Raw genomic sequence first — 1,135,077 nt, forward strand, 5'->3', positions numbered from 1 at the left:
GGCCGAATATCGAATTGGACCAATTAAAAGGTGTACCCTGATATTATTGTGTAAATATATCAGATACATTTTTTTTTTTTTACATTGGAGCAATGCCGCTACTTTTGGACTGTCTACGATTCTAAAGGAAGTTCCCTCGAAAAATCTTAAAATTACGTTGAAAATAGTTGCCGAATCGCAGATTTATTTCTCATGTAATATCCATGGATAATAGCAACATAGAAAGTATTTAAAATATCTTATCCTTTGCCGTAAAAATATTACGATCATTACGATTAGAGATTAGAACATTAACAGAGATATTTAATTTAGCATTCGCTTAAAATTGATCTCGATCGAATCGTGTTCGGCGTTGTAGTTTCCGGCAAATGGCAAATAGTAAATGGAAGAAGACTTAGCCTCGATGTGTACAAACTATGGTAAGTTCATCGTAGAAATGTACAGATAGGAAAATCGAAGATGATGAATTTTGTATTCGAATCGAACTATCCTATCAACCTATAGAACAACCAGATGTCCGGTCCCCACAACTTATCTTGGTACGGATATACTTTCATGTATTTACATGGATTGTGTGTATCGTTGTTTTTCATGCTATTAGAAATTTTTTAAAGAAAATACAAATAATAACAATTCATAATTTCATTAAGGATCAAAAATAATAAAAAGCATTTTTCGTTTAAATTGATTCTACTAAAAGAAAATAGTTTCGAAAATTTCTGTAAAAAAAATTATTCTAAACGAATGATGAGATTCTTAAGAAAGTGCTAAATGATTTACATTGGATTTTTTAGAATTGTCTAATAAATATATATAAGAAAAAAAATAGATCATTGTTATACGATAAAAGATAATAGACAAGTTGTATTTTACTGTATTTGTACATTTTTTACTACTTCGTATCCCACTTTTTTAACTTTACTATTAGCTATGAAAGAATAGTAAGAATAAATAATTAAGTAACGATTAAATAATAGTAACAAGAATAATAAAAAAGTAATAATCAAACTCTATATTATGAAAGGAATTAAAAAAAATCATTTCCAAACGAAATTAAATTAGAATCTATTAAATAATATATTACTATGCATACTAGATAAAACTCATTTCCTATTTTTTCTTTTATTTTAGTACGCTGTTTCTCTGTTACAAATGTTGCTCTACGTCTTTTACAGCTATTCAAACGGTGTAATTTTGGAAAAAAAAATATTCTAGTGTAAATTATCCGCATAAAGAGAAGAAATGAAAAATAATGGACCCTAATGCAGCTGCTGGCCACTGCACAAGATTAGACATAAGACTCTTGTGCGTGTGACAGCGGCTATGATGGGGTTTCCACGAAACAACGATGACAACGAAACTTTTTACGAAGTGTAACTAGAGAGATATTATCACGCAAATTTAGTACGTATATAAAAAATATCAATCTCTCAATCAAGTTTTTCTTCACAAAATATAATAAAATAATTGTAATTCCTATATAACCCAAAATCTTGCAAAAATTAGTTACTTATAAAATCTGTAAATTTTATATAATAATTATTAAATCTATAATGTTTTAATTAAAATATGTTTATCTTTATTAAAAATAAAATATTCATAATTATAATGATTTATTTTTAAAAAATAATAAAAAAAAATATATTATAATTAAGATATAATAAAAATATCTATATTATACATTATTATAATTTAAACATGAGAATAAAATACAGATTGTACTTTTCTATTTCTTTTATTTCATTCAAATAATTTCTTTCTTTTTCTAATTTTATTATAATACGTAAACCTAGAATATTTCCTTTTATTCTACTTTATTTAGTCCCAAACAATCTTAAACGAAATAAAAATTTTAAAAACAAATGTTATATTTATTTTTGTTCGTCATTAGTTATATTATAGCATATAGAAACGAATACCATGATTCGTGTATGAGTCCATGAGTCCTAATCTTAATAAGAATTTAAAATATGCCCATTGTAATTATAATTTGCAATTATAATTTGTTTGAATAAAATTATTCAATAGAAAAACTTTGTATTATGTACAAAATTCTTTTAAAAAATTAAAAAATTGATGCGTTACACTGTAAGAGATAGAGTTGTATCAATTATTATTTAAATATATATATATACAACTATTAAACAATAACCTATCATCTATTGAATCTGTGAATTTAATTTAAAGTAAAAGATCATTATGTTGTTACAATAAATTGTAATATAAATTTTAAAATTAAAAATATAATTGTATATAATTAAACAAAGAATAATATTATAAAATAATATTAAAATAAAATACCAATTTTATATTAAAATAAATTCTCAATGAACATATATGAAAATTGTATTTAAATTAAATTTAACTATGATTGTATTCGTAAAAAGTAGATTTAAAAAATGCTTCAATATTTAAATTAAAATCAAATTATAAAATTTATTACAATACATATATACTTGCTCGGTTTCGCGTGTTTTAAAACTTATCTTAAGTAAGTCACTCGTTTATAGTACCACTAAGGATTGTTTTTTGAACACATTATTTGTGCGTTTGAACACCGAAGAAGACATAACCAAAAATATTTTTTAATTCAAAAGCATAATATTAATAAAATTAAGAAATGCTTGTATAAATATTTCTTTTGTAAGTAATAATTAAAAAATAATAGATAGAATAATAACTTTTTTAATTGAAAATGCAAAAAGAAATAAGTAAGTAAGTAAATATCATATTCGTATTTATTTTAGTATCATTTTTTCAATTTCCAAAATTCATGTATTTTCGATAAAAATTTAAGAAATAAATTTATATTAATTTAATAACCAATGATTTCTGCAACTTCTACTTTACTAATATTTAAATATGATACCATGTGTTACCATAAAAATTGTATATAACATGTAACAAGGGATATTTCATATATATAACTTTTTTTCTATAGATAACCTTTTTTTTGAATATATAATAATAAATTAATAACACAAATTTTAATTTTTTTATGACATAAAAATTATATTGTTAGAAAGTTGTGAAATGAGTACGAAGTTAAAAGTCTTTCATGAAAATCAGACATCGTGTTGCATCAACCAATCATTTTTCCAGTATTCATAATGGTCGATATAGAAGTTTTCTTCTATGAATATTTAGCTATATCAAATATGTCACAGTGGCTCCATAAAAAAATTTAATAAATTAAAACGATGAATCAAATTATATTAGATTTCTTATTTATTCATTTGTTATATTTATACTTGAAGTCATAATTTTTAACATAAAATCGATAAAATCCGCGCTTGCGTATGTCACAATTACGTATTTTATACTTAGTGTTTTGTGAACCTTTGTGAACTACAAAAGTAGTGTCATTTATCAGACTTATTATTTTATCAAAATAAATTCATAATGAAATCAGACGTCATCAATCTAGTTAGACAAAATTTCCACGAAGAATGTGAAAAAGCTATTAATGATCAAATAAATTTTGAATTACATGCTAGTTACATCTATCTGTCTATGGTTAGTCGACGTATTGATTGAATAACTATTTCTAACATTAATGTATTTTAGTAGTTTTACATTAATATAAGCAATATTATTTAAATAAAAGAAAAAAGAAAATTTTATTTTATTTTCTATATTGTTATTTTTCCCATAAATGTTTTCTGTGTTTTATTACGTTACATTATTGTTATTTCTTTTCTTAGGCATATTATTTCGATAGAAGCGACGTAGCTTTACCAGGTCTTTATACATATTTTAAGAAAGCTTCAGACGAGGAAAGAGAACATGCCATGAAGTTTATGACATATCAAAACAAAAGAGGTGGCAGAATTACTTTGAAACCTATTCAAGAACCGCCAAGAGATGATTGGGATAGCGCTCTTGTCGCTATGACGGAAGCATTGAAGCTAGAGAGACTAGTTAATCAGGTATGTACATATAAAAATAAATTTTAATTTCAAAAATTATAAAAATCAATTTCGAATAAAATAATGTAAAATACTAATAATACTATACTTTTTATTTATGTTTAACTTTTATGGAATATTTTCAATTATAATTAATTCTTTTTTTTTTTATATTTTAATTTATAATTATAATTATAATTCAATTAATGTGTATTTGATATATATATTTTTTTAAATTGTTACATTCTTTATAGATTTTTAATAATTGTTTTATTAATTGGGGGTGTAACTCAGTGGTAGAGTGTCCGCTTCGCATGCGGAAAGTCCTGGGTTCAAATCCCAGCTCCTCCAAAAGAAGATCTTTTCAATTTTTTTTTTCATTATTTTTTTTCAATGATTATTTATTACTATAAATATTTCAAAATGGCAACTTTAGTATATAAATATTTTCATATATGTTTTAATGTTTTCAGAGTCTTCTCGATATGCACGCAATAGCATCAGAACACAATGATTCAAATTTTGTAGATTTTCTTGAAACTGAATATTTAAAAGAGCAAGTAGATTCTATAAGTGAACTTGCTCATCACGTTACAAAATTAGAAAGAGTTGGCGAAGGTCTAGGAGTATATATTTTCGATCAGGAACTTAGAGAATAAAATATTTTAAAAAGTAGCAAAAAAAAAAAAAAATAAATAAATAAAAAATAAAAAAATTAAATGTATGTAAACAAGATCGTAACAAAATAAATTATTAAATCTATAGTAACGAATAAAGCGTTATATAAAGATTAAAATATAATAAAAAAGATAAAAAATATTTAATTTATAACAATTAAATAGATGTATAAAATTGAAAAAATTGTTAATTTCTGCATTAAAGTAATAAATATATTTATTACTTTAATAAGAAATATTGGAAAATATTAATTTCAATTCATGAATTGAAAAATGTAAAAACATGTGATAAATATTGTAATGTATTGCACAGCATAATGCTAATCTGCTAATAAAGCTTAATAATTCTGATCGTATATCGTTTTGATTTTTGTTATCAAATTTAACATTTGATAATATTTGATAATATTTCAATAAAGCATTTATTATATGATATTGAAAATAAATTATGAATCGATTATTATGACACAAAATGAATATTGAAAAAATGAAAATTTTTTAAAGAATAATTTTTATTATTAGCAATATTATTTATCAAAAATATGTTAAAATTGTACAGTGATAGAAAAATTTTTAATAAAGCTCTTAATTTTAATTCATGTATTCAACAATTATTTAAAAAAGAATAAGTATCTAATTTATGGATGAAAAATGTAATATCGAATGTAGCTCGAAAAAATACGTTTTTAAAATATTTAAAATATTTTTTTGAAAAAGAAAGAAAATTTGTAAGGAAATATGTAATCCAATAATAAATGTAATCCAAAAATATTTTTTACAAAATTTTTAATTATATCTTGCATGGATGAAATGTCCATGTTTTTTGTATTAATAAACCAAGTTAAAAGCTAGCTAATTTAAATTTATAAAGAATAATTTAAATTTATATAAATAATTAATATTAATTTATAAATAATTAATATTTTATAAAAAACTGAAGTTATATTAAATAATCAAATAAATATCGAACTAAAAGCTTTCTATTATTATTTGTCCATAGTAAAATTAATTAATATATAATAACGATTAATTAATTAATATATATAAATTAAATAATATATAGTTAATAATATATTAATAATATAATTTTTTTACTAGTTTTTTTTTATGTAGATTACTTATTTTTTATAAAACTGCATATTTTGAACGTGCAGACGTAATTGTACTCAGCTATGAATCATTTTTTATGCAAATGTATTATGAAAAACATGAACATGTTCTTGTAAATTAAAAGTTTATAAATTATATCAAATTACACGGAAGACATGTAAATTTATTTCCAATATAACTTTCTAATGATTAAGATTGGAAATGCTCATTACATGCTTCTAAAATAAATTATTTTTAAAAAAAATTATTTTTTATAATATATAATATTATATAATTTTCAAAATATTTTTATTGAATTTATTTAGACAGAATTTATTTATTAGATTTGAAAATAGAAGTAAGTGAAAAATTCCTACCCGCAAATATTATAGCAGAAAAATATCGTGATTTAAATGCAAGCGATTTTATTATTATTAGTTTTATGGAAAATCAAATGAAAAATATGAATGAAATAGGAAATAAGAAGATTTATAACTAACTGTTTCTGATATTGATAATCAAGAATTGGCGCGTTTTTTGTTTGACCATTATATATATTGCGCCAAAATGTAATATTCTTCATTTAAAATTACGACCAAAGAAAGAATAATAATATTTCTTTTTTTTATATTGTTGTATTGAAATTATAATTATTTTGTTAATGTATATTATAATAATTAATATATATCTATCTATATTTGTTTAAATTAAATATATATATATATCAATTAAATTATTATAAAAAAAAAGTAAAAAAGACTAATAAATAAAATAAATAAATAAATAAATTGATAATACATTTTTTTAATATTATATTTAAAGAATTTGATTAATAAAAAATAATATCACAGAGATAGTAACAAACATTAATAAAAAATGATATTATCTTAAGCTTTTTTTTTCTTGCAAAAATTTAAATTCTGTTTTCAACAATCTTCAAAAAAATAAAGCTGCATTTCTATTTAGATAAAAACATTATCAATAGCAAACTAATGAAATTCTTGAAAATGATATTAAAATAACAATTATATGGATTTATTACAGATTCAAAATATTAATGTTTAATGTTTAAACATGTTATATGAGGTTTTTGAATTAATTAATAAAAGACATAAAAGTATAAGTACGATCAAAAATTAATTACCTCATTTTCCAAGAGAGCAATCATTTATCTAGTTTAGGAACACATCAAATCATTGAATACCAGTCGTCTCATGTCATGTGTTGAAAACGACTTAGCATGGCGGAAGTATTACATGCATATAGTCGTGAGAATAAAACTGCAATAAAAACGAAAGTTGTGGTGTATAAATTTTTTTTTCATTTAAATTTGAAATAATATTTGAATTTATTTAAATTTTTAATTTGTTATATAAAAGAATTTCAAACGTGGAATTATCTACAATAAAGTGCTGTGCGTGTGATTAGTAAAAATTACAATTATTGGTAATACGTAATTAACCCTATTTTTCATAAAATAGTATTCGTTTTTTATCATTACGAATGAACGTGATTAATTATTCATGGTTCAAGAATGGCTAGCGATTTGTCAAGTGAGTGTACAGAAGCAATTGGTGTGTTAGACGAGAAAGAAGAAGGTGAAATATCTTTGGAAGATGTAAGTTCTTCCGAAGAAGGACATGTAAATTATGGATATGGTTCTAAAACATCTCAATGTTCGAACTGTTTGTCAACTCAACACAATGCAACGTGGTGTACTGTTCCGGCCAAGTTCTACCCTCCTAAAGGCACTAATAGAAGAGGTAAATTAAATAATACAGCTTTTTATATTGTTTTTAAATGTTAAAATGATGAAAAATACTATTTATGATGTTTTGATTATTATACATTCAATATGATATAAATAAATATCTTAAATTTAATTTATAAAAAATAATGGACGATATAAAAGCTGCATAAAATTCTTATATTATCTTTTTATTTTATAACAGTAAACAACATTTTATAAAAAAAAACTTTCTTTTTATTTATATACTTTATTTATTTTTTTTAAATATATTTTTTTTATATTTATATTATGTATTTATATTATATATTTATATGAATATAAAAATATACCTCTATTTGATAATATATTAAACCTTTTGACTCCTAATGTATTATCATTCTCGACATATCATGTTCTAATCAAGTAGAAGTTGACCTTATTCCACAAGATGCAGTCCAGGGAAAAGAAAATCGTCATCAAATAAAAGAATCAGGATGTATTGGAACAAAACATACAACTTCTACACTTCAAGAAAAAAATGATGATCTTGTGCCTATTTCAAGCGATAGTGATATGGAAATTGTTGGTCTTGCCGATAATTCTAAACAAATTACAATACATTCCTCTGCAAAAAGTAGAATGAAGAAGAAAAGGAAAAAGAAAAGAAATCATGTATCTTCAACATCATTAGATGATTTAGTTTCTTCATCTACCATGGATATATCTACGAAAGAGTGTATTAATACAATAAAACATGATGTGACCAAAAATAATTCTAGATCGCATCACAGAGAAATGAGTCCTATTCATAGAAGTAATAGATCTAAAGTAATTCCAAGATCACCTCCAAAAAGACATAGATCTCTTATAAAACCAAGATCTCCTTTTAGAAGATCAAAATCTCCAATTATTCGTACTAGATCACCAACACTAAGGAGATCTCCAAGGAGACTTAAATCTCCTAAAAGATCACCATACAAATCCTCAACAAAAACAATACCTAGAAAAACATCACATATTGAATTAATGTCATCTCGTAATTATGTTGATACACATAAATTACTGAAAAAAGTCAGACAATTAGGTTCAATAGGAACTCATTCATTAGAAGAAACTTTGAACAAAAATAAAGAACATGCATCTTCATTGAAAGAAAAATTAACAAATATGATGAAAGGTGTTTCTGACAATAATATTGATTTAACAAATTCTTCAAAAGAAAAAACTATTGTAAATGTGAATAAGAAAGAATCTAATGATATCGATGATGAAGAAGATTTAGCATTATTAAGACAGAAAGCCCTTGAGACAAAACAAAATAAATCAAACAAACAGAATGATGTATCAAAGACTGAAACTTCAAAACATGTGAGTGCAAATATAAATGATGATCAAGATGAAGAAGATTTAGAATTAAGAATGATTGCACTTCGTTCTGCTGTATTAAAGAAACATCAAAATAGAATCCAAAAAGGTATAAAATCAGGAAAATATAAGAAATCTGATACATTTCGCAGTGAAAGCCCATTTACTCAAAGCTTTTTAGATAGTATTCCTATACCTGGAGAAGAATTATTAAATTTTGCATCACCACCGCATAGTCCTCTTCCTATAAATGAAAATAATCATACAGAAGATATGGAATTAGATACAGATGTTGAAAGAGAAAAAGAAAAATTACCATATTCTCCAACAGATAAAATTACTGCCAATATACCTATGGATACAGAATTGCTAGGTATTCAACCATCTGATGTATCTTTCATTACTGTTAATGAAGCAAATAATAGTCCAAATTTTAATACATCTGTGACTTCTAGTCAAGATGATCAAAAATCTTATCAAGGAAAAATCATTGAAAATCAAAGTTATTTACCAAATATTGTATATTATACACCATCACAAAATTCATTGTGCGTTACAAATACAAATGTGCAATATTTACCAACTGATTTATCAGAAACTTCTAAATCAAATTTTATGAAAATACATAATTCTCATTTAAATATACCTCCTTATGAAAATATATGTATTGCTAAAAATAATAATAATACTTCTGAAGCTTTAGATATTAATTCAAGTCAAGAAATGCCTTATTCTCCAACTGATACTCCTATATATGATCCTGATTTATCACATGCTCTTCCACAAACTCTTGGTGCATTGACTATCTCAAATTCTTCCTTAGTTTCTTTAGAATCATATATTTCTAATACACATGGAAATAATGAACAACATAATCATATATCAACAGATCAACATATACAACCCACAAAAGACATAAGTAATGAAAATGAACATTTAAATAAAGCTGAAGTACTTTCGTTAGAACCAGTTACTAATTTTACTACAACTTCTCTTATGGAAACTTTATCACCAAGTAGTTCAATGATAACAATTGATGATCTTCCTGAAATTGAAGCAGATATACATATAACAGATACTGTTAGAAACTTAAAAACAGAATACATTCCAAATGATTTATCAAACAATATTAATGAAAAAATAGTAGAACCACTTTATATGAAGGGCTTACCAGATGTGACTAAAGATACAAATAAAATACCAACATTAATTAATAGAACACTTGTTCCAGCACCAATTTTGAAAACAAATAAACAGTTGCAATTACCTTTACCTACTAAAAAGAATATAATTCAACAGGAACCAACATTCAAAAGTGCAGAAATGCAACCAGTTGTCCTTCATGAAGAAACTAGTATAAAGACGAATGCTTCTTTTAAACCAATAAAATTAACATCTTTTCTACAAAAATCTCATTCTGTTTTAGCAATACCAACTGCATTTCATGATTCTTTACATGAAGATTTAATTAATGAAACATCTGCAGATAAATCATCTCACACTTCATTGATAGAAAGTAATCCCAATGTAACTTTGGTACAAAATAATACAATTATAACAAATTCAGAAAAAACTAGTGATATTAAAAGCCCAATACCAAAAAAAAAGAAACTCTCAAAAAAAGGATTAAAAAAAAGAAGTATAGGTCCAGCCTTGATTGCGAAAAATCATACAACATGTATAAAAAGTGATAATGTAAATACTGTAGATAAATATGAATCACAGCAAGTTCTTTATACAGATGATAAACAACATCAAAAAGGAATTCAAATAGAAATGGATCAAACAGATAATATTGACGTATCTATGTCAGAAACATCCAAAAATATTATTACAGAAAAAAATAATATTTCTTCAGAAAGTAATGAAAAAGAAATACAAAATAATGATAATTCAGTGAATGATATATCAGAACAAATAAAAGGTACAGAAGATAGAAGACAAAGTCTTGATGAAGATGAAGAGGCATTAAGAGCAATTTTATTAGCTTCTTTGCCAAAACGAACAAAAATTACTAACAATTGTTCCAATTCAGATGCAATATCTACTGCATCTACTACATTAAATCAAGTACTTATAAATCAAACTGTATCAAATATTGTATTACCCACAACTAACTTAACAACTTCGCATGTAAATTTATATGGTTCTGAAAACGATAAAAATCAATCAAATTCTGGAGAAAAAATTAATAATATCGCACAAAAAGATTTATCTGTTGATAATAATAAAACTTTAAATATAACAACTTTGGGAAGGAAAAGATCAATCAATATGACAAAAGGTCCACAGAGAAAACTTATAAAAAGAATTTCAATTCCTGCAAGTACAAAAGTTGTAAATAATGCAAAAAAATACCAAAATACAATGATTCAAAAGAGATTAAATTTACAGAAATCTACTCTTTATAACAAACAAAAAGTGACAGAAAATAAAATTTTACCTAAAGTACAATCTAATGATAGCAAATGGTCTGCTAATTCAAAGGCATTGTCTGATACACAACGAATTGTTATAAATTTAGAGTCTGATACAGAAAGTGATTCTGAATCTGAACGACAAAAAAATATAACTGTTTCTTCAGTTCATTCTGTTATAACAGAAAAACATCAACCAACAATAAACTCTACAGCAGAATTTGAAAAAAATTTAGATCAATTTTTACGTGCAGTACGAAGGAAACAAGAATCTATGGCAGCTGCAAGACCAACTTCAATATCACAAACACCTAAAAAAGATACAGTATTAACAACAAAATCAGAAAAATTAAATTCATCCAACAATCTTCATACACCATTGGTAAGAATACTATAATAAAATATTTTATCATATATAAAATATTTACTTTTATATTTTTGCAGGCTGTTCGTCATTTGCCCGTATCCCAGCAAGAAGAATATCGTCGCTTAAAACAACAAATTTTAGAACGTGAAAAATTAAAATTGCATAGAACTATGGAAAATAATAGCTTAATAAAAAATAAAAATATGGAAATATTTTCAAAATCTACACTATCCAATAGTCAAAATAAAGAATTATGTATAAAAATAAATCAAATATCTACGAAAAGTCAAAATATAAATACACAACAATTAAATAAAGAAAATTGTTCTAAAAATTTAATAGATTCGATAAAAAATACAGCTATATCAACAAATAATAAAACGTGTAATATTGATAAACGAGAAAATACAAATCTAAATCAAACAAAATTGTTATCAAGATCAACAACAAATAGTGATGTTTGTGTATCTATTGAGAATAATCCAAATAATATTAGAAACAAAGTAGTTGAAAATTCTGTGCAATCGACAAGTACATCGCGAAAAATTTTTGAAATGCCTACGCAGAAAATTGAAATGAAAACGAGGATTTCACCTGGTCTAAAAATTTTATCTATAGATGAAGTAAATCAGAAATATGTACAAATACAAGTAAAAAATGATACAAATGAACGAGTAGTAACAATAAATGACAAAGTGTCCTTAAATAATAAAACAGTAATTAATCGAAATGAAAATATTTCTGGATATAAAGATAATAATAATAAAAATACATGTGATTATGATATAAATAACATGCTTTCTACAAATAATATTATATCTAATGATAATAATGCAGTGGACTCAGATGCATCAACAATTATTATGTCAGAAAGACATGAAGATAGGAAAGAAAATCTTGATACATCTGAATCTACAATCTCACTTTCACAACATCAAGAGGATTTATCATCGATTTCAAATGCGGAAAATAGTCATTTTCTATTTATTCAAAATAATATATCATCAAAGGATACAAAAAGTATAGAAGAAAATTGGGACGAAATTAAAAAAGATGTTAAATCAGAATTAAATACTCTTATTAACTTATCACGCGCAGAACAAGAACAACGTTTGATAGATACTGAAGAAAAATTAGTTATGAAACGGTAAATAATTTTTCAATTATAATTTATATCTCTATAATATATATATAATATATAATATCTATTGGCTTTTAATAATTTGTTTATCTTGATAAAATAGCTATACAATCTTAGATGATTTAGCGGAAATGTCGAGTAATCTTCGTCAATGGCACATGGAACGAGATTTGCAAACAAATTTAGTTGCTGAAGTGAAAAAACTTAGAGAACAGTTAAAAGTTGCTGAAGAAAGATTACAAGTACAACGTAATCGTATTAATAATATAGGTCCAAGAGTAGTAGCAGCACATGAAAAAGTTAATGCAGGCCGACAAGAATGCTTTAAACTTGCAACTATTTGTTCAACTTTAGGAAATAGGATTATGGGAAAGGAGTACAAGTAATATTCATATAATTATTTTCATCAATTGTTAAATTATTAATTATAAATATATTTAAATTATTAATATTTTCTTTAGAGTACCTGAAGCTGGAGCACAACTTTTAGATAATAGATTAAAAGAAGTAGCTAATCATACGCGGCAACTTTCTCGAAAAAAAGTACCATCTATTGATATTTCCGATATGTACGAATTATCAAGATTAGAAGAAGAAACTGTATCTACTACATGTACAGAAATTTCGCAAAATAAATCTCTGTTGTTAGAAGAATGCAATATTGATACAAATATCTTAAACGAAGATCAATCAAGAATAAAATCAAGCGATATTGAAAAAAATATACAAATAGAAGACATTACAATAAATAAAAATAAAACAGATAAGGAAACAGATATAATATTAAATATTTCCACTCTAAGTTTTGATGAAAGATGTATATCTAAACAAAATGATATTGAGCAAGAAGTATTTGAAGAAACAAATTTAAGTAATAATAATACAACTACTACTAATATTCTTAAGCCAGAAGATATTCAAAAATTGGATAATATGTCAGAAAATAATATAATAAGGCCTATAATTTTAAAACCTGGTACTAAGAAAAGGAATTCTACAAAATTCGAAGGAGAGCTTCAGAGAAAAAAAACACTTTTATCTTATGAATCAATATTAACACATTTTAAAATACCAAGGTGGGTTTTGCTCTCTAAATATTTTAATAATTTTAGTATATCTGTTTGTAAATAATATAAACTTTTTTTAATTTATATTACAAAAATTTTGAGCATTTTTTTGTTGTTTTTATCATTCTTCACCAGGAACACGAATCCCAATGGTGTCCTTTGTCCATACGAATTGATGGGAACATGCAGTGATGGAGATTGTCAATTTATTCATCAAACAGAGAGTCAAACCAAGTAGCATTTAGCTACCAAAGTGGCATTATTAAGTTATACGTAAGGTGGTTTTAATCTTTAAACATAAGATTCACACAGGACATTATGAAATAAAAATCAAGATTTTTAAAGTGATCATACTTTTTTATAATAAATATTAATTTTTAAATTAGAAAATTTTTATTGCGAATAAATGTTATCACTTTTATAATTGCAGGTACTACTATTTCTGAGGAAGCAATATCCGATATAGATGGAAGAATCCTGTTAACAAGCAGAAGTAACACCTGAAGATGGTAAGTTATCTTCATCACGGCAGGAGTTTGTGCACAAATTAAAGTAGCCATTTTATTACATAAAAATTATAAATTTTAAAAAAAAGCAAAATTTTTAATACTGTGCTATTTCAAGCTTCTATTCTAATGAAAGTTTAAAGAAGATTTGCTGCAAGTGTTTATTTTTTACATATGTAAAAAGTGTCATATAAACTGCAAATAATTAGTGTGATTAATGTAAAAAAAAAAAAAAAAAAAGAAAAAAAAGAAGAAATTGTTGACCGATTGTTGAAGACAGCTCTATGAACGGCCAACGTCGGACATTGCAACAAATATTCATTTCTTACTTCTATATAAGTTACCTCATAAAAGTCTTGTACCTGTATAATAAAAGATTAATATTTTTTTCTAATTGTGAGTTTATTTATTTTTAAAATTAAGTTTATCAATAGATATAACAAAAAATTACTATTTTTTATTTAAATTATATATTTGTTTACAAAAAATTTTTTTTATATTTGTTAAAATTTTAAGCCCTGAGCTTTAAGTTCATCCCATCGACGAATCCAATCGTTTGGACAAATAGATTGAAAAACTTGTTTGAACCATGTGCATGTAGCTGTTCCTTTTCCTAAAATCTCTTCACAACGATCGAAATCAGTGTACATTACAAAACAACGTATTGTTTGATTCTGTTGTTGAAATCTGAATAAGAATATTGAAAATTATCTTTATTCAGAACATCAGAAAAGTTAATTATAATTATATAATTATATAAATATGAATAATAAATATTATCAAATTTACCTTGGATCTTCACCGAAAGTAACGTCTGTAACTTCTTCTTTTTCTTCTTCTATTAAATCTCTCTCTTTAAGACATGGATCATCTTCATCTACTACTATAGTTATTTTTTTCTTTGGCTTTTTTTCATCAGTAATTTGATTATCTTCCAAATTATTCGTGTTATTCATATTCATATTTATATTTTTTTCCCGAAAAATAGTTTTCATTTTATCCATTTTAATATTTTCATCAGAATTCATATTTTAAATTCATATTTTGATTCTTATAAAATATGTTATTTATAATAAATTATTTAATAAGACGATACGTACAATAAATCGAATTAAAGAAATGTGATATAAAAAATTAATATAGATGTAAATATTAATTAAGATATATTTTATTGTATTTTGACAATTTAATTTTTAAACGTAATAAATATATATATATTTATATATGTATTATATATAAATATATGTAAGTATATATAAAACGCCCTCTAGTATGCAAATATTTATTATCAATTCCTTATCATTTTCTCTATAAAATATTAAAAGTCTAATTCGTAAAATAAAAAATTATCAAATTTTAAACTATTTTAATTTTAATTGTTTTTATTAAAAATTTCACATTTTTTATGATTATTTTTTTTTTAAATATACAATTCATCTGTCAATGAAAAGATAAACAATAAATGTTTTTACTTAGTGTAGCCAACTATTCATAAACTTATATAAATTAACTATGAGTTCAACGGCATGAGTGGCGGTAGAAGAAACGAAGCTATGAAACAAGTCATATATGTGTTGTAAAGTATTTTTTGCTAATATTTAAAAATATTATAATATTAAAATGATACCATTGGAATATTTACTTCTTTACATTATTTTATTTCTAATAATATGTATAATTATGGTACGTTTTTAGGTTAAATCATATTTATATGTTATTTAAATTTATTTAAACGTGGCAATGTATTAATATTCGTTTCGCTAAAATTTTATTAAAAAATATATTATGCATAAATAATTGTTATTATTATATATTACATATAAATAATTGTAACTATTTTCCTGATATATTAATAAAATTAATTATTTAATTTTTCAGTTTTCTTTAACATTATTTATAATAACACAACCATATCCAGAAATATGGCGAGATGAAAAAGAAAAATATTTTTTAAATCTAAAAACAAAAAATATAGAAGCTTTTCCATCTTTATATGAAAAATGGAGTGTACATTTAAGTGTTGTTATACCAGCATATAATGAAGAAGAAAGATGTAAATATTTATTTATTAACAATATTAATTATAAAAACATTAAATATATGTATTCATTTATTTAATTTATAGTGCCCTTAATGTTAGATGAATGTTTGGAATATTTGGAAAACCGATTAAAAAATGGATGTACTTATGAAGTAATTATAGTTAATGATGGAAGTTCAGATAAAACTATGGATATTGCTCATAAGTATGCAATAAAATATGAAAATATTAGAGTACTAAATCTTGTTAAAAATAGAGGAAAAGGTGGAGCAGTAAGATTGGTTTGTAATGAAATGTTATAAATTTTAAATTCTATAATTACTATTCATTTTTTATCATAATTATTTTTATTTAAGGGTATATTAAGTGCAAGAGGAAGTGTAATACTTTTTGCAGATGCAGATGGTGCTACAAAGTTTAAAGATTTAGAAAAATTAGATAATAGTTTGAAAAATATTTTAGGATGTAAGTTATTTTTTAAATTACACATTATAATATAACATATATTAATTATATATATATATAAAATGTAAAAAATTTTTTTTTTTTCTTAGTTGATTATATAACTAAACCAAATGAAATTAGTTATTCTCATGCAATAGTATGTGGATCAAGAGCCCATTTAGAAAAAGAAGAAACTGCCAAAAGAACTTTTTTCCGATTGTTATTAATGCATGGATTCCATTTCCTAGTATGGTTTTGGGGTGTAAGAGGTATTAAAGATACACAATGTGGTTTTAAACTTATAACACGCGAATCTGCAAGAGCTGTATTTCAAGCTTTACATATTGAACGTTGGGCATTTGATGTAGAAATGTTATATATTGCAAAAATGTTAAATATTCCTATTACGGAGATTCCTGTGAACTGGACAGAAATTGAAGGGTCTAAAATTGTACCCTTCTGGAGTTGGTTACAGATGGGGAAAGATTTATTTTTTATTTGGTATAAATATAGAATTGGAGCATGGAAAATAAAAAGATTTAAACAGATGTAAAAACAAATGCAACTGAAAATATTTATAAAAATTTTTATTTAATATATGTACTTTTATTTGATTCATATTTTTCCATTAAAATTAAAAAGATATCATATTTGATATATAAAAATATTTTTCCTTTGTAAGGAAAATTTATGAACGATTAAACAATTTTTATTTTACACAATCATAGAGGAAACTATAATGAATTATTATTAATATTTTTAAAATTACTTAATATTGTAGATTAATTTAATTAATAAGGTATATTACCTCTATTTTATATTTATTCTTTTAATGTGTTTTAATATGTTATAACATGTATCATAATTTTGTAAACAAATATTTTCGATTCAATTAATAAATTCATTAAAATTTTAAAAGAAGTTTCTAGTAACTTTTCTTCTATCTCTGATTAACTAGTAACTATACATATATATAGATGAATAGATGATTATCATAAATACTATATATATAATATAGTATAGTCGTGTATTTAATACTATACAATTTCTTAGTAGTATGACGTGTTCGTGACGTTTTATTTCTACGAAATTTTTTGCGAATCCAATTTATATTAACATTAGTTACTATAATCAGTTGTAAAGTGACATTAAGTAAAATAACTATTGAATATAATTATTTCGAATTTTATACTTTATAAAAATAGACATTAATTTAAAGATGTCATTTGTATCGCCTATGCCTAGTCGAGAATTCCTCTGGGATGTTTTTCAAAGGTATTTTAAAACTTATTTATTTATTAATAGTTTTAATATTGAAATATAATTTATAGTATAATATGAATATATATTAACTATTATTTAACTATAAATGAAGTTTTCAAAAAGCAACTACATATTTTATTACATATTATATTTATAAAACAACATATATCTTTTAAATATTTTATTATGATTTGTATAAAATGAGAAAATAAGAAAGAATATCTCAATAATATTAAAAAATAAAATATTTTATTAAAAATCTTTCATATAGATTTGAAAGATTTTTATGATTCTATTATGATGTATAAAAAAGGGGAAAAAACTAATAAAAAACTTTGTTACATCTTAATGATTTCGAATAAGTTGGGATAATAATAAGTTAGAAGTTTTTAATTCATAGTCAATATAAGATTGCAAATTGTAGACACACAATAATTTTTTTTCGATTTTTTTTTAAAGGTTATAAAGATTCAATTATCCTTTCACTTTTTTATACTATTGAATTGAAATCTATCCAAAAATTTAAATTAATTATTCATAAAATTATAATATGAATATTTATTTCATAAATAATTATAAATAATTATAAATAGCAAATAAAATTTTATTACTAATTATTAATTAAATATCACACATACAGAAGTTTAATATTCTTTAATTGTATATTGTAGAGTTGATAGAGACAGATCTGGTGCAATTACTGCAGATGAATTACAACAAGCTCTTTCAAATGGAACATGGACACCATTTAATCCAGAAACAGTGCGTTTAATGATTGGTAATTATTGTGGTTTTATTGTTTACAATTGCAGACAAAATTGTAATATTAATTTTTTAAAAATCTTATATTAATTTTTAAGATTTTAATATGCTAATATATAAAAAAATATTTAACAGAACTTCTTGAGTAGATTTGCATGGTCTTATAATTACATTTTTAATATATTTTTAGTTCATTTTATTGATACAGGTATGTTTGACATTGACAAAACTGATCCTGATTCTTCAGGTATGTTCGATAAAAATCAAAAGGGTACAGTTAGTTTTGAAGAATTTGGAGCTCTATGGAAATATGTAACAGATTGGCAAAATTGTTTTCGATCATTTGACCGGGACAATAGTGGAAATATTGACAGAAATGAATTAAAAACAGCTCTTACAAATTTTGGATATAGATTATCAGATCAAATTATAGATACTCTTATACGCAAATATGATAGAGCTGGTCGTGGAACTATATACTTTGATGACTTTATTCAGTGCTGTATAGTTTTATATGTAAGTATACATTTGAATAGCATTTTGATATAGATCTACATTAATTGATATAATGATATTCTACATTTAAATTACTACAAAATAAATTATTTTTTTTTAATTATTTCTTTTAGACTTTGACTGCTGCCTTCAGACAATTGGATACAGATCTAGATGGTGTTATTACAATTCACTATGAACAATTTCTAGGCATGGTATTCAATCTTAAAATATAAGTCATTTTTGTGCTTCAATGTTATTCTTGCCTAATTTGGCATTATATTATTATACAAATACAAATTATTTCATGCCAGATTTAAAAATATGAATTTATTCATAAAAAAACTTTTCATATTAAAATTAAAATCTCATATGTTTAATATGCTTGTATATGTAAATCTTAATTAAGAAATCACAAATAATCAGTTGTATGTATATATAAACATTCCTAAGAAATATATACGTATATTTAAATTTGATTATAAACATAAACATTTAATTTTTATTCTCTGTTTGTTATAGAAAAATAAAAATAATAAATATTTAATTATTCATTAGATTATTGAAAGAAAACAAATATTTAAAAAAATAAATAATAGATTTTAAAAATAGAAAATATTTCAGTTAAAAAAAAAAATATGCAAGATCGTCTATAATATATATTTTTAAACAATAATTTTCATTAAAATGTATAAAGAAAAACAAATGTCAATTATAACACAATTATAACACAATTAAAAATTATTTATCATATTGTCTTTAGATACATTTCAATGTTTTAATACGTTTTAATATGTATTATATTTTCTTATTGCAGCATTTCAAATGATATATAAGTCTTATCTAAGTAAATAATTAAGAATTTGAAATTATTTAAACTATATATTCTTAAAATATCATCATAAATAATTATTGTGTACTACTACTTCAAATTATGTATAAAATCTACATTTCTGTAATTTTCTATCATTATTAAATTAATTATAAACATATATTTTAATTGAATGTATTTTTATTTTTTTTTATTCCATTTATTCATTTTTTTTCTGCTTATAAAAAATGTAAAAAATAAGGATGAATAAATCATTTCATGAATTCGCTCGATTATCAGTTCATATTATATAATAATAATAATAATAATTTAAAACGGACGATACATTAAAGTTATAAAAGAAAATATTTACGCATATATAAAAAAGTGATTTATAATTTACAATGAATTTAGAAAAATTCTGCCATTATTTACCAAAATTGGTATGTAATCTAATTAATCTGCAATATAGAGGTTAATGTTTGTAATTAAAAAATATTTTTTCTATATTTATAGGAACTTCATGCTCATTTGAATGGATCTTTAAGCACGGATACTTTAAAACAATTATACAAAATGCAAAATTCTGAATTAGGAAATTATGAAGATGTATTTATGGACACGAAAGATTTTTCATCGTTAGACGAGTATGAATAACAATATAAATTTTAAATTTTTAATTTTAAAATGTGTTATATTATTATTATATAAAAAATAATACTTCCTCTATAATTGTTTATAGATGCTTCAAAGTATTTGATATAGTACATTCATTGACAGTAACACCAGAGGCAATTTTTCATGCTACTTATAACACAATTAAAGAATTCCAAGATGATAATGTAATATATTTGGAACTTAGAAGCACACCTCGTGCTATTCCTGAGAAAATGTCAAAACAAGAATATATAGAAGCAATCATAAAAGCATTTGAGTAAATATAATTTAACTTAAAATATTTATCACTTTTTAAAAGTCAAAATATTAAGAAATTTTTAATTTAGATTATTTTGTAACTACAGAGTTTGCAAAATTGATTTTCCAAATATATTATTGAAGTTATTAATATCTGTTAATCGTAAACAAGGATATAAAGCAGCACAAGAAAACATAGAATTAGCAATAAATTTTATGAAGAAATATCCACAATATATTGTTGGACTTGATCTCAGTGGAGATCCAATGACGGGAAATATTTTTTTGAAGTTATTAAGAAAAGCTAGAATGGCTGGACTTAAAATAGCAGCTCATTGTGCAGAGGTGAAACTAAGTGAATATTTAAATTAAAATTAATTTGACTTTCTGATTAAATTAAATGTTTTTTCATTTATCTTATATAGATTTCGAATGAAACAGAAATAATAGATATTCTTGAATTTAAACCAGATAGATTAGGACATTGTACTTGTATTCATCCTACATTGCGAGGAACGAATAAATTATTTAATTTGCTTATTAATTCAAAAATTCCTGTAGGTAAGAATGAAAAAATTATATTAATTTAAAGTTTGCTACTTAATTTACACAGAAACATATTGAATATTTTGTGTTATTTATTTATTTTTTTATCTAGAATTGTGTTTAACTTCAAATGTTCAATGTAAAACTGTACCTACTTATGAATCTCATCAATTTAAATATTTGTTTGAAGTTGGTCATCCTATTTGTCTTAGTGTGAGTAAAATTGTTAACATTTATCGAATAATCAAATTTTAAAAAGTATATTTTATTTTTTAGACTGATGACAAAGGTATCTTTCATACATCTTTATCTCAAGAATATAAAATAGCTAGTTCAACATTTAATTTAAGCCGAGAACAACTAATAAAACTTTGTTTATCATCCGTACAATATGCTTTTGTTACATCAGAAGAAAAAGAAGTATTATTATCTAAGATCAAAAATTTTTATCGTAAAGAGTATAATATTAAAGATTGAAATTGTAACGAATATAATAATCTAATAAAATTAATAAAATCAAGATTTTATCAAAAAATACGAATGTTCTAAAACTATGAAATGCATTCGTAAATGCAGATATTATATTATAAGTATAACAAATTCAATCATAAAAGTAAGTAATAATAAAGTCAACAAATTTTAAAAATAATTTCTTTTTATACATATATATAAATATATATATATATATATATATATATATATAAATATATATAAATATTAGAATTTTATATAAATGTTAGAATTAAGAATTTTAATCGGTATAGTTATAAAAAAAAAAAATGGTAAAATAATTCAAATATCGGAGTAATTTCTTGAACGCATAAATTTTGCAGAGAAATATAAACAAAAAATACAAGAAGAAATAATAAAGGAAGGACATAGATAGATTAAAAATTGTGAAATTAGCATCATCTTTAGAATGGCGTAGATAAAACATAAATATAGATAAGAAGAATAAATAATAGAAGAATAGAGATAGGAGAAGAATAAGAATTAACAATCAACGCCATCTTAAGTATTCTATTTTATTTTTTATCTTTAACGACATGTCAATATTTCTATCCTTCTCTTATTATTTGTTCTTTTTTTCTTCTATACTTGCTTTGCAAAATTTATGCTCGAAATTTATGTTCGAAAGATAATCCAATATCTGATAACTTTTATTGTCTTCTTTTTTTTTTTTTTTTTTAACTTATTGAATAAAAATCTTAATCAGAATTTTTTCCAACTAATTTTATAGCTTGTTTCACTTCGATGTAACAAACAAAATTCTTATAAAGATTAACGATGTAAAAAAATACAGATGTTAAAAAAATATTATAATAGTATAAAGGTGAAATGAGATTATAGAACTATTGATATAAAAGTAACATCGATTTTATTCGTTATGATATTAATGGATTTACATGGATTTACAGATAGTTAAGTTGCTACTTACGGAGATTAAAATAGTTAAATGTCATCAGGAGTTCCATGTTTATTTTGTCAAGATTGAATGTAGTATATACAACATTTATAATAGTTATTACAATGTTATGCCTGTAAATGTGTATTCTTTTTTTATTTCGATATTGAAGAAAAAATTAGTAATACTTACAAGCCGGCATCGAACAGATAGTTCGATAAACGCTAACGATTATCTCCCTATCAAAATTACAATCGATCGATGAAACTATATATAATGTTGCACGTAATTTTTTTTGTTGCTCATTTTATGATCGATCTAATGATTTCATGTTCTCCATAATCAATTAAAAAAAATATGAAAATCGAATTTATTATCATATGAAAAAAAAAGATCGAAAAGTTAAAACGTATTGCCAAGTTTGCTTAAAGTTGCGATGAGAATATTTTCTTTTTTAATCTAGATCAAGCGTTTCAAATAAAAATGGGTCAATTTTTTACGATTACATAAAAAAATAGGGAGCAACAAGGATTCCTTTTTTATAATTTTGATGCGAACGTTCTGTTTTTTTTTTCTCTCCTTTTTTTTTTGTTCTTTTATTAGAACCGTTATTCGCTATCACGCCATAACAAGGTGATAATAGTAAATATGTAGTTGGATAATATACTAATAGTAGTAATAGGAATAATAGCAATATAGTCGTAATATTAATATTGACGATGATAATAATATCATTCTTAATAACCATAATAAGAAATTATTTCTACCATATATAATATTCGTCCTATATAACAGTCTTTTTGGCTAACCTTCGAACTATAAACAATAAAACAGTTTCTTCCTTCTCGATACCGCATCGTTATCAATATGAAAGTCCATCGAATAAGCCAACAACATCGTATTCACTTTCCAATATCCGTCTGACAAAAAGTGACAAAAAATTGTCCGCAAAATTCTTTCCTCTTACCTATCTTATGTACTTTGTATTACTGTCGCGCGTATTATTCTCTAATATCTTACCTCCGCTAAGTTTGTATCCTAACAACTATGACTAAGGATGCTTTTATTTTCATTCTGAACGCTTTGTGAATGCGCTTACCTTCTAAGGGGATAAGTTTTTTTTTTTTTAATTCTGTATGATTCTTCTGCGCGTTACATACTAAGCATTAATATAAAGTAAACGTTGTTATATTATACATTTATAATACGTGGGTGTTCAGCGTTTTCACAGTCCCGTTGGCTGCGGTATCGTTATTGAACTGGCCCTAGTCATCGAAACAACATGATTCTATCTATCGTTAGAAAAAAAAAAAAAAGAAAAAGAAGAACTTAAAGATCGACGATGCGTACGATAATAATAAAAATGCGAAATACGTAGTGCGAGCGAAACATTTGAATGCTACTCGGTTAAATGCTTTTATGATAATCGCTCGTACCTCTCGCGCATTTAATATAAAAAGAAAGAAAACAACGCGAAAACGTAAATAAAAAGTAAAAAAGGAAGAAACGAGTTGTAACGATCCGTCTTTTGCGTTCGTTCGTAATTTTCGTTTGATTTCGTGGAGTTAATCCACACGTATATCTTGTAAAAAGAGGAAGCAAACCATCACGTGTCGATACCGCCTGATTTTTTTTTTCTTTTTTTTTTACAAATCTGCCTACAACGAAAAGAAAGTAAAAGAAAATAAAAATTACTCGTGCGTATAATATAAAAATCACGATACATAATATCTTTTTCTCTCTAATGTCTAACAGTAATAATCAATAATTAATAATAATTATAATTATAATAATGGCGTATCTTCTTGTAAACTGTCGCACTGAGCTCTGTCCCTTTTGCGAAAGAAAAATGTATTCGAATGACTATGTACATATACTTAACGAACGAGCAACAAGATGGACATTTGTCTATGTATATAAGAAGATGTGTGCATATACGTATGTGTATGAATGTGTATGTGTATATATATATATATATACAGAATTAAACACTCGACATTATTACTTTGATTTGACATAGATATTATTATCTGATTATCTAATTAAAAATATTTCGAACAACGAGATGAATTTATTTTTCTTACGGAGAAGGAAAGTTGAAAATTAAATTATCTTTTTTAAATGAAATTATATATTTTTTATATTAAAAGAGAAAAAAAAATAATAATAATTAATAAAATCGATCAATATAATAAAAAAATATGATTCCATTAAATGCAAGAATAAGGCGGTTTTTTATATTTTCACGTACAAAAGTCTCAATACCATAAAAATTTATTTCGAAATTTATATTCGAAATTTTTATCCGAAATATTTTTTTCTTATAAATAATAATAATATTAATGTAAACCATCGATTATATCATCAATCGCTCAATCCTGTATACCGTGATACGATTGGTGAACTCATGTGCGCGTGTGTGAGTGCGTTGAAGAATGATAGAAGTGTGAATTTTGTGTGCACAAATACATATGTACACACACCTGCTTTTTTACATTCGCGGTGATATCGAGTTAATATCGTGGTAAAAAGTTATAACAAATATACACACACGCATGCTGATTTAAAACGCTATAATAAAATAACGAAAGAAGACTGATTTCCCGAACAGAGGGACAAGAGAAAAAAAGAAAAGAAAAGAAAAGAAAAGAAAAGAAAAGAAAAGAAAAGAAAAGAAAAGAAAAGAAAAGAGAAGAGAAGAGAAGAAAAGAAAAAAGAAAAGAAAAGAAAAGTAAGGAAGAAAAGAAAAAAAACTAAAAAAAAAATAATCAAACGCCGCTCAAATCTCGAGAAATCAGCATCAATAAATAAGTTAAGATGTTTTGATTCGATGATTGACGAAAGAAAGAAAGAAAGGAAGAAAGAAAAAAGGAAAGAAAAAAAAAAGAAAAAAGACAAATGATCGATCCGGTTCGGAAGTTCGTTACTCAAAAAACGGTTAATCTATTTGGCCGAGTGCTTCCAGTCAAGATTCTTCGAAGAAAATTCTTTCCGCTCTAGTTCAACCGTACAAGTATCGTTATTTTCACGTGTATCCCCCCTCCCCCCTTTCCTAATCATATCATCGGGTTGAACGAAAGGAAAGACAATGCGAGATTGAGAGGTCCTCCGACCGATAAACCAAGTCTTTACACCCTTCATACCGCTATCCTCGATTCTTTGTTTAATATTGCTCCTACTTATAACCGACGCGAGGGAGTGTGTCCTATAGAGCTATATTCGCGGTTGACGATTCGTTGAGCGTTCACGAGACTACACTCCGCGACGGTTTCGCGTTGTTGTTGGTGGACGCTGTACTGCTCGTGGACCTACTGTCACTTTGAGCGAACAGAACACCTTGATACATCACTCCGTTCAGCTCCATACTGACTACTAAGGAATTGTCACCGTTTCTACCATCACCTGGAAAAGAAAAGGAATCTCGTCATTGCGCTGAGGGAGAGAGAGAGAGAGAGAGAGAAAAAGAGACGTTGGACGTTTCTTACCTCGATTTGAAATTTTAATGTGCGTGCCCAGAGTAGCCGGGGCGTTCTTCTCGGGCGGACTGTCCTCATCCGAGAGTAACCTTTTAGCGGGAGGAGGTCCAGGTGCGACGGTCAGTTCCGTATCCCTTTTGACTTGCATACTGCCACCCGAAGATGGTGAACTTTGCCTGGCTGGTGAGGATACAGGCGATGACCTGCAAAAGAAGGAACTTGTTTTGGGAAGGTTAAGAAAAAGAAAGAAAGAAAACGGAAAGGGACGAAAAGCGAATTAATATAATTTAAACTTACCTAAGCCCAAGATCAAGAGCTTCCCTCTGAGGTTCGGGGCTGGAGGCCGGAGGTAGCGGGGAATGAGACGTTTGAGGCGATATAGGGGGTTGGTGGCCAACCCCTGGATACAAGGTGTTGTTGTTGTACATGTTCCACAAGGTCAATCGTGACATTTCGAGGGCGCTGAACGCCCCGTCTCTCGACGGCGTCGAGGACGGGGGAGATGCGCTACCCGGCCGGTGTCCCATCGGTGGCGGTGTGCCGCTTCTCAATTCCTTATTCAACAGTTTTACGTATTCCACCATGCGTGCTTCGAATTCGGATGGCGCCATTCCGGGTATAGGGCCTAGGGCAACGGACAATACGGTTCAGAGTCCACGTTCACGGGCGAACGCGAGATATTGGAAGATGGTCGATCTCGAAAGCGGCTGAATGTTCGAAGGTGCAGTGGAATTAAAAGGGCGGCGGAGAAGGAGGGAACAGGAGTCCGTGGGAGAGCAGCCGGTAATCGAGAAATTGGCGCAGCGTCGACAAATCGTGTCTCGAGAGCCCGCTCGTTTCGACGTCTCGACAAATGACTTATCCAAATTGCGGTTTTGCTACTTGTCCGTCCGCGCTGCGTATATACCACGTCTCTCCCCTCCCCTCGGCCTCGCCTCAACCTTCGACTATTGTTCTCGCCCGACGAGGGAGACGTTTATCGAGGCGGAGAGCGGCGAGAGTACAGTCGGTGGTACGTGGAAATGGAAATCGGAGGGGCGGCGCGAATGCGAGCGAGAAGGGTGATGGCGATGGTGGTGGTGGTGGTAGGAGAGCGAAATTGGTGCGATGTCGGGTGAAAGGGTGGCGAAACGATGGTGGTAGTAGGGGCGAGAAGGAGGAAGAAAGGGGTAGGGAAGTAGGAATGCTCGTTAGCGAGAGTCATCCGTTAACGCCTGTCTCCCGGAGGATCGTATAATCAATTACGGCTCCTTCGCTCTCGCATCATCATCTCCGGGGAGGCCTGGAACCCTAACTACCGATTTAAAATAAACCCACTCCCCTCCCTATCATCTCTTTTCCCGCCTGTCTCGCTCCCTCCACGCTCCATTTCCTCCATTTCCGGCAGGCTTCGTTTCGCCACGGAACAGAAGGGAAGAGGAAGGGGAGAGAGAGCACTCCCTCGCCCGTTCTTTTCGCGATTTTCGCAAATTTGATGGCGGAGGGAAGAAGATAGGGGCGCGCGCGCAGTTGCTGCACTGACCTGCATTCGGTGGTTGTCCCGGTAGTCCCTGCGAGTGTTGAGGATGGTGTGGGTGATGTGGCAATGGAGTGTGCGCAGCGCTGCCATTTACCAAAGACTGTGATCCGTGGTGCTGGCCACCAGCCGCAACTGCTGTGACCAAAGATAACGGAGACATTTGCGCGTGCAACGCCAACGAGTTGGGCGTGTGGGGGTTCCTTTGAACGAGGCTCTCGTTCGTCGTGCTGCCGCTTGCCGCGTATGTCCCGTAGCTGCTTCGTCGTCCCTCGCGTCGATTTCCATCGATTGCCGCTTGCAACTCTGCGGGTGTCGACAGTCGTCTCTTCTCGCATTCGTACGGGTATAAGTATTTCATGTACCTGCAAAGGGGGAGAGGAAGAAAAGAAGAAAAATGAAACGAGAAAAGAAAAAGGAAAAAAGCCACGTCGCGTCGAGAAAGCGGACGTGTTTGATTTTCCGCTCGCGGACCGTTATCGCTCGCTTTCTAAAACAATATTGCTTTCTTCAAGGTGGACAGAGTCGAGTTCGAGTCGAGTCGTTGCGTCGTCGAACGAGACGATTCGTCGGCTTTTTTTTCCCTAAGCGGAATAAAAACGCGTAATTAACGCATTGTCCTCGCGGAGGAGGCGGAGGAGGACGGTTCGCTGAACGCGAAATTGGCAAGGCACGACTCGATGTACGTGTGCACGTCGCGCGATGCGCCGCTTAATTTAATCCCGCGTCTAGAGCGTGCCTCGCTCGGTCGAGTTTAATGCTCGACCAGGCCCCGCTAATTGCACCTGAACGATGTCGTCGTACGCGACAGATGAATCGTTGTTGGAAACGGTTCATAAACAACGCGCTAACTTTGTTGTTTACCGGTCTCTCGTCGAAATTATATATATATATATATACAAGAGTGAGACATGAAAAATTTACTTGGAATTTCTATCTCGGGACAGGATCGGAAAAAGAAGAAAGAAAGGTATCGCGACGCTTCTAAACGAGCGTGAGGGAACGAATTGGCAAAGGGGTGGCAACAGAACCGAGAGATTCGTAAATATTTTTATTTTATCGAAGGTAGACGAAAGAAAGAAAGGTTGGGCCGTTGCGAAAGGTGGCAGCAGATCGACTGACGCTCGCACACACTTTCGTGGATAGACATATTGCGAGAACCGCGGCCTATAATTCGCGCAGGGATCGTTCGATTTTTACGATTGTCTGCCAGACTGCGGCCGAACTAACCCTTCGGCCCGGCTCTTTCCTCCTCCTCCTCCTTCGTTTCTTCGTCTTCTTGTTCTCCTTCTTTCCACGCCCGTTCTCCCTCGACGACGAACCTCGAAAACTCGGTGTCTCGTGCGTGCAGACCACTCCGCTATAACCCCGTAATAGTTCCCCAGGTGTGCGCGTGCTTCCACTATAAATCTCTCTTTCCGGGTGATTCGATTCGATTCAAAATTTTAACCCCCCCTCTCTCTCTCTCGTTCATTTCCACGGAAAACGAAACCTGGTTTCGACCGAGAATTTCCCGTCCACGAAGAAGAAGAAGAAGGATCGACGACAAGGGTTAATTTCAAAGACGCGAGAAACGAGTACTTCGCTTCGTTGTTGGCACGAGTTTCCACGAGTTTCACGAGCTTGTCGACTCTCCCGAGATTCTAACAACTTGTAACACGCGGTCGTCGAAGCGTTTCGCGAAAATATCGGATCGTCCACTCTCTGGGCCCGGTTATATTGCCGTTCGTTTGGCCCGTTGCTTCCGTCAAATTTGTCGGAGATGAAACGCGGCGCGTTGAAATGGGCACAATGGAAGAGGAGTGCGGTCGATCCCTGTGGCGCGCGCGCGCCTCCCTCGCGGTATAAATAATTACACGTTGAAGGCGCGTGGCTCGATATAGTCGTGTATAGGCACCGCGATACACTCTCTCTGGTAGCCGCCGTCTCCCTTTACAATTTCGTTTCCTCCGTCTGTCCCTGTCCCTCCGCCTGGGGATAACCGGTTGCCGGAATGATGGATGCGCCGGCGTCCCGACGTTCCGTCGCGCGTCACGCACCGCCCGTTCCAGGGTTATTTTCACGTGTGTGATTCGAGAGAGAGAGAGCATCGCGCAAGTGTAATTCACAGTTTTGGGCCCCCAACGCGCGTCGCGCTCCGCTTCGCGGACATCTTCTCCATCTGTTTCCCGCCGCGCATCAATTTTCCCTCCATTTTTCCCTACGAGATTACTCTGCGGTTCCTCCGATATTTGGGTAAATCTCTACGCATTACGTAAGCGCGATTAACCTCGCGAGAGATGAACCAGCTGTTCAATCCCAGATGCGAGATATAATTCGTCGCCGCGATGAAAAATTCATCCAATAACACGAATCGGCCGTCAAATTTATATCAACGCATGAAAGCTGGCGTGTAAATGTCGAACGTTTTGGATTCGAGGAGAAAAACGCATTGAGAGAGGAAGAGAGAGATTTTTATTTCGATCAGGTTCGAAGGGAGGAAGAGCGAGGAGGAAAGCCGTGTCGACTTCCTTCCTTCCTTCCTTTCTTTCTTCCTCCGGCAGGTGACGAATGGGGTTAACCGGCACGAGCCGGTCGCCTTCTCTCTCTTCCCCTCTCTCTTTCTCTCTCCCTCGTCCGGCAGATCTCCGCCTCGTTTCCACGGTTTTGAGCGCTCGCGAGCGTCCATGTATTGTGATCCCCCCGGCCGAGGCCTCTTCTTTTGTGGACCGCGTTCCGTATATTTTTGTTTCGCGGAGAACACGCCGTTCCTGATACAAGCCGCCATCTTAAGCACACAAACAGTTTGCCCGCTCGCGTTTGCCAGCGGTAATGATGATAGTACCGTTTCCCAAACAACGGAAGGCGTACGTATCGCCCTTTGATGTCTCCCTTCTCCACTTACTTTCCTCCCGATTTTCATTCTCTATCCACGTCTCGATCGATCTCCTTCTTCCAAAAAATCTTCTTACGAAAGAAAAAGAGAGAAAGAGGGAAACGATCGATCCGTGGAGAAAGGAGGAGGAGGAGGAAGAAGAAAAGAAACGAAAAAACGATCCCGGAAGGGACTCGGTGTTCCACTCATCCGTCATCCCGGTGCGGAGATTTGACGAGGTTTGGTCGACGATGAAATTCGTGTATGCCGAATCAGCGACAACGGTGCGACGGTAGAGCGCGGTGTAGCGCAGGGTCCCGGATGAGAAACTTCAACGATCTACTTACTGGGTACGCAGAGTAAATGCGGCGGAAGTGATACTAGATGGTAAATGTAGGCCTTTGATGATTTCTTGCCAGAGTTTCTTGTTGATCACGTCAACGAGGCCACCTCTCGCTATCACCAAATTGTACAATTCATACAGATCCAGTACTGATTTCGCCATGATCGGCAGTCGATTGATGGGCGTTCCTGAAATCAAGATAATTAAGCAAGTGGGGGGAAGATAAATAAGACGAGAGAGAGAGAAGAGACGGAGGGATAAGGGGAAAAAAAGAGAAGGTATCCATCAAGTTCGAGGCGAGCTCGGGAATTCCAAGTTTATCCGTCACGTGACCGCTTTCGGCCGCATTTTCGACGATGGTTCTCGCGGGAATGTTGCACCGCGCTCCAACTTTACGAGGTTTGTCCAAGGCTTGCAGCGAGGGGGGGCGTTAACAAGAGCAGTAACGAATTCGTAACGATCACGCGAACGCGGCTGCTTTTACGATCTCCTTACTCGTCGTGTATCGTAGAGCTAGTGTATATATATATATATGTACGTATATAAAGAAAGAAAATGGAAGAAAAATGGATTTTAAAGAAGAGAGGAAGGGGAAGGGGGGTGAGAAATGAGGGTCGTTCAAACGGAACGGGTGAAATGGATCGATCGGCGTGGATAATCCGGTGAATATTTTTTCACGCGACCCGACCGCGTGCAAAATCGCAATTATATCGAAATTATCGCAAACTCGCTCGCGCGCCAACAACGAACGAGCCTTTTACGAGCTTTTACGCGAGTTTTAATCGGTACTTAAGATAACGCGGTGGAATCGCGCCGGACGCCAAGGAAAACTATAACTACCGCTTTCATAAATCGAGGAAATTAATTTAAAATAGTTGAAAGTTGTCACAATCAATACCGATAACGCGACGAAAATTTCGTCGTACGAAACGAGCGCCGTCAATGGCCACTCGACAATTCCGTCGTCGAGCGTTACGAGGCTGTTCGATCCGTGTTAACGGGGTGTTAACAAGTTTTGCGACTATCTCAACGCGGTCCGACAACGCGTATGTAAACGTCAAGTTTACGAGTATTGCTGGTGCGGTTGATCCGTTCGTTGTTCCCGTAAATACGGGTTCATGGGCGAGAATAATCGAATACGTCCAACGAATCCTTTGATCGAATTTTCAATTTCACGAGACCTACGATCTCGTTCCTCTTTTTTTTTTTCTTTTCTTTCCCTCGTCGATTCGAAAAGGAAAAACGCGAAGCAGAGAGAACGGGAAGGAAGAAAAAAGGAAGAGAGAGAGAGAGAGAAGAATATTCTCGCGATGCCTCGGCCGACGTTCGCACTAAACACATAATTCCAGCTCGATTTAAAGTCACGCGAAAATTCACCGGCAACCGTTGTACATCGCGTGGTGGTAGTCTTACCGGCTCGAAGCCGGTAAATTTTACGAGTTTGTCCAGAGGTTCGAGTTAACGGGGCGTTAACAAGGGCAATACTCGTGACTATCGCGCGTGCGAGCTCTCCTTTGCGGCTCTTTACGAGCTCGCCAACGATTCTTCGTACGAAACACCTTGCTGCAAAACAGCGGAATCGGCAACAACGACGGCGACCACGCGGATGACGACGATGAAGACGAAGACGAAGAGGACGAGGATGACCAACATACCCCGAGGAGAGACATGGCAAAAAGAATAATAACGAGAGCGGGCAACAACGTCCCGGTATCTCTAATAATAACAGCGAACTCGCGCTACTCGAGCCGAGTTTTCCCTTTGACAGGAGCTAAGCTACCAGCGACGAAAAAAGAAAGAAGAGAGCTCTTTAATATATATAACTCTCTCCTTTGATCCCTCCCTAATCGCAACGATAGTAATTTCATTATTCGTTATTCGTTCGAGGTAGAAAATTTCTCCCGATTACACGCGAATTGAATTATATTGCTCTGCATTGCTCTGCATTCCCCTCCTCCCCCATTTCACGGTTAAAGTCGAAGAGACGGAGGATCGATCGGGCGGCTATCGCTAGCGGTGGCATCGTATCGGTGGATCGTTTATCCGCCATCGAGAAGGACGAAGGGGGCTGCCGCCATTCCCGGCCTCGAGAGTGGAGGCAATAAAACGTTGCAGGCCGGGGTAGGGGAACCGGCAATTTCGGGCTATCGAGCGTGGTCCCTCCAGCTTTATTATTGGCCCTGCAATTATTGTTGATATACGCGCAACCCGGCAACCCAGGCATAATGTTCCTATATAGGGCGCGGCGATAAAACCTGGCCTCGCAAAATGGCGCCCGATTCTTCCCTGCCTCCTATCCTCCTCGCGTCCGCTGCAACGAACGGAGCCTCGCGGACTCCGAACCCCCTTTCGTCGCCCCATCCGCGTGCATCCACGTATCTCGTGCTTTTTCTTCGCTCCCTGTGCTCCTCCACAAATCATTCCCCGCGCGCGCGCGTTGTTCCCCTTCGAGGAAAATGGCCGGTTCGCTGCTCCTCGCCGCTCTCTCGCTCGCTCCATATAGCCGGGGAATAAATTCGAGAGCTCGCCTTAAACTTTGAGCAGGCGGCGGGAGAGATCCTTGCCCTCCCTCTCGTTCCTCCGAAAAAGGAAAAGGAAAAAGGAGAGAGAGAGAGAGAGAGAAAAAGCGAGGAACGGAATCGAGAGATGGATAATCGAGCGTAGTATGGATACGTTCGAGTATACCTCTCCTTCCAGAGGAGACGATACCAGAAGAGAAGAAGGTGTGGAAGTCGACGGGAGGAATGGGTCTCATTGTTCGACAGGAATCTAGCGGCGAAGGGGGAAGACGAAGAAGAAGATACGAAGATAAGTAGAAAGAAATGGCGAGGGGAAAAGAAAACGGGGGGGGAGGAGAGCGAGAGAGCGCGCGCGCGAGAGAGAGAGCGGGAGGAGAAGGAGGGAAGGAGTGAAAGGAAGAGAGAGAAGAAGCATTTCAGGATGCGATTACGACTTTTCTTGGTAGGGCGTCCAATCAGCAGTTATTTTTATAATGGCCGCCGCCACCGCCGCCACTGCGGCCGCGTCCCGCCGTTGTATTCGAGCCGTAGCGAGCCGCAATGGTGGCCATTGCATGCTCGCTCCGACCAGTCAAAGTAGCCATTCGACGTGGCGTACAGGCGTTATGTACCTATCGGTGTAATACATAATTCTCGCCGCGCTTCGTTGGGAACCGAGGGTACCGAGCGTGTACAACACCACCACCATACGAGCCATCCGACTGTCTCCGTCCACTGCTCGCGTATCTGCCTCTTATTACCTGTCCGCCGCTATTTCCTAACGAAACTCTCGTTTCGGGAGCGTTCTTCCCGAGGAAGAAACCTCTAATTTTTCCTCCGTCCACGGCTATCAGTCTTCTCTTTCCTAATCCATATTCACCAGAGATAACGCGCCGAGTATACCTCCTCCTCCACTTTCCTAACTCGTTCATTTTTCTTTCCCCCCTCAACGATTGGGTCAGTTCTACGCATCCCCACGAAACTCGGAGGACTAACATTCGTCGACTAACGAAAGCGAGCTTCTTCTTCTCTCCTTCCCCTCCGTTTCCATCGGAACGCGATCGTGCGGAATGGTCGACGCGGCGCACACCTCCGGGCCCCTCTCGATACCCTCGCCCACCACGGTGGGGGTAATTGGTATAGGAAACAAAATGTTGCGTTTTACGAGTTATCGCGAAGTATATTGGGCGGGCAAGATTGGCGGGCCGAAGAAGGAGTGCCCGATCTAATAACGATCGGACTATGTCGGAGGCCTTTATTAACCGACGCAGAAACTGCGACCCGGCTACGCGCCCGCTTTAAAACCCCCTTTCGGGACAAGCGCGAAACGACTTTTCCCGGAATCTCGCGTGACCACGGCCCTCCAATCTATCCAATATCCAATGCTGCGATATAACCCCTCCCCAATATATGTGTGTATATATATATGTATATACATAGGTCGATTTGTTATCGATGCCGATTGCACCCGCCGAACCGTGTTATTTGCCGGCATAAAGGAAAAATGGAAAAGCGGTGGACGATTCGAACAGCGTAATTGGCTTGGTTCGGTAATCGTTCCCATTGGGGGACGAAACGCGGCGCGAACAAGCCGATATCGATTTTAGATAGACGGATGGACAGTTTTTTCCTCCCCCTCCCTGAAAAGATCCCGAACGTTATTTCGATCGCTTGTAAATACCGACGAACGAAACGAAACCGCTACTTTCAACGCACGGTTTACGAGCTAATTTGTGGCGTTGCGGCGCGCAGCAATGGTATCCGAAGAGAATCGAAACGTCTCCCTTCGAAACTATTCGTTCGGGAACATTTGGGGAGAGCTTAAAATAGCGTCACACTCCAATTACGCGTCCAATATTGCACTCACCGAAAATGAGAAACCCTTTTTCTTTTCTTTCTTTTTTTTTTTTTTAATTAACACGACTTCTCGTATCGAGCGCGTGATACACGCTCGCCGATAATCCCGTCCCTCCTCGTCCGACGCGGACGAAGGAGAGAGAGGGGCAGGGGTGGAAACGGAGCCGGGAAGGAGAGTGGAAGGACTTTGTTCGTGGGTGAACGGTTTAACTTTGTTAGCGGCCGGTATTATCGGACGGACGAAAAAGACCGGGATTGGCATTGCGAAGAATAGCCGGGAGGGGGTGGAGTTTCATATGAAATACACGCGACATTTACTGCCTCCACCGGCTGGGGCCCCTGCAAAGACGCAAACGCATTATAAATAGAACTTTCTCTCTTTCTCGCTCTCGCCCACCCCCGACCCCGGAGAGGTGCCGTGCCCTCTCTCCTCCCCGAACCCTCTCTCTCCCTTCCCCACGCTCCGAGGCTCCAGCCCTTCCAGCCCTTCCGCCGGGCCACCAACAGATCGAGAAAGGGCTCGAGGGAAGGAGGGAGGGAGAGGGAGAGAGAGAGAGAAAGAAAGAGAGAAACCAGCCGCTACAATCCGCTTTATAATCTTGTTAGGATTTCGCGGAAATATTGGCATAATTTACGATCCGTCTTAGCCAAGTTAACTGTCAAGGGAGTCGCGATGGAGCGTGGAGAGGCGAGGGGGGAGGGGAGGTTGCGACGTGTTTCTCGCTTTTGCCACGCCAAACGCGAGTCGCGCACACGTTTGTGCCTCTTCCATCCGATTATATATACTTTTTTTCCTTTCCTCCTTCTCTTTATTTCTCTCCCTGCAAATTCTCCACATGTGGATCCATCCATCTTTGGAAAAAAAAAAAACCGATCCTCGTTACAAATCGTCAATTGCCAAGATTTAAGGGAAAGATCTCGATCTCTGTGGAACAATCGGCCGACCGATTTTTAGATGGAAAAAGAAGAAAGAAAAAAGAAAAGGAGAATTTCGTTGGTTCGAAGAGGAGGAAGTGGGAGGAAAAGATTGAAATTCTAATCGAATTGGCATTGTCTCATTGGAATCGGAATCGGTCCGGAAACGGAGGTGGCTTGGCTATGGCGCGCATTGATCTCGATGTAACACGAGCTCGAGTGGGATTATCGCCCTATGGGGGCAATTCTGTCGTTGGTAAGAGCCTCTCTATCGAGGCATCGAAATCTCCCCGACTAAAATAGAAGCAACCGTAGGCCACTTGTTGCTCGGTCGATCAAATAATTGTATCTCCTCCGGTGGCATGGCAACCCCCCTCACTGCCGGGTGTGGCTTATAATTCGTGCGTGGCAGCGCCCTTCTTCTCTCTCTTTCTCTCTCTCTCTCTATGCTCTATAATCCAAGGGAAACAAATCTTTTATATCGGCGCGGTGCGAGCGAAGGGGCTTCCTAATTTCCTCCCCCTCTCGCCAAATATCTCCCCCTTCTTCGAAAAGCTCGTTCGATATCTAACTCTAACTTCCTCCTCGAATCGATCACATCTTCGTGCTCTTCTCGAAATATCCATTTAAAATGATCGTTACAATAATTCGTAATAGTTTCACGAGTTGGAAGAAGAAATTCCTCGAGAAGCTTTCTTAATTCCAAAGGCGTAATAATAAGATTGCTCGCGAATGGCGCTTGGAGGAGGATAGAAAAAAAGAAAGAAAAAGAAAAAGAAAGAAAGTCGTTGCAGGAATTTTCGAAAAATCAACGATATTGGTGGGATTGCGATCGATATTGTCGGAAAAGAAATCGTGCGATCTTATATAATTCAACGTTGGCGTTCTCGACATTCGTTTCGGCGAGGCGGCTGTCGACCGGGCGAAATTAATATCCGCGCCGAATCCTATTCGTTCTAGTTCGCGTTTCCTCGCGAGGATGATGCGAACGCGGATCAAGAGGATCACGGAGGACAGACGAAACAAGATTCGAGGGCGTGGCGCGCGAGCGCGCGCCAACGAATAATTCCACCTCGTCCGTCTTCGTCCATTCGTCTCCTCGCTTCGCCCATTCGTCGCCCTTTCGACTCTTCTTTCTCTTCGTCGTACGCGGTGGAGGACGACCTGGGTGGGCCCGAACGATGACTCGCGACCTATATCGCGCCCGTTTTTTCTCGCCCGGCCGACGATCGAATCTTCCAACACGAACATTTCGCTCGAGCACATTGGATTCGGCTCCTCGACCGCTTTTCGATAGAAATTTTTCCACGGGATCAGCGGCCTTCGTCGCGTCTGCGAAGAGACGGACGAAAAGACGGAGAAAAGGAGGAAGAAGAATAAGAGGAGGAGGAGGAGAAGCACGTCGACGACGACGAAGGCGAGGATGGGCGGCTGTCCGGAGACGAATGACGGTCGTCTCGGCCGCGATCGCGACCACGGAGGATCGACGAAGGGTGGGGGAGGAGTTGGGTAGCAACGGTTGCCAACAATGTGGCCGAGGTTGGACGCGACGTAAAACGTGGTACGTAACGGTTGAGGGGGAAAAGTGGAGATTTGGAGGGAAAAGGTGAAAGAAAAATGTATGGAAAGTAAAAAGCGTGTGAAGCGTGTTGAATCCTGGACGGAGGGGGATCGGCGAGGAATCGGTAATTGGAAAGGAGCGACAACGAATCGGGCGAGAGGATTCGTAGCGAGTTCTCGAGAATCGAAGAGTTCCGAGAAGCTGCGTCGTCTTCGCGGCTATTTACAGGGTTATAAAATACCAACGCGAACCGTGATATTGCGGTTGGTCGCGTTATTGTCCGATGCCAGGCGTAAATCAACCTATATATCGACCTCGCAGAAATAACTTTCGATTCGTGCTTGTCATTCTGCCAGAATAAGGGTTTAAGTCCGTCGTTGCGACGGCCACCGTCACGACCCAAATAATCCCCGACTCGTTGTGGCCATGCGCGGCCCCGGCTCCTCCTCTCCTCTGTATTGCGACGCGAATTCGTCAGGGATCGTAAACGCGCCGATACGGCTCCGAGACTCGAACCACGTTGTTAATCGCGGCGAGCCAGCTCGTCGCGCGGTAATTATCTCCGTCGAACAACCTCCTCGCGACGCGGCCGTCGTTCCTCCGTCTTTGGACAAAAGCTCGTTAAACAAAGTTCGTCGAGCTTTGACCCGCGATATTCGTTGATTGCATGCCGATCCCTCGATCGGCTCGATGGATCGTAAAACCTCGAAGCGGAGGATAAGTACCATTTAGAGAAAGGTGGCGCCAGTCAGGGATAAGTCTCGGTAAAACAATCGGCGAGAGCGTCGATTCGTAACTAAGAAGGTTTCGTCGAAGGTACCGGTTGTTGTGTGTACCATTCGAATGGGAAGAAGGAATGAAAGGCAGGCGTAGAAACGAGGTAAGAGGCGAGGCGAGGCGAGACGAGGCGAAGTGAGACGAGGCGAGGTGAGGCGAGGCGAGGCGAGGCGAGGCGAGGTGAGACGAGACGAGACGAGACGAGGCGAGGAGGAGAGGCGAGGAGAGGAGAGGAGAGAGGAGAGTAGAGGAGAGGAGAGGAGAGAGGAGAGTAGAGGAGAGTAGAGGCGGGCGGGGGGAGGGAGGGCGAGAGAGGGTTCTCGGTAGTCCCGGTGGTGGGGGAGACGATATATCAAGAACCCCCAGAGCGATCGGCGCTGTTGTGAAATATTAATAAGCAAATTAGTTCAGACTTAGTGGCCCGCCAATACTAAACCGGCAGGATGGAAATGGCCGTTGGCCGTCTACAACGCTCGTATTTCACTTCCCACGCCCGGGCACCGCGTCGTCCGCGTCGTCCAGCCTGCACACACAACGCGGAACCCGTTCTCCCATTTCTTCCATCTTCCCTCTTCGTTCCGCCACCGTCGCCGCTTCTTCTTCTTCTTCTTCTTCTTCTTCTTTTCATCTTTTCTCTCAGAGACGAAAAAGGGGGGGGAGGGGGGGGGGGCTCGATCGCGAAAAACTCCACGGTCCGCCCATTAATCAATCGTCCCCGGTGCAAACGATCATTCTTGTCACCCGTTTCGCGTCTAAGCGAATTGGAGGAGCGGGGAGGGGGGAGAGCGCGCGCGAGAGAGAGAGAGAGAGAGAGAGAGGAGAAAGGAAGAGAAGGGAGAGGAGGCGAGGAACGAAGGAGGAGTGTCGGGGCAAGAATTCGACAATTACGTCACGGGAACGTAACGGATGATCGGTCGGAGAACGGTCGGCGTCGAGACGTCTAGAATGTGCGAACGTCATCCTGCTAAATGCTTTTCGCTCGGCTCGCGTGCGCGAGCTATCTATAGCACTGGAACGTGCCGGAGAACCGTGCCGCTTCTCTTTCCCTCTCCCTCCCCTCCCCTCCCTCGCATCCTCACTCTCTCTCTCTCTCTCTCGTTTCTTCCCTCGCGAACACCGATGCTGGAAGCTACCCGGTCACTTGTCCGCGCCGCCATGGAAAATGTAGGTCGAATTCGAGCACGAGCGCACGACTAATTGGACAGGTGTGCCGCCACGACGTCCGTATCCCCTTCCCTTCCCTTCCCTCCCCTTCCTTTCCGCGACTCGCGTCCAAATTTCACGGCACACGTGCGATTCGAGCACCGCCACCGTTCGACTCATCTTCCACAGTTGCTCGCCCTTACCCTCGCTCTCGTTCCTTCGTCGGGGGTTGTTGGTCCATCCTCCTCTTTCTCCAAACTTCCAAACGACGATCGCGAATTCGTTACGAAAACGAGAGTGGAAGAACGATTTCGGGTATACACGGGCGAACAAGTATCTTCTCTAAATTCCTGGATAATAATTCGGGATGAGAAATGACACGATTCGGGGGATCTCCTCTCCGTTTGCGTGGACGGATGGACAGAGTCGGTCCGTGGCAGAGGACTACCGGTGTTGGAACGACGGCGGCGCGGTCGGATCGGCATTATAATAATAATTAATGTGGAAGTGGAATTTTCGGAGAGGTTTCTCCGCACGAAAACGCGATTCTCCTCTTATTCACCGGCCGGGTATCGGCCGGGGGGCATCAATCAAGCGGGTGCACGTCGTTACATCCTCCGGGATTCCGAATAATTGCCGATGATTGCTCATCCCTTTTCTTCCTTTTTTCTTTCTCTCGAGAGAGGCCCGAGATCGGGCCGCCACCGCTTCTCTGGAACCGCAAATCGTCCGAAACTTATCACGAAACTTCTCGGAAACGCGAGTGCGATCGACCGCCGTTTCTCTGATTTGCAAACAGCCTAGAGGGGGACGGACAGGTAGATAGATACATAGACGGAGAGAAAGGGAATGATCGAGAAAAACGAGTCAAATGTGGGGACCGATCGAACGAAGTCGTGAAGTAGGGTGCGCCCTTTTCAATTTACGAATTCTTCGCGAAACGATCCAACCGGTACGTACCAGCCGAGACCTCTCTACCTTTGTCGTCTCGTGACAACAGCAGGAGACAACCCTCCCGAAAATGCACGACACTCGTCGTGACTCGACTCGTCGCGCTTACTCACTTACCCCCCTAAGAAAAACAGGAGGAGAAGAAAACAAAAAAAAAAAAAGAAGGACCTCGTCTCGTCCCTAAATTACCCAATCGAGGAACCAACGAGTCCCTGAAAAATATTGTTCTTTACGTAACCGAACGAAAAGAAGAGAAAGGGAAAAAAGGAAAGAAAAAAGGGATTGGACAGCGAAACTCCTTTGCCAAGGATGTAAGAAGCAAAAGAAGAAGAAGAAGTAGTAGTAGTAGAAGGATCGTTTTTTCGGCGTAAGCTCGGTGCAATGGCTCGCCCGCTACTAGAAGAGAGACGAGCGTACGCAGGATCCTGTAATCCCGACATAATCCCGATTTAAGACCCACTAAAACCAGCGGGTGGCCCTAAGCAGCCCGATCGTCCAACAAGGACGACAAGGGTGGAGACGGGAGAGAGAGAGAGAGAGAGAGGGAGAGAGTGGCCGCGTGCTGGAAATCCGTATTGGCTCTCTCCTCGCCGTTTCCGAGAAAACATTTAGAGGAGGTTTACGAGCGATCCGTCAAAGAGGAAATCCATCACTCGCGGGAACGGGGAGAGTCCGCCCATCGTCGGGACTCTCTCGGCGCGGCGATGCGCCGCGCATAGGACTTTATTTCGTTTTATGGAGGTAAACGTGGATGGGTGTTTATGGACAAGCTGAATTGACTCTGTCTGTCGTCGTCCAACGTCCACGCTCGGCCCGTACATTTGCTCGACAAGGTCGTAAACGCGATAAAACGACATCGGAGCGAGAGATATTATGAATAAAAGTGGGAACCGAACTGTCCCCCCGAGGGAAGGAGGAGCCAGGAGTCCTCTCCGGAGAGAAGTGTCGAGCAGAGAAATCAATCCCCCTGTCTCTCTCGATTCCGTCTTCTAATTCGGTCCTCTAACACCGCCCCGACACGCCGTCCCTAACGGTACCGGCCCGCTATGTTTGCCGATTTCATTCTCGGCCAGGCGAATCAGAGACCGCGGAGAGCCCGCTCCTTTCGTTCGACCGCAACTCCTTGTTCCCCGTTCCGTTGCTCGAGGAGAAACGACGAGAACTTTGAGGAAGAAAACTGAAAAAAGGCGAGATTATTCGAGTCGAGGGGAGGGGGGAGAAGCCGAGTTCGAGTTGCTCCTCCGTATGCAGGATCGCATAAGGACAAATCGGAGGTCGAATCACCGCTTCCTCGAAGCGATCGCTCTGTTGCCGCGGCGCGATACGGACGATACGTGATCGAGAGTCGGTTTTGGAATCGGCGCGCGACAGATTACGGCGATATTCCCTCCTTTTCCGAGCGATTCGTCTGGTGAAAAATGCGATAAATGGACCGCCGCTGCTCGTCGCCGACGCACGTTTCTCGAAACGAGAACGCGTTAACGCGAAACACGGCCGGCCCGCGTCCTCTCCTCTCCCGACGTCATTCTTTCTCTCCCTTCCCTCCCATCCCCTCCCCGCCCATTTTTCGCCTTTTTCTTATTATTCCCGGTATTTGGTGCCGGGAGCACGTTCGTTAGCCGTTTACTCGATAACAGCGCCTCGTCACGGCACACTGCGCCTAGTTTGAACCGTTGACTTCACCTCGGAACCACGCAAAATACGAGCTACAAAATCACCTCGCGAAAATAGTCTCCCCTCCCCTCGATTGTGCAACCCTGAAGCGAGGGGGATGAATGTGGGTCGTCGGTTTCGTTGTCGATCAAGGTTTCGCGTTAACGCGTCCGAGCGCGGGATTAAAGGCCGAAAACGAAACGGCCGACGAAAACGTGGAACAGGCCGGGTGGAGGCTTTATTACGTAATAAATATTAAAATTCATACGGGTTGCACCTCTACCGAGAATCGATCTTCGACCGGTCCAAAGGGACGGCTATAAAAGTTTGGAGGAGGAGGAGAGAGAGAGAGAGAGAGAGAGAGGCGCGCTCCTCTGTGCCGAAAGGCAAGCTCCTCTCTCTTCGCCTCGTACGACGCTATTTTACTTTTATTCGAGCAGATCCATTCTCGGCTCTCCGCTTTACGATCCGCTGCTGCTATGCCCTCTCTCTCTCTCTCTTTCTTTCTCGCGCGCGTCTTCGCCGGGGAGAGGAGGGGGATAGTCGGGATGATCGAGAGACGAAGAACATTCCTTGTCCCCTCGCGATTAATTAAAACAATTTATAAGGGAATCATCCACAATTTTCGTGGAATCGTGGACGGGTTTATCTTCCTTAATTTGTCCTTTCGACAAATTTAATAAAAACGTTTCAATTTTTCCGTAACACAATTTTTACATAACGAGAATGGAACGACGCCAATTACTCGGATTAAACTTGCCTATCTATCTATCCGTTTCGTATATGAAATGAGTTTTGGCTTCCGTCTAAATCGCCGGGATTTTAAGACTATCGTAGCGGTCGAGTTGTTTCAATCTTAATATAGAATCATTGTTACATTGCCATTTCATTGCCGTTGCCCGCACGTACGATTGATTAAAATATAAGAATGATAAGATTTTTGAAATTAAGATTGCCGGACGAGGAGCAAATTAATAAAGGTATAATTAATTTTATAACTTTCAGTTTAGTTATATCACGATTTATGACGATTTATGTTAATCGAATATCGAATCTCGTCTCCCGTCGAAGAAAAATAGAAAAAGAAACATCTAATTACCGACTTTTCTCGAGGAATCCTCACTTTGCTCTTTCTTTCGGAGTTAAACTTACGAACAAATATATATATATATATATATATATTTTATAAAACGCGCACCTTAACTCGTTAACGAAAATGAAATTAAATTATCCTTCTCTGGAGAAATATCCATTAAGAAGAAGAAGAAAAAGAAGAAGAAGAAGGCGAAGAAGAAGAAGAAGAAGAAGGCGAAGGAGAAGGAGAAGAAGAGGAGGAGGAGGAGGAGGAGGAAGAGACGGGGAGCGCGACTGGTAACAGAGTTTTAACCAAATTCCAACTAGAATGTTCGCGTGAGAAGAGGCGCCATTCAGGTTCTATACATAGAATACCGTGTGGCAAAGAAAAGGGAAACGGTGGAGGCTTTTTCTAAGTATTCCTCTTTCTTCGCAGGGCGAGAGAACGAGAAGGAAAAACAGAGAGACAGAGAGAGGACGCGATAATCCGCGAACGGGTACAAAGTATCGGCCGGTGAAAAGAGCGAACGTGCGACCGTATGCGCGGAGACGCGTTGTGTACGCAGACGGCACGCACGGCGTGCTCGTTCACAAGTGTGTAGCGAAAAGTGTTCGTGCCGAACACGTGTTCCTCGCCGCTAATGCGTTACCCGCGCCGCGTAAAAAGGTATTTTTCTCGAGGCGGTCGTAACGCGACTCGCGACCCTGCCCGGTGCAATGCACTTATACAACCAAACCCAACCCGAGTATTATTGCCCCGCCGAGTATTATTATCGTTCACACTCTTGCTTTCGCGCCACCATCATAGATAGCCACGGATCATCGATCGACAATTCCTTCTTCCTCCTTTCGAGCACACGGAGAGAGAGAGAGAGAGAGAGAGAGGAACATTGTCGTTGCTCGGCCGCGTGGAAAGATTGTCGGAACACGGGGATTATCACCTGTTCGATAATGGGATGGCAAAGATGATACGAATACGAGTCGAAATGAAATCGCAAAGAGGTGAAAGTGTTCGGATGCGCGGGTCGTTGGATCCTTTCGAAGGGAGTGACGATCGATTACTGGTATTGCTCGCTTCGAGCAGGACGAGATTATCGCCTATTCGATAATGGACAGGGTAAATTGTAGATATTTATTATAAATTGGTGGAAAAAAAGGTGAAAGTGTACGGAAGAATGGCAAGTTTCTTCGATTGCGATGTATACGAAGAAAATTGGAAGAAAATTGTCGCTTCTCTCGTGGTTGCGAACGAATCGATCGGCCGCCAAATAGTCGGATTCCCGACTCGAAAAAGTAAAACTGGTTAAAAATGGAATTAACCAGCAATTATTTATTAAAACGCTTATGATCCGTTTCTTGAATAATATCGGCCATTTCGCGTTATCGCGTTATTACGTTTCCAACAATAAATTATCCGAGTGAACTTTATAACTATTAAATTTTACCCATCGCTGGAATCGGCATGAAATATAAAATTGGCGAAGAAGAACGAGTAGCTTTTTTTTTTAATTTTTTACGACACTTCCATTACATCCGCTAACAACATCTATATAACCGTGTTAGAAGCGTCGTTACGGGGGCAAAATCAGTTAATAATCGAAAAAATGACAGAGAACAAGAAGTGGAAAAAAAAAAGAAGAAGAAGAATAGTTTTACATCCGCTAACGATCTATAACCTGATATTGAAAGCGTTACGAAAGCAAAATTAATTAATAATCGGAAAAATGACAGAGAAAAAGAAGTGAAAAAAAAACCAGAAGAATAGTTTCACATCCGCTAACGATCTATAACCTAATGTTGAAAGCGTTACGAGGGCAAAATTAATTAATAATCGAAAATGACAAAAAGAAGTGAAAAAAAAAAAAGAATTTTACATCCTAACAATCTATAACCTAATATTGAAAAGACAAAATTAATTAATAATCGAAAAAATGATAAAAAGAAGTGAAAAAAAAAAAAAGAAAAATTTTCAGCTAACAATCTGTAACGTCTAATGTCGTTAGGAGAGCAAAATCAATTAATAATCGAAGAATAACAGAGAAAAAATGAAAAAAAGAAGAAGAAGAATAGTTTCACATCCGCACGATCTATAACCTAATGTTGAAAGCGTTACGAGGGCAAAATTAATTAATAATCGAAAAATGACAAAAAGAAGTGAAAAAAAGAAGAAGAAGAATAGTTTCACATCCGCTAATCTATAACCTAATGTTGAAAGCGTTACGAGAGGAAAATTAATAATCGAAAAAATGACAAAAAGAAGTGAAAAAAAGAAGAATTTTCAGCTAACAATCTGTAACGTCTAATGTCGTTACGAGAGCAAAATCAGTTAATAATCGAAGAATAATAGAGAAGAAGAAAAAAAAAGAAGAAGGACAATATTGGAGCGGAAAAGATATGGTGGTTATCAAGAAAGGCTTATAAAATCGAGCGGACATCATTAAGCGGTCCTCGTGGGAGTTGTTGGCGCGTAACCGGCCGTCCCGCGAGCATCGAGGGCTGAGCGGGGCGTGGAGGGGAAGGGGCCCAGAGGAGTAAGATAATAACGTATTCGACGAGAGAATGGCATTTGCTCTCGCGCGGTCGCAGTATGAATTACATCGGCGATTGAAACTCGTTCGCGATGGTAAAGAAAATAAAAAAAAGTAAAGGAGAGGAGAGAGAGAGAGAGAGTCCTCGGGCTGTCGAGGAGGTGGCGGGATTTGCATATTAAATGGCTTGAGATTTATAACGGTCGGGGCCCCGAAGAGGTGCCAGCAATACGCGCGATAAATAAAGAACCTTCCCTCCGCGATAAACGCTGCAACCTTCTTGCTCCACCAAACGTTCTTTCCCTATCCCCTACCCCCCCCCGACGCGATGTGAAAACAACGACGAATGTAATCTACTACGTATCCTCGATCCTCGATCGATCGTTCACTCTTTTTTCTCTCCTTCTTTTTCTTTTTCTTTCCTTTTTCAAAACAGGTGTAACGTTCGCGGGATATTGGGCGGGGAAGAAAATGTTTTCTTCGGTTTTTATCACGAGGAGAGGGGGGGGGGGGGTTGGTCGTAAAACGGAGGGTGGAAGTTAACTAAGTTCCAATTATATCTCCAAGGGGAGAGGAAGGTTTGTCCCCTTTGATCGGGATGAACCGGTTCCCGAAAGGGCGGTGGAAGTCTCGCGGGCTTATCCCCGCCAATTACGTTCCGCTTATGCGAATTTGCGCGTTCCGGTTGCTCGGCTCGTCGGCTCGTTTGATATACGGACGAGACGAAACACTTTGTTGCGAAACGACCTCGTAATATCTATTACCGCGCCGAATTTAGAGAGGGAGAGAGAGATGGAAGTGGCATCCCGTCCGGTTGAAATCTCTATCGATGATCAACTTTACGACCTTTCAATTAAGATAATCCCGACGTTACTGCCGGCCGGGGAGAAGAGGCTCGAGCTCCGTCCAACGCGCGAGAAATCGAAGGTATTCCGTAAAATCGGAAATTTCATTGGAAAAAGTGAAACTGGTCGAAGCATTAATTTCTCGTTAATACTTTTCCCTTCGCAAATTATTATTACGTTTCGAACGAGGAATTATCGAAGTAAAAATCGAGCGTTTTCGCAATTTTCGTAACGAGGATCGCGGATCGAGGGTTAACGGGGTTCGATGGGTGGCTCGCCGCGAAGAGTTGGGGGGAGGGAATCGATAACAAACAGAGAATCGTGGATGGATCGACTAATGTGGAGGGATGTGATGGATGGTGTTTTATATCTGTGAACGTGGCCGAGGTGTTATGAATCGCGTTAGCGTCGAATCATTGTTCACGTCGACACAATAACAGGCCCCGCGGGGGGCGGTACCCCCGGCTTTTCGTTCCAGCTTCTTCCCCACCCCCGATACGCTCCTTTATATTCCCTCGTCGCAACCCCTTCTCCCCCTTCCTTCCTTTCTTTTCGAGCCACGATTTTAATCGACCTCGTAAAGATCGCATCAACCGGCCATCGATCCTCGCTCTGATTGCAAATTTATATTATACCAGCTACGATAACCCTTTTCTCCTCCTCTCCAACCTACTAGCTTCGATTGATCTTGCCAAGGAGCGAAGATTTCTAATTATTTCTCGAGGGGGTGCTCGAAAAAGGAGAAACGTGTAAATCGATTTGGAATTACACCTTTTCCGAGGGACTAAAATTAGAATTTTCTACTATATTTCCTAAATTCCAGCTCGTAGTTTCATTTTTTCTTCACCTTTCTCAACGATACGGTCCAAGTAGTGGAAAGCGCGAAAGGGATAGCGTTTCGCTGTTTCCAGCGGCTGGTCAAGATCTAATTCCGTCCGTTCTGACGGACGCAGATGCAACGTATTATCGAACCTTTTAACCACGTGGACGTTTACGAGGCGTTGGGATGCGCGGATCCACGTGTGCAGGAAACGAGATGCGGGTGCGCACGTGCGCCTCGTTTTCCTCCAACGGCCGAGCGAATATAATACGCCTCGTAATTTTCGCAACTCACCGAACTTTCCCCGCGACGGTGACACGCGGTCGCCTGCCCTCTCCCCTCGACAACCCTCAGCCCCGCTCGATCGAAATGGAAGAAAGCGAGAGGGCGAGATAAAAAAGAGACTGCTCGAGACTCGGCTCGAGTTCGTTGCGCTCGGAAGCGAGGAGGCCCGAATGCGATTCACCGAATTCTGAAATCACCTTGGCACGATTTCTCCAAGTTGCTCGGGACAATGGGCCGGTTTATAAATACGAGCCAATCCCGAAATTCGAGACGATAACGCGTTGACGGGAAGGAATATCGCGAGGGGGAAATTGGGGAATGGAGAGGGAGGAGGGTACGCGTAGGTGGTCTAAGGTTAAATTGGTTTGGAGATTGGGGGAGGCGCCCCCTCCCCCTCCCATCGTGGACATGCACGCGGGATTACGAGGGGGATCGCGAAGGCCCGCGCGGAACGCGACCGACCGCTTGCCAAGAGATCGCAATAAGTCTTCGCCTGTTGGATGGAGACAAATGCCGGCCGAGTCCGCGCGGATGAAAACTCGGGCTCGTTCCAACATTCGTCCCGATCCAACCGAGGAATCGGCCTTGGACGTCGATCGGGACGATCAATATTTGCGAAATTAATTCCCGCTCGAACGATTGAACGGGTCGGACGATAATGAAGCGCGGCGTGGGGGAGGCGCGCGGGTGAAGGGGAGCTTCTTTTTTTTTTTAATGAGCGCGGCGCCATTTCGCGTTTGTTTGACGTCGATACCTTTTCTTATTTACTCTACGCGGATATATCGTTTATTATCGGCGTCACAATTGCCCGACGACGTTATCCTTATTGTAATCGCGTATTATTATTGTTGTTGTTATTATTATTAATATTATTGTTATTGTTATTGTCACACGGCGTCTCTAAGAGGATAAAAAAAAAAAAAAAAAAAAAAAAAAGAAAAAAGGAAAAAAAGAAAAAGAACATTGGAACGAAACACTTGTGTGGGGAAACACTTACCTCGTTTTTGCATGTAACTGAAGAGATCGTCCAGGAATTCCTTCCTTTTCGGATCGTCGTTGATCTCGTATAGCTGAAAGAACGAAACCAAAGGCAAAGATAAACGTGTTTGCGTCGATTTTTCATGTTCGATCGGAATCGAACGATCGATTTCCGCGAGGACGGATTTTTCCTTTCCTCCTTGCCCTTCTTCTCCCCTCCCGTAAACGCAACGCGTCCCGGAATAAAACGTTACGTCGTTCGAGGGCCGAGGGCCCGAATAAAAACAGGAGTGAAACAAGTGTGCTCATAGCGACAGGCAGATTAGTTAGCTCCGATTATTAATGATTCCGTTTAACCTGCCCCATAACCCGAAACCCCCTCGACCGAGGCAAAGCCGAACTCCCTTCGGGGCTAGCTGGCCCCGTATTATCATATTTGTTATGTACGATGTGCTATATCTAATCCGAGATCCTCTAATTGCTTTTATAATACAACATCTCCCTCCCTTTCCCTCTATCGTCCCTTCTCTCCCTCCCCCCTCTCTCTCTCTCTCCCGAGGAGACTCGTCAAACCGAGAGCCGAGAGGCAACGATTATTGGAACTAATTGCCGTTTCTCGACCCGTCCCCCTCCACCCCCTCTCCCCTCCCACCCATCCCGATTCCCGGATCGGACTCGGAACTGTTTCGAACGATCTCCGCGCTCCTTTATCTCTTTCAAGCGACAGCTGTCGCCACGCTGTACGATATACGATAAACCCGCGCGAAACGTGACGGTCCAACGATCACCGCTTTTAGAAATTACGTGCAAACGTGCCAACCGCGTTTCCCAACCGCGTTCGAAAATGAGGGGAGGAGAGACGTTAAGCTCGGATCATCCTCCGGGATGTGTAATAACGCGATGCCAATTTATCAACTGGTTCGAACGAGTTCGAATTCCAACTTCTTCTCGTTGTCGTTGCTGTTGTCGTTGTTGTTGTTGTTGTTGTCGCCGCTGTTGGCTCGTATGCCAACGACGCTCGTTTGAAACGAGCGTTCAAGCCGCTCGTGCGTGTGCCGTCCGGACGATAAATTTGATCGAAACGAGGGGCGAGTAATTTGCCAAATTCCACCGGTTTATCCCCGCGGAACTGTGGCAACGAAAAGCGCGGTTCGAAAGGGGGAGTGAATCGAGACGAGAGTTTGGGAGGTGCGGAAAGAACGAAGAATCCATCCGTGTTCGTCTCGATCGTTCAAAGGTAAAGTCGCGGTACGTGGTAAATTAATTTTACGTGTTTTTACGCTCGATCGACGCGTTTCCACGATTGTTACATCACGCTTGGTCATCATGCGCATTACGAATCGCAATTAATAAGCGTGTGTTTCGCCGGAGAATATTAGAAGAGGATCGCGTCTTACATCTTTTCTTTCTTCCTTCCTTCCTTCCTTCGTTCGTTCGTTCGTTCGATGCCAAATTTCCACGCCACGATTATTATAATTCGATACGTGTCAACGCGTGTTGGATAACGGAAACTTTGAATCGTGCGCTGATCAATCATTTTCATTTTTTTCTTTTTTTTTTTTTTTTTTTTTCCTTCGTTCCTTATTATTCAAAAATGACCGATAACGACTATGCGAAATGTGCGCATCGCGTTATCCAAGGCCACGAGACAGGTGCCTTTACAATTGGTAACGCCTACGATCGCGAGATCTACTCGTAAGCGTTATAAGATACTCGTCGTATCTGCGGAATTCTTAATGATAGACCGGCGGAATAATTAACGAGCAGACTTTGATACGACGGGTGGGACGGAAAGAGGAGAGAGAAAGAGAGAGAAGGGGGAGAGGGGAGTGGATCGAAAGGAGGAAAGGAGAACGGAAGAAACGGCCGCGTTTTTTTCTCCTTCCTTCGTTCACCGAAATGGCCGACTGTATCACGACCCCTCCCCCCTCCCCCTCTTTATTCGTACGCGCATTCCGCCCGCGCGTTTCGTGGCAACGCCCCAGCTTCGATCTCGTCCACCCTTGCAACGAACCTGGCGAAACGAACCTACGAACCAACGACTGTACAAACGAACCAACGAACGAACGGATGGATGGACGGATGGACGGACGGCATTTCTCAAGGGCCATTTTGTACCACTTTCTCGTGTTTTTTCTTTGGCTGGACGAGCGATGAGCTCGTTAGGGGCAGCCGGAGGGGGAGGACGGAGGGTAAAAGGTCGGAGAAAGAGGAACGAACCGAGGCAAGGCCGTGGAGGAAGGGGAGGAGAGAGAGAGAGAGAGGGAGAGAAAGAGATCCAGAGGGGTTCTTCAACCAGCGTATATTGATTGATCTACAGTTAAGCGGAGTGACGGCAGCCACGTGAAGATCCACGAGAGAACCGGCCTCTGTTGCTCCATCCCTCCCTTCCCCCCTATCCTTCACCACCACTGAAAATAAAGAGGGGCGAGCGGAATTTGCTCTCGATGATGCATGCTCCGCGGCCCCGCCCTCTCCTTCTCATCCACTGACGGCCGGTGAATAATAATTCCTGATACAGCCGACGGTCGATCGGGTTACTTTAGCGGTCCTCTTCGAGGCAAGAGGGAGGGACGCGTCCTCCGATGATCGATGTACCCGCGCGCACCGCGCTCTCTCTAGCGCCACCTTCTCCCTCCTCCCCGCGAGGAACGATCCGTCCAACCGCGGGACACGCTTGCGTCCTTTTATCGTCCCTCGCGATTAACTATCGTTGGGGATCGAGGAGGAACCACCTACGCCTCGATTCATCGTCCCGATCTCGAGATAATAAGGATCGAAATAATCCTCTTCCTCGACCCCTTCCGGGATCGCGACTACGTGTTTACGTATTATTTATTTGTTTATTCACTTCTTCTCCCCCTCCTGTTCCTCTCCTTTTGACCACGAGTTTTTAACTGGGAGGAAAGTTGAGTTTGATCGGTGCGCCGCGTTTAGGAGGAAGGAACGCGTGGAGGCAGGGAGGGGTTTACGAGCTCGAACACTCGATTCGGAAACGAGAGGTGAGCGTAAAATTCGCCGAAGAGAACGAAAGCGTGTGGCGAGAGTGTGTCGTTTCAACGCCACGTTACTTTTACGACGAGTAATTATCGATGCACGGCGACGACGCTCCTTTTTTTTCTTCTTCTTTCACTTCTTCTTCTTCTTCTTCTTCTTCTTCTTCTTCTTCTTCTTCCTTGCCGCCTCCGAGATTCAGATAACTCGCTCCCTTCCGGCTGATAAGGAACGGCGATAACGGTGAAACCGGCGGTACCGTTGTCGCCACGTTTATGCCACGGTGTCTTTGACAGATTGCGATCGGAACGCTCAAAAACGCGCGCGATAAAATCGAAGGGAAATTAGCGTGCCTTCTCGGTTGGCGAAAAAAGGAGGAAGATCCGAGGAGAGTGGAGTCGAGGGAGGGAAGAATTTTACGAGGAGGCACTCGTTCGTGTTTAATTAGGTGTCTAGTCTCGGTTTCGCAACAAGGACGGAGAAGGTGCCCGTATTGCGCCCCCGCGGGGTCAACTTCCGGTCGTAAAAGCTTTTATAAGGGTGCGTCTCGGAGCGAAACGGAAACGGGTGCAGCCTTAAATAATGCGTGGAGGTTGTTCGGTTGTCGTTGTCGAGGTCGAGGAGGAGTCGTTGCGCTTCTTCTGGGAACGCTTCGTCCACCAGAAATCCACTTGCTCGAGAATAATACACGCGTTCCTTGTGTTGTAATCGGGAAATATATCACGGAAAGGAAGGGATGCGTCGAGAAGGCGAGCTAGAGAATTTTATTAGCGCCATCGTCGGGATGATTAAAGAATGTTGGAAGAAAGAGGCGAGTATCGAGTGGAGGAAAATCGGTGGTGAATAATAAGCCCCGCAGCGAAGGCAAACAACGCCTCTTCCCGTTTCGATTGATTTACGAGTAGCGGCTTGCCGCACTTGGCCCCCGCGCATTTTACGTCTCCCAGTTGCCCCCGCCTCGGCAACAGCCAACTGCAAAGAATCGATCCTGCCCAAGTTTCCAAGGAGAGACGGAACAAACCGATTGCTCCTTTCCAATTAATTTTTCGAACGGGAAAAATTTTTCGTTTAAAATTTACGATTCAATCTTCGGAGAAGCGGAATTAAATTTAAAAGAGGGACGACGTTGACATTCTTATTCTATTCTGGAAACGAGCGGGGGATATCAAGATCGCGGTTTATACGAGCGGCCGTAATAACCGACGCCGCTCCCATTATCCTCTTCCAGCGCATTAAAGATAGCGGTGGTAATTATTATGATTACGACGAGAATGGCGCATGTAAAGCGCGCCACGCTTTTATGGAATCTTCTTAACGTCAGAGGAACCGCGTCAGAGATCGTAGATCCCTGCTACACCTATTTGCTTCGCTATCTCACGATCGCACTATTTGCCAAAAATATATATAAATCGAATAATTTTGTAAAATTCGATGAAAATTGAGGAAGAATGAGAGAAAAGAGAGAGAGAGAGAAAAGAAAACTTTCGTCGAAATTCGACATTCGCTTTCTCCTTTGATCGCGAATGGAATGGATCGTAAAATGATTACAGAATGGCCAGATACGGGGAAAAATAAAAGAGAGAGAGAGAGAGAGAAAGGGGTGGGGATAGGTGGATTCGCGGAAACTCGAGCTGGTTGAAATATCGAGGAAACGCGGATTGTTTGTACTACCGGCAAAGAAGCAATAAGCGTGACGTGGACCAGCCCCCTTGTATATATCCGAGGGAAAGGTTTATATCGAGCCGGTTTTGTCTCCGGTTTCCTTCTCGCGTCAACCATCATCGCGATAATAACTATGCGATTCTACACGTGGGCACGTCGATAATTATAGTTAAAAGGAAGCAAATCGATCGAGGATATCGAATTGGATTATTCTTCCGATTCTCTAAATTTTATCGGATCACTCGACACCTAACCTCAATAATTATATACTGCGCGGAAAACGATTCACTCGACATTCCAAATTTTGTCGAATCATTCGATATCTAAAGTCTAATCTCGATAATTATATACTGTGCGGAAAAAGATTCACTCGACATTCCAAATTTTATCGAATCATTATCGACCTAAAGTCTAACCTCGATAATTATATACTGTGCGGAAAACGAAGCAAATCGATCGAGACTATCGAATTAGATGTTCCTTCGATTCTTGACACTTCGAATTTTATCGGATCATTCGACAACTAAATCTAACCTCAATAATTTTTTACTGTGCGGAAAACGAAGCAAATTCATCGAGAATATCGAATTAGATATTCTTTCGATTCTAAAAATATTTTATCGGATTATTCGATATCTAACCTCAATAATTATATACTGTGCGGAAAACGATTCTCTCGACATTCCAAATTTTATCGAATCATTATCGAATCACATCTAAAGTCTAACCTCGGTAATTATATACTGTGCGGAAAACGAAGCAAATCGATCGAGACTATCGAATTAGATGTTCCTTCGATTCTTGACACTTCGAATTTTATCGGATCATTCGACAACTAAATCTAACCTCAATAATTTTTTACTGTGCGGAAAACGAAGCAAATTCATCGAGAATATCGAATTAGATATTCTTTCGATTCTAAAAATATTTTATCGGATTATTCGATATCTAACCTCAATAATTATATACTGTGCGGAAAACGATTCTCTCGACATTCCAAATTTTATCGAATCACATCTAAAGTCTAACCTCGGTAATTATATACTGTGCGGAAAACGAAGCAAATCGATCGAGAATATAGAATTAAATATTCTTTCGATTCTCGACTCCAATTTTTATCGAATCACTCGATAGCTAAATCTAACCTCGATAATTACATACAGCGTACAAAAAATCGGAAGACGTTGACGTATTTTTTTTTTTGTCTTAACTTATTTTATCGGATCATTCGATGTCTAAAGTCTAATCTCAATCATTATATACTATACGGAGAACGAAGCGAAATTGGACGACGTATTTTTTTTTTTCATAATTAAATCGATAATTCCATACATACGGAAAACGGAAGACGGAGAAAAATCGGAAAACGTGGACGTATTCTTTTTTTTTTTTAATTTGTTTGAAATTTTATCGTAAGTTCGTTACGTCGATAATTGCAATTTCAATAATATCGGGAAAAGAGACATCGAATTGTCACTTTGATCTTCTGCCGGGTCGGGCAGAACCCGCAATACAAGGTGTATCGGGGCAGATGAGCGGAAAAGAGAAGGACGCAAGATGATTCCGTTCGACACCTATTATCGGGAGCAAATCAATCGGCTTTATTCGAACGATATCGATTCGCGGAAAGAGAAGAGGCTTCCCTGGGTCAGCCTCTAATCCGAATGAGGTTTTCCTCGCGTTTATTCGGTTTCCTTTGACCAAAGCTACCGCTTCGAGCTTCGAGGAGGAATCATTGACGTTTTTCAAGCGATCCGCCCTTGTCCGCTCCGAAAGCTTCTTCCACCTTCTTCTTTCTTCATCCCCTCGCGGTGATTGCCCGATGATTGCCCGCAACGAAATCTTCTCGCCACCTTCCACGGAGGAAATCTCTCTCGAGAAAGAGACTCGCGTTCGATTTATCCTCCGTGAAGATAATCGACAAATTTCTTGGAACCGTTTCTCGCAAAATTTCCATCTTTGCTTCGTTCCGAATCGATCTTTTCGTCGTTCGAAAATATTCGCTTTTTCTCCCCTCCGCGAGAAATGACTCGGATTTCATTTAGATCTTTCTAAAAAATGTAACATCGTGTTATGATCGATCCGATCGTTCCGGAGAAATCTCACATTCGACCTAGAAGAGATTTGGACTTCATACTCGATTCCTGAGAAAAAAGATCGGGGAATTATTCGCGATCGACTCGAATTTCGATCCTTTCGAAAAAATTCCTAACACCCCCTCATATCGAGATATTAAACGGGTGAAAACGATCATCTGGAACGTGTCGCGAACGGGGTCAGCCCGCGATCCCCCGAAACCGGGTTGAAAACACAAACAAAGAGGCTGGCCTAGCTTAAGCGACCAAGGAGGTCGGGAGACTTTTCTCCTTCTTTTCTTTTTTCTCTCCTCTCCTCTCTCTCTTTCTCTCTCTCTCTCCCCCTCCCCTCTCTCTTTACGAGGCGAAGGGTATAAAATACAAGGAACGAGAAGAAGGTTGACGTTCGATGACGCCAGATGTCGGCGTCACAAAGAAGGAACGGCATAAAGAGGCGAGTTCGTGGTCCCTTCGCGTCCTTCCACTCTCACGGAGAGTCACCGATACGCCGGGGATTTTATGCCCGTAGCTGGAAATATTAAATCGCACCTAAGCACGTTTTATGTCGACCGCCTAATAATCTCCACGGGCTGTTTCTTCCTTTCTCCAGCCGCGGAACCAGTCAGTCAGTCAGTCAGTTTTCGTCACCCCGACCCCCAACGGGAGGAGGAGGGCTCCGCCGCCACGATCTCGAAACACCGCCCGCAACACGGTCACGTCTCCTCACGTTTCACGCCACGAAAAAATGATCGTTGGTGGTCACGCCGTTGGTGCCCCCTCCCCGCCCAATTTATAACCACCGTCATCCGTAAAACTGTCTCTATCCTCCCCCCTTTTCCGCCCCCTTCTCTTAATCTCCGCGGCCTTCCGATCCTCGAAAAACGGAGCGTACGGTTTTTTAAAGGTCGAAGAGCGGACTCGTGCCGCCGTTTCCATCCGCTGGAAGGGGGCGAAAGGAGGAGGCGAGGTTTGGCTTGTTAAAAAAATCGAGCCGGCTTTCCTTATCTTCTCCCGTACGCTCCTCGTCACGTCACTCCCCGAGCCGAGCGCAAACATCTCTATCAACAGTTCAAATATTTGATCGATCGAGATCTCGCAGAGGAAATGGCGCGATTGCAATTACGATTCGCTCGTCGAATCAAGAAACTTTTCCATGTTCGATGCGACAAATCCGTTCGGATCAATTCTCGAATTTTCGACGATATATAGACATATGTGTATGTATCCGAGAAATACAGAAATTTGCGAGCAGAGTCGCAGGAGTGAAGCGGCTGGAGTTTCCGATTCAATTTGGAGGAATAGCTGGCTGCGTGGCACGGCGAGGGGTCAGAGACCCGGTGCAAATACGTGTTAACCAGCGCGTTAATCTTTCCTCCTTCCACGTTGCTGCTCCTTTATCAACCGGTGGCGCGCGGCCAATAACTTTTTTCCGAGGCGAGGCGAGACTTCGAATCGGCCGCTTCCAATTCTTCTTTTTTTCTGCCTGGCGGGTAACGAGATAACCGGGGCAAGGAGAGGATTTACGATCGTGAAATTTAATTCGGTAGCTCGTCCAATTTGATCGCGATATCGCGATAAAGCTCGCGTGGCTCGCAGGGAATCCTTTCGTTGCCTTCATTATATCTCGAAGCCGAGGAAGGGATGTATTTCGGATATCTAAAGATATTTTAGAAGAGGAGGGAGATGCTACGCCACTGGAGTGGGCAGAGGAGCGGATCCAGGGATCGATTAACGCTCGGATTAACGCACGCTCCGAGATACGTGCGACCTTCTTCGCGCTCTCTCCCCCTCCGTTCGCGCGGCGAGGTGAGGAAAAGGGGAGAGGGGAGGGCCACCTCGGTGCCGGATCAAACGGAGCTGAGCTTCGATTATAATAAATCAAGACGTAAATAATGAAGGGACGGATGGGCCCGCGCGGATCTGCAATCGAATCTTCCAACATGATTCCCTCTCCTCCTCGTTGCAGCAACACCGATTAATGTTCCGGACCGACCCGAGGGGGGATCGAGGTCTCTCTCTTTCATGCTCGCCACTTTCGTTCGCCACGAGCCACGCTTTTTCGTTACAACATTTCTCAACGGACGCGATTAAAGGGATCGATACATAGTTTTACTTTCGAGAGGTGTTGGAGAGGAATTTGGATTTTCGCGGTCTACGGCCGAAGGAAGTCGCGGTCCCACGCGAAAACACAGGGAGGGCATTGTGTTCTATCGCGGGGAGGGGAAACGGAATCAGCCTGGACTTAGGACTCCATGGGAAGATCGGCCGCCTCGAATTATCGCGCATTGGTACACGGATAGGTCGGAGGAAGAGAGGAAGAGAGGAGAGAGAGATAAAGCGAGAGGGTTGGAGGGAAGAAGAGAAACACGGAGGGGAGGCTCTCTTATTAACGAGGAAGCGAAACAACTCGCACCGACGTGCTAATCGAACGAGCACACAGAACGCTCGGTCGTTCCTGGCCGCGCTATCAACGGCCATCTTTGTTCCACCGTGCCTCCGCGATTCTTCACCGCGATGGGAATTTATCGAACCGTGAAACGATCCTCGCCTCGATATAAAAACTTTCGAAAAAAAAAAAAAAAAATGAGAGAAAGAAAGAAAGGAAAAAAAGACACGAGACGGTTATCGAGATCTAACGAGGCTACGTTTGATCTACGAATTAGACAGTGGCTCGGAATAATCTCGAAACTAATAAAAATTCCAAGCGTTTACAGTTACGTTCGTTACTCCCTGTTTAATATCGCGTGTACGAAGGAAACGAAGGAAGGAAGGAAGGAAGGAAACGAAATGGAACGAATTCGATCGAAGGAAGGAGAAAAAGAAAAATCGAAGAGCGAATCGACGGAGATCGATGGAGCGAGAGATGAGCGAGAGGAGCAGAGTGGCGACAGTTAATCGAGGTCCGCGAACGCGACAGAGGCAGCAGGGTCGAAGAAGCGAGAAAAGGAGGAGGCGGGTGGAGGCGACGACCGGCGTCGGCAAGAGGAGGCAGTTAGCGCGTGTTTACACGACAGCGCTATGTAGCCGGCGACCTCACAGAACAGTCTCTCTCTCTCTCTCTCTATCTCTCTCTCGAGTCGAGCAAAGTGAACGTTTCTATTTGTCCGAACACCTCTCTCCCTCTCTCTCTCTCTCTCTCCTATCCTCTCCGTCCCTCTTCCTCCGTATTTCCAACTACCTCTACCGCTACGCTCGACCACCACTCGACCCCTGAACGCGGCATAATCACGACGCTGTGGGCGAAGTGGGTTAACGCACCGTGGGGAGGTCTGCGCGGTTGAAAATCGATATTTAAACGCGACCAATTATCCAGGAGCCTGTACCTCCTCCTCCCGTTTCTCGATATCTCGTCTCGAGATTCGTGGCTCGTTAACGAGGGTCGATCGAGGTTTGGATTGGAAGGGATCCACGAGGACGATATTACTTTATTCTCCCGTTCGACCGGTTGTCGACAAAGTGTGACAAATCGGTTGGAGGATGAAGAACTCCGTATTAAATAAGGAGAGGCGGTTGGTGGTTGCGAAACGCGAAACACGGGTTAAGGGACATTGTCCCCGTTGGCCGACGGGCTCGTAAACGGGCAAAGTCGATTCGATCTGGTCGAACGGCGTTTCGAGATCCCGAAAACGTGGCCCATCGTAGCCCTTTTTCTTTTTCTTTTTCCTTCCTTCTTTCTCTCTTTTTTTTACGATTTCGGATACGACATCTAAAATGCGATGTTTACAGGGGCGACGCGGATGAAAACGTTTTTATTAATAATTTTTAGTGCGGCCCGCCGCCGCCGCCGCCGCCGCCCCTCGTAAAAGCCACCGGCTGCCAGTTTGGTAAAAGTTGGGCTTCCTCACCGCTTCTTTCTCCCGACGATATTCCCCTCGACGTTTGTTGACCATATCCATCGAAATTAGGAGGCCTACCGAGCACGTTTATGGGATTCTAGACGAGTTTTACAGCGGCGAACGTTCGAGTCGCGCTCGGATACTACGCCGTGATTAAACGATTACCGTAACGAGGAACGTTTTAGAAGGGGTCGTTTCGGTTTTTATCTCTTCCCTTTCTCCTCGCCCACCTGGCTTCGTCGGAGCGAGCGAGAGAAACGGTCGAAAATCTTTTTCCAATCGATTTTTACTGCGGATTCGATTCGATCACTCGTTCCTTTTTCGGACCAAGATCGAAATACCAGGATAGGATTCGTCGCTGCTTCGAGTTTTTTGGTAGCCATTTAAGCCACCGACGATTCACCGTAACCTTTTGATTTCAATAGGTACGTGCAACCTCACCCACTTCCTTTCAACCTCGCCTCGACGCCTCTCATTTATACGTCCGTACACCTATTAGTTTATATTTTTCAGGGATAAGTGGCGCGTAATGTATTCCGCCGCCTCCATTTGTCACGCGGCTCTCCTCCGAGCAGCCGACGCTGTCTCCTCGTCAAAGGATCATGGACGATTTCGAGACGTTACATTGTGTCGAGCTCGAGGTGAAAAGGCTCGAGAGAGAGAGAGAGAGAGAGAGAGGAAGAGTTGCACGTGGAGGAAAGACTATACGCGGCTCTCTCTACGAGGAGCGTGACCCTTTCCTCCCCATCCTCGTCCCCTCGACGTGCCCCGTTCCGGGGGTGGAACAGCGTCGCGTGAACCGTGAACCGTGGCGGCGATACGAATCGACACCGGGATACAACGCGCCCTTTATCGACCAGAATTACCTCGCGACGAGAGATCGGTCGAATTCCAACCGGATGAGAAACGAACCGGCTCCGACTGACGCGGCTCGGTGAATATTAATCGGACGTCTCCTCCGGCCGAGGCGCGCGAGACCTCGGCGGAACGAAATCCGAAAAAAAAGAAGAAAGCCGGCCAAATATTTCAATAAACTTCAAAGTAGGGGAGCGAGGTGAATCGTATCTGTCAGCTCGAGGTTTACTATGTATCTCCTCTCTCTCCCCTTCGTTACACGTACGATATTTTACCAGCCATAAAAAGACGATTAATCAGGTGTCGCTCCCCCTCCCCCTCTCTTTATTCGGCTTTCTCCACCGATCTTTTTATATTATATCGTCATACCTGCCGCTCATTTGTTAGAAATAAAAAAAAAAGTCCCCGCGTGCCTGCCTGCCTGCCTGCCTGCCTGCCTGCCGGATCCCTTACCTGCCATCCGCACACCTGCACACGAGAAACGAACCAACACGCGTCCACTTGCGCGTGCACACACGCTCGATACTCCACCTCCCCCTCCCCTCTTCCTTCCTTCCTCCCCGGTTACGACGCGTTTAACATATAAATGAAAATCGGGCCTATAAAAGTTTAACGCCCGCGATTATCCGACCTCCCCCTCCAGGAAAGCCAGCTTTCTTTTCTTCTCTCACCCCTTGCCAAGCCGCGATCATTTACGGTCGTTCGCCCCCCCGGACCGAGAATTCTATTTCGGCCGCTTCTTTTCTCTCGAGGCCGGTTTACACGAGACGAAACGAGAGCAAACGCGACCGAACGCTCGTTACTCTCGATCGATTCGTGCAGGGGAAATTGGAGGGGGATAGATCCCTCCTTTCGAAATCTTTCCTATCGGAGTTTCCAAGCGGAAGTCGAAAAGGGAAAATCGAAAGATGCGGGGGAAAATTTTCTCTTTCTGGCGTTGGCCGGAGATAATGGAGGCGTAGGAAGGGACGATTGGAAGGAAAAGGGGCACTTGTGCGTTGTCCCCGTCTACCTGACGATTTCTAATCCCTGGCCCGATCCTGCCTCTCCGCTCCGGCTCGAATTATCTTACCTGGGAGCCGTTTCCACATAATTTATTGCTTCTGAATCTCGGACATTGTTCTAAAAATCGGCGATACGGAGGAAGAAAAGAGGCAGGTGAGGCTCTCCAAGGAGAGGCGGATTAAAGGGACGACGTCTCTGACGGAAACGTAATTAATCAAGTTGAAACGTCGGACGAGCTCGTACCTACCGATGGACGGGTCGTTCCACGAAATCGTCGGAACAGCGCCACGTGACGGGAGCCCGAGAAACTGGCCGATCTCGGGGAGATATCGGGTGATTCGGGAGGTTTCGCGTCACCCGGCGGAGTGGACGGATCGGGACGATTTTACGAGCCTTCATCGTTCGAGCCGGCCGGGGCTTTGAACGATCCTCGGGGGAAGACAGGTGTACAGGTGTCGATGAAGATTTACAACGAGGCTGCAATAAATTAATGGACGGCGGACGCCGGATGGAGGGTTGACAGCGAAAGTTATGCGGCGCGAACAACAATGCCAATTGCCATTAGCAAGGATCCTAAGCTATATTTCCTCGTCCTCGTCTCGTCACGTCACGTCACGCCACGCCACGTCGAGAAGGAAGGGTGCGCTAGGAGAGGTTATGCGCGCGCGATTTCCCTTCCTTTTTTCCCGACGAATGAAAAGCCCGAGGCCCTCGTAGCCCCGGTCACCGCAGGATCCCCGGGACGCAATAAAGGGAAGAGCGGTGGTTTGCCGGGGACGGTAAAGTGATTCTCGGTAGATGCGTGTCACGCGCGTTCGTCTTCTCGTGCTTAATTTTAGAATACCGGTATATACGGCTCTTTCTTCCTTCTCGTCCCGAGCGCGACTCTCCTCCCAGCACGCTGGTAGAAGCGTGAACGAAAAATCGAGCGCACGAACGATCCAGATTATCATTATTTCCCCCCTTCTTTTTCTTTACAAAAGGATTTATCGGGCGGCGAAAAGTTCGCGCGATAAGATCGAGCGTGATTTATCACTCGCCGCGAATTCGACGTTGACGATTATTACGGAGAGAGGGAGAGAGAGAGAGAAGGGCCCCCTTTTATCGGCGGAGCGAATAACATCCACAGCAACATCGCCACGGTGGTTGGTGCGCGGTGGACCAGCCGGCCAACTTTCATCATTCGCGCCCACGCCGCATCGTTCGCGGCTTATTGGATTATTCCCGGTGAATCGTAAATCTCGCCTCGAGATGTCGATTCGCGGCCCGTAAACACCTTCCCCTCCCGTCGATCCAACCTTCCTCTTCCTCTTCCTTTTTTCCACAGATAGTTGCACCGTTTCTTTCCGTTTGCTCGCCATCCGCGAACATCGGCCGAGTGAATGGAGGCGAAAAGAAGGAAGGAAGGAGGGAGAAAAGGACGGAGAAGATCGGTCGAAGGGGCGAAGAATAATAATTACTCGTCGTCGGTTCGCGGGGGTGAAACGTGGCCTGGAAGGCGCTAAGGCAGGAATGGAAAGAGGGGAGAGGAGGAGGAGGAGGAGGTTCGAAGCTACTCCGCGGTGGAATGGTCGGCCGACGAATGTCAGAGGGCCAGAGGGAAAGAGGGAAAGAGGCAGGGTGGAGAAGCGATGGCGTGATAAATGATCGAGTATTTAACACTCTTTACGGATTAGCATATAAACTACGGCCAGTCCATAGATCTTCGTGGCAACGCATTAACGGACTGGAGGAGCAAACCACGGGGATGATCTCTCTCTCTCTCTCTCTCTTCGCTCTCCCAGCCCTCCTCGAGCCTTCCTTCGGCGTAAGCGATCTCTCGCCGCGCCGCTTATTGTTTTGCGGTTCTTCTCTTCCTTCCTTCCTTCCTTCCTTCCTTCTCCTCGCGTTTTCCTTCGTCGCGCTTTCCAATTCGAGAGACAGAGTTGATCCACCAATCGGGTAATCATTATTCATCCCGATCGATATTCGTGCCGATTAAGATCTCGCGACGGTTGCTTCCTTCCCTCCCTCGTTTCGCATCGCCACTCCAGCGTTCAACGAACCCTCCTCGCCTCCGATTAACGTAATTGACGACAAACGTGCGTTTAATATCGTTTTGTATCTCGCGCACGGCTCGTCGACAACAGATCATCGAGCCAGATATAAAAGGAAGGAGCGAGCGTCGGCGATCGATAAAGCGATAAGCACCCCGCCCCTTCGTGTTTCGAAACGAGCAACTTCCTCCTTTCTCCCTCTCTCTCTCTCTCTCTCTCTCTCGAGGGAACTCGGTATTGTTCGCAATTAAGTTCCGTGTCGGATCTTTATTCCTTCGGGGTGGGAACGGCCCCTCTTTCCCTTCTCCCTCCTTTTCGAGAGGCCCTTAATCGGCTGCTAATAAACCGAGAAGGAAATAGAGAGAGCGAGCGAGGTTACACGGCGCGGATAAAAGCGAGATTCGCTGATTAATTGATTAGGGAGGCGCCAAAGCCCGCCCCGCGCGTTACGGCCGAGCGTATATCCCGGTCATTAAGGGGGCGCTCACCCAGCTCACGAGTATACCCCGCAACGCTTTCGTGAAAACGAGAACGCGGGTCGATCTATCTACCTTAATGACTTCATGAGCCAGCTCCCCCTCCCCTCCGAGCCTGACTTGTCAACCCTCCCCTCCCCGCCGAGAACTCGTTCCCGAGAGTAACAGCGTTTCGACTTCCGATCTCCACGATCCGCGGCCATTTCCACACGGAGAGACGGCTGGAGGAACGTTTTCCAGCCGAGCATTTCCTCTCCTTTCCTTTTTTCCGCCGCGTCGCAGCAGGAGAGAGAGGGCGCTAAGGGGGAAATTGAATCGCGGTATTTGGACGGGTTTCGGATGGCGGCACGCCACGAGAATAGCACGGCGGCCGTCGACGGAATGAAATGAACGGATACGGCGATCAAACACGGCGGCGAGATTTGTTTCCACGTTGGAGAAAGCAACGCGTGCGGCGCGATCGAAACGAGCGGGCCGTGCGAGAGAGAGAGAGAGAGAGAGGGAGAGAGGGGGGTCTCTCGAGCCCGGCTTGAGGACCCTACTAAATCGCTGAATGGTACCAAAGTCCGAATGTTTACCCGGCGATGGAGGGGCCGCGAATTCTCGGTAGGCATAAAACCCGACTGATGTACGCCAACCGGGCCCAGATCAAAGACGCGGCTTTCAAACAATGTTAACGCGCGCCACCAACCTCCCCGCCCCTCCCCTCGCTCGCTCTCGCGATGACCTCAAGCCTTTTAATACGATCCAACAAAAGGTGGGACCCAGGTGCGCGGAACGAGGAAGGAGAGACGGGGAGAGAGAGAGAGAGAGAGAGAGAGGGAGGGAGGGACCATTGTGTTTGTTTTTTCGAAAGGGATATTCGAACGATTCCCGCGAAGAGAACGGGAGAAACACGTGCGTGGCGATATTCTCGATCGACTTTATAGCCGAGCGAATCGGCCGCGAGGAGAGAAGAACGCGAGTGAGGCATTCTCGCGCACGGCCAATTCCTCTCAATGCGGCGCACTGTTTAGAGAGGCTTGAAATGGGCCGCGAAGATTCGTGCTCGGAACAATGGCCGCCGTGTGGCATTAACGAGTGGAGCGTTGAGCGTCGCTGTGTGCCGGTGACAATATTGTTTTGTCCGAAGGCTGACGGTGGTCACGAACCGGCGCAGTTTCACCACCCGGATATTTATCGCTTCCACTCCGCTCTTTCTCTGTACCGTTCTGTTTCACGCCTATACATAGTAGCTCCGAGTTTTACAACCGGCTAATTGTAATACGGTTACAGTCCAACACTCTCTCTCTCTCTCTCTCTCGCTTCCATCCCGAATAATAATTTTCGTAGAAATAGTCCCGCGATCATCATCGCTCCAGGAGGAGTTTCATCATCCTCCCCTTCCGATTCTTCTCGATCTCTCTTTTTCTTCTCGTTCCTTTTCTTCCTTCTCTTCTGTTTCGTTTGAACGTTCAGGGAGAAAAGTTCAGTTTTTCCGGGCGCGTCGGAGGCGAGAGGGCAGGGATGGTTGCAGAGAGGCTGGCGATAAAGGCGGGTAACACGCGAGCGCAGGTGTGGCACGCGACGCATGCAACGGCGCAGGATGCACGCGCGCTCACGAAGCGAGGCGAGGAGAGCAACATAGTGATCGGTGCGCGGCCGCTCGTGTCGCCGTTGTAACGCGATATCGCGTTAAACCGTGCCCTTTCGCCTCTCCAGCCATTTCCTGGCCACTTTTTCTTCCCTCTCTCTCTCCTCCACGTATCGCGTATCTCGCGCGCCGTTCCTTCTCCCCTCCTCCCCTCCAGGTAAACCGCGTTAAATGGACCGCGAGGAGACCAAGTATTTGGCGAGGCGATTCGAGGATAACAATTTGGTTTAATAAGATTATTAAGAGAGGGGAGAGGGGGGATTGGTGGCGTGCTCGACTCGGCAAATTGGACGGAATTACGGAGAGGAAGAGGCGTAATGCCGATTTCGAGGGCCTAATGAAGCCCTCGCGAGGGATGCGCGCGACTCGTTTGATTGAAAGCGAATCAACCGTCGTGGGAAAGCACGACTCGGCCCGACTCTCCTTAATTGCGCTCGAAATTGAGCTCGAGGGTGCCTCGGCCCGACAATTTTGTCGCAAACTCGTATCCAATTTATCGCGTCCATCGATCACGCGATCTCTCTCCCCGAGGAGAATGAAAGAGAGTGTGTAAGGATCGTTCGACCTCGAAGCGAAGATAAGCGAAGGATCTTGGAATCGATCCGCGTTTTCGAAAGGGGCCGTTGGAGAAACGACGGACATTTGTCAAGGCGGAAGCGAAGAATCGAAGAAGGCGACAGGACAGGTGAGATTTCGTTCCACGTCCGCGGCGGAGATTCATTGGCCGTCACGTAGGTATAGAGGGTTCGTTGAAAGCAAGCCCGACAGTGGCATTCTTCCGCGCCGATGACGGACGCACGGAACGAATTCATGCAGATGCAGAGAGAGAGAGAGAGAGGAGGCGCTTTTTCTTGGTCGACCCGAGCGAAGAAAAGGGGTCCCGCGGAACCGTATTACGGATTCACCGGACGATCTCGGACTCGGCGCCATTATCGCCTCGCTAATAATATGCGCCACGGACGTTAAATCACGGCACAAAAGGCCGAGATAGCGCGGATATTCATATCGCTGAATGGGGCCCCCGGGATTTCAATTTGTTTCGATTCCCGCGACGCGAATATTAATAGCCTCGATCGGTGGACGACCACGTCCGTCCGAGCCGATCTATCCATCCATCCATCCATCCATCCATCCATCCGTCTCCTCTCTCGAGAATAACGCGTCGAGGGAGGCGAAAACGTTTCGAAAATTTCCGCTCGCGCGGAACGGAGAGAGAGAGACGGATCCTTTCTCGATCTCGGATCTCGATCGAGGGTGAATTCGACTCGTTTGAAGGTAGATGAGATGTCGCTCAGCCCGTTCGATAAAATCGCGGAGAGGAGAGGAAAGAGGGGAGGAGCGCAAAGGCCTCGATCATTTTTCATCGCCGATCGCATTAATTACCGGTTGGAGATAGTTCGATCGTTCTCCTCGGTCATTAAAACGATCGATTAAAGAGGGGGGGAGAGGTCACACTCGGCGACTCGTTAATAGCATACCGTGCGCGCGCGCGTTTTTCGTACGCGATCGATTAAAGATACCCTAATGATTCTTCCCTCCCCGATATCGCCTCCTCCCGATCCCATTTATCATTTTGCATCGCAAATGCGCCCGCGGTTTCACTCCCGCCGAAACGCAAAAGGAGGAGTGCGGATCCCGCGTAACGCGCCTTTTCTTCCCCAGGAAAGCGGCCAGGCTTGTTCTTCTCGAAACAAAGTTTGCGCCCCTGCGTATTCCCCCGACGATATCGCGTCCGTGTATCTCAACGGTGCTCGCTCGTCTTAATCGGCCGAGCTCACGCACCGAACGCGTCCCGATCGACTTCTCGGAAGAGGGGCGCAGGTGCGATACTCCGCAAGGCCATCCCTCTCCCCGATTCGAGAGCAGATAATTCCCCATATTTTCTCTCCTCTCCTTCGATGATCGGACGAGGGAAGGAAGAGGAGAGGAATCCACGGATGGCCCGAACAGGGTTGCGCCGAGGCCGAGTTATGACCGCTACATCCGCTTCCGTCCCACGCTCCTCACTCCGTGTATTTCAGACGTCCTCGCTCCTTACTCGCCGCCCGACACTTAACGGTTTACGACGCGCGATCTTATCAACCCTCGTTGCTCTCTCTCTCCAATCTCCCTTTTGTTTCGACCCGAGTGACGTCACCTACCCTACGACCACCACCTCGGCCGCTCTTCCCCCTTCCCCCTCGGTCGAAGAAACGAGGAAATTCTTGGAACGAGATATTTTCACCAACCACCGGGTTGCGCCACGAAAAGGAAAACGAGCATTCCTGCTGCGGACGAGCCACTTAAGGCGTTGCCTCGACGATAAAAACCGCGTAAAGAGCGAGCCATCGTTTCGATAAGATTCTCCGTCCATCGGTCTCCTCCCGTTTCTTCCCCCGAACCGAACAAGACGGACGGATATCCATCGGGGGATGCCGCGACGCTTTCTCGGCGGCGCGTGTCCAACGGTGTTGAAACGAAAAAATTGCTCACAGCGCGGCACGTGCCCCTCCGGCCGAGCCACCCCCGTACGCTCGATCGAACGCGCCGATACCGCCGATCCGATGCCTCGTCGACCGTATGCGCGTAAAAAGGGTTAGTAGTCCACCGACTCCCTCCCTCGTTTCCAGATCTCGAAGCGGCTCGAGTGCACGAAAGGGTGCGCGATATGCACGCGATAGATCGCTCGCCAATTATCTCGACCTTGCGATCGAATACATAATTAAAAGCGGGCGGGTTGCGTGCGGGTCGAGAGAGAGGCGATCGATCGCGAAAACGGCAGGGAGAGATGATCCCGGGAAAAGCCGCCGATTTCGTCCCCGCGGTTACGCTTCGTTTATTTACTACCCCGGGGCGGAGGTAAGGAGCGCGGTTTTCTCGAAAACCGAGCGACTGGAACGTTCGGACGAGAGCCGCTACGACGGAGTCCTTTCGGGAAGAAACGTATATAAATATAAATATATATATACGCGCATATGGCCTTGCCTCGGCTAATGTCGAACAGGGCGCGTTTCCCTCGTTTTCCCGTTTCTAAATTTACCGAGAGAGTGGCACAATGGATCCATACTTGCCCCCTTCCCTTTTCACCCCCCCCTCGTTGAAAAACGTGGAAACGGCTCGAAATCTCTCGGGAGACGCTGACGGTGTTCCGTTTTTGATGCAACCCGCCCTCCCCCGCGATGCACATCGGCGACGGTTTCATTTAGAGTCTAGACGTCCCCGTGGCCCCGGGTTCCCGGTATCTCTGATATTTATAATCGCGAATACTCGCCTCGCATTAAAAGGCCCGATTCTCGGATTAGCGGAAGCCGGTCCAGTCTTAGATCTCTCGCGCGAGAGACGACCGACACATGTCGTGTCAAAAGGCGCGAGCAACGGCCCCACCCCTCCTCCGCGCCCGCCCTATTCGTCTTCTCACCCCCTCCCGTCCTTCTTCCATCGGCCGCGACACATCCCGTTTCTCGCGCCACTCGATCTCTGCTTCCCATTTTCCGTTCTCCGCTTTCAAACGTTCCGTAAATATCCCCCCGGGACGGGCGACATTTCGCCTCGCCTCGTTCCACTCGCGCCCACCTTCCAATCCTCCCTTCCTAGTCGCGACAAGTTTTTCCATCGGGGGATGGAAAAATCGTCGCGGCGCTCGGTTACCGGCGGTTAGTGGTCTCGAGTTCCGGTTAAGTGGCGCGTGCGTGGCCGCCACGCGTGGTCGAGTAACGCGAGCGAGCGCCTCTTGTAATGGCGCAATTAAGCAAATGACGCGTCCCACGCGTGCGAACGTTCCTCCTCTTTCTTCCTCGGGGAGAAGAAAAGGGAGAGGAAGGGGAGGAGCCGTCCATCTACCCGCGAAATTAATCCGCGGAATAATTCTGCAGACTCGTTCTCTCCGTTCGAAGAGAGGACTCGATACGCGCGAACAACGACTCGAGTATTAACCGTCGCTTTTAGGCGACAGCTGCCGTCCCAGTCACGCTGTCGGCAAATTATGTGTAATTTTCGGGACGAGCGATATCGAACGGGCCATCGCCACGAAAATTCCGCGCGGAAAAAGGGAGCGGAATTGCGCGGCGACAATTTCGACGCCGGCTGATCCTTCCCGGTCAAGGAGAAAATAAGAGAAAACAACGTCCCTCTTGTTTTTCCCGAACAAAGGAGCGACACCTGGAATCACGGAAGTAGCCGATAACGATCGCGAATCGTGGACGAAGGGGTTGGGTCACGCCGCTCGTAACGACTCGGCACAGTTTCGAAAAAATTACGGCGTGACGGGATGAAATTCGTGGACGGGTCGCCCGTCACGATTCCGAATCGAATTCTTCGGGCCGTGGATAATTGGGCGCGAGGCGCTGATGAGCCGAGACGAAGCGGCAGAATCCGTATAAATCGTTCCCCGCCGTCGAATCACCGCTGCTCCCCGGAATGGGACAATTCCTTCGAAACGAGCCCAATTTGCATAAAGAGAGAAAAATGCCCTCTCGTCGAGCCAAGAAAATGGAAGAAACGAAATTAGGCGCGATAGGTCTATTTTCGATTTCAACGAAAAATCGACTCGAGACGAGGCGGAAAAGATCGAGGTTCGGATTATATTATATTAAAAAAAGTAGAGGGAAACGAAATCCGTTCCCATCGGGGATCCATTCAAGTCGGTTCGCGGTTTGAAAAATTACGAGGTTTGATACGGCTAGCGTAGCGTCGTAGGAGGAAGAGGGGGGGGGGGGGCAGAAGTATCCGTAATAGTGGCGCACCAACGACACGGGAAAATCGGTGGGACAAAGAACGATCGGAGATAATCTCCTTTTGTGAGGAGAGGCGGCGTGAATCGCAACGGGCACCTTTGTGCGCCAGCTTCGAACGAACGCGAGGCCGTGAATAAGAGGCCGTGGAAAAAAGAACGGAGGAGGAGGAGGAGGAGGAAGACGATACCGACGACATTTGTCTCCTCTTTCCACGCGGACCGGACCAGGGGGAGAGAGGGGGAAGTGATATTTTACATGCATACGGAACATACATACGAGAAGAGAAGAGGCGCGAGAACGGGACGTCTCGTGTGTGTACGCACACGAGTAGAGACGTACGCACGAATGTAAACCGTGAATGAATACGGGCGACACTTGCACCCACATGATTCATTGAAATTCAAATGATATCTTCGCGGCTCGACAACAACGACGACGACAAACACGAAGAAGAAGAAGAAGAAGAAGAAGACGAAGAAGAAGAAGAAGAAGAGGAGGAGGAGGAGGTGGAGGACGATCCTCCTGGATCAGTCAGTGTCCGAAGGAAGAGAACGGTGTGCGCGTATGCGTGCGTGTTACGTGTCGGTGAGATCGGCTGGCGACACCCCATGGAAACGCTGGTGCTTTACATATATGCTTATAGGCCGGCAAAGATATTCATTATAATAGCGAGCACACAGCCTCGTGTAATATAATGCACAGCTTTGGTATGCTAACCGGGGTCAAAATACAACAACTCCTCTCCGACGCCGAGAAGAGATTCGTGTCGGTCGTTTGTCGTAACCGCGGAGGATGGAGACATCCCTGAATTCCTACGCGACCCTTTGCCTCCGACTGCCACTCTTCCAACCCGAGCACAGCCAAACCGCACCAGAGATATCTGCCACCGAGATTAAAAATCACGTTTTCGTAATTTTCCACGTAATTCTCCTATTTCCAACGTGTTTGCTCGAACAAACCCGTCCCGTTTCCCTGGAACTCTATCGCTTAACACCCGATCGAAACCGGAAATGGAAAATTGCAAGGTTGGGGGAAACGGAAGGGTAACTAACGCCTCGTCCCTTAAATCTGATTTTCTGATCACGTTGGCGTAACGATGCCAATTTGAGTCTAAAAAAAAAAAGAAAAAAAAAGAGAAAAAGAAAATAAAAACAGAGAAAACGTTTCCATCGACGCGCTCCCGCCACCGGATTCCGTATCTCGATGGAATCGATGGTCACGACAGACCAGGTCGTTTCGCCTGCTGCCGCACGCGATCCAATGTGTCGAGGATAATAATCGACCGACTGCCTTTCTTTTTTTCCCCAAAAGAATAGACAGAGACACGCCTCGGAGAGGAGAGGAGAGGAGAGAGGAATCGCTTCGCCACTTTCCATCCTCGTTTTTCCAAACGGTCCAACTGTTGCGAAAAAAAGCTGGATCGTTTCTCTCCGTCTTCTTCTTCGAGAAAGAAGCAGAGAGAGAGAGAGAGAGACGATCGCTTCCGACGAGCTCGCGCGGAAAGCTAGGTAGTTTAATGATCATATTTACAGCCTCGTCCAATTATTGGGTAAACACGAGGAATCCGCGGGGTCGATACGTCGTTCCCTTCCTCCCCTCCCCCTCCCCCTGCCCGTTTTTACGAAGGGAAAATCTGACGCCATCGGACGCCGCCGTTTTAACCGCGTAAAACGGCGCAGGTGTTACGCGCAAAGTAAGTAAGGAGATTAGTCGGGTGCTCACGGTGCTCGAGCGCAACACGATCGTCCGCGTAATTTCGCGGCTCGTTCCACGGTAAGCTTTCCGCTTACCCGGTTACGAGATTCGTTACGATCTCTACGCTCCTCCCTCCTTCCCCAACAACTCCCTCTCCCTCTCTCTCTCTCTCTCCGCCCGAACACAAGTTCCATTTCACCCGGACGCGGGAGAATTAACAAACGGTGGTTGCACCACCGTTAAGGGTGGAACACCACAATGGGACCACCGAGCACAATTCCCTTTTTCTGCGAAACGAGCGAGCGTTCCAATAATCATCTCGTTGCACCGTGCCGTAATTGCGCTTCTGCATGCATGGGCCCGCTAATTGATCGATAACCGGCAATAACGGAGGATAATGACCGTGAGTGGAGGGGAATAGCGGCACGGAAAAGAGGCGAATCCTTCACGTACAAAAAAAAAGAAAAAAAGAAAAAGGGATATTAATTGACGAGCGAATCCCACGTACACCGTGTATATATTAATACATCGTGACTCGTCGACCGATACGGGCAGAGAGAGAGAGAGAGAGAGATTCGCGAATCGTTACACGTTTCGTTCGCTTTTTGAATATATATATATATATGCTCCTAATCGAATAACCGCAATTCATTACCGATAAAGTTTAATCAATTCGTCCCGACCGGACGGTTTTTTGATAATTATAAAAACGTCGATATGGATGCACGTGTCGACCTAGTGTCGGTATCTATACAATAACGTACAACAACGCGTTTTTCGGTCGCGCGGCCGAGTTCCCGACTTTCGTCCGGCCGCAAGAAAGGCTAGGTCGAAGAAAAACGACGTTGGATATCGCGTTACATTTCTCTCGGTCCCCGATCTCTCTCTGTCTCTACCTCTTTCTCTCTCGCTCGCTCTTCAACGCCGATGATTAACGATGCCACGATATTTGCGCGCGACACGGGAAAATACGTGTATAAATGATCGATTAATTCGTCCCGATCCGAGTTCCATATCTCGATACGTCTATTCCATCCCCTCCCCTGCTCCTCTTCCCGTTCAACGAGCAACGCGTCGAGGTGTCGCATTACATTTTCGCACCCGAGAAACTCGTCTCGTCAACAGCCGGGACGACAGCAGCGACGACAAACGGCCAACAGCCGAAGAGGGAATCGTGGGCCGCGTTTGCATAATGATAAACCATTTGCATAATCACAATGATAACGCGAAGAAGATCCGACCGACCGTTGGTCGGATGCATAGGATACGTGATTGTATCTTCGACTCGTATACACATATACGTATATATATATGACACACACGCGTCTATACCGAGTCTAGGCTGCGAGAATCGCGCGTAACGAGCGAGAAGGAACGAGCGCTAGTGGGTGTGTGTATTAGACGCACGTGGAATACGTGCACCGAGCAACATTGGTCGCGGCACGCTGTGTAAAGAGGCGAAGGTGCACACGTATATGGCAGCGAAATACCCGGCAATTTGCAGGTTTACGAGTTATTTCACAATGGCTGCAAAGTATAGTGCTACAGTATTATACAGGCCGATGGTAGCTCGGCCATCGAGAGTGCACGGTCAGTGAACGATGATGGTGATGGTGGCGGTGGTGCAGGGATGATGCACCGAGCAACCAGATGCAACAGCGCGATGCATTAAAAACTTGGGACGGAACAACTCGGGTCTCCCTTTGGTTCCCGGACGGGCTTCGCTCCTTTTCGTTCATTTTCGAAACGGGAGGATTTCGAGGTCTCTACGAGGGGAACACCTCGTAAACTCGTCCAAGCTCGCGGATACTTTTCTCTCTCTTTCTAGGCGGCTCGTTAACGCCTCGTCCGCCGAAGGTCGAAAGGTTAAGTTTCTTAGCGCGGCAAATTTGAACGGGACGATGATCGATGAAAAAAAGTAGCGTCGCTATTTTTTTTTTTCTTTTGCTTCTCCTTTTTTCTTTTTGGCGAAAAGGAGAGAGGAAGAGAGGGAAGGAGGAGGAGGGGAGAGGGACAACGGACAATGGAGCCAGTTTTTTTTATACGCTGCGAGATTTGCCAATCGTACGAACGTTGGGTCGATGATTTCGTAATAAAGTTATCGCCGGTTGAAATAAAATGACCAAGCGAGAAGCGCGTTTACAGATTTCCTAACAATTGCGATACATACTGCGTTTTATTGGTTTACGCGATCGTTAAACCAATTGTTGCGCAATCTCGAGAGTACTGTAAAAAAAAAGAAAAAAAGGAAAAAAAAAGGAAAAAAAAGAAGAGGGGGGAAAAAGGAGAGAAGAGAGGAAAAAAGGAAAAATAAAAAATAGGAAAAATAAAAAAAAAAGGAATAGAAAAAAAAAATCATAGGAATCATAAATTTCGTCGTTAAATATCAATACGGAATCGTATAATTCGCGAGTCGAATTTTAATATGCAACATTATCGGTCGGCGGCTCACGTAAGCGTACGCTTCTGCGGAACGATTACGTGGCGATATTGAAATTAAAGCGCTGCAATGCACACAAATCGCGATAAAACGAGTCGCGAAAATAACCGTCCGTCCTTATATTCGAATAATCGTGGACGATAAAAAAAAAAAAAAGAAGGAAAAAGAATCGACGAACGGCCATCGCTTCTTTCCTCCTCCGAGCCCCTCTCTCTCTCTCTCTCTCTCTCTCTCGAACCGATGATCATCGATCGCGAGGGGAGCGCGAGATCGGTTAAATTTGGAGATGGAGAACGGGCGTGAGCGTGGAAAAAGGGGGCGAAGATTCTCCGTCTCGAGAACGAAGGAGAGAAGGGAAGGAATCCTCTCGCTAAGAGTTAAAGATTAAAGACCGGGCAAGTACGCCCCCACCGGAATGATGGATGCGATCCCGTGGAGGAGACGAGGGCGCCGCTGCTCCTCGAGTAGGTGGAGACTTCCATTTTCATTCCTAACGCTTGTTCCTTGTCTCCCTACCGTACCTATTTCGCGTTCGCTCGCGTCTCCGCGCTTTAATCGGCGATACGCAGGCTCGGGCCTCCTCTCTCTCTCTGTCTCGAGGCGGAACAACCCCTGTGCGGAATCCTCCGTGCTTCGAGGAGGATCCGTGTCGCAACGAAGAACAACCGGTGACTCGATTTCCTTCCTCTTCGTTTTCCTCTCCTCGAGAGGAGGAAACGAACGAGGAGAGAAATGAAAAATGTTGGAGAGAAGAAAAGAGGAGAGAGAGAAAGAGAAGAAGGGAGAGGTTTCCGAGTTTTCGGAGGGGGACGATCGAAATGATGATTCGACGCCACACCCTCTTTGCGAAAACCGAAAGATCGATCGATCGATGCGCTTCTTCGCTTTCCCTCTTTCCCTTTCCTCCGCTTTTTCGACCACCTATTCCGCTCTATTCCACGATCAATCGTCGCCTTCCGTTCCTTGGACGACGGGAAAGATCGACTGTCAACCGAGGCGGTCACTCGAGAACGGTCGGTAATTATATCCCGCGCGTGTAAAAATAGTAATTAACTCCTATTGCCGCGTCAATTAACCTCCCTCCCCGCGATAAATGCCTTCTTCCAATCCCTTCTTACTTTTTCCTTTTTTTTTATCCTCCGCGCGAATGTTTGCCGTTTGTAATTACACGTTCCTTATTCGATTAATTCCTCGCAATTCCACCCATAAAGATAAAGATCAATTTACACGGCCGGAACATTCAATTACGATCGATCGAAGGAAAAGAAGGGGGGGAAAAGAGAGAGAGAGAATCGTTATTATCGCGACAAATGTTAACCGATGCAGATTCTTCCTCGCCACGCGATATCTCCGCTCGAAAGAGATAAAGAATCCCGTCCAAAGATCGGGCGCGATAACGATACCCCTCCTCGCACTTATCGATCGTATTTAACCGATTATCATTGTACTTTCCTTCTCGCCGATCGATAACGAAAGGGCAAAGAGGAGACTAAACGGTGAAACGATAAATACACACACACACACACACACACACATATATATATATACACATAAGTACTTGCCTGACGCACCTGTTTGAACTGCTCTTCGAAACTCCAACTGGTCTGCTGCTGGTGATTCGCTCCCGTCGTATTACTCTGCGATTGATTGTTGGTCTCGCGAGGCTCACCACCGTTTCTAGCACTCCCCTGTGAAGACTCGCTAGAATGTGAGCTAGCCGACGATGTGACTTGATTTCCAACCCCGCTCCCGATACTACCACCAGATTGTGCGTGACTGTTTTGCGAGTGATGCTGGGGCGTCAGAAACGCGGGTGGTGGAAACGAGAATGGTAGATTGAAACCACTTCCGCCCATTGCCGCCTGCAACGCTTCTAAACCACTCTTGTTGTTCAAAGCGTCCATATCGGTGGGCTGTGGGAAATCGATTCGACAAATTTAGCGACATTCTCCTCTCCCCGTCTCTCCTCGGCTCCTCTAACGCTACGCGGGAGGGGGGCGGAGGGAGGGTGCAAGAAATTTCGATAAAGAAGTGGAGAAGAGAAAAAGGTGATCGAAGGTTTTCTCTTTTTATCGCGAAAGGGTATCTTCGACAAGGAGGGGGAAGGGGAAGGAAAGAAACACGGCAATCTCTCTGGTTGCCGATTCTCGTTCTCGATTATCTCTCCACCGCGATCGAGGACACGTTGGTCGGAAAAAGATTCGCTCGAGAGACTCGGCTTTTTCTTTCGGGGAGCATGCGTTCGAGGGAAAGAAAGAAAAAAAAAAAGAAAAAACGTCAAACTTTTCAACTGACCTCCATCTTCAATTTTGCCAGAAAGTGCGGATGATGTGCACCCATCAGACTGTTCAAGTGTGTTAATGGAGTAGGTGTACCAGCCTGCGCGGATGCACTATCCGTCGAGGAGTGCGTGTTACCTTGAAGTGGCTGCTGAGGTAATTCCTCGCCGCTCTCTTCATCCTGAAGATCGGGATCGGACAGATCCTCTTCCTGATGAGACTGAAAACAGACACGACAGATACGTTGAGCCAGGCTTCGCTTAAATCCCCGAATTACGAAAGGGACAATGGAAAATTCCGTTGCGATCGAGTTTTCGAAAAAAGGGAAAGAGGAAGAAGAAGAGGAAGAAGAAGAAGAAGAGGAAGAAGAGAGGGGAAAAAGGGAAAAATAAGGAAGGAGCTCGAGGCTCGATCGTGACGGTTCGACTCGTGGGTGAAGAGTGACTCGGGTAAGGGGAAACGGAAAGCTCATTAAGATTAAGAACTGGTAATGTCTTTAATTTCTGTTTTTTTTATCTGGCGAGTAACAGCTACGCAAATTTTAACCTGATTCCGGCCGACGATCGTGTTAAAGATGGGTGACGTTGGCGCGGCATAGGCCTAACGCGGTATGAATGGTCGAACGGTTTGTGTAGCGGCGGAGGTAAGGAGGGCAAGATATCGAGTGCATTAAACATTAATTAGGAAAATGGCGAACGCGCCGCCTTCTATACCGGCCAGATACCCGCTATCGGCCATTATTATGCTACGGGTGTCATAAGTGTTTTACGACTGTGCCCGTTGCACCGGTGTGCCGAGATAAAACTATACAAAGTGACATTACCGTGAACGGAAATGAGCATCGTAAAACGCGTGGAAAAAGAGAGAGAGAGAGAGAGAGAGAGAGAAGGATGTTCCCGCGTAGTCGTTGGCCGCGGTTGGATCGGTTTTCCGTCCTATCCGATCGTTGGCCCATCTATCGTCGCGCCAATAACCAAGAAACACACCACGCCACGAATATAATCGTCCTGCGAACGACTCGTTCGTTCTTCCTTCCTTCTTCCACCTTTTCGAAAAGGAAACGACCGCGATTTCTTTCCGAGTATCGTCCCTCGAATCGTCTCCCGTCTTCCGACACTTATCGCCACTGACAATTCCTTTCTCACGATCGTATCGCGTTGTTCAGTCGTTGCCACTTTCCAGGGTAAAAGCGCAATCGGAGATTATATTATACATGTGTCACACGATATTCTGACGTATAATTCGATCGCAATATCTGGGGTGGTAACCAAAGTGAAAAATTATCTCGGGCGATATGGAAATTTCGTGCGTTACCTCTCGAAACTCTCGGGTACTTTTCCACGAGGATCGGAAGGGAGGAAAAATGGTGGAGAGGATGGTGGAGGGGGGCGTGCGCCATGATCGAGGCGTGCCCCCTTTATCTACGAGGCGGACATGCAAATAGATTCATCGAATCTTGGAGTGTATATTCAAATAGGTTTGCCGGCCGTTCTCTACCTGAAAAGGGCGGACTTGGATAAATATATACTTATCGAGTGCAGGTGGCGAGCCGGATATACGCGATCACCGATCTGAAACGAAATTGTGCGATCGTGGGGGAGGAGGAGGAGGAACGGTTCTTCTGTCGGTGATTTTGAGCACGTGTGATAATATTGACCCTTTCGAGGTGGTCACCAAGACGAGGTGGTCCACGCCACGAGATGGAATCCTAATCAAATACGAAACGATCTCCGAGCGAGCGATCGTTCGAATTTTTTCCCTCTTCTCCCGCCCCCCCCCCCTCTCTCGACGTAGAATCGTTTATCGGTCGCGAACGAGGTAGAAAAAGAAAAAAAGGAGAAGGAGAAAGAGAAAAAAGACTCGTAGAAAAATTACGCGTCTCGAATGGAAGACAATGCGACTCGTCGATAAACGCGAGGGGGGAAAGAAGGCATATTCGTGCGCTTCTGACACATTGTGTTTAACGTATGCAGAAAACCTGTCACTGCCAGGAGGTCTCTTTACGATAAAACTCTGTGAAAGTTTCACGGATATCGTAGGATATCGGTAGCGCGAAATAAGTAGGTACGTAATAGAAAGTCGAGTCGGGGAAAAGTGGGAAGCGTGAAAACGAGACGGAGCTGGCCGCGCATCGGTATTCGCCTGGTCGACACCTCGCAAATTATATCATTGAAAGGGGACACCAGAGGTGGCGGCATCATTACGTTAATCACGGTAGAGGCGTTTAGGACGCTCTATTGTTCTAACCCGAACCGGTTGTGCCGCGCGTAGGTGTCCGATCCTCGAATTCTCGAAGCGAGACAGGCCCCTTCTGCGAGATCGAACGAGGAGGAGGAAGAATACGACGAGATTTGGATTTTCCGCAGTTTGTCAAACTTGCTATAAATAAGTTTCTTCATCTTCTTCCTTTTTTTTAAGGAGGACGAGGCGAATACTTGGAACGGGAAGTCGTTTCGCGCTGGTTTCGCCAGAAAGCCATCTTTAAGAGGAACAAACAAAGTGTATTCGAGTATATTTTTCCTCTCCTCCACTCGGCCTCTCCCTTCCTCGCCGCGATAATAACTCAAGATGAACCGAATAAATCAATAGAGAGCGCGGCGAGAGTGGGTCCTGCGGCTTAAGCCGGGCAAACCTTTGGGTAAAACTGTTACCCCGAGCAAACAAGTGGGCGCGGCCTGCGCTCGTAGCCGGTGCTCATCTCCAGGGAAGGGAATCGCTCCCACGTCCCTGTCACCTTGTGCGCGTCTCTTACCTGCATAATTCGTAGCTGTCGCCTACCGAAAACGCGCAAACAACGATTCTCCGTTTCGTTCGCGATATCGCGGAAACATGGGCGTGAATTAATCTTTTCCTCCTCGAGGGAGGAAAAAGGAGGAAAATATCCTTTAGGTTAGAAAGGAATAAGAATACAGAATGCTCGGAAGAAACGTTGGTTATTTCGAAGCGATTTTGACGAAAAACTCGCGGCAACAGAGTTCTCGAGCCTCGCAGCTTCATGAAGACGTTTTAACGAGATTTAATATATCCTAGCCACGACAATAGCTAAATTTACCGGAGGCCAGGCAGCGACGCGTTATCCCTTACGAGCCACGGCAGATAACCGAGTCCGCGCCGTGATTTATCGCCGCGCCGCCGTTCTCTCTCCACCATTGTTTTATTGTTTATACCTCACAGTTTGCACGCTTCGCGGGTGTACCCGCGTGGTAACAAAGGACGCGTTCATGCGCGCGCATGGACACACGCGTAACCCACTCATCCTTGCCGTAAATCATCGCCTAAACGCGCCACGAGCCCCTTCTCTCCAATATTCTAATTATCGTCCCCCAACGATTACGCTCGATTCACGTCATGGAGCTCCTTCTTCTTCTTTCGAAATCGACGCACCACCAGTCTTTTCGAAAGACACCATACTGTACTACCGATAATTTCGATGAGATATCTCGATTCTGACCGAGTCCATTTTTGATCGAGCAAAGCGACCTTATTCTCGATCATCGATAATACCGACAAGCTTTTAATCGGCCAAGTTTTCCCCCGCGATAATTCAATTCCCAATGTAATCAGTTTCGCAAGATGGCGGAAAAGGGAACTCCCGTTCACGGTCCGACAACTATCCATTCCTTTCTCCTCGTTAACATCGATCGATAAAACTCGAATCGAAACAGTGTAATCAGTTTCGACTTCGAAAGGTGGCGAAGAAGAAGAAGTTGCTCTCGTTTCGTCTCGATAAAATTTCTACCGTTCCGAATGGAGAGACGAATAAAAGGCGGATAAAATCGAAAGAGAAAACTGCTCTCCTCCTTGCTCGTTTTCGCTCGTAGGAAACGGCGTAGCCGAGCGCGAGCTGCCGGCTCGGTGGGAGACGAAAAACGAAGAAACAATATTCCAAGCATATTATACGGACGATTAATTCGAGGTTACCCCGTGCGCGAGCCGAGATACATCGGCCGCCACGCTCGATTCGTCGATCATTCAAAAGAACCGCCAGCTCGCCGCGATTTCGGTAACACGTCGTAAAACGGCCATACGTTTGTTTCCTCCGAGTAACACTCTGTTGCATCGATTAAGCACGTTTCCCCCCTTTTTTTTCCTCTCTCCCTCTCTCTCTCTCTCTCCTCCTTCAAACCGTACCGTCTGTAAATCGTGGGTATATACGGGTATATTCGGTTTTTACGACTTTGGAAATTGCGCTCAACTCGTCCAAGGCCTGCCTGTATCTGGACGTAGTAATATATACGCGTATGTATATATATATGTATATATATATATATATATATATATAGAGCGGAAGGAAATAAGGTGGAAACGAGAGATTCGATAAAATAAATAACCCGTTATCGGGATGCGAATAGGTGGCGCTAATTGGAAACGGTGTAATCAGCTCGAAATTGGCTCGAGTTTGCTCGCCCCTAGGGAACGAAATCTTTATTGCCGCGGGAAAGAGAAACGGGAAACGGCGCGGTCGTTTCGACGTCGACGTTTTCGTTCGCAAATTGAAACGCAAATTAAAAATCGGGAGGGGGGGAGGGGAAGAGCTCGAGAACGGACACGAAACGGGACGCTGCCGATTATCGCGGCCAACGTTATCGAACTAATTTCCTAAGCTGCAATTGCACCGGATTTTCCAATCGTTTTCGATCGAACGTTGCCCCCTTTCCCCTGATACGCGCACGTATCTTCTTCAAACAGTTCCACGATATATATATAACTGCACGTAGAAAGAAACAGAGATACGATTGCAATAGCGGAAATTAAATATCTCGCATAAAGTATAAATGCATAGACCTTGACTCATCTCGATCGTCGTCGTATTTATATCGTTTCGCGAAGACAAATAAGCGCGTATAAATAAGATGAGAGAGAAGAGAGAGAGAGAGAGAAAAAAAGAAAAGAAAAAGGTGGCGATCGATAGTCCAAGGCAAGTTGGATAGATTCGATATGCGATCCCATCGAGCGGTTTTTACGCGAAACGGCCAACGTTTATTCGCGCGTCACACTCTCTCCCTCTCTCTCTATGGACGGTGCAACGATCCAGCCGAATGACCCGGCGTTCATCGCGAGGCGCAATAAAAACGAAAGTCTTTAAGCGTTCTATGCACGGAGTTCCGTTCGGGCCCCCTGCGGTGCTCCCACGTAGAGATCACGGCTTCATCACCGGAGATCTCCGGTGTACGCTCCGTGGCCTCGTAGCACGGGGAGAGCCGGGAGAGCGGGCGAACTCGGGGAAATAAATTCGTAAGCGGTATACCGATGATAAACAGCACCGAATCGTGGCTCCGTTTTGGCAGATCGATCGATTAAGATTGAGAGATTCCCCCCGCCGGTCACCGTCGCCGTGTCGCGGCGGGGCGGGGAGGAAGGGAGGGAGCTGATTTATCGGCCGAGGCAGGGCTTTTGTCAGGTATATAAATTCATTGACCATCGGAATCGTCATCGCTGTAATCGCCTTTATTTATCAATATCGCCGGGAAGGCGCATCCATCAAACCTGTCTATTTAACCTTACGCTTCCTTAGGGACGCGTCTCCCCTCTCTCTCGGACTCTCGCGTCCTTGAAGAGGACTCCGTACCTACCTAAAGGGAAGGAAAGGCCTTTTTCGGTAATTCGAGCGCAATTTAACGATCGGTCCACGCTTTCTCTTCCCTCCCTTTTTCTCTCTCTCTCTGCTAGCTGTGTAACTAGAATCGATCGTAAAGGCCGGAGCGAGTATGCGGCCTTCCACGAGCGTCTCCACGTGTTTGCCAGATTCGAGATCCCGAACCCTCGGAACCGGCAGCCCAGGAAGGAATTATTTTTATCGATCCGAGCTTATGCAACATCGCCTAACCCTTGGCAGGGGGTGTCTCCGCGAGGAGCGACACCCGTGGAACTCCACGGTTCGATCGGGAGGGAAAAGCACGAAAGGAAGGACGTTACACGTTTATGGAGGAAAGCTGGCGGTCCTCGATCCGGTGGAGGGGCAACGCGAGGGGAGAGGTTGCGTGGCACCGAGGGCGGTCCGCAAGATCAAGTTCGGGGAAAAGGGTCCCCATCGCGAGTGCCATATATTTATAACCGTGGCGCATTTCGTGTAAAGTAAATCGGAGACGCGGCGGAAAGACGGACGGGCGATGGCTGCTCCGCCGGATTTAATTAATGACCCGCCGAGTTTGATCTGCCGCTACAAAGACCGAACTCAAGACCCGATCTCTTTTTCTCTTCCCTCCTCTTGTTCCTCGCCCTTCTCCTTCGCCGCCCGCCACGCACGGCCACCAAGGAGAGAGAGATCGAGAGCAAACGTTTATTTCGGTCTTGGAGCGAGCAAACGCGAGAAAGGGCGGCCTCCGCCGCTCGACCTCCCCCCCTCGCTCTCTCTTTCTTTCCTTCTTCCTTCTTTCTTTCTTTCTTCCCGTTGTTGTTCGTCAAAGCGCCACGACCTGTGCTCTCCTCTCGTCTCTCTCTTCGTCTGTCGCTCCCTAGCCCCGCCGTTGTTTCTCGACCCTTCTCGCCGTTTTATTACACCGAGAACCCCGCGTGGAGAACCCCGCCATTCGACAAATTGTGCGCCAAAACTCTTCTGAAATTCGATCCCTCCAACCCTTTAGAATCCATCCCACAATGTTCGAGCGGAGCATCGTTTCGAACCAAGGCCGCACCAAGGCTCTTCCAGGACCACGAATGTCCAGGGTTTTTCCGATCGATTCGAAGCAAGGGGGCAAGATTACCGGCGGTACTCGGTCGAAGTAAACACGAAAAGCAACGAGCACGGAGGCACACGCACGGAGAGAGAGAGAGAGAGATTCGGTGCGGTACCGTATAGTTATTTCGAACTTGACCCACATCCCCGGCTTCCGGCGAACTGCGCTTTGACGAATAGCGGAGTCGCGGCCGACTCGGCGAACTTTCGTCTTTTTATTCTCCTCTTATTTTCTTCCTCTTTCCTCTCTCTCTCTCTTCCTCCTTCCCCTTCTTTTCTCTCTTTTCTTCTTTTCTCGGTGAACGGAGGTGGCGAAAGAAGCAGATTGATCGATCAGGGGGTCGTCGAACGAGACGCGTTCTTCTTCTTCTTCTTCTTCCTCTTCTTCTTCGTTCTCGCGCTGAATTTCTCCATCGAGACGATACAGCGTAAGATTTATTTTCGTATCACGGCCGTACGTGTACATATATATATATATATATACACATATGTAAATGCAGGGAAACGATTTAAGAGAGGAGACGACAAGACGATTTTTAAATCGATCGAATCGGTAGCGCTATCGGCCGATTTATTTTTCTCGTGGCGAATTAACGACAATGATAATCTCGCGCGCGAAGAGGAAAAAGAGAAAGGAAGGAGGAAGGGAGGGGAGCAATAATTGTCATCCGAAGCCGGGCGGAGAGCGAATTCCAAGGAGGAATAGGGGCGGGTGCGCGTTGGCCGAGCGAGAGGGAGGCGTATAGAGCAATATTAATAGCGTGGGTGGTGGCGGCGGAGCGTCGTGGAAGATATTGTTAGAACTCGGGAGGGGGAGGACTGCGTTACGTGGTCCAGGGGGGAGCCTCTCGCTAATGGGGTTTTAATGACGGCCAGCTGTCTGTCCGTCACACACTTTTAGACAACTATTCGGTATTTCTGTATCGCCATCTCTCGATCTCGATTCGCCTCCTCGGCCAGACAACAAGGGGAGAGAGCCTCCTCCCACGCGTCGTCGGTCCTCTCTCGAGCCTCGATGAATATCGGGCGGCGGATATTTAGCATCGTTCCGCGTCAAACGTTCGCCCGCCTCGACAATGACGAATTCGAATTTCCGATTAATTTATACGATCGCTCGTTCCCGTGTCTCTCTGCAGCGGGCGGCCGAGCGGCGAGCGAACGCTGGCAGAGGCGTTTATTTATAAACGAGGTCCGGCCTCTGCGGATTCGAATCTTTCGCGAATTGTCATCGATCGGGATTCGCGGCCGGACCACGTGCGCGCGGACCGAAGGGTGGAAGCGGCAGACCGCGATGCGATTTTGCACGGTCCATTCGCTCGTCCAACAGGGCGACCCGAGCCGACGCGACGCGGAAAACGTTTTCCATTTTCAGTAATAAGATTCCAGCTGTTTTCTTTCTCCTTCTTTCTCGTACGTAGGAATTGAAAAAGAGGGTAGCTGTTCGAACTTTTCCTTTTGCAAATCTTTCCATTATCGCGTATAAATTACGTTATATTCGATGAAGAAAGAAACTCGTAGGCGCCAGTATTTCGTTTGCAGTCCGATTCGAGACGTTTCGCTCCGCAGACCTTGAAATTTTTCAAGAATCTTCCAGACCCTTGGCCTTAGCTACCTGAACGACTAATTGCACTCAGGCCAACGGTTCGAAATATCCCTGAACGATGACTCAAAACCGATTGACTCTCTCTCTCCCTCTCTCTCTCTCTCTCCGTCTCTATCTCCGTCCATCGTAACGACGATGTTTCCTTTCGATATCCGCTTCGGATTACGAAGAAATCGCACGATCGCATCGTTGTTTGCTTTACCGATCAACCTTCTCGTCGGGGATAAGCTGGGAATAAGTGGCGGGGAAAATATTATGGAAGATTTCGAGCACGCACGGAATGTCCATTAGAAAACGAAACGTTGGCCTGCTTTTCCCTTTCCTTGTCTTATCTGGCCCGAACTCGTTCGCATATATCACGGAATCGCCGATTACCAGGAGGACGCGATAGGAGGAGCGGGATCGGATTTATAGGATATTCAGAGGATAAGAGAGGAGGAAAGAGGGGGGGGAAAAGAGAAACTCGGATAATTCCTGGAGACGAAGGTTGGGGGTCGATAATTAAGAAGGATTCGTCGAAGGTTGGAAAGGAGCCGTTAGGGAACTCTGTCCTTCGGCTCGAATAAACGGGAAATCCCGAAAAATCTATTGTCAACGAACCGGGAGGCCACACCATCTGTCGGCCACATGATCGCCCCTCTCGCTCATCGTCTCTTCCCTCCCCCTGTCCCTCCCCCTCCGTCCTAATCCCCGATTTTCCTTCCGCGAAAGCGTCTGTCTTAGTTAGGACCATAACCTAGAATAACCGAGATGCTTGTGGGACTCCTCGGCCGCCGCCTATAAGAATAGAACAAATTTATGGTAAAACTATTTTCGAGGAACTTAACGAGCTTACACACCGCCTAGAGCGTGTTGAATTTGACCATTGTTTTCCTCGTTGCCCCTCGTTGCCGAATCGTGTGCACGGATTCGATTCTCACCCACGCGACCTAACCTAAACCTTTCCTTCTCTCTCTCTCTCTCCCTTTCTCTCTTCCCAGCCCTCTTCAGCCGACGTTTCTCCCTGCCCCTCTCTCTCTCTCTCTCGACAAATATTTAATATCGACTACGCCGTACGCTGGCATCGGATGGTTTTACAACGCTCGTTCCTAGTCGAAAACAGCGTGTAAATACGCGTGTAATATCATGGACGGGTAACAACTGTGTATAGCGGATAATAAGAAGAGAATAAAACAAGAGGCCGGAGAGCTTATTTAACGGTGATACACCACCGTGGGGCGAGGTTGTAATCTGCGCGTTTATCATCGCCACGAAAATAAAATAAGGGGGGAAGAGGGAAGAGGGAAGAGGAGGAGGAAAAACGCTGTCGAGCGAAAAGTAAGATCGATTGCCGTGGCGGCCGGGCGTTCTGAAATAATGCCAACGACATCGGATATCGGAGGAATTTTTAACGGACACCCACGAGGCCTATTGCCGACCGAGTCCAACGTCCCGTTCGACGAGCTTCGTTGAAAAAACTGCTCGCTTCCCGACAGAAATTCTTCTCTTCCGATCCAATCTTCTTCGATGATCCAGGCCTCGGATCGCTTTCGATCTCACTTTCCAACAGAAGAAGTAAAAAATCGAAAGTCGACGATTGGTGTAAAGGAAGAGAGGGAGATATATATATATATATATATACACGTAAGACCGGCTGTCCGGGTCCTTAAGTGTTCCCACTGTAATTTTTCCCGTTTTATCTGAGACACATTCTCCAGATAAGGAGAACATGGTCGACAAGCAACATTTTCCACTCCGCTCACCGGAAAACATTTCGGAGGCGGTCAGAGATTACCTACCCCGACGTTTGACCAAATTCTACGAGTAATACAATTCGTGAAAATTTATTCCAAACCACCCGGAACGTGGTTTCGAAGCACGAGGTTGTTCGAGAGAGAAGCCAAGATGCTCTTTTTCCTTGTGTTCGTCCTTTTATTCGATTCGATCCGACTCTCGACAGTTCAGACCCAGTTATCTGCGTCTCGAGACGCAGCCGTTCGACCAGAGTTTTTCGAGGAGCGCGCGCGCTGGAGAGAGAGAGAGAGATCGTACCAGATGCCGTTGGGAGGAAACAGCCTTGACCTTGGAACGTGGCAGCGTTAGAACAGAAGCGCGTGCCCGCTCATTTGCTTATCTACTACCAACGCTCCCCGAATACGTTCAACTCTCCTCCGTCCCTTTCAACCTTCCCGCGAACGCAGCGTCCCACGATCGATCCACGAGGAGGAAGCCTCTCTCTCACTCTCTCGTGCGCAAAGAAAAGGTAGAAAGGAAGGAAGAGAAAAAGGAGAGGAACGATGCGCGGTTTCGATACGAACACAATATAGCTGCGGAGGAAAGGGGCGGTCCTCGCGGTTCTCGATGTTATTTTTCCACGGTCACGGATCGCACGGACGGATGGCCGTCGCCTTCTATCTCTCGCGAAAAGGAGAAAAGGCCGGCGAGTAATTTACGGCCGATGGAAACGCGTATCTCGTGCTCGATCACGGAAGAGGACCCGTGTCGGCGATAAATACAATTTAACGAGTGTATCGCTTCTTCCGTCGTCGGCTGATCACCCGATGTCGCTCTTGCGCGCTTTCGTGCGATCGAGATTTCCGCGAGAGAAACGAAGGGGAGAAAGAGAAATGAAAAGAACGGCTGAATGAACTTGGACTAACTCGTTGGAGAAGAATCGTGGAGGAGAGGCAGAGGAGAGGGGACGAAGAGGGTACGGTTGGCGTGATCCAAGGTCACGGGGTACGCGAAAGGAAGAGGAGGAGGAGGAGGATGACGACGACGACGAGGACGACGATGACGATACAGGATCGCGTGTCCGCTCGAGAAAGAACGGGAGCCGACAGTGGCTCTTTTGGCTCCTTGAATGAATAATCGGCCCCCTTCGATACACACGGAATGGAGAGAGGGAGAAAGAGGAGAAAGAGAGAGTTATTCGAAATTACGCCTCCGCGTAACCGTTTATTTAAAACGTTAATTTAATGATACACGACCAGCCTCGACAAAACGATTATTTCGCACGGGGCCCTGCCGCCCTCCCCCTCTGTTCGCGGAACACGGGCCACGATACCGAGGAATTTTTTACCAGAACCGCCTCGAGTAGCTTTCTTTTTCCTCTCCTTTTTAGCTCTACCTAGCTGCTAGGCGCGCGATTTCGTGACATCGATTCGCGAGAAGAAGAGAAAAAAAAAGAGGAAAAGTGGCGCGAAATGGAAGGATGTCGTGAGAAGTGGTCGATGGGTTGGCGCCTCCTCGACAAAGGAGGTTGGAGGGTTGGATAAAAGATACGAGAGTTTGGAGAGAGAGAGAGAGAGACGGTGGTCGAAGAGGCGATCGCGGTTGTCGAGAGGGAACCGCGAACGGCGGAGGGACGGGAAGGAAAAAGGGAGGAGAAAAAGAACGGGCGAGGGAGCCCCGTGTAAGCTGGATGGCAAACCTGGCCGTTCGAGGCTTTTCGACTAACGCAATAAAGGCGCGCGCGATAATATTGCGAATAATAAATATCAGGATGTAAATCCGTTGGCAAAGGTAACGTCGAGCATAAATCAAGAATGGCGGAGCGGGAAGAGGGGCTGTTGGTCGCGAACCGTCCGTCCATCCGTTTTGTACCCTCGTAGAATCGCGTCGTAAACTCGTCAAACTCGCCTCGCGAAACAGCATTAACTACCGGGATAATACAATCGTCGCTCGCGTATATGGAATTGCGTACGAAGCTGGAAGAAGAGGAGGAGGAGGAGGAGGAGGAATAAGAGGAAGGAGAAGAAGAAGAAGAAGGAGAAGAAGATCGTGCGCTTCGGTGGTGGAGGGGGAGAAAATTGGCCACAAAATTCGAGCGCCTTGCGATGTCTCACTCTCCCTCTTTACGTAATACGCATACACGCGTAGATTCGATCGAAAAGGGGAAGGAGGAAAATACGAGCGAAAATTGGGGCAAGAACCGCTGGTTGCGCGATTACCGAGAACGATCTTTTTCTGGACGGATCACGGGGATCGGTTGTTGTAGGGGAGGGGAAAGCGCTAATTAATCCAATTATCGGGGACGGTATAATCTAAACGGAAGATCAAGGATGACCCTCGTACCCCGGTTATATATTATACACTCCGCCTCTTACCTTTTCAAAAATAATATCCGCAGTCACGCAATGTCCCGATCAAATTCGTGGAATAACTTTATATACGCTTGTATACGCTCCTTAACCTTCCGCTTGTTCCCGTGAGAGCGGTTTCATCGCGGCGTGTTTGAATATCAAACATGCCTTCGAGAAATGATTGGCATTTATTATTGGCGCGCGGTAACATCGATTCGTTTCCTTTCCCTCCCTCCCCCACCGATCACCATGCGATACGATATTCCCAGTATTTCCACCACGGACTTTTCGATCCTTCTCGAGATCGAGATCGATCGAGTCGGGTCGGCGGATGGACTCGAGGCGATCTCGATACACACATGTACATATATATATATATATATATACGCGCAACGATCTTAAAGAAGTTTAAAGAAGCGAAATGGATCGAATGAAACGCGAGACCGTGCATAAATCGGCAACGTAACCTTCCGTTGTATCGGTGTTACCGGGGCCCCGCAACCGAGGTGGTCCTTCCACTCTCGAAGCTTAAAAGCCGGCCTCGAGAAGTGTGGTGGCCGTGTAAAGGTGTGTTTATAATAAAGTGCGCGGTCGCCGCTTCGAGTCCGTAAACTCTGTTACGTTGAGCGGCGAGCGCGGTACACGCGAGAAAGCGGGAGGGAGGGTGACATATTGGTCTGTAAAAGCTTCCAGGGCGCTGTTGACGTTCCCATGTCAAACAGCGTACTCACATTTACGCGGACAGATGCGCACGTTTCTCGCTGTTCCTGCTTTAACGATCAAAGTATTTCGAGTATGCGCGATAGGGGGGATCGTAAATCGAAGATTTAAACGACAAATTCGCGTGGATGAGACCGTTTCTTAAAAAATATTCTTCGTTCTTACGAAACTCGCGGTTGGGTGCCTACGAATTGGCCCGATCCCGATTTTTTCACCGTGTACAATTTTCCTCGTCGACGATTTCCGCGCGTTTCGAATTTCTTTCTTTCTTTCTTTCTTTCTTCTTTACCAAAGGCCGGGCAAAACTAGGTTTTATATATATTAAAAGGGTTGATTTCACCCTCCCTAATAAATTGCCCCACGTGTAATCCATTATACCGTGTACAACGTGTATAAAACGGAATTATCGTCAGTTATAAATAGTACCACTACTACTAGTTCCAACGCGCTACTAGCACGAAAAAAGCGATTTGGATCGATGAATAATACGTAATTTTCACGTGTATTATTACTATTACTATTATTACTATTATTATTATTATTATTATTTTAATATATGGTAAATGGAAAATTACGTATGCAAATTATACTCTGTACAACGGTGTTTTATTTATTTGAATCGAAGTTAATTTAAAGCGAATCGCGTTTGCTCGATGACGTACCGGCAACGATCATCCGCGTATATTATTATCATTTCGAGAAAATTCTTTTTCCTCCTATCCCCTCCACCTCCGGCCGCCGTTCTGCAGATAGCGGATTCGGAGTGGAGGTACAAAAAACGCTGGTTATTTCACGTGTCCGTGCTAATTGCGTATCGATGAGGTTGGCGAGCGGGAACCAAATAAAACCAGATAAATCCGCGGTCATCGTCGAGAAGATTTGCGTCGAGAAGATCCCGAGAAGATTCTCTCTCTCTTCCTCTTTTTTCCCCCCCTCTTTTTTTCGATAAGAGAAATCGCGAGGGAATTACGATCACGAGGCGTGTTATACTGGAAGAAATTTACGAAATGATTCGAGCCCATTCTCGGCCGACTCGTGCCAAGAGCGTGCACGCAGGTGCGTGCCTGCGACTACGCGGTTCTCTTTGAAAATTGGTCGTCGAGCCAGCGAGACAAATTTGTAGTTAAACAAGCTCGAACCTCAAGCGGACCGCTCAGTTTCCACGCTCTTTTCGATTGTGCGTCGCTCTGCCATAAAATCACGAGGTAGCGTAAAAGGAGCAATTAGCCATCGTTCGTAAACCCAACACCCTTTCCTCGAGCTTGATTCAACGCAAAGAAACCGATCCGGACAACCTCGCGGCAACCTCGAGGCACACCGGATAAGTAAGAAAAATCCACCTTTCGACCCTCCCCCTTCGACTCGAGCCGAAGATTCGCTCGGTGGATAATTCAGTGGGAAGCGAAAGGTTGTCCTTTTTGCCATTTTTTCGGATGGGGCGATGACGAATTGGCGCGATACGTATGGGGGGCGCGCAAAGAAAGGGGATACCGTAAACACGGGGCTTCTCGCCACAGACTTAAGGTCTGGGAGAAGGTGGAGGAGGAGGTTGTCGGTGTCAGCACGTGACCTCACGTACACGCATCCGCGCGCGCGCCCTTTTCCCTCGGATGACAACGCAGCTCTCTCCTCCTCCTCGGCGCGCCCACCGATTCGATCGAACGCGCCCTTCTGGAATTTCCATCCTGGATGGGGACGAGTTTGAAGAAGTCTCCCGAGGTAGACGAGTCTGCCCTTGCCCTCCCCTCTCCCACACATCCGCCGGAAATAAACCATTTCGAAGTTGATCCTGTCCCCCCCGCGCACGGGTGCAGCCGCACGTGGTGTTTCGTCTTGTTCGATCATCTCGAGGAAAGATTCTATTTTTAAAGGGGAAGAGTCGCCCCGGCTTCTGCTTCTCCGCCCTCGAAACCTGGATATCTGTCGAAAACTCGAGTCCTCCGATCGGGAGGAATAGGGGGAAGGGAGGGGGCGGCGGATGAAAGGAGAAGAGAGTAATTTGCGTGTACGTGAGCGTTGTACAGAATATAACGTCGCGGCGGTCGATCGTTTACACTCCGCCAAGAAAATGCAACACCCGGCTCGCTCGCGGTGAGGTAGGTAATATCAAACGAGGCAGCGTTGTACGGATTCTGTTACTAATATGCCCCCGTAGCACAGGAACCCCTGCGTTGCATATTATCCGATACCAATAATGCGACTAATCGAGTTAGCCTTACCCCTTAAGCTGATATACAGCTTTATACGAGCTCAGCCTGTAACGATTGCAACGCGATGCGCGCCGTTCAACGCGATAGCTCGACAAATTTTCTTCGATTCCGGGATCCATTCCCTTCGCCCGGTATGGTTGCCGGATGGGGAGGAGCACCGGGAAAGGTAAAAACGTTTGCGAAATAGTAGCGAATCGAAGTGGAAGAGAGCAGCCGAGAGCGTCTCCTTCTCCTTCTCCTTTTTCTTCTCCTTCTTCTTCTTCTTCTTCTTCTTCTTCGGTTTACGATCGAACGTAAAAAATGATCAGGATCCCGAAGAGAGAGCAGCTGGCCGAATTACCTACCCTTCCAGGCGCATGGTAATTCTTATTGAACGCGTAATTATATTAATTGTCGGGCTTCGTTTGGACGGAATTGCCGTTTTAAAGCTATTCCCTTAATCTCTTTTTCTCTATATCTCGAGTGGAGAGAGAGAGAGGGAGAAAAGCGAGGATTTCCTATACTTTTATTCCGCTTCGTTCGATCGCAGACGACTTCTCGAATTTTATTTGCTCGAGGCGTGACTGGTGGGATCACGTGAGATCACGGCACGAAAAACTGCACGGGAGGAAACAATAGAGGTGTAACTCTCTCTCTCTCTTTCTCTCGAGCGCTTATAATTTCCGTTGCAGGGCCGGTGTTCGTGTGTGCACGTGGAATTCGGCTATTAAGCCGAAACCCTGAACAGCCTATAAAATTCGTCTGGTCTCGCGTTGTCTGCGAGCGTGCATTAAACGCTTGCGGTTATATAGTCTTATATACTTTCTGCACAGGTGTCCCGGGGAGAGAAAGGAGCGTGGGCCCCGGACGAAAAGCTGTTTCGAAGCCTCCAACCCCTCCTCCTCCTCCCTCTCCCTGCCTCGCCCCTCTCTAAAAATCCTCCACGATTCGCGATTCGACTTTGGGACGAAATTTTCGTATCGAAATTACAGCTACGTAGTCGAGCCAAGTTTCTGACGTTGCTCCTCTTCTTCTCCTCCTCCTCCTTATTATTCCTCTTCCTCCTGCTGCTCCTCCTCCCTCATCGAGCCGGCCCTCTTCGACGCTTTACGATCCCTAATTATAACGATTACGCCCATCTTTTACGGGGGTTAACTTTCGAACCCCCTCCCCCTTTCGCTGCTCGCTCGATGTCCCGCTTCTGGGAAAGAAACTCGGGAGGCAACTCGAGGGGGGACAAGAAGCAGAGCAACAACAACAACACGAAGCGGAGGAGAGGCGAGAAGCGGCGTGGAGAATCAGAGAGTGGCTCGAGATCCCTACCAATCCGCGTATCCTCGTATCCTGGATCCTGGCGGCGAGCAACCGATTCGAGGCCCTGGCCTCGCAGGGCGGCGCGATTCGACAGCCCCCGAGCGATATATATTCAAAACGATCCCCCCCGAGCTCCATCTTGGATCATCTCTCGCTGCCTCTCTCTTTCTCTCCCTCTGCTTCTCGGCCAGCCTCGTGAGTCACGGAACTCCCGTATCGCGGAGATGCCACGTTCGAGGAGGATGAACGCCCTCCGGGTTCAAATATATTACGGAGAGGTGATTTCCAAGATTGCACTTTACTTACTTCCGAGAACGATGAGAAAGAGAGAGAGAGGAGCAGATTTATATTTACGTATTTGCAACGCACACCGGTATCGATATTTTCGAATCAAGTTCGAATAATTCTCCATGGTCCAAGCTGATTCCTTTCTTCCTCCTCGATCCCTCCTTTCTCCGGATCGAAACGATTCTGCTTTTTCTCGCCGATCCGAACGATTTCGCGAAAGAAGAGGGAAGGGAACGATCCCACCCCGAAGGAAAAAATCGCGTTAAGAATGGGAAATTACGTATAGGTTTCCCGTAAAAATTAGGAAGGGAGCAGGCACGCGAGGCATCGTCGAAACGCGCATCGCTGCCTTCTCCATCCGTCCGTCCGTGCAACATCGATATCCGTAACAACGACGAATAAAAGGAGCCGTGGCGATCCTCCCGCCGATAATATTCGTACGATTCCGGGCGATGTTGCGGTCGGGGCATCGCGTGGCTGCCGAAGACGCATCGCGGCGTGTAATCCCCCGGCCAATTTACGCGCCGCGCGCCATTACCGGCCGCCTCGTTGTTTCCAAGCTCTCGATACACACAACGCACGGATATGTGTATACAGCCGTAACGTTTTTCGCCGCTGCACAGCTGCATTCCATAATGCGACGTTTCGAGCGCGTAAGAAACGGTGGACGTGTCCGCTGATAATGTCGATACGGTGTATACGTGAGTGGCACGCCAATACAAAGAAGCGTCTTCCGAGTTATGTGCCCGTTATGTGCATTCTGCGGATGCCGCGTCCCCGTATTCAACGCGAGGACGTGGCCCAGAGCTCCGTGCGTGTGCGCCTACACGCGCGCATGTACGTACGTACGTACATAGGTGCGCGCATGTGGCGGCGTGCGTGCACGTGTGTATCGACGGGCGAGGTACATAGGCGCATGCACCGGTCGGTCGCGGAGAGGAGAGAACGAGCGAGGAGGATGGAACGACCGGTAAGTACATAGGATGAGACGTTTATATACCCCCGACGATGTCTATAACGCCTCGAGTTACGAGACGCCTTTACGAGCGAATGCAACTCGCGCCAGACGTCAAGAGGCGAACCTCCGTTCCGAAGTTTGATGGCGCGACACCGGGGCCAGACCCGAGCGGAGCACAACCTCCGAAATATCCCCCCTCCCTTCCCTCGCTCGCTCCGCGCCCTCTTCCTCCCTTCCTCCTCTCCCCAGACACCATTTTTATCCCATCCTCCCTTCCCACGAGTTTGCTTCCCGTATTTCGGCAAACTTTCCCCGACCTAACCCCGATAATCGGCGAGGAAGTCGACGAGTTTCTAACTATGGAATATTTATATTGGAATATCGACGTTATCTCTACAACGGGAGAGGATACAACAGGTGTGTCTTTGAGACGAGAAACCTCGCCTATATATATATATATCTCTCTCTCTGTCTCTCCGGCCTATCCGTCTTCTATGCAAATGTCCAGAAACGCGTGCGAAAGAAGAACCGGTCGAGCGAAGATTGCAGCGCAATTGTTACAATGTTAAAGTTGTCACGCGGACGCTTGGTTTTTTTTCTTCTTCTCCTTCTTCATCCTTTTCTTTCCCACTTTTTGTCTTTTCCCTCTTTATCTTTCGCCGTGGCGCACGGGAGAATTTCCATGAGGGACGTCGCCGGTTTCCCGAGTCGTAATTCCCTCACTCCCGTGTTCGAGTAGCACCGGCCGACTCTCGGTCATTAAATTAATAATTTGTGGTCGACAACGGCATTGTGAGATCCGATGCAATCGTTATAATATGCAGGATTTTATTATCGGCCCCGATGGCGTATGCTAATTTACTGCTAATTGTATTCCGCGGGCGACAATGATGCCTCGGCTGGCAGAATGCAATCGGTGCCGCAAACGAACAAACGGCGACTACCCGTACAATAAGGCCGCGGTGTGTACCGTTCTACGATTGTTGGAATTGTTGCTCGTCCCAACGGTCGAGGCGACGACGGCCGGGAGGGGGGGAAAAAAGGAGAGAGAGAGAGAGAGAGAGAGAGAGGAGAGAAAAAAGGAAGAAAGAAGGAGAGAAAGAAAGAAAGAAAGAAAGAGAAGGAAATAAAAAAGAAAAAGGAAAAAAGAGGAAGGAGAAAAAAGGAAAAAAAAAAGAAGAAAAAGAAAAAAAAAAATAGTCATCTACGTGATTTTCACTGACGCGCGTGAAAAATTACCAAGTAAAATCCAGCCGTCTTATCGGCGGGGACAGCTTTCAAGGATCTTCTATAAATACGGTAGGGAATTAACGCGAAAACATTATATTTCGCTCCGTTAGATGCGTTGAAAACATTTTTTTCTCCTTTTTTTCTTCTTTTTTTTTCTTTTTTTTTTCTTTTTTTTTTTTTTTTTCCTCCGATGTTTATTCGTATGGATTCGTAGGAACAACGAATCGGAATTAAAGAAGACGAAATTAGCTTTAGAACCGTGCGATCACGTTCGAGGAAAAAAATATTTAACGAAAAGAAATTGCGTTACGCTTGTTATACGATGCAAGGGCTGCAGGCGCATAAATTGTCGGGCTATGCGAGACGATCTAAACAACACGGTAGCATTGGAATTTCATGCATTAATGGCAAGCCAAGATCTACGGGAACGGAAATTGAAAGGTTCTCTTTTCTAAAACCTCATCTCGAAACATACGGTCGGCACGTGCGGCCTTACCCTCCAATGTCCCTTTTGCTAGATACAACTCGAGCTCCAGTGATTCTCATCTTTTCCTCGGATATCTTATGTAAATACACCGACCAACTCTCTCTCTCTCTCTCTCTCTCTCGATTACCATCGAGACACTACGTGAATCGTGTTTTCCTTTCCATATACCTACTTTCTTCTTCTTCTTCTTCTTCTTCTTTTTTTTTTACTTTCGTACGATTAAGATAATACGTTTATCGACAACTGGACAAATTCGATCGATGACATAATGTAATTGCGATCGAATCGAAAATATCGTCGGGGGCGACAAAGAGGGAAAAGCAAGACAATGATTCGAGGAAAATAACGAAATAGAAATTTTCTACGCGTAGGAGAGGCAAATAAGGAAGAGCGGGGAGGGGAGGATCGTCTTAAGACCCCCCAACGAGAGGGTCTCTCTCTCTCGATCGATAATCCCAAAAAGATACGAAGGCTCTCGATACACAATGACTATCGATATCGTCCTCGTCCATCTCCGGGTCCGGGCTTCACGATCCTTCACGAGAAGCCACTCCGCTCGCTCGTGGTTCGCCTTCCTGGCTCCGCCAGTTTTTAAAACATCCCTTCTCCTTTTTCTCCCCCAAATCCTCCACGCCTCTAACGGATCTCCCTCGACTAACGGACGGTTCTCCATCCCGATTCTCTTAACCGGATATTTTCATGTCCCATTTTCGTTCACTATCGCGACCGATATTTCATATTTCCTTCCTTTTTTCTTTCCTTTTAATTAAAAAAAAAACGATCTCTTTTCCCCCATCCTTTCCAACTCGTGTTTCCCTCGATTTTAATTGCCGGCAATCAAATCGTAAATAATATCGCGAGTTGTGCAAGAAAATTGCACGGAGCTCGCGGAATCGTAAAACGCGATTTCTTTTCGACGATCGCAGACGAAGGAGAACAAAGTATCGGCGATAATTAACGAAGAGAAGAAGGCGCGAGAGATCGAAGTGGTCGTCGTCGTCGTCGTCGTCGTCGTCGTCTCTGGTTGTCCTCGTTCGAAACGGAAAGAAACGGAGAGATACACTTGTACGTAATCGTCGAAGCTAGAAACGCTATCCCATTACGGAAGACATCAAAGCCAACGTTAGCAGCGATCGACGGATTTATTAAAACGAAAGTAGGGCGTGCATAAAAGTGCATAAGGTATGCACAAGTTCGAAATGGCGGAAAATCGTGCCGGCGATTCGTCCGGCAGGCGGTAATTTCGCGAAACACCCGATTATTACATCTCTGCTTAGCAAAATCAATTGGGGATAATAAATATCGGGATAATAACACGGCTTTGGTCGCCCAGATATCCCAGATATCCGTGTGCTCGCGGTTGCACACGGACAATTATTGCAAAAGCGTCGGCGCGTAACTAAGATGCTGCGCCATGTTATTTAAACGTTTTCTCAGCGAGGAAAATTCATATCGAAAAATATAAATTTTTCCCCGATCAAACTTGCACTTCTCGAATCATACACGTACAAATTTAAGAAATAAATTTTCACCAATCTAAAGAAGCTCTAAAGAACGGAAAGCTCGTTGTGGAAGTTGTTGCCCAGGCGAGCATTTATGGATCCCTACCTGTTAAATCGTGGGAATGAAAATGTAGGGGGGAAAGGGAAGAAAAGAGAGAAAGAACGTTCCAAACGGAACGTCCTTGCCAAAGTTATAAAGTCATCAGTCTGACCTGGCCGGCGACAGATAGACTTTCTACGAAATTATTTCTATTGTTTGAACAGGGCGGAGAAGAAAAGGAAGCAACCCTGGAATACGCGACGACTCTTGTCTCGCCGATGGTTTCGAAGAAAACCGATCGTCCAAGATAATGTTAAAAGCTATTTTTCTTAGGCCCTTAATCCTTCCTTCGTGGAATATTCCACGAACAACTTGAAACAACTCGTTGCTTGCCTCGATAATCGCGCGACGAACGAAATTTAATGGATCCCGTCTCGAGCGGAAAGAGCGGAAGAGGCGCAGTGTACGAACTGGTAGCCGAGAGCTACCGTTAGTAAAATCATTTCGCGACCGCTCCTTTTTCGCCGCCATTTCCCGACCGGGGCGATCGACCTCGATCAAAAACGGGCCGGGGGGAGGAGGGAGGAACAATCGGGGTATTCGGGTTAGGAACGGCTGATTCCTGATCGCGGAACATCGAGGTGGCCGGCCGGGACCATTAATAGTCCACGGAATAGAAGCCTTGGCTAGGATCGTAAAAATATAATTGCACCGATTGCAACGATCCAGGCACCGGTGCGGATAATGATACGTGAATGGGCGAGTTACGGCACACTACGCTCGGTCGGGCATCACTTTCGTGGCAACGTGTATCCGCGCGCATGTACACGCGTACACGCACACGCGCGACGCACGCTCCCGTGTGCGTGCATTAAGGCACAAAGTGCACTCGTTGCGCAAACCACCATTACGATGCATACGTACGGTTGCATACCGCTGCCAAACCGCTTCCAACCGGCGTTCAACCTCCGTGGAACCGATTATTCCAGACTATTAAATATATTAACTAAAACTTACTCCCCGATAAATCATTGCATTCCAACGATTTCCATCGAAATCGGGATCTCTCTCGCGAAATCCTCTTAACATGCAAGCACGCCGATCCCTCGCACGCGAGTCGCGAGAGCGGACGATAATTCGATTGGTTGGAGGGAACGGCGAATCAAGAAAACATCCGAAGCAGAGAGAGAGAGAGAGAGAGAGAGGTTTCTCGAGATTTCTCCGGCGTGCAAAGTCAACGACTTTCGGCCGATCGAAACGCGATCCATCGAGTTGGAACGGCATGAAATCGTCTCCTGACATTGGCTTCATCAAACACGCGTACAAAATTAAATTAAACTCGTCTCTCTTTCCGTTTCTTTCGCGTGGTTCCACGAACCGGCAGGTAAGAAGTCGACGACCCGACCGACCTGGAGGAGGCCGGTGTACCGAGGAGCCGGAGGATCTCGGACCACGGGGAATGGAGAAGAAGCGTCAGCGGCATCGGAGGAAGAGAGAGCAAAAGGCGCGAGTAAAGTTGAAGAGTCAACAAGAGGGTTCGTGGTCGGTCGTGGCACGTCTCTGGCTCTCGATGTTTGCACGAGTTCGACGGAGAGAAACCCGTTTCGCCTTTTTCCTCCGCGCCTTCTTCGTCGTCGAGCATGCACGAGCAATCCACGAGAGTCCATCGAGTTGCCGTTTACTTAGGATCCCGCGCGATACACAAGGTGGCTCAAATTAAATATCCCAACCCAGAGTAGGGGATACACATATATGTGCCCAAAAATACCGGACCATCTCCCTTTTTTCAACTTGCCGGCGACGCGCCACGATCTTTAGAACCGAGCGAGCAACCGTGGAAATCCGATCGATATTCCATTCCTCGCTGAACGGAAGGGAGGGAGGGACGATGAAGTGGAAACGAAGTAACCAACTATCGATTAAATCCTTTTAACGACCTTCTTCCCCTTCTTCCGAAATAAACGAATTCCACGAAGGAGAGGAATATTTATATGTATATATATATAAAGAGAAGGAAGGCGGGGAGTCGTGGCAAGGAGCGCGAGGTTTTTGCGAAAACTTATCCGCGTGAAATCGGCTTAACCTTAGAGACGGTGCGCGTTTATAGAGGCGGTACATACGGGTGTCCGGACGGACAGGGGAATCGGTAGGCTCGTGCCAGGCCCATTACCTGCATGGGGTCTTTTCCAGCTAAGAGGATCCTACGACCACCTTGGTGGCAGTAGCCACCTTATAAGTCTTGCCTAATGGTCGCCTCGTATACCTTTCCCCCGGGCGGGGTGTGGAGGGGTGTAGATAGCCAATTGGGCGCTAACCTTAAGAAAGAGTCCCACTTGACTCGTCCGAGACAACAAACAAACCCGCTTCCTCCCCCCAGCCCCTCAAAATCTGATCGTCTCCACTATTTTTCCTTTTTTTCCTTTTTCATACACCCTGTTCCGCTTTCCCTTTCTTCCCTTCCACTTTCTTCTCCCCTCCTGTTAAACCTCGTTTCGCGCTTGAAACGAGAATCCCAACGAGAGGGGATATATATATATATATATATCGGAGCAATTTCACGGGAGGGGTAACGGGTGATGCCCCCTCGATGTTAATTCGAAGGGACGAGACAACGGGACAAACGGTGACGAAAAAGTTAATGGAATATTCAATATCCGCAGGCGGTTACGCGACCATCGCGGTTGGGATCATAAAGAGTAGGATAATTTATGAAGCGCAGTTCATCGACCAAGAAACGAAGGAGAGGCTGTCGGGAATTTTATTCGTTTGCTCGTAATTTGTGGCAAAGAGAAAAAAAAAAGAAGAAGAAGAAGAAGAAGAAAAGAAAGGGAAAGAGGAGAAAAAAAGGATTGCACTGTTAAGGATACGTGGAGCGCACGAGTCCGGATAGGGAAGGCATGCAGTTAAAGAACTCGTCAAGACGTCGGATAATTGATAGTTTCGTATCCGCGGAACAAGAGGATATTATATCTGTGCCGTTGCTTGCCAATTCCGATCAACCGATGCGACTGATCCCTGTTACGACTCGGATCCGCGTTATGTGTAACACTGCTCTCCGATCGGCAATTCGACAATTACAATCGACACGTAAGATAATTCGAGTTGCATTAAGCGACGTTATCTTTGGTAGAATTGCCGTGAGATTACTCGTAAATTTTTTTTTTTTTTTCGTCATAGATATTCGAAACACGTGAGCGGAAAAAAAAAAGGAAAAAACTGCAATTATTCATCGATTATTTCTTCAATAATAAGTTGGGTAATTATCACTTTAATAGATGTTGATAAAATTGACCTGAAAAATTATATGTAATTTCGTCATGGTCAATGCGAAATATTACGGACAAATATAATCATCATTACGAGACAATATATTATACACATTTTACATACATTTTACGGAACAATGCGAAAGAGTCGTCGGAATTATATTCACATGTCGATATTCGTTCCCGCGGCCAACAAATATCTTCAAATAGCACAATTACATAAATACCGGTTATTAAAATAAATTCGAAATATAATATTCCGTGACGGTTCGCGCGATTTAGTATTTTTGATTTTTGAAGAAAAAGAAAAAAAAGGAAAAAAGAAATCGAACACCGAAAATACAACAGCGAGCAAGCGCGTACGTGATAAAACCGGTAGCGGTCGTCACGGCGTATTGCGGCCTGCTATTAAACGGTGCACGCGAGGCTAGGGAATCGAAATCGAAAACAGGAGATATCGAGGCATCGGGTATGCATCGAAACGGAGTTCGAGAACGGGAGAAAGAACGCGGCGCGGCGCGTACATAAAGGCAGGCGTGACCGCGGCACGGGCTTGGACCAATCGCGAGTCAGTCTGGTCCTCCGCTTTTTTTTTTTCTTTATTTCATTCACTCTTTCCCCCCCTCCCTCCGCGCGGCCACACTGATTCCCCACTATCGGGACACACTCTGTGCTCACACGGGCTCGCGGCCCGTTGGATCGCGATCACGCGCATTGCGGCTGCAACGAGGAATGCATGCGCGAATCGCGTCTTCAACGATGCGCCCCGATCAACGCTTTGACGCCATCGCGGCCAGGCCACCGCGATAAAATCGCCTCCAACGATCTCGAGATATCACGTGGAATCATCGCTCGGATCATTTCGGTTTATCGACGCTGCTCGCCGTTTTATACCGTTTCGATATTTCGTCGATCGTTATTCGAGAAACGAAGCGATTCGGCGATGCAGAAAAAAAAAGAAGGAAAGAACGAGGAATGCGCGTTCGATCATTTCGATGTTCTCTCGAGCATCGAGTATTTATTTATGAGAGAAAGTTCGATCGTGCAGGCACGTGACGTAGTGGAAGAATGCGAAACAGGAGTATGCGTAAAATGCGCGCGAAATTCGATCTTGGTGTTAACCGTCCTTCGATTCCAGTGTTAACTTATCAGTTAACCAGTGGTAACGAGTTTTCGAATATCTTTTCAACGTGTACGGTACGCGTATCGATGTACTGGTAGGATATTATGACTCACTTAAATCGATAAAACGTTTTTCCTATTTCAACATGCGTCGCAATTACATTATCGAAGTAGCTACACATTAACGAGCAAAAAGAGTCGAGGAATCCTTTTGTCTTTCTTCTCGGTCTGACATACTTCAGATACGTTTACGAGATAAAAAAAAAAAGAAATAAAGAGAAAGAGAGAGAGAGAGAGAGAAAAAAAAAGGAAGTGGCAAAGAAGAGATTGGTATTTGCAATTTTGGGCCCGGCCTTCCCGGGGACTGGCCGTCTTCCGAGGGTCCCTCTCTCTCTCTCTTTCCACCAGGATGTTACCTTCAAAATCTAATTATGAGATTTTTATAGGGCTATCGTAAAACGGCCGAATAATAGTTGGCAATTCTTCGACGGAGAATGCTAAGGCCGTGCTCGGTCGCAATCTTCCGACAAGATAATAAAGAGCAACAAAAGCAACTTCTCTAAAAAAAGAAACAGTGGAAGACGTTCTCAAACTAATATTGGTTCATAATCAAATCCTCTCCGTCCAATTCCGTAATTCAACGTTTCTCTATCGAAAACCGTTCGTTAATCGTAAAAATTTTATATACGCGTACAAAGTTTTTGCTCGAGAAAAAAGTATTTGCGAATATTCGATATCAAAAATCAGGAAATAGGAAATCCTGGGATTCCTCCCTGCGGCACGCGTTACGAAAAGAAATGACCATTTGGACGAGCAATTGGGAAATGTGTTGGAAAGAGTGGACCAATCGATAGAACCTTGGAACGGTACCCTTGTTCCAGGGTGGTACCCGCGACACTGCGACGACAATGGTACCGCACATGTCTTACCTGGTCCCGTCGTAACGAGACATGACGTCACGACATGGCGTCTGCAGGTGAAACAGTGAGGTTAGCCGTGTAAGTGAGCGCATTCGCTAGTCGATCCGATTGGCCGAAAGGGGAATCCCCGCCCTTGTGCCGCGCTCTGCACACCGTTTACCTGACGACGGGATCCAGCTAACCTAACTCCCCTTCGACACACGCGCGCACACACACCCCTCCCCCTCTCCGCTCCCTCTCCCCCTTCCATGCCCCCTGCACTCCTATCTTCACCCGATTATAGCCCTTTCCTCCCTTCCCCCCCCCCGCCCCGCATCGTTTTTTCGCATCCTTTCCCCCTTTTCACGCGCGCGATTTGCATCACGCTACGTTTCACGGGAACGCATCCCTTAACGCGTGTATACGTACGTACTTTTATACGTACGTACGTACGTACGTACGTGCAAATACTCGACGTATAAAGTGGCGATGCGACACGAACTCACGCACACAGTCGAGTTAAGACCGGATCAACTTGGACCCCGCGTGTTTACATCTCTCTCGTGGCGCAACGACAACGCGACGCGTCATTTGCGCCGCATCCACCAAGCCCGTGTCCAGGGAGGAAGAGGATACGGATTCCTTTTTTTTTTTTTTCCTTTTTTTTCTATGCGAGAGTGCGACACTCTCGTTAACCCGTTCCTATTTCTCATTGTTTACCGTGCTATTATCGTTGACCGGCGACGAGCGACTTTTCCCCTCGTTCCGCGACCGACATGCTGCATCCGCGCGAACAACGTTACGTAAAATTCGTTAAATATACGCAGCTTGGGTTAGGGGGCGTGCGTATCGATGGATGATATTTTTAGAACGGACTTATCGAGGCAAAGATCGAGAAACCGATGCTTCCTGAATCTCTGTGGATCGATCTAGTGATTGGGGGGAGAGGAGCGAGGGGGGAAGAGAGGGGGAGAGGGAGAGAGAGGAGGAGGAGAGACGATACTTTGGATACTTGGCTACGGGTTATTATTATTCCGTAGCATTGTAACGTACACGGCCGACATTGGGAGCGTGTAAAAGGCGAACGATAAAAAAAGAGGAACGATATAAATTTCATTCGGCGTAGGCCGATGTTTCTTTATTGCAGGAAAGAACGCAGAAGATCGAGCCCGATATTATCTATTAAAATTCGTGGGGCGGGCGATAATGTAGGTGTAACGTGTAATTTCTATCGCAATGTATATAACGTTTCTATACAGGATCATAATTTATCGGACAATTTATCGGTATTGTTGAAAGATCGAGCGCAATAAAACTAATCCAATCGAAAATAGAAAATTTTCACGAAGACGAGAAATTCAACGGTGTGTTTGTATATTGGTGAAAATTTTTACTCAAAGGATATTTGAAATACTTCATGGATGACATCATTGAACGGTTCGTATATAAGAACATGGTCATTAAAAATTAGTTTCTGTTTACTGTGCAACCATGACGTCATGATGTTTTACGAATTTTAATAACGTCATTAAGTAATATCAATCAGACGTAAAACTTTTTTCGTTGCAAATACATGCATCTACAGATATATGATAAAGTTGAATCTAGTTTTCAACATTTAAAATGGCGACGAAACAAATATCTACATATGAAAGTAATTAATCTCGATCCAAGATAAATTTCCAAGATATCTCTTCCAAAATGCTGTTATTATTCGAACGATAATCTAAGAAGATATTATCCATAAAAAAGGACATATATATATTCTTTTTTTATGGATTTCAATGATTTATATACATAAACATCGCGAAATCCATTATACGAATAAAATAAAAAGTACACGTTTTGAGAATTAATGTCAACGGTAGGAAAGGAAAAAGAAAAGATCAAAACTAAAGGGTTGTCGTTGAAGATTAAGACGACTATGGATAAACGTGCCAACAATAACAGTGCTAATTCTAGTGAGAAAACGACTAATGTATCTTTTTATTCAACATAACTTTATCTCGAGACATCGTCTACGAAAGACATTATTATTACTTCTTAAGATATTCGCGAATACAGTTGCATAAAAATCTTCGTATCGTATCGTAATATCGATAATTTATTGCAAAGTTTGAATTACATATAACGTATGTAATACGTTACAATTATTTAAAAAGATTTTAAAATATTAGGATTTACAGCGCATTAAATTTATCAAGGTTTCTGGAACGATCATGATATAAATAAGTCGAATGTGACTTTTATAACAAGAACGATAGACATATGTATAAAACTCGTAGCTAAGATACATAAAAAACGCGTTCCAAGCGGCAAAGGCAACCAATTCGGCATTGTTTGTAAACCATGCCGCCCTTCTGGCACGTTGTAGCATTTCGGTGTATTTCTAGTGATGTATGCCGTAAATACATAAATACACGGTCGTTCTCTATTGTCAGCCAATTTTATCGATCGACCAACGACTGATCAAAAACATGTGTAAACACGATACGACGCAATTTTATCCGTCTCAAGTTACATCCTCGCGTTAAAATTCGCGAATTCTTCGCTCTATTTGTAATCAATGTTGCCTTTTCGTTTCGTATCGCTTGTTGCATTTCGTACACGTTGTTGCACATCGTGTAATAAATATCGAGATACGAGTGAAATGCAAATATCGAAATACGAGTCTATTGGTCAAATATCGAAATATCATCGAGAAAATGGTCACGTGATCATCGTCTCGTGTCGATAATTAAAACAACACAAATTTGTGTAAGAACGAGGAAAATGTCGATTATAAATTAAAAAAAAAAATGAAAACACTCACCAGCGGACTATCGGGCGAATGTTGATGATGGGCCATCGGTATATTGACCACCGCGACCCCTCCCCCAGGGTTTCCCATGTCCTGATATTCGTCGCTCATTTCCATCGCGTAGGATGGTAACGGTTCTCTGTTCTTCACCCGAATTTTGATTGTTTTACCGCAAAGCGGTTGCCCACGACACAAGAGACACCCCCGCAGGGAACCACACGCTGCCAAAATACAATTAGGAAAGAGGAAAGGACGGTTCGCTCTCGACGTTTATCACCGTCCAATATTCCACGCTAGGCTTTGCCCGCGTTCAGAGAAAAAATTCACACCGTGAAACGTACCCGAACGAACGCACGCGCACGACCGTACGCTTTTTTACTCTCGGTATACACCAGCCTATTGTCGCACCCGCGTGAATCGCACGTGACGTGAAACAAACGAATTAATATCTACTCCGTCGGTAAGTGTCACGTTACCGGTGAGAAGTTGCAGAATTCCAAGTACGAATCATCGACGCCACGAATAAACACTGTTACCGCAATAACGCAAATACGTCCATTTCTCTGGTTAATCCTTCTGAATAAAAGACGGTTGATCTTCCTACTATGACGGCCGTCGAACTGCACTCCTCCCGGAACGTGACAAAACTGGTGACAGCAGTGGAATATCGCCGGGGGGACGTCCTGAGATGTAGGATCGCGGGAGGGGAGGTGTGACGACCGTCAGACTCCGCCCCAACGCCGATTGCTCCTTCGACCACTTGCTCCTTCTCCCAAATCCCCTTCTCTAGTTCTCTTCTAATTCCATACATCAGAGTGGTTTACAGGACGGCCACCAGATGTCTCGAACGATGTTTATCTCGCAAGTGCTCGAAGGGGCGATCGTTTCTTCATATTCGAGTTACATGAATTATCTATGTCAGAGACTATCAATGGAAAGGTAACACATTACACAAAACAACTTTTGTAAAATCTACGTTTCTTCATTATCATATATATATATATATATATATATATGTGTATGTATATATATATATATATATGTATGTACATATATATACATATATATATATAAAATATGAGATATATATATATATATATATATATGATATATACACACATACACACACACACATATATATATATATATATATATTCACGAACAGGTAGGTATAGAAAGAAGGGGATGTTTTATTGTCGTTAATTGTCACTAGCTTTTTTTTCTCGTGATTTTCACGGATCGCAAAGTTTTCAAAACGAATATTTTTAACAAAAAAAATACACGTGGCACGTTGATTGACATGCATGCAGCGATTTTTTTTTATCGTAAAAATTTACATACGAAGAGTGCGTCCGCGTCGTATCCAATGCTGTATACGAGAAATAATGCGCACAGACCGCGATGCCGAAAGAGACTGGCACTCCACGGAGGAAGGAAGGAAGAAAGGACGGGGATAGGAGAAGGGAAAGAGAGGAAAAGAGGGGAGGAGACTTGCAGTCTAAAAGGAGGGGAGTGTGAAGTCAGGGTAAAGAAACAGGAACACAAGGTAAGCAATGGAGGGGAGTATTCGCGGGAATGCAAACGAACGAAGCAAGGGCAACTTTTCTATCTCTGCGATTTCGTGACATTACGCGTATAAAATTTTGATATAAATATATTTATTATCGGAATATTATCGAGAAGCGTACAATCAGAAGAGAGAGAGAGAGAGAGAGAGAAAAAAATATCGATCAAAATTGAAAGAAATACAATAGTAGAATAGTACAATATATCTTTTATCCAATTTTCATTCGCAAATTCGTATTTCTAATTTCTTTAATATCTTCATACTTTTTTTATATTTCGATACTTTTAACGAAAGAGCGAATATCATTGATTATATCTCTTAAACAACGCATTATAGATTTCACCTTATTAGATGCGTAGCAAAATATGCTTGCACTTCACTTATCCAATTTTTTTTTCTTTCTTTTTTTTTTTCCTAGCACAAAGAAATAAAAATTGCAACAGAAGAATTAATAATTTTTATTGGAATTGAAATTATGAATTTCTATTCCGATATTATCGATATTTATCCATAACGATGAAACTGACATGTTCGCACTCGCGTCCCCTTGCGATCTGACACTTGGGTATTCGGTCGGGTTCGCGATCCCCTCTACCTTTCCCGCGCTTTAGGTAGAAGGTTTAAACGTTCGCTGGCGGATGGAACGAAATAGCATCCAGTGGGCGGAGGCCTAGGACGCCAACGCCGTCGCCTGGCAGCGCATACCGAGTTGCGGTAGGCGGTAGACCGATGGTAACGCCCGGCATCGACACCTCCCTCTTTTCCTCCGCTCTTCTTTCCATCCGTGTCTCTTTCTTTCTCTCTTGTCCTTCCCGTTTCCTTTTCATCTTTCGATACTCTCCTTCGAGCGCCCTGTCGGATAACGACCCCTAACGTTGCAAACTCGAGCGTGGACGCCGGAAATTTTCGATACGGCAGGAGCTCTCCTCGACTTCCGTTTCATCCCAGGAATCATCTTCGAGGCGGGGTCTGCGTCGCAATCACGTGCAAAATTTTTTAATAATTATTTTTCCCTGACAATTGTAACCCATTCGATCGAATCCTTTCCCCAGGATTTATTCGATCGCTCGATCCTAAAGAGAATTTTCGTCGAACGATAGGAATCGTTCACGATGCGTATAATTCGGTTAATATTTGTATATTTATATCCTCTATTTTCTGCACGCTCGGAGAATCCGTTCGCGATTCCCCGTGCATTTTCATATTTTGTATATCACGTTCCATCGAAAATATGCGCGTTAAGTCTACTGTAATTGGCCATGATTGCAACGATCATATTCGCGATACCGCGGTTACGAAAAATACCGGTCACGACATCCCCCTTTATTAGAAGCTAGATCATTTTTTTGCGATAAGAAACGTGTTTCCAGGAAAGAGATTGAATTATTATCTAGCGATGAAACGGTTCAAATTTTCGCGCATCCGTAAACGAGAGAGGCGAAATATAATAATCTCGAAAAACATGATCGCTGAACCGTATACCTGCGTATTTTGTCCACGAAATCGGCCGTAAAAATGGTAACATCGGTACGGATCTGGTTATTCACTCGTGAACAATCCCTTGTGTTTGCTCACGCGCGGACGCTCGTTTACACTCGAAAACCTAAATGAAAATAATCGAGCGATATATACGAACGAACACCTCCGTTTTCGTTTGTCGGAGGATATACAGATTAACTTTCTTCGTCTATCTTTCCCCTTCGAGTTGCAAATGTTCTGCATTGTAAAATGAAATATTCAATCTACTCCGTTACAGAGCCCGTAATCTCGTCACCGATTAATGTCAGCCGATGTCGGTAAAACGACATTAGGAAACTTGGGACAAAACTTAACAACTTAGAAACTTTCGAGAAAAAAGGTTCCCACGAGGGATAAACGGGCTTCAATGTCTCTCGATTGCCGGACAACGTTGTTAACCAGTGGAAAGAAATCGTGTCTTCCTTTACGCTACACGATGCATCACGGTGAAACACGATGCAGAGCCCGCGGTGATCGCGCAGGAGGAGGAAAGGCGCAGAAGCGATATGGCAACGTTTGATCTCATTTATCGCGCGCTTTCGTTACTTATCCCTTCTTTTTCTCCCTTACCGCTCGTAAATAATCCGGTATTTCGAATTCATCCGTTGGCACGCTTCAATTTGAAGTAAGCTTAGTTTTACGCTGTGAAAGGGATAAAAAGAGGGAAGAAAAAGGGAAAATACAACGACAGAAAAAAACAACAGAGGTAGCAGAGGTGGAATCGTGGAAAAACGTTGCGGGAGCTACAATATCGGAGGAGCGATATGTGGCGGACAGGATATCCACCCTCTTTAACTCTTCCCCGTGCCATTCGCTCTCGTTTCCTCTCCCTTCCACCAGGGTCGTTCGTCCTCCTTTTTTCCCTCTTTTTTCGCCGTGTGCAGCTTCGAGTCCTGCATCCTCTCCTCTCCTCGTCCCCCCACGGCCTGTTCTCCCGCGCGTTCGTACGCGCATCTGCATGCACCGCGCGTCACATATACAGACAAGATGGCGCACACTGTGCCCGTGGTACAAATTGCAGGTAATTGCAGCCCGCGGAGAGGGCTCTCCTCCTCCGCGTTCGTCGAGGGGCGAAAGGGAGAAGGGCCGGGCCGAAGTCTCGTCGAGAGCGTGTGAAACTGCGAATTTTATGATTTACAAACGCGATCCTTTATAAGGGTATATGGATCTACGGGAAGGAACGAGGCGAGTTGAGATCCGCCCCTGTGACCTCCGCGGACCAACCGCGAGATAATTGCACGCCACGGACGTACGATTTACTCCCGCGATTTACGATTTCGTCCGGTTCCACGAGCCGGAGACGGGGAAAAATTCACTACTATTTCGATCCAATCGCGTCTAATAAATGGCTGGATATGGATATGTACATTTACCACCTGGAGTCCCCGGATTTTAAATTTTAGAAATTTTAAGAAAGAATTCTTTTATACCTAATATTTTTGAACTTTAACAGAGGTATTTTTAATTTTAAGGTTTCTTTCAGCCTAATGGTTGGAAATATTCGTTTTTAATTTTGAACTTTGACAGAGGTATTTCGATTTTAAGGAAGGATATTTTGCCCGTAATGGTTGGAAATATTCATTTTTAATTTTGAATTTGGACAGAGGTATTTCGATTTTAAGGAAGGATATTTTGCCCGTAATGGTTGGAAATATTCGTTTTTAACTAGAAATTTTGAAAGAGATCGGAGAGAAAATGGTCAAGAGGAAGCGGTGAAAAGCGTTGGTCGATTCGTTCTGCCGCTTTGCACCGCAAGTGGAAACCGATCGTCCATCGAATTTCCGAGTCGGTAAGTAGTCATTGTTCGTCACGGTCTTTCTTGGAAGGTCATCAGACCTGCCCTGCCAAGGACGTAGTTCGGCTCGTACCTCGACCTCGCTCCTTTTAATTCGAAACGTTAAAATTTGGAAAAATTTCATTAAGAAAGCGATTCCATTCGAAACATCTTCCTCAAAATGGCTTCAAAAAAAACTTGATCGCGTAAACTTCGTTCCGATTAATTGCTGCATACGTTACTTGTGCCTCGCCGGAACTATATATATATATGTTATCAATTTCGCGGAAGTTGAGCGTAATTTATTCGTGGTACGTTGTGCGCGCACGTGTTTCCACCACGTCCGCCCGTATGCTCGAATCGTATAATCGAAAAATTATGGCAGGAAAAGCAACGAAGTGGCCGTGAGGGTAACGACTTCCATCGTATTAAAGAATTCCCGGGCAAGTAGGCGAGCAAATAAGTAAGTACATTAGCCGAAGAGTTCACAGATTAGGAATTAAATCCTGACAGCGGTCGGTCCTGTTTTAATCCTTGGTTAAACACAATTCCACTTGGAGATAACGATCGTATCTCGAGCTTAAGAATTTTCTTTCCGAAAAAGGAAGAAAAGAAGAAGAAGAAGAAATTAATTAGCCCGTAAAGATTAAAAAACCCGGGACAGGATTATGTCGATTATCCATTAAGTAAACGAGGGGATTTCTCCCTTCGTTCCTAGTTTTCGTAGATAGCATAACGGGAAAAGGATGGTGAATAGAGTTTCGTTCGCTATAACTCCAGACTTCTAGGGAATATTCGCGGCTTATGGGACAGGAAGGATGTTTGAGAAGCCGCGCCTCGGGACGTTCTCTCGTTTCTTGGCACCTTCGATTGACAATTCTCAGGCCTGCGCCCAGCTACGAGGTTCCAACTATTTGTTCTTTCTTTCTTTCTCTCTCTCCTCCTTCCTTTTCCTTTAAAATCGTCTCTTTTTTTCGCTCCTCTCTCTCTCTGTCTTCTCTCCGTCGCTCTCACGTTTCGTCAACTTTCCCTCTCTTTCCTTCTCTCCCTCCATCTCTCTTTCCGGTATACACGCGTTGCATGCGACGCGCAGGCACACGCGCACACAAGAGTGGCAACACACAAGGATGTACCGAGAACGCGAGTTAACTATTACGGGGCCTCCTCGCGCTTTTATAGCCCATCTGGGTGGCGTGCATACCACCGCCATCTTGTTAGCCACGATTAAATATTGATGCAAGAACAAGATATCCAGAGTGAGAATGTATTCGCGGAATCGGATCGGGGAATCTGGGACGGCGTTACAACGTTCAATCGCGCAAAAAGTTTCGTTCCCCGATTTTTCTTTCTCGAATGAATCACAGGATTGGAAGATCGCTGTCGCCCTTCTTTCCACGATAATAAAAATTTTATTATTCATCGAGATTGGACGCGTGAAGGAAAAAGGAAAGAGAAAGGGAGAGAGAGAGAACGCAACCGGCCATTAAAAAATAATGCAAATTATCCGACTCCGTTATATCCCTCCTCCCCCTGGCCGATCTCGTTCCTTCTCAGAACTTAGATCGATTTCTGACCGCCTCCACTCCGCCTCACGCTCCGAGATATCCGAAAATATCTTGACGAAGCGCACGAGGGATGGATGGATCGAGGGACGAATCGTGGAGAAAGAGGATCTCGTCTAGCGAAAGAGGAAGGAATGGGTTCGATGCGCGATGAACGCGAAAACGCAATTCAAACGGCTTCTCCCCGCTAATTTGCTGTTCGCCGGTGCGTGTCCATTATTGTGCAAATCGACGAGCAGATTGCGGCAAGCGGTTGACAATGGGGGGGTCGTCGTGTAAGTCGTTCGTGGCCCCTACGGGGTGGCGAGCCACCCCATCGTTAGCGTGCCGAATCAACCGGAAATTCCAGCTTTCGTCGCTTCCGTATTCACTAGCCGGGAAGAAAGGACAAGACGCGCGTGCGGCAGGGGAAGCAAGAAGGAGGAGAGAGAGGAGAGAGCGAGAGGCTCTCGAAGGAATTAGCTCCGAGGTGAGATAATGCGATTCTCATGAAAATATTCGTTTATTATCGGGCGAAGAAGGGAGGAAGAGAGAGAGAGAGAGAGAGAAGGAAGAAGAGAAGGACTTCTCTGGGACTGCTCTCCCTGTTTCCAGATAATTAGAGATCGACGGCTGTCGAAGACGCCACCTGGTCCTTTCCATGCTAATTTCTTCGCGTTCCCCTTTCCGTTTTTAACCGAACTCCTTGGGCGCTAATCCTTCGCCGTTGAACGAGATTTGTCCGGAGGAAAGTGGAACAAGTTTGAGCGTAGCAAAATTTGAAAAAGAACAGCACCGCGATATCGTATCAAGTCGCCGAGCGATTGATCTGCCCGTTGAGAAGAAGAAGATCCGATGATAATAAGAAATTTCCAAGAAATAAATGTTATTAATATAATAACTCGGCGTTTCCAATGAATTGAATGGGTGAAAGGAGTTCCAATCCAGGCGTTTGTCAATCATCGAGGAACCTCCTCGCGAGAAAGACATTGAATGACACCATTATAATCGGTTGCATTTGTAGTAAACCGCGACACGGACGCTTAATACCGTTAAACCGTTCTTTTACGAGGCATGCACGATTAAGAAAGGCAAATATTAATCCGTGCGCGTACCGGGCGTGTAGCGTGCGAGAGAAGAAGGCCGGGCGAAGGGAGGCGGGGGGCGGTTGCTCGGAGGACGGAGAAAGATTACCCCAAAACGAGACAACCGTGAGTAGATCGCTTTTGGGATCATTAATTATCCTAGGAAGCGCGAGAACGAGCGGGATACCCGTGCACCGCGACCAGGAGGAAGGACGGAGTTAGGGACGAAAGGGATGCCGAAGATGACGAGGAGGGAGCGGAGCGGAGAGCGGGAGGGAGACGGCGAATGTCGCCACTGCAAACCGAAATTACCGTCAAAGATTAATGATCGCGGCCTTTATTACAGGTATTTATAGCCGTGTTCTAAAATCCAAAGCGCGGTTAACCTTTCGGTAATAAGAGCGATACCGACGAGCCGTTCGAATTTCACAAAAAAAATTCCAACACTTGGTAAATTGTCTCCTATTCCGTATGATGATATGATCGTTCTCGAATATCTGTATAGTTATTCTGTCTTTCTTCATTAAAGTGTTCCATCTCTCGATATTCTTGTTGGGAAAAATATGTTAAATCTGAAGATTGTAAATTAAGTTATATTAGGTCTGATAAAGTTAAAAGCATTTTATAACGAATTTATAACTCTTCGGTTTAGAAATTTTTTAAAATAAAGAAAAAGACGTCAGGGCGATAAAGTGAACGAGAATATTTCGTTCGTCGATTTGTTAACTAATATCGATGTACCTCGCATTAATTAAGTTTAGCCGGTTGCGATTGCTTTTACGCGAGGCGAAAAGAAGTCTAATAAAGAAGGGAAGAAGAAAAAAAGGAAGGGAAGAGAGACAACGCGTATATGTACATGCGTATAGGGAACATTCGTTCCTTAAATAAATCGCTTCGAGTGACGGATTGGGGAAGAAGATTAACGAGCGTCGGTGTGTCGTTCGATTCGATACGTCGAATTAACGCGGGACAGCAACGAAGTTCTCTCGGTATCGGTTATTAATGACTCGAGCCTCTGCCAATGTAAACCTTGCCGAGCGTTTTGCATTCGTGACTGAGAAAAGCTTAGATTAATCGCGACTGATAAATGCTCGCGATACCTGGCGATGGATCGTATTATAAGTGCATGAATTGTGGTTAATTATCCCCGATCGTTTAACAAGCATAAACGTTGTTGGAAGCATTACTCTCTTTCTACACGATTTCGTATTATTAATGTTACTTTCTTCATCGATTATTAAAATAAGAATAAGATATTGTCGCTTTTATCGATAATTGTAAAAATTTCAAAACGGTGAAAACGATTAGGGAGAAAATGAGATAGGAAATGAAATATCGATCGTTGAATATTTTGGAATAATACTGTTAATCTTACTGTTGGTAGATCGGAAGAAAGATATTTGACGTTCATCGAACGCCTATAAGTATGCTTATACATAGATATGCAACCAACTATGCCACACCCCTACACGATTCGGTGGTTGCGATCCTCCTTCTCTGGCTGTACAAATATTTACTATGATTATCCGCACAAATCAATAATACACAAATACTTAACGTGGAATTACGATGGAAAGACGGTTAACAGCATTGTATCTTCGATAATTTTTTTATTTATTCAGACATAATTACGGTTTACGTAAAATTTCATTGATAAAATCTTTGTTTTATTTTTGAATATGTAGATTATGACAAATAATGTTTGAAAAAACTAATAAAAAGTTATTTAAAAATACAAAGTAACGCGATATAAAATAACAATTTATAAGAATTTACAACCAATTATTAACGGATGATAATAGCTACGTACAAAAATAAATATTTCTGTTACTTCAGTTTTACTACTGCTGCCATCTAGTAGAATATATTCATATTCTAGTTTAGCAGTTGTGATTATTTTAAATTAAAAAATAATATAAAGAAAACGTTGCTATATTGTATATAACGTAATAAATAATCATTTATATCATATGTTTATACAAATATTATCACAAGTGAACAAAATAATATTATCATATAATGAAATTTTTTTATTACAAGCTTTGGAAACCTTTTATCATTTCATTGTCATTATCAATGTTATCAATTTATTTAATTTCGAATCCCTTGTTTCTTTAAGATAATGAGATAATTAAACAAATAGAAAGATTCAACAATAAAATTTAATATTGAAAAAAATTGTAGATTATAGACATTGAAGTACCATCTAGCGGTGAATCAATGGAACTATTCGATAGGAGAAATAAAATAAAAAAAATATGAATTTTTTAATTATTGACTTAAAATTTTTAATTTTTAATAACTTATATTAAAATATTTACATTTTAGAGTATAATTTGATATAAATTTTATTTGAATATATTTTCAAATTTCAATGGCACATGAAAATGATACGATATTAACCATGATATGATAAAATGAAATATGATAATACCAACGTGATATAATAACGTATACGTATGCGATGCTTATGCGCATGCGCATTGATACTTTCGGTAGTGACAATGTAACGAATCTTATGCAAAGAATGAGAGAGACAAAAGACGACGATGCTCGGAAGGGGGTGTAAACTTAACAGAACTGTCGGGATATTCTCACAAACAAGTGCTATTAAAGTAATTTGACCTTTGAAGTTACTGGATAACTCGGTTATTTTCCTATAATAACCTTTACGTATTCAGGATGTCTACTAGAAGTAACAATATAAAAAGAACCGTCCGACACGTAACCTGCTCTTGAGGTAGATTTAATCTAATATTGAATATATAATTGCAAGTATTACATATTTTTACTCGTTATTTAAATTTTAAATAAACCTTAATTTATATTTTAATTATTCAAAAATAATCTCCCATACATAATTTTTAATAATCGTATATTAAAATTTGGATAATCGTGGATAATTTTATTCTTTTCTTTCTTTGTCTTTTTTATAGATACTGGTATTTCGAACATAAGCAACGACAAACATTAGATATAATCGACAACAATAAAAAAAATGTCGTGTACGAGCGAGCTTTCTCGATCACAGGAATATCTCAGCTTTCGTAGTTCCGTCCCGCTTAGAAAAATCGTCGTTGACGCCGATGGTACTAAGGTAATTGTTAAGCTTAATTTTATATCGAAGATATTTTGAAGATTTTGTTTAACGAGATTATGTTTAAAATTGATATGATATCCGATGACCTCACGACTAAAACTATCGTAAACAAATCTTATATCCGAAGATATAATCGAATCTGCGATGATCAAAGTCAATAACTATTGAATGTTTTTTTGATGAATAACAATATTTATTTTATATTATATTGTGCTCGATTTCTGTTTTAAAATCGAAATATTGTTATCAATATTATCGTTAATCACATAAATTAAACGGAACATGAATTTCTTTTATCTTTATTTGAAATGTTTAACGGTAGTATTGAAACATCGAAACTGTTTTTATATCCGATAAGAATAATAATCTTTTAGGGATGGAAAGTATACGATTCTAGTCCAAAAACCATTAAATGTCCACTTATATGTCTTCCACCGGTTAGTGGGACAGCCGATATTTTTTTTAAACAAGTACTGGGCTTAGCAGCAAAAGGATACAGAATCATATCGGTAAGTTTTACAAAAATCTTTGAGATTATGTATAAATTTTGTCTAATAAAATTGATTGATGTAAAATAATATTTCAGGCTGAACCGCCCGTATACTGGAACGTTAAAGAATGGTGTGATGGATTCAGAAAACTTCTGGATTACATGGAATTAGATAAGGTGCATCTTTTCGGCGCTTCATTAGGTTAGAACGTACGAACGAAATATACTTTGTTATATAACTTTCATATCCGATAATGACAAAAGATGTATCTTCGATATCATAACTGAATTACTTATTTTTAGGTGGGTTTCTGGCGCAAAAATTCACCGAGGTGAATGCTCATTGTCCTAGAGTAGTATCGTTGGTTTTATGTAACTCGTTCACGGACACGTCGGTGTTCAGTTACAATGATTCCGCGACAATGTAAGTATATACTAATTACGTTATTTCTATTACTAATACGTATAATTATACGTTTTTTTTTTAACGACTATAAAGTCAAACCTATTCGTCGTATTTCATCGTTTGATTCTCACTTGTTTCGAGATAAGTAGAAGAGAACGCGATATGTTATCTCGAATATTTTTGCGTGTAACTATTCCTAATCAATTCAAATCGTAGCTTTTGGATTTTGCCATCATTGGTATTAAAAAAGATGTTAATGGGAAACTTTGTAACGGATAAAGTGGACGGAGAGATTGTTGAGGCGATTGATTTTATGGTAGAAAGAGTATGTATCTTCGTGAATGTTTTTTTCTTTATCATTTGTTATTCTTAAAAATCATTACATGAATATTACATCTGTTTCCAGTTGGAAAGTTTAACGCAACCGGAGTTAGCGTCTCGATTAACGATGAATTGTGTCAATTGTTACGTACAACCGCAAAAAATATGTCACTTACCTATCACCATTATAGATGTTTTTGACGAGTACGCGTTATCGAACTCGGTGAGAGAAGAAGTGTATAAATGTTATCCAAATGCTAAATTGGCCCATTTAAAAAGTGGCGGGAATTTTCCATATTTAAGTCGAGCGGCAGAAGTAAATTTGCATTTACAGGTAAACTATAACTTACTTTAAATTAAACTTGCGGTATCGACGCAATCGATGATACTTATATTATTAAGTGAAAGTGAAAAATATATTTACAGATACACTTAAGGCAGTTTGAAGGCACTGAATATGCTGCTTCTGAAAGAAAAAAATTATAACGTCATTAATATATGGAATTGAAACAGAATAATTTATAGTTATCATACCTATATGCATTTCACATGTAATTGATATTGCATATGATTCTCTATTTATTCTATAATCAGCAATCTGTCTGATTTACAATTGTCAGTAACGCATACTAGGATGTATGATTGTTATAACAATATTTGAAACGATTTTAAATATATTCGCCATATCAAATATGCCTAAGTAATTTATGTACATAGATTACATTAGTATTGTAAAACATTTACGCTATTTTTATCACGATATTTGAACATACTTTTTATCGTGTATTTTCTTAGGCGAATATTTATCAATCGTAAGTTTCCTTATTTCGAAAATGAATTCGAAATATAAAATAATTCTATATTGTTTTCAATCAAACACATAACATATTCTATGAAATATAATGATTTTTATGAAAAAGAAAAAAAAATTTTTAAAAAGTGTTTGTTATAGATAAGAAAAAAACTCAATCAAGTATACAACTAAATGTAAGTTAGTTAAGAAGAAACGAATTGAAAATATATATAAATTAAGGCATACATCGCGATTAAATAAATATTAATTTGATTCCCAATTGTATACCTAAGCTCGTTCGAAATAAACATATAATTTTGTAAAAAAAAAAAAATGGTCTAGAAACGTTAAGAAACAATCATGAAAGATATGAAGTTGATACGTTTCATTCAATAAAATATTAACTGAATTAAGATAATTTGCTTTGAGATAGTTTACTCTGCCGGTGAATGAACTCTGAAGACGATATAGTCTCCAAGACCGTCTAACAGAGAGACCGTACAAGAACTTGTTCGGTATCGATTTCTCAACATGCGCTCTCTCTCCCGTTTCTTTTAAACGAGATTGGATTACAGAGTCTCTCTTGTCTATCTATGGGACACCTTTACATTCACCTACATACGCATTAATTACATACTATACACCGCAAAATTCTGAACCACTTCCCAACTTTCGAACACGAAAGTTTTTTTGTACATATATATATATCTAATGATATATAAAAAATTCGTATTATAATTCTAATTATAAGAAGTTTCTCCGGAACGTTATTTATATACGAAAATACTTTTTTCAAAATAAGAAATCGTTTTTTATCTTGCACAATATTTTCAGTTATCGCTCTTCTTCTATATTTTTATATTCTCAAGAAATCTAGAATCTTTTTCACTGATTCTTATTAATTCCTCTTTTTTTTTTACAATATTCAAGTATCATCTATTCGCAAAGTTTGTGGCATTTGAAAGTCGATACAAGCTCGAGTCTCTGGATTGGCAATTTTAATCTCGAACCAATAAAGGATTTTTTACGATCGATAAGATTACGATTATCAAACAGCAATATCAAATAATCGGTTAAATCTCTAATCGATAATCTTTGATGCCGTAAAGCGGGAAACAAGGCGCATTTGAAAGTTCAGTCGTTCGTGTGGTCACGTCGTGGATAGTCGACGCGTGTTTCGCTCACGAACGGAATGCGTACACCTGATGATTATCGATGATACATCGAAAATTAATCCATTCCGTTTCGTATCCGTAACGATATACAACGCGTGAATTTCTCGTAAACATCACTTTTGACGTAGGTCGTTCGTGACCCTCTCGAGATTCGCTCGAATTCTTCTCGGCGAAGTGGATCGTGGTGCGAGGAGTTTGGTCGCACGTTCGACGCTGTTAAAAACGATCGATACCTCGATAGAAAAAGCGGAAGAGCGAATAATCGCGAAAAACAAATATACCCGGTACCCGATCTCATCCGGTAGGCGTGTGGAATTCGATACCACGGCATATAATCGTGAAACGTTTTGTGAATATTGAAAGCACACTTTGCCAACGATTCCTCGACTGTAGATAACGTATCCTAGTTTCTTGTGGTCGATCGATCGGCTAACAAGCTTCCCGCGACGCGGATTTCTTCGACGCGAATAGCCTTAAGCGGAAATCGTATCCAGAAACTGATTCGCCGGGTGAAAGGAAGGCGAGCCAATTTTCCTTAAAAATATTACCTTCTACAGTGTGTCAACAAATTGGTATTGGGACAGATGTGTGATTTTTTGAAATATTATTGATATTCGATATTCATGAACGATTTGATCGGCGCTTCCGGTGTTATCGCGATCTATCGCAACTAAGTAAACAGACGCTTCAGATGAAAGTACCAATAAATGAATGTAAGTTGGCTCGACACGTAAAAAAAAAAGGATACTTGCAAAAAATTTTTAAGTATTCACAATACTTTCGAGATAAAGATTTACATGATTTATATAACGGTCCTTTCACAAACAAAAAAATATATTTATACTCGTAATTAATTGAAAATTACACAACATGTTTGCACGTGCTTCACGCGTCTTCGAACAATAATTAAGCGATGTTAATAATAATATTTCTATGATTACAACAAACAGCAAATAAATTCGTATTATTTATTTCGTGTTATTCGATAAAATAATTTAATAATTTTTTTAATTGTAATAACGCAATTAAAATGTTATATCCGTATGTGTGAAAATACTTTCTGGAAAATGTTTAAATAAATAAAATTACGATTTAATTTACAGAAAGAAACGCTAAAAAATGGACAATTCTTTGAATGATCGCAACGAATTCACTTGAAACGAGTGAGCGGATCGAAAATTTTTTTTTTTTTTTCGAGAAACATTTTTCGAATCGTATCAAGATCGAAAATTTGGAATGGAATCTTCGAAAATGGAAAACGCGGAGGAACAATCTCCTCTATTGGAGAGGAAAATAAGTACGTCGACGAAAATCGCTTATGCCTTGGGACATATTTTCAATGACCTCACTGCAGCCATGTGGTTCTCCTACACCCTGATTTATTTTCAAAGGGTGGTCTTGTTGGAGCCGATCGTTGCCGGTGCTCTTCTACTTTTGGGTAAAAAAAAAAAAAAAAAAAAGAGAGAGAAAATCAAATTTTTTAAAATTAAAATAAGAAAGTCGTCGAAGTCGAAAGATAAAATTTGGAAAAGAAAAATTTGGAAATATCTAAAGTATCTTTATTCTTTAAGGTCAAATCATCGACGCCTTCATGACTCCTGTTTTCGGCGTATTGGTCGATCGATACCTGAAGAAAAAGATTTGGCATATTATCGGATCTGTGATGGTCACGCTATCGTTCCCAGTGATCTTTGGTGGGTTTAGCAAATCGTCACACGTAAATATCATGCTTCTTTACGTGGCCAGCATCGCCGTATTTCAAACTGGATGGGCAGCTGTGCAGATATCGCATTTATCCATGATCCCTGCGTTAACGAATTCATTGCTGGCACGGGCGGACTTAACTGCGATAAGGTGATTTTCAAGGTTTTAATATTTACCGTTCTTTCCTCCCGATATTTATTATATTTTATCACCATTATAAAAGGATCTCGTGAAAATACAGGTATTCCGCTCAGGTTGGATCAGCCGTTGCTGTATTCGTCGTTACGTGGATAGTTTTACCCACGGATGAGGAGGCAATGGGGCGATTAGTTGAAGAGGACAGTTATAAATTTAGAGTATGTAATTGAAATCTAACTGTTGGTCGCATAGTACACGTATTGACCGGGGAAAAAGGCGTTCCTCCTTATATTGCGTCGTAAAAAAAACATTTTTTGAATACTTAAATTTTTATTAGAGAAATTCCTAATGGACGATCAATAAAAATTTCTCGTTGCAGAATATCGTTTTGACTTTAACGTCCATCGGTTTGATGGCCACCATACTCTTCCACGTGTTTTTAAAAGAAAATTTATTGGAGGATTTCGAATCGCAGAAAGGAAATATCGAAGAAGCTAGAAGATTGTTCGACAGCTCCCAAAGTAGTCGAACCTCTTTGGTCGGCACGACAATTTTACTCAGAGTGGCTATGCTGTACGTAGCAAGCAGACTTTTCATTACCTTGGCCACGGTGTATTTACCATTATACATAGAAGAAACGGATATCGATGGAAAAGAAGCCCTCGCCACTGTCCCACTGGTCTCCTACATATCTTCCTTTGTTGCCGCTTTGTTACTCAAGTACATAAACAAATCATGCGGAACAAAGGTGTGTATATTAAATAAAAGTGCATTTGCGGTTGATATAGAAGTGTACTATCGTCACGTCAATGTTTTATCGTTCCTCAGGTATGTTACTTTTTGGGCACGTTAATTGGCATAATTTCCGCCGCGGTCACGGAATATGGAGGGACTTCGAAGGCGATTTTATACATCGTGGCGATTTTAATCGGGAGTGCAAGCTCAATCACAATGGTCACAGCCTTGAGCGTGACGGCAGAAATAATTGGTCCGCGAACAGAGCGGAGCGCCATTGTTTACTCGATCGTGACATTTTTCGACAAAGTCGTTACGGGGCTCGTTGTCATCTTTATCGAGAAATTGTGAGAAAATTGATATTCCTCGAATTTATTTCTTAAGTATTATTAAAAGATGTAAGGATAAAAGTATTCTGTTCTTTTAAATTTTTTTTTCAGGCGATGCACGCAATCAACGTACTGTCCAAATTATAACAGAGATACTTTGGCCCTTGTGTGCGTCCTTTCCATGCTTCTCGGACTTGTCACGCTATTTTCAGTTTCGCGATGTTTAAATTAAGAATAAGTACAAGAATTTTTCTATAACAAGAAAAAAAAAAAAACAAGAATCATTGAATGCTCCCTACATCCTCATATATATTTCATCTTTCTAACCAAGGATCGCTTCATACTCTCGTATATTTTTCCATTTTTACGTAAAGAGATATACGAATAAACTTTTACAATAAAATTAATCATATTAAACGGTTTCTAAAATGTTCTGAATCTAATTATTACGACTTTGGAATCAAATTACATTTTCCCGCCAATTATACGTTGTTGCGGTAATATATGTAATAAGGGAGAAATCGTTTTTATCGACGCGATTGAAATTTTTGCAGATAGATGTCGTTGTAGGGCTGCGGTATACCCTTGGAAATTTCCAACAAACGGCGTGGTGGCAACGCTAAGGTACGATGACCTGCTCGATTTACACGTTACGTGGCGCATCGTGGTTGCGTTGTAGAACGTAAGACGAGATCCGTTGAATTCTACTTGGCCGTTATGTCTCGTCGGAGCATATAGCAGTTATCGTATGGATCTAACGATAGATACGAGCAAGATTGGAGAAAAGGGAGGGGAACGCAGACGAGCGAGTCAATCTCGAAAAGAAAGACGGAGAGGTTGAGGAAAACGAGAACGGAATAAGGAGGGAGAAAGAAGGAATGAACGTGAAGGCGCGCGCGCGCGCACGAGTTTGCTCAGACCGGTAGAGAGGGAAGGATAGGAAAAGAAAGAGGGAGCGAGAAAGGAAGAGAGAAAGAGAGAGGGAGAAAAGCAGGCGAACGAAGGCGCTTTGGTGGACCACGAGGCAACGACAAACGGCGCATACATCGCCTCGTGCGAACATGGCCCGGAAGGTGCGCGTGAGGCTACTGCGCAGAGTCTTGTTTTGCTCGGCGGGACGAGGGGAATACGGAGGCGGACGCATGTTCACGGGGCATGGCGTGGTGCGCGTTCTAGTAAACAACTTGTGTGCGACTCATGCGGGGAATCTGCGTCCCGAGTAATCGTGATTTTTCTGCCGAACAAGCGCGATACGTCGGTTCAGAATGAATTGTACCGTACACGAATAAATCATTTGCCGTGTGACTCGTGAACACGGCCTCATACGTGGAATATTAGTGCGGTTTAACCAAGTTTGTCGGTTTCTCTCTTTGAGAACTCGACCGCGGACCACCGCGTGTGTTCCTCTCTACGCGTATGTGTTTACGTGTGTAGTGACTGATACGCGTGTTTACATAGAACAAGTGTCGCCGGTGTTGACCGATTTCCAGTGTCATCAATCGACTTTGAATCGGCTTCGAGTTTCGTCGGAGTCATTCTTCGTTTTCTCCGTTCCACGTTGACACGGTAGGTGAATCTCGTGGAATTCGTTTGATAGAATAGCCACCGAATTCGAACTCGGTCACGGCGTCGTATCCATCGAACACCGTGGCTGTGATGTATTTTCGGAGTAGCGCCATGCTTGGCCACGACTATGTTCTGCGAACCGCGAAATCGAAAGACGCGTGCGAGTTAACAACGACACGAGTGTCTCGCGATCGAATTTTCGCTAGATAGTTATCCGTTTCTATCTAACAAATACGCGCCAATATTGCAAGACAATCGATTCGAGCATTCACTTTGAACGCCGCTTTCGATTCTCATTGATCGTCTGTTTAGCCGCTGTCAGTACCCTAGTCGGTCAGGCTCGCGCGCGCGTTTCTCTTTCACGTATTCGAATGCTTGGTAAACGGTCGTATGGAAAACGAAGGCGTAGAACGAAGGCGTAAAGGAAGTGCGCGATCGTTTACCTCTGACGTATGACATACGATCGATTATGGATATATCACGCGTCTCAAGTTTCCTCTAGACCGGATAAAGATCGATTCGGCGAAGTGGATTGTCGTAATGGATGGTTTCGCGGAGAACGCGTTAAGCCGATATCAATGGTCTCGCAGCTATTGCTACGACATGTGAAAATCGTGTACATAGTAGTTGAAGCGTGTTGCGTTCTCTCGTGGGGTGGTGAGTAGGGGAATCGGGGTGTAAAAATGGTTGGAACAGGGAGGGAGAAAAAAAGATAGAGATGCGTTGGCGAAATAGGTTGGGGAAAAAGACAAGGAAAGAAATAAAACAGTGGCGTGCGAATTGGTGGAAGAAATCGGGAGCGGTGGAGCACGCGATCGATGTCGGTGTCGATCGCCGTAGCCAGTTCCTCGGTAAAAGGTCCTCGGAACGTCAATAGGCAGAGCGGCGCAGCTATATCGCATTCCACGTTATTTCTCTCTTTAGTCACTGACCTCGCGACTGTTCGGCCAACCTCGTTTCGTCGCCACTCTCGCCTCCTTGTTTACCACTCTCGACCGATTCCGAGTCGACCTCCGCTCCGAAGCTTCCTCTCGACTTCTGTCTGTCTCTCCTTCTGCTCCTATTTCTCTCGTAAATCGAACTTTTTAAAGGAGTTGGCCCCGACTACGATCTACAGAGGTGACAAAATACATCGAAGATAAATATACGTAAAGTTGATCGTACAATATTTTTTGATATTTGTTAAACCGGTGCGATTGCCATTAATGAGGTTTTTAGAACGCATGTCTAGTTTGCGCCAGCTGTTTGTTGCACGCTCGTAAAACTGATTTAGATTCTCCTCTACAAAATGTACGAGGTCTAGCCAATGGGAAACGAAAAGCCAGTGTACGTGTGTATAAATTTGATAGCGTGAAGTGGGAATATTAACAAAGTCGGTCTTCTCGTTTTCACCGTTCATTTATAAGAGGATAAAGTAATCATTGATTGACACGGTCTCGCAATTGTTGTTCATCGATCAACAAATATTTCAACAAATTTTGACCATACGTGTTTTTTTCTTTTTTCTCTTCTTCTTCACGAAAAACAATTTACTTCCTAAGGATCGAATCAGAGAACTCGATCGACTCGACGACAAAGAACGACGGATCGTTTTACGCACGATCGAAATGCCCTGAAAAACTAACTTGGTCCGAAAGAAACGAAGACGAAGACTATGTTTACATCTGGACGACCTTGGATGTACACAGGGTGATTGTGATCGAATAAACAGGCTTCTCGAACGCGGGAAAATATTCCCACTGTTGGACGATTAGCAGGATTCTACAGTCGGTTCACGAGACAGTTGGTTGTGACATTTAAGGAAAGGGTCAGACACGTGGCGCGCGTTTTTCGAAACTATTCTCCGGACGTGTGTGTTCGTTCCCCTCGATTCGAACGAATTAAACGAACCGTAAAGTATAAACGCAGGAATTTTCGGCGCGACGACAAAATAGCCCGTGCTCGGTAAGTAAAATTTGTATCGTCGTCAACGACTCGATCGGTTGCGTAACGTTGTTCACGTATCACGAGTTGTATTCGCGTACGCGTCGCAAACAAAATTTTTATTGCGTTAGTCGCTACCACCTCGTTCTTAACATTCTGCGCCGCAATCTCGCCTCCGACTCCATTTTCCCGGGCTTGCGTAAGAAAACGCAAACTCGACACGGGCTCCGCTCCATCTTACGTCGTAAATAACGATCCACCGATGCCTCTGATTGCTTCGTCACCGCGAGAGCGTCACGACGTGATCGTCAGCGACGTTCTATTCACGTTACCCCGCTATAACCACTCCTTCTCTACCTATTCCGTTTTCGGTTTCCGCGATCGACATAGACCCACGTAAATATCTTATCGCGAGCACGCGCCTCGAATCTAGCTTCGTCACTATTTTGTTACTATGTGTCGTACCTAGCGCCGGCGTCACGCGCATGTATTGGTGAATCTAATATAACAGATATAGCGACCAACGAATAATATTCTTAAAAAAACTGCACTAAAATAAACTTTAAATCGCAAATTCACATTCGCGCGCGCCTAATAATCGCGTTCAAATTTTCGTACTTTCGATTTTTTAACGTAGTCTTGCATGGTATTTCGATCATTTTGAAACTCGCTTCGAAAGTTTTTTAAGAGCCGATCGATTCTCGCTTTTTCGCTGAAGCCGTCCATGATTTTTTACGCGCTTATATACATTTGCGTTAGAAGATATAATGGTCGTAGCAACTGTCGACATTCGTTGCGCAAGGAGTTCACATGGATAAAGATCGCCTTTTGTGACCAGTGTTTTCTCCTTGCTTGCGAACTTAGCACGTTTGTATATCCCTATCCTTGCTTTTAGATCGCGTAGATTGATCTCCCGCTTGTTTCTCACGTTTACATTTCCGTTTATTTAGAGATTGTCGATTAATCGACGATAAGTTAACGGTCAACGATAGAAAAGGGGGAAAAAATCATTACGGTTTGTCGTACTTTACATCGATTCGTCTCGCGCAAGGAGAAAGAGAAAAGGTATAAACTTTTATCGAAATTCTCCGCTTTAAAAGATTCATCATCGTTGGAAAATCCGGACACAGTGTCTGACTTCCGCCGTCACGTCCGGCATCACCTTCGACGGTGCGAATTGATCGGTATTAATTAACCGAGAAGCGGTGCTGGCCGAGTTAAGGAGATCGAGCGACTGCCCCCCTATCCGGCCTTCATTATCACGCGTGCAAGGGGCGTTAATTAATGCGAATACGTCGAATACGACCACGTATCAGCCGATACGTCGATTGTTCTTTTCTTGCCCGGGGGTCGTTTCGGAGAGTTTTTCAGTGGCGTTCCAGCACGATCTCTCGATCGAATCGTGGCATGATCCACGGATGGGATCGTATTCAGAGATCCGCCAATGCATATTGAATGGACGATGAGGAAAACTGGGACGATCCTGGGATCGGAGATTCGTGGAATGCGGAGGAGGACGAGGGATGATCGCGTGAAACAAAGAATAAGCGGAAAGGAAATGGAAAAGGAGAAGAAGAAGGAGAAGAGGCGAACGGATTCGAAGAAGGAGACGATAAAGTACGAAGCGGAGAGAGAGAGAGAGAGGAGGAGGACGCCCTTCCTTCCATCAATGCCGCTGCTCGACCACGTTAAGTATGCAAACTGTGGCTATGCAGAGGCGCTGCTAGTGCTGGTTTTACCTTCCACGAACTATATTTCATTCGGGCGTATGTGTGTAGCCCGCGCGATGGGAACACATCGCATTCCACGCGTGTACGCGCCTTGTCCCAAAACCGTTCACACGGTCAAATACACAAGGGCACCCACGTTCCTCTCTCGCTCGTGGACATCGTCTTTTCCTCCCTCGACACCCGACCCTCCGCCTTTTGTTGCACTTGTTGCGATTTTGCCGCGGTTAACGCGAGACGCACGCCCCAACCTTTCTCCACGTATCTATACACGCGTTGAATGGCACGCAATCGGGAATTTTTGTCCCCCCTTCTTGTTTTTTTCCCTCCTCCGATCCGAGAACTCTGGAATAGGTCTGGCGATCGGTTGGCCCAAAAACCCGTCTCGACCTATTTCCCCCATTCATCGAGCGCCTCTGCGCGTCCCCCGTTCGACCAGGCTGTTCCGTTGTCCAAAATTTCCTGGCTTCCCGTCAATGGATAATTATTCGATCGAGCGGATATCGGATTCAATCGAGCGCAAAACCGTGGCTATCGGGTTGCGAGGACGGGGAGGCGGAGCAGGAAGAGAGGAAAAAAGTTGATCATTTCTCCGATGACGTTTCACCGACGCGTGCACGTCGATGACGAGGTTTCTCTGTTTATGCTCGGGCAGGCATCCTCGACGCGCATCTACGTATACGCGCTCTCGACTCTTCAGCCTTGGCACATATACTCGGCCGTGTAGTGGTGCGGTCGCGTGCACGACCTATTGCCACCTATGGCCGTGCGCTCGTACACACACTGTACATGTAGTAGCCGGGGGAGATTGGAAGGGCGACGAATGGAGACAAATTCAGGCGAAGGGCATCGTCCTCCTCCTCCTCCTCCTCCTCGAACGGATTCCCGCGGCGTACCGCAGCTTTTTTCCCCTCCCCTCCGCACGCATCCCGTAAATTACGCAACGGGCAAAAGCGGCCGTTTTCATTATTATTTGTCGGCGATTCGTCGCGCTGAATGTAGGCCGGTCGTTCTCTCGCGTACTACGTCGGACCGGTGGCCGTGGGTTTTTAAAGGAAATTATCACGGGCCGACGCGGTCCTCCACGCGAAATTGCAAAATAGCCAAGGCGAATGTTCACGGTCGGAGAAATCCGAATTCCACGAACGTTCTCGTCGTGGTTAAAAGGAAAAAACCTTGGGCGCAAAATGTACGTATCGGAGAAAAAACAGAGAGAGAGAGAGAGAAAGTGAGATAAGTCTGGTTTCCTCGCGCGTTACATATTCGTTGGCGGAGAAACGAATGAAAAGGCGTGAGAGCGTGGTGGTGATGGTCGTGGCCGAAGGCACGCGTATTTCTACATGGTTACATACGTCTATTATTGCGCAGTAGAGTACGCGCTCGTGGTAACGCGAGTCCACTCGATTTGGCCGAGGCGACGATTGTAGCACGGTTTCTAGCCGGGACGCGGTAGAAAAAGAAGGGGAGGGAGACGCGTGCTAGTATCGCAGCCTCCTCCTCCGTCGTGCACGACGACGCGACGCGCCGAGCATCCGCCGCGTTTCTTCGCACGCTCGCCGCGAGAGCGAGCGTTCGCTTCCACCCACACGCCTCTCGATAGAAATCTAGATCGTCGCTCGTGGAAAACGCCAGATGTTCCACATTTCTAGCGAGCGCGCGTGTTTATCGGCCGAGTGATCGGGTCTCTAGGTATACGCCGATTCTCCTTTCCTACGCCCCCACTCCCTCCCTTCTTAGCCCTTACTGCACACGCTTCCGCCACGAATCGACCGTCCACTGCTCGCCAATCTATCAGCCCGCTCCTCCTCGAGTTATCGATTATCGATGCCTGCACGGTGCGTGTGTCGTTTTCTTCGTTGTATTAATATCGGTCGGGAGGATCGCGAACGGAGACAGCGCGTTGCGCTTCTCGATATACAATTTTGCCGAGCCAGTTCTGTATCAGCATCTCTCAGGATGGTTATTTGATTCCGCGGTGTTTTTATCGCCAGTCCCACAGCCGTGGCGTCGTCCACGTTGAACGCGCGCGAAATATCCCGCGGGAAGGTATCTCGCGCGGAGGGGAGGGGCATCGATTTCTCGAATGCTCGAATGCTCGCCGCCACCTCGTCTCGAGTAACGAGTAACGAGGCTTGGTTATCGGTATCGATCGAGGGGGATGATCGTAGATGAAAGGATGGGCGATAGTCGTTGGCCGGGATCTGTTCCACGGCTGGAGGAGAACGAGTCGGGAACGGTATTCCTCGCTCGTGGCAAACGAGTTAGGCGCAAAGTTGATACGTAGTTGCTTTCGCTAGAGCCGGGAGGTTGCAGAGTCTCGGTAATCTGGGACACGATGAGCGGAGCCTCGATTTGTCTCGCGTAACACCGAGCCGCGATACGACCCGTCAGCCTGGGCCGCTCTCTCTCTCTTCCTCTCTCTCCTCTCGAGAGAGGAATGTCGCGCTCTCGCCTTCCGAGATAATTAACGGTCGCTCGAACGAAATCGATAAACAACCGTGCGATTTAGAGTTGAAAACTTTGCGTCCACCGGTTGTTGGTTAGTTGGGGATTACGCGGGCGAGAGGAGTGCGAAACAGCGTGCGACAAATCGATCCGAGGAATCGGGAATACATGGTAGCAGCGCGTAAACGGAAATCGTATAATCGGGGAACGCGCAGGTTCCCTTACGCGGTATTCGAGGGGAACCCGAACCGAAAAGGACACGAGGAGGAGAAACGACGTAATAAGCGTTCCGCGGTTTGTTCTGAACGTTCTCTCGGAGGGAGGGAAGGTGGGAGAGAGAGAGAGAGAGAGAGGGAAAGGGGGAGGAAGAGAGAAACAAAGCGAAGGAAGAGGAAGGGAAAAAAGCACCGACAATAGTCCAACGGCCACGGGCAAAACGACCAAAACAAATGTCTCACTAGTATATAACAACCACATTCCACTGCTGCCTCACGCCATATTTGAATCCTTCTCGCTACCCCCTCCGCCCCCTTAAGTTTGTTTGTCTGTCCCCTCCCTGTCCCATGTCTCGTTTCCTTTTCGTTCCCGGACGAGCCTAACGCGTTCGTCTTCTTTGCTCATCTCTCCCTTCTCCGAGCCACTTTGCCTTTTTCCTTTTTCTTCTCTCCCTCTCCTTCTCTCCTCCTCTCTTTCTCTCTCTTCCTTCCACGCCTCTCTTTCTCTCTTCTTTTTGTCGTTCTACATTACCCCTGCGACTCATTTTCCCTCTGCTTCCTCCTTGGTAGTCGATGAACGGAGAAGGGGAAGGAGAGAGAGACCACCACGACCGCGTTCCATGCTCTCTCGCTGTCCTTTGGGCGTGGGTAAATACTTAAACGAGCGCCCCAAGTGTCTTACCTATCGTTGCTAATAAACCCGCGCCTTATTGCGCCTTACGATTCGTTTCTCTCTTCGTGCGTCCTTTTTTGTATCCTGTACATCCTTTCCATTCCTCGACTTCGTGAAATCGAGTTTTCTCCAATTTTAAAAGAAAAACGCGAAACTCTCTCTCTCTCTCTCTCTCTGATATAAATCACCTCGAGACAAGTGAAAATAACGCGTTTCTTTCGTAAGTTTACTATGATCGTAACTTAAGAGGGCGATTGAATTGACATCTTTGATCAACGCGAATCGCCACGAAAGCCTCGAACAACCAAGTTGAAAACGATCGGGGCGATTTCGCGAAGTTAAGTACTTAGTTTTCGAAATCGATCGATTGGAGAAAATTGTGACTTCTATGAATAGAAACGTAAGAAATTTATCGATTTTCCCGCGAAATATTTTCTTCCCCTACCTTCGTGACGGCGCACTCGCATTTCGCATTCGGATGGCAAGGAACGTTCTCGAATACGTTTCTCGGTAAAAGGATCCCGACGAATAGGCGTTGGTGAGAGGAGAGACGTCGGCGGCGCGCGAAAGTGTCGCCGCGAAGATTGGCGAAAGATGAAAAGGGGCGAGTTTCCTTCGCAGTCGAAATCGTCGTTTATCACGCTAGAACAGAGAATTACGTTCAGTTTTCGTGGTTGCCGTCGGATGGCGTCCCTTCTATCGTCTCGCATCACCGACAGAAATTGGCATCGCGACTTCTCTCCTCCTTCCTCTCGGCTCCGACACTAAATCAACGCCTAACTCGATCCAATAATTCTTCTCCGCTCGATACGCCAGAGATGCCCGTTTAAATCGTAATAACTCGAATCGGGGGAATTTCACGCTCGATCCTTCCCTTCCCTTTCCCCTCCACTCGGATCATCGATCACGTATTTACGCGGAACAGAAGGAACGGAAGCGCAACGCGAATCGAGCAACGATTCGATCGATTCGGAGTAGAGTCGAGCAGATTATCGCGCATCTCGTCCCCGAAAGCGCGCGTCGCGGAGGGTCTCCGTTTTCCCACGGTACGCCGGACTCTGGCGAACGCGCCGCCACGGAATTCCAGGTCGAGACCAACCAGGAACTGCGCCGCATACTGGAGAACGTGGCTGGACGAAGCAAGAAGACGCGCTCTCCGACTCCGCTTATTTCTCACGTCTTAATTCTTTGCGCGAGTACGAATAACCCGATTCCCTCCGACTACCTTTTTCATCTTTCTTTTCTTTCTTTCTTTCTCTCTCTCTCTCTCTCTCTCTCCCCCAATCGTTCCTTTTACTGGTCGTCGTTTATCGTTCGTTAATATCTCGGAGGCGAAAAATGATCGGTCTCTCTTGGAAGTTCGCTCGGGATGAGTAAAATTAAAAGGGTGGTGGATGGGACCTGTTGAAACGCGGCGCGGCCAAGCTAAACCGGTTTGCGATTCGATTAACGCGCTAATTACTCCGGCTAGGTACCCGGAGTGACGTTCCATTTCGGGCTTTCCTCCTCCTGATTTTCCGATTTCCACGTAATTCCAAGACTCCGAGGCTTCGTTTCTATCGATCAAGGGCGCACCGCCCAGATTTTTCAACGCGGGGCGGGAAAAAATACCTTCGAGGAAACTGGATCGATCCCCCAACTCGAAACGAACGTTCGTCGTTCATCGAAACAGTTTCATCCCTTTTCTGCCGGATCCTTTCCATCCTTAATCCTTAACCGGATTTAATTAAAAAAAAAAGAAGAAGAGATGGGAGGAGGAGCGAGTGGAGCGGAGTCGATGGTTGGAAGGAAAACACCTACGGTCGGTGGTAATATTACGTTGTAAACGAGGGAAGCCACGGGGGTGAGTGGAGGGGGTTTCCAGATGGTAGCGTAAGTCTCTGTTCTGGAGGAGAGGTAATAGGTGAGCGTAGACGAGGAGCGGAAGGTGGGGATGGGTGCGAGGGTGGACGCCGCGGAGGGCGGAGCCCATCCTTTCCTTACTGCGCACTTTCTTACCCCTCCGCCGGTGTTCGTATTCAACCCTCGGCACAGTCGGCGTCCGTGGGTACACAGTTTGCTCGTACAAAAAGGTGGTGGCGCGTGCTGCTTTCCTTCAGTGTCTCGTTCGCTCTCCGTTGCAACGCGGACCATCTCCAACATCCTCGATCCTTTCCCGTCAAGGGGGGAGGCGGTTGTCGTCGCCGTGTATTCGACAGTGCTTCCCTCCCTCCTCCCCTGTGCGCAACTGTGTGTCGCCAACGCAGCGCCACGAGGCAGCGTGACTTTGACGTGCGTGCACGCGATCATCCCGCGATCATCCGCGCAAGGTGCGTCGACCCTTTCGTTCACGCCGCCACCAACAACCGGATATCGTTCTACCGCCTCCTATCAATCTGCACGAGCATCAGTAAGAAACGATTCTCCTTCTTTATCAAAAGTGAATCGGGAAAGCGGTGATTATCGTCCATCTCGAAGTGAAAACGAAACGGAGAGGGAGTTTCGAAGGCGGCGTGGCAGTGTTATGATTCGCGTGGAGCGCCAGCCAGCGGTGTTGCTCGCATCCACTCTGCCCCGCCTAAACTTGGCGAAAACTAACTCGCCTGCCGTTTATTTATCGATCGATACGATTGGAAAATCGCGCGGATCGAGGATCCGTCCTTGCGTTTTCCCCTCGATCGGTTTAAACATCCCAACCCTCCCCGATTATTATCCGATAATTCTCTCGATCCGAGCGAAATCCAACGTTGACCGCACGCGTGCCGACCTCGGAGCCGCGTCCAATCCCTCGATCCATTTATTAATGCGTATTGTTTGGAGGGTGGTTGCGATAGAGAGAGAGAGAAAGACACGAGGTCTCTCTCTCGGGCGGAGGGATGACGGTGGAACGGGGAACTGTGGGATCGGGACGAGAATGTCGTCGGCGGGTGAGGACAAGGGTGAAGGGGGTCAATGCACGCGCGTCGAGGAGTCACTCGCTCTCGAAACTCGAACCAGAACGAGAACAGGACTGAGAGGACAGCGGTAAACCGCTACGCTTCGTCTAGCGATTCTCATCGTGTCTCGAGTCGTGATGCACCAGACTCAGCTTCCAGATAATTGGATATTTGCCCTTTCCACCTGTCCAACCTCTCTTCTTCCTCGCGTTATCGTTTCTTCTTTTCTTTTTCTTTGACCACCGCTTTTCTTTCTTCTTCTTCTTTTTCATTATCGCGACAACGATACACCGCGTTACCATCGTTGCTCCTCGAGCGGAATAACCGGCATGATTGCGTAATTATCTTTATGCACCGTGGTTGTCGTCGCTCCACTCCCGTCCATCCTCGGGCCACGATAAACTGCGTCAATCGTTTCGAGCGAATTTAGTTGGCGCCTGCTCGAGTCTGGACAAGTGGAATCAGAGGTCCGCTCGGTAATTGCGACTTCGATTAATCGCGATGCCTCGTTTCATCGAGTTTATTTTCGTTCGACGAGTGGCCGCTGCACGGTTCTCACGATCGCCACACTGCCGATTCTTCTGCCACCGTCGCCCCGATAGATCCGACGAGGCGGTAGATCGCCGGGGACATTCGACCGGAAGGTATTTGCCCGCATAAACCACCCAATCCGTCCACCCAATCTTCGCCCCTCGTATCGCCCATCGATTTTCGATCGGTCTAATTACTGCGTTTGACCTTTCGCCGTTATTTCTGCCATTCCCTCCTCGTCTCTTGCTCCCTCCTCGCACGAATATCGACGAATATCCCCCAAACAGGGGTCACTGTGGGATAGGGCAAGGATCGAAGCGTAGATCGGTACAAAAGAAAATCACCGAAATCGTTTTGAATTTCTACACTCGATTTCCAAGGCGGATTAAATCCATTGTTCCCTGAAACGATGTATCCGATTACGTACGATCGAAAGTAAGGAAGGAAGGAAGTGTAATTTGTAGACGACGAGTCTCGTTCTTTATTTCGACCACGAATCTCCGTTATTAAGAAGGAAAGAAAAAAAGGAAAAGGAAAAAAGAAGGCAAGAGTGGTTGGATACACGGTGTTGAACACGACACGGAGGGAAATATATCGGAAGCGTGTAACGAGCGTACGAAGCATATCGGTAGTGCGCACTAAATCACCGCTGATTTCTCGAACGAACCGTAGATTATGCGCGGCCGGTGCTCCATTTAGACGCGCGTATATCGCTTCTGCTTCTTCGAAACGCGCGGCGAGTCTAGCGCGGTACGTGCACCAAGTACCGAAGTACGAGCGTTGCACGCTATGCTTCCTTGTATCGCGACAAAACACGGCCGAGGAAAACAGGGAGGTCTATTAATACACCGTCCCTGTGTGCATAAGGAAAGGAATAGAAACCCCCCCTTGGACGAAATTCTTCTCGCGTTTTACCCGCGGAGGCTATGGGAACTCTTGTTTCCAACTTCGCGTACGAGGATTACATTCGAACACCGAGAAGAGTAAGAGAGAGAGGGAGAGAAAAATAGAAAGGTAACGCGGATGCTAGCGGCCGGAGACTGTTTTAGAAATCGATGGAAATAACTGTGGGTCAATTAAACGCGCATTACCGTAAATGAAAGTCGTCGTTGTTTTTCTTTCTTTCTTCTTCCTTTCTTTTTTCCTCTCGATTTAAAAAGTGGCGCTCCCCCCGCTTCTCCCCGAGTAGCAGTAATAGCGCTGCCTCTAGGTATTTTCGACGTCCATTTGTGAGCGCGATGTTAAACGAGAACAAGATTTCGAGGAGATGTTTCGTACGCGAAACGTCCATTCCAATTATCCGTGCGCGTGCCTCTGTCGTGTCCGCGTGTATACCACTCGGTAATAGGTTTCGCGATCTCGCATGCTTGTCCCCCGAGATTCGTCTCCCGAGTACGATTCATCTCGAGATTTCGTATGCACGACAATCCTGAATATTAATCTTACGAATAATCTCTCGTTTCAAGAGATATATCTTTGATCGTATCCTCGATTCTCCCCTCGGTATTCGTCGCGAATATCTTCTCAATCGGATTACCTTCTCTCTCTCTCTCTATCTCTTTCTCTTTGAAAAACAGCCCATTAAACGCACATGGATATGATTAAAACAGATCGATCGTTTCCCCCGTTGTTTTTTTTTTTTCTCTCTACGTTGGCCGAAGTTGAGCGTGTCCGATAAGGAGGAACGATTCTCGCAAAGCGGTGGACCGAGAGTTACGTCCGAACAACATTCGAAACGGCTTATCGCTTTTCATGGGAAATCTATCGCGCGGCTGTTGCGAAAATATCCACCGTGACACTGGCGCGATAACGTTACGCGATAACCTTGTACTTCGCCACTGTTATACCTTGAATGGGAACGGACCCAGTTTTCGATCGAACGTGGCAACGATTCGCCATAAGCTCCCCCCGCCGATATATATGTATACCGAGCGGAAATTCCATTCGATTTCGACACCGATCGTTCGCTCGGTCGCGTTTCGAGCCATTGTGTACACACACGTTCTCTGTTGTCGCTCTATCTTAAGAACGGCCTATTATCCGGATATTGTTTCGTATTGCGCCGCTTTGACACGCGTCGATACAAGAACGCGATCCAGTCGATACCGCCGGGTTACGTAAGGCCCGACGTTGCGATTCCTTAATCCTCCCTTATTGGCATAAGCACGTGGCAAATGTCGAAACGCGTGGAATTCCTTTACGCTCGGTCATCGTGATCATTAGTACATATACGGAGTCGGCGCGCCATCCTATTCGCATTCGAGTCGTTCCATTAACGAATCAACGATCGAGGAAAATGGGACGCGGCGAGGGAAGGGGGATGTTTGTATCAGGTGCGCTCTTTCCAGACCAATATTTTTTCTCTCTTCTTCTTCTCTCTCCCTCCCTTTTTTTCCTTACCTCGCCAGCGATTACTATTAAACAATCGGCGCGGTCGAACGAATCGTCGGATAATGGGACGAAATGACGCTCGTTAAAATACTTGGATCGTTTCTTTTCGCGATATCTCGATACGCGGCAATGAAAAAGTTGTTTGATAAACGTGCTCTTAATTCTTTCGGTTAATCGTCCGACGTTGCTCCGTCTCGAGGCCTCCGAACGACGAGGAAGGAGGGATGTTTAAAATACGCGAATTCGAGGGGAGCGAAACCTCTTCGGCGTTAAACGGCTTTTTTCCATTCCAAACATCGTTTATCGGGGTCTGTACAGGTGCGACGAGTTCACCGCTAACACGCTGCGCGTAATCGCGTTTGGAAAACGTATTCTAGGCGAACAATTGGGTTACAGAACGCGTTGGAGAGCGTTCGCGCTGGTTAGGCATGTGGCAATGTTTTGGTCGGCATCGATCGTCCACCCCCTACACTGCGGCGTAGTATCATACTTCCTCGCTTCTCCCGCCCGATGCTTTCCCCCACCACGCGCATAATCCACCCACGCCCTGGTTCACTCAGCCACCCTTACACGCCAGTGACTCTCAATATCCTCGCTCTTGCGCGCCGGTCTCTTGTGGCAAAATCTATTACGTCTTACCTACGTGTCTGTAACGACCACTTTCTCTCTCTCTCTCTCTCCTACGCTCCTAATCGTTCGCTTAAAATTCCGCGAAACCCTCGAAGAGAAGAAGGGAATGCGCGAACGGATCGAATGTATAAAATAATATCGGGTAAACATCGATTCCTTCTTCTAGGATTTCTAGGATAGGATAGTTGCCTTCGTAGTCGCGTTAAATGCGGCGGAGAGCCTCGGCCAGGCTGGAATTTGCATCGCGGTCGCCGGTACCGGAGCCGTATAAATTGCAATTAATTTATTCGTCTGTCTCGTCCGTGCGCGCGCCACGCGCTCGAGAAACGCGATGCGACGTTCGAATTCTTCCCGCAACGGAACACTGTTGTCAGCGGGCCGAAATTCGCCGAAGCGAGGCGAACGTGGCCGAAGGCGGCCGACCGCCGCCGAACCGCCTTCGAGTCGGCCACGACTTTGCACGATTTCAGTGGTTCTCACGTGGCTCGCGACGCGCCATTCCGCGCTACGGTGCCGCCACCGGCGCGGCATGGAAGTTCATTGAACGAGCGTGGACGCGGAATGGCGCGTTCACGGTCCGCGCGGATCCTCGAATCGACCAACGAACGCACCCGGGATATCGTGTGTCGCCTACGAGCCATCTCGAAATTTCGAAACGCGACCGCGGCTCTCCTCCGACGATATCGAAAATTACTCGACCTCGTTACGCTTCTTTCCCTCCCCCTCCCCCTCTCGCAAGGACATGCCGTCGTACTAGGTATCGATCCTTCGACCGGGCTAGCCACATTCGAAGGATTTCTTCTTTCGTTTTACCTCGTGGATCGTTGATCTTATCTCTTGTATGAGCCCTTGTGTCGCGACCTTAATTTCCCACGATTTTCAACTCTCTAGCGATATTTCTCTCGAGCCAAAAGGGCAAAGGAGATCCGTCACGGGACGCCGCAACGCCGTGTCGGATCTTTTATCTAGGAACTTGATTCTTGAAAAGGAAAAAAAAAAAAAAAGAAAAAGGAAGAAAAAAAATTGCTTTATGAAACAACTTATACACGCTGTATATAAATGTAAAAAAGGCAAGGGAGGTAGAGGTCGAGCGTAGATTTTCGGTCGTGGTACATTGTTGATGCGGGCTCGCTTTGAAGGGAATTGGATAGGAGATTGGACGAGATAATGGAAGCTGGGCGGGCGAGGAATTCGTCGAAGGGAGCCGTTCGACGCGTGCATTCCTCTTCGCACGCGCACCTTCGTAGAGCGCGTAATTTTATTTGCACAATGATAGAGGTACCGGTTGTGTTTGTCGCCACTCGAGGCTAGCATTATATCTCATTACGCTCGCCTTTATCGCCCGTGGCTCTCTAGCTTTCAAAACAACCGCCACTATAACCGACTCGTAATAAAAGTAGTATCTTTGCCGCGTAAGTTTCGAGAGAAGAAAAAGCGTCGTTGTCCGGTCGCGTAACCGTTCCCCTCCCTCCTCGCCCCCTCCCCTCCTCCCCCCTCCCCCCGCCCGGAAAACAACGATAACGACCACGAACACGGTTCAAACGAATTGGACAAGGTCCTTGCTTTCCCTCGAGTTCGTTAAATGTACTTTGTAGTCTGACCTACAAAATAAATGAAAAAAATTCGCTTTGTACGACGCACACCACGAGCGTAAAGCACACACGCGGCCTATTTTCTCTATGTAAATTTATTCAAGCGAGATAAAAAAGAAATCGGAAAACGGGCAGGGCTCTCGACGTTTCGGGAACTTTTCGATCGCGTTTCGCCCTCATTTTTGATACGCGCTACCTACGAACCCGTTGAACCGTATCTACCGTATTTTTCCATACGAAAAAAAAAAAAAAAAAAAAGAAGAAGAAGAAGAAAAAAATAAAAAAATATACGCCAGGAAGGAGGAGAACGAGCTCGAGGATCGGGAAAGATCGGCAGGAACGAAACAAATAGACAAGGAGGAACATGATCCGAGCGCGGCGGCTGCGTTCCAAGATAGAAGCGAGTGGCGTGCACGAACATCGAGTGTCTAGAAGGAAAGCGGAACCAGACGAAACGAGACAAGTCTCGAAAAAAGGCATAGGCTATCGACACGCGACCAGAACGTGCCATTATGAATCAAGGAACGACGGCGTGATCGTCTTTGTCGTGGCGATATAGTGTGTAACTTCTCGAAAGTGCATTTACTACGACTGTCGTTCGCGACTGTCCTCACCGGCGATTGGTCAAAGGTTCGGCTCGTTAAATCGAGGAAGGGGCTGTGCGAGTCGATACACGAAAGAAGAATTTCGTGGAATGGAAGGAAGGATCGAGGAAGAGAGTTGAACAGAGTTGAACGTCATCCGGGACGAGGAAAGAGTATCGACCATCTTTCCTCTCTCATTCAGTTGGTCCGTGACGTGATCGCCGTGCGCGAATAGCCAACAAGCCAACCACGCACCGAGCGTTCGAAAAAGACGCCATAGGAGCCGATACGGCGCAGTAGCGCTCGAAAGAAAGAGCCACTGTGGCCCGAGACTAATTCCATGGTGACCCTTTCCTTCTCTTCTACGCATCATTCTTCCTCCTCTTTCTCTTTCTTCTTCTTCGTCTCCTCCTCCTCCTCCTCCTCCTCCCCCTCCTCCTCCTCTTTCTCGTCTCCCTTCCTTTCGTTTCCTTTTGCGTCTACGATTCGGTACGAGCCATCGTGTTTTCGGTACGTTGAACCGATACCCTAGGTGACTTCTATTTTTACGAAATACCGACCGTTGAAGTTTACGACTTTAAATTCACGCGATGCAGTGGCGCGCAAATTACATTCTAAACCCGGTATAAATTCTGACTTTCCGACGAGTTGTAAATTTCGAAACGTAATACAAAGGGAAAAACAGGTCTGAAAATTCGCGAGTAAACCTGATCTTTCGTGGCAGCATAAGCGCAAGCCTGGTCTTTGGTTTGCGAAGCGGCTGACAGGTGATATGCGCGAAAGCGAGTGACAAAGCGAGAGAGAGCTAGGGCGAACGGCGGGTGCAAGAGAGGGAGCGATAAACGGGAGGTCGGACGGTCGGTCGGTGTCGACGGACCGGCAAACGCGAACACAAACACTTCATAGTAGAACGTAGCCGCGTAGTGAATGAAGCCTGCGGCCTACTGCCTCCCCCTTTCAGTTCGTGCATCCCTCGTGCCCTCGCCTCGACCCTCTTCCCTCTCCCTTCTCCCACCACTCCATTCCCCGCCGTTTCGTCGCTCAGTCGATCGCCTTCCCTTTCCCCTTTAACCACGCTTTCCCCCACCACTCGACTCGGCGTCTACGCGACGTGTGCATGTGTGCGCGCTCTTCCCCCCATCCCACTGCATCGCCGCGGCCAACAATGTAGCAATGTACGTGTATCCATCTTCCTTCGTTTCACTGGATGCACCGACTACACGCGGCGCGCAGCCACCGGTATATATACCGGTATTATACGCGAGACAGCTGCTACGTCGCGACACACGGATCGGCCGGACGACGAATCAAAAGCACAGGCAGATCGTCCGTTTCCGGCACGGCTAATCCGATCGAAACGGTTTTCCAACCGACGACGAGTAACGTAATCGCTACCCAAGGGTGGTCCGTCTCTGTTCCAAATTAGGAAACAGCGGCGAATCTATATTTTTTTTTTCTCTCTCTCTCCTTTCTCTCTCCTTTCCTTCGATAATTTTCCAAGACAAATTTCTCGGGACAATTGTTGCTTCGTGACGCTCGAGTTTGATCATTTCTGCGGCTCGAATTTCGAAACCGTTTCACCGATCAAATATATTACTTCGATTAACGCGATACGGATTGGCGGGTGTGGACAAATAGCGGTAGGCGGACGCGTCGAAGCGACGGATCGACGCGTATGACGGATGACGTCAACTGTTGTATTTCTCATCTATTTGCATCTCGTGCGAATATTTCAACTTCTGTCGCGCTCTCCCCTCTCCCTCCCTCCCTCCCTGTCAACGGAAAATGCAATTGCGAACGAGCGCCGTTTCGGTTGAATTTCAATCGTGCACATAGTAGCACATTCTACCCTTTCGTACCCTTTTTTCCCGAGGGGTAGAACCACTATCGTCTTAGGCTAATCCGGCGGGATTATATAGGCCGCGTTTCCACGCCGTGACGGGTTTCGTAATTATGCGTACACCTTGCGATCACCGACCCCTTTCGCAGCCCATAGAGACACGAGTTTGCTCGAGTTGCGCCGTTCGTTTCCCAAAAGGCTCCAGCCCTCTACATTTTCCCACGCGGTCGGATGTCGTAGAACGATCGATAGTAGAACAAGGTAGAAACGCGTTTGAAAACACAATTGAGTTGTTTCTAGGTCTTTGCGCTTCGGGTCGAAGCACCCGTAGAACGTTGTCGGTTGCTTTCTTTTTCTTTCCTTTTCTTTTCTTTTTTTCTTCTTTCTCTCTCTTCTTCTTTTGCTGCCCTGCGCTTCGACGCAAACTCGTCGAAGTATCTCGAACTCTTCGTCAAACCGCTCGTGTTCTCAACGTCTCTTTACCGCGTGTGCTTGCCCATTTTTTCCAATTTTCAATTTCGAGAAATCGTTCTTGCAAATTCGTTCGTGGCTCGCCTCGGTGTTTTACGTAAACGGGGTTGCGAGCGATCCCTGTTTACTCGAACGGTAAGTGGCGGATAGTCGGGTGTTTTAAATGCCAATCGGGTTTTCAACTCGGTCATAGCTCGTGACTAATTGCCAACTTCTCCGCCCGATGCGGCTTTCTCAGGAGCCATCATCGATGCCCGCATTATCCCTCCTCCTCCTCCTGCTCCTCCTCCTCCTCCTCTCCCCCTTTCGCCGCGAATCGAGACGACCTTTCGAAATAAACGATCCTTCCCATCGGATAGCGATGGCCGCCTGTGTATTTCCAACGTTGTGGTCACACTCTGTGTAATTTTGTTGCCGCGCGGAGAGAAATACGAATCTCATAAAGATGGTGCAAAGACGGGAGACGACGACTGCTGGGATCGAAACGATCGGTATAAACTTGCGTCGAAATGCATTAACGTCCGGCCAGAAATGGGCTTTGGCGCGGCTTTTGCCGGTGACCTTACGTTCCCGAGCTTATGATTCCCTCCATCCGCTCCACCGTTTCGACGCCATGCTCGATCAACGGCCGAGCAGGGGAATCAATTTTCGAACGATCGTTGGAGGATCGATCGAGGCGAAAGATCGCGATCGTGGAGGGAAGGCGCGTTGGCGCAGGGGCGGAGGAGGGAGGAGAGATTCAATCGAGCGGATCGCTCGGTACCAGGGCGCGTGCTACCGCGTATACGGCCCGGCTGACCCCTTCGTACACAATAAATCAATTATCGCTCGTTAGCGAGAAAAATGTACCTTCAATCGAATCACGTTACTTAACCCGAGTGTCATGGTAACCAGAACGGTGTTTTGCAACCACGCGCCCGTAACGCGCAATCCTCTTGTTTTTCGATGCGTGTTCGACGCGTGAATTCTTTCCCCAGCCCAGCCACATCATTGCCGGGGATCCTGGACGTGGCTGCGGTTGGCGCCCCGCGAGAAACGGAGAAAGATCCCATCCTGTCCACGGCCTAAACTACTTGGAACGTGTGTGTATATATATATATATATATATACGATTCGGTTGCGAAAACGATTAACCGCGTCTAATTTACGCGGATAGAGAAATATCGCTACCGTTCGTTCCGCGCGATCGGCCGTAAACGGGATTATCCGGGATCGTGAGAAGCATCGCGGTCGGTGAACGGACATTCCATCCGGATCAAGGCACGATATTAGAAAATGTTGCCGATGACGACGATCGGCCACGGTATGCGCGCGCACGAGGGGAGGGAATCGTCGTCAAATCCCCCCGTCGACGATCGTTCGTTGTTCGTATTCCTTTCGTTTGATCGGGGGAGGGGAGGGGTGAACGAAGGTGGATGAACCCCGCCGCCCCGATTATTAATTTACCAGGCTGTTTGGAAGGAGGAAAGCAGTCAAAGAGCGGACGATACGCGCGAGATAGACGAGGTCGCGAAAACAGAGCGACGATTTCACGGTCCAATGGAATTAATATTAGATACTGTCTCGTCTAGTTATAAAGCGCGGAACGAACGAACGAACGAACGAACAAACGAACGAACTCGAGGGAGTTTGCGCCGCCCGTCCGTATAATCCAGATATCGTATGCGAATAACGCTTCCCCCTCCTTCGCCCCATTCCTCTCTCCTGTCGACTTAATGCGCGCGGAGATGGCGAAACGTCGTAATGGGCAGCCGGTCGAGCGTACAAAGGATCGCGGAAACGAGTTTTATCAAAACCCGATGGCCTGGATTCGTCCCGATGAATGACGATGACGATGATGACGCGATTATCGAAGTATGCCCCTCTATTCTTAGAAACCGGGTACGTGGCTAGCACGCTAGCCAACTCGTTAAGTATTCCGCTTCGAGCATGCGTGTGCCTCTCTCGTTTCTGTGCTAACGATGCCCGTTTCGAGCTATCCGAGTAATTGAATTTCAAACAACCGACAACACCGTTGTTGCAAAAGTAAAAGTAAAGTAGGTTTTTCCGCCGAGTCCATTTTATTTATTTTTCCCCTCCCGCCCCGCCCAGTCGACAGATTTTCCAGCAGGGGAAGGAGGGCCGAGAAAGGGGATCAAAAGCGACCGCCTCGAGAATTTCGCAAACAAACGTATTCCTGGATCCTCTCTCCTCCTCTCTCCCCTCCTCCCTGGCGAATATTACTGGTCACGGCGCGGCCAGCCTTTGCGAGCCCTCCGTCTCCAACCGCACTTTTCCAATTTTAACCGGATTCGCAGCCCCCGGGATCCTTCAATCTCGACGCATCCTCCGTGACTCATCGTGCGAGGTTTACGGCGAGAGAGAGGCTGCGACTAGATCTTACTACTTTCCTCCCGCTAAATTATTCCCAAACACCGAGCTGCTCGAAGCCCTTTGAGCTTCGTTCCATCTTCCCTTCCCACCCGCGGTCCAAGGTTACGCAGAAACGGTTTAGTTTCGGAATTCCTCCCGACGAGGTACAATTCGCGGATGCGTCCTCTCCGGAGAACGATTCTCTTCGAAACGATCGATCGTCGGAGGAGTCGTTGGACGACCCGTTGGATGGATAAGAATCGAGGAGGAGCGTTGTTGTTGTTGTTCACGTTGCGGTCGCGAAGAGCATGCGTTAACGAGGCCGATTAAATCGCGCGCAGTCTCCGGGTTAAATATTGACGCTATTCCCCGTAAAATTCATGGCAACATTTGTTCCCTCCTATTTGCTTTGCGCGCCAAGCACACCGCGCTTTTTGGCCTGACACGATCGCCTCCCCGTGTGGAACGCGAGAAAAACGATATTAGCCGAAAAGTCAAAAGCTGGACGATTCTCTGATTTCAGGATTATCGTTCATCGATGGTGGGAAGATCGAGGAGAGGAGGAAAGTGTTCTGGGACGCCTCGTGTGCAAGGACGAGAATAACCGAGAAGCGAGGGAGAATAATCACAGAGAGAGAGAGAGGGAGGGAGAGGATACGTGGTCAGGACAGGTAGCGAGGATTCACGGTTCGGCTGTCATCGAGTTCGACTCGAAAGACGCGATCGATGGCGGCATACGAGCCACGCAGCCATCGGTGTTGTCATTTCTTCGCCAGGAGAGACTGATATTTGGCTCATTCTCGACACGGGATTGGGCTCGAGCAATAGTACAACACCGCGAGAAGAGATGTCTCTTCTACCGACGTTCCAACGTTGCTGGGTCTCCGACTGGTCCTGAGTCTAGTCGATCTTCCTCGAATCTTCGTCCACCGCCTCTTTCGAGTCTTCTTCTTCCTCTTGTTTTTCCTCTTCCTCTTCCTCTTCCGCCTCTTCCTCCCCCTCCTCCTCCTCCTCCTCCTCGTCCTCCTCCTCTTCTTCCGTTCGAGGAGAGAAAGGAAAAGGGGGACGGTCGGTCGAACGAGAAGACGGTGACGAGGAACCGGAAGACTGGATCGAGTTCGAGGAAGATGCACGACGAGACGACGACGACGAGCGGGACGACGAGCACGACGACGAGCACGACGCCCAGCGCGAGGACGAGAGACGTTCGGATGTGAGGAGAAGGGAGATATCCGGATTATCAAGATCTTGGGATAAAGGCGGCGAGAAATTGGCGGTGTATCATCGGCTGCGAGGCAAAGGCAGGCATGGAGTCGTCAACGTGGTGCACGCGCAGGCTCGGCGGTAGCGTAGCGACGTCCGCGGAGCCGACGATCGCCGTGACTCTCGCGAAACCTCGCACGACGACCTCCTCCCGTCTCTCGAGCGACGCTCGATTCGCCAGCGATCGTCCTTCCACCGCTGCGATCCCCCAAATCGACCCCTGCCCTTCCTCGCCACCCGCCGCCGTCACACCCGCGCAGCACCACGACCACGGACCCTTCCCGTCGCTCTGCGACCTCTGCGAGCGGCTTCGCGGCGGACGGATCGTCCCGGATCGACGGTCGCGCGAAAAGGAAACGGCGGAGGGGCGCCACGATCGGATGACGAGATGCGGGCAGCGATCGGTGCCGGATCCTTCCTCCGCGAGGACCTCGGCGGACCCGCAGCGTCGGCCCGAGCCCGACGACCCCTCCTCGACCAGCTACGTGTCCAGCGTGGTGCGGTGGAGCTCGACGAGGGCGGCCAGATCGTCCACCAGCCGCGAGCAGCAGACGTTAACCTGGACCATTTTGTTCCTATTCCTGGTACTCGTGTTCTCCGCTTCCGCGGACCTGCAAAAGCCAACGTCCAGAGAACGTTCCTCCAAAGAAGAGGGAGGTGAGTCGATCGATTGCTACTCCACGTGTATATATATATATATGTATGTAATATCTACTTTCGTTTCGATCGTTTCCCTCGCTCGATCAGGCACTGGTTCCACGTGTTTTCAACTGTTTCTTCTCTCCTCCGCGAAATTGTGGGAAATTTCGTCGAATCGTACGATGCGTTCCAACGATCCCGCGCAACGAGTGTAAACTTGCATGCGTGTCGCTGCCCATCAACGATCTCCTTTACCTACCGAGCTCCACGAATCCTTCGTCGAATTTCTTCATCCCGTGACGACATCGCCCGTAGAGTGCTTTAGCCGCTTTCGAGGCATCAATCGGGAGCAAGCTCCCCTCCTTTCCCTTCTCCTACTTTCTTTTTCTTTTTAGGAATTCCTCTCCAGAGTAACGTTTGGCAAGGTCGTATGACGAGCGCATCGCTAAGCACGACCGTGTTTGCCGTTTGTGGATCCGCTTGAAAATATTGACCGCATCTATCCGTTTCCACTCGACGGCCGCGCATCAATCGAACGTCCGCGCGAATGCAAATATTAATTAATTGCCGGCTAAATTGCAGCTCGGATATCGGATATTCGTTGATTTTTCCGCGTCATCGATGATACCCCCCCTTCCGTCTGTTATCCGTATCGAGTTATCGAAAGGCAATTTCGCATTTTTGACCCCGGCTCGATACACCTCGCCCCTGTTGCTCGCTGAAAAATTATTCGTTCCGCCTTTTTTCCTCCCCCCTCCTCTCCCTCCCTCCCATCTCTCGCGATCGTTACTACGAATCGAGCAAGCGGCTCGCCGAGTGGAAAGCGGCGGGGTGGGGAATGGCCATTAAACTCATTACGCCGTAGTGGATGAATCTTTGACTAACTTTTGCATTTTCATCATTCGTAGATGAAGGGGAGAGGGGATGCAACGCGTAATCGACGCGATCGAACGAATATTTCCGTCGGAGAGGAGGGCTTTGCCATCATTTTTTCCTCTCCTTTCCCGGCGAATTTCGCCAATTTCCAATCTCTCCCCCCACCCCGCCCCCGCGTATAATCACGCGGCCGCTTAAACCAGTGCAAATTACTTTCGTGCTTGGAAAGCGTGATGCTCGTAAAGGGAAAATGATGCCCCTCGGTGGTTTGGTTCGAACAAAGGACTCGTCCTTTTAAAATAATACGCGTTATTTCCCGGGAGTGTGTACCCCTTTAATATCTTTAATTTATACGACAGGCTTGCGCTACGTTGTACCACGTTCCACGTCCGGATTATCGACTTTTATCGCGGGGAGTGCGCGTTTATTACAGATGCGCCGTCACCCTCGCGTCCCAACACGATCCGTATTTTTATTCCTTTCGCGTAAATTTCCCCCAATTTTTCAAACGCGCGCGTCTCCATCGTGACGAGATTATTAATTCGGAATGATGAATAATAAAAAATAAAACGACGCGTCGAGGATAATCCGAACCGGGGATGGGTGTTTCGCCTTGGTGGATCCTCGTTTGGACGACGGTTTGGACGTTTAAATGGGATAGTTGGCGTTAAGTTGGGGGAAAAGTTTGGAGAATTGGGGGCAGAGAGAGAGGGCCCGCGTAATTCGGGCAGCGGGCGAATCACGCGCAACGTTGAGTGGCGGAGACAGAGGAGCGAATCGAGTGTCGGGTGGAGGTAAATGGGCTGGAAATATTTAACTCGACGCCTCCACGCCTCTTTCCGTCTCGTTGAATTAGCGGGTGAAGTGGAGAGAGGAATAGAGAGAGAGAGAGAGAGAGAGCAGGTGAAAAGGAAGCTGCTGCTGCGGTTTTCGACCCCCTCGAACCGTGAACAACGACGCAAAATTTTTCGTCCCCGAGGGAGGGGGAGGAGGAATTTATCGTGCGAATTTTTCCTCCGCCTGTTGCGAAGAAACGAGCGCGCGCAAACTCTTTTCCCAGAGATCGTCCTCGAACGTTGGTTGGCGGCCGGGCTGCGGTTGACCTTCGACGCAAGCAAAACTTGAAACGCAACGATCGTAAAACTTTGTCTCCCTCTCCCTTTCCACTCGCTCGATTCGGTCGAAATGACGACTCGGCTCGACTCGGTCCGCAGCTTCGTCCACTCGTTCGTAATCGCTACCCTCGTTCGTTCGCCCGTTTTATCGCGAGACGTGGTTCACATCGAACGCGTCGAGCGAAGAAACGGCGACTATCGGTTGAGCAGGATGTCATCTCTGCCGAGTATCCGATCGGAGAGATGCAAATTGCATTTCGTCGATGCTACTCCCAGCCGTGTATTTTATCTGTATATACACATATATCGACGCGCTATGCGATTTGCACCGGTTCGGAAGTCCTGTTTATCCTCGTCAATCGTGGATACGGATACAATGGAGGGGAAACGGAAGAAGCCGATTTCGGGCTTCGATCGCTGTCAGCCTGAACGAGTCGACGAGAACAATTAGCCGATGAAAATTCGATGGAGAGCGGCAGGCGTGTAACGGAGAGGTGATTCGAAAGCTGGTCATTTCTCTCGAAACGAATGTTTCGAGATAAGATCTCGAGGCGGATAAAATAGCCTTGAATTGGCAGGGAGCCCCGATCGGTGAAATTCTAGGCTTGCAGCGCGCGAAATTCGTCACGCGATAGTTGGACGGAAAAGGAGGGAGAGGAGGGGGGCGGAGCGAGGGGGGGAAGGCGAGGCGAGGCGAAGCGAGAAGGAGAAAACCGCGTCGAAGCGCGGAAAGTCGTAAAGGCCGAGCCCTCGCACGACGCCGGTAAACCGTATTTCACAGGGCCGGGGCCAACTTTGTTTCGAGCGGTGCTAAAACGAAACGAACGATCGGCCGGTTCTTTCGCCGCCGCCCGTCTCTCATACGGCGGAATTATGCAAATAACCAAGCCTCGTATCCACGATGCCATTCCGGAATCCCGAACGCGATCCCGCCGCACAGATAATATCGGACCACTCTTTGTATTTCTGACCCCCCCCTCCCCTTCCCTCCTTCTCTATCCGTTAACGAGGGATTGCGTGCGAGTAGCGGAGCAACTCGATCGTCGGTCGCGATAAAATTATCAATTTGATTTAACGCGAGAGTAAGAAGAATAAGAAAGGAAGAGGGGAGAGAATAAAAATAATTAGAGAAATATTATTTTAATTCGATTCTTATCCGCCCGATGCCGTATTCCTTCTTTTTTTTCCTTAACCGCGTAGGGTAATAAAGCTCGACAACCGTGAAAAACGAATCTCTCTCTCTCTCTCTCTCTCTTCCCCCTCTCCTCCCGCCGAGGACCTCGATCGAAACTTCTTCTTTTTCTTCTTCTTCGAGGAGAACAGGTGGCTGGCGATTCGATTCGCACGTCCTCCTCCCTCCTCCCCTAATTCTTTACTCTCTCCCGCTGTCTCTGGACGAAGCATCGCGTCCGTTCCTTCCCAGTGGATCGTTTAATCGGTCACAGGTCGGTAATCCGATCGCTCGTTCGCGATCCCTCGTTACTACGGTATCGCGGCGCTGCGATCGCGCGTGCCCCACTCGCGTAATTCATCAACGAGGAGTTATTCGGGAAAGATTACACGGAGCGTTTTTGCGCGGGCGATCATCGGCGAGGACACACATCGAAAGGACAGAGAGAGGGAGGGAGAGAGAGAGGGAGAGGGAGAGATTACTAATTGGCAACCGCACGCGCAGGAAGCACGCGGTACGCCCCGAGAAAATCAAATTAAAACGCGATTATACAAAACTCGGCACGCCGCGTTAATTCCCCCGACGCTTCCGCCGGAAATTGAGTATTCGAGCGCGGCGATACGGACACGGAACAGGATGCCATTTACGGCGAATTCATCGTCGCCTCGCCGAGCCGTACAACCCCTTCTCGCAACTTTGCGTCTTCCCTACCCTGCCATAACCATTCCCATCCATTTATCTCCTCCCCTCCCCCTTTATCGCTCTCCCTCTCCCTCTCTTCCAATCACTTAATCCGATCGAACGAATCTTTATCTTCGCGTACGAGCGAGGCCGTTAACTGCGACGGTCGGTGATATCGGTCCAATCTGAGAGGAGAGCCTCTCCTTTTCGGCCGCCGAGTTCCGTTCCTCGCGAGAAACGCGTCCCTCCGATTCTTCTCTTCTTCCCCCGCCATTGATTAATCATCAACCTTCGATTCGAACGTGCTGCGTCGAGGATTATAAAAAGGGGATCGTTTCGAGAATTGTCGAGATAATTCCACACAAAGTCGCAAACTCTTGGCCCTCCCCTCTTTTGTCAACGAGGATGATAATTTCCACCTGTCCCCGCTAATTCCCCGACCTCTGTTAATCCCTCCGCGGGTATCATCGCAGGAATGAAAATTAACGTTCTGCTCGGGGTACAAAGGCGGGGCGATGAAATTGATGGAAAAAATGGAGGGGAGAGTGCGCAGAAACGGAGAAGAGGGAGGGGGAGGATTATCTGGACACACGTATGCGGAACGATGGACCGTATCCGGTTTATCCGCGAGAGCAGCCGCGTGAAAAGCGCTTTAAAAAGCGATAGGCCGAACGACGTACGATCACTTTCTACCCCCCTGAAATCGAATTAAAACGAGTTATCCTCCCCAACCGGATATCTGCGCCTGAAAAATCGACCGCCTGGATCAATTAGCCGATAGGAAGGAGGAGGAAGGGAACTTTGCGAAAGTTCGTTCACCTTTGGAATCGAAGTCTCCCCGAGAAGGGGAGAGGGATCGAGAAAAAAAGTTTGGATGGGTGGTTCGCAAAAGTTGTGGCGTCACGATTGTTCCAACGCCCGATAATGCGCCGGCCAAAGGAATAAAGCGGAAGAAACAAAAGAAGAAGAAGAAGAAGAAGAAGACGCGTCATCGTTACGTTTCGGATTCCTCGGCGATGTTTCCTCGCGTTAAACCGGCCATGCCGAGGCCAACCGGGACACGAGGCTGAACCGACCCGACCGGAGTCGGCTCGCCAATTAACAGTATCGTGCTCGCTTCGAGACGAGTTTAATACGTCAATCGACCGCGAGGTCGTCGAGTCCGATTGATTAAAAGTCACGAAATTACCGCGGGAAATCGGGAGAGAAATGCAATTCAGCGGCCTGTGATCGGGAAATTTCCAAAACGCCTTGCCCTTCCTTTTTTCTAGGCAAGCTGAACGCGAGGGAATCGACTCGAACATCCTCGAATCCTCGAGATCGAGATTATATCATAAAATTTTCAAATCGATTTATCCCTTTTCTTCGTTTTTCCACGAGAATACATATTTATCTCTCACGGAATCGAATTATCGAACGGAAGAAAGGATAAGGAGAATCTAACGAACGTCAATCGCCTTCTCCTTATTTGCGTCCCCTCTCTCTCTCACGTTCGCCGAAAGGAGAAATATCGAATTTTTCTCCCCGTGCACGAATCTCCCGCGTCGGATCTCCGACTCGGATCAAACGAGGAGGATTATTCCGATTCGCAATTTCTCGAGCGGCGCGCGTATCCATCGGCCGACGAGATAGCCCCGCGTTCTATTTCTCGCGGATCGCGCCGCCTCTAAATGGATGCACGCGCGAACCGTCTCGGGTGAACGAATTTATGCCCCCGTTTACCGCGTTGCAGTTCACGAGACACGCCGTCGCCGAAGCCAAAATATTTTGGACGACGGCGCGCAGCCGAGACGAAGCAGACTACTCGTAGCGGTAAAAGTTCGTTCGAACGGCGACGAGTTTGGCTTGGGAAATTTCATTGGAACGCGGTCGACTCGAAAACCGATTCGAATTGCGCGCCACAATTGGACAGAGAGAGAGAGAGAGAGGACGTTGACTCCGAGGACGCTTGCTTAGCCAGGAGTAAAGGAAAAATCGAAGCTCGAATCTAGCATTTATCCGCGAAATAATCAAAGGAGTACAACTACCATATTCATACATTTCGCCCGTTGACTTTTCGTCCCTCGTTAATTTTCGGACTCGCTAATTACGGGTCCTACGTCTGTCTGCATCTCCTCTTCGCCGCTTTTCCTTTCGAGGGGAGAAACGGGAAAAGGTTATCCTGGAAGAATTAAGCGCGACCGGGTCGCTCGATCGATAAAGACACTCGGCCGTCGGAGGGTTCGTCGCAGAATCGAGTCGTCGTGACCGAATTTCGTCGCGGTCACCGTTTAACCCGGTTAACGCGGACCGTGGAAATGGCGCGATCGAGAGGAGAATTTAAAAAAAGGGGGAGAGAAAGAAAGGAAAAAAGGTGTGAGGTGTTTCGAGGAGGATATCGACGTTTTTCCCGCGACGAGCGTACGTTCATTAACGTCCCGTTATTACTCCGGACGCGCGACACGGAAAGAGAAAAGATCCAAATTCGCGGAACAATTTAAATCATCTTCGTCGACGAACAAAAGATTAATCGTAGCCGACGCGTGCAGAGGGCACACGCTGTTACGCATTGTCGTAACACAACGGCGCGGTAAATTCGGCCTTTTTCCCGCATTGTTTCCCGCCGTGCGTCATTATTAACGAAATGCGATTAGGCGACGGAAGCCCGTGGACTGTGCATATTTTTAATATCGTTCCTCGTTCCCGTGGATGCGCGTAATTAACGAACGTTGCCAACCCTGTTTTTCGACCATGAGGATTTACGGTACGCGCGGCAAATTTAGGTTCTTTTCTACACTGTTGCCACGCCTCGTTATTTGCCATCACGCAACAATGTGTATATCCGCAGCGTTGTTATAATCGTAATCGTTGCGTCGTTAATATCGTTCCGGCGCGATCCATTTAAATCTCGTGCCGGCAAATTCGGATCTTTTTCGCGGTGTTCCGCGTCGTTGAAGAAATGAATCGCGTTAAACCGTTCGTTGGCGGCCACGCGAGTGGAAACGCGAATGAAACGATAGAGGTCGCTCGTCGCGTAGCCGCGTCTCGTGAATAACGCACGGAACAATGTAGAGCTAAATTCGAGGTTGAATCGCGATTGTAAGAGAGGAAGGCCGTTAATCGTATGCGACGACGCTTAAGAACGAGGTCCACGGACGTTTCTCGGCACCTCGAGCGGCAATAGGCATGACTAATTATTCGGTCGTTCGCAACTTTCGCCTCTCTCGAGTACGAGAAACTCGAAATGCGCGACGTCTCGTTTCGACCGGGACAGTTAACCGGCCGATACACCAATTAGTCTAGTTTACGACTAGTTGTGTACAAAGCTTAGCAAGGATCGTTTCCGTTCCGAAACGCATTTTGCTACTCGTGACATGCCCTCCCCTCTCCTCCTCCTCCCTCCCTCCGCGTCATCGTCGTAAATTTACGGCCCGGTTCTACCAATGTTCCGCATTTATTTACGATCGAGCATCAAATTTGTAAACAATGTTACGACCTTACCTCTCTCACCGAGCAGAAGGCGTAAGAGCGCTTTTCCACCTTATTCCTTCCCTCCCTCGAGATCGTTATCGTACCCGCGGCTCCCCCTTTATTACCGACCGGGATTATCAATTATCGGGAAGCGGCCCGATTCGAGAGATCGCCCGCCTATTAACGCCCCGCTATTATCCCAACGATTAAAATCGAAGAGATGTTCCGATCGTTGGAAGATTAAACGTTCGTTCGCGAAAAAGGGAAGCGTCGCGAATACAGAAGAATCGAGAGATGCGGTGTAAGGTTAGATGGGAAAAGCTCGTCTCGGAGGGGGACGCGTGGGTGTAGTGGCGAGCGAGAGAGGCAGGGAGAGCGATGTAATTAAGGCGTGTCGGCTGCATATTAAGCGGCGCGGCCGTTTACGGTAAGTGGCAACGGAAGTCGTTCGGTGACATTATTTAATGATTTCCGCTCGGGCGGAGAGACGCGGCGAAAAGGATCCGAGTCCTAACGTGTACGTACGTGTTCGGGTCGAGCGTCGATCAAAGGGGTATCGCCGTGGCCCGGCCCGGGCTGATATCCCTGTTTCGGACCCGTTTCGGTACACTGGCATCGGAGGAAGGGGGAGGAGGGGTCGGCCCCGTTATTAAGGAGGCCGGCCGTTCCATTTCCTGCGGGATACTTCGCGTAGCTGTCCTCCTCTCTCAAATTAATAGCCTTATATTCCCCTTAAAATTCCACCCCAAACGCTCTCCCCGTTTCGACAATCGGACCTACACAAAACTAGACAGCGGTGTTCGTTTTACGTAGAGGATAGTTAAGGAAACGGAGAAAGGAAAGGGAGAGAGGGAGAAAAAGGAGGAACGAAGATTTCTATTGAAATCACGGCCCTATTGTTTGGTGGCGCGGTGGAACGATATTCGATATCGTTCGGACGAAAAGTATCGATAGCTCGGTCTCTCTGTCGCAGTTTTTCCCTCCTCGTTACGAATGGCGGAAACGCGTATTTCGCGTTATCGTGGAAGGGCCGGCAACGAATTTTAATCGCTGGGAGAATCGAGAAGGAGAGATTGAAGCCCCGAAAATTGAATACATTGATACACAGTGGTGGTTTGGAAAACCGCGTTGAAGGATCTAGCACGAGTGAAACGACAAAAGGACGAGATGTCGACTGGATCGAAGCCAACCGCGATTGTGCGAGGCTCGCGAAAATTTCAGTCACGGAAGACGGGGAGAGAGAGAGAGAGAGAGACGGAGAAAGGGAAAAAGAGAAGGGGGAAGCGGAACCAGCGGAGGAAAGGAAAAAAAGCATCGTCTAGACAGGAGCTTCCGGTATCGCTCCAACACACGACGTTAAAGAGATACTCGGCCAGCGGATCCCCGTCGACTCGTTCCACCTGGCCCTACGGTCATCGACTAACCAAGGTGGATGACCCCATTTGTGGCGTCGCTAGCTGTCCTTCCCTCTTACCCACTCCCCCCAACCAGAAATCCGATTAATATGTGTCCCGTGCACACGCCGACCAATCGATTTCGGTTCCTCCTCCCCTCCCCTCCCGTAATTTACTCCGGATTTATCCGGGGTAACCGGATAAAAGGAAGCTCTTTGTTTTCCGTCTCGTACCTCTCTTGTACTATTTCGTTTCGCGGGACACACCCTGTATATATGCATATATGAATATATATATATACATATACACGCTCGTCGTTTAACTCGACCGTCGCGGTTATTAGCCCTGGGACATACTATTTAAAGCGAGTAGTTACCGAGCCACCGCTGTTAACGCGTCCCCAAGGAGTCGCGCGTCCAAGTATGCCGACATAGCTTACCTTTGGTAAACAAAGGGGAGACGGATCTCCACGCTCGCGCCAAGTTACATACATTCGGAATGTCTCTCCTCCGTCTATCTCGTGAACTCACAGACGAGACGCTCGAGACCACTCTCGGGGATTTTTAACCTGCCTGGTGGGAGAGACGGTTTCCTCCGTTTCCGGAATTTATTATTCGTAATCGCCGATCTCTCCTCCTCCGCCTTTTCCCTCGCGCCGCTTCCAGCCTCCCCATCGTCCACCTCGGCAAATTCTCGAAACTGGAACAATCCTGCGTCCGGGTATCGCGTTCACCCTTTTCCGTATCGCGTTTCCAAATTCTAATCCCCGCTGAGCCCGAGTAAGCCGACACCGGGAGTCGCGGGTGGAAACGCGATCGCGAGCAAATTGGAACGATTCGGGGGGAGGGGGGATTAGGCGGAAACGCGATCGCCAACGACGGCGGAGGCCTCGTCGTCGTCGTGTTCCGCCTTTCGTGCGGCGCCCCGACGCTCCTTTCCGCTCCCTGTCGCCACTTTAACGAGGCGAGGGCACGAGAGTGACAAACGTTACGCGGCTAATTTATATGCGATCGTCCTGGTCGTCGTCTCGCGTTCGAATCGGCGCACGCAACCGATTTCGCCCGACCGTGTCCTCGCCTCCTTGCCAGATGATCGGCAACGGAATTCTTTTTATTCCCGAGGCCAGCCTCGACCCGGTGGTCGTCGTCCAAGGGATCGATTAGAGAATTAACGGGGATATATGTTCGGAATATATATATGTATTGCTTGGCCCGTTTAAACACCGGTTCCGACTCTCGATCGATTTCAACTCCTGTTCCCCTCCATTATAACGGAGCGTCGTGCGATAAATCGACGTTTTCGCTCCCAGAGGGGGCGACGTTTATAACTCGCCTCGATATTTTCCACGTGAAACGTCCCCCGTGTATCGTGTTCGAGGATAGTCCTCGAAAGCGGCTCGTTTTCCCTTCTTACGCGCTCGAGGATTCGGCGCGACTCGAAAATTCGCATAAATCGTAATCAAGAGCGGCTGGACGAGTTTCGGCAAAATCCTTTTCTCTCTCTCTCTGTCCTTCTTTTCAAACGGGAATAAATTTACGCGGGAAAATAACGCGAGTCGAAACACTTCCAAGGGACGTGTAAATTTGATCGGCGCGATAATAGGGTGGGGATTTAATCGTTGGACGATTACAGAGAAGCTTGGAAAGAAGAAAGCTGTGGTGGCGGGAAAGTTGGGAGATTTGTGGAAAAAATTTTATATTGACGGATCCACGGATTTTTATTTTATTTATCGTCAGGACGGGGGGAACGCCTCTCATTTCCCGTTCGGGCGAAGAACCCGTTCACGATCGATCGGAGCAACGAAGCGGAACCATTATCCGAGCCGCTCGAATCATCGATGGCAACCGGTTCCGTCGGTATGCAAAAAGTGGCAATTAGTCGGAACGATGCGAGCCGGTGAGAATATACGATCATTCGCAATCTTGTGTAGTTATAGCGTTAACATTGTTGCGAGTTTGTAACAACTGGTCGCCGCCGTTGTTCGCGTATACGTTACGCCCGGCTAAACGTTCCCTGCCGGCTGGACGGGGACGGGGGCACGGCGGCGTGTACGACGCGCGCCACGACGAGAATCTTCGATGCCCGATCGTTTCTCTCTCCTCCCAGCATCACCTCCCAGCCGCCAACTTTCTTCGTGTCTTTCAACGTAGGAATTTTCCATCGCGGATCCCGCTGGGTCTAGAGGTGGCTCCTCGTCCCAAGGTACCGGTTTGCCAATCATTTAACTTCTTCGAGGCCTGCGCGAATCCTGCGAGAAGATTCCAAGGAACGCGAGTGAAAAAATTACCTACTAAATTCCAACCACGCCGACTTCCAATCTCTCTCTCGCTCGCTCGCTCGCTCGCTCTCTCTTACTCTTCCTCGATAAGACTCGGAGAAGAGAGAGATTCGCGAAAAGGAAGGAAGGATCGTTCTGGAAGGAGCTCGAAAACGTAGGAAAAGCCGCGAGGAAGGGGAGGGGAAGGGTACAACACTCCTCCGAGTACCCTGGCCTTTGGGTGAATGGCTAATAACCTTGAGGAGAGCGTCTGGAATGCGGTGTCCGTTGAAATTTTTTTTCAAACGAGCGAGCGAGCGAGCGAGCGAGCGCGCGCGCGCGCCCGCCATCCCCTCCAGTTTCCCTGCGCGGCTCGGTGGCAATCGAAACGGCGGCCGGTTGCGATTTTGCCGCGTTCGCGTGGCAAAAGCGAGTTGGCCGATCGGTAGCCGGCCCGATGCAGTTGTCCGAGAGACCACGATTCACACCTGCTAACGACTCCGTTAATAGAACCGGCTCGCTCTCTCTCTCTCTCTCGCTCTCGTCCCGTTCTTAACCTCTCGCCGCGGCCAACCTCGCGCCCGTAAACCGTAACCGCATGTGTGTACTTTCCTCGTCGCGATACGCCCTTCCTTCCTTCCTTCGTTCCACCTCGACCACCGTCGTGCAAAAAAAGGAGAGGGAGAAAAAGAAAGAAATAGGAATAGAGGGAGAGAGAAGAGCGCGCTCGCTCGAGAAATTGTATCCTTCCAAGTCTATTTATAAACTCACCGTTTACAACGGATAGACGGATAGACGGCGTTGTACGTACCTTGCCGTACTGTACGTAGCGTAAACGTCGAAATTTCGCTCCTCCTTCCTTCCTTCCTTCATTCATTCCTTCGCGTCGCCGATCCGATTCGATCTTTCTCGGTTACCGATAATAGCTGTGTGTCTATGTACACGCGGAAAGTGGATACAGATCGAGGGATCATATATATATATATATATATATATACGATGGTATTTTCGAGGCGAGTTATACCGAGTGTGCGGCTCGTGTCGCGGACCGCGTAGGCGGCCGGCCATTTTCCACGAGCGATAGGCTCGAGAGGGAGGTATAATCTGGGGGGAGGTACTCGATCGGAGCCGTCTTCGTTTCTATCCTTAGTCGTAACGTAAGCGTGTACAGGTGGTTTATTTATAAACTCGTACGCGACGCAAAAAGCAGTGGTTGATCGGTGTGCACGTACGGTTGACGCGGCTCGCCGGTTGATCGAAAACAGCGGGAAGAGGGAGAGAGAAAAAGAGAGAGAGAGAGAGAGACGCTTTTAATAGACTCCAGAAGGTACCGCGATCAACGCCCGATACCGCAACTTTTATTTTCAGTGGATCGCGTCAACTATTCGAGCGTCAACCCTCTCGATACTCGCCGCCCTCTCTCTCTCTCTCTCTCTCTCTCTTCCCGTTTCACATCTTATTTTTAACTTTCCGACCAACCGACCGTATTATCGTCGTTGTCGACGTCGTCGTTATCATCATAGGTGGCCGCCGTCGAAATTTTCCTCTTCGATTTCTTTTGGACGAGGGTGGAGCTACGTTTCCCCCACGATTCGAGATTGCCAACACTGAGAGATAGACTAGACTCTCGATTACTTTCGATTAGGGAAGTTGAGGGTAATTGTAGATGGAAGGATCGTTGGCGCGTAATTAACTCGATTACTTTACTGCGCGGAGAGGAGGCAGATCGATGGAACTCGGCGAGTTTCGCGGAATCGATCGTCTCCTCTCTAGGGACGAAACTACGAACTACGCTCTTTCTTTCTTCCTTTCTTCCTTTCTTTCTTTTTTCGTGGAAAGGTTTTTTTTAATTGCCCGACCACTTTTGTCCTCCCCTCCCCGTCCCACTTTCCCCTTCGTTCGAGTCCAGTTACCGAGATGCTCGATAATTTTTATTTCCCTTAATAACAGACGGCGCCTCGTACCCGTTGTCAATAGCGGCCTTGATCCACGCCCCGATACGCATAATCAAGAATTCCCCGACGTTGCCCCGGCCGATGTGTGTTGGTTAATTTCATAGCTCGAGGTCATCGGGCGATACGCATGCAAGATTTCTTTTTTTTTGCCGCGGCAACCCCGAGAGAAAAAGGGATCTCTTCTTCCGCGATCGAAATATCCCAACGCCTCCCTTCCCTCATTTCGTTATCGATATCTTATTAAGCGACATCGTCTATCAGGAATTCCAACCCGTTCCCCTTTTTTCGTCGAATTTCGCCAAATGCTCTCTCCGTCGGAGAGGGGGACGAGTTTCGATTCCGAGCGATCAGAAACGCTCGGTTCTCGCAATTTTATTATTATTGTTGTTACTATTATTATTGTTATTGTTATTATTGCTCGGGACCGGTGGACAGCAAGAGATTAAAGGGAGTAAATCTCGTTGCTTTCTTCTGGGTCGTTTTACAGTTACACCGCGGTAAGTCGGCTTGTTCTGGCGGCAGATCTCAGAGGCCGGTTCTGCATAAATTTTCGACAGTCTCTCGCTTCTTCTACCGAGTTGCCGCATACCTTTTTTTCTTTCTTTTACTTGCTTCACCCTGCCCCTCCCCTCCTCCACATTATACCGGGTTATACGAATTATCGGGATTTCGAGGAACGCGTTGGTCAACGCACGGATTTTTTCCTCGTCTTCGTGCTTCCACGGCGGCCAAGCGACTAGAGGCAACTCTCCCCGCCCCGAAGGGCGAAAGAAATCTCGTCCCGTTTCGGGGGAAGAGGAGTAATGGTTCGAAAAGAATTATTTTCTTTCCTCGATTCGGTACGTGTTCTCCTCGCTCTCGTGGCCATATAGTGGCGAACGTTCAATGATTTCTAATGGGCTCGCCTCTCTTGTGGATTATCACTTTCTTGCCTGTGGACGTGCCCCCGTTTTGATATTCCCGATAACCGGTCGCCCGGTGCTACTTTGCGTCTATAATGCACGGTAAACATGCGCGATTTGCATACGTAGCCCGCCTTTTCACTCAGCCTCTACGAATAATCCACGCATTCGTTACGAAAACGTGAGGGAGAAAAAGGAGAGGAAAGAAGCGGATTACGTATGTGGCGAGGAAAAAAAAAAAAAAGAAAGAGAGAAAAAGAGAAAGAGAAAAAATGGCACGGAACACGATGTTCGCGTTTAAGAATCTTTCATCGGCGAGCACGCAACTAAGCGAAACTAGGCTAGACGATATCGCCGCTTCGTGCCAGACGAAAATTCTAAATTCGCGTTATCTGCTCGGGTAGAAAGTCAAATTTGACACGATTCGCGAGTCCCCCTCTCTCTGTCTCGCGCACGCACATTCTACGCGACACGATTTCACGGTATTTGCGTAGAATCAATATCGGTTGGATGGAGACGATAAGATATCCGACGTTTCGAGCGGTCTGCAACACTTTGCAACTCCGCGAGAAGGTGAATTTCGAAAGCGCAACGCGAAAGAAAAGTTTTCTCGATCATCCAAATTTCAACCGATTCTCCGAATCCCGATTTAAACCGGGCCGAATCGGGCGAGCATTGCCTCTCCCCGGTGAATACGATCCTCGATATTCGAATCGCAAGTTTTCGAGACAGATTTTCGCGATTCCAGATTTCCGGGTGTAAGCCGTGTCCGCGAGGATTACATTATACCGACGTTTCACCAACATCGCAGATAGCTACTACGGATCGAATGACACGTTGTGTATATATATATATATATACTCGAACGAATTCGATTCTCAAACTTTTTCGAAAAACGGTATAAAAAAATGCCACCGATTCTATCCTCTTCGACGTGAAATAATGCTAGAATCGAGAGATAAATATGACTAGAAAACTTGGGATCGAAGGAGAAATAAAAAAAATTGGTGTACGAATTTGATTCTCAAACTTTTTCGAAAAATGGTATAAAAAAAATGCCACCGATTCTCTTTTACATCGATGTAAAATAATGCTCGAATCGACGATAGAATCGAGAGACGAATATGACTAGAAAACTTGCCAAGGAGAAATAAGAAAAATTGGTATACGAATTCGATTCTCAAACTTTTTCGAAAAACGGTATAAAAAAATGCCACCGATTCTCTTTTACATCGATGTAAAATAATGCTCGAATCGACGATAGAATCGAGAGACGAATATGACTAGAAAACTTGCCAAGGAGAAATAAGAAAAATTGGTGTACGAATTTGATTCTCAAACTTTTTCGAAAAATGGTATAAAAAAAAATGCCACCGATTCTCTTTTACGTCGACGCGAAATAATGCTCGAATCCATGACGAATAGAATCGAGAGACGAATATGACTAGAAAACTTGCCAAGGAGAAATAAGAAAAATTGGTATACGAATTCGATTCTCAAACTTTTTCAGAAAACGGTATAAAAAAATGTCACCGATTCTATCCTCTTCTATGTCGACGCGAAATAATACTCGAATCGAGAGACGAATATGACTAGAAAACTTGCGAAGGAGAAATAAGAAGAATTGGTGTACGAATTCGATTCTCAAACTTTTTCGAAAAACGGTATAAAAAAAATGCCACCGATCCTCTTTTACGTCGATGCGAAATAACGCTGCGAATCGATGACGAATATGATTTGAAAAGTTGGGATCGAAGGAGAAATAAGAAAAAATTGGTAAAAGTATAAGCGGTATCGACGGTGCGATCGATGCACGGAAACGTGGCGCGATTCAGCGTTACGCGGTTGCTTGGCGAACGCGTTGGAAATTAACGCGGCGCGAGCTTTTTCTTTCTCTCGTTTTGTTCCCGAGAAATGGAATTCTCGCCGAGTTGCGTGGTAGACGGCGAGTATCGGCGATAAATCGGCGGTTTCCTTAGGAGAGAAAGCGAACGTTTCACGATGACGGATTTCGCGATAGATATACGATGCGTAAATACGAGGAAAACCCGTTTCGGTAGACGGAAAAACGCGTTGATAAGTGCGGTAGTTGGCCGGCAGAAGAACCGTTTGCCGCGTTATCGGTGGATCGTTGAGGACTTATCGTTGGCTGATACGCGCTTCGTCCAATCGTTGAACGGTGTGAACGATGCTTTACGAGCGGTAGTTTCGCCTTTTGTTTTTTTTTTCTCCTTCCTCTTCTTCTTCCTCTTCTTTTTTTTTTCTTTTTTGTTTTTGTTTTCGGGCAAAACCGACAGATGGTGACACCGTCGTCGAGTCGTGACGAGTGGTTTTTCGGCAACGAGACAAAACGGCGCGCGTTCGCTTCTTTTTTTCTCTCTCTTTTTTTTTCCTTTTATCCGTTTCCGCGTCGCATCGTACGAGTCATTGCATCGTTATTGCTACTCTCTCTTTTTTCCTTTTCTTTTTTTTATATTTTTAACTTAAAATTAAACAATATAATCGAATTAATTCACCACCACGAGGATCACGAGATTGCTAGCTAGCGAGTTACTCGAACGATTGGCTGGCGTCTATTTTAAAAACGTCAAGGTTCACGATTGATCGGCAAATGAACGGTCGGCGATAATCCGTGGTTATTGCTACTCGGTTCGACAATGTTCTATACGGCGACGATATTTTTTTTTTCTTCTTTTTTCTTTTCCTCAATTTTAATTGCAAAGCGCAAAATTATAGCCGGGAAAAATAATGGAGAGTAATAAATGTCGGTGATAAATACGGCCTGGAGGGCGTTACGATGCTATCCGATTCAATTTTCGTTCAAGGAAAACGACTGCGATCCAACGCGCGATGCACTCGATTTCCACCGCGCGCTTTCGACTGTTTCGCCTCGCGGCGAGCGAGTGCTTGAAAATCGCTCGATATCGAGGAAAATAGCAGATTTTCTCCCTTCCTTACCTCCGCGATTCTCTCCATCCGACCTACTTATTATTCCCCTTCGGGAAGACGGCCGAGCCGAATTTCTCCAACCTTTACCCGCGCGATATATTTAAAAGCAAATCCATTCCGCTCGATTCGAATTTCGTTCGCAAATTTCCCCTTTCCTTCTCTTCGAGCGGCAGCAACAATAACAACAATACCAACGGATATAATAGCAATAATAATAAGAATGGAACAGAGGTATCGGTCGAGAGCCCGGCCGTTACTCCGTTTTACCAATGCCACGAGCGGCGTACGCGAGGAACGTATCCAGGAACAATGGGCTATAATTAACCTTAGGGTTAGAAAGCGAGGACTATCTACAGGCGTCACGACATATGGCGATAAAACGAGGCGACGCGTGGCTCGTAGATCGTGGCCGGAGGAGGCTCGCGCCCTCGTGTTTATCCCAATGCCACAGCCGCCGGCCTGTATTTTTAGCGCGACCCGTTACAGTCGACCGTCCACTCTCGTCACCGACTCGACGATACGCACGAATCTACGGATCGTACCCCTCTCTCTCTCTCTCTCGAGCCTTTTCGGTCCCTCCCTCCCCGAGGATAATTACGCGTGGTCGGAGGGAGAGGGTTCCGTTCGTTATCGCCGAATTATACCTGGGACGGTGGCTAATAAGAACGATTGGAACGGCTGTGCGTGGATCCGGTTCGGCGGAGGAGCGCGGGGGAGGGGACGGATATCAACGATCTGGTCTAGGTCTTGCCTCTCGACCTTGCCTCTCAGTCGCTCCGTCGAGCTTTAAACGAATCGTAATGGACGGTGCCGCTCGATCCAACGCGCCGTCCAACCACCCCCTTTCTCGAGACGAGGGGAGAGAGAAAGAGACTTCTTCCTCTTCTTCTCTTCTTCTTCTCGAGAATCGTCTCTTCTCTTGTTCTTCCCTCCCCCTCCACTCTCTCTCTCTCTCTTCTGTTCCAGTGTGCCAAAGCATAGACATAAGAAACACCGTGCGTCAGTTCTCAAGACTGAAGGGATGCCGACTAGTCGAAGGATTCGTACAAATTTTGCTGATCGACAACGCCGAGCCATCCGAGTACACCAACATCTCTTTCCCGGAGCTGAGAGAGATCACCGGTTACCTGCTTCTCTATAGGTATCCTTTCCCCCGACGAATAAATAACACCGCTCGATTCATCCGTTCGAACATTCGAATCGCGCGGATGAATCGAAGAGGAGGAGGAGGAGGAGGAAGCTGGCAAGATTCGGGAACGACCGTCCCCTTTTCAAACTAGGGAGACCCCTTCTCGCTATTACCAAGGGAATTTAGAGACGGTTTTACGACGGTTCGTCAAACTTTTCCGTCGATTACGTCTCGCCGGCCGGCTCCTTCCTCGACACGGCCATTTTACGAGCGCGTAAGGCGGCGAAACGAGATGCCGGATTACTCCCGTTCGCGCGCTCCTCCCTCCCTCGCCGCCCCCCTCTCTTTCTCTCTCTTTCTCTCTTTCTCCCTCTCTCTTTTTAGGGTAAAAGGGTTGCGCAGCATCGGTCGCCTGTTCCCCAACCTGACCGTGATTCGTGGCCACTCGCTGTTCATCAACTACGCCCTCGTTGCCTTCGAGATGATGAACCTGCAGGAGATCGGGCTGCACAGCTTAACGACCATCGTGAGGGGCTCCGTCCGTTTCGAGAAGAACCCCGCGCTCTGCTACGTGGACACGATCGACTGGGACCTGATCGCCAAGGCTGGCAAAGGGGAGCACGTGATCGCGGTAAGTTGATCCGAAAATAACGAGGCGGGGGGGCGAGGAAGGGCGTATCGTTCGCCGAAGAGGGAAAAGAACGGAATGGGGGGAGTTGCAACCTTTGGGGGGAAGTATCGTCCCGATATCTATCCATTTATTCTTCCGTTGGCACGGGAGAACCGCGGCGCGGGGAGGGGACAGAGAGGCTAATGGCGGCGCCTTGCGGCTGGCCGACTCGACACGCCGCCGTCTTCTTGCCAGAAATTCGAGCATATCGGGACACGGGGGAGGGGGCGCAGAGAGGATACAACAAGGGTCATTATTCCACGACGGAGCAACGAACGAACGAGGAGTCCCTCCCCCCAGTTTGGCATCCATCCCCGCATATTCGCGGTAAACAATCGCGCCCTAATAAATAATCGGGAGGAATATATATCCGGCCACTCGGACGTACATTCGCTCTCTCGTCCTCTCCTCCTCCTCCTCCCCGAGTTCGAAACTCCTTTTCCCGGGGGAAAGGAGCGCCCTCCGTCGAAATGCGGATTCGATTCGAGGAGTGGAGGGGGAGGGCGGCGGCAGTAATATCAGTCGGTTTCGGTATAAATCGGAGAGAATCAGTGGCTGCTGGCTCGCAGCTCGCGACGCGCCACTATTTCTGGCCGGCAGACTGTCCTCGCACCGCGGGGATAATAATATCGTCATCCCGTTCGCGGAGAGGTGAACCGAGGGAGGGGGGAGTCGTTTTCGTGGTACAACCGAGATTTTCGCCGCAGGACCGGCCGCGATTTCGCGCGCCTGATTATCTTGAAATAAATCGGAAGGGACTTGGAGTTTCGTGCTCGCTGTCTCGGATAAAAAATCTCGCTCGCCTGCTCGAATAATTAAGAGATATCGGAGCGCGAATTATTTCGTTCGAATAAATTCAATATTGGAGAGAGATGAACGCCAGATCTGTTCTTATTTTCTCCTCTTTTTCTCCCTCCACGGAAAGGAGATCGTTATCCATGTTCGCTTTCACGTCGGCGTTTTATCCGTTATTCGAAATAGGAATTCGCTTTAAACGTTTAACCGGGCGTGCACGGCCGCGAAAACGTCGGCTGTCGGTCGCCAGGCGCGGAAGACAAAACACCGGCTGGCAAACGCGACACAATGTTTGGTTCGAGTGCACAACGAGTGACGAGTGAAAATAAAGCGACAATAATTCCTGAATGCAATCGCGTAACGCGGAGCGTGTACAAAATGCTCATCCCCGTCTTCTCTTCGAAAGCTCGATGCGTAACACGAGCGCAGTACGTACAATGCGTACGCGTATATTATTCCTGCTCTTATTGTTCGCGAGCGATGCCTGCAAACGGTCGCCAATCAACGAACAAATCTATCGCGGTGGCTATTCTACGTGGATAGGGAATTCGAATGGTTGACTCGCTCGATAAAACAGGAATCGTATGGATCGATTATACCGAAGGAAGAAAAATATCTTTCGTCGTTTCTTGTTTCGTTTGTTGAAACGTTTCGAAGAAACAGAAGAGGAGGGGGGAAAAAAACAAGTAAAAACAAAAAAAATTTGAAATAGTAGAGTAAAACCGAAAGTTAACCGAGACCATCGAGTCGAAAGGCAAAACGCGAGCGTGACGTACAAGCGCTCGTAACGCGAATTGCAACCGATAACGAGGCAGAACGACGCACTCGAGGATCACGTGTTTCACATTTTGGAAACGAACGAGTGCTCGCTCTCAACTCCAAACTCTGCAAATTCGCGGACGTAAAACGTGGGTTGCGTTGTTGCACGCTTTCAACTGCATTTTTTTCCCTACTTCGAATTTCGATCCTCGACCGCTACTTTCCGACTGGTATCGCTGCTCGAATCTTGCAGCGCACGAACGTTGCCCTTACTTTCTTAATCTCGAGAAATTCGAACGCTCCATTTAAAAAGATATAACGATTATTACCTTCGACTCGATTTCGACGAAGAGGTAAAACGAACGATATTTTCCACGCTCCGTTTCGCTTCGATACTCTCTCTCTCTCTCTTTCCCTCTCTCTATTTTTCTCTCTTTGCCCCCTTACAAACATTCTCGAGAGTGGTTGAAAAGTCGATGGTGGTCGAGACTTGTTGGAGGAGACTACTCCATGTCAGAAAAAAAAAAAAAAAGAAGGATTCGCCTCGATCGGATCTCTCGAAAGAATCGCGCGTGAAAATGTGTGCGCGCGCGTGTGTGTGTGTGTGGTGCAAAGGCCGACTTGGGACAAATCCCCGGTCTACTAGGATTCCGAGCAATCGGTTTCCGGCCAAAAGAGATTCGAATCTCGGGTAAACAGGAAAGAGAGAGAGAGAGGGAGAGAGAAACCCTCTTCGAATTCTCTTCTCGAGATTTTCGATCGATCGACCGAGCATTTCCTTCGAAAATGGAACGATTTCGCGCGTTGGCCGTGCGAATTAGACGAGAGGCAGGATACAACGCGATACAATGGATCACGAAGGAGAAACGGCGTAGGAGAAGGGTGGGTGGACATACGCGCGCCGTTCCACTTTCGAAACGCGGCCGTGCGCGCCATTCTCGGAAATTTCGATTCTCTCGTGCGACGAGAGGTTTACGAGTTTGGCGGATTAAAGAGAAAAAAGGGCGTGGAACGGAGATCCGCTAATTCGATACTACGCCCTGAATTATTCCTCTCGCGAGCGATGGGGGGACGAAAGAGAGGGAGTCGATTTAATAAAAACAAAAAATATATATATATATATATATGGAAAAAAATGAAGAGGGAGTGGACGACGACCCCTTTGAATCGATAACTTTTTATTTAAATTTTCATTGTTCGTTAATGGAAACGCAACGCGCGGCACAGCCGCGACAGTGGTGTTTCGCCCGTGTGGAAAGGGGGAGAGGGGGGACTCTTTATCGATTTCCTCGTAGCTCACGCCTCGTATATTACGCGTCGCGTGCTCTGCCTCTTCCGCGAGATAAATCTGCCCGTTGCTCGCGCCGTCAATCTCTCTCCCCTCCTCGCCTCTTCGCCTCCCGCCGCTCTTTTCACCGGCCGTTCCGCAATTTCGGCGGCTAATTATCTGTAATTTCGCGATCGGGAAGAGGAGATACGTGTCACCTGGCCTCCGATGAATATCGAAAGGAACGTAAGGGGAGGAGGGAAGGAGGGAGGGTGAAAAAAGTGCCGTTTCATGATTTTCTTCTTCTCTCTCTCTCCCTTTCGAGCAGAGAGAAAAAGTTGCATCTGCTACTTTGTAAGCTCAATGTCGATGATATCGACAATTTTTACTTTTTACTCTTCTTCTTTTCCCTCTCGATATCGAAATTTATCTCCTTCGATCAATTTTTTACATTATACATCCTTGACGCGAAATGACGTGCAATTTTCTCCCTTCCCTCCCGACCAACGTATATAATTACTTTTTTTCTTCGCGAAATTTAAAATCCACATATCACGGCGCGCGCACGTTACTTACTTGAAACAACACATTTGCGCGAGGTGGATGATATTGGGGGGGAAAAAAAAAAAAAAATGGAAAAAGAACGGGCAAAATTTAATTGAAGTCGAAGTTGCTAAGAATAAAGTTGCCTCGACAATTTTTTTTTTTTTTTTTTTTTATTCAAAGCATCGAGTAACCGTAAATAACTTTATACAGTGGCGAGCTTATATGACGAAGAAGATATACATATCGATTATAACGAAGCTAGGAATAAAAACGCTTATTCAAACGCTTTGCCTGTGTAATTATTTAAAGTAACTTTGTCATTATTTTTAACTGGTTATTTTTTTCTTTTCTTTTTTTTTTTTTCTTTATTATTAATCAATCCGTGCCCAACCCACAACGCGAGAAACACGGGGTATAAAACCGCAAATACGAACGGTACATCACAATGTGTAAAGAGAAGACGAGAACGAATAGAGGAGAGGGCACGATCGTGACCTGTTGATCGCGTATATAATAGACGAGAAAGATCTCTCATTATATTCCCTGTTCGAATCGAGTTGAACTCGCTCGGCTCGGAACCGATTCGATTTAAAACGATTCTAGAGAGAGAGAGAGAGAGAGAGAGAGAGAAGGGAGACGCGGTCGTCGAGCGCGTTACAAAATCATAGCTCGAGTTTCTCCGTCTGTTGGGGCTCTGTCTCCTCTGTAACCTCCGGAGCCATGGGAATCCTGATAAATATCTCATTTCTCCGAGGCGAGTCGATAGGACGGCGGGAGGCTTGTCGCGGGAGCGGGTCGCGAGGGTGATCGATGGAACGTGACCGGGTCAGAGGGTTAATTAGTTTCCGGCTGGCGTGCTAAAAAATTCGAGCGTGTCGAGGGTCGAGGATCGAGGGTTCGTCGCCAAGTTTCGAGCTTTCAACCAGAGATCGTCCAGAGTTATCGTGCTCTGCCACTCCACCACACCGATCCCATTGTGGCTTTCGGAAATTCGTTATTCCTGTTTTTTTTTATCCCAATTTTGGATTTTTTCCCCGTTTTTTCCATCTCTGTTTCGGTATCTTCGTCGAGGGAGTTTTTTTTTTTTCTCTCTATATTTCAAATTTTCAACGAAAAATGCCATCCAACTTTTTCCGTTGGGTTGGAACGTTTTTTTTTTTAAATTGGAAATGTTTCCCGTGTATGCGAGAGACATGTGATAAAAAAATACGTATGAAAAAATACATCGTTTTTCCCTTTTCCCCCCCGCTCCTTTTAATAAAAAAAAAATAAAATTCGAATCGACGCGTTTCTTTGACATTTAAAATTTTTTTTTGGGAATATTCGAAAACGAATGTTTCTTTCCTCTTTCCTCCCCCCGAAAAAATTAATCGATAGCCTTTCGCGTTTGTGAATCGAAAGGGAAGAAAAAGATAACTCCGTTGACACGTATTTGACTCGGCCGTGGAAATACAATGGGAACGAAGGCAAAGGCGTTTCACGGCTTCAAGAATCGGGCTTCGAGAGAAAAAGGCGGCGCGGGCGCAGAACGGGAGAGGAAAGAAATCGTGTGATCCCGGTTTGCCTAGGTGTGTATGAAAACAAAAGTTTGGGCCAAGGCGAAAAGACGCGTACGTGTACGGCGATAAAAATAAATAATACAAGGCGCCAGACGTATCGATCCGGCCTTTTGCGCTCTACCAGCCTCCGCGGAACTTGAGGAATTCCCTTGGCTCGCGTATAAGCTAACAAGGGGGCGGCAAACTGCTCGGCCCTTTGTTGTTCGCCAGTTTTTGGTCATCGGCGTGCCACGTGCTCGTAAAGCGAACGCCTTCGAACGAAATGAAATCCATACACACACACATATATATATAAATATATATACGTATCCTGATTTTCCTCGCTTTCTGTTTACAGGGGAACAATCCAAAAAACGGGTGCCCGGTGTGCGAGAAGCACTGTCCGCAAAGACTGACCAAGCAGGATGAATACCTCTGTTGGAACCAGCAACACTGCCAACGAAGTAATTCCCCTCTCTTTTCTTTGCCTCTTTCTTTCTCTCCCGCGAAACGACGAGAGCGATAAAAATTTCCTTCTCCCGCGAGGGGGCAAAAATTTGGCGACGCCTCCAACCAACCAACTTGGGACGAAACTTCCCAGCGTTTATTCAACGTTTATTGGGGAGGAATCTCCGAGCGAGATAAAAGTTGGCGGTCCCACGCGCTCGCCGATTTCACCCGAAATTATCCGATTATTCGTTGGCCTTGCGGAAGACGGAGGGAAAGGGGCGACGAGGGATCGACGCGACACGTCGGCCACCGTAGGCGGCGGCTACGCCCGTGGGCGCTACGCCTGCTAAATTACGCCGCAAGGCGGACACGAATCGACAACTCGAATTCAACCGAAATTTAACCCTCCCTCTCTCTCTCTCTCCCTCCGAAAGATAGGTAAAATAGGTGTCCCTTCTTGCTCGATGCGCGTTCTATCGATCGTGACGTTAAGGAGCGTTTCCCCCTTGGGGAAAAATTACGGGGAAAGTTGGAGACGTCGCCACGTGTCCCCCGCGGAGAACGTGACGGGACTGTCGGATCCGAGAAGGAAACGAAAGACGCGTCGTCGCCGGGGTAAGAGTTGTTTACCGACGTTATTTCGCGCGCTCGACTCGATCGCGTCGGAGAGAAGGTTCGGGCGAATATTCGAGGATGACGGTTCGGTTGCAGTCTGCGACAGGAAGTGCGAGAACAACGCGTGCGACGAGGCTGGGAACTGCTGCCACTCGTCGTGTCTGGGCACGTGCAGCGGGCCGACGAATCGCGACTGCACGGTATGCAAGGACGTGGTGACGGGCGAGTCCGAGTGCAGGGAACGGTGCCCGAACGGGAGCCTGGAATTCATGAATCACCGGTGCATCGACGAGGAGAGGTGCCTGCGGATGGAGAAGCCGAAGGAGGTGTTGAAGAACGTGAAGAACTTCCCCTACAAGCCTTTCAACGGGAGCTGCGTGATGGAGTGCCCGCCCGGTTACATGGACGACGAGTGGAACGGGAGGGTCTCGTGCAAGAAGTGCGAGGGCTCGTGCCAGAAGGAGTGCGCGGGCGCGAACGTGGACAGCATCGCCTCGGCCCAGAAGCTGCGCGGCTGCACCCACATAACCGGCAGCCTGGAGATCCAGATACGGGGCGGGAAGAACATCGTGAAGGAGCTGGAGGACGGGCTGAGCACGATAGAGGAGATCGACGGCTACCTCAAGATCGTGCGCAGCTTCCCCCTCATATCCCTCAACTTCCTCAAGAACCTGCGGGTGATACGGGGCAACGACATCGACAACTCCAAGTACACCCTGCTCGTGATGGACAACCAGAACCTGCAGGAGTTGTGGGACTGGAGCCTGCACAAGGAGATGAGGATACTGTCGAAGGACGGGCCGGGCAAGATATTCTTCCACCTGAACCCGAAGCTGTGCCTGTACAAGATCGAGATGCTGCGGGAGAAGGCGGGCCTGGGCCCGTTCACGGACTACGAGGTGGCGCCGAACAGCAACGGGGACAAGGTGGCGTGCAACGTGACCGAGTTGAAGACGAGGGTGGGGAAGAAGTCGCCGTGGGGGGCGGTGATCGAGTGGGAGCCGTTCGTCCACCACGACGCGAGGTCCCTGCTCGGCTACGTGGTCTACTTCATCGAGGCGCCCAACAGGAACGTGACCATGTACGACGGCAGGGACGCGTGCGGGGGCGACGGCTGGAAGGTGGACGACGTTTCCGCGAGCACCAACTCGACCCTGATGGACAGCAGGCAGGAGAAGAGCGTGCACACCCACTACCTGTCCCAGCTGAAGCCGTACACCCAGTACGCCTATTACGTCAAGACTTACACGATCGCGACCGAGAGATCCGGGGCGCAGAGCAATCTCACGTACTTCAGAACCATGCCCGAGGCGCCCAGCTCGCCGAGATCCCTCATCACGTGGAGCAACTCGAGCAGCGAGTTGATCATGTCCTGGCTACCGCCCCTCCACAACAACGGAAACCTCACCCACTATCGCATCGTGGGCAGGTGGGAGCCGGACGATCCCAATTTCATCGACCAGCGAAACTATTGCGAGGAACGTGAGTAAAATTTCCCTCCCCGAGCCTTGAACCGATCCTCCCCTTTCACCACCTTCTTCTCCGCCTTTTTCCAGCCATGATGCTGTCCGACAAGAAGCCGATCACGCTCGCCGAGGAGGAGAGGAAACGGATGGAGGAGGAGAAGGAGCAGATGGTGCCCGAAACGGGGACCTGCGAGTGCGCCGATCGGGAGACCGATCAATCTCTGAGGGAGAAGGAGGCGTCGAGCGCGATCGACTTCGAGGACGCGTTGCACAACCAAGTGTACGTGAAGCGCAAGCCGAGGAGGAAACGGGACGTCTCGGATATATTGTTCAGGAAGACCAAGTCGTTGGATCAGGTAATACCCATCTCTCTCTCTCTCTCTCCTTCGCTTTTCTCCTCTCGCTCTCGTCGCGTAATTGTCTGTCGCGTGTACCGGCAGCCCGTGATGAACAAGAAGGTGAACGGGACGTACGTAATATTCGAGGAGAACGTGGCCAGCACGAATCGTTCCTTCGTGATGAAAGATCTCCGCCACTTCGCCGCGTACAACATCGAGGTGCAGGCGTGCAGGGCCCAGGAGATGAACGACACTTACAAGAAATGCTCGACCAAGAGCATGAGGACGTATCGCACGCTGCCGTTGGAGAGCGCCGACAACATTCCCCCGAATACCTTCAAGATGAGCATATCCGGCGAGAACAACAGTCTCACCATGGTCACGCTTCAATGGGACGAGCCACCGCAGCCCAACGGTCTGATCATCACCTATCAGATCGAGTACAAGAGGGTCGACATACAGAACGTGAGTCCTCTCTCTCTCTCTCTCTCGCTCTCTCTGCCTCAATCGACTCGGTTGAAAAGGGGACGGTTTCGGTTTTCAGTACAAACCGACGGTGGTGTGCATCACGAGGCGGGACTTCACCAAGGCTGGCAACTCGTACGTCCTCAAGGAGCTTCCCGCGGGCAACTACTCCGTGAAAGTTCGAGCGACAAGCCTGGCGGGGAACGGGGCGTACACCCACGTGAAGTACTTCTACATCGAGGAACGGAACACTATGAACACGTTCTGGATAGTGTTCTGGCTGCTGTTCTGCGCGGTCCTCGCCATTTTCAGCTTGGCCGCCTTCTACGCGTGCAAACGGAAATTTTTGAGGAACGTGCCCAACGTGACGCTGATCGCAACCGTGAATCCCGAGTACGTGAGCACGCCGTACGTGCTGGACGAGTGGGAGGTGCCCAGGGAGAAGATCGAGATGCTGAGGTCGCTGGGGACCGGCACGTTCGGCATGGTGTACGAGGGAATCGCGAAAGACATCGTGAAGGGGAAGTCGGAGGTTCGTTGCGCCGTGAAGACGGTGAACAAGGACGCGACCGATCGAGAGCGAATCGAGTTCCTCAACGAGGCGTCCGTGATGAAGTGAGTGACCACTCCGCCGGGAAGAGATCCGATCTTCCGGACAGTTGTCTTCCATTACTCGCGAATATCTCTCTTTCTCGCAGAGGTTTCGACGCTCATCACGTGGTGAAGCTTCTCGGCGTGGTGACCCGCGGCCAGCCAACCTTGGTCATCATGGAGTTGATGGTGAACGGGGACCTGAAGCGGTATCTGAGGAGCCACAGGCCGTGCGAGAACATGTCGAACGCGCCCCCCAAATTGGACAGGATACTGCAGATGGCGATCGAAATCGCGGACGGGATGGCCTATCTGTCCACGAAGAAGTTCGTGCATCGAGACTTGGCGGCCCGAAATTGCATGGTGGCCGAGGATTTGACGGTGAAGGTGGGCGACTTTGGAATGACCAGGGACATCTACGAGAGGGATTATTACAGGAAGGGGAGCAAGGGTTTGTTGCCGGTCAGGTGGATGGCGCCCGAGAGCCTCAAGGACGGTGTGTTCAGCAGCTATTCCGACGTGTGGAGTTACGGTGTCGTGCTCTGGGAAATGGTCACCTTCGCGTCCCAGCCTTATCAAGGCTTGTCGAACGAGCAGGTATTGCGATTCAAATCTTCCTTCTCTCCCTCTCGTCGAGATTCGAGAATCGTTGTACCGTACCGTGATCGATCTCTCCAGGTGCTGAGATACGTGATCGAGGGAGGTGTGATGGAACGGCCGGAGAACTGCCCCGAGCTGTTGTACGAGTTGATGAAGAGGACCTGGAGGCACAAGGCGACGAGGAGGCCCACGTTCATGGACATAGCGAGCATGTTGCTGAAGCACATCGATTCGGACAGTTTTCAAGAGGTTAGCTTCTATCACAGCCCGGAGGGAGTGGAGGCGAGGAATCAGAACAGGTCCAACTCGCCCCAGACGAATCAGTGAGCGTGCAATATGTTCTCTCTTCTTTCTCTCTCTTCTTTCTTTCTGCCATCGACCGACGACGAGCAACCGAGCTCCTCCTTTCCTCTCCTTTAACCCCAGTGCGATCTCCCCCCAGGCACCTGGAACTGGCCACCCTGCAGGACCTGCAGGAAGAGGAGGCGGAAGGGGAGGAGGACTCGCCGCTACGGCAGGACTTCGGCGACTTTGCCAGCTTCGAGCCGGCCAGCATCAAGAACAGCTTCGGCTCCCGGTTCAGGATGGACTCGTACGGCGAGAACTCCAAGACGACCCCCAACTGCCACGACATGAACTCGTCCAACGTCCCGCTGAAGGCCGGCTTCGACGACTTCGACGGGGTCTCCGCGGATTCGATCGCCTCGGTCGCCAAGGACGCGCTCAACCTTCCGTTCGTCGAGGAGAGCCTCAAGTCCGTGAAGAGCTCGCCGTTCATAAACGCGTCCCGCGGCAACCTGAGCCAACTGTCGACGAGCAACAGATCCGCGACCAGCCCCAAGAATCCCAGCGGGAAGAGAAGTTTCCTCGGCAGCCCGAACTCGTCCAAGATCGCCGCGAACCCGGATTACGAGAACGGTAGCCCGGAGATCTTGTCGGCGGCCGAGAAGAGGGAGACGGTGCCGCTTCGCCTCGACTTCCCGTCCATCGACGCGATCGACATCGACAACGGGATGGAGAAGAAGGAGGCGTTGTCGCCCGTCGAATACGTGAACAAACCCGAGACGTTGAACAACGGGTACATAGGTGGCACGGCCACGTAGTGTTAACCCCCGAGACAACGCCGCGACGTCGAGGGTGCGTTTCTTTTTATCGCATCGAACCGATCGAACGAGGAAGCCGCGCGGTGTTTCGATCGGTGTTTGAACGTTTGAGCGAGCGGAGAAGCGAGCGGGTACCAATTGTCATGTTCCAAGTCTGACACCACTCAGCTGGATATATATGTATATGCATCTATGTATGTATATATATATATATATATGTACGTATATACACATGGTGGATAATATCGCGTGGAACGGAAGGAACAACGAATAAAAAAAAAAAAAGGGGGCAGTGTCTGTAGGACACGACCGAGTTAGAGGTTCAAACGTTCAAACGTTCGCACGAAAGTAATTGGGAAATTGGAAAATTCGCGAGTGATGATATTTCGAATCGTTCGAGGCGGTGTATCCCCTCCCCTCCCCTCCTCGTCTTGTCACAGACGTTTACGAAAATTTTTTTTTTTCCTTTTTTTTTTTCGTAACAAAATCGTGAACGTCTCACGATTTCGTCTCTCTAACTATCCTATATTATTATTATTATTATTACTATTACTATTATTATTATTATTAATATTATTATTATTATTACTATTACTATTATTATTATTATTATTATTATCATTATTATTATCATTATTATTAGTAAAGTAAGATATATCGGTTTTTTATTGTCGCGCGCGCATCTGCTTGTTAACAGCAGACACTGCCTTCTCACCTGTGAAAGAAAAAGGCGCGTCGAAACGCGTGGAAACGTGGAATTTCGGCCGTGTATTTCCAATCCAATCTCCCGAAGAAAAGCGACGATGAACGAAGGAGTTAACGTCGCTTCAACCGGCCTCATCCTTTGTCAAAGATATTCGCGTTCTGTGCATAAGTACATGTATAAGTACACACACATACACATACATATATATATATTATACGCGCCTGTGTATATATATTTGATTAGCGCGCTTTTCTTCGTTCGAATTAATCGTGCGTAATTAAGGATGAAGGGAAACATCGGCTCCCTTTCCGCGTTATATATATATACGAATCAAAGTGGCAACTGGGTCGAGTCAGTTAACTCGGCGATTTTATATTTTATGTAGAGAGAGAGAGAGAGAGAGAGAGAAAATATGGAAGGAACTGGCCTTCCAATTGCCACTTTGCGACCACGACACTAGGCTTTTTTTTCGAATGCCATCGTTAGGTTAGGTCGTTGGACGATCGGTCGAGGAAGGAATATACGTCTCGTTTATTCGATTTGGAAAATTGTGGATACGATTGATTGCAACGTACGTTTCGTCCTCGACGGATCGACCCCTCCCCCTCTCAAAAAGAACTGTCGGCGCGAGAAGCCAGAGTTTCAGTTTTCCCACTCGTCGTCGTCATTCGTCGAATTTCGGGGGACGAAAGTTTTTCGAGGATTTTCACGCGGCGGGAATCCTCTCGAAATCGTGCAATAGAAGAATCCACGTTCATCCGCGTATGCGTCCGCTTCGTGCTCCCTCGATCATTGGTGCTAACGCGAGCGTGTCGGAAAAAGAAATCACTCGGAGAGAGTTTCTCGCGCCGGCAAAGGGTCAAGAGAGATAAGGATCGAGCGGAAATTCGTTCGGGAGCACGAAATCCCCCCCTCCTCCTCCCGTGCTTTCGAGAGTGCAGACGAGAGAAACGTAGACTGTTTAGCAGCTCTGTGTATGCGTGCGCGCGTGTACGTGTGTTTATGTTTACGCGAGAGTGAAAAAGATCGATCGACGGACGAAGGAAAGGACGATCGACCCCCTCCTCCCGCCCTTTTCCCCTTCCCCCGTGTGAATCGTCGAATATACGTCGTCGGAGTTGGTTAACGTCGAGCGACACCGGAGAGAAAAGGAAAGAAATCCAATCGCGAGCAAAGCGACACGCAACTGAAATAATACATAGATGTTAAAAGAGCCTCTAACATAAGACTGATTAGCTAATCCCTTTTATTATATATATATATATATATATATATGTATGTATGTATGTATGTATGTATGTATATATATATATATATGTATATATATCCGTATTTCGCCGATTAAGTTTAACATTATCGAGTCGAAAATGGTAGAAGTTCCATACATACATACATACATACATACACACGCATGTATATAGACATACACATATATCCTCATCTCCGTAAAACTTGTCCTCCTTCTTTTAGTCTTATCTCCCCTCCCCAGCCCCGTCCATCCATCACCAGACGCATCGTCCTTCTCGAAACTACTCGAAACTATCGCTCGTACTTCTGTGTTCCTTTCTCGCGTCCTTCGCGCAGGTAGTTGCAATCGAGCGGGCAGTGTTTCCGGGGAGACGCGAAGGCGGAAAATCGAATTCCGTGGGATTCTGGAAATTGCGCAGGTATTCGAGAAAGAAAGAAAGAAAGGTGGAATGCGTTTTACGACGTTCGCGTCTAGGAAAGAAAAAGGGAGAAGAACGTGGAATTCGATCGATCGACGTTGAATCGGCGCGCGCCGTTTCCACTCGGTCACTCTCGCGGAACGGATGTTTCCGCGTTCGCGGCCGAAACGCACCGCCACACACACACACACACACACACACACTCGCCGGCCAGAAGCTAACTGGTGTAACGAGATTCGCGAGCACTAGTGACCTAATACCAAGTACCTATACTACCTATACGTAACGCTTTACGCATTATCCGTGCGTGCCGAAGCAACGAGGAAAGCGCGCGGGTCCCGCTCGATCGAGTCGATTCTTTCTTCGCGCCCTCCTCTTTCTCTCGCCGACGTGGCGAGTGGCAACAAGTTGTACGCGCGTCGAGAACGATCGTGATCGGAAATCGGTCGACCGGTCGAGGACGCTGCGTTGCGCGAGCTTTTCTCGAAAAAACCTTGACCCCCTTTTTCGGTTTTCGGACTGCTCCCTTGGAACGAGCGGAGACCCGCGGGACGGAATAGCCCCTACTCGTTCGTCTCGTTGAAAAGAAAAGAGGAAGAACGGGGACACGCGCGGCTCGGCTCGCCGCACAGTGGATCGACGCTTCGCGTTTTCGTCGATCGTTTCTACGTGTACGTTGAACGATAATGAAGCCTCGCTCGTATTTTCTAAAAAAAAAAAAGTATTTAGTGTGTAACTAAACGGATAAACAGTTTAACGCTTAGATCGTATGCGTGAACTGGCGCGCCTTCTTTCCCTTGGCGCGTCACCGATCTGCAGCATACGGCATCGTAAGATTAACCGGGAATGTTTCCTACCTAAGTGACGAGTTCTCTCTAATATCGTGCAAAAGTGGCTCGTGGCTCTAAAAAAAAAAAGAAAAAAAAAGAAATTTCTTAGGCCTATATATATATATATAAAACTATATATATATATAAATATATATATATATATATAGTTTCGAAACCGTGTAATATATAAATATGTATATTAAGAAGGAATATTAAGAATCTGGTATCGCAGATTACGAGAATGAGTGGAATACGAGAGCGATTATTACGTGTTGTGTGTACGTATTCGAAGAATTAATTAGAGTATAATCGCGCGCGCGTCGTGAGTTTGCGTGTACGAGTGTGAGTGCCTGCGAGAGATGTCCGCCGAGAGCGTAGCTTTGCGTGTAGAGGCGCAAAAGCGCGAAATCGATGCTAGCGATCGCAGCGGGAGACGGGAATTTGAACGGGTGTTGATGAGCTCGTCCGGCCTGCATCGATACGACCTGTGCGTGTGTGCGTCGTATCGATCGATCCGACCGAGAGGCGGACCGAGCCTAACCCGAAGAGACGCGATAATTTTTTTTCTTCGTCACCGGCGCGAAAACATTTATTTTTGGGGGAAGAAAATGTCCCATAGAAAAATCGCGCTCCGCGAATTTGTTGTAGAGAAAGAAAAGAAATCCACCATCCGTTCCTTCGAGTTATTCGAACGAACGAAGTGAAACGAGTCATTCCTCGATTCCTTCTCGGCGTAGATCCAATTTTCCAACGTTTCGTTTGTCGCGTCTATTCCCTCGCCGCGATGTAATCATCCTCTTTCTCCGGACGAAGAACACACGACGAATCATTGGCCATTTTCTTTCTTTCTTTTTTTTTTTTTTTTTTTTTTATATACATTTATATTGAAAAACGGATCCACGAATTAATTTCGGATTCGACGATTCGACGATGTTTCTTTCTCCCTCCTCCCTCTCTCTCTTTTCTCTCGTTTATTCCACCAACGGTTGTATTTGCTCCGATCAACTTTTTGTATACCTTGTATTTTTTTCCCCCTCCTCCCCCTCTTTTCCTCCCCATTTTTACATATCTCGCGGAGAACGCGAATAATGCGCGAATAATTTAAGTTAAACAGCACCAGATGTCGAGGACTGCCCTTTTGTTCCTACTATTCCGTGTCCTTTCTTCTTCTATTTTTTTTTTTTTTTTATTCCTAACTATGCAATTTACGATTAGTCATATACATAACACGAGTAACCTAAGATTTTTTTTTTTTTCTTACGATATTTTACGTTTAGATTTTAGGTAAGACACGTAACACGTTCGATAGACGTGGATTTCGACAACTTTCTTCCGGTTTACCTTCGAGTATCACGTACCCTTTTTTTCTTTTTTCTTTTTTCTTTTTTTTTTTAAAGATCGCTTCTCTCTCTCTCTCTCTCTCTCTCTCTCTCTCTCTCTCGTCTCCTACGTTACCTTATTTTTCGCGTTCGTTCGCGTACGAAAACTGCCTCTTAGCTCTGTCCAAAAGACAATGTTTCCTTGCACACACACATACACACACACACACACACACACACACACATACACACACACACACACACACATGCACGAGACTGCTCAATAAGACTAGATTGCTCAAGTTCCGTGTCTGTTCCGTGTAGTTAGCGCGAAATCAATCAGGGAAACATGGACGCAAGTTCTCTCGCGTTGCACTCGCGATGCACAAAAGAAAAGAAAAGAAAAGAAAAGAAAAAGGAGAAAGTAGAAAAAGAAAAAAACGATTTTTCAAAGTCTCCCACGGTAACTCATCTTCCTCGTATATTTCCCTTTTCCTATTTTCACCTTTCTCTCCGCTCCGTTGTTTTCTATCTCTTCCCTTTCCACAGATCAGCACCTCTCACAAACTTTTACGTATATATGTACATACACACACACACACACACACATATATATAATTCTACCTACATACCTACGCGCTCTCCTAGACGAGAAACTAAGAAAAAGAAGAAGAAAATCACTTTGACCGACTTCCTGAGGAGAAACGACTAATTTTTTTATACAAGGATCGATTGTAAGCGAAGTTTTTTTCTACGCTGAACACGTATTTTGCATAAGAACAAGAAGAAAAAAGAAGAAGAAGAAAATAAAAAGAGTCGAGAAGATATTTTAAAATATCACGTAATTGTTAATCCGACTGTTAGAATTACCGTGTATAATTATATATGTATATATATATTAATATATATATACATATATATATATATATATTAAGTATTGTTACGTCAAGCCCACGAGAGGAAGGAAAAGGAAAAAAAAAAAAAAGAAAAAAAAGGAAACTCGATCGACAATGGAAACGCAAGCAAAGTTTCGTTCAGACTCTCCTTTCACACCCCTCCTCCTCCACCCCGTTGATCGAACGAGCACGACCTCGTCGAACGATCCTCAATGTGTTGCGGGATCGATGCTCTCGGTTCGACGATCGTGCGACTCGTTCGATCCTTCGATCTTCGCGTCAGACGACGGGTGAACGTTTTTTTTTTTCCTATTATTTATTTTTTTTGTACATATACATTATTGTCGTATTTATTTGTCAATAAAGAGCTTGCGACACGCGACACGATTTTTAAGGATGCTTTCATGATCATCGGCCTCTTTTACCCGTTCGAACGCCGTTACCCCGTTCGTATTCGATTGTGCCTTTCTTCTTTTTTTTCCACATTTTTTTCACGCAAATCGAATACGACGGTGTATCATCTCCGATGATAATGTATCGCTCGATCGTTCCTATCATTGTTGTATCTCCTATCGTTAATCTTTCGAGAAATCGGTGTAAGATAGAAAATGATAAAAGACTATGAAATCAAGGAAAAAGAAAGAAAAGAAAAGAGAAAAATGGATCGATGCCTACGGTCACGATGGAAATCGTAATCGGAGAAAAATAATCGTTAGTAATCTCTTACAAATACAAGGTTCTTTCTTTCTTTCTTTTTCTTTTTTTTTCTTTTTTTCTTTTTTAACCTTTATCGGCGAGAATCGAATCGAAAGAGTGACGAAATCGCGTTACGGATCGTAATCGAAGAAAGATAATCATTGTAATCTCTCGGAAAATGGAACGGCGCAAGGTCGTCCTTCGAGGTCGCCTTTTCTCTTTAACGTTTATCGAGTCGAGAGAGAGAGAGAGAGCGACGAAATTACGAATCGTACGCGGCAATCGGCACGCACGCCGCGGGCATCGATTGTAATTATATCGGGGCAACGGCGACGTAGTACGACGCCATTATTTTCAACCCAGCCAGTCATGGCCTACTCACCGAGAAAATTCCTTTTTCGGGGCGGCGTGAAGACGTACAATTGAGCACCGTTGAATTACGATCACGAGACACGTGAGGTACGCGCCTCGTTTCGCAATCTCGTCGATTTTGCGCCGTTGCCAGACGTTGCCTCTTCGTCTCTTCCCTCCCCATTTTTGGTAACGCCATATCAAAAAATATGATGCGCGAATATACGCGTCTATATTCGAAACCGTCAAGAGTCGTTTGTATTTCGGCTACTTTTTTCGCGAATATCTTTTCTCTCTCTCTCTCTCTCTCTCTCATAGTCGAAACCGCAACGACGCGCTTTCGCTATCGTTCTCGCTGCGACGAAAAGAAAGTGCTGTAACCCCGTCCCCGTTAAGAGGATCACCCTGTGCGCACCCGACGGTGCTCGATGAATCCGAATCACGTGTCCGGGGAAACGAAAACGCACGATGATCGTTTCCTTCCGGCGAGTCGAGACGGGGAGGGGGAGGAAAAAGAAAAGAAAAGAAAAGAAAAAAAAACGGAAAAAGAAGAAAGAAGAAAAAAAAGGAAGAAATGTTACTAATCGTAAATAATTGTAATTGTAACGCTCGACGTTGTAAGAAAAAAAAAAAAAAAAGAAAGAAACGGAGACGGCAAACGGAAGCTTCCCCCGTTCGTCGATAGCACGCTGCTGCCAGCGATCGATCTATTCCGCTCGCAATCCCCCTCGCCTCGTACCCCCGTTTTAACCGTAATTCACTACTACTACTACCGTAATTATACGCTGTACGCAAAAGGAAAAGAAGAAAAGGCAAAAAAAAAGAAAAAAAAAAAAAGAAAAAACGGAGACAGAATTTTATTTACCAAATACGAGTTTTTTAATAAAACACTTTTTTGCGAAAGAAATGAAACCGGCTTCCGCTTCTTTCCGTCTACGGAAATATTGCCCCTCCCCCAGAATTAAGGTACATTCTTTTTATATTTTTTATTTCCGAAGGAAAGAGAAAAAAGAAAGAAACTGTTGTTTTTACTCGTTTCGACAAAAGAGAGCGTTCCAATACTTTTTGCCGGAGATTGTATCTCTGCGTTCCCCCTCCCCACTCTCCTTCCCCTCCGTTTCCTCCAAAGAGATGAATGAGTTTTCAAGGGACAAGTTAGAAAGCAGTCACGACCAAATATGGCCGCATCTTCGACGCCAGGATTCTTGGGAATCGCGTTTGGTCCGCGAGCCGGCAACATCCACCACGGATTTCGTTCCACCGCTTTGCATCTCCGCGCGTCTCTGTTCAGTGCTCGAGGAGGCAGCGTGCAACGCCAACTCTCGTTATAACTGCAGGCCCGTTCACCGCGAGGCTGACCTCGATTCCTCGGTTTCAAGAACGTGCCAACTCGCCGTCACGACTCCGGGAATCGTCGCGACCTTTGCGTTATTCCACCATTTTTATGACGATTTTCCCATAAGGGCCAAGGAGATATCGGCCCAACTCAATCCGCGTAAACCTATTTTAAAGATGAGTTTGTATTTATTCATAAATATCGTAATAAGGATCGTTTTTTCTCCGATATGACAAATCGTAGAAGATCGTAGAAGAGTCGTAAGAAGTGTGGCCACGATCTGTGACACCGACGGTTGATTATAGGTCGTAGGAGGTAGCTTAAATCGAGCGTGTACAGTTTCTGGCCACTTGCCGGACTTCGGGAACGCTGAGAAGTGCATCCGAGTGCGCCAAGGTGAGCACGACGATCGACCATTAACTCGTTCCTAGGTGAAAAGCTTCCGTTTCTCCTTCGAGAACGTGTAAATATATATATATATTTAACTAAAGCGCGTTCAAGGAGACGCGGCTAACCTCTTTGTCCGCGTTCAACAACCGTGGCGGATTACACGTAGGATCGCTCCATTTTTCCATTTTATCGAATCGAGTACAACTGTTTTTAACCCTCTTAACGCGCCCGAGACGACTCCTTTCAACGATTCCGTGGAAAACTGTCGGCCAAACGCGAGAAATTGAACAGCCTCCTTCTTTTCGCGCGCGATTCGATGACGAACGGGATAAAATTCGACCGAAATAAATGGAAGAAGTTTGATGTTTCGAGAGTTAGATCGAGATGGACTGGTCGAGCGGGTACCGTTATTACCTGTTCTTCCCAGAACAGTCTCCAATTTTATCTCTCCGTTCCTGCACACGGTCAGGAAGAGGAGGAAGAAGACTCCTTTCCACTCTCCCTCCGTCTCTCTCGCTCTCTGCCTTCTCCTCTCGCGAAATTTCAGGGTCGTTAACCCCTGAAAACGAGTCGTTTCCAGGGAAATATTTCTTTTTTTCTTTGACACCTCTCCTCGGGAGAGGCCCTGTCCGCGAGAGATTCGAGATACAAGGGGAAAAAGGGCAGGACGGTTCTTAGTAGGAATATCAGTTGGAACGAAAGTCGAAAGGCAGCGTTAACGAGGGGCTTAGTCGTTCGAAGGATACATCTCGTCGTGAAATCACGGACGCGGTTATCAAGGTCACGCTCCATTCGAGACGCGGTTGAATTAATTTCGATCGAGTGGAACGATGGCAATGAGAATACTGAGAGAGAGAGAGAGAGAGGAGGGCGTACACCGATTCGATTCCAAAACGTGCGCGCCAGAGATCGTTGTCCTCGTTCGAAGGTGCACGGATGCGCGCGCGCTCATCCGACTCCTACCAGCGGAGAGCCACCTGCCGCATACCTTTAGCTTCGTGGCCGGAGGCGGCCGCCTCTCTCTCGGAGGAGAGAGAGAGGAGGAGGAAAGGAGAGGGGCGAGAACAGAGGCTGATTCGCGAAAAAAAGATTCGCTTTCGCGAAAGTACGAACGAGGCCTTTTCGTTTCGTCGTCGTCGTCTTATGAAAACGTGAGCGCTTAGCTTAGCGGGAATGAAGAACGAGAGATAACGAGACGCGGTACGAAGCTCCAAGGTAAAGGAAGAAGTGAAATCGTAATTTGAGTCGCGCGCGTATATCGCTTTATTAGAAATATTTACCGTTACGCACAGATTCCTGACAAGTGAGTAATTTCTAGCAACATTTTCCCGCGAATGTTTCAACCACTCTGTCGTTTATTATATTTTTGTCATTCTTAAAAATTTTCCCCCTCATAAAAAACTGAAAAACTTTTCTCGATCGACGTACAAACGATCGTACATAGCTGATCATTAGGATTAATCCTGTAAATCCTTTTCCCGATTGAGAGGAATTGGGAGGAGAAAAATGAGAATTAAAAGGAAGCGGATAGGGCAAGAAACGTAACGCCACGGAGGAATTCTTGGCACGCGACGCCTATGCACCGTTGCTCGAGGAGCGGTTCGCAGCCCGTTCCACGCGACTCCAGCCTGGGCTCCGGAATCGGTAATTGCTAAGCGAGCTGTCGATCGGCCTGGTTACGCGCCCGATTTCGGCACGAAAACCGTTTTTCCTCGGCCTCGTCCACTTTCGACCTCCGCGAATAATGGCTCGCTCGCTCGGTAAACGGCCCCTCTGTAAACGCTCCATTATTACGTAAAACTTAACCGCACACGCGATGACGACTACGCGGCGAGAATAACGTCGCGATTTCATCGTTCACCGTCACCCGATGCAACGAAACATTGGCAATCGATTATTCTCGAACCTCTTAACGAAGATGTACGATAATGCAATAACAACGTATAATAATTTTAGGAAAAATGACAAGAGCATTTTAATCTATTGATCCGAAAAACGTTTAAAAATTACGTAATTGCAATAATCCGAGAGTAATCTCCGTTCTTAAAGAATCAACGATTCATAAATGAAACGCAAATAAAAAAACTTGTAGCTTTATTGTAAGACTGTGTTGTAATGGTCCATGAAGTTGGAGAAACGTTGAATCGACTAGGAAACGAGTATCGTAATGATCGGCCTCGCGGCAAGCGAAATCACAAGCGCGCGCGCGCGCGCGTCGCGCCAGCAACCCAGATCTTCGCGCGCGATGGAGATATACCGTTAAAACGAACCAGAGGCCCGTAACTCCCGTTCGACGAATCGTTTTGCCAGCAATTCCCCTCCCTTTCCTCCTCCCGATCGCGAGAAGAAATCGCGAGAGGAAGTGCGGATCGAGGAATCGATTCTCGAAAAGGATAACGAAGGATAAACGAACGAGGATCAAATCGGAAGACGACCGATCGCTCGCGGTGAAAGCTACGTGCTTTTTCCACCGTTTCTTTCGATAATAATCGCTCCTCTTCGCGTGCTTCAAATTGCTTCGCGGACAAACGCGTGTGAAACGCGTAAGGGAATGAGATGAGGAAAAATGGGCGACGTTGAATCGATGAAAAAGGATATTCGGTCATTCGTGGCACACGGTGATACCGTTCATTAAACTCGGCTGTAAACAATTTCCCGCGTGTTTCTTGCCTTGTGCGTACATAGAACGCGAACGGTTCCACGAGCGAAAGTAATTTTAGCGGGAAGCTATCGCGAGTAATAGAGTGGCAGGAGAAGCGGTTTTTTGTCATATTACGTCTTTCCTCGTTTTTCGAATCGAGAGCAACGAGGATGGACGCAGCGCGCCTCGACGAAATCGTTACGTGCCGCGTTTGCACTAAAACCGCAGAATTGTCCGCAATAAAGATAAAGTTGAAAACGAGTTTGTACGTATGACGTATCAACTCTCGAACGAAGACTATTCGTTGCTCGGAAGATGGGCAAAATTTTAATCGAGATTGAATTACAAAATAAAGAAAGTAACTTCAACTATCCGAAATTTCATCGATTTTGCCTCACCGTGTGTACGATCCAGTGGCACGCAGTTGGGCTGAGAGTTCAAGCTCGCTTGAGCTCGAAAGAATCGAACAGAGAAGCGAATAATTTCCCTTTCGACGCGTTTTGAAACGCGAGCGAAAAAAAGGAACGGTTCTCGCCTCTGAATCAGCGATCCTGATAAACGGCGACGGCGCAACATTCTCACGGCCGTCGAGCCGCTTTCGAGCCTTCTCCATCCTCGTGCATCGTCTCGGCGCGCATTGTTCCGCCGCGGCTTTTTGCATAATTCCACTTCCGACATTCCGCGGCGTTGCAGGCCGCGTGGCCACCGAGCGGCACGGTTCCACCGGCGAAAGTGGCTTCGATGGCGAATAATCGACAACTACGAGCGCAAGGTGGTTGAGGATAGGCGAGGGAGAAGAGACGACGGATGGCCGTGTTTGCGGTTTTGCAAAACGGGCCAGTGGTATGTCGGACACGTCTGACAGGATTACCCGCAATATCGGTGAGAATGGAATCGACGTAACTCGAGTGTCGCCGCGATAATCCCGCCGCTTCTGGGATACGAGGGAAGTAGGAGCGTTTCTCCATTCTCCCAACTCGTCTCTCGTACTTCTCTGTTCCTCTCTGCGACGCTCCGAGCGAGACTAGACCGGGGAGAGGAAGAGGAGAGCGAGCTTCTGCGCGCTTGCTTTTCTCTCCACTCGTTCCTTATGGGAAAACTCCATACGGGGATAATATGGAACGTCGTACAGTACGTCTCGAGTAAAACAGAATTTGTCTCCTAGTTCGAACAGGTGAGACGATTGGGAGTGCGACAGGTTAGATCGACCTGGCCAGAATACCGCGGGCAAGAATCTCGTTGGCTCGATCTCGAGCATTCGGTAGAGGGCGTGCGGTGGAAACGGGAGCCGAATTTATCCGCTCGAATCTTTTTCGAAAAATCTTTTGAAAAATTCATCCCATTTATCCCGTGTGACTCTCGAAACAACGTCGATGCAACGTGACAAACTTCTGAAACCTCTTTAAGAACGCGAGGCGGAGGGGACAAGTGATTGAATCGGAGGAGCGCGATGGACAGGTCCGACGAAATCGGCGGAGAAGCGATGGGAGGGGGGAGTGGAACGGGCGCTCTCCGCTCGCGGGTAAAGGAGGTTGAGCGAGCGGGGGACGGAGAGGGAGGGGGAGAAGGAGGAAGGGAGGGAGACGGAGAGAGGCGGAGAGAAAGGTGGACAGAGACAGGAGACGGTGTTTGTAATCAAAGGGGCGATTCGCGGTGCGGCGTGGAAGAAAGTCAGCCTACCGAACAGCCAGTCCGGCACGGCGCGTTGTCCCGAATGCACGTCGAACCATCGATTTCCGCGTGTGCTGCCCACGTGATCGAGCTCCATCTCGCAACACGACACCTCTCCCCGACTCGGCCGTGCCTCGGCCGGTGGTGGAGCTGGGTTCACGGATTCGAGCCGCGCCATCCATCCACGACCAACGAGTTTCGTCGTTCCAGCCGTCGATCCACGAATCGATCCCTGGATCTCGGTCGTTTAACCGGGATATTGGATTTGGAAGAAATTTGGCGAGAAAGAAGGCGGATTGGACGTTGGCCTGGCATCCAGAAGAGAGAAAGAGAGAAAGGAGATCACGTGGTCGGGGAATATTACGGCGGTTAGACCGTGGAGGCCGGTTTTTCACCGCGTTATCTCTCCTCCAGGGATGAAAACGAGCGACGAATGAATGGTAAGCACAAGGCGGATCGGGCGTGAGAATAAGTCCGCGTATGGGTGTTTTGGTTGGACATTGGAAATATCTTTGGAAGATCGTTTCGCGATTACCGCGCAAGGTCGAGTGGATGAGCGAGTGACGTGGTCGGTTTATTATAAACGTTATCCGTAATGGAGAAGAGCATCTCGACGAGCCAGTAGCATATCGAACGCGACGCTTTTCTATCTATCGAGAACCGCGAATGCTTTTAATCCCTTTAACGAGACGACACTTGGGCGGCTTCGAATGCGAACGTCACTCTGATATGAAATCGAGGCAAGTTATCGCGAGATACCGCATTTTTCGCGTTCTCGAGCATAACGGCAAACAGTCCTTGACGATCTTTCAGAGGTCGCGATTAAAAGCGAGAGAAAAATATAACGCGTGTTTCTGATTTCTCTCTCTCTCTCTCGATGATCGATTCATCGACTCCCCCCCCCCACGACTGGAGTAAAAGGCTACCATAGATATTACCAGACGACGTTTCCTCCGTTCGACAAGAAATCTCTCCTTCGAAACCAGTTTTCAGATAGCGGGGCCTTTGAAAGCTTGATGGCATTTGACATTTTTTTCTTCCTTTTTCCTTTTCCTTTTTTTTTTCTCCTGCGGATTTTCTTCTTCGCCGCCAGGCGTATTATTCGAGTATTGGACGATCGTTGTTCCTCTGAATGCTCGTGAAAGTTTTTCGAAGCCACGCGCCACGATCCCTTTACTTGCCGCTTCTTGCCCCGATTTTTATATTCCATTTCGTGGTTACGCAACGCTTCCGTGTTTCTAGAACCCAAGGATCGTGTCGCTTTTCCACCGGCCGTTATTTATTTCGCTCGTTCGAGCCTTTTAAAGCGTCGTGGATGGAATCCAGCCTCTCTCGAAGTCGATGCGTAGGCCACGCGTATTTCGAAGGTGATGCGGCTGCATCGTAAAGGTCGCGATTTGAATTCGCAACGACTCTCCGATTTGAAAGTTCAAACGATGGGGGAAAATGGTCGATGGCTCGATTGGAAACTAGATATAAAAGGCACCGTGGAGGACGACCAGTTTAAAAAAAGCATATAAATTCCAATCTTTGAAAAAAGGACGAACGAAAAACACTTTCGATTTTTAAAAGTCGATATTTCCAAGTCGAACATTCTTGTCCGTCGATTTGCGAAAGAAAAGAAAAGGCGATTGTTAACGATAAAAAGAAAGATTAAGAAGAAAAAAAAAAAAAGAAACAAATGTAAAAGGTGGTTCCTTTCCCCTCGGCGAAATGAATGCAGATGGATTTAAGTAATGAATGGAACACGCTGTCAAAATCCGCCAAGCGTGACGGAGAACGTGATTGCGTAATTCTGCCGCATTGTAGCATCGTTCACGGCTGGGAAAATGAAGAGTTCCAAAGGGTTACGAGCCACCATTTACTCCATTTAGCTCGAGCGTAAACATTTCCGCTCGGAACGACCCGATACTTCCGAATAACATCTCTTGCGAGAATCACTCGTTAATACGATCACTTTTTCCCCTATATCTAATCGCAACTTTTGATCGCGTCGTACATTTCCGTCCGTATCTCACATAATTCTTAAATAATCGTCGCGTAATTATTCTCGGTCGTAAAAAGTTTTCTACGCGCGATTTTATCGTGCAAATTCGTTCAACTTTGAATTTTCTGATTTTCTGACCAAACATTTTCTTCTTCTTCTTCTTCTTTTTCCCTTTGAAAAACGTTTCTCCTAATCGAAGAAAATTGCTCCGTTATGCTGGAAATTATCTTCGGTAATTAACAAGTGCATCGTATCATATAACATCAAGAATAATGTAATATATTTTATACGTAACAGGCGAGGTGTAATCGCAATCGTTCTTTTCGTTACAGTTTCTATAAAACGAATGCGTATATATATCGTATAACTATAACCATAAATTTAAAAGTTACAAATTTAGGATGTTTTGCATAGCGATATCATATATACATATAAAACAAATGATAAAACCTTTTATTCGTAGAAAAAAAAACGTGTATATTCCGTTACATTATGAATTATTGAAACGAAAAAAATTATAATTGGTTTCGAAGAATTTTTTCTTTTCTTTTTCTATCATTATTCCGTTATTTGATTCGGATCCGAGCGATAACAGAATTTAACGGCCTGGAATTTACGCGCGGAAGGATCGATCGCGGTGAAAGATAAGGTAAAAGACACGGAGCAGCGGGCGACACAAGTATTAAGTAGAATGTGGGCTGTTGTGAGTGGAAACGGAGAGGAGTAAGTTGTAGGTCAGTTTCGAGCGGTTTATTAATTCGGAGCAGGTTTAACTGTCCCGGTTGTTTGACAAACCGATTACTCGCTCGTAATCGAGCCGCGCATTTATTAGGATGCGGTACAGTTTCGGGTGTCGAGGCGGACGAGCAGTTAGAGGGTTCCTCGCTGGGGAAGGGGTGGGGGAAGGCGACCGCCATTACGTGCCAATTTCCTCTGGCAGCCAAAGCCTTTTGCCTCGCTCGTAAACGTTTCTACGCTTTCGATTCGCTGGCCGAGAGTAAATTGATTCAGAGAGGAGCAAGAAACAAGGAGATATTGCTAATTGGCTGGATCCAAGTGTACTTTCCAAAGTGGATTCCACGGATAGGAAAATACGTTTATGGTAACGAGCGTGAACGTCGCCCCGAGAGCTACGTTCGGCTGCCCGAGCGAATGTATGTTTTTCTCGCGAGCAACTGCGATGTCGCGTTGCACAAAAGAAATATGAAACGCGCGGAAGATTTGGCAAGGAAAAAAAGAACGATCCTTTGGATATTCTGATATAAAAATTCATTAGTTTAAGAGTTGTTTCAACGTACGTGGAATTTGTGAGAGAGTTGAGCGTATCGCGTAAGAATGGGAAGGAAACGTGAAATTCGATAGGGAAAGGATCCTTTGGAAATTTCTACTCGCTCCGGGGTAATTTAATTCGTTAATTTATTGGAGCTCAAATTTTCACTGTTATAATTGAAATTAAGAATTGAAATTAAATATATCGCGTATAATATCGTAAGAACGAAACGTGGAACTCGAGAAGAAAATAATCGTTTCAGAAATTTCGCCCTATCGATTAAACTCCTTTATTATCGCTCGTTCCGTTTCCAGCACCCGCGCAATTCGAGAAAATTAAACATGTCGCGCGTAATATTGTAAAAACGAAACGTTAAATTCGAAAGAGAACGATCCTCTCGAAATTTAGGCGAAAATTAAACATGTTTCATTAAAGATCGTAAAAAAGGAAACGTAGAATCGGACAAGAAAATGGTTCTTTGGAAATTTCTAGTCATTGTATTAGTCATTATCGCGCGTATTCGTGGCACATACAGGTATCGTGCGAGATATATTACCACCTCGATTTTCATTCCCGTTATCATACACGGTGCACGGTAGAGTTGAATGAACATTTCAGTCGAACATTTCCAATGTTACTAATTGCTTCTTTTTTTTTTTTTCTTGTAATTTTTAACAGACACGTAGAAATAAATTTCAACTTGAAATATCCCTTGAACGGATAATTTTTAAATCGACAAGCGCGATAAAAGGAACATAACCCCATTTAAAGGAACATTAACGATTTTCTCTTGACGCGTAAAAGAAAACTAGCAACGACTCTCTCTGAAAAATTTTTTTGCCACCGATAATAGCACCGGCACCAAAACGAGATTGTAGCGTCCAAGACGACCTTATATACATATACATATATATACGTATAAATATTATATAGCTTTCTCTACTATCCGCGAACGGAAAGACCTTGGAAACTTATCCCCTCCCCCAAGGGAATACGAGGTTTTACCATATCTCGTGAGAATCCACGGATGAAATTGAACGGAATCTCGCGATATTCGCCGCAATATTCTCGATCGCGATTCGATCCGTTAACTCTTGGTATATTTGAAATTCCCTTAATTCCCTTGTTATTTTCGTGGCGGTGAATCCCGGCGATTTCTGTGTCAAGTTCGAAACGAAACTTGTAAGGGGATTTGTCGAGGGCAAGTGGCGATCGATCGGGCTCGTCCGCGGGAACAGAGTTTCGTAATATTTTCACGATGCTCGGTACGCCGTGAGCCGTTGCGAGCAACAGAGCCGGCACATCTCGAGAATGTGCCGCTCGGCCCTGCGGCTACGAATTCCGTTACGCGCACTTGTATGGCTCTTCGCCTCCTCACCCCTCCTCCCCGCTCTGCCCGCCGATAAGTTTTTTTCGCCGGCCGCCATTCTTTCTCTCCTCGATTCTCGACGAAATTACCCACAAAAAATGTATACATATATATATACATTTCCACTATATTTTCGTCCAGAGCGTTTCTTTCTCTGGACGAAGAGGGGGAAAAAAGTTTCGCAAAGTGTAGAAAGTCGCGTAGAAATTCGTCTAGGATAATCGATCGTTGGACGAAGCGAGGAAAGCGTGCGAGGAAAGTCCGATCAATGACGTAGAACCAAATCGATCGAGAGAAGAATCCGTGCGATCCGAACCGTTGAACCTCTCCTTCTCCTCTTTATTGCCCGATCCTTCTCGATATCTTTCTCCCCTCCCGTACGAAGCTTGCGTGCCGTTTTCGTCCAGTTTGAGGGAGCAGAAGGGGCTTTCGGATCGCGCGAGACCAGGAGGACCAGGCCGCGAAAAAATAACGACCGTGACGCTCTCGCTCGAGGTAGGGGGCGGCTGGCGATCAGCTGATCGACCCGGGGTCAATCTACTTTCTACTCGAAGCTACGGAGATGTGTAGAGAGAATAGGATGGGATGGAAGTATACTTTCTCGCGATTCGTGACGAGAGAAAACTCGGGACAGTCTTGGGACTTATCGAAAATACTCTTCTCCAGGTTCGTGAAAAATAGAGAAATCTCGAGATCTGAATTTAAGAAGGGAAGGGAAGGTAGAACGATCGGCGATTCACGAGAGATTTACGAGGAGGTAAGGCAGAACAGGTAACAGTAGAACGAAGAGGAGTCGGGAAAACGGACAGTTACAGCGGGAACTACATGAAAGTTGCGCGTTAAGTTGGTCACGCGAGCGCGTACGTAGTTAAGATCGCTTAATGACCGTCCGCGAGGATGTTCGCGCTACGTGACACAGTTTGCATCTATTCCCCGGCTCGATGACAATCCCCGTGATTTCTGCTTGGCAACCGTGCGTGCGATTCCAATTTCCCTCGAGACATCGGATCCGTGCCGCGAAATCGTCCTCCCTCTCTCTCTCTCTCTCTCCTTCACCGTTCGGAAAAGATTCGATCGAAACGCGTCACTCGTTCCCCGATCGCCGTCGTCGACTCGCGTCGACTCCCTTCGGCCACTCGGACCGACAGCGGGGAGGAAAACACCGGATTGGCGTACAATGGAACGGGCCTGATTTCAGGGAGTGGCCAGCATTCCGGACTGTAAGGATCAGCGGGCCTGCTACGGATGGAACTGTTCGTCGACGACGATCCGGAAAATGGATGTCGCCAAGAGTGGAACGGAGGACTTCGTGACGGTGGTGAGCGTGGAGGGCGTCCATCCCCAGGAGAATTTCGTCACCGTGCTCTCGATCGGGAGCAGGAGGGAGGAGGGCGAGGCGAGCAGCAGGTTGGCCGAGCAGGGGCCCCTCGAGGAGGAGGTGGAGGTGTACAGGTTGCCCGGGGAGCGGCTGGGCTTCGGGTTGAAGTTCGAAGGCGGGAACAAGACGTCGGAGAGGGTGAGACGGTTGTTCGTCCAGAGCTGCGCGGAGCAAAGCCCGGCGAGCAGGGCGAGATGCTCGTGGGGCACGCTGGGGGAGGGCGACGAGGTAACCGACTCGTGCAATAATAGAATAATCGAAAGCTGACCGACGACTTCTTCACACGTTCCCCTGTTCCCCAGGTGCTCTCGATAGACGGCGTCCCGGTGACGCACATGACCCGGCTCGACTGCGTGAGACGGCTGAAGGAGTCGCAGCTGGTGATCAAGCTGGTGGTGCGGTGCAGAGGGGCGCTGAGGCCGGAGGTGGTGAGCGCGGAGAAGAAGAGCTGCCCGGAGAGGGACAAGGTGCCGCCCGAGCTGCCCTCGGCGCCCCCGCCGGTGCCCCCGCGGAAGCTGAGGCTGGCCCGAGGGCTGGCCGACGGGGAGGCGAATCCGAACCCGGCCAAGAGGTCGTGGAGCGGCGGCGGCAGCGCGGCGAGGGCGCAGCCGGGCGAGGCCCGATCCTCGCCGACCGCCGCGGCCGAGGCGAGCAGGTCGACCTCGTACGAGAGCTGCGAGTCGTCGCCGAGAAGCGCGAGCGGGTCGAGCCCGAGGGGACCACGGTCCCCGGAGCTGGCGAAGCAGGGGGTGAAACAGGTGAGCTTGCCCGTTTTCTCGGTCGATTGCGGATTGCGGCAACGCTCGTGTTTCCAGGAACCCCCGCCGGAGGCGATGGTGTACGTGGACGCGAGGTCGCAGTGCGGCTCGACGCACGGCAGCACCTCGGACGACACGGGTAGCTCCATGTCGACGGTGATCGACCGGTTCTCCACCTCGGACCGGGTTTCCACCGTCTCGAGCGCCTCCACGGCGTCGACGGCGTCCGAGCAGCCGGGCGAACTGTGCCGCATCGAGCAGGACTTCGAGAGATCCTCGGACCCTCGTTTCGAGCCCCGACCCTCCAAGCCCTCCGCTGTCTGCCCGTTCGAGGACGACGCGTATTACGCGTCGAATCCGCCCGATTACCTGCTCCGCCGCCTGGCCAGCTCCGAGGCTGTGACCCACGTGGAGTCGCGGGGCGAGGTGGAGAAGATCACGGCCGTGGTGGCGCCCAACACGGTGCTGATCGAGGAAACGATCACGTTCCAACCGCCGCTCAGCTTCCAGGACGCGCCGTTGAGCTACGGGCACGAGGCGAGGCCCGATCTCTTCTACACCGCCGACCTGGCCGCCGACTCGACCACCCACTTCAGGCCGATCAGGGACGACGTGGAGCTGGTCGAGCGCGTCAACAGCGTCCGCGAGGCGCCCGACCCGGACAGGACGCCGCCTCCTCTCCCCGCGAGGAACCACGTGAACAGGGTCACGGTCAATCGGCCGCCGAGCAACGCCGACTCGTCCACCCGTTACGAGCCCCCCAACGACGCGCCTCTCCTACCCCCCAAGCCCTTGCCGCGGAGGGACGTGAAGGTCAGGAGGAAGAGGCCGCCCCCGCCGCCGCCGCCGCCGCCCGCCATCCTCCCGAGAACCGAGTCCAAGCCCTCCTCCTCGTCCTCCGCCTCCTCGCTGCCCGAGTCCCGGCAAACGAGCTTCGAGAACGAGAACGAGGACGAGCTGTGCCTCGAAACGATCGCTGCCGACCAGCTGGACGAGGCCACCCTCGCGAGAGCGTGCCTCGAGAGCAGGGCGCAGCTGGAGCAGGAGAAGGAGGAGGAGGAGGAGGGGTCGAAACGGGGGTCGAGCCTCGACGAGAGGAGGAACGAGGAGACGGACGACACCGAGTCTATGGAGAACTTCGAGGTTGGGGAGGGGTACAGGACGAACAAGGTGTTGGAGATAATCGAGATAAGGAAGGCCAGAGCGTTCCCTCCCCGAAGGGGGGCCAACGTGCCCTTCTCGACCGAGGACGAGGACAAGAGGGGGAGGCCTCTTGACGGGGGAGAGGAGCTGGGTAACGGAGCGAAGGAGGCGGAGGCGGGTGATCCTTGCCAGGAGTCGGGAGGAATCGGGGGGGCGATGGACGAGTCGGACGAGGAGCAGGTGACGAAGTTCAACGAGCCCGTGGACGGGTCGGAGAAGGGGGAGGCCGATCTAACCTCGGCTAATCGCGGCGAGGAAGCGATTATGGAGGATGACACGACGAGCGAGGAGAGCGACGAGGGGGATTACTATTGGCAGAGCAACTTGGCCACGATCGGGGAGGAGGAGGAGACCAATTCTCTGGAATACGCGAACCCGTGAGTTCCACTCGAATATACGATCGTATTCTCGACGACACGGTTTCAATTTTGGGAAAAATCGAATTTTGGGAAAGGATAGACGCTTCTCTCGTCCATCTTCTTATTCTTGGCCAATTTGATTTCGATTCAGAGCAGAAGGAATGAATTAAACACCGTTTACGATTCGAAATTACGACCCAGGCGCGGTTCCCCTAATTGTAAGCAAATTACACATTGTTTCCACCTGACATTTCTCCGAGCATTGCATCGAGATTGAGATACCAGCGGCGAAATGCTACTCGTATTTATTATTTATTGTAACGCGCCTCGAGCCACACCCCGCTCGACTAGATTGACGAGGTATTCCAATTTTTTTCGCGTTATTATTCGAAAAACGAATCGAGTGTTTAATCTCCAACTGCGTGATTGTCGCGTGTATAAGGAAGAAACGTTATCCGCAGATATTCCGTTTAACCGTTTGTGCTTTTTGTTGCGAAGGAACAAAGAGGCGGCCGAGAGCGAGGCGATCGAGGCGCAGGGGAAAACGGAATCGGCGGGCAAGGAAGACGCGTTCGATGCAAATGGTGAGTACGATCGTGTCTTCGTTATTCATCTGCCGTAAACGATATAACACGCTCGGCGAATTATAACTCGATGGTTCGAGGTCGATGCAAACGATCGCTACTTACCTGGCCCCCAGGAATTTAACCTTCTGTTACACTCGAACGTTTCCTCCCATTTCTATTCGCTCATCGAGCCACGTAATTAATATTCGATATATACGAAACATATTGACGTTAAAAAACAAAGTGATTAACGCGACGATTGATCAGATCGAGCTTTTCTCCATACCGATTAATTTTCGGTAATCTATCAGTAGGTTCGTCGCTTCGACCGATTCATTATCGAACGAGCCGTAATTATTATAGCCAAAATAATTTTATTCCATCGATTCCTCCTCGATTCCTTGTTCGGATTTTGGTATCCTCGAGAATCGAAACCGGCTCGGGCCGTGGATCGGAGAGAGCAAGAGCACGGAGAGAGAAGAGGAAACGAAGGAATTCGGAGCGTGGAGAGAGCGCGCGCACGCCCACGCGCCGCAACCCTTCCCCGGTCGCGCTTCATAAAGGTTACCCGCTAAATCTCTCGGTGCGTTACGCGCCGCTAAGGTTCTCCGGTTTCGCCGAGAACCGAGCGCTGGAAACGGAGGCGGCGGCTCGAACGGAGACAAAGGCGTGTTCGTTGGTTCGTTCGCCTCTCGAGGCGCACCCTCGACGCGAGGAATTCGCGCCGTGCGGATCCGCGCTACCGCTCATTGTCCGCCAAAGATGGATAGCGGGCCTACGTGGGAAATCAAACATCTCTTTCTCTCTCTCTCCGTCTCTCCCCACTCGATCCGGAATTCATTTCGAATCCCTTTCGAAGTCGATACCACAATCCATTTGTTTCACTTTATTACGAAGAACAGTTTTATTTATTCGTTTATTTGTCTTACGCGAATTATTTATAATCACGTTCGGAGCGCGTGCTGCTCCGCTACGAGCCTGCTACGGTGCTTTCAATCCAACGCCCCCTATCGTGGAAAAGCCGCGCACGCGCGGTAATTGCCAGGCTCTGTGCAGCCGGATGTCGATTACCGTGGGCGTACGCGCGATCATTTGCACTCGCCGCGTTTATTGCTCGTACGCGTCCACGGTTTTCGTCCAATGTCTCGAAGAATGTCGCTCGTCCAAGTACTTATTTTAGTAGTTGGATTAGATGGATTGGGATGCTTCTAAGTGTCTTTCGTAGTTGGAGGAGAAGACCGAAATCTATCGTTTTCATAACATTCGTTGAATAAAATTTCGAAACGGAGGAGGGAAAAGAAAAGAGGAAAACTCGTTTCGATCACCACTCCCCGAAAGTTGTGTTGTCCGGTGGGTGTGAGAAACGGAACCGTTAAAGAATGACTCGAGAAGCAGTCGGGCAAAGCAAAGGCGAGGCGAAGGTATGCCGGGGAGGGGGGAGGGGGGGATGTAGCCAGGAGGTAGCTAGTTTGCTTAACAGCTAACTAAGAGCCCGGCCTTTTAGAATCCTATTAAATTCGAGATTTTACGACTTTAACGTCGGGGATAAAACCTACGTACAAACTCGGCCGAGCTGCATTACTCTCGACTCGAGGCCTTTTCGCCTTTCGTATTTACAGAAACAGGACTCGAGATCCGCATTGACGTTCCACCTCCGTTCCTTCCTTCCTTCCTTGCCGCTCCTTAAACACTTTCCGTCCAAACGCATCCTCCAAATCCCCCCGAAATCTCTTTCGCCCGCCGATTTCTCGAACGAAATCGTTAATCGATCGAGAGAGATGAAGAAATAACCGGTCGAGGATGGAAGAAGAGACATCAGGTGGACCTTTAAGGGGGAGGGATCGTCGTCGTTGTTGTTGTAGTTGCGGGTGGTTGGTCCGCAGCACGGTAGTCACAACAATATGGCGGTCGCGCATACCGGCGGCCCCGTCTCGTTTCTCTCGAGCAGTGGCTGACCGCGCTCAAGGTCCCCCATTCCCCCCTAATCGCCTTCCTTTTCGAGATCTTTCACTTCAGCCTCGCTCCCGATCGAACGCATCGCGATCCCCCACGATCGACCCGAGTTTCGATAAACGCGTCCACACGAACGAGAGAATTCTTTCTCGAGTTTACTCTCACTCTTGCGCGTTGATAACATCTCGATGCGGTGGTTGAGAACGAAGGTTGAAAGGTTAGAGCGTATCGATTTAAAACTACCTCGTAGGGGGAATCAGGAATTAGTCGAGTCGACGATTCGAGGAAAGCGCGACGGAGAGTTATTAAAGTGAGATAGGATGATCGATGTCCAAGTCCAGCCGATTCCCTTCTTTCCACGGAACTCAAATTAGATCGTTCGCTTTTATTTATCGCGCCCCTCGCTGCCGATAAATCACGTTACCCGCGATGGACGAGCTCCTCGAGCAGGATGTCTCTCTCTCTCTCTTTCTCCCTCGATCCGAGGAAACCGGTTCGTCGTCTCCATCGGCTTCAAAAACCGTTTAGTCGAAGCGATCGTTGTTCGTAACCGCATAATCCCGAGAGACGGGATTACGTCCAAAATATCCCCCCTATTTTTATTTTTCTCCCGACCGAACACGCTTTTACGACGACCTTTTATCTCGATATTTCGCGAGAGCGTCCACATAAATCGGAAAAGAAAAACCAAGCTCGTTTCGAAGAAGCCGCGGATCCATCCCGGAAATACGGCGTGCACGACAGATAAGCGAGGAATTCAGCGTGGCGAGGGGGGGGGAATGGCACTCGTCACTGCGTTGGAAAGGATCCGTGCGTCGACATGAGCGACGACATTCCAACGGATCGGGGGTCCAACCCGGAAGGTCGAGCGCCGACATCGATTCGATTCGATCACCTTCGATAACTCGTACGTACTCGCGCAAACACGCGGCCTGGAAGAACGCGACTATTAACTTGATCGATCGACGGGAATAACAGGTATAATATACCGCGGTCGTCTCTATTTTCATCCATCGTGCGAGCGAACGGGACGCTTCCAAACACCGTGCACGATCCAATTAGTATGGGCGACGGAGTGGGACACGGGCCTCTCTTTGAAACTGAATGCACGATCGACGCGTGGCGGCCTCGTACAGTCATCGGCAACACCTCGTGCGCCACAGGTGTTCACCGCACACTTCCCGCGCGCATACTGATCCGACGCCACGCGCGCGTCGAAGCGACGCGCGTGAAAATTCGTAGTTAAATTTTCGGAGGGAAGGGAAGGGGGGCGAGTTTCTTGGAAAACGCGCGGTTTCGATTTGGAATCCGGAACAACCGCGATTATTTCTCGGAATGTCCTCCGCAGCGGCGACGAGTCGGGGAAAGATCGGTCTCTTTTGCTCGCGAGGACGACGAGTTATCGCCGATAACCTTCGCCCGAACGCTTTATCGGCGTGGAAAAATGATTGGTTGGCCGATCGAAGCGATACACACGCGATCGCGGGCTCGTTCGCGCCTTCGATCTGACCTCGGATAAACGTAACGATATTTATTTCGCGTCTGTAACAGCTTTGTTTGTTATCTCGGATAAACGGAGGTTTTATATATATATATATATACGATGGGATCTCGTTCGCGGAGATCCCGTTCGACTGGACGTGGTGGCTCTAATTGGAAGAGGGCTCCTTCTCTGGGAGAAGAGGAGGGGGAGGAGGAGGAATTGGTGCAGAGGCCGCGCAGATTCTCGCATTCCGCCAAGATAGCAGAGGTCCGGCTTCTCCTCTCTTCCCTTTCCCTGCTGCATTTATAGAGCTGCTCGCGCCAAGTTTCAACTCCTACCGTGCTCCCCATGTTCGCGAAACGGAAGAAGCTCGACCGGTTTCTTTTTTGTCGCGAGCGTCCTCCAGAGCGCGACCACCGTGTCGGGATCCTAGGAGCAGCGGTTCCTAGCTCCGCCTGCATATTCGAGCGGAACGGGCGAATTATCGGCCGGACTTTCCTTTTCAACCGTTTCCTCGCTCGAGCGTGTCTCGAACGCAACGCGACGAGATTTTTCCGTTTCGAGGCGCTTCTCCGCTTTCCCACGCGCCACTCTGCGCGCTCGACATTCTTTCGCCCCGACTAATCAACCGCGCGTCTCTCCCCTTTGAGCCGCCGCCACTCGCCTGTTTTCCACCTCCCCCTCCTCCAACTCGAGTTCGAATTTGAACGGCGATTCGCGGCAGAGATTCTCCCAGGTATTTCTCCTTGCCACGAGAGGATTTGAATTTGTAAAGGATCGCCGATCGAATTTACGATCGACACCGAACACCGATTTCAAAACGGATAATTCGAATCCGTTAACCAACACGTTTCCGATTGTTCGGCCCCGTCGAACCGCTCGACAACTGCAAAACTCTGGATACGATTTAAACCGCTGTACACGTTGCGTGACAATGAGCAGGCTTTTACAAGTATGCATCTGTCATTTGCGTCACGTTCGTCATTGTCAGGGATATCGGAGCAAGCCCCGTGTCGTGCATGCAAATGCATCCCGGCTAGCGGTAATTCGTACACGTTACGTGTTACCGCATAACGTGAAAACTCAATCGCGCTCGCCTTCTCTCGCGTAACCTTGCGCGAAATCCGTTCGTGAACAAAGGAGAGGAATACACGAATAAGCACTTTGCGTTTCCTTTACAAACGTCGTGCCGTATATCACGTACGATGCGTGCGGGTATTCGCGAATAAAGTAGCATCGGAACTGAGGAAAAAAAAATAAAGGCCAGAAGGGATTCCAAATGTCTCGTAATGCGGACCGTAAAATCTAAAGAGAAGCGAAACGCGCGGTAAAACGATATAACGACGCTCGTAATCAGCTTCGCTTTCAAGCGCAACACGGAGCCCAAATAGCACGCTCGAACTCGAAGGAAATTCGAGCCCTCAAAGGCCGACTAACTTCTTTTTTACCGGCTACTCGACTCCGGTCGCCTTATGGCGAAACACTCGTCAGTGACGCTCAAATCCACCCGAGGGCGCTTCTTGCCCCTACCTACCTCGTCGCTGCTCGCTTCCCAAATCGAGAGGATTTGTTTTTAACCGGGGATCCCGTGATGGGAATGAAGAATCCGCGCAAACGAGGAAAGCAACGCGACGCAAGAAATCGAGACGTTCGCCCTCCTCCTCGTGGCCCCGTGGGGACGATCGATGGACGATCGTGAATGCGGACGACATCTTGCCTGGACAAGGTCGCTGCTCATTCCCGATCCCTAATTACATCCGAGATGTTTCGACGAAAGTTACGCGGCGAACGATCCTTGCTCCACGGTCGACGGAAACGAGACGGTTTTTCTATATCTTCGGGATTCTTCGACCTTCTCTTTCTTCGAGCGACGGTCGTGGAACGTAAAATTGAAGGAAAACCGTTTACCGACCGAGTCAAAATTTAACGAATTTGTCGACGAGTGAATATCGCGAGATCAGAATTTCCCGAGTTTTATTCGCATCGATACGCGTAAGAAGAAAATTTACGTTTCCCCGAGACGAGAAACGAGAATAATAAATCGATACAGCGAGAACAAAGATCGGAGATATTCGCGTATCTCTTTGTCATTCCAGTTCAAACAATCTCATGCTAATCGAGATCCGCGAATATATCCATGACTTTCCGAAACGTAGTTGTAAGACGATTCTATTCAATCCTAGCGTCATGAAACATTTATGAACCATGTGCATCGACAACGCGAAATTATAACTCGAGACGCATACAAGGTTAAAGTATTACACGTACATACCTGTGAAACATTCCGCGTCACGATGTCAACTCGGTAACGTCGTTGCGTATATCGGTAGGTCCTCAAAATTCCTCGTTCACGTGGCCAAGAATCGCACTGGTTGAATAATACATTATTGTAAGTATGTTGCCTTGTAAGTTTCTCGCCATCGTAGAAAAAGCCCGAGTAAAATCACTGTTTTCGAAGTTTCGATATTTCGATATTTTTAAATCAACCTCCGGCATCTCTCTTCGAAACGTTCTTTGCTAATCGCAACACGATACACACTTGCACGTCGCGGAAAGATTCGCAGAAAATAACCGAACCGAAACGTCGATTCGAATGTTGACATAGGAGCGCTACTTGTTCTCGGACTCGGTAAGTAAGGTTAAGCGACCAAAACTTTCCGAAAGTGAGACTTTGCGGATAAAACGTACGACAAGAGACGTAAGTAGCGTTTCATCGAGAAAATCTGCAAACGAGAATGTACTTACTCTGAAACTTTAACCGGTACGTCAACGTGAACGTTACGTAACGACAGTTTGGTTCCCCGAGTTTAGTAAGGTTAAATTGTCGGTTCTCTCGAAAATCGCGACACGGTGAAGATGAAACTTGCGATAAGGAGAGTCGCGTTTCATCGCGAAAAGGAAGAAAGCACGGGTCACGCACGATCAACGAACGACGAGGCAGACGAGGTCGGAAAGATCACGTAACTCGAATTAGCTTTTTTTCGACGAGCGCGCGAGCTACGGCATTGTGCGCGCGCGATGCCTCTCGGCTATCGAAATGAATTATCGACCTTCGATCTCGCGCTCGATCGTGGACAATAACGCATCCCAATGAAAAGAATCGATCGCTTTTCTCCGTAGTTATTCGTACGTGAAGATAGTACGTTTACTTCAAATCGGTCCGATGCACTCTTGACCCGCGTCTAGATATCGCACGTCCGTCTCGACTGACAATAATAATTGTTTCGGGGCATCGATCTATCGCGGTAGATCGATATCATCTGCGCGCATCTGTCTCTCGTCTCTTGCGGTCTGGCATCTTATTGGTCATCCGATACGCTCATCGAACATCGTTTACCGTGTTATTTGAATTTTAATCAAATTCGATACCTGTTTTTTTTTTTCCTACGTTTCATTTCGATCGAAGGAATACACTTTTCCTGCCTTTTCTAAGATTTGAACAACGGAAGGGATCGCGAACAATTTGCTTCTCCAACGCGTATTTTTAACATGACGAGAACGCGCGTCATTTAATATGCGTAATCACACAGCACGAAGATTCACGTTTCGAAGAAATAACGCGTTACTTCCGGGATTCTGGAAGAGATGTTCGGTTCGACTCCGTTACCGAGATTCGTCCAAAAATCTTTGCGACTTTCAAAGATCGAAAGAGTGATTTATATGCAAGCCCACGTTTACGATCCTATCGAGTTAACTCGAAGGTAACCTATCAAGAGTAAAGGTACCTCGGTCTCTCCGTGAGACCAGTAAGGAAGCCTCGTCATTGGTGGAAAGGGATGCCCAACGATGTCCCAGGCAGAGAGGCAGAAAGGCGTTCGCCAGTCTCTTCTCGACGCTCCGAGTCAAAACGTTCCGAGGGCCCTCGTCCGGTCGGTCTCTGCCTTCTCTCCTCTACACTTGTCAAAATATTTTTCCAATTTCCCCTTTGTTTCCTTGGTTCCTCTCTCTCTCTCTCTCTCCCTCCTTGCTTTATGTTACATCACTCTCTCGTTCGACCGTGTGATAAATTTTCAATTCAATCGCGATCGTTCGCGGGTTCTCGGAAAAGATCGACTTATCCCGTCGGGCTTACAAACATCTACAAATCTCGTGGTGAAATTTTCATTATTTCCTCGGATTGTAAACAAAACTCGTATTGTATTCCGAGCTCGAGTTGAAAATATTGACACCGACGACAGTTGTGGCGAATAATTTGACGAAACGCGAGAATTATGAATCGTGTGATCGCGTAACGAAAAGTTGAGTTGAATCCGGCGAGGAATTTTCTCGGAAACTTGGAAAGAAAGAAGCGGAGAGAAGAGATATTAAAAGCTTGCGAGGGATCCAAGGGGATCGTGTTACTCTGGCCGAGCAACCAGCCAATGTTCCACGGAAACCGCTCGATTCGTGGACTGAAAAGGTATTTAAATATTTACTTGCTCGCTTCGTCTCGATTTTCTCGTATTTATTCAACCGGTGTCGTCGAAAGTGGAATCGCGTTTAGAAACTCGCGTATCGGTGCTAACAACGGAGGCTAAAAAAAGATGCGCAAAAGCGTTTCGTTGCAATCTTTAGGTTCGTAGAAAAATATTTTCTTGAAAATTTTTCAACGAACGAGAAAAAAGCCAGGACCGAGCGACTACGCCAATTTCGACGGATCGTACGTAAAAGCGGGATTCTCGGAGTCTGGTGTTTCGCGTAATCGGAATGAATCATTGGCTATCGGCGAATAATTCGTGTCTGACTCAGAAACCGATCGCGTCATCGTCGGTGCCACAATAAAAATTCTTATTTTTATTGTGACACCGTTAAGAGGGAAACCGCTTTCGGATAGAATCTTTCGGGATCGAAGATTAGAGTTATTCGTGATATTTGTGAACGTGGTATTTCAGAGGGGAATGTGGCGCGCAGCTTCGCGGGTAAAAAAAGATTCCTCCCCCGGAGCGTTTCCATCCGCGTAAAAAGCACGGAGGGACGAGAAAATGGGTCGCTCCGTAACTGTACGAAATCGAAAGGGAACGAAAATTCTTGGATCCGTTTCGAGGGATTTTCGTTCGGATTCGAGGGAACGTAGGCGCGAGTTTCGGCGGTGTGAAATCGCGTCCGACTTTTTTCCTCGACCAGATGGAGGATGAGGTTACAAAAATTCAATTTGTCGGCCGCAGCGACCTCGAGGCTGCACTTTCACTTAACCACCCACAGAAAAGACAGCTGCCGCTCGCTCGCTCGCACTCTCGCCCGTGATATTCTTCGTGAGTTTCAAGGGTAGAGGACGCCAAGGGCTTCCCTGGCAGCTGACACTGCAGATGGGCTACACCTGCCTCCAACTATTTACAGCGTCGTCTCGTTCGTTGTCTCTTGGAGAAATCGGACGCTTCACTCTCTCTCTCTCTCATTAAGAAATAATATTCGATTTCGCGATGGCAAAGAGCGGAGGAGAAGAAGAGGGCGAGAGATGGAATCGGTTACAATTAGTTCATTCATCGAGTGCATCTCCGCGTGCACGCGGCACACTCTGTGATGCACGTACGTATTAAATTTCCACACGACACGCGGCGATGCGCTGTCGAGAGGAGGAGGAGGAGGTTTATCGGGCAGGCGCCAACTACTCGTTGCTCCTGGTTGTAACCCGCGAGATACACTCTGTTGCAGCGGCGCGAACGATCGTGAGAGCGTTTATTATTTCATCGTAGGGGCTCGTACGAGCTGTGGATGTGCATCGCGTGCACGCGATTATCCCCTCGAGAAGGCCCGATCGAGAATAGATGTACTGGAAGATCGCGAAGAATTTCGTCCCGGTGTTATCTTTCGTACGATCGAATGATGTAGTCTCTTTCGTCGTGCGAAATTCACGTTTCAAGTATTATTGGTTGTACAGCAGGGACGAAGCGTGTTCGAAAAGAATCGGGGATTACCAGGTCGAGGCTGAATCGACCGAAGCCATCGATTGCTCTAATGTGATTAAAAAGGAAAAAGAGAGTAAGAGAAAGGTTGTTATAAACTTGGAAAAATCTACGTTACGATACAATTCGCTGCTTTTGATCATCCTTCGCTGCGATTGATTCGATTAACTTCGCCCTCTCTTAAATCCGAAACCGATCAACGATCGAATTTAGATCAGAAGGATGTCCCTCGGTCAATTTCCACGTCAAAAACCACTTCGCTTGGAACCACTCTCTTTTTAACGATTAAAGAATCCCACGTTACGCTTAGCTTTTGACTTTCGCACATTTTCGACTCTTAAAAGCAACACGGATCGCGTCGTGATACGTCGATTTAAGCTCATTTGGATCGTGATCGGGCGCCCCCCTTCTCTCTCTCTCTCTCTTTCTCAACGCGCCGTTTTCAGCGGCAGCCACCAATTTACCGTAATTATTATGTTTATCTTTCTTATTCACTTAACTCGACTCACGAAGAGCCGAGTCCGTTCGATTTTTGCCGAGCAACAATTTCGTACACCTTCGAGCGTACACCGCCACGCGTCGATCATTACGAGAGGGGAGGAGGGGAATCCACTTCGTCGATTCGTCCCCTGGCAATCGCGGCGAGATATTTTCGAAGTGGAGTGGATAAAAATCACCGAAAAGAAGAAAGAAAAGAAAACGTAAACGAAGGACGGTCAAGAATGGGCGTTGAAATCGTTACGTCGTCGAGATTTTTACGCGTCCGGCTTTATTACGTGTTTCAAAGGCCGGCCCCGCTGATCCACTTTGTCAAACTCGATTTGCGCCATCCCCTCCCCTCCCTTTTCACCACCGCACCGCGCGCCGTCCTCGCCACATTCGACTCGCGAGCGTGGCGCCTGCATCGAGGCCGAGAATCGGCCACGAATTCGTCGTCAATTTTTCTACGATCTTCCGTAGACGCGATCCCCCGATGAGAGGAGAATTGTTCGCTCGCGAGAGGAGGAAAGACGCGGTTGAGCAGCTCGGCAGGATTGTTCCATGCACCGCACGGTAGAGGAGGAGGAGGTTCGTGGAAAAGTGTGGGGAGAGAAGGGAGAGAGGGGGCGAAGGAGAAAGGAGAAGGACGTAGGCGATGAGGAGAGGAGGATCGAAGAGGACGAAGAAGAAGAAGAAGAAGAAGAAGAAGAAGTTAAGATGGTCCAGCTCGGGCGGCATCGGCACCGCAGCCGGAGGTGATGACCTGCTCAAGGCCACCCGCTCCCAACCTCTCGCAGAGGAGAACCACTCTTCTTATTTTTCCTTGCTCTCTTTTCTCTCTTTCCACTCCTTCCAGCTCCCTCTCGCTCGCTCACTTTACTGCCCGGCCTTCCTTCTTCTTCCTGTTTCCCGCCACTCCACTCCACCACCGTCGAGCTTCGTTCCCTTTCTCCGTTCCCTCTTTCTCGAACCCCTTAATGTCAACTTCCCGCCCAGGCCTTTCGTCGAGTTTCTCTTCCCGTTCGTTCGATCCGTTCGTGTTAAAAAAAAAAAAGGAGGAATAAAAACCACTCGTCTTAATCATCGTTACGCAAACACGTAAAACACGTACAAATAACCGTGCCGTCTCCATAAGAGAGAGAGAAAGGGAGAGAGAGATTTTTGCGAAATTTTACCAGCGGATGAAACTTCCTCCTCTTCCCCCTCCTCCTTAGGCTTAGAACTAAAGTGTCCGTAAAATTGAAACGGACATGGAATTTTAACGGTCGATTAGGCTACAAGCTTGAATCATAACGCGGAGCTGGTACCGCGCCATCTCAGGTTTACGACGCACCGCAACAACTCGTAAACCGGACGATATCGCTCTCGCCTTAAATCTGCTCGCGCCGCAAAAAATATTTCCTCGCAGCCGAGAGGAACGCGTCAGCCGAGAACTACGTCTCTGGCTTAATTCGATCGAAAGCGGCTCTCTCTTTCGAGACCCTTTTCGAGACCCGAAAAAGAGATTTCCGTCCGAATATCGAGAGAGAAAGGATGGCGCGAGAAGAGGATTAATTAATAATAATAAGAAGAATGGGAAGGAGGTGGAAAGGATTGGCTCGTGGGAGGAGACGTTGATTAAGCGATCAAGGTCACGGGAAAGAAACCAGAGTAGCCTGTTGTTGCGCCTGTTATTTCGTTTTGTCGGTGAATGAAGCGTGATGATGGTGGCTCGCATACGGAAATAGCAGTTCGAGAAAGGGCCGCCGGGTTTGCGTACAGCACGCGTGTATCCCCGATGTTTAATAAACGGGAGGGGGTCAACGAGAGTCAATCGTGCAGCTGTGCCCGGCTTAGCCGCCAACCTATTACCTCGATTCATTATCACATTGGTCTGCTTTGTGCGCGCCAGTTTTTTCTTTTTTTCCTTTTTCTTTCTCTCTCTCTCTCTCTCTCGTTCCGGTAATTTTTCTCAATTGAAACATCGTCGTCCAACACGGGACGCGCGTTTCGCAATCGCGCGTACGCTTTTGAAAAAAAAAGAAAAAAGAAAAAGAACCCTCGGACTCACTTTCTTGTTTACTTTCAGCACGGAATGACGAGGTAGACGACGCGAATCGAAGCGCGAATTTCCCATCGTCGGAGCCGCCCGTCGAAAATCACCACTCAGGTAAGCGAAAAAACGTTGAGGTTTCTCGAGATATATATATATTCTTTCCTTTCTGTGACAATCGGTGATGCTCGAGTCGAGGAAAGCGCGGGAGGAGAGTCCGTCCTTCGTGGTGGCTCGGTGAAAGTCCCCAAGAATTCGCCCTCGATCGCGAACTTCGCATTGAGATACGTCTCGTGACGCGTCACGAACTCGTTCCGGTAATGAACGCCTCGTCCACGGACGAAGAACGTTGCTACGGTTATCTCTGGGGCTGTGGTGTCGGTCACGACATTCTCGTTCCGCGCATACCACTCCTCCCCCCTCGAGGATCGCTCTCGCTCGAAAAAGGAAAAAAAGAACGAAGACAATTTTCACGAACCTCCTGGACTATCAAAAATTAGCAGAACTGGGAAGGGGGGATGCCTTCGTCGTTCCCCCTCCCCGAAAGTAAAAACTTAGTCACCGCAGCGTATTTTCTCGCGTTCCTACGTTATCTGCCACAGCTCGATTCGCTATGGGCAAAATGGAGAAAAACAGGCGATAAGAGGTTATTGTTAATTTAACTCGATAAAGGAACGATGCCGGCCGCCTGTGTTCGAGCTGGATGTCATAACGATTGAACCGAACCGACCAGATAAAATATTATACCGCGGCGATACATTAGAAGGGAAATACACGCTCGGTGTCTAATGCACGATTGCATCGTCCCGCGGATCTATCGAGTAGGAACGGCAAGTAGAGCGGGGCCGCCGAAATTTCCAGGAAAGCGAAGCTGTGCACGCGCCATTTCCGAGAAGGGAACGAAGATACGCGGTACACGAGCGAAAGAAACGAGGAAGCGCCTCGTATATCGTAGAGAGAGGGAGAGAGAGAGAGAGCGCGAATAAAAAGCAATCGAATCACCGGTTGAATCGTAAAGCGGGTTGAACGTGTTGCGGGGCTCCTTCTAGGACGATAGCTACGAGTTCGTTGGGATCTTTGTAAATTGGCACAGAGGGCACGCGAGTCGCGTCGATGGCCGTTCGAAATATACTCGCGTTGTACGCATACGCGGATATCGGCGATCGACGCGCCATCGAGTAGCGCGAGTAAAAAATTAATTGGATAAGATTCTCGAGGTGTGATTCGGTTCCCGAGCCGCTCCCACGAAGCGAAAAAGGACGAGGTGTGCGTCATCGGCGTAGTATATATATGTACACTGCTCGTTTCAATGCCAATGTCCCCTCTGTTCTTTACAATTTTCCGTACTTGTTACATCGATCGAACCTCTCTCTCCCGCTTATTGCTAAAATATTCTTCCTCGCATTTTGCCCATGTAACCGTTCTTTCGCTCGGTCGATCAACAACTCCGCACCCGGTCCGTGAGTTTCTTTACGCGTAAAGAGAGAAAGTTTGTCGAATATCAAAGTCTCTAGTCGTCGTTTCACGCGATATTTAAAACATTAATGTAATTGCCAAGATGCATCCTCGGTCAGGGCAAGTATCGCGATAAATTTTTCATTCTATATTCTTTTCATCATTATATTATTTCTTTCTTTCTATCATCAATTTTTCAACGAATAGAAATAATTTCCATAACGAGAGATCAAATTCACCCAACTAATTTCGTTACCAAAGCTGGAAAACATTGAAAATAATATTTCTATTCCCAGGACTATCAAACTCGTCGACCAACACCGAAAATACAGTTCGATCACGATCTAATTCGAGATAAAAAATCTAACCATTCGACAGTATATTATTCCAGGCTTAGATAAGATTATTCGTGAAGAGCTTAAGAATCTATTCGTTCCATTAGGAAGCGATATTTTAAAAAATCGAACAAAAATAAATATTTGCCGCATCGATCCAAATGAGAGTCACCTCTCGAGTTATCGCGTCAAACCTGAGTGGTGCCTGAGATCATCATTCGAGAGGGAAAGATTAATATGATCAACGTATCCGAAGAAAATAATCTAGCAACGAAACCGCGTGATTTTAAGATCGATTTTAAAGTATATCGAAACATTTTCCTCCTTGGTTGATTATCCGCTTATTCCTAAAATATTCTTTCTCGCATTTTTCGTTTAATCCAATAACGATAACACTGCTTTCTTAAAATATTCTTCCTCATTTTTCGCATTGGCCGTTTAATTCGATATTTGGGGAAACGCGCGATTTTAAAATCGAAACATTTTCCTCCGCAATTGATTATCCGATAATGTATGCCGCAGATTCTTAAAATATTCTTCCTTCCATTTTTCGCATCGAACGTTTAATTCAATAGCCGAAGAAAATAACGTAGGAAACTGCGCGATTTTAAGATCGATTTTAAGATAGATCGAAACATAAACATTTTCCATTTTTCTCCGATTGATTATTCGATAATATACGCCGTTTATTTCTAAGATATTCTTCCTCGTATTTTTCATTGGCCGTTTAATCCAATATCCGAGGAAAATAACGATTTTAAGATCGATTTTAAAATTGAAACATTCTAAAATATTCTTCCTCATTTTTTAATTCAATATTTGAGGAAACGCGCGATTTTAAGACCGATTTTAAAATAAAATCGAAACATTTTCCTCCGTAATTATCTTCTTTAGATTATCTTCTTAGTCCTAAAATATTCTTCATTTTTCGCATTGGCGAAATTTTTTAATCCAATATTTGAGGAAACGTAGAAAAGCGCGCGATTTTAAAACCGATTTTAAAATAAAATCGAAACATTTTCCTTCCTAATTAATTATCCAAACGATAACACAGCTTATTCCTAAAATATTCTTCCTCTATTTCTCATTCTTCTCATTGGCCGTTTATTCCAATATCCGAGAAAAATAAAAATAAAATAAGGATAAGAAATCGCGCGATTTAAGACCGATTTTAAAATAAAATCGAAACATTTTCCTCCCTAATTAATTATCGAAACGATAACACAGCTTATTCCTAAAATATTCTTCCTCTATTTCTCATTGGCCGTTTAATCCTATATCCGAGAAAAATAAAAATAAAATAAGGATAAGAAATCGCGCGATTTAAGACCGATTTTAAAATAAAATCGAAACATTTTCCTCCCTAATTAATTATCGAAACGATAACACAGCTTATTCCTAAAATATTCTTCCTCTATTTCTCATTGGCCGTTTAATCCTATATCCGAGAAAAATAAAAATAAAAATAAGGGTAGAAAACCGCGCGATTTAAGACCGATTTTAAAATAAAATCGAAACATTTTCCTCCCTAATTAATTATCGAAACGATAACACAGCTTATTCCTAAAATATTCTTCCTCTATTTCTCATTGGCCGTTTAATCCTATATCCGAGAAAAATAAAAATAAAAATAAGGGTAGAAAACCGCGCGATTTCAAGATCGATTTTGAGGTAGATGGAAGCATTTCCATTTTCCCGGGTGACCGATTATTCGTATGACAACACCGCTACGCCGAGAGATTCGATTCATGGGTAATTTTCGCGGTGGAAAAATGACAGAGCTGCTCGTTCGAAACGGGTCGCGTCGAATGAGGATCCGGTTACCGGAGCTCGCGTGTGGTCTCCGGCCGATCGGAAAGCGAGCCACGATTGAAAGGCCGTTGCCAGCGCCGCTGGTCGAAAGTAAATTTAGCGGGAAACAACGGCCGTCCCGGGAGCTGTTGTTTTCTTTTCGCGATCCGTAAAGGGAAATTTCAGGAGAGAGAGGAGGAGAGAGGGGTGGCTCGACCGGTAACTCGACTGTGCGATTAAACGCGGCGAGGAAATCCTAAGGCGATACAATCGTTGCCCCGAGAAAACGAAGCGGAAGTGGGGCGCCTCCCTTTGTATCTCAAAAAGGATCGTTTTTCTCGCGAAGCGAGCGACGGGATGGAAAAGCCGACGCCGATACGTGATCGCGAATCGCGTGGCACGAGATGGAAAAAAAGCGTCCTCCTTTGCCGCCGAACGTTCCTCGGAATCGGATAACGAAAGCATCGAGTTCCCTCTGGAGAGAAAGAAAGAAAGAAACGTTTCGAGATGTACTCTCGTAACGCCTCGATTAATATCACGCAGCCGATAATCGATATAAATAGAGGCTCGAGGAGCAACAGGCGAAACGAGTACGCGCCTCCAAGAGGCGAGGTCGCTCCTTAGATCTGCAACGTGATATTAACCCTTCGACGCGGCTCCACGTATTAAGTTGCGACCCACTTTTCTGAGGCCTGGGCGGAGGAGGGCGATCGATTTTTTCCTGCGAATCGGCGTGGATTTTCTTTTGTTTTTAACGATTTCTGGATTAAAAAATATTTATTTATTAGCCAATTGAAACTACCAACTCGGGCCCGATGATTTATCGCTTTTTTCTTTTTGCCTTGGAGTATTTACCTACGTACGTACGTAAGCCTGGTGACTCATTCCCGCGTCGCGAATAAGAAGATCGCTGCTTATCGCGCCCGAGACCGATTTGGTGACGAATGACGAATTCCAGAACGACAATGGGAACGTTAACGTTGAGGTGGAAACGCAAGGAGAAGTTGGGATCGATCATTCCATCGCGATGAATGCGCAAGGATTGCGTAAGAAGGCGATATCAAATCCGCCAGTTCTATGATTTCGGGACTCCCCCTATCTTTTTGGCCCACGACTCGCCATCCTTCGAAGATGCGGCAACAATGCGCGCTAGAAAAATCCTTCTCCCTTTGAACGCGCGATATTCCTTTTTCTTAAACTTAATTAACCGATTAATTAATTCAGGAATCGAAAATCGTTCTCCCTTGAAATTCCCCTCGTGTGATTCCTTGGCAAATGCTTTCTTCTCGAAGACTTAAAGAATTAATTAATTAACGAGCTTTCATTATGGAAAATGATTCGATGAAGAGTAAATTCGAAACTCGCGAGAGATCCCTCTTTCCAAGATCTTCTTAACCTTGCCAACGGCGAGGCCTTCTTTTCTCGAAAACGCTGGTTCTCTAAAACGAACCCGCCGGTCGTAAAATAACCTGCTCGTCCCGGAGTATAGATCCAGGCCCATCGAAAAGAAAGATTTCGTAATCGAGGCGGATCTGGAAAAACGTGACACGTCCGCTTTATCCCTTCTCCCGGTGCGTATAACGCTCGGTGTCGCGGCGGTAACCACGGAAGCTGGCCTCGACGAGCAATGTCGTCCAGTCTCACGAGAGCCTTCCCGCCGGTAACAGCGACCGGTCCTCCTCCCTTTTACACCTCCCTTTGCCCTTTGCTCTTGAATCCTCCTCCTGCTCCTCGAGAAAAGTTGTCCAAGCTTCGAGTTGGAAGGGAAAATCAAAGTGAATGTCCACGTCGTCGAGAAGCGAAGATATTCGATGCGATATTCGTTATGTCATCCACGGAGAAGCCTGACGCGGCGGGGGGAGCTTGGTGCATGGCGGAGGAAGCCCGGTTCTCGGGCGAAGTCGAGGTCAGTACTCGCCGTAATTCGCGGGATCGCGAGCAGGGAGTGGAAGGAGTTTGCTTTGCCGACCAGAATTAGTCGAGCTTGTGTTTAATCATATCCGGCGTGTCGGGGATCCTCTCGTGGGATTTCCACAAGCGTTGGAAACTGGCTGCGAGAGGAGATCCGATCGACGGAATGCGTGATCCATCCGTCTGATTAAAATTGTCGGCGGCTAATCGGCTCAACTCTGGATGTAGAGCGGCACGTACGCGTCCAATCGATCGATATCTAAGAGGAGGTTGCCGCCGCTTTGAAGAACAGCTTGGTCGGAGTCATCGGATCGAAAAGGAGGTTGGTTCGAATTCTGTACTTTTAGGTAGGAATATCTCTGAAGGAAAAACGAAATCCAAGAAGAGGGAAACTCGTAGATCCGTGAATTATGTAATATTCGAGTTGCTCTTCTGAGAGACGTATCCGATTGATTGCACGTGGCACGTGCACTCGTCGATTTTTATTCGCCTTTTTCTTTCGCGATGCCACGCGTGTATTTGCATTAAAGCTTGGGTCCGCTCGACTCGGGGTCGGATCTTTCTTGGATTTCTTTTGCCGAGCAAAGTTGTGAAAGAGCAAAGTACTCTCGAATGCATAAAGTGCATAGAACCGTTGCGCTAGTTCTTCGAATTCCGTTCGCCTTTCCAATGAAAGCTTCGAACGAGGCGGTGTCTTTGGTTCGAGCCGTATTTGGATATATCGATGACGTATTATCGGGTGCCGGAAAATGCGGGTTTCTAAGCCAGAAAGAAGAAAAGAAAGAAAAGAAAAATTGTTCAAACGTTATATCGGAATATCCTTTATCCTGGAAAGTAATTTTTACTCTTTAGGATGGATCGATTGTTGATCCTTCGATTGTCGTTCTTTAAATTTTCACACGCAACAAGACATGTGGAAAGATCGTATGGAGGATGAGGCGATATCTGCGCATCTTTTCCGCGTAAACATTCCCGCAGTTCGTCATCTTCGAAGATAAAATTAACGATTCGTCAAGCGTTCGTTTCTTTTTCTTTCTACGTAATACGCAGTATTTCCAACAAGCAAATATTAACCGGTCGATTAAGAACGCGCGACGATCCTTCTTTCTTGTTTCGTTATTTAACGCGCCGATCAATTGGTTATTGAAATCCAAAGAAACTTGGCCGAGACAAGAGGAGAGAACCTTTTCCCTCGTGCATTTTCCGCGATTCCAAGCGGCCAAGCGTGACACGAGTGGCGCTGGAGCGCGGATAACGCGCGATTTATCAGTGGGTGCGCGCGTTAGAATGTAGAAATCCTTGGATCCGAGCGAGTGATCTGCTCCGGACACGTCCGATTCCCTCCCTGGTAACCGCATAATAAACCGTGAAAGTAAGTCAACGATAAAGATACAATAAATTTCCACATTCCAAAAATCCCTTTCGAGAAAAGTTTCCATGTTTCGAACAGTATGTACGCCCGCGTTGAGTAAGGAATCTTCGTGCCTTCCTTTTCTCCTCCTGTTCTAGAAAAGTTTCAAACTATATATGTATATATATATACACGTTTAACATTCGCGTGTCATTCACGGAGAAACCTGACACTCTTTCTCCCTGTCTCCCTCTTTCCGTGTTTGATATTTTGACCTTAGAAAGCAATTGGAACGAATTCTCCTTCTCTTCCGGATCCTGGTCTCGGCGACCTTCGATTCGAAACGAGTATAACGAGTTAAAAGTCTAAACACGCGAGTGGACGCGAATCATAACAACACGGTATATATAGATATAGCGTGGCTTGTTACGAATATCTCAATTGCGTAGATTGAAATTCCTATCTCGGTTGTATTGGCTGCGGAGAGACGATAAACGACAAGTTGAAGTTAAGGAGAGAAAAAAAGGAAAAATAAAAAGAACAACAAGCGTTAGAATTCGCTTAACAGGCTAAAACGTTTTCGAGCGTCGTGGTAGTAGTGGCAATAGCTCTTGTTTCTCCCACCCCTCCCGCGCTGGAAATCTCGCGTATTTGAAATGCTCGAACGGATCAACGGTTCCCGCTCGAGAGATCGCGGGAGCAACGACGCGTGTGGATCGAAATATCGACGCGTTGCGGCACCGATCACCTCGTCGGGTGCACGAGAGCGTGAACTCCAGTGCTGCTCGCCCGGAACGAGTCCAAAGGGATCCTCGAGGCGGGGATCGGCAAAAATCTATCGACTCGAACTCGTATCTCGAAATTTACTTTTCCACCCGTCCGAGAGGACTCGAAGAGAGGGGTGCGATAACCGATCGCGTGTGGTTTCAGAGACGGTAAATGGTAGGATGGACAACTGCGGAGGCGGTCAGCGGCTGCCCCCGGACGGGGACGAGTTTCCAGCGGCCTACCAAGAGTTCGGTGGGAACAGCGGGCAGCAGCAGCAGCAGCAGCAGCAACAGCAGCAGCAGCAGCAACGTTTCGCGACGACGGGGAGCGCGACGGCGAGGACGGCGACGATGAACGGGCGCCTCGTGTGCGACGAGGGCGAGCCGTTCATGGTGGTGAACGAGGGGTACAAGTTGCTGGAGGGGAACGTGGCCACCGGCATCATTCTGCAAGCCGAGAACAGGATCTCCGTCCCGGGCGCGGAGAGCTCGCCCGTCTGCCAGGAGGTGGTTGGGAAGCTCGAGATGGCGGGCAGCGAGCGCGAGAACGTCGTTCGTTGCCAGGACGCGAGCAGCAACACCGTCTCCCTTCTGGCTCGAGAGGAGGCGAAGGACGAGCTGGTTAAAAAGTCGGTGTACTCGGCTGCGGCGGGCTGCTACGGGGACGGGAGCGTGCTCGTGTCGGAGAGGAGGATCGAGATCACCGGGTATTATCACAAAGACGTTGGCGCGGTCATCGAGGAGGATCGTCGCGCCGAGAAGGACGACACGCCCCCGCCGCTACCGCTCACCGGTAAAATCGTCCACCCGCGCCCCGTGTCCTTCCCTCGAACCGTGTTTCCTAATTCGTTGTTCTCGTTTTCAACAGGCCCGCCCAAGATCGACCGCGCCGTTTGCCCCACCTCGTACGCGGCGAGGAACGCCGCCCCGCTCCTGGACTCGACGGCCAGAAAATTCACGTCGAACGGCGAACTGTGGAGGCAGGACGACAAATCCGAACGATCCGTCAGGGACAAGATCGCTATGTTCTCGTCCCAAAGCAGCCTGGACGGCCCCCTCTTCCCGAGCGCGAGCATGATCGCCGCGGCCGCGACCAACAGGAGGCTGTCCAAGTACAAGTCGACGGAGGACGTGTGCAGCGACGAGAGGCACTGCGGGCAGAAGGAGAGGGTCTCGTTCCTCGGGGACAGGACGCAGAGCTCGTTCGACCTGACCGACTCGGGGAGAAACGTCGGCCAGGAGCCGGGGAGGAGGTACAACAGGCAACGGTCGCCGTTCAACGCGTTCGGCGCCTCGAAAACGAGAGGTGGAGCCGGCTTCGAGGCATCCACGCCGCCGCCCAAGTCGGCGGCGAACAGCTACTCGGTCTCGGGTCAAAATTCCCCGACGAAGGCGGGCCTCGCGTCGGCCGCGTTGTCCCGCGCCACGAGCTTCTCCGGCTCCTCGTCGGCGTACGGGCACCAGGACCGCGCCTCGACGGCCGCCGATCTCGCGCCGACGTTGGCGATCTCGAGGACGAGCTCGTTGGCGTCCACGTTCAAGAGGCCCGCCGAGGACAGTTTGAGGAGGAACAGTTTGAACCAGCTGATCGAGCAGAGGAAGAGGTCGATCTCGAAACTGAGGGGATTGGTGATCCCCGAGAAGGAGACGATAACGATCGACGCGCCCATCGTCGACCTACCCGAAATCAAGTCCCGAGACTCGATACTGTTGCATCAGGTAAGCACGGAGCGAGCGCGGAGTAAACGGAAAATGTGTGAGCGAACGCGTTGCGTTGTCCACAGGTGTTGGCAAAGGCGAGCATCCAGGACAAGTGGGGCTCGCAAAGCTCGTTGGCGAGCAACGCGAGCACGGCCAGCGTGCCTCTGAGGAGCGCGGCTTCTTTCAAGATGCCCGCTCCCCAAATACACTCCAAGTACTCGCCCGCCTTCAAGAGGAAGAGCCTGACCGTGTACGCCACGTCCTCGTCCAAGGACCCCTCCTCGACCAGCGCCCCCGTCAAAACCCCCTCGCCCGTCACCCCCATCTCCGCGCCCCCGCTCTGCGAACCTCCCAAGAGCTTGGAGAGCATTTGCAGCCCGACGCGAAGCGACTACAGTTTCGAGTACGCGTCGACCGCCAGCTCGCCCGAGGGATTGCGCGGCAGCAGGCCGAGAGCCGCGCACAGGAAGGCCAGGATGGATTACGACGACTCGGACAACGACTCGGCCGTGAGCAGCTCGCAGAGCAGCATATCCCGGGGCTTCAGCCCGCCCACCTCCCCCGTCCCCTCCGAACGCTCCACCATTTCGTCCGAGAGATCCTACGTATCGACGGAGAACAACTACCAACGGCGATCCCTGATCATAGACAGCCCGACCAGGGGCTACAACCAGGCGAGGGAATCGAACGCGGACGGGTCGCAAAGAAACGGCTCCCAAATACCTCAGAGACAGTTGAAACGATCGAACAGTACCGACACCAACTGCAGCACCTCCTCGACCCTGACCTCGGGCTCCCAGGCGAGCGCCGAGTCGCTGTCCCGAAGGGTGCTCAAGCCTCAGAGCGTGGAAGCCATAAATCGCAAGAACATTCTGGCGAGCGCCAGGTGCCGTAGCGGCAGAGATCTGAACGGATCGCCACTGATCCAAAGGAAGTTCGCGGACGACAAGGGGCGGTCGGTGATCGGCGAAAACGGGGAAGAGAACGGTTATCAGAAAAGTCGGGGGGTGAAAAATAGCGTTTCGAAAGATGCGGTGAAGATCGCTTACATCGAGGTGACGGATCCGTTGGGAGAGGAGGATCCCTTTCGAAAGGCGAGCGAGCGATCCGATTCGCCGTTGAAGATGAGCGTCGCTCCGAGCGTGGCGAGGCCGCCCTCCAAGTTCGAGGCCTCGATCGAGCCCTCGAACGATTTGAAGATGTGGGTCCGCACCGAGGCGAAGGCTCTGGCCAGGTCGATCGAGGAGAAACCGGTCGACAAAGTGGAGAAAAAGTCGGTCGACATCGCTGCCTCCGATCCCGTGGACAACGATCAGAGGAGGAACAATAATAAATCTGTCGGAATGGAGAAACAACGGTACGGCTCGATCGACCTGTCCTCGCCGAGTAGACGAATCCAGGAGAACGAAAACGAGTCCAGATTGACGAGGCAACCGCGTGGCTCATTACCACCGAACAAACCTTCCGAGGATCAGAACGATCTATTGACGATACTCACGACCAAGAGCAGATCTAGATCGGCGATACACGTGGACGAGGGAAGTTTTGCTAGGTCCAAGAGCCAGATGAGTTTGGAGGATATCCTGGGCGCGAAGGCGGAGACGAAGTCGGCACGAGGTCAAAGCGGCGAGACGAGAACGGAGAAGAGCAACGTTTTCTCCAACAGCCAGAGCAATCTGGGAAAATCTTTATGGGAGTCGAGGGACAATCGATACATTAGACGAAGCTCGAGCACGTTGAACGAGTATTGGAACGAGGATCATAAATCGTTCTCGAAAGCGTCAACGTTGGAAAAATCAAGATTGGCCGAGAGCAGCGCGGACGAGATGATGGAAGTGGAGAAATCGAAATCGGCGTTGTCGAAAATTCCAACATCGAGAAATCTCGGTCGAAGAAGCGTGAGTGTCACGGATATGAAGAAGGCTGTGGAGGTAAACTTTACCGGTGCGCAGAGCGTTGGAACTGGTCATAACCGGTTTCCCAGTTTGGACAGTAGCGTGGACGAGAATATGTCTCCTGTTGGAATCGATATGGACACGGACAGATGTTGCAACGAACAATTTGGAAGTATCAGTTCGTTGGCGAGCACCACCAGTTTGATCTCGCAACAGGAATTGGCGCAGTTGGTCGAAGAGGCGAGTCTGGAAGAAACTCGAGGTGCTCACGACGTGATCGTTGTGCTGCTTCACAAGGAGAATCCGACCGGCAGCGTTGGAATCACTTTGGCCGGTGGAGCGGATTGCGAGATCAAGGAAATCACTATTCATCGAGTTCTGGCCCATTCCATAGCCGACAAGGATGGTCGTGTGCAGAGAGGGGATAGGATCCTGAGTATAAACGGAAGAAGCACGCAAGGTCTCACGCACAGAGAGAGCATAGCGGTGCTCAAGCAGCCCAGATCGGAAGTTGTTTTGGTTGTCTCTCGATCGAGGACGGAGGAAGGGTCTTGCAAATTGAAATCACGAACCGCGAGCGTCGAAACTATCATCGAAGGTGAGATTCGAATTTTCGAAAAATTTCGTTAAATCGAAAGGTTTTATTTATAATAACCGGACAGATTTTGTTCTCGAAGGATTCGAGACGAACGATACTGCAGAGGACACTGCGTGGGGTCCACCGTCGGTTGTAGCAGTTTACAAGGACGGAACTGGTTTGGGATTCAGTCTCGAAGGAGGTAGAGACAGCCCTCTTGGGGACAGGCCGTTGCTGATCAAAAAAATATTTACCGGTACGTTGCGTTTTCCGTCTTCGATAATCGCATTTTAAAATTATATATATCTAATAAAAATATTGCGATGTAGGAGGTGCTGCTGAGAAAACAGGTGCCTTAAAGGCAGGGGACCAGTTATTACAAGTAAATGGATATGATGTGACACGAATGTCAAGAATCGAGGCGTGGTCTCTTATGAAGAAATTACACGATGGCGAAGTGAACCTCCTAGTCAGGCACCCTGCCACCAAATCGTCGTAAATGGTAGTCAATTCCGATAAACGTGTCGTATGTATATCGTAAACACCATGGATGCAATACAACGAATTTCAAACAAGTGCAATGGTTTCATAGAATGCAATTTTTATATTGAATTTGAACGATACAATACGCGTTTGGATGATTCTTGTGTTCGAAATCGGATTTTATTGCGAATATTTAGTGTATCTTTTCATCTACTTTCAAAAAAATAGAGTAATCAAATATAATTCGTTGAAAATTTACTGTAGGATCCATAAATTTTGCTTATATATGTATGTGTATATCAAGATTATATCGCTAAATAATTATTTGAAAATCTTTGCGAGAAAGAATTTTTTTTTTTTTTTCGGTATTGTGGTACTATCGAGTACAATGTGTAATGTCCGTTTGCATACGTGAGGAATACCTTTCCTAATCATCATCTACTATTAGTTTGTATTGAAGTTTAAAGTATTTCTAAAGAACGTATGTATAAACATGTTTTTGTTTAATACGATATTATGAAATAAATAGAGAAAAATAATTTGTAAATAAAGAGTGGAAAAATTCAAAATACAATTATTCTAGAAATATGGCATATATAATGTAAAAAAAAGAAAGAAATGTTAATATAATGCATCATTAAAGTATTTAAATGTAGACTGACATTCGTTTCTAGGTTCGCGTTTGTTAAAAATCATGCTGTGATATATGTATGTGTGTTAATATAAAAGTAATAAGCATAATAATAAAAATGGCTTGTCTTTAATAAATTCTTTAATAAACTGATTATAAATATCTCATCAATTAAATATTCTAAATGTTATTTGATCAACTCTTCGATATCGTATATTATCTCATAAATATTTCCAATGCGATTAGATCGTTGATCTTTTTCTTTCGATTAAGTTTAAAATAATTTTCAGCAATAATAACAAAATAAAACACAGATTTAACAACGCTTCAAAGTAAAGTTTTATAATCGTACATCGAAGACTATGTTTGTAAAATGTTAATTATACGTTCAACAAAATTAATACCAATAATATTTCTTTGGTTTACGATCTTCTTTAATACCCATTTTATCCATAATATCCATTTCAAATGTTTTCAATTTTCCCTATAAATTAATAAAAATCAAAATTATTAATTACACCGAACTACATACTAATTACTTATTTTTATTAGATATAAAACTTACTTCGAATGTTAGTTCTTTTACATCACTTTCGATAGTATCTTTAGATTGCTCGATATATAATTCTGGAGTTTTATAATCTACAGTTTCTTTGCTACTTATAGGAATTGGGATGATTCTACCAGTTCTACAAGATACTCTCACTCGATTTCCCTCTTCTGTATATCTCCATTCTATAGCAGTCCCTTTTCTAATATAAAAATTAAAGATATGAATACGATGTATTTTCTAATAAGTTCTATTTCGTTTTAAAAAATTATAATGACTCTTACAAATCAAAAGGATCAACTAATTGTACATCCCTAGTAACTAATAATGGTTGTTCCACGCGCATACAAATTCCGGGGAAATCTTTCTTTTTTCCACGTATTATTGCCTTCGTATTTAATCCTTGTACAATAATCCAATTTCTTTCCTGAATGATATCCTGCACTATTCCTTGTTTTCCCTTATCTGGACCAGTTAATATCTCTACCTAAAAATATTTTAATGCTGCTTCTTTTTATATAACGCATAAATATATATCGTTTATAAATTACATACACGATCTCCACGGAAAAAACTCCAATTTTTTATAGGTTCAATCGGAACATACTTTCGATGTTTTTTAACCCAATTGTCTATACAAAAATTTGTAGTCCAGGGACGATGTATAGAAAAATACAACTTCTTTCTTGATACTACTTTACGTGGAAGAAATTGCGGTTTACCGGGTGGAGGTTTCCAAAATACCTATATATTATTAATATTATTCTCTAATCTAAATAGAATGTGGTACAAAATATGATAAACACGTATATAAAATAAATGTACGTACACGTTCTGTAATACGATCTATATAGCGATCTGGTAAATTTGCATATTTTTTAGACCATTCACTCATCTTTCCAAATAACGTACCTATGACTCTCATTTTTTTAAATTATAAATTAAATTCACGTTTAAGATATTTAAAAAGATTCTATACTTAAAAATTATAACTAAAGTCAAATTCTCAATTAAATATGTAAACACATGAATCAAAATGTGATACGAACTTCGAAAAAGTATGATATATAGAATTGAAACTAACGTATATTTATTTTATTTAATTTATAAGTGCATATATCATATATATGTAAATGATAAAACGTATTAATGTTATTCAGTATGTTTGATTTATATTAAAAAGTTATATTACAATATGTTTAATTAATTCATAAAATTTTTATTAAATTTAAAAAAATTTTATTAAATTAAAAAACTTAAAAATTTTGTGATATATTGTATGTTACATATATAAAAATTGTATTTAAATATTCTTATTGGATTTTATATTATAAATATTTATATCAAAAATACTTGTAAACGTAACTTTATATTTTCATGTATTTTATATGTAAGTTTCATCAGTAATCAAGGTGGCGCCATTTTTTTGAAAAACATTGAACGAAACGTATAAATGATGAATAATTATATATATATATAGTTTAAAAATACAATTTTATAAAATAATGTAATATCATTATAACAAAATTTATTAAATCATATATATTATTATATATATTTATTATTATATGTATTATTATTAATATTTATAATTCGAATAGGTTAGAATAATACATATATACATATTCATGATTCATTGTCCGTATTCATATCATCGGAATTAAAAAATGTTATTTCAATTGAGAAAATGCATATACACACGAATGCAACAATTTGTAATGTTACATATGCATAATAGATCTCAAGTGAAAATAAAAACGATATATTATTGGACAGAATCGAAATGTACAAATTTGATGAATCCAAATTTTAGCATACATAGGTCAATGTGTACTAGTCAAAAGCAAAAGGAAGATGTTAGATTGCCACCCTTAATGTGGAAACGGAAAGAAGACCGAGGTTTCTCTATTTTGCAGATGCTTCAGGCATATTATTATTTACGTTCAACTGTTGACAAAGAATTTCGTTTTATTGAATTTGTACAAGGAGTTCGTCAGGTACAATATGTTTATTGATATATTAATGCATTTTGGGAAATATAATTAATTATGATAACATATTTAATTTCAATAGATAATGTTTAATTGATATAATTAATTTAATTTAGGCAATAGAAGTAATATCTAATGCTTTAGCTACTCAACACTATGATGCATTAGATGGTATAGTAACTGAAACTACTATAAAAATATTAAAAGATACAGTTGAAAGCCTTACGCAAAATCAACGTACTTTAATAGGTATACAAACTAAAAATATTTTAGTAATGCCAGAACTTATAAAAATAAAAGAAGGTAATTTTATATAATATAATCATCTTTTTTATCATTATTGTTTTCATTCATATTTAATTTCATTATAGATAACAATGAAACAATGGTTGAAATAGGAATAAATGGATTTTATTTCAAATCAATTGAAATTTCAGAATATTACTTGCTAAGTTTTAATTACATATTTCAAAGAATATATATAAATAATGAAGGAGGAGCATGGATAGCAAGACTAGTCAATCATACAACAGATATAATTTATTAGATTTCAACTGTTATATAATTGAATAAAATTTTTACTTTAAAATAAATGATTAGTTACGTTTTAGAATAAATATCTTTTTTTTTTTATATATATTATTGAATGTTTAAATTAGAGATTACAAGATAATTTAATTCAATAAAAATTTTATAATTTTATAAAAATATAAATTATTTAATATTAAATTAATACAAAAATCTAAAAATATAATTATAAAAGGCACAAGTTTCTAAAATTATATTATCTAAATAATATTTAATAATTACATGTATCATATTTTTCTAAATTTATCAAAATAAATATTTTTTTTCAAATATTTATGTCTTTCAATATGGAAGGTATATAATCTTTTATATACAATTTTGTTGCACCAATAACATTCTCATTTTTTGATATAGTCATTATAAGAAAGTTCTGTAACATAAATCTATATAAATTTACAAAACATTTTTACAGCAATTAAAAAATACATACCTCGGTTAATTGAGGATTGTGAATCCAACATTCTTTTTTATATACATTTTGAAACAAATTATTTTGTTTCATGGGAACAGAATTATAAAATTTGACTTCTACATTTGGCAAGTCATGTGTCTTAATTTTTATTACATTTAAATATAATTCCATAAACAATGATATTGTAATTCTACTGCATATATTTGCTTGTTTAAATGTTACATTTATCGTTTGACTTGAATATGATGTAAGTTCACATAAATGATCAATGATGTGTGGACGATTTTCTATAATATTTAAAAAATTATGTTATTAATATTTAAAGTGTTATATTTAAAAAATTATAATATTTAAAATTAAAACATTATTAATAATAAATGTATATAAATATAAATATATAATGGGTTTAAATAAAATTACTTTTAGCATCAATAGCATCAATCAGACGAAATGGCTTTGTAACAGATGCAGCAAACATTGGAATCTGATTTCTTTCTTTGTCTTTAAAACAATTATCAATAGCTGTAAATAATTATAATAAAATATGAAGTAAAAAATAAAATTATTTAAATATTATATAAATTTAATTTAAAAGAATTAAATATAAAATATAATATGCATCTATATACAAAATTTATAATATCAACAACTTACATTTTCCAACTTCTTCAAATAATTTTGTGACTGTTATATCTTTATTAATATATTTGCTAAGATGTGTCATATATAAACTATATTTACTACCTCTTTCCTCATAACTAGGTCGATAACTAGATGTAGAATATGCTTGAATTAAATTTCTAAGATTCTTTTTACTTTTATATTCTTTCACTATTGGTACTTCCTGATATATTTCAGGATTAAATTCTCTAAAAATAGATAGATTAATAAAATGCAGAAACGAGTGAAAATTAATTAAATTAAAAAAAAATATTTACCTTGAAGGTAAAGATTGACACATGTCCAAAATAATAATTAATAGTTCAGGATTATTTTTAAGAAATGCAGACAATAGTTCACTTTCACATATCGCATCTTTCCTAAGATATCTTTCTGGAGCATCTGTTGCAAGCATATAATTCTCTTGCATTTTAAAACCATGACCAGCAAAATAAAATAAACCTGTATAAAAAGATACAATTTAAGTAATAATTTACAAAATATTTATTTCTTAAATTACAAATAATTAATTACAATTAATTACAAATAATTTATTTTTTATTTTTTACACTTTACCATATACACCTTCTATTAAAGCTTTGCTAAATATTTCTATTGCATTTTTCATTTGAGTGAATGTCAAATTGAGAAAACAAATTACTTCAAATCCAATTTCTTTCAGAAGATTACCAATGCATACAGCATCATTTTTAGGTGTTAATAGACATTCATGATATTCATATTCTTCATTTGCTATAATTAAAGCTATTTTTGCAACTGCTTTTAATCTTTGGAAATCTATCTATAAAATTATGAATTTAATACATTATGATGTAATTAATATCATAATATTAATATTAATAAAAAAATATTACATATTTTTACCATTATATGACTTTTTTCAGTATAAGCTTCACTAATATTGTTATGAATATAACAATAATATTTCCCTTCATTTTTTGAAGTAAATTGTTTTATCTAAAATTATAAAAAAAAATTCATAACATTATTATTATTTTGATGAAGAAAAAAAATGGTAGTTTACATACATGCAGAATGTTTGATGTTTCTCCATCTATTTTAACATTGTCATGGAACCATTGATAACATGGTTCAGGATTGCTACTAGCTTTGCAAAAAATTGTAAAACTTTCATTTTCCTTAACTTCCAAAAATTGTTGGGGTTGTACTTCTATTATAACAGGCATAGGAAAAATTTGAACAATTATAGCTTTTGAAGTTAAAGTTGATATAAGAGTGCCATCATTTTTAATTTGAAATACCTTACATTTATATTCTCCAGCTTGAGAAACACTTTGAAATAAATAAAATAAATTTTATATTTCGATCAATTAACAATTTATAGAAATTGTATAAATATTTTTATATTAAATATATACTTAGTTATAGTAAGATCAAGTTCATCAGAAGTATAATACTGTAATTGTTCGTCATTATGATACCATATGTAATTTGGTGGTGGCATTCCAACAGCTTTGCAGCATAGATGAAGATGATATCCAAATGAAACTTTCAAAATATTAATTGGAAATTCTTCTGTTGGATGCATAATAATATTCAAAGGTTCTAAAATCATTATATATATATATATGAAATAAAATATAGATAATAAATAATTTATTAAATAATAATATAATATTATCATACCTGGATTAGATATAATGGATAGAATATTATAAAGTTTACAATCATTTAATAAAGCACATAATACTTCTACAGTACACATTCTAATATTTAATTCAGAAAATAATTTTTGTCCAGGAGAATCATTCGAATGTCTAATTTCTTGTAAAGATTGTATCCAAGTGCTATATTTTATGAAATGAAATAGGATATTATCTTTATTTAATTATTATAATTTAACATTTAATTTGTTTTTTTTAAACATAAATAAATAATATAAAAAAAAATTTCTCTTATTACCATGGATATTGAAGTTCTTTGGCTACATGATTTGCTAATATTGTCCAAGTTGCATCTTTATTTAATGCATTAATTATTTCATTATATATAGTTATTGGTAAACACTCAATATACGCATCTTTATCAAATTGTGTCATTTTTATTAAAATTCTTAAAAATGCAGCGTACGAAAAATTTTGTTATAAAAGGAATAATTTTTATTTTTTAAAATAAAAAAATATATTAATTATATTAATTAGTTTAATATCTGAATTTGTTTTGAATAGAATTTTTTTTCTTTTTTTATAATAATATTCATATGTAAAAATTATTTGTAAAATAATTAAAATTTATAATGTTCACAAATACATATATATATATATATATATATCGATACTTTATTCTCAATCGATATAACAGAATTATGAAATAGTAAAAATTATTGATCAATATTTTTATATCTGTAATGTATTTAAAATTAGAAAATGCAATATTTTATTTAAACTCATTATGGAAAAGATATATAAAATATATAGTTAAAAAAATAATTTTATACCATTAAATCAAATATAGGATTAATATATTTTATCATTTAAAACAACATTTATTTATAATAAATATAAATATAAAAAAAATATATTTATTAACATATAAGAATAGAAATTAAATTAATACAATAAGTTTGTAAATGAATTGAAAGTAAATAATTTTTCATTATCAAGTTAAGTTTGCGAATATGTGATAATAAGACGTGAATCTATGTTAATCTGTTTTATCTTCAGCGTTATACATTGTAATACCAAACGAAAGAGCGAGCTTTCGGAACACCCCGGAAAAGTATCGTCAGTTTTTTATTGCGGGTGCGATAGAATGGTGGGGATTGCTGTAACCAATGAGCCCGCAAAAAGCGGCTCCTGCGCGATGCGCGTGGCGCGCTGCGCCGCATAATCTTGCGTATCAGTGATCGGCAGTGCCATCCAGAAGGCAGTAGGTTACGGGTTCTAACGTGGTGAAATTTAAGGAGTCCTTATTGGTGCGATTGGTGAAAAAGGAAACGTGTGAGGGGATAGAGGGCACACGATAGTAGGTGCACGATACTCGCGAGTGTCGGAAGATCTAGTGCCGAGCCATCATGGCGAATCCACGAAAGTTCAGTGACAAGATCGCGCTACACAAACAGAAGGAAGCACAGGAAAGAGCGGCGTTCGAGGCTATCATGCGAGAAGTTTCGGATTACACAAGCAGAGTAAGGAAATCCCAGTAGGTCCTTGTCATTGAGGGACATATCTTGATATTTTCCGTATACCTTCTTCGGCTCAGATGTTAGAACGTAAACAACGAGTATTCTCTTTCCTCGTTGCACCGTGTGTCGAGTGTGTGTATGCCTACGTGAATGTGCTCGTCTTTCTATACGGTCGTGGGTATTTGAGTGTGTGACTAGTCTACTATCAGTATTTGTGTTAACGCGTACAACTACATGTACTCGCTACTGGCCCTCTGTTTCTCTTTCCTATTCGTTATCATAGTATGCGGACGGATGCGTATGTGTCTCTTCGTTCGCCGCGTGTAAGAGTGTATGAATATGCGTATATGTGGAACGAGTACTTATATGCTCCGGTATACTATGCGAAACGTACTGTGTGCTTGTTTGCCACCATCCGTCCTGTAAGTTCTTAATAAATGCATACGTGTGCGATCGACAATCGCATCCATCCTGCTGACTAGTTCGAACCGACTATCGTATTTTCAAGAAAAATCTCAATTTCGAATATTCTCACGATTTTCTATATGCATTTTAATCAAAATCTATATATATTCGCGATTAAAAAATCTTCATTCGTTTCTCATTTAAAAGAAATTGAAAGCGTTCACAATAAACTTGACGATAATCGTGTTTGTGTTTCTATTTACGCGACATACTTTTATCCACGATCGATAGTGACCAAATGAACTGTTCTTCGTTTTTCTGATAGTTTATCGTTCGTTGAAGTGCGTCGTTCAACTTTCAGTCCATGTACTTTCGAACTATTTCGATAAAACGAATATCGTTCGTATTTGACAATTTTAACTATCTTCGCAATCTCGAAATTATTAGAGATATAATACAAGTCATCACGTGTTGTTTCGAATTTAATTCAAGACTGTTCAATGTATGTTTTTCTCATAAGAATTAGAAACAAATTATTTTATTACTTCAATTTATGGTTATATAAGAGAATTATCGATAGTAATTATTTTAATTACAAAAAACGAATTGAATTTTCGAATATATCAAATGCAATCGGTCAATAACCTAATTTTTCACTCGATAAAAATGCCGATGAAAATCTTCTCTGTTAAGTATGATACTTCCGGTTCCGGGTTCTGAAACAACTTATCGTCTTGCTTCTGCGCGAAATTGCTTTTCTTAACGTTTATAGTTTCGCACGATAAAACGGACGATAGCTTTTAGATTGACAGTATTGTTATTAATCGATTCGAAATGTCAATGTATATGAAAAATCAGCGAGATAAGATTAAAATTCGATCGTGCTCTTATGCAATTGATAGCCATGATTTTATAAATTCAATTTTCCAACGAAAGATAGTTATAACCGTTTATCGTTGAGCACAATTGCGGAATTGTCACGCGTATGTTAGTCCGTTTTTTGAAAATGCACGTGGATGGGATGGATCGCGCGTAGATTCAAGCAATCAATATTTTTAGCTACGAAAGATAGAAAATTGATGAAGTTCACGCACTACAGATCGCATTTTTTTTTACGAGCTAGCGCCCTCTATCATGGTGTTACGTGGAGATTGTCGTTTCGCGGGAATCGCGCGAAATTGGCGCGTTTTTAATCGGGCAGCACTCCGATAACCGTACAGTCATTACATAACCGCCAACATTGTACTAAATGCGGAAGCTGCGTTATACGTTAAAGTTCATATTCGATCAGTCGATATCGCGGCGTTATTTACGGTACTATGACTTAATCTATTGGACGTTGAGAATGCGCGCCCGCGCGCGCGCTCGCGTGTACACATGTTTTTAGTTGTGCATCTAATTATTCCCGCGCACATTTCTCTTTATTTCTTTTTTCGCGTTTCGTTGCATTATCGTCGAATTATTCGACTAATCTCGAGATGTCAGGATAAGTTTCGAGACACGTTTCCTTATCTTCTAGCGATTCTCAAAGCGTTTCGTATTAAAGGAGAAAAGTCGTTCCATGTTTATTACACAATATTCTAATATTACGGGAAATTGTATCTCACGCGTGTATGTGTGTATGTGTGTGTACGCGTTGTATTTAAATTCCGTTTAATCGATTTGGACCTGACCAAATCATGGATCGAGTACAACGTTTGTATACGTAATCCTCCGTTTTCTTCCCTCGCGTCTAGTCTGCGTGATTCCGCGCTACATTTTTGCGCCTTATACGCGATCTTTGATCCGAACTATAATTTTTGATCGAACGATCGTCGAGTTACACGACTCTGAATCATTATACCGTTAACGGCCTCGATAACGATTACAAACGCGGCGACTAATCGTTCGAACCGATGTGTTAACTCACGCGTGTTTAAATCTCAAGTCGAATGGGAAGAACAATTGATCGTTGTTAACACTCGGAACAATTTGAACGTTGTTTGCACTTGTTTCTCATAATTCTTTTTTTCTCTCCCATATGTATCTCGCAATACAACAATTTTGGAATTATAATTATTAATCGTTCGCTAATATTCGTTCGTCGGTTCGAAGTGAAACCAATCCAAATTTTCATTACGCATATTTCGATGCAAGTTTAGTAAAATGACCCAAATGAAACGAATAGGAACAAAGAAAGAAGGGGAATCAGAAACGATGTTACGTGTGAGTGCGAAAGTACGCGCGAAACTGGTCCCATTCGTTTTCGAGGATGGCGATATTTTACGATTTCTAGTTAGTTGTCCGAGTAGTTATTTAAAAATTTTTCGATCGTGGACATCGAATTAATTTACGAATATCATCGAATAATTCAATCAATTTATCGTGTTGTTTTAACTTGTTGTTTTTTTTTTTTTTTTTTATACAAACAATCAAGTCTCGGAACTAGAAAAAACATTGCATAAATTTTCTGCGTTCTCCCTCGGAAAGAGAGATACGAGAAAGGCGAGCCACGTGGTCTAGTGCGGCATGATCTAATCGCAGAACAGGTTGTACGCTCGTAAAAGAAAAAAACTGATACTTTCACCGCAAGAATTGCGCAATTTCGTTATAAAAAAAATATGTATATAAAGAGGTCGCGATTGCAATTTTATCGCAACGATTCGATTTTCCACCGTTTCTTTATTACGATTTCCTCGAAAACGTAGCGGTGAGGATAGAAATTCGGTGTTTTCGTCTGTCCAAACCGATTTTCTTCAACGAATCGTTGGAATTTTTCTTCGCCTTCCCGTACGATGAAACGAAAGATAGGAGAAAGGGAAAAAAAGGGGGTCTGGGACAGGAATGCAGACCTAGCGGTACAAATTCGAAGTCACGTAGGACGTTTTAGAAAGGGAATGATATCCCTTTGGAGGGAGAACGCGGTTCCCTTTCTCTCGACCAAGTGTTCTCCTTCCAAGATTCCGCGCTATTGTTTAATCATTTCCGGCAACGTCGAGATTGAAAATTTTCCGGGTAGAAAAGAAAAAGTTAGGAAAATTCTCTTGCACGAATCACGCGTGGCTCGTACATATGGATAAATATACACGTTGGGGATGGTGGAGAGGCAAGAGATAGTTTGTCAGAGGAAGCGATCAAGTTGGTGACCGATACGAACGATGGACCTGCTTAGATCCACTCGGCGAGCAGCTCGGTGTGTGCCAGTCCCACGGGATCCGGGGTACTGGAGACTCCTTTGTCCGTGAAGAGTGCCGGCGCCAGTCCACCGCAGTCCAGCGGCAAACACCTGCACATTAACCTGGGGAATCAGTTCAGGGCGGGTGGCTCTCTGCCGAATGTTAACAACAACGCGAATTGCGCCAATGACGCGAAACAACACGCATCGTCGCACAACGCCGCTATCCACTCGATCGACCTTAAGGTATTGGCCCATCTCTAACAACCGTGTCAATCTAGTTTTTCTTTTTTTCCCCCCCTCTTCCTCCTTCTTTTTCGTATATATTTATATATACATATATACACATATGTGTGTGTACACGTAGATCGTGCTTGCACCATTTTTTTTGCCTCCTCTTTCTTCCGCCTCTTCGTTTTTCTCCCTTCCAAAAAATTGCAAATTCTGCTTTCTTCCCGATCATCGATCGACCGTTCCCCTTTCGCTACTACCACCGCGCCTAACGTCCTTTTGCAAACGATTCGTTCGATGCACGCGAGCCGACACAGAAAATAAAAGGATCCGGATCGATTGTCCAAACGTGTAAAACGCAAATACGTGGCGACCAATGTTTAAGAAGCGAGAATTAAAGCCCGTAAATTACGCCTGGCTTATCGGCTTTCTCTCGTTTCTTTTCGAGGCAGTACCGCGCGCGCCCCCTCTCCAACTCGCTCGCGAACTATCGAATTATTGGAATTACATTCGTTCGGTGTTGCCACGATCAATTACACCGACGTTACATTCATGTGGGAGATCTCTACTTGTTGCGAGTCCGCTTTCGAACTCGTGACTCATGGACTGGAGCAACGTACGGCCGATCGCGTGCCTCCTTTCATTAAACTATTTCCAGTCGCCGCGTAAAAATAGACGTTTCAAGATTTTTCTCCTTTCCAACGCCGGCCGGGGAGGGGAGAGGGCGCTGCGTTGCAACGATTCGCGTTCCGTTTTCGGCCCGTTCCCCTTTCGATTTCGCACAGCGGTGGAAAGTCGGTCCTTCGGAATCGAACCGGTCTCGCGCTCTATGCAAACTTTCCAAACGTCTAAACTATCCGCTTATTTCGACGCGAAATATCGATGACGAAATCTCACTCGCCTTCGAAACTTTACCTTGTTTGCGAAACTTCAAGCTTCTTCGAACGAGCCAATCTCTCCAATTCGATCTATTCCTATCCTCTTTTCTTTTTTTTTCTTTCTCTGCATGATGGAATCTTTTGCACGATCAGTACAGTGTAATCGTGTAAATGCGCGAGAATAATAAACTGTTTCTCGTTTCTTTTTTGCAGTTGAGAGTTGCATGAATAGTTCTTTTGCACGTTCCTAGATTCTTCCTAAACCGTGTTTCGCGCGAATTTAATTTAATTCTAATTCGGTAATAGCGTAGTAGTTTTCTGCTGTGCCGATAAGTATCGCCAAGTTGGTCGCGAAATTTTACAAATTGCTATATATATACATATATATATATATATACATATATATATATATATATTCATATCATTGCACGCTCCAGCCTTGGATTATTTTTAAGCAACGAATAATTCTTGCGTCGAATTTTCGAAAAGAAAAGGAACGAGAATCGTGGTGGAAAAATTCGATATATCGATGTGTAAAATCTGTTCGGATGAGAAAATTTCGAGACGAATCGACGTTGAATCTCGCGAATGAATAATGTTACGTAAGAAGGATCGTGTCGATGAAGTCATTAAGAAATTATCTCGAGTCTTAAGGATGAAATAACAAGTAACAACAAGTTGGTAAATTTTACGTATACGTTACGATCGGGGATACGGTTGTTGTTCGATGTTTTCGCGTACAAAACGTACAATTATGCCGTATAAATCGAAGACATCTCGCGAGTTGGATTGTCATGCAAATTATAGTGGATATCAATGAGCTGGAAATCGCGCTTCGTTCGATCATCACGTAACGATATTACGTTCAATATAAACGTTATTATCGCTTTTCCAAACAAATTATTCACACTAGCAAGCGGATACAACTTGGAGAAATTTCTTGTTTGATTATTCGACGAGCGAAGAACGTTCACTCGGCTCATATTCGTATATTTTTCACTTTCTCACCTACATTATACACATTTCTATGTATTTATCTCTTCGCCGGTTATTGTCAGCATCGAGTGGCGATTTTCTTCTGGGATATATTCTCTCGGAACGTGCACGCGTTTGTTTAAGACGAATTAAAACTATTGTTTGTATTTTTGATGATATCTCGCGTTTTTTTTTCTTCTGCATTTTTTAATCCTCCTCCTTTTCGTTTATTTCGCAATTGTGCCGTATTCACTTAGCCATTTTTTCCACACAGCCTGTTCTCGATTTTCCCTCGCGATCGTCCACTCGATCCCAGAAAATAATCTTCTCGTCACGCCCCCTTAGATAACGAACCATACCTGAAAACGAAAGATAGCTGGTTCAATTCGAAAGGAAATCCAGTTAGAGAAACGTTTTCTTTCGCTTTGCTTTGCGTGCTCTGCTCGCTGCATGCACATTTTCGCTTTTGTCGTCTCGAATATTGTACGGTGTTAAAAAAATTGCATGTTAATTTGTTAAGAAAGGAATTTTCGAAGAGTCTCGTTCGAGCACGGAAGAAGAATTTCTCACTTACGTCCGGCGCAGATTCTTGGACGCATTTGGCGAGATTGTACATCTTGTCGCAATTGTCGGAGCCGGCTACAAAAATAAGAAAAAAAAAAAGAGAGATTTAAAAAAGAAGAAATTCGAAATTCTAATCAATTAACGGATCGATGCACGTACAGGTTGGAAGGCATTTGCCCATGATCGACTCAGCCCTTTCTTGAAGATGATCCGGCAACAGGCCCAACATCATATCCACGTCCACGTTTGCCTCATCGTCCACCTAAACGAGAATTCCATATTCCTGTAGAATAGCCTCGTGTTTGAACGCAGTGATCGTTTCTTTAAAACTCACCAAGCTGAACGCCTCTAACAAGCAATACATGTAGCAAGTGATGGACGGTTCGTTTACCAGGTTCCCTTTGTCCACCTCGTCGATTTGCGCTACGTTGAGACGAAAATTATTTTTCGATCGAGATTTTTTAACATTCGAATATTCTTTAACCGGTCGCTTCCACGCGTCTACTAACCTTGCGTCGTTCCGTGCTCGCCCATGCAACGAGCCTTGTCCTCCGCGACCATGTCGAACACCTCGGGCGGCACCCAATCCGGCTAAAACGAAATCCATCGAAACTCGCGTATTTTTTCCAAATAATTATCAATATCGGGTCAATTCGATCTCCGAATTTCTTTTTACGAAATCAGCGCATGAAACGTATAGACAGAATTATAACTGTTTCTTCAACCATTCGTAATTTCGTAAATAATTTCTCTGCAATTTCTCGAGATTAAAGTATGTTAACCCTTTGCACTGCTGTTTCGCTCGAACTCCACTATCTTTATATATAAAGAAGAAAAGATTATTGAATATTAAAGTCTATATCGTTTCGTGCGAATTATTTTTTATGAAGGAATTAGCGAGATGCATCTTCAGGTTTGTCAGAGCAAAATAGCAGAGTTTTCTAATTTCTTTATTGCATGATTATTTGTTTCGCACAGTATTTCATTAATACGTTCATTAGTAAGAAATAGTTTTAAAAAAATATATCTTTCATTTCCACGCGATTTCGTCATTCAATAACGAAAAGTCATTTCATGCTTACAAAACTGAAAAACTTTGAAAATAATATTTCTATCCATCAAACTAAAGATGTCGTCTGACCCACGGTCTAATTTCAGATAAAAAAAATCTAGCCATTTGACGATACATTATTCTACATCTCGTAAGATTATAAAGAGCTGAGAAACTCAAAATCAAACATAAATAAATATTGTTCAATACCGTGTCAATCCAAATGACCGAGAGCGCAAAGGGTTAGCAAAATTAACGCCGATCCCATCCCCCCTTTCATCGACGCGCCCCGCTTCGAGTTGAAAAATCGAAGAAATTGAAGCTTACCGCTGCGTTCACGAAAATCGTCTCGAGGCAGAGGAGGGCGACGGAACAGATGAAGGCTTGCTTCGTGCTACCCATGATCGCGCGCAATAATTATTTTCCCCGCACACGCACGCGCACACACGCGTTGTCTCGCCTGCTCTGCGCGTACAATGGATGCCGCGACGCGTCGGTGGCGGCGTTTTTATAACGGCTGCACGGGATGCACGGGATGTGGGCGTGTGTGCAAGAGGAGGAGGGTTTGCCGAGGAACGCGTTGATTGAAGTCCTTTTGATAATTGGTTGAAGAAAACACGGCTAATTTTCGGCCCCGTAACGGAAGTGCGCTCTTTCGATCACGTGCGCCCGTGACCCTGAGCGCATCCTGCCTTCCTTCTCTCCGATTCTGTTTTCGGGTCGGAACGGGATTCGTCTCGAGGGAATCGGCGAAAGACGATTGGGAAAGTTTTGTGTTGGATCGAATCGGATTTCGATTCTTAAATTCGGATCGAATCGCGTCGAGTTTAGTTTTAAATTTGGAGTGTCGCTACTAGCGCTGCAACAGGGCGTCTACGAGCGTCCTGTAAGTTAATCGAATTCGCGTAACGGCAACACTGCTTACTTTTTCGAGAGATCAAGTTCGAAGCGTTCGGTCAAGAGATTCGCTCCGTCCCTTTGGAAATTTGGAAATTTGTCGTCTAAAAAAAGAAGAAGAAAGGATATTTTTTTTTCTTACACCGTTTTATATGTAATATAAGCGTTGTAGAGGAAATCAACAACGTGAATTGGCAGATTCGCGATTACTGAAATTACGTCCGTTACGTTTCCTTTAATGACTCGTTTGCAAAAACCATTTGTTGCTACTTGAGAATAATTATATCGAATTACAAGAGAGAACGCCATTGCAAGAGCGCGATGCTCGGATCGTAATCTGGTATTAAATACCTAATGGGATACGACTCTATGTTCTTTTTATTAAAACATATATATATATAGTACATTAGACAAGATACAAATATATTACATCACTGAAAAATTTAAAAAGGCTACTCTATTCTTCGCGTTCTTTCTATTTAATTGAGAGGGAAAAATAACTAATTTAAATTTTTTTTAAAATTCCGAATCAAGAACGAGGAGTAATAATAATAGAAACTGCATAGAATATTATCGAGGATCGATGCGTGTGTATTATGCAAGATCGTGCGATTTCGAAAAGATTCTCTGGAACGAAATTCGCTTTCTCCCTGTTAACTCAACAAGCTTAAGAAAAAGATCGCAGGAATTCGTCATTTTAGGGGCGGTCGGCACACCTCTCGAATTTAATTACCGTTTTCGACCGAGTTCTTGGGACGAGTTCTTCCAATAGAACCCCTTTTATCAATTTCACGGTTCAGAGGAGGTCTCGAAGCGAAATCGGGGCGAAATTGGTCGAGAGAATTGGTCACGAGGAGTTGGAAAATATCCGTTTCGAAGGTTTCGAAGCGAGGGACGACGCTTGGACGAGCCGAAAATCTCGTTTACCAGCTTTAACATGCCTTCCGCTCGTGTAATTTGCTACCAAATCGCGATCGACCGACCGTTTCCTTTCCTTTCCGTTGCGCGCTAGAGCCTGCGATATATCACTTATTCAGTGAACTAGCAAGGTCTGAGCCGGTGTAAGTTTTCCTGAAAAGCGGAACGATATCGAGCCGATGAAATCCGAATCCTGGAATATTCCTCGTGTTTGTGCAACTGGAACGAAGTTGGGCAAGCTCGTCAATATTTTTTGCCAGACCGATATTTAATGAATTTTCTGACCGCGTGGGTCAGAACGCGCCTCGCGTTATCATGATTAATAGTTACTCTTGCGAGGTGTACACAATGTTTATTAGAATATACCGGACAAATAACTTTATCGAGGGAAAAAAGGCGTAGAGAAGCATTCGAAATGAAAAGAAAAAGGAAGCAAGTTTTTCACTTATCCACGATTAATAATTATTCTCTTTCGACCCGTCGCAATATTTACGATATCGTAATAGAAATTATAACGAGGAAGAAAAAAGAAAAGAAACGTCGTCGAATCGTAAACATTCGCGAGTCTAATTAAGACGGACGAATTAAATTTTATTTATATAAGTCGATCGATTTCCTTCCGTTTTCCAACAGACGCAAAGATTCGGATTACAATAACAATCGGATAAAATAATCGCGAACAAAAATGAAAAAAAGAAAAATAGTAATTGAAAGTTACGCAACGGTTGCGTTATATCATCGAAAAAATTCGCATCTCCCTTTTTTCCTCTACGGTTATCGGTTATAACTTGCTCGAATCGTTGCACGATGGCAACCACGTATAATTTGCTGGTATACTCATCGTATACTCGGGCGCGATGTTTTTTCTTCGTTTCGTTCAGAAGAAGCCGAGTTTTTGCGAGTTTAACGAAATTATACGTAACGAAGCCCGAGTGTATACACATATTAGTCGGTTTAGCGGAGGGCGAAGCGCGCGTTGGATCCAACGATAATTGCATTTTTCATTTATCGACGGAGCCGAACGGTGAGAAGGAAGATGACGATTGGCCCGCGTTATCGGACTCCGCATTTTTATTGACGGTTATAAAAACTAACGGTCTCTGGTGAAATTTCGAAATTTCGATTGGTTCAAACGTAACAAGTTGTACTAATTTAGAGAGAGATAGGTTCTCGTCGTATCTTTGGCGAGAACGAACGAGAAATACACGGTGGAGAGGATCGATGGTCGTTCACGATTTCACGCAACACGCAACAACGATGGATCGATCGCGTGCTTTAACTAACTCGCGTGAAATCTCCATCTTCGTTAATTGACCGTACCGTGCCGAATTCGATTCCGTGGCTGTGGTCAAAGGGAGAGTCGTTCCGCTTCCGTGGTTCGCGTGAGGCCCGGTTTATATTTAAAAAGATCGGAAGGAAAATTGAACGTTTTCGCGATTTCTTTCGCCCCGTTGTCCGGAGTTTTGGAAGGGAGAGCTTGGAAGAAGGTTGTTGGCGATGGAATCCACAGTTCCATCCGTGGCGAGGGAGGAGAGAAAGGGAGAAGGAGAGGCTGGGCGCATCGGTCTCTCGAAGCCAAGGTCGGGTTTCGATCGCTCGAAGGAACGCATCGCGGGGGATATCGGGGTCAAGAGAGCACTCAGTTTCTTAGCACGAGTCGATTCGTAGGCCTTGGCTGGCTGGCTGACTGGCTGGCTGGCTGGCTGGCTGGCGAACCCCGTCAGCGCCCCAATGTTCGCCGAACCTTCCTCCTCCCTTCCTCCCGGAATCGATCGAATTTCGCCGGATTTCTGCCATCCGCGCACGTGCAGTGGCCCACCTGCCGGGCGGCCGAGTTTACGTTCCCGTGCAAACTCGGCTTTAACCTCTTGGCCCCGAGATTCTGGAGTGGTGCCGCGAACATTGATACCCGTTGCTCCACATATATGTGTGTATATATATATATATATTACCTGCATACGCCTCTGTCTCCCCTCCCCGTTTTGTCTTCCCGACCGTTCAACAACCGTTCTATTTTTAATAGACGAAAGAAAACTATTATTCCCGGATTACAATTTTTGCACTTCGATAATGCGGATCTCTCGTACGTGGAACGTTTAATTAAGAAAGATGTGTATATATATGTATATACGAAAATCCGAAATTTTCGGGTTATTTTAACCGTGGCACAATTACGATCAGCCTGTCGCGGGGATTAATGTGTCCGTTATCCGGCTGGGCAACTGGACGAGCAGTTTCATGCTAAACGATGCTAATTCGATGCCCCGTTAATTTATGCGCGACGATTAAACGAGTATGATTCGAGTATCGGTCCACTCGGGGATCATAACTCCTCTTCGAAATTCGAATTTCTCTCGATCTGGGGACACGACGATTCGATTACTGTTATCGAAGCTGAAACAAAGAAATAAACGGGGTCTTTCGAATCTTTATTCATTTATTTTTTCCTTTCAATTCTCAGAGGAAGATTCGCGTGGACAGATTGAAAAGAACTGGATTCGTCGTTGGGGGAGGGGGTTAGAAGAGTGGTGGTCGGTGGAACGCAGAGCCGCGGAGGGGACAAAGGAACAAAACAAACGGGAACACGTGCTCCGAGCGGAGGAGTGCACTCTCGTATACCGGAGTATTGATCGTGTTCTGCAGGTACTCGTTCGCCTGTTTCGTTAGCGGCACGTCGATGGCTACTGCCGCTCGTCACTGCAGCTGCAGCTCCAACTGCGCCCAGTTCCGCTAACCCCCGGCAACTATCGCCGCCTCCCCTCTATTTCGATCTACACCCTTTTCATCAACCAAGAATCGCACAAAGTGTCGCTAATAACGCGATAACAATCACGTTAATCAAAGGCATCTTGGTTATGATATATCGACAATGATTTAGCTTTTCTTTGCTTTCCGAAATGGCGAATGATTCGAAAATAGCTTCTTCTAGATAGAAATTCGATAAAACGATGTCCGAAACCCTCTTCGAATTATGCATCTGTATAATATTTACAACGTTATTGATCGCGTGCAACCTCCTCGCTTCACATATTTCCTTCCATTTTTCCAACCCGTCATACCATTCCCTCCATCGATTCGATGCAAATTTTCGAATCTACCTTTCTACTTCCGTCGAAAACCAGTTATTTCCGAATGTTTGCATAATCCTTACCGATCGGCGAATCCACGTGCCACTGCCCTCCTCCTCTCCTCCCTCTCCTGTCTCGACCAGACCATCCCGTAAGTCGCCTGCTTCAAATCGACTGGTCGTTATTTATTCTACAGGTGGCCGTGCACGAACCTTTCGTCGTTATATATACACATATATGTATATATAAGTGCGTGGAGATATTTCGAGAGAGTGGAATTCGCGATCCTTTCCTCTTCGGATTCTCCGTTTCCTCTCGATCGAACGAGAAGTCGCGAATAGAATTTCGCCACCTCCGCTTCCATAGAATCCTCCTCCGTTTCCGCGCCGTATGTCATTAGCCGCGGAGATTGATCGACCCGACGACGATTCTCTTCGTTTCTTCCTTGATTATTATTACGTTCTTTCGTGTCCTCTCTCGAGATATAAAGTAATACTTTTCCACGCGGATACATAACAGGACATAATTGAATTTTGCATAATTGATCCATCGATTCGTCTCGAACCCAGCTTTTCTTCCTTATTCCGTCCGCGATGCGATTCGGCGCCAAAGGAAACGATGGAAACTCGATCGATATCCATTTCTCCAACCATGCTTACATATCTCTCCACAAACCTTCCACCTTTGATTGGACCCCTTACAGCGTATCTTGGGTCTCGCGATGAAAACGCGAAAATAAAAAAACGATGTAAACGAAAGCGCGCAGTTGTATCGAAGGATATAAGCGGAGCTGCTATTAGTGGGCGGCGATCCTCGCCTCCATAAATTGCTCGCTTTTATTTGCGCGTTTCACGGGCACGTTTACGGTAGTAAAGAAAGTGGCGTAGAACGGTTTGTTTTACGGAGCCGTGCCAATCGCGCGCCAAGATATCGCCGGGAGCGACGAAGAGAAAATCGGGCGCGTGGGCGTCGATCGGCGGCGCGCTCCCCTTCCCTCCCGAGGGGGAATCGTTAAAGGTTACTCGGAGGCCCGCGCCTCGGTAAACAGTCGTCTCGCGTTCTCCCTTTTCAAATTCCAATCCTCCACCGTGCGATATCATTCACACGAACTCGCTTTAACGAACCAAAATAACCGATTACGAGCTCCTATTATCGTCCGATAATTTTGAATACGCACACACATATATATATATTCTTCGAATTTTTCTCTTTTTTATCGAAATTTCGAATCTCGAGGCGGCGAGGATAGGTAAAGAACGGGTCCTGATCCGCTGCTTGCAGGCTTGAATGGGAAGGAGTTAGTAGCCCGTTGGAAGTAGGTCGGCGGCGGCGGTAGACGGTTGTGGGTGTCCCGACGTGGCTGCGTGGGTGGAAGCGAAGTCGTTCTGAAAGGACTAGCGGCGAAGTCGAGCAGGGACGGAGCGAGGCGGGGGAAGGGGTTGAAGGAGTGGCAAGGGGAAGCTTCCCACTCGTCAACCGATCGGTTCCCGACCTCTCCAACGTCTTCCGCGTTCCTCTCGCCATTCATACTCGTCCCGCGTGCCTTCGCTCTGCCCACCGACCTCCAGCTTCCATTTTTCTCTTCAAAATATCGCTCGAGAAATCGTACACGTATATGTATATATATATATATATATATAAGATTATTTATTAATTTATTATTTTTTCTGCATTTGGAAATTTTTGATGAGCCAGCCTTTCGTCTCGTCGACGAAAGGTGGGGGTAACATCCGCGGATAATATCGAAGGTTGTTTTCCCTGGAAGGGAAGTTGGCTTGCTCCGCGCGCAAGCGGCCGTGGCTGATCTCCTATAATTTCTCATTCCACTGCACCGTGGTTGCCGACTCGTCGAACGGTCGATGTGCATAAGGGGTCAGAAGAGGATAAAATTACAAAGTGGAAAGTGTCATCGGCGTTCGATCGCTCCCGCTGTCCTTGAATATCAACTGTAAAAGTCGAAGGACACGGGGCAGTCTGAATATCTAATATCTAGTAAATGATGTTAAACGAGATTTCATTTTTTCCCTCTTCTAAGATCGTTTCTTTCTTTCTTTCTTTTTTCCATCACGAATCTATTCTCTCGCTTTCTCGTTCGAAATGATATAGTAATTTTGGAAAAAGGAAAATGTTTATTTCTTCAGCGCGTTGTTGAAAGAAACGCCGAAACGCATGCCCCTCCTCCCCTGTTTCTCCTCGGCTCATTCACTTGGACGTGGGATCGATCGAGGGGAGGTTATGCAACGGAGACAAACACGTTACTATTTTTGCGGATCGCGTGCAGTGGTTCGCTAACAGGTGTACAAACGAAAGGAATCGCGATATTTATCCTCGAGCGCGTTTCTTTCGTCCACGGAATGTTTATATTTGTAATTAGCAAAGTGGTAGGGAAATAGTAAAGGAAAAACATTGCGAAAATTATCCGTTTTTCACGATCAGGATACATACGAAACGATTGCGATTGAATTGGAATTTTTGAGAAGGAAAATGAGGAAAAAATATAAAGATAAAATAAAAGTCTTATCCGAGAGCGGAGGATTCACCGAAGTTAATCCAACCGTCTTTATCCTTGACAATTTTTTGGACAGCTTCCAAGAATGATTAATTCCTTCTTTCTCTCGATATCGGGATAAATATTGGAGAAGAAACACATCCAGATGAAATAGGAGAAATCTATTTTGCGTTCTTCCGCGAACGTGAATCACCCGGATTTGTTTTTTCGGAATATTCTCGCTGCACGAAACGCGAGAGAGCGCCACCACTTCATTGAGAACTTTCTCAATGTCGTGTCCGAGTACGAAGCGGAAAATCCGTGTGTAATCCGGGACGTTAACATTATTCATGGGATATCTTTGACGAGGGCAAAAGTTTTGGTACGCCAAAATTTCGAGTTAGACTTATTCATTAACTCGTGAGCAGTCCAAGTTTCGCGAGGTTAGACTCGACGAGGCAGCTCTATCCTTATCCGTCGCACCGTTTTCTCTCGTCTCGTCTCGCTTCGTCCAACGCAAACTTCAATACCTCGAAACTCGATAATAAATAAGTCGCGATATTTTCGTACGCCAACTTTTACCCTCCCTTTCACCTACGGTATCAATCATTTAAAATCGTCTCGTAAATTTATTAACATTCTATACACGTCGTTTATGCCAATTAAGAATATCTGTTTTTCTCAGCCTCGTGTATTTTACCTCGTGGTAAAAATACGTTTATCAGTCGTCGACATTATTTTTTTTATCTTATATATATATATATATATATATATATATATATATATATATATATATATATATATACACACACATACAATTTGTTTGCAACGAGTGGCTCGAGGAGTAGTTGAAAAATTCTCATCGATAATCTCGATCGTTATTTCCGTGTCGAATCGAAGAAGTGAACGCGCGTACGCGCGAAACGAGGCATGTAATCGGCGCGTTATTCTCGGTCGTTAAGAGAAGGAGGAGAAGTGGGAGGGCGGTAAGTAAAGGCAACGTTTTCAGAATCGGCACACGTAGCGGCAGTTCGAGCCCTATCTCGCCTCTGTGCGCATGCGCGTACGCAGCGTGTTGCGCGATTCGACGGGGTTGGAATATTTTTCGCTTTCGCCGGAAACACGCGATCTCTAACGAGCGGTTCCAACGCTTACTTAATTGCTCGAAGGAATCGACGCGAGAACGCGTTCTCGTTCCCTTCGACTCGGACGAATTCGAGCCGAGGACGGAAACGGAATAACCTTTAACGAACGCGGCGGAAGCTCACGTGCGGAGGCGCGTGATTGTATTTAAATGGCCGCGCGTTAAAAATCGGCGCCGTCCAACCGTGACACGTGCCGCCAATTCGGACACGTCTCTTCCTCCATCCCCCCCCTCCCCGAATTCGAACGTCTCGCGTCTGCGAACTCGATTCGTATTATACGCCGCTCGATGCGCGTATTCCCAAATACGTTTTTCCTATTTCCCAATTCGTCGTATTTTCGTTCCGGCAATAATTGGGTCGACTCGTGATCAGGGATACTCTCGGATAGAAATTCTTCCCCGTCACGATTTTTCGGTGAAAATTAAATTTCGAGAATGAAAATTCTTGTTTACCTCTTTGTCTTCCCTTTCCCGTTGGACGCGATCGAATCCGTTTGTCGCGCTGGAAATAGAGGGAGATGCGATAATCGAAACGTACATGTTAGAACGTACGGGGGATTAAAATGTCAAAGGATTGCTACTGCGTGGTTGTAAGATCTAACAGGGAGGGAATGGATAGCCTCGATTTTTATGATAATTTATTAATTGACTTTTACCCGATTTTTCTTCCACGCGAGATTTTCCAAGACGTTTAGAAAAAAGAGATATGTAAACTGGATACAAGCCAGTTTCCTTTTTTCCTTAATTCAATAAACAGTTTTTATCGAGTTGCACGAACCGAAGCAAAAAGAGACTTTCGTTTGGATCGAAGCTGCGTAACTCGAAATATTTTCGGAATCCCCGCTGGTGTGGAGGAGTGGCGGACAAAGCAGGTGAAAAGAGAGGAAGAAAGAAAGAAAAGAGACGCGAGCGAGATTATTGTTGCATCGTCACCGCAAATGCGTTACCGATACACTTTGCATATTATCGTATGCAAATTGCGAAGAGAGATTGCCGCGGACGAAAAGGTGGTAACCGGCTCTTCGAACTCGGTGTCGTATCGGTATGGTGGCTGACTGAAAATAAGTTTCGGCCAGTAAGTAATTCCACCGATCCCCGTGCAATTACGTCACCCATGTTCCGTATCGGCCGACGCGGAAATCCGGGATGCGAATGCAAAACGAAAGCAAGCCACTACGAAATTAAACCTCCTGCCACTCGTTCCGTCCATTCCAAAATAAATCGAAACCGATTTCCTTCCTTCTCTCCCATCCTTGGCGAAAAATCGATCGCGCTTCCAATTGTTATCGGCGTTCGCCGGTTGGAGAATTCGAGGGAATGAGCTTAGCAGGGAGAGGACGGTTATTGTTGTTGTTGTTGTTGTTGTGGCGTTGTTATTGTTGTTGTTGTTGCTGGCGAAGCAAAGGGCGGTGAAATTTATCCACCACGTAGTACGTGCCTCGATAATTTACCTTGTTTACGGTGGTATACATAGCCCGCATAGCGCTGTTTAACGTAACGGGAATTGCGAGGTTGCGCCGGCTGGCGGTGCGTGCACGCGCGGGCTCGCATTTCCTAATTGAAACCTAAATGCATCCTCGTGTTATCGATAATTAAATTACGCCTACCTTCCCGTTAAATTTCCCACAGCAATATTTCCCACTCGATCGTCAAGAATATAACGTTTCCCCTCCTCTTCTTTTCCTTTGCAAGGAACGAACAACAACACGATTTATCGATATAGATAATTATCGTTCCCGATGAATCACTCGCCTAGCGATCCGACGTGTTTTAAAAACGCAAGATCCTCGGTTAGAAATCCGGTTAGAAATCCGGTTGTAGGCGTTTATATTTATTTCGTTCGGTAGGCTTTCGTTTGTTTGCTTTAACAGCGAACGTGATGACTTCTATTAACGATCGAGTAAATTTTTCCCCCCCTCCTCTTCGTTCCAACTTTCATTATTAATCTCTTCGATCGAGAATCGCCTCTCCCAACCGTTTTCGGGGGGAAAAGAGAAGCCGATTTGGACGTTGGCCAATCGTTGTTGCCGCTGAAACTATTCGCCGAGAATCGCACGCGCGAACGCCGTGGGAGAAGAAACCCGTTTGTTATAATTCAACGGGAATTATTAGGTAATAACCAGTCGTGTGAAACTGCGAGCGAAGCGCGAGGACACATGGCGAGCAGGGACGCTCGATTTTTCTTCTCTTTCACGCAGGAAAGGCCGGCGCGCTTGGCTGCGTGCGCCTCTCTCCAACCAATTCGCTCGGGTCAGTTTCTTCTTCCTTGCGCGCCCGTGCAACTGATGAAATTGTTATTTTTAGCGCCGTCCCGTTATTCTCCCGTCTCGTTACGATGTTTCGCCGATCACTCTCTCTCTCTCTCTCTGTCTCGTTCCAAAACATTCTCTTCCTATCCTAATCTGAACGCGTGCAAAGGGATGGAACACGACGTGTGAGAGAAATTCGAATTTCTTTTAACGAAGAGAGAGAGAGATCTAATCGTGGCTAATTGCGGCGATCGAATGAGCCGATTTAACCCGCGGTTCATACCAGTTCATACTGGTCGACAGTTTATTAATCTCCCTTCGGCGTCTCGGGGAACCGCTAACTCGATTCTTTCATTAAGAATCGCTCGTTTCGATCGTTGCGCGAATCTTACTTCCAGCCGAGGTGAGGAAAAGAGATCTGTTTCTGGGGTTTCGGATAGGTTGGATAGGTTGGCGGCGGGTACACGCGCGTAGCGATCGTTGGCAGATGTTTTTAATGCAAGTTCAACGACTCGAGCGCCACACCGATAACAGGCTCGCCGCTCGTAAATACTACCAAGCGTAGCCTCGCCTTCGTCTTATCATCTTTTCCTTTTCTTTTTTTTTACAATAGGCGTTTCACAGGTGAAACTCGGGATATACTTTTTATAAATAGTAGCGGAGCAATGGTCTCGAGACCACTTTCAGCTCCACGCAGCTCCCCTCCCGATCGATCGATCGATCGATCGGCCAGACGCAATTTCCGCAGACACAAATTCTTGCCGTCGTCGTGGAACACGTAATAAATACGTGGGAATACGCGCGGGCAACGGGCGAGGGAAGGATCCGGCTTCGTGTTTGGACGAATGGGCTCGATACCGGTGGAGAGGGGAGGGGGGCATAACTGTCCCGAGCACGTGTGCCGTTGGAAATTCGGCGTGGCTGGCGCCTGTCGACGGTGCTGCGCGTGTTTACACCGTGCGGTGGCCCCTGAAACGACGCACCCCGCCCCTCAGCGGAAGACACTCGAGAAAGCACGCGTATCATCTATACGTACGCTACGTACCACCGACTAAAAATATATCGTTATGCCATACAATTCTTGCTACGCTAAAATTGGAAAGGCGCGGCGCGTCTGAATCGAAGTCGGAGAGCCCGACAAATTGGACAACCTTTTTTCACGAATTAATCACCATCCCATCACCGTCCTTCTTCTCTTTGCCTCCCCTTCTCTCGCTCTCTTTTCCTCTTCCCTTTTTATTCCTCTCTTTCGACGGACGTGTGCGTGTGCGCGTATCCTCCATCGTTTATAAAATAGGAGGCTCGCGTTTCTGCCGTTCGGGGAATGCGGGTCTCCTTGAACCTTGCTCCTCGCTCGTTCGCTCGCTGTTATAATTAATGATTTACCGCGTATATTACGTTATCCATTCGTAACGAAGATACACACCGAGAGAAACGGTCGTTTCGATCGTTTTCCGCTGATACTCGTTCATTTTCGCGGCGGAGCAGGAGGGGGGATCGGGCGTCGAGAGGAAACGACCTTGTCCCACGACTCGACACGACACTCGACTCGCCTCGACTCGCCTCGACTCGACTCGCGTGTGAACGACGAACAGATTTACGTTCGTAAGACGCACACGCGGGCCTGCCGGCCGATGACTCGTGCTTATTCAATCGCGTACAAAGTTCCGAATAACGACGTCGAGTTCCCCGGGAATATTTACTCGATCTAAATTCTAAATTAGGGTCAGGTGAATCTTCTTGGCCGGGAGGGGGGAGGGGGAGGAGAGAGGGGCAAAGTTGAAAGCGCGGTTTCAACTCGGGGGAATAAAAGGAGAACGGCCCGGGGCTACGAAGCGGCCTAGGAACACGTTGCGATGCAGGCATCGCAGCTAGCGATGGCTTCGAGTCGATCGCGCTCGAAACTACCGCTTCTGACACCGTTAAATCATCGCCATTGAATCGCACGACACTCGTCGCGTCTCGACTGTGTGTAGACTATATCCTTAAGATCCGTTGAGATATTTTGCAACGTTGGAGGCATTGGCTCGAGCGATTGGCACGCGCGAGGCGCGATATTAATTTAAACCCATCACTCGAGTCGACGCGTGTACACGTATATACGTATCAAAGCGAGCGCGTTGAAAGATGTTACAGATATCGAGCGACGGATTCGAAATGTTGGAACGAGTTAATCGGTCTGATCGCCCCGTGTTTGTATGTTTGAACGGCGTTACGTTAGCTCTGCCTGCGATCGACTCGAGCCCATCGCTCGAGTCGATGGGTGTCTGCATCGCAACATGTTTCAGCGTCCGCGGACAGCTTTAGAAGCGACGCTCGCGGCGATTCCTCGTACACGTTCACGGTCGCGCTTCGTTTTTATCTTGTCGTGCTATAAACCTCCTCTCTCTCTCTCTCGCTCGCTCGCTCGCTCGCTCTCCCTCCCTCCGCATCTGCCTCCGTAACCGTCGCCGTCTCCCGTCGTCGAAGACGCCTTGACATCGGCTACGAACGCATCGCTCTACTCTCTCTCCGCGAAATATCGAAGGATACTTTAATTATAGTATCGTCATCGATTCTCCCGCTTATCGGCCGTCTATCTTGGAATAATTCGCGACGACTTCCCTCCCCTCCCCTCGCCACACGTTTCGAAACCGAGGAAAATTGACAACCGGTCGTTCAACGTGCCGATCGCACGTTCCTTCCTGGCATTATCATCACCGTCATCATCGTTATTATTGTTGTTGTTATTATTATTGTTATCGTCGAACGCGCGGCGATATCGAAGAGAATAACGACCGCTATCAATCCTGCTCGTCAATTTACGCGGCGAGCACGAAATTTCCCCCTCTCCCCTTCTTCTCTCTTCCACGCACACGGCCCGAGGCTCGATAGGAGGTGAGCTCGTTATCGCAGCGATTTCTCAGGAATTTGGACGCGTGCCTCGCGTCTCGTTCCATCTTCCAGCTGGAAGAAGCGAGTTTAAAAGATCGTTTTCGAGTTGCGCGAGGGAGGGAAATTTCACCAGCGATGACGTTTTGCCACGTTTTTGCAGGATCCGCCGTACCGCAACAACGAGAGGGGAAGGAGCATGGGGGTCGGGCCGATGCGGTCGCGTCCCATGGAGAAGAGGCACGACACCTCGCCGTACAGCGGCGTCCCGTACCTTTCGCCGCCGCCCCCGGACACGTGGAGGAGAACGAATTCGGATTCGGCGCTCCATCAGAGCGCCAACGAAGCGTGCCAATCGACCACCACCATCCCCCATCGGCGAGGTACGCCTCTCTTCTCTTCTCTTCAACCGTAACACGAAATTTACTTCGAAACGAAAATTCGTTTTCGAAAGAGAAAGATGGGCGAGGGGGGCGTAAGTCGGCTCGAATTGGTTCGATCGAGCCGGATTGTGGGTGAATTGAACGTTTTCTCCTCGAAGAGGAGATGCAAAGTTTTCGCTGGAGGGGGGAACGCGCGGCAATCAGACGGCCGCTTGTTATAACCGGTCGCAATTGAATTCCGTGTGTCGCAGAATCTCTCCATCCCTCGTGGGGAAGCGCGCGTCATCTGGCGACAAATGGTTCAATTTGTCGGATATTCGATCCGATGTTTCCTGCGATTCGCCCCCTTTCTCCAATTCTCGCCTCGAAAATTGCTCGCGATTCCGTCCGGTCGGAGGATTCGAGTTAAGATTTCCTCTTCCTCTCTCTCTTCCTTCTTCTTCTTCTTCTTCTTGGGTGTAAATAAAATTGGACAGGCAGAACGTAACCTCTCCGAGGCGTTAAGTCAGTCTTCGCGTCGTTTCTGCGATCCGTCTCGCTCGAGGAAAAATCCAACTCGCGCAATAAACGCTTTCAATGGGCCCGCACGGATAAATAATCGCCGTGCAGGGAGACGTATTATTAAAAACCTCGAGTCGAGCTTCCTATTCTGGAACTTATTTGCTCCTGCTTGAATATCAAGCTAACTCGAAATCACTTTGGATCGCGTTATCAATTTATCAGCCGATCCTTCTAGACAGAAAGAAGAATATATAAGAGACGATATAATCCTAATCTATAAATCGCAAAAACTTGGCTAAAATTAAAATTTAACTTATAAGAAATAAGAGTACATGGAGAAAACTCCTCCTCGCATTTGTCCTTTCTTTTCAGTCCCTCTTTTAAAAATCACCGTCCTGTTTTCTCGAGATCGAAACGGATTGTGGAAGTTTTTCGAAAAAGTCGTTTCCCGGATTCCATAAACACGCTTCGATCGCTTCCCCTCTTGATCCGCCTCGAAGGCGACTCGAGGGAACGGAAACGTTATACCCGTCGCCGTAATATTAGCAACCAGCGTTACAACGGTGTTGCGTTGCCGCGGCGAAACCGTACACCACCTTGGCCGATGCGATGATACCGCATCCGACACCGCGTTTTTCCAAATAATTCGTGACTTCGTAATTAATGAAATGAAAGTGGAAAAATGTTCTTTTTTTTTCCAAACTAATTTATCTTGTACTTCGCGTAGATCAACACGCCATAAGCGGATCCGGGAGCGAGAACAGAAACTTGCATTACGGATTCATCGAACGGCCGAGATCGTCCTGCGAGATACCCAGAGTGCCTGGAAACAAGTGAGTAACTCTTCTCTGTTATCAAGAAGAAATCGGGAGAAATTTATGTTATAATATATATATATATATATATTAGGGTGTTAAGTTTCTTTCTAGGATTTTAATTTTATTATTAATTTATTTATGGAATCGGTCTCTTTTAAAACTTTTTCCTACACCGTTCAATGTGAATGGTGAAAGAAGCATTTGCTTTGGGAAAGGTGGTAGGAAATGAGACGAGCTACAGAGATTTGTATCATTTAGTTGCAACTGTTAGAGATTTAAAGATGGCAATTTTGGTGAGCAACGACCAGTTGAAAATTCGCAATACAGCAAGCTGGCCAAGATCTGAGACGTCTCTTTTTTTAAAGATTTTGTATCGATTCAAGACTTCGCAAAGTTCTTCCCTCCATTTGGTGGGATTGGAAAGGTTTAGTCTACTACGAAAAAAGAAAGAAACTTATGGGACACCCTGATAAATATCTATCCTCGCATTATTTATGCCTATTGCACGGGTCTTTCATCGTATCCATCGTACAGTATACTATACATAATTTTGAGCCCCCTTCCATTTTATCGACTGTTATCACGCGGGGAAACGGTTGGAGAATATGTCGGGGAAGGTTGACACGGTTGGAAAGGCGTCCTCTGCCGCCCCATCGTCTCTGAACGGAGATTGTTATTTGTCTTGCAGCATAGATCCGAGCTCTCAGCCAGCGGGGCAGCAAATTCCCATAGGGAACACGCGATCGTTGCCCGACCTGGCCCATTTCCAGTCGGATCAAGAGGATCACTCGAGCAGCACGCCGTTCAGCAACGTAAGTCCCGCCGATTAATCTTCTCTTCCCCCCTTCCTGTCCCATAAACGTCCCAATTATTTCTCGCAGTTTCTCGAAATATCTCTGTCGTCTCCGTGAATAAAAGAATTAAGAAATCCCTTCCTCCTCGTCGTAGCTAAAGAGAAGCCAGCTTGCCGGAAGGCTATCCTTTTCGCAGGATCAGACCAAGTAGACATCCTTTGTAACGGTAGTTTCTCTTAGGGCTGAGTAGAGAGCGCTGTTGCATCCGCGAACTGTGCTCGAGTCGACCGTGCCTCTCCACTCGAAGGAGCTATGGAGGAGGAGGCACGGTGTTCTCGGATTGGTCTTATGGAATCGGGGCATCTTTTATTTTCTCGAATCTTGCGATTTACGATCGTGATTCGGAGAAATAAGATTGAGATTTCGATGGAAAGATTCTTGGGACCATCTTGCACGATCGTTCTTCGTGTAATTTTTTTTTTTGGATAGAAATTTCAGATTGTATTTAATAACTGGCGAAATGTCAGTCTGATCGTGCAAGAGAATCTTCGAGAGAAAGGGGAGTAACGGCTGGTGCAATGCGTAGTGTTGCATGGGGAGGGAGGGGGGGAAGAAGGAAAAAGGAAAAGAAAAGATGTTTCTGTGCTTTTCTGCGCTTCGATGATAAGCATCGCTTCGAGCACGTCGCGACGGAACCTCTCCGCCACGACGAATAAGTAAAATCGAGCAAAGTCGGAGGATTTCGATCTCGAAGACGAGAAAAAGAGAAAATTTCGAGCATCCTGTTTCGCGCTTGGCGGGGCCACCTTTTCTTTTTAATTTCATTTTTTTTATTTTGCCTTTGTTGTAGTGTTCGTTTGTGTTTGTTATTTTGCAGAACCATTTATCAGTGCCTGTTAACTCTAGGTTTCTTCACACGTGTAAGGTTAGTGGTAATTTTTTTGTTTTTGCGCTTAACGCCGCGTTATTACGATTTTTCCCCTCTCCCCCTCTCTCTTAATCGTTTCTTGGTATTATCAAGTGCTTGCAAATTGATGGAGTCGAATAGAATTCAAAAGTCACGGGTTACCGCGATTCTGCGTACGTTTTTCTTCCGAAAAAAAGAAAAAACGAACGAACGAATTCGCCGAGATCGAAGTGGAGAATCGAAGATTCGAAAAATCTTCGAATCGTTATTCGAAATTATTTACGTCCACTTCGAAGTTGCTACGAAACTCGAGGAGGTAAAATTAATCCGATTGTGATCTCGTTCGGGATTAACGAGGGTGTTCGATTTTTTCGTCCGTTGTTTTAAAGAGGTTCGAAAGGGAAAGGAAACGAGAGAGAAATCTCGCCGGCGAAAAGACAGCGCGGTGAACGCGTGGCTTTCGAGTCGAGTCCGTGTTCCGCGAGCGACGCGAAAAAGACGGGCGAGCGATGGTTAATAACGGTGATGCCTGTGGAACAGGGTGTGGCGTTGGAAAACAGCACAAGTACTTCGCAACAGGATCTTCAGAGCTACTCGCAACAACCGCCGATGGCCCAGCCGCCGACGGCGACCACCCACAGCCCGGCTGGCCACCACTACATTTATCAGCAACCGCACAGTCCTGTGCCACCGCAAAGTCCAGTTAGTTGCGTCGTATATTTCTTTTAAAACTTGCCCTATTCGAGTTTTAACTCCGCGGAGAAAAATCGAAAGAAAAGAACTTACGAGACGAATCGGTTCTACATACACGTATATTGGTTTCTTTTGCCCGTAGAAGTCGTCGCAAACGCAGCAACCACAACTCAACTCGTTGGGCTCGTACAGGTCCTCGCAGCAGGTGAACAGGCCGTCGCCGCAGTCGTCGCCCGGGCTAACGATTCAAGTAAGCGCGTTCTCGCGGCGGGAGAGGGGGGACAGGAAGAAAAACTCGCACCGTGAAATGAAAATAATAATCTTTGGCCGATCCTTTTTCTCGATCGCAGGGGAGCCCGTTGAGCTACAGCAATAATCCATCGGCGCCTCCCAGCCCCACGGGTCATCCGGGTCCACCGAACTTGACGTCGGAGAGCATCGACCAAAACAGTTACTTCATGAACCAGGCACAAGCGGCGGCGCTTCAACAGGATTTCGAGCAGTTCACGATGGTTAGTAGATGGAACGCGTGCCCGTTTCGTTATCTCGATTTATCTAGTTTCCCCTGGCAACGAGCCAACGCCAATTCGAATTCGAGCAATCCTCGCCCCGAACGAAGAAAATAAAAAAGAAGAGCAAATCCATCGCTCGAGGGAAGACCTTGCAACTTGCACACCCTCGAGAAGAATAATTTCGTTATCCTTCTCCCTCCTCCCTTCTTCTCCTCGTTCCAAATTTTCCAACGATTCGTTCCAACTCCCGTCTCGTATCACCGCGTTTTAATCGGATCGTAATTGTCTGTTTGTGCATACGGAAGGGAGTGGTAAGTACGCGACCAGTTACGATCTCTCTTTGCGTAAGAATTGCGGATGCCGTTAGGTACGTATATATATACACATATGTATATACGAATTTTCGAACACAGTTTCCTTCATTTACCTGGATACGTTACCTCCCACGGATGATTCGATTGTATTGTTCGATCCTCCTCGATCGCGTCTCAACGGTTCTTTAGGTTTCTTTTTTTTTTTTATTCCTATTACATCTCGAAACATTCTCAACGCCTCTCGATCGACGCTTATCGGATTCATATATCTTGCGCTCTCTCTTGCATCCCACCGTTTTCGCTCGAAGACCACGAGAGCCCGTCCCGCGGATCGCGCGGCTCGTGGATTTTCGCTGTCGCCGCTGCCCCTCCCCCTCCCCCTCCTGCTCCTCGGTGACTGACCTTCAAGGTCAAGCGACATGAATTATTCCACGCGCACGTGTCACCGCCAATTATTCGCCACTCTCGCTTTTGGTATGGCTTCTCCTTTCTCCCTATTAAGAAGCATCCTCCCGTCGATTAAAAAGGTACGGGAATCGTAATGCGAGTTAACAATCCATGAGCCGGCCATGCGCGTGGTGTCGTGTCGTTAGCCGAATCGGTCGGTCATCCATCACGATTATCGATTAAGGATCTCCGTTCCCGAACGATGACTCACTTCGATGCTGCCTCGTCGAGTTTTTTTCACGGCTCGCTCATTTATTTTTCCCTCGTCCCGCGCAACGAGACACTCTTTTAGTAGACGCTCCCTCCCCTCCCGCATGCATTCTTCCTAACTTTTCGTTTCGTTTCGTTTCGTTTCGTTTCGTTTCGTTTCGTTTTCGTCCCCGTCCGTTCGTGGCCAGGCGTCGTTTTTCATCGCGGCCCCCCCTCCTCCCCCGATCGATAGACGCAGCAATTCCGTGGGTGCATTCTTTCGCTTCCTTCACGAATTTCGAACCTCTTCCTTTTTTTTTTTTTTTTTTCTTTTTTTTTTTCAATTCTTGTCAAGTCCCAAAGGAAGATGCAGATGATTGAAATGTTAAGCCTTGATGTTTATCTGTTGCCCGCATCCGTCAGGATTGGCCGAAATTCGCTCAGCAGCTGATGGAACTTGGTTGCACCTGGAGCACGCAGATAGAGGTGAAAAAAATAAATAAAAAAAAAAATTGCCCCCGAAAAATTTGCAACTCTTTTACCCTCCGATCCTTTACTCTTCTCCTTCTTTCTTTCTTTTCTTCTCTTCCTTCTTCGCGCGCGCGCGCGCCTTTTACCTTGCTCCTTTTTCTCCTTTTCTCTTTCTCTCTCTCTCTCTCTCTCTTTCTCTTTCTCTCCATCTTTTTTCGTATCAGCTGACGATCGATCGATGCGTTCGCGGTCACGTTGCAACACGGTGTTATCGACCACGCGTCTTCCTTCCGCAATTTGACCGAAATCCGATCGTTGGCGCGATAATTGGGCGTCTTGGGGCCTTGCTCGTTCAACACCGCTGTTCCCCTCCCCTTTGTAAAATTTACGAAACGAAACGTGGAGGAGAAAGAAAATACGGAAATCCTCGATCCGTCCGCTCTTCGAATTTAAGAAGAAGAAGAAGAAGAAGCAAATTTTTCAGAGAATTAAACGAACGAAGGAAGGATAATTCGAGAAAGAGGGGGCGGAAAAAGAAAGGAGAAATTCGCGATTTCCTTCCCCTCCTCCTCCCTTTTCCAAGAATAGAATATTCTTCGAAATCTAGAGCGATTAAAAAGGATCGATAAATAATCACGAGGAATAATATTATTTTCCGGTGAAGAGACTCGTCCTCGAATAAAAGCGCTTCACCCTTAGATCCGCCTTTTGTTTCTTCGTTTCCCCTTTTCTTGCTCCCCTCCGCGCTCTTCCTTTCCCTTCCCTTTGCTGCCCTCTTTGTTGGCCGCACCCTGTTCCCCTTCTTCGCTTCGCCACGAAACCAACCCTACGAACCGATCGACCGTGAAAGGAATACTCCGCGAAGCGATCGATCATTGCGAATCGTCCGATCTCTCTCTCTCTCTCTATCTATCTCTATCTCTCTTTCTCTCTCTCTTCTATCGATCCTTGCCTTGGAAGAGCGCGCGACAACGACTCGAACTGTTTCAGAACCCCGAAACTTTATTCGAACAATCAAATTCACCGCCCCCCTCCTTTTCTTTTCTCTTCTTCAGATGGACACCCCTGTGCCGACCAACATGATCGGGACGTACATCGGTTCGCCGAACCACACCACGAGTTACGCGCAGGTAAGCTCTCCTCTTTTCCTCTCTCTCTATCTCTGCATTTTTCTTAACGCTCGAGCGAATGAAAGGAGGGGAGGAGATCGAAAAATCGTTCGATAAATCGAGATTCGCATTTGCAGAACGACACGATGAACGTCGGCGGTGAATTGGGGAGCGGGGACGCGGGCTACTTCAGCACGAGCCCCCAGGTTCCTTATCAGCCTGCCACCACGACCGCGACCAGCAACAACACGACCACCACCCAACAGCTCACCCCACAGACGCCCAACACCCCGACGATCATCCTGACAGGTAAGGAGAAGAGAAAGGAGAGAGGAAGAGAGAGAGAGGGCTGCTTCCAATCTTTCTTTCGGCAGATTTCTCAGGGGCGGACGATCTGACGAATCCAGAATTCGTGAAGGATCTCGGCTCGGCGATGATGGGCGACTTCGACCCGGACATATTCCCGTCGGACGACGCTCTGAGGCAGGGCCTCGACCCCATCGACATGGACGGTCTACAAATGCTCACCGACCCGACCATGGTCATATCGGACCCGAGCGCCGAGGCCCACTTCAGGCGGGACCGACTTTAAGGCGAGGCAATTTTCAGATCAATTTTCAGATTACGCGCTGACTATTATTACTATCGTAGGGAAAAGAAAAAGAAAAAAGAGGAAAAAAAAAGAAAAAATACGAATTCTTATCCTGTCGTACGTGGTGTCGCGATTTATTCCTCGGACACTTTGACAAATGGGACGAGTCGTCGCGCTTCCAACGGGAAGTCGTTTCTCTACACGCAACCATTCTCCTCATCGTGGTGGCGGTGACGACGATTCTTCGACGAGGAGGGCGAATCGAACGGATTATGCATTCGGAGGGAAGGAAACGAGGGGCGGGAAAAGAATGTGGAGAATAAGAGGTGGGGAAATATCGTGGGAAATGACGAAATCGATCGGGAGGAAACGAAACGTCGAGGAAAACGTGTTCGCGTTGGAATCGCCGATTCCCCGTGTCCCGTTCGTGATAAACCGTTAATCGAGGATTAAGTAATACAAATCTTTATTAACCCTTTTTTTATTTTATACTACTTTGTACATTGTATCATGTATGATCTCTAAGAAGCACAAAACAAAATGTCTACTGATTTATACATGCTTTTGTCATATACGATCCTAGCGAGGCAAAAGAAGAAAGAAGAAACTATTGTTTAGGTGAAATTAACCGTTTAGCGGGAAAGAAGAAAAAAAAACGACGAGAAAAAGGAAAAAAAAATAATAATAATAAAATAAAATAAAATAAAATAAATAATAAGAAACTATTATGGAATACATACGTGGGTTGGTCACGCTCCTACCGACTCGGGGAGCAGCGTTTAACTCGGGAAGAAGCTCTGTAAAGCGAAACGAAACTCTTATAAAGAGTTAATGGACGCGAGAGAGGAGGGAGACATCTGTCGGCAGTATCTCGTATCAAGCATTTGAAAGGAAAAGAAATTCTCTTCAATCCCTTTCGTCCTCGCCTTTCCTTGCATCTCGAATTTCCTTCCCTCTACGAATCTCTCTCTCTCTCTCTCTCTCTAGATTTCGTTCTAGATCCAATCTAATCGAATCGTTGTAAATCGACGTATATATATATATACAAATTCGAAGCGTACCGATGCTTTTTTTCTCTATTATTCGCGTTGCACAGAAACAAGGAGAACAGGAGAGGGGAGGGGAAGAAGTCTACTCTCGTCAATTGTTTTTTGAAAGTAACGCGCGTTCAATCACTCTGTACACGTAAATTAATCGGCCGCTTAGCCATAATTCGACTATATATATATATAAAATGTAATAACTGAGAAGGAAAAAAAAGAGAGAGGAAACGAAAGCTTATATCGGAGCGTATACGTGACACTTTTTCGAGCACCCATTCGACAGCGACTGCGAAAAAAATCGCGTGTCCATGCGAAAAAAGACTTGAGGCCTTCGTTGTGCACACTGTTCGAAGCTGCTGACAGAATTATTCGACCCCGTTAACGTTCCTCTTTCTCCGAATACGAATTTCGCTCGCGTTAAAAAGAAAAGAAAAAGAATCACGAGAGAAGAGAATTTTCGTTAGTTCCAATCTTTGTTCACACGATCCCTGTCCCTCCCATTCGTTATTTAAACGTATTCTCTTAATGCACCGAGCGTACTGCCTGTTACCGTGCCTAAGCACATTCGATATCGATCAAATCGATATTTAAACGGAATCTTATTGTGTAACTCTTCACTCTGTGTCATCATTCGAGCGAATCTCGAATTTGAATGATGAATTTTCCTCGTCACCTTCGCGCGTAATACGATCGTTACGGAGGATTAAAGGGAATTTGGGTTGCGGAAAACTTGTTGCAAATTCCATAGATTGAGCGAGACAATTCTCCCCAACGAATAAAATTGAATTCGATTCTCGGTCAATTTTCGCTTCCTCGATCGAGCGTTTCGAAGCTCGCAAGCAAGTGTTCTGTACTTAAAATCGAGAGTTGTAAAATGTAAATGCGAGGGAAAAATAGGAATACTTTCTTCGCGACCAGGTTCGTTAAAAATTGTAAAATATATATATATATATGTACGCGAATGATTCTCCTCGAAAATTCGGAAAATTTGTCCCGTTGAGAATTTTTACAATTTGCGAATCTACTTTACGTGGATTTCGAGTCGTGAATTTCGATTTCGAGGAGCTCGAGAAGAAACGAGGAAATTAATCGATATGTTCGGAATTCCATTTCTGCGTAAAATTCCAAGTATTTCCCTTCTTTCATCTCGTCTTATCCAGTTTCGACACGCATGAACACACAAAAAGTGTGTAATCGCACTCCTTGCTCTCTCTCGCTCTCTCTCTCTCTCTCATACACATACGTATATACGCGCACGCTTTTCCCATGTTGAAGGAAGAAGGATGGATTGGACGGTCTCTCTTGTACGATCTCCGCGCGCCAATTTCAAATACGAATACTTCTCGAAAATGAAGTGGGGAAAAATGAGAGAGAGGCCTCGATCTACATCGATCGATCGTTGCATCGAAAGCGCGCCAAGATTCGAAGAAGGAATGAAGGAAGGAAGGGGGGAACGTTGTAATATTTGTATATAGCCATGTTATTGTGGTAAAGAAAATTACCTATATTATTATAAATATTACGCATATATATATATATATATATACATATATATATACATATATACATTTATATATATATATACATATATATATATACATATATATATATACATATTTAAGCCTGTAATACCGTTACGTTGTTGTATCATATTATTGTGAACACCATTTCTCAGACATCGATTTTTTTAAATAAAAAGAAAGTCTCTATCTCGAAATGCACTAAGCAGAGTATCCGTCGGAACAAAGCGAAACAAAAAGGGGAAAAAAAAAAAAAAAAAAAAAAAAAAAGGAAGGAAGAAAACATCCACCGCACCGAACGATCCGGTTTCTCGTTGTCGAGATTATCGAGATGAATCGCGGCTTTTTCGTTCGCCTCGTCTCTCGATTTTGATCTGCGTCGCCTTCGTTATATCGAATTTTCACTTATCGCGCTCGTTTCGTCCTTACTCGACTTCCGTTTCGCAAAAAAAGGAAAAGAAAAGGAAAAGAAAGGGGAAAAAAGATGTCGATTCCTCGAGGTTTATCCAATCGTTGTCCTCTGCTCAACGAGAGCGGATTATCGAGAAAGGACAGGACGATTTCTTTTGTAACGATCGGTGCCTGTAACGTTTCCAACCAACCAGCAGCCTTCTTGCCGAGAGACTGCTGAGAGACTGACGTTCGTCTCTCGAATCTGTATCTAAGCCACGATGTACACGATCTCGCACGACCAAAAAATCTACGAAGTCGGTCCTGCAACCGGAGACGCGACGAAGGACGAGTCTTCTCTCGGATCGGGATACGCGCTGCGAATTCGCGCGAACGATTCTCAAAAGTAATCGTCTAAATAGCGAGGAGAAATTGGAAAAATTTCCACGTTCGGATCGTTGGAGAAAATCGTTGGCGCGAACTATCGAAACGTCGAGATCGAATTCTCGCGAATAGGCGAATTTTGTGGCGAAAGTTCGATCCTCGATCGATTCCAGCTACGCTTTCGACTCGAAGCTGGCCGAATAGAGCTGTGCGTATCCTGGCGTAAAATGGCGGACGTCGATGCGCGTAACGAAACGAAAAAGAGAAATAGGAATAGGAAAAGGGGGGGAGGGGAAAGAAAGAAGAAGAAGAAAAATAAATATAGGAGAGAGGGACACATTCAGTCATTTCTCGCGCAACACCGTGATCCTTCTGCCCGTCGATGTGTAAATAATTGTTTCATATTGTTGTAAAGTAGAACGGTGATAAGGAGAGATGGATGGTACAAGCGAGGAGACGTCGGTACTCGTTTGCCGAGAGTAAATTTAAAAGAAAAAAGGGAAAAAAAAAAAGAAAAAAAAAAAGTCAAAGTCTCCCCCGTAATGTAAGCGCACAAAACAGAGGGTTAACGATCTATGTGTCTTCTTCGTGTTTAATCGTATCTTTGTTATTAAATCTTGAACGTCTTACGAATGTTTTTATCTGTGTATTTGCCCTGCCTGGGTCTACCCGTCATTCTCTCTCTCTCTCTCTCTCTCTCTGTGTCCCCCCTCTCCTTTCCTTTAGGAGCGCCACCAAGCATCGAACGACGAGCCATGGATCCCATCCAGCAGGTAATCCAGAAATATATCTATTCGTTCGTTCTCTTCTCTTTAGATAATAATTTTCGTATATAAATTTAGATTTTATTAATACATCTCTCATCTATCGTATCTGTCGTTTGTCTTAAAGTACTTTTTTTTTTATTGTTTAACATAAGTTGCAACGAAAGTCGAAATAGCGTCGGATTACGCTTTAAATACGTGGTCGGGATAGATCGAAGACAATAAAAGACGCGAATAATAAGTGAAAGAGATTCGAGAGTATACTCGCGAAAGAGGCGCCACACTTCCGTTTCAAGGACGTACGACTTTTGCGTGTAACAATCGAACATTGGCCGCGACGTTACCGACGAGACCGACGATATTATTACGATTACGCTTATCTTTCGAATCTTAAGGGAACCGGTAAGGGAACTGTTAATCGAATATCCGCATTCCTACTTTACGTGCTTTACGAACGGATCTACTACGGCTAATTAATCTACGTGTTGCTTACTAATATATTTCTCATCTTCTATAATATATACGTATATAGAAGATATATACCTATATCTATATATATATATATGTATATATATATATAGATAGATAGATATATATATATATATATACATATATATAGATATAGATTAAAGAACGGTGTCACGACACGGGCCGATCGTAGGATTGTGAAACGCGATTGGGCGCGAAATTTCGTGCGTACGAATGTTGGGAAACTAGGGGTTGGAAACCGGAGGGCGAAGAACTCGTTTGATTCGTTTAAATCTAGCTAGCGCCACCCCAGGATCATTGTTGAAACCGCCGAACGCATCTCCGTATTCGGTCGCCAATGGGCCCATCTCCTCGTTACTCCCGGCGAACGACGCCACGGAACCGGATTTCTTTTCAGACAGGGAATTCCGTTCCGCGACCGCTTTCTCATCTTCCGTCATCTTCGAATCCACGCTCGACTGCCAATTCGGAACCATTCGTTTAATGACACTCGTAGTAGCAATAATAGCATCCGCAATACCAGATTAATTTCCCCCTTTCACCTTTCCATCACCGAGGTTCCCGCGCAAGCTCGAGTCCTGCACAATGTCAGCTGGTTGATTACCCTCCAGCTTTGCGCCACGTTGTTCCGTGTTCTTAGCCCTTCGTCTCCTCTTTTTTTTCCGTTCCGGTCTTTCGACCAATATCACCTCGCGTGGCCGCTCGCGTTTCCTCGGTATCTTTTCCGGGTCTTGCGCTTCCAGTTTCGCCGCCGATCGTTTCTTCATCGTCGCCGCTTGCCGACTCTTCTTGCTCGAATTCGACTCGTTCGCGTCCTGCTTCTCCTGATTGTTGTTGTTGTTGTTGTTGTTGTTGTTGTTGCCGTTGTTCTCGCCCTGCCTTTTCTTTCGCCTCACCATCCCCGCCCGCTTCTCCTCGCGTATCTGCGGAGACTTGTCCGCAGACACGGGATTCTCCGACGATCTCTTGGACACGGTGTCGCGTTTGTCGATCGCCGACTCGTTCTCCTGATCGTCCTCCTCCTCGTCCTCCTCCTCCTCCTCCTCGTCCCTCAACTCCTCGAACTTGGCGTTGTTCTCCTCTATCTCCCTGATACGCTGATTCTCCGTGATCTCCCTCTTTATCTCCTCCTTGATCGAGTCTATCTTCCTCTGGATCTGCTCCTCCACCCGTTTCTGATAATCCTCGTCCACCTGCTCGGCCGAGCCACTCTCGCTCCCCTTCTGGGACGACTCCGATTTCTCGTTCGCGTTCTCCACGGCGGCCGTCTCCGGCACGTTCGCCGGAACGTCCCCGCCTTTCAACGTTTCCGGATTCCCTATATCGGCGATCTTCGACTCCTCCGTTTTCGACGCGTCCGCCCCCTTCACGCCGAGAGAGTCGGCGATCAAATTGCCGATCGGCTTGTTATCGTTCGACAGGCTGCTGATCTCCTGCGTCTTCCCCCCGGCCGCGTCCCCCCCCACCGCTTCTTGACTCTCCTGAGAGCTGCTCTGCAGGAGCTTGGCGCTTGCCTCGTCGCCCTCCATCTCCACCTTCGGCTCGTTGATCGGGGAGATGAGGGGTTTCTCGTTCTTCGCGTTGTCCGTGTCCCGGTCGCAGCCCGACTTGGACGAGCCGTCGTTCTCGTTCTTGTCGAGCACGTTCCTCTTCGACTGCTGCACGTTCGACCCTTCCTTCCCCTCCTTCGACTGCCCCAACTGATTGCTCTCCCCCTTGCTCGCCGCCTCCTTCTCGGGCGCGTCCCGCTTCAAAGACGCGTCCATCGTCTTCTGGTCCCCCGACGCCTCCCCCTCCACGCTCATCTTCGACCCGGAAACGTCCGCGCCCTCGATCGCCTCCTTCCCGCTCCCGTTCCCGTTCCCGGCCCCCCCGTTCCCGGCCCCGCTCGAGGCCTCGTGCTCCCTCTTCACCCTCACGTCCCCCCCCCGATACTTCCTCTTCTCCCCCCCGACCTCCTCCTCGATCGAGCTCTCCTCGAACGCCGCCCCCTCCTCCATCCCCCCCTCACCGCCCTCCTCCTCCATCTCCTCGTAATCCTCCGCCCCGGATATGCCCCTCTTCACCACGTCCTTCGCCTCGAAGTCGTCGTACAGGCTCGACCTCTCCTCCTGGTCTATGAATCTCGCCGGGTCCTCCCCCGCGCCGTATTCGCCACCCCCTCCCCTGTACCTGGCTTCCTTGTTCCTCGCCCCAACGCCGACCACCTCCTCCTCCGCCTCGTCCGCGTACACGGACGACCTCTCCTGCTCGAGGGGCACCTCGTAATCTTTGACGGGCAGTTTGGGCAGATCCCTGGAGGGGGAGGAGCGGCCGATTCTCGAGCCAGCTTTGATCCCCGAGCCCCCTTTGCCCGCTTGGACCGAGCGTTTCTCCTCGCTCTTCCCGCCCTCGTTCGCGGCCCCCCGCTTCACCGCCACCTCCTCCCCCCGCTTTATCCGGGGCCGCTTCCTCGTGTCCTCGGTCCGGATCGTCGTCTTGTCCGAGACGGCCTCCACGTTCCGCTTCGAATTGGCGGCGAAGTTTCTGCGTTCCACGCCGGACGATCCACGGAAGATCCGCTCTATCGACGGATCCACCTTGTTCCCCTGATCCTCGACCGCGTAGCCCCCGGCGTCCGAGTTACTGGTTTTCGAGGGGGAGGGGAAAAAGGACGGAGGAAATGTAGTTTTTTTTCGGGGAGGGATTCTGTTTTTGGGATTCTGCCGCCCCCCTCTCTCTCTCTCTCTCTCTCGGTCCCTCTCGCGAGGGAGAGGGAGAGGAAGGGAGGAAAATTTATTGTTATAGAGACAGGAGGGGGATGGTTGGGAGAATGATTGAATTATTGGTTCGTGCAATAAATACCTGGCCTGGTCTTTGACGACCTCTGGAAAGCAATGAGAAACGAACGATCGGAGAAGTATGGACAGAACAAGGATGTGTGCACAATTGAGATGGAGTCGTACGATCATGGTGTCGCAAGGAAACGGGCATCGTAGCGCAGTTTTTTCCTATGAATGGGCGTGCGTGCGAGCTACTCTCATAATTTGACGATTGATCATGAGATATATACTTTATCGGACGACGTTGGTGCTGCTTGAATATGGCGCAGGCTCTCGATCGAGTACGGTCGAGATGTTGCTTTTGTTCGACGCCACGTAGCCATGGCAGCGATCAAATTCGTTTCCAATAGATCGCCCGGTTCGAGAATCAGATTGGACGTTGGTCAAATATTCGAGAAATGAATCGAAATAACGCAAAATAATCTCTTTATTGTAACGAGTCGTTGGACACGATCATACGTACATAATTGTAAATCGTTGCACGGGCAACGATATTTACCCCAACGTTTCCCCTTATTTTCCTTCCTTTTTTTCTTCCCTCTCTCTCTCTCTCTCTCTCTCTCTACTTTTCTTCTTCTTCGCTTCGAATCGATACGATTCATCGAATTTGACGGATGTGTAGGATGCGATTTTCTTTTCTTTTCTTTTTTTTTTCTTTCCTTTCTTTTTTTTTTTTTTCTTCTACCACAAATATCGCCATCCTCTCCTTACTCTCGACGATATGTAGAATCCAGTATACATATTCGAGTCGTTTTTATCCTTTAGTTAAGTAAGAAAAAAAAAAGTAAAAGGAGGAAAGAAAATGAGGAATAATAATCCAACTGAAGCGAAGATTAATAAAAGAGAGAAGAGACGATGTAAAAGGGGAAAGACAGAGAAAGTGACTCGAGGCCATGGAGCTCCGTTTGTTCACGTTTCTCGCGAACAGCTCTTGGTCCGGCGATTAAAACGAACGAAGAAAACCTGGAAAACTCGCGACGATATACGTCGATCCAAAAACCGTAAAGAAGGAGAAACTAAATGTACATACAGGATGGAGGAGGAGGAGAAAAGAAAGAAAGAAAGAAAGAAAAAGAAACGTGATTGTTCGGGAGAAGAAAGACGCAAAAAAACCAGAAGAATTAATTGCAAAACGTATTTTTATTATGATCGAGAACGCACATGTGACCTCGGATCAAAGTAAAAATATCGGCAAGGGAAGGAAGAAGAAGAAGAGAGAGAGAGAGAGAGAGCAAGAACAAAACAAAAGTATAAGATTAATTCGTTCGGATGAAAACGCAAGAAATCTCCCTCTCCTTGCTGGGGGAGGGGAAATCGCTTATAACGAAATATAGGATTAATAATAATTGATATAAATCGCAAGGTGTTAAGGAGAGAAAAAAAGAACGATTAAACGTATAATAATAATAATAATAATAATAATAATAATAATAACGATCGAAGCTGACGAAAAAAGGGGGGCCGCTACGCGGGAGGACCGCATCTATTCTAATTATCGGTCGAATCTAACTTCACGATCAGATTCGCCCTTATCACGGATTTAAGCTCTAGTTATTGCTTTGTAATACACGTTGCTTAAAAGTGAAAACAAATCTTTTTTAAAACTTCATCCGCTTCCCGAATATCGTTCGCCATATCGATCGATATATATATATACGTATATATATATATATATATCGAGGAGACGCCCTTTTAACGTCTCGTTCCCGTTATTCCCTTCGAGGATAAAAATATATCGGCATCGTACGAATGTATGCGCGTACGATTGCGTGTATATACGTTTAACTCGTGTAAAATCGGTACATCGATGATTGGTTCAAGGATCGCGCCTATGCAAGCGATCGAACGATAACACAGCCCGCAATTTTTAGCTTAGCGATTCCGACTCCAGCGTTGTCCACGAGACAATGCATCGAGATTTGGAATATCGAAAAAATAGAGGGAGAATTAAAAGTATCATTGGCGAAGTAAAATTGCGAAGGAAAACACGAGAAGGGAAATTGTCCTCGTTGGAAATTTTAATTAGAGACGACCGGCATGTAGAACTTGTGCTTGGGCGTGTCCCTGGTGTGCTTGAACGGCGCTTGCTTCGCCTCGATGAGGGCCGCTGGACAGGGACCCTTGTGCCTCGGCGCGTACTCCTTCCTGTACATGCTCGACGTCACCGTGCTCCCGTCCCCCAAGCTGATGTGCGACACGTTCGCCTGCCTGTGCACCCGCTCCACCTTCTGGCTCCCGAAATTCCCGTAACTCCGCGCCTCGCTCTGCGAATAGAACTTGCCACCGACCGTCAAATTGTCCTGGCGGACGATCCTCTGCGGCCGCTCGTAGCTGGACGACGCCCACGGGTTGCCCTCTTTGGCGCTGCGGTGCAGCGAGGTGAGGCTCCGTCGGTCGCTGCTCTGGCTCGAGTTGCTTATGTACTGGCCGCTCTCCGCCAGGTTCGAGATACTCTTCTTCTGGTCGGCAGCCGTGGACGATATCGTGTGAAGGGCTTCCGTGGAGGAAGCGGTTCCGCCGCGTCTGTGGAGAACCGAGTTGGTCACGTCGGCGGAAGAGGAAGAGATTACGTTCTTCCTGTGGTGGCTGGTCTTGGTGGAGACCAAGGCTGCGTCCGTTTGCGTCGATTGCGATCCACCCATCGCTTGCCTGAACTCGGCGCTGCTCGTCTGGCTCGAGCTGTAGCACCGGGCTTGGCTCGAAATCTCGTGCCTCTGCCTGCTCGCCGTCTGCCGCGACTCCGCGTGCTGCGCGTTCACGTAGTCCCGCTTGCTCGTTTCTTGCTGATGACCTCCTCCACGACCGTGGCTCGAGTCCGCCGCTCCTTCGCACGAGACCCTCTCGCCGCTCCTCCTCCTCGCCACGTGCACCGTCGTCCCGTTCTCCACGCTCCTCGACTCCGTCCTCCGGCTCGCCTCCAACTCCATGCCGCTCATCTTCGCCGCCACCTCCTTGGCGGTGCGTTTCGTGAAAGTGTTGTAGTTCCTCTGAGTGCTGGTGCTGGTGCTGGTGGTGGTGGTGGTGGTGGTGGAGGAGGACGCGACGTCGTCCCCCAACGCGATCGAGGACTCCATGTGATGCTTGCGGCCGACCAGCGTCCTCGCAGGGGGCGAATCTTCCTTCTTCGAAAGGGAGAACGCGTCCCTCGTGGTCGTCTTGGTTTCCATGGCGTGGCCCGTGCTCACCCTCAGGTTGTCCTCGTGCCGCCTGATCTCCGCCCGCTCCCCCCGGACCACCGTGTACGTGGACCTCTGCGAGGTCGAGTCCTGGAACTCGCCGCCGCCCACCTTCAGGTTGTCCTCCCGACGCACCACCTCCGCCCTCTCCCCCCTGCCCCTCGCCGCCAAGTCCTCGCGAGCGCGGCCGACGAACTCGCCCTCGGGCCTCAAGTTGTCCGCGCGGCGGATGGGCGACCGCCTGCCGCCCCTCTCCGCCCCGTAGTCGTTCCTGCGGTCCGCGTACAACTCGCCCTCGATCCTCAGGTTGTCCTCGTGCCTCCTCGCCACGCTCACCCGCTCCACCCTCGCCACCCTGCCGTAGTCGTCCCTCGACCGCCGCACCACCTCCACCTCCCCCTCCATCCGCACCTGGTCCTCGTGGCGCCGCGCCTTCGCCCCGGGCTCGTCCCTCGCCCGCCCCTCGAACTCGCGAGGCTTCCTCGACAACCTCGAGGGGGTCCGCGCGAACTGGTCGTCGGGATGCCTGATGGCCGACTCGCCCTCCACGCGCTCCACTCTCGCCACGCTGCTCTTGTAGTCGTCCCTCGACCGCCGCACCTCCACCACCTCCTCCTCCGTCCTCCTCGAGTCGTCCCTGCGCACCGTAACCTCCGCCCTCTCCTCCTTAAGCGCGCTCGATTTCATCACCTGCTCCTCCACCTCCTGCTTCCTGCCTCGAATCGGCGACTCGGTGCGAAGGTTGTCCTCGTGGCGTATGGGCGTCCTCCTCTCGGCTGGGCCGAGAGGAGGGGACTTCTGAGGCCTGTCGAAGCTTCCCTCGGGCCGCAAGTTGTCCCTGGGCCTCTTCGTCTCGGCCCTCTCGCCCTTCCTCGGCGCTTCTTCCCTGGGACGAGCGGCGAACTCACCCTCGGGCAGTTTCAAGTTGTCCTCGTGCCTGATGGGGGAACGTTTCTCGGCAGGTAAGACGGGCCTCTTCTCGCTTTCTCCCCTCTCGAATTCCCCTTCCGGCCTCAGGTTGTCGACGGGCCGCACCACGTCCGCGCGTTCCCCTCTCACAACCTTGAAGTCGTCCCTGGTTCTCGCGTCGATAAACTCGCCCTCCATCCTCAGATTGTCCCGATACTTGGTCACCTCGGTCCTCTCGCGGATCAGGAACTCGGCGTACTCGTCTCTCGAGCGGTAAGTCTCCATGTCGCCCTCCATTCGAAGGTTGTCGCTGCGCTTCACGATCTCGAGTCGCTCGCCTCGAACCGGTCGATAATCGTCCTTGGGGCGGGCCTCGAAGGGGCCCTCGGGGCGGAGGTTGTCCTCCGGCCTCTTCACCACGGCTCTGTCGCCCTTGGTCGGGGAGAAGTCGTCCTTGGGGCGGGCCTCGAACTTGCCCTCGGGGCGCAGATTGTCCCGCGGCTTCTTCGCCTCGGCTCGCTCGCCCCGCTTCGGAGCTTCCTCCCTCGGCTTCCCGACGAACTCACCCTCCGGCTTCAAGTTGTCCGGGTGCTTGATCGGCGTCCTCCTCTCGGCCGGACCGATCCGCCGAGGCCGCGGCCTCTCGAACTCGCCCTCCGGCTTCAAGTTGTCCTCCGGCCGCCTCACCTCCGCTCTCTCCCCCCTCGTCGCCGCTTCTTCCCTCGGACGACCGATGAATTCACCCTCGGGTTTCAGATTGTCCTTGGGTTTCTTCGCGATCGGCTTCTCGGCCGGTTTGAATTCCTCTGGTTTTGGTCTCTCGAACTCGCCTTCCGGTTTCAAGTTATCCGCGTGTTTTATGGGGGTTCTTCTTTCGGCAGGGCTGACGGGTTTCTTCTCCGGAATTTGGAATTCTCCTTCCGGATGAAGATTGTCCTTGGGTTTCTTCACGATCGGCTTCTCGGCCGGTTTGAACTGTTCAGGTCGCGGTCTCTCGAATTCTCCCTCCGGTTTCAAATTGTCCTCGTGTTTGATCGGTGTTCTTCTTTCGGCAGGGCTGACGGGTTTCTTCTCCGGAATTTGGAATTCTCCTTCTGGATAAAGATTGTCTTTCGGTTTCTTCACGATCGGTTTCTCAGCTGGTTTGAACTCCTCCGGTTTTGGTCTCTCGAATTCTCCCTCTGGTTTCAAATTATCCGCGTGTTTTATGGGGGTTCTTCTTTCGGCAGGGCTGACGGGTTTCTTCTCCGGAATTTGGAATTCTCCTTCTGGATGAAGATTATCCTTGGGTTTCTTCGCGATCGGCTTCTCGGCCGGTTTAAATTCTTTCGGTTTTGGTCTCTCGAATTCGCCTTCTGGTTTCAAATTGTCCTCGTGTTTTATGGGGGTTCTTCTTTCAGCGGGGCCAATGGGTTTCTTCTCCGGGACCTCGAACTCTCCTTCGGGATGAAGATTGTCCGTTGGTCTCTTGACGACAGGTCTCTCGGCCGGTTTGAACTGTTCAGGTCGTGGTCTCTCGAATTCTCCCTCTGGTTTCAAATTGTCCTCGTGTTTTATGGGGGTTCTTCTCTCGGCTGGGCCAACGGGTTTCTTTTCGGGAATTTCGAATTCACCCTCGGGATAAAGATTGTCCTTGGGTTTCTTCACGTCCGCTCTTTCGCCCTTTCGTGGAGCTTCTTGCTTGGGTCGAGTCGCAAAATCGCCTTCCGGTTTCAGATTGTCCTTGGGTTTCTTTACGATCGGTTTCTCGGCCGGTTTGAACTCCTGCGGTTTTGGTCTCTCGAATTCTCCCTCTGGTTTCAAGTTATCCGCGTGTTTTATGGGAGTTCTTCTTTCGGCAGGACTAATAGGTTTCTTCTCCGGAATTTGGAATTCTCCTTCCGGATAAAGATTGTCTTTCGGTTTCTTCACGATCGGTTTCTCGGCCGGTTTAAATTCTTCCGCTTTTGGTCTCTCAAACTCGCCTTCCGGTTTCAAATTGTCCTCATGTTTGATCGGTGTTCTTCTTTCAGCAGGGCTGACGGGTTTCTTCTCCGGAATTTGGAATTCTCCTTCTGGATAAAGGTTATCCTTGGGTTTCTTCACGATCGGTTTCTCGGCCGGTTTAAATTCTTCCGGTTTTGGTCTCTCAAACTCGCCTTCTGGTTTCAAATTGTCTTCGTGTTTTATGGGAGTCCTTCTTTCGGCAGGGCTGACGGGTTTCTTCTCCGGAATTTGAAATTCTCCTTCTGGATAAAGATTGTCTTTAGGTTTCTTCATGATCGGTTTCTCGGCCGGTTTAAATTCTTCCGGTTTCGGTCTCTCGAATTCTCCCTCCGGTTTCAAATTATCCGCGTGTTTGATAGGGGTCCTCTTCTCGGCGGGGGCGACAGGTTTCCTCTCGGGCCTCTCGAACTCACCCTCGGGTCTTAAATTATCTCGAGGCTTCTTGATCGGTGCACGTTCGCCGTGTTTCGGCGCCTCCTCCCTCGGTCTGCCGACGAAATCTCCCTCCGGCTTCAAATTATCCTCCGGCCTCTTCGCTTCCGGTCTCTCCACCTTCTTCGGGGGTGAATAGTCGTCCTTTGGACGCGCCTCGAAAGGACCTTCCGGTTTCAGATTGTCGGGATGCCTGACCACGTCCACGCGTTCCCCTCTCACAACCTTGAAGTCGTCCCTGGTTCTAGTGTCGATAAACTCGCCCTCCATCCTCAGATTGTCGCGATACTTGGTCACCTCGGTCCTCTCGCGGATCAGGAACTCGGCGTACTCGTCTCTCGAGCGGTAAGTCTCCATATCGCCCTCCATTCGAAGGTTGTCGCTGCGCTTCACGATCTCGAGTCGCTCGCCTCGAACCGGTCGATAATCGTCCTTGGGGCGGGCCTCGAAGGGGCCCTCGGGGCGGAGGTTGTCCTCCGGCCTCTTCACCACGGCTCTGTCGCCCTTGGTAGGGGAGAAGTCGTCCTTCGGCTTGCCGACGAATTCTCCCTCGGGGCGAAGGTTGTCCGGATGTTTGATCGGGCTACGCCTTTCCGCCGGACCAACCATAGGCTTCTCAGGCCTCTCGAAATCACCCTCGGGGCGCAGATTGTCCTCCGGCCTTCGCACTTCGGGCCGCTCCGCTCGCTTCGGGGAGAAATCGTCCTTTGGACGACCCTCGAAGGGTCCTTCCGGTCTCAAGTTGTCTTCAGGTCTCTTCACATCGGCTCTTTCTCCTCTAGTTGGTTTGTAGTCGTCCTTTGGACGGCCCTCGAAGGGACCTTCCGGCTTCAGATTATCCTCTGGACGTTTCACATCGGCCCTTTCTCCTCTAGTTGGTTTGTAGTCGTCCTTTGGACGGCCCTCGAAGGGACCTTCCGGCTTCAGATTATCCTCTGGACGTTTCACATCGGCCCTTTCTCCTCTAGTTGGTTTGTAGTCGTCTTTTGGACGACCCTCGAAGGGACCTTCGGGTCTCAAGTTATCCTGAGGCTTCTTGACTTCGGGACGTTCGGCTGTTTTTGGCGAGAAATCATCCTTAGGTCTTCCTTCGAAGGGTCCTTCTGGTTTTAGGTTATCCTCTGGACGTTTCACGTCGGCCCTTTCTCCTTTTGTGGGTTTGTAATCATCTTTTGGTCGGCCTTCGAAGGGTCCTTCTGGTCTCAAGTTGTCCTCTGGTCTCTTTACTTCTGGTCTTTCTCCTCTTTTGGGTGAATAGTCGTCTTTTGGACGGCCTTCGAAGGGTCCTTCCGGTCTCAAGTTGTCCTCTGGTCTCTTTACTTCTGGTCTTTCTCCTCTTTTGGGTGAATAGTCGTCTTTTGGACGGCCCTCGAAGGGACCTTCCGGCTTCAGATTATCCTCTGGACGTTTCACATCGGCCCTTTCTCCTCTAGTTGGTTTGTAGTCGTCCTTTGGACGGCCTTCGAAGGGTCCTTCCGGCCTCAAGTTGTCCTCTGGTCTCTTTACTTCTGGCCTTTCCCCTCGTTTCGGTGAAAAATCGTCTTTTGGACGTCCCTCGAACGGTCCTTCGGGCTTCAAGTTGTCTTCAGGTCTCTTCACATCGGCCCTTTCTCCTCTAGTTGGCTTGTAATCGTCCTTAGGTCTTCCTTCGAAGGGACCTTCCGGTCTCAAGTTATCCCGAGGCTTCTTCACTTCTGGACGCTCGGCTGTCTTCGGCGAGAAGTCGTCTTTGGGCCTTCCTTCGAAGGGTCCTTCAGGTTTTAGGTTATCCTCTGGACGTTTCACGTCGGCCCTTTCTCCTCTTGTAGGCTTGTAATCGTCTTTAGGCCTTCCTTCGAAGGGTCCTTCAGGTTTTAGGTTATCCTCTGGACGTTTCACGTCGGCCCTTTCTCCTCTTGTAGGCTTGTAATCGTCTTTAGGCCTTCCCTCGAAGGGACCTTCCGGTCTCAAGTTATCCCGAGGCTTCTTCACTTCGGGACGCTCGGCTGTTTTCGGCGAGAAATCGTCCTTAGGCCTTCCTTCGAAGGGTCCTTCCGGCTTCAGATTGTCTTCTGGACGCTTCACGTCGGCGCGTTCCCCTCTCGTAGGCTTGTAATCGTCCTTTGGTCGGGCTTGGAACGGTCCCTCGGGACGAATATTGTCATCGTGTTTGATAGGAGTTCTGCGTTCCGCAGGCGTGAACGGGACGCGTTCTCTGTCCGCGAACTCTCCTTCGGGGAAGAGATTGTCCGGATGTCGCACGATCGGCGCTCTCTCGCCAGGACCGTAGGGAGCATGGAACGGTCTCTCGAATTCCCCCTCGGGGTACAAGTTGTCCGGGTGTCTAATCGGCGTACGTTTCTCGCCAGGGGTGTATTCGCTCCTAGGCCGGTCTTCGAATTCTCCCTCGGGTCTCAAGTTGTCTCGTGGCTTCTTCACTTGCGGGCGTTGGGCAGTTTTCGGGGTGAAATCGTCCTTTGGGCGTCCCTCGAACGGACCCTCGGGTCTCAAGTTGTCCTGGGGCCTCTTCACCTCGGGACGTTCGGCTGTTTTCGGCGAGAAATCGTCTTTAGGTCTTCCTTCGAAGGGTCCTTCAGGCTTCAAGTTGTCCTCTGGACGTTTCACGTCAGCCCTCTCCCCCCTGGTTGGCTTGTAATCGTCTTTAGGCCGTGCCTCGAACGCTCCCTCGGGACGAAGATTATCCTCCGGCCTCCTAACTTCCGCTCGTTCTCCGCGTTTCGGCGAATAGTCGTCCTTTGGACGGCCCTCGAACGGTCCTTCCGGTCTCAAGTTGTCCTCTGGTCTCTTTACTTCCGCCCTTTCCCCTCGTTTCGGTGAAAAATCGTCTTTTGGACGTCCCTCGAACGGTCCTTCGGGCTTCAAGTTGTCTTCAGGCTTCCTCACATCGGCTCTTTCCCCTCTGGTTGGCTTGTAATCTTCCTTAGGCCTTCCCTCGAACGGTCCTTCCGGTTTCAAGTTGTCCTGAGGCTTCTTCATCTCGGGACGTTCGGCTGTTTTTGGCGAGAAATCGTCTTTTGGACGTCCCTCGAACGGTCCTTCGGGCTTCAAGTTGTCTTCAGGCTTCCTCACATCGGCTCTTTCCCCTCTGGTTGGCTTGTAATCATCCTTGGGCCTTCCCTCGAATGGTCCTTCCGGTTTTAAATTGTCCTGTGGTTTCCTTACTTCTGGCCGTTCCGCGATTTTCGGTATGAAATCGTCTTTTGGTCTTCCCTCGAACGGTCCTTCGGGCTTCAAATTGTCTTCGGGTCTCTTCACATCGGCCCTTTCTCCTTTAGTTGGCCTATAATCGTCCTTGGGCCTTCCCTCGAACGGTCCTTCGGGCTTCAAGTTGTCTTCAGGCTTCTTCACATCGGCCCTTTCCCCTTTAGTTGGCCTGTAATCGTCCTTAGGCCTTCCCTCGAATGGTCCTTCCGGTTTCAAATTGTCCTGTGGTTTCCTTACTTCTGGCCGTTCCGCGATTTTCGGCATGAAGTCGTCTTTCGGCCGCCCTTCGAACGGCCCTTCGGGTCTTAAATTGTCTTCTGGCCTCTTCACGTCGGCTCTGTCTCCCCTGATTGGTCTATAATCGTCCTTTGGACGGCCTTCGAACGGTCCTTCCGGTCTTAAGTTGTCTTCAGGCTTCTTCACATCGGCCCTCTCCCCTCTAGTTGGCTTGTAATCGTCCTTTGGACGGCCTTCGAACGGTCCTTCCGGCTTCAAATTGTCTTCAGGCTTCTTCACATCGGCCCTCTCCCCTCTAGTTGGCTTGTAATCGTCCTTTGGACGGCCTTCGAACGGTCCTTCCGGTCTCAAATTGTCTTCAGGCTTTTTCACATCGGCCCTCTCTCCTCTAGTTGGCTTGTAATCATCCTTTGGTCGGCCTTCGAAGGGACCTTCGGGTCTCAAGTTATCCTGAGGCTTCTTCACTTCGGGACGTTCGGCTGTTTTTGGCGAGTAATCGTCCTTAGGCCTTCCCTCGAATGTTCCTTCCGGTCTCAAGTTGTCTTCAGGCTTCTTCACATCGGCCCTCTCCCCTCTAGTTGGCTTGTAATCATCTTTTGGACGTCCCTCGAATGGTCCTTCCGGTCTCAAGTTGTCTTCTGGTCTCTTTACTTCCGCCCTTTCCCCTCGTTTCGGCGAGTAATCGTCCTTTGGACGTCCCTCGAACGGTCCTTCGGGCTTCAAATTGTCTTCAGGCTTCTTCACATCGGCCCTCTCCCCTCTGGTTGGCTTGTAATCATCTTTTGGACGTCCCTCGAAGGGTCCTTCCGGTCTCAAATTGTCCTCCGGTCTCTTTACTTCCGGTCTTTCGCCTCGTTTCGGCGAGTAATCGTCCTTTGGACGTCCCTCGAACGGTCCTTCGGGCTTCAAATTGTCTTCAGGCTTCTTCACATCGGCCCTCTCCCCTCTGGTTGGTCTATAATCATCTTTTGGACGTCCCTCGAATGGTCCTTCCGGTCTCAAGTTGTCCTCCGGCCTCTTTACTTCCGGTCGTTCGCCTCGTTTCGGCGAGTAATCGTCCTTAGGCCTTGCCTCGAAGGGTCCTTCGGGTCTCAAATTATCCTTGGGCTTCTGAGGCTCGGGTCTCTTGGTAATGGGCGGCACTACGTAGTCTTGTTTGGTGTGGGGCACGCCTTCGAACGGTCCTTCCGGCTTCAAATTATCGTCCCGTCTGATCACGGCGGTGCTTCTGTAATCGGTCCGATCGAAACTCCGATACTCCTCCTGCGTCGTGGTCGTGGTGCTCTCCAACACGTCTGTCTTCCCGTAAAAGCGGTCCTCCTCCTCGGTGTACGCGAGTCGCCTCCGCGGCTCTCTCTCGACCACGTCGTACGTGTGGAAATCCTCCTTGAGACGAGAGGTACCCTGTCGCAAGTTTTTCGTCCCCGGTCAGCGATTAACCCGAGATAAAAGCTCTTAACCGCGCCCTCCTTCCTCCCATCTATCTCGACCAATTTTATCTCGATCCACCTACCGTGAATTCACCCTCTCCCACCGTGAGGTTGTCCGTACGTTTCACGATCTCCGCCCGTTGCACGCTCCGATGATCCACGTATTCCGATCTCGTGGTGGTCGAGTCGATGAACTCCCCCTCGACCTTGGTGTAAGTGTTGCGACGAATTGGGCTGGGCCGTTCGCCGGGGGTGCCGGTGAACACCAGCTCCGTGGTGGTCGTGCCTTTTCGGAGAGAGAGAAAGAAAGAAAGAAAGAAAGAAAGGTAGGAACGGTGGGAAATATGTTCGCAAAGAGAAGAGAAATCTCACTGTCGAATTCCCCTTCAGGCCTGAGGTTATCCCTAGGCCTGGTGATGGGCGCCCTGTCCCCCTTCTTGGGCGCCTCCTCCCTCACCCTGCCCGCGAATTCGCCCTCCGGCCTCAGGTTGTCCTGCGGCTTCCTCACCGCCGCCCTCTCGCCCCTCGTCGCCGAGTAATCCGTCCGCCTCTCCCCCACGAACTCTCCCTCCATTCGAAGATGGTCCTCGTGGTGGTACACCGTCTGCCTGTCCACGCGTTTCTCGTCGAATTCCTCCCGGTAGGAAGTGACCGCGTGGACCGGCTCGTCCCGTGCAATTTCCAGGTGCTCCTGGGCGACCAGATTGTGGGGACAACGGTGTCGTCTGGAAAAATTCCATTTCGAAATGGAATCGAGAGAGAGAGAGAGAGATAGAAATTCTTCTTCTTTCGCGGATCAATCTTGTGGGTTACAGGAGGGAGGAGTGTTAATTGGAGGGGAGGCGAGTGGTGGATCGGCCCATTGATAAAGTGGCACGAGTCCGTTCGCTTCGTTCGATTCCACGGTTCGTTGTCCGAGTAATCGAGTACGCTTTTTACTTTCTAGATTTTATTTTATTCGTTGGAGGGAAGTAAAGAATAAAAAGAAGGAGAAGGGGAAATATTTGCAACGAAATCGAAGATCGTGGAAATACACAGTAAGTGAAATACTTTTTACTTTCTAGATTTTACTTTATTCGTTGGAGGGGAGTAAAGAAAAAAAAGGAAAATAAATATTTGCAACGAGAAGATTGTACATACAATACACACGATCTTGAGGAATTGTTTGAGTAATTACGTTAAGTACGTTGTTTGAGTAATTGAAATATTTTTTACTTTCTAGATTTTATTTTATTCGTTGAAGAGAAGTAAAGAATAAAAAGAAGGAGAAGGGGAAATATTTGCAACGAGATCGAAGATCGTGGAAATACACAGTTGAGTAAGTGAAATACTTTTTAGATTTTATTTTATTCGTTGAAGAGAAGTAAAGAATAAAAAGAAGGAGAAGGGGAAATATTTGCAACGAAATCGAAGATCGTGGAAATACACAGTAAGTGAAATACTTTTTACTTTCTAGATTTTACTTTATTCGTTGGAGGGGAGTAAAGAAAAAAAAGGAAAATAAATATTTGCAACGAGAAGATTGTACATACAATACACACGATCTTGAGGAATTGTTTGAGTAATTACGTTAAGTACGTTGTTTGAGTAATTGAAACATTTTTTATTTTCTAGATTTTATTTTATTCGTTAGAGGGAAGTAAAGAATAAAAAGAAGAAGAAGGGGAAATATTTGCAACGAGATCGAAGATCGTGAAAATACACACGATCTTGAGTAAGTGAAATACTTTTTACTTTCTAGATTTTATTCGTGACTCGTTGGAGGGAAGTAAAGAATAAAAAAAAGAAGAAGGGGAAATATTTGCAACGAGATCGAAGATCGTGAAAATACACAGTTGAGTAATACTTTTTACTTTTTAGATTTTATTCGTGACTCGTTGAAGGGAATAAAAAGAAGAAGAAGATTTTGATCACACGATCTTGAGAAATTACGCGGATGTTTACGAATTCAAATCTGATAAAACATTAATAACTGATTGGTAGAAAGAAATCTATTCAATCTCATTTTTTAAACGAGGCGTTTTTCCATCCTTTTTCGTCTCGCCCCCGCGTTGTCTCCTCCCCCGATATTTATTATTTCGGTGTAATTAACAAGGGAAGGAAACATCGATACCTCAATCTCCATGTCAATTAAGGTGAATCGAGCTTGTCAAAATGCCAACGCGCCTTCTCCCTCCCCTCTTTCCAACCCTTTGCCTTTGCGTTTAATATCGATAACCCGCCCGACAAAATCAACCACTAAAAATGTATTACACCTTCGATAGACAATGTATTACAAACCGGTAGATAATCGCAATTTTCCACGATCCTGTCGCGATCCGCGATTAAAAGAAGATTGAATCAATTTGATTTCCAAGTTCCCCTCTTTTAACGTGGAAAAATTTCTAAAAGGAAGAAGAGTGACCAGATGAGCCCAAAAAAAAAATTTTAAGCGTAAATATCGAATTAAAATTGTTTTATCGACGCCATTGATGAGCGCGCTTGGAAAAGGAAGTTCAGTTCGAGGCCATTTAGAAATTGGAAACTTGTCAAACAGAGATTTCGCGAGCACCGCGTATGAAAGGTTGATGTGAAAAAAGGAAAAAGCGCGCCAAATTTCGATGCAGAAGGATTCGAATATTCTCTGCCGATTTTTGACACGCTTCCGATTGATCCGATTGATCTCGACAAAATTCGAATCTTCTCGCTCATTCGTTTACACGAATAAATAATAACACAGAGAGCGCGGAAGACTAGAGCGATCGAGTGGATCCGGCAACCAATTTCGATCTCGGTTCGATTCGGGTCAAGCGTTCTTTTTCAATCTGAATCGGATTCGCCCCGATAAATATTAAACGCGAGGCGGGAAACTTTCCAACCGAAAACGAAATTAAAATGGTTAAAACGAAAGCGATTGGAAGGGGCGGATGATAATCGAGAATGGAACGATCGTCTTGACCCGATTCCCGCCAATGTTTTTCTCTTCTTCCCCCTCCTTTAAGCGTGTAATTCGAGAACACTGTCCTTGGTTCGGATTAAGAAAAAAGGAAAAAAGCTCGACACGATCGACCGCGAGAAATGACTTCGATCCGCTCCCGATTCCTCTTGTATGGAAATGAAAACTGATTCTTTCTCCCCTCCTCCTTCTCCTCGTCGCATCCTTGATTTTCGGTGGAAAAAAAACCGAGGCTATCCTTGGATCGTGACGAGCGGATCACCTTCTTCTTCTTTAAATTTTCAACCGCGATCACCTTCGAGCGAGCTGGGGAAGGGACGCGCGGGGCGAACGGAAAGAAGACGTTCGAATAAGGAAGGGAAGCGGAGAGGCGGACCGCGATTGGCCGGGAACAAGCTCCCGTAAAAGGGCTTGTCTGCTGTCCCAGTTTTCAGCGGCGCGTGCGTTCCCTTCATCTGCATAATACAACTTGTTTCATAATACGGTTGAGGGCCTCGAGGCCATACTTGGCCGACGTTTCGATACCCTCGGGCTTCGAGCCAACAGATACGCACGAGAGATACAGGTGATGTACGTATATGCATGTGTATGCACGTGCGTTTGTGGAATCAATCGCGAGATTTAACCCCTTCCAGGTTGTAACGAACGTCTGTTAGGAACGTAAAATCGCGTTAAAAATTACAGAGATCTTATCTTTTCTTTAAATTATTTGAACTGGATCTAATACGTTGAAGTGGGAAACGAGATTGTTTGCGATACGTAAGAGATACGTAAGGAAATTTAACCCTTTTGAAAATAACGAGATATCTTAGAAGGTACGATCATTGAAAACTAGAACGATTCTCTATTATTTCTTTATTACTATTATTATTATTTTATTACGAAATAATCGCGTATTGAAATGGATCTCTCGCGTAGTTTTTAGTGAGATTTTTCTCGACACTCGAGAGATAGAAAATGATGAAAATTTAAGCCTTTCGAAATTAACGAGATCTATTAAAAGATAGGATCACGTTAAAAATTAGATCCTATCTTTTCTTTAATTCGCTATTGAAACGATCTTTGTAAAATTTTTCGCGATGTTTAAGAGATAAAATTTAATCCTTTAGAGCGATCCTATATTTTCTTTAATTCGCTATCGAAACGATCGAGTATTTTTATAAATGTTTGAGAAATACAAAATGATCAAAATTTAATTCTTTCGAAATTATCTTAAAAAGATACGATCACGTTAAAAATTAGAGCGATTTTCTTTAATTCACTATCGAAACGATCGAGTATCGAAACGTAGGATCTCGCGTAGTTTGAAACGTCTCGTAAGATTTTCTACGCGACACGTAAGATATAGATATAAAAGGTTAGAGATTAATCACTTCGAGAATCAAAACACAATCGCGATAAAAATTAAAAAGAAGGAAAAAAGGAAATCCTATTTTTTTCTTCAATATCTTATACAGCGAAATTGAATAATAAGACGAAACGGATACATCGCGTAGGTTTGAAACGTCTTGCAAGATTCTTTGCGACGCGAAAGGCTGACGCATGCGCGATCGTGATGACAGCAGCTCGATGCAACCCGACGTACGCCGCGGTGCGGAAACGTGATTTTTCGATAGCGATCGAACCGATCGAGTAATACGATTCAACCGACATTACTCATCCCTCCGAGATAGAAAATTAAATCCGTAATAAAAAAACAAGGAACGCCATTAATCAACTATCTCCTCTTTTTAATCTTGCAACGTCGCGATATTAAAAGAAAAAAAAAATTCGCGATCGAACGAAAATTGCTAAAAATTTCGATCTGATTACCATAGAGAAATTGAAATTCGCATCGTTTCGAGGCTCGAAAGTGGGTAAGAAAAATTTTGCAAAGGAAAAAATATTTGAGAAAACTGGAAGCGAAGAGAAAATATCGAAACCACGATTATCATCCGCTTACCCACAGGTGCATAGCTCGCATATGCATTGCTCCTTCAGGGGGATCTTGGATAATATGTCGGGTAGTTTGGGGGCGTCGTCCTCCTCGAGGGAATCGGGCGTCTGATCTCCTCTTCCAGGCTTCGACGGGCCCTCGTCAGCTCTCGTCGGCTTCCCCGTCGGCGAGACATAGTCTCGAGGTTTGCCCTGTGGCGACTGTGGCCTCGAGTCGCCACGTCTGAAATTTGAATGTTTTCGATCGATTCGTTCTTAGTTCTTGGCAACGATTCGAAGAGGGGGCAACTGTCGAATTTATACAGAAATATATCCTTCGAATATATGTACACCCTTTGATCGAGGCAGCTCGATCGAATCGGCGCGTTTTGAATTTCTTACAGTTTTTTGTATTCGCTATCTTTACTATTCTAATTTTCCTTCTTATATTTTTCTCTTATTTCATCTCCCTCTTCCTCACTGCTTTCCCTATCGTTAATTTCTTCGTGCAAATAATTTCTAGAAAAATCTATCTTTTATTCCATCCAAAATCGAGCACAAATAAATATGGAATTCGTCGATGGTGAAGAGTCACCGTGGAAATTTCAATAATTGCAAGCCTCTCCCATTGACTCGAAGCCGCTTAATTTTTCCAATTAACCTCCTCACCTCTCCACGGGGCTCCGTTCCCTCTGTCGCGATGGTGGCCGGCTCGGTTTCCCAGCGGCCGGTTTTGTCTTCTCCTCTTCCCGCAACCCGGGAATTCCGCGGGGGAAGCCGGGCCGTTCCGGCGATTCCTTGCGCGGAGTGGAGGTGGCGAATCCGTCGTACCTGATGTCGTCGACGACATCTCGCGCCACCATGCTAGTCACCTGCTCTCTGTCGATAAACTCGCTCGTCGACTTCTCGATGACATCTCTCTGCGAAACAGGAGCACGTATTTAGGTTAGGGCACAGTGGGTTCGATTCTTAACGGTGTTGACGCGAGCATGAGATGAGATTTATATCAAGGTGCAAGTTGTACTAGTTCAGTCATAATTTCAAGCTCAACGACACTTTATATTTAATTATAGCTTTCTCTTCAACGACTTTAGGTAATAAGTAGTCCAATTCGAAAGTTAACAGCGAGAAAATTTCGTTTATTTTGTATAGATATCTCTGTGGGGGAACGAGAAACTTGAGGAGCAATCTTCCCTATTCGCTGATCAAAACGTCTATCGTTTTACTAATCACAGTTGATACTTTCAGTTGACAAATCGAATGTTTAATTACAAACCGGTTTGCGACACGTACAACGCGCTATTTATAAGGAAGATTCGTGGAGAGAAGCGAACGATGAAATCCACGAGGCTATTAAATTCAACTAGGTAGGAGTAGAGAATTCGAGGCGTTCACGGTCGAAAACGCGTCGTCCGACACTCGACACGCGCTCCATTTTACACGCTGGAGAATCGCTAGGAACCGTAACCTTTTGTTCCAGTTCCGATGATTCTCGAAGCCGCAAGATTCTCTCTCCTTCGATTCGACGACTCAACGAGTGATTTCTCGCTGCGAGGAAAGGAAAGAAGGGAGAACGAAGAGGATTAATCGGGGGACGGAATCGTCGACGTCGAATACCAACGACAATATGCCGGATTAAAAACGGTGCTTGCCTCGACGGAATGCGGGTAACGCGAGATCGGGGCAGATGGCGTTTGTGCACACGCTTGCATCGTGTCGCATAACACCGCCATCTTGGAGGATTCGGTTTTCTCTTTTACAGAGACGTGTCCTTACAAGAGCTCGCGAGGAATTCCTCGCGGATTCGTGTTCCCAACGTTTGGAATCTCGTTTTAGACGAGAGATTTTCGCGAGAAGAAATCTGGAGGAAAAAGGTCCATTGAGATCGTTGACGAAATTTAGGTATTCGGTTAATCCAGTTCTTTGTTTTAAATTATCATGCGAATTTTGGGATCGTGGAAAAACTGATCGTGGATCAAAAGAAAATCGAAAGGGAATTGTCGATGAATCTTGACAAGTTGGTCGAACAAGACAACTTGTTATGGAGGGAACATTGAATTTCTATCTGAAAGAAAGAGAATTTTAATGACGAAAACGAATTTTATGATACAGAGTGAAAGTGTGATTTTTATTTCATAAGAAAGAAAAAGAATACGTAATTGGTGGGCAAGTGTTGAATCGTAAAGGTATTCTAAGCGCTATTCAAAAGTACAGAGGTCACGCATATACGACATATATAACTATAAAAACGTAAAATTTTCTATTCGAAAATATTAAAGGTTAAAAAGGAATTTTACGCGAGTGAAAGTGTAAAAATTTCAATATCAATTATCGAATAATCAAACGAAGAGAATTATTTTTGGCATTCAAAGATTACAGGGATCGTGTAAAAGATCCGGTTTCCCCTCCCATTCGAAGGAGAATATTAAATACAAACGAATCTCGTGATACGAAAGTTTCGTGATTTCATTTTCGCTCGAAATTGAAAATGTCGCAATAGATAGGATGATTATTAAATACGAATTGATCGAAATCGACGGTAGAAATATTATTCAAAGGTAACAGAGGTCACGCATATATCCTCGAGGTTCGAGCTCCACACCCGCTTCGCCAAAATTACTCGTTGAATTATTTAATTCCGAGCATCGTTTTCGCGGCGAATACCTGTCGCTTTCCATCCGCTCCGAATACCGCTGAAAACAATTCGAGCTGACGTATCAGAGACGTCCCGCCACTTCAAAAATGAACGAATCAACGATTGGTCGAGTTTCGAACAGTTATGCGATTCAACGATACGATCCGTGAAAATCGGCCGATGGAATTTCCTCGACGAATTTGAAGCGAAATTCTCGAATCACGTATTTCTCTTGCAATTACGCGCGTACGCAGGCTGTGTCGCTTTGAAATATCTACACGTGTATATCTCTTTTCGGTTCGTTAGCGTTGATCATTATACTTGGCAAGCACGTTCGTTCCCCGGCTTAACGTTATAATTCGATAACAAGGCAAGCAACATTTGCTAATAACGTTAAAGGGGGAGCCTTTATATCGTGATCATTCAGCCACGGGTTTCTATATCGATATTAGCGAGGAGCTACGTCGGTTCATCGTGTCAATTTTCAATCTTTCCTTCGCAAGAAATTCTACGCGATGTCTATAAGGAGAATATTGGAGAGTGGCACCATCTTTCGAGCCATCGCGAAGAGTGATGACGTACGTGCAATTAAAGTCCGTTCGATTCGCCCGTACAATACGAAACTTTTATTTTATATTTATTTATATTCGATTAACAGTTGAATTCAATTAATTCTCCGGTTATTAAAATATCAACGAATTACAAATCGCATAACAGTGTAATTATACGACAAAACTACCTATCGCACGATTGGTAGTTCGTTTGTTATTGGATAAGTTTATTACTCGTTATTGCCACTTCGTCGAAAATAGAAAAACACTTGTACACTTTCGAATCTTTATTTTGGATGAATTATCCGGTACATGCATCTAAAATCCGAATCTATCTAATCTAGAGATTAGGTTAGGTTAGGTTAGAATATCGCAATAACTCTATTCAATCAACGTTTCAGATAGTAACACGTTATCGAATGAGCACAAACGTCGTGTAAACTCGAAACAACATCGCTATTACGCGAGTTTACGTACACGTCGAGCCGAAGCGTGGCCTGATATAAGCAAAATGCATAGACCATCGTGTGTTTGAACGAATAATCGAAAAACAGGGCTCTTTGCTGTTACTCTCGACAAGGACGCTGCCGTCACGCGACGAGATACCGCATTTGTTGCCAATACCAGGTTATTTTCCGTGCATTTCCAGTTACAACGAGGTGAGTCGCGTGATCTATGACGATCCAAACTTTCTTAACGACAGCTGTTCTTTCAAACGTAGCAGAGATTAACGGTCGAATACTCGTCGACGTTTCTCGTCTCTTCGTAACGTCGAGAGAATTCAGAGAGAATTATCCATTAATATTTCGGCGTGCGTTCCAACGAACTCTTGCCTCTCTACGAAAATACGTTTCCTCTCGAATGCTCGCTTAACGCGAATCTCGTTCCACCGCGAAAAAGAAAGCAGAAGGCTCGAAATTGGCGTCATTAAGTCGGCCGGAGCGGAGCGTGCATGCAATTAACTCGAGTGTTCTCGTTAAAGACGCTCAAAGAGTCCGGTTTCGATTGTTACGTTAATTGGATCGAAAAAAAAGAAATAATAAAAAAAAAATGAAAGAAGATAAAAGATCCCCGAGGAGTTGAATTTTATTCGGCATACCTGTTGAACCTGTCTAGAAACTCACGGAAGAAATTGATATTCGTAGGAAGGGAGAGGGAATCGGCTGCCAAGTATTTCATCGGCCACCGCATCGAGACCTCGATAATCGATGTTAACGACAAATAAATCCTGTTCTACTGCCACTATTTCTTCCATATATCTTTTAAATATAATATTATTTGCCTACACTCAATCCTCCGGGGATAATTTTCAACTCTTCAGATACGATATTCGTCGAGTAGATATAAGATATATTTATTTATAACTTGTTTATAGTCGGAGAAAAAACGGGATAAAAAAATTAAAAAGTATCGATTAAAAAAAGACGATTCGCTGTGAGGAGAGGAAAAGAAGAAAAATCAATTTCTGACTGATCTTGAGCAAAGTGCAAGCAATCCAAACCTTTTATTTCGGATCTTTTATTTCGGATCGATTCAATTTTCCGCAACTTTCGTCGTGCAAAAAAGTAGATTAGAATCATATTTTGTACAAAAGAAAACGCACGCTTTAACGCTATACACGTAACGCGAGAGGAAGCAAAAAGTTAAAAAGGACATGCTTTAATTATAAATGACGCGGTAATAATTTCAATCGATCGAATATCTTGGCGTGACATCGTTGCTTACTATTTACGCGCAAATGGTACGACACGACGCGATGTTTACCTTCGTTAACGAGAAATATTCCCAAATTCTATGCATAGATTCCGTCGTAAATATCGTCGTTATCAATCTGAGCAAGGTCAGACAAACAAATACGCAATTCTTGGAATTCCGTTGGTCTCGAACGATGACATCATTCACGAGTTTGGATATTACACGTACCGATAATTCATCACGCTCGCGGTAAACTCGTATTTGTACATCGATCGCGAGTTGCGCTTCGAACCGAAACCGAGGGAGGGGAGGGGAGAAAGAAAAGAAACATGGTCGAAACGAAGGCTCGATACGTAAAACGTGTGGAATCGTGTCGCAGACAAAGGAATACAGGAGGTCGAGTAAGAGGGACCGAGGAGATCGCGGCATGAAATTCAATTGGTTCCGCGTTTGCACAGCTTACCGCCGGCCGATGACATCACATCCAAACATGGTCACCGTGTTTCAAGGTAATTATTCGTTACGTGTTGCATTGGAAGCGAGTGCAAATTGAAATCGCAATCCTCGCAAAAGACACGAGTGTTAAAAATTTTCTGCGAAAATTCTCCGATGCCGATCGACAGCGGCCGTTCCGTGCTCGAGGAGATAAACACAATGGAAGGCTTTGGAATCGGGTCAAAGGTTGTCAAACCAGTTTCCAACTACGAGCGTGACGGATTGACGGACGGATCGTGCGCCGTGACTCGCACGCTCGATCGAAGAAAAAATCGGGATGAGATCACCCGCGAACTTGGCCAACCTCCATCATTATCGCTTTGCATATACGCTTTGCCCCATTCGAGTCGATTGCAGGTGATTGCAATGTGCACACGACACACGCCGCTCAATATTCCGTTGACTCCTATTAACCGAGCGCACGAGTCGACGAGTCGTATGTGTGCGAGTTTTCCATTCGGTCGATGCTTGTTTACTTAGCCGTAGAGGTCGAAATTGTCGCCTCTGTGAGAGAATTGCTCGAAAACGATTACACGCTCGCCTTCTGCTAAACATTCGTGAACCCGTGGACGGAAATGTTTACGACTTGTCGTTAGACTCGATGAGAGAAAACTGATGTGCTATTCCGATTACGCGTGCACAGGGTGTTGTTTCGACTCTTTCAATTGGCGAAAGAAGTTTGAAAAATTGTCAAAAAAAATTGGATATTTTTCGATTAAATATGAATTATCGGTTGGTAATTGGATGTGAAAAAGGATGAAGAAAAATGTAGATAGAAAATCATCGAACCGCGTATATGTTTATAATCTCGATTTTTTGAAAAAATAAGAAAGCGATAAGATTTTATACGAAATCTTCGAAACGAACAAATTTTATTCTACACTTATCTTTTCAAACGGAATTACGAAACGAACTATAGATATCACAAATGTCTAAATAATTGTCCATTTATTAGATAGATTAGGAAAAGATACGAGAAAATCGATAATTCGTGGAACGATTATAGAAACGTACATGCTCGAACCCATTACTAATGATAATTGGAACGCAAACAGGATTTATCGGTAAATACGTAAACGTATTCAACGCGTTCGCGATTGCAAAGGACGGTGCGTGACGCGATACTATAATTAGTCGCAACGCAGATTCAACTACTTTTTTTTTTCGCGTTTTGTAATACTTCTGCATTTATATCTGAATGAAACGAAACAAAAAGGAACAACAGATTCTCGTCTCGAGTCTTAAAGAGAACAGCGTCGGAAATTTTATCGATATTTCGCGATAGATCGACCCTGCACCGAGAGTTCCCCTTATTCCACCGATTGTCACTGTTTCTGACACGAATTACGTCAACTTTATTTTTAAACGCGCGAGAACCTATGACCTTCGCCTGATTTGGAAGTGAAAGTATCTCTGACCGAGCCTCTTCCGCGAGAGGTGTGTTTGCCTGTTCACCTATGTATTACCTTCGAAACATCGTTTTACACGCCAATTTTATATTCGATAATTTGGGAAAATTATAAGAAAATTCCTTTCTCTCTCTCCTTCCAACGAAAGTTCGAAGACCTTTCTCAACGAAAAAAATCTTCGCCAAATCCCACGTCGTCATTATTTCATCTCCGCGATCGTTAAACGCGGCGCGGTTTTACGCAAGAGGTTGATTCAATAAAAGCTCGTCGTATGGTGATCTTTCGAGGAGCACAACGTTCGCCATTATGCCTCCCCCCAATCCACCACGAATAGATTAACTAATGGCTTACTCGTTACTCACCACGTCCTTACGCGTGTCCCTCGTGAATTCGCCGATGACACGCTCCTCCACCACGTCGCGAACGTCCTGCACCGAGGTGAAACTGGACGATTGATCGATTACGTAAGAGGATCGAGCCACGTCGATATCCGTGCTCTCCTTTTTATCGGCCGCATCGCGCTGCTTCGCCATCGAAATTTTCGTTGCATCGCGTCCGAGTGAGGGGGAGGTCGGCCTTCCTCCGTCCTCCGCGTCTCTCGTAGGGGACTGCAACGGGCCCTTTTCGATCGGTTTCTTCGATCGATCCTGCGGTTTCTCGTACACGAACGAGCCATCCCAAGTCGAGGCGCCCGGTTTGGTCGGTCTCAGAGACCTGTCCACCTTTTCGGCCGATCTCGAGGCTGGTTCTCGGGGAGGCTCCTCGCGAACGATGGAATATTTGGACGACTCGAGGGTCTCGGAGGTATCCGAGACGAGGGTGGTGGACGAAGCGACGAATTCGGAAGTCTCCTTCGAGGCGTCCCTCACGGTGATAGATTTTTCGGTGACGTAAGTCGGCTGCTCGTCCTTCCTTAATCTTCCAAGATCCGTAGGCGAGATCCTGGGAGCCTCCCCTTTGTCAACCGGGTGAACGTGATCGTGGACGGGTTTCTCCGGCTGTTTCTCGGGCACGAACGAGCCGTCCCACGTCGAGGCGCCCGGTTTGGACGGCCTCTCGCTCTTCGCCGCCTCGGCTGATGACTTCGCCGAGGATTTCCGGTCCACCGCCTTCTTCTCGAGATCCTCCTCGATCGTAACAGACTTTTGCACCGCGGCTGGGACGCCGTCGCGGACGATCACGGTCTCGACGGAGCTGGTCGAGTAGTCGAGGTTCGAGGAATCGGAGTAGCTGTGGTGCACGGTCGACTGCTCCACCACGATGGAATTGCTGAAAACTTTGGAGATTCGCTCGGTGGCGTCGCGCACGTCGAGCGTGGCGTCGGTGACGAGGTGCTTGCTCGACCTCGGCGCAGGGCTGTCTCCAGCCTGTCTCTCCGCGACGAAGGTCCCGTCCCAGGCCGAGGAGCCGGGCTTCGCGACTCCCACGTCTCTCGTCGCCTTGCCAACCCTCTCCGGCGTTCCCGGCCTGCTCGAGGAGTCGGTCGGCCGAGTCGGTTGCGCGACATCGTACACGATCGTCTCGTGGACCGAGGATAAACTGGAGTCCCTGACGTCGGTGAAGCTCTGTTGGCTGGACGAGTGTTCGACCACGTAGGAGGCCGTGGAAATTTCCGCCTCGTTTATCGAATTGTCCCCCGTCACGTCGCGGATCACGATGGTCGAGCGGCGGTGGTCGGTGGTCGGTTTCCCGCAAGTCGGTTCCCCCTTTCGAGTTGCCGCGTTCTCGTAAGCGTCCCACGTGGACCGAGCGGGCTTTTTCTCCTCGGCCGAATCTTCCTCCAAAATGGCGCCGGACACGGAACTCGCCTTCTCCACCGTCTTTCTCCTCTCGTCCGTGGCGGTCGCGTATTCCACGATGTACGAGGAGGAAACGGAGGATTCGGAAACCGTGGACACGTTCTGCTCCTCGGTCACGTCTTGCACGTCCACGTCGGAATCGTGCCGCTTCTCGCCCCTCCTCACCACCGTCCTCGGCTTCCCATCCTCGCCCTCCCCTCGCCGCTTCTCGTACACGAATTCTCCGTTCCAGCTCGACTGCCCGGGCCTCGCCGCTCTTCTCCGCTCCTCCGCTACGAACCTCGAGGAATCGCGCATCCCTTCTTCTCGTCCCCTCTTTTCGTCCCAGCTCCTTTCCTCGCCCCTTCGAGCGGACTCCAGGCCCCCAGCTCTCTCCCCGTCGAGGAACACCCCGCTGGAATCGAGCGCGTTCCTCTTCCTCGGCTCTGGCGTCTTCTCGATCACGAACGTGCCGTCCCACGCGGACTCGCCGGGCTTCGAGTAACGAGCGCTCGAGCTCGTCCTCTTGTGATCCCCGGCGAAGTCGATCGTGTCCTCCGACACGCGTTCCAGGCCACGATCGACGAGGATCTTGGAGTCGCGGGTCACGGTCGTGGAACGCTGCTCGAGCGACGACGAGCTGCGGCGAGATTCGGCGCTGGAGATTTCAACGCTGGACGAGCTCTCTCTCGCCGCGTCGAACGCTTTCGAGGCGAGTCGGCTCGCTTCATCCCGCGGCTTGGAAGGGGACGGAGGCTTCTCCACGACGAACGTGCCGTCCCAGGCCGACTGTCCAGGCTTGTTGCACCGCGTCGCGACCTCGCCGCCTTTCCTCTCCTCCCTCCGCCCCGCGTCCTCCGCGAATTTCACTCGAGCGGAGGCCGCCTCGAGCGTGGTCCCCGCGCTGCGGCCTCGAGTGCTCGTCACCCTCCCCTTGTCGTCCGCCCTTTCGCCAATTCTGCTCGCGCTCCTCGTCGCCTCCTCGCACGTCCTGCTCTCGCTCCTGCTGCTCGCCTCCCTGGACGAGGCGCCGTTCACCTTCACGCCGACCCTCGACGACGAGGAGGACCTCTCCACGATCGACTTGCTGCAAGACGTCGATCTCTCCACGACGGTCTCCGTCCTCGAGGACGACTCGACGTCGCGCGGGACCGCCCGTTCGCTGGCCAACAGCTCTTGACAACTCTTGCCCGCGCTGCGTCGCGCCGAGGGCGCCGACTCGACGATCTCGATCACGTTGCCCTTCGAGTCCGTGACAACCTCCCGGCTAGCGCTCGTCACCTCCAACACGCTGCTCCTCGACTCGCTCTCCACTATCCGCCTCGCCTCCTCGACCACGCTCGACGATACCACCTCGACCGTCTCCTCCGAGGTGGAGGTCGTCGAGACCTCCTTGCTCCTCCCGCCGCCCTTCTCCCTCACCGTCATCCCGCAGATATCCCTGTACTTCCACTCCCCTCCGATATCTCACCGCCGATCTCTCATGCGAATAACTCGTGCGCGAAAAATCGGCAACCGTCGGTTGTACAGCGTGCGTGTCGCGACAGTTGGAGCCGGACTGAGCCTTCGACCGGCCTCGTTTGCGAACTCGTCCCTCTCTGCGTCTCTGTTCCTCGCTTTCTTGCACGCGTGTACACGCTCTCCTTCCCGCTCTCCTGCCACTAGCAGCGATCTCTGTTTCTCGGCGTTCCCTGCGTGCGCTCGTCGAACGAGGCGGGTTGAAAATCGCGGGGGATCGGTTCGGTTGCGATGCTCTCGGCTCGGTACCGCGAGTCGATGTGGCATCCGCGATGCCTCGCTGGCCCTAGTGACCACACGCCACACCGCTCTTCTCCGTCACTACCATTGCCACCACGTACCGCGGCTCTTTTGCCTGGAGAACTCGATCCGGTCTCCCTACTTTTCCTCTCTCTCGCGTGTGTCGCCCGCGTGGGATGTTGCGAGCGCGCGCGTGTGCGCGCACGCACACGCCTCTCGCGGCGAGCGCGCGCGCAGACGCTCGCTTCTTCGAACCGAACGCTCGTCCTCTTCCTCGCCGATGCGTCCTCTTCGAGGACTCCCTTTCGCGCTTTTTCCAGTCGCGAGCATGCGATTCCTCGAGTTCAACTTCGATGCAACGAGTGAGAAATGCCGTATAAAGTAAAAGAAAATGTGTATGTGTGTATATATATATATAGTTCGAGGAAGATATGGCAGTTGGTCGTGAATTATAGACTGGTAGGAGCGAGACCGATGCGGTGTGTTTTTTTCCTCTCTCCGTCGTTCAAAATATTTACAGTTTTTAAGAATGATTTTAGAGCGTATGCGGTCGGATCGAACGCGCATCGCACTGTACATCGCGTTCCGGCGAGTGGAAAGTGAGTACAATGCGTCTCGTTGCGTTCCATCCACACGTACGGCTCGAATTATTAAGCTTCAAACTTTGCCCGATCGTGGCATTAATTCCTGTTCCCATCGAGGCTAATTTTAGCCGAACGGAGCTCGACCGTAATACACTGGCATCTAGACGCGGAGACGGTTTTCCCGCGCTCGCATTATTCGACGCACACCTGCCGCCACGGATGCGATTGTAATCGTCGATTCATTTACGAAGCTACAAGTTCGTTTGTGCAACCTGTTTCTCTTGAATTTTTCAGTAAAAACTCTACCCTCGTCCCTTTTCCGTATTTCGAAATCGTATCAAACTGTTCGAAACTATACTTTAATATTATTAGTTTGGTATTATTCGCGTGAGGATAATTAATAATAATGGCAGAAACAAATTTCGAGAGAATTTTATCACTACAGAGTGTAAACTTATCCTCGAGACGATATTTTAATATATTTTAATGTATACCACTTATGACTCGGATAATTGTAATTAACGTAATGACAGAAACAAATTTCGAGAGAATTTTATTTCGAATTATTACAAAGCGTAACGTCAAAGTTATCCTCGAGAAGATATTTTAATGTACTTTGATATATCGCTTGTGATCGACCAACTCGAATAATTCTAATTAACGTAATGACAGAAATTTCGAGAGAATTACCACAAAGTATACGTGGTGGTAAACTTATTCTCGTCTTCTCGTTTTTTACTCTCGAGACGATCGTAGAGATAACTCCGCGGCAATAATTTCGCGAGCGGGAGTGGCAGTTGGCGAGAAAAAAATGGTGGAGAGCGAGCAAGCAGCGCAGAGTTTCGCTTGGAAAAAAAGTAAACTAAACTAAACTCGCAAGTTTCCATTCCGCTCGGTTTTCGGTCACGTAGAATTTTATACCGGCATTTGGACCGGCGCGAGTCTAAATATCTCTTACTCGGATTTTTACGGCGACCCGTCCGCTAAAACGGCCGCTTTGTTTCGTCCGCGGCGAATAAACGGCCCTGCCTCTATTTTTACGCGCCTCGCCGAGGCGCGCGTAGAGGCACGTACACGGTGGTTTTCTCTTTCACCGGGAGGGCAACCGCGCGCTAAACACGTACACGGAGAGAACAAAACGCTCTTTTGAACGGAGCTTTATTCGCCCGTGTGCACGGCTATCTTTCGCCACCGAACGAAAGATATCGTGACCGACATTTTCCTCTCTCCATCTCCTGAGAGATTACGTTACGTTACGTAGCGCGTGCGTGTACGAGTGTAAACTCAATTTTCGCCCTCGCCTCCGTTTCCGTGTGAATGAATCTCTCGAACAACGAGGAATAAAAAACTAGACGACGAGGCGCCCGTTATCAATCAAGGAATAATAACGCGCATATATGCGTATATATATATATATACATTCTTAGGGAGTGGCATATTTTCCAGAATGCTATTAATATTTTCCTCGACGATTTCAAAACAATTTTCAAAACGATCGTCTCGACACTTAACGACATTTCCTCCTCCCTAAGCGAAATTTAATTACATATCTACGACTTATTATAATTAACGAACGGACGAACGTTCCTCGATATTTCCTACCTTCCTCGATAACGCGCTCTTAATCTCTATTCCGAACGAGCGAGACTCGCGCTTTCGAAATTACTCCGAGGAAGGAGCAATTACGTCGATTAACCCGACGCGATGTTTTCGTCTGGCTTACGTTAGAAATAAGATTGGTGGCGAGCGAATACGAAATGAATGCGTCTGGAGAAAGAGAGAGGGAAAGAGAGAGAGGGAGATTGAGAGGGAGAGGGGGCGAGTCGAAAGAACCGGTCGCGATGTTTCTCGGTGTAAACCGGGCGATGACGCAGAGCGCAGAGAGCCGCGACGAGCCCGCGACTCGTATCGTTCCCCTCGAGGTGTCGGATTTGGTTCCGACCGATCGCCATTATTCTCGCGTGCGCTGCGTGGCCGCGCACGGGCCACGTAGTAGGGCGGCCGATCGCGGCGTCGCCACGTTTCTCGTTAACGAGCTGACACGAGTTGAAGGAATTATCGTTGGAGATCGGTAAACCGGTGAGATTTATCGTGCTCGGAATTGGCCTGCCCCCTTACGGGAGACTTATCGCCGGTGTCGATCCCTCGTTTCCTCTCCGCCCCGAATTTCCTATCCTTTCGACGTGTCCACCTCTCCCCTCCCCGCCACTACTATTAGAATTCCGATTCTTCTTCCAACGCGACACGTAACATCGTTGCATAACCGATCATTTCCGCGTGTATATATATATATATATATATATATGTTTGTATTTATGTATGTTTATGTATATGTGTACGTGTATGTACATCTCGTGGCAATGTTAATATATCGATGAGGCATTTTTCTCCAAGGTAACGTCATTGCCTGATTTGTCGTTTAAATCGCGCAAAGTAAGCAAGAATCTGCGCGTCCTTGGTCGCTGATGAAAAATGAGAGACGGTGATGCAACAGGAAATGCGACGTTAGCCAGATACGTGTAAAGGATTATATGAACGCGGACGGCTCTCGATTCCTCGTCCGGATCGAGATTCCTGTGCGCCCTTCGGAGATGAGAGACACGTTAGAGAACTCGCCAAATTATCGACGTTGTCGCCTACGAATCGTGGCGTAGGTAGCGTTAATAAATACGGCCGATATAGGTAGCAAATAGTTCTTTCTTTAGCTCGGTCTTTAAAGCCTTCGACTTTCCGCCTCGATGCATATTTAATACACACGACGAGGACGCACCGAGGAGGAGGAGGAGGAGGAGGAGGAGAGGGTGACGAAAAAAAGAAAAAAGCAATTTCGCATCGATCTACGAATCCGAGTTAGTTTTAATGGAACAATCGGATGACTTATGCCCGCGGCAATAAGCGAATATATTCGGTTCCCAGGAATTTTCCGTCTCGCGATTTTTGTGCACAGCCGCGAACGATCGATCCCGATCGATTTCGGATTATGGAGCGAAAGTATCACGCCTGTCCCGCCGCATTTCCCGTGGAAGAAAAAAAAAAAAAGAAGTGTCGTGGGTAGCGAAATCAACTTTGGTGCTCCCTATTTGGCGAATGCGCTGAAATCCGTAGGCGAACCAGTCGAACGCGTCATTCAAGGGGGAACCGCACAACCACAATACACCGTTTATATACAACGATCTTCGATATAAGAACGAACGCCATTGAAAGAAGATGTGTTTGCGTCTTCCTCCAATGCCTCCATTCTTCCATCAAACTGTGACTCATTATTCTCAAACGTTCGCTCATTCACGCACGGATGATTGACTTTTCTATCTATTTTAATATCAAAACTGTCATCGGCTAATTAAATCGACTCGTCGATCGATGCGCAATTTATGGAGATACATGAAAAATAGGTAGAAACGAATTTGATTTCTTCCAAATTCAAAACTTAATCGATGAATGATTTATATAAGAATACGTGATTGAAAATCGGAAAAAATATGAAAGATCGATAAAAATGAATTCGATTTCTCTGAAATTTAAAACTTAATCGATCGATGTACGATTTATATAAAAATACATGATTGAAAATCGCAGAAACGAAAAATCAATGGAAACGAATTCGATTTCTTCAAAACTTAACCGATCGATGCATTGTTTATACGGAGATATGTGATTGAAAATCGTAGAAAAGAAAAATCAGTGTAAACGAATTCGATTTCTTCGAAACTTAATCGATCGATACACGATTTATATAAAAATAAAAAATACGTGCATCGAATATCGTAGAAACGAAAGATCGGTGGAAATGAATTTGATTTCTATTCATTTGTTAATTAAATCGTTAACCGATCGATACATGATTTATATAAAAATACGTGCATCGAATATCGTAGAAACGAAAGATCGGTAGAAACGAATTCGATTTCTTCGAAACTTAGCCGATCGATGCACGATTTATATAAAAATACGTGGTTGAATATCGCAGAAACGACAGAATCGGTAGAAACGAATTCGATTTCTTCGAAACTTAACCGATCGATGCACGGTTTATATAAAAATACGTGATTGAAAATCGCAGAAACAAAAGATCGGTAAAAACGAATTCGATTTCTTCGAAACTTAACCGATCGATGCACGATTTATATAAAAATACGTGTTTGAAAATCGCAGAAACGAAAGACCGATTCGAAACGAGTTCGATTTCTTAATTCGAAGCGTGCATCCGTTTACGAAGAAGGCCGCGATCGAATTCCGAAGTGGCGATCGAAGCGTTTTCGAGCAGGTTACGGGGCGCGTTCGATCGTTTCTCACGGGCATACGTCGATCTTTATGGTTAACAGGGTTAAGTATACGCGAGGAAAAAGTGAGCCGCCTCCCGTAAATCAGGCTATCCTTCTCCTCTCCTCTCCTCTCCTCTCCTCTCGGGGGAATCGAAAGCTTGGCCAACTTGAAAGACGGCCTCGGTTGCCTCCTTTTATAATGGATCGCGCTATAATGAAGCACGGTACGCCGCGTTCCCTTTATTAATTAACGTTAAAAGGGAAACTTTTGTAATTCCGTCTTCTAAGACGAAGCTGTGTACTCTGACCTCTGCATCGACCCCTTCGCCGTACCTATCGCCCTCCGGATCTTTAGGTATCGGCCCTCTCTCGGAAAATAATGCACTCGTGGATAATTAAAACCTTTCCTCGTCCTCCCCCTCTCCAATGAAACCCCCACTTCCACCTCGTCTATCCTTAATCCGATCTTAAGCCTATCTCTGTCAGATATGTGTTTCCACTCGTGCGCACGTGGACAGCTTTGGTATCGTGTTGTGACAAGCGTTTGTGACGAGGGCTCATCGACGTGTTTCGCGAAAAGCGAACCGAGTCAACCATGCATGCTTTCCGTTCAATACGTGAAATGCGTGATTCGCTCCATTCTCGTCGTTGCTGGAACTGCGACTTTCGTGATAATAAATTCTATGGATCGGATCTTGAGTGTTCATCTATTATCTATCCTCGAACACCCATCCACGAGGGGGAAAATAATTGCTCGAGGGAAGGAGAGCTCCCTGGTATTCGAGGATGGAGATTTTTTTCGAGAGGAAACAATCTCGATGTAATAGAGCGATGTGGTAAACAGAGTGAGAATCCATGATACGAAACGAAATTCTATTAAAAAAGAAGGAAAGGGGGAAAGACGTTCAAACCGCCATTTTCCGCTGTTATAATGAAAAATTTTATTAGCGATTTCGATGCCGAACCATAAAAATGATCGCTTTTAATCCCACGGTTATGAATAAGGATGCGATATTGCTCCTCCCTCCGTATTGATTCACGTTAAAGGAAACCGATCTCGATTCTGGGCGGGAGGAAAGGAAAAAGAAAAAGCGAATTCTCGAAACCGCAAAATTCGAGGCAAACGAGGTCCATAAGGGGCTATACGAATTTCGATGGGCGTAGTGCGTGTAGTAGGGGGATGATGCGACGATGCATTTGCGGTGATGTCATGCATCCGTTTCGTACGGCTTGCTCATAGGGGTATAGTGTCCGCCAACGATTCTTAAATACGTAGCGATGAATATTGGTGAGTGTTGGAGTCGGAGCGATACGTGGTGTAAGTAAGTAAGACGAGAGATCGCGTTTCTCCGTATACGACCATGACACTAAATTATAACCGACTTGCTGCACAGCGGTTGTCAATCCAAAGTTAAACAAGTAAGATCGCCCCCGTATAGGCAAGACGCGACGAAATTAATCATCTTTCTCTTCTTCTTTTTCTTCTGTACTTGAGAAACTGGTCTGCCCAGACCCAATTCGAAACGTCGCAGACGATCGAGTGAAAAGGACATCGCGGAGGAGGGGACACGATGAAAAAGATTGAATGGAAAAGTATGGCAGGATATTGATAATCTACTCTTACTTAAAATACGAAGACAGAGAGATATGGATATGAATAGTTCGCGAAAGGATAGTCGCCCGTGATATCAATGGAAATGTAATTACGAACTTGATATTAATTCTGGCAGGAATTGAATCATGGCCGGGCGCGGATCGAGCGCGCGACAGCCGATACGAGGCAATGCAATTTCGTCCGCGGCGTAAGACGAAACCACGTGACAAATAGTCGTGACTATCGATGCACGCGTGCAGAGCACGGCAGAGCTGGCCACAGGCACGTACGAACCAAGATCTCTTGGCTCGAGAACGGGGAGATAGGGGTCAATACACTCGTACGTACACGTACTATAGCATGCGCACCTAGCGTGGATTAATTTAATTAACCGTTGTTAATATTTGATATCGATACATTTTTCGGCGAGACATCCGTCCGTTGATTCTATATCGCGTGGAATCGTACGCGAAGCCTATCTCTTGCTTCTATACGCTTGCGTATAGAATTTTATCGAGATGAACGGGAACTTATGCGAGAAAATATCCACGAGGATGTACAATACGTGTACATCTTTTTTAGCGCTGCAGATACGGTTACCAGAGTGAGTATTGATGAAACAATGGAAGGTACGTGAACACGGTAATGAAAGAACGGACTATATCGCGATCCACATACGGTTGGAATGGTAATGAATGGTAGGTAGGAGTAAATGCGATGAAAAATCAATGGCAATTGTCGCATTAATGTACTATCGCTGTTCGTAGTACAATATAATCGAAGATGTAGTATATGCGCTAAATTTATCGTTTTATATACGAATAATAAATTTAATCCCTTAGCTTATGTACCTTTTCTAAATAATAATTAATCGCGTTACAGCGATTGATCGATATCTCATTGAACGTCACGGTGTCAAAGGAAACGCTCTACGCTTGTGAGAAAATCGGATAATGTGCGCTGCCCCTGTAAAACGGCAACCTTTATTACATCGCTGTCAACGATCGTGATTAGTGCTATGAAAATGTTACCGACGGTACCTAGATATGAAATTTTCAATTTTAATCGTTGGAAAGTAATTTTTGTTCACGCTCGAGTAAATATCTATAGAAAAAAATTTTTTTATACTTTTGGATGAAGTTTTTAAAAAACAGGCTGTAAAAATTTATTTTACGTTTTATATGTCGTACTTTTTATATCCATACTTTTATCGAATAAAAGGAAAAAAAAAATTTATTTTATATTCTTCACTTAATACATTTTTTTTTTCTATTCTTTGCATTTTAGATTAAATTATTAAACATTTGAATCAATTTGTTTTAAAAAATGATTACAAGAAAAAAGTAACAAATGATAAAAAAATATTAATGTTTCATCTTTTTTTTCACTTCCAAATACAAATATCGCATATATACATATATTTTGTCGTAAATATTATAAAAAGTTTCGAAAAATTTGAAACATTAAATCGGCACTTACCTTCAGTTACACCATTCTAACGCCGTTTCTATATAATGTATCGATCAACGTCTCGTAGAAAGATGACAGTAGTTGTTCGATCATTGCCAAATCGCGATGTTATGACGTTAATCGGCTGAAGGGATGCAATTTCAAACAACGCATTGTTATCCGACGAAATTGAACGAACGTTTGGCACACATTCGGTAACGGCGAAACGCCGTTGCACCGACGGCGGTTCGCACCTCACAGATACATCGCGACGTCTGACGTTCCCGCGCCCATTGGCGTCGAAGTAGCGTTGTCATAACAACCGCGCATAACAATTTTTGTACACGCGCAATATGTTTCTATTCTGTAAATTATACGCGGCAATATTCGGACTATAGAAAATAATTTTTGCTAAAATATTGTCGACAACCATAGAAAATATGGTGAGTGTATTTCGATCATTCTATTTATTGCATAAATATAAAAATAATTGTATACTTTAAGTTTATATTTATTTATATATATTTATTTTAAAAATATATGTAACGATTAGAAAAAGAAAGTGACAACTAAAATTTTAATATTAATAATATTAATAATATTATAATTTATATCAAGATTTTAATTATGTCAATATCTTTTTAATTATAAATAAATTCATTTTATGGTTGATTTTTATTAATATTTAAATAGTAAATATTCCTGATTCTGTAAAAATATGAATACATCTATTATTATATTATTATTCGTTCATAAATATAATCTTCCAATCATTAATATCTTTTATATCATTATGATAATGAGGTGACAAAGAAATATAATCACAAAAATTTAAAAAGAATTATTTATTTTATTTATCAAATATGTTTTGTATTTTACTTATAAAAATAAATCTATAAAATTATAATTTTTATTATAATCATATTATTATAATCATAAAGATTATAATTAATTAATATACTTAAAAGTAAAATATTAAAATAATATTTTTTTAAAAAGAATTTCAAGGTTGGATTTGAAGATCATACTGTATTTTTCTAAAGAATAAGTAAGTTTATTTTTACTCATTATTACATAAATTATATAACGTATCAATGTTAATTATTAAATGAAATATTAAAATGAACTTTGTCCAAAGATATCTTCTTCGACAAATATCTGTATTGATAATTTTTTTGTAAGAGAGGTCAAATTTTTATTATATCACAATATAATTTTTTATTCTTTTTTATACTTTAAATTTTCTAAAAATAAATTTTGTATAACTTTATCAAGTGAGATAAAGTAAACAAGTATCAAAAGATGGAATTTGAAAATTTTTTATAAGACTAATAAATATACATAACAAACACATAAACACATAGTGCTTATATATATTCAGTAAAATAATTTAGATTATATGCATATAAAGTATAAATATATTATGTATGTTATATTTATTTTATTATAGCTATAAATTTTTTTATATTATTGTATAAGATGAAAATATTTTTTATTAAAATATTATATTTCTTTATTATCTTTAGATTTTTCATATAAGTTTTGAATAATTCAAGTATTGTAATTTTTTAATATACTTTTATTAACAATAATAATACTACAAAAAATAGAATATATAATATAAAAATGAAAATGAATTAAGTATATTTTTTAATAAAGAAAAACTATTGAAATTACATGTAAAATAATAAAATATTAACAGCTTGATATAAAGTAGTAGCGTAGCCCACAAAAAAAGTTATTGCTCTATGAGGTTGTTTTGCAAATACAACATACACTAACGTGTGAAGAATTCTAGCAATTACAAAGGTTCTGATTAAGAGTGAAGCTAACCATATAGAAGGATTTGTAGTTAACCAGACAAATGTAACAATATACCATATAAGAATATTTTCTAAATCATTTAAATGTGCTCTGCGTACACGTTCAATCTCAGAATCATTGGTAGCAACTTTTGCTCCTTTTAAAGTTACAGCATCTTCAGGATTTGAAAATACCTGTAATATAAAATTTTATATATATATATTTATATTTACATTTATATCTATATTTACATTTATATTTATATCTATATTTATGTCTATATCTATATCTACATTTATATTTATATTTATATATAATATTTATATATTTATATATTATATTATATTTATGTATTATTATACATATTTATATATAAAATATAAAAACATTTATTGCAAAATTATTGAACATACCTTATTTTTAAATCTGTAATATGCAGTTAATGGAACCATTACAATTAATTTTAAAGCAAGTATAGTACCCCAAAATACAAAAATTTTGAAAATTTCTGTTTCTATAAGAGACGTATTTGAAGACATTTTAATCTTATTCGATAATTTAATTCAATAAACTATTTGAATAATAATAAATGTCGTCGTGCGTTCAAACTACGTTGCGTTAAACTAAGCAAAAGATTCCTGAAATTAAAATGATACTGCAATTTGCAAGTATTTATATAACTATGTTTAAAAAGTATAAGAGTAGGGATAGATTAAAAAATTTAATTATCATCATACATTAATCATTATACGTATACAATATGCGTATCATTATAATGACAAAAAGAGGGGGCAAGAATAATTTTTAATATACTTATATTTTCAAAAATCTATGTAAATATTTGTATATTTCTTTATATTTGAATATTTATATTTATATTTTTTATTTTTCATATCTATTATAACTTTATATTTATCAAATATGTATTAAATTCAAAATATAATTCATACATATATGTAAGTATGTGTATATATAAATAGTATAAATAGTATAAATTCTACAAATTCATTAATTTACAAAATTTATATTTTTGTCCAATATCGTCCAATGAAAATACGTTAAATATAAAATGCTTTTTACTGATTGGTTATTTCTGTTGGTATTTATGTTAAAATGTACAATCAGAATTCTCTTTAACAAGAAGAATTTAAGCGATAAGGTTATATATATATATATATATATATCGTTTCTTTATACGTCACGTGATTGGAGATATACTTTCCAATCAGGAAACAGGAAGTCTAGATATTTATTAAGTGAAATATTAAATTGGTCTAAATTTTTAATCGTCAATTAAAATAACATGAAAGAAAACTTATTGAATCAATTTAAGTATAATAATTAATTCGTTATAGATTTATTTTCGTTTAATAAAGTATCGATGGTGTATTAGCAAATAGGGAATATTATAGAGCGCATGCGCGAGAAGCAACGCTGACGCAGAAGGTACGTCAGCTGTTTTGTTAGAGGTGCATGTATCGGGAATAGTATATTGTTGACTGGAGGGGCACTTCGCAGTTTGTTAGTCTGATCATATTTCTTTGTTTATTTGATGTGCAGAATCGTACTATCATCATAGAAAACGTCCTGCCGCGAGTGAAAAATCCCGACACGTTGAGAAACGGCTAAGAAAATTATAGTAAAGACTGTAAATTGTCTGGAAAACCCGTTGGAAATTGATTCTCACGAGAAGGAGTAGTGTTCGCAAAGGCGTCCGTCCGACTGTAGTGTTCTGTGCTACCACTTCAGGAGGTTTGGGACGTTCCGCTTCCTGGAACAGACTGCAACTCTACTTCCAGAAAAAAAATATGGCACAAACAACGAGTAGCGCTCTGAGGGCACTTGCCCTTGAATATAAAAGTCTTCAAGAGGAACCCGTCGAGGGATTCCGCGTGAAACTCGTTAACGAGGACAACATGTTTGAGTGGGAAGTGGCTATCTTCGGGCCCCCGGATACTCTTTACCAAGGAGGATACTTCAAGGTAATTATTATAATTATTATTAGCTTTTGTTCGTTTAAAGCGTAAAGTCGGCCAAGTAAAAAAATTCTTTTATTTTTACCTTTTTTCTATGTAAACATTACAATAGGATACATACTTTTCGTTTTGTTGGTTATGTTTTTACTTTTGCGTTCAAAGAGGTCCAAATTTTTTTTTCATCGAAGAAGCTTGTTTTGATTCCAATTATTAAACGCGATTAAAAATTTGCAATTATATGTTATATATACTTTGTTTTCTTAAATTTATGACTATTTCGTTATTATTATTTTTTCCTTTTAATGATTTTTATTTGCTTAAGAATGATATTTTTACCATAACTTCTTTCCCGCCAATCTTAACAATAGCATAAACTTAACCATTCATTAGTAGTATTAAATTTACATGGTAACACGCAAAGCATTACGATTACCTTGACCAAAAAAGCAGCAACGCGGATGATGAGTTGGTCGCGATTAATCCTTTGATTTCTCTATATAATAGCAGGCGTTGCAATAGTTATTGCCGTAAATTTGTTCGTCTTTCCTAGCTCGTTGCGATGAATGTTTTCACGTATAAGTCAAGCAACGACTTTCAACCAACATTGAGCAATCTGAAAATTAAAGATTACTCAATGCAGTCGGATCGATTGCGTTCCACGTTGATTTGCCCTTCTTATAGAGCTCTTCTTATCGGATTTTTACACGTGTATTCCACAATCGATAATACATCTCGAGACGTAATATCACAATTGTTCTTATTAAATACAAATATTTTCCAATTGTGGTTCTCGATATATTATACATATAATTAATACAATCGCATGACTGCATTTAAAAAAGTATATGATATATAAGCAATGATATTTAGAGAGTTTCAAATGAAAAAAAAAATGATTTGGTCTCTTTTTTAAATTTTCCTAAATAATAGTAGCTACGATATCGTTATATATTTTCATAATCTACTTTTAGCAAATAGAAAATGAATTCTGCCGTTACCGTACAGTTATATGGTTTTTTGTAGAATCCGTGTCCGCTTTCTAAACCACTCTCTGCTTCGTTATGAATTTACGAACACTTATTCACGTAACGCGTACATTACCTATCTTCCCACAGCAATATAACTGGTCGCAACGAGCACAACACCGTTATTTGCGAATCGTATCGTTCCGTACACGTGATCAGCATCTACGTGGGTGTCTCGAATCCTGTTCCACGAGATTCTAACTCACGCTTTGTAATCGTAATGCGACTCGATTGTAAACAGTGTCGTCACATATTATTATCATGATAATATGGTGTTCTTTGTTGCTAGGTGGTTATCGCGATAATGCGACACACATAGTATGGTTAATCGACATTTCTCGCTGTCTACTACAAAAATCTTGCCGAACATTTAAATCGACAATGCTCTTCTGACTCGACATTTTACAGATTGCAATACCGCTTCAACCTCAAACGCAATTTTAAATTTCTTGCAACTCCTCTTAATCAATGAAGTTCAATATTCCATCGTTCCACGAGTTAAATTACAATCGTAATTATAATCGCACGCTTTCCGCATTATCATTTTCCGAACGGAAATTATAACTTGCGGTTTATCACGAACCGTATTTCTTTCTCAGGGGTTTTACGATCGACCCAATGAAGTCGAGGAGTAGCGTGTGTTGCCATGTTACATAAAACGCCATCGAGCATTGTCTCGTGTCTATCTTTGGCCGGCATCCCTCGAATCACCTGAACGACTTTCACCCAGTCCCATTCCGCCTCAGATGAACAGGCCGGATTTTTCTCTCCAGGGAAAAGCGGCGTGTCGCGCAAACAGGTCAGCCACGGCGAACGCCGATAAATGGGTCTTCTCGGTATTCGTGTATCCGTGTGTTGCCCGTGTCATTTTCTACAATCGAGGATCCCTTCTTTCCCTCTGATTTTGGCCCATTTAATCCTTTCACCTCGCCACGACGAGAGATGGGCATCTCACGAGCCCGACTTGACCGTAATATATATGCCTTCTCTGTGAAACTGTTACTATCCGAATCGATATGCAATTCTCGTTTCACCACCAAACCGTTAAATCTCTCGCATATCTCACCTATATACCTTTCGCTTGATCTTCTCGAATTGTTTTACTTTGTCGAATTTATCCATCGATTAGAACCGCCTTAGTATCGCCGATATCGTTGAACGCGATAACGAAGTTATTAACGGAGCATTTTCAAGTGAAAGTATAATCTCGTCGCAACGTTGCCTAGGGAGAGAAAAAAGTGAAAGAAAAAACTGAGCGAAGTCTCGATGACTAATCAACTTGAAGAGTCGAGAATCAACCAAGATAACGCGTATAGAGAGTTTATTTCGGGCATCCAAAGATGGGAGACAACTGTGTTGCTTCTATCTATTCGCACGTGAACGGTATGAATAATAATAAAATTTCGAAACAGGAAACGACGAACGTTTTTCAAAGATTGAAATTTTTAAAATCGTGATCCGTATTATTCTTGTATCGTTATCGATGCGACTATGTATTTATATCAAAGACCACGTATCTATTCGATTTACCGTTTACATACAACGACACTTGTTGTAAACAACTTTTAATACATATTCGAATATCTGCTTTTCGTTTTGCTTTTTCTTTCATTTGGCAACGAGGTTTACGATCAAACGAGAATTTCGAAATATATTACTTACTCCACGTCTCTCCTGTTACCACGCGTTTCCTCTTCTCAACTGCGACACGTGCGATACGCGTCCGGTAGTTGCACGGACACACGGCCGTCAGCTAAAAAGTTATTGCACATTTGGCACAGTGACAACTACAGTTCGACGGATTGAAAGAATACGGAACTGCTACGCGCCAATAACGATCCTCTCGGCTGAGGGAAAAAATTCTCATGTATATAATAATTGTTATGAGTTTCGGGTAACATTAAACGACCTTGCTCGACCAAATATGTTTTGGAAGGAGAAAAGAGATGATGATACCTGCCTTTCTGATTTAGGTCAGTCCTTGATCCTCCCCGAATCGGCGCGAAGTTTACGTACGACGATGGCCGTGTCTCGCAGTGCCATCTAAGGGGTGACCGTCAAATGCTTATGGTCGAGAAAATAGGTCGAGAAAATTTATAGGTCACGCAGTGCAGTCGAATCGAAGGACGAAAAATCAACGAGCAAACGACCTTTTGAAATATCGCGATAACGGAAAACGTATTCCGTTTGATTTCTCCTTGATTCTTTAAACATTTAAATCTCATTTCGAACACTTTAGCCTTTTTTTTCTCTTACCGCGATTTCAATATTAATAATTTTCTGCCATGATATATATTTCTCGCTTCCCGATCATTAAATCTGTCCATGAATTATTACGTGCAATATATATATTTTTTTTCCACCTTCCATTATGTTATTGTCAAGGTAATATGTTTCCATCACGTGTTAATTGCATTGCATTATTCAAGAATCGAACGCTTCGTCGTTCCGTCGCATAACGTATTTGAGCGGATATATTTTTTTATATTTTCCTTAACCGTAATTTCTCCGATTGTTCCGACGTGTGTAACGGTATAAACGAATATACAAATCTCGATTTTTGCCCGGTGTCGAATATCACGCGTGCGTTATTTTTTCGTATCGTTTCAGGAAACATAAGGCCGTTGTAATTGCATAAATAATCGATCTCGTCCTCGATTCCGCGAATACCTTTCGCCGATGTCATGCGAGATTACCGACTGATAACCGCGCGATCGATTTTCCCATGTCACGTTTGAAAAGCGCAACGCAACCGTCCGCTCCTTCCAACAACAACCCCTCCCCCTCTCGTCCCCCGAATGATTAATGCAATTGTCAAAGGCTTTATCTCGCAGTGTCGCGGCACGTGTCGATGAAAATCGTTTGCCCGATGAAATCGGGGAAAAAAGACGAAGCTTGACCCGACTCAACAGAGACTCAACCCGCTTAGAACACGACTCAATCGCGAATATCGATGTTTAATTGAAAGGATTGAGTGGAACGGAAAATAGAAAGGATGAATAGGAGGCTGGATGGAAAGTAAGTTAATTCTAGGACGCTCTCTGTCCCGGAGGACGAGGTGGATATTTGGGCCATGACCAGGTTGCGATCAATATAGCGTCGGCGAAACCATCGGCGAAAGTCTGGCGATCAAAGTCGGGAGGACGGCCCTTATGCCGCGCGTGAAACGGATCCATCTCTGCGCGGATCGCAAGTGCGTGAAAGGGAAAGAGGAACGCGCCGTCCCTCGCGTTTCGTCGCGACACAGGGAGGGAGGAGATGATCGTCAATTTGCCCGATGCCGTTATCCCGTCTGTTGTCACAAAGCTCGCCTATTCGTTACACCTATTCATTAGATACGTCCTTTGTCACAGATTTTTGTCTTCTCGGGGAAAACGATTCACGGGGGGGAGTAGATTAATTCTATCGTTTGCACAATCGGATCGAATTTCGTAAAGGCCCCGTTCCTTGGCTGTTTTTCCGGGCAAATTCATCCCTCGCGTGATCGAGCTCCCCTCCAGCGCTCTTCCCTCCAACGACGCCCACTGTCGTCCAACTTTTTCCAGACGCGGCGAGCAATTCGTAAATGACTTGTAAATAATTTCCGGAACGAGGGCCGCCTTTGATAATTTGCATAAACGATTATCGACCGACCCGTTCGAATGCACCACCTTTCTTTAACGCGCGCGTCCCGCGCCACTGTTCTTTCTTTCTGTTCCAGGCACATATGAAATTCCCGCCGGATTATCCGTACAGCCCACCCAGCATTCGGTTTATGACGAAAGTTTGGCATCCGAACGTGTACGAGGTGAGTAAATTAACAGGAATTATTTGTTTTCTCCCCTCCTTGCGCTTCGAGTTGTAATCCTTCCTCTCGAAGGATATATATATATATATATTTCGTTTCGAAGAATATAATAATTTTAGACCGAAGGTGAGATTTCGTATCGAATTCCGCTTTATATTCGAAGCTCTTCGACTTGGGATCGCATCTCGCGAGTTCCTCGTATGACCCTTAAGCGACTAGCAAAGAGTCAACGACCGTCCAAAGCTCGTTGGATATCCTTGTCCAGTCGCTCGTTGGAAGGGATGAGCCTAGGCGAACACGCCGCGGCTAACGGGAATAAACGCACGGAAATTTCATGCGTCGGGCAACGTGCATTAATTATACAATGGCCGATGGACGTAGCGAGTGGGATTATTACGAGAAGGATCCCGAGGAGACGCCGGCCTCCTGTTTTATTCTTGGAAATGAGTAAGCGTGGATGAAAGCCACCACCCGATATCATTTCGCCTCGTAACGATCGATCTTTGATGGATAAATATATAAATAGCGTAAGGAAATAAGAAAAAGGAAGATGGTAAAATAAATGGCCTGTGCATCGTTACTTCTTCTCGATCAAACTTTCGTTCCCGTTATATCGTGCGAATATACGTATATACGCTATTTTCCGTGCAACGAATACTTTTCATACGTTACGTCTTTCTCTGCTCTCGCACCAGAGGCCAATGCACTTCCATCTACCGTCGTCTCGAGCTTGTCTTTCTTTCCTTTCTCTTTCTTTCTTTCTTTCTTTCTTTCTTTCTTTCTACCGTATGATAATTATTCGCAAAGAGCTGCAGCAACGGCGAACAACAATATAAGTTAATTTGTTTAACGAATATATATAATGGATAGATAACAACAGGGATTTCCTGTCACCTCGATGAACTCTGTAATCGATGTTCCACGATTATCGGTCAATCGAAGCATATATCTGCACGATATTTTTCAATGCGCTTAAATACGCATCAGAGCTTTGTCACTGCGACAGAGAGGATAGGCCGTCCTCTGGGTGGAAAATTTACAAATTGTACAATTACACGTGGGGCGATTCGAGATCCGGGACTAAAATTTCACGTATAGCCCCACGAGCGTTCAATAACGACGGAATGACTTTCTACCGAGCCTCTTTGTCCGCGACCGTCTCGCCACGTGAGTCACGTGCGTGAGAGATTTCTTGCTCCGCGGGGGATCTTACGACGCGTTGTAAACATGAGACACTGGCGGACAATAATAGCTCTCCCGCTTGAATTTTTCCCTCCCTCCCGGCAACGACAAGGACGGCAACGACGAAATACGCTATTGTTCCCTCGAAACTGTTCGTCGAATGACAAGTTGCCGCTGGAATCCCGGTAATACCATATTCCTTTCGAGAAACGAGGAGAGAACCGCGGCAAATAAGCGACCGAAACTTATGCTCGACAGTTATTCCAAGCTCTTTCGATGCGCATACTAACGTCACGTTATCGTATATCTTCAATGAACCCGCTCCCGTTGCCTTATCGTTCGTTTTCGCGCGATAATTCCCCATTCTTGTCCGCAACAATGTTTCATCGAGCTGAAAACGGTCGAAACTTGGGTAAACGCTTGACAATTATCCTCTAACGAACGAGACACGTCTCTTCTCCTTTTCTCTCGTCCTCCTTCGTATTCGACGGGATGCGAAGAAAACTTCCCTACCGATCTCTGATCGAGCATGCGCTCTCTTCGAAGTTCCGTCCATGTTTCACGATGCGTTTCGAGGACGCTCGACCGTTGATACACCCGCTCTTCTTCGAGATACGCGGTTCTTTGGTCGAGGTAGAATCATTACAAAATCCATAGGCTCGTTTGCCCTCGGCGAAGAGGTCGTCGCCTCAAGATTCGACGAACCGTAAAACGTCTGACCGGCTGTACGTGCACGAGCATAGAGAGAGGTTCACGCGCGAGCCCTCTATCTGCTGCCTGGCCTGCCTTTGTATCCGAGTAGCGTGTGCGAGTGGTGCGCGTATACGTGTGTCGCAAGCCCGCTCGACTGTGTCCGATGGCGGTGTATCGACACGAATTACGCGTGTATAGGTGCTGCCGTTTACGAGCTACGCTAAGGTCGTAAGGTGGAAACGCTCCTCGTATAAGGCCGCGCTTAGGACCTTTTCTATCTTTTCTATTAACAGGAATCAAGATTCTCTCGCGGAGAACGAAAGCTGTTAAGAGAACGAACAACGTTTGCACGGTATTTCTTGATTTTGAAAAATAGAAGAGTTTGTGGAAAGTGTTCGCGATAAAATTGAATTGGGGATACGCAAAAATCGTTTCGAGGAATAAACGGACGTTGATAGAAAATTGGAAGAGTATATTTCGAAAGCGCAAAGTAAATGGGAACGCGCGCCCACGCCGTTTTGTCAAGATATTTAGAAGCGTTGATCGTCTGCGAGGCTTCCTGTTTGGATCGGTCAGAGGAGAGTTTCTCCTCCGCATCCACACACGTCTCTCGCTATGATTCATCGGCCATTGGAGGCGTGAAAGTGGTTCAGTCACCTCGTCAAAAATAATTCGGTTGTACGAATCGCGTTTCAGGTTATATCCAACGTTGGTTATTTCGTTTATCAATTTGATCGGAAAGATCACGTATCGTATTATACGTTTTGTCGCAACACGGGCTAGATATTGGCAACGATCGAGTCGTATTTTTGCGATCAAAATTTCAAACTAGGGACTGGCTAATTTTCTCCCGGATTTACGAGAATCCTAGAAGAAACCAAGCAAGCTATATATCTCGTGTATACCTCTCTCATGATAGTTTCTGATCGAGGGGTCTATTTTCGAGGCTGACCAATGCTCGGCAAGGTGCTCGCCTCGTTCGAAGATATACTCCTCGTTTCTCTCCCTCTTTTTCTTTCTTTTGCCAACGTCGCTAATTTTAAAAATTTACTCTTTCGGTGTTTCACTCGCACGAGTGACGTTAACGATTTCGTCTACGACGAAGTAAAGCTAAGCTAAGAATCGTCGAAAACGTCGCAATAACGCGAATTTTCGTTCTCGATCAAAATTAATCTTATCTTAGAAACGATTCGCTTGATTCGTTACAGTTACGAATCGCGAATAAAAAATAAAACCACCGATCGATGAACGTTTCTCGATACAAATTACGTTGATACTTCGTTTCGCATGCGAATAGGGGTTAAGGAGGAAAAGAGATGTCCGCGTTTATTATATCGAAATTGTATAATTATATCAGGTATTTTCGAACGTCGCTCATCAAAGCCCAGACTTATTTTCGCCTCGTATAAGCGTCATGTACCACCAATCTGTCGAGCAGAAGTCGATTCAAAGATAAAAGTTTGTCATCCGTTATATCCGGCGAGGAATCGCGCGACCTGTTGCACAACGTTCAAAATCAACTCTCCGTATTCGTCTCCGCATATTCGCTCTATTTTCCTTTTCCAATTCAATTCTCCTACGTTTCATCGGTCTTACGAGAATCTGTGTCGAGTTCGTGTCGCAAGAAAATTTATTTCACGATCGAATATCGAGTTTCGTTTCCCCCTCCTCCCCCTATATTTCTGTTATCCAGACAGAATACCATCTAGATTTCCAATCTCGTTGGCCAGAATCGAAGTTCACGAGTGTCGGGTTGATAGATCGATTCGGATCACCTTACCAGCTGCGCGCACGAGCTGCCGAGAATTATTTTCTCTGTACGCAACAGTGGCCGCGAATTTTCGGGAATCGAAGCGGACTGAGAACTGTTCTTCTCTCTCTCTCTACGCTGGCCACTCGCCAACGGCACTGCGGTATGCCACGCTTTTGTCCACAAGGAGTGTGCTTACCACACGAGCGTATATCTATCTTCTTACCGCCCTCTCTCTCTCTCCCCCCCTCCTCCCGCTTCTCCGGCTCGTTGAGCCTCGAGTCGAGATAGAAAGTAGGAAAAGAAATGTACACATTCAGCTCTTATCGCGGTGACGCGTCAACATTCGACAGCGTGCAACTTTAACCGCGAATCGAAAGATTTCGCAAGCTCGAGTTTCCGGGCGATCCACTTCCAACTATTTCGCGTTTATAAAACTCTATCGCGCGTTAATATTCCACCCATTCGTCTCACGTGCGATATATATATAAATTTTTCCTCCCATTTCACGCTGCGAGAGCGAAAAGGAAAAGTCGGTTCGCGAAATCGCAAAATTCTGTTCTTCGTATTACCGATTCGCAAAGTAAACGATGGTTTCGCTCGCGCGGAAAACAAACGACGGTGAAAGTTTATTTGCGAACAAATAAACGGTTTTTCTTTCGGTGAGGAGCGTTCGGTGAGCCGATTCCTCGATGCTCGATTCGATCCATCGAAAGTTCGAAGATTATTTTGCAAATTATTATACGCGCGAGACGCGCTTTTAATGTAGCGAAGAGAGCCGCGAGAGTGGCACGAGTCGGCTTTTATGTAGCGGCGTTTCTTATGCCGATCGATCGGGTTTAAACGCTTCAGTGAACCGGGACGAACGTTCCACGAAGACATACGGCGCTAGAAGTCGCCCGTGTAAATGCTAATCGAGATTACCAAGTAGATTAGTAGATGTTTCGACCGGCTGGATACGGAAGTTAGTTGCCGGCTGGCAGTAACGGTTGTGACGGACCAGAAACTGTGCACACCACTTCCTTTCAATGGCCACCGCCACGCAGTTTCACCCATTGTTACGCCTATCCATAACCTGCCGATTAAATCTAATTAACCATCGGGTTTCCGCGTCCATTACGCGCTTTTCATTCAACGGATAAATTGCCCTATGCATCGCGCAAATCTTGTTCGTATCCGATTATAATGCCTTCTCCCCCCTCCCCCCATGGAATCTATGAAACTGGCTCGATCGACAAAGAACGACAAGCGCGGCCGAGTTGCTCAACTTCCGAGAGCAAACATTTCCTTGCGTCACGAGATTTATATTCAACGTTGCACGCTCTTCGCGAGAAACGACGAAGTTCTCGCTTCGAAAAACATCGATCCTATTGCGATTCGATCGCTCTTCCGCGCGAAAATTTCAAAACGAAACGAGTCGGCCATGTTGAAATACGAACACGGTCGAGGAGAAAAAAGGAAAACGAGAAGAAATTTTCTACGTTGCATGTCCGCGTGTACACGTATGTTCGTGACTTGGGATCCGAATATGGCGCGAATAAAAGGAACTGGACAAGGATTTTCAACTCTGCGAAAGAAGTTGCGAGTTTTGTCCTTCGACTCGGTCGGGGCTTGTTTCCAGCGTTGCTTCTTCAGGGACGATTAACGTGGAACTCGCCCCCTCCCCTCTCCTCTTCTCCGATCAAATATCTCTCGTCAAAGTCGATCGTTGCTTTTGGAATTCGTTTCAAAAATCTTCGCGCATTGAACATCCCCATCTTTTTTTTCTCGAAGAACGTTTTATTATTGATATTTTTATATTTGAGTTACTTAAAAATTGATTTAATATTAATCGTTAAAATTTAAATGCTGCGTAGAATGGAGATCTGTGTATATCGATTCTGCATCCACCAGTGGATGATCCGCAAAGTGGAGAACTGCCATGCGAAAGGTGGAATCCGACACAAAATGTTAGGTGAGCATTATAGAATGAGTATCTTCTAAACACGTACTATTGCGTTACTTCGAAAGAAGTCCTTTAAAACGGATCTGGTTGGTCACTTTTGACGAATTTAAAATTAAGTCACGAAAAAAATCATTTCTTACGTGACAATGCATCAAGAAACTTATTCTTCGTACATCATCTCTAAGGACTTTTTAATAATGCATAGTATTTTATTTTATTTTGTAATATTGAATATCGAAAACTGATATTCAATGTAGGTAATTTTAATACTCGCTAATGTGAAACGTTGATTGTACAGAAATGATAAACGAATTGTAATTTTGGAATAGGACGATCCTGTTGTCCGTGATATCGTTACTGAACGAACCGAATACGTACAGCCCTGCCAACGTGGATGCCTCTGTAATGTATAGGCGCTGGCGCGACTCCAAGGGTAAAGACAAAGAGTATGAAAATATCATAAGGTACAATAATATTGATCTATTCCGCATTTTTTTTTTTCATTTATCTTCTACGTAACATTTTTAAATAATTAATATCGATAATAAATATTACTTAATTACGATCGTGTAATATAAATTTATTATGATAAAATGAATTAGTAAATTGCGTTTTCGAGAAAATATGAATAAAAATTGGACAAATTGGACAAATTGCGTGTACATGCAAGAAAAATGTGATTTGTTGATTACAGAAAACAGGCACAAGCGGCGAAGATGGAAGCTGAGAAAGAGGGGATCGTCGTACCGGTAACGTTGGAAGATTATTGCATTAAAACTCATGCGAGGCCGGCCGAGCAACAGTTAGACATGACGGATTTCTATGATGACGAGTACGAACTGGATGACGACGATGATGACGAACAAATGAGCGCCAGCGATTACGAAGACGGTGACGATAGTGGCAACGGAGAGTCGTGATCCATTTTCTGAAACAATTAAATAAACTCGAAAACGCTAATTATTATCAGTTCTGTATAGATTAATAAATTAACGGGCTTCTAAACCGGACGCTCTCTCTTTTCAGACGTGCCACCTAAAATTCAAATACACGGTCGAAAAAGAAATTATTCGTCGTTTAGATGTTTAAGTAGAGTTTAAAATAACGTTGATCATTGCATAATTCGTTGTCGCAGATATCTTAAACGAATCAACGTTAAATTTGGTTAATAATCATTTATCGCTATTCTTTTTATAATCGGTTCGAGAATTGAATATGGGAATATGAGAAATATGAGTTGAATTTTGATTTCGTTATTTAAAAATTCCAATTGAGAATTATTGCAACGCGAAGAGAATGAAATGAGATTTCATTGTAATCGGGAAAGATTTGAAGAAGATTTAAAAAATAAAAAAAAAAAAAATCGATAAATTATGTTTTAAGAAACTAACTCGGTGAATAAAACCAAAATTCTATGTTTTTAATTTTAAGATATGTTAAATTATTGAGAATGTCGTGTTTATAAGCTCTTTAACTTAAGCAATATACGGTATGAAAATGAGTACTTTGTTAGAAGCACTGTGCTTGTTGTGTTGTGGTTGGCACGTCGATCTTTTAACTAGATAAAAAGTAAAAGGACCAATTGATTTACCTTATGGTGATCATTGATGAGCGTTCGATAAAATTAATCATAATGAAAAGTACAATGATTGGACTGGCTCGAGTCTTCTTTATCCGTGTGTCGTATTTGAAATTATCAATGGGTATATCAATTGATCCTGCATTTCAAATCTTCGGTAAAATTTACGTTAAATAAAGTAAAATTTCTCTGTGTTTCGTATGATTATTTATGTTACAAGTTAAAAGTTGGAAAAGAAATTCGAATGTGTGAGAAAGAAACAAACTGCCAAAAAAGACCTGTTAAACATTCTTCGTAGTCATAAATTTTATTTAAGACAAGTATGATGTTTGAAACTTCCGAATGTTTTTTCTTGATTGAAACCGCATATCGAATAATTGATTTCATTTTTCTTTTTTTATACATGCAGATTTATGTAAGTTTAAATATTACTCCTGTAAGTACTTCTTTATTATGAAGCTACGAGGATTGTATTTTACGAATTAGTTTAACATTTTAGAGCAGGTCTTTAGACAGCTTGTTTATTCATTATTATATTCATGTTTAAAACATTTATAGTATAATTTTTCCTATGATCGATATATTTTAAGTTTCAATGATTTATTTCGTTAACATTACTAAATTTCTTGAGAAAAGTACTGATGTACGTTTATTAACTTCTACGTGCATTGCGCTACATCCACAAAGTTAGTTTAGCTTATAACGATTATTAAGATCTCTTGATGTTAAGTATTATCTTTCACACGGGGACGAAGCTTTGTAGGTGAAATTGATTAAACATAAGCTTACTACTTAAGTGAAAGGAATACCAGATACAGCTAACCTACTCTGTGGTAGTGTATCTGTGCTCGTACGACTGAAATTGTAAATAGTACATGAAACTCAATCTTAAAGACATGAAATGTGTAAATGGTACTTCTATCTTCGTTCTCCATTAGCCATTTTATTAAAAGACCAAAATTAAGTGTTGAAAAATGTTAAACGATAAAATAAAAGCAAAAGAATATTTAAATTTCAATATTGTCTAAAGGAAACATATATTCAGCGCTTGTAGTAGTATAGCAAAAAGTAAATATCCCCTAGTTCCTTGACATACTGTAAAACCTTTTTCATTTCATGTTGTCCCTAGTTACTTAATAATAGATAAAACTGTGTAAGACACTGACATAACACTAATAATTTGTATACTACATAATTCTTTTCTCCTTTTTTTGTACATACCAATAAAATCTCTTCGTACAATTTAATAAAACTAGCGCAACAATATTATATACTTTGTTCATAGTTTAAGTTAAATATTACTTCAATTTTTCATATTTTCGTATTTATAATGATCTTAATTAATATACTTAATAATATTAATAGACTGATAAAAAAACACTTTATTTTTTAGGTAAGTAAACGTATCTTTATTGAAAATTGTTCATTTTAATAACAAGAATAGTTTCAAATCGAATCGTATTCAAAATTATCATAAATATATAAATCGTAAATATGTAACACACAATTAACTTACAGATTCAACATTTTCTTTTTTAGGAATACCTACTAATATATGATTTTTTGGTGTACATGTGTTCGGTATGAATTTAGAAAGATACACTCTATAACCACATTGTTCAGCCTGTAGTTTTCTATCAGTATCGATAATAGTCATACATTCGTATCCCTGATTTGTTTTGATATTTTTTTCATCGTGAGTTTGATCAGCAGCGTGACTGAGAATTATATAACTTTCCTTATCTATTTCATCCCTAAAAATATCACTCCTTGGATATTTCAAATGATCACAATTATGCAATGATCCATAACAGCAAGGGCAACATACGAAGATAGCTTTTTCTTTGATGCATTGTTTTATAACTAAATCAGTTGCGACTCCACATGCATGTAATGACATACCAATGTCGAAGTGACCTTTAAAATAGTCTAAATTACATTGATAAAATTTTATATTTGATAATTTTAATTTATTCACTCTTTCTTTAGCTCTATTCAACGATTTCTCCTTATTTTCTAATAATATTATAGTACAATACGGCAAAAGATGCGCAACTAAGATACCTAAATGACCACTACCAGAACAAAAATCTACAATTATATCTCCTTTTTTTGCCAATTTTATAACAGGCTTACACATATTTTGTAATTGCTCATGCTTCTTTTCTAAACGCGAAGGTGGCAAAGAACCACCTTCTGGAGTGGCATCATATGGAACTAAAGACCAATCAAGATCTAATTCCGCACCAAATGGTTTCAAATCGAATTTAGTTTGTATGTTTAAGGTTTTGAATAATCGTAACGAGTGCTCCACATCTTCTTGCTTTGTATAAATTCGATTTTTTGGTTTATATCTTTGATGCAGACTTTCATTTGCTACATCAGGAAGTGTATAATTGAACTTATTTATATCTTGATTTTTTAACAATGGCAAACATTCAAGACAATTGGATATAATTTGATTTTTAAGCATTCTTTTGTACCATTTATCAGTCAATGGAAGTAATTTCATTACTGTTTCATTCGAAAATACAGTTAATAAAATATGAGTACATACAAATATAATTATATCTGCCAAGGTCATGTATGAACCTTCAGCATATGTATGTTCTAGTGTTCCGTTTTGCGAAATTATATTTTCATCTGAATATTTTTTAGACATAATATATTTATACAGATTGTGTAATCTAACTGGTTGCGACAAATGTCGCTCAAATCTTGCCATACTGGAAGGCAATTTATTTTGCATTGCATCATCCGTATGTAAAAATTTTACAGTCAGAATTAAATCTACTTCGCAAAATTTCGTCCAAACACTTGCTTCTGAACAAGCGGTTAGACAAGAATCTTTGAATCCTAACAATTTCCGACAATAATGTGTTGGGCATTCTGCCGCGACATCTTTAATTATTTGTCGTAATATCGCGCAAAGACCTGCGATGCAACTAGCTTTATTTATAACGATAATTGGCAATTCACATGAAATTGCAGGATATGGAATTTTATTTAAATCTATTATTTCATATACAAAAGTGGAAATATCTATAGTGTATGCTCGTTCAAGAAGTTTTTGTTTACTTGGTACAAGCTTAATATTAATTTTAGATTCACAATATTTTACAGTAAACAATGTTATTATTGTTTCTATAGGGGCTAGACATAATTCTTTCAAAGAATATACTTCTAAATAAGCTTCATTCATTTTTTTGAATTATCCCAAAGTTCATAACATGAATAAAAGAAATAAAAAAAGCTATTTATCAAATGCTAGTTATACGCTAGCTCTTAATTGTCTAGCCACTTTTCTTATTATCCTTTGTCTCAGCACATTTTCTCTCCAATAAACACTAATACATGAAGTTAATGCCAAAAGAAACATAAATGCTTCAAACTTCCAAAATGCTCTTTCTTCTAACCAAGCTACCCTGTCACAACTGAATTATATATATTTATTTTTTATTATAAAATTGTTTTTATTTTCTGTATACCATATAAAATAATATAATATAAAATTAGATATAATTATTTACCTTCTTGTTATAGCTTCTCCACTTTTACATTTTAAAACTTCCTTGTATCTGGCATGAATGCACACATCGATACTTTTACTTGCTATTTCAAAAGCAGAACATGGATGACATTCTGATGTTATTTCATATTCATCTCCGGAAACACATCTTGTATTATTTTCAAAATTCTCCAAATAAAGTTTATTAGAATTATCAGTCCAATGACTTTCAACAATTAATACCAATATTGTTAATCTAAAAGAAATTAATAAAATATAAAAGAAGCTAAACATATATATATATATTAAGTAACACGTGTTAATATTTATAGTAACTGCAATGTATAAACAAAATATAAGATAAAACTAACCCTCCTAATAATGTTATGCCAATTAACATTCGTTTTTTTGTACATAACTCAATCATTTCGATGTATACTGTTTCATGGATTTCTTCTTTTTCGTCAGCTTACGTGATTCATGTAGAAAGTGAATAAAAATTTTAGCACGATAAAATCTACACAAATACAATTAAAACTATTTGCAAAATCGTACTGTTCCTATTACATATGAAGTATACTACGTATACAAGTAACACGTGTTTATTGGATTATTGTATATACATTTTTTCCATAAGGTGGTAAATTGAATATTATATAGCAATCTCATGATAATTTTATTTGTATTAACTTTCTGTTATTTTGACAGATGTTGTATATATTTTCTCTAAAGCATTATTCATTTTTTGTTTCTAAAACCATAGACTAGATATAAAATAGATTGTACTAATAAAATTCAGATATATATTTAAGAAATAAAACATAATGTAATCTAATAACTAATTATGTATCTTAATAGTTAACTCAAATATCGTACTTTTAGTAATCCAATTTTTATTTTTAATTCAAAAAAAAATTTTTTTTAAATATAATAATTTAAGATAAATAAAAAATAGTTTAGTGTGTTTTTATAAAAGTTGTTTTTTTTTCTATGCTATTTCTTTGAAAAGTGAAATTCATATTTTTGAAAGTAAATTTCTTACAAATTTTTGACGTTATCTCTTTAAAAAACATTGAAATATCTTTACATATAATTTACCGATAATAAAAGTTTTAATATTTTCTAAAAAATGTACTATTATTCAAAAATTATAACAATCTTATTATAATAGAATGGAATAAGTTTGAACATTTTTCAAAGAGATGGCATTATTAGTTAAATATGTAGTATATATACATTTTACGTTCATACATATTATCTCTATGTCTAGATATATTTATATTTTTGCAGCTTCTGATATTTTAAAAAAATAAATATATAAAAAATAAACTTAGAATAGAATGGCATATTATATTTTATAATTAGCATTAGTAAAATAAAAAAATAATAAAATAACAAAAGTAGTTATCAATGTATCAGAAATAAATATGCAAAAGACAATAATCTCTAAAGTTAAATAAATTACAAACGTAAAATGTCTAGAATTAAAAATCTAAAAACAGACAATTATAAAGATAAATAAATATGCAAAAATTAAGTATGCAAAAGATAAGTTTATAAAATTTCACAAAAATTTCGCATGTCAATTTAATTATAATTTTCTGATATAAAATCGAAAATTTAGCAAAAAAAATTTCTGATTCGAAAAAATATGAATATGAATTATTCTTAAAATATTAAAATATAATGGTTATATTCTTTTGATACAAAACTAAAATTTTTAACTGAAAAAATTTTTTATTTTTTATTTAAATTTTGGAAAAATATAATTGGACAAGAAATGATGCACGAATTTTTTCAAGAATTCCAAATTTCCATAAATTTTTATCCAATTTTGTTTTTATATTAAGATAATATAATTTTGGAATTTAACATATTTATAGTTATTTTATATATATTTTTTTTAATTCTTTTCTGTATATATCAAGAATTAATCAAGAATTTTTGGACATTTTAATTCTAAAAAATTAAGAAACTATAAAGAACTAAAAACTTATAAAAATATAATATGAAAATATAATATATTTCACATAATTTATAAAATATTTTGCTTGTTTTTTTTGTATTATTAAGAAATGTTTCAAATGAAAGTTTTAAGAGGTTATTGTAATGTTATTATATTATTAATTTTTAGATAATAAGTAAACATATAAAGAAATAAATTCAAATTCATAAGTAATTTTGCGAATTCTAATTTCATTTTTTTAAATGAAATTATTTTTTAATATATAAATTAAATACATCTTGATATTTTCTTCAAAAAATATCATACAAAGTCATATTAGTAAAATCGTTACCATTAATGTTGCTATGCCATTGAAAATTTATCATGAAAGCTATCATGAAATCTAATGTAGAAGAATCTGAAAATCCTACAATATTAACAAAAAATGGAACTGCATAATTTAAAACACGATCCAAAAAATTAAAATAATAAAAAATAAAATTATACTAAATTAATATAATAATTACAACTTCTAATGCATTAGAAATTATAAAAATAATAAAAATTAAGATTCTAATCTAGGATCGAAATTTAAAAATTGAAAATCTAATGATTCTGTATCAAAATATTAAGAATCTATATATAAAAATAATTATTTCTTCGCGGAATGAATGATAAATTTTTTATCTTTTTGAAAAAAACTTTATAGCATGTATTTGAAACAAATATTTAAAAAAAGAAAAACTATTAACATGACCATTCCATAGATTAATTTAAATAATGGCAATAATATAATTTTTATCAATTATTAATTATTATATAATTCCAATAAATAAAAAATAATCTAGTAGTACGATATTTAGAAAATTAAAAAATTTCATAAGAAGTTCATAGTCATAAGAATTAAAAAGACACAAAATATAAAAATATGTTTTATTTTCACACAATTTTAACATAATAAATTGCCTTATAGGCAATAAGATTGAATACATTGAACGATTTGATATAGTTTAATATTATATCATATAGTTTAATATCAAAACCGCGCTTTTTTAAATAATCTCACTTATAAAATCAGTGAGCGAGCGAAGCGCGAGTTAAATTGTACAAAGCAGAAGTATATTAGAAGCACAGATATTTACGACAGAAAACAGCTTCTCATCGCAACATTAAAAATCGAGTATTAACATCATGTTTGTATAATTTTTATATTATGCAAGAAGGCACGTGCAAAAATCAGAAATTCGCTTGTCATGGAAATACAAATGTATTGTTACTTGAAAATATAATTTTTTTTCGTTTAGAAAGATTCAGACTTATAAGCTATGTATAAATGATGTTTTTTATTGTACATATATGTTCAAAAGCGAGATAAACCCTGTACATTTGATATGCTTTTTAGTGAGACGAATATCAATAAATAAATAAAAGAAAAATATATATAATTGACAAATTTGAATGATACTGATAATATTAGACCATGCACAAGCACTTTTAAAGACGAAAATACATTTATTATGAATCAGTATATTATCCAATTTGAAATAAAAAAATGAAATAAAATAAACTAACATACTAGGAAGAAGAAAGGAAGTCTCGTGAGACAATTATTTTTTTCAAGCAACACTTTAAAATGATTGATGTTATGATTAAATCTGATTATACTTCATTTAATTTGAACAATATTAAACAGTTATTATTGTCATATATCGATGAAATTAATTTCTCAACGATAACGTCTATTTGCCCAACATTGTGAACAATAGTAATCATTTTCCGCTGAACCGAAAAATTGGCAATCTTCATTCCGACATTCTTTAACAATAGTCTAAAAAAAACCTCAAATTATTTAAATTCCATAATTATAATGAATTTAAAAGCATACCAAACTATTGTTGCTATTCCATAGCTCTGGCCCCGGTTTATAAGATGATGGTTGATCATTATAAAAAGTAGATCTGTAAAAAAATATTTTATTTTTATTATAATAGAACTATAATAAATATAGAATTATAATAAATAGAATATAATAATTTTTCTAAATTGTATTATGTAGAAAATACCTTGAAAGATAAAGCGTACGATCTTTATTTGGATTGGTCGGTAACAATTTACTAACGCTTGCATGACTGTCTCGATCGCTGACAGCATAGAATTTGGATTTGCCTGCACCATAATTCATTTCGCTACCAGTTTCGTCAACTTTATGATCTTGCAAGTACCTATTATATAATGAAACAAAAAAATCATATTTTACAATCATAAATGATATACATTATAGGTATAAAATTAGTATACCTTGCATGTGCACATTGAAGATAATTCTGAAGCATCTGATCCACATACTGATGACGTCTACTTCTAATCTTTACACATAATAAACCTTCTGTAGAAAGTCCACCTGCTGTTGTTGGTAAATTCTTTGGTCTTTTTGTCATAGACCACAATTTTTTACTAACAGATTTTCTAATTGATCCAAATTGTTTAGCAACACCAAGTAACTGTTTCGCTGTTTTAGATAATGAACCGTCAGTATCGGACAATCTTTCGATTTCTTCCGATGTAAAATTTTGATATTCGCAGTCTAAATATTGCCGCAACAAAATTTCCATCTAAAATATCAATATTATGAAATTATAGTTTATGTAGTTTACATCTACAATTTATGTTGTTACTAAGAATTAATTACCGTATCTTGTTGGCAAGTTAATAAATCTTGAAAACCTTCTTCCCAATCCCAATCAGGTCCTGGATCTACCGCGAATAAAACTGGTAATAATTGACCTGTATCTGGATCTATAAGAGGTATGCTAACACCTTCATTAGAAGCATCTCCAAAATCACTCGCTCCATCCACAGTAACAAGAGGAGAAAAATGAGCTGAATGATATGCTAAAAGCAATGGCGTTCTGTGACAACGTGATGGAGATACTTCTAACGGTAGATACACTCCACCAAATGGAATTGGAGCTAAAGCTACACCTTCTGCATCTTTTAACATAGTTTCTGCTATAACTATTATAGGTCTTTTTAAAGCATGAGCCAAAGCTAATACATGTACCTATAAAATTTTACATTGTAAATATTTGATGAAAATTTTACTATTTAAGAAAAAAATGCAAAAAAATTTTATATACTTCTTCAAGACTTTGATAAGAAGTAGCAGTTTGATTTCTAAAAATAGGAGAAGCCATATCTACAATAGTTTGCCATTCTGTTAACCATTCTGTTTCTGTATAAGACAATCCTGAAGCTGCATTTAAGCCTATTTGACGCCACTTCCATCTTCTAAATAAAGCATGTCTATATTCTCCTTTGGCTAAAGTATTATGCAATGCTTCTCTTAGTGTAAGAAGTCTATCATGAAAGCCCCACATGCCAAGAGAAGCTGCATGTAGAAGACAATTGCCATCTCCTGATGTTGCCAAAGGCCATAAAACTCTGTTAGTTTCATTTTTACCCCCACACCACCAATTTAAACGACCAGCAGCTTCTAAAGAAGTTAAACATCCACCTTCAATCAAATCTTTTTCCAAGAATTGGCGAAATGAATCTAAATATAATATATTATATTCAATTAATAAAGTATAATAAAGAAAATAATTATTATATTGAACAGAACATGAATAAATTACCTGGATATAGAGTTAGATCAGGTAATGAAAATGTAAATTCTGGAGTATCTAAAGATCCTATAGTAGCTAACTGTGAACGAGCATAAGAGACAATAGCTGCATTTTCAGTTGCTCGAGATATACCTCTAGCCAATTTCTTTGTAGTTCCCCCTTCACTTTCCAATGCATTATTAGAATTTGTCTCTTTCTCCAAACCATCATATGTGGATAATCCTACGTTCATTACACTGTTTTATTATTGCACCTACAAAGTAGTAGTTCATCTAAAATTTATGATATTACAATTACAACACTGGTAGAAATATAATATAAAAATTATATATTAATTATTATGTAATCTATAAATAAAAATTACAAAAAAAATATAAAAATTAAACACAATACATATCTATATATTAATATACAAAAATAGAACAAGGTGACATTAATAATTTAATAAAAAAAATAGAATCATTAAATATATAATGAATTTAATTATAAATATAAATAAAAGGAAAATTTGCAAATAAGATAAAAAAGCACTTTTTAATCTTTAGAATTACGAAATATCAAAAATAAATACACGTACATGACGATGAATACATATATTCGGAGTTTGTGTGTATATGTATCTATGTCGGATATGATTATTTAAAAAGTGCAAACCTTGGCCTATATATCGAATTAGTGAAGTGAAGCAGTGCGGTATAGTATCGTTAAATAGTATTCTAATTGCTTTACAATATATAAACCCTTCGTATAGTTTTTCATATTTTGTATCACAGTGTTTATACTAAAACCTGTCTTAAGAAGGCCATCCGCAATGTATAACGATTAAGAATTTGTTTGCACTGATGGTGATATACACAACATAACCTAAAGCACGAAACCTCGAAACTATCTGGTAAAAGAGTGAGAAGCGAATTATTATTGTTGCGCACGGAAGTCACTGTGAAATTTTAAACCAGTCACATGTCAAGCTTATGAGTGGTACACTGTTGTTATTTACGCAGTAATGTTCCCACCCATCAGTGAACAGGTTTGTCCGATCGCGATAATGCAATTAATTTTGAAATGTAAAAAAATCATCTACGCACTACCATTTATCTTATAACATTATGCCGTTACTTAGAAATGTATTTAACCTTGAAAATATGCATTGCGCATCATATATACCACCTACCTATGTGCATTTAAATACATCATAGTTTATAGAATAATCGAATAGAAAATATTATTTGAATTTTATTTTATCAATCATTGATCTTTATCATTTTCTTTTAATTTGATCGATATAAAATTATTCTTTAATTTCGTTATGTTAAGAAATATATTATATATTTTAATTCATTATGAATATCATATATTACAAAAATAAATGTTTTTATTTTTTCCGATAGTTGATTTGAAATGGGTTATGTTGACTTTCATACTTATAAAGCAATCATGTATACATTCTTAACAATAGAAAATTTTTCATTGATTGTGTTTTATCGAAATATTTATAATAGGTTTTTTTATTGATTGTGTTTTATTTGAAAACTTATAGAACAACGAAATAAACTGAATAAACCGCCTTAAGTTGATTTACTAACTTACGTACAAACGTAGCGCCACAGGTTATCATTTCTCGATGTTGTAGTTCGTCTACCTCGCTTAAAACGTGAGACGCGACCATGCCGATGTAGTAGGCGAGCACAAGTGTGCGTATTCTGTACTTGTATCTGTTTTAAATCTCAAAAAATTGGTCAATTTTGTTGGAAAAGTTTTTTAATTTATCGCGGGTAATAACAGACTCGCACAGTAGAGAAGAAATTGAAAGAAATAACAATGAATAGTTGTGGAATATACCTGATATTTTTTCTATCGGTTAATCTGTTGATTCCATTGGGCCACGTCGCCGGTTCCAAGGTGTTACAAATTCGTGGCATACCTATCGCAAAAAGTTCACTTTATTCATCAGATCGTGACTTCCAGTGCCTTGATGGAAGCCTATTAATACCATTTTCACGCGTAAACGATAACTATTGTGATTGTGCCGATGGCAGTGATGAACCTGGTACATCTGCCTGCACCAACGGTTCATTTTATTGTGAAAATTCCGGTCATAAGCCACGTTATATACCATCCACCTGGGTAAATGATGGTGTTTGCGATTGTTGCGATGCCAGTGATGAATATAACTCGGGTAAAGAATGTCCAAATAATTGTAATGAACTTGGAAAAGAAGCTAGGTTGGAACAACAAAAGGCAGAAGAATTAATCAGGGAAGGAAATAAGATAAGAATGGAAATGATTACCAAGGGTAAACAATTGAAGACAGATTATCAGGCACAATTAGTTAAATTACGTGCTGATTATGAAGAAGCAGAACGTGTGAAGAAAGAGAAAGAATTATTGAAAACTCAAGCAGAAGAACGAGAAAGTGCTGCTTTAGAAAAATATAAGACAATTGAATCTGAGCAACCAGCTCAGGAAGAAGGAGAAGAGGAAGAAGAATTACACGAATCAGATGCCGAGGATTATTTTAAATTATTAGACTCTGATAATAGTGGTACTATAACAGTTGCAGAACTTCAAACTAGAGTGACATTTGATAAAGATCGGAATGGAATTGTAAGTGAAGAAGAGGCAATGTTTTTTTTAAATAACCAGAAAGAAATCAATCTTCAAGAATTCATGGATACAGCATGGGCAAATATCAAACCTTTTTTAATGTTAGAACAAGGTAAATTGTTATTTAGAAATTCATTTTATTTTCAGCTTAAAACATATATTATATTAATATTTCATTTTAGGTATGTTTAAGCCAGCAGAGCAAAAAGAAGAAGAAGGAGAGGAAGAAGAAGAAGGAGGAGAAAATATTCATGAACCAATAGAAGATAGATCTGAGCAAGAGAAAGATGAAAATGACGGTACAGAGGCAGAAGAAGTAACGGATGAAGAACAGAAAAAACCTGAAGAACCTCAAGTGCAATATGACGAAGAAACTCAAGCTCTAATCGATGAAGCAACAGTTGCTCGTGAAAATTTCCAAGCAGCAGAAAGATCTGTAAATGACTTATTATTGGAAATCAAAAAGTACGAAGAAAAATTAAATCGTGACTTTGGTGTGGAGCATGAATTCGCTCCTTTGGATGGTGAATGTTTCGAGTTTAGAAATGTGGAATATATCTATACTTTGTGTATGTTTGTAAAAGCGACGCAAAGATCGGAATCTGGTGGCAATGACGTTACCTTAGGTCACTGGAACGATTGGAGCGGACCGGAAGGTCAAAAGTATTTCAAGATGAAGTATGATCGAGGACTTAGTTGTTGGAATGGTCCTGCGCGTTCTACAATGGTCAATTTAAGCTGTGGTAAAGAAAATAAACTAGTCTCAGTGACAGAACCTAGTCGATGCGAATACGCTATGGAATTTTCCACGCCAGCTGTATGCAATCTCAGCCTGGAATCCGCTAATGCACACGACGAATTATAAATTTCATATCTCATAAACGCGCGAAATTTAATACTAAATACGCGATGAAATTGAAATATAAGATATAATAATAAAAAAATAGCAAGGATAAATAATGATCACATCGATTCATCTAGTTCGTTTTTCGAACATTAAATTTTAACGTAAAACGTTATAACAATCGCGTGTTTACACATCATTTTTCGCTGTCGTAAACAAATGAAACTCATAATTATCTCTTGCGCATTATGTAATAATAATGTCACGAAACATCGAATCTGTGATTGATTATTCGTCCTTGCATTAGAATTTTCTCGTCGTTGTACTTGTATACTAAACAAACGGAATTCGTAGCCGATAACGCGATCGTGAGTTATCGACGAGCTCAGTTTGCTTAAATAGTAGAGAGAGACATTTTAATATTCGTGATAAGTGAATAAGAAATTGTTGTTACATGGTCATTGCCAATATCGTGTCACTGTTATACATTCCTCTTTTTGTACGAGATGAATTTTTATGAAATCAGATCGGAATAAAATGACCTGAATTGTTTCATTCGTCGTTAGGTCACCACGCGATCGAGCGATCAATTCTTTTCGTCTACAAATTCTTAGGAAAAAAAAAAAAAAAAAATGAACTGAAAAATTCATTTGTACACTCACCTATATATACATACACACTCATGCAGGAATGTTGAAAGAAAATTCATAAATTGCCACTGTAAAGTAGATAATGTATTTAGTGTGTCGAGGTATTTTGTAATTTTTTAAGGATATGTGTCCGTGATTGGCGCATTGGAATGCAGGTTTAATAAAGAGAAAAAAAATTTTGTTGTCGAACTGTAATTACGATGGCAGCTTTATTTACATTAAAACGGGTGATCTTTCTGTATTATATGTATATATATACATACATATATAAATATATATATGTATATATAGATATATACAAATATAAATATATACACGTGTGTATATATATTTATTTATTTATATATTTTTTTTAATTATGCGAATTCTTATTCGTTTTTAGAGAATTCTTACATATTAATTCAATTCTCTATTTATATTTTTATTAATCTAACAATCTATGCATATTTTTTGGGATTTGAGACGTTTATGATCGGCTAGAAAACTAAAAAAGGGATGTGATCAAGAGACAGGAAAGTGAGTTTCTGATTTATCCAACAATGTTTGCAACCAGTCGATTCCCTAATACTTACTTTTTCGTTAAGGCACTTAAAAGACTGGAAAGAAGTATCTTGTCTTTCACGCGGTGTTACGTGACAGAGACGATACACTTTAACGTCTTTTCTTCACCCTACGATGAACCATTATTTTTTTTAAACGTACACATACAAAAAGTCATGATTTTTTTTCATCTCAACGTGGAATTTTTGATCATTTCAATAGTAAATAATCAAAAATTAAATTTTAATTAAAAAAATCAAATTAAAATCGTTTATCGTGTACTGAAAATACAAAAAAAAAAAAAGAAAGTAAACATTAGAAACATTTTTGATTTTTCAAACGAATTACTTTTAACGACGTAAAAATTGTTACATCAGTATGGAAAGACAGCAATTTCCAAAGATTACCATAACGTCTCTAGATATGAATAATTTCGAACTATGTTTTTGTCTAACAACATACCCTGTGTTTGTTTTATGGCTCGCCTGGCCATTAAACACTTTGTAAATACGTGTCGACGCTATTTTTATCTATTCTCTTTTTTATATTCTTTAAATTCGTATTCTTTCGTTCGCGATCGTGTCTAATTCTGTAACGGGGTTTTCTTCTTTGTATTTACACAGTGGAACGAAACACGACATTTATTGGCGTCTCTAAACTACTGTACAACAAGAAACACTAACTCCTAACACGAGAAGAATTTGTAAGCACGACGCGCGAGTATATTGCTTTGCGATATCGCGCACCACCTAATACTGCATTTTTTTGTATGATCGGCTATCTTATCGTGTATGTGAAGTTTGTTAAGAAAAGAAGAAAAAAACAAAATACGATTGCAACGGAAGAAGTTAAATAACACACGAATCGCAAATAATTACAGCTAGTTACGTTTAAACACGTTTAACCTTACAACTTTCTCGCCACAGGCGAACTTAAATTTTTTTTTTTCTTTTTTTTCTTTTTACATATCGATTCCGATAATTTTCCACTTCTGTTTCTTTCCTTTACTTTTGTTCAAGTTTACAAGTTTGAAACGAAGACATGTTTCATGAAAAACGTTATAAAAATTTAAGGTAAATAATTTTCATATTATTGTCCATCTTACGTAGTTTTAACCAGTCGAACACATCTTCGTTCGTTATTATTTCCACAGGTTCATTCAGTCTACAAATAAAATCCAGATATAAAAAAGTTTACAGAAAAGGGGACTCTATATAATTCTGATCATTTTTTTAACCGCATCGATTCTTTTTCTATTCGTCTTCCAAAATGAATCAAATCTGTTGATACGTGTGAATGCGTGTAATGTTTATTTTCCGAGTTTCTCGAACATGATTAGCTTCTCCTTGAAACTCTTGGTATCCGTAGACACTTCGGATATATTACCGTTTAACATATTTTGTAAATCCTCGTCATTCTTGCTAACGAGGAGATTGTCAAAAATCATCTTGTTGTCTTCCTGCTTAGCGACTGGCGAGGTAGGCTGCGACGTGGTGATTTGTTGCTTTTTCTTAGGATAAATCACAGAGCTTCGTTGATTGTTGCCGTTGTCGGCCATTCTGGTAACTATAGTGATGGCTAGCAGCTGATGGATATCGATGTTCTCCTTCGATTCCGACGATTGACGCCAGTAGAATTTATCAGGCGAGATCAACGGTTTAGAGTCTTCGGTATTATTATCCGCCATTTGATCCGAATGTGACATCATCAGGGATTTATTGGTCCAAGGATCCTGAAAACGGAAACAAATTTTACGTCTCGAACATTTCAAAATTAGAACACTCGAAAATTTATTTATCCATAAAATCTTACGTTCTTCTCGCGTCTATCCGCAACGGTGTCCGTAAGATCTTCCTGTTTCCTATCCTGATCCAAATCTCTCTCCAAGCTGTCCAAAGTTTCGGTACTCTCGGACGACTTGTTCCTCCTCTCGGAATCTAAAGTATCCGTGCTGCCTAGCTCCGAACTCTCGGACGATTTTTGAAGTCTGCACGGTTTCCTCTGCCCCGTGACCGCTCTCTTCTCCTCCTCCTGGTCGTCCATCGGAACGATATCCACGTAGCTCGTGCTCGGTATCCTTTTCGGCGCCCTTCTCATCCTTCTGTTCTCCAATCTGTCCTCCGAATCCAAATTATCAGAGCTTTCGGACGACATCCGTTTCGACGATCTTCTGCTACACTTGCCCAAACTCTCCCTCGCGTCCTCCTCTTTCGACTCGCTTATCTCGATTCTCTCGAAATCCTCCGACGATTTCGAGATGCTCTTCGACAACCTTCTCCCCCGAGACAGATTCATGTCCGAGATGCTGCTCCTCTTCTGAAGTTCTTGGACAACGCCCTCCGTACCGATCTGCTCCAACATCTCGAAACTTTCCGACGACTTGGACATCTTCTTGGAGGATCTGCGGGCGCGCAGCTCGAAGCTGCTTCTTCTACGCTCGATCGACTCGTCGCTGGTCAACGCCTCTATGGCTTCCAAGCTGTCGGAGGACTTGGACACGCGGTCGGTCGATTTCGAGATCGGGCCGAGCAGCCTCCGCGTCACGGGTTTCACCTCCTCGTACTCCATCAACTTCTCGAAGCCCTCCGTCGACTTGGAGAACCAACCGTTGGCCGCCTCCAAACTGTCCGGCGACTTGGACGATCTGTTCGAGGCGGATCTTCTTCTAGGCAGCTTCGTTTCCAGCTCCTCGAACATCTCCGTATTCTTTGGCGTGCGGTTCGACGATTTCCTCGCGATCGATCCCCGGCTTTCTTGCTCGTCGTTCATCTCGACCGCGTCCAGGCTGTCCGGAGACAAGGAGGCCACGCTCGGCGGCTTCCTCGGCAGCTTGGCCTCCAGCTCCTCGAAGATGTCGGACGTGCGCGACAACCGATTCGACGATTTCCTCCCGATCGACACGTTCTTCGGTTCCGTCGGCGTGGACGCGTTGCTGTTGTTCGCGCTCGCCGTCTGCAGACTGTCCAACGAATCCTCCGCTATCGTCGTGATGGTCGACGTGGGCGTGCTCGCCACTTGCGACCCGCTCCTCCTAGGAGGCCTTCGGTTTTTAGGCCGGACTGAAATTCGGTGGTGGGCCGCAGTGTGGCTCAAACTGGCGCTCTCCAGCTCCGCTGTTGCACAAACAAGAATTCGGTTACGCACAATTCTTTCTCGCTTCAAATTGCTAAACGATCTCTTTTTTACTCACGCAAATCCTCTTTGGCCACAGGGACAACACGATCGACCGTGTCCTTGGGCGATTTTGAGCCCTGGAAGGGAACGAGAGAACGAGTTAAAATTAAAAGTTTTGTTATTATTCGCGTTCGACGCCAACGATCGAAGAAAAAAGCGGTTACAAATGGAATTATTCGTGACACTTTGCGCTCCGCCGTGTTCGAGTTCAGTGTATTGGCAGCCGGTTATAACGGTATTAACCACTATCGGGGCGAGCAAGTGCAGCCACTTAACCGTGATCGTTGGAAACCGGTTACAGGTGCCGTCGCGTTTCTTTTCTTTCTTTCCTCACCGAGGAAAGCCACCGTTCTTCTCCTCCCCTACGTATGCGCTGTGCCGCGTCACACGTTTGTGTTGTCAAATCGTTCGGTAAACAAGATCGGTACAACGATCTACGCGAGATCATTACTCGAATTTCTCTTTCTTAACCGAGTCTGATATTACATCGGTGACACACTTGAACCGATGATCGAAAGCGATCGGTTGCTCGATACCCGATATCGAAGAGAAAAAAAGGAAAGGAACCGTTTACACGCGGAGGGAATTACCTCGATCACCTCCTCCTCGATTCGTGGGATCGCGTCTTTGATCAACGGCGGGATCCTCTGCCTCGTCTCCGGCTTCGAGCGTTGCCGATCCTCGATCCTCGTCGAACATCTCGCCGACCCTTTATCCTACACATTGTACGAACGCAACGTGTCCAATGTAACATAATTCGTATAATTGGTGACAAGCGTTTAAGCGGTGAGTAGGGGTGAAAATGACGGGGGAGGGGGTGGGGCTTGATCGATTACCTCGATCGCATCTTCAGCTCGAACCGATCGCTCTCGGCTCGCCTGAGGGATCGTCGCCGTCCGCCCGTTCTCCGGCTTCGGTCTCGGTCGATCCTCGATTTTGCTCATCGATCTTATCGATCCGAACCCATTATCCTCCGCCTTCTCCTTCGCAGATTTGATCGGATTTTCAATTGAGTGACGCTTCATTACCAAGCAATTGGAATTTTTAATGTTCGCCGATCCGTACGTTTCCAATCTCGAAAAAGCTCGTCCAATTCGTCGACGAGAAGGTGAGTAAGAAAAGTAAGATAAGACCGCGGTCGAGAAAATAAATAATAAACGATATCGAGTGGAAGAGAAGGATAACGATGCTAGGAGAGCGTTCTGGCTAGTAGAGATTCCTCTGTCGTTTCGCTTGCAAAAATTTAATAGTTAATGATCGGGACATATTACAAAAAAATATTATTTCAATAGATAATTACTCGAAGTAACTTTGCCCGACTCCGAGATCGTCGTAAGCAATCACAAGTTGAACGACACAGAGGTAAAGAGGATTGTTTTATTTGTTTCATTCTCACGTTGATTCTTTTCTTAACGTATCACTACTTTCCGTTATACGACAAGAACAGAACGCTCTTTACCGAGAAATTATTGAAACGTTTATTCTTTAATACAATTCGTATAGATAGATTAATCGATAAACTTAACGTATCGCGAAAAGAAAAGAAAGAGCTGAACGGATCCGCGAAAACATAAACAGAAGAAACGACGCGAGGCGACACGTCTGTCCGCCCGAATCGAGGCTAAGTTTCTCCCTTCGAGATCGATTACCTCCTCGACCGCCGCATCCTCGCGGGCCGCGCCGTCCTTCTTAATCGGGGCTAAGATCTTTCGCTGGCCCGCTTCCTGCCTGGGCCTCGACCGATCCGGCCCGAGCCTGCACACTGCGCGCCTGATCGGGCCGCCGCCCGGTATCTCGTAACCGACCTTCTCCTTGCACCCGTACACGCCGATGCTGATCTTCGCCGCGGGCTGCACGCCCTGGTGGTACCCCACCACGCATCGCGCGCCGTCCTGCTTCGTCCGGTCGATCAACCGCCTCCTCTCCACCGGATTCAGGTTCAGCTGCTCGATTATCGCCCGTATGTTGGACGATATGCTACCCTCCCGGCGGGACACCACCATCTTCTCTCTTCCTCTCCACGATTCTCCCTCCTTAACTCCTAATTACAATTTCTTCACATCGGATCCTCGAGAAAAGTTGGAAAAGTCTCTGCAATATTTCCACGGAATATTCCTTCCTATATTTCCTTCCTTCCCTCGAGATCTCGAGAAGAAAATAAAAGAGACGACCGATCTATGTATGTATGCATATATATATATATATATATCGTGGATGATGTTCCTTTGAACGAAAACGATTCGAGGATACGACACTTCTCCTTTCGGCCATTGAGAGCGCGCGTATCCTTCGACCATAGATGGCAGAACAATCGCGCCCTCGTTCCTAATTGCGTTTGACGAGCCAACTACTACTACCTAGTTTTCGCGTATCACTTTTCTCAAGATTTCACGACCGCCTCGTCTCGTCCTCCTTTTTCCCTCTGTTCACCTCACGTGGACCCGTGTTTTCCCACGCGACCTTCTCTATCCGCTGCACCATTTTCGACCGAAATTATCCACGCTATCCTTCCGTGCTATTCTTTCGCGCTGTTCGAAAGGCGATCTCGTATCGTAGCGAGGCCCTGTTTCGTTCTGTTGCTGTTACGAATGATGCAACCTTTGGAAATGGCTGCGTCTTTTTTTTCCTTTGTCGCGGTTATTGGATTAGAATCATCGATCGAGGTAAGTTTTCTAGGCAAAATCCAGGCCAATGACGTGCCCACGTCGGGGCGCCCACGGTGTTTACCCAACACCTCTCCTCGAATCGCGGATCGAACGCTTCTACCGCTGCAAAAAAACTCCTTCGCGAGAGAGTTTTCCTTTCGTTCGATTTAATCGACGAGAAGAAAAATGTGGATTAGAACTTTCTGACTTATCGATAAGAGAATATTTCGCGCGAGAAAATCGGATCGGACAAGTTTTCAACGAAATAAAATTAATTCCATTAATTTGTTTACGATAATTTCCTATCGATTCGTATCAAATTAAAAATTATCTATGCTTTTCAAAGGCGAAAAAGAGAAGGTCTCGTGTTTCCAATAAATAATTTTGGAAGCTCAAAATCGAAATATCTTCGAATACAGGTGTGAAGAAGCGAATAGAAGAAGATTGGCGGGATTTTCAAGCTACGTTTGAAACTACGTTTCGCTCGGCAGCAACACGTTCGATCGTTTGTTATTGCAAAATCGGCGGTGTTTCACAGCGCTCGGTCACACCTCTACCACCTGCACGATCCGTCCGTTTGCATTCCAACCGGATACGCGCGTTGGTTGGCGCGCCGCGGGTCCGGCGGAAATTGCGGAACGTAATAATTTTCCACGAGAGAAGAGAAAGTGACGTCGGGGCACACCGTGGCGAAAGAAAACTCGGACGGCGTTGCGCAATCGCGTTTAATAAAACGCGAGCCGGACAACGCGGCATCCGCCACGGCTTGGAGAAACTTTAAAACTCTTTAGAACGGAAAAAATCCTCGGACGAAAATTTAATAATATCGGAAGAGCGTGGAAGAACTGTGCGTCATCAATCGATAACACGTTACCTTCTTTCGCGTCGATGAATCAACGCAGTCTACTTTTCGTATTTCCCTAATTGGGATCGATCGATCGATCAAGGTTACTACCTTTTTTCCTTCCTCAACGAATTAACAATACCACTGTTATCCTGCAAACAAAAAAAAAGAAGAAAGAAACTCTCCTCCCCGCACAACAAGAGGATTCAATAACGAACAAGTTCAAATTTGTCGAACCGATTTCGAGGCTCGATCCTGGAAGAGGGGCGACGAACAAGTCGAGTCGTTCAAGTTTATCGCTCGTCTCCACGGTGATTATCGATCAAACCGCGTATTTTATTTATCGAGCACCGTGGAAACGTCGCGTGTTTCGGCCCGACAATTTCTCGCGATTTCGATCGAATGGAATTAGCGGCACGAACGAGGGACGAACGCGTGATACACCGTCGGCCGTTGACGCGAGACTGGCGATAACGGCGGCCAGCCGCGAGATTAGATCGGCTCTCGGCTCGTATCGGCGCTCCACATCTCTCCTCTCGCGCGGGAATCACCAGAGATCGGGGATCGATCTCTTGCGGCCTCCGCCTTCTTCCATCCAATGCCCGTTGCCGCGCGTATCTCATCATTCTCGCTTCATTCCCCCTCCACCATCGTTACTTTTGCTCGCGCCAACTGAAAATTCGCTTGGAAATTCCTCGACGATTTGGAATTTTGGGAAATCCGGGGGAATTCGAATCGAATCGAATCGAACAAATCGAGGATTCTTCTCTCGAAAACTCTTCTTTCTTTCTTTCTCTCTCTCTCTCTTTCCTTTTTCCTCTCACCCCGATGATCCTCCCAATTACGGTCGTCGTTTCGTCTCATTAGCGAGTCAATTCGTTCGCTTTCCATCGGGGTGTATCAACTTTTTTTTTCAATTTTGTTTGTATACAAGAAACGCGCGACGGTGTGGTTGATTTTATTGTTAAGAGGAAGAAGATCCGTTCAGAGACGTGCTCTCGAGTCTCGTTAACAGGATGTGACACGACACGACACGACACGACACGACACGACGTGACACGACACGAAACGCTCGCGTTTCCGTGCCATTGTCGAGCGACGCGAGAGGGGAGGAGAAGGGAGGAGGGAAAAAAATACGCGGAAAGAGAGTAAACGAGGCGAAGAGGAGGGGAGGGAGGGGGGAGGCACGAAAATGATCCGCGGCTCGCGTGAAAATGCATCATACCGCGACGAATCGGGAACGTGGACGTTGGATGGTTTCACCTGCGTTCGTTTCTACCAATTTTACGTTACAATCGAGAATTAATAGACGAACCGTCTCGATCGCACGCTGTACTTGGATCGTTATTCACGCGTTACGACATCACCTTCCTTTCTCTTCTTCTTAGAAAATTGTCTCGTATCATTACACGAGAGAAAATAACAATTTATCTTATAAGCTGGATCATATCAGTATCCAGCGATTAACAATCCGCGTGTATCGGTGTTTTATTTGAGGGAATATGCGCTGTGTCGCAAAGATAATGCGAGCCTTGTTCGAGATGGAAAAAACGAGCGCGGAGAATGGAGAGAGGAACGATCGAAAACTGTAATCACGAGGATGCGTGATTCGAGAGGACAAGCGGGTCGAAAGGAGGAGCAACCGGCACTTATCCGCGAGCGATTACCGGTTGCACCGTGGTTTTCTTCCCTTTCTTCTCGCGACCTCCGTCACGCCGCGAGCGCGTCCTCAAGAACTCGTTTCGAGCGAAAGAGAACTCGCCCGGCGTGTAGTGACACGCGCGCGGAATACGACTCGAGGCTCGCCTAGTTCTCACGAGGCCGAGCCGAGCCGAGACGAGAAGCGGTTTCGTCACACCGACCGGCTAATTGCGCGCCGGACTCTTTTTTCTTTTTCTTTCTTTTTTTTCGACCTCCCCTCTTCCTCTTCCGTTTCCCCTCTAACGCGCCCGAGGCTTCGATCCTCGAAGCGAGCTTCTTCCCTCCTGCTCGAACTTGAAACTTAATTTTCTTTACCGCAGAAATCTTTGATACAGGGGAAGAGGCAAAGATCAATTACCAAGACCGCAACAATCTTTGATCCGAAGAAAATAAATCCAACTTTTTCTCCTCAACCTCGATTCCCAATGGAATCGCGAGACGATGGGAAATTTTTGATTGGCCAGGGAAAGAGAATAATTTTTTTTTTCGAAAAGTCGTCTCAGATTCTCTCCGAGACGAGAAGAGGCATCGATTTCTTCAGCGTCGAGCCCCTCCGCGTATTATGGAAAGAAAACGACATTTAATGCTCGATTAAAACGAATATATGTATCAAGAACAATTATTTCGTAAATATATATCGTTTCACCTATCAGACGCGAGAAGAAGGGCATTAAAAGTAAGTACGGACGTTAACGATCGATTTCACGCGCGATACTGTACCGATAATAATGTAATTTATCGTAAAAACTTCCGTTTATCGTAAACGCATACGATAAATCGATCGCGATCGATCAAAGAAATGATTTATTTTCGTTCGAACGATTATCGCCGGTGACGGAAAAATTCGTTATCGAATTTTTTTCGGATGTGATCTCGTTGAATAGGCATCCGTAGCTCGTCACGGGAAAGTGAATCGAAAAGAATGGAAAGATCGATCGACGAGGATCGACGCAACGGGTAACGTGAGATACGCGACGAAAAATCGTACAACCAGTTTTATATTTCAGTCTGTTGCCCGAGCGGCGGTCGTCTCGTTTTTCGCTAGACGCGAGAAGTCCAGCGAAACGTACATACAAAGTCACTTTCAACGCGCAGAAGGAAAACAGTTTTTTTCGATTCGGCGAAACAGCCACGAATTTCTTTCTCTCTTTCTCTACATCGTTCGTTAACGAGATGGTTTATTTCTTCGCTTTTCGACATCCTATACCTTTCATTACATCTCTTCAAACGACCGGATCCAGCCTTTCACGAAATATTTCAATCTCCTATTCACGATGATCGATGAACATTCTTTTTCGAAGTTCTCTTTTTACGCGTAACGAATGTATAATTCCACTCGGTCGAACTCGTACGTTTTCTTTTTCTTTTTTCTTTTTTTTTTTTTTTTTGCGATTCCAAAGATATCGCGAAAAGAAGAAGAATTGGAGCGAACGTATCGTTTCATACGAACGACCCGTAAAGCGAATCCGTGTTCCGCGCTCTTATAAATATTTAAATCGCGACTGGACGAGGCAAGCGGAGCCCGAGTATACACCGTGAAGTCAACGACACGTTTCGCCTATGATCGAACGTCTCGTTCTCCTTCCACGGAACCGACGAGCTTCAACCCGACAAAAATAACGAAATGGGGCGAGATCCTCCTATTACGATCACGATTGTCTTCCTCGTCGAAAAATCGAAAAACGAGATGACATGGAATGATACGAAACGTTCGCTCAAACAGAGGGGGGAGGAAGGAAGAGGAAGAGGAAGAGAAAGAGTGAGAGAAAAAAAAAAAACTCGCGTATCTACTGTTACAAAATATAAAAAAAAAAAAAAGAGAGGCAACATTGCGGCTCGTTCCATCGAGCGCGTACGTTTACTGAAGCGAAGGAAAAGGAAGTAACGACGAATGTGGTCGTGGAGGCATGCTAATTTCCATCGTCGGCTCGTACCGACACCGAGAGTCGTTTATCCGGCTCTGGAATTAACCGATCGATGCGCTCTGATTGCCAAACGCGTTGCACCCCTCTACTTGGCTCCTGTTCCTGACCCCTGCACGCGGGATGCAACGTTCGACTACACCCGGATAACACTCGGAATACAATCGCGAATTGTCTCTATCCCGAATCACCTATTCCGCTTTCTAAAACGGCCATTGAATCGGTGGGTAGGAAACGGCGGTACGTTCGTGGTTCGGTTCGCGAGAGATGGGATTGAGGAGGTCGAGACTTCGAATTCGAATTCGCGAACAAGATTTCCCTATAATTCTCGTTTTTCCAATCGAGCCAAGATTAATGGATTTGTTTGTTTTTGTTCTTTTTTTTCGTTTTTTTTTTCTTTATCGGTCGATAAAGAAACCGATTGGCAGCGTGCAAAATAAACGAGGAAAACAGAACTTATCGAAACGGTTTGATAATCGTGGAGCAGGCGAGGGAAGATTATCTTCAAAGAGATATCAAAACTTTCTTCTTACGTGGAATCTTACGTGGAATTTACGCCTTTACACTTGTCCTCTTACCGCAAACTTCTTCTCGCAAAAATAATACCATTATCGAAAATCTGATGAAAATACACGGAAACAAGAACGAAGCTATCATATATGCACCACCGGGATCCACCACCGAGAATATTTATCGCGATATTTCCAGTGATCGTGTGATTGGACCAGCGATCACAATGGAAAAACTACATCGGGCTTGGCGATGGGGCCAACGTGGTCGCGAATCCGGTTCACCATCGCGTAGAAGCGCCGCTTTCCAACTGAAGCCGCCTCGACCTTCGTGTCGCCACGATCGATCGTAGCGAACTAGGCGAGGGAAGCCCTTCGCTTCGACCCAGAAGGGATCGAAGAGAGGGGGGGAGGGAGGAGAAAAAGAAAAAGAGAAAAATATACGCGTGTCGCGCGCGGAAAACACGTCGTTTCGTACTGGCCGCTCGCGGCGGCGACTCTTCCTCCTCGGCTCGGTGACTTTCGGCGAGAAGAAGTGGTAATGCCGGTCGTGGAGGTAGCACAGGTGACAGGGACGTAATCGCGCGATCGGGCACCACAGCACGAATCCTTGTTTCCACGATTACGTTCGAATTACATTTTTTTTTCTTTTTTTCCTCGATCGTTGTTATTGATAATTGATCGATTCTATTGTTAAATTTTTACGCGCGAATACAGTTAGATTTCGAATTTTTATGTATGAATTATATTCGAGTGCATCGTGAAAAATTGTATATTAGTAAAAAAAAGTAATTATCGTCGTACGTATTTACGTATACCGAATAAAATTATTTTCATATTTTCGTATCGGCAGTATTTATTTCGCGTCCGAATGTCGAGTATATGATAATCAAGTCCGTAATATACAAAAAAAAAAAAAAAGAAAGGATAGTCTCGTACGCGAGGTAAAATGTGTACGCCACTGAGGACTAATGACCCCTGACAAGAGAAAAAGAGGGACGATGTACGATCGAGGAGATTGATCTACGAGGAGGAATCGAACAAGCGAACGCGGTAACGGTGCTACCAATCTTGCCAGCTCGCCAGCTGTTCGCTTCCAGCCGAACCGCGACACGAAAGCTCCCACTTCCATTCGGTCTGTCCTCTTACCTAGACATTCACTTCGTTCTGACAAAACGTTTCGACACTGCAGAAAACGTAGCAGAGGATCGGTCTTTCCACGTTGCTTCAACCACCGATGTTTAGAAAGCAAACGGTCTTATCTTCGAAGAAACGTGATTCGATTCAGGATGCTCGGCCGTTACATTTTTTATTTTCTTCTCCTTTGTCGTCACTGACCTATCCTAATCATTTCTTTTTCGTCGCTTTGATCCTTTCCACGACCAAATCGATTCAATATTTTTTTTCGTTTTTTGTCTTTTTTCTTTTCCCCTCCCCCCTTCTCCTTTTGCAGTAACAAATGTTTCAATAGGAAGTCTCGTGATCGTTCCGGATTACGAATCGCGATCGTGATTCCGTAATCTCGGTACGTCGTCGAGACCAGCGTGAATTTTGCGGAATATTTTGTCGCAATGACGAGTCGTGCAATGCCTTCGTAAAATGCGGTTTCGATGACGATAGAATTTTCGAGGGAAAGCACGATGGAAAGTAGAAATTCGGGGGAGCAATGTTTTCGACGAGGATCCTTGTTTTCGTAAATAAGAGCGAGTATTTCGATACGCGAGCAGTTTTATTGGATAAACAAAGAGGTGGAGATTTTATTCATCGAATAAGTTAACGGTACGGCAATCCTTCGCGAGGATTTGTAAGGATTCGCCGCCGGCCTTGCTGGTATTTCGTGACGAGAGCAAAACGCAGTAGAATAAATGCCACGCAAATACCAAACTGGCTTACGGACTCGTGCCAAGCTCGATTATAAATGCCTTGCTTGAATATGCGATAAATCATCCGTCAATTATGGATCGATTCTTAAATAATTACGAGAACGCGAGATTTATTAGAATTTTTGAATTATTGAACTTCGAATAAAGTTACGGTGTACATTTTTTTAATTAAAAGAAAAAATTAAAACTTTTAAAAAGTTTTGAGAAATAATAATATCTTTGTTGTGAAAGGATGCCAGAGATAAAGGTAAAGTTAAATTTTTACGCGATCGAGTTAAATGGCGATAAAAAATTAAAATCTAAATATTTTCTAGTTTCACAACAAACGTTCACTTGTCGAAACGAAGCCAGAGTATATAAGCCTTTTTACGTAACGGACAAAGAAAGTTCCTTTTCGCGAGCTACGAATCGGTCAGCTAATTTTAAACGTCTATCTAACTCTTGAACGCAATGATTCGTTTTAAACTATAAAATCTCATAAAAAAAGAACTGGTACGATTACAATTGTAAATATACGATAAATAACGACGAGTCGTAGTCACCGAGAATGTTAACAAACATTCATCAGGTGTTCGTATCGATATCGTATTATTGCAGGTGCGTGTTAAGATATTTGACAGGAAACTGTACTATCTACAGATTTATTTTACCGACAGGAATTGCCATTACTCATTTGGTAACGTTCTGCGTTAGCAACGGTTCACTCCACTTTACCGACCGTATCTACTTAACGTTTGGATCAAATTACCATGCTTTCGTTCGATAACGTGCAAGATGTACGGAGAATAACGCCAGATGTCATTCAGACATTAACAAATCTGTTCGATAACGATTACCAAATTTAAATTTCGAAAATTGAAGTTATCTTACGAATATATGTAAATATTATGCAAATTTCTAGATTTAAAAGCACTCCATATGAAAAAAAAATGAAATTTATATCAACTGATTACAAGCGAGGTCGTGCTAGGAATTTCATTAGAATAATGAAATTTATTTGCACGTGTGGTGTGTCGCGAATATAAATGTAAATCTGTAACGCGTGACAACAAGTGCAATTAGTCATCGTAATTGCAAACACGATCGAAAGAAAACAACTTTACCAGCTGTGACAGTGCCGTGGCTGTTCTCTCGATTTTTCCAATGAACCGAAAGCGAGTTAACACACAGAGAACCACAACTCGAAGCATTCGATGGTTCCATCCTTGCTGTAACGAGTGTTGTTCGGGCCAAGTAACGGTAAACGTTATATCGCGTCGCTCTTGTACACTGTCCTATTCACAGTGCGCTCACTCTCGAATATATTTTTCTTTTTTTCTATTCTAAACGACTGTTTATAATTCTTTAGTACACGTACCTCTATATATAATACTAGCCGGTTTCAACGTATCTTCGAATTCTTAACCTAGAATGATTCATACCGAAACTTTTTCTTTTTCATTTGCGATTTTTTCTCTTTCTCTTTCTCTCTCTCTAAGCCTCCGCATCACACGCAACACGTTGCGACGCTTTAAATGGCTAGCAGATATGTAGGCTAGCATTACGAGCGGGCAGCTTAAAAAGTAAACGGCTGAATCGGATAAAGAATAACCCACTTCTTTCAACGCGGAACACGTTCGTGGAAGCGTTTTCCGCGGAGTAGGCGGTCGGTGGTTCGATTTATATGCGGGTAGACCGGGCATTGTTTTAACGGTTTGTCGTGTGTCGCGAGCCAGACAATAAAAGCGGCTAGCAGAGATTCGCGATGGTACAGGCGGAAATAATAGCGGTGTTCCACGCCGTAGAAGCGGAGCAAGTCCAACGTGAGAGAGAAGCGCGGAACAAGGAGAACGCGGCCGTAAAAGGGACGAAATACACTCTTGTCAGCGCTGTGACTTCTTTTGCGGGAACGATTTTATTCCGTTCGCGCAAACAGCGAGAAACACCGGATACTCTCTTTCTCTTTCCTCTCCCCTATAATTTTACAGTCTTCGTTTTCGCACTTAAAAATTCCCGTTAATGGAACGCGAGCCATCTTTCCCATCTTCCAAGCTCTCGATTCGTTTCCACGTAAAACCTAGCCATTCGGAACGTCGGGCGCGCGATCGATGCAATCGTTTTTCCGAGTCGTTGGCGTCGCACGATGAAAAACATTGAAAAAGCAGAAAAATCAACGGACCTCCATCGGTCACCAATTCGCCACCTGTTGCCCGCACAAGTTCGCCCACCCCTTAATGCTGATTTATTCGACCATTAGCGGAATATTCAATGTTCCCCTCCCCTCTCAGCCTCGAAATTAAGACGAATGGCGGGAGTGGTGGCGGGGACCGGCGGAGATCTCTGGAGATTAAAGAGGACTCACCTTAGCTTGATTCTCCTCCTCTTCTTTTCTCTCCTGCTTCTCGTGGCCGAAACGATTCTGAAAATCGAGAGAAAACCGGAAATTAACCTCTCGGTTCGCAACGAGAAAACAATCGCGATCCCCCGTTACATCTATCTATCGAATAACAAGAAAATTTATCAAACTTATCAACGGAAAAAATAACAGAATCTCGACACATATTGTATACATATATATATATATATATATCGATGTCATGAACGTAAATGGAAGTGACGCAACGAATGAAAGTAACTAATAACAAGTCACCGAGACACGAGAACGTATCTTTGAAACTCGCAGCGGATAGAGAGAAAGTTTTTTCCCCACTGATGACGACGAGGAGCGCTTCCTTCTTACCGTCGATATCTTGCGAAATTTCGAGATAACCGACGTTAGAATCGACACTTTGTCGAACAATTTCCTCAACGACCTGTATCTCTTTTCGGCCATGTCTATCCTCTACCCGATCCTGCGCGTGTCAACGTTTCATATTCGATGTCGGCCGAGAGAGAAACCGAAACGGGAGCGAATTCTTCCCCGAGTGTCGGATAATATCGGCGGCGAGTTGACGGGCGCGCATCGCGTACGCGACTAATCACCGAACCGTAGCAAAGTGCTGCGCGATCACACCGATACTAGGAACGAAAAGTGTTCATCGTTGCTATCTTAGCTCGGCGGTTTCCTGCTGATAACGTTTACCGACAGCCTGAAACGCAAAAACGGCGCATGACGCGACATATGACAGCTAGCAAACAACACTGCAACGCGGAATCTAATCCGTTGTATCGACAAATTCTTTCTTTCTTCTTTTTTTCTTTTTCTTTTTTTTTTTTTAATTAAACTATCCAACTATCTCTTCTCTCAATTCTCTGTTATCGCGCTATCAAGTTATTGTTTCAAGAGTCGAGATAACGTCGAGATAGAGGAAAATTGGAAAAAGCGATAAAAGTAAAATTTTTAAGAAAACAATTAAGAAGAATCGTTCCAAAGTCTCGATATATTTTTTTCTCGCGCTTTATCTTCGTATATATTCCGTTGCATTTGTACTTCTCCCCGATTTTACATTTTTCGGGAGATAAAAAAGTTAGAGGAAAAAAAAATCTCCCGAACGAGGTCGACGAACGAAGTAAAACTTCTCAGACCCTTCTTTTTTCATCTTTTTTCCCCTTTCTTATTTTCTTTCCTCTTCTGGATATGAAAAATCCGATACTCGGCAAAGAGTCTCGATACTTACGTGCACGACGCTCGCGGAATCCGATGATGCGGCCGAGACTAGCTGATTCTGGTTCTCTATGACCGTCTTTATTTGCTCGAGCACCTGCAAATGAACAGCATACACGCTCGGCAATTATCCTTACACAAATGTTACCCGTTCAATTGTCGTCTCTGCGACCTACATTTTCCCGATACCGAAATTGCCTTTGCGTATAAAACGAACGTGACGAAATATAATATAATATAATATAGTTTGGAAAATTTTAATTTTAAGAAAAAAAAAAAAATTGCTCGATCGAAGGAAAATTCTGAAGAGAAATTACCCGAAAGGATATCCTGTGACTCTGCACGACGTGTAGATTGTACTCCTTGTGCTCGATCTCGTTGCTCTTCCTCGTTTGCCTTCGCTGCAAAATAAAGGGAGAAATGGGACACCGTGGTCACGAGAGACCGCTCTTTCCAGTGTGTCGCGCGCTTTTCCTCGAAAACAAATCCGTGACTTTCCTCGCCTATCAGAACGGAACCGCAGCCGCTTTTTCCCCTCTCGCGCGAGGAGATCGATTCAACAACAACGTTTCTAAACCTTGATCCCGGCCGAGCATTGTTTCGCCGCGCGAAAAAATTTTATCGTCGCTCCTCTCGGATCGAACGTTAATTTGACCTTCCCGCATGTAAATAAAGGGGGGGGAGGGGTTATAAAGAGGTAACTGTAGCTGTGAGAAAATGTAAATAAATAAAGGAAAGTGAGTAAACAAAGGAAATGTAAATAAATAAATACAGGCGATTGTATGTATAAATAAATCGAGGAACGTAAACAATCGGAATCGATGAATGAAAATGGACGAGTACGATTTATCAATGCTTCCACGTAGTCTACAAGTCCCGTTCACATGAATTCCGTTTATCCGGCTGTTAGTCACTCCACTCATGCGAACCTGTTTCCAACGTAACGTGATTAAGAACGATTCTTCTTAAATCGAAAAATTTTTTTTATAACTCAATGTTTTTATCGATTGGACGAGAGAGAAATCGCAACTCTTGAATTGAAAAATTCTTTCTAAATTTACATATAATTTATACTATTTATACAGCTTCCTTTTATAAGAACGTGAAAAATGTGATAGATTTAGATTGATCTCTATTAAGATTTTATAAGCGAGTTATAAATCTGGCTGGAATCAACGTTCATTCTCGATATTCAATCGAATCCATCAACGGTTTCGTGAACAACATGCTCGAAAAGAAGGAGAGTAATATACGCGACCACCACAAATCGAAACCACTTCGCCTCCCTCGATTTTCCGCTCACCGTGTCACGCTCGCTTCATAAATAATTCAACGAGGTGTTTCCACGTTTCGGTGCTCGATTTCGACGCCCAAGTTCACGGTCGGGCGGGACGAAATCCAACGACTCTCGAGAATCCTTTTATCGAGGGAGGAGAGAGAAAGAAAGAAAGAAAGAAAGAGCGTCGTTAAACTCGAAGATGAAATCACGACGGACGATTTAAAGAAAAGAAACGGGTTAGCCGCGGCGAGACAGAGCGGCGAGGAAATTGGAAGACGAGTCACGAGCCGATCCTGGACATGTGTAATCGCTTTAACTCGATTCACGCGTGCCCAGAATGCAATAGCCGGCCATTTGCGCTTATTGGATAACGAGAATAACGCCTCCTCCGCGCCTGTGTTTATCATTCTCCGCGGGAATTACATCAATCACCGTGTATCAAGCAACGTGATGCGATATTGTTTTCCAACCACCTGCCTCCACCATTCCATCTCGGCTCGATCCCTCCCCGTGACTTCTCTTAACCACATCATCGATCTGTATCTGCGGGGAAATCGAACTAGTTCGAGGCAAACGTGAAACATCGAAAATTCGAGCAAGAAGAGATTCGATCGAGAAACAATTTTTTTTCCGACTCCTTTCTTATTCAGATAGCGGGCGAAGAGGAGTGATACGAACCTCGAGAGTGGCCAGGCTTGCCAGGGACGAGAGCGGTCGGGTGTGTGGTACCTCCCCTGGGAACACGCTGTCGTGCGAGACGGACAATTTTCCGGCCCCTCCTCTCAGCTTCACGAACGAATCCTCTATAGTCCCTGTCCTTCTCAGGAACACGCTGTGGAAGAAGAAAGCAAAGTAAAGTATTCGAAAGTAAACAGGATCGTTTCGAAGACGGAGAAACTATTATTCGGGCGTCCGTTTACGAGCGAGAGAAAAAAGCAGCGTCCAAGTTTTTTATAAGGCGAGGTCCTAAGCGGCGACGATCGACGTTACGTTACGAAAGAGAGTGGAAGGGACGGTCGAATTGGGCCGAGCGAGGCTCGAGTTTGCAATCGAGTTACGAAAATAAAGAGCGAGGTGGAAGGGGAAGGATAGGTCGGCGCGACATCGAGTCACGCGCGCACGCATGTGCGGGTTTCGAGCGATGTTTCGACAAGCCGTGTGGAAAAAAGCGAAACTCGATCACGGTCGAATCGGGCCAAGGATAAAGTCGATATCCTCGCTTTCCACGCTCGCTCCTTCAATTCGCTCAAATTTTAAAGATTATTATCGTTAGCGGAACGATCGATATTTTCGGTGCCCGCAACGGAGACAGAGAAGGCGGATAGAGAAGGACGAAGAGAGTAGGCGAAACGAAGTCGAATGCGATATTTAATGTTTGGAGGAGCGGCGCGAGGACTATGCCAGCCTTTTTCCACGCGGATCGTTCGCCGGAACGGTAACCTCTTCCAACATCGCGCCATTACTTTACGATAAAATATCATCTTGGAATTTTTTTTTAGTAAAGGCTCTTCGATTTTCATATTTTTTTTATAACTTGGAATAATTTTGATTTAAACAAATGTGTCCCTAAAGGCTTAAGCTTCTTTTCAGAAATATTATAAGACGTTAAAGTCTCTGTTATATATAATAAAATAGTATCTTTTTGTAAACGTTTTTTCAATTTCTTTTAATTAAGGAAAGTATACCCGAAGGAATCAAGAAAGAATCAAGAAATTATCCTTTCATAAGACAATACTTTCGAAGCAGCTGATCGAATCTTTTTGCTTCTATTATTAAAACGATTCCGTATAGCTAAAAACTTCTTCTCATTTTCACTCGAATTAATAATTTCAAGGAAGAAACCTGCCTGAGGGGAGAACAAAGAAACGTCGTTCCACTGTGATACAAAATAATAAAAAAATATATACAATGAACTCACCTCTCTCGATCGCACGAGTCCGTGAGGAGCTCGCTGGCGCTCCTGCTTCGAGCCTCCTCGGGACGTCCCGCGGGATGTCTGTCGGTGATCTCCTCCCTCGGCACCCGGACGAGCTCAGCCTCTCGGTCCGCGTTCGTGACCAGCCGAACGTCAGCCGCGCCCCGGCTCTTGCGACGGAAGATCTTCCTGAGGCCGCGAAGCGGGTGGAAGCGGCGCTTCTTCGGCTCTGTTCAAGAAAAAAAGGGAAAAAGAAGAAATGAAACGAGTCGTGGATCGAATCAAAGATCTCGCGCGAGCAACTTTCTCCCGAACGATTGCGCAACGAACGAGGTTGTCGCTGGTGTTTTCGAGCCGCGGTATCGATGGGAAGTGAAAACTGTGGAAGAGCGATCGAGAGAAACGAAACGGAATACTAAGTTTTCTCTCGATTAGAAACGGCTCGCTCTTCCGTTTCGTTCTATTTTCTTCTCCTCCTCGACGAGGAAACTGCGATCTCGAATCGAACGACAGATAAATAAATATCGTGCAATTCTTGATAAATACGAGGAGGAGACACGTAGATAACACGTTCGATTAAAGGTAAAGAGATTGTTAAGAGGGGAAAAAAGGCACTGGTTGGTAAGCTGATCCTTGCTAATTTTTGCTTAAAATTTCTTTTATCGTATCGATTCGTATATATGATTCCGTGGAGGCGATGAAAACGAAAGGTTGGTCGAGGGCAACCCTCCTCTTGGGAAGACGAGAGGAGAAGAATGGCAGGTTATCGGGAGGCGACACCGGGAGCTTGCTGGATAAGCAAATAACACGAGTCCTCGAGAAGGTTGCGTGGCACTCGTTAACGCACGGATGCCTTTTAATTGCGGCGTATCGGAAGAGGGAAAAAAGGGTGGCGACAAAGAGGCGACGCCAAGGTGAAAGGGGAACAAAGGGGACCACACTTTGAGTCGTCGAAAAGGCAGGGAGCAGAAGTGGAGGGTAGCGGCGAAAGCCTCGATTAAAACCGCCTATCCCGCGCCTCTCCTCTCGAGACCGAGCCTCCATCGCTTCGTTTCGGCAGTTGGGGTGGCTGCTCTCCGACCGATCCACTCCCGACACCCCACATTCCGTTTCGCGCTCGAAAACCCACCTTTTATAATCCTAGCCTTTGTAACGAGCGATTTTCGAGCAGATCGATCGAAATATTTCTATCCGATCGTGTGTACCGTACGACGCGGCGCGATTCGCGAGCGAAACGAAGGAAACGGTGTTAGGATGGCGTCTACGTTACCAAGCAGGTCCAAAAAATCCTCATAATATTGCATCCGGATTTTTCGTATCACGAAATTTACGTTTCGTAAGTAGCGTGTACACGGTATGCATTTAACTGGCTCGAAGATTTGATAATACGGAACACGATCGATAAGATTAGCGATAACTCTATCAGTTGATATTCCTTATATGGTGGAAATTAACTATATAACGATATAACGTTTTTTTTTTTTTTACATTTGTATCGAACCGATCGGTACCGAAAGATACTTCACGCTTATCTTCGATCCAAAGAGTTACGTTCCCCCGACATTACGAGCTACGCGAGCAAAGTGGGCTTACCACGTCGGACGCCAATACTCGGTCGGTAATTTCACTCGGCCGATTATTGCTCCGGTCTCGAGCTGTCGCCTCTTTTCCCACTCTTCGCTTTCACGCGGCTAATCGTTTTAATTTGTCTCGAAACGAAAGTCTCTCCCGTCGCGGATAGTTTCGGAGTAATTGGAAATAATCGTATAATTCCCGGTGAAGAGCACCGTGAAGAGTAACGCGATACGCGGCGTTCGAACGGCCATTCATTTCGCGATTGGCCATGGCCTAGTTTCCCGACTCTTTCTGTAAATAACCGTGTATGCGTGTCTTGCACAATGCGCCGACTGGGTAACCCCTTTCTTCGCCGAATTTCCGCTCGACTCGAACGTCCCAATGCTCGTGGACGAGTCGTGTACTGAAGGAATGGGAAGGGATATCATCCGCTGCGTTTCGTTTCACGCGGTTAATCGAAAATCGATGAGCATTTTCGCGCTCTCTGGCAACGTCTACGTCGAGCCTTCCTCGAAACACGGTCGGTCGCAAAAAATGTTTCGCGTGTACTTGACACTCTGGCGCGAGTGTGTTTTTCACGCATCAGTTCACGCGACGTCGCTCAACCGTGAAAAATAACGTCACGCGCCAATCGTTCGACGTCGATCTCTCCGTCGGTGGGCAACAAAAACAGCTGTTTCCACTGTTGGCGAGGAGACCGACTCTCGACTCCCCCCTACCCTCAGCGGACGTTTACATAACCGTGGCTTGCCTAATTTCGGCTTCGAATCGAGCGGATAACCCGAAGGAACGCGGTTGCACAGATCTGCTGATCCCGTTTCATCGCCTCGGCGATCGCTTTACGGTCATCTTGCGTCTACACGGTGCTTCGAAAGTACGATTGTTACTTCTTCTCATAGAACATCGAAATTTGTTCATTATTGAGATATTTCGCCAAAGGTCATTTCTACGTATTTTCGTAGATTCGATACGATCGAAAATTTAACGCCTGTCGTAACTACTCTTTTTTAGAAGATAAAATTGCGCCGAAGTTGGGTCACCCTGTACCCGGCTCGAACCTCGTTAAACCCGTTCGATTCTATACAGAGTTTTTCGGGCCGGAAAAATTGACTTCGTTTCGAAACGAGTCGGATTTCGCAATTTTTCGGATAGGAGATCCGATTAGAAACGAAGGGAAGCGAACTATTTTCCATCGGCGACCAAGCCCGGAGCGCCACGTCTCGAAAACACAGTTTAAGTTTAATCGGTAATCAAGCCGGCCGATTCAGATATTAGCTTACGAGAGTTAATTTAGCCCCGAGTGGCTGGCAATTTACCGGAGGCTAATGAAAATAAAGAGGTCGTTGGACCCACTCGGAAACGCAATGTCCCGGAGTAACGGGCGACCAAGTCACGTTCCTACTCCGAGACGAAGACGACGAATGTAAAGGGCACTCGGCTGGATTACCCTTTAATAACTCGTCGGCGGCCATTATTCTCGTAGGAGCGCGGCTCAACCAGAAATCTTTAACCGGAAACTTTCACCTTAATCCCCCCCCCTCCCTTTCCGCTCTTGCACAAACTTTTCCGCCGTGTTTTCTAAACCCGTGGCGGCAACTCGCACGCGATCCATCATCCGCGTACACGCGGTATAATTGCCGCGAAGGAAAAAACTTCTTTGATCGAAAGAAAGATGGATAAGATAATCGGAATAGACGTCGGGTTTTCTCCCCGCGGATAAATTGCGGATAAATTGCGGGCGGCTCGCGTAAATCCGTTTTTCGACACGTCGTAATCCGCGTCCCAGACCTCGAAAATGGGGAAACGACGTTTCCCAAATATCCCGTCTAGACGCGCGGCTCGATCCCATCCCAACCGAATCGTATCGATACTTTTCTTCGATCTCTCCACGAATAATTTAACACTCACCTTTGGGAAGGGGGTCGACGCTGTTCTGCGTGGAGTATTCGCCCAGCGTTCGGTGATGATGATGATGATGGTGATTCTGCGGCGGGGGCGACGCTTCCCTCACGCAGCCCATCAACGTCAGGGCGCCCCCGACCCCTCCTCCTCCTCCTCCGCCGCCTCCTCCACCCCCGCTGGCGGTGCTCGCCGACATTCTGCTGCTCTGAAACACCCCGAACAGCCATGTCGCCACGTAAGACTCGGTCACGCGTTGATACCACGCGGTCAGGAAGGTGTTCTCCGCCCTTTTCCACCTCTTCCACCCATCCATCTCTCGTTCCGCACTCCCTCCCCCCTTCTTCTATTCCCCCAGGATCCGATCTCACGCGTATTCGGGGATATCGATCTGTACCAGCTGACCTCAGTCCCCGTTCATACCGACCTTGCACAATGCCTCGTTACCATATTTACAAGCTGTCAAGGGGGGACCGGTTTCTCCTCCTCCTCCTCCCTTCAATACGAGCGAGGAAGGCTCGAATTTCTTCTCTCTCTCTCTCTCTCGTCGACGCGCTTCACGCGCTATCTCGTTAGCCACGACACGAGGGTTAATTTATAGCCGGGTAACGGGAACGAAACGCGTAAATTCGTTGCCGCCAAGATATCCAACCTACACTGCCGAGATATTTTTCACTTTCTTCCTGGCGCAGTGTTCCATGGTGTAAGGTCACAATCACGCTTTTTCCCCGAAAAAATCTCGACCGATTTTCACGCTCCTCCTCCTCCTCCTCTCACTTTTAACAACGCGTTTCGGGCGTTTCTCGTTCCACGAGAACAGAGATCCGCTCGTGACGGCTCTCCCTCCCGAGAAGAACCGATGCGTCGTCGGCTGGATCTCTCTCACTGTAGCAATGGGTCAGGAGATGGTCTCCATGGTAACTGCAGCCAGCGAGGGGTGCCAGCAGGAATGGCACGGTATCCGTGCATCGATTGCACCCTCGCTCGACCCTGACCTTCGCACAGCTGACGGCCACTTTGGATCCGCGTGCAGCGCCGCGGGATGTGCAAGGTTGCGTCGGTAGCGAAATTAACGCTGCCGGTTCTCGTTAAGGTATCGTTGCGTTCTTTCTTTTCTTTCTTCCTTCCTTCTCTGTGTGTGATTCTCCGCTGGGTTTGTTTACTAAACGAAAGGATCGTCGAATTTTTTATTCTTCTCTTTTAATTTCGTTTCATCGTATGTTTACACGTGGCAAATTATTACGTGTATTCGAATTGCGACGAGTCACGAGGTGAAAGTAGAGTTTTATAGGAGGCAAGATGATATTGTCTTCTTTCTCCAAAGTTAAAGAGATGAACGCTTCAACAACAGAGTTTAAGAGAGACGCGTGAGAAGAGGAAGGAGAAAAAGTTTACTTTGAGTTATTGACGTTCGCTCTTTTAATTAAGCAGTCAGTTACGCGCCCTAAAACGGCGGCGCTATCTTTTCTCAAACGCGAGGAGAAGCCTTCGAGGAAGCCTTCGAGCAAATAGTTTCTCGTGGACGGTCAAAGTAATTTTCCTTGTTAATTTTTCTTTTTTATCAAAAAGAAAAATTCTTCCTCAGTCGCGGTTAATCATCAGAAATTAGCACAATGATAACAAACTGTAATAAAGAGCGATATATTTTTTCTAAGCTAAATTTCGTTATCTTCTTAATAAAAGCGCGGTATCGATTCGTAAATAGGCTCCTCGGATCTTTATTTCTTATATTAAGAAACGAATTGTTTACATCGCGCAAAACTCGTCCTCGAGCCTACTTCACCCGACTGAAAAAGTTAAAACGATGCTCGTAATTTTCGAGGACACACATATATATACATATATATATATATATATATACGAGAGCAATTAAGAGCACACGCGTGGAAGAAAGAGAAAATGGCGTTACTCGCGCCAACGTTTAACCGCCTAAATATCGTCAAACGTCTAAAAAAGTGAAACCATCAAACTTACTCCCCTTTCCCCTCCCCTTTCCCTTACTCCAACTTTCTCCTCACTTCTCGCCTCTCGATATCCTCCGACCATTCGGTTTCGCGTAATTATCCGTGGACAGCTCGATCCAAGTGGCGTACTTCCGCCTCTGCCCGAACGAACGCAAACGTTCGGTATTTATTTAACGAGGCATCGACACTCTCATCGCGCAAATATCCGACGAGCCTTGCGACGTCTCTCCTTGGATGCCTTTTACGGGAGGACGACACGCGTCCATCTATTTCTCTCTTCTTCTTTCCATTCTCTTTTCTTTTCCTTCCTCCCTTTTTTGTTCCTTTCCTTCTCTCGGGGAGACGTCACTCCGTCGACACAGAACCGGCCCACTTCGATAAACCTTCGAATCGATATTGCCGCTCGATGGATTTTACGCTCGTCGACGTGACGTAATCCGTAATTAAGATCGGACGATAAGCGTTATCGCCAGATTATATTGGATTTAATTCTATTTCGAAACGAGACAGCGGGCTAAGCCAACGACTTATATATGTGTATATATATATGTATATCTTGGCTGAAGAAAATTCGAAACGTCGTTCGAACGGAGTCGAAGAATTTTTCCAACGGATTTTAAGAAAAAGGATTTCCTCCACTCTGGCCCGTTATGCTACGTCAGAACTCGATCTTATCGCTCTTTCGCATCCGTAATTCGCCCCCTGCGATAACTTTAATTAAAATCGATATCGAAGGACGAGTAAATAATCTCGAATAAAAATTTAAATAACACGATTAATGGAGGAGAAATAGAGAGAGAATTAAAATAAGATGAACGAGTAAATGCTTACCTTAAATAGGAACCGACATGACAGGTACGGTTCGTGTTGCCGTGCCCCGAATATCTGCAAAACAAAACGCGACAGATCAATATCAGAAGGAACGTTACAAACGAAAGTATTACAAACGTATTTCTTTTTTTTCTATTCGTGCCTAAATCTCGTCCATAAAAAAAAAAAGGAACGAATTTCACGATAAAACAAAGTCGTAACGTAGCCCTCCATGTAAATTGCACGCTCCTCTCGAGCCGAGAATCCCACTTGATTTACGTATAACAAAATCTACGACGATTTACGCCCAGTTTCCTTCCTAAAATTTCCACCAACCTCGAGAATTACCCCACGTATGTGAATATATAAATCGTCCCTCTTTCGAAACACCGTAATTTATCTAATTTGGACATATACCTATATACCTATATATACATATATTTATTTATTTAAAATTTCGAAGAGGCGGTGGAGCAGGAAGAAAAAAAACAGGGAAGAAGAGAGGGCTCTCCCAATGAATGGATCGCGACGAGTGATCTATTCCTCGTCTAGGATCCCCGTAGATCTGTCGGGGGCCACGCCCAGCCGCGACAGAATTTAAAGCGTCTATTTATAAAGAGTGAACGAACGGGTCGGTATACGCGCATCGGGTCAGAACGCTCGCTCGCTCGCTCGCGTGTTAAAACGCGTCGCGTTTATCTTGCGTTGATCCGGTTAATTCTGGGATGGAGAGAGAGAGAGAGAGAGGGAGAGAGAAATAAGATGAAACGGGGAATAAAGGAATGACCGGTATTATAATTCGCGTCTCTCGTATTCGCGCTTGGTTGTAAATATCCTTGTTGTGAGAACGGGATAAAAAGGGGGCGGGGTGGCGGGGGAGGGGCTCGCCGTTGAAACGCAATTTTTTAAGCGTCCCTTCGCGGATTTCACGCTCGAAAACAGCTTTGTTTTCTCCACCACTCGTCCTCGAAACCTTGAAAAACGAGGTACCGCGCGATGGAAGAGAGTTCGGGGAGAGAGGAAGAGAAAAAGAAGAGAAATTCCAACGGTAATTCTAATTTTAATATTTAGAAAGATTAATTTTATTCTTCGCGACAGGAATATATTTTTTGCTATAAATGGAATTGGAAAAAAAAAAAAAAATTGGATTCTAATATTTGGAACGAAAAATTTATTCTTCTCGAATGTTTGGATATTTGCCTCTTGAGCTTAAAAAAAAAAAACAAATTTGCTAATTCTGATTCTAATATTTTAGAAGAGATTAAACGTGAGATTTATTTTTCACGACAGGAATATATTTTTTGCGATTCGTTGCTATAAATGGAATTGACAAAAAAAAAATTGGATTCTAATATTTGGAACAATTAAAAAAATTTTATTCTTCTCGAACGGATATTTGCATCTTGGGCTCAAAACAAATTTCCACGATATTTTTGATTCTAATATTTGAAAAGATTAAAATTTATTCTTCACCACAGGAATATATTTTTTGATATAAATGGAATTGGCAAAAAAAAATTGGATTCTAATATTTGGAACGATTAAACGCAAAATTTTATTCTTCTCGAATGGATCTCGAATGGGCTCAAAACAACAAATTTCCACGCTACTTCTGATTTTAATATTTGAAAAGATTAAACGTAAAATTTATTCTTCTCGAACGGATATTTGCATCTTGGGCTCAAAACAAATTTCCACGCTATTTTTGATTCTAATATTTGAAAAGATTAAAATTTATTCTTCACCACAGGAATATATTTTTTGATATAAATGGAATTGGCAAAAAAAAAATTGGATTCTAATATTTGGAACGATTAAAAAATTTCATTCTTCTCGAACGGATATTTGCATCTTGTTCTTGCGTTCGAACGAAACGAGCGTATTCGATGGAATTCATTGGCAAAAAAAAAAAAAAAAAGAAGAAAACGTCAACGTTATTCCCAATCTCTAATAATATTTGGAAAGATTAAACGCGTAATCCATTCTTCTGGAACGGATATTTGCATCTTGTCTTCGATCACCCGTTCCCCTGTAAACGCACGTTTAGCGAGCATATTTGTAGCATCGTTCCGAAACGGAAGTGGCGGACGAACGTGATTCGTTCCGTGCGTTTCCCCCTTCTTCCGAAGGGACTTCCCTGCGCGCTCGGTTATTTAAGAAACGTCTGCTCCGAAACGAGTGGCATCGGGTGTATTTTTATCCAACGGTATGAAAGCGAGGCAGAAAAAATAGTGGAGAGAGGAAGGGACTCCTCCTTTGACCCTCGAGAACAAGAGACTCTCCTTTCTCCCCTCCCCTTTTCCATCGTTCCGTAACCCGAAAGGATCGAAATCTTCCTTCCCTCTTCTTTCTCTCTATCGATCGAGCATTTTTCCTCCTCGGTCGGTTTACGGCGTTCGATTCGACGATCGAAGTAGCGGCGACAAGTCGAAACAAAGGATAAGCTTTGTAACGGGTTAGATGTCGAGTGTGTTTCGCCTCACGTTCGCATTTTCAAACAGCCTCGGCCTCGCCACGCACGACACGAATGGAATTAATCCGACAAACGTGGACAGAGAACGTGACCTCTTTGCGAGGAGGGGGAGAGGAAACGATACTCGTAATTTTACCGAGGAGAGAACGAAAGTTGATCCCGTTTGGGGGAAGGAGGAGGAAGGAGGAGCGGCCATCCATCGGAAATGAGAAAAGCCGGGGAGTGGAAGCGATACGATGCCGAGACGCTGTGCCCTTATTCCTCCTCTTGTCTCTCGTTTCTTTTAAAATGGAAAACCAGAGAAGTCTAGCTCTTCTTTCCCCGCATTTCTCTGGTCATCATCGATTGTTTTATTCAACGATTTCTTTTATCGGGCCTCCGCAGACTTTTAGTCGGAAAAAAGGTGAGTCACGCAATCTGGAAGAAGAGCGATTTCGAAAATTGATCGGGCGAAACGCGAGCTCCAAGCGCGATTGAAATGGAAAACGATGTAACGGATAAGACAAAATCGGACGGAACATTTTTAAACGTCGATTTATCCGACGTTGTTTCGAACATTCTAAGTCAGACTCTTCCCTTCAAGCGGTCTCTTTACAGGATCGAATTCGTGTATTCGATGAATCGCCCACGCGCCCGAGAACCACGATTTTATGTAAATCGTTGGGCCACCCACGAGAATATCCTCGTAGAGAATCGATCGGTAAAAATCTGAGCGGATCGAATCGACGGTTTACGATGTTTTCGAGGAATTAACCGTTTCTCCAAACATCTCCAAAGAACTCGATGCACAGCCGAGGTCAAACTAATTAAAAGTTACAGGCCAAGGGGAAGAGAGAGAGAGAGAGAGGGAGAGGGGGAGGGAGAGAGTGAGTTCGCTTCTCGAACGATACACTCGCGAATAAAGGAAACGCGCAGTCGGGCTTGTGAGTCACGTTTATTGTTCATCGTTTAGCAACCCACGACGCCTTTCTCCGTTTGAATTAACGGCTCTTCTCTTTCTCTCTCTCTCTTCCCCCTCCCCTGCTCCCGGCTTTTCGTTGTCCGCAAGGGAAATGAACAGCCACTTGTGCAAACGTTACACGCGTACCGCAAGAAGATCTAATTATTTTCTCGTCCCGAAACATGCGATAAGAAACTCGCGTTGAACTGAGACGACAAATGCGAGAATAGTTTAGAAAAAAGTTGTGTTCAACCTAATATCCTCGTAATATCTCGTCATAAGTTTTCAGTAGCGAGATACGTCCAGAGTTGGATACCAATTTCGAATAAAGTTACTTCGATTAACTCGGTTCTCTAAAATGCTCGAATAACATTTATTCGTATATATTACCGCTTTTCGACCGCTATTCCTAATTTAACTCCTTGTAATATCTCGTGGTAAGTTACTTAAAATAACACTTATTCGCAGTTATTACCGCTTTTCGACCACAATTCCTAACCTAACCTAACTCTTTGCAATATCTCCTCATAAGTTGCTAGTAGTGAGATACGTTCAGAGTTGGATATTTAATTCGTTGAAAAAGTAACTAGTTAAAAATTTCGAATAAAGTAACCATTTTTTCCACTAATTAATTTCCCATTATATAATTACGTTTCGAATAAATTATGGAATATAATTTTTATTTTAAGCAAATTATCTTTTCGAAATTTCATCTTTCTTTTTTTTCACCGATTCACTGGATAAAGTTTCGAAACTTCTCCTCGCAAAAGTTTAATCTTTTCTTTTCTACGAGAGAAGAAGAAGAAGAAGAGGAAGAAGGATATTCCCCAATGACTAATTGGCGGTCCAAAAATAATTGCATTAGACGAGAGGCGTGATCATCGGCCTCGTTAACGGGGAAGAAGCTCGAGAAAGATTCGGGCGTGGAATTTTCGTTGACTCGATTCGTGGATGACTCACAGTCGACACGAACGACACTTTGCCCTCTCGCTTCGTAACCCGCTATCGAGAACGTCTCGAGTTATCGCGGCTGACTACGTCCTTTGTATCAATCAACGAAAATTAGATTCTCCTGCCCGCCTCGCCCCGTAACCGATATATAAAAGAGGAGCGCCGAGCCTTTCTCGGCTTAATGACAAAATGGTCGCGGAAATTGGATCGCCGTCAAGGATCGCCCGTAGAGTGGAGGGGGGACAGAAATTGTTTCTTCTCGCAGCAGAGTCGTCGCGATCGAATTCTCTCGTCCGCTTGTTCTCGAAATCCCTCGTTCTTCTTTCCACACGAAATATTTGCATTCGAAATATTTCACTTTTATAATTAGTCGATGGGAATTTGAAGTTTGTTGAAATTTTATTTGTGGCTTTATTATCCAACGTTGCCACCGATATTTCACAGAGTCGGTATCTATTTCTTTCTCTTCGTGATGCACGTTTCGTAAACGGATAATTAAACGTATTCATTCAGCTAGACCCGTACATTTTATTTATTGTTCTCAGTCAACAATATAAATATATATTTATTTGTGTAATTGATATCTATTTGTCTCTCTTCGATACACATAAATATTTTGTAAACAGATATTAAATACATTCATTCAGCTAAACCCGTACATTTTATTCATTGTGGCACCAGTCGACACGAAGGAAAACTCCGTTCCAATATTTCGAGTTGGAAGAGAGGAAAGTCTTCGATGATTACCTCGAAATTTTCGATAATGGAGAAATTTTCGTCCCTCGAAACGGCGGAGAAATGGCTCGATCCAGAGAGGATGAGACAGCTGCGCCGTTCGTGCGCGACTAATCGCGGCAATCCAACGATCGAATCGAACGAAATTGAACGAAAATCAGGCCTCTCGCGCGAGGAAAGCGCGGTATCCACGATTTACGAATGCAAGAAAAAACGGCGCGAGATGTTAAGCGAAAGTAACGTGGCGGAGAAAAGGAAAAAAGAAACTAGAGCCTCTAACGGTGTATTTAAATTGGACGGAATCGATCGAGGAGATATTCTCCGCGCAAGATGGCGTTCGATCACGGTGGAAAGGAATCTCGATCTCGATAAGCAGCGCCGCGCAATCGGGAAATGGAAAAGAGAGACCCCTCTCCCCCTCTATCCACGCGGAAATCCCAGTCTCTCTGCTTCCTGACCTTTCCACCGGGTCAATGACACCCGCGTTAAAGCGTTGGTTCGCGAAAATTCCGTTCCAGGGGATTGGAAAATGGTCCGTCTCGAGATTTTCGAAGCTTTTTTCTCTTTCTGGGGGAAAAATATACACGTCGAGGAGATGGAGCGACGCGGATGAGAATGTTTATCGACAGTTTTCTGGCCGAGGTCGAGGACGATGATGCGGACAGGCGAGGGTTTCGAAAGAAAGCTCGACGGGAAAGTAAAACCGGTAGGATATTTTATGGATATCCTCGACAACGACTGGGAACACCGCGGCTATTCCCACGTGACGGTATTTTAATAAAATTAAAACTTTAAAATTTTAATTTATAATGAATAAACTTATCACTCGTATTTTTTAATACACAATCATTAATATTGGTATACATTTTTTTTTGATAAAATTTTTAAAATTAAAAATTTTAAATTTATATATTAAATTTTATATTAATAAAATTAATATTAAATTAATTAATACGAATAATAGGTAGATAAGTAATAATAGTAATAATAAAATCTACCGGGTGGCCAACCGCGTTAATTACGCCAATCTTCTCCCTTCCGATACGAAACCCGTCCAGATCGCTCTTCATAGATCTCCTCGAGAACTCGAACGATGGAATCGATCGACACCTCTCGATTTCTGTTTGCCTGGGCGACGAGTCAGAGCAGGGATAAATAATACACGAACGAGGGCTGACGAAACCTTCTTCTCCAAGTTTTTCAACTCGAGGAGTCCGAATGATGAAGGAGGAGGCGAGTGACGAAACGCTTTTTCGAACAAGGATAAAGTAAAAAAGTTTTCAACGTCAACTCCTCATCCGCTTCGATATATCCCCGTTGATTCAACTTTGTCTGCGAGGAAAGAAAAATTACAGGAACGGAATTTCGCTTGAAAAATAATTCGTTCTCACGCGTTATAGTTTGCAAATTAGGCAACGGTCTAGCATTAACATTACAGAGGTAAAAGAAACGACACACTGCCGGGAGAGGTAAGGAAAGAAGGAAAAAACTCTCCCACGTGCAGTGACACCGCGGCCAAGTAACGCTTTATCGATGGACTGCTCGCTCTCGAGCTTTCGCTCTCCTATTGGACGGAAGGCGAGCATTTGCGTAAGCCTCTCTCTCTCTCTCTTCGTTCCATTAGGTCACCGCGGAGCGTGTGCGGTTTTTCCAAGAATCGTTCCGATATATGGCTCGCCTCGAGGATAAACGAAGGAAAAAGATCTACTCTTCTCTTTCTTTCGTCTCGATTTTTCCATTTCTCTTCTCTCTCGGTGCTTTTTTCGACTCTCAAATTCCTTGGCGAAAAGAGAGAGACAGAAGATAACTGTCGGAACAGCGGAACAGTTCACTTCGAGAGGATAACTGTCGATTTTTCGATGCGAAGGAAAGAGAAAGAAAGAAGAGAGAGTAATTCTTCCTCTGTTTTTCGACTCTCAAATCCGTTGGCGAAAAAGGAGAAATAGAGAGAGAGAGAGAGGAAATTGGGAGCGTGAAAAGATGGCGCAGCACCTGCCGCTCCCCTACAAAGGAAAACGAGGAGGAACGGGTTGGCAGGGAACCGGTCCCGGTGACCGAACCTCGGCTCTCCTTCCCTCGTTTACGGACCGTTACGCAGATACGAGGATCCAGGAAACCGGTAGGACGATAATCGACCACCGGTACATCGGCCGGTATACGCCTTTTATACCGGTACAAGCGAGCCGACGCCACCCACCACCGGCGAATAAACACGATACGAGACGATACTCTCGTCCATCCCCGGCCGAGGATACCAACGGAACGGAACGAATCGAATTCGAATCGATGGAGCGGATGTGATTCAAAGTTTGCATTAATTTTGAAATGGAATTTTCATCGATTTCGAGGCAACGCGTTCGAAGGGAAAGATATTTCACGAGGTGTGATAAAGTTATCGAATTATTGCGAAAGTGATACTAAAGTGAATGTTTATTGAAAATGATTACTTGGAATGCGTATGCGAGATGTAATATGATATTTGAGGAAAAAATAAATGATTTTATACTTCTTATCATTTAGAGAGATTAAATTCTACGCTAATTCTATTCTAAATTGTTCTATGATTCTTCCATTTTTCTTTGGGACGAGTTAGGGGAGAAATTTTAACAATTATAACTCGACAAAGATTCGCGTAGACGAGCGAAAATATTTACTGGAAAGTATTGCGGAATACTTAGCGCTTGGCCTGAAACAGATCTCGTTGGAAACACGCGGATTCTTCGATTCTTCGATTCCTCTCTCCGAGAGAGAGAGAGAGACGATGGGATCGGCGCGACTTCCGGTGCCGTCGACACGTTCAATTTCGTTCGATTAATTGGCAGAAACGGTGTTGGTCGGTCCTTCGCCCGGCTAATTGGCACGGCTAATTGCTCCCGTCGATGACGGAGGTTTTCAACCCTATCTTCACCTGTCATCCACCGACGCCACATTCGGACGCGAATGACGACAATTGCAATTGTAATTGCAATTCCCCTCGTGAAGTTTTTAAAATTGTTAAACAGTGGCGAAGGGTTGAACTTTAAGGGAAGAATTGCGGATGACGATCGCCTTCGTAATCGCAATCCGCGGTTCCCTTCTGAAATTTTTGAAATTGTTACACCGATTTTTAAAAGGTTTGAACGAAGGAATTGTGGGTGACGATCTTTGAACAATGATATGGCGAAGGGTTGAACGAACTTTAACGGAGGAATTGCAGATGATAATCGCCTTTGCAATCGCAACCCTTGGTCCTTATTTTTTGAAATTATTGAAATTGTTACGCCGATTTTTAAATAATGGTGTATGGCGAAGAATCGAACAAATTTTAACGGTGGAATTGCAAATAATAATCGCCTTTACAATCGAAATTGTTAAACAATGATGTATGGCGAAGGGTTAAATTTTAAGGGTGGAATTGTGGATGACGATCGCCTTTGCAATCGCAACCCTTGGTTCCCTCTTGAAATTTTTGAAATTGTTAAGCGCCAATTATTAAATAGTGATGTATGGCGAAGAGTTGATCGAACTTTAACGGAGGAATTGTGGATGACGATTTTTAAATGGTATGGCGAAGAGTTGATCGAACTTTAACGGAGGAATTGTGGATGACGATTTTTAAACAATGATGTATGGCGAACAATCGAACGAATTTTAACGGTGGAATTGCGGATGATAATCGCCTTTACAATCGAAATTGTTAAACAATGATGTATGGCGAAGGGTTAAATTTTAAGGGTGGAATTGTGGATGACGATCGCCTTTGCAATCGCAACCCTTGGTTCTCTCCTGAAATTTTTGAAATTGTTACGCCGATTTTTAAATAATGGTGTATGGCGAAGAATCGAACAAATTTTAACGGTGGAATTGCGGATGATAATCGCCTTCGTAATCGCAATCCGCGGTTCCCTTCTGAAATTTTTGAAATTGTTACACCGATTTTTAAAAGGTTTGAACGAAGGAATTGTGGGTGACGATCTTTGAACAATGATATGGCGAAGGTTTGAACGAACTTTAACAGAGGAATTGCGGATGACAATTTTTAAACAATGGTATGGCAAAGGTTTGAACAAACTTTAACGAAGGAATTGCGGATGACGCCTTTGCAATCGCAACCCTTGGTTCTCTCCTGAAATTTTTGAAATTATTAAGCGCCAATTATTAAATAGTAATGTAGTAATGGCGAAGAGTTGAACGAATTTTTACAATGGAATTGCGGATGACGATCTTTAAACAATGGTATGGCAAAGGTTTAAATGAACTTTAACGGAGAAATTGCGGATGACGATCTTTAAACAATGGTATAGCGAAGGTTTGAACGAACTTTAACGGAGGAATTGCGGATGACGATTTTTAAACAATGGTGCATGGCGAAGGGTTGAACGAACTTTAACGGAGGAGCCGAGTTCTCTCTCAAAGAGAGAAAAAGAGAAAGAAGCGAAACCGTGAGTGTTTCCACTTCGTTCGTTATCATTTCTCCGCGGAGAGGAACGAGTTATCACAGCCGACGGTTTCGTCGATAACTCGACTCGCGGTCCTCGGAGTCTCGCCTATTTCCGGCGATGCACCACCACGATCCACGATCCACGGGCATCCAAGCGTCTTCTCGACGTTTAAATATTTAAACCGACCCGTTGGCGCCGCCACGCGAGAGAACAACCGAGGACAAGACATCCCTCCCCCCACTATTTTCCCTCGCCGCTATTTTCAGATTTCGTTCCGCCTCGACGCGTGAACCTGCGTTTTCGCAAATTCCACAAGGGGAGGGGTTCCTAGTCGAAAACCGTCTCCGCGAATAGAAAATTCTTGCTCCTCTCCAGTCGAAATGACCCACATAGCCCCGATCGACGAACAACGTTCTCCCTCTTTCCACTCCAATCCCGCCCGTTCCGCTTTTATTTTCTACATTTTCGATTCGAACGTGCGACTCGACGGCCCACTAAATTTAGCTGACACCTCCTCCGCCGAGTGCAGTCGATTGTGCACGCTCGATGAGCCATTTAGTCGGGACTCGAAGATCGAGAGAAAAGAAGGAGGAGGAGAAAGGAAAGGAGGGGGGAGAGAGATACGTGGAAACGTATTCCCGAGGCGTATGAGAGTCGATCTCGGGGCGGATTCCCACCGAGGGATCGGTCACGACTTAAGGTCGCCATCCGACGATTGGATAATGCGAGTTTTCGCTATCCTCTTCGGGCGCAACCACCCTCTACCTTCGATCTTGCTCGCGGTTGACGAAAGCGAGTCTTCCTGGGATTCTCAAAATTCAATTCACAGCTTACTTCGAGTACAGTACAGGATTATTTAAACGTTTTGTTATGGAATTTGAAGTTCGCTGAAATTTTATCTATGCTTTTGTCATTCAATGTTGCTACCAATTACTTGGCACCTATTTGTTTTTCTTAGATGTAATTATACGTATAATTGACATATATCCTTTCAGCAAAACTTGTACGTTTATATCTATTGTTTTCACTGCTCTCCCAACACGTGTGATATTTCATTGCTCGAAGTAATATTTATTTTACACGCTTCGTTGCCAGTCGCGTTATAATTCGAATATTCGAAATCGATGATCATAGACAACTATATATATATATCGATATATATATTATTATTAAAATTATTATATATTATTAAAATTAATAATTTAAATTTATTATTAAAATTTCTACATGATTTATATTTATATTTCTACTTTAACAGTTTATATTATTATAGATCTTTTTTTAAATAAATTTTCAAATCTATTTTTACTAAAAAATCACAATATTGAAATTATTTGAACAGTTATTCCAATTATTATTTTATTAATTATTTGTTTCCCATCACTAAAAATTTTATATTTAATTGATGAAATCGTAAATCCATTTTTTTCTATTAAATCAATTGGTCATCAATGATATTGATCTTATCAATATCCTGAATTTAATAATATTGAATTTGACTCTTATATTAAATTATAGAAATTATATATATCGATATATAACTATATATATATATATATATATATATATATCGAAACTATTATTTTACGTAATCCGTATATCACGAGAGATAGAAAAATTTTAATACCCTGGATTCTATGCCTGCGTAAATGCGAGAAATTCTCCCCGACGAAAAATAGAGAAATCGAAAAATCGAGTTTCGATTTTGCATCGTTCGAAAATTTGGAGCACTGTTTTGGAACTCTGTTGAAATTTGCGCAGAATAGCTTCGATGCGTAATCCGTGCGTCAATGGATCCACGTAACAATAAATCTCCCATGTAAACTCTTCGATCCCACGTGGATATCGTGTCGAGTACCTTTCCCTCGTTCCAAATTCCACCGCGCGGCCAAGGAGAGCGCACAGCGACGAGGAAGTGGTTAAATCCACGCATGGAGAAGGATGTTGTCCTTTCACCCGATAACTCTGGCATTTATCCCTGAAATGGTTGCTCTGAAAGAAAATTGGCCGGAATCGTGCAACGATTTTTCGCGCCGTTCGAGGAGAGATCAATCAATTCACTTCTCTCTCAAGTCACGTAGCAATAAGATGTACGATTGTTGATTCTGACCCGTTTCTTTCCACGGCGATTGCTTCGAGCAAGGGAGAGAGAGAGGGGTTGGTAATAATAACGAGCAATCGAAAGGGTTTGGGATGAAATTCCATGTTCGAGAAGAAAGTGGGGTGGGAGAGACAATGGCGGCGATAAAAATTTCTATTCCACGGCGAGGAGATACTCCGTGGACGCAGGTACTCCGGGGGAGGCGATAGAACGCCGAGACAACTATCGATCGTTTCGTAGCGAACCGAGTTGCCGAGGTGTGTTTTGAGGTCGTCGTCCTTTCCAGGTACACACGCGAGTCGATAACGCGCCAACGCTCTCCTCCAGGCTGCACTCTCTACTGACCAATTATTCCGCGAAAGGAGCATCCCCCTCTCCATTAAAAGGGCAAATTTCCAAATCGGATCATCACCGATCTCCGACACGAGAGAGAACCGCGCTTTTATCCGGATATACCATTGCCGCAATCCTTAGGATCCTGGAACGCTGGATCCTTTAATTATAACATTTTCCAATGTTTTATTAGCAGTTGAAGTATTTCGAGTGGATTTTCCAATAGTTATAAAAATGATAAAACTAGCGGAGGAGGGATTAAGATCACGTGCAAGCAATCTTAAAAATAACTACTAGCTCGACAAGTTTTGAAGATTTGGCTAATGAAGAATTGTTGCCAATTGTTTCTTCAAAAAGAAAGAAAGAAAATTATAGTATTTTATTTAAACATTGATTTGTTTATAATACGAGCTATGATTCATTTTCATTTCCGTTTATTTATTTTTTTTTTTTTTACAGCCCGCGATTTAATATATAATACTTAATACGGCGGTTAACGAGTTTGACATGCTTGCTTTAGGCGTATATTTATTTCGCCGTAACTTCGAGTTATAAGCTTTTCATTAAGGAGTTACTCTCCTCTCTTGAGAGAGGATGCGAACAATAAATTAACCGCCTCTTCTCCCCCGCATTGTCCTCGTTCCTTTATCCTTCGTTTGGACGCGTGGCCGACGAAAAAACGCGCGTCGAACATTCGGGAAACGTTAACGCTGTTGGAGCGACAAGGAAAGAGGAAAAGCGACAGGATGGACCGTGGGCGTAGAGCGCAAAGGGAAACGCAAACTGCAGTGTCCGGGAAACGAACCGACCAGACTGATATATATATATATATATTTCTCTACTCTTTTTTCGTTTCCTTCGCTTTCGCTGCTATCTCGGTTTTCCTTTACGCGATTGTTCGCCCCCTCGCGCGCTTCGGCATCGCGGCCGCCTTCCGTCCATTGTTCCAACGAACGGCATCATTAATCGCGGCCCAGTTACGTCACGACACCTCTCATCCTCGCGCGCGATTAACACAATCGGACGGAGCTGGTAGTGACGGTGGTGCATCGATCAGCCCGATTAACGCGCTTCGTAATACCTCCTCCCTTCCCCCACCACGCTTTCACTTCCAAACCGACACGCACGTGGTTCCGTTTCGTTTCGTTTCGTTCGGGCACGAGGAAATCTGGATCTAGAAAATTTAGAAATCGCGCCAGATGTATCAAGGGGAATCGTATACGCGAAATTAGAGATGAAATCGTTCGTGTCTCGCGCAATAGTCCTTTCCAGACAGCGTGGAAGCCTCGCGTGAAATAGCGACGTATCCTCGGAGAGCTGGATTCTCGAGGGAGCGGAAGGGAGGGGATAGAGGTGACGCGCGGCGGAGCGGGGAGAGGGGGTCGGCCGGATTCCATTCGACGGGGAGGAGACGGCAACACGGTTTTGGTCGAGTTCGTCGGACCTCCGCTTGCGTAACACGGCCCTGAGCCGTAGTCTTACAACGGTAATGGAAGCCTCTACCGGGCTTCCTCCTACGGGCCAACAAAACCCGTTTCTCCTTACGCTTTAACGATCGTCCACGCGTCAGAATTTATAGGGGACAGGGGAGGAGGAGGAGAAAGAGGGAAGAGGAGACGACTCCCCTTCCCCCTCGGTTGAAACGAAAATAAAAAGGATAAAAGGAAGACGAGCAAGACGTTGCTAAGACCGGAATCGCTTCCACGATTTAGAAGGATAGGTAGTAGGCGCTTGCACTCCAGGGAAATCGTAGCAAGTTGTTGGGGAATTTGCGAGAGGAGAAACAACACGCTCTACTTGGTCTCCGCGTTCCCGGAACAGCGTAAAGTTTCATCACGGAGGAAAAAGCCGTCTCGTGGCAACGAGATCCTGCTCACGAATTCCACCCTGTCGTTTCGTTATAAAACCTTCAATTCTTCCCGTTTAATCCTTCGGATCGAACGCCACTGCCATCTTCCGATTAACCTCGAGTTCAAAAAAGTAAGAAAAATGGCGGAAATACTTGCACGCTATTTGGCTATTTACATAACGGTGTGATTATAAAACTTATAAAATATCGAATTGTTATGAGAGCGAGCCGAGCTTGATCGGGGCGAAAAATTGTTGTAATTGATTCACTGAGACACGACTCTTCCGTTTCTCTTTGCAACGAATTAGGGCAGAAATTTTTAACGGTTATACCACTCGTTGCAACGACTCGAATCGGCGAGTGGGAACGAATGATGCGGCGGACAATTCTCGCGACTTACTTCTTACGATCGATGGAAGAAGCGGCGCGTCGAGATTTCCGTTCAACCAGCCCGTTCATCGTCCACAGAGAGAGTTGAAGCCTCTCGTAATCATCTCGAATTCGTAATTCTGGACGGAATTCTCGAAAGGATGGAGATCTCGCGTGCGTGGTAAAAGGTGTCGGTTACAGGATGTCAACGCGCCTCGTCGAATTCACCCGTTTCGCAACCGCCCCTCCCCCCTCGCTCCCCCGTGAAAAACGATCCCTGCTCGAGATCGAGTTTGCGGCGTACCTCGATAACCGCGAATCGCGATCGACGTGGAGGCTGGTGCTCCAGTTCGCAGATGTACGCGGATACACGATCTTGGCGCGTCGAAAATCCCTCTTTCTCTCCCGCCCAGCCCCATCTCTCCGCCGCTCCTCCTCGAGAGAAGCGTTTGTTTCCGGATCGACTCTCGACGAGGAGGAACGAGCCTTTCTCGAAGGATGTGGGCGGTTTCGGGTTACGAGAATCCTCTCTCGAGAAAGAGAGAGAGAGAGAGGGAGAAGGGGAGGAGGATATATTTATATTCGCACCAGATTCACGCCGGTGCTCGGGATCCTAGAACGTGCCACTTTCCACACCGGTGGTTAAGGCTTGGCAAATTGCAGCGCTCGCCGTTAGTGTAACACCGGATGTCGCTTAAAGAAGAAGAAGAAGAAAAACACATGAATTCGTGATCGAGTATATTTTTCACTTTATCGATTCTCTCGTTACGACCTTTCCTTCCTTTCTCCCTTTTTCTCTTTCGAAAACTACTCCAGCAACTCTCTCTCGAAAGTATCGGTTACCGAGGTATTACGTTCGAACTCGTTAAACGCAGACGAGGGAACATTTGTGAAGGAGGCGTCGTGGGACAAATGTTACTCGCGAATAACTCGAGGGGACGAAAGAAAAACCGGTGCAGCGATAAGGCCGTTTCCAATCGTGCGGGGGAGGAAGGAGAAAAATGCGTCGCGGGGTCGATAGATGAGAGGAGAGCGGGGGGGCAGGGCTCGTCGTAACGAATCACGTTCGCAAGGACAAGCAGAGCGTGGCCGAGCGGGGCCACCGGTGCGCATCGCGTCCGCGATCTCATCGATGCATCTTCTCGACGAGGTGCCTTCTCTCCTCTCGCTTCGAATCGTCAACGATACCTTCGTCGTTTCGCTTTTGCAGAGAGAGAGAGAGAGAGAGAGAGAGAGAGAGAGAGAGAGAGAGAGAGAGAGAGAGAGAGAGAAGAATCAGCAGGCCGATAATTTTCCTGCTGCTCCCTCCCAGCAGGATAATACGTTATTATCTCGAATACGACGTTGGCTTCGATTCACGGATATTTAAACAGAGAAGGTGGAGACGTTGGAGGAGAAGGGGGAAGAAACACGCTTAGAATCGCTTTCTAAGCAGCGGGACAACGCGAGATGGTGTAGCGGATAATTTCGAGTCGATCGATTAATTTAAACTGGAGGAATACGCTCTGCTGGCTGGGATCCTTCGCTTATCTTTATTGCCTGGCGTTTGGCCCGGCGAGAGGAGAAGTGGGTGAGGGGAAGGGCGAGTTGGGGAATAAACCTGCCGCGGCTCTGGCACCTGGCCGCCACCTGCGCCACCTGGGCGCGCGGAAAACCGCCCCTGGATACCGATAATCGATACACCGGTGGTAATTAAATAATTCCGACCGCGTCCGAGTGGCACAACAGCGCTCTCCAGCGTCGCTCCATCCTCGATTTTCACTCGGGGCAGGACTGGACTGGATCTGCACAGCTTCAAACTCTCGAAAATCGGATCGAAAGGTTATAGGAATAACGTTGCATTGACGCGAGATCTGTAAGTCGGTAACCGTGGACAACGAAACTCGTGAAAAAGAAAAAGGAAGAGGGCATAGAGAGAGAGGGAGAGGGAGAGAAAAATTGGAACGGGGGAGGGGGATGTCTACGTAGTTTTTCTGGCTTGCACGGATTCCGCGAAGCGTTTCCGCGACCGTAATTACGGTAACGAGAGGCCCTAATTAGCCTAATGAAATCCGCTAATGAAACACAATTCGTGGCTGGGAGGCTCGTGTACGTGTGGATCGAACGTGAGGCGAGCCGATGATGGCGACGTGCAGCAATTGGCGAAAACTCGGGCCGACATTCTGCGCGCGTTCCTTCGAGCGCATTGTGTCTCGGACGTGCGATCCTCTTACTCGGTGACCATGCAACGAACGGATCGAGGAAGCGTGGCGCAATATTTCACGCGGTGTATTTCAAATTCGAGTGTTTTCCCCCCCTCCCCGCAGCTTCAACAATAAATCCGGACGCGTGTCTGGTTCCGTTTGGGGCAACGATTCGTTACCCGACTTTTGTTTACCTTTTACCGTCCTTCTTCGACCAGACGATTACAACTATCCATCCGTTAGATGTCTCCTCCGCCTGTTTCGAACACACATCTGGTTAAACAGATCGAAGTGATAAATGACCCGAAGATCTGGTGGATTTGCATCCCTTCCTTCCTCGTTACGCGACGATAGATGGTCCGTTATGCTCGAAAAAAGGAACAGCCGGTATTCTATTACCATTTAGGCCGATCACAATTTAGGCCCGTCACGGAACCATGCTCGCAAGTATTCCTCGCGTTAAACCGATTTCGGTCGGCAACCCTTTCTTTTCCGATATTGCAACATCGACAATAATCCTGTCCTCCTGTCGGCGGCTCGTCCAACATCACCAGGCCATTCCACTTTCCGCGTTGCCCTATTGTTCCGTCGAGCGCATTCGCTATTAATAGCAAAACCAATTGAAGCATCGTGAAAGTAACGGAGCCGCTCAATGGAATCCGAGTGGCTCGACACTCGGAACCAGAAACCGAGGAAACTGGGCCAGAAACGCTTTGTTACCTCGGCTGCGTTTCCACCAACGGCTGTGAGTCGCCGGTTAAACGGTTCCGATCGTTAAGATTAAAAGATGGAGACGCGAAAAAGGAGAGAGAGAGAACATAGCCGATTATTTGGTAATTTAGATATTTATCATTCTAACCCTTGGTTTAGCGATTATCCTTCGCTAGAAAACTTTCTCCGATCGCGAATGCCTCCATCCATCCATCCAGCCGCGAGGAATCGCGTTCTAGGCTATTGACCCGTTCGGAACTACCTTTCTAGACCACGCTGGAACGAGGACTAAATAGAGCTCCAACGAAGGGTACGGCGGAAAGAGAAATTTCGACTGGGAGAAGACTATCAACAGTGTTCGTTCGAGTTCGCCAGGATAAAATCGCGTGGAAAGATCGACGAATTCGTTTCCTCGAACTGGAAAACCGAGACGACGACAAGAGGATTTATCCCGCTCGATTCGAGGCATTATTCGGAATCGGCGAGTGGCACGGCAGCGCGTGAACATTGTTACATTGTTTTACGAGCGGCCGTAAAAGCCGAGACGAGAAAGGACGATGAAGAAGAAGAAGAAGAAGAAGCTGGCGAAACCGCGACGGCTTTTCATCACACGGCTTCGCTTCCAGACCTTTCCTTTTTTCCCCTCCTTTCCTAGATCGAACCCGACCACGTTACGCCAAGGTTAAAGACCTTCCTATCCGCGAACCAGTTCCGATCACTCGAGAAAACTTGTGCGCCCGGAGACGAACGTTCGAATCTGCTGCTCGATGACACGCGCCAATTCCATGCTCTATTTTGTCTCTAGCTACGCGAACCGGTCGCGCCGCGCCGACGGCTCTTCCTTTTCCAACCACCATCTTCCGCGTTCGTCTCGATTTCGTAACGCGCGTCTCACTCTCTCGTCACATTCGCGGTCGACGCTTTCGTTCCGTCTACCTTCGAATAGAATTCGAATCGTGCGCCACAATCGGGACTGGATGCTTTCGACGAAATTTTTATAGCCACTTCGTAACCGACGAGCTAAATGCCGACGAATCTCGTACGATAAAGTACAAAGAGTTATTCGATCGTTCGCGAGTGTAAAATAACTCGGCGACATCGAGCGATTAATAAAATACACGGTACACGAAACACAATCCGGATAAAGTATCCATGCGTATCCTTCGCGTTCGCGAAACGGGAGATCGACGAGATGTAAAAATAATTTTGGGCGATCGAACGAATTGAAGAGGAATATCGAGCATCGTTCCTTAGGGTATCCTTACAATTCACGAAAGAACTGGCAATAATATACGAGGAAGCGAATTTTTATATTTTGGAGGCCGCTCGTTGCGATACGCTCGTTTCTAAGAAACAATATAGATAAGCGGTGGCAATTATGCTCACACATATATTGCCAAGAGCGTGCACTTGTAGGCAGAATTCGATGTATTGTGTCGAACTTTTTTTAAATTCTTTAAGCACAAGCTAAAAGTTTTATATCCTTCCCCTCGTTCCGTCTCGAAATTTCAACGGTCAACATTTAGCTTCGTCACGCGTCACGATTTTCATTTCAACGAGTTTCGTTCGAACGAATTTTATGCTCGCAGACGCGAAAAATTGACCGATCTCGCGCTCTTAGACTGTCGCAGGGATTTCGATCCGAATCTTGGAAAACTCACGCCTAGCAACAAAAGTTTTCCAGCGCGTAAAACGAAGCGAAACCCTCGCAAACACCTACGCGCGCGCCACGATCATTAGCGGCATTCCGGAACGAAGTCCGAGGCGGTATTTGTCGCCTCCGGACTCGAAACTCGGCGGCGACCGTAGCTACCTGTGCCTCGGACAACGATTCATTTTTCAATGGGCGTACGTCCACCCTTTTGATCCTTCTTCTCCGCATTGTCTCTATTGTCTCTGTCCGCAAACATTCCACTAAACCTAGCAGGCAGGTAATCGTTGATCTGTCGTGAAATTTTATCCTTTCTTTGGACGAGTAATTTTACTTTACGATTCGTTTCGCTTCGAACATTCTTTTCAAGAATCTTTGGATAAAGGCATTAAATAGGCCGATCGAGTCACGTGATTCAGGTCAGATAATAGAGTTTAAAGCGCAAGGCAAGAAAGGGGAAGGAAAAGTCGTAATTTTTAAAAGTTTTGGATAGTTAATCAGGCTTTGAGAAGGTATTAAGGGAAAAGTTGTATTGAATTCTGTGCGATTAATGTAATTGCCTTTGTCGTAGAAGTCGTTAAAGTGTCTAATCTATCTGGCTTCGGCGTGTACAAAAATGTCCCGTATTAATCCCTCAAATAGGCCATTTTTAAATTCGAAAGCTGGTACATTATATTCGTCATTGCTTCTCTACCACCGTTAAACGTTTTCCTTAATAATAACAATTGCACGCCGATACAAATCGCTTTTTTTCCTTTTCCCCTTCTTGTACTTGACATCCTACTTGACATTTGTCGAGTGTCAAACGTGTTTAATTTCTCAAGAACGAGTGATCATTGAGTGATTTTTTTTGATATTAAAGACTGATGCAGCTAGATGTCATCGGTTACTCGATACTCGACGATTACACAATGAAGATTGCGTTGTATAACTACTCTGGATAGCATTCGATATATTAGTAATGTTACCTCTATTAAAGAAACCTAAGATCATAGTTTTTCCAATTAAATTTCCCTTTGTTCCCGCGCGCAAGTTACCTTGAAGTTAAAAATACGATTATAATCTTGCCGCAAAATAATCGTTGGATGATTCCTTGCTTAAATAATTGCAATAAAAAAAAAAGAAGAAAAGAAAAGAAAAGAAAAGAAAAAACGCACGACTCTCTGAATTCCAAGCAAGCAAACGCGATAATCAATGGTTTTGTTACAACCTATCTATTTCCCCCCCAGTCATCAGTCCCTGACATTTCAAAGCGTTTCTTTCACTCTCTTTCTCTCTGTCCGAGGCGCCTGTAGGGCACGCCTAAACCAGGTCGTATATACCGATATAACTCTTCTCTCGGTTTCCTGTCTAACGCAATAAACCGTACGCGTGTTTCTCCTCGCGTAATATCAAGCTCGGGACACGCCTGCCGGAAAGAGGGAGAAATGAACGAAAAACGGAACACGTTTCCGAACCGACACCGGTGAATCCGTGCATGATTCCTGCCCTGCTCGCGCGATCCTGCTCTCGGGTTTAATTTATATCGACCGAGTCGCCTCCCAACAACTTTTCTTTTCGAACGCATAAACGGGAAGGATAGATAATTAACTCCACGACTTTATACCACCGATACGCGCGGCGCTCGCGTCGATTCGACCGACCTCGGTCAATTATGGTAGGCGTGCCATATTAACAGAGTGTAAAATTCATGTATGAAGTTCCGCCGATGGTGGAATTTCGGATCTCTCAGTGGTTCTCATTCTCGGTCGCCATTTTTTTTCAATTAACAAGTGTTCGAACGACCGAGACACAGCAGTTGGTGGAAAAAAGTAATAACGATAATAGAAAACGTATAAATACAGTGAAAGTTTTTCGAAAGTGGGGGAAAAAATTCTTTCTCTTTTCCCAAAAGAAGGGAAACGAAAGGAAATTCCACGTGACTCGAAATCGGAATCGAAGGCAGGATTAAACTCCCTCGCGTCTCCTGCCTGTTGCAGCGGCCAACGGTTGATGCGTGATGTATATCGTATGAAAAAAGCAAGGAGGGGGAGGGAGAAGGTGCTAACGCGGGGAATCGTGCGATTCATTGTTCGAAACGAGATGGGAATCTAATTTCTGCTTAACCGCAAAGACGAGCGTCGTTTAATCCGTTCGCAATTGAGTCTAATTGTAAAGTGGCGTTACGTGTCCCCGCGGAGAGAAGGAAGCGCGTGCAATTGTGGAGAGAATGCAATGCGGTTCCGGAAGGTCTCTCGTTTTTTTTTCTTCTTCTTTTCCACCGAACGCTTTCAATGCCGACAGATCTCTCGCAGTCTGATCTAAGGTGCCGTATGAAACTCTTTCGAAAAAAAAAAGAACGCAACGAGCGATTTTGAAAGCAGAGGGGGGAGGGAAAACGAAGAAGAAAAGAAAAATTATTCACAGTATTAATGTACGCTACGCAGAAGACACGAATGATTGCATAATAGTTGGAAATTTTACGAGTGTGCTAACGCGTGTTGATCTTGCGAATTACAGAATGAACGAATGGTCCAAGTACGAATGCAATAACCCAACGACGGTTATAACTATGCTTAATTGTCCCGTTAATTGTGGGCTTTAGTTACACGTAAGTGGTTACGTGCTTGCCACCATCGGTCCACGTTGTTTTCAATAGCCACGAAACACGTGGCATTCCGCAATTTTTCTGCAAACGTTCGCGGAGAAATCAAGAATCGAAAGGAGACATCGGACGGCGAACGTGCATCTCATCACGAGTGACAAAACAAATATTTTTAGCGACAGCGACAGGCCTCGAGGAGTCTCGATTCAACAACGGATGGAAAGGTTGATGGAAATTAAGAAATCCATTTCGGACGAAAGATGAACGAGTGAATGGCGGCTATAAATCCTGCCTTCAGCGTGGGCGTCAGTTTTTTTGTAAGTTCGTGTACCTGCGGCCCTGTAAGGACACGTATAAACCGGTCCTAAGAAAACGCGACAGAGCTGGTATTGGAATGCGGAGGAAAAGCTTCTGATTTCGAAGAACCGATCGAAGGATCCGGAAGGATCGATTCGTCGCGAGTCATTTGAAACTATATACGTACGTTTCAATTATCCGCGAAATTATCTTTTCGAGAAGAAAAAAATTGAATATGATAAATGAGAAAAAAATAAATGGTGAAAAGAGTCGATTCAAAGTCGTTACTTCGTCATAAGCTTTCAATGAAGTCAAGCCTCTTTGTGGGACTCTTTCAATTTCCACGGCCAGTCCAATGGCGCATCGGTAAGAAGCGAAGAATAATGCGTTGGTAGTTTATTCGTCTGGGTAAGAAATAGGAGAAAAACTCTGAACTTTGTATTCCCTTGACAAAAGAATCCGGCCAAGCCCCGAGATATCAGGATAACGAGGCGCAAGCCACGATCCATCAAAAGAAAACCGATATCGAAGAAGGGTAGATATTTTTTTTCGTTTCGAACGGCGTTGAATTATCAAACTATTATGGGATTCAAAGCGGCGGCTATCGGGGTGCATTTATTTTCGGAGATTTCTTCGATGCATTTTCGTTTCTCGATCGACCGAGTTCAAAGAGCATTCCACAAGAAGACTGCTGGATCTTTAATTATATAGATCAAAGAACCTTTTATCTTCCGTTTCGAAATAATCAAGTACGCCATTCGTTTGAACAAAAAGGAAAATCGAATGTCCGTGATGTAATCCAGGCGAATTGGGATCGTTCATTGAAAACTAAATCCAAGTTCGATTTTTTCATTAGAAAGGTATTACGAAAGTCGAAGAAAGAATGCACGCGTTGTATTACGCTCCGCCGAAGAACGTTACCGATAATGATCGTTATTGTGCATGAGAATTTCTCACTTATTCCGATGCGCTTCGCAATAACCGCCAATAACGCAACAACAATGTTGGATGCATAACAAACTGGCGTTGCATGTACAAGGGAAACCATAAACATTGTTAGCCTGATGAAATTTACTCGAGAAACTAATTGTGCGAGTTTTCGTTAATTTTATAGTAAAAAAAATGATAGAATGACGATAAAATGGCTGCGATATTGAACGAGAATCTAAAGTTAATCTTTTTTGATTGATTTAACGATTTTTCCAATTCTAATGAAATTATGAGAAATATAGAAAAACTTGATATTAATATATATTTTTTTAAATTTTCGTGATGAATGTGCAACGAAAAAAAGGATAAGGAACGAATCGTTTCGTTGGTTATATATCTATGTAGTTCGAAAATCCACAAGTGGGTGAGAAAGGCGGTATACATTGTACATATAGCTACGACTCAGTTTGAATTTATTTTTTGCTCGAAAAGAAATCTAACTAAAAAATTTAACCAAAAGCTATCTAAGCTAACTCTATTTGATAAAAATTTTATTTATTCATATTTCGATCAAATGTTTTTGAAAAATCGTTCTTTCACAAAATAATTTAAAAATAAATAAATATATATTTTATTTTAGTAGAATTATATTCGCTATCATGCGTTAGATTTCACGATGAAAAAAAGACATTTGATGTTAAAATTCAATCAACGTTAATCAATAGACATTTTCGTAGCCAACAAGTGGTAATACATCATCACGTGGAATTCGCATCGTAATACACGTTTCAACATATACGATACTGAGTACTTACTTTGGAAATAAAGCTCGAAATGCTGCTACGATCGTTTTCAGAACCTTCCAGTTCGTCTCAGTTTGCCTTAGTTCCAAAAGTAAAACAAGGCCGGTCGCACAAAGTCGCAAAGCGCACTTTTCGGTGAAACGGTTAGAAGAATAAAACACAACATTCAATACTTCACAGATTCAACACAAAAGGAAAAAACACCCCCACGAATATTATTTGTCGCGATATGTAAACCCTTTGATATTACACGGTACAATTTTGTTCCACGACGTAGAAAAACAGTATGCACGTCGAGCCCGAAACAAACAAAACTAACGCACGCTCGACGGTTAGCGAGCGAATGAGGCTCTGTTTTCCATCAGTCCCACCAACCACCAACCGGGCCAATAACCTGGCAGTATATGCGAGAATGTTTTCATGACTTTCCTGTGTCGAGTCGATATAACAGAGTATTTTATCGACTAACGATACTATAGCGCAAGATATGCAAAATCGTTTTTGTTTTTATCAATAAATATCATCATCAACAACTTTCAACTCGTGTTTCGAATAAATGCCGCTATTGAATCATAAATGATTATTAACTGTTAATATTGTCGATAAACATTCTGGATAACTGCAAATGAAAATGATTAGTAAAAACAAGTAGCAAACATTTCCTTCGTTTTACAATCTTCAATTTTATACTTTTTTCCAACACATTTGCAGATTGTTCTTTTTTGTGCATAATTATATTATTTTGACATTGCATTATTATACCATAAACAAAATTGAAAAGTATTTATAATTACAGCATTCGACGGTTATTTATAGAAAAACATTTTAATTTAATTGTATAAATATACGATAATTTTCGTTGCGTTATAATTAAATTCTGCTAACCGCCATTAATTGTTATAAAGTTATTTAGACATTATACGGTTAGATATTATATTTTTTTTTTATAAAGAAAAATAAAAATATGTTATGAATACATCTTCCTTCTTGATGATACTGAATCATGCAGTCATGTATTAATATAAACAACATACATATATTAATATAATTTTAAATTTTTAAAATTAAATTTTCGAATTTAGAAAAAAAATATTATTTGTTATTTTAAAATCTTTTGTACTCGTTCAAAGATTATTATATAAAAAATTACGTATGCACTATTCATTTTTCTCGTTCACCAAAAATCTTAAAATTCCGATAAACGTTAGTCATACAAGATCAAACAACTGCTTTGTAATATAAAAATTTCATTGGTATAAAAATTACAATACGATGATTAGAAAAGTAAAACATATATGTATTTTTTTTTTTTATAAATAAAATATACCTTTACGTATTATTTTTAATACATATATGTATATGTAATTGTTACATATAGTTACATATAGTCTGTGCTTTAATAATTGTTAAAAAATATGTGTCTTTTTTGCATTGTAATTTTATGGCCAGGATTTCTACTATCACGCATTATAAATATTTTGTGCCAGCAGGTACAATGAGTACACTGTTAATAATTATAAAAATTAGACTTAAAAATAAATTCATTTAAAAAATATTGAAAAAGAATATAAATTTTCAGCATATTATTGCTTAAAAAATAATTGCAAAACAACTTTTATATATTCATCATATCTGTAATCATAAATATGATATTTCATGCAATAACAAAAAACTTATCGCTCTAGCAAGAAAAAACAACAGGCACTTTGAAAATATATTACATATTATTTGTTTAATACTTAAAATTAGGATATCTAAAATTTCTAGCAATTTCGTATATTCATAATTCGTTGCATAGTCTAAAAATGCCTTTCGTCAGACATATGTAAAAACAGTTTAGTCCTAATATAATAATACTTTTTTTTCAAATTAAAAAATTCTTTAACAAATTCTAATATAAGTCTCGCGACAAACTGCTCTTTCTTTTTTTATCTTTTCATTGTTTTTTCTTAACTTTAACATTTTTGGTCCATTGAATATTGCTCTTTTCGGTTTCCAACTATTATATATCATCAATAATGATCGATTTCAATCAATCTTCGATTCAATAACAAACATAAAAATTTAAAAAGCACTTGAAAAGTCACTATTACTGCGGGAATAGGAATCGCAGCTTTATAATATCGAAAAGTGCTACTAAATAATAACAATATATATTATATACAATTTAAAAAATGTTGTTTCTCTTTTTTTTCTTTTCTAAAACATTTAAAAAATAAAATTCTAAAAACTATGCCAGTTCATCGGTACATTGCTTCCTCTCTTCTTCAACTCGTTGACGAGTACGATTAAAAGCTTCGGTTTTCAAGAAATCCACTGTTTTATATACTGTTGTATTTGGAGGAGATTGAGTTGGCGGTAAACTTGAAGAAGTAAAGTTTTCCGTTGCTTCTAAATCGAGATCTAGATATTGCAAAACAACAAGGCTTCGATTTGAAGCAGGAATAAACGTGTTTTGCTCTTGATAGTAGTATATCTGAAGAATAGATTATATCAAAATATAATTATATATATATATACATATATACACATGCACACGCATATATAAATTGATATTAAATAAATAATATCAATATAAAATAGATTTTTATATACCTCTTCTTTATCATCGAAAGCATTATTATCTTCATCCGATGTTGATAAATGTCGATTTGGATGAACGTGAATTGGAGGCGTAGGACTAGGAGCCGCTCTAATTCTTCCTCTTCCAGGTGGAGAAGCTAATTGCAAAGGTCCTACAATATAAATGATTTTATATTCTTCTATTTAAATGTAATAGTTGAAGCATGAAAAAAAGATGCAAATATTTCTACCTTCTACAGGAGATTTATTCAATGGAGGTTTAAGCTTTCTATTGATACTTGGTGGTTCGGCAGGAGAATGTTCGGCAGAACTCATTTCCAAAACTGATGCTATCGGACCTGGAGAAGGTTCATTGCTAATAACTGATGTAGAATCACTAGTTTTTCTTCCTGGCTTTAATTCCCGATAGACGATTGGTGGTGGTGGTGCCATTGTTGTCGGTACGGAAGTTGAATTATCCCGAACAAGTGGACTTGGTAAATTTGAATATGTAGCAGTTGTTGAACTTTCAGAACGTGGACTTGATGGTTCCTCTTCTTGAAAATCGTAACGGAATACGCGTGTATCTTCAATATTACTTGGAGCAGCATTAGAATAAAAATGTTTATCTATTGTGTTTGGCTCGGGTGCTCCTGGTTGATGAGATCTTGGAAAATCGTACGATTCGTCCGTTACAATTGCAGTTGCAGGTGTTGATGGCGCAGGAGTCGCTGGAGTTGTAGGTTTTGAACTCTCTGTAGCACCATCTAAATTTAAATAGTTGTGACCAGGATTTTCAGGTAACATATGAGGAGGTTTTGGTGGTCTAGGAGGTGCTGGTAATTTTTCTACAGAAAGTGGTAAAGTAGAATCTACAATTCTCAATTTTCCGAATCGTTTTCGAACACTCCAAGAACCAATTTCGGCATCACTTGATCCAGATTGTTTGGATTCACCTATTATAAAAAAATTAATATTATTTTATTTAACAAATTCAATTAGAAGTACATATTTGATATTATACCTGTAGAAGGAAAAGTCTCCCAGTTCACACTAGGCACTGGAGCTGTCCATTCATCATCAGTGAAAACACTTTCCGCATCAGTTGTTGTAGGAGATCTAGGAGGAGAAGGTACTAATCGTCTTGGGGCATCATAATGTTCAGGTCCTTGTCCCAAAGCTGAATTGAGAGAACTAGTATCGTTTAATGTTCGTCGACCAGAAATACATTCGCTAATAGGAATATAAGGACCAGAAATAGTGCTTGTGGGTGAAATTGGTGGAGACTCTTGCGTTTCAAACTGGAACACTATAAAAAAATTATAATATCATATAAAATTTATATTAAATTTTATATTAAATTTTTAATATTTTATTTATTTTTTGTTCTATCATTAATTCATTAAATAATTAAATAAATATATATTAAATTTATCTTATTATTATTATAATATATATATTTGTATATATATTATAATATATATATATATTATAACATATAATTATAATATATACTTTGACATTGCTGTTCCTCATCTTGAGTGTATGCCTTTAAACCACAAACTTGACATACAGCATCTACCCACTTGTTCATATCAGCTTCACTTTCTGCCACTAAATAATATGTTCTTTTTGGTGTTTTAACATCGAACATATATTGATATTTTTGCTTTCGATTTTCAAATCTCAAGCCTGCATCTACCTATTTGAAAATATAAGTAATTTCTAAGATATAAATAAAATTATAAAATCTATTAAATTTATATTTTATAATAAACAACTACCTGTTCGCATTGATCAAGATCAATACGGCCTTTTAGTTTTCTACATTGTCTGTCTGTATAATATTCTAAAAAATATTGCCCAGGTAATTCTCCACTATGTCTAAGAGCAAACCATCTTTTCCTCCATCGCTGAAAATATAAACAACAATGTCATACAAATTATTTAATTTATTTAAAGAAGATTGATATATTTTATATATTTAAATTGCCATTTAAATTTAATCATTATATATATATATATATATATATACATATAATATATATCATACAAAATTGTTTGCGTTAAATATAATTGAAAAACTATTTACAACGTTAGCATTCTTGGATAAAAATATCACAACATTCCACACTTATGAAACATTTTTCAACATACGAGGTTAGATACTAAAGAGTTTGATGAACGAGTACAAACATAATGGCTTGACAAGTATTTGAATATGTAAACAATAAAAAAATTTATGAGAAAAATAAAATTTCAAATTTGTCATTATTTTGTAAAATACTAACCGCTCGCCAAAGTTTGGTAGGTGGCGATTTAATGAGCCACCCTTCATGAACAATCTCTTGACTGGTTTTGAGTACCTCCATTCCTATCCGGCGTTGGTTATAAACTTTTAATAATTGTGCATTGTTACAGAGTGCGTGGAACCACCGACAACAAGGATGGCACGCTCGTCGTTCATTTATCTATTTTCGGACGGCACAGCAGCGATCTCACAGATATACCGACCATCTAGCGATCTCTCTTCGATGATGCACGACTAACACATCAATAGCATTCCACTACTAACGTACATCATCAACGATAAACACCCTCTGAGGAGTTATAGAAGAATTAAAGAGGAACACCGAAGCGAGACGATGATATACAGAGAAGTCTAACTATCGTCGTCGTGCCTCCATTACCACCACCATCTTGGCCACGCATGCCAAACCGTATCAAACATCATCGATGACACACGCTTTTCTCTATACATATATCTGTTATATAAAATCGTATGCTTCAATCTATATATCGAATTTTGAATCATTCTGAAAATCAAATTGTTGCTCGTATTATGAAAATTTGTTTGGATTCATTTGATTAACAGATCTACATGACGCATCATCGTCTCGTGACCTGAATAAATGGCGCAGCATTGCCGTTCGAGTTGAAAGTTGTCAGTCTAATTCAACAAAGAGAACAAAGGAATTCGCGAAGAAATTTTAAGATCAGTATTAAATACCATTTTGTCTCTTAATATACATATTTTTATGCGTAAATAAATGATAAAATTATTAATTACGATATATGAATAATTTAATAAATATATACAAAAACAAAGATTTTTTTATCTTGTTTCAAACTGTATTCTAAATTGTATTCTAATGCTTTCTCGCAAATTATTATTTGCGATGCATATTCAGATTACAGTGAAATCGTTCTGGAATCTAGAAATTTCGATCGATTCGCGGCTTCGAATTGCGAATTATCGCGCTAAACATTAATGTCTATATTAACAAAATATATTTACATATTGTTAACGTAAATTGTTACAAGCATGCAATTGCAACGTGCGATAAAACAAATTTTCATTTTGTCATATTTAATTGTATATCGACATCGATTTGGGACTCGAAACTCGACAGCTCTAAGCAATTACCGTGGTTAATAGATATAGATAACTGAAGAATGGACAAAGAGAGGGATATCGTTCAGCTAATTTGCAATTCAATGCTTAACGCGGTAGAGGCCGATCGATATTTAAACCTAGCCTTCGTTTCTAATTAACAATATTCCTTAAGAGGGATTGCGTTCTATGAAGACAATCCAAAGTCGAATAATCCATAAATCGTTTATTAAATATTTTTTTTTTCTATACAATTCCGTCGCGATGGTAAAATCGGTGTCGCAAACCAGCTGTCGAAACGAAACATATATATATATATATATATATATATTTATATATATAAGGGATCGTATAAAGTTGAAAACGAATAGCGTAAATCAGAGTTTGTTCTACATAAATATAACAAATACGTTTACATGGAATGCTTCGCTATCAAAGTCGCGTCAATACAGTACAAAAGGAGTCGCGATACATTTTACAGACAAGTACATTTATTTGACATGTAAGTACGGTATAAAACGGAGACTCGTGTACAGTTGGAATTTGTTATTTAGAGTTTCGTTTTATTAAATCTATTCGACTGGACGAATATTGCTCCGGTTAGCGTACTCGAAATGTTTCACATCGCGCTGATCGTCACAGACGATACGAGTGCGAGTTTAAGAAGCATACGTCTGTATTAACACCTAGTTAGAAAACTTCTCACAGCTCGCTATTCGTTATAATACTCTATATACCTCTATACATTGAGCTTTCTTCATCGACGGAGACACGATCTCTCCATAATAATATTCTGTAATAATAATTGTTACACGCGTACCGTGTGTCTGTATATGTGTGTACAATATGTATATCTATATACGTATGTGTGCAATAATATAAATATATCGTATAAACATAATATATATATATATATAGATCTGAATGGGGGACTCTGAACTTCCTTCTTTTGTTATCCGTCCAACGATATCGTTCAACAAGGATTCGTCGCTGTGAAAAAGACAGATAAGGCGGAAGAACCGGCGGGCAACAATCGCTTCGGACTTCGGTCAACGAAAGGAACGAAAATCCTCACGAAATTACGTGAAAATTCTTTGTTCGATCGATCACACTTCCTTGATCACTTTTCGAATATCGACGAATCCTCGTGAACAATATTATAAAATATTTGCAAAAAATATACATTAATAGATTCGTGTACATGAAAGGCAACGAAACGAATGACATGTCATATAAATAAAAATGAGCTTGAACGTGAATCGCGACAGAACTCGAACTCGAAATAAGAATGTGAGAAATGACCGCGAGAAAGGTATCGAGATCATACAGGTACAATTTCCAGTATTCAAATAAGTATACGTAAACTTTATTTCGTCAGATTTATCATATTGTGTTAATGGTACGTATGTATAAATATATACACATATATGTATAACTCTTACGTGCCAGTTTCGTTTACGTTGTTACATTATGCGCTGTAATCAGATAATGTGATTAGTCCTTACATCTAAGGAAAGGAGATTCGACGAACGCAACAAGAATAAATAGAAGGATGAGAAACAGAAGGAAAGACACGCTGCGTTCGTTGCATATTTTAGTCCCATTTTAGTCGAAATAACTATAAACCTATGAGAATTTTCGAAAGCAAGATTTCTTCGACGGAAGCCAGATCAATCTGTACTTTGGTTCTCGCTTTCTTTTGTTTTTCCGCCATAGATGGAACTAAAATATATATATGTATATATCCTTCTTTAATTGAGAATCCGTACAACTTGTCGAGACAGGTCGAGACAAGGGTACACATGCGTTTAAACGCTAGATCTTGTCGAATAGAATTTCACGTACAAATATCGTACGAAATATATATATATATATATATATATGTATGTATATATATATGTATATAATATACGTGAGAAAAAATTTCGATTTCGAAAAAAGTCAGAAAGAGACGATCGTACATGTGGTGAGAAACGAATAATTCTAAATAAATAATAATTCTAAATACAAATAGTAGAAATGATTATTTAATACTTAGTTTCTTGGGAGAGGGGAGGAGATAAACAGTAAACACAGTGAGAGTAAGTGAGGCGCCAATGTGACAGAGTTAACAGAAAAACTTTAGTTCTTCGGATTGTGAATATTGAAATGTGTACTTTTTATTAAGGAATACACGCGTAATGACAGAGAATCAAGGTATTTCGATGTATAGGGATAAAATGATCTGTTCTGTCCGAAAGATAAGATAAAAATAATTCATTTTTTTCTTCTTCTTATTTTACGCGATTATATTATAAATACTATTAATAAGAAATACTTCTTAAAAAGGATCTTGGTCTTTCGATACACGTATGTACATACAGAACCTGAGCTGAGAGAAAAATAAAAATGGAATGTATTTTTAAAACTTCTTTTTTAATAATAATATAACAATATTCGGTTAAATATTCATGAACATCAACATACAGTATCCTTATCTACGTTACAAATTGTTAAGAGAAAAACGAAGTCTTTTTGACGTCCAAGAGTATAAAACTGTAGCAAAAACCTAAATTCACTTTTCCCTCCACGAATGGATCGTGAGGCTAACTTTCACACATCTAAACCGAACATATATATTTTACAAAACGCGTTTACAAAAGGAATAGCGAACACGGGGGCAAACAAGATGTTAACTAAAGTTTTTCCTAAGTCACTCTGCGAACGGTCTTTACAACAGGAGATACAAAAATGATGTATCTGAATGGCGACGGTGACAGTGTCTTTTCTTTCCATATCCGTTTGTCTCGTTCAGCGAGAACGACGAGAATTTCACCATCATAAAAAATAAATAAAGGAAAGCGCATCATTAAATATTGTACATTTATCGTGACCGATGCAGTGTTGGATCAGGATTCGGGGCCGAGTCGAGAGAAAATTTTCTCCGTCCCTCTCGAGACCTTTTCCCGGGAAAAGAAAAAAAACTGGGATGAAGAATGGCGTGTTTTTTCTTTTTTCCTTTTTTACCTTAGGGGGATAAATGTTACATTTGTGTCTCATTAATTTTTAATTAGATAATCAATTCACTAATTATGAAATGTCATAATAAAAGGTAGTAATCTATAATCGGTATTTCAATAATAATAGCATAATTATAATAATTATGTTCAATAAGTTTTGTTTGCATTTATCATCTATCGAATAATTAATAATATTTACTTCATCATAATGTAACCGCGATCTATATTGTTTAATAATATAAAAAAAAACAAATCGTGTAATATATATTTATATATAGCATTGTATCATTCGCTTTTCATTACAATAATAATAAATTGTCATGAACGCAGACGTACCAACAAATCCGACGTTTAAATCCTGCTTCCGTTTCTTTATTTCTTTCTTTCTTTCTTTCTTTTTTTTTTTTTTTTAATCGAACTACGGAAACAAGTTTTTGCAAATTTACGAGCCATCTCTTCCTTGATGTTTGAGAACATTTAAGATTCATTTTTACACACGTAATTATGTCCTCGAACTAATTCTAGAAAGAGAGCACCACATTTTTCTTTCTTTTTTATTTGTCACATACACAATTTTTTTTCACAATTCGCTCACAAACGAATCAGATTTCTTAGAATTGTGCCGTTTTTTTTTAATTAGTTATTATAATTAATGAAATCACTCGATAAAATGTTATTGTTGCATAGGTCGCGATCGTCGGGTTGGTACACTACAGCGTTCAAACGTCCGCACTTAAAGAGTTTACTACCAAAAAAGGTATACCACTTTCAGATTTACAACACTGCCCTAAACACAGCCATACTAAGCCAAATACTTTTGGGTTTTCGTCGTTACAATTACTCTCCTTTTACTATTTTATTAATAAAATTATTTATTTAAATCTATAGTCAATTATCATCCGTATTTCATTTTTTTACTTTTTTTTCTCATTTTAATTATTCTGCCTAATCTTTTCTTTTCGTTTTAACTCACTTTTAGAAATAGTTTAAATACATCAAATTTATCTACGATTCGTTTTTCAACCGATCTACAATTGACCCGCTCGATTCAATTGAAACTACATAATTCGGAAACGTCAATTTTTCTTTCTTTTTTTTTTTTTTTTTTTTCATGTAAAAGTAAGATCTTGGAAATATGAAACTAGGTGCTCCTTTTATAAAATTGATTTATATTAAAAAAAAAACAAAAAAAAGAAAAAAAAGAAAGAAAAGAAAAGAAAAGAAAAAAAATAAGAAGACAGAAGGAAAAGAGGATAAGAAAAAGGATGTACAACAAAGGAATGTTTCAAGCATGTGTTGACGATTCATGTAAACAAATTTCAATAAAACTTAAAATAACAAAAAACAACAATTTTTCAAATTTTCATCTTAATTAAATGAAACGAGATCAACTTGTTATTTAAAATGATTTTTTTTTTTTTTTTTTTCATTAAACTTACTCCCTCCCAATCTCATAAATTCTTCCGTTTGTTTTTATAAAATAATTTTCCCTTCTTTTTCTTTAACGAATTCAAAAGGCATAGATGTAACGACGTATATATAAGTTGTATAGAGATGTAAGATGTCATATGTTTGATCATAAGTATATTAGAACGTGACAAATATATTTTAAAAGATAATGTTTTCTCAAACGGGTCATAATTTTTCCGGTTTTATTTCGAATCGGACCGCGCTTTTATCGACGGAAACGTCACGTTTGTGTTATGAACCGCACATTGGTTGCGTGTGTCATTAGTAACTCTCATTACGACTAAATCGGTTATAGCTTGATTACATGGTAGCTACATTGTACACCGTGTATTTAAAAAATATCCGATGTTACGGACTTTCGAAGTACACCTTCACGCATCATTCATTATCAACTAGTCTTTTAAATAGGTATCGAAGAAAAAAGGGAGGAAAAGTTACATTTACAGTTTACTATGATACAGCACTGGCATAGTCACGTAGTTTTGGTATGTACGTGTACGTGTATCAGTTGTATCTCTTTTCTCGGATTTATCGTGCACAGGTATAGCCCATATTAATTATAACGCATGTGTGAATCCCTTTCTCGCTTTTTTCCCAAATATTACACTATACCTACGTTTTAAATTTTTTCATGATAATATTAATAGTAATAAAAATAAAATAAAATATAATAATAATAATGATGATGATGATGATAATAATAATAATTAATAATAATTAATAATAATATTAATAATTAATAATAATAATAATAAAAATTAATAATAATAATTATTAATAATTAATAATAATAAAAATTAATAATAATAAAAATTAATAATAATAATATATAATAATAATTAATAATTAATAATAATAATAATAGTAATAATAATAATAATAATAGTAATAATAATAATAATAATAATAATAATAATAATAATAGCAGTAGTAGTAATAGTAGTAGTAATGGTAGTAGTAATAGTAATAGCAATAGTAGTAATAGTAATAGTAATAGTAGTAGTAGTAATAGTAGTAATAATAATAATTATTAAGAATCAATAATAATTATAATAATAGCAATAATATTAATAATAATAAATTCATAATAGACAGGGAAATTAATAATAATCGTTATTATTATCGTAATAATAGTATAGTATGTACAGAACGCTTTTCACGCGAGGGTCCATTTCGGTTACGCTTCATAGCTACATATTTTGATTGAACTGTACATGTTGGACCCTCGATTTGAAAAACTTTTTTTCTTTCAAAATTAACACGATTTATAAATCCTCCCATAATAGCAAATAGCAGCATGTCGTGAATTTCTACTTTTTGGTTGCGACACCGTTAATCCGCGTTGTCTCGCCTGTCCTGTTATGAGAGAATCATCTTTCTTAGGACGATTCAACAGATTATTTGAGGATTAATTTCAGAATGATCCATAAAATTTAATGGTGCTAAGGTACAACCTTCGGCAACCGTAGCGATCTCTTAATAACAAATTAGCCTAAGTTAACATTACTTAACTTTCCTCTAAATTCTGTTCTCCCTTCCTTACATACAATGTTGTTGATTTCTTTTTCAATATCTTTCCATTTCATACAGTCCATTTTATCTTGTTATATACTTTGCATCTTGTCACGATAATAATAATAGTGGTATATAATAACTGCATATAATCGCTACGCTAATAATATTTGAACTATTAATTATCAATTAACGTTAAGTATACACAACACATTTGTACGATTTCACTCAGCCTGCACGTGCAGCAGCGAGGAAAAGGTGGTATAGATGAAAAAGTCATGTTTAAAGGGAGTAAAAGATAGGGCAGGGACATAATGTGTTTTTTTTTTTTGTATATGTATTTACGGGGAGAACGTATTAATAGTCTCTCTTGATTTCCTGTGTGTATAATTTCAAATAATTGTTTCTCGTCGTTCCACCGGTTGTTAATTGGGGAGCCAAGGTTGAGGTACGAGAATACAGTAACGTAAGTTCAAGTGTCCATTGAGCCAGCTGTAAAATCTTCGCGGAGCATCTAAGCAGCACCACATTACGCTGTATCGCTCCTGCACCTTAACTCGGAGATAGAAAGAGGAAACACGCGTCATCCGGATTAATTTGGTCGCACCAATAGTACTCTGACTCGTCTCTGAATATCATGCATCAGGGTACCGGACGTAAGTAGTTGTACCTGATCTCCACGAAGCTAGGAACGCAGAACGGATGGAAGTTACTTTCTCTGTTTTCATGACAGAGAGATGGAACAGCGACCGTTTTTGTGAACGGTTAACATATGATGCGAGATCATCGTTCGCCCACTAATGTAATCACTCGTATTAATCGACTTCACTAACAGTCACTACAATCCTTCGACAAATTTTGAAAGTTGATCTTGCGGTGTCATGGGCGTCACTTCACTCGAGTCTGTGCCACTAGTAGGCGGCGGAGCTGGAGATGGATGATGAGGCATAGCGCCCGGATGCCCGGTCGGTGCACCTGTTCCGCCACTCAGTTGCGAAAGCATCATTTCACTTGGCCCACCGAGTTCATGAGCTGGAGAATGCGTTGGTGTACCATGAGGTGGATGATGATGAGGTGATGGTACCGGTCCTGATCGAGGAGAAGGAACTGGCTGATTACGCGGAGATGGAACCGGTCGTGGAGAAGGATTTGGCTGAGGAGAACGAATTGGTGGTGGTGATCGAACAGATTGCATTAATTGTTGTTGTACAGAGATCCCTGGAGGTCCCATCACACCTTGCGGAGAAGGTATCGGAGGTGGTGTTGGTTTTAAGCCGGGTTGACCGTATCCTTGTTCGCTAAAGCCACCATAACCTGAGGAAGAATACGCGGAATCGTGGCAAACGTTAGACCACGAACCAATCGGCTCAACGAATCTCGTTTTCTCCAGAATTAAATAATTCTTACCAAGAAGGGACGGCCTTATGGGTCGTTGTTGCCCATAAGGCGGTGCTGGTGGTTGTGTAAATTGTTGCTGCTGCTGCTGCTGCTGCTGTTGCTGTTGTTGTTGCTGCTGCTGCTGCTGAGCTTGCTGTCTTTGCATTACCAGCATTTGTTGCTTATACCATTGCGATTGCTGTTGAACAGGTTGCTGCTGCTGTTGCTGCTGCTGCTGCTGTTGATTCAGCATTGCTTGTATTTGCATTCTACCTTGTTGTTGTTGTTGTTGTTGATGTTGCTGCTGTTGTTGGTGCTGCTGCTGTTGTTGTTGCTGTTGCTGTTGAGACATCATATGCTGCAAACCAGGTTGTTGCTGAGGCTGATTAGGACCCAAAGGTCCGCCAACTCCTCCGCCATATTGACCGCTTTGTTGTTGAACGGCAAGCGCCTTTTTATTTAAAAAATCATATGATAATAGAAATCATCAAAATTGCGGGCAACAATGATAAAATTAGATAATAGTCAAAATATAGAAAAAATTAATCATCATACCCGTTGTTTGATAAAGGCAGCCATAATCGGTGGATTGCTTTTGAGTATTTGAAGTATTTGGTTTTGCTGCTCAGGAGTATGGGGATTCTTAAGAGTTTGCATAAGTTGCTGCAATACATGCTTGTGCATAGTTTGAGTTTGTGGTCCAACTTGACTAACCGGACCACCGAGAACTCCTGCTTGCCTCGGCATTTGTCCTCCCATTGCTATACCTGGTTGTCCTTGATGTTGTTGTTGCTGCTGCATTAACTGCTGCGGCGTTTGTTGTCTTAAACCAGGATTTTGTTGCATCACTGCATTCGGTTGATACCTACTGTAAATAAACATATAGTTTATACATACATACATACATATAATATTTCACATATTTTTTAACTTATATTTTATATATTTTTGAACTTACCTTGCTGTCCATTGATCCATTGGAATAAGATGTGTACCACCAGGATTTGGCATTTGAACGGGCATTGGCCGTTGCATTTGAGGTGGAGGCATTACACCACCTGTTTGTCCTCCTACACCAACTCCAACACCAACTCCACCACCTGGTGTTACTTTACCGTAACCATGTGGTACTTGTTGTCTTGCAGCTTCTTCTTGTACTTGCTTAACAACTTGAAGAACATGAGCAGGTGGTGTTTGAGTCCCAGGTTTCAATCCTATTCCGGGTTGATGTGGTGAAGGTAAATTAGTAGGACTAACTCCTGGTTTCATAGCAACACCAGTGGTCATAGTAACGTTCGAACTCTGTTGTCCAGATTGCATCGCTCCCACTGGACCTGTAGGTCTAGTATTCATCACAGCCATTCGTCTCCTAAAAAAAAAAAGATGTATGTATATATATATATACACAAAATTATGTAATTATTCTAATATTATTATTAATATTAATGCATTTACCTTAATAACTGCGCTTGCTGTAACCGTTGTTGAAGTTGTTGTTGTTTTAGCTTATGCTTAATGTTCGAACAGAATGGAACAAGACATTTAGTCTCTTGGCAGTGTTTAGCATGATAACAGCACAATGCTATCAATTGTTTACATATTGGGCAACCACCATTTGTCTTTCGTTTACAAACTTTAGTATGTGTTACAACTCTTTTCATCTTTTGACAGCTTGTTAAACGACAATTAGCATCTCTGCATTGACATGCATGCACCAACGATTGAATACATCTTTGTATTGAAAGTTTACGTGCTTCCTAATATAAAATTAAAATATATATCAATTATACTTATAACAAAATTATAGTTATAGTTATATATAATTAAATTTATAAAAATATTTACCTGTGGATTAGATTGTTTAGCATCGGCCGGCGATGAACCGTCATCCAAATCCAAACCAAGTTTTTCCATATGATGTGGATGACCATCTTTTTCCTTACAACTTATACACAGATCAAAGTCCTATTACAATAAATAATATTATTAAATCGATTTATAATGTAATAAAGTATATGTAAAAATATTTTTATGTTTTTGTACTTACATCACAAACTGTACAATGATATCTTGTTTCTACGTGACTCTTACAATTATTACAAGTATAAACAAATTTGTCTTGACCTTGATTGTGCAATTCATATAACATAGACATAGAACTAAATTTTGCACGCCTTAAAGAAGAAAATTCATAATGTTTTTCTCTGGCCATTGTAAGGAAAGCATCACGACCATCCATAAGATCACAATTAATAACGGGATCAGGATCTTGAATAGGCTAAAAGATACATTATTGATGATATAGATTAATTTTAAAAATATAGATTAATTTTTTAAAAATATTTATTTAAATAATTTCAAATACTTACTGCTAAACTGGCTGCACTTTGAGCACTATGCAACCTAATAACAAAAAATACTTCTTTATGTTTTTCCATAGTAGCAAAAATTTTTGCAGAGAGATCATTTCCTGTTTGTGGAGTATTAGATTTTTTACTATTTTTTCTTTGATTTGCTTTGGATTTATTAGACTTTTTAGCTTTCTTTTGTCCTTTCTTTTTGCCATCTGGTCCTGTTTCAGAATCTTCGGTTAATGAGAAAATCTGTAATACAAGTGTGTTATGATTAATTTTTTGTTAATTATTGTTTTTAATAATATCATAATACTTACTGCATTAGCAGCTGCAGCTTCCGCAGCTTCTGCTTGTTTACGTTTTTCCTCTTCTTCTTGATCTAATTCTTTAATGCTTTCTTCTAAAACATTGGGCCAAAAATCACCTTCAAAATATGGTAAATCAGCTGCTGATGAAAGTTTATCTTCCATTGCTTGTTTTAAAATATCCTGAAATTAATGAATAGAAATTAATCTTTAATTTTTATAATTTAAATAATGTAAATAGAAATATGAAATTTTTGAAAAATTGTAAATAAAATTATTGAATTTATTGTAGTCTGTTAATCCTATGTTTAAATTTACAAATTTACAAATAAAAACATTAGCTTTTACAGACATTAATTTTAGTCTCGTTTGACACTCAAGAATAATAATTAAATCTTAAGTAACACTGAGAGACTGTATCATATATTTAAATTAATTATCCATTAATACTAACTTTATAATCAAGTACGATCCTTTCAACCATTCCTTTGTCCAACATTTTCTTATACCATTCTTGCAATCTTTTAGGCTTTGGAATCTTTTGTTCTTGAGGATGGCAGTGAAAAATGTAATCATCACCTTCAGAAGGAGGACAGGCCCAGATATGAGCCATTGTATATCTAAACAATAAAAAACTTTGTTATAAATATTAACATTGAAATCATACATATATAAATTCTTCAAATGAGATTGAATTTACCCTAATTGTTTTGCATAATCCAAATATCCAAGAAGAATTTCATGATATACTGCCGTTCGAAACTGTCTAGGCCGGAAAAAGTGTACTGAATCCAAATACGCAATGTAAACTCTTCGAGTATTAGGTGGTGTACATTCACTGCCATATTCTTGTACATGCATACCGAAAAAACATACATCTGTACCATCAACTTCTTCAAATGCAAACAAAGCTTTCGCTCTGTAAGGAAATTCACCAGGCATATCACCATTTTCTACAAATCGGCTTCTCATTCCTGGCTTCACTTCAACAACTTTATCGCTAGATGCTACTACTCTAATTGCAACTTCTCCAGCACCAGCTTCTTTTTTCTTCAAGAAATTGTTCACACGTGTTTCAATATAGGTACCTAATTTAGTAACCGGTAGACGTTTAGCATTAAATTTATTCTCTTTACGTTTTTGACCTTTCTTTTTTAAGCAATTATCACAAGTAAATCTGTAAAAAACGATTTAATTATAAAAAGTAAAATATTATTTATATTATTTAAAAACATTTAAAATATTTTTACTCACCCTAATGGCCAAATTGTTTCCATATGTAGTACACAAATTTGATGTACCTTTCTACGGCAATCTGTACATGAAACAAAAGGCTCCAATTCCAAATGATCGTTCTTCATTTCCTGGAACTGTTCCTTTTTAATGGCACTGTAATAAATTATAATTATTTTGTTTTATACATAATATATAATTGCGACAAATATTTCTATATTTCGAAACTTACGTTTGGGGTTGTGTTGGATCGTCTCCTAACGTCACAGTGTCACCAGGAATGTCGTTGAAACATTTCTGACAGAAGGTGTATCTGTCGGAAACAAGACCATATGCCTTTAAACTACTGTTCCAATCAATAGTATTTAGATCCAAATTTCAATTCGTCAATGTCATGCGTGCATCATACGAAGATCAATTTTTTCACGCCCCAATCGATGTATCCAAATGTCAAGTATCCAATTTTAATAAATATTTGTTTGTATTTGCAATTATACACATGCAAGTAGTGTTTTGCCAATTATTTGTATCCGTTTCGTTTATTTATTTATTATTGTTATTATGATTATGATTATTATTATTTTATTTCAAAGATTGTAGAGAATCATCATTTCATATAATTAACATATTTTTTTTTCATTATTTTTCATTTATCACAGATACAATTTGTTTTACATTTATTTATGTTTTCAAATATCAGGTATCCAATTTCAATCGTCCAATTTCCAAGTATCAATTTTCGTGGCATGAAGTAGTAGAGTCAGAAAGAAGCAAGGGGCGCGGGCAACACAAGAAGCAAGCAGCAAACAAGGATTTGTGTGTGCGTGCGCAACCCATGGGTAGAGCGAAGGTAACATACAAAGAAGAGAAGAGTGCCATAGTTAGACACCATATAATATATACATAAATTACTTGCATATACTCAAGAGTAATAAACGAATATCTTCTTGTTAAAAATTATTTTGCATATTCTAAATTATTTATAAAGCAAGATATATGTATAAAGCATCTAATTTTAAGGATTAACATTAGAAAGCTATATCCCTTAAGTATATGCGTAATAAAATTTCAACTTTATATGTGCGTACGTTACTAAAAAATACATTCATTGGCAAATATTTTATAAATATAATAAAAATATGTTAAATATATATAAAAAAAAAGAGAAAATGAAAAAGAAAAAAACGTGTAGTTCAGGAGACTGACCTGTATCGACTAATATAATCGAAACAGGTTAATTAGCCTGTCAATTTAATTTAGCGTATTCAATTATAGAACATTTTTAGAATAAAAATGTACCATGAAAGTCGAATGCGCCTAAAGACAATTTATATTTCTAAAACTTAATAGGTACAACTAATGTCAGTTATTTTTGAAGATAGCTGGGAGCAACAGAAGTCATTAACAAGATATCTAATTATCTAAGTAAGAAATTACTAAAGGGCAAGATGGAGATAAAACCTACTAACATATTCCCTTCATGCAGACTATTTTTTCAATTATTAAATAAATTTTCCGTTGTACATAGTTATTTGACTCTTTTATATACTGACCTATTTTGATAGGAGTAGTACTTCGCATCTCTTGGTATTGTACAAAGTTGTTTTCCATAACAACATAGTACTTGTGGATTAAATGTGTATTTTCTTCCACAACAATATCCCAAGGCTTGCATTACAGGATCTATTTCTTGCTCAAAGACTTCAGAAAGCTAAAATCAGTAAAAAAAAATTTTAAAAATCTATCAATATCAATATATAATAAATTAAATTATTCTGAAGTAAATATACCTTTGTACAATATCTATAAACGCGTGAAGTTTTACGATTGTAAAGCCACGCATTGTCAAACATCATCCATACATCATCTACATATTCCCATGGATCACTATACTGTCCAGTATCCAATTTTCTTTTAATCGTTGAAAGATCCATTGGTTTTTTAACAATATCGAAATAATCTGGAATTCCTAACGCTTGGGGATCGACAGGTTGTCTAAATGGTATGGATTCCGGATCTTGACGATAAAGTTTTTCTAATGTTGGCATTAATGCTTGACGTAATTCATCAGGTTTAAACAAACACAACCTTTTTTTGTCCGTTGTTCCGCTTGGTTGTATCGGTTCAGGAACCAATGGTTTAATATCTGTGGTATCTTGACTGGATATTGGAGTTACAGGTTCTTTGATACCAGTGGATTCTTCTTTTATGATACTCTCACTGGATCCTTCTTCCATTGGTTCCATTTTATTTTCTGTTTTAGTAGATACATCATTATTAACACTTTTACCTCCATCCATTCTATGATTCTCAGAACCATCTTCTTGAGTTTTGATTTCCATTTTTATATTTTCTTCTTTAATGGAATCCAATTTTCCCTTATTATTATTCATTGGTGGACTAGGAGAATTATCACGATCTAAAGCAGCTGTAATAGCAGCCATTTGCGAAGACATGGATGAAGTTCTCGGTGCATTTAATGCAGCCCTTTCTTGAGATGTCATACCTTTCCCAAGACTTGCAAGACCGGCAGGAGATGGTGTAGTAGCAGGATGAGGTGGAGTTTGATTAGCGGAAGAAACTGTTTGATTCGGAGTCATTAATGAAGGAACTAGTGGTGTATTAGGTGTGGAAGTTGTAGATTGAGGTCCATTTGTCGTTGTTACCGGACCAGGACTAGGTCCACTAGAAGCAGGAGGTGGTATTGTTTGTGGAGTTGATGTGCTGATGCCATTATCATTAGGTGTTGAAACTGATAGAGGCCGACTATTGTTAAATTGATTTTGTTGTTGATTACTTTGCTGTTGCATACCACTAAAAGGTGATGGCGCTTGTGGCATTGAGGTTGTTGTAGCGCTTTGATTTGAAGTACTTGTTGGTTGCTGTAATTGCGACTGACTTGGTTGTTGTTGAGATTGAGGTTGTGATGGTTGTTGCTGTTGTTGTTGTTGATGTTGATGCACAATTGCTGCTTGAGTCAGTCTAGCTTTCATAATATCAGGAAATTGATGTTGATTTTGTAAAGGACTGTTAGGTAAACCAGAAGTACCATTTGAGGTTGGGAATTGACTAGTTGTTGCAGACGTAGTAGTAGTGGTTAAACTTGCTTGTGACATTTGTGCTTGTCCAAAAGGACTAAGACCAGGATTTGGAACCACATTGGGATTGGAACTCGACTGTCCATTTGGACTAGGACCAGATGGACCAACTAAAATCCCTTGCTGCTGTTGCTGTTGTTGTTGTTGTTGCTGCTGCATTTGGGCTTGAGCTTGTGCTTGAGCCTGAGCTTGGACATTAGTTTGGGCTTGAACTTGTACTTGTTGTTGCGTTTGTTGTTGTTGTGGAAATTGCATTCTGTTATGTTGAGGAATGCCCATTGTAGGTAAAGATCCAAGTTGTCCCATACTTGGTGAATGACTACGTAAACTAGGGGTAACTGTTCCAACTGGTCGTGATGGCGGGACAGTACCAACACCTGGAGGAGCACATGGCCTTAAACCTGGACCAGATGTTCCTGCAGGTTGAGGTTGTTGTTGCTGATGTTGTTGAGCATGTAATTGTTGCTGTTGTTCCTTTCGTTTTTGTCGTTTTTCTTCCAATTCTTTTTGAATTTTGTAAATTTTTTCGGCAAGCAAATGGTAATACTCTGATCTCGAATTGGCCATTTCATACATATCACCTTCAACTTTTCTTGCATATGCAACAAGATTATGCATTCTTTTATCGAGCATAGCCTGTGGATCAGGAGTTGGAAATATTGCTTGAACTAATTTATGAACAAGATGATTTCTAAGATCTGGTGTTACAGTTTGATGCCAATCTTTTGATTCTTGTACCGATGTTGCTGTTACTTGACCTGGTTGAAGTCCAGCTGGAAGTTGAAGATTAGCCAATCTATTTTCATTTGGAACACTAAGTTGTCCTGAATCATTTAAACCAAATAATTGTTGCATATTAACAGATTGTTGTATGTTTGCAGCAGTTGCTGCAGCAGCAGGTGTGGGACCAGTGGTAGGTGCTGCTTGATTACTAGCTACACCAACTGTATTAGGATCCGGATTTAAAGGAAGAGAAACATTTGGAGCAACAACTTGTTGTCCGGCACCAACTATGGATTGACCTGGTGCAGTCTGAGTTTGAGGTTGAGTTAATCGGACATTTCCTATAGTTCCGGGTGTTCCTTGCATGCCTGGTGTTGGCATTCTTCTAGTAACACATTGGCTTGCTACTAAACCAGGCGTTGTAGTAGGACATGGAATTCCCAATGCATCATACGCTCTCCTCATTTCGGTTTGACTCGGATTTGGTTGGCTATTTGGTTGAGTTGTAGATGCTGCAGCAGTATTTGTCGTTTTATTCTTATTTGCTTGCTTTAAAGGTAGGCATACAGGACAATCATTGCGATTACAATGTTTCCAATGACTAATAATTTGTCTTGAAGAGCTACAATGTGGTACCGTACAATTTTTCCCTGCTTGACAAGCAGTCATATGAGTTAATACATTTTTCATAGTTTTACAATCTGGCAACGAACATTGCCAGACATCACCATTTGCTTGACTTTCACGTCGTTGGCATTTATGTGCATGAAGTAAAAGAACTAATTGTTGTTGGATAAGTTTTCGTTTTTCTGGATCAGCAGTTGATTTTGTAGTACCTGAAAACATGGATATCAATTAGTTAAATTTGTTTGAAAAAATAAATTTATTTCAAAATAGCCAATTTATTTACCAGTTGGAGCACCGGTGCCAGGCATTTGACCCTGAGTAGCTTGTTGTGGACCAGGTTGACCTCCACTTGGTGCACCAGATTGAGGTTGAGCTGGGCTTGGTGCAGGTGGTTGAGCTTGTTGAGCCATACCACCTTCTTGTCCACCCACAACATTTGTAGAACCAATAGGACCACCAGTTCCTCCAAATCTGCTACCTTGCATAGCAGTCATATTTGTCCCCACTCCTTTTTGTTGTGGTGCAACAACTCCAACAGGACTATTAGTACATACTGTAACACCAGGCCCTTGTCCACTAGCTGGAGATCCTATTTACAAATTGCATATTTATATCCTAAAATTTCTACTTTCTGATTACATACAATATAATTGATATAATTACCATAATAAGGACTTGATGCACCTATTTGTCCCATATTTGGCATGCTTGTCATATTTGGAGGAGCCTGGATTCTTGGACCTCCTTGACCAGGACCAACAATACCAACTTGATGTACTTGTTGATGTGGACTTTGACCTCGAGCTGGACCAACCATATGAGCTTGTTGTTGTTGTTGCATTGTTACAGCCCTAGTATTCATTATTCCAGGTCCATTTTGCATTTGGGCAACACCATGTGGTCCACTAGGATGATGAATTCCTTGAGTATTAGGGCCCATCATAGTTACCTAAAAAAACAGAATTTAAAATTTTTTTTTCTTAAATTTCTTAAATTTATTTTATAAGATATTTTTCATTATATTTTAATTTAAATAAAATACTCACAGTATTTATAGGTTGTTTATTCAAACTGTTGGTTACAATTAAACTTCCTCCTGCCATTCCACCCATAGTGTTATTTCCACTAGCACTGCTGGTCATAACTAGAGCAGAATTAATTCCTCCTGGCATTGACATGGTAGGATTACTTCCAGCCATGCTCATTGACGATTGAAGGCCTCCCATCGAATTAGCAATGGACATTTGATTATTTGCCAAGGAACTGGCTATACTACTTGGTAGATTTCCCAAACTCACAACCATTTGTGGATCAACAACTTTAGAGACAGAAACATTTGGTGGAGATTGCATATTTGGACTTTTATTACCCAAAGTTCCAGCAGCCATTGCTAATGAATTGGCAACCAAATTTTTGTTGCCCTATTTCAAAAAATAACAGAATTAGTAATTTTTTTTATATGTGTATATATATATATATATATATATGTATATATAGGACATATATATATGCATAACATTTTATAAATATATATATATATATACATATATATATATATATATGTATATATATATATATATACGAACTTGTTGTTGTATGAGATGATGCGAAAGTTGCTGTTGCTGTTGAACATGCTGTCTAAGTTCTGAATCAAGAGCACCATTTTGTTGCCCTGGACCTGGACCTGTTGCTGGTGGTTTAGCACTTTCAGTTGCAGAACCCCAAGACCCCGATGACAATAGATCATCAGGTAGATCATTTTCAAGATCAAACATATCTGTGTTTGTTATATAATCTGAGAATAAACATTTTCATTAGTAAAAATGTTTTAATGTATACATTGCTGTAAAAGATACTAGTTACTACAAAAGTAAAATGCCTAATCATAGATGCTGCATCATGATATTAAGCATATTTTATTTTGAAACTAAACATTTTCTTTATTTACAGATATATATATATATATATAAGATGTATTTATATATTATAAATATATAAGAAAGTTCAACACCATGACTGAAGAATTACTTTTCTAGATAACTAGTTAAAAATATTGTTAGATAATGATATTAAATGTAACATATACCATAGAGACCAAAAAACCATTAGTAAATGATATAAAGATAAGATTCATCACCGTCACCATAGCTTCTATCTAAAGATTTAATAATAAAATTTTCATACTACCACATGTAATATAAATGCATGTTATAAAATATACCTGCATGTAAAGATACATGCACATATATATATATATACATGCACAAATTTTTTGACATTTATGTACATATCATATTTTCAATTATAAGAAATTATATTTGTTCAAATTACTAATCTACAATGTTTAAAATATATTTATCATATAAAAATATTTCCTTAACTTACTTACATGATTGACCATACAACAACGGAGAAAAAAGGGGTCAAATGCAAATTTAAAAAAAATATATATATAAAAAAAAAGAAAATAAAACAATATGAATTTCTACACAAACTACATTTAAATATAAAAAACATATACATAAATAAATAAGACATGAGACATACAATGTGTGAGCATAACTTAAAGAAGTTTATATTACAGCAGAATAAAAATTTCTTCACAATAAAGACGTGCTAAACTACAAAAGCAGCAAAGCTACTAATGGCAAACTTTAGAGTAGACAGTCATGCGAAGAAATCATAATCACTCTAAAGAGTATTTACAATTATTATTATAAATGGAATATTTTTTTAATGCTATAACATTAAAAAAAGTTTCTGAAACTCTTACAATTAATATAAATCAGTTTATTTCAATTATAATATCAATTACCTATAAATAAATATAAAAACAATTATATACAAAATATTATAGTTACCTACCTAGCAACCTAATTTAATTTTATTTTATTAAACATGTAATCACATTTTATTTAAAAAAATTTATACAACAAAACTTAATAGTTTTAATTTAGTATAAAATTTTAGAGCTCTGTACATGTGTGTCGCATGTCCATATTACATTTATCACACATAAAAGTGTTTAAAGCATAATTTTTTATATTTTCAATATTATATATTAAATTAAAATGTTTTATTTTTTACAATATTCAGAATGATCCAATTTTTCTCCAGTATTTTATAAAAGAAACAAATTTATCTCAAATATAAAACAATACATTTGTTACATTTATTTATTCTTATATTCTATTATATAAGTAAACAATGTAATCCTTATGTTTATTAGATTTTACATATAACAATAATAAAATAATTTTATTGAACCATAGTGACAATATGCCAAAACTATATACATTTTTTGAATAATATAAAAATATTTTAATCATTTTAGCAGTAAATTATGACAAAAATTGAAAGTAATTAAATGATTTTACAACTTTATGATACTAATAAATGAGATGAATGGACAGACAAACAAATTTTGTAGTGCTAAATTTAATATTTTTGAACTTTTTGCTGGGTTTTGTAATAATATTTACTTCTTTTCTGGATGGTATGGTTGTTCCAATGTGGCTGCAGCTGATGCTGTTGTAGATGTTGTTGTTGTGGCGGGCCCTGCATTTGTTGCATGTTACCACTGCCACCTCCCCCGTAGTTTGTATAAGCATGGTGCATCATTAGAGGCGCCATACCCACTACATATATCACAGTTTTTATTTCAGACTGTAGAAAAACTGTATATGCTTTCGGGATCACAGCTTTTAAGCAGCAGAAATAGCCTAAATTTTCTTTTTAATAAAGTAATTTAATTAATATGAATAAACCTAAATAATAAAGACTATGTCTGCCACTTATTTTGTGTAACCTGACTAAATTTTGTGATTGATACATCAAGTATTTAAGTGGCACAATCATTATTGATTTAATATGGGATTATATGAAATATTATTATTGAGTTCAGAAACTGTTAAGGTGATCAAGTAGCACTTAAAGAAAATAAGAATCAAGAGATGGTTAGCGCATCAATCATGCCAGCATATCTTTTTTTTAATAATTATTTAAATTTCATGCATTTGCCATGCACTACAAAAATAAAAGAAGAACTAAATTTAATGATGACTAAAAAATTTACAAAATACTATTATTTTGTTTAGGTTAAATTTTAATTAAGAGAAAGAACGTGCAACAAGACAAGAAGTTATAGATTATGTAATACAAACAATTACTTTTCAAACACGGAATACTTTTATGACCTCTGAGCAAAATTTATACACTATATGCAAATTGCCTAACATAATTGTCAAATGATTTTTATGAAATTTTCAAATAAATTATTCAATGAAATAGTATATAAAAAATTATTTATTAAAATTGAATTACATAAAAAGATAAAAATTTTGATTAAAATATCATCAATATGAGTATTGTGATATAATTGAGTATTATAATTCTGAAGTATTATTATTCATTGATTTTTATATAAATAAGTTGATTATTAATTAAAATTTTAGAAAATGATTTTACATTATTTAATCACATTAATAAGAACACGTTAAACAATTAACAATATTATATTATAATTTCCGTATCGATATTTCTTTCTAACAATTTAGGTTAGTTTATAAACAGTTAACTATCAGTCAAATATAATTTCGATCGTTATAAATGACAATAAAAAAAAGAAAATTAAATGATTTTAGGATATATTGAATAGCATCCTGTCAAAGGATAACACTTGTAACACAAAATGAAACAATCAGCTATAATCACAGCACTCCTAAAAGTTCAAAAACGATATAAAAATATTTTGAATATATTTTTTGAATTTATTTAAAAAAAAAACTAAGATTACAAAAAGAGCGTTTTATTTCTTAAGAAAAACCGAAGCATCAATATATAATAACTTTGCTCAAAGGATTGCACCCGTCAAAAAATTGACAGTGTGCCTTTGATAAACAACGACGAGCATATATTTCTTAATAATAAGAAAGATATGTGCATATATCATGTAATTAAAAACGTCTATGTGCTACTTGCGACGTTTATCCCTGAAGGTTAGTCGCGTAGCAACCCTGACTAATTCAGCAAAGTTTTGCGATGAAATTAAAAAACTTACCTGCGGAATCCGAAGTCCCCTGAAAAGGATCCCCCAGCTTTGGCCGCTTATTCGGCGGGCCGTCCACCAGGTGGTCGGCCATGGTTTCTTTATAGGATTAATTATTTCTTCTTTCAGGCTGTTTACTCCCGGTAGCAAGTACGCGGCGGCGGCGGCAGCAAGTCGGGACGACCGCACGCACGCACGCACGCAGGCAGACACGCACGCAGGCACGTATACACGGGTACACACACGGGCGAAACGCTGCACTACGCCACTAGAAGATTGCTGCTGCTGTTGCTATTACTGCTAGTATTGCTGCTTCCTCCTTCTCGGTGAAGCCGCAAAAATTCACCAAGCTCTTAGCATATTCGCAAGCATGACAATAACAATGAAAACCGCGGCGCGTGGAGCGTCCCCGAGCACGCTTCGATACACGATCAACCATTGGGCATCGTCGGGGGTACGTCGAACCCCGCGCTAAAGCCTACACACACAGTAAATTTTTCGATAGATGCACGGACCACTCGCGCGAGAACGGGACAGGCCGAGAAATTAATAAGACTATCAGTATCGTAATTCTGAGGATCACCACTCAGATTAAATGCACACACCACCAAACGAGTTCTCACGTTATATTCGGTCTAGACGGTCGCTCACGACTCGTCAAACACTCAAGTGTGGCGGACTGGCTGCGCGCACGGCGCTAGCTCGCAGCAACGATATCGCTCTTGAGGCCCGCTGGCACCATCTTTCTCTCCTCTTCTCTCGCCTTGGTACACTGCGACACGGGGCGCGCGAATGATCACCGCGGACGCGGCTCGCTTTCCCCACACATTCGAGGCAATCACGGACGCCAGGAGGCAAAGACGAACAAATGAGTCGGCTCCGGGGCGGCCACCGCGCGCCACAGAAATTCGCTCGGGAAAAGCGATCGCGAGAGTTCTGCACCGCACGAGTATCGGCTAACGTAAAATGGCGGCTGCTGTTGACGAGAAGTTTTTCTACGCTTGTCAGAAAATGTCCGACTGGTTCCGTATAGTTGCCGTGACATTAGACTAGCCATCTGATTGGTCTATATGATCATGTGACCTAATCACTTGCTATTATTGGTCAAACTGCTGCGAGGCCACGAACGCTGTGATTACGTTCACGCCGCCGGTCCAACAGCCGCGAGAATTTCGTTTATTCCTCTGCCGCCATTTGATAAAGGCCGGTCTTACATAGTGGTTGTAAGATGCTTCTTGAATTAGATTTATCATTGGTATTAGAATACGTTTATAGAAAAAATTAATAATATGATAAAATTGTATAATAAAGTACTTTTAACAATTTAGTTCACTTTAGTGATGTTCAAAATTCAAAAAGATTGAAAAAATTCTAGCCTAATTGTTTCTTGCTGCTGGAAAATATCGAGATAATAGTTTACATGATATAATTTATATATTAGAGACAAATTTATTAAGATATTTTATAATTTATGATATTCTATGTATATATTTTTTAAATTATTTAAAATTTTTTATTTACATTTATATATACATGAATTTTTTAATATTTATTGTAATGTGTCATAAATAAAACGTTTATAAATTTTACAAACATAATATTTTTATCGAAATAAAACTACTTTTTTATTAAATTTGTATTAAATTGTAAAATTGTATTAAAATGTTTATTATGAATACACACCTTTTCAACATAACCTTCAGGATTTTTGCAAGTATTATGTAATACGAATAATAGAATCATTAAATATATAAATATACTATACTTTTTTATTTTATAGATCATATTTTGTTTACAAAATTATATTCAGCAATTAGTTCTGTATTTAAATAGTATTTATTGATTTTCAAAAATTTTATTTTTTGAATATCTTTATATATGATTCATTCATTGAAATTTGTAAATTATATGTACTAATATCCATATCGCTTTCTCTTTTGTAATTATAAAATTAAAATATTTGTATGATTATATTCATGATGAATTTGTATCTATAAACTTTCTTTTAATGAATATTTATTTGCATATTAGGAATGACAAGAAATTCAAAAATTTATTACTGCATTGACAAAATCAAGAGTGATAAAGGGATATCATTACAAGATGGCCAGGGATTTCTCGATCGACAGGTTAAAAGGAAGAATGTACACATATACAAGGTGGGGAGTTGCGTTGCGCAGAACGTCCTCTGTTCGAGAAAGAGAATCTGACTCGTGATAGGTGCGAACGGCACGCGACTCAGTGCACGCATATATTGTGCGTGAACTTGTTTCATCTCTTTTTTCTACTTTGTTCTTTCTCGCTCTTTCAGATATGCGTTTGTGTGCGCTCGCACGCGCACGATAGTGTCAGATACACAGAATTGTGTAAAGAAAAAGGTGAACATGAGAAGAGAGGGAGTATTGGAAATGGGACGGGAATTAGATGACGCCGTGGCAGCAGCCACCTAGCCACCCATTTCAGTGACAGCGACAGCGACGGCAATTCTTTATGAGGTGTTGCTAGTTGCTTGTATCCGTTATTTTTTTCTTAATTTTAATTATTGAGAATAAGTGAGCTTAATAATTTTTTTTGATAATCTCTTAGTAATATATTTATTCATATACTATATAATAATAAGAATTATTAAATAATTAATTAATTTAAAATACGATATCAAGTATTCAATGTTATTTTTAGTCTTGAATTTTATTTTGCTTTTAACAGATGTATTTTTAATATTCTTTCAAAATCAATTATAGTTTTTTAATAATATTTATATTAACAAATGTCATAATATTTATTCAAATCATTAAAAAAAATTCATTATTTTTATAAAAAATGTTGAATTTTACTTGCGAATTATATCTTAAGTATTTCATACTTAAAAAATTATATTATGATTAATTTTATAAAAATAAACCTTAGATTCATTAATTTAATATTCCAATATTCTGATATTAGTTATTGATTATTTTAATATTATGATATTTATATTTAATAATTGAATAAAAGAAATATATGATAAAATCTTTAAATTTTGAAGTTAAAATAAAAATTGTGTAATTTATTAGCTATTCTTCAAAATTTGTTTCTTATAATATATGTTTTAAAAAAATAAATTGAAAAATAAAAAAAATGAAATAGTATATTTTATAAGTTTTAAATATTTCATTATATCATTTCATAAGTATATTATTAAAAGATATAAGAATTTTTATGTCTATATTACTTTTGGTAAAATCAGAAATATTCATAATCAAATTTATAAGTTAAAAAAATATTCAAAATCAATATTTTATAAATTTTAATTTTCTTGAAGAATAATAATTATTCATTTATAATTGATTTATAATATTTTTTTTTATAATTCTTCATTCTTTGAAACCAAAAAAAAACAAGTATTTTAATTTTAAAGTATTATCATAATTTCTTTTAATAGTAATAATATTAATATTATGATATTATTAATTTATAAAATCTCAAAATATAAAAATTATGTTTTATTATGCATTAATACTATTGAAAATTTGTATTTTATTGTAAAAACTTAATACAATATCAAATTTAAATTTTGAATTTAAAATCTTAAATAAATATATAAATAAAGAAAGAATTGGCAAAAATCAAATAAAGTAAGAAATAAAATTGTGTCATATTAATTATATATATTAATATACTATATATAGTGTACTATAACACAAGTTCATTTTAATATTTTATTGCTATAGAATATATTGTACTTAAATTATATTTATTTCAATAAATCACTATTTATCAATTACCATGACAATATATAATATCATAAAGAAACATTTCATAAAATCGCGGGAAATCATATTAGATAGGTTATGTTTAGAGACTTACCGAGACTGAACCCTTTCATTGTTGCCAGATTTATGTTTAATATAGTTAGTATTAAAATCAACTATATATATATTTTCAATTTATTAAAAAACTTTCGAATATTTCATTTATTTTCGAATTGTATATTTTCAAATTATTTGTAAAGAATAATACATACAGAGAAAATATGTAAAAATAGCAAACAACATCATGAAAATTTATCGATAGTCCTTACCCAAGTGTTACGTAAAAGTATTCATAAAAAAAACGTTACAGTGTTAATGATGCTATTCTATTAACTTATTTTTTAAAATTTTTTATTCATTAGATAATTAATTTTATATTATATATACATTTTCTAACATATTTTATAATAAAAGAATAATTATTATTAATTATAAAATTATTCCATATAATATAATGCGTACTATGTATTTCTACATTTTTAAGAAATAATCAAAATATCTTATAAAAGATGTGTTAATCGATTTCCAATTTTAATTAATATATAAAATTATTAAAAATATCTAATTGCATAGTAAAAATTAATATTAATTATATTAACGTTACATTTCAATTGTTATAAACCAAATGGGTTATTTTCATGCTAGCTTTGAGTCACTGATATCGCCATCGTTATCTACTGTGATAAGGGAAGCAGTTTTTGTAATCTCGCCGTCGATACGATACGATTCCATCTCATATTATTTGTAATAATTATAAAATTAATTCGTTATGTACTTTATCATAAATAAAGTACGGACATATAGCAAAAATAATTTTAATCTTAGATTAAATAAAAAAAGAAATATATAATTTTCTTAGCATAAAAATTAATATAATTATTCAATGCTGATTTATGGATTATATATTTGCATAACAAATAATTATGATGGATTAAAGATACAAGGTCATTTTTTAAATCTTGATATTCTTATTACAGTCCTTAATATTTTGCTGGAAATTTACAACAATACAATACAAGAAATATATACTGTTACAATAAAGAACAATAAAAAAAATTAAAATAATAAAAAATATTCTTTCTTAAAGTTTTATGATACGAAATTACTGAAAAAAATTGGAATTATATATATTATTTATTTAAAATAATTGAACAATTCCCATGAATTATAGGAGCAAGGTCGTTTGTGTTCAAATCGTATCAAAGTCATAAAAAGACTATTCACAGGTTGAGATAAATCTCCAAGTTCAGTTAAATGACGTTACATCATAAATCAAAGACAACCCTCGTTATACTTATATGATCATTTTAAAGATACTTCGAAAATATCTTTCTTTTATTTGAAATTTTTTTATAGAAACATATTTTAAACATTATTATAATAGTTTAGTTTTTTAGCATTTAAAAAATTAATGTAATTTAATTGTGATAACATATGAAATATGAATAATTGTTTTAATATATTTTATTTTTTTAAGATATATAATAAATATATTTTATATATTGTTTTATAATAATTGAATAAATAAAAAGTAAAATATAAATAAAAAATATAATTTCTAAAAATATATTTTAAAATGAATTTACTTTTTTGAATTATATATATACATATAATTCAGATATATAAATCTAGACATAGATGAAATCAAACATCTAATACATATTATACATAAATATATTACAAATTTGAAATTAAATATATTTATTTATTATTTTCTTTATATTTATATAATTTAATAAGAATTTGCAGAATATTTGTTTATACAATTTGCAAATTAATATTTTAATATAATATTTAATTATTAATTTCATTAAATTAATTTATTTAATTTAAAGAAATCTTAACAGAAATACAAATTAATAAAATAAAATTGAATTTTTAATATAATAGAAAAAAACTTTTAATGTAATGTATTTTTAAAATTTCATAAAATTTTAAAAATTATGATTCATTTTTAAATATATAATATATATAGCAAGAATTTAAATATATTAAGGAATAAATGAAGTAAAAATAAGTAAACAACTTGCTTGAAAGAAACAATTTTTTTTTTAATATAAACAAGAATTAATATTACCTGAATTAACAATTGAATATCTACATCTGCATTTTACAAACTATTTACTCATTTTTTGATAACAAAAAGTATATTGTAACATCAATATTTAACACTTTTTATAAATAATCTTACATAAATTTTAATATAACTGATCAATATAATAATTGATTAAGTAATTAACACACAAACATATCATATCATGTAACAGAAAAAATATAATATGAAATAACGTTTTTCATGTTCATCTTAAAATAGAAATAAAACATTAAATCATGAATTAATAAATTACGTATACAACAAAGTAATTTAGTATATAAAATAATATTAGTATTAAGTATATTTAATTTACTCAAGTATTTAATTAAAATTTTAATTTAAATGAATTGTTTTTATATGAATTAAAAGAATATGTAGAACAATTATACAAATATATGTTAGAACAATATCATCATTTTTATGACTGAAATGTTAAGAAAATTAACAATAAAAATTTTTTCAAAACTCATTCAGTCTCTCATTACATAATTGTACCAAAAGTGAATTTGATCCGCATAAAATGTATTATAGTATTTAAAAAAAATGCAATTTTTCCAATAAAGTTGATATTGAAATCAAAATTATATAAGAATATGAAATATTGATATCATATAATTACAGAATTTACAAATATTTTTGTTTTGTGGGAATGTTTTTTCTGAAAACATTGTGGCATAAATGCAGCGCATAGAATACAGTACATTTGCACATTTCATTTTTAGAATATTGCACATAAATTTTTCTCTTTTCTACAAATAATTCAAAAAATCATGAAAATATTAATTTTAATATTTTATAAATAAGATCAAATAAATTCCATTTAATTATATATAATTATTTAATATCAATTAACTAATATCATTTCTTAAACAATTAAGAAAATTTAAAATTCATTATTTACTGCAATTAATATTAATTATATATTTTTTTATTATAAAACAGAACTAAGATTAGATTAATCGCATTAATTGTTAAGAAAATACATATATATATTAAAATTATATAACATATGTATTGATTTCTCAATAATGTTATTACTTTATTTTAATTTGAAAATAATTATTAAATAATTGCACGATAATAAAGAATTTGTCATGTTATAAACAATGTTGCAAATATTAGCAATTCTGCAATATATTAATAACAATTATACAACATATAAATTTATAGTAAATTTTATGTATTTTTATGTATAAATTTTAGTAATTTTTATGTATAAAAGACTAATAAACATATATTGTTTTTTTACAAATTTTCAAATGAATTTGAAAATGAATTTGATTATTTTATTATTTTGTAAGCAATGTTTTCAAAAATTTTTCATATTATTCATTTTTCTTAATTAAATTTTGATATACTTGATATATATTTTTGAAAATAGATTTAATTAAGTAATAACTAAAATTGTGTTATATTTTAAGATGGTATCATATTGTTTTTAAAAAGCATAATGTTTTTATTTTAAGAAACAATTATTATTCTCAATAATATAAATATGCAGAGTACTGCATTAACTTAATATTAAATTTCAAATGCATATCAAATATAACACCATTTTATTAAAGATTACAAACCAAATACATGTATACATGTACCAAATGCTACATGGCAAAATATGAATGAATATAAACAAAGATATTTAATGGAATATAGTTCAAAACTTTTCTTATTTCTAGTGCCAGTTTTATAGATGTGTATAAGAAATCTTTTGTACATATATAAAAACATTATACTATTAAAGTATCCTTGTTGATTGAAAAATTGGATACTCAAAGAAAGTCTTTACGTATAACATCAGTTTTGAATAATCATTTAACTTGATCAAAAGATACCATTTTAATTTTTATTTTATCATTATGATGTAGTAAAATATCCAGATAAATGTTCATAAATATGTTCATTAGCTACAATTTTAAGAGTTCTTTCAATGGTGTGTGCGCAATATCCTTTTGACTGTTTAACATTTGATACAATACAATCAAACAGTCAATCATTCTTGGACTTTGTTTCATTTTCAAGTTGACTACCTTCATCTTCCTCGTCTGAATAATTTGTAGGTGCTTCACCAGGTTTTAGTAATCTTCCTACATAATCATATTTTTCTAAAAAAAAGTGAAAATAATGATATTTATAGTATATTTATATAGATATTTATAGATATTTATAGTATATGATTAATTTCAATGTAATTTTAATTTAAATTATATAAAATAAATTCAATTTCAAATTTTATAAACTAAAATTTAATACACAAAGATTTATCGTAATAATATATTGATATTAAAATATATAAAAAAATTCTAAAAAATTTTTTTTTAAAATTAAAATAAAAAATATCATTTTGTATTTTATAACTTCTATATATTTTTTATTGAAAAAATATGTCTTAAATAATTACCTTTAAATTGTTCTTCCCATTCTCTTATAGATTCCATTTCTCCAGTTTTCAAATCACTTAAATCATCATATTCCTGTGATGTTTCCAATGAAAATTTTGCTAAGGCTCTACTAATATCTTTTCCACCAAATACTTCATATGGGGCACCTATAGTAAAATAGATAAAAATAAATTAAATATAATTATTTAAAAAAAAAAATAAAATAATTTTGAAAATAATTTTATTTGTTAACTATTTATAGATAAATTTTTTAATTTATTTAATGAGATTTTTTATATATTATAATTGAATATCATAAGTAAATAATGAACGAAATGTAAAAGTCATCTACTATCAATCTTGAATTATGTTCTATCGTAATTTATTAATTATTACGGTTTCAAAATGTTTGTAAATTATTTTTACGTAAGCCGAGGTTAAGCGATAATCAAGATGAAGATGAAGAAATATTAAAAAATTGAGGTAGGTAAGAAAATATAACAATTAAGTAATTTTGTGTGTAATAACGATGTGAATTCATTTCTAATCATATAAATTAGTAAAAATGATTAAATGCTTACCAGGACCATAAAAATGGGCACCACAAGTACAGTCATAAATACTACCGTTTATAGCAATTAATATTCGTCCATCTGGTCCCTTACCATTATACTTTTTTAACTCTTCAAGTGTAAAATCACGACGCAATTGTGGCAGTTTTTTTATTTCTTTCACAGGTTCTTCAATCTTTGTCTTACTTTTAACAATTTTGTAAACCAAAAGGGCAATTACGCCTACTAAAATAAGATTTATTGGACTCTTTACAATTTCAGTTATAAAACTTGAAAGTAGTGGTTGACTTTCATGTCCGGTAGAAGTTGAAGTGGAACCCGGCGAGTCATTCTTTTCCGCCATTTTGACCACCAGTTCTTGAGTGATGAAGAATAAAACGATATTTCTTTATGATTGATTAATTTCGCGTTATGCGTGTATTATATAATTTTTGCACAAATTTAAAATGATTTTTTGAAAAACTAAATTAGTATCTGTCAAATTATATCGTTTAAACCATATCGTACAACCTCAATCATGAACTGATAACATACCGGTGCTGGCTACTCTAGCACCTACACTGATGTGATTATGTTCTATAACATACTACCCCACTACTAAATTGTATGTATGCCGAGAACTGTATATAAGATTTTTATTTGTTTGACATTAGTCAAGATAATAAAATTTATTAATTTAAAAACAATAATTATTACAATTTTGATTTTTACTTTATAATAATTTTATTATTAAATTTACAATTACAAATATATCATTTAAAAAATTATCATTTATTTAAATAAAAAAAATTAGATTTCAAACATTTTAATATAAAAATATTAATAATATATATTTTATTAAAATTAATGATGAGTTTGTAATGCAATATAAATTAAAAAAATTAAACTAATATTTTATATTAGGCACATGCGTATACATAAAGACATCGTTTTAAAATTTGACAATTGAAAATCATAATTATTTTAATTTTTATAAAGCATATATTTTTTTATTTTTTATATAAAAAATATAATTTAATCTTAATAATTTAATTTTATTATAGTTTATAGAAATAATTATTTTTATAAAAATATTTAAATAATTTATTTAAAATTTTTATTTTTTTAGAATATCTTATTTATTTAAATCAATATTGTTAAGATATTTTAATTTATTGAGAATTGGATATTATTATATTGAGCATCATGATTCAGCAAAATTTTTCAAAGTCATGCTATGTAATTCTTCGTTCATTCATATGTAGTATCTTCTCGTACAATAGTGTGAAAAATTTTAACAAATGAAGTTTTGATCAATATATATTACCGTTAGATGTCAGTGTCATTCTTCATATATTTTATTAATATTTATAAAAATGTATAAAATTACGAGTTTAATTTAAACTTTATTATAACATATTTTTTATATTAAATATATTAAAAAATATATTTTATTTAATTTTATATTGTATTGAATAAATTATTAAAATACATAGAATTAATAAACTTAACAATACATAATTTTTGATAATAGTAAAATAATATAAATAATAAAGAAATTGAATTACTTATAATTGTTAAAGATTTTTTATTGACAATGATATCTATATATTCTTAATATTATTATTAATATTTAGTATTAATTTTGTGTACATCTTTTATTGTATTTAATATTTATTTTTCAAAAAAAAAAAACATAGGACAATTGTTAGGTTCATTGATTTCAATGATAATTATATATAATAATGATAGATAATGATAATTTTTTTTGAAATATATTGACTGATTTGCTAAATTAAATATTGTAGGATATCAAATTTCCAATGCATCATATACTCTTCTCATTTAGCTTTGATTTGAATTTGCTTAATTATTTGTGTTGTAGATATTGCAACAATATTTTATTCTTATTTCTTACTTCAAAAATAAAAATATAATAATCATTTTAATTGCAATGTTTCTAAGTAATAATTTATTTTGAAAGGCTATAATGTGTACTATATAATTTTTTCCCATTTAAAAAAATTCTTGTACTGAGTTAATATATTTTTCCTAGTTTTACAATCTAATAACAAATATTGCCACATATTATTTTCATATTGTATGATATTTACATGCATGAAATAAAAGAATTATTAAATATTTATTGCATAAGTTTTCATTTTTCTGAATTAATAGATTTTGTAACACCTGAAAATATGAATATTAATTAATTAAATTATTTGAAAAAACAAATTTATTTCAAAATAATTTACCAATTGGAACTCTAATAAACAAGTATCAGAAATTTGACCCTGAGTAGTTTGTTATTAACACATCAGATTGAGGTTGGACTATATTTGATACAAGTGGTTGAGTTCATTAAGCCATCATCTTTTTATCTGTTTATCACATTTGTGGAACCAATGGGATCTTTAATTCTTAACAATCTGTCTTTTTTGACAATCGTATTTCTTTCCATTCCAATTTTTTGTTGTAAAACAACAAAATTATTAGTACACTGCAGATCCATTAGCTGAAGATCCTATTTAAAAATTAATGATTTCTTGATTACATGCAATTATATATGATTAATAATTATATTGTGTGTGTGTTAATAAGATGGCACTAAATAACATTTAATCCTATTTAGAGATAAGCTAACCTATACAATCATAGTCATTCGCATTCTTATAATTGGATTCATCGCACCTATTAATTACCATCGATAACATTTATCAGTATGTAAAGTATAATTTATCACCTGTATCTTTTTATCAAATCAGGTACAATTTACAATATAATACAGCCTCATACAATAATTACAATAATATTAATCGAATCTTGATAATTCGAATTTTAAAAAAAGCTAAAATTTTTCGAATTATAGTAATTTTCGAAATTTTGAAGGACAGATTTATGAAGAATAAATGAAATTGCCACATAAAAGCTTTGTATAATGAAAGTTTGTACATTACTGTTTGTACAATTATAATGAAAGGAATTTCTGAGCATAAATTATTTATAGCATATATATAAATATAGTCAATTGAATTTTATTTTCTTACTTACTTAAATTTTATTTATGGAGAGATAAAACTTTGAAGATAAAATGATAAAATTTGATATATAGAAAAAAAAAATTTTAATATTAGAAATACATGAAATTAAAAGTTATATGTATTTAAAAATGCTTTATTTTTCGAACTACATTGGCCTTCATATTGATTTCTTTCATTGTCCAGCCAATAAAAAAAAATATTTTTCTTTTTATAATAATGTCATACGTGGATATTATCGACAATTGATAATTTTGATATTGGAAATCGGTATTCGTAATGATATTTTAACATATACTTTTAATATTTATCCATAGAACATTAGAATATCCTATAAATTCTTCGGAATCCGAATTCCGTCTAAAATAAAAAATATTCTTAGATGATCGAAGTTACAATAATAATAATATAAGTATCATATTTAATATCTATCTTTTTTATGAATTTAGTGAGAAAAACCAATATGACAATAATGCGAATTTAAATTGTTTGTATCTTCATAAATAAACATCGATATTTTGTATATAAAAATATTTTTGTATTTGTTTGACATCTTTAGAATTAATTCTGCAATAATATTTCATAATATATTATCCTATAATATCCTATATGTATTAAATATCTTAAAAAATATATTTCTTTTGTTTAATTTGATATTGAATAAATTATTAAAATATATACAATCAATAAAAATTAACAATATCTATCATTATAGCAATAAATTGTTCAATATATATAAGGAAATTAAATCATTCACAATTATTTAAAGACTAGTTTATTGATACTAATATCTACATATTATTTTATGTATGATTATTATTTAGATTTGTGCATGTGTTTTATATACTTTATAATTACATAATATATTTCTTGTATTTAATTGTATTATACTTATATTGGACGGCACGATTCGATAAAATAGTAATATGGTATATGATATTTTTCTTTTTTACATTTTTATTAAATATGGAAGTGTTTAGATTTTTACTTATGATTTTTCTTCTTGAAAATCGAGATAGGGATGAATATCAAGAGTGGATGAAATCATATTAATATCTATTTTTTCTGAGCACATTGGACATGTTTTCTCAGATTCAATGATCCTAATATGTTAGAATATAATACATAATATAAAATATAACTTTATATATGCATTATTTTTAAAATAAAATGTCATACCTTAAAAATTCACTTCTTATACAAGGAAAATCACATTGTGGACATACTGCAAAATCATCTTCAACAATATGTCGACCCTAAAAATTATCATACTCAATTAAAAAAAATAATATATTAAATTTTAAGATAAATTAAATAACAATAACATTTAACAATATTTTAAAAAACACTAACTGTAGCTACACAAAAAGGTATTGTATTTTTGCATTTGTCACAAGTAATTTCTGTCTCTGGAAGTTTACTTTTACAATATGGACATGGAGTTAAAGGTTCATCTTCATTTTCGTTATCTTTTGATTTTGGTGGTTTTCTTACAATTGCTTCAATCTTTTTACTATACTTTGCATCAATTTGACTTCTATATTCTGGACGCATCAGCATAGCAGCATAATTAAATGCAGCATATTTTAATCCAGCTCTTTGACATTCTATTACAGTAGATGTTAAGATTGGAACAATATCTGAAATAAAGGATAATAAAGGAGATATATTAATAGATTATATTATTATTTTAAAATATATAAATATTTTTTTACTAACGTGATGGAAATTTTGATATATTATTGGCTACTCTTATTAACATACGAGCACCACGTAAATGATCATTTTTTTTTACATGAAGTCTAACAAGAATGTAAGAATGCAAAAGTCTTAAATTATTTTGCATCTCTAAAGGTATATTAATCTTATTCTTTTTTAATTCTTGATACATGCCAAATAGAACATCATGAGCACTTCTATAATTTCCTGTAAAATAAATTTATTTCAATATAAAAAATAAGAAGTTTTAATACAATAAAACAATAATATAAAGTGGAAAGTTAAAGAAGTGAAAAACTATATATTTTCTGATTGTTGAAAAATTTCTAATATTTGGGGAAAAAAATAAAAATAAAAAAATTATCTAATATTGTATGATGAAAAAACCATAAAAAATTATTTTTTAAAATATTTAAAATATAAAATTTACTAGTAAACTGATAATAATAATAAATTAGTTAAATAAAATTAAAAATTGAAAACTTTAGCGTTTTTAAAATTTTACTCTTTACAATTAGAAATGATATATATATATATATATATATATTATTTTGGCATCAATTGATATCGCTATTATATATAATAATTTTCTATTATCAATTTATCATTGAAAACTATTATATAGAAATATTATATATAAAAGATACCATTAATTTGTTCTTCATTTGCAATTATAATTGCTGTTTTTGCAGCTTCTTTATATTGTTTTCTAGCCATATATAATCGAAATAGATATTTAGGATCCTGTAATGAATATAAATAATCAATTATCAATCAAATTAATATATTATATATATTTTTACTAAAAAATTATACCTTTGGCAATCCATCTCCACCTAATAAAATATCAATCAATTGATTTGCTAATTTATCATCTTTTGATGAAGCAACTGTATCAATAGCTAATGTAAGAACTTCATTTTCATCAGTTACCAATTGTACAGCTTTTAATAAATGTCGTAATGCTTTTTGATATTCTTTAGCATGGAAATAATATTTTCCAGCTAAAAAATTATTTTTCTGAGATTCAAAATGCATAGCGAGACTTTTGAAATCTTCTTTCCGTGAATTATTATCATCAATTGTATTTATTAAAATTTCTCCATATAATTCCATTTTTCCATGTTGATTAGCTAATTGAAAAGCTTCTTCATGACAATTTGATAAAATTAAAAATTTAATTGCTGAATTATAATCATTCATTTTCTGAAAATATTTCGCGACCATTTTAGCCCCTTCTATACTTTTAGTTTGTTGTACCACTTCAACGCTTCGAGCTAGAATTAAGAAGTATGTAAATTCTAAATGATATTTAAAACATAATATTAATTACATTACCAGGATTGTTTAAATATTCCAAATTAATCCTAATTATGTTCTCGTAATCTTTTGCAATCTCATATGCTTTTGCTGCTTCTTCATATTTGCCTTCAGTTTCTTTGGCCTTAGCATATTGTATATTAATTTTAGCAGATGAAATTTGTGGTAAAAGCTGTCCCACTTTTGGCCAATTTTTTAATTTTATATATGCAGAAGCTGCTTTATCAAAATATTCAGCTTTTTCATATAATAAAGCTGCTTCATTAAATTGCTATAACAATAATTAATATATATATATATATATATATATAAAACATTAATTAGTATACATTTATAATCACAATACATACCTTCATTGATTCTAATATTTCTGCACATTCTTTTCTTAACTGTCTTGAACTTTCATTATCCATAGCTATACTCACACCTTTTCTACTATCTCCACATCTGATTGACATTCTTGCAATTCCAGCAAGACATAGATTTCGATGATGAGGATTATATATAGTTGTATTATATACATTATTTAAATCTACTAATCCACGTTCGTAATTTGTTAATGCTTTTGGATAATTACCCCTAAAAACATTTATATATGTCTTATCTATGTATAGTAATAATAAAAAAGAAAATGAATATAGAAATTAGTATTCTACTTTAAATATTAAACACAAATAATTTATAAATTTTATATTCTTACATAAACTCTAATTGTTGAGCATATTCTCTAGCAATATATGGAATTTCATCAGCTTTTAATTTTTGAGCTAAATTCAATGCCTGCTCCCATTGCATTAAGTCTCTTCTCAAATATAAAGCTTGTACTGGTTCTGATGATTGTAAAAAAAATTGTTCTGCCTGATTGTAATTACCAAGTAAGATACATGCATGTCCACATAATAATGGTAATTCATCTATACTTTCCATGTTTTGTAATGCCCAAACCATCGCAACTTCTTCTAAATAGCGATAAATTCGAAGTGCTATGATAGAAATGATTTAGAAATTAAATATGTATATAATTTATATATTTGTATGTATAATGGTAATAATAATAATAATAAAAAAAAACGAATACCGAAATCAATATTTAAATTTGCAATTGCATTTTCTCCTAATTTTAACCATGACTCTTTTTCATTAATTTTTTCACATGTAATCCATGCCTGTTCAAATCTGAAATACAATAGAATAAATATCCTATATTTAATAAATAAAAATGAAATATTTACCTTCTACAAAGAATTTGATTTTCTAATATTTCTTTCATTTTTGTATATTCTACAATATTTCCTATGTCTTCATGAGAAGATAATGTAATCTGCATTAACTTATTACTTGTTGAACTTAATGTCAGTTCTCCAGAATACATCAATAGCGGTAATGTTTCAGATGGTAGTTTTGTTGAGTTTATCTTTATAATTTTTATACCTATTAATCAAAAAATTATATATTTATATTTATATATATTATGTGATTTTCAAATTTCAATTTACCTTCAATAAAATATTTTACAAATACATATGTAGTAACGACAGTTTTATTGTAAATAGCAAATATATTACGTTCCAAAATATTTTGATCCCAAATTAAACCTTGAATGCAGTCTAAACAATCAAGAATTTGTAAAACAGTTTCTTGTACAGGATTATAGATATAAACATCAAATTTATTATCTAAAAAACACAATTGTGTTCCATTTGTATCTAAATAAATTTCTTTTATACCATTATTATGTATATGTTCAGTAGATTGATTAAAAATCTCTAAACAAAAATAAATTATGTGGCCCATCTAAATATATCATAAATACAAGTTAATTTCAGTAGTGTTTATTTAAAACTTTATACATTTATATAAATAACTTACATCACTACCATAGATTAAAAAATCAGTACTGAGGGCATGGCACGTTATTTTGTAATCTGAAGCATTTAAACTTGGGAACATTTTTGTATCTTTCCCCTCTTTTGTTAATGTTTGATCCATTTTAATCTACAAGAATAATATATTAATATACATATGTTAATTTATTAATATATTATAATATTAATTTATATATGTCTTAATATACTTGTTACCGAATGCAATTGTAATTTGCCATCAAATAAAACAGATGCATAAGTCTCATTCAATCGTATACAATCTATTGTTGCTAAATAATCTCTTTCAAAATGGATTGTAGTATTATAATTGATGCCTGATATATCCCAGAATAATGCTCTATTATTTAAACCCACTGCTACGTGCATAGGACCAATTGCTAATACCGATGGTTCTATTATAGTATTAATTATTATTGGTTCTGATTTCTCCTAAAAATTAATTTTAAATATTTAAATATAATTTTATAAATATAAATTTTTAATTTTTATGCATATACCTTATCCAATGTATAAAGATAGATTGTAATTTCTGTTAAACTAGTAAGTAATGCAATTCTATTTCCATAAACACTAAATAATCTAGGGATTTGTATTAAATAAACTAAAACATTTCCACTATAAGTCACAGTTGCTATCATTGTACCATCCATTGACCATTCTATTGTACTAATACCAGTTTCACCATTTATTGTAATCAATTTTTCAGTCTCTTCTAAATTTTGTAAATTATGTATTTTTATATTATTATCTCCACATGTAGCAATTTTTCCTATTACTTGATTTATAGCCAAATCAGTTAAGGAATCTTTATGATTCTTAACTTGAAATAATTCTTGGCCAACTTCTTTAATGTGAGTGGATATTGCAGTGAAATACCCAGTTTGAAAACCAACTAAAATATATCCATCCCCATACCTGAAATATAACATTTGGAATAAAAAAAGATAATTGATTAATTTAAATGATTTGTTAATAACTTAAATCTTACCATTTATAAGTAACAATAGGACCATAACGTTTTTGAAAAGCTAATTCAATAGGGTTTTCTGGATCCAAAATATTATATAAAAATAAGGTAGTTTTACTAATAATAAGAGATACCTAGTAAACAATATAATAATAAAATAACACATAAATAATAAAATAACACAAATTATATATAAACACAGAAGTATGTGATATTTTTATATATTATTAATTTATAAAAAATCATACTGTATTTTCACCCCCAACTCTGTGATCCATTTTCATTTCATTAAATTGAATATCAGATGCATCTCCCTGAAGAGGTATTTCACGTCTTGTATCTCCATCACTAGTACTAATAGTTAAAATTTTATCTTCACTGACCAATGCAAGAAGACCTTCATAAGACCAAGCACCACAAATTATCTTTTTTTTGTGTTTCCCCAAAATTGGTATTCGTCTACATATTAATTCATCATTTAATATGTATAAGTATATAATAATGTATAAGAATATTCCATATAAAGAAACACAATAACATACTTTGAATTAATATGATCATAAAGTATTAAATTTCCTTTCTGCGTTCCTACTGCTAATAAACAAGTTCTTTTTGCCCATATCATACATGTTAATCCATCTCTTACACCAGCATCAATTTGTGTTTTTTTTCCAGTTGTTGCATCCCATAATATAATAGCAGATGAATTTTGAGATATAATAGCCAATAGATCTCCATCAGAATCCCATCCAAAACCAGTACAAAGACCAGCAATTTGAATACGTTCTTGTAAATCACCTTGTCTATCAAAAATAGCAACTGAGGAATCATAACCAGTAGTTGCTAAATGAGTACTATTACCAGGTCGCCATGAAATGTAGACAGTACCAGAACCATGAGGTTGATATAATTGATAAAGAACCTGCATCAAAATATTTGAAGTAAGTATAGTTACATATAAAATAATAATAAAATAATAAAATAAATACTGATCAATATATTTTGAATAGATAAATATCTTTTTTATTATAATCTTTAAATATTTTTTATTATAATTAAAATTTTAAATGGTATAATTCAATAAGCAAAAAAATTGTCTTCTTAAGTCATCTTAATAATAAATATATATAATAATAAATATATTAACCTACCTTCTCAGTCGACATTTTTGAAATTAAATAGTTTGGCGTTATAATCAAGAGAACTAAAGGCTAGTTATCCAATAATATATATATAAGAACAGTTTGATGCCTCATATTTAAAAGATTAATTTATTAAATGATATATTTTACATGTAACTTTATATTTCTTTTATTCGCCATATTGTTTATATTTCGGTAAGCTTGATCAATTTAAAATTGTGTTAATTGTGTACACAATTGTTGCCATGGATATCAATAACTAGTATCGCATTGTATAATTTAATATTTATTTTCCTTTAGAGAAGTGTACGATATTTTATTATTATTATTATATATATATATATATATATATATATATATATATATAATAATATATATAAATAGTTAGCAGTTATAAATTAGAAATAAAATTTACAAATAAAAAAACAAATGTAATAAATATATAAGTGAGGTTCATTAAAATATGCCATTGTTATTTGAACATGATCGATTATTATTTATCATCAAAAAATTGCACATATTTTGCAACTGTATTTTGCAAATACAATATAGTACAAAGATATGAATTCGCAAGATAATAAGTAAGGTTAAGAAAAAGTAAATGGATCAAACGTGGATGAATGATTAAAATAAGTATATGCAAAAAAAAAGATGATTTAAAATTAAATTTAAATTGCGTTCTTTCATGTCTAAAATGATAAAATAATTTGTAAACAAATGTATATAAACATGTTTTTGGATATTAAATGTATATACATATCAGGTATGTAATGTATGTAATTACATTAATACTTTATCGATAATATCCATCAAAACATGTGATTATATCGAAAGGTTAAAATTTTAAACTTATTATCTTTAATAAATAAATTGAAACTATTGCAACATATTCGTTGTATCTGGATAACAAATTTTTATTCAGCTATCCAGGTTTATAAATTCATTTTTAGTTTTTTTCAATAATTTTTAAAATGTTTATATTTTGTTCACCATTATATAATAATGAACTCATACTGTCTTTGTTTAGGAAAAAATAATTATACAAGTATTGTTACGCATAATTTTTGTTTCAAAATTAGCTATAAAACATTCTATCGTCTTACGTAACGAGATAAAATTTGTTTAGTAACAAATTCTAGGGATATAGATAAACAGATATTATATCTTTTGAATAATTTTGCGCGAACTTGAAGCATTTTAAAGTATAATCATATTATTCAAATAGTTTGATAAAGCGACGAAAATAAATAGTTTCAAAAATAGAACATTACAAAAAGTTGATGTAATAAATGGATATTAATTTTTCCATAAATTTTTATATATTACACATTTGGCAAGAATATTATAACTATTGAGTCATCTTGAAAATTTTTTCAAATTTTGAACGATTTAATTTTTAAAAACATTATTCTACTAAATTTATTTTTTTTATTTATTTTTTTTCATGATTTCGGAAAATCATGAAAAAATATTGAAATGTTTTTGAAATGATTTTGAACGATTATAAAATATATGTTATCTTGATGAATGTTGTAAAAATAAATCATGAATGACTTTTTCATAATTGTAAGAAATATATTTGCAAACAATAGCATTTTAAAAATATATTCAGTAGAATTATGTTTTTTTAAACGAATACTTCAAAACTATATATGATCTTTGAAAAATATAAGATCCAACGTACAAGATGTACCATTTTTGCGTGACACAATATTTATATCTTTTAACCTTTGTATTTTCTTTTAAGAAAGTTTGCGTGCACGAAAAAATTAGTGTAATCAATGCTGTTTACTTAAGATCGCAAACAAAGATAAAATTGTATTCTTGAAACGTTTTATTATTACACGAGCCGTTGTAATGCGTACAATATTGCTTTACTGATCCGAATCAACCAGTCGATCAATCAGTTTTTGAAACGATATACACGCATCAGCGATTTTTCGTTTTTATCGATCGAAAACAAACAATAAAATATTTAAGGAACATTTAATACTTATCTTTAATATGATTTTCTTCGACTCAAAACTGTTTTATTCATGCTTCAACAAGCATGCATTGACTTAACATCATACTTCACTGTTTGTATATGAATATGATTTAACTTGAAAAGGCATAAAAACAATAATTAGGAAGGACGTTGCTTTCATGGATATCGCTTAAATCTATCGCGGTGATCATAAAAGTGATGATAATAATCGTTCCATCGTTATAGATATTTAATACGTAGCAATGTTGTTCAGTATATATATATACACTATGTAGCAGTGTCGCCGAGAGACGCGAGATTTTTTTTCTTCATTTCTTTCCTTATTGCCGATTGATTATTATATACTATATACAGGATAAATCAATGCAGGTTATTCGATTAAAAAAGAAGAATTAATTTTTGATTTTCTTCATTAAGAAATTGTTCAATCGAGGAACATTGTGTTTTCTTCTTTTGTGAATAAATACAATAGATATTATTTTTACCGAAGGAAATATATATCATAATGTGTTATATCTCGCGACTCTTAGGAGCCTGATTCAAATGGAAGGAATACGATCTATCTTACAAGCTGAATAATGTTGGTGCGTTAACGTAGTACAGTGCGCCTCTATTAACGCGATTACGAGCTTAGAGATAAATTCATACTCGTCGTAATGCTATTACTCGTTATTACAAACTAGAAACAATTTCTAATGACTTTGTGAGTAGAACTTTTTAATTAGGCTCTTGAGCAGTCTAAACACGAGACAAACAAAATGAACTCAATTTCGCGCGCGCGCGTTTTACTTTAGTTAACCTATTAATTCGACATCTTTGATTATTTTTTTTTTTTCCATCGATGCCCTCGAATTCATGTTACATTATCTCCGTTATAAAAAAAAAAAAAAAAAATGAATTTCGATTAGCAGCACCGATTTATTTCTTAACACGATTTGATATTTCGATGCGTTGTTTTTTGAAAATGCTTTTTTTTTTTATTTTGTTTCTTTATGCGATGGAATGAGAGAAGTTGATGGCGTTTAAGGATAAAGATCGTTATATGTAAAAGTATTAAACACGCGTCGTACTTCGTTAGAAATATGAAAAACAAACCGATATACGCTATACATTCATTCTCTACGTTTCTTACATATACACGCGCACATTCGCATACATGCATCTCATAGAACTATTCTTTTTTGTTTTTTTTTATTTCTATGTCTGCCTTTTTCTCTCCCGCTCTCTCTCTCTCTCTCTCTCTCTCTCTCTGTTGCTCGCATACTTTCTTTTTTCTCTCTAATTACGAACTACAGTATGGTATATAGATCTTTTTCTCTCTCGTTCACCTCTTAGGCCATTCCACGAGACATTTATAGTATTTTGACATTTACGAATGTGGTTCTATATCGTTTCGTAAAAGTAGAAAGCATTGCACGCACGACTTTTTAAATCTAACGTATCTGCGGTTCGTACGATTCATATTCTAAGTTTTACGGTAAAAATTCACTGAATACATCGTTCACTTGACTACCACAGACCCTTGGACCAGAGCAACCTAAACAGCGCTCGATCAAAGTATGGATAGGGACGACGCGCGCGTTTTGTTTCTTAAAAAACTGCCCCTCTCCCACATGGGAAATATTATTGGTGAAAAAATGTATTGCAAATAATCGCATTGTTACGTTACAAGGTTTTCGTTTAATCGTCGGCCGAATGACGGAACAGATGATATTCAGGATACACGCGCAACAACGCTGTATGCACAATTATCTCGGATGGAGAAAAGGGTTAATTACGGAAAGATTAAATTGACTCTGACAGATCGTGATCGAACAACGTGATCACGCGACCCGAACGCGTCCGTTCATCGGCGATCGTTCGCAACTATTCTTCCTCACTGATTGTGCAATCGTCCACCGGAAGCTTTTACTTGATTGTTGGTAACTTTCGGTATCGCCCCGATGATCTTAACGCGATTCTGTTGCTGTTGCTGTTGCTGCTGTTGTTGTTGCGCTTGTTGTTTGTTGTCACAGAACTGAGGTGGCGGCGCAAATACCAATTCGTCCCCATTCCCGGCAGACGGCCCCGCATTGAACTCCGGTGGCGGCGGTACGAACAGGTCGTTGCTCTGCTCCTCGGCATCCGCCTCGATCGGTGGTGGTAATTGGGCCAGGCTGACAGCGTGCCGCGTCAATAATCCACTGCCACCGTAGCCCGTTCTTTTCGGATTGGCCTCCTTTTCGACGCTTGCCACGGAGAGCACCGTGCTCGGATGCTGTGCAGCTTCGTTGGCAAGATTTCTGGCTGTCGTGTCGTCGAAACCCGTCGGTGGGCCTACCGGCACGTCTTGATCGGAGCTCACTCCACTCGAGCTGTTGTCGCCATCCTCGGCCAGGGATTGCTGCGTTTGTTGCAGCAGAAAGTCGTTCGGATGACTCTTCGAAGATTTCAACTGCGTCCTCACCTTTTGAATCTCTTCCACGCTGAAAGAGTGGGGCAACGAGCTGCTACCCGATGAACTGGAACCGGAGGTGTTCGAGTTGCCCGATGTTTCTCGAGTCGATTCCAACTTTTCCCTCGCAGCTGCCTTCTCCAATTCCTTGGCGATCTCCGATTCTCCGTCGTCGTCGGTCTCCTCCTCGCCCTCGTCGTTCTCCGACTCGGAAAGACTGTAATCCGGCTCTGGGATAGGTGGCGCCGTGTTCGCCGCCACCACCGTGTTCCCGGTGTTGTTGTTAGCCACGGACGAGAGATTCGTGATCGAGGAACTGGTACTGATGCCTTTCTTCTTTCTCTCCCTGATACCGATCGTGCTGTGACTTCTATTCGTCTTCAGAGGTTGGGCGTATTGGTTGTTGGCCGACTGATTGTTGTTCACTTGGTTGTTGTTGCTCACCGCGTTGTTCACGTTCTGTTGGCTGTTCAACGGTTTGAACGTCGTGTTGTTGGTGGTCCGCAAGCTGTGCGATTTCCTCACGTGACAACGGGTCGTATGGGTCGGCAAGCTACGGGAACGATATCCTACAGTCTTCATGTCTTCCGGCGAGGCGTACAGTTTTGCGCTGTTCGAAGGTCGGAAACTCGACATCACGCCGTAACTTCCATCCACTGTCGCGGCTGCCAATTCTGAATAGGGGAAAAAATATATTATACACACTATTAACCTTCCATCGAAATTTATTCCGGATAAGTAACGGCCGATTCGGCCGGCAACGCGTCGAAATACGTAAATATATATGTGCATGTGTGTGAGTGTGTGTGTGTGTATATATATGTATATACACCTTTGACTTGCTGTATATGAGCCATGTTGTCGTAGACAGAAGCCGGTGTGACTACATCCGGCACATTAGCGCCCACGTTCACTTTGACTACTTGGCCGACAGGTGGCGGAGGTGGTGGATGGTTCGGTGGTGGAAGTCCGTTTCTTCCATTCAACGCGTTCACGTCCTCTTGGCTTCTGTGCCCTTTCGGAGCTAAAATGGACGACTGCACCTGCACATTCAAGTCCGGCGTACTGTGAAAGTCTCGATGAAGATCGGAACCACCGCCCAATCCACCGAAGAATCGCACCCTCGAGTTCAACTGTGAACAAGCCGACAAATCTTATTGGGATCTACAACTCGTCAATTTGAAGATGGAAGAAGAGCATTCAACGAAACGGAAACAATAGCTGGATACACTACACTGCGACGAGTAACGAGCGATATTCGAGAATCGCGTATAACAATCGAGATACTTGTGTACACGTTTTCAATTAACGCGATTTCGTAAAAGCGGCAACACAAAAAGCAGGTAGGTCGGTAACTCGTATCAACACGTGTCTATTTACACGCGATACTTTTCTCTCGTCTATTTGATTCGTCTATCCTTTTTTTTTACATTTTTTTTTTCGAGATGTCGAGCAGCGCTGTATTCCGCCGTATTTAAAACCCGGGATTTGAGATGCAAAATGGAAAATCAGTTTATAAGCGCGTAAGGTTCGATTATACGGGGGAAGAAGCTGCACGATCATGCAAAAAGTGTAAGCAAAGTAATTAAAACGTTCATTTCATGGATACACGTGGTTAGTTCTGCGAGGCGTGTTCATAAAGCTGAAAGTGATATCCGATGCCCTTTCGAACATCGGATTTTCATTAGCAAATGGCTTAGTCACCTGGAATCATGCAAGTCACGGACGCGCTAGAAACAAAGTATTTTCGATCAGTAATATAAGTCGTCCTCGTTGTCTCTCTCGTACCAGGAGCGCCCCTTGCTGTACACTCGTGCTGGCTTGCGAGAAAACTATAACACACATGCGTAAAAACACCGTCACCGCTAGATAGCATGCATCGAGGAGTTTTAACTTCTCTGAAAAATTCTTTGTAACTCTTGCGTCGTATGTAAAGTTAAATTAAACGACAAAGGATGGAAGGGCTAGCGATTAATCAAATGGCAAAAGATAATTCTACGAATATAGGGGTTATCAACAACCAACGAATCTACCTTTAGATTAATATTATGAAGGGGGGGGGGGGGTTCGAAGAGGGAGTTTGCCGATTCTAAGGATCTTCCCGATTTGAAAGCGGCATCTTTTTACATCCTTAGAAAAAGCAATGAAACGAAGCGAAATTCGTTGAAATTCTATAGCAATTACACCAAGTCTACACCATGTTTCTTACACGATCGGAGAGAAAAAAAAGTCATTGTAACGAAGGATTCGCTAAATTTCGAAAGAAATAAAAAATATGCGATTTAAATTTGGAGGGGAAGTATTATTCCTTACTTTGCCTTTGCGTTTCATTTCCGCTACGCTCGCGTATACCCTGCCGGTCTTTGCAGGCGAGGAAGGATGCGACTTGGTAGCTTGACCAGTTTGAAAGTGAGAGCTCATCATGGACGAGCTGTACTGACCACTGGCACTACCTTGCTGCCGCTGAAATAGTTCCTGGAAGAAAGGAAGGACAAAGCTGAAGCCTCGGTTTCTCGTGCAATTCTGCCATTCGAGGAGTACAGGGAAGCGGATCGTTCGTGACCGAGCAACGCGATCGAGAAATAAAAATCCCCTCGATTCTCTCATACCTCCAGTTCCGCGGCGGTGATCCTACTGGAGGTGGGCCTCGATCGGATACTGGCCGTCCTCGGCTGCACCGGTGTGTTTTGCCCGGTGTTGGGTCCGGTCGACGGCTGCTGGGGAAGATGGATGGACTCCGCGCTACTCGATTTAGCCCCCGTCGATGTGATTTCGTCGCGATCGTCCCTCTCCCCACCGCCTTCTGCGCCCCAGAAGAGAAAAAGTCGTTTCTCAGACCTTCTTCGTCGAATCTTTGTTTCGATTTCGAGTTTTCCTTACCTAATCCAGCTACCATCGATCTTGCTCGCGCCCGGCCAACGCTCAGAGTCGTCTTTGGATCCCTTCGGGGCGGCATGGGGGCAGGCGATCTGCCGAGCGTGCCGCCAATCGCCACGTTGTTGTTACCTTTCCGCGGCAGGGTCGCGTACTGTCTCTGAATCGGTTGACTAGTTGGCAGAAGGGCTGCCGATTGCGAGTTCGGAAGGCTGATCACCGGCGAGACCACCGTCATTCGCACCAACTCCCCCGATTTTCGTATCAGGTCGACCACGTGCTCGTGCGACGCCGTGGTCACGTCCTCGCCGTTGATCTGTGGAAACAAGGTATCGAGAAAAACATTCGAAACAGGGATATGTATAGGAAGGAAGCTTACTTGGATAAGGTAATCCCCTTTTCGAAGACCGGCCAGATCCGCCACTCCTCCTTGATCGACGTCGTCCAGGTACTGCAAGGCAGGGTATCTGGCCGATGGCGTCAACTCCATCAAAGGCGAGGTTGCCTTGGCGCCTCGTAACACGAATCCGAAACCCTTCCTCGACCGATGCAGCACCACGGTGCGGGGCTCCGACGTAACTCTGGGGAGAAAAACAGGACGATTATTCATATTTCTACCGGTTCTTCTTATAAGCAGTAAAGAGTAGAAAAATGGCGCGATATAAGCGACTCACGGTTTCTTCAATCTGGGAGCGGTAGCGAAATACTTGTGTTGCGATTCTCTGCGACCCAACACCCTCGGGTTCCGGCCGTCCCTCGAAGGCTGAGGGCCCAATGGGATGTTGGTGTGGCGAAGCCTGACCTCTTGCACGCAGTGGGCTGGGAAAAGGCCCGTGCCCTGTCCGCGAAGAACACCCTCGAGAAGGCCGCAATCGGTCGCTCCGGTCACTGTCCAATGCAGAAAGAAACGAACACCGAACGTAGAACATATGTCGCCTTACATCGGTTTAAGAAAGTTTAATTTCGTTTCCTCGAGTGGAAAAGAGAAATCAACGATCGCTTGTTTTTCCTTCTTTATCGACCGGGCACACGAGATGTGAAGGACGGAATGGGGAGGCGGCCGGTCAGGGAACGAAGATAATGATAGAGAGAAGATAATAATCGGTGTCAAATACCTTCCAAGATATCTCCTTGATTGATATTCAGATGGCCTAGTATTCCGCTGTTATAACTCTCGACGCAGACAACCGTGGTCCCCGGTATCGATAGGGAATTGGTAGTGTCCGACTGCGAGGTTCCCACCCCTGAACTATCGCTAATCACGTCGGAAGCTGTATCGCCGAGACTCTTGTCTAAAAAAAAATTCACGGAACAAGGGTGGTCGGTTGAAATTTCACCATTTTTTACGGTATGGTTTTTAGAGCGGCGAACGTCATGCAAACGCTATATATATATATATATATATATACACACACTATATATATATGTATATATACTCTTAACGGGGTATAAACATAAGATGGGCGCTTTTAGCTCAACGCTAAAACGGTATCCGCCTTCCTTTTCTTCTTTTTTTCTTTTTTAAATTATAACTGGTATAATAAATATATATATATATATACGTGTAACGTGGTGGAGAGAGTCGGCTGGCTGACGGAATGTCCAATGTTGCGCTGCTAGGTTACATCCATTAGCAGAGGCACAGAGCTAAAATATATCTCGCGCGTCTTAATACGTCATAACAACGAGTGACGAGAAACGGTGCAGCTTACGCGGCTTACCATTTCTGATGATGGTGATGATGGTTCGACGTTCGAGTCACGCCAAATATACAAATTGCACTACACCTGTTTCGCGCTTTCTCTTTCTCTCTTCTTCTCTCTCTCTCTCTCTCTACCTTTCTCACAGTGTCGCATAAGGGGGATCACGCGTTATGCTTCGTGTCCCAAACGCACGTACAGCGACGAGGATCTCTCTCGAGAGGGGGGGAAAAGATCTTCAACGATGAAGGGTGTGCGCGATTCCGCAAGAAGAACGCATTCTCTCTCTCTCTCTCTCTCCCTCTCCCTCTCCCTCTCTCTTCGTGCGCGCGTGTATTCTCTCTGGGCGCGACAGAGAGAAAGAAAGACAGATAGATAGATAGATAGATAGAGAAAGAGAGAGGGGGAAATGTCGTGGAAAAATAAACCTGGTATGCGTATGTATTTATGTATACCTGTGACGATGCTGGCGGAATCTTCGCCGGACGGTTGATTGCTGCCTTCGGACAGGCTCGAGCTGGCCGAGCTGAAAGGAGCTAGACTCCTGCTGCTCGGCGAGGGCGAGGGCGGCATCTCCATCGTTCTGTGCATGTCGAGACGGTGCTGTAGCTCGAGCCGGTGTTCTTGCAGCCTCGTCAGACCCTCCATTCTTACGTTCTGATAGTTCTCCGCGGTGCTCGGTAATCTTGAAATGGAGCGTATTACACTTCGTATAATACCGTCGAACGTGACTGGACACGATACTCGATACTCGATACACGATACTAAATCTCGCGAGATTAGCGTAAATTGTCTTTGCTTTAAACGCGCGTATCTCCTCTCCCCCCCCCCTCCCCCCTTCCCCCTCCCACGCTCCTCTATCCAACAATCGATCCAAACAATTTTTCTCGGAGATTAATGTTCGGGAGAGGAGGTGGGAACATATATATATATATATGGAAGAAGGAGAAGAACACGGATCGTGGAACATCTCGACCTTGATCGATCCGAGTTAGATACGGACGGATAAATAAATAGATAGATAGACAGATCTAGGAGGAGGGGAGGGGATAAGAAAGAAAGAAAGAAAGAAAAAAAGATCCCGATTTTATTATTAACCGAGTTGTTTGATCGCAAAGACAGTTTATGCTTACCTCGCGTTAGGATCCCTCAGCGAATTCGGGCTCTGGTAATCCGAGGACGGTATTCTCTGTATCTGGTCGTTTCTGGTCGTCGATGGTTCGATGGACGGTACTACTCGGGCGAGGGTGACGGCGTGATGATGGGCGTCCCCCGCGCTCCTCGCGATACTGTTCGCGTACTGCTCGGCGGACGGTATTCTGGTGAGGGTGCCGGTCGAGTATTGCTCGGTGGACGGCACTCTGGTAAGCGTACCGGTGGCGGTCGTTGCCGGGTATTGATGGTGATGATGGTGGTGGTGGTGATGATGATGATGATCCCCCGTGGACAGCCTGGTCACTGTGTTGTTGTTGTTGTTGTTGTTGTTATTGTTGTTGTTGTTGGCGGTGGTGGCGGTCGCGGTCGCGATAGGGCTGGCGTATTGTTCCGTGGACGGTACTCTGGTCAGGTTGCCGGTCGCGTATTGCTCGGCGGACGGTACTCTCGTCACCGCGTACTGCTCCACTGAGATCGTTCTGGTCAGGCTTCCACCTCCTCCTCCTCCTCCTCCTCCTCCTGTTCCGCCAGAGGCGTGTTGCTGTTCAGCGGACGGTATCCTGGTGAGGGTGCCCAAGTTGCTGGCCGAGCAGCTAGTGGTCATCGCCGACGTGCCTCCGAACGCCACCGAGCGCCGTTTCGGGTTGTAGCGTGGCGGCCCTTTAAACGGTACTGGAAAATCGAGGGTTGCAAGGTTAAGTAAAGAAAGGATTACTTAGCCTTACAATTAGACGCCGCTCTCCCAACTTGTTTGCTCGTCTTCCTTTCGAGCGATCGTCTCTCTCTCTCTCTTTCTCTCTCTCTTTCTCTCCCGCGAGTCCAAAATGAATGCGTACGTGTGTGTATGTGTATGGATGTATGTGCGCGTGAGATCTCGAATCTTGAATTTTTGTCGAAAAAAAGTTTGCTCTCGCTCGCTCACTCTCTCTCTCTCTCTCTTTCTGTTCTTTTCGTCTTCGTCGCGCGATTCGCAGAAATTTCAAGCGGACTTACAAGCTGGCGGATTTTTAGACACGCATACACGCATACACGCACGGGTATTGTTAACAAATTGTTAAACTCGGATGATGATCGGCGGATTACGTGACGCGCGTTGCGGGGGAACAACGACGATCGAACGGCGTTACGTTATAATATACGTGGTTGGTTAGTTACAGAAGAAAGCGGTGAGAAGCACACGCAACAGTCACGCATTCGACGTGTATGTTGTATATTGTATCCATTTTGCACGATACAATATGATACGTGGTTATTATTATTGGGGAAAAGTGATCAACAACCGCGTCGTTCACTTTCGACGGTGTTGTTGTTGTTTGTTGAATGGACACGGCGCGTGCGCTTTTTTCAGACGGTCAAAGTCACCTTCGAACGGACCTTTGAATTTCTCTCGAGAGAAACGAAGGAGAGGCCATCTTCCTCGCACTCGCACTCTTTTCATTTGACGGGTCGAGAGAGAGATATTTCAACGGTCCGCGTGGATCATGTTACACAATAAAGTCGAAACTACCAAACATTACCGGTCAACTTGTCTCGCCTCGACTTTCGATGCTGACGGATTTTCATCGTGCTTTTTTCTCTTCCATTTTTTAAACATCCACGTTTTCGATCTCGAGAGGAAATCCGTGAGCAGCAAAGTCGTCGACGAGATCGAAATATACGGGCGGCATCGTTAGTATTAGTATTACTCAAAAGCAATCAAACTTTAATCGTTACTTCTCGTTATATATATATATATATGATATATATATATGATATATATATATACATATATATGTATTATATAAGTATACAAATGCTCGATGCTCGACGTCTTACAAGACCATCACCACCAAAGATCCCATCAGACAATTGTTACAATTTTACGGTACTTTTGTCATACAGCACAGAGACACAGAACACGCACAATTACATATAGATTATGTATACGTAAATATATATATTTTTCGTATATTATATATTTACATTTTACATTTGGACTAGTCTACGATTATACTATCTACTCCTCCTACTCTCTAACTAGCAAGCGCTGAAGCGTGTTGTCTTGGAAAGACGAGGAAAGAGAAGGAGAGAAAAAGAAAGAAAGAAAGAAACGAAGCATTCTATACAATTCGACGTTACATGCACATGCCAATGTTAAGATTCGTGACGTGCTACATATCTGATAAATTTTCCGAACAATCGATCCAACTTATCGTTTCATCGGATAACGCGTTTCGACGACGCGTTCCTCGTCCCTTAGCCGATTCCGTCTCGGGACCGATACCGACCGATACCAACGATACCATCTTTATCGATCCTTCTTCGCATTATTTCTTGCTCCTCGCAATCGAAAAACTTGATTGACCGTCGCCTACGCGATCTACGAGATTGGATTCTCGAACGATTGGGGAAGCGATGCTCGAGATACGAGAAAGAAGAAAAAAAGGAAAAGAATATCCATTCATCCACGATCGCGAAGTCGATTCTTTTTCGAAAAAAGGAAACTCGCGCGAGTCAATTTCTCCTTCACCTATTCTCCGCATCCCCGTGGTATCCCTGCTCGCCTCCTCGCCAACTCACCAACTTCTTCCGGCTGATAATTCTTAATGACCTCGGCCAGCTCCATGTTCCCAGCGATCACCGCCACCTGGTAGGGAGTCTGGTTCGCGTAATTCAGGCTGTCCTTCTGCGCGCCTCTGAACAGCAACTGGCGTATGCAGGACGAGTCCGTGTTGTTCACAGCGCAAACGTGCAACGGCGTGTTGCCGGACGCGTTACGCGCGTTCATGTCGGCACCGTAAAAAAGCAAGTGATCCAGGTGTTGGACCAGGTTGTTGCGGCAGGCCTGCGAACATGCGGGGGGGAGGAGAGGGGGAGGGGGAAGTTTACGTTATCGATTATCGAAAGACACGCGGATGTGCGATTATAATTATAAAACCGTCCCACTCTGCCTCTCCCTTTGTCCTTCAAACCTCCCCCTCCCCCTCTTTTTTCGAACAAGGAGAGGGGGGGAGGGCAGACGCGCTAGTCTGAGCAGTTATCGGAAAAAGAAGGAAGGGAGAGGGAGTGAGAGAGAGGGGGGAGAGAGAAGAGTGAAAAGGTGAAAAGCGAGACCTGATGCACTTCCTGCCATCCCTGCAAATCCTGGGCGCCTATCGTCGCGTGGTCGTGGAGCAACGTTTCGCACAGCATCGGATCGGTTTTGTAGATGACGCTGTAGTAGAGCGGCGTCAAACCCTTGGTGTCCTTGTAATTGGGGCTTGCGCCGAGCTCGAGCAGCGTCTTCACAGCTTCCAAACTGTTCCGCTCCACGGCGCGATGCATCGCCGTCAAACCCTCCTTCGTTCGATAATCCAGCAACGCGCCACCGTTCACCAGCGCTATTATCACCTTCGAGGGTTTCTTCAACGTCGTGGCCAAGGTGAGGGGAGTCTCTGCGAACGATTCATCGTGCGATTAATCCGTCATCAGAATATTCGATTCACTCGAACGGAAGATAACGAAGGGGCGGGATGGATCGATCGGTGAATCGTAGTTGTGAAAGAAATTTTTTGTGCGAATGAGACCGATCTTTTCTTTTTTTGAGAAAGATGGGAAAAGGTAGGAAGTTTTCTTTCTTTTATTTACCTCCAGTTTCCTGGCAGTGGAAATTAGGATCCAGGCCCTTGCTGCACATCTTGGCGATCTTCTCGACCTGGCTGTTTGCCACGTACTCGAGCAACCTTCGCAAGTTCGTCCTCGTGTGCATCGCCTTCAACTGTTTTTCATCCAGGTGCAGCATCTTGTAGACCCGTCTTTTGTACTTGAGCTGCGAATTAAAAATGGGATCGTGGCGTAGGCTCTTTGATCATCGTGACATTATGGGCGATAGAGGTACGATAGAACACACACACACACACAGGTGAGGAATAACGATACCTCCCTCCTCCCATTTACACGTGGCGTTTATATAAATCGCACGTATAAATTTGAATTTTTCTATATCATTTTTTACACGTACACTTTTGAATATTTTTGTTCGAAAGTTTTTTTAAAAAAAGTAAGTATAAAGAACAATATATATATATAAATATTAGATTCCCATGATTAGAATTAAATAAGATTACGAAAAAGATGAAAAATTACAGGGAAGTTTTGATCAAATTGGTACCTCGATATTTCCTATGAAAAGATATTTAAGAAAAAAAAAGAAAAAATGATCTTCGTGTAACTTCCCCAAGAAAAAAAATAATACCAACATTTCACGCATTCTCCCGAAATCGTCCAACTTTTATCTGAAAATTTATTTTTCGCCACGGAGAGAAATCTTGACGTAAATCAAGATTTAATGTCACGTGAAACGTTCTATACGCAAAAAAAAAAAAAAATCGCAGAGTACAACGTACACACTCTCCGTTTATTTTCGAAGTGGGCGTTTCGATACGAAGTCTCGTGAAATGCCACGAATCTAACCCTTCCTGCACACCCACCTAATAGAGAGTCCGATGGGAAAAGAAAAGAAGCTCATTTTTCCCCCGACTCACCGACCCACGAGAAACATACCGTATAGAAGGGCAAAACCTGTATATATATATAAAATTATCCCGGCTTAATGGGGGATTCGCCATGTCGCTTCCCGGTGGCGTTACATCTTCTTCTTTGTAATTATCGGAGGCGTCGTGGTTCGAAGCGTTAGATTACCGACGGATAGGCAATATCGTCCGCGCTAATGACTACCGTTACCACCAATTATGATTATCCACGGGATCCGGAATCGCGATGTAAATAAGAGACAGGAGGAAAGATTTCTCGTCCCTTATCGGCCGTGACCAACACCTCGCTCTTTTTACGCAACTCGGTCGGTCGTTAACTCGTTCTCTCGCCCGACGACGCGATGCGAACTCTGACTCTTGGCCGACTTGGCGAGTCAGAGAATCGTCGTGATACCAAGGTGATCTCGGTAATACTCTCGGCTTAACGGTGGTGTTGAGAGAGGGGTATCACGGGACGCGTATCTTTCCTCTTTTCCGCGCGATGGAAGAACCGTGACTCCGTGACTCGAACCGTCGCTCGCCCGATCACGTTATTACGGAAGGCAACGGTTCTCATCATCGCGACAGGCTTTTCGCAGCGTGCGTTTAATCATCGTCTCGCTTCTCAGCTCGATACGTGTGCGTAATCGGCCGCTTTGACGGGAAGGGAGAAGGACTTCTCGTTAATTGCCTCGCTTCCCGAAGTACCGAGAAAACGGCGTCGTTCGTTCGTAACGGATCGAAATCGAATCGTTTCTCGAGGAAGCGAAAATTACGTAAAAGTCGGGTAGGAGGCGCGACGAGTCGGTCGACTCGATCGACGGAGCTCCGTGTGCGCGTGCGCGCGCGTGTCCGAGATAAGAAAAAAGGTAGGCGGCGTGGCGAATAGCGACGGTACCGAATACCGCGTGATCTATGGCTCCCCGTCCAACGCTCCGCGTTTTATTTATTTCTATCCGCGTTCCGAGTGCACCGGCCGCGATATTGGCCGCAACTCCGGAGGAAAAAAGGAAGAAAAAAAGAAAGAAAGAAAGAGGAAAGTGAAACAAGCGTTGCGTACACACCGTGCACACCGTCTTCGAACGTTCCCACTTTATCTACATCATCCGGCTCGACGTTGAAATATTTCGCGAAATGGTAGAGGTGAAAATTGAGCCGAGTGGCTCAAGGCCGTGCCCCTTGGAAAGAGAAAAAGGAAAAAATCTCGAGGCCATCTCTTTCGCGCGGCGAAAAAAACTCTCACCGTTTAATTAACGTCGGATAGAGGAGGGCGATTAATTATGCAACGATCAAAGGAGCAGGGGTGGTAGATACGCTCCCTCCCTCGACGAGTGCACGCGTCACACACACGCACGCACACATACGCGCGTTCCATTGCCAATTTCCTCCTCGATCACGTGTATCCATCGCGGAACGAAACGAAGAGAAATCGGAAATCTCTCGTTCCAAGATGGAAGAGTTTGCGATGCGACTCGACTTATCCTGGAAAGTGAATCCCCGTGGCGAGACCGAGCTATCGACACTGAAGCCGATCGCGTCAACGGAGATCGAAGCAAGAAGAGGAGGAGGAGGAGGAGGAGGAGGAGGAAGAAAAAGAGGAAGAAGAAGAAAAAGAAGAGGAACGCCAACACCGAGATGAGCACTAGATCCGGTTACGCAAGAAAACCGCGGGCAAGATCCAGATCTCGTTAACCGACCGAGGGATTATTTGTTTTTCCCGGATCCCCAGGTTTCAACAGTCATCGTCCCGGTGCATCGACTTCCCTCGAGCCTCCGACGAGTCCACGAAAAATCTCCATCGACGCGACATCGTGATCCATCCTCTTGGAAGGAAACCCATCTGCATTTTTCATTCTTTCCAGAAACTCCTCTCCACACGCGTCCCTTCCCTTTCTTTTCTCCCTTTTTTTTCATTTCACTTGGTTCACTTTCTCGTCGCGGACCGTTCCTCGGCTGGCTCTCAGGCGGAAGGAAGGAGGGAGAAAAAGTAGGCGCTCGGGAAAAAATAGCCACGCGGACCCTCCTTGACCCGCGCGCGCAAAGGGGAGGGATAAAGAGAGTTCTCGAGCAAACTCCTCGATACTGAAGAGTCGCGCGGCCCTTCGCAAATCCCCCTCTCCTTTCTTTCCTTTGACGGCCAATCTCGGAAGCTGAGCCAACCTTTTCGCCCGCGTCAATGCGCGCAGCCTCGTTTAAACCTTCGCGTTCAACTCGGCTGTTATTCCTCGACGAGAATAGTGACGAGGTCAGGGATGAAAATTCGAATCGACCCGCTAGGGGAGGCTTCCTCTGTCATTGCCACGCGTCTTTATATACGAACGATCGAGTGAAACGTGTATCTTACCTCCAAGTATCCGACGGGTCCGTTGAACGGATAGTCGCCGAGGCGACGTTCCTCGTCCAAGAATTTTCCGGCTTTCCCATTCACGGGTGGGCAGAAGAGACCGTAATTGAAGCTCTCCTTCAGCTCCTGGAAAAACGATCGGAAGCAGAATCTGGATCAATGGAAAAAAAATTGTGCGGTGGATCGGCAGCCGCCCGCCACCCCCGTTCTACTATATATACTACTCTCATGCAACAACAGGGTGAGAGATGGAACAGAGGCGGAGAGGGAATTGGGGGGGGGAGGTAGGTTTGGTTTCGAAACCGGATTCGAAACTTACTTCCAAAGGTTTCCCCCTCCCCCTTTCCTTTGAATCGATCAGAGACGAGGGATCAAGGGAATGCTCTTCGTGCTTTCCATCCCCCTCCCTCTCTATCCATCCATCCATCTATCTATCTATCTATCGTTCTCCAGGGAGGAGAAGAGGAAGAATTCTCGCGCCAACGCCTCGAGAATAACAATAATAACAATAATTCGTCCAAGAAGGAACTCGTCTCCACCGATAACGATATTCCATCCCTCCTCGCTCGTTTCGAGTCCACTCGAAAAACGAGTTGCGGGCCAGTCTCTTCCTTCGGACGTGTCACTCCTTCTCCATCTCGGGTACGCAGCGGCCAGTGGAGTTCGTTCCATCCCTCGCGCCCCCCTTTGGTTAGTTCGACGCTCGCGTGTCGAACTCGCGTTGCTCGACTTGTCGGAAACGCTTCGTCCCGACGGAAAGTCGCCCGCGGCGGCGGAGGAGGGAAGAAAAAAGGGACGAAAGAGAGAAACGGGTACAGAGAGAGGGCCGGTGCATTACCGGGTAAAAACGAAGGAGGGGGCGGAAGAAGAAGACACGAAGCGGGCACAGAGCGATTCCCACCCAACAATCATGGGAACAATAGCCAAGAGTGGAACACGTGCCAAATTAAAGGCCTGGAAAGTAGCAAAGTACCGAGGTGAGCGCGATCGTGTCTGGCCCCGGCCGTTTAAAACCGTGTCTGATGCGCGGGGGTGTGGTTGAGAATCGGAACAGCCGAGGAAAAAAGCCACCGAAAGGGAGGGGGAAACGCGTAGAAAGAAAGGAGAGATCTTTTTTTCTTTCTCATCCACGTTTTCACGAACGTGTTTCTTTGGACACGTTCCTCCAATCGAATGGACGGTGTACATCGAAAGTGTAGTGAGAGTCGTTCCGTCGACAGGCTTATAGATATGGATGTTTATAATACGATCGCTCCGCTTGGCAACTTGCCAAGTTGCGCGTTCTCGAGGGAGAGGGGGGATTGTCTGGTCGACCTGGTTCGATTCGACTCGAGAGGGTTTCCTTAAAGTTGGAAGTGGGTCGCGTTAGTGACCACCTCGGTCGTTTCTCAGGAGAAGGAAGAGAAAATTTCGGTGGCTCGAAAAGAAAAATTTCACAGGGCGAGTCGAAGGAAACGAAAGAAGAAATGCAAACGTTGATCTCCAAAGGAGAACCAGGAGGACGATCCCGAATGCGTCACCTCGGATCGCAGATTCTCTTCGATTTCGACTAAAATCCTTTCCACGAGTTCTTCGAGTTACCGGGTATATTATTAAAGATAAAGGGCGAAGGCGAAGGAAAAATGAAGCGTTCCGAATATGAACGTGGGCCGAACGAATTCGACGATTTGAAGTGGAGAGGAGGAAAGAGAGAAGAGATCGAAGGACAATTTCGTCCGCGGAATCCTCGGGCGAGCAACAGAGATTGGATCACGAACGATCGAGTGGGATTTATCTTTGAGCGCGATTACTCAATGAAACCGATTGCGTCATTTTTTTCTCCCCGTCTCTCGAATATATCGAATCGAAACGCGCCGACGACCCGGGACCGTAACCTACGTCTTTGGAGTGAAAGTTGGATCTCGCCGGTTTCGTTTCATTTTCTTTTCTCTCTCTCTCTCTCTCTTCTGCCTCGGTCCTGCCTCTACGCACGTACCACGTAGATTCACGAATTTTGCCCAAAAAAGGGAGAGGAAAAGGGAGAGGTGTACTCGAAGCGTATTCGATTTAGAGAAAACGGTGGAGGAATGCGTAAATGCACGAACGAGGGATTAGGATAAGGATCCGAGTCGCATTTGTGTCCTTGGATGTTTCACGCGGCGAAAAGGAGAAAGAAAGAAAGAAAAAAAACAAAAACAATCAGGAGGAGTATTCGACGACGGACGAAGAGGAGAGACGCGTGTACGAATTCCGCGTGGATGGATGGATGAGGGGGGAGGGCAACGTTAAACGGCAAGAGCTCCCCTCCTCCCTCCCTTTGTACGGCCCTGCACAGGAGAATAATGGTCGAACCGTGTCTCGATCGTGCTTTATGGGATGTAATTGCGGTGCGGGCCCGTGGCGAGTACCGCAACCCAGATAGAAGCGTTACGGTTTTGACCTTCGCCACGACCACGAAAACGAGTTTTTGCCAGAGTTTTCGCGCCACCCAAAGGTCTACCTTCATATTTTTCCTCGTCCTACTTCCCTCGAGCGAGTCGTCACTCTTCCGCTCTATTCTTATCCCGAACGCGTTTAATCAGTTCGCGTTTTGACAAATTGAACGGGGGGGAGATGAACAATGGGGGGAGGAACGGGTGGGGCGAGGCGACGTCGATTAGAAAGTTCCGCGAGGCGAAGAGATCGAGAAGAAGAGAGAGAGAGAAAAAAAGAATCGATGGGTGCATTACGAAACGATCCATGGTTATAGAGGGGAGGGGAGAGATTACGAAATCTCGAAGATTCGCGAAACGCGTTGGAATCGTTGGATACGGGGCAGTATAAGGAATATATCCTCCTCCTTTCGGCGAGGAGAGAGAGAGAGAGAGAGAGAAAGAGAATACAAAGGCGAGCGGGTTCGAGTCGTGGTCGAAGTAACTTCGGCGTTAAAGAGGAAATACGAGCCATAAACCTTGGATGCACGCGGCGACGGACACGCGAGGAGAGGGTGGAATACGAAATTGCGAATTGCAAAGAAATAAGAGAAATCTTGACCGCCCGTTTAAACTCCGAGACGTAGGATTTCGGAAATTTTACTATTGAAAATCTTTATCGCGTGTCTCGGAAAAAAAAATTAGATCGTTTGGATTATTCCGTTATTATCGAACGCGTTTTATCCTACGATAAAACATCCATTCGATAAAAAAGAGGAAGATTATCGCGATGGATCCGATAGATATGATATTCCGCACGTGTCGTTTCCACGCGCTTCACGCGTATCATTCTTCCCTATCCAATCGCGCATCGAATTCAATGGCGATTATCCGGCGACATACATCGCCGATAGACCGAAAACTTATATTCGTTTCGTTCGAGTCCCTTCCTCGATTCTCTCGGAAATTCTCCGCAGATCGAATCCATCCCTTCCTTACCGAGCGAGCCAATTTTTAACGCAAGACGAAGGATCGAAGTTGGAGGAGAGAATTCGAACATCCTTCCTCCTTCCTTCGTTCTCGCCTCTCTCGTTTTCTCCTTTTCTCTACTTCTTATATAACCCCGACGGGTTTATAGAAAAACCACCGACTTTATCGGCCGTTCGAGAAACTGGTTACAAATTGCGCGCGAAAACGCAATACGGCCGATCAACGTTCGGCGTAATTCATTTCTAGGGACGGATAATCGTTGGAGAAACGAGAAAGGGACGGGCTCGTTTGCGGGTTCGCGCTCCTCCTATTCCCGATAGGACCGGTCACGTTCCCACAACGGTTGAACGAAAAACCTTTCTTTCTTTCCTTCGATTCTCTCTATCTCTTTCTCTCTCTTTCCTCTCGCCCGATTTCTTCTTCTGCCTCGATACCTCGATTGTTAAATAAACGCGAGGCACCGAAGGGAGTAAATGGTTGGCGGGTGTTCCGCCTCTCCGTGGCCGGAACGTTTATTAAATCACCTTGGTTTACAGCGACAAGGAGGAGGGGGGAGCCCGATGTTTGTATAAATAATAAAGGGACAAATGGAGGGGAGGATGGACGCGTCTCCATCCTCCCCGTATCGCCGCGGCTTTAGAAATGTAAATTGAACGCTACGAGCTACGAATCCACGCCGCTCCGTAACCTCGGGGACAGAATCTGCTTAGGTGGCTATGGACGGCCGCGATGGCATGCCGTGCCCCTCTCCTCCCGGCTCTCGTGCGCATCTAGACGGTTTATACACACGAGTCCTGTTCGACTCGCAGTGGCGTAACCACCTCTCTCACTCCCCCGGCTCGAACGAGAAGGGAGAAGGGAGATCTCCTTCGAGCACCCGATATTAACATACCTCCCTCCGAATTTTCTTCCTACGTCTCCATCTTTCCATCAACTTCGTAAAAGCTTGAAAATTTCTTCGATCGTGTATATAAAAAGAAGAGCCGGTCTCAACCTCAAAGAAGCGATTTCAGCCAAAAATCTGCACACTACTGAAAATAATCGTGTGCAATCCTCGACGGTGTTTATTATTGATAGAAAAAAAAAACGTTTAATTACACTTTCAGGAATCAAGTAACATTAATATTATAAAATTAATATCGCGTGATGAGAATAAAATACCGAGTAAAATGCCACATTTCCACAAGAAAGATACACTCGGTATCGATACAACGACTCGAATCGCCCGCATACTGTCAATAATCGCCCCTAATAGTGCATCGATTGACGCAGAACGATTTCAACCGCCCGTAATACCTCCACTAGCGGCATTTTACGACTACGGTTCAACGAAAGGGTTAAAAAAAATTGCAAAGAGAAGGAACAGCAAGAAAACACCGGCAACGGATGGAATACCCTCCTAAGGGCCGAGTGACCCGGATTCGAAGTTACGCCACTGTCCAACGCCGCGAGTTCGTACGATACACACACGGAGCAGGAGGTATAAATGGAAATCTGTATTTATACGCTCGCGTGTGTGTATATGTGTGTTCGTGCCTCGTGTTCGGTCCCGGGGTCACACGATAATGACCTTATTACAGGAATTACGGGTTTCCAGGGGTAATCCGGCCTCGGAGGGCTCTCTTGGTGCACTCTTCGCCGACTTTTCGACTCTCGCGCTCGAGAGCCACGCATCGTACGCGTTCCGGAAGGAAACGCGCGAGACCGAAATAAGGGGGAGGAGGGGGGGATCGATCTCCTTGGGATCGAGGATGGATCGTTTGGAGCCTGTTATCTTATATTCTTGAGCCGGTCTTTCGTTTTTGTCCGTTTCCAGGGACAGGTTATTAGAACTGGTTCCGGCTTTGTCATCCGCTCGACGGGAACGGTGCTCGATCGATCCAGCACGATTATCGATCGATTACCTTCCCCGCCGAATCTCGAGGATGAAGAAAAAGAAAAAAGGAGGAGGATTGATTTGCTTGGTCAGGGAAAAAGTGGAGGGAGGAAAAGATTCCCTCTCCTTTCCCTTTCGATTAATCGACCGCGTCCTTCTCTCAATCATTGATCTAGTTCCAAACCCGCTTCGATCCCCGAATAATCGAGAAATAATCAGAATCCTTGAACTTTCGGTGAGTCTCAAGTTTGGATCGGCGACGATATTTATTTATGTTTGATTTTTTGAAATATTATTTTCAATGCTTTTCAGTTTTGTGAGCATGGGATACGGTAATGAAATTAGAAATCGAATTAATCCTTTGCATTCGAATGGAAACTCTTCACGAAGTGTGGAATAATATTAGCTAGATTTTCTTATCTCAAAAGATGGATCTTCGGCGTTACTTCGAGTTTGATGCCTGTGATAAGAATATTATTTTCAAAGTTTCGAGTAATAGAATGATCGATTCGAATTGAAGATGAAGTTATATATAAAAAGGATAATAGACAGAGAGGATAACGGAAGAATACAATTTACTAAATACAACTTACTAATAAAATAGCGCGCGAAATAAGTATGCGATAAAAAAGTTAAAAGTACTGTTGCCCTACTTGCCCTACTTGACAAAAGCGAGGATGCATCTTGCAAATTGCTTCATAAAATATCACGCAAAACGACGATATAGACTTTAGAATATTCGATAAATTTTCTTTCTTTATACGCAAAGATACGTAACGCAAAACAAATTCCTCTCACATGTACATTTCGTTCATCAAAAATTACAAATACAAATATACATATATATATATACACACACAATATTTCGACACTGAGAAACCGTTCCACACAAGAGCAGAAACACAAGAGTGAAATCATTTTAGGTTAGCCGCAAGACAACACCGAATTGCTCGACCGAGCGAAAGAGGCGCAAAGCATTAACGGCACGTTTTCATTCGCCTGCTTTCGTTCATTCGTTGCCATCAAGCGGCGGAGAGATCATCGTTCGATCTTCCATCCCGTCCAACCGTGAAACGTCGACGTCGTTTCCGACTCCTCGATACCCCCTCCCCTCCCCGCCCAATTTAAAGCCCGATTAAGGGCCGATATCGAATTTTCGGATTCCTCCTCCTCGAATCGAGTTTCGTTCCGAGTAACTCGATTTTCCGGATCGAAGAATCGGGCGCGACGACGTCACGCTCGATAATTGCCAATCAATTCCGCACGGAAGTCACTCGCTCCTCCTGCTCGTTTCGCGAGTCGAGGATCCCGTTTCCTTCGATGACCTTCTTCGTTTCTTTTCGACACCAAGCGGACGGAAAGGGAACTCGAGCGAAAGGGAAACGGGAGGAGGTCTTGGAACGTTGGGGGGAGGCACGTTTAAAACGGCGAGCCGCTTCTAAACTGATCGAAGCTAAGTCGGTGAAAAATACGGGTGGAAGTACGGCGGCGTCCAGCAGCGACGGCCGGCAGGAAATTTCGGAAGCGCGGAGGAAATGGAGGGGGCGGCCCCGCCTCGCCGATTTTAATCAAGCCGGATTAAGCCGGTCGGTGGCGTGGCTCTCGTTTTCGATTCTGGCCGAATCGTCGCCCGAATCGCGGCCCCCCTGGAAATTACACCGATCAGACGCGTAAATTGCCGGATATTGCGAGTCGATTCGATAACCTTTTTCTCCGCCGAATTTTCCGCGAGGCCTGATGATTTATCAAACCTCCAACGTCGACATCCACTCGCCTCCCCGGTTTACCCTTTCGATTTCCCGATTTTCGGTAGAGGAGGGGGGGAGACGAGGACGAAAAATGGCACCGGCACGTGTCACCAAAGGGAAAAGAAAAAAGAATAATTTTTTTCGCGTCGAATCTCATTTCCATCCAACCCGTTCGGTGTTAACGAACCGGCATCGAGAGACCCGTGACCCCGATGCACGAGTCCGCTCTTCGCTTTCATACACTTTCTAATTAACGTTATCGATTATGCGTCGCGCGGGCCGCCCACGCTCAACTCCACGCGGAAAAATATTAGAGACGTTCGCGACTCGGGGAGGTGAAAAACCGGACGAGTGGATTCTCGCTGGATTCTCCAAACCTCTCTCTCTCTCTATCCCTCTCTCTGCGCTCGTTCGATGGTTAAAAAACCGTGGATGGAAGATCAAAGAGCGGAGGGGAAGGGGGAGTAATTAATTTTATTTCACCCGAGTCGAGCTGGAATATATTCGCGCGGAAAAAGCGAATTCCTCCGATGAAGGGAAGAAGAGGTAAATCTAAATTTTGCCAACAACTGGCTATTCTCGATTTCCTCTGTTCTGGAAAATAAACTACAGCAAAATGGAACTATTAACACGTTGACTGCCGCGTCACTCATATTCGGGTATTTTTTGTTTCGCGGGGAAGATATTCCACAGGATGTAACAAAACTATTAAATTTTGAACGTAAAATTTTAAAACGTTCTATACAATGCTGAAGTTGATCCGGACAATTTGAACAAAAACTTTTTGTCTTTTTTAAATTCCTTTCTGCGTTTGACCCGGTTGTAATCTCTTATCTGAATAATACAATTCGCATAATAATTTTGCAGCTACTAAATCTTCTAATTTCTACATTTTTTTGTTCCAATTTTCTAAACTATTAAAACATTTATAACTGAAATCCCTAGAAGAAGTTGAATCCCAACTTTTCGATCCGTTGAACACCATTTGATCCCTTTTCTAATTGTACTAGCATAAGAAACTGTTACCATTACAATTATCGTTATTGCAAACAGTAACGATGAAAACAAACGACGCGAGGTATCGTTCCTGCGACCATTAGCACGATTCGCGACTTACTAAAATATCGGTAGAACTACACTTGATATACAGCGCCGCGCGTGGCCAGAACGAAATTTAATTAGAAATACGCGCTAGTGTCAAACTGTGAGCAGTTTTAAAACTAACGATAGAGAGAGAGGGAGAGAGAGATTCTCGTTTCTTCTTTCACAGTCGCGGCTGGGAAGAAGGCTCGGGAAGGCGAGGCAACGAAGAAGCCGTGCAACGATTTTCTTAGTCCCCCTCTCCTGGCCGTCCTGACGGAGAGCGACGCGGGATAGGATTGTCAGGGTGGCGGAAGGAAGGGCAAGGAGAGAGAGGGAGGGAAGGAGCGCGGGCGGAGAAAGAAGGCAGAGGGGCTACGTACAAGGAATTCATGAATACGAGATTGCAGTTGGAGAGTGCCCCGGGTAAAAGGCTACTCGCGCGTCCCAACCGGTAAAGTGGACGAACGATACCGTATCCGTCTCTCCTTCCAACGGAGAAGGAAAAGAAATCTCTCCCCCTCCCCTCCGCTACTCGAAATATCTCTCGAACCAAGTTCAGAGTTCGACCAACTTTCTTGCGTTGTCTTCGCGTTTCTTTCAAAGTTTCTACCCTGATCTCTTTGAGAGAAAGATAGAAGAACGGCGACACGATTGTTAATCTTCTATATATATAGGAAAATTATAAATTATATTTTTAAAATAGATTTCATTTATTGGGAGAAAATTATAAAGTAAATTTTACTATAGAAGATTATTTTATATATATTGTAACTCTCTTTTAAATTTATGAATATTTCAGAGGATTTTCCTGAGGTTTGGCTTCTCAAGGGCAGCGCGCGTGGTGGAAAGCATGGAAGAACGGTCGATATTCGTTCGATCTCTCGAACGTATAAATAGGCTCGGAGTGCATTTGTTCCGCGGGAGGATTTGTTGATTCTGATCGAGGCGAAAAAAGCAAGCTTATATATATATATATATATATATATATATATATATATATATATATATATATCTTTTCCTCTCTGCGTGATGCGTTCGATCAGAGCACTCCTTGGCTCTGTCCGTACACGCACGTGCGCGTATCACGCCTCGAACTCGTTGGGATCGTTCGATAAACCGCTCCATCGACCGGATGGGCGCATATTCATTGGCGCGAATCCGATCGAGAAACGTTCGAGGAACGCATTCTCCTCGTTTCCACTCCTATGTGAACGGTTTCTCCGATATCGAAATAGTGTATACATATATAAAAAGAACGCTTGTTTTTGATGAACGAAATACACGCGTGAAAGGAATTTGTTTAACCCTTTGCATTTCGGATGATTTCCCATTCCGTGAATTTCTTAGCTAGCTTGAAACGATTTCACGTATGAAACTTTTTCTTATTCCAATGTTTTACATATATCTTTACATGTATCTGTGTAAATGAAGAAAATTTGTCGAATGTTAAAGTCTATATAATCGTTGTTTTCTACTTTTAATAATAAAGTAATTATCGAGTAATAAAATAATCACGAATCTATTATTCTTATTTCCCTTCTCTCTACCTCCAATCTCTTAATGAACAGAAACTTAATTTCATTACCGTATTCATTTCCATGCTTACAAAACTGAAAACATTGAAAATAATGAAACGAAGATAAAAGTTCGTTCTTATAAAAAGAATCTAACTACTCGAATTATATTATTCCACGCTTTATAACATTATACGTAAACAGCTGAAAGGATTTATTCGATATTTAAAAAAAAAAATCGAACGTGAATAAATAAATAGTCGCCGTTCGAATTGCTGCATCGACGGCCGAGAGTCACCATTCGAGCGCAAAGGTTAACGAGGGGTGTACATTGGAAGGAGAGTTATCGCCATCTACCGCCGACACTACCCAGTTCGATTGATACACGAAAACTTACCACGTCCGATCATTTCTCCCTCTTCCCTGTTTTCAGTTTCCCCTTCCTCCGTGTCCGTTTCGTTCCCCTCCCCGATCCGCTGCGCGAAAGGATGCGCGAGGGGACGAAAAGTTGAAAGGAAAGGAATCGCGACGATCTTACGAGGACCCCATCCATCCCGTGGAAAGCACACGTAACGCTGTCACCGGTTGTTAGCATTAAAGTGTCCTATTAATTATTACTTACTATTTATGTTCCATAAGTTTCTTTTTGATACGAAATGGATATATGAATATATGATATATTGCTCGAGGTATCTTTTTATTTCGCTTACTGATTGGAATCGTTTATCGTGGATTTTTTTAATAAGAGAAACAAGTAATAGCAGGGATAGGATCGAACTGTAACAGCTTTTCTCTTACGGTCGATGCAATATGTACGGTTTTGCATTGTTCGCGATGGCCTCGTCGTTTCAATTTATCAAGCTGATATTTTCCAGAATTCATGGTTTCCACGGTTGAGAGAGGAGCTCGTAGTAGATTAAACCTTTCCAATTCCACCAAATGCATAGAAGAACTTTGTTCGGGTGAAGTCCAGGCTTCGCGACAGGCTTCGAAGCTCTGTTGTTCTTGAATCGATGCACATTTTGATACAAAATCCAAGTCTCTTTAAAAAAAGGATCTCCTTCGTGTCGCTGGAAAAGGAAATCGCATGGAGACGCGGTTCATAAAGTCGGTCTCCGTCAACAGCTGCGGAGCTCGAAATTCACATCGATCGACACATCCCAGATCTTGGCCTGGCGATTATATACCGTTTTTCTGGAAATGTTAGTGGCTCCACTATCTCTTGCACGCTGTATCGCGGATTTTCAGCGAGCATAGTCTCGATAAAGTCCATACTCGTCGTTGTTGGGCGGCCGCCTTGACCTTCGTCTTTCGAGTCAAAATTGCCATCTTTAAATCTTTAATAGTTGCAGCATCACTCCCGTAAACGGTACAAATCTCGTCTGCAGCGTCATTTGCGCTATCACCTTTTTCAAAGCGATAAAGCATAACATGCAGCAATGCTTCTTTGGCTATTTATATTGAACGATGTAGAAAAAAGAGACTGTGTCACCAACGAAACGTACTTTAAAAGGTCTGGGACGATTGAAACCGATGCCATAAACGGTTGATGGATAAATCTGCATGTTCATATAAAGATAACCAGTTAAAGTCCATTCCTTAGCGCGGTAAGAAAGAAACTTGTGGAACAATATAAACCAACGTTTCTGCGTCCAAAACGCAGCAGAGTGGAGTGTTTGCCATTCTGAAAAAAGTTCCTCAGAAATTTCTTACGCGGATTGAATTAATTGAACGTTTAGTGCACGATATAGTATGATTTTTTTCATATATATCTTCTTAATTACAAATTGCCGAAAAATAAAATTTTTTTTAATCTCATTAATTTTTGATCGAAGTAAGTTTTTATCGTGCCAAATTTAATTTTGGTTAATATTTTTTATTTTCGATCCTTTTAAAAAAGAAATTTAAGTTCAGTGCTTTTTATGAAGGGCAAAGCGGTCAGATTTAGAATAAAAATGAAAAAATTGGCTGCTACTGGAATATAGTTATAGTGATTATTATTATCAGAGATACTAATTATCTCGAAATGATCGATCGAATTTACGAATTTTTGCATGTAAAATTATCACGCGTTTGATATACTAATTTTTTCAAAAATTCACTTTTTTATCGCTTTTTAAGTCGCTTTGAATATCAGCAAAAAGTTTCAATTTCTCAAAATCGGTCTGGAGAGCTTTCGTATACGGCAATGGTGAAAAATTTTATATCTTGTATATAAATTTTGTATATAAATGAATATATTTTCAAGCGGGGCACGCGTACGAAAAAATGATTGGACAGTGTTTCGTCTAAATCGTTAATTTAACCATTATAGATTAGCATAGTAATAATAATACAAGAATATAACGGCGTTGTGTTTATAATTATGATAATTAATATTTAATTTTAATTAAATTTAAGAATTAGTAATTAGGATTAATTATTTTGTGAAATTTTATGAAATTTTATGAACCGATTAATGAATGGAATTAAGTGAACAAGGTAAGTAATTAAATTTATAAAATGATTATACATCGTAATAATTAGTTTTATGTATAATAATCGTCCAATATCTTACGCTTTCTTTTACTACAGTTTTCTTTATACTTTTTTTCAAAAATTTGTTTACAAATGCCGGTTGCATTTCGGTATGGAAATATATCAATATACAACGAAAATGGAAATATATTATCGTTGAATAATTTTGCATTTTATAATTATATCGAAATTTTATCGTCTCACATTTCCAATAATTTAAAATTAATTTAAAAACTAAATTTTATTCATTATTTTATTCCTATAAGTAAAGATATAATATCTAACGGTCTAAAGAAAAAGAAAAAAGAAACTGGGAATAAATATATGATTTCAGGAGGAAAGAATAGTTTTGAGTGGCAAATAAATACCCCCCAACTGTTAAGTTAATTCCGCCTCATTTTTCCTTCTCCTTCGCGAAATCGAGGAATAAATTTCCCATTCGAAAGGAATTTCTCCTCCTCCAAAGAAGAATCGATCGAACGTTAATTAGCGTTGGAAATAAATTGCGATCGATCTCTTCTCCACTTTTCCATCGCGCGGTTTTTCAACGCTTTGGCCACGATCGGCGAGATTATCGAGGCCGATTCCTTATCTCTCCGACCTATTTACCTTATCAGGATGGATCGTTTATCGGATGCGGAAAATTGGCCGAGAAGGAGCGATCGATACTTGCTCTCCCCGATCTTCCTTCCTTTCATTACGCACTCGATCGACGGAGATTTTCCGATCCACTCGGAAAATCGGGGATCGATTTCTACTCGTCGATGATCCTCGATGGCCGATCGAGAAGGGTGTCGTCTCGGCCGCTGTAAAGTAAAGTGCGTGCGTGCGTGCGGTCGCACGACCTTGAGAAGAAGAAGAAGAAGAAGAAGAAAGAGAAAAGGAGGCATCGTAATCATCCTTGAACGTGAACCACGGGGTCAGCGGCGGTGGAGAGATGGAGAGAGAGAGAGAGAGAGAGAGGGATACGTCTCCGCTTTAACCGATACACGCGCTTATCTTTCTATGATACTTCAGCGGGAGCTAGTGTATAAGCGCATGCAAATGCGCGCGCTCGAAATAACTTCGCCTAGCTCGTCGTCGTCGCGACCCCCATCGATAAGGAAGGACGCTGTCATCGATTCTCGGTTAATTAAACCGTTCCTCCTCTCTCTCTCCATCTCCAGATTTCGTCTTCCGCTTCTCCTTCTCCTTCTTCCTCCTCCTTCGTTCCTTCGTCGTTTCCTCGGGGCGGGCTTGGTTTCGAAACCAAGGGGGTGGGGGACGGTTGACGGTTTCGCCATGCAGAAAAAGGTGATTGGTTTCTCTCGCGGTGGAGAAGGAAAAAAAAAAGAAAAAAGAAGAGAACGGGGGAACAATCTGTCTAGAAGAGAAGCCGAGGGTGGTTGTTCTCTTTGTTCGATACATCTTTGCATAGGGGTTGGATGCATGCTAGTTAGTAATAGTGAAGACGTACCCTGTACCAAGTGGCCACCTGCGAGGCGCTCGAAAGGGGTGGAGAAGCGGTGGTGTATCCGCGACGCAACACACCGGTGGAGGTGGAGGGTGAAGGTCGGGCGAGATATACGATCGGTTCGAGATTGTCGGTCGTTTCGCGGCGTGGGTGTGACGCAGTAGTAATAATAGTAGTAATAGTAGCAGTAGCAGTAGCAGTAGTAGTAGTAGTAGTAGTAGTACGGGGGTGCGTTCGAAGAAGATGCATCGGGCCCCAACAAGACGATAGCACAGGTGAAGTGGTTGGTGGTGGTGGTTCGGTGGTGGTTCGGTGGTGGCGGGTGTAGTGTGTTCGCACGCCCCGTGCAAGTGAGGCAAAAGCAAAAACAACAACAACAACAACAACGCCACAGGTCAGATAAAAAATATTACACGATTAATAATCGATGGACACTAGCGTGTCGCTGTGCATAATTTACTAAAATTAGTATAACTATGTATATATATATATACGTGTATATATATACATACATACATACGTACATTCATACATACGTGTACTGGACACACTTTCTCCCCTCCCCCTTCCGTTACATTCGCGTACCCTCCGTGCGAGTGATCCCTTTTCTCATTTTTCACACCTCGTACTACGTGCGTGTATACGTGTCTGTGTGTCTGTGTGCGCGCGTCGCAGAGAATCGAATTCGAAAGTTACCGAATTTATTTAGTTTTATCCAAGACAGATACGTGGAGCGATACCGAAGACAGGATATATATATATACAATAGTTTTAACGCGTACGATAGCCACCAACGCGTGGAATATATCCAATTGTCTCGGCGGAAGGTTTATGCGGTAGAGAATAGGGAGGAAAGAGGGGAGAGGAGAGAAACGGTTTTCCGAGACCGGGTGAAAGAACGTAACGAGAATGGCGGGGGAGTCGTCACGTCGCGCCTCTGTCGCGGAAACAAACGCGCGGCTGGTAAAAAAGGAGAAATTCTTCTCGCGTGCATATATACGCATATATGCCGTATGGAACGAAAAACGGGACGAGGAAGAAAGAAAGGAAGGAAGGAAGAGAGACGATTCGAAGAAGAACCGACACAGATTTTCTTAACTATTATTTTGTACTTCGTCCGGTGGCTAGTGTTCGTGTCTTGAGTGGTCGTGTGTTACTTCTCTCGTGCGATCTCGAAATCCTCGGGAGCCGGACGACATCCTCGAGCCTCGAAACGCGGCACGGCCAACGCCGCTTCTTCCACTCGCATTCGTTTCCACGGCCGTCTCTCGTTCCCCCACCCTCCGACCAATATCTCGATAAATAAACCGTGGTGGGGGACGAGAGCCGCGCGCACGGTAGCAATCTCTTAATCCCGCGTGCTCGCTTCGTGACTTTACGGAGTCGAGTCCGGCTGCCGATATGTATATATATATATATATACATAATAAATAAGAAAGAAAAATAAAGAGAGAAAGAGAAGGGAAGAGTCGGGAGATAGTCTCGCCTCGGATATTATTCCGCGCGTATGTCGCGGCTGGGAATAACGCACGGTTCCCAGCAATTTCTCTCTACCTCACGTATCTCTGTACGTAGTACGTAGAGCAAAGTGGCACAGCGAACAGCGCTCCTCCCCCTCCTCCTTCGTGCGGTGCAACTCTGCGTATCTCTTTCGAAGAGACGCCTCGTCCTTGACGAGGCGGGGGAGCTCGCGAAAAGAAAGAGAGAGAGAAAGAAAGGAAGAAACAACTCTGTACGACGCTCTCGCCTCGTGGATAACGTTGCCACGTTTTCCCAATATTTCGAGAGCGAGATAATCATCCCGACTCTTCTCATCTCCTATCCAAGGATCATCGATGCGTCCAAGGATTCTCGCGAGAAATCAGTCACTCGGAGGGGCGAGGAGGGGGGAGGTGGTGGGCTTACCTTGGGCAAGGATGCCAGGCATTGCTGCTTCACGTCCCAGACTAGCTGATCCTTGGGGAATTGAAGACACTTGCTGACGTAGAGTTCCGGGACGTGCACCCTGGCCAGCAGCACCCCCTCTTCCACCGGCCCGGCCTCCGCAGTTGTGCAAGCCGCGACCGCGGCCGCATCTTGATTTTGTTGAGCTTGGGGCTGGCCTTGAGCAGGCTGCCCGCCGCTCTGCGGACTCGTCGCCTGCCCGCTCGCTGCCTGTCCACTCGACGCGCCGCACGACGAATTTTGTTGAGCTTGCTGCTGCTGTTGAGCTTGCTGCTGCTGTTGAGCTTGTTGCGGTTGCTGCTGCTGCTGTTGTTGTTGTTGCTGCTGCTGCTGCTGCTGCTGCTGTTGCTTCGGTCCCGCCTCCATTGCGAGGACCTCGCGCTTCTCGAGGATTCCACCTTCACAGGCTCACATCTGAAAGAAGAAGATTGTTAATTATATTTACTGTTACTACTACCGCCTTTGCCAACAATCTTAATTAATTAAGAATTTAAAGTTGAAATTTTATTATCGTTCGTAGCATCTATTTCGTAATTAAATTCGTAAATGTAATTAGATATATTCGAATCAATGGTTTCCAGAGCAACTAATAAATAATCTTCCCTTCCCTCGAATTCTCCCAATTCTCTTAGAGTTGATGGATGGAAGGAAAAGAAAAATTTTAAAGCCGGACGATCGTTCGGCTCGATTCAACGCCCTGCCCGTTCCTGCAACTCGACCTCTGACCTCGGGGGTTGACCATTGGCCGGCGGTAACTTACGCGCCTAACGAGCCAACGCTGCGTACTTTCACTCGAAACTTTCGAACGCGAGGCGCCGTGGCGTGTTGCTGCTCGAGGATAAAATCGACTCGAAACTCCTTCTCCCTTCGACCCTGGACAATCTTGTGGGAAATCGGGAAATTAAGGCGATTAAGAGGGAGAAGGGGGCGGAAAATGGAGGCGCGAGATGTCGGCGCGAAGTTTGATGGAAACCGCAGACGGCCATTAAAAATAACCGCGTTCAAACTTTAAATAACCCACTGACCGCATCGCTCTTGCTTCGAGGACGAGCCGAGGAAGAAGAAGCCGAGGTCGTCGTATCCTCTCTCAATATTCCGCTGGATTTCCCTTTTCCCAACCGACGCGAGCTGGAAAATTTCTTCTCCTCTCTTCGCAGTTCAACGATCCGATTTTCTTCTCGACCGTCGATCGATTATCCTCTCGCGACGGGGGCGAAGGAGAGGGAGAGGAAAAATAATAATAAGGAGGAAGGGAGAAGGGGGAGGGGAGAATGGTCGAAGGATGGACGGACGGCAAACGCATCATCAATGACAAGCCGTAAATCATAGTTTTACGACTCGTCTTTACGCGGCCCTTATTCGCGGCAGTTACCGGTGGAGGTGCTTTTGCCATTTTTCTGTCTGGCCACCCTGTGCGCTTCGCTCTCAGGGCCGTCCTCAGCCACCCAGCCACCCGATCCGACCAATCGAGGAGAACAAATCCGCCGAATATCCGTCCCCCTGGATGTTTACGTCGACTGGATTGGATGAGTGGTAAGCTGGAAGAGCTTGGTGGTGATCTAGGAAAAATTAGAATTATTGGAGAAAGGGAGGAGGGGGATTGTTGGAGGAACCGAGGAGCGCTCGATCCGCCCCTGGATCCGCGCCTAAGTGCACACTAAGGCAGGTACCCGCTGCGTAGGCGTCGCTTTACGGGTTTGCCTTTAAGTGGCCGTACCTTAATTTCAGAGTCACCTAACAGTGTCGTGTTTAACGGTGATTCGATGATAATTAAAAAAATCCAAGGCTACTCTCGGTGGAACCACTCGCCTCGGCGACCGAAGGGGAGGAACCTCGAAGGACAGCCAGGGGTTAAAGTACGACCCTGACATTCTCTCCTCGTCGCGACCGTGCTCCTCCGACTCTAACCCCCGAGATACCTTCTTCTTCTTCTTCTTCTTCTTCTCTCTTTTCTTTCTTCCTTCGATGTACGCGCATTACGAATATTCTACCGTGAAATCGATCAGGATCGGTTCTTTTAAATTCGTTTCGAAATGTCCACGAGTTTATGTCTCTCCTTCTTTCTCTTTCCTTTCGAGGAAGGGAAATCTCGCGAGTGGAGCAAGGGAGAGCGAGAAAATATGCAGATCGCGTCAGAGAGAGAGGAACGTTTCCATTTCCAGTGGAGATTCACCGAAATTCCCTCTTTTTTACTTCCGCCTATTCAATTCTCCAAGAAGATTCGAATTTCCAAAGCGTTGGAAGTAATTTTTCTTTTTCTTTTTTTTGGAAAAGAGAAATTTCCATCGCGTTGGAAGTAATTTTTTTTTTGAAAAGAGAAATTTCCAATGTTCTGAAAGTAATTTTTTTTTTGGAAAAGAGAAATTTCTAATGTATTGGAAGTAATTTTTCTTTTTTTTGGAAATGAGAGATTTTCAAAGCTTTGAAAGTAATTTTTCTTTTCCTTTTTTTTTGAAAAGAGAAATTTCCATCGCGTTGGAAGTAATTTTTTTTTTGAAAAGAGAAATTTCTAATGCTTTGAATGTAATTTTTTTTTGGAAAAGAGAAATTTCCAAAGCATTGAAAGTAATTTTTCTTTTTTTTAGAAAAGAGAGATTTCCAACGCTTTGAAAGTAATTTTTCTTTTTCTTTTTTTTTCGAAAAGAGAAATTCCCAACGCTTTGAAAGTAATTTTCCTTTTTCTCCTTTTTTTGAAAAAAGAAATTTCCAACGCTTTGAAAGTAATTTTCCTTTTTCTCCTTTTTTTGAAAAAAGAAATTTCCAACTCCTTTTGGAAATTTTCCTTTTTCTTTTTTTTTTTGAAAAAAGAAATTTCCAACTCCTTTTGGAAATTTTCCTTTTTCTTTTTTTTTTTGGAAACAAGGAATAATAATAATAACAATAGAAGAGAAGCGGCTGGTCGCAACGCGCAATTCTGGATGACGCATGCCGTCCTCGTCCTCGTCGTACGTACGTACGTACGTACGTAACATCACCGGGCGGACTGCAATTACACGCGAGTGTAAAACATTACGCTCGCGGAACGGGCAACAAGGCTCGTATTGTTCCCAGCGTTTTGTTACAACGTTCCCGTTGTATCGATCACGCCGCGTGTAAATCGTCCTCTATAATTACGGAAACAATGAGCAGGCCCGATAACCGCAGCGACGCGAACCGCTCGAAACACGAACCGAAGGGACACCGTATCACCGTGCAGATAATACGGAAGTAATTCTGCCCGCCGTTCCAAACCTTCCTTTCTTTTCTGCCTTCGACATTATAAAACGCGTATGGCAGGAGAAAAATACACCTCCATCTTCCCATCCTTATTTACACATATATATATATATATATATTCATCCTTCCAAAGGCAAATTGAAACCACTCGAATCGATACAACCGAAGAGAGAGAGAGAGAGAGAGAGAATCGGTGGCGAAACGAGGATCGAGCGAGGCCCCCCTCGATCTCAATCAAAACAATTACACCATCCCCATATCGTTCCCGCGTTCATCAGAGTCGGCTGATCGAAGCGACGATTCGATGAGAATGGGGCTTCCGGCCAAGGAGCGTAAAAAAGTAGCGCGCGTGCGAAGAGGAACAGCTCGCCCTTCAGCGAGGAGAAGGGCCGAAGCGTGTAACGCACGTGTAACGATCATCGACGCGAAGGGGCGACACCGAGGAGGAGGAGAAGGAGGGAAGAAGCAAAAAAGAGGCTCGAGGGAGGCGCAGCGAAAGAATAACACCATCCACTCTCCTCCGCTAACTTCCCTTCCTCGGGAAGGGCGCGCGTCGCTCCACCTCCCTCCCCGGGGCACGTCTCGGCCCGCGTAGATGCGCCACTTCGAAAACAGAATAAGACGAAAGTAAAGAAAAAGTTGCGGATGAAAAATCGTGGAGCGAATATTCCTTAAATTTCCTCGACCAACCGTGCGACGAAGCGTTTCCATCGAAGGATCGATCGAGGGACGAATAGTCGAGTAAATAATCGCAAGGTCGAGTGTCGAAATTTATAAATACAGCCGCGCACGGTCCATCCTCCCCTCAACTGTCCGCGTGGAACGAGGACAGGAACGACGCCGGTCGAACACGCGCATTACGTCGATAACAATCCTTAAACGCTTCCCAATTCGAGAACTCGCGTAGCCAGGGAGAGAAAAACTCGATACGACTCGATTCGACGTTGGCCGCGCGCGAGCACGTGCCTCCGTCCGCCGCTCCTCTACGTTGCTTCTACTTCCACTTACCCCTTTCACGTTCAACGACCCCTGGGCTGGAACGGAGGCGAGCCACTCACGCCCGATTATCCCACCTGGATCCTGGAACCGACCGACCTACCGCCAACCTACCACCGTCCCCATCCCTTCCTCCGTTGGAAACTTGCTCGCGGTGGACGGCGAGCGAGGAACGAGAGAAGAACGAGACAAGGAGGAAGCGAGAGGAGGAAGAGAGAGGGAGAGAGAGCGCGCGACGCTCGCCCGTTTCTTATCTTATTTATTCGGGGTTGTCCTTGGCTGCGCGGCGAGACGCACTAGCGGCAAGATGGCGGCGGGTAGCGAACCGAGGTGTCGGTACTCGCGTCCTCTGCTCGCGGAAAGACGGGCGCGGACGGGTGGAGGGGAGGAGGAGTAGGAGGAGGGGGGGGAGGGCTCGCGTGCGATTTTCGGTAGGACGCGAGAGGCGCATCGGCGGCGCGGAAGGGAGGAGGACCGGCGGCAGCTCCGAGGCGAGATCCAGCCAGCGTGGAGTGCATCGCGCGACTGTCGGCAGCGGCGGGGACGGCGGGGGTGGCGCGTATGGGCCGACGGCGAGGCAGGTGGCGCCAGCGGAGCGGAGCGCGGCGGAGTCGCCGGTTTCGCCGGCGTGCTCCGGGGGTTGGAACGGGGATGGTTGGCTGGTGGTGGATGTTGGTCGCCTGGCAACCGCGGGAGATCGACCGGCGGTGTGCCGCCCGCCCTTCGCCCCCCGTCTCCCCCCCCAACAGCGCGCTCGGCCACCACCCTCGCTCGCGCGCGTTTCCCACCGATCGCGAAAACCGCGGTACGAAACCACCACCACCGCACACGTTTATCGATGCTCTTATTCTTAGTCTTCTTCTTCTTCTGCTTCTTCGTCTGTTTAGCGGATAAACTTTTGTGTTCGGGCGAATCCTCGATCGGCGGGGAGAGAAGAAATATGATAGATGATAGATGAGAGGTGGAAGATTTATGGGGCGAGGGAGAACAACGAGGCGCTCGGCTAATGAATGATGATCGTCGATTCGGACCGATGTCGGTGGGGATAGGTCGCGGCCCACGCGCTTTTTTCACTCGTATCACGCACCTCCCCCCCCGCCTCTTCTCTAGAAACGCCGCGATCTAATTAATTCCGCGGCACACTGTTCTTAATGGAACAGGTCTCTGCAAAGTGTTTCGAAGGGAGGGAGGGAGAGACCTGGCCTTTGTTCCTCTTTGTTTCCGAGTTTTTCGCCGTTTTCCCCGAGATTTTTTCCAATTACTCCTCCCCTTTTTCGCGAAAAACGGATTCTTGATTCCGTTCAAATTCGCGTCGAACGAAGAAGAGGTCTGTTTATGAGAATTAATCGATTTTGAAATGGTCACGATCAAGGATGGGGAACGATGCGAGAGAGATACGACACGGGAGAGATAACGATAATCGTGGACGGTTTTAGGAATTTTAGGAATAATAGTAACGATAAAAGTCATCGCAACACGATGACTCGTGGGTTACAACGAAGAATAGAGAACGATATGAGAGACGAGAGATAAGAGACGATGAGTTGTCGATTTTGGGAAATTCCTATTGCGAGTTTATCGATATTTCATAGTGGAAACAACTATCCATCAAAATCAAACGTTATCTTGAGAGTTATAATAAATAAATAATTCGAAGACTAGTGGTCATAAACAAGGATAACGATATGAGAACTATTTAAGAAAATACGAAATTCCTATTAAACGTTACCTCGAAAATCGTCATAACTCGATCAACTCGTACAAAGACACCAAGAATACTTCGAGTAATTATGTACTAAATATTCTTTGAACTTACAGTTTAATTTATTATTATTATTATTATTTTGAACGACCATTAAAGTAAATTATTAAAGTAACTCTTCGGTTCGAAACTTGGACCGTTAAAATTCGCGAGAAGGAATATTCGAAACGATAGCACTTACGAAGAATCTTCGTAGGTATTTGGAAAGATATTCCACAGGATGTAATAAAACTATTAAATTGTTACAAAAATAATAACAAAATTATTTTGAACGTAAAATTTTAAAACATTCTATACAAAGCTGAAGTTGATCCGGTCAATTTGGACAAAAATTTGTTGTTTCTGAATTTCTTCGTGCGTCTTTTATCTGAATAACATAATTCGCATGCACATCTAATGCCAGAATTACTTTTCCGAACGGCGATACTACTCCGTCGAAGATTTTGACAAACTAATCCTAATAATATCACAGCTAATAAATCTTCTAATTTCTACATTTTTTTTGTTGCAATTATGTAAACTATTAAAGCATTTACATCCCTGAAATCCGTAGAAGAAGTCGAATATCAAGTTTTCCATACCATTTGATCCCTTTTCTATTGGTAACGATGGAAACAAATGACGCGAAGCATCGTTCTTGCGACCATCAGCGCGACTCGCGACTTACTAAAATATCGCTAGAAGTACACTTGATATACAGCGCCGCGCGTGGCCAAAGATCTCATTAGACTGCGCGCGGCAGTCAACGTGCTGGATAGAACGCATAAATACGCGAAACCACCGCGATGGATTTCATTTAACTCTCGCTCCATCTAGAAACGATCTCATGATCGTTTTCTTATTTCCACGATCGCCAAATTCGTTCGATTCGCTTTGAGCTCGGGAGGAAGAAAAGAAATTTTATTCTCGTACGCTTTGCGCCTACAAATAGGAAGGGGCTTTATTCCCCGACTCTCGAGACCACTCGCGCTCGACGAGGGGTTACGAAAACGCGATCACGACGAAAACAAGCTCGTGATAAATACATATATATATAAGGGGCGAAAGTAGAAGGAGAAGAAAAGGGGCACGAACGACTACCACTCGTCGGTTCGACTACCCGAATCGACGATCCGCGGGACAATTGGATGCGACTTGTTCCTCCCGGGGTGGCGCGTGTCACGAGTACGAGCGTTGCTCGTTAACCGCGCCAAAACTCGAAAGGAAGGGTCGGCCCTCCGCGCAAGTTCGGGGGAAGGGGACGGGCTCGAGTGGCTTCTCCCCTCGCGCGAGGAGGGATCGGAGGACGCGGCGCTCGACTAAAGGGAGCGCATCGCTCCGACTCTTGCGTCCATGAAAATGGAAGAAATTTCAGAGATCGCAGGAAAGGTAAATCTCGAAATATCGCTCGATCTCGAGGAGCCTCGAGGGGATCGTAACTCGAAGAACAGTCGTGAGGAGAAAGAGAGAGAGAGTTTCATCGATCCCAATACACGATAAACAAGGACATAGCAGCTCTACTCAAACGGAGTAAAAGAGAGAGAAAGAGAGGGAGAGTCGTGGAAATCAGCATCGGTTTTCCACCTGTTACCACCGTTGTCCGTCCCTCCCCAACTTTCGATATTTATACCGTGGAAACCGTTCAAGGTTCGCGGAGGGGGGAGGGATATTTCCTCGAGTTGGAGTCGAATGCACCAGCTTCTATCGATCCGGAGAGGAAAGGGGGAGAGGAAAGTAGGCGCAAGGTCCTTTCAGATTAGATCGAGCTCAATTTAGCCGGCGGGAGGTTTGACCCCGATTCCTCCTCTCAACGAGAGAGAGAGAGAGAGAGACGCCCTCCGGTTTCGACTCGAGCGCAGGATGTGACACTCTCGTTCTCGTCGTCCGCCCTCCTCCCCCTCCCTCTTCCTGGACCGAGCTTAAATGGGAGCCCATTTATACCCATCGAGGGCACCCTAACCCCTTCTCTCTCTTTCTTTTTCCTCCTTTCCACCCGCCCACACGACCAATATCCGACCGACGGCTAAATATTATTATTTTCAGAGGCGGCCGCTGGACAATTTTGCCAATCTCTCCCAAATGAATCGTTTCCTTCCCCCACCCCCTCTGATCAAACAGTTCGATTATTACACGTGAGAATAAGTTCTTACCCCTTTTCTTCTTTCAAATTTAAAATTTTATTACATGAATAAAGAAGATAAAATTTGTCTTCCCGATCTTTCTCCTCTGATCTTTCGAACTTTCTCGTATCTGATCATCATCGTGAAAATTAAAATTAAAATTAAACGATATTTTTCTTTAACGCTTTGTGGTACAACTGTTAAAATTCCTTAGCTAATTCGTTCGAAGAGAAAAAGAGTTCACTTCAGCTTTAAAGTTTCTAAATAATATTCTTAATAAAGCATTATTACTTTCACAAATATTTCTACAGTTTTATACCTATAAATGGAATATTAAAAAGAGCGCTCTTCTATGGCAAACGGGAACTGGAAGAAAAGGGGAGGGAGATTTTGAGTTGCAGAATCAATCGTTTCCTTCTGCCGGATGGAAGAAGGATCGGTCTAGACTCGGCCACTGCCCACACCTCCCCACCTACCGACTCTCCCTGTCGTCCGGTCGAAGGCGACCGGGATCGTTAACAGCGGAGGTGGAGGCCTTCAACCCTGGAAAAGGAAGGCGCGCGATACTTTCGATTTCTTTCCAACAATTACCGCCCACGTAATGGCTCGCGATAACGCGAGGAACACCCTGTTGCACAACACCCTCCAAACGAAATTATATATTTTCTTACCGATTTCCTGTACACGCTTCTCGAGCCTCGTTGAAAAGGCTCGTGAAAAAAAGCGTGGTTTTCTTTTTCATTACACAGATATGGAAACTTTTGCTCCTTCTCTTTCGGTTTTTTAAAAAGTGTTTGACGAATGTATGACAAAATCGAAAGATTAAATACGTTAAAAGGTAACGATTTTTGCTTTTTTCCATATGAAAATGTTTATCGTTGGCGATACCAAAATTGAAGGCTAGTCTAAATAGATAACGGAATTATACTCGATTTTCTATGCCCAACTTCGAGCCTTGTTCAGAAAATTTTTCCTCTATTAGCTCTTCTTTGCTCGTATCCCACAATTGAAATATCTCAAAAAATTTCGAAGCTCATTCAGAAAAAGTGAGAGAGCAATCGCTTTGCGTCATCGAAAAATGACCGAACAATTTCCTATTAAGTCTTCTTTGCTTTCTCTCGTATATCCCAAAATTGAAATATCTCGTGCAAATATCTACAATTGCACGTTAAAAAGACGAAGAAGGTTTACGGTGTGATTCTCGTGCAAGGAGATTGGGGAAAATTAAGGCAGCAAGCTGCACGTAGCGATACCGTGAAAGCAGCAGCGGCCCTTTGGACGGGTGAGACTGTGAGTCCTTGCTTTGCGCGTGGGCGGGCAAGCGCGAGGGGGAGTAGAGCGCGCGGTGGATGTAGGTAAAAGCCGGGACGATAAATACACAGCATCGTTGCTGCCTACCTCGCGCACCGGGGAGGCGGCACGTCCGGTATTATATCGCGTTATGCCTCGCTCTTCCTCCCTCCCCTTCTTCTACCTTCAGCCGAACCAGGCTGAAAATACAATAAATCGAACCGTTACGACGATTTTAACCGGTGAATAGAACTCTTCGCGTCTCACTCGACCAACCAACCGCGAGCCTTCGACCGACGATCAGCGCCACACGTTTCTTAACGGACGAGAGAAAAAACTAGCCGCGCGCGGCTAGTAAAAAAGTTTTTAAAGTCGTTTCTAACGTTAAACGTGTAAAAAACCGGACGAATCGAGAATATCGGAGGAAAAAGGATGCCTCGTTACGCGACGAAGAAAGGTATAAGGTATACGAATTAAAACGTACTTCCGTAAATCGTAATTTTCGTATCCTTTCCCCCTCCCTCCCTCAAGCAAGAATTCTTCGATCGAGCCCGGCCGGGGAGAGGAATTACGAGGGAATAGGCGCGACTCTTTCTCTCTCTGTTTATCTATCTTTCTCTCGGCTCTCTCTTTCTATTTATCTATCTATCTTTCTCTCGTCTCTCTCTCTCTGCCGGGAGGATCGCGTCATAGGAGGCGATTCGAAGCTTTCTCTCCGCGGAGATACGCCGTGGCCGTTCCTTCCCCCGTCGTGGTTATTTACGACGCTCGTAACGTTCTTCGTTGCGCGGAGGAACACCGGGATAAAGATAAATTTCCTCGGTCTATCCTCGAGCACATCGTCAAAAGTTTTCGTCTCGTTTCGAGGAGAAAGAGCGTCTCTCTTCGATTCCGCTCTGTTTGATTTCGCCCGATTTCGCGGAGACAAAGAGAAAAGGAAGGAAAGGAGAGGGGGGAGAGGATTCGATCGATGCAATTTCGTCGTTGCGGGAGGCAGCCTTTTGGCACCGCTTTGGGAAAAGGTGAGAGAAGGAAGTTGGGAGTCGCGCGAGGAAGGCTTTAACCTTATTCCCCTCACGTAGTTGGCGCTCGGCCAAGTCCTCGCCCAAATATCGCAGGTATAAGGACTCTTTGAATGTCGGCCATCCTTTCGCAACTTTTTGGCTCGCTCTTTTCGATTCTCTTTTTTCTTCTTACGAAACGAGTAAAAAGTCCAAGTTTTCAATTCTCGATCGTATAGGAGGAGAGAGAGAGAGGAGAGAAGAATTCGGGAAATTCGAAGTCGAACTACTTATCGCGATAAACGATGCCTGCCTACACGGCCGACTAACGCGATCAAACGTTTCTGCAACAACCGTAAACCCTACGTCCCACGACTCCATTCTCTCTCCCTCTCTCTATCTCTCTTCGAAACGTTCCCTTTCGACACGCATCCCGCTCGCCCGAAACTTCCGCGTTCATCGAGCGGCGAAATGTTTAAACCCAAATAAAGACAAATAATTGGCCGACCGATCCCTCTGACCGACTATCGGCCGAACGAATAAATCTCGCCTCCGCTTGTTTATCTAGAAGCCGAGGGCATCCGAGGCTCTCGAGCGGATAGCGAGACTCGCGCTCGAATTCAAAGGGAGGGGAGGGGGATTGGAGCGAAAAGTGCGAGCGGCATTATCCTCCACGATTTATGCGGCTCCTTTCCCAAACCCATTCGTCATTCCACCGGTGTCGGGCGGCTCGCTTTCAGCCAACTTTCCTCTCTCTCTCTCTCTCTTATTTTTCTTCCTCCGCTCCCTTCGAGCTCCTTCCGCCCGACTCTTCGCCGCGCCGTCTCCCTTCTCTCTCTCTCTCTCTCTCTTTCTATTTATCTATCTATCTATTTAATTATCTATCTTTCTTTCGTTTCTTGTCTCTTCTCTCTCTCTTTCTTTAATTATCTATTTATCTATCTTTCTTTCGTTTCTTGTCTCTCGTTTCTCTTTTTCTCTCTATCCATCTATCTATTTAATTATCTATCTTTCTCTCGTTTCTTGTCTCTCCTTCTCTTTCTCTAGTTTTTTGTCTCTCGTCTCTATCTCTCTCTATTTATCTATCTATTTATTTATTTAAGTATCTATCTTTCTCTCGTCTCTCTCTTTCTATCTGTCTATTTAACTATCTATCCTTCTCTCGTCTCTCCACTCGACATCCACGTCCACGCGAGGGACACGCTCTGTCTGTCTGTCTGTCTGCCTGGTACCCGCCAGACTTTTTCGTTGCGCTTCGTGTCTGGACCACCCCGGAACACGCCGCGATACTTTATAACCCCCCTCCCTTCCCCTGTTCGGGGGAACAGGTGTTACCACGGTTTGCGGTTACGGTCTCTCCGCTCGATCGTTTTCCGAAACCGTCTTTTTTGCCTTCCTTTTTTTTTATTTCCTTTTTTTAACACTCCAGACGGGCGTTTAAAAAATTGGAAAAAAGGAAGGAAGGAAAGGAAGAGATGGAGACAGTTACGTCACCTACTCCCTTTCGCGCCCCCGTTTTCGACTCCGTTGTCGCCCAACTTTTACGGTTCGTTAACGAGGCGCGGACAGACAGGTTTCTCGATAATTACATCTACCTTTTCCTCCCTCGAAAACAGGAAGAGAGAATCTGTCGCCTCCGTCAACGCCTCTCTCTCTCTCTCTCTCGATCGATCGAAGAAAAGCAACTCTTACTCTTCTTCGCCGGACAAAGGAGGAGAAGGAGGAGGAGGAGGAGGAGGAGAGTTCAACGTACGGAATCGGCGGGGCCGAAATTTGCATTTAAAAAAGCAGGGCCGAGGGCGAGGAGATAAAAAGAGGCGAGATTTGACGAGGCTCGGACGCGTCGAGTGGTGAAAAAGAGAAAAAGGAGGATCGGTTCGCATCCCCTGTCTCTCTCCTCGCTCCTTCGATCTTGGAAGCGATCTCGGGGCCCACGCACGAAATAATCGTCGAGTTCGATACCGATCTTCTCGTCTTTTCACGACGAGAAGAACCTTGCCTCGTCTTTCTTCGGACCAATTTCGATCTCCTCGCTTCGTTTCTCGAAACTCGAAAAAACGAGGGAGGAGCTTGAAAAGAGAAATTTTGGTTTTTCATCGCGAGTAAAACCACCTGCCAGAATTTATGCGAATCTTCGCATAAATTCTCCTCTCTCTCTCTCTCTCTCTCTCCGGCCAATAAATCCTTCGTGGGCCCCTCTTCTCGGTTGTAAAACGTCGCGTCGGCGAGCCAGCGTTGTACTCTTCCCCTCCTCTCCTTCGAGTCGACTTCCCCTCCTCTCTCCACACGCTTACTCCACACCCATCCCATCCGAAATCATAGCAGATTTTCCAATCGATTCCTCTCCTTCGAATTTCGCTCGAATCCCCTGAGATCAAGAGTAAGAAGAGGGAGGAACGAGGAGGAGGAGGAAGGGGATCGATCGCTCGTTTTCCCAACGACGGCGCTCGGTGCTCGTTTCAAGGACAGGAGAAACATTTCGATCGGTTGTAAGGGGGGCGGCGATCCCTCGCGCAGATTTTCTGCGGGCAAAAGGATGCACTAAATCTTGACTCGGATATCTCGCGAGTATATCAGAGTCAGTGTGGCAGCGGGGTGCCCGACGCGGCTTCGCCCCCCGCCCCCTCGCCGCAACAACGCGAGCTCGGCAGAGGGGAGCTTTCGCCTCGAATCCTTCGAATCCTTGTTCGACAAATGTTTCCATCGAAGGAAACATTTCCTTTTCGAAAAGGAAAACGGCTCGACTCGAGGCCAATTATTCGACGGAGGCCACGCGTTCAACGAGAGAGAGGGAGAGCGCTGCATCGATAAACGACAGAGGCGGGAAGCGTTGGAGCGTCGAACCGGCGCGAAAGTGGCGGCCGAATCGATACGGCCCTGAGTTCACTGCACTGCACAGCAGAGGAGAGGAGCGCTCGCCGCGCCACCGGCCACAATGGACCGGTCTCCTCTGACCCCCGATGACCCAAAACTTCCGATCCCAGGGTTAAAACCAACCTTCTCGCCTTACTTACGCGTTTCCAAACCTGCTTTCTCTCCCTTTCTCTCTCTTAGATAGGATAGAGATTCGTGAGTTGGGTCGATCGAGGTAATCGAGGTTCTCGAGTGGAAAAAGAAAGGAAAAGGGAAAAAGATGCGTTTAGATACGCCAGCAAGAGACTCTTTTTCTCGGCTGGCACGCGAGAAATACCGGTGGAGAGTATATTATAAGTGGATGGAGCTCGGCCTTGAAATTTGGAAGCGTAAGAAGAAGGGGAGAGTGGTTTGGCCAGAAATCGGAGCTGTCGCCGTTGCGCCACGCGATCCATCAAGCGCGTATAAAAATGCGCGCATTAACGATCTCCCCTCCCCCCACTCCTTCCATTATCCTCGACTCGAACCGATATCTGCCGATCCTCCAAATTTCTCTTCTTCTCTTCTTTTCTTATCCGGAAGAGGAAAGGAGGGGAAAGGGCTAAAACTCGGTTAAACTCGAAGCGTGAGAAATACGATAGGTGAATAATTCGTCGGCGTATCGTGACGGGTTGTTTTTTCGCGAGAAGAAGGAAGAAAAAGGATCGTAATCGATCGCTGGAAGCTCGTTGGAGGATAGACCCACTGATACACTGGCACGCAAACGTATCCCCGACGTCTTGTCTTTTTCAGCCGGCTTCCCTCCAACGTATTCCGCTTCTTTTTCTTTTTTTTTTCCGTATTCGCCTTTTTGCGGCCCCGGCTTTATTTTCCTCCTCTTAGCCGGCTCTTTTTAAACACTCGCCTCGCCTCGATTCTCCTCCACCTGTTCCACCAATCCTCCCTCATTTTTCCCTCCTTCCACCATTTTCCTCCACTCAGAACCTTTTAATCCTTTTCGTTTCATCTCGCTTTCATGTCGTCTTCATCTTGCTTCTCCTTTTTCCAAGGAGGATAAGTTTTCGTAAAGCTTCTCTTTATCCTCCATCGATTCCAGTATCGTCGATACTGGAATTTTCTTTCCTTCGTCTTTTTATTACGGCTGATTTTTTATCACTGTTTATCTCTCCCCGTCAGGATTTTCCTCCCAGGATTAAACGGAGGAAAGAATTCTCCCTCGAAAAAATTAATTCCCTCCTACGAGCCTTCCCTGACCTTTGCCTCCTCCTGGAGAATCGAGGGAGAAGGGGCAATTTCGAAGAGCCCCCTTTTTAATTAAGCGGGCAACCCCGATGAACCTTTAACGACACCCTCTTCTCCGCCGTCTCGCCTTCTTCTTTTTATTATTTTTCTTAATAACCGTAATTTCGATTCTTCGCCAATAACGATTCACTTTCGCTCGACGGTCTTCCTTCCCTTCCACGAAGGCGAAAGCCTTTTCGCAACATCTTTGATTCGCGAGAATTTTTCCGCGAGATTGGAGTTTCATTTCGATATTCCAGAGGAAAAGGGAAGGACGTAAAATGCAACCGTTTGCCTATCTTCTATTTCTCCCTGGATCGAGAGAAACCGAGCGAGAAACTCTATCTCTTTTTTTTTCGAAGAAGAAGAAGGAGAAGGAACGGGTCGGGTCTCGTTCGATCGATCGAAACTGGCACGCGTCGATCTATTTATTTCTGGCACGTATTTGCCTACACAGGCACGCGACACTCCCGCGATTATACATCCGCACTGCAGATCTCCGACTGTAACGCACAGCCTCGGCCAATTATTTGTTCCTTGGTTCAAATCGAATTCTTGAAGAGAATTCTGAGTCTTGGTCTACTTTTTCCAATCAAAAATTCCAGTAAAGGCGTTTATCTAGCTTCGACAATATGAACGAATGAAGAGAATCACGATTTACAAAAAATTCTCGAACGGAGAATTGGCTGTATTTTTTGAAACTTAAACAAAGGGAAAGGAGGATGAGCGAGAAATAAGAAGATTAGAATTTTCGCCTAGCAACCGGAAACAAAAATAATTCGCACGGATCTTTATTTGAAAAAGAGAGAAAAGCAAAATTTAAATTACATTCCATCCTTCTTATCTACAGCGATGGCGAACAGACTCCGACCGACTCAATAAAGAATCCAATAAATCAACGTACCGTTCAATAATAATAAACACGATTGCTCGATCGATGTTGAGAGTTGGAAGCAACGATGGCTTACTTCTCGCGACTTTATCGACTCGTGTATTTTTTGGCACGTGGCCAACGGTAGGTGGAAACACCTACTTCTTCCGTTAGATTACTTCTCTCTCTCTCTCGGATCCGCAGTGCGGAGAATAAGGCGACGCGGATCTCTCCGTAGTTCAACCGTAGTTCCAGTGGAGACTGAAAGCGGAGTTGCCACGACGCGAGTAATCCTCCCTCGGATATAACGAATCGATATCGAAGCACGCTCGATCTTCCACCGTGCAACACCGGCACGCTCCGCCAACTTGATCTAGTCTCGCCTTCCGTTAACATCGTTAACAACGTTCGAGCAACTAAACTCTGTTGCCGTTTGATCGATCTCCCCTCCGCCTTTTCGTTCCAGTCGATTCCAGTTAGAGATTTGATTAGATTCCTGACTCGGTCTGACCAAAGAAGCCTTAATGGATTTTAGAAATCGAAAGTGGACTGGAAATTTTAATTTAACGCGAGAGAGGAGTGGGGGAGGAACTCGAGTTCCCTCGAGTTTGATGGTGGATGTGCGCGATATAGTTCCGTAAATAAACGCGAGTGGAGGAAGCGCTGTTCGCGTTGTCGCGGATGGTGAGCTCGGAAACTCGCAGCAGAAAACGCCATCGAGTTTTTTTCTCGTCTCTCCGGAGGATTGGACGACGAATTCTTGGCCAAAAAACTTTTTCGGAGTACCTAAACTTTTCTCGAAACGAAATCGCAACGGACGGAATTCGAGAGAGACGAGACACTCGCCTTTCTCCAAGATTAAAACCAAGATTCGAGATTTTATTCTTAATCTCGATTAGAAGGAAAAATTTATAGGGATGTCGTGGATGTCCGCTTCCTCCCTTCGAATTAACAAGAAGAGAAATCGTTCTGTTCGATTTATCTTGGAAATTAGTTTGGAACGGTGAGACAGAATCGAAAAAGGACACGTAGCTCGACGTCGGTGTGCTAGCGAACGATATATCTATATCGCGTGACGCGAGTTAATCATGTTCGTAACGCGTAGATTATGTACTAATTAACGATAGTCACACCGGATCACACTCGACGATTGCCACGGATGTTATCGCGGTGTGAACACGGTATACTCGTTACGCGCGTAATTTTATATAAATCGTATCGAATCATTTTAATCGATCGAACCGACAGAAAAACCTTTGTCGTAAGCAAAAAGGAAACGATTGAAACCATTTATACACGAATTGTGTCATTTTTCTCGTAGAGATCGAATTTTTATAGAGGTCGCTTCCATCGATCTATCCATCTTCCTAGGATAGGGAAATTGGTAATTGGCTTCGGTTTCAGATAGACACGCCCCTCGATCACGATTATCGATTTTACCAAGGAAGACGACGATATCGAGAGAGAGAGAGAGGGGGGAGGAAAAGAAGAAAGGCTGGCGTTATTAACTCGTCGCATTGATGAGTCCAAGCTACGTAAATTTGGCGGATGTCCGAAGAGAATTGTGGCTGGCATTGCCGTCACGCGTTCTTCACGAGTGAGAGAGAAAGAGAGAGAGCAAAAAAGCGAGAGAACGAGAGGGTGCTCGTTAATCAGAATCGCTCTCGACCATCGAGAAGGACTGTGTGCCACCGCCAAGGATGTGATTTCAGAGATTTTCGTTCCGAATTTTCACCGATCGATCTTTAAGGAGAGGGCTTGCGAATCTGGCTTTTATCTTCTACGGTTCGAGTACCTCCAACAGCCTAACGATAATTTACGAGCGGCCATGGTTTTCCTCGGTGCTTCGTTTATTGATATAGAATTTAAAGTTCATCGAAATTTTATTTTCAACACCACCGTTTCATAGTTGATTATTTGTTTTTCTTCGATATATACACTTTTAAATGTTTTGTAAACAGATACGCGCAATTAATTAAATATATATTCATTCAGCTAAATCCGTTTTACATTTTATTTATTGTTTTCACTGCCCAATCAACAATATAAATTTTAAACACGCTCGCACTTAATTACACTTTGGAACAACATTACAGAATATAATAATAACTCTTAACAATGCGTGTGACTATAGTCGGCTGTAAAAACGAAAGGGTTAATACATTTACTGTATATATTTACCAAAAGGTAAAAATTTTATCCCAATCACAAACTCCAACTCCATTGTTCCTTGGATTGGAAGAGGAGAGAAGGAACTTAAAGCCTATCTCGAGCCGTGCTTTCAATTAGATCTGCTCGTAATAATCCTCGATCCCGACGAGCACGATAGTGGCTCCTTGACGAGGTCCCCCCCGGAGAGGATTCCTTTCTTCCACCTTCCGTGACACAGAGTCGTTAGTGACGGCGTTTCCGGGTCGCGGAGGGACGAGATTCTTTCCACCGATCGAGACGCGTCACGCCACACTCTCTCTCTCTCCGTCTCAATTTCATTTCCAACACGAGAGAGAAAAATCGAAAATTTCGACTCCCTTTTTTCTTTTTTTACCCCCTCGAAGATTAATTCTGGCGAAAAAGATGGGAGAGAACAGTGTTTCCTCGGAGGCCAACCTCGAGTATTTCCGCTTCCTTCAATATTTCCAGGATTTCCGCTTGGAGGGAGATCGAAGAAAAGGAAAGGGAGGGATTTATCCCTCGTAATTGCGCGAAACCGTCGACGGAAATTTCGTTCCCTCGGAAAAAAGTGTCATCGGGCCAGTTTGCATCCACTGGGAATATCGTGGAATATCGCCACGATCGAAAAGTATCGATTATACATCGATTGAAATTTTTCTCTCGAAAATTAAAAAAAAAAAATTCAAATTCGCTCTCTAAAAAATTAAATCTCGTGTGTAAGTTCGGAAAAGAACGTAATTTTATCATAAATTCTTACTTTACTTTACTTTACTTACATCTTTATTTTCATCGCATTATCCAATGCTCATAAAAATTAAAAAACACTTTGAAAACAATATTTCTATACTCAATATCAATACCCAAGATGCAGTCTATTATCTTTCGAGATAAAAAAATTTTACTTTTTTTCATTATTCCACGCTTTATAAAATCGTACGTAAACAGCTTAGGAATCTAGCAGGATATTTAAAAAGAAAAAATCGAAGAACGCCATTCGAGATCGTGGAGGATAGACGAAGGGCGCGCGAACGAATGGAAATGCGAAATTTCGAAAGATGGAGGAAGTTGCGAGTTGATTCGGGAGCGAGAGATCCGAGAGAGGAGGGGAATTTCGAAACCGAGCCGCCGCCGCTGTACGTACGTACTCGCGGCTTGTCCCATTGTTCGCGAATAATGGCACCGTTGTACACGCGTGTCGTGCCGATTATGTCACGTACAGGGGACGCGTGGAATGCATACGAAGAAAAACGGCCGTGTCTTCGCGAACAACACCGTCATCCCGCCCTCCCCGCCTTGCCGCCTAGTCAAACGTGAGAAAGAGGAAGTCGTCGATACCCCCTCCCCTCGCACCAGTCGTCCATCTTCGACGCGGCCTGAAAGCAGATGAGCAGAGACTTGCGTTATTGGTCGGCCGAGGCGCGAATCGTTCCTTGGCTCGAGTTGAACAGTAGAAAAAAATTCGTGGAAAAAGAGTCGAGTAGATCGAGGCTAGTTTCCCCTTTTTTCGTATTCTATTTTTGTATCTGGAGAAAAGGGGGAAAAAGAAAGGAGGCTTTTCGTGGGAATAATTAAAACAGGCAGGTTTTGCTGCCTTTTCACGGGTAACGGATCAACGAAAATTGCGCCACCCGCAAAGTCGGTGGACGATTTGGGAAGCGCGATAAGCAGCCTGCTGGAAAGTGTATCGAAAGAAACGAGCCTCTCGGTCGTAAAGTAAATCCAGTACGCTCCCTCTTCTTTTTCGATCCCAAACTGTTTTTTGAGCCGAGTATTAAACACGGCACGATCCTTCGAATTCGAAGAGAAAGGGAAAATCTCGCAATCGAGATTTTTCTCGCAATCCCTTTCTACTCGAGCGATTGCATTTTCTTTCCAACCTTCTGGGAATCTCGCGCGTTTCCCCCAGTGTGAGAACCAACAGCCGGATCGAAAGCGTTTCGCCACGCTCCGCCGGTTAATTAGAATTTGCAGGAATTTGCAAGGAGGAAAACTCGCGCGTGCTGCGCGGCGCGTCATCTTCGATCCAATCGCCAATCACCAAGATCTTTTTCTCTTCTTAACGGGGCGCCGTGTTATTCCTCGAGAAAATTTTCGAAAGAAATTTTAAAAATTCTTGGATCGGAGCGCCCTCCATCTCGAATCGAAGAGAAGAGACAGTTTCCAACTCGAGGTATCGAGGGAACGAGAACGCGGGGAGGTGCATCCAGGGAGGTGGAAGCAGTCTGTCTGTAGGTCAGTTACGCTGTTACTGTTACTGTTACCGGCCTGTTACCGGTTATCGCGTGGCAACGGTACGCGGCAACCTTCGCTCGAAACTTCCGCCGAATCCGACTTTCGCGCGAGAAAAAGAGATCCTAACTTTTAAAAGGAAAGAAAGCTCGATCTTAAACCGTTCGCCTTTTTCCAACAACTTTCACCCGATCCATCCAATTTCTTAGCTAAAATGATTTAACGTGTGAACGAATCAGCTTGGAACTTTTATTATTCTAATGTTTTACGTGTATCTTAGGAGGATACGGAATACTACGATTAACGAATAATTTTTAAAGTTAGATTTATTTTTTTGGAAAAAAATTTTAATTTTAATTAATTCGTTTCGAATTTTAATTTTGATTTATTTGTTTATCTCAATACGATATAAAATTATTGCAATTTCATCAATTGTACATGTAGGATTAATAATTATAAGAATAGTAAGTTTTTAAAATTGAGATTAATCGATTATTTTTTTAGGAAATATAATTTATAAAAAGATCAATAGACGTTTAATGTTTATTAATAAAGGAATAATTATTTTTACCTTATTAATACCTTCAAATATAGGATTAGCACTATGATTTAAATATTTAATAATTATCTTAATGTTATATTGTTTATTTAGATTTATTTATTCAACTTATTTAATTACAGCAATTAATCATGAAAATTTTATATATTAGATTTAAAATTAACAATGGTTTAATGGTTGAATATTTTATTTTATTAATACATTGAATTCCATTAAATTTAATATTTTTAAAATTATTATTTTACTTATTTAGATAGTTTAATTAAAATATTGATTCGTGAAATCAATGATATAGATAAAACATTTATTTTAAATTGAAAATATTAATTCGTGGAATTTTATCATTTAAAAAAGAACGTGTAAAGAAAAGAAATTTGTCGAATATTAAAATTTATATACACAGGAATTCGAAGTCGAAAATTATTAAGATCGAGGAAGAAAAGGAGCTTATTCGTACAGTTAATGTATTTCGAAGATTTTTATCGATCCTATTTTTCCAATTATTGGACAAACGAAAATTCGATGCGCGCAATTTGGAGAAAAGTTGGCTGGAATTGCGAGCGAAAATTGAAACGAGCAACAGAGGATCTGTGAAAAGAGAAACTCTTCTTCTCCTTCTTTCACACATTTGTGATTATACGATTATACGTATGTGATACAAGTAAAAATAAGAAAAGGATAAAAACATACGTCTTTATTGTCATTGAAAAGATTTATGTCTCCATTTGGCGAAGTGGCGTTGCGAAACTGAATTTATCTCCCCGAATTTCGTCTTTATCCTCCTCGCTTCAGCTTTAGGAAGATTGAAAAACGCACCATTGATCCTTTCCATCAGTTTTTCCCGCGGATTTGAACGTTTCTCAAATAGTAACCAGGGAGTAGACTTCATTAAATATCGTCCCCAACAACTCTGTACTCTTGTCATAACTTTTTTATAAAGCATTTGCACACCTACACGATATTCTTTTTTCTACTTTTGCACTCGTACTGCTGCAGTTTGATCGTTCTTCCAATATCTTGCGTAAGAAAATTAACGCAAATTATTTATTTTTACTCATATTAGTGCAGTTCGATTCTTTTTCCAATACTAAAGAAATTTGCAAAATTCGCAAAAACGAATATTAATATAATACAAATTATTTTTACTTATATTAGTGCAGTTCGATCCTTTTTCCAATATCTTGCATAAAGAAATTTCCAAAAACGAATACTAATGTAATACAAATTATTTATTTTTACTCACTACTTACTAAAGAAATTTGCAAAATTCGCAAAAACGAATATTAATATAATACAAATTATTTATTTTTAGTTATACTGGTGCAGTTCGATCCTTTTTCCAATACCTTGCGTAAAGAAATTTGCAAAATTCGCAAAAACGAATATTAATATAATATAATCCAAATTACTTATTTTCATTCATATTAGTGCAGTTCGATCCTTTTTCCAATACCTTGCGTAAACAAATTTGCAAAATTCGTAAGCACGAAAACTGGTATGACGGAAATTTCGATCCGATTATGCGATGAATAAAATATATCCTCTCTAGAATCCTTTGCCCACAATGTCCCCACCGTCGATATCTCTCTCTCTCTCTCTCCCTCGCTTTTATCTTTATTTTCAATTTTCTCAGAGAACGTCGATCGATATTCTCGCTCGCTTTCTCCTCGAACGAACAACCTCAGAAAGGATCCTCCTCTCTTCTTCCTTTTTATCCCTCTCTCTTCGTCCCTCCGAGCTGGCCAAACTGCGGGGCGATCAAATTTCGTCGATCGGTGGCGATGGAATCTCTCGTCCATCGGCGATAATTCCAGGCATCGAGGCGTGATTATGACCGATGAGCCAGGCGGATCTCGAGGCCTCTTTGATCCGCGGCGTTAGGATTAGAGTGTTGCCGGGTAAAAAAAAAAAAGAAAGGAACGAAGAAAAAACGCCGATATATATATATACGTATGCTCTACACACAGCCCGGGAACAACGCTGCATTTCCATCCCCTCGATTGATTTTCGACACCGCTGGACGAAAAAGCCAAAGCTCGGACATCGATCTCTTCTCTCTCTTTCTCCCCATCGCGAAATATATTTATCGGTTTCGAGCGATATTTCGTTGTCTCGTTGGTTACAATTAGCCAGCGAATTAATCGGGGAGGAAACTGCTTCCTCGACGAGCGAAATAGTAGCCTCAATCGTATCCTAGTGCGTGAGTTCCTTTCTCCACGCGCGCCTTTTAATCCGAAAAATCTAAACCATCTCCACTCGGAAAAATCGCCGCCAAGCTGTATATTCGTAAAGCTATATAGCAGGGGGGATATCTGAGGATTAAAAATTTGAAAATTTTTCATTTACGTGGTGGTTATAATAAATTATATACAGGAGTTATTAATAGATTGCAAAAGTGTTCGAATACGTTGTCAGAAATGTAAAATTATGGTATTAAGCGAGAAGATTTTTACGTTTAGTCGTTCCATTAAAAGTAAAAATGTGCGGCACGATATTCAGAATGAATTCGAAAAAGCGCGAACGAGAAACTATTCTTGCATAAGGATAAGAAATTGTATAACGAGATAGGAAAAATTGTAAATCTACGGTATATCATAAAAAAATCGAGAAAATTGAGAATTGGAAGACGTTCATTTCCAATTACGTCGACGAGTCTCACGAAATGATAATTCTCATAAGGAAGAAGAAAGCGGTATGTTTATAAAAAGAAGAGATTGACTTATATATTTTAATATTTTTTAATATTTTTAACTGGGATGAACGAAATTACGTATGGAGAAGATCAAAATGTACGCTGGACGATAAAACACAGCGTTGGAGTGCATGGCAGCTATTAGTATGGGGAATTTAGTATTTATCGATGGAATACTCCATAAATATACAAATATATTCTAAAGAACAACCTCAAAGATAGTGGCCATAAATTGAGACTGTTGGAAGACTTCTATTTTCGACAAGATAGAAAGAATGGATCGTATACAATACATCCCATATGTTGAATACTCGACCGCAGAGTCCAGAGATATAAATCCCGTGGAAAATTGATGGGCTGAAACGGGCAAAAAATTAAACAAATTTCGAATATTTTCGAAGCGGATGTTTAAAGAAAAAATTATAGAAATATGGAATTCCATCGATCGTAATTTTACAAAATTACTGGTTCGTAGTATGGAACCAGTCGACCGAGACAAATTATCGCTGCCAAAGATGGTCCAACGAAAAATATTAATGTTAAATGTGTATAGTATATAATAAACGTATTATACCGCATAAATCGATGAATCATTTTCAAATTTTGCTGACACAATCTTGAGATTTCCCTTCTACTACACACCCCTCACTGTATTAAACAACTTTCTTTAATGTACATATTTCGTTCATCAAAAATTACAAACGTAAGCGTTCAAATACTTTCGTTACCAACTGTAGATAAGTCGTTTCGCGAGCCAGCATCGCAGAGGCGGCGATTAAGGAATCGGCCAAGGGGGAAAGGACCGAAATCGCGCTCGCCGGTTTATTCAGGGTGCGTGCCTTTACACTACGCTCGATCCTCTAATTATAAAGGACCGGTTTTCTCTCTTGCCTATAGCTCGTATACGATACGCTCTCTCCTTCTCGTAACCAAGGGATCGATAAATATAATACAAAGAATTTTTCTCCATATATATATATATATATATATATGTATATATTCTCTCTGGAGGAATAAAAGGAAGGTGCGCGCGCGTGTATCGTTGCCAGACGAGATTCCGTGACCGAACGTGCGCGCGTTGCAGTTGAAATCCTTTCACGGTCGGGCGTGCGCGCGCGCCCGGCCCACGGAGGATTTCTAATGCTCGCCCGTGCTCGGAATTGGCCGCGCCGCGTTAATAAACCGCCGCTAGAGGCCGGCCGTATCGCGTGTCGCGAAATTCCACTCGGCTGAGTCACGAGGCCCGTAACGAGTGCGCGCTCGCTCTCCATCGATCCTTGCCACGAATCGAAGCTATCGAAGCTAGTTCCGCCACGGTGTCTCCTCCTCCTCCTCCTCCTCCTCCTTTTCTTCCTCTGCCCCGCGACGAACCTTGGGAATGTCCTTTCGGACGAAAGCGAGTTAACCGGCCAACTTTACGGGTCACGTTGCTGGCGCGCAACGACAGTGCGCTGGTCGGGGAGGCCAGCGCACACTCGTTACGCCCGACCGTTACGGATAGGCGATTGGAATCGAGAGTCCGTGTATGTTCCAAGATGCTTATCTTCCTCCACGTTTATCCGTGATTTTCGAAGGATGATCGTGCTCGAGTCACGATTCCTTCGAAAAAAAAGGGACGCTTCTCGATCTTATCTCTGCGAATTCTACGCGTGGAAGGGAAGGATGAAATCGAGGGATGAATCGATTTTCGATTCGTTCCGCTTTCCTCTTCGTGAGTTTTTATCCGAGGAAAAGCGTCTCTTCGATCTTATCTCGACGAGGCACGATGTCGATTGTGCGCGGGGAGGTACATAAATCTGGAGGATGATCGGACTCGAGTCACGATTCTCTCGATCGCCCAACTTTGTGTCCCGAAGACGTGGAACGGCTTCTCCTTGGTGTTTCGATCGCGAAAGGTGAAGGAAGACGGTTTTCAAGGGAAAATGTGGCCGTGGACGCGGTCGATATCTTTTTCACTATCGATCGACGAAAATCGCGTTCCCCTTCGAACTAGATCGATGATCTAGTTGAATCATAATTCGAAATTGAATCATTCGAATTATCAAGAGACCGCGTGCAATGGCGGAAGAAAATCCTTCGCTTTTACCAACGAATTCCCGTTTCACGGCTCGATCGATCTTTCTAATCGCTATTCACTTTCGATGCCCCGAGAGAAGAGTTTCGAGTTTCAACCTCTTCCTCTCGCTTCAAAAGCGAACAAATTAACGACCGCTTTCGCTTTCGACTCGAACTCGATTTTCGACTCTGGACGAAATTTCACTCTCTTCGCGCCTCATCCAGATATATATATATATATATATAAATTCTTTAATTCGAATCGACTGTGATGCATAGATATCGCTTATCTTATCAACAATATTCCATCGATAATCTTTCAGATGCTTTTGGATCACGAATACCGTTAAACGAATCGGATATTTTCGCGGGTAAACGGTATATATATATATATATATACATTTATATTGGCGGCGTAACTGTATCGTGCGTACAAGCAGCGCGCAACGCGCGTACCAGCAATCCGTGTCGAGGCATGCTCGAGTTCGCGACAGGATGTTGGCCGCGACAGACGCGCACCGCTATCGCACCGATCTTCCCGTTCTTCCAGGCAAATGCCTCGATTTTTCTCCCGGCTCTTTTAATTGGACGGCCGAGATCGGAGGCCTTCCGTTCTTTCTCTCGGCATCTGGAGAAGGTAACGGGTAACGGTGAATCGAGAGAAGGAAAATCGCGCGGCCAACTATTTCGATCGCGATCTACGCCGCGGCATTCACGGTTCCACGAGTTCCTTCCTTATCTGCCCTCGAACGCGCTTCTCTCTCTCTTTCTGTCTCTCTTTCTCGTCCGTGAAATGGAATACGCGTGTCTTCGGGCGCAAACGAAACCCGCCGTTAATTTTTACGATGTCGTTTCTCCTCGTCTCGCGCACACAGTCGACCAATCGAAGTTTAAATTGGAAAAAGAACGCAAGAGTTTAACTACGGGTGTGGTTTATATATCAAATAAAATAAAAATGAAATGAATACAACAAGAAGAACTTTTAAAATATTAGAACGTATATTTTATTTTTCTTGCATGCTTTTATTTTTGATCCTATTTTAGTTCCACTTATTCTTTCAAAATATATTTTCGCAAACTTTCCCTAATACGGATAAATCTTCTACTTTTTCCAGTTTCTGAAGAAAAATACCCGTTGAACAAAAATGTTGACGAATATAGTAATGATTTTGAGATTTTAGGTCTCCGTAATAACAACTTACGCTTCGTTACTTTCTCACTTCTTCATGTACTCTTTCTAATTTATCTAATTATCTCTTTATAAATTATAATTAGAATTCCATTGTCTAGTACTACGGCTTGACTTTACTAAAATATTTTTTTTTAGAACGATCGGCTGTGCTAGAAGCACAAGTTAATGGGGTTAATGGAAATTCGGTGAAAAACAGGGACTCCCTACTCTCGATCGCGAGTCGTCGTCCTTGGTCGGATCGGAGTGGTGGGATGGCGTGGCGCGCGGAGTCATAAATAATTGATAGGAAACGGAAAGGAAGGCGCGCTTACTCACCATAATCGGAGCGCAATCTCGTCGACCAGATACGGGCGAGGAAGGTATAGCGAGGGCAGCATCTGCAACGAGACAACCCATTCTTTTAGCCGTTAATTCACCGTTACGCTCGCTCGCTGACAATGAAACTGCCTATCCCGCGTGCCAAAAAAAAAACCCGTTCGATCCATTACAATCGCCTCGAGTCACCCAGTTTCTTTTATTCCTCCTATCTCCACCAATATCTTAGATATATATATACACGTTTGAAACGAAGCTCAAACTTAGCCAACTTCCTTTTATCGTAAGATAAATTTAACGTAATCCGATAAATCGATCAACGCTTTCGACGATTGCTAAATCGTCGATACTGTTTATCTTTAAACTCTATGCTTTTGAAATTTTTCCCTCGGCCGCCTCGTGAATTTCGCGAATAAACGTAAACGCTTCTCTGCGCGAGAAGAAGAAGAAGAGGGAGGAAACTTATGTGACTGTATCAATCGTTCAACGTTGAGAACATATACGAATGGAGAGGAATTTTTGTTTAGAATGGAGACGATATTGATCGAGAATCAAGTTGGAATCAGAGTTGATTAATTAATTCTTTTTTGATCGATTATTTAACGTGATAGTTAATTCGGTCAATATGATCGTCGAAATAAATCAATAATCACCTGCTGTTGTATTCGTAATCATTCAACGATTATCGTTGACTTGTCCTCTTATCAGCGATAGTTGGACGATAGTTGTTCGCGTGTCGTAATTGTCCACTAAGTGCTGTATCACTAATTCGGAAGAACTGGATGTTATTGTTGACGTTTCTATTTTATATACCGTACACCACTGCCATCTTCGTCTCGTCATTCGAGAGATTATTTTCACACGCTACAATGATATCAAGAGCGCGCGAATTATTGGATAAAGTGTTTGAAATACGAATTGCGTTAAGAATAAATAAATAACTAAGGATTTTCTATGTAAAATCTAAAACTGTGTAAAAAATGTTGCTGAAATTGCAACAATTTCTTATTACCGATTTATTTAATAATTGAATTTCAGCCCAAGTCTATTTTTCCAAGTCAGATTTGCCTCGGCTCGTCATCTATTACACGCGAGTTTGAAACGGAGGAAGCATCGAAATCGAGTCGTATCGTGTCTTTTATCGAGAAATTCTCGAGTCAACACCCTCTGATTTACACCCTTACAGGATAAGTTCGCTGGATAGGACGAAAATCCCGTTTCCGTCCCAGACGCACCTTTCCTCCTATTCCCTTTCGATTTCTCCCGCCAACTTTCGCTCCTTCCCTTATTCTCGAGTTCCAACTCGACCCGTAAACGGAACGGCTCTCGGGATCCGGTTGCCAACCGTGCGGTGCGGACGGATTCACTCTCGGCCACACCAGTCTGCTCTCCTGACTCCTTTCGGCGAACAGAACGCTACACCGAACGCTACAGTCTCTATCCAATGGATAGAGAATAGAATAGATAGGATAAAGAATGCGGATAAGATAAAGCCAGAAGATACGTGAGACGAAAAGCTTTTTGTTTTCGATCCTATTATTTCGCTCGACGACATTTTCAGTCGGATCGAGTGGCGACTCGAGATGATTCCGTCGCGCATGCGCGGCGAACGGTCTTGACGGTTACTAATACATATAATACGCGGAGCGTTCTGCGACACAAATTTTAACTTGCAAAAACGTTACATCTCGGTAATTTATATTTGCATCTTTGAACAAAGTAGTGATTTTCCGATATTAATTTCTGTATTTTTGTGTGATAATTTATACAAAGCATTCTTGATTTATCGTCTTTCATCTGGTTTGTTTGTTTCGAGAATAAATCTTTCGAACTTTTTTTTTCGTTCTCGTTAAAGTCACACGGAGCTCCCCGTTTAATCGAATTTCATCATAATTGGTGATCGAAACTCTCAATTGAAATTTTTATAAATCGTAGATGGGTAAGTGGCCTTTCGTTCTTCTACTTCTTTTGCCAATTTATAAATTTGCTAATTCACTTCGTGAATGCAATCAATCATCGGTTTCTCAACAGTTCAAAATCAAATTCATCTCGAGTTAATTCTCGAAATTCATTTTTTTCTTTCTTTTTTAGGGCTTTTGCCTGAACTAACATTACCAGGACTATAGTTTTGGAGGAATATCTTATTTTAAAGTGTAAGTTTACAACATTTCGTAATAAAGAAATAAAGAGGAATCTACAAATTAATGTTGGACTCTTATTAATTGGAAATAACGAAATCTAGGATGAATAAAGACTCTTACTCGAGTTGCTGCATAAAACGCCATAATTGTTGATACACCAGAACCAGATTCAACTAATGACAGGAATACAGCGCGTAAATTTTTTAAATTTCCAGAAAAAGAAGCTCTAAAATTACGGGAATTGATGTAATTGATATAAAAGAATTTAGAAATTTTATTCCAAACATTTTATCGTCTGCCCATAATATTAATATACTCAGTAACTTTGCACAAATTATTTTATCATGCAAAGAGTATCGCTCAATTTTTCATACTTCCAACAAGTCAAAAGTCGGAAAAAGCGCAAGGCACAAAGATTTTCGTAAATGCCGAGGAAAAAATACTCGTAAAATGACAAAGCTTGATACAAATTTAAATTTATTAACGATCTATTACTAATAATTTCTAATCCATTGATAAACGATTTTTAACAAAAAAATTAAATTCGTTAAATCAAGAAATCAGAAATTTATTAGAAAAAAAATGTAGACAAAGAAGAAGAAAAAAATTAATATTGAACGAAGATGATGACAAATCATCGGATTCAGATTCAAATGTATATTTTTAAAAAACTATTTTAATCTTTTTCGTTTAACTATTTATTAATTTTTATTTCTATTTTATTTACATTTTTCATAAATTTTTAAGTCTCCGCATATCACCTCTGCAAAAAAAATAATTTCCTCCAATCCCTATCATTCGAACCACTGTGCGGCGACTAAAATATATACATATATATTTATTATCGCGTTCTACTCTTTTCTTCTATTTCTTCCTCTTTTCGAGAAGGGAATATACGTCCCTCCCCTCCCCATTTCGGGCTCAACGTCGCTATTAATTATCAGAATTGGGAGAACGGAGGGAAAGGATAATTCGACTGTTTCGAACGAGGACCACGCGCTCGGCTTTCGATCGGGACGTGGCGTGACGAGGGCGGCCAGACCACCCCGGCCGGGGACGTCTCTTTCCAGGAACGATTCGTAGATCGTGCAGAAAATCGATCCAAGTAACAGGCTGAGAAACTGTTTCGAGCCCCTCTTTCAAAACGAAAATTGCAACCGAAAATATTTGGAAAGAGTTTATCTCGGATCTCCTGAAGGGAAGTTTGGGAATATCGTAATAAAATAATTTCGAGTCAAGACGAATGGACGAACTCCATATAAACTCAAAACTTTCGAACCGCTGCGCGACATTTCTTTATTCATGCTAGATTTCTTCATCTCAATTAATAAGAGCTCAGTATTAATTTACGAATAGGTTCCTTGCCTCATTACTTCTTTATTAGTGTAAACTTATATTTTAAAATAAGATAGTCTTCCAAATCTATGCTCGTATCATAGTTTCGCATAGTATTTAAAAAAATATGGATTTCGAAAATAAAATTAGCTCGAGCGAAGATAAATTTGATTCTGAACCGTTGCGAAACGAGATCGAAATGTATAATATCGTTAAGGAATAGTAAAAAATGAAAGCAATGGAGGTAGCGATAAATGTGAGAAATCGAAAAATTATAATAATAAATAATGAATCCGAGAGTGATTCATAATAATAATTCAGTGTGAACTTGAAGAAATCTAATGATTTTTATCTTATTCGCTGAGACGCTCGTCACGCATGCGCAGAACCACCTCGAGTCGCTTACTTCGCCCGACCGAAAAACTCGTAGAGCGCAAACAGTTAATATTCGGCGCGGCAACCACGCGAAAAGATCGTTCCGCGCATAGAGGGCGCGTTTTCACAGAAATTGGAGCGTTGCGACAGTTGGAAGAAACGTCGAAGAAACGGAAGACCGCGCGCGCTAGATAAACGGATAAAGATATTAAAGGGGGGCAGGCAGCGAGGCGGACGAGTTTTCGCGTGGCATTCCTAATGGCCTAAACTGGATTGGATTACAGGAGCGAGGAATGCGCGGTGAAGAACGCGGCGCCGCTGTTTCGAAAGAATTTCGTCGCGAACCGCGCTTTCGAGCCGCGAAATTAGACACCTAACGATGTGACCGCACGATCCGTACGCCCTCTTCCCGTATCGAATGTACGTAAGCACGTACGTAGCGCCGCCACGTTGCCTCGTGGAGATCGCCGAGGTAAATCGAAGCTGTCTGATCTCCGGCGTCGTTCGAGGGTGGAATTCAACGCGTTCGGAGAACGCATACGGAAAAATTCTAGAAGAAATCGAAGAAGCGAGCTTACGTTAGCTATTATCGCCATGTTATTGTTACGGTTCGCGATATCGCCACGGTGAATAACAATGATTAGTCGACGGTTAATCGCGTGCCGACGGCAATAACTTTAATCGCGAATTATCGTGTCGAAAATCCTCGACGCAGCCTTTTTATTTATCGGATTTGGAAATAGAGATTTTTCCAAAGAGATTCGGCAGATGTGAACGCACGAATTTTTCGCAACGCTTTTTCACGATGCAAGTTTACAAGTGCGGAATAAATTCTGTTCGCGTTATCGCCCGTGCGTATCGCTTCACCGCATCGTAAAACATCGCGATACTTTACGGATTTCGTTTCTTGAGATATCGTAAACGGGCTTATTGTTGTCGTTTCCTCTCCTTGCCAACCCAAGGTGACCGTCACCTCAGTTTACCGCGCTCTTTATTTTACCCGTGTTTAAATCGACCGCAACGCCATCTTCTTCCCACGGCGATCCTTCTCGAGCGAGGCAGACGTACGTAGTCGAATTCCCTCCTTATCTCTAGTAGAAGGGAGGAGACGTCTCGAAGGAATCGGAAGAAGGGTTTTTGTCTTTGGATCGATGCGAAGGGAAGGAGAAGAGACGAATCGAGCCCGATCGAGCGCGTGCACTTGACATTTTGCAAGCTACGCCAATGTCGGTGTCAGCGGCACGTGTCAATCCGCCGCTCGAGCACCGAGCGGAACCGAGCCGAGAGTCGAGCCACGGTCACGTTCCAGACGCGCGCTCCGATCCGGGGGACCGCTTAATTAATTTCTTTGTGCTCGTGGAATCCGCCCATCTCGATCATTCCTCCTCCTCCCCCGATCGGAGGGCTCTATAACTCCATTCAAAAATCCTTTAGGCTTTCCTTCCTCGAGGAATTCGAGTGGAATTTTCTGACTCGCAACACGAGCGAACACGGGAGTCTTTATTTAGTCGCGTTCGCGTGTGAAAGGGAAATTGGTCGTTTCTGCATCGATCCGAGTCGACCGATTTTCGCCGCGTGACGTCCTTTTTTATTATTAAGAAACCACGGTCAAGGATATTCGAGTCGAAAGTCCAAGAGTGTCGGCCTCGATCTGTTGCGCACGACAAATTATTCTTGAAAGAAATTTCCGCCCGCGAATATGACGAATCGTTACACCGATCATCCTCCATTAAATCGATCGGCGAATTCGGATGAAATAAAATCTTGGTCGAATTAATTTTGACCCGAGATAAGGGCGAGCGACGAAACTGGGCAAATTTCTACCTGCGACAAATCGGTCCGCAATATCTTCGAATTTCGTTCGGTTTTATTCGCACATAGATGAGACGACCACCGGTTTATAAATAGGAATCCAAGTGTACGTTATTTCCCTTTAATCCGAAGAAACGGCGGGATATCTCGTGGGTCCGTGGCCGTCCGAGACCGGTTTCTAACCAACGACGACCGAACAGTCTCTTAATGCTCCTTTAATGAAGAGGTTCCCACGAATATCCTAATTACCTTGAAATTGCCGCGACGCGCACCGTTAAACACCGGAACCTATTACGTTTTCGAATAAGGCGGGAAACACCGTTTAATCGATTGTAAAATTAAAAAAAAATATCCTTCGCCCACGACTCTCCTCCTCCTCCTCCTCCTCCTCTCATTTCCTCGGCCGCCTCGCGTGTTTACAACCAGGCGTAACTCGAAACCAGGCTTTCTTTCGCAGGAGGGGAGGGGGCGACAGCAACAGCGGCAGCGTACGCGTGCCTCGTGTTATTCGAATAATTTGCCAATATAAATCAGGGGACCGTGACCCGGTTCGAAAATCGCTTTGTCCATCCGTGATTTACGAGCGACGAAGAGAAGGTGATTATAAAATGATGTATTATATAATCGAGATAGATTCCTAGATAGAAGAGAGGATGGAAGGAAGGTGGATGGATCAAGAAGCTAGGCGCAATGGGATTACGCGACGAGGATTAATTTCGTCGCCGGGAAACGTTCGAAACGAGACGCTTTCCGCGAAGCGGACTCGATAATCCAAGGCTAAAAATATACCTGCTCGACCGGCGATGTCCTCCCTCTCCCGATCCACGCAGGTTCTTCCTGTTTACGCAACGCGAGGATCGACGCTCGAGAGGCGAGAAGTGAGCGAAATTATTCGCGACTCTGAGAAGGAAACGATGGATTGAAAATAATCGAAAGATCGGGGGTCCTAGACGAGCGGATCGAGGGAAGGAGATTCTCAAGACTTTCACCGAATAATACCTGTAGCTGTCGCCAATTGCTTCTCGTAATTCGAATTAATTCCAGATTTCTCTCTTCGGGGGCAACGAAGATCATCGAGCTACACACGATTTCCGCGTTAATTAAATAATATTATCCCTTAACCGCGAGAGCTGAAAACTCGCGGAAATAAATACGGATGCAGTGGAATCGAACGCGGAAGATCCGGAAAGGTGGGGAAAGTGTGTACGCGTATCCGTCTCGAGACGATTATGGGAATTCCGTTCCCCAATTTCCCGAGCGAAACAATGGAAGAAAGGGGAAGACAGGCGTTGCGTAAGAAACGGATCGTAACGAGAAAAACATTCTTCCTTCTCTTCCTGTTTCTCGATCGCACGCCGTCCTATGTCAACATCGGTTATGCTACTGTGTTTTGAATCCACAAATCCTAAGTTCGATATCAAGAAATATACGAATTTTTATTCGTTCAAAATGGAGATGAAAATTGAAAACATCGTATTAAGTATTTAAATAATGGGTATTTCTATATTTCTAGATTCCAACTCTCATTGCGAAATTGAAAGAGATTTTGAAAGGATTCGAAAGATTCCACGTAGATTTTTATAATAATATATAATTTTATGGTATAATAACAGGATCGTCGCAACCAGTTTTGTCGAACGATAACACAGAACATCTATTCTACGATATTCTACGATACGGAGCTTTGCGAGTCGTCGCATCGTCGAAGGTTATGCCGTATTACGTGTTTGCACGGTATCGCGTGCGATCGTGCAGTCACGAGCGCGTCTTACGGGTTTCGACGAGGCTGCGTTATTTAACGCTTCTCGACTCGTGGCTCGTAAGTAAAGCCACGCTCCTGCCTAACCTAATGAATCTGTCTTCGCTCGATCGATAATTCCTCTCGAACTTGATTTTCCTCCCGAGAAAGTCGTTCCTCGTCCAAATTACACGTACGATTTGCGATTAGCTATTTTATCGAATCTTGAAATCAGAAGCGATCGTGAATATTCAAAATATCTATCTCGTTGATATATTCGTGCTTCACACAATTCGAATAGAAGAAAATTTTATCCTTCGTGTTCGTGACGAAGCAAGTTATGCGTAGTAAGTATTGTTTACTGCTGGAAAGAAGTCTTGCGGGACGGCACAGGGGCAAGAGGTGTCCTTCGCTAGGACCACCTATCCCCACTTTGTCGACGCTTTGTTGACAATTCTTACACCACACACGCGCGTCGCATGCTGGTAGAAAACCTATAATTCGAATATTCAAAATCGATAATCATCTAAGACTGAAACTATTTTCGAAACTATTAATTATTTATAAATTAAACTTATCGCATATTTTTATATTTCATATTCTCTTATATTTTTCTCGACACGTTAATTAACGTATTAATTCGATGTTGTCTACTCTTCTCGCGCGTTTTACGTCTCGAAAATATTGAGAGAGAAAGAAACAGAGAAAGACAGAGAAATGGATAGACCGAGGACAGTCCCGAGTACGGTTTATCGGTTGACCAAGTACGGTCGCGCGACCAACGATCTTTCTCAATCGCGGCTTAACCCTTGCCGGTCCGGATTCCGGTCGCCGGTTGGTCGCATGAAATCGATTCTCGCTCGCGCTCCCGGGGACCGGCTTTTGCCTCTAATTTTTTCCCCTCTCCCCCTCCCAGGCCAGATCAATATTTAACGAACCGTAAGATATCGAGAGCGGCGATTCGTAACCTTAACTGGAGCGGAAGCGAAATCTGAATGGACGGCAGAGACGGAGAGATCGATAAAGGGGGTCGCGAGCTTGATTACGATCGTGCAATTATACGACATCGATCTTTCTCCTCGTTAGTTATCCCACGAAAAATGCCTCGACTCGCGTTGAAATCGAAGAAGACGATCAGACAATTATCCCTTATACCTATCCATTTTCCGACTCGATATATTCCTCCATAATTCTTATTTCGCGCGGGGAAATCGATCGATCGTGTCGAACCTGTCGATTCTTCCCATAAAGGTTGGATTGAACGAAACCTTTCGTCCCGATAATCGCGCGTCGCGCGCAGAACCAGAATTCCTCCGTTCAAATATTTTTCAATCGGATGGATTTCAAACGTACATTTCGCGATTCGACGTTTCCTTCTTGTCGTTCGCAGCGCCTCCCCCCCGCCCGATCCTTCTTCCAACGGATTATTACGTTCGTTCGATCGATCTTTCGTCGTTTGACGCACGATCTCGAAACTGAGAGAGAGGGTGGAGGGAGGAGAGAAAGAAGAAAAATATCGACGGGAGAAGCGTGGCGAAGCGTGCGTTACGGCGAGCCTCGTACTTTTACATAACGGAGGATAGGTTGGCTCGAGTTTAGCCTTCGTGAAAGAGGAGGTGGCGCGAATGGTAGGTGGGTGAGTGGGTGAGTAGGTAGGTGCGCGTATCTGGAATAGTCGATTTCTATTCTCCGTCACTGCCAACCGTTTCCCTCCGTTCGATCGATTCGACTTCCAAGCGAATCGCTTCCTTAAAGCGGAGTTTCGGAGTTGAACATTTTTCCATCCAACTCCATCGATCTAAGCTTTCAAGAGGGCCGGCGCGGAGTGAAACTTCGCGAATTGTTTTTCGCCGCGCTCGATCGTATCACTTTCACCTTTCGTGAATACGTTAATGAGCATTCGAAAAATATAAGTTTCGAGAGTTTTCTCGTCAAGAGTTTTTTTTTCCTTTCGTAACAGCGCAAATAGCGTTTAAGTGTACGAAAGAGCGTAAGTTTCAAAAGAGAATCATTTTCGCAAATGCAAGGAGTAATTTACATTCTCGACGCTAATATCTACTCTTCGATGCAATCCTCGATATATTTTACTTTGAAATGGAATAACGAAAAACGTCTTGAGAGAAAATGATCAAACTGACGTAACTAAAAAGAAAAAAAAAATCTGATTGAACTCATATTCTGCATTTGTAAACGATCGATGAAAAAATCGTAAGAGAGAATGATCAAACGCGTGGCCATCTAAGAATAATTTTCACTTTCAACAATGCGTCTACTTGTAAAGAAATCTCTTCAAAAATTGAATAAATTCTAGACAGTCGTAAGAGAGAATGATCAAACGCGTGACGTAAAGAAATATTTTCCGACGCAACTCTCCTGAATAAACGCGTATACTGGATGCATTCGTGAACGATCAATGAAAAAGTCGTGAGAGAAAACGTTGACTATCCGAGAGTTAATTCTCACTCTAAACGCACCGTTTATTAGGGATACTTGTGTGTATCCTCTCCCGAGCAAGATGAAAATAATGGTGTAAGAGAAAACGATGACGAAATAACGCGACGTAACTTTCTACGCGTCTAAACCGCTGCACGTCTCGAGACGTTTGTTTTTTTACGCGGTGAACCGAACGCGGTGAACGCCGGGTTTCAAGTACGAATGTTTGCCACGTTGCTGGCAACCCACCGGCAAGATCAGGTGCGCGCAAGATCAACGCGCAACGCAACGGTTGACGTAAGCGGCCGTCCGAGTCGACGCGCTTGCCTTAATTGCGTAAGGTGAAATTTCGCCTCGGGATACATCTCCCCGCGTTTCGCTCTCGATTCCTCCTCGCTTCTCCGCTATCGCCTTCGATCGAACCGCGTGAACCACTCCCCACCCCTCCCGCCACGCGCAAAAGAAAAGGAAACGAGGAAGGAAATAATACGCGATCCCATCCCCGATATCCAAGATCGTTCCTTTGTTTCCCTTACTCCCCACCGATAATTGGAAAGTTCCTCCGTGAATCGATCGATCGATACCGTCGGTAGGATATAGCCGATGTGTGCGCACAACCTTGGAATTGCTCGAATCGCAGCGATACCGTTTCGCTGCACCCTGCCTACCCGTTTCTTTCGACACCGAGGACTCCCTAGGGATCAATGGCGTACGCTCGACCAGCCTCTCGCTCCGGCGAAATTGGAAACGACCGTTCTCCATGCTCCCGTTTACAGTAATATTACAGAGAGTGATTTTTCCATCGCGTGGAAGGAATAGGTAAGAAAGCGAGTCGAGGATATTGGACGAAACGCGGCAAACGCGCGTGCCGTGACCGCACGTCGATCGCGCACGGTTTATCTTACGAGCTTTTCGTAAAATATTTACCGCATCTTTCGTTTCTCATCCAAGGTTGAATTTGGATGGATATTGTAGAGTTCACCCGTCTTCGATATCTATTAGCATTCTTTCTATCGTCCAACAGCAGTGACGGGGAAAAATTTAATAGCCAAAGTTAGGAATAAAGTTACTTCGATAATTTATTACTCGAAACATAACGATAATTGGAAATAATTGTAATGCCAAACGACCGAGGTTTATAGCTACGAATAAATTGTTATTCAAGCATTTTAACAAGCAATTACTTAAAGCAACTTTATTCGAGATTTTTAACCACTTTTTACTTTTTCGACGTTCGGTTAAATGGCCAACTCTGTCGATGACAATTGCTTCCGCTCGACGCCATTTTTATGCGACGTTGCCCAACGTTCGCCCATCCAACGTTTTCCATCCTTCTTTTCTACGCTTTTTTTCTCCTCCATCCGCTATCTCGCCAGTTTATTTTCGCCACGGCAAGATCCTCTCTTATCGAGTTACGCTTCCTCGTGCATAACTTTAGAGTCACATCCGTCGTTGATAACGATGGACGTTGCGGACTAATTAGTGGCGATCGGTGGAAATGTACGCGTGTCAACGATAGAAGCAACATTATCGACCGACATTTTTCCTTTTTCCCCCTCCCTCTCGTTTCCCATCGGCGAAGGACGAAGGATCGCGGACGAGGCGGATCAGCCAAAGGGACGATCGCACGTAAATAAGCTGCATTAGACTAATCGTTAAACGACTTACGATCCACGATAATCCATTTACGAGCTTCCGATCGAACGAAAAATATTTTTTTCATTGGAATACCTACCTAAAAATATTTGTTTTAAAAAACTTGCTACCACGCACGCCCGCCAACAGAAATAGATAAAACTCGTTTTATCGTTCCATCCGTGTTTCGAGAGCGAATAATATTGATAAACAGGGTTAGAGGGAAAAAATAGCCCAAGGGCAATATTTGGGAAACAAGAAAAGAGAAAAAAACGAACGGAGAGATTCGCCGAAACACGATTACGATTTCCTTCCAAGCCACGCCACCTTTTTTCCTCGATCTCGAAAGTGGTAACGAAAGTGATATTAAAATCGAAATTCTCCTTTCGAATCGACCTTTCGAATCCATCGTCACGCTCGTGATCAAGCCTCGCCTTTTCTTCGTTCATTCATTCGAACGAATGACGTAACGAACATCCTTTCATCGGAAACACTCGCGGCGATCGCCTCCATAATTAATTCGAGGAGGTAAAAAAGATTCGGGAATCGATCGATATCGCGGAATTAGCATTTAAAGGAGTGGGCGCCTTTTATGGGGAAGGGGAGGCCAAGTGGGACGAAGATTTATTCGAATTAATAAACGCACGCGCGTTTATTAGTCGCCTATACCTATCGAGAGCCCCTTTCGACTCGAGGGCGTGTTCGACTCGAGGCAAAAGCATCGGCCGACGAAATACGTGTCGCGAAATAAGTGTGCGCTTTCTCGACGGCCGAGGATACTCGATTTATTGTGTAGTGTAGTAGCCAGCTTTCCAGATATAAAAGTCGATTTTTTTTTTACAGTTCGCAGATTTGCCACTGGAGGGGGGGGAGAAAAAATTTGCGCGACGATTAAAAGAGATTCCTCGCGACGATAAAAGGAAGGCGTCTCTCCCTCTATTTCCACCCACCGCGTGCAAGGATCGAGAAAGGATGGAGAAGAGGGGGGCGTAGGGAGATATAGAATATCCGTAGGCAGATATAGAAGGAATGCAAGGTCGTATCTTCTCCTCTTTACGATTTCACAGAGATTTTCCTTTCGCGAAAAACACTCGGCGAGTGTCGCCTCGATCGGCTCGTACCTTCGACCAGACCTTAAATAATAATCACGGTAATGACAATCGGGTGGGGAACAGAGGCGATAAAGATAATACGATAATGGCCGGGTAGTCCCTGCAAGGCGAGAAAACCAAGCCGTCCAGCCAGGAATAAAAGCTCCACGCAACTTTTTACGAGCCGAGAATCGTATCGAGAGAGGCTTCGTTTTACCTTATTCGTTTTTTCGTCTTGCGGGACGGAGACAGAGAAAGAGAGAGAAAGGAATTTCTTCGAGATCGTTCTTCTCTCCGCTTACGTCATATTCGGCCATCTTTTTTCTCTCTCTTCTCATCTCTGCTTCGTTCATTCGTGGAAATTTATTATTGTCGCGAGTAAGTGAAATTCGACTGCTGCTATTAATCCTTCGAGAGGCACGAGTCGCGCCCGAGCAGTGTATCAAAAGTGGATGAAATTCGTTTTTAAATTTGTTTCGAAAAAATAACTGTTTCGACGCGTACGTTAAAATTTTATATCCCCTTTTTTAAACAGTTTAACAGATTAAAGAAAAATATGGAGAACTGATCGATACATGATGATCGTGAAATTTATTAAGAACCGTTTAAATCTCGATTTTATAACATCTCGAAACATTTATTTTAATTTAAATCGTTATAAATTATCGATAAGTTTATTTTTTTTTTAACGATTCGTGATCAGAAGAAACTTTTTACTTTCTTTATTTGATTCGCAAAAACTTGGCAAAAATATTAAAATTATTAAAAATGTATTAAAATTAATTTTATTTACGCCCATAACGCGTATGGACACAACGTACGCTCGACAGATTCTTATAACACACGCATTTCTACTATCGTTTATTTATTTATTACATTTTGAAAAAATGCGTAAACTCAAAATCTGGAAAAAAATAATTTAATCGTCCAATTAAATCACCGCGCGGCGTTTCAACTCTTTATTACGCTAGATCTGGTTAAATCTTCAATTAACAAGAGCGCAACATCGATTCGCAAATAATGATTCCTTATAAAACCATTTTACTGTAGATATTGTAAAACAAAAACATCTCGAGTGTTCCAATCCTATTAAAGAAAAAAATCGTTAATTTCGAAAAGGAGAAATGGCGAAAATTGATCGATTATCGAAAACCGTACAAACGTTGGTTCAAAACCTACTCGAGCTTACTCCGTCTTTTTTACGTTCGCATTCGTGCGATCGTATCAAGGGCTAAAGGAGAGGAAGGGATACGACGATATTCGAAGGCAATAAAAAACGAATCTTACTTCGGGAAGCCGAGTTTCAATACACGACCGCGAGAGTAGGTTGGAGACGTCAGGGAGGCGAATAAATTAGAGGTGGCTTATCAACGACAGGCGGCCTCCAGTTTGCCCGAACAAGGGGTGGAGGGGACGTGTTGATCGAACGGCGTGCGATTTACGGGGATCGAACGAAAAGGAAAGGCTGCGATTCGTCGTCGCACAACGAGCAATCCTCCCTTTTTTTCCAATCCCTTTTCCCAGCTCAACTTCAACTTTTGCTCATCTCCTCGAATGCGAGTTTCGAGGCTGGTGCAAATTTTTAACGAGACGAGAGGGCAATTTTCGCTTGTGGACGTGTTTACATAACGATGGAGGGAGGGGTGGGGGAGGGGAGTAGTTGGAGGATCGCTCGAAAAAAAGAGCGGAATAAATAATGGGGGTGGAAATGGGAAGCGGAAACGGTGAACGGTACACTTTTATTTATTCATGCGGGATACGTAGGGCTCGCTCGATACCGTACTTTTACAATTTCCACGGAAGCGGAGATAAGAAGCTCGTTCGAGAGGATACGTCGATATAAATTTGTTTACGAAAAAAAAAGAAAAAAACGCGCACGTTCGTTTTATCTATCTTCCCTCGAGTTAATCACCTCGAGTGGCGATCCACTTTCCAATCGATTACACGCAAGCGCGCCTTCTAAACGGTGTATAATCGAAGAAACGATCAATGCCTCGATACCGTCCGCGCAGGCAATCGTATCACACGATATTATTACTCTCGCTCGAGGAAAACCAGAAATTCTTCCAACCGAGAACGATATACATATATACATATACATTCGCGAATAATAATTTTTTTCCCTCTCCTTCAGTTAATTCTCTCGGTCGACCTGAACTTGACTTACTTCTGTTTACAATTTTTCATATCTCGCTATACGATTCCCCATCCTTATGCAGCCGAATAGTTTCTCCTTCGCACTTTCGCGTTTCACACCGCACACTTTTACGTTAATGGAACGTTGGCTCGACATAGATTGAACGTAAAAACGCTCTCGCTTAGTACCAGTGTTTATATTTCTGGCTAAAATGTGTAAAAACTATCAACAGCGTTCGAATAGTTTTGCAATCTATTAACAGCGCGTGTATATAACAAACGCGTATTATAACTACCGCATAAATCGGTGAATCATTTTCAAATTTTGCTGACATAATCTCGAGTCGATTTCCCTCCTACTACGCACTCCATTGTCTTAAACGAGTTTCTTCGACGTGTACATTTCGTTCGTCAAAAATTGCAAACGTAAGCGTTCGAATACTTTCGTGCTACCCACTGTATAGATATATCGAGCGAAAGTTAAATCGTAAAAGACGAAGAAGGGGGGGGAAAAATGATACAGCTCGCTTCTTTCCGCCATTCCCCGAATTTCGAAACAAGAATTTTCGTTATTTCTGCGTCACGAGTTTCGCGGTTATCCGAATCACTTGGAAGAACTCGAGAACGAGTGTTTGCCCGATCGCGAGTTTTCGAAATGCATTACTCGAGCCAGAGTGGAGGAGAACTCGAAGCGAGAACTTTCGGAAAAGTTTTGTTGGCCTACGAACAAGTGGCGCGGCTCGAAAATCAAACGACGCTCTCTGTCTGCCGCGTTGCCTGTGTTATTGACCTACCTTCGCCCTCTTCTGTTTTCATTGCGCTCCAGGCCTTTTTTGCTCGGTCGAACCAACTCCACGCGATTTCCCGTTTCGTGAATTTCTTAGCCGACTTAAAACGATTTCACGCGCAAATTAACGTATAAAACTTTTATATTTCACGTATCTTTACGCATAAAGAAGGAAAATTTGTCGAATATTAAAGTTCTATAATCCGCGATATTTTAACAATAAAGCAATTACCAAGATGCGTCTTCGGTTCGACACGGTATCGCGATAAAATGTCGTTTGATTATCGAGAAGCAAATGTTACAATCCCAATAACATACTCTCACATTCGCCGTCTAATTGTTCTTATTTTCCTTCCCTCTATCGTCAATCTCGTAACGAACAGAAACAATTTCGTAATTCGATAAACGAAAAATCAAACTCCTCTTCGCTCGAATTTCATTATTACATCCCACTCACGAAAGTTTTGAAAATAATATTTCCATTGCCACGACTGTCAAACTCCTTTCGCAAACTGAAAAAATATAATTCCTGGTCTAATCTTAGACAAAAAAATCTAACCATTCGATATACATTACTCTACTCTGCTTTATGATATCACATCACGTAAAGGTGTGCTATTTGAAAAATATCGAATAGATAGAATATCGTTCGAATTGCCGGCGAATCATCTCTCGAGTTATCGCGTCAAACCGAGCCCCCGAGAATCACCGTTGGAGCGCAAAGCAAATTGAATCGAAGGAACGGCGTTACGAATTCGACTCGGTTGGAGGGGAGGGGGGCGATACGCGGATATATATATTTATCGGGAATTACAAAGCCAGGGGGTAAACACGCGCGTCGAGGGAAGGCGCTGCGCGCGTGTTAATTATCGTTCACGGATTACGGTATCGAGCAGACGCGGCGGAAGTGATGCAAGTTACGTGCTCGCAACACGGAAAATAAACAAGCGGCGCGCGCTAAGGTGTATACCCTGAATGTATAAATAGCGCACCGGATTCCAGATTTATTTAAAATACGAGTTTCCTTCTCCCCTCTCTCTCTCTCTCTCTCTGTCATTTTTCGAGGCTTCCGCTCTATCGGTCACGCCGCCCGCTCGTGTCGAGATTCGACTTGGCAGAGATTGCCGGTCGGAAAAAGTTGGAGAAAACAAGACGAGGGATAATCAGGCCGGTTACAAATTAGAGCGGAGTGAGTCGATTATCTCGCGAGAGAGATACCGCGATTCTTCTCGACGCGCGTGAAACCAGTCTCGATATTCAGTCTTGGAGAAAAAGCGTAGTTAGAAAGTCTTTCTTCTTCTTTCTTCTTCTTCTTCTTCTTCTTCTTCTTCCATTTTTTGCCTCGAATAAAATTCCACGCGAGCTCGATCCGTGAAAAATGGTACGAGGAGCACGTATCATTTATACGACGCTTTCCACGAGCGAGCTAACTGCTACTACCACGCCCGCCTCTCTTTCTCCCGAGAAGACGGGAAAAAGGAGAAGACGGTTGCAATTCTTACGATTCTTCGGATCGGTCGATTCGGTCGATTGGACCGAGGAGAGATGAGAAACAGCGTTCCTAAACGGCGGCGGGAGGATCGATGGAAGGATCGTCCCAGAGAGAACCACTACGTCACATCACGCCGGGCGGAGGACGACGAATCGTTGCTCTCCCCGCTCTCTCCACCCATATTTAAATATCGGTGATTCTGTGACGTAGTGGCGTTCCCTGCGACGAAGCAACGAGCATCTTCGTGGACGAGGCGGGGGACTTGCGGCGCCCGCTCGGGGATGGGGAAAAGCGAACACAGTTTCTTTCTTCCCTTCGCGGGAAACTTGGCTCCGGCGATCGCCCTGAAAGTAGTCCCACACAGCGTCTTCTTGAGAAAAAGAGAAAAAGAAGAAGAGAAGAGAGGACGAAGAGGATATGAAAAAGTGTCACGAGTGCGATTTCGCTTCACAAGGGGATAGAAGAGAATTAAGTGGGAAATTATTTTATTTGGATCGAGGCGAGCTCGAAAGCGCGGCTAATTCAGAGTTGCGGCCGCGTCGACGATACGCGAGCGTCGTGGAGGGGGAAGAGGACGAGGAGTGGGGAGATATAGTAGAGCAGCACGCGTTCCTCGCGAGGCCGAACGTTAGACGTAAACGAGAGGCACAACGTACAATCTCCGGTAATAAGTGCGACCGGCGCGCTTGCCCTGGTATGCGAACGAGTGTGTACACGCCTACGTTACGGATCTTCTCTCCAGTCTCACAAACACATCCTGCCTACGATCTTACGCGTTTTTAATGATTCCAGGGTATTTCTGAACTGATCGAGGAGACGATGAAGAAAGAAAAGGGAAAAAACGATTCGTTCGAGGGGGATTGGTCGATGCGATCCGGCCTGAGAAGAAGGCTTGGTTTTCGAGTGGGTGACGACGTTTTTCAGGGATCCGCTTTCGAGATCGGAATTTGCATCGGGGGGAAAAAACGGGGGCAGGAGAGAGATTTTTTTTCCCCCGATAATTCGAGAAGGAGAAAGGAGATCCCGCGTTCGAAATTTTCGCGTAATTACGAGACGATTATTTCCGTTCGTCGCGGATAATAAAAAGACACTCGCTTCAACCCGATTTCTCGAAAACAGCGTGGAAAAAAACGCGTGCCCGTTTTCGATCGTAAACCGGTGAGTTGTAACCACAGCCGTTTCTCTTTTCTTGAACTTTGTAACTTTGTACTTTGCACTTGTGATTTCGAAGCTTTAATCGGCACGCACGGAATAAATTCGATACGATTTCGAATACAACTTTCCTTTTTCTTTCTTTCTTTTTTTTTTCCCCCTGAAAAATGATCTTTCTCGACCGATTTCCTTCTTCCTTTCCTGGAAATGCGAACTGGATAAGCCTCCTTTCCATCGGTTCGCCGTGTCTATCTATCGTCGCGGCATAACGCGATCGTGCGTGAAGAGAAGAAAAAATACGCCACGTATTTTTATCATACACTTCCGTCCTACTTTGTTCAAATAAATCCTCCTTTTTTAGTATATTTTTTTTCTCTATCTAATTTCTCGAGCAATTATAAAGAAAGCTCGGTCAATTTCTTCCATTTTCATTCCATTCACGTTGAAATAAAATCGAAGACGAAAACTCTCCCCATTTTCCAGAGCAATTCCTCCATCCTCGATAGAGAGTTTCTCACAAAAATTCTTAATCGCTTGAAATCGTAGAAAAAAAAAAAAGGAAGAAGAAGAATCGAATACCACGTTTCCATTTCACTACGATAATGGAAAATCGCGACACGTTCGGATTCGGTTTACGACGAAAAAATCGATTCGAGATCGAGATCGGCGCGGAAGATCGGGGAAAAACGGGTGGAAAGGAAAGTGGAAATGATGGTGGTGGAATTCGAGGGGGGGAGGTAAAATAAGCGAGGAGCAAAGGATCGTTGCGCGGTATTCGCCCCGAGGAAACGGGATCGGCGTGATCGTGGATCGGTCGTTAGCGAAGCCGTTATCGCCATTAAATATGGCGGTGTATGGCGAGAGTCGCTTTTCAAAAACATCGGACGAGGGCGAAAGATGACGATTCTCTGTATCCCCGATATCGAACGAGATCGATCGATCAGGAAGATCGATCGCCGACACTTGCGACTAACCGAGCAAGAAATACGCAAGTGAAAGAAATTTTACACAACGCCTTGTTAAATTACCCAGCTTATAATATATTATTATTATTATTATTATTGTTCGAATCGTTAATTCGTTAAGTATCGGATGGTGAATTTGTTGTGTTCGATAGCGTGTATTGATCGAGGGAAAAAAATCATTAACGGAGGAATTTCCTGTTTATGAGAAAAGAACCAACTTTCTTTCGAAATATACAACTTTCTTCGTATATGTATTTTTATTCCGAATTCGATATTGGAATAACTTGAATTATACGAGATTATACACAAATTGTTATTACGAGTCGGTGCGAATGAGCAAACGTCTCCAAGAAATCGGAGATATGCTTTTCGAATTTCACGTTCAGCAAATTTTCCACGTTCGAGAGAAATTACTCGCGTTGACAATAATCGGCAGTAGACGATAAAATTTACGACTGTTGTTTCCCGGCCCAACACGTTCGCTGTTCTAAAAATATTCGTCATTAGGCGCAGGTGCGCCGGGCCTTTTACGCGGAAGAGTGAGTAAGAAGACTTCCGCGAACGAGAAGCGAGCGCAATTGTGCGGCCTTTTCAACGCGATACTCTCCTCTCGCGATATACGGGACTCGGTGAACCGCGATACGAAACACGACCCCTCGCGCAAAATCAACATCCGACGCAAACGTATCGAGTGGTGCGATAAATAAGGCGATTACAGTTGGTTAAAGGTGCGAGTCGACGATTCATCGTTGAGGATCGTTACGAAGGTAGAAACCGAAAGGGAAACGGTTCGATTGTAACGAACCGGACTTTGACGGATAAAATGAAGAGGGAGAAAAAAAAATTGTGAAAAGTGATCGAAAGAGGAGAAATAGAAGTTTCTTAATTGCAGCGTCGGAAGATATCGCGTGTGATACTTATATATGACGTCTCTGTTTATTAGCGTCCGTTGCCCAGTTGTCGATTCTGCCGTTCCTCGATCACGACTGGAAGAGGCGGATCGTCTTGGATCTTAAACCGTTACCGTCACAATGGTGCGGAATCGTTGAGAAATCGTTGAGAAACCGATCCAATTGGCCAAATTGCGGGAGAAGAAAGAAGGGCGAGGCGAATAATCGGATTCGACCGCTCGGTTCGAAGCGAACGGAAGAACTGAAGCTTCGGCAAGCGCGCGAAGCGAACAATTTTTGCTTACGTTGAACCGCTTCTCGGGATCGTGTTCGATTTCAAATCGTTGGCGTCAAAGTGGTGGTTGCATTCGTCGCCGGAGCACCGTTCTCAAGCACCGTCAGCAACGTTGCGATAAGAGGACGCGGTGAGCTCATCTTATCTGCGCAGAAGTCCCCAGCCTCGAAACCCGTGGAAGAGAAACAAAGAGAGAGAAAGAGAAACGGTAGAAGAAATCCGACAATCCGATATTTCGCTTCCCTTGCTCGACCGCTCGTTTATCCTTGGAAACCAAGAAAAATATCGTGTAGAATTTTCGACGGAATTCTACCTTACCGATCTTCTTCTCTCTCTCTTTCTCTCTCCTTCTCCAGTGCCGAAATAACGAGGAAACAGAGGGCAGGTGATCGAATGAAAAGAAATACGTTGGCGATCAAATTTCAAGCAACGCCGCGCGTTTATTGGCTCGCGTTTATTTATCCGGCGATAGACCGAGCGAAAACAGGATGAAAGGGAAGGGATGCGCGCGCATAACCTGCCTGCGAACGCGATCCGATGCGTTTAAAACTATCCGACCACTTTTCTGTAGGTGGGAAAAAAAATATCTCCTTTCGACGATCGAGAGTTGGCGCCATTCGAGGGGATCGATTCACGGTAAATATTTACCGGCAAATTTACCCCCTCCCCCTCTTCAACCATCGATTAAACACTCGAAAAACAAATTTCCCCTCGATCAAGGGGGGAACTTTTGTTGCGTCCACTTTTGACTCCGATCGAGATGAAACTTGCCGAGTTTCGTGGAGACTTTTAATTTTTAAAACTTTTTTAGACTTTTAAAAAGAAAGGAAAATACCCGACGAAAAATCAAATCGATCCATGTTTTATTTTAACTCGATGATCATCGCTTCGAAAATATTGCATCGAGATCTTTGATATCTTATCGGTGTGTCTCATCTGATAAAGACACGAGATATAAATACGCAATTTTCGATATATTTAGACTCGAATGTTTCCCTCCTCACCGGTCGCGTATAACACGAAAAAATGCAAAACAAAATTTTTCTTATCCCTGCGCGGCGGACTCCCTTCGATACGCAGAAAGAGAGACCGCGTGAGAACCGAGAGTGTCGCCCTCTCGGTTTAATTGCATCGCGGTGCGTAAACGTATCCTCGTGTACGCAAAAGCGTATTGCGGTCCATTAATTAACCGAGCGCGTTGCTCTCCGTGCTGGAGACGTTATTACGAGGTATTCGCGCGTCGTAGATCTTTCCAAGTGAACCGGAGACGATCGGGCGAATCGATACAGTACAGTTAGCGACTAGACGCGGCGCGTAACGTTGAGGTTAATTTGGGGGGAGCTTGGGTGAGGAAACACCGAGGGGTGTCGAGTGAAAACTCGTTTGTAACAGTGTAAATTTTCCATACAGCGCGCGTATCGCGTAGCACGCAGCTAAGTAGTAAGCGCTCGAGGTAGGAATTAGCACGATGCGTACGCGGTTCAGCGCTAATTACAAACGAGATACACGCGCCTGCGCGCGCAACGTTTCCACTCCTCCCTCGCAGCCCTGCTGGGAAGCGCTCTACCTTCTCGGCCGGAATCGTTGGGGCTTGCGGTCTCGCTCCCCCCTCCCTCCGCTCTTCCTTCTTTGCGAGGCAGAAAAAAGTGTACGTTAATTGGCGAGTCGTCTTTCAACGATCGCTTCTCCGGGAAAGAAATTCGTGCGACGATCGCGCCGGGAATGGAGAAATTCGATTCGAAACGTTTCAACGCCGGTTGATTCGTTCGATTAATAAAACGATGGCGGATCGACGAGCATCGACAATCACGTATCGGGGGATCCAAGTCTCGATTGACTCGACGGAGGGGACCGCCTCGTCCCGAAGGCAAATTATTTCTCCGCATCGTGACCGGGATAACTTATCGTCGCGGGCACAATTTACCGTGGTGGTGCATCGTTACGGCCGGTCGGTCGCGGTTGAACGGCCACCGAGAAAAAATGACCACCGGGCGCCGTGAACGATTCGCTTAATGGAGAAAGCGACCGCAAAGGATATCGACCAGTTTCCGGAAGGGGGAGGGGGATTAAAAGTTTATCAGGATAAACGACCGAGTCCGGGGGTCAATCGTGGCTCGAGCAAGATGAAAGAACCGTAGCACGGCGCGTAAGTAACGGTGAATCGAACGATTATTAGCAGGAAAGCGGAACACGTGGAAAATTTTTCTCGTCTTTCGCGATAAAAATTATGCAACGTATTCTTTACGATCGATTTCTATTTTTTTTTTTCTTTCTCTATGTATAGAAGCAAAGTGCAATAACAGTCTCCTTCGCAAAGGATAAAGTTTTAGAATAAAGTTATCCTACGAAATTTCTCTATACAATGATTACACGCGGTCGAGCTACAGCGTGTAACCGAAATTACGGTTACGGAACATCTTCTGGTTTGTTCGCTCGATCGAGCGTTTATTAATCGAAGGGGCCTTGGCTCGGTTTAAACTCAATTGGCAATTGTGCCAAACGAGAAACAAAATTCCACGAGGCTGGCCGTTCTTTCGAAACTTTTTCGTTGCTAGATTCTTATCCACGATTTTTACTCCCTCTGGTTGACGAGCTAGGAATCCGAGCAAAATCCATCCATGGATCGTAGACACAAGAAGATCTTCGTAAATTCTGAACGCGTCGCAATTGGTAGTTTCGTGGCTCAGGTCTCGGTACTAATTAAAGCGACGTACGGAATAGAGAGAGAGAGAGAGAGCGCCGTAGATGAGCCGAGAGCGCTGACGCGCTTCAAAGAGGCAAGGTATATCGAAACGGTTCATTGTTCGGCTCGCAATGACCGAGTGGCCAAGTGTGAGGGTCAGGGGCGCGAGGAGCAAAAGGAGAGAAAGACTCGAGACTGCGTACACCGAACGTACTCGAACCGTAAGAGCCGAACCGACAAACCCGTAGCGCGAGCATTGCTCGCACTCTGGCCATCCTCCGTTTTCTTTTTTCTCTCTCGTTTTCTCTTTCCGTTCATTTCCCTTTTACGATCTTACGTTTCTACGATTCTTTTCTTTCGTCCGGGTTTGTGAACAGGTTTCGTTCCAGCAAAGTCGCGCGATTCGAGTCACGATTCCCCTTGGCTTCGCGTTTGTCCATCCATTCGTCGCGCGCATATCTATATATATATATATATACCCGTATTTTTCTCGTCTCGCGATAGAGAAGTTTGCTCGTTTCCACCTTGAAACGCGATTGTTCAACCGAGTCGAAAAGTACGGAAAGCGAAGTAAGGCTTTGAAGAATTAATTCTTCGTTCGTGATACCATCAAAGGTATTTTAAGTTAAATCGATCGGTTTAAATTCTCGCGGATCGATCGACCGTTACGCCGCGAAGGGATCTATTTTCGCGTTAATTAACGGCATCCAAGTTATCCGGCTGGCGAGTCGTCGGCCGTTATAACGGGCGGTCGTTTCAACGGCCCGCTTAGAATTTTTCACCGGTCGCAGCCATTTCCATGTGCTGCCATCTCGCGAGGATAAATTAGAAAACTTTAATTAACCCAAATCGCAACGAAACGGAACGAATTTCAATTTGAACGGATACGCAACGCTCCATTTTCCTCGCTCCATTCCTTCCATTCCATCGTGGAACATTCGCCACGATCCTTAATGCCTTCCAACTTACTGACCGTTCTTTCCAATATCCCAGAAACACGCTTCTCCCTTCTATCGGCCTTTGTGTAATTCGACAGACGGCAAAAACAATCGGGCTAAGAGGACGAACGTTTTTTCCACCGGCCTCGTCATCGTCCATATTCCTCGGATTACCATCCATCCGCGCTTCGAATCCAATTTCGTACCGTTCGAGCCCGCTCCTTAACGATAGTAACCAGTTTAGGCCCACCCTATTTCGTCTCGAGTCCCGCGGATTAATCTTGATCGGCGATATCCGTGCCGACATCCTGTAAATGAAATTTCTTCTGGGGTAATCCGATTTCGCGCGGATCGATCGGAGGAAATGGAAGTCGAGACCGAGTTCGCGACAGACACCTTGTATATGGTTCGAATCGCGTCACAGAAAGGTTCGGTTGGCCGATGCACGCAGACCACGGAAAGAAACATATACGTTTATATTATATATATATTTATATATCTATATATATATATATATATATGTATAACATGGAGGCTAGGAAGCACGTAAGACGAGTGCAGCTCTTCTAACGGTAATTCCTTTAGACCAGTACCGCAACTTGTGCAGCCCAGAAGAGTCGATGCTTCTGCTGCCGCTGTTTCTTCTGTTACCGAACGCTACGAGCGACCGGCTATCTCGAGAAACGAGCCAATCATCCGTCCGCCGCTTCTTTCCTCCCTTTTCCTTTCTTCTTCTTTCTCTCTTTTCCCTCGACTACGAGAGAGTTCGTTCCATGCGGCGGCCGAGAGAGGGAGTCTCGCACGAGGGGGCAAGGGACTCCGGCCAGAAGATGTCGACCAGGAAAAGTAACAGTAACCTTCTCGTCCCGTGCTACCGTGAACTTGCTCGACCTCCTTGCAATTACCTCGCGATCCTTGACGCGGCTTCGATCGTGCATCCACGTTAATTATTACCTGCTTCGCTTCCTTCTTCTCCAATGGGAGGAGAGACTCTTCGCTCTGTTCCCCCTTCCAGCCGGGCGAAAATATTTGACGAGGGAGAGATGTCGCGATCGCAGATTCGAAAACGTTCGTCGCTCTCTTCTTTTTCCACGAGCGTTTACATTTAGATCGTTTGGCCGGCGACCAAAGCTCGCGGTGACGGCTCTCATAGGCGTTAGACAAAAGCACTACGGGCTCGATCGAGAATACACACAGTGTCGGGTTACATGGACTCTCGAGTTCCACCGTTCCGTCCTTCGATCACGCGGAATTATTGGTATCCATGCTCATTTCGCTTAACCGTCCAATCGTCTTTTTCGTCCCTCTCGCGGCAAAAAGAGCAAACTTACGTACGCGTGGATAACGGTCATCTACGAGTAAATTCTACGGACTTTTTTCCCAACTATGACTTTCAAGAATCCGTGGTTCGTTCCTCGTCCGTAATTGGCCGAGACAACGACGAATAGAGGATCGCCCATTGAAGGCGTGCAAATTAATTCCAAAGATTTATACCATTAGCTTCGAATTAAACTCTTTAGCAGGATAGAAATATAATAATAGGGAAGAAAAAAGCAAAAGAAAATTCTCGTGGAATCAACTTTCGATCCCTCGCTCGTTTCCTCGATGCTCTCGATGCGTCTCACTTTAAATATATTATTCGTGCTCCATAATAGATGTTATTGTTTGTTTCGCGTTTTCCTCTTCTCGGATCGAGCCACCCGTCGACACTCGCCATTACCATCAAACAGAGAAAGAGAGAGCTCAAACTCGCAGGAACATTTTCCGCTTCCATCGCGTCGTAGATTTCACGTTTATCTCGAAACTAGTTTTCCAATTTCCTGTCGTTCTCGAAACGACACCTCGATAATTTATTCAATAATTTACGCGAAAGTGGAGGAGTGGAGGAAACGTTTGCGATTTTAAATACTTTGCACGAAGAAGGATCGAACTACGTTTCTACGCTTCGTTCAAAGGCAATCGCGTCGAGAAAGTTCAACGACGATACGGCCAATTGGCAATTGCATCGTCTGATAACATAATGGACGGAATGGATGGACGGATGCGTGCACGCATTTGTCGCATCTACGCGGTGCGTTTCGCTCTGGTTATAAGTGGTGAATGGACGTGGTGGCATGGCGTTTCACTGGCGTACAGCGCTCGGTCGAACCAGCAGTAGGAAGAGAGATGGGGATTAAATTCTGGAGCGGCTCAATGGACGGAATAAAACGCGTTAAATAGGATCGAGCTGCTTGTTACTCGCGGAGGTGTCTCCTTCGAAGGGCTCATCAGAGTTCCGGTTCGTTTCGAACAAAATATTCTCCAAGATTATAGAACGCGAGCGTTTTATAGCGAAGCGCTGCGGTTTCACGTCCGATCGGAACATGTTCGAGAAGAGACTTTGGATATCGATCGAGCGTATTAAAGAAATACGCGAGCGTATCGATTTAAATTATTTACATTGGATTTAAAAATATTATTTTCGATCGGAATTTCGGAATAATTATTAACAACGTGCGAATAACGACACTCTATGTACATTATATCGAAGGAACGTTGCCGCTTTAGCTTTGAAACGAAGCGAACCGAAACGCTCCGTGCTTGAACGTACAACGTAAACCACTAATCGCTTCCTCCAGATACATGGAACGACGCGATAATTTATACCTTTCGTGAAAATCCTACTCTCATCGACTCTTATCCCTAAGCTTGGAGATTCGCGACGTTTCGTTGCATTTGTCGCACGCGTGTAATAAAACAAAATAAAAATAGGAACAAATTTTCTAATCCGACTCGCTCCGCATCTTTTCCTCCATTTTCATTATCGATTTTTCCGTGCGAATTGGAAAAAGTGAAATAGCAAACCGGCGATTAATCCTCGGAATTTGTTGTCGGAGAAAACGTACGTGCATCGCAATTTTACTCACCCGTATTCACGCTCGGTGGAAAGTTTTGGCTCGTCGCTCGTGTTTCGTGCGATCTCGTTTACGTTTTACAATTGAGCGCAGCGCGGCTCGATGAACGAGGGAGCGCGCATCATCATCGGAATTATTACAGCTTCCGGCGCTGTTAAGCGAATCCATAGGGTACATTGTCGCGGAAGCTGTAACTCCGCGTTGCGTCATCGTCCGCACGAAACCTGCCACGTAGCGTCTCTGCCGATTCCCACCGGTTATTCTCTCTCGTCGAAAACAAAAAGGGTCGAAAGCTGTTTACGCTGGTGAATTTTTTCGAGCGCGGAAGAAAGGAAAATAAAGAGGCGGATCCTTGTCTCGATACAGAAATCGCGATGACGAGGAGGAGGATCTGGAAATTATCGGAAGGACTCGAAGGAAAGGTGGAGCTGCCAATTTGGCAGCGTGCTCGCCCCCATAAATCAGCGAGGCGTTTACCGACTCTGTGCGTATATCCGCGTTCCTTCCTCCAGCAACGTTGTCACCGGACGAAAAAACGTCAATTTATTCCAGCCGTTCCACCGGTAATAACCGTGGAGGAAGTTGACGGGTTTTTGGCTCGATGGACGACGCTTAGCGGTATCCCGCCTTCCTCTCTCTCTCCCTCTTCCCTTTTTGCCCATATCGAGGTGGGAATTTCAAACAACTCCCACGAGGAGGAGATCCACGAAGGAAAGAAAATACCAGAATGGCGTGCGAGAATGCGAGCAAATCTCGACGGGGAGAGATGGAGATGAGAGAAGAACAGTGTTAAGGAAAGCGAGTTTAGAGGAGAAAATTTTAGGTTAACGAGCGGACGAAAGTTGAGGAGGGAAATGCACCGAAACTCTTCCGAAACTGTGCGGCGAGAGGAGGGAGGAGGGGAGGGGAGAGAGGTTGGTTTTGGTCGTTCGCAAGCATCCGAGCGAGTGACAGTAGAATGGGGGAGGGGGGAGGCAGGCAGGATCGATGAGGACCACGGACTGTTGGATGGTCCGCGTGCGTGGTCCCTTTTCACGTATAATACGATACAATGGCCGGCGGGGAAGAAAGAATATTTCCAAAGAGCAGCAGCAGCTGGCCTTTTCTTCCCCTCGTTAAAGTTTCCAACTTTTGCTTCGCAAGCGTTGGACGACAATTAAGGAAGGCGAAGAGGGCGATGCCTCGGCGTTCTCGAAATCGAAAGAGAACCGCGTCTTGCGTTGAGCGGAGAGAAAGAGGAGGGGAGAGAATAGAGCGCGGAGCAAGGAGGAAGAAAAAAGAGGAGTGGGGGAAAGGTGGCGAAGGTGGCGCCACTATTAACGAGCCATCGAGGCGGCCAAGAGGCGCGATTAATTTCCCACGGCTCCTCGCGTTACGTTTAATTAACATAATCCGCCCACGGGACCGCGTTTCGCTCGGTAGGGAGGATGGACCCCTCCTAAACCCACTTCTCTCTCTCTCTCTCTCTCTCTCTAAAGTCATCGAAACAAGAAAAAAGAGATTTAATAAAAACGGGATACTTTCTCGAATCGAGTTGTAGAACGCTGATATTTACGTTTCGATTAGAGATGAATTTTTGTCGGTCGTGAAAGTGCGAGGGTACGTACCGTGAAGGATTCATTTCCAGAGCGTGTCTCTGAGGGAAAAACGAAAGGGTGGGGGGAGAAGAAGAAGGGAGGAGAAAAGGAAAAGAAGAGAACGACGATAGCAGCGACGACGACAACAACAGCAGCAACAAAGCGAACGAAGGCTCGCGCAGTTTCAATGGAAGTTGGAGCGCGAGCCGTGAAAGGCAAATGCGCTCGACGAGCGGCCACGAGAGGGAAAGGGGAGGAGAAGGCAGGCATCTTTCTCCTTTCCACCGATCGCCCCGACGGTTTCGCCTAGAACGAACTAGTTCCGCTCTCGTACGTACACCGAGTCCTACATACACCGAGGCGTGTGTCGCACGCGTGAACGAAACCGGTCCCACCTACGCGAGGCCGAGGGTTGCTCGCGGAGAGGACGGATTTGCGGACGCGGATAGAGACCGAAAATATTCTAATTAACCAACCGAAATCCAAAGAAAGAATATCCTCTTTCTCTCTCTCTCTCTCTTTCGATCACTGTCAACCGCGTCGAAATCTCCCTCCCTCTCGAATCGCAACGTGCTTTAAAGAAAGAAAGAACGATTCCTCCGTGCAACGAATAATCCTTTTCTCGCCCGCGAGAGAAGAATCGATCGGTCGAAATGATCCGCATCGAAAATTCTCTCGAGGGCAATTCTTCCGTGTTCTTCTGCGACAGTTCTGCCAGTTGAACGGGCCTCGTTCCGAGGAGGGAAAACTGGGCCGCGGAATGCGGTATGCCGATATTCCAACGAGTCGCCTATTCCCCCCTCCACCGCGATCCAAGCTATCCCTCGACTCGAACGTGGCCGCGATCGAAGTTTTCGGGGGGCGAGGGAGCGAGTTGGAGGAATTGGCGCTCGGCTGCTGCCGAAAGTTGCACGCCCACGCGGAGTTGGAGGAGGAGCGGCGGTGCGTTAGCCGGAGCATGGAAGATTTATCGTCGAGTTGGAGTAACTTGGGGAGAGCCCTTCCTCGTGTCGAATTTGCATTCGCACGTTTAATTGTTCTCCGGCAGAGAGAAGAGGAAGGAGAAAAAGTACACAGAAGGGATTAATTGCAGAATGGAGATGTAACAGCCGAGCAAGATTAGGTGGAAGAAGAGGGAAGGCAGGAGTCGGGGATCGAAGGGGCAGTGATTTATTCAGGGTTATTGTCCCGCGCGCGGGGTTTTTGTCCCGTGCAAAAGGCAGTGGGGGAGGGGGAGGCCACCGCAGCATCCGAAACGGCAACAGCTTGGACCGGTGGACGACGGCTTTTTCTACGTACGTGGCCGGCCGGGTGCATTGACATCGCCGTATCGACGTAATTCTCGATGCAACGCTTCCGTATCGGTCTTACGTTTTTATCCTACCTTACCGACAACTCGTTACGCCAGTCGCCCTCCCCCCTCCCACTTATAAGACACACCGTCGTATACTGGGTGTCGTGCCTCGTACACACACCGATCCCCTCCATATTTCCCGAGTTGATCGATCGAAAATGAATATCAGGTGGCGATTTGATCCGTTTGGCTGACGATTCAGCGACGAGGAGAGAGAGGAATCTTGATCGACCGAAACTTCGAGCATTAGAGGGATCAGAGGGGCGGTGTTGCCGCGTCGTTCATGTGCGTGCGTGCCACTTCCCCCTCGCGAGCCGAGAAATTGACGGCCTTCCGCGGGACACGATTGACCGGTGTCGCGGCCCGTCATTTCCAGTCTCTTTGCTAACTTTGACCGCCGCGAAAAGGAACGATTATTCGACAGGGGAGGGGGAGAAGAAAAATAGACGAGTTAACCAACTTTCTCCTATATTCATTTCCTATGCGAGATTACGAATCTTATGAGAGGGAGGTAATATAAATAATATTTCGCTTTGTTCGTTCGAACAACCGAGGAAGAAGAAGAAGAAGAAGAATTAGGGTCGAGCCTCCTCTTCACCCATTTCGCGATATTTCTCTCTCTGTTTTTTTTTTTTTTTGGGGAGAGAGAGAGGGAAGTGTGTTAATATTTCGTGTATAACGGCGAATTTCGACCAGATCCCTCGATCAAAGCTGCTGCTATTTAGCAGCTAGGGGTGGAACAGCGGTTGGTTGGTTGGTTTACAGAGAGGAGGGTTGAAAACGCTTGCTATAAAAATGCTCGGACGCAAAGGTTGACTAGGACTGGGATCGTGTGCATCGTACGCGTCATCGAGCACCCGTGAAGAGGGATTCGTGGTATATAGGGTGGAAGGAAAAACTCGGCGGGGGCGTCAAAGAGCTCGAGAGTTGGAAAAAAAAAAAAAAAATAACTCGGCGAGAGTGAACGAACGGGAAAGTACCGGAAGAGGGGAGAAAAATTTAGTTTTTTTTTTTACACGAGCGGGAGAAAAGTTGCGGGGAAAATTTCGTATCGAGAGCTGTCGAGAGAAAAAACAATGGAAACAATGAGAATCGAAAGATCGGAGAAAGAGAAGATTATATACTCGAACGATTGCGAGAGAGAGAGAGATAGAAGAAGAAAAAGTATCCTTGCAGTATCGATCTATTTTTCTTGCTTTTCCACCCTACGTTTTTCGTTAGGGAATATGGGAAGAAAAAGGGGAGAAGCAAGGTTGTTTACGCCAGCCCTGTCGCGACAGCGAAACGCAGCGGCCGTATAATAAATTATCCTGGAAAATCGTGCAACGACCCCGATATTCCAGCATCGATATCGCAGGGGAGAGGGGAGCAGCGCGATTTGGCCAATTGGCGTCAGCTGGGAAAACCGTGCGATCGATAAACGAGGCGACCGAGGCCAACTTTTCGTCTCCGTCGCTCGAGTTCTCTCCTTGTTCCTTGCGTCTCGCGCAGCGACTAAGAATTTACGACAGAAAGCGAGAAGCGTGCGTTGACATTACCGACACCGCCGACATTACCGTACCGACCGAATTTCGCGTCGCGAGAGATACATCGACGCGAAGTGAAGCGTGAAACAAAACACACAAAGAATAGAGAAGAGAAGACGATAAAGAGAAACGGGAAGGCGCGACGGAAGCCGTAAAGCGGTGAGGGGGGAGAGGAGGGATATATCGGACGGCGAAGCGACTGGGAAAAAAGGAACGGGATAGGATAAATGCTACGGCGAACGAAAGACGGCCAACAATGGCAATTATGCGTCGAATCGGGCGCGACAAGATGCTTTCACTGGACGAACATCGGTGAATATAGAGAGATAGCATCTGGCGGCAAGGAGGATCGTCTATTGAATGCAATAGGCTTCCGTGCTACGGGGTTCACCGACTATCGACTTTCCGCTCTTTCGCGTACGAGCGGGGCTTCGAGATCGATTTAAGCCGACCGTTTGTCCGAGTGATACCGAAACCCGATCGATCCGAAAAAAAAAATATCCGCTTATCCTCCTCTCCCGTTATTTCTCAAACTTCGTTCGACGATCGATCGACCTTCTATCCCATGAATTTTTGATGATCATATATACACATATGACTGCCGGTCTAGTTAAAAAACCAGCGTGGTCACGATAATAAATAACAATACAGCATTCTAACGGCATTCTCGTCTCTCTTGAAACATTGACGGGTGTACGTGTTTCGCGGCCATGCAAAGGAGGCTTAGATTCCCGAACGGAACGCAACGGAACGATTAAGTTAAAAACGATTAGTTATATTATATTTCAATTCGACAAATCCGAATCGACGAGTCAACGAGTGGATGAATTGTCTTGGAGGGGGGGGATAAGATAAAGATGGAGATAAAGAAACACGCGGCACGAGGTCCGAAGGAAACAAAAGATGGAGGCGGACAGAGGGTCGGGAAAATCCTGGGTGGAAACGACGTCGGCGGCGTCGCCGCCGGTAGCGGCGCCTATATTGATTTTGGGCCGAGGACGGGGATGTCGGGGGGAAGGGCCACGACGTTGCGACGTGCCGAGCCGAGCCGAGCCGAGCCGAGAGAGAGGGGGGGAGGGAAAGAGAGAGAGGAGAGAGGAAATGCGCGCCGATTTGTCTCTTCCTTTTTCTCCTTTTCGTGAATAGAGTACGAAATACAGTTTGAGAGGGCGGTTTGACCCGTGTCTGGAAAATTTCTCCGTGGAAGGAAGAATTTTTTTCGGCGATAGTTGCGGCCAACTTTCCTCCTCGCCGGTTTTAATATAGGAAGAAAACAGCTGCGTTGACCTTATTTCTCCTCCCTCCTCCCCGAATTCAACCACCATCCACGATCTTTCATATCGCGCTGGATTCAATTTCAAATTCCAAGCCAAGTCTCCGCGGAAAAATATCCTTCCACCCCTTTTTTTTTTTAATACCCCTATATTACGCTTTCGAGAGCTTCCTTTCTCTCGAAAAAAAGAAAAAAAAAAACTATCGTTCTTTCTGTTCACCAGGCAGAAGAATTCGGAATGGAGCACGCATCCCATCGATGGAATGGAGTCGATTAATTTCAAAGACGAGGGGGAGGGGGTGCCATTCATCCTTTGTCGCTTTATTGTTTACGAGCAATTTCGCAGGACAACGACCCGCGAAAGATGTACTATGCAAACTCTTCCCCGAGACAAACCCTTTTTTCAAGAGGGGCACGGTCGAGGCGGGGGGAGAAGAGGTGTCAAAGAACTCTTTTCTTCGTCGAAATCGAGGCGCGGCGACAGCGCATTATCGCGAGAAAGGGGGAATTTATTATCGACGACGCGCAAAATCGAAGAAAAATATATCGAGATAAACAGGCTCGAGAAGCTGAAAGAATCGAGACCGGAAGAGAGACGTAAACCTGCTACGTGTAATTGTCAATTTTTTCCCCCTCCTCTTCTGAGGGAGAACGCGTTCGTCCCGGCGCAATTGATATCGCAAGGGAGTCGAGAAACACCGGGAATGGAGGAAAACTCGCATAATTCATCGGGATGGTTCGGTTTCGAGCGAGGAGAAGAGGCTCTAATCCGACGAAACGAAACTTCTTTACTGCGTCTTGTTCTCCACCTGTTATCAACGGGCGTAATTGGCCAAGATAAGGTATCCTTGAGCCGTGAAACGATAAATCATCCTAGCGGCGTGTTGTTCATTTGTACAAATATCGCGTCGTCGCATTATCCCACCGTGCATCTGGGTTGTGACACGGAGAGCGGCCGATAAAGCGCACCTCCTCGTATCACGGACGAGCGATAACGATAAGCGCGGAAGGGAATCGGGTCCACGCGTTTCGAATAATTCGCCAATTGCGCGCCCCATTCTTCCATTCCTTTTTCCTCTCTCCCCTTCTTCTTTCTGCCAAGCATGCGCTGCAGAGAAAAAAGTCATTCGCGTGAATCAGCGGTTGGGGAGGGGGGTGTTTTTCGAAGCTGCCAATTAACCGCGGCGAAATTACGGGGATCGGGATTATAAGCGTTTTCGATCGGACGACTCATCCTCGCCAATTTTCCGCGATGCTGTCAGCTGTTCTCGGCGAGAGAGAGAGAGAGCCGTCGGGTTACATCACTGATTACCAGCGTTACGAGCACGACGAGAACGTCTGAAAGGTTGGCTCGTTACGCTCGACTCGTGGCCGCGAGAACCGTGAACGGAAGCCAATTGATTCGTGTCAACGATATATATTTCGTTGCTTTTTCCACCTATCGCGCTTATTAGCCGCGCATCCAACCGTTCAGATCGACGAGTACGCGAGCTTTGACTAATAGCCGCGCGAATAATTCTCGCCCCGTCATTCCGTGCAACGCTGCGGGTCGAAAAATTCGCAAACTCACGTGCAAATGTCTCGCGCGATTTTTTCGAACGTCTCGAGGTAATCGCCGCGAGGAACGAAACGAGCAAACGGGAAACGAAATGGGAAAAGGATCGTTCGTGCGAAAGAAGTAACGCCTCCTCCGTTGGCCTCTGATCCAGCGCGACCTCCATCGTGGAAGCATAAACAGCGACGAACGGCACACAGGATCCCTCTTATCTGGCCGGCGAACGGAAAAATGCGCGCGGCGTTTACTTTGCACCTGTATATTTCATCGAGATACTAACGAGATCGCGCTAGGGAAATCCTCTCTCGACGCCCGTTACACGTCTCCCTAGCCCTTCTCCGTGAAATACGACCGCTCGTGCCGGAATTCAACAACGGATCTCGCTGAAATTCTAAACAGACACGACACCACGCTGCGCATGACTTTACCTCGAGTCGACGAACCTCCACCGTGTCTTTTACGACTATCCACGCCGAGCGAATACTCCACGCCATTGCGGCGTAGGTGTGGAACGAGTCTCGAGTCGCTGAGATTCTTCTGAAACGAGCATGATTTCGCGATACGATTCGATACGCCGATTTCGTTTTAACTTCTTTCCGCGATTCTTTTATTTCGAGCAACGATTCGCTAAACGAACGGAGATACGTGCGCAAACGAATGAAAAAAGGAACAGGGGGAAAAAGAAGCGAATGTCCTATTGGATCGAACGCAATCAGCCTTCGACGCGTTACGTAAACAAAATAAACATTTACGTGCACGAAAACCTGTTGTCGGAGACATATGCAGGGGAAACGTTACACGTGCCAACGTACTTCGAGAAAAGCGTGCTCTATTCGAGTTACACGCTCGCGCGACTCGTCACCGAATAGCAAAAAACGTTTGTTTACCAGCGAAATATCCTTGGCCGAAAATTAGTGGATTCCAAGACGCAATCGTCGCGTGTTGACGAAATGGAGTTACGTTTTCGAGTAAACGAATAAAATTTCGTAAAATCGAAGTACATTTTGCGAAATATAATAGCGATCGTCGCACCACGCTCCTATGCTCGCCGACTAAACTGTCGGAAAATCGAAATTTTCGAGAGCTTCCATTTCGCATTAATCGATAGTCCGAATCGATGGTTAAATTTGTAAAAATTGCTCCGATAAACGAGAGCGATATTGACGCATCGACGATAGCCGTTAGTGAACTCATCGAATTTCTTTTCCATTTCGGAATAAATCGTTTTGATTTTCTCAATTACTAGCATTGATTAGCCAACAACATCAAATTCTATGGAAACGGAAATATCAAACAAAACACGGAAGGTCGATCTACGACGTATTAATCGCGAACGTTCGGCGCACTTCAAATCGATTGACGACCACGCTATATTACATTGTGAAATAATTACGCTCGGTGATGAAATAATTGCGATTGTCGGTGATAGAGAAATTTAAGTAGTACGTAGATAAAAAAAGTCGGAATAATAGAAACACGATATAATAAGACGTGTCGTTACGATCGTTACGAAATGCAGCAAAACTCTACGTTATCGACGCGAGTCGTTTTTTTAAATTACGAAAAACCAGAAACAATTCATTGATCGAATTCAATGGTGACGATACCTTTGTGTTTGCGTGTCACGATCGAATAACGCTAGATTGGCTAGGAAAGATCAAAGATACTCACTACTCACGAAGAAGATGACGTTTCAACGAAATTCGTTCGGGAGTGGTGAGAAAAGCGCTATTCAATTTCTCTCTCTTCTATCGAGTTCTTCTTCTTCTTCACTAGTCGATCAAGTTCGTCAACACTACTCGTCCGTTGGACGGTCACACTAGCACTTCCGTAAGAACACTTTAAAGCACGAGCAACGTTAAATCGACACCCTCGTTTTCGCGCCGAGGCGCGCGTTTGACGTATATCACAAACACGAGACGACCACAAATACGTCTTACCGGCCTGAACTCACGCTCGCGACTACCCACAACCTCCAACGCCGCGATCGCAGCGCCGCATCTGGAAGCCGACCGAACCGAACCGCTTGAAATGAAATTTCGTCGTATCGTGTTTTGTCCCCCTCGCTCTCGATTAAATTTAAACAGTGTTAATTCGTATAGATTACGGACGAATATCACAGCGGTGATTAAATAAAATTAATGATTTTCCTGGGATACTGGGATACTGGGTCGGTGACTCTAGTTACGTGCATTGAAACTACGACAGTGAGTTGAATATTTTCTTCCAAAAATCAATCTATTCGTTCGTGTATATATGACACGTGTTATACGATACGTTAACTGAATAACTGATAATTGCGAAAATTATTCGAAACGTATTATTAAATTCTCGACACGTATGTTCCTTGTTTTCACGATTGTCGTACACGAGTGATGCACAACACATACGAGTGCAAATTCGATTTCTTTATCATTTGTGCAACGTGTGACGCCATTACATCAGTGAAAAAAGTGGCGCCAAACTAATGTCGCGATAGTGAAATCAAAATGTCCATGTTCCAATGATAATTAAAACATAATTTTTCAAATGTAATGAAAATTTAATGGAAATATGTTGCCGGTCATCAATTTGTTTTGTCAGATTGCTCGAAAAGATAAAAGCTTCGACCAACAAGCTTATCTAACGACATGACAAACAAACGAAGAGACAAATTACGCTAGTAAAATCGAGTTCCGATAGTAATTGCGGTAATTGGAAACGATCGTTGGAGAATACATCGAGGACCGTGGGACTTGAATCGGTGGACTGAATTTCATCCCGGTGTTCCCTTAACTGTATCCAAACGACGAAGAAGAACAAACTCGACGACGTCGAGGGTACGAGGCAAGAAACGAACTCCGCGTTCCCGACGTTCTGCACCGGTACCATTACCATTACCATTACCATTCCAGGTCTCCTTCCCGTTCTTTCACCGGCCAGCTGGTAAACAGTGTTTCCAAGCCGACCGGGTAAATCAACGAATCGTTCGTCTTCCGATTACCGGCGCGCCCGTTTTTCCCACCCGGCTTACTTACCTTTTTTTCACCATCCTCCCGATCTTCTTCGTTTCGTTGGCGAAATGCGCGATCCTCTCCTCGTCGGGGACAATTTCTTCGTCGCTTTTCAGCTTTCTCCTTACGGGAATTTGCCGGGGAATAATGGTGAGTAACTGTACAAGACCAACCGCGTATCGGTATAAACAAAATTAAATATCTGACTTTCTAATTAACGACCTGTCGACGGGACAATGATGCCTGCGTAAAATTTCGTAATTTTAAACCGATAGCTTCTATGACTATCTCGCGAAAGTCTTTTGTTCGCGTTCGCGATTGTTCGAAACGGTTCGTTTCAAAAAATTCACTCTCCCCGGGCGAAACGGACGCTTCGTTCGAAACGAAGAGAGATGAAAAAGAAAGACGAGTCGATCGGTTCGTCCCCACCCGGTTAATCGGCCATCCGTAATTAACGAGTTCGCGAGCCAACCGAAAGAGGGGAAAGGAGAGCGTTAGAATCGTAGCGTGTAACCGTACACCGCGACCGTCAACGGCTAATTATATCGTCTTCTCTCTCTCGTTCTCGCGCATGCGATCGACACGAATTTCGTTCGTCCGTGAAAAAAGGCACGCGCGCCGACTTATTGAATTTCTCTCGCGAACGAGCACACCCGTTTCAGCCCGTGGCCAACAGGTTGCGCTGAGGAGAGTTGATCCCGAAGCAAAGATCGGGTTTCTCCACCGCCTGCGGGAATATCGTGTTCCTCTCGTCACGGGGGTGGTTCGTGCCGGAAACGGAAGCGAACCGTGCTTCCACAAAGACATCGCACTTCCTCCAATACGAAAAAAATATATAAAAGTACAATACAAGTAGTACTTCTCGAATATTTCTCGAATAATACTTGGACACTCGCGACGACGTTGAAGGTTGGTCCGCTCGACAAGATGAGAGAGATCGATAAAGAGAAACGATTGCAGGAAAGAGGGGGAGGGGGGATGAAGAAAAGTGAATGAAGAAAAGAAGAACACGCGTGTGTTACGATATCGTAACCGTCAAATTATTATTACTCTCTTACAATATCTGTCTCTTTTAATGTTTCTCCTTGAGCTATAAACCGTCATTTCGTGTTTGTACATGAAAATAGTCCAAAAAAGTCAAAAGCACTGTTCGACGCGCTTAGCTTCTTCTCTCTGTTCTCGCGCGATTTAATTACGGGTTTTTAAAAAATCTTCGCGTGCGCAGTTTAGTCTAAGTATATTATCTTATACTCCCCTCCCCCCCTCCCCCCCCTCTCTACACATTGTATTGTTTCTCATTTTTTTTTCTTTCTTGTTTTTACCTTATATTCCTCCTCTCTTCTCGGGTAGCAGTAGTAGTAATAGTAGTAGTAGTAATAGTAGTAGTAGTAGTGATAGTAATGGTAGCAGTAGTCGTACCACTATCTATATAAGTGTGGATTAGAATGAACACCGGCGGTGCTTTCGACGATCGCTCACGACAGGATCGGTAACAACGCGCACAATGAAGCGCGAGACATTGAGCTCTTTATTTCTTCGCTTCTTTTAGCTCTTCTTTTCTTTTCTCTCTTCTTTTTTTTGGCAGTGCGAAGCGAACTCTCTTCGATTTCCCCCTTCGATTGTTCCTTCCTTCCCCGTCCTTTTCTTCTTCCTCCTCTTTTAAGTCGGCCGATCGCGAGGCCGAGGAATTCGCGCGACCGATGAAGCGGCAACCGATCGTTCTCGTCCAAAATTTTATTATCTCATCTCTCGATCATTGTATCACATTGTGTACATGCAATAACAATTAAGTATATCTTTCTTCTATTCTCTATATATTCCTCCATATCTAATCCTCGATCGGAGACAATTTATTGCCACCTCATCGGAAAAATTAGGTCGTTCAAAGAAACGATCGGCTCGATATATATATATCGATATATATATATATATATCCGATGAAAAAAGTGAAAAAAGGCGATCAGAGCAGGCTTTCCAGTTTTCAAAGGTCGAAAGACAGTGGACGTCGACGGTGCCGATTTTTTACCGATCTCAACGTTTTAAACTTTATACATATGTATATATATATATATATCATCCGATTTATCTCGTTTTCTCTATTTCTTTTTCACCTTTATCGCGAATGATGAAGAAAGAAAATGGCGGTTCGTCACATTCGGTTTGGAACAATGAGAAATTCTCAAAAAGCAAAAGCAAAAGAGGGAAGAAACGCGTGGAACGTACGATCGATAATCGACACGAGGCTCGAACAATGGAAAATTTGACGAAAGGATAGACGCGTGTATCGTATGCCGATCCATAGCGATCGTGTGTAGGAAACGATATCTCTCTCTCTCTCTCTCTCTCGAGGGGACGCGATCGTTCTCCTCGTCCGTTTCTACGTAGAATTTATAATAAAAGAGCAAACACTATATCGTTAATATCCTTAGCCGATTATTTACACTGGTAAAACATGTCTCAATTCTCCTCTGTAATCGTTTCAACTCTGCTCACTTTATTTTCATCCTCTTTTCTCTTTTTCTTTGTACGTTTTACGAATGCCTTCTGCTGCTTCTTTCTCTTTTTTATTTTTATTTTTTTAATTATTATTATCATATTAAAGAGGCGCGCCCGGTAAATAGTTTTCTTCGAGCGCGGTTTCTTCAAGAGAGAGCCGTGAAAACTAGAAAGCCGTATTCAATATACAAGTTTTTTTATCGCCGCGTTTCGTGCTTCTTTCGTCCACGAACTTTAAATCCTCCCTCCCCCTTCGTTGCCTGAAAGAAACGGCGAAATTTCCAACAGCGGTTTCGAAATTCGATCGAATTTGGACGATTTTTAAGAGGGAAACACGCTCGATTGAAATCGCTCGAGTCGATGATAACGATGACAAAACGCCCGACGAAATGTCGATAAGCGAGTAAAATCACTTGTTCGAATTTCGAAACGCGAATTTCGAAGCTGTTTCTCGGCCTCGGTTTAACCCTCGAATACGCTCCACTCGTACGCTAGAACCAGCCGAAACGCGTGCACGCGGTTTATTTATCCGTGGTATATTGCTTTTTTCCCCTGCGCGTGATTGCGATTAAAAGAAACGCGTTAGAAAAAGAATGTGTGACGATGGATTGGAGATCGTGCTCGAGGGTTCCAACGTGGACGACAAACCGACTGGAATGAGAATTTATAAATTCAATTTCACAAACTTTTTACAAACTTATCCACTAGTTGCTTTAAGTATACGCGAGCTTTGAGAGAGTCGAATCGATGGAAAAAGAACAATTAATTACAACCGAACGTTAAACGAACACGTGTGTCTCCGAGGAATCGTCGTTTAACCATCGATATCCTCTTTTTCGTTTTTCCTTTGAAAAGAAAGAGAAAGAAAAAAAATGCAAAAGAAAAAAAAAGAAAAGAAAAACGTTAGTATCTTCTTTTTATTCGGAAGAAATTATATTCGGCATGTCGAACGCAAGACGAAAGGAAAAAAATTATTACATACGCGTCTCGTCCGCTTCTATATCAAGTTAACTCTCAACTGTCGTTTGCAAAAATACGAGACCGTCGTCGTACCATCGTTCTTCTTTCTTTCCTCCTTCTCTCTGTCTCCTTCGCCTTCCTCTCGCTCTTTTTTTTCCGCCTATCGTTTCTTCGTCTATATATATATATATATATATATGTGTATGTATATATATATATATATATATAGTTTTTTGTCCCGAACATCGCGACTCGTAATCGATCGTGTATCTTTATTTACACAGTGCTCTAAACGATCCATTATAATTATAACCGCGTGTTCTCTCTCACGCGCACGCACGCAGGCATGCATATACACACGCGATCACTCTCTCTCACTCCTCCACAGTCTTTCGCATACGTTTTACACATGTACAAGGGAACCGAGAGAACAGCCACGATCGCGAACAATACCACATGCACACACTCTTCAAACGATACATCTGTTTTGAAACACAAGTTGAAACACGCCTCGTAACTGTTCCTCAGCCCGAGTCTCCCCTCTCGTTTTCAATCCTAACGAATATCCTAATTACCTTATGTAAAACTTTACAACGTTTCGTTAAAATATACATTTATTATTGTTTAATAATGCGTAAAATAACGCGGATACTTTACTAATGCTAGCACGGGGGAAAAACACGATCGATACATATATATGTATATATATATATACACATACATATATATACATATATATACATATATATGTATAATAAAAAAAAAAATGGGAAAAAGTGGTATTAAAAGTGAATAGTATTGCGAACAAATACAACCCCCTCCCCCGTCTTAGAAAAAGGAAGGGGGGAGGGAAAGAAAAAGGAAGAAAAATGTATCTACGAAAAATCAATATTTCAAACTGAACAATTTGATGTTCTTTCCGTCTTTGTCTTTCTGTCGATGTTTTCTTCTTCTTTTTATTTCTCAAATACAACGGTACGAATAATCGACGAATGATTAAAAGGAAAAAAAAAAAAAAAAAATAAACAAAAATACGAATGTCAGAATAAATCAATTGAAAGAACTGGTAATTTATTATTCACAGCATCGAATATCTCTACTACTCCGATTCCTTTTTTCCTTTTTTTCCTTTTTTTTTTCTTTTTTTTTTTTCTCTTTTTTTTTTCCGTTTACTTGAAATAGAATCACACAATAATTAGATCCTATACACTAAATGCGGACAGTCTTTTCCGAAGCGAACTATGATGATTATAATATATATATATGTGTGTGTGTGTTTATGTATATATATATATATATGCATATAAATATATACACATATATATAATAATAATAATAATAATAATAATAATAATAATCTAAAAATGTCGAAAAATTGTTGGGGCAGGTTCCGAAATAAAATCAGATTTTCATTTCATCTCGCATCGATTTTAAATTTCCCGCCACGGTTCACTGCCACGAGATCAAGCGTGATCGGACACAACCGAAAGCGTTTCCCGCCGATCCACCCTCGCTCAAAAAAAAAAAACAAACGTACAATTACATGTCTAAATATCGAGTAAATCGAGTAAACTTAATAATTTCTATCTAAACAACGTTGCGAAAACGTTCTAAACCTAATCGATAATTCGATTATATCTTTCTAAATACGACTGAACACGACACTGAACGCGTCCCCCTCCCCCCCCTCCCGCCTTACGTTCACACGCATCGTATCAATGCTTTCGAAATAATTCTAGAGAGAGAGAGAGAGAGAGAGAGAGAGAGAGAGAGAGAGAGAGAGAGAGAGAGAGAGTGAGAGGGAGAAAAAAAAACGTATGTACTAACACGAGTTCCCGCGCAAAATAGAAATTGGTCCCACCCGTGATAAAAGTTTCTTCGTAATCGTTACCTATATATCTCACCTAATCGATCATCTAACGAGAGGATCGTTAGAAACGCGACGAGAGTGGAGCGAAAGGAACGACGATCGAATCCACCGATCACGCCACGAAGTAAATCAAACGCGAACATGAACACAAAGATGAACACGAAGAGAAGGAGGAGAAGAAAGAAGGAGGAAGAAGAAGAAGAAAGAAAGAAGAAGCGGTACGAAAAATAGTGGGGAGAGAAACGAGGTGCGCGACGTGAGATATGTTACATGGCACTGGCAGAAAGATGCCACAACATGGGGGGGAAGGGGAAAAAAGCAAAAAACGAGGGGGGAAAAAGGCGAGCGGTGAAAGAGAGGAAAAGGAGGGGGGCAGAATATACCGCGCGCTAAACGAAAAAATCGATCGATCGTTTTATCTCTGCGTTTAAACGGCGAGTTTAACTTGTATACACATATAGCTGTTATGTACATATATATATATATATATATATACGCGATACGGATTTTCCTACGTCTTTATATTTTCGCTGGCAGTGCCTTGGTTTCGCGTCCAACGTGATGAGACTGGCAGTAAGCGCGCGTGACGGCGCAACGTTCGCGCAAAAAAACGGATCTAAAAAGGATGTGAAGAACGTTAGAAGAGAGAAGAGAGGGAAATAAAGAAAGAAAGAAAGAAAAAGAATCGATCGGAGGGCGACCAGTTTAGGCGCGGGACGGTGAGAAAACGGTACCAAACTCGAAAAGTTAAGCGAATTAATTAAGAGGCGGTTTCTGAAAGTCGCGTACAGCGTCCATGGTATTTGAACGGGTGGCAGTGCGCGTTATTTGGCAGTGACGCGTTTCTTCTCTTCTCTCCTGCGAACCGCTTCCTCTTTCCATAACGAGCCAGAACGGATCTCCCTCTTCGATTCCATTTCATCGCGGCGCTCCTCTTCTCGTGATGCTGAACACCCAAACGTGTACTTGTGTGTATGTATATATATATATATATATATGTGTGTGTCTCTCTCTCTTCCGAAACGAGAATCCAAAAGATCAAAAAAGTGAATCTCCTTCTCGCTTGGAATCGTGTAAGCTGACAATAGGCTGTGCGCCGCCCCCTTCGGGACAGCTTCGATATCCTTCTAAAAGAAGAGGCAGTGGCCCGTATCATCAGGCGATTTACAGATAATTTCAACTAACTATTTACATACGCTCGTCCGCGAATATATATCCCGTTGCCGTTGGCACGTGCGCCGGTACTTTTTTTCTCTTTTTTCTTTTTTTTCTGCGTAAAGGAAACCAGCGAGAGTTTTTTTTTTATATATATATGTATAATTACGGTGACGAATAATTTTTCACTCGCGCACTCGCTCACGCGCACGCACGCACCTGAAGCAACAAAGGACACATCGTAAACCACTTATACATCCGCGGCAACTAGAGATCTATCGGATTATACAGTTAATCGTAATAATAATAATAATAGTAAGAATAATTAATCGACCAATTAGCCTAGAGTTCTTAATTACAATCGTATTGGCAGTGTTTCTTAGCTGGTGTGTGTAGATGTGCTTCTGTCCGTGTGTGTGTATGTCCCAGTATGCTTATTCTTTTCCTCTTTTCGCTCTATCCAGTTGTCTCCTTCTTCGCTCGATAATTGCTCTCCTCCGTTCTTTTTTTTCTCTTCTTGTTCTCTCTCTCTCTTCCTCGCATCTTTTCGATCATACCAGCTCGTACCAGCTACACAACACGTCGTCGACACGTCGAATAATCCACCCCTCCCACTTGTTACTCCTCTTAATTTACAAGTATTCACTTTACTCTCTACATAATTATATATGTGTACAATCGTGCGGCATCCACATTCCATGATGTCAGAAATTCCCGCGATACGAGAAATATATTTTCTACGATCTCGGCGTGTCTAACCTAACACCTATGAAAATAGCGATCCGACACACACTCATCCATTATCCATAAGTTCTCCTCCTCCTCCTTCTTCTCCTTCCTCTTTGTAAACGATTCGCTTTCGCATTATTCCCCCAACCCTTTAGTAACTCCTGTGGAAAATGTAACACAGCCATCGTGTTTCATCCTTATTATTCAGAGTGGTAACAGCTCTTCGTACGTACGGTCGGTACTGCAGTCGATGCTCTCACGCTGTCGAATAGGCGGTTCTTTTTTCTTCCTTTTTCATCCACTTTCTTTCCTTCAGAGCTGTTCCTTTTTTATCGCAGGTATCCCCGACCGACCGAGTAATTTTTATCTCTTTCGTCGCGATTCCGATAGCTGATCTGCGTGCAAAATTCTTCTTCGACGCGATGTTATATTATCTTCCCTTCTTTTTTCCGTCGAATCGGATGAAAAACGTTGAGACGATACAGAGACTTGGAACTGAGAGAGTTTTTGAATTCGGGAATCATAAAGAGGATATATATATATATATGTATGTGTATATAATATATAATGTACAGTTGCTTTTGAAATGAAAAATCATTGGAGATTCCTGCTTTTATTCTGATTTTCCTTTTCTTTTCTTTTCTTTTTTTTTTTTTGCCTTTGTCGATTCGGCGATCGGAAGATAAGAACGAGAGGGTTAAACAGAATAATAGAAACTATTTGCTCGATCTCGTTTCGCCACAGCGGCAGAGTTTGCAGCATTGACATTTTCGTTGCACGTAACTAAGCGCAGGGAAGATAAAAATAGGTTGACGATGAAGTGTGAAATGAAAAACAAGTTTTAGGCACGAACAAAGCAAGCTCGTTCCGACTTCTCTTTTTATTTATTTACTTTTTTTTCTTTTTACTCTTCTCTCTATTTTTCCATCTCGTTTCGTACACGATATTCTCTCTCTCTCTCTCTCTTTTCTCTTTCTTTTTCTCGAAGAGGGGAAAACGGATAAATCTCGATAGAAATCCCATTGGCACATCGGTCGTTCGACTGTCTCTTACCGTTTCAAGTTTCGCGTCAACCTTTGTTTTATTATACATTCTCGTGAAAGTAACAGCGAATCGTATCTCGTTTCTTCCTTCTCTCTTTCTTCTTTTCTTTTTTTCGTCTATTCTTCGGTGATACCATTTACATTCGTCTTTGGCTATTGCCCTCTGTTGTCGTCTTCTCGCAAGATTCCTTTATCCGATAACGCAACGCCCATGCATGCACGCCCCCTCTAAGCTCCTCTCTCTCTCTCTCTCTCTCTCTTCCTCTCAATCTCTCTTTATCTCCGCACGTCGCACGACAACGGCCTGCACGAATTTCTACCGAGTTGAAGATCGAGGTAGATACATCTCCTTTTAAAAGTTGGTCGAGGGTCGAGGGTGAGCCGAAACACAAGTTCGCGTCTCCATTCTTCGCACCCCTTTTCTCTCTCTCTCTCTCTTTCTCTCTCTTTCATCTCGGGGGGTAGTTGAACAGGGCCCGGAAGTGCCAAGGGGCCGTTGTTAGATATTAATTGATTCTTAAGGCCACCAGAGTGATTATCTCCTTACAATCTCGTTAACTAACATTTAATAGTTTGCATTTTTTTTTCCCTTACTTCTCTTTGTTTTTTTTTTATTATTTTTTTTTTTATTATTATTATCATTATTACTCCCTTCTTCGCTCGCTTAACAGCGAGTCGCGCATTATCGTATCGAGTTGTATCGAAGTAAAATTCTCGTCTCGTCTCTTGCGTTATTGTTTCCTCCTTCGTCTCCTTCTTCCTCTTGTTTTTTTTTTTTGTATTTTTTCTTTTTGTATTTTTTTTTTGTATTTTTGTTTTTATTTTTTTCTTTTTTTTCTTTCTTTCATTTTAATTCAACTCCACCGTCTCTCTCGATTGGTCTTGGTGACGACGGTCAACGGTATATAAAATCGTATCCACGGTGAGGCACTTTTGAGGCCCAAGCCTAGCTCTTCCGAGTCCGACGAGTGTCGCAGCTTCGAGTATCACAGGCACTCGTGGCAGGAATCGACCCCAACGTTTTCAAAATTTGGTATCGATAGGCAACAAGAATATCATTTCATCGCTATCCACGACTACTAAATATATCACCTAACGATTTCGTTCGATTTAGGCTAAATAAATTAGAATGTAGTAATTACTCTTTCTTCTCCTTTGGGTATATTCTTAGCTAAGTTCTTAATCTTCGTCCGTTCGTTCGTCCTTCCTTTCTTCTTCTTCTTCTTCTTCCTCTTCTCGAGCGATGCATATCTTCCAATCTATCCTCGTCCTTCTTCTTCTCTCTCTCTCGAATCCATTCTCGCAGATCCTCATGGATTCTCCCGATTCGTCCATTACAGTTCGGACTCGTTAAGACCATTCGATCCAATCTAATCCGTACTTCGGGCCATGCATTTCTAGCTCTCGAAACGAGAGGGCGTCTTACCCAGGTTACCCTTCCCTGAATTATCTGCATTCAGGTTAATTTTGCTAGGCTTCTTTTTTACTTTTTCCCCCAGTTTCCATACCAGAAAGCGCGATCATCCTGATACAGGACTCGTCTCTCTATTCGTTCTCTGGCTCGATCGTCGCTACTTGGTCACGCTTTTCCCTTCGATCATTCTCGATCGGCATTATCACGAGTTCTTGGCCGGTTTCCGGCGCTGCTTAACTCGCATCGACGACGGCTCAGTGCTGCCCACTGCCGAGAACAGGGCCAAGCTCACTTCCTCCGGGTGAGACGCCGCCACTTTCCGTATCCCTACGTTTTTCGTGCTTTGTACTTCGGACTCTAATACCCATTCGTCCGGCTCGCTGCCGTGAAAATAGAAAAAGAATTTACGATACAGGTTTAAAACACGAGATAACGTAAGAGTAAAGAGGAACGTAAGAAAAAATTTTTCTTAGTTTACTCACATATCTTGAGGGTACCATCGTAACAATACTTTAGTCTTTCCGTCCATTTCTACTCTTCGGGCTAATACCTGAAGAAGAAGAAGAAGAAGAAGAAGAAGAAAAGGATCAGATTATTAACAGTGACAGTGTATATAAACGAAGTGAAATTCTCTTCGCCTACTTACTTGACTAGTTAGGGCCATCGAATTTCCTGGTGTCTCAGCGAGACGACCTTGCGTTCTCGACTTCGCCAATTGAAGCAGCCTGTGCTGAAGACCCTCCATCACCCCTGAATCGAAGTAATCGAACAGTCTCGCTGTCGAAAAAGAGAAAGAAAACGAAAATGAAGAGTCCGTCCAAGAGGATCTCTCTCAAAGGGGGGAGGAAAAAACGGTATCTACCTGACCACGGTTGCCGCCTGTATCGAAGCCGTTTACCGTTTCTTCTCACCAATTTCCCTCCGCTCTCGCAGCTCCGTCTAGCGTTATTGTTGCTCGTTTCCGGTTGATTAAAGTGTCCGTTCACGTGCCTCTCGAGAGCCGTCTGCAAAGCACATTTCGTTCGATCATCGTCCGGAATTGGGCACGTTCCAGGGAGAGCACGGATTCGTAATAAATTTGAAAAAAATAAATAAATAAATATAAGACGCGAATTTCGAACGGGAATCGATCGGGACCACGGTATACCATAATTGACAACGTGATGGATTAGATAAAGGTATTAGATAAAAAGAAAAAGAAAAAAGTCTCCTGGCGCGACGAGAGTTCGCTTCGAACGAGACACGTTTCGTCGCGGCGAGTCGTGAGCGTTGACTATTTTCCAAAATGGTTCCCATCGCTCCGGCGAGGCGAGTCTCACGGTGCGGATGAATCTAGCCGCGACCAGAACCGTAAAAAAAGACGCGATCGAACTAGTTCCTTCCTTTCGCCTCGGGAGAAGCGACGTGTCAGAGCTCTCGATTGCGGGTGGACAGTTCTTTTTTTCGTTTTTCTCGGCCGTCCCTGGAAAATGCCCGCCGTTCTCGAGCAAACGAATCGACCGAGGCAAATCTCTCCGCTTTTTTTCCATACTTACGCGCACCCTCGGTAGAAGTCGGTAAAGAAGAGCGTTTGCAATCTTTAACCTTCTTAACCGGCACGGATCGATTCGTCTCTCTTTCTCTTTCTTACCAGTTCTAAGGAATCGAAACAAGGGAGTACAGTTCGCCGCGGTTCGAGACGACAAAATTTCGTAAATAATAAATTTAACGTATTCGAGAGTCGAACGCGTAGTCCCTCGTTTGCGCGCAACGATACATTACCTAACCATTCGGCGGCATCGAATTTCATAACAAAGGAAAAAAAAAGGAAAAAAAAGAAAGAAGGAAAGAATCATCTCTGCATCTGGTATACTTCAATTCGCGAGGAGGCTCGTTGAAGGACGTAAGTTGACGCTCGTGCTCGACATAAACACAGTAGAAAAAACATGTTTCGTTAGTTTGCACACATGGACAGTTTGCTCCTCGCGCTTAACGATTATTGGCACGGATACAGAGACAGGTCTCGGTCTCGATAGGAAAGGACGAAGTTAGGACAAATCGACCAAACTGTTCCTTGAAAATCTCACCGATTCTCGTACGAACGGTTGGAAGGAAAAGTTTGGACGATTCTTTCGTCGCGAGGTAAATGCAAAAGAGAATCGACTTATAACTTCGGCATGGAATCGAGGAGGCATTACCTGAGAGCTGAATCTGCTGCCGCAGCCGTCGACTATGCACCGGAAGGGCTTGTTCCCTCCGTGAGACAACACGTGCCGTTCCAACCACCTCCTCGAACAGGAACTCCTCCCCTGCACCTTGCAACCCTGCCACTGGCACACGAAGTTGTCGCTCCCTGTCTGGGTGTTGATGTGAGCTACCTGAAGGAACGCGGCAAAATCACTTGTCAAACGAACGAGTCATTTCCTTTCCTTTTCTCCTTTTCTCTCCCATTTTTAATAGCCAATACGATATCGTACGTTGACCACGTACGTTGAAATCCTATATATCCACCGGATATTCGATAGCCACCAAAGTGTTGTTGCGATATATCGATTTCGCGACGAGAGAGGGAAGATAAAAAAGAAGAAAGATCCGAGTCCTTTTGTGTCCCGAAAACGCACGGAGTAACAACAACAACAACGATATACAAACGGGGAACGCGATACAGGTTTGTTACTCGCGTCATACCGATCGAGTTACCGCGGAATCGAATCGAGTGGAATGGAATCGCTTTCCAATTTACCTGCAAATGTTCGAGAAGTTCGCCGCTCGACTCGAAGCTCTCCTCGCACTTGTCCCACCGGCACACACCGCTGTCCGTTGCCTGTTGCCTGTCCTTCTCCGGCTCCCGCGCGGGGAATCGTATGGTGGTCGGGGCGGAGAGTATCGGCGATAGGGGTGGTTTCGATTCGCTGCTCCTCGAGTCCTCCTCCTCCTCCTCGACGTCGTCCTCGTCCGCGGGCCTCACCTGCCTCTCCTTACCCTCCTTGCCCCCGTCCTCGGCCGGGAACCTCTTCAACGGGTCCTGCCCGCCCTGCGACCGCAACGAGCCCAAGATGCCCCCGCAGCTGTTGGTCAGATTGTTGTTCTCGTTCACGTGCGGCTTCGCCAGGATGCAACCCTTGAAGTCGAGGGCCGCCGCCTCCACGTTGCCCAGCGTCGCGGGGGTGGGCGTCGGGGGAGGCGAGGGGACGCCGTTCTTCGCGTTCGAGCTCGCGTCCGAGGTCAACCTGGGGAGGCGAACCAGGGCGAATAAGGAATAAGGTTCCTCGCGTGTCGAGATCCGACGTTACCTGAGCGACGAGAGCTTGCAGCCGGGCATGTTCTTCAACACTTCGTTCGAGATGGGCAGGCTGGGCATAGGCTTGGGCAGCTTCTTCTCCATCTTGCCGTTCGCCCTGGGCACCACGACCAGCGGCGGCTTCTTGCTGGGCGGCGGGGACATGGCCAGATTTCTCACCTCCCAATCGTTGCCCGACGCGGCCCGCCCGCTCGGCGACAGGTACTTGGCCAAACCGGCCTTGCTCCTCTGCACCGTGGCAGCCGGCCTCCGAAATTCCGACGAGCTCTTCGCGACCAGCACCGACATCGCCTCGCCGTTCTTCTTGATCTTTCCGCCGAGAAACGTAGCGCCGATTAATCGGGAAGACCGAGGAGAAATAAACAGACAAATGTGAAAGTCACCTTGGGTTGCTGGGGCTTGATCTGCGTTTTGAAGTACTCGGTGATCTTCCCCTGGGACTCGTGATGGTGATGATGATGGCCGGCGGCGCTCGGCTTGCCGGCCGACTTGCCGCCTCCCCTGAACCCGGGATCCGCGGCCCCGGACCTCGGCAGGGCGCCAGCCTCGGGCTCGCCCTTCAGCCTCTTGTAGGTGGAGCACGCGGTGGCCGCGAGGGGCGGGGTCCAGGGCCACTGGGGCCTGGTGCTCAGCTGCGAGGAGGGCGCCAGCTTGGGCAGGGACGGCAGCGGACTAGCGGACGCGCCCCTCACGGCCGCCACCCCCTCGTCGCTGCTCGTGCTGCACGGGGAACCGGGCTCCGTGATGTCGCTGGTACCGCTGCTGCTGCATTCCCCGCAGGACACGGCCACGCCACTGCGAAAAATCGTGCTCCATTCAGATATATTCCAACAATTTATTCGCGTCATCCGCCAGGCGGAAGAAAGTCCTCTTACGTTGCGAAAGTCCCCCCCGTTTCGCTCCTTCCCTTTCTCGAAACTCCGCTCCATCCTTTCGGGGGAGGGGTGTTCTTTTTTTGCGGTTTAGAAATGGGGGGCGGTTGATGGGAAACGGGACCACTAGCGGGGAAATTGCACGTTTACCGGGTAACAGTGTTAGCAGCAGCGCGAACCTAATTACAGGGTCGGACACTGGCAATTGGGGCGGCGTTTGAGGGCCGCGCCACGAGCCGTTCCGCTCGCCCCCCTCCTCTCCGCCGAGGAAACGCGACCGAGGAGGAGAAATCGTTGTCATTCTCGTCGAGCGGGAGTCATTAGTCGAAATTCGAATTCGAGTGGTGGGGAGGAAAGAAAGAACTGGGTTTTAACGATCGAAAGAGCGAAGGGGAATAAAAGGGGGAAAATTGGCGAAATTAAATGGATGGATGGATGGAACGGTGGACGGAAACGCGAGCACGAATTTCTGTTTAGTTGGCGAAACAGAAAACCTGGACTCGAGTCGCTCAGGCCGCTTGCACCTGCGTTACGGGAACGGTATTGCAAAAGCAATCGTATCGCATGCCAGAGCGGTAGTTCGCGTTTCGCCGCGAAAAAGAATGCCCGTTGGAATGAAGTTTGCGCTCTGGAACGAGGATTGAATTCACGCGCAACATCGAATACCGTTTTCTCCGTTTCCCATCTCCGAAAAGAGTCTCAGCCAGTAACGCCCTCTCCGATTAATTTACGATAATCGATCGATTACCATTCGCCCGTTCGTTCGAGATTAATTAAAAAGCGCATCGGAGAGAGAGAGAGAGTTTTCTCTCCTCACACCTGCCTGCACACCCACGACATCGATCGCAACCGATAATCGATCGAACGAACGGTTTCGTTAGTTGGCGACCGATAATTGGTTCGCGCTCGAGCAAAGTCGAACGCGTGCGTGATGCACGCTTTGATGCGGTGCTCGTTAACGAGGCAACCCTCCCTCTCTCTCTCTGCTTAATTTTTAATTCCTGCCATGATCGTTGTCGAGGTAGGCTCGGGTCGAACAGATTCGATCGAAACGATTCGTATTCCAGTTCCACGAGTCGGTGTCCTCGTTGTCATCGTTCGCCGCGGTGATAAGATCGAAAGAGAGGAGATAACGAAGCCGAGGGACAGAAACGAAGCTAAACTAAACTAAACTAAACGAAACGAAACGAAACGAAACGAGCGTTTCTAAGGTTCGCGTGATTTCTCGTGATTTTGCGCGTCTCGTCGGCGAGCAGTGACCGAGACGGCGTAAATTCTCTCGGACGATAAAACGCGATCCTAGTTTTCAGGGAAGGAAGGAGGAAGAGGAGGAGAGGGAAAGGAGGACGCGGGCTCGCTCGACCCGACGGAGGCATGCACGCCGCTCTCCATGCTTTTCGCCACGGCGGATATTTTCGGAGGCGCGATCGTGCGCCGTGCTGTCGACGTCACCGGAGAAAGAAAGACACTGACCTTTCCACATTACGATTCCTTTCCGACATTGCGTTTACGCAACGACGCGCTCTGTCGGCCGAGGGCGAGAGACCAACCGGGAGAAACCAAGTCGCGCGGTCGTTCGTTAAACTCTCGACCGGCTGGTGAATGACGGTCATTGTGCCATCAAACTCCTTTATCGATTCGAGAATCTCCTCCGGGTCGAGAGGGCCCTCTTCGACGATCGAACGTCGCCTCCTCTCTCCTACCTGGATACCAATTCGACCCATTTCTCTCCTACGTTCCTACAACGCCTGTTTCCCGTCTATCGAAATACCAAAATTTCCCATCTAACGCGTTCGCGGCTGTTCGTTCGACGTAAATAAAACGTGGGTAACGCGATACGAACGAACGGACGAAATTTTTCAAACTCGAAAGTTTATTATATTACGAAACGTGAGGAAGAAGGCGGTACCTCGGGTGATTCGGAAAGGAACAGCTTGCAAGTTTTTGACAATTTTTCTTCGCGAGTCGTATCGCGTGCTACATCGATCCAGAGATCTATGCGGCGATAGGATCGCGAGGCCAAGTTCTTGCGGATCACGCTACGTAGATTATATTGTCCTTGCAGGTGGCTCCTCCGTTCGGAGGTGCACCAAGGCTTGGACGATGCTCGCACATACACGCGCACACATACACGTATCCACGCGTTTCCATCCACTCGACCAAGCCATTCTCTCTCTCTCCCTCTCTCGCCTCGCGTATCCGCTCCACTCTTATTTTCCTATACACCGTTTCGCCAATGTTATCGTCTCTCTCTCTCTCGTCCTCCGCCGAGCCTCTCTCCCTTCCTCCTATTACGCGTACTATTTACCAGCGAAGTGCACGTTTCACTCTCGGGATTTCTTGTCCACTTTACCGCCGCTCTTTTCCCTACATTCGTCCCCCTTCCCCATTTCCTCTAGGTTTCCCGAAACATCTGTTCGCGACCGAGATTAAACACCAGGGAGCAGCATTGGATCGAAGCTGCAAAACGAAACTTTTCGAAACTTCGTCGTTTTTCGTTTTCCAACATCGAAACCAATGCCAGCGCGTGAACAAATTTTCAAAGCAACGGCGCTAGTGTCGTCCGACAAAGTTCTCGCAACACCGTTTAGCTTCTTTCGACGAGAGACAAAGCCTTTGGCGTAGCTGTTTCTCGAATCGTTCGATCGCGATGCACTTCTTCAGAACAACTCGCTGTTATCCGATTATAGAAACTAATCGGACAAATCGCGCCTTCTTTTCCCATTGCTTCCACTTATCGAAAAATTACTCCAACTATTCCGTCGTTCTTTCCGCCCTTTTATTCCTCGAACCAGACGAACATCAGACGTCCCCTCTCGTCGCGCATCCACTTGTTTAGCCTTTCTCTCTCTCTCTCTCTCTCTCGTGTTCTTTAATTCCCTGTGTCGCGGCCCCTCAGCCCTTCGCAGATTGTTCGTCACCCCTAAGTTCATCCGATGTCTTCCTCGGTTGTCGCTGAAACATCCTTCTCTTTTCCGCTAAATCGCTTCATCCCTCTCTATCCTGACCCCCGCGCACCCCTCCAGACCCGAATTCTGTCCCGTTCCCCAACGCGCGCGCCTCTTCACAGCCATCCTCGTCCCACTCGCGTTAACCTCTTAGAATTCCGCTTCGTGGCTCTTCGTCCCTCTTCGGGAAATCCATCCTTCTAATTCCTCCGCGTCCTTCGCTCTCCTTCCTTTCTCGATCCTTCTATCGCTCGCTTTCTCGCTCCTTTCTTCGCTCCTCTCTCTCTCTCTCATTTTCCTCTCGCCGCTCACTCTCGCTAGTCGCCGCGACGAAGTTTCTCTTTCCCTCTTTATTCTCGTTCCCCTCGTATCTTTCAGCTCCATTCGCCCTTTCTCGCTCGCGCACCGTACCTTCCTCTCCCTGCCCCCCAGCCCGGGCCGCGTTCCTCGCGCGCGCTCTCTCTCTCTCTCTCTCCTCTCCCCCTCCCATGCTTCTCTCCGTCTCGCCCTCCGACGTTGCCTCTCTTCCCCTTCCTTATCAGCAGGCCGTGGGCTTGGAAGCATCGGGCAGCGATGGGAATGATGCCCTCGCACGCAGTTTGTTGCTCGTATCGATTACGATTCCGGTCGTGCCCATTACCACTCGATAATATTTCTTCCCTCCCCCCTCCCCCACTTGGCGATCTTGTTAGACGATCGATCGAAACACTTCTCCCCCGGTTTTAATTCCTCGATGCTATCTTTACTTAGGGATCTTCGATTCGTAATCGCGGTTTCTAGCGTGACTGGAGTTATTATTCATTCCTTAAAGTGCACCAAAGCGCTTCGAGGTTGCAAAACAAGGCTACGGATTAATCATGCATTCCCCGACGTTCCGTTTGGTCGAAGGTTTCCGAACCTTATTTGTATCGGTCCCATCGCTAGCGCATGCGCGTCCACACGAACGCACACGTTTTCTCGGTCCGTCTCTGTCGGTCGCAGGTCGGGGAAAATGGTATTCGCGCAACTGTCTCCTTCCTCGTCTCTATCGAGCAACCGTTCTCTATCCTCGTCGAACGTACGGCGGCGGAAATGCATGCTCACCTAAATACCTCGAGTTATATTCACAACTAGAACCGACCGCGCGGACAAGCAACGATACCGCGGTTGCTCGTTTTAATTTCGAACGATCGAAATTCTTGCAAAATTTCTGAAAACCACCGAAAATATTTCTCTCTCTCCTCCATTTTTCCCTGTGTTGTATTTCGCTGTGTGGAATCCTCGATACAGATTTTTTCTCTCGAACACGATGAAGGCTAATGTCGAAGGAGGAGAAGGAGGGAAGAATAATTTTTCGTTCACGGCCCGAGGAGGCATGACGCGTCGGGAGATGGACGTTCGATGGGCAGCAGCGTTGCGTAACTGACCTACGCCCAATCCGCTGATCCTCGGTACGGTCACGCGAACGCACGCACAATACCGGCACACGGCTGCCGTCCCTCCGCCGCTCGGCCCATTGCGGCGCGCGGAAGGGTGCGGTAGGGGTCGTCCCCTGCCCGGTTACGTAATTTTCCTGAGGAAAAGAATTTCTTTACGAGGAAAAACGAGGATGGAAATAAAAGTTGACCCCTTCGACCGACCGCCACCCCTTTTCCAGCTTTTTCTTTTCGAAGGAAGGGCCGCTACTAATCCGTCTCGAGGCATCGTTCAGCTTCTTGAGAGATCGTGTTAGGAAAGGGGGAAAGAGTTTAAAGGAGAGAGGGGATCGGAGAGGATTAATTGCCGCGAATCGGCTCGAGTTGGACGCGAACTTCCGGCAACTTGGAGGGGTCAAGGTTCGACGTGGCGGTCGGCTCACCCGGTTTAAAAATAACGGTTTGGTCGGCTTCCACTTCCGTCCACGGAACGATGTTGTCCGTGCTAAATTTAAAAGATTTCGCGACCATAACGTTACGTCGAATCGATGTCAGAGATCTCCTGACGAAATTAAATGTATGCGTATAAATCGAATAGAAATCGTGGATAAAACGCGTAGGTAAACACGTGCGCCGCTAATGAAGCGAGCATTCGAATGATAATGGAACGCGCTTATAAACCGCGAACAGAGGCGGCGTAATTTTAACTGGCGATGTTTGAATGCCGGCTCAACAGCTGGCCGGCTTTGAAAACAATCCACTGCCCGCCGCGGAGGGTAATTTAATCGTCATTATTGCGACCAATAAACAACGATTCTGGCATCCCGACGCGATACCTAACGGCTCTGCCTCGAGTGGACGCCGCTCGAGTGGATATTTCAACGTTCGCGCGTCGGGATATAATAACATCGCCAAGACTCCGATCGATTCAAATGGAAAATGTTTGGCCCCTTTCAATCGCCCGAATCGGTCGTCGACTCTCCCTCTCTCTCTCGCTCGGAGGAATCGCGACCGTGAATCGTGGGAAACGACGTGCACGCATATACGTATACATATATATATAGAAAGAGAGAGAGAGTCGATATCCAGTGTCGAATCGAACGGTTGTTTTTAATTGCCCGTTTAACCGACTACGACCACCGTTTAATCGCGTCTGACGATCTAAAATCAGATTTACGACAACGTTTCGCATCCGGTGGACGGATGTCGCATCGATCCGGCTATTTCGGATCCGTGTGATAATTTTCCTTCAACGGGCAATTTCCTTCACCGTTCGGAAAAATCAAGGAATTATAACGAGGCGAATTCGTGGAAACGTTTCTCACGTTTTACGTTTTTGGTTTTTACGTTTACTCGGGAAATCCTCTAATATATATATATATATATATACATATGTGTTTCCAAGCGTACGCGAGTCGTACACGTGGCGAGCGAGAAAGGAAAACTTATATACGTGAGGTGCACCGATTAACTCACGGCTGTTAACCGGCCGTGTTCCGTATCGCGATATTAATCTCTTTAATAGCGTTACATCTACTATACCGCGTAGAGAGGCCGCGGACGTATTAATAGCTTCCTACAACAGCATCGTTTCGCGTTTATCGTTCTTTCTCCTCGCCCTTCCCGGATCGTAAACGGCTCCCCTCGACACCTCGTATTTTTCCCACGTTGAAAAGAAAGCGGCGTTTCGCCACCGTCGTACCGTTTGCACTGCGTGCGGACGGGTCGGATGGAGCGGCGGAGAGGGAGGGGCGGGGGGAGAGAGAGGGCGCTGCTTTCGCGCCGACGAAATTCGTCCAATCCTTTTCTAATGTTTTTGCCGCTAGAGGGAGGGACACGCGACAATCGGGTGGGGAGGAGTGGAGAGGGTGGATGTTGAACGGTGACTCGCGAACGCGAACCGTGTAATATTAGTCGGGATAGAGAGAGGTCGTCGACACGGATTATATACACCACACGTTTCGAGAGCTTACGCTCTCGTACACGCGTTTACACGCGAAGCGGTCCGCATTTAGTTAGATCTCTAAATTATCCCTACCGTACAGCTCCGACAACCGCCGCCTAACAATCGGGACCTGACAGTTTAGTGGCCCGTTTCTCAACCGTCTTCCCGGCCGAGCGTTTCGTGGAAACGTTCCCCCGTCCCGCGGCCAAATCTGCGGAAATTCGAACGTTAGGATGGCGCCTGTGTGTAAGCGGATTCCAGGAACGAGTCCGGTAGCTGGAACGAACCGATCCCTTTCGGTTTCCCTTCGAAATCCAGCCGCCGGGTATTCAACGTATTCAAAGGGAGAGGAAAAAGAGAGAGAGAGAGGGAGATGCATCGGTTTAATTAGAGTTTGGATCGTAATTGACCGAGGTTTGCGGGACGCGTTATCGACTGCTCGACAACAACCAAGGTGACTAACGTTTGCTCGAGTATGCGGAGGAGCGAGGGAGTGGGGGAGAGAAAAAAGAAAAAAGAGAGAGAGAGAGAGAGAAAATTGCTGAATAGCGACAAACGACGCGAAAGAATGGCGAGTCGGAAGGAAGGTGTCGAGGAGGAGGAGGTGGAAGGAAAACAAAAGGCTCTCGCGTGCGTTCCGAGTGACGTGGCGTTTAACGTTTGTCCAACGCGAGCTCGTTCGATCTCGTTCTCGAATAAACACGATCGAGGGCAAGAAGGAGGAGGAGGAGGAAAGAAAGAAATCGGAATCGCGCTCGATCGATCGATCGATCCTTCGGTTCGGATGGTGCGCGATCGCGAGGCGGCTATCGTTAACCGCATCGACATCTGCATCAACGTCGCGGTCATTGCATACGGATCGCGGAATCTGCTACTTGGTATTCGCCACCACGCGCTCCGAAGCCTTAGCCAGAGTTCGCTTCGCACACGCTCCTCCCTGTCTCCCTATACTTAGAACCGAGTCTGCCCGGTCTCCTCCTCCCTCCTCCCTCTTTCCCAACGGAGGACGGAGGGAATCCGGTCAATCTCTTCTCTGGTCCGCTTCTCTCTCCTCCTCCCCCTCTTTCTCCACCAATTCATTTCCTCTCGAATTCGAATTTTGGGAACTCGGGAGAAAAAGTTTCCCTCTCCTCCTTCTCTCCCCCGCCCGTCTCTTCTTTCTTCATCTTCGACGCGAACAAAGGAACGAACGCGTTCCTCCGATTCCCCTCGTATCCCCCGGGGAGTAGCCAGGGAAGATTTAAATATCGGCGAGGATCGTTTTCTTTTCTTTTTCTTTCCCTCGCGAAACGACGTTCTTCTCACTCTTTTTCTCTCTCTCACTCTCGAGACGGAACAATCGCCACGCGATCGATTAGTCGGGGGAGGGGAGGGCGAGAGACACCGATCGTCCTCTTCGATTCGTTTATTCCAGTTCGCTCGTGCGAGTCAATCCCACAGAAACGAACGAAAATGTAAACGGCCGTAAGATCGCTTCTAGTTTATCGTTCGACGCCTCTTCTTTATCCCAACCGTTTTTCCATCCGTCACCGCATCTCTCTCTAACTCCATCCCCTCCTTCTCTATCTATCCACAGTGCCCAACGACCGTCAATTAGCCTCCGAATATCGCGCTGGGCAGGCAGGACCTCGGCGGACACCGACAGGAGCGCTGCCGTCGTTTCGCCACTCGTCACTATCCCATCAAGGTGACCATCGAAACGGCGGTTTACGATTCGACGCCGCGATACCGTTTGCCGGTAATAACGGAAAAATATCTCGGTTAACGTTTTTCCATTCGAGAGGACGAAAGAGGGCGAGAGCGAGCGAGCGAGAAAGAGACAGAGAGAAAGAAAGAAAGAGAGAGTTGCGTAAGCAAGCTTAAACTAAAACGTGATAAACGACGTGACGCGTCGTCAACACGGGGATACGTACGGTAAAGTAGGAGGCCTGTGCTGTCTCCGTGCCAACCGGAAACGCGAGCACCCGTGAAATATTCGAATAAGCGTTCCTTCGAACCGTTCCTCGAGTGAAACGGGACAAAATCGGGCCCCCTTTTCCAGCCACGGATCCGATCCCGTCCGATACGAAGGCGGGGGAAAAACGTTGAAATTCGAAACTCTCTCTTTCTCGCTCCCCTTATTCTTATCCCTCCTCTCTTTTCTCCTGGACTTTTCCACCGTATAATAGATCGTGGGATCGTTGATCCAATATACGGGTGACCCCTGGTGACGCCAAGCCCCGTCTCTCCTCTACGGAAAGAGAGAGGGAGATATAGGAACGCAGCGACTCTCGATTTCGTTCTTTCTCTCGGATCCCGAGGAAAAAGAGGGGTGAGTGTAAATCGGGAAACAATGGATGGACGAAAGAAAATTCGAAAAATAATACTATTTTTTTTTTTTTCTCTCTTTGGAGAGAGAAAGAAGAGAAAGAGAGAGTTATCGTTCGAAAGATGGAGCGTAAATAAATGGAGAAACGTCCTCTTTCGATCATTCGCTCTTTCGACTTCCCCCTCCCTCTCCCTTCGTGGAGGGACACTTTTTGCAGTCGCGTTCCTGTGGGCGGGGAGGGGGAGGCAAACTCGGTCCTCTTCCTTTCGAATTCGGCTTTTTTCGAATGAAAGGAATAAAAGGTCATCCCTCCTCGCTCTGAATACAAATTTCGTTCTCGCCCCTCTTTTTCATATCAGAAACGATTATATTTTCGATCGAGGAGGCGACGTTTATCTAATGTAAAATGATTTTCTACGCTTCTACCAATAAAGAAATAAACACTCGTTTTTATTTACCAAGGATTTTCGCAGGTATTTGGAAAAATATTCCACAGGGTGTAACAAAATTATAGAAATTGTTACAAAAGTAATACAAAAGTGGTTTGTATCGAGAAATGTAAAACATTCGAACACAAATTAAAGCATTCTATAAAGAGCTAAGAACGAGTTGTTCTCCATTATATTATTAATTCTTCCATTTTTCTCTTCGACATTAGAACGAATCAGGGGAGAAATTTTAACAGTTATACCACAAAGATTCCAACTGTTGCGTAAATAAAAATATCGGTTGAAGAACCTGGCCCGATATTTCGTTGAAAACACACGCAGTGAGTCGTAACAGTTTCCAGTCCTCGCGAAAAATCGTAGCAAAGATTCGAATTTCAATTTTAATTTAGAAGCCAATGATCGACAAGTATAATAGGACGCGCGAAATCTTGTGCCTTGTGTAATAAAAATCTTGAGTTTGGAAAAAAAAGAGAAGATAGCGCAATAAACAAAGAGTTGTCGCGGCATAGCGAGCGTTAAGATTTTGGTGGGAGGACAGAGAGGGGAGGAGGAGAGGAGCTGGCGCTGTGGACAAGCAAGCGACGTTAATGGATGGAGGAGCAACACAGGTGTGCGGTGTCGGTAACGATCCAGCCGAATTCTAATCTCCCTTTCCAAAAACTTGCGAGATAAATGCGGGGAGCACCCTCCGGAAAGCGAAGAGGGAAGAGTTAATAAGAGGGGTCGAGAGTCGAAAACGGGGAGGAAAACGGGAGGAACTTTTCGTTTTATTCGCGTCGGGGCCATTACCATTTTCCCCGTTCGGGACTTTGACCTGGGTGGACGAGGGGGAGGAGGGGCAGAGAAGAACGAGGGAGAGAGAGAGAGTGGCCGATTTCGCCGACTTTTCGCCGAGAACGCGCGAGAAGCTCGCGTGAGTCCTCGCCATTAACAACGATTTGAATATAGGTGGCGAGGGGTGTCGAAACGACCTCGAAAAGCTTCTCTCCCGTAAACGTTTAATCACCGTTCCCTCCATTTCCACGCCCTCCTTTATCCCCCACCCTCCCCCTCCTCCCGTAAATCCTCCCGTTATTGGCGTGACGCGTCACGCTTCCGTTTCGTGGGAATTTCGGACCGAGGAAAGGAACGCGGAAAATCGGGATAATTTTCGAGACGAGTACAAGCCACACAGTCTCTTCCCTCGACGAGGAACTAGAATTCTTGCAACAGCAGTGAAAACGTACGAATAAACCATTATTATATATTCCCTGATAATAACAACAACAATAATAATAATAATAATAATACAACGAGGGGAAGAAGGAATCGCGGTTGAAGCCAGAGACGTGGATCTCGCGCCTTTTTCCTCGGCGGGAAACTCGAAATCCCGGGGCGTTAATTCGACCTGTACACAGCTCGGAACGGAACGCGTTTCCCCCGTGAAAATCTCCGTTACTCGATTCTCTCTAACCTCTCCGCTCCCCCCTCCCACCCCTTGGTTCGTGGCCGCGCGTTCGTCCTCTGCCGGCGGATGAACACAGGCGCGGACTGGTTCGTGCCGTTCCATATTGCGGCGACACAATGTAGAGGCAGGGCCCCAATGTGGACAGGTAAGATCGAAAATGCGGGGACACGCGAGCGAGTGGAAGAAAAACGACATTCTCGTTCAGCCGGCGCACGTACACACCGGTGCCGGCCCGTGTGCGTGTCACGAGCGTAAAAAGCCCGTTTATATACGCTGTACGTACAAGGTAACTCGACACGCGCTATATAAACCAATCAGCGAGAGATAAGAGATAAGCGCGGTGGCTGGCCAGGCCAGCGAGCGGCGGACGACTCGCGTAATAACTCGGCCGGAACCGACCGACTCTCTCTGTTCGTCTGTCTCCGTTTCCCCGGCTTCGAGAGCTTTCGGATTTCGGACGGGAGAGCTGCTTTTTCGTCAAAGTGATGAAGCGCACTTTGCAATACGTCCTTCTTTCCTCGAACAATTTTTTCCCTTCGTTCCGCGAATCCGCCGCATAAAGATTCCGATTAGCGAACGTGGATCGCGAACGGAAAAAGCGCAAAAGGAAGAGGACGAAGAAGAAGAAGAAGAAGAAGAAAAGTGGACGTCGCCGTGAAATTAATCGGGACGATAAATCCCCGGGGGGAATAATTATCGGTCCGGGACGGAAATATCGCACGCTCGGCCGTGAATCCCGCAAAAAGGAACTATCGAGCTCGATTTCGATGGCCCTTTCTTTATAAACACGTTATTCCGGTCTCCCCTTTCTCTCTCCACGTACACTCTCTCTCTCTGTCTCTCTCTCTTTCTGTCCCATCCTCCCCTCGAATCCCCTCGAACCGAGAAGCATCCGAGAGGCCGAATCGAGCGTGGTTTCGGTCTCGACACACTAACCTTGTCCCAAAGTTTGCTGCGAGCGAGCGACGAGGCGAGCGGCTAAAGGAGCAGCGGGGCGGTGGGAGGTCGAGGGGAAGGAGACAGAGAGGGAGGAGGAAGGACGGAAGGAAGGAAGGACGGAAGGAAGGAAGGAAGGAACGGACGAACGAACGGTGTCATTACTCCGCTGGTTGGTTGCGAGAGCAAACCACTCCCATTATTCGCCGCCTCTCTTTCTCGCCGCGAAACTCTTCCGCGCAAGTTCATTGTCGTCGAAGCGAACCTTGGCCATTCGCCTACGAATAAATATCCAGTGTGTACGGAATACTCAGGGACAAGTGATGAGACCATGTTTTTTCTTATGTTCGCTCGCTCGCGGATCGCTCTTAATCCACGAAATCCGTACGAAACGAGCGGAAGGATCCGTTACGCGGCACATCAGGTTTTTGACACGAAAACAGCTGGGATACGGAGGAAACCGCGCTCGAAACCGCAGAACGAAAACCAGCCCGGAAGAATTGGTCGCGCTTCGCCAATTCTACTCTTTCTGCCATCTATAAAAATTCATATATATTCCCATTCTCGAATCCTTCGAGTCCTCGCGAACGGTTAAAATAATTGCTGCACCAAGTTATCGAAGATGCAATCGCACACGAGACAGAGAGAGAGAGAGAGAAAGAGAGAGGCAACGATGGGGAAAAATTAACGGTTGAAGGTTACCTCGATAATAAAATAGCTATAAATAAAGTATTATATAAGCATTTTGACAATTACTCCAAGTAATTTTATTCGAGTATTTTTAACGTTGGTTGGATAGATCTTCGTTTCCCGGCGAAGGAAAAATATGACAAAGATTCGAGTTTATTATTTATAGCCGCGCGAAAGGACAACGAACGTATCTCTCAACGATCCGCGATATCCTCGAGAGACCGCGATCGATCGACCTCCCGACACCGTGTATTAAGGTTGCCGCGACATTGCTCGTTCAACGTTTCAGCGATCGATAATCAACGAGCGAGTGGAGCGAAGGAAAAAACTGAAGAGCACGATGGACGAGCCGTCGCCAAGACAGAGACGGAGAATGTCCCCGAACCACGGTCGGGAGAGAGAAAAAAACTCTCGGTCTCGCGAGAAATTTTCGAAATGAATTTTCTTCTCTCATCCATCGAGTCACGGTAAACAAAAGTCGTGGCGACGCACGAGGAACGCTCGAGTAAAGGAAGTTACGTTTCCTCCTCCAGGTTTCGTATCCACGGCCCGGGCATGCCTCGAATTCGGAATTACACCGGGGTCAGGACCCGGAAGATCGTAGATAGCCCTTGAATTTCCAAGCACGCTAAACCTGATCACAGGATGGATATCTTCCTGCCTTCTTGCTCGTCCCTCCGACTTTGCCTCCCCTCCCCTCCTTTCAAGACCAACTTTGTTTTGTCCTATCCTATATTTCCTCGCAATGTATTTTTCTTTCCTTTTCTTCGTTTCACGAACAAAGGAGAATTTCGACCTCGGTCAAACTTTGTTTCGAAACTTTCACGGCTCTCTCTCTCTCTCTCTCTCTATCTCTCGAGGAAATTGTGAGGAGCAGACGCGGGGTCTGATGGTATAAAAATAAAGAGAAAAAAGGAAGGAGAGAAACAGCTGCTCTTCCTTAAAACTGTTCGAAAGGAGGATTCGGGCGTTGGTGGGGGTGGGTTTTATTAGTTTAGGGTAGCTGGAGAAACGAGGGTATAGGCACGCATTGTCCCGAGAAGCCGGTAGTAAACTTCCTACAAAGATCGAATACCGTTTTCCGCCGAATCCTTTCCGAAATCCTTCGTTTCTTTCTCGCTGCACAATCGTATATACAACTTCACAACATCCCTTTATTCCTTTCCTTCCCAAATTTTTCCTCTCTCTCGAAACAAATCTCGAGCCGGAAGGGAAGGGAAGAAGCAAAAGGAAAAGAAGAGAACGTACTTGAGCGGCATACCACCAAGTCGCTAAAGGAATTTTTCCCTCCTCCTCGAATCCAGCCTCTCCTCTCTCGGCGAGGATCTCTCCTCTCTTTCTACGCGTCCACCCTTTATCGATCGGCGGTATAACAACTCGAAATGGTTAACCCTCCTCCTCGGAAACAGCTGGCTCTCCGTCATCCATCAACAGGGTGGAAGTCGTGGAAAACTCGCGCTTTCCGCCCGTGTCACGTGTGTCCTCGAGCGAGCACTCGCGCACTTCCGTTTCGCAACAACAACAACAACAACAACATCACACGATCTCCCTTCTCGTCCACGAGAATAATCCGCACAATTTTTCTTTCACAATGTTTCACGCGGCGAAAAATTAAGGAGAAATGGTAGGAAACTCACAGGCTGTTCTGGGAGGGAAAGGGACGAGGAGGAAGAAGGTTAGGCGGTGGTAGAAAATCGTGGAAGCGACCCCTTGGACGCGCGTATCTATCCGAGAGCGGGGCACGAGGAAGACTGGAATGGAAACCGAATTGTAGGGGTCCCTTCGTGGTGCGTACGTGACGGGGTGAAGAGGGTTTCTTACCGATGGCGGGAAGAAGGGGAAGGCCTGGAGGGGTGGCGATGACTGAGAGGGTCCGTTTATCCTCGGTGTCCCATAGGATCCGCGTTCCCTTCTCGCTCGGGCTCTCTCCCAATCTCTTCCTTCCTTTCTTTCTCTCGTAGTTTCGGTACGCGTTGACTCACCCTCGGTACAAAGCCGGGGGCCTCAGGTAGAAAAACCTGCGACCGGCCCTCGGACCGACGCACGGGAAACAAGTTGTATATATCGATGTCGAACGGGGCCTCCGACAAATTTGTTCGAAATTCCTTCGAGAATCGCGAGTATCCTCGGTAATTGCCCCTTCCAGGTATACTCTTGCGTGGAACAGCATCTTTGCGAAGGTAATTTGGAACGTAGACACCGTTTCCCCGATTTTCCATTTGTCCGTCGAATCGATTTTCTCGAAACTTGTTTTCGCTTTCTTCTCGAGAGGATTAGAAAATTTAAGAAACGTGATGGTGGTAAAACGAAGAAATATTCTCGATACACGACCTCTTTTGTTACTCCACAAAACCTAATCTAATCTACATTCTGGTAATTAGTGAGCGCGCGTTCGAAGAGTGGGAAGACGGTTGAGGACGAGGCAGCGTGTGTCTCGTAGCTCGGCCGGTCAGTCGAGAGATGGAAGAAGGAGGGGGGCTGGGAAGAGGAAAGCGAGAGAGAAGCGGCGCTCGGCTCGCAGAGAACCGAGAGAGAGCAGGCATACACGTGCGTAACGGCGATGCGCTCTGCTCCGTGCTCGCTCGTCGTCGATGCAACGAGCCCGCCACTCGCTCGTTTCTAGCTTCGCCTAACGCAACCGCGTTTCCGCTCGGCCGCGATCGTTTCCGCTCGCCCACTTTCCCCTCTCATCCTTTAAACCTCGCTTCTTCGCGTGAAAAATAAATAAATAAAAATCAAGATTGGAAAATTGTCCATTTACAATCTCTTTCGATCGACGACGACGCTTGCGTTCGAGGTCGAAAGGCGACCGGAAATAAAGAAGCGGGAAACGAATTCATCGCTTCATTTCCTCGATGTGCGTAGAGATAACGAGGAGTGGAGAAATGGGAAGAGTTTTATGAGAAATATATGTAATACATGCGAGATGTAATACAATATATAATATATGCGAACCGAGCGAAAATGCGAGTAAAGAGCGAGGAGTGGAAATTACGCCCCGATTAACAGTCTCTTTTGACGGAAAACGGAGAGAAAGAGAATGTTAATGCACCTGTACCACGCAACCGTTCATTATTTACGGCTGTGAACGCCGTAGCCCGGCTGGAGGCCGCTACACGTCTTAACCTCAACCGCGCTTTGTTTCAAAGCGCTTTTCGCAAGGATTTCGTCGAGAAAGAGAGCCGATACAACCTGTAATACAACCGTTTTATCCGCAATAATTGCGCGTCTCGTTCGAACCACGGTTCTCCTTCTTTTCTTCAAACCGACTCGATCGGTAACATTTATCCGACGAGAGAAGCGAAGCTAACCGACCAAATTTACCCTGTCAACCTAGTAGATCCTCTGAACGGGGATTAATTAGGGGAACGATTTCGAGGGTCCTTCGTTGTCCGATTTCCTCTGTTTACTCGGCCAGGATGTCGATAATTGAACACGTTGAAATCTTTATCGCCTCGAATTTCCCTCCCCTCTCTTTCCCCTTAGATATTTAAAACTCTTCCAATATTTTTCGGCCACGTTGTACGTTTTCCGAGCGAAGCCAAAGATAATGGGCGGAGGAGGAGAGGAGGAGGAGATACACGGTCGAGATCAAACGGTTCCACCGTTTCGAGGTATTTCATCTCTGGCGAGATAGGTGGACGGGCGAAAGCAGCGGGAAGGCCGATATGTAAACACAAAAGGGGTTCCCCGGGGATGAAGTTGGCACGGTTGGCCGGGGGTTGGCTTCCTTTATTTCGGCATTCTGGTGGGGCTGGCCGGGAGAATGGGCGAATTACCGTTCGATTTGTAAATCAAACATTGGCGTAACACCAATATATCGCGATTTTATCGTCCGATTCTCGCGTCTGGAAATCTTAAATGTTCGATTTACCCGACCTTTCTGTCCAATTTATCGCGGAGAGGAAAAAATACTTCCTCCTTCCTTCAACCCTTTCCTCCTTACGCGAGCTCCTTATCGCCTCTCGAGGAAGGTACGATAAAATTTCAACAACGCCGACCAGTCGAGGCGAAAGGGTAAGTGGTACCGGACTAACGGTCACTCCAACCGTAATTAAAGCCTCGTTTCCGTCCACCTCTCCTCTCGAAACTCTCCTATCTCTCCCTCCTCCTTGAGCGCGAAATGAAATTATCCCGGGTGAGATAGCGCGGCGATCGCATGGCCGCGGAAGAAAAACGCGGCGAAGTCGAGAGGACGCGCATTCCTCGAGGCGAGCGGCAATTTGCCGTAATCGCGTGGCGCCGAGAATCCACTCGGACGGGCGCGCCTATTGGGGATAGGCGAGGGGGTGGGGAGAGAGGAAGAGTCGCGTGACGAGCGAAAAAGCGGTTGGCGAGTCACGACACCCGCGAATCGATCCCATCTTTCGGTTTGAAAAAAACGGTGGTCGCCTCGACGGACGGTATGAAATGTAACGAAAGAAGAAGGAGGGAGGAAAAGTGCGTTTCAGACAATCGTCACGGTTGCGCAACCGTGGAGGAAACGTTCGATATCTGGCGGAGATAGCGATCGCGATAATTGTGGTCGAGATAGCGCGTGACGTACGTACGTGCTATTCGCGATGGAGAGATGGCCGATAAGGCCGGTGCGTTTCTCGTTAAGTCGTTCGAAGTAATTGGAAATCGACGAGGCGGCACGAAAGAGAGGAAAGAGAAACGAATCGAAAACGGGAACGAGATTAGAGGAGGGGGAGGAGAGGAGAGGAGAGGAGTCTCGTGTAGCGTTGCCACGACCCTCGCGCGCTTGCTTTTCATCGGGCCCCGAAAGGGAAAAACAAACACGGCCTGCAAACCCGGGGAAGTTTTTTTGTCGGTGTCGTTTCTCGTTTCGGCCAGGACGAGAGAAAAAGGGTCCGTTTTGCTTTTCGATCCTTTACGCGACGTGGGTGGTACTGCGATGAAACGAGAGAGAGGGAGAGAGAGGGAAGAAAAAGAAGGAAAGAACGCGCGCGCTCGAATTATCGACACCTCGTGGAGAATGGAATCTTGCGAATGGAAGATGTAGAAATTGGCCGACAAATGAACGAGAGGACGCGGAGGACCAATTGTCTGGGTCTGCCCGACTACGTGTACACACGCCTAGCGTAATCCACGCGATTATTACTCGCCAGGATATATCCAGAGTCTATTGTTTGGAGGCGAGCAAGAGAGGGATTAAGGGAGGGGGGATGTGTCTGACAAATTGGCACTTTTGTTCGTTGTAACGATATTCACGGAATATCTAATTCCCCCCAAGAGAGGCGAAGAAGAAAGAAGGTAAAAATGAACCGGGAGAGAGAGATATTACGTCGCGTTATATCACGCGGTTGGACACGACTCGGCCTCGCTTTCGACGCTCGCCTTTCCTTTTCCGTTCCCTTCCTTTCTTCGGAAGGGATTCGCGGCACCGAACACGGGCCGAGCAAAAATCGGGAGCAGGTTGCACCGGTATCCTTATTGGCGAACGCGCGCCGGCTAAACGAGTTTTAAAGTGCCGGTTTTATCGTCGGCAAAGCGCGTACACCGACTCCTTAAGCGGCTCGCCCAGCCATCGGTGTGTATCGCTCGCTCGTTCCACGAATAATCCTACCCGAATATCCTTCGCGTGTACGTATTCGCGATGTTCCTTCGTCATACGCGCATGCGCGCTGTTCCTTCGTCGTACGCGCATGCGCGTTGGTCGCGCGCGATTCTTTCGGCAAGGGGTACGGAAGGGTACGAAGGAACGAACGCGCGCGGTCCCACCACGCGGAGAAATGAAAAACGTTTTCGAGGAGAACGGACAGGAGACACCCACGCTTGAGCGAAGGGAAGCCACGACCCACGCGATTCACCTCTATCCACGGGAGACGAGGGGGGTAAGGTTTCTAAACGATCGATACTTAAATTATTACTTGGAATATTTTTTTTCCAACGGCGAGGATAATTCGTTCGGAGGAGGAAAGGAGGGAAAGGGGGTGTCGGCGGAAAGGCAGAAGAGAGAAGCGGCACGGGGAAGGTCGAAAGTGCATCGACTCCGGCCGGTGCACCCGTGAGACGGTGTGTTTAATCGAATGCAAATACGTGCAAGTTCGTCGGTCGGGTGAACTGTACATGCTAGGACGGGGAATCGGAGTGGGTGCTTCATTCACAGAACAGCCGGCTTTCACGATAACCTCCCATACGCGTCCATTTACGATCGTTTCCTCCCCCCCCTCTCACCTTTCCCTTCCCCACGGCCGAGCCGCACGGCCCACGCCTCCTCTTTATTTCCAACTCTGACGCATCCTTCGCCTCTCTCTCTCGCTCTTTCTCTCTCTCTCGCTTCGTTTCTGTGTCACTGCACCTTTCTTTGCCGACAGTCAGTTACGCGGATCCCGCTTGTTCCTCCGTTTTCTCCGCGCCGGAACAAACGTCCAGTCGAAACGTCCGACACGTGCCAACGATCGTCCGTATATATATATATATATATATACATTATTTAAACGGAAATACGAAGGATTCTTTTCACGATCGAAGCGCTCTCGAGGCACGGTGGTAGAAAAGAGTACTACTCGGTCGGGATTAACGTGGCTGTTGAAAAGGTATCTCGTTCGGTCGAATGGCACCGGTTCGCGATCGAGCTACACGTACTTCGTGAGATACTCGTAATGGGCCACGAGATGTGAAACGACATCGAGGCGGAGAAAACGAGAAAGACGAGAGAGAAGAGAAGGAACGCTCGAATGTCCAACGACTTGCCTTTAACGACGAGTGGCACGATTGCTTCGAATATCCAAATAATTTTACCTAATCCCTGGAGAGTCGGAATCGAATGGAAAGAGACGGAAAGAGGGAAAGAAGGAAAAGGACGAAGAAGCATCGAGTTGGCTCGGCGAAGCGTGGTCCGCGAAGCGTGTCGGAAGCGGAGCGGAGCGACGGGCTTCCGGTTGGAGCGGAACTGCGTCACGAGGCAGGTTCGGTCATGTGCGCGAGCGCGGTGGGAGAGACGAAAGCGAGGACGGAAATGGCCGCGGGCTGGAGGAAGAAGAAAAGAGCGAAAGAAAGGTGTCGACGCGGGCAACAGGACCGCGGATTCGCAGTTGCTGACCTGGGTTAACGGCCTACCCACCGTTTCGATGCCGCCTTCTTTCGCCGCCAATCTTTTCCTTCGTCGTCAACGATCCTCGTTCCTTATCCTACTCCATTCGCCCGATTATACCAAACGTAGATCGTTTCGAGAGTTGGAGGAAATTTCGAAAATTCATAATTAGAACAAGGTTTCGATGTTCGCGCGAAATATAATGGATACGAGTAAATTGGCGACGATTCGAATTCTCGCGAATATTTCTCGCCCGTCCCTAGCCGAGGAAAGGAAACGAGCCTGGCATAATCCCTGGACGCGAGGCTCGTAACGCTCGTAAGGTTGCAACGATGACTCGGCTTTATCGGCGTTCTCGCGATGCGAATCGAGAGTTGTCCCTGGCCCATATATAGCGTAGGTAAGCTCCATCCGCGATTGCGTAACCGTAGCCAATGGTAAAACGCAACGATCGGTTAGATCGTAGGCGCGCGGCTTGCTTCGAAACGCGAGCACGAGTGGCGCGCGAGTGGGAAATTCTTGTTCCACTCCATCGACCGGCTCTCTCGGCCCTTTCACGAGCCAATTATCCGTGTGTGCTCGTTCCACCTTTCGTCGCTCGCGCTCCGCTCGCCCCTTTTTTCCCTCGCCTATACTATCGCGGTCGTAAACAACGGCCGTGACAAAAAAACTTCCATTTTCCCCCGTCCGTGTTTTGAAACCACGATCGCGCCCAACCATCCAGTCCAAGGTGAACGACGTCGAGTTAATTTCGCGGTGCGCATCACGGCCTCTCTGGAACAATTATGCAATCGAGTGCCCGTTACCTCGAGTTACCGACGAGCAAGAGGAGAAGAAATAAACGCCGCGTTTCTATTTTTCTTTCCTTCGCGTCGATTATCACCCGTTCCCACGACGGAGAAAAATTCTTCGAGAGGATGTATTATTATTAAGCACGCGTAACCGGTACATATACGCTTATCGATCACCCGTTAGCCCGTACGCGAACCCGCTGTCGCGAGGCTAGGCGTGCCTATTCGTTCCCGCTAAAAGCGATTGGAAACGCCAGGCAGGCTCGCACAATTTCCACCGTTCCGTGATCGAGGCGAAGAGATAGGTTCGGCCGCGTGTGCATTCGCAGAAGAGGATGGTTCGTTATTCGGCGAGGGAACGCCACGGTCTGGCGCGGAGGAACGGCTCGAAAGGTCAGGTTTCCACGCGGTTTCCATGCGTTTCCATCGAGGGATCGGCGAAAATACGAGTCGGACGAGCCGTGCGGGGAAGGGGGGCGGGGGTCGGCGAGGGAATGCAAAGTTGGGCGGCGTACGAGCGGGTGCGAGCGGGGCGGGGGAGGGGGAAGGAAGGTCCAGGCCGGAGATTTAGCCCTCTCCGAGTGGAAGCGCGGAGTCGAGCACGCGGCTACGGCAAGAAGGTCAACGCACCTCAGCCAAGGACACATTCTAGACCCACACAGAGGGCTTCCTTGTGTGAGCGGAGATGCGCGGGCAGACGAGCGGCGAGCGGTCGGCGCGCATCGACCATTCGCAGCCACGCACGCTCTCTTCTCTCCCGATCTATGCAACGCGCGCACGTGTGCAACCCCGTCTCTACAAGCCGTGTCCTCTCTACTCTACCGATCGGGAGCCTCAAATTTCGACGACCGCCCCGTTCTTCCTTACCTTCCATCTCGCGCACGGGATTATTGTTTGCCGATACGAACGATACGATCCTTCTCTTCTCTTTCCTTTCCTTTTCGCCGATCGACGCGGCGGGTCGATCGAGAATTTTCCCTTCGAGGGAAAGCGGAGCGCGAGTGGAGGAATGGGTGGCGGCGGAAGTCCGCGTCTGCGCCCTTTTTCCTCCGGCGGGGGAGGAGAGGGAGGGCGCGAGAGTTGCGCGTTCGACCCCGATCGGGCGTCGTCGCCACCCTCCTCCCATTTCCGAGGACCAAAGGTTCCTTAACCCGGTGGCGCGCGTATGCGTGGCCAGCTGACCCCGACGTGACCCGCGGTCACGTTAACCGAGGTTAAGAGCCGCGAAAGGGAGTGTTTCTCTCGAAGCGGGGAGCGGAGCGGAGGAAGGCGCGCGGAGGAACGGTGATGGGGAAGGAGTAGGGAGGGGCGGAGAAGGGAAGAAGAGCGTCGTGGTCCGTGGAGCGAGAGATAAGGACGAGGAGCAGTAGACGAGGAAGGCGCGAGAGAGCGGGACGGATAGACGAGCAGTCAGGTCCATATCCTGGGTTCCAAGCCCCCTCCCCCTCCCTCTCCCTCTCCCTCTCTCTCTCGCTCGTCTTCTTCTCCTCCTCGTCGCTGCTCTGCCGGGGTAATTGCACCCTACCAAGGCCGACAGCTGATGCAGCCACCAGCAACACACGGAGCGACGCACAGCTGTGTGGACGAGCGGACGAACGCGTTTCCTTCGCCTCGGCTCTAGCGGTGTGCGCGCCGCACACAACTTCGACCGTGGCGAGCCAGCCTCCTCCCGCTTCTCTCTTTCTCTCTTTCTCTCCCGCCTCTCCTAGACTCTCGGGTAGAGAGCCCAGGAGTACCCACGGATACCCGCCGCGGTAAACAACGCTCCGCCATCTTTAAACACCCCGAAACCGTCTCCGTCCATTCTCTCTCTTCCGCCTCTCTCTCTCTCCATCCTCCAACAATTTTACACGGCTGAAGATAAGGTGTGAACGTTCGGAGACGAAAGTGTGGCCGCGTAATTTACTTCGAAAAACTTGTTTTTCCACGCTCGTCCAGATAAACGAGAGACGCCTCGATTCTTCGATTATCCGAACACGATCCGCCGATCGATCGGCTTCAGTCACGCGCGTTAACGAGCACGCGTCCGATATTAAGACCGCCTCGGGCCTCGCAGATGCTCTCTCGTCGAAAACAGCTGTCCGTCCTTCGAAACCGCTTCTTCTTTCGGGAGACAAATGTCTCTTTACACTTCGTATCGAACCGCTCTCGATGCAGTCGAAATCGATACAGGTGGACGGGGAAAAGAGAAACGACGGTTCGAAACGATTCGACGAGCGGGATGGAAAAATAACGAAGCGGATTACCGCAACGCGAGATTAAAAAGCGAGGGTCGGAGTCATCGTCATTTGGAGAAATGGACTTTCGCGGTGGCGTATCTTTTTTTCGGCGAAATCGAACGGAATCGCCCCTCCAAAATCTCCTCCATTGAAACCGTGGCCATTGTGCGCCGCGCTCCGATGGATTCTCCACGAGCGCCTCCCCCCACCTTTCCACTCCCTTCTACATCCCCCCGCGCTCCTCCCGGCCAGCCAACGTCCGTTGCTTTCCCACCTAGCAGTAAATACGTGGGTGGAAGCGAATGCACGCGCCTCGACGTCCAACAACCCGCGGCGGCTAATTCTTCCTCTCCTCCCGGTTTTTCCATCCCGTGTTCCATCCCTCGAAATGGAACAGTCCCCGGTTTCAGGCAGAGAGAGAGAGAAGCGAAACTCACGATTGGACGATCGGAGAGGAATAGAAGATAAACGAAAACGGCAGCAACACTCGCGACCTACTTACGCTCCTCTCCGACAGGTGAGAAGTAATCGTGCCATTCGACGCTTCTTCTTCTTTTTCCTTCTTGTTCCTCGGCGGAGAGATCGAAGAGAAGAATGCACGACTCGGAGTATACTTGGCGGAATATGGTGGACAGATAGCAGCTAATCCCATTTCGATACGGGTGAATCACCACTCGTCGTCGCGGGCCGATTCAACCATGCTCGCGCGTCTCCAGATAAAACTGTCACGTTTGCGCGATCCTCGATTAGATTATATATCGATACGCGATCGATGTCGGATAGATACGTATCCTTCCATTATTTCGTGCGTACAGATACCTTCCTTACCTTCCTCGCGATCCGAATTCGCTCCTTTTAAAAATTCCTCCGGTCCTTTTATGAATCGATTATATTCGAACTCGTTGCGAGGAAAATGAACATTTCTTCAAGGCTGTTCAGAATGAAGTTATCTCATTTGTCATCAAATCGATCCGAGTTTTCGACCATCGAATTCGATTCTGATTCGGTTTCTCGTGATTTCGAAGCCACTGTTTATCCCGCCGCTGCTCTTCCCGAATTGGGGGGGATGGGACGTTGCGATTCCGATCCGGTGCGCGCGCAGGCCCGTCGTTATCGCGATTTATAGGCGACGGCGCTCGCGTGGCGGCCACGGATCCAGATGCGGCCGCGTAGTTCAAGGTATCGATAACGGCGCGCTCGGAACGGTTTCGCCCGATTCGAGTTTTGCCCGCGCTTCTGATAAACCGGTCGCGCGTATTCGCCTCTAATTAATGCGCCGCGCCTCTACATCTCGTCCAATAAATTAGCTTTATCGATGCGCGTGACAGCCGGTTTATAAATGCCGTGTTGCCGTCACGTCACGGACGACACGCGGAAGAGAGCGCATTGTTCGCGCGGGGCTTTCGTTGATCGTTGGACCTCGCTCGAAGGGAACTTTCGCAAGGATTCTATTCGCGCGACTCGAACTCGGTTTCTGCGATGGTTAAAAGTCTAGAGGATGGAATTTTGGGCGACGATACTAGTTAAAAATAGATGGAATGAATAATTTATTCGTGTAAATCTATTATTATTATTATTATTATTGTGATTAATTGTTATTGTATTTAATTATTGTGACGACTATTGTTATTGAGGGAGGATAAATTATCGAGGTAATTTGAATTTTCCCCGTCGACGATCCATCATCGATTGCGAACGAGGAATTTATCGAAACGTGTTTTTCCTCTCGATTGTGCTTCTCGACGATCGTCGATCATCGAAAGAAGAATTTATAAGTTTTCGAAGAACTTATGGAAACTCTTTCGGTCCACGCATTAAAGAGCAAAGGTTTTCACGCGGCTAGATCGACGATCCATCATCGAATCCAAACGGGGAATTTATAAGCTTTCGTTGGAAACCTTTTCGATCCACGCACTTTTCCTCTCAACGCGATTCATGATCGATCGTCGATTCCAAACAGAGAATTTATCAATTTTCAGAGAAAACCTTTTCGATCCACGCATTCCTCGCTTTTCTATTCAACGAGTTATACTTCTCACGAGATTAATGATCGATCGTCGATTCCAAATAGAGGATTTATCACTTTTCAGAGAAAACCACGCATTCCTCGCTTTTCTCATGCAAATTGCCATGCAATTGGAATTTGACAATTGACGATCGATCATCGATTCCAAACGGAGAATTTATCACTTTTCGAAAAGAATTCTTTGGATCCACGTATTCTTCGGTATAACTCTAAATGAGTTATATTGATCACGATTGATCGATCATCGATTGCAAACAGAAAATTTGTAAATTTTCAAAGAAAACTCTTCGGTTTTCCTCTAAACGAGTCATATTGATCAATTATCGATTGCAAATAGAGAATTTATAAATTTGTAAATTTTCAAAGAAAACTCTTTCGATTCACGAATTCTTCGGTTTGCCTCTAAACGAGTTATATTTCTCACGATTGATCGATTATCGATTGCAAACAGAAAATTTGTAAATTTTCAAAGAAAACTCTTCGGTTTTCCTCTAAACGAGTCATATTGATCAATTATCGATTGCAAATAGAGAATTTATAAATTTGTAAATTTTCAAAAAAAACTCTTCGATTTTCCTCTAAACGAGTCATATTGATCAATTATCGATTGCAAATAGAGAATTTATAAATTTGTAAATTTTCAACGAAAACTCTTCGATTTACCTCTAAACGAGTTATATTGATCAATCATCGATTCCAAACGGAGAATTTATCACTTTTCAAAAAGAATCTTTTTGATCCACGTATTCTTCGCTCTTCCTCTAAACGAGTTATATTTCTCACGATTGATCGATCATCGATTGCAAACAGAAAATTTGTAAATTTTCAAAGAAAACTCTTCGGTTTTCCTCTAAACGAGTCATATTGATCAATTATCGATTGCAAATAGAGAATTTATAAATTTGTAAATTTTCAACGAAAACTCTTCGATTTACCTCTAAACGAGTTATATTGATCAATCATCGATTCCAAACGGAGAATTTATCACTTTTCAAAAAGAATCTTTTTGATCCACGTATTCTTCGCTCTTCCTCTAAACGAGTTATATTTCTCACGATTGATCGATCATCGATTGCAAACAGAAAATTTGTAAATTTTCAAAGAAAACTTTGCAAATAGAGAACTTATAAATTTACGAGAATCCTTTCATTCTTCTTTTCCTCTAAATTCACGCGATCGAGGATCGATCCGAGAGAGTTTTAAAAGTATCCTTTTAGCAACTGCTAATAGAAAGAAGAAAACCCTTTCGATCCACTCACTTGCCTCTCGCTTGTTTCATGCCGCAAACTTTTATCTTTCGCGCCACTAAACCAATTTCGAACGCGACTAATTTCGATCGATGGGCCGATCGATCGCGCAACGCTCTCCAAACTTTCGACTCGGACTGCTACCACCCCGCCCGTTCCACGGACTCCAAGCGACTGGCCCCACGTGGAGCCCCCACGTTCCCAGAGGAATCGGCCCGCAGCCGGCTTTTATTTTCGTCCATCTCCTCCGAGGAGCCCTGCCGCATACCCCATGGACGGGCCACGCGCCCATTTCCACCATCTCCGCCAGCCACCCCACAAAGAGCGACGGCACGCTCCTCTCGCGCCACAGATTCGCCAGGAGACCAGTTCACGAGAGGAAGAAACTTGCGAAATCGCGATCACCGGCTCGATGCGACGAGGCGTGGAAAAAAAGGGAAGAGAAAAAGTAGAAAACTCGATCCTCCAACCTCGAGCTCGCGTGTCGCGCGGGGAAGGAGGGGAGGAGCGATCGATAAAAAAAAAAAACACGTCCGTGACCATGATTACTTACGTAAAGGTAGCCGGTCGACATCGATCGATGTTGTTACGTACCTGTAACAGAAATCGAAACGGCAAGCTGTTATTTAAAAAACAAAAAGAAGAGGAAAATCGTACACGAGTTTCGGTTACGGCAGTCGCATTCTTTCTTTGCTTGTCAATTCAAGAACCTCAGATACATATATATATATATATATATAAAACTGCAGAGAACGAGTGGAAAAACATTGCGGGAAGAAAAAAAAGGGAGGAGGGGAGAATGGTGGGGCGAGAGAGAAGGGACGATCGATCGCCTTTTAAAATCCGTTTGGAAGCCGCTCGCGCCTCTTCTTTTCTCCCCCCACCAGTGTCGGGCGGAAGGAAGGGTCGGGTGGGGGAGGGGCGAGAGGCGTCGTTCGTGGTGATTTCGAGTAGGCTCGCACGGGTAGTTTCGCGAGTATATCCAATTCGTAGCCGGGAACGCTTCTCATTTCCTAGGTACTAGACCGCTCGTAATTTTCCAATTTCCTACCGAGTCCTGGCCTCCACCTACTACTACTACTATTACCATTACCAGGTCCTAGCCTACGCTTTCCCTTTCCTCGTTGTGGGAGGATCGTTCTCCGCACCTCTCTCAACGGATTCTGGAATTGTCGTTAAACGGAAAAACCAAGGTTCAAAATCGTTGGTGCAACAGGTGCGCTCCTTTAAGAAACCGCGTCGCGGAAAACGCGTTCCCTCTTGTTAACGTCTTGTTGACGTCACCACGCGTTGGCCTCGCCGTTGCTCGAAGAAAGAAAGAGAGAAAGAAAGAAAGAAAAAGACCGAGGCTCTCGAAGGAAAATGGGACATCCTTCTCCTCCTTGTTATCGGATATCGGCTAGCCTTTAACGATAATACATACGCGGTCCACGCTCGGCTCCTCTCCCTCCTCCCCCCTCCCCCGCCACTCTCCTCCGTTTCGATCGGTGCCAGGCCTTTGTGCAACGAGTCGCGCTCACGCTAGCCTTGTACCTAATGACGCCTCGCCGAGAAGGGAGAAGAGCGGAGTTTCTTCCTCTCGTTCCATCTTCTCGCCGCCGAATCGCGCTAGAATCAGGTTTCGATTAGTCCAGGCTCGAGGGAGTCTCGTCGACGCGTGCAGGGGCGGCCGATATCGTCGGTGCCGCGCGTAATAATTATGCACGGTAATTTATCCAGTTGCGCAGAGAGTGTTTTTATCGCGGCGCGGAGACCGAGAGGCGTCGCGAGAGAGAGAGAAAACGGGGAGGAACGCGTCGCGTCCAATCCCGAGCGCCAATTAAACCCGTGCACTCGTCCAAGGCCATTTTTACATAATACCTACGTGCAGCCTCGTCGCCGCTTACGAACGTCACCAACACCGGTGGCAAAAGGTGCAAAACGCGTTTGCGTAACGGCGGCCTTCGCGGACGATCCATTGTTTTCGCCGCCATGCCTCGAAAAATCTTTTCCGAACGATCGATGCGACATTTTCCGCGGCCGAAAAGGACGGGGCGGTCGCACAGAATCGGAACGAAGCGTGGAGGGAGATCGATCGACGTTTCTCGAAACAGAATCTGGAACGTTTCTTTTTTTCAAGGAGGTTTCCGAGCCGACGAGGTGTACGCGGCTTGGAAATTACAGTCACGGTTCCTTGGTTCCGCGTCGACTCGATGACGAGGTCCGAGAAGGCCGGCCTACTGCCTACCTTCCCCACCGACACGTTCTAAACGTCCGCGAACACAAAACGAACTTGAAAAGATGGAACGGAGAGACAAAAAAGAGACGAGACTCGAAACGAGAGGATTTTTTTTTCGTTGCGTGAAATCGAGAAAAAGAGAACTCTCTCGAAAGAAATCGAAACGCAAAAGTACGCGAGAACGCGAAAAAGCGAGATGACAAATTATCGACTTCGAGTCGTTGGCGCGGATCGATGGATTTCCTTCGTTCGATCGTTTCGAGAAAGAAGAAAAAAAAAGAAAAAAAGGAAAAAAAGAAGACGGCGTTTCGCAGCGGTACGTGAGCGGACGCGCAAACCTGCCACGCTCGTCGCGAATCCTGTCGAGAACGATTCGAAGAAAAGGCGTTCCGCTCGCGGAGAAACGGTAAGAAAAGGAGACGAACGAATGCAGAGGAGTACGTATCCGCGGCGACGTTGCGGCGAACATTCCCAATGAGCGGCTTTGTCTTCCTCTTCGCGCGCTCGCTCACCTCCGACTAGCTAACAGTAAAGCGAGACGCGATGCCGCGAGCTGTATATCGTCTTCCGATCGGAAATGCCTAAAACGATCCACGCTGCGAATGGAAATTACGCTAACGGTAAACCGAACCAACGTCGCCCTTTGTTCGCGAAAAGAAAAAAGAAAAAAGTAAAAAAAAAGAACGAAAACCGGTATGAATAAACGAATAAAATCGAGTCGTCGACGAATTGTCAATTTACTGTTGCTTACTCTCATTGCTGGAAAGAAATTTCGTTTCTACCGCGTATTGTACACATATATCCGAAACACGACGCATTGAGTATCGATATAATCGTAAAAATATTTTTATTTCTCATAATATATGTAGGTTAATTACGATACAAGTTTAATTTATAAACAATTATATCTATAATAAGCTAGATACAGTACAGATGTATCGAAATAATTAATAGTTTCGAAAATATTTAGATGAATATCCGAATTATAGCTTTTCCACTAGGCACGCAGCAGCCTGTGGTGTCAGAACTGTCAACAAAGCGTCTAAAAGTGGGGATAGGCGGTCCTAGCGAAGGCCTCCTCTTACCCCTCTGCCGTCCCGCGACACTTCTTTCCAACGGTAGAACGGTACTCGTGCACTCGTCGCTTTTCACCCGAATATACCTAACTTTGCCTTCGACTCGCCAACAGTTTTCGAATCGTCGTTCGCCACGGACCGAATTAAGACGTTCCGTTCGAGCGTCGAGAAAAGATAATTGGTATCCTCGCGCGACGCAATCGCGGTGTATAATTAAAAAAAGAGAAAAGAAAGGAAGAGAAAAGAAAGAAAAGACAGGCACAAGGTGCGCCCGGTTCGTCGACGCTTTACAAACGAGGCTCGTATCGCGTAGGCCGACATCTCGATTAACGGACGAGCGCGATCGTCGCGAGCGATCGTGCGTGCCTGCCTATATCTTGTCACCGGTTCGCATGCAGGTAAGTCGCAGGGTCGCAGCTGACCCGGCCTTAATCGTTATCGGGTGGTGCTCGTAACCGGTAATTACAGGTGGCACCGGCCGAAACCACCTGTTACTTACCCGTACGTACGAGTTATAAGCGTGCGTATATACGCGGGGCTCTCTCGCCTGTGCCGAAAAAAAGGAAAAACGAGAAATAAGAAAAAAAGAAAACACGTGAAAAACAACAGTCGAGATCTTTCCTCGCCGTTCATTTACCGATATTTGAGAGGTGCGCGACACGTGGACAGATGACTAAGAAGGAAAAAGATAATTGCTCTCGCGGACAAAGAAAACGCGCTTTTGTCTCGTGCCGCGTGTTTAACCACTGAATCATCGCGAACCGCTTTGTATTATTGTGCTCGCAGAGCGGAAAAAAGGAGAGAGAGAAAAAAGAAGGCGAGTAAATTTCGCGCAAATCGATGAATCGATCCTTTCTCGCGTGGCGATGTACAACGTTGTTGCGTAACCGTTGCCGTACGATGCACCGACGATTTTATTCGCGGAAATGAAAATACGTACACGTGTTTACGTGCGGAGGATGGAAGGACCGTGTCGTCCATTTCTTCGCGCACGCGACCCGATATTCCAAGTGAGACGAGTTCTCTCGAGTATCCCCCCCTCGCGAGGAGGAAGGAGGCCCCGGAAGCGAAGGCTTTCGATCGTCACGAAACGTAAACGCGTGGTTGTCACGGGCCGGGGCGTTGCCGGCTGTATATTAATTAACCGCGGTGACATCGTTCCGACTAATTGCCATTCTCGCGTGTCGTCCTCGGCCGCCGATTCATCGTGGAATCGTGGAACGCGTCCCTCAAGACCAATTCGAGAACACATTTCCACGCACCTATTCCTCGATCGAGGGGAATGCGAATTTCTCAATTCGAGACGAGTTAACTCCAAGTAATTGGGACGCGTCGAGGACGGGAGGACGTACGATGGGTAGGCGGATACGTATAGGTGGATACGGTTATTGTTCGAGTTTTTCGATCGGTTCGTGGTGCCCTCGTTCGTTCCTAGCCCGACACATAAATCACCTTTCTTTCATCTTTCGCGTCATTAGTCCCGCTGACGTGGCGCTTGTATGCACAAAGCCACCACCCCTGCCCTCGTCAACGTTACCGCGAGGGATCCGTCCTAAAACCGCCCCTTTTTCCTTAACGCGTTCCAAATCTTGTGGACAGATCTATGGACGCGTTTCTTTAAGAAGAGAAGAAAACGGAAGAAAAAAGGTATTCGAAAATCCGTATACCGGTGTTCCCTCGACCGTTCGTCGATCCTTGGCTAATTACCGCTATCGATCACGCGTGAAGCATTAGTTAAACGGCGTTCTCGATTCTGGTGCCGTTCCACTCGTCGTCCGTGTCGTAAACGGTCGAGCGTGATACGGATACCATATCGGGAGAATACCTTTGCCTTTGGCGAGGTAAGGAGAAAGGAAAAAAAAAAGAAGCGAAATCAATTCCGCGTGTATAAAAAAAATATCTGGAAAGAAATCGACCGTTCGCCCGCGACGGATCGCATAGGTTGTCGACCAGACCTCGCCTCCAGGACAGGGTTACGCAAGAGCGGAGGGGAAAATGGGTTGCATCTCGTGGACGCGAGGCTCGCGAGGAAAGCTCGGTGATCCGTGGAGTTGGCTCGGTCTCCCCGAAGGCAGCGAGGTGTAGCCGGATGGAAGGTGGAGGTTGGCAAAAGCGCGGAAAACGGGTCGGAGGGTGGAAGAGGGTCCTCGTGATATCTCGCTTCCGCACACCCTTCCACGGACAAAGTAGCGCACGTAGCGCCTCGAGGGTACTTCTTCCTCTTCTCCTCCTTTTTTTCTCTTTTTTCCCCTCTCTTCTTCTTCTCTTCCCTCCCGTCGTTCTTTCCTTCTCTCTCTCTCTGTCTATTTCGAATCGACTCGCGTTAGATACGATACGCGTCGAAGTCGTCCATCGAAGACAAGGAAAACTCGACCGAGTCGGAAGCGAAGTCCTCGAGGCATCGTCTCTCCCTCCCTCTGCCCTATTTCCCTCCGTCTGAATCGTCCCTCCCTCCAGTCTCCAGTATCCCTTCTTTCTCACCCACCTTTTCTCTCCCTGTCTCGAGCACGTATACACGCACGAGCCTCTCTCTCTCTCTCTCTTTCGCCGAGAGCCCCACAATACCAGAGTTCCCAACCTGGTCGATACGTCTAGTACACCAACCCCGCGCCCTCTCTCGTCACGCCTGTTCTCGCGCGTGTACCAGAGCCGCCTGGTACACCGCGAAACGCGCGCCGAACGAGTTTCTCCTTCTTTCTCTCGAGGAGACTCTTACGCTCTAATCGACACATCCTCGCTGCCAATTATTGGCCAACCTCCAGGCCAATAATTTCGACGAGAGTGGGTTCGACCCCCTCTCTCGATTTTCGCGAAAGGGGAAACACCTATGCGTCGTTCCAGTCTGGTCGATTCGTATATAGGCCACGGAGAAGAGAGAGAGAGAGAGATAGAGAGAGAGCGGTCAAGGAACGTCGAGGAGATTGCACAAGGGCTTAGCCTCGAGAGGAGGACAGAGTCCTCGAGAAACGGCGGTAAGGCTCTATCTTCTATCCTTCGTGGCCGCGGGCACTTCCGTGGAACAAACGCTCGCCTTTTTTCGACACTTCGTTCACCTTCGTTCACCTTCGGGAAGAGAGAAAGAAAATCGTGCGCGCAGCGACCCAACGCGAAAGACAACAATTTTTTGCTCGGTAACCGACCGACCGACCGTTGGTCCGTTCAAACAACGCGTTTGTCCGGTGCGAGTCTAATATCGGGGGGGAGGAAGGAGGAAAGTTTGCCAGCACGGATCAGGTGGCGCGCTTCGAAACAGCTAAACTACTCTCCTCCATACAGATATTTCCATATTTCCAGGCTAAACTCCCTTTAACTTTATTTCCACCTCCTTCCCCCGGGCCTACTCGATATTGCCGGGTATCGCGCCTTCGAAACGAGAAAACTTCGATTCCCGGCAATATCTCTAGAGGAATACCGATGAGGGCGGCCATCTACGAATGTCTTCGAAACGTTAAGGATATATGCCTTATATATATATATAAGTTATTCGCGCTGCTTGCAAACTTTGACGGTATCTTTCGGAATGGCGCCACTTTCAACGACGGTTATTCCAGTTTCCATTATTGCTGAGACGATGCTCGCACAGCGGTTGGAATAATGGGAGTTAACTGGACAAAAAAATTTTCTTTTTTGAGTTTATATGGAGATTTAATTCTTAGAAAATGGAATATTGGTTTTTAGTATAATCTGTTATTTCTGGTAAAAATGTACATAAAAATATGATTAAATGTATTTCGAAAAATTAACATTGGGTTTAATTATTATGGAATAAAATACATGATAATCGATATATAAAAAATATATAGATATTATAAATAAAATAGGGGGGAAAAATGAAAAGAACGAAAGAAAATTACAGTTTTTTAAATATGAATTATAATATTGAAAATATATTTACGATTAGACGTGTGTTGGTTTAATTATTTTTTCTATTTGAATCTGAATGACTCGCGTGGGAGTGGACAATTTGTATTACAAGTTGAAAAGATTGCAAGAAAAGAGATGCAAGACGTGACAAATCATTGGTTATTCTCAGATCATAGCCTTAAGTAATCACGCGTGGCAAAAAATTTGCGTGACAGATTTAGCAAAAAAGTTGTAGCAGACAGCGCTTAACTTAGAAAGCGCTTCGAATTTAATAAACGTACGATAAACTCGAGAATTGGAAAATGGCGTTCTAAAGAAACAAATGTTGAGGAAAAAATGCTTATTAAAAAAAGAAGTTTACGACTATTTGTTACGGGATGTCAGCAATAATCCTATCCTATAAATCATCCGATACGTGTGAGCAAGATATGAATCTAAACAGCGATAATTTAACGAAATAACGATGTGAAACATTATAAGAAATCATTACTTAACTTCAAATTTAATTTATAAATCAACAAGAAACTTATCGATAATTTCTAACTTGATTTAAATTAAAACAGACGTTTCGAGATATTATAAAATTGAAATTTAAATGCTCCTTAATAAATTTCAGTAACCGATCGTGTATCCATTATTTGTCCGCGTATTTTCTTTAATTTGTTTAAAAAAAAAGATCTAAAATTTCAACACGTAAGAATTTTAATTATATACACGCGTCGTTTCAATCTCCACATTTGTTTTAATAAAAACGCAAAAATTTTTTTTTTCTCATAATCCACGAATATTCGAAAGACAATCGTGAACGTAAAACCGCCCTCGCTACAATTGAGACGTCGATGCAAATGAGGGGCGCGACGAAAGAAAGATTCGTCCACCTATCTTAACCGCGATCCGATCCCCCCACCCTCGAAATTCGGTTCGATGCAACGAGACGCGACTTTACCTTAGGAATTTGCTTATCGGGGCTACCGGTGGACGAGCTGCAAACGCGATCATGAGAAAGCAATTAACGAAGAGGAAGGTCGTTCCTCCTTTAATTTCGGGTTGCGTGCGTACGAAAACGAAGCACGCCAGGAAGCCGCCAGTTTAGATAACATCTAGACGAGGAGAGACCCCTAAGTACATCCCCCTCCCCCCGAGTCGTTACATCCCATAAAACGTACCCCCGCGCGCAATAACCGACACCGACCCTCCTTCTTTCATTCCCCGTGATTCCTCCTCCCCTTCCTTCTTACAAATCGTTTCGACCTTTCGCCTCGTCCACCGATCCTTTTATCACACCCAAGAAAAATCGAATTGCTAATCGCTACAAGCAGAATTTTTGCGGGCCATTTAGATATCTTCGTATAAATCGTGAAAAAGCTGTTTAAAATATTTCAAATTCCTTCCGAACGTTCCGTGTATTGGATTTCACATGAATAGTTCATCCCTTGCAGCTGCGGTTACATAAGCATAAAAATATCTCATATATCTAGTCCTTCGTATCCACGGAATATTCAGCTCGATTTCGAGACTCCATCTTTAAGGAAATCGTTCAGCCATTATACATTTTAATCGTAACTATGCTCTTGCTTATGCAGCTGCGGAGAAGAATATCTCAAACCGGGTCCTTTTCGAATCATCAGCTCGATTTTCAAAGATCGTTTTTCATCATAAAGAAATCGTTCAGTCCTTATACATTTTAATCGCGATCATTTACATCAACAATAAATAAATGCGGGTTTCTTTCTTACGCAGCTGCGTATATATGTACATATATATATACATAGATATAAGAAAGAATTTTTCTTCATAACGTAATATCGTATAGAATTTTTCCTTCCTCGGAAGCGTCGCGTGATTCGCAAACAAACACCGGGCCCCGTTCTATTAAGCGCCACGCCGGGAAACTAATTTACGAGAGCGAGCGGGGAAAGGCGCGGCTCGTCGAACCAGTGGCTTTGACGAGCGTCGTCCCGTGCACCTTGACGCGAGGCGCGGCGCATAAATCTTACCGGTTTCTTGTCGCCGTTTATCGACTCGCCCAATTACGAAATTACCCACCGATTAATTGAAAACGATTAACTCGTTCGATTTATCATCTAGGTACCGGTGCATCGCGTCCGCTTGTCCTTTTTTTCCCCTTGACACGCAACTGTTTTCCTCGCAAAGGAGGGAGGGAGAGAGGGGGAATGAACACGAACAGAACGAGATCCGTGGATAAAAAACGCGATCCTTTGGACGCGTGCCGATCCGATCTTCCCTCCTCCTCCTCCTCCTCCTCCCTTTTAAAAGAACAAATTTGCATAACGAAAAATTCCTCTCCTCCGGGAATAGGAAAGACAAAGTTAATTGGACGAGCGTTCGTCGCCTTGGCTCGAGTGCGTGTATATATATATATATATAAAATCTTGATCGTTGAACGGTGACGTGGACGAGAGCGGCCAACGATCGAATGCCGTGTCACAGCTGTTTTCCACCGACTGACATTCCGTCGTTGGAACAGGGTAAACTATAAGGTGTTGCGCGCCTTTATCCACAGTGGATCTTCGTTCGAACGTTCGACCCATCGACGCGCGCAACTAGGAAAAGGGGAGGGGGAAGAGAGAAAGAGAGGCAATCCCGCTTGCGTCGCGATTCGCCAGGCTATTTATGGAAACGACGCACCAATTAAATTACTTCATTGTGCCGGATTGGTCGAGCACGGTGTCGTCCTGCGAAGGAATAAGCATCGTTCGTTATATCTTTCCCCCGATAGTACGCGCGCGACTTCTCCGCGCGTCGTTGACATTTCCTCCAGCTGTCCCGTCGCCAGATAGATCGGCCATTCGATAGATCGGGGATCGATAATCGACGGGCGTACGAGGCGATCGCCAGCTGCCCTTGCTCGAGCATAATCGGGAAATTACGACGACTCGGTTTTCGAGCGAGTGATAATCCCGAGCGTAATTTTCGTTTCCAAGGATGAGAGGTAAAAAAGAAAGAGAATCATTATCTGTTTGAAAGAGAGACTTCCCGTCTCTCTCTCTCCCCATTCGAGGATAAATATCCAACGATATACGCTAGAGACGCGCTAGACGACGGAACGGGGACGCAACGCGATTCGACCTTTGCCATTAGCGACCACCATCCGCGTTGAAGAAGCGCGCATTCCGCTCGCGATCATCATCGAGACGCGCGTGTTTGCAGATAATTCTCGGTTGGAGCGGAGTCCGCCTCGTAATATCTATTGTACAACGAGGCTTCTCGTTATCGCCTCGTTGCCGATCGATCGATCGACCGACCGACCGACCGACCGACCGACCGACCGAGGCAAGTTCGAGAGGCCGAAAAAAAATATTCCCGACTCGCTCGTTCGATAAGGAAACGCGATAAGGAGAGCGAGAACAGGCCGTCCACGCGATAACTCGTCGGTCACCGACTTCCTACCCGAACCCTTCCCGATCCCTCTCGCCGCCACGAGCGGCGCGATGATTCCATCCTTTTCCGCGCAAATCCATGCGATGCGATGCGTCCAATTTCGAGTTAAGGCGAGAAAGCTTAGTCGCACATGCGGCGCGGCGTGGCGCGGCGGTCGATCGTTTTTTTTTCGCGAGCGACAGCGAGTCACGCGGACGGAGAACTAGTTTCGAGGAGTGGTTGGGGATCGCGCGAGAGTAAATCGAACCGTTAAAACGGATAAAATCGATTTTCAAATGCACGAAAAATAATTGTTTCAGCGAAATGTACGTAACAAATATATGTTAAAATTTTAAGTTCTTTTTCTTGAACGTTTACACATTAAAGAAAATACGCGTACATAGGCGGATAACTGATCGATGATTTTATTAAGAAGCGTTTAAATTTTAATTTATTTAACGGATAGCTATTTTAATTTAAATTGTTACAGGTTTTTTGTTTTTGTAAATTATACTTAAAGTTGAAGTAGTTACTTCGTAGCTAGAAATTCACACAATGTATGAAAAAGTAGAAACTTTCTATTTTTTTCTTTTTACTGGCATATTTGGTTCGCAAAACTTGGCAAAATTATATTAAAATTAATATCTATTAATTTCAGCTTATGTTATAACATGTGCATTTCCATCGTTGTTTATTTATTACATTTTGGAAAAACAATCTTTGATCGGTCTTTCCTGCTTTTTTCGCTTTTTTATATATCCCATATAGCAAATAATTACAATTTCTTTTTTTTTAATAAACATTTATTCCTTAATCATTCCAATTCTCGATGTCCAGTTTATCGTACGTTTGTCAAATTAATCTGCGAAGCGTTTTCTAAATTAAATTCGCCTGCTATTTTTCCTATTTTCTTCTTTATTGCATACCAATTAAACGCAATGCTGATTTCTTTTATATCATACCTTCACGTTAAACACCTTTTTTAAATAATAAATTATAATAAAAAGCATATATTATTTTCTCAAAATTAAATCTCCGTATAAACTCAAAAAAAAATAATTTTGTTCGATTTCAACTCCAATTATTCCAATGTTTCATTCTGACGAAATTTTCCGCTTGCACGAGACTCGGTAATCAGCGAATCTCGAGAAGCAAGAAAAGCAATCTCTATCTCGAATTTTCGAAATATCATTTTGAGAAGTAAACATCTTCCGGAAATGATCGAGATCCGCGAACGTAAGTAATTCGTTTGACGCTGTCGCTGAGAGACGAAGAGGAGGAAGAAATCGGGGAAAGGAGCTTATCGCGGAAAGATGTCTGAGGAGAAGCGGAGAGAGAGAGAGAGAGAGATGCATTCTTGCCGTCCGACGTCGAGAAGAAGCGCGATTCAACGTTGCCATCCACGATTCTCCGCCCTCTTTTCCACGGGAAGCGCGATTAAACGTCCTTATTGTCGATGGAATTTTTCCAGGACGCCGAATTCCTAACGTCTCCATCTCCCGCCTCGATCCGTCCTCTCCGCCGCTTTTGTCCTCTCGGTGCCGTCGCCAAGACGAGAATAGAGGACTCGCAGACTTTATCTCCGTCCCTTTGACGTCTCGCCACCATTTTTCCACCCACGGCCGTTTCCCTCGCGAAACCTTAGAAACTTTGCCTCCCCGAGGCGCAGGGAGGAAATATTCGCGGGGCAATTAGCTACCTGGAAACGACTCGAGGGGAGGAATCAAAGCGCGGTTCGTGATCGAAATCGAAACAGAGGAATAATCTATTTTATATATATATATATAAAATTAATAGGCTCCAAGAACTGGCGATACCTTATGCGAGCCACGGTTCGACGAGAAGAAAAGAAAGCAGGAAAGAGCGAAGGGTGGACCTGGGCGAGATTAGTTGCCATAGCGCGGAAGCCACGAGGGAAAGTAACAGGGTCCGTGATTAGGTGGAGCTTTTAGTAGAAACGGGCTAACCTACGTCGGAACAGAGCCTCCATTGATCTCAAAAATCGAATTAGATCCTCCCCATCCGATCCTTCCCCTAGCCGAACGTATACTTATTAATTATACCGCGATTTCCAATCCCGCTTGGGGCGAAAACTCCCCTTTGCCTTTCTCGTACTACACTTTTATATATATATATACGAAGGATACATGCTAAAATGTAATATATATATACGAAGAATATATGGTAAAACGTATGATGTATATACGAAAAATATATGGTAAAACGTATGATATATATATATATATATATGAAGAATACACGATAAAATGTATTGTATATATACGAAAAATACATCATAAAACGTATGATGTATATATACGAAGAATACATGTTAAAACGTATGATGTATATATACGAAGAATACATGATAAAATGTATTATATATATACGAAGAATATATGGTATGATATATATATATACGAAGAATATATGGTAAAACGTATGATGTATATATACGAAGGATACATGCTAAAATGTAATATATATATACGAAGAATATATGGTAAAACGTATGATGTATATACGAAGAATACATGATAAAACGTATGATATATATATATATATATATGAAGAATACACGATAAAATGTATTGTATATATACGAAAAATACATCATAAAACGTATGATGTATATATAAAATATGATGTATATATACGAAGAATATATGGTAAAACGTATGATGTATATACGAAGAATACATGATAAAATGTATTATATAAATACGAAGAATATATGGTAAAATGTATTATATAAATACGAAGAATATATGGTAAAACGTATGATGTATATATACGAAGAATACATGGTATGATGTATATATACGAAGAATACATGATAAAATGTATTATATAAATACGAAGAATATATGGTAAAACGTATGATGTATATATACGAAGAATACATGATAAAATGTATTATATATATACGAAGAATACATGATAAAACGTATGATGTATATATACGAAGAATACACGATAAAATGTATTATATATATACGAAGAATATATGGTATGATATATATATATACGAAGAATATATGGTATGATATATATATACGAAGAATATATGGTAAAACGTATGATATATATAAACGAAGAATATATGGTAAAACGTATGATATAGGAGGAATACATGGTAAAATGTATGTTACATGTACGAAGAATACACGGTAAGAAAAACGTATGGTACGCGGAGCAAGAAAGAGCGTGTCGGGGTGAATGGATCGGCGGAGTTTCTGGTCTCTCGTGGCGACATCGGTGTCAAAACGAATTCGACTCGATTCGATTGGACGGGGCAATAGGGGGAAGAAGAAGGTAGCGGGTAGAAAGGTGCGCAGCGGTCGAACAGAAGGAGGGAGAGAGTAGTAAGCTGTCGGTTGTAGGTAGGTACGTACAGCACCTGCGCGTTTCTCAGACCACTGACGAGGAAAACGTCAAAGTCGCTTTCTTCGGGCCCGTGTGTAAACCGGGTGGCTGACTCGCCAGTCCGGAATCCAACGCGTGACCGTTTATACCGGGCAACCTTCTCACCGCAGGAAAAACACGCCGTTCGATCCCTTCCCACCGCTTGTTTCTCGGTCGAGCCGGGGGCGGCGGGCCGGTCAACGCTTCCACTCTGGATCGTAACGTTACAACCGACTGACCATCTTACCGATCCCATCCTTTTCAACCGACGCTTAAAACTGCCAAGTAACGATCGGTATTGCTTCACCAAGCGATTTTACGCGATAAAAAGTTAATTTATTCCTTACTCCTATGTCATCCTATTCGAAATTTGCGTTAACGCTTATTGCATATTTCGAGATGTTTCGAATCGAAGAGGGCATTCTTTTCGATTCAATTCCGCGTATAATATAAATTCGCGGAAATTTATCGTTCATATAAAAAATTTACGTTAATATCGTTATATACGAGATACTTGAATAATAACATCGAAGAAAACATTTCTGCCGATTTTTCCCCCCTTCGACTCTGCTCCACGCTCGCTCCACCGTCCAAGACACTTTTTTTAAAAACCGTCCAGCATTTCGTTAAACATTTCCGTTTACTTATTTATTCGACGGCCGAGTCGACTCTCCGTTTCTCTTCCGACCTATCTATATCTTTACATATATTTTCCATACCGCCGTCTTGTTTTCTCCAAACTCGATGGATTTGCATCGAGTCACCCGATCTAGATTCAAGGCGGCTCAATCTTTTCGTCCTGCTCTATTCCAAATCCTCGAGACGGGAGGTTGAAAGAGGGGAGGAGAGGACGCGTGGTGGGGAGGCGCAGGGAGACGCGTGGTCAGGCGAGATAAAAGATAAAGAAAGAGAGCGCGTGTCGCGCGAGAAAAAGCCGACGTTGGCGAATCCCGAGGACAAAAGGAGGGCGTGAGAGAGAGAGAGATGGTCGAACGAGAGAAAACGCTGACGTTTTCGTCGAAAGGAAAAACCATCCGTTCCGTTCCGAAAAGAGCGAACGATAGAATTGGTTAAATTGGCAAGAAAACGTTAGAGTAATAACGTGTACACGCGTATAATCGATCCGCTTCTCTCCTCTACAAAAGAGACGCGTCGCGTTTCGTTTTTCGTTTTGCCTCGACGGCAAAAAGGAACGATCGTCGATCGATCGATAGATAGTGGAAGGAACCGAGGGACACGGCGGTAAACGCGATCGACGTGTAGCGCGAGAACGGGCGATCTTCGGCCGTTCGTCAGCTGTTGGCACGTGCCACGGCGAACGAGAGAAAAAACGGCGAGTGCCTCGTGCGCGTACATACACTCTTACGCAACGGCGCAGCAGCGGATGCAAGAAAAGGTCGAGAGAGAGAGAGAGAGAGAGAGGGGATACACGCGAGCGAGGGAATAAGAAAGAGAAAGAGAGAGAAAGAGGCGTGGCAGACGGCATATCGCGCGAGGACGTAACACGTTACGCATAAAATGTGTTCGACTTGTCGTTCAGCTGTCGAGAGAGCGGACGGCTCGGTGGAAGCCCACCGGAAGTTAGGAAAAATCCGCTAAGCGATCGCTTCCCCGGGGAGGCGGGGCGAGGGACGAGGTTTCGATCGGTCGACACGCGCACCAACACACGCCTACGTATGCACGGTCGATAACAGTTTCTCGCGAGGAAAATTACGCCTTCTTTTTCGATCGTCGTCGCGTCAAAGAAAAAGCGTCTCGTTCCAACGCTCTTCCACGCCTCTCCTCCCCCCCTTTCGACCAACGAGTGTCTTTTCTTCCTTTTTTTTTCCCCCTTTTTTCCCTCCGCATCGCGGCGGAACGCATGGGAGCCATCACGTGCAACTCGCATTAAAACGGAAACGCTTTTATACTTCTCGTTCCATCGATCCTTCTCGCCTCCCCCCCCCGCAAAAACCCTCCCCAGCTACCTTCATTCTACATTCGCCAAAAAATACGCGAAATGCTCGTCCAAATCTCCTCTCCAATCATGCGGAAACGATCAACTTCTCGAAAAGTAAAAGAGGCTCGAAAGGAGGAGAATTTGAATTTGGATCCTCGTCCGCTATATTTTTAGAGCCGAATTTTTTGGAGGGAATCCGAGAAGGGGAGGAGAGCTTGGGGCTAAACGAGGGTAATCGTCGCGCAAACAAATACGCCTCTTTTATGCGCGGATAGGAGGCGCAGATAGAGGGAGGTAGTAGCGTACAGTTTCGCCGTGGGCGAATCAGGCCGCGCGTAATTACAGCCGAGCCGAGCAACGATTCTCGCGCCTCTCCTCTTAAAAAGAGGGAGAAAATCCTGGAAACTCGAAATCGAAGTCGTCGTCTCATCGATTCCACTCGACCAAGCTTCTTCTTTCCCTCCGAGAACCGAGATGGGAGAAGGTGGAGCGAGATGGTGGAGGTGCGAAGGGAGGAGCACAATCGGGGCAAAATTAGCCGTGATCCACGTCCCGCGACTCGAGGCAGGCAAGGAGACGTGGGAAGGGAATTGCTCGTGGCAGAAGTGGCCACCCATTCGTGTATCCCATGCATAGCCAATCAGCAGTCATTAAATTAGCCATCCCCTGCGGTGACATCATCTCCCGTCTCCTCCCCTCCCCCTCTGCAAACCTAACCCCTTTGTCCAAAAGCACCCCTTCCGAAAGCGGGGAGAGACGCATCTCCCGCCACTCGATCGAATCATTCGTCGTGGACAACATCTTGGATCTCTCGGCGGATCGATGAATTTTTCGGATCGGGATCTCTTCCTCCTCTGCTCGATTGGGGGGGAGAGGGAGGGGAGGGGTCGTGCACGCGTCCACGCCGCATGACGCATGACTCACGCGCGTTGCACGCGACCCCCTTTGTACAGGAGGAATAAGCGAAACGGGATGGAAAGGGGATCCGGGTGTAACGATGGTCAGCGGAGCTACCCCTTCGTTCTCTGCATTTTTCTCCACGCGTTTCTCCGGAGGGGAGGGCGATTATTCGTTTCTACTTGTTTCGAGAGAGGAGGAGGAGGAGGAGGAAAAAGAGGAGGAAGATTCGAAGAAGAAGAAGAAGCGGTAGAATAAATGGTGGACCGTGGGGCTAGGGCAATAATATCGATCAGGAGGGTAGGAACCCCCATGCTAGTCGCACGATTAATGTACCCTGCATCTGTTCCCCGTATCCAGCTCGTCTCCAGTGGATATTCGTGGCGGCAAGGGTGCTGGGCGGCGTCCCGTAATCGTCCTGGCCACGCGCGATACGCGCCTATCTCGTTCATAGGTTTTGAGAAAGCTACGAAATTACGTCTGGAAACGCCAACCGAACAATGCACGATGATTCTTTCGAGCGTTTTCGCGCGGCGGAACGAACCTGGTTTGGGCAATGTTTGGAGAGACGGAAAGTTGGAAGGTTGGAAAGTTCGCAGATGCACGAGTCCCCTTCCCCCCTCCCCGCCCCGTAAGAGATAAGCCGTGGAGGGAGATCGATCGTGTAACGATGGGGAGCGACGATATTAAATTGCGGAATGACCGATCCTTCACTTTCTTTCTACAATCTTCTATTTCGATTTCCCCCAAAATATTCCATCGTTTTCGAACACGTGTCTATTATATCGGATCATCGTTTCGCGTTGGTTAGAAGAGAAATCTTTATTCGAAATACGAGCCATTTAATATGTGATCATTTTCCGAAGAAACGAAAACTTTAAGAGATATTCTTCGAACGTTGGGATTACAGCCTCTCGAATATTTTATTTTTTGAAAAAAAACTGTAAATGGCGAAACAAGTGATAATTGATTGATGTATTTATTGACCAATGGATAAGATTTCTTAATCAATTTCTTGACATCTAGTATGCTGTTGTGATATCTTCTTATTAAAAAAAAAAAAAAAAAAAAAAAACAATGAATTATTCCCTTTACAGATACAGTCATCGTAGCTTTTTTCGTAACGATCGTTTCGACATTCGTTTAGAATTGTCATTAACGTCCAATCATTGTCCAGATCACGTACGATTATCGCGTTGGAAATATTTAAAGTTCATTGAAATCGCACAATTTTACTTGTAATTTTATTGTAATTTTATTGTACTATTTCACGTTTAAGTTGGTATCCATTAGTTTTCTTTCCCACTTTCAATATGTTGTAACAGGCAGGCGCAATTACGTGTTTTATTAAACACGTGTTCATTCGGTTAAATCAATGCGTTTATTTATCGTTTTCATCGGTATAATATCCGTTTCTCGCCACAGATTATAATTCCGTTCAAAAATGGGCCATCGCAGCCAAATATCTGCCAAGATTATCGTTGCTTCCACTTTCCGATTCATCTTTTCCACACCTAAATTTTTCTAACGATCCTCTCTCGTCTCATTCTACGAAAACTAACCTAATATTTCGTTACGTTTCAATTGTACGGTTTATGCTCAAACTCGTACGTTAGAATAACATTCTAAATTCGTCCGCTTCTCGAAAAACTGATACAAAAAAGAGCAACTCGTCGCGACGAAGAAAATATCTCGCTAAGCGAAATATAGGTTAAGTTTACAACCAGTCGGTTGATTTGCTTTAAAATTGGCGACTTCGCGCGCCATCTAATGCCTAATACCATTGCAAACGTTAGGATAGTATACGGATGGTTTACGGATCAAAAACATCGGGTCTCACGACGCGATGGAGCGTCGCGAAACATAGGAAAAGGAAAACATAGGAAAAAGGAGCGAGAAAGATAGCCTAACTTAACCGTTCTCTCGACGGATAGTCCCGAAGTCGTTCGCGCATTAGCTCGAGCGCAATTTAAGACAAGGATAGGATAGGATAGGAGAGAAGGAGGAAGAGAGACAGAGAGAATATAGAGGGCCACGTTTTTTGTCTGTCGCGGTCTGTCAGCGAGGCGCGAAATTAAAGGTGCGTGCACAGAATGCGAGAGAAGATCCGGGCTGGAAGAGTCAGTCGGTGTAACTCCGTAGAAGGAAGGGAGGGGAGGAGGGGAGAAAGGCGCGAGAGACCAGTTTGCAAGGTGCGGGAACCAGGTGTTGCTCCTCGGATATCTCCATCTCCGTCTCCGAGCCCTCGTGTTACAACTTTGTACCTGTAATTTGACTGCTCGGAATCTTTGCACGACGCACACACACACTGCGCGCGCTCGCACACCATCCGTTTTTATTAGTCCGCGCGAATAAGCGAAACATCGCTTCCCCTCTTCCCGTTCCAATTTACCAATCAGTTTCCACTTTCGATCCTCGATATAAATATCAACATCCACTATATCCCCTCTCGCCGCGTATTATCTCATCCTCGATCGAGCTCGTTTCGCACCTTTCCCCGTGAAATCGAATCCGACGGAAAAATAAGAGAGAGAGAATCGGGGCCGCGAGGAAAGTTTTGCGGGTGGCTGTACGCCACCGAGGTCCATATCGAACCGGCTGTATCGATTAGTCGTGTCCAAAGGGCAGCCTCCTAGGAGCGGAATACTTTGCAGAGAGCGAGGGTGGCTTTTTTTCCCTCTCGTACGCGTCCACCCCCCCTCGTTGCAGCGAAAAGAAAGAGAGGGTAGGGAAGGAAGGAGATATCGGCCGTGCTGTCCCCCCTTGCCCCGAGCTCGGCGGACCGTTCTACTGTGACGTAATTTTCTATGCAGCCTGGCCACTGGTTCTTGCAAGATCAAACGCGGTCCATTTTACCGGCTCGTGGCCATTAATGAAATTTCAAAGGTCGGTCGATGCGAGTCTCGATCGGTATCGCGCGACGATTATCGGCTCGAAATAAGTTGTAGAGAGAGAGAGAAGGAGAGAGGTTAACTATGTTAGACAGACGGAAACAAAAGAAACCTTCTATTGATCGAGCTCGAGGGAAACGAACTTCGATCGGCGAGAATGTCAGAGGTGAAACGTGTCGACGGGACTCGCGGAGGGAAGAAGAAGGGAAAAAAGGGGGAAGAAGAAGGAGAAGAGGAAGGAGAAAAAAAGGGACGCGAGGCCGTGATGCGGTTGGCAATTACGCTACCGAACTGGACGCGATCGACGGAAGAGCCTTCCGGGCAGAATTACAAGATTCCACCACGAGCTTCCACTTTCCGAACTCGAGGAGAGAAGCAAAGAGAACGGCGTAAACGCGTCCAAAGCATCGACCACGGCTGTTTCTTTTTCAAATTTTCGAATGAATCGTCGAAGTATTCCGCTAAACTCCATTTTTTGATAAAAATATTCTTTTTTGAATTAGAACGAACACACCGTTCCATCTCTATCAAGTTATTAAGTTTACACGAGCCTTCCAATTTTGCACACGTTAATTATTAGAAACGACGTTCGAAACTTTATCCTGGAAAATGATAGATATTTTAGACAGGGATGGATATAGATTATGAATATTTTGACAAAGGAGAAGAATTATTTACGAAAGTTGCTATATATATATATATATATACAGATGCAAACAAAAATATCGCCAGTTTTCAGAGCGTCAGGTGTCTTTCCAATTTTAACCAGACGAGCTTCTCTCTCTCTTTCTCTCTCTCTTTGTCCATTGATAAAAGGAGGAAAAGTCGGTCCGTACCCTACGGGCAACGAAGCTGTACCGGATGTTGCAGTTTCATTAGAGGCGACCAGCTGGCACGTCGAATGGCAGATAATGGTTCCATAAAGAAGAGCTGTTATTGTCGTGTGGCGGTTGAAAATTTCGACGTTGCGAAACAGGACGTTCTCGATCTCTTATACTCGATACTACGTCTCCTGCTTTCCTTTATTTAAAAAGAAGGATCGTTTCGTACCATTTACGCGGCTTCTCAAGCATACCTTTTACGAACGATTCGATAATTCACACGATCTATCTATATACGAGAATTAAAATCCTTTTCTTTCAAATGTGTCCCCGCGAATCAAATCCGGAGCCGTTGTTCTTCCATTTTTATATATATATATATATATACTTGGCGAATTTAAGCGGTTTCGGAATAATGCAGCTGCCGGATGAATTTTAAATGAACCGAGATTGACACGCGACCCATTTAAACCTCGTATTTCGAAACGTGACGCACGAAATAGAACTCCTCTCCAACAGCTCTTCTTTCATCCGGGAAACTGGAAAGATCCAGGACAGGATATCCAGCTAGCTATTCCCGATAAAAATTCGAAAATTCGTGGTTTCCTCGGGTCTCGTCGTCTCGCGGAATTTTGTTCGCGTGTCTGTCGAAAATTAGCAACGGCGAAAGAGGCCGAAGAAAATGGAGGAAAGAGAGAAAGAGGGAAAGAAAAATGGAGGATCTTTACAAACGTAGCGAGACGAGGAACGGTCGTTTCTAGGAGAGAAAAAAAACCAACGGTTCGACTCTTCCGTTCCTTCCCCCCGTCCCCCCGAAACGAATAGGTTAGGTCGCGAGCGAAGTGGATAGAAAAAAGTGCTCGGTCGGGAGCGATAAAAAACGAGATGGAAGAAACGAAGAAGGATGCAGTGGCGATCCGTATAGGGAGAAAATCGATAGTAGAGTCGAAACGTAGTCTTTTTTAAAATATTCGCAACTAAAAGAAATCAAAATCCCCGATCGAGCTTCGCGTTCGTCTGTGAGGACACGCGTGACGCGCGTTCGAGGCTTCGAGGCCAAGTTCAGAGAGAGCTCGGCGTGGAACTTGTTGAAAAAGACATTGGATCGACGCATCGTTGCACGAATCGGCGATAAATTAAATCGGGAATTGATCGGACCTGCTAATCGGTCCGACACACCCAGCAACTTCTCTCGTATCGCGGCGCCTGACCTCGCTCTTTCGGTCTTACAAACAACCTCCTTTCCCGGCCGACCGTTTAATATACGTGGAATCGCATGATTTATTCGAGAGGCAAAGAGCGGCATAATATAGCGGCCGGGACGGTTTCTCGTGTTTCTCCGAGGGTATTTAAAATCCGCGATGGTTCACCGGGGAAGGAGAAGAGAAGAAGAAGGGGAGGGGGGGAGGAGGCAAAGGGCCCACGAAAGGGGCGTTGCTAAATGACGAAACCAGTTTTAGGGAGCGTAAGAGCGGTAGGGCCAGGAGCCTGATGCTACGATCTATCGGTGCTTTCCTTTTGCTTTGTAAACCACACCGTGCTCTTCCAGGTCACAGGGTGTTCCTCCACCGACCTTTGTGAACGCGAAACCCCTTTCAAACCTCCCCCTCTTATTTTTCCTCCCCTCCCCTACCCTCGCCCCTCTCCTATTTCTCCGTCCACGGCATTTTCGCGAAACAGTCTTTGACCCGGTGTCGCGGATCGAGTTACCCGAGAGAGAGAGAGAGAGAAGAGAAAAGGAAAGAGAAAGAATTCACGGCTGCTCGTTTCTCGCCGCGGCTGTCGAGCGCACACGTTCGACAGGGGGATAGGAATTGGGCGTCGATGTTGGCAGTGTCCGCGCAAACGCGAATTACTTTTCCCCCTCCAAGTGGTAGAAAAGGAGCGTGAGCGGAGAGCGAGTGGCGAGCCGTGACGAAATCGTTAAATCATAATCGAGCCGGGCTGTCGGTCCGCATTCGCGCGTGACTTGTCCGCGCGATTATTAATTGTTATCGTTCAGTTTTCCCTCCTCCCCCCACCTTTCTCGAATTTCCTGCCCTCTCATAAATACGAGCTTTTACCATCCCTTCGAGCTTCTTGCTTCGCAATGAAGCCTGATTCGTTTATGGAAACGGAATCGGAAGCGAGATTTTCGTTTCATTTCTACATTTTTCGATCATCATGTTTTCTCGCGTTTTTCCCTCGCTCGTCGCTTATTCACTTTCTGTCTTATTCTCGCGGCGCAAATCCTCGGAATCGGCGATTTCGTCAATGATCGTCGCACAGCTGACCGACCGAGTCGCGTTGGATTAAATAATCGGGCAGTGGGGAGAGGCGCGATCGATTTCGAGAGCCGAGAAACAGAATTGGAAACGTGGAAGAACGGGGTCGATCGATTCCTCTCTTCGAGAGAGGAACGTTCCCGAACGGATAGATCGGGACGGGGAGGGAGGAATCGTTATCGAGGCGAAATACAGACGAGCCGTGATAGTTGTTATCCGCTTTTACTCGGCGAGGAGAAAAAAAGGAAGAAAAACACTCGTTATCTGGAAGACGCCTCGTATCGAGGGCGCGATGCTCGGCGAATTCGTCTCGTTCTCGATCAGCTGTTCGATCGAGGAACACGCAGGGGCGGAGGTCGGTGCAGAGAAACGCGTACAACGGAAAATGGAGGGGAAGAGAGAAAGGATACAAGCGATGCAAGCGTGGATCGGCGAGGTTGGATCGTACGAGAGAGAGGATAAAGGATACACACACATATATACATATATACGTATAGAGAGCTTCCGATCTCGAAGGAGCGCGCAAAGGGGAGTCCTGTCTGCGAAGTTTAGGCTCGAGGAGCCTAAGGTTTCGCTCCACGGCCCGGGCGGATCCTTTTTGCAATTAAAAAACCGGATGGACTGGTTCCAGCCTCGGACATTCCGCAAATTCTGACCGCGAAATCGAGGAGGTGGAGGGACGAGGCAGGAGGAGCGGGTTCAAGGGATAAATAGCGGAGTTAGAGAGATCCCCCTCCTGCCTCCCCTCTCCTCTCTTCTCTATTCTTCTCTCCCACACACTCGCGCGCGCATACACACGCAAACGCCTCCTCGTTTTGACTCGACGGGATAGAAAATGAAACTCGTTCCCGGACGACTATCTCGACCTACTAAACCTTCTGCGTGCAACTCTGAACCGGGGCTGACGAGTCTCGCAGAACAGACGTATTCAACGTACAGGCGCTCCTCGTCCAACGATTTCGTCGTCCATCCGCTGCAACGATTAAATCTCTCCGATTGACGATCGCTAGCTGCTGGTATTCGAGGAGAGGGTCTGGCGGAGGAGATTAAAACCTCCTCGAATATAACGTCGAAAATTTTCGAGAAAATTGAGAAGAAGGATAGGAGAGTAGCGAAGGATCGATTCGCGACTCACGTTGGATTGAAAAAAAGAAAGAAACATCCGACCGAGAGGAAAAACGGGTGGAAACGAAAGGGGGGAGTTAATTGGATCGGGCGTTTCATCCCGGATGGGAAGGTCGGCCCTGCCTTTGTCTAGTCGCCTGCCTAAACGATATTTCGATCGTTCGTTCGATTCTTCTCTTTTTCCGCTTCGAATTATTATTATTATTGTTATTGTTACAAAGGGAAAGACATAAGTGGGATAGGTGTTTATAGGACGAACGTTTCGTTTATTATTATGCGTGCGAATAATCGTTTCGTCTCAAGGCGATCGAGGCGAAATTGCGGAAAATCGTGTCCCAGATCGTTTGCACCGGTAACCCAGTGCAGGGCAACGCACGCGAGTAAAGGTCGCGTGGCGATTATTTGCAGAGGAGAAAGGTGTGCCGTGTGGTCACGGCTGCGCGCCTACGGATGACAAACTGCCTACGTAACGTGCGCCCGACTCTGGCGAGCCCGCGAGCACATCGAAGGCAACGCCGCTTTACCTTCCCTTTCCTTCCATTCCACGCCGTACGTGTCGTAACCGTGTGCCAACCATTCCACACGCTTTTCTCCTTCGCTCTCCTCTCCCCCCCGATTCGAAGTTAATCCTATTTCACTCGCGTCCCCGTTCCCTCGAAATTTATCCATCGATCCTCCCTTTTATTTTCGCGGGGGGAGGGGGGAGAGAGTGAAACCGGCCCAGAGCACTTCTGCCGCGCTCGACCCGTGAACGAGAAACGCGGTCGTCGCGATAGAGAGCCGATTACGAAACCGGCACGTTGCGAAACGTGGCAGGAACCTAGGCCTAGGTTGCAGGCCAGCGGCGCGCGCTTGCGCTCGCCGTCCTCGAGATAGCAGAGCCGTCTGGAAACGGCGGTGCAGCCTAGGCCAAGCGGCCTAGCCTGGCCTAGTCCGCTCCTTTTTTCTCTCCTCTCCTTTTCTTCTTTCCCCTTCCACCGCTCGACCCCAACATTTTTCCGTTCGAAAAAACCGAGACCGGCGCACTTTTGCCCTCCCCTCCCTCAAGTATTCTCCGCTCCATTGACCTCTCGCGCGCGTGTTTACCCGTTGTCGCGATTAATCACCGCCCACGTGATCGTGCACCCGATTACGCAATCGATTACCCCCGCGTCTCGCTTCCAAATTCGCCGATTAAATTACTTCTTTCTTTCTTCGGAGAGAGAGTCATCGCGAATCATCGAGGAAACTCGAAAATTCGAATCCCCTTCCCTTATCGAGCTGCAGTATTTTTTGGATAATTTTGAACGAAGGAGCGACGAGTTAATTGCGATTAATCCTTTTAATTAGACAAGGGGTGGCCTTTTGGTGGTCGAAAGGGTGGACGGGGCGCGTTAATTGGATCGAGGGGGATGCCTCTTGGACCAGAAGAAGAAGAAGAAGGAGGGATCGTCCGGGACACCCGTTAGAGAGAACTTGTTGCGCGAATCGGGAGAGAGAGAGGCGAGCCCTCGAAAAGGGCCGCCAGCCTGGCTTGTATTGATCCAACAACCGTCCGTGCATCGTTGCGCTACCGGTGTTCCCCAACGTCGACTCCTCTTCTCGTCACGCTCGAAAAACCATCCACCGCGCTTTCGTTCCTTTCTTCTTCTTCTTCTTCAACCTCGTCTTCTTAGATCGCGTCAGAGGAATGGCGAAACACTGCTTCGCACACGATTCTTAGCGTGCAACAGTGCCGACCAAATGGAAAGTAAAAGCGAAATGAACAAAATAAAGTGCAAAGTCTTATTGTGCGTTGTTCGGTATATCGTTTCCTCGAGTATGGATCTTTTTTGTTTTAGAAAGTCGTAGAGAAGAGGAAGAATTTTGGAACGCGTTCAACGATCCGTTGCCAATCTGGCAAGGATTTAAACGTTCTCTTCGACCGAGAGTGACACATAGCGAAGGATCCGAAATTTTGACAAATCACCCGCCGATTGCTCGACGGATATGGGAGACGGAATTCTCCTGGAGAATTGGAAGAAAAGGAATTTCTGGCAAGCAAAAAAGTGGCACGACCCGAGGAAATGGGACGCGACGAGGTGTACACAGATCCTCCCCTTCCCCTTGCGTTGATCCACTTTCGACCAAGCCGTTTCTCAACCCTCCTCTCGCCCACGTTCTCCGCGAATTTTTATAAGAGAAGCTTTATGGACGAGTCACGATCGGTTGCCGAACGCCACACTCGAGGCCAAAGGCCTGGGATAGCTCGTCCAGAGTGGCGAGCTTTCTAAACTCGCGGTTGCGACATCGCAGTTGCGAGCGGCGTTTCTGCCCCTCTGCTCCTCCTCCCTCGCGCGGCAACACCGCCTCCGCGTCCACCTCCTCGTTAACTGGCGCATTTTATGCCGCGCCACAATGCGCCGCTTTTCCTACGTTCAGCCGCCCACGTGCCGCGCCGACCCGCTCCCCCCTCCCTCCTCCGCTCCACCCGTGTCATCCTCGACGCGAACGCTGCCGATACGAACGATCGCCGGATTACGTGTTACGCGTGTAATAACGTGTGTCGACCTTGGGAGATATGGAAAGAGAATCGAAGGAAGGAGGAAGAGGAGGAGGCGCGAAAAGGCGAGGGAGAGAAAACACGGCGGGCGAAAGAGGAGAGGCTGCCGAAACCGAAACCGAAACCGGCCAACCTTTACCTTCACTTCGCTTTGCCGGCTGTTCCACTCGTTTCATTCACGAATTTCACTTTCACGGCCACGGCCATGGCCACGCGATTCGCGTCGCGACCGCTCCACGATCGCCCCCGCTGCTTCTTTTCTCCTCTCCCCTCCTTCTCGCCTCGGCGCCCGTCCCAGCCTCTCGACTCGGCCGACCGAGAAAAAATAAACCAACTCGGACCGGCCGAGGAGAAACACGCGCTTTTCCAATTTTCGAACTTGCACGCCTTTCTTTGGAAACATTTCCAAGGAGGATCCAGGAGGAGGAAACGATCCTTACTCGCTTCTAATACTAATACTCTGACGATGAATCATCGGGATCACCGAATCCGTCCATTGTTGCCGGTTCGAGGTTAAAAAACGCGCGTTAAAAATAACACGTTTGTCCATACGAGGCTTTCCGATCGAGGAACGGAGTGGAGGGGAGGGACGAAAACACGAGAAGAGGGCAGTGATTAGGCCGGTGCTATCTGCGACCGAAGATTAACGAGCGTCGAACCGAATTCGGCCGATTATCCGAACGCATTGGAGGCGCGATAAGAAGGCTGGTATGGAAGACAGGCCGGCCCGTGAACCGTGCGAGATGCCAGCCACCGCCGATTGCAGCACGAAAAACAGCCTCATCCAGTTGGGCTTGGCCGCAGCGGGAGTCGCCCCCCCCATGAAAATATTACCAGAAGGACCGTGGATGGCCCCCGTACTTAGGCGCGAACCACCGGGACTACGACTCGAAAGGATGCAGTCCTCGAGTGCCTCGTAAATTACGGCCGTGCGTTGCACTCGCATGTTCGCTTTGCATCGCCTTTGCCCGATTCCTCGGGCCCGTTCCCGATACGTGACGCTTGTGCAAACCGTTCCCCCGATTATAGACACGATTACGACTGGACGTCGCTTCGTGTTTCGTCTACCGAAAATATTACTTTGCTCTCTCTTCGTAATCTCGACGGGAAGAGGAACGAACGTTTCGTCTGTTCGCTCGGTCACGTGGACAGGCATCGATCGATAATGTCGATAATGAAGCGGCGAACGAATCGCGGCGCGAGATGAGGACGAACCGTTTGGGAGAGAGAAATGGAAGAAAGAATGGGGCTACGGCGAAGAGAGTGCACGGAGCGATAGCGGGTATCGTCGAAGAAGGGCTGAAACAAAGGGAGACACGAACGCGCTTGGTATCTCGGATCACGTGAGGGAGCGCAAACGAAATTCGTTCGAAGCGACTCGTTCGACTAGTTTTCATGTTTCGTCGATAACACGACGACAAATTTATTTTACCGTGAAAGCCAACCGTCGACCGTCTTCTTCGGTCCTTCGTGCATCCTCGTCCAAACGATATATATATTGATAAATATTTAATAAAGCACGTTTATGCGATAAAATGAAAATGAATACTTTTATATTTTAATTTTTATATAATCGTTTGGTTGAAAAGTCAAGCGCGAAATCAAATACTCTTGCGTTAAAATATAAAAATTTATAAAAAATGAAATATTGATCGATTTGACTTCTGAATGACTCGATATGTGGAAAAAAAAGAAAAAAGGAAAAAAAATGAAAAAGGAAAAAAAGCACGTTTACGTTAGGTTTCTCAGTAACTAGATAATCGTTATCGAAGTTAAACGTAACTATCTCTAGGCGAGCGATTAAACCAAACGAAAAAAACATTGTTATGCGCGGATGCCAGGTGTAATTTAACAAGCACGGATCGTAGCCGAGTGAAATACACTGGCGACCTAATGAAAAGCAAGCATGAAGAAATATACAAGAGAGATAAACGCAACGAGTTGCTAAAACAACCGGATTCAAGATTCGCGGGGAAAAATAAACTTGCTCTCTTTACGATAAACTGTTGCTTAAAATATTGGCTGACAGAATTTCCACTTAACGATAGTAATTCAAAAGAAGATTAATATACGAGTAAATTCAAATCGCGTATTTCGGAAATGCATAACAGCTGAAGAAACGAAGAAGAAAAATAATCGCGAATTCAGCAGCAAGGTTAGGCGTAAAGGACAACGCGTAATTTTACTTTCTCCGATCGATTAACGAAACGGAAGTTTCGTCTGGACGGTACAACGTTGCTTATAATAGAAACACGAAAGAATAATAACGCAATCGTAACATTATACATTTTCCTCCTAAACGCTCGAGTTTAGTACCTCTAGAGAAGAACCGTTAGGATACTAAATTTTTATTACGTTCCAATCCAAGTTCAACGTATCCATCGTGGAACGCACAAAAGCTATACCATACTCGGCGCAAAGAAAATTAGAAAAGAGAAAATCAGAAATATAGAAAAATATTAATACGTTTTAATAAGTGTATAATAAGTAAAATAAACAAGTCGCGAAACTAACATTGTTGATCTTTTCGACCAATAGCCGAAGCGGAAAGTCATTGTCATTTTTTTTCGGATAGCAACAGAGTGGTTGAAACGCGCTCTTTTCTACCGTGATGTATAATAAGTTCCCGTAGAACGAGGACCAGATACGGGGAGAGGAACGAAAAAAGAGAAGGAACGAAACACCAAGAGGAAGAAGGAGCAGAGAGAGAGAAGGAAGAACAAGAGGGCGAGTTGGCAGCATCTACGAACCTATAAACACGCCGCGCACACAGATCGAACGCAGCCACGGTTGTCGGTCTCGTAACCGCGGTACAACGACCTCTGGCCTGCTGTCGAACGCGCCTTCGCGCTAATTGCGATCCCCGAACATTGGACCGAGACTTATTCACCGATACAAAAGTATATTTCTCTAACGTTCGGATTATTCGATCGAAAACACATTGATATTCGTCGTGTAATTCTGTTTATTTGTACACTTTGTTACCTTCGCGTTCTTTCGTGGAATACAAGTGGCTCCTCCCGACAATGCGGAACCGTCGAGGAAAAAACTAGTCTGAAGAAACGTAAACATAACATACACGACTGACCAAATGCTCTCGATTCACGATCGTAAATATCATATAGGTGGAAAAAACGCATGTTCGAATCGGAGAAAGAAATCGGAATAAGGATCGGGCATCGCGATACGAGACGAAGGCGAATACACGGTTTTCTAGTTACTTGTCGTCTAGTTTCTCTCGTTTCTTCGTTCTTCTTACTGCCTCGTGCCTCGTTCCTCGAGGCGTCCGTCGAAACACGACAGAGAAACTCTCTCGCTCACTCACCTGTCAGAACTCTCGGAGCTATCGTATCGATCGGCGCACCGCTTCTTCCCACAAGGGCCGACGAGGGTGTCCTCGGCCGTCCTAACCTGTCCCTTGAAAGGGCTACCCTGATGCCTGCCGGCAACGAGGCCATTTGCAGTAACACCAGCGGCACCAGCAGCACCACCGCCAGAAGCAGAAACAGCAGCAGCGGCAGCAGCAGCACCACCACCACCACTACCACTACTACCACCATCACCACTACCATCACTAGCGATGCCGTCCGTCGTTTTTCGAGCGGCGTCCTCGTCATCTCTATCGGGCTCGCTACTCTTATCGCATCCGAGACGGCTCACTTTTTCTAACGCGTGCTCGTCCTCGTCCCCGTCTTCGTCCTCATCGTTGTCGGGATTTACACGGCACTCGTTCATTTTGCTCGCATTCTCCTTCGGAGCATTCGAATTGAGAAAAGCACCGACGACCGCACATCTCGACCGTCGACCGTCGCCGACCAAGCACCCGGCATTGTCACCGCGCGTCGCGTGACCGGTCATCGCGCCACCCTCATCGCCACTGTTACCACTATTATTATTACTACTACCGTTACCGTTACTATTACTATTATCGCTATCGCTCTCTTCATTTTTCCCTGTCTTTATGACATCAATTCGAGCACCGCTGCGACACTTTTTCGATATACCCTTCTTCGCTCCATTTTCTTCTTCTACCTCCTCTTCCTCCTCGTCCTCCTCGTCGTCATCCTCGTCGTCATCGTCATCGTCGTCGTCGTCTTCTTCTTCCTCGTAATCTTCACTGGTCGCTGACGTAAACGGAATAACGCACATTGTGTTAACACAACCACTACTACCATTTTCATTTTTACTAACGCGCTCGTTACCATCGAAGTTTTCATCCTCGTGCTCGTGACGACGATGATAGTGATGATGATGATTATTGTGGTTGATATTACCATTGTTATTGTTGTCGTTGTTGTTGTTGTTGTTGTTGTTATTGTTGTTGTTATTATTACTATTATTAGCGTTACTAGAATGCCGACGAGAAAGATGAAGATTGGTATGACAATTACGACGGAGAGGACGATATTGATGTTGTTGCCAATGATGAGGATGATTCTCGATTATCGAAGCGTCTTCGTGGATGCGTCTCGCGATATCCTGACCCGTGCTCAAGGACGTCATCGGAGACGAAGCGTCCTGACGTTTGTGTCTCTCCCTCGTTAAACGAGAATCACTGTCCCCTAGGTCGGTGGCCGCGTCTTCCGCGGACGGACCGTCTGCCATCTTGTAAACGATTGCACTATTGCCTGGCAGAGGCCCTATAGCACGAGCACGGGCCGCGCCACCGCTAGCTCGATTCTACGGCCCGGCACGGCTCACTTAACCCCTCTTTTCTTCACCTTACAAAACCACCGCCACCTCTCGCCGACAGCTACCCACTGACGACCCCCACTCCCGAAGCTGCCGACGCCTGCTCCGAAACTAAACGGCAGTATCCGAAAGATATCGAAATATTCCGATCATGCACGAACCCCCTTCCCATCTAACCGTTCGGCCGCTTCTCGCGACGCGTCACGGCCGTTTTGATCTTTACTTTTTAGCGGGAAAATTGAAATAGATTCTTCTTTGTAATTTTTTCCATTTTAAGTATTCCAAAAGGATATATTGGATACAGAATTAATATTGATAATATTGTATTATATGTAAATATGTATATGTATATGTATATATATATATAAGAACCATTTGATTTGTAATATATTTTTATTTTTATTTCAGAAAAATTTTGTATGACAATCCAAGAGGATATTATTTCTAGTACATCGTAATACTGTTAAACGATGAGCATCATCGGTTTTATTCGCGTTCTGGAATGTAATTCCAAAATAAAAGATGCATTGTCTAACGTAAGCTATATATAGGCAGTACCGAATGTTAAATATGCTACATAAGCTTCTTTCTGTACACTCTTTATGTACACGATACACATGATATACAGAATTTACATGTTAATTTTTTCCTAATTCCTCTATACGTGAAATTTATCGATTCTTTCAAATTTTTATCTCTCCTATTCTTTACATATAGATCTGTAATTAGTCGAAGAAATATGTGCGACATTATAAATACAAGTTATAAACGTAAGAAAAATATCAACTTAATTTTATCAACGTGCGATCGTTTTATCGATTTTGTCTTTATCGATCTAAATTTATTTTCTTGTTTCCTGGAATGTGCGTGCTCGAGCGCATTATTGTATTGTATACTGTAAAAATATTTATTTTGAGCATAACAGTGATCACATATTATTCAAAGCAACTGAAACTTAAATTAACAACAAACAATTTGTCAAGTGAATACTATCTTTTGATTGAATAAGATTAGGCACAAGATAGGCACTTCAATATTTTATAATAATTGAAATCCACAAAGATTTTTAATTCGTACTGAACACTCTTTTATATATTTCGTTGAAAATCTCTTGTGCAAATAATCCATCATAATATTTGAAAAAAAAAATTTAAGTTAATTATTGAATTATTGGACAATTATTGCTTGAAATCTTTTCAATTTTTTTTATATTAATAACTACTTAATATGTAAAAAATAAGAGTTAAAATAACTAATTAAAAAATAAGAATTAATCTATACGTAAGCCTTTTTTTTTTAACGTATTAGGCAGCTATAAATTCATTTGTAAAACGCAAATATAGAAAACTATTATATAAGGCAATATTTGTTAACAATGATCTTATAATTTTTGTCATTTTACAATACGTAGAATTTGAAGTGAGAGGTATACCGGTATATATATATGTATATATATATATATATATATATAGTAAATTCATTGTTTAAATATAGCAACAATAATTTTCGATGTTTGCACTTACATACGTAATCTTTGGATGTTTAATACGATATTTGAGTATCTTTTATTGAAAATCAAATATCTTGTCCATGTTGTAACATATCTTATCCATTCTATATATTTCTAAATATATTAATATAAATTATTCTAAATATAAACATTTAGAAATTACATAGGATAGAAAAGTTTTGTTTGCAAAATGGAAAACAAGATTTACAATATACGTAAAATCAACTTGCAATAGCAAGTTGAACGTCTTGTTTCTTATTTTACGTGTATGTAAAACATTGTTGTAATTTCCTTTCTTTTTTTTTTTTTTTTACAACGAAAATGCTTATAAATTTCATCTATTAATTCTATGTAGTTTCACTCTTTTTTAATCACAAATTATGATTAAACTTACAGATGTTCATCATTTCTTTCTATTTCTATTTCTATTTCTTCACAATATCATCCTAGTAAAAAAGTTCGTATATAAACTAATACCTTACAGAGTCTGCGAATCATCTGAATCAATCTCGACAGAAATAAAAGAGCGCGTCAAAATTCGCTTAAGTACTTTTCTTCGATCTCTCGATTGATCGGTAGTCTCCTTATTTAAATATCATAGAAACACTTTACACATGTTTTTATTTTCAATCGTTCTTTCGCGAAGTTGAAAAAACTAAACTTCGATGATATACCATTCGTGATCCTGCTAAACACGATCATTTTCGTTCACGACCGTATCCTCGTTATCTCCGTGCATCATGGATAAACGCGACGTATTCGCCATATCTGTCAACAGAAGATGCTCATCCAGGGAGCTCCTCGAATGTTCGTCGATCAAATTATTATGCCCGCTCGTGCTTCTAGCCAGTCTCCGTACAATTTTCTCCCGCCTTTGTTTCTCCCTTTCCGATTTTAATTTCGAGAACTCGTCATCGGAATTTATGCTGCTGCACGACGAAGTACGAGTACTGATAAGATCACTGCCGATTCCACTGCCGACATAGCTCGTCGCTGGTTCATAAATAATGCTCGAACGTGCCGATTGCGTTGTCCGTTGCGTTCTATGGCCAAAAATTATTATAAGGAAAAAAATTACAATGTATAATTATAACAATTGTAATTAATGCTTTTTTATATAATCTAATATATAAATTACGTAATACCAGCCTTGAATCAGGCACGTATCGCCTATCGTTGGCGCTTTCGCCGTTACTTCCTTCCAACACGCCACCGGTTATGGGGGCGCTGCACGAAAATATCTCTCCATTTCGCGAATGTTCCATACCAGGGACAGCGACGGGGGCGCTCGGTGGCGGCGGTCCTGGTGAAAATATGCTCTGCACGTGAGGCTTCTTGTCTTGTGACTTCATCGAAACCAGAGTCATCTGCTCGTCCGCTTCTTCTTTAATCACCCCGATCCTCATCGAGCCCCCTCCCGCTACGTGAAACGTTTTCAATTGAGATTATAAATATTTCGAAAGTTCGAAATTTACCAACGTACCGATAATCCGATTTTGCAACGAGGCGGCAGAACTGGAACTAGCCAGCCTGCCAGGGGTTTTAGTACCGCTCGACGTACCGCCATCTGGCCTATCATCTTTGCTAAATAAACGTTTCAGCACGCTGGTCACGCTGTTCACTCTCGTCAAAGAATCCCCAATGATACTCGGTGTGGAGCCCCCACTCAAGGTACGATCCCGAGTGCTCACTCTGCTCGCACTTCTACGAGAGTAAATATATCTTTCAACGATTCTAACGCACTCTGGATGTTTCAAATATTGTACATCGATCTACGATAACCAAATATATATATATGTATATATATTATTACCTCGCTATTTTACCACTTTCGGTAGCGCTCCTGGTTATAAATTTTTACAAAGAGAAAAGGAAACAATATAATATTTAAGAGAAAGTACAACTTTAAAGAAGAATTTTAACCAACCTCGACATTTTTCCAGTAGCTGTAAAGTGTATACCGGACTCTGCGTCGTCTGCCACATCGCTACGGAATTTTTGCGGGAAATCCGCCGCCATGTCATCGATCCTTGCAGTGGACGGTTGAAGCTCCTGCTGTGCCGCTGACAATTGAATACCGGCCGTCGAAGGTTGTGGATGTTCTTCACGAAAAGCTTGAGCCGCCGCTGTATACGGAAGCTCGGTGGGAAATATCTCGTCCCAATATTGATCACGGATTAATTCTGGGTGCTCGTGATGCATTTCGTCAACGATGAGGTAGCTAACCTTAACATTTGATACAACATATACGAAATTAAATGAAAATATACATATATATGTAAAATTAGTGATCTTAATTACGTACTTGTAAATTTCTATCGATTATCCAGTTCACTTCGAAATCGTCGTCGTCCTCGCCGAATGGATTAATCAACGTCTCAGCTACCTTCAACCAGCCCATGTAAAAGAAGAATTGCAGCGTCGTGAATACTGGGAAATAGAGATCGATCTTTGACGTGGACGAGTTCTGCACCCACTGACGGCCCATCACGCTCGTTAAGAAATACGTGTACACGGCCAGTGTTACCACCTAATTAAACGGTTTACATCGTTAAAAAAATTCTGATTAACAAATCAAAATTCAGCACCCCGAGTACCTGAGTGTAAACTAAAGGAACGCTAATTGTATCATAGTGCATAAGGCTACCGCAGAGGCCTCGAAACTTGTTCAACTCGTCTATCAACGTTTTCACGGCGAAGTCGTCACGAATGCGACCCTCCTTCCTCGCCCGCGTCACGATACTCGACGCCCATACTATTGGCAGCCAGTGCTTGCTAGGCTTAGGAAACTTGGCGTTCAGACTTTGGAATATGACCAACTCGTTCTCCAGCAGCAGACCGGTCTCCACGAAATGCTCCAACGTGGGGAAACGTTTCTTCACCCGGGGTGACACCATCGCCAGTACCAGCGTTAAACAGACGCACACGTATCTGGAAGGGGAAGGAAATCCTTGCAAATATTATGCTTGCACAACTCTGTCATCGTCCATTGTTATTATTCGCCTGTTTTTTGTTATAGAAATGGAGAAAGCGTAGTACCTGACGATGGTTCGCCGCATCAATCGACCCCTCTCGTCATTCCCGTGTATCGTGGCCGATACGAAAACGGCGATCGAATCCGGCCACGGTATCACCATATATTGATTCCACCATCTGGTCATAACGATGCTAACGTAGAAGCCCAGGACGAAAGATAAAGGAATTAGGTCGCTGTACTCCTTGCAGTACGTCACCACGGCCTCGAAGATCTTCTTCTGTTCGTCGTCCAGTATCAATCGGTAGATACTCGAGAGCGAGTAATATATGAAGAGGAACAGGGCTAGGTCCAACCAGACAAGCTTGTATATGCTGGCTCGCCATCTGAAAGCAAAGGAAAGCGTAAACAATAATAATCGATCGATGAAATAGAATCTCATTGGAAATAATGCTTGTTTAATAACTTCAAAAAATATTCATGAATTTACGTAATACGATTATTATCAAGAGTGCAACCAATTCCAAGAAACGTTTCGCGATAATTTAGTCTAATGGATCATCTAATGGCTATTACGAGTCTATTCTATTTCGACGGAACGTATCGGGATATGTATTTCTTTGGAAAATCGCCTTTGGATCGTGTCAAAATCATTTCGTAATCGCGCTATCCTTGAATTTGACGATTCGCATCCGCGTGGCGAAGCCTCGCACAATTCTCCATTGTTCACACGCACTCTAATCGCAAGCAAAGTCGGTGTTTACGCGCGAACACGCGATCATATTATGTTCGAAATAACATGACCCGATAGTAACTAAACTGGGGTAATAAATGCGAATCGATTCGCAGAGTTCTCGAAATGAATTACGGCATGCCAGTCACAGACTTTAGATATATCGATTTACGCGATTATATTTTTATTTTCAAAACTGTGACTCCCAGTCGAAAATTTATTATCCCTGGACGTAAAACAATTTTATTAAACGTGGCTCATTACGTCGTTAAAAAGTTGTTATCGTAATAAGCGTTTCGATAATGATTAAAAGTGAATACTAAAATGCGTGAATAGTTGTTGGAGGAATTAACAGGTTTGGGCAAATTTTTCAAAAGGACAATATATAAATGTATAAATTGTTACGACGAATTGATTGAAAAAGCGAAAAGAACGCAGAAATCGTTAGAAAGCGACGGTAAAGAATTCTATGAGGAATAACTTGAAACATCATTGCATGTAGGAATATATACGTAAGAGAGATAAAAATGGAAAAGTTAATAAAAATTGAAAATGTAACGGTGTGAGAAAACTAAAATGAAAAAAAAAAAAATAAATAAAGCCCAATTAATATTTCATCCACAATGATTCATTCCATTCAATCACAACGATGTTTATTTTTAGATCGGTATAAATGAAAATGATGAGAAAGAATTTTTTAGCTTCTTCAAACGATTAAATCAAACAAACGTGAAACGTGTAAGCCCTTTGTGCGATTATTGACGAAGTATTGGGACATTAGCGATAAGATCTTCATAGCGATGTGTAACAGACATATACTCGAAGAACAATCTTAGTTGTGTTTCTTGATAATATCCTTCACGCTTGTATACCTGTGACACATTTTCTTCCACGAACATTATGACGGAAGTATTCGAAATATCATTCGACAAACTTTCGATTATTTATCTAGTAACTGATAGTTGCATTAAAAAATAAAGTCCACAGTTTTAAAAATAGATTTCGATCTATTTGCGGAGCACACTTCGATTTTTAAAAATCTATCGTTTGCTCTTTATATGAATATTATCTATCGAATGTTGACCATTCCGATTATCTTCAATCAAAGTAAATAACACGATATTGCGACAGAATTGATAATTTTATTAACGCGACATTAACATTTTATATAATGTACGAGACAAAACGAAAGCAAAAGAGAAAATATATTTCTCGCCCACGATCTTCTTTTTTCGCACGCAACATGTCAACCGAGTGAATCGAACTACCAAGCCAAACCGCTTACCTTAGGAGTAATTTTAGAAAGCAACCGAGACCTTTGCAGGTAGCGACTTCAGCAGTATAAGTGACTGTCATCTCTCACGATACACCTGCTGTGCCGAGAGACACGGCATAACCAACTACGATTGCTTTAAAAATCTCGACACTCTTGCCAGAACGTTGTCTCGCTAGGATCATCTGTTCCCGCACCACATCCTTTTCTTCCGTTCTTCCAGGCCCGATACCTTTGAAACAATCACAGCTAGATATAGGATTAAATCGTGTCCGACCTTATCTCCGAACTCTTCCCTCTCGATGGACGGACAGTCGAGAAGATTTCGAAGGTCATTCTCAATACGCTTTTCATACACGTCTTTTCTTACGTCTTCGTCCCTCTTTCCTTCTCTGTTGTTCAATTACGTAATTCGTGGCAATTGCATGATAGCGAAAACAGCGTTACTCAATGAAACGGTTCACTTTCGATTCAATTTACCTGTTACACGCTGCTCTTGATGAAAGAGCATGGCATTAACCACGAAAACCAATTCTTTTGATGTAACGTAAGTAATCAAAATATTTCAATGATCAACAATACAATCCGAATCTCAAGTAATTTTAGTTTATCACGTTTAAGTTTCTTCTTTCTTTGTTGAAAATTTTTATTTTCGTCTAAAATGTCGTTTCGCACGTTATCTTACTTGTTGGCACACTTTTGTCAGAATATGCACGTTAAATACGTTTAAGATTAGTTTTTTTTTTTTTTATTAGTTTCTTCAAAATAGCTATATTGTTCCTAAATTTTTTTACGCAATTATACCTTACTTTTTTTTGTGTCATCAATAATTCACTGCTGGTATTTCAGTGCTTCCTTTCAAATCTTATTGTTATTTTACACTTCGTATGAATACACTATTTATAAGAATGATAACATGTTTAACAAGCAATACCAAAGTGTCACAATTTTCGTTTTAACTTCACGAGTGAATTTAGAATCTAGAATGTCAAACCATTCTACCGACGATAACGATCAACTGATGATTCATTGATATTTTTTTAGAAAGTGAACTCTATTTTATAGTATTACTGTAAAAATTCATTTTACTTTTATTATCTATGTCATTCTTATCTGTAAAAAATTTAAAAATTCAATGATATATAAATGATTTATCACATATATACAACACTACAATAGAATGTTCCATTGTTCAAACATCTTTTGACTATTATACCATATCTACAATTTTGATTTTTCTCTAATCTATCTTATAAGTCTTATCAAATTATTTCGTTTGTTGTCACGTTTCTTGATTCCTGGTAATGTACAATGCCAAACCATTTCCGTTTTCGGTGTAATGACTCATTTGACGTTCTACATATATATTTTACGGATTCTATGCAAGTCGCGTTTCCTAACCGTTTCTTGCTAGCAAATGTATAATACAGTAATCATAAGAATAAACTGGACTAGTAATCTTGTGTATAGATCGTTATCATGTTATAGGCAATCCGTTATCGTGCCGTTGTCCTGCTTTACATTCACGATATCGAACTCGTGAAATTCGAAATGTTATATTTCTCGCTCTTATTATGTCGACCAATTTTCGTCATATAAGAACACTTATATCGCTCATACTGAATCATATAAGAAGGTATATCATTCCTTTCGCATACGGACACTGTGATAGATGGCCTTGTACAAATATTCCACTATAATATAAATTTAATGTTATATAATAATAAATATTATTTCTTGGATATTATATATATTTATGTACGAACTGTTATATATCATCAATCGATAACTATAAACTCACATATGTTTCTTGATTTTTACGAGAGAGTAAAAATTTATATAAAAAATATCTTAAAGATATATAGATATTCGAAAGAAAATTTCAATTAATAAATAAACTATATATAAATACAACTGACAATTGTTACTCTCATAAAATATCGGTTCACTTCTATTCATTTGATCCTTGATATTAATTATTACTTTTAATACATAAAAGATTTCTGTTCCATCCTTAAAACGATGAGAATTATATATATATATATATATAAGTTATTCTAAGAAAGAAATTAGAATGATGCAAAAGAAAAAACATGGAACATTCATTTGTATATAAAAAAATTAGTACTAATTTAACTTTATTGTATGCATTATATTTAGTGCATTATTAAAATCATTTAGCGTAAAATCAAGGATATCATCAACGTGACCAACACTCATGGATGGAAAAAATTTTATTTTTAAATGTTAAAAAAAAATATTAAAGCTCGATAAAAACAATTTAATTCAAAGATTTGCAATTTATAATTAGTAATATAATGTAACAAGTAATGAATATTATAGCCTTTGTTAACATAACATACAATAGACTATTTCCTTATCACGTGATTTTTCTTATTGTTTGTTTGACTACTCTAAAAACAATTTAAAAACTTTGTGATATAAATCCGGTTACAGATCCTATTCGGATCAAAAAACTCCGCATTTTCAAGTAAACCGTAACTTCATGACAAAGAAACTCAAATAATTCTTAAGAACATCTTATTTTTCACTTTGTCCTTCTATTCTATACACGCTTTGTACAACCATACTACCGAATTTGTAACACAGTTGGTCGCGAGTTTCCCGAAATACTAGGCACAATCGCGACCAAATAAAGCGGCTAGCAAATCATGAACGTAAAGTCCACCTGTCTTTGACAGAAAGAATACTGAATATATGCTGAGATAGTCATTGCTGCAGCACGCTAAAAGCGCCCTCTCCCCTTTCCCTTCCCTAGCCCATCATCAACCTTTCAGCCTATCCCCACCGAGATTCCATGTTTCCGCATTAACCAGTGGTGCTCATGGCAACTATCAACAGATAAATCAGTTTTAAAATCACGTTTAATCCAATTAAATGTAATGAAAAAAAAATAATTGACGAATTAATGGAATATTCTTAATGATAATTATTCTTAGAAATATGATAATAATAAAATTTTGAAACAAAAACTAATTTGAAACATATCAATAAAATTGTAAATATTATAAAGATAAATTCTAAATGAAATTATAAATGAAAATATATAATCTTATATTAATCTTATATTAATATTAAAGGATTTTAGGAAAAAAGACAGATATCTGTATTAATGAAATATAAATATTTGCAGAATACTTGATTTTACTGATAAATTATTATATACACGCATTTTTCTTTTGTTCTTTATCATTTATCAAAATACTATATCAACATTTGTAACGATGTCTAATATACGTACACATTTAATAAAACTTCTATGCTGGCAGATCATACGTATTTCCAAAATTAGTATTATACAATCACGAGTATAAAATCTATATGCATTATACTCGTACATATTACTAGCGCAAGTTTATAATTTATATAATATGAATTTCATAAAAGACAATATACATTTTACATATATTTTTTTTTTTTTACAATATACATTTTTTTACACTTATACGAGAAATTGTAATGTAAATAAATTGATTCGATATGCATGCAAGTGAAGCATGCACTTTTCAATCGAATCACTAATCGATATCGTAACTATTGGATTAAAAGTTTTGGTCCCTAAAAGTCACAGCCATCAAATGCAATAAACAGTAATAGTCTAGATTTAAGGCCACTCGATGAATAATAAAAATTAATATTAAACAATAACTAACATAATTTCCATAAACTATAGCATTTTTTCATGAAAAAATGCATATTAAAATTAATAATACATGTCCTGACAATACTTTTACAATTCTTAGGAACAATGAAGATTGAAATGCGGCAAAGGACATCGCTTTTTTCCAATAATTTTAATAGAATAGCACTATTAACAGTTTTAATTATTCTGTTATAACGTGCTGACAGTCTTATTTTATTCAGGATATGTCATGCAACAATAGTTGTCAATGAATCGTGTTTAGTCCCCGTTCTGAAATATAAGAAAATCAAAAAATATGTAATTCAAAAATATATATTCGAAAAACAAATTTGTACTCATACCTTATAGTAGCATGTTGCGTCGAACGTGACCAACCTGCAATAAAACTATTTTCTCTTCTCTCCGCGATTCGTTGTCTATGACTGCCACTTTTGGATGGTGCATTAAATATAGCACTTTGCATAAAATCTGGATTTATTGTCGATTTTATAGTTTTATAGAATAATCTAAAAATAAATGATAATAAGATATGTATAATTTAATTTTTATTATATTTTTTAGTTATTAATATGAAAGATATAGAAATCATACCTAGGTAACAATGCCAAAACACAGGTAAGTATTACTGTAAGCCAATATGTATATCTCATGACAGCTATTTCCATTACCCAATATGAACATAAAAGACCCATGCAATTAACGCAAACTACATTATAAATTAAACAAAAACCAAAAAATACTCCCAATGATCCCATTACGGCAAAGAGATGTATTATAGTCTAAAAATTACATCATATAATATGTAATATATATCTAATGTAAAATAAATTTTTGAAATATAATAATTTCAATTCATAAATTTACCCAAGATCTAATTTCTATGGCAATATTAGTCAACATAGTAACAACGCAACATGTCATTATAGTAGTTCCAAATTCCCAAATGTCAATAATTGAATCATAATATACCTAAAGAAAGAAATCACAATTTAATTAAATCGGTATTAATTTATATTATTTTAAATTATTTCCATACTATACTAACACCCTCATTTATAAAGAAAATTACGATACTTTGATACAAAGCATCAGCAATGGTTATCCAAAATGTATGCGCTTGATATACTAATCCCAAACGTCCTCTTTTATACACGTGAGGCATAGATAATAAAACACCGGATGAAGCCACTCGATCATATATGCCTAATACAAGTGGTGGCATAGACGTAAACAATAAATTATATAGCATTAAATAAATTTGATCCATCATAACAGTTCCAGTAAATCCGCAATAAATCTATAAAAATAATAAATCTACCAAAATCATCGTTACGCGAGAATTGAAGTAATTTTTAAAAATAAAATAGACATAAGATATACCTGGTACCAAAACAAAACGAAAACGAAGGTAGCGTTCTCGTAAAAGAAATATAAGATCATTCTAGACAATCGATCGTAACACCAATGACCATGTAGCAAAAGAAGTCTGCTAAGCATCGAGAATCGTGAAATGGCAAAATCTGCAGCCATGACAGCTTGTGTACCTTCGTGTCCGGAAATACCAACTCCTACATCTGCAATTTGTATCATGCTAACATCGTTAGCACCATCACCAATCGCTAAAGTCCTCATTCCCAATTGTTCCTTTACTATACGTACTATATATGCCTGTATCATATGGTAAAAATTCACAATATAATAAATTGTAAAAACAGAGGCAATAAATTCAAAAGATTCATTACCTTTTGAAGAGGTGTAGCTCTACAAGCTAATACACTAGAACATGTTTTTGTTAACTCAAGAAATAATCCAGTTAATCCTGATCGTGGATCAAGGATAACAGTTAAAGTTTTGCCATCAACAACAAGTGCTCGTTGTCTCGGCCAAGAGCTATCTATTCTATATGCCTCATTTTCTGTTGCATCACGATTAAGCATTGTAATTTCCCTAATATTTTCTATTTCCTGAACTGTATTCTTTTTACGTGTAGATTCCAAATATCCATGAATTAAAGCTTCAGCAACAGACTTGGATCTTGCTTGTAACCACAATAATTGCATCGCAGGCGAAAAAAGACGCGCTGAATATGCAATATTAACCGCGGTTTCCGGTTTGTCTCCTTCGAATTTAATACAATTAATAGTTATAAGATCGCACAAATTTTGATTTTAATTAAATAAAAATACCTGTTAAAACCCAAACTACAATTCCTGCTGCCATTAAAGTGTCCATAGTCTCAGGTACTCCAGCTTGAAGTTTATCTTCAATTCCAGTAACACCTAGCAGGGTCAAATGACATTCCAGATTTGCATAAGAATCTTTAATACGAAGTTCACGATTTTCCATTGCAAGTTCTGCTTCAGAATGCTTTTGACGCCAATTCTCGTATTCTTGCATCGTTAGAGATTTCTTAGCCATTACCAAAGTTCGAAGACCTTGCCGTGCATACGATTGAAGGTATTGTCGAATTTTTATAGTCGTTATAGAATTTTCATCTTGAGGAATTAGAGATGATAGTATCGTTGTATCAGCACCTTTGCTATATAATACTACCTCATTAGTGAGAGGATGTCGTATTAAAATAGACATACATTTTCTATTCGAGTCAAATGGCAAAATCTGAAATTTAGATTTTATAAATAAATTTAAAATATATAAATAAATATGTTGTTATTATAATAATTCATGTATAAAGTATGTAAGTAAGAAACAAAAGGAACAAGAACAAAAAAAAAATAATGCACAAACATCATGTTGTTGATAATAAACTTACTTGAAGAATTTCAAAACTAAGAATAGATTTATCCGGTAACGAAACAATCGCGTTACGCGATGTCCGTTTAAGAAGTTTCACATTATAAGCACATGCTGCATTCACCAAAGCAAGCTCGTCCGGACTTTCCGCTTCGTAAATCGCAGCTCTAGGTAACAATTCGTCTCCACTCTTTCCACTCGCATCGATAACGGGACTTAGTGGGCCGCGTCTTTTCTGTTCACCGTTTGGAGATAATTTTCTTCCAAGTAATCCTATTCCTAGGCTTGATATCGACGTTACATTTAAGAATTTTGGCCTGCAAACAATGATTTATGTATCACAAAATTTATATCTTAATCACACTTATAAATGGCAAAGAATTATCGACCTTGACAATTTATTCGACAGTTTGGTGGAATTGTGAAGAGGAGATTCAATTTCTACCATAGAAGAGATCGACGACACGTTTTCATCGAGGCTGTTTGTCGGTCGAGACAAAGGAAGCGCCGATAAAGGTATAATTGGCGAAGGAGTTAAACTTCGAGAATCTATCATTCTTGTGTACCTGAAACAATATGAACGATAATAATAAACAGCTTGTAAATCGGATATAATTAATAAGAACTAAAAGCGGACACTAACCTTCCACTTTCTTCAGTGCCGTTTTTCTGAGGCTCTTCGATCACTCCGCTCGAGTTCATAGTGTCATAATGCGGTTGAGAATTGACCACAACAGTGTTACATATCGCCAACACGATTAGAAATTCTTGTAAATGTTGCCTAAATGTACCTATAAGAAGATCTTCCTTCAATCGCGAAGAAGGTATCAAATTTTCACCATCTCCGCCATGCGAATAATCCTGCCCTCCCACGGCGCACCGTCTAAACAGCATTTTATTTTCAGTGAGCGTGCCAGTTTTATCAGAGAATATATACTGCACCTATATTAGAATAAAAAGAAAAGAGAAAAAAAAAAAAAAAAAAAAAGAAAAAAAACATTCTCCTCTTCATCGAGATCATCGTGGTGGAGGAAAAGATCGATCAATTTACCCACCTGACCCAATTCCTCTGTAATATTGAGCGCGCGGCATTCAGCCGAGCGTCCCGTCTCCGCGTCGTAAAGGGCGATATCGTGTCCAATGTGATAAACCTGGCCAACTTTCGCCATTTCAAGAGTGACGTAAAGACTTAAAGGTATCATTACTTGGAGAATAATGACAAACGTCCAGAACGTTAGCATACTTTCGTAATTTGCATCCTGGAGGATCGGTATGAATGGGACGAACGTTAAATCGGAAAATTCGGAGAGCCAGAACCGGCAACCGGTCGCGCCTATCACGCACAAAACGATCAAAATCGCCACACACCATATAACGTCACTGTTCATCCGTTTCTCCAATCTTGAACGCTGAAAAAAATATCCCTCTCCTCTTTATTATATATTTTATATGACAATTTTATATAATACTTTATTCGTCGGTTTTGTAATATTTTCATTCAAAAAAAAAAAAAAAAGAAAAAACTCGTCACATTCGTTACCTTATACCTAGGCCCGCCATGGTTAAGCATAGCTTTCGTTTCATGACCGGCATATATCACTATGCCCTCGACGAAATCTGTATTTTTTAACAAGCACTGCCTGAGTAAAAGATTCTCCGTGGAAACAGGCACTCTGCCGCCGTTCGGATGTACGACAGCTCCGTGGAACCTGCAATTTTCCCACATTCTCATCGACTTGCTCCCGAATAGACTCGTGTCACGGGATAACTCACCTATATATCCTGGTGCTTGGTTGATCGACCTCGATCACGGAACGAAACTTGGCCGGTTGAAATGTGTCCTGGAGATCCACGAAACCCCTCACAACCTGTCGTTCCTTCAAATTGGTCTCGCCATCCAGATTGCACGTGTCGATGTACGCTACGCCCTGAGGATCGCTGCTTCGCAGAAGCAGCAGATCAGCCGGTACGAGTTCGTTGTTCGAGAGGTGAACCAGGTCACCGACCTTCACATCTTTCCACGCTACCTTCGCATACCTGTCGTCCTCGCTATAATCACGTAAACGTTATACAAAAAAGCTTTCTTATTTTTCTTCTTCTTCTTCTTCTTCTAGAGATTTGGAATGGAAAAAAAAAACAGAAAGAAGAGATTTAAAGAAAACGATATATTTAAAATATAAATAAGATATATACAAATTGCTCGATTATATTCGTTTAAAATTAAACAATAGTTCAATTTCCTTCCAGTAGGCGATTACTGGAACTCGAGTACGAGATCTTCGCAATCGACGACAATTGTTGATATATATATATATATATGTGTGTAATAATAATCAAACTGTCACAGCGGTCAAACATCTAATATTTCTTAATTGATTGTCATTGTTGTTCAACGTTTCTAGTCACAAGACTGTTTATTGATGAAAAATTGTCAAATGGTTCGACTTTGTGTAAAAAAAAAAAAAAAAAAAGAGGATAAAAAAAAGACAACCTTAATGTTAATCATTTGAATTATCATAAATGAAGATTAAATTCTATCGTTTAATCAATTTTTTTTTTTTCTTTTTCTTCTTGCTCAATGAATACATTATTCAAAATTGTACATTTCCACTTCTTGATCTTATTATCATTAAATTTTTGCATAGAACGTGCGGAGAATCGGTATATTTTTAGATTCATGAAGCAACCATTTAAACAGATTACACAAGGCCACGATATCCCGTTAAATTATCAATTTTCCTTGTTGCATTTTTTTTTTATATTAGAAATGATGGAATGAAATAATCATTTTCGATACAAAAAGGGGACTGATGCGTTTATTAATTTGTAATAAATAAATCGCACATTCAACAGAGATAATATAATTAAGATAATTTATAAACAAAATAATTTCAACACTTTTTTGATTTTTGGATCGAGTGAGATTTTTTTTTTTCTTTTTTTCTTTGCGTTCGTATACACGAGAAACGAATAAATCCGACCTAGACTTCCATTTAAGAGGTCGCCATTATGCGTCCTTTTTTGTCGCCAGATACGAATCATTGATCTCTGTAACCTTTGTAACCTAACTGGAACCATTTACTTTGTATTTTCTTCTACTTGTTTTAACCGAATACATGTACGCTCGAAGAAATATACATATAAAAGTACATCTATTATTAGAAGGAACAAGAATAACATCGAAACGTAATATCAACGTAAAATATTAAATTTATTATTTTTTTTTTAATAGAAAATTATTCTTGCATTTTAATTACAGCAACAGCTCAAATATTTAAAATACTTAGAATTAATTTTCACTATTAATCCTTTCTTCCTCTCAATTTTAGAATTAAATTAACCTGTACTTTGTTTGAGAACAAAGATTTGTGCATAAATATATAATTTGTGTGACGTCAAGAAATAAGAGAAATATTCGACGATATTAATTTGTAAAATCTCATCTGAATAAATTTTAACCGTTTTTAAAATAATGTCTCTTTAACGGCGATCGAAGTTCACAAAATTGCACGCACAAAAATTTGACATTTCTTTCGTTCTCGAGATCGTTCTGGGAAGAATTAATATTATCATTCTTCAATAATATAAATTTAACAAATTTATAAAGAACTCTTATCACTTTTCGTATTTAAAATAAATTCTCACGTTATTTCTCACGTATTCGATATTAATTATCTTATAGAAGGCATATTTTAAGCAAATGGATCATCAATTTATTACAAATGTTTCCGTTCAGATAATAAATGAGAACTCGTTTAAATTTTAATAATAACGAAGCGAATTTAATAATAATGAATCGATGGAGACAACAAGGTAGCCTTAGAAATTCTTTCATCTAACACGTTTTTCTTATATGTACATATAACGTGTTGTTAAACATGTACAATAATAGTTTCGCACAATTTTTTCTCATGTATATTCTGGAAAAATATTAAAATGACATTTATCAATGATATTTGTTTGGTTATAAATAATTTAACAAAAAATTTCCAACGCGCAAATTAACACGAAACTATTGATAAAAAAATTTCAATGGATTCGTTATTCCCGATCGATCATGTTATCTAACGAAATATATAATTAACGAAAGAATTCCAACAAAATAGTTTCTTTTCTTATTTTTTTCCGCCATTTTTTACTAATATATTGCTATTTATATCGTTTTTCTTCCATTGATGTCATTATAATTATAATATTATAATATTAATTTTATATATATATAAAAACAAAAATTGCTGATAATAATTTTAAGTTGTTAATAAATATTAACTTTTTTTTTAAGTATTAACTTTGGAGATATTTATTATCGATCTATATTATCATTTTTTAATTCAATTTTTTGAAAATGAATGATGAAATTTTAAGAAATTTGAATCTTTATCGAAAAGCCTCGATTATCGATCTTTCGCGTATTATCGAATCTTTCGCGTATTATCGAAATCGTCTCTCGAATGGTCTCGAAAAAAATGCGTAGATATATCTGCGCTTATTTATTACACGAAATCAATTTATATTTTTGTTGCAATCTTATTTATCGTGGCAATAAAAAAATTTAATCGTGATAAAAATTGATAAGAACGAAACGATGCATCTGGAAAAAGTCATTAAGATTCTCGTAACTGATTGAAGAACGAAATAAAATAATTCTAAATATTTTAGTTTCAATGTTATAGGTGGATAGAAAGACGTAGAAATGGATAATTATCGACAAATTTCACAACGAACGTGTTATCATTTCGTTATTCGTATCCAGGAAATGATCGAGGAAAATAATTCAAAGGTTATGATAATTGGTTTTATTTAGATTTTCCTTTACTTTTTTTTTATTCTCCATGTCTTCAACTAACAACTACAAACGACAATCTTTACATATCTTTTTACGTTTAGATTTTTGTTTGTTACGTTTCTTAAGATGGTAATCGTTCCAAAACTAAGAGAAAGACATTTTTACGAACACTCATGTTTTAAGAAACTGTATTGCGAGTTATTTGACGCGATAACGACAACAATGTGGTAAACAAGAGATATCGATCTTACCTGTGGTTCCACGTGAAGCACATGACATTATATTTTTAAAAAAATGATCGAATCCAATTTGTAAAACATATTTCTACAATAATTTCTGTAACTTTTCGTACTAGAATGAGTAAATTAGATCCATATATGATACATTTATTTTGTGTGTCACACGCGACTCTTGCAAGTATTAAGAAATGTATTTTTTCGATTTTAAAATATATATAACAACTACTTTGACATGAAAAGTTAATATACATTACCAACAATCATTTTTCTATATAAACTCAAAGAAAGTTTTTTCTCTTGGTGTAATTATTGAAACGATTTAACGTATAAATTCAGATAATAGTTTGAGAAGGGCATAGAATTAGAATCGCGTGACAATATCTCGCGAGGGAATGCCACGTTGCGCTATAACGATATACAAGAGCTCGCGACCCACATAACCTCGAACCAGTCAAAGTGTATTAATCGAACTGGAATTCGTAGCGAAGGTCTGCTCGTTCTTGACATTGCAGAGTATCGCGTGGAAAGCGGTGTGACTGACTGTCGATCTCGTCACTGAACGAAATTAAACGAGAGGCCTAAAGAAGGTCATCGAGCGCGTGCGTGTAACCGCGTATTAAGTGGGTAAAGGTCGGAAGAAACACACGTTAACCACGGAAGAAAGAATTTCTCGTTGTATCGGTCTGTATCTGGTGCTCAAGCTCATACTGATTCTTTTAACTGCGATTGAACACGTAAATACGCCCCCGCTTAAACGTTTACAAGATTCGATTAACAATTGTGGGTATCACTGGTCAAATCGATCGCGTATGAAGATTCTAGGTTAACTTCGTCACGTCTATTTCTCGCGAAGGAAACAAGCCAAATAGCTGAAACACTTTTATGTCGATCTTTCAATTCTATTTTTAACAATCAAATTTCAATGTTAAATTTGGTCTCTAATGATAAAAGGACGATATCTTTGGCTTTGCTCTATGAACTATACATATCTCTAAAAAGGAAACGAGGCGAAACGAAACGAACCACGATCGTAACGACGCGATGCATATCTCCGGTATACGCGTAGGTCGGTTTATGTTAATTCAAGATCGTAACGCTGGTTAATTACGTGTATCGGTTGGAATGGTATACTGTGATCGAAATAACGGAATGTAGGTATATATATATATATATATGTACTGATCGTTGTTCGATTTTGAATAGGAGGATAACAGAGTCTTCTACGGGAAAGCACGCAACCTACACAGTTCGCAATTTTCCCTCGACCTCCTTTCCTTTGCACTTCTCGAAAACGTCTGTCAGCCCCGTTAGCTTTCTTTCAATGACGGTGAATTCTCTCTCCCCCCCCCCCCCCCCTCTCTCTCTCTCTCTCTCTCTCTCTCTGTGTCGCTTTCGAACTTATGTTAGCATCGTCTGGTTGAACATTCTTCAATACTGCCGTTTCCGCCGATCTTTTCACATGAAAACATCGATCGATGTAAACGAACAGATTGATATATTACAAAGAAAATCAATAAAACGGAGATCATTAAGCGTTACGGTCTTAAACAATTTATTTTTATTAGTAATATATTATCTTATATTACGAACGAAATGTATATCCCTATTTTTAAAGTCTTAACAAATTTACTACGTATTTGAAAATTTATTAAAAATTTATTAAAAATTACGCAATTAAAATTCATAACTTTTATCAAATACTAATTTTTATTAAAGAAATAAATTTTAAAACTTTTGAATGTAAATAGTGTATATATATATATGTAGATCTTTATCTTTGAATGAATATTTCTATAAATTTATTCATTACTTATTTACATTAATCATTAAGTAACTGATGATTAAATTGTAATTGATTATGCAAATATCATCTAACGACATAAAATGAATAATTAAAAAAAAACGACAAAAAGATTATTGAAAAATAAAAATGATAATGGAACAATTTATCATAAATTAATTAAAGATATCTTTGATTGAATATGCGGAATAATCAATGCATCAAATATGGCAAAAAAACTGATGATTATTAATTCAGTAATCATCTACGTGATACAAGACAATACTGATAATATTCTATAACTCGTATAATATCCGGGACAGGAAAAAAAGTATTAGCTATGAGAAATATCGAGGTGATTTCAATCGAAGGCCACAATCGGACTCTAAGCAGACAGAAGTGCATTAATAAATCAACAACGACTCGTTTAGTCTACCATATTACATTTTCTCGGGCAAAGCGAAGTGATAACTTTGAACAAAGGGGAAAATTAGAAGAAATTGAGTAGCGTGACGAAGGACAAGATCAGAACGTTGTATTATTTTACAAATTGTTCTATTGCGTGCTGGAATCGTTGCGAATCGATTTTGCGAAATTGAGTTATATTATAAATGACATACAACAGTCCAGTTGCTACCAACCGATATTTATTTTCGCTGTCATTTTCGTGTCGTAAGTGGTACAATATATATTTAAGGATTTTAATCTTTCTAATCAAATCTTTGTTAGATCCTAATCATGGTTCAGAATTACTTAATAATTACAAAATTGCCAATGATGAAAATTTTTATTTTAATATATTGAATATATTTCGAAACTTTATCTTATTCAAACTTTTATTTTTAACAATTTTTTAATTAATTGTTATCTATTATCTATATATAGATATATTATTTTTTAACGATGATTGATTTATCAAGTTGTAATTTATTTATTGATCAATATCAATTATAAGTTGGACATAAATATTTTTATCATAATTATCGTAGATATCGAAGATATCTCGATTGAATCGAATCGTTCGACAGACTTCGATACTCGATACTTATCGCAAAATCCTTTCTATAAAGCTAATAGTGGTTTGCTTTACGCTTACGTATCCACGTAATTTTAGAAAATGATCCAGAACAAGCAAATTAAGGTAAAAGATAAAGATGAAAATAAAATGAGAGATTTGAAAATGATGGATACGATTTGTTTCAAATCATCCGATTCCCTTTCCTTAACCTTAAAAATCAACTAACCTAACATTCTCAGCATAAAATGTAGATGCAGATTGATCGAAGGTAATTCTATTTCTAGACAGATTTAATGTTGTTTATTAAAATATGATGCTATTTTAAAATCTTCTGGCACACGCCTATTATAACTACCTTGAAATTCTTCCTCAGCACAAGGAAACAAATATATCGATAAAATTGGATTTGCAGTAACAATGACTAAATAAGGAAAGAAATAAAATGCAATGATAATTCTGAAGACGTTCATTATTATCTTTACGAATTATACATTGTTTGATGAAATCGGGAAATTGATAAAAACTTTCGTAAATTCAGAGACAAGATCGATCGGAAAATTAAAGTTCCGAACACGAACCACGATAATTCCCTTCCGCGATAGGATAAAGAGAGAACACTTTCCTTTCTACGTTTGGCCGACCATTTGTGCTCAATCCACATGCCTTCGATTAACAACCAATGCCATCGAAATTCCTCGGTCAAAGAAACGGTAAATGAGAGAGGTAAAGGAACGTTCGAAACATCCATACCAAAAAGAGGATTGCGTAAAATACGAAAATTTATCCATGGAAAACCGATTTATCGCGAAAAATATCTTCATAAAAAAAAAGCGACACTTATTTTAAAATTTGTCACCAAGAATATCAAATACGTATTTTGGCACGGCTTTCGATTTATTCTCACTTAGTCTTGGAACTCTTCTATTTGAATGATTCGTTCTACGAGATTACATAAAGTTTTTCAATTCTGTGGAATAGAATTGATGAAACGAATGAGTGCACGTATGATTCGATAACCTAACCTAAATCTTAACGCGGGCCTATTTACCATATTTCAGTCATTTTAATCGACGTTCAATAATTCACAAGGGTAATTGATCAATTTTAAAAAAAAGTTTTAAAGAAATTATTGTTTGTTTGTTATACTGTCTGCTGATATGGCAGGTTAACGTTGGAAAGATAATTTATACGACGCCAGTTGATATTTATCGATAGAGGAATCTAAGCAGTGTTTCCCCAAGTACATATTTATAAGTGCTTTTTTAATTCTTATTCGAGATATATTTTCCTTCATACAAAATAAAGATATCCATGCTATTCTAAATATTTAATGAATTTATAAAAAAAATCTTATTACTAAATTATTAAATATCTATTACTCTGTTCAATCAGCGAAACAATTTGGAAGATATTATGAAATTAAAGATGTTACTTACCGAACGTAGACACGACAAGTGGAATTATTTACACGACGATCGCTGATAAGCCTCCGATGATCCTCGAAATAATCTTTCAACGCCGTCACACCGAGCACGAAAATGATGGGTATCACGGAAATCTCTTTGCCGAAAGCATTTATGACTGGCACCCAATTAAGTAAAACGATAAATACAAAATATATATTGGCCACACGGCGGAATTGTTCGAAAAAATTGCGAGGTAGGAAGCTCAGCAACGTGTACTTCGTCGTACGTACTCTGAAAGCATAAATAAACCGGAATTCAAGCGGCAAGTATGTACAATGTCAAGTTTTCACTTTCGCCCGGAACCGATTATGACCCCGTCGACGCGTAAAACGTGGAAATAAACATTTAAACGATAAAATTACCTATTATTCACTCTCTTTCCATTGGGATGTTGACTCGGTGGTGTTTTCGGCGGCACTAAATGATTCGGTACTATTGTCCTTAAACGAGGTTCCTCTGGTAGGGGGCCAAAGTATCGAGCCCAAACTTTTCTCCACCAAGGAGGTTCAACGCTACGTCTTATCGTGTATATCGACTCCGACCTACAAAATAACACGAAGACAGAAAAGCTATCTTTACAAAATTTGTAAAATATACACAATTTGAGCGTAACGTAGCAAGTAAGTAACTACATTAACCTAATAAATTCGACTAATATTCATAATTTTACAGCTTAGAATTTGCTCGATTCTCGCGAAACTTGAGCCAAAATGCGAAAAACTTTGGGCGAAGGACGCGATCGCAGATGCCGTATCTCTGGATATATATAATAAAAAAAGAAGTTATTTTCGAACGTTTAACCGAATTACGGTTCGTCGAATTTCCTTCGAATAAAAATACCCAAGAATCGACGGGTCAACAAAGAGATCCATGGGCCAGAGTGATTATTTAGAACACGTACCTGGATGCTTGTCGCGAGTGGCCTCGAAAAGAGGGCACTTTGCCGGCGGTGGGTGGCTTCGAGTCCTCCTTGTGGCCAGGCGGCAGGATAAAATCCGTTTTCGACCCGACGCGACTGTGACCCGTGACCGAGTGCCCTTGAACGTCCACCACCTGACCCTGGCTGAACGCCCTCTGGTGGCCGGGCTTCTTCAAGGCCGAGGGCCTCGCCCCGCCGATCGCGGACAAAGGACCAAGATGCGAGCCCGCGTAGGGCTGGAACCCCCCGCTCGTCAGACACTCCGCCAACATTCCACCGTGGCTTGCCGATCTCGCGTGGGTCCTCGGAAACGGCCTTCGCCTCCCTCGCCCCCCGAGCTCCTCGCTCTCGCCGTTGTCGTTCTCCAACTTCGCCTTTGCGAACACATTCGGGCTGATCGTGGAAACGGAGCTCGACGCGTCGGGAACAACGGCGCCCCCCGTCGAGGCGGTGTAATGCGGACCCGGGAACACGTACACCGACGCCTGCCTGTCGATCTTGCTCGCTGCTTCTGGCGCACCGGCTTCCGAGGACATGCTGGCACATCTAGTTGGCCAAGTTTGAGCAGGAATATTAAGAATGTTATTTTAGGGGAATTGGGCATTGTTCTGGAGTTGGTTTTTCTCGGTCGAGAAGAAAATGAATAATCGGGAGGGGAAATTTCTTTTGAATTTCCTGGAAATTCGATGATAATTTGTTCGAAGAAGGGGGGATAACAGGGGGAGATAAGTAAAGGATTTACGGGAAATGACGCGATAATTGTACCGCTATCCTTGTCGCGAGTGCGCTTGCACTTAGCTAACATAGGTATATTATTATTAATAAGATTGTAGAAGGGAAAAAGAGTTTATCGAGCAAATGCAAATCGATCGATTAAAGTCGTCGATAGTGCTTCTGAAAATTTTACAAAATGCGAAACGTTAATCACCTTATACTCGAATAATCCAATAGTATTGTAGAAGCAAGATCGGCTTTATGATGCTCTGCCTGTCAAACCTTGGAGACTTCGGTGCGATGTAATGTAAAAAATCGAGGGAAAAGAAACGAATCGAAATCTAACCTAAAACGCCAATCCTATAAATGTACCGTTAATAATCCAAAAATCCGTCCCAAGAAAAATTCAATAATTCTAATAACGCGTATAAAATCCAAAAAAAAAAGAAAAAAAAGTTTTTCATCGAGCGAGAAATTAGGCTGAAGCGAAATCGATTTTTATTTTACGCAATATCAAGCTTCTGTTCCTTTCTCTTCGCAACCGCATTCGTACTAGCAATGAATACGTGTAAATTTCTATGCTCGAAAATGCAAACTTATCAATTGTCTCGATTTCGCACCTATGTGCTTTTCCTCCTTTTTTATCATCATACGCATTAAAAGATTGTTTCAAAATTAACGATCAACAGCACGAAATCGTATTTTTGATACGATTTCAAAGAGGAAACGATTAAAAAAAGAAACATCGATAAATGAAAAATATCTCTGAACCAAAGATAAATTGCATCGGCATGAATTATATTAATCGTATTTAATTTAGTAACAGCCACGATTGTGCGGAATTACATTATCGGGAAGTCGTCCAAGATTGAACGATTTCATCATCGAATGGGAATTAAAAATTTCGAAAGTAATCGTCGATCTTGGGGAAAGGGATTTAAAAGGTTTAGATTAGAACGAGGCGTCGAAAGTTAAAATGATCAATTTGCTATTTCGACGATACCTCGATTGTTTTCGAGGCTAACATTCCAAGGCCGTGGCAAGATTTTATCACGTAAGAATTGGCTCGAATACCTGGTACCTTTGAACCAGAAACTTGATACGATCGAAAGGAAAGAATACACAGAGTTGCTCATCGACGGTCATAGAAAACGAACTTGTTTGCCGTGCACGTAAACCAAAGGATTCCGTTGGTGATCAATAACAGTTACATAGTGTCGACGTAAATCTCTCTCGAGTTCTATACGGGTAATATCAAGGGTAGAAAAATTGAAGAATGAAATTGGGTCAAGCGAATATCCACGCTTCCTAAACCATAGCAGGTATTATTACCTGTTTCGAAGGCGAAATATAAAATAACGATACGTACGCTTCGAATAATGATTTCGAATTGTTTATCGCTTATCATTTGTTAACTTAATGATAGAAAAAATAATAATTCCTTTATCAGTCGAACCCGATATCGAGTTTAAAATAAGTACACGTAAAAGCTATCATAGCTATCGTTTATTCCCCGAAGAATTTCGAATATTAATATTCGAATAATATTACATTTCGAGTCTAACGAAAGCTTTTCGTCGAAAAGGAAAACATTAACGATGGGAAACATTAGCAATACTCGATAAGAGAAAAGCATTCACGTTTAATAAACATTGTAAATAACGAGCAAAGGATAAACAACGCGTACACGCCCAAGGTAAAACGTTAATAATACGCCTTGTTATCTATCGGTCGATTAGTTTCAGATAGCAACTCACCACTCGCCAAATGGACTACAATCTAATACGCAAAAATGCCATGTATTTTCCATGCACTCACCCGATTCCCTATACGTTTCGAACTTCATCGATCGAGTTCCTCTTTTTAACTTGGGAATATCCAACAAATTTATTTTAATTCTATCGTGGCTTCTCTTCTATTTTGTCAATGCAAAAGCAACGTCAGCAACGTTCTACGCGTTCTTTCATGTGCACCAGTATTTCCGTGCGAGCGAATCATTCGCGCTACGTAGAGTTTACGCAATATATATATACACACACACACACATACTCTCTTGGATGAATAACGAAACAGGGATGAAACTTGCTTCTTTTTTCACTCTAGAAAACTATTCAGGAATACTCGGAGTAAGCGTAACCGGTTTTGTGACCGGAGACTACGACCGTCGGTCACTTTGAAAAAAAACTACAATCGATTCCCCAAAGTAATCCCTATTCGATAATATAATAGAAACATATTGAAATTAATCGATCGACTTTATCTCTATTGTATCTCTACATACATGTAGTCTAGAGACATATGTAGGTTTTAAACTTCAAAAAAATAATTAAACGATCGATAACATAATTATTTCATTTTTTTAATTTATTATTTTTTGTCGTTTTTCAATTAATTTTATTTCTCTATCATATCTTGATGTTTCTATCATGGATTTTTCTATCATAAACAATTTAATCGTTCTTGCTTTTCCGGACTATCTCGTTACCGTTTCGCTAGAACGCCTTATACGTACTTCCGCATTTTAACTTTCTCATAAAATATAAGTGAATAATAAAAACACAGAGTATTGGAAATTATGAAACAAAATTTCAAATCTCGATATAATATAAATTATGTCAAACCGTATATGTCTGACAATTGCAGATCGTTTAAAGATTATCTCTAGTTCAACGTTTACCCGAGGATCGCGCTTTTTCGTGAAAATTATTCTGAATTTGATGACGTACTAGAAAGCACAATATGCATTTGTTGACATTAACATTATATAAAAAACAACATAATGAATTGAAAATGTATCATTTCCTGATAAACATCTCTTATTTTCTCTTTACAACAAATATCTTTTCAATTTTAATAGAATATATATCAAGATATATTATCAAAAATTTAAATAAAATTAAATTATATAAAAATGATAATAGAATAAAAAAAATTTTAAACTTACATTTTTCCAGACTCCCAACGTGGTCCACGTGGCCTTGGTTAACGCTTGAGGAAGCCCAAGGGGTGGCTCACAGTAATCCCCCACGTCCCCGAACTTTCAACACATTGAATGTGCAACTAAATCGAACCAGGAAAAGCAATTTTTACTTACACATGCCTTTTCTTAAAAGAAAAATAATGAATTATAATAAAACGCGTTTCTCGCAGAGTATTTCTATCGAAATATTAAATTTAATACCGTACATATTTACATGTTAAAATGCTTTATATAAAATGTTCAATGAAATAATTTCTATAACAATTACATTGTTCTGTTCACGATCGTCTGGAGAAATACAGAGAGATATTACAAACACGCTCCCTGTCGTATCTCAATGCTTATTCGCGTTCCGCGGCAACAAACTGAATGACCTTACTGTCGTGCACGCACTGACAATTCCTATCGCTCGACCTATCAAGTAAAACCGTCAAGTCGCAACAAGCTTTTTCATTATCGCCATCTACCGTCCCAACTTGTTTTCAAATTTTTTTAACATAGAAAATACAAAATCCCTAGTTTCTCAAATCCCTAGAATACAATTTCCGCGATTTTTGAAAGTCATCCTTCATTCATAATCAGACTTATAATTTTATAATTATTGTTCACATACTTTCAACGAAACAAATACGTAATAACAGGTGAATGTTAGTACTCTTATATAGCATAAATTTTTTCACGATTAGCTAATGATTCAATAGACTTACTAATATTTTCAAATTATGAAATCAAAAATAAAATAACAATCTGTAAAATTTAAAAATTTGCAATTTTATTATCTTAGGATATTTTTTAATGAATTATTGAATGGGGAATTACAAAAACCTAGGGAGAGTGTAACACTGCAGTAACTCCATCAGTAGTAATACCACCATCACCACTAGCTTCGTTCTGCCAGCAGCTCCGTCATCGGTAGCAAGCGAAAGAATAAGGTCTTCCGTTCCGGCATAATAGTCGTGCGAGTTGGCAGACGCGCGACCGTGGATTATCTTTTTTCGATTTTTATAGCATTCCCAAGAAAAACTTACAAGAACTTCGTGTTCATACGTTTAGTGCTGTGATCAATTTCTTTACATTTCGACGAATATGAATGAAGAATACGACGCGATCGTGTTAGGCACTGGACTCAAGGAATGCATACTTTCAGGTATGCTGTCGGTCAGTGGAAAGAAAGTGCTCCATGTAGATCGTAATAAATATTACGGCGGTGAATCTGCCTCGATCACACCTCTGGAGGATTTGTTTGCGTAAGTTATCTTCATGAATAATATATGTCGATCTATTTCAACGTCAATCAACTATTGCCGGTATTAGAGTGGTATTTCAAGCTATAATCGACAACTGTATGATACGATGATTCGTCTTAAATATTGATTTTTTCTCCATTTTATTTTACTATCTTTATTGTCTCTTATTATTTGATTAAACTCTTCCGTCAAGTGTTGTTCAAAGACAAAACGTGACGTATGTCGTCATCTACAGTGATGCGTCGTTGCTGTGATTGCTTCCAAATTTCATCTCTTTCTAAACAATTTTATCGGAAAGTTGGCTAGAATGTTACTCGATAAGAGAAAGGGGAGGGGTCCGCCCCGCGAAATAAACGCTCGATCGAATGTAATAAATCGGTTGTTAACTTTCGCAGCGCAACGCACTGTTTCTCTTTAAGATACTTTTTCTTTACCGCTCACTCGTCTATTTCACCATCTCTCTTCCATACCTACTTTCACATATATATTTTCGTGTATCATTTGAAAAAAAAATATATATATATATATATATTCATTAAATTATTTAATATCACTAAATACAAAAAAACATAGAATATATAAAATTAGTTCATTATTAAATATATCTTGTTTAAAAATTAAAAAAAAAATTAAATATCTAAATATTACCGTTAACTTAAGCTATTTACTATAAAATTTAACATATGGTGTTTGTCTTTTTCTGCACAAGCTCAAATTTCAAATAATGATTGTTTTGATTAAATATTATAAATATTTTTTTTTATTTTTCATGTAAAAAGATTTTTTTGTTTTATTTAATAAAACTTTTCCAAATCAATTTTTGCAATGTAACAAAAATTCATTACGATATAACGGAACTAAATATCATTTCTACTGTATGTGAAATAAAAAACGATAACATCCGCGTGATTGCGCTTCTGGTTCATCGAGAAGACACGGTTATCGTATGTTCGGTTGTAGTCAATAAATTATAATATGCATCTAAACTACCATCTGTTATAACAGTATATTATTTGATTATACTTGTGTATAATACGATTTAAAGAATCTTTGAAAATAATATTAATGTCAAATATATATTTTAACGATTTCTATAATTTCAATTTATACATAATTTTATTTGTTAATAAATCGTTTAAAAAAATTAAAAAAATAAATGAAAAAATTCAATGTTATTTATATATATTGTTATATATATATAAATATATATAGAATATATATTTATTATTATTTTTATTATTTTTATTATTAATTTTATGTTTATATCTTATTTAGGAAATTCAAAGCCCCCTCACCTGATGAAACCTATGGTCGTGGTCGCGATTGGAACGTAGATTTGATTCCAAAATTCCTAATGGCAAACGGCTTGTTGGTAAAACTTCTAATTCACACAGGCGTGACGCGTTATTTGGAATTCAAATGTGTTGAAGGATCGTATGTTTATAAATCGGGCAAGATTTCGAAAGTGCCGATTGATCAACAGGAAGCATTATCTAGTGATTTAATGGGTCTTTTCGAAAAAAGACGTTTTCGCAGTTTCCTTATATGGGTACAAAATATGCAAGAAGATGATCCCAGAACTTGGGACGGCTTCGATCCATTTAATAATAGTATGAGTGCTTTATACAATAAGTTTAATCTCGATAAAAACACTCAAGATTTTACTGGGCATGCACTAGGTCTTTACAGGTACAAAAAATTTAATATAACATATAACAAATATTATTTTAAAAATATCATCGATTGATATTTAATATATTGCATTTGTACTATTTCAGAGATGATGAATATATAAGTCAAAGCGCAATTACTACTATAAGAAGAATTAAATTGTATAGCGATAGTTTAGCACGTTATGGAAAATCTCCATATTTGTATCCTATGTATGGTTTGGGTGAACTTCCTCAAGGTTTTGCACGACTTAGTGCCATTTATGGTGGAACATACATGTTAGACAAACCGATTGATGAAATTGTAATGAAAGATGGAAAGGTAAATGATCGATCTATTTTCGCAAAATAGAAAATTTTTTGATTAATAATTAATTATCGATTTTCATTATCAGGTTGTTGGTGTACGTTCTGGCGACGAGGTAGCCCAGTGCAAACAAGTATTTTGTGATCCCACATATGTACCTGATCGCGTGAAAAAAGTGGGTCAGGTCATAAGATGTATCTGTCTTTTAGACCATCCAATACCAAATACAGCAGATGCTCTTTCAACGCAAATTATTATTCCTCAAAAACAAGTAAAAAAATTTATCTTTCATTTCCATTGTGCATCAAAATATTGATTTATTTTTATATTTATTTCTTTTTATTTTTAAGGTTAATCGTAATTCCGATATCTATGTATCTTTGGTATCGCATACGCATCAAGTAGCAGCAAAGGGTTGGTTCATAGCCATGGTATCCACTACAGTCGAGACGAAAAACCCAGAAGCCGAAATCAAACCAGGTTTGGATTTACTCGGATCAATTAAACAAAAATTCATATCAGTTTCTGATTATTTGGAACCAACAGACACTGGTCTGGAAAGTCAAATTTTTATATCAACGAGTTATGATGCAACAACGCATTTTGAAACTACTTGTTTAGATGTTCTTGATATATTTAAACGAGCTACTGGAGAGGAATTCGATTTTAATAAAGTAAAGCAAGATCTAGGCGATGAAGATCAGTAACCATAAGATAATTATTGGTCAGTTTTAAAAATAGTTCATGCTGAATTGAAAAAACGAGCGAATATAATTTAATGTGTGTATATCGATAACGTCGGCGTTTATCGAAATCTCGAAGGAGATGCGATCAATTAATAAATTTATGCCTAATTCTAGATTCTCTTTAACAGAGAATTTCAATAAGAAACGTTAAAAATTTATTTTTCAAATTTATTCCAATCTAATTCTAAAAACTGCCCTTTTTACATTATGTCTAAAGTACACGTGTACAACCATTTTCACAGAAAATGAAGATATTAGAGCTTGTAACATTTGTCATTTGGATATTCGTCGATAAATTTTAAACAAATTTCAAAATACAAGTTACTGTGTGGTTTAAGTGTGCCCATGTATTCATCATGGATATAACATGATTTGAATAAAACATGACAGAGCCGATTATCGTGACTTTATAAATGTATCATATTTTAATTATCAAATTAAAACATAAGAATATAATTGTTTATTGAGATTGTAAATGTTAAAAAGTCCTATAGTTATATGACTAATTGCAGTAGTAAAAATGCGTTACGACACGAGGTACAAGATAGAGATAATTTAAAAAAATGAATTCTACACGCAATTATATAAATAGCATGCCGCAGTATAGAATTAGAAGATATGTCATATTGATTCTGCACATTTAGTTATGATATTAATATAAATTTCAAACACATACGTTAAAAAATTCAAAGTACATACGTATAAATTGCAAAAGCACTCGCAAAGATTAATTTGCTTGCAATAGAAAATATTACAAAAAATGGATGTCAAAATAAAAAGAAAGAAAAAAGAGCGGCCAACCATTTAAATATATATATTGAATAGATATATTATATATACAATATATATATATATACTTTCTCATTCTTAAATATGTTTGAATGGGAATATAAAAAAAATGGAATCGTTGAAATGTTGTTATTTTATGTGAATCTAAGAGCTGGAATATTTCTTTGTCTAATATTTACAAAATCATTAATATGAATTTTAAAAACACATTAATAGATCTAAAAAAGGATAATTATGTACAGAATTAAAAATTACTTTAAAAATTACTATACGTGTGCACTTGCGTATGCGTGAATGTTTTGTTATTGAGCGATTGATTGGCTATTTTTCAGAATTTCTTATTTCGCTTGCATTTCTCTTCAAACTGTAAGCGCACCGTGAATTTGTATTATGTATAAAATTTATTGAACAAAAAAAAAGTATGTGATTTCCTATTACTTTATCTAAAACGTTATTCACATAACTGTAATGTGACAGTCATAAAAAAAAAAATAAATCGTATTATATTAATTTCATTAATTTGTATTCCTATCTATGTTACAATTTAAGAAATATTTCATATATTTACTTACCGAAAAAATTTAAACAAGTTCTAAAGCATAAACATTATTATCCCTGCATCCAATAATTATAACATTATTATTAACAACAGGTGATGAGAAAACTTCTGCAGGAAGTTTTTCAATTTTTATCACTCTATTCTTTATAGAGTTGTAAATATTTAAAGTACCATCTTTACATGCAATAAATAAAAAATTATTTTCACACCAAGGTGTGGCCAAAATTGGCGAATGAAAATTTAATACATATTTCAATGTCGGTTTAGTTTTAAAGTTTGTATCTTTCGATTCTAAACAATATAAATTCTTATTTTGACTAGCTAAAATAATATTTTCATATTTTGTATCATTTTGTTTCACAATATATGAAAATATATTGCCATTAATTTTGTATGTCCACATCTGCAAAATTAAAAAATAGAGAATAATTATGTTTACAAAAAATAAATATATTTTTATATATTTATTACCTTAACATTAACTTCAATATCAAAACAACATAATAATCCTGTTACAGAGCAAAATAAAACGAGTCCATTATTTAATGATACAGGAGCAACAAAAATTGGATCTGATAATTTATATTTCCATACAAGTTTTCCTGATAATTGTTGAAGAGCTAAACAAAATCCATCTAAAGTTCCAAATAATACAGTATCTGATTGAAGGTGTAAACAACCAGAAGCGTTAATGCTTCCATTTCCGAATTTAAATTTCCAAATTTCAGACCCATCCTACAATGAAAATATTTTATATTTATATTTATTTTTTTATGCTATGTAATGTAATTTAATTGTGGACATGTACTTTAACAGATAAGCAGTATATGTAACAATCATAAGAACCAACAAATATTATTCCTTTTTCTTTACAAAATGTTACAGAATTTTTTACAACATTTCCTGTTTTATAATTCCAAATAAATTTTCCTGTTTTTAAATGAAAACAATATATATTACCATCATAACATCCTGTAAAAAAAAAACAATATAACAAGAATGTGAACAATTTTTATATACAGAACTTTTACATATATATATATATATATATATATATATATATAGAAACTTACCTACTATACCTCTAAAATTATCCAAAATCAAAACTGAAGATTCAATTCTATCAGGTAGCTTTATTTTAAATATAGGATTATGGCACTCTTTTTCTAATTCAAACGTAAAAATAAAACCAGAATGAGAACCAACTGTTGCATATGTTTTTCCACTATATAAAATATTTATTAATATATTAATATATTAATAAAATTATAAAATTGAAAATCATTAATAAAAACATACTTACTCTGAATAACGAAATATAGTTGGTGATGCATCTACACATTTTCTCATATCATATGTTTTTTGTATTTTGACTTTTGAAATTGTATCATATTGTAATTTAAATTCTTCATTTATATCTGATATATAATTATATACTTGTCCTCTACATTTGTACCACTGACATAATTGAATGTCATTTACTTGAATTGTTGAATTATATTTTTTGTTTTTTTTATTAGAATCTCTAAAAGATTTTTCATCTTCTATTGTAATAACAGTGATTAAAGGTAACTCTCTAATATTATTATGAGATTTAAAATCAATTATTCCATTTTGATTATTTAATACAATACTTTTTATATAATTAAGACATTCGTCAATAGTAGAATCCATTAAAAGCATACCAATTAATTTAGGAAATTCTATGTTTGATATTTCAGACATGGCATTTGATATCTGAAGTGCTACTATAGATGTACCTCCTAATTTTACAAATCCAATATTTTTACGTTGTAAATTATTTTCCCAAATAGATTTAAACGCAACTTCAATTTGTTGTAAATCGATATTATTTATTATTTTATCTGTTATTTTGTCTTGTATATAATGTTCTTTTGAATGTTCCAAAGAAATTTTTCCACTAGATGTAAATTCTATATGATTCATGAAATGAATTTTATCTGGTCTATATAAAGGATTTAATTTACATAAATATTTCATTATTTTAATATTTATATTATGACAATTAACTACGTTTTTTTTAATAGAAAAATACAAATGTAAATGATGGTAACTATCATCCCATAAAACATAACAATTTTTTACAAAATCTATTTGCAATACAAATTCTTTAAGTTTTGTCAAATCTACTTTATTTCCAAATCTTTTTATAAAACTATTCTTTCTTCCTTTGTAAAATATTTTACCCTCTTCATCAATCTAAAATAAAAATATATTTTTATTAATAATTTCTTTTAATTTATTATATGTTATTTAAATTTATATAAGCTTACATCAACAATATCACCAGAATCACGAAATACTGGTAATTCTAAATCTTCAATATTTTCATCATTTACCAGACACACTCTTTGATTACTTCCTATTTAAAAATGTATAAACAATAATATTTTTATAAAATAAGTAAAATAAGTAAAATAAAATTAAATATATGTATTATAAAATTACCTATATAAAGAAAACCTGTACCACTTGTTATTACTTCTCCTCTTTTGTTTCTAACTTGAAGCAGAGTATGTGATAATACCTGTCCCAAGTAATGTACATTAAATTGTCCACCTGTTATTAAAATTTCATTAATGCTAGCCCAACAGGATACTTCAGTAATACCATAGATATTATAAATTTTAGTATTATTATAAGGGTGCATAGTTTCAGAAATTACTTCAAGTTTTGGAAAAGGTTCTCCACCAAAAAGAATAGTTCTTAATGAAGTGTTATTACTTAAAATACTGCTTTTTAAAGATTCAGGTGACCAATTATACATAAAAACTGATGGGGTTATTTGTAATATAGTAATCTGACTAGAATAAGCTACTTTCAACAGTCTGAAAAAAAAAATTCATGTAAAAGTATATGAAACTATATAAAACTTATATCTTTGTTTCTACATATATATAATTATTTACCTATCTGGATTATTCTTTAATGACTTTGAAACCATAAACAATGTTCCAGCATTTGAGAGAGCAAGAAAAATTTCGATAATACTAGGATCAAATGTAAAATTTGTAAATTGAGAAATTTTATCACATTTTGTTATTGCCAATATTTTGTTCAAATCTAAAATATTAGGAACTATACATGAATGAAGTACTCTTATCACCTTTGGTACTCCAGTTGAACCAGAAGTAGAAATTGCATAAGCATAACAATTTTGTTTTGCATTTTGTATAATTTGTTTTTGTACATCTTTCAATTTTATAAGATAAATACATTCTTTATGTATCTCAAATTGACAAACAATATTTCCTTCAATATTACTTTGTGTACAAAATAAATAACGTAGATTTAAATAATTTTTTAAGTTTATAAATTCTGTTGAATCTACAGGTATATTTATAAAACTATGTTTACTATTTAAAATTCTATATAAAAAAAATCATAAATAATAAAAATTATTATATTTGTTATATAAAACATTAATTTTTTATGTAATTTAAAATTCCTTACCCAAGTATTAAAGAAATTACACAATATTCAGGAATATCAAAATTTATACCGATAAATTCAACATTTTGTATATGTTTTAAATAATCAGAAATCATAGATTTTATATGAAAAAGTTCTTTGTAATGTATATAGATAGTTTCTTGTAAATCATGATATTCTATAGCCACATTATCAAGTTGACTCCAATTACAAATATCATGTAATTTTTTTGTAAAATCTTTAAAATCATTAGAATAAAATGTAAAATTTTCTTTTTCTTTATCTGAAATGATTAATATTTCAATAAGGATTACTTAAAAATAAATAATTGAATTTTTCAGTATTTTTATAGTATATTTATACTTACTCATTTTTATTAAATGTTATTCTATATTGATTCTTTAATTTATAAAAATTTTCTTCTTCGTTTTTATCATAGGTTATGTTACATGTTTTTAATATAATATATAAATATAAATCATAATTTCTTTATTTACTAATATTTTTTAATCACTACAATTAATAATATAAAATAATATATATAATTTTTCTTTGTTAGAACAAAGATGTACATTGTGTATTTAATTTATACATGTGAATAAAAAACGTAACACAATATGTACTTGCGCACGCGCGTGTTCTCTATTAAATGTATATACTTTTCAAAAATGTAAACATTAAACATTATTTAAGAGTGTTACATGTTACAAAGTATGTGAATTTTAATAACGAATCCTAATAATTTCTTTTGCAATAAATTTACATTTTTTTTTAAATAATTTTTCGTTTTATATTTATAACCTACAATATAAGCATTATTCAAAATAAAAATTAGTTAAAAATAGAAATTAAATTTATATTTTATATAAATGAAACACAATTTTTATTCAGATCTAATGTACTCCTAACTTTCAATAATAATCATTAAAATGAATTTGTTTGTTAAACTTTCATTATTACACGCTAAATATAATATTACTTGATATTGTACTAGAAATTTGAAATAAATAAACAATAAACACATTAATACAACTTTTTCTTGGAAGAAATAATCCATTTATGTAATGTAATCACTATTTGGTGCATTGAAAGTATTATAAGTAAAGCATTGTGACCATTCTTATGAATTATCTAAAACAATGCAAATAGTGTATTAACTATTAAATTTTTGAACACACTGGAAATGAATTTTTCAAAAATCAAGAAATCAAATGTTTATGAATATTTTAATCTATTTTTCTTCACACCATTCATTTTCTTTGCGAACTTGTTCTTCTTCAGATGCAGAGAAATCATTTTTTATATTGAATGTTTTCCGAATTTCTTCTGGAGTTTTACCTTTTATCATATTAGCAACAGTTTTGCATGTTACATCTAACAATCCCTTAATATCAAGATAATTAGCTGCCAAAATTAATTCAAATAATGTTCCTTGATCAACCTATAAATATATTTCAAATATTTATATAAAAGCAAAAAAAAAATAAATAAATAAATATGTATTAATAAAAATCAAATATTTACTTTCAAGAAATCTGCATCCCAAGAACTTATATCATCAGTACGCTTCTCTTTGTTTTCATCATCTTCAGGAGGAGGTGGATCATCTTTATGATAAGTTGCCCATTGTATCACTTTCCTGAGAATAGCAGAATTAACATTTGGAAGAGGAACAACTTCCTCTTCGTCCTCATCCATTCCAAGATCTTCCAACATGGTTTTTATAGTAACAGAACATTTTGCAATATCAACATCAACCTCAAAGACTTCACCATCGGAGCTCTGTAGCTTGATATTAGGCATCTAGAATAAATTTTGAATAACCATTTTCATTATTAATCAAAATGCTTTGTCTCAAAAAATTCTTTCTCTATAAAAATAAAATATTCTCTTGGTATTACATTGGTATTATCTTTTATAATTTTTATTCTTAATGCATATATGATAAGATTTATTTATTTTTAGAAAAATTTTTAAAACTTTTTTTTTCATATATCACTAAGTTATAATCAAATTTAATCTCTTTTTAGAAAGAGAAAGAAACTTCATCATATAAAAAATGCCATAAAAGATTTAAACGACATTTTCTTCTAACGAATTATGTAAACAAAATATTAACTATTTTAAAAGATAAAGAACAATATTATATGTAAGTATTTGTTACTTAAATTTAACTAACTGTCAAATAATCAAATAATCACCGTAAAATGCTTGTTGTAGACAATGTAGAGAAATATCGAATAATTTGCTACACCGTTGATCAGCAGAAGGCACTTGTTCTCCTGCTTTCTATTGCTCCGTTTTTATTCTCTCGCTCCAACTTAATATTCGTTTTTCTATCCTTTTCGATGCGTCGAAACCCTATTTACGTCCTTATTCTGCTATTTCTTTTTCCACTTCGTAGTTTCTGGTATGGAGGGAACGTGACTTCCGTATAATACATTAAAGCTGGCGCAAGATGGCACTACAATACCGCGTAATCGCATAAAGAAATTTGATTCGTCATAGAACAAAATTTTTTGTTAATTTAAGTCATAATAATAAAATACGCAATGAAATGTAATTTATATACGATTATAATATAATTTTTTTCATATTCGGTAGTTAATAAATCAAAATAAAATTACGTTCTTATTTAATAAAATATGTATACTATAAGTATTGTATACAATTTCAAGAACCAATCAACTTTTAAGAATCTTTTTAAAAAATTGCATAAGTTCAATATGTTCAATTATGAAACACATTAGTACATCACTTATGAAATAAAATCATTGGTAAAAGATGCCAAAAAAATATCTTTATATAGATAAAAAAAAATATATCATTTTATAGATATTGTAGAAAATCAATTATCATTTATCATTCGACGAATGCGATTTAATAATGATCTTTCGGAATAAAAAAGTTTAAAACCATTTAAAAAGGTGTTTAATTTTTATTTGAAAAATGGCGTCTAGGAATACATCATCGGATACTAAAATTAAAAAATTATAAGGTATTACATGAAGGGCAATGAATGGATAGAAAAAATTGTACAGTAATTTTCTGCCATAATAATCCATCTGATTTTTAGTAACTATAATAAAAATAAGGGCGAACCTGACCCCATCATTTCAAACCATAAAATTATGTTCTATTATTGCTTAAATGATTCTTGTTGGGAATCTATGAAAGTTGGAATGCATAAACGAGCAGAACAATGGATCCATATGGAGAAAGATGCTTATATATAGACGCCAATAACTTACGCATAATCCCTTATTCTTTTCTATTATAATCTATTCTTTCTTTTCCCTTTTTTCCCCTTTTTCTATTATTTTTATTTTCAAGTAGATCTACTTTATAGAAAAAATTCTAAAAAAAATTAGATTTTATTTTATTTTTATTTATTTTTTCTTTTTTCTTACTTTATTTTATATTTATAGATTAAAAAGTTGTGAATAAAAAATTGTCACATAAAAAATAGAATTAATTCATACAAAATATCAACTATGTCACAGTGATTTGATTACCTCAACAAAAAGTTCATTTGATTTTCCTACTGATCGATTTGTAGAACGAGAAAGTGTTCACGAGAGTTTTACTATCGATGAGTCGAAAGGTGCATTAATTCGAGTTAGTTTGTTCGAAACAGGACAAATGTACAAGTCGTAACGTTTCAATCATTCACGTCGAATGAAATGAAAAAGTTATATCAAGAAAGTGAAATTGACAGAAAAAAATGAAAGAAAATTCAAATATAATAAGGATGATTAATATAATAGAAAGTATCAAGATATATTGAAATTATTTCATGTAAAATTATGCAAGGATTATTTTATAAGGATTTATAAAGTACTTATTTAAAAATGTGAAACAAAGCATCAATTCATCGAATTCACAAATTGATTTAAATTATAATCTAATAAATAAATAAATTATAATCTAAAAATAAATTATAATCTATTTTAACATGAAATTATAATATATATATTAGTATTCCTTTTTCCAATTCGAAACAGTTCTATCAATACGATGAATGTTAAAGAAATATTGAAGAACAGGATCACTAATAATTAAAGAAGCTACTGAAGTTCCGCAACAAATTTTATATTCAAGAAATAAGAGAGGACAGGTAAACGAGCTTGAGAAAGACAAAGATTATAAACCTTACATAACTATTAAGGGCAATCGTAACCGCAATAATATTAACAAGATTACTTCTGTTAAATAACTTGATCTGGCCTTTACATCTTTTAAGAACGAATCGTTCGTAAAGGCTATGATTTCACTCTATCTTTCTCAAGCGTGAAACCTTATTAAAATTTATTTCAAATATGAAATCAATTTTTTCCAAAGCTATAATCTTACATCTCTTATTTCAATTTCATTTACTGTAAATTAATGGTTAATCGTTTTTTTAATTAAAATTATTTTAATTATTATTTTTTTGTTTTTAGTTTAATTTCTGGCTGGAATTCGAAGAAACGAAAAGGTTTAAAGATAAAAAATAGTGACATCATAAGAAAAAACAAAATCTCTCGATGACGCATGATCGATATAGCCAGTCTATGCTACGTAATAGTTGCGGTGATAAATGCCGAATTACGCAGATCCTTCGCCCCGAAGGCGCCACTATGTCTGTCCTCCGCACCTCTTCAAATTTCTCTTTTTTTTTACTATTAATACATTTTCGAATCTTTTTTTCTTTCTCGTCTTCTCGTCGAATTAAAATTATTTCATTGATTGCGAGTTTTCACGACATAATCACAATTTTTTCTTTTTGATATTCCAAAAAAATTATACATGAGAATAATCGTTACGATTTCATTGAGTTTCAGTAACGAGAGAGAATGAAACAAAACGAAGAGAAATCCCATCTGTCAATAAGATAAGTAATAATGGACAGAGAGAGTGGTTACATGTTTAAATTTCTTTTCAACAGCAAATCAGTTCGATTACGAAAATATATCTTAGCGATGGAAGAAATAAAATTTAAATCTAAATGCACAATAAGAGTGATGTTTAACCTATTCACGAAAGGATATTCTGAACGAACTTTCCTTAATCGCTTGCCATGCGTAAAAGTATAAGAAAAAAAAGAAAAAAAAAGGAAAAGCGAACTGCTTTTTCACATTAAACAGATACCTGCCTGCCAAGTCTTGCCTATCGTTTTTAATGAGGCCTACGCGGGCGTTGTGGGTTAATTATTCCTCAAAAAAAACTCGCTGCTGTAATTCTTAACATTCGTTAACCATCGTCGAAAAAATTTCCAAGAACATCTTACACATCTTGGCTGGTATTAAATTCCACTGTTTCATTAAAGGTTCGTCAACATTTACGTATAACATCTGATCGATCGATTTCTTTTAATTCTGTATAACACTATAACCAAACTATAACCTAACTAATAGCACATGTATTTCGTCGAACATCGATCAACGAAGTGCTAATTGATTAGAACATATAATAATTCTCTTTACGTTACATTATTCACGTGAATCGTGAACGTATAATTGAAGAAACTAGAAAATTAAAAAAAAACAGAGAAGAATGAGAGGAAAAAAGAGGGAGGGGGAAAAATATTTCTCTACGCTCAAATAAGCGTGCAAAGATTTTAATATGCTCAGATATAACAGTGGTATACATTTGGCCATTTGAAAGAGCGAAATTCATTCTAGTATACAAATATCAATTGCAATCTCATCTAAAGGTTGCGAAAGCAATCTATCCCCCATCTCTTCTTATTTCGATACCTATATACTGATTTTCATATTAAAATCATTTTGACAATGGATATTACGGCAAACGAGGAAGGGTTCGAGGAAAAAAGTTTTCTTTAAAAATAAGCAAAGAAACTTTGAAATTCGAGATCATTTGAAAAAAAAAAACTTAAGTTTCCTCGAGTATTAAATTTCTTTATCTCGCACTTGTGTTCCCTTCGTTCACAAACTCTGTGCAAAAATTCAGAAAAGCCGAATAAAATAATTATTTTCGGGCGAATTTCGATCAGAAATAGGAAAGAAGATATTTATTCGTCCATTAATAAGTCGAAAATGATCATGCTGTATCGTATATCTGGAAACGACGTCTTCCACCCCTTCCACTCGGGCTCCATTCACGAGAAGTTCATTCATGAATCTGGGTAAAAAATTTCGCCCACTGGAAAAATAGTTTTTCGTGGAATCAGAGCGGCCAGTTTCGTTGAAAGATTTGCTGCGCGATATCGTTCAGGGTGGAGACTAAATCCAATGACGTAATGAAACAGAGAGTATATAACGCATACGGGGCGTAACAACGTGGAGGAGGAACGGAATCGGTGATGCTGGTACCAATAGCGGTGGATACAGCTTTGGTACTCTTGGTGGTACGGAAGAAGAACGTAGAAGAGGGGTGAGTGGTTGCAGTATAAATGTGGCCCGCGCAAGCTCCACCAATCACTCGCCCTCTGACCTCCAAACTCTAAGCTCTCGTGGTACCAAACATCCCCTCTTTATTCAATCGTTCATACGATCAAGAGACGAGACCAACGCTTTGGCATCGAAAACTCGTGCCTCGTGACCACCGCGTGGTGCCATTCGAATCATCTTCATCACCGAGGACTCGGCGAAATTAACTTGCTTCCACGATTTGAAAAAGAAATAGTCGAAAAATAGTTCTCCCTTCGTACGTGATACAACGATTTAATTATTTCTTCAATTTGCGATATCTTCCTTTCTTCGTAGACATGGCAACGGTAAGTGTTCTTCGAGGCAATTTTTAACTAATCGTCCATTTATTCTTGCCCCCTGTACGGGGAAATGAGTTCCGTTAGAAAATGCGTGAAATTAAAGAAATCGAAATTTTTCTCATCGATATTAATTTCAAAGTCGCGCGCGTATCTTTTGACACGCCTAATTTGAAACCGCCTTCGAATTCACAAGGGTGAAAAGAAATAGAGGAGTGACGTGTATCGAGTGGAAGCGTTGAACTCGAACGGTTCGTCGATCTTCCCTGTTCAACGATGTGCGAAATTCTCATTGTCGATTGACTTTCGTCCACGACGAAATACGTAAAACGTTTAATGTTTCTGAAAATCGTATTAATCTCAACGTAGATCCGTATCTCGATCGAACGAAAGTATTTCACGATAAGTAATTGATTGGTGTTGTAAATATTTTTAAATATCGAATTATTCCCTCTCGTGTAAAAAAAAACAAAATTAATAAATCAAAAGTAACTCATTATCGACAAGTTTCAATCTATATATAACGAATCTTGAGAATTTTATCATGTTTTCTATGAATCTTCGTAAGTTTTTAAAAACCGATTTTAGATTATCCTCAATTTCCTCAAATTAAAGATTTTATCACTTGCTGAATATTTTGAATCGAAGTGTGTGAATCGATAATAATTTTGACAATGATTCTATGTCAAAAAATTTGCCAAATTTTTCTTCTCTAAACTTTCTTATAATTTAAAATTATACGTAATACGTTATATGCAGATCGCACGTTAAAGAAGATGCAAAAAATTTCTATGTATTAATCTAACAGTTGCAAAGCATTCGAGAAAAATTTGTTTGTCGAGAATCTTTCATGCCGTAATAAAATTATTGACCGTAATCCCTTATGAAATTTATGTCGTCGGAAAAATTATTATTATTATTCGATGCAAGAAAATCGTCACATATAATCGATCGATTTATTCTTCTCGCCGCAATATCTTCAATTTTAAGAGATGCAACAATTGGACGATAGCGCGTTGAGAGAGAGAGAGAGAGAGAGAGAGAGAGAGAGAGAGAGAGAGAGAAGTAGAAAGCATATCGAAACGAAACGAATAATACAAGAAGGAATGAGATCTAGTCACTTCGGAAACATAGAGTCTCGACGTGTCGCCGGCGAATACATAAAATTTCTTGTTTGCAGGAGAGGAGAATATTTACGATTTATCCATATAGCGCCACGGCGCCACGGATTTTCGCATACTCGTTATTATATCGCGTCATAGATTCATCAATGCCATCCGTGGTAGGTAGCTATATCATCTTTTCACAACTCTAATTATCGAAGATCCTTCCCCCCTGAAAAGGGGGACAACTATGAATAATTCGTTTTTTTTCGATCGTGCATTTTAAATAGCTATACGAATTCGTAGCCGACAGCCTGACGTGAATGAATGATAGATCGAACCGTACCGAGAATGACGATTCCATGTTTGGAACATTAACAGATATCACCCGCTTTCATAATGTTCGGTCGAGTAATATCTTTTTTCTTTTTTTTTAATTCGAATCATCGATTAGCCATTCGTTCATAACGGGGGAGGGAAAAAAGGAAAATCGTGTACGATAACTTGCATTCTCGACTGTTAAATGCAAATAAAATTCTATCTAAAAATAGAATATTAATAATTTATATTGCAATTTTATTTAATTGAAGTTAATTGAACTATTGAAAGGGGAGGGGGGAGGGAGAATGTACGACGAAAAGCGATATCGCGAATATCAAAAAGCCGAAAAAGGAGAAAAGGGAAGGAGAGGAGGGGAAGAGCGAAGAGCTTTTTCTATGCCACGAGACATAGAGACGCCAAGACGTCCCATTTCCAAGCCAAGGAGTTAGAGAAATCGTGTGGGTTTCTAACTTTTTCTCCCCCTCGCTATTTCGCTTTCTTTAATTCCCATCTTTTAACTCCCATCTGTGAATCTCCCTGTCCACTTTCCCTCCCCGATCAACTATTTGCTCTTCTCATATTTCTTGTTTAATTTTCCCAACAAAAGGGGACGATCGTACTTGATCAAACTAACCTACAATGTTAATAATTCGAGATTACAATTGGAAACAATTTACTCGGTCACATTTATATAACCTCACTTTTTATAGAAATTTTTATAGAATTATATATTTTTATAGAAATTTCTCTGGTATTTTTGTGTCTATGTGCTTTTGAGATTTTTAGTTGTCAAAATCATGTAAATCGTGAAAAAAAAAAAAAAACGGACTGTGAAAAGAAGAATAGACGAAATTCAATTAATATCGGAGAATGAATTAAATGATCTTTTTGGGTAAAAAAAAAAATTGGATATCGACATGTAGATATTAAAATATTTTAAGTAAATGATAGTCAATTTTTTACATACTCGTAAATTAAATTATAATAAGTTTCCTACTAATGATCATATAAATGAAATCAGATATTAAAAGCTTTGAGAAATTTGATGCCCTGTCAAAATGAAAGAAAGATATGCAGAAATCGGTACGATTGGAAGATCAAAGAAAATACAATAGTGTTCGATATATCTTTAGGGGGAAAAAAATTTCCATATGATTCGGATTTTGATATTTCAATGAATTTAATAATAATAATAAAAAAAAATTGACTACTGAACGAAACATCGTATTTTTTTCACAGGAATAAAGAAAAATATATTTTTCATAATCAAAAATTTTACATTATGAACATTATTTATAGATCTTGAGAACTGATCTTTTTTTTTGTCCAAAACATTATCCCAATAACTCAAAAAAAAATATTCTTATAATTCATTTCTCGAACAAACGTTGATTTCTAATAAATCGTAGGTTATGTTAACCTCGTTATGTTAATAACATTCGATTAATTATTTCTCGTATCACGTTTTCTTTAAGCAAACAGTGATTCCAATGAATGATTCCAATGAAAAAAAAAAATGTACTTTTGACACTATCACGTTTTTTTGAGAGAGAAGGGAGCGAAAATTGTCTCGTAAAATATACACGAAAAACCTGTTACTTCGATATTTAATTCTTCGCTGTGAATCACATATTACCATTATCGGTTTTCTTTTTTTTTTTTTTTTTAATTCTTTTTTTCTTTTCAATCGAAATTAAATTCAACAATTTCGAAATTGATACATATATGATAATTAATCGATAATAAGATCGTTATAGAAAATATTCACTTCACTGACACAACGGTATACGTTTTTTTAAACAGAGAAATATAAACGAGAATATCATTGGTCATGTTAATAATACGCATTTACATGGAAATATTGTGATATATCTGAGTTTGTAGAACATATACGTATTTCGAAGATTATGGCAGTCTTTTTCAATTAAAAATCCGTTACCTTCATTTTAACATACTATTCGTACATGTTTCGTCAAAGTAAAAGTATGTTTCGCTCCTACCGCACATTCACAAAGCCATTCAATGTTGTAAAATATAATACTTACATCACGAATCAATACGTATAAATAAATTTTTTTGAATTTATATAAGATTTTGCATTTCTATCAAGAAAGAAATATGATTATTTTTAAAGAAAGAAAGAAAAAAAGAGTAAAATTTTGTTGTTCATTTACTTAAAGTCTTTCTTATAAGTAAAAAAAAAGAAAGAAAAAAAGAAACTTAAGATTATTAGTTAGTAAATTGTGTAAATGCTTTTTCAAGTATATCGTCAATTGTCGATCAATTTGCATAATTTCTGCAATTGCGATGGCCACCAATTAGCTAAAATTAACCATGTGCAACATTATCGCGTCACCACCTACTATCTATACTCCATTCAGTGGTTCCTTTGATAAATTTCAAATTAATAGACGAATGTTGTCAAACGATATTTGCAAAATAACTTACTTTTCTTCTATTTCTTTCTGAAACAATTTCATATAATAAAAATGAAGCAACTGTGAAACAAAAAAAAAAAAAAAAAGAAAAAAACAATATTTCCCTCGACTTATTATTATTATTATTATAAACCATTTAAATTGCTAAATTATTCTTATAATGTCTTGTAAATAGAAAAATAATATAACGTAAATCTAAAAAAACTCGAGAACATATATATATATATATTTTTTTTTTCGTTGTTGAAAGAACAAGTTCAATCGTTTCAGAAATATTAAAATGCAAAGCGGATAGATAAGCATAACTTGGTCTTATAGTTTATAAGATATCGCTTTACATCTTGATTGTATGCAAAATTGTTCGACAAAACACCCGGAAGATACAATTTATCTCTATGTATCGTTTTGTGTATCAACCCCGCTAAACATCTACTCGTACGACGAGTATAAGAGTTTAATCGATAACCGGATCACCAATTTACATTCTTTTTAAAAAAATTTTTTCGTGGGACTTCCCATGTATATAAGTGATCGGCAAAATCTAAATCGAATCACGACAACACATATCCTCTCAGGAAGTGCTATATACATGAAATTGGAAATTGGTTAATTGACCCCGATTAGAAACGAATCAGAGGTAAATTATGTGGAACCGCATGATTATTACTAGTATTATAAACTTGATAAAATTTACGATATTAAAAGTGACGTGATACAAAAAAAAAGATCGTTCGAAAAATTCGTATAAATATTTTTTCAACATCGAATCGATCTATTTTATTTTCAAACTATATTTGGATAAATGCAAAAGTTTATCATTCTGTTCAGGAATAAAATCACGAAATTTACGATATTAAAAGTGACGCGATACGAAAAAAATCATTCGAAAAATTCGTGTAAATTTTTTTTTTTAACGCCGAATCGATCTATTTTATCTTCATAGTGAATCATTGATTATTTTTATTTGGATAAATAATGCAATCATTCTTTATTAATATTTCAGAGATAAAATCATAAAAACATAAATTTACGATGTTTTTGTATTTGAAATGTTAATATACTCGTGGACACTTTTGGAGGATCGATTCTAGACCCCCAAAAAAAAAAAATACAAAAAATATTGATTATTAATAATTTAAATTATTAAGAAATTATTAAGGATTTTTTTAGGAAATTGTACAAATTGTTCAATTGTTTATAACTTAATAGATAGTTTCAATTTTATGTATAGTAACTTTTGTTTTAGCCTCTAATGATCAATTTTTTGAAAATATTCCACAAAAATTAATATTGATATTCCGAATTAATGCAACATGTTTTCTATAAAATCAATGAGAAACTTTCAGCATAATTTCACATAAATGCGACGCATTTCCTTACATCTTTTATTCTAAGTAAATGGATGTTACGTAGGTAACAACGTGCGTAAATTTGCCACTTAAATTTTGAAACCTGTTTTGAAAATCTGTTCTGATATTTTCCACCTGACAATATTATTAAGCGCTGCTCGAAACATTCGTTGGCAAAAATAACGAGAACCAGATGTCGAAAAGAAGAAATTGGCACAAATTGGGTGATACTCTACGAACACGTTCTTTCTTTTTTCTCCATCGAATTGAAAATAAATGGAGATCTGATATCGATTTTGAATGAAATCATCTCGCCCTCACGATTGACAAGACTTGAACATAAAGATAGGTGATCTTTTTTTAATCGCATATTTAAATACATGCGATATGGATGTCTTGAGTTTTCATTGATAATGTGAAATAAGAAAAAAAAGAAAAAGAAAATAAATAAATTAAAATTATTATGAACTTGTAAATAATAATAATAATAATAATAATCGAAATTATTTACAGACTGTTATTTTCATTCAACGATGTATGATCATTGTCGCTATCCTACTCTGTTATTTTCATGTACAGAGTGAAAGCGTGAATTGCGAGTATGTATATACAATAGATACATATATATATAAAATTTAATGGTAAAATATAATGATAGATGTAATAAAAATGAATGCTAATTGTGTACTTTATGTTTCTTCAGATTATATCCATTCCATCATACTTGTAGAGGTACAATGTCGAGGAAACGTGCGATGTTCCCAATTGTCTACGCATCAGAATGTGAAGAAAGTAAAGGAAATATAAATTGTATCAAAGAATTTGAAGAAAAACATCATGTTGCCTATATTCCGTTATCGAAGTCAAAACTCTTAATTGCTTTGCTTAATGATGTAAGTGATTCTATTAGTTTTTTTTATTGTATTTTTTATTGTATTTTTTGATGTATTAAAAGTTAATTAAATAAAAATTATAAGATATTAAAAAAAAAATAATAATATTAAATTGTTATATTTAATATTTTCATAAATTGTTATAGGATTTACGAAAGGATATTACACGATCAATCCGCCATAAATTAAGAAACGATGAAATGATTAAACAAAATTCAGCTTTAATGGAAAACTTTTTATCGCAATTGGACTCTTCGGACAATTATTGAATGAAATGATCAGGAAATACAAATTTTCTCGGCTCTTGCAAACATTTTTCATCGTTCAAACTTTCAAAAATGTATAAAAGCATATGTGTTTAAATTTTCGTTGTCTTCCCCTCTCTCTCTCTCTCTCTCTCTCTCTCTCTCTCTCTCTCTCTCTCTCTCTCTCTCTCTCTCTCTCTCTCTCTCTCTCTCTCTCTCTCTTCTCCCCCCCCTCCCATATACAAAATAATATCCTTTTATCAATTCCACTTTTTTCATTTTTTTAAAAATCTTACTTTTTTATCTTTCTATCTTTTAATCCAAATCCTTTAATCCAAATAATTATTATTGCTTTTTCAATGTCTTTAAACAGGATTACAATTAAAAATATTGTATTCACGTTACTAACAATACACGCGTGTTGTAGCATAAAAAAGTACATTTAAAATTCGAAGTAATTCCTTGAATTGTCCTATTAAAAAAAGAGAGAAATTAAAATTAAAAATATCGTTTAGAAATATCATTTTATTATAATATTATAGTTACTATTTATTGAATTTATATATAAACAAACATAAAAAAAGAATAATACAGACTGATTTTGAAAAATTTGAAAAAAATACGTAATTAATAAAATTAGTTATTTCTAATATTAAAAAATTTCGTATAGAATTTTTATTTATGTAGGTTCGAAAATGTACAAATACTAAAATATAATATATATTATAACAATCTGAATTTTATAATTATTACAATAAATTATTATATTTGCGTAATTATTTTTTAAGCTATTTAGTTATTAAAAAATAAATAACAAACCAATGATTTATAATTTGTATAGGAATCCAAAATAAAATCTATAATATAAATAATACAAAAAGCAAACAAAAAAGGAATAAAAAATAATAAATATAATAAAAAATTATTAATAATTTGTATACATATACTATTAATAATATAATTTCTTTTCAAATAATTAATTATTATTTGTTATAATTAAAATATATATTATTTTATATTATATACTATACCTATTTATAAAAAATATATCAATATCATAAGTGATAACAAATGTAATTAACAATATAATTAATTCATTTATATACTTATTTAATTTAAATTAAATATACAAATAATCATCGATGAAATATAAAAACATAAATACATATATATATGTAATAGGTATAGTACATAATATAAAATAACATTTTAATTATGATAACAAATAATAATTAATATGTATAATATATATGTAATTACTTAAAAAAATTATATATATGTGTATAATTATTTAAATATATACATAATATATATTACATAATTATATATTAATTTAACAATTCCTCACGAGATACGCTATATGAATCAAGTTGAAATCATTGAATATGAATAAAATCTTGAGATATGAAATGGGATATATTTTATTTGCGGGATATATACTTTTATGTTTTTTTATATATAAATAGTTTTTGTAAATAATAATTTTTCATTTATGAAATTATTATCAATATGAACATAAATACGGAAAAAATATAAATATAAAATATATTAATTTTTATTATAAAATATAAAAAATATAAATTATTTCTAAAATAAAAATTCATACTTTCCAAAAAATACTTTCAAAAAATAAATAATTAATATAATAAAATTTAATTAACTTAAAATTTATCTAATTCTGATTTCACTAATCAATAACTGAATTCCCAACATGTGTTCAATTTGTTTACTTTTTGATAATAATTTATTTTGATAAACAATGTATAAGTATAGCATATTTTATAGTAAATATATTTAATATATATATATATTAAATTGTATACTCTCTCTCCCTCTCTCTCTCTCCCTCTATATATATATATATATATATATATATATGGAGACTGTACTTCTTTCGTTCAATTCGATATTGTAATTGCCAGTATGGGAAAATTTAGCTCTTGTTTTTTATGTAAAAAGTTTTGTTTGAAATTAACAAAAATTTAAGAAATTGTATATATTTCAATAAGATTAAAAAAATGGATATTATCACAAGAATTATTATAAATTATAACTGTAATTATAGGAAAACAATAATTTTAAGGTTATGTAATAAATTATATTATACAAATACGAATAATTACATATGGACTTTAAATAATTTTGTAAAAAACTGTAAATACTTTTTTCCATATCATACGTTTACAACAATTGCAGTTAATGAAACTTTTCAAAATAAATTTATACCACAAAATCATAATTTACGTGAACATCAAATCATACATTCGTACTTTGAAAATTCGATATATTATAATGATACAATTTTTCCACGTATTAAAACATATGCAAAAGTTATGTCTGAAGATATAAATAAATTGCAAGATATAAATTGGTTCGATGAGTCCGCAAATGAAATTTTTAATGCTATTAAAAAATTGACATATTATTATTTAAGTGATTCAGAATTATTAAACTTATCACTTTATGACACCATTTTAAAAGCTTGTATTAAACACTTAACAGTGTTAGAAAATCAGCAAATAAAGATATTAATGCAATGTTTAATTGTATTAAATAATGTAATAACAAAAACAAGTATTTATAAAAAGTTTATGAAAGAATTAAATAGAGAATGTTTAAGACGATTTTATCCATCAAATACTAAGGAACTATTATTAATAAGTGATGCATTCTATCAATTTCAAAATAAAAATTCTGATTATTTATTTCGTGCAATAAGAAAATTAAGCTCGAAATCAAATAAACTTTCTGCAAAATCACTAGTTCAATTGTTATTTTATTTAAATTTAACTGATGTAGGATCAGCTATAAATATGTTTGAAGTTGAATGTCAGTTAGAAGAATATATGCCTGATCTTGTTGTAAATGAATTAGGTATAATAGCAAGAAGTTTTTTTTTACAAAAAAGAAAAATTAAAAATAAAACTTTGATGCCACTTATAATAAAAAAAGTTTTTCAAAATATTAATAATGTGGATAGCATAACTTTAGCATCAATTATGAAAGTTATTAGGTAAGTAATCTATTATGCGTAAATAATTATTTATTATAATAATATATATAATATATATAATAATTATATAAATAATTATTTATTATATAACAATTATATATATATATGTATGTTTTGTAGGTATAGCGATTGTATTCACTGTAAAATAGAATTTCAATTGTTATTAAAGAGTTTACGTGATATAATACCAAATTTATCATTACAATGTTTAATCCACATAGCACATGCATTTGGGAGTTTGCACGTATATGATGAAATTTTAACAAATAAAATTATAGAAAGGTAAATTAAATAATAGAAAAAAATATGACATATTTAACTTATTTAACTTATTTATTTTTAATTCAGAGTAATAACTCAAATACAAAGTGCAAGATTAAAAGATATTGAAAGAATTATTTATAGTATATGTACCATTGCTCCTAATACAAATTATTATACTGATATATATAAAAAATTGATTAAAGAAATAACAACAACTTATACAACAACTAGAGCAAATGAAATTGAGAAGTAAATTCTTTTTCTATAATATTATGTTACATATGTAGATGATAAAATTATATTGATTAATGATTTCTCTTATATATTAAATATAGATTTCCAACAACATTTATACGTATTCTTACATTTTTAACAATGAAAAATATATATATACCAGAATTAATTCAATATATATTTGAACCTAGCTTTATACAAAAGGTACATAAAAATAATTTAAAATTAATAACAAATGAATGGTTAGTTTTACATTGCTCAGTTAAAATAGAAATGCCTTATTACCAAGGACCAATGCTAAATAATGATATGTATAAATATTTAACAAAGGTATAATATATGAAATTAATATAATTTTTTTTCCAAATTTATAGTTAAATATATTAAAAATATTTTTTATTATTTTAGAAATTTTGTTATAATGATGATGTTTATAGAAAGGATAATATTATAAAATTAAAAACTGAAATTGTATATTTATGCAAGGTAATAAATTTATAAAATTATTTAAAGAAAGATAATGCTTAAAATAATAAAATAATATTAATATATTAAAATAATATTTAATATATTAATCTTAATATTCTAGACAAAATTGGGAATAAATGTATATATTGATTACATTTTACCTCATTATCCAAGTAGAGAAATTATTTTTGGTATGGATAAATATAACAATTCTATTAATATTGAATCTATTTTATCAGCAATGGAAACAAATACAATTAAAAGTGTTAAAAGTAATAAATTGGACAACATAAATTGGAAAATTTTATTTATATTATCAAATTTAGGAAATGTATTAGGTCATAATGATTATAATGGATATATACAGAGACAACTCAGACAACTTAAAACTATTGGATATGAACCAATTCTAGTAATTTCCAAAATTATTCTTTTATATATAAATTCTTTTTTTATTATAAATTGTATATTAATTTGAGATTCTTTGAATTTTTATAGATTAATGAAAATGAATGGATTTCATATACTCAAGATGAAAAAATAAAATATTTAAAACAATTAATTTATCAACAAACATAATGATTTTTAAACAAAATAATTTTCTTGATAGAAGAAAATTATATTTGAAAATAAGAGAAAAAAAAAGATAAAAGGTAAATTAATTATTAATTATTTATAATCTTTTTTTTTTTAAACTTCTTTGTACTTTTCAATAAATAAATATTGTTATTCAGTTATAAATATTTTAAATATATTTTGCACAAATATAATATCTAAAAATTTGTTTATTTTAGGAAATTCTTTTATTTTTTTAGAAAAATATATAAAAAAATCATTTTTATGTTAAATATATTCAAATTAATTTATTTTTATTTTTTTTCTTATAATTTTTATTAGTTTTTAAACAAAACAATATCATCTTTATCCATCAATTATTTTCAAAAAAATTGAGCATAAATCTTTTAGTATATTCATAAGTTACAAATAAAGTAGCTGTTGCTGGTATTGTTCTAATTAATGTTGGTTTTAAACCACTGTACAAGGAATTAATACCTTCATTTCTTACAATATCTTTCATAACTATTAGTGGAGGAGTTTTCAAATTTTTTACCTTTAAAAAAAAATTAGAAATAAAATATAAAATCTATTTATATCTATAATTCAGATTGTTTAAATCATAAAATTAAACTAACCTGTATTCTACTTTTAACCACATCTGCTGGAAATATTACAAGCCATAAAATACTTCCACCAACAGCACCAGCTACCATAGTTTTTTGCCATCCTATATCATCTCTATTTTCATTTGGCTTTGCTAAAAGTTCCCTGGTTACTTCATAACCTCCAAAAAAAAAGAAATAACCAGGCATTTCACGTGCTATGGTTGATGATAATCCAGTAAATAAACCTCTCATGCCTTGATCTTTAAGAATTTGACGTGTCAATCCCCATGGTCCAATTTTTTTCTAAACAAGATACTTTTTTTCAAAATTTAATTTTCATGAATGTTTATATATTAATTTTTATTTTTTTTTTTATTTTAGTTATACTAACTTCACTTATTGATGATTCGCTTTCTATTTGAATTTCTTTTATTGCTTGTAGCTTACATTTTATAAGTTCTGTAGGACATAGTGTTAATGAAGAAAAAAATGCAGCAAAAAATCCTGCCCATGCATTTTGAATTGATGTCAAATCTTGTATTTTTTGAACACCTATATGGATGTATATGTATATAGAAATTTTTTTTAGATCTAACATAGCGATGAATTGTAGTTTATCTTCTTATATTATTTTAAAAAAAACTATTTTACCCAAAATATTAGAAATAATTTTTTGACATCCTCCATATGCAGCAAACAAAACTGAATTTTCAGCAACATTAGCAACTAATGCAGGTATAGTTCCTGCATATAAACCATTCATTATTCCATCTGTCTTTAATGTTTGTAAAAAGCAATTTACCATTCCCTTATACATAGAAGGAAAAGTTTGCATTTTTACCTTTATTGTATCTAATGGTTGCCCAACATAAACAAGTGCTATCCCACCTTAAATAAAAATAAATCAATGATATAAAATAAAAATGTATAAATTTAATTAATTTTTTATTGTAAGTAAATAATTTAATTTCTATTGATATCTCGATCTATATTTAAAATAATTATTATTTAATTATTATTAATATTTAAAATACTTCTTAATATTTAATAGCAATAAGGTTAACGTAATCTAAATATATTAATTCAATTATATAAAATGTTTTGAATAAAAAATTATACAAATTTTTATAAAAAAAAGAATAATAGATGAATTTCATTTTGCAATTTATTTTTTACCAAGTTCAAAATTATTCATATATCTAATTTAATATTGTATTTGAATATATTATATCATATTATTACCAAGTGATCCAGAAACGAAGTCAATTAAACCAGCTTTAATATTTTTTAACTGTTGATTTTTTTTTTCATTGAATTCAAATGTCATTTTTGTATATCTAAATTAATAAATATCAATTACTAAAATCTAGAGAAACGAGAAATTAGCACGTCTTGTATCTTATAATCTATTACTTATTATCGAATAAGAAAGATAAGGAAAATTCATTTGTTGATTAAGATTTAAGATACCATTTGTATTTAATATTCTAAATTTTTTATTTATATCATGTAATTATTAATGCATTTGTCTCATTTTGCACCCATCAAATATATTGGCGCAAGCGCATTTATATTTAGACAAATAGATAAAAAATTATTCATTGATTGGTAACAATTGAAATATTATCTAACTAATAACAAATTTTGAAGTTCTATTTTATATATAAATTATTTTATATATACATAAAAAATTTCTACATTTTTATAAATTTTTTTATTTTCCTCTATAATAAATCTTGATTTAATTATTTTATTATGTCATGAATTCATTTTATATTTTTTACTTATTTTTAATTGCATAATAATACCAAATGTACACAATTCATAAAGTATTAAGAATATATTTAATTTAACATCTATTAATGTAATATTGAAACTTAAATAATCTTAATCGAAATAAAATAATTACAAATTACAAAATACAATGAATATCATATCAGAACATTTTAAAAACCGTAAATGAAACCATCTTAATATTATTTTTAGCATAGAATGTTAGAAACCGGTTGTCATGGAAACAAAGTACCACAACATTTAAATTCTATATTACTAAATTAACCATTTTATTATTTTAGATTTATCTTTAAAAAAATGGATTAGAATTTTCTTTGATATATATATATATATATATATATATATATATATCATATATATATTCCATTTTTGGAATGACTAATATATGAAGGTGAAATTATAATTTTAAATATATTATTTATAAATATTTAAAACAAAATTTAAACTAAATTATCTTACTGAAATTCATATAGTTTAGTAAATCAAGAAAGTTACTAGATTATTGTATTCAAGATATACATGTATGACGTACGCGATAGTCTGTAGTTCCAAAACATGGGTTTTCTCTGTTATATTTTCAATTAAATGATAATTCTTTTTTTGTTTAATTTAGTAAAGAAAACATTAAATTTTATTTATAGTGTAAAAAAATCACAAAATTCAATACGATGATCATTCTCTTTATATTACGAAAATAGGGAAAGTATATACGGTATAGTAGATCTGCCATGATAGATCCGAACGCGTCTTCATCTTATTCCAAAAAAGTCAGAAATTGTTAGCAAAATGTGTAATTTTTGTTATCAGGAGAGCTTCTTAAAGGTAAGTGAATTGTCTGACGAAAATTTAATGACTTTAACTACTATTGAATATCATAATAAGAAGATAAATTTTCTTATTAAATTGGAGCGCAGCATGCCTCTAGGAGCGCTCTGGCTCGTCTGCGCCATTAGCGTTCAGAGCATGATCGCCAGATATTTCTATTATATTGTCAAAATAGCATATTATTGTGATGAACCATTTTTTTGAACTATTATTATTTATATTACTTCATTGTTTGATTCTTTTCCAATTCGAAAAGAAAATTAAACAACTGATTAGTAAATGACATATCGGTGATTCGAAATTTTTAATAGCGTATTCTTTTGAAAAGAATTACATTTTTTCATTATTTGTCCTTTTTTTATTCTTGTCCAATTTATTAATTTTTATATTCATAATTAAAAATTACATTTAAAATTAACATATTCATTCTTTTTTCTACAGAAATTGATTAATTTTTTTATTTTATTATATATTATTTAATTAATGCTGATAACATTTTTTATTTCATATTTTTACTTTTTTTATATTGTAAGATTGTGTTTGAATTATCAGTTTTATTATTTCTTTTTTATTATTATATTTATATATAATAAATTGTTTTTCATTTTTATTACTATAAAAATATAAAAGTATATTTTATTTTGGATATTAAGAAAAAATAAAAAGTGAATATAAATTAAAAGGATTGAAGAAAAATTTAATAAGAAAATTATTATTTTTTATATAATAATATATTAAAAATATATATTTGAAAATATTGTTTAAGATTTACTAATTTATCAATTATTTAAACTAACTGAACTAATTTTTTATTTCAATAGTAAAAGTACAGATTACAGAATGGTGGTGGATTGTTTATCCATTCAAGGCTCAGCAGCTATAATACGGAAGCAGGAGCGAAGATTAGGTGGGTTAGTGGCTGCAAAGATGCAACCTAACAATGTTGGTAGTTGTGGTGGTATGACACCTAAAGAACTTTCTGACAATGATGACCTAGCTACTTCTCTCGTATTAGATCCTTATCTTGGATTTACCACCCATAAAATGAATATCAGGTATATATTTTTAAATAACATATTTTTAAATAAATTTTCAAGACTTGTAATAGGAAATCATCATATGTAAAATTTATTTGATAATAAAGGTATAGACCATTAAAAGCAAATAAAGATGAACTCCGTAAAATTATTTGTGAATTTATTCAAACCCAAAATTATGAAAAAACTTATAAAAAATTAATGGGTGGTGATTGGGGTGCAAGACTTCCTCACACAAAATCTAAACAACAACAAATAAATTTAGAAAAACATGTAAGTTACATATAAATATTTCTTAAAATTTCATAAAATTCTTTTGTAAGTCAATCTTATTTTGTTTTTTTCAGATTTACAGATATTTAAAAGTTTTTGATAAGGATTCTGGATTTGCAATAGAACCATGTTATAGGTATAGTCTTGAAGGTCAAAAAGGTGCCAAAATTTGTGCAACTCGAAAATGGTTAAAACATGATAAAATATCTTGTCTTGTTGGCTGTATTGCAGAACTTAGTGAAAAGGTTTGTTTAAGAATATATATAAAACTTGAAAAAAAGTTTAAAGTATTTTTCTTAATTTATTATATTTATGAAACGCCATTTTAGGAAGAAGCAGCATTATTACATCCAGGAAAAAATGATTTTTCTGTTATGTTTAGTTGTAGAAAAAATTGTGCACAACTATGGTTAGGTCCAGCAGCATATATTAATCATGATTGTAGAGCTAATTGCAAGGTTAATGAATCTATACAAATTATTATTATTATTATAATTATATTAACTATGTAAAAATATTAATTTACATATTTAATTTATGTAAAATGCAGTTTGTGGCAACAGGAAGAGATACAGCTTGTGTTAAAGTTCTTCGTGATATTGAAGTAGGAGAAGAAATTACTTGTTTTTATGGAGAAGATTTTTTTGGAGATGGTAACTGTTACTGTGAATGTGAAACATGTGAAAGGAGAGGAACTGGAGCATTTGCAAATCAAAAACCAGGAGAAGAACTTTCCTCTGGTATTTTTAAATTCTGATGAATCTGAAATAATTAATATATTATATATCTTTATCATGAAATTCTTATAGGATATCGTCTACGAGAAACAGACAATCGTATCAATCGTACGAAACATAGACAACAACCATTAAGTCGAAATAAACAACAAGCTGATACCGCACTTACAGAGAAAAATGCAGTTCTTGTTGGTAATGCTGCAATAGCACCACAAAGTCTTAGTATGAAAGAGTTAAGAAGAAAGGGCTTAACAAAATATGATGCAGAATTATTAATTGCACAAGGTTGTCGATTTTCTGACATTGCTCAACAACAACCTATTATAAATAATGGAGAAAATGTATTACAAACATCTCGACCTCATCCTCATCATTCTGCTATTACTACAAATTCCGGGTCAAGAAATCTTCGAAATAAACAATTATGTAAATTTGATAGTGATAATCAGAATAACATTAAAAATCATACGCTTCGATCGTCCAGGTAAGATTTTTATTTTATAATTCAAATTTTAAATTGTAATTTTAAAATAAAAAAAATTATTAATAATTAAAAGTAATATAAAATAATATTAAAAATTTCATATATAGAATTCATAAAAGAACAGAATCAAAGAAGAACAAAGTTTCGGAAAAAGTTGAATCTTCTTGTTTAAATGGTTCTATAATAAAAAATATTGAATTAGAAGATATAAGTCATCGTAAAGAAGACTCTGATAGAGTAGATGAAGAAATGATGTATTCTAGATTACATAAAACCCATTCAAGGAGTACTTTAAATGAAGAAACTAATAATATTTGCCATGTTCAGACTTCATGTCATGATATATTGGAACAATCAAGTTGTTCTAATCTTCAAAGAGAATGTTCAGACACATTCATTAAAAACAATAGAGAAATAAATAGCAAATTGATAAATGAAAAAGAAATACCTGATATTATTGTAGAAATTAATTCTAATTCAGTAGATAATATTAATATTACTTCCAATTCTAAAAAAGAACACTATAGTACAAATTCCTGTGATTCAGTTCATATAAGTTCCATGCCTGAAAGTCGATTAGATGATTTACATGAAACTAATAAAAATGAAATAATTTCGAAAGAAAATCATCAGTCACGAATCGCTCATTATAATTTGTCTTTAATTGAAAATTGCAAAGATATAAATAATATTTCTATCACGCCAATAAAATCAAATGATTGTGTCAAAGAATATTTAGAATTTGAAAGAAAAATTTTAAAGGAAGAAAAAGAAAAAAATTGTGAATTCGTGCATAAAGATTATTCTTACAAAGATGAAGAACAAATATGTTTAATTCACTTGAAATCAGCTAAAATTTCAAATTGTATAGAAACTGATACAAAAACACCTACATTTGATATACTTGAATCTAGTAAAGATATAAAGAAAAATGATTCTACGAATTCAAATAAATTGATTAAATATTTAATAGAAAATGAAACAAATAAATTTGATAGATTTGATTCAGACTTTAATAAGTCTTCAAATAATACTGAACATGGTAAAATAAATTTTGTTAAGGAAAATACTATTATAGAAAATAGTAAAGGGAATTGTCAAAAAGATTTAATCATAAAAGATAACATATACGTAACTAATATTGGAGTGTCTGAAATAAAATCTGATAAAATTGGAATGATTGAAACATGTACAACAAATCAAGATTCTCGAACAGATCCCTGTAAAGAAAATAAAAATTTCAGTAGAATGGAAACTATTAATTATAGTGAGATTAATAAATGTAACATACAAGATACTCATAATTCTATTTTAAAACAACCTCTGCAAAAAAATGATTCATTACATACAACATTAAGATCTCATAAAAGTAGAAGAAAACTTATAAATGAAAAGAAATCTGCAATTTCTGAAACGGAAGAACTAGAAAGTGTTACAGAACAAAAAATAACTGATAATATGATTGCATCTGTTTCAAAAACTCGTAATAAAACAGAAAAAACAAAAAGTAGATTAACAAGAAGTCAAAAGAAAGATCGAAAGGAATTAGCTACTACTGAAATTGGTGTAGCTGATGATGATTCAGGTATTCAAGATATTTATGAATTTAGTGAAAAAGAAAGTAATTTGGAAGATATTAGAATACCATCAATAATGCGACGTAAACAAGAAACCCGTTATACTGGACTCACGTCGCATTTACAAGAAATGCAATACAATGATGAATGCAATAAAATTGAACCTCCAGTATTACTTCCACAAGAACCATGGCCACCAATTAATTGCAATCAAAATCAATTGTTAGATCCAAATAGTAATAGTCAATTAAGAGAAAATTCCATACATAATGAAAGCTTAAAGAGGTAAATATTTTCATATTTTGTGTTTGATTTTATTTAAAAAAATATATATATAAAAAAATTATTTATTATAGATTATCAACTTGTAGTAATGATAGTGCACAAAAGTTAACAACTCCTACAGAATATCAGTGGCAAATGAATAATTCTAATTGCCAAGTGTGTCCAACTACTCCAGAGAGAACTGGCAGATTAAAACTTACTCTTCGCATGAAACGTTCGCCAGTTTTAGAAGACATCGTAGAATCGGGTACGAGTTTAAGTGAAGATAGTTATGAACCTGAATACGAAGTATTACGTGTAGAAGGTGTGGAAAGAAGTAGACGTAAAAAAAAACATAAAACTCGAGATCGTGAAAAACGACATAAGAAACGCGAATTAAATCTTGATCCTCCTCCACCACCAATGAAAAGATTGCGTTTAATTTTTGGCAATGAAACACATACTATCGACTTTCCACATTCTTAACAACTATAAATAGTGATTTTCAGTATCATCTGAAATAAATTATAAACATAATTTAGATATGTTAAAACAGGTCTCCTTGTCCTGTAACATTGTGAATTTCTTTGTAGTTTTACAATTATAAACGACATATATTGTCGTTAAACTTTATAGGTATTTGATGATAAAATTATTGTGTTCTGATTTTTTGTCATTTTTTACTGCTTAAATTTTGTCTTGCTTCTTATTCTTCTAACAACGAATAATTAAAGGCCTAGTAAATATAAATTAAAAAAAAAGTGTATTGATTCATATGCTGTTCAGTAAATATTTATTTAAAAATTTTATATAGATCTATTTAAAACAGATAATACGTAACTAATTAGTTGATTATTATATTCATAACAAAATTAGTATTTTATTTTATTGTTGTGGTAACTTGCTTTTTCATTAATATTGTATTTATACAGACATAGTTTTGATAAAACAGGTTTTAAAACCTATAGTCTTTCATTTTCTGCTTATTTTCAATATTATAAATTTATATTGTTAAACAATTTTTTACTAATAAAATATTTATATTATATATGCAAAATTCACATAAAACACTTCCTTGTGTTAAAAACAAGGAAAGAATATATTGAGTCGAGTTATATCTCTATTCTATTTCCAGATGAGGACAAAGGAGAAAAATCTATACTCTTATATTATGTATAATAATAGCTATAAAATAATAATAATAATAATAATGATAATTCAATTTAAATTAGTTAAATACTAGATATCATATATTAATTGCTGTTCTCAAAATGCGTGATTGATTACCGAGAAAAAATTGTAAATATTGCTTATGTGTACGTAAGCGCGTGCGTATATATATATATATATATATATATATATATATATATATATATATATATATGTATGTATGTATATGTATCATAATGATATACATGCAAATATATTTAGCATTGCTCGACACAGGCGCGCGCGTACACACACACACACACACACACACACACACCCCATATATAAAGAGCGCGTGCGCAAAGAAATATAATTGCTGTATTCCGTATATCGATGTAATACAATGCCTTAATGCTAATGAATATAAAGCAAGTGCATTGCACGTAAGTGTCATCGTGTACCGAATACATATATCGTTTACATACGATAATGAAAAAGAAAATTTCATTTAGTGAGATAGATTAAAAATTTTAATTAAAAAATAAAGAAATTACAAGAAATAAATAATCATCTTTACAATAGAATTTCAACATTAGATTTTGAATTGTCATTTGAATTTAAGAAACAATATTTTATGTTGAATTTGTATATATTGTTGAATTTGATTCAATTATAAAACAATCTAAATTATCAAAATATAAAGTTTAAGTAGAAATCATATATTACATTAAGATCTGAAAAAGTTTAGTAGAAAAATTCTTTAGTCATTTAAATGACAGAAGAAATCCATCTCATGTTTTGTGTTAAGATTCATATTTTCATAATTCATATTTTTCGAACAAGATTGTTTTCAAATTTTATGATTCATAAATGTTGGATGTGATTATTTACTTTAAAAAATATTATAACAAAAAATTATTATTTATTTTTCATTAATTGGACTTGTACATTGAAGTCATGATAAAATAATATAAGTCGAGTAGATTTTAAAGTTCTAATGGTTGTTTGATTTATTTGACTATTTTGTAATTTTAATAATATATTTTATATATTCATAATATGCGGAGATAAATATTTTAGAACACATATACAATGATGTTGTTTTTGATATTCATTTTAATCTGTCGCTTTCTTTCTAAAGTGTATTTTAATTTTAGATATGAATTTAAAATTACTTATGAAAATTTAAATAAAATTGTACGAATCAAAACTCGTACAAATTGCTAATATTAATTAACATATTAAATATTTGTCTTCTTTTTTTTTTTATTTTTGTATATTAAATTTTGGTATTGTCTTTAAAATATTTTTTATTTTATTATATATTTTTTAATGATGATTATATTATATATTTCGAAAAAAATTGAAATACGCTTAAGACGCGGGAAATTTATCCGAGAATTACATAGCGATTAAGATTCATAAATTGAGATTGATTATATGTTATTCATTCATAACAGAATATTTTCTTTATTATTTATCGTGAAATCTTTATCTAATGAATACTTATAATCATAGCCATAAAAATTTGGCGAATATAATATACTATTGTATATTTATATCATATAGGTGTATCTATTTTCCATTTTGCGTTTATTAGTAAAATACACATGACAACAGAAGAAAAACTTTCAAATACATAGATCAAAAAAAATTCTAATTGAAAAGATCAGTATTTCATTGGTAAGCAAACATGTAATAAAAAAGTTGTATTCATAAAATCCATTTAAAAATTAACACATCTTCAGATTAATTGATAATGACTATTCCTCCATTATGTAATAAAGCATTTAATTAACGTGAAAACGTTATATCATTTCAATTGTAATCATATAAGATGTAATTTTAGTCGATAATATGCCTGTTAATTGATCTATAATATAAAATTTGTGATAAACTTCTATTATATTATTCTATTAAATATTCTTGTTCTAATATAGCATTGTAGTAACTGTTTTTCTCTAAGATTTTAGCAAACTATAATATTAGTCGCATTGACCGAATTATTATTAAACTATACATGTATTTTTAGACTTGTAAAATAGCAGAGGATTTATTAAGGAGAAAAAGAAAAAGAAGAGAAAAATTAATTTTCAGAATTTTAAATTGTGAAAATTTTAATATAAAAAAAAAATTCGGATTAATTTGAATTTTTATCATCATATGTATAAAAAATATAGTTACATACAAAATAATGTATACTTTTTCTAGTAAAATTAACGAAATATGAAATCATAAACTATAAAAAAATGCTAGCATAAAATTTTAACATTAATTACTTATATGCATATTTTTTGCAACTACAAAATATAGAAATTGTATCAAGAAAGAAATTAATTAATTGATGGCGAGTTATTAAATCATTCAATGTTTATCTTTACATTAAAAAAAATAAATTTTCAATAATAAATCAAAATATGCATCGATATTAAACAAATTTTTAAGTTTTAAATATGTAATAATATGTGTACTTATGTATATGACACGTTGTAAACACAATATTTCATAAAATAATTGCAATTTCTCTTTACTTATGAAAACTTTCTGTTATTAAGTAGTTTTTCTTTCACTGCCAATGTAAAATTATAACATCATTAGTGTCACACAAATTATAAAATGTAAGTTACAATAAATATAATTTATCATATGTAAAGTATATTAAAAAATGATTAATTTAGATTAGATATTAAAATTTAGTTTCAATAGTTCAAAGAATTTATAACCCTGATATAACCTATAAATATATTATTATCGTTATTGTAATTGTATTATCTTTATTCACAAAAACAAATGTATATTATGATTGTTTTTTACAAGTTAAAATATAATAATAAATGAATTGCATAACCTAATTTAATAATAATAATAACAATAATAACTTGCAATTTGTTATTATTTAATATATAAATATAAGAGCATATTATTAATTTTTTATTATGCGTAAAGTCAATTGAATAGATTTATACATATATGTTATATAAAAACAAATTTAATTTTTTATCCGACTATTTATTTACATGTTTACATGTTTTAAATTAATAGTTTTCTAATTGTTTAAAAATGATTTATTTGTATAAATAAGATTTAATATAGATTTAAAAAGCAATGCAATTATATCTAATACTTATTATTAATTCTTATTAATAATAATTTAATAAACAAAAAATAATGGAAATTAATATTATAATTTTCATTAAAATATTATAAACAAAATACTTACACATAACATTTATCATTTAAAATTTAAAATGTTTTTATAAAATTTATATTATTACAGATAGGTTAATTATGAATAATTGATCGAATTCATATTTTAATTTACAACTATAATCATATTTTATGTGTACTCTATTTATCATTTATATATATATGATAAATGTTTATTAATCATTCTTTCAATTTTAATTTTAATATATCTGACTATAGTTAGAACAATTGTTACTAGATATTTCATTGTCTATTTTCTCATAAATTTATTTAAAAGCTTTTAAAAAATTTTATCATCTAAAAAATTATTACATTTAATAAGAATATATTTTAATATTAAACAATCTATGTATATTCTTAAAAATTATATTGAATATTTATTATTTATTTATTATATATTGTCTTATATTATTATATAAGTTTTTTTTAATTTTCTAAAAATTTGTTATTAAACATGATTTTTTCTTATAGTTAATTAAAGATTTATTTTGAAGGATAATTTACTATCTTGTGACTATTTTATCTATAACCATGCACAATAGCAAATACAAATAAATATACAAATAAAAGAAAATAAAACAAGAATAGAAAAAGAATAAAAATTTAGAAATTAGTATAATTTTGAAAATACTGTAGATGAAAATTTAGGCAAAGAGAAAATTTTTAAGAAAATTTTTAAAATTTATTACTTTTGTAATTGAATTGAATTTCTATTCTTTGTAATTCTATTTTTGTCGCTCTAAATCATAGAAAACAATAAATATTCTGATTTTTATTTAAAGTTTTTTATCATCTAATGATTAATTTAAATTATTTATTGTTAAATTCATGATTCGATTTTTATAAATTGTATAATTTTAAAAAATTATATGAAAGGTTATAATAATTATTAAGATTAATATTGAGTAATATTAATCTTAAAATATATATATTAAGAAATTTCAAATTTTATTGCATAAGAAAATTAAAATTAAAAGATTTAAAAAAAAAAATATTTTAATCGTATATTTGTGAATGAGCTATATTTTTTTAGAAGAACAATTATGACATTTGCTGAGTTAAATTTAAGTTTATGGCTTGTCCAACAATGTACTTTTATGGGTTAGTATTCAAATGATTATTGATTAAATTGTTAAATAAAAGTTATTGTTAATTTTTATATTTTTAGGTTTAAAATATCCTACACCAATTCAACAAAATTGTATTCCGAGAATTCTAGCTGGTACTGACTGTATTGGCTGTGCAAAAACTGGCAGTGGCAAAACACTTGCTTTTGCACTTCCTATATTACAAAAATTGTCTGAAGATCCATATGGTATATTTGCGCTTGTTTTAACACCAACTAGAGAACTTGCTTTTCAAGTAAAATTTTTTAAAATTTAAAAAAATTTTTTTTAAAAATTATATATTTAATATTTTAACACAAAAAATTTTATTTATAGATTGCAGATCAATTTTCAGCAATAGGAAAATCTATTGGTTTAAAAAAATGTGTAATTGTTGGTGGTATGGATATGGTTATACAAGGTTTAGAATTATCAAAACATCCACATATAGTTGTTGCAACTCCAGGACGTTTAGCTGATCATCTTGAAAGCTGTAATACATTTTCTTTGAAACAAATTAAGTTTTTAGTGTTAGATGAAGCTGACAGACTTCTGGAAGGTTACTTTGATGATCAGTTGAAAACTATATTTGAAGCTTTACCTAAGCAGAAACAAATGCTTCTTTTTAGTGCTACAATGACAGATACTCTTCACAAAGTGAAACATATAGTATCCAATAAGGTATTATAAAATTTTACAAACAATTTTACAAACAATTTTAAAAAATTAAAAAATTATATGATGAAAAATGGTTTTAAATATTTTTAAAGACCTTTATATGGGAATCAAAAGATGAATCTGGTATAGCTACAGTAAAAGAACTTAATCAACATTATGTACTTTGCCCAAGAGATATTCGTGATTCTTTCTTAGTAGAAGTAATTAGAACTTTTCGAGCACATAACAAAAATGGATCTATAATAATATTTACAGATACTTGCAAGTAAATTAAAATTATATATATATATATATATATATATATACAATTATATATATGTACACATATATATATGATATTTCATACAATATAAAAATTATACTTTGCTAAATTTTTTAGACATTGTCAAATATTATCTATGACACTAAATGATATTGGATTTAAAAATGTAGCCCTACATTCAATGGTAAAACAAAAAGATCGTCTAGCTGCACTTGTTCAATTTAAATCCAATCATATAAAAATTTTAATAGCCACAGATGTTGCAGCAAGAGGTTTAGATATTCCTATTGTTGAATTAGTTATAAACCATATTATACCAAATGTACCAAAAGAATACATTCATAGAGTTGGAAGAACAGCTAGAGCAGGCAAAAATGGTATGGCAATTACTCTAATAACTCCACATGATATTAAATTATTACATGCAATTGAAAATACTATTGGTACAAAACTCACAGAATATAAAATTAACGGTAATAAATTTTTTTCTAATATTTTACAAAATTAATATTCAGGATATAATTATATATTTTTTTCATATTCAGATAAGGAAATAATTACAATCTTAACACAAATATCTGTTGCTAAACGAGAAGCGGAAATGAAATTGGATGAAACGAATTTTTATGAAAAAAAAATCATAAATAAACGTAAAAAACTCATCCTTGAGGGAAAAGATCCAGATGAAATTGAGGAAATATTAGAAAAAAAAAGATACTATAAATTGAAAAAAAAGGAGAAAGTTCCCAAGAATTCATATAATAAAAATAAAATTTAATTGTAATTCATATTTTATTATTGAAATATATAACATAATACATAAATATATATAACATAAATAATATAAATTATAAATTATTTTTGTAATAATACAATAATATTTAGTATATGAACAAGAAAAATATATTTCTTTTGTATAATTAATTCTTTTGTATATTATACAAAATATATAATTAAAATTATTATCATGTTTTAAAAAATAATTATTTTATAAAAAAAAGATAAATATCAATGAATTCAATGAATTTTTTTATTAAATACTTCCATATTTTAAAAATATCAGCAATAAAACATTCAAAATTGTGCTCCCATTTTCTTTTCATATTGTATTAAAGGTAATTTATTCAAAAAAGTATACAATTCTGCAACATATTCGTTTGGATATTTACGATAATGCCCAACATGTGGAGATTTTTCAAATATTTTGATATAAGTCTGAAAGAAAGAGATATAAATTTTTCTGATACTATTTTATGATTTAAATATATTTATATACATTACCTTTACACCCAAAGTATCCCATTGATCCTTTACTCTTAAATTACTTGTTAGTGAACCTATTGGATCTGTTTTACTTACAAAAAATAATGCTGGACTATGTACCAAATTTGTATGAAATAATTGACTAGATCTTATGTAATATTGTGTAGATTGTTTATAAAAAGTTTTCATATGATATCTGTAAATTATATTTGGTATATATAAGATGTTTAAAAAATTAATCAAAAGATTTAAAGACATGTAATATTTATCAAAATAAATAAAAAAATCTTAATAAATATGAAATTAAATATTATATTATAAATTTTGAAGTTATAAAATGTTTTTATCAATTATATTATTTAAATATATTATTTTAATATAACTTTATCACTGTATAGCATGTAAAGAAATGTTTTTTTGTAGTTATGATGGATTTTATTAAATCTTCAAATTGGTGGAAATCTGTTTCAAAATCTATATAAAACCTTTCCATAAAACTGATCTTATTATTTGTTATTGAAGTTTGATTTTAATATTTTAAAATCCTGTATAACTTAAATTGAAATTTATATTATAAGAAATATAAATACAATTAAAATTAACAAACTTACTCTAAATATTTTTGAAACATATTTTGTAGCATTTTATTTTTTGGAAATAGAGCATGTGGTATACCTATTGATAATTCAGTCACATCAGCTAAACTATCCCATACTTGTCCAACAATTCTTTCAATTACATTATTATATTTTTGATAATCACTCTGTATTAAGTCCAAAATTTCTCCCCACAAATATCCACCTACTGAAAATCCATGTAATACTATTTGCTGATAATTTTGATGTTTTATTAGAAACTCCAATAAATCTGAAGCAACTAACTAAAATAAAACTTTTATAAATTAAATTATGATATTATAAATACTAATATATTTAATATATTATAGTTTATTTATTATTTATTTATTAATTTATTAATTTTATATATTTACCCTAGATCCTTTTGTAGGCCATATTAGTTGCCAAGGTGTAATTGATAATATAACAATATCAAACCCTTGTTCCACATATAAATTTGCAAATTTCATAATATGTTTATGCTTTGGTAACAACCAACTAAGTAAAATTAACAAAGGTCTATTTTTCTCATTATTAAAATTCTGTATAATTGCATCAGTTCTAATTTGATTATCATGCAAAATATGTTCAATATTTTTTGTAACATGATAACTTGATAATTTACACACCAATAGAAAGTTAGTCTAATTAATAAGAAAAGAAAAATTATTAAAATCTAAATTCTTAAAAATAAATTAAAAAATAACAAATAAATATTACCAAATTTTGTTTCTGCTGTAACAATTGTGGTTTTATACAAGAAATCAATCTTATTCTTGTCAAAGTAGATAATACTATTCTTTCAACTACCATTATTGCTAAGTAAAATATACTTTATTATTAAAATACATAATATAGATTTCTTATATAATAATAATGTAATATTGAATATTGAATATTTTTAATTTGAAAATTTAGTTTGTAAAATTGAATTATCATTTTATTAAAATTAATGAGAATTTAATATTACATATATTTATTTTTTTATCATATATAAGAATAGGAATCATAAATTAGAAATTATATTTTGATTATGATTTATGATTTATATTATTTCAATTTTTAATTGTAATATTCTTTATATATTATTTATAAAAGTAATCAATTGAATAAAGTAAAATATAATCATTGTTTAAAATCAATTGATTCATATAATATAATATAATTGAATTATATAATATAATGTAATTTTTCTTTAATATATTAATATATTAAATTATTTTTTTATTTTTATTCCTATCCTTACTTATTTGGTACTATGATTATGCATAGAGCAAGAGAAATACTACTACTTAAACGTTTATTCATGCGCATTCATGCGCATGCGATATATAATTTTATTCATATCAGACATGAGATTTTAATAAAATGTATGATTATATTAAGTCTATCAAAAATAACTAGTCAAATTTATATTTTTTTCTACTACTTATTTTTAAACTTTTAATAGTATATAATGTTGCTAATAATTTTATAGAATTATTTGTAATTAAATAAATCAAATTTTCGAAAATGCAATCGTAAAATATTGAAAATGAATTCTCAAATTCATCAAAGATAAATAGTTTTGGACATAATATCGACATAGTATCTATTTGTAAAAAAAAAAGAGAATAATTTTTTATTTTCAAAATTCGAATCGTTATGATTCTAAAATTAATATTAAAATTTTTTTACTTTTTTTTTATGTTTTTATAAATTTTGATATGCGAAATCCAAAAATGAAGAATTTAGTGATTTAAACATTAATCTGCAAAAATTAACATATTTGTACAAAATTTTATATAATGTAATTATTATAATATTAATATTGTAATATTAATATAATTATTTATTTAATAAAAAATATATTATTATGAATACTTGCTTAAACAATGCGTAAAATCGTCGTTCAGATATTGTTCACTTCTTTACATACAGTTGCTTTGCAATTTAAAATGATTATGGTGGACTTTTAACTGATTATTCTGCCAATTATAATTTTCATTATCAATTCGCACAGATAATGTGTTAAATTTAATTTATATAGAATAAAAAAATTTTTTATATGTACAAATTTTTGTATGAAAAATCTTTACATATATAAAAATATATATAAAATGAGATTTTTTAGACTTCAGACATTGAATTATATTGAATTGGATAGTGATGCTAGTTACTCATTGCAATGTCAAAATATAAATTATATTAACATAAAATTTATAAGTTATGCAATTTTATATTTGTTTTTTATTTTTATAATTATTTTGAAAATTATTTTTTATAAATATATAAATAATTTTATATTTATATATTATATATTTTATATTAATGAGGTTACTAACTTAAAAATAAACATTGGACTTTTGATATACAATCTAAATTAATTATGATTTGAAGAACTACTCAAGATTTTATGCTCTGGATTCATAATTAATTAAAAAAATAGAAACTGGTGATATGAATATTTGATTTATTAATTAAAATTATGTATGAATATATATATATATATATATAATAAATATATTCGATAAGATATATATATATAACTATATAATATCTTATCACTGAACCTGTAATTTAATCTAATGTTTTAATTTGCTGTTGAATTTTGATATTTTTAAATTTATTATTATTAGAATTTTCAGAAAAATTGCCTCTTTAGAATGATAGAATCATAATGGAAATAAAAAATCAAATACCAAATGTTCTATCTTAACAATATAATATAATATAATTCAATAGAAATAATATTATAATAGAAAGATTGTAGAATATTGTAAAAGAAATCACATATTTTTTAAATAAATTATACTATTTTTTTATTATATTTTTTTAATCATTTAATAATTATATTTAATTAAATATTAATTTTATGATATCTAAATTGAAATAAGTATAAAGATAAATTTGATATATCATATTTAAATAAAATATATTAAATAATAGACATATTTGATAATCATTATTTAAAAAAAATACAAAACTATTATATCAGATTTAATAATTATTAATTTAATTATTAAATAAATTACTTAAATCTATATATAATATATAAATTTTTTAAAAAATCTTAGTTCTTAATTTTCTTTTATAAATAAATTCTATGATATAAAAAATGAAATTTGAATTTTTTGATGAATTATAGTTTATTTACAATTCTAAATATTTATGTTTTATTTGTTTCAGAATGTAATTTAAAGTAAAAGTAAATAAAAATCATATTAATTATAAATTTTAATGTTTTCATTACGACATACATTATTACCATATATGTATACTATTGCTGCTTTTTATATCAATATTTAAAATATTGATTTGCAATAATAAGTATAATTATTTGTAATAATAAGTATAATATTTATTTTTGACAATATTATAATTACTAATAAGTTACTTAATCTTATATTATATTATATAAAACACCTACATTTAAATACATTTTATATTGTGTACATTATTAAATATGAAGATATAATTTTTATATCAACAGAGGAAGAAAATTAAAAAAATAAAAAATATGAGATATTTTTATGACAAAAATTTTTTTCATATTTGAAAAAATTGTTCTATATATAAAATATAGTAGTAATAAGTATAATATAAATATAGTAGTAATAAGTATAATATTTCATAAACTTATATTAAAATAATTTAATGAATTTATATTTTATATTTTTTATAATTTTATTAAATTAAATATTTTTATTATTTCTTCCTCTGTTATCTTATTTATATATTATATATACGCATATTATTTATAATGCACATATGTATATTTGAAGGAAATGTTATAGAGAGGTTATGTAATTTGTTAAGGAAATATAGCGAAATTAAATAAAATATATAATTCATAAATAATTTCACTTTAAAAACAGTATTCTATATTAATGTACTGTGATATATTGTATTCAGAACATTTTTTGTTTTTCATTACATTGATTATTATTTGTTATATCTCTGAATAGATGTATATAGTTACATGTATTATATTATTTCTTAAAGATAAGATATATTATTCTCAAAATTTCTTACTGATTTGATAATCAAAATATTTATATTGTTGAATTAATGTTATGAACTCATGATTTTAATCAACTATGTATTCAAAAAGTACATAGTAATATTTATTGATGCACAAAGTCTTATATGTCTTTTAAATATTTTGAATATTGAATTGTAAATATATATTATATATTAGAATTTGTTTTCAAATTTCATGCTAAAACTTTTTAAAAATATATTGATAAAAAGATAATTTTTTAATATTAATATTATAAATAAGGCTAGATTTTTTTTTGCTTACATTCTTTAATTCTTGTAAAATATAATCTTAAAATAAATATCTTTTTGACCTCATAATATCGCTTCCATCAATTATATTTAGAGTATAATATTAAAAAATAATAAAAATCTATAAAACAATTTTTTGTAATATTATAGACAAAAATACATAAATTAAATAAATAAAATTTATAAAAGTATAATATATGATTTATTTTATGTGAGATTTGAAATTTTTTGAAATTAACACAATTGAAATTTCAAGAATAATAATGTATAATTAAAAGTAAGTATAATTAAAAATCATACACAAGATCTTTTATGACAATATAACAAATATAATCAAATATTGATTATTATTCAGCTTCAGAAAGTTCATAATTAATAATTTCTTACAATTACATTATATTATAATATAATTATAATTATATTATATTATTATATAATTATAATTATATAATATATGAAATAAGCTATTAATAATATAATTTCTTAATTGTGCATAAACATGTAAATATTCCATAAATAAAAAAACATACACATCTAATTGTACAGTAAAGATATACAATTGATTTTATTAAAAGTATTTATGTAATTCAGTTTTTTCAAAAAGTTATTTAATTAAAATATTTACAATTTTAGATATATAGGCCAGTCTTTGATAATTATCTATTTAACAAGATCAATTTTATATCATTGAATATTAAGAAACTAATCTAGATGTTTTCATAAAAAAAAAGTATATTATAATTTTAAATATGTTTTAGAATAAAATATTTTTATACTTAAAAAGAAATATTTTATATATTTATAAAAGAAAATATTTAAAATATTTCAAAGCTGACCGTATTGAATTAAAAATAATGCAATTTTTTAATTTATATAAATTTCACAATATTATAAAAAATATCATGTAAATTTTTTAAAAACAACAATTCAAAGAAATTAAAAATAAGAATATATATATTTGTGCATGTGTGTGTGCGCATGTGTATGGGGAGAAGAGGAGGGGAGAGGGGAGGGGGGGGAGAAGAGAGAGAGAGAGAGAGAGAGAGAGAGAGAGAGAGAGAGAGAGAGAGAGAGAGAGAGAGAGAGAGAGAGAGAGAGAGAGAGAGAGAGAGAGAGAGAGAGAGAGAGAGAGAGAGAGAGAGAGAGAGAGAGAGAGAGAGAGAGAGAGAGAGAGAGAGAGAGAGAGAGAGAGAGAGAGAGACTGTCTGAATGATGGAATGATTGACTGACTGACTGACTGACTGATTGACTCTATTATTTTCTTAAAAAAATTTAAATAACTATTTTTTATATAAAATTGAAAAAAAATATATACATAATTTAATTAATATATAGAAACTTCACAGCAATATTATTATATTTAATTTAAAAAATTACTGCATAAATAAAAATTTTATATGTAAATAGATAAAATAACTTGATAAAGTTGTATTGTTATATTGTGAATTATGAAATGATTTCATATTATTAAAAAACAGTATTAATATATTTTTCTCTAATATTTAATATTTTTTATGAGATGGCAGTATTGATGTAATATAATCTTTTATTCCCTTACTAGATTTTAATAATATTTTATGAATATAACATCAATGGCAGTATCATTTTAGATAATTTTACTATATTTCATTTATTATTATTATTAATTAAAAAAATTATTTATGTCGTAATAATGACAAGAATATGTTTACTACTACTATAATGTACATATATGTGTTTAATACACTGCTCATTATATTATGAATAATTTCACAGTTTAAATTATACACTTACCTTCATAATAATAATTATATTATTAGATTTGAAAAGTAAGTATGTAAAAGTATGTAAAAGTAAGTATGCAATATTTCACCTTTGACTTGTGCAAAATTATATACAAGTTTCTAATATGAAATGATTTTGTGCTGTATCTCAGAAAGCTTCAACAAAACTAGCCGGAAAAAGACCAGTACGACCAGTTCTTGGTTGAGTGCCTTTATACCAACCATCATCACGTTTTTTATGCACATAAATAATATCTCCTACTCGAAGTTCTAATTCAAATTCGCTATTAGGTGGATATGGCACAATGCAACGAAATCTGTATACTCGTTCTCTGAAATAAAAAATAGTAAATATATAAAAATATTAATTAATTAAATAAAAACAAAAAAAATAAATAATTAAAACAAAAATAAAATATAAAATGATTAAATAATAAAAGTATTTTTTTTACCGTTCGCGAGTAGGTTGTTGTTTGACTTGTTTGCCCATACCAGCATCTAATGAATTACTCTTACGGTGATGATTTCCTATTGGTGTACATACCATTCCACCCGACTCATTAGATCTATGAATATTAATAAGAAATATAAAAATAAAATTGATTTATTAAAATTTCAAAAAGAAGAAAATATTATATAATATTATATAATAATATTTGTTAAATTTACACAGTTATTATACATCAAATATACACATTCTTAATCAACAAGCAAACTCTTGAAAATATTTAAAATAAAAAAAACAATAAAAATTACAAAACATAATTAAAAAATAGATAAAAAATAGATAAAAATTTTAATGTCATTAATCAAGCATTTATAATATACTATTCTTAATTTTTGCAATATTTATTGAAATACTTACCTATATATTGCATCATTTATTGTAAATGTTAATATAATTAAATATATATATATATATATATATGCATCACACAACTATTACATATAAAGTATTATAAAAGACTAAATACAATTTTTATTTTATATATGAGCTGGACAAATATATTAAGATAAATACCTTTTACAATAAATACTAATTTTTAAATAATTTTATTTGTCAAACATATATAATTTTAATAACTAACCTCTGAAGAATTGAGACCGGTAAAGATGGTCTCTCCTTGTATTTAAGTCTTTGTGAAGATGTGACATGTCCCTGCACAGAGCCTGGACACAAACGATGGTAGTTGTTTGAAGCATTTAATTCCTGTGTAGCTCCCACCTGTAGCAACTGACTTGGGCAAGATCCCGATCTAATTTTAAATATATCCGCCCAACCCCCCGTGTAGAATTAGACAAATAATTCAACACATGCAGATCATATAGTGTTAAAAAATAAAAAAAAATAATGGAAAACAGATCAAAAACTTATTTTGCATATATAAAAATTAACTGTTTTTTCTATATACATATGTGAACATTAAAATCATGCAAAAATTTCAATAATTATTTAACATATTGTAAAAATACATATATATAATTGTATAAATTTATATAAATAACATAAAATAATATCGGATAGCAATACAATTACATGCAGACTATTAATAAAATGTGTTAAATATACCATAAACATGCAAATTTTATTTATTTTTTTAAAATCTTTAAAGATATGTTTAATTATGTGCTATATAAGCCATTATTATTGCAAATAATATAGAAAATAACTTACCGAACATGTACTGGATTAATGGAATTGCCATCTTCAAAAACAGGATTATCCATTGAATAAGTAGTAGGAGGTGGTGATTTTGATTTCTTGATATTCGTTAATCGTCGCATCAAGGAGACACATTTATCTTTTTTTTCTTTCTGCTGTAATTAATATATATATATATATGTTCATATAACAAAAAAGTAATATTATACAGAATAAATTTATATACCTTTTCACTATTTTTAGGTACAGAAACTACTGCAGTGGAAGAAGGAGAAGCTACAGCATGTAAAATACTATTTGGATTTTTATTCATTTCGTTTATAATGGAAGAACCAGCACCAGTAACAATAGTACCACTATTGTTGATACCAGTAACTGTGGTTGTAGTCATTAATGATTGAGGTAAAGTTACCTGTTTTCCAGGAGAAGCTAAAATAAAAAATAATTTCTTATATATACACATTTTAATATATTATTTTAATATAATATTTTTTATAAAATTATTATATACAAATATTTGGTGACATGACAGCACTGTGACTACGTCCAAGAGGATTTGCTGAATTTTGTTCCTTGTATCGTGGAGGACTATTTTCTTGATTTTGCATTTGACTTTGACCATGCCAAGATGATGATACCATAAAAGATGGACTAATAGCACGTGGTGGTAATTCTGGTGGTAACAATGTGCGTGGATTATAAGATTGAGAAGTAGATCCTTTATTTTTAGAATAAGTTGCAGTTATTCGTGATTCAGTATTGTTTTGACTTGTTGAAGATGGAAAGATTTGATGCTGCCCTGTATTTGGTGATCCTCGACACAAACTTCGCTGACATCTATGAAAACAAAATTATTTAAAATCAAGAAATTATATTATAAATTTTTAATATAAGTATATATTCATATACTTAGCAGGTGCAACATAATTTCCTGGAAAAACTCCACATTTTTGTGTACGATTAGAAGTTCCTTTAAACCATCCATCTTGACAACGTTCTGTTACCATATAAATGCCTCCTTTTCTTAATTCAAGTTCATCTGCTTTTTGAGGCTTATATGGATACAAAGCTATATATGCAGCTGGTAAATGAGCATTTGCGACTGTAGCAGACAAAGTTTGTGATGATTGTGCAAGAGCAAGATCACTACTACCACTTCGCCTATGACGAAGATTGTGATCTGCAGTGTTAGTAGTTGTCTGATAAATGAAGAGAAAAAAAAATTAATATTTTTTGATTATAATATTAATATAAAATTTAATATATAAGAAATTAACATAATAAGAAAATTTTTTATCATATTAATATGGCAAAATATTATTTACCTGTAACGAAGAAAATGAATCATTACTATTACCAATAGCATTATCTACTGGGGGACTAAGTATTTCTGCACTATGTCTATGATGTGGATGAGCTTGATGACCAGTATTAACAGCAGTGAAACTATGACGCTTAACATTCTGTCTATTTCCAACTGCAGGAGGAGATGTTGTTGGACTACTAGGACTACTTGGAGCAGTACTAGAACTGCTAGATGTAGTTGAACTATTAGGAGTGTTTGGAGTTGTAGTTGAAGAACTACCTCCTGATGATACATTTGAAATTGAATCAGAAACTGGTAAAATTGTATTCTATTGAAAAAATATTAAATATTAATATATTTTATTACATTTCGAATATTAAAAAAATAATATATTTTATATATAATAAATTGTAATACCTGCATAAGTTGTGGTCGTGATTGATTTGTTTGTAAATTACGCGAATGATCAGTTGGTATTAAAGGTGTAGTCTCTTCATTAGTGGGAGTAGGAGGTGCTACTCTTGATGGACCTGGTTGTGTGCTTTTTGAAAAAAATATTAATTATAAATACTAATGTTATATATTAATGTTAATAATAAATTATAAAAATTACTTTGTTGAAAGTTTCATTAAAGCTCTTGCCACACTATTCAATTCCACAAAAGCTAATGGAAAGATACCAATTCTATCCAATAGTTTTCCTTCTGCCCAATTTTCATCAACTCTTCTAATAACACTAATAATTTCTCCCTATAAAATTATTTTTAAAAAGAATGCAATATTAAATCAAATAAATAAATATAAACATTATATCTATATATACCTTATTGAATGTAAGACAGCCATCTTCATCATCATTGGTCATTCTAAAATCATATAAAGCTTTGCACTGAGGAACATCTGGAGTCAATGGTGTCATTATCTGTACATATAAATTTATTAAATACTTTTTATATTATATTATTAATATATTAAAACAATAAAATGTTTTAATACACACTTGAACATAAGACAAAGGAAAAACTCCATGATTATTAGCACTTTCTCCAAAACACCAATTATTATCGATTTTCTTACGTAAAATGACAATATCACCTTTTTTAAAAGACAAATCTCTGAAATTTAAAATAGTTTATAAAATATATATATAATGCAATTTTTTTAAAAGGATATAAAATTACCCTGGAACTTTTGATACATAATCATAGATTGCTCTGCCATATGTTTGATTGTGTAAGTGAACTTGTTTCGCTGTTGCATTACCATGCCGAATTGGTTCATTTGTGAATGTAGTAGGAGTAGGATTATTAGTTACAATGGGAGTTGAAGTAATTTGATGGCCACCAAAGAGTCTTTGAGGTCCTGAATTATTTTTAATTATAGATTTTGTAGATTTAGGAGCTGCATTACGCATTCCTTCTAAAATACGCATTAGTAATACATTAGGAGGTAAATCATCCACTTTAACATCAACTAAAATGCGACATTCAGGGCAGCGCAATTCATGATGAGTGTTAACTATCTCTTCTAAACATTTCTTGCAAAAAGTATGCTGACAAGGAAGTACTTTGCTCGATGTATCTAATCGTTCGAGACACACCGAGCATTCTAACAAATCATTCAGCATACATTCATCCATTCTGATTTATATTATAAAATGCTCACTTTCAGTCTTTTTCTTTTTCAATTTGTTTGTCTATATTTAAGATTTAATTTTTTTAATCTTCCCACGCGTCTTGTCTTTTGTGTATTCACAAGCTACCATACATTTGATGTACTTATCTTCTATATAACATGTATTAACGAAACTTGATTTATAATTATAGTAGTCCACCAAAAATCCCACTTCATGAAAAAATATATGAACATGTTACTGAATTTTTCTTCGAACTTTCGAACTACTTGTTCATCTTTTCATTTATTCTTAACGAAATATTCTTAGGCGCGTCAGTATACGCGCTGTCATCTAAGTATATTTCGTCACACACACCATATCGATCAATCGACTCGTTGATTACAGTCGATTCTAAAATGAACTAACAAATGTTGCATGATATATCTATTCATAGTATAAATTTTATAATCAAATATTGTTATAAACCAATATTTATTACAAATATATAATACTTATTTTTATTTCAAAATTTTGTCATATAAGCAATATTATGAAAAATGAATACAGAATATTTCTCTAATTTCTTTATGTAGTTATAAATATGAAACTTAGGAATTTTTAAGTTATGTATTATAAATTCTATCACATATTCTGTACTATAAAATTATCAATATTGTAAATGAATAGCTTTTTTGTACATAAAGTATATTGTAATTAAAAAATAATTTTCACTTTTATTTATCACATTTTTAAATTTTTTTTTAAATTTCTCTTAATATTAAGATAAAAAGCAACCAATCAAAAAAACTTTTTTTAATAATGTTTAAAAAAATATCTACTTATAAAATTATATAATATTTATTAAAATATTTTTTCTCACTGTAATTTTTTTATACTTTATTCAATAAATAATATTTAAAAAAATAATAATTTTTTATTGTTTTGAAATTTCTTTTCTAAAAATTATATATTATTCTTCACAATATATGATATTAAAATTTATAATACATTGTTTTACAAATAACTTATAATATTATATAATTATTTGTATTATATAATTTATATTTATTATTGAACATATTGTAAATTATAAATTATTAATTAAAATTATTGATGAAATTGTATATTAAGTAAAATTATCTTTTTTATATGTTTTATATTTTTATATATAATATGTCTTTATTTTCAATTTTCATGAAAATCATAGTGAATTTTTTAATATTTCATTCAGACTTCAAATTTCATTTATATTCAATAAATTTATTTAATATATTAAATCAAATAAAAATTGTAATATAGATTCATAATAGAATATAATAAATTAGTAACGATATTTCTTATAATTACTTAATATTTTTTTTTATAAATTTTATATGAAATCCCCAGACTAAATTATTGTAAACTTGATAGATGATAAATGCGCATGCGAATTGAGATACATGAAGCATGACGTCATTTTGCAAAGTGTCTGTGAAGCAAAAGTGGGGAAATTCGATGCACATGTGTGCGCAAGTAAGTGTGCTTTTTAGTGGCTGTGCAGTGTGGCACTCAGTGATTCAAGTGTGTGGCAGTCCGTTGAGAAGTCGACGCCGTTGTATGCGTATGACTGCGGGTTGAGAGATAACACGAGTGAATTTGCTAAAGCAAGGGTGGTTCTGTGTGGCCGCACTGAATTACTGCAGCCCATGTGCTCTGCTTGTTAAAATGCTTATCAAAGAATTGTAAGTTCTTACGAAATTTTTTATTATTAGTTTAATATAGTGTGATGAACGAGAACTGATCGAACATTTAAAAGTAATTCTTGGGATATGGTTACTAATCTTTAACGGCGGGTGGGATTGGAGGGGTAAAGAGGGATGTACTTTCATCCCTTGTCATCCATACGGATAACATTTTACATGCAATGAACACTTTTATTTTAACTGATAAGTATTGTTTTCAAAAGAAATTTGTTCATCATACGTTATCTATTGTTCAATTTTCGATACCTGGAATGATACTTAAGTTCATATTAAAGTGTATTCAAGGTCGTTGCTTATAAATATATGATTACTTTTTATTTAGTAATTGAAATATAATTTATTAATTTCTGTTACAGCCGTGTCACTTTGCCTCTTAATGTGAAAGAGGTATGTATTTAATGAATAATAAGATCTCATTATAGTGACCCATTTTGAAATATATTATTGCAATTGAATAGAAATAAAAACTTGAATAACTTCTACATCAATACTATGCAATTATCAAAAATTGCAAATCATTTAATTATAGTTTATTATTATTTAGAAGCATGTGATTACGAATAATTATTTTGAATTTTTAATTCGATATATCTGATAAATCTTGTCTTATCATGCTTATTTTATTGTTAGATTTATCATTATTAGAATATAATAAATGTTTTTCTTTTAGAATGCATAAATGTATTCTCTATCTTTTTCATATTTTGCTTAATTTAATCTTTAATTATTCGCATATTTTTACATTGCTAATTTTTTCCTTCATTAATATTTTTCTTATGAAAAATCAAATTATTTAAAGTTATAGAAATAATATTTTATATATTTTATAATAATATAATAAATAAATTATTATTGATATTAAAATTTCCTTATGAAAGAAGAAATAATGTTTATATTTATATGATTAGATATTTTTCATTTTATAGATTTCATTTATTAAAATAAATTTTATATTGCTTTATTTTATATTTTCTGTACATAATTTATATATTATAAAATATAATTTATTTCGTGGCAGTATCAAGTGGCTCAGCTATATTCTGTAGCAGAAGCTAGCAAAAATAATACTGGAGGAGGAGAGGGAATACAAGTGTTAAAAAATGAGCCATTCACAGATTATCCTTTGCTTGGTGGAAAATATTCTTCAGGTCAATATACCTATAAGATTTATCATTTAGCTAGTAAAGTGCCTGCTTTTATTCGTATTATGCTGCCAAAGAATTCCTTGGAAATTCATGAAGAAGCTTGGAATGCTTATCCTTATTGTAAAACAGTTATTACTGTAAGTATAATTTGTTTATAAAAATTTTTTATTAAATTTTTAATTTATATTTTAATATATTTTTGTTTTTTTGTGCAGAATCCTGGATATATGAAAGAAAATTTTGTAATTATGATTGAATCATTTCACATTGATGATGTTGGAAATCAACATAATGTGTGTATAAAGATTTATAAAAATATTTAGTTTTATTTTTTATATATTAATATTATTTATTAATTAATAGGTTCATGAATTACCTCCTGATAAATTAAAAATAAGAGAAGTAATACATATAGATATTGCAAATGATCCAATTGCAAATGCTGATTATAAAGAGGATGAAGATCCAACTAAATTTAAATCTGTGAAAACAGGTCGAGGTCCTCTTATTGGTAAAGATTGGAAAAATAATGTCCAACCTGTAATGACATGCTATAAACTAGTTACTTGTGAATTTAAATGGTTTGGTCTACAAAATCGCGTTGAAAGTTTTATACAAAAAGCAGAAAGGCGTCTTTTTACTAACTTTCATAGGCAAGTGTTTTGTTGGATTGATCGTTGGTATGGTTTAACTATGGAAGATATTAGAGCAATTGAAGAGAGTACGAAAGAAGAATTAGATAGGGTAAGTAATTTTATAAATTTATAATATATTAAAAATTACATTATAATAATTACAAATTAATTATATTTCAATTTTTAATTATTTAATTAATTACAAAAGATATTTGAATTTTTAGCAAAGAGATCAAGGAGAAGTAAGAGGTATGCGAGCTGATGATTGAAGCTTTGATAGCTTCTATTATGGATGGTTAAATCAATTTCCTTATATGTCTCAGATACATACGCATACCTATAGAAATACACTCACATATGTTTTGTCATAGGCGATCCTGCAGGATCGGGACAATTTCCAGAATTTAAGTGTTTAGATTCAGTGTCTATTATAATTACTTATGATTTTAATTTATTTACATTTACAAGCGTTTTAGATAAATGTATCTATTGTCAAAGATTATAATATAGCAATTAATAAGAGAGAACTGATACAGATCAGTTCAACTTATACGATGTATAAAATATTCAAAAAAAGAGTACAGAGTTCGATAAAAATCAATTTAGATGGGAAAATATGTAATGTTATTTAACACCATAGTAGTTCAATATTAAAATTTATAAATAAGTCGTTCGGAATGCTTGCTATATAATATAAATGATGAAATTAGATACAAAAATTGCGAATTAATAATTCACAATTTATTATTTTAAATTTATTATATTATGATTTGAAACCAAAAATATCACTATATTTATATAACAATGATTATTTTAATAAGTTTGTGCAGTATGGCCTGAAAGTTTTTAAATCCAATTATGCTCTGTATAATAATCAGAAGAATTAAAAAAAGTTATTTTAACAGTTTCAAAAAAGAAAATTGATTTTGTCATAATTTACTCTCTTACTAATATTCAATATTATAAATAAAGTGATTAAAAAAATAATAATTAAACTATAGAAATCCTTTTTTATGTTTCTTTTTAATAAAAAAATTAAAAAAAAATATGTGCATCAAAATTTGGACCAATTTGCTAAACTTCAATTAAATCTTTGATTACTATATTGGCACTATATTATTATATTTACTACATTGTTTGTGAAAAATATGAAAATAATTTTATAAGATGATTAAATTATACATACATATATATATATATATATATATATATACATACATATATATATATATATACATATTAAAAGACAAACTATTTTAATGTAAAAATTACAACGGCAAATGCATTATTGTATATAAAAAAAGAAACATCCAGTGGAATTTAAATTGAAATATTATATTCACTTACATATTTCTTTACATTCCAATAGATCTCTATCCAACAAATTTAAATGTCATATTTAATATCTTCGCTTATATAAAACAAAGAAAGAATTCGATAAAAATATAGTTGAAAAAAATCGTAATCGTCGTTTGCACAAATTATATGTATACTGTTATCTGTTGTACTGGGATCTATAGTGTAGAATTTAAGATAGTTATAGAAATACAATTTAAATAAAACTGTAATTTTTTGGAATCTTAATACAGGGAGTATCAGAATTTATGCTACTCAGTTGTGAATTTTAGCATTTAAGTATAATATGCGATCTTATCAAATTACTTATATAATTAATAGAGATTTTAAAATAAAATCTCACTATAGATAGTGTCTATCATTCCTATTCATTACTTTAACAAATAATATATTTGTCATCATTCCATAACGAGCGAATATAGAGAAATTATAAATAAAAATTTCTATAATATTGCTATAGAATTAATAATGAGATATTGGTATATGTTTTTGCATATTTAAATATGTAAGTTTTGCATATTTACATATATATTTACATTTATTTTATGACATTAAATCATAAAAAAAATTACATAATTATAATGATATATAAAATTTATTAGCCTTTCTTCGTAAAGGATAAAAATATATATATATAAAAGTAATAAAATATATAAAAAATATTTTGTTCGCATATGAAGAACTTTAGTAGAAAAATATATATCACATCTAAATATTTCAATTAAGATTGTATTCTTTGATAACATTTGCAGCTATAACTAATCTTTGTATCTCTGATGTACCTTCATAAATTTCAGTAATGCGTGCATCTCTATAATAACGTTCTGCTGGCATATCACTAACGTAACCCATACCACCTAAAATTTGCATGCATTGATGCGCACAGAAAGTAGATGTTTCAGATGACGATAATTTTGCCATAGCAGCTTCCTAACAAAAAAAAATTATTAGATTATGTTTGAGTTTAATTATTTTTTCTATCGCACCTTTGTATATGATTTATTATTATCTTTAAGCACAGCTGCTCGCCATGTTAATAATCTTGAACTTTCTAATCTTAATGACATGTCAGCAATTTTTTGTTGAATTGTTTGTAATTTAATAATAGAACTACCAAATGCTTGTCGTTTTGCCGCGTATTCGATTGCACAGTCGAGAGATGCTTGAGCTATGCCTAAAGCTTGAGCAGCAATGCCTATTCTACCAGCATCTAGAAGTTATTATTGTGATTATTATTTTTTCAGATATTACATTTATATAGATATCATGGATTCATTTCATACCCAAAGTTGTCATTGCAATTTTAAAACCCATTCCTGATTCTCCTAATAAATTTTCTTTTGGTAATTTACAATCTTCAAATGTTAATGAACAAGTACTGCTACCACAAATACCTAATTTATCCTCTTTTTTACCAACAAAAAGACCTTCTGTAGGTTTATCAACTATAAATGCACTTATACCTTTATGCTTTTTAGATTTGTCCGTTGTAGCAAATAGAATAATTGCATCTGATTCATAAGCATTTGTTATCCATGATTTAGTACCATTAATTAAATAATTAGATCCATTTAATTTAGCAATAGTAGAAGCAGCACCTGCATCACTACCATTGCCTGGTTCACTAAGGGCAAAACATCCAATCTTAGTACCAGTTGTAAAAGGGGTAATATATTTTTTTATCTGATCTTTATTGCCAAATTTTTGTATAGGTCCTAAATAAAGAGAATTATGTACACTCATTATGAGACCTGTACTGGCACAACCTCTAGATATTTCTTCTAATGCAATAGCATAAGCTAAATAATCTAGTCCAGTTCCACCTAAATTTTCAGGAATTGCTATACTCATTAAACCCAATTCTCCCATTTTTTTAACTTGTTTTTCTGGATAAAGATGTTTTTTGTCAATTTCTGTTGCTAAAGGTTTTAATTCTCCTTCTGCAAAGTCTCTATAATAATATTTATTATATGGTATACATTACATTGTATTATGATTTATATTGAAAAAAAATAAAAATATTATAAATACATAATGATAAGTACTTGCATGTTTTGTGTAACATTTGATGAGTCTCTGGTAACATGGAAAGAGTAACAATATTTCGACTAATATTATTATAAATTGTAGTTTTATTTCGTGCAACTGGTTTAAAAAATAAAAATTATGAAATTTTTATATAATACAAATTCATATATAATAGTATATTTTAAACAAATACTTACCAAATAACCTTATTTTGTACATTGTTATTGATAAATTTGTTTATATAAATAAAAAAAAATTATTAAAACTGATATTTTAATACTTTGAATAATATAGCACAAGATTACAACAATATTATTATGTATCAATAGCTTTAGATATATATAATGTATATATATGCACATGTATTTATATATCGATGGCTATATATATAAATTATACATATAAAATATATATATATATTTTTTTTCAAGTAGAATTCATAAGAATTAAAATAATACTATTAATTTTTTATTAAAGTTTTTTTTTATGTATGTATGAATAAATATAATCATATTTTAATTATATTATTTAAAATGTTTAATGTAAATTTATAAAGCAATTTGATTAATAAAAAAAAAATAATATATTATTAATATATATATTAATAAAAAAAAAGATATAGATTTTTAAATTAATTCATAGATTTTTTAAATTAGTAATTTTCTTTTCATTTTAAATACAATTTTTAAAATTTTTTTGTAATAAATTATTAATTATATTTTTTAATTATTTATTATATTTTTAATATTTAATTTTTATTTTAAATAATTAATAATTTTTCATTTTTTTTATTTATGAAAAATATATTTTTTGTATATATGAAACAGTTAAAACTTAGCCATACTTTCCCGCGGTATTTTCAATAATGATAATAAACAATCAATATGTTCTCATAGAATAATATGAAAATGTGCGCATGTACAGACTGTATTTCTGTTCGATATAACTAGTTCATTTCTCCAATTTCAGACGGTGAATTTGGAACAATATAACAAATAACATAAAGAAATTTATATTGAATTAAAAGTAAAGATGTCGAATAGTAAATGTATTAAACAATTGCGTAAAAATTATGTAAAAGATCAACAAGAAATGTCACATTCGGAAAAGCTACGATTGATAGATGATGAATTGAATGCGTTTTACAAGTAAAATTTTAAAAAATTTTTTATCTTGTTATATTTTTTTAAACATATATAATTTTAATTTTGTTTAATATTATGCTAACTTTTTTTTAAAGAAAATTATTTGATATGTACAATATTATATTCTTTATTATTGGTACGTATTCATCATTTAAAATTCTTTTACTTTTTTTTAATATTATAAAATCATTTTTTATATGTATTATATATGAAAAATATTTTTAGTATGATATTATTATATTTATTATTTTAATATATAATTTTTATGATATATGATATTTAATAATGATTGTATTTTATGTAATTAATTAATAGATATTGTCAACAAGCTGGCTTTACAGAAGAAGAAATGGATATTATTTGTCAACCATTAGTAGCTGCAATGCGGCGCTCTTGGTTACAACTTGTTATCAGGGGAACACTTGTATTAATTGTTCTTGGTACTTTAGCATGTCTAGCAGCTCAACTTGATTTTGTTGGAACTCATTTTACTGCAATTAGTCGTCTTTTACTTATCAAAGTTCTACCAATTTGGAATTGGCAACCCTTGTACTATGAAAATTGTATGATTAATAATCCTTTTTATAATGATTATATGATAACTGAAGAAGATTGTGTGGTATGATTATTAATATTAATCAAAAATATTTTTAAAAATAAATTATTAAAGTAATCAGAAATTATATTTACAGACTTGTGAAGCTTTGGAAACTATTGATCGTTTATCAGATGTAAGATATCGAAATCTTGTTGATAATTATCTGAGTAGGGATGCACCTGCAATTATCACAGATGCAATGGATTCTTGGGCAGTTATGAATACAGATTATTTTTGGTTCGATAATATTACTCATGTAAGTATAATTATTATTACAGATTGTATTTAGTATTTATATGTCCTTTGATAAAATAAATGCACATTTCAAAAAAAAATTCATATATATTTAACAAATTTATTTATTTATTTGAAATTTATTTATATATTTTGTTTATTTATATTTTACTTATGTTGATAGCTTTATTTAGAAAATGAACGCTTAATGGAAACAGTACCATGTGCTTTGACTTCAAATTTGAGAACTGGTTCATCCGACTTGGCAGCATTTTTGCGTCGGGTACATTCACCTGAAGTAGCTAAATGGTTCGTCCATTGGCAAAATTGTGATATCAATGCGGTGAAAGTGTTGAGAAAGTATTACCAACGTCCATATTTCCTTTCAAGTACTGTCTCACCAGCGCATTTTAATTGGGTTCTTATGTCTTCGGATTATAATAGTCCGAGTTATAAAAAGGTCGAACTAGATTCAGGTCTTATAGCTCTAGCTCAATTACGAGGAGCTACACAACTTCGTTTGACTCCTATAAATCCTTGTAATAGTTCTTGCCCTGAATTAGTAGCAGATTTGCATCAAGGCGAGATGCGTAAGTTGAAAAATTAATTGTATAGATAAATATTTAATAAATAATCTATTATTAAATAAATTATTTATTAAATAATTTAAATACATATTAGTAGAATGAATTAAGAATTGGTCATTGATTTTATATTCACCATTGATTTTAGTTGTGTTTACTAATTTAATGTGGACTTTGGAATATGCGCCGATGAGAGGATTAGACAACATTGCAATCTTGACTGAAACTGTCTGGGAGGAGGATACATAAATCATAATTATTCCCTTTATATTGTATTAGTCTATTATACCCTTAATCTAAGTATATATTGCTTAATTAAATTATATACATGTATATTCATTCTGCTATCATAGTTCATATTAAATAAAATACTTCATCTAATAAATGTGAACTTATTTTGTAATTTGATAATTTTTTCTTTATTTTATATTTTAATTAAATATGTTTTAATTTACGATATGTATAAATATTTTTATTATCTAATGGAATTTATTGAAAAGGATGAGATGAAAAAAACAAAAACTAACAACAAACAAGATTCGTTTTTTATTAATTAATCGTTTATAATAACATTGTGTTTTTTGTTGATTTTTTTTTCTTTTGTAGCAGTTTTTTCTGATATTTCAATTGGGCTAACAAGAAATAGATTGTTATGCTCCGATTCATAGAAAAAACAAAGCGCAAGATTATTGAATGACAAACGTAGCTGACGATTTGACATGCTTAATCAATGCGATAATTTGTTATATTAAAAGTTTTATGAGTATATATAATCGATTTCTTTTTTTTATGCGCTACGTTCTGTTTATACAATTTTAGAGTATCGATGTAAGAGAAGGAATGACAATAATTAGCGCCTAGCTAATAACACCATCGAAATATGTTCTTTAGGTCTTCTATTCCATACTATTCAATGTTTTTAATTCTTTTCCTTTCAAACTATTTTCTTTCCCCTTTGATTTTTATTTATTATATCATCTCATATATGCATCGATATATACACATCCACTCGTACATATGCGCATTCTTTCTCTTTTCTTTCTTTATTCTATCTTTCCATAAAGTGTTTTCATGGAATAAAGTTCTACAATTCCAAACGGAGTTTTAATCTTTCATAGAAGATTAATACTCGTCACTAATAGCTGTTGAAATATTGTATATTATTTAACTAACCGTTATCTAAATCGATATAACGCTTGTACATCTATTTTTTCTCAGGATGTGGAAAACACTTTTCTGAAAGAGAGATTTCAGTATGAGACCTAATATTGATTATTTTACTTATTAATTTTTTTCATCGAATTAAAAGGATCTTCCACGCTCTTCAGACGGTCTTTTCAGCGGAAAAAGATCAACGTTTGAATGAACATCATTTCTCGTTCATTTATTTCGGACATACACATACGCATCATCTTCGGCACGGCTTATATTTGCAATTCATATTGTATTAGCTGTATCAAAAGACTGTTTCATACGAATTCATTCAACGACTAAATTTATAATAATGATAATATACAAGTGAGATACTACACAAAAATGAGCGTAGATAACAAACGAAACGACTCCGAGGTATCTAAGAGAATCCAATTTTCTCTCATTATTATATTTTTTTCACACTTTTTTATAATGTTTTATTCTTGATTTCATTTCTTAGAATGTTATTTACGTTTAATTTGCGCTTCTTTTTTTCATCCGTTTTATATCTTTACTTCTGATAAATGTTTAAATAAAGATTCATCTAAATATTATCTGTTAGTTCTTAATCATGTTCGACCGTTGCATTGCGTTAATTTATTGTTCCTGTTGTTGTTAAAATTATTATCTTCTAAGATTTAGTCCGATCACAAATAGAGAAGAGACAGAATTTAGCTCTCGATACATGGAATACTTGAAATGGATTTTTTCTCGCGTTACATTTTTTGCATTTTTTATTATAAGACTACTTGCATTTTTTTTATCTTTTTTTCTTTTTTTTTGGGGGGAGGGGCTTATGATATCTAACACTTAACAATAATAGATGAAGATTTTTCGTAACTGTTCCAATATTTTCTTTCGTACATATTCAATGCTGCTACGTTTTACAATGATTCTGGAGTTTTTCTCACATACATTTTCATTTGAATCGTTTTAAACTCGTTTCGCTACGTGATTTATTAATATGAAACTGAATAATGAAAAACGAGGGGGAAAAAGCAAGAATGTTAAAGAGATGGCAGATGAACGATATAGATTTGCTAAGAAATATTTAATTAACACATTCACTACCACTTGAATGAAATTTTTATCTAAAGATTTTTCTTCGAAGAATATGCTGTTTTTCTTTTCTTTTCTTATGGATTTGATCGGTTCATCAATATTCCGCGAATGTTGTAAGTTGATTACTAGGTTTGTTCGTATCTTCCGATGAATCGACTGAATACTCAAATATTTTCATCAATCAATTCCGACATTGGTAGCGAACGTGTTAAGCATTTAAAGATCTTAAATGTCACGTCAGTCTTTTTCTTTTTTTTTTTTTTTCTTTTCTTCGTTTAATCGTCTGAATCAACATTTCACATTAGATATGTTCACAGCAAAGATTTATAGGAATTCAATGAACAACAATCGCGAGTTTACTCCGCTCAAAAGGATACTATAAGGATAAAGATCAAAGGAAACTAATATATTTTTGGCTCAATCCATTGGAAAATCTTTCTAAATCAGCAGATTACAATAATCCATCGACATTGAATCGTTGAATGCTTAAGAATATTAACAAACTCCGTAATAACGGCTTAATTATACAATATACATTATGTACTGACTTATTTTTAAATCATGTTGTAGAATTTTTGAAAGATCCTTATAACTCTGATGTTACATTTATTTCCAATGGATCAAACGATGTCGATGATAAACACATTTCAAAGAACAGCATCGAAAGCGTATCTATTCATTTCAATAAATTTTTGATTCAGACAAAATTTTAAGTTTTTGATGCTCGCGCGAATACTGGTCGAACGAGATTGATTATGTTGAGTTTGCAATTTCGTGCGTTAAATCGAACACAACAATCGAGCAAGCTTTACACGTATTTCGCGACTTTTATTTTCAATGACAATATGACATCGAAATATGCTTAATCATAAATATCTACAATTTTCAAATGTGAATTATTATATATTAATAAAAACATTTTTATCTATTTAGGTTTAGGTTAGGTTTTCCACTGTCGCGAAGAAAGTGAAAAGAAATATTAAATGGAACTAAGAAAAATGAATCTACGTTTGAATAGCCAAATTGGTCTCTTGAAAAAATATAGTTTGGTCCATAGTCATAGTATACACAGTTTTTTGTAACTCTTGCTCGTTAAACGTTATGCGATTCATCGTGATCGACATTGCAAAAACAAGATTCAAAAATCATATTGTTGTATCAATTTGATGGTGCTACTACGTGTGGCCCAATCTCGCATTCCAGCAAATCTGATTTAATAATTATTGCAACAAAAGCGAAATGATAATGAAAATACATAAACAGAACAGAAGAATGACAACGAGATTCGAGAAAATACAAATTAGCTTTTTTTTTTGCATTAAATTAAAAGAAATTGATTATAAATTGAATTATAAAATTGAAATCAAGTAATGTAACAATCTTTCACTAATGTATATAAATAGATTATAAAGGATTAAATTTAAAAGAAAATTTAATCGAACTACAAGAATTTTTCAAAACGAATTTTTGGACCGCGCGTTTAACATTGTTAATTAATTTTAATAGATCGCATATCATTCGCTATATTACAATATTTGTCGACACTCGATTAACATAAACGGACGAGAGGCAACTATCGGTTTTAAACAGATATATTCACGATATTTTATAACAATTATGATCAATTTCGAATTTATGATTTCCAAAGTATGATGGAAAATGACATTTGAAATTTGTCACGCTTTCTTTGTTTTGCTAAGGATTCTTTATATTGTGTCTTATTGTGTACTTATTTATTTATTTATTTTTATATATCTATATATGTATATATATATATATAATATATATTATATATATACATATATAAATATGTATATATATGTATATATATATATATATTAATATATATACATATAATAATATATATATATATATATTATGGCAAAAAAAAGAAAAAGAACAATTAAAGGTAAGGATACTTTGTACAAAATACGATACAAGTAGCGATGTAACAACACTTTGCAATAGTTAAATATAATATGTATATATATGTGTATATATATTTGTATGCATACATACCTTTACCTATATATATTAATATATATATATATATATATACGTATACGTATGCATGCATATATGTATATGCATATGTATATATTTATATCTTATTTGCGTATCATGCCATGTTTTAAATAGATGTCGTACGACGACAAAATCATTGTCATTCATTTGATCGACCAACATGATATTGAACAGATTGAAAGAAAATTCTAATGATCAGAATTGGCAACGCGTGCGATGCAATTGTTGTCACACAACGTCTGTAAGAAAAATATATAAATTTGCTGAATTATTGATTTTTGAAATGCAAAGATGAGCCGTATATAGATATTGTCATTCATTGACAACAGTGAGTTGTATCATTTTGTTGTTGTAATAACATCTAATTAAGACGTGGCGTTATACGTATGCTAATGATTTCTCATATCCCTTTTTCCTTTCTCTAATATTTTCTTTTGTCGATCAAATTCATATTCCGTTTCCTCCGAGCGATATTATTTAATTTATTTATTTATTTATTTGTTTTATTTATATATATATTTATATATTTATATATTTTATGACGTAGTTCAATTTGATCCACGAGTCGCCCTATTGTAAATGCTTTTGTCGATTTCTTGACATCATTTCACCTTTGTCTTATACAACGATTTATTTATTTTAAAGTCCTGCTCAAGTATAACAAGGAGCTACTTTCCTGTTTATTCTTTACGAATGATCCACTTGCATTACGTTACTCTATTTGGTTATTGTTATAATCACATTTTTACTCGTTTCTTTTCTTTGTCTAATATCAACATAAAATTTGATCACTTCAAAAAGAGAAAATTATATATTTATCGAGCCAAGAAAAACGAAGAAAGAGAAAAATAAATAATAGATAATAAATAATAAAGAATAAGATATTGCAAATAATCATATGTATGTCACGTTTTGATATTTAATTTTCTAAAATGTTTTGTTGTGAAGATCAATCGTCTAATAATAAAAAAAAAAGCTTCTTTTAAAGCGAGATTTTAATAGCTTCTAAAATCTAATGTAATCTAAACTATAAAATTAAGTAATTCTATTTCCTTTTTGTTTCAGTTCTCACTACTTTTTTACATATACATATAGATAAAATATTAACGATCTAATCTATATTTATAATAAGAATAATTAGTTCATTAAACTAATTAACGAGTAAATTTTTTATATAACGAACTGATGATTAATATATTAAAAATTCGATTATTTCTGTCCCTGTATTTTATTCGATTTTACTTTTTATTTAATGTTTATCATGATATAAAATTTCATTATTTCATTTAAATTACGTGACATCAAAACAATTCTATAATCTATAAAGAAAAAGAAGAAAATAGATAGAAGTAAAAAACGAGAAGATAAAAAATTAAAAGAAAAAAATTTTAAAAAATTCAACGAGGATTATTCATTATTTTTAGGATTCTCTGCTTATATTCTCTGAAGAATACGAATAATTAATCATACAACTTTCTCGAACAATTTTCGCGAAAGATATCAAAATGCAAGCGAACATTCTTCTTTTTTTATTTTACTAATACCTATATAGGAAGTTGCACCAACGAGAAAGATTAATAAATATCGGTCTCTTCGTGGGTGAATAGATCTTTTCAATCGAACGATCCAATGATTGCAGGGGGATAATAACAATCGTTATTAGCAGCAGCAACAGCAGCAGCAGCAATGGCAGCACACATTTGTATTTGTTCAGGGATATTCGCGAAGACTTGATCGGACGAGACGCATTCGTACGTTCCTGCCTGTTCGCGTCTCGCTTGCTCTCCGCGAACATTTCTCCGTAATACTGATTTATTGAACAAATCTCTTGATTCTTCGAGCTTTCAGCGTGAATTCACGACAATATGGTAGGGCTGAAATGGAGAAGAAGCGGAGCTGGCGACACGGGCAAGGTAATCACTCACTTGCCTAATCCGAATTTCATGAAAATCAGTTCTTTCCCTTTCGACAGGATATCGCCGCCAGCGCTCGCACCGGCCATCTCCGTGAACTTCTGCATCAGATTCGGCCCTGTACTTTGCTGCTGTTGCTGCTGTTGTTGTTGGCCTTGCGTGGTATTCGGTTGCACCTTTGCCTGAGGCGTTGGTAACACTGTCGGTATTCCTCTCATCGGTTTACTCGTGCTCTGACTGCTTTGCATCGAAGAAGGCTGATTCTGTTGGGAATACGGTTGATTCGGTTGTTGTTGTTGCTGTTGTTGTTGCTGTTGAGGCTGTTGTTGTTGGAATTGTTGGCCTTGGGGACCGAATCCTGCACTTTGCTGTTGATATCCTTGGTTCTGTTGTTGATAACTTTGGTTTTGCTGATTTTGCTGTTGTTGTTGATACGGTTGATTTTGTTGCGGATAGTCTTGTTGTTGTCCAAGGCCCTGCATACCTCCTGGTAAATTACTACCACGATTGATCACGCCTCCCCTCCCCTTCCCCTAAAAATTAAAGTGACACAAATTAATGGAATAAACTTTAAAAATTTAAATCTGGTACGTATACGTTCTCAAACATTCTGGACCAGCAAGTGTGTTAAAATGTAGTATTGTTTCAAGTAGTACCCGATATCCTGAAAGGTTTAAACAAATTTTTATTCTAAAGATACAGATTTCTTTTTAAAGATAACATTGTTCGTTAACGTACTATTTAACTGAACATTGAAATTCATTGTTTCATACACTTATGTTTAATAATGATATCTCGCTTCTTCCTACTACATTGCTATTATGATTATTATGATAAATAATGCATTTGTACTATGTAATATGTTGATATATTGTTACCTAAATGAAGAGAAATATATGAGAATTCTATATATATATGATTAATTAAAATTTTGGTAACGATTCACTTAATAATCTAATTGATTATTTACTTTTGATTGTATGATGTTGACCTGTAAAATGTTGAAATTTTACTGAATATGAGATTGAAATGAATATGTATTAAAGAGAATTGTGCGGAACGGAAGCGAAAATGAATGACTGAAGCAGAGAAAAAAAGAGAGCTAAATGGAAAGACGAAAAATTTTTAATTAGTGAAAAAGCATAATTCACTGCAATTTACGTTTAATTCGTGCAATTACGTATTCGCTAATACACATGCTTAACTGTCTATTGATTAAAAGCATTTAATGATAAGCTTCGATATACTATGATTTTTTTAACGCAAACATTATTATTTAAATGTTATAATGTAAATTCATTTATTTTTATTGATATTAAATCAAAAATGTTAAAAAATTTCGTATTTTTTTTTAATATAATTTACCAAATGCGAATCCCCGTATCAAAGAAATGAAAATCATTTCCTTGATTTTTCAAAAAAAAATTTTACAATTCTTTTTTCTTATACAATTGTAAAATTTTTTCTTATTAAAATTACTGTTAGAAGCTGTGTTAACATTTTTTGAAAGGCATCATACATATCTATTAATCTATTGAAAAAAAGATTCATCAATAGCTTTGTATATGTAAATTTTAAGTGATCTTCTAACAATATATCATAAATATCAAACATTTGTGTTAAAAAATATTGAATATCATTGGCATCATTAATTAATCAATCCTCTAGAATTGTTAAGTAATTGTCATTAAGAACATACCTGAATCATCGAACATTTTTTTAATCCTTAAATTGTTAAAGCCATTGGACTCTTTGGGTTTTTCTTTTCATTTATAAAAGAAAAGTAATAGAAAAACTAAAGAATAAGTGGGAACAAAAGCGTAACAGTGAATTGAAAGAAAGGAGCAAAAGAAGGTCGGATAGTTTGAAAGATTTGCGACAAGAAGATAAAAAGCATGGCGAAAAGCGAAAGTGAAAACTTCTGGATAGAGCAGTGAACTCACCTGTTGTTGAAGGTGGGGTGGTACGGGACCTTGTTGATGGGCACCCATAGGTGTGGGCCCATGTTGATTGGACGTGGTTACAGTCGTGTAGCTGTGGTGATTCGCTTGTTGGTACGCTAGATGCGGTGGATTGTTTTGTTGATGTTGGAGTTGATGTTGTTGGTTGTTCATTAGTGATGGTTGTTGTTGTTGTTGTTGTTGTCTAGAGTCTAAGTGACAGACAGGGACAGACACAGGCACAATGCAGGCATCTAGCAACAGAGAAGAGAACAAGACCGTGTTGTCATTCATGGCACATTTATACCTTCTAAATGGACATTTAGACACGCTGCCGATCATGCCAAGTAATATTTCTTTATTTTAAAATTTTGAAACTGCTTTTTTATTTCTTTCACATTCTCTTTTCTCTATTACGTATGAAATATCATTGATAAAATGATTTTTTATGAAATCAAATATCATATAAAATATCGTTTTCGCTTTTTTTTTATTATATTTTCATTTTTTTTTAAATAATATTTTTCTTTCAATATAAAAAAAATAAAAAATAAAAAAATTTTGAATTACTTGGCAAAACCTGGACTTGCGTATATTAAATTTTTCTCGCGACTTTATCTTTCAAGACACATTGAAATCTGATAAAATATATCGTATTAATAATCCAAAACGAGTTATCGAAAAAAAGATTGTTTAAATGTCTAAATGGCCAGCATGACAACACGACACGAACGACAATCATGTGACACGACGACCATCGACCAGTTCAGGCACACAGAAACATATTATGTCATTATATATAGAATACACGCAATAGTTATATACATATATATATACATATATATATATATCATATATACTTCATATACACATGCATATATATTATATATGTATATATTATATATGTATATAGCGTAAATATAATACGTATATATATATATATATGTCGTAGAGGAAAAAGATAGGCATGTAAAAAAGTGACGGAGCTATAAAGTGCTCGGAAACAAAAGATACGAATATAATACATACGTAAATATTTCATACATACATATATGTATATGTATGCATTTGTATTTAATAGAAAACACTGAAAGCAGCTTAGTGTTTTATCGTATATATACATATATATACTATATATAAATTTGTGTATATATGTATATATATATATATATACATATATATATATGTATACATATATGTATAAGTAGATAGATATTTAGATAGATAGATAGATAGATAGATAGATAGATAGATAGAGATAGATGGATAGATAAATAGAGATAGATAGATAGATAGTTTGATTGATTGATTAATTAATTGATTAGATAGATAGATAGATAGATAGTTTGATTGATTGATTGATTGATTGATTGATTGATAGATAGATAGATAGAGATAGATAGAGATAGATAGATAGATAGATAGATAGATAGATAGATAGATAGATAGATAGATAGATAGATAGATAGATAAATAAATAGATAGATAGATAGATAGATAGATAGATAGATAGATAGATAGATAGATAGATAGATAGATAGATAGATAGATAGAAAATTATTTTGCATATGGCAATACACGTGTTCCTAAAAAGATTTGCAGATACAAAATATGTAGCTTTCACACATTGCGCGAACACATTGATCTCGTTATCGGACTTTATATTGCAATAAATTAGTACGAATTCCTATAATCTTGTGTTGTATTATCGAAATGCTATTTTAAAATAATTCCCTGAAGAATAAATGCACCTGATGACTTACTAGAATGCCTTATAGAAATAGTTGATACGTTGGTTTATTCTGTATTGCAATTTCTCAATAAATTTGAGATAGATATGTCCCTAAAAATAGTAATAAGTTCTGACCAATGACGATTGGGCTTTGCAAGATCGGTCAATTATAAACTTGTGTGACCCTTCTGCCTGTCGTCTGGCACATCTAATTCGTGTCTTGTGTTGCTTGCTGTTTGTATGTTTTTCTCTTTCTTTTTTTTTTTCTATTCACACTGACGTCCAATTATTTTCCAGATTTTTTTTCGTTCTTCTTTTCTTCCATTTTAAAAGCAATATAATATTCGTCATCGTTCAGATATTCAAGCAGATTAATTCACATTGGTTGTATATATGGCGCCAGTGTGAATTTATTGCAACTCCTCGAGCCAGTGCTTTTTATCTTCGTAGGAATCTTTCTCAGTTTCGATCCTGCTTATCACTGCGTTCTAGTTTCTGCTGCTCGCTTATTCTGTCATTTCAAATTTAGCTTCTTTTCTCTCTTCAGAAAGTTGAAAAATATTGAAAAATATATAAAAATTTCAGTTATTTCGTGTTACGTTACTTGGCTTGAGGAGCTATCTATATCATAATTCGCGGCATCATAGTGAATAATATAGCGATAAAAAAGATAATCAATTAAAAACTTTTACCTTTGCCTCGTCGATGACCAGTAGGAGGTGGTTCTCGAGGTGGAGGAGGTGGTCCTCTGACTCCTGGCCCTTGACTTTGTCCTGGTGGTCTTCTATTTCCTGGAGGAAGTTGTCCTTGTGGCGGTTGATCAGGAGCTTCAGTAAGGAAATTGCTTGGAACTAAACCACGCACCCCATTTAATTCACCCATATAGAATCCATCATCATCTAGGTCACCATAGACATAGATTTCATTCCCAGTTTGGAATGCCAATTCCACTTGCTACAGAATTAAAATATATTAAAATGTGTAAATAAAACTGAACTTTCTAATTATTATTAATAAAACTATAAAAAATATCTATTTATTAAAAATAAAACTTACGGAATCAACATTAGGAGATAATTCATGAGGATCATAGTCATAGAGTGCTATCATTTTCTTGACAGGCATACTAGCATAAATATCTCCCCATCTTCCTCTCCTTCCTAGCTGCCCTTGACCAGGCTGATTTTGATCTTTAATTTCTTCAACCATGTTATAAGGAACATATCCTCGTCTACCATGACATTCTCCCCAATAAAATCCATCCGCATCTTTTTCGCCGTACACCTATCAAATTAATTTACATATTATATTTATAAGTTAATATTTCATAATTTTTAAAAGTTGAAATAACTTTTCATAAAAACCTTAATAGTATCACCCTCGGAAAAGGGCAATTCTTCTTCACAAGCGTCCGGATTAGGCGACATTCTTTTCGGATCATAATCAAATAAGGCAATAAACCAACGTGTTCTTTTGTTCATTTGTTGAGCGCTGCTTGACGAATGGCCCGCACCACCTTGAGCTTGCATTCCTCGTCCTCCACGGTAGCTAGAAGCCCTACCTCTTTGACTTCCTATGCCGCAAAATAAATGGAATATAAATAAGTTGTGATAAACAAACATTTGAAATATTTCTATACGAACCTGGTTGATCATAATAAGGATCTTGAGGCCTACCAGCAGGACCACCCATTCGTCCTGGTCGATGCGTCCCAGGAAGCCCTTGTTGCCCTATTTGAGGTCCATATCGATGTTGATTATGATGAAGCGGCATACCTCTACCTCTACGTGACGGATCATCTTCCTCGCTGTAATTTGCTTCGCTTGCCGAATCTTTGGTGATTTCTGGAACTCCTAAATAATAATGTGTGCAAAATTTAAAAATTTTCAATAATCCAAATATAAGAAATCAAATTTTATAATAAGAATCCTTACCCATCTGGGACATGCTCTGTCCAGGATAAATTTCTTTATCAGATAAGTTTTCATCAGTCTCAATAATAACTTGGCCATGAGCGTCAACTCTAGTGCCTCCGTGCCTTCTTATATGAGAAGGTACAGGAGTTGATGGATATCTTTGACCTACACCTCCTAAACGATGTCTACTCGGATCATCTGGTTGTCCGGTAGCGGTAGATTGCGGTTGTCCTTGATCTTGCATGTGCGTAGACCCATGTTGCAAATGAGTCGCGGTTCCACGAAGAACGCTACAAGGAATAGCGGTAGCACAACTATCGCCCGATTGACTTTCCCTGCTTTTTGTCCTGACCGTGATGTGCTTCGGATTCAAACCCATAAGTTTGTGTATATCCACCAAAGCATGGTCACCGGTGGGGCTGTCTACGTCGGTGACCTTTTTTCCATCGGCATACACCGCGTAACCGGTGACGGCCGAACCGTTTAGGGCAACAGGCTGCCAGGTCACTAGCAAAGTGCCGTCCTGCGGTCCAGCCTCCACCTATCGCAAATATAATGTATAATTATTTATCGAATGTAACATCGATTGCAATATAGGAAAAAATATCGAAACAATTGTTAACCTGGATATCGACCGGAGGATCAGGTAATCCTTTGGGTAATGTTTTGAAATGGACATGACAGGCTAAATTGTTTGCCGCTTGAGTATTTTGGTCCTCGAAATGCGTCGCCCTCAGATTCTTTGCTTTCACGGTTACCCTATAGATCGTCGAGGGCGCTAAACCGGTAATCGTGTGTCTATAAACACCAGGCTTCACCGTCCTAACCTCCACGTTATTCACACAAACCACGTGTTGATGATTGCTATTGCTCGGCATCCAAGATATGACTGCACTAGTAGCGGTTACATTCGACGCCTTGACAGCGGTTGGGCCCAAAGCGACATCTTTACCAATTACCATGGTACAAGCAGCATCGCGAGATGTTCTTCTTGAATGTGTCACTGAACGTACGCTTATTCTGTGTGGCTATATTATTAATTAAATGAAGTCAAATAATCTGACAAACTTTTACGTTCAATTATGTACATCGTTATATAAATCTCGCATTTTCTTCTTTAATCAAATTGATACGACTACAAACTGACGTAAAACATTCTTCGTTTTATTATAAAAAATTATATTACTTTGTCTATCTATATAGTTAATATCACAAACAAATATATCAGTTTAAAAAAATGACAATTTATTTTTCTTTTTTTTACGAACCCTAGTAGAATCAACTCCTTCGACCAACGCTCTGGTTCTCTCCGTTGCTTTGACAGTAACTTTCAACACTCCATCCACGTAGACGTGATACGACTCCAATTGATGAGTATTTTCTGGCGCCGTCCAACCGATTAAAACGCTCTTGTTCAACTGCCGCTCGAGAGTGAGGTGCTGTGGCGCCGGAACTAGGTCCGAAAACAGGTAGACTTCTTCAGGAAAAAAAGACAAGACAAGCCTAGCTGTAGCTAAAAATCTTTCACTATCTAATTCTCTAAGTCCATCCAGCCTAAGTCCATCCAATACTCAACATAGTGCAAGATTCCGTTTACGTCTTTCATCAAGAAATTAGAATATTTACCTTAACTCTCAAACAGAGAGAGGAGACCATTCTTTTTAATTTCTACAAAGATAACAATAACATGCATATGTTCTACTTTCAAACGGCATTGTCGAACAGCAAATATTAATTAATAATAAAAATTATAATTAATAACGTAATAAAAATTATGTATTCTACAAGATAATTAATTAAATTTTTCTTATCTCGAGGAGCATAGAAACATAGAAAATATTGCGTACATATGTGTATATAATATACAATACATATACCTTGTTGAATCACGTAAGAAGGGGATATTGAGAAGAAGCATTCTATGTACTTGGAAGAGCTGCACGAAGATATGTTGAAACAAAAAAACTTAATACTACAATGTCATCATAAAATAGAAAATATTGATATCAACATATTAATTTTCACAATTCGCAAAATCGCTAATTATTAGAGGGTAAATAAAAAAAAAGTTTCGTTGTACAAATACTTATCAAGCATGGAATTTTTTACAAATTCGTTTAAACATTTAAATTAAACTTAAAATTAACTTTAAATTATATTTAACATTTCGAGTTCGTGATGCAAATATTAAATAAATGTTCTACCATTCTAAAAATACGATGCGACTACATATATTCATTAAAATGAATAAATCACATATCGTAATTTTCACGCTGTTTACAATTATAATAAACATACTACATCTACTACTTCATCACGATCTACATGCTTGAAAATGAAAAAAAAAATCAAACATATAAAACGAAAACGTACTAACCTGGTGGCTCTTGTTCGTCCTCCTCCGCAATATTATCGAGTTCCGCGTATGCAGATAATTCGGCTTGTCGATTTCGATTACCTTCCTCTAGAGCCGCTAATTCTAAATCAATATCCTGTAAATAACACTGAAAGAAAAAAAAAAAAAGAAAAAAAAAAGAAATCACAATTAGCCATGTCTCTATACAAGAGGCGTAATAAAATTTAATCTAACCTAACAATCTTACATTGCTCACTTGGGGAATATTAGTCGAAGCTGAATCATCGACATCCCTGAGGCCAAGAACAGCTTGGTGGAATTCTAATAAATCGTCACCGATCAACTTTTGAACAAAATTAGCTGGAACAAGGCCGCGTCTACCGTCAAGAGTTTCCGCATCTAGGAAACCGTCTTCGTCCGGTTGCCCCCATACAAGTAAATAATCGCCACCTTGAACAGGCAACTCTGCTTCAGGATTCTCGTTCGGGGAATGCTGAAACGGCTCGTAAGTGAAACGAGCAATGTAGACGTAGCACCGTCCTTTGCCGGGTATATCCAGCATATCCACCTGCCCCTCAGCCACGATATTGTCATTTGTCAGTCGATCTAAGGGATTGGAAAGTATACTACTAGGTATCTTTGGCATCTGCCTTGAGCCAAGGAAATGATGGCCCGTCGTAGAGGGCGCTGTCGGCGAACTGGCGCGTAAACTTTGTTGGATCTGTTGAATGATGGCCTGCTGCTGAAGTTGATTGGCTTGAGATTGCGCTGAAAGTTGTTGCATCGCTTGAAGAGGATCGCTTATCGCTTGTAACAAGCCTGTCGATGTGGTTCCTAAAGTGGGATATAAAGAAAGGAAAGATTTTTTTATACAGATTTTTAGAAGAAAAAATAAAATAAAATAACGAAGAGACGTACAAAGAAAAAGGGAACGAAAAAAAAAAAAAAAAGAATTTGTTACCTGAAGACACGCCCGATGTGCCAAAAGCATTGGTCCCGACGGTAGAGTAGGTCGATCCGCTGGTAACAAAACTGCTCTGTACACTCGAGAAGGGAAGAGCGGATTGTGGTACGTTGGTAAGCGCGCCCAAAGTCGAATGAAAGGTGCTCGTCGAATAAGGTGGTAACGAGGACAACGTTGTTTGCGGAATACTCGTCTGTGGAACGGAAAAGTTGTGATGCGATAGTTGGGTACCGAAGCTACCACCCGCCCCCGTACTATAGGTTCCATTCGGATGCGATGTAATGGATAAACTTGGATACGTCGTTGCCTGTATATACAGATCGGTATTGATTTCACGATAATAACATACAAAAATATAAAAGTAATGAAAGATTTGATTTGACAAAAGAGAATTTCTGAATAACCTCATCCATACCTGTTGACTTCCATTCAATTGAAAACTTTGGCCGGTTTGCGTGGCCGGCTGCGAGTAATGAGGTATTATGCTTTGGCTAGATGATGTCAGGTACGTAGTAGAGGCCGGATGTTGCGGCTGTTGCTGTTGTTGCTGTTGGAGCGGCTGCTGATAGGTTTGCGTATGCGGATAACTCTCCTGATACTGATTGCTCGTGTAATGGGTGTGCGTTTGTTGTTGCTTCTGTTGTTGTGTTTGCAGAACACTTTGGGAATGCGTGCTCTGTAACTCGGTGTGGCTCAGTTGAGGTTGTTGGTACTGTTGAAGCTTTTGTTGGAAAACTGGTTGCGATTGGCTGGTAGAGAGCGATGGCGCTGGAGGTATTGGTTCGCTGTAGTAAGGTGGCCCATTTGGAGTCAATGGCGGACAACCAGGCATCATTGGCGTTAATGGCATAGGTGAACCTGCGTACTGTTTCGAAGATTCTGGATCATTTTCATTTCCATAAAATGAAGAGAAGGGATAAATAGATAGATAAATAGATAGATAGATAGATAGATAGTAGAGAAAGAGAGAGAATAACAAAAATTATTTACATACATGACTCATCTGCGTTGGCATTCCTAGGCTCAGAGCATGTGGATGAGGAGGGTGTTGATGTTGACCGAGATTAGGAAGATTTTCGGAGCTGGATCGCAAAATATGACCCTGTGTGACGGAGGGTTGTTGTGTGGTAATCGTTCCTCTGGTGTGATCCAAATCGTGTATCATTCTGTTTGCACTGTTTCGTGGATTAAAACGAGCAAAATAATTGAAGATAAATTGATTCAAGAGTCGAACAGGTTGAGGGAACGTACCTGTTATCTTGTTCTATCTTTGCTATTATTCTATCGATTTCAGAGCCAGCCGGAGGCCAAGTGGTTGGAACCGAATGGCTGACCATAGGCCCTCTGCTTCGCGCACGTCTAAGACTCGTTAATTCCAATGATAATTCTTCGTGTCTGACCATCTGTAACTCTGTCTTCTTTTCGAGCTCCCTTATTTTCGACTGCAACGCTTCAACCGATTCCGGTCCTTGATATCGTCCTGCTATCTTTTCCCGTAATTGATTCTGTGCTTCTGCATGTTGACGCTCCAAGTCCGCCTTTCGAGCTTCTGTTTCACGCATTTGCTGAAAAGATCCATCATATTTTTAAAAATACCTTCTCTCCTTTCTTTCTTTTTTTTTTTTTTTATTCTTCAAAAATTTAATCTCCCTTTGGAAAGAAAAATAATTGTTAAACTCACAGTTGAAAATCATTAATCAAGCAGGAAATAACGCGTACACGATAAAAATAATATTGCTTAAGCGAGATTATTAACCGTGGATAGTTCGTCAGCACGCGTGTGACGAAGGAAAAAGTTGACGCGAGTATCAATTATCGATATTGGTTTGTGTGTCATTTCTCTCTTTTCATATGAATCAAAATGTGAAAAAAATATGATCGTCAAGTTACGTTTAATATTTGTGGCTGAGGATAGGAAACCACGTTTAATTTAACCGGAAGGGACGGGAGTGATGATCCATGACGAGAATCACCCTCGCTCGATATTAATAATGAAAGAAGCCTTTGTATTCTGAATGCCTCGAAGGAAGGTAGCAACCGAACTTAAACTCGGCGCAAATTTGTTTGTTCCCCGAAAACCGCCTAATAGTTAAAAAACTGATCGAACCGCGAAAGGAGAGGAGAGCTAAAATGTTCTTATAGGTTATCTTTTTTTTTTTTTTTTTTATTTTAATTAAAACGAATTTTTCCGCTCCGCTCCGTTCAAAATTCGCTTACAACATCAATATTTAACGGCTGACGAACACATCGTTGATAAACCGCTTCTCGTCGATCCTCGAAAACTTATCTTAATCTCGTCACACATATTTTCATATATGATCATTACGTGCCCATTACATATTTCCATACGTAATTATTTATCATGTTGTCGCAGAAGAAATGAGAACTTTTGTTCTCGAGTGAAAAAAAAAAAAAGTTTTAAATTTTATAACAAAATTACACAAACAAAAGAAAGAAACTTCGACTGGAAAAAAGAAAAGAAAAAAAATTAACACGTCGGTTTGCCTAAGAGAGCGACTTGGAAGAAAAGAGGAATATAAATAATTTGAAAAAATTTGGAAAAAATTTTGGCTAGACTCACCTCGAGAATAGATTCAAGAACTGCGTCCTGCATGATGGTGGTTTTCGTGGAGGTGGTAATCCCGACAGCAGATCCGGTATCCTGCAGCTGCGGAGCCTGAGGTGCCGTGGAAGCGCCACCTCCAACACCACAGCACTGCAACATCCCTGAAGTCTGAAACCCTCGCCCGTCTTTATCACGGCCAGTCCCTATCGATCTACCGTGTATCTAGGAGCTATCTTAATTAATTGGCGGCTTTTGCGGGGCCTGCCAGGCTGCACACGACGATCCCACGATTAGGCGTATTCAATTCTCTGGATGCGAAAAGGAATTCTTTTTTCATTGCGCCCCCACGATACCCTCAGCCCCCTTAGGTATGTGAATCGACTGAAAACAGCCGGTTACTCTTCTTGCACGTATAACCGTGAAAAAAGATACTTTTCGCATTCAACCCTCTGTATACAGCAACAACAACGGCTACAGTATAGCACTACAATCCTATAGAATATTTCTCTTTTCTATTGTTGTCAACAATTGATTAATCGATGATATATATTTATTGGTTGATATATAGAGGATTAAACGGAAACAAGAATCAGCATGCCAACATTCGCCGCGCTCTATAAAAAAATCACGGCAACGTTGCAACGATTCCGCCGATAATGGCACACGTGCGCGTTCTACGTTATAATTATCGTGATTGCACGTTCTATTGGTTTAAAAACGTTCGACGCACATAAACCGGAGCCGGACGAATTCAATAACGAATTACCGATAACCCTGCCTCTAAATGGGAGAAATTCAATCAACGAGATTACTGGCAACAGGTTCTTTCGGAATGTTTTGATCAAAATATATATGATACGATCGAATATCGGCCTTTGTTATTACGTTCACGAGCGTAATAAGTTCAAGAGCGTTACAACAACAAGTTATGCGTTAAATCTTAGTTTGACGTATGTATGCATTTGTATGAATGAATGTAAAAAAAATTCTCTGAAGAAAAAGTCTCCTTTTTTTAAATATTATATAATATGGATGAGTTATTCTTAATTTTTACAGATAAAAAAAATTAACTCTCAATCTTGTCTCGTTCGTTTGTTTAAATAATTAGATTAGATCAAATAGGTTTTTTTCTTGCATCAATTTGATGAAAAATATGTTGAAGTAAAGGTTAGATTTTATTGATAAAGTAACAAAGTTAAATTATAATTAGAAAGTGTTAGAAATATGAAAATAAAATATTCATAGAAAAAATTCAAAATTAAGAGGAAATTTAAAATCATTTATCGATAGAATTTAACGAAATATATAATATACGATAATATTTTCAGTTATTTTAATCTGTTTTTGCATCATCTTGCAATATATTCAATTTTAACCAAATTTTTTTTGAATTTATTTTTTGAATCAATTCCAATAAAAATATCCATATGCTTTATTCGAGATTGCGAGATAATAAATACATGTTACAAAAAAAAAGAAGCGTTTCTATTCTTCGAATAACCTATAAATAATCTGCAAATATGTATCATCTTGCAAAACAATTCATCTTGTTTTCGATAGCGAAAGTTAAGAAATTTATTTAATTTCAACATGATGACAACAGCTCAATTTTACCGGTTCTACGTTCGAATAATCCAATCATAGTCAGAAGGGACATCTTAATCCAGAAAAAGTCGAACGCAAATATTAAAACTGTAGGATATGGCAACCGATATCTAATTATAATATGCATAACTATTATTCGATAAAGTCTCCTTCCTTTTATTTTATGTCTTTTAATCCATATGCATATAATATTATTTAATGTAATTAATTATCTTTAGAAATTAAAAGAATTTACTATGTTACACCAATTTAATGAAACGATATATAACGACAAGCATAAATATTGATTTGAAAAATATTTATTAATTTTCACGTATGAAGAAATCAGCGTTTTTAGGAATGAATATATACTTTATCCGGCAAGAAATATGTTTCAAGTTGCTCATGATACGCAAGTCCAATAGAAACGATAAAGCTAAAGCGCAGAAGTTAGCAGCAAAAAGGCAATAAAACTTAATTCATTGAATGAAAGAAGAATAATGTTCAAAAATGGAACGCGATGAAAATAAGAGTTACTGAGTTAATTTGAAAATCGATTAGAGAAAATAGAAACAGGATAGAGAAGAATAGATAATCACGTATAAGAATATATCGAAAGAGCGGACCAATGACTTGGCCTTTCAAAGGAAAGACACTTGTTTTAAACTGCTTGAGACATGATAAAAATTTCAAAAGGGAAACAAATGAAAGTGACCTCTCGACATTCAGTCGCTGGAAAAGGAAGAGTTGGGGGCGGTAGTTAAACAGAAGGAAGGAGAGATTCAGAATGAGTTTCTGTCTATGAGTACGGGTCGAGTGGCACGGCACTGCTTATTGATCTCACTACCAATGGTACGTAGTATACATATACACCCGGTGCGCACGGGACATCACTGCACGGCAATACGTAATATATCCACTATCACTATGAACTGCCTATTGCCATCACCACGAGTAACAGCTATATACGTCGACACAACTAACAGAATATGTTTTTTTACGATATGTCATTATACCAATGACAACCGGTCACCACCGTTGTCTCTGTTTCCTCACTGACACTTCGTTCTTACGTTATTTTCCTCACTAGGCCACGTTTTTAATATTCCTCCATTTCCTTACTTATTTTATATTATAATACGAAACACGTATATATTTATTTTTCTGTACGTTGCAACGGTACCGTGTGAATATTCTATTTTTTTTTTTTCGGTAATTCGTATGAAATTCAAATGTGAAATCCTTTTTTTTTTTAATCACACGAATCTCATGAAATCTCATGAAAATTTCTTTTTTTTCTTCACTCTTATATATACATATATATATATATATATATATATTTGCACTTAAGCACTTATATATTCGTCGTAACGAATTTCTCTGATTTTTCTTTAAGCAAAAACACATACGCGCAAGTACTCTTCCATTCTCTCTCTCTCTCTCTCGCTCTTTCTCTATTTCTATCTCCCTTTCTTTCTCTCTCTTTCTCTCTCTCGTTCTCATTCTCCCTCATTTTCTTACTTTTCAATCAAAACTAACAAACTTCTATTTCTTTTCTTTTTCTCTCTTCCATTCAATCTTATATAAACTCTCGTACTGGCTGTTCATGATGCTTGCTTTCGTTTCTTTCACGAGATGCACGACACTTACGATAACCGAGTCGAAGGGATTGTGGCAGGCCAGGGCTGCTGCTGCTGATGAGCGAACTTCACGGGACTCGCGAGCTTTTTCACTCGGCTATCATCCCGTACAAGCTCCAAGATCTGCTCGGCCGTGGAAGGCAGGCGGCAGGGCTGCTGGAAAACGGGGGAGGAGGTATATTCGCTCGCCCACCGGAGAAAGGGGCAACGAGTGGGGGTAGACACGGGTCTGGCGGGAGTATAGTTACTTAGAGGGGATAGAGGACCGGGAAAAAGAGAGAAAGAGAGAGAGAGGAGGTAGGGGTGCTGTCACTGGAAAAGCAGCCAGGGGTAGGAACTCCCGTCACCACCAGATATGGGTCACTTTACGATCGATACCGATATAGAACCCCTTCAAAGCTAGGGATCACGAACGATCGCCTACGTCATTTTTACTTTGATATAGCACCTTAACCTATAGTTCTTTTTTCGTCTTTTTCAAATTTAAAAAAAAAAAAATAAATAAAGATACTTTTGTGATGATATCAACTTAATGCAATATTGATGATTTTCTGAATACAATTTCGAAAAATATAGTTTTAATCGGGGAAAATTAAACATGGCGTATTACAACAGCTAGCTCGAAAATTAATACATACACCTTGAAAATCTAGTGACTTTACAGAAGGGTTTATCTCATAGCTACATGGGGATGTAGCTTTTATAAAAGACCAATCAATACACGTAAGACAATCCACCGATCTTTCTCTCCCTTTTATTCTTTCAACTATCTTTCTTACTCTTTCTTTTTCTCTTCTTATACACTCTCCTTGTTACTCCTTCCCCTTTTGACTTTCCTCTCCTCTATTTATCCATCCTCTCTTTCCACTTACCTATATATGTAGTATGCTTATATTTGCTATGTTCTGTCTCTGTGTTGAATCTATTTTCTCTCTTTATTCGTCATTCCGTGTATTTGTCTTTCATTTTATTTTATTTTTCAATGGCATAAACATCATCTAGCGTGGGCATAAATATCATTCAGAATGGATGGGAAAAAAAGATAAAAAAAAATCAAGTTTTGTAAAATTTTAAATTTATTAATTATTAAGATTTTTTTCATTTTTTCTTTTCTTTTCTATTTTTAGAATTCAATATAAAATTCTTAATATTAGGAAAAAATTCTTTTCGAAAGCCATTGTATTTATATAACATACAAAGTAATCATATTAGTCTTATTAAATTCACACGATATATTTTATAAAACATTATTTCATATTACTATACATTTGTAACTTATTAGTATTGTATAATAAATTGCAATGTACGAAATATGAAGTTATCGATATGCATATTTAAATATCAATAATGACATCAAGAACTGACTTACGTAGTTGGTATCCAATAGAAAAAAATATGAGAGCAAGAACCTCGTGATAGGCACGGCCCTGACAGAAGCGCAGGCGTCCTTGCGATTGAGTGACGTCATGAGTCTAAGGCACGGGGCGTTATACGCTTATCAATGAACGTACGACGCCTACGGCGGATACCTGTTTTCTAGTAACTAACACCCTCTCTTACCCGCTCTATCTTTGCACCCCATACAGTTTATCCTTCGCTCAACTATAATTTTATAATTGATTAAATGCCAATTTTAAAAAATTTTTTTAAATATTCATTATTCATGCTTTTAAATCATTGTACCTCAATTTTGTACCTATTCTTCTCATTTGCAACATAAATACACAAACATGTCTTACTCATTGAGTAATTTGATCTCAAATCGATTGCGTACTATGATTTTGTTTGAATTGAAGAGGTCAAATATATGTATATTGTTTGAGCTTTTTATACATCATGGTATATATTTACAGTCATATTTTACAAAAATAGAAATATTTTTTCTTTGATAACAAATTTGCATTGAAATATTTCCGTTTTTATCTTTTTCCTCTTTTTATATTGATTTTGAATATTAAAATTGAATGTAATTAAAAATAATTTTTATATTGTACTATTAATTTTTTTCAATAAATTTTTAATAATTACGCATTCCTTTACAAATGTATAATAATTATACTAATTTTATTTTTTATTTATTTTTTCTTCATACGTTTTATATTTTTCACTCGTTCATTACTTGCTTTTTCATAATTTTAATGATTTAAAACTATGATATCCATTTCATTATTTTAAATTTCAGAAATCAATCAATGATATAAAATAATATAATATAATATAAAATAATTGTAATGCTTAAAATTTTATTAAAAGCATTTAATTATTTTTGATATATTTATATTAAACAATTGTAGAATTTTATCACTATAAACAAACTGATTCAACTTATGTTATTTTCACTGATAGTATAAAATATTCTTTAATATTAAAATATTAAAATCAATATTAAAATAAATATATTTTAAAAAATATTATAAAATGATTTATATTAGAAATAAAAAAAATTAAATATTTTTAATTTTTATTAATTAATATATATCTATAAGAGGAAGCAAATATTATATATTTTTTCTAAAATATAAAAGAGAAGCTTTAAAGTGTTTTCTAAATATAGATTATAATAAGTAATATTTGCAATTAAACATCTAAATAAGCAAATAATACTTAGGAAAGTAAGTATATACTGTCCTGTAACGTACGATTTCGTGTCCTTTTCTGATTCGTCAGCGCCAAAGCGCCGCATTTGCTTCACCTGTATTTAATCAAGCACATCAAGTACTGTAACATTTGAGGTTATTTTCAAGTAGTAACTAGAAGAAGTTCAATATAACTATTCGGCTATTTTTACATTTTTCTTCTTTTAGTTACATTTACATATGACCGGTTGCCAACTTTATGAAAACGTGCGATAATCAAGAAGTTGGTTAATACATAGCACACATCGCTAAAAGAATTGTTTTTACTAAGTTATCGTTTTTTGAATGATAAGAAGCATCTAAAAAGTTATTGATAGTTTCTTGCCAGTTATAACATGCTCTCATCAATTGTAATATTTCTTGTTATTGGAATTGCGGCTGCTGAAGACTGCAAAGGATGTGTTTCTCTGGATTCTTATTCCTTTGATAAGGTATCTTATAATAACATCAAAAATGATAAAAAAATATATAATTTTAATTCTTGGATTAATAGGCTTAAAAAGTAATTATTTGAAAATAAACAAAAATCAGTTATTTTTTTAAGTTTCTTTGTTCTTTTTATCTTGTTGATTAGATAATTTGTTGTCATGGTTACAAGACGCTTAGTTACGTCATAGATATATATATCTAAATATATATGTAAAATATAAAAATTTACATAATAAAAATTATATGTATGAAAATAATATATTTATACATATTATGTTTTTTTTAATACAAAACGAATAATAAATATTATTATTTTGATTGATAAAAAACATTCGCTTGTTATAAATGTATTATTGATTTAAATATTTATTACGCAAATTATTATATAGATATCTAATAATATTGTAATATTCATAATATAGGTGATACCGAAATTCAAAGCTGCAATTGTTAAATTTGATGTAGCATTTCCATATGGAGAAAAACATGAACAATATGCGCAAATAGCCGCCGCAACAAAAGATTCTCATGATTTGTTGGTAGCTGAAGTGAGAGTGAAAGATTATGGCAATAAAGACAATTCTGATCTTGCTACTCGATATAAAATAAAGTCCGAAGCTTTTCCCGCTATTCTTCTATTTCTTCAAGGAAAAACAGATCCTATTCTATTCGTTGCAGAAAAAGAAACTGATTTTACCGCAGATAATATAAAACGATTTGTTAAAACAAAGTCTGGAATATATCTTGGTTTACCCGGTTGCGTGGAACAACTTGACAGACTTGCTGAAGAATTTAGGACTAGCGGAGAATCGGAAAGAAAGGTAATATTATATTATATACATAATATATATTTACGTATGTATCTATATATATGTAAATATATATATATATATATATATATATATATAATGTATAGATATAAATAATAATTTATAAGTTTATAATTATTTTTTTTTATATTTTTAATATAAAAAATAGGAAATATTAAATAAAGCTAAAGTCTTTGAAGAAACGTTACCCGAAACACAACGCGCTGCGGCAAAAGTTTACGTTAAAACTATGGAAAAAATATTAGAAAAAGGAGATGTTTTTGTTCAAACAGAACAAACAAGAATAGAAGGCATATTAAAAGGGAAATTATCAAATGAAAAGAAACGCACAATGGAAGAAAAACGTAATATCCTTCATTCTTTCTTATACAGAGATGAATTATGAAGAAATTATCATATTATAGCATTATTAAATTTTGTTATACATACTTTTGTAAAAATAGTATCATATTGAAATTGAATAATTAATCATTTTCAAATCCAATACTTTACAATTAATTTTTTATATCATAAAATAACAAGAAAAAGTTGAAGATGTCAATTCTTACTTCAAATCATTCCAATATCTCTACAATTTGTAATGCAAAACTGCAATTTATAATAGCTGTAAAAAAATTGGAAAAATATTTAAAAGAAATAAAATATTTAAAAAACCTATTTCAAATTTTAAAAACAGATATCTTCCTGTAAACATTCAAATTTTAATATTATTTTAATTTCCATGAAATGCGCATGGATATATAAAAATATATATTATAGATGTTTAAAAAAATTTAATAAAATTATAACCAAGTAAATTTTCAAACATATAGAATTAAACAGTTGTTCTACTTTTTAATTTCTTATTTCTGTCAGATTTAATGTGTTAACTTCTTCATCATAGTATAAATGCTAAAATATTCTTCATTAAGAAATCACAGACAACATATAACGATTGTATAAATATTGAAAATTTGTTTAACTCATCTATTAACGTTGTTGTTAAAATATTTCCCTACATTAAATTCACTGATCAAATATTAAACATATGCATAGATGTATGTTTATGTTGGAATGTGCACTTATAGATAACATCTCTAATTCAGAGATATAAATTTTATTTTTACTTTTTCTCATCCTCAACTTGCAATTGCTCAAGTCCTTTAGATACTTTGTCCATACTTTCTTCATCTTTTATTTGTTTCTCAGAAGCTTCCACTTTTTCATTATCTTTAATTTTTAAATCTCCTTCAGCCAATTTATCTTGTTCTTCATTATCAGTACTTTCACTATAACTTACATCACTAGAAGGTTCACTATCACTCTCAACATGTTTTTCTTCTGTATTATTTTTTCCAGCATATATCTCACATTCAGATCCCACTATCTTCTTTGCTTTTTCAAATGCTTCTTTCCAAACAGTTGCATCTATAATAAAAAATATCATTAATAATTAGTATTTAAAATTATGTTTTCTATTTATATTTATTTATTAATAATATATTTACTTTCTGCATTTGCAAATCTTATAGCAAGTAGCTCTGGCTTAAGTTGTTCATCTGCATAATCAGCAAGTACACTCCATACCCATGCTCTATCACTACCACAATTAGGTTTCAATTCCATCCAAGGAGTTACAAAATGATTAGCACAAATTTTAAGTGTTTTATCTCTACGCATTACAACTCTTACTGTATTTTTTGTTTTATGTCTTAATAATTTTACTTCTCCAGTACCACGTTCTTTCCATTCTGCTGGATTATTAGAAGAATCATAACGATATAATTTTGCTCTCCTATAAACAATATAAATATATGATAAAACTTACAATATACATATGTTATTAATAAAAGGATAAGGATTTACATTTTTATCATTTCAACTTCATCTTCCTCATTGTTGGAAACTTCTATTAATGGTAAAGAAATTATTGGTTCAAAATGTACATCTGCTTCATTGTTATCTTCATCATTATCTTGAGCTTCACAATTAGCACTCTTTACATCAACATGATCTCCATTTATCTATAAATTAATAAAAAATAATTTATAGATTGAAAAACATAAAAAAATATATAATCGAAGATTCTATTATTTTTAATTGATAAAAATGAAATATTTTTCAAGCGAAATGAAGATATATGAACGGTATACTGTTTTGTTTAAATAGACGCGACAATATAACCTATAGCGTCATTTGAAAAGTTTTTAATTAAATAATTATAGTAAATTTACTTATTAATACACTAATAACAATGATATGGGATTATAAAAAACAAAATATTATATTTACCACGTTTTCTGGCATTTTTTATCAGTTTTGAAAAAGAAATTATACAATCACTTGATAAATACCGCCAATTCAACCTGTTTAATAGTAAACCGTGATATTGTATAATAGACCTCCATGATAATTCATAGGTATATGTTTAAGTATTTACAACCATTGTTTCCTATTATATAAAAAGTACATGCCGAAATATTTTTAGAATATTTTTAATTTAAATAAAATTATTTATAAATGTATCGTTTACGAATTTATTAAAATAAATATTTCAAAAAATGAGATAACTTTAAATGATATGGGGAATTTAACAATAAATTTTACCAGAAAATTTCCCTATATTTAGTTTCATTTATATTTGTGTTTACTTGAAACCACATATGAAACAATTATTTTAATATATTTAGTTGTTTCTAATTGTTATATAAATAAGTTATTTAATAACTGAAATAAATTTTTTATTTCAATTATAATTGAAAATTATAATTTCATTAATTAATATTAGAAAATATCAGAATTATGAATTTTTTCTTTTTTATAAAAGTTCACAAATTCAGTATACGCACATATTTACGAATATGTACGTATTACATTCGATAAATCGAGTGATCGAAATTTATCGAATAAGAAGAGCTCGAACTTGTAGAGGGGGTAAAAGGGAGTGGAGTGCGCGGTTGTCCGGGCGGCCATTGCGGGTACATTGTCCGAAACCGCGAATGCAATTGAGTGCTGTGTGCCACAGTAGTGAAATCCACGAAAATCAAAGGTCATCCCTAAAAGAAGGTACTCCGTGTAAAGCCCGGGACGCGCACAAAACCACGGCCCGATGGCTGAATCTGATAAACTTAATATTGACAACATCATAGCTCGGCTCTTGGAAGGTAAAGCTACTCATTTGCCCTCCTTGAGGGGGGGTGTAATGAGACAAACTGTCGCCCGCGTCACCCTTTGTTATACTTTTTCCATACATGTATTTTATAACTCGGATGAATATTTTTTCGAAGATACTATCTCTTTTATCTTTTTTAAACTATTTTTTATCTTCTTCTACTTATCTGTTTTCTTTGATCGATTACGCAATTTTCTTTAAATATAACCGATTTGAAATATTCTAAATAAACTAGCAGTTACTTGTTTACATAAAATAAGATTAACACTGCGTAATAGAAGTTATTAATTTTCGAATATTTTTGTCAGTATTTTACACGATTATGCTATATATCTCAACGTTTTTAATATTGTCTCTCTTTTTCTATATTGTTTATTGTTATATAGAAAATTTGTTATATATTTTCAAAATATACTAATAAATGAAATTATTACTGAAAAATTTGTTTTAAAATTTTCAATATTACCGTTATAAATAAAAAATTTAATTGGTTATTATAAACAAGTAAATGAATATATACATTAGATATTTAATTTATGTTTTTCAATATAGTAACTATTATTTATTTCTTTTTTTAAAAGATTATTTTTTTAACAGCATATTAATTATTATTGATTAAATTAAATATAAATTTTAGAATTTGTTTACATGTTTCAATAATGAAAAGAATAAATTAATTAATAATAATAATAATAATAAAAATTATAAAAGATAAATTTGATCAAAACAAATATTGTTAAACAAAGAACCTTTAATCTTTTAGTGCGTGGAGCCAGGCCAGGAAAAAATGTTCAATTGACAGAAGGAGAAATAAAAGGACTCTGCTTAAAGTCACGTGAAATTTTTCTATCGCAACCTATTCTGTTAGAACTTGAAGCACCACTTAAAATATGTGGTAAATTTTAATTTTGTGTTATAATTTAAGTCTTATTTTTTTATTTGATTATAATATAAATATTTAAAATTATTTTTAAGGTGATATTCATGGTCAATATTATGATTTACTACGACTATTTGAATATGGTGGATTTCCACCAGAAAGTAACTATCTATTTCTAGGAGATTATGTTGATAGAGGAAAACAGTCTTTAGAGACAATTTGTCTCCTTCTTGCCTATAAAATCAAATATCCTGAAAACTTTTTCTTACTTCGTGGAAATCATGAATGTGCATCCATTAATAGGATATATGGATTTTATGATGAATGTAAGAAAATGCATTTAAATTATAATTTATTATTTTGAAATACATAAATATTAATGTTTACATTTTAATATTTATTTAGGTAAACGACGTTATAACATTAAATTATGGAAAACATTTACGGATTGTTTCAATTGTTTACCTGTCGCAGCAATAGTTGATGAAAAAATATTTTGTTGCCATGGTGGCCTTAGTCCAGATCTACAAAATATGGAACAGATCAGACGTATCATGCGACCAACAGATGTACCTGATCAAGGCTTATTATGTGATTTATTATGGTCTGATCCAGACAAAGATACAATGGGTTGGGGAGAAAATGATCGTGGCGTATCATTCACGTTTGGAGCTGAAGTCGTTGCCAAATTTTTACATAAACATGATTTTGACCTCATATGTCGTGCCCATCAGGTACTCATAATATACAATATCTTTAGTTTTAATATATTATTTATTAAAATAATATATATATTATTTTTTAAATCTAATTATTCAATGAGATATTAGTAATTTATAAATAATATTTATAATTTTGTAATTTACTAATTGAAAAATTGAAAAATTGAAAAATTAAAAAAAAAATTTTAGGTAGTAGAAGATGGCTATGAATTTTTCGCAAAGAGACAGTTAGTTACCTTATTTTCGGCACCAAATTATTGTGGCGAGTTCGATAATGCTGGAGCTATGATGTCCGTAGATGAAACTCTAATGTGTAGTTTCCAAATTCTAAAACCAGCCGACAAGAAAAAATTAACGTATGGAGGCTTGAACGCAAATAGACCAGTGACACCCCCGCGAGGTGGTGGAAATAACAAAAGCAAGAAGAAGTGAAGTCCTTAGATTTGTTTCTCATCTTTTTTTTTTTTTTTTTGAATGCAATGTTTAGAACTTTAAAATAACTCCCTTAAAACCCATAGTCTTTTAAGACATTAATTTCCTGTAAGAGAAAAGATGTTATTGTTATTATTTCTCCTAGTATCGCTATTACTATTATCAACGCTATTACCATATTATTTTCGAATTTATTCTTGTATTCCGCTCATACATTAACGATCACATTTTAAGTAAAAAAGAAAAAAGAGAAAAAAAATCTGGAGGGGCATAGTTTGCTAAGCGAAAAAAAAAAAAGTTCTTCATTAATAGAACAGTTTAAACCAAAAGAAAAAAGAAGTTATTAAATGAGTGTCTATAAAGAAATTAAAATAAATTCAGTTACTCAAGATTATAGACTAGAAATTCGTCACAGCTATTATGAAATTCTATTAGAAGAATATATTATTCCAAACTGTAAGGAGACTTCTTGGCACGTTAATTCTCGATTCTTTGCTTAATATTTTCCTCGATGTTTTTGTAGAATAAACAATTTAGAGATCATTTGCGATATCACTGATTAAAGAATATGGCATGATACAATTGATACAATTTAAGAGGCAATTTTATTATGCCATTCCTTGCTTTGATGGCATGCATACTTACCTTATTAATGAGATTATTAATATATACATAATATCGAATATAGTGGTTTTTGACGAATATTTTAAATGTGATACGTAAATTTGGCTTTATTACATTTATTCTGTAAATTGCACAAAATTTGTAAGTGACATACAGATACGATTTTCGTAAAGAGACCGTTTTTGTAGAATGTGCTTTTGTAATTAAATTTTTATAAACCGCAAAAAAAAAAAAATACAGAATGTTTTAGCTGTTCAGTGGAAATCAATTTCAATGAATATTTTTAAAAACAAGAAAAGAAAATAAAAGATAAAAGACTTATGAAAGAATATATGTATATAATATTTATATATGCAATATAATTATGTATATATATATATTCTTTACTTATACCTATGTATGCCAGAATAAATTTATGACATATATAAAAGTATTGTATTCGTGAAGTTTCATTGGATTCTTCATGATGTCATTGTGGTTACTAATTTCTGGGAGGAAATTATAGAGCTAATTTAAGAATAGGCTGTAAATGTGTATAATGCAAGTAGCAAAGTTATGCATATGTATGTATACATAAGATTCAAAAAACAAGGAATATAAGAAGAAACCCCGATTTGTAAGGATTTTATCATAAAATAATCCCCCTTATATAAACATTAACGGTCCCTTTTTTGAGAATAATTTCACTAATTTCATGCACATATATTTATATTTTGTTATCAGTCTTGTTCATTCTCTTGACACGTTTTTTTCTCGTGTATCATGTATGTAGATCATAGAACGATTTTTCAGTGATGTCACAGGTACGAATCGTATATAAGAAGAAATCATTATAAGATTACTGTTCTGTAAAAATCAGCGCTACAAACACCTATCATGTCTGCCTCCCTTGTACTTGTACATTAATTTCTATCTTATAAATAAAATTCACGAAAAAAAAAAACATTCATTCACCATTTTTTGTTCTCATTCATATTCTAACATATATCTTCGGTTGAGCCTTTGATATACATATTCATACTTTGTAGAGTATTCATCTTTAATTTTTTCACGTAACTTTTTGTACATATATTTAATATAATATATATATATACATATATATATATTTAAAATCCTATTGGTACTATTAATAATATTGCGAATAATATCGAATAAAATTCATATTTAATTGTACAATTTTATCCATTTTCAACGAAATACACCATTTAATTATTTTTTGATATTCTTTGAATATATTTTAACAGTTTACGATTAGATCGGTTTATGAGTTTGGAACAATGTCGAAATAACAGATACGTGTACATATATAATCTAGACTCGAACTGTATTCTTGATCGATGTAAAAAGATATTCGAAATTTCGTATCTAATCGACACTATTACGTATAAAATATGAACATAAAAAAATCTTTAAAATAGATTCCTAAATGAATATTTATCTTTTAAAATTAACAATAGAATTAAAATGTTATCTCAAAATAATCGAACTACATATATATATATATATATATATATATATATATATATATACAATTTATCGATTAAATAATAATTGCAAGAATTGAAAATATAATAATTTCAAAACAGTTTGTACTTAATGACATTCTTTTAGAGTGAGTACTATGTATTGAAAAAAAAAAAAAAAAAAAAGAAAGAAAAGAACAAATTTTTATCAAACAATAAAATTTTTCTGATAAAATTCTTAATTCTCAAGTTTTCTTTCAAAATTAACTTTAAAAAAAAAAATAGAAAAAATACAAAAGACTTCAACTCAAAAAAGCAAAACATTGAAAATCGAGAATAGAAGTGATGAAAGAATATAGAGATTGCAGAAATCGATCGAATTAAATTATCAATTATAAACGTTTGTTTGTTTACAAAGAAAGAGTGGAGAGAAGGGAAGATCGGAGGGATTTCTGCGAAGAAGGGGGAGGTATACAGAGAAGACGACACCTTAACTTTTTCTCTTATTATCACGACGGGATTACCGTTGCTCGAAATTAACCCTGCAGCGTCGGGAGCGCGACACCTAGGTACGCGAGATCCGTGCCTCGCCCCTGAGGAACGGTGCGCTACCGGTTCTACCCCCGTGTGTTTCGTCCACGAAGACTCCGCCTTTTGGCACGGGATTCGGAGGAAGAGGATGTACTCTGTTGCCATCCCGTGAACGCGAGTCAGGCCAGCGTGGGTGTCCGCCAGCGGAGGAGGATCCTCGGGAGACCCCTCCTCCCTCGTAAAAACTTTCCCTTCCTTCCGATCCTTCCTCCTCCTCCTCCTCCTTCTCCACCGGTTCCTCGATCGAGGTTTCACCACTTTGTGGAGTGGAAGACCGGCAGAATGCAGAGGAGGAGATTTCTGTGAGGGAGAGAGAAGGAGGGAGGGAGAGAGAGAGAGAGAGGGAGGGAGGGCGTACAGATCGGAGAGTGATGTGCCGATGATAAGCCAGAGAGATGTAGTCGACTCGGGGGAGTTCTTTCTGATTCATCCGATTCCCCGCGTTCACGCCGCGGCTTTAAGCCTTGTCAGCGTCCGGATCTCGAGGTGAGGACAAGCCCTGTTGACGAGAGGTGTGAGATCCCGTCGTCCGAGATGTCGAGCAACCTCTGATATTCGCCCAGGATCTCGAACCTCGCTGATTGCCTTGAAACGCTTAATGAGCGGTCACGAAAGATAAGCATTCTACGAATCTCCGTTTCGCCGATCTCTTTTTCCCTTTTCTTCTCCTTTCCTTTTTGCCTCAAACTCTCCACGGCCTCTCCACGCGTCTTGCTATCTCTTACGCGTTATTTTCTCGAGCCGATTGTTTTATGCGAATCGAAGAGGGTTTCAGTTCCGCCGCCCCTCCTCCCCCTCCCCCTCCCCCGGAAGAAGAACAGTGTTCCCTCGGCGAGAAAAGAAAAAAAAAATGGAAAAAGGATCGTGATTGAAAGTGCTTGAGAAAAGTTTTGTGCCTTTGTGAAAGTTTTTTTTTTGTTATTCGTCCAGTGTAAAAGTAAAATTGTGCGCGACCAAGATCAGGAACAAAAGAGGAAAGTTCTTTCTTTCTTTCCTTCTTTTCTTCTGAACGAAAAAGATATATATAAATTTTCAAACGTTGTTTAAAACGATTATACTATACATTAAAGTAAGAAAATTTTCTTTATCCTGATTTCGAGTAAATAATTAATAAGTGGGCAAATCGTTTCGTTAAATGCGACTCGAGAATCGGGTATAAAGATGCAACAGCAGTATGACCAACGACACGATATCACCGCCGATTGTTGTTACCAACAATGGATTTCTCACCATCAAAGCCAGCACGGTCAACCCGTGACGAATTTACCGTCCCCGATGCAACAAATGGAAGGTAATTTTACTTAGCGCGCTCCTTCGAAATTTTCCCCCCTTCTCCTCCCCTCCCTCCCCCTTTAATTAATCGTTACCATCGTTATTTAGCGTGTTTGCAATCGGCGGGAAGGGTGAAGCGATCCCGCAGCCCAAATCTGTCCAAGGCATCGTTGGCTGCCCAACCTACGAATTCGACGCCCGTCTCCTCCTCGTCGGCCGTCGTCGAGTCACGTAGCAACGACAGCAACAACAACAATCGTCATCACGGCGATCACCATCCGGCCGAGAACGGCGCGAATTCGTCGGAGGAGATTTGCTCGAAGAGGCCTCTTCACCCCGCCCTTGTAGGCGCCGGGGCCGCCCTCGAAGCGAAACCACTTTGGGAAGAGTTTCATCAATTGGGGACGGAAATGATCGTCACTAAAGCCGGAAGAAGGATGTTTCCTACTTTCCAGGTATCAATCCTTTCTCGCGGTGCACTTCTAAACAGGCTGGCTGTTTAATTACACTTTGGAAACCAAATAACATTGACATACAATAATTCGTCAGCTTGTGCAGAGTATACAGTCGCTTATCGATATGTCAGTGACATGTTTATGAGTATTTGATACTTGCAGTGTCGATTCTTCGGATTGGACCCCGCCACCGATTACCTCCTCGTCATGGATTTCGTACCTTGCGACGACAAGAGGTACAGATACGCTTTCCACAGCAGCGCTTGGGTGGTTGCTGGCCGAGCCGATCCTGTCTCACCCCCGAGGATTCACGTGCACCCCGACAGCCCTGCGAGCGGAGCTCACTGGATGAAGCAACCGGTCTCCTTCGATAAGCTGAAACTCACCAACAATCAGCTCGACGACAACGGGCACGTAAGTTGATGATTCAAATTATTTTCGTTTTTTAAAAAAAAAAATTTTAAATTTTCGTGAAAATGTTTCTAAAGCATTAAAATCGGCTCGAAACGGTGGTTTTTAACGCGCGTTAAAAATGGAGGAACACCTGCGCAATAAAGTTGAACGAGGGACAGCGAGAGAAGTTTTCACGGCGGTATCGCGTTCCATGTGTTTGTCGTTTACGCACGAGTTGGTCTTAATTGACCTGAGATACGAGCCTGTCTACCGCGAGCAATTACAACGGCGGGACCGACGCGTTGTTAATTTTTACGAGATAATTCGTCTTTTGATGTCTCGTCCTTCCTTCTCTTCCATCCTTAAATAATCGTAAAATGATCGAGCTTCATTTTTTATATATATATAGTTTTTTTCGAATGAACAAGTTCGAATCGAGCGAGGAAAAAAAATGAACGTTGAACGAAGGAAAAAGATTAAAAAAGTTAATGTTGAATGGACGATGTACCGGTTACAAAGTACGACAATGAGATATGGTTCCATTAGAAGCTATTATAGTCGTACGAGTAATTAGTAGCAATAATTGTTTTAACACGTTCCTCAGATTTATGCCTTGTTGGCAGATGGAACATTATCGCGTGGCCAACGAGTCATTGACTCCGTACTTCCTTCAGAATCCTTCCCGTGATAAATGGATATAATTTAAGGAATAAAATCAATAAGATCAAGGGGAAACAGATTCGACAAATCGGTTGTTTCATCGATTCCTATGTATCCGCGGGCTCGAACATTGGTAGCGGTTTAAAGTTGTGATCGCTAATATCAGAAGTCTATCATTAGCTTTAGTCGTATTTCTACACCGAGCACACCTCTCACTTTGTATACTCTTTAGATCTTCTCTTGTCCGCGCCTTATTAATCCTGTTCTCCTGTCGCCACGAAGAACGGCAATGGAAACTGTACCGCACCGTAAAGTAACGTAAACATATGTAATATAAACTAAACCGTAGAAGCCTGGGAAAAAGACGGCGAAACGATTTCGACGTGTTTACGAGTTTCGAAAAGGATTGCCAGCGTGGAAGAATTTTTCACTCCGCGATACCACGGGAAATTTATAAATACGCCATACGGGAAAATGTGAAACTTTGTTTTATAAAACGTTTTTTTTATCGGTAAAAAAGAAATTCATGTTGTTCATCGAATCGAATCGAATTATTTCGATTCGATTACTCGTACGTTACTCTTACGTTTCAAAAGTTACATTTTTAACCAAATTTATATTATTCGAATCGAGTCGATTTATTTCGAAAATTTGAAACTCTATGTTTCCAAAGTTACGTTTTTATATTGATTAAATTTATATTATTCATCGAATTGAATTATTTCGAATGGAAAAATTTTTTCGTACGTTTCAAAAGTTATATTTTTAACCAAATTTATATTATTCGAATCGAATCGATTTATTTCGAAAATTTGAAACTCTACAGTCTCATACGTTTCCAAAGTTACGTTTTTATATTGATTAAATTTATATTATTCGTCGAATCGAATTATTTCGAATGGAAAAATTTTTTCGTACGTTTCAAAAGTTATATTTTTAACCAAATTTATATTATTCGAATCGAATCGATTTATTTCGAAAATTTGAAACTCTTCAGTTTCATACGTTTCCAAAGTTACGTTTTTATATTGATTAAATTTATATTATTCATCGAATCGAATTATTTCCAATGGAAAAATTTATTCGTACGTTTCAAAAGTTACATTTTTAACCAAATTTATATTATTCGAATCGAATCGATTTATTTCGAAAATTTGAAACTCTACAATCTCATACGTTTCCAAAGTTACGTTTTTATATTGATTAAATTTATATTATTCATCGAATCGAATTATTTCCAATGGAAAAATTTATTCGTACGTTTCAAAAGTTACATTTTTAACCAAATTTATATTATTCGAATCGAATCGATTTATTTCGAAAATTTGAAACTCTTCAGTTTCATACGTTTCCAAAGTTACGTTTTTATCGGTAACCAAATTTATATTATTCATCGAATCGAATTATTTCGAATGGAAAAATTTATTTATACAAAAGTTACGTTTTCTGTCGATAATCAAATTTATATTTTATTCATCGAATCGAATTATTTCGAATAGAAAAATTTACTCGTTATCGTAATTTCTCGTACGTTTCAAAAGTTTTTATCGGTAATTAAATTTAAATAATTCATCGAATCGAATCGAATTATTTCGATTGGAAAAATTTATTACGGGATAGATAGATAGATAAAGAGCAAAAGTATGGAAAAGTGAAAAGTAAATTTTTCTTATCATTCTTTTTTTTTACGCTGTAACTCGGGGAACACTCTTCTTCTTAACCCTCGTTCCTCTTCATTGTGTCCTAATGCACCTGCAGTGCTGCGCCAAAAATAATCGTTCCTATGTATTCGTGCCAAATTCATACGTGTCAGGCAAGTGTTGCAAATAAAATGATTCGGCGTACGGTGAATAGGTATTGGCATGCTGATTAATGAATTCATCGTCAATCGATTCAGTCAAGTTGTTGATCGGTGAAAAGGACGGTGCGCAAAACCGTTCGATTCCCATTGCTGAACGAAATGTCGCGATTTATCCTCTCGGGATTGATATCAATTTGGTTGCTCTTGATCCTGATCCATTTATTTCAAAATTTGCACAAGCATGTAGCGATACGACGTATCGTGGATTATCCTAAACGCGAATCAATATCGATAAATTTTAATGAATAGATTTATTCGAAAATTCGATTATTCACGAATTTAATAATTCTAATAAAAAAAAAAAAAAGAATAGAAATTTCACACATAAATTATTCGACAAAAAAGATAAATACGAGATAAACACAAGATTGTTTTGATCGGATGGATTTTATTTTGTGAACACTGCGCACTGTCAAAATACGAAAAGCTTTGCAGCTCGCGTTCCACACGAAAATTTATTGCTTTCCACGCGGAAAAAATTTTGACTCGTGGAGGAAAGGGATCCCTTCTTTCACGCGCTATGGAACAGTTTGTTCCCTTAATTGCGCTCGAAAACGCGTACCACCGGGTTTTATAAAAAAAAAAAAAAAAATTGGAATTCAGCGTTGAAACGCTTAACGATTTCACTCTCTTAATTGGCGGTTTCGTATTCTCAAAGCGAGTGAGCATAACTATTCGAATGTTATCGCTTTAAACTTTTTAATAAGAAAAAAAAGGATATATATATATATATATATATATATATATATTTAAGAAGAAACGTGTGATCGAATGATATTAACGAATAAAAAGTAAAGAAGAAAGAAAGAAGAGGAAAAAAGAAGAACAAAAGAAAAAGGAGGAAAAATCGCAATCGTCCAAAGAGATTTTAGAGGTTAGGCCACACACACCGTAAGCATTGTGAGGATGACTCTTCTTCCTCTCTTTCTGCCTCCCCCACCCTCCCCAGCACTCCTTTTTCCGTGTATTCAAAGAAACACATGCCCTAGCATATGCCGTGGTAAGTGTGTGCAAGAGGAAGGACGAGGGTGTCGGATTGCTGAAGAAAATCGGGGGAAGGGGGAGGTTAGTTTTTACACTAATTAGTCACCGAGTCTCTTGTGGCTGTCAAACATTGTGACCGCCCCCCTGCGGTAGTCCTTCCTCTCTCGGAGAAGGAAGATCCTCACGTGTGCTTTTTTTTTCTTCTCTTTTTTTTCTCTCTCCTCCCTTTCCTCTTCTCTTTTTCTCTTTTTTTTTTTTATTATTACATATTTCTATAATCATGCACGTATTATGATTTCTTGCAAAATCTTATAATTATAATAAATTCGTTTCGATTCGATTCATCGATTTTTTTTCCAGATAATCTTGAATTCGATGCATCGATATCAGCCACGTTGCCACGTCGTGGTCGCACCTTCGCCACCCGGCTCTGCCCCTGATCCACGGACCGAGAATTTCAAAACGTTCACGTTTCCGGAGACACGATTCACCGCCGTTACCGCGTATCAGAATCATCGTATCACGCAGCTCAAGATCGCGAGTAATCCCTTCGCGAAAGGTTTTCGGGATTGCGAGTCGGACGAGTGCGAGCCGGTCGCTGTTGTTCCGGGGATGCAAAATCCGGCGAAGAGGGCCGCGACAGGAAGTGGCAGCGTTTTGTCGCCCAACTACGTAAACGCTATACCCACAGTGCAAATTCCAAGCATATCATCGGGCCAAGAGCATCATCAATTTTACGGAGCTACAGCAGCCGGGCCTTGGCCGTACGCGGGACACCATGGACAACATGGCGCGACTGCGCACATGAATTCCATCCACTATCCTCATCATACTCATCCTGGGCCATCATTGTACCACGGGCCACGGTAATTCGGATTTTTCTGTCTCCTCCTCCCGAGAATTTTCCCGAAAATGACACGGTGAAATTTGTGAATCATTTGTGATCGTAGTTCGAGTAGTGGATAAATAATTATCTATTAAATTGTTTCGAAGCTGAAAAAGAAGAAGGAAGAAAGGAAGAAAGAAAAAATTAAGAAGGAAGTTAAAGTTATTAAAATTGGAGAAAATTAATTGATTCTCGATCGATACCAAAGTAACGTGATAACATGTCAGGTGATAGAAGATAAGTTTTTACACGAAGAATGAATGAATTCATATACGAGTTAATTTTTAAACGAGTTACGTTTAAATAAGATATATAAAATAAATGAACGAGAAACATTCGTTCGAATGTTTGTATCGAAGATGTAATGTAATGTAAATTAGATTTAAGGATATAGAGTTATTTAAATTATACACGTATGTAACGTAAGTGTCTTATTAGGTTTGTATGGAAATATGTATTTATTATATTTCTCGAGATTCAAGATCCCCGAGTAAATAATCGTTATAAATGTTATATCATGTTGTAAACTCTCTATTTATTTAAAGATACTTATAAACTCGACGATTCATATTATTTAGAATATTTATAAGATTTATAAAAGATGATTATACAAATAATTTACTAGAGGATCTTGTGAAGATATATATTATATATATATATACATATATATATATATATATATATAATGAAGATCGACTGGCATTCACGATGATAAAATTGCGTGATACAAATCGGTTAGTGTCGTAGGTCCGTAGCGAGCCAGTCGAAAAAGAAAGTGCCTTTTGTAGGAGCAAAGTGCATCTATTTATACAGGGTGTCTGAAATGCCAAACGAGCTTAAAACGCTCTCGAGCCAAGACGGGAAAGTAAACGCACCGTGACAACCCATGAGAGAAACTCGGCTATTAAGTGCCTTAATAAATTATTCGACAAGTATCATGTGTACCATTGTGTTTCGAAACTTTTTTGCCTTGCTTATGTTAAACAACATATTAAAAAAAAGAAAAATAAGAGCTTTATATATGAAAATGAAAAAAAAAATCTTAATACCAAGTATTCAGAGCTTAATTATTTCACAATCTCTTACGAATATCCTCTCTTGTGATTCCCTTCTATATACACAATTCCTTTTTCGTAAACTATTCTTTTTTTTTTTTTTGTTTTTGAAACCAAAATTTGTCAAAGAAATTTACCAAATGGCTACTCGAAATGATTTTGGTAAATGTTCACTAAATGAACGCGGTGCATAATTTTGACATCAAGATTGCTAGAAATGACAAACTAATGCCAACAAAGCGAGGTAGCAGTTTGTCGGTTCCTAAGCGTAGAAAAACGGATAGACCGACGTGCACCATGATTGATGGCGACGCGAAGAAGCTCGTTGTGTAAACATATTATAGTATACCATATCCTTAATGACTCTTGGTGAACATCTTCCCTCGTGCATTCACAAAACACAGTCGTTCGTAATCTGCGCATGTTTTTGCAAAAAAAAAAGATAGAAATAAAAATTTGAATAAAAACAGAATAATTTCTCTTTAAAGTAATATTCAAAACAATATATATATCAATCAAAATTTCATATTAATATTAAATTATATTCGAATGATAATCAATTTTCAATATTCTTTTCTAATTTGAATTAAATAAAATGATAATAATGTCAATCGATAAAGATAGATATAATTATTATAATTTTAACACGTTGTTGTAGGATAGTTGGACAAAATTTCAAGATTCTTAGTACGCCTTCGTAAAAGAAATAGAACTTTCTTTTAACTGGGGATAGAAAGAGCAAAAGTAAAGAGGAAAAGAAGAAATCTCGTGTTTCGGAAGAACCGGTGCAAGCATAGACTTTTCGGCTACAGAAAGACCGCGCTTATCGGTGACGCGTGACGGCGCCGGTAATAAAAAGCGGCCGTCGGCCTATCTTCGCTTATTCTTTCATCTTCCTCGTAGGTACTAGCTCTATAGAAGTTAACCCCTGACAGGGTTAGGTGACACTGCGCTGCTGGTGGCATTTTTCTTCACTTGGAATTAATCTGTCGTTGCAGATTTGTTTTTCAAATTGATTTGAAGGAATGTCTTCTCCGATAATCGTTTACAATTGATAATTGATGAATTCAATGACGATGATAATCCATTTGATAAATTTAATTATCAATTTGCCTAAAAAAGAAATAAAAAATTCATTCAAGAAATTAAAATGAATATAAGAAATAGGCGATTAAAATATATATATATATAATTTTAGAAAAAGAATTATTACTTTCCAATGTTCAATCATGTTCAATATGTTATCATTCTTTAATTAAATCCTATTTGAAAAAGTGAGTAAATAATTCAAAGATTTTGAACGAAATACATTTTTCACTTTTTCCCTTGATCATTCAAACTATTATTACTGAATGAAATTCTATACATAGGAGACGAAATGGCAGGTAGCACTAGAAACAAGAAGAATAAAATGACAGATAGCAAGATAAGGAAAGCAACTAAATAAATTTCGCTAATTTTCCGGTAGTAGCTTGTTGGTTACGGATCAAAGACCGACAAATGAATCGCTCAGTAGATAGAAGAAAAAAAGGTGAGAAATAGGAAGAAAAAGCAAGGAAGAGCGTGCATCCGTAAACCGAAACATCTTGGGGTGAGGTCTTGCGTTATCCCACGAGCCATGAATCCGTCATCGCTAGCTACCAGAGGGAATACTGCGTATACGTACAGCGACTGCCAGGAGCTTTTATAGTTTCCATGCAGTTTGATACAACCAAAGGGTTTTTATACCTTCGACAAGAACCGCACTCCACTTTCGAGCATTCATTGGTCGCTAAAAAAAAAAAAAATAGATTAAAACTCTGAAAAGCGTGGATGAATGAACAATTCAACGGTGCAACTTTTTTCCACGTACCAGTTAACTTTCGTTTAGTTATTTTTTATGATATTTCATATAAAGTGAATATTAATTTAAATGGAAAAAAACAAACAAATTTATGTCAACAATAGAAAACTTAATTATAATCAGAAAATTCTTCCTTCAAAATCTTATAGCAAATGAAGAAAATTGAAAAAGAAAACTTTTCCATTTTGTTATTACTTATATATATATATATATATATAAGTAAAAAAAGAAAAATTTGTGAAGACAAAAAGAATATTTGTTATTTCGAGAGATAGGGAGAAGCTTCCGTTTCGGTGCAAAGCTCTCAAAAGAAGAGAAGCGTGTAGATCTAGAGTCTCGTACGATGGTGGCATATACGACGAGCAGAAGTTCATATCCTGCGGTACCAGCCACACGAATATGGCTGCAATGACAGATTTACAGATTCCAGCCATCGGGCTGGTCGCTTCTTCGGGATTCTTAAAGCGTACGTTCAGCGAGCGAGATGTGTCTTGGATGGCCCGAGCGTGCGTCAAATCGCACCTCGACTGTTTATGCTTTACGTCTGCAACCTTCGTCTCTGTCTACTTCTTAAATTTCTTCGTCATCACCACTCTTCTTTTGCGCCATAAGTAACTCGTCTTTTATTTAAGTATTGAATTTAAATCTGGGAAACATAGATTAATAGTTTATGTTTTCTTGTTTTAATTAATTAGAATTTAATATTTTACATTGTATAATAATAATTACATTAAAATAATCGCGCTATTGTTTGATTCAAATTAAATATCTTATTTTAGAGAAAATAAATTTCATTAAAAAAAAAACGGAATTTATTATATACCAACTAAAATTGAACATTGGATATAATATTATGTTGAAAAGTAACGAGCATAATTAGGTTGTGCTACAGACTTATTAACAATAATAAAATCGCTATAGATTACCGGTTGTCGACTCATCCTCCTTAATTGCACGACGACAAGTAACTTGGAACAAATATGATTTAAAATTGGGTTTGATCATAAATTTAAGTTTGAGCCAAAATGGCAAACATTTCTATTTTTTCTATTTTTCTCGCATATATATTACTTCCTGGAATACATAATGAGAATTAATTTTATTGAAATATGTATGGTAGGAAGAAAACAGGAAGAAAGACGGACATGTCTGTTAGCGCCATGAAAACTGTCCAAGCAAGCGAAGTATCCGAAGACAGACACTGACCGTGAACCATAAGACTTAAAAGAAGTTTACCTTATGTCGTAAATAGAAGGACGTCTTTCTTACACCCGAAGTTGACACGAAGAACCACGTGCTCTATAAAGTTTCAAGAATTTCAATCCTCCACTTAAACTTTATGTTAAATTTTCTTGACTTTAATTTATTTCATTCATTATTGATATATTTTTAGTTACATTTTTTATAAAAAAAAAAAATTGACATAAAATCACAATCAAATAAGTGAATGAATTAATGTTTTTACAGAATTCTTTCGGCACAATCCAATACTTGCCAATTTTACGAAAAAAACCAAACAAAAGAAAAGTAATACGTATAAAGTGAATCTCAAAAGATTTTCGCTGTAACATAGAGAGAGTCGGCAGGCATATCCTATCTCGCCGCTGGAATCCTCATATGTCTTTCATCGTGCCTTTCCAACACCTCGGAGCCTCTCGGATCATTTTGCTCGGTCTCTCTTCCTCTTTTCTTCCGAGAGTCCATGTCTCAAGCCACGGCAATACGAGAAGGCAATCATATCCCATCCCACTGTCCCAGCTCGACCAAAATATCACTTCAACTACTTACTGAGTGGCCAAAACCAGGGCCGTGCTTGTACGGTATGTCAATCACCCCATCGAACTTCTATTTTTCTTGATTTCTATTGTGTAGCGTAATGTGATCATATCGAACGGCCTTGATATTTTCTTTGATTTTTTACTGATAACTGTGCAAAGAAAATTTCATTACTATTTAATATTTTAAATATTATGCTATGTAATTTTTGTAACATTTGTAAAAATTATTGTTAAATTTGAAATCTAAAATTATATTTTTAAAAAAAATCATAAATAATTTATGAGATATATTATAAAGAAATGTATATATATGAGTTTAATACTTCTTATTTTTTAACAGAATAATGAAAAATTATTTTTTAATAATTTATTGTTTCTCTTCGTATTTCTTTCTTTGTAAGTGCATTTCTATAATTTTTAATTCAAATAAAAAAATATCACAAATAATTTTTCTTAATATTAATTGTTGCGTTTAAAATATATTAAAAATATTATATTAATATTATAAAATATACAATATAATAACGATATATTAAGACGATAATAAGTAAATCAATTAGTTTATTAAATTCTAACTGTAAACAGATATGCAGTGGCGCCACATGACACAGATAATAAACGCAAACATGTATTACCATTCGTTGGTTAGTTATAATTACAGAGATAAGATATAAAATGAACCTAATATTTAATTTTATATTTCATGTTATAAAATACTAATTATACAAAAATTAATGTTTAAATACACTCTTTACGATTTATAGTAACGAATGCAAGAATTATATTCAATTCATAAAAAATATATAAATAATAATAAATAAATAATTTTTCTGATATATCTTTTCGCAAATATTCCTATAAATTTTGTAAAACAAGTAGAAATAAGAAATTGTGTAAGAAGGATAGAGATAAAGTAAAAATTGTGACATTAACGCCATCTCTTGATGCAAATGAAACGCACAAAGAAAAAATAGAAAATAGTAAAAAAAGAGATGGAGATATAATAAGAATTGATCTTTATTGCCATCTTTTGAGTGTTAAAAATATTTTTTAAAGAATAAAGTAGAGTAAAAATTGAAGAATAATATTGAATTTTTTTGTAGAAATATCTTTGGAAAATATAAACAAAAAAAACAAAATGTGTAAGAAGGATAGAGATATAATAAAAATTAGCGTTATTTTTAAATTGATATATAAATGAAACACATAAGAAAAAGATAGAAAATAGTGAGAAAAGAATAAAGATATAATAAATATTGGCTTTTAGCACCATTTTTTGAATGTTAAAAATATATTTTTTTAAAAATAGGATAAAATAAAGCAAAAATAAGATTCAATATTTTTGAAAAGATTTTTGGAATTCAAAAGATAGCACTAAATCAATTCTTATTATATCTTTATCCTCTTCTCACTATTTTCTGTGTCTCTTTTTTATGTATATTTCATTTGTGGCACTCTGCAGATGGCGCTAATTCTATAATTTCTATCCTTCTTATATATGGATTTACCCTCTTTGTCTATACTTGATTTAACACGTGACTTCAAAGAAAGTATGGTATATCAATTGAATATTCATCATTTTCAAAACTCATTACGTGTTTTAAACTTTAATATAAAGAATACAAATATTAGATTTTTGGCTTTACAATATATTTTTAGAATAACAACTTTATAAAAAATATATATTCTGATATATGATATGAGTGTTTTGAAGCAAGCATCGCTTGGCAACAGTGGTGGCATTTAAATTCCATAATAGTTCTCTAATATTTTCGCTATTCTTTATTTATAATTTTAAATTGAAATTTAATTTCAATTTCAATCGTTACTAATTATGATCTAATTCCGAATCATAATTTTAAAAATGACAAAATATCTATAGCGCATGATATAAAATGTTTTGAATATTAGGTACTTTTTTATACTTCATTTGTGCTAATTGTTTTGTAAGTAGTGTTTTTCTTTGAAGTTCTATGTATGTGTTACGTGTACATTTGTAAGTGTATGAACAATTGTAAAAAGATTGAAACTATTAGCAATAATTTATTTAGTCTAAAAATGAACATAAACTATGAATCTAATTAAATTCAAATCTAAAAATAAAAACGTTTAAGAGACGTTCCAATACATAACCTTAATTTTTTTATAAATGTATGTGTCAATTGTTTAATCTATATAATAAATTATTTTTATTATATTTTAACTACTTTTAATTACTATTATAATATTTATATAATATTTTTTATTTTTTTTTTTAAGCATATATTACTACTTTAAGTTTAACAATGGATACTCCAGGATCTCAAGCTTTGGAAGTAGCTAAAAATATAAAAGACTTAGCTGTATTTAAAAAACCATTAGGTGTTGCAAAAAAGCATAAAAAAGTACAACCAAAAATCCTAGATGAAGATACATATATAAAAAGGATGGGAGAAATTATTCAAAGAGATTTTTTTCCACATTTAGATAAACTTCAAGCACAAAATCAATATTTAGATGCATTAGAACAAAATGATGTGAAAAGAATGAGAGAACTTTATGAAAAATATAGTTCAGGACGTCCAACAACTGAAAGACCTGCTAGTCCAGCTACATTTGAAACACCTATGAATAAAATTGAATCAGAAGATGAACAATTTAAATCTTCAAAAGAATCAAAAGATACACCTGTTGATAAAATTGTAAAAGATAAAGACAAAACAGAGCTTATACCTGGATTAGATGCATATTTGAGTACTCATACAAGTGAAGATAATGCAAGTTTCGAGGAGATGATGATTGAAGCAGAAAAAAGACTAAAGCTTAAATTTGCTTGGCTTTATAAAGCTGAGGAGAATTCTAAAGTATTGAAAAATGATAAAAATTCAGATACCTTAGCTCTTGAAAATGATAACAAGAATCAATTAGATAGTTGGAATTATAAAAATAAAAATTACATTATGTATGTTCCTGATGGAGTAGAATTAACTCCTGATGAAAGAATAGATTTAGCTAAGAAAAAACAAATAGTAGTACATGAAAATACGAGACTTCGAATTAATCCTTTTAATGAACAACAAAATAAAGAAACTATTAATGAATTAGCAAAAAATCAATCAAAGGCTAATGATGGGAAGATAGGAGTTGATGGCAAAGAAATTGTAAGAAATCCAACACCTAGAATAAATGGATTTAGCTTTGTAGCAACTCCAAGTCCAAGACCTGGAGAATGTGAGAGTCCTTTAATGACATGGGGTCAAATAGAAGGTACACCATTTAGATTAGATGGAGGGGATACACCATTGTTGAGAACAAGTCAAGGACCATCATTTAGAATGGCAGAACCTCCAAAAAGAGAGCAACTTGCATTACAACTAGCAGAAAAAGCTGGTGAAAGACATAGGGATAGAAAAAATAAAGCTTTAGAAGCAGCAAGAAAATCATTAGCAACGTAAATATTCTTGTATTATTTATGTTTATTGTATTATTGTGTTATTTAATTGTTTAAAAGATTTATACTAATTTTTATCTTCTTTTATCTAGCCCATCACCTAGATCAACCATGGATCGTTTGAGTACTATGTCTCCAGCTGCTAGAAGATTAGCTACTCAAAAACTTCGTATAGCAAGTACACCAACTCCACGAAGGATATCATCTTTAAAGACACCATCAATAGGTATCAGAACACCTAGCACTCCACGAATAAATACAGTTTTAAAATCTGAAAATCATCTTGAAAACAGCAATACACGATGTCAAGATTCTGTTCTTACTGATAATTTGCTTAATTTGCCTCTTCAAAGGCAAAGAGCAGCAGACTTTTTTAATAAGTAAGATGTAAAAACATGTAATGTATTGTATATAACTGTAAATATATTATTATATAATAGAATAACAAATGTAAATAAATAAGTCTTCAGTATTCATTAAATGATAATTCATATTTTATAATAAAATGCTTATTAAAAAATAATGCCTTCATTGATACCAAACCGAAAATTAAAATATTTTGTCCCGCGACATATATATAAACAATAACATGGAAGTTATACGGAAATACCGATTCATCAAATTATCACGTACAACGTTTAATTCATTAAACATATTGTATCGTAATTTAAATTATATCCAATACATATACATATTCGTTTACATTACCATAAAAATTTAATCAAATATATTTACTATTCAAAAGTTATTTAAATGCCCATTTTTTAAAAATACAGGAAGTTTTTATAGTATTTTAAAAAATAACAGGAAACAGTATGCTATTAAATTGCATAATTTATCTTTGAATTCAGATTTTTTTTGTATATATAAAGCGTTTAAAAAAAAAGAATGAGTCAGAATTCAGAAGATGCTCATCAGTATGAAGTCTTCAATATTGAATACACTTTTTATCTTAACAATAGCATATTTAATAGTTCAAGTACAAAATAAGGAATGTACGTGCGGTAGTTTGGGACAAGGTATATAATATAATTAAAAAATTTAATTGTAATACAATAATTTTTAAAGATTAATAACTTAATTATATTGTCCATAGGTTCAAATCCTTGCACTTCTAATGAAGTTGTTGTGAAAGCTACAAAATTATCAAAGCCTACACATTATGTATCACCACAAGAAATCAAAAATGCTGTAAATGCAAAAAATAGTCAAACTGATTGTTCTAATTCACAAAGTAATAGCAATTCTATTCCTCAAAGTAACAGTGATTCAAAGAGCAATACTTGTGGATGTAATGAAAATACATACAATAACAATAATTTAAAAACTCAAAGTGAAAGTAGTTCAACTGCATACAGTTATTCTGGTTCAACTAATTCTGATAATTCTAATGAATCTAAACAAAATTTAGAAACTTTGGAAGACTCTAATAATTTCAATGGCAATGTTGCACCTAGGTACTTGTTTTTTTTTAATAAATTTATAAAATTATGAATAAATATTTATAAAATTGATAAAATTTAAATTATATTTAAAATCGAAAATTATATAAAAACTTATATATTAAATTTAAATTTAATATTTATATTAAATTTTTATCTTTAGATTTTCACCAATTGGAGATTTATGTTATCCTCTTCCAATAGAACCTAATAGTGGAAAATTAATAGAAAAAACTAAAGTTACACCAGCTTATCCTGGCAAACTTATATGTTGTCCTCCTTCAATTCCTTATGAAACATGTATAAACACAGCTATTGGAAAAACTGAAATTACATCTATCTCTGATCCCAAATCACTTAGTACATCTAATTCATATGGAAATATGAACTTTGAAACAAATTCTGCAATGTACAATAATTTACCTATTTTTAATTTAAATAATGGAAATGGACAAAAACAATATTCAAAAATGAGCAGCACTTCAGATTGTTTTGATTATATTACAGGTTTAATAATTATTAAATATATTATTGTAATTTCTAATAAAATATAAAAATTCAAAAAAAATTATTATATATTTAAAATTTATTATATTATATATTTAAAAATTATAAAATTATTATATATTTTTCAGATGAAATTCAAGATCATAATTCATATCCAGCAGCAATGCCAGCAGATGCAGTTTCTCTTACTCTTGCATACAAAAATCTTCGTGCACCAAATGTAATTTATAGACAAGGAAAACAATTTGTTCCAGAAGATAAATTATCCTTTGGTCATAGAACATTACCAACTGATGTAAAAAATGAAAATCAAATTCTTGATGTTGCAGAAGAAAAATTAGTAACAGTTAACAAACCTGTTGTAGAATTAAAATTAGCACCTCCAAAAACTGTTGTTATTGGTTCCTATGATGAACAAGAAGAAGCTAAATTAGCAGAACTTGAAGCAATTGAACGTGAAAGTATAACACAAGAAGAAACTTCTAATCAAATGTCAGAAAGTCTTATTACTTACAAGTAAGAAAGAGTTTAATAATTTAAAATAATCATTTAAAATTATTAATATTTTTATTAGTGTTTATATGCACACTCGCGCATATTAAAGAATATGTAATAATTATTATTAATTTTATATCATTAATTATTTACAGAGATTTAGGCTATGCACCAGTAAATACAAATTATCCAAAATCTACAAGTTATAATCAAGGAATAAGCAATATGAAAATTGATGATAGTGAAGAAGAACCATGTGGATCTTTGGGACCATCCAGACCAGATTATATTCCAGGCAGAATAATAGTCCAAGAAAAACTTTTTAATGAAAATATGGAACTTCAGACTTCAGGATCTAAATCATGTCCAACATAATGTATCAAATAATGCAAGATTTGATTTTTTAATTTCAAATTATATAAAATTGTATATTTTTTGTTAATAAAAATGAAAACTACATTTGTACTAGTATATACATAATTGAAAAGATTGATTAAATTATATAAATATGTATCTTGTAATAAAGAAATTTTTGTAATATTAATTCTACTATACTTTTTATTACATTACATTTATACATATATTATTTTTCATATTATATCAATAAATTTATTTAAAACTATATGTGATATTTACTGATTTTGTATTTAAGAAATTAAAAAAACCAAATAATCAAATAATGAAATAAATAAAATTTTCTATATAATATCTATATTAAGTTTATATAAAATTTAAACAAGACAATTATTTATTGGTTATTTGATTATTTTATATAATAATAATAATAACAATAATAATAATAATAAAAATAAATTATATTAAAAATATAATTTTGTTTTTTTAGTAATTGTTTATATTATAAAAAATATTATAATAATAAAAAATAAAAAATAGTAATTATTAGCATATAATTATTATATAATAATAATTTATTTTATTTTTTAATAATTAATTTTTTTAATTATTTTTTTTAGTTATATTTATTTTTTTAATTATTTAAGTTAAAAATTTGAATAATATAATTTTAGTACAATGTAAAAATTATTAATATAGCCATGATATTAAAAAAAAAAATATTTTTCTTTAGAAAAACAATTATTTTTTCAAATAATTATAATATATTAAATATTATAATTATTTTTTCAAATAATATATTATTTTTTTCAAATAATTACAATATATTAAATATATTATCTAAAAGATTATTTTTGAATAAATAAATATATTTTTGAAATTTTAATCATTTAGATTAAAATTTGAAATGATTAAAATACATAAAATTATATTTCATTATTGTTTTTAGAATTTATTATAATAAGAATTTTTCCTTCTAAAAATTGTGTTTGTTGTAGTAAAATATTATTTTATTTTCGAATTTCATAATTTAAGCGAATCAATATTTTATGAAATTTTTAAAAAAAGAAGGATTTTTTAATCAAAATATAATATAAAAAATAGGGAAAGATATATATAAGATACATATTTATAATTTCCTTCAAGTTTTTTTTTTATTTCTTTTACATGATTTTTTTATATATTTTATTCAAAATAAAATAAACATTCTATTTTATTTCATTATCACGATTATTTTAATATTTATAATATGATAAAATTAAAAACTAAACTATATTAATCATATGAGATGTTTCAATAATGATCGATGTGCCGAAATCATATAATAAAATAAAGTATGTATAAAAGTTTTAATTTAAAATTTAAACAAAATTTAAATTTAAATAATAAACCTTAATAACGATCTCTTCCCATACTGATTGATATAAAACAGTTATATTTAAAATTCTTAAAGAACGGTACATGTTTTATTTCACTGTCAAATATTTTCGCAGTTTACTTCCGCAAGTAGAAATTTCATACTGCTCTTTGTTCAAACACATTCAAAAGTTACGAAATTTTTAGGAAAAATTTTATACTTTTTTACTCTTTATTAATTATATATATTTACAAATTGCATAATACGATGTATCGTTTAATTTGGTAATTAACCGGAAGATCAATTGTTTTTGATAAATATAATGTATATTAAGCACGTAAAATCGTTGGACACAGTTTAATTACATTTCGAATTGTGAATTTTAGGATATCGATATGAATTCAGAAACGATAACCTGGATTCTCATCGTTTATTCAGTTTGTGCTTTGGAAAGCTGTTATAGTTTAGATTACAATGGTGCTAAAATAGTGACTTACGGTGAACCTTGCGTTACGTCTCGTCGATTACCTTTTCAGATAGAAGTAATAAATTAATAATAAATATCTATCTATTAATTTTACAAAATAAAACTTTCTCATAACTTGTAACAAAATAAATTTCAGGGACCTAAATCACCTCAAAAAGAGGAAAAAATACCAGTGTCACTGAATTTTAAAATGATTTCTGATACGTATATTCAGCCACGTCGTATTGAATATCCAATTTCATTGGACATTCCATGTAGTACTCCATCACCATCAGAAAAAAAGTACGTTGAAGATACCTTACGTGGTAAAGTTTATGCGTACAATACTTATGTTCCACCTGTTAATTCTCCACCATCTCCATCTATGAAAAATTACAACTTTAAAATTGAAAACGTTCCAATTACGACCAAAAATAATTAGTGAGTATTTCTAATTGACAGATATTTGATCTTTTATAAATATAGTTGTACATTTTTTTTTCTTTTTTTATTATGTCAACAGTAATTCTGAATGCGAAATGAAACAAGTTCAACGACTGAAAGGACTTCAATCTCGAATTGATCGAATTCTCGTTCCTGCTTGTGAAGTTTCATCATTGTCATCATCATCATCACCATCATCATGTCAATGTCAATAAATTTAACAATTAACAGAATTATTTATATTAATAATAAAATACAATATATTGAAATATAAAAGTGATCAAAAGTTCAAAACATTTTTATCTATTTAATAAAATGAACGTATGAAAATATATAGAATAAATATAATTGTATATATTTTCTTTTTTTCTTATATTGTTATCGTATAATATTTAATACGTATAAGTAATCGCTGAAGATTCAAATACGTGCTTTTTAATTATTTTCTGAATGTGTATATGCACGTAGAATCATACCATAATCATAATTATCTTAATTATTAATCTTAACTTTTTGAAATTGCGCACGTTGTGCGTGCAATTTTCTTAAATAAAATATCAATTCTCCGACTATATGAAGCTGCCTTCATCAATCAAAATGGATAAGTGCATTTTAATTGAAAAAATGAAGAATAAAGCGTCGAGTGTCTCTTTATTTTACATGGTATTAAATACTATAATATTCATCGTTATTATCCAAAAAACTGATGCAATAACGGAAAGAGTAGAAAATTCTTTGTCTACGTTGCATCATGGTTTACAATCTATTATTTTACAATCTTTACAAATCCCATCAAGATCATATAAAAAAGAAGACATTTTGATAGTAGAGGATCCAAGTAACAACGATAATCCAAATGTTGAAAATGAAACAAGAGAAAAAGAACTGGTGTGTGATTTTTATATTTTATTATTATTATTATTACGCATCTTTTTAAAATTAGAATAATTTATTAATGAGTTGAACATTTTCAGAACGTTAAAGATAACTCAAAGAATTTGCCAGAATCTTATCTAGAAAATTTTTTATCGAAATATACTGATGAATTTTCTGAAACGCAAATTGATTGTTCTCAATCAAATTCATCTCTTCTGGAAACGTTAGAAAATTATTCCTGCAATACAGAAGCTTTAAATTATGGTCACCAGCACATAATTGAAATTATAATTCATGAATCTTTTTGTGAGCTGAACAAACTTTTTCATTACATCTTAATCGCAGTGAAAAATTTACAATCTGAATCTTCATTGATCTGGCTATTTAACATAGTACAAGATATAATTTCATTCGGTGAACTTATAATTAACGAAACTCTACCTGAAATAATAGAGGTCGAACTGTCCAATTTAGAAGAATTTTTACGCAATCCTGAAAACATAAAAAACTTAATTAATAATATAAAAAAATCTGTCCCTATTTTTATTCCTATTGCAAAAAGTATAATTAAATTAGTAAATTTTGTTAAAGAGATTTTCTATCGTGTACAAAATCTTTTTGAATATTTTAATTTTAATTATTTAGAGAAAATTGAAGATTTAAAAGAAATAGGAAAGAAATTATTCATCTGGGGCAAACAATTAATAACTTCATTTCATAATTTCGTATTATATCCTCTAGAAGAAATAAAAAGTTTATTTTTTGATGCAATTATATGGGTAGAATCAATATTTAATGATTTGTTGAATTACATTAGACAAAAATTATATCAGTATATAGTAACTTTAGAAGAAGGTATTAACATTTTACAAACTTTTTATAATAGTTATTATGCATCTGGATTTTCGGAAACATTAAACAAAATATTTTCAATAATCGAATCATCTGATTCATTTCTAATGAACGAAGAAAAAGTAAATGTTTCGACATTATCTCTAGGCTAATCGTCGCAAAGCAATCTTTCTTAATTATTTCTGAAATATATAAATATAAGGAGTTCTATTAATTTTTGGTAAGAACAATTGATTTTCATTATTTTCTGAATATGATAATTATTATTTATTTATCATTATATATTGTTTATGTATGCACTTTTATATTTAATTAAAGATCCTCAGATTTTATTAAATTCAATAATTAAATTTTTCCTATAAATTAATTAAATTAATATTCACTTAAGAATATTAATTTATAATAATAATAATGAAATATATTTTTACAGAATATATTTTTTTACAGGATAAATATTACTTTCATCCATTGGGACAATTTCTAAAAATGATTTTAATTATATCTCGCAATTCATTTTATTTATTTTCTATTTGTTCTTTTACAAGAAATATGTAAACAAATGATGATATATTGTCACTATTCATACTTTTTTCTTTCACAAATTTGTATAACTTTTTATCCAATTTTTCTGAATAAAAAATCCAATAGTTTTTTCTAATTTTTTTATTTTCTTATTCTTCTCCTTTTTTTATTATTTTCTAAGCAGTTCCATAAGAATTCAAATATTTCATTAATGAGATCGAAAAATTTTTTTCAAAATTCTTTGTTCTTATTTTTAATCGTTATTTTCTTTTTTTCGATATTTTCCAGAGTTAATTTTTTTTCGCAGTATTTATATAGTTTTTCATTGAATTTAAATTGAATTTATTTAAAAATATGCGTGAATTAGAGAAATTTTTTACGAAAATAAAGTATCATGTTTAATTGTAAAAATTTAATAATTCATGAAATACGAAATCATTTTGTTAAATTTGTTAAAATTTACAATTTACAATTTAACAATTTATTAAATTTATTGTATGTAATCACAATTTATATATTAAAATTATCATTCATAAATGTATATATGTAAACCAAAAAAAAAAAATAAATGTTAAAATTGATTCAAGAATAAAAAATAATTCTTCAAAACCTTATTTATATTTTTTAAGAAATTTTGAACTATCAATAAATTTTCTGACATAGAAGCATTTATTACAATTCATATAATATTTTCTTAATATTATGAACTAAATACAGGAACAACTTGAAAATTTGAAGAATTGAAACACAAATAATTTAATTTAAGCAATTTGTTGTATAACAATTTAATTTATATTATATAACATTTATTTATCTTAAAATGAAAGAAAAGATAATTAACATAACTATTATAACTTTCATTAAATTTATAATAAAAGTAAGTAAATATAAATTTCGCGTATTTTCAAAAATTCCAAAAGACAAAAATATTTCGATTACACAATTTCCGCAAAACAAGATAGAACTTGGTTCAGAAAGTATAAATCATGACGCAGTACGGAATAATTAGTTCCACTAAAAATGAGTATTTATCCAAGGAATGATTCATTTTGTTTCAGTGGAAGGAAGAAGTAGCATATAAGTACATACGTTGAACGGTTTAGCCAACTAAGAAATTGAGAATACTGAACTGACAAGTATATAAAGCTTAAGTGGTTATTAGTGTGATCTTTGATCTTGATTCATTTTATCGTAGTAATACACTTCGCGCGAAGCTTCCATAGCAGTTTTCTACCGTCTCTCTGACAGAAACTATCACATTTTTTTTGTCAACATTCCACGCCTAAACGATCGCATTATGTCTCGATCACTCTTACTCGTTTTTCTCTTCGTTTGCCTAGTCTATATTTCTCAAGTAAGTATAAATATATTTTTACGTTGGATACGATTAATTCTTGTCAATGATTTTTATAATCTTTATCATATAATTTATGCTGTTGTGTTGTGTGTTATTGTTGATGTTTAGGCTAATCCTTTACCCCAAGATGCGCAACAATCTGTGTCGAGTAATTTCGACGATTTAACCAATAAAGCGAAACAAATTTTCGATGATGCGAAAGGAGCGCTCGAGAAATCCGAATTAAATGATGCCCTGGAAAAAGCGAAATCATTTATTGGACAGGCTGGTGAAAATATCCGTAAAGAAATAGAGAAGATTGCGGAAAAGTTGCGTGATTAAATTTGACCAACATAATGATTTTCTTTATCCATTTGCATCTGTAATTTTTAAATTAAAATTACGTTTTTAATGGAAACAGTAATTTTTTTAGGAATTTGTAGCTTAATCTTATATATATATTTTTTTTTTCGTTTCTCAAATAAAAGTTACATTTATTATTTTAAATTTTGTATTAAGTACTTATATTTTTCTGGAAAAAATAATATTTAATTTTGGTACAAATTTGAAACAAAAAAGTTATGTACAGTCAATATAAGAAAGTCAAGAATTTTAAATTGATTAATGATTAATATAATATAATTATATCATTTAATAAAAATTTTTAGAATAAATCGTAAAGATATATAAAGATATATAATTGATAACATACTTTTTATTCTTTTTTTCCTTTTTTATCCTTTAAAATATATTTTAACTTCCTTAACTTGTTTAATTTTTATAAATTATTAATAAATATATATTATTAAAAAATTCTTGATGTTTAAAGATGAAATATAATTTATTATTAATTATATTTAAACGAAATTATATATATAGACATTTATATCATTTAATAAACTTTCTCCTAATATAATATATATATAAATTATAAATTATAAGCATGATTATCGATATTCTTAAATGTATTATTAATTAATACATTTAGTATGCTTATTCTAGTATAGAATAAATAAATTAAGAAAAATAAAAATCGGATGAGAATTTTTATTACAAATAACATGTATCATATAAAATGTTACAATATATTATAACGTATAACGGAATTGAAATGGTCATGGGTCAAGGCTTCTATTGACCGACAGCACACGTATAGATAACCAGTTGTTTCATATGGACTTCGGAAAAATGATGGCATGAATAGTGCACATGTAATGTAACATGTAAAGTCAACAAATGCATCGATAATTAAATTTTTCCATAGGACCTTGTTCTCTTGACATACTCTTAATCATTAATAAACTTTTAAGATTACAAACATGATTAAATCATGGGATATTGGTAAATATCTCTCTTTTTTTATAATTGATTCTTGGATGTATATTTCTGATGATAATGTATAAAAGAAGACGTATACAAATTATTTTTTTTTTCTAATGATTAATATATTAAGATATATAAATATTAATTTAATAATTTTCATATTTTTGTACTTTATTAAGATAATATATTATCTTTATAGAGATATGATGCAGTGACATTCGTTTTTATTTTGAACTTTAACTCGTCGATATCTATGTAAAATCGACTATCAGTGTATTTATTAGTTTAATGAATGTATTGTAACGTTTATTTGATTATACTTTTAATTTTTAGAGATAAAAAATTAAATTCAAATAATTATTCCTAATATTATATTTTTATATTCATGACATTGTATTTTAATTGAATTCCTCTGATTATCTTTTTAACAAATTGCTAAAAAATTTAATCACATTAATAATTATGGTAAAAAATTTTCCAAATCTTTTTTCTAAAAATATTTAAAGAAGAATCAAAAATCAGAATTCGATCGTCGTCAAAGCGAGATAGTTGATTGTGCCCTCGTGCACCCTCGATAAGAATCGCCTATAAAAGTAGTGACTCTTCAACTGACAATATCAGTCACTTTCTAGTTGTTTCACAGTGAATACCTACAAGGAAAATGAAAAACATCCTTGCGATTATCTTTAGTGTTATATTGATTTCGGAGGCCAAAGTTGCTCCGACTAGTACTACCAATTCTCAAGGATCTCCTGATATTCAACTAACCGAACTTATAAGCCAGGCTCAAGCAAATATCAACAATTTAGCGAAACAAATTCAGGAACAATGGAATATCCCTGATCAAGAGACTATTGTAAAAACTGTCAAAGATCAAAGCACTAATTTCGTTAACAATATTCAAGATTACATAAAGAATGTTACTGAAGAGGTAATAATTAAATATTTTTTAACTAAATAAACTTTAATAAATTTAAGCATTTAATTTTTATAGAAAAATCATTTTTTTTAGTAGAAAAATTTGTTGAAAAAGTGAAAAAAGAAAAACAAAAAATTCAAACATTATTTGTTTTAGGTCAAAACTAAAACTCCCGAATTGGAAAGATCATGGAATGATGTTAAAACTATGCTCAATAAAGTCGTTGATGATATTAGTAGTGGAATTCCAAATGCTCAGCAACAAGTCGCTGAATTACAAAGTAAATTCCAGCAAGGAGTTCAAACTTTGCTTAAAGAATCTGACAAAGCTGCCAAATCTTTGAACCAACATTCTGGAAAAATACAAGAAGACCTTGCAAAGTTCACAAAACAGGCAGTTGATATTGCCGTACAAGCAACGCAGAATCTAAACAATCAACTTCAAACTGTCGCAGCTCAGAAAAGTTAAATGACTAGTATTAATATTTCTTATTAAGATTGAAAATATTAATTATATAAAGAAAAATAAAAAAATATAAAAAATTGTTAATATAATTTGAGAAAAATATTTTCTTTCATCTCAAATAATATATAATTTATTTCTCTTTATTTTTATTATCAGATTATTATTATAAATTAAATATATAAAATTATAAATTAAATTTTAAATTTTATGTATATATATAATTGATAAATTTTATTATTTTTTCATTTTATTATTGACTTATTCGTTAATATTTCAAAAAATTTTATCATTATGAATATAATAATGTATAAATGTAAAAAAATCAAACATATAACTATTATTCGATCAAATCTCAAAGGATACTATGATCGCTTATAAAATAAGAATTATGCTTACAAAATGAATTGCTTCATTGTTTGAATTAATGCATTGCTTAATATTAAATATGCAAATATTTATTTAGCGTCAGCGCATACCATTCATTAAGAAATGTTGGAATAAGAAGAATAAATTGGTCAGAAGATATACCAAATAATCGTAATAATGTTGACTAAAGTGTATATTGAGAATATAATAATCTAACTTAATTTTTTTCTTTTACTTATAAATATTTAATTTTTAATATTTCTTTTTTTATAAATACAATTACATATATGTATGAATTTGAATATAAAATGTATTTTATTTTTTAAAAAATGAAAATATTATTGCTGCTTTTCATATTATCCATGGTAAGTAATATTATATTCTTTCAATATGTTTAATTTTCAAGATTATATATTTTATAAATCATATTAAATTGTTCATTAGTTAATCGTGATGGAAACTGATAAAATATTTGCGAAAGAACAAAAAAATGCTTCAGCAGAACTTTCAAATATTCTATCAAGCCGTTCAAATAAATATACTAATAGAGAGAAAAAGATTAAGAGATTTGAATGGATAATTCAAGGCATGCACATCTTAGATCAAATGGACAATTTCATTTCTGATAAAACGAAGAACCTTATTCGAAAATTGCACATTATTTATGACGACAATAAAAATGCGCACAGATATCTTGAGTAAAATTTAAAAGAAATTATTAAATATATAAAAAATTATTTTTTAAATTGACTATTTTAATACATATATATATATAGTATTTTGGAAAATTATTTAATTTTCAAATTTTTAATGTATCTTTAACGAAAAAAAATTTTTTTAATCTAGTACTATATTTAATACTTAAAGATGCATTTCTATTAGAAAAGAAAATATAAGCCTTAATGAAAATAGGTGCCCAAGAGAGGAATTGCGGATGATCTTTATCAGAATTTTTATTAATTTCTCACTAGGTGGCGACTGTCTGACAGTCACCGGGATCAGGTTGATCTGGCGACTTGTGCTAAGTTTTATCTTTTACCACATGTTGATTAATTAAATAGGAATACAATATTGTGACCGAAATCATTATTTAGAACTACTGTTGCTCGTTTCCTAATTCAGCCAACGCAAAAATTCCATAAGGGTGATTTCCTGCGTAAAGACAACGGAGTTACGTCACGCACCAGCAAGATATCGTGTGTCGAGCAGACCGTGTTCCCCCGTACGTCTCCTCGAATACAAAGTGTTCCTGCTTTCTTTGCTTACACTTTACTCTTGTGTTTGTCAAAATCCGAAAGTCACGCACGCGCTAGACTTTCGCAAACGAGTGTTTAGATAACTGTAGCATTGGCGCATAACCTATAAACGATCGTGACTCGAAAAGCGATCGTGAATGTTGGTAGTTGTTGCAGCTAGTATCTCCTGTCAATCATTTTGGGGTCGAAAAAGATTTGAAATTGAAATTTTCAATATCTAACGAGAAGTTTGTGGAAAAAAATCCTCTATATTTCCCTGCGTTGGGATATTCAATCGAAAATATTTTTTAACATTAAGTAGTCACCGGGAAATTAGTCAAAATTCCGGTCCCCACTAGGAAACGAGAAGGTCCGCAACAAACCGGCGGCAGAAATCCATCAACCACTGGCGAAGAATCCTCGTCGAGTGGCAAAATGAATAGCAAAAGAAAAAACCGTTCAAATACAAACAGGTATCTTTTCTTTTCTGTTACTTTATTTTGTATATTTTTTTAGCTTTCTTTTAAACTGAACATAAAAATTTTTTCTTAATATTTAAAATCAATATTTCTGAATTTATTCCTAAATACAATTTTCTTTTTAGATCACCACGTGCCCGTGGTCCACAAGAAAGATGTGTCGCTGCTGAAGGTGTATACAATAATGCCCATTTCATGCATGCAATAACCAGTCATGTTGGCAATATTGTACAGGTATTAGTATTAATTGATAAATAAAATTTTTTATTGTGTAAGTATAATAACAATAAAGACAATTTTATTATAATAAATTATGTTTATAAATTTTTTTATTAATAAAATATACAATATAAATTTCTTTAGTTTCTTTATGTTGCAATGAATTTTTATTACAGATTCAAACATTGAATGGGTCAATATATGAAGGTATTTTTCGCACTTTCTCAAGTCAATTTGATGTTGTCTTAGAAATGGCTCATCGTGTAGAAGGTTCAGGAAAAATTAGTGTGGAAAGTGTAGTAGAAAAATTAATTTTTAAACCACAAGATATTATTACTATGTCTGCCAAGGATGTTGATTTAGATTATGCTATACGTGATACATTTAGAACAGATACTGTTATTAGTAAATATAATGGTTTAATTGGTGAGAAAGAATTAGAACCTTGGGATGCTCCTCCTGCTACTATGAATGGAGATGACTTAAAATTAGATGGTACAACAGTAAGTATTTTTTATGTTAATATAAACTTAAGATATATGAATGATATATATAAAATTAGAAAATATTTAATTAATTTCAGAATGGATGGGATGCTGATGATATGTTTCGCAAAAATGAACAAAAATATGGAGTTCAAACAACATATGAACCAACTTTAGCTGCTTATACATTACCACTTCAAAGAAAAGATACAAAAGATTATAAAGAACAAGAACAGAAAGCTGCAGAAATTGCAAATGAAATAGAATCACAACCAAATTACAAAGCTAGATTAGAACTTGAAAATGGAGACGAGGAAGAAAGATTTGCAGCTGTGGTGCAGTTTCTTACTATTATTATAATTATATAAAATAAAAGTATAAATTATCTTTTCTATTAATTACATATAACAATAATTTTAGGTGAGACCCACTGAAGGTAAATATATTCCACCTCCACTGAAAAAGAAAAATGGAAATAGCGCAAAGTTGATGAGATCTAGTGAACCCCCACCTTCACCAGGATCTGCAACCGCCAATAAAAATGTTTTTAATCAACAATCTCCGTCCAATGTAAATGTGAACATTCCTCCAACTTCGAATCTTCCTATTGGAATACAAAATACACATCCTTCAGTGCAACACTCGGTATCATTAAATATGGGAATGCCACCCAGTGGAGTAGTGGTTACATATAATAATCCTCCACCACCATTTGTGCCTCCACCAACTACGCAACCACCACCACCAGGTATTGACAAATATAACATATTTAATGCTATATTAATTCATAAAAGAAATAAAGAAAATGTAGATTATATTTTTTAAACAAATTTATATTTATAGTACCTGTAATTCAACAATCACAACCACAATCTCAAACAACTTCTGCTGTATCACAAGTTACTTTCCCACCACAACAACAACAACAAACATCATCTAAAATAAATACGGAAAAACGTGATCGTCCTGGTAGACAACAAGTATATCAAGCCGATAAAGCACCACCAGCACCATTTCCACAAACGAATGTTACTACTTCTCACCAACAGCAGCAATCATCACATCAACAACATGGTCAATTACAGCAGCAAAATTCGGTCGAGGGACAACGATGTGAAATAGTTTCACATAAGTCAGATCACAGAAAGGTAATATTTTACCTACAAATTATAGTTGAGATATTTTATATTTAAAAAAATTATGAAATAAATATATCATTAAAGGTTCCAACGCCACGTAGTAGAGAAGAACAACATTCAGAACTGAGGCAATTTGCTTCAGATTTCAAGTTAGCAGAAACACCAGCACAAGATACAACGCCAGTTACCAGAAAGCAGCAGCAACATCAACATCAACATCAACAAGATGCTCATTCGTCGCCACAAATTACTCAGACGCATCATCAATCATCTCATCAACATACAACATCCCAACAGTCGCAGCAACAACCGCAGCAATTACAACAACATCCAAATCCTCCACAGCAACAGCAACAACAACAATCACATCAAAATCAAACTGTTTCAGAAGAAACTGTGGTCACTAGTAAACCACCACCAGGTCCATTACCTTTGCGACCTACAAGCCCTTCTCAATCACAACAACAAACTTCTACAAGTACACCTACTGTATCTCAAGCTTCACAAGAAGCTACAGTTGATAAAATTACGACGGCATTCAAAAAATCAACATTAAATCCAAATGCTAAAGAATTTAATCCAAATACTAAACCTTTTACACCGGTAAGTTATCAGTGATAAGAAATTTAATTAATAATCAAATGATATTAAAATATGATTTAAATATCTATTTCTAGCGATCTCCAAGTACACCAACACCAAGTAGACCACATACTCCACAAACACCTCAGTATACTGGAGCAACAATGCCTGCTACTGTAGTTATGCCAGCATATGTAATGACTAGCCAACCACCAACTGCGTTCAGTCAGCCACCAGCTCAACCTGTGACAAGGTTCCGGAAGGGTCAGTATCTAGGTATCCACATCTTATTTTCAATTTTCTATTTATTAGCAAATATTTTAAAGTATACGAAATACACAAATTTCATCATTTGTAATAATAATAAAAATTATATATTATTCTGATTTCAGTACCAGTAATGCATGCACAACATCGTGCACAAGATATAGCTTCTCAGATGCAAGTAGTGGCGGCAACTGGACAGCCTTTAATGGCACCGGCCCCTCTACATCCACCATTCCAGGTGCCTTATCCTGGTCAACCAGCATATCAACAGATGGTACGCATGGTTCAGGCACCACCACCACCGCCACATATGGCAACACCTTATCATCATCATGACTCACCAGGACCGCAGGCTCCTGGTATTCAATACATGGGTCCACATACACATCCACATCCTCATGTTGCTCAACAACCACCAAGTCAAACTCCTTCTCCAGCTAATCCTAATCCACCACACACACCAGGCACTTATAATCCTCCTGGTACTCCACAACCCACATATCCTCCACCACCTCCTCAAGGCCATGCTCCGAGTTATCCAATAATGTGTCCTATAATTCCTCCTCATATACCGATACCACCGCAGCATATGCAATACCTACCACCGCAACCGCCTCCAGGAGCGCAGCAAACTATACCAGTGATTTTACCGCACAATCAGTAGCTGCAATCAAAAATGGATGAAGAAAGAGAAAACTACTAGTATTCTGCAGAGGTAGAATAAAGTTTATAAATTTAAGTTACTTTCATGATGGCATTAAGCACTTAAAATAATTTCCTTGCTTATCATATGAATCAACATATTTATAAGCAATCTTATATTATTTCTTTCTTTCTGTCATAAAACTTATATATTTTTTTTTCTTTATAACAGTATCATTCCAGTCAAACTTCATTTAGATAAAATAGTATGTTTTTCATTTAATTCAAATAACTAGTAATTAAAAAAAAAACTTATAAAATTATAGTAATATAAAATGAAGTGCTGATCATCTTGAAAGTGACTGAAGTGGGTTAGTGATTTACAAAGACCCACAACAATATTTAGTCCCTCAAGTTGTATTTAAATCTTAATCATATGAGACAGATTTCAGTATGCAATTTATTACACTGTTATGTTAGTAATTTAAATGTTACAACAAAAAACAAACATCTTTAAGATTAATTTATAGAGACATATGAAATGTAAAAAGAAAATTGGCGAACAAACATTCTTCAAAATTGTATTGATAGGTGGTGCCTATGCAATATATATTAGGAAGTGAAAGAAATGAGGGACTGTGATTACAAAAATACTGCAAGAAATATTAAAATTAAAGAAACTTTACTTTTGATTATTATAGCTCGCACTACTTTATAAACAATTATTAAGCCAAAATTCAACCTATAAGGTTGACATAAAGAGCTATCCAATAGTCTAATGATATATGTATCTTCAAACTTTTTTGAGTACTCAAAAATGGATTAATAATGAACATCACACGAGTAAAAACTTTTTTTTACACAAAGTAATTATTGGAATAATGTAAAAAATAGAGCATATGATATATTTTTCTGCTCGCGCTTTCATATTTGATATCTCACTGCAGTGAACAGGAAGCACGGGAACAGGTCGATCTAACTCTTCGAAATTTCATCGAATTGCGTTTAATTATATAAAAATGAATGACATGATATCAAAATAATTCAAATCAAGTTCAAAATTTTGCAATTTGTTGATGATGGATTTTGTTATGAGATGCTAATACATAAGGTCCTCAAAGCAGAGTAAGTCAAATTAGAAAAAATGTATAAGAAGAAAAGGATCTGATAAATAATGTTTAAAACGTTCCGCCAGTCAATCCTATCATGACAGGAACGCATCTATGTGTGTAAAGAGGTACAAATAATTAGTTTTTGTTTAGCAATTTAAAATATAAATTTTCAATATGACATAACATTTATAAATTTAATATCTTATTTTCTTATAATATATAAATTTATAAATTTTTCATTTTATTTTTAAATAGAGAGAAAAATAATATTATGAAGAAAATAATATAGAAAATATTGTTAATTGCATTTAATTTTAAAATTTAATTTTCAGTATTGAAATATTTTACAATCTTTATTTAGATAAATGTTACATAATTTATATATATAATATCTTTATAGATGAGTTTTGACTTTTTTTTATAGATAATACATACTATAAATTGAAGAAAGTATTAAGGAAATCTACAAAAAAAATAACATTTTGCTCTATAGACTGAAGAATTCATTGCGTTAAATATCTAAAATCATTAATAATTAAATCAATTGCGTACCTCTTATGTATAAACGAGTACTGTCAGATATTATGGCATAAAAACAAATTGAATTACGGCCTTAGACCTAGTCGTGTATATAAAAGAAATGAAGGCAGACGATCCTTATCTGAGAGATAGTTGAATGTGTGGCATCGTTAGACACAAATTTTATATGGAAGAGATTTAAAAAAAAAAACATCAAAATAAACTCAATGTGTTAAAAGCCAATTTATATGATGATTTATTTATTTTTGACGTCCTATTTAAATTCTAATCGTAAAAATTTGTCGTATATATTTTATATTATATATATATCCTTGTATCCTTCATATTCAGTTTAATAATTTATAAAAATATAACGAAGCTTTTAATAATAAAATATAATAAATTGAAAAATTAAAAAATTCATATAATTCATATATGTAAATAATATACTAAAAATGTATAATGAAATTAAGATAACCTATGTATTATCTCATTCATGAACTATATCAGTAACGATATATTCAACATAACCTATAAATCAAAATTACTTAAAAATAAATATTTAATATTAAGAATAAAATAGAATTATATTTCTTTTAATTTCTTAATTTAAGAAAATTTTATAATTTATAATGAAAACACAAAATTGGAGAGAATTGCCTTTAAGTGATTCTGTACTTAAAACTATCGAAGAATTAAAATTTACTTATATGACACCTGTACAGGTAAAAAATTCTAACAAAAAATAAATATATGAAAAATTTTAAATTTATATTCTTTTTAATAAAATGATATTTAAATTAACTTAAATTTAAATATTAATATAATTTTTCTAATTATATATAGGCAGCTTCTATACCATTATTATTAAAAGGCAAAGATGTTGCAGCAGAAGCAGTAACAGGGAGTGGAAAAACAATTGCTTTTTTAGTTCCATTATTAGAAATATTACAGGTATGAAATTTATATATTACAAATATTTTTTTTAATAAATATTCATTTATTATAAGAAAGTAGTTATATATATTATTTTAATATATATAATATTTCATTATAATTATATATGTAATATTTTTTAAATTCAAAATAGAAAAGAAAAGAGAAGTGGAAACCTACAGAAATTGGAGGAATAATAATTAGTCCTACAAGAGAATTAGCTATACAAATAAATGAAGTTTTACAGAAGTTTTTAAATAATATACCAAATTTAAAACAAATATTACTTGTCGGTGGTACAACAATTGCAGAAGATGCAGACAGACTTAAAGCAGGAGCAAATATTATTGTAGCTACACCTGGTAGATTAGAAGATATATTATCTAATTGTAAAATAATAAACTTAGCAGGATATGTAAAATCTTTGGTAATTAAAATATAATTTTTTAAACATTAAATATTTTTAAAATAATTTTATTAAAAAATTTATAACAATATTATTTATAGGAAATACTGATCTTAGATGAAGCTGATAGATTATTAGATCTAGGTTTTTCTACAGCATTAGATACAATTTTACTTTATTTACCACGTCTTAGAAGAACAGGTTTATTTTCTGCAACTCAAACAAAAGAATTACAACAATTAATAAGAGCTGGACTTAGAAATCCATCTTTGATAACTGTTAAAGAAAAACCAAATATTTCTACACCATCAAATTTAAAAAATAATTTTGTTATTGTAAATACTGAATACAAATTTTCTACAATGATAGATTTTATTCAGCATAAAGGAACTAATTTAAAATATATGATTTTTTTATCTACTTGTGCATGTGTTGATTATTTTAATCATATTGTACGAGCGTAAGTTATTTAAACATTATTAATCATTTGAACATATTTTATTAAAATAAATCTTATAATCTTATAATATTTCTATTTTAGAATGTTGCCATCTGTACAAGTATTTGCAATTCATGGTAAAATGAAAAATAAGCGATATAAAATATTTAATGAATTCCGAAACATCAAAAATGGTATTTTAATTTGCACAGATGTAATGGCTCGTGGTATTGATATTTTAGAAATGGATTGGGTATTACAATATGATCCTCCTTGTTCAGCTAGTAATTTTATTCATAGGTAAAAGTAAATTTAGATTTTATTATAATTTTGTTATAATTAATAATTATATTTTCTCTAGATGTGGTAGAACTGCTAGGATAGGTAATGAAGGAAATGCATTATTATTCCTCTTAGAAACAGAAGATGCATATGTAGATTTTATTAAAAGAAATCAAAAAGTAGAAATACAACAAATAGTTTTGGAATCATCCATAATTTCATATGAAAAATGTTTAAAATGTATGAGAGATTTACAAAAGCAAGATCGATTTCTTTTTGATAAGGCTAATAGAGCATTTGTATCATATATCCAAGCATATAATAAACATGAGTGTAATTTAATATTAAGATTAAAAGATATTGATTTAGGAAAGCTTGCAATGAGTTTTGGTTTGTTGCGAATGCCTCGTATGCCAGAACTTAAAGGAAAAGATATATCAAGTTTTGGAGAAGAACATGTTGATATCAATTCCATTGCATATTCAGACAAACAAAAAGAAAAAAGTCGCTTAGAAAAGTTAAAAATTTTTCGAGACACTGGAATATGGCCTAAAATACATAAGAATAAACGCAAACAAACAGAACCATGGTCTGAAGCTAAAAAGAAGAAACTAGAAAGACAAGAAAATCGTAAAAGAAGAAAAGAAAAAAAACTAAAACAAAAAATGTTAGTAAACTCAGCAAAAAAACAAAAAAGAAAGATAAATGAACAAGATATTGAAGATCTAGCAAAAGATATAGCATTAATTAAGAAATTAAAAAAAAAGAAGGTAATATTAATATAATTTTCAAAATAAAAATTTATTTACACTAAATATTTGTATATATTTCTAAGTGAATAATTATTTCAGATTTCTCAAGAAGAATTTGATGCTGCTTTTGGAATTGACTAAAAAATTTAATTTAAATAAATAAATAATTACAAAAAATATTATTAATGATATATTTTGTATATTTATATATAGAAAATGTTATCAATAAATAAAAAAAAGGTAAACAATATATACTATATATTAATACTATGTTTAAATAAGTTTTTTTTATTTATTTTATAAGAATGTTTATTATATATATAAAACAAACAATAGAACATTTAAAATATTTATATCATATATATTTCATTTACTAATATAAAATTTAATATTATATTATATAAATTTTATATTTATTATATAAATAATATTATATAAATTTAATAATATAATATTTAAAATAAAATAAATTATTTTTTTTCAAATATATTTTAATTATTTTTTTGTTTAATTAAATTTTTCTATGAAAATTAAAAGAAGAAATATATAACCAAAAATATCATATATTAAAGAAATCTATTTGAATATATTCTATTGAAATTATTTTTTTCTTTTATTTATTTTACAAATAGGAAAGTATTTGATATATCATTATGAAAATATTGATAAATATATGATAAATAATATATAATATAGTATGTATATGAGTCATGAAAGTAGCTTATATATATTAGTATATGGTATGTGTATGTGAAAGTTTTTTGAAAGAATATTTCAGTATGCGTAAGTCTTAGCATCAAGTATAGTATGTAGAGGGGGAGAAACATAAGCACTTTGCTGGATCATAGTGATGAGTCACACATTTGTGCAAGTGTCAAATGTCTTCGAGAAATACTAATTTCTTTAATATTTATTTTTATATTTATAATAAAATAAAAAAAATTAATTAAAAATGAATAATACGGATATAAATGATCGTCCGAAATGGTTGCTAGAATTAGAAAATCGGAAAAGAAAGGTAAAAATTGAAAATAATTTCTAAATACTAATACTAAAAAAGAATATTTTTTTCAAAACAATTTTTTATTGCAATTTATCATATTTATCATTTATTATATTTATTATGATTGTTACAAAAAAATATAACTATTTTTATATTAAATTTTAATAAATTACATTTGAATATATTATAACAATTATTACATATTAAATATAAAAATTTATAATTCTTTGAAAGTTAATGAATAAAATTATTTAATTACATTAATTGTATTATATTAAATTAATTTAATAAATTGTTTAAGAGAGAATTTTTAAATTATTATAATTATTTTATATAGCCTCGATTGGCACATGAAGCTGGAGCTGGAGCACCTTGTGTTCTTTGTAAAATGGCATGTCCAGGTTTAGATTTACATTTTTGGAGAAAAATTTGTAAAAACTGTAAATGCAATAAAGATGATCATGATGTTGATGATGATGATTTCCCACAATTTGATTTGTTATTTGGAACTTCAAAAAAATATAAAAAGAAATCAATATGTAAATATTATTAAAAATCATATATATATATATATATATATATATTTATTTATTTATTTAAAAAATTATATATATTAAAGAATTAGTATTAAATTTTTTCTAGTATTACATATAAATGATGGAAAGAAATATGTAGAAGAAGCATTTGAATGGATACCACCAAATACAACAAAAGAACTTGCTGTAGATTATATGAGAGCTTTACCTATAGATAAGTTACCTATTAAAGGATCAACTGGTGCAGCTCTAAGAAGACAATTATTGCAAAAGCAATTACCTCTTCATGATATAGATTATAAAAGTTGTGATAAATTAAGTGATCAAGAAAAAAAACAGTTTGAAAAATATTTAGAAAATATAAAAAGATATGTAGGACAAGGAATAGTAACAAAGGTAAATTATTTTTTATAACAAATTTAATTTTATTGATATAAGAATTGTTTTATATGTGTAAATATATTTATATTTATGTTTATAAAAATAAGTTACTTTCTATAATAAGTTTATTAATCTTTATTAATTAATAAGTTTATATAATAAGTTTATTAATTAATATATCTATAATAAGTTTATTAATTAATATATAAGATTAATTTTTTTATTTTATTTTTTTGTGTAAATATATTTATATTTATGCTATAGATATTAAGCGCTCGTCCATATGATGGATCATTAGTAACACCTGTGAATGCTACTGATATGCAACGTTTTAATCCACAAAACAAACTTAATTTATCACCAAGCTTTGTACAATTACGTACACCAAGTAGTTTTGCTCCAAAATGTTCATATAAAAAGAATATACATGAAAATATAAATGTCCATGAATTTTGTGCTCTAGAAACACCAAGTAATATTAAAAGTAATCAAATTTTTGAGAAATATAACATAACCAGCAATGATAATGAAAGTAATAGTAATAATCAAAATATAAAAAATGTAACAATTGAAAACCTGAATTTAAATGATACGGTAGTTACAAATGTAAATTCTAAAATAACATTACCTTCGAATTCATCTGAATGTTATAAAGAAGCATATAAAGATATGTTCAAAAATCCATCTACTTCTCTATTAAATTCGAAATCAATCAATGATAATATTGATGTTGAAACTTTATTAGTAGATGCTTTATTACCATCTAGTGTACATACAACTGATGTAATTAAAAGTACATTAGATGAGAAAAGTTTAATGTATATACGTGAAAAACTCACAAATAAATATAGTAATCAAGAAAATCAAAAACAAATCAATATTCCCAATTTTGCAAAAAATTTAGATTCAAATAATTCGCAAAATAAAAATTTTCCCATAAATATTAATAAAGAAACTGATACTAATAAAGAAATAGCTACTATAAATCCTGAAATGTTAATTCCATCAAAAGAAAAATTTCAAAATATAGAAAAGAATACTTATGATTCTACAGAAACATTTAATGTAGAGAATTCAAAAGAAAATAAATTATTAACGTCTTCGAAAATGATGGAAAATCAATTTCTTTCGTCAACTTCATCATCACAATTACAGACTTCTAATATTAATAATTATCAAGCAACACTAAATAGCTTTACAACACCTTCCACCATTATTCATTCTGAAAAACTGGAAAAGCAAATTTTTCCGTATGAAACTATTTCTATACCAAAACAATCAGAAGATCTTATAAATGCAGAACATCTTAAAAATGTCATGGATCAATTAACAATAAATTCTAAATTACAAAAATGTCATAAATGTAAAGAAGAAATTCATGTTGGTGATGTTGCTGTAATTACAGAAAAAGCTAAAAATGCAATATGGCACCCAGGATGTTTCGTATGTAATATGTGTAATGAATTGCTGGTAGATTTAGTATATTTTTATTACAAAAATAAATTATATTGTGGTAGAGATTTAGCAACACTATTAGAAATTCCTAGATGTTTTGCTTGCGACGAAGTAAGTATAATATGAATCAAAATTTTAAAATATTGCAATTTATTATTTAATATTTTCTATGCATTAATTTTTTTTTCCTTTTATTAATAATTTAAAATAATTCTTATATCTTACAGCTTATTTTTGTACGAGAATACACTGTTGCAGAAGGTCATAATTATCATGTAAAACATTTCTGTTGTTGGGACTGTGATGTTCCATTAGCTGGAAAACAGTATATTACAGAGAATGATCGTCCACTATGCCTTTTGTGTTATCAAAAAACATATGCAAAAACATGTAACTTATGTAAGAAGATAATTGCTGCTGATCAAAAAGGCGTTGCTGTTAAGGATTTAAATTTTCATGCAACAGAAGCTTGTTTTTGCTGTTACATATGCAATAAAAATTTATTAAGTAGCAAATTTGCAGTTAAAGAGAAAAAAATATTTTGTAGTAAGGAATGCATTTCTAATTTTTTACATTCACAAATTAAATAGCAAATTAATAATAATAAAATAGTATTTGTATTATTCTATTTTTAATAATTTTTTTATTATTTTTCTTATATTTTTTATTTTTTGTCTTTTTTTTTTTAATTGTTATAAAATATATTTAATTACAAAGTTTAAATTTTTTATAAATGTTGTCAGTAAAATATTAATAAAAAACAAATATATACTGATACAATCATATCTAAAATAAATATATTTAATAAAAAATATATATTCGTTTTTTAAATAAATATTCGTTGTATACTTACATTTATACATTTATATTTTAAATCTTAAAAAAATAATATAAATTTCAATTTTTATTTTATTTTTATTTTATTATTTAATTTCAATCTCTTTTTGTGATAAAATATTTTATTATTGAAAATCAATAATATTTTTTAAAAAATTACATTATATTATATTTACGATATCTATATATATTTTTATTACGAAATTATTAAAATATATTTTTAATATATATTTAAATTATTTGTAAGAAAAAGATATGTAATCAAAAAATATTTTAAAGTATTATGTCAATTATAATCTATCAATTTTTAATAAAATTTTAAATAAATAAATTATATTTAAAAATTATATTACTTATTTTAATGTTTATTTTTATTTAAATTTAATTCAGAAATAATATTTAAAACTCTATAAATGTTACATTTATTTAAAAACTAAATATTTTTAATAAGATAACAAAGAATGTTCTATTATTTTGATTTTGATTATATTTTATATACTTGTATAAAAAGAAAGTAATTTTAAAAAAAAATCATAATCAAAAATATCTAAAAAAAATTATTAAATAACTTAAAATATTAAATCAATTATAAAATAGATTTTTATATTATAATAAATAATTCTTATATATATAAAATTAGAATTATTTATTATTTTTATATACATAAGAATTATATATGTATAATTATAATATTATAATTATAATTATGATGATATATATCTAAATAATATAATTTTATATATAATATAATTTTTATATAAATGTTTTTTTTACTGTATTTCAAAATAGATTAAAATATTGTAATTTTACATCTTATTATTTATCTTATCCTATTTCATTAATTACTAATATTTTTTTAATATACATAAAATAAATACAATATACTTACCATAATAAGGTAAGTAAACAAATCAAAAATATATGATTAAATTTATTTTAGAGAAGCATTAATTTTTTTTATCTATTTTTATAGTATAGATTTAATAAAATCCAAAAATAATAGTCAATTTTAATACCAAAAATTATAAGATGAAATATGTGAAGTATATCATCTATTAACAAGAAACAGATGTTTATTTGAAATTAATTCAATATAATTAAATAATTAATTATTTTTACATTAGATTTATTATAATATTTAAAGGTTATTCTAATTTTATTAACTTTACTTTATAAATATAAGAATCTAAATATAATTTAAATATAAAGAACAACTATTAAATTAACATTGAATATTATGTTTAAATATACAATAATTTTAATAACTTTTAATATCACGAGATTCTAATTAAAACTAATATTCTAGGATTCTTTCTCAAAAATCAATAGATACAAAAATAGATAAAACATTAATTGTTCCCCAAAGTAAACTCCAATCATTCACATTTCATTCTGAATCACTGTCAATAACAGTTAAAACTCTTTTAAATGTATTACGTGTTTCGCGATGTTTTGTAGGTGTTTCAGATACTTTCATTGATTCTTTATTAGGATCTTTATTTCTTTGAGCACGTGTGATACGTCCTAAAATTTTTCTCATTAAAATATTTATAATATTTGATAAGTTTATAAAATTACAAACCTTCTGAAATAATATTGCTTGTATTTAATTCAGCAACATCTTTAAGTCTTTCATTTCTTTTTTTAGCTTTTTTACATTTCTCTACAGTTGGTCTGCCAATAATTCCATTTTTTGTCAATAATTCTTTGAGACATCTTATTTTTGCAGTATTTGATTTACAATTACCCCAAAGATCATTATAAGATTTTACATGTATTCCAGCAATTCTAATGTATTTTTTTAACATTTGTATTCTTTTGTCATCTTCAGCTTTCTAAAAAAATATAGAAATATCAATTTAAAAATATATAAAAAATTTAATATACAGAGTATATTTTAATGAAACTTACTATATTTTTCTTTCTTTTTCCATCACTAGAAGTATTTTCACTGTCTTCGCTTTCATTTTCACTTTTGCTTTTTCCTGATTTTATATCAGATATACTTTCTTCTGATTTTAGCTCTTCTGTTATATTAGAATTTTCATCTTCACCATCTAAATTTTCAATTGATCTTTTCATTCCTTTTTTTGCTTTATTATATTCTTTTTTTGATTCTGTAGATGATTTTGTAGATTTTCTAAGTTTCTTTTTAGTTTTTGGACTATAATCTTCATCTGAATTATCATCATTATTTTCTTCAGAATCAGTATTTTTTATTGCACTAAAAGATGTTCTATTTCTTTTTTTCCCTTTTACAGTTTTCTTAAATTTTAGTTTAGATATATTCTGTGAATCTAATTTATTTTCTTCTTCAGAAGAACTAATTTCAAGTTCTGAATCATTAGGTTTTGCTTTGATAATTATAGTTTTGGGCATAAGTTGCCTTTTATTTCTATCTTCACTTTCAGAAGAACTTGAAGATCCTTTATCACTAGCACATTCTACAGAAAGTTCCAAACCTTCTACAACCTCAGCATCTTCAATTTTAAACTTTCTATTTTTTCTTTTTGGCTTAACATTATCTTCCTTATCAAGCATTTCCATTGTTTCTTCTATTGTAACATTTTCTATATTTTCTTTGAGATTTATCATGGTTTCTTCTATATGTACATTTTCCTTTGCCATAAAAAAAGAAATATATCTTAAATAATTATATATATATATAATATATAAGATAATATATAATAATATATTATCTTAAAAAATCTTAAATAATTATAGATATATATTCTATTAATTAATAATATATATATATAAATATAAATATATATATAGTTACATAAATTGAAATTAAATAATATTTAATTATTAAATTAATTAAATTAAATAATTTATTACCTGCTGTTTTATATCTAGTGAAATATTAGGTTCTTTTTCTTTTTTAATTTCAGTTTCATTATTAATTGATATTTCATTATTTTTAATATTAGATGTTTCAACATACGAATCTTTTGTTATTTCACTTGTACTTTCTTCTAACATTTTATCTTTGTTACTATCAATATTTTTTATATCCTTTATATTATCTTTTATTTCTTCAGTATGTAATGCTGAAATATTTTCAATGTCATATTTATCAGATTTTGTTTCATCAATAGATATACATAATTTTTTAGACGGTACATTTAATATTTGATTTTCTGAAATTTCTTCTCGTAACCTTTTTTTTCCATGTTCATTTACATCTACAGAATTATTAGAAACTGCTAAAGGTGACATTTCATCCTGTTGTTCTTTATCACTTTGATCAGATTCAATCATTATTTATAAATTTATTTAAAATTAAAAAATATTATATCTAAAACAAATATAAAACAAATATAAATACAAAATATAATCATAAAGATTATAGGATATAATTCTTTTACAATAAATAAATTTACAATATTTTTCATTTGACAATAAAATTTGATAACAAATAAATATGAAATTTAAATAGTTCTAATAATTTGAATTTGTTTTATTTATATTTGTCTTAATATTACCAAATATTTAATGATATTAATAAATACTTAAATAAAAGAAATTAATTCTTGTTCTATATTCTTGTACATGCTTTTATTTTACAAATTTAATTAATAAGTAAATTAATATTAAAAAATATTAAGGTATCAAAAAATATTTTGTATAATATTTTTTGATATGAAATATTTTATGCTATAATATTATAATAAAAAAAATAATCGAAACAATTAAAAATCACTTTTAACTTACAATGTTAAAATTATCAATAAATATTTAACTAATTACTATTTTATAAACAATGAATGTAACGTTTTCGCGGCAAAATCTACGCGGTAACTAAGTATGTAATCTCTATTGATTGGTTAAATTATGTATAGTTTAGTACTATTTGCATAAAAAAAATTCATACATTAATGTTCAGAATTATATTTATATCATCGATATCTATTTTTTTATTACATGTATAAGTTATAAATTTTACTTAATAAAATGAATTATTTCAGTGATTAAATATTTTATAATAAATTTTATATTTTAGAAATATTTATCATGAAAATCAATGAAATTTTTAATATTTTTAATATATATTATATTACAATTATATTTATAATTATTACTTTTTCAAATTAAAACATTATAAGTTTATATATATATATATGTATATGTATATATAGAGTACATGCATTGAATGTAAAAATAGTCTCTATGCAACCATATTCGCTATTTTTCAGGCAATTCTGATAGGTGTATAGAAAACATGACGTTTATTGCTTAGCAAACACGAAAGTTTTAGCTTCTAAATTTTTTATATATTTGTATATATTAATATTTAACAAATAATGAAACATAAAAAATATAAAAACAAATCTAAATATGAGAGAAAAAAATCAAAAAAAAAAGAAAAAAGGCATAAAAAGAAATCTAAAGAATCTGATTCTAATAGTGTAAATATTAAATATTATTGTGTACTTATTTACTTATTTTTTGTATCACATTTTAATTCTATTTTTGTTAATAAATTATATAGAGTGAAGAAGAACAGGAATGGGTAGAAAAACCAATATGTGAGTTCTCATTCAACGAACAAAATGTATCTATTACATCAAAAAAAGAGGAATTTTCTAAAAGAGAGGATTGGATGAACATAAAAGGTATACTTCCATGTGTATTTAGCGAGAAAAAAAAAGAATTTTCTAATTCTGATAAAAATATTGATAAATCTGATATGAATAAGTTGAATCAAAATAAGAAAGAATTAAATCCATATTGGAAAAATGGAGGTAATGGTCTCCCTGAAAAAAATTCAACAAATCCACAACCAAAAATAGATATAAATTGGTTAAAAAAAGGTCTTCAACGAGCAAAGGAACAAGCAGAAACTCAAAATAAGAATTTAAAAGACATTGTAGCAGAAAGATGGGGTGTAAGTATAAATCAATTAAATAAAATTGATTTTAAAATATACAAATTATAATATAATAATTTATATAGCCTTTAGAAATGATAGAATCAATGATATCTGAATCAAAAAAATCGCCAATAAAAAATACATCTAAATTTGAAAATCAATATAATAATATTGAAAAATGTGAAAATAGACAATTTTCAAATTCTATACAAAATTCAAATAAAAATGATCAATATAAAAATGATAATATTACTTCAAAATATGAAAATAATCAAAAACAAAAATATAAAATACCAATAAATGATGATTATTTTAATCATTCAAACAAAATAAACTGTTTTGTTGAAAGAAATTTAAAATGTAAAATATCAAATAATAGTGAAAAAGAATTTAATTCAAATAATTTTATATTAAAGAATGATGATGATACAAATACTTGTAATGATGATACAAATATAGAAACAAAACCTTTGACAGAAGCAGAAATGAATAAGCTAGGAGCAAAAATTGTTAAAGCTGAAATAATGGGTAATATTGTACGTTATACGTTGTACATTATATATTAGATTTTTATATTAAATATGCAAAATATATTAAAAAATTATAGAAATGATATATCTTTTTAGAAACTTGCTGATGAATTAAAAATGCAATTACAAAAAGCTAGAGAAATACAAAATACACAAATATGTAATATAGAAAAAATTCCAGATATAATTCTAACACAAACTGATGCAAAAGGTATGTAATAAAATTAAAAATAATAAATTAAATAAATAACTAAAATAATTAAATTATATAAATAAATTATATAATAGGTATTATAAGACCATTAGAACCCAGAATTCAATCTATAGAATCTTTGCAAAATATGAAACGAAAAAATGCAGAGACACATGTTTTTGGAAAGAAAGTGAGACATTATTTTGATGATGACAAATATTCATTACAAAAATTAGTAAGTTCTATAAAATAAAATATATATAAATAATAATTAATAATTATTAAATTAATAATAATTAAATTAATAGACTTATTAAAATAAAATAAATGAAATACTGAATATTGAAATGAAATAAAATTTACAACTAATAATATTAAATCTTGATAGAGTTATTATTTTTTTAGTTCCAGAAAGAAAAAGGAAGATCTACAAATGAAGATGATGCAACATTTATGAAGGCTGCTTGTAAGGTATATCACAAAATTTATTTTAATATTTTATAAAATAATATATAAGATAATTTAATATATAATATATATATAAGATAATTTATATTAGGGTTTAGATATGGATGAGATATTTGAAGAACATATTACATATATTAAGACAGATAAAAAACAGAATGAGAAAGATCGTTTAATTGCTATTAAGGAACATGAACATTTATCAAAAAGTTTGGATAATTGTCATTGGTGTATTGATTCAAAATATATGTTGAAACATATGATTATTGCAATGGATTCTGAAATTTGTTTGAGCCTTCCTCGATATACTTCTTTGACTATTGGACATTGTATAATAACACCTTTACAACATATTGCTTGTCAATTACAATTAGATGAAAATATTTGGGAAAAATTAAAGGTAAAACATTTTTCAGATATTGCCGTTTGATATAATTTTAATTTTTAATAATTTTTTTTCTTATAATTGTTTTATTTTCAGTTATTTAAAAGAGTTTTATACAAGATGTTTATGGATCAAAATCAATATCCAGTGTTCTATGAAATATACAAAAGTTCTTACAAATTTTCACATATGCGATTGGAATGTGTTCCAATACCAAAAGAAATTGGTGAATTAGCACCAATATATTTTAAAGTAAATATATATATAACATATACATAAATAACAATATATTTGAATTATTGAATTATTAAGCATAATATTTTTTGTAGAAAGCTTTATTAGAATGTGAAACAGAATGGTCAATGAACAAAAAAATAATCAATCTTGAACATAAAGATATACGTCAAGCTATTCCAAATGGTCTGTCATATTTTATGGTAGAATTTGAAACAAATAAAGGATATGCTCATGTTATTGAAGATGAACACATGTTTTCAAAGAATTTTGCAGAAGTAATTTTTTTTTTTAAATATTTTTTTAAATATAATAATTTTAAATATAGATAAACGATAATTTTTTTAATATCAAATATTTTATTTTTCGTAGGAAATTATAGGCGGAATGTTAGATTTAAAACATAATATATGGCGGAAACCAAAAAAAGAAAATGTTGATCAGCAACATGAAAAAGTATTAAAATTTTCAAAAATATGGAAAAAATATGAATATGAAATAAAAAATTATAATTAATTATGAAATTATATATAGAAATAAATACATATTCTTATTACATAGCAAATTCGATCTAATTTTTTATTATTATTATAGTATTTGGATAGTAAAAAATTAGTCATTAGTTATTATTATCAATATCGTTTAAAAATTAGATTGCAATATTATCAATTATACAACAAATAACTTATGTATAAATATGGAAACACTCAATTATGTTAGTTTCTATCATAACAATTATATCTATTCATAACAATTATAAATAATAATTAAAATAATTTTAAAAATTGTAGAATAGTGTTTTGCTTAATAAATCTAAGATTAAATTTAATTAAAATTAACTATTCAGACATATGGAATATTAATATATTGAATAATTTTTTTTTATCATAATCATAAATTTATTTTAATCTTAGAAAAATCTCATTTTAAATTAATAAAATGTTATTTGCATAATTTAATTTTAAATATTATAAACAATTTTATAATATATTTATATAATATCACAATATATTATATATTATATATCACAATAATTCGTTTAATGTATTATTTTATTATTTATGTTTAAAAAAAACCTGCTATTGGTATCTTTTTAAAATATTCTTTCAAAATGGAGGGAAATAGTGATAAAACTTTAAAACGAATTCCCATTTTATTTTTATCCATTATCATATGATATCCAGATTCTAATGATTTTCTTTCTTCTTTTGAAGCATTTTGTAAGAGCATTTGCAATCTTACATTAATTCCAAGATTTTGTAAAAAATTTGATTGATTCATTGGTCCAAATGTTATTAATCTATTATCTTTTTCTGCAATTTTTTTAATAGCTGCAAAATCTACATCTGCTGTTAAATCAGCAGTACCTGGACGTAATAATGGATCATGTACTTTATGTTGAGAAAACCCACGAAAAGTATCAGTTTTATCACCATTATGACCATAATCACAAATTAAAGCAAATCCACCACATTCCCATAAAAAATCTGCTAAATAATCCACTATTATCAAACTTTCTGGACTAATTTCAATATGTTCTCTTTTCTCATCATTCTGCAAAATATTTATTAAATATTATTTTATATATTATTTTATTCTCTTGAAAAAAATATAAGTAATATTACCGATATAAACAAGGTAGCAGGAGTTGGTGTATTTGATAATACATAACGAAACTTTTCTTCGTTACATCCTTGAATTATATCAATTAAAACTTCTCTCCATTCATTGTCAATTTTCTAGATGTAAATAATATATATTATTTATTATATATTATATATATTATTTATTATATATTATATATATTATTTATTATATATTATATATATTATTTATTATATATTATATATATTATTTATTATATACATAACATATTAATAAATTATACTTAAATTTTTCATTATAATTTAATTAATATACCTGAAATTTATGAATTGGTAATGCATCAAAAAATTCATGTGCTAAAAATATACTAAATTTCTTAGGTACATCCTTAATAGAATGATACCAATATAATTTTATTCCATCTTCTGTAGTACCTTCTTTATAGTAACTGGTAGAATTATTTTTAGATTTTTTTTTTTTTTGATCATATTCTATAATTGTTTTACATAAATTCTTTGCCTGAATCTGGGATAATATTGGACTAACTTCTACCAAATGTATTGATATATCATTTAGAGATTTAAACTGTTTAAATACCTATGTAATACATACAATAAAGATAAATTTATAAAATAATTTATTTTAATATATATTTAATACAAAAATCATACCCGCAATATATCTTTAATTAAAGTTCCTCTACCTGGACCTAATTCAACAATTTGTAAAGAATCTTTTGAAATTTTTTGCCACTCATATTTCATCCAAACAGCTAACATCTAATTTAAATTAAAATAAATAATTAAAACAAAAACTATATATTAAAGTAATATAATTCATATAAATTTTTAAAAAATTAAACTTACATACTTCTCCAAATAATTGTGAAATTTCTGGTGATGTTATAAAATCACCTTGTTTTCCAAAAACATCTTTATTCATATAATATCCTATAATTGGATGAGTTAAAACCTCTTTCATATAATCAGCAACTGTAATAGGACCACAAGCTAATATTTTTGAATATAAATGATGATAAAGATTTTTTGATTTTTTATTATTCAAGGTTGAAAAATTATATGACATATGAAAAAAATAATATTTTGAATAATTTGCTAAGAATAAATTGTTTTTAATAAATTTTATATTAAATATATTCTGATATTTTATATATTTTTCAAATACTAGCAATGTACTCATATTATCAAGATTTTTAATAAATAAGTTTATAGGTTATTATATTATATTAATTTAAATAACTATCTTTTATATATAACTATCTTATATATGTATATAAATATATAAATAATGCTTTAATATCAAATTACTATGCAAGTGATTGTTTGAAATCTAATATTTATTATATTATATATTTTATTTAAATATAAAGGAATCATAAATACGCAGAAAAAATAGTTCCATCATTTTATTTCTTTTGAACAGATGGCAGCAAATATTTTTTTAAATTAAGATTAAATGTGAATTATTTTCTATGTTAATTTTATAATCAACAATTGAAGATATAATAATAAAAATCAATTCTAATATTTAATTTTTTAATATAACATTCATGATGAAAAATTCAAATTAATAATTTTTAATTATGTTTGTATATTTTATTAATATTAAACCTAACCTAAACCGATGATAAATGTAAATAAATGTATAACATAATAATGCATATAGAAAATAAATGGGTACGAAAATGAAATTTCAAAAATCTTTACCACCATTAGTTGAAGGCAAAATTCATGGTTATTTAAAACTTGTTATAGATGAAATTATATGGTCAAAAAGAAGTTTTAGTGAAATCAAAATATTTTTAACTTGGTGGGGAGAAATTGATAGAACTGAATTTAGGTAAGATAAAGAATTTATATTTTGTTAAATAAAATAACTAAAAAGATTTAAATTACATTAATAATAACTTTTAAATCCATAATTTTTAAATCCTTAAATAAATTTTTTATTTCAATTTAATTTATGTATTATTTTTTAGTTTATATAAATTTTTTCTATAATATAGATTAAATTATTTAGTTATCTTTAATTTCATTTTTTATTATATATATTTTAAAATATATATTTTTTTATAGATCAATAGATGTTACAAAAGATGTTATAAAATCACAACAAGAAACAACTGAAATTTATGCTATTCGTACAAATATAAATCTTTTTGAAGAATATATTAAGAATTGTGAACCTATAGAAATAATAATTGTTAATAAAGAGACCAATAAAATTATTGGAACTTCACAAATCACAGATTTATTACAGATTCTTAAATATAAATCATATTTTAAATATGTACCAATAATAACTAATTATGGAACTAAAATAGGAGAAATTCATATTTCTATGAAATTAAAATATATGACAAAATATTTTAATATGCAATTAAAGACACACAAATATGAGAAAAAACAAGCTGATCATAATATTTTAATCTCAACTAATAGTAATAGTTTTAAAAATCAAGATAATACAATAATTAATGAATGTAATAAAAAAGAAATAACAGAAGAAAATAATACTTATAAATCTATTTTAAAATTAAGAAGAACAGAATTTCAAGAACCTATCAATAAATTAAAAAATGATATAACAGATAAAATAATTGCTCAGATTGTTACAAAGGCTCAACAACTCAGAGGAGCTTTATATAAAAAAACTTGCGATGAAGATGAGTTAATTTTTAATGATAATTCAATAAATGAATTATCATTAAATGAATTACAAACTAATATTTCTATAGATGATGAAGTAAAATTACATGAATGCTTTTTGAATAAAGATATGATGTTATCTAATGAAAGCAAAACACATATATCAACATCTTTAAATTCAAGTTTGATAGATCTTACATCTAGTAGTCTAAAAACTTCTAAATATGATAATAAAAGTACAATAAATAATATATCTTCTACAAGAATGAATTCTTTAATGAAAGACACATTTTCAGATAAAAAATTGTATATTAATTCAAAAGGTTAATTAATTGTTAAGAGTAATAATTAATATATTTTAATTTTTATTAATTTAATAAAAATTATTTTCTATTTCAGATACTAAACTTTTTGATTTTATTAGTTATATTCAAATTAATATAGAATCATTTACTTTAAGTCCTGCAGGTTATAGACGTGTAAAATCTTCTTCAATATCACGTATGTAAATTTGAAAAATATATATATAAATAAGAATTTAAATTAAAAATATAATTTAAAAATATAATATTGTTTTACAAAGTAAATATTTATTTATAGATAAAGATGATGCTTTTTTATCTGCAACATATTTTGTTCAATATGATATAATATTTGATCATATTAATGAATTTGAAAAAAAAAAAAAAACTATGAGAATATGTTCCAAAAAACAAGCAAATCAAGGTAAGTTTATATTAAATAGGCAATATTTGTAATTTTATATAATTTTTATAGCTAATTATTATATATTTATAGTGATCTATTTTAACCATAGCAATATATATAAAATATCAAATTTAAAATGTTATAGAGAACTGTTTATAAAATTTAAAATATTTTTTCGTCATCTTAACAAAAAGTTATTAATTGAATTAGGAAATAGTACTATTAATGTTAATAATACTGTAAAAAGTGAAAACTTAAAATCTGCACAACATCTAATTATAGTTAATAAAGAAATAAAAACAGGAAAATTATATACAATTATAGAATTAGGTTTGGATTCTAATCATTGTGAAAGACAATATATTGGTAAGCATATGTGAAGTAAAAAATAAATTATCCTAAAAATTATCCTAAATCACTTATATCTTTTCAGATAATATAATTTCTACTAAAGAAAACATTCCTATTTTGGATCCACAACAATTATTACACGAATCTAAAAATAAAAGTAGTAAAAGTATTATAGAAAATCAATCTAAAACAGATAATGAAATATTATCAGTTTTAGATGGAGCCTTAACTACAGAAAGTTCTTCAGTTGTAAAGAATGTATCACAATTTACAACAGAAATAATAGATGATAAAAAAATGGATACAAAAAATTATAAAAATACAGATCCAGACAAGGTATAAAAATATGAGTTATATTATAAATACATATAAATTGATTATTTCTAATAATAAAATAATCATTATATAGGTTTTACTTCATGGTTTAATATATGTATTTGAAGGATTAGATTTGTCAGAGTTAAATACATATTTAATATGTAGAGCATTTTGGAAAGAAGATAAAACTAAAAGTCAAATCTGTAACAATACCAAAAATCCATCATATCAATTTTGTCAAGTAAATATTTTATGGATTTGTTAATTTATGTATATATATTTAATAATATTAATAATATTAATATTGTTTATATTTTTATTCTAGTTAATTCCTCTCATTTATAATAATGATTTATTGGAACGTATTAAAGATAATTATATAATCATTGAAGTTTATTCTAGAAATAATAATATTGATAATTTATTAGGATTGACAAAATTATCTGTACATCAATTATATGTTGCATATAGAGATCCACGAGTATTATCTTATTTGATATTATCTAAAGTATATCATTTAAAATTAATATAATTTTTTTTAATTTTTAATTCTAATCTTCTAGCTTTATAATTTTGTAAAATTTATTATTTTAGTATCCAGTAATAAGTGTAGATGGATGGATCCCAATTATAGATCCTGTTTCTGGTCAATCTTGTGGTCAATTACTTGCATTGGTAGCTCTTGGAACTGCTGAACAAATTGCATTATTAAAAATGTCAAGAAATTTGCAATCTTTTGGAATATCTCAAAAAATGAATTTAAATAAATTTTTTGATCTTAAGAAACAAACACAAGATTTGCAACATAGCATATATAAAACACAATTAAATAAAGAGGAAATTTTTCAAAATAATTCTGAAATATATGCTACTAATACAATTGAAAAAGAATTATATTTTCCAAATTCGGAAAATCGAGAATGTCAGACAGATATTTCCATTATTAAAGAATTAAAATTTAATGGAAAATTACAAAAAAACATTTCAAATTCAGAACATTCGATTTTACATACAGTTGATTATTTAACGCGAGTTTCAAATGTTAATAAAAATAATATAGACCAAGCAACACAAACTGACATAGATTTGAAAGAAAAAATACAAACAAATAAAGAACGAATATATTTGAATGAAATGAACTCTAATAATAGTTTTGATGATAGTGATAATAATAGTGTTAAGCACAATTTTTATTTACCAACAGAAATATATAGAAGTGTTGGAGTTGGTGCTGAATACAATGAAGAAATAAATCAACAATCAAATAGTAATCATAGTAATACAACATTTGAATTATCAACTATAATTCAAGCAGAAAACGAATCAACAAATTCTACATATAATCAAACAATGTTTAGAGCTATTGTGGAAATTGAATGTGCATTACATTTACCAAAAATAGAAAAAATTGATGGAACTATTGATCCTAGTACATATGTATCCTTTCAGGTCAATCAATCTAATCATGAAAATCATTTAAACTCATACATGATTACTAATGTTTTTCCATATAGTTGTAATCCGAAATGGAATTGGAAATGTGATACACAATTACCAACAGAATTACTTTTATATGTATGTAATTTTCTGGATTTGTAAATAAAATTTCTTTTTTTTTAATTAATTTTAAATATTTTTTTTCAGGATAAAAAGAGATTTATTTTAAAAATTTGGCGGATATTAGATACAGATATCAGCATGCAAATAAATTTGGAAAATGATGTTGTTCTCGGATTTTCTGCTATTGATCTTTCTATTTTAAAAAATGGTTTTCCAACAGTGTCTGGTTGGTTTCATATAATGGATTTTACTGGAAAATGCAATGGACAAATTAAAGTATTATATATTTCATTTATATATTATTTATTTTTATTTTATTTTATTTTTTATTTTATTTTTTATTTTATCTTTTATTTAATTATTTATATTTTAGGTATGTATAACACCATTAGATAATTTATCATTATTTGGAAAATCGATAACTCGATTACCAACATATTCCATGACGCAATTAAATAAGATTCCATTATATGCTCATGAAATGTATTCTCGTGATATTGAACGAAATAATACTAATTATACTTTATCAACAGTTGTACAAAAAGAAGAAAAATTATTACATAATGAAAATCAATCAAATGACTCAAATACTCATATTGATTGTGAAGATGTATCTATGTCATTTTTATCTTTATCCTTAAAGTAAGTTAATTTAATTATATTTTTTCATTTTATAATTTTATAAATAAAAATATTTTTATATAATTATAAGTTCGATATTCATATTTTTTATAGACAAAAGTTAACTGAATTAGATGAAATCACAAAACGTCTAAAATCACGATTACATGATATCACAAGTACAGCTTTCGAAGATGACTTGGAAAATGAATTTGAATTAAATGAATTAACCAGCGATAATGGAAATAACGATCATAAAATTATCGATCCAGTAATATCTATTGCTGCAATGGATTATAATAATAAAATATGTTTAAATAGAAATACTAAAAAAAATGAAAATGAAAATATATCAAATGATACAACAAAATTTAATATTCAAAATTTCTTATCAAAAACTTATGTCAGTTGTGATAATTCAGTTAGTTGCGAAATAATAAAACATAATTCTTCTAAAATATTGAATTCTTACGATAAACGAAATTTATTAAATGATAATTCTGAAATACAACCACAAAATGAACATTTAATACAAAATATTAAAACATTAGACGATACTTTTATTGACTATCCAAAACAAGGAACTAAAGCACATATAAATTATTTACTTGATAAACTCTCTTCACAATTTCCTGCACAATCTTATTTAACTAAGGTTATGCCAATGGAGAAAGATATTACTAATGTATTAACAAATTTACCAAATAATAGTTGTTTACAAGATACTAATCAAGAACTTAAAATATTTACATCACATACAAAAATGGATAATATACAAAATTCAGTAAATCCAGTAACAAATTCTATGTCCAGAGAAGTTGATATATATGATCAAGATTCACAAATTGCTAATAAAATATCAACAGTAATTCGTGAAGAACTAATTGCTGAGGAAAGTAGCAATACATCCAAATGCGACGAATTAACAACATATCTTATAACTTCAAATATTCGTCATATGGATTTAAATAATATTTGTAATTTACCTTTATATCAACATTTAATGCCTGATTTATATTGCCCGCATACATCATTGGAAGAAGAAACTATTGAACAATTAGATAATCGATATAGCAAAGAATTTAATACATCAGAAAATAACAAATTAAATAAAATACATGATTTAAGAGGAACTAATATATCTATGCAAAATACTGATCATTTTAGAACAACACCATCTGGGATATCGGAAAATATTAATAGTACTGATTTTATTGGTTTTCATGATACAAATTACAATGACCAATTGGCAAATAATAGTACAGAATCAACTACAACCATATCGATTGCAAATTCAATAGTAAAATCAATTGATTCAGAAATAGTTGAAAATAGTGATTCTATATCTTTTGAAACATCTGATTTAGCGCTTCCAAGACAAGCTCCTGATGGTGGTAATCCTATAGAAGATAATAAAAAATTATTAATTACACAACAAGAAAATGAAATTCTTCATTTATAAACAAGTATTTATGTTTATAACTAATATAAATTTGTTTATATCCATAATTATAACAGTAAAAAAAAAATCTATAAATATCTTAAGATATTTTTCTTATTCTATATAAGCATTAAAAAATCTTATATGCGTTTTAATATATTTATTTAAGTAAATTGTTTAAATTTTAAATGTAGTTTATTCTTTTATAATATACATATAAATTTTGATTACTAATTGATAATTTGCATAATTTGTGTGTGTATATGTGTATGTGCGTGTGCATGCGTGCGTGTATGCGCGCATCTATTATAATACTTAAAATATTTAGTTCATTAATAAAATACATTAATAAAATAATACGTAATCCGTGAAAAAGTAATATTTATATGAAATTATTATATATATACATAATAATATATAGTACATAATGCACATTATATAAAATTTATTATTAATATTAATAAATTGTTTAAAATATGAAAAATATATATAATTTAATTATTTTTTATATGATCTTTGTATGCAAATAAAAGAGATTTGTATTAATAAATTAAATAAATTGTAATATCTATTAGAACTTTTGAAAGAAAAAAAATATATCAGATAATGATAATAAATTTTAATATTTTCTTATAAAAAACATGAGAAAAATAAATATTAAAAATAAATCTCATTCATTTTGCTAAGTTTTTAAAATAATATTTTATTTGTAATATTTTATTATTATATAATTATAATTATAAAAATTATATAATTATATAATATATATCAATCTATTCATTGAAATAAATAGAAAGATAAGCTTCTTTACGTATCCATTGTTCAGCTCTTGCAGGATGTATCAACCATATTTTTGCAGTTGTAGTTTCATGTTGATGCATAATCGAACAATCACGTATTTTCTAAAATAAATATGTAAATAAATAAAAAAAAATAAAAATTTATATACATTTATATATAATTATAATTATGATTTTTTACAATAAATACTTACATGAAATTTTTTTAATTCCTTTCTTTTGAATTTTATTTCTTTTTCATATTCTTTATCCATACATGATCTACATAAAAATATTTCATTTTTAAAATGCCAATAATCACCAATTGGTTTTTTTCCACATATTTTGCAAGAGTCTGTATTTCGATTACAACATTTAAGCTCCACTCCAAGTTTCATTTTGACTTTACCTCCAAAACTATGCTGTACCATGTTAACTTTTTTTTTCATATTAGCATACATTCCTGGACTATATATAAATTTTATAAATTATAAATTTTATAAATTTATAAATATTTTATAAATTTTTAATTTATACAAACTAAATTAATATTATATAAATATTGCAACAATAATTAATTAATTTTATACCCTGGCATTGTATTACTAAAAAATGTTTGTCTTTTACTATTAGAGTCAAATGGATACTTGGATTTATGTATTAATTTAGGAAATACATAAGTATCATAATGTGATGGTGATGGATAACTATCTTTAAACATAATTTTTTTACTAAATCTAGCAATTCCGCTGTAACCTTTTTTACTAATACTATGAGAACAAGGCTGAAACAAAGTAAAAAAAATATATGTACAATATAAATTTATTTTATGATATTAAATTTTATAATTAATATTTTTTAACAATTAATCTATACTTTCGTTTTAATTGCTTTAAATGATTCTAGGACATTATATGAATTTGGTGCTATATTTGGATAATCTTCTAATGTATGATATCTCATAAATGGATTCATATATTTTTTTGAAAATATATCTCGAGGACATCCTGATCCAAAACATATTTTTTGTTGTTCTTGTTTTTGTATGATATATTTAAATCCTATGATAAAATTCTATTATTACATATTATAAATATATTATAAATAATATCATTTTGTTATAAGTATTTGAAAATAATTAACACAACCACATTAATGTTTTCAAAATATTTAAAAACTTTTGAATTTTAAGAAAAATATATTATTAATAAAATATATATATATATACCTTCCTGACTACTAACTGTCATTATTATGTAAATATGAAATATATTTAATATAAATGTTACAATTTCAAATTTATATCAATAAAGTCAATAATTATTAGTAACTTATATGTTATATATAAGTATATATCTATTGAATGAACTTGTATCTATACTCATAAAATACTATATTAAATGTTTTTAATATCCATAATTAAGATTTTATTATTCTTTTATATATTTGTTTGTTATATAATTCATATTATAAAAGTAATTACATTAAATTATAAAATAAAAAATTTGAATTTTGCAATTTTATTATTGAGTAATTTCTAATATTTATAATATTTAGAAATCATATCTTTCATTTTTTTCAATTTAAATTAAATAAATTTTTAATTTATTAACGAAGTTCTTTATTTTTATTAATATTAAAAATTTTAAAAATGTATTTATAGGTTTTTTTGTAAAGCACTATTATTGAGTTTTCATGAAAATAATTTTAAAATAAATAATAAATTATAAGAAATGTTTATGTAACATATTAATTTAAATTAAAATTATATATATAAATAAATAAATGCAAATCTATTAAATAATATTATGTAATAAATCATAATAATATTATATTATAAAAATAAGAAAATAACCAATCAGTGTACAGTAAATTATATTTTACTCAATTCTACGAAATGAAAATAGAGGGCATCTTTTGTATACATTTTTATTACAACATTTAAAAAAATATTTTTTCATATGATATATTAAAAAATATTTCACATTTGTATTTATTTTAATTAATTACAATTTCTACTTCATATATTATATAATGTATTTATAAACATATTTTATAATTATAAAATTTATATTTCAGCGCCCTCATATAACGCATGTTTATATTGTATTGCACAGATATAACTTACGCAGTTTGAGTCAAATTCACAACTTTCTTAAAAAGAAAATATTATTATTTACTATTTGAATTTTTATGAATAATTTAAGATTGAAATAAATGAATAGAAGATATAATTATAGTTAAAATATTTGTTCAAATAAGAAAGAAAGAAGAAAGAAATATTTAAAGTACAGGAAGCATTATAGAAGTTTAGTCGAACAACAGAGTGCGGTAGTCTTAGCAGGTCGATGGTGCTGTTCGTACTGACGGTTCGTTTGCAGCCGTCTTTGCTTCGTGATGCGTCCACTGATGTGTGTTTCTGCACATGGCCGTGCCGCCCAACGGGCTTCTGTATTGTTCTACAGTTTTTCGCACTTTATCACCGGTAAATGGACTTATTATAATTAAATTTTCTATTCCAACGATTAAAAAATACGCATTTTGTGCCTTGAACTATACAAAAAACGTTTTTCGTGTCGATAATTATAATTAATGAGTCAAAAAGTGAGTCTTTGGTAATATCGCATCAGTGTTTAATTCGCGATATAGAGTTTAGCATTTTTCCTGGATTTTCAAAAAACTCATTATTTATGAAACTATAGTCGATTTTATATAACTTTATGTTATAAGATTTTATAAGTGAAGATTTTTTTTTAAGTCATTACGTTGTAATGTAATATTCAAGGACGCACAGCGACAAATAAATCATAATTCTTATATATTAATACATCTTATCTAAAATTGTATAATTCAAATATGTTACGTTATTTTATACAGAAATTGTAAAAATGAATAAAATTATAGATATTTAGCTTATTAAAAGATTTAGTGCTTTAATTATTTACTAATATAAATATCTATTGTGTATAATTATTAAAAAATTACTTGTATATATTATTATAACAATATTTTTTATAGAAATAATTATTTCATAAATTTTCATTAAATACAATTACAAATTATGAATATAAATACAATTTAAAGTTTTAGATTAAATTTTTTCTGAATAATTATATATTATGTTTACTTGTTGCTTTTATTTTTTTTTTTGCAATTTATAACTTTTAATTGAATGAGTTTGTTTATTCATTCAGTGTATTCTAATTATCTATACTAATATTTATTCTTTAAACATTTGTAAGGATTAAATATTTTATAAAAGTAAATGTTTAATATTATGTAATAAAGATTTACTTTATATAAAAATTCATAGAAATAAAATTGATTTGTAACAAAATTATTTATTTAGAGTATTTAAATTTATTTATTTAGAGTATGCTTATTTATATATTATTTATATATTTATTATATATTTAAAATATATTTATTTTAATAACATACAGTTATGATATAAGTACATATTATATATTTTTTTTATGAGCATAAAGTTTAGTTTCTGATTATTTTTTTTTAGGATCATATTTATCATTTTTAGAAGAATTATATTATATATATTATATATTACATCCACCATGACTACATCATCAGAAGATGTTCTAATGCAAGTAGGACAAGTTCGTTATAAAAAAGGAGATGGCACTTTATATGTTATGAATGAAAGAATAGCCTGGATGCTTGATAATAGAGATACTGTATCAGTCAGTCACAAATATGCTGATATTAAGTGTAAGAAAATTTGTGTAATTTGCCAAATATTGCTCAATAAAAAAATTATTGAAGAAAACTCATTTTGCTATAAATTTACTATTTACATTTTTTTGCTTTTAACATAATGATATGTTAATAATTTATCTCTATTTGTTTATGTTAACTTTTATTAAATATATTTTCATTTTTTATTTAAAAAACAAATGGATTATTGAAAATATACATTAAATATTTCTTTAAATGAATTTCAATTAATAAAACTGATATTAATATATTATATTATAGTATATTTTCTTTTTTAGTACAAAAAATATCACCAGAAGGAAAATCAAAAATACAACTACAAGTTGTATTGCATGATGGTTCATCATCTACATTTCATTTTGTAAACAGAAATGGACAAGAAGCACAAATTAAAGATCGTGATGATGTAAAAGAATTGCTGCAACAATTATTACCAAAATTTAAAAGGAAAGTAAATAAAGAATTGGAAGAAAAAAATAGGTAAAATCTTTTATATTATAATGTTTAGTTTATATTATTCATATAAATAAGATATAATATTTTTTTAATAGGATGCTTCAAGAAAATCCTATACTGCTTCAATTGTATAGGGATTTGGTTATTACACAAGTTATTTCATCTGAAGAATTTTGGTCACAACATGCTGCAGAATATACTCAAGCTAAAAAAAGTCAAAGACAAGAAATTGGTGTAAATAGTGCTTTTTTGGTAAGAATGTTTTGTTATTAAAATTAAATTAAATATATAATTATATTCAATAATAATACATTAAATATTAAATTAATATAATAAAATTAAATTATGACAGAAAAAATTGATAAATATATTATTTATAGGCTGATATAAAACCACAAACTGATGGTTGTAATGGATTGAAATATAACTTAACTGTTGATATTATAGAATGTATATTTAAGACTTATCCAGCAGTAAAAAGAAAACATCAAGAAAATGTGCCTCATAAAATGACAGAATCAGATTTTTGGACAAAGTTCTTTCAATCACATTATTTTCATCGAGATCGTATCAATGCAGGGACCAAGGATCTTTTTACCGAATGTGCCAAAATAGATGATCAAGAACTCAAAAAAGATATTCAATCGGGTATTGATGATCCATTGGTGGATATAAGTTCTTTTGAGGATCAAACTTTAGATGAGAATTATGGAAATGGACCCAGTAAATCTGACAAAATTTCAGGAAATATTGTACATCAAAGTATGATTAAGAGATTCAATCAACATAGCATTATGGTTTTAAAAGCCAGCACTGCCAAACAACAGTCTACACAGTCCATTCAACCACAATTAAATGGCTCCACATCATCAGCAAATAAAACTACAGCATTCTCTAATCAATTAGATGAACAACCAAAGACTAAAAAGGTAAAATTATAATATGATTTATATTTATATATAATATTAATATATAATATATTTAGTAATAATATATATGTTTTATTTTCAGCTTAGAATACAAGAAAAATTAACTTATGATGATCTCGATACCAGTCATGATATAAACACAAATAATAGTACACCATTAAATTTAAATCATGTAGACAGGTATTTACATGGTCCAGTTCCAGGATACAGTAATATAGAACCAACATCTGAAGAACTTCTTATAACATTAAATCAATTAAAAAAAGAAGCAAATGGTTGGCTGACAGGAAATAGTATACCACGGCAATTAGCAACATCATTAGTTAGTCCAGCTGCAGCAGTTTCGGCCCTGGGAGAATTAACTCCTGGTGGTTCTTTAATGAAAGGCTTCAGAGAGGAAAGTCTTGGACGTAAGCATATATTATTAATTTATTTGATTAATGATTAATGAAAAGTTAGGTAAAGATATATAATATATTATTTATTTTAAATAGAACTAATACAAATTTATTTGATTAATGATTTGATAATGAAAAGTTAGTTAAAGATATATAATATATTATTTATTTTAAATATAGAATTAATACCAAAGGATTTAGAAAAAGAATTACGTAATGTATATGTATGTACATGTGAACTTCTAAGGCATTTTTGGCGAAGTTTTCCACCTACAACTCCACAGCTTGAGGAAAAAGCCATTAGAATGCATGAAGCATTACACAGATTTCATTCTGCCAAACTTAAACCATTTGAAGTAAATTTTATAAAATTTTATATATTTTGTATACATTAATTTATTTTATCGTTATATCTTAAATGTTTGTTTTTCTAGGATCGTGTTCAACGAGATTTTTCTGCTGTTAGTCAACATTTGACAAATCACTTAAATCAGTTATTAAATACAGCATATAGAAAATTCGCAGTTTGGCAACAACGTAAGATGCAAATGAGGTAGCCATTAAATAATTTGTCGTATAATTGAAAACAACGTGAATAAAGTTGAGCAATATTGATCATCTTATATATATTGCATTTTATAATGTTACCGTAATTAGGGATTGATATGGGTGTATTTCACAAAAACCAAAGCTAAATCGTGTCATGCATCCTATGCTGCCACATTGTTTATTTATTCTTACATAATCGTGTTTATTATTGTTTAAAAAAATTTTCATAAATATGTTACTTTACTTCATTTATAAGAGAAACTTCATTTCATTAATATTTTCATAATACATATAGCACATAAATTATTTATTTTTTTCCATAGATTATTATGTATCATATTAAACATCTTATATTATTTGATCATTAATATAAGATGATGATGATGCTAAAAACAAAAATTTAAATACATAAAAAAATGTAGAATAAATATTTATAAATTTCCAAACAAATTACATATGATTGCATATAAAATGTTTAAAATTTATAAAATGTAATTACATAGATAGATACATGTTAGGCGCAATGTTTATTGTATGATATCAAAGTAGCTGTGATACTGCCACTGTATTATACTAATAGAAATTTCATTGTTTTAATCTTTGATTGTTTTTAAATTACAAATATTTTCTATTCGCATTAATGAACTTCTTTTTGACATATCATATATAATTAAAAAATATTTTATACAATCTCTAAATTCTTTTTGTAATGTAGTTTGTATTTTAAATGAAATAAATTCTTTTTTATTCAAAAATTTATTCATATACAGTGGCATCAGTATACTTTTTATGATATCTGCGATATACTCAACTAAGTGTCTTAATTGTTGAATCCTATTTTTTTTTTTTTTTTTTACGTTATTGAGTAAAGCAATTTGCAACACGAGATTTTGTAAACTGCCTGCTCACTTTCCCTATAGTAGCAATAATTTGGCAGTTACTGAGATGAGTGATACTTAATTCAATCAGTAAAGATTCTTGGAGATCATAATTGAAAGTTATGCTATAATGATTATTACAATATCAATTATAAATATATTCTTGCATTATCATTATAATAAATGTTATTATTATGAATTCGTATTTAGTTAATAATATCCTATTCAAAAAGTATAAGTGTCCTCTATTATTAAAATATTAAATTTATTAATATATTAAAATATAAATACTAAAATATTAATTTTAATTAATATTAAAATTATTTTATTAATAGATAAGTTATATATAATTATATCATGAAATGTTAATATTTATGGGACATTTTTGGAAAATTGATTCTAAAGATCAAACTAAAATTGGTATATAGAAATGTCAGATAAGATTTATTTACAAAGTTGTAAATAATTAAAATTCGCGAAAACAGATAACAAAATCTTTTTCCATCTTGTTTCATTTAATCAGAATTTTAATTTCTTTTAATAATAATTATTAAAAATTTAATAATAATTTTAATAATAATTAAATATTGTATAATGTTTTTTGTATATCAATTTTTATGTTTGTTTTAACCTCTAAAATCGATTTTCCAAAAGTATTTCATGAATATATTACTCATATGCATAGATTTTTCAAATTTTATTATTTAAGTCTTTAAATTATATTTAAATTTAAATTTAAATATTTAAAATAAGGTAAGATGAAAATATAAACAAATTTAATATATACAATCATATTGAATAATGCAGACATTTTTAGGAGATGAAATTGTTTATAATATAGGAATGAGTGTAGATCGATGATAAAAGTGCTCATTCCTGATTTTCTTAAAAAATCCCGCCTGTTGATTCTTTTCTTTAATTCATAATCAGTAGATGGCGCAGTTTATTGTTGATTTCGTTCAAAATGGCGGCCTGTAATGGGCACTGTGGGGTAATATTGTTCGATTCCCCGCGATAAATGAGACCATGCAGAGTTAACTCGCCTTGGTGTATGTGCGAGTATTGAGTCTAGATTGTATCCGGAATGTACACTTTTCTTCGAATGGTTAAATCATGTAAGCGCAATCATAGTGCCAGCCGATCGTGTGTCGTGCATTGGCTAAGTTTGTGTAGCCATATTTATTGTGTTATTCGGCAAGACGTTATATCTTATACACCGGCAAATGTAATTGGTAATGAAGACATATGGCTTTATTATTAAAGGTAAAATCATTGTTTCAACATTTATTTTTGTAAAAAATGTGACAATTTTGTTATCTGTAACAAAAAGAGATTATAACATATAAAACATTTAAGGACCTTAGGACAATAGGACATGAAAAGACGCTACACTGAGTTCTCTTCAATTCTTCAAAAACGGCGCACATTGATTGTTTCTTTTTCAAACTACAATTACTTTCTCTCTCTCTTTTTACAATTTCCAAACGGTGCAAGTCGTGCAATATCTTAAAACTTATTTGTGGTATCCTTGTTATCCTTAGCACACATTGTGTTGTGTGGTGCATTAAGGATTTTACGAAAAAAGTGAGTATTTTTTTTTATTAAATCATATACAATTGTAATAATCAATTTAATAATTTATGTATTTATTTATTTATAATATTTTAAACATAAAAAAAAGGAAATGTGCTAAAAAATTTAATATATCTATTGTTGTGATGTATGATCATTTGACAATTTATTTACTAAATAATATTTAAATAGTGTATTATATAATTATGTATTAAATGTTTTTAAAATATTTTCATAAAATTTTTTTCATTGTATTATTATAATATTTGTGTAAATGATTTTATTCTTCCCTTCACAAAATCCTCTATTAGTAATAAAACCTAATTACAATATATTATTATATTAATATTTTAAATAAATGAAATTATGTATTAAAATTTCTTTATAATATATAATATAAATATGTAATACATGTAAATTATTATAAATAATTATATATAAATATCATCTTTATAATATTTATTTTATATGTTATTAAATTATGTATAAAAACTCTATATTTTTTCAGAAAAAGATGGGGCAACTATTATATCACATTATCAGCCCTAATTATTGGATAAAGGTTTATAAACCATATACACAGTGAAAGAGATTTTATTAATTTTTTCTACTTGTATATAAGAAATGGATATACAAAAGTTTCAACAAAAAGTTGTGTTATGAATATCAGAAACTATATATATAACATTTATATATATATAAGAGCCTGTTGTACATAAACAAGCTAGGCACTATCGTGCCAAGCTTGGGTAATGGATCCTGTTCGTCCATGGTATGCAACATATAATCGTCTTGCTGCAAGTAGTGCAAATAGTACATTTCAACCAACAACTTCAAGCACAAACAGTGATTTTGTATCTCATCACTTAGCAACAGCTGCTACTCAAGCAGTTCCTTCAACAACATCACAATTACTTTTGCAAGCAGCTCATACAACTGCAACTCTGGCGGGACAACCATCTCCATTCAACCCAGGGGGGTTTTTGTCTCCACCCCCTGTGGGATATGATGTTTTTACACCCTTGTTTCATCATCCTAATCCTAAACAAGCACATTATGTTACTCAACATAGGCAAGCTCTTGCTCAAGCACAAGTGTCAGTAACAAAACAAAATACTACAACAGAATCTGACATTCCTGTACTAAGAGAAAATTATAGTTCAGCACATCAGTCAACATTTTTTGAACATCAAGGTGCGGCAACATCGCCTACAACATCTACATTGGCTTGGACTCATCAGAACAATGCACAATTACCTAGTCCATTTGGTATTCTGCCTCATGAAAGTGTTGTTCCTTCATCCCCAGGACCGTCATCTACTACAAAACCAGCTAGTGGTGTTTATGAAAATACGTTTAATTCTAATTTTGCTACAACACAAACTATAAATAATTTAAACTCTCAATTAACTACACCTTCGGTTTCTGCTGCTGAATTTAAATCATCCAATTTTCCAGATAGTAAAAAGACAGTAAATATAAGGCCTCAATCACCAACAGTAAGTGTTAAATCAGTAGTTTCTACATCACAAACAAACAGCAATCAAAATTTTTTTCAACCAGTATCTACTACATTCAATTCTGAAACATTAGCAAATAATTATTCTACTGGTAATGGAAATCAAACTTCAAATGGGAAAATACAATCTTCTCTTCAACATCACCAATCATGTATTGTTTCAACTACAAATAATACAAATAATACGACCAATAAAGAATATAGAATTCCTCAACCACCTGCTAGATCAATTGCATCAACAACTATATTTTTAAATACATCTATCAGATCTGTATCTTCTCAAATTCAAGATAAACAATCAACTAGAAATTTCGCTTCGCCTCCCCATAAAGCAACTTCTACATCTCAACAAAATATTCAAACTAAAGCACAGACAAAAATATATCCAGAATTAAATACACACAGCAGTGAACATAGACGAAACGAACAAACATCTCATGATAATAGCCAATCATCTCCTATCAGTTTTTCCATTATGGATTCACGTAATTTGAATTATACTACTGGAAATAATACAAATTGTACAAATACTAGTGGGAAACTTAATAATAATCAAAGAAGTCAATCAAACAATAACTTACAAACTCATTCTCAGCAACCGCAACAACAGCAGCAGCAACAACAATTTCATGTTTTAAATCAACAACAGCAACAACAACAAACATCATATAGACATTATCTAACAGGATCTACAGCTGATTCTGAATATCATCATTCAGCAAGATCAAAATCTGCAACTTCCACTGATTCTGCTTATTCTTCTAACAATTCTACGCAAAATGGACCTGATTGTAGTGTTGTTGTGCCAAGAAGGCCAAGTCCATTACAAGCACATTCACAAGCAAGTCCATTGGGACATGTTCCAAGTCCTGCTTATCCTATGTATAATAGTCCAATGGCTACTATGTCTTCTCCTTCACCTTTACAACAACATACGGAAAATGCAAATCAATGTGCAAGTGGATCATCATATAAAGGAACTGTGCAACAACAAGTTACACCACCATCACCATTAGATGTTACTGTACCACGACCAGCATCACAAGGTCAAGTTGCTTATTCATCAGTCATTACAAGAGCTTTAGGTACTGCTGAAAATAAAACCAATTATAATACAGATAGTAAAACTTATGACAGACAGCAACAAGATTTTTCACAAACTCAAAAACAAGTTTGTTGGGAAAATGAAAATCGACAGACAAATAATAGAAAATTTTCTATTACTCTATATACTGGTGGAAATTCTGAAGTAAATCCTCAAACTTTACCAATTCAACAACAAGTACAACGAGTGCTTAATGTATCTGATAGACAACAATCATATTTTGAGTCCAGTCAAGTGACCCTACAAGATTTAAGTAGTTGTAGAGGAGATCCTATGAGTATAGTAAAAAATTTACAGACTTTACAAGGTTCATGTCAAGTACAACAACAAACGACTGTTTCTGTTGCTCCAACTGAACAACAGAAACAAATAGAAGAACGACGTAAAGCAGATTCAAATAAAAAAAGAAAAAGTTTAGAAAAAAGTGGACATAATTCTTTAAATGAAATAAGTGGAACAACAACAATGACAGAATATTTAAATAGAATACCACCCCCTGCACATCATAATACAAATCAGCAGCAACAAAATGGTTATTTTGATTTTGAAAGATGGAATTTACCTCCACCTCCTACTAAAATGTTTCCTACTGCATCAGGTGCTTTCAGTTCACAATCAACCTTACATTCAAATAATTTTGTTGGTTCTCCAGCTCATCAACATCAATCTTTAATGGTACCTCATCATCATGCCCCACCTCCTATTCCATATTTTCCAGCCTTTCATATTCCTTCAAGCCATCATCATTCACATGAATTTCAATCTTCTGTTGAAATTACACCTATAGGTTTTGGTGAAAATTCAGCAAATCAAAATCCTAATTATAATCAAGATATCAGAGATGATCAACCTAAAGTAATTGTTCCTAATATTGAAGAAGAGTTAGGTTTCCTACAACAAAATCAGCAATTGATTCAAACTGTTAGCATCTTAAATAAAGATTTCAAACGATCTAATAAAGATCCTAATTCAGGATTTATGACAAGTTATTTAAAATTTTTACAAGGTGAAAGAGAACCTTCACCTCCTCCAGCAATACGTGGTGGGAGAAAAGCAACTTGGAATAGATCAAAACCTTATATTCCTATGGAACCTAAAAAATCTGTAGAAAGTTTAGTAAATGGAGAAATAATGAAAACACAAATAGAAAAACCACCTCCACCTAAAGAAACACCAGTAATTGATTATACTAATGATCCACGATATTTTCCTTTACCTAAAGAACGAAAAAAACAGAATTTTGATTCAAGTGATGATGGTTTTACTAGTGATGATGATTTTCTATTTCCTCCTAAAAAATCGGATAAAAAAGTAACAAATACAAATACTTCCAATATAATGGAAGTAACAGTAAAATCAGAAGGTAAATCTAAAAAAGGAAGACCAATAAAACCTGGAGGACCAACAGATAGAAAAAGAAAAGCTGCAGCAGCAGCTGCTGCAGCAGCAGAAGCAGCAATGATTACTACAATTAATAAAATTTCTAAAAAATATGAAGAAGGTAAATATATATATATATTTTTCTATTAGATTAAAAAAATATTTTATAATTGAATATATTTATTTCTTTTTCTTTTTTTATAGTAGATCCTTTGCTTTTACCTCCAAGACGTGAAACATCTAGAAGAAAAGCAAAAGAAAAAACCTCAGTAAAACAATTTTTAGATCGACAACAGGGTATAGATTATTTTGATAACGATGAAGAACAGGGTGATTCTGATTCTGATCCTGCTTGGACACCTGCTGTAAAATTAGTTGGAGATGAAGAAGAAAAGAAAAAGAAACGTGGAAGACCTGTTATTACTAAAAAAAGTAGAAAAATTTTAGAAGAAGAGGATTATTCTCCTAGTGATGTTGTTGTTTCAAAGAAATCAAGTAGAAAAAAACATGAAACACCATCAAAAACTTCTAATGTTACTGGAAAGTTATCTTGTAAAATAGATGAGAAACTTTTAGCATCTATCAGTGATGAAGATATTGATATTTCACCATTTAAGGTATATAATTTAATAATACTATTTCTATTTTTTATATATATATATTACATATTTTATATATAAAATAGCATATAAATGATAAATTTACTTTTTTATTAAATGATTTATTTAGAATAATAATTATAAATAATAATAATTTTTTTTAGAAAAATTTAAAAATAATAAATCAATTAAAAATTATATGATATTTCTGATATTTAATTTGTTTTTTTATTTTCAATTTATTTATTAATATGTTTGGTTTTTTTCAATAAGAATAGAAATTGTCATAATAAATAGATACATATGCAATATATTTTACCGTATTATATAATATATATAATATATAAATATGATATTTGTATTTTATATATACACATATATATATACATATATGTATATCTGATATTTTGTATTTGTAATATATTTATATATTGCATGCAGCATTTTGTGGATGAATTAGATGATGTGGTAATATTTTATATGATGTTATACAAGAATATCAGATTTATATCAGAATTATAATAAAATATTTTAATTATTTAATTTCTAAGCATTATTTTATTATATATTTTTCAGTCTGGAGAATTTGTTGTAATCAAAACAGATTTAAATGAAGAATATCCTCCTCTTTGGAGAATAGATGGTAAAACATTATTACAAAAATATGAACCATTTAAATCTAATGGCAAAACTTTATATCGAAACATATCTACGGTAATAGATTATTATTTTTTTAAACATTTGTAATTTTCTATTAAATTATATATATATATATATATTAATCATCTTCTAGTACTCGGGTTGGGCACCACAAAATCGACATATATATCAACAAGTTCCAGTAAAATTCTTACAACAAGGTAAAGCAGAAACAATAGTAGAGTTTTTAAGAGATGAAATGATTATTGATAATAAGTAAGTATTATTATTAGATAGTATAAGTAATATATGAAAATTAAATAAATAAGAAATTATTTTTTTGGTTTTTAGTGAATGTATTGATAAATCTATGAAGGATACTGAAAAATATCAAGATAATTTTGAAGTATACATTCAAACATTAATATCACAAGCTTTGGATTCTAATTTTCTAACAGAAATATTTCAAGAACAAGGTTAACTTTCTATTTAATATAATTATATATTAAAAAAAATTTTTTTCATATATAATTTACACACATAAATTTTATTTAATTATTTTAATTTATAGATGATTATTTCTTATCAAATGTAAAAACTGTGGATGAAGTAACAGAAGAAAGGAAACAACGGCTTCTATCTACAACGAAATGGCGATCAAATGTTATAAATGCAATATCAACTTGGCCATGTCTTAACGTTCTTAAAGACATACCATTTACAGAATATAAAGGAAAGTCATGTGCTGGATGCCAACAGTTTAAAATTCATGCTAGAGTTCTATTGTATGGTCAACCATACAATGCTACTACATTAGAAGGTTCTCCACCTGATCCAAGAATACCTCAAGAAAAAGTACTTAAATTATTTTTTTGATTATTATTTAAAAATTTATTTATATAATTAGTTAATTAATTTTTTAGGATTTTTTATTGTGTCGAATATGTCAAGCAAAAGTTGCTTTATATAATAAGGTTGCACATCAGAAATATTTAATGTTTTTGGAATGTGCAAGAAGAGTTGCAGATAAGAGAATAGCAGATCCTCATAAAGATACCACAATAATATTAAATGAATTATTAGCTGATGAAACATGGTTAAATCAAGTAAGTCAAAATATTTTTTAAATATTTTAATACTATGAAAATATTTATTATTAATATTTATATAACTTAAAAAAACATAATTTTTTCAGTTATTTAAAGAAGTTAGAACAATCTGGGCAGAAATAGATAATTTGGAACATCAAGCAAAAACAAAATCAAGTTCAAAATCAATATTTTCTTCTACAGCAAGTAGTGCAGAAGAAATGAATGAAAATGTTTCAATAAAACAACCAATTGAAATGACTGCTAATATTTCGGATTCACAGGTGCCTACACAGAAAACCGAAGAGACTTCTGAAATAGTGTCTTGCGATGTGCAAATGAGCAGTATACCATCTTAGTGGTGCTACAATAATAGAAATTGGCTCCATTTTATACAATGCCTGAAGAGCATTAAAGATTTAGTGTGTATTGACTTAATGGACATGAAGGAGACCAAACATTTAAATATTGTATTTTGATGATAAATATTTAAATTGAGTTAATATAATATGCTGTGAAACGAATGGTGAAGATAAACGTTAATGTGTAATCAAGAAATTGTAGTTATAGTGATAACAAGTAGTGAATGATGAGGTAAGTAAAAAGGTGATTTAAAAAGTGTATAAATATCAGACATATGTATATAAAATATTCATCTCTACGTTAAAATTTTAGAAATGAGCCCAACTTTGCCATTTTAATAGCATGATAATAGAGATTTACGAATGTTTGTGTGCATAAATATTTAGTTCTAGATTTGTATCGTGATAATCTAATGTAATGATAAGGTCTGATATGTTAAGATCTGAAAAAAAATGCGAAAGACAAATGATTTTAAAATATAAAGTGATAAAACATAAAACGTCACAATCTTTGTAATATATTTAAAATACATCATACTTTCTATAACTACAAAGTTCTGTGCAAAATGCAGAAACTGTTATATTGTTTGTTCCTGTAATTATAACTTTTAAAATCGAACATTTTCTTTATGAATTAGTTTACATGTATTTTTTTTTAATAATTTAACAAATGTAAACGATATTTATGTGCATGTTAATTTGTATATAAGCAGATCATGCAACTACAAAATTTATACATATGAAATACGTTAGTAATATTCAGAAGTGTTCCAAAATAGCATTCTGTTAATAAAATGCTTCATGATAAATGCAATATTTTGAAAATATACATTGTTTTCTTACTAGAAAATATTAGACACTTTGTAAAACATTTGTATATAGAAATACTTTTAATAAGATTAGGATTATATCTTGACTTCTAATTCAACTATATGTATTATATCTTCCATTATAATTCCAGCTTAATAATTCAAATTTCTAAGTTCTTCCATCTTAAAATAACTTTCATAAGATAATTCCATTCTCATTTTATAAAATACGAACAAAATATTAATATCACTTTAGATCATTTATTTTTGTGAATAATCTTGTGACTAGCAACATGCGCATATTATATATGAAGTATGAGTGAATGTTCCAAAAAATGTATCTATTTTCATAGAAATCTTGGTAATATCAGTGCTTTAAAATGTCTAATCTAATGAGCAAAATTACATTTTTTATAATACCATATAATCAGAGTTTACATCATATCTTCCTTTTCAAATCTTATATAGTAATCAATAAAAAATAAACAAATTGTTAATAAAGAACACATTATTAAAATTAAATCAAATATAATTAATTATTTAGAAGTATCTAAGCTTCTAATGTTTTTTCAAGACTTAATAATTTTAATAGTAGTTATTCTATTTAGTAATTATATATATATTAATTTAATAATATAATTTTAAAAAATTTTACTTTGCTATAAAATTTTTAAGAATTTCAAATATAAATACATCTTGATAAGATAATTAAAAATACTTTTATAGGTGACTTTCAATAGCTAATATAAAATTAAAAATAAAATAATATTTGCTAACAAATTTTTTATATGTTAAATGTTATACTTCAAATTGAATTATCATTACTGTGTTAAAATAATTATTGTATCATAATTTTTGTGTTATCATTGTTTAAATCTTTAAATCTTAAGTTTTTTAAGTTTTTTAATCTATTTTTAGCTTTCTTAAGAAAAATATATTCTCTGAAAAATGAGAATGGTGATATGCGTGTGTGGCGCGATGTATTTTTCAAAGATGATATATCAAATTATATTTGTAAATTATATATACGAAAATATGATGGTAAGAACAGGTGACTACTATGATAAAATTATAGAATTTTAGACATCTTTCATATGCTATAGTAAAATGAAATTATTGTATTAGCGATTATTATCGGGTTACCGAGTTGTATAATAAATTATTGGAGAAAATTAATAACATGCAAAAATGCGGGCATTTGGTCACTGATGCAATAAAGAAATGTATGCAGTTACAAAATATTTTCTTTTTAGCAAATGTGCCATGCAATATTTCATATTGATAAACAAGCTGGTGCTATGTATATATTCATTTATTGTTCACAAAAATTTCATTCAAAAATTTTAATCATTTAAGATTCATTAGAATATTATTAATAATTTGTTTAAAAAATTAACAAAAATTTACAGAATTAAAATATATATAGCACTAGCTTTAAAATGTTATATTAGCATATAGAAGGTAATATTGTTATATTGTATTTTTTTAAAACAAATATGTATGTTTATTTTTTCAACTGTAAACTTATTACTTTCTAAATCATGATCAAGTATACTTTCTTAATCATGAGGTTACAGTATTTCTGTTACTACGATTTAAAAAAGAAGATATGATAAAAAAAATAGCAAAATTTTACTTGGATAATTTATGTTTTTATTAATCTTTTTTCAATAAAATGAAAAATTTTATAAGACTGTGTATTACTAACATCTTATCTAACTATTATGTATATTATTCAATATCCATTAAATCCATGATTTTATAAATTTTTATTTTTAATAGTTTATTTTATATACATATATATACATGTAATATTCTAATATATGTAAATTTGATTATTTATTTTATGCATTGTAATTATAAAACATATAAATAGTTTTTATTTCTAAATCTAATAACTTTTTTTTGTTTTACTATATCATATTATTTCATAATTTATATACTGAATGGTTTTCATGCAAAAGGTTCTAGAAAAAATAGTTACAGCACTGATATAGAGGTTAAGTACAAAATCACAATGAGCATGCGCTTATGATTGCTTCTCTTTCCCCGTTCCCCGCAACACCGTTACTATTCTGATTTCCAGTTCGCGTTTGTTGCCCGTGAAGGATGCCTTCTGCCAACCCTAAACTAGAAAAACAGGCCTCTACGGAGACCGTAGATCCTATACGCCAAGCAATTATCGTTATCGAGCATAAGATACGAAATCTTGAAAAGCGTAAGGTAAGTATTTGAATAATATGCATATAAATATTGTCGAGAAAATTACCTGTCAGTTGATAGCTTTTACGGTGCAATCCGCCATGATTGGATACGCCATGTGCTCACGTTTGAGATTTCGTAGGTATCTGATTATTATATTGTGAAGAGTTAATTATTGTTATTATATTTTGAAACTAGAAATTTTTCATTAAAACTAAATGAAAGCAAAATTATTTTTTTTTGTTCAATTAAACATCCAAGTTTGTAGTTATGAATCTCATGTCATGGCGGTATCTTCTAAAGAAATGTACAAAACTTTACGTGACACGCTTTCTAGCCGCTACCGGTATATTACATTGTGAAATAATATTTTTCATTTAACAAAATATTATAAATTTAAATATGAAATTTAAATACATAAATTGCATTGAAATACGTTTTAATATATAAGAAATTCTTTATTTGTCTTCGTTTATAATATTTGATAAATTTATTTTCTGAAAATATACAATTTCATAAAGAAATTAAAAATTTGTATAAAAATTTATTTTTTTAGACAAAAATAAATCATTATATATATACATAGATTTTTATTTATTTAAACTTAACAGTTCTATAAAAGTAATTCTCTTTAAATGAATTAATTAGTTTGTCTAAATTATATATGTAATGCGTGTACATATACGCACATATATGCAATATATATATAATACATATATATATTATTAAAAAAATTAATTTTTTCTTTTTTTTTTTTACAAAAATTATTTTTATTTTATTATATGTATTATTTATATATTGTAATTTTTTATTTTATTTATTTTATTAATTTTATTAATTATATTATAATATTTTAAAAATATAATAATATTAACAATATATGTTATATTTAGGGAAAGTTAGAATCATATAGGGATCTTCAGAAAAATGGAAGAGAATTAAATGCAGATCAAAAAACAGCAGTAGCCAAATATGATGAAGTTTTACAAACATTGGATATTACAAAAGAATTATATAAACAAATTGTTGGAATTGCACATGATGCAGTTAAACAACAAAAAAAATTGGCAAGAAAAGAAGCCATTGAGAGAATGCAACAAGATATTGCAAAGGTAAATTAATTACTAATTTATATATATATATTATAAATATTATATATTAGGATTTATAATATAAATAATTTATTTCAGTTTATTGAATGTTTTTTATTTATTAATTATTTTAGGTGAGAGAAGTTCTTCTTATACAAGATGCATTAATGAATATGGGTACAGAATCTGTAAGAGAAGATTTCCTTGCTGGAAAAAATGGTGCTGTAAAATTATCAGAAGAGGATTTAAAATCTTTAGACAGCTTGTATAATGAAGTTATGATGAAACATCATCGAGAAGAAGGAGAACCAACATTCCTTCAACAAGTGCAGAAAGTAGCAGAACATTATGTAGCTATTGTTGATGGAAAACAAAGAGAAGTTGTTGGCACAACTTACAATAAATTAAAGGAAATTATTACTTCAATTAATCAATGTGGGTATTTTGATCAAGTTCATGAAACTGAAGCTGTAGTAGAAGAAGTAAGTATTTATATGTTAATTTGTATTTTATATATAATGTTATTTTTTTAATTTTATAATGTGTAATTAATTTATAAACAAAATTAATTAAAAAATTAAGAAAGAAGAAATGATAAAATTTTATTAAAATTTTATAGGTTACAGAAGCAGTTGCAGAAACTCAAATATCTGAAACTCCTGTGCAAGATCAAGTCAATGAAGAATATAATACCAATGACAGACACATTCCACCTGAGTCAATGATTCCAATTCCTAATTTTCCAGTACAAGTTGCTCCTCTTCCTGTTGTTTCTGGCACTACCCCAGTTTCTGGTCCAATTCCCGTAGTTGCACAACCCATTCCTCATCCAGCTGCACCAGTTGAAACATCTTATTATACAAATGCAACAGGATTTGTTCCACAGCCACAACAACAACAACAGCAATCTCAACAAACTCAACAACAACCACCACAAGCTCCCAGAATTAATGATGTTATAGGCACACCAAATTTCTTTTTCTTACAAGAATCAGAACTTGATTCACCAGATGTTACATCTCAAGCACCCATTGTATCACACATTCCTGCTGCTGTTAATGCACCTATTCCTTCACAAACATTTACAAATCAAAATTTTGCAAATGCACCAGTAGTAGCACAACCAGTTATATATCAACATCAACCGCCACAGGATATGTCCCACATTCCTGGATTTGCTAATCCTAATCCACCACCACCTATTCCAATGCCACCTTCTCATCAACAACCAAATATGCAGTATAGTCCTCAGCATCCTACAACTTTTCAACAGCAACCCCAACAACAACAACAACAGCAGCAGCAGCAACAACAACAACAACAACAACAACAAGCTCCTTCACAACAAGTATCACAACAAGCACAAACTCAGACTTTTGAACATCAACAAGAAAATCAACAACAAACTATTGAAGTATATTACAAATATTATTACTAATAAAATAACATTTTAAAATAAACAAAATATTAAAATGTTATTTTTTTTTCTTTTTTTTCTTTTTTTAAGGAAAAAACTGAAGAAAATCAAGATGAAACAACAGCACCAGAATCAGAATTAGAACAACCTAATGAATCCGTAGATTGGTGTCAGATGACTGAAACTAATGATTGGAATCCGACAGATCAATCACAACAATCTGCTCAAGATTCACAACAAACTCAACAACAAACATCTCAACAAACTTGGGGTGATCAACAACGTAGTGGATACAGAGGTAGAGGTGGACGAAGGGGCAATTCTAATGGATATAATGGAAGAGGTAGGGGCGGTGGTTATCAACAAAATGGTCGCGGAGGACAAGGTATAAAGTATTATATTATTTATTAAAACAAAAGATTTTAATACATTTGATTAAATTATAATTTTATATTTAGGAACATATTATCGTAATGACAGCAATTATCAAAATGGTTATCAACAACGATCTTGGGGAAATAGCGAAGGAAATAGCGGTTATAATTCTGGTTATAAAAGAGGCGGTGGTGGATCAAGAGGTGGAGGTCCACGAGGTGAGCGTGGTATGGATAGAGGTCGAGGACAGTTTCGCGGTCAAAGAGGTGGAAATCGTGGCGGTTATGCGCCCCGTGGTAAACCTCATACGCAACAGTAATAAAATGCGATAGAGTTATGCACATATGAACCATAAATAATGTTTTAAGATCGTAATTCAATTGTCTATTTATGAAAAAACCTAAGTCGTATCTTTAATACATACAAAAGCTTGGAAAAACTATACCAAGAATTTTAACATGTAAAATAGCAATTTCATTGTTCTAGATCGTTGTTTAATAGTTGTAAATGATTAATTAATTATATTCATTCGATATTATATTCATACATATTAAGCAAATAACATAAAACATAAAAAATATTAATATATATGTAATTTTAAATTTAAAAAAAATTTCATTTAATCAATGGAATAAGATATTTTGGTATATTTTTTTTGCGGCTTAGGATATTTCTTAAATGAGACATTGAATATAAAAATTTTGCATTTGAATTTGGTATCTACAATTATCAAAAGAAGATCTATTAATATTGACAAAGAGTTATACAGATGTAACAATGTGATATAAGGAAAGATTAACCAAATTTAGAGGCGTGAACCCACCATGCAAGTATTATTGTGTTGTGACAGAAGGCAGTTTTCACAGGGCAACAACAGCTGATCAACAAAGATTAGAAAAATAATTTTATTATAAAAAAATACAAAAAAAAATGAGAACTCATACAAGCATTTCACGCAAAGACACAAGGATGTATTTAACGAATAACGTTAAAGTAATTACACGAATAGATGAACTGCACGACCATCTCTTTGTCTTGCGGCGCATCGTTCTAGAGAATTTTTTAAAATACCAGAAAAAAGAGGATACAGTGAGCAATGCCTTCTTCTAGTGCTATATATCTTCTTGACTTCATATTCCATTTTCGGTCTATGAATCTATGAAGTATTTAGAAAGTTAAAGTTGTCGAGATTTAGTAGTTGGAAAAATGAAAGATTATAATGTAATATGTGGATACATAAAGACGTTTTTCATGAAACATGTTTCATGATTGCTACTAATTACTTCGCTCCTTTTACTGTTTTTTCTGTGTGATTCCAAAATTCTTTACGGTCGCCTATGCATTTGGCCAAGTAAAAGAGATTGCAGTGCAATGTCAAGTTTATAAAGCAACATTACCTGATTTTTTTTATCGCAAAATATATATGATTATTTTTAAAAAAAAAAAAAAGAAGCGATAGTGCGGAGCTTTAGCATGTAAGTCGAGTGTACAATTACTGACTAGAGGTAAAGAAGGCATATTTGTACAATATGCCATTGACAAAAGCCACGCTCACACCGCCAAACACGTGATGAAAAGTATCGTATTGTATTTCGTTTGTACATTTGTGTTTAATCACCTCCATCTACAGTTATGTTCAACTATCCTATGAATACCTATGTATCTTCCAAATAAAGATCTAATTCAACCCTGCTAACTAGCCTACGTATCGTACTCGTCATTGTCGACATGAGAAACGTTTCATTCTTCAGCTTGTTCTCAAATAAAAAAATCGAATAAAGTATTTGATTAATCATATTTTATTAATAATGTCTGTTTTGAAATTTTTTTCTCACTCTTTTTTTTTAGTAAAATTATGACTTATTAAAATTACGAATATTTATTTTATTTAATTAAAATATAATAATAAAATAGCTATATATATAATATATATAATAATTATAAAATAGCTATATGTAATAATAAAATAACTATTCGAATTTCGCGCTTCTACATCTGTAACATAGTATTTTAATTGATTATCGTAGTCAAAATTCGTTTTAAATTGAACGTGGTTAAAATCTTGTTTGATATGTGAGTTAATATAATACTGATAATATAAATATTTTATTATTTTTAATAAAATTATATATATTAAGTATATATTTTGTATTGCATATGTAATAAAATGCAAATATATCTTTAAAACAATTATAATATAGATATATAATAATAACTGATGTGATTAAGAAGAGGTAATGTTTTTTATTTTTTTTTTAAATTTATTAAAATAAAATCAATTATATTTAAAATATATATGTATTAAAATCATAATTATATGTATTACGTGTATATTATGAAATACTTTGTACGTATATTAATAAGTTTATTTAGGTTAAGAATATTTAATTTTTTAATATTAAATGAAAATTTTTATACAATTTATTATATTAGAATGATGATTGAAACTGCTTGTGACCCTACAATAGAAAAACATTTTAAAGGACATGAAAATATTATTACAAGTTTATGTTTTCATCCTGAAACTACTCAATTAGCATCAAGTAGTTCAGACAAAAGTATAATATTATGGAATCTGAAAGAATCTGTAAGGGCTTACAGATTTTTTGGACATAAAGATGTAATTTTTGATGTAACTTATGCACCATCGGGAGAAGTGATAGCTACTGCTTCTAGAGATAGATCTGTCATAATTTGGGTTCCTAAAGTTACAGGACAATCTTTAGATTTTAAAGCACATTCAGGTGCTGTTAGATCAGTACAATTTAGTCCAGATGGAGAAAAGGTATTTATATTTTAAATGATAAATGATACATAAATTAATTTTTGATCAAATAAATATATATATATTTTTTTATACGTAGTTAATTACTGCATCAGATGATAAAAGTGTTAAATTATGGATGGTATGTCAAAGAAGATTTCTTATGTCATTTGTATGTCACACAAGCTGGGTCAGATGTGCTAGATTTTCTTTAGATGGTAGACTTATAGTTTCTTGTAGTGATGATAAAACAATAAAATTATGGGATGTTATCAGTGGACAATGTATTAAATCTTTTAATGATGTAAAAGGTATAATAATATATAAATTATATTTATATTAAAAATGAATAATTTTTATTGTCTTTCTTTCTCTAAAATGTTATAGTTTATTAAGGATTTTTAAATTATAATCAAAATATTTCTATCACTAAATTTCTTATTAGCTTACTCTACACATGTGGAATTTCACCCAAGTGGTTATGTTATTGGATCTGCAAATACAATTGGTTGTGTAAAATTATATGATATACGTACTGGTTCTTTATATCAACATTATGCAACTCATAAGGGTTCAGTAAATATGATAAAATTTCATCCAAAAGGAAATTTTATATTAACTGCATCTGATGATTCAACAATGAAAGTAAATATTTTTTTTATATTTTAATAATTTCTTTGTATAGAATTTATCAAAAACTATAAAATAGGTTTTAGATTTGTTAGAGGGTCGTCCAATTTATACACTTAAAGGACATGCAAATGGTACCAGTGTAACATCAGTAACATTTTCTTCTAATGGAGAATTTTTTGCTTCTGGTGGAACAGATCATCAATTATTAATGTGGAAAACAAATTTTGATAAGGATGATATTGCTCGAAAAATTTCTAGATATTTAGTTTCACCTGTTAAAGAAGTAGAATTAAAAATTAAGGATGAAAAATTACATAAAGATGATGATATATCTGGAGGAGAAGAAGAAATAGAAGTAATAACAATTTTAAAACACATTATTTATATATAAATGTTTGCACAGTTTAATATTCATAGCCAATATTTAAATTATAATTTAAAATATTTTATCATTTTAGTCATTAGATGAAAAATATGATATTACAAATTTAAAAAATGGAAGAATTCATTGTGAAATACCAGATACTGGAATTTTAAATGAAAATTTAGAATATAGAGTAATAAATATGAGAAATCAAAGACCTTTTGAAAAAGGTCGTATTGTAAACATATCACATTTACCTAAAGAATCCCCTGATTTAAATAGAGTAACATGTTCAAATGGAATAGTAGATGCACTTAATGAACAAGTACAATCGTTAAGTGATGCTGTTACTATTTTAGAACAACGTTTATCAGTATTAGAAGAAGAGTTAAGAAAATAAGTTTTTATATTTTATTTAAAAAATTATTTGATTATATAAGTAAATAATAAATATTTCTAAAATATATATTTAAATTGTACTTAATATTTTCTAAAATTAATTTCAAAATAAAAATTTTTTAATTAATATTTTATATGTTATTAAAAATAATTTTATATGTTATTAAAAATAAATTTCTAAGTATTTATTTGCATTTATGCATGATTTGAAATTTTAATGTAAAAAGAGCTACATTTAATACAATAATTTTATAGACGAAAATAAATCTTATGATATAATAAAATATAATTAAACGTATACTATATTTATTTTTTTATTCCTAAAAATTTGCATGCCTTTCCACTTTTTTTAATAATCTGTAATATTTCATCAGAAGGAAGTATAGATGTGACAAATACTTTGTTTTCTTGTAGATCTATTTGTACATCATTAACACCTAAAAATTAATTCTGAATTAAATAATTAACCCAATAAATTCTAAAATATTTTTAAATCAATTTAATATTTAATATTTTATATTTTTTGTAATTAGAAATAAAAAATAAAATGTTTTAAAATTTAAATAAAATTTATGTATAAATATTAAATAAAAATTCTCAAATTTATAAAAATATAAATCATACCTTCTTTCTTATTAAGTACATTTGTTACAGCATTGGCACATCCTTCACACATCATTTCTACATTGAATTCGTATACCTTCAATTCATATTATTTAATTAATATTTTATTATTGTAGTAAATTGACAATTAGATTACCTGAGATGCCATATCGATAATTGTGAGTTAAATTAACGTATTACAATTTATTTGTTATATATCACAAACACAAAGAATTTTTTTTTATTGAACCGGAAATAACTCTTATCTATTTAAACGATAATGTAATATCTATTTATTGGATATTTAGCAAGTATTCAAGATTTATTTGTATCCAATAGCATATTGATTACAATGGCTGATGCTAGTTTTTATTAACCTATATGATTAATACTAAATACAATAAAAAGTTGATTTTTTATTATTAAACATATACATTATTTGTTATTGTTTAATTTATTAAAAACATACATACATATACAAAAAATATACATAAGTAAAATCAATAGAACAATTCGCAATTTTGCGAAAGAGGAGGTTAATATGTACGTAATATAATTCGATAATTACAACAAAATTTTTTAGAAATTTATAAAATTTAGAAAAAATAACACAATTTTTTTTAAAATAAAATATAACGAAAAAATGTATATAATAATAAAATAATTGAATTTTTATTTATATTTTATTTTGTACTTATGAATATTCAGTAACTTATATAGACATTCAAATAAATTTAATTTTATTATCTCAAATCTTATCATGTATTTGTTATTTTATCATTGTTTTTTTTAAAAATAATAATTTTTATTTAAAAATAGATTTTTCTTAAATATTTACATTTGAAAAATATTTCCAGAAATTATTTTTTGTAATATAAAAAAAAAAAAAAGTTTAGAAATTATTTAAACAATATTTTAACCAAAAAATATTTTATCTTAATGATTATATATACAAGTGAAAAAAATTCATAAAATTATTACTATTGAATAAAAAAAAAATCTTATCACAGTAATCAGTTTATCCTTTATATAATGAAAATATTTTTTTCTTATACTTCATACTAATTATTATATTACTGAGATACTTACTAATATAATTGTATATTTATTTATAATTTAATTTTGCACATTCAGTCATATATTGCTCTATATCTATATAAATAACTTTTATGTGCTTATTAGTTTAATAATAATACTTACATTAATATTTATTTTATCATAAAATATTGTAATCTTAAAATAACATAGAATTATATATATATATATATATATATATATGTATATATATATATAATTCTGATATATTTTTTATTTAATCTTATTTTTAGATTGAATATTATGATTTAATTATTCAATTAATTATTACGATTGAATTATTTATACATAATATTTAGACTAGTTTCTGATTTCTTTAAATTAAATCCTCTTAATGTATATATTTAATATATAATACTATATGCATATATTATTTAGTATATTTTGAAATTTATAAAAAAAATAATTATAGAGGCAAGTAAAGAGATTGTCCATAATAATTTTACGTATAAAACAAGACTAATTTATATTCATATATGTTTATATATATATGTGTATATATATATATATATATATATATATGTATATATATATATATATATTATATATATAATTTATTTATTTATTATTAAATATTATATTTTATATATATATATATTTTTTTTTTCTGACATAAGTACATATACTTAAGTAAATTAGATAACATAATGAATATGCTATAATTTTAAAATATTCTTCCTTTTAGTGAAATAAAGGCCATGATCTTTTAGTTTCATATACATATTTGAAATATTTTATAATACTTATAACACTTATAATATGTGTTAACGATAATTTGAGCTGATATATCTGAACGTGCAAAAAAGTACAATCAATAAAATTTTATTATAAATTTCATTGAATTTGTAAAATAATCTATATATATTATTTCAAAAACGTAAAATAATTATATTTTAAAATTTATGTTCTGTTTTCAAAATTGAATATAAAGATGTTAATAAATATAACTAATCTTTATCTTGTAAAATGGAAATAATTGATTAAAAAATACAATATTTGCGTAATTGAAATCGTACACTTTAGAATAACAGTTTATAATAAAAATAATAAGTTCAACTAAAAATTATCTTGATTTTCTAAATTAATGAGAAACTATTTAATCTAGAGGACTAACTGGATTGTAACCCGATGGTAGAGTATTGTGAATCCAACGTCAAAGAAAACTATAAGTATTTTGAATTGCTCTACCACTAGTTGATGATGAACTTTGTTGTTCTGTAATGGTGTTTTGTTGTTCCAGTCTTTCCAGTGATTCTGTACGTGTTCTTATAGAACCTCCATATGTGCGCACCTGTATATTATATAAATATTCATTTAACATTTAATTCAATTCAAATAATAATTCGTTAAATTTTATTTGACTTCTTAAATTTTCTGGATTTGCAAAAAATTATTAAATATTTATTATATATAAAATAAAATAATTTTTCATCATATAATTATCATCATATTTCATAATTAAAATAAACCAGAAATTTTAAGAATATTTTACATATAAAAGCGAGCTCCTTGTCCCACGGTCATATATATTAAGCACCATTATCTCATATATTAATTACAACTCTTTACTACTAAGAGTTATCATAAGTTTTAATTTTGAGAATTCTTTCAATTAAAATACCAATTATATACATGTATAATATTTAGTTAAATTCTGTTAAATTTCCACATTCGGATTAAAAGTTTGTACACATATATATGATATAAAAATTAATAAGAAATATTATAAATATTAAAAATAATATTAATTTTAAAAATTCTATTCAAAATAATAAAAATAATAAAACATTAACTATATAAAATTTTTACTAATTAAAAAAAGGAAAAACAAAGCAATCTTTTTAATCATAATAAAAGATATCAAAATATCAAAATATCAAATTGAAAAAATATTATTCTTATAAATATTATATATCATTAAATAAATGGAAAAAATATATACAATGTGTATCAAAATGAATGATATAGATAATGATTGAAAAAATTTTACACATATAAAAATGAATTAAAAAAAAAGTTAATAAAATTTTGTTATTTAATAATAAATTAAATTTGAAAATATAAATTTTTAATATAATTAAATCAAATTTTTAAATATAAATGAATTTAAATAAATCATTATTAGATATAAATCATTAATCAGCAAGAAGATCATAAATATAAAAAAATATAAATAAATATATAAAAAATGTAAAATAAAATTTTATTATTTAAATCTTTTTAAGAAAATTAAGATTGAAAATGTACAATCAAATAAACAATGTTTTTCAATTTTAATTTTTCAGAAACAATTAAAAAGTTTTAAATAAAAAAATATTCTTTTCTTTGACTCATTTTTGCATGTAGAATATGTTATATTTTATCTGCTTATATCATCTATTCATATCATCTGCTTATATATCTATTATATAAAACACTTTATATTATGTATATCTGTATATAAAAAATTATAAAATAATTTATATTAAAAAGAAAAACATTTAGTAGCATTTAAATACAAAATAATCCGAATATGGATATATAAATTATTAAAATATTATAATGATGTGAATATCAATTTAGAATGTATATATTACCAGTCGCACAAAAAAATGGGTGCATCATTTTATTTATTTACTCACTGTCTGTAGATTAGACTTCAGACTGTGGGTGTTGGCCACTCGCGTTCACTCAAGAGGAGTTAGACTTCCACTGCTGACTCTTACTTCTCTTGGCTCTGGAGCAACTGGAGGTCTTCTTTCTTGTAATTGTTGTTGATTTATTCCAGACATATTATGATGTGCTGATCGTATTGCATGATTTGCCACAACAAATTCTGTGAGAGTTACATCTGCTGTTCCACCAGATTCAAGAGGTATGGCATTCTGACGAAAATGTTCAAGCATATCATATATAGCAGGAAAACAAAGATGCTGAACACGACAATGTCCTTGATCATTTAATGTCATACGTAAATGCTATAATAAAGATTACAAAATAAATTATTTTGAATAGTTTAAAATAGTTAATAGTTATATAAAATAATTTAATTTAATGTTACCTTTGCTCTACCTTGAAAATTAAAAGTTAATACAAATTCTCCTTTTCTTGTTTCACTTTGTCGAACAAGAAACACACCATGACCATTAGCAGCACTATGTAAAACTAATTGTGCTGCATCTGATCTAGGAAGAGTTCCATGAAACCATGGATATTCTCTTAAACTACTTGATAAATCTAATTCACCATCATTTACATTTACTACAACAAAATTTAATTATTTCTAATATATATATTAGATAATTTTAAAACTCTTATATATAAATCTATCTTACATTGTTCAATATCTTGTTGTGATGAACATAATTCCAAATTACTATTACTTCTTATACGAAGTCTAGGAGGTATTTCTGGAGGATTGCCACCTATTTCATCTCCATGTTCATGGGAAGTAGATCGGGAACTTTTACTTGCAGAATTAGTTCTTAATCTATCTCCTTCATTACTAATAGCTAATGAAGCATGTCCTAAAGATTCTCCAGTAGCTTCTACTCCAGAATTGGGATTAATAGAATTTTGTTGCACTGTACGCATACAATATTTAATAGTAGCTAACCATGATCTCATATCATTCGAATCATGAGCTTCTATTACAAATTCCATATTTTGTGTCTTTAATACAAAAGTATTTTCATGATCTGGCATTTCTAATGCAGTTGTTTCTCTGGCTTCAGTAATTGCAGAACAAAAGACACCACTGCGTGGTTTTACTGCTTTTGGAGGAGAATAAAATTCTAACATATATCCACCAATTGCTTTTATTAAAGCAAGTCTAGATTTTTCCCATTTTTGAGTTCCATCAATATTCTCCCCCATTAAAGAATTAACAATGCCTTCTTTTCTACATTCTACTACAATCTTAGAAAGTTTAGCTTTTGAATGTTTATCTCTACGATGTTCACTATGAGATAATTCCACTTCATCACTTTGTTGTTTATGAAAAAGGCTTTTTCCTTTTTTAAGTCCTTTAAAAGATAAACGACGGAAAAATGGTTTATGTGATGGTTTTGGTGATATTGCATCTCCATCATGTTCAGAGTAATCACTGAATTCTTCATGAGATGATATACGAATAGGAGCATTATTATTTTGACTTATAGCATTAATATCCCTATCATTAGTTGCACTATGTCTTGTGTCATATAAAGATGGTGATCTGCAAAATATAATGCAATATTTTCATCTTTTTATATAATATATATATTATGATAAATTTTTTAAATTTAAAAAAATTATAAAAGCAAATAACAAAATATATCTTTTTCATATTATGGCATACCTAACTGTACGACGTAGATATTCGTTTTCGAAGTGTTCACAAAAACTTTCAACAAATTTTTTTAAAAAATCATGATGAGAAAGATTTAATCTAGCACTTTCAGGTAAATTTAAACTGACATAGGTACAAAAAGCTTTAGCAAAATCAGAAGCCGAAGCGCGGGCGTGTCTCTCACAAAATTCTATCCAACCAGGTGCAGCTTCAGGCGACACGGCAACCGCCGGCGCCGTTGTTGTTGGCGTAGCCGTCGTCGTTACTGTTACCGCTGTTGTTGTCGTCGCCGTTGTTGTTGATATTATTGTACTCGTTGTTGGTGTCGCCGCAGTTATGGTATAAACACTCATTACCGGCGTGTGCCTCACGAAGGGGGCTAAGGACCTCCCCCTGCCACTATACAACCACTACAAAACTCTTAACACAATCGTAATACTCTCTGTATAGAAAGCACACGCGATATATACATGTATATATAGATATAATAATAAGTATATATACATATATATATATATATGTATATATACCAAATTTTGTCGTATATATGACCAAACACAAGATAATATAATATTGGATAATGTTATTTTTGAGTGAATTACCAATAATTAAAGATAATAATAATTAAAAAAATGTACTCGCTTTCAAAGAAAAATAAATATTATTCCAGTATTAACTTATTAAGTAATTGATTTTTCTTTTTTATCTTTTACTTTTCTTTTCTTTTAAGAAAAATTGTCAATAAATATATTAACGATTCGTTTTTGCATTTTTGTTTTTTTTCTATTTGTATAATCAGTATTTAATATTCATTTAATTTTCTTAAATTTTGAATAATATCTTTGTTTCATGAAAATATTTTTACCGACATTATGAAATATGGAATCGTTAAAACTACTAGCGCAATCTATCTTGGATGTAATGCAATGCATATAAAAAATTATAGAACAAAAATTTTAATAAAAATAACAGTTTTATAGAAATTTATAATTTAATTATTTAAAAAGTGATTATTTAATTAAAATTTGGTTACAAAAAAAAAAAGAAAGTGATTATTTAGTTGACTATTTTTGTTTGCGTAATATTAATTTTCTACATGTTGTTTATAGAAATTTTAGAATATTTGTAACAATATCTCAAAATAATATTAATCGCCTTATTTATAAGTAGAAGTTATTTTACAAAAAATTATTTTCTTTGAAAAAATTAAAAAATTAATCTATTTAGTGTTCGATTTAATAAAGGTATGTATAGGTATTATTCGCATGTTATCAATTTTATAAATATCAATTTTAATTTTATAATTATTTATTTTATTGTAATTATCAATTTTAAAAATAATTAGAAAATATTATAGAAAAAATATTTAAAATTTGAAATTAATTTATATTAATTGACTGCTTTATGATATGTAAGAATTTTAATCCAAATTCAATTCACTACTCGCGAAATATTGAAATGCACTAGCATAATCTGATTTTTTTAGTTTCTTTTTTCAAATTTTCTTATTCCATTGATATATGACATATTTCATTTTAATTTATATTATATTGTTCTGTTTTACAGTTACAATCCATGGTTACATTGCAATGAATATTAAAATTTTCTAAAAAAACAATACTTTTATAAATTATAATGATATTTTTTATTCTTTTTTTATTTTATTTCAACAATGAATAATATATATTAATATATATAAATATAATGTATTATCTTATTGGATTTATTCAAATTAAATAATTCTATGAAGTAAAGATAAAATGTAAATAGTAAATAATTTTATTATTCATAATATTATATCATAAACAATTGATCAATAGGTGGTATTTATTAAATTTTCATTGACATGTAATTTTTTATTTTTGATTATTTATATTTTTGTATTTTTTTAATTTATATATAATATATCATAAATTGGTTTTGGAAGATAATCACTACATAATGCTTGTATTCTTTCTTTACGTGACACTGGTGTATATCTTCTCATTGGAAAAGTTTTTATTACTCCATCTATTAAAGCTCTAATTACTGGTGTTATATCTACATCTATTTCTTGTGTATATTTTTCAAGAGCCAACATTTCTTTTTGAAATAATTCTTGTCCATATTCTTTACGAGTTTGAGGGTCCAGTTGAATCCACATTTCTCTAGCTTGTTCTAATAATGAGTTATTATCTTTTAACCATGCATTTCCTGATACATATTCACCAGTTTCTACAATAACTACATCTACTCCCCATCTTCTCATTTCTAATCTGAGACAAGCTCCCCAAGCTTCGACTGCAGCCTAATGTATATATATATATATATACATATATATAAGATTAAAATAGAACAATATATAAATATTTAGAAAATATATAAATATGTTTAGTTAGTATTATACATTAGTGTATACAATTATTGATAATTTTAAATGATTTACCTTAACTGCACAATAAATGCCTCGAACGGGACTTGGTATACGAGCTAAAAGACTACTAACTAGCACAACACGACCTTTTGATCGCCTAATTAGAGGTAAAAATACCTTTAAATAAAAATTATTTTATTGGAACATTTAATTAAATATATAATATATAATTTTTAATAATATATTAATATTAATTTACCTGAGTTAATCTAGCAAGACCAATAAAATTAATATCTATACTACGTTTTAATACAGAAGGAGGTACCCATTCACATTCACCTAATGTCACCCAAGCAGCAGCATGTACTAATGCCCATAAACCTATTGTAAAATATTCATTAATATTAAATATATATTATAATAAATATCTATTTATTTTAAAGAAATATAATTTTAAACCTGGAGCACCATCTGGTAAGTTTTCATTTATATAAAGAAATGTTGAATGAATATCATGTTCGCTAGTTACATCTAATTGTAATATATGTAATCTACCAGAAGCTTCTCGTCTTAATTTTTGCATTATTTCTTCATTTTCAACTTTTGTATTAAAACCAGCAAATACTGTAAATCCCTTTAAAAATAAATTTTGTTTTAAAATTCCTTTAATATACACACTAGAAATAAGTAATAACAATTACAAAAAAATTAATATATAATATATAATTTTACCAATTCATCTAATTGTTTGCTTAAAGTATATCCAACTCTTGAATCACAACCTGTAATAAGAATTGCTTTTCCTGCAGCAGTTACCTAGAAGATGCATTATATTTTTAAATATAAGACATATACTCATATTTATTAAAATTTAAAAGTAATTATCAATACAATTAAATAAAAGAAAATAAGTAATAATATAGAATTTTATAGATAAATAAATATATGTATTTTAATAACTCACTTTTAAGTTGTGATAAAATAATGTAAATCCTATGGATATGACCAGTAATAAAAGAAAAAGTACAAAACTAGATGTTTGTGATATACTTAATGTATTTAATATAGTTGCTAAAATAACTGCAATTGCATGTGAAAATGCAATTGGAAGAAGACATCTTTCTGCTAATTCCCACGTTTGACTGTCATCAGGTTCTTTACTTCCACTTGGTAAAGGCATTTTTAATTTAACTTTATGATATTTTAAAAAAATTTAATTGATAACATTCAAATGAAATTTGTGATTCTACTAAAAGCCCTAACTGGGCTAACTCTGAGCTAACTTTAAACTTAAAGCAGTATCTAGTCTCATTGATCTAAATTTAACTACAGTGCTGTGTCTTAAATTCATAAATTCTTGCAAAATTATATGTTTTACACAAAATGTAATTATATTCTTTTGAATTAGAGACTTAATATATCATATATAAATATATATATATACATATATATATATATACACATACATACAATATTTTAATAAATGTATATATTTATATAGATATTTTTTACAAAAATAATTTTATCTAATTATATTTGATATAGTTTCATAGTTTTATTATTATGCAATATACATATATTTTTATATAAATATATTTATTAGTGACAAAATAATATAAAATTTAGATATTTTTAATACAATGATATTTTTAGTTTATTTTTTCAAAAATGATTATTTTTAATTATATTAGAAAATGTCATATTATTAAAATATTTATGTAATAAATATAATTTATTCTTAAATATTATTATTTTATATAAATAATAAAAATGGATAATGAAAAAAAAATTCAAATTAAATATTACATTTATTGGAATATATATTACGTTGAGTTATGAATGAGAATATTACTGCATTCTAACGTAAACAATTCATTTAACGACAATAAAAAAATGATTACTAGAGTGGGGTAAGTTATTGATTTCTGTGTAGGTGCCATGTTGGGAGGGAATAGTATGGTGGGTGTCTTGGACATACCATACGCAGTAGTCTACAGAGAATATAAATAGGAGGGGTATTTGCACCATTGACCCAGTGTTGAGTTGACATACGGTCAGTTCAGTCACTCGAACGGAATTCGTTTTACGTCTTTCAAATTTTATATGTGTATGTAAATTGTTAATAACTGTAGTAAAAGTCCTTATAAAATCAACAATCCAATGCAATCCAAAACACTGCCCTTTCTTACTTATCTTCCAACTTTACAATTTTACATCCAAATTATCAGCATGTATTTAGTATTTTAAGTATTTTGCAAACATTTTTCTAACAAAAATTTAATGGATATTGGTGACACCCATTATTGAGTGAATGTGAATCTTGTGTTACGATTTAATTTAAAAATATCAGTAATATTGATAAACTAATGTGCAACGATAATCAGGCCTTAATAACGGTCAATCTTATTAAAGAAAGTAAACTTTTGATGACATAAATTTTATATATTTGATTGACATTTGATCGAACAATTAACGAAAATACAAAATTAAATTAAATTTCTTTGTGAGCAATTTTCAGATTGTTTTCTTATTTAAAAAAATATGTCAGAAACAGCAGGAATTTCGCAGGGATTGGGAAATCCTTATAAAATTGTTGATCATACTAGAGAAAAACGAAAGGGAATCACTGCTTCTTCTTTAAAAGAATTAATTAGTATTGCAAGAAATCGTTTATCTTTACCTTTAGATGCAGAACTAACAATTGTTCTAGAACAAGATGGTAAGATAATATTTTTGTTGTTTTTAGCAATATAGATTTTATTTATAAATTAACAAATGAATATTACTTTTAAATCAGGAACTGAGGTAGATGATGAAGAATATTTTGCCACATTAGAAAGAAATACTAGTTTAATGGTTCTATATGGAAATCAGAAATGGGTGGCAGCAGGAAGCAATAAAGCTGCTTCTCGTTATATAGTTGTTGATGATGTAGACAATATAGAATGTGGACAAAGAAGAGATGAAATTAGAAGACGTCGACCACCAATAGAAGCATTAGTCTCATCATTGCATGGAGATCCATCACATATATCATTGCTTGATGGACATAATTTAGAATTACTCAGTGATATGGATCCAGATAGTGTAGCTGATATAGTGTCTGGCAATATGTAAGTATATATATATAAAACTATAAAAATTTTGTTGCCATTTTATTTGACAATATTTATTACATATTATTATATATTACTTTCTTTATTATTTATTCTATTTTTATATTAAAAGATTTATTTTATATAAGATATTTCAAAGATTTTTGGAACAAATAATGTATGTTCTATTAAAAACGAAGTTAGAAATAAGTAAATATTTTATATATGAAAAATAGATATTAATGAATTCTCTATTAAAATATGAAAAATATTATTATATAAATGTGATAATTTAAATATTTTTCCCACATAAATCTTACACAAAATAAATATCAGTATATTTTTTATTTAACTTGACATTGATACAAAATATTATATATATAGTTTAATCATAAATGAAAACTAATAAGAATATTAATATTAATAAGAACATTAATAATAATAATTAAATCATTTTTAATTAAATTATATAAATAAGAAATAAACTTGATTTTCTATATATTGAAATGAAAAATCTATTGCTCTCTATTTTGCATCATAAAATATTTATTATCAAATTTTATAATCATTTATATTATTTTTCTTATTTTATTTTTACTATTTTTTATAGTATATTATAAATCAACAAATCTATCCTATATAGTAAATAATATGAAAAATTTAAAAATTAATTTAAAATGTTAAAATATATAATATTATGATATTATCAAACTATTGTATAATATAACATCATTTAATTGAATTATTTTAGAATCTTTTTAGAACAATTAAAAGAGGCTTCTGGCAGATTTTTGGCTGAAAAACGACAAGCTCAAGGATCCTTGGATGTTCTTCAGATGTGTGCAAGTGGTGGAGAAATAGAGCGAGCGTAGGCCATGTGGGGGGTGGGCGCCCTCACATTGGCTAACATGTATCGTGTGCGACGTCGCATATTTTATAAAGGTCGCCAATTACAACAAACTTTAATCCTTTTCTGGAATTGAGCCCATCATTAACATTTATAGCGTTTACAAAATTTATTACGCTATCTATCACCATTGTATTACTCATAACAATTGAATGTTTGCATTCTTAATGAAAATCTTAAGATTCTTATGCAAAAATTTGAAAGCAATGAAAAAAAATGAATATAGGAACTAATAAGTTCCTAATTTTGACGAATAGTCAAAATTTATTTCTAAAATTTGCAAATATTGCTAAATATGTGAACATTTAAATTTATTAACAAGAAAGGAATATGTGAAAAATCAATGCTTGATAGTTTATAATATGTTAATATTATTATAATATTAATGAATAGTTTTATATTCTGTTAATAGTAATTGTTTTTTTATGTTATTTTTTATAGGTTTATGGTATAAATGTACTTTTCTAGCATTATTTATTTTGTAGAATATGACATGAGGAATTGCTTTAATGCAAAATGAGATCTTAAATACACATGCATAGTTAAATATATGCAATTTAGCCATTAAATAATCTGAATGTATTACATAAACAAAAGTTATATAGAAATATCATGTCAAAGAACATATTGCGTCACGATGTTGTCATATCACTTAGTAAAAAGGACGATTCGTTTGATTTATGAATTTTTGTATGTAGATATATTATATCAAGATTTAGTTCAACAAAGATTGATGAAATGTTTAAGACTGAATTTATAGAGAAAGAATGCATCCTCATTATAATCATCAATTCACTATACACTAAATTTAGCATGATAATAGGAAATATCAATATCAGCTCTTTGATACTAAAGTCATGCATTTGATAAGAAAAAATGCAAAAAAAAAAAAAAGAAAATATATAAGTGTTTCTGAAAAGATTATGCATATGCAAAATAATATATATCAAAATAAAATTTGTTATTATACTTATACTTGTTACAAGAAGAAAATAAAATTTTTAATGTTCAAAAATGTTAATTATTTAACATCTATATAATTATATTTGTTCTAAATCACAAGAAAAAAAAATGCTTATGTTTATTCTTTACAGAAATACTTTAAACAAAACATCGTGACATTCTTTGATATATACCTTAACATCTGAATATTACAAAATAATATTTACATTTACTGTCATTTGGATATTTAAAGTGCAACGATCAGCATAGACATATTAATAATTAATAGCATCCAAATGTATCAGTAATTACAAATTTGTTCTGTATATATATATATATAATATATAATTATATATATATAATTATATATATATATATATATATATATAATTTCTAATGGTCTTTCTTTGTGAAACATTGAACAAAATAATATTTTACTTAAATTTTAAGACATATTAGAAAACAATTGATATATTTAATAGAACTGCCAATTAAAGAAAACAATTGATGCTCAATAATATCCCACCCACCACGTCCTTTAAAAATACTGATTTTTTAATATTGATATTTAATATATACTAAAGCAGTATTGCTATTATTATTATTATTATATTATTATTATTATTATTATTATTGTTATTATTATTATTATTATTATTATTATTATTATTATTATTAATTATATCAATATTTTCATTATATATTTGAATAATAACTTTACATAACAAAATATATTTACACATATTAGGTTTTAATAGAGGATACAAAATTTTCATTTATAAGTTGAAGCAGTGCATTGGAAGCATCCCTTGTTCGATTGCAAGCGCTACGTAATTGAGAGACAGCTTCTTGAAGAATAAGTTCACTTCTTAACAATTGTTTATTAACAGTTGTTAATTCTTGAGTAGCAGCACCAATTGTTCCATCAACCATTTGTATAAGATCCTTATCCAAAGTTTCATTGCATTCATCTGTTTATTATAAATATGTCAATTGAAATATTAAATATCTTTTATTAATTAAATTAGATATTGCATATTATTTATATGTATAAAAATATTTAAAATATATACTACATGTTCTAAATAATTCTAAATAATTAAAGTTTTAGCTGGAATAAAATAAGCTTGAGTCTAATAGAAAAAATATTTACATTATTCTGATTATGTTATAATAAATTTTTCTGCGCCAAAATTATTATATAATATTTTAGCAATAGCAATGCATATTGTATTAAAAAAGTATCAATAAAATGATGTTGACAAAAATATATCTATTTTGTTAAAAATATTGTTTTTGAAATTAATAGCATTAATATTAACTTACGTAATTTCTTATGAAGCAAACTATTGTATTTTATGGAACATTTTTTTGATTTTGGTATTTTCATTTCTGGTATACAAGTCATAGCATCAACTGCTCCACTAATACTGCTTAAACTTGTTCCATCTAATAAATGTTACATTATATTAGATTTAAAAAAAGTATTATAAAATATATTGTTTATATTTTAAATATTTTTTATATTTTTAAATATTTTTAAATCATACCATCATCTGATTCTGGAGCTTCACCAGAAATAATTGTGCCACAATAATTGGGAGTTCTTACAAATGGAAATCCTATACCCTGTAGAAAATATAATTTATTTATTCATTTCATTTTCTTTCTTCGTATATAATATAATTTTTATAAAAAATATAAAAATAACATACAGTAACAATGCTTGCACTATCATCATCAGATTCTGGTGCTTCACCCGAAACAACAACAGCTTTTAAATCCATATTGAAGAAATAAATTTAGAATTTTTAATTCAAAATTTTTTAACTTTTATGTTAATATATATTTTAATAATGAATAAGAAAATTTGAAATAATTGATAAAAAGACTGTAAAACTATAAGATTAAACTTCAAGATAAAAAAAAATTTACAATTAAAAATGAAATTTTAATATAACTTTCATATAATTATTACATTATACGACGATTAATTTAACCTAAGTCTTTACTCATAATTATAGTATAGCTTATATAAATTTAATTATTATTTGTATTCATTAATTTATTATTTTATTATATTAGATTTTTATTATATTGTTATATAAAAATAATAAATATAATATAAAAACAATATTTATTTATTATTTTTATAGATATCTATGAACTATAACCACAATCTAATATTGTTTCAATATATACTATGTATTTATCAATATATAGTACTTTCAATTTTAGGAAAAATATTACAAATTGAGATAATTATATAATTTATATTTTTAATAAAATCTGTATTTTTTTATAAAATTTTTATATATATACATATATACATGAAAAAAGTATTATTTACATAAATTATTAATTAAACAAATAATATTAAAATTAATTATAAAAATACATAATTGTAATTGCAATTAACCACGTAAAATATCTAATTCTTCTGGGGTAACATGCATTCTTAATTCCTTTTCCCGTATCATATCTTGAATTTGTGTAAGAAGTTGAGGTGCAACTTCAGCTGCATCAATATAAATACTTCTAGCCCAAGGACATAATGCAACACTTTCGTGATATACTTCTTCTCCTTTTTTCTCACATAAGTTATATTCTCTAAGAAGAAGCATATATAATCTCCATAATAGGGGACAATTTTTAATTGTTGATATTCTGTAAGTTTAATTATATTTTTAATATTTTTATTTTTTAAAATGTTTTTTTTGTAAATTTTTTATATTGTGAATTTGCATAAATTATTTAAAAACCTACTTTGCAAGTGTTTGATGAAAATAGAGTAACTTATTAATTGCTGCATTCATACTAACATAATCTTTAAGCTCTTGTAACTTATGAATACGTTTTCGATTTGCTAAGCACATAGCAAATGCTTTCCATAATTGAAGTTTTGTCATTCGACTATTACTTTTCCATATGGGCAATTCACTCTGTTGAATAAATATTATGATTTTTGATATTATGATTTATAAATAATATTATAAAAAATGTTATTTTTTTTTTAACATCATTATACTTACTTCAATACATGCAAATACTGAAAGAGCAAAAAAATTATTTGGATATAAATTTAGCATATCATCTAATTTTATTTTTAAAAGACTTTCATTTTGAATTTGTTTACAGTGTAATTGTAAAAGTGCTATTTGACTTTCTTGCAATATTTCCTGTAATATATAATATGTTAAATACATAGAAAAATTTTTATTATTAATTTTATTATTAATAAAGAAGTAAAGTTTAATACTTGTATATAATGTTGGTTCTTGTAATGATTTATGCAATTTTTAAATATATTTGTTATATTATTAATATCATGATCTCGTATGTATAATAAATATGCATAGCATACAATTGTATCACATTTATAATTTGGTAGAAAATATGTATTTTCTTCATTTTCAAAAGAATCTTCTTGTAAAAAAGTTCGTACACAATTTTCTAAATATTTTTCTACTTGTAATAATTGATTTTCATTTGTTTCTGGTATTATTTGTTTCATTAAATTTAATATTAATATTTTATGTGTTTCCTTATAAGTTTCTAAATTGAGTAAAGTTTCAATAAATGTTCGATATAAACTTAATAGTGCTGATTTCTCTTCAGGAATACAAATTAAAGAAGGACATGTATCTTGTGATTTAATGGCCATTTCTAAAATATTTACACAATTATCAAATTTTCCCATTTCTTTTTCTATTAATGCATATTCTCTGTAAAAATGTAAATTATTTCTATTTTCATCTTTTTTCAAGAATTCCTTCAATGTTGTTTTTAATTTTTTTCGTCTGCAAAAAATATATAGAATAAATATTTATATACTCTTTTTTTTATATATAAAATAATATGAAATGAATCTTACTTATTATCATATTTTAATATATCATCTTTCTGAAGAAAGATAAGTAATCTTTCAAATCTTAACCACCAAACATATATACTAGTACGTTGCATAGAAGATAAATTTTCAGCGATTGTAAAAAATATTTCGCGTATAAAATCTAAATAGGATTCTTGTGCAGGATGAAACATAAGATATTGAGGACCTGATGTTAAATGTCCTTCAAGTATGCCATTTAATAATTCTTTTCTTTGGTTATATCCACTCATTTCACCTACCATAGGGCAAGCAAATGGAAGCAACATTTCTGAAGTTTCTACACTCCAATCAAATTCCTCTAATGTTAATGTCTAAATATATATAAAATTTGAAAAAAAATATTCTTTTTATTTTTTAGTTCATAATATAATTATTAGAATTTGTATTAAAGATTATTCGGAATTATATATCTAATTAAATATACCTTTAACATATAATCTCGTGTTGGTAATAATGGTACTTTAAGTAAGAGTAATGTATGAATTGCCATTCGAAAATTTAAATTTCTTGAAAGTATTGGATGAACAAAATCTGCAACATCATCTGGTAAAATAAATCTTCGAGAATCGCCAACTAGATCTAATTCATTTTTACTGACGCTAATCCAATGACAATTTTCTCTTAATGATTCTGTTCTTTGCCATAATTGATTTAATGGTAATCTTGACATTAATATTACTTCTTCCATTCCAACTATAAATTAATAAAAATAATAAGATAATAAATAGAATATAAATAATATATTTTGGATTAATTAAATAAGATATCTTACTTAATTTTTTTTCATCTATTGTTTTTTTGAAAGATAGACTATCTTTATCTAAATTAAGATTTAGAATGAGATTTAAACGCATTGTTTCCCACATTTGTTCCCAAAGTCCAGTATGTCGTAAAAATGTTAGACACCAATACATCATTTCTATTCACAACAAATTAGAAATTATTATTTTATATAATCTATTAGAGAAATGAAATAATTTATAATTTTTTACATACGTAATAATCGTTCATCATATACTCGAGGATTTGTCCTAGCTTTTTGTTTTAAAATACAAAAGCATTTTGAATATAAATCTAAAACTTTTGGCACTGTACACATTGCTACTGAAGCTTGGGTAGTCATAATAAATTCTTGCCATAAAGTAACATTTCCTGAATCTTTATTGACAAAGGTTTCAAGCTGTTTTGAAAATTCATCAGCAGGTAAAAGTTCTCCCATAAGAGATAACTTTAATTTTAATAAGATTGTAGATTCTAAATTTTTTTCTAAAGCTTTTTCAACAATAGCTAACTTTTTTAATGTTATTGCTCTATGAATATCTTTTGTTGATTGATATTGTTGAAAATATCCTAATGTATCCTAGAAAAAAAATATTTGTAATATATTCTACAAAAAAGTTTTGATAAATTTTAATATAAAATTTAATATTAAATAATAAAACTAATTTTAATGAAACTTATTTGACATATATTTTATGGATTATTAAAAAATTTTTTATTTAAATTATATACATTGTTAAATTTCTTAATTAAAAAAAGCAATTAATATATTTAAAGTATTTTTAAATCTAATGGTTTTTGAAAAATTCCATAAAATATATTTTCGGTTTTAAATTTTTTAGTTTTTTTTCCACATAGATTTTAATATGTAAATATAAATATAATAATATAATATATATGTATATGTATTACATTAATTTTCTTAAACTTATATTAAATATATTATATTCTTTATTACAAATATAAATATAATACCTGAAATTCTACATATTCAATCCATAATTGAATATCATTTGGATTATTTGTTAATTTTTCATTATATTGTTTAGTTTTCATTTTTTGTAATTCCTCTAATTTAATGTGCCATGAAGGGATCTCTTCTTCTTTAAATGAATTGGTAATAGATTCTCTTTTAATAATGGTATCTTTTTTCTTGTTTTTTTCTATATAGTCAATATTTTTTACATAATATCTTTCATAAATATATTTTTTCAATTGTTTGTGAGAAACAAAACCAAGAGAACATTTTTTAATATTATAATATGGTCTAATTCGAGAATAAAGTGTTTTAATAGTATAATTTCCCTTATCTTTATACTTATCTTCAAAATATACATTTTTTACATCTTTCTCATATTCTGATTTTTCATATATATTCTTTTTTTTATCCTTTTTTTTTCTTTTAATATGTATAGATGGTTGTTTTTCCTCCAATGTAAGTTTTTCTTTTTTTACACTAGTAGTATATAAAGTTTCTTCTTTATGGAAGTAAAAAGTTTCATCTGAAGAATCTGAAGAGACATCAATAAAATTATTAGATGAAATTTGTTCTAAACAACTGGAATTGTATAACCAACTGGTTGACTCATTTTCTGTAATTAGAAATAAATATTGTATCATAAACATTTTGTATCATAAACTATATTAATTGATATTGATTTATGATGCATTTCAATAACCTTTTAAAAAATTGTTTGATTCATTAGATGTTGTAGATTTATTTTCTTCAGAATAAGCTGGAAATAAAGACATGTTTTATAAAATTTATATTGTTAATGGCTTTAATTAAATAAACAACATTTTATTTCTTAATAGGTTAAACACATTAACTGTTATAAAACAATTCAATAATACTGTAAAAGTTGTGTGCTATATATATATATATATATATATATTTCAGAAAATTTATATAATGCTTATATAAAGTGTTTGATGATTGGTTGAAATGAATACGCGGCAAAAAAAATTTGAATCATATTATAAGATTAATGTTAGTTATCGCGGTAAAAAATAGGTTTTGTTAAATTCAAGGATGAAAAATGGTTTTAATTGTTCGGCTGATAACTATTTTAGAACGTACATAAATACAGTCTGAACAAAACGATAAAAGAGATAACATAAATAGTCGTCCATCTTGAGAAATCTTGAATTATATAATTTTTTTATTTTTTTATATAAAAATTATTCTATTAAATATAGAAATCATAAATCATATTAGTTTTTATTAATTACGTTAAATGTTTCGAAAAATTAATATTACGAAATCGTTTTTTGGTGTTGTGTATTCATCTACAGAATCATTTGTTACACCATATGTTTCACGTAGAGTAAGTTTTTCTGTGTATCGAAAACACAGAATTAATTAATTATTTCTAACTATTTCTAATATTTATAAATCTATACAATTTATTGCGTGACATCTATTGCAGAAAATTTACAAAAATTATATGTATTTTATTTAGATACAACAATTTAGAGATCAGTTAAATAATACGCATAACAATGACATACTCACAGATTCATTTGGAAGACGTCATACATATTTACGTATTTCGATTACCGAACGTTGTAATCTTCGATGTAAGTAATATTTATAGTTTTAATCAAAATAATTTTGTGATATGTTACATATGTTATAGGCTTATATTGTATGCCAGCAGAAGGAATTAAGTTGACAAAGAATGATGGTATTTTAAGAACAGATGAAATAATTAAAATAGCTGATTTATTTGTAAATGAAGGTATAAATAAAATACGCTTAACTGGTGGTGAACCAACTGTCAGAAAAGATATTGTGGATATTATTGGTAAATTATTTTATATATAATATAGTTATATGATATATATATGTTGAAATCTTATATCAATATATGATTATTATAGCTGGTTTGAAACAGTTATCTAATTTAAAACAAGTTGCAATTACTACTAATGGATTAACATTAACACGTCAGTTGCCATTTCTTCAAAAAGCTGGATTAGATGCAATAAATATTTCTTTAGATACTTTACAAGAAAATCGTTTTGAACAATTTACCCGTAGAAAGGGATGGTCTAGAGTTATGGCTGCAATTGATCTAGCTATTCAATTAGGTTATAATCCAGTAAAGGTGTGAAACAATTAAATGAATTTATATGAGTACATTAGTATAATAATATGAGAATTTATATTAGTATAATAATATAATTATATATAATATTTATTGTAGGTGAATTGTGTTATAATGAAAGGTTTCAATGATGATGAGATAATTGATTTTGTTAATTTAACAAAAAATCGTCCGATTGATATACGTTTTATTGAATATATGCCTTTTCAAGGAAATGAATGGAATCAGAATAAAATGGTTTCCTTTGAGACTATGAAAAAATTTATTAGAGATATATATCCTAATCTTCAACGTCTTCCAAATAAATACAATGATACATCTAAAGTAAAATATAATTTAAAAAATTTCATTGAATAATTTAATTTATATATTATATTTTTTATATATTTTATTAAAAATTTAATTTTCTTTTAGGCATATCATGTACCTGGGTTTACAGGACAAATTGGATTTATTACATCGATGACTAATCATTTTTGTAATTCATGTAATAGATTAAGAATAACGGCAGATGGAAATTTAAAAGTTTGTTTGTTTGAGGGAAAGGGAGAAATATCTCTTCGAGATGCGTTACGTAGTGGAGTATCTAATGATATTTTGAAAGAAATGATCGGACAAGCGGTGCAACGTAAAAAAAAACAGCATGCGGGTATTAACTTTTATTTTTAACTTATATAATTAAGATAGAATTATATAAGATTACTTTGTATAATAAAATATTAAGCATTTTATCAGGCGATAACGTTTATATCTTTTTGATAATACGTATGTTTCAGGAATGTTCAATCTATCCCGCATGGAAAACAGACCAATGATTTTGATTGGAGGTTAATTAATATAATATAATAATTAATATAGTATTATAAAAATTGTAAATTAATATAAAATAATGTATTAATACTTTAAAAAGAAGCACAAACGTTATCGCTCGAATCATTGTTTATAATCAATGATACAATTTTAAAGAGATCATAAGCTTAATTTTATTTGTTTGTGCTTACAGTTAAAAAGAAACGTATTCATCTTAAAAGTTATAAAGATATAAGGAGACAGTATATAATGGATTACATGGGACTTCGATTTAAAAATGATATGAATAGAAGACTATTTTCCTCATTGTCACATGTAGATCAAAGTGGCAAAGCAAGCATGGTAGATGTAGATTCGAAAAACGAAACTAAACGTATTGCAATAGCAAAGGGAATTGTACAAGTTAATTCAAATATAAGCAAATTGATAGTTGAAAATAATATAAAAAAGGGCGATGTATTATCTGTGGCACAATTGGCAGGTATCATAGCAGCGAAACGTACTTCTGATTTGATACCTTTATGTCATCCACTTCCATTATCTTATGCAAATGTATCCTTACATTTAAACGAAAAATTACATCGTATAGAAATCACAGCAGAAGTTAGATGTACTGGAAAGACTGGTGTAGAAATGGAAGCTTTAACAGCCGTAAGTATTGCGGCTCTAACAATTTATGATATGTGTAAATATGCAACTTCCCCAAAATATATAAAAATAACCGATATCGAATTAATTTCAAAAACTGGTGGTACAAAGGGTGATTTTTTTAGAAAATAAATATTTTATTTTAATAGTATATTATTATACACACATAACATATGCATAATATAATATAATATATAAATTTTGTATCTATGTATAATCAATAAGGATTTAAATAATTATACAATTTATTTTGCTCAATATCCATTGAATTATATATAATTTTACATGATTATTGTTGGTAAAAGAATTATTAAAATATATGAATTTTATAATATATATTTTAATTATGTTTTCTATTATAAAAAAAATTATATGTTATACTTATGTAACTATGTACCTGCAAGCATAAAAAATAATGATATTCATACTATATTTTATTACTGAATTTATATATACAATAAGTAATACGATATTTCTTTTATTTCATTGAATAATAATTTTGTTAAACAATTGTTAAATTATTAAAATATAAAAAATTATTAATCTAATATTTTAATTTTTAATTTAAAACAATTTTAATTAAATATCATTTCTTTTATTTCTTTAAACTTTCGAAAATTAACATGATAAAAAATTTTTGAATATATTTGATTTTAATTTTAGTAAAAAATACAAAATCTTAAGAATAATTAAAGTGCGATTAAGAATAAATAAATGTATCGTAAAAAATATTATAAAGTGGATTGAATCGTTGGCGCAATCGCAAATATTAGAAACATTGCGAGGCGCCACTGCACCCTGATTTTAACCTTTTCCTTCCCTCGAATAGGAGTAGCTTTCAGTATTGAAAACGCTATCGAAGCGCGCTGTTCTCGAAGGTGTTTCATTATATTTTCAATGATCGTCAAAAATTAGTTAAATTAATAAATTTTTTATATATTCTTTCATTTTACATTATCTTTTAAATAAGTACAAGAATATTGAATATCACTTCTTTTTCTATGAATAAATTTTATTTATTGATGTTTATGAAGATAATAAGTTTCTTTGAAATAAAATTTATTTCTTCATTGAATATGTGCAATTTTATTTTTTGATTTTTTCTTTTTTGTCGATCGAAATTCCTATTATTTCAATGATAAAGATTGAACGAAATCGTGTAAAATTGCATAAAATTACAATACAATTATTATTTCGCGACGGAATTAAAACATTTATGATTTATGTGAGTAAAAATTTATTTTATTTATATTATTAAAAAAGTTAAAATATCATTTACATGACTATCTCGAAGAAGTTGTTCAGGAAGTGGAGGACGAAAAATTATAATGATCGAGAGATGATCGAGAGATCATCAATAATTTTTGAAGATTTGTTAGAATTTGAAAGAAACGAAAAAGGCAACGAATGAAGATGAAAGAATTTCATACGTAAAAAAATGGCACCATTCCATGGCATGGCCCTTATATTGCTTGGAATCGGATACCTGTTACACGCAGAACCGCCAAACGGTCATCGTACTTTAGGTACAATTAATCTCAAAGTGTACAATTTGAAAAATTTTGATTTTCGTTAATCGAATTCATTAGTGTGAATTAATAATACGATTAACAATCGATTTTCGATCGAACAAATTAGCAAATTTTATTTTCATTTTTTCGATGTATCTTTTATTGAAATTTTGTATCACGTGTTGGTGTTACGTTTAACGGAACGGTAAAATATCTTTTATCGGCAAAACTGAAATTAAAAAAAAAAAAAAATGGAAAATGTTCTTCGCCGCTTTAATCCTTACGTTATTTCGAATATAATTCGGATAGATTTAAAGGACGTAGAGACGTAGTAAATGAAATTTTTGCTATGATTCAAGCGTGATACTTGAATTCTAGCGGTGCAACGATTCGATGGGGAAAAAACCGATAAAGGCGAACGGTCGCAACGAGGTGCGAAGAGGACGTATTTTTATAAAGACTCGCCCCAAAAAGTGACCGCCGTTGTGGGACAAACTGTTGTGCTGTTGTGTCGTGTTAAGAATCTGGGAAATAGAACAGTGAGTTTCACGTTTCTTTGAATAGTAGTGTCACTTTGCACGCTTCGCAATTACGTTACAGACTTTCGAAACAATAACGAGAGGAACTTGAATAAAACAACGTTATTTTATTACAACACGTTCAGTTGGATATTAATGAGGTCACGTTACGCCACTTACGATTATTGTGCGTGATATATTTCCATTCATATTGTATATGGGAATTATATAATTTTTCATAATTATATATTTTACATTCATTGTATAATAATAAGAAGTGAATCATTTCAAAAACTTATATTACTTATATTACTGCGAATTGGTGAATTAAGATCCCATGTTATTCGAAATGGATAATGCCATAGTTAAAAAGTATAACTTTTACAACCATGATTATACAAGGTATGATTATATATTAGAAATTTAGAAGATACGAAATTAAGTTGCTTAAAATTTTCTGTTATAGAAATTTCAGTAATCGTAATGAGTAACGTGATGAGAAGTTTCCGATCTCTCGGAGAAGATCTAAAAAATGGAACGACGAAATATGAAATAACAGTTCGTTCTCGTTCGTTTCTCTATGTAAATCTTCAATTTGTTTTCATCGTTAATTAAGATAAGACACAGTATTACCGCCGCGAAACACGCAAAATTTTCCCTCTCGTGAAATTATTTCTAATGTAATTTCCTACTTTTCTGATTAACGAACGATATATATATTTTTCTTTACGATACAAATGTTTTTATTTTCAAACTTGGTTTCACGGTAGAATTAATCTTTCCTCGATAATTTTAATTCACTTGTACACGAGGAGAGGTCTCGGTTTCAAAAAGATTACTCATGATTAATTCTGGGATCGTTAAAATTTTGTAAAATTGAATTCGTAAAAAAAAAAATACAGCAACGAGAAATATGGCGATCGTTAACTATTTCGTGCATATTTCACAGGATAGATAGTTACGAAACGAGTTCGATATCACGGGCAGTTAGCGGGCGGCGAAATATTTCCATGTCTCATTCGGAATTTGTCCCAGGTGTCTTGGATTCGAAAAAGGGACTTACACATCTTAACGTCCATGTCAGTGACTTATACGAGCGACGCAAGATTTAAGATAGTCGGCAATCCGGAGCACGATGACTGGAATCTGCGAATAGATTACGTTCAACCACGGGACGATGGCATTTACGAGTGTCAAGTTAATGCAGAACCCAAGATATATAGGGCGATTACTTTGAAAGTTTTGGGTGAGTTTCTGTCGCTTCCCCCTACTCCAGAAACGGATGTTATTATTCTCCGCGAAAAATCTTTTATTTGAAATGGCATAGGATTTACTATCCTATTCTGTAATATTCAATTTATTATAATAAATATCTTGAATCGTTCTTTCTACGCCAACAAGTTTGTTATCTTTCGTTATTTTCTTTTTTTTTTTTTTTTTCATTTTTTTGGTTTCTCTTCAACTTATCCTAGTCGCCGGCCAAAATGGCGAAACAGTTATGAATAAATTTCACCTACTCGCAACATCTTTTATTCATTGATTCTTTATTCATGTATCTCGGCTCGAAGTTTCGGTCAGATCTTGTCGTGAATTTCTATGCCCAGACGGATATAAACTGTATATATTGAAACCTGTTAGTTGAAACCTTTTATTTTTTTCATCATCTTGCTGACGCCAGATGTGCAGGCAAAGATCACGGGGCCCGAGGAGGTGTACGTGAAAAAGGGAAGCACGATCAGTTTAACATGTATCGTGGACGTGCAAGATATCTCTCCGAGTAACGTGACTTGGTACCATGCCGGTGCGATGATCGATTTCGATGGTCCAAGGTGTGTGTTTCCGTCTTTCTTTCTTATTATTATTATTTTTTTTTTCTACTCGATTTAAGAGGAAAAAAGAAAGATAAAGGAAAGAGAGGCAAGATGACGAGTCGATCGCTACAAATCGTTTTCCTTTCGAGAAAAAAGAAAAGGAGGGGGGAGGGGGGATAAAAGTAGAGAGAGAAAAGCGTCGACCCGATATCCGATCGGTTTTATCGGAATTCGTTCTTAATAATGTCTTTACTTTTGACAGGGGTGGCGTTTCCCTGGAAACGGAGAAAGGTAAGAACGGGACCACTAGCAAGCTGCTAATAACGCGCGCCCAGCATGACGACAGTGGTAATTACACGTGCGTGTCGAGCAAGGTCGCTGCGAATGTGATGGTACACGTGTTGAACGGTGAGAATAAAATAATAGACTATACGACTCCCAAGGAAGAGCTCCTTCGTTGAGAAGAGAAGAAAAAGAACCTATTTTTTTTCTTCCGTCAAATTCTCGATAATTGTTCAAGTGATATTCGAGATATTTTAAGAACATTTCGCGAAAGATTCTTATCGTTTCCATCGACTCATCGCGTTCCATCATATATATATATATGAAAAAAAAAGTGGAGGAAGAAAGTTTACGAGTTTGATTTGAACGTTTAAAAAAAAGGATGCGTAATTTTCTCGAACGTAAATCGGAAGCTTGGTTTAAATCTCATTTAAAATTCGATAAAAATTTTTCCCTCTTTCTTCCTAGCGGATAAAGTACACGGACACGGATAGTTTTTCTTTCTTTCAGGTGAACATCCTGCGGCTATGCAGCACGGCGGAACCGGGAACATCAACAGGAGGGTGATTTTGTTCAGCCTGGTTCTGCTAATGGACACGATATTTCGGTGAACGAAACGGACGAATTTCTTCATTGTCCGTGCCTGTTCCCGTCAAAAATCGTCGCCACCCGATCGACATCGACGAACCAATGACGCGCATCAGAGAAGGGGAGAGAGAGAGAGAGATATCCCCGTGATTTATGAGCTTCGACGTTCACCGTTTCGCGCGAACCAAATTTTTCTACGAAATCGGAAAAACACCCGCGAAAGAAGATGATTCGCGTCGCGCCGTCGCGCCAACGATTTGTATCGACATGTATCGAACATGTGTGTCTTCTGACCACCATCTGACTGTAATATTCTTATAGAATAATAATAAATATTTCGCGATATTCGTATATGTGTACGAGAAAAGAAAAAGAAAAAGGAAAAGGAAAAGAAAAGAAAATAAGAAAAGGATTTGTTTCAATAGATAAACAACATCTGTTAAATCGACACTCGACTTCATTTCGTTCGTTTGTCACATCGCGGGTAAGGCAGCCCCGTCGCAAACTGCCGCTCTTCGCTCCTCCCACCACGCCTCCCTCTCCCCTCCCCTCCTCCCTTTCCTCCTTTCTCTTTTAACGACGAATGGAAACGAAGCGTGGCGGCGCTCGTACGAAATTGGGTTTTTTCAATTTTAAGTTAATTTTCGTGTAACGCATTGGCGTGCACGATTAACCGGCTTACACGCATTAAATCCGGGCCACGTTTTCCGATAATGGGGAAGGGATGGGGTTCTGAAGTCCGGCACACAGCGTCCCTTGAGTGGAGAGAGGGAGGGGGGATGCTGCAGGTTTCATTTTATGCAAATCGGGAGGGGGAAGCATCTGTTGGGCGGCGGGGACGCGTGTAAATTCGAGGGGGAAGATCCCCTCACGTTTGCTTCTCTCTCCCACCAAGAATCGGCAATGCCGTTATTATTTACGAGCCAACCCTTTTTTTTTTATCTATGAGATTATGAAAGTTAGGATTTCGAAAAGGTAAGATTCGTTCATTCGGATTAGATCTCGCCAAAGCGAGACGGTTTTGCAACAATTTTGCATCCCTTTCTCGAAAGTGGTTCCTTCTTAATTTCTGAATTCAAGTCAAATTCGTTGGTTGGAGTTAAAAAGAGGGAAAAAGAAAAAGGATCGAAAATCGATCGAAAGATATTCAAAAACGCGTTTCGTTTGATTTATAATATCCCCATGGTAAAAAAAAAAAAAACGTTAATCGTACGCCTTTAAAGGATGAATCTTTAAAGCAAGCGAGCGATCCTTACTTATCCGCGTATTAAGCGAACTTGAACTTTAACGAGATTCCGAATATCGTTTGTTATATACGGAAGTTAAGCCCTCGAAGCGAAGCGTAAGCCGTTGGTCGATAAGGGTCGAGCCGAGTTTTGCTAAATTTGCCGCGGAAAGGAATAGGATTGATTCGGGAGTTTCTAAGTTTCCTTCCTAGAATCATCTCGAGTGGTTGCGACTTAACGGGACGATAATCTGCAGAGCGTTACCAATCACAGGAGAGGATTGCGAATTATATCGATCGATCAAAATAATCTATATATATATACAATTATTACCGATTGAACGCAATTGAGATTGGAGCGAGAGGAGAGAGGGAGTGGTGGAAACTTGCGCGTTTACAGTTAAGTTTTCTAGAAAATCGATAACAACCAGCCATTTTTCTCCGTCTTCTTATCGTTAGAGTCCTTCTTTCCTCCCCCCCCTCCCCTGTCCCCATTGTCGACAATTCTATAGTTTTCATTGGGAATGGGATCAACGATGGGTGTCACGTAACAGCGAGGAGGGAATGCAAGTTGAATTATACGAGGGACGCAGCGTACACGCAAATATCGGTTTTTATCGAGAGAAGTCGTTCGGCTCTTACGAGTCCCCTTCTTCAACCCTTTTTCCCGTAAGAGATCGTCGCAATAATGCCCGTTGGCATTAAATCAACTATGAATTTTACATCCGATGAAAAATCGAAGTTCACGGCTTCCTCTCGTTTCCCATCCCAAGTATCGTATTTTCGAATCGACAGGTGTTCCTTTAAGAAAGATAGAAGAGGCCTGTGTACCTATCTTATCGCTTTGGGTCTCGAATAATTTTCGCGATTAATCGGCGATGCATCGTAAAGACTTTTCTCGCTTTTCTTAGCTACGAAACTACCATCGTTTCGAAGAGAAAAAGAGTTTCTTCCTTTTTTCGATTCGCTTTGCGAAGAGTCAAGTAACGCGACGTGATCAATCACTGTAATTTCCAACTTTTCTTTTTTTTCTTTTTTATTCCAAGATTCGCGTCAATCGCGAATTTATTACGCTCCGATAGTAATTCTCATCCTATTCTACGTATTCCGGATGCTCTCTTCGATGCTTTTCCTTCTTGCTTTTCGTATTCGACAAGCGGTAATATTATTTTGGAATAAGTAATTGGTCGGGAAATATATATATATATATATAGAAGAGAGAGAAAAAAAAGCGAATAAAGAAAGACAAAGAACGTTTCTCGTTTCTTCTCTGGCTCGTCATCTCGATAATCCTTGTTTAAAAAGCATAAGACGAGGAAAATTGAAATAGAATATAAATAGACGGTGATTTCTCGAAGACTTGCTTTCGACGTCTTCTTTCCTCGTTAAGCTTCTTACATTCAATATAAATTAAGAGTTGCGCGCTGTATTGTTTGTTTTGTCCCCTGCAATACGAACGCGAATCTCCATCTTTTGTTATTCCAATTTTTTTCGATCGAGAACCATCTTTCCTCGAAACATGAATCGCATCTGTAGTTCGAAACTATAGAAAATTATATTTACTATATACACACATACGCGCGCACGCGCACACACACACACATATCCGTAATACGCAGCCAACGAATCGAATCGGTGAAAGCAAACGAATAGCGAAGCGCCAAAAGTGGCGCGTGGCGAATGTGACAATCTCCGAAACAAATGGTAGAATATCGTTTCTCTTTAGTTTCGTTTACAGCGACACAACTACCAAGGCCTAACTTCATCTTCTACGATATATACAATTCATACAATTTCTTTTGTTGTCAATTTTTTGTAATCTCGAATCTCGTGTTTTTAAACCGTATTTTTCAACGATGAATCAACAACAAGGGAAGCAAACCAGCGCAGAAACTCGTTCCGCGAAAAGTTTAAAAGTTTCAAATCCTAATTTGCAGAAACCTGGTAGTTTAAGAGGTGTGCAATTTAACGAGGTAAATCGAAGGGCGAGCCCCGATAAGGATTATCAATCCGATTGTTCATCGTCGATTTAACAACGTTTATATATCCTTTTCTTCAGGGTAAAAAGAGGTTAGGTTCGAAGAATTCAGGTACGAATTCGGTGAGTCGAGTGTTTTTCCATAAACGTACAGATCGGATGAAGGTACGTAAAAGGTATTAAGATTAAGAAAGAGGATACCGAGCTAACGTCTATGAAGTATTCCTCGAAAATACGTATAGTATCGAAATGAGGGACAAGTGATACAGGTGATTAATTGACACCGATGATTCGATGAAATACGCTCAGGTTCCCAAGTATCAGAATACCTATCGGCTCGAATCATTTAATCCCTTCAACATAGAAGTGGTCGATAACATGGTGAGAGACACGATGGAGAGTAAATTGTCGACGGTGACGTCCTATCATCCAAATACCATGGCCAAATTGTGCTGCGAGATCGACAACGAGTTGCAAAACGCGCTCCTCAAAAAGGATTACGATAGGTAGTAACGCTCTGCCTCGTTCACATTTTTTTCACGAGTTATAAGCGAAACATTGGATGTCAAACGATTCTCTCTCTTTCTCTTGTAAATTTCTTCGTAAAATCACCTCCCTGCTTTTTTTTCGATACGAGAGCGTGACGAACGTTTCGTTAAGAAATTAATTATTATTGATAATTGATGGTGGATTTGATAACTCGTTTATTCTCTTTTGTTTACAAGGTACAAACTAGTGGTGCAGGCGACGATAGTTCAACGTTTCGATCAAAGTTTACACGCGGGTTTTCAATGCCTTTGGGACGTGGAACGAGACAATTATTCGTACTACGTTTTTCAAAACAACCATATTTACGCTTGGTGTTGTGTATTCGCCATATATTACGAGTAAAAATTCATCGTTCTCCGGTTAAATCGCGCGGACGCAATATGCTCGATATACGTTACAATTTCAAGCTAATTTCTTTTTTTTTATCTTTCTCTTTTTTTTTGTAACTCCTGTGCGTGATATCATCCGACACCAGATTACATAATGGCGAAAATATATATATATATATATATATCGCGACTTTTACGAGAATTCACATACGAATACACGAGCGTCAAATTTGTTTCGGCTTTTTTTGCGATCGCGCATCTGACAGCACAAATTCTTTTTTTTTATCGCTCGAATATAAAAAATTATACAATAAATAATTTCGAAAACTGTACATCAAACGAGAAAAAAAAAGAAAGAAAGAAAGAAAGAAAGAAAGAGAGAGAGAAAAAAATAAAGGTTTCTTTCGATCGATTATAAAGTAACAGCGCGGTATTAATATTTATTAGTTTTACAACTCCGCCCTTTTCTCTTCCCTCCTCTTCTGCCCCTCTCCCTCTCCTCCCACCTTTCCTTACCTTCGGCCGTCCCCGTTCGGTTTTTCACGATGATTTATCGAGAAACTTTCGTCCACCCCTCATCGGAATAATAGCCGGCCGATTTAAAGTTTCGGGAACATGTCCGACATTTTTATAGATATTCGCGGACTTATTGGAACATCGAAGCCACGATTTCACGATCCGTTCGACGAAGAGAGAGAAAAAGGACGACGACGGAGAGAGGCGGCTTTGTCTCTTGTCTCACTGGAAGATCGAGGATCGAAGGTCGCATTCCGTATTCTCTTCGTCTTATCGAATGATTCATCGCCGAGTCGAGACGAAGGGGGGAAAGGGGTTAAGAGAGGGCGGAACGGAAAGGAAAATGAAAATTCGTGGCGATATATATCATCAGTGTCATTTCGTTTCGCAAGACGAATACGTGGTCTCTAACATTGAAACAATGCAGTTTCGAATATTGATCTATAGCGTTGCCGATACCAGGACAATTTCCTGGCCGATAGATTTTTTCCCGTGATACGATTAGAAGAAATATAAGCGGCGCTTTAATGACCCTGCTGGAAATTACGGGGAGGGGACGTGTGGCGCGTCGTTTGGTTAAATTAATGGTGCAATTTCGGGTCCTGTGTTTCCCTGAAACACACAACGTGCGTGCTTTCGGGGAGAGTGGGGAGAGAATGGAAGAAAAATATATCGGCAACTCACCGGATATCCGATTATCGGTGAATATGTCGTGTTTCGTTCTTTTTTCCTTTTTCTTTTTTTTTTCTTCCTCGCCACGATTTCCATAAGTCCTTGATATAACCGTTGCTCAACCTGAACGACGCGTTGTTCTTTGGGCGTTACGGCTCTAAGATTTATGCGGTTGCATCTGGACGGGGTTGAAATTGCTTTTCCTTTCGATGTCGTTTCCTGGGAAAAAAAAGTGGAATAAGAAGGAAAGGGGGGAGGGGGAGGGGAGAAAAAGAAGATTTATTCGCAGCGCGTTTCGTTTCATTTACGTCGAAATCTCCATCCTCCCTCCCGTCTTTCTGTTTTGCCCGTCGAAAACTTGGAACGATATCGCACCCTTCCTCTCTCCAAAACGATGATACGAAAAAAAAAAAAAAAAAGAAAAAAGGAAGGGAAATAGAGATCGCGTATCGTTTCGACGCTTAGAGGATCGGTGCACGCACGAAGAGAAATTTACATTCGTAGAAGTTTGGACGGTGACGGAAAGCAGTCTGTGGTTGCAAGCAAGAGGGGGGAATTCCGACCGCCTTCTGGTTTTCGACAGGGAAGAAAACTTGATCGACGTCAGGTAGCGGGACAATCTATCACCGAAGCTGGCTCTGTTACTGGCTTCGACGTAAAATCAATGCAGATTCTCATTTCCATGTAAATTATCCTCAACACATAGGTCGGTGTCGAAAGCGGGAAACGGACAGTCGTTGCGGACGTACGCGCCGCGAGTTCGCGCGCATTTTTTTCCTCGTGGGAAAATTTTTGTTCCTCGTTCCTTGTAATGTCGGATCGGCCGTGTCGCGAGGAAACATGACGCGAAAACATGATTAAACTTTTCTGATTAAAAAAAAAAAAAAAAAAAATTTTCCCTGACCCTTCTGTTTATTCCGTCCCTTCTCTCCTCTATTCTCTATCTTTCTATCCTCTGGCCTCTGGATAGAGCGTTAGAATTGTCATCATTGCCAAACAATTGGAACGATTGGATACTCTTGACGAGAATGGCGAAAGCGTGGCGAGGTGTTGATCGAGTTATCGGTTGGACGACTGGGAAGATCGAATCTGGAAGATCGTATCGACCGAGCCACCGAAGAAGAACTTGGAATATAGTTACCGGTCGATTCAAAATCGTGTTACGTGTTTATAATCTAATATCACCGGAGACTGACAGCGGTCAATACGAAGGAAATAGGCGATTTGATCGAAGTTGCGCGCGATTCGATTATACTTCTTTCACGCGATCGATCGCCAATCACATTTTTGAATCAAGAAGAAGAAGAAGGAGAGAAATTTATCTGAAAAGGCGCATGGGTCGTTATCGCGTTGAAATTGACGGATAAAACGGGGGATAAATGCCATTTATTAATTGTTTTGAACGAAATTTGAACTGCGATCACTCGTAAGATAATCATCGGTCGATTTCGAATACGGCGATGGTCGGATATTTCTATCCTTCTCTTTCAATTCGATTCGAATTTCGACGACAATTTTTCTACTTATATTTCTATTTTCCTTCTTTATGTGAAGCAATGAGAAATGAAAGAGGATCGCGAAAACGAATAATTTTCGCCGATCTATTAGGATGGAAATTATCAGACGGAACATCTACAAAGATTACGATTACGTTTTTTTCTTTCTTTTCATGCACGATTCGTCTTTGTCGGATCGATAACTTTTTACTTCGTCGTTGCAAAGAGATTCGCAAATTTTTCGGATTTTATTTGGTATATAACTCACCAGATCCGATCGGGTATTTTTAGGAAGGAACGTTTCCTCTATCTTACTTCTCTCGCGTCGAACGTGTCTTTACAAAAGGAAGATCGATCGAAAGAAATGTTTGATCTTTTTCGTTCGTTGTGCACGTACAATGGACATCGAAACTTCTATTGTAAACCTCCCATTGTGTCGAATATAGTATCGACACAGGATTTTTTCGTCGTCGATAAGACGAGAGAAAGAGCGATACACGTTATGAAGGATGAAACTCTGGAAGTCGCTCTGACCGGAGAATTTTTTTTAACGAATTCGGTTGCCTCCTTTTCAATTAGAAAAAATATAGTTTTCGAGGTTATTCGCGATGCGCGGGAACAAATACTGATATATGGAGGCATCTTTCCACTTTCAATTTGTCCCGCACGAAATGCCCTCATTTATCTTTATTTCCTTTAAGCTAAGCCTCCAAGCTTAGCGTTATCGGTCACGGCACGCGAGCTCACTTTTCCTTGGGAAGCCACGATCTTAAACGAGAGGATTCAATTTCAACGATCCTTCGTCGTTGTATCGCGCCGAGATTGAAAAACATATTGTGCACAATTGATGGAAATACCGGAGATTAATATAGATCCGATTATATCGAGTTATCGAGCTTCCAATTCTTTACTGTTCACTGGAAAGAAATCTCGTGAAAGGAAGGTGGGTTTGATTGGTTAATATCGAAGGAAATGCCTATTTTCGCGCGCATTTTTGTTTCTATCATGATATTCGTCACATGTGCTAATCTAGAATATTTTAACGTATCGATATAAAATTTTTTTTATTTCTTATAATATGCGTAAATTAATTCGAGTTATGATAATTGTATATACAAGCTAAACGTACTATCAAAATAATTAATAGTTTCGAAAATATTTTAGCTTCATAAATGAAAATAATTTTTACGATTTTGAATGTCGAAATAGCTCTTCTACTAGTATGCAGTATGTAGTGTCAGAATTGTCAACAAAGCGTCTTAAGTGGGGATAGGCAGTCCTAGCGAAAGACCTTTCTTGCCCTTGTCCAGTTCGACTTGTTTCCAACAGTAAACAGTACTGTTTTTTGTTTCTACCACAGTATTTGTCTTATATATTAATTTAAAACGTCGATCTATATCTCGATGTATTAGCTTAGAATCCAAAATATTTTAATATATCGACAAAAATTTTTTTATTTTTCACAATATGCGTAGGTTAATTACAATTTGTAACATTAATTTAATTTATAAATGTAATTTCGTATTCGAGTAATTAAGATAATAATTGTTCATATACGAGTAAAGTATATTTTAGTAGTTATATTATATCGAACTAATTAGTTTCGAAAATATTTCAATCTTAGATGATTGTCGACTTTGAATATTCAAATTATAATTCTTCTATTAGTATGCAATGTGTGATGTCAGAATTGTCAACAAACACGTCTAAAGTGGGGATAGGCAGTCCTGATGAAGGACTCCTCTTGTCCCATCTTGCGAAACTTCTTTCCAGTGAATAGTACACGATTGCACGATTAATCAATTCCAATTTGACGAATTCCTGAAGAACGATCTCTTCAATATCTTTTCTCCTCTTCGTGGAAATAATCGCTCCGTTATATTAAAGAGTATCTTAATACATTGATGACAGGAGACGTCTCACATATTTCGTGAAATATTTTATAAAAAATGTTAAATAAAAAAAGCAAAGGATGCTAAATGTTATAAATATATTTTTACAATATTGCATGCTTGAATAATAAGAAACCGTTATCGATAATTTAAAAATTTTTTGAAAAAATTTTTATTTAGTTACGAAGAGGCAATTGAAAATGGAAGATCAATCTATTGTCAGATGTGACAAGTGAAATGCTGAGAGTGAAAATAATATTTCTGATAGTGGCATTGAATTTTTTGACACGATATATTTGTAAATTTTGCTTAGTATCTCTCCATCGGAGAAATAGTTTTTGAAAGCATATCACGCTAAAAAAAACTTGTTACTAGAAGTATCTTCAAATATGCTCATTGATTTTTAATAAAATATTACACATTTCAATTAATTTATTAAATAATTGAAAAAACACGTAGGAATTCAGACTATATGCTTATCAGAGCTTATCGTCAATGTGTTAAAAGAATCTTTTTGAAATTGCTTTATTATACGGTTTTCTCTAAATTGTGTCACAACGATATAAAAGAATAAAAAAAAGAAAATTTCTCGTTTGTCATATTTCATTAATTACAATTCTTCAAAGTAAGATTTTTAATTTCTTTATTTATATTTTGATTAATCTCTATTAATTTTTATCTCAAAAATCTTGTTCCAAAAATCCAGGAGAAACAAAATTCCATGATCTATTTGATAATCGTGCTCCACCAAATATTACTGCGTAAATATTTCTATATGCACAACGGCTATTTTGCGGGGAACATAGCGAAATATTAAACAACGTATACGTTGTTAATGTTTATATTAAACACAATTTCGAGATATGTCATTGCTGCTTGCTACTCAGAACCGGTAATGCGAAACTGATAATCGATTGTAATTATTCGCCCGTGATCTCATTCCGATTTTTATTCCGTGTTGAGGAGAATTTCGTTAAATAATTTAAGTTCACTTTGAATGCGCATTTGGCACGATTTCTTCGATAATCTTCTTTTCATTCAAAATGAACACACCGATATTTCGATCAATAGTGAAATAGTGAGTAAACAATTAAACCGTATAATTTTAAGCCACAAAGAAAGAAAATCGAATTGTATATCGGAAGCAATACTGGGCTCCAGCTTTCATCTTTCACGTTCACTGTGGATCGATCGTCCGCTATGAATATCCAAAGTGTATAAAATATAAAGCATAAAGAATCTTGCTTTTTTTTTCAACCAAAGATTCAAAGTTTTTCTGTAAATAAAACTGGATCAAAGAAGATCGCTAAATGAACGAGGCTAATATCCCTTTTTACTATGGAGTCAGTTTACTTGTTATGATAAATTAAAGAGGCGAACGCGAGGCGCTGCCTCGTTGATCTTTAACGCAAACAAGGTTAACGGGTTTCTGCCTAATTTCGCTTCGACGATGTTCGATTACACCGAATTCCAATTTAAAAAGGATAAGTACATTATTATAGATTAAAATTACGCGATGCTTCTTTAATTGAAGTATATCCGTGAAATGCGTGTTGTAAAATAAAATATCTTGATAAAAAGAAACAGGGTAATTAGTGTCGTTCGCAACTGAATTCTATTTCATTTTCTTTTTCCGCCTTTCGTGAGAATTTCTAATAATTCGAAAACTACTACCGGTGCACTTCTTATCACGATGAATAATAGGGTCACGCGAACCCTTTGTAAGACTCTTTGCTCGTGTAATTTCTTGCTGCGCTCTTTTAAGAAGAAATGGAATTTAAATAAAAATAAAAAGTAAGTGGTGGTCCGCGTGGCAATTTATGTCTATTTCTTCGTTGCTTTTAACTCGATTGTTTTCTATTATTAGTGTGGTATACGGTCTGCATCGATCCACTGCATCACCAAAATTCATCAAAAGTTTTTTACTTTCGTAATAAACGATAATATCTACGGGAAAAATGAATAAAAAACGAAACTAAAGAGAAGCTCGAAATAGAATATGAAGATGAGAAAAAGTCCCACTTGATAAATATAGTGTTCGTAGTATTATAATGCTGATGGAAGCTAATAGATGGATGTTTGTAAAATGCTCAACAGATGTCGTAACAAGTGGTATATTTCTTAAAGATGAATAGACTATAAGTTTCAAGTGCAGTACGCGTGTCTATAAGAGATCTCTCGCAATGTAATCGTGTCCGACAGTGTTGGCTAACGTTGAAAAAGTAACTAGTTAAAATTTCGAATAAAGTTAAATGATTACTTATTAAAATGCTTAAATAACATTTATTCGTAGCTATTATAATTGATCCGTCTCTTACATAACCTCGACAATTTGCCTCTATATTTATTTGTTTTATTACTACGTTTATTATTACGTTTTGAACGATTGAATTATTGAAGCAATTTTGTTCATAATTTCAATTTTTCGTTCGTAACTATTAAATTATCCCCATCACTGATGTCAAAGCACGATGTGGTTTTAGAAGAAAACTGTCTATTTCTTACATCCAACGGTCAAACTACAACCTGTTTGCAATAAGATTTTCTTTACAAGTGAAGCTCGTGCCCTCGGAGAATCTTTTCCTATTTCAATTGGGAGGATCACAGATTTCTGGGGCATGATAATAATCAATAATATCGCGGTCAATGCCTGATTCGCGAAACTCCTAAGTTAGAGGAAAATTTCTCGAGTTAGAATGATTGAATGAGCAGTTGATTGCCGTTGAGTCAGCCGTATCTCTGGAATATGTCACCCTTGGGATCGGATTCTGCTGTAGCCAGGTTAAGTACGTCAAAAATATAAAATTATAAGTGTGGACTTTTTTCAAAAATCTTCTTAGATAATATCATCCTTTGTTAAGCTTAATGGAGATCGGCGATAGATAATAATAAAAAATTTCTCCGAATAAACTATTTACAAATCTCGCGAACATTATAATAAATTGTCAATGCTATAATAAATTATCACATACTTACGATCAAGTATCGTTCGCATTTCGTAATGAGAAAGATATTATTGCACGTATTTACGTAAATGAGCAACTTTTTCGCGGAGAAAGGTTTACAGTGAGATGCGTCGAAATTCTCGATGCGAAAAAAAAAAGTTTATCCAGCGCAAAAAATTATGCCTCCTTTTTATGCAAAGCATCGCGTAGAGCTTTTCCTCGATTAACCCGCCCACTTTTGACCCAAATACACGCGATACGGAAAATTGGAGGACACCGTTTTAAGGCAAAGTTTGAAACTTGACGAAAGAAACGTATCTCCATCGAACGTTTATCACATTCTTCTAACTTTATTTTCGACGCGGCCTAATTAATCGCGAAAGATCGATCGCGAGACCGCTCGTTAATTCTTTCGCGTATTATTAACCAATATGATCGTGTAAAGTATCATTGAGTACGAGCTTCTCGTCATTTTTTTTCGTCGCGTCCCGATTTACAGGATTATCGATTTTTCACGCGAGCATCGTCGACGACGTGCAATTTTTTAATCGAACCCTCCACACCTCACGCTATATTATACAGGTGAGAAAATATAAAAGTTAGTGGATAGTTGTTACACTGGTTTTATCGAGCGTAGCCCGAGGCCGCTAGTAACGATACCTGGCAACCGATTATACCGGATATTGATTACATTAATACTTGGGCTTATGTCAAATAGCGGTTGAATCGAGAATCGTTTGAAAAATCGTTTGGATAAGTTAATACCGCCGTGCGAGTATAGCTTTTGCTAATTTTAACGGAGGGTAAAAAGAATGATCGGCACCCCTTTGTCCGGGTTTGTATCGATCCGAACATTCGAATTTCTATCCTCGCTTTTTTTTTTTTTTTTTTATCGAGACTAAACGTACATAGAGAAACTGATCGAAATTGATACTCGATGACGAGCGAATATAAATATTCGTTTAAACGAAGCATCGGGCGAAGAAACACTACGATCCACTCAATTTGATTTCCCGTCAACTTCCATTTCGCCAATTGCTTCTTTTGACGATTCTACGAATGGAAACGCATAATGATATCGGTTCCCAACGTGATTTACCTTGTCTTGTTCTGTCGACAAGATAGTTTCAATTTTTCTATTCGAGGATTCGAGGAGAATGAAAAATTGCTTTTTAATTAAGATAATTATACAAGTTCGCCCCCTGTCTTTTTTCCCCCCCTTTTTTTTTTATTTATCCTATTTTACCATCTGCGGTTACTATTCGTCATATAGCCAATTGTAGAAGCGCTCCATTGTTTCTGGCTTCATTTTATCTCGTGATGATTTTATGTATTTGGTACGAAGTTTATGCTCGCTTAATCATAGCGTAACTTTCTTAATTTTGAAATCGATGCAAATCGAGGCGAGGAATGGAACCCTCGACTCGAATGATTATAAAATATAACGAAGAAAATTTTCTCGTAAAACCAGAATGATGATCGTTGGATATCGACGAAATCTTTTTTGTTTCATCTTACTATGCGATTATTTGGTATAACTAAAAATTCCTTGATTTTAAAATTAGCCTAAAATTGATTAGAGATGTTAAGCAGAAATTTAGAACCGAAATATCATGCATCGAATGAAATCACTCGAATGATTGCAAAATATAACAAAGATAATATTCTCGTAAAGACCTAATATTTTCACCTTCCTATCGATCTTATCACGACTCTGACGAGCGTCTGTACCTTGTTCACAAGGATTGTTGCGAAATCTTTTTTTTTTTAGAGGACAAGCACAAGATGGATCACCTCCTCCCTTTCGTTTCTCGATCCTCTGTATATAAATCAGTGGCGTGTGTCGGCAAAAAGGTCGGTTTTCAATCTCTCGATCCGTGGCGATTGCTTGCTTTTCCAAGCTTTGAAAACGCTACTTGGACGGCTATACATAATGCAGGAAGAGGAAGTTTGAAAATTTACGGGAGTCAGCGTGTCGTTCGTCATCTGGAGAGGGGGGAGTGGGGAGAGTGAGGGAGAAGGGGGAGCGAGGAGGAGGAGGATGAGGTCTCGCAAAGGCAGCTTTTCCACGGGACCCGTGGATTGACCTGGAATGGTCGTTGGTCTGAACAATGATCGTAGGTGGCCGCAGGATCTCGTTGATCTCCAAGGATCAGCCTTTACGGCAAGAACGAAAAGAGAGAGAGAGAGAGAGAGAGAGAGAGAGAGAGAGAGACGAAAGGACGTTTTCCGATATCCAATAAAGCCAAACCTCGACCTCACTTCGGCGACTGTTTCGCTTGGATACGATTTAAAACGGCATACCATGCAGAAACGCTGTCTGCCTGTAAACAGGTAACTTGCGAGATGACGTACAATTTGTTTCTCTTTCTATCGAAACGAATTATTAACGCGAGATACGAATGCGTTATAGGTGATTTTCGATTTAACGGGTGCGAAGACAGAAGAAGGAAGGAGGAATAATAATGGGGGGAGAGGGAGGAGAAGAGAGAATTTATTAGAAATTGATATTTTTACACACTCGCGTGCGTGTACTTGAGCGTTTAATTTAAAAAGTTTAAAGCGTTTAAAGCAATTACCAATTAATCATTATCGAGTATAAATTATGTTTCAAATTATTTTACATAACAATATTGTTCCATCATCAATTCTACGCGACTTAACGCGAAATATATTCGATTTTATAATATTCGTGGTTTTATATATATATATATATATATATCGAGAAGTTTTCGAAACTTGATTGCAGGAATCCCTGTTTTATTAATACCTTCTCTCTCCTTTGAAGAAACAAACCGGGATGAAAAGTTCCGTTTTAATACAAACTTGTTACAGAAATGCGGAATATTCCTTCCCTCTCCTCCCACCACTCTCCGTTTAATATCGAGTTAATAACTATTTTCAGTTTCGTACATTTCGCTTATCTTCAATTACACGTTCGTTTCCGTTAAACCTTTAACTCTTCCGACGTCCGGCTGAAATTTTGCTGCACTACACAACGAGGAGGATCGGGAGGATGAAGATGGGTGAAAGAGAAGAGTGGGTATGTATGTGTGTGAGAGAGAGAGAGAGAGAGTTCCAAGTGACGTGGTAGAAGAAGAGAGGGGAAAGGCATGACTGGTCCGGGCTGACAACCGAGCAAGAGTGTCCAAACGTGGACGGAATCATAAGAGAATTTCACTCGTCCTCAACCCTTTTACATTCACATTCCATTCGTCACGTGGTAGTGAGGGGGAGAGGATGTATCTCGAAAAGGTTCCAGTCCAACTACCTCTTCAATTACCGCGGCTACGCTACATGCGCTTCTTCCTTTTTTTTTTTTCCGCTACGCGGAGCCAGCGTCGGTCGATTCATGTCCCGCGTAGCCCATTGTACGTTCGCGATATTTGTCCCTCCCTATTGTTATTCGACATTTCTCGCTCGTTACTCGACGTATACCGCATCGATAACAGTCCTCTATTTCCGCGTGTATACATTCCAATCAGCTAATCGCGAAAATTCGGAATAGAAATTTCCTAACCTTTTCCCCGCTATAATGATTTCTGTCGAGACGAGATGAAAAAGTTCGAGAGGCGGAAAATGAGGGATCCTAGAGTGTTTATAGCTATTGTACGATTAGTGTTTTCAATCGAGTGAAGAATGGAAGGAGATCGAGAGAAAACGTTTACGGATTTCGACGACGATCTACAACGAAGCCGATAAGATCGTGTAAATTCTGCTCGAACCGAGGCAGCGTTGTCGATATATATAACAAGTTTAATAATAAATATACGAGAAGCGATGTATTCGTTTATCTCGGATGAAAGCTGGAGCAAATTATATGAGCGATTTCACTCTCGTTCTCGCGAGAACGATATTAATTCGAATTGAGAGCGAAATTATTAAACAATGTGGCAACAACGCTTTTCCTTGTCGAAAGCGATGGAAACGATAACTTTTTGCGTTTCTGACCGAGTCCTCGCTCCCCCAATCGAGCAAATTTGCCCAGTCAGGAGAAGACGAAGGTGTAGTGCGCTTTCGTCGAAACGAGAACGAAAACAAAAAAAAAAGCTTCTATTTACAATCGTTGGAAGGAGTGGAAACGATCGGTGACTCGCTCGACGGAGCAAGAGAAGCTACACACACGTTCGGGACTCTTTTCTATCGAATTTCTATTGGGCACGGGATGTCCGTTCGCAGCGAGAGGGCCTACGTGACGCGTAACATCGAACTATCCTACTACTTTCTTCTCTCTCTGTATCGCGAGACATCGATCCGGTGTAAACACACTAACTGTCGCTTCACAATTCCCTATTGTATTTTTTTTTCCATCACCATCTTCGACATTTTTACAGGGCTATTGAATACAGCCCTTTCGATCCATTAGTCGTCGCTCTTCTTTTTTTATCTTTATATACTTCCTTTCTTCCTTCCTTCCTTCCTTCCTTCCTTCCTTCCTTCTTTCCTTCCTTCGCGATTGTAACATATTAATCGTATTTATTTCACGCGCAACGATCCTTATCTCGTGTATGATCGCGATATTTAGACTTCTCCCTCGCTTCGCAAATTCCTCGCGTCGAATCCTATTAACTAAGTTGAGGGGGGGAGAGAAGCAGGGAGGAGATTAGTTACCCGGGAATTAAGTGATCCACGGCAGATAGATCGGTGCGCGTCGGCCATGGAATTTCCAGCAACAGTGCGATTATATATATATATATAAGTTTCCTTGATTCCTAGGCGAAACAGCAGAGATCGTATTAATTCGGGTCGGCATATGCTTACGCGGAACTTTGACTTTGCGAATCGTCGATCCGTAGATCCGACATTCGTGCCGATAATAGCGGTTTCTCTCGTTTCAAAATCGGATGGATTTAACTTAGGTGAAGAAATTTCTCTTCGAGACGGGAACTGTCGAATCTTTTTCCTTTTCTCAGATAAAAAGAATTGAATTTCGTCGAGAGATTAGATTATATATTAAAATTAATTACATTTTGATACACGTGAACGCGCTTTTAACGCGTTTATATATAAATATATATATATAGATAGATAGAGGACGATAATACGAAGACGTCAATTTATGCATTTACGAATCACAATTAAGGAGACACGGTCGCGGTGTGAAACGCGAGCGATCATCTCCTCCTCTTGGGCCTGGCTAACATTTTCAATCGCCTCGAACATCTCGCCTTTAAAGCCAGCGGCGAGACTGTGAAAGCGTCTTCCCTTAGGTCTGTCTCCATCCCGGCGGGCCGTTCAACCGGTTTCGCAAGGTTTATCGTCCTTGGGGAGGCTGCGAAATTAAAGACCATGCATCCCGCGTGTCTCTTCTAATGCTTCCACTCGACGCGGACGAATAACCTCGAAAGAGGGGGAATTAATCTAACGAGAGTTGGTAAGCGGGCGTTACGCGAAAAATGGCCGGATAATTGGGAACAGTTGCGCCGCAAACTTGTCTCGCGGTTGCCCGCGCTTAACCGTGAAAAGAAAATTTCGAAGGGAATTTACATCTTGTTGCGAGCAGGTAATAACAATCGCTTTCCACCATCACTCGAGGAAAGTGGCCGAAAGCGAACGACTCGGTCGGTAAAGCATCGTTTAATCGTTTCTAAAACATCGTTCTAATTACACTTTGGCCGTCTCGCGCTCCCGTCGAATAGGAAGAGGGAATGGAATTAAATCGATCTCCTCCATGCAAAGGCGAAGGTTAAATCCCATGGAAAACTTTCGAACAAGAGAATTTTCCAACTTGGCCATTTTCCAACTCTAGTTTTAAGTAAACACGCGCGACGAGACCGGTCGAAAATTTTTCGTCCGCGTTGAGTGGCAAGTTGGAAGCGAGGAGGGGGGAGGGAGAGAAAGAGAGAGAGGCGAAGGAAAAAAATTGGAGAAGTAGGTACCTACGGCCTTGAGCGCGGCCGGGGAAACCTTGCCGGGAATACGAGGCGGCATGATCTCCGTCGGTACTTTCGGGAACGCGATCTTGAGAAGGCGTTTGCTAATCTTGTAGGTTAGAGCGGTCATCGGCACTTTGAACGGATCCCTGCCCACAGGCATCTCTCTCGCGGGCGGCGTTGCCAACTCTTCCAACCTCCGCACGTTGAACGGCCTCCATTTCTTCTTCTTGATCTGCGATTCAACAATTCTGTCTATCGATCTCCGAACTTTCTTTTCTTTTTTTTTTTCTACGTTATTCTCGTTCGTCGCCGATCTATTTTTGCTCGATTTATCGACGAAGAACGTGTCTATCTATCTATTCCCCTCCCCTGCTCGGTCTCGATTCGATACGTTGGACAATTTTGACGATCTTACGCACGGGTCTAGGCTTGGGCGGGACTTTGGGAGCGGACAGTATCTCCAACACCTCCATGTGGTGTTCCCACTCGTCCGGTTTGATCGCTCGACGCAATTTCGCCATTATCCTTTGCCTGGAACCGAGAAATTATAGAGCGAGAAATCGAATTATTTCGATATTATCCTCCTTCTCGATCGTCTGACGTGGATGGCGCGAGAACAGAAGGAGCAAGGTGAAGGATGGAAGGAGAAAAGGAAGGGAGAGGGGCGAGGAGAGAGTAAATTTCGTAGAGACACCTTTGGGCACTATTAATAATTACATTTATCTAGGATACACTCCTGTCTGGTAACTGGGAATGGGCGCGCCAAGTTTGACGGGAAAATCGACATGGAAAGTGGAAGGATCGAATGTCTCGCTTCCCGGCGAATCCTCTCGAGTGATCGTATCCAGATTGGCTCGAGGCCGGAAAAGACCGGTTCGAAAGGCAATCCGATTATTGCTCGTGTTTCGTATTCGAGAATTCCCCTCTCTCCTTCCTTCGAGGCTCAAGAGGTACGCTTGGCCCTCTTCCACGTCAGAGTCGGGCGATATATAACCCGATTGAAAAAGCAACCGATTGAAAATAATCGAACAAAGTTATTTTAAGCGATTATTCATTAAAATTACTCGTTGAATAACGTTTATATATAGTGGCCTATAAAAACCTCGGTTCGGTTACATACAATTGTACTATTATTATTATCGTCTTGAACGATAAATTATTAACCTTTTGCACTCGAGGCCTTTTTTGCTCCATGAACAACTCCACACGATACTCATTCCGCGAATTTTTTAATTAACTTAAAACGATTTCACGCGCAAAATTAACGTATAAAATTTTTATATTCTAATATTTTACGTATCTTTATGCGTAAAGAAAGAAAATTTGTCGAATATTGAGAACTATATTATCGTTTTGTGTTATATTTTAATAATAACGTAATTACCAAGATGAATCCTCGATTTGTCAGGACAAATATCGCGATAATACAATTTTAATAATGTGCTTTCATCGTCTATCCTTCTCTCTATCGTCAATTTCTCGATGAACAGAATTAATTTTGTTATTTAATAACGAAAAATCAAACTTATCTTCGTTCGAACTAATTTCATTTTATCGTATTCCATGCTTACAAAACTGAAAAATTTAAAAAATTTCTATTTCCACGATTGTGAAACTCGGTTAAACGCCGAAAATGTGGTCTAAAAATCTAACCTAAAAATCTAATTTGATTATTCCACGTTTTATAAGATTATAAAAAGCTTAGAAATTTATTTATGAACTAATATTTAAAAAAAATCAAACAAATAAATAAATGTTGTCACCTCTCGAGTTGTCGCATCAAACCGAGTGGCGCCACCAGTCGAGCGCAAAAAGTTAAATAACAAATCACTCAACAACTTTAGTTAAATTTGCCTGAATGCGCCAAGCCGAAACATTGCTCGCAACTCACTTCCTCTTCATTTCTCGCTGTTGTCTGGCGTTGCAGAAGAATCGATACCTCCGGTAACGTGATTTTTGTACTCTCAAAAGTGTGCTGGCTATGTTGGCGCTAGTCGGGAACCTCATGTTCGCCAACAGTGTTCTGGATCGGATAACGCAACAATTCGTTAATTCCCGTTACTGCCGGTAGAGGGTGGGTAGATAGAATCACCTTTTTGTGGGAAGTGCCAAGTCGTTGATGCGTTTCGTGGTTTTGGCCGCGAGAGTTTTCGGATGGATTCGCGGAAACAGTGGCGGTGCTTTTCTACGAGGAGAGGAGGGTGAGGGCCAGTTGTTGGGCCGAAAATGAATCGGAAGAGCGTCACAGGCTCCATTATCCAATACTCACGCTGGATCGTATTTTTTCGTAACGTGTTTCGGCTGGGCCATCACTTTGATTCTTTTCGACGCTCGTGCTTTCAACGCTGATCGCCGGATGCTGTAGGGTCGTGGCTGGTGATCGAACCAACAATAACAACAAAAGTTAGAAGAGGAAGAGAGAGAAACAGATTATTAAAACTCACCAAAATGTGCACGTGTTTCTTTTGGATTCTTCTCCAGTTGGGTCGTGCCAACAGGGAGATGTGCTGTTTGTGGGACAAATGGTCCATGGCGTATTTGATCCTTTCGGACAGCATGTTTGCGATTCTCGTTCTCGACTAATCAGCTAATCAATTCCCCTCTTGGTGACAAGCACGCGGCTCGGCTCCTCCTTCTTCCTTTACCTTTTTCGATCTTTCTTCACTCGACCCTCCTCTCCCTCCCTGATTGCACGATCCGACGATCCAAGTTCAACCGGATTCGACGATTCGAGCGTCGTTGGATATGTCGATTTGCGAATCGGAAAGGAAAAAAAAAACGTGGGGGAGGGACGAAGAAAACATAAAAAAAGGAAGCAGAAGCGGAAATTTTCGAATTTCGGTGAGATTTATCACCACGAAACTTCTTCTCTGTCTAACCCTTAATTTGGACGTGACGTGTCCGTCACTGGAGAATATCGTTGAAAATTTAGAAATGGACGATACTGACGTTGCGCCGAAATAAACAAATGACACGCGGTGATCAAACGGTCGCCAACGTTTTACGCCAACCTTCTCGCCTAATTTCGAAAAACTCGGTCCACACGCAAATAATCGCACGGCAAATAGAAATAGAATTTTACGCGAAAGGAAAAAAATCAAGGTCGTTCCTTCCATGCCCCTCCTCCCTCCGCACTGTTCGTCGAGTCGAAACGAGGACTGCTTGTCGAGAAGGTCGAAATATTCATATTCACCGAAGAATTATCCACCGAGAATATGCAAACCGTGGGGGATTTTCGATTAATAATACCGAAACACGATAACACGGTAAATACTCGGCTATTCCCTGGACACCAGCCTGCATACTACGGTCTGTTACTCGACGCGGGGAACCGCAAGCCTCGTTTTCACGCGTTCCAAACGAAAACGCTTCGTTACGCACGCGTTAGAGCGCGGAAGAAAAAAAGAGGAAAAAGAAACGGTGTATAATTTCAAAATCAAATTTCTCGACCCGATTGCACATTCTTACTCACACGCTCGAGCGTGTAGTATTATTAGCATCTCAGGATACGAGAAATATGAAGGAACAGGGGATGATAGAACGTAATTTCGAGCTTGCGGTATTACGTACAAAAGCTCTCTCGATGAAGATCTCTTAAGGGACATCCGGGCCCGCTTTATTCGTTTTCATCGTGTCCACGAATATCCGGACACACACACACATTCTCTCTCTCTCCTTTTTCCGCTTCCTTCCTCCCGGCGCAACCGCTTCTCCCCTCCCCTTCCGCGTTTCACTTATCCTCCTTATCCCGTTCCCCTTTTTCCCCTCTTTTTTCCACGTCTTCAACCATCTCGTTCTCCCTCTCTGTCAACCCCGCATGGGAAATCTCAAATACGAGTCTGTTTACTTGGCACTTGGAATCCCGGTGGATATCGATGATAAGATTTTACTCCAACTTCATCCTTCCCCTAGCCCGCTTCATCAACCGCTCCTTCACTCCTCCGTGGACCGTCGCTGCCGGGACAACTGTAACCATCCTCGGCGCTCAGGTTTCGCGAATAACGCGGTAGATATATGCACGTATTAGAGAGAGTCATGCCCTAACCGAGACCGAGTTCGAATTTCAACGGCAAAAAAAAAAATGCGTCATTGCGACTCGGCGAAAAGCCAGCACTGCACCCTGGCTAGACGTTAATAAAAATTTCTCCCCTCCCCCTTACATCAGGGTCGCGATATTTCTTCCTACATCTCTCGCCAAATTCATTCTTTTCTTTTGTTTTGTACCTTTACTTTTTTATCAATTAACTCCGTCTCTTTATTTTTATCAATTCCTCAAATTTCCTTATTTTGATCAATTCCTCTATCTCCATATTTTTATCAATTCCAACTCTTCTTCAAATTTATCAATTTTTCCTACTTCTTATTTTTATTATATCCTTCTCTTCCGAAAATTTATCAATTCCTCCTGCTTCTTATTTTTATCAATTCTTCTTCTTCCCCAAATTTATAAAATTCGAATTTCAACGGCAAAAAAAATGCGTTTCATTGCGACTCGGCAAAAATTCAGCACTGGATTCTGACTAGACGTTAATAAAAATTTCTCCCCTCCCTCTTACATCAGGATCGCGATATTTCTTTCTACATCTCTCGTCAAATTCATTCTTTTCTTTTGCTTTGTTTCTCCACTTTTTTATCAATTCCTCCACTTCCTTATTCTTATCAATTCCTCCTCTTTCTTATTTTTATTATATCCTTCTCTTTCCCAAATTTATGAATTCCTTTTTATCTTTATATTTATCAATTCCTCTATCTCCATATTTTTATCAATTCTACCTCTTCTTCAAATTTATCAATTTTTCCTCCTTATTTTTCATATCCTTCTTTTCTGAAAATTTATCAATTCCTCCTGCTCCTTATATTTATCAATTCCTCTTCTTCCCTAAATTTATTAAATTCGAATTTCAACGGCAAAAAAAATGCGTTTCATTGCGACTCGGCGAAAATCCAGCACTGCACTCCGGCTAAACATTAATAAACATTTCTCCTCCCCCTTACATCAGGATCGCGATATTTCTTTCTACATCTCTCATCAAATTCATTCTTTTCTTTTCTTTGCTTCTCCACTTCTTTATTAATTCCTTCACTTCCTTATTCTTATCAATTCCTCCTCCTCTTTATTTTTATCAATTACTCCATCTCTATTTTTATCAATTCCTCCTCCTCCTTATTTTTATCAATTCCTCCTCCTCCTTATTTTTATCAATTCCTCCTCTTTCCCGAATTTATTAACTGCTTCTCCTTCTTATTTTTTATTAATTCTTCCTGTTCCTCAAAGTTTTTTTTCCATTTTTCTTTTCTTGTCTTTCTTTTTTCTCTTTTTTATTCTCTTCCTTCGCTCAGAATCTCCGAAATTTTTATTCTACCAGTCGAAATATTAATTCGTGGTTCCAACGTGATACAGTTGTAATATACTTTTATACTCGATTAACGTTGAAACGAGAAATGTTCGGCTACGGTACTTGGTTCCTGGAGTTAATCCGATTCCGGCTTCGTGAATAGCGAAAAGGTTTCCGTCGTATCACAGACGCAGATGCCAGCTAAATGCCAAGTACTGTTCATTGCTGAAAAGAAATCTCGCAGAAGGAATGCGGATCTGATTGGTTAATTTTAAGGAAGGAAACGCATTCTCTACCATGCCATTTGTCACATATACTAATCCAAAACGATTGTACCTAAACGTAATCAAACGTAAGCACCCAGAGAATTCTAAATCGAAATATAAAAATTTTGTTTTTCTCATAATGTGCTAATTATGATTTACAACAATACAGGTTTAATTTATAAATGTAATTTCGTATTCGTATCAAAATAATTAATAGAAAATATTTCAATCTTAGATGATTATCAATTTTAAATGTTCAAATTAGCTCTTCTTCTACTGCAGTATGTATGCAGTATGTAGATTGTCAAGATTATCAACAAAGCGTCTGAAGTGGGGATAAACGGTTCTCCCTCTTGCCCCTGTACCGTCCTGCGAGATTTCTTTTCACAGTGAACAGTAGGTACTTACATACTCTGGCGTGAAGTATCATTCGTAAATTTAATCCGCAATTGCTATACGTGTCATTTGCAATCTGTCCGTAAATCTGAAGAGCGTTAATACAATATTAGAATACCTGTGTTTCGATATCTTGGCAGTGAATGGTGATGAAATTGAGTGACAAATGATCAAAGAAAGCAGGAAAAGTGGAAGATAGAATTCGCCATGTTACGAGAAATTTAATACTCGAGAGAGACTTTTGGATGCTGTCTTCGATCGTGGATCCTCGTTTCGATGAAAACTTTAAATAATGAGTTACGTTCTGCTCGTGTATACATATTCGTCCTCCGCGGTTGTCCGTTTATCGATCGGCCGTACAACGTGTGCGCGCGCGCGCGCGTGTGTAACGATATTTAATTTCGCTACAATTTGCAAACGACGCAACACCGATCGGCCAATAATTCTCAAGGAGAGAACATGTCGCCGGAATCCTCGTTCAACTTCTCTCTTCGTAATTGCTTACGATCGTCGCTGTGCTCTTTACTCGAGCACCTCCGTTCGATTTTCACTTCTATCGCTTCCGCCTTCGATCGTCCTTTCTTATGCCCCATTTCGTTCCCCTTCGGTTTTCCACCAATTTACCGTTCTCTCGATCCCTGTCCAATATTGTCCCATGGCTATGATAGAAACATCAAACATTTTTCCTTCTATTTCCCTCGATTCGAGAACAATAATTCCGAATAATTTCTTATATAAAAGTCTTAACGAACACGAGTACAGAAATCTAGAAACTTGATCTTGAGGGGGCTCGAAACGACAAAGATTTCTTAAGTATCGTCATTATCCTCTCATAAAAATTAGTTAAAAATAATAATAAATTCGAATAAAGTCACTTCAAGTAATCAAGATGCCTAAATAACATTTATTCTTTTAGCTTTAATAACTTGGCCACTTTTGCTACTACAATTATTTGCGATTATTATTATTTTGAACGATAAATTATCGAAATAATTCAACTATTAAATTTTTCCCGTTACTGGCGGATCCACGATATCCCGATCCAAAGATATACAATTGCATCGTCTCGTAGCTAATGTTTCATCGGATAAGTTTCCAACAGTCTCTTTATTGATGCACTTCTTTCGAAGCGATATTCGAATGGAAAATTCGTTCATCGATAACCGATCGAAAGCCCCTCGTACGTTACTAATATATTCCCCGATCTTTTCCCCGATTAATCGACCAAACATCTTGCGCATTAAGAATGCTCGTGCTCGGTCGGTCCATCGATTGTGGGAAGAAATTTCAATCGGAAAACGTGACAAGCATTAATGATCGTTCAACCTCCCCCGCGTCTTTTGCCCCACGTTTTTATCCGCCTTATTTTCGCCCGGATATCGTTAACTTACCTCCGACTCCTATCCGCGTATAACCCCGTCAAAACACACGAAAAACGCAACTGCAACTTTTCGAAATTCGTATAAACTGGAATTAGGGAGGTAACGAGGAAAAATGGCATCGAAAGATTAACGGATAAAAATTTCCTCCATTGTTTAAAACTTTCAAATTCGATTACTCGCGCTTCGATACAGCCCGCATATTTTCCACCTACGCGAGAATCATCTATCATCGAGTTTTTTCACCTCGAGAATTATCGCGAGTTGGAAACAAAATATCGAACCCGTCGATCGATGGAACAAGGAAGTAAGGAACGATTCGCCGCGCGTACCAACGTATTTTAGGAAGCGACAACGTGACTTGCTCTCTGTCGGCGGAGAACAGGAAACGAGGGGAAAAAGCAGGGAAAGCAATTTTCCCTGGAAAGAAGTTCGAAAAAAAAAAGAAATGGGAACAAGTTTTTGATTCGCATTTATAACATTCGCAAGCAAAATTCAACTGCTCTCGACAACGGCAACCATGCCAACAGAACTAATTACTTGGCCCAAGTAATCGCACACCATCGGTCGTATTTTTGTTTCTCGTTTCCTTCGTTTATCGGTCGGGCGTAACCTCTCTTTCACCTTCGACGAGTGAAAAAGAAAACGTAAACAAACAAGTTTCGGATCGAAATCGGTCAAGTCAAGAATTTGCGAGAACGTAGGCGAAAATGGGTCGTTATTCTCGTCGCGCTGAGGCAAGTTCTGAAAAAAGAAAAAAAAAAGTGAAGAAACTCGACGAACCGCGCAACGAAAGGAGAAAAGTTAGGTCGAATTCGAATTCGGTCGCGACTCTTTCTCCTTCCTCGCTCGTTTCACCGAGAGTAAATATCGAGTGTAAATATACACCAGCGGCAGGATATATGGGAAAAATGAAACGTGGCGAGTTTGAAAGAAACGATTAGTGCGCGAGGAACGGTGCTCGAATTCGTTCCCCGAGATCGAACGATCGATAAAATAGCAAATTTCCAACGGTTCTATACATTAATAATTCGTTAATTAATCGGAGGATGTGTGATTCGAATTTTGTTGACGTTTCTCGATAACGTTGCTGGAGGAAGAATACGGGATCTCTCGAAAACCGACACGTAGAAATTTAACGATTGTTCGTCTCTCGAGATCGAAGCTTCGACGAATCAGTTATGCAATGGTCGGTTGGCCGTGTAATTAAAACGATTTTTGAAACTAGAAATTTGACAAGTCCTCGCGAGAAGATGATCGTGGGCTTGAATGAAAGGAAAAAGAAAGAGAGGGGGGGAAAAAAAAAAGACAAAATCGTTGCGGAATGTCGCCACGAATTGTCTTCTGACCGTCGTATCCGGTTATCTCGACCACTTTATCCGACAAAATTGTCGGCGGAAGCGGAGAGGCGAGCTCTCTTACGGCCACGAAAATTATATCGCGGAAGCGAAGTGGCGGACGAAAGGGGCCGCGAGCTTTCGTAAACTTGGCGGGCGGCGGAAACGCGGGGTAACGAGGCGAGATAGCTCTCGAGCAAGTTTTCGCGAAATTTTCCACTCGACCCCCCGCCGCCCTTGTTATACCGCCGCGTCGCGAGATAAAAGATAAAGATAACGCCCAGCTTTCCCGCTTCTTAATAATTTCCAACAGCCGCTCTCATCTCGATCCCCCTTCGATTCTGCTCTACAATCTTTCCAATTATCATTGCGAGAAATCTGACCAGATCGTAGACATAAGCTGATTTTTCGTGTTCGTAATTCGAATAGCACAAGCGTCAAGAATATGCTTACTCTTTCACGGAGGAAGAATAAAATAGCCGATGAGAAATTAATCCTGGATATTCGGCAACGTTGCGAAGAATAATTTTACGCGATCTGGCATGCCGGTCACACGAGCTCTGGATAGAAGGAAAAAAATTGGAACCGCTTGCTACTTCTTCGTCTCTTTCGAACTACGAGCGGCATCTTCGATTTCGACCTACTTGGAAATCGAAACGGAAATAATGGAGGGAAATACCCGTCTTCGAACGCTTTTCGAATGTACCTGTAGAACGTTTATGGTTTAGAATAATGATAGAGCTAAAGCCGTTTCGATATCGATTCCTCCGTATATATCTTGTCTCGTATATATATTTTAGATCAAACAGCGTGTAACGAGTATTTCGAATGAAATTTCATTTTCCATTTTAGTTGCGCTCGCGCGTAGAGAAAAGTAGTCGCGATCTAAAAAAAAAGAAAAACCGGGTTGCGTTTAAGGTTTCTCGAGATTGGTTCTTTGGACGAATGATCAAACGGTGGTATCATTTGCCTCTAGCTTTATGGTGCGTTCTAAAAACTATAGTCGTAAAAAGAGCACGCTTTTAACCAGTAGCAAAGTTTTTTTTAGATCAATCTTCCTTTCGCGCGTAATGCTCTAGAAGCTGCCAACACGAAATGTGCGAAACACGGATACACCTTCGTTATTTCATCTTCGCGGCCAATGAAACGCCAATGTCGTTGCGAGATGCGTTCTACATTTCGATTTTCACGTCATAGAATATCCGTCGATAGAGAGATGTAAACGGATCGGGTATAGTTAACACGATTGATAAATAAGCACGGAATTACGAAATTTACACATGCCCAAACATTTTCATGTTTGATTTCCGTGAAATTGAATTTTGTCACGCGTGTTAATCTACGAGAACGCTTCGTTATCGCGCCTCGTGAAAATTATCCTACATAACCTTGTTTCTGGCCGGGCAAAAAATTCTACCGTGCAACTCACCTCCAAGAAGCGCTATTTGCCGAGCAAATATCCGTTTTCGGTTCATCGTGTTTGCCGTGTTTCCCCACTCGGAATAAACTTTACTCCCATCAACGTGAAAGCTCATCGTGAAAAATCACTGGTCATATCGCGCCGCGTTCATCCGGCCGACTCCATGCGACTGTAGTCACGCCTCTTCACTTTCGAATAAGGAAGGATTCACCGGCTCTCGATAAATTGAAAATCCATCTATTCCGTTCGAAAGATGTTCCGATTCCCCTCCCGGGCGATTCTAGATACTTTGGCGAAACATCGAAAGTAAGAGAAATAAAAAAATGGAGGGGCGCTCGACCGATAAAATCAAATACACGAGTGTGTGTATTTGCTATGGTCAATTTCGAATTTTATGTATGCGCTTGGATATAACGAACGATCTCTCTCGAGACAAGTTGTAAAATTACTTCATTGACGTTTCATTGACGTCTTTTATTTGGAAACAGGTCAAATGGCACTTTATTCATTCCGATTATTGGTGAATGCAATCTGATTGGCAAACACGTGTTGCATCGATACGATAGCGATGAATTGGAAGAAAAAGGATGCGTAAGACGAATGCGAAAGAGTATTTGACGAGCAAGCGAATACAACGTTTTATTGCAAAGTCAAAATCCTTTTCTCGTACTTTCCGCTTTTTCTTTTATCTGAATTTAAATCAAAATTAAATTCTTACAAAGTGAATTTGTCGAATTTTTTTCTTAAAAAATCTTTAACATATAATAAAATACGTTAATTAATTAATATATCAAAATATATATAAATTCTGATGATATATAGAAAATCTAATTTATATAATATATACACGTTCTGTAATATATGAAACAAAAATTTATATTGTATATATTCATATATGGTATAAATATTCTGTACGATAAAAATCGATTTGTTAAGAATAAAGTTTATTAAAATTTTTAATCATTACATCGGCCAAGGGAGATAGTAATGAAGTCAAATATGAGTCTATCTCTTGAGAATATAAAATATGTAGAGCAGTAGAAGAAGGACAGAGATAGGATAAAAATTCGGAAATTAACGCCATCTTCAGTGTGCCGCAAATGAAACTCGTAAAGAAGGAAAAAAAACAGTAAGACGAAGATAGAGATAGGATAAGAATTGATCGTTACTGCCATCTCTTAAACGCTTGTAGAAACATCTTTCAATAATATTTGAGAGATGGTACTAGCGATCATTTCTTACCCTACTTTATCTCGTATCTAAGAAATATCTTTGGCATTCAAGAGATATCGCTGGTAATCAATTCTTATCTTATGTCTATCTTCCTTCCATCATTTTCTGTCCTTTATTTAAATGAGTTTCATTTGCGGCACTCTAAAGATGGCGCTGATTTCTATATTTTTACTCTATATCTGTCTTTTTCTAAATATTTTCTTTTCTTGTTCCTTGGATACATTCTATCATTTCTCTCTTATAATTTTAAAAATGTGTTTTGATCTTTAATACAAAAAAATATAGATGTTACATTCTCTCGATATTATATATCTCATCGTACACTTTAATTCTTTAATCTATAATCGCTTTATATATAAATAATTTCTTAAATACCCGAAAAGATACGTTATGAAATAAATTCAAATATTTGAAAAATATTTTTATTTTCGGAAATATATAATGCATTATTTTTCATCACGGGATTAATTTGCAAAAAATTCGTTGAACGTTACATCTATTTCTATGTGGAGAACGATGATCATCATCTTTGGACCGTTGGATGGTATCTATTGTCGATAAGCAACGTTTAGAATTGTGAAAGAGGTATAAGATCTCTTCTTTACTCATATGTGTGAAACGTTTGCTTTATTTTCTAACAGATGGCAATATCGTTTTCAGATAACCTATCCACAGTTGCACAGGATATCGAGGTCGAAAAGGAACCGAATTAGAATGAAAATATATTGGAACAGATTCGATTGAAATGGAGGCACAGTGATTTGCATGGTTCGTTGGACGAATAATTACAAAATTAGCTGTAACAATAGGATGGATCGCATCCTGGGTGGTAATTGGCGAGCGGTCAGAACAAAGAATATGTAATTAGTTTGCACGCGATTTATAAACGAGCGTTGGTTGCAAAGTCAGCGAAATCGAAAATAATTTACATTAACCGGAGTTAACGAGGGGCTCGGATTCGGTAATTAACCTATTACAGGACGAGCTTGCTTGCATGATAATTTTCAAAATCGATACGCAACATTCCTGCGAGCTACTGTCATATTCACCGTTCGCCACCGTTTCTCTCTCGCTGTAAACCATAATCAAGCGGTGACCAAACCCACCGACCAGCGAAACGAGTTCGAGGTAGCGGATCTCTTGAAATATCGATAATTGGATTCTACCTGCTCTCAGACTTTGCGATTTATCGGTTAAAAAACGATTTTTATCCTTTCAAATGGAATCGAAGAAATAAAACAAAAAGAGCGTAATTTCGATACGAACGCGATCTTTTAATGCCCTCGATGACAAGTTTAAATTAATTTTTCCTCGTTTTCGTTTCATTCTCCTAGTTTGTTGGTCGAGCTCTTTGACCGTCCGTAAATTGAATTAGGCGGTGACCAACAAAGGAAGTTATTTGTCGGTCTACATACGTGTAACGATTCGACGTTTCGTCAAAGAAAATAGAGGAATCGTTTTAATATAGGTAAATTAATTCTAGGTAATTTCGTTTTATCTTCTGAATTCGTTTTCAATTGCTCGGTACGGACTGTGGCCCATTAATTAAAGTTTATTTATGACAGGGCTCTTTGATAAATTGATTTTGCATGGTTGATAGAGAAATTTTCATTTCTCTTCCCTCGTTACAACGTTTTTCCTTTTGCCATCGCCCGAGCCAATATCGGGACAGCATAATTCGCGTACGTTCCCGTTGCTATTCGCGGGAATACCTTTTTCCCAACGATGTTATTCGAATCTGGGCCATCGACGACAAAAGGAAAAAGCGAGAGGGAAATTTCATTGAATAGAAAGAATAGGAAATCTACAAAAGAGAAGCTGTAAATGGCGGACATAAAATCCTTCTTTATGCTCTTGCACAGGCCTTGCATGCCAATAATGCTAGTTTTTTTTCTTTCTCTCTCTCTCTCTATCTCTTTTCCTCTCTCGCTATCTTTCTTGTCGATTAATTTGCGGAGAGCGTTGTTGGTTCGATTAAAGTACTCGTAAAAATGTTCCCCGCGCTTTTTCTATTTTTGCATGGAAAAATTATAATAGCTCTCCAATTTCCAACAATTTTTACCAATTACGCGTCGATTAAAGTTGGCATCCCGATATATCTATCTACCCACTACGTAATCGTATATTGCTGCGTATAATTTCTCAATTCGAAACGATATTTCGTGTATCGAGAAAAGGGCAGGGGAAAAGGCGAGGTGAAAGATATCTCGCGGAATAGAATACGGGCCATCGAAGAGGAAGTTTTCGCCGGACAGATTAAGAAAATAGACAAGCGTTGGAAAGGACGAAGAGGGGGGAGGTTTGGAGTTAGTTCAAACGATAGCAGCCGTTTCGCCTCCGCGTCCCGTTTAATTTCTGCCTCGTCACTGGTGGAACTTGCCGTTGGCAGTTATTGGCCGGAAAAAAAGAGGGGGCCGGGGAAGGAGGAGAGGGTGGTCTCGGTAAAGGTTGACGGCCATTTTGATTCATCGGACTTGGTCTCCTCTTTCGAATAAATAATGGCCGGGAAAAGGGGTTTTTTCGTACGCGGAGGTACGGTAAGGTGCGCCAAGCTATTTCGGCCAGCCGTAATTCATATTTACGACCAATGGGAGTTACGCCAACTATAAGAGGCTGCATAATGAAACTCGGTCGCAGTAACGCCGCTTCTGCTTTTCCAACCTCTTTAGTTTCATTTTTTTATGAAACATTGTATCTACATTTTTCCGTCACGCGATTTTTTCCCCTAATATCTAACACCCTCGTTCGAACCTGTACAGATAGAAAACGTCGAAAACAACGGCAAATCCCTCTGGGTTCTGGCTTACTATGGGAGGGGCCGATTTTTGGTCCCAAGTCCAACCCTTTATCGAATCTCGATGCTTTCGAGAACCACCGACTATTCAAACAGGAGGGAAGGGGGGGGGCTACTTCGGTCCAGCCACGCTTTTATTCCCGCGTTCCAAATTCGACATCTTTCGCTCGCACGGACTTGTTTACGGATTGTTTAGACGACTGGAACTATTTACGCGAAAGATTTATGGATCGGCGTTTCGAATCCGAACGATTTCGCAACCGTTCCGGGTCGTTTCGTCGCTTTTAATGGAACCAACGGGAGCGATAACTGTTGGGAACGGAAAAAAAAAAAAGAAAAAAGTTCTCCTTGCGCGTGGCAAAATGGGAGTAAACTAGCGTTCAGTTCCATTACATAAAACACGATTACGTCGCACTTTTCGCGCAGCTTCGGCCCTTTCCGGTTCATTGAACCCCCTCCCCCCTTTCCGTTTAATCCTCTTTGGAAACCGGCATTCACACCACCGGAATAATTTTATTCCAGAAAGCCAACCTTTCTTCCCGCCCTTTATTATCACGCTCCGACAATTTCCACCGTTTATATCGATTAAAAAAGAAAGAAAGAAAAAAAAAACAAAGACGCGTGATATTTATCGCGAAGTCGACCTGTTCCAACCTGGGGAAAAAAGCGTTAACGTTTTAACGAGGGACGTCCGGCTGTAAGTTTTAATTGGTCGTCCCCGATTCTCGTTCGTCGAACGAAAAACAGGCGCAACGCCACGCGTCGTCGATTCGATCTCCGCGTTCCCTTTTCTTCGTTCCTCTCCTCGCCTCGCCTCGCCTCGCCTTGCCTCGCCACGCCTTCCATCCTTCCTTCCTTCCTTCCTTCCTTCCTTGCTTCCCGCAAAGTTGCAGGCTGGATCCGACCGTTCGCCGAGAGTCAGAGCTGGAAACATAAAACTTTGGACGACATAACTCACCCATTTCCAGACTATCCCTTCGAGAAATTATTTTCTAGGCGGAGAACACGTTCCGCTCTGGAGAGATGGAGAAGTATTTCTCCGCGCGTGGAGGCACAGAGAAAGAAAGAGAAAGAGAGAGAGAGATATTGCGAGCTCGTGCGAGACCTTCGAGTCTCGGGGGGATGCGCGAAAAATTCCCCAGAGAAGGCAAGTCTCGGTCTCGATCAAACATTAATCGTGCCTTTCGACGGATAAATTGGCAGCGCCCGTTTTATTCGTCTCGCCCAACCGGTATTTGTCCACGATCCCGATACACCAATACGCTTCCACTCCTCCCCTCCCTTTCTTTCTTTCCTCGACTCGCTCGAGTCGAAACAACCAATCGTTGCACAAAGAAGCGTTTTTTCGCAACGAATCGCAACCTGCTCTGACCGACGACCTATAAAAATATTCGAGCCTAAGCTAAATTACGGATATTCCGGGGGATTTTAGCGAGGGATATTCGGGCGAAAGGTTACCAAACCCGAGAGAGCCGATCAGAGAGAGCCGCCCTTGTAAACGATTTCGTTAGTTTGGACGCAAAGCGTAGCGCCGTGGAGAGGAGCAAAGTAGCGGTTGGATGGTAGCAAATAATCTGATTAACGATCGAATAGGCGAGAGCTTGTTGCGTTCTAACCCGGTAATGGCCTCCCATTATTCGGCCAGTCGCGTCTTCGTCGGGGGATAAGCGAGAGGATGATCACGATCATCCCTCCATTTACTTTACCGCGATTCGATCGCGGCGGAAAATCTACGATTTTTAAACGATTATAAATGAAAAATCCCGAAATCCTTCGTATAAAATTCGAAGAGAATTTAGAGCGGGAGGAAAACGTTCTCGAGTTCGTTAGGAAGGAAGCTGGCCCTGGTTAAACCGAATTATTATAGGAGGTGAGAAACGAGAGAACGGCGTTACTTTTAGTCTCCTCGACGGAACGGTTAATTTTCTGGCGCAAAAATTAGTCTGAAAATGGTGTGCGAGGAGGGGGGGAAGGTGTGAAAGTTCGCCTCAAGTTCGAGCGAAATAAGTGCGGCTAAAGAACAGCGTTGAAAAGTTAGCGCGGCAAACGAGGCGGTGGAACACAGGATGGAAAACGGGTTGGTTGTAGCCAGTTGGTTACGTGTGTTTGTTCAAGGTACACGTATACTACGACGACGACGACGACGACGACGATGGCGAAGGACAAGCTGGGCTCTGGGGAATTAAAAAATTTTTAATTGCAACGGTGAGCCAACGTCGACCGAGGTGCAAAGCGGTTGCTAATTACCGTCTAAGAAATTACAGGGGCATTAAAGAGCCTCCGATAGGCGGAGATTTTAGGTTCAAGATGTTCCTGTTTCTTACAACCGCGAACTCTATCGAAAAGATAGATTTCTATTTTTTCCACAATTTTTCGCATACGCATAATCTTTCTACGGTTTGTTCTCGAAATTCTGGTCCTTCGAAGATGAAGTGTTAAGCAAAGGCGAAGCCAAGGCGGTCAGATTTTTATTTTCAACTCTTCTAAAACAATGGCAACAATTAATTATAATATTACTATTTAAATTTGTGACAGATTATAAATAAATAATAAGCTTACTTGATGTAGAGAAAATTATATATAAAAATTTTGTACAATTTTCCGTTTTATATATATACTGAAAAAAAATTTACACAACAATTTACTCCCTCTAAAAATATGAGATTTTGTTCCATAATAAGCTGCTGGATAAGTTTCCATAATCTTTTAATTAGTTACAATTGTTATAAAAATTGTTATCGAATTTTATTCGATGTACATAATTTCCATTCATTGCACGAATGCTTATGGATCATCTCGTAAAATTCCTATAATATAGAATTAGAAACATTTAAAATAGATATGATATGTTATATCGTTCTTACTTGAAAGCTTCGTTCCAAATCAGATCATCGAAATACTTACGTATAATACGTATCAAGTTGCCATTTTATCGTTTCTTTTTCTTGATATTTATATCGAATATTCTACGGTAGGTAAATAAATTTGAATATTTAATAATTTAATTTTCACTCAAATTTCCCTTTATATTCTTTAATACACACTATCTATTAGATTGGCATCAATATACAAATTCATCGATCATTTTTACCATTTCAAAATTCATACAAAAATTTCCAGATCGTAGGTTTCCAAACAAAGATATAATAACAATGGCCACTTCACACTTGCACGTCTTCCAATTCTACTGTTGATTCCACTCAGTTTACATTTTAACGAAAAACAAGGATTGGAGGAAAAATCAAAACCTGTAATAATTTTCTAAATCAGATCAGTTAGAACAGAAATGGAATACAAATCAGATAGAATCAACAACGATACAATTCGCATCGTACAGTCGTCGATCAAACAGTTAAAGTAAACCACCATCGTTCGCTCGAAGCTCATAATATTGGATTGTTCATGCGATCACGAACAGTCGAATTCGATGAATTCAATCTCGTAGCAATTTCTCGAGTTGTTATTCGTCGGTTTGCTTCGATCGGTACCTTTATTTTGTCTTCGATCAATCTTCCAGAACGTGGCACATCTTTAATGTCAAAATCGTCGAAACGAAATTTCGAAAATCAATTTGACACTGGTGTATTACTGGTGATACACTTTCTTCATAGATTCGTGTAAATTTTTTCTTACCTCAACGGCATTCCTAACCTTTTCGATAATAAAAAAGTAAAATACGCCGAAAATACTCCTTTTTGGTCTCATATCTTTATTATCGCACATGAAAAACACAACTACATAGAATCAAACGAATTTTTCTCATAAATAAACCATGAAATGCTAATTCTCAAAATATACAATAACACGGTGTAGAACGAAGTTGGCTGTGGATAAACGTTCCAGTAGCGACGCTCGTGTGAAAAACTGAAATTACTTTCCGAACAACTTAATATAAACGATTGTACAGTCCTATAGCAACAGCTGGTCTTTCGGGTAAAACAGCATCATGTCTATGCCACATATTCAAAATCAGTTTAGACTTTAACATAAAGATATTGCCGTTTTTTTGCGATAATCTTTTAGGTAAAAATTTTTCGCACGTATCTTATATACAATCGATCCTCGATTCGAATTTAACAAATTCGAATTTCGAATAATTGAAATTTTCGCTTTATATTTCGCAGTTCGATCATTCGTTTCCACACACAGTTCGAAAGAGCAATGCTATTTTCGTTCGAATTAATTAGCCATTGATTTCCAGCTCTCTCCATTATTGGCCGTCGTTATCCTTTAGGAAATTTTTCATCTCTCTCAACGATGAAATCTCCTTGAAACGATGAAAGGATCGGTACGTAAAATCGTCGAAAGATGAAATGGAATGAGGTTAGAACGTCGCTTCGGTTATAAGCTTAATTGGTAACGCGTGTCCCGACCGTTATCTCTTTGGTCGGATTACGTGTGTCCGGTATGACATTTCGGCGCAGTATGAATTAATTTCACCGACAAATATTTGAGATGCAAAGGAATTAATATCCCGCGCCACTGTTTATTAATTACGATCTTCAATATTAGTCCGATCCAAATACGAGCCACAACTCGTCACTACTCGCTACTAAAATAGTTCGCTTTAGGCAATTACCACGCGCCACGATTAACCTTCGAGCGATTATACAGTCTCTTTTTCTCCTCCTTCCCCTCATTCCTTAAAAAACTATCTCGATTACCTCTCGATCTGTTTATCCGATGAATTACTTTCTTTTAACGCAGTTTGTGCACACGCGACTGTGTGCACCGAAGGAGAGGAAGGAGGGGGGAGGCTTTTTAATCCTGGGCAGGGCGTCGTGTCGTGGCACGGTTAACAAGCGTCATAATTCACCGGAGGAATTTTCCCGCGTAAATAATAGTCCTCTTTAAACCTTCTCTTCCCCTTGTTTATAAAAAAAACTGTTCTGCATACATTACGGCCAGGATATTATTATTCCTGTTTGTTTTCTTTCCTTTCCTTTTCTTCTTTTCCATTCGCGATTTTAAAAAAAGGGAAATAACAAGAGTAGAAGAGGAAGGAAACGCGCCCGTACGCGAAGTAATAAAATTGAAATTTATACTTTCCGTTCGTTTTCGTTTCTCGTTTGCGCGATGCACCGCCACAACAACCGTTTACGCTCCACCCACCGCGAGCGCCCGTGTTTTTGACACGAATTTAATTATTTTTATCGCGACCAGACAGAATTTAAGTGGTCTCTACAGGTCTCGCGCAGCCGGTCCAAAGCTGGTGCGCGAGGAGAAGCCTATTTCATTTCCATTAGACCAACTCTCTCTTTTCTCTCTCTCTCTTGGCTCGTATTCCGCTTTGGAAACGCTCGAGGTCCACGCGGCTGTTCGAGGAAGTTCGTTATCATTCGATAGGTAAATTTCAATACGGAGGCTTGCGCAATTTCCGTTTTACATCGTTTCATAAAGAGGAGGTAGACGCAGCCGCTATATACGCGGCTTCACTTAGCCTCCTCGAAGCGAGGAAACGAGCGACGACGACGGCAGGAGAGGGGGGAGAGAAGAGGAGGCAAGCACGTGCTTTCGCGCTACGCTCCAACGCTTGGAACGTGACGATGAGAAACTAACTCCTCACCCGATTACTCGTTTAATCCTCCAGGCCTTTCCATTCGAATCAATCCTTATTTACTGGGCTGTTCGGAAAGTAATTTCGTTTTTTTTCATAACAATGAAACATAAGTTTATTTCATGCGATCACGAATGAGTTTGATCTCGTAACAATTTCGAGTCGTTGGTTTGCTTCGAATGGTGCCTTTATTTTGTCTTCATCGGCTTCAACCGGTGCGAATCCAGAACGTGACGCATTTTTAATGTAGAAATCATCGGAACGAAATTTTGAAAATCAGTTTTGACACTGACGTACCGTTGATATACACTTCCACTCCATACACTTCGCGTAACTTTTTTCTTGTCTGAACGGTATTCCTAACCTTTTCAATAATAGAAAAAGTAAGATATAATCGAATATAATCGAACCGAAAATGATCCTTTTGGTCTCGCATCTTCATTATCGCGCACGAAAAACACAACCACACAACAAAATCAAATGAATTTTTCTTATAATTAAACCATAAAATGCCCACTCACAAAATATACCATAACAACATGCTTTAGAACGAAGTTGGCTGTGGATAAACGTTCGAGTAGCGCCTCTCGCGTGAAAAAGCGAAATTACTTTCCGAACAATATTATATGCTCGTGCTCCGCGACGATCCAGTCGAATGAATTTTCGATGGATCGAAACCCTTGTAAATCCCTGGGAATTACATCGGTTTATTTAAAGAGCGACTTTGATTCGTTGATCAGAAACGACGTCTGCTCGAAAGAGACGCTTTGAGCAAACGCGTACAAACAGGTTTCCGGTCGAACGTGTATCAAAGATCGCGCGAGAATTCCGGCCTAGAGACGATCAAACTCGAAACGTACCTACCTATCTTCACTTAGCCGGCATGTTTCCGTTTGAGTGAACGTGAGGCCGAGTCGTGAGCCGGCCCGCGCATCCCTGCTCCCCCGATTCCGTTCCATTCCCCTGGCCCTCGATCTGGCTCGACGAGCTACGGTTGAAGAACGGTGTCAAGAATTCGACCGGCAACGGAAAGATGATGGTCGAGTTCTTCTCCGCGGATATGTTGCTCAACGTTTGTAGATACCTTAGCTGTGTGAAATACACACATACACACATATATGTACGTATGTAGAGAGATCGATATTCGTTCGCATGGAATAATCGAAGGAGGGAGACACGTTTGGGGATTGGTCGAGTGCAAGAGGAGTAATTCGTTTTCTCGAATTAAACGGGACGAGGGTAATTAGAGAAAGAGAGAGAGAGTGGAATTACAAAGATATCTTTGACGTTCCTCGAGGAGGCAGGAGGTGGAACGTACCTGAAGAGCGGCTGGACTCGTGGAAATGACATCACTGGCCTCTTTCAGGGCACGGGAAGCCAGCATCTCCCCTTCCGCCGCGATCACTTTGGCCCGAGCCTCCCTTGCGGCTTCTGCCTCCGTGGCCATGGCTCGTTGCAGCTGCACCGGAAGCCGAACGTCCTTTCTAAATCAGGAACATCCGTTCCAACTCCTTTCGTTTCCCATTCGTCTACCTTTACCTGTCTCTCTTTACCACTACAACCCGATTCACGAACCGCGAGATCCCATCGATTTTCACGATATTCGATTTTTCTATCCCGTTTCCTTCTCTCTATAAAATTATTCGCGTTACGTATAATTTTACGATTTCGCCTTTCGAAACGGAAAGAAAGGAATGATCATGGATGGAAAACTAATTTTTTTTTTTTTTACGAGACTCGACCTTAAAAGAGAGAGATGGAACGCCGTGTAGGAGAGCGCGTAAGAGTGGACACATTCGAGGATAGTTTCGAGTTTCTTGGCCAAGTTCCACGGACACGGTCGGAATAAAGAAGATTCCTTTGTTTTATGCGTTCTCTTATGTACACGTGTCGTTGTCTGTTTTCGAATCGGAACGTATGGTTTCCGCGTAGTGAACAGTCGTTTCGAATTTGAAGCGGAAACGAGTTCCGTCGAACCTGGCCGAGATGGATAAATTCTCATTTCGCGATTGGATAAGAACGAATTTTCCTTTTTCGAAAAAGGAAGGAAACGAAAGATTATTTTTCCATTTTTGCGTACTCACTAGGCTATTCGTGGCATACGAGTTTGAGTCGGGGTAAAAAATGCGTCTTTTTGCCAAGCGAATTGGTCATTTTTAAGAAAACAAGGCGCGTATATTTCTCGTCTGCAAAACTGTCAAAATGCACTTTGCCTTGGTGTTCGTTTGACAAGAAATAGAAACGCGCAAACGTTCCTTTCTTCTACTTAATCATCAACTCCAAACTTCATACGCATAGAGGCAGAGCTTTCGCGTTCGAAACGGGAGAGGGCGTTGTTCGCCGATGTAACGAGAGACGGGAAACATTTTTTCCCGACGATAAGTAGCGCACTTGGGCCGCGCCACGATCTCCGCACGGCTCTTTGACGCGTGTTTCAAAGGGTTCTTTTCACCGGATACTCGAATCTTTTCCACCCTTTAGAAAAAGGGAGAGACTATCGGGGAACGCGGAGACGATGCGAGCATCGAGACTAAAGGGCTCTTCCTTTTCGGATACGTCTCGTCGAGCTATGATCCCCCCTCCTCTCCCGCTCTCCCCAGTATTCGTGTTTATGCGCGCCAGCGTGCGTCGACCAGAGAACACGACGCGCGCCACACTTTCCTTCGGTCAAGTATTTTCGTTTTTTTTTCTTCTCTATCTTTCGTTTTCTTACGAGCCGGGATTTCGCAAAAAAGCGATCAGAAGGACCGAGTTAGTTTTGCATTTTCACGAAAAATAATGATCGACGAGGGGGGGGAAAAAAAAGAAAAGAATCGAGAGATCGGATAGAGTAAAATAGAATTGAGATCGGAATTTAAGCAGCGATACAGTTCGGAAGCATTACGGTCGTCGATCAGAAGCCGTGAAGAGAATTAAAGTAAACTATATATCGGTTTCGTTCGCTGGAAGCTCGTGATATAAACGATTGTATTGTCCCACGACGGTAAATGGTCTTTCGAATAGCGTCACATTTGCGCAATATTCATTCAGTTTTAGTCGTTACATTTTATATAATAACACATTTCTCGAGAGCGTTTTCTGATATCTCGATACACGTCGGTATACGTTGGAACGACGGATACTTAAAATCGATCGAATTAATATCGGTTCTTCTAAGAACGGTCGGAAAATTGAAATAGGATAGGGAGAAAAGAAACGATCATTCCTTACCGATTCGAGATAAAATACGAAATTCTCGCCGTATCGAGTGGAACGATCATCGAGGCTGTCGATCAGGTTATATCAGGGTTATATTTCACCTACTCCTTTCCACCGAGTTCAACGAAACGAGATATTCTTCTATACGTCGATAACGTAGCGTTTATACGTTCGTCCGTCCCGCGATGATCGATAGACGGACTATTTTTCCTTCGATCGTTGACTCTCGATCCCGCCATCTATCTTCCTCGAAAAAGCGAACTCGGCCGCGGTTCGAGCTCCCGTCCCCGCCAATCGCTTTTACCGACCGAGGACGGTTCTCGAAGCGTCGGTTAAAAGATTGGGACGCGTATACTCACATTTCAACGCGTTCGACCTTGACACCCCAGGGCTCCGTGGCTTCGTCGAGAGAGGTTTGCATGGTGTGGGAAATGGTTTCACGTTCCGAGAGAATTTCGGCCAAGTTTCTCGTCCCAAGCACCGTTCGCAACGTGCTGGCAGCCAGTAGCCGAGTCGAGTGGCTGGAAATATCCCGCCAATTTCGCTTTTACCCAATTACTACGAAATTTCACGTTTCGACGAGCGTCCACGATTTTTTTTTATCTCGCGCGTAGTGTACATCGCGCGAGTGAAATCGTTTTTCTTTTTTTTTTTTTTTTCTCCCTTCTCTATCGGTAGCGCAGGGGGAAACGAGCGTAGTAACGTTTTAACGTCGTAATCAGTGGAGTGGACGGGAGGAATTTTGATCAAAGTTGGCGTCGAGTCGAAATGAATACACCGTACAATTACGTCGTCGTCTTTTCCATAATTAAACATCGGCCCCTCCCCTCCCGCGCCCCAGTTAATTAAACGTCGTCCGCCTCGCGGAAACTGTCACGTGTGCCACGCGTTTAAAAAAAAAACTCTCGTTGTCCTCGCTCGTCGAGATGGAGCTCGGTTAATTCTATCTATCGTATATTCCATTTTTCTACTCCCTTTTTTATCGATCGAGAAAGTTTTCTCTCTCTCTCGCGCGCGCGGAGATTTTCGAGCCAATCGATGCAACTTTTACGCGATTAATCAGTTTGCTCCCCGCGTGGGGCAAATTATCCGAGCAATTCCTCGAGGTGCCGTCTCCCTCCCTCTCTCTCTCTCTCTCCGTCTCGCATTTTTCCCCGACATCGGTGATTCCAGACGACGAGGACGAGGACGAGGACGACGCTTTACGAGTCCCGTGATGCTAATTAAAATTTCAGAAAATGGTGTCCGCGTTAATTAACCCCGGTCGCCCAAGGAAGCCCTAATTAATTTCCCGCGTCTCGACAATTTCGGCGCTTATCCCAGACGCCGTCTTAATCTAAAGTCGAATGCACCTTCCTTTTCATATCCCCCTCTACTTTTTTTACGTGTCCATATGTAATCGAGGATAAATTCAAAAGTTTCAATTTTGCGAAAAAATCGTAATTAAGTTCGATCCTTCTATTTCTCTCTCTCTCCCTCTCCACCGTTCGTCCCTTTCCCCCACGTGGGTTTTTCAACGCTGGCACGGATTAAAATTGCGAAGCGCGGTTGTTTCTCTCGTCTCCCAGAGAGAAATAGAAGGAAGCTAAATGTTACGAGTCATTCAACGAGTTGTCGCCGGTCCTTTCGCCAACCATTCGCATTACGCGGATGAAATCTCTTTTGCGATAGCGCGCATTTCCTCGCCCGCCTCCCCCTCGCCCACTACCCATTAACCACGCTTGCCGCGCACCGCGTTCATTTCGCCGAGTTAACGGCGAAAAAAACACGGCTAAACGCGGTTATCGTTACCGCATCGTTCAGAATTTTCATAATAACATGTACGGGATTAAAAATCTTTTTCTCTCTCTCTTTCGCCCTCTGTAAAGCTCGGGAAAGTATTCGTACCTGTAATTGGCTATCTTGATAACGGCGTTCAACGGCTCCTTTATGCGATAATAGACGACCGCGTCCACGCTCACCGTCACGGAATCCTTGGTGAGAACTTCTTGGGGAGGCACGTCGAACGAAACTGTCCTCAGATCGACGCGCACGCAGTTGTCCACGCATGGCATCACGAAAAACGTGCCTACAGGAATAAATGAAATATAGGAAAGGGAAAGAGAGAGAGAGAGAGAAATTGCAAATAGAAAAGATAAGGGAGAAATTATTAATTATTTTGATAGTACTAATTTATACGTACACGTTATGAGAAATAAAAAAATATTTATCGTTTCTACGTCTACGCTTAATGTATTAAGGTTTAGACATAGATCGTCGCTTGGATTAGTATACGCGATAAATGCCACGGTAGAAGCAAAAATGCCTGTGAAAATAAGCGTTTCAGTTCATGCTGTTTATTGGTGGAAAGAACTCTCGCGAGACGGTGCAGGGGCAAGAGGGATCCGCCTATCCCCACTTTAGATACCGCTTTAGACTTTGTTGACAATCCTGACACCGCATACTGCATACTAATAGAAGAGCTACAATATTCGAATATTCGAAATCGATAATCATACAAGACTGAAATTATTTTGATGGTATGTCTAACTTATTCGCACACGTACAATTATTATCTTAATTATTTACACAAAATTACATTTATAAATTAAACTACATCGTTACAAACAGTAATCGTTAATCTACGCGTATTATAAGAAATGAAAAAATTTTGTGTATTATATCGAAATTCTGGATCAATGCATCGAAGTTTAGATACAGAATAATTGGAGTAAGTAGAAACAAAAAAACTGTATTGTTCACGGCAAGACGCGTTGAAAAGACGCCACGCAAGATGGAGACACAGGAGCAAGAGGGATCCTTCGCTAGGACCGCCTACTTTCCCATTTCAGACGCTTTGTTGCCACTACACGCTACAGAAATATTTTCTAAACTATTAATTATCTTGATGGTATGTCTAGCTTATTCGTATACGTACAACCATTAGTTTAACTATACGAATATGAAATTACATTTACAAATTAAATGGATTAGTATATGTGACAAATACCACGGTAGAAACAAAAAATAGGCGTTTCCTTTCAAATTAACCAATCAGGTTCGCGTTTCCTTCCATTTGTTTCCACCGTGGCGAGCACGGTTACTCTTTACCTGGTCCATAAGCGGCGCCTTTCAGCCGTCCCATTCTGAACACGACGGCCCTCTCGTACTCTTGCACGACTTTGAAGGTGAAGCAGAGCGAGAAAGGCAACGTAACGAGCACCAGCAGGAACGAGCCTATAGTGGCCAACAACTCGACGAATCTAGTCGTAGCGCCGATCTTCGTCTCGCCGCGTGCCACCGACGATTCCTCTGTTTCCTCCCCCGAGAGCAAAAGAAAGGAAGGTGATATTTACAAGGTGATGCGAGCTCGACACGTGACGAAGGAATATTAATTCGCGAGGGACAAGGCGGAGGGAGAAAGGAAGAAAAAAGGTTTCGAGTTCTCCGCCGAGTAATGGAAACGATTTGTCACCGATTATACCGGTGGAGGATTTCCTTCCGTGTCCCTTTTCGTTGATACCGCGTGCAAAAGCAATCGTGCCCCCCCCTCTCTCTCTCTCTCTCTCTCTCTCTCTCTCTCTCTCTCTCTCTCTCTCTCTCTCTCTCTCTCTCTCTCTCTCTCTCTCGTTCTAGGTAAATTGCGCGTGAAATGGAACGACTGCCAGAAAAGTAATTCGTGCCCCATCCGTCCACGGCCTCTCTCATTAATTTCACCGCATTACTTTTTCTCTTCAAAATTCACCGGCTGCGATTTCGAACCGATCTAGCTCCCGCGAAATGTCCACGCGCGATTTAATAATGAGAATATCGGTGGAAAAGAAAGAAAGAAACGTCTCGAGAGGACGAAAACTGAGGGATTCAACGCGTTTCTCTTTTCTCTTTTCCTGTTCACCGCGAGGAATTGGAATTCGCGAGCCGGACGCGTTTCGAAATGCTGGTATTTTTCTTTGCTCTGTCGCAGCTTTCGCCCCCTCTACTCGGCAATGGGTTTGAAACGAACGGCAACGAGAGGAAATACTATCGAGCAACGTGGTGGCCTCACTGAACTCGACGAAGCACTCGACTCCACCGCTGTCGGTTTTCGCGCATCCGTAGCGTACCATGTCGCATCACGCCAGGGATCCCCACACCACTTCCTCTCACTTCCTCTCTTTTTCCAACCCTCTCTCCTCTTCTCCCCCTTATCTCGAGTCGTCGATCACCGCCGTCGGCTCTTGGCCGCCTCCTCGGACGATTAGTCGTTCCCTCTGCAACGATTTTCCTCGAAAATTCTTCGGCTGGACGGAGATCCCCATAGATTCCGAAGGCGGAATCCGCTTACGACGAAGGCGTTTCGGCCACTAAGGGACGGCAAGCAACGAGCGGATTTTATGGTGGACGAGGGATAAACGGCCGCTAGGCCGCACTACCACACGCGTCGACACCGCAACACCGCAAACCTCTACCAAATTAACCGGTCGTCATACCCTCCTTGGAACACGCTCCTTGTTTATGTACATAATGAGTAATTGCGTACCGTGGATCGACGAAACCCAGCGTTTCGCGCTGTTGCCCGAGGGGAGCCCGGTCTTCCTGCGTTTCATCTTTCGCCCGACGGAGGCGAAATCTCTCTTCCCAATTTTTTATATAACATCGCGACCAAACGATCGAGACTCCCCCCTCGATAACTTTGAATATTTCGGTTTCGCAATGAAACGTTAATACCTCGGTAATCGAGGTGTCGGTTTCGAGGCCACTTTATGGCGTCGTAAAAGGATACCCCGCCGCTCCCTCCTCCCGTCGCGCCCGTCGTAAAATCGATTTAATTTCGGTCCACGTTGGGATCGAGGGATACTTTATATTCCCGTAATTGAATCGTTCGTCACGGTAAAATTTGAGAATTTGCCGAGGGGAGGGGGAGAGCCAATCTTGCTGCGTTAATTCTTCGACGAAGGGAAGGGGACTCCTCCTTCTCCTTCTCCTCGGAGGACAGGCGTTAACGAGTTCCCTTTGAACGGAGGGAGGAATATGAACCGCGTAAAATCGAATACGCGTCGATTAACCCTTTCCTTTTTTTCTCCCCCTCCTATAATTAACAAAAGAGACGTCGTTGAATTAATTAAAAGTATGAGATACTTTGAAGAAGGGAAAGGGTAATATTAAAGCGAATTTTTCCAAATTACCAAAGGAAAGAGAGAGAGAATTGCGCGCACAAAAGAGGCGGAAAAAAGCGTCCTCTTGATCTTTCTTCACTCGCGGATCCGTTCTTGGCTATAAAAGTCCTACGATGAAATAATTGCGCCCGCTTACTTACAACCAAGCTTTGAAAAACGGGACATTTGCCAGCCTTTTCTTCGTTCATTTATCTCACTCGCTTTCGATTCTCTTTCGATTGCTCGTTCATAATTTCAATACGCTCTCTTCTTTTCCCTCGAAAAAAACGCTTCCCGAAAAATCCGAATTCTCCTCCAACCATCGTAACTGCACGTAACTGTAACGATCCTCGACGGGGATTAAAAATGGTTGGGGGGGGGGAAGGTGAAAGTTGCATTTTTCGTGCGAATAAAAAAAAAACTTACGATCGAGTGTGGCGAACGATAACGCGAGAAACGGATAGCGAGTTGGTTGGCTGGTTTTCGAATCGCGATCGATCTATCGTCCGTCGATATTCCGGAATAATCGGCCGAATATTCGACCGAGGAAGTCATCGACGCGATAACAAATTCCCGATTAATCGGCAATAACGCGAAGAACAACGCCGCTATTCCCCTAATTTCCACGTTTGGACGACAATTTTATTTCGCGTAATTTCCCCGACTCGGAAATCTCCCCCCTTTAACGACAATTGTTACAACGATTCGCTCGTAAATTCTCGCAATTCGAAAAAAATTTTGCGCCAAGTTTTGAACAACGGCCGGTGAAGGAAGGAGGAAGAACGAGAAGCAGACCGGCAGAGGGCAATAGTTGCTAAGAATAACGATTAGCCTCGGTGATTCAACATCGAGATGTTTGAACGAGTATCCTCGTATATCCATTGTATTTGCGTATCCGTAAAAACACATTTTTACGTGTAAATTGGGGATAAACGAAGGGAGCGATAAAGCAGCGGCGAGGTGGTAATCGACTCGTGACAGCGTTTAAACACGGAGAATGTTTGGTTATTCTAGGCCAGTCGCGTTGATTCGATAACCGTTGTCGGATTTATATTCGCCGTCCGAGCATCGGCGGAATTTCCTTCCACTTTTATATTCCGATTTTAATTTACGAGCCTCGGATCGGCGTTGCTCGAATTTATCGAGCTATTTTTTCACTCGATCCCGACCAATGATAACTTTTTACGATACACGGGGGAGGGGGAGGGGGAAGAGCTTTTTTTCCCGTTTCAATTAGAAACTAAAATTAAAAACTCGTTAGTCGAAACGAAAGCACTCCTATCCTCCTGCGAGGTGGATGACCGTCCCGACGACGAAATCGATCGACGTGCCAGATGCTTTTTGACGTAATGCCTCGTTTCCCAAATATTTCCACCGATCACCGAATTCGAAACAAACGCATCGCTTTCCCGCTGCCGGGGGTTAATAAGCGTAACGATATATTCGTATCGCTCCCTCTTTTCCATTTTCGCATTAAATCCGAGCGGAAAGCAGAGAGAGAGAGAGAGAGAGAGAGAGAAAGAACGGTGCCCGAATTAAAAAACATCGCGTTACTCTAATTATGCACACGTGTCGTCCGCCAATATTCGATTACACGCACGATAGAGGTATCGTGCCGTTTCCCGATTCGCTTTTTCGTTATATATTCAGCACGGTTATATTTGATTACGCGAAAAACGAGTAGATGTGACACAGGAGGCGGTTGGATCGCGCAACGTCGCCTTTGTCCTCCATCCTATTAATAATAATCAGCCACCGGATATACCCGTGCTAATGAGCAACAAGCTACACGTCTAAATTGCACCGTACCATTTACTTGACGGCGATCGTGAATATTAGTCGTATAACAGACGTGAGGATATTATTCCGCCGTTAGAGCAAAACTTAGATCTCTGTCTCGCTCTCCGTCACTTCCCCCTCTTCGCTCGTCTACTTACCGAGTCGACGACTCGAACGTCATCTGACGGGTCAACGCCATCTGTGGGGACCATCGATTCTCTTCCTATTACGAAAGTTGAGCCATCTTGGTCACTCGGATTAGTACTCGAACTATGCTTGTGAGCACCGTGTGTCGTTGATGGCGAATGGTTTTCGGATCTAGCCATAAATCGAGCAACATCGATTAATTCTTGTCGAATAATCGTTGGAAACAGAAACCAAGGAACCGAGTGAAAAAATCTTCGCGCGTTCGTTTCAATAGAGAGTAAATTTCGAATAATGTTTTTACACTTTACGCGTTCCTCGTGCGATCCGTGTCGTTCCATCCGCTTCACGGTGTTTCCTGCAACGTTATTCGTGACGCTTCCTTCTATCTTGTTATACTATAAAATTTCAAGTTTCCGCCTATCTCGTTACGTAGCAATTTATTCGTCGCCCCGTGGGGAAAATAACATTTTAATTCGCCGTTAATAAAAGACGAACCGAATTACACACTCTCAGATCTCTGAGAGAGAGAGAGAGAAAGAGAGAGAAGTGAACCGGATCCCTGTATTTACTGTGGAATTCCGTGACGCGAAAGAATCGCTAGACGTATCCATCGATCCGAAATCGAGCGATATCCTGTGATGGAAGCGATCGGACATCACGATTACCACGGATCGATGAAATTGGCAGAGGGAGATATTTAATCTCGTTGGAAAATCGCACGCAAACCAGGTATATGTACAACGCAATATTGGTGATAAATTCAAGAATTAGACGAGGTTCTCGTCTCTGTAAACGCAATCGATGCGACAAATATTTTCGAGCGCATTAATTTTCCGAAAGCAACGGAATCGAATTAACTCCCGACGGATTGCGGGATACAAAACTGTCAACAAATTGAAAACCGAGCGGAACGAAGGGATTCGGTGCTATTTTTCGCAAAAAAGAAAATAACCAAGAAACAGTGTAAATCATATAGAACAAACTACTAATGAAAAGAAATCTCACGGAGGCCTATTTTCACATGCATTTTTGTTTCTATCGAGATGTTTGTCACATATTCTACAATATAAAAATTCTTTTATTTCTTATAATATGCGTAGGCTAATTACAATTTGCAACAATAGTATAATAATTTCGAAAATATTTCAGCCTTTCCAGTCTAGATGATTATCCTGACGTAACTTCACGAAGAAAAACTAATTTTTACGATTTTGAGTATTCAAGTATTGTATCTCTTACTAGCGTGGTTGCCAATAAAGTCTAAAGTGGGGATGGGCGGTCCTAGCGAGGGACCCCTGTTGCCGTTTCGCGAGACTTCTTTCGACCAGTGAACAGTACTTAGCTAGCGTGTACGTTGTGTGTATCGTAGGATCCACCACGGCATAAGCTACCAAATCACCGTGACCATACTACGTATGTACGTATATACCTCTGTGTAGACCCGGTGTTTGCGACAGCGTGTATATCCCTCGTCCGTGAGGGAGTAAATCCCGAGGATAACTAGGTGTTACGGGAGAAGGAAAGGTGGGAGGGAGTTAGAGTGGTTGGTGATTCTTTAAAGCTGGCGTGGTTCGTTGCGCGCTAAACTTGGCGGTAAATCCTGTGCTGTGTAACGGTCTCGAAGAAGGGGGCCTCAGATTTATAGTAGTTACCGGTGTTTTCTCTGCACCCTTGTTATTCGTATTATACAAACGAATTCCACTTATCGGTGTTACGCTTCCCTCGCTTCGGTCTCGGGAGGATCGGTTTTCGAGCAAGTGGTACGCGAGGCGGGGGACAGTAATTGCCATCGAATATGTTTACCAACGGAACTAGCAGATTCCGGGGAAAGGATCGTCGAATGGAAGACGCAACAGGTAGGCTTAAAAGAAGTTTAACGCGGCATTCGAGGGGATTGGAAATTAACGAGTGGTGTTGGCCCGGATGCAATCGCGATTAACTCGAATAATTTCCGCGTCTCGTCGTGTCTCTCGACAATTTCACGGTGTGTCGCGTAAACTCTGCTCGCTCGATCGTTAGATAGCTCGGTTACTCCTTTGTTTAACCGCGTACGCGTACTCTTCTGTATTCCCGCATATAGAGTTTAAAGCAAGCGAGACTTACGAACCGAGGACTATGAGAAAGTCCATAGACGCGCGCAGACTCGTGTGTGTCTATTTTGTGACTACGAATAGGGGGGCGAGGAGAAAGGTAGAGGAAGAAACGTAGACTAGTCGATGTGACGATCCTGTGGGAGCGCTTGAACCGTGATCACGTTGTTAAGCTTTCCATATCCTACCTCCATCTTCCTTTTCTTTACCTTCTCTATTTACCCTCTATAGCAAGCTTATAGCGAGCTCTGTAAAAGTCTCTGCTCGACCGATACACTAACGTTGTACGTTTTCTTCTTTATACTCGCGTGCGACGTAAAAAATATTACGAGTTTAAGATAAAAAAGAAAAAAATTCAATATTTCACGCGAAAAGTGATATTATCGTTTTTTGATGTATTTTCGCGCGAAAAAAGAAAAAATCCCGATACGAAGTTTGGCAAAAATTTGATCGGGCTTGGAAAAATCGAATCGCGGAAATTTTTCCAAAATTCACCCAACGCTGGACGGTTTAACCTTCGAATGTTTCGAATCCAGTTCGTTCGTATCCCGGAAAATGCATTTGCATTCGTATTATAACGTGGAGCGGCGCGATAGGAGGGGAGGGGAGCGGGACGTTTTCGAATTACGTAACCAAATCTGAGGTACGAGGACGGTGAAAACGCGGACGTGTTTTGGCCAACGCGTGATCGCACCCTATTCCCAACGCGGTATCGCGACGCGCTTGTTTGCGTGGTAACCATCCCTCTAAGCGCTCGTCGACCAAATTAATCAGCCACGACGGTAATCGATGTTCGACGAGATATTCGAGATGGAAGACGTAAATTAAATTAAGAGAGAGAGAGAGAGAGAGAGAGCAATCGATGATCCAACGCGTTTCTCTGTAACGATCGTTTTCTTTTCGAAAAAGAGAGATAGAGAGAGAATAGTAATTCGAAATTTGAATCGATTTTGATTTCGAAGAGGCAAGAGTGGATTGGCTATCGGTTTCGAAGCAGTGACGTATGCGTCGTGTACGAATACTCGTCGTGGCCGAATACTCGATCGAGATCGAAGAGACGGAGTATCGCGCGTGGTACACAGATCGAAAGGGAGCGATACCATTATCGAGAGGATGCTCGCAGCTCGTTAAGGATGATTCAAGATAATATTGGTCGACTGACCATTCTGCTAAACGTTTACAGCTCGTCGAGCATTCACCGTGTCTCCCGATCTCGTCTAATGGCCGCTACGTGCTGGCTGGCAAGGATCTTCCGGCCGGGATACGGCCGATAGCCGGCGTGCGCTGCGTATTCCAGCTTTGCACACGGCCCGTCCATCGTGTCTCGTATATAGCAGAGATAGCAGAGATTAGTCCCCAAGGGAAAATTAGCCCCGAATAACAATCCTTGGCAAAAATTAATCGGATTTTCTCGATTATTCGCATCATTTGATCGACTTATCAATCAAACAGATTTAAGAGAGGTTTTTGAGAACGGGATTGTTAATTGGAATCGCTTTCCGTCCATCCCGTGTAACAATACAATAACCGATTCCCATCGTATCAAGCATATTGTTAATATCGATTTTAATAGCGTTCGTTATATTCAACATCGTGTGGCTCGATTATATTATTCAAACATTTAATTAGCCATTCGATTTATTCAGCGATAATAACAGGGGGCCGAAGAAAATTAAACGAATGGAGAAATAAAACGCGTTACGCGGCGTGTTATATCGCCTATACCCGTATTTCGATATACGTATATGTATACACATATCGAATGTTGGCAATTTCATGTCACACGATTCGTGCAAATTAAACATCTGAACTTTGACTCGTGATCGTTTTCGAAAAATAACGATTTCGATGTTATATTCCTCGTGTCACGCTCTTCCATCGAATTGACAAAAATCAAAAAAAAATATCCTTCGACACGAGGCGAAGGAGGAGGAGTCGTGGCGTTCGACGATCATCGCGTTTAACGGATGATGCGAGTCAGTCGAAGAGAGGGAGGGGAGAAGAGGGGATTGCGCGGCTTAATAATAATAATAATGGCGCGGGCCGCAGAGCGGTGGGCGCGTGTAGCCGCGAGTTGGGGAGTGAGGAGCGGGCCATGCCGAGTTGCACGCAAACGCGTGGATGGAATGCGATTTACGCGATTATGCATCGACGACCGTAGATATCCGTGATCGATTCCTATGCTTAGGATGCTCGCGATAATAGCGTAATATTCGGCGCTGAGTATGCGAGTCCCGCCTTGCTATTCTCTTCCTCGAGATTCATCGCGAATTTATTCCCTTTGTTAAGCACATTTTTTTTTTTTTTGCGCTGTGTGACCAGCGTTTTACGGATAAAATCATTTGATTTCTTCACAAGTCTTCATTCTAAAATATTAGAATTCTTTGACTAATTTCTTAATAAATCAAATCAAACAATCAATCTCGTTTCTCAGTGGTTCAAAAATCAAATTCGTCTTTGCTTTTTTTTTTTTTTAGGGTTTCTAAGCTTTAGAAATACTATAATACTTTTGCCACGAATCTGAAACTAACGTTGGGGACATTGATAGAGTAGTTTTGGGGGAATTTAAGATTGAATATCTTATGTATATATTTTAAAGTATAAGTTTGGCTCTTATTGATAGGAGATAACAAAATCTAGCGTGAAACATCGCAAAATGCTTCAAACAATTATTATATTAAATAAAGAGAATTCATTTTCAAATTTATAAAAAATAATTATTTTAATGTAACCGTAATACTCGTATATTAAAAATTTTAATCCTCTTTTTAAACGTTTACAGATTAAACAAAATATATAGCGTTTATAAGCAGCGAGCCAATCGATAAGTGATCGGTCACATTTCAATAATCGAGACATGTTCTGTAAATTTATTAAGAAACGTTTAAATTTCAATTTTATAACGTATGATATGATATCTCGAAACTATCTCTTTATTTCTTTTTACTGCCATATTTGATTCACAAAACTTTGCAAAATTACATATTAAAATTAATTTTATTTATAACACGCAGTTGACACGTACGGATATTTAATATGCAGCATGTCTTCTTACAATGCTTTTTTCATTTTATAATTTTCAGTTTTATTGTTTTTATCGTTATTTCATTAAATTATTATTTATGTCCATATCTGGCTGATATCTATTGGATAGAATCGTTACAGTACATAACTATACATACCGTACATAAACTGTATCGGTCGCTGAATTCCATCTGCCTAGTTTTCTATTTCTATTCAATCACAAGACTGTCGCGAGCCTTGGTTTTTCCTCCAATCCTTGCTTTTCGCGCATTGAGAGGGGACTGGAGGGACCAATCATCGCGTCAGGAGCTTTGCGTTCGCTTCCACAATGGTCTATCGCATGGCATGCAAGAGTGTGTAAGAGTCGGCCTCTCGAACGGTTAGAAACGCGAAATGATGAAATTTTCAACCGCGAGTTCGATTTGCGGGACCTCGTGAAATCAATGGTTTTGGTGAGGAGGGGGAAAAATAGAGTACGAGATAATTAGGGCGGGCGCGTCGCCAGTAAGCCAAATCCCGGAACGAATGCAACGGCAGACCTTGGTCGGTGATTCCACGCCGCCGCATGCGTTGCTAAATCCGAGAAAACCGGATTAACCAACACGCGTGCCGCCACCTGCCGCCGTTTCTACTCGCTTTCGACCAATGAATAGGTTGCGAATAAACTGTTGTGAAGTTTGCTGTAAGTGGGCGATCGAAAGAATGGCAACAACGAAGTCGAAATCCGGCAACTAGGCACGTATAAGAGTGAGGCGATCGTTAACACTAAAACTTGTCGACAATTCTTGTATACCTATTCTTACCACGTTCGGTCAAAATGACTGGCGATTAAAATTTATTGTTTTTATGATTATGATAATATAAATAATGGTTAATTTATTACTGAATGTATATAAAATAATCTGACATATTTCTAAAAATATTATGAACTGGTATTCTGCCAGGTTTGGAACTTCCACTTATTTCTTCCCAAACTGTTCTATCGAAGTTTTGTTGGTCAACAATAATCTCTTTCTTTTTTGCCCTGGACGTGGACGCTTATTTATAATATTCTCTTCGTTATCGCTGTTTAACTCCAATTCCCTTGTAATAAATAGCTCTTCATCCGTTTTCATGTTGTTTCCAGTTACCAAAATTTCTTGTTTATAACACACTGAACAGTCTTTTTCTATGTCCGTTATTTTTTCTAATAACTCCATAATTTTGGAACGCTTTGACATTTTCATAGTAAATATTCACCACACGGAATACAAAGTTCTGTTCACGAAACGCTCTTTCTTCTTGAGTTTGTATTCTCTACTATTCTTATTATTTTCAAATGTCGTCCGATTTTGAAATAGCCTTTCCTTTATACTGTCTTATATCTATTTAAAAGAGTAAATAAAACATTTTACCAGTCAAATAAACCGACCGCAGGTAAGCAGAACAGACTATAAATATTTCTTAGAAAAAAGAAAAAAATTACAAATAAATATAGAGGAATATATCGCACGTATATTTTATGAAAAGTTTGATAGCGATGTAATAACGTTTAAATATGCGTAAAAGTTTGAAAACGATCAATTTGACCGGTAGGCTCAGTGTTAAAGTGGCACGCCAATGAAACCAACGATTCCTCCTCGCTACGTTTATTTGCGCAGTTGAAGTAATTTGTAACTCGAGGACACGCGTGCTCCCCTCCTCCCCGGAAGATACACGAAGGGAGAAGAAATAATTAATGGGAATTCCCTTTTCATATGCTGCTACCCCGTGTCTCGTTAAACAGCGCTCGGACACTGTTCAAAATTATAATGGAATTTAGCTTGAGGAGAGGGGAGAATGGTTCGCGATTATTCCAAAGAAGCGGATTTCGCTCGAAAAGAAAACGTTGTCGATTCCTTCCAGAGTGGAATATTTGCCTCTCTCTTCATCCAGGGATGATTAAAAAAATGTAAAATCGACTCGACTCGACTCCTCGCTTTTTCAGATTGCGATATAATACATAGTGTATAATATTTGCCTTCATCCAAGGATGATTAAAAAAATCTAAAATCGACTCGATTCCTCGCTTTTTCAGATTGCGATATAATACATAGTGTATAATATTTGCCTTCATCCAAGGATGATTAAAAAAATCTAAAATCGACTCGACTCGATTCCTCGCTTTTTCAGATTGCGATATAATACATAGTGTATAATATTTGCCTTCATCCAGAGATGATTAAAAAAATGTAAAATCGACTCGACTCGATTCCTCGCTTTTTCAGATTGCAATATAATATATAGTATAGTGTAGACGATATTTTGAAGCAGATTCAAATTGAAGAAGAAGAAGTAGAAAGAAGCTTAATATTGGGACGAGTTTGGGGGATTAAGGGGTCGTTTTGGTCGCCCAAAACGCATTCAATTAAACGTTTTAATTTTGAAAAAACGGCTCGAAACGGGGTTAAAAATGTCGTTGGCGTTTCCGCAAGGAGCAAGACGGTGGTCAGGAGTATAATCCCCGGGTGGATAAGAGCGTATGAATTTTTCATGGTCGGAGAGCGTTAAACGTTCCGCTCGTGCGGTCGGCCCTCCCGCTCGCGTAATTTCAGCGAGCCGCATTTGCGTGAAACTGTAGCTTACCTAGAGGGAGGAGGGGGGAGGGAGGGACTTAGCTCGAGAACGTTATCTTCCGTTTCCCGCGTGATTCAGTCGCAACGAGAATCCCAGATGTTCGTGCATTTGCATTAAAATGCCTCTAACCGCCCCGAAGCTCTTTTCCTTCCGAGCTCCTCCCGAGTTTCGATCTCCTATCCCCGCCGATAAAAGAACGAAGAAGTTGTTTAACTACTTTTCGAAAAGGTTTCGATCGAAAATCGACGACCGTTTCCAAAATTCCGTTGGAAAATTCACTTTCCAACGACGCGGGGATAGAATCTTTGACGAATCGTTGGTTTTCGAATATCGGAAACGGAACGGAAACGGGAAAAACGGGCGGCGTCCACGTTTCCGTTGATCGAGCCGAAATCGTTAAATCGGCGTTTTGCCCCCATGCACCGCAGTATATTCCCCCGATTTCCGTGTATAAACGGAACACACAACTATTTCACCGTCGTCCACCGTTTTCCAGGGGAGCGAGGGGGGAAACGAGAACGAGGGAGGGACGAATGGATTCGTATTATCCTCATTGTTGCCGGCCGCCGTGGATCGCGTCCGTGCCATTTTCCCATTTTCGGTTACGTATGTATTCATACCCTAGATTATTTCGTTCCGGCGGTGGTCGACTTTTCGACGGGGAAAAAAATCCGATCGATCCTTTGTTTCCAATTTTTTGAAGCTTTGGGTCGAGGTAAAAGCGATTACAAAATTTTCCGAATCGTTCTTTCCAACCGCGAGCAACGCGTGGAAAGAATCCTCGGCGAATCGTTGGTTTTCTTGTTCGTACTTCTTAAAGCAGCAACAAGACGCGACGGGAAAGAACGGATTCGAATTTCGAAGGTGGAGGTATTTTTTAGAGTTGAAAAAGAAAACGAATCCCGCGGAACGAAAGGAAGGGAGGAGAGAATATAATAGCAGTCAAACGATTAAAACTAACGATCCCGTCGCGCCCCTAGTTCACTCCTTCGCCAAGATTAACTGCGGAATGACGACTGATCCGACCAAATGAAAACACGGGAGGAATCGAGAGACGTTCCCCCACCACCGCCCGTCCTCTTCTTCACTTAATCAGCCTTTTCTATTAATCCCTTTTGTCTCGCCGAATCGTCTTCCTCGGAATCGTTCATTGAATTAAGTAAGGGAGATCCCCCCTTCCATCCCTTTCCGAGGACTCCTACTTTTCGAGGAACGAAATTACTCTTCTTCCATCGTTGTTACGCGATAGCATTAATCGATTAAGGGAGCTATTTGTGATCGCGGTGTAACGCGATTGAACGGATTTTGCCGCATATCGAGGAACAAAAGGAGGATTTTCGACTGCGACGTAGCATTTGCCAACTAAATACCGCTAAATCAAAGTGCTTGGTGTTCTCATTTTTTGAGGAAACGAAGAATTCTTCCGATATACTGTACATATATATTTGGTTAGAAAGTAATTTCGTTTTTTCACACGAGCGTCGCTACGTGTCGAACGTTTATCCACAGCCAACTTCGTTCTAAACCTGTGTTCGTATCGTTATTACATATATATCGTGCTGTTATTATATATTTTGAGAGTTGGCATTTCACGGTTTATTTGTAAGAAAAATTCGTTTGATTCTGTTGTGCGGTTTGTGTTTTTCGTGTACGATAACAAAGATGCGAAACCAAAACGAGCATTTTCGATATATTTTACTTTTTTATTACCGAAAAGGTTAGGAATGCCTTTTAGGAAAGAAAAAAGTCATGCAAAGTGTACGAAGAAGGTGTACGATAGTCAACATTGGTTTTCGAAATTTCGTTCCGATATGAAGACAAAATAAAACAAACCGACGAATAACAATTCAACAAATATTCATGATCGCGTGAAACGAGTGCTTGGTGCTTCATTGTCGTGAAAAAAAACGAAATTACTTTCCCAACAACCCAATATTTCAACGGATTGAACCCGTCCGTGGAAGCAATTGCCAAGAGAATTCTCTTTTTCCATCGATTGTTCCAATTTTCAACGACGAATTTTAATTACACCCTTCTCGACGATATCTGTTCACGCGTTTCCAACATGTGTCCAACGTGGAAGAATCTCGCGCGAACGTTCGAGTTTCGCACGGATTCGGGACGGATTCGATGGAGAAGCCGATATCGTATTCCATGTGGCGCGTTCGTGCGAGGATCGTGACGGGGAAGAGATGAGAAAAGGTAATTTTTCGCGACGAATTATTCTCTATTAACCGTAAGCCATTCCTGTGTACCCTTTTATTAAATTCCCCGGGAATGCAATTCGAGCCGAAACAACTAGCTTCTCTTTTATGCATAACTCGCTACCTGTTTTCGCGCACAATACCGAATAATAATATACCGTCGCGACCATTCTTTTCACCATGCATTTCTCGCGTACACACACACACACACATATACACTTATCTTACGAGGAGAATCCTAGGGGAACGTGTTCTCTCGGCTTATTGGCTAGCTCCATTCGGTTCGTATTAAATCGAGAAGCTGGAGGAGGAGGAGTGAGGTTTTGTCGCGGCTGTATAACCGATCGGTGGCGAAAGAGCGAAGCAGAGAGACGGACGATCCATCGGAAGGAGGAAAAGCGCGTGACAGGGATCGCTACAAATCATAGCTCGCGGTTTCTTCTCGTTTTCTTCTTCCTCTCTCCCCTCCTCTCTTTGTCTTGGCGGAGTGGAAAAACGAAAAAGGATCGAGCGAAAGAGAGAGACAGAGAGGAGATAGAGGACAATAGCCTCGAGTTCCATCGTGACCAGCATTTTTCGATTCGTCGCATAATTCATTTTTTCTCTATCGGACGCTCTCCCTCTCTCTTTTCTTACCCATCGCGGTCGGATACTTTTTTTTTCCTTCGTGTGCAGCCTCCAGGACACTGTGACGTGTTGGTGGGCTGCTTTTCGAAGTATTGATCAAGAGGTGAAATCGGTGAAAATTCTTCTCTTGTTTCATCGCGAATCTCGAGTCTTTGACCCCCCTCTCGAGATTAATCGGTCGATAAATCTTCCCTCCATCATTCTTTCTCGCCAAAAATTTTATTTATCACGCCACCTCTCCGCCGAGTAAAAAATCGAGTTCCCTATAAACATCCCGCTGATTCATCGTATTAATTTCGTCCGCTTATTTATTTTCGTCGTTAACGAATCGCGAAAGCCATCTTCCATCCATCCATCCGTCCGTCCAAATTTCGACGCGAGTTCGAGTAGATTCTTCCTTCTCATAAATTCAAAACAACGCCATCCAACGGCCGAGATATATCATCGTTGTCGCACTTACCCCACCCTTTGCGCCCGCAAACTCGACCCCATGAATACTTATGAATTTTTCTTCAAAATCAAACGAAGAAATCTTCGAATTTCCTGTTTCTCGAAGAGGAGAGACAAAGAGGGTTAATTAAAATCCTAAGTTTCGGTGTTGGCGAGGGGATTTGAAAGTTCCGGCCGGGATTTTCCAGCTCGGATTTTCCGCCGCGATTATTTAATTTTAATCCAATTGAACGCGATTCAATTATCTCAATTAGGATTATTTCGCGAGTTTACAACGAATAAGCTGCGCGAGATATTAACTTGTTTCAGGAAATGTATATAGATATATACTCACGGAAATTAACGAAACAAAGAGGGAGTTGCGTAATCGGACAAAAAAATCCTTCTTTGTGTTCCATCGTTGTTTCGTAAATTTACGAGAAATCTCTCGTCGCATCGCGTAGAAAAAAGAAAAATTTCCGCCGCGGTGGTTTTTTTCGTGAAAGCGAAGGAGAGACGCAAACTCGGTCGAGCGATGATCGTGAATTACGTTCGTTCCGATTTTTGCCGAAGCGGCGGCGCGAAACGTCGCTTCGGCCGTGTGCCAATGAAACCTTTCCGCCTCCAACTTCCAGAACTTTTCGATTAATCCTTACGCGCGCCGCCGCGAATTTGTTGTAATTTATAGGGCGTGAAACGTAACGCGGTTAAAAAATTTGCCTCCGATTTCGAGTGAAGATTTTTTCTCCGAGATGAGAAAAAAATCGAAAAAATCGAATTTATTGCGAATCGTTCCCGGAGAAGAGAGGAGAAGTGACTCGAAACGGAAAGAACCGTTTCTCCGCCATTTTGAAAATGGTCTTTTTTGGTAAAAATTGGATTGGATCGAGAAGGAATCGTCGATAGTGTGTGACATAACAATCGTTGGCAGATTTGTATCGATCGCCTCGAAGAGTATCGGGCGAAAGAGTGGAAGGAAAGAAAGAAAGGAAAAAAAGAAACGCCGAAATTTTAACGTTTCCCTTTAAAAGGTACTCGAGCATCGGATCGTGGAAATTTGAAATTCCTCGAGGGTCGGGGACTTTTATGCAATGGAATCCAAGCGATTCCACCTCTTTAAAGAGAAAGAGGTAACATTCATAAAGGAAAAAGTTAGCCCCGCATTGTGCTCTTTTTCCCAGTCCAAAAGTATTCGCGGGTAGTCGATCGTAACTTGGAAGGCTATCAAAAACTTTACTTTTCCTTCTTTTTTTATTTTTTTCCCAACAAAAGCGTATTTCCTTTGACAATTTTTTTTTCCAAGTTTTTTCGCAAACTCGTATCGAAGTTGTTTCTTTTTTCTCTCTCTCTTTTTAGCTACGTTAAAACGACTTATTTTTTTTTATTTTTTTTACACAAGTAAAAATACGAAATACGAACGCGCGCTAAAAACACGCGTTTTCGGCCGAGTGACCGAATGAAACGATCCCCGGAAACTTTTGCGATGCCCGAACACCTAGAGTCGGGGGATTCATGGTTGAGGAAGAGGAGGAGGAGAAGGAGGATGGAGCGGCAAAGTTTTATCGCGAAATAAGTATTGCGAAAAGCAGCGAAACTCGGGCGTCCGTGAATATTAAACGTGTCATAAAACATTCATAAAGCTCCTCATCAACCGTCCCTCCTCGAGTTTTTCGTCGAGCTGTTTCCACCATCCCCTCCTTCTCTCTCCTTTATACACTTAACGTCCGATAGGTCAAACCGATTCGTTGTTCTTCCCCTTCTCCATCTTCACATTCGATCTCTCTGTTCGATCGAAAGTTTCCCATCATTCTTTCTTCTTCTACCTTCCACGAGCAAAGAGACGAACGTTACGTTTTTTTAAAAACGAGTAACTCCTCCCTCCTCGATATCCACAGAATTTCATTCGTCGTAAGACGAGAAAGGGAGGGGAGCGCGTGGATCGGACTGAAAGAATAGTAGGAGGGGATATGGATACGCGTTTCCATCCACGGACAAAGCGAATATTACATTGCGACGACGGACGACCACGTGGTCGCGTTTTCAACGTCGGGTTTGGAATTTTCGTGGACGATGGCCAGGGTTATCCGGCGTAAAAACGGGCACAACCGTATCCGGATCGCCTGTTTCTCCCTTCGTACATTTGATAGAGGCGCGATATTAATATATATATATATCCGGGCAAGTCGGAAGTTTTGTCGTGAATATAAGCAATAGACGAAAGCCGCGCGCACCGCATCACATTTTCCACCGAATATTCGTGTTTCATTAAATATTCATAGCCCTTTAGCGTTTTCGAGGCATCGAGGGAGCTCCGTTCACTTTTCCCATCCGGCCGGTTTCGTAAGTTCCTCCCCATATCCATAATACTGTCCGTGAATTATTGGTGTCGCTCTCGTCACCGGAAATATACCGTTTCTTCGAAACGTCGAAACGATGCCGATATATCTCTTTGTTCTTCGATTTTATTATACTTTTATTAATCTCTCTCTCTCTCTCTCTCTGTGCAACGAAAACAAACCTATTATAAATCGATTATAAATATAAATTATAAAGCTTTTTTTCTGTTCGAGTGAGAGATTAAAGCTTTCTCGAATTTCCCACGCAATACAACACAATTCTTCTCGACACTGATATTTCCGAAAATGCTCGAATTATAATATCGCGCGGAATAACTATTCTTCCATTCTCTATCGATCTTTTTCCTACACCGTGAATTATCTATTCGTATTCTTTCGTTCCACCGAAAAGAAAATTATCGACATCTCCGTCAACGCGAGAGCAACGTTTGCGGCGGTTCGCGTCAACGAAGTCAGCGCTGAACCACCATGTTATCGAGCGCGAAGGTTTCGTAGTTGGCGCGTTGTTGCCACCGCGCCGCGGGTGGTTATCGTAATATCGCTCTCGGCTCTCCCTCGTACGTTGGACACTGACCACTCCGTGTCTCCGAGTGTTTAAACGCGAATTATCGTATGCGTTCACCCGTGTATTTGGGCGATTTCACGTTCGATTATAACTATCGTGCGAACTGCCCAACTATCGAAAGCACATTTTTTCCTTCAAAATTTCTCTCGCTTAACCGCTCGCGCCAATTTCCTCGCCTCGATAATTATCGAATTTCGAGATTCGAATTTCGAGGACGAGGATGAAAGCTGCTCGCCTTGGATCGAAGGGAGGTTAGCGCGTTAGCCCCTCCACCGAAGATGGTAATTGACGCGGATAGAGAGCGGTCGGTTAATCGGAAACTTGGCGTCGAAGCGATAAATACGCGGCGTTGAGACGCGCGGCAGTCGACTCGACTCGACTCGAGTCGTCGACTCGACTCGAGTCGGGGTGGGGAGAGGAGGGGGGAGCAAGTTTAATACGGGTATCGAAATCGAGTAGCGGAATACAAGGGCGTGCAGTTTATAAAGGAGTGGGGGTTAGGGATAGACGGAACGGCGAGAGAAACGTTAAAGCGTCAATCTTGGGGGGAGGGGGGAGGAGAAAGTTTGGGAGGGGGAAGCGCGTATTCCGGGCTAGCTTCGAAGAGCCCAGTTATCGAGCACAATCGGCTCGATGACGTGTTTACGCCCGTTGTATTCCGACAGTTGGATATATTGCCCGATTAGTTGGATATATTCAAATTGTTGGACAAAGTTTCTTCGTCACGGTCTCGGTGACGGCTCCCTGTCGTATCGTTTCAACGTCTTCCTCTTCTTCCTCTTCTTCTTGTTTTCTGTTTCCTTCGTTCTCGAGGAAACGCAAATGCGAGACGATCGAGACGAGTGGAGAAGAATAAAAGTAAGGAAGGTACAAAGGTAATATCGCATTGTAGGTGCTCGCGTAGAGGGTTTAAAGAGCGGTAGTGGAAGGGAGCGTCTTAGCTTTCGCACTGCGGGTATTATAAGACTGTTTCTCCTCTTTTTGTTTCTTTTCTTTTTTCAAAGAGAAGCGAGAAGCCAGTCGCCTTTTTCATCAAAGGAGGGCTCGCTCTTTTTTTGACGCGAAGCGAAAGTATCCTCTTGGAAACGTGCCTCGATCCGAGCGATTCTTTAATAATGAAATCCAACTCGTAGCATTCCACTTTACCCTCCCCCTCCCCCGGTATTCTTATTTTTCACCGCGAGGCCAAAGAGAAACACAGAAAGAGAGAAGGAGAGAGAAAGAGTGCGCAAACAGGCTGGAAAAACATTTTCACACTCGTTGCACTTTGATTCACTCGCGAAATGTCTCGCGCGAGGCAAACAATCTTATAAGCTCCACTTGCTTTTTCGCTCCCCCTCCCCCTCCTTCAAAAATTTCTTCCAAAGAATTCCCTCGAACGAGGAAATCAAAGCGAGCCGCTCGTTTCTTTTTCTTTCTTTTCTTTCTTTTCTTTCTTTTCCCTGGATCGTTTAATCGGCAACGTCCATCCATCCATCCATCCACGTTCGATGGACGTCTCTCGGGCTCGTGCGCCCGAGGAAATCGCTACAAATCCTTGGGATAATTGTAATTGCCGGTTCTCGTTTGATTAAAGCGTGTACACGGTAAACTGCGTGGGCAAAGGAGTTGATTAGCATGCTTGGTGCGCCGTCCAAGGACCTTTGCCGACGTCGCCTCCGCGTAACGGGAACCCATCCTCGGTAATCGCGACCACGACTTCACCCTCTCCCTCCCTCCGTTCCCTCTCCCCTCTCATCGATCCTCTCTCTCCTTCAAGATCGAATCTCAACACTCGTCTTTCTTTCATCTTTCACCTTCCTTTTCGCGCAATTTTTTAATACGACGTAAAGTGATTTTCGTTTTGTTTCTTAATAAATGAATAATAATAAGATTTAATAAAGGAGATTAATTTAATTTTTAGAAAATAAAATGTAGCTTATTGTTAATCGATTTGTTATTTCCGTTGAATAAGATATAATTAAATATATAGAAGAATGAAATATAGTGCATGATTTATAATATAAAATAGAAAAAAAATTGGTAAATAATTCATTATTAATTGTAATAACATTAATTATTTTTTTAAGAGGAATATTAGTAATATTTTCATATTTTATTTCATTAATAAATGAACTGTAAGAATTTAAAATTAAATTAATTTTACAAATTTTATTTTTAATAATATTATCGTTTAAATTATAAAAAGTAAAATAATAATAAATAACGAAATATAATTTAATCTAATTAAAAATATTGATATAACCTATTTATATACAGAAATAAATACAACATTATAAATACAATATTATTTATTACAATATTATAATTTTTGTATTAATTTTCACCTTATAATTAATAAAAATTACATATATTGAAAAAAAACTCTTCGAAAGAAAAAATAATTCAATATTTAAATTAAACTCAAAATAAAAATTTTTTAAATTTCTTTAATTCTAATGAATTTTTAAAAATAATTATATCAACAATCTATTTATCAACACCAATAAATATTAATTATATATGTAATTTTGGATCAATTTTAGGAATTTTTTTTAACAATTAAAATTATTTCTGGATTTATATTATCAATACATTATTGTCTTAATACTGATACTGCATTTTGATCAATTACAAATATTATAAAAGATATAAATTCAGGTTAATTAATTCATGTAAATGGTGCTTCATTTTATTCTATAGTTATATTTTTATTCTTTTATTTTATAGTTATATACATTCATACCAGACGTAATATATATTTGGAATTGGAATTTTAATTTTTTTAATATCAATAGTAGCATTATAGGTTATGTTTTACTTTGTGGACAAATATCATATTAATTACAGTTATTACAAATTTACTATCAGCAATTCCATACATTAGTGATAAATTGTGAATCACGATTAAAAATGTGCCAATTTTATTCGCTGCTCGAATCCGATGACCGAGGGATTCGCCTCTCGGGCGAAAAGTGTTTCATCATCATTCGCTACGGGAACCGAACGATCTTATCGAATAACCTCTTCTTTTCCTTTCGAGAGGAAACGCTGCTCCCCCAACTCCAAAATTCCGTACTTTCTAATCCGGATAGCTACTGTATCGATTCTACAGGATAGAGAGATCGTTTGTTACCCGCCTTTCCCCAGATAGGTAGCTGTTCGGGACACGGGAGGAAAAAGTAGGTAATTAAACGTCCGGTGGGAATGAATTCTTCCATCTGGGCCAATTACACGAGGGGGGAGGAGCAAAAAGTTGGAAACGACCGCCCGCTCCTCGCGTATTTTCTATCGCGTTACTTTTCGACTCGCGCTAACGATCATTACGATCGAGATTATTCGTTCGCGCGTGTCCACTAGTCCCTCCCTCCGATTGTTTTATAGTTCGCGTCGAGTATTGACGGGAAGAAGAGGAGGAAAAAGATGGAAAAAGTGACGCGAGAATCGGAAGAAACTCGGTTATTTATTCACCGGATTTTCGTACCCGCGATAAGGAAGGGTCCTTTTGCCGGTTCACCGAACCTCGCCTCCTTTTCTTTCCAATAAACTCCTCCTCTATCTTATCTGGACCTCCTCTCGGCCCATTGGCTTTATTCTCGAAATCTTTGGAAGAGAAAACCGCGCATGGAACAAGTTTATTATCCTGTTGTTAATAAACAATTTTGCGAACGACCACTGGGCTTTCGATCGAATTGGAGGAAAAATTTCCTCCTTTTCGATCCTTTTCGATGATCTAAGAAAGGGGAGGGTTGGGTCGACGATGGATCGAGGAGAGTGGGAGTATTCTTACGGAGTGGAGGGATAACGAGCACGAACGTCGCCGATCGTGCGCTCCGATTTGGGAGGAAAGGAACGGCTGCTACTTGTTGACGTCGCTTTTCCGAATCCTCGAATTATGAATAATGGATGGCGAGCAGAGGATGGTCCGGTCGAGAACTTTTCGCTCCGGTGTCGAGAGATCGAATCGACCCTTATCTTTTACTGCTCTCTCTCGATGTCGACCCCAGAGTTTTCCAAATTAGGGAGGAGGAACCACGCGTCGTGGCTCGAATAATGTATATCAACTGGGCTTCAGGATTCATTTTCAAACGTGTGAGGGATAAATGTTTCGATGTAACGTTTCAAATTTCTCAACAAGCGTTTAAATTTAATTTTTATAACGTCTCGAAACGTTCTATTTTAATTTAAATCCTTAGAAATTAAACCCCATAAGTTTCTTTTTCGAAAATTAAGTTAAATAATTACTTCAGAACTGTCACAAGTTCACGCGATGTAATTATTTGTCGATGATTTTTTATCGTTCCACGCAACAAGAGAAATAATTTTGCAAAAGTATATTAAAATTAATATTAATGGATTATTATTATTTTAACCTAACTTATATCATGATATATGCATTCCTATCATTCTTGATACGTCGATTTTGTACGTCTTCTTACTTTTTTCCATTTTTATAATTTTCAATTTCATCTTCCTATTTTATTATTATTTGTCAAATTACCTTTTCCCCTACATCAGCCACGCAGATATTTCGTTTAATTTCGTTTAAATACGTATTTCCTTTTTTACTCTATACTAATTAAACGCAATGTTAATTACTTTTACATATATTCAGCCTTATATTTTTTTTCAACGAAATAACAACGAAATTACAACGAACAGCAGTATTGTTCTCTGTAAAAAAATATAAAATAATAAATATAAGCTCGAAAAAATAATTTCCTCCAATTAATTCTTATCACTCGAACCAGCCCAGTTGCCCCAGTGACGTTCCGTCAAAAATTCCTTCGAAACGAACGCTTATCCTCGAACGTTTCCACAGCGGTTCGTCCAGATATATAATCGAGTCGAAGGGCGAGAGCGTTATCGGGGGCAAGTATTTGGACGGTATCGCGGCGGGTCGTAAAGGTAAATCCGGACGCGAGGGTAATCCGTTTCGGAAGATTGCAATTTCTCGCGGCGCGTTGCCACGCGATAAAGCGTCAGCCGACTCTCGCAGTCTATTTCGCTCGGAAGAGAACAAATTAATAAATAAATATATATATATATATAAAACAATAAATTATTAAATAAATGTATTTTTTTATATAAATAATTAAATACAAATATATTTATTAATAATATTAATATAATTAATATAATTAAATACAAATAATTTGATACAATAATTTAATAGTTATAAATAATAATATAATAATAATATAAATAATAATAGTAATATAATAATATAATAATAATATAAATAATAATAATATGTAAATAATAATAGTTATAAATAATTGGCACGTGATAAAGCGTCAGCCGATTCTCGCAGTCTATTTCGCTCGGGAGAGAAGAAATTAATAAATAGATATATAGATATATAGATATATAATAATAAATTATTAAATAAATATATTTTTTTATATAAATAATTAATTACAAATAATTTAATAGTTATAAATAATAATATAATAATAATATAAATAATAATAGTAATATAATAATATAATAATAATATAAATAATAATAGTAATATAATAATATAATAATAATATAAATAATAATAGTAATATAATAATATAATAATATAATAAATAATAATAATAATATAATAATATAATAATAATATAAATAATAATAATATATAAATAATAGTTATAAATAATTGGCACGCGATAAATCGTCAGCCGATTCTGGGGGCAGTCTATTTCGCTCAGAGAAAAGAAATTAATAAATTATTAAATAAATATAATTTGATACAATAATTTAATAGTTATAAATAATTAATCTATATAAACGTAAAAATAGATTAAATATGTTTAATATAACTATTTAAATATCTATATATATATTAATATTGTTGACTGGTCAATGAAAACAAATAAAATGTATGGATTTAACTGAATGAATATATTTAATTACGTAATTGCGCGTATCTGTTTACGAAATATTTATGTGTATCGAAGAAAAACAAATAGATACCAACTATGAAATAGTGGATTGCTGGTAACATTCAATGATAAAATTACAAATAAAATTTCAGTGAGCTTTAAACATTCTATAACATATATTTATATAAATATTTAAATATATATAAACACAATTTAATAATTAAACACACATATATTTATTTACCGAAAGAGGATGCGGAATAAAAATTGTAAAAATGACCGTCTCGTAAAGTCTCGCATCTGATATTTCCCTCGAGTGCTCGATCGCAGCTTTGCGAGAAGTGGGCGGCCAGTGACTCCCAAGATTTTGATTCCGCGAGCGAACGACGATTAATCGACGAGGAATCGACGAAACTGGAATTTGGAATGTTTTTTCGTAGCTCGAGTCTCGAGACGAGGAGAGGTAACGACATGCGGGGGAGAAGTGGAATGGAAGGAGAGAATGGAAAGAACGGAAAGTTTTATTCGATGGCGGCGAGAAAAATGGAACGTAACACGAAGCCACTTGTTCGCCACCTTTGTTTCCATCCGCTTCTCCCGCCGGACCGTCCCCAGGCCCATTCTCTTCCCCCTCCGTTTCTCCTTTCAAACTTTTCCCCGCCCTCTCCTTCTCCTCTCCCTCCTCCTCCTCCTCCTCCTCCTCCTCCGTCGCCGCCGCCGCCTCCCCCTCTCCTCGAAAATTCGATCGAGAATCGGATCTAAGATTATCGTTTTCCCGCACGATCTATCGGCGTGGATGATGCACCGCCAGTATACTTTCCCTTATCAATCGATAAAATTCTTTTGAACGCTGCACGGAATAAAACGAATAGACATATGCTACCGTACGCTATTTGTATCAACGGGGTAAAAGTATCGGTCGGGGAATTTGGCCGACGGAAGCTTTATTTCCGTGAAAAGTTTGCAGCGAGGTGCCTATATGCCGTCGGGTATACACCTCATTCAGAGCGAGATTTAATTCACAGTAACGGAGGAGTACATGCATAAGGTGTACGAAGGTGAAAATCGTTGCGTAGAAAAAGCGTGCGCCAGACGGCGATAGCCGGGACGACTGCGTGTGTCCCTTTCAGCTAACTGGCCGTTGGATGGCGAGAAAAACGAGGGATAGAGCGAGGTAAAGAGAGAGAGAGAGAGAGAGAGCGGAAGGAACACGTATACGGATTTAGCGGAAAGAATTCAGAGCTTGTCAGCTTTTCAATCGGTCACGTTGTTCGCTGTCGCGTTACAACGTCAAAATATTGTTTCGGACACACGCCCGCTTTGTCGAAACATCGGTGGCGTGCCGCGACTCCGAAAATAATGCGTTCGTTCGCTCGCTCGTTCGTTCCATCGTAACTCGCGTTTCCTTTTGTTTCGGAAACATTTAGCCGATCGCGGACCGACGAGTTACCACGTCGCTCGTAAATAATCTCTTTCGCCGAGTGAAAATTCATCTCATCTCCCTTCGTGTTTTTTGAAATTTTCTCACGAAAAATCGCGGAAGAGAAAAAAATATATATATTAAACGCGATCTGCGCTCCTCTCTTTTTCACCCTCCTCCCACTCTCCTCCCCCTCTTTCTTCTTTTCCCTTTGAAAAAGCTTTTCGTTTCGCACTTTCTTGTTTGCCTTTTCATTAGAATCCCCCACAGCCAGCCAGCCAGTCAGCCAGTCAACCAGTCAGCCAGCCAGCCAGCCAACCAGTTCCCTACCAATTACGTCGACACCGTTCTCCCGTCGAAAATTCGACGGTTCGATCGCCAGCCGGAAAACCAGCCGTGTTGTTCCTCGACCGTTCGAAACACAACCAACAACGCGACCGTGTATACCCAAAAATCCTGGGATGAAAAAAGAAGAGAGAGAGAGAGAAGAGAGTACTCTACACTTGTAGGCCAACTTGGATTTCGGACGAGTCGGACAGTCATCGATGCCTTACCATTGCCACGATACATTTCCAATAGAAATCCAATAGGCTCGTGACTCGTGTTCCCTCGATATACCGAGGAAACGAGACGGATTTCTGTTTCACGTGCGTATATATATTACCGTGCGATCTCGTTTCGCGGGGATCCAAAGCCGAATAGTTTTCGTATTTCGCGCGAAAAAGTTCGATCGAATTTTTAATCGCGAGAAAGAAGATGGAATCGAGGGAGGGGAGAGAGACGATTCAATTTTATTCGCGAGGTAAGTAGATAGGTAGGTAGATCGCGATTAATAAGGCGGTGAGAAATTTCGAACTCGTTCATCGCACGGCCGTCATCGATCGATTCTGGTGGCGTACGGTGTGTTGGTAAAGGGATCGGGACCGGGCACGTGCCCTCCAGATGCCTCCGGACCTATCTCTGCGGGAGAGAAAAATGCACGTCTGCTTGTTGATAAATATTATCATAGTCTACCGTACACCAGCACGGAGGGGATAGTGGAAAAATAAAACGGCGCTCCCCTTCCTCCTATATTTTCACACGCTCTCTTGGACGGATCACGCGCGACCGTATACACTATTTTGGAATCCGATCGATACGATGTAAAATTAGCGGTATAAACGGTTTACGATTATTCTATATAAAGACGAATCGCAAGACGAAGGCAAGGAAGGCATCAACAGGTAGCCAAGGGGGAAGGAGACGAAGTGGTCATCTTGATTAAAGATATTTTTTCTTCCCCTCCCCCTTTTTTCCTCCTCTTCTCGAACGCATCGATGCAAAGAGAAAGGAAAACGAGGGAAGAAAAAAGCAAGCTGCTACTCGCGTTGAAACGAGTATAGAGTGGTATAGGAATAACGCACACATGTCGTGAAGGGAGGGGGAAAGGACAGTGGAGCGCGCGCCGCGCCGCGGCGCGTCCCGACACTCGGCGAGGCGACGCGCACGAAGACAGAGAGAGCGGCGTGGCGGAGCGAGCCGGCGGAAAAGCGAGCCGTTCCTTCGGTTCAGTCGCAGTCACGAAGCGGCGCCGAGCACCACCACTCGGCCGCCTCTTTCTCTTTCGCGCTCGCGCGCGCGCGTCTATAATTAAACATCGGTGGAGGAGCAAAAGTGTCGGGGACGAAGGAGAGCGCGCGTTCCTCCTCTTTGTCCGTTCCCTTTTTTTCATCCTCCTCCTCCGCCGCTGAACCGAACGATGAATTTTTCTCGTGAACCGCCGACTCCGACTCGACGCGTTCCGCCGCTTCTTCGCTTCTCGGCTATAATTAACAACTACGTTTCCTTCTAACGCGTTCAGTTCTTCTCGTCTCGCGATCATGCCGAACGCGTGCCCCTCCGACCGACCTCTCCACTCGAGAAACGTTCTTCGTACCGAGACGCGGTGGTGAGACGTCGACCGACAGATGGATCGTGGCCGTCGTTAGAGGATAGCGCGAATACCGTTCGCCCTTCTCGAACCTTGACCGTGAGTCTCCTCTCCCGATTCTCGCGTTTAAACGCGTTTCTATTTTTATCCGGTCGGTACGCGTAGACGGGCGCGCGAGGTCGCGTCGATCCTCGAAAGTGTAAAAGCACGGTAACGAAAGGAAAAAGAAAAAGTGAAGTTTCGTTTGTTCGTATTTTTAGTGTTGTTCGTTTTTCTCGGTTTATTAGTTTTTGGTGAATCAAGTTTGATCAACGAAGAGGAGGAGGAGGAGGAAGAAACATCGAGGATCCCGGCTTCGAGAGTTGGATAGCGGATTCGCTCGCGATGCGCGAGTGACGAGAAGAAGAGAGGAGAGCGGGGATACACCGGCGAGGAACCGAGCTGCGGAGAAACGACGAGAAGAGAGAGAGAGGACGATTCGAAACGACCGATGAGATGACAGTGTTGTGCGCGTTGTGGGCGACATTGTCCACCGTGGCATCGATCCTCGCCTGTTCCGGATTTTACCTGCCTTATTGGATTCAGGTGAGGGAGGATTTTCCTTCCTTTTCGTTCCTCACAGAGGCTACGGGCGGATCACGGATCGACGATCGATCGATCGATCGTTGCCCGAAAATTGATCGCCCTGCCACCATCGATCGATTGGCGAACGGTGGAACGCTGGCCTTCTTTCTCTCCTCCCTTTGAAATTTACGCGCGCGGATCGAAATCGAATACGCATACGTGTCTTGATACGACGACTTCGTCGTCGTCTTGAATGCATCGTTGAGTCGGCGATATTAATTGCGACGCGCGATCGATCGGCCCACGTATCGTTTCCATCGAGTTTCGCGCATCGAGCACATTCGTTGCATTAATAAACAGTGATCGGATGGATGGATTTTCGTAACGCGGCGTGTAAAGAGAAACAATAATATTTCGCATTTGCGTCAAACTCCGTGAAACGCTTCGCCTTTTTTCACTTCGCTTCGACAAAGGAATTCGACCGAACATCGTTGCCAAATATAATACACCCGCTAAGGAGATATCATATACAAGGTTATATCGTGCTTTCTCGCGATTGGTCGTCGAAAGAAGATCGACCTTCCTTTTCTTTTTTTCTCGCTTGACGAGGATGTCACCTTGGAAAAAGAAGAAAAGACGAGAAAGAAAGAAGAACAAGTTTTATACAAAGAAGCTACATGGAAGCATTCGGTCGATAGTAGATCGAAAGGAGATGTTAAAAAGACGTTCACGTTTCCTCGATGTTCTTTGACGGTATCGAGCTTTCATCGAGCCGTTAGCCGTCGCCGTACATAGTCATAAAACCGTACGAGATCGTTTTTGTCCGACGACAACGACGACGACAAGGCGTCTAGATGCACGAAGCGAAAGAGGAGGAGGAGGAGGAATTGCGCACGTTTCCGCGTACAACGATGCACGCGATCGGGCTCGCGAAAGCGCAAGAGGAAAAGGCTGAGAGAGGAAAATTGTCCCGTCGATCGTGGGAGCGTTAAATTGCCGCAAAACTCCGGCAATTTCGAGCTTCGAAAACGTCCCAGCACGCGACACGTCCAACCAACCAACCACCCACCCGTCCAACTTGCTTGCCAACTCTATCGCCAGCGACAACCCGTATTAATGTCTCCGCTGATGCGGGGCAAACGTTGATAGGTTTCGCAAACTTCCCCCCTCCCTGTTGTATACCTGCCGCCCGGAAATGGATTTTTCCTCTCGCTCGAACGATCCAACGATTAAATCATCACATTCGAAAGAAATACGCGGGTGATGAGGATGAAAGAGCCAGCCGGGGAGGAAGATGCACGGCAACTTTCTCGATATTACGATTAAATAGCGAACGACTTTTCGAGTTTCCCGACCGCGGCCCGAACAGAAACGACGAAACTTGGATGGAAACACGCGAAATTCAAGACTTCTCTCCTCGAACCTCGTTAACCTCCCCTCCCCTCGTTCTCGGCAAACGGTTCGCTAATTCTCTTCATTAACTGTTGATTTTCCCCGTGTAATTAAGCGTGATCCGATTACTCGGCGACCGATATACTCCTCCCCCTCCCCTCGTATTTCGAACGACTAACTGCTATTCGATCTCCTCCCTCCCCTCCCTCTCTTTGTGCCGAAACCGCGCTCATCAGCGGTGGCGGTGGTAAATTCCATTTTCGAATCCCAACAATTTTCGTTCCGTCCAATGTAAATCGTCTTGGATCTCCCTCCCCCATCCATCGAATATCGCGCGTGTCAACGGAACGCGTTTCGAAATAGGCCAATTACGAACGGAATCGAACGAACCAACGAGCGAAGGAGTTTCGAGAAGTCTCGCTCTCCAACTCGTTCTCGCGTGCACGCGTCGCCCACTCCCGTTTTCGGGATAACGAGACGACGAGTTTGGAAAAAGTTTTGGTCATCCAGCCAGGCGAAACGAACTGCCTTCGTTACCGGAGGATAGAGAGAGAGGGAGAAAGAGAAAGAGAGAGCGACACGAGGCAACTTCGAAACTCGTAGGAATAGGTCGGTGCTACCTGGCCAATGGCAGCTTCTCTCTCCCCTCTCCTTCTCGGTCAAATTAGATCGTAAACCAACTCGCAATCTCCAACCTCTCCGGTGGAGAGGGCTCGCGACGACCGCCCGACGTCATCGACGCGGTGGATCTCCCCGCGATCGCGAACCTCCACTTAACCCGGCTAAAGAGAAACGGAGGGAACGATGCTTGTTTCGTAAATTGGGCTCGAGTGTTCTCTCTCTATTCCTCTCTCTCTCTCTCTCTCTCTTCCCCTGAAAAAGGAATCGAGGGGAAATTCTTTCTTCTCTCGTCCGAGGGGAAAGAAAGAAACTTGCTCGTGGAAAGAACTCGTCTTCTTTAACGCTTCTCTTTCCCCTCCTTTCCTATTATTGCGTACGTGGATAGTTTCGACGGAATTAAATTTACCGATCCGCGAGTATTTATCTTTTTTTCCCCTTTCCTTTTTCTTCTTCGCATACCAGTCTCGATTCTTCTAAAAAAGACGAATAAAGGAATCATGACAAACTGGTTGGTTAAATTAGCGGCAAGGCTGGTGATTAAACCGACAGGGGAAACGGGCGTAAAAACAGTCGATGAATAATTTCGACGTCGCGGCATCCGTGCACGAGTGAGTGTCCCTTCGAAACATGTATATATACATATATATATATATATATGTATATATGTACATAGGCGCACACACACACATGTATATCCCTTGTGGAGCAGCGAAACGCAGAAGGGGGCTCTAAATGGCTTTGAAAATACTCGAGTAGCGGGATGAATAAATGCATAAGTGAATTTACATTTGCCTTCCTGCGCTCGCTTCTTCGCTCGCGTAGAGAAGCACCTCTACGTGTTCGGTCCGAGGGAAGAAGCAGTCGGATCCGTTCGTTTAAGGAGAAATCTCCTCTCGTCCCTCCCCCTTCCCCTTCTCTTGCGAAAAAACAATCTCTACGAGCGGCGATCGTTACGACCACCTTTTCCTACTTTCGCGCTGGGATTAATTAAGGATTTTTCTCTCTCTCTCTCTCTCTCTCTTTTTCACATCCCAAGAAATTGCCGGGGAATGCAAGAGGATGATTTACGGGAGGAAGAATTTCGCTTCTTACTCGAGACCCGATTCTTACCACCAGACCCATCGAATTTGCCTCGGTGTCTCGGCCAAGAATAATACACCGGGAAATCCTGTCCGACTTTTACCCGCTTTATTCCACCGAAACGAAACGAAACGAGGCGAGGCGAAGCGTTTTACGATCGGCCTCGCGATCGCAAGAAACGTGGAACGTTCGGTAAAACTTAATCTCCCAAGAAGAAACTACTTGGCACCGGGTCAACGATTTTGCTTCCGAGTCAAGGGTTCCAGAGATACGAAACACCGTCCCCTCTTCCCCCCCTACGTATAAAGAAACGTCCGTTCAACGCGCGTATGGAAACCGTTTTTCGAAAATATCTCAATTCTCGAGAATTCTTCCCTCGAAACACCACCGTCGGACTACTTGGTCGATGCGCGTGCTTTCCTGATTTCAGGGACGACTACTGGGAAAGGCGGACGCGTATTTTGGTTCCTTTCGACGGTGCAACTATCCACGGATAAGGGCGGCGAACACCGCTCCCGAAATAGTTTACGAGTGCGCCAGATACTCCAGGTACGTATTCAAATTTTTCGCACGAGATCTCGCAAACTTCAAGAACAAGTCGTCGCTGTCCTCGAGGCTTTTTTTCGAGCCGAAATACGAGGAAAACTTCCTTTATTAAACCGCTTTATTAATCGAGCTAATAAAAAAATTCGTCCTCGCTCGGCCAACGGTTTCTCACTCTAGGCGCGTTTGCCTATTCTTCGCATTGATCGTGCAACGCTGCGATTGAAAACATAATTCCCCCGGCAGATACGTAACGCTGCCCTGTATTTCGGGACGAATTTATCCCGAACCAATAGGTCGCCGTCGTTACACCGTCGATGCTGGAAATTTTTTTCCAACGTCCTTTCGTTGTTTTTTTTTTTTTTTTCACAATTGCATCAATCGTACAACGGCGTAGAAAAAAAAAAAAGGAAAAAAGCTAATTACAGATCGCTGCCATTTCAGCACGGATTACTTTCCGTTTATCCGATCGGAGATTGAATGGCATCAAATGGTGAATCGCGCTAGTTTTTTCGAAACTATGTGTATATCGAGATGGATGAAAGGGAAAGAGAGAGAGAAAGAGAGAGTGAGATTGCGATTCGAGCGAGATATCTGCGTCCGAGGTTGAAATTTCGAATCCAAACTCGTTAATTAAATGTAGCGAGAAGGGGGGGGGGGATGAGAGGAGGGGAGGAGGAAAAAGTTGGTCCGGTTTCGCGTTCTGACGCGTTTTTTCACGCGGTGTTTACATTTTATCGGAAAAGCTTCCCGTTTCAACCCCCCCCCCCATCCTCCCCTCGGTTTCAATTCAATCGGAATATCCGCCGCACCACGTTCAACCGGCATTAACGGGGACGACCTTAATGCAATCGTACGTACATCCGGTGTATTTGTGGCACGATATGGGAGGGCTTTCGATTTCGGGCGGAGTTTCACAGATTTTTTTTAAGGGAAATCCTTTATCGTTCATATTTAATTACCAATAATTCGAAGCTACGCGATCGAAAAAAATTATCACCGATTGGTGAAAATCCGGCGATCGACGATCCCAATTAAGCGGAGGAGGGGAGGGATGAAGAGGGACGAGAGGGGGGGGGGGCGGTAACTCCAGCGATTCAGTTTTAGCTTTAAATCAAAGTTACGCCCGGCGGTGCTCGGCCCGTTAATTTACAACGCGAAATTCAATTTTCTCGGAATTTTGTCAACAATACAGTTTAACGAGAATGCGGTGGTGCGCTACAATAGAGGCGACATTTGATTTTAGCTTCTGGGACATTCCGAGCGGTTGGTGGCAGGCGAGCACGGTCACCATGGGGATCGGGGTCGCGATCGCGGTGATCGGCGCCCTCACCCTGCTCGCGGCCGCCTCCACCTTCCTCCCGCACATCCTCAAAACTCCGAGGCACACCAGGGTGCTCGGCTCTCTCCAGTTGCTCGCCGGTAAGTACGATTTAATCTATCTCGCCCCCTCCAAGCATCGAACGGAGGACGAGTTTACGGCAACCGAGGGATTTCTCCCTGACGCCTGTAACCAAATATCACCGTGTTGGAAGAAACGAAAGGGAGAAACGACGTGAGGCAATAATCGTAGATCCAGAGACGTCTACGTTCTTTGCCTCTACGGAAAAAAGAGAACGCGTGGCAACGCCCTCGTAATGGATCTCGTAATAATATGTAGATATACGGTGTATATATATATATATATGGTTTTACAATCGACGTCTCGATAATATACGAGATACGTTTAAACGGAGGATCCTCGAGATCTCCTCCGCCTGATCGAGAGAGAGAGAGAGATGCGATAATATTTTATCGTTGCGTTGCGTTTTCAAAGTTTCGAGGAGAAACTCCGTGGATAAACGAAGAGAAAGAGGAGAACGTTAATAGAGGAAACCGTCTACCGTTTGAAGCAGAAGGGGAGAAAGTAAGACGGCGACGTCTCGTGCAAACAGTCGGACAAACGGATATTACTCGAATATCGTTCTTCCTCGAAACGTTGACGCGTTCCATTTTCTCTCTCGCGCGCCATTCCAATACTCATATCTCGAGTCTTGTCGTTCTCGATCTCGCGCCGATATTCACGTCGAAAAAAGGAAAAGGAAGAAAAATGTTTAGAGAGGAGAATAATTCCGATCCAATTCGTCAACCGTTCCATTCCCATTTTCTCGTTACAGCAGCGATGATATGCGGCGGTCTGGTCATGTATCCGATAGGATGGGACAACAGGGAAGTGCGGGAGTCTTGCGGGAAGGGTGCTAACGTGTACAATCTCGGTGAGTATATTCCCTTTCCGCCACGCAAAATCGTTCACTTCGTTACGCGCGTTTCACTTTATGTACTTCCTTACCGACGCGGTATGGAAAAGGAAAGTTAGTTTCTTTTACAAAGCACTTTCGAATTTTCTGTCGTGATTCGAACGAGTCTTCCAAGAAAAAGAGAAAAAGAAGAAGAGGAAGAAAAAAATGAGATGTTTGGGGGAAGAAAATGGCGAGAATACGATGCATCTGTTGCAGGAAAGTGTTCCGTTTCATGGTCGAGCTATCTGCTGGTAGGCTCGGTGGCGCTGTTGATGCTATGCTTCGGGCTGAGCTTCTGCGCTGCGCGACACAAGCCGTCCAACCCGCACACCGATCCTCTGCGCATTTGACAATCGAGATACTCTCAATCGATTCACGCCTATGCCTCGCCGAAGACGACCACCCTCTCCTTCGTCACGGTCTGTTGAGCCGTGAGGAGGGCGAGGAGAAGGAGAAGGAGAGAAGCAGCAACAGGAGGAGAAGCATCGAGAAGCGTCTCATCCGGGTACGAGCACACCGCGCACACGTCACGCGACAAACCACACACGTCGCACGAGCCACGCGTCACGCGTCACGCACGCTTCCCACCCGACTACCCGATCGTTTTACCTTATCTAAGAACGAAACTTTGCTCCTTCCACTCGTGCGCACAGCGTTGCCACGTTTCCACCATGTTTTTTCGCGACCAACTTCTCCACGGTTCTACGAGGAGAGGGGATACGCGGAATATGTGGGCGAATAGCGTAAAGCGTTGAAAACCGTGCGAGATTCTCGATCGAGCGTTCGATCCAAACGATTTTCATTTCCCTTCCGATTCCTCGATTATTCTTTTTTTTCCACGTGACGGTAACTAAAGAGTCTTCTCGATACGCTTTCGAAACTTCTGCTCGAGAGAGAGAGAGAGAGAGAAAGAGAACAAAAAGAGAAACGTTTGGAACAGCAAATGTTTCGGACAGGTAACGACGTACAACAGAGTTCGTTAGCCGCAAACTTCTCTCTCTGTGATCTTTGCGACTCTAGAAACTAGCATCTCGTCGTTTCGGTACTTCTCTTTGACTCCCTCCTCCCTTCACCCCGCGCCTTTGCTCGAAAGACTTTGCTAAAAACTTTCTCTCGTTCGTGGTTCGGAAAGCGCGTATACGTATAAAGAATTTCAAAGATTTCGTTCAAAGCGACGAAACGTTTAAAAAGCCACGTCGATTTTTCTCCTCCCTCTAATTTGCACACGAGGCGCGCAAAAAATGGAGAGAAAGGGGAGGGATTTTTCTCGCGAAAAATGCGGATTGTCGGATTATTACGTCGAGCGATCGATCGAAGATCGAACCCCCGCGTTACGGGATTTCTTGGAGAAAACAACGGAATCCATTATGAAGAAAATATGCCCCTTCTTGCTCCTTTCTTCCTTCCTTTTTTTCTTTCGCGCAATTGTTGTTATTAAACCGAGAACGATTCCTCGAGGGAGAAGCGGCTTAAACGAATGGTAATTTAAATGGTAATCGCGCCAAGTTGGATTTAAAACTCGCGCGTTTGCAACGTTGTCGTTCCAACACCGCGATGAAAATTATTACGCGCCTCCCCTTCTTCTTTCTACTAGCGAGAATATGTTCTTCGAACTAGATCGAGGCGAGAATCCCAATTTTTTTTTTTTAAATCTGATCGATCTCCCTGGAAACAAGGAGGGCGAGGATCGATTTCGAGGCATCGGATTTCCGCGAGCAGGAAGCGCGACTGGTTTGGTATCGGTGTAAAGCCACCACCGATGGAGTTCCATTAAGGGAGGAACGAGCGCGACTTTGCTTCCTTTTCCATCCTTTTCGATGGCCCTGGAGAGAGAGAGGGGGGAAATAGCCCCGAATATCCCGGGGCGAGTGGTTATCGACGAAAGTCGGGATGAAACAAAGTTGGAAAACTCGTTCGCTCGCGACCCATCCCCCCCCTCGAGTCCTTCTTTCTCTTCGACCTGTTGCCAGAATTCCTTGCTTTCGAGCAAGGTCGCGAAATAGGATATTCCCGATCCACCGTTTTTTTCCCATCCAGCGAGATGCACGCAATTTGCAAATACTTCTCCTCGCCACAAACGATCGAATTCGACTTCCTGACTTTCGTGAGAAAGAGAGAGAGAGAGATTGTGTGCCGAAAGAATTCTCGTTCCGCTTCAACGAATTAATTAAATCAATTAAAACGAGCTTTATATCTGCAATTTTTGATGGGCGAAATGTACATGTGAAAGGAACAAGTTATTCAAGACGATCGAGAGGAATCTCAAAATTATGTCGGCAAAATTTGAGAATGACTCACCGGTTTATGCGCTATTGATAGATTGCAAAAGTATTCGAACGTTGGTATTAAGTGTTTTTACGTTCAGAGCTATCGTTTCATCGATAATAAAAGTGTGAAAGAGAATGAAGAAAGGAAATGGAATAGCGAGATAGGAAAAATTGTAGATCCACGTTACATCATAAGAGAAACAAAAAACTAAAGGGACGAATAAAGCTGTATATAGGCCGGAGAGCTAAAGATGGACCGATGTCCAATTAGACGGTCGGATCGATGGAGAAAAGCGGATAGCGATTACGTAACTTTAAGCGAAAGGTGGAAGAGAAGGAGGAGGATTCGAAAATCAGGATCAGCCGACAGCGAGATCGTTTTCGTAAACTCTTTGACAGGGTACTCGGGGGAGGAGGAGGAGGTAAATTCGAATCGCGACGGTTTTGTAACCGGTAACTCCCCTTTGCTCCTTATTTGCATGTAAATTGCCGGCCGTACGACGACACGACGGGAACACGACGGAGAAAAATATAAAGGAGGAACGGCACTCTCTCTTTCTCTCTCTGTTCGCTTGTTATTCACCCGATCGAACATCGAAGAATTCGTTAGATTGGGTGAAAAAAAAGAAAGAGACGCGCGAATAATGCGTCACGGAGTCGTAGCAGAAACGGAGCCGTCATCGACGCGTAAATTTAGCGTTGTATTTTTCTATTTTTCTTCTCTTTCTGTCTCCCTCCCTGTCCCCTTCTTCCGCTCGAATCGAGAATCAATCGCGCGGAAACTGGACGTTTCGAAGAGTCGGCGGTGCCGTTATCCACGATGGAAATCGTACACACACGCGCACGTATACGCGCGCACGGTCGGATCGCCGTCTCTCTTTTCCTTAAGGGAGAGGGAGGGGAGGGGGCGGGTGAATTCCGATCCATCCGAAGGAACACCACTCGCATAGAGCAAGTTTACTCGTTGTACATATTATACATATTATACGGTACAGTAACGAAATGAATATTCGGTATGGGGTAAATGTTGCATCGCATTATTATATTTTATAATAAAATTGAAATAAACCAACGGTGCCTGGCATTGTTCTTTTCACCTCCCACCCAAGAGATCGATCGATAAGCAGCTGTGCATCATCGTTCCGCATGGATTCCAACGGTCAATCGCCGGCGCTGGAAGATCGAATCGAGACAATTGGCAACAACGCGAGATGGCTGCTCGTTGGAAACAAAAGAGCGAAATTAATCGGTCGAGGTGTCGTATGTCGAACGAGTGAATTTTTCGGCGAGAACCATTACTTTGTCCGAGCCATTGTCCTCGAAATTGGACGGGAAGAGTTTTTATCGATCGAGAGCGACTGTTGTTTGGATCATTCTCTCTCTCTCTCTTCTTTTTTGTTTTTTGTTTTACTCCCGATTTAATTGGAATCCCGTTCTTCGCTTCGTTCGCTCGTTCAATCGGCGCGAATCGGTGGTAAACACGGTGGACAAACACCGGCGAGACCGAGTTTTGTAAATCGTTAAATCGAGCGATACGCACGATCCGAGAATCCTCGATCCGAGAAAAAGACGAAGGAATAACGCGACCGAGAAGAATGGCGATCGTTCCTCGTTTAACGGGGGAGGTTGGAGGAATCGAAGGAGACGGGAAGACGGGAGAATGGGGAGGACTCTTGCTCGAGTTTGCAGGGAAAAAGGCTCTCCTTCGTCGAGACTACTTCGCTCCCTTTGCGAATACTTCGACACTCGTCGAGTATCCTTCGAGGAGTACGTCTTTTTTGTCCCGAGTCGATTCGCTCCCGTATTTACGATTCTTCTTCTCGACCACTTCTTCTCGTTGCTTCGTATTTCTTCCCGTCGCCGGTTTAAAACCCGCCTTGTGGATCGATCGCCACGGCCGTGGTTGTCCCGTTGAATAAACAAGTAATCCTTGGACGATCGAGCGATCGTCCCGTCTCGCGAACCTGGTGGATAATTAACGTGGGAAGGCGATTGTGGTGCGGTGAATTTCGAGTGAGGTGAGAAGATATCGAGAGGCGATGAATTTCTCGTGTCGTGTCGAGAACGACGAAAGAACGTGCGATAATACGTGAGAAAAATTGATGGCGCGATAAGAAACAGCAAGGATGGATTTTTCCTTCCATCGATCGATATATATATATATATATATTAGCTGTGCAAATAAATTCTTTCCCCTTTTTTTCTAAATTAAAAATTTTATTACGTAAATCAGGTATAAGATTACCCAATTGTTTCAATCGAATGATATCGCTTATTTCCGGTGACTCCAAATCTTTCTTGTCAATTCTTCTCGCGTCCGAGTCGGATCTTTGTCGAGAGATTCTTCTAACTCACTGTCGAACTTTCTCGATGCATTTGAATGATCGCCGTCTCCCAAATTAAAATTTCCGCTTCTAAATCTTTGTTACGATTTTTCGCACGGCGTTCTCTCTCAATGTCGCACAAACCATTTCGGTAGCTTCAACAGCCGATTTCCTAAACGTAAAAAGTAAACAGCGACGCGAACGATGCTTCTCGCATCGCTTAAAACGTTGCATAAGACTGGACACTGTTAGAAATTAAAAAATCATCACGATTCTTTTCAAAACCGAAAGAACGCTTTTTCAGATAGCACCACTAATGAGAAGTGATTCGAATTTGATCAGAAATTATGATTATAGAAAAAAAAAGGAAGGAATTTATTTGCACACTTAATATATATTAGGTTGGTAGAAAGTAATTTCGTTTCTTCGCACGAGCGTCGCTACGTATCGGACGTCATTTATCCACAGCCAACTTCATTCCAAACCGTGCTGTAATTGTATATTTTGAGAGTTGGCATTTCATGGTTTATTTATAAGAAAAATTCGTTTGATTCTGTTGTGCGGTTGTGTTTTTCGTGCGCAATAACAAAGATGCGAGATCAGAAAGAACATTTTTCGGTATATTTTACTTTTTTATTTATACGAAAAGGTTAAGAATGTCGTTCAAGCAAGAAAAGTGACGCGAAGTGTATCAACGGTGTGCCAGTGGTTTTCGAAATTTCGTTCCGATATGAAGATAAAATAAAGTATTAATCGAAGCAAACCGACGAATAACAACTCGAGAAATTGCTACGAGATCGAATTCATCGAATTCCATTGTTCGTGATCGCATGAAACGACTTGATCATGAAAAATAAACGAAATTATTTTCCGAACAACCCAATATAAGAAAGATCGAACATCGTTAGAAGCGCATGGAGGGGCGGTATATTTCTTGGTGAAAAGCTATTTGGCCGCTAGTTTGTTGCGAGTTAACTTTTCGCTCGGTTTACTCGGGAGAGCTCGCGTGTGTCGCTCTCCTGTTCCTTCGAATCGAGCTGTCAGGGAATAAGCGAGCTAACGCGATCCATCTCTTTGATCTTCTTTTCGAGACGTATAACTCTTTCTCTCTCTCGCTCTCTCTTTGTGTTTCTATTTGCTTATCATACACCACTTTCCAGGGCTGATGATCGAGACGCGAGAAAGTACTTCTTTGAGAAAGTAAAGAACAAAGGGACGAGAGAAAGGTGTCGCGAGCAATATACGGACGAATCGAGATTTGGCACGAAAGGTGGTCGAGAGAGAGAGGGAGGGAGAAGCGTCTGCGCTTGTTCTCGCCACGGGACCGATAAATTGCATTTAGAGGTAGCAAACCGACGGCCAGCCCGTAAAACCGATGCAAAGAGGGAAGAAGGACCGCATCGCTAAGGAGATTTCCAGCTGGAATCTACGTGCGAAGTAGCACTCGTCGTTCGATATCTGTCCCCATCTCCTCTTATCCGTTCAATTCTTTTTCCCTTCGGCGAAAAGTCGAGAAATAAAACATGGGAAACAACCGATTTAAAAAATTTAAAATTACTACACTACGGATTTACGCGGATCTCTCCACGATCTTCCTTCTCGAAGCGGATCGCGGCTCCAGTCATGAAATTTGCAAAGTCATCTGCTCGCGTCTCTCGTGCAAGGAAATCCCATCACGCGGTTGATTTATCTCAGTTTCCGTTCGCGCACGAATTTAACCTCTTTGCTCGACCGACCCCGCTTTAATCGCGCAGGAACGAGCCACGAATCGATCGGAGAAATCCTCTCTTATTATCCGATTTATCCTCCCAAGAAGATCCAAGAATACCTCCCGTTTCGATCGCGCGTTCGAAAAGGAATCCTCGATCGAGGATTTTCTTCCACGGCCAGAGATCGTGTAACCATAACGTCTTGACTCTACAATTGACTCTCTTCTACCACCCGATCGAATTTTCGCTTCGATGAAGCTCAACGATATGAAACTCCCTCCCTCTCCTTCCGTTCGAAATTAATTCGTTTCTCGCCAAAAACGTGGGAAAGATTTGCGAAAATTTGTATTTTCTCAGCACTTAACCTCGTAATAATGGAAACATCGGGTGAAGAGTATGGTCGTGATTTCCAGGGCGGGGGAGGGGATAAAGCGGAGATGTCGGCGATGCGGTCGCGGCGGGAGAAGGAGGAGGGGGGGACGATCGTGTTTCGACTTTAGACTCCGGAGGATGAATATTTGTTCAACTCGTCCCTCCGGGCCGTGCGCCGCTACGTTGCCTATAAATACTGCTTTGTATGCATGCTGGCTGAGCGGACCGCCAACCACGGATAATAGGAAGGAAACCCCGGAGAAGCTACTTTGTCTAGCTCCTTCGCCACCCCTCTTCGCTTCGTTCCTTCCTCTCTCACTCTACTCCTCACCTACCCACTCCCCTCCCTCTTTGCTCTTATCCTGGCGGCGACGCAACGTAATAGCGGTGGACCGCGGCGCTCTTCCCTCGCAATAGCTATTACGTTTCCAAGAATAATTATCAACCCTCGACACCTACGCTGCCGCCGTCGCCCGAGTACTCGAATTCTCGCCACGATTTCGCCGCCGTGGAACACGAAGAAAACGAGCAACGGGCGGCAAGTTCGGGCTCGCTGTCCACTTCTTGCGAACAACGGGCCGCGACGATTGGTCGATGGAGAGTTGGTGGGGAGAGGACGTCGTCGAATGAAATGCACGTTAAGGGGCAGGAGAAAAATTGACATTGGTCGACGAAATTAGACCGTTTCGGTTAACGACGAGAAATAGGTTATCGAGAAGTTTTCGCGCGAGATCGATCGGAGGAAGGACGATTAAAGTTTAGGGAGAGAAAAGTCGGGAAAGGTGAAAGTTTTTGACGAGTTTCAACCTTCGAAGCGAAAGAAAGGTTAATTTGTGGTTTGTGGTGACGATTCGAAAGCGAAAGGAGAGAGAGAGAGAGAGAGACGAGAGTACGATTAGTGGAGAGAGAAGAGGGGGTTTGACACGAGTGGAGAGATACGAAACGCTAATGCCTCCTCTTGCAACGCGTGTTCCGTTAATTACGCGAATTCTCTTTCTGCCTCTCGATGCGGTACAAGGCACAATTTTCCATGCCGAGGATAACGGATGAGGATACTAAAGAGAATCGTCGAACGAGAATCGCATCGAACGGATCCAACAGGTAGAATTCTCTTCCCTTTGTCGGCGAATCGCAAGGATTATCTCCGGTAAGCTTCTTCTCCGCTTTCTTCGACGATTCGACCCCAAGACGATCCCGTCAATTTGCATCAACCCTTTCAACCTGCAAATAAGCCGATATCTAGTGCTTCGATCTATCTTCGTGATTCGATTTCGATCGAACGCGAAGAAACAACCTGTGGAAAAATATAAATTCGATCCGAGTTTTTCTCGCTTTTTTTTCATTCTCTCGCTATCGATCGCTCGTTTCTTTTCGCGTGTACACGTACTATGTACGTATACATATACGGAGAGCGAGTCGAATCGAATTTCACCCTTTCGTTTCTGGTTTATTCGAGGGGGGAACTGTTTCCAATCGGTGACCGACCACCTCTCTCTCTCCCTCTCTCCCTCTCTCTCGTTCCCATATCCTCGCGGATCCGTTTTCGTCGCGTGTTAACCGACGCGCGAAAGAGACCGGATTTATTTCAAATTAAAATCAATATCCATCACGAGCCAGCTTTAACCATGCCGGCGGTCGGGTTTATTGAAACTCCGTGGCTTTCGTGCAATTTCGCAGAGCTTTGCTTTAATCCCGCGGGACATGTCTTTGGCCTCTCCAACTATCTCTCTCTCTCCTTCCCTCTTTCCCACTTTCTCGTCCAACGAGACGAGACGAGACTAGATGAGACGCGGCACGCTTCCACCGCTGGCGTCACTCATTTCCATTTCATCATCGTGCGATCATGCTCGCGTTTTGGAAAATTCGCGCCGACGAAATCGCGGTCGAATCTCTCTCTCTCTCTCTCTCTCGGCGACGCGCACAAAGCGAATCGATCGATCGATCGATACATCTCGAATACAGGACGAATCGAAATATCGGGAAAGGATCGGGATGGATGGAAAATTGGCTGTCAGAGAGTTGGACGGATTTTCCCCTGTGTATATACTCTCTTTTTCTCTCCCCTTTGGCCGGATTTTCGTTAAGATTTAACGACCGACTAACCGAGTCCCTTTGTCTCTCGCCGCTCTCTCTCTCTGTACCGAGATTTCACGTTTTATCCCTCCTTGCCCAGTTTGGAAAATCGGATATATCGATAGAGTTAGTACATACGCCAAGTTATCTCGAAATGGAGAGAGGGTGGGGGAGAGGGAAGGCGGTCTCGAGCAGAGAGAAAGATCGCGCGATTCGCTTTCCCTTTTTTCCCCCTCTCCTTTACCTCTCCGACCTGTTCTTACCTTCTTCTCGAGTTTCTCCTCTCCTCGTCCCCCTCTCCTCCTTTTCGACGTCTCGCGCGAATCGTTAGCGAGTTGTCGCGCGTTGCCAAATTTTCCCCCTCCTTCTTACCGTCTTATTTGGCCGGGTTCCAAACCACGATCTACTAAACCAAGCTTCACCGAATAAGGCGGCGTCTTGCGCCTCCTCCCCGCCCCTCCTTGAGCATACTTGCGGTTTGGGAAATTTTTTCTTCCCTCGCGAAACGAAACAGCGACGCCACATTCGCGAAATATTCAATTTCATTTCGGTTTATTTCGAGGAGAGAGAGTAGGGGAAACTTTTTCTTTCCCCCTCCCGTCCTTTTAGTTTCTCTCCGTCCTTTCGAGGAGAGAATCCGCATCTATTGGAACAGAAGGAACAAGTTCATGCGTCGGTCGGTTATTTATTTCGTCGTCGCACGCGCCACCGAGCCCGCCCATTCTTCGTTTTCTTCGCTCTCCGTTTCAGCCTCCCCTCCCACGCTATTTGTAATTTTCCGCTCGGCGTGTTTCCGCCGAAACTCGGCCCGTCCACGCGGAAAACCGTCCACCGCCTCATCGTCCAGATAAATCGCGGAGGAGAAACCACCTTCTTTTCCCTTCTCGCGATAACTCGTCGTCGAGCTCGGATATCGTCGAGCACGAAATCGGTCGATAGAGAGAGGGTTAAGAGATGAAGAAGGCGACGAGCATTCTATAATCTCGTTCTCCCTCCCCTTTCCTCCTGCTCGGGGGATATCGAACGCCAAATTTCCTAACGGAAGGGATTATAATTGAGGGAAGGGGAGGGAAGGGGAATGGCGTTTGCATCGGTGATCCACGACTTATTTCCGGCTTTTTCCACCGGACGGATATTAAAGTTTCGGATGGGATCGATCGAAACTGCAACGAAACAACGCGATCGTTGGAAGATGGAGAGAGGAACGAAGACACCATTCTCCCCGACGACTGCTCGTTAATTATTCAACGAGTTCCGCCGTTGCAGGAACGGTGTCGAGATCGATTCGTCCGAAAAAGCGTCGATCGCTCGGAAGACGAAAGATTCAACGATTCGGTCGGACGGAACGCCGTTGTTTTGGAAAATTTTGAAAAGGTTCTTTCGATAAATTTGAGGGAGCTCGAAGTTCTCGTTGAGAAGCTCGATTACACCCGATTAAAATCGTCTCTTTCGGGAATTTGCCATCCATGCGTTAATCGTACGCGTCACGTTTCTTCGACATTGAGCGACGTTTTCTCCCTCTCTTCTCCCTCGAGACTTTCTCCAACTCGCAGCCGCGAACAATATTCAAAACGGGTGGAAAGTTTTGCTCCGCCAGGTGCGTCTCATCGTTTCCACGCGAACGAATTCTCTCTCCCTCCCTCCCTCTCTCTCTCTCTCTCTCTCTCTCTCTCATGGTTAATCAGAACCTCGTTTCCATCGATCCCCTTCTTCCCCATCTCTTTCGCCCAATTCTCCAGCCCGCGATTGAAAACCGATCGGAATTAAACCGATTTTCGACCCGATTTCCAATCGATTCGCCCTTCCCAACATCTTTCGCCTTTAAACTTTAAACTTTCCTTTCCCTCCTCGCCGATTGAAAATTAAAATATCCTCCCCCCTTTGTGAAAGAACAGCTCTCGATATTAAACGAGTTTCGAGCGACGATACGCGGCAAAGTCGAGAGATACGAATCCGCCCCATTAACGATTCCCAAGGTAAACAGAGAACGGGAAATGGGGGTGAATTTTTGTTAAACGATTTGCTTGGCGAATTAATTGCTCTCGACCATGTTACTCGATCGAAATTTTGTTTCAAAGTTAAACATATCGCTCTCCCTGTGAAATAAATAAATGGGAAGCGCGGCTCTCGGTTTTAAACGAGCTTCTATATATATATATGCGCTCGATTTTGATTGCGCTCGTTTAACGCGCCCGCCATTATTTCGTCTCGCGAGGATATTAATCGTCTTTGGTTCACTCCCTCCCCCTCGAATGGTAAAGATGTTGCATCGAAGTTGCTAAATATTCTAATTCCCCCTTCGATCGAAGTTGGAATTAATTCCTTAAGTAGAATAGAAAGTATTCTAACGCTTATACTTTGATGAACGAAGTGTACATGTTAAAGAAACTTGTTTAAGGGGTGTATACATAAGAGAGAAATTTCAGGATTACGTCGACAGAATTATTTGTCTCGATGGAATTTTTATAATTTTTTCTTTAACCGTCCGCTTCGAAGATATTCGAAATTTTTTTAATTTTTTAGTCCAATTTTCCACGGGATTTATATCTGCACTCTGCAGCAGTATTTAATATATAAGGGGTACATTGTACATCCTTTTCCATTCTTTCTGTCCCGTCGAAAGTAGAAGTCTTCCAACCATCCCAACTTATGGCCACTATCTTTGAGTTTGTTCCTTGGAATATATAGATATTTGTATTTATCGAGTATTCCGTCGATAAATTCCCCGTCAACTGCCATACGTTATAATGTGGAACCACTATGTTTTACTATTGAGCGTACATTTAGGACTTTCGTCTTCTCCATCCATATAATTTCCATCCGAGTTAAAAGTATTAAACTTGGACAAAGTTTTCTTGATTTCGTTTATTAACGTACGGCTTTCTCCTTGCTATTCTATCGTAAATATTATTATTTTGTAAGACTCGTTGACATTATTCAGAATGAACATCTTTATCAAACGTTTTTAGTAGAATGTTCTTTTTTACTTCGCGAATAATAACTTTTCCTCCTCTTCCAGTTAATTTTCCTGTCGATCTGAGCTTCATTCACAACTATTTCTTCAGTTTCAGATTTTTTTAAGGATATGACGTATCCTAGATGTACGTATTCGGCGAGAAATTAACGAAATTTCCGGACAAATTTGGCGTATACAGATCCCCCTATAAAATAAAATATAAAATTAGTAAAATATAAAAAAGTATAAAATTTTCTTTTCTTCCTACTCTCCTCCTCCTGCTCCTCCTCCCTCTCCTCCTCGTGTCGTCGAGGAGGAAATTCGAAATTCCTTGTGACTCCGCTCGAAGAGCAAAGGGATATGGAAATCGAGCGACAACGCGCGAAGAGAGAGTGGAGGGAGGTTAGGGGAAATTAATTCTCATGGAGGAGAAGTCAGGTTCGAAGTAACGAGCAGTCGGATAGAGATAGCGAATTCAAGGTCGAGGAATCGGAGATTATTCCCGTAGGAGGGGAGAGAGGAGAGGCTGAACGCCGTGGCGAAACTGTGCAAGACGTTGCGCGATGGAGAGACACAGGGGGGGGGGGGCTTACGTTTGATTATACGCGGTTGATCGTGCGCCCTCGCGGGGAAACTCTCGACCCTCTCGAGAGTCAGTCTGGGGTCTTGATCTTTTGTGGTAGCGTGAAATTGCCAATCAAATATTCAAGCCGCTTGTTTAACTGTCGCAATAAAGAAGAACAGAGGGCGAGCAGAAGCCCAACCGCCATTCGCGGGTACGACGCTTTACGCCAACCTTTTCAGACTCCGTTGAATGGCGAGGAGGAGAAGGGAAAAGAGAAGGAGAAGGGGAAGGAGAAGGAGAAGGAGGAGGGGCGGGCGCGAGTGTTTACACGAAAGGAATACGGCGGCAGTCTACCGAGGAAGGTGGATGATCGCGATCGCTTCGAATTCGGTCAAAGTCCGATTTAATAAAACTCGTCGTCTCTCTCTTAGGTAACGCGTAAGCGATTTTCCGAGGAGTTTGAAATTTAGTTTAATTAAAAGTTTGTCGGGTTGGGTGGAGGTGTGTGTCTCGGTTTATTCTTCGAGAAGAGTGGAGAGGAAAGGTTTAACCGAGGAGACTCCTCCCCTCCCCTTCCCATCTTTTCGTTAGAAGAAAAATCCGATTTCTTTTTACCTTTTCCTTGCGACAATCCGCTTCGTCGAAGCAATACCACTGAACGGGTCACTGCACCGAAAAGTGTGCCCATTGCATCTTGCTTTTCTCTCGCACGTATATTCTTTTAAGCATTACAACGGAAACATAACTTAGTAATTTAATTGAGAATGGTAAATTTGCATTTCCACGTAAATTTTCACGTTTCTAACCTTTAAACTTATAAAATTATACAATAATCACTCTTTTCCAATTTCTTGTCACGATTTAAGCAAGATTTTTTATCGTAATACTTTTGTACTGTATTCTATTTAAATACTTCACTATCGAGTAGAAAAAAACAGAAGAAACGTTTGTTTCGATGTGCAGAATGTACTATGCGCGTTCAAAATATATTTTCAACAGGATTAATCCAATACGGATAGAATCTTTTTGACTATAGTCCCCGCTCTTAATGAAAGGTAATCCTAAAATCGATTTTTTCGCAAATCTCGAGAAATATTTTCAACACTTCTAATTAGAATCGTGAACCTCACCTCGCCATTCTCTCGCTCGAAATAAATGTGGCCATGAGAAGCGAATTCGAATCTCTTCTCCCCCTCCTTTCCTCGCGCTCCTCTGATTCGTCGAGAATTGACAAGCGGCTCTCTCTCGAGGCGTCTCGTGTTATAAACACGAGTTATACCCGAGACATCGTCGCGACACGGTGAACAACGCGTTGATCTCGAATTATATCGAACTTGCTGCGTTTTTTCATCCGACACAATTGCACGCCTCGTCGAATCGAATCGAATACATCATATCTGTTCGAACGAAAAGAAAGAACGAGAAACGCGCGTGTTTGCGAGTTTTTATTACTTATTCGGAGAAATTCTTCATAGATATTCTTTTCCGTTCGCTCTATTAAGTCTGAACAAAGGATGACGTTATCTGAGAAGAAGATTGTTTTGATAAAAGTTTAATCCACGTTTAATTGTATATTTTTGACATACTTGGACATGTTACAACAGAATTAAAGAAATAAAAGTATTCCAGACACGGCTGATTCGACATCGTTTTAATTCGAACAATTTTCCTCTTTCCTTGTGTCAGGCATTGATCGCCCGATTATGTTATTGATCATTATCGTGCCCCATCGAAAAATTGAGATCCTTCCTATCGAACTAAAAAGGGATTCTCTAAAGACACGAGCTTCACTTGTAAGGTCTCATTATGAACAGGTCGTAGTTTAACCTTCGAATACGACGATTAGTTTGTTTGTAAACACATCGTACTGTGACCGTGAAGTTGGAAGAGACCCAGTTCTCGTGGCACGCGTACCGCACAAATACAGTCCACTCGTTTTTAAGAAACATACCACTCGTTCGACGTTCGTCGAAGAACATTCTACAAACATCAGCTCACGTCACCGCTACAATGCTATTACTGCAGGCGCGAGCAACGTGTAAATCGTTACTCGTTAATACATAACGTAGGAGAGATTGTCGTATTCTCGAAATTCGTTATTGAACTTATCGTCGATTTGCTGTTACGATTCACGGCAAGGCGGCGAATTCGAGGAAAGAAAATCTGGTGAATTTCGCTTTTCCTTTTCTCGTTTGTCCAATCTCGTCGCGTTTAAATGTCGTCGTTGTCGTCGTCTTGTCCGCTTTTGTTCGTAGAGCACGGAGGATAGAAATTGGACGGCTGTCGAGAAGATACGCAGATTTCCATTTCTCCTCGATTTTCCTGCTCCGATCGAATTCCACGACTTGTTTCCACTCGATTCGCAACAAATCGGATTTTTCGATTCCGGATCCGGGAAATATTCTCATGGTAGTCGAAAATAAACCGATCTGATACGATCTAACGCTAGAAAGAAGAGAAGAAGGAGAATATAGAAAGAATTTCTATTCATAAGGTTGATTTAACGAGGGGATACGTAACGATTATTCGACGCACCGATCATTCGGGAGTGGGGATACGTCGTTACACACGCTTGTTTCGATCGTCCTCGAAACACACGCCTATTTAGATCAAGTATATCCGTTCGAGCATCCAATTCCGTCCCTCTCCTCATTCCCTCGCCCTCGTTACGTCTCCCTCTTTTCGTCCGTTTCCAACCATCCGAGCAATTTGCATATCTTTCACCGTACTGGAAAACCAGTGTCGCGCTTTGTTGATTCTCCGACTCGTTTATGCGTTTGCGCGTATTCCGATTGTACGGGCCAACGTAACGAATTCACCCGCCTTATTACCCTCGCAAATTCCTCCACTTTGCCCTCCCCTCTCCTACCACGGATGACTAATTCATAACGTTTCGACTCGACTTTGTCGCCCCCTTTCGCTATCCAAATTTTTCCTCTTCCCAGAAGAAAGGAAAAGGAAAGGATGCATCGAGGTTAATGAGATTCGTTCCCTCCGTGTTAATTTCCTCCGCCCGGCTCCGATTTATTTCTCCCTGGAAATTAGCTATTTTTTCTCTCTCTCTCTCGAAAACAAAGAAATATAATATTCGTTTCGCCGAGAATTTAGCTGAAACGATATATTGCAAATTCGGCTGCGATAATTCCGTAATTATCTTTGAAATATTCTTACTCTTTACATCTCTCTATCCAACGCGATCGATCGGAACAAAGGGGTTTAGGGGTTTGCCCGGCATTCTTCGGCATAAAGGATAAAAGATGGCTTCTGATTGAACGAGAGGTGTGTGAGAAAAGAGAGAGAGAGAGAGAGAGGAGCTAGGGAAGAGAGAATATTGGGAAAACGTAGACGGGAGGATGAAAATTAGAAAGTCTTGGAGCGTGAGAATACGTATTAAATTATTCGAAGGCAACGTTTCGGGGAAACGTTCGCGCTACAGGCAAATATAATTCAAGTTTGTTCGCGTGGAAGGATGGGAGGGAGGGGGAAACGAACCGAATTCGAAAACCGCATCTACCACGAGATTGCTCCCCATCGATTCCGTTTCTTTTTCTTCCCCCCCTCCCGTCAAAACGAAATCTAATAAACTTGGACGCCCGTCAATTCGCGGTCCAATTAGAATCGTTCCTCGCTTCGATTCCTGCGCTCCACGAATAAACCGATCTTCCATAACAAACTTCTTTTCTCCCCTCCGTTCCCTTTCGAGATCGATCCTTCGTCGTCCAAATCTAATTAATCTCTCTCGGTTCAAAAGTAATTTCGTTTTTTTCTTTTTTTTTTTTCGTGACAATGAAACATCAAGTTTCATCGATTTCATCGATCACGAACAGTCGGTTTGCTTCGATCGGCGCCTTCATTTTATCTTCATGCTGGAATTTCGAAAATAGTTTTGACATTGGCGTTGATACACCTTCTTCGCGTAATTTTTTTCTTGCCTGAACGACATTTTCTCGGTAATCAAAGGATAAAATATTTTCCTTTCCATCGCGCAAATTCGTTGACCGCGCACGAAAAACACAACGATACGGAATCGAACGAATTTTTCTTATAAATAAACCGTGAAATGCCGGCTGTATTGTATAATATATATATAATAACAACATGGATTAGAAATGTCAAACACGATATCGCCAAAATCGATGATCGATATGTTTATTTAACTTTTGACAATACTGGATTTTTGAAATTATAAGTACGTACACGAATTAAATGAACTTACGTTTATATAGGGAAACTAGATTTCCCAATATGTAGCAATTAAACGTATTTTATCTACATTCGGCAGGATATATTTGTGCGAACAACTATCTTTCATTTTAAAAAATAATAAAACTGCGAAAAAATCAACAGACAAGCAATTTTAAAAATAACTACAATTCAACAAATTCAACCAAATTTTGAAGATTTGATTAATGAAAAACGTTGCCAAGTTTCTTAAAAAAAGAAAAAAATGTAGTATTTTATTTAAATATTTATTCTGTGTAGTATTACTTTGTATATATTGATTTGTTTGTAATATAAGCTTTATTTCATCTTTATTTCTATTTGTTTTTTTGTTTTGTTTTGCCCGCGATTTAATATATAATACTTGATATGGCTTTTAATGGTTAATGAGTTTAACATGTCTAGTTTAGAACGAAGTTGACTGCGGATAAACGTTCGACTAGCGACACTCGTGTGAAAAAACGAAATTACTTTCCAAACGACTCAATATATATATACACATAAATACGTACATATTCTCGCTATCGGTTTACCAGATCAATCACCAGACTTCGTGAAACGAGTATTTTAAATAAAATAAATCGATCAAGGATGTTCAAAGATATTTAAGTTCGGGAATGGAGAGACGCGAAGAACGTGGTCAAAAACGTGGAGAATCGTTAGAGTGGTTGGAATTTTTCATCGAGATAACGCTTCTCTCTCGCCCCCCTCTCGTTTCGCGAAAAACCGGCGAGATCGTCAGAGATAAAATTCATCGTCTCGGGAAGGAAAAAGCGGACATTCGAGAAGGAGGGAGGAGGACGCGCTTCGCGCATGCCCGTTTCGAGATTGGTCGACAACGTTTGCGTAACAAATCAAACGAGGAACGAACGAGAGAAGAAATGAGGGCTCGGCGATCTCGAAAGTGGCGCGTATGGAGGGGTAAATGAAAAAGTTGGAGAGCTAGATAACGATTACCGGATTCGAGCATCGAACGAGGCTAGAAATGGAGCGTGAGAGAGCGCGCGCGAGAGAGAAAGAGAGAGAGTTCCTTTAATTGCTCTCTCGTTCGTTTCGGCGACTTTCCTTCGACAACGAGGAAAGATTCTTTCATCGTTATCGGTAGATATACTTTATACTTTCAAAAAGTTGAGAAATTTCGAAATTGATTCGTCTTAATACTCGAATATTTATCCATCTATCTTGTTTGTTTGTAATTTCGTATCCCATGATGCGAAAACGGTTGTTTCATTTCGGCTCACAGGAACATAGATTCCCTCGAGTACTATTCTCGTTTAATTTTCTTTAATTTCGGTGGTTCGATATGCCCAGTCGTTCATTTCGCTTTTTATATTCGAATTTTCATGCGCGATCAAATCTGTCGTCTCTTTTCGAACGAAGAGAAACGCATCGCGTCGCCCCAAAGCGTTTATCCGTTTCCGTTAGCTCGGAACTTCTTTTTTCAAGAGGAGGGGAAAACGATCACGAGGGCTCGTTCCAAAGTCGCGTCAAACTTACGCTCTATTCGAAACTATTCGAAACTTGCTCCAAGATCGATTTGAAGATTCGGCCCAAGGTTGGAAGACTTGCTATATCGTCGTTTCATTATCGATCGATGAGAAGACTAGACACGTTTCGCGGTGTATCGACGACGAGGATATTCCATTCACTGAATCTCAAGCGTCGAGTGTGTATATTATTTCGCGTTTATATCATTATCGTGGCTTGGAAAATGTTTGCAAATATTTCGCGAAACGAAACGGGCAATGAGCAGCGTACGGACGAATCTAAAATTGATGCGTGGCAACCGTTCGATCGGGGCAACAACCGTCTCGACTGACAGGTTAACGATACGTTCATCATTCCATTATTTCGCGTACTTTTCGTTTGGTCGATAAAACTCTTCTCTCTCTCTCTCTCTCTCTTTCTGTCGTTCGTTTCCAAATAACGTCACGCAAAATATAACGACACTGATGCGGATTAAAAATTTTAGGGTGACATTGATGATCGATACGGGATGAAATATTATTCGGAGGATAAAAAAAAAAAGAGAGAGAGAAAGAAAGAGAGGATAAAAGAGAAGTTTTAAATTTTACGTTTATTTTACGGGATACGAATTCGATTAAAGCGATGAAATTTGATAGGTATGTATATTTGCAGCAATTGGTCATACTGTTGTTTAGAGCTATATACCAGCCAATTTGCTTTGTATTCGATTCGAGTTTGCGGTCGAATGGCGTTCCACGCAATAATTTCACGTTCGCGGGTCAAATATCCGTGTTCTCGACTTTTCCCCGTTGTTGCTCCGTCCACCGAACCGACGACACTGCTCGTCCACAATACACCGCGTGCCTCCGTCCGATTCGAACGCGTTAATTTCGTATCGCCACACCTCGAAAATTATATTTCCAAGTTGGCGCGTTGTGCGCAAAATCCTGAGACGAATACTCGCTCGGTTCGTCACTCGCCCTCTTACGATTGGCTAGAATTGACGAATCAGGCTGGAGGAAAAATCCGTTGGACGCGCTGCACCACGGTTCACGAAATGGAAGAGAGGTGGAATGTCGGGCAAAAGGGGAAGGAGGAAGGGATCCAGGTTGGTGGGGGACGGATAGAGACGACGAAAGCAACGAGGATTTTTCTTCTCTCCGGTGGCAAACACGGGAATTACCTGTTGTACGACGGGATGGGTGGACAATCCGTGCGGCCATTTATCAAATTGAACGAGAGAATCCAGCGATGGACCCGTCGCGCGGTTTCCGTCGTTCGTCACTGGAAAAAGGCGAAAAGAAGAAGAACGAGAAGATGGAAGTGGGGAGACGAAAGACGTAGAAAAGCCAGTCCCCGGCCGTGGACGAAAGGTGGAACGACTATTTGTAATTACGTTTCTTTCTATCCGATACCGAGCTAGACTCTCAACGCCACTTTGTCGCTCCTTTCAATTTTTTCCTTTTCCTTTCTTTCTCTTTCTTTTCTTCTTGCCCCCTCTCCGCCGCTACGTCTGTTTTTCTCCTTCTCCGCTCCTTTCGTTCAAGAACCCTCGTCAACCCACTGGAGATGCCATATTGCAAATCTTTTTTCCCCCCCACTTTGTTCATCTCGTCGTTTCTCCTTTCGAAAATTCCAACGGTCGGGCTGCTATTGGCAACGCGGACGCACTGATAAATTCTCCTTCGCTCGTTCGTTCGATCGCGCGCGTACGGTTAATTTTCTAATGGAAGTTCACCGTGGTTCGAGCAGATCGGTTTGACGCGACGCACGAAGAGGCACGCGCAAATTTTTTTCTCCCGATCGATCGCGATTGTCGGCCGCGGAACGGATCCTGTTTACCGATTTAAACCGATCGAAAGAGAATTCGGGGGACGAAGGGATCGAAGAAACTTGGTCGGTTGTTTGGTCGAGATAAAAATCGATCCGTTATTCGCAGGATATTGCTTCGACGTTTTTATTATAGCGAAACGAGAGAGAGTGCGGATGGAAAATGTCACAAGGTAAAATACGTAGCTTCCGCGAGCCAGCTCGTTTTTTTCCCCCTCCCTTTTTTTTTCAAGCACACTTCGATTCCACATTTCCGATTGCTATCGAAGTTTATACGTGTGCACAGGGTGTTCCCAAAAAGTATCGAAACATTCGTAAACTAGAGACTCTCGTGGCAATTTCGAGCGATATTTCTCCTTTGAACAAACTTTCGTTACGAGTTATTGCTGTCTCGAAATCAAAGCGATATATGTCGTAGAAAATAAATACGTCGAATACGAGATTATTACGAGTATCGATTGTAAAAATTGTATCGAATCTCGCTAAACAATAATATCTAACCTCGTTGCCTTGACCGTGTTCCGACAGTGTTTTTTGTCGTTTCGAGTACGAAAGGAATCCTCAAATCCAATTTTCGAGACACCCTGCATATATATATATCGAACTACGACGCGTGATCTATTCGGAAGCGACGATAAAGTTCGAGAAAAATTCTTCGCTGGACAGCGATATACAAAAGCAGGCCTCCTCGAATCGGAACAACGCCATCCATCGGCCGTGTTTGGAACACGCGGTGCTATCTCGAAAACAGTCGAGCAATAAACATCGCTCCTTGTTCAGGCTCTGCCAGCCATAAAAACGGGAAAGGAAGCCTCCTTTGGGCAACTTTCGCAACCGAACGAATCGAATGCTCGTAAATCTCTCTCTTCGATGAGCGAACACCTACTAATTCCAAAATCGACTCGCGCCAATTTTCCTCGCCTTCCCCTCCCTCTCCCCTTCCATCGAGCCGAACGAATCGATGGAAAAGTTATCGATAGTTTCGAAGAAAGGAGGGAAGAATGAAAAAAAAAAAAACTTGTATCTCGTTTCCGCGTTGTATCCGGATCTCGATCCAACTTTGTTGTTGTCCAACTCCGCGTCGCCTCCAACTTTCCATCTCAACTTTTCGCTCGACTTTTCCATCCCATCCCATCCAATCCGCCCGTAATCGCGGACGCGGAGTATTCGTAATTCGATTCGTAATCCCGTTCGTGATGCGATTTTAACCACGGATCATCACGAATTCCTTCCCATCCCGACCGCTGCATTATCGAGGGAAAGGCGTTTCGTCGCATTGATTCGTCGCTCGAAACTTTTCGAAACGCAAGGAAAGGCGGACAATTTCGGAGAGAGGGAGGGAGAGAAGTCTTGGACGCGTTCGGCTATAAATCGAGAGAGAGGGAAAGGATTAAAAGGGGAGGTAAAACCGAAACTACGAACATCTCTCTCTCTCTCTCTAGTTACGCGAATCACACGAATGGCGAGATGGGAAAGTTGCCACCAGCTCCGAGCGAAACATCCTCTCGTTCGATCGAGTAACGAGCGAGATTTCGACGTCGACTGGGAGGAGGGGATCCGATTATGAAAATTTTCGCGACAAACTTTCCATCCCTTCCGCTCGATTTATACCATCGATGACTTTTCGAACTGGCTATTCTTTTCCTTTCTTCTTCTTATTCTTCTTTTTTTTCTTCTCTTCTCTCTCTCTCTCTCAAAAAAGTTCCATTCCAGTTAACGAAACGAACATTCGGCCCTGTGAAAAGAGATTCCATCTCGTTCCCGAAACTTTCGCCTTTCCTCGAGTTATAAAGCGGAGGACGGACAGGATGGGTGTCGTTTCGATCGCAGAGAGGCAGATTCGAACGTACGTAAGAGCGGTAGGGGGAAAAGAGGATAATCGATAGCGGCAAAGTGGCTCGATAGAGTTCGAGTTTCCTTCCTCTCCTCCTCCCCCCCTCCTCCGTTTATCCCGAGTCATAAATCCTGCCAACTTAACTCTTAAATCGTTTTCTCGTCCCTCTCCACCTGGAAGACGAGGGATACGGACGAGACGCGAGAAAAGAACGGCTTCTTCTCGAGACGGTCCCCATGTTTTTCGAAACAAACTCGCACGGAAGAGAATCGTTGCGACCGAGCGTAAGTTACCTCTCCCCCCTCCCCCGCGCCTTCCCCCTCCACTCCTTCCCCCTCCACTTCTTTTTTCACCCGACACCTAGATAAATCTTGCTCGGAGAAGGGAGAAAGAGAAAGAAAGAAAGAAAGAAAAAAAGGAAGGAAACAAGTATCGGCGTCACGGTGAATCGAGACACGCGAGGCAGTTGGATCGTGGGGAGTTGATTAACTTGGAAGGAGCCGAAATCCCAACTTTTAAAACTACGTGTCGCTCGATTTTCGCGTCACCAACGCGAATTAAACACCTTGTTTTCTCTTCTCGAAACCCTTTCCATTCTTCGACGCCATGCTTCGATGCGAGAAGTGGACGTTTCGATTCGAAACGGCGACAGTAATTTATTTATGCTCGATTCTTTTTTTAAAATATCGCTTCGTAAATAAATTCCTAAATACTCTTCGCGTATAATCTTATAAAGCGTAGAATAATTTGACAGTAGTGAGTTTCTCAGTTCGAGGGAAGATGAATTTGATTTTTCGAATAACGAAATTATTTCTATAGTCGCTAGAAAATTGATAGAGGAGCAGAAAAATAAAGTGATGAGAATGGAGATGTAATAAGAGAAGGTGAAAAATAAGAATAATGGACGGTGAATGTGAGATATTACAGTTGAACATGAGTTTTTCGTTATCGAATAACGAAATTATTTCTATTCGTTAAGAAATTTATTAGATAGAAAGAAGGAAAATAGAGATGAAAAATAAGACGGTGAATGTGAGAGCACGTTTTTCTTTTTCACACATAAAGATACGTAAAATATCGGAATATAAAAGTTTCGTGCGTTAATTCGTGCGTGAAATCGTTTTAAGTTTGCTAAGAAATTCACTGAACGGGCGCGGGAAATCGCGTGGAGTTTTCGGCCGGGCGAAAAAGGCCTAGTCGAGGAATCGCGGATCGGATCCGATGCATTTGACATCAGTAGTAGAAATAAGCATAGAATGTGTAGGAATAAGTTTTCGTTGTTGAGTAAAACGATAGAGAGAAGAAACACAGCGAGTAAGAGATAAGAAGACGAAAAGATAAGAATAATAAACGGTGAATATAAAATTCGCTCTCAACGACGAAATAACGACATTTTTACCAGCGATGCTTGCTCACTGACAAACCGAGGACGCATATTGGCGATTCCTTTGTATCGTACTGAAACAGAATTTAATATTCAACGAGTTTTCTTTCTATCTATACACATTACACAAAAATATGAGGACACAAAAATTTTACACGTCGATTCGTCATTTCGAGTCATTTGAAAAATTTTAAAAAATTCATCGGAACGGAAATTCACGAAAAATCGTCGTTGGTTCCGTCTCGATCGGCAACGCGAATTAATTCGTATCCGTGAAAACCGAGCGAGTGGAGGCCAATCCTTTCGTCGCGAAATTCCATCTCCTTCCAAATTAACAAAGGATAAGAGAAGAAAATGTAACGTTGTTCCAAAGTTCGTCGACCCTTTCGCTTTTCACCGACACGAGTCGCTCCTTCGCGTCGAATCGTTCGCGAGCGATGATAAACGTTTAAGCGGCAGAGCTCGATCGAACATTTTTCGTCTGGATGGAGAAAGAGAGAGAGAAGTATATCTGGCGCGATAAAAGTCAATGTGTCGGAAAGAGTGGTATATCTGGGGAGAAGGAAGAGATGGAGGATCTACAAATGTCGCGCCGTTAAGCGAATGTTAACACGACCGATGCTTCTTTCCTTTTTATCTCATGCGTATACCCGGGTTCCTTATTCTCCAACGTTCCTTATTCTCTCACGTTAACAGAAATCCCCGTAGTCGCGACAGATCAAAGAGCACAAGGATATTTGGAAGAAGAATAAAAGTCAAGTTTCGACTTTAGTAGTTGTCCAAACTTGGGACACTTCTTTTTCTTTTTCCTTTCTTTCTTCTTTTTTCTTTCTCTCTCTCTCCTTCCCCCCTCCTCCTTCGAAGAGAGGGCTGCTCAAGATGCGGTGGAAGGGGGACGAGGCGTTGGAGCGAGAAAGGACGGTCCCGTGAGCGGAGCATCGGGATGGTTTATTTCACCGCTTAAAGCTCGCCCGGCCCCCTTAACGGGCCGCCATTAAACCGATGTTAACACGACTGGACTCGGTGCTTCGGTGGCGCCGGGTCTCCGGAACACGTCCGTCCCTTCGTTCCTTCGGTTACCGAACCGCTTTGCGGCTCGATCGATCTCGTTAAACCTATACCTTTCTCTCTCTCCTCCCCTCCCACTCTCCACCTTCCCCTTCTCTTTTCCAACTCGAACGCACACGTGTATCCGATGTACGAAGTATATCGAGTTTCGCTCGAAAAATTCGCGCGCGAAAGAGAGGGACTATCGTCTCGGTGAAGTCTCGAGATGAAGGATGGATATCATCGAAGCGTCGGAGAAGGAGAGAGAGAGAGAAAGAGTGAACTCGGCCAACGAACATCGTTACGCGTCAACGACGCATAATCGACGGACTGCCGTCATTATGAATATCGCGGGAGAGTAGATGGCGCCACAAGATTAATAGACCGTCGGATAAGTTAAAAACTTCGTTCCTGTTGAATATTCATGTCGCACGCGTCCCTCCTCTTTTTCCTTTCTTTTTTTCTCCTTGTTTTGGCACACACGAGTTGGCTCCTCGGTCACGAATTTATTCTCTCCCCCGCCTCGTTTATCTCGCGGCCACGGGAGAAATCGATTTCCCGTTAGAATTCGTCTCGTCCGAAACCGCGAGAAACGAGCTCCTCGTAATCTCGTGCCTCGAAGGACGAAGGAGAGAAATCTGGCCCTCTGGGTCGACGAGGAATCGGATCGGAAATTCATCGAATGAATTCTTTCTTTCTTCTTTTCTTTTTTTTTGAAAATTTTCTCTTCCTCTGTCGGAGGAAGGGAATGGCGCAGACGAGCTTTGAGCGATCTCGCGAAGAGGAGGAGAGAAAAAAAAGCTCCTTTGAAGCCGGTTAATCGTGCCTCGAGCGGAACCAACGATATATCTCGGCGTAATTACTTCGAGTGTCGGAAACGGGTTAACGCGTAACGCAAAGAGGAAGCTCGACATTTTTTCTCTTTCTTTCTTTTTTCGTCCTTTATTCTTTCTTTCTCCCACCGCGATCAATTTAACATTGCCCCGTTACCTTTCTCCCTCCTTTTTTCTTTATCTCGAGTTTTTCTCTTTCTCGCAGGAACGTCGATGGAGGAGAAAGAGAATTGTTCCTTCTAAGTTTTAAGGAAAATTCCGATAAATATAGAAAAAATTTTCCTCGGTTTCTCTCTTTTCGTCGAGTTAACTTGGTCCTCTAAGAGCCTCTCTCTTAGAAAATCTCGGAGAAAATTTTCACCGTGTGAAAAAGATCCCGTTCTCGTAATCTCGGCTTCCCAAGTTGAGTCCAACTTGGAGAGAAGTTTAAAAATTCGTTTGAAATTGAAAATTATCGGAGGCAGGGGGGAGGAAAGTTGGGGGAAAAATGTGAGAGCGAGGAAAGGGAGGGGAGGAACTCGTTACGTTAAATCGCGCTTACGACAAAACACGCTCACCTGTTGCGAGGTTTGCATTAAAAATGAAAGAGGCCGAGATCGAGGGAGGCGTGGCCTCTTTAACGATCCGCGAACAATGTTTGGAATCCGGTGTCCTTTCCGTCCTATCCCCTCCCTGAACGAACGCGAACACGTTGGGAGAAGAGGGAGAACGTGTGAGGAGAAGAGGGAGGGGGAAAGGGAGAGAGAGACAGAGGCGAGCGTAATCTTTTTTACCGGGACGTTGGCGAGGGATCGACGCGATTCGATTGATTTACGAGAGAAGTTGCTCGGCCAACCTTTAACCCTCTCTCCTCTACCTTTGCGAAATGGGTTTCGAAATCGTATTAGGATTCCGCTACCAACCCGACCAGTTCGACCTGTCAGACATCCGACGGATATTCCGTGCACTTTTGAGCTCGAGAGAGAGAGAGAGAGAGAGATAAGATCCCGAAGGAAGAAACGGGGATTGTAATTTTTCTCCCGCTACGAATCTTCTGTTGCTCAAAGGAATCCCTTATGCGATAGGAAACTGGGTAGTGGCGATATCCGCTGCAAATATCGCGTTTCCTCCTCCTCCTCCTTCTCCATATTCTATCTCGAAGTTTCCCGTCGTTTTTTCCCTCTGTCGAGAAAAAAAGAAAGAAAGGAAAAGAAAACCGAACGATTAAGTTTACAAGTCGTCGACGAGGAATAGGTGGAATAGGCGTCGATCTCTCTGCCGTCTTCCTCTTTCTTTCGTGTATCGCGATGAAAATATTGCCGGTCACCGAAGAGGGGAATGAAGGAGGGGAGAGGAGGAGAGGAGAAGGGAAGGGAAAAGAGATATTTTTTTATCTTTGGTTACGTGAATTTTATATCCTTGGATTGGTTATATATATTATTTAGAATTAATTTTAAGATTAAGTGTTTGTCCAGTTTTATCTGTTGGATGAATTTCAAATTGTAATTATGTTATTTTAGGCTCGATACGTTTAGCATCAATAATAATTTCGTTTGAAATTAATTTATTTCTTTTAGATCAATAATGTTGATTGAAAGGTTTTCCTTCGATGAATTAATCGTTCATCAAAGAAGAATTAAATTTGTAGATTTATTGTATCCATTATATTTAACGATATTTACAAGAATATTAATTGAATTAAATCGGACACCATCTTATTGAAAGTGAATCCGAATTAGTATGAGGATTTAATATTGAGTATCATAGAAGAATATTTGTTTCAATTTTTTTATCTGAATATATAATAAATAGTACGTAGAAGAGTAGCACGTAATAGACGTAAAAATTCAACCCGTTGAGAATCGGGTTGTCCGCCAAGCTCGGGATCGAGCCGTTGAATTTTTTATCACACCGAGAAGAAAAACAAAGAGCGGTTGGAGAGGTTGATTTTTGGCGTAACAAAAGTACAACTTTGTTCCCCAAGGGGGTCAAAATTCTACTCCTCGTACTTTGCCTCGGGGAACGTCTCGGACGTTTCCTCCGCTTCTTCCCCCTCCACCACCGCTGCCGTCGCATCGCCGAACTCGAATACTTCGCGTTCCACGCAATTTTTACTCCCCTTCGAGACTTTCCCCCTTCGTAATTCGAATAACGAACGAATACTTCTCGAGAGAAGCGTCGCCTAATTTATTATCCGGAGAGAATCACGAGTTTTCGATTTCCTACGCTCGATATATCCGTATAAATAAAAACGAACAATAATTTGTAAAATCGTAAGAATTATTTCCATTCGCGTTAAAATGATCATCCAAGGAATATTTTCCAAATTATTAAATATTTTTTTCAGCTTATTCGTATACAATTATTATTTCAACCATTCGAATGCAAATTGTAATTATATTATAAGAATAATAAAAGAAACTTTATATTTTACATCGATACGTTAAAATTCTCTTCTCATACTGTGCCAATACATATTTAGACACGGATCGTCGTTTTCGTATATATGCGACCGAAAAAACTGTACTGTTTACTACTGCTGAAAAGAAGTGCTCCGCGAGATGGCAGAGGGGCAAGAGGGGTTCTTCTAGAACCGCCTATCCCCACTTCAGACGCTTTGTTGACAATCCTGGCTACACATACACACTACTTTACATAGTAAAAGAGATATTTGAATATTCAAAATCGTAAAAATTTTATTCAAGAAGTTGGGATAATCGTCCGAGATTGAAATATTTATTAATCATTTTGATAATACGTCTATTGTTAACTATTTGAATACAAATCGTATATTATGAGAAATAAATATTAAAATTAAAATTCTTTGCATTCTAGGCCCACACTAATCAGCTTTGGATCGTTGGATTATATGTGACAAACACCGTGAATAGAAACAAAGATGCGCGTAAAAATAGGCGTTTCCTTTCAGATCGCAGAGGAAAGAGGAGTTTCCAAGTTTCATACGGAAAAATAACTGGAAACAATTTCCAGGAGAAAATATCTCGATTAACTGAGTTTGATGGTGAATGGAAAATATATATATATATATACACAGGAATATTGGAAAAGGTAAGACGGATAGATGTTGCGGAGGAGGGTATTTGATAATCGAGTTTCTGGAAGCGAGGTTAGGATGGAAGGAACTGGACTTTGCGAACGCGACGGACGTTTCCTCGGACGGGCGAATTCAATTTGGTCGAGCGAGACGTGGAATTTGGTACTCGTGGTTCTAAGCTGCTCGTAAACTGCCGGCACGAATGGAACTCGTGCATTAAGCAAGTATCCGTCTCGCGTAGAGCGAAGCGGAGGATGCGAAACGAACGGGAGAGGCGAGTATAGATCGATAAATGGCCGGCCGCAACACCGGCCGCCTTTTCTTTCCAAGCGATGGAAAGGATAAAAAAGAAATATTGCCGAGAAAAAATTCATCGATCGCCACGAATTTCGCGGCCAGAAATCGATCTGGAACTTGGCTTTCGAAGTTTTTCCCCCAGAACGATGTTACGCGACGTCGAACACCACGTTCCGGGATACGAGTCCAACTCCACACTCCCCTTCCATTCTTTCAGCATTCTCTTCGACGAAGGAACAAAGAGGAGACCGAGAACCATCGCCGTTCCGCCACGTTTCCGAACAACTCTCTCAAATTTAATTCGATCCGCGAGAATAAAAGTAGCGAAACTTTAGCGGACGATTCCTGGAAACGCGACGAGTCTCGTTTCCTTTTCCGTCTGTTCCTTCCGATACGTAAAAATAAAATGGTCGATAAGCACGATTAAAGACCGGTCGAAAGAAAATTCTCGACCATCTGACAGGCGAACAAAGGAGGAACAAAGAATGCCCTTGGGAGGAGCGTGCATTTTGATCCACGTTGGTGGAGCGTGGTGTCAACCACGCCAGCCACTGGCAATTCTGTCAAAAAAGCTCGTTTCACGGTACGGTTATCGCGCGAGAAAAGTTACACGTCCGCTGTTCGGATCTGTCAAGATGAGAAGAACGGCGGAAGAGACGAGCGGAATCCCCGGGTATTCGTGCGCGTTTTGCGAAACAACGATAAGTAAATCCGCGGAACTCGAAAATGAAAAATATCGGGGAGAGGGGGAAATTTGAGTGGCCGCCACCGTGGATTAAGAAGACGAATGTGCTTCGAGTGTGTCGTGGAACGGAGCTGACGAATGCCTCGGGTGAAAATGACAAACGGAGGCATTAGTTTCTCAGAATTTCTCGCGTAAATACGTCTCGACTTTTCGTATCGTACATATTGCTGATTACCACCGACCTTATCGGATTCGAATTACTTTCTCGGTTGGCTGATTCGACGGCTGGGCTGGGCAAAAAAGAAAAAAAAAAGAAAAAATGGAAGAAAAGAAAAAAGAGAAAAAAATTAAACGATAAAATTATCACGGTGGATGAACGGTAATTCGATGCGTGTTTCCACAGCGAGTCGAAACTAACGAGTCCAATACCCGTGCTGATTGTGCCACTTCAGCCTGACAATCGCATCCTAGCTAAACGCATCGCTCGTGTATAAAACGCGACGGTGTGCAGTTTAGATTCGCGTAGTTTAACCGATGAAATCCACTCGTTAGATGTAAATACGTCCGTATTTCCGTTCGAGAGATGTTCTTTATAAATCGAAAGTTTATATATCCGAGAAATAGTATCACGGTATCGTGGAAAAATGGTATTAGAACGATCGTAAAACTTTCTATGTGGAGACACCTATCGGGATCGTAAAGTATTAAGACGCGATAACCACGGGGTGGGGATATTGGCTGGAGGCTAGGCGCGGAGAAATATTCCCGAATCGGTACGAATCAACGACGCGGAAGCAGAAAGAGGGAGAGAGAGAGAGAGAGAGAACTCGATTCATAGCTCGAATTCGTCGTACGAATGCGACGTTTCGTTTGGCGACGGATCAATTCCCTCCGGGATAAAGGCGTGGACCGATTCTACCGCAATTCCGTTTCTTACCTTCGAGCTAATTTGGCCACTGATCGGAGGGAAAAATTATTTCCGCTATTGTTGTATCATCGGAGACACGATCGACAGAGTCGAGGGGATTTTTGTTTCGTCCGAAACGTGACGGCGGACGCTTATTGGCTGGTACGAGGTGGTAATTCTCAGCACACGGAGCGGAATTCGAAGCAGCCGAAGTAGGCCGATCCTATCGAGAAAGAGAGAAGGAAAGAAGAAAGGAAAGAAAATAGCGATAACTTCGGTTTCGCTCGGTACTGGATGGTCGCGATGGTAGCGCATTGCTCGTAAAACGGTCGCTCTTGTAACTACGGCATCGACAATAAAGCGGTAGCAACGCGAACGTTACGCGTTATTACGCTTCGTTCGCACTCCTATCTCGATTCTTTCCTTTTTATCTCGACGTCGGTATGGCGCACCGTCCAGTCGCGAGATCTCACGAACCCGTTCGCTACTTGCACGAATGCAAAAAAAAAAAAGAAAAGCAAAAAAAATCGAAGGAAAAAGAAAAAATAAAACAAAGTCGAAGAAATACGAGCATCCGCGTCTTTGTTCTCGTTCCCGTACGCCGAGCACGAATCTTGTTTATGTCATGTACGCTTTCCCTTCCGATATCGGCGATATTTGTCAGAGTATTCTTGTCCAGAATGGGCAAGCATCGCACGTACGGGAATACGTGCATCGTGTTTCATCCAACTGATCGCTCCACGCACCACCCGTTCCATTCTCCATTTTCGTACCCAATACGTATCCAATCCTCCCTTTCAAACGCGTTATTACTTCCTTCTCCGAGGGCCGGGCCCCGATCATTTCCGTTCGACCGTGCTCGAATTAATCGGTCGACCGGAATCTCACCTCGCGAGAGCTGAACAGGAAAAAGATATAACCGAAAGTCGAAAGAGTATCGCGTTGGAGGGAGGGAGGAAGGGAGAGAAAGAGAGAGATAGTATTGGAAAAGTGAGCGATGGACGAGAGACGAGGTCGGGTGACGAATGCGACTCGTGGCATGCATCTCGTCCGGTTCGAGTGACAGTATTGTACGGGCACTTCCGTTATTGGTCGGTCGGCTAGCATCGCGACCATCGATAAGAAACGAGTTTTATCGATACCGACAAATTTCTCCTTTCAAACCCTTCGAGTTTTCGCGAAATATATATCCAAGATTTATACCACGTATATATATTCCCTCTTCTCGACTAAACGGCCGACATTTTTTCGAAACCAGCCTCGGCCCGTTTGAATTATCGACGACCGTTGAGAATACCTCTCCTTCCTCTTCTTTGAAATTTGAAAGATCGTTCGAAGCAAGGGAGGGGAAAGAAAGAATCGTGTTTTCCCGGTCGCTCGTTAGAGATATTTTTACACCGCAATCTCGAGCCAGGGACATCGCCAGAGATTCGCTTCTTAATGAACCGAAACCTCGGAGATAATCTCGAGTTCAAAGGTCGGCAAATCTCTTCCCCCCTCTGTACGAATAATTGTTGCGAATTGGAGAACTTTCCTCCACTTTTATCGGAGGATAATCAATTTGGACGAAAATTTCCCAAATAGAAAAACGAAATTGGCAAGTTTCGCGACGTTAACCAGGAGGTTGTTAGCGTTCGGTGGGGGCGGGTTTGCGCGCTGTGGGAATAGAAACGAGGCAAGACGCGAACGGCAGACGTTCGCGAGGTAACATCGTCGTTTCGAAACTTCGCTCCAGTTGATGGCTCGTTGTTAAGACGCGGCTCGTCGGAACTCTCTGTCGTTAATCATTTATGATCAACTTAATCCGGCTCTTCCTTCGTTAGGACCTCGCTTTCAGCGAAACTAAAGGGAACCGACTTAATGACCGCGATTTAAAGCACCGGTCAACTTTCAACGCGTCTTTAATCATCCCTCTCTCGTCTTTTTCGGCGAAGTTCGACGTTGGCTCTCGTCGTTCGAATTCGAATCGCGGCAAAAACGGAGAGCAAACGGGGGAAGGGGCGATAAGTAAAAATATGTATTATACATCCGCGTTTGCGCTCAGAGGTGGATCGAGAGCGGATGCAACAGGAGTTTAGCGTTGGTCGGTGCGTTATGTAAATTTTAACGCGATACCAGCTCGGTTTCACTTCATTCGCATCCGCTATTCCCGCCGAGGCCTCATCCCCTCGACCTCGTTCATCGCTCATGAAACTACGTTTTTCTCCTCGAGATTTTCGAGAAAAGGATGAAAATCGTTTCACGTCGATCGCGAGATCTTGATTTTAATCTTTTCGCTAAAAGTCGGCCGAACGTTAAACCGTTTTTCCCTTCTCCTCCCCCTCCTCTTCCAGTTAAATATTTTAATCCAACAAGTTTCCGGGACGGTAAAACCAGTTCGAAATAAGCAAATAACGGTATTAAAGGCATGAAATATTTCTCTTAGCCAATTTAAAATATAAAAGTCGCTCGTTGCGGAAATTGGTCGCGCGAAAGGATCTTTCGAAAAGGGGGGAAAGAAAGGACGAATTCTCCTAATCTTACGGTTAAATTTGCAATCAATGTGGCGCAATCGAAATTCATTTTCAAATGAATAAATAAAGGACCATTGTTTCAATCGCAACGCGTGACAATTACACGTTGAAACTTATATATAAAATTTTAAATCCTTTTTTTAAACAAGATATTTTGATTGCAGATTAAACAAAATATATATGGGTTTATATATAGGCATAGAACTAATCGGATAATCGGATCGATCGTATCGTTTCAATTGTTGGGAAATATTTTGAAAAATTTATTTTTCATAACATTTCAAATCATTTACTTTTAATTTAATTTAAATAATTTTTTTCCTGTTCCTTTTTTTGTAAACTTAAACTCGAGTAATTACTTCTTTGCATTGGGTTGGAATATCACACGATTTGTCAATTTTTTTTTTTTTTTTAGGTTCCACGCGCAATAAGAGTAGAAATTTTCTATTTTTTACCATGATACGGGCTCAATATCGAACGTCCTTCATTTGATCGATTCTTTAAGCTTTAACTGTGATGTGAACATAGAGTGTGGAAGAATGCGAATATTTTTCTAAATATTTTGGTGACAATTATTGTCTCGATAATCAACAAATACTGCTTCTTTCATTTTATAATTTTCATCGTTTTTATTTTGCCAAATTATCACTGCCCATTTATCTGACCCATCCCGTTATAGCAAATAGCTATAATTTCTTCTTTTAACAAGCATTTTCACCTCAACATCCGTTTCTTTAGAATACCATTTCCAATTCTCCAATTTATCGTACGTTTATCAAGTTCGAAGCGCTTTCTAAATTGATTATATATTTTTTTATATATCGATTATTACACATTTTTTTATTTTATATTAATTAAATGTTAATCGAATGTTAATTTTTTGCGTATATATATATATATATTTATTCATACTTTTAATGAAGCAATAATTACAATAGAAAGGAATATCTAGTCCTCTAAAAATTAAATCCCCCGTAATAAGCTCGAAACCGGGAGAAAAATAATTTTTGTCCAGTCCACTCCTATTATTCCAACTGCGCACCGTGCGTCGTCTCGATTTTCCTTTTCCTCCGCTCTCTGGTAATTTGGCCTTCAATCCCTGGAACAAATATTCTTTCCTCCCTCCTCCTCTATCGGGAATTACCGGCCCCGTGTTCCCGTGTTCATCCACGTCCAAACGTTCGAACCGTTTGTCTTCCATCGAACTCCGCAATTCACGATATTTCCTGAAAACCGTTTGCTCGCCACCGATCCCACCGCCTTGTACTTAACCTTCCATCGTTTAATCAACCAACGAGTACACGGTGCCGCCAATTTCCTTCCCTTCTTGGATCACCAGTCGTCCTTCGTTCCTTATTTCCACTCGAACCGAACGTTCCGCTTCGGCGAAAATAACCTCGTGGCAGCTATCTTTCTCCATCTTTTTTGCAATATCCTTCGGTCGAGCTTCGGTCGTTAAATATACTTGGTCGTATGAAGGAAAATAAGAGCGGACAGAGAGCGTTCTCTCGTTAAAAGTTGAAGAAAGTTTTTTAGTTTGTTATTTCTTCCTTTCTTTCTTTCTTTTTTCTTTCTTTCTCGCAGCCGGTGTAACCACTGTAACCGAATACAGCGATCGAAATAACTTGAAAAAGTGCTGGAATAATGGATACGCGGTATCGATTTAATTTAACGTAGTTTACTTAACCTTAAAATAATATTTTAATTATAGATACAATGGAACGAAGGAGAATATATTATATATATATATATATTTCAACGAGGAGTTTAATATAATTTTTCCATATTTCCGCAAATTCTCTCAACCGCGACTATCTTAACAATTTTACGCCGCGAGGCGGCGAGATTCGAACAAGCAGGAATACTTCTCCATGAAGGAATATATATATTCCATGTAGATATGAAATAACGGAGGGGATACGACTGTGCGACTCGTGCGACATCTATCTACCTATAGACGCGAAACTATGCGCGCTATAGGTTCGTCGTTCCGTCGTCCACGCAGAAATAACTCCTCTCTATCTTCCTCCTTCGAAGAATCTCGGTCAGAATCCCGACAAAGGTTCGCCGTAAATGCTCTTCAAATTTTAATATCCCCGGTTGAATAGCATTTCAACCGTCGGCAATATTATTCCGATCGGCAAGATTTGCCCGTTAAAGGGGCAAATGCGCGCGCGTGTATTCTCCGTGTACGTGTTTTCCAACCTGTCCCCCCTTCCTCTGCCTTTTCCAACGAATCGAATAATTCCCGAGCAAAGCAGCTCGCCTATGCGAACGCGTATACAGAAACGTGCATACGAACGACTTTGGCATAGACTTTGGGAATAGAAAATATTTTCACCAAATTACTAGAAAACTACCTTCTTCGATGTCTGAAAAATAGCTCGCGTTGTATCGCGTCCTGTGTACCCGAAACAGCCGTTTATTCGCAATATCGCTGGCATCCATCGGCTCGACGCGTTCAACGTAGAATATCGATCGGTTCGTGCCCAACAGTTGGCCGCTAATTTCGCTCGGCCAATTTTAATTTGTTGTAAAATTAATTCTCGAAAAGAAAAAAATCGAGCGTTCTCTCGATAAATAAATAAGAAAGTAAGTAAGTAAGTAAGTAAAGATATATTTTCCAACGCAACGAATTTGATCGTCGAAATGCGAAATCGTCGAGCGTATAATCTCGAGCCGCTTTCATTGTAACCGTTGACGCGAAATTAAAGCCGCGCAACTAGGGGGAATTCAATTTTCCTTAATCGAACCGGTTGTCGATATATTAACGCATTCGAGCACGCATTAAATCACCGCGGCCCTGATATACCGCGTTAAATTGAATGATGCCATTCCGCAGGAATTTCCCGTTTCGCGTGTGTACACACGCGAAATTTCATACATCTCCTACGGCGTATTGCCCCATTTCATTAATGCGCACCCGGCCTAATGGCTGAGCTCGCCAAAAATTTTATATTATACCGTTCGATCGTGTCCTTTTTCTTTCGTATAAAAATTGACCGATCTTCCTTTTCTTTTTCCTTTCTTTCCCTCTGCAAAAAATTAATACGAGATTGGATCTCGACTCGAACCGCGAAATTCGACGCGTCCCAAGAAATCTTTCGCGCGAAATTCTGAACGCGCGCAACGGATACAGTTTAAAAGGGCGAACGGTCGGTTAAATTACGAATCATTGGCGGGACGGCGAGCGTGAATGCACGCAGCCGGCCGGCTTCTATCGCGAGATAGGGCGATATTAAAGCAGTGTGCGCTCTTCCACGGAAGATACCGATCGAGTACCGCGGTCAACGAACGAATAACGCGGATAAGCGTTATATTCGAGGCGGATTCGAATAGAATAAAAAAAGAAAAAGAAAAACGTACTTCGATCCTATTGCACGTAGAGTCACATTTTCTACGCATTTTCTAAAAATTCGATTCGTCCTTTCGAACACAGTTTCTCGCGCGAACGACGTCGTCCACTTTCTTTTTAAATCTAGATCGCTAAAATCGTCGATTCTCCTTCCGTTCGAACTCGAATTTTTAAACGAAGAAAAGGAAAAAATCGCATATAAACCGTTCGAAAGGGGAAACGAACTCGCCGAAAATCGAATTTTCTAATACGCATCGATAGAGGAAAACTTTATATTTCTAGAAGAATACAATAACTACATTTATTCGCTCGAATAATAGCCCGGTTCTAACCTCAAACTGACTGGTTTTACTATTCTTTTAGAAATTTTTTTCAACTATTTTTCCGTCAGAAAAATAAGATAACTTTCACGGGTACATCAAAGTATTAAATATCATGGATTTCATTTTTTCTCCGATATAAATCGCAGTGATTTTGACCGGTACTGCAAAAATAAGTATGTCCACCCCTAATAGTTAAATATCTGCACAATTTTTGCCGATAAATCCGGTGGGCAGCGTTCGTTCGCCGGGCATAGAAAACGGACGCGATACGGAGGACGAAACTCAATTTATCAGAAATTGGTAAATAGGTCGGGTGGAGGTGGATAGGAAAGGGGGGGGTGGCCACCGGGGACGTGACGTTGACGTGACGACCGCAAAACGAAAATCGCAAACTCCAATTTATCGTGGGAACAGCTAATTTCCCGCCTCCTCCCCCCTCCCCTAGACCTAACCTAGCCGGGAATGTCCTGTTCCGGACAGACATCGCGCGCGCAAACGCGTCCAACGTCGATTCCTTCCACCGCTCAGATCTCCGCCTGATAATTGGCCGACAAATCGCGCGTTTAACGAACAACGCCTCCAACTTTTCCGATCTTTCTTCTTCGTCCCGACGAGAAAATACCGAGCTTCTTTTTCTCTTTTTCTTTTTTCTTAATTCTCCAGCGAATCTCGCGAGGAAAAACTTTTTTCTCTTCCTCTTGGAAAAATTTAAACTGCTATGCTTTCGGCACAAGAAAAGAAAAATATATATATTTTTAAGAGAAATAAATAGTGGCTGGTCATGTGTATTCAAAATATTTATTTTCGAGACAATAGGTTGTTCGTTTTTTAAGAAAGGTATTCTTCAGACTCTATGTTTGTGTATGAAAATTAATTGTTTATATGCCGTATTAAAAGGGTAAGAGTCGGAGGAAATTGTAGCCTGGATTTCAGGGTGGTGAGACCGATCGATCGATATCCGTTCGAGGGAGGTTTGCTGAAAGAAAATTTTTTTCGCCAAGATTGCGAGACGCCATTCGAGAAAACTTTGCAAAGTGGGATGAGAGCTACTTTACTTATCGCGCTTTCCAACCGTTGGCCAATCGTCGAATCGTGGAAATTAAGCGGAAAGATCGAGGCAAGAGACGCCGATTCGAAGCGGGAATTCACCCTACTTTTATCATAACGAGTCCATTCAATAGCAGGAGGGGATATTAAAGCCACGTTTGTAGGTAACGCGAATAAATTCGATCGACGAAGCAAAGATTCGCAAGTCAGCGGTCAGATTTATTTTATTTTCAGTAGTTTGACGGAGCGAGAATAGTTCTTCGATGTTTTCTTTAAACGGAGATATAATGACGAGTCGCGTGCAAGTTGCATCGACGTTGAAAAAGTAACTAGTAAAAATTTAGAATAAAGTTACTTTAAATAATTAGTTGATAAAGTGCTCGAATAATATTTATTCGTAGCTATAAACTTATATTTTGAACGATAAATTATTAAGAAGTAATTTATTAGTTATTAATTATATAACAAGTTTTTCTAACTTCCTCTTAGTTTCTATTTTCAAAAATAATGGTCGAAAAATAATGGAGGAAAAATGAAAGCTTTTAGATCGAATCAATTGGAATAAAATTCCAATAGAATTGAGATCGGATGGAATTCAGCAACGATACAATCGATTGAACGGTTAAAATGAACCACCATTCGTTCGCTTCAAGCTCGTAATATCGTACACAGTATCCTGTACGCGTGGCTCTTCGATTAATACTTTTAATTCAGCCACAACATTTCTGCGATATTTAAAGTCGTTCATCGTTTCGAATTTTCACATCGATTCTACTTCTCGCCATTTTGCGGATGCATTTGTCGAGCGAAACGGACAACGCGACGAACACTTTGGAATTCGATCGATTTTAGGTTATGCCTAAAATCGTATACGTGGACGAGAATTATCGTACTGAAGGGAATGGTTGGTGGACGCGAAGCCCGGAACGGAAGCGCAAACGCTTATTTAATGCATGATCGCAGGACGAGACGCGGCAAACTCGTCCCAAAGCCGAGAAGACGCGGTGTCGTGTCCCATTGGTGGGAACGAAAGGGGAGATAGACGGGTAACGGGCAGCGATGGGAATGCGAGCGACAGATCCAAACACGGAGTCAAAAGTGCTCTCTCTCTCTCTCTTTCTCTTTCCTTTCATCATTTCGAAAATCCTCCAACTTGATCTCTTCCCGTCCAATCGAATACCTTTTCTTTTTTCCCCCCTTCCTTCTTCTAACAAGGCGGTATACCTCTGCTCAATAGAACACTGATAAACTTCCTTCCTTCCTTCCTTCCTTCCTTCCTTCCTTTCTCTCTTTGTCGCGGCGAGACACGGCTTCGAGCGACGAGCGCCCCCTCCAGCGATGACCACGTGACCACGTCTCTCAAGGACGATTCCGCCCACTCGCCATATGCGAAACGGCAACGGTACGCGTAACGAAGTTGGCGTGGAATTTCTGGAAAAGGAACGAGAGGAAAAAACGGGTGTGAATAGATGGGAAATAAGCGATCCGATATCACTTTCGACGAACGCGATGTACTTTAATGGAAATCTGTAGCGAATACGGGTTTCGCGCGATCTACGATCGATCACCGTTGCGCGTTCATCACAACGTTCCATCCATTCCTATTCGAGATGAAGCGTTTATTGTACTACTCGACCATCCTTTCTCCCACTCTTTTCCCGCTTCGATTTCCGATCGTAGCGCGCTCGACAAACGGAAAAATTTACCGATTCTATTTCTGGCGTGCGTCACGCGAGCGAAGGGAAGGAAGAGGGGCGTATGTAAGTACACTTATCGAAAAAGAGGGCAAGCGCCGGATTTGAAACAAAGCGGTGTTTGCGATCCCGCGAAAAGGTATACGCGAAAATATTAGCTTCTTTTTTTTTCCCTACTCTCGATTCGTCCGAATCATTCGTCAATACGAATCCATTATTTTACCAATCCGCTTTCTCCTCTGTATAGTTATATACTGATCATACGAAACAACACAGAAACGGGTGGATAAAGTTAGTTTTGTTCAATGTTTATTATTTATAGGGACGTAATAACGAAAGAAAAAAGAGAGAGACGAAGGGAGTCGTAGTGGTGGTATCGTTGCGAGGATAGAAGGCAGCAGCACAGTGTACATGGCACGGGTTTTCTTTGAAGGACATCGATGACCGATACAGCTATACAGCTGTTACATTTCCCTGTTAGTTCCCGGATATTAACTCTCCCCCCTTTTCGTTCTATTCTTGCCCGTTTCACTCTCTCCCGATTTCGATTTCCAATCGTGTCCTTTTTGTCGCGGGACAAAGAGCCAACCGTGGACGATGGATACCATGAATACCAGCCGGCAACAATGAACTGTTATCCGTTTTCTGCACCGCTTTTGACACCGCTTTCGTCTGGAAATTGATCAGAAAACGGTTACCGTTCTCTCCCGTTTTCTTCAACGACGCGCGCGATTCGTGTCACGGGTAAACGGATCGAGATCGAACATTTTCTCGTTTCTTCCCTCTTTCGCAATAATAATAGCAAAATCGGCCGATAAACCTATAAATAAATCCATCGATTTCGAAAGATGATCGATGGAAAAGATTTTCCATTTTTCGATGGAAAACGCGCGTCGATCATTCTTTTTGTATATGTAACGAGCCTCGTTTATTTTTACGAATTTCGCTCCAAATTGCCTTTATGATTGTTCGAAGATCGGTATCGAGAACGGAACGTAAAGGGAGTAAGGTTAAAAACGTGCTACCGACTACGGTGTTAATCGTTATCGTTGGAAAAGATACTCGACATTATCTATCTACCTCTTTCTCGCTATCTACGCGTTCAATTAACAAACAATTAACCTTAAATTTATATTTTTAAATTAGTAAATAATTTTTAATTTATTTATATTCAATTTTAATATTTAAAATGAACATATACGATGAAAACACGCTCACATCGCGATCAAAAATTACACAACCGACCATTATTTCCTTGGATATTAAGAACGCGTTACAAATAATCGAAACGGGTAGAAACTGGACGCATCGCGACTAGTACTCTCTTGCCCCCGGCTTCCAACTTTTATCTCGTAAGCAACGCGTTATTTCGCGTGCTTCTAACCGAGTAAACTGTCTCCCTACAACGAGTAAACGAAACTGGTGTGGAACGAAACGAGGGCATGGGAGGAGGAGTAGGAGGAGAGGGGGAAGAAGAGCGAGCAACGGGATGAGCGAGAAGGAGGAAGCGAAGAGAGAGAGAGAAAGACGCGGCGAGAAAACTTTACGAGTTTATGAAAGAGTTCGCTGGAAAATAAGAGGCTCTTCTCTAACTACTATCCAACCACCTCCTCGTCTCGTATCTTTTTCATTTACGCGCTGTTTGCAACGAGGTTACTTTTATCGCGGCCACCATCACTCCGAAAAAATCTCGAGTCGGCCAAGGACTCGTGTGATCGTTGCTTACGCGATGGGATCGCGAGTCGGAGGAAAGGAAAGGAAAATGAGATAAGATAAGTGAAAAAAAGAGCGAACGCCCGCGATATTATTTCCTAACGGGACAAAGTTTGGATGGTAAACTCAATTACGGAATAGTTGCCATGTCCATGCGATCGAGGGAACGAGGATTCAACGAATGGTGGGGGCACGAGTCGTTTCGGCCAAAGTAAATAATAACACAAGGCTTCCAAGTACGGTCGGAACGGATCCTCGGTCGGTGCAATTTATCAGGGAATCCGATTACATCGTCGAAATATTTTCACCGAGTATCGTGCATTAATGCGGAATGTACGTGTCGGCCGTGATTCAATATCCGTCGATAAATATTATTCCCCGGCAAAAGCTGCATTACTTGAAAATTGAACGACCGTCCATTCGTATTAACTAGTCCCCCTCTCCCCCGTACATATATATGTATACATATTATCGCGATAAAACTCTTCCATCCAAGAAAAATTATTACGCGCGCACGTCCCCTGATTGATTCACCATTCGGCTGGATGGGATCGAAATAAAGAGAAACACTTCGAGCAATTTTTTTCTTTCTCCCTCCCCTCTTACCTCTCCAAATACGGGATGAATTATCGATAAAGTGGGGCGAGGAAAGGTTCGAGTCCATGGAATTTCGACCGACAACTTTCCAACCGACCAACTTTTTCGCCCGTTTACTTTTCTGGGGGGGGGAAGATTTTTTTCTCCGCGTGTCGAATCGGTCGCTACGCGATTAACTTTCCAAACTTTTTTGATTAAATCGTCCAAGATCTCGGATATGTCTCGAAACAAAATCAACGAAGGAAAGGAAGGTTCGTGTCCGCGATTCGTCTAAATATCGACAGGGAAAATGCTTATCTTTCTTCGAATAATAATTTGCGCCCGTCCTTGATCCATCCATCGGCTGTAGCCGATTAATGCTTAAAACTGACGTTGATGCCGAGGGCGCGCAGGTACGACAGGTTTAATTAAATTGTGCAATATATATTACGCGATCCCCGAGGAGCGTGCCAAGTAGATTGGATACAAGATGCATGTCCTGCTCCACGCTCTCCTTCTCTCGTCCAGTCGAACTTAATTACTTTCCGCTTTTCGAATCCTTCTCGATCGTTTTAAAGTCGAGAAGTGAACGACTCCGCGCAAATGTGATGCCTAAACTGATGCCACCACCTACTAGCGTGTAATCGTTCGTGTTACGAGCTTCGAGCGAACAAATGATGCTACTTTGACTCTTCGCTAACTGTGATCGCTGACTATGATCATTCTAACCGTATTTCGCAAACTGTATCGTATCGCTGAATACTATCTGAACTGCACTTCGCTTCTATTCCAACTCAACTGGAAGATTGTCGTTGGTTTTTCCTTCGATCCTTGCTTCTAGTGAAAATGTACAGAGGGGGTTGGAGGGAACGATCGTGGCGTCAGTGGACCTTTGCGCTCGCTTCCATGGTGCACAGTATTTGCCTCTCAAAAGCGGAAAAAACTATTTTTTGACCGATCACGTATTTCTGTTTTTTTATGCTATTAGACATTATATTTGTGATCTTATATTATATAAAATAGTGCATAAAATTTATTCTTTAAGATTATTTATGAATAAATTATTATAAGTTTTTTAAGTGAAATGTGATATAATTATGAAACACAAAATTATTTAACGGTGTATTTTTAAAAAAAAATCGAATTTTTCATCAAATATCCCATTTTCATGCTGTTGCATGATTTGATATAACTTCATCATCGTCGTAATTTTGATATTTATGAACGGCTACAGTTTCCTAACGTTTTCCAGATCCTTTATTTAAACAGAGATACAACGATATCACTGTTCACAAGTCATTTGCCTTTGAAAAGCGGAAAAATATCCTTTCGTAAATACCCTCGAAATGAAAAAATTTTTTTACACTATAATTTTTTTCATATTTTTTAATTATTAACACGGTTACATGTCAATCTCCAAATTGTTGAAAAATAAAATTATTATTTTCAATCTTGCCACTTCTTCGGAAATAAATTCAAATATTCCATAATTTTAAAAATGGCACAATTACGTTTTATTTATCCGAGGATAATAGCTAAACGAACAGTAATGAATGAGATTCATTTCAAAAAATCTTATACATCGCTGATGCGTTCAAAGATTCCACGATTTTAAAAATTGCAAAATTACGTCCTCGAAAATCGGATTGATCGATCCGAATCGATAAAAGATTCGTCGATATTGTAGAAAATGATCGATCGATCGATAATCAAGAAATTAAGATTTTTGAGAAATAAAAAAAGTTGGAAATTTAATTTCGAAAAACTGGGTCGACGCGAATGAGTCTTCGTCGAATTAATTTTCAACGATTATTTTATGATAATGACTGTACGACATTGTATATCAAGTACGGGAAATCACGTTTCATCAAAGATGTTTTTGCTTTTAATTTTTCAAAGCGTAACGTAATCTCATCAGGAGCTGAAGAATGGCCCATCCAAGTTAATAAATGAATAGAGCGGGTAAATCTCGTAAAAGCGGTATACGCGATGTTCTTTCGCCGTACGTGAAATGATTTCAGGTTGAATTAGCAGGCCCAGTATTCACCGGTATTCGAGTTTATCGATAAAATTCTATCCTCTACCGTTCCCTCTTCAAACATCAAAGTAACCAAAGCAAATTCGAACTCTGTTCATTAACGAAACCTGCCTTCGTATTCGTATCGATTTGCATTTATCCGCGCGCCGATACCCTCCTCTCGTACAAATAAATCGAATTCTAATGCTAATTTTAATTTTATCCAGTCTTTTCATCGATTCGAGACTTTTCGATTCGAAAGAAAAGAGCAAAAACGTGGCGCGAGAAAATTTTCAAATTTTCCCTCCTTTTTTTATCCTGAACAAAATGCAGGATTTCAGATTTATAAAACAGGAATCAGAAGAAGACGATCTTCGTGCAGAAGAAGAGGAGGAGAACAAGAGAGACTGGCAAAAAAATCAGTCCCTCGAGGAATGTGATTCTATGATATTCATTTGAACATCTAATCTTTTACTAAAATATAAATTTTTTCGTAACAAGCGCAAATTAGAAACCATACTCAAGAACAATTTGAAGAGAAAATATTAATCTTGAAATTGAGTTTTTAAAGGATACTAAATTGGTAAATCAAATAGTGTAATACAATTCTTGGATCAGGCATGTCAAACAAGCATTGATTAATAACCAATATGTTTATTCAATTTTCGACAACTGGATTCTTTAATTAAAATTACAAGTACACGATACACGGAATTAAATAAACATGTTTCAGAAAACATTTCCATTTATATATAAGGGAAACTATTGCGCATGAATGTATATGTCGAAGTACATCGATCGTACATTTCCCAATGTGTTATTAGTAATTAAATATATTTTATGTAGCACGAATTTGTGCAAACAACTGTTTTCCACTTTAAAAATAAAACTACGAAAAGATCTAGATCAAGCATGTGCGAGCAAAATAACTACAGTGTCAACAAATTTAATCAAATTTCGAAGATTAATGAAAAACATTGCCAAGTTTCTTCGAAAAAAAAAAATTATTGTATTTTAATTAATAATTAAATAAAGTTAAATTGAAAAAAAGAAACTTTTCTATATACTCTATGTATTTTTAATACGTTTATATTCTATATATTATTATTTTATATTGATATTTGTTTATAATATAAGCTATGCTTCATCTTTATTTCCATTTGTTTTTTTTTTTTGTTTTGCGGCCCGCGATTTAATGTATAATACTTATTATATGGCCCTCGATAGTTAACGAGTTTGACATGCCTGCTCTAGACGTTGATGCGACGTATAAAACTCAAATAAAAAAAAAAAAAAAAAAAAATAATCCAAGTCTCGAATCCGAAAATGATTCGTCCGAGTTCGCCGAGGGAAAAAATCAATCTACTCAGACTTCTCTCTATCCCGTCCCGTTCGCGGGATTCATTTGTCGGTTTGCTAAGCGAAATTGCTCGCCGCTCGATAAACCGACATTCATCGATCCCGTTGAATAACGACTCTATTAAAACAAAGAGCCGGCCGAGCTTTTGATTAACACGATGTGAAAATCGCCTGGAGCGAGGTGGTATTTCAACAACCGATCCAGAACCGATTAATTAAACCCGAGTCTGGATTAAGTCGTAAGAAAGAATCGAGAAAGAATCTCGTTCCGTCCCGTCTCGGTATATCTCGAACGACCTCTTCCCTTCTCTTTCTTTTTCCGTTCGAATGGAAGGAGAGAAACGTGTGCGACGTTTGTGGCAAAGAAAGAGGAAAAAAGTAGGAGAAAAAGACGGGAGAGCGGACGAGCAGTCTCGCGAATTTTTGCATCGGCATCCTCGCAATCTTCCATCAACACCGTTTCTTGCCAGCGAGACGGTGTGGCAACGGTGGAGCCAAAAAGAAAGTCGAGAGGCTAGAATGGATGTAAATTTACAACATTTTAACTACGATTGTGGTTATAAACATGTTAAAATTATAGTTAGAGATGAGTGTGGTAAATATATATAAACAACGTGTTAATTTTTTTACTAATATCAAATAGCAGCTGTGGCTTATACACCGCTAAAATAAAAATAAAATAAATAAAAAAAACAATAAAAAAATCTTTTAATATAGAATATCACTCGAGTAATATAATTTAAAATTAGAATGTATATACTTATTTTCATTTTATTTTTCTTATCTTTGGTCATAAAATGCATACTTTGTCGGTCGGTGTGCTTTTATTTTTTATCCTATTTTGTCCTAGTACAAGATAAAAGTTTAGTTTTATTTCGACTACTATTCGAGTCTCTTTCAAAGTATATTTTTGTGAACTTTTTCTAATATGGATAAGCCTTCTACTTCTTCCAGTTCTTCAAGAAAAAGGCACGTTGATCAAAATGTTGACGAATAAAGTTTTAGTATAAATTTTGAGATTTCAAGTTTCTGTACGTTTTATTATACGCTTTATTATACGATACTTCTTACTTTTCTTACTTCTTTGTATATTTTTTATAATTTATAAAATAATTAGAATTATATTGTAAATTGATTTGATTTTAATAAATTTTTTTTTTTATGTTTAGAGCGATCGGATATGCTAAAAGCAGTTAAAAGGTTAAATAAACAAAGTAAAATCGGAAAAATAGTTGATATCTATCCGACGATGGATACTCTCGCGTAACCCCATATAAATTTATAGCGACACTCGTTTCTCGGGGATAAACACGCACCAAGTGCTATCCCATTGGACACGAGTGACGAATAGGATCGACGTCCAGCATGATCGTAAAAGATATCTAATGGATCGTTCCTCGATCGTACCGCCAACTTTCCAATCTTTCCTCTCTTTCCTCTTTTTCTCCTCTTCTTCTCCCTTCATACAAAAATTAGAAATATAGTTTATGGCGAATCAGGCAAAGTTAGGCGATATTAGGCGGGAGAAATCGCGGTTACGGATAAGGGAAAGGACGGGGAAATAACACGCGAGGATTCGCGTCGTGTTAGCTATGCGCTTAGAGAGGCTTAGCCAATGTTTTATGGGGTCAATGAAAACGAACGACGTACACAGCTGCGTTTGTTCCCGTCCCGACGTTACACGGCCGCTTATTACGGCGAAACTCGCGTCTCTCTCTCTCTCGACCCGACGACCGTCGGTTAGATATATATTTATCGAAGATTTGAGTCGGCAACACTGGATGGGTCGTGTTCGAAAGGTGTGTAAACTCGGCTCGCGAACCGTCACTCGCACGCTGCCCGGCGCGAAAGAAACGGTGATCGAAAGGACGATAATTTACCGAATGTTTTGAGTTTGTCAAGGACACGCGTGCGCGACAACCAGCTGCGCGCCCACTTGATTTAGTAGGTCGTGGAGTAGTACACGCGAACGTTATCCTCTATAGGCGCTCTCTCTGCGTCCTCGCGATTTAATAGCGTGAAATCGCGACGAAAAATGGGAAAATGGAAAAGAGGAGGAAGGAATAAAATAATTTTCACAGGGGAATTGGCATAGATGGAACGAGAGAGAACGAATCGACGGACGGAGACGTTGGTAAACAACGATTGGGAACAAGAATTAATGCGAGTCGGGAGACCACCGCACACAATGTAATCCGTCCCGCGGATTTATTTTACAACGCGCATCAGACAGGGCGCGCATCGGGATTTAGAAACCACCGCGGAATCTATCCATCGATTTATTTAATCCGATTACCCCCGCGGTACCCCGCATTCGTCATCGATTGTGACCCGCGAATCGGACAACGATCCTAAGCAAAAATTATTACCTCGAATCTTGGAGGCTCTTCTCTTTCGTAACGTTATATAATATTTTTCCAGTTTGATCGTTGATTTGTTGAATCGAAATTAACGAAAGAGCGCGTTGAAAAAGCTCGGCGGCGAGTTCGATTCGAGGATGAAGAATAAAAATCTCGTGGACGAGATTCGTGCGTTGGAACGTATTACAGGGCGGTGGATGGAGCGAAGGAAGAAAAGAAGCGTTATTATCGGGCGAACTCCTCTTCTCCCCCGCCCTGGTTTGTAAAATTCGTTATCTTCGTGGGGGCCAACCGTGACCCTTGTTTCATATTTATGAGAAGAGTTTTAGCATATTCGAGACATAAATTACTTTCAACGGCACGAGTCGGCTCGAACCGATATAATGCTACGGTGGCGGAGTTTATCCGGTGGCAAGGCGCGGATCACGGGGCGGAGAATTATACGCGATCGGGAGGATACACCTTCGCGCCCCACCTCTCTCCTCGCCATAGAAATCGTCCCACCGTTGCCGTTTCCTTTCTACAATGCAAATTCCACAACCGCGCGCTGTTTTCTATTCGCGGATATTCACGAGCTTTATCGACCTTTTAACGATCGGTATCTCGCGTATCTTTCGTTCTCGAACCGCGCCGTTCTTTTACGCGTCAATTTTTCCTTTCTAATTAAATATAACCGGATAGAAACGGAGAAGGAAGAAATACTTCGAAACGAAACGAAACACTTCTTGGGAGGGAAAGAAGAGGGAGAGGGGACGAATAACCAAAAGTTCGGAATCGCGGGGCGGAAAACTCGTGCCACGTCGAGCGTAAAATTACAAATGGCCGCTAGCAAGATCCTCTTCCCTCCCCCTTTCGAATAAACCGCTTAAATTTACACGGGGACGTCAGTGGGGATAGTTTCGACGATTAATTTCGATGAGAAAAAAAAAAAGAAAAAAAAAAAGAAAAAAAAATCTGGCGAGACGAGAGAATTCGTATATGTTAAATTGGAATTCTAGTTCGGTGGAGAATTTGCATAGTCCGGCGTGGAAGGGAGAGGAGAGGGGGAGAAGGTTTCAACGTCTCGGAGCGGAATTAAGCGAGCTTAAGATTTAACGCGTTTCGACCTCGGAATCCTGCTTCGTGGCTCGATAATTCAACGAAGGTGGCGCCTCGGAGAGTTTCGCGCCGAATAAACCGCCGCGCAAAAACAATCCACCCCTCTCTCCCTTGCTTTTATACCACCCTTCTCGAATCCCTACCAGTAGCTCCGCTACTTTACATAATTTCTCGCTTTTGCATACTCTCGGTTCGCCTCTCTCTCTCTCTGTCTCTTTCTTTCGTCCACTGCCAGAAGCCAAACACCGACTAACGAATCATGCAGCTTTTTCTCCTTTCTCGCCGCCGAATCAACCGAGACGAATGCCTCCTTGTCCCCTTGCGACAATTAACATTAGGCGTGCAAATTAAGTTCTTTCCCCCTTTTTTTTCCAAATTCAAGATTTTATTACACAAATCAGGCTCGAAATTCCGCTCGTCTCCGATGACTCCCGATCTTTCTTGTCGATTCTTCTCGCGTTCGAGTCGGATCGCCGTTTTCCAAATTAAAATTTTCGGCTTCAAATCTTTGCCACGACTTTTCGCACATTCAGTAAGACAACAACGTTCTCTGCCAGTGGCGCGCGAACCGTTTCGACATCCGATCTCCTAAGCTTCTCGCGCGGCGTATCGCTCGAAACTGAAAACTGTTAGAGCGCTCGTCTCGACTCTTCCCAAAAGAACGAAAGAAGGCTGTTTCAGATGGCGCCACGAGCTAATTCGAATTCGATCGAAAGTTACGATCGTGAGAAGAGGAACTTGTTTGCACGCCTAATAATAATATCGGGGATTAGACGAAACCATTCAACCGAAGCCGATATTAATTCGAGGGAGGGGGAGGAGGGGGATAGCCTACCTGCCTATCGCTGGAGTTTAACATTGTCGGATAAATGAGGGAAGGAAGGGGGAAGTAGTGGTGGTAACCACTTTAGCTCGACGCCACGTTCCCCGGTGTAATTTAGCGGGGGATAAAGGCGGCGTCCGGTGAAACAAAGCACCGCGATGGTTGGCGGGGAAGGAAACTTCATTTTCTTACATCCGGGGCCACGGACAAACGACCTCGTTTATCACCCACTGACCTTTCGACCACCGCAACACACTCGCGATTCGTCCAACTGTCCGCGCCAGCTTTCCTCTCTCCCCCCGCCCCTCTTCCGCCCCATTTCAACAACCGCTTTCAACCGCTTTCGCCTCGTTCGTCCACCGCGTTGGGAAAAAAAATCCATCATCTTCCTTCCACCGAATTTTTTCGAATCGTTTTGACCCCGATCGATTAATCGAGAATTCGAAAAGGAAAAGAAAGATTCAAGGATTTTTTCTTTTTTTTTTTTTTTTTTTACGCTCCGTGTTCGTCGAGCTCCTCCGCTCTCTATCGACACCGAGAAATCAGGGTGGCACCGTCGTCTTCGTGTCACGAAATCCCATCCCCCAAATCCATGGATCAAAAAAGTCGTCGTCCATACGTCGTGCCGACTTTTCAAGGACGCACGAGAGGTTAGAACGATAGGGCCTAACTTGAGAAAATTATTTTTATTTTTCCGGGGTTTTTATACGGAGATTTAATTTTTAGAAGACAATATTATTTTTTATTATTTCTTTTAAAAATGTGTAAATAAAAATATAAGTGTATATTCGATTGGTGTGGAATAAAAAAGAAAGTATATAATAATCGATATATAAAAATATAAATGTATCGAATATCGCCAACCAAAAAGTTAGGAATATTATTATTGCTTGTTTCTCCAAAATGTAATAAATAAACAACGGATAAAATATAACATGAGATAGGTTAAAATTAGTCCATAAATATCGGTAGATTAAAGGCAGGCATAACGTATAAAAAAGTCATTGACAAAATCTTTGCAGTTATGAATTTCCAACACGAAGTAACTACTTAACTTCAAGCTTGATTCAGAAAAAAAACTTATCGATAATTTATAACGACTTAAATTAAAATAGACGTGTTTCTAGATGTTATAAAATTGAAATTTAAACTTCTTAATAAATTTAACAAGATATTTCTCAAGCATCGAAATGTGACCGATCAATTATCGATTATTTCTCTGCCTACAAACGCGTATTTCGTTTAATCTGTAAGCGTTTAAAAAGAGGATTAAAAAGTTTAACATATAAAAATTTTAACCTACGTTTACTACACGTTATCTCGAAACAATTATTTCTCATAAATTCGAAAATGAATTTTCTCCATTCTCAATACATTGCTCGAATCACTGGAGGACGAAACAAGATGGAGAAAAAAGAAAGAAAACTTTGGTACGACTTTCAATCGCGAAACGTTTCGTTCGAGAACGAAACGCGGACGAGTTACGAAAACAAAAACAACTTCGACCTTCGATTCCATTTACGAATATTTTCTTTGCGGTCAACGCAACCTCGAATCCGACGCGCGCCTCGCCTCGACTCGACTCGACTCGCAAGTGGAGGGGAGGGCAAAAAAGCGCCAAAAGAACGGGCGTCGTTCGCAAATGGGTCAAAATGACGAGTGCAACGCGTACGCGAACCGAACGACTCTCGAACCGAGAGGTGATTTTTGCGCGTGACGGACGAGGTCGCCTATCGATGCCACCTTTCCTTCTTTCTTTTTTTTTTTTTTTTCATTCTTCCAGCCGAAATACAAACACTGAAATATGTAACAAATATATATATACATATATATGCTCGTACGAAACTCGTACGTAAGAGGATAGATGGAAAAACCAATTTGCAAGGGGATTAGCGAAGGAATTAGGTAGAGATTGTAGCGTTTTGCGCGTGATCACGATGTACGTGGACGGCATAAAGGAGGGCTCCGTCGATATTATGCATTCGGGTGTGCGCGTAATAAGCCGGCATTACGTACATACTCGAGGTGGTGATCGTCTGACTATGGAGGCGCGAGGACCGGCTTCAACAGCAATTACGGCCAACAATAGGCCCTCTAATGTAAGCAAATTCGATTCGAGCCGCTCGTGTTATTCACTTTTACGGAGGAGGATTCGAATCGATCCGATCCCGCCCGCGAGTTTAAAGCCTCCGTTGATATTTTATCTACCACACAGATTGTAAATCTTTCAAGTCTTTCAAACAATTCCTTGGATGAAGGACAGGGAAAACACGCTCTCGAAAAATCGTCCCCTTTCTTCTCTCTTCCCTTTTCTTCCCTTTTTACAAATTTTCGTAAACGTTGAAAATACTCGAACGTTTGTATTTGGAATTGAAATATAATTGGAATTTAATATTTATTAATGCAGTACTCGATAGATACAAATATCAAGATATTCTAAAGTATTCTAAAAATACACTCCATATATGTTAAATATTCGAGTGCAGATATAAATTCTATGGAAAATTGATGGAGAAAAAATTAATATCTTCGAAGCGAATGAAATTAAAGAAATTAAAGAAAAAATTATAGAAATATGGAATTCCATCGATCGTAATTTTATAGAAATCACTGTACGGAACGTCAAGATAAATTATCACCATCAAAGGTCCAATGAAATATTAATGTTAAATAATATATGAATCGTTCGAATATTTTTCTAATTTATTAATAATGCGTATATAACAAATATATTATAACTACCAAATTGATAAATCATTTTCAAATTTTGCCGATGTAATCTTGAGATATCCCAAAAACACAAGAGTTCAAAAGCTTCTGTTGCTACCCACCAGTAGATACATATATATATATATATATAGCAATCGAAGGAATTATGCGGCACAATAGTCGCGGATGCGGAGAACGCGACGCGCGGCTAAGTGCTTCCGTGATCCAAATTATCCATTTTACATCGTTCGTTACTCCCTACCTATCTTCCTGCCGTCCCTTTTTCAACCTCGTGCCTCGTTACCCCGCGTATCCGTGCACGCAAAAGTGGCGAAGACGCGACGCGAAGACGAGGTTTCGAAATCGCGCGCAAGCTGAATACGGTAAACCCAGTTTAAGCTCGTCCGTAATCCGGCCTAAATTCGGCTTTCCGATTGCCTCGTATCGCCTGGTATAGGCGCGGCGCATGCGCGCCCTTTGCGCTCGTTACGAGAGATCCTCGAGCGAGAAACGCTGAACCGCTTCGGAGAGGAACGTGTACCGCGTTGGTAACTCGCGAATCGCGTTTCTCGATCGCCGAAAGGAAAGGAGGGAGGGCTCTATCGGCGATCGCAGCGCCCTCCGGCCAGGTAGAATTTAATCCAAGGCGAAGGAAGAATACGAACCTTTCTTTCGAAAATCCACAGCCATTCGTTTTTGGCCCGACAACGCAACAGCCAGGATATATATATATATATATATAGGAGGCTTTGTCGAAGAAGAAGGAACGAGGGAGAAGAAAATGCCGGCTTTCGACCCGTTTCCAATTCTATTTTCGTTATCCCTCCCCGATCTACTTACTTCTCTTCCATTAGCCGATTGTATTTCAACTGGAGTATAAGTCTCACCTGAAAATCCTTGCCCCTCTAATCGAATACCTTTCCCCGGGCCGAAAAAACGGGAAGCGGACGCGAGCGGTGTGATTTAATCGCGACACGTATCCACAGCCCGGGGATGGAACAAACGCTTTCATGTTAATGAAAAAAGCGCGCCGGTTCCTCGACGCGATTAAAACGAAGGAGAGAAAAAAGAAAGAAAAAAAGGTACACACGTACGTAAAAGTCTGCGGCTACGCAACCACCACCATCGCCATTACCATCGACGAGAATCACGAATTCCTTCCTTTCGCACTCGCGGCGATTCGACGTTATTTCGCTCGTCGAAATTAGCGTTTCTTTCGCGGCTTCCATTAGCAGATTGCGTTCGAAAGCGGAGGCCGCCACAGTCGTCGAGGCGATATATTACGTCACGGAATGGAATTCAGTTTTCCTACTCCTCCTCCTCCTCCTACTCCTTCATCGAATTTTCCCGCACGCGCGATAATACGCGGAACGCGACGTGATTTAGCTTCGATCGTGCGCCCATTAATTTCCGATAAAGTCCCCGACGACCGTAGCCAATTACCACCACCACCAACACCGCCACTAGTCGCGATACATCCGCGAGAAATCCACGAGGAGAGAGAAAATTATAGGGAGGAGAATTTCTTACGAATAATTTTAATTCTTTCTTTTCGAGGAAAATTTCACGTTCGTTCGATCGCCTCGTCCCGTCGCTACTTTTATCATCATTGAATGAGCGACACAACCATGATTCCTCTCCCTTATATTCCTCCTCCGAGACAATCTTGGACACACTCTCGAAAGAAAAATAGGGGAAAAAATAGGGAGGAAGAGATTGAGAGAGGTTGAAAGATTTCGATTCGTAGTTGGATATATACGCGCGATACACGTGAATATAACGTATATAACACAATCGCGCAGGCGACTGATTATATCTATTTATCGATTTGTATCTATTATCCATATATCTATTTATATCTATTTAAATCGGAGAGAGAAACGCCGCGTTTCACGAGTCACTTTTGTCACGGATTTTTTTTAACGGGTATAATCGAAAGCGATTCGAAACAAAGCCCGCGCGTATATATTTCACGCGTATATATTTCATACGTTCTCCGTCCTCAATTTTCCCTAAGTGGAGAACTATGAATAAACCAATTTCCCCCTTCCCCCATAGATGAACGATTTCGTTTATAAAAACGATGATATCGGTGGAGAGGAGGAAGGGGATAAAGCACGCAGCGCGCGTGACGCGGTTCATATTTCCCATATACGTTTTTTCGACAGAGTGGTGAGCGCGTGTTGGGAAAAGAGATAAGCGATCGCTGCGCACGTGCAAGTATTTAATACCGTCGAATCGCCTCGGTAAACATCTAAACTCCCCACCGCGTTGGATACGAATCCACGGTGCGCGGTTATAAACATCGAGCTAACGGTAATTCCATTTCACGCGAATGTATTCTTCGCAACGTCGAAAAGCTACGTTTCGATCCTGACCGCGAGTAGTTTACGAAGACGAAGGTTGCAAAGATTTATTACTTCTTTATTTCTCTCTGATTTTTTGAAAGAGGGACGACTTTTAGCCTTTGCCTCGAAATTTTGGCGAGATGGGAGGGGAAGGTGGAAGAAGGAAATGACGGCGGTTCCTCGCCGGGAATTAATGGGTTGCGAAGCGGCGTCCACTGACCTTGGTTAAATTACGTTTGCATTAGGAGCTCGGGCGGAATCTCGGTGGAGAGATTCGGGCCGCAATTTACAGTTCACGCGTCGCGAACCGATCCATCTTCCTTTCGTTTGCAATCGCGCGTTAAGACGCCAAATTTCAACGCGCGATCCGTTCGCATTCGCGTTATCGATATCGCTCGTTAAACTCGAACACGAGCGGAATAAAATATATTTGTACGTATATGTATATAACGGTGGACGCGTGGCTTTTACAACTCTGATTTATCGTCGATCGAAAATGGGGAAAGGGGCGATTGGAATGGAAGGAAGGGAGATCGAAGGGTAACATCGGGCAACGTCCGAGTAAATTTGATTCGAATCGCGCCGCGGAACGGAATATTAATCGAATCGGAAAATTCGTCCCCTCTTTCGCGGAGGAATATCGATGTAGCGACCGGTTAAAATTACAGGCTGTCGCGTTTCTGGGGGAAAAAAATTTGATCTTCAATCAACAACCGAACGAACGATCGGTGGACGGTTAGATCGCGATCGATTCGTCCCTTTATCTCCAATTTTTTTACCGCGCTTCGAAATCTTTATTCGTCGTTTTATTTTTCCTTTTTTTTTTTCCTTTTTTCTCTTTCTCTCTCTCTATGAATTGTTCGACCCTCAATTTCGTCAAATAAAACGAAGAGCAATTCGACGAGGTACGTGACAAGCCCGCGGCGAAGATTACGTCCCCGGTAATCGAACGAATATTAATTCAAATAGCGTTCCAGAATGGAATCGAAATACTCCACTTTTTTCCTTTTTTTCTCTCTCTCTCTCTCGCTCTCTCTCTCTTCCCATTTCGTTAACACTCGTTATCTCGTGAAATTTGAATTTTCATTTTACAACGTTACGCGTTTTATATATATATACATATGTGTGTGTGTGCGTGTATATGTACCTCTGACAGAGACGCGGATACTTTTACCATTGGAATGCTTTTGTGTCTCGTCGCGTATATAACGTATTCCGCCGACGAAACTAAAATTTCAAAGGTCTGAAATAATTCCACTTTCAAACGAATTGTTTACCGACAATTCTATTATTCCATCGTTATCGAAAATCAAGAATGTATACGTATATCGAAACGGATGTAATTATGTTACGTTTAAAGAGAAAAAATAAATTCGAAGAAAGGAAAAAAGAAATGAAATATGATCGAAAGGTATAACCTGTATACGATAAATACGCGTTCTCGATATATAAGGGAAAAGTTAACGTCAAAGTGATATGATAGTTCTCTGGAATCCGAATTTCGACCATCGTTTGCCCGAGAATTCCTCTACACGATTCACGCCCGATACACAAAGCGGACACACTTCTCGTGCCATTCGCTATCGTTTGCCAATTCCTGCCAAATATTCTCCAACAACTCCAACAATCTCCTGCTTAAATTCTATTCTCGATAAACAAGAATAAAATTGTATTACATGCAAACAAGTTCCTTCCCCCTCTTTTTCCACGATCTAACTTGCGACCGAATTCGAATTAGTTCGTGGCGCCATCTGAAACAGCGTTCTTTCGTTTTTAATACGTTGATTGCCGCGCATTCGAGTGACGCTTACTCGACTACTTATGAACGATCTTCGTAAGTATTTGAAAAGATATTCGACAGGTTATAATAAAATTATTGAATTGTTATGAAAGTGATACAAAAATGAAGTTAGTCGGGACGAAAAGTCGTTCGCTGTATATCTGCTATATGATTCACTAAGACGTAACTCTTCCATTTTTCTTTTCGAACGAATTAGAAATTTTAACAGTTATACCATTCGTTGCTTGACAAAGATTCGAAGAGTGGCGAGGTGACAAGTGAGGACCTCTGGAATGTAACGATGAAAACAAATAATGCGGGAGATTATTCTTACGACGAGCAGCGACTCGCATTACTAAAATATCGATGGAAGAACCTAGCGTTTGCTACAGCGGCGCGCGTGGCCCGAAGGAGATTTCGTTGGAAATACGCATGGCAGTCAATGCATTAAGAAGAGTCCCGTGCAATAATTTCGAGCGATACGGCGCGCGTGAAGGTTAGGAAATCGAAACGATTGGCGCGCCACTGGCAGAAAATGCTTATCTTACGGAACGTGTGAAAAGTCGTGGCAAAGATTCAAAGCTTAAAATTTTAATTTGGAAGACGATCAAGTGCACCGAGGCACGAAAGATTGGGAGACAAGCGGTATCTTGTACCTGATTTATGTAATAAAATCTTGAATTTGGAAAAAAAAGCAAATAAGAAATATGGAATTCCACAAATATGGATGGATCCGTATAATCGATCGATTCTACTTGCGTTTGGAAAGTTATTCCTCGATGAGAGAGAGCGTTGAAACGATCGAATGGTGTTAACTCGTTGACGAAGGGGGAAATTGCACGGAAGTTGGGCAAGTTCCAGTCCCGTCTTACAATACGAGGCGAATATTGCACGTTGACCGATAACCGGTCGTGTCCAAACTCGTTTCAAAACTTAGTTTCCCCTTCTAGTCGAACCGCGTACACTTTGACGGGACTAAATTTAATATTTCTAATTCAAGTATAAAACGGTAAAACATAGTGATGTAGAGCTGTGTGACAGTTATATGAGAATTTAGAATTTATCGACAGAGTACTCGATAGATACATGATGTCTAGATATTCTAAAGAACAAACTCAAAAATAATGGCCATAAATTGGAATTGTTGGAAGACTTCTACTTCTTTCGACGGGACAGAAAGAATGGATCGTACACAATATGCTCCTTATATGTTAAATACTCGAGCGCAGAGTCCAAATATTTATATTGAAAAATTGATGGGTTGAAATGGGGAAAAAATTAAATAAATTTCAAATATCTTCGAAACGAATGCTTAAAGAAAAATTATAGAAATATGAAATTCCATCGATCAAGACAAATTATCACCTTTAAACTGCATATATGAAGCGTTCGAACATTTTTCTAACCTATTAATAGTGCACATATATAATAAATGTATCCTAACCTATATTTTTTTCTACAAGCGTTCGAATATTTTCCTTATCCACTCTATAACGACGAGACAAATTATCACCACCAAAGATCCAACGAAATATCAATTTTAAGTAATATGAAGCGTTCCAATATTTTTCTAACCTATTCATAACGCATATAACAAACATATTACAAATACTGGATTAATCATTTTCAAATTTTACTAATCCTGAGATTTCTCTTCCACTATACATCCCTCAAACAAGTATATCTCGTTCACGAAAAATTGCAAATATAATTCGTTCGAATACTTACCCGCACGTGTAACGAGCAAAAGGGATTAAATCCAAGCTTCTATAACCGTCGACCTTGATCCCCTTCCTCTCCTCGCTTTGTACTCTGCTGGCGAAACGAGATACAACGAGATTCGCTTTGGAAAAAAGAAAAGAGAGAAAAAAGGAAAAATAAAGAATTCGAGCGCGCGTGGAGAAGAGGAGGAATCGCGTGTTTGTTTCGTCAGGCCATTGTCGCGTACGGGAAACACTGCGAGTGGGGTGGGGAGGGGAGAACTCGTGGAGGGAGAAAATTCACTAAATCGCAAAGATGAAACGAGTCGACGCGGGGCAACGCGAAACAGGGTTTTCAGCATGGTCGTAACTCGTTCCAAGGTATACGAGGAATTTCTTACACCCGGAGCATTCATGCGAAAAATTCCGAGCACGTAAATCTTGGCAAATCTTGCGAGTAGCCTCTCCCCCCTAGCCCCTCCCTTCCCTCCATCTATTTTCATCCTCTTCTCTTCCCCCTTTCTTTTTTCTCCACTCCCTTTCTTCGATGTTTCCCTGGCTGGAGCCTACTCCTATCACGCTGCTCCTCTCCTAACCTGGAAAAACCTTCTTTTCGAGTCGATGACGAGAGAAAAAATTGTATATCCAACCCTTCCATTTAACAACGTTTCAAGGGATCTCGTGATAATGAGAAACTAGGTCGATATATATATGCATATAACTTTTTTTCGAGTTGATGACAAGAGAGAAAAATAAAAAAAAAATGGTATATCCAACCTTTTCATTTGAAGAGGTCTCGTGGTAATCGGGAAACTAGGGAGAAACTAGGAAGAACTAGGATCGATGTTAGAGATATATAAAATTTCTTTTCGAATCGATGACGAGAGAGAAAATTTTCAAAAAAAAACTGTATATCCAGCCCTTTCATTTAACAACGTTTGAAGAGATCTCGTAGTAATCGTCGAATGAAAAAATAGGGAGAACTAGGATCGATGTTAGATAGAAATATCTAATAAAATTTTTCAAATCAGTGACGAGAGAGAAAATTTCCAAAAAAAAAAAATTATATATCCAATCTTTCCATTTACAACGTTCGAAGAGATCTCCTGATAATCGAGAAACTAGGGAGAACTAGGATCGATGGATTAGATAGAGATACATAAAATTTTCGAATCGGTAACGAGAGAGAAAATTTCCAAAAAAAAAAAAATGATATATCCAATCTTTCCATTTATAACGTTTCGAAGGGATCTCGCGGTAATCGTCGAACGAGAAACTAGGGAGAAACTAGGGAGAACTAGGATCGATGTTGGGTAGCGGTATATACGATATCCCCTTAGGGGGAACGAACGCTATTCCTCGAGGGGAGGAAGGGTCCAAGTTATTATTTGATAATACCCGCGGCTGTTAATGAAACCGGCTACCTAACCGCCTCCTGCTCGTCCTCGTCGTCGTGCTTCGTGGTTCCCAGCTACGGATTCGGCGTTCGAGCGGTACGGAGCGAACGTTATCGCGGACAGGGCCGTGAATCCTCGGCTAAGTCGTAAACTTGGCCAACTTCGACATGCTATCTTAACCCGTAAATTGACCAAGAAGCCCGGGCTAATTTTCATGCCGACCCTTTCGAGTCTGCGGGGCCGGGTGTAATCTCGGGGCTTTCTCGGTTGTTCGTGTTATCGCATCGTTCCCAACAGGTTAACAAATCCGGTCACCGTTCGTTATTAATACACGAGGGCAGGTGCCGTCCCTCCGTCTAATTGCTTCCAACCCACGAATCGAACCCGTCCTATTGTCCACTCCAAACCACCGCGTTTCCCATTGTTCAAATCCTCTCTACCTCCGCCTTCTTACTGCCCTTCCCCTCGCCTTGCGATTTAACTTCAAATCGTGTTGGCCTCGCGGTTTGGCAACCGCGTTCGTCTACGTTCGATATTCATTTCGTGAACAAAGTAAAAATCGTTATTGTCGCTATTCAAAATATCTATCGAATCGTTTTTTGGCAGAATTTTCATCAACAACGCTTGATGTTTTTTTTTTCTTTTTTACGATATTTTTCACGATATCTTTCCAATATTCTGATATTTTTAATATTTTTAGAAAAGAAAATATACCTGTATCTGTTCGAATGAGAAAATTAGCAAGTGCTTTTTAGTCTTTCGATATTAACGCAGATTCACGTGTAGATTGTTGGCACGCGATCTTCGATATGAAATATAAAAATTGTTCCATAAAAGGGAATTCGTATTTATTTTGCGATTTAAAAGAAACTGAAGTGGGTTAAAAATGGGTTAAAATTTACAATTTTAGAAAATTGAAGAATGCTCGATTCTTTTTTTTTTTCTCTCGACGTAACGCGAAACGCGTCACCTCCTCTTCCTCCCCTCCCCCTCCCTCCAGCAGGGCCCAAGATTAAAGTCTCGCCACGAGCCGAATGTAATTACTTTGGTTCTCTTTCATCTTCGCTCTATCTGTCACCTTGGGCAAACTGTAAGACCCTCGCTAGGTGAACCCGTTCTCTCTCTAAAGGCTCTTAAGTGCGACAGTTTATTTGCTCGGGTGCGGTTCTCGGCCAGGAACCGAAGAAGACTCTCGACCGTCTTTGAGGATCGAGACCAGCATCACGGACCACCGTCTAACCGACCTACGTACACCTCACCCTCGATAAACGATAAACTCTCCTTTTCTCCGTCGAACGCGCCAAAGAAAAAAAAATTTCCTTTCTTCCACTTATTTCACCCTCTCGAAGACTTCGAAAAAAGACGCGTTCCTTCCGCTCCGATTATTCGCACGTAATGCGAATGCAACAACGGATCGATATCTTCCAGCCAATAGAACTTGATCGTGGTCGTGGCTCGACCACGAAACTCGATCGGTCGTGTCACTTTCTACAGTTATCTCTTTCCTCTTCTCCTTTCTTCTTCTCTCCGCCTATCGCGCCGGATATCGAGCCACGTACGAGAGAAAGCTACCTTTCCCAATTCCCGAAATGATGATTCCACGAGTTACGAAAGGAACTCGCGACGGATAGATCCGATTTCAATCGCGTACGTGATATCGAACGCGCGCTATACGATTCCCTTTAAAGGGACACTGTTCACTGATGGATCGCGGATGGAACGCTGACCGCGAATCGAAAGGGAATCGTCCATGTCGCACTTTCCGCACTTTGAAAAAAGGTCGGTCGATCGAAGAGAAATTAGTCGGCGATTTCCGATTACGCGCACTCCGAGTTTCGAAAGATAAACGAGCGCTCGCGCTCGGCCATCCGCACACACGCCGGCTTACACTACTCGCAAAGTTGATCGATCCTCGCACGACGAAGAGCAGGACCGTGCATACTCAAAACCGTTTTTCGATCCCTAAAATATATATATTGCGTATTAGACGATTTGAAGGAAAGATTGGATCCATTTTTCGAAAAGTAATTTCATTTTTTTTCACGACAATGAAACACCAAGTCGTTTCGATTACGAACAATCGAACTCGACGAGTTCAATCTCGTACGAATTTCACGAGTCGTTGTTCGTCAGTTTATTTCGATCGATGCCTTTATTTTATATTCACGTCGGAACGAAATTTCAAAAACTACTGGCGTCTTGACACTGGCGTAGAGAGTTGATACACTTTTCTATACACTTCGCGTAACTTTTTTCTTGCCACGGCATTCCTAACCTTTTCGGTAATAAAAAAGTAAAACACACCGAAAATATTCCTCTTAGTCTCGCATCTTCGTTATCGCGCACGAGAAACACAATCGCACAATGATCGAACGAATTTTTCTTATAAATAAACCGTGAAATGCCAACTCTCAAAATATATAATAACAGCACGGTTTAGAACGAAGTTGGCTGTGGGTAAACGTTCGACACGTAGCGACGCTTGTGTAAAAAAACGAAATTACTTTTCGTACCATCTAATATTATATATTTAGCGTCTCTTTTATCATTATCGAGATTTATTGGACAGTATTAATCTCGGTAAATTAATACAGTGGAGAACAGGCGGGGGAATAAAATTGGGAAAAACGCGTGGAATAAATTTGGGATTCGGACGTGGGAACGGCTGACGCAGCAACGAGCGAAGCGAAGTTTGCGCCGATCAGGGCCGAACATCTGTAAAGCGCACCGACATATGGCGCGTCGATATCGGTACACGGTATAAGGAAGACCGATCTGGCAAAAATTTTCACCGGGAAAAATAATTTGAGGGCAGGGATCGAATGGAAAATTTCCGGTTTCGAGTCGAGCTCGGAACGGAAGAAAGAGAGAGAAAGAAGTGGAATCTCATCCATCAGGCGCGAGGGAGGACGTTTTGCGACGGTGTCGCAACCCTTTTTTTTCGTCCCTTTCTCCGAATGGGGGAGGCTGGAAGCGAATTACCGCGATAAAGAATGAGGAGGAGGGGAAAGAGGGGAATGGAGGAGAATAGGAGAGGATGGAAGCGAACCAAGCCAAGCTCCCGGAGCTTTCGATGCATCCCATTATGGAAATGCGACCTCTCGCGGCTCTTGAAAATTATGTTGATGTTATGCGGGACACCCCTTTCTTCGTACATCCCACTCGACCGTCGCTTCCTCCTCGACTTTCACCGCTTCTCCTCTCCTTCTCATCCCGAGCTACCACTTGAAAACAGTTTTCGGCTTATCTCGAATTCATAAAATACAATTATCTTTTTTTCCCCCCTCCCTTCTTCCGACTCGGCTGTACGAGGTCCCGAACTCGACTCGACTCGACTCGACTCGACTCGACTCTTCCCCCTCTCCTCCCTTCCCTCGCGTTCAATTATGACCCGTTTAACGGATACACGAGCAGCGAAATACGAAGCTGAGGGAAGAGCCAATGAAGTCGCTCTAGCGAAAGGAGCGACGATGTTATTTATCTTACGTTTTTTCCACCGCTTTTTGTCGACGAGAGGCGTCGATGAAAATTAATAGTCCCCTCCCCTCCCCCTTTTCCCTCTCATTCCTACCTTCGATCCACTCCTAACAGTTTCTCTCCTTTTTCTCCGCTTGGAAGACCGTCGTTCTCCCAACGTAGAAACAAAGGAGAAACAAACGAGAAACTCCTCCTCTCGAATGTACATCCATCGAATTCTCTCCTCGGAGAACACGTGACGATTTACGAGAAGATTACTGATCGACCACGTCGTTCGATGATGCAGCGGAGACCATCGACGCGGTTTCGATTATTCGACCACGGCCACCGCCTCGGCCGAATCATTGATAATATATGGTTGCATTCGCGAAAACGTGGTTGCGGCGGCGGTTCATTAACGCTTCTCTGCGCACGCCGCAGATAATCGATAAGATATATCGTTTGGACGATTCGACGTACCAATGAAACGAGAAGGAGGGGGGATATTTTCGACCGCTAAAGTTCCCCCCTCCCCCGTTTCGGCTCGTTTATCTTCGAGCGGCTCTCCTCTCCTGTTTTCGAAACGAGAACGGCGTTTCCCCTCTTAACGTTAACGGCGCGCCATTTTATCGCGGCGCTAAAAGATCTCGGTTCTTTGTTTCTCTTTTCTGCGACCCCTCTCTCTCTCTCTCTCTCTCTCTCTCTCTCTCTCTCTCTCTCTCTCTTCTTTTCTTATGCGAAAAAGAGCTTCGAATTTTCTTCCCTCGTCGGTGGAAGATCTCGATTCAAGCGAAAGATTGAAGAAAGAAATCAATATTCGCGAATTTACGCGAATTTTAGCACTGTCTTTATGGATGGATATAGGAAGAATACTGAATATTGGAGGATGAAATTTGAATTTGCGCGAAGTTCTGAACGGACTAGTGATTCAGAGTTTCATCGTTTCAGTTCGATCGATTACGACGAAATTTTTCGATTGACGAAAAAAAAAAACACGTGGATATTAAAAAAAAAAAAAAAAAAGAAATGTATGCAGCGATAGAGGTGTGAGCATACGTGATTTTTACCTTTCGACTTTACTTTTTTTCCTTTCTACCGGCACTGCAAACACCATCGGAGAAGTTTACGCGCGGGCAGCGAAAGCTGTACGCGTTCAATAACGTTAGTTCTACGAAAAATATTCATGGGTGGCGCGCTCATCTGAAAGTCAAAAAAATGGATGCCGAGTCGAAAAGGCCGTTCACGCGCCGCCAAAAGCGTTATACGCCCCGCCGAAGGTACACGGGAAGAAAATTTATTAAAAGTGTAATAAGGTCGTGACAGAGGACCAGAGGCCAATATACATATATATACATACATACATATATATACGTTTATTCGCGTTTATTCAGCTGCTACTAAACATTTTTTAAAAAAGAAAGAAAGAGGAAAAAAGGCATCGAGAACGTGGAAAGGAATTTATCTCAAGACGTTATACGTATTTATATATATATATGTATATATATATATATACATACACGTATATTTCTTGCTAAAAGTTTGCCCGAGGCTTGCGAATCCGCCCTTCGCTTTTCCAAGATTTCCCGCGGAAACGTTTCCTCTTCCGTCTACCTCTGAACAGGATACAGCAGAATACGTATTATCCACGTGTGCAAACACAGCTGCGGGCGCGTAAAATTGTTCTCCGGCGAGGAAAAAAGAAAAAAAGGGGGGAAAGAAAACTGGAACGAATCGTGGACCGAACGAACGAAGGTGGAAAAAAAGGATCGGAGAGATACGCGTAAACGTATCGACCGGTTTCACCTGTTCGCCGCTGTTAACGAGCGAAACGAGATATTTGTGTATTCGAGTTGTATATTTTCCTCGATCCGTCCCAATCGGCAGAAGAAATAAACAAACTGCCGCGAACCGAAACATCCTCCTCTCCTCATTATTATCCATTACGCGGCCGCTTGTTCGCGAAATTTTCGCGTGGCAATAAAGCATCCTTACGCGGGGACACGTACGTGGCTAACATAAGTATTCGAACGAATTATATTTGCAATTTTTGGTAAACGAGATAAAGAAACTTGTTTAAGACAATGAAAGGTGTATCAGCAAAATTTAAAAAAATAATTCACCAATTTAGTATAGTTATAATACATTTATTATATATATGCTATTAATAGGTTAGAAATTCGAGCTTCGTATATTATTTAATATTGATATTTCGTTTTACAATTTAATATAGGTAATTATAATTTAGATAGTTACAACATATTTATTATAATACATTATAACATGTATAATTTAGATATTTATAATACATTTGTTACATACACGCGCTATTAATAGGTTAGAACGCTTGTATTTGCAATTTTTGGTAAACGAGATACATACACGTTAAAGAAACTTGTTTAAAGCAATAAGAAGTGTATAGTAGGAAGAATATAGGTTACATCAGCAAAATTTAAAAAAATAATTCACCAATTTATATAATACATTTATTATATATATGCACTATTAATAGGTTAGAAATTCGAGCTTCGTATATTATTTAATATTGATATTTCGTTTTACAATTTAATATAGGTAATTATAATTTAGACAGTTACAATACATTTGTTATATACACGCGCTATTAATAGGTTAGAAAAGTGTTCGAACGCTTATATTTGCAATTTTTGGTAAACGAGATATATACACGTTAAAGAAACTTGTTTAAAGCAATAAGAAGTGTATAGTAGGAGGAATATAGGTTACATCAGCAAAATTTAAAAAAATAATTCACCAATTTATATAATACATTTATTATATATATGCACTATTAATAGGTTAGAAATTCGAGCTTCGTATATTATTTAATATTGATATTTCGTTTTACAATTTAATATAGGTAATTATAATTTAGACAGTTACAATACATTTGTTATATACACGCGCTATTAATAGGTTAAAAAAGTGTTCGAACGCTTGTACTTGCAATTTTTAATACGCGAGATATATATACGTTAAAGAAATTTGTTCAAGACGATAAGAGATGTATAATGAAAGGAATATAGGTTATATTGGCAAAATTTAAAAAAATAATTCACCAATTTAGTATAGTTGTAATGCATTTATTATATATATGCACTATTAATAGGTTAGAAATTCGAGCTTCGTATATTATTTAATATTGATATTTTGTTTTACAATTTAATATAGGTAATTATAATTTAGATAGTTACAATATATTTATTATAATTCATTATTACATATATAATTTAGATAATTATAATACATTTATTACATACACGCGCTATTAATAGGTTAGAAAAGTGTTCGAACGCTTGTACTTACAATTTTTGATAAACGAGATACATATACGTTAAAAAAACTTGTTCAAGACGATAAGAGATGTATAGTGAGAGAGATATCTGAAGATTACGTTAAAATTTCGTTAAACCATCTTTAATGTTGATAATTTATCTCGATTGACGCACGATCAACCTCGCGTGTTCTCTGTTTAAAACGAGAAGGAAATTATCGAGGACAATATGTACAAACAGGTATGTGAAAATCCACATTCCACCACGTGTATTTCCTCGCGTCAATTTACTTGGACAAACGGATCCTATGATTCTGTACAACGTGGAAGGGAGAGAAACAAACGAGAGAGGGGGAAGAAGGAAGAGAGAGAGAGAGAGAGAGAGAGAGAGAGAGAGAGAGAGAGAGAGAGAGAGAGAGAGAGAGAGAGAGAGAGAGAGAGGCGTATAATTTTTCCTACCTCGGGTAACGTTTAAAATAAAACAGAAAGCGAAGGAGGATGGAAGTACACGGTTTATCCTTGGACGAGGGATCGATCGAGGTCGCTGATAAAAATAACGAAGGAAAAATGGAAATAAAAATAGGTAAGGATTAACGGTTTAAATAGCGAGAGAATCGAAGGGGCGCGTAGAATCGCGTATTCGATTCACTTTTTCCCCCTTCACGAATTCCTTACGATATAACGTGTAGCTAGCTCACGTTTTCGCGACTTTTGAAACACGACGTTTTAATTTTTAAATCAGAGCGAGGGGAAAAAATCGAAGAGAATGCGATATAATGATACATTTCGACGATTCGATGTCGCGCTCGATTAAATCGAGACTCGATGAAAAAGAAAGAAAGAAAAAAATCAACGTTTCATCGACTAGCACGTACACGGTACGTGTATTGTCCCTGAAGGCGCGCTCTTCGCTATCCACGCTCTGTTTCTGGATTCAAACGCTCGCCGGGGATCGTAAAATCCTCTCGATTCCTGCCGAGAAGGAAACCGATCCTTCCGCTTCACGCGAAATCGCGTGAAATTCGACGAATAACGATGGACAAACGGTCGGAAAATAATATTATTACGACGAAGTGAGAGCGTGAAAGGATCGTATTTATATTTCGTCTTTCCCCGTATAATTAAAACTCGGCTTAACTCGGCTTACATTTGCATACGTGGTCAGCGTTGGATTCTCCGACGATTCTCCCTTATACCTCGAATAATATTAACTAAGAGGAAAAATCGGTAAGGAAATTACGAATTTAAAATCACGTGTGATTAGAAATTTTTTTTCTTGCACCGTTTCTTTACGAGCGGTTAAGACCGATCGATTTATCAAACGATTATTTGAAATCGATGGTAAACGCGAAATAAATGCAAGTTTAAAAGTATATATATATATATACATATATATACTGTATATCTGGATACGACCGTTACGAAGCTCGGTTATGCTCGAGGCGGTCTGTATCGATACCACGAATGAAGAATACGTGGGCGGGGACCGTTTGTAAAAACGGGAATTCCGTGGTAAAATATCGCGGCAACTTGACTTTTACGATGTAACCAAAGATGAACCTTTCGCGATTTAAACGGTCGTTGCTCCTCTCGTTCGGCTCGCCGGGTTTTCCCGCTCTGTTTGTTTCGCGTTTTCTCCGCCTGTATATCTATATCTGTATCTATTATTTCGAAATTTGATTCGACGATTCCCCGAGACGGGAACAGGAGACACTCGTTTCGCCGATACATCTTGAAATTTCTCGTGAATCGTAGATGGATGCAGAAGCGTAGAATTCGAAGCACGGAGGGGAATATTGTTTGAGAACGTTCGAGAAACGTGGATACGGAAGGAGGAAAATGCGAAACTTTGCACGTTCGAGTGGAACGATCCGTTGGCGTTGGGGTGAACGGCGAGATTAAAATTGCAGAGTCCGCGCAAGTGGGACTGATGGTGGAACAACAGGGTCCGAATGGTCGAGGAGGCGAAACTCGTCCAACTTGAAAATAAATCGCAATTACGAGGGGATAAATTCGGGTCACGAGGATGGCGTCGCGTTAATCGAGGTCCCGCCAACTTAATCGCCCGTTAAAATTTACATTTTTACGAGCGTTTTCGCGTGTCACGGGCCGGCCGAATAAAAATAAAACAAACGGACGTTAAACGGACAATCGACCACTGTTCGTTCGTTTCGTTGGTATTACGTTTTGGATGATCGTCGCCTGTTCCGAACGAATCGATTATTCCCTCCCGAAATCGTGCGAATTGAAAAGCGGAACGCACTCTCGACGCAACGTCGCGACTCGAGAAATGGAAGAGTTCGTAACGAAAAGACGACACGTAGCGCCACCTACCGGTTCGATTCTGTAATTACCCGATGGCGTTTCAGGACGGTGTATTTCCTTCAATGTTTCCGCTACGAGAGAGCGCATTCGCGCATAGAACAAGAAGCAATCGAAATATCTCGTTTCCTCCGTTGGCCCCGAGGAAAATTCAACGAGATTGAAATAATTAATTACTCGCCTCGCAGCGCAATGTATAGATAAAGCAAGTACATAAAGAGATTGGCGCGGCGGCGATTGTTCAACGAGGGAAACGAATCTTTCAAGAAAGAAAGAAGGAAGGAAAGGACGTTCGTGTATCGTCGTGGGAGCATTTTAGCAAGGAGGGGAAGCGCGCTATTTCGAGGAATCGAGTTAGTTAGGAGGAGCGGCACGTCGAGGGATTTATCTTGGATGGAGTGTGTGGACGGTTTAAGAGGATGGAGGAGCGGATTCGCCTCCTTTTGGCTGGACGTTCGCGGATTCGCTTCATTCACCGGATGAGCTTCAATCACACGTGGATAGTGGTGATGGCGGTGGTGGTGGTGGGTCAAGCCGAGGTGAACCGAGGCGAATCGTCCTCGTCCGGAGGAAACCTCGCACGCTTACCAAACTTGCCATACCTTCCCTCTTGTTAGCTCTCTCTCTCTACAACCAGTGGCCGGGTAATCGTGTATACATAGCCGCATCTCCTTTCCTTCCGTTTCTCCGTGTCCCTCTCTCTCTCTCTCTTTCTCCCTTCCTCTCTCTCCATCCTCTTATGCACGGTGGCTTTGCTGCTCAAGATATAACCCCGTACATATGTATTTGCTTTGTGTATCCATGAGGTTTGCCAGCGTCATCCCAAGATCACGTAGGATTTCGCCTCGTAGATCTGTTATTCCGGCAAATGTAAAGAGAGATTTCAGGGCAACGATTATCGCGAAGCAACTGCGTTTTCCACCAAACCAACGAAAGTGTTCGTACGCTTGCATTTGCAATTTTTCATGAATAGAGATATACACGTGAAAGGGACTTGTTTAAGAGAACGAGGAGTGTATAGAAGGAGCGAAATCTCAAGATTACTAAAATTTAGAAAATTTCAAATATTTTTAAAGTGGATATTTTCTTAAAGAAAAAATTATAGAAATATGGAATTCCATCGATCGTAATTTTACAAGATCACTGGTTCGACCGAGATAAATTATCACCACCAAAAATAGTGCAAATATTAATGTTAAATAATGTTAAATAATTTTTCTAATTTATTAATACATAATTGGTGAATCATTTTCAAATTTTTCTGACCTAATCTTGAGATTTCCTGTACCCTTCGTTGTCTTAAACAAATTTCTTTGATGCGTTTATCTCGTTCGTGAAAAATTGCAAATACAAGCGTTCGAATACTTTATAACAACGAGATAAATTATTAGCATCGAAAGTGATCCAATATTAATATTAAATAATATATGAAGCGTTTCTAACCTATTAATACGTACATAATTTATTATAACTAGTGCATAAATTGATAAATCATTTTCAAATTTTTCTGACATAATTTGGGATTTCCCTCCTACTATACACCTCTTATTGTCTTAAACAATTTTTTTCGTATCTCGTTCGTTAAAAATATTGCAAATATAACCGTTCGAATAATTTCATTAACTACGTGTATTTAAACGCAGTTACTTCTCTTTACATTACGCGTGTACGTAATATCCTTATCCTCGTTCCTTCCCTCGTTCGTTCCCTTTATCGAAGAATCGCGAGGAGAATACTGTTGCGTCCGTTCGTTCGATGAAAATTCTTTTTTTTTTTTTTTCAGAAGCGAAAGAGATATCTCGCCAACCGCGAATACTTCCAATTCTCCTCGACCAAGATAAATCTGTCTCCTCTCGCGTGGGACTAAACCCACGATTTATTCCCGCGACTTTAGTTTCACCGATGGATTCATACAGGTCACGGCCGTAAGTTTGCATAGTTTGGACGTTTAAATCGGCGAAAAACGCGAGTTCCCCAACATCACAAATAAAACTTTTCCTTCTTTTGTTTCTCGAAGAGGTGTCGAAGAAGGCCGGTGAAGCTTGCAGACGAATCGATCGAGCAACGATCCATAAACGATTTGCGAACGGGATATATTCGAAACCGGGAGGAAATATAAGCGTTGAAACGGATATTATTGCGTCGACAAGGGCAAGAAAAGGGGTGCCAACGAATGGCCCAACGAGATGCCCGCAATTCGGGTAATGCGCCGTTGTAACGAGCTTGCGGCTAGCCTCGATTCCGCCGCCAATAAATAAAGATCAAAGTAACCTCTTCTTTCCCCGCCACTCTCAATCGATCGATAAAATCGCAATTCCCTTCGAATTTACACTTTGGAAACAATATCACTTACCGATAAACGGGCAGACTCGCGAGCATGTGAAAATTTTGTTTCGATCGCAAAAGTGTATCACTATTTTCGTACACAAGTACGAGAGCGAGAATTGAGAGAATCGAAAATGTACGAATTTAATCTCCCTCGTGGAGGGAACGATCTCTACCTCTCGTCCTAATTATCTCGAATAAACTTGAACTCGAATCAGAGAGACATAGACGGGTTAAATCGCGACGAATAACCCTTCCCCTCCCCGGGAAAGTATCTTGGCAAACCTCGAGGAGTCTCCCTCGAAACGGTTGAATCAGCCTTGTGTGAAAATTTAAACAGCCCTTCCGTCACATTTGTCGAAATACTTATGGCGCGAGCGTAACTTTGTTTGCTCAAAATTTATCGCGCGAAACGAACGAATCCCCCCGCTTTCCATCGCCACAAGAATAGACGTTATTATTTCACGTATCGAGGAAATGCCACGAATATCAAGATAAACTAGCTCCCCCTAGCGCGCGTGTTTTATCTCGAAGAATAACGGCTTCTCTCTTTCCCTCTCTCTCGTCCCCATAAGTTGCACACGTAACTACGCGTAAACCGCGTGTGAACCGTGTTTCAAGGTTTTTCGTCGCGGCAGACGAGAGCCGTATAAAAATAAGTTGCGCGTGTAACGCGTTTACGAATTCGAGACGTGAGTGAATTTCCAACTTTATTATTTTTGACGAAGCGGCGATGATAATTGGAGGCGATAACCGAGAGAAAAGGAGAGATCGGAGGAAATGGCGATCGATGGGAGACGCGACGGATGTGGCTCGTGTCCGCGGGATATTGTGTCAAAGCGAAACGTCGTGTGGGGCGTTAACGTCATATCAAAAGCCTTATTGATCTTAATTAAGTGGTCTCTATACTTAATGGTCGAATATCGATCGGTTTAGCTACGCCCCTCGCCTGTGATGGGTCAACGATCCCTTCTCGCGAATCGCGAATGATCGATGGCGAACGTCATCGGGGACCGACCACCATCCGGTGATTTATCGGTTTCGATCGGCGCCTGTAATACGTTGTCGTCCTTCCACCGAGCGCACTGTCTTCGGCTTCATCCATTTCTCTCGCGAGGCTCTTATACAGGGTGTTTATGAAAATGTGGCACAGCTTTGGAGACTGGATCCTAGACGTCAAAAAGATGAAAAAAGTTCATATACGCGTTTGTTCGATAAGATTTAATTAATGGGTTATTATAAGCATTTAAACTTTGTATTAGATAGAGTGAGAACGCTAAGCTGGCAGTACCGTAGTGTAATTAAGTGGAACCCCTCACTGAAAGTAAATATATTGATTTTCGGTAAATAAACAGATTGAGTATCCTACGACAATTCAACTATAGATTTAAATAATATGTTTGTATCGTGGATTTAAGTAAAGTGATGTATATGTTAATATTCTGGAATTTGCTAAAACTTATTCGAGATAAATGGTAAATAATATGTATATTATGTTATATTAAAATGTATTTGAAATAATCAATTGTATATAAAAAAATATATTTACTTTTATCAAGGGGCTCCGATACGATATTGGCACGCACCCAGCTGAGCTTTATTTAATAAGTTAATATAAAGTTAAAATATATAACTCATTAATAAAGCCTTATCGAACATGAGTATATGAACTTTTTTTATCCTTTCGATGTTTAGAATCTAACCTCCTAAGGTGTTTCACATTTTTATAAACGTCTTTTATATATATATTAGACGATTCGAAGGATCGATTGGATTTTGGATTCACTGTTCGAAAAGTAATTTCATTTTTTTTCACGACAATAAAACACTAAGTCATTTCATGCGATTACGAACAATCGAATTCGACGAGTTCGATTTCGTAGCAATTTCTCGAGTCGTTGTTCGTTGGTTGCTTCGATTGGCCTTTATTTTATCTTCATGTGATGAACAAAATTTCAAAAACCACTGGCATCTTGACACTGGCGTACCGTTGATACACTTTTCTATACACTTCGCGTTACTTTTTTCTTACCTGAACGGCATTCCTAACCTTTTCGGTAATAAAAAAGTAAAACACACCGAAAATATTCCTCTTAGTCTCGCATCTTCGTTATCGCACACGAGAAACACAACCGCACAACAAAATCGAACGAATTTTTTTTATAATCTAAATATAATAAATCATGAAATGCCAACTCTCAAAATATATAACAACACGGTTTAGAACGAAGTTGGTTGTAAATAAACGTTCGACACGTAGCGACGCTTGTATAAAAAAACGAAATTACTTTCCAAACCACCTAATATCATATATCTAGCATATATTTAGCGTTTTATCATTATCGAGATTTATTGGACAGTATTAATTTCGGCAAATTAATACGCGGAGAATAGGCGGGAGAATAAAATCGGGAAAAACGTAGCGTAGAATAAATTTGGGATTCGGATGTGGGAATGGTTGACGCAGCGACGAGTGAAGCGAAGTTTGCGCCGATCGGAGCGTTTTCGCTATGTCTAATACAAACTTAAAATAACTGGTTAAATAAACCTTATTGGTCGTACACATACACGAACTTTTTTTATCCTTTTGATGTGTAGAATCCAAAGGTGTCCCACATTTTTATAAATGTATACTCTGTATATTTACGAATTCTGTCCTTTGCTCCTCCTCACTTTTTCGCAATACTTGGCGTTTTTGAATTACGATGAGAAATGTGCTTTGATCGGCCATGCAAATTCCCTTCCAGGCGAAAATCCTGAAGAAAAGTCGAGAGAAAAATTGAGAAAGGTGGGAAGCTGATCATCGCCGAGTCGTCGTTTCTGTTTAAACTGTCACTAAAAATCGGCATTTCTCTACCCGTTTCTCCATTTTCCATGTAACGAGCAATAACTTTTCTTCGTACCGATATCCATCCGTGTGCGCGCCTCCACAGATGAAATATTATTACGATCCAATTTGCATATCTACCGGCTACCTACGCTCGCGCGAAACGCGCAATCAAGAATCTAATCAAAATCTCACGAGCAAAAAATATTCTTCGTCAGACAGAGAAACTATATAATATATATATATATATATGTATACTTTTTCTTTTTCTTTTTTCTTTTTACACTTTTTTAACTAAATCACGATCGCTCGGATGTTGGTGGAAATTAAACGAAGAGAAGGGAAAAATTGAACGGAAAAAGATACGGGAAATTCCAGGTTTACGAGGTCGAGCAAGCAACGGTGATACATAGTTATTTTCGAGAGTAGCGTAAGTCCCGGATATCGTTATCACGGTTCGTCTCCTTATCTTTCTAAGCTCGGGGAAGTTAAAAAAAAAAGAAAGAAAGAAAGAAAGAAAAAGAAACGCGATAGAATCTGAAATTTCCTCTCCACCTTTTTTTTCCCTTACGATATCGCGCCATATGTTACGTGCCGAGCCATTTTTATCCTTGGCCGATATCGATCATCGCTTGATCATCTTTCTCTCGTTTTTTTTTTTTTTTTTTGCTTTTTTGCCCTCTCTCTTTTTCTCATCGATTTCCCTTCTCCTCCCTTTCATTTATATATATTTCACGGACAGAAACGAGCGCGGGTTGGAAGCGATTGCCGCGATATTATCGAGTCGAGTGGAAATAGAATCTTTGTTCTTTTTTTTTCTTTCCACGATTTCCCGGACGACGGTCCAACGACGACTATTACAGCTAGGATTAATTAAAATCGATGCGCTCGAGATCGAAGGAGGGTGAAAACGCGGTTGGGTCACCGTTGACCCAACTCCTCCGGACCGAGTCCATTCGCGCTTTATCAGTGTCAATGGATTTAACGCTAATTTCATTCGCGTTACGGGCGTCGTTTCTATTTGCAATTCAAACAGGCCACCGATTCTCCGCCCCTCGTTACGACGACAATATGCGCATAATCTATTTTATATCGCGCGATGATAATTTATAACGCGATCGATATCGATCAGTGAAGTCGAAACGATGATTGTGTCTATGATGTTCCATTAGGTACGCGCAAACAAGTTCCTTCCCCCTCTTTTTCCACGATCTAACTTGCGACCGAATTCGAATTAGTTCGTGGCGCCATCTGAAACAGCGTTCTTTCGTTTTTAATACGTCGACTGCCGCGCATTCGAGTGACCTTTATTCGATTATTTACGAACGATCTTCGTAGATATTTGAAAAGATATTCGACAGGTAATAAAATTATTGAATTGTTATGAAAGTGATACAAAAATGGTTTAGTAAAAAAATTATTTAGAACGTAAAACTTTAAAACATTCTATACAAACTGAAGTTAATCGGGACAAAAAGTTATTCGCTGTATATCTGCTATATGATTCACTAGGACGTAACTCTTCCACTTTTCTTTACGACACTGGAACGAATTAGAAATTTTAACAGTTATACCACTCGTTGCTTGGTAAAGATTCGAAGAGTGGCGTGTTCATACAGAGTGACGAGATGACAAGTGAGGACCTCTGGAATGTAACGATGGAAACAAATGATGCGGGAGATTATTCTTACGACGACCAGCGACTCACATTATTAAAATATCGATGGAAGAACCTAGCATTTGGTACAACGGCACGCGTGGCCCGAAGGAGATTTCGTTGAAATCACGCACGACAGTCAACGCGTTAAGAAGAGTCGCGACTACTGTAACAGTTTCCAGTCCTGTGCAACGATTTCAAACGATACGGCGCGCGAGAAGGTTAGGAAATTGGCTGTCAAAACTACCGAAACGGTTTGCGTGTCACTGGCAGAGAACGCTGTATCTTACGGAACATGTGAAAAGGAGTGGAAAAATAAGAGAAAAAATTTATTCACACCTAATATGTATATTACGTGTAATGATAATTCACCAATCTCCATTCGCTGAATTATATTTTCCACGTGAGTCTAGCGTATCTTCTCGAAGTCGATCGACAAATCAAACTAAAAGGTAATAATTCACATTCGATTCTTTAAGCCTCTTTCCTTACGTTGCGGATTCCAGTTTCAGACAGATATAAAATATTTTCGAATACTTCGACAGAATGAATAAATATGAGTTGGAAGAAAAGAGAGATTAAACGAGGAAACGAAACTCTGTTACCTTTCAATTTGCATCCACGAAGGAAGGGAGAAGCTGCGACTCGACCTTCGATTTATCGAACAGGCTAATTAAGATCGCGAATGCGATGCTCGAGTTTCCGCTCCCAGAGCAGACGGGCAGGCGCAATAGGTAATTACGGATGGATCCGAAACAGTGGTTAATTAACGAGGCTTCTTCGATGCCGGACACGTTCGCGCCCCTCCCCCGATACTTCCACGTACATTTCACGAATTCCGGAAACATAGCGTTCTCCTAAACCCCGCAAAATCAGCGAAATTTCTTCTTACCATCTCCCTTTGCCGTCGCCAAATCGTGAATTCGATTCTTCTTCGTCTTTTCGCCGCTTCTCTCCCCTCTCCCCTTCCGGTTTCTAGTTTTCGCGAATCCGTTAGACCATCCGTTTCGTCGCTAATTACCGCGTCAATTAGACGGAACGACATCCTCGAGGATGGCAGCCAGGTGTGTTTAAAGTACGCAATTTTGTCGGGTAGCCGAGGCGAGGCGAGACGAGGAGGGGGGAGAAATGGCGCGATGAAATACCGAGAGATGCGGCTCTCGAGAGTCGACGGGGCAAAGAGGAGCTAGCGGAGACCTCTGAGGGGGCTCGTTATCCGTGTGTACGAGGCTCAGACAAACAGCCTCATTTGTCACGCGCTGACCTCCCTACCGACCTTCCTCTTCCTCCTCCTCCTCCTTGCCTCTTTTACACCACTTCTTACCTTGTCTACGCCGGTTGTTTGCAATTTTTCCCCCTCATCGAATCGAGTAAATATATTTAGAGTCGAGCCAGGAGAGAGTAATTTATATATTCTTGTATGTATATATATATATACGTAGCGAGGAGAAACGAAAGGGAAAACAAGCGTATATTCGAAAGCAAGTTGTTTTCGACGTCGAGAATTTTTAACTTTAATAATAAAGATTAAATTTTTAGATCTAGGTTATGAAATAATCTATTCGAAAGTGGGAAAAAGTAAACGGAACTCTTTTAACTCTTCTATTCGAATCGAATAAAGACGAATTTCTGAAATAGAATGTCTCGTTTTCTATATAACAAGAAATCTAATAATAAGAATAAGGAGAAGGGACGATAACGATATATCAAAAAGTCAACGATTCTATAAATTTTCTATTCGTCGAATTCAGCCTGGTATCGGGAAACCGTTCGATTCATTTGTAAATCTGCGCATTTGCGAAGAAAAGTTTCGTAACGTGCCGTGGCTGGAGGCACGGTTCGACGATAATGTCCTATCGCCGACTCCGCTTTTCCGAGAAAGTGACCAACCGGAAATTAAAATAACCTTGGATACGTTGTAACCAGCATCTATTGTAAATTTGAATATAATGGAAAACTTGAATTTATCCGATATCTCGCTCGTAATTTACGCGAGAAACTATTTCGACTTTTACTTAGTTCGAAACATTCGCAACAAATGGAATATAAATGGCGCGAAACAAATTTCTCGTACCTATATACTTGATATTAAAATATCAAGATGAAAATACGCGGGGTAGGAAAATGCTCGTGTAAAAAAAAAAAGGAAAAAATATTCGACCGCGTTCGAACGCGACAAAATGATCGATAATCTCACAAAATTTCTGTTCAGAGGGATACCGCAAAGGTGGCGCTAATGTATTAGGTCGACTTAATTAAATCGACTCGATTGATCGACGAATATATTTCAAACGCGGCTATGTTCACGGTGAAGCTCGCCTTGTACATTTCGCGTATAAACGAACGACGGGAACAAACGTCGGTAATGTGCCTATGGAACGAGTGTATTTTTCAAACGTCAGGGTTTAGATTAGGGAAAGAGAGAAATTAAACGAGGATGTTGGTTAGGTCGTACAGGTTAGCGAAAAATGTGTGGAAGACGAGAACGAAGTGCGAAAAATGTTAAGAAATTATCGAGTTAGGTTAGGTTAACGAATATAGAGAGAATATAAATTCGTTCGATCGTTACGAGTAATAAATCGATTAATTTTTCAAGGATAGATATATTTAAAAACTCGTTGTGTTCTTATCTTCGTTAAAAGTTAATCTTGCGTGCATCGATTCAAGTAATCGACGAAACGAAGATCGCCGCAATTAGAGCGATAGAATCGATAATGCGTTTGTAACGAACGTTGAATTTTCAGCACGGTTACGTCGGATTATTATCGATTGTAAACAATCCTTGGCATTAAACTATATCGAGATTTATAACAGATTATATATATACAGATATATATAATATCCCTTCTCCCATCCGCTGCATACAACGTTATAATCGTTTATTATTTGTCCAACGATAATTTATTTATCTCTGATTATTACAGCGTACAACAAAATTGAAGTTTGCCAAAGGTAAATTGTCTAAATACCACCTGTGCGCACACATAACGACAGTTCAAATTGAGATTTTATTGAAGTTAATCCACGCATACGAGCTTTCTCGTTCAAGTAACGATCATCGACAGATAGTTTATTCTTTATCCATCCTTCTCCGGTATAAACGGCTAATTTCACTAAAATATCTGAAACAAAAATTCTATTATCAGTTATTAGTTTAGAGTAATTGGAACTCGAATTTTCATTTTTTTTCAAACGATATTTTAATCAATTACGATGTTTTATAAAATGTTGGAAAAAAAGAAAAAAAAACGGACGGAACAACGGGAAGATAATTTGAATGGAATAACACGCATAACAACGTTTCGAAGAAAATTTTCGGAAAACGGATTATTCGATGAGCAACGTAATAGGAAGATATATCATCTATCGTGAGCGATATATCTATCGCCGAGCGATATGCTAGTCAACATTATGCGGCATCGATATTCTGATTACCAATTAATCCCACGATGCATCATTCGATGATTTCAAGGAACTAGGGAACTATCTACAATGCCATAAGTCTCCGATCATTTGACGCGTTTTAGGATAGTTTATCCGAAAATTTTTCGATCGAATTATTATTATTATTATCATCGAGATCAAATAATCGTAATTTTATTTTGATCAACAAAGATGCGTGCGGTTTCGACGATCGATCCCGGGGCAACAAGAAGAGCAGCGACTCGCTCGAATTTCCCCGATTTCCTCGCTCGCAACAACGAAACGAATTATTTTCACGCGGATGAAATAACGTTAATTGGGCAACTTGTAAAAAAGGTTGAAGTAAAATTAGCAGGGCCGACGAAATTAGAGCGGCAACTTTGTTCTCTTTCGGATATCTCATTAAAATTGTTTAGTGCTTGCCAACTCGGCCCAACGATATTACGGCTAGCTCGTTAGCCGCTAGAATGGATAGCTACGTCGATGTACAATGACATTATACCCCGGAGAACCGCAACCCTGTTAAATAAAGCTCGCTTATGTTTTGACAAGCTCAAGTGCACGAAATGAATAATCCGCGAGAAATTAAAACGAGCAAAGTTTCGAGCCGACGAGAAAAAAAAAAGTTGCGTATTCCCTAAAGAGGCCGTCGAGCGGAAAGCTAAAATTAATATTAATATACCTGCTTTCAATTAAGATTATTCTTTTCGCTTGGAAATCCCGTAAATTACCGAATTCCGGTAATTCCAGTGTGGAGAAAATAATTCTCCTTTTCTTTTTTCTTTTTCTTTTATATATATATATATATTTATTATACTCTGGAAACGAACAAACTTGGTCGAGAACAAAGTTGGCCATGGAAAGAAAGAAAAAAAAAAGAAAAAAACACCACCGATCCTTCCCTTTTTTTTTATCAAAAGTTGTAACTCATCGAAAGAAAGTTGATGAAAGTAAAACACGACTTGCCGTCGTTATGAAAACAGTGCATAGCATTAGCATACCATCGTACATACCTGGTGCGCGCGGCGTATCCCATATAGTGATATAGCGGCGTCAAATATCGGTCGGCCGACGAGATTGATGGAATTTTTCGACTTTCCTTTCTTACTTTCCGCCCTTCTTCACCGAGCGGGAATCGTATTCGATTCGGGATTAAAATTTTATCCCAGCCGAGGATCGCATTTTATCCTCCTCCTCCACCTCCACCTCCATCTCCCCTCCTTCCACCTCCACAATCTCCTACTCCACCACCTGCTTCACCTTCATCACCTCTACTTCTTCCTCTCCCACTTCATCCATCTTCACAACCTCCTACTCCACCACCTCCACCTCCTCTTCTTCCTCTACCTCCATCTCTCCATCTCTTCCACCTCCACAACCTTCTACCATCTCCACCTACTTCACCTCCTTCGCCTCCACCTCCTTCACCTCCTTCATCTCCAATTCTCTCCCCCTTCATCTCTACCTCTTTCTCTCCCACTTCATCCACCTCCACCTCCTCCTCTTCCTTTACCTCCATCTCTCCATTTTTTCCACCTCCACAACCTCCTACTCCACCACCTCCTTCATCTCCACTTCCTTCACCTCCAATTCTCTCCTCCTCCATTTCTACCTCTTTCTCTCCCACTTCATCCACCTCCACCTCCTCCTCTTCCTTTACCTCCATCTCTCCATTTTTTCCACCTCCACAACCTCCTACTCCACCACCTCCACCTGCTTCACCTTCTTCACCTCCAATTCTCTCCTCCTCCATTTCTACCTCTTCCTCTCCCATTTCATCCACTTCCATAACTCTCTACTCCACCACCTCCACCTCCTCCTCCTCCTTCACCTCCAATTCTCTGTCCCTCCATCTCTACCTCTTTTTCTCTCACTTCATCCATCTCCATAACCTCCTACTCCACCACCTCCATCTTCTCCTTCTCTATCTCCTGACTTCCTCTTTCTCTTTCACCTCCACTTCTCCCCCACCTCCATCCCTTTTCCTCTCCTCCTTTACCTCCATTCCTTTTCCCTCCTCCTTCACTCTTCTTCTCCTCTACACATACACATACACACGCGCACGCACGCTCGGTTTTTTATTTTTCCGCCGGCAAGGAATGAAAAGTATTAAGGGGACCGGCGTTGTTGTTTCTCGTAAGTAGGATTCGCGTGTCTGCAAAAATTTCTTGGCCGTAGCGTAGCGTGGGATGGAGTATGGGGGCGTCGTTTAAAAGGATAAAGCGAGAACCCGGCGTGAACCGGAATCGTGAAACATGTTTCTAAAGGGAACTGCACGCAATTTTCCAAGAGTAGACGTTCTTATGTTAATGAGTTGAAAGAAAAGACGAACCGAGAGAACCGAGCGGAGCATCTCTCGTATAAACGTGCGTCGCTTAGAAGAAGAAGAAGAAAGAGAGAGAGAGAGAGAGAGAGAGAGAGAGAGAGAGAGAGAGGAGAAAGAAAAGAAAATAGAAAAAGAGAGAGAAAGAGAGAGAGAGAGAAAGGAGGTGGGTAGTCGAGTTGAAGCGATTATACACGCGCGCACGGTGTAACGACTTAAACGAACTCCAAGCAGACCGTTTAATTCATCAAATTAATCCCCCAATTACACGAGAAATTGCGTTAGCTTAAAAAGTTTCCGAGGAAAGTGGCGAGGTCCCTCCCCCCTTTGCTTAAAAGAATTTCATTTAAAAACCGATAACTCGATTGTGCCCGAACTTTGATCGCGTATTAAAAAAAAAAAGAAAAAAGAGAGAAGGGGAGAACAACGAAAAACGGATTTCGCTTATTACGGATATCGTTTATTCTATTGCTTCGAGTTCTCGGACACCGTCCTTAAAAAATTACCTGCGTCGCAACCCGGGCTCTTTCAGAGGACGTGCCGCCGCTCTGCTGCCGCCCCGTTCACCAACTACAAGTCCGGAATGTAAATTTTAATTAAACACGTCTTTTAATATAGAGAAGCGTCAGAGATATTTCAGTAAAAGTAATTTAATTAATAGAGGGGCGGGAGGAGGTGGTAAATCGTCTGAGCACAGGAAAATTATATAGCGTGAAAAAGAATGAAACCATTTTTAAAGCGATGAACGTTTCTCCGGATTATGCGGATGAAAAACTTATCGTCCGCGATTATCCGCGATGCATCCTCGATATTTCGATTAGAATCGAGATAAGTTTTTGGCGTGGAACGAGGAAAGATTTTCAGTTATTGCGTTACGATTCAAATCGACGAATTGGTCGGGAATAAAAATTTTAAATCGAAAAGAGAAAGTTATTCGTTATCTTTTCTCTTACTTCGAGATTAGATTATATAAAAATTTTCAATCTCGATTTCAATCCCGTTCAATCGATCGGGCGAAACGTTCAGCATGATCGATTCGATGACAGATTTTCCTTCCGTTGTTTGTTCAAGATGGCAACCGATCGACAAACCTGGAAATTATAAAAGAAAATTTGAAAACCGAACGCGTAACGGAATTCAGAATTATATCGATAAATTAGTTAAAATATAATGTTAACGGATAAAGCGATAAACGAATGCATTTGTCCCCGATGCCTTCATTCGTCGTGTCCTCTCCCCAACGCGGAGCCACCGTACGATGAAATCACGCAAGAAATAAGCAATAATTTTATATCCGTCAAGGTGCCGAAATGCAAAAGAAAAATCGAGAAGGAAGAACGGGAAGACGAAGAAAAATTGAGTTTTGACTTTAATTGCGCCGATGCCGAAGGTAAAATGCGTAATAAAATCCCTTTCCCCCTTTTTTCAAACGAAGAAAAATAAATTGCGTACACATCCAACTACGCAGGTGAAAAATGCAAAACTGGTTGCACCAAAGTTCACGTGATACCGAACGAGTACGCCCCACCGAAAAAGCCCGAGGAAGAGATGCTCTCGTTGAAGTCTATAAGACACATTATGCCCAACGACAGACTGGACAGCACTGTCGAAATTGAATTCAAAGCGGCGCGAAATTATAATCCGTTGCCAGAACCCGGGCCACCGCCGCCCATAATTGTACCAAGACAGCGAATTAAGAAGAAGAAGGGAAAGAGTAAAAACAAGTAAGATTCGAGAGAAATTGGCAATTATGGCCAATGCGCAGATGTTTCCACGTTTCAACGATAATATTTGTGACTGAACGGAGAAAGAAAGAAAGAGAGGAAAGATAGGTAAGGAAGAGTTCTGTTTGATCAATTAAGTTGGATCGTTCCACGACGCGACGCTACGCGAAACAAAATATTTGACGATTATTCGCGGTCTGGTTTTCAGCGAGCGAAATAGCGAAGAAATACGTTGGGCAGAAAATCGGCCCTCTTTAGGGATTTACGAGTGACACGGAACTAAAACGTTCGCCACTTTGTCGTAAACGCGAGGGCAGAGCAGAGAAAGAGAGAACGAATAATGGAACGATAAATCACCGGCATTATATTCTTGCGCATCTTGGGGAGGGGGAGAGGAACGATAAATCATATCGCGCACCGAAGGCATACGGACGCGTCGGTATTAAACGTTTTCGTTTCGCCATTGTCTTCTCTCCCGGTAACAGGCGTCTTTTTAAATCCTGCCTTACCTCCTCCGATTCCATTTCAACGAATCGCAAGCGTTAGTTTCTCGACTCTAAGCTCTGGACGACGTTCGCAGTTACAAGTTGAGAGCGAACGATGGAAAAAAAGGAAAAGAGGTGGAAAAGCTTGCAAATCTCGCGCACCCGTTCAATTTCTTTCGCCGACAACCGATTAATAACCAAGGATAAATTTCACGATGCCGAACCCTCGTGATGCTCTCCCGAGTTCATTTACGATCCAAGTGTTCTTACGGGTGGAGGATATATTATCGTTTCCATGGGAACGAATATTTCCGTGGAACAACAACGAGGGATAAAAAGGGACGGAAATTGATCGATCGTATACGTAGATCGAAAGATCGCGTAGATTTCCTTTTTCGCAGGTTTCGAAATATGGGAATAGCGCGAAAAGTGTGCAACGTTGCTGTGACGCGTTCGGCGAGTGCGAGCTCGGGAGGAGGGGGGAGGGGGAATACAATGGCGCGTTTGCGTGTGTTTGCGTGTTGTTGCACGAATTTCCAACGTATTTCCAAAGAGATCCGTGGAACGCGTATACGCACAATTGACGGAAGTAAAATTTTATCACGGCACGTATCGAATGTACAGTGTGCGCCGCGTGAATAAAATACACTCTTTCCAAAACCCGTACCGGGGGTTGCATCAACGAGGATCGGAATAAAAATATTTGCATGCTCCTCGACGAGCTCCTCGTTTCGTTTAATGAAAATGTTCCAAAACTCGTAATTTATTCTCTATCGAGAGAGAGAGAAAGAGAGAGAGAGAGAGAGAGGGAGGAAGGAGAACAAAAAAAACACGTCAATACGAGATCGCGACGATTAGATTTCTTTCCTCGTCTGTCTTTCCGTGTCTATCGATCCACGCGATAACTAATTATCCCGTCTAACGAGACCTCTACTCAACCGTCGCGTCAACCGGGAAGCTCATCATCAAGGAAGGGTGGGAGAGGGGGGGAGGGGGTTACGCTTCGCTCAAGAATCCTCAATTTATATCAGCAATACCTTCCACCATGTTGAGATATTTCCATTTCGCTATCGGATCTCAGCTTTTAGAAAATTTAATTTTTCCGCCACGATTTTTACTTGCTTGCTCGTCAAAAAATATCGTGAAATAAAATTTTAAAAGACTCGACGAATCCGGGATGAGAAAGAAGAGAGAAAGAAAAAGGAAAAAAGAAACGTTTCGAGGAAAGATCGAAAATGGAGCACACACGATCAACCTTGAAAGGCAAAATTAGCACCATTCATCGAGAGAGGAAAGGAAAAAAAAAAGAAAAGGAAGAAAACCACGATCCTCCTTCTCCTTGGAATCTGTTCCCCTTTATAAATATTTATTACGCGGAACGAGAAGCTCCGGCAGAAACCACGCAACGAATTCGATCGTGAAAGCATTTGCTTGTACTTTAAACGATTTTCTCCGGTACACTGTATAATTCAATAAAATTTGAATCTATCGCCGGCAAAGCTAGACATTGTTCTCGTTGATATTCCGTTCGATTCGATCTCCTCGCGTAATCGCGTGAGAGATTCGAGTCTATTTTCTTCAAAGCAAACGCTCTACACGCACCGTTCCCTCAAATTTAATCGATACAATGGAAAAAATACGAAAAAGTTGGTAGAAAGAGAGAGAGAGAGAGAGAGAGAGAGAGAGAGAGAGAGAGAGAGAGAGAGAGAGAGAGAGAGAGAGAGAGAGAGAGAGAGAGAGAGAGAGAGAGAGAGAGAGAGAGAGAGAGAGAGAGAGAGAGAGAGAGAGAGAGAGAGAGAGAGAGAGAGAGAGAGAGAGAGAGAGAGAGAGAGAGAGAGAGAGAGAGAGAGAGAGAGAGAGAGAGAGAGAGAGAGAGAGAGAGAGAGAGAGAGAGAGAGAGAGAGAGAGAGAATGAGAGAGAATGAGAGGGAGAGAGAGAGAGAGAGAGAGAGAGAGAGAGGTTGAATAGCGGAGAATAGCGAGAAACGAAAGGAAAGCCACGATCCGTTGTATTCGTGGGTTCACGCTATAACCAACTTTATCCGGACACGAGATTTCTCGCGGAAAATACACCTCCCACTGATTCTGCAGCGTGCCAGGAATACGTTGAACCAGAGCTCAATTGACGTTTGACCAGCCCGTAGGCGATGCGAAAATATACCGTAAATACGGATCGACCCTTACCCTCTCGATCCCAGCCCTCTGCTTCCGCTATTTTATTTCTTTCGCTTTTTTTCCCCTCCCGTGGACATCGAGTTTCCTACGTGCTTCGAAAGAACGTTACCGCATTGCGTGATCCGACCACCCGTGATCCCCGTTAAGGGAAACTCCGGCTAAACTCTTAATAATTATCGACCATGTTCGACACGCTTATTTATTTTTCGTCTTCAAAAAATTCTTCGTATATTTCCACGAGAAAATTTCTATTTTACTCACGGTTGTTTCATTCGTGGTATAATATTATCGCATTTAGTTGGTGGAATCAGCATCGCTAATTTTTCCAAATTATATACGCAACGATTTAAACGGATTAAACGCACGTTCGACGAGTCACGCAGGTGAGCACCAATTGCGTTCATTATTAACGTAATCAGGTGCACCTGAGGCGCGCATGAACACGTTGTAATGCGACCAGTTTACACTACATTGGCGAAAGATATCGATATCGTTGGCAACGCGAACGCCAACACAACGATTCTCTCCATTCCCGAATTACTCTCCATTTCGAACGAAACGGTGAATGAATCCGCAAACTGGTCTGCAAACGATAAAGCCAGGATCGTATCGAGTCGAGGAAAAGATTGAATTTCATGCAACGAGGAATAATTTTCTGAACTTCTGAAAAATAATGGGGCTGAGTGAAAGGATTTCTTGTTTCACCGGGACAAAGCATCGTGCTCAACTTTTAGCTCGAAAATTTAGAGATTCGATACTTCCTACTTTCGCCTCTTATTTCTTCGTCTTTTCGACGGAGAGGAAAAGAGATGGAACGAAAGGAAGCAAAAGTTCTAAGCTATGAGGCTACATTTACATTTGCCGACACTTAAGTCCGAGCCGTGCACCGATGTTATGCAAATCTTAATTCGCTTCACTGGAAAACTCGTAAAATTACCGAGTTTCTTCGCACTAAAGTCTCGAATAACTTGCACGCCTATGTGTACTTTGATTCTATGTGTATTCGGTCTATGTGTATTAGTAGCTTTGCCGAAAAATAATTCAATATCAAATAACAATTATCGTTAGGGGATCAAGTTTTCAAAATATTGCATTATTAAAAAAAATTAGGAGACGAAAAAGATATAAATAATAAATATGAGTGAAACTAGAATGAAAGTGACATCTTGTAGATTTTTATATCACGTTTATTCTGAAATATCAACCTCGAATAAATCAGATTTGTATAACAGAGAAATAGAAGCGACATCTCAGGGGATTTGTCACATGTTCTGAAATACCGACTTCAAGAAATGCTTTTTACGCCATCTACCATGCTATGATCTAAATAATACACAAAATTAAATTATTTAAAAGAAAAAATAAAAATATATACTTTTAGTTCGTAATTTTAAAAATTGATATACAATGATATAATTATATATTGTGTATTAAATAATAATTTCTCGAAATCCGAAAAATCGATAAATCAGAATTGAACAGTATTCTCTATTCGTCTCAAATTTATCTTTGACTTTTCAAATTTTATCTCCTGAAATAGAAGGTTGTCACGCGAAAATGTACCTATTGAATCAGAGAAAACTACATAGAAGTATATTATCTATTCAGCCTTATATTTAAAAAATAGTGAAACAGGCACATAATAATTTTTTGATTCTCACACAATATCCAAATCAAAAAAAATCTACATTAGAAAAAAGTCCTTGGCACGTGAGCTTCACATATTAGCCGCACATTCTAACCTTACATTTTCTTAATTTCGACTAAAGATAACTGCTGACTTGCATTGAATCGCGATAAAAATTTGTATCTTAATTATCAATATTCATGATCAAAAGAAAAAAATATTTTATCTTTAAAAAAATGAAATTATTAAGATAAGCGATTTTGGTAATTTATAATCGAAACGACAATTCCGAGCCTATTTATACATACATATTGTGAACAATATATCTTGCATTATATACTATTATATACTAAAATATCGTCAATTATTGAAAAAGTTGATAAATTTATCAATTAGGTTTATCATGTCATCATTTTTTTCTCATTTAAGCATATGTAAATGAGATCTTGACAATGAATATAGAAGAAATGAAATTTCTAAGCTAAAATTCCTGAGAAAAATAAAAATTTTATTTTTGGTTTCTTGAAAATCAAGCAATTATATTATTTAAAATATCAGTATAAAAAAAGATAAAATAAAAAAAATGATCTATAGAAGAAACGTTTTCAATCTTAAGCGTAAAAGAATAATATGAGAAAAAAAATACATAAATAATATGAGAAAAGAAATATATAATATAAATATGTAAGAAGTAAAATTGATCAGAATTTGATCTATTTTTATCTCTGTATGAATAAAAAAAACAAAAAAAAACTTATAGTAATTATTATACATATTTTGAAAATAATTTTTTTAAAATAAATTAAATTTTACCATATTTCCATAAATGTATATAACTTGTTACATTTTCAAAATCATGTTAAACATTAATTAAATAAAAATGAAAACTGTAAAACAATAATATAAAATTAAAATAATATTAAAATAAAACAATAACTAATAAATTCAAATCTGACTTCAAATGTTTATAATACAAACTATCGGTAGCTGTAACTGTCAAATGCATGAGCAATGAGTAATGATAAAAAAAAATAAAAAAGAATTCAATTTTGATATAATAATATTTGATAAATGATTAAACACATACATATTAATTAAACAAAAGTATTAATAATCTATTATTCTCACAAATTATATCACAATATCAAATTCTTTAATTATATATTTCCATCGATGTAACACATACTCTTCCCATAATTCTTGACAATAGACTGATGTCATGCACATTGATTCGTTTAACGTTGGGCCTTAGCCGTTTTCTGATTGGTTGAAATGGTATGATTTCTTGATTCACATGCGAAAACTGAAGTATAATATAATAATATATTTTAATTATAAATTTTTACAAAATTTTATTATATTTGAAATCTTACAAAAATATGCTGATTATGAAAATATAAAAAGCATAATATAAGAAAAAAGTCAATATAACATATATAAATTAAAAAATACTGAAATATGATCAAAGAATTTAAAATAAATATTAAACTAAAAAAAGATATATGAAAAATAAATAAAAAGATATATATAAAAATAATTATATGAAATAAAATGCAATAAATCTTTAAATAAATCTTTTATATTAATCACAATTTGTTGATCTCACATATAAATTATTTTAAAAAAATCATCATTTACAAAATAAAAAATTAAAAATTAAATTTGATTGTGATTAAATTAGAAAAAACTATAACATAATACAGAAATTTAAATATCGATATAAAAAAGGCTGAAGTATAAGAGAAAAATTTAAATAATTAAATAAATATTTATAATAATAATAATTAAATATTTAAATAACATACAATATATAATATGATGGATAATAGAATCTTTTATATTAATTGCATAATTAATTGTTCATATATCATACATAGATTCTATCCATATATCGAATACAATAAATAGATTAAAAAATTTAAGCAATTTAAAGCTAATTATACTTTAAATTATCTATTATTGTCAAGATTTCTGAATTATTATAGATGAAACAAAAATTCAGATCAAAAGAGAAAATAGTAGAATAGAAATAAGATAAAAAATGACTATATGTGCATCATCTGTTGATCAAAAATATTTTATTAAAAAAGATCTTCAATTCATACTTTATTTTATCCTATCTTTGAAGAAATATCTGTAACCAAGAGATGGCGCAAATTGTTAATTCATATTCTTCTACTATTTCCTTCCTTTATCTAAAGGATATCTATTTAAAGTTTTGTTTCACATATATCAAGATGGCGCTGATTTTCTAATTTTCATTCCGTCTCTGTTTCATTCGCAATATTTGCTTTCTTTATCTTATACTTGTTCTGGAAAATTTATTATACTTCTCTATTCAAGAAACAACTTCGATTTTATTGTTTTTTTTTGCCTATCCTATTAATTAAAAACTTTCAATTACCTTATAAGAAGTTTAAAATCAACACTTTATTGTGCAATATATACTATAAACTAATTTTTAATTCTCCTGATAGAAAAACAATAGTAATAATAAAATAAAAATTATTCAAATTTACATTCAACAATGTATTAACTCATACTTATTTCTTCATATAATAAAAATATATGTATATAAAACAAAATCACAAATTTAAAACTCATTTTTGATTGGTCGAGATGAAGTTTTTCTATTAAATTTTGTATAAACGAAAAGCAATAATTTTTTCTTTTTAAATCATATTTATTAAATTTAATTCTATATTTGAATATCTATTTATAATAGAAATTAAAATTTAATGAATTTTATGAAATTTTTTTATTTTTTTTAATATAATAACTTTTTTATTATTCCTTGATCCACACCCTTAAGATATGTCATTGATTCGTACATTGGCATCACTGATGCTTCTTTCCAGATGGTTTCTCCAGTGAATAACTCGTAATAGTCAAAGTTAAGAAAAGTGGTTTTAAGCCGGTGTATGTTCCTGAAATGAATTTTTAAACTTTGGTAAGATGAAGAACGGAAAGGATTTTATATTATAACAACGTTTATTTTCACATTGATAATATTATTCATTTGTTTGATGTTTACTTGAAAACATATCTCCCATTAAACATCATTAATTTGAAAAATTTGAAACGAAAATCTTATAATACACTTTCTTTTTTAACCGAATCATATCTAAAAAAAATGCATACTATAGAATATATTAAAATTCTATTTAATCATCAGTTATGTCTACCCACATGTTTCTTTGATAATGTTATTGAGTGTGCTTGTTTGTCATACTCGTTCTGTTTTTAAGTTGTAAAGTCATTGTATATTACCTTCAAATTTACGATATTGATTGGCAAATTAAAAATATAAATAACTTAAGGACTGATCGTGGTAAAGTGCATACGATCTTGGCGCAAATTATTATTCACAGAGTATGTATTGCTCGTAATGAACTAATATAGAATTAATCTATCAAAATGATTCTAACTCAACAAAAAATTATTGCGAAAAATTCTAAAAATATAGGAATTTCATTTTTTCTATCTTTTATACATGTAATTTATATTTTGTGATAAATTAATATTAGTTAACCCCTTATTTATTTGCTTCTGTATATGCTTCTTTTATTTATTTAATTGACTATTAGTAATTTATTTCATATTTACTGTGTAATTGATTTAAAAGTAAATTTTTATTTTGTAGACAAAAAGCAATTGCAGCTTTAGTTAAAATAGAAATTACATAATGACAGAGTACAAGCTCGTAGTTGTGGGAGCTGGAGGTGTTGGTAAATCTGCGCTTACAATTCAGTTGATACAAAATCATTTTGTAGATGAATATGATCCCACTATAGAAGATTCTTATAGAAAACAAGTAAGTTGTTATATATAGTTATCATACTGTTATACAATTAATTATTCAATAGTATATTTATATAAAATATTTTATATATAGGTAGTTATAGATGGAGAGACATGTCTTTTAGATATATTAGATACAGCTGGTCAAGAAGAATATAGTGCAATGAGAGATCAATACATGAGAACCGGAGAAGGATTTTTATTAGTATTTGCTGTAAATTCAGCAAAAAGTTTTGAAGTATGTTTTTTTTTATTTATTCAGATTACTTTTTATATTATTTTTTACACATAAAAACTGAAAAAATATCAATATATATATCAATAAATATATTATTATAGGATATTGGAACATATAGGGAACAAATAAAAAGAGTAAAAGATGCAGAAGAAGTACCAATGGTTTTAGTAGGAAATAAATGTGATCTTCAACAATCTTGGGCAGTAAATATGACACAAGCAAGAGAAGTTGCCCGTCAATATGGTGTGCCTTTTGTTGAAACTTCGGCTAAAACGAGAATGGGAGTAGATGATGCTTTTTATACACTGGTAAATAAATATATAAATTTAAAAATATATATATATGTGCTTATATTATATTTTATGAATTAAATAGTAAATTATTATTTCTTATATTCTTATAATTTCAACTTTATATTGATTTTTTTTTATTAGAATATAATTAATAAAATTATAGGTGAGAGAAATACGGAAAGACAAAGAACATAGAGGTAAAGAAAAAAAGAAACGTATGAAGACAGGTAACGCGAACCGTAGGAAACATCGATGCTGTTTGCTTTAAGTCATTGAATCATGTTAATTCCCTCATTCGATACATTAATATGGAAATAGATTGTAAAGAAATATTAGATTATGTTCACTTTACGCACATTTTTTGCAGCTTCCTCTAGAATATTGTAATATTACAAGCACAATTTTTTCTATACATTGGGAGGGAAAAAAGAACAAAATATATAATAGTATTGTATTATATCACATACATTTTTATTCTTGAAGTTAAATTTCATAAAATACATTATTTGTTCAACAGTCTGCCATATAACTCTTAATATTCCATTAGCAAAAAAAAATTTTAACCCTTGATTGCTTAAAATAGTCAGTATCAAAAAAAATGTTTTTAAGTCATTCATATTTTATTATTAAATTTGCAAAAGTATTATTCAATGAAAGAATTCTGTAGTTTTAAGTATTGTGAATGTAAAGAATATATAATTCATCAAATTTAAGATCATATACATTTTTTACATGTTTTATTCAGTCTAGTTCATAATTTTAAATATATATTTAATTCATTGATTAAATATATTTTTAATTTTTATTTCTACATTTTAGAATGCATAATAAAAAATTCCATTTTTCTAAAAAAAATATATATATATAAGATAAATATATATATATATATATATAAGCCATAAAACACAAGAAAATAAACCTGGATAACTCATTTTGTGCTGTGATTAAGTATTCTTAAGCATGCCATGCTAGTTAGATATTATTGTAATTAAGTATGCAATTTTTACATAAAATGCCTATTTATCATTTTAAGAGTATATAGTTTTGTTTGTATTTTTTTTTCTCTTTAATCGCATACTGAAGATTCTTGTAGAAAATAATACAAATTGTTAATTTTTATAACTTTTTTATACATTTATAGTAGAGAAATATTGGTAGGAATGAAGTTACATATTGTGATTATTGTACAATTGTAAGTGTCATTTCTACTAATCATTATTATTTCAATTAAAAATACATAAAGACTATATAATTTAAGGATTATATCAAGCACAATAAAATGAAAGTTTAAATTGATATTAAAATGTCTGTCATCATCTTTATGCAGTAATTAAGAGATACCATATTTTTTTATCGCACTTTTATATCTCCTCATCTTGCCGTTTTTATGTCATTTTCTTAAATCATAATTATATTACGAAAAGTATATAATTTTAAGACATTTTGAATATCAATAATAAACTTTTATTGTAATTATGAACATTTTAATATTTGTTCAGACAATAACATCATCTTATTTAAACGAGACATGAATCTATAATATAAGAATTAATTTTTTCAATAAAATCTATTAATGAAATATTTAAGATTCAATTTATATAATCATGTCTCGAGTCTGACTGAACTTCAACAATCAAGGGTTAAATACTTTATTAAATGATCTAAATAGTACAATTTGCAAATATTCTTATATACATAACATATATGTAAACGCGTAAATTTGTAATATTAGCTTTTTCAGATATTGAATATGTGTATATATAAAATTGCACAGCATAGGTGTTATTATGTAGTTCAAATTCATAATAAAATCTTGTACAAAAAATATTCTTTATATTCATTCTATCTCGAATGATTATTTTTAAACATCAATTTTAAGTCATCTATGCTGTTTGGTTTTATAATATTCAAAGAACAATTGACAAATTGTTGTTTCATTAGTTTCATTTTAAAATATTTCATATATAACGGTACTAAAGTATTGAAGAATTACATTTTTAAATCAAAATTCACTAAATTTGATCATTTTCTATATGATATACTATTATATATCTATGTACTATGTACTAATTTACTATCACAATTTTATGGGCGCGTATTAAAAAACTTAAGCCTGTAAATTCATTATTCAATATTTTTTTATTATTTTATTCAAAATACATCATTTAATAAAAACTTATTATACAAGCATACACAATAAGTACAAATTATAAAGCAATGTTTTTTTTTTCTTTTTTTTTTTTCTTTTTTTTTTTTCTTTTCTTTTATTCAATACATATTCTAAAATATATTCATTCATAATAACCGCATATATCAATAGGTAAGAATGTAAATGTAAAAAAATAATTGAACTGCAATGTTCATGGATTCGTTCACGTTAATGTCAGGAACAGAAAATAAATTTATAACGGTTTGACATGTTTTATCCATTATTTAAAATAGCCTTATTCAAAAATATATACTTCATATATATAATCGTAACATAGTACCACCATTATATACATTAGTCAAATATAAAAAAACACATTTTAATGTGTCAAATGTTATTGTGCGTATACATCTTAGTTTTTTATCTTGATATTTAATATATATTTTTGTTAACAGATTTTCTAAGAATTTTTGTATTAACTGACTAGGACCTTAAATTTAATACAATATTCGTCATTTAATGGCATGATAAAACTATTGCAACGATACAAGTGTAATAATTAATTTATAAAATAATTAAAATTAATAAATCATTTATACGTATAAAAAATGTAATTTTTTAACCTGTTTTAAAAATAAAATTATTACTATTTTTTGGAAAATAAATAAAAATAAAATTGGGAAACTATATGTACAACACAATATTTTTGGTTTAATTTGCATTTATTTTCGAGCACCTAAGTAAATATAAAATTGTTATACGCCTATATGATTCTGTATGTAACTATATCACTGTCATGGTACTGTTTACTATACGTATAAGCTATTTTCTAATTACATACGAAATAGTAAATGTAGGCTTGTGTGTATACAATAATATATATGTATATATATATATATATGTATATACAGACATATATATGTATGAATGTATGCATGTATGTATCTACGTATGTATGTATGTATGTATGTATACATATATATATATGGCACGTCAGTCTGTACGTTTAATTACTTAACCACTTAAAGTAATTATTAAATACTACCGTGTATCTGTTGTCAAATCTTATGAATTGTTTTGTTATGTTTGGCATTAGTCATGGCAAATGGCTTTAGCACTACCGTATCATTTCCATGTATTTTTGTTTATGTTTGCTTAGCATTTCAGTCACGGTTACTAATTGTTTTATTGTTGGCTAAAGAAAAAAAAAACAGAATTATGAATACATATATAATTTATTAATAATGTATATATTAAGAATTGCAAAACATACCTGAGTTTTTGATAAAACTTGAAGTTCTTTTAAATGAGAAACACAAATATGATGCAGTGTTGCTAAATCTCTCGCTGTATCCGAAACATAACTTCTATTTCTCGGATCTGCACCTTCAGATTCTGGTTTTTCGGTTACATTCTATGTAAATTCAAATTATTTTAAATTCAAATTTATATTTAAAATGATGTATATATATATATAAAATTTAAATAATAATACATAATATTAAAATTTGCTTATACTTACAGATAATTGATCCAAAAATACAACCATTCTTTCTTTATTTTTAAGAATAAATGGATTAACTACCTCCATATATGGTTCTTTACCACCAAATTCCACCAAATTAGCCAAATTTTGCAAACATTTTGCAACCATTACTAGTGATCTACAGAATCAATTAATAAAAATTAACAAAAAAGTTATTTCAATGTAAAATTTCTTACGTTTAATATAGACCTACCCTACCTTGCAGCAGCTGGAGGTGGCGGTTCAGCTATTAAATTAAATGACCTAGGATTTAATATGGCAGGGCAAAGTAGACGTAAAAATATAAATCCACTGACTACTCGCGTTCTGACTAGTCTTTCATGTGGCCATTTGGCAACAACTGCTCTTTGTAAACATCCACAAATATATCTCAATGTCCTTGGACATGCATCAGGACTCGTAAAAATGCTTAATGTCACTTCGTCTAAAACCTAAAATATATTTATTAAAGAGTATATGAATCACTCAAAATAATTTAATATTAATCTATATTTATTTTTACTTGTAATAAAAATTCTGCATTGCTGCACGCATCTTCCGGAGAATCCATTTTTGTTGGATTTAATTCACAGCTCTGTTTACTTTCAATTAATTTCACTATGGTATCGCGTAAAGCGGCTTTCAAAAAAGAGGTACAAACTGATTTCATATATAAATCCATTAATGTAGTTGTAAGACTAGCAGCTCTAAAAAGTGTTGGTGTTTCATCTTCCTTATCCACCTAGATAAAATAATTAATTATATTTAATAAAGAAAAAGAACAAAATAACTATTTATTTATAAGTATCAATATAGATCAATATACATACTTCCGCTTGATTTAACGATCTCAGAAGATCTGCTTCTTTTCTTTCATGCCTAAATATAAACATTTCGAATTATAATTTTATTATTTAAAAAAGGAAAAAAAAAAGAATATTTAATATATTATACATTTTTTGTTTATATACCTAAATATTCTAAGTAAACTATTTGCCAATGGTACTCTATCCAAGTGACAAACATCTGCTAATGCTCTAACAACATGCAGTTCTGGATCTAATAATAGTTGTTGCAATGGACTATATTCTTCTGGAGGCATTGCTAAATCGTGCCGATACCTGCAATGTAATAAATGCAGAAAATATGTATAAACATTCATATATTTTAAAAATGCAATATGCAATGTACAAAAAATTCTGTTCTTTAAAAAGAAAAAATCATAAAGAATCTATTTTCACCTTATCCGTAAACGAAGTACACCCCATTCGCCTATTGGAGTAAGGCCTGACAATGGATACCATTCATCCATTTCTTCCCCATTAGTTAAACTCGCCAATTCAACAGTCAATTCTGCCACTTCGGTATCTTTACTACGTTTTCCTTTATTGTATAATGTTAAAGAAAACGACATAACATCTGGTGGCACATCCCTATAGAACAATTTATGATAAATATTATTTAAATATTAATCAATATTTTATTAATATTTTAGACAAAATATATACGTACTCTAAAATGAATTCTTCATCCCAAATTGGATGTAATCCTGTTTTGACTTTTGTGCGAGCAACTTTTACATTGTTTAGAGCCACTATGATGAATGGATTTGGTACTAGTTTATATGGAAGTCTATGAGCATCTAAAATATGCAGATGTAATGAACGTAATTCACGTAGACGAGCAACTTTTGGGGCACGAGTAAGTTGTGATACACATAATGGTTTCAAGGCATTAATCCAGTCTAAAGCATTCTCTGAATTTGGAGCAGCCAAATATGTTATCGTTGCCAAACATGGTAAAGCACGTTCAACTAATTGAAAGCAATGAGGTCTATCGAACACGCTTTCATGAACCTAAAAAAACTATATCTGAGAAATGAATCTCAATAACAATTTAAACATTACAATCCTTACTTGCTGTTTTCAATGTTAGTATAATTACATACATACGACATATATATATTTTAAAGATAAGACAGTCTGAAAACTGATACAATCATATGGAAAAATGAAATATGTTTTATATTTATAAAATTTGCTATACCTGATATAAATAAGCACAGCTTAAATCGATAAGACCTTTAGGTTTGGTCCTTTTTGGATTGTCATACAAATACAAATGAGTGTCAGTTGCATCCACTAAAAGTACAAAATACAATGCTTTCCATTTTTTATTTTTTTCTGATTTTTTTTCTAAATATCCTTGCATTTTAATTCCTTTATTTTTCTTTGCTCCAGATTGTTCCCGACATTCTCTAAGAGTTGCATATATCTTTTCCGCATGTTGCACTTCTCTATTAACTCTTACACTACCATCAGGCTCTGTTACCATTGCTTGAACTAAAGTATGACCCTCAACTATTTGCTCTTTCCGATATCTACGAATATAAATATTTTCGTGATAACATATAAATATAAAAGTTGAATAGAAAAAATATCATACCTATTTATAACAGCATCGAGACATTCAAAAGTTCTTCCACCCATAAGATAACGTACTCCCTTTTTTTCAATTCTAAATCTTTGAATTTGATTATTTATATGAAAGAAAAGTGAATAATCTCCGGGACTATTGTCTGAAGGTCTGACCTATACAATGAAATAAAAAATAAAAAAATTACTATTTTTAATCATTCTAGATTATAAAATAATATTACAACTTACCAAGAAACTACCAGGTCCTGCCTTCACCAACATGTCGACAGCTTCACTTTTAGTAACATTAGGATGAAACCAAGAGAACACAGTATTGGGATCAATGGAATCATCCAGATCCTCCACCAATTCACGAAAAATTAAGCCTTGTTCACCAGTTCTATGTGCAGTAACCCATAACCAACCATCTCCCATATCATTGTGCACAAAAAATATGTCACCCTTTTGAAAACTCAATTCATCTGTATCAGGCATTTTTGTATATGGCAGTATTGCAACTATTCGTTTTTTATCATTCACTGGTTCAGGAGGTGGAGTAGGATGAATAAGTCTTTCCCTCTTTAAAAGATCGGAGCAATGAGTATAATATGCAACAAGATCTGATAAGCTATTGAACTGTCTACCTCCTATAATAAAATATATATTAATTCATCAATTAAAATTATAAATATTCATTAAATTTAAATGTTTAATACCAATATAATAATCTCCACACACAGCTGTAATTCTAAAATGATTAATGCCAGTTCTGCCTAAATAGGATAATACATAACTTCCAGGTTTTCTGTCACTTTCACGTACTAAATAACTGCCCATTTTACTTGCATCCCATAGTCTTTCTTCTGCAGTAAATCTATCTAATCTACCATGGTACCATCTACAAATTATTTACTTATTAAGAATTTTACTTTCATTAAATATCAAATATAATTAAAAATAATATCTTTATTCTATAAATCAAAATTTTATTAATATTAAATCTCACTGATTTTCTGGTGGAGCTGTTAATAATGTTGCATTAGCACTATCAGGTTCTTCTGTATCTTGAATATCATCTGGTATATTTTCAAGAAAAGGATCAAATTCATTTTCTGCATTCATAGATTCATTCTGTCCACCATCTTCACTACCAGTGCTAGGAGAACCTCCTTTGCTATTGTGATCCATCTATAGATAAAATTATATAAAATTTTTAAGCATTTATAACATAACATAATAATAAAAATTTTTTTAATTTAAGTATATATTATATAAATATTTTTATTTTTAAAATGAAATGTCATATTTATATATCAAAGATAACATATACTTTTGTCAACAAAACATAAATATTATGTTTACATATTTGTTTATAACTTCTTTTATATGTACCATTTTTTATTTTTTTGAAAAATATAGAAACTTAACATTATTAAAAACATTATTCATAAATAATACCTTTGTCTAATAAACACTTTTCCATCGAAATATTTAAAAAAATAATAAAGAATTTATAAAAATCTTAAAATCTTTAAAACTTTAAAAGTTAGAATAAGTTTTTAAATATATAATTGTATTTTGTTTCTTTCCAACAAATTTTTAATATTATCATGATATTAGATGAATAAGTAGAATGAATAATATTCGTACATACCTTAGCACTATTCGACACGCTCGGACCTCCACGCACAAATTCTGCCATTTTCTGTTCACACGCACTCCTTCATACACACGACTATGAAAAGGAAACTAAAAATATTAATTGAACGGCATTCGTTTTATTGCAATCCTCCTTACCACGATTATTTACAAAAGTACGCTATTATTGATATAAAATGTATTGACGTTTTACGGCAGCCATTTTACTACTGCACGCGTTGATCGTAGAATACATAGAGGGAGTCAGTCTTATATTTATCATAAACTTTAAATATTCTTAAATACTGACAACATGTTTCTATAATTATTCATTTATCATTTAATTCGAAGATAAATATTTTACGTATCAAATAACGTTTCGTTTAAAAGCCCTCTTATAACTAATAAGCCATTAACATAATGCATTTATATAGATGATTAAGTTCACTAATAATAATTGTTCTAATTTTTAAATATAATATTATCAGTAGATCTTTGATAGTAGATAATATATATTTTTTAATTAAATTATAATGTAAAGTAATCATTCATATAATTATAAAGATAGTTTTATGTTAAACGCTAATTCTTTTGAAAAGTTTTCGTTTCTTGTATATTCACCCTTTGTTATGGCGAAATTTTGTTTTCATTTACGTGAAGTTGTTTCTTGTATGTAAATTGATTATTTATAATAATTCAATATCAAAACTTATCTTTATTAAATCGTAATGGTAAGATGATAAATTTTCGAATTGTATAATTTATATTTTAAATATTTATTTTACGATTGATCATAAACAACTTTTAAATTTTATAACTTTTTATAACCTCTTTATATTCAAAAAGAATGCATTAATTTAAGTAGTTTTTTTTTTAAAATCTCTTTTTTTGGGGGACATAGTCTGCCCTATTTAACTTTCAGAGTCTATTGACGGTAATTTTGTTATTGATATGTACCTGTACTTACATTAGATCTATTGTTCCCAGTTTATTGGACAGTAGATTAGGAAAAGTTGGGTATGTATATTTTGTGATAATTTTATAATTTATATATAATATTAATATTAATATATAATTATAATATAATATTAATAACATTAATATTAATATATTATGTTTAGTTTTCAGGGTACTCTTTGGAAGTGCGCTAGAATTGGCGAAAGAAAAAGTCCATACGTGGCAATGAGTTGCCTTCTTATGGCTTTCAATATTTTGTTTTGGTCATAATATTATAATATCGATTAAAATTAAGATTCAAATAAATATATAATTCTGTATAAGGAAAATGGTATAAATTGTGGATTTAAATGTAAATAAAAAGTAAGTTTCATTCAATTATTATAAATAAATGTACATATTTGCATTTGAATTTTCATCATTTAAATCATTTAAAGAAAATGGAAATTATTTATAAGTAATTTAAAATGGAAAAAAAATAACATCTCTACTAGTTGCATGGTATGTTTTATTTGTCAACATGTTCGTTTCTCCAAAGCTATATAATTATCCAATTTGAGCACATTTTTCATCATATTTTTATAATATATTTTTTTTTTCTATAAACAACAACATTTTTATCATAGTTATTGTAAAGTCGTTATATTGAGCAGTGTTTTACGATATACAATATTTGTTAAATAAATGTATTTAACATGTGTGTTTTCTTGTTTATTTCGCGGATAAATACTATTATATTATTAATAATAATAAGCCACGCATTGAGACTAAAGTTTGTACTCTGTAATAGAAGACATTCATGATAATAACTGTACAAAAAGAAAGCTTCAACGTTCTCGGATTAAAAATGTTATCCGGTAAAAAACATCGAGACTTTCTAATCGCACTATTTCGCACATAGATCATAATTACAGAGTAACGTATGAATTGCGGTTTTGCGAGGAACATTGAAAAATGATAGAAAGCACAACCTATTAGGAACGCTTATTGTCCATTTCTCGAAGGAAAATTATTTTCTTCGTAATATTATCACAAATATGCTAAATATATATTATATAATATATATGATGTATATGGGAATTAAAAAAAAAAAAATGGAGAAAAAAGGAAAAAATGAGAAGGTATTAAATAACGATAAATAATGATAATCAATCGATTACGAGATATATGTATAAAAAATAGTTTAAAGATGAATTCGATGATCGCGTAATAAAATTTAAATAGATAATAGATTCCTCGCAGTAAACCCGATTGATTATACTTATAATTGTGGTCTCGTTTAATCGTTGGCATATGAGGTACGTTATTTGTGCCTACGGATAATTAAAAAAATACATAAAATAATACATAAAAGTAAGATCTAATATCTTTCTAAAATATATATAATACCGTATTATGCGCCCTACGGATATGAATCTTAGATATGACGTGTTTAACATTCGTTAAGATGCCACTTACAATCTCAATTCACTCTGTTATCGTACCGATAAATAAAGATATTATCTCATTACCCCTTACGTACAAATTAGTATGCTAATTATTTGTCTGTGTTCGAGTATAATTGAATAGTTGATTAAACAGCATCAATTCGCGATAAAGCGCGATTCTTGCAGAACTTGGAAATATAATTAATCGTTGATAATAATTATATATATTACGACGTAAAGAGATATTATAAAGGATGTTCATTTTAATTGGATCGCCACTGCCATTGTTGAAATAATTCCGAAGTGTGGAGTAATCAATCGAAAGTATAAGTTTTTCCTCGTATTTGTCGAACGATGATCTCGTGAATGACACTGGTGGCCCACTTGAGATAGACACCCTGCATGTGTAAGGCTTTCGATGCTAAAGTTATAAAAATTACATCGTAACTTCTAATAATTCCACAAATCGTAAATAATAATTTCAACGAGAAATCTTGTATTTCTTTCACTTTGTTCATTGTTAAAAAAATACTCGACAATGTCACATTTTATTATAGTCGAACTAAAGAACACACTTCGCTCACGACTTTATTCTTTTCCCCGTATTCCAAAACGGATAAAAGGGTCATAAAAAATACATTCGTAAGCATTTATCTTTTCAAATTCGCAACATTATTCGCCACGAACTATTATCTTGGCGAAAAATATACATCAGAGAGAGGAGAGAAAGAGAGAGAGAGAGGGGAGAGAAAGATAGGAGGCGGAGGGAAGAAAGGGGATCGATTTGTTCGCTGTATCGTCGCTGGAAATGAAACGAAATACGAACTTTGAAAATCGCGGTTCCTTCTCGACGATTCGCAATCGTTCGATCTCTCGTTCACTCCAATACGCATGAAACGCGAACGAATACCCGTAGTATTTGTATTTCGTTCGTCTAACGTATCGACAGAGTTCTTCTCTCGCCTATCAATCTGATTGGTTGATTTATCGAATGGTAAGGAAGAAGAGGAAGCAGACGACATAAACTCGCATACCGCTATCGTTCTTCGCATTGGCACAATTCCTCTCGTTCGAGATGTCGCGATTCTTGAATAAGTTCTCGTCTTTGACGAAAGGCGCGCGTGGATTTACCGTCGTTGAAGTGATCGTGTGTTTGCTGTAAACAATTCTCACGGTACTTTTTTGCATCGCTGGTGTACTCATTTGATGAAAAATTCGATTTTTAGTAACTTGAGCAAATTTTGATTTTCCTTTGCTCAACTTCCAACTGGCTGAAGTAGTCCGTATGGTTGCTCGTTCGATTTCTGAAAACAGTTTCCCTATATCGTATCGTGTAATGAGAAGAAAGAGCCGAGAAGTGGAGAGGGGATTCTTAGTTCAAAAACGAACGATGGCACGTGAACGTTGTATAAAGTTCGATATCGAAGTTTGTTGGTTATTCGAGTGGATGATTATTCGAAAGAAGGGCAAGAGAAGAAATAGCGAGTAGCGGATGTCAAAATGTCGAGGGAGATGGGAATTTTCTATGGAATGGCGGTCGAAAAATGACAATGTTCGTAGATCGTATACGTATATGTCGACTCACCGTAAACCCTAAGGGTAGCCTCGGCTTTTCCCATGCTTGAGGACGCTGAACACGTGTACTCTCCCAAATCCGTTTTCTCTAAACGGCTTATCTTCAACTCGCTCGTTGTCTTCCATTCTTCGTCCGGATGTCCCCGTTCGTCGATTTCGTATCTACCACTGTGTTGACACATCGCTTAACTTTACGGTTCGAGAGTGTATGTGTGTGTATTTGTGTGTATTTATGTGTGCGTGTGTGTGTATAGAATCAATTTTGCGACTCGGTCATATTTGGACGATACGTCGGATCTCACACGCGACACGTTAATCGTAAAGAAACTCTTAAGTAAGTGTAATACACGTTCCGTGATAACATACCCGCTCATAATAACTTGTTCCTTCCTGGTCCACAAGTTAATCGTCTTTGGATAAGCTTCGATCAAACAGACCAACGATACGTTCGTGTCCAGAGGTGAGCTTAATATTTGATTGGGAACCTTTGCGCTAGGTGGAACTGAAATCCCCCAAAAAACAAATAAAACAAATATCTCATCGATCGATAATTAATTCGATCGATCTTATCTTATATAAGCATCATAAGAATGATATCATCGAAAATACTCACAGTTTACCCTTAGATATACTCTTTTGCTGACAGCCGGGGGCACTTCGTTTTTCGCTATGCAAAGATAAGCTCCCATTTGCTTCCTGTCCACTCTTGTTAATTCCAGCTTCTCACCGGACTGGTTGTCCACTATAAAATCTCGCATCGTATGAATATCTGGTTGAAAGCTCTCGTATACATATCGCTGGCCGGATGCCAACGTTCGCAACTACACCAAATTACACGCGAAATACGTCCTTTGCGTTAAAACAACGAGACCACCGCCTATTACGACCCTAAATCTCATTACTCGTTAACGAGGAATCGGACCAACGATTTAAGGAAGAATTATCGATAAACCAGTGACACGGTATCGTACGGTACGCATACGTCGAGCGAAAGTATGGTAATTGAAACGTACAACCGAGAAGTATTCGCTAACTGCTGTCGCGAATATGATATATCGATACTTCACGAAAACCGCGCGAGGGATCCTATCCTATAAAATTCCTGGGAAATTTGCGCGGCAAGGGCGTAGAGAAAGTTGACGATCGTTTATCGTGTTATCGTTTAATTATGCGTGTATGCTCGCAACGCTTTCGAAATTGACCGACCTCTCGCTAATTAGATTATTATCGAGGAACGCGGGCGACATAAATCGTCGCGCGCATCGTCTCATCGCGTACCGATAAAATATGTCAAACTCGCCTAATGAGATCCATCGAAAATGGGAGATTCATTGTTCGCGTTGACAAGTTTCGATTTGCCTCTCTCTCTCTTTCTTTCTCACGCTTCAAAATACAAATACGCGTATTTTTGTCGCAACGTCCACCGTGCTCAAAATATTGCGTATCGATTTATCAACGACCGTTCGAGAATTCGTAACCATTAATATCTCGCGGGGACGATCGACGATGGACGAATTTGCCACGCGTCCGAGCGAAAAATTCGTTCGACGCCAACGCCATCTCCCTCCTCCCGAATTATTTTCACAGCGACCGTCGATCATCTCGGGGAGAAACGAAGAAAGCGTCGAATTCTACGATACTACGGTGCAGGATCGTGGTGCGAGAGCACGTGTACCACGTGGAAATATATCGAAAGTCGTTTCGAACGGACTAATCTCCATTCGATGAGATTCGCGTTTCACCGTAATTGCTTTCGATCGGCATCACGTGGGCCTGCCGGATTTACGATGTCTTCACGTTCCGTTTAAACCGAATCTAGATGGCGTGCCGAGTCGTGACGCGGCTCCCACTCCCCTCTCCTCTCCTCGTCGCAATATCTCGGACGATCAGTCGTGGAAAGAGTGTAGCGACGAAAATCTTGAAATTTTAATCGAACGGTCGAATCGGGCTCGGTCGAATCGAGTATCGGGAAGATGATGAGAGAAAAAGGGATAATTTTTCGGAAAGAAGGAAAGAAGAAACTGGAAGGAAACTCGAGGACGGGCGATATTTGAAGAGTGATATCGGAGAAGGAGGAGGCGGCGGCGGGCGTTTCGAGCGGTCTTAAGAATTAAGAAAAAGAAGAGAATCGAAGGTTATTTGTCACCGGGAACGACGCTCGCGAGAGTGCTCGACTCGAGATAAAAATGTAATATCTTACCTGGTATCAGCGGATCGTGAAGACCCCTCATAAGTATGAAACCACTTTTCTCGCGTCTCCAGAGCACACGAGGTGCCGGTCTCCCGGTAGCTTTACACGAGAGGGTAGCGTTTTCACCCTCCAGAACGGATACCTCGCCCTCCGATGTGCCAGAGCTAAGTATATCCGGCGGAACTGTGAACAGAGGGAGAGAAAGAGAGAGGAGGAAACAAAGAAAGAAGAGTTGTATCGAAAAAATTTCGGGCGTATAAATTCCGGGGGAGGAGGTGGAATGGAGGGTCTGGAATCCGACCCTTCTCGATTTGAAATCAAGTCAAAACCGTTGCTCCCTGCTCCCGAGAAAAATGAAATACCGTCTATCCTTTCGTGGGAGAAGGGTAATAGGGTACAGAAGGAACATTCTCGCGATGAGATCTCGTTTCTTTCACGGGGAAAGAGAGAGGCCATTTCAATTACACGCGATTCAGGTTGGACAAATATCGTATAGATAGGGGAGGGAGTTAGGCGAGTTCGGGTTGGGCGAGAGAAAAAAAAAGGATGCTCGGGACCTTTCCTGTGTTTGCCCACAAAGGAATTTCATTCCATTCGGGCCGATCGCTCTTTCGAGTTGAATACCGGAGGCAAGCATACGCACTCTCGATGAATTCTCCTTCTCCCCCCTCCCTCCCTCGCGGTGTCCACGCACACGCACGATGCAACGTTCGCCTATCCAGTGGCGGAGAGCAGGGTCGGGACCAGACCGCGCGCAGGGAGAAAGAGAGAGACGGTCGAGTAATGTAGGGTTGGGTCGCGTTGTACCACCCTATGCAGGGGGAGGAAGTCGAGGGAAGTAGGAATCGGAGGATGGCGCGGGTGGAAACGAATGGAGGCGAGCCGGGTGAGCAACACGAGGTATGATGGTACGGTTGTACAGGGGTCCCATTGAAACGTATTCTAGCGGCGAGGCGCGCATATTTTCCATCCCTTCTCTGAGATAGGCTAATCGAAACCGGTGCGTGCGTACGTGACGTGTGTGCATACGAGCGACCGCAAACACCCGACTGTATCTGGCCGTAGGAATGCGGTATAACGCGCAATTAGGCATACCTAGGACATCCACGCATCCCAGCTGGCTCAACATGGGCTTCGTGTTCAGCTGGCACATGTAGCATCCCCGGTCAGCTTCCCGAAGTTGGCGGATGTGAAGCCGCGAGGTGGCCTCCTCCTCGTCCCTCCACTCGCTTTGATTCTTCGACTTTGCGTTCTCCAACGTGACCAAGAATCGGGGCGAGTGAGTCACCGTTCGCTGGCCCAACGACAGTATCGTCTTATCCTCCACTCGAATCCATCCCACCTGAGCCAATCGTTCCAAAAAGTTCCATTCAATAGGAGAAAATATATATATGTATGTCTCGCTGTCCTAATTGCGTTAATATTAATTAGATACATCCAACAGATTCACGCGTGTACGTGTTATTCCGAATAAACGCACACGTGCGCGATCCCCTGTATATGCGCGCGGTTAATTATATTGACGTTTCTATCCAAATACGTATAATGTTATTTATATACGTGTGGGTTAAACGCAGCAGCATTGGTGACAAACCAAGGGCAAACGGACCGATGGTAACCTAACGACGTAAACAATTTTCCAGCCAATTCTATTTACCTATTCACTCTCTCCCTCCTTTCTTTCTTTCTCTCTTTTTGCTCTCTCCTTCTTCGAAGGACGAATTAATTCGCCTTAATTATAGTCGAAAAAGGGGCGAGAGCGTCGAGTGATCGACTCGAGTGTCGATGTATGGAGGACGCGTGTTTACGGGTAGCGGCGAGCCGATATATCGAGGACCGATAGATGTTATAGGCGCGTACAGGGCCAACGTATAGCGGTAATTGGTTTTAGGGAGGAGTTGCCACCGCGGGAATCAAACCCCGGCGAAAGGTTCAATTTAACGTCGTCGTATCGCTACCCTCTCCTCCCGCATCTCCTACGCGTTATCTATAACGCCGCACTTGGTAATTAATCCGAGGCCGAGCGTCGTGGCGCGCACATGCCCCGTATGCCTAGGTATGCGCCCGTATGGGTCGGGTTACACCATGTCACGCGGCACCGACCGCATTCGTACGCGCGCCTCCCCCAATCCCCTCGCCGCCACTCGGTGAGTCGGTTAACGCGTTCGCCGTTCTCAAGGCGTGCGCAGATATTCCGCGAAATTCCCCTTGTTCTCTCTACGACACACGGTCGTCTATCGTCGTCTATGTATCTGCTACCTTCGATCGATCCCCCCTCCGAGATAACGAGAGCCCCCCTCTCGGTCGAATTAGTCGTCTAGTCACTAGTCTTTGAATCCACGTAGAAATCAGCTTTAGCGCATCTGTTTCTTTTCCCTCGATACGAGTCTTATATTATTATTCTGGTGTGCTTCTTTTTTTCAAATAAAATTTTATTACGTTGTTTCGGATGAATATCGATTCCTCTGACTCGTCGAACTCGTCCAATTTATTCCGTGCACCGACGTCTTTCAAATTAAAATTTCTTCGAATCTTTTCGCACGTTCCGTAATATACGGCGTTCTCTCCCAACGACGCAAATAATTTCTCGCGCGGCGTATCGCTCGATATTGTTGCGATTGGAAACTGTTACAGCGGTCATCGCGAATCTTCTTAATCCTTTTATTATTATTAAAGTCTACTGATGTACTATAGTTGATTATACAGGGCGACTAGAAAAAAGAAACGTTTGCCTTTCGAAATCGTATCGCGATTCGATCGATAATGGCCTCGATAATGGAGATTTGTTGATGTTTCGCTCTAAATCCCTAATAATCGGCAAGTGGAGATCGGAAACGAGATCGGCAGTGCTGGTGGTACCGTGCTGGTAGACGGGTTATCGACGGACGGTTAGCCCGCACGTACGTACGCGTCTTACATCGCACGGCCGAGGAAGATAAACGGGTGAGATTTCTTTGGAAAATTTCGCGGCTCCGGCGATTCGACGGGTGACACACATTATCCACGGAGTCAGGAAATTCCCCTGTGTGGGGAATACCACGACGACGACGGCTAAGCACGGCCTTTCGCCGTACCTCCTCCTCCTCCTCCCCCTCCCCTTTGGTGTAATATTTCGAGCAGACCCCGGCCCACGAATCTACGTTAGCGCTAAGAGATTGCTCCCCATACCCTTTTCCCAGGCCAGCCTCCCTCCATCCCTTTTCCTCTTCCGTTCCATTGTAATCATGGAAACAATCATTCTTCTCTCTCTCTCTCCCTCCCTCCCTCAGACGCTTCTTCGCTCTAACCTCCGCGATCTCGCTTCCTCCCCCCTCCACCTCCTCCCAAAACTCGCCTCCCGCATCTATATCCGTTCATCTTTCTCGTCTCCTTCCCTTTTCGTCTCCATCGCGGATTTCGGGCTAAACCCCCCCTCCTCTCCCGTCCTGTCTTCGTTCCCGCAGCAAGGTGGCGCGGGCGGGCGGGCGGGCGGGCGAGGGGAGCAACGATGCTCCGCCGTGGCGAGCGCCTATACCGTTTCTCGCTCGCCTCTCCCGCAGCAATCACCGATTTGTCTGAATAAGCCCCCGGGCAAGTATATGCTCGTGCTTACCCCGGGGAAACACCACTCCGGCCAACTCTCTCTCTCTCTTTCTCTCTCTCTCTCCACTCTTGGAACAGCAGCCTGGATCGGCGGTGGATGGGTGGCTGGCAGCAGCGACTCCATAGCCAGCGAAAATAGTCCGGTTCATCGATGGTTGATGGTGAACCGGTGGCGCGTGGAGTAAGAGAGATACGGAGTTGCCAGACTTCCGGTATTAATCGGGGACGAGGCGTCGCGTACGAATTCACGCGGAACGGTCGGATGAACGAAATCAACTTTACGTCGCGTTGCACGGTGTCGAGTTTCTTCTCTCTATCTCTCCTCGTAGATTGGAAATATTATATATCGTGTAGTATATATATATATATATGTATAATTATTATAATATAATTATCGTATAATATTATATATATATAATATTTATATTGGTGGTGGGGGGAGGAGGAATGAAGGAGGAGAGTGGGGGAAAGGAAAAGATGGAGAACGAAAGGACGAGTGGGAACCGACGGCAATTAAAGTTGGAGAAGCAAACTGGAACAGCCTGGAGCGATTCGCCGAATTTGGTAGCTGCTTCTCCCATGCTAATTTGCCTTGTTTGAGCGGGAAACGTCCCGTCCCAGGCCCGATCGATCGTCGTCCCGAACGAGATCGATTCTCGTCGTTCTCGTTTATTATCGAATCAACGAATCGTGGAAGGTGAGGCGAATTTTTTCCCTTGACACAGGACGGTCACGGATTCTCCTTCTCCCCTCCTCCTTCGAGAAACTCGAGATCGTATTTTTCCCCCGTTTTACGAGCTTTTTATGCGAGAACGTACGGGAAGAGGATTTGGCCAGCTATAAATAAGGGAATAGGAACCGATTCCGATCACAATCGCCCTTCGACCTTCGATCTCTCGTCTTTTCTCTTTTTATTTTCATTTTCGTCCACTGTCCCGAAACAGAGACCCGTCCATCTCGTTTCTTCACTTCATCTTTGTAACCCCTTTAAAGAAACTGTTTAATATTCGTAGATCGATAGAATCTAGGGAGGGAAAAGATGTTTTCGGCCCAACTCTGTACATGACCCGTCCGATCAACTTTCGAAAGCCATAAATCTTCCTTCTTACTTTAACTTTTCCCTTTCCGTCCGTCCGTCTGTCTCGAAGAGAATCGCGCCTTTGAAGCAGCGCCACATTTCTCGTTCCAAATTCTCCCATCGGTGAAAATGTAAAAATGACCGCGGGTCGAGCCTCGGGGAGTCTTCTTCTCCCGTTCTTTTTATCGTTCCTCCTCCCCCTCGATCCATCTTTCGAAAAAGCCAGACCGAGGAGGAGGAGGAGGAAAGATCCCTGTCGTTTCATCCGTCGAAAAAAACGATATCTAATATACCGACGAATTAAACAAAATCTCGACTCGCGTCTTCCGTTTTTTTTTTTTTTTTTTTTCTTTTCTTTTTTCCCCGTTTCGAAATTCTTCCCTTTGTGAAATTCTCGGAAGAGCACGGCCCACGGCAAATCCACGTTATATATTCATGAACGGTTAACCGGGGGTTTAGGCGGTGGAGGGAGGAGCCGTGTGAAAGAAATGGAAGAAGGTTTCTTTCTGGGGAGGGAATAGAGGCGTCTTAAAATTCGCGCGTGTTGGCGTTCCAAACAACAATGGATCAAAGGAGTTTCGCGGGGAACCGCGTCAAGGAAGAGGGGGGAGGAGAGAGCGCGTGTGAAGTTTTGATCAGAGGGACGACGTTAAACTTGCCGGCATTCCTTCGAATTGGATTTCCTTTCCACGGAGGTGAGCGCTGCGTGGTGCTTTTCCCTCTCTGTAGCTTTTCTGTAGAATCGCGATCCCGCACAGTCTTGTTTATCAACCGAGACGCTCTCGCCTCTCGTATTTCGCCAGGCATTATTCGAGTCTGAATAATGCACGCGTTTTTAGAGTAATCCGAAACGACGCATGCGCGTGAGCGAGGAAATTATCATCGTTTTATCGTTCCCTTTCGATCCGGCGTTATATTCTTCTTCAACGTATGAAACTTTTATTTTAACGTATTTTTTACGGGTAAAGAAGGAAAATTTGTGGAATATTAAAGTCTACGTAATCGTTGTTTCGCGCGATAATTTAATAATAAATTATGATGCATCCTCGGTTTGTTAGGACAAGTATGTACTCTCACATTCGCGTTTATTTTTATTTTTCATCTTCTTACATTTATATTTTCCTTCTCCCTTATCCTCAATTTCTTAACGAATATAATTAATTATTCAATAACTGAAAAAAATCAAACTCACTTTTAATTAGTTTAATTTTACCGTATTCCACGTTTACAAAAACTTTATAAAAATTTGAAAATAATATTTCTATTCCCACTTCAAACATCGAATCAAACCGAAATTATTCTCAGCTTTGCAGGAATTTACTCGATATTTTGAAGAAATCAAACAAAAAATAAATATTGTCACTTCTCGAGTTACCGATTCCAGCGATGCCGATTCCTGCGATGCCGCGATCGGTGTTGCGTTGGTTTAAAAATGAAAGAGCGATGCACGGGTGCGAATAAGTGGAGCGCGGTGTTGCCGATATCGCCACACATTGGTTAAGGGACAAATGGAGAGAGTCGTTTCGCGTCGAAGGATAACAACGCGGGGATCCAGGTTCCAGGAGAGTAGTTACGCCGAATGGATTCGCACGAATGCAAATTTGCGGTTGTCGGGTATTATTCGGCTAGTTGGCCGCTCCGTGAGTATCTCGTTCGCGCGTCGTAGATGGGCGCGTTAAAAGCGTGCCTCCCTATTCTGCCCCCTCCATATCCTCCGAAAATAATACGAAATAACAGGAGAGCGACGAGGCGCGGACGCGTAAACGGATTTTGAACGGGTTCGATCGAAACGGGAGGGAACGTCCGTTCTTTCGACGCCGAAAATGTGTGTTGCTTCTAGATTTTTCCTTTTTTTTCAGCTCGACGATTAATCCTCCGCGATCGAGTAGTTGCACACTCGGGGACCGCTTGGGTCGACGCGATAATTCGAACGGCGACGATATTTATTTAAGAGAAATTGTTTGATTTTTTTAAAAATATCGCTTCACGATTCTTAAGTTTTTTTACGTATAATTTATTATGAAGCGTGGAATAATATATGAATTTAGATTTTTTAGATCTCAAATTAGACGGTGATCGCGGATACTATATTTTCGGCGTTGGTTCGAGTTTGACAGGAATGGAAATATTATTTTCAAATTTTTTTCAGTTTTTGTAAACATGGAATACGGTAAAAGGAAATTAATTCGAGCGAGAATGAGTTAGATTTTTCGTTATTTAATAACAAAATTATTTATATTCGTTAAGAAATTGACGATAGAGAGAAGGAAAATAAAGATGTAGTAACATGTAGTAACGTGCAGGATGAAATGTGAAAGTAAAGATGTAATAAAATAAGATGTGATGAAAATAGAGATGTAATAAGAGAAGGTGAAAAATAAGAATAATAGACGGTGAATGCGATAGCACGTTATCGGGATATTAATTCAAGATGAGTTTTTCGTTATTCAATAAAGAAATTATTTCTATCTTCGTTGAGAAATTGAGGATAGAGAAAAAGAAAATAACGATGAAAATAGAGATATATATTGTAAGAGGATGAAAAATAAGAACAATAGACGGCAAATGTGAGAGCACGTTATTGAGTTTGTATTATCGCGATACTTGCCCTGACAAACCGAGGATGCATCTTGATAATTACGTTATTATTAAAATATCCCGCGAAACAACGATATGGATTTTAATATTCTTCGATTAAATTTTCTTTCTTTACACGTAAAGATACGTAAAATATTAGAATATAAAAGTTTCATACATCAATTTGTATGTAAAATCATTTTAAGTTAGCTAAAAAATTCACCGAACGAGTGCGAGAAATCGCGTGGAATTGTTGGTTCGGCCGAGCGAAAAAAGCCTAAAGTGCAAAGAATCGAATCGGCCGGCCGAGATATACGACGAAACAAGTAACGCGGGCGATGCGAGATCGGAAGAAGAAATTACGTTTTCGCGCCCGTGGCTAGATATTGTTTACCTATGTTTCTTTTCTTTTCTTCTCTTTTTTCTGTCTCGTCGTCGAAAGTCGTCGTTCGAGTTCGATTAATAGCCTAGGGTGGATTCGCGTTCAAAACTCCTTCTTATTCGAAGAAACGTATCGCGAAATAACCTCGGGCCATCGGCCGGAATCGGCATTCCCCTTGGTTCAAACGTTTCCATCTCAGAAATACTCCTTCTCCCTTCCCGAATACCGTTGTTTTCGCGCTCCTCTCCCCTCTTTTTTAACAAATCTACTCAACAAATTTTCGCGACTTTTTCTCCATCTCATTGAATATACTCGATATACTCGATTTCACATTTGATGTAAATACGAATTTGTTATTTTAACGGAGGTTTTTCTCTCTCTCCCTTTCCTCCTCCAGTTTTTATATATATATCGGTGAACTCGGGGATGTACCGCAGCACCAGTTTAAATAAACTTTCGAAAATTTTCAGCCCGATATTTCGCGTTGTTGTCGTGCAAAAAAGCGTGTAAAGCCGCACAGCACCCACCCACTCCCTTCAAAAACTTTTCACAAGCGGCCTTCTTCAGCATTCCGTTTTTTTCTCTCTTCGTATTCCACCGTTTTCTCCGCAACAACGATCTATCAAATCTAACTATTATTATTAAATACGCTACGCGCGTGTACGCGCGTGTAGGAAAGAGGGGGAGAGAGAGAGGGAGAGAAAAGAAAAGTTGCATTCCGGATCGACATTACTTAACACGTTAAACACTACGCCGAACAACGCGAAACAATATATAGATATAGATTAATATTATAGATTTAATATTCGATAAATTTTCTTTCTTTACACGTAAAGACACCTAAAATATTAGAATATAAAAGTTTTATACGTTAGTAATCCCGATGGATCGCAGACCGTTCATGTTATTCCCACATGCATGTCTCTTTTTGCATGCTTGTTAAACCGAACATTTGATTTAGGCAATTTCGGTTTGATCAATGAATTAAGGAAAAGATTATAACACTTGAAAAACATTAATAAAAGTAACCAAAGGTGAGGTTTGTTTGTACATTGATTACGATATATTGACAAAGAAAAGTAAAACAGGCTGAGCGTTTAACTAACGTGTTAACTTAAGCGAAATTGAAAATTCCGCTTACTTACTCGGTGATAGTGAAAGAAGCTGAAACGTAAGAATGCACGCAAGATCTGTCCATCTATTAGCGCGATTAAACTCGCCTTCTTAATTTCGAGATTATCGAAATTAATTCGACGACGAAAAGTTTCGTCCCGTTTCGTCGAGTGAAAATTCGTACGTCCTTCGCCTCTTCCACGCCGAGAAACCGTTGGAAGAAGAAGAGGAGGGGGAAGAGAAGAAGGAAGAGGCGATTGGCGAGAGAGGTGGGGGAAAGACGGCGCGACATCTGCCACGAGCATCCACGTGACCCATTTGTCGCGCCGTCACGGATCGCGCGAATATCTTTCTCTCTCTCTCTCTTTCTCTTCCCCCCTCTCTTCTCGTATCCCTTACCTTGTGATTCCCTAGCTTCCGAATAGTGCACGGCAGAACGGCCTCTTTCCCAATAGCCGCGGTCACATTACCGATCGGCTCCGCGAAACTCGGCAGATCTGCAAAAATCCAGTATCCTTGTGTTTTCATTCTCCTGGTTTATGGAATCGTAGTGATGGTGGTAGTGTTTTTTTTTTAAAACGATTCTGCGAGAAGCGAAAAAGAGAAGGGGGAGGAGGTCTGACGAATGGAACTCGCTGCTTTTCCGCCGTTGCTTTTCGCTACTCCCCTCCTCCTGTTTCGTTCATTATCCTCGCGTTTCGCGAGCTTCTCGTTAATTTTCGGTCAAAGGGTGTCTCGTTATACACGCAACAACGTTTTCCATTCCTTCTCGCGGGCAACGTTACCAACAACGCGTATACAACTTTGCACCGAAACCCGCCCCATTTAGAATTAGCTCGCCTCTCTTTTTCTCTCTCTCTTTCTCTCGCGTGGATCGCCGTTCTTTATCGGCGCGAACACGCGTCGCCACACCAACTTACGGAGGGAGGGGAAAAATGTATGGAAAAATGGGCGCGACCCGATAAAATAGGTGCGCGATATTTCGCGTAAACTCGAAACATATTTCACATGGTTTACAAACCGGGAGGGGGGGCGATAGATTCGATAGCCCCGTGATTCGTTGCCCCTCGTTAAAGCGTACGTGACGATACAACGACAACGTATTAACAGCTCGTTGGAGCCGTTATGATATCAAGGAGAAGAATGGCAAAGCGTAGTTTCTGCCAAAGACATCCTCCTCCTCCTCCTCCTCCAATTGGATACCTTACGTCGAGCAGATGCGAAAAGTGCATCGACGGAGGAAGAAATTGAGGGAGCAAAATGTCGATTTCGAAATTTAGAAATCGAAGACGCGGGAATATTCCCTTATCTCTTATCTCCGTTTACCGAGAGCGCGCGTGCACTCCTCTCCCTCGTTTCGAAAGTTTCTCGGTCGAGTAAAGGAGAAAGGGTGAAAGGAAAAAGGGCGAAAGGAGGCGAAATGGGTGAAAATGAAGGCGGGCGCGATGGCCACATGGCGCGATATCGCGATAACCGAAGTTCGAAAATGGGAGGAACGGCGCGCGTGATACCGGTCCAACCGCCACGACGTCGCATCGTTCGAGGTGTGCATCGAACGGAAAAACGCGAGGTTGCAGCTGCGTCGAGTCGAGTCCTAGACTCCAAGATATATCCGAGTCGAAACTGCTTATGAAAAGAAAGGGAGGAGGAGAAAGAGAGAGAGAAAAGAGATTCTTGCTATTCGAAGAGTTTGGGCCCGGCGGACCTGGAAAACAGTTCCCGTTCCTATTATGATAAGATATTCACCGAGAGAAATAGGAGAGAGAGGGGGGAGAGGGGAGAGAATTTTCAGGTTTGCAGCGTCGGTATCTCGGAACGTAATACGAGGAAACGTGGAGGAAAATGGCGAGCAAGGAAGGCGGTGGTGGGCGGCGAGGAAGAGGAAGAACCCGGGAGGGAATGGAGAGCGGCGGTGCACCGAGTCCCACTCTCCTCTTTCCCCCTCCCCCTCTATTTTATGGCTAAATTATTCTGGCAGAAAAATAATTCAATCTCCGCTTCTGTACAGGTTATCGTTAGAGTTTTATCCCGAGATATGCTCGGTCGGGATTTCTCCGGGAAACGAAGAGTTTTTTTTATCTTTGGACAAATTCGAATACCTTCGATAAAGTCGAATCTGATTTTTCTAAGAGCGACCGCTTTTTTCCCTATCCCTTTGGCTCTGATCGCTCCTGTCGCCGATCTCGTAACGGCCAACGAAAATGAAATTAACGAGGACAGCGCGGAAGCCGAAGCGAAACGAAACGCTCCACTCGATTCCGAGATCGTGTTGATATCTTCGTGTTTCGTTCCGCGAAGGAGTAAACAAGGATGGATCGATGGATATTCGTAAATAAAAGCAGGAATGGAGAAAGAGGGGGGCCGTATACGTCCGGCGAAATAATATTCTTCGAGCAAAGGATTCGCCCTCTCACTCGTAAATTGGGAAATTTTTCTCCGATAGTTTGGGAAGCGGAAACGGGAGAAAAGGAACGCCGAAGATCGAATCGCGAATAGCACGGGTTTGGAACGGCGAGAGGAAGCATCGGTAGAGACAGGATAAAATATCGTAGCGCGTATTTCAGGGGAGATCTTTGCGGGGAGAGAGAGGCTCGTTGCGGACGGCAACTGGTAACGGTCGTCCACGATATCTATCCTGCAATATCTCTCTCTCTCTTCCTCCGCCGCGCGAGGAACAACGTTTTTTTCACGTTACGTTACAACTTACAGCGAATAAAGAAGAATCGTTCCGTTTCGCTCGTAAAAATACGCATTCTCTATTTCTCGACAAATTGTTCTCCCGGTGGGTTACTTTTACTATCGAAAGATAGACGCGCAATCCGAGAGATGGTCGACGTCGCGGTCGAGAGAGAGAGTGAATGAGAGAAAGAAAGAGAGAGAGAGAGAAACGCGGGAGAAAAAGAAATCCGGCGAGTATCGAAATGCGTTTCCCGTTAACTCTCGTCGTAAGCAAGGATATCTCGAATCGGCTATTAACGTTGAAGATCCACGGCGACGTGGATTTTCCTCAAACGAGAGTTTAACAAAGTTCCATGTTATTACGATGGAACAGGGAACTTTGAAGATAAGAGGGAGAGAGTACAGAAGGAAGCTTGACTTTCAAGGGAAGGCAACTTCGCTTCGGAAAGAGCAAACATTTCTCTCTTCCTTTTTTTTTTTTTTTCGGAGCAGAGCTCGGCAAATTTTTATCCCGACGAAAGCATTAATTTGTAAAAAAAAAAAAAGGAAGAAAGAAAGGAAGAAAAAAAGAAGGAGAGATAAAAGTATAGGAATTTCGTGGCACGGTCGCGGCCTTCTCCCCCCTCCACCTCTTTAACTCGCGTTTCCGAGATATTTAAGTTTCATCGCGAAACTTTAGCGAGACGTTGCATTTATTAAATCCTCTGGCATATTTGACGAGTAAATCTGAGAATTGTCGTATCATTGTCGTTATCCCCCGTTTCCAAGGAATAAAGGATATAAAAATCGGGAGAAGGATATCCCGGAGAGCGAACGAGAAGAAATGGAAGGAAGGTAAAGAGAGAGAGAGAGAGAGAGAGAAGGATCCATTTATTAAAGGGACGATATTAATGTTTGAGCTAGTTACACTGAAACGGGGGAACGGAACGGAACGGAAAAGGTAGAACGGCAATGAAAACGGCAATGATCGTAAACGTATTTCACTCGAATATAAAAGATTACGTATTACAAATATGTATAGAAAATCAATCTCGTGCCGCCCGCGCCGTTTTAATTAATCGCGCATCAGTTGGAACGAATCGGCCGCTTTCCATAATACGCGCGACTTTTAATCGCGACTCGCCACGTAATTCGATCAATTTAATTACATTTTCCGCGAACAATATAAATTCACCGTGGCAAGCGATAGATAATATTTGATACGTTAATATCTCGAAAAGTAGGAATCGGTGTGTAAAATGGGTCAGTGCGAGCCAACGAATAATAAAAGCTATTTCATCGCGACGATAGGTACACAAGGCGCAATTATATAACCGTTACGATTAATAAATGCGGCGGGATCGAACACTCGGAAAGGAGGAGGGAGCCACCATCTGCGGACCGCCCGTTTAAAGTCTCGTTCGACCCCTTCCCTCCTACCTCTTCCCTCCCTTTTCCCCCGGTTTGGCTCGGTCGTTGCAACGCGTTTACGATGCTTATTAAATTCATTAAACGCACAAATCGCGTATCGAGTATCCGTATTGAAACGCGACCACCTCTTACCTCGATCGTTTCCATTCCATACCATCGCGTTATTGCACGCGTATTATTTCCTCGTAATCATCGTTATTATTTACTTACTGCAGAAAGAAAACTTTTATCGGAAAAATCGAGTCGGCCCTCGGACCCGACGATATAATTTCCGCCGCGAAACTCCGTGGTCCAACACGCGCCTTCGTCCAACGGTTTTTGCTACAAAGGATTCGTTATAAATCTGTACAGCGATACTCGCTATGGATAATGGTCGAAAAGTAGGTGGTATGGAATGCCCTTTTCTTCTTTTTTTTTTTATTATTTTTTTTTCTTCCCTTCTTTTTTTTTCCAGAACTGAACTCGTTATCGGAGTTGGGTAACCAGGTACGTACTATATATATATATATATATATATATATTATATATACACGTTACACTATATATGTATATAGGTAGTACCTAGGCAAAGTGAAATGGACGGGGGAGTGGGAAAGGGGGGAGGGATGGAAAGTTAGCATACGAATGCCCAATTGTGTTTGTGGACTGGTTCGTCGCTCTGATTTACATAGTTATTATGATATTATGCAGACGCAAAAGGATTTTTATCATCGTAGCCTGTCTTTGTCGTGAAAAGAAAAAGGAGATAGTACAACTATCGCGTGACACGAGTTTTCTTGTTTTCTTTTTCTTTTTCTTTTTTTGCCGCTCTTTCCAATCCGTCGAAAGACGCATGAGCATTTAAAAGAAGATATTTCGAGAGATAATTTGAAAGAATTCCGACGAAAAAGAAAATTCAATTGGTTCCAATTGATTCGAAGAAGAATTCGAAATAGAGGAAATTAACCGAAAGAATTCGATGTTAATCTCAGATTTTACGCGTTACTTTCTCTCTCTCTCTCTCAACGTCGTAAATTTGCCTCTCGTATCTTCCTCTTAATCGGCGTAATTTTTCTCGCGCTTTGTATCTTCCTCACCATTGTAATCTTCGCCGCCCTATATCCTCCCGTTTTTAATCCCATCGCTTCTAGAAAATTCCAAATATCGAACTTCGTCTTCCGCTGTTGCTCGCGCCACGGTCTAGATGTTGTAGCTGGGCACAGCTGAATTCCGACCAACTTAACGAATCGATGAATCTCGTTGTACAAGAAACGCCCCCTCTCCCCCGAAACTTGGACGCGGAACAGCGTATCGTAGCGGGCAGAACTAAAGCCGATTACTAAAATAACACTCGAGGTTCCGCAGCAACTAGAGAGAGAGAGAGAGAAAGAGAGAGAGACGATGAAATCCATCCGAACAAGTTGATTCGCGGTTTCGTATCGTGAGAATATACATATATATATATTATTGCAAGTTTTTGCAGCGTTTTGCAACGTTGCAACAAACAACGAGATTATCACTATTATTATCATTTCGATCGTTACTCTCCTCTCTTCCACGTTCTTTCAAAAGAGAAAAAAGAGGAGAAGAAGGAGGAAAAGATCGGCTGGCAAATCGAACGGAAACTGGACGACGACCGGTCGTCGGATAGATATATCGGATCGATCCTGGATCCGGGCGAGTTCCCGCGGCGGTCCTCGATGGTAAACGTTGGAGAGTGCGGGAGTTGCGGGAGTATTCTCGGTGGGCTAAGCGGAATACGATGGGAAAGCGGATTATAGGGACTGTGTTCGGAGTCGCGGGGAAAAGTTGCTCGCTCTTTTACCCCCGATTCCCCACGACTTTAAATTCTCACGGCTCGAATTCTCCTTACCGCGAAACTTTATAGAGGGCCGTAAATATACAACCCCTTCTCTCTCTCTCTCTCTCTCTCTCTCTCTCTCTCTCTCGCTCTCTCTCTCGCTCTCTCTCTCTCTCTCTCTCTCTCTCGCTCTCTCTCTCGCTCTCTTTCACTCTCTTACTCCTCTTCTCTTCTCTCCTCTCCTTTCATCTCTTCTCCTCTCTCTCTCTCTCTCTCTCTCTCTCTCTCTCTCTCTCTCTCTCTCTCGCGCACACACACACACACACACACACACACACATTCTCTCTCACTCTCTTACTCCTCTCTCCTCTCCTCTCATCTCTTCTCCTCTCTTTATCTCTCTCACTCTCTTACTCCTCTCCTCTCCTCTCCTCTCCTCTCCTCTCTTCTCCTCTCCTCTCCTCTCCTCTCCTCTCTCTCTCTCTCTCTCTCTCTCTCTCTCTCTCTCTCTCTCTCTCTCTCTCTCTCTCTCTCTCTCTCTCTCTCTCTCTCTCTCTCTCTCTCTCGCTCTCTTACTCCTCTCCTCTCCTCTCCTCTCATCTCTCCTCTCTCTCTCTCTCTCTCTCTCTCTCTCTCTCTCTCTCTCACACACACACACACACACACACACACACACACACACACACACACATTCTCTCTCACTCTCTTACTCCTCTCTCCTCTCCTCTCATCTCTTCTCCTCTCTTTATCTCTCTCACTCTCTTACTCCTCTCCTCTCCTCTCCTCTCTCTCTCTCTCTCTCGCTCTCGCTCTCGCTCTCGCTCTCTCGCTCTCTCGCTCTCTCGTGCGGTGTCCAACGTAATACATCGTCCGCCACTTTCTTCTCTCGCCAGGATTTTCGTCAGGAGGAGGAAGAGACACGGTTCGACCCTTTACCTTCTGGCTCTTCTTCTGGTAAAAGGGGGATGGGCGGGTAGGAGTAGCCACCGTCAACGACGACTAACGCCGCGATAATTCCATTTCCCACGAATTCGTACTTTAATTAATCGAATTCGCGCCCGTGTCCCCGGGATCTGCCAGCCAACCACCATCCTCCTCCTCCTCCTCCTTCTCCACCTTCTCCTCCCTTCCCACGACAGGATTCGATCCTGCCGGAAATTAGTAAGATCGCACATGCGGGACACGAAGGTTTCCTAACTGCGTCCTATATACATATATATGTGTGTATATATATATGTATATGGACGAATACTTGGACGTTATTCGCGTCACGCTTCCTCCTCCTTTAATACGTCCCGGATAGACGGTCCTCCTTGCATCGCAGAAAAGGAGGGGGGAGAAAAAAGGTTTATTAAAAAGTTTGGAGGACGGAGAATTCGCGAGTAAACGCTTGGTGCCGCGTTGCGAACGGATTGAAATCGGGATCGTTTTCGGGATTCAGGGAGTAGGAAATATTAGCGCGTTCCAAGCCGTTGAATCCGTTTCAGGAACGGGGGCCGAGGGGAGGGAGGCTGGTATAAACGAAGGAAGGGCGAAGAAGAATGGGAAGTTGGTGGGCGCGTTGGTGGAAAGTATGCAAGGTGTGCGAGAGCAGGTTCGCGGGGGCGTTCATCCGAAAATCTAATTTCGCCGTGCTCCTTCCATCCGCCGCACGTTGCACGAGTTGTCCTCGAGTTTTCGAAAAATCGCGTCGAACGTGGAATTTTCGACGAGCCGAGTCGGGGAAGAAGACAAAAGAAGCGGGAATTCGCGGGAGTTGGTAGAAGACGACTACGTAACCACAAACTTCGGCAACTATTTCAGCGAGGAGCGAGATCAGCGTGCGAGCGCGAACACGGAAATTGCGTTTAAAACTTTACCTTGCGCGATATATTCGGGTATGCGAGGGCTCGGCCTCAGGTTACGCGCGTATTATTCCGCGCGCGGCACGTGGCACGAGGCTCGGGGCTTAAGACGCGCGAAACCGTCGAATCCCGCGCGCATACCTCGCACGCGTGGTCACGTGCGTCCGCATTACCTGTCGCTAATTAACGCTGATCTCTCTAACGCGAGCCACGCGGATGCCTCCGATATTAGATGGGTTCGAATATGCTAACTCCATCCTGATATTACTATAACTCCTCCCCCTTTCGACGACGAGGATCGTCGAGCGTATCGAGCCACGATCTTCACACGGATCGAATAATTTCTCTCGAAAAGGAAGGGAGAAACGCGAGCGACACCTGTTCGCTTCGTGAGTAATTTTGACGCGTTCGTACGAGTGGAACAAAAGTGGGGATTGAAATTAGGGAGATGGAGAATAAGTGGTCAGTTGGCGTTCGTAATCCTGGGATGGGATAAGATCTGCGCACGCGCGACAACCGCTTAAGCGGTAAACTTGTAAGCGGTGAAATAAAGTTGGAACTCTCCGCCGCTCACCGTGTCTGTGACAGTTTAATTAATATCTTTCATCCTCAAAGGGAAAAACTTGGTGAAGTAACCTAGGGCCCCTAGCAGTAGGAGTGGAGCCCGAGTGGAGCTACTTCAACTTCAGGGACACCGTCGTCGTCATCGTCGTTATTCGCGGCTTTCTTTCCTCCTTCCGATATACGCGCCGCCCGTAAACTTTCTCCTTTCCCACGCTGTGTTTTCGACGAGTCCGAAACTCGAGAACGAAACGCGAGATTCGAAAGATTCTCAACTGCGGCGCCACCGTCTAATTTCGATTCGACGTAGATTATTCTCTTTCGTGGATTTTTATCCTTTCCTCGATTCCGTCTTATCGCTTCTCTCTTATACTTTAATCGCGAAGGATATTACGTTCGTTTAACGGTGCGCAAGCCTCCGAGCTAACGCGTTATCTCAGTTCCACGATAGATACGTATGATCGCTAACCATTTTATCCGATTTCGCACCGCTCTTCTGTCCCCCCCACCCTACCCGCTAATCGACCGAAGTTCCCGAATAAGATCGAAGATGGCTCTCTCCACCGTGATGCGACGTTAAAATTGAGACGCGTATTAGAGACGAGTTTTTTGAGACGCGTTGTGTGCTCTCTCTCTCTCTCTCTCTTCTCGCGTAATGAAACTTCGTTCTCGACGCAGCGACGCGACGACCGAGACGTCGTTAAAGCCTGACAAAGTTTAAATTAAATTTAACGTACATATATCCTTTGAATCGAAGCCTGTTCCTCCAACTTCTCGGCGGAATGAAATCGATTGTTGCCGTAATTTCGAAGTTATCGAGTCGATGAACAAAAACCGTTCCATCGAACGATCGAACGATAATCCGTTCTCATCCGTTTGTTAATTCCGTTCTAATTTCGTTTCCATTCGTTTAAAAGGGTTAAGTAATCCAGATCGCGCTGATGATCAATTCCCTCGAAACAAAGGGCCATTGTCATCGAGATTACGATCGAAAAGATGCATCGTATATGTACACGTATATATATATATATATATTCTTTGATTTTTTACTCACTCTTTGTCGATCATACGAAACTATATATATAAATATTATACGAGGAAGGAAACGTTCCTACATTTTCTTTTTCTTTTCATTTTCTCGTTCATGAATAAAATACGTATATTCCCGTATATATATACGCAGGTGACGATTAGTCCTGTAAAATACGAGGCGAGCTCGTGGCTGATAACGCGCGCGCACGGCAAAAAACCGTGATCCGGCTCCGTGACACGAAATAAAAGCAACGTCGCGGCGGGCAATAGGATGAAACCGAAGCCACCGATGAAAAACCGCGATTAGGTGATCCGAACCGAGCCGAGCGCCGTCCATCCACCGAGCCAAGTCGCCGCGGTAATTAAACCCTTTGACGTGCGTGCGTGCCTGCTTGGACGAGAGTTCGAGCACCTCTGTCACTCGGTCCTCGAATTCGAGAAAATAAAAAGAGAGAAAAAAAGAAGGAAGGAAGAAACGAAGGATAAAAAGAAGAGGGGAATAATTGCCGCGGTCGGGCAACAGAGTCATCATCGGTTTTTGGAATTCGGAATTCGAGTTAGTTATCACCGATGTACACGCGAGCCAAAATCCTGCGAAATCGTTTCGGTACACGTTTCGCCACCGCAGTAATAGTTGTAATTCGCGATTCGATTCGCGTAATTAGGGGCGCGAAATTAATTTCGCACATCGGCGTAAACATCGAAACTGGAAATGAGAAGAGTTTTTCGATCGAGATCGTCGCTCCATCATCCATCTTCCCATAATTCATCGTTCGATAATTCCAGGAAATCGCCTCTCGTTTCTTCTAGATCAGATTCAAAGAGAAAAAAAAAGAAAAAAAAAAGCGACTAATATATATATATATATATATATACGTATATGTAGGGGTATGTACCTGATAACGTAGGATTCGTCGCAGAGGCGTCCTGGCGCGCGGCGTCGCTGGTAATTGTAGCCCCGCCGAGATTGGTACTGTAGTCTTCGAGAAGTACGTAGCACAGTAATAGCCGTGCCACCCTCATTCTGAAAGTGAAGAAGAAAAAGAAACCTGAACAATAATAATGACTCCTCTCTTTCTCTCTCTCCCTCTCTTTCGCTCCACCTCTCTGTTTCGCCTACCCCCCCTCCACCGCTACTCCTTTTACCGCTTATTTCTTCCCTCGCGCAGCAGCATCGGGCCACCAACGGTTTTTCTTTCCTTTCTCTTCTCTTTCTTTCTTTCTTTCTTTCTTTCTTTCATCATCACGACTCCTCTCAACCTTCTTCCCAATTCTCGATCGATGACTCATTTGTCAGGCTACTGTTTACAAGCGCGATTTCGCGCCCGAGAGGGGGCAGGGGAAGAAAAAGAAACTTAACCGGACAATAATTATCTGTTTTACGGCCATTTCGTAAATAACTATCCCTCCCCTCCTCTCTGACCATTTAGCAGCAGCGGCGCAGATTTCTGTGGGGAGTGGAATTTACCACCTCCCCAACGAGAAGAACGAGCTTATACGTACGCGCACCTCCCGTTTCCTAGTCCCTCTTATTTACGACGGGACTAAATGAAAAATTCTCTATCTCTCTCTCTCTCTCTTCGTATTAGAGGAAGCGGGTGGAAAAGAGCCACGACCTCTCCTCGATAAACATCGATTCTCGAACAACGCTGCTCCCCCTCCCATACATATCGGCTCGAATCTTTTTCGAACCGATGTCAGATTATAAGCTCTTTGTTTTATCTCGCTGACGCGTGATCGATGCTTTTCGAGAACGAAGAGAAAGAGAGAGAGAGAACGGACGAAATCCAGCCGCCGCCGGCTCGTTGAAAATCAACCTCCCCTCCCGTTCCCCCTTGATCCTCGGAAACGGAGAGAAAAATTCTCCTCAGACGTACGAGAACTCCTCGCTTCGAGAACGAACCTCGATCGAGGGAGGGGATACGAGATACGAGCACGCGACGGACGGGCACGGACGACACGTTGCCCGGCAAGCTGTTGAGCCACTATTTCTCGAAATCTTAATTTCGAGGATGGATATCGATTTCGCGGTCAATTCACTTTACTGTCTAACAATTTTTATGGAAGAAATATTCTGGATGAGGGGGGGGGGTGAAGAAAATCGGATTTTCGTCACCGTTAAAAGCTTTCCCTCTCCTTCCCCCCTGCCCCCTCCTCATCGGAGCAGATTGATAATACAAGGATCCGGGCGAGTGAGAGATTTTCACTTTTCGAAGCAAAATTCCATTTCCGACCGTCTTCCGTGTGTTTACCGTGATGAGCTGTTTGCTCGCAAACATAGTCTCCGCTCGGAAAAGAATCGCGCGAACGTTATGACCGATTTAAAAGCCCCGTCGACGAAATGGTCGGGGAGTGGAGGGAGGAGGGGGGAGGCTCGAATGCCTTTGCGAGCGCTTGCTTCCATCTCGCAGGGAGAAAGAGAGAGAAAGAGAAAGAGAAAGAGAAAGAGAAAGAGAGACAGATAGATAGATAAAATAGCAGAAGGAACAGAGAAAAAGAGGAGGGAGAGCTTAATAGCTCGGTTCGCATTGTACTGGAAATAAGTTGATCTTGATGATTCGGACGGGGATGAATCCATTCCCCCCCTCCTCTAAGAGGAATGGCCTCTCTTTGATAATTTGGTAATCCCGAAAAATTGGAATTTCTCGTTTTGTCTTCGTTACGATGAGACGGCGTTAAGCGCGGCTTAAATATCACGGAGTCAAGGATCTCCGACCGATAACTTCTTCCCTTCGACTGTTCTCCTCCCCCAACTCTGTATAATCAAGGGAAACGTCAACCTCATCATTTTTATCCTCGAGGGACGATTAACCACCAAGTTCGAATTTTCGAACGTTTTCTAACGTGTATTAATATCAGAATAAATAATAATAATGATAATGACGATGACGATGATGATGACGACAGCAACATCTCCCCGTTTTTCCATTTCTCTTTCCGTCGATCGGTCGACTTCACAAGTTTCCCGGATTGCATACGCCTTACACGTGTGTGGGAGGAGATTTATTCCCGCGATCGCGTTGCGTCGCCCCGTAATCCGAAGAATAATTTTGGGACGCGGCGACGCCGGAGACGCGTGCACACATGCATACATCATACCCATACGTGTAGCTATGCAAATACTACGGGCCATTCCCCCCCTCGTGGAAACGGATTAATCGTCTAGAACGGTGTCGAGAGCAACCGGTATCCGTTTTTGCCAACAATCCCTCCCCTTCTCGATCGTTAAGATCGTTAACTCCCCCGCTCGGCGTTCGTTTGAATATTTTCTCCTCTTCCACCGATCGAGACGATCATCGTAACGATCAATCTTCTTCCGCGAGAAATCTTGGGAGCGCGTTTAAACGGGTGTTCGAGAGGGACGTGGAAATATCAACGGCACGGCGGCGTAGAGGAACGGAGAGGCGCGTGAGGGGGGAATGCGCGACATTGAAAATTCATACTTCTGTCCTATATTACCGCGTAATAACGAATCCCGTTCGGAGGAGGAATTTATCAAAGTCAACGACAAACCCATTAGCCGTGATCGCCGGCTACGGTGACCGGTAAAAAATGCCTCATATACGAATGTATGTATATATATATATCCGTCCCTCTTTCCTCGTTTTTCTCTCCTTTCCTCCTTCCCCCCCTCGATCGATCGCAAATCGGTTAACGGTCGTTGATAATTCGATTTTCGATCTATCCTCCATCTCCGACAGATTTACCGCCGTGTTTCCGATACGACTGAAAATTGAATCGCCGATTATTATGGTTATTATCATTATTATTATTATTATCATTGTATCTCTCCCTCCGATTTTCGAATCGTTACCGTCACCGTTGTCCAATCGAGAGATTCGTTATCCCCTCCCCCGCGATCCTTAATAATTCACTTGGAATTCAGCGGGGAATCCTTTGTCCTCCCCCTCCCCTCCTCATTCGAAAATATTGCGACGGGACGCGTTACGGGTCCCAGGCGGAGAATCACCACCTCTCGTATCCTCGCGACTCTCCCTCCCCCCATTCCGTGGATCTTCCCCCTTTGTCGCGGCTCCTCCAACGTTCGTTCGTTCATTCGTTCGTTCGATCGATCGTCGCGTTCGATCGACGGACGAGGTGTCCACGCGAGGCGGCGGTGGAACGATTCGGTTACCTCGTGAGAAACGTGTAGCATTATATACGCGAATGGACGCGAATGAACGCGCTTCCCATACGCGTTCCGATCGATACGCGGTTTCTTCCTTTCTCTCTTCCCTCCTCTTCTACCGCTCGGTGCACACTCCGCCGATTATTACGTACATTTACCGATCGAGCGAGCGGGGCCGATCGAGCTCGGATACGGGACGAGGTGGGCGCGCGCGCTATCCTCCCTTCGCCGACGGACGCATCCCCGGGCATCGAGACGCGTGTACTGACGGCGCCGAGCTGGCCGCGGCACCGAGTCGAGCGTCGGAACGCTCTCCGCCGCGGATCGCCTCGCCTCGCATCGCGCAGGCCCAGGACGCCTCCTGCTGTCCCTTCCTCCCTCCCCCCTCTCTCCATTTTCCACTCCCTCTCTCCCTCTCCTTCTCTTTCTTCCGCACCACACTGCGCGCCGTTAGGTGTATAATATTCAATTTATTATCGCGTAGCTTTGATGCGTGGGGAAGAGGAGGATCGGGTCCATTCGGGGAAATATGGGGGGAGGAAGGGGATCGAGACGGCGAGATCGAAACACGGGTTTTTCTTTTCTCTGCTCTCCTTCTCGACGATAAGCGTTAGATCCGAGAGACAATTTGCCTTTTCTTCCTCGGGGGAGGGGGGAAGATGGGAGGGGAAGGAAATTCTCCGATCGGCGATGTTGAGCCGGAGAAATAAACGGGGAGGAGGGGAGGGTAGGAGGAGATCGAATATCGTTGGCGCGCTTGCGCCTCCCTCCATCCTCCTTCGAGACCGAAAAATTCCCTCCTAAAATCGTTTTTTCCCTCTCCCCCCTCTCCTCCCTCAAGATCTCGATCGTCTTTCCGATATCGAGACGAGTCGAGAAAAAAAAAAAAAAGGAGAAGGAATCGCGAAATTTTTCCAACGGATCGGATCGAAAAGTTGACTTTACGCCCCGCCATGTCCCGAAATAACATTTATTTTCATATATATAAATATATATATACACACACACACACATAGGTTTCATTAATGGGGGAGCAAACATAGGTGGAAAAATAACGCGGTCACGATCGGTTTTAACCGATTCCGTTTGTAACGCTACACTTTGCGTTGTCCGAATATTTCGACGAGCCGCGTGGAAAACCATATTCCGTCGTATTTGCCAATCGTCGAATATTTTAACGGGGGCGAGGGGGAGGGGGAGGCAAACGTTCGAGCTTTTAAAAACTGTCGGTTAACGAAACGTTAAACCATAAGCTCGACGTAAAATACGTCTAGCTAACCATTTCCGTTCCCCCCTTACTGTTTCCTGATATCGCGTAAAAACCGGGATCTCGTTCGTCGATCCCTCCCCCTCTCCGATTTTCGAGGGATGCGAAACGCGCCTAAACTCGAAAATTCACGAGCGAAGAACATTGGCACGCTTGTCGGTTACGAAGAAGCGGGGGGGAAGGAGGAGGAGGGGAGAGTTACTGTCCGCCCGGTGAAACAAGCGCGTGCAAAGAGACCGATGCGAAATTGCCGCTTAAGCTGCAAGACGAATGAAAAAAGGTTTGGAAGATTCCGGCAGAAAAGCGGGATAACCAAGGTTTCAGCGGGGACCGAGCATAGCTTGGTGAAAAATTTCTTCCCCCTCCCTCTATCTATCTACGACGACGATATCCCTTCTACCGAGTGCTTGTCGGATTACATCGCGAACAACCGCGAAGCGCTACGTTCGTCGTTTCATTCCGATGCTGGAAAATCCAGACGATTATCCCGACGATAGTTTGACATTTGCTTTAAATTAATTTGACGCTTATCCTCCTCCCCCTCCCCCGGGAACGAGGAGGAGGAGACAGGTCTTAGGATAGGGTAGAGGAACGCGCCTCGTCTATTTACGGATCGCCGTTCGATTTACCGGATTCGACGCGATAAACTTTTTCCCCGATATTCGCGTTACGTTAACTTTGCAACGATTATCGAGAAAACATCGAGAAACATGTTTCGAACTATGGGTTATCGGCTATGAGATTTGATCGTTTCAACGTTCTATGAGCGCGCGAGGCGTGCCGATCCGATCCTCTCAGTTCCATCGCTTGTATATATATATATATATATAAAGCGATTCGTCGATAAGAAGATGCACCGACTTAAATTTGAAAAAAAAAAAAACCGACCACCGATCCGGTACACAGTGGTACGTATAAATTTATCACGTGATATTATTATGCAAATATTATTTAATGTTATTTAAAGATTTAAAATATTCGACGAATTCGAAACATCTCCTGTGACCAATTGCAAATCGAGCGAACTTTCGTTTTACGAACGTGCGTATATATAATCGGTACGTACGATATATCGTATTCGATTGTATTCGAGAGAGAGAGAGAGAGAGAAAAAAGTATGGGAATCAACAGGATTCAAGTGCGCGGCGCGGTCGAGCCGGTAAAACGGGATTTAACCAATTAAATAATTTACAGTGGTCGGTAGATACAATTAGCAAAATGACACGCGTTCCATCGGCGATCGGCCGGGTACATGGATATTCGAGACGTAATAGTCGTTTTGGATTTCGGTCGAATCGAATTATGCTTTGGCGCAATGCATCAGGGGAGAATTTACATCCATACGCGCGCCATACATTTTAGGCACTCAGCCCTCCGTTAACCTATCCTGTAATCCGTTAGCAAAAAGATTACCTTATGCTCGAGGCCGCGTCATTACTCGAGTTTACTTTCAATTTTCTCCATCCTCTTCCTTCTTTCTCTCCGCGTGGACCGCGGTTCGAAAACTTTTCGATCCTATCCCCCGTGATAATGAAATAGGCGAAGAAATCTTCCCTCTTCGATTATTGTCGTTTCTTCTTTCACTTTTCTTTTCCTTCCCTCCAAACCATTTCAAAAGAGAAACGATTCGGAAAACGGAGCGATCCGAAAGCACGGATCTTAATGCCGTAATCGTCGATAATATATCGGAGGCTGCATTATATCCGAGTTCGAATTATATCGGAGTAGCACCGCCGAACTTGGGAAATAATGGGTCGATAGAAATGGTGGAGCGGTGATAAAGTAACGGTATATATTGCAAAGTATAGAGCTAGTTAAAACTTAGTCGCAGAAACTATTTGTGGTGTAATAGATATCGTTTTACGTTACGGCAGCTATCTGCAAACTTTAGCCGCGCTTCATTGTTAAGCTCGCCACTTGAAGAGGCGGCTAACAACGATTTCGATAACAACGAAGACTCTTCCACTTTTCTCTTCTTTCCACATAAGAGATTGTTTGGAAAGAAAAGATTCGCGTTCTCGAAATCGACGAAAGACGCGAGAGATTTCGAAATTTTGCGTAGATTCCGTCTCTCGGCCGCGTCTTGCCTGGAAAGTTCGTTTATCGTTACAACGCGACGCGCTAATGCCGGTGAACCTTCGAAGCACGGTCCACGTGCGCGCTTGTATACCTAGCTCGCGCGCAAGGGGCAAACGTTTACGTACATTTCATAAAATACGTGACTCCGCGTATTTTCGCCGGCTTATCTTCGCCGCCACACGTGTTACGTTGTCCAGTACGCGTACGCGTGTCAGTCCGTGCGCCTATGCTCGATTCGCGCATTCGTGTGCGCGCGTTTAAAACGTATCGCACACTGTAGCGTGCCACGCGATATTTGCCGTAATAAACGGCGACCGTAGAAGCGGTTCTAATCGGGTCGATCAGTTTCGTCCCTCTTCTTTAAAAAAAAAAAAAAAAAAGAAAAGAAGAAATAAAACACTCTAACGTGTATACGAGTACATACGGTCGAGTACATACGGCGTGTATAGCAACGAGTAAAAGTGAGAACCGAGCGTGGTGTGGATGATCGTTCGAATCGAGATAAGAGGGAAAGAAAAAAAGTAAAAAAGGAAAGAAAAAAGGTTTGTAGGACGCGAATCGGTCGTACACTTTCCCTCGGTCCGTTTGTTTGTTTACAATTACACAGCGTGGTGTCGAGTCGTGGCGTTAAAAGACGATGGAAGGACTATCCGGACGTTGGTCGATGAATTCTCGGAAGTCGTAAAACGTAGGAACGTTCACGCCGCGTTCACCGACCATTTTACGAGTAATTTCCCGCGAGTGTTGAGTTTCCTGAGACGCGACAGACGCGACGAAACTCGTCCCTTTCTGCGTCTCCGTTTCCAGGCGAAACCGTCACTCGGATGCGGAAACTCGGCTTGCGGAAAACACCTTCTCCCTCGGTTTGAATACTAATTAAGTATTTCAATTTCGTTCGCATTAATATTAAACACGCCGGACACACCGCGAGGCGAGTATTTGAAAACGATAAAGGAACGATAAATCGACCGTGCTTCCATCGATTCGTTTTCGTTTCCAATCCCCCCCGCTCGAAAACTTCGATTTCCTTCTCTCCCTTTCGAAGAGAGAAGTGAAACGATGGGCCGTCCGTCGGTTAGTTATCGAGTTATCGAAATCGATGGATAAAGCTAATTAATGTAAATACGCGTCAACGATAAGGGACACCCTCTCCCTCCCTCCCCAATTCGCGATTCGCGTGCGTTCATTTCCGGAAGTACGTGTCCGTAATCCCGGCGAGATCGATGGTTTTAATCAAGAAAATGTCTCTCCGCATCATAGCTCGTGAGCAAATCTCTGGCGGTCATGTTTATTAAAAATAAAAATAACGCACAACGCGGGATCCGGGTTAAAAAGAGAATAATGCATTCCAACGGCAGTGGATTAATATTCGAAGACCCGTAACGCCGGTCTGTTTCGAGCTGCTCTTAGCACCATCCATCCATCCATCTATCCATCCAGCCAGCCAGCCAGCCAGCCAGCCAACCAGCCAACCAACCAACCAACCATACAGTCACACATACAGACAGCCAGCCAGCCGGCTTGCTTGCTTGCTTATCTGCCAGCCGCTCGTTCCGCTCTTTCCCCGATACCTATCAAGGTTATTGGTACACGAAAATTTCTTTCGATAGGAAGCAGACGAAGAGAAATTCTTTCAGACGAACGTTCGAATCCGGTCCAGCGGGACTCCTCCGCGAGGTTTCCCGCGTTGCCGTTGTTTTCTCAACGCCGTTCGCGCCACACGCGACTTCGCGCTGTATGCCGGCAGCGAAGTGAAATTCTCGGCGAACCTTTTTTTCTCTCCTTGTTAATTAAAAATTTCAATCACGCGTATCGACGCCTCTCCCGGCTTTCTCGACGTTTCACGACGTTTCGACGAGTGGAAACGGTCGTAGGAGACGATCGCACTTTCACATTTTCCACCGCGTGATAACGTAGTTATCGCGGGTTTAACGGCCGGCCGTGAATAGAGACTAACTATATTAGTCTTCCAATAAGCAGCTTCGGTTTCAGTGGAAAGTTTCGCCTTGTAATTGCAACGAGTAACTTTATTGTATGCGCCATCGTCGTCGTGGAGATCGTCCTCCTCGGGTACAATCCATGAAATTCACTTGCTGCGCTCGGCCGCCAAAGCTCCGTAGATTAACATTGCCTCGAATGGAGAACGCCACGAATGCCGACTCCAACGCCAATGAGTTTTCGAGTATAACTTGGAAACGGCTTGGATCCTGCTTGAAACGGCTCCTGTCATCATGTGGAAAGTAGAAAATCCGATAACTCGATCAAAATATCCTATGTATACGTATATTTTCAAATTTCGATTATATATATATGTACACATCTCGATATTTTCAATATTATTATTATTCGAATATTAAGGGAGAATGAAAAGAGAATAATAAAAGGAGAATCGATCGAATATCCACGGAACGACGATACAACGCCAGTAGCAATAATAGTAGTAGCATAAAGGTGCGAGACGTTAAAGGTGGCACTTAATGATATTTGCACCCGGGTTACAGTTTATTACGGGCCGACTATTGCCGCTAGTTCTCTTAAATGCCGTTGAATGCGAGAGAACATCGTGCGAAGCGCGCAATTACTGCGACGAAGAAGAAGAAGAAGGAGAGGAAGAAGAAAGAGAGAAGGAGGAGAAAAAAAATTAGCGAAAGATCGGAGATGATACGAATTACACTGTTGCCATTTACGAAAGTCGATCGAGTAACGTTCGAGTTTTCGTTCTCGCGTCAGTGTATACGCGTGACATCGATCGACAGACATCCGCGATAAAGTGTTCGACGCGTGAATCTACGAATCTATTCGAGACTCGTGAATTTCCATTTCGTCTGTGCTGTGCTACGAGTCGTTACGATCGAACCGTCGTGATACGTTCGTTCCACGGAAGACCGGCACGGAGGACAATTACACCGATTGGAGGGCATAAAAATGCATGAAGTCAACGTGGAATTTCCTAGAAATTCCGCGACGCAGTCACCAGTTGTACGGAGGAAGAGGGGAGAAAACACAATAGATTCCATGGAAGAAGGAAAAAGCGATTTTATAAAGGTCTAAGCAACTGCGAATGTATCGGTTATTTCAGAGTTAGATGGAACGAATGGTTCTTCCTTCTTCGGATTCGATCGGAAGAAACGTTTTCTAAATCTTAGTCGTTTACGTTATGCTCGAGTTCGTATGGAACGCGAGTAGTACTTCTTACAACGATATCGCATCTCCGTACTTATCCGTACGCGCTATATATAAGAATTTCTTTCGTAACAACTTTAAATCTTTCCCTCGACTCGTCCACGAAACGAAGAAGAAGAAGAAGAGCAAGAAGAAGAAAAAAGGAAAAGAAAATCATTTATATATTTATCGATTTATCGATTATAATTACACGATATATCGAAACATGATCTCGGAGATGTAGGATAGAGAAGTACATTTGGAAATTTGGCAATAGCATAGAATGGTGGATATATAGATATACACGCGAGCGAAGGGGAATTGAACAATGGGATTGCCAGGACGATTATTAGCCGTGAATATCAAGGACGGGGAAAATTGCTCGGCAGGAGGAGATCCCCCGCCACGCCGTTGTGCTGTGGGTAATATGATCCTTTCGACAGGAATAAGGAAGGAACCTCCGACCTTCCCTACTTCCTCCCATCTCTCGATCCTTGTAACCTCGTTACTCGAACTCACGGTGAGGATGAGAGACGAATGTTCCCGAAGCGCGCGATGCCGTCACGACTGATACGTGACGACGCGGCTCGTTCTTCTCGATAATTACAACTCGGTTGGTAATGCAGCGAAGACTGAGAAATGGGAGGCCAGTTGTACCGATACCGGTAATCCAATCTAGCCAGGAATAATGAACGTGCGTTTCACCTGTATTTGGCCAAGTTCCCTATTATCTACGCCCCTTGTAATTACATTTTCACATTTCGAAGACTACCACCGTATGACATAATCTAATACGATATAATGCAATCAGTATGGCATCTTGCGCGGAAATCTCGCCTCGGGGAAGAGGTGTATAGGCGACGATAATAGGCGACTCGTTGCCGGATCCAAATTCCTCTCCATCGCCTGACAAACCTGTCTCCTCTCTGGATTAAAACATACCTTCTTTGACGAGACAACATTCCACCTCCGTCGATTATTCCCGTAACGATTAAAACGATAAAGACGTTCTCTTCGATCCGATAATTTCATCTATTTTCGCTCGCGTAGCGAAGCTTATCTCTCCTCGTTGAGAAATTGGTCGTTAAGTTCGAGGAGAAAGTTGTCGAGTAACGTAGCGCGGTAATTTCAGCGATGGACACCAAGAGAGTCGAACAGGGAGCAAGAAGAAAGAAAGAAAGTTGAAACGCGTAATGTATGCCGAATAACGGTTGTTCCGCTGTGGTAAGAGACGCCTGTTGGCCAGCCGGATCATCCTTTGCCAGCCCTTCGCTCGCTTACCAGCCTCGCATTAATGCGGACCAAAGATATGCACGACGACGACGACGACGACGACGACGTAGGCTATCCAAGGATGCTTCTTGCAAGAATAAGAGAACAGGATCGCTGGGGATGTCCCGGGATTCTGTCCTCTATCGATCTCTCGCGTATATAGACACTAACTTGTGCCCTCCGCAAGCCGTGCTATGTATCTGCCATATATACATACACCAATCTCTCCGTCCCTATCCATTCTCCTCCTTTGCGTCTCTTTTTCTTCCTCTCCGTCTCTCTCTCTCTCTCCTTCTCTCTCATTCTCAATCGTTTCTTCCTTCCTCCTGTTCTCTGTTTTCCTCCTCGTCTCTCTTTCCACCTCGAATCGCGCTCATCACCCACCACTCCTCCCCTAACGTCCAGCTGTCCCCACATTTGCTTCCTCCCTCCCTCTTTCCTATTCTCTTTCCATTTATCTCTCTCTCTCTCTCTCTTTCTCTATCCTCCTCGCTCACGGATTCCTGGCACGCATATACACACACACAGGATCGGAATGTATGTGCCATACACGTTGCGTGTCTTCGTCCGTTCCGTTCGGGCCAAGAGAGAGAGAAAGAGGGAGATGAATCGGTCGGTTCGCGCATAAACCCATCGAAGAATATGTGTTATGTATACACAAACGACGCGTGGGATGGACGGAACTGTCTTTGTGTGTTTACCGCATTATTGAGAGATATGACACGCTCCCGGAAGTCCATCAGATCGTAGCCGTCGTTATCGAAAATCAGCGGTCGCGGAAGATTCACTGCACGTCACCACCGGCGCAGAAACGGATTCGGCTTCCCATCCTTAATCCTCTTCAACCGCATCCATTAGCGTGACTTTAACGTAGCAATTAAATGGAAATGTTGTTAGAGAGATGTTTCGTATCATCGAGCTTTTCATAATGACGATGAAAATTCGAAAAGGACGAGTGGACGATTTATCGAATCGACTTGTTCGTTGTTGAAATTCGAGTTTTTCCCTATTTGCACGATTTTAATTGGGGGGAGGGAAAAAAAAAGAGAGAAAGAGAAAAAAAAAAAAAAAAAAAAAAAAGAGAAATTGTTTGAACACGCACACCGACAACGAGACTGATTTATCGACACCGCAAAATGGAATTCGATAGTATTAGTCGCGTATATAACTCAAAGACGTTATACAATTACAATACTATTTCTGAAAGTCCACCAAGTTTCCTGTTGTCTCCAATGGAAACTTGTACAAAGCTGTGCTCGCTGGGGACCAGCTTATACCGCAGTCACGTCACCGGTAATACGGCACAAAGTCGGTCCGAAGCCGAAAGCTCGCCATTGAAGAATATCAACCAGCCCTGTGGAAGACATAATCCTTCCCGCAAGGTTTAACGTCACTCTTTGGATTAACGAAATTTATTTCTTTCAAAGAAATGAAAGATCGGTGGCTCGTGAATTCCTCTGTTTACGCTTACGTGTTTTACGTATTTACATTTTCGATCGGTCGGTAAACCGCGTTTCGATCGTACCGATGAAAGGAAAAAAGATCCATCGCGACCAACGTATACGCGTAATTAGCTACGAGTAGCATGAAACGAGTAGTATGGGACGGAATTGATCCGACTTTACTACGAGCGCCTATATCGTTGCCTATATACGTCGATGCAAAGGATGGGGAATCGAGATTTTTTTCTTTTTTTTTTTTTTTTCAGTTGACACTACGATTTGTACGAGAGCAACAGGCAACTTTCATTAAGCCTTTTCGAGCCAGTACTCTCCTCTTGTGTCTATCTCCTCTTCTTTCCCCCTTTCGCATATCCCTCACCCTCGCCACGTAATCGAGATTCGTAAAACACAGACTGGCTTAAAAACGCATCTATCTATTCGAAAGGGAGGATCACGTTCTTTGTGGGATAAAAATATTTTTCAAACATGTTCCATAAACAATCGTTACTACTTCAATAAGATTTTATATATATATATATATCGTATAAAGCATCGTTTCAAATTTCTAGAACGATATATACTACATACGTGTGTATATCGACGAAAAAATAAAAATCGCGTTTGTACTTGGGACGAAATGCATTTAACCGACGAGTTCGAAATTCGTCCGTATTCCGGAAAGAATTGCCGGAAGCGTATTGGATATCCTATGCGCTTTAGTCTCGTTAGCATTCTATCCTTTAATTCCGTCCCGTTGTTTTCGTTTTTTTTTCTCTGTCGCAATTTCTACCGATCTCTATCGAACCACGTGCCTGTAATCGCTGAACGCTCCCATTCCATCACCCGATTCCGAAGCTATCTTCGATACGCTCCAGCTCTCCCTTGACTCAATTCCCCTTTTAATTCCTTTAATTTCGCACGCTGTCCCTGTCGCGTTAACAAACGCGCGCTGCATTACGTTACGTTACGTTACGTGACCAAATTCGTTCATCGTCGATAAAGCGCGGCAAAATCGCGATAAGAGGCTCGCATATGCATCGCATGATTGACACCAGCGTCCAGATTACCAGATGAATATATTACTTCGATACACTGGCCGCCGGGCCGGCTCGATACTCGAGTAACGAATACTCCTCGATATTCCTGTCGGCGCGTTCCGAATTTAAATACGCTTCATATTTTTCGAACGTTCAAACTCGACCGAATTAAATCGAATCGAACCGAAACTTGCATTTGTAAATAATGATTTTAACGATTTTTATGATTCCCCGTATTACAGATTCGTTTCTATTAGTACTAGCAATAGCGTTGCATAAAAACTGCCCGATCCGCGCTCGCAATGCTACGTATCGTACGAGTGAAAGTTATTTCTTCGCCCGTAGTGTAGATCGCATCCATTCTCGAGTATATGATCGAGTCGTCCGTTTACGGTACGTGATACGGTACACGAGTAAACGGACAGTTTTTCTCCACTCCCGTCAACCTGTTTCTTTTCTTCGCGTGTAAATAAATATGGAGGAAAATATATGCAGCGACGTTCGTAGAGAAAATACCAACTACTTGCTATAGATTCTTATTCCATAACTCCTATTTCAAAAGTTATTCCTTCCCTTCCTTTCCTTCGTTCTCATTTTTCTCATTTTTCAATCGCTCTTCCTATCGTCGCACGATCGCTCGCCTATACCGACTTAACTTTCCTCTTTTACCCTTTTTTACCAACCGAGCGAAACGACTCGATTTTTCCTCGCACGGTAATCGATAATCCCTCAAGATGATGATGCCAGCCGCGTATCGAGGAAAATCAGAGACCTCGTTTTAACGATACGAAGGATCGAGCACAGCGGAAGACGATCGTTTCATCTGGATCGTATAACGGATTACACAGGGTACACACAAAGGTCACGATCGAACGACCGCAAACAACCGCGCGACTCTCTTTTCTTAGTTCCAACTCTATCTATCCTTTTTATCGTTATGCGAGAAAGGTAGATACTTAAGCGTCGCGTGCAAACGTTTACCCAAGGTAACGGAACACACTCGTGTTACGGACAAGACGCTTACAATTTTATCGCGGTAATATCCATTTCGAACTTTGCCTTCTTCTCCTCCGTATCTCTACAATTTTTTCTTTCTTCTTTTTCCTTTCTTCTCAACGTTCGTTCGCTTCGTTTTTTTTTTTGATTTCGAAACACCATATTCTTTCGTTATCGCTTCAGAAACAGCGAAACAGGAGAAGAAAAGTTAATCCCGTTATTCTTTAACTACATAATATAATAAAAGTCGAGCGATGAATGGGGCGATAAATTCGAAGAGAAACGCGCGAACGTACACGTATATACGATCCATATACTCCGTGTCATCTATGAGGTACCGAGGAGACAAACATTGGTTCTCGACTCCCTCCGACGATTCAATATTTGTATTTCTCGGATGAAAGTGTATCATCGTGCGTCAATCCATCAAAAAGGACAAACGGTCGCCAAAATGTACAATGTACATATCTCGAACCGATCGATTACCAGCTAGATTTTACACGATTCTTCAATTTTTATCTCTCCATCCATTTTTAACTCTCGATATTAACGAAACACGTTTCGTTAATCTCCGTTGATCCAATGAAATGTTACTGTTAATCGATTTCCCCGGAACGAATTATAATATATAACATTCGTGGAAATTAATGATAAAAATTAATTTGCAAGAAATTAAAAATGGGAAAAAGAATCGAAACGAATCCAAGATCGAATTCATATATGCGTACACGAGGGTAAACATTAGGCCAATTGACTTACAATCAGGCACGGATTCGACCATTGAATTGATCGAAATCGAGGCATTCATTCGCTACGCCTTTAAGAATGCCATTCATTGTGACTTACAATTCAAAAATATTCGAAAAAAACGTAAATTTGTGGAAAAATCAATACACAAAAAAAAATTGATTCGATCGAATATCCGAACGCGTTAAAATAATAATATTCCAATCGATTAATAATTCATCGAGCATCATTTCGATATATAGTTATATGCTGGAAATTAGAAATCGCAACATCGTCTTGCATCGTTGGAATATTTCAAATATATAGGACGTATGCGAGCCACGCGACACAGCACGAAGAATACTTGTTATTACGATCGTTGCGCAACGAACTTTCGTGGTTAATGGATGAAAAGTGAAACTGCGTAACGTTGCGGTTAAGTATAGTAAAAACCAGGGACGAGAAATATTCAACTGGGAAACGCTTCAATGAGAATTCAGCCGATATAAAACGCCGCTTGAACAAAGTTTCTCGTTTAGTTTATATATATAGTTTATATATAAAACTATATATTTTATATATATATATATATATATATAGGGGATAAAGCTATCTATTGTAATACAGTGAGATTGAAACCGGTCGAGACGCCGGAATAAAATATAAAATATGAATCTAGCTTATTATATACATGTTATATAGTATATACCTATACTTTCCCGCTATTTGTATCCACCATTATTGCTATCCTCGCTTCTGACGTCATGGCCGTAGACGATCGTTCCTCCTTATTCTTCTCCCGATTCTTTTCATTCTTATATATACACCACTCTCGTGGTTCTTCTCTTGAACGCTTTGATGCAAATAAATGAGATTCGGTTAGTCGGTGAATTCTACGAATTCGATATCTATAAAATTTCTCGTGTATGAATTTTATCAAATCGAAACCACTAGGTTTAATCGGAATTATTTTAAAGAAAATAATATAAAAATCGTACATTTCGTAAAACAAACTTTATTACGATGTACACGTGTATTATAAAATACGCTTAACGGATTAATCGGAATATTTGCTGGTGAGCTCGATATCTTTGTCGAAAGATAAAGGGAGGTTAAATATTGAATATCATCGATATTCGACTATTCTAAACAGATCCTCCTGCTGTTTCCATATTTTTTCTCTTTATAGGGTGTATCCAGCATACAGTTGTTTTCTTCTTAGCCGCTTCCATTATCCCGAAGTCTTACGAAACTCCGGCATACTGCTGCACTATCTTCGACCACTCCTTTGGATAGGTTCGTTGAATGTGTGAAAGGACCTTCTTGATCTGTCGTGTTTCCTCGGGGCTACATTGCGGGCAGGCGCCTCTCAAAACCAGTGGTGCTAAACCTGGATAACAACGGCCGGGTTAAATCGAATTCTGCTGGTAACTTTATAGAAATTTATCGGCAAACTCTTCGAGGGAAACTCGGGACGGCCCTCGAAATGCGGATATAAATCCGATCTAAACAATTCGATGACTCCTCGTCCGAGACACTGCACATTTTTACCGTAGGATAAAAATCTTTTTTTTCTTCAATCTCGATTAAAATCAATTTTATCTTCTCGAATCGAAGAAGATAAAATATCGATTCTCGCTTCTTTCGTTTTTCTTTTTTTTTTTTTTTTTTTTACAATTCGATCAAATTCGATTAATTCGTTCGAGTGCTATACGTAATATTTACTTTTCAATCTTCTCCCGACCGGGTCGCATGGAGCCTCGCCCAACGCGCACTTCAGCTGTCTTCTCAAGTAACGTTGGTCGCTCAAGGCCATATTTAATTGCTCGTCGGAGACCCGCGATCTTCCACTCTGTCCTTCTTCCGTTTCTGCCGTAACGGTGTAGACAAGGAGAGCGCAAACGATCAACAACGCCTGAAATTATAATTACACGAGATAAACTAAACTAAACTAAATGCTGCAAAATAAACTCGAAGTAAAGAAACGTTATAAACGAAAGGAAATTTCTTCTTATGCGTCGAATCGTATAATCGGAAGGAAGGGAAAAAAGAATCAAAGTATTTTCATCTGTTGAAAATAGAGTCGAATGTATTCGAGAAAGAAGGGTGGATAACAGGTAGACGAAGGAAATTGGCAGTTGTAAGGCGGCAAAGGTCGGAAAGGACAAGTATGCACATAGAGTGGAATAGCAGGAAGAGGTTAAGGTTAGGTGCAGACATTCGCTGCCCTTGCGAAACGCTACAAAGCTAACACGAGTTAGGAAGCAGTAACCATCGTGAATAACGAAGGCATTCGCGCAGCTACAACTTCCGTTTGTTTGCTTCTCCCTTCGACACGGTTCTGCGTTTCCTCGCGCTTTGTATACCGATCGATGAATTTTTTCTTTTATTTCTTTTATTCACGCTCGTTATATTATTTAATTCGAACGAAACGAAGGTTGGAAAATTAACTAAACACGGAGGCAAGTTAGTTGAGTTTCTTGCTTAGAGAATCTTAGCTTCGAGTCGTTCTGTAAAATGTACGGGATAAAGAAGAGTTTACAACGGAAAATAGTTTAAATCGAAGCTACTTGACTCGATGAATACATTTCTGCGATAGGTTCTATATTGACGACACACCCTTTTCTTTTTTTTTTTTCCTTTTTTCTTTTTTTCTTTTGACGCGCGCCGTGACGAATATTTCAAAGTTCCATTTTATTTTCGCAGCGTTGTTTGACCTCTCGATTCCACATACACGTATCTCCTAACGATCGAACTCGTTTTTAAACAACTCGCGTCACAATTCGCCAACCTTCCTTTTTTCTTTTTTTCCTTTCTTTCTTTTTTCCTTTTTTTTTCCTCTCTCTCTTTTTCTCCATTCGGCTTCGTTTCGATTTTCCCAATTAAACCACCTAAATTACTCGCGATCCTCGAGAACACTTTGAACGCAATTAAAAACTGGCGCGTTATTATTCGTACGATTTCCCCCCTCCCCCCTCCTCCGATCTCTGTAAATATGGTTGAAAAGATATCGGGTCGAAGGGGTTGCCTCGTTCGTCGTTGGATCGTTGCGGTCGATACTTGGTCAAATACTTGGGAAATCGGATCGATGATGGCGGAGTTTCGATTTTCGTAACTGGGCGTGCTAATAATCGCGACGATTCGGTAAATCATCACGGCACGGGGGTGTATACGTATACACGGGCCAGGGATGATTTGTGGATTGGATGCGGGCTTCGGGTACGTGCACGCAAACCGCTTACTTCCGCAAATCGATGCGGATTATAAGAATTATTGGGCCGCTCTAAATGGCAAATGGGTGTGATATAGATTTTATTGCTGTCACGTTGACTGTAGCGATAGTAACCGTAACGTGGGTTATTACATCCGAGCGAGACATCCTGACGATCTCTCCCCCCTCTCCCTTCCCTCCGTACGTGAATTCCGCGCGAATCCTACGTATGGCCCGTTAATTATCGTCACGGTCTATGAATGATAATTCACCGTTTAAACGGGTTGCGCGGAAAACTCGCGCGACCATTTGTCGCCCTAATATTCCGTTGCAATTATCGCACACGCAAGCGCGAAACCGCTTGCTCAAACCCTCATGGTAAATAAATAATTTATCGTTTTGTGTACAGTGGCGGCCGAAATACCGCGTTGTTTCCAGTTATTAAATTAATTTACAATCGCCTGGTTATGTCTACTCTGTGTAATCGATGTGTAACTCGGTGAATCGATCGAAGGAATTACAAATCGAAGTTACGAGATGTACACACTGTGTTACCATAAGCGCATCTCGGTCGGTATCAAAATTGGAAGGAAGAGGATAGAAAGAATCGTTAATCGTTAATTTTTCTTCCATAAACTTTTAACAAAAGATGCGCATCACGGTTTGTTCAAGGTAATTGAGTCTTTAGTTCAATTTATTATTCCGTGCAGCACGCTATTTCCATGCTGTGTACGTAAATATACAAGATTGCGACACGCATAAGTTATAACGTAAGCAATACTGTCGGTAAATAGTTTTAAATCAGTTTGCTCGTCCTTGGAGCTGCACTACGTGCCGGAATTTAATCATTTTTTATCGGAAACGGCGAACAAGAAAATAGCAAAATCGATCCGCTTCTCACTTGCTATTTCGCTCGATTTCCGCTTTCCTTCGTTTTCCACGGGAAATAAATATATAAAAGTTACTTTTTCTTTTTTTTTTAGATCGCACGAAATATTATATAGTAAATAAATATGTATCGTAAATACAAATATGTGCACTGGTGGAACGAAGTCTCGTGGGACGCTACAAGAGAAAGATTCTTCGCTAGGACCGTCTATCCCCACTTCAGACGCTTTGTTGACAATCCTGACACGCTACATAATATAGTAGAAGAGCTATAATTTGAATATTTAAAATCGTAAAAATTATTTTCATTTGAAGTTATGTTAACCTATCTAAGATTAGAAAGTGAAGTATTTTCGAGACTATTAATTATTTTAAGTAGGTTTAGTTTATTTACACATACGATTATTATCTTAACTACTTGAATACAAAATTATATTTATAAATTAAACTAATATTATGAGCCTATACATATTATTAGAGAGAAATAACAAAATTTTTATATTATATCTCTATTACTCTAGATTAATGTATCGAGGTTCAGATACAGATCATAGTTTTGGATTAATATATGTGACGAAGCCATGGTAGAAATAAAATGCGTTTCCTTCAGAAATTAACCAATCAAACACGCATTCCTTCTTTCCACCAATGAGCTTGGATCGTACATGAAGAGAGAAGTGAAGGAATGAACTCGCGCAAATTCCGTATCCTCTTTATAAAGATAAACAAAATAACTGAAAATTTATCGATTCTTTAATATCATAAGAATTTCTCGTGTTCAAAATTTATCGCGATTATCATCCCCACGTATAGTATATTCAAACCAGATTACGTTTCAGAAAATTGATATTTGATTTCTATATTACGTGTAACGACACTTTCATATTACGTGGAAATTATCTAACGCGCAGTCGTAATGCTGATGTAATGAACGGTCGATGGAGAAAATCGATCGGTAAAAAAGAATGTGAAATTCGATAGGAGGAAAGCGAATTTTTGAAAAAAAATAAAGAAACGAAAAAAAATATGGACGCAGAAGAAGAAAGTAGAATCGCAGGTGTGCGTTCGTACGTAGTAGTAGCATCGAAATCACCGATAATGGGCCGTTTAAACGTTATGCGATCTGTATTCGCGATACGTGGGTTTGATCGGGAAAAGTTGTAGGTACGTGATACCCTTGTAAATATTCAAGGTAAAGGGGCGATCAAGGCGAAGGTATCGAATTCGCTGGTCGCGTACGGAGACAACCATCCCTACGGGAACATCGAGCGAGTCCCATGGCGACGACAGGAATGGGAAGAGAAAGAGGGGAGAGAAAGAGAGGGAGAGAGGGAGAGAGTATCCCTCCGGATACTGCGAAACTTTAAATCACCGAGCGTACGTGTACACAGAGGTGCGCGTGTATCTACCTGTTGCACGTTCGTCACTCACTCACCTTGATTGCCGAAGCCATGTCGGGGGTGTTGGGGGCGTGGATTTCCTGATAACGGCGTGAAGAAAAATGGTAGAAAATCGTCGAAGAAACGAAGAAGTGGTGGCGGGAGGGAGAGGAGAACGAAGTAAAAGCGAAATAAAAACTTATACGATCCTCTCACCGCAAAATCTCGGGACGCACTGGCCCGAAGATACCGTCCGTGGCCTTTCCTCCCCTTCTTCGCCCGATAAATACGAAAGTGTGTGTACCGAGCGACGACGCTACGATGATATATATCGTTGGCTCTCCGTCTCCTCGGCCACCTCGCTCGTGTAACCGGCCAGTTGCGATGGTAGGGGAAACCGAGACGTGCGTGAGTGTGCGCACAGTACAGGTCGCACTTTTCCTTCCTTCGTTCTCGCTCTTCCACCTTGCTCCTTAATTTCCTACGAGTCGTTGCGCTTTCTTTCTCTCTTTCTTCCGCTCGATCGCGCTCCAGTCGCGTCGCTCCACGCGCCACTCCACGCTCGTCCGCTTTCCTTTCTTCCTCGAACGCTTCGCCTCTTTCTCCACCTTTGACATTTCCCACCACCGAAAACCGAATCTTTTCCGTCTCACTCTTTTTCTCGTCCCACTCTCGACCAGCGCAGAAACCCGCTTTGCTTCGCCTCTCTGTCTTCGTTCCTTCTCCCGCGTCGCTCGACTTTGACGGTCGGTTCGTCAATTTCGGGAAAAAGAATTCGTCAACTTTCGATCAACATCGATCGTTACGTATAACGATAATAGCCTCTTTTTCTCCTCGCCACAAAAAAATATTCCTTCGTTATCGATTTTTCAATGCGAGTTATCGATCACAAAAGCAAAAAAAGACGAATTTTTTTTTTCTTTTTGCGATGAGACAAAGATGAGCGTTGTTGGAAACGATCCGACTTTCGATTTTTCATCAAAATCGGGTGAAACGAAGTCGGGCGAACGACAGGGAGAAAGAGAAATTCCGATAAAGCCGCGGATTTAACGGGCGATCGAGCCGACGGCGCAACCGGCGCCACGTTGAAACGTGTGTGTCTGTCCACGACGATAACAGCCGGCGAATTGGTGTGAAAAAAATCGAGTAAAAAGAATAACGATAGGGGTGATCTGCCGTAAAATACGATTAAGCTGCTCACCGAACGTAGACAGAGGGAGAAGGAAAGTGTAACGAGATACCGATACAAGACGGAGAGAGAGAGAGAGAGAGAGAACGGATCAGCTAAAGTCCCGACCCGTTATCGAAACGAAACGATACGAAGCGATACGAACGCAGCGACCGAAAAGAGAGATTGTGCCTTGTATCGATAAAGATTACACGGGCAGAATTCATTCGTCGATCTACTTTTCGATCCGACGGGATACCGAGATTCGAAGCTTTTGCGGCATCCAGAGAATTTCCTCCTCCCGTCCACGCACTTTTTTTCCCCTATCCCTATTTTTCTCCCCCCTCTACTTTTTTCATCTCTCGGAGAGTCACCTCTCCATCACCCGACCTCCCTCCTTTCTTTCTCCACTTTTCGGTGATTCGTTGTCGAGCGCCGTTTGAATAGACGGATCGCTTTTCGATCCGATCGAAACGAAATTCGTCGTACGATATCGAACGATGCGAAGAAAAGAGAATCGAAGGATTGACGCGGTTGTCGAGCCGCCAGTTCACGTACTTCCTCGTCCATTTTCGAATCGTTTAAAATTACACGTGTTTGACGAGACGAAATAATCGAGAGATAGAAATGTCTTTGCAAAAAATAAAGAAAAAATCTCGTTCGATATATATATATAGAATATATTATATACGTGTTATATAGAATATAATATAGAATATAGGATATAATTCGGCAAACCGAAACGTTTGGACATCGCAGTATCGAGTTTCCAAAGTCACGTGACTGAAATTCAAGACGAAATTCAGCCGTTATATCATCTCGGAAGGACACGCGTATACGGAATTTCGGCAATCCTTAACTGACAAATAAATCAAACGTGAATAGAGTGCCAATCTATTCTTGCCCGTTATAGACGAAAATTAAGATTCTTCTTCGTTTGATTCCTCATATATTTAAATATTAGTCGAAGATTTTTTTTTTCCTATATTAAGGGAGAAAAAAATCGATTCTCGTTAATTTCGTGTGAACCATGGCAACCTTACCGTTTCTTCACTTTCACTGCTTTCGCCGAGCGCGGTTAAAACAGGAAACGACGATGTAACGTCTCATCTTGTTTTGCTCGAAGTTGTTATTACAACAATTGCATAGCGTAAGATTCGATTCGTTTCGATCAAATACGTTGTTCGTTCAAGCAATCTTCTAATTTCCGAATCGTTGTTATAAGATCAATAATAAAAAATGATGTGTACGAGTTTTAAATAAATTTCAAAAAAATAAATTATTTACAATTGAGCAGATAAATATATTTAGATCGATTATCTTCTATCGAAATATTGTTAATAAAAGAGAAGAAAAAAGAATAAATATTTTAATAAGATTGTTTTTAATGCAATCCCAAACTTTCTTATATTAGAAATTCCAAGATGAAAGTTCATAGAATACGTTACGGTCCGTTAAACGTGCGCGTCTATTGATTCCACGAGAGAAAGTGGAAAAAGTCTAAATCTCTGGCTGAAAGCAGCATAAAAGAACGGTGCCTATGTTTATCTCGAGGATATAATTATTATTAATGACGAAAAGGAAATCAACGTTGACTATCAATTGAACGCGCTCGAGATGCGCGAGCGTTTTTGATTTCTCGAAGCTTTCGGCGATGACATTGATCGAAATCACGCGCGGAAAACGTATTTTGCTATGCTTTCAGAAGTGCAATCAAACGCAGCCGATGGACACTGACACGAGACGATAACGCGTAAAAATTGGTCCGGCATCAAGCCGCAATGCTCGCCTTGTTCCTGTCAGTTTGAACAATCGCCACTGTAATTTCGCTCGATCGCGCTCCCGCTTTATTGCCGAATCTCTAACGCGATGGACGAAAATTGCTCCGTCCAAATACCCGTTCGATGCCGATCTTTGTATTCAACGCGTTTCACCGACCTAACTAATGGATACTGTTATTCCCTGAAACTGATTGGATTAGATTTTAAAAATAATAATCTAATAATCCGTATTTTCAATCTAAAATATCTTTAAGAAAACATTCGATATAAATTTTTCAAAAATAATAATCTTCGTTGAGATTCATATTTTCGTTCGAAACATGATTCGTTGCGAAGATTGATGAATAATTCAAGAAATGAAAATATAAGTAAGTACTTACTTATATATAGTAACAAGATAGAGGATGAATCACGAACAAACTTTAAACATGAACGTCAACAAAATCTGATCGAAACGCGGATTCTTCGATGCATTCTCCTGATGAAATGTTCACCGGTAACTGGCGGCTTCCAATAATTCGCGCAAATCGCTCGTTCTTATTCAAGACACGCGTATGCGCACGGCAGATTGATTGGCATGCCGTATTTGTTTGGGAAATGCTGCTATTTGTAGAATCCATTTGCGTCGTTCTTCAATTGCCACATTTCACGACCTTCCAACAAACTTTCGACCCTTTGTCTTTTATCCTTTCCCTTTTTTCCCTCGTTTCATGATCATTGCTTTTTTTTATCCATCTTTCAAGTTTTCTTTGCACTTTTTTTCTATCAAAAATGTTCGTATCTCACGATTATTATTTTTGATTTGTGTCATTTCTAATAAATAAACTGTAAACATTTAAAATATTAATCATAAAATTACTTGTAGCTTTCTATTTAAAAAATAAATATGTTGAAGATCTTTTTTGAAATTCAAAAGTCATAAGATTTATCATATCTTGACAAAGCGCGGGAATTTATCGGAATTTTCAATTCGAACGATATTTAAGTTTCACTTTTACTTCATTCATCGCTCCCAATAACGAACAGTTCATTTTTTTCTTTCTACGAATCTTTATCAAAATAAAATAATTTACCTTTATCAGAATTTCGTGAAACATATTACGAGTAACTACGAAGTAACTATCCGCAGTAGATATGCGCGCGCGCGAAATCCATTTTCCAGTTGTTAAACCTCGCTAACTTGCTAATGTAACTCAAATAATTAAAGTGACGTGTACAGGCTCTACTCTGAGGTTACAGGGGCAACTCTTGGATCTAATGCGAATGGAAGATATCTATAACGCGTGAAACTAGTAAGTGAAAGAGGGAGAGAGAATGAGATCGGGAGGGGAGGGAAAAAGGAGAGACAAAGCGAAAGAGAACGAGAATTTCAGAAACACTGGTAATAGCATTGTCAAAATAACATATGTTTTGTAATATAATTCATAACAAACTAAATTGTTCCATCTTAGGTAAACTTCTCATTTACCTACTTCTCATTCATATACTCGTATTCTTAAATTATTCTTGAATCTCATAAATTATTCTTGAATTGTGAACATTTAATAAATTAATTCAGAAATTAATCACATAAGCTTCTTCATTCTTCGTCGATTCTTTACATTATTGTATGTTTAATATCGTACATTTTAATCATATAAATAATTTTTATAAATAATTTCAGAAAAGCAAATTATTTTTAATTCATGAACAATTATATTCATTAATTTTTATTTACTTATAAAAACTAATATAATTTTTATAATAAATTAAGAGAAAAAAAAGAAATCATCGCGATAATATGAAGTTATCTTAATATGTTGATTGTTCCGATGTTACAGGAATGTAGTTGGTAACGCCATCTGCGGAATGCACCATGCAGCATTCTTATGCGAACAATACAACTACAGGGACACGCGTAACGCAACAATGGCGACCTGAAACATTGGCGTGCGCTTCCTTGCTCCATATACTTGTGACATCTCGCCACTGTTTACTGTATCTTTTCTTCATATTCGTGAATGTGAAATACATTCTTGCTGCCGTAAAATATGTGACTAGTGAATTAGACAAACAAAAAACGAGAAATTGTGCGGAGCCAGCAGTTAAAGTTAGTTAGTCGTAGGACACAATTCAATGGTGTTGGTCTCTGCCGAAAAAACGGGAAAGCCATGTATACATTCATATCCTGTAAACTATAATGTTCTGGTAAATATAGGGATTATTATTATTTCTTATATTTTATATTTATCTTGATCGCATATATTTTGTATACTGTTGATGGTAATAAATGATAGAGAAGTGTGTAGGTTAGGTTGATTTGAAGAAATTGACATCGGCAGATTTTATTTTGCTTTCTTTTAAAAATGTAATCTAATTTTTTTTTCTTCGTTATTTCTATTATTTTTGATGCATTGTCGTTCAATGTTATTTATTAATTTATTTGAATGATAGTTACTTAACTAGAAAATATTGAAATATTTCGTATTTACATTAGTATACAAACTTTAGTAATTTATAATTGCATATATATACATTTGAAAATTTAATAATATATATAAAATAACGAATATAAAAATAAAGATAAATAGTAATAAAAATAAAATATATACATAATATATTTATAAATCACAAAATATAATCTTAATATATCTTTTAATATAATTGATATATTTATAGGGATTAAATTTTATATGTATTTTATATGCATATAATATATATTGTAAATATTCGTTTCATTACTTATTAATGATTTTATTTTTCTATGAATTTATGAACTAAAAATCTTTTTAAAATAAATAAAATAAAACAAATAAAATATATATTCTATATATAATTATTATATTTAAAGATAATTAAATATAAAAAAATATAATTTTTTTTTTAATCTTAGTGGAGAAATAGTGAATACTTACCATCAAAATCTATTGTGGTGCTGATACGGCATGTTGAAATAAGGGAAGCGAACGAGGGAGATGAGCCACAATATTGCAGGCATGCCACCCTTTGCAAGGATGCCTTTGGGGGGTATGGGTATGGGTGTGAATATGGGTCCTAGTGCCCCACATCCCGAATCTTCTGCTCACCCTCATCCTCCACCACCACCACCTACAGGTGCCAATCCAAAAAAGAAGAGACGTACAAATGCAAATGTTGCTCAACCACCTCCGCAACAACCTCCAACAGTACAGGTAATTTTTTATTAGTTCGTATCGATAATAATCAATTTTTATTTATTTGTATCATATTTAAAATATATATATATTTTTAGGATTTACTTCCTCCACCTTTAACTGGTTATGGAGATACAATAGTAGCTAGTAATCCTTTTGATGACACACCACCGCAAACCACACAAACACCAATGATGCATGGTGGACCACCTCACATGCATCCTCATCATCCACATCATATGAGTGGGCCACCTATGAGAGGCATGAGTCCTTTAACTTCAATAGGTGGAATGAGTCCTATGATGCCACACAATATGGGAAGTATGAGTCCAATGGGAAATTCGCCCATGACAAATCACATGAATCATATGGGAGCAATGTCTCCCATGAATCATGCACCAATTGGTGGTATGAGTCCAATGAATAATATGGGTCCAAGTATGCCACCTGGCCCAATGAATACTATGAACAATCATATGAATATGAGTCACATGAGTAATTCTCAACTTAGTGGTCCACCCATGGGTAGTCCAATGAATAATATGAACAGTGGGCCAATGGGTAGTCCAATGAATAACATGGGACACAGTATGGGAAGTCCTATGGGTGGTCCATTAGGATCTCCTATGAATACAATGGGAGGATCGAATCATATGCCTAATGGACCAATGAATATGAATAATATTAATAGCCATATACCGCCCAATAGTCCTTTAAATGGACCATCTATGAACAGCGTAAATAGTCCATTAGGACATAACGGATCTCAAACACATCCAAATCATATGGGTAATAATCTTAATAATTTAGGAAGACCGATAAATGGACCTATGACTACTATAAGTTCAATGGTGTCCAACAATTTGAATATGAGTGGTCCAAATCAAATAAATAATATGAATATGGGTGGACCACCAATGAATAATATGTCTAACATGAGTATTAATCATCATAATCAAATGAGTCATATGGGTGGTCCAATGGGTACAATGTCTAGTAATATAGGAGGCGGTCCGCCAATGGGTCATCCTATTAATATGGGAGGTTCGATACCACCTCATGGTTTTCAAGGTCCACCGGGAATGGGACCAAAACCAATGCCAGTTTCTGCGGGGAAGGTAAATTATTTTATCTTCGTTTTGCGAAGATTTCTTACATTTCAATAAGTGATTTATTATTTTAAATATATTTGTTATTTTAATATTACAGATATATCCTCCAGATCAACCAATGGTATTTAATCCACAAAATCCTAATGCTCCACCCATTTATCCTTGTGGAGTGTGTCATAAAGAAGTACATGATAACGATCAAGCAATTCTTTGTGAATCAGGTTGCAATTTTTGGTTTCACAGGTATACAAAAAATTATATTCTCTTTTTTATTTAATATCATATGAAAATTATATATTTAATATAATAATAAAAATTTATTGTAGAGGATGCACAGGATTATCGGAAACTGCCTATCAATTATTAACTGCAGAAGTTTATGCAGAATGGGTGTGTGACAAGTGCTTACAATCGAAAAATATACCTTTGGTTAAATTTAAACCATAACACTTCTTAACTCGTCGTATATGCGACATACGAGTGACTCTTTGTTAGCGTTTACACCTTGTACACGCACACATGCGCGTGCAATTGCACACAGATAAACACATACGGTATACATTAATGCATGAGCGAAATCATGCATATAATATAAACATACGCTGTTTGTTAATATCTTAGCTTTAACTTGTTGAAACATTAGGGTATCACTATGAGTCATATTGGTGAATGAGATGGCAAAAACGGCATATAGTATGTTCGAAAGTTGCATTACTTTTTAAGTATGTTTATGACAAGTAGATTCATCTGTTTAAAAAGTTATTTATCATTTAACTTTTAATGTTACAAATCTATTTTCAATCGTCCTAATCATAGATATATACAAAATGAATGTAGAAAACATATTAATTTAAACAAAAAATTTTGTTAAATATTATATAATTGATGACGAATCATTCAATTTCAAATTATATTTAATTCAAAATTAAAAAATAATTATACAGACTTTTTTACACACAACTAAGTTGAATTATATTTTTATAAAGTAGAAATAAAATTGATTAAAAGAAATAAATGTTTTATATAATGGTGATATATTTGTATTATATTACTATTATATGACATCATTTAATTTTCTCTTCTAAAATCTTTTCTATTTCTATTTTAAAGATGTGTTATAATTATATACTTTCGCTCAGTTGTGCAAAATATTTCTGTATACATATAAAGAATAAGAAAATATCCATATACATATTTTATGGACGATGAAATTTTATTGGGATTTTATATTAATAAGAAATTGAACAAATACATACTTTGTTTATTTTATTTAGGTTTGGGTGAACGTTCCTGATAAACTATAATTGTTATTCAAAAGTAATTAACAGTACATATTAACTTTATTAATAATTTCTAGTTATGTCATTGTCATTTATCATCAGGCTCGTTACGTTGATTAAGAAAATCCAAAGGATAAAAGGATAAAAGTGGTACTTTTATAAAAAGTGAAGTTTGCACATTTAATTGTTTAAGAACAGAATAATACAAATTCCAAACAATGTAAATTTTTCTAATTAGTACGATTATAAATATTCATATCTATCTTCGAATATCAGAACATCAGAGAATTTCTAAATCCATTTTTTTTTGTATAATTAAAATATCGAAGTATTTTGAGTTTTCAAAAGATATGATTAAAATATTGTATCAATATAATTAAATATAATAATTATTGCATATATTGCATATATTGCAATAATTATTTTTAAAAATACTATTTCAAAATTGTTTTTAAATATTACAAATGAAAATATAATTCTTGTATTTTTATATTGCAAATATTTTAGTATAAACCATGGTCAATTATATATTTAATTATATATTAAAATTAAAGTTTAAAATATATTCAAAATGTAAATAAAATCAATCAAAGACTTTTTTTCTCTTATCATTTACGTGATAAGAAAAAAAAATAAAGTTTTTTTTATCAAAATTAAATTATAACTTTTTACCATGGTTTATACAGAAGATTAATTCAAGTACATAAGTAACATAAGTAACAAATTTTTTATTTTTATATATAGTTTTTTATATATCTTGAAACAGAAATGACAGAAATTTAAATTGACTTCTTATGTTTTCTTTGTACCATTTAAAATAATATAACATACAAAAAGATTATATTTATTCATGCAAAAACAAACTTTAAAATCATAGGAAACATTAATATTAATAAAAAGTAATTTGTATAAAGAAATATTAAAATGATAAAAGAATCGAATCATTGTTATAAAAAAAGTATCTAAAATATGTAATTCATTCATATGTTTAACAAATCTGCCTTTTTTTGATGCAATTATAATTTAATAGCAAAATCCCGCAAATATGAATTAAACTCAAGGTACTTCGTATACATGTCAAATAAAATCTATATTTAGTTGCAATAATAAAATTTGTGCACATATTCACATAAATTCACAAAATACACACATATTACATTCACGCTCTTCTTCAAGTTAAGATTTATTGTTACATTTGCCACGGACTTTTGATGTCAGTATATTCAGAAAGAACTGAGTATTATATCGACGTGAATGATTAAGTGAAATGCAGTGAAAAAAAAAAATTGAATTCCGTCGGCAGCTAACCCAAAATTAAGTCTACGGATTGTATAGTTATATACATATATATATATATACATATACATACATATATGTATGTATAGATATATATACACATACACACACAAATATATATAAATATAGCTAATTATCATTTTACTGTTTGACGCCTGTATTATACGGAGGACTGATTTTGAAAATTTTAAAAATATCAGATTGAATGGTTTCTCTAATACACAAGTTTTAATAATTATTCTTTTATTCAGTTTTCAATTACTGTTACAATTACTCTCCGTGTAATCCACGCTTTAATCTCGTTTTATTGTAATCCTTTCTAACAAATATTATACATGAGTAACGTACACAGGATCCTATAACTACATAATGCTCATATTAGTATTACAACGAATAGAATACCATCTTCACATATCTTCATTCTATATTTTGTCATGTCGTGGAGGCCGAAGGGTCGTGGATCACGCTAAAGATCGTTAACGTTGCTTTTTTTCTCTATTATGAAAAATTATATATGGGAATGCAGGGGATTAAGCGAATAACGAGAGAAAAAAATGTTACTCAACGTGGGACGGGGAAACGGGTGTGTAACCGGAAATGATACTAGATAATTGGAGGATCAAGGATAATGATTTTCTAGTACAAACGAATAAATCGTAATTTAAGTAACTACTAGTAGTGTCTATTTTCCAGAGATAATTTATATAAGTTATATCGTTTGCGAACGAAACCGTTATACGATCGTTATACGATCATCAAATACGATGCACGCCTAAAACATTATGTCTAAATGAAAAGAAAGAATCTTTGACTTATATTTAACGGTAGCTTAATCCCTGTATAATTTGTTAAAAACAAATGCATTTCATATGTGTCTGAATGTTTGTCTCATTATATTACCTTTAAGTTTGATCACCATAACCTTGTTTTTCAGCCTTTTATTCTAAAGAAAAAAACAAAAATAAAAATGGAATATTCTCCCGAAGTTCTAAGCGTAACGATCTATAGATCAAAAATTTCACGAAAATGTATATTTATCACGCGATACAATATTAGATAAGTGTCTGAATATATATATATATAATATTCGATTTTTTTATCATCCTTAAAATATTTATAGAATTTTGGTGAATATTTTTCCATTTGTTTGTGTATATAGATCATTTACATTCTTTCATCAAAGGGAAACACAACAATGAGAAAACGATACAAAATAAACGTATCAATTATGCGTGCCTCCAATTTATTGTATCAAATTTGTAAATACTTTCTGTATCGTGTTAAGAAATCAAAAATACGTTGAATGCGTGTCGCGTCATTTATTTTTGCCTATAAGACGTATAAAAAAGCGAAGAAAAAAAAAAAAAATTTTTTATTCCTTTTTTAAACAATTATTGTACATTTAAATTAACAATTTGAATATCATTTGATATATAAGGAAAATCTCAGCGTTTCGAGACACGCAATTTAAATGCAATACTTCATTATTATTATTGTTAGTATGATTAATACTATTTACTATTTTATCATTTTCGTACTATGTTCGAGATCAATATTTACCACTAATAATTGAATTTTTATCCATTATTCATTTTAACGCTTTTGTTTATTAAATAAGAGTTTAAGAAATGTATCATAATGAATCGGTTGTTGATTTTTAATATGAAATTTTTTTATTGTATAAAAAACAAATTGAAAACAAAACGGAAAACAATTTAAAAAAGAATATTTTTTTTTGCTTTAAACGTAAAATATATAAATCGATAACAAATAATAAACAAAGAAATATGACCGTATTATTATGATCGAAAGGTATACGTAATAAAATTTTTCATAGGTGATTTTTTTTTCATGTAAATATTGACATATATATATAGATATATGTATATATAAATATATAAATATATATATATACATATATTTGTATATATATACAGTACATGTCAATAATAAAAATTATATTGTAGGTACATATTACATGTATATATATATTATTATTATTATTATTATTATTATTATTATTATTATTACTATAAAAGCGTGTGGTTATATTCTCGATCCCGAAACGTGTATATATTTATATGGCATTTTAAATAACAAATCCATATCATGTTGATTTTTACATTATTATATTTGTATATATATATATATATATATATATATGTATGTGTGTTTTGTGAAACGTTATCCGTTCATTTAAAAACACAAATAGTTCAAAGTGATAGTTTATTTTCTTAATTTAATATATCAAAATGTTTGATCTTATTATTTATAATAATTGAGTATTTTTCCTTTTTTTTTTCTTTTAATGAAATTTTAAAAAAAAGTAGTACAATTTAATATTATAAATTAACGGAATTGTTAGAAATTACTTAAAATAGCAATCATGAAATACAATTGTGTCCAAATGTGTATTCGATTCACACTATGTCTCTTTCGTAAGAATGTTCATTAAATCATAGCGCGTACTTATTAAAATTTAAGATAGAACTTTTGTCGTTTTTCGAGCGTATGAAGGCGTACAATATTCGATAAAGTACGAGCAACATGAGCTTTCGTAATTCGACAGTTTCGATCTTTCGAATTCAGATCATTTATCCAAAATTTCTTTGGTATCTTTGGTCGAATATAAACCGGTTTTTCGTTACAAATTACCTTGAAATCTGTAAATCGAACGAATTGTTTTTGTATTCGTTTTTCCAGAATTCAAACATATACCTCACCTCGCATATAAAAATTTTTTGTTTTTTAAGTTCATGAATGCAAAATTATCGTCCATCACTTTACCCTAGAGAAAATAAACAAGACACATTTACATAAGAATTAAAATAAGAAACAATTAAATTTCATAAAACATTATCTACTTTACTTGCTTTCAGGCAAAATTGCGATGATTGATTTATCCATGGTTCATATCTTGTCTCTATTCCAGAAGAGTGAATATGACATTTGTGTCTACAAATAGACGCACTTCTACTTATGTTATCTGTATACCCAAGTCTTCCGTATAATCCATATTTTTTCTCGTCGATAGCTCGTAATGTACCGTTCTTTTTCATTGCCATATATATTTGTTCCAACATTCCATAACTTTTAATCAAGAAATCCCGTTGCGCTAATGATGTGACACGTTCTCTTTCCTCAGATTCACAGATAATCTCTGGCTCGAACGAATGTGAAATATTATTTGAAGTCGTTTGCTTCTTTATCTGCAATATCATTTAGATAAAATTCAGACTCGTTTTACAACGATTTGTTATTCTAAAACACTGACATGTAAACAAGAAGTATTTTTTTTCGATACATTCACAGATTTATTCTTCTCCTGATCATTTGTTATTGTATTCTTCTGCGTCGCGTTTGGACTCTCCGAATGTAATTTCGAATCACTGCATTTACCAGAAATCTTCTTATTTTCTTGTTCCTTTATTTTCACCTATCAATCGAATGAGAGCTTCTTGTAAATCAATAATCAATCCGTTCATCAAATAAATTTTGTGAAAATGAAGAAACACCTCATTTTCTTCCTTTTGGATCCTGGATGCTTCCTCTCGAGCTCTAGATGCCGCAGTATCTTGATAAACGGATATGTTAGTTTGTTTAAAAAATGGTTCGTATTTTTCACAGTCGGAACATGGATAAATCCTACGGAAATTGCCCATATGTTCTTCCTCCCATTTAAATTGCTTTTGAAGATAATCTTCCTCCAACTTTTCAGGTTTCGATGTCGTACCGATCGAATCATTCGTACTATGTGAAATCATTGTAACGATCCTTTCGTTCACAACAGCTAAATTTAAATGTTTAATCGTTAACTCACTTGCTATCCTTAGAATTTATTCCCTGAAGCAGCCTATCCCTAACTCGCTTCCTATCTTCTTCGATAATTTTTTTCTTATCGCATTGTTGAAAATTTAGCATTTCAAATGTATTCATTAACAGACCCTCCTTTATATCCTTATCGATTTGTGCATCTGTATGAAAACTCGGTGAATGATTAACCTATAACATATTTATTTCCCCTTCCCCTAATAAATATACTTTGCCTACGTGTACATATATATTTAATGTACTATCGTTACCTCTAAGAGATATGGTTTTAGTTTCCAATCGAGTAACACGTCGAAACCGAGTAACTCGAAACATGCGTATGTTTTATCGTGTGTAGGAAAACACGTATGATAACTATGTTTCAGAATAGGATATGCCGCCAAAATCGTTTTTATAATGATCTCGTCGATTTTACGCCACATTTCATCCACATCGATGTCTTTCATTTTAAACCACTTATTCAAAGTCGATATTTTCCTATATTCAAAAGATTTCATTCTGAAGAAAGTAAAAAACAAAATATCGCTTAAAAAAACTAACCTTTTGCTACCGATTTCGTCGTCGATTACATACATTCGACTATGTTTATTCACGGCATAATTAGTCAAGTGCATAAAAACATTAGATGTGTTATGACCGGTGGGTTCCTTATATCTACTCGTGGCAAATCTGAAATGAAATATATTATTTAAAAGTTACAAAAAGAAAGGATGTAAATTGATGGGATCATTACCTCGCAAGACCATCATTGTACACATAAATTCTAAGAGGATCGCAGGAGGTGAGCAATGCGTAGATACGAAGATCAAATTTGTAACCGTCTACCAGGAAGGGCTACAGATAGGAATGATCTTCATTAAAAGAAAAGTATAAACAAACTGTTAAATTGAAAATACTCGCATACCCTGGCCACGTAAACTTGGCAAATCATGCGCTCGCTCGGTTTAACATCTCTCAAGTTTTTTGTCAAGTAAATGCCACGTCCTTGACACCCTGTATCAGGTTTAATGATGAAAGTTTTCGAGCGTCTTAATTTCGCATAGGCTATCGCTTCTCCGTGGCTAAACATTTTGATCGACGGATAATGCAAACATTCTTCTTCGTGTCAACAACAAATAAATAAGGTTAAGTTTTGAAAAAGAAGATAGCGTTCTTACTCTGCGGGAAAACACCATGTCTTGGGGAAAAAGTTATAATCTTTTGGAAAAAGCTTCAACATGCGATTCAAGTTTCGAGCTAATAAATCCTTTCTACAGATTTCCGTCATTCCGGGAAAATGATTAACCTTTTGATATCTCTTCATATCTTTCGCCCGTTCCACGCTCACGCTCAAATCTGTCCAGTAAAGATTCCAACTGCTATCTTCGGTAACTTCTTTCATTCCAAAACGAGCTGCCACTCGTCTCACCGCGTCGTATTTACAATTACTCGTACATATCGTCAAATATCTTTAATAATAAACGACAAATAAATATGAACAAAAAAAAAATAATATTATTTGCGATTCCTTTAAAAATAAAATCGTACCTTCGTTTTTTCTTTTTTTTCTTGATTGAAATTCCTTCCTTTCTTGATTCGACATCGTCGGTATCCACAAATGACAAATCACCTATAAAATTTTACGTAACAGACACTGCGTGATACAAACATTATTTATTGTCGAAATTAAATACCTTTTTCATCTTTTTTATCCGTTAAACATTTGGGAATAATTGGTTTTCGATCATTTTTATTTGAATCGGTAAATGAAATAATATTCAATGAAGTGTCAGATACAACCACGAGTTTTTTGCATCGATTTCTGTATACAGTTTTACATGATCGCACTTCTGTACTTGAATCCGATTCACACGTGATCTCGCCACTCTTTTTTATATCACCACTTTCGTTCTCGCGCACCACCATCAAAGGACGTTTGTTGTTGCGTTCGATGACGTTCATGACCGGTGTTTCTCATTATTTTAAACAATCTCTCGTTGCATGGTATTAATTTGATTACAAATCAAATCAGATCTGCAGATTATACAAATATATGTGGTTTCGTCAATTTTATTTCGAATGTGAACTACTTAGTTAAAGATTAAAGATTAAACTATAATAATATCCTTGGTGAAAAAGATGATTCGACTATGATCAATTTATTGGCGTACGAGAAACCGAAATTCGGTTCCATTTACAGAAATGCCCCTCCCAAAATAAATCTGTTTTACATATTGTTCCTCGCCTCAATTGTTTTTCCATTTCTCGAGGCAAGAAGACAGACTCGACGGAAATTTGATTTTATCCGAATCTCGACTCGTATTCTAATTTCAATTCAGTGTAAAATTAATCTGCAAGTTTTTAAGCAAATATCCGTGCGACGACGCAGGTTAATCAATGCTACTGCGGTTCAGTTCATGCAAAACTTAGCTCGAGAATTGCTTCATTATTTTAATTACGGCGCAATATAACTGCATAGAATATACTAATAAAAAGAAGTCATATATATATATATGTATATATATAATATATATATGTATATATATACGAAACGAATGGGTCAATCACAAATAAAATTTCGTTATGCGATAAAAACATGTAAAAAAAACCATAACATATTTGATAAAAAAATTTTGTTATTCTCTATTGCTTATCTCTCTTTAAGATTTTTACAAATTCGATTTCAACCTCGTCATATCCTTTATAATCTTCACAATATTTAAAGCACATCCCCAACTTAACGTCACGCCGCTTCCTCCGTGTCCATAATTATGAATTATCTGTAAAATGAATTAAATGAATTTCAATTAATCGAAAACTTTACAATCGATATTCGTACAAATTCGATACCGTAACTTGTCTCCCGTTGGAAGAACGGCAAACTTCAGTCTCGACGCGAACTTCGTATCTTCCAGGTCTAAGACCAACCCAATCTTTTATTATTTTCGCACTCTTTAAATAATATAAATATTGTTATTATATAACTAATTATTATTACACATTGCCAGTTCAAAAATAAAAATTTAATCAAACCTTAAGAGCGGGCAAAATTCGACAACACCCATTATGAATAAATTCGAAATCCTCTTTCCGCGGAGTACAATCCAAATCATTTTCTTGATGCGTACCGCCCAATACTACGTTATCGATACTTTCAAAAAGACATATAAAAAAAAATAATAATAATAAATTAATAAAAAGTACAACGTAAATAAATAAAAAATGGCGATAATGATTTTTAATATTCGAGATTCACTCGTGATTTACTTTGGTATTATGTAATTTCCATGATCGTCTTCTTCCAAATATCCGTGCATTATCCAGGATGCTGTCACCTTAAACGATAAGATTTATTTGAAATTTTATTTTTAACACCGCGGTAACTCGCTCTCTCTAACGCTACCAACCCTAACAACTTGACCTCTGATAGATACAACGGCATTATCACCCACGAGTTCACGTGCGCCAAAGCCGCTGCAATTTATTATCAAATCGTATTCATCATCGATCAATTCGCATAGCGTATGTATTTTTCTTTTTCGAACTTCTCCACCCGCTTCGAGAAATCGTTTCGTTAACCAAGGCAACATACGAATAGGTTCGCAAATATACGTCAAAAACATCCACGCATGTCTACAAATTGATAACTCAGAATCAGTTGTTTACCACGCGAATGAAATATAACAAATTAATTTCATTAACACTGTACTTATAATTGGCATCGCATTCGGAATTCAACTCTTTCAATTCGTTCGAATTTAATTTGTGCGCACCGTATACCAATTTGGTCCAACTCAAATCGGGAAATCCATCAGGATTATTGGTAACGCGATACATTGGTAGCAAGGAAAGCCCGATATCAGATGCTAAGCCCGCTTTCCAAAATTTTTCCAACAATCGATGCGTAATTCCAGCCCATTGTCTGTCAGTAGGTACATCCGTGATTGCAAAGTTAAATTAATCTTAAACTCTAATAATATTTTCTTCTTCGATTTTAAATTCGAACGTGTTTTGTTTTCGTGTTTTAAGTACTTACGTGTGTACGTCGTTGTTCGAACTATACATGAATTATCTGACGTCAGAGATACGTGTTAAATACTTACGATATTTTATTATAAGGAGTGATCCCGAGAAGATAAGGAGTCCAAAGACCGGCGCTTCCTTCGCCAGTAGTATTTGGTGACAATTTATCCGCAAATACATGCACCTCGAATTGTGGGAAAACGCTTTTCACCGCAAACGCACTTGTTACGCCAATCACACCGGCGCCTACCACTGCCACCCGCATATTTTGAAGATAAATCTAATTAACGCGGCGAATATCAAAGCGCAACTGCGTCGAAACAACGTTCGTTTAAAATATAAATATAAAAATATAAATCAAATCACTTAAACGATAACGAGCTATTACGATGTCTTTGTATTCATAAATCGCGATGTTTACTTGTTGTTTAACACTCAAAACGTTTTTTTTTCAAGATAAATTTAAAAAAAAAAATCGATTAATTATCCACGCAAATTAACGACATTAAAATTAATCTTGTGCATAAAACTATTGTATTAAATTTTTCATATCCCTTAAAGTTGAATGGCATAGTTAGAATAGTGAGTTAAAAAGTGTTGTTACACCCGAAAAATTGCACGATTTTTTTTTTTATATATCGAAGATTACAATGAACTTACGATACCACATATTCTTAGCATAATGCCCCTGCACGGCTCGGCAATATTATGCTAGAATATGGGAATCGCGGAAGTCAGCGCGCGAAAATTGTGTATGGTAGTTGTGAAAAAAATTACCATGTCGAAGTCCAAGCGATGTTCGTTTCGCGCCGCACCAACGATAAACGGAGCATAATACTTTAAATTTCGCGTCTCAAAGGTCTTATACTCTGCTTACCGATAGCACGACACACAATTTTTTTTGTTTTCACAAATATGAATTTTCTTCTTTATATATCCCTCGAAGTCGAAACACCGAAGCGAACTTATTTACCTTTTACAATCAGAGAAGAAGAATCACGTGACATTCGATCATAGCGTAAAAAGAAAATTTTTGAAGTGGACGTTTTGACGTACGTTCCATCGACTAAACCCCGTACGCTTATCCACTACCTCCCACAAGACGGCTAACCGAAGTGCCTGATGACAGTTCATGGTACGGAGTATTTGTTTACATCACATATGAATACCCTAGACATAATATAGCCCGGAAATGCGATAAAGGGTGTAAATGATAGGATAGAAGGCACAACGCATTAGAAGCCAGAACTGTTTCTCGTTATATGTTCCTCCTTTATTCACGCTTATACCCCTTACTAATTCGAGAAATTAATTAACAATGTATTCGAAAAACTTATAAATATATATTATGTCACGTTTATACGCGACTTTATACAATATTTACATCTACTCTATCCTCTTTCGATGCAATTTTTTTCTCTCTCTTAAATATGGTTTTTTTAAAATTAAAACTTATTGAAATTTTCATGAAATTTTCACAAAGTAAAAAAAACTTTTATTACAATTAACGTTAAACTAAATGTCGTAATTATGACATGCAACTTATCTTAACGAATTGACGATTGTGATTCAAAAATACACAATTTTGTGAACGTTGCTTATTCTAACGCGAGCGTGATGATAAGATGGAAATTTAATTGATTTTGCTGAATTATTAGATTATGTATGTGCTATCGCAAAACACCTGACTCGTTCACCAAGATCGTTACCAGGGTGGCCGAGGATTTTTCTTGACTGCGTTTGCGATGCGTTCGATGGGTTCGGATAACGGACACCTAAGCGTCTGTTATCCGAGAAGATTATCGACACGATGCGTTAATATTACATCGTACTTTGCGTACCAATGTTCGTTCGAAGCTTAAAAATAACTTAACCATTGATATGATTCTTATGATTAAAATGAAAAGAAATGATAAATTATAGAAGAATGTTCATTAATTAAAGTTAGAAAATGATTTATTAAAAAAAGCAATGTAAAAATAAATAGTCTAAAAACTGATGATAAGAAGAAAAATTGAAGGGATATTTACTCATTACTTGTGCATGCAGAAACATTATGATTGAATGGAATGTTTGACAAAAGGGATAAAAATAATTTATGTTTGCATCTAAAACAAAATATCGATAATATTTGAATTCATACATTATATTTGAAACCCGTTACCTTTTATAATCATAGATTTTTCATAGATATAAGCAGATTACATAAAAAATGTTCAGGTTATAAATAAAATAATAAGAATTACATTAATTCATGTATACACGTAAAATATACATTTTTTTTAACGCAGTAGTTAAATTTATATTACAATTGTCATATAATATAATGAAATTTCACACTCTTCTTATAATATATGATTTATTTAGAGTCATGTAATTAGTTATGAATGTTAATAAAAAATTTTTTTATTCGATACATTTTTATAATCTACAACTTAATGTAATTTTAATATGGTTTCAAAAAACTGAATAATAAACTTATCTAACATCTAAATAAGTCGTATAAATTCTGTATATTTAATTATCAGTATTTTCAAGATTATTAAAGTCTTTTAAAATATACGTATATTGTTTTTTTTACATATTTAATTAAGAAATTAAAATAAATATTACTATTTTTATAATATGGAAATAGTATAATGTTGTACCAATAATAAATTATATTTACGCATATATAATAATATTGTACAAATTATTATGAATTATTATGAATACATAGAAATATAATAAGTACACTGGTATTTTCTCTTTGTATATTGTAAATTTGTCGGAAAATAATATGAAACTTTGCCACTTTCATTATAGCAATATTATAAAAACATAGAATATAAGATTTTTTAAAAAATGTATACATTACTATATAAAATTGGTTTATCTCGATTTTTGTAATGCATATCTTGTTTAACATAACGCATTATAATCTATCTTTTTTTATAATAATTTTATAATAATTTTAGTAATCAACATTATTTATCAATAAAACAATATAATTGTAATAGTCTACATTAATAATAATTTTTAGTAAAAGAAAAATAAATTTAAAGAAACAAGTTATAACTTGGATTTGATATATTTATATGTATATATGTATATATACGTATATATATATAAAATATGTATATATATAAATATATATATTTTTAAAAAAAATTTTAATGTTCGTTGAATAAAAATTAATTTTTTAAAAACTGAATAGGCTATATACTTTTCAGAACTGGTAGAAGACTCTTTTCTAAAGACAAAATATTTATCACAGATAGAGTTGAAGTTATCAATAAAATCGCAATAAAATAAGATAATACAATGATATGAGAATTGACATTATTTTTTATTAATTCGATCAATATTATATATTACTGGGTTATAATTTTTACTTGATAATATCAAATTAATTTTTATCTTAAATAAAAAATATATAAAAGATTATATATTAAACTTAATAACTTTTATTGCGACTTTATGCCGTATTTTAAATATGAATATAACATTTTTTAGCAATTTGTAACTGATAGATTCATTATTTTATAAACTTACTATATAATTAAAGATTATATCGATTTGTGTGATGTATTTTACTAGAGTGAGTTAATTATAAAATATATTAATCAATATTCTGCTATCTTATCATTTGTCTAAATTTATCCAATTCAAAAATACTTTCTGATAATCTGCAAAATTTTTAAATAATTAATTATATTTTCGATTAATAATTTTTCTCATCATATATTTTATAAAATAAATTAAATGTAACAATTAAAATTATTAATTTTTTTTAATGCTTACCTTCCAAAAGCATTTATAAGTGCAACAATTTCACTTCTTTCTAAAAAAAATTTCCTTCTATTAAAATTATTTAAAGTTGATTCCCATCTATCAAATTTTCCTGAGAAGAGAATTTTTAATGCTGTACCCAAACCATGTATTTGAAGTTTTCCCCATAATTTACATTTATCGCAACCTACACAATCCATAATACGAGAAATATTTCTAAAATGTTGCTTAAATTGGTCTTTTAATAACAGGGCTTCAGATCCGCCAGTAAACATAACGCTTTCATTAAAATGATCGGGAAATGATCTAAAATATATATTTATATTAGATATACAATCTATAAATATTTTATTTATTAATTATAAAATTAACCTTACTTAATAATATTTAAAATATCATTTATTGCCAAACGAGTATCTTTATCTTGTGCTTTATTACCAGTATAATATTCTTCCCTTTCTAAATATGGTGCAGCTTTAGCCAAAGCTCTTAACTCTAATAAATAAGTAAAATATAAATTTTTTAACCAATTTGGACCTTCACTTCCTGTTTCCTCTGGTGAAAATCTTTTCTGAAATTCTTGTAAATTAGGACCCCACTGGCCACCAGGTACTATTCCTAAATTGTCTTTTGATGATAATAAATATTTTGAACACAAATGAATATTAATACTAGCATGAAGTCCTGATATAACACGATAAAAAGCTCTCTTTTCCAAACACATCCCTGCAATAATAGATTAAAATAAATTTATAATGTAATATCTATGATTAGAAATATATTATTAATTTAAATTACGTACCATTTATTTTTGAAGATTGAATAAAATTATGTGGTGAATTTTCAGGTCTGTAATTAAACATATATGTAAAACAAAACATATATTTCACAATATTTCACAATAATTTCATTTTTAATCATTGAAAAGAATACATACCTAAAACAATTTTCCATATAAATATTTTTCCATATTCTATGTGCACTAGGACCTTTATAACCTGTATATCTTTCAGGATTTAATAAAAGATCTACATATTCTCCAGGACTTGACTCTTTTACGCAAAAATTATCTTGAGCATCATCATATTGTTGCCATAATTCAAAATCTTTGTAGTTTTCTGAACTAAACAAAATATATAAAAATAAATTTGAAATTACATTAAATATTATATATTTATTTACAGATTTGTTAAAAATCTATAAATTTTTTTTACCTAATTGTTGTATTTAAATAACCAAGTTCTTTATTATGATCTTTCGCACTATATAAACAATCATCATACTGTGCTCTGATTTTATATTTATCCATAGGATTTTCATTGAAATGAATATTTCTCAACATATCCCCTTTTAAACCATCTGGAATATCTTCCTATAATCATAAAGATATATATAAATTTATAAATATATATAAATTTTAATAGTTTAAATTAATTGAATTACATTACAGACATATATAATATATTAAATATATATAATGCAATATTATAATATTTTCAAATAATAGTAATAAAAAACTCAAATTAACATATTACTTACATCTTGACAAGGTTGTACATGACAATATCTTATAGCACATTTACTATCGTCAGTCCAAAAAGGACATTCATGGTTTAAATTTACTTTATAAAAACGAAAATAATCTTTGACTAGAAGACTCTGAACTCTTGGATAAATTTTCATATTATTAAAATAATCCACTGTATCCACATTGCAACTACAATCATCTATTGATCCTTTCAACTAAATTTTTATAAATATATTTTAATTTACTTAAAAATATAAAAACAATATTAAATTACATGTTAATATACATATTGTACGATATACAAATAGTTAATAATGACAGATGTCATATTTTTGTAGGTTATGTATATTTTTTATGAAAAAATTTGAATAACGAGAAAACAATAAAAATAATACCTTACAGAAACATTGATCATTCTTTTCATTGTTTGTATTAAAATAATTAGAATGTACAATAGAAGGTGAAAACACGGTAAATAATAATAATATTCCAAACATATTTTCACTGGATTCAATCTTCATGATTAAGTTCACTGGTATACTTTTCAATCACGTTTTGAAATTGATAATAAAATACCGCGCGTCCCCGCGATATTTTTCCACTTTTTATAACATCGACTAGTCTACGTGCTACCAGTAACGTAAATCTTTCTGTCAAAAGCAAACATTATTGATACTTTTATCATATTGTTTAATGTTCTACTAATACATACATTTACTTATACTTATAAATATTCTTTCTTATAATTATATATTTAAATAAAGATAACACATTTCAAACAATTAAAATATTTTATTTTATTTATAACAAACGATCTATAATCTTAACGACGTGACTGAAATCACACTACACTGTGTATTACATATACATACATATATATATATATATACACACCGTGTGTGCGTATGTGTGTGTATCTAGATACCTATTTACTTATATTAGTCCCCTCTTTTCATTTAATTATATTTTGCTTCCACGTGTACTTATAACATTTGTTACTGATTCTAAATAACGAAGATAAAATACAATTTTTAATAAATTAAATTTTAATAATTAATTATTGAAAAAGAATTTATTTTTCTTAACTATTATTTTATATTAGATTATATATACTTACAATCTAACTTATAATCTATATAATAACAAAATTATGTATATTTATATATGTACATATATTTAAAAATATTGTATATTAATATTAAATTGTCACGTTTATTTATTAAATAATACAATAAATTTAATATATATAGAAACAAATTTAATAAAATTTTTTAATTCTTTTTTCGTTTTATATAATCTTTTTAATATAATTCATAATAAAGAATTTAATATTATAACGAAATTATAACGAAAATTTTTTTAATTATGAAATCTAATATGTATAATATTAATAGTCCAATAAAAAAAATCAAAATTAAAAATATTATATATTTATATATATATGTGTATGTAACCAGTGTAAATATTAATATTGAATATAATCTAATAAAATTAATAAAAAAAAACTCAATTTTAATATATAATATTTACACAGTACAAATTAAATAAACAATTTGGATTGTATGGATTGTAAAATATATAAATTTATATATAAAATTTATTTTTACATCTTGATTTTAAAATAATTTTTAAATTTCTATAAATGTTATCTTGAAATGATTTTATATTTTAACATATATACACATTACTTTTTGATATATACACATAATTTTTTGATATAATGCAGTAATCAATATAATAAAATATTAAAAACGATAAATTATAATAAAAATATTAAAATAAAATTTATTATTTATTAAAAATTTTTTGACAAAAGTACAAAAATTGAATTATAAGATTTAAAAAATAAAATTTTATAAAAAGAATATATATATTATAACAATATTGTTATAGATAAAAGAATATAAGTTTAATATATTTGTAATTCTTTCTTTATAATGTACATAGATATGTAATATACATAAAAAATTTATCTTAATTTTGAAATTTTATGAAACTAATAAAATTAATGTTCAAATGAATTATAATTAATCAGTTCACAGTACTATTTGTACTCATTGGCGTAGACGCATTGTGGTATAGGACATGTCAAAACTTTATGCGAAGGTGCCGATGGTTAGTTGTCATTAAATAATGATATTTATATTTAAAATTTATTTACATTAAAGAATAGATTTGAAAATGATTTTTTAAATTTTCCAAATTTAAGAGATTTTTTATTATATTGTTTTATTTTCAATAATTATATATAAATTCTTACATGTGTATATATATATATATATATATAGATATATATATATATATATATACACATATACATCTAACCTATACAATGTTTGAATTGTCAAAGAACGTTTTGAAATTTACCGTACATAAATATCTAAAAGAGTACTATATTAAAAATATTCAAAAATATTTGTATAATATTATCATTATTTTCATTTACTAATAATTAATTTATATATTATCATAATTTTCAATAATTAAATATTAATTTTTTGTTTCTATAATAATTATATTTTTTTCTAAGTAAAATCATGATTTATTAGATAATAAAAATATTTTTATATTGACGTTTTATTATACAATATAAATAGAATAAGAATATTAAAAAAATTTACTACTTTAAAAATTTATAAAAAAAATAATACAATATAATTAACATTGATATAATATTATTAATATTAACTTTGATAAAAATTTTTATTAAATATAAATGTTTAATTAATTAATTCTTTTCTGAATTATATATTTAGGATAAAAGTCAGTTTACGTTTGAAGATAAATGGCCATGTATGCGACCAACTATTTTAAAATTACTCAAACAAGAAACTGTTACTCAAGCAGAATGGCAAGATTTATTCTTTTCTGTTCATGCAGTATGTGTATGGAATGACAAAGGTGCTCTTAAATTATTAGATGCACTTAAAGAAGATATAATGGACTTTATAAAACAAGCTCAGCAGGTATATATTATTCTATCTCTAAATAAAAAGATATATATTGTTATTAATAAAAAAAATTATTATTTTATATACCTTATAGAGAGTTTTAGCACACCAAGAAGAACAAGCTTTATTAAAAGCATATATAGCTGAATGGAGAAAATTTTTTGCACAGTGTAATTATTTACCAACACCATTTAGACAATTAGAAACATCTCTTGCTGGAAAAGCACCATCCAGTGTTCAGAAAAAAAGTCAACCTGATGATATTGTCAGAAAAGTAAGAATTTCTTTTTCAATTTCTCAATGTATAATTCTATAATTTTTTATTTTTATTATAGCTAATGTTGGATAGTTGGAATCAAAGTATATTTGGAGAAATAAAACAAAAACTTCAAGATTCAGCTATGCGACTTGTTCGTGCTGAAAGAAATGGTGAAGCATTTGATTCACAGTTAGTTATTGGTGTTAGAGAATCTTATGGTAATAAATTTTTTCTTATCATGTCATTATCAAGCTCTTTCAATATACACATTATAATTTCAAAATTATATTTAATTACATTGCAGTAAATTTATGTTCAAATGCAACAGATAAGCTTCAAATTTATAGAGAAAATTTTGAAGCAGCATATATAGAAGCAACAGAAGCTTTTTATTGGGTTAAAGCTCCTGAACAGTTATCATTACATGGTGTAGAGAATTATATGCGTTATGCAGATGCAAAATTACAAGAAGAAGAACTTCGTGCCCAAAAATATTTAGAACCAAACAGTGCTAGTGTACAACTTTTAACTGATTGTTGTGTACGTGTCTTAGTGGCAACTTTTAAGCCGGCTATATTAGCAGAATGTCCAAGAATGATTCAACATCGTCAAACAGATAGTAAGTATAATAATTACAATATTTTGATTTCTAAAATAATAATATAACATAAATTTTAATTATAGAACTTAGGTTAATGCTAAAGCTAATGGATAGAGTTCCTGAGGGAGTTGGTCCAATGTTAAGAAATTTAGAGGAACATATAGCAAGTGCAGGTTTAGCTGATATGATGGCAGCTGTGGATGTTATTACTCAAGATTCTGAAAAATATGTTGAAAGATTATTGGATCTTTTTCGTCGGTTTTCAATTCTTGTTAAAGAAGCATTTGATGATGATCCTCGATTTCTAACTGCTCGAGATAAAGCTTATAAACTTGTTGTAAATGATGCAACAGTGTTCAGGTTAGAATTACCTGCACGTCAATGTTCTGGTATTGGTACAACTATTTTGAATAACAAACCTAACAACAACAATAATGGACAGCCAGAGTCAAAATGTCCAGAACTTCTAGCTAACTATTGTGATATGTTACTTAGAAAAACACCTCTCAGTAAAAAATTAACTTCTGATGAAATTGAAAGCAAGTTAAAAGATGTGGTATGTATTATTATATATATTGTTATATTTATTCAATATTATTTTATCTCATACTTATTTTATGTTGATTTCTTTTTAGTTATTAGTATTAAAATATGTTCAGAATAAAGATGTATTTATGCGCTATCATAAAGCTCATTTAACAAGGCGCTTAATATTAGATACATCTGCTGATTCTGAAAAAGAAGAAAATATGGTAGAATGGCTTCGTGAAGTTGGAATGCCTGCTGATTATGTTAACAAATTAGCTCGAATGTTTCAAGATATTAAAGTGTCACAAGATCTTAATCAACAATTTAAGGAGCAATGTAGAGCTGCTATTGCAGATAGTATTAATATTAAGGTATCTGTTAAAATTTTATAATATTTTACTATATATTCATATATTGTTCATATTCTGTTAAATATATATTGAAATGTGTATTAATATTATCTATCATAGATACTAAATGCAGGTGCATGGGCTAGAGGTAGTGAACGTGTCACTGTAAGTTTACCGTTGCAGTTAGAAGATTATATTCCTGAAGTAGAAGAATTTTATAAAAAAAAGCACAGTGGAAGAAAATTACAGTGGTATCATCATATGTCAAATGGCACGGTAAGAAAAAAAAATCTTGTCAAAGAGTATTAAAAAGGGTTTTATGTTAAAAATTATTATGAATTAATTAAAATTCTTTATCCACATTAAAAAAATATATATATGTTTAAAACAGAACATCATAAGTTTTTCTGATGCAGTAAACGTGGGTATAGAGTAGAACTTTTCAAAAAATTCAATATCTCGGTTCTAATTTTCAGCTTCACCTTGCAACCAATTTGGATGGTGTTCCAGATAACATTTTCTAACCAAGTGGGACGCTTCGATGTGGATGTAACAACATTTCAAATGGCAGTTTTATTTGCTTGGAATCAACGACCGTTTGAAAAAATATCATATGAAAATTTACGATTGGCTACGGAACTTCCAGATCCTGAATTAAGGCGAACTTTATGGTCGTTGTGTGCTTTCCCGAAACTCAAACGTCAGCTTCTTTTAGTTGAGCCACATGCACATAGTCCCAAAGATTTTGCAAATGATACAAGATTTTGGGTTAATCAAGAATTTGCTATTGTGTTAGTAATATTTCTTTTTATATAAATTATTTAAATTATATATAAATTATATAAATTAATTTAATTTGATTTGATCTAGAATATAATTAATATTTTTCTTTAATTCTTAGAAAAAATGGTAAACTGCAAAAACGTGGTAAAATTAATTTAATAGGTAGACTTCAATTATCAACTGAGCGGAGTAAAGAAGAAGATAACCAATCTATTGTACAACTTAGAATATTAAGAGTTCAGGTAATATTCTTTATATTGTAAGAATTATATAATATATATAAATTAAATTATAATAATTTATAAATAATTAAAAAATATTTATAAATAATTCTTATTTTTAATAAGCAAAAATTATAATATAAATATATTTTAACAGGAAGCAATTATCAAGATTTTAAAGATGCGTAAAAAAATTAGTAATGCTCAGTTACAAACTGAATTAGTTGATATATTAAAAAATATGTTTTTACCAAGTAAAAAAATGATAAAAGAACAAATTGAATGGCTTATTGAGCATAAATATATACGTAGACACGATGATGACATTAATACCTTTGTATACATGGCATAGATTGGGATTATACATAATATTGTTCAGATTCTCATGATTAATATTATATTTTTATAAACATTCAGTTCTTGTTTACCAAGTATATGCTCAAAAATCCTAATATAATGGAAAGATATTAATGTTGTTTGTAATATATTCACAAAAAACATTTTTTGAAACAAATAGTACTGTCATACAGAGTCATATCGTTCATAAATTATAATTAAATAATATTATATTGTCTTCGACCATAGGATTGTGCATTGTTAAATAGGTAATATCTATTATAATATTTCAAAAATTTAAGATATAAAGTTTTTTTTAAAAAAAAAAGTTAATTTGAATGTATCCGTGGAAAAAAATGTTTAAGTTTCAAAATTTATTCATTATATTATATTTCCATTATTTTTTGTCTTTTGTTTTCAGTGCTATTTCATTAATAACTTTATATTTGATTTTATTTTTATCTTCTGTTTTATATTTAATATAATCTGACAATTTTATTCTTCTTTAGAATAAAATAGATTATTTATAAAATAATTATAAATATTAATAAATTTGTCACAAATTAAATTTATTTCGCGAAAAAATAAAAATGTTATATGTATAGATGGTATGTACACATATGTACATTATACATTTTAATACATGTTTAAGCATAATTGCATGAATATGTTTATTCATTGTGTAATTATTTAAGTGTACATATTTTCTAAACATAATTATTTTCATTAATTTGTTTAGAGGCAGATAAAAAGCACTGAATTATAGAATTTTTTTCATATAATACTTCTATATTTTGTTTTTATTAAATACATAATAATTTTTTTTAAATCAAATACAATTTTTAAATTACAGAAGTTAAAATAAATTAATTCATATGAAAAAAAAAATATAAAAAATGGCCTATATCGTTATATGTAAATGTAAGGATATAAAATTTTAATTTTTTTATATTTTAATAATAAAATCTTATATCATGTCTGTACCTAAAAAAATTTTACAATTATATTATATTGTGAATGATAAAATCTTAACTTAATATTACTGATAACATTGATGTGTATAAAGCTTTTATATTATTTCAATATGCGATCAACAACTGTAAAAGTGAACAACTTGGAAATTAAAAAATAAGATTTTTTTATATTTTTCAATGTATTTTTAATTTCATTGCATTTTTCCCAAAAATATTATTTTTATAAATAAATTATTTTTTAAAATTATATTAAAATAATAATCTAAAATAAATTATATAATCAATTACATAATTGTAAAAGATATATTTTTATATATTATCTAAGAAAGACTTCAACACAAAAATTGAGTTTTAAATAACATATTTATTCACACAAAAGTAATTTGCTGTAACATATAAATTGTCAACAAATCTATATTAGATTAAATCTTACATCAATATGAAATATATTTTATATAAGAGAGAACACTATATACATTACATTACACGCGCGCGCGCACACACACACATATACACATAGTATGTATAAATAACCATAATTACAAAATAAAGGCATATATTTTGAATATAGATTTATTTGCAAACAATTTTTTTCAAAATAACAACGGTAATTATAAGTTTAACTTTATTAATTATATATATTCTAAAAGTTTAAAGTAGTTAAAATAGTTTTTTTGTTAAAATAATGAAAAAAATCATTTTCTAATTTTCATATTGATTAATTAAAATATGACATGAAATAATATCACTAATACCACTTCTCATGTGTTTGCATAATACACTTTTATAACAATATATATATGTACATTAAATATACATCAATGTTCATAACTTTCTTTAAACTTATCACACACATTCACTTTGTAACAAATGATACTTTTTATGTTAATCTTATTTGAAATTCTGAGATAATTATATCAAGATTTTAATTCTATTTGTCTTTTTTCTATGATCATAAATTTTATATATTTTTTTTAAAAGTATTTATAACATTGATACTTTGAGTAAAATTTTAATAGCGATAATTCGATATTTTTATTTTTGATATTTTAATATTAATTTTATTAATTTTTATAATTGTAAGTAAGCAGCTAACAATATTTTAAAATATGTTTTTAAATTAAAAGAGGATAAGAATATAAAGTTATTTCGAAACATGTAGATTTTTATGTAATTTTTTATTTGTACGTTATTAAATATTCGATGATTTTTAAATTATGTCATTATATCACGTATTTTTTATTTGTTTGTAATATCTGCATAAAATATTATTTATCTGAAAACAAAAACAACTTTTGTGATAAAATATTTATTATATATTTTTATTTTATCTTAAATACTCACATATATTTGTCTGAGCAAAACACATTTACAGATTATTTCCTGTGAGTTTATAATCATAAATTAAAGTATCAATTTTGCAATATTGCAATACAAAATTGTTGAATATCATTATTTGTAATGCCTCTAATTGCTTCTTGGATGGATAAATAATTCATTTTATTTGCAAAGATGGACAATTTCTAATCGAGTTGTTTATGAATGTTCTGGACAACGCGTATGTTGAATACGTGGAACATTTTTTATAGGATTTGTTGTTTCACAAACATGTACAACTATGCCAGGTTGTCCTGAACCCCCAGGATGTAATTCGTGACTACCTCCTATAAAAATTAAAATTATTTATGTAGTTGATATACATATATAAATATACGTAAAGAAGAAACATATATTAAATTATTCAAATAATATAAAATTCAAAAACCTGCAGATAAATTTGCTATAGCTGCTAATAAGTCATGATTAACTAAAGGTTCATTTTCCTCTCTGGGCTCCCATCCAATAGGTGGTGAAGCAGGTGGTGAAATTAGGAACTGTTTAGTAAGTGCTGGTGGTTGAAGATGTTGATCTTCTACATCTATAAAATATATTATTTTTATAATCTATTAAATTGCTTTTATAATATAAGTCATTAATATACAAACCTATTGGAGTAACAGGTTGTGCAAAATAACAATTGATATTAGTTTCACCAAAATGAGTTTGGTGCAATTGTATCCTAGCATTTGCTGCTGCATTTGGAGAACTATAATTCACTCTCATTCTTCTAAAGGATCTAAAATATTGAAATGTAGCATCTTTCCCAAATTGCTTGAAAAGATCCTGTATTTCATGCTATAAATATAAAACAAATATTTATCAAAATGTATGTTTATTATATTGAATTTTATTATAAATTTTTATTACCTTTAATTCATCACTTTTAAAAACTCTGGGATCTACGTTAGTTACAATGACTGATGTTGGTAAATCTTCATCACGTACTAAATCTTCAATAGATCTTGTATCAGAACGACTTTTTTCTATGTCAAATTCTAATTCTAATTGTTGATAATTAGGATGTAAATTTGGTAATCCATCAACTTCATTTATAATTATATTTTCTGATTCTTCTAGTTCTTCATCTTCCACTACATCAGAACCATGTTTTTTCTCCATATTTATTTGATGCTATATACAAAAAATATTACACATTAATATGTATATTAAATTAATATTTTTAATATAAAAATTAACTTGAAAATATCAATTATAAGAAAATATGAATAATTTAAATAATTTATTTTTTTGTAAATATTTTAGTTGAGAATTTTATTATGAATATGATTTTGTATATCAAATTATAATATAAATTAAATATATATCATTTTTTTTATAATTATTTCCATATTTATTAATTATTCTTAACTTATTAATAAAATTTATTAATAAAATTAATAAAATTAATAAAATAGTTATTATCTCTCAAATAAAAGTTCATAATATTAATAAAACTCATGGTATGATATTTGATTTTTTCAAATATTAAACTTCGTTTATTCAATCACTCGTGAACTAAAAATAATAAGAATGTATATATTTCGAAATTGTATATTTTTTATGAATTATGAATTTATTTGCAATTTATATTACTATTAACAACAAATTATTATATCAACATAATGTCTAAAAGACAAAGTAATTAATCAATTGACAGAATAGGTAATACTTACTTATTTTCTTTGATTAAATCGAATATATGTCTTCTTAATATTTATCTTCTTATTAGAGTGAGAATAAATTATTTACTTATTAGTTTATTTATTTTTTTTTATTTCATTTAGATATAAAAATCTTTCATTGTATTAATGTTGTTATTAATCATTTATACAACTTTCGATATGTTACATATTGTATTCGTTACTTTATTATTATCGTAATGTAATCTTTTATAATCGTAGACTAAGAACTAAACTAGAAAGATAAGCAAATTAATGTAGATAAACTTTTTTCAATAAAATCACTTATTATTGCTGTATTATTTATTACACGCAATAAATAAAAACGAATAAAAATCTATATTATTTGAAATATTTGCTTTTTTAAATTATAAAATTTAAAAACAGTATTTGTTTTCACTAGAATAAAAATGATTTGAAAATTCGTCTTATATCAATCTTCTTATCGAGTTACCTTTCTATATATTTATATAAAATATATAACTATTTATGCATGCATACATGCATTATATATACATATTTATGTATTTGTACTTATGTATATCATATAGTCGTAAATAACAGTGAGCAACAAATAACAATGTCGACGATGGAAGGTTCACTTAGCAAATGGACAAATGTTGTAAATGGGTGGCAATACCGCTGGTTTGTTTTAGACGATAATGCTGGTCTTTTATCATATTATACAGTAAGAATTTTTGAATATTATAATTTTTGTTCTTGAATATTCACTTTTGTTAATTAATAGGTTACATTCTATTTTCTTTTAAAATATTTATGTGATATTTAATTTAAAATTATAATTTAATATAAATTATTATATTTATCAAATTTTTTTAGATTTATTTACCAATTATTTATAAAAGATTATTTATAGTTTTTTAAATATCTAATTGTCAATTGATTTCTAAATATCTTGTTCTCATTATACTTAATAAAATATTCAATTCAATCAAATCAATATTAAATGATAAAAATAAATCAAATTTAAAAAAATTATTATTAATATAAATATTTTTTTGCTTTCTACTCATTATAATTCAATTATTAATAATTCATATTTTAATAAAAAAAATCTAATTATTAATATTTTCATTATATTGTTTTAAAAAATATAAATATTTTAATAATAAATATTAATAATATTTGCTCTAAAATTTCTATTAATATTATATTTCGAATATACTAATTTCTTTATTATTTTTTAATTGTATTTTAGAGTAAAGAAAAAATGATGAGAGGAGCCCGCAGAGGATGTGTACGTTTAAGAGGTGCTATTATAGGTATTGATGATGAAGATGATAGCACATTTACAATTACTACATCATCATATAAAGATGATCCAAAAACATTTCATTTTCAAACAAGAAATGCAGAAGAACGTGAACGTTGGATTCGTGCATTAGAAGATACTATATTACGTCATTCGCATGCTGTATGATTATTTAAATGTTATCAATAATAAGAATAAATATATTTTAATGCTTAAAAAAAATTTATATTATTTCAGAGATGGGATCCTAAAAAATCACCACCAAAACAAGATTTTGATCGCAAAGTAGCTGAAGCAGATGCTTATCTTCAATTGTTAATTGATCAAATAAAATTAATTGAAGCAAAGCAAAGATCTATTGCTGTAGAAGATGAAGAAAAGCAACAAAAATATGCAGCAATTTTAACTCAAGCCAATGCAATGCTTAATTCTGTTAAACATACAATTGTCCAGTTACAAATTGCAAAGGTAAATATATAATATGAAACATTTTTATATTTTAATACTTAAAATTTATATATCTAATATAATATATATAATATATTATAACAAGTATAATACTTTTAGAATACAGCTATACCTGTAAATGGAATATATAGAGGACCCACTGATTCAATACATGTTTCATCTTCTTTATCTCATGGTATGTACTTAAATATATTTATAAAATATATTATTTTTTTGAATTGAATTGAAAATATATAATACAATAAATTATAGTTGCTGTCAGAGAACCAGAAGCAACTGTACAGACTGGCATTGAATTAGGTTCTGAATGTGTAGAACTAAGATTACCTACATTGCCAAATGGTAATTTGTTTTTCTTTACTTATACTAAATTAAGAAAAAATATTAAATTATTAATACAATATTTCATAAAAAATAGAATCATAAATTGAATAAATAAATTAAAATTAAGATGTATATTTTTTATTGATTTTTATTTATAAAGCTGTTGTGGATAGAGATCTTCCTGTACCTCAATTTTCTTATTCATCTTCGGATGAAGATGAAGATTATTATGATGCAGCAGATGAAATATCACCTCCTTCTGTAATACAAAATCATATCAGTATGTAAGTATTTATTTTTTATAAAATTCTTAAATTTTTAACCCATTAACGCCCATTTTAAATTTGCAATTATTAGTATTAATAGTATTTGTAATAAAATAGTATTTTTAATAAAATAAAATTTTATTAAAATAGTCTTAAAAATAAAAAAAGTCATATATTTAGAAATAACTCTATTATGCGTTTTTAAAAACTTTTTAAAAAAACCAATATATTTTCTCGAATATAATGTTTTTTTTATAAACATAATTTGATTTCATTAAATAGATTGTGCAACTACATTTAAAAGCATTCTTTAAACAATTAGTATCAATTACTGCATTAATTTGTAACATTGCATTATTTATAATAAAATAAATGGATTTATCAATAATGATTTCAACAAAATTGATTTGAAATTTTATTTAAAATTATTAAAAATTTTTTAAAATTATACATATATAAGTTATATATATGTATAATATATAATATTTTATATATATATTATATATCTTATGTATATATATATATATATATATATATATATATATATACATATATACATGTTAGTAAGTTAAACTTTTGAATGTTTACATTGTCAAAATAACAAATGAAGAAACAATTCAAAATGCAACATCTTGAAATTTCCTCGGCAGATGACAGCACCAGTTAAAATATCGGATGTAGTTCTTTGAGTACAGCGGGCGTTAATGGGTTAATATAAAATTAAAGAAATGCATTTTGCAATAATTAAACGATTCAGTAGAAGACGAGATAGTGAACGTTCGCAATCACACGTGGATGTATTAAATGAAAATCGGAAACAGCCTCCATTACCCCCTACGAAAGGTGATGGATCAGTTGATTATGATGGTAAGAATTAATTCATATGAAATGATATTTTACTTTGTGTAATAATCACATTTAATATATTAAAAATATATATTAAATTAAAATTTCAATGGACAAAAATATGATATTTATCGGATAATTTAAATAATAAGCTAATTACTATAATCTTATTATGACAAAATATTATCATAATTGTGACCAAATATATTATTTTTGAATTTATAATACAAATAGTAATCCATTAATGCTTATTTTATAAATCTAAAATTGTTATATTTATTGATTTTTATTATTATATTGATATATTTAAATTTGCAATTATTAAAAATATACAAATTTTTATTAAAAAGATATATAAATTTAAAAATAATTCTATTATGTATTTATTTTTTATTGTTGAAAAAAGTTTTAAGTTTTATAATAATATAGATGTGTAAACTTTAGAATGAAAATTCTTCTTTGAGAATGATCTTCTTTTTCTTAAAATAATTTTTTTATTAAAAAGTAGATTAAGCGACTGTAATTAAAAATATTTTTTAAATAATTAATATCAATCGCTTATAGTTTATAATATTATATTATTCATAATAAAATAAATAAATATAGAATATCTTTTATCAGTAATGATTTTATAATGACAAAATTGATATTTTAAATTATATTTAAAGCACATATATCAACAATTAACTTTTGAATATTATGCATTGTTAAAGTAACAAAAATAATTCAAAATACTTGAAAATTTCAACAAATGATAATAGCAATTAAAATATTGTATTTCTTTGAATACACTTACACATGGATTGATATTAGTTATTAGTAATTGAAATTAAAAAAAAATGAAAATTACTTTTTCATTATTTGTTTAACTTTAATTAACATTATTATTTAAAAATTATTATTATAAAATTTTGTTACAGCTCTTTATGAAGAAGAAAGTGAAACAGAAAGTAAGAAATCATTTATTATTAATAAGATATATATATTATAAATTATCTACATAAAATGTAATTTTTATTTTTATGTTGCATTTTAGTGGATTCTATGGAATCCCATGGATCTGTTGTAACTCACCTTTTATCTCAAGTAAAAATTGGTATGGATTTAACAAAAGTAGCATTACCTACATTTATCTTAGAGCGCAGGTCACTTCTTGAAATGTATGCAGACTATTTTACTCATCCAGATCAGTTTGTAAGGTATATTTTATATAATAAATATTTAGTAAAAATTTTTTACAAATTTAATGAAACTTTTAATATATTACAATATTTAATATATTACATTTTAGCATAGCAGATATGCCTACTCCTAAAGATAGGATGGTTCAAGTAGTTCGTTGGTATTTATGCAGTTTCCATGCAGGTCGTAAGTCAGGAGTGGCTAAAAAACCATATAATCCAATATTAGGTGAAATTTTTAGATGTTATTGGGACATTTCTAATGATACTATGGATAATTCTAATGATACAAAACTAGTTGTTGGAGGTCCTGTACCTTGGTGCAAAGAAAATCAGCTTTCATTTATTGCTGAACAAGTATCTCATCATCCTCCTAGTAAGTTTTGTTTGTTTATTAGAATCTTTACAAATTCTTTTTATAAGAAATTAATATAACTTTTATTATAGTAAGTGCATTTTATGCTGAGCATTATGCAAAAAAGATTAGTTTTGGAGCACATGTATGGACAAAAAGTAAATTTCTTGGATTAAGTATAGGAGTACATAATGTTGGAAAGGGTTGGGTAAATGTTTTACAACATGGAGAAGAATATGTATTAACTTTTCCAAATGGTTATGGTAGATCTATTCTTACTGTACCATGGATAGAATTAGGAGGAACTGCAACTATTCATTGTACACAAACTGGTTTTCATGCTACTGTAGAATTTTTGACAAAACCTTTCTATGGTGGTAAACGTAATCGTATTACATGTCAAATTACACAACCAGGAGATAAAAAACCATTTGTTGTTATAAATGGAGAATGGAGTGGTTCAATGGAAGCAAAATGGGCTGATGGAGTAAATATAAAAGATAGTTATAAAAAATATTGATCTTTTATTTTATCTCATTTTGTTTCATAAATTCAATCTTTGCAGAGAACTGAAATATTTGCAGATGTTAAAGAACTTCATACTCAAAGAAAACTAGTGAAACCAATCTGTGAACAAGAAGAACATGAATCCCGGAAAGTTTGGCGAGATGTAACTGTTGGATTAAAAATTAACGATATGGAAAAAGCAACAGCAGCTAAGTGTACAATTGAACAAAAACAACGTGATGAAGCACGTATTAGAAAAGAAAATAACATTAATTGGCAAACTAAGGTACATTTTTTTTTCAAATTATATATATATATATGTATATATATATATATATATATATATATATATTTTTTTTTTTTTTCTTATCTTAAATAATTACATAAGATTTTATTTGTCGACAGTTATTCAAAGAAACCAAAGATGGTTGGGTTTATATACAACCTCTTGCAGATAGATTATATTTTTGTTCCAATCAAATTGCTACAGCATAGACCTGCATTATGATTTACTGCGATTTTAAATATTGCACAGCACTAGAAATTTAAGGCCTAATACATATGATAATATATATGATTAATATTCATCATTTTTAAATTTAATGACCTTGTTATAGAGAAGAAAACTAAAAGGGTATTATAAATTTCTCTTTAAAAATTTTTTTTTTTATAAGCCTGATTAAGTACAATAGCAAATATTAAAATGCTATACAATATTAATATTTCATTAAAGGTATGTAGATATTTTCATAGCAGGCAAATTATTTTTTATAATATATCAACCATCGACAGCTATTCCATTAAAAAAAAGATATTCGCATAGTATTATACTATGTATTATATGTCAACATAAACATATAAGCTTATGTATTGTTAAAAAAATATATATAGCTATAAAAATAATATTCCTGATGATGATTTACAGTTTCCGTTAACAAAAATTGAAAAACAATATAATACAATATAAATAAGAAAATTTAATTAAATAATGATAAAGTAAATGCTATTTCTGATAGTATTTTTCATAGTATATTTTTTCTAGATATCATCAATGATTGAATTATATAAAGACTTTTTTTTATTACATAATAATTATATATATATTTGAATATTTAGTTTCGAATATTTTTAAATAATCATTTTATAATATATAAAACTAATTAATAAATATAAAAATTGGATAATTGTATTCATAATTGTAAAAATAATATACAATGTAGATTTTTTTTATATTTATGTACATAATTGTTTATTTTTAATTTTCATTGAATATAAATTCATAGCATTTACGTACTGTAAATATTTATAAATATTTTTCATATTTTTTTTAATTTTATTTTATTTTTTTTAATTAACCACAGAGTATTAATATTAGAATATCTCAAAGAGATTAATTTTATTTAATTAAATTATTATATTTAAATATTTATATTAATATAAATAAAATCATAATTTATAATTCTAATTTTTAATTTTGCTAATCACAATTAGCAAATATATGAATGAATATATGAATCAACATTGTAAAATATTCCTATTCAATATAACATGTAATATACAAATAAATATGTAATTTTTGATAAAATAAAGCTTTATTCATGCATCAAAATAATACATGCATATTCAGTATAAAATTTTTTACATAAAAATGAATTAAAAATATACAAAGATTATACAAATATTAGAATTTTCAATACTCTAAAAATATAAAAAATATGATTAATTATTGTTTATAGAATTTTCTAAATATATATGTCCAATATAGCAATCAATAGCAACTCTATGAAGTTGTGGAAATCGTTTTGTTGATGTTAATAAATGTTTCAAACCTGCTTTTATTACTAAAAAACTTACTTCACAATATGATTTATTTATAGAATTAGAAATATTTTTCTTTGTTTCATATTTATATAATACTTTTACAACTGATATTTTTTGCAAACTTATAACATTATTATATAAAATTTCCTTAGGTTCAATCATTAAATTTAAGTGCCAATCCATTGGTTTTAAAATAAGAGAATGAGTTTCTTTTCCCATAAAACATTGCAAAATTATTTCTTCACCAAAAATACCAGTCATTGAAGTTTTAATAGCAAGCAAAAAATCATTAAAAGGATCTGTTGCATTTTTTATTTCTGAATTATTTAATAAATTATAATCCACAGCACAACTCCATAATTTAAATGAAGTATCGGTATGAATTTTTCCTATATATTGTAAACATCTATTACAAATCACAGCATTTTCTTTTATTTTTAAATGATGATTAAACAAACTTGTATGAATGATAAAAAATAATGATCCATAAAAGATATCAGATTGTAATGGAATTAAATTATGTATGATATTTTTATGATTATGTTTACAACAAAACCATTCATCTGGATCATAATTCATATTTGGTACAGGCAAAATTCTTTTAATATGTATATCTTTAGAAAGAATATTTTTGCAGCAACTACACATTATATTACACTTGTTTGCATTAATTAATTCAATATTTTTTACAGAATTTTTCAAAGAATTGTTATTTATTGTTGAATTAGTAATTACTTGTGTTTTAGAAGATCCAAGAATAGGATCAGGTACAATTTGAGCTCGAAAACAAATCCAATTCTTTGTTATGTTTAAAGTTGATAATGAATCTGGTATTAATTTTACAAATTTTGTTAAAAAAGTTACTGTATTATTTTCTATTGTTATTTCTATACTTTCTTTTGAAAGTTTTATTTTAATTTCTGTTAAATTTACTTTTTTACTTAAATGAATAAAAGCATTACATACTTGAAGTCTGGGTCTTAATTCTAATGTTATGGATTTTATCATTTTGAAAAAATATTAATTTAAAAAAATTAAATTATTTTTTATGATAAATATAATTAATTTCTTTTTCACATTGTTTTAAATTTAATCCAATATATGAATTGATTTATTACATTTTTATATATTTTAAATACTTTTATATACTAATATACTTTATATACTTTATTACAACTTTATATACTTTATATATATATATATATATAATTCTCTTCTCTTTAATACTAAAAAAATAAATTAAAAAATCATATTTTATAATCAAAAATAAATTTTTATTTTGATTCATGTAATTTATATAAATTGAAATATAAAAAATTTGAATAAATTTACCTTAAAAATATTTGATGATGAATCTTTCCAATGTACTGGTATTATTAATATTATTAAGTTAAATAAAATTTTCAAATTTTTTCTTTTTTTTATCTGAAAATAAATATTTATAAATTAATACTAATAAAATATCATTATTTAATAAATTAATATAATTATTATATACACATTATATAAAAATTTATAGATTTTGCACAATTTACTAAATTATTAATTTATTTACCAGAGGAAAATCTATGATTATGATTATGATTATTTATCAGAATTCGATTTAATATTTTTAGATATTCTAAACAAATAAATAAATAATTATAATTTGTAATGTAACATAATTTTACTTTATACATCACATATCAATTATTATACGTTTTTTAATAATTAATAAATCGAATAATACATTATCATTGAAATATTGTTAATTATATACTGTTTTATATAGGAAAAATAGTATCACAGATAAGATGTAAAATAGACCTAACTTTCACTATATTTTTTGTCTCTTGTCTTGTGTCTTGAGAAAATGAAATCTCTAAAATTCATTATCATTTTAATATCATTTTCAATATTATCGAGCAGTTTAAAATAAAATAGCAATATTGATAATAGCTGAAATTGAAATTAAATTTCAATATAAATTACAAATAAGAAATAAAATAAATATTTTGTAAGAGTATATAAAATATTGCATTTTATATATAATTATATTTATATAAACTTATATAATTATGAAAAAATTTATAATTATCTAAATATATTATAAAATTAAAAATATATTTGTTATATTAAAGATTAAAACATATTAGTTTTAAAAAAGAAATGATGAACATGAATATTCAATTAATATCATCTGTCATCCCGCACCAAAAATAAGAAAAATAATTAGTAATAAAAAGAATAAAGATAGGTTAAAAATTAAAAAATCAACGACAACTTCAAAATATTACAAATAAAACATATGTATATAAAGAAAACAAATAATGAGAGAAAGATAAAGATAACATAAAAAATAATTATTTTCATTGATATTTCTTGAATATCAAAAATATGTTTTGAAAAACAATTAAAAAATAATATTAATTTCCAATTCTTATTTTATTTTATTCTGTCTTTGAAGAAATTTTTTTATTCATTTATATTTAAGAGATAGCACTAACAATTAATTCCTATCCTATCTCTCTTTTCCACACTATTTGCTCTACATATTTATATATATTTTATCTACGGCACTCTGGAAATGGCGCTAAATTTCCAATTTTTAATAATATCTCTTCCACTATTTGTTTTCTTTACTTTTAATTTATTACAACCGTAGCAAAATTTCGCGTGTCATCTTTTATTTAATTATATTTTTTTGAAAAAATGAAACGAAAATTTGGCCAAAAGTTTTTGTTTCAGAATTTTTAGAAAAATTTTATATACTAATTTTATATTGTATTATATTTTTCTGATACAAATTGATTAAAAATTTCGATAATATTAAGAAAATATAATTCAATAAAGATAAAAAAACATGCGAAATTTTTTCAAGAAAAAAGATTTATATATTTATGTAAAATACTGTGAAATAGTTTTGCATATTTATCTGTAATAGCTGCCATTTTTTTGATATTTTTAATTTTTTTGAATTTTAGTTTTTTCACAATTTAATTCTAGAATTAATTAGGTTACATACTTACTTATTAAAATGCCATTGAAATTGATATATCTCGATATTTTTTACAAAAAAATATTGATCAAGTAAATTATGTAAATCGAAAAATTGTTAGTGTAGAAGAATATAATTATCTCTAAAAAAGATAATAAAGAGATTATGTTATATGTGATTTCTTTGTATTGTGATTTATTTGTATTATAAGATTTATTTTATTTTTCAAGAAATTCGTATAATATTTCATATAATATATCTGTTTACTATTAATGGCAGTTAAAAGATTTATGAATTTATCTAATATATTTTTTTAAAAACTGTTAATTTTTTATAATTGAATCGAATTTAATATCTGTATTCACAGACAAATTTTTATATCTCTTCTATTATATCACTTTTATATTTAAATTATGATAAAGTCATTAATTTTTCTTTTTAAAAATATATATTATTATATAATAGCTAATTAATCAAAAATGATCATTTAAAAATATTTTATATTAATTATAGTATTTCTTAATAATAATTATCATTAAAAAAATTCAAAAAATTTCATTAACTTGAAACTTTCTTTCTTATTACTGTTTCAGCAAATAATCTTAGATAATTGATTTTATAAATTTTTATTATTTTAAAAAATTAAATTATTTATTTGATCTGCTATATTATTTATATATATTTATATTATATTATGCTATATTATTATATATATTTATATATTTATATAATTCCTGATAGAATTCCATTATAATCAGATTGTTATTTCGTTCTTAATAATTTGTGAATGACATGAAAAGTAGTGGAGCTCTAGAATTCAAGAAATTTGGATCATAAAAATAGAAATATTTTATTATAAAATAATTTTTTATATTTTGGTATATATAATAGTGCCAATGCGATAGTGCCTCTGTCGGAAAAAATTTTAATTATAAAATAACCTAACGAAATTTATAAACAAGTATAAACATTGAAATATGATTATTTTTTCAAAATATTTATGTAATAGAATATGGCAAAAATTAACCTTTATAAAAATATTAGGTATTTCTTTATTACTATATTTTTATTCTTTTATTTATTAATTTGTTATTAATATTGTATTATTATTTTCAGATAAAGAATTTAAAGTTTTCTCAACTTTGAAACAAGAAAAAACTCAATTAGAAGATAATAATAATTCTGAAATGGAAAATAATAAGTTAAATGATTCTCTGTCTTTTGTAAATTATAGATTTATTTATCCAGAATTTTTACCAGATCCTAATCCATTATATCGTAACAATATAAGAGAAAAATTAGAACGTATGGACATGTTGAATAGAAGATCAGTTTTGAATATTCCTGAATTTTATGTTGGTTCAGTATTAGCAGTAACTTATTCTGACTTACATGCAAATGAAAAAATAAATAAATTTGTTGGTATATGTATATTAAGGAAAGGTAGTGGATTAAGATCTTCATTTCTTTTAAGAAATGTTGTTAATGGAGAAGGTGTAGAAGTATCCTATGATTTATATGATCCAGCTATTCAAAAAATTGATTGTTTGAAGTAAATATAATTATTACATTATATTATAAATTAATTAAATATAATTAAAATGTAATTTATTATAAATTTTTTTTATTTATAGATTAGAAAAAAGATTAGATGATGAATTACTTTATCTTAGAGATGCACCATTAGAATATAGTACTTTTCCTTTTGATATGGAAATGGAATCAACATTTTCAAAATCTGTTCCAATTAATAAAATTAAAATTCCTCTTAATCCATTACCTTGGTCAGAGAAATGGGAACGTAAAAATTTAAAAGGAGTTAGAGACTTGATTGTTAATGAAAAACGCAGAAAAAAAGCAGAAGCACAATCTAAACCATGGGAGAAATATGATTTGATGAAAACCTATAGGTGAAATTTGATATTAGCAATAAGTAATTATTTATTATTTTGAAAAAAAATATAAATATGTATTTTTATGTTTTAATAGGGAGACTATTCCAGAAGAAGAACAACTTGAAATATTTTCAGATGTACATACAGAACTTCGTCACTTGGAAGTACAGAAGAATATTATAAAACGCAAATATATGTTAAAAAGACAAAAATAAATCTTTTTAATTATGAATAAAAATTATGAATAATATTTTTTCCAATTAAATATTATCTGTATATTAAAAAATGATATAATGTACATATTTTTCTTACATGATTTCTAATTATTTTGTAAAAATATAGATATACATATATAATTTATAAATACGTATTGCCCATTTTCTTATAATAATTCATTTGGATATGTTTTAAACTGAGAGTTCTAAAAAAAATTATTAATAATACATTTTTTTGTTTTATTAGGAAGTGAAAAATATACAATAGAAATTATAAAATTTGAAATGACTACACATCATCTTCGAACATTTTTATCTGATGTATAAGGAAACAATTATTTTTTGCATATTATTCGAATTAATTGAGAAAAGATAAATATACAAACGTAAAATTAGCTAGTTAACAATGCTACATTGATTTCTTTAACCATTTTAATACGATATAACATTTTTATGAGATGTTCTTTAGCCAGTGGAGACGTTGAATACCATACTGGACTATCCGGTACACAACTTCTTTCTGGCAGTAAATAGAATACATCATTCCGTGTTTTAACACTCTCTGGACTAAAATAATACAATTGAATTAATATAATTATTATATTTATTTGAAATTTCCTTTTATAAAATAAAAATAAATAAACGTACCATTTAGACAAGTAAAATTCATATAATTTAACTGGACACCTTAATGGATTTTCTTCATTTTCTTGTTGTTCATATACTTTTTTTTTACGTGAATTATTTCCTATAAAAAATATCATTTTATTATTTTTTTAAATATAGAAATTATTTAATACTTACCTAATGCTGATTGTGGTGGATAAAAACGAAGAAGAACATTTCTAGATCCTGGAACTTTTCCTGTTGTAGCAGGTTGTGCAGCAGGATTACGTTTCCAATGTTTCATAATGTGAGAAAATGATAATTGCATATGTTCTTCTACTGTCTGAATAATATTAAATTTTAATCATTTTAATATATAAATGTTATAAATATAATAAATTAAAATAATATATACATACTACAAGATTAAAATGTTTAGTGTTAAAAAACATTAAAGTACTTAAAAGAACATGAGGGGAATGAGCACCTAATTGCTTACATTCCCATAAATGTTCTTCTTCGACCCTTGTAACAATGTATTCTACAAAAAATTTTATTAATAATATAATATAATTTTAATTAATTTTAAAAACAAAAAATAACTTACGTGCATCATTATAAAGAACAGAAAACTTTTTTGCAACTTCGTTTAAACAATCTGTAAATCTTTCATAATATGAATCCGTAAAAATATTGTCTATTCTGTTATTTTCAAATAAATACTGTTGAATTCCTATAATATAAAACAATTTTAAATAATTAAAAATTTCTTTCGATTAATAAGAATAATAATATAATTGCTTATTTTACCTAAACAAAGATAATATATTGTATCTGGAGCATATTCTGCTCCATTTGGTTTTCTAACTTCTTTCACAAAAAGACATAATGAATAATTTAATTCATCAGCTGTGAGTTGCAAAAGATCTGTTTTAAATAACTTCATTTTTCTCATTGGTGTACTTTGTTTTTCTAATTCAGTATTTTTTGCTACTACCTATTTTAAAGAGAATAAATAATTTTTAATCGCAATTTTTAATTAAAATTGAAATTAAATATATATTTAAATTACCCATTGTCTCCAAGCATTTACTCCGAACGTATATTTGAGTGCCATATTAGCATCTGGTTTTTCTATGGGTTCTATAATTCTTGGTTGAGGTGGAGGTTGAGGTTCAGGAGGTGGCATCAAAGGCATATCATTTGTACTAGATACACGTCTTCCTCGTTTATTCGGCGTAGATCGCGGTTTATATGGAACCATTCGTTTTCTTCCTCGAGTAGCAACAATGAGTCGTTCTGATTGAACTAAATGTTAAATAAATTCTTAATTATTATTTATTTTTCTATTGTTATTTTTTTTCTTTATATTGTTTACTTTCATTACCATCACTTTCTATAGTTGCATCAGATTGTGTCTGTGCTTGTGTAGCAGTGATAGTGTTTGGAGTTAAAGCAGCTTCTAAATCAACAGCTGGTTCATCCAATTCTCCAGTTGCCATTTTTAAAGCCATTTGTAACATATCATCACCAAATGTATTACTAGAATCAACAGCTTCTGGACTAAAACCTCCACTATGTGAATGATCTCGATCACCAGTATCTTCATCTCTATAAAAATAAAAAAAAAAAAAAAAAAGAAAAGCAGAAAAAAAATTTAATAAAAAATTTTAATATTAAAATTACCTATCATCTGTAGAATCTGAATCAGTCTCATTAGTTTTTTTTTCTGTTGCAACCATTTCTGCCATCATAAGAAGTTCAGCTTCAAAAGGATCTGCTGGTATTTTTTCTTGTATTCTTTTGATTTCTTTAAATATTCCCTTAGCACTATTTCTTGTTGTGGGTATAAAAATAGGAACAGGAATCGGTAATGGAAAAGGTAATGGAATTGGAAAAGGCATAGTATACATATGCATTGGAAATGGAACATAAATTGGAACCGGTATCGGTACAACTGCCTGTTGAATTCCATCCGTTTGTGTAGATTTTGTACAAGGATGTGGACGTACTGAAACTCCTTTTGTGTGCATTACAGGTTTACACTGAGTTGTTTTATTATGAATTTGGATTGGACTTGGTGGTCTTGTTATAATATGCTGCTTATAAATTACTTGTGGTGTCTGATTTTGACTAATAGCAACAGAAGGTACTAACATATTATTTACATTATTTTGTTGGGAAGTTGGACTGGATTGACCATTTCCAATTGTAGCTAAACTTGTAACTGAAGAAATTACTGGCATATTCTTTTTATTTTGTATGTCATTAACTTTTTGATTATTAGAATTTGTGCTTCTTTGAGGTAATGTTCTTTTAGGCATACCGGTAGGTACAGGATCGTCGCCTGTCGGTATTGTAATTGGAGATTTAGTATATTGAGCTTGAAAATTCATTACACAATGATATGAACAAAAATTTCGAATCGTCGCATCTGACATTGTTAAATGATATTGTGCTTGGGAAAATTCTTTGCAAAAGTCACAATTGATTCGTTTTGCAGAAACTGCATTAATAGAAACCTATATAAAATTAAAGATAAATATAATTAATTTTATACATTATATGATATAAAAAATATATATATTTATTTTATATACCTGATATAATGTTAAACAATTTAAACTGCACATCATCATTACTTGTCCTGTTTTTAATTCTTTTTTGATCATATCAAAATTATATTTTTTTACTTTACACCAATTACATGGAACAATTTTCCTATTAGTAATAATAAATATATTTAAACAAGTTTTAGAACAAAACATATGAGCCTCATTCTCATAAAAAACAACAGAACTTTTTTTATTAGGTAATTCAAAAAATTTTTTGCACGTAGAACATTGATCAGGATCAACCTTTTTTACAAATTTGAATGCTGCAAAACATGGTTCACTACATATAGCTACTGGATCAGATCTATCTATTTGAACTTCACAATGAACAATTTTTTCCTGTTATAAAAAATATAATTGTTTTTTAGAGAGTTTCTATTGGACATGTATTAAAAATATAAATATAAAAAGAAAATGATTTCTTACTTCTTGACAAACACTGCAACATTTTTTTTCCATATTTGGAGGTTCAATAGAACTCATTTTTGAATATTTTTCCATACAATCTTGTGTACAAAAATCTTTAAATTGGCCTTTATCACCAACTGGTGCAAGAAAACCTTCTGTACTAGAGCTTATATCTTTTTGACAATAACTGCATACTTTTAAGCCTTTTTTGAATTCTTCCAAACATGTGGAACAACAAAATTGTCTAACATCATAACCAAATCGTACACAATACTTTCCTAAACTAACTGCTTGGACTGATCCATTACAATTTCTACAATAACTTCCATATTTTGTTTGAAATTTGCCTAGACATTCCTCATTACAAAACTCCATTGTTTCCCAAGAAAGATTACGTTCATCATTAGGTTCAACAATTAACAAACAGTTTGCACAACGTTTCTCTCTCTTAGAATTAACTCCATCACTGGGTATATCTGTTGCTCTATTGTTAGCAATTTTAAATAAAGCTTTGCAAGTTTTTGAACACACGTTATAAGTATCAAAACCAATTTTTACTTTAATTTTACATGATCTTTCTTCATTACATTGTTTACAAATTTCTTTAGCTGTTATTTCTTCAATTTCAGAATTTTTTGATTCCTCATCAATATTAATCACATCTGTAGAGATAGCTGTAATTTTATTAATTGATTCTTTCTCTGTCCTAATATTTTTTGTATCTGTTATAACACATTCATTTGCAACATTTGGATCTTTTAAATTTTGTTGCAAATTTTTATTTGTATCAATATTTAATTCATTATTTTCACATATTTGTTTATCTTCACTATGTTCGTGGTTACTTTTATGTAAAGATTCTTTATTATTAGAATTTGATTTTTCTGTTTGTTCAGGAATTATAACTTTCATGCTATCTGGAATAATACATAATTCATCATCTTGTCCTGGTAAGACATTAGATTGTTCTTCTTCAGTATCCATTGATATGTCATTAACAGGTTTTTTTGTTTGATCATTACATTTTTCAGTTGAATCTTCAATTTCTGTATTTAAATTTTCATTATGTTCTGATTGAACTGTAGTTTCATTGTTATTTTTAATAACATTTTGAGAATGTAAAATATCAATAGTACTATCTTTATTTTCTTCATTGTTATCATTTTTATTAGTACTACAATTACTATCTCCATTATTTACAACATCTTGCAAATTATCAGTTTGATTACACAATTTAGAAAAATCTATATTAGTTTCATTCAGATCATCAGTTTCCATGGATTCAATATTTTCTGTGATAAGATTATCTCCACCAAAAGGATCTTCAGCATCTATAGATTGGTTTTCAATTTGTGCATCTCCATGTTTTTCTTGAGAAAATTGTACAAATTCTGTATTTTCTGGTTCTATAATATTCTTTTCTGTTATATTTTTATCACAATCTTCTAATATCTCTTTTGAATCAGTCTTTTTATTATCTGAATTATTTTTTTCATTAAGAGATTGTTTTTCTGTTTGTGAATTTTCTAAAACATTATCATTAATTTCTTTTTCTGTTAAATTTAAATCACTTGTATCTACATTGATGCTCTCTAAACTTTCTGTTTCTTCTGATATATCTTCTAAACATTTTTGAGATTCTACACATTCTACTATATTAACATTGTCTGATAATTTTTTTTCTTCATTTTTATCAATAACATTAGATGTCATTAATTGCATTTCTGAATTTTTTTCCTGTGAAACATTTTTTGTGATATTTTTATATAAACTTGATGACTGTATATCATGGCAAACTGTAACTATAATATTTGTCTTATTTTTGTCTTGCAAACCATCTTGTAAATTTAATTTATTTGTTTGTAAGTTACCTTCTTCAAAAACATTTTCTTCACATGATTCATTAGTTGATAAATCAATATTTTTTAAATTTTCATCAAATAATTTTTTTTGATTTACATCTTCTAAGCTTATTTTCTCATTATTTTCACTTATATCAGTGATCTTTTGTTTCTGTTTTGAAATTGATGATTTTTGTACTTCATCCGCATTAATATTTATTGTTTTATTTAATTCAATTATATCTTCAGTTTTATTTTCATTTTCTACATGACAATCTTTTTGAGTTGGATGACTTGATAATTCCATATTAATATTAGAATCCATGCTCATTTATATGATTAACTATATAAAATAATAATATCATGTGAATATTATATAATATATACATAAATGAAAAAAATATTAAAATTCAATTAAATTCTTAAAATATATTTTTTAAATAAATTAAAATATAAAATAAATTTTTAGTAAAAGGGAAAGAAAATTAAATATGATGAATAAAAAATCGTAAGAAATCAAATATCTTATTCATTTAATATAAATACATAAATAATATAAATTCATTTCAAATTATGTTACAAACATAAATAGAATTTTATAAACATAAATCAGATAAATTAATAATATATTATATAATAAAAAGAAATAATAAAATATTTTCCAAAAAGAATTAAAATTGCATTTTTTCTGAAAGCATATAATAAATAATAGTAATAATAAAAAATTGAGGTTATTATAAAAAGTAGCTTCATTTCGCCATGTTGTATTTTATATTTGTGATTTAATCAAGTATGACAGTAGAGGCAATAAAACATAAATAAAAATAGATAAGAAAAATTATATTTACATTTCAAAACAATTAATTATAACATTTTCTGAATAACAAAATAAATGATTGTAGTTTAATACTTCAAATTAAAATACTATATACAATTCAAAATTGTATATCAATTAAAATTATAATATTCTATTTAAAAATATATAATATTTTTAGTTATTAGATTTAAATATTAAAAAGCATATATCACCTTTTTTTCTCAATGCTAAATAGCACTTCGTCTCAATTAGTTAAAAATATAAATCCGTATTCATTGTCGAAACACAACAACCGTGGCGGTAATCCGTCTACATACACTACCAACATATGATTATAATTTTATTTGGACTAAACTAAATAAAGCTTCGTTTTCATAATTACGTTATATTAATGTTTTGTTTTTCATTTCATATAAATATGTTACAGAATATTTTTAAATAAAAATAAAACATTATATCAATATAACAACTATTAACACAATATGGTTAAAATGATTTTCAATATATTTTATAATTAAAAATAATAATTGTACATATAGTATTTGTTGAAAATATGCTATGTATCGATTTATAAATATATATATATATATATGTATGTGTTTAGAAAAATTCGTTTTAAATGACAAATTATTCATATTTATTAAATATAAGCAATTTTTTTTTAATGAAAATGAATTTAAAAGTAAATATAAAAATATCAAACAATGTAATTTATATAGCAAAACAAATATAAAATTATTGTTTTAATAAAAATATAAAAGAAAAATAAGATATGAAAGATATGATATAATTTTGATATAATGATATAATTTTAAATAAATATTGTATAACTTTATGTTCTTGTTTATATTTCTTTTTAGTAATATTAAATAATTATATATAATATTGAATTCATTAATCTTTATTATTAATCAATTATTATTATAAATTACTTTTAAATATTTTAAACTTTCGAGCGCATGCTCTATTTTGTATAACGGTTAAATGTGAATTTGCCTGTGTTTAGTCGTGACGTATATGTATGCTTTCACGCATAAAGTCAATGAGTTACAGTATATGTTAAATATTTATACAATAGTGCATAAAAACGATTGTACACATGTACAAAGATAAAATTTTAGTGAAAAAGGAAACTTAAAGAAACGTCAAAACAACAAAAAAGAAAAAAAGAACAGAAACTGAAAATCTCGGTGTATAGGAAATATCTTTTTTTAAAAATTTGTAAAAAAACTATTTGTTAAATAAAATTGAAGTATAGCATGAGACATTTTGCAACATAAAAGTGTACGTTTATTCTGATAAATTTTCAATATTCTTCAACTGTACTCCAAAAAAATCGTACGCGATCCTTCTAGGACGCGTTGTCGATTATTGTTAAAGTGGAAGCTTTAGAAAATGGCCGACAGTTGGACACAGAGCGTTGTTTGCCGGTAAGAAATTATTTTGCAATTATTTCTAATGACTATTATATTAATTGTAAGAAACTATCATGAAAATACAATTTATTGTTTAATTTTATGTAAATAAAAATATATTAAAATTAGACATATATTGTATAAGTAAACAAACATATATAAATATTAAATTAAATTTTGAAAATTTATTTTAATGACTTTTATATATTTCTATATATATATTTATACAAAATAATACAAAACAGAATACAATACAATAAATACAATACAATATAAATTTATATAAATTTATAAGTAGTTTTAATATTTATTAGTTATTATTATTTATTGATAAGTAAAAATATTTAATATTTTATAATAATTTAATTTTGATTTTTTCTTATTATAGTTATTTTAAAAATGGTATGTGCCGTGAAGGAAATAATTGCAGATACCGACATACTCAAGGAATTTGGAATGATGGAAATAATGAAACTATAATATCCTCTTCTGCCCCATCTATGAATACTGTTTGTCGCTTTTTTAAACTTGGTATCTGTAAATTTGGAAATCAGTGCTATTTTCGTCATAGTACTGAAACTGTTGATAACAATTTGGTAAATGCAAATTCAATAGAAAGTTCATCACCTGGACAACACACTTCAAATATTTCAACTCCGACAACAATAAAGAATGTGTATGTTGTCGTCAGATGACATTATAGTTCAGCAAGATTTAAGTCGTAATACCATTTGCATATCACATAATAATTATATAATATGGTATATAAAAATATACGACATATATCTGCATATATATATATATACATACATATACATATACACATACATACACACACATATATATATATAATAATTAAGATAATAAAAAATATGATGTATTAAAATATATTTATGTACTTCCAGCAAAGACAATACTTCTATTGCTGAGGAATGGGTAAAAGCACCAGAATTTATACCTTCACATATAGCTGGATCATCTTCCACAAATGAGGCTTCTACAACTTCAGGAACATCTATAAATTCTTCAATTTCAATATCTTATGCTCAAGCTGTAAATCCATCTGGTCAAGCATCCAGTCCAGCTTTAGAACCTTTATGTCCATATGCAGAAGCAACTGGAATTTGCAAAAAACGTAATTGTACATATTTACATGGAGATATTTGTGAATTATGTAATCGTGCTGCACTTCATCCATATAATGAGGAACTTAGAAAGAAACATACAAATGTAATTATACATTCAATATTATATTGTTTATATTGTTTAAATATATAAAACAGAATATATAAATTATTAGTAAAATCGTTATTAATGTTAATGTTCCAGGCATGTGTCAAACAACATGAAGTAGACATGGAGCTTTCATTTGCTATTCAACGTAGCAGAGAAAAATCTTGTGGCGTTTGTTTTGAAGTTATAATGGAAAAAGCATCTGGAGAACAAAGATTTGGTATTTTACCTAATTGTAATCACTGCTTTTGTTTAAGTTGTATTAGAAAATGGAGACAAGCTAAACAATTTGACAATAAAATTATAAGAGCTTGTCCAGAATGTCGTGCTACCTCTGACTTCGTATGTCCAAGTATGTATTGGGTAGATACAAAAGAAGAGAAAGAAAAATTAATAATGGATTACAAATGTGCGTTAAGGTAAGATAAATTATATATATTTAAAATATTTAATACTATATTGTTTATTTATTATAGTACTAAAGATTGTAAGTACTTCAATAAAGGACGTGGTAAATGTCCATTTGGCAATAAGTGCTTTTATCTACATGCACTTCCTGATGGCACTAAAACAGATGTTGGTCCTCCTGTTCGTCAACGACGTAATGCAGATGCAGATGATATTTTGCGAGTAAGTTCAAAATTTTTCAATTAATAATATCATTGATTTATTTTGATATTATGTTTTTTAACATTGAATAATTGTTATTTGATATAATTGTTTATTAAAGATATGTAAAAAATTTTTTAACATTGAGTAATTGTTAAAGATATGTAAAAGATTTCCAAATTTTTACAGCAAATAATTTTGTGGGACTTTTTTGAAGAAAGAGACACTCGTTGGATATATGATGTAGATCTTGAAGATATTGTTTCCCTTTTTTCAGGTTCAGAAGAATCTGAATGGTCTGAATTTGAATTTTAGATTGAGTAGTTGTATTAATTTAGTAATCTGCTACTATTGTTGTTAACTGTATCATCTATCTCATCCACCACTTGTATGTGGTTTCAATGGCTGAATAGACAAGTAGTTTATAAATTGTTTCAATGGTTATGATTTAAAGACATCTCAACATTAATGAAAAATTTGTGTGCTTTTACTTGATAATATTTACATGAAAAATATGTAAATAATATCAAGTTAATAATGATAATAATAACAAAAAACAATAATGAAGAGGTTACAGTCTCATGTACAATGGCAAGTTTTTAAATGTTACATAGTTATTTTCTAATCGAATTTGTTTATGTATCTTGACCAATATTGTTACAACTAATACTCAATCATAAAAATACGCATCAATCTATTATATATCAGTGGTCCAAATTAATTCGATTAATAGAATATATCAATATAATAATCATTTGCCAGTATAAAAATAAAAAGTTTTGTTTCTATCCTTTTTTAATTTGGCTTTAAACATCTTTTTTTAAATAAAATAAATAAATATTGTTTTTTATAACAACAAAAGTAAATTTATATATTTAAAATTTTTATTAAGAAATCCTTATTTTTTTTGAGGAGAATCATTGTTTAAGATTTTTAATAGAATTATTTTCATAAATATTATACTTATTATTAACTTTTGGCTCGAAACTTAATATTTGCTTAAAAACAGATTAAATAAAATAAAAAAATATAAATTTATTTTTTTATAACATATATAGCTTTATTAGTTTAGAATTAATTTTAATTTCGGTTGGGTACTTATATTGCCAGCAAAAAAAAAACCTCAACTTTTATTATATTTATTTGTTATTCAACTTGGATAATGAAGAATTTATAGAATGTAAAATTTTGATTTGAATAATGAGATAGTAAAATATATAAACAATCTATTGTTCGTAATAATCAGTATGTAATATCTATTTGAGTATCAATTATTCATATTGAGGATACAATTAACAAGTTTTGTCCTACCTCCAATTATGGCTCTGCGAACACTTAACAAATTTCCTTAACTTATTAAACTGTATAGCGTTAGTTTCTAATTAATAGTTTTAAGATAACCGTGATAAATTGCGCAAATCGAGTGTTCTATATAATAAGTGTATGTCTGGGCGATAGTATGAAAATTTGGTTGAATGTGTGTACTGCTAAATATAATAAAAAAAAAAATAAAAAAAAACTCTTTTTAGCGAGTATACACAAACAGATTTCAGATATAGAAAAAAATAACAAATAAAATTTATTTTATAAACAAGTATTAAATTCAAAGCTGTTTGGAATCTTTGTTATTTTATCTTTTTGCATTTTATATTTGCATTAAATATATTAAATATACATTTAGTATATTTAGACACTTTTTTTAGTTAAAAGTTTAAGTTAAATTTTTTAAATAAATAATATTATTGAAAAAATAAATTATTATTTTCACTGATATGAAAAAAAGGCAATCAGAGCTTTATAAGTAGAAATAAAAACCAAAGAATATGGTATCAATTTTTTTATTAGTTATTTTATAAAAATGATTTTTTCTATTAAAAGATTATATTCTAAATCTATTGCTCTGAGTGAATATTTGATTATCAAATTGTTTAGAAATATTTCGTATATGTAAATTCCATTTATTATTACACTTAGTGATAAGATACTCTTCTCTTCAACAACATTATCTATCCTCAGTGTTGTCTTTAAAGAATAAGATAATCACATTGTTCGTCAATAAGACCTAATATTATCGAAAGTTTTTTCAAACAATCTTTTCATGATAAAATATGTAAATTGTTTATATTTTCTATAGAATTTCTATACTGTTAATTTTATAGCGAATTGTTATAATTAAGTGTTTATTGTTATTGCTAACGTCGCTTATAAATCTATTTAGAATATTCTGTATATTGTCCCTATATAAAGCACTTGTCTTATATTTTTTGTTTTATCTATTATGTATATTCTTTTTAATATAATATTAATGCATCTAATACATGCTATCACAATTAAAAAACATATGAAAGTAATTAAAATATATAACTTTCATGTGTTATATTAATTTTTTTTAACATTATTATTAAAATTTATGCGTTATCAGTAAGAATAATAATCATGTTGTTTGATAACATTGAATGTAATTTATGGATTCTAATGTGTTTTTCAATAATGTATGTCTTGTTATTGTCCAAAAAGCAGGGAAATATACACTGCCAATGGGTCTGATTGTAAGTTCAATTTTAATTCATTTTGTGAAGTGCAGTTGTAAAATGAAAAACAATGCTTCGCTCATGTAATATGTTATGCGTATATGTTTTTGCAATTGCACTATTTAAGTGTATAAAATCATAGTTTATAATAATTTATGTGATAGTATGAAAGATAATTTTTAGGATGAAATTAGTTAAATGGTAAATTATATTTTAGGTATAATTAATTGATTGTTATTCCGTACTATATCAAAAAATTTATCAGATAAGATTTTGTTCACTATATAATTTAAAATTTAATTTTCTTTTTATTATATTTTATTCATTTTAATATATATTTTATTCTACAAAGAAAAAAAATATGCGTTATGTATAAGAATAATAGTTTTTTTAAATTAATTTAGTTTAAACATATACTTTGACTGAAACAAATAATGTAGATTTTAATCCTGTTTAATTTATTTATTGATTGGTTTTAATTTTTTTATTGATATATTGTTTTTGTCTATTTTTTATATGAATTTTTTTTAAATTAATATGATTTTACAAATGATGATCAAACAAAAATTTCTTATTGTAAAACAAGGCATTAAATCTTTTCTTAGTCTTCTATTATCAGCACATATTATTCGATGTTATTCATAATATTATATAAAAATATAACAAAATTAACAGCTTTATATTAATTTTTATTACTATTTATATTTTAATATATTTTAATATAGAAGTTAACAAAATTACTATTTACTATAATTTTAAATTATTAAACATATAATTGTTTAAAATATTTATTAATAACACAATGGACGCTTAAGTTCTCTAAATAAATATGTAAAAGAATATCGTGGAAGAATTTTTTTTTAAATATTTAATGTTTAATAGTAATGAATCATATGAATAATAAAAAAAAATGTATCTTTTGAGATTTATGTAAATTGTAAATTTAATTTGGAATGTCAATTTTTGTGATAATTTAAATATAGGAATTAAAAAACTCTCAAATTTAAGAATATTTTTTATTTACAGATATTTTTTCATAGAAACAATATAACTGTTTTGTAAATAAAATATAATTATAAAAAAATATAACACTGTTTTTTTTTAATGAAAACATTAAAGAATATTAAAGATAAAGTTAAATCAATCAATTATTTATTTATTTTTAACAAATTATATTATATTATTTTAGACAATATATTTAATAAGTAATGAAGATTAAATGAAAATAAGAAAAAATAAGAATTATTCATATCTATCGAACTTATATATATAATATTTATATAATTTAATAATATTAATCTGAGTACATTGAATTGTTAAATACAAAAATTAAAATTGCGAAATTAAGTAAAATGTATTATAAGAATATATTTCGAAATTAAATAGAATGTTGTTATGTTTATATATTTTCTTTAAATAAATATAATTAAAGTGTAATATTTAAATTAATATATCGGAAATTTTTCCTTTTCTGTCCAAATCTTTTTTTTTATCTCTTTACTCTTATTTTACATTATACAGAAATTTATTAAAAGAGTTATTCTTATAAAATACTTTTACAAATGTATAATATACTGAAATATATTTAAATAATTATTTCTTATAATTATTACTTATTTATATATTTTCTTTTTAAAATTTATTATTTTAATACATTTTCATTATCTTTTAAATGTATTTTTAACTTCTTAAGTTATTTTAAAAATAATTTTCGGCTATGTCTTATAAATATTAAGTAAAATTATAAAAGTTATAAAAAGTTATATTTTTATTTTTTATTTATACAATAAACATGATCATGGCTTACTTCATTTTTTTTTATAAAAAATATTATTTTTAAGCCTGATCATGATTATCAATTGTAAAATCTAATTTCTAGAATAGAATTTCTAAGTAATTTAATATTAGAAAATGTTGATACAATATGTTAAAAATTATTCATTAGCAATTTCTTTTTATATAAGAATTTATCTTATAATATATTTGTTATAAATTGAATTTTAATTATAATTTTAATAATAAGTTTAACAAAAATAAGGCACTTTTCAGGTCTCTTAATTTTAATGTAATTAATTTGAATATTATAATCTATAAAATTTAGATTATAATATATAAAATTATAAAAAATATTTCAAATTATAATTATCATATTAAAACAAAATTTTTCAACCAATATATCATATATTTCTTCATACCAATATTTTTCAAAATTTTTCAAAATTGAAAATGAATTTTAAATATTTTGAATAGGTCCAGCCTATATTATTTGTATCATATTATTCTATTAAGTTATATCTATTTTATGGACAATTAAAAATTATCTTAATGATGTGAGATAAGGTTGACATGTCATTCGTTGAACTGGTTGATAAATTCTTTTTTGAACTGAACCAGCAATTGAGCCATTATGTATAATATTTGATTCTGATTCTCCGAGTATATCGTTTGTTCCAATATAGTGTGATCCTCGAGAATCATTTTGACTTTCACTTGAAATATTTTGTCCATTCGTTTCATTTCTTTTACGAAATTTGGTAGAATATTTATAGAAATCAGACATTTCAAAAGGTTTTGTAACTTCTCTATATGGTTGATATCTTCCAGCTTGTACAATTGTACAATTCTGTGAAGATCCCAACACAATTGTTTCTTCATTCGTTTCTTGCGGTGATTTTGATTCTGCTGGAATTTCAAGCACTTTTATATGTGTCGGTTCGTAACGAGAAGACAATGGTTGCAAATGTTGATCAGTTTCAACCATCAATATATCACTTTTACGATGATTAACTGAAGGCATATAATTATTTTTGTCTTCACCAGTGAATGATTTGGAGCAAACAGGAGATTGATAATGTATATTTTTATGCAATGATATTATATTGATATCTGATCCTGGACTTGTACCTGAATCCAAAGAAGTTTCATACCATTCTTTTTCTTTTCCTTTTTTACCAATATTATCCATTGTATCTTTATTATCATGCAAATGACTTGATTGCCATTTTTCTACACTGCCTAAAGATTGAGTACGTAATAACATTTTATTGTTACTAGATGATTGTTCGGATAATGGAAGTAAATGGACAGAAGTATTTTGAGATGAAATGTAAGAAGAATTTTTACTACAACCTACAGATACTGTACGATATCGTGGTGGTATATCGGTGCCAATATTAGTACTATGTTGAACAGCATTGCGTTTTCTTCGATCTAAACTGCCAAATCTATCTGAAGCAAGTTGATCATCTGTACACCAAATAATTTCATCTTCATATCGCATCCAATAACCTGATGGTAATTGTGATTCACTTGGTGAATCTGTATATCGTAAATTTTTATTTGTGTTAATATCGCGATCTCGTCTTATTACAGATTGTGATTGAGAATTACTTTTATGATATACTGGGAATTCAGGTATATGCGTATAATGTAATGTACGAAAATCTCTTTCATAATATTCTTGTCCAGATCTTCGTTGAATATCATTATCCAATTGTTTATGATCAGAATATTGTTGATAATTATGTACTTGATCTTGTTGAAATTGACGATAGCGTAATTGTCGCTCATCTTCGGTATATGTATTTGGTAAAGGTCGATACAATCGTTCACTATCTTGATAAAAATTTTGAGTACGTGAACTACCACTGCCATGAGAATATGTTCGCGTGCGACATTGATCGGACAATATATAAACATTTTGATTATCGTTATGATCATGTTCAATTATTTTGATACTTTGTCGCTGATCGGAAATTGTTGGACAATAAGGATTGATGTGATTATGATTATAACTATTAGGTACTAGGGATTGATCGTCATATCCATGATTAGGATAAGCATTACATTTATCTTCGGATCCTAATGGACTTAAACTTATACCACTCTCTTGAAGCAATCCTCTTGTAATTTTAGTATTTACGTCATTGACTATGAAAAAAATATATTTCAAGTAAAATTAAGCAAATATGATTTTTTTGGAACAATACAGATATTGTATTTAATCTGGAATAAAAAATTATTATACCTGTGCCATCTAATGGTGGTCGAGGTTTCTTTGTTCTATGTTTCACATTAGCATGTAAATGTGACTGAGCATTACAAATAGTAGAGTGTTGAAATTGTGTTGAATGATGTGTTTTATTACGACTTTGTCTTAGAAAATTTAAACGTGCTTCCAATTCTTGAAGTCTACGTTGACTTTGTTGATAAACAAGTCTATGTTTACGACGTACTGCTTTGCTTTCTTTAGGATCATTCACAATTCCTAAAGCAGCTTCTACTATACCAATTTGAACTTGTCGTTCTAATTCCAAAGCAGATTCCTCCTAAAAATAATAATAAATCGTTTATTTTAATATTTTAAACAAGATATTAATTTAATTTTTTGAAATTTTTTAGAAACATACAACTTCATTTGTTTTCAATTTATTAATTAAATTCTGTGGATATGTAAATGCTGTTCCGATTCTTTTACGGAATATTGGTGGACTTTCTCCAGGTTCTAATGGAATTTCTGGTGGTAAAACACCAGTCAATTCCGCTTCTTCTACACATAAGTTTTTAAGCTCATTGTTTTTTTGTGCTAATTTTTCTTGCAATGCTTCTCTACGTTGACGAAGCCATTGTAATCTTGTGGATAATGAATCTTCTGCTAAAGGTCCAGATGTATTTTCGTTCCCTGCCATCACTTAAAAAAAAAATTTAGTTATAATTTATAAGTAGAGTTTGAGTTTTTATTAAATAATGTAATTATATAACTTATAATAATTATATTGCTCACCCATATTATTAAAAAAAATGTAATGATATTATGCACTACAATAATTTAATTAGAATATTTATATAATCGAATCTCATGAGTTTGAAAATATCAATGTTGACACGTTTAATAAATCATATGTTATAAACAACGTAATTTTCTTTTCATTTCTTTTAATTATAAAATATTTATTTAAAATGATATTTTTTATCATTTTTAAATTATTTTTCCGTTATAAATTTTATAAAAACGCGATAATAATTACGCGATAATGATAGGTTAACTATTACTCAAAATTATTTATACTTGTATAAATCAATTCACATTAGTTGATTCATAATTTGTTGAAATTGATGTTCGTAAAAACTTATTCAATAAATATAAATATTTTTGTTAATTAAATATAAAAATATATTATATCTTTTATAACAGAAACGAAAAATATGATCAAAGAGATCGACGCCTATTGTCTTTGTACAGTTGCCATTTTATATTTTATACAATCTATATAGTGATTTGACTGTAATTGAATTTTATTTTCAATTATGAAAATTTAAACATTTATTATAATTTATATAAATTTAATTTTTTATGAAAATCTATATTTTCAATATATTATTTTTTGTTATGTCAAAATAATAGTTTTAATTATATTAATAGTGGCATCATTGATATTGCATATCATATATATGTGACTAAGTAAACACTTCTGCTTGCGTGAACTTAATTTTTATTTCAGTGATATTTAAAATAAATTATTAAAAAAAAATACGTAATAAATTCTAAAATTTATATCATATATAACGAAACAATTTAAAAAATATTAGAATCAAGTAAATGATTAATTTGAAATTATTAAATTAATAAATATGTTAATTAAAAATTCAGTTTGTTAATAAAAGTTTTTGATCAATTTAGGCATTAATTAATATGGTCAATATTTTAAAACCTGAATGTTCTTTTACATCATGGTATCCTTTATTTTGTAAAGATTCTTTAAAAGCAACAATTATTTACATTCCTGATGAAGTTCTTAAATATTTAGAACATGATGCATTTATTTTACCTCTTGAAGCAACAAATTCAATTTTACAAAATACAGAATGGATGGATGGATCTCCAGTAATAAATGATGAGGTAAATTTAAAATTCATAAATTTAATTATTTATAATTCATAATATAATTACATGAAAAATAATTGAAAATTATTTTTTATCAGCATTTATTTGAGGTTCAACCAACGTTTCCACAATTTAGTCAACAAATTCAGAATGTCATAGATGAATATGGTGCAGTTTTTATAAAAAGTAATTGGAGTTCACCTTTGGTATGAATATTATCTTTTGACTTTTATTGGAAAATATTTAATTTTATCATGTATATATATCTATTTTTAGGATGCAACTTGGGTTGCACCAACTAAAACATTAAAATGCAAAACATTAGAAGAAATATATTTATTATTAAAAAGTTCAGATAGGATTGCTAAAGATTTGAATAATGCAAAAAATTATTTGGATTATGAAACTCCTATAAAATCTTGTCTTATATTAAAGAAATGGAGAGATATTAATCCCTGTACAGAATTTCGATGTTTTGTAATACAAAATGAACTTATAGGTAAGAAATTACAAATTTTTTAGAATATTTAGAATGTTCATAATTCATTTGTTATTTGAATATTTGTAATGAATTAATATTTTATTTTGAATTTCTTTAGCAATTAGTCAACGAGATATATCACAATATCATAGTTATAATGAATCAGAAAAATATAATATTCAAACAGATATCAAAAGCTTGTTTATGGAACGTATTAAAGATAGATTTCCATTGAATAATTGTAAGTAATTATAGAATATCTTTGTTAAGTTAAAATTTATTTAATTTAATATATGATATATTGTGATATAGATTCATTTGATGTTATACGATATAAAAAAGAAAAAGTAAAAATAGTTGATTTTGGTCCTTTGGATGAATCTGTTGTCAAAGGAACACTTTTTACATACGAAGAACTACAAAATCTTGAAGAAAATACTCCAGAATTTAGATTTATTGGTGAAGAAATTGGTATTCAACCAAAAACTCTAAATCATTTTTGTATTCCACAAGAAATAAATGAATTTTTTCAATCTAATGAAAATACAATGCTATTAGATATTATTCAACAAGTAAGTTTATGATTTTTTTAAAATAAAAAATTCGTTCCTATTCATTATTATTTTATTTATCGACAATCAATTTAATATTTTTAATTTAAGGAGGTGGAAAATCAACGAAAGGAATTCGAAAATGTTAATTCTAATAGTTTGGAATATGATTAATGTACATTTGAAAAACAAAAAAATAAATAAGTGAATAATTGTACACTTAAAAAACATTTTTAAATACAGAACTTTCACTTTTATTCTGCCAGACCCTCTTCTATCATTACATTACATAAAACGATTAAAGGCTATCCTACCGCTTAAAAGAATTATCATAATATTGCAATATTTTTCGAGTCATCGGCCTTACCGAGCGACGTCCTTTATATAGAAAATATCTTGTTTATGTACAATATGCAATCCTTAATACTTCGATTTGAAAAAGGATTTTCGATATATGTACCTCCGGACAAATTAATACGCTGTACAGTCATATCCACGGAGTATTTTTTTGTTTTTTCTTCATTATTTTCTGACAAAAAAACAACAAGAGCGAGCAATTACATTGATCGATATTTATCAATTTCTGCGATTTTACATTTTACATTTCCTGATATATTTGCACATGAAAAATATTTGATAATAGCTTTTATAATTGTAAATGTTATTTCAATTCTTTTTTTATTTTTAATGATTTATTTAATTGTCGATATAATTTTTATGAATTTTATATATCTATTATTTCATATATTAATTATTAAAAAGAAAGAGAAAAGAAAAGAAAATAGTTATTTATTCACTAAAATTTAAGAGAGGTTTAGATGCCAATATCGACAGTAAGAGTTAAAAATATTTAAACTATCTAACATACAACTTTACTATAGAATTAATTAATATTTTAATTCGTGAGTGTACGCATTCATTGTATAATCATATTTTGGTTGTCTGTTCAGATGTATATGACGTGTATACAAGTACTTCATCATTTAATATTTATAAATTTAAGTTACAATTTCATCTCTTTACGACTAGACTCTCAATCATACAATTATACAATCAATTAAAAAAATAAGAAAATTACTATAATCATATTTTTCTATAAAATACATATTAATATTCCGACATTAATCTTAAAAAAAATGTATTGGTAATTCGAAAATAAATTTTCAGTTTAAATGAATGTTTAAATGAATAAAATGAATGGCAAAATCAATTCATAAAATATCATATAAGATCATGTAATTTTTTTTTAGATTCTTTAATTTCCATGTTATACTGTACCAATGGTTTTTGTACGGATTTATAACAGCAGAACGATCTTAAAAGTCTAAATTCAATAGTTTCAGTTCGAAACATGCGTGTATCAGAATATGTGAAAATAACGAGGCCTTTAGCATTCATCGAAGTTACAAAGGAATAATATGTAATCGTATGGAGAAAACTACGAAGTTTGCAAGTTTATGCATAATTTTTTTCACTTAACGCTAGTCAAATATTTACATATAAATGCTGATGCGGGTGTATTCACATGTAAATATCGATTCTACGTTAAATATAATTAATGATGCGTTAGATCGAACCGTAGTCTTCATTGAACAAACATTTTCCGACTGGTCGTGTATCTCGAAAATATGTATTATTGTTTTATATAATTACAGTACATATGTATAATGGTAATGTCTAGAAAAGAAATGTTCCCTTCATTCGTATTTTTTTTTCCTGCATTTTTTAAATGTATATACAGAGAAGCAGATCTTTCATGATTCTCTTGCCTTTCTCGGACATGACTGTACTGGTGTCTATATTATTTTTTCCCTTTTTTTTCTGTTTTTTTTTTATTTTTATTTATTTATTTTTTTAACAACTTCGTCCTCGGTTTATGTGGCTTTTCGTCTCTCTTCGGTTTCTTCCGTCCTTTTCTAATTATTTAATCTCTCGATTTTCAACTGATTTGTGCTAAATGACAATATGTATTTTAATGAATGTACGTTTTGCAGTGCACGGCCGTTTTGTTCATACATTCATTCTCTCTCTCTCTCTCTCTCTCTCTCTCTCTCTCTCTCTCTCTCTCTTGCCCTTTCTCTATCATTTCTTATTTATTTATTTTTTCCAAACTTTTTTTAATAATTTTTCTTTCCTTTTTTCTATATTATTTTCTCATATTGTTCATTTAAAGATATCAAAGTGACGCGACAATATCGTTCTCTCAAATACTGATATCAAGGGTTTGAGTGAGAAAAAACAGTAGTCTTAATAACATACGATACAAAAACTCTAAGTTAATCATTTAACGGCCAGTGTGAAGCGATTTGGATTTCTTTTCTTCTATCTTTTTTTCTGTCTTCTTATTCTTCTTCTTCTTCTTTTTCTTCTTCTTCGTCTTCTTCTTCTTCTTCGTCTTCTTCTCTGTTTTTATGTTTGTTTTTTCCTTTTTTTTTTTTTTTTAAGTACCTGAAAAGCTCTCGATCCTGGAAAACTTTGCTTATTCTTAAGTGTTTCTTCTAGATTTTTATTCTTTTATTTAAGTCCATTCATGATTTTTCTTTTTTACGAAGACTACAGTTACCCCTCTATTATAAATGCGATTGGTACGACTAAAGGTTGGCGAAAAAGGCCAGGCTATCACTGACAATCGTATTCTCTTTCTCGTTTTTATCTCTTCCATTCACTCACTCATACTACATGCACATTCTTTTTTTTTTTTTTTTCTATTTCTCGCTCGTTTGCTTTAACGTATAAGCTACATGTAATGTTTTTCTCCATCTCATCAAAAAATACGTATTATTATTATTATTATTATTTTAATGTAATGTTCTTTCAAAATTTACATCTACACATAAAGATGCATTTCTTTAACGTCTCTATCTCTTTGTTTTTATGTTTATTTGTTGTTCGTCTCATTTTTTCTATATTTCATTTTTATTTTGTTCTTTTGTTTTTTTCATTCTTTTTCTCTTTCTTTCTTTTTCTTCTTCTTCTTCTTCTTTTTTTTTTTTACATCACTTTAGCTGTACAGGAAGATAAGAACTTACATTTAGACAATAACATTAACTTGATTTTTCTTGTCGACTCGCTCCGCTGGAAACTCGTCGGATTATGCTGAAAAAGTTTTAGGATTATTCGTTGAGCGATTCAAATGGGAGTCGAAAAATTTTAAATGTACATTATTTACAAGTCATTGAGTGATCAGAATGGAAGAAGATAGACAACGAAAGTTAGAAAAACAGATAAATTCGTAAAGGCGCCTAGTAAAACGTATATCAACGTATATAAGATATTGGGTTTTAAATTTAACTTTTGTTTGCATTTTGTTATTGCTAATGACATAATAAGATTTATTTGGACGAAGTATTTTCCAACAGAAATTCGAATTTTCGAGGAGCAGCAATTGTACTTAGATTATGTCTATATATTACCTTTCACTTTGCGTAAACAGAATATTCAAAGTGAAAGGTATTATTTGAAATCGTTCAAGTTACAGCGGGCGATTCCTTCGACATGTAAGTCAATTAGAAATTGCTTAAAAACAATGATGAGAATTATGAAAAATGATCGACGTGTGCACGAGGTAGAGTTTTACTAATCGATGATAGAATAAGAAAATGAAGAAGATAATTATCTTACAATAATACGTTCAAAACGAAGCAATTAATACAATTTACAATTGGATTATAAGAAAAATAATAAATTTAATACGCTTATGTCGTACTTCATTTCTCCTTTTTATCATTTCCATTTTTTCTTTCAAGTTATTTTTGTTTCCTTCCTTTATTATTATTATTATTATTATTGTTGTTGTTGTTGTTGTTATTGTTATTATTACTATTATTATTATTATTATTATCATTATTATTATTAATATTATTATTATTAATATTATTATTATTATTATTATTATTATTTTTAATATTATTAATATTATTATTACTTTTTTTTATTTTTTTATCTTTTTTTTGTTTTTTTTTTCTTTTTTTTTTCTTTTTGCTTCTAAACGGAATCACTTTGGTTCGTATCACGAAATGAGACTATTCACAGGAACATTACTTTTCAACATCCTTAATCCTTAGTTTTTGCGCCAGAGGTAACACATTAAACGCTTCGATTAACGAATTCTAATCTTTACGTGGAAAATTTCCGATCACCCCATGATGAAGGTGCGAAAGAAATGTACGGAAATTTATAAGTGTTTCATGGCTTAATTATACAACCTTTACAAGAATTTCTTCTTTGTTTATAGTTTGTAATAAATTGCAGGCATTCACGCGTCACGACAGCACACCGAAAGATGATATAAACTTGTCATTCTGAAACAAGGTGAAGCGATTTTGTACTAAAGTGCAGCGATATAATACTATACTTTTAATGAATTATCTACGTAATGTACAGTTTTTTTCTTTTTGGATACCTTTTTTTTTTCCTTTTTTTTTTTACATGCACCGTGACAACAAGGTATGGTCGGCTCGTCACACAACGTTGCTCTTAATTTTATATATATATATATATTCTTTCGTTTCATTTTATACGTCCTTTTTCGATATTTTCTTTTTCCTTTCTTTTCTTCACCTTTATTTATTCGTATTTGTTTCCTTTTCTGCCATTAATCCGTCTTCAATCGTCTCTCTCGCCACTCTCTCTTGCATATATCATAAGATATATCATAAGACATTACAATTTACAAGGACTATCTTGATTTAGAGGTTAAGATACTAAGTTATCGAGAACTTTACGCAAAAGGCAAAGAATTCAATGCACGTCTCGCTACGTTAATCCACCAAACGAGATCTATAGATTAATTTCTCTATTCAGTCTGACCATACCATGTAAAAGAACGTAGAATAGTATCATCATAATAGATACAGTAGACAGAAATAATGAATTCAGGCTTTTAATTATAAATTCTTTAGTCTGCGAGGGATCTATCGACAGTCGGATACGTTCTATTTTTATTTTTTTCTTCCTTTCCTTACTAAATTCCTCCTCCTCTCCCTCCTTCTCTCATTTACATTTTTTCTTTTTTCTCCTTTCTCGCGCTGATGCTATCTCGCTTACTCTCTCCGTTTTTCGAAAACACGCCTATTCCTCGCCGTAAACCTTATCTTTTTGACTAGATTGCGTCTCTAATATCCTTAACGATTTAATCTAAGTCTGCCATTCATTATAATTTTCATCTTACATCTAGTATTATAATAACATCTAGTGGTAAGAGGATGACCTACTGTTGTCGAGAATCGTTAACAGAACAATCGTTCCTCCGCTCTCTCCCTCTCCCTCTCTCTCTCTTCCCCTCTCTCTTTCCTCTTTCTCTGTCTCTGATTGATAAAGCAAGTTCATACTGAACGAAGAACTTGCGAATGTCACGCAATTAACTTATATCTTGCCTAATATAAGAGGATAGGCATTTCCGAATTACCGGTATATCGTAAAAGTTTGTTTCAACAACCTCATACATATATCGACTAATATATATAATATATATTATATATATGTATACATATATATATATATAATATATATATTTTATATATATTCATATATATTATATATATATTTTATATATATATATATACACACACACACACAAATTCGACGATTCGCACGTTTCTTATCGTTTTTCGAATTTGCGAAATCTATTTTGCGATTCAGATATTCAGCTTTCTGGCTATCGATTCTAAGTTTTTCGTATGGCATAGTTTACAAGGATACGCCCGGATACGTTTTGGAAGCTCCTTCGTCACTGGACAACTGCGTCCACAAGGAATAAAAGCATATAGCATTGTTATCAAGATCGAACACGCGATGCTCCGTCGAGCGTTCGAACGCTAGGACTACCTTTTCTTGCCGGCCTGTTTCGACGACAATCGTTTCTTTAACCTCGGATGATCGGATTTGACCGACTTCTTTTTAGGTCTCTCCGGGGATCCGTTACAACAGGCGCATCCTTTCTTAACGTGGCCACGCAAACTCGACCGCCTGGCCCGACAGTCCGGCTCGACCAAAGCGATATTCCCCGTTTCGTCGTCGGAGGGCTCGGATGCCTTATCACTGGAAACCATAACCGAATCTTGGATCGACTCGCTCGACACCTTAATTCGTTTCGACAGACTACCCTTGTGATCTGCTCGATTCAATACCACCCTCGCATTCACCTGCAATTTATCTTTCTTTTTCAAATAATTGCAACGTCGCTCGTTCGACAGGGACTTGAGACTTTGCACGCTGTCCTCGAGCCCGTTGCTAAGAGCGTTCTCTTCCGGTTGGCTGCCGATCGACTCGCTTATACTCGAATCCTCCTCGTCGCTGCTCGACCTCGTCCTCTCGGACATCGGGCTCTCCCAAGAGAGGTAATCCATCCTCGTAACCTTCGACGCGATCCGTTTCTTGTTTGTGTACGTGTACTTGTGCGTCGACAACATCGGGCCGGCTATGGGAGAGAGTGGGGAGGGTATAGTTACGTCCGCCGTGTTGCTACTGAGCAAGGTCAAGCTTTCGTCCCCGGAGCTAGCTGCCGACGTGTTGTTTACATTGATGCTCGGCGGTAACGATTCCGAATCTAGATCTATGTCCAACTTCATGTTCGAAGGGATACTCGACACGCTGCTGGGCGAGCCCTCCTTCGAGCCGTTCCTCGAGGCGATCTTCGCACGATCCTTCAACGAATCGTTCTCCAACGAGGCCAGATTCGTCGGCGACAATCTCGATATGTCGGAATTACTGTTGGACGCCTCGTCCTGGCTCAAGTTCTCCAACGTTAATCGCATGTGTTTGGCTGGGTTCTCTAGATGCAGTTCCTCCGCCCCTCCGCCCCCCTTCTCCCTCCTCGACCTTTTCGCCGAATCTTTCGCCGACCTGCCCCTCTGGCCGCCGCTCTTCCTGCGCTCGTTAACCTTGAAATCGGCGATAGGACTGGCGTCCCTGCTCCCGCTCGACGAATCCAGGGAACGAAAGTAGGAGCCGCCGTACGATTTCATGCCCAACGGTTGGCTGCAGGACGCGTCCTGGGACGAGTGGTCGAAAGACGGCGAATGATTCGTGTCGAAAAGAAGATCCGCCTCCGGGAACAGGTCGCTGGTGCTCGGCTCGTCCACACCGAGGTCCTCGCACTCCTCCGACAAACTCTTCTGCAACTTCATCTCGCGTTCCATGGCGGCCGCCTTCCTCTCCATCTTCTGTTGCAACAACTCCCTGTCCAATCTGGGATTCAAAGGCGTTTTCATCACGTTGCTCTTATTCGCGTACTGTTGGAACGGTTCCAGAGTGTGATTCATGAAATATTTTTTCGCGTTCGTCTGATATATCTGACCGCCGGACATTTCAATACCCTGCCCCTTGTTTATGATCTGCAGAACGCTCTGCACGTTCTCCGTATTGTCCGAGTATCTCGAGTTCAACGGGTCGATGCTCAAAGAATTCGTGGACGTGGGCACGTATCGCCAAGGCGTGTCGGGCGACACCTTCCCCTCTGGCTCCCAAGCCTCTTGCAACCTCGCGTTCCCGTACAGCAAACCGTTCCCAACTTTGCACGAAACCTCGATACCCTCGCTCGATTGTTGCACAGAAGACTCTTGACTGTCGGAACTGCTCGGCCCCCCAGTCACCAGAAACTGCGTCGTCCCGTCGATCCCTCCGCTCTGCTTGCTTCCAACCGTTATCGTCGACATCGAATCTGCGAAAAGAAACGCCGTTACAACACCCTGGCTCGATCACAATCGATCATCGATCGATTTCCAAGATCGATATACGTACCCATCGCGTCGTCGATTTTTCTTTTCACCGTCTTTGGGGAGATGATCTTGGCACCGGGGATTATCTCAGTCGACGTATCCTTCGTATCCTTTTGCTGTTGCTGATGATGATGCTGCTGATGATGATGGTGATGGTGGTGATGATGGTGCTGCTGCTGTTGTTGTTGTTGCTGCTGTTGAGCGGCGTCGTTCAACAAGGAAACGTCCGATTGCGTGGCGAATGCGAGGGCGATCGTCGCACCCGTTTGAATGGACACGTGTTTGTCGTTGTGAATTTGCCCCTCTTGGGGAGATTGGTTGCTCTTCTCTGGGCTGTGCTGCGCGATCGTTGCCGTCGGCGTGATGCACACCACGTTCTCCGACTTCAATCCAGGGCTGGTCAATTTGTGTATGGACGAGTTGAACAATCTCGCCCCTTGGAGCGTCAAATTTGGATTGCTGGTGATCACCCCGCAGATCGGCTGGCCCCCCTCCCCACCCTCGCTCAGGTTACGCTGAATCAGCCCGATCGCCGAGTTCCCTTTGTTGACAACGATCGCGTTCCCTCCTCCGGATTCGACTGCGTCGGATTTCGCCGCGGCCAGGTCCCCGGCTATCACGCTGCCCGCCTTCTCCGCCACCACCCCTTCCCCCGTGAACTGGCCGTGATGATTCCCCCCCGTCCCCTGGGGTATCACCACCGACGTCCCCTGGACGTTCTGCGCCCCGGCCAACGACGCCTGGCTCCCGGACAACGTCTGCAACGTGGGTATCTTCACCTGTTTCACCTGGGCCGGCTGCGAGATTATCTTGCCCGCCTGGTTGAGGAACGACTGGAGAACCAACGTGTTGGAAACGGCCGCGTTCCCGGTGGCACGTACGGTCGCCGGAACGGTGGCGAGCAGCTTGGACCCGCTCGACACTATGGTGAACTGTTGGCCGCCTTTCACCAGGTTCATGGGAAGGATGTAGTTGGGGCCAGGGACGAGGACCGCAGTGCTACCCATCTTGCCCGTCACCGAGGCGAGGGCCTCGCTCACCGACACGGAACCCGCTTGCACCGCCTCCTGCACGATGACCGCCCTCGGCTGGCCCGGCCCAGGCTCGGCGAATATCAGATTTCGCCTCTTCACGCTCACTTCGACTCCGTCGTTCGAGTCGGTGGCAAGATTTCGTACCTCGGCCGCGGCGCTAACCGTCTCGGCCGCGCTCCCGACGTTGGGGGACGGCTCCTCGACGGGGGCGGGGAAACCGGCAGGGCTGTCCTGCACGTGCACCACCCCGCTCGACGAATCCTCGCTGCCCATCGTCCTGCCGAGATCGTCCGTGCTCGGGCTCAGCTCCGAATTCTGTTGCCCGCCCACCGACTTCGCCTTGCTCGCGCTAGATTTCTTCCTTTTCGATGATTGGCTGGGATTCGTGGGCGGGTTCGACCTCCTCCTTGGCGCGGGTTTATTGTTTAGATCGGGCGAGTTGCGCAATTGCTCCGCGTACTCGTCCAAAATCGCGTAAATCCTTTGCGCCGTTTGCTCGTCCTCCTGCGGTTTCTGTTGAGGTTTCGGTATCGGGGACGATTTCGATGTGTTGGTCGCGCTCGTTTTAACCGTTTTCGGCGCCGCCTTCTTCACTGTTTTCGAGGAGGGAGGGGTGGGCGGTGTTTTGCCGGCCGGGGGGATAGGGGCCGGGGCGGGTGTCACGCACGGGCTGGAGGAGCTTTGTGAGGTGACGCTCAACGCGGGGGAGGCGGCAGGTTGACAGTAACTCGTCACAACCACGACCGGCGTCGAGTTAGGCGTCTTCGAAACCGCGGAACCCGCGTTCTGATTCACGTACGCGAGCGACACTTTTTGGGAGAAAACGTCCTGTTGGAAATTCACCGTCGCGTTACCGTTGCTCGCGAACTCGTTTCCCGTCGTCCCTCCGGTTTGCTGGGTTGGCATTAACAGTTGTTGGGCTAGCGCGCTCACGGACACTTGCTGCTGTTTTCCGGCCTGAGTTTGTTGCTGTTGTTGCTGTTGTTGTTGTTGTTGTTGCTGCTGTTGTTGGGTGGTCGTTTGCGTTTGTACGGTGGTGGTGGGCGAGGTGGATATCGTTTGATGGGACTGCGGTTGAATCGTGCTCCTCTCCTTCACCTGTTCCAACACGCTCTCGAACTCCCTCAATTGTTCCAAAGTGGTCGAACTCACTTGATTCGGCACCTCTATGGGGGAACCGAGCAAACTGTCCGTTCGAACCGTGGACTGTTGCTGTTGTTGTTGCTGCTGTTGCTGTTGTTGCTGCTGTTGTTGTTGCAATCTCGGTGTGGTGAGCACAGCTTGTATAGCTCCCGTGATATTTTGTTGCCTCAAAGGAGCTCGAATGATGTTCAATTTGACCACAGGTGTCCTTCCGGTCGGTATCGAATTCGCGTGCGATATCGTAGGTATGATGTTCAACTGGCTTGGATTCGTGGTCGATATAGTGACGGGAATTTTGTGCGTGTATATGACACCGGGGGAGGCGTTTTGAACACTTTGCACCAACTGCGTCAACGTTTGACTCGCGTTCGGGCTGGTCGCCACCACGTTCGCGTTATTCCCGGAGCTTTGAACGATATTCAATATCTGTCTACTCGTGGTCGATAATTGTAACGTGTTTGGAATGTTCGCGATGGATTGCACGTTTATCCCCGTAGACGGGCTCGCCTGTTGCGCGTTGGGCACCGACGTTTGAACAGCTTTCGAGAGATTACTCGTCTTTTGGGGAGAGACCGATTGTACCAGAGTTTCCGCCGAGGCGGCGCCACCTGTCGCCACGCCGCTCGCGCTCGACGAGTCGGTGGAAAGCGTGTATATAGTTTTACCAAAGGCCTGTTGAAATTTCGGCAAGCCTGCGTTCTGCCCGGAATTTTGCGCGCCCCCTTTCGTCAATCTCTCGTACGTGTTCCTGCCGTTCCCGCCGTTCTCGCCTCTCTGGTTTTGCCGTGAAAAATTGGATCCTCCTCCTCCTCCTGCTCCACCGCCTCCTCCTCCTCCTCCGTCCTCGATATTTTGCAGATTGAGAACGTTCCTCTGATTGGACACCACGTTCGGATTCACGGAGGCCAACTGGTACGTACCGTCCGGTTTGCAAACGATCTGCAACTGTTCGGACGCGATGTTGGTCGAGGATATCCCCGAACTCGTGGTGGTGGTAACGGCGGTCGTCGTCGCGACAACGGCGGAACAGGGGGACGGGGATTTTTTGGGCGATTGACTCTGCTGGTTTCGCCGTTGGATCGGCATCGTTCGGGGGCTCGAGTCCGACTCGAGTTGGCCGGAAACGTTGGTGGTCGTGGAAGAGGTGGGCGAGTTGTCGGGCGGTTGATTCGTCTCTTCGCCGACGTCGGGAAGAACGGAGGATCTCGGTGGGGGGGTTTGACCGGCGGGACTCATGCCCACGCCACTGTCGTGGCCTCCCGAGGAGGGAGTGCCGGGTAACTGAATATTGCCGGCCACGCTTGGCGTTCTGTTCGGCCTGGGAGGTGTGTTGCCGCTGTTCACCGAGCCCGAGTTCGGGCTCTGCGGAATGTTTCTGGAAAGTTGGACGACGTTCACCGTGGGCCGCATTCTCGGCGGCACCATCATGTCCAACGTGTTCAGACCTGGCACGTTCTTCGCCAAGATGTCCGAGTCCCTGACGGCCTTGGCCAGAATGTCGAACTTTCGTTTACCCAAGTTGGATTTCGTGTTGAGATCCCGGCCGTCGGCGGGCGTCAAATCCGTCTTACCGATAATCGCTGCCCCGTTCCCCTTTTGCTTCTGATGGTGATACGTGGACAAGGTGTTCTTGTTGGGCGAGAACGGCATGTTTTTCTGTATATTGATTAGCTCACTGGTTATATCCCCGCTGCTCAATCGTTGCTGTTTCTTGGCCCGAATCAACTTCCTGTCGATCTCGTCCGCCCTCGTCAACACGATCTTCGGGTTCAAGTTCAACGTGCTCAGCATGGGTGCGAATTTCGTCACGTTGTTCGCCGCGCTATTCTCTAAATTATTATTGTCTTTGCTCTTATTCAAAAGATTCTTTTGCAGTATCTGGGAGATCCTCGTGGGTTTCTTCGAGTTCTGCGGCCTGAACATCCTCAACGACTTGAGCACCGCCGGATCGCTCCTCCTCTCGGTGATGATCAAAGGGGCGGCCGCCGTGTACGCCGAGCCCTTTATCGTCTCCCGCTTGTTCTCGTCCATGTCGGCCGAGAACAGGGTAATGATATCGTTGCTGCTCACGTCCGAACCGCTCGCGTCCTCGTTCGTGTTGGCGTGCCGCACGTTCTCGTTGACCAGCATATGGAAATGCGACACCGAGTCGACGGTCAACTTGGCTCCCTTCGAGCGGAGCTTCTTCCCGGCCTCCTTGCCGGCCGACGACGATTTGTTCCCGCCTGCCTTCTTCTTCACCTCCAACCGACACCCGTCGCTGCCCAGGCTGTCCGTTTGACTGTCCTGCGTGTTGCTGTCGGAATCGGAGATCGAGCTGACCCTGTTCCTGAAGTGTTTCGGTTTACGCTCCGTGCTGTCGTAATCGCTCTCCGACGATTCCAATCTGTGGACCTTCCTCTGCCTTCCCGTCCTTCTTATCCGCATCACGCTGCCGCTGTCCGAGTCCGTGGTAGTGGTGTCGTCGAGGCTCCTCCTCGTCGAGGACCTCTTGTAATTACCCGCCGGCTGAAAGCTACCGAACTGTTCCGAGTTGTCCGACGGTAGATCGACCCACTGCTCGTAACCCTTCTCGATCCCGAAAAAGATATCCTTGGTGTCGTCCTCCGAGGGCCAATCCTTGAACTGGGAGTAATCTATGTTGAGGTATTTCAACTCTTTGTTCGTGTTCCTCATCTCCTCCGCGTTCTCCAAGTATCTCTCGCACAGGCTGTTCAACTCTTTCCAATCTAGCACCCAGCTGAGCATGTGGTAACGGGGGCTGCTCAGCACCACGGCCAGGTCGTCGCAAAGTTGGGGGGAGAGGCCGAGCTTCTCCGCGTCCAACACCTGGTTAGGCACGGATTTCTCGTCGTAGTTGGCGGAACCCGTCACGGCGTCGCCCTTGATCAGGATCAGGGCGTCGAGGGTCCTCTCCACGTTCCTCGCGCCGGGGCTCGCCGGGGAGCTCGCCTCGGGCGTTTTGCTCCTCGAGGACGATATGTCGTTCCCCGTGAACTCGCCGCAATTGAAGCAGAGCTCGCCGAGGGGGCCGCTCGACAACGGATCCCTCCTCGGGTGCAACGGGCACCTGTCGTTCCCCGAGATCATCGCCGCCTCGCCCCTTTTCGCCGTGAGGAGGCTCTTTAACAATTGATCCGTCCTCTCGAAGCTCTTGCTCACCTGCCCGTTCTGAAAGTCGATGCTACTTTTTTTCATCGACGCCGTTACCACGCCAGTTGCGGCCGGGCAGCCGGGCGACACTGAAAACAACGAAGTAGAGTTGCATAAAGTGGGAGGCGGTGAATCGGTGACGCCTCTCGCCGTTTCGTCCTTCCTCTCCCCGCTATTACTATCGATCATCCTTTTCACCATCATCACAGATCCCGTGCTAGAATGACTGCCCTCCACCAGAGCGTGCTTAAACGTTCTCTCGTTAACGACCACCACGCTGTTATCGCTCTGCGTCCCATCCGCTCTCGTTTTCCCGCACGCGACAGCCATCTCTTTAATCCTATCGTAACAAGCCCTGGTCGGATGCAGTGAGAACGCCGTCAGCACGCATTCTCGAGCGATACCGATATTGCTCCCAACAACGTCGGCCAGTTTAAGGAATTGCGTGCTCAAACGTTTCGCTGTCTCGCGGACCTTTTCCGTATCGGACTTCGCTTTTTGACTCTCCAATTCGTTCATGTCCGTGGTCAACGCCCTTATGTACAATTCGATCACCAGGGTCTTTACGCTGTCGCCGAACTGTAATTAGAGAGAAAAAAAAAAAAAAAAAAGGAAAAAAAAACAAAAATAAAACCTCTTTTTTCCTCCTTCGTTTCCCCCGGTTTTCCTCGATTTCGATCTCGAGCGATAACGGGTCTCGAGGGGGGCGGGAGGGGAAAGTGGGGGCGTGGGGGGGGAGAAGAAAATACACTTACGTGTTTAACGAGCACCGCGCAAAAGATGTAGATGTGTTGGGCGCTCTCCGCAGGCTCGATCAATTTCCTTATCATCCCGGGTAACGTGGGCTCGACGTCCTTCAATTTCGAATGCAATAATGCCCAAGAGTTTAGAATCTGTTCCAAAATGTTGGCGCCCGTTTCCGGCACGGGCCGCACCATACCGGCTGTAACGAGATATTGCGCGACCAATTCGGCAGCTTTTATAGAATTTCTCCAAACTCGCGCGGTTCCGTACTTGGTGGGTCTTTCGCCGCTGAGCCGTTGGACCAATTCCAATCCGTCGCTGAGATCCATTAATTTTAACTGAAAAATCCACGCTATTCTTGCACCTCGTGCTTCATGCCATGTTTTTGTGTTTAAAGTAAAATGAAGATAAAAAATAGGAAGGGGGAGGAGGGGGGAAGGGACGATCTCGCACGGATCGCCGTCATCGTCCATGGATCCCCACGTGTTCGGGACCTGTCACCCCGTGTGCGAATGGATGGACTTGTGCTACTCACTTGAGCGAATATATCTTGCGTGCGTTTCAATTTATACAAGAGGACAATGTAAACGTCGATCATGTAATGAACGTGATGCGAGTCGGACAGGGAGCGCAACCGGTCGCTTCGCCGGAGAGAGCGTACGCAGGCGGCGGCGAGGTTCACCGCTATGTCCTCGCAGCGGTCCTCGCAAAGTATTTTCAACCTCATTGTAAGCAGTTCACCTTTCTCCGAACAGCAGAATTCTGTCGATCGAATTCTAATTATTATTGGAAAAACTGGCCAGGGAGGTGGGGGGAATTTCAAGGGGCAAGAGTAAGAACTTTGGAGAAATTTACCCTCCTCATGTTCGGAATCCGGTTGGCCGTTAAGTATGCTGTCGAGAGCTGGATGAGTCCATGGATTGTGCACCAGAGCTATCAGGGCAGTGCACCAGGGTGCAGCGGGGTGTTGCACCAGGTGGGACGCGCACCTCTGCAACGTTACACTGAGGTGGGTCTTCGTCGCGGGTGACAACTTGGGCCACTCCCCGCGCAGTACCAATTTCAACGTGTGCCTGTGGAAAAAGCGGGAATGCGAAAGAAGGGGCTGGCGAGTTCGATCCGCGAGTGTACTCACTTGTGAGCCCATTCTATGAGAGACTGGGTGGCCTCTGGCGTTGCCCCAGGAATGAAATTGGTGACATGCTCCCAGGCGGACAGAAGTGCATTCACCTTGTCGCCGTACTTCTTTTTGCTGTCACTCAGTGTCGCTTCAAGCCCCTACAAATCAGCCGTCGATTAAACACAAGTGGAAACGTATCTCGTTTGGAAGGGGCTTTTTCCACAAGGGGGGAAGGGGAAGGGAAAGGGAATGATTCGACTAATCCAGGTTTCGTTACGATTCATTTCGTCGATTGTAGAAGTTATAGATCGTCGCAAAGTTCGATGGCCAAGATCGATCGATCGACGATGAAACGAACGAAATCTAATTAACGAAAAAAAATTAGCGATTCAATTTAATTCTTTCGATAAATATCGGCAGTTGAACGCTCAGAAAGATTCCCGTTCGAACGAAAATTTACCGCTTTACGAGAGAGATAAACCAACAGCAAACGGAAATCTATGATGCTTCTTAACGATGTTTCGTCCAATTAACGAGAATATAGAGCGAGAATGAAAGGAGAAACTAGCCGATAATGCGCTATTTGATTTGTAAATAAAGGGGTTAACTTCTCAGCGGATCTTGACTCGAGAGGTTTTCGTCTCTCTCTCTCGACAAGAATCAATTCACGTTCCGAAAACAAACGGGAAAAGAGGAAGGGAGGGGGGAGAGGAAGGAAGAATTAACGGATATTAGGAAACAACGTACAGGATTAAAACGCGGGTAAAGAAAAACAAAATAAAAAAATCGATGGAAAAATTGTTTGGAACTCTGCGAAGAAAAAAGTTTCAATTGGAAAGGAGTTAATTTCGAAGGCATTCCATTCGCGAGCCGAACCATCGGTTACTTACAGCCAACTCAGCCGATCTTACTTTTGCGTAACTTTCCCCATTTGCAACTTCCGCGCGGCGTTCACGAGCAACCACCCTGCAGCATCGAGAAATCTTCCTTCCCCTTCCCTTTCCTCCATATATCTCTTTGCTTATTCCTCGCTATCTCGTCCCTCGAATTTTACATCTCTCTCTCTCTCTCTCGCACACTTCGATCAAATTTCTTCGTCTCCGTTTCCTTGGCTCGTATAAATTAAAAAGAAAAAAAAATCGTTCGAGAATCGAGAGGATTATTAATATCGATCTTTTTCATTCTTTCCTTTCTCTAGTTTTCTCTAATTCTCTGTCATCGTAACGAAGTAACGTATAACCGTGACCCTGTAACGGAAACCGACAGAACGAACAGAGAAAGAGAGAGAAAGAGAGAGAGAAATTCGATACGTCGCGCGTGAAGGATTTCCGATACCTAACTTTTACATCGGAACTTTTCAATAATGCAATTCTTATACACGCGGCCCGTCACAGCCTTTCGCTGAAATTCTATCAACTTCCTTCTGTTATCAAATCGAATTCCATCGAACGGTGCAACTTGGGTCGCTCTCCCGATTCGAATGTTTGCGCGAGCTTACGCGCCTCTCCCCCACTCCACTTCACTCCACTCCACTGCCACTCGGCTCCAGAGACTCGACTCGAAGGCAAATTTGGAGTAGCGCGTTTTCCGAAGATTTGGCCCACTCGCTTACATCCATCGACTGTTGCTCGCAAGGTGGCGGAAGAAAGTTGAATTGTATTGCATTCACGCGCTTCGAAATCGGTCGAGACGGTCAGCGAAAACGTTTCTTTTCGAAACAACGGATTATCCTCCTATTCGTAATCATCGAACGCCATCTATCGTCTTATGTTTCAGTTAAACGTTTCGTACGAACTTAAGCAGGTCGGATATTTTAATCGAAGAGAAATCTAATTATTCATCATACCTTGATAAAATTTTCATGAAAGAAGGTTTTCATTCGTGAATCGAGAGCAATCGAAGGCTTTCGATAGAAACTGATCGAGAATAGCGATTTCTTTTCGAAACAATTATTCTTCTATTCGTAAACATGGAACGCCATCTATCGTCTTACGTTTCGGTTAAACGTTTCGTACGAACTTAAATTAAGTTAAGATTTTAAAATCGAATCGCGCGTCTTATCTTGATAACATTCAAACGAAAGAAGTTCGTCAATCGAAAGCAATCGAAATTGATCGAGAACAATCAGCGAAAACGAAAGATCGGATTATTCCTAATCGTCGCGATCATCGAACGTGACGCTCTTGACGCCATCTACCGTCTCACGTACGATTAAACATTTCGAATTACGAATTTAAGCAAGTCGGATATCTTAAAATCGAAGAGAGATCGTGCGTCTAATTATTTAAATACTTTGATAACATTCTCACGAGAGAAATTTCACTGTGAATCGAAAGCAATCGAAAGCTTCGAAATTGATCGAGAATAGTCAACGATCTCTTTTCGAAACAACGAATTATTCTTCTATTATTCTTTCGTAATCATAGAACGCCATCTATCGTCTCACGTATGATTAAAAGTTTCGTACGAATTTAAGCAAGTCGGATATCTTAAAATCGAAGAGAGATCGTGCGTCTAATTATCCAAATACCTTGATAACATTCTCACTAGAGAAATTTCACTCGTGAATCGAAAGCAATCGAAAGGTTCGAAATTAATCGAGAATAATTAGCGATCTCTTTTCGAAACGAATTATTCCTCTATTTGTAATCGTAGAACGCCATCTATCGTCTCACGTATGATTAAAAATTTCGTACGAATTTAAGCAAGTCGGATATCTTAAAATCGAAGAGAGATCGTGCGTCTGATTATCCAAATACCTTGATAACATTCTCACTAGAGAAATTTCACTCGTGAATCGAAAGCAATCGAAAGGTTCGAAATTGATCGAGAATAATTAGCGATCTCTTTTCGAAACGAATTATTCTTCTATTCGTAATCATAGAACGCCATCTATCGCATTAAATATTACGGTTAAACGTTTCGTATGAACTTAAGCAGATCGGATATTTTAAAATCGAAGAGAGATGCGACTATCCACCATACCTTGATAAAATTCACGAGAGAAGATTTTCATTCGTGAATCGAAGGCAAATTATGTTTCGACAGGGCAAGAAATAGTAGGAAAAGAGAGAGAGAGAGAAAGAGAAAGAGAAATGATATCAAAGACAAAGGCCGTTGCAAAACAATTCAAAGGGGGGAAAAAACGAAGCTTAAGGACAGAATAGACTGCTTTCTTCTCTGAGTGAGACGGATCCTCTCTCCCTCCCTCTCTCTCTCTCTCTCTCTCTCTCTCTCCCATTCTGTTTCTCTTTGTATCTCCAGCAAAGAAAGAAGGGAATGACAAGGAAGGGAGGGGGCAAGTGAAGTAATATCCTCACCACGCACGACTTTTGGATGTGCGAAGACATTCAGAGGGGTGGTCGAGCTGATCGGTGATACAGCAGCAGTAATAGCGAAGTATGGATGGAGAGAACGTTCGGTGGTGGTGGTCGGCGAGGCTGGTAAAAGATATTCTTCCTTCCCGGATCAAAGGACAAGGCAAGGTGTGGTGACGCGACTTTCCTCGGCGTCGGTCGCGGCGCGGCGTCCGATCCTCTTCCTTCTCCGCTCCTCCTCCTCCTCCTCTTCCGTTGTTGTTGTTCCGTTGGTGACGGTGAGCTGGTGGCAGGGGTAGGGGCAGGGCTCGTAGCGGACATCAGCGACCTTCGCAGCCCCCCAAAGTTCGACGATATCCCCGATTACCGGAAAATCCGTGGACGATGCCCCTCTACGAGACCGGCCTCCTCCTCTCTTTCCTCTCCCCTTCCCCTTCCCCTTCCCGCTGCCTACTTTCCTCCCTTTCTCCCACTTCCGTTTTCTTATCTCCGCCAGTCTTCCCTCTTTCTTTCTCCTCCTCCTCCTCCTCCCCCTCCTCCGCCTCCTCCTCCTCCTCCTCCTCCGCCTCCCTCGTTCTTCACCACCCGCCTCTTCCGGGTTATCTTCCGCTCCTCTCACGCGGTGCGCCCTCCACGCCACTACCAACTGTACCCCGTCGTCGTTGCCCGCTGTACCACTGTCATCTGCAAAACATCGAAACAACAACCATTCCATTATTTTCCCTTTTATCGCTTCACCGTCGTTTTTTTTTTCTCTCGCGCTTTCCATCCTTTCATCCTTCCATATAGCTTATATATATAACAAATAAACGAGTGATATCGAGACTTGTGTATTCCGTTGGCACTCGACCTCTCCAATTCCTTCAACCGATAGCCAATTAGAGCGACGAGCATGCGTGGAGAGGATCGAAACTGAAAAGGATTAACCGCGAAGAGGCGCCCCCCCCCCAACTCTGCCCGATACGAAAGTCCAAACTGTCCGACTGAAGATCGCCCCTACTACCTTCCTTCTCCTTCCTACCTTTGTTCCCAACGGGAGGAAATACAATCACGCACGAGAGGAGGACTTTTCCCGATCCCTTTCCACCGATGAAACCGTTTCCCGGGCATGCAGATTGGCCCGCGACGCTTTGTTATCGCGTTTCTCTTTCACCGAGTCCCATCGTCTGCCGTTACTTCTTCCCTACTACCACTTTAGAAAACGAACCACTTCCATCCTTTTCATTCCCGTTCAAAGGAATATCCTCGTCGAATCGAAAAAGGATGATATTTTTTTTTGCCTGCACGACGATAAATGCGTTACGACATCTCGAGGAAACGCGTCAGTTTCGATGCGTGTAAAATAATTTGGCGAGACGAGTAGTTATTAAGGGTACACGCGATGATAATTCGAACGAGATCGATCCCCGCGCTCGAAAAGTTGGTCCTCTATTCGGGAAGAGTAACAGCCTTTCCGTCCCCCCCTCTCCTCCGCTCGGCAATCTCGTTCTCGTTTCATCGGTCGTAAGACGTTTCGTCTTCGAGAAAGAGAAAAATGTTTACCTTCGACCGAGCGGCGGCAATCGAACAACAAACTGACGCATCGATGAAAAAAAATCTTTGATTAAATAGAAGAGTGAAAAAGGGAGGGGGGAAGGGGGAGAGAGAGGAAAAGAACGATATCGAGCATTCACACGGTTCACCTTTATCGTGTAAGCGGATAAAAGTATTTTGTGAGATTCGAGTAACGTTGGCCCACGTTGACCGGATAAACGAAATCGAAAGATAAAAGAGAAAAAAGACTCGGTCGACTCTTCTCGATGTTTTGCATAAGATTAATCCGAGCTTCCATTACTCTCGGAGGTTTGCACCGGTTCGTGACGCGTGGCCATTATTCTCCGTTCAACGTCTCCCAACGAAACTAGAGCCCATTCCGTAGGTTCAGAGTTATCCGTCGGTTCCACGATTCTATCTTGTACTTTATTTCGCGCTACGCGTTTACTTCTCACCGAATCATCCCTATGTCGGAATTCACTTTCTTTCGAAAGTGATAACATCTATTCCAAATAACGTCTATACCGATTCGAAAAGCTGGAAAAAGTTGAGAAATATTTGACAGGCGGGATCGAATTTGCATTGTGTACATCGAAAAACTCTTTAAGGCGAATTTAGAATTTCATACTTTTCACTTTGGATGCGGATCCTGAATGATTCATAACGAAAGATGTAAAGTTTTCATCCAAAGTGAACAAATTGGACTTCGCTTTTGATGAATGGGTAATTGTAGTGGAGTGACAATGACAGGTCTAAACTAAGTTCGATAATAAATGAACAGCTGTTTAACGCGTAATTTTGTCGAATAATTGTGTCAGCAAAGTTTAATAAGCATGAAAATATTTTTAGAGACGTATCGAAATGACGAGCGTCTTTGGAATAATAAATTCGCGCATAAAAAATTGAAAATTAGTGAATTGATATCAATTATCGAACAAGTATAATTATTCCAGCTTTCTTCCTTTGGATTCACTGTAGATAAATTATTCGTGATGAACGTTCAAAGTGAAAAAGTGTAAATTCAGCTTTAATTTGGGACGAAATTGTCGACCGACTAACAGCCCGATTTTTATCTCCAATATCGTAATGAACGAGTCGTTATCTTTCTAATCGAGCGACAAATTTCGCTCATCCGTTTCTATCTAGCAGAAAATTCGTTTTTCCGACGTGAACGAGACGAGAGAAAAAAAACAAGGTCTGGTCATTTGCATGGTAACTGTTATTATAATATCAAGTTTCGAAGAGAAAGACCTTTGAAATTTTTCTTCGCTTCGAACGAATTAACGATATAACGCTGTTCGACTCTTAGAAACAATTGCAGCCACTCGGATTCCGAACGCACTGGGATCGAGAACGACATCGTTCCGCGTTTTACGTCGCGCGCAAATTCGTCACGTGACCGGCCACGCAAATAGACGTATTTCTGTAGCAGCGTTGGTCACCGGCCGGCACGTTACTCGCATAAAACGTGGCCATTATACCAACCGTCCAACTATCAACCGATGGATCACCGTTCGTCCGAGTGATTTGCCACTTTTTACTCGACTCTAGAGAGAAAATGCAAGAGTATATCCTCTACTTTAATTTGTCGAATATTGCGTGCCGCTCGATTCGTGCGCGGAGAATCTCGATACACGTCCGCAAGGACAAATCGAAATCTTCTGTAACGACCGTGTTGCGCAACCAAAATACGTATGTACTTACCGTCCGTCGGGAGGCTAAAAACTATGAAAAAAAAAAAATGCGAACTTACGTTTATTTTCTTTTTCTTTTCTTTTTTTCTTTTTAAAGAATTTTCCTGACGTTGATACGTTCGAGCAAAACTAATTGGAATGCGACGGATACGATAATCGTAGAAATTACGAAGAGAAAAAGTGTCCTAAATTTCCCGGTCTGACGTTTCAGAACCGAGTGGAAAGTCGTTAAAAAACTATACCCGTTTTTTTCATTTCGACAAAAGACCACCTGTTGCCACGTAACAGGTGATGCATCGGTGTAGAATCAGCCATGCGATTACCTTCATTTTCATTAACCACGTTTTTTTTTTCTCTTCCAGCATTAGTTCCATAAGTAACCGCATTTGCCAAGGACAGGATTTGTCTCTGATTTATTTATTCGCGATATTCTCGAACCATGGTTGCGCAAAGAATCGTAATCGAAAGAATTATCGTTTGCAAACTCAACGCTTACGCTGCAACCTATATCGTTACAAGTATTCGTTTACCGTGAAACAAGAATGAATTTAAATATATTTCCTTCTTTATCCTCTCTCTCTCGCGATACAAATTATGATATACAAGCAGTCGAAATATTGCGCGGCAGCGGTCATAGCATAAAAAGAAAAATAAGAAGAATCGACGAATCCTGGCACGAAGAAGAAGATTCAGACCTCGAAATGTTAACCGGTCGCAGTTTTTTCTCGCGTCTCGAGTGACGATAACGCGCGATATAAAGCGGAGGAGCTTTACTCAGCGGAGCAAGCGCCATTTCTCTCTTTTCAAACGAATCTCCGATGCCGGCGGCTACGTTAACCCATTTTTCATGGAATTCAAAAATGCTCGGTCGCGTTACGTCGCGTTTTGCGACCGCTCGCCATTCAGAGGGCCTTTAATCTTTTCGTAGCATCGCTACGATATATATACGCTTTTTATTTACCTTGCAAATCGAACAACGGCGAAACGAAACAAATCGATTTTTCGTATTTACTCTCATTTAATTTTTTTACATTTCTTTCGGAGGATACTCGTCTATATTTACCTATACTCTTGAATTTTTCAATCGGTACTTTTATTTATCGATTTTTTTCAAAAATTTAATCAAACGTACCTTCCTCTATTCAGACATTATCCTTAAACAGTAATCCGAGGATGATTAAAAATTTTCTTCTTAAAAGAAAAGGAATCGAGATAAAATGTCAGCATAACAGGTGGGAAAGTTTTCGAAATTTAAAGGCAGTTTCACGAGCTCGTGCGGCCCTACTTTCTTAATCTGGCTGGCGGGCTTTTTAAAGAAATGGATCGAACGAACCTTACCAAGCCTACGTTTAACCTCCAACTCTTCCATACCTTCCTCTTCTCGTTTATCCAAGATTAGAGTATTATCGCGGTGGGTAATGAGACAACTCGAGTTTTCGTGCACCCTCGTTTCTCCCCTCCTTTCAAAACCAATGCAATTTCGCCACCTTCTCCGCTTCTTAATTTCGAATCAACCTTGAATTTCGCGAAATTTCTCATTATTCGGGAATTCCTTCACGAAAATTTTTCACGAGGAATACGATTTCCAATTCGAAGAAGGCTCAGAGGTGAGGCTTGGACAAATTGGACACCGGTAATCGGCGAGAAATGGAAGAATGGCATGAAACGAGGGGAGCGGTGCATTAGGCGAGGAGGAGAGGGAGAGGGAAGCGAGGTGCGCGCGAGGGGTTAAAAGTAGGGGCATTGTGTCGTTAAACATCGGGTTGAAGAACGTTTCCATTGGGGATTTTCGGGGAGACGGAACGAAATCCGAGGCGAGATACGCGGATCTCGTAATGGCAGCGCACCGAATCAACCGACGGGTAGACAAAAGATGCCACTGGGAGTCGGGCTATTGTTGTCTCTTCGAAACGAAAAGGACAGCCACGCGGCCGAGCCAACGGCCGCAATTTCGATCAAATTTTCGTCCCGCTCGATACGATCGATCCTCCCCCCTCCTCGTCTCCTCCCCCCATTCTCCATTAATCGGACGTAACGAAACGAAATTTTACACGCCACGGCCAAATAACACTCTAATTATAATCCCCTGCTCTCTTTACGAGCAAACCCTTGCGGGAAAAATAACGAAATGAATATAATAAGGAAAGAAAAAATCGAGATTTCGAAAATATTTTTTTAATTTGCCAAAAGGTTGCCAAGAGGAATTTAATTAAATTCCGAGCTGCAACGCGAGAAAAATTTCAATTTCTCCCACGAGCAAGACCTTTGCCTCTTCCTTGCCCTCGAAAAGGATATTTTATCGTCGTAGATCCTCCTCCTCCCTTTTCTCCAGATCCAAGGAGAAAGAAGATCGATAATAAAGCCGCCGGTTCCATCGAGAGAGCCGCTTTGTTTCTAATTCCTCGAAGAAGCCACGTCGACGCGCTTTCGCTGTCTTCCTTATAACGAAAGCCGGGATGCGGAATTAGATTTCCATTCCGTCGAGAAACTCGAATCCCGGCCGAGAAACTCCGCGCGCCACCAGCGTCGCGTTACCGCCAACTAAAATGGCCAACGCGCAGCAAACGCTTCCTACGCTTTGCCTTTCGGTTTCGAGTCGATTTAATCCCTTCGTTCGGAGAATTTCGCCAATCTTTCCGCGATTATTCGCCGGTGAATCGGCAAAGTTTCGAACTGGTATGAATTTGGGTATCGTCGAGGTGTAGATATTAAAAAATGTTAAATTAACACCGATAAATATTATAATAAATTGAATTTTTAATCATCTAACATTGAGAAGTGATCCTGTAATTAATGGGTATCAATGAATGAATCTTGAAATAATAGCAAATACAGCTCGAAGTGGTATATTATTATCGCGGAACGATCCGTTAAAAGGGGGGGGAAAAATAATCCAAAAATCCTTTTATCCTTCTTTCTCTCCTCCACTTATTTTCGCTCTTTCTTCTCCTTTACAACGTCATAAGTCGAGATCTCTTTTTTTTTCCGCCAAACAAGCGGATTTTAATCCGAAAACGTTTCGCCGTGACTTAATTGTTGATCCAATTTAAAGCTTCTGGATCGAAAAGCGCCTACAGACAATATATCGGTCTCTGGGTAAACTTTCGATGCAATCAGTCGTAACGATCAATTTTTTTTATCGTATATTTTTCTCCAAATCGATAAACGGGTGATCGATACAGGTGTTATTATTATTATTATTTTCGCGTACGATTTTCGAACGAGGAATTTTTCCCCCCTTTTTTTTTTTTTTTTATTATTCGTTGTCGAAAACTGGACGAATCAAGTGGCATCATCACGGGTTGGCAGTTGGACGAGAGGTCGGGTCGGGTCGTCAAAAGGCACGAAGAGCATCCCCTTTAAGCTTACAGAGGCTAGAGCGGGAGCCTACAGCCGATCGAGTATATACGCGCGTCAGGAATAAAGGCTATAATAAAAACACGAACGACGGAAGTGTATTCCCGGATGACCTGCGCACTTTTAGTCAATTAGTCGTGCAATCTTTAAAAAGTATGTTTCATCATTCATATATATATATATATATATGTGGGAATAATAACGTATATATCATATATTGTCCCGATAAAAAAAAGTCAAAATTCGGTTTATCATCGTATCTTTGATCTATCTACAAAAAAAGAAAAAAATAAATTACTCGCTTAGATTAGAAAGATAAGATTTTACGAATCTGAAAGTTACTTATCACACGTGGGTGACACTTTAACCTTTATAATCCAACTATTCCCACTTTTCTCCATCCCTCCATCATTCGTTTATTGGTCACCTTTAACGAAAAAAAAAAAAAAAAAGGGAGAATAGACATCGTTTTACGTCGCTAGAAACATCTTCGATTCGAATCTTCGAAACTACGTTGAAATATGAAAAGATCGTGACTCGATAGATTTGTATAATAAAGACCGCTCTTTTTCGTCTCGTTTCGTGCACGAGTTGCGTACAAAAGGCATAAAAATTGGCAAAAAAAGAAAAAAAAAGAGTCGTATTCGTCTCGAAAATTTTTTGCATCGGTGAACGAACAATTATATACAAAGCGTTATATATACACCAATTACAAGTATTATGAAGTCTGTGGAACGTAAACATGTATATATATTTTTTATATGCGGTGGCACCGCGCGCACTTTGATCTCGCACTTTATATTCGTTTCGATTCCCGCGCTCGGGCCCGCGATCTGGGTGGCGTAGATCGTTGCTATCGCGGTGTCGCGTTCTTATCGCACGTGCTCTGCGTTGCGTTGCTAGAAGAAATCGACGCTCGCACGTTCGAGTCACACGTTTGCCGTGTGACGCGCACCCCGATAATAAGTTTCGTAAATAAATCATCCACCTTTGCGGTTTCGACTTCGCTTCGAAAGCGGTCGAAAATTCGGAGGAGAGCGAATTCTCTTTCCTTTTTTTCGAAACGAAGCCTCGTAAACGAGGTTACGAGGACAACAAACTCGTTTCATAGTTAATCGCGGACTCGATCTCAAACTTGAACGTCGCTAAAAACATCTCTCGCGTCGGGGGGAATCGAGCCACGCTTCGCTCGTAGATAGATTCGTGGCGCGCTCGCGTTCGCGAGGACTAGAACTCTCGCGCTATCTGGAGGGTAAACAGGATACTTGGAAATCGGACGGACGAACGTAACGTGCAACTCGGCGAGTGGAGACGAGTGGAGAAAGTACGTACGGTAAACGGCGTTTCCAGGCCGTACGTGGAAAAATAAATGTTACGCAAAGTGAAATATTTAAAAGACAGGGACGAAGAGGTATCGCGCGATATCGATCCGTCTTGAAGCGTAATTAAACTTGGCGCTGTTTTTATCCAAGTGGCGATCGCTTCGAGCGAATACACACAGTTTGCCTACTTGACGTACGCGTAGTGGCACTTTCGCGACAATTTCCTCGTTCGGCCGTCTCCGTTCGAACGTAAATACGACGCAAATCGTTGGAACCACGTTACCCACACCCGTGCATAGGAAAAATCTAGCAAGATACTCGGTCCATTTTTTTTTTCCAATTGAGAATTGACTTTTCGATCGAATCCTTTCTTCTCGCGGAATACGACTCGAATACGACTCGAGGTAATCCGCCGTCTGTTATTCCAGTTGCGCAACACTGGAACACTCCGAATACAATGCCCCTGCGTGCCGTTGAAATTTCAGAAACCACCATTCAACCAGTTACGCTTCCACCACTACCACTACAACCACAACTATCGCTATTGATATTATTACTATTCTCCAATATTATCCTAGAAAACGTAATTTCTGTATTTTGGGACAATTTTCGAACAATTGGACGCGTGAGAAAGATGGAACTAGTGGAAACGATCAACGGAAGAAAGAAGACGGAAGATACCGGACGGTTGACGGCCACCCTCGACTCGTCGCACACGAAAGCCCACAGACCCAAAACATTTCGTGCACCACCCTACATAGCGCCCCTAGAACTCGCCCCGCCTATCCCGCTCCCCCGTTCGTAATCCAGCTGGAAACACATGGCGTCATCGTACTCGGTTGTCCGACATATGCACCGCGACACGCCGGGACGCAAAAATCATCGAATCGATTCGATCGATGCCACTCGACACCACCGCACCGCTTCTCGTCCCACTTCTAATTTGCGCTCTTTCTCTCCTCGCGTTATTTTTTTTTTTTTCTTTTTTCTCTGCCCTCCTCGTCCTTTCCTTCGACGATCGTCGAATTTGCGAAATTCGCACGATTTCTCCTTTATATTTTCTACCATCACATACCAGCACCCGCTTTCTCCCTTCGGTTTAGAGATTATATCGCCGTCCAGATTACTCGGGCTCGCTCGTCCCTTCTTTATACGCTTACGCGTGTACCTTTTAATGGCTCAGAAACCGTAAGGGAGGCACGAAAAGCCAGTTTTCCTTCCTAAATTACAGCGTCGATGCACGGTGTTGAGGAAAGACAATTCTTTTTTTTTTTTTCTTTCTTTCTTTTTACTTTACTTCTTTACAGGGAGAATATGAAACGTTGATATTCATCCTAGATCCTTTCCACCGAATAAGAAATTCGATCCTGAATGGCTCTCGACGCGGGTTCATTAAAACATCGATAATACCGACGTTTCGTATCCTTTGAAATCAAAGCGGAGTGGAGAATTCAACGCAACGAAATTCCCTTGAATATCACTATATTATTTCAACCTATTTACAATTGGCACGACGTACAATGTAGCTCGTTATCGAGAAAGTTCGATCGAACTTTCGCCGCCAATTATTTCGCGACGATTTTTCGATTTGAAAAAGGATGATTCCTTCCGCCCATTCTCGTGCAACAACTATGCACGTCTGGTAATCGTATCGCTTTCTTACGCTTCGAGCCCGATAACAATAAACGGACGGGGAGTTTCACGTGGCTGAAGGGACACGTAATTAGAGTATTACGCGGTGGAAACGTGAAAACGCGTCGCTCGAACAGGGCTGTTTAATTACGGTAGAAATTTAATGCGATTTATTTGACGTGAATTTCATCTGTAACTTCCTATTGGTCGGCTTAAACGCGACCGAAACTATTTCCACTCGTGTCACGTTCGCGTCACGTTCGCGTCGATACTTTTCCCGTGACGAGAATTCAGTGTTTCGAGTGGCGTGTGTTTCGAGAGCAACGCGTTTTCGAAATTACTAATCGGTTTACGACGATCGATTCGTTTCGAAAGATATTTTCTCGCGCGGTGGATAAGGTAGACTTATTCCCTAACCTCGAAAGTATCACGATCGTGAGAAATATCTTTTTTCTCTGTTATTACATATCTAGCGAAAATCGACTCGTTTATGCGAATGGTGTACGCGAATTACACGGAATTCGTTTTAAAATTATCGCTCGACTGGAAAAAAAGAAGAAAAACGTTTCGTTAAAGGAAATTTAATTATCGAAGAAAGAAAGAAAGAAAAGGATCATGGCGGTTGACAGATCACGTGACCGTTTCTATTTCGACCGGCGCGACGATTTTCTCTTTCCTTTCCAACAGAAAAATTCGAACGGGATTCGAAAATAAGTCGAGCGAGTTATAAATTTAACGTTTATAAATTTATTTTAACTTTGGCCTTTATTCGACAAAGTTTCAACCTCGGTTTTTAATTCGCGATTAATCACGCGATTCTTCGAGACTGCTTTATCTCTACTCTTCCTTCGACCGAAAGGCGCATCGATTATTTAACTTCGATATCCATCGATTACTATCGCTTCGATTATCCTCCCCGTCAGCATATATATATATATAAACGTGCATCCTTTTTCTTCGCCTTTAGTTAACTCGTGTGTTTCGCGCTTAATTTCCCGAGTGTTTTATTTTGATTTGAAAATGTGCACTTAACGTGTGCTTAATTATTTTCAAGCGATAACGAAAACAAAAAAATGCACTCGCTGTGAAATTATATTGAAATAAATTATAACAAAATGA

At 38.7% G+C, this 1,135,077-nt stretch overlaps 99 protein-coding genes, 10 long non-coding RNA genes, 1 other non-coding gene and 1 pseudogene across 325 annotated transcripts in view; 60 read left to right on the plus strand and 51 right to left on the minus strand.

The window, feature by feature from the left end:
• The first annotated feature begins 3,128 nt into the window (after positions 1-3,128).
• Positions 3,129-4,941, plus strand: LOC108002509 (soma ferritin). Its single transcript, XM_017064232.3, has 3 exons — positions 3,129-3,516; positions 3,705-3,929; positions 4,382-4,941. Exons 1-3 carry the CDS (start codon positions 3,403-3,405, stop codon positions 4,565-4,567), a joined length of 525 nt encoding a protein of 174 aa, XP_016919721.1. The 5' UTR covers positions 3,129-3,402; the 3' UTR covers positions 4,568-4,941.
• Positions 4,188-4,259, plus strand: Trnaa-cgc (transfer RNA alanine (anticodon CGC)). Its single transcript has one exon. It is a non-coding gene; the product is annotated as a tRNA-Ala (tRNA).
• A 91-nt stretch (positions 4,942-5,032) lies between the features above and the next one.
• LOC133665728 (ferritin-1 heavy chain-like) lies at positions 5,033-6,312 on the plus strand (annotated as a pseudogene).
• A 574-nt stretch (positions 6,313-6,886) lies between these two features.
• LOC108002866 (metacaspase-2) lies at positions 6,887-14,522 on the plus strand. Of its 5 annotated transcripts, none has more exons than XR_003698797.2 (7): positions 6,887-7,437; positions 7,831-11,567; positions 11,630-12,699; positions 12,797-13,075; positions 13,155-13,769; positions 13,896-14,104; positions 14,191-14,522. XR_003698797.2 is itself a non-coding variant. In XM_017064817.3 (7 exons), the coding sequence occupies exons 1-6, from the start codon at positions 7,209-7,211 to the stop codon at positions 13,996-13,998; spliced, it is 6,033 nt and encodes a 2,010-aa protein (XP_016920306.2). In that variant the 5' UTR covers positions 6,887-7,208; the 3' UTR covers positions 13,999-14,038; positions 14,191-14,522. The 5 variants fall into 5 exon arrangements, 4 of the variants coding, with proteins under 4 accessions (XP_016920306.2, XP_016920305.2, XP_061927531.1 ...); XM_017064817.3 differs by having other exon boundaries at positions 13,896-14,038; XM_017064816.3 differs by having other exon boundaries at positions 13,896-14,033.
• Positions 14,010-17,669, plus strand: LOC108002868 (dolichyl-phosphate beta-glucosyltransferase). Of its 2 annotated transcripts, none has more exons than XM_062071555.1 (5): positions 14,010-14,269; positions 16,145-16,319; positions 16,392-16,588; positions 16,664-16,772; positions 16,862-17,669. In XM_062071555.1, the coding sequence occupies exons 1-5, from the start codon at positions 14,267-14,269 to the stop codon at positions 17,302-17,304; spliced, it is 927 nt and encodes a 308-aa protein (XP_061927539.1). In that variant the 5' UTR covers positions 14,010-14,266; the 3' UTR covers positions 17,305-17,669. The 2 variants fall into 2 exon arrangements, with proteins under 2 accessions (XP_061927539.1, XP_016920310.1); XM_017064821.3 differs by lacking the exon at positions 14,010-14,269 and adding an exon at positions 15,763-15,949.
• On the minus strand, positions 14,702-15,590 carry LOC108002867 (uncharacterized). The gene is made up of 2 exons (XM_017064820.3): positions 15,056-15,590; positions 14,702-14,953 (listed from the first exon to the last, which is right to left on the minus strand). The coding sequence occupies exons 1-2, from the start codon at positions 15,292-15,294 to the stop codon at positions 14,770-14,772; spliced, it is 423 nt and encodes a 140-aa protein (XP_016920309.1). The 5' UTR covers positions 15,295-15,590; the 3' UTR covers positions 14,702-14,769.
• Positions 17,670-17,750: 81 nt separating the features above from the next.
• Positions 17,751-20,271, plus strand: LOC108002730 (programmed cell death protein 6). 2 transcript variants are annotated; one of them, XM_017064560.2, is made up of 4 exons: positions 17,751-18,026; positions 18,686-18,792; positions 19,024-19,292; positions 19,406-20,271. In XM_017064560.2, the coding sequence occupies exons 1-4, from the start codon at positions 17,971-17,973 to the stop codon at positions 19,505-19,507; spliced, it is 534 nt and encodes a 177-aa protein (XP_016920049.1). In that variant the 5' UTR covers positions 17,751-17,970; the 3' UTR covers positions 19,508-20,271. The 2 variants fall into 2 exon arrangements, with proteins under 2 accessions (XP_016920049.1, XP_016920048.1); XM_017064559.3 differs by having other exon boundaries at positions 17,776-18,026; positions 18,985-19,292.
• A 65-nt stretch (positions 20,272-20,336) lies between these two features.
• LOC108002737 (adenosine deaminase-like protein) lies at positions 20,337-24,276 on the plus strand. 2 transcript variants are annotated; one of them, XM_017064567.3, is made up of 7 exons: positions 20,337-20,525; positions 20,599-20,729; positions 20,825-21,016; positions 21,105-21,342; positions 21,423-21,558; positions 21,656-21,756; positions 21,820-24,276. In XM_017064567.3, the coding sequence occupies exons 1-7, from the start codon at positions 20,487-20,489 to the stop codon at positions 22,018-22,020; spliced, it is 1,038 nt and encodes a 345-aa protein (XP_016920056.2). In that variant the 5' UTR covers positions 20,337-20,486; the 3' UTR covers positions 22,021-24,276. The 2 variants fall into 2 exon arrangements, with proteins under 2 accessions (XP_016920056.2, XP_028525005.2); XM_028669204.2 differs by having other exon boundaries at positions 20,383-20,525; positions 21,087-21,342.
• On the minus strand, positions 22,905-107,289 carry LOC108002943 (protein dead ringer). 5 transcript variants are annotated; one of them, XM_062071550.1, is made up of 10 exons: positions 107,042-107,289; positions 105,891-106,803; positions 76,737-76,940; positions 76,004-76,354; positions 49,042-49,114; positions 31,142-31,325; positions 27,947-28,305; positions 26,722-27,049; positions 26,434-26,642; positions 22,905-26,350 (listed from the first exon to the last, which is right to left on the minus strand). In XM_062071550.1, exons 2-10 carry the CDS (start codon positions 105,993-105,995, stop codon positions 26,193-26,195), a joined length of 1,971 nt encoding a protein of 656 aa, XP_061927534.1. In that variant the 5' UTR covers positions 105,996-106,803; positions 107,042-107,289; the 3' UTR covers positions 22,905-26,192. The 5 variants fall into 5 exon arrangements, with proteins under 5 accessions (XP_061927534.1, XP_061927537.1, XP_061927535.1 ...); XM_062071553.1 differs by lacking the exon at positions 107,042-107,289 and having other exon boundaries at positions 26,434-26,627; positions 76,013-76,354; positions 105,891-106,894; XM_062071551.1 differs by lacking the exon at positions 107,042-107,289 and having other exon boundaries at positions 76,013-76,354; positions 105,891-106,894.
• Positions 107,290-115,837: 8,548 nt separating this feature from the next.
• On the plus strand, positions 115,838-120,945 carry LOC108002861 (maspardin-like). Of its 3 annotated transcripts, none has more exons than XM_017064806.3 (8): positions 115,838-116,103; positions 116,300-116,460; positions 116,838-116,972; positions 117,050-117,155; positions 117,257-117,377; positions 117,576-117,684; positions 117,766-118,014; positions 118,107-118,718. In XM_017064806.3, exons 2-8 carry the CDS (start codon positions 116,362-116,364, stop codon positions 118,164-118,166), a joined length of 879 nt encoding a protein of 292 aa, XP_016920295.1. In that variant the 5' UTR covers positions 115,838-116,103; positions 116,300-116,361; the 3' UTR covers positions 118,167-118,718. The 3 variants fall into 3 exon arrangements, with proteins under 3 accessions (XP_016920295.1, XP_061926889.1, XP_016920296.1); XM_062070905.1 differs by lacking the exon at positions 118,107-118,718 and adding an exon at positions 120,752-120,945 and having other exon boundaries at positions 115,857-116,103; XM_017064807.3 differs by having other exon boundaries at positions 115,866-116,134.
• LOC108002860 (major facilitator superfamily domain-containing protein 12-like) lies at positions 120,885-122,997 on the plus strand. The gene is made up of 6 exons (XM_017064804.2): positions 120,885-121,086; positions 121,220-121,502; positions 121,594-121,708; positions 121,870-122,238; positions 122,319-122,572; positions 122,666-122,997. The coding sequence occupies exons 1-6, from the start codon at positions 120,885-120,887 to the stop codon at positions 122,784-122,786; spliced, it is 1,344 nt and encodes a 447-aa protein (XP_016920293.2). The 3' UTR covers positions 122,787-122,997.
• A 982-nt stretch (positions 122,998-123,979) lies between these two features.
• On the plus strand, positions 123,980-182,765 carry LOC108002859 (insulin-like peptide receptor). Of its 3 annotated transcripts, XM_062070903.1 has the most exons (12): positions 123,980-124,120; positions 144,933-146,329; positions 164,028-164,202; positions 164,575-164,821; positions 170,124-170,229; positions 170,927-172,312; positions 172,387-172,652; positions 172,737-173,099; positions 173,179-173,714; positions 173,798-174,287; positions 174,369-174,613; positions 174,733-182,765. In XM_062070903.1, exons 2-12 carry the CDS (start codon positions 145,717-145,719, stop codon positions 175,391-175,393), a joined length of 5,088 nt encoding a protein of 1,695 aa, XP_061926887.1. In that variant the 5' UTR covers positions 123,980-124,120; positions 144,933-145,716; the 3' UTR covers positions 175,394-182,765. The 3 variants fall into 3 exon arrangements, with proteins under 3 accessions (XP_061926887.1, XP_061926885.1, XP_061926886.1); XM_062070901.1 differs by having other exon boundaries at positions 172,387-173,099; XM_062070902.1 differs by lacking the exon at positions 123,980-124,120 and adding an exon at positions 125,555-126,064 and having other exon boundaries at positions 172,387-173,099.
• A 5,124-nt stretch (positions 182,766-187,889) lies between these two features.
• On the plus strand, positions 187,890-221,684 carry LOC108002829 (uncharacterized). 4 transcript variants are annotated; one of them, XM_017064729.3, is made up of 11 exons: positions 187,890-188,336; positions 193,721-194,128; positions 194,203-194,658; positions 194,716-196,238; positions 196,719-196,804; positions 208,653-208,733; positions 216,390-217,019; positions 217,095-217,945; positions 218,011-220,420; positions 220,485-220,655; positions 220,729-221,684. In XM_017064729.3, the coding sequence occupies exons 1-11, from the start codon at positions 188,334-188,336 to the stop codon at positions 220,896-220,898; spliced, it is 6,789 nt and encodes a 2,262-aa protein (XP_016920218.2). In that variant the 5' UTR covers positions 187,890-188,333; the 3' UTR covers positions 220,899-221,684. The 4 variants fall into 4 exon arrangements, with proteins under 4 accessions (XP_016920218.2, XP_016920221.2, XP_016920220.2 ...); XM_017064731.3 differs by having other exon boundaries at positions 187,891-188,336; positions 220,500-220,655; XM_017064730.3 differs by lacking the exon at positions 187,890-188,336 and adding an exon at positions 190,968-190,985.
• LOC108002831 (large ribosomal subunit protein uL24m) lies at positions 221,637-223,142 on the minus strand. Its single transcript, XM_017064735.2, has 5 exons — positions 222,893-223,142; positions 222,619-222,807; positions 222,348-222,550; positions 222,079-222,265; positions 221,637-221,997 (listed from the first exon to the last, which is right to left on the minus strand). The coding sequence occupies exons 1-5, from the start codon at positions 222,986-222,988 to the stop codon at positions 221,911-221,913; spliced, it is 762 nt and encodes a 253-aa protein (XP_016920224.1). The 5' UTR covers positions 222,989-223,142; the 3' UTR covers positions 221,637-221,910.
• Positions 223,143-223,432: 290 nt separating this feature from the next.
• LOC108002832 (uncharacterized) lies at positions 223,433-224,914 on the plus strand. 2 transcript variants are annotated; one of them, XM_017064737.3, is made up of 4 exons: positions 223,433-223,570; positions 223,665-224,060; positions 224,171-224,357; positions 224,426-224,914. In XM_017064737.3, the coding sequence occupies exons 2-4, from the start codon at positions 223,731-223,733 to the stop codon at positions 224,599-224,601; spliced, it is 693 nt and encodes a 230-aa protein (XP_016920226.1). In that variant the 5' UTR covers positions 223,433-223,570; positions 223,665-223,730; the 3' UTR covers positions 224,602-224,914. The 2 variants fall into 2 exon arrangements, with proteins under 2 accessions (XP_016920226.1, XP_016920225.1); XM_017064736.3 differs by having other exon boundaries at positions 223,433-224,060.
• On the minus strand, positions 224,577-228,037 carry LOC108002830 (mucosa-associated lymphoid tissue lymphoma translocation protein 1 homolog). Its single transcript, XM_017064734.3, has 11 exons — positions 227,659-228,037; positions 227,383-227,543; positions 227,115-227,301; positions 226,764-227,028; positions 226,600-226,692; positions 226,291-226,516; positions 225,993-226,176; positions 225,709-225,923; positions 225,475-225,576; positions 225,073-225,341; positions 224,577-225,012 (listed from the first exon to the last, which is right to left on the minus strand). The coding sequence occupies exons 1-11, from the start codon at positions 227,793-227,795 to the stop codon at positions 224,908-224,910; spliced, it is 1,944 nt and encodes a 647-aa protein (XP_016920223.1). The 5' UTR covers positions 227,796-228,037; the 3' UTR covers positions 224,577-224,907.
• Positions 228,038-228,536: 499 nt separating this feature from the next.
• On the plus strand, positions 228,537-261,473 carry LOC108002839 (CREB-regulated transcription coactivator 1). Of its 17 annotated transcripts, none has more exons than XM_062070910.1 (13): positions 228,537-228,883; positions 232,437-232,685; positions 249,937-250,156; positions 251,385-251,490; positions 252,164-252,287; positions 253,147-253,194; positions 253,717-253,878; positions 254,012-254,119; positions 254,220-254,381; positions 255,755-255,817; positions 256,858-256,932; positions 257,049-257,220; positions 257,286-261,473. In XM_062070910.1, exons 1-13 carry the CDS (start codon positions 228,770-228,772, stop codon positions 257,501-257,503), a joined length of 1,821 nt encoding a protein of 606 aa, XP_061926894.1. In that variant the 5' UTR covers positions 228,537-228,769; the 3' UTR covers positions 257,504-261,473. The 17 variants fall into 17 exon arrangements, with proteins under 17 accessions (XP_061926894.1, XP_016920245.1, XP_061926897.1 ...); XM_062070909.1 differs by lacking the exon at positions 228,537-228,883 and adding an exon at positions 228,904-229,302; XM_017064756.2 differs by lacking the exon at positions 255,755-255,817.
• LOC108002840 (general odorant-binding protein 69a) lies at positions 234,485-236,752 on the minus strand. Its single transcript, XM_017064762.2, has 6 exons — positions 236,466-236,752; positions 235,597-235,678; positions 235,422-235,510; positions 235,247-235,349; positions 235,098-235,162; positions 234,485-234,882 (listed from the first exon to the last, which is right to left on the minus strand). The coding sequence occupies exons 1-6, from the start codon at positions 236,538-236,540 to the stop codon at positions 234,865-234,867; spliced, it is 432 nt and encodes a 143-aa protein (XP_016920251.1). The 5' UTR covers positions 236,541-236,752; the 3' UTR covers positions 234,485-234,864.
• LOC108002699 (uncharacterized abhydrolase domain-containing protein DDB_G0269086-like) lies at positions 257,956-265,176 on the minus strand. The gene is given in 2 exon segments (XM_062070908.1): positions 257,956-264,918; positions 264,920-265,176. Coding segments are annotated over 2 exon segments (2,448 nt in total). The 5' UTR covers positions 265,067-265,176; the 3' UTR covers positions 257,956-262,617.
• Positions 265,177-265,324: 148 nt separating this feature from the next.
• On the minus strand, positions 265,325-294,283 carry LOC108002701 (microtubule-associated protein futsch). Its single transcript, XM_062070907.1, has 6 exons — positions 288,286-294,283; positions 281,808-282,058; positions 281,167-281,382; positions 276,662-277,014; positions 276,373-276,575; positions 265,325-276,263 (listed from the first exon to the last, which is right to left on the minus strand). The coding sequence occupies exons 1-6, from the start codon at positions 291,127-291,129 to the stop codon at positions 266,934-266,936; spliced, it is 13,197 nt and encodes a 4,398-aa protein (XP_061926891.1). The 5' UTR covers positions 291,130-294,283; the 3' UTR covers positions 265,325-266,933.
• LOC133665655 (uncharacterized) lies at positions 277,009-280,127 on the plus strand. Its single transcript, XR_009828787.1, has 2 exons — positions 277,009-277,607; positions 278,031-280,127. It is a non-coding gene; the product is annotated as an uncharacterized LOC133665655 (long non-coding RNA).
• LOC114578138 (uncharacterized) lies at positions 282,521-300,032 on the plus strand. 2 transcript variants are annotated; one of them, XR_003698799.2, is made up of 4 exons: positions 282,521-284,632; positions 284,726-284,983; positions 285,046-286,528; positions 298,782-300,032. It is a non-coding gene; the product is annotated as an uncharacterized LOC114578138 (long non-coding RNA). The 2 variants fall into 2 exon arrangements; XR_009828786.1 differs by having other exon boundaries at positions 282,526-284,983; positions 286,127-286,528.
• Positions 300,033-300,906: 874 nt separating this feature from the next.
• LOC108002764 (microsomal glutathione S-transferase 1) lies at positions 300,907-305,419 on the minus strand. 4 transcript variants are annotated; one of them, XM_062070926.1, is made up of 4 exons: positions 304,126-305,419; positions 303,561-303,740; positions 301,565-301,789; positions 300,907-301,345 (listed from the first exon to the last, which is right to left on the minus strand). In XM_062070926.1, exons 3-4 carry the CDS (start codon positions 301,688-301,690, stop codon positions 301,022-301,024), a joined length of 450 nt encoding a protein of 149 aa, XP_061926910.1. In that variant the 5' UTR covers positions 301,691-301,789; positions 303,561-303,740; positions 304,126-305,419; the 3' UTR covers positions 300,907-301,021. The 4 variants fall into 4 exon arrangements, with proteins under 4 accessions (XP_061926910.1, XP_061926911.1, XP_061926912.1 ...); XM_062070927.1 differs by having other exon boundaries at positions 304,229-304,331; XM_062070928.1 differs by having other exon boundaries at positions 304,131-304,323.
• LOC108002762 (ubiquitin-conjugating enzyme E2 R2) lies at positions 302,345-316,340 on the plus strand. Of its 2 annotated transcripts, XM_017064600.3 has the most exons (5): positions 302,345-303,133; positions 307,853-307,939; positions 313,421-313,518; positions 313,839-313,973; positions 314,204-316,340. In XM_017064600.3, exons 1-5 carry the CDS (start codon positions 302,960-302,962, stop codon positions 314,427-314,429), a joined length of 720 nt encoding a protein of 239 aa, XP_016920089.1. In that variant the 5' UTR covers positions 302,345-302,959; the 3' UTR covers positions 314,430-316,340. The 2 variants fall into 2 exon arrangements, with proteins under 2 accessions (XP_016920089.1, XP_016920090.1); XM_017064601.3 differs by lacking the exon at positions 307,853-307,939 and having other exon boundaries at positions 302,442-303,133.
• A 129-nt stretch (positions 316,341-316,469) lies between these two features.
• On the minus strand, positions 316,470-318,290 carry LOC108002763 (glutathione S-transferase C-terminal domain-containing protein homolog). The gene has a single exon (XM_062070925.1). It carries the CDS (start codon positions 318,288-318,290, stop codon positions 316,596-316,598), a length of 1,695 nt encoding a protein of 564 aa, XP_061926909.1. The 3' UTR covers positions 316,470-316,595.
• Positions 316,470-319,360, minus strand: LOC108002759 (protein JTB). The gene is made up of 3 exons (XM_017064598.3): positions 318,968-319,360; positions 318,619-318,852; positions 316,470-318,522 (listed from the first exon to the last, which is right to left on the minus strand). Exons 1-3 carry the CDS (start codon positions 319,021-319,023, stop codon positions 318,360-318,362), a joined length of 453 nt encoding a protein of 150 aa, XP_016920087.2. The 5' UTR covers positions 319,024-319,360; the 3' UTR covers positions 316,470-318,359.
• A 2,100-nt stretch (positions 319,361-321,460) lies between these two features.
• Positions 321,461-325,892, minus strand: LOC108002874 (OTU domain-containing protein 7B). Of its 6 annotated transcripts, none has more exons than XM_062071629.1 (8): positions 325,759-325,892; positions 324,177-324,420; positions 323,679-324,094; positions 323,231-323,602; positions 322,840-323,153; positions 322,605-322,763; positions 322,427-322,499; positions 321,461-322,369 (listed from the first exon to the last, which is right to left on the minus strand). In XM_062071629.1, exons 2-8 carry the CDS (start codon positions 324,397-324,399, stop codon positions 322,268-322,270), a joined length of 1,659 nt encoding a protein of 552 aa, XP_061927613.1. In that variant the 5' UTR covers positions 324,400-324,420; positions 325,759-325,892; the 3' UTR covers positions 321,461-322,267. The 6 variants fall into 6 exon arrangements, with proteins under 6 accessions (XP_061927613.1, XP_028524956.1, XP_016920324.1 ...); XM_028669155.2 differs by having other exon boundaries at positions 325,755-325,890; XM_017064835.2 differs by lacking the exon at positions 325,759-325,892 and adding an exon at positions 324,822-324,963 and having other exon boundaries at positions 324,177-324,439.
• Positions 325,893-325,985: 93 nt separating this feature from the next.
• On the plus strand, positions 325,986-328,460 carry LOC108002875 (glucosidase 2 subunit beta). The gene is made up of 2 exons (XM_017064838.3): positions 325,986-326,883; positions 326,954-328,460. The coding sequence occupies exons 1-2, from the start codon at positions 325,986-325,988 to the stop codon at positions 327,634-327,636; spliced, it is 1,581 nt and encodes a 526-aa protein (XP_016920327.1). The 3' UTR covers positions 327,637-328,460.
• Positions 328,461-329,129: 669 nt separating this feature from the next.
• Positions 329,130-378,181, minus strand: LOC108002841 (otolith matrix protein OMM-64). 25 transcript variants are annotated; one of them, XM_017064763.3, is made up of 12 exons: positions 377,852-378,181; positions 354,530-354,583; positions 351,744-351,942; positions 348,264-348,489; positions 347,024-347,177; positions 345,384-345,467; positions 345,080-345,163; positions 343,825-343,881; positions 332,570-332,695; positions 331,996-332,056; positions 330,618-331,918; positions 329,130-330,537 (listed from the first exon to the last, which is right to left on the minus strand). In XM_017064763.3, exons 3-12 carry the CDS (start codon positions 351,931-351,933, stop codon positions 330,115-330,117), a joined length of 2,706 nt encoding a protein of 901 aa, XP_016920252.2. In that variant the 5' UTR covers positions 351,934-351,942; positions 354,530-354,583; positions 377,852-378,181; the 3' UTR covers positions 329,130-330,114. The 25 variants fall into 25 exon arrangements, with proteins under 25 accessions (XP_016920252.2, XP_016920254.2, XP_016920257.2 ...); XM_017064765.3 differs by lacking the exon at positions 332,570-332,695 and having other exon boundaries at positions 377,852-378,169; XM_017064768.3 differs by lacking the exons at positions 345,080-345,163; positions 345,384-345,467 and having other exon boundaries at positions 377,852-378,169.
• Positions 378,182-379,115: 934 nt separating this feature from the next.
• On the minus strand, positions 379,116-382,832 carry LOC108002702 (GRB2-associated-binding protein 2-like). The gene is made up of 7 exons (XM_062071628.1): positions 382,693-382,832; positions 382,186-382,314; positions 381,917-382,103; positions 381,426-381,710; positions 380,653-381,357; positions 380,435-380,574; positions 379,116-380,315 (listed from the first exon to the last, which is right to left on the minus strand). The coding sequence occupies exons 1-7, from the start codon at positions 382,771-382,773 to the stop codon at positions 380,070-380,072; spliced, it is 1,773 nt and encodes a 590-aa protein (XP_061927612.1). The 5' UTR covers positions 382,774-382,832; the 3' UTR covers positions 379,116-380,069.
• A 212-nt stretch (positions 382,833-383,044) lies between these two features.
• Positions 383,045-388,244, plus strand: LOC114578304 (uncharacterized). Its single transcript, XR_003699134.2, has 2 exons — positions 383,045-383,181; positions 383,277-388,244. It is a non-coding gene; the product is annotated as an uncharacterized LOC114578304 (long non-coding RNA).
• Positions 388,245-389,364: 1,120 nt separating this feature from the next.
• Positions 389,365-410,889, minus strand: LOC108002843 (histone lysine acetyltransferase CREBBP). Of its 11 annotated transcripts, none has more exons than XM_062071557.1 (21): positions 408,387-410,889; positions 404,553-405,774; positions 402,976-403,131; positions 401,080-401,288; positions 400,540-400,914; positions 400,157-400,442; positions 399,777-400,082; positions 396,836-399,702; positions 396,599-396,756; positions 395,278-395,391; positions 395,067-395,201; positions 394,513-394,989; positions 394,267-394,432; positions 393,825-393,995; positions 393,523-393,756; positions 393,201-393,431; positions 392,999-393,118; positions 392,609-392,910; positions 392,112-392,522; positions 391,709-392,021; positions 389,365-391,604 (listed from the first exon to the last, which is right to left on the minus strand). In XM_062071557.1, exons 2-21 carry the CDS (start codon positions 404,632-404,634, stop codon positions 390,615-390,617), a joined length of 8,103 nt encoding a protein of 2,700 aa, XP_061927541.1. In that variant the 5' UTR covers positions 404,635-405,774; positions 408,387-410,889; the 3' UTR covers positions 389,365-390,614. The 11 variants fall into 11 exon arrangements, with proteins under 11 accessions (XP_061927541.1, XP_016920264.1, XP_016920262.1 ...); XM_017064775.3 differs by lacking the exon at positions 408,387-410,889 and having other exon boundaries at positions 389,365-391,090; positions 391,184-391,604; positions 395,278-395,358; positions 404,553-406,858; XM_017064773.3 differs by lacking the exon at positions 408,387-410,889 and having other exon boundaries at positions 389,365-391,090; positions 391,184-391,604; positions 395,278-395,388; positions 404,553-406,858.
• LOC108002844 (uncharacterized) lies at positions 406,319-408,303 on the plus strand. The gene is made up of 3 exons (XR_009828882.1): positions 406,319-406,479; positions 406,572-406,760; positions 406,852-408,303. It is a non-coding gene; the product is annotated as an uncharacterized LOC108002844 (long non-coding RNA).
• An 821-nt stretch (positions 410,890-411,710) lies between the features above and the next one.
• Positions 411,711-413,970, minus strand: LOC107994028 (membrane-associated progesterone receptor component 1). The gene is made up of 3 exons (XM_017050755.3): positions 413,386-413,970; positions 412,825-412,971; positions 411,711-412,528 (listed from the first exon to the last, which is right to left on the minus strand). Exons 1-3 carry the CDS (start codon positions 413,717-413,719, stop codon positions 412,413-412,415), a joined length of 597 nt encoding a protein of 198 aa, XP_016906244.1. The 5' UTR covers positions 413,720-413,970; the 3' UTR covers positions 411,711-412,412.
• Positions 413,971-414,919: 949 nt separating this feature from the next.
• On the minus strand, positions 414,920-423,778 carry LOC108002923 (WD repeat-containing protein 19). Of its 3 annotated transcripts, none has more exons than XR_003698806.2 (20): positions 423,437-423,778; positions 422,828-423,207; positions 422,534-422,744; positions 422,307-422,419; positions 421,816-422,233; positions 421,514-421,747; positions 421,302-421,427; positions 420,929-421,226; positions 420,665-420,863; positions 420,511-420,608; positions 420,133-420,415; positions 419,783-420,011; positions 419,451-419,703; positions 418,929-419,389; positions 418,760-418,856; positions 418,113-418,319; positions 417,747-418,033; positions 417,573-417,649; positions 415,649-415,879; positions 414,920-415,545 (listed from the first exon to the last, which is right to left on the minus strand). XR_003698806.2 is itself a non-coding variant. In XM_017064916.3 (19 exons), the coding sequence occupies exons 1-19, from the start codon at positions 423,449-423,451 to the stop codon at positions 417,382-417,384; spliced, it is 4,101 nt and encodes a 1,366-aa protein (XP_016920405.1). In that variant the 5' UTR covers positions 423,452-423,777; the 3' UTR covers positions 417,153-417,381. The 3 variants fall into 3 exon arrangements, 1 of the variants encoding a protein (XP_016920405.1); XR_003698805.2 differs by having other exon boundaries at positions 415,611-415,879; XM_017064916.3 differs by lacking the exons at positions 414,920-415,545; positions 415,649-415,879 and adding an exon at positions 417,153-417,496 and having other exon boundaries at positions 423,437-423,777.
• A 1,465-nt stretch (positions 423,779-425,243) lies between these two features.
• LOC108003706 (SH3 and multiple ankyrin repeat domains protein 3) lies at positions 425,244-520,118 on the minus strand. Of its 21 annotated transcripts, none has more exons than XM_062071568.1 (18): positions 519,604-520,118; positions 482,510-482,571; positions 455,888-456,340; positions 453,986-454,003; positions 440,412-440,537; positions 437,184-437,364; positions 436,671-436,990; positions 436,137-436,401; positions 433,556-434,249; positions 432,878-433,107; positions 431,838-432,014; positions 431,397-431,610; positions 431,102-431,303; positions 430,729-431,038; positions 430,458-430,651; positions 430,162-430,323; positions 428,681-428,981; positions 425,244-428,522 (listed from the first exon to the last, which is right to left on the minus strand). In XM_062071568.1, exons 3-18 carry the CDS (start codon positions 456,290-456,292, stop codon positions 427,291-427,293), a joined length of 5,031 nt encoding a protein of 1,676 aa, XP_061927552.1. In that variant the 5' UTR covers positions 456,293-456,340; positions 482,510-482,571; positions 519,604-520,118; the 3' UTR covers positions 425,244-427,290. The 21 variants fall into 21 exon arrangements, with proteins under 21 accessions (XP_061927552.1, XP_061927547.1, XP_061927556.1 ...); XM_062071563.1 differs by lacking the exon at positions 519,604-520,118 and adding an exon at positions 518,258-518,566; XM_062071572.1 differs by lacking the exons at positions 453,986-454,003; positions 519,604-520,118 and adding exons at positions 483,163-483,373; positions 483,522-483,936.
• Positions 440,533-450,010, plus strand: LOC133665697 (uncharacterized). The gene is made up of 2 exons (XR_009828885.1): positions 440,533-449,229; positions 449,298-450,010. It is a non-coding gene; the product is annotated as an uncharacterized LOC133665697 (long non-coding RNA).
• On the plus strand, positions 499,571-512,661 carry LOC133665696 (uncharacterized). Its single transcript, XR_009828884.1, has 2 exons — positions 499,571-500,190; positions 500,277-512,661. It is a non-coding gene; the product is annotated as an uncharacterized LOC133665696 (long non-coding RNA).
• Positions 520,119-520,597: 479 nt separating the features above from the next.
• On the minus strand, positions 520,598-590,041 carry LOC108002845 (general transcriptional corepressor trfA). Of its 3 annotated transcripts, XM_017064779.3 has the most exons (9): positions 588,565-590,041; positions 532,910-533,321; positions 532,519-532,835; positions 531,969-532,455; positions 531,424-531,603; positions 530,109-530,250; positions 529,893-530,023; positions 529,729-529,796; positions 520,598-529,626 (listed from the first exon to the last, which is right to left on the minus strand). In XM_017064779.3, exons 1-9 carry the CDS (start codon positions 589,842-589,844, stop codon positions 529,449-529,451), a joined length of 3,195 nt encoding a protein of 1,064 aa, XP_016920268.2. In that variant the 5' UTR covers positions 589,845-590,041; the 3' UTR covers positions 520,598-529,448. The 3 variants fall into 3 exon arrangements, 2 of the variants coding, with proteins under 2 accessions (XP_016920268.2, XP_028525018.2); XM_028669217.2 differs by lacking the exon at positions 531,424-531,603; XR_009828873.1 differs by lacking the exons at positions 520,598-529,626; positions 529,729-529,796; positions 529,893-530,023; positions 530,109-530,250 and adding an exon at positions 530,266-530,881 and having other exon boundaries at positions 531,008-531,603.
• Positions 559,800-586,781, plus strand: LOC133665695 (uncharacterized). Its single transcript, XR_009828883.1, has 2 exons — positions 559,800-562,529; positions 584,539-586,781. It is a non-coding gene; the product is annotated as an uncharacterized LOC133665695 (long non-coding RNA).
• Positions 590,042-591,733: 1,692 nt separating the features above from the next.
• Positions 591,734-599,144, minus strand: LOC108002891 (bestrophin-4). 18 transcript variants are annotated; one of them, XM_062071613.1, is made up of 10 exons: positions 599,016-599,118; positions 596,434-597,534; positions 594,481-594,801; positions 594,039-594,372; positions 593,747-593,971; positions 593,369-593,667; positions 593,255-593,284; positions 592,925-593,145; positions 592,591-592,861; positions 591,734-592,484 (listed from the first exon to the last, which is right to left on the minus strand). In XM_062071613.1, the coding sequence occupies exons 2-10, from the start codon at positions 596,502-596,504 to the stop codon at positions 592,130-592,132; spliced, it is 2,127 nt and encodes a 708-aa protein (XP_061927597.1). In that variant the 5' UTR covers positions 596,505-597,534; positions 599,016-599,118; the 3' UTR covers positions 591,734-592,129. The 18 variants fall into 18 exon arrangements, with proteins under 18 accessions (XP_061927597.1, XP_016920358.1, XP_016920357.1 ...); XM_017064869.3 differs by having other exon boundaries at positions 596,434-597,317; positions 598,785-599,038; XM_017064868.3 differs by having other exon boundaries at positions 596,434-597,401; positions 598,785-599,038.
• A 424-nt stretch (positions 599,145-599,568) lies between these two features.
• Positions 599,569-616,821, minus strand: LOC108002797 (phospholipid-transporting ATPase VD). Of its 4 annotated transcripts, XM_017064665.2 has the most exons (18): positions 616,706-616,821; positions 613,030-613,593; positions 612,491-612,670; positions 612,099-612,359; positions 604,613-604,888; positions 604,380-604,548; positions 603,895-604,248; positions 603,483-603,781; positions 603,229-603,405; positions 602,859-603,156; positions 602,272-602,704; positions 601,828-602,204; positions 601,466-601,753; positions 601,131-601,382; positions 600,950-601,054; positions 600,677-600,864; positions 600,427-600,591; positions 599,569-600,355 (listed from the first exon to the last, which is right to left on the minus strand). In XM_017064665.2, the coding sequence occupies exons 2-18, from the start codon at positions 613,581-613,583 to the stop codon at positions 600,313-600,315; spliced, it is 4,419 nt and encodes a 1,472-aa protein (XP_016920154.1). In that variant the 5' UTR covers positions 613,584-613,593; positions 616,706-616,821; the 3' UTR covers positions 599,569-600,312. The 4 variants fall into 4 exon arrangements, with proteins under 4 accessions (XP_016920154.1, XP_061927570.1, XP_061927571.1 ...); XM_062071586.1 differs by having other exon boundaries at positions 599,569-600,591; XM_062071587.1 differs by lacking the exon at positions 616,706-616,821 and adding an exon at positions 615,580-616,011 and having other exon boundaries at positions 599,569-600,591.
• Positions 616,822-617,298: 477 nt separating this feature from the next.
• On the plus strand, positions 617,299-622,015 carry LOC108002798 (rab GDP dissociation inhibitor beta). The gene is made up of 5 exons (XM_017064666.3): positions 617,299-617,988; positions 619,264-619,677; positions 619,767-619,980; positions 620,054-620,236; positions 620,316-622,015. Exons 1-5 carry the CDS (start codon positions 617,828-617,830, stop codon positions 620,670-620,672), a joined length of 1,329 nt encoding a protein of 442 aa, XP_016920155.1. The 5' UTR covers positions 617,299-617,827; the 3' UTR covers positions 620,673-622,015.
• On the minus strand, positions 620,840-626,010 carry LOC108002704 (beta-alanine-activating enzyme). 3 transcript variants are annotated; one of them, XM_062071590.1, is made up of 11 exons: positions 625,880-626,010; positions 625,534-625,795; positions 624,990-625,448; positions 624,529-624,908; positions 624,354-624,442; positions 623,363-624,279; positions 623,133-623,284; positions 622,868-623,031; positions 622,531-622,794; positions 622,073-622,462; positions 620,840-621,963 (listed from the first exon to the last, which is right to left on the minus strand). In XM_062071590.1, the coding sequence occupies exons 1-10, from the start codon at positions 625,881-625,883 to the stop codon at positions 622,082-622,084; spliced, it is 3,072 nt and encodes a 1,023-aa protein (XP_061927574.1). In that variant the 5' UTR covers positions 625,884-626,010; the 3' UTR covers positions 620,840-621,963; positions 622,073-622,081. The 3 variants fall into 3 exon arrangements, with proteins under 3 accessions (XP_061927574.1, XP_061927573.1, XP_061927575.1); XM_062071589.1 differs by having other exon boundaries at positions 620,866-622,462; XM_062071591.1 differs by lacking the exons at positions 625,534-625,795; positions 625,880-626,010 and having other exon boundaries at positions 621,468-622,462; positions 624,990-625,070; positions 625,187-625,327.
• On the minus strand, positions 625,987-627,971 carry LOC108002799 (S-phase kinase-associated protein 1). The gene is made up of 3 exons (XM_017064668.2): positions 627,714-627,971; positions 627,037-627,315; positions 625,987-626,953 (listed from the first exon to the last, which is right to left on the minus strand). The coding sequence occupies exons 2-3, from the start codon at positions 627,313-627,315 to the stop codon at positions 626,744-626,746; spliced, it is 489 nt and encodes a 162-aa protein (XP_016920157.1). The 5' UTR covers positions 627,714-627,971; the 3' UTR covers positions 625,987-626,743.
• A 3,787-nt stretch (positions 627,972-631,758) lies between these two features.
• Positions 631,759-639,886, plus strand: LOC108002800 (uncharacterized). Its single transcript, XM_017064670.3, has 4 exons — positions 631,759-632,230; positions 637,946-638,031; positions 638,136-638,325; positions 638,472-639,886. Exons 1-4 carry the CDS (start codon positions 632,222-632,224, stop codon positions 638,592-638,594), a joined length of 408 nt encoding a protein of 135 aa, XP_016920159.1. The 5' UTR covers positions 631,759-632,221; the 3' UTR covers positions 638,595-639,886.
• Positions 639,887-640,433: 547 nt separating this feature from the next.
• Positions 640,434-643,290, plus strand: LOC133665694 (uncharacterized). The gene is made up of 7 exons (XM_062071627.1): positions 640,434-641,583; positions 641,704-641,865; positions 641,932-642,096; positions 642,183-642,411; positions 642,490-642,567; positions 642,671-642,961; positions 643,048-643,290. The coding sequence occupies exons 1-7, from the start codon at positions 640,589-640,591 to the stop codon at positions 643,126-643,128; spliced, it is 2,001 nt and encodes a 666-aa protein (XP_061927611.1). The 5' UTR covers positions 640,434-640,588; the 3' UTR covers positions 643,129-643,290.
• A 94-nt stretch (positions 643,291-643,384) lies between these two features.
• Positions 643,385-645,706, minus strand: LOC108002933 (mitochondrial ornithine transporter 1). Its single transcript, XM_017064935.3, has 5 exons — positions 644,955-645,706; positions 644,364-644,600; positions 644,104-644,264; positions 643,743-644,015; positions 643,385-643,660 (listed from the first exon to the last, which is right to left on the minus strand). Exons 1-5 carry the CDS (start codon positions 645,037-645,039, stop codon positions 643,478-643,480), a joined length of 939 nt encoding a protein of 312 aa, XP_016920424.1. The 5' UTR covers positions 645,040-645,706; the 3' UTR covers positions 643,385-643,477.
• A 297-nt stretch (positions 645,707-646,003) lies between these two features.
• On the plus strand, positions 646,004-654,696 carry LOC108002910 (histone-lysine N-methyltransferase KMT5B-B). 2 transcript variants are annotated; one of them, XR_009828872.1, is made up of 10 exons: positions 646,004-646,328; positions 647,153-647,386; positions 647,476-647,641; positions 647,716-647,886; positions 647,971-648,099; positions 648,192-648,381; positions 648,451-648,862; positions 648,970-650,724; positions 650,796-653,535; positions 653,885-654,696. XR_009828872.1 is itself a non-coding variant. In XM_017064895.2 (9 exons), exons 2-9 carry the CDS (start codon positions 647,172-647,174, stop codon positions 651,187-651,189), a joined length of 3,432 nt encoding a protein of 1,143 aa, XP_016920384.1. In that variant the 5' UTR covers positions 646,004-646,328; positions 647,153-647,171; the 3' UTR covers positions 651,190-654,696. The 2 variants fall into 2 exon arrangements, 1 of the variants encoding a protein (XP_016920384.1); XM_017064895.2 differs by having other exon boundaries at positions 650,796-654,696.
• Positions 654,330-658,068, plus strand: LOC108002727 (probable ATP-dependent RNA helicase DDX49). Its single transcript, XM_017064555.3, has 7 exons — positions 654,330-654,470; positions 656,093-656,160; positions 656,228-656,421; positions 656,502-656,846; positions 656,936-657,108; positions 657,223-657,578; positions 657,651-658,068. The coding sequence occupies exons 2-7, from the start codon at positions 656,103-656,105 to the stop codon at positions 657,881-657,883; spliced, it is 1,359 nt and encodes a 452-aa protein (XP_016920044.1). The 5' UTR covers positions 654,330-654,470; positions 656,093-656,102; the 3' UTR covers positions 657,884-658,068.
• Positions 657,879-663,441, minus strand: LOC108002920 (uncharacterized). 4 transcript variants are annotated; one of them, XM_017064912.2, is made up of 6 exons: positions 660,853-663,441; positions 659,706-659,803; positions 659,360-659,629; positions 658,980-659,248; positions 658,387-658,564; positions 657,879-658,320 (listed from the first exon to the last, which is right to left on the minus strand). In XM_017064912.2, the coding sequence occupies exons 2-6, from the start codon at positions 659,796-659,798 to the stop codon at positions 658,180-658,182; spliced, it is 951 nt and encodes a 316-aa protein (XP_016920401.1). In that variant the 5' UTR covers positions 659,799-659,803; positions 660,853-663,441; the 3' UTR covers positions 657,879-658,179. The 4 variants fall into 4 exon arrangements, with proteins under 4 accessions (XP_016920401.1, XP_016920402.1, XP_061927615.1 ...); XM_017064913.3 differs by having other exon boundaries at positions 660,849-663,441; XM_062071631.1 differs by lacking the exon at positions 660,853-663,441 and adding an exon at positions 660,663-660,681.
• A 1,420-nt stretch (positions 663,442-664,861) lies between these two features.
• Positions 664,862-670,020, minus strand: LOC108002924 (E3 ubiquitin-protein ligase SH3RF3). Of its 4 annotated transcripts, none has more exons than XM_017064919.3 (13): positions 669,171-670,020; positions 668,990-669,104; positions 668,813-668,911; positions 668,603-668,739; positions 668,407-668,530; positions 668,009-668,317; positions 667,593-667,882; positions 667,195-667,520; positions 666,910-667,112; positions 666,696-666,835; positions 666,109-666,276; positions 665,473-665,586; positions 664,862-665,352 (listed from the first exon to the last, which is right to left on the minus strand). In XM_017064919.3, exons 1-13 carry the CDS (start codon positions 669,626-669,628, stop codon positions 665,169-665,171), a joined length of 2,667 nt encoding a protein of 888 aa, XP_016920408.1. In that variant the 5' UTR covers positions 669,629-670,020; the 3' UTR covers positions 664,862-665,168. The 4 variants fall into 4 exon arrangements, with proteins under 4 accessions (XP_016920408.1, XP_016920407.1, XP_016920409.1 ...); XM_017064918.3 differs by having other exon boundaries at positions 666,696-666,838; XM_017064920.3 differs by lacking the exon at positions 666,109-666,276 and having other exon boundaries at positions 666,696-666,838.
• Positions 670,021-671,046: 1,026 nt separating this feature from the next.
• LOC108002889 (phosphatidylinositol transfer protein alpha isoform) lies at positions 671,047-674,046 on the plus strand. Its single transcript, XM_017064865.3, has 6 exons — positions 671,047-671,325; positions 671,703-671,733; positions 672,365-672,628; positions 672,707-672,784; positions 672,855-673,235; positions 673,351-674,046. Exons 1-6 carry the CDS (start codon positions 671,309-671,311, stop codon positions 673,393-673,395), a joined length of 816 nt encoding a protein of 271 aa, XP_016920354.1. The 5' UTR covers positions 671,047-671,308; the 3' UTR covers positions 673,396-674,046.
• On the minus strand, positions 673,241-676,890 carry LOC108002890 (short-chain specific acyl-CoA dehydrogenase, mitochondrial). 2 transcript variants are annotated; one of them, XM_017064866.3, is made up of 5 exons: positions 676,708-676,890; positions 676,528-676,627; positions 675,766-676,433; positions 675,469-675,692; positions 673,241-675,412 (listed from the first exon to the last, which is right to left on the minus strand). In XM_017064866.3, the coding sequence occupies exons 1-5, from the start codon at positions 676,727-676,729 to the stop codon at positions 675,200-675,202; spliced, it is 1,227 nt and encodes a 408-aa protein (XP_016920355.1). In that variant the 5' UTR covers positions 676,730-676,890; the 3' UTR covers positions 673,241-675,199. The 2 variants fall into 2 exon arrangements, with proteins under 2 accessions (XP_016920355.1, XP_028524996.1); XM_028669195.2 differs by lacking the exon at positions 676,708-676,890 and having other exon boundaries at positions 676,532-676,626.
• Positions 676,891-677,400: 510 nt separating this feature from the next.
• Positions 677,401-679,456, plus strand: LOC108002725 (uncharacterized). 2 transcript variants are annotated; one of them, XM_028669216.2, is made up of 6 exons: positions 677,528-677,658; positions 677,751-677,791; positions 677,971-678,274; positions 678,348-678,509; positions 678,672-679,077; positions 679,220-679,456. In XM_028669216.2, exons 3-6 carry the CDS (start codon positions 678,005-678,007, stop codon positions 679,318-679,320), a joined length of 939 nt encoding a protein of 312 aa, XP_028525017.1. In that variant the 5' UTR covers positions 677,528-677,658; positions 677,751-677,791; positions 677,971-678,004; the 3' UTR covers positions 679,321-679,456. The 2 variants fall into 2 exon arrangements, with proteins under 2 accessions (XP_016920042.1, XP_028525017.1); XM_017064553.3 differs by lacking the exon at positions 677,751-677,791 and having other exon boundaries at positions 677,401-677,658.
• Positions 679,457-679,594: 138 nt separating this feature from the next.
• On the minus strand, positions 679,595-700,680 carry LOC108002912 (peripheral-type benzodiazepine receptor-associated protein 1). Of its 15 annotated transcripts, none has more exons than XM_062071634.1 (17): positions 700,602-700,680; positions 696,755-700,116; positions 695,425-695,738; positions 695,168-695,348; positions 694,589-695,038; positions 694,171-694,480; positions 693,457-694,043; positions 693,231-693,357; positions 692,122-692,330; positions 691,477-691,881; positions 690,872-691,394; positions 690,581-690,790; positions 690,302-690,510; positions 689,994-690,221; positions 689,630-689,891; positions 687,209-687,459; positions 679,595-685,798 (listed from the first exon to the last, which is right to left on the minus strand). In XM_062071634.1, the coding sequence occupies exons 2-17, from the start codon at positions 696,896-696,898 to the stop codon at positions 685,274-685,276; spliced, it is 4,935 nt and encodes a 1,644-aa protein (XP_061927618.1). In that variant the 5' UTR covers positions 696,899-700,116; positions 700,602-700,680; the 3' UTR covers positions 679,595-685,273. The 15 variants fall into 15 exon arrangements, with proteins under 15 accessions (XP_061927618.1, XP_061927628.1, XP_061927626.1 ...); XM_062071644.1 differs by lacking the exon at positions 700,602-700,680 and having other exon boundaries at positions 692,122-692,306; positions 693,466-694,043; positions 696,755-696,889; positions 699,974-700,247; XM_062071642.1 differs by lacking the exon at positions 700,602-700,680 and having other exon boundaries at positions 693,466-694,043; positions 696,755-696,889; positions 699,974-700,247.
• Positions 700,547-704,515, plus strand: LOC108002530 (endoplasmic reticulum resident protein 29). 3 transcript variants are annotated; one of them, XM_062071648.1, is made up of 4 exons: positions 700,547-700,686; positions 702,768-703,030; positions 703,451-703,849; positions 704,007-704,515. In XM_062071648.1, the coding sequence occupies exons 2-4, from the start codon at positions 702,935-702,937 to the stop codon at positions 704,241-704,243; spliced, it is 732 nt and encodes a 243-aa protein (XP_061927632.1). In that variant the 5' UTR covers positions 700,547-700,686; positions 702,768-702,934; the 3' UTR covers positions 704,244-704,515. The 3 variants fall into 3 exon arrangements, with proteins under 3 accessions (XP_061927632.1, XP_061927633.1, XP_061927631.1); XM_062071649.1 differs by lacking the exon at positions 700,547-700,686 and adding an exon at positions 702,557-702,695; XM_062071647.1 differs by lacking the exon at positions 700,547-700,686 and adding an exon at positions 702,604-702,678.
• LOC108002931 (ran-specific GTPase-activating protein) lies at positions 704,191-706,447 on the minus strand. 2 transcript variants are annotated; one of them, XM_017064933.3, is made up of 4 exons: positions 706,130-706,447; positions 705,704-705,861; positions 705,346-705,632; positions 704,191-705,265 (listed from the first exon to the last, which is right to left on the minus strand). In XM_017064933.3, exons 1-4 carry the CDS (start codon positions 706,142-706,144, stop codon positions 704,961-704,963), a joined length of 765 nt encoding a protein of 254 aa, XP_016920422.1. In that variant the 5' UTR covers positions 706,145-706,447; the 3' UTR covers positions 704,191-704,960. The 2 variants fall into 2 exon arrangements, with proteins under 2 accessions (XP_016920422.1, XP_016920423.1); XM_017064934.3 differs by having other exon boundaries at positions 706,133-706,349.
• Positions 706,448-706,745: 298 nt separating this feature from the next.
• LOC108002852 (serine/threonine-protein phosphatase alpha-2 isoform) lies at positions 706,746-709,902 on the plus strand. The gene is made up of 5 exons (XM_017064790.3): positions 706,746-707,001; positions 707,773-707,904; positions 707,985-708,215; positions 708,295-708,623; positions 708,801-709,902. Exons 1-5 carry the CDS (start codon positions 706,947-706,949, stop codon positions 709,041-709,043), a joined length of 990 nt encoding a protein of 329 aa, XP_016920279.2. The 5' UTR covers positions 706,746-706,946; the 3' UTR covers positions 709,044-709,902.
• Positions 709,903-711,371: 1,469 nt separating this feature from the next.
• Positions 711,372-719,287, plus strand: LOC108002851 (T-box transcription factor TBX10). 2 transcript variants are annotated; one of them, XM_017064789.3, is made up of 4 exons: positions 711,372-713,012; positions 713,102-713,448; positions 713,611-713,862; positions 717,707-719,287. In XM_017064789.3, the coding sequence occupies exons 1-4, from the start codon at positions 712,883-712,885 to the stop codon at positions 718,214-718,216; spliced, it is 1,239 nt and encodes a 412-aa protein (XP_016920278.2). In that variant the 5' UTR covers positions 711,372-712,882; the 3' UTR covers positions 718,217-719,287. The 2 variants fall into 2 exon arrangements, with proteins under 2 accessions (XP_016920278.2, XP_028524957.2); XM_028669156.2 differs by having other exon boundaries at positions 713,124-713,448.
• A 475-nt stretch (positions 719,288-719,762) lies between these two features.
• LOC108002745 (uncharacterized) lies at positions 719,763-723,047 on the minus strand. 6 transcript variants are annotated; one of them, XR_009828889.1, is made up of 6 exons: positions 722,367-723,047; positions 722,057-722,204; positions 721,140-721,776; positions 720,954-721,058; positions 720,501-720,678; positions 719,763-720,400 (listed from the first exon to the last, which is right to left on the minus strand). It is a non-coding gene; the product is annotated as an uncharacterized LOC108002745 (long non-coding RNA). The 6 variants fall into 6 exon arrangements; XR_009828886.1 differs by lacking the exon at positions 722,367-723,047 and having other exon boundaries at positions 722,057-722,314; XR_009828888.1 differs by lacking the exons at positions 720,501-720,678; positions 722,367-723,047 and having other exon boundaries at positions 722,057-722,314.
• A 1,377-nt stretch (positions 723,048-724,424) lies between these two features.
• On the plus strand, positions 724,425-727,086 carry LOC108002723 (splicing factor ESS-2 homolog). Of its 3 annotated transcripts, none has more exons than XM_017064548.3 (3): positions 724,425-725,059; positions 725,168-726,338; positions 726,431-727,086. In XM_017064548.3, the coding sequence occupies exons 2-3, from the start codon at positions 725,194-725,196 to the stop codon at positions 726,720-726,722; spliced, it is 1,437 nt and encodes a 478-aa protein (XP_016920037.1). In that variant the 5' UTR covers positions 724,425-725,059; positions 725,168-725,193; the 3' UTR covers positions 726,723-727,086. The 3 variants fall into 3 exon arrangements, with proteins under 3 accessions (XP_016920037.1, XP_016920038.1, XP_016920039.1); XM_017064549.3 differs by having other exon boundaries at positions 724,425-724,854; XM_017064550.3 differs by having other exon boundaries at positions 724,425-724,819.
• A 133-nt stretch (positions 727,087-727,219) lies between these two features.
• On the plus strand, positions 727,220-729,326 carry LOC108002743 (hybrid signal transduction histidine kinase D). The gene is made up of 5 exons (XM_017064573.3): positions 727,220-727,357; positions 727,435-727,795; positions 727,944-728,287; positions 728,416-728,803; positions 728,938-729,326. The coding sequence occupies exons 1-5, from the start codon at positions 727,246-727,248 to the stop codon at positions 729,155-729,157; spliced, it is 1,425 nt and encodes a 474-aa protein (XP_016920062.2). The 5' UTR covers positions 727,220-727,245; the 3' UTR covers positions 729,158-729,326.
• A 1,320-nt stretch (positions 729,327-730,646) lies between these two features.
• Positions 730,647-731,726, plus strand: LOC108002757 (uncharacterized). Its single transcript, XM_017064594.3, has 4 exons — positions 730,647-730,777; positions 730,880-731,035; positions 731,117-731,400; positions 731,483-731,726. Exons 2-4 carry the CDS (start codon positions 730,889-730,891, stop codon positions 731,616-731,618), a joined length of 567 nt encoding a protein of 188 aa, XP_016920083.1. The 5' UTR covers positions 730,647-730,777; positions 730,880-730,888; the 3' UTR covers positions 731,619-731,726.
• A 149-nt stretch (positions 731,727-731,875) lies between these two features.
• LOC108002758 (uncharacterized) lies at positions 731,876-733,956 on the plus strand. Its single transcript, XM_017064597.3, has 3 exons — positions 731,876-732,291; positions 732,378-733,351; positions 733,579-733,956. Exons 1-2 carry the CDS (start codon positions 731,977-731,979, stop codon positions 733,281-733,283), a joined length of 1,221 nt encoding a protein of 406 aa, XP_016920086.1. The 5' UTR covers positions 731,876-731,976; the 3' UTR covers positions 733,284-733,351; positions 733,579-733,956.
• Positions 733,957-734,631: 675 nt separating this feature from the next.
• LOC108002940 (uncharacterized) lies at positions 734,632-737,785 on the plus strand. Its single transcript, XM_017064947.2, has 3 exons — positions 734,632-735,007; positions 735,119-737,243; positions 737,388-737,785. Exons 2-3 carry the CDS (start codon positions 736,974-736,976, stop codon positions 737,697-737,699), a joined length of 582 nt encoding a protein of 193 aa, XP_016920436.1. The 5' UTR covers positions 734,632-735,007; positions 735,119-736,973; the 3' UTR covers positions 737,700-737,785.
• Positions 737,786-739,019: 1,234 nt separating this feature from the next.
• LOC108002787 (ataxin-2) lies at positions 739,020-744,984 on the plus strand. 2 transcript variants are annotated; one of them, XM_017064648.3, is made up of 9 exons: positions 739,020-739,770; positions 739,902-740,010; positions 740,172-740,498; positions 740,579-740,815; positions 740,901-741,228; positions 741,324-741,628; positions 741,704-742,222; positions 742,297-742,477; positions 742,594-744,984. In XM_017064648.3, exons 1-9 carry the CDS (start codon positions 739,733-739,735, stop codon positions 743,130-743,132), a joined length of 2,583 nt encoding a protein of 860 aa, XP_016920137.1. In that variant the 5' UTR covers positions 739,020-739,732; the 3' UTR covers positions 743,133-744,984. The 2 variants fall into 2 exon arrangements, with proteins under 2 accessions (XP_016920137.1, XP_016920138.1); XM_017064649.3 differs by having other exon boundaries at positions 739,021-739,770; positions 742,297-742,465.
• A 334-nt stretch (positions 744,985-745,318) lies between these two features.
• LOC108002789 (probable ATP-dependent RNA helicase DDX55 homolog) lies at positions 745,319-747,806 on the plus strand. The gene is made up of 7 exons (XM_017064651.3): positions 745,319-745,466; positions 745,588-745,695; positions 745,832-746,104; positions 746,185-746,543; positions 746,625-746,822; positions 746,884-747,574; positions 747,656-747,806. The coding sequence occupies exons 1-7, from the start codon at positions 745,374-745,376 to the stop codon at positions 747,695-747,697; spliced, it is 1,764 nt and encodes a 587-aa protein (XP_016920140.1). The 5' UTR covers positions 745,319-745,373; the 3' UTR covers positions 747,698-747,806.
• On the plus strand, positions 747,657-752,577 carry LOC108002706 (testin). Of its 2 annotated transcripts, none has more exons than XM_062071656.1 (5): positions 747,657-747,796; positions 748,897-749,098; positions 749,202-749,491; positions 749,741-751,042; positions 751,159-752,577. In XM_062071656.1, exons 1-5 carry the CDS (start codon positions 747,773-747,775, stop codon positions 751,519-751,521), a joined length of 2,181 nt encoding a protein of 726 aa, XP_061927640.1. In that variant the 5' UTR covers positions 747,657-747,772; the 3' UTR covers positions 751,522-752,577. The 2 variants fall into 2 exon arrangements, with proteins under 2 accessions (XP_061927640.1, XP_016920009.2); XM_017064520.3 differs by lacking the exon at positions 747,657-747,796 and adding an exon at positions 748,220-748,574.
• Positions 752,167-755,623, minus strand: LOC108002790 (uncharacterized). Of its 3 annotated transcripts, XM_062071660.1 has the most exons (6): positions 755,486-755,569; positions 754,895-755,069; positions 754,610-754,821; positions 753,680-754,387; positions 753,351-753,603; positions 752,167-753,292 (listed from the first exon to the last, which is right to left on the minus strand). In XM_062071660.1, the coding sequence occupies exons 3-6, from the start codon at positions 754,751-754,753 to the stop codon at positions 753,156-753,158; spliced, it is 1,242 nt and encodes a 413-aa protein (XP_061927644.1). In that variant the 5' UTR covers positions 754,754-754,821; positions 754,895-755,069; positions 755,486-755,569; the 3' UTR covers positions 752,167-753,155. The 3 variants fall into 3 exon arrangements, with proteins under 3 accessions (XP_061927644.1, XP_016920141.1, XP_061927643.1); XM_017064652.3 differs by having other exon boundaries at positions 754,610-755,069; positions 755,486-755,623; XM_062071659.1 differs by lacking the exon at positions 754,895-755,069 and having other exon boundaries at positions 755,486-755,583.
• Positions 755,622-759,016, plus strand: LOC108002788 (CWF19-like protein 2). The gene is made up of 10 exons (XM_017064650.3): positions 755,622-756,180; positions 756,264-756,659; positions 756,728-757,180; positions 757,271-757,385; positions 757,463-757,602; positions 757,773-757,838; positions 757,927-758,232; positions 758,314-758,469; positions 758,547-758,729; positions 758,824-759,016. The coding sequence occupies exons 1-10, from the start codon at positions 756,076-756,078 to the stop codon at positions 758,965-758,967; spliced, it is 2,064 nt and encodes a 687-aa protein (XP_016920139.2). The 5' UTR covers positions 755,622-756,075; the 3' UTR covers positions 758,968-759,016.
• Positions 759,017-759,326: 310 nt separating this feature from the next.
• On the minus strand, positions 759,327-761,915 carry LOC108002791 (protein arginine methyltransferase NDUFAF7 homolog, mitochondrial). 5 transcript variants are annotated; one of them, XM_062071664.1, is made up of 6 exons: positions 761,784-761,915; positions 760,927-761,048; positions 760,728-760,835; positions 760,372-760,653; positions 760,077-760,190; positions 759,327-760,005 (listed from the first exon to the last, which is right to left on the minus strand). In XM_062071664.1, the coding sequence occupies exons 2-6, from the start codon at positions 761,035-761,037 to the stop codon at positions 759,517-759,519; spliced, it is 1,104 nt and encodes a 367-aa protein (XP_061927648.1). In that variant the 5' UTR covers positions 761,038-761,048; positions 761,784-761,915; the 3' UTR covers positions 759,327-759,516. The 5 variants fall into 5 exon arrangements, with proteins under 5 accessions (XP_061927648.1, XP_061927647.1, XP_061927650.1 ...); XM_062071663.1 differs by having other exon boundaries at positions 761,460-761,864; XM_062071666.1 differs by having other exon boundaries at positions 760,923-761,048; positions 761,784-761,800.
• On the plus strand, positions 761,344-768,734 carry LOC108002785 (C2 domain-containing protein 3). Of its 3 annotated transcripts, XM_062071650.1 has the most exons (13): positions 761,344-761,753; positions 761,832-761,916; positions 762,153-763,048; positions 763,125-763,226; positions 763,326-763,451; positions 763,524-763,799; positions 763,867-764,120; positions 764,194-764,343; positions 764,428-764,610; positions 764,697-765,677; positions 765,747-765,938; positions 766,036-766,304; positions 766,398-768,734. In XM_062071650.1, exons 1-13 carry the CDS (start codon positions 761,750-761,752, stop codon positions 767,743-767,745), a joined length of 4,866 nt encoding a protein of 1,621 aa, XP_061927634.1. In that variant the 5' UTR covers positions 761,344-761,749; the 3' UTR covers positions 767,746-768,734. The 3 variants fall into 3 exon arrangements, with proteins under 3 accessions (XP_061927634.1, XP_028525012.2, XP_061927635.1); XM_028669211.2 differs by having other exon boundaries at positions 761,372-761,916; XM_062071651.1 differs by having other exon boundaries at positions 761,486-761,916; positions 763,644-763,799.
• On the minus strand, positions 768,402-770,130 carry LOC114578240 (uncharacterized). The gene is made up of 5 exons (XM_062071670.1): positions 769,732-770,130; positions 769,380-769,564; positions 769,094-769,287; positions 768,719-768,971; positions 768,402-768,626 (listed from the first exon to the last, which is right to left on the minus strand). Exons 1-5 carry the CDS (start codon positions 769,751-769,753, stop codon positions 768,498-768,500), a joined length of 783 nt encoding a protein of 260 aa, XP_061927654.1. The 5' UTR covers positions 769,754-770,130; the 3' UTR covers positions 768,402-768,497.
• Positions 770,131-770,830: 700 nt separating this feature from the next.
• On the plus strand, positions 770,831-777,280 carry LOC108003744 (general transcription factor IIH subunit 1). The gene is made up of 8 exons (XM_017066220.3): positions 770,831-770,988; positions 772,018-772,229; positions 772,514-772,715; positions 772,787-772,943; positions 773,072-773,620; positions 773,703-774,030; positions 774,199-774,374; positions 774,453-777,280. The coding sequence occupies exons 1-8, from the start codon at positions 770,852-770,854 to the stop codon at positions 774,573-774,575; spliced, it is 1,884 nt and encodes a 627-aa protein (XP_016921709.2). The 5' UTR covers positions 770,831-770,851; the 3' UTR covers positions 774,576-777,280.
• On the plus strand, positions 776,393-784,263 carry LOC107992994 (uncharacterized). 4 transcript variants are annotated; one of them, XM_062071652.1, is made up of 11 exons: positions 776,393-776,708; positions 776,802-777,029; positions 777,526-781,142; positions 781,226-781,638; positions 782,062-782,088; positions 782,197-782,334; positions 782,414-782,535; positions 782,611-782,735; positions 782,831-783,114; positions 783,183-783,365; positions 783,455-784,263. In XM_062071652.1, exons 3-11 carry the CDS (start codon positions 777,770-777,772, stop codon positions 783,704-783,706), a joined length of 4,917 nt encoding a protein of 1,638 aa, XP_061927636.1. In that variant the 5' UTR covers positions 776,393-776,708; positions 776,802-777,029; positions 777,526-777,769; the 3' UTR covers positions 783,707-784,263. The 4 variants fall into 4 exon arrangements, with proteins under 4 accessions (XP_061927636.1, XP_061927637.1, XP_061927638.1 ...); XM_062071653.1 differs by having other exon boundaries at positions 781,229-781,638; XM_062071654.1 differs by lacking the exon at positions 782,062-782,088.
• On the plus strand, positions 783,741-791,400 carry LOC108002876 (caprin homolog). Its single transcript, XM_062071657.1, has 7 exons — positions 783,741-783,941; positions 786,605-786,741; positions 787,614-787,832; positions 787,946-788,293; positions 788,431-789,225; positions 789,319-789,613; positions 789,687-791,400. The coding sequence occupies exons 2-7, from the start codon at positions 786,628-786,630 to the stop codon at positions 789,920-789,922; spliced, it is 2,007 nt and encodes a 668-aa protein (XP_061927641.1). The 5' UTR covers positions 783,741-783,941; positions 786,605-786,627; the 3' UTR covers positions 789,923-791,400.
• A 296-nt stretch (positions 791,401-791,696) lies between these two features.
• LOC108002877 (POC1 centriolar protein homolog A) lies at positions 791,697-794,061 on the plus strand. 2 transcript variants are annotated; one of them, XM_017064840.3, is made up of 6 exons: positions 791,697-791,837; positions 792,037-792,388; positions 792,468-792,678; positions 792,813-793,012; positions 793,077-793,355; positions 793,459-794,061. In XM_017064840.3, exons 2-6 carry the CDS (start codon positions 792,038-792,040, stop codon positions 793,762-793,764), a joined length of 1,347 nt encoding a protein of 448 aa, XP_016920329.1. In that variant the 5' UTR covers positions 791,697-791,837; position 792,037; the 3' UTR covers positions 793,765-794,061. The 2 variants fall into 2 exon arrangements, with proteins under 2 accessions (XP_016920329.1, XP_061927645.1); XM_062071661.1 differs by having other exon boundaries at positions 791,817-792,388.
• Positions 794,062-794,804: 743 nt separating this feature from the next.
• LOC108002942 (SH2B adapter protein 1) lies at positions 794,805-800,661 on the minus strand. Of its 2 annotated transcripts, none has more exons than XM_017064948.3 (5): positions 799,780-800,568; positions 798,776-799,656; positions 798,502-798,701; positions 798,167-798,418; positions 794,805-796,752 (listed from the first exon to the last, which is right to left on the minus strand). In XM_017064948.3, the coding sequence occupies exons 1-5, from the start codon at positions 800,121-800,123 to the stop codon at positions 796,615-796,617; spliced, it is 1,815 nt and encodes a 604-aa protein (XP_016920437.1). In that variant the 5' UTR covers positions 800,124-800,568; the 3' UTR covers positions 794,805-796,614. The 2 variants fall into 2 exon arrangements, with proteins under 2 accessions (XP_016920437.1, XP_016920438.1); XM_017064949.3 differs by having other exon boundaries at positions 796,550-796,752; positions 798,083-798,418; positions 799,780-800,661.
• LOC108002909 (DNA fragmentation factor subunit alpha) lies at positions 800,661-807,140 on the plus strand. 3 transcript variants are annotated; one of them, XM_062071671.1, is made up of 5 exons: positions 800,661-801,014; positions 801,337-801,532; positions 804,057-804,842; positions 804,921-805,236; positions 805,970-807,140. In XM_062071671.1, exons 3-5 carry the CDS (start codon positions 804,665-804,667, stop codon positions 806,088-806,090), a joined length of 615 nt encoding a protein of 204 aa, XP_061927655.1. In that variant the 5' UTR covers positions 800,661-801,014; positions 801,337-801,532; positions 804,057-804,664; the 3' UTR covers positions 806,091-807,140. The 3 variants fall into 3 exon arrangements, with proteins under 3 accessions (XP_061927655.1, XP_016920382.1, XP_061927656.1); XM_017064893.2 differs by lacking the exon at positions 801,337-801,532 and having other exon boundaries at positions 800,875-801,014; XM_062071672.1 differs by lacking the exon at positions 801,337-801,532 and having other exon boundaries at positions 800,884-801,014; positions 804,642-804,842.
• LOC108002908 (D-beta-hydroxybutyrate dehydrogenase, mitochondrial) lies at positions 801,534-803,303 on the minus strand. The gene is made up of 6 exons (XM_017064892.3): positions 803,088-803,303; positions 802,856-802,939; positions 802,583-802,757; positions 802,383-802,504; positions 802,196-802,300; positions 801,534-802,057 (listed from the first exon to the last, which is right to left on the minus strand). The coding sequence occupies exons 1-6, from the start codon at positions 803,301-803,303 to the stop codon at positions 801,659-801,661; spliced, it is 1,101 nt and encodes a 366-aa protein (XP_016920381.1). The 3' UTR covers positions 801,534-801,658.
• A 606-nt stretch (positions 807,141-807,746) lies between the features above and the next one.
• LOC108002739 (uncharacterized) lies at positions 807,747-809,327 on the minus strand. The gene is made up of 4 exons (XM_017064570.3): positions 808,783-809,327; positions 808,618-808,696; positions 808,394-808,516; positions 807,747-808,038 (listed from the first exon to the last, which is right to left on the minus strand). Exons 1-4 carry the CDS (start codon positions 808,852-808,854, stop codon positions 807,812-807,814), a joined length of 501 nt encoding a protein of 166 aa, XP_016920059.1. The 5' UTR covers positions 808,855-809,327; the 3' UTR covers positions 807,747-807,811.
• On the minus strand, positions 809,327-813,673 carry LOC108002903 (nuclear exosome regulator NRDE2). The gene is made up of 10 exons (XM_017064884.3): positions 813,419-813,673; positions 812,715-813,331; positions 811,956-812,319; positions 811,732-811,878; positions 811,384-811,652; positions 810,942-811,270; positions 810,327-810,867; positions 810,100-810,246; positions 809,834-810,009; positions 809,327-809,734 (listed from the first exon to the last, which is right to left on the minus strand). Exons 1-10 carry the CDS (start codon positions 813,489-813,491, stop codon positions 809,482-809,484), a joined length of 2,916 nt encoding a protein of 971 aa, XP_016920373.1. The 5' UTR covers positions 813,492-813,673; the 3' UTR covers positions 809,327-809,481.
• A 252-nt stretch (positions 813,674-813,925) lies between these two features.
• On the plus strand, positions 813,926-816,855 carry LOC108002904 (molybdenum cofactor biosynthesis protein 1). Of its 3 annotated transcripts, XM_017064885.3 has the most exons (8): positions 813,926-814,066; positions 814,202-814,319; positions 814,379-814,546; positions 814,623-814,849; positions 814,949-815,173; positions 815,264-815,498; positions 815,626-815,676; positions 815,853-816,855. In XM_017064885.3, exons 1-8 carry the CDS (start codon positions 813,977-813,979, stop codon positions 816,437-816,439), a joined length of 1,701 nt encoding a protein of 566 aa, XP_016920374.1. In that variant the 5' UTR covers positions 813,926-813,976; the 3' UTR covers positions 816,440-816,855. The 3 variants fall into 3 exon arrangements, with proteins under 3 accessions (XP_016920374.1, XP_028524995.1, XP_016920375.1); XM_028669194.2 differs by having other exon boundaries at positions 815,626-816,855; XM_017064886.3 differs by lacking the exon at positions 815,626-815,676.
• Positions 816,856-817,360: 505 nt separating this feature from the next.
• Positions 817,361-821,465, plus strand: LOC108002729 (V-set and immunoglobulin domain-containing protein 1-like). Of its 2 annotated transcripts, none has more exons than XM_062071667.1 (6): positions 817,361-817,833; positions 818,197-818,357; positions 819,372-819,582; positions 820,015-820,165; positions 820,410-820,555; positions 820,940-821,465. In XM_062071667.1, the coding sequence occupies exons 1-6, from the start codon at positions 817,746-817,748 to the stop codon at positions 821,038-821,040; spliced, it is 858 nt and encodes a 285-aa protein (XP_061927651.1). In that variant the 5' UTR covers positions 817,361-817,745; the 3' UTR covers positions 821,041-821,465. The 2 variants fall into 2 exon arrangements, with proteins under 2 accessions (XP_061927651.1, XP_061927653.1); XM_062071669.1 differs by lacking the exon at positions 817,361-817,833 and adding an exon at positions 818,803-818,918 and having other exon boundaries at positions 817,858-818,738.
• A 2,487-nt stretch (positions 821,466-823,952) lies between these two features.
• Positions 823,953-827,174, plus strand: LOC108002742 (dynein light chain Tctex-type 5). Its single transcript, XM_017064572.3, has 4 exons — positions 823,953-824,215; positions 824,302-824,385; positions 824,530-824,726; positions 824,946-827,174. Exons 1-4 carry the CDS (start codon positions 824,099-824,101, stop codon positions 825,109-825,111), a joined length of 564 nt encoding a protein of 187 aa, XP_016920061.1. The 5' UTR covers positions 823,953-824,098; the 3' UTR covers positions 825,112-827,174.
• A 10,373-nt stretch (positions 827,175-837,547) lies between these two features.
• On the minus strand, positions 837,548-849,257 carry LOC108002944 (uncharacterized). 2 transcript variants are annotated; one of them, XM_017064953.3, is made up of 8 exons: positions 848,639-849,257; positions 840,940-846,616; positions 840,765-840,868; positions 840,588-840,680; positions 840,387-840,518; positions 838,915-839,026; positions 838,503-838,727; positions 837,548-837,891 (listed from the first exon to the last, which is right to left on the minus strand). In XM_017064953.3, the coding sequence occupies exons 2-8, from the start codon at positions 841,051-841,053 to the stop codon at positions 837,874-837,876; spliced, it is 798 nt and encodes a 265-aa protein (XP_016920442.1). In that variant the 5' UTR covers positions 841,054-846,616; positions 848,639-849,257; the 3' UTR covers positions 837,548-837,873. The 2 variants fall into 2 exon arrangements, with proteins under 2 accessions (XP_016920442.1, XP_016920441.1); XM_017064952.3 differs by having other exon boundaries at positions 838,499-838,727; positions 848,639-849,256.
• Positions 849,258-850,270: 1,013 nt separating this feature from the next.
• On the minus strand, positions 850,271-855,208 carry LOC133665698 (uncharacterized). The gene is made up of 2 exons (XR_009828892.1): positions 854,904-855,208; positions 850,271-854,830 (listed from the first exon to the last, which is right to left on the minus strand). It is a non-coding gene; the product is annotated as an uncharacterized LOC133665698 (long non-coding RNA).
• A 1,134-nt stretch (positions 855,209-856,342) lies between these two features.
• Positions 856,343-868,958, minus strand: LOC108002741 (band 7 protein AGAP004871-like). The gene is given in 7 exon segments (XM_062071680.1): positions 856,343-859,302; positions 859,532-859,697; positions 861,771-861,932; positions 863,299-863,479; positions 864,502-864,709; positions 868,463-868,618; positions 868,621-868,958. Coding segments are annotated over 7 exon segments (1,116 nt in total). The 5' UTR covers positions 868,645-868,958; the 3' UTR covers positions 856,343-859,083.
• Positions 868,959-869,803: 845 nt separating this feature from the next.
• On the plus strand, positions 869,804-901,341 carry LOC108004221 (LHFPL tetraspan subfamily member 6 protein). Of its 6 annotated transcripts, none has more exons than XM_062071675.1 (6): positions 869,804-869,868; positions 891,811-892,108; positions 895,611-895,729; positions 896,970-897,145; positions 897,880-897,978; positions 898,219-901,341. In XM_062071675.1, the coding sequence occupies exons 2-6, from the start codon at positions 892,019-892,021 to the stop codon at positions 898,350-898,352; spliced, it is 618 nt and encodes a 205-aa protein (XP_061927659.1). In that variant the 5' UTR covers positions 869,804-869,868; positions 891,811-892,018; the 3' UTR covers positions 898,353-901,341. The 6 variants fall into 6 exon arrangements, with proteins under 6 accessions (XP_061927659.1, XP_061927663.1, XP_061927660.1 ...); XM_062071679.1 differs by lacking the exon at positions 869,804-869,868 and adding an exon at positions 889,890-890,261 and having other exon boundaries at positions 897,883-897,978; XM_062071676.1 differs by lacking the exon at positions 869,804-869,868 and adding an exon at positions 890,243-890,261.
• Positions 901,342-965,515: 64,174 nt separating this feature from the next.
• On the plus strand, positions 965,516-973,876 carry LOC114578149 (uncharacterized). 3 transcript variants are annotated; one of them, XR_009828893.1, is made up of 4 exons: positions 965,516-966,330; positions 967,470-967,611; positions 967,704-972,947; positions 973,002-973,876. It is a non-coding gene; the product is annotated as an uncharacterized LOC114578149 (long non-coding RNA). The 3 variants fall into 3 exon arrangements; XR_003698818.2 differs by having other exon boundaries at positions 967,704-973,876; XR_009828894.1 differs by having other exon boundaries at positions 965,516-966,210; positions 967,704-973,876.
• A 3,333-nt stretch (positions 973,877-977,209) lies between these two features.
• Positions 977,210-977,707, minus strand: LOC133665729 (uncharacterized). The gene has a single exon (XM_062071986.1). The coding sequence runs from the start codon at positions 977,705-977,707 to the stop codon at positions 977,210-977,212; it is 498 nt and encodes a 165-aa protein (XP_061927970.1).
• A 9,335-nt stretch (positions 977,708-987,042) lies between these two features.
• On the plus strand, positions 987,043-991,342 carry LOC108000922 (ras-like protein 1). Of its 2 annotated transcripts, none has more exons than XM_017061626.3 (5): positions 987,043-987,202; positions 987,896-988,066; positions 988,148-988,291; positions 988,393-988,599; positions 988,748-991,342. In XM_017061626.3, the coding sequence occupies exons 2-5, from the start codon at positions 987,938-987,940 to the stop codon at positions 988,850-988,852; spliced, it is 585 nt and encodes a 194-aa protein (XP_016917115.1). In that variant the 5' UTR covers positions 987,043-987,202; positions 987,896-987,937; the 3' UTR covers positions 988,853-991,342. The 2 variants fall into 2 exon arrangements, with proteins under 2 accessions (XP_016917115.1, XP_028524031.1); XM_028668230.2 differs by having other exon boundaries at positions 987,112-987,624.
• Positions 989,627-996,736, minus strand: LOC108002911 (ras GTPase-activating protein 1). 3 transcript variants are annotated; one of them, XM_017064898.3, is made up of 16 exons: positions 996,473-996,730; positions 996,330-996,410; positions 995,682-995,863; positions 995,392-995,573; positions 994,925-995,322; positions 994,704-994,849; positions 994,305-994,638; positions 993,771-994,114; positions 993,500-993,691; positions 993,230-993,379; positions 993,089-993,137; positions 992,782-993,000; positions 992,478-992,710; positions 992,256-992,397; positions 992,007-992,147; positions 989,627-991,928 (listed from the first exon to the last, which is right to left on the minus strand). In XM_017064898.3, the coding sequence occupies exons 2-16, from the start codon at positions 996,375-996,377 to the stop codon at positions 991,851-991,853; spliced, it is 2,838 nt and encodes a 945-aa protein (XP_016920387.1). In that variant the 5' UTR covers positions 996,378-996,410; positions 996,473-996,730; the 3' UTR covers positions 989,627-991,850. The 3 variants fall into 3 exon arrangements, with proteins under 3 accessions (XP_016920387.1, XP_016920386.1, XP_016920388.1); XM_017064897.3 differs by having other exon boundaries at positions 996,330-996,736; XM_017064899.3 differs by lacking the exons at positions 989,627-991,928; positions 992,007-992,147 and having other exon boundaries at positions 992,285-992,397; positions 992,473-992,710; positions 996,330-996,736.
• A 147-nt stretch (positions 996,737-996,883) lies between these two features.
• On the plus strand, positions 996,884-997,676 carry LOC108002810 (protein kish-A). Its single transcript, XM_017064693.3, has 3 exons — positions 996,884-997,044; positions 997,215-997,330; positions 997,435-997,676. The coding sequence occupies exons 1-3, from the start codon at positions 997,042-997,044 to the stop codon at positions 997,538-997,540; spliced, it is 225 nt and encodes a 74-aa protein (XP_016920182.1). The 5' UTR covers positions 996,884-997,041; the 3' UTR covers positions 997,541-997,676.
• Positions 997,677-997,760: 84 nt separating this feature from the next.
• LOC108002806 (lachesin-like) lies at positions 997,761-1,027,329 on the minus strand. 4 transcript variants are annotated; one of them, XM_062071685.1, is made up of 9 exons: positions 1,027,311-1,027,329; positions 1,021,398-1,021,525; positions 1,011,595-1,011,692; positions 1,003,559-1,003,805; positions 1,002,473-1,002,646; positions 1,000,886-1,001,014; positions 1,000,639-1,000,774; positions 1,000,283-1,000,440; positions 997,761-1,000,001 (listed from the first exon to the last, which is right to left on the minus strand). In XM_062071685.1, exons 2-9 carry the CDS (start codon positions 1,021,522-1,021,524, stop codon positions 999,682-999,684), a joined length of 1,389 nt encoding a protein of 462 aa, XP_061927669.1. In that variant the 5' UTR covers position 1,021,525; positions 1,027,311-1,027,329; the 3' UTR covers positions 997,761-999,681. The 4 variants fall into 4 exon arrangements, with proteins under 4 accessions (XP_061927669.1, XP_028524944.1, XP_016920178.1 ...); XM_028669143.2 differs by lacking the exon at positions 1,027,311-1,027,329 and adding an exon at positions 1,024,783-1,024,926; XM_017064689.3 differs by lacking the exon at positions 1,027,311-1,027,329 and adding an exon at positions 1,024,637-1,024,917.
• Positions 1,000,594-1,052,758, plus strand: LOC108002805 (protein pygopus). 2 transcript variants are annotated; one of them, XM_062071683.1, is made up of 6 exons: positions 1,000,594-1,000,732; positions 1,046,859-1,047,225; positions 1,047,911-1,048,208; positions 1,048,289-1,049,308; positions 1,049,400-1,049,545; positions 1,049,629-1,052,758. In XM_062071683.1, the coding sequence occupies exons 3-6, from the start codon at positions 1,047,993-1,047,995 to the stop codon at positions 1,049,747-1,049,749; spliced, it is 1,503 nt and encodes a 500-aa protein (XP_061927667.1). In that variant the 5' UTR covers positions 1,000,594-1,000,732; positions 1,046,859-1,047,225; positions 1,047,911-1,047,992; the 3' UTR covers positions 1,049,750-1,052,758. The 2 variants fall into 2 exon arrangements, with proteins under 2 accessions (XP_061927667.1, XP_016920176.1); XM_017064687.3 differs by lacking the exon at positions 1,000,594-1,000,732 and adding an exon at positions 1,046,197-1,046,419.
• Positions 1,037,611-1,045,536, minus strand: LOC108002809 (ejaculatory bulb-specific protein 3). 2 transcript variants are annotated; one of them, XM_017064692.3, is made up of 4 exons: positions 1,045,419-1,045,536; positions 1,042,146-1,044,457; positions 1,038,337-1,038,526; positions 1,037,611-1,038,001 (listed from the first exon to the last, which is right to left on the minus strand). In XM_017064692.3, exons 2-4 carry the CDS (start codon positions 1,042,161-1,042,163, stop codon positions 1,037,856-1,037,858), a joined length of 354 nt encoding a protein of 117 aa, XP_016920181.1. In that variant the 5' UTR covers positions 1,042,164-1,044,457; positions 1,045,419-1,045,536; the 3' UTR covers positions 1,037,611-1,037,855. The 2 variants fall into 2 exon arrangements, with proteins under 2 accessions (XP_016920181.1, XP_061927672.1); XM_062071688.1 differs by having other exon boundaries at positions 1,042,146-1,045,225; positions 1,045,419-1,045,516.
• A 1,329-nt stretch (positions 1,052,759-1,054,087) lies between the features above and the next one.
• Positions 1,054,088-1,058,468, minus strand: LOC108002804 (tubulin polyglutamylase TTLL13). 5 transcript variants are annotated; one of them, XM_062071681.1, is made up of 14 exons: positions 1,058,377-1,058,468; positions 1,057,383-1,057,722; positions 1,057,237-1,057,318; positions 1,056,867-1,057,157; positions 1,056,614-1,056,770; positions 1,056,443-1,056,543; positions 1,056,250-1,056,378; positions 1,055,961-1,056,186; positions 1,055,699-1,055,880; positions 1,055,394-1,055,628; positions 1,055,153-1,055,314; positions 1,054,752-1,055,087; positions 1,054,602-1,054,666; positions 1,054,088-1,054,541 (listed from the first exon to the last, which is right to left on the minus strand). In XM_062071681.1, the coding sequence occupies exons 2-14, from the start codon at positions 1,057,648-1,057,650 to the stop codon at positions 1,054,523-1,054,525; spliced, it is 2,253 nt and encodes a 750-aa protein (XP_061927665.1). In that variant the 5' UTR covers positions 1,057,651-1,057,722; positions 1,058,377-1,058,468; the 3' UTR covers positions 1,054,088-1,054,522. The 5 variants fall into 5 exon arrangements, 4 of the variants coding, with proteins under 4 accessions (XP_061927665.1, XP_061927666.1, XP_016920174.1 ...); XR_009828895.1 differs by lacking the exon at positions 1,058,377-1,058,468 and having other exon boundaries at positions 1,054,748-1,055,087; positions 1,057,383-1,058,209; XM_062071682.1 differs by lacking the exon at positions 1,058,377-1,058,468 and having other exon boundaries at positions 1,055,183-1,055,314; positions 1,057,383-1,058,209.
• Positions 1,058,307-1,061,065, minus strand: LOC108002807 (D-aspartate oxidase). 2 transcript variants are annotated; one of them, XM_062071687.1, is made up of 8 exons: positions 1,060,489-1,061,065; positions 1,059,725-1,059,963; positions 1,059,398-1,059,610; positions 1,059,096-1,059,321; positions 1,058,956-1,059,023; positions 1,058,722-1,058,839; positions 1,058,539-1,058,640; positions 1,058,307-1,058,468 (listed from the first exon to the last, which is right to left on the minus strand). In XM_062071687.1, exons 2-8 carry the CDS (start codon positions 1,059,751-1,059,753, stop codon positions 1,058,358-1,058,360), a joined length of 867 nt encoding a protein of 288 aa, XP_061927671.1. In that variant the 5' UTR covers positions 1,059,754-1,059,963; positions 1,060,489-1,061,065; the 3' UTR covers positions 1,058,307-1,058,357. The 2 variants fall into 2 exon arrangements, with proteins under 2 accessions (XP_061927671.1, XP_016920179.3); XM_017064690.3 differs by lacking the exon at positions 1,060,489-1,061,065 and having other exon boundaries at positions 1,059,792-1,060,478.
• A 776-nt stretch (positions 1,061,066-1,061,841) lies between these two features.
• On the minus strand, positions 1,061,842-1,065,885 carry LOC108002724 (ero1-like protein). 2 transcript variants are annotated; one of them, XM_017064551.3, is made up of 9 exons: positions 1,065,723-1,065,885; positions 1,065,406-1,065,660; positions 1,065,022-1,065,225; positions 1,064,697-1,064,854; positions 1,064,420-1,064,605; positions 1,064,285-1,064,331; positions 1,063,860-1,064,208; positions 1,063,495-1,063,788; positions 1,061,842-1,063,379 (listed from the first exon to the last, which is right to left on the minus strand). In XM_017064551.3, exons 2-9 carry the CDS (start codon positions 1,065,529-1,065,531, stop codon positions 1,063,328-1,063,330), a joined length of 1,416 nt encoding a protein of 471 aa, XP_016920040.1. In that variant the 5' UTR covers positions 1,065,532-1,065,660; positions 1,065,723-1,065,885; the 3' UTR covers positions 1,061,842-1,063,327. The 2 variants fall into 2 exon arrangements, with proteins under 2 accessions (XP_016920040.1, XP_061927668.1); XM_062071684.1 differs by having other exon boundaries at positions 1,065,406-1,065,656; positions 1,065,723-1,065,873.
• Positions 1,065,886-1,066,977: 1,092 nt separating this feature from the next.
• On the plus strand, positions 1,066,978-1,072,186 carry LOC108002936 (cullin-5). Of its 4 annotated transcripts, none has more exons than XM_017064941.3 (11): positions 1,066,978-1,067,125; positions 1,067,767-1,067,976; positions 1,068,056-1,068,235; positions 1,068,297-1,068,438; positions 1,068,525-1,068,839; positions 1,068,905-1,069,377; positions 1,069,457-1,069,720; positions 1,069,820-1,069,975; positions 1,070,210-1,070,490; positions 1,070,601-1,070,724; positions 1,070,861-1,072,186. In XM_017064941.3, the coding sequence occupies exons 1-11, from the start codon at positions 1,067,096-1,067,098 to the stop codon at positions 1,071,053-1,071,055; spliced, it is 2,370 nt and encodes a 789-aa protein (XP_016920430.1). In that variant the 5' UTR covers positions 1,066,978-1,067,095; the 3' UTR covers positions 1,071,056-1,072,186. The 4 variants fall into 4 exon arrangements, with proteins under 4 accessions (XP_016920430.1, XP_016920431.1, XP_016920429.1 ...); XM_017064942.3 differs by lacking the exon at positions 1,066,978-1,067,125 and adding an exon at positions 1,067,250-1,067,398; XM_017064940.3 differs by lacking the exon at positions 1,066,978-1,067,125 and adding an exon at positions 1,067,278-1,067,378.
• Positions 1,072,187-1,072,357: 171 nt separating this feature from the next.
• Positions 1,072,358-1,075,591, minus strand: LOC108002733 (protein sarah). Of its 2 annotated transcripts, XR_009828899.1 has the most exons (6): positions 1,075,067-1,075,304; positions 1,074,261-1,074,524; positions 1,073,999-1,074,188; positions 1,073,779-1,073,931; positions 1,073,358-1,073,677; positions 1,072,358-1,073,289 (listed from the first exon to the last, which is right to left on the minus strand). XR_009828899.1 is itself a non-coding variant. In XM_062071708.1 (5 exons), exons 2-5 carry the CDS (start codon positions 1,074,510-1,074,512, stop codon positions 1,073,550-1,073,552), a joined length of 723 nt encoding a protein of 240 aa, XP_061927692.1. In that variant the 5' UTR covers positions 1,074,513-1,074,524; positions 1,075,067-1,075,591; the 3' UTR covers positions 1,072,358-1,073,549. The 2 variants fall into 2 exon arrangements, 1 of the variants encoding a protein (XP_061927692.1); XM_062071708.1 differs by having other exon boundaries at positions 1,072,358-1,073,677; positions 1,075,067-1,075,591.
• Positions 1,075,577-1,081,192, plus strand: LOC108002929 (oxysterol-binding protein-related protein 9). 2 transcript variants are annotated; one of them, XM_028669207.2, is made up of 13 exons: positions 1,075,577-1,075,760; positions 1,076,292-1,076,507; positions 1,076,583-1,076,813; positions 1,076,913-1,076,988; positions 1,077,066-1,077,155; positions 1,077,298-1,077,421; positions 1,078,164-1,078,270; positions 1,079,170-1,079,199; positions 1,079,286-1,079,448; positions 1,079,541-1,079,806; positions 1,079,878-1,080,272; positions 1,080,351-1,080,578; positions 1,080,698-1,081,192. In XM_028669207.2, exons 1-13 carry the CDS (start codon positions 1,075,653-1,075,655, stop codon positions 1,080,785-1,080,787), a joined length of 2,124 nt encoding a protein of 707 aa, XP_028525008.1. In that variant the 5' UTR covers positions 1,075,577-1,075,652; the 3' UTR covers positions 1,080,788-1,081,192. The 2 variants fall into 2 exon arrangements, with proteins under 2 accessions (XP_028525008.1, XP_016920421.2); XM_017064932.3 differs by having other exon boundaries at positions 1,075,578-1,075,760; positions 1,078,161-1,078,270.
• On the minus strand, positions 1,079,470-1,085,128 carry LOC108002930 (uncharacterized). 5 transcript variants are annotated; one of them, XR_009828896.1, is made up of 4 exons: positions 1,083,669-1,085,046; positions 1,083,446-1,083,538; positions 1,079,747-1,079,803; positions 1,079,470-1,079,632 (listed from the first exon to the last, which is right to left on the minus strand). XR_009828896.1 is itself a non-coding variant. In XM_062071701.1 (4 exons), the coding sequence occupies exon 4, from the start codon at positions 1,083,119-1,083,121 to the stop codon at positions 1,082,012-1,082,014; it is 1,110 nt and encodes a 369-aa protein (XP_061927685.1). In that variant the 5' UTR covers positions 1,083,122-1,083,339; positions 1,083,446-1,083,538; positions 1,083,669-1,084,051; positions 1,084,600-1,084,773; the 3' UTR covers positions 1,081,863-1,082,011. The 5 variants fall into 5 exon arrangements, 2 of the variants coding, with proteins under 2 accessions (XP_061927685.1, XP_061927684.1); XM_062071701.1 differs by lacking the exons at positions 1,079,470-1,079,632; positions 1,079,747-1,079,803 and adding an exon at positions 1,081,863-1,083,339 and having other exon boundaries at positions 1,083,669-1,084,051; positions 1,084,600-1,084,773; XR_009828898.1 differs by lacking the exon at positions 1,079,747-1,079,803 and having other exon boundaries at positions 1,083,669-1,085,128.
• A 161-nt stretch (positions 1,085,129-1,085,289) lies between these two features.
• On the plus strand, positions 1,085,290-1,087,274 carry LOC108002901 (large ribosomal subunit protein bL19m). Its single transcript, XM_062071704.1, has 4 exons — positions 1,085,290-1,086,134; positions 1,086,207-1,086,642; positions 1,086,725-1,087,000; positions 1,087,080-1,087,274. Exons 1-4 carry the CDS (start codon positions 1,086,068-1,086,070, stop codon positions 1,087,198-1,087,200), a joined length of 900 nt encoding a protein of 299 aa, XP_061927688.1. The 5' UTR covers positions 1,085,290-1,086,067; the 3' UTR covers positions 1,087,201-1,087,274.
• A 142-nt stretch (positions 1,087,275-1,087,416) lies between these two features.
• LOC108002900 (zinc finger MYM-type protein 3) lies at positions 1,087,417-1,093,848 on the minus strand. 2 transcript variants are annotated; one of them, XM_062071699.1, is made up of 13 exons: positions 1,093,700-1,093,848; positions 1,092,701-1,093,013; positions 1,090,848-1,092,631; positions 1,090,407-1,090,760; positions 1,089,493-1,090,328; positions 1,089,194-1,089,417; positions 1,088,879-1,089,114; positions 1,088,617-1,088,803; positions 1,088,414-1,088,539; positions 1,088,226-1,088,347; positions 1,088,005-1,088,149; positions 1,087,849-1,087,948; positions 1,087,417-1,087,767 (listed from the first exon to the last, which is right to left on the minus strand). In XM_062071699.1, exons 2-13 carry the CDS (start codon positions 1,092,999-1,093,001, stop codon positions 1,087,593-1,087,595), a joined length of 4,590 nt encoding a protein of 1,529 aa, XP_061927683.1. In that variant the 5' UTR covers positions 1,093,002-1,093,013; positions 1,093,700-1,093,848; the 3' UTR covers positions 1,087,417-1,087,592. The 2 variants fall into 2 exon arrangements, with proteins under 2 accessions (XP_061927683.1, XP_016920371.1); XM_017064882.3 differs by having other exon boundaries at positions 1,090,848-1,093,013.
• A 625-nt stretch (positions 1,093,849-1,094,473) lies between these two features.
• On the plus strand, positions 1,094,474-1,097,532 carry LOC108002916 (probable E3 ubiquitin-protein ligase makorin-1). Of its 2 annotated transcripts, XM_017064907.3 has the most exons (6): positions 1,094,474-1,094,917; positions 1,095,291-1,095,578; positions 1,095,808-1,096,132; positions 1,096,232-1,096,554; positions 1,096,612-1,096,765; positions 1,096,934-1,097,532. In XM_017064907.3, exons 1-6 carry the CDS (start codon positions 1,094,883-1,094,885, stop codon positions 1,097,057-1,097,059), a joined length of 1,251 nt encoding a protein of 416 aa, XP_016920396.1. In that variant the 5' UTR covers positions 1,094,474-1,094,882; the 3' UTR covers positions 1,097,060-1,097,532. The 2 variants fall into 2 exon arrangements, with proteins under 2 accessions (XP_016920396.1, XP_016920397.2); XM_017064908.3 differs by lacking the exon at positions 1,094,474-1,094,917 and having other exon boundaries at positions 1,095,521-1,095,663.
• Positions 1,097,533-1,100,277: 2,745 nt separating this feature from the next.
• LOC108002817 (uncharacterized) lies at positions 1,100,278-1,104,528 on the minus strand. The gene is made up of 4 exons (XM_017064703.3): positions 1,104,059-1,104,528; positions 1,103,685-1,103,965; positions 1,103,303-1,103,603; positions 1,100,278-1,103,205 (listed from the first exon to the last, which is right to left on the minus strand). Exons 1-4 carry the CDS (start codon positions 1,104,060-1,104,062, stop codon positions 1,101,593-1,101,595), a joined length of 2,199 nt encoding a protein of 732 aa, XP_016920192.1. The 5' UTR covers positions 1,104,063-1,104,528; the 3' UTR covers positions 1,100,278-1,101,592.
• Positions 1,104,519-1,106,433, plus strand: LOC108002818 (cell division cycle protein 123 homolog). Of its 3 annotated transcripts, XM_062071703.1 has the most exons (8): positions 1,104,610-1,104,870; positions 1,104,956-1,105,008; positions 1,105,083-1,105,174; positions 1,105,258-1,105,365; positions 1,105,436-1,105,658; positions 1,105,759-1,105,881; positions 1,105,953-1,106,212; positions 1,106,303-1,106,433. In XM_062071703.1, exons 3-8 carry the CDS (start codon positions 1,105,145-1,105,147, stop codon positions 1,106,363-1,106,365), a joined length of 807 nt encoding a protein of 268 aa, XP_061927687.1. In that variant the 5' UTR covers positions 1,104,610-1,104,870; positions 1,104,956-1,105,008; positions 1,105,083-1,105,144; the 3' UTR covers positions 1,106,366-1,106,433. The 3 variants fall into 3 exon arrangements, with proteins under 3 accessions (XP_061927686.1, XP_061927687.1, XP_016920193.1); XM_017064704.3 differs by having other exon boundaries at positions 1,104,956-1,105,174; XM_062071702.1 differs by having other exon boundaries at positions 1,104,519-1,105,174.
• The window catches only part of LOC108002819 (uncharacterized), a 34,619-nt gene continuing 5,963 nt past the window's right edge, over positions 1,106,422-1,135,077 (minus strand). Inside the window, exons 2-8 of one of the 2 annotated variants that reach the window (XM_062071689.1) lie at positions 1,124,424-1,125,104; positions 1,121,119-1,121,261; positions 1,120,839-1,121,056; positions 1,120,519-1,120,745; positions 1,119,995-1,120,321; positions 1,113,932-1,119,818; positions 1,106,422-1,113,851 (exon numbers count right to left, since the gene is read on the minus strand). In XM_062071689.1, the coding sequence (XP_061927673.1) occupies positions 1,112,014-1,113,851; positions 1,113,932-1,119,818; positions 1,119,995-1,120,321; positions 1,120,519-1,120,745; positions 1,120,839-1,121,056; positions 1,121,119-1,121,261; positions 1,124,424-1,124,453 (8,670 nt within the window). In that variant the 5' untranslated portion in view covers positions 1,124,454-1,125,104 and the 3' untranslated portion in view covers positions 1,106,422-1,112,013. Of the gene's footprint in view, positions 1,113,852-1,113,931; positions 1,119,819-1,119,994; positions 1,120,322-1,120,518; positions 1,120,760-1,120,838; positions 1,121,057-1,121,118; positions 1,121,262-1,124,423; positions 1,125,105-1,135,077 lie in introns of those variants that run through there. The other variant, XM_062071690.1, reaches the window with a different exon arrangement.

This window comes from Apis cerana, linkage group LG2, assembly GCF_029169275.1.
Source record: "Apis cerana isolate GH-2021 linkage group LG2, AcerK_1.0, whole genome shotgun sequence".
NCBI classification, from domain to species: domain Eukaryota; kingdom Metazoa; phylum Arthropoda; class Insecta; order Hymenoptera; family Apidae; genus Apis; species Apis cerana.

Excerpts from the sequence above, each read along its gene's own strand:
- LOC108002509 (XM_017064232.3), top strand. The coding sequence starts at position 3,403 with ATGAAATCAGACGTCATCAATCTAGTTAGACAAAATTTCCACGAAGAA. Across the intron at positions 3,517-3,704 it reads GTTACATCTATCTGTCTATG|GCATATTATTTCGATAGAAG; the intron begins GTTAGTCGACGT and ends TTCTTTTCTTAG. Across the intron at positions 3,930-4,381 it reads TAGAGAGACTAGTTAATCAG|AGTCTTCTCGATATGCACGC; the intron begins GTATGTACATAT and ends TAATGTTTTCAG.
- LOC108002866 (XM_062071547.1), top strand. The coding sequence starts at position 7,209 with ATGGCTAGCGATTTGTCAAGTGAGTGTACAGAAGCAATTGGTGTGTTA. Across the intron at positions 12,700-12,796 it reads GAAAAATTAGTTATGAAACG|CTATACAATCTTAGATGATT; the intron begins GTAAATAATTTT and ends TTGATAAAATAG. Across the intron at positions 13,076-13,154 it reads ATTATGGGAAAGGAGTACAA|AGTACCTGAAGCTGGAGCAC; the intron begins GTAATATTCATA and ends TATTTTCTTTAG.
- LOC108002867 (XM_017064820.3), bottom strand. The coding sequence starts at position 15,294 with ATGAATTCTGATGAAAATATTAAAATGGATAAAATGAAAACTATTTTT. Across the intron at positions 14,954-15,055 it reads ACTTTCGGTGAAGATCCAAG|ATTTCAACAACAGAATCAAA; the intron begins GTAAATTTGATA and ends ATTCTTATTCAG.
- LOC108002868 (XM_017064821.3), top strand. The coding sequence starts at position 15,887 with ATGATACCATTGGAATATTTACTTCTTTACATTATTTTATTTCTAATA. Across the intron at positions 15,950-16,144 it reads TAATAATATGTATAATTATG|TTTTCTTTAACATTATTTAT; the intron begins GTACGTTTTTAG and ends TTAATTTTTCAG. Across the intron at positions 16,320-16,391 it reads ATATAATGAAGAAGAAAGAT|TGCCCTTAATGTTAGATGAA; the intron begins GTAAATATTTAT and ends TTTAATTTATAG.
- LOC108002730 (XM_017064559.3), top strand. The coding sequence starts at position 17,971 with ATGTCATTTGTATCGCCTATGCCTAGTCGAGAATTCCTCTGGGATGTT. Across the intron at positions 18,793-18,984 it reads AACAGTGCGTTTAATGATTG|GTATGTTTGACATTGACAAA; the intron begins GTAATTATTGTG and ends TTATTGATACAG. Across the intron at positions 19,293-19,405 it reads AGTGCTGTATAGTTTTATAT|ACTTTGACTGCTGCCTTCAG; the intron begins GTAAGTATACAT and ends TATTTCTTTTAG.
- LOC108002737 (XM_028669204.2), top strand. The coding sequence starts at position 20,487 with ATGAATTTAGAAAAATTCTGCCATTATTTACCAAAATTG. Across the intron at positions 20,526-20,598 it reads GCCATTATTTACCAAAATTG|GAACTTCATGCTCATTTGAA; the intron begins GTATGTAATCTA and ends CTATATTTATAG. Across the intron at positions 21,017-21,086 it reads GCAATCATAAAAGCATTTGA|ATTATTTTGTAACTACAGAG; the intron begins GTAAATATAATT and ends TTTTTAATTTAG.
- LOC108002943 (XM_062071550.1), bottom strand. The coding sequence starts at position 105,995 with ATGGAAATGAGCGACGAATATCAGGACATGGGAAACCCTGGGGGAGGG. Across the intron at positions 76,941-105,890 it reads ATTCGCCCGATAGTCCGCTG|TCTCATCAGGAAGAGGATCT; the intron begins GTGAGTGTTTTC and ends GTCTGTTTTCAG. Across the intron at positions 26,351-26,433 it reads CATTAAAATTTCAAATCGAG|GTGATGGTAGAAACGGTGAC; the intron begins GTAAGAAACGTC and ends TTTCTTTTCCAG.
- LOC108002861 (XM_017064806.3), top strand. The coding sequence starts at position 116,362 with ATGTCGTGTACGAGCGAGCTTTCTCGATCACAGGAATATCTCAGCTTT. Across the intron at positions 117,378-117,575 it reads TACAATGATTCCGCGACAAT|CTTTTGGATTTTGCCATCAT; the intron begins GTAAGTATATAC and ends TTCAAATCGTAG. Across the intron at positions 118,015-118,106 it reads AAGTAAATTTGCATTTACAG|ATACACTTAAGGCAGTTTGA; the intron begins GTAAACTATAAC and ends ATATATTTACAG.
- LOC108002860 (XM_017064804.2), top strand. The coding sequence starts at position 120,885 with ATGGAATCTTCGAAAATGGAAAACGCGGAGGAACAATCTCCTCTATTG. Across the intron at positions 121,087-121,219 it reads CGGTGCTCTTCTACTTTTGG|GTCAAATCATCGACGCCTTC; the intron begins GTAAAAAAAAAA and ends TTATTCTTTAAG. Across the intron at positions 122,573-122,665 it reads GTCATCTTTATCGAGAAATT|GCGATGCACGCAATCAACGT; the intron begins GTGAGAAAATTG and ends TTTTTTTTTCAG.
- LOC108002859 (XM_062070901.1), top strand. The coding sequence starts at position 145,717 with ATGGAGTCGTCAACGTGGTGCACGCGCAGGCTCGGCGGTAGCGTAGCG. Across the intron at positions 172,313-172,386 it reads GCGAAACTATTGCGAGGAAC|CCATGATGCTGTCCGACAAG; the intron begins GTGAGTAAAATT and ends GCCTTTTTCCAG. Across the intron at positions 174,288-174,368 it reads AAGGCTTGTCGAACGAGCAG|GTGCTGAGATACGTGATCGA; the intron begins GTATTGCGATTC and ends CGATCTCTCCAG.
- LOC108002829 (XM_017064729.3), top strand. Across the intron at positions 194,129-194,202 it reads CGCTGGGGGAGGGCGACGAG|GTGCTCTCGATAGACGGCGT; the intron begins GTAACCGACTCG and ends CCTGTTCCCCAG. Across the intron at positions 220,656-220,728 it reads GATCAAAAAAATATTTACCG|GAGGTGCTGCTGAGAAAACA; the intron begins GTACGTTGCGTT and ends ATTGCGATGTAG.
- LOC108002831 (XM_017064735.2), bottom strand. The coding sequence starts at position 222,988 with ATGAGAGTCATAGGTACGTTATTTGGAAAGATGAGTGAATGGTCTAAA. Across the intron at positions 222,266-222,347 it reads TTAGTTGATCCTTTTGATTT|AAAAGGGACTGCTATAGAAT; the intron begins GTAAGAGTCATT and ends TTTTTATATTAG. Across the intron at positions 221,998-222,078 it reads TAAAAGAACTAACATTCGAA|GGAAAATTGAAAACATTTGA; the intron begins GTAAGTTTTATA and ends ATTAATTTATAG.
- LOC108002832 (XM_017064736.3), top strand. The coding sequence starts at position 223,731 with ATGTTATTTCAATTGAGAAAATGCATATACACACGAATGCAACAATTT. Across the intron at positions 224,061-224,170 it reads TTGTACAAGGAGTTCGTCAG|GCAATAGAAGTAATATCTAA; the intron begins GTACAATATGTT and ends AATTTAATTTAG. Across the intron at positions 224,358-224,425 it reads ACTTATAAAAATAAAAGAAG|ATAACAATGAAACAATGGTT; the intron begins GTAATTTTATAT and ends ATTTCATTATAG.
- LOC108002830 (XM_017064734.3), bottom strand. The coding sequence starts at position 227,795 with ATGACACAATTTGATAAAGATGCGTATATTGAGTGTTTACCAATAACT. Across the intron at positions 227,544-227,658 it reads AAAGAACTTCAATATCCATG|CACTTGGATACAATCTTTAC; the intron begins GTAATAAGAGAA and ends CATAAAATATAG. Across the intron at positions 225,577-225,708 it reads ATTTGAAGAAGTTGGAAAAT|CTATTGATAATTGTTTTAAA; the intron begins GTAAGTTGTTGA and ends AATTATTTACAG.
- LOC108002839 (XM_062070909.1), top strand. The coding sequence starts at position 229,165 with ATGCGGACGGATGCGTATGTGTCTCTTCGTTCGCCGCGTGTAAGAGTG. Across the intron at positions 232,686-249,936 it reads TCCACTCGATCGACCTTAAG|GATCCGCCGTACCGCAACAA; the intron begins GTATTGGCCCAT and ends ACGTTTTTGCAG. Across the intron at positions 256,933-257,048 it reads ACACCACGAGTTACGCGCAG|AACGACACGATGAACGTCGG; the intron begins GTAAGCTCTCCT and ends TCGCATTTGCAG.
- LOC108002840 (XM_017064762.2), bottom strand. The coding sequence starts at position 236,540 with ATGGGTAGCACGAAGCAAGCCTTCATCTGTTCCGTCGCCCTCCTCTGC. Across the intron at positions 235,679-236,465 it reads CGATTTTCGTGAACGCAGCG|CCGGATTGGGTGCCGCCCGA; the intron begins GTAAGCTTCAAT and ends ATTTCGTTTTAG. Across the intron at positions 235,163-235,246 it reads GGGCAAATGCCTTCCAACCT|CCGGCTCCGACAATTGCGAC; the intron begins GTACGTGCATCG and ends TTATTTTTGTAG.
- LOC108002701 (XM_062070907.1), bottom strand. The coding sequence starts at position 291,129 with ATGACGGTGAGGGAGAAGGGCGGCGGGAGGAGCAAGGAGGTCTCGACG. Across the intron at positions 282,059-288,285 it reads GGGACACGCGTAAGGACGTG|AGAGATGTCATCGAGAAGTC; the intron begins GTGAGTAACGAG and ends CCTGTTTCGCAG. Across the intron at positions 277,015-281,166 it reads TGCGAGCTATGCACCTGTGG|ACGACACCGTTGTCCCCACA; the intron begins GTAAGCGGATGA and ends GAATTTTTCCAG.
- LOC108002764 (XM_062070926.1), bottom strand. The coding sequence starts at position 301,690 with ATGTCTTCAAATACGTCTCTTATAGAAACAGAAATTTTCAAAATTTTT. Across the intron at positions 301,346-301,564 it reads ATTACAGATTTAAAAATAAG|GTATTTTCAAATCCTGAAGA; the intron begins GTATGTTCAATA and ends TTTATATTACAG.
- LOC108002762 (XM_017064600.3), top strand. The coding sequence starts at position 302,960 with ATGGCACAAACAACGAGTAGCGCTCTGAGGGCACTTGCCCTTGAATAT. Across the intron at positions 303,134-307,852 it reads ACCAAGGAGGATACTTCAAG|GCACATATGAAATTCCCGCC; the intron begins GTAATTATTATA and ends TTTCTGTTCCAG. Across the intron at positions 313,519-313,838 it reads AATCCGACACAAAATGTTAG|GACGATCCTGTTGTCCGTGA; the intron begins GTGAGCATTATA and ends ATTTTGGAATAG.
- LOC108002763 (XM_062070925.1), bottom strand. The coding sequence starts at position 318,290 with ATGAATGAAGCTTATTTAGAAGTATATTCTTTGAAAGAATTATGTCTA.
- LOC108002759 (XM_017064598.3), bottom strand. The coding sequence starts at position 319,023 with ATGATTGAGTTATGTACAAAAAAACGAATGTTAATTGGCATAACATTA. Across the intron at positions 318,853-318,967 it reads GGCATAACATTATTAGGAGG|ATTAACAATATTGGTATTAA; the intron begins GTTAGTTTTATC and ends AATTTCTTTTAG. Across the intron at positions 318,523-318,618 it reads GGAGAAGCTATAACAAGAAG|TTGTGACAGGGTAGCTTGGT; the intron begins GTAAATAATTAT and ends TATATAATTCAG.
- LOC108002874 (XM_062071629.1), bottom strand. The coding sequence starts at position 324,399 with ATGAACGTAGGATTATCCACATATGATGGTTTGGAGAAAGAGACAAAT. Across the intron at positions 323,603-323,678 it reads CTTATCAAAGTCTTGAAGAA|GTACATGTATTAGCTTTGGC; the intron begins GTATATAAAATT and ends AAAATTTTATAG. Across the intron at positions 322,500-322,604 it reads CGTACGCTTTATCTTTCAAG|ATCTACTTTTTATAATGATC; the intron begins GTATTTTCTACA and ends ATTTTTTTACAG.
- LOC108002875 (XM_017064838.3), top strand. The coding sequence starts at position 325,986 with ATGAATAGTTGTGGAATATACCTGATATTTTTTCTATCGGTTAATCTG. Across the intron at positions 326,884-326,953 it reads TTTTTTAATGTTAGAACAAG|GTATGTTTAAGCCAGCAGAG; the intron begins GTAAATTGTTAT and ends ATTTCATTTTAG.
- LOC108002841 (XM_017064763.3), bottom strand. The coding sequence starts at position 351,933 with ATGTCGGCGAGCACCGCCAGCGGGGGTGGAGGAGGCGGCGGAGGAGGA. Across the intron at positions 345,468-347,023 it reads CAAGCCTGGCCACTCTCGAG|CGAAGGCAAACGAGGAAGAG; the intron begins GTTCGTATCACT and ends TTTATTTTGCAG. Across the intron at positions 332,696-343,824 it reads AGGAGGAGAATCAAGCTAAG|GATAAAGGGTCGGCGAGATG; the intron begins GTGAGTCCTCTT and ends TACAATGTGTAG.
- LOC108002702 (XM_062071628.1), bottom strand. The coding sequence starts at position 382,773 with ATGGAGGTACTCAAAACCAGTCAAGAGATTGTTCATGAAGGGTGGCTC. Across the intron at positions 382,104-382,185 it reads ATCTTGATCAATGCGAACAG|GTAGATGCAGGCTTGAGATT; the intron begins GTAGTTGTTTAT and ends ATTTTCAAATAG. Across the intron at positions 381,358-381,425 it reads GGAGACTTTTCCTTCTACAG|GTGAATCCAAACAATCTGGA; the intron begins GTATAATATCAA and ends TTTTTATAATAG.
- LOC108002843 (XM_062071557.1), bottom strand. The coding sequence starts at position 404,634 with ATGGCCGACCACCTGGTGGACGGCCCGCCGAATAAGCGGCCAAAGCTG. Across the intron at positions 399,703-399,776 it reads TGGCACCGGTGCTCCAACTG|GTACTACAAAATCAACTGCT; the intron begins GTAAATAAATTG and ends CCATGTTTTCAG. Across the intron at positions 395,202-395,277 it reads GATCCAACACAACCCCAAAC|TGCCATTAAAAAGGAACAGT; the intron begins GTAAGTTTCGAA and ends AATTTATTACAG.
- LOC107994028 (XM_017050755.3), bottom strand. The coding sequence starts at position 413,719 with ATGGCGGAAAAGAATGACTCGCCGGGTTCCACTTCAACTTCTACCGGA. Across the intron at positions 412,972-413,385 it reads TGCCCATTTTTATGGTCCTG|GTGCCCCATATGAAGTATTT; the intron begins GTAAGCATTTAA and ends ATTTTACTATAG. Across the intron at positions 412,529-412,824 it reads ATGGGAAGAACAATTTAAAG|AAAAATATGATTATGTAGGA; the intron begins GTAATTATTTAA and ends ACTTTTTTTTAG.
- LOC108002923 (XM_017064916.3), bottom strand. Across the intron at positions 420,416-420,510 it reads AAATTTAAATATTGATTTCG|CACTTCGAATTTATCGCTAT; the intron begins GTATTCGTTTTT and ends TTTCTATCATAG. Across the intron at positions 419,390-419,450 it reads GGAATATTTAAACAATCCTG|CTCGAAGCGTTGAAGTGGTA; the intron begins GTAATGTAATTA and ends TCTTAATTCTAG.
- LOC108003706 (XM_062071568.1), bottom strand. The coding sequence starts at position 456,292 with ATGGAGGCGGGACCGAAGCAACAGCAGCAGCAGCAGCAGCAGCAGCAA. Across the intron at positions 437,365-440,411 it reads GACCCGTCGGATACTTGGAG|CTCAAGTACAAAAGACGGGT; the intron begins GTAAGATACACG and ends TTTAATTCGCAG. Across the intron at positions 431,611-431,837 it reads TCAAGGAGATATCTTGGAAG|TGACCGGAGCGACCGATTGC; the intron begins GTATTTGACACC and ends TGCATTGGACAG.
- LOC108002845 (XM_017064779.3), bottom strand. The coding sequence starts at position 589,844 with ATGGCAGACGGTCCGTCCGCGGAAGACGCGGCCACCGACCTAGGGGAC. Across the intron at positions 532,836-532,909 it reads TCAAGCCCCAGCAACCCAAG|ATCAAGAAGAACGGCGAGGC; the intron begins GTGACTTTCACA and ends CTCGGCGGAAAG. Across the intron at positions 531,604-531,968 it reads AACTTCTCGAACATTTGCAG|GTAGCTCACATCAACACCCA; the intron begins GTAAATTGGAAA and ends GCGTTCCTTCAG.
- LOC108002891 (XM_062071613.1), bottom strand. The coding sequence starts at position 596,504 with ATGACAGTCACTTATACTGCTGAAGTCGCTACCTGCAAAGGTCTCGGT. Across the intron at positions 594,373-594,480 it reads ATGCGGCGAACCATCGTCAG|ATACGTGTGCGTCTGTTTAA; the intron begins GTACTACGCTTT and ends TTCCCCTTCCAG. Across the intron at positions 593,146-593,254 it reads GAAAGTGGTAAAATAGCGAG|AAGTGCGAGCAGAGTGAGCA; the intron begins GTAATAATATAT and ends TTACTCTCGTAG.
- LOC108002797 (XM_062071586.1), bottom strand. The coding sequence starts at position 613,583 with ATGTCCTCGGAAGCCGGTGCGCCAGAAGCAGCGAGCAAGATCGACAGG. Across the intron at positions 601,055-601,130 it reads TTTTCTTTATAAATGAGGGT|GTATATTATGATTCAATTAT; the intron begins GTTAGTATAGTA and ends TTCTTTCTTTAG. Across the intron at positions 600,592-600,676 it reads GTTTTGGCATTGTTACCTAG|ATTATTCTATAAAACTATAA; the intron begins GTATGATTTCTA and ends ATTTATTTTTAG.
- LOC108002798 (XM_017064666.3), top strand. The coding sequence starts at position 617,828 with ATGAATGAAGAATACGACGCGATCGTGTTAGGCACTGGACTCAAGGAA. Across the intron at positions 619,678-619,766 it reads CATGCACTAGGTCTTTACAG|AGATGATGAATATATAAGTC; the intron begins GTACAAAAAATT and ends GTACTATTTCAG. Across the intron at positions 620,237-620,315 it reads TTATTATTCCTCAAAAACAA|GTTAATCGTAATTCCGATAT; the intron begins GTAAAAAAATTT and ends TTTATTTTTAAG.
- LOC108002704 (XM_062071590.1), bottom strand. Across the intron at positions 624,443-624,528 it reads TACAGGTTTTCTTTATATAG|GAAGTAATCAAAGAGTGTGT; the intron begins GTAATTTTATAA and ends ATTTTTAAATAG. Across the intron at positions 622,795-622,867 it reads TATACTGCTTATCTGTTAAA|GATGGGTCTGAAATTTGGAA; the intron begins GTACATGTCCAC and ends TTTTCATTGTAG.
- LOC108002799 (XM_017064668.2), bottom strand. The coding sequence starts at position 627,315 with ATGCCTAATATCAAGCTACAGAGCTCCGATGGTGAAGTCTTTGAGGTT. Across the intron at positions 626,954-627,036 it reads GGGATGCAGATTTCTTGAAA|GTTGATCAAGGAACATTATT; the intron begins GTAAATATTTGA and ends ATATATTTATAG.
- LOC108002800 (XM_017064670.3), top strand. Across the intron at positions 638,032-638,135 it reads AGTGAAAGCGTGAATTGCGA|ATTATATCCATTCCATCATA; the intron begins GTATGTATATAC and ends ATGTTTCTTCAG. Across the intron at positions 638,326-638,471 it reads TAATTGCTTTGCTTAATGAT|GATTTACGAAAGGATATTAC; the intron begins GTAAGTGATTCT and ends AAATTGTTATAG.
- LOC133665694 (XM_062071627.1), top strand. The coding sequence starts at position 640,589 with ATGGATATTATCACAAGAATTATTATAAATTATAACTGTAATTATAGG. Across the intron at positions 641,866-641,931 it reads ACAAATAAAATTATAGAAAG|AGTAATAACTCAAATACAAA; the intron begins GTAAATTAAATA and ends TTTTTAATTCAG. Across the intron at positions 642,568-642,670 it reads AAATTGTATATTTATGCAAG|ACAAAATTGGGAATAAATGT; the intron begins GTAATAAATTTA and ends TTAATATTCTAG.
- LOC108002933 (XM_017064935.3), bottom strand. The coding sequence starts at position 645,039 with ATGACATTTGAATTCAATGAAAAAAAAAATCAACAGTTAAAAAATATT. Across the intron at positions 644,265-644,363 it reads AATTATTTCTAATATTTTGG|GTGTTCAAAAAATACAAGAT; the intron begins GTAAAATAGTTT and ends ACATCCATATAG. Across the intron at positions 643,661-643,742 it reads TGGTTAAAAGTAGAATACAG|GTAAAAAATTTGAAAACTCC; the intron begins GTTAGTTTAATT and ends TTTTTTTTAAAG.
- LOC108002910 (XM_017064895.2), top strand. The coding sequence starts at position 647,172 with ATGGTGGTGGATTGTTTATCCATTCAAGGCTCAGCAGCTATAATACGG. Across the intron at positions 648,382-648,450 it reads AGGAGAAGAACTTTCCTCTG|GATATCGTCTACGAGAAACA; the intron begins GTATTTTTAAAT and ends AAATTCTTATAG. Across the intron at positions 650,725-650,795 it reads CATAATGAAAGCTTAAAGAG|ATTATCAACTTGTAGTAATG; the intron begins GTAAATATTTTC and ends TATTTATTATAG.
- LOC108002727 (XM_017064555.3), top strand. The coding sequence starts at position 656,103 with ATGACATTTGCTGAGTTAAATTTAAGTTTATGGCTTGTCCAACAATGT. Across the intron at positions 656,161-656,227 it reads CCAACAATGTACTTTTATGG|GTTTAAAATATCCTACACCA; the intron begins GTTAGTATTCAA and ends TTATATTTTTAG. Across the intron at positions 656,847-656,935 it reads AACATATAGTATCCAATAAG|ACCTTTATATGGGAATCAAA; the intron begins GTATTATAAAAT and ends ATATTTTTAAAG.
- LOC108002920 (XM_017064912.2), bottom strand. The coding sequence starts at position 659,798 with ATGGTAGTTGAAAGAATAGTATTATCTACTTTGACAAGAATAAGATTG. Across the intron at positions 658,565-658,979 it reads ATGTTTCAAAAATATTTAGA|ATATCATATGAAAACTTTTT; the intron begins GTAAGTTTGTTA and ends TATAATTTACAG. Across the intron at positions 658,321-658,386 it reads GGGATACTTTGGGTGTAAAG|ACTTATATCAAAATATTTGA; the intron begins GTAATGTATATA and ends TCTTTCTTTCAG.
- LOC108002924 (XM_017064918.3), bottom strand. The coding sequence starts at position 669,628 with ATGGATGAATGTATGCTGAATGATTTGTTAGAATGCTCGGTGTGTCTC. Across the intron at positions 668,740-668,812 it reads GCTGTCTTACATTCAATAAG|GGAGAAATTATTAGTGTTAT; the intron begins GTATATATAGAT and ends ATAATTTTATAG. Across the intron at positions 668,531-668,602 it reads TTAATGAAACTTTCAACAAA|CACACAACCAGGTCCATCAA; the intron begins GTAATTTTTATA and ends TTTTTCAAAAAG.
- LOC108002889 (XM_017064865.3), top strand. Across the intron at positions 671,734-672,364 it reads TGCCTCTTAATGTGAAAGAG|TATCAAGTGGCTCAGCTATA; the intron begins GTATGTATTTAA and ends ATTTCGTGGCAG. Across the intron at positions 673,236-673,350 it reads CGAAAGAAGAATTAGATAGG|CAAAGAGATCAAGGAGAAGT; the intron begins GTAAGTAATTTT and ends TTGAATTTTTAG.
- LOC108002890 (XM_017064866.3), bottom strand. The coding sequence starts at position 676,729 with ATGTACAAAATAAGGTTATTTG. Across the intron at positions 675,693-675,765 it reads AATTGCAATGACAACTTTGG|ATGCTGGTAGAATAGGCATT; the intron begins GTATGAAATGAA and ends AATAACTTCTAG. Across the intron at positions 675,413-675,468 it reads ATAATAAATCATATACAAAG|GAAGCTGCTATGGCAAAATT; the intron begins GTGCGATAGAAA and ends TTTTTTTGTTAG.
- LOC108002725 (XM_017064553.3), top strand. The coding sequence starts at position 677,543 with ATGTCGAATAGTAAATGTATTAAACAATTGCGTAAAAATTATGTAAAA. Across the intron at positions 678,275-678,347 it reads TAACTGAAGAAGATTGTGTG|ACTTGTGAAGCTTTGGAAAC; the intron begins GTATGATTATTA and ends TTATATTTACAG. Across the intron at positions 678,510-678,671 it reads GGTTCGATAATATTACTCAT|CTTTATTTAGAAAATGAACG; the intron begins GTAAGTATAATT and ends TTATGTTGATAG.
- LOC108002912 (XM_062071634.1), bottom strand. The coding sequence starts at position 696,898 with ATGTTGCAGTGCTGTGGTGTTGGAGGTGGCGCTTCCACGGCACCTCAG. Across the intron at positions 694,044-694,170 it reads CACATCGGGCGTGTCTTCAG|GAACCACATCGACAGGCTTG; the intron begins GTAACAAATTCT and ends ATCCCACTTTAG. Across the intron at positions 693,358-693,456 it reads ATATTCCCCAAGTGAGCAAT|TGTTATTTACAGGATATTGA; the intron begins GTAAGATTGTTA and ends TTTTTCTTTCAG.
- LOC108002530 (XM_062071648.1), top strand. The coding sequence starts at position 702,935 with ATGCTCTCATCAATTGTAATATTTCTTGTTATTGGAATTGCGGCTGCT. Across the intron at positions 703,031-703,450 it reads ATTCTTATTCCTTTGATAAG|GTGATACCGAAATTCAAAGC; the intron begins GTATCTTATAAT and ends TTCATAATATAG. Across the intron at positions 703,850-704,006 it reads GCGGAGAATCGGAAAGAAAG|GAAATATTAAATAAAGCTAA; the intron begins GTAATATTATAT and ends TATAAAAAATAG.
- LOC108002931 (XM_017064933.3), bottom strand. Across the intron at positions 705,633-705,703 it reads GAAGTTGAAATGATAAAAAT|GAGAGCAAAATTATATCGTT; the intron begins GTAAATCCTTAT and ends TATTGTTTATAG. Across the intron at positions 705,266-705,345 it reads AAGATTTGCAAATGCAGAAA|ATGCAACTGTTTGGAAAGAA; the intron begins GTAAATATATTA and ends TTTTTATTATAG.
- LOC108002852 (XM_017064790.3), top strand. The coding sequence starts at position 706,947 with ATGGCTGAATCTGATAAACTTAATATTGACAACATCATAGCTCGGCTC. Across the intron at positions 708,216-708,294 it reads ATATGGATTTTATGATGAAT|GTAAACGACGTTATAACATT; the intron begins GTAAGAAAATGC and ends ATATTTATTTAG. Across the intron at positions 708,624-708,800 it reads TCATATGTCGTGCCCATCAG|GTAGTAGAAGATGGCTATGA; the intron begins GTACTCATAATA and ends AAAAAATTTTAG.
- LOC108002851 (XM_017064789.3), top strand. The coding sequence starts at position 712,883 with ATGCAACAGCAGTATGACCAACGACACGATATCACCGCCGATTGTTGT. Across the intron at positions 713,013-713,101 it reads CCCGATGCAACAAATGGAAG|CGTGTTTGCAATCGGCGGGA; the intron begins GTAATTTTACTT and ends ATCGTTATTTAG. Across the intron at positions 713,863-717,706 it reads AGCTCGACGACAACGGGCAC|ATAATCTTGAATTCGATGCA; the intron begins GTAAGTTGATGA and ends TTTTTTTTCCAG.
- LOC108002723 (XM_017064548.3), top strand. The coding sequence starts at position 725,194 with ATGGATACTCCAGGATCTCAAGCTTTGGAAGTAGCTAAAAATATAAAA. Across the intron at positions 726,339-726,430 it reads GCAAGAAAATCATTAGCAAC|CCCATCACCTAGATCAACCA; the intron begins GTAAATATTCTT and ends TCTTTTATCTAG.
- LOC108002743 (XM_017064573.3), top strand. The coding sequence starts at position 727,246 with ATGCTCATCAGTATGAAGTCTTCAATATTGAATACACTTTTTATCTTA. Across the intron at positions 728,288-728,415 it reads TTGTTTTGATTATATTACAG|ATGAAATTCAAGATCATAAT; the intron begins GTTTAATAATTA and ends TATATTTTTCAG. Across the intron at positions 728,804-728,937 it reads GAAAGTCTTATTACTTACAA|AGATTTAGGCTATGCACCAG; the intron begins GTAAGAAAGAGT and ends AATTATTTACAG.
- LOC108002757 (XM_017064594.3), top strand. The coding sequence starts at position 730,889 with ATGAATTCAGAAACGATAACCTGGATTCTCATCGTTTATTCAGTTTGT. Across the intron at positions 731,036-731,116 it reads GATTACCTTTTCAGATAGAA|GGACCTAAATCACCTCAAAA; the intron begins GTAATAAATTAA and ends AATAAATTTCAG. Across the intron at positions 731,401-731,482 it reads ATTACGACCAAAAATAATTA|TAATTCTGAATGCGAAATGA; the intron begins GTGAGTATTTCT and ends TTATGTCAACAG.
- LOC108002758 (XM_017064597.3), top strand. The coding sequence starts at position 731,977 with ATGAAGCTGCCTTCATCAATCAAAATGGATAAGTGCATTTTAATTGAA. Across the intron at positions 732,292-732,377 it reads AAACAAGAGAAAAAGAACTG|AACGTTAAAGATAACTCAAA; the intron begins GTGTGTGATTTT and ends GAACATTTTCAG.
- LOC108002940 (XM_017064947.2), top strand. The coding sequence starts at position 736,974 with ATGAAAAACATCCTTGCGATTATCTTTAGTGTTATATTGATTTCGGAG. Across the intron at positions 737,244-737,387 it reads TAAAGAATGTTACTGAAGAG|GTCAAAACTAAAACTCCCGA; the intron begins GTAATAATTAAA and ends TATTTGTTTTAG.
- LOC108002787 (XM_017064648.3), top strand. The coding sequence starts at position 739,733 with ATGAATAGCAAAAGAAAAAACCGTTCAAATACAAACAG. Across the intron at positions 739,771-739,901 it reads AACCGTTCAAATACAAACAG|ATCACCACGTGCCCGTGGTC; the intron begins GTATCTTTTCTT and ends TTTTCTTTTTAG. Across the intron at positions 742,223-742,296 it reads ATACTAAACCTTTTACACCG|CGATCTCCAAGTACACCAAC; the intron begins GTAAGTTATCAG and ends ATCTATTTCTAG.
- LOC108002789 (XM_017064651.3), top strand. The coding sequence starts at position 745,374 with ATGAAAACACAAAATTGGAGAGAATTGCCTTTAAGTGATTCTGTACTT. Across the intron at positions 745,696-745,831 it reads CATTATTAGAAATATTACAG|AAAAGAAAAGAGAAGTGGAA; the intron begins GTATGAAATTTA and ends AATTCAAAATAG. Across the intron at positions 746,105-746,184 it reads CAGGATATGTAAAATCTTTG|GAAATACTGATCTTAGATGA; the intron begins GTAATTAAAATA and ends TATTATTTATAG.
- LOC108002706 (XM_017064520.3), top strand. The coding sequence starts at position 748,509 with ATGAATAATACGGATATAAATGATCGTCCGAAATGGTTGCTAGAATTA. Across the intron at positions 749,492-749,740 it reads GACAAGGAATAGTAACAAAG|ATATTAAGCGCTCGTCCATA; the intron begins GTAAATTATTTT and ends TTTATGCTATAG. Across the intron at positions 751,043-751,158 it reads GATGTTTTGCTTGCGACGAA|CTTATTTTTGTACGAGAATA; the intron begins GTAAGTATAATA and ends TATATCTTACAG.
- LOC108002790 (XM_017064652.3), bottom strand. The coding sequence starts at position 755,032 with ATGATTGAATCTGATCAAAGTGATAAAGAACAACAGGATGAAATGTCA. Across the intron at positions 754,388-754,609 it reads CACTAGATATAAAACAGCAG|GAAAATGTACATATAGAAGA; the intron begins GTAATAAATTAT and ends TTTATGGCAAAG. Across the intron at positions 753,293-753,350 it reads AAGCAATATTATTTCAGAAG|GACGTATCACACGTGCTCAA; the intron begins GTTTGTAATTTT and ends GAAAAATTTTAG.
- LOC108002788 (XM_017064650.3), top strand. The coding sequence starts at position 756,076 with ATGAAACATAAAAAATATAAAAACAAATCTAAATATGAGAGAAAAAAA. Across the intron at positions 756,181-756,263 it reads AAGAATCTGATTCTAATAGT|AGTGAAGAAGAACAGGAATG; the intron begins GTAAATATTAAA and ends TAAATTATATAG. Across the intron at positions 757,839-757,926 it reads TTATGAAGGCTGCTTGTAAG|GGTTTAGATATGGATGAGAT; the intron begins GTATATCACAAA and ends AATTTATATTAG.
- LOC108002791 (XM_062071662.1), bottom strand. The coding sequence starts at position 761,256 with ATGAGTACATTGCTAGTATTTGAAAAATATATAAAATATCAGAATATA. Across the intron at positions 760,836-760,926 it reads TTTCACAATTATTTGGAGAA|ATGTTAGCTGTTTGGATGAA; the intron begins GTATGTAAGTTT and ends AATTTAAATTAG. Across the intron at positions 760,006-760,076 it reads CTGCTACCTTGTTTATATCG|AATGATGAGAAAAGAGAACA; the intron begins GTAATATTACTT and ends AATATTTTGCAG.
- LOC108002785 (XM_028669211.2), top strand. The coding sequence starts at position 761,750 with ATGGGTACGAAAATGAAATTTCAAAAATCTTTACCACCATTAGTTGAA. Across the intron at positions 765,939-766,035 it reads AATGCAATGGACAAATTAAA|GTATGTATAACACCATTAGA; the intron begins GTATTATATATT and ends TTTATATTTTAG. Across the intron at positions 766,305-766,397 it reads TTTTTATCTTTATCCTTAAA|ACAAAAGTTAACTGAATTAG; the intron begins GTAAGTTAATTT and ends TATTTTTTATAG.
- LOC114578240 (XM_062071670.1), bottom strand. The coding sequence starts at position 769,753 with ATGACAGTTAGTAGTCAGGAAG. Across the intron at positions 769,565-769,731 it reads GACAGTTAGTAGTCAGGAAG|GATTTAAATATATCATACAA; the intron begins GTATATATATAT and ends ATTTTATCATAG. Across the intron at positions 769,288-769,379 it reads TTAAAGCAATTAAAACGAAA|CCTTGTTCTCATAGTATTAG; the intron begins GTATAGATTAAT and ends ACTTTGTTTCAG.
- LOC108003744 (XM_017066220.3), top strand. The coding sequence starts at position 770,852 with ATGGTGCTGTTCGTACTGACGGTTCGTTTGCAGCCGTCTTTGCTTCGT. Across the intron at positions 772,716-772,786 it reads GAATTGGAAGAAAAAAATAG|GATGCTTCAAGAAAATCCTA; the intron begins GTAAAATCTTTT and ends TTTTTTTAATAG. Across the intron at positions 774,375-774,452 it reads CCAAACTTAAACCATTTGAA|GATCGTGTTCAACGAGATTT; the intron begins GTAAATTTTATA and ends TTGTTTTTCTAG.
- LOC107992994 (XM_062071652.1), top strand. The coding sequence starts at position 777,770 with ATGGATCCTGTTCGTCCATGGTATGCAACATATAATCGTCTTGCTGCA. Across the intron at positions 782,335-782,413 it reads TATATCGAAACATATCTACG|TACTCGGGTTGGGCACCACA; the intron begins GTAATAGATTAT and ends ATCATCTTCTAG. Across the intron at positions 783,115-783,182 it reads CAAGAATACCTCAAGAAAAA|GATTTTTTATTGTGTCGAAT; the intron begins GTACTTAAATTA and ends TTAATTTTTTAG.
- LOC108002876 (XM_062071657.1), top strand. The coding sequence starts at position 786,628 with ATGCCTTCTGCCAACCCTAAACTAGAAAAACAGGCCTCTACGGAGACC. Across the intron at positions 788,294-788,430 it reads CTGAAGCTGTAGTAGAAGAA|GTTACAGAAGCAGTTGCAGA; the intron begins GTAAGTATTTAT and ends AAAATTTTATAG. Across the intron at positions 789,614-789,686 it reads AAATGGTCGCGGAGGACAAG|GAACATATTATCGTAATGAC; the intron begins GTATAAAGTATT and ends TTTTATATTTAG.
- LOC108002877 (XM_062071661.1), top strand. The coding sequence starts at position 791,921 with ATGTATTACGTGTATATTATGAAATACTTTGTACGTATATTAATAAGT. Across the intron at positions 792,389-792,467 it reads TTAGTCCAGATGGAGAAAAG|TTAATTACTGCATCAGATGA; the intron begins GTATTTATATTT and ends TTTTATACGTAG. Across the intron at positions 792,679-792,812 it reads ATCTTTTAATGATGTAAAAG|CTTACTCTACACATGTGGAA; the intron begins GTATAATAATAT and ends ATTTCTTATTAG.
- LOC108002942 (XM_017064948.3), bottom strand. The coding sequence starts at position 800,123 with ATGAGTGTTTATACCATAACTGCGGCGACACCAACAACGAGTACAATA. Across the intron at positions 799,657-799,779 it reads TATCTACGTCGTACAGTTAG|ATCACCATCTTTATATGACA; the intron begins GTATGCCATAAT and ends TATATTTTGCAG. Across the intron at positions 796,753-798,166 it reads TTGCTCCAGAGCCAAGAGAA|GTGCGCACATATGGAGGTTC; the intron begins GTAAGAGTCAGC and ends TATAATATACAG.
- LOC108002908 (XM_017064892.3), bottom strand. The coding sequence starts at position 803,303 with ATGCCTTTACCAAGTGGAAGTAAAGAACCTGATGACAGTCAAACGTGG. Across the intron at positions 802,505-802,582 it reads CTTACCAGATGGTGCTCCAG|GTTTATGGGCATTAGTACAT; the intron begins GTTTAAAATTAT and ends ATTTTACAATAG. Across the intron at positions 802,058-802,195 it reads GCATTTATTGTGCAGTTAAG|GCTGCAGTCGAAGCTTGGGG; the intron begins GTAAATCATTTA and ends TATATACATTAG.
- LOC108002909 (XM_062071671.1), top strand. The coding sequence starts at position 804,665 with ATGTCAGAAACAGCAGGAATTTCGCAGGGATTGGGAAATCCTTATAAA. Across the intron at positions 804,843-804,920 it reads AATTGTTCTAGAACAAGATG|GAACTGAGGTAGATGATGAA; the intron begins GTAAGATAATAT and ends CTTTTAAATCAG. Across the intron at positions 805,237-805,969 it reads GATATAGTGTCTGGCAATAT|AATCTTTTTAGAACAATTAA; the intron begins GTAAGTATATAT and ends GAATTATTTTAG.
- LOC108002739 (XM_017064570.3), bottom strand. The coding sequence starts at position 808,854 with ATGGATTTAAAAGCTGTTGTTGTTTCGGGTGAAGCACCAGAATCTGAT. Across the intron at positions 808,697-808,782 it reads ATAGTGCAAGCATTGTTACT|GGTATAGGATTTCCATTTGT; the intron begins GTATGTTATTTT and ends TATTTTCTACAG. Across the intron at positions 808,039-808,393 it reads TTTGCTTCATAAGAAATTAC|ATGAATGCAATGAAACTTTG; the intron begins GTAAGTTAATAT and ends TATAATAAACAG.
- LOC108002903 (XM_017064884.3), bottom strand. The coding sequence starts at position 813,491 with ATGTCTTTATTTCCAGCTTATTCTGAAGAAAATAAATCTACAACATCT. Across the intron at positions 813,332-813,418 it reads ATCAAACAATTTTTTAAAAG|AAAATGAGTCAACCAGTTGG; the intron begins GTTATTGAAATG and ends TTCTAATTACAG. Across the intron at positions 809,735-809,833 it reads TTTCATCAAACACTTGCAAA|AATATCAACAATTAAAAATT; the intron begins GTAGGTTTTTAA and ends TTAAACTTACAG.
- LOC108002904 (XM_017064885.3), top strand. The coding sequence starts at position 813,977 with ATGTTTCGAAAAATTAATATTACGAAATCGTTTTTTGGTGTTGTGTAT. Across the intron at positions 814,320-814,378 it reads CGAACGTTGTAATCTTCGAT|GCTTATATTGTATGCCAGCA; the intron begins GTAAGTAATATT and ends CATATGTTATAG. Across the intron at positions 815,499-815,625 it reads TAAAAAAAAACAGCATGCGG|GAATGTTCAATCTATCCCGC; the intron begins GTATTAACTTTT and ends CGTATGTTTCAG.
- LOC108002729 (XM_062071667.1), top strand. The coding sequence starts at position 817,746 with ATGGCACCATTCCATGGCATGGCCCTTATATTGCTTGGAATCGGATAC. Across the intron at positions 818,358-819,371 it reads AGAATCTGGGAAATAGAACA|GTGTCTTGGATTCGAAAAAG; the intron begins GTGAGTTTCACG and ends AATTTGTCCCAG. Across the intron at positions 819,583-820,014 it reads GATTACTTTGAAAGTTTTGG|ATGTGCAGGCAAAGATCACG; the intron begins GTGAGTTTCTGT and ends TGCTGACGCCAG.
- LOC108002742 (XM_017064572.3), top strand. The coding sequence starts at position 824,099 with ATGAATCAACAACAAGGGAAGCAAACCAGCGCAGAAACTCGTTCCGCG. Across the intron at positions 824,216-824,301 it reads GAGGTGTGCAATTTAACGAG|GGTAAAAAGAGGTTAGGTTC; the intron begins GTAAATCGAAGG and ends CCTTTTCTTCAG. Across the intron at positions 824,386-824,529 it reads AACGTACAGATCGGATGAAG|GTTCCCAAGTATCAGAATAC; the intron begins GTACGTAAAAGG and ends AAATACGCTCAG.
- LOC108002944 (XM_017064952.3), bottom strand. The coding sequence starts at position 841,053 with ATGCTGTCCGAAAGGATCAAATACGCCATGGACCATTTGTCCCACAAA. Across the intron at positions 840,869-840,939 it reads AGAAACACGTGCACATTTTG|CCACGACCCTACAGCATCCG; the intron begins GTGAGTTTTAAT and ends TTCGATCACCAG. Across the intron at positions 838,728-838,914 it reads TCCCGCCCAAGCCTAGACCC|ATCAAGAAGAAGAAATGGAG; the intron begins GTGCGTAAGATC and ends GTTGAATCGCAG.
- LOC108004221 (XM_062071675.1), top strand. The coding sequence starts at position 892,019 with ATGACAGTGTTGTGCGCGTTGTGGGCGACATTGTCCACCGTGGCATCG. Across the intron at positions 895,730-896,969 it reads GAGTGCGCCAGATACTCCAG|CTTCTGGGACATTCCGAGCG; the intron begins GTACGTATTCAA and ends ATTTGATTTTAG. Across the intron at positions 897,979-898,218 it reads TGCTAACGTGTACAATCTCG|GAAAGTGTTCCGTTTCATGG; the intron begins GTGAGTATATTC and ends CATCTGTTGCAG.
- LOC133665729 (XM_062071986.1), bottom strand. The coding sequence starts at position 977,707 with ATGGAAGTGGATGAAATGGGAGAGGAAGAGGTAGAAATGGAGGAGGAG.
- LOC108000922 (XM_017061626.3), top strand. The coding sequence starts at position 987,938 with ATGACAGAGTACAAGCTCGTAGTTGTGGGAGCTGGAGGTGTTGGTAAA. Across the intron at positions 988,067-988,147 it reads AAGATTCTTATAGAAAACAA|GTAGTTATAGATGGAGAGAC; the intron begins GTAAGTTGTTAT and ends TTTTATATATAG. Across the intron at positions 988,292-988,392 it reads ATTCAGCAAAAAGTTTTGAA|GATATTGGAACATATAGGGA; the intron begins GTATGTTTTTTT and ends ATATTATTATAG.
- LOC108002911 (XM_017064897.3), bottom strand. The coding sequence starts at position 996,377 with ATGGCAGAATTTGTGCGTGGAGGTCCGAGCGTGTCGAATAGTGCTAAG. Across the intron at positions 995,864-996,329 it reads GCGTGTCGAATAGTGCTAAG|ATGGATCACAATAGCAAAGG; the intron begins GTATGTACGAAT and ends TTTTATCTATAG. Across the intron at positions 993,001-993,088 it reads GATCGTTAAATCAAGCGGAA|GTGGATAAGGAAGATGAAAC; the intron begins GTATGTATATTG and ends TATTTTATCTAG.
- LOC108002810 (XM_017064693.3), top strand. Across the intron at positions 997,331-997,434 it reads AGTAGATTAGGAAAAGTTGG|TTTTCAGGGTACTCTTTGGA; the intron begins GTATGTATATTT and ends TATTATGTTTAG.
- LOC108002806 (XM_062071685.1), bottom strand. The coding sequence starts at position 1,021,524 with ATGAGGGTGGCACGGCTATTACTGTGCTACGTACTTCTCGAAGACTAC. Across the intron at positions 1,011,693-1,021,397 it reads GACGAATCCTACGTTATCAG|ATCTGCCGAGTTTCGCGGAG; the intron begins GTACATACCCCT and ends GGATTTTTGCAG. Across the intron at positions 1,000,441-1,000,638 it reads GAACAAGTTATTATGAGCGG|TGGTAGATACGAAATCGACG; the intron begins GTATGTTATCAC and ends GTGTCAACACAG.
- LOC108002809 (XM_017064692.3), bottom strand. Across the intron at positions 1,038,002-1,038,336 it reads GGTCGGGAGAAGATTGAAAA|GTTTAGCACCACTGGTTTTG; the intron begins GTAAATATTACG and ends GTTGTTATCCAG.
- LOC108002805 (XM_062071683.1), top strand. The coding sequence starts at position 1,047,993 with ATGAGCCACAATATTGCAGGCATGCCACCCTTTGCAAGGATGCCTTTG. Across the intron at positions 1,048,209-1,048,288 it reads AACAACCTCCAACAGTACAG|GATTTACTTCCTCCACCTTT; the intron begins GTAATTTTTTAT and ends ATATATTTTTAG. Across the intron at positions 1,049,546-1,049,628 it reads TGCAATTTTTGGTTTCACAG|AGGATGCACAGGATTATCGG; the intron begins GTATACAAAAAA and ends AATTTATTGTAG.
- LOC108002804 (XM_062071681.1), bottom strand. The coding sequence starts at position 1,057,650 with ATGAACGTCATCGAACGCAACAACAAACGTCCTTTGATGGTGGTGCGC. Across the intron at positions 1,056,379-1,056,442 it reads TACAATGATGGTCTTGCGAG|ATTTGCCACGAGTAGATATA; the intron begins GTAATGATCCCA and ends ATTTCATTTCAG. Across the intron at positions 1,056,187-1,056,249 it reads GACGAAATCGGTAGCAAAAG|GAAAATATCGACTTTGAATA; the intron begins GTTAGTTTTTTT and ends TTTTGAATATAG.
- LOC108002807 (XM_017064690.3), bottom strand. The coding sequence starts at position 1,059,976 with ATGCGGGTGGCAGTGGTAGGCGCCGGTGTGATTGGCGTAACAAGTGCG. Across the intron at positions 1,058,840-1,058,955 it reads GGAAATTACATAATACCAAA|TATCGATAACGTAGTATTGG; the intron begins GTAAATCACGAG and ends TCTTTTTGAAAG. Across the intron at positions 1,058,641-1,058,721 it reads GAATTTTGCCCGCTCTTAAG|AGTGCGAAAATAATAAAAGA; the intron begins GTTTGATTAAAT and ends TATTATTTAAAG.
- LOC108002724 (XM_017064551.3), bottom strand. The coding sequence starts at position 1,065,531 with ATGAAGATTGAATCCAGTGAAAATATGTTTGGAATATTATTATTATTT. Across the intron at positions 1,064,332-1,064,419 it reads TATATGGAAAATTGTTTTAG|ACCTGAAAATTCACCACATA; the intron begins GTATGTATTCTT and ends GTTTAATTACAG. Across the intron at positions 1,063,380-1,063,494 it reads CTTATAAATGCTTTTGGAAG|ATTATCAGAAAGTATTTTTG; the intron begins GTAAGCATTAAA and ends AAAATTTTGCAG.
- LOC108002936 (XM_017064940.3), top strand. The coding sequence starts at position 1,067,343 with ATGTTTGAATTGTCAAAGAACGTTTTGAAATTTACC. Across the intron at positions 1,068,840-1,068,904 it reads TCAACATCGTCAAACAGATA|AACTTAGGTTAATGCTAAAG; the intron begins GTAAGTATAATA and ends TTTTAATTATAG. Across the intron at positions 1,070,725-1,070,860 it reads TTAGAATATTAAGAGTTCAG|GAAGCAATTATCAAGATTTT; the intron begins GTAATATTCTTT and ends ATATTTTAACAG.
- LOC108002733 (XM_062071708.1), bottom strand. The coding sequence starts at position 1,074,512 with ATGGAGAAAAAACATGGTTCTGATGTAGTGGAAGATGAAGAACTAGAA. Across the intron at positions 1,074,189-1,074,260 it reads TTAAAAGTGATGAATTAAAG|CATGAAATACAGGATCTTTT; the intron begins GTAATAAAAATT and ends TTATATTTATAG. Across the intron at positions 1,073,932-1,073,998 it reads ACAACCTGTTACTCCAATAG|ATGTAGAAGATCAACATCTT; the intron begins GTTTGTATATTA and ends TATATTTTATAG.
- LOC108002929 (XM_017064932.3), top strand. The coding sequence starts at position 1,075,653 with ATGTCGACGATGGAAGGTTCACTTAGCAAATGGACAAATGTTGTAAAT. Across the intron at positions 1,077,156-1,077,297 it reads ATTACCTACATTGCCAAATG|CTGTTGTGGATAGAGATCTT; the intron begins GTAATTTGTTTT and ends TTATTTATAAAG. Across the intron at positions 1,078,271-1,079,169 it reads TGGATCAGTTGATTATGATG|CTCTTTATGAAGAAGAAAGT; the intron begins GTAAGAATTAAT and ends ATTTTGTTACAG.
- LOC108002930 (XM_062071701.1), bottom strand. The coding sequence starts at position 1,083,121 with ATGATAAAATCCATAACATTAGAATTAAGACCCAGACTTCAAGTATGT.
- LOC108002901 (XM_062071704.1), top strand. The coding sequence starts at position 1,086,068 with ATGATTATTTTTTCAAAATATTTATGTAATAGAATATGGCAAAAATTA. Across the intron at positions 1,086,135-1,086,206 it reads AACCTTTATAAAAATATTAG|ATAAAGAATTTAAAGTTTTC; the intron begins GTATTTCTTTAT and ends TATTATTTTCAG. Across the intron at positions 1,087,001-1,087,079 it reads GATTTGATGAAAACCTATAG|GGAGACTATTCCAGAAGAAG; the intron begins GTGAAATTTGAT and ends ATGTTTTAATAG.
- LOC108002900 (XM_017064882.3), bottom strand. The coding sequence starts at position 1,093,001 with ATGAGCATGGATTCTAATATTAATATGGAATTATCAAGTCATCCAACT. Across the intron at positions 1,089,418-1,089,492 it reads TCAGATTCTACAGATGATAG|AGATGAAGATACTGGTGATC; the intron begins GTAATTTTAATA and ends TTATTTTTATAG. Across the intron at positions 1,087,949-1,088,004 it reads TCCACCACAATCAGCATTAG|GAAATAATTCACGTAAAAAA; the intron begins GTAAGTATTAAA and ends TATTTTTTATAG.
- LOC108002916 (XM_017064907.3), top strand. The coding sequence starts at position 1,094,883 with ATGGCCGACAGTTGGACACAGAGCGTTGTTTGCCG. Across the intron at positions 1,094,918-1,095,290 it reads ACACAGAGCGTTGTTTGCCG|TTATTTTAAAAATGGTATGT; the intron begins GTAAGAAATTAT and ends TTCTTATTATAG. Across the intron at positions 1,096,555-1,096,611 it reads GATTACAAATGTGCGTTAAG|TACTAAAGATTGTAAGTACT; the intron begins GTAAGATAAATT and ends TATTTATTATAG.
- LOC108002817 (XM_017064703.3), bottom strand. Across the intron at positions 1,103,604-1,103,684 it reads AATTGAAAACAAATGAAGTT|GAGGAATCTGCTTTGGAATT; the intron begins GTATGTTTCTAA and ends TATTATTTTTAG. Across the intron at positions 1,103,206-1,103,302 it reads ACCACCATTAGATGGCACAG|TCAATGACGTAAATACTAAA; the intron begins GTATAATAATTT and ends TTTTTTTCATAG.
- LOC108002818 (XM_062071702.1), top strand. The coding sequence starts at position 1,104,968 with ATGGTCAATATTTTAAAACCTGAATGTTCTTTTACATCATGGTATCCT. Across the intron at positions 1,105,175-1,105,257 it reads CTCCAGTAATAAATGATGAG|CATTTATTTGAGGTTCAACC; the intron begins GTAAATTTAAAA and ends ATTTTTTATCAG. Across the intron at positions 1,105,882-1,105,952 it reads TAGATTTCCATTGAATAATT|ATTCATTTGATGTTATACGA; the intron begins GTAAGTAATTAT and ends ATTGTGATATAG.